Source organism: Rhodnius prolixus, unplaced genomic scaffold (genome assembly GCF_049639745.1).
Source record: "Rhodnius prolixus isolate KJV_2025 unplaced genomic scaffold, Rpr scaffold_6, whole genome shotgun sequence".
Lineage (NCBI taxonomy): Eukaryota > Metazoa > Arthropoda > Insecta > Hemiptera > Reduviidae > Rhodnius > Rhodnius prolixus.
The window spans coordinates 41,210,675-42,308,907 of NW_027411634.1; the positions used below are offsets into that span (position 1 = coordinate 41,210,675).

General features: G+C 34.3%; 36 protein-coding genes, 6 long non-coding RNA genes and 1 other non-coding gene across 125 annotated transcripts; 22 read left to right on the plus strand and 21 right to left on the minus strand.

Annotated features, from left to right (window-relative positions):
- Positions 1-1,340: 1,340 nt before the first annotated feature.
- On the minus strand, positions 1,341-10,008 carry LOC141460298 (uncharacterized). Of its 7 annotated transcripts, none has more exons than XM_074140178.1 (6): positions 9,869-10,004; positions 7,177-7,290; positions 4,946-5,080; positions 3,773-3,916; positions 2,328-2,410; positions 1,341-1,816 (listed from the first exon to the last, which is right to left on the minus strand). In XM_074140178.1, exons 2-6 carry the CDS (start codon positions 7,180-7,182, stop codon positions 1,486-1,488), a joined length of 699 nt encoding a protein of 232 aa, XP_073996279.1. In that variant the 5' UTR covers positions 7,183-7,290; positions 9,869-10,004; the 3' UTR covers positions 1,341-1,485. The 7 variants fall into 7 exon arrangements, with proteins under 7 accessions (XP_073996279.1, XP_073996280.1, XP_073996283.1 ...); XM_074140179.1 differs by lacking the exon at positions 9,869-10,004 and adding an exon at positions 8,345-8,363; XM_074140182.1 differs by lacking the exon at positions 7,177-7,290 and having other exon boundaries at positions 9,869-10,008.
- Positions 10,009-15,484: 5,476 nt separating this feature from the next.
- Ptp10D (Protein tyrosine phosphatase 10D) lies at positions 15,485-130,598 on the minus strand. 3 transcript variants are annotated; one of them, XM_074140503.1, is made up of 32 exons: positions 130,176-130,598; positions 50,551-50,797; positions 48,940-49,046; positions 48,521-48,692; positions 48,324-48,427; positions 48,139-48,241; positions 47,823-47,991; positions 47,181-47,374; positions 33,349-33,452; positions 32,988-33,156; positions 32,782-32,904; positions 32,548-32,688; positions 32,094-32,199; positions 31,842-32,011; positions 31,611-31,752; positions 31,143-31,291; positions 30,767-31,063; positions 29,461-29,558; positions 29,118-29,312; positions 27,061-27,177; positions 26,811-26,970; positions 26,617-26,723; positions 26,417-26,527; positions 26,125-26,320; positions 24,740-24,908; positions 24,262-24,514; positions 24,014-24,143; positions 23,797-23,924; positions 22,430-22,578; positions 22,061-22,299; positions 18,957-19,031; positions 15,485-17,828 (listed from the first exon to the last, which is right to left on the minus strand). In XM_074140503.1, exons 1-31 carry the CDS (start codon positions 130,242-130,244, stop codon positions 18,964-18,966), a joined length of 4,686 nt encoding a protein of 1,561 aa, XP_073996604.1. In that variant the 5' UTR covers positions 130,245-130,598; the 3' UTR covers positions 15,485-17,828; positions 18,957-18,963. The 3 variants fall into 3 exon arrangements, with proteins under 3 accessions (XP_073996604.1, XP_073996605.1, XP_073996603.1); XM_074140504.1 differs by lacking the exon at positions 18,957-19,031; XM_074140502.1 differs by having other exon boundaries at positions 48,324-48,692.
- On the minus strand, positions 108,876-109,038 carry LOC141461544 (U1 spliceosomal RNA). Its single transcript, XR_012462972.1, has one exon. It is a non-coding gene; the product is annotated as a U1 spliceosomal RNA (small nuclear RNA).
- Positions 128,920-289,326, plus strand: Mgat2 (alpha-1,6-mannosyl-glycoprotein 2-beta-N-acetylglucosaminyltransferase). Of its 10 annotated transcripts, none has more exons than XM_074140512.1 (12): positions 128,920-129,280; positions 153,678-153,719; positions 213,503-213,568; positions 268,793-268,863; positions 274,263-274,450; positions 274,541-274,741; positions 275,102-275,343; positions 275,448-275,593; positions 276,763-276,923; positions 279,782-279,892; positions 284,380-284,594; positions 285,045-289,326. In XM_074140512.1, exons 4-12 carry the CDS (start codon positions 268,836-268,838, stop codon positions 285,316-285,318), a joined length of 1,566 nt encoding a protein of 521 aa, XP_073996613.1. In that variant the 5' UTR covers positions 128,920-129,280; positions 153,678-153,719; positions 213,503-213,568; positions 268,793-268,835; the 3' UTR covers positions 285,319-289,326. The 10 variants fall into 10 exon arrangements, with proteins under 10 accessions (XP_073996613.1, XP_073996612.1, XP_073996611.1 ...); XM_074140511.1 differs by lacking the exon at positions 213,503-213,568 and adding an exon at positions 223,670-223,756; XM_074140509.1 differs by lacking the exons at positions 128,920-129,280; positions 213,503-213,568 and adding exons at positions 133,503-134,001; positions 176,225-176,339.
- A 3,098-nt stretch (positions 289,327-292,424) lies between these two features.
- Positions 292,425-358,130, plus strand: arr (low-density lipoprotein receptor-related protein 6). 3 transcript variants are annotated; one of them, XR_012462264.1, is made up of 24 exons: positions 292,425-292,718; positions 330,226-330,311; positions 330,548-330,667; positions 334,354-334,544; positions 336,172-336,349; positions 336,520-336,635; positions 338,192-338,430; positions 339,019-339,182; positions 339,562-340,125; positions 340,237-340,390; positions 343,260-343,404; positions 343,489-343,619; positions 344,127-344,280; positions 344,936-345,176; positions 345,360-345,699; positions 345,810-345,961; positions 346,314-346,621; positions 346,722-346,910; positions 347,289-347,472; positions 349,624-349,903; positions 350,809-350,967; positions 352,276-352,450; positions 352,815-356,114; positions 357,627-358,130. XR_012462264.1 is itself a non-coding variant. In XM_074140819.1 (24 exons), the coding sequence occupies exons 2-24, from the start codon at positions 292,667-292,669 to the stop codon at positions 353,182-353,184; spliced, it is 4,692 nt and encodes a 1,563-aa protein (XP_073996920.1). In that variant the 5' UTR covers positions 292,478-292,529; positions 292,608-292,666; the 3' UTR covers positions 353,185-357,545. The 3 variants fall into 3 exon arrangements, 2 of the variants coding, with proteins under 2 accessions (XP_073996922.1, XP_073996920.1); XM_074140819.1 differs by lacking the exon at positions 357,627-358,130 and having other exon boundaries at positions 292,478-292,529; positions 292,608-292,718; positions 352,815-357,545; XM_074140821.1 differs by lacking the exon at positions 352,815-356,114.
- On the minus strand, positions 321,382-331,991 carry LOC141460640 (uncharacterized). Of its 3 annotated transcripts, none has more exons than XM_074140837.1 (7): positions 331,858-331,991; positions 329,817-330,130; positions 328,347-328,558; positions 327,107-327,327; positions 326,313-326,643; positions 322,954-323,100; positions 321,382-322,371 (listed from the first exon to the last, which is right to left on the minus strand). In XM_074140837.1, exons 2-7 carry the CDS (start codon positions 330,024-330,026, stop codon positions 321,501-321,503), a joined length of 1,992 nt encoding a protein of 663 aa, XP_073996938.1. In that variant the 5' UTR covers positions 330,027-330,130; positions 331,858-331,991; the 3' UTR covers positions 321,382-321,500. The 3 variants fall into 3 exon arrangements, with proteins under 3 accessions (XP_073996938.1, XP_073996939.1, XP_073996940.1); XM_074140838.1 differs by lacking the exon at positions 331,858-331,991 and adding an exon at positions 331,629-331,851; XM_074140839.1 differs by lacking the exon at positions 322,954-323,100 and having other exon boundaries at positions 321,383-322,371.
- A 4,171-nt stretch (positions 358,131-362,301) lies between the features above and the next one.
- Positions 362,302-617,412, minus strand: jing (AE binding protein 2 jing). 4 transcript variants are annotated; one of them, XM_074140822.1, is made up of 12 exons: positions 616,641-617,412; positions 453,004-453,042; positions 386,861-387,200; positions 380,997-381,602; positions 379,586-379,765; positions 377,975-378,113; positions 377,740-377,870; positions 376,393-376,460; positions 371,615-376,142; positions 370,708-370,858; positions 365,029-365,177; positions 362,302-364,770 (listed from the first exon to the last, which is right to left on the minus strand). In XM_074140822.1, exons 1-9 carry the CDS (start codon positions 617,027-617,029, stop codon positions 375,710-375,712), a joined length of 2,325 nt encoding a protein of 774 aa, XP_073996923.1. In that variant the 5' UTR covers positions 617,030-617,412; the 3' UTR covers positions 362,302-364,770; positions 365,029-365,177; positions 370,708-370,858; positions 371,615-375,709. The 4 variants fall into 4 exon arrangements, with proteins under 4 accessions (XP_073996923.1, XP_073996924.1, XP_073996927.1 ...); XM_074140823.1 differs by lacking the exon at positions 453,004-453,042 and having other exon boundaries at positions 362,302-365,177; positions 616,641-617,411; XM_074140826.1 differs by lacking the exons at positions 453,004-453,042; positions 616,641-617,412 and adding an exon at positions 398,143-398,482 and having other exon boundaries at positions 362,302-365,177.
- Positions 397,868-468,613, plus strand: LOC141460642 (uncharacterized). The gene is made up of 4 exons (XR_012462265.1): positions 397,868-398,002; positions 466,399-466,565; positions 466,703-466,786; positions 468,306-468,613. It is a non-coding gene; the product is annotated as an uncharacterized lncRNA (long non-coding RNA).
- On the plus strand, positions 613,144-640,758 carry Med (Smad/Smad4 homolog Medea). Of its 7 annotated transcripts, XM_074140831.1 has the most exons (17): positions 616,451-616,558; positions 618,486-618,835; positions 619,516-619,718; positions 622,182-622,341; positions 622,480-622,628; positions 622,739-622,843; positions 622,938-623,112; positions 627,415-627,582; positions 629,563-629,739; positions 630,446-630,598; positions 631,065-631,324; positions 632,070-632,350; positions 633,486-633,654; positions 635,061-635,199; positions 635,318-635,451; positions 636,616-636,705; positions 636,820-640,758. In XM_074140831.1, exons 4-16 carry the CDS (start codon positions 622,284-622,286, stop codon positions 636,694-636,696), a joined length of 2,049 nt encoding a protein of 682 aa, XP_073996932.1. In that variant the 5' UTR covers positions 616,451-616,558; positions 618,486-618,835; positions 619,516-619,718; positions 622,182-622,283; the 3' UTR covers positions 636,697-636,705; positions 636,820-640,758. The 7 variants fall into 7 exon arrangements, with proteins under 7 accessions (XP_073996934.1, XP_073996932.1, XP_073996933.1 ...); XM_074140833.1 differs by lacking the exons at positions 616,451-616,558; positions 618,486-618,835 and adding an exon at positions 613,144-613,342; XM_074140832.1 differs by lacking the exon at positions 618,486-618,835 and having other exon boundaries at positions 616,460-616,558.
- Positions 626,933-650,112, minus strand: LOC141460638 (NHL repeat-containing protein 2). Of its 2 annotated transcripts, XM_074140828.1 has the most exons (12): positions 649,905-650,112; positions 649,653-649,819; positions 649,398-649,557; positions 648,503-648,795; positions 648,263-648,400; positions 647,471-647,688; positions 646,890-647,133; positions 646,321-646,506; positions 645,932-646,039; positions 643,874-644,063; positions 643,399-643,659; positions 626,933-626,948 (listed from the first exon to the last, which is right to left on the minus strand). In XM_074140828.1, exons 1-11 carry the CDS (start codon positions 650,110-650,112, stop codon positions 643,439-643,441), a joined length of 2,133 nt encoding a protein of 710 aa, XP_073996929.1. In that variant the 3' UTR covers positions 626,933-626,948; positions 643,399-643,438. The 2 variants fall into 2 exon arrangements, with proteins under 2 accessions (XP_073996929.1, XP_073996928.1); XM_074140827.1 differs by lacking the exon at positions 626,933-626,948 and having other exon boundaries at positions 641,271-643,659.
- Positions 650,113-650,162: 50 nt separating this feature from the next.
- Sou (required for meiotic nuclear division 5 protein souji) lies at positions 650,163-657,132 on the plus strand. 2 transcript variants are annotated; one of them, XM_074140841.1, is made up of 10 exons: positions 650,163-650,304; positions 650,821-651,035; positions 651,522-651,667; positions 651,766-651,903; positions 652,619-652,753; positions 653,079-653,211; positions 654,058-654,226; positions 654,631-654,733; positions 655,916-656,070; positions 656,780-657,132. In XM_074140841.1, the coding sequence occupies exons 2-10, from the start codon at positions 650,900-650,902 to the stop codon at positions 656,841-656,843; spliced, it is 1,179 nt and encodes a 392-aa protein (XP_073996942.1). In that variant the 5' UTR covers positions 650,163-650,304; positions 650,821-650,899; the 3' UTR covers positions 656,844-657,132. The 2 variants fall into 2 exon arrangements, with proteins under 2 accessions (XP_073996942.1, XP_073996943.1); XM_074140842.1 differs by lacking the exon at positions 650,163-650,304 and adding an exon at positions 650,371-650,513.
- A 13,553-nt stretch (positions 657,133-670,685) lies between these two features.
- On the minus strand, positions 670,686-687,570 carry LOC141461497 (proton channel OtopLc-like). 5 transcript variants are annotated; one of them, XM_074142665.1, is made up of 13 exons: positions 687,434-687,570; positions 685,657-685,746; positions 682,354-682,503; positions 679,367-679,580; positions 677,372-677,480; positions 677,127-677,244; positions 676,672-676,833; positions 676,412-676,587; positions 676,155-676,332; positions 675,576-675,713; positions 673,663-673,864; positions 673,080-673,329; positions 670,686-671,507 (listed from the first exon to the last, which is right to left on the minus strand). In XM_074142665.1, exons 3-13 carry the CDS (start codon positions 682,442-682,444, stop codon positions 671,190-671,192), a joined length of 1,956 nt encoding a protein of 651 aa, XP_073998766.1. In that variant the 5' UTR covers positions 682,445-682,503; positions 685,657-685,746; positions 687,434-687,570; the 3' UTR covers positions 670,686-671,189. The 5 variants fall into 5 exon arrangements, with proteins under 5 accessions (XP_073998766.1, XP_073998768.1, XP_073998767.1 ...); XM_074142667.1 differs by having other exon boundaries at positions 685,657-685,764; positions 687,434-687,538; XM_074142666.1 differs by lacking the exon at positions 687,434-687,570 and adding an exon at positions 687,010-687,347.
- Positions 687,397-697,855, plus strand: LOC141461499 (uncharacterized). Of its 3 annotated transcripts, none has more exons than XM_074142672.1 (13): positions 687,397-687,537; positions 689,715-689,840; positions 689,947-690,056; positions 690,583-690,657; positions 690,741-690,812; positions 691,273-691,356; positions 691,478-691,667; positions 692,154-692,217; positions 692,295-692,559; positions 693,797-693,953; positions 694,484-694,597; positions 695,548-695,654; positions 697,226-697,855. In XM_074142672.1, exons 1-13 carry the CDS (start codon positions 687,492-687,494, stop codon positions 697,292-697,294), a joined length of 1,479 nt encoding a protein of 492 aa, XP_073998773.1. In that variant the 5' UTR covers positions 687,397-687,491; the 3' UTR covers positions 697,295-697,855. The 3 variants fall into 3 exon arrangements, with proteins under 3 accessions (XP_073998773.1, XP_073998772.1, XP_073998774.1); XM_074142671.1 differs by lacking the exon at positions 687,397-687,537 and adding an exon at positions 688,932-689,571; XM_074142673.1 differs by lacking the exon at positions 687,397-687,537 and adding an exon at positions 688,932-689,088.
- A 2,268-nt stretch (positions 697,856-700,123) lies between these two features.
- Positions 700,124-714,348, plus strand: LOC141461502 (venom protease-like). The gene is made up of 8 exons (XM_074142677.1): positions 700,124-700,252; positions 702,246-702,447; positions 704,719-704,976; positions 708,135-708,289; positions 708,640-708,758; positions 711,367-711,632; positions 711,727-711,899; positions 712,767-714,348. The coding sequence occupies exons 2-8, from the start codon at positions 702,360-702,362 to the stop codon at positions 712,929-712,931; spliced, it is 1,224 nt and encodes a 407-aa protein (XP_073998778.1). The 5' UTR covers positions 700,124-700,252; positions 702,246-702,359; the 3' UTR covers positions 712,932-714,348.
- LOC141461504 (galactosylceramide sulfotransferase-like) lies at positions 714,164-717,939 on the plus strand. Of its 6 annotated transcripts, none has more exons than XR_012462953.1 (4): positions 714,687-714,816; positions 715,091-715,744; positions 715,872-717,328; positions 717,541-717,939. XR_012462953.1 is itself a non-coding variant. In XM_074142678.1 (2 exons), exons 1-2 carry the CDS (start codon positions 714,168-714,170, stop codon positions 716,914-716,916), a joined length of 1,176 nt encoding a protein of 391 aa, XP_073998779.1. In that variant the 5' UTR covers positions 714,164-714,167; the 3' UTR covers positions 716,917-717,329. The 6 variants fall into 6 exon arrangements, 1 of the variants encoding a protein (XP_073998779.1); XR_012462952.1 differs by having other exon boundaries at positions 715,091-715,375; XR_012462951.1 differs by lacking the exons at positions 714,687-714,816; positions 715,091-715,744 and adding an exon at positions 714,164-714,298.
- Prp3 (pre-mRNA processing factor 3) lies at positions 717,537-725,974 on the minus strand. The gene is made up of 11 exons (XM_074142670.1): positions 725,532-725,974; positions 724,770-724,957; positions 724,450-724,665; positions 723,104-723,499; positions 722,392-722,552; positions 722,202-722,290; positions 721,323-721,465; positions 721,009-721,223; positions 720,528-720,674; positions 720,332-720,422; positions 717,537-718,184 (listed from the first exon to the last, which is right to left on the minus strand). Exons 1-11 carry the CDS (start codon positions 725,668-725,670, stop codon positions 718,035-718,037), a joined length of 1,935 nt encoding a protein of 644 aa, XP_073998771.1. The 5' UTR covers positions 725,671-725,974; the 3' UTR covers positions 717,537-718,034.
- A 342-nt stretch (positions 725,975-726,316) lies between these two features.
- jef (major facilitator superfamily domain-containing protein 6 jef) lies at positions 726,317-747,188 on the plus strand. 4 transcript variants are annotated; one of them, XR_012462948.1, is made up of 12 exons: positions 726,317-726,778; positions 727,134-727,278; positions 727,373-727,588; positions 728,440-728,934; positions 729,040-729,309; positions 729,381-729,477; positions 730,344-730,505; positions 731,188-731,318; positions 731,403-731,592; positions 732,463-732,632; positions 740,930-741,009; positions 745,750-747,188. XR_012462948.1 is itself a non-coding variant. In XM_074142660.1 (12 exons), the coding sequence occupies exons 1-12, from the start codon at positions 726,393-726,395 to the stop codon at positions 745,784-745,786; spliced, it is 2,331 nt and encodes a 776-aa protein (XP_073998761.1). In that variant the 5' UTR covers positions 726,317-726,392; the 3' UTR covers positions 745,787-747,188. The 4 variants fall into 4 exon arrangements, 2 of the variants coding, with proteins under 2 accessions (XP_073998761.1, XP_073998762.1); XM_074142660.1 differs by having other exon boundaries at positions 732,463-732,584; XR_012462947.1 differs by having other exon boundaries at positions 726,318-726,778; positions 732,463-732,584; positions 740,930-742,045.
- A 1,452-nt stretch (positions 747,189-748,640) lies between these two features.
- On the minus strand, positions 748,641-772,419 carry Adar (Adenosine deaminase acting on RNA). 3 transcript variants are annotated; one of them, XR_012462949.1, is made up of 15 exons: positions 772,212-772,419; positions 771,596-771,639; positions 771,388-771,463; positions 766,001-766,158; positions 765,021-765,189; positions 764,709-764,915; positions 764,456-764,621; positions 762,655-762,917; positions 762,446-762,557; positions 761,757-761,916; positions 761,263-761,414; positions 761,030-761,172; positions 760,104-760,303; positions 756,145-757,709; positions 748,641-753,389 (listed from the first exon to the last, which is right to left on the minus strand). XR_012462949.1 is itself a non-coding variant. In XM_074142662.1 (14 exons), the coding sequence occupies exons 1-14, from the start codon at positions 772,237-772,239 to the stop codon at positions 753,279-753,281; spliced, it is 1,989 nt and encodes a 662-aa protein (XP_073998763.1). In that variant the 5' UTR covers positions 772,240-772,418; the 3' UTR covers positions 748,641-753,278. The 3 variants fall into 3 exon arrangements, 2 of the variants coding, with proteins under 2 accessions (XP_073998763.1, XP_073998764.1); XM_074142662.1 differs by lacking the exon at positions 756,145-757,709 and having other exon boundaries at positions 772,212-772,418; XM_074142663.1 differs by lacking the exons at positions 756,145-757,709; positions 771,388-771,463; positions 771,596-771,639; positions 772,212-772,419 and adding an exon at positions 767,026-767,268.
- LOC141461507 (oxaloacetate tautomerase FAHD1, mitochondrial) lies at positions 766,551-774,454 on the plus strand. Of its 4 annotated transcripts, none has more exons than XM_074142684.1 (5): positions 766,551-766,676; positions 767,895-768,005; positions 772,708-772,804; positions 772,888-773,031; positions 773,950-774,454. In XM_074142684.1, the coding sequence occupies exons 2-5, from the start codon at positions 767,968-767,970 to the stop codon at positions 774,283-774,285; spliced, it is 615 nt and encodes a 204-aa protein (XP_073998785.1). In that variant the 5' UTR covers positions 766,551-766,676; positions 767,895-767,967; the 3' UTR covers positions 774,286-774,454. The 4 variants fall into 4 exon arrangements, with proteins under 4 accessions (XP_073998785.1, XP_073998784.1, XP_073998786.1 ...); XM_074142683.1 differs by having other exon boundaries at positions 766,577-766,695; XM_074142685.1 differs by lacking the exon at positions 766,551-766,676 and having other exon boundaries at positions 767,918-768,005; positions 772,656-772,804.
- Positions 774,455-775,828: 1,374 nt separating this feature from the next.
- LOC141461500 (uncharacterized protein KIAA0930 homolog) lies at positions 775,829-787,596 on the minus strand. Of its 2 annotated transcripts, XM_074142674.1 has the most exons (11): positions 787,081-787,596; positions 786,783-786,943; positions 786,475-786,654; positions 786,284-786,385; positions 784,498-784,638; positions 784,261-784,396; positions 782,869-782,972; positions 782,600-782,759; positions 779,644-779,802; positions 777,267-777,416; positions 775,829-776,096 (listed from the first exon to the last, which is right to left on the minus strand). In XM_074142674.1, exons 1-11 carry the CDS (start codon positions 787,187-787,189, stop codon positions 776,056-776,058), a joined length of 1,443 nt encoding a protein of 480 aa, XP_073998775.1. In that variant the 5' UTR covers positions 787,190-787,596; the 3' UTR covers positions 775,829-776,055. The 2 variants fall into 2 exon arrangements, with proteins under 2 accessions (XP_073998775.1, XP_073998776.1); XM_074142675.1 differs by lacking the exon at positions 779,644-779,802.
- Positions 787,597-790,203: 2,607 nt separating this feature from the next.
- Positions 790,204-802,402, minus strand: Rcd1 (Reduction in Cnn dots 1). Of its 4 annotated transcripts, none has more exons than XM_074142658.1 (17): positions 802,280-802,402; positions 801,811-801,915; positions 801,572-801,693; positions 800,415-800,576; positions 800,024-800,285; positions 799,270-799,413; positions 798,978-799,113; positions 798,388-798,536; positions 797,960-798,108; positions 797,539-797,686; positions 797,291-797,438; positions 795,237-795,275; positions 795,065-795,141; positions 794,822-794,954; positions 793,495-793,542; positions 793,114-793,277; positions 790,204-791,499 (listed from the first exon to the last, which is right to left on the minus strand). In XM_074142658.1, the coding sequence occupies exons 2-17, from the start codon at positions 801,892-801,894 to the stop codon at positions 791,017-791,019; spliced, it is 2,448 nt and encodes an 815-aa protein (XP_073998759.1). In that variant the 5' UTR covers positions 801,895-801,915; positions 802,280-802,402; the 3' UTR covers positions 790,204-791,016. The 4 variants fall into 4 exon arrangements, with proteins under 4 accessions (XP_073998759.1, XP_073998758.1, XP_073998760.1 ...); XM_074142657.1 differs by having other exon boundaries at positions 793,114-793,208; positions 802,092-802,311; XM_074142659.1 differs by having other exon boundaries at positions 790,204-791,514; positions 802,092-802,311.
- A 94-nt stretch (positions 802,403-802,496) lies between these two features.
- amrt (TM2 domain-containing protein 2 amaretto) lies at positions 802,497-804,519 on the plus strand. Its single transcript, XM_074142686.1, has 4 exons — positions 802,497-802,739; positions 802,824-802,911; positions 802,992-803,107; positions 804,156-804,519. The coding sequence occupies exons 1-4, from the start codon at positions 802,594-802,596 to the stop codon at positions 804,367-804,369; spliced, it is 564 nt and encodes a 187-aa protein (XP_073998787.1). The 5' UTR covers positions 802,497-802,593; the 3' UTR covers positions 804,370-804,519.
- Positions 804,520-804,746: 227 nt separating this feature from the next.
- Positions 804,747-808,039, minus strand: Dhpr (dihydropteridine reductase). The gene is made up of 6 exons (XM_074142681.1): positions 807,688-808,039; positions 807,524-807,607; positions 806,926-807,031; positions 806,692-806,832; positions 806,421-806,613; positions 804,747-805,303 (listed from the first exon to the last, which is right to left on the minus strand). The coding sequence occupies exons 1-6, from the start codon at positions 807,769-807,771 to the stop codon at positions 805,204-805,206; spliced, it is 708 nt and encodes a 235-aa protein (XP_073998782.1). The 5' UTR covers positions 807,772-808,039; the 3' UTR covers positions 804,747-805,203.
- Positions 808,040-808,320: 281 nt separating this feature from the next.
- Pdcd4 (Programmed cell death 4) lies at positions 808,321-820,478 on the plus strand. The gene is made up of 9 exons (XM_074142676.1): positions 808,321-808,757; positions 811,941-812,098; positions 813,490-813,591; positions 814,519-814,636; positions 814,755-814,923; positions 816,156-816,378; positions 816,947-817,057; positions 818,767-818,906; positions 820,113-820,478. The coding sequence occupies exons 1-9, from the start codon at positions 808,499-808,501 to the stop codon at positions 820,183-820,185; spliced, it is 1,353 nt and encodes a 450-aa protein (XP_073998777.1). The 5' UTR covers positions 808,321-808,498; the 3' UTR covers positions 820,186-820,478.
- Positions 810,399-820,117, minus strand: LOC141461511 (uncharacterized). Its single transcript, XR_012462957.1, has 2 exons — positions 819,928-820,117; positions 810,399-811,413 (listed from the first exon to the last, which is right to left on the minus strand). It is a non-coding gene; the product is annotated as an uncharacterized lncRNA (long non-coding RNA).
- A 5,662-nt stretch (positions 820,479-826,140) lies between the features above and the next one.
- Scsalpha1 (Succinyl-coenzyme A synthetase alpha subunit 1) lies at positions 826,141-832,557 on the minus strand. Its single transcript, XM_074142680.1, has 7 exons — positions 832,281-832,557; positions 831,683-831,909; positions 829,607-829,828; positions 829,085-829,189; positions 828,695-828,874; positions 828,243-828,377; positions 826,141-826,966 (listed from the first exon to the last, which is right to left on the minus strand). Exons 1-7 carry the CDS (start codon positions 832,312-832,314, stop codon positions 826,889-826,891), a joined length of 981 nt encoding a protein of 326 aa, XP_073998781.1. The 5' UTR covers positions 832,315-832,557; the 3' UTR covers positions 826,141-826,888.
- Positions 832,558-832,808: 251 nt separating this feature from the next.
- Tnks (tankyrase) lies at positions 832,809-854,286 on the plus strand. 4 transcript variants are annotated; one of them, XM_074142652.1, is made up of 20 exons: positions 832,809-832,954; positions 833,029-833,320; positions 833,416-833,640; positions 833,721-833,871; positions 834,772-834,924; positions 835,653-835,906; positions 835,996-836,117; positions 836,247-836,448; positions 837,975-838,115; positions 838,203-838,329; positions 840,161-840,259; positions 841,755-841,920; positions 842,016-842,235; positions 842,319-842,551; positions 843,278-843,705; positions 843,791-843,951; positions 844,051-844,211; positions 845,189-845,372; positions 845,484-845,749; positions 846,441-848,557. In XM_074142652.1, the coding sequence occupies exons 2-20, from the start codon at positions 833,125-833,127 to the stop codon at positions 846,510-846,512; spliced, it is 3,561 nt and encodes a 1,186-aa protein (XP_073998753.1). In that variant the 5' UTR covers positions 832,809-832,954; positions 833,029-833,124; the 3' UTR covers positions 846,513-848,557. The 4 variants fall into 4 exon arrangements, 3 of the variants coding, with proteins under 3 accessions (XP_073998753.1, XP_073998754.1, XP_073998755.1); XM_074142653.1 differs by having other exon boundaries at positions 832,847-832,983; positions 833,094-833,320; XR_012462946.1 differs by adding an exon at positions 852,032-854,286 and having other exon boundaries at positions 832,902-833,320; positions 846,441-846,614.
- LOC141461509 (uncharacterized) lies at positions 845,481-850,801 on the minus strand. The gene is made up of 3 exons (XR_012462956.1): positions 850,662-850,801; positions 845,821-846,345; positions 845,481-845,733 (listed from the first exon to the last, which is right to left on the minus strand). It is a non-coding gene; the product is annotated as an uncharacterized lncRNA (long non-coding RNA).
- A 7,927-nt stretch (positions 854,287-862,213) lies between the features above and the next one.
- Positions 862,214-876,999, minus strand: LOC141461512 (WD repeat-containing protein 11-like). 3 transcript variants are annotated; one of them, XM_074142687.1, is made up of 23 exons: positions 876,861-876,999; positions 876,539-876,773; positions 876,351-876,462; positions 876,124-876,274; positions 875,505-875,675; positions 875,238-875,421; positions 874,119-874,287; positions 872,601-872,736; positions 872,359-872,487; positions 871,198-871,304; positions 870,887-871,101; positions 870,528-870,807; positions 870,332-870,401; positions 869,459-869,568; positions 869,144-869,365; positions 868,890-869,064; positions 868,634-868,774; positions 865,820-866,115; positions 865,562-865,728; positions 864,990-865,087; positions 864,738-864,907; positions 863,659-863,793; positions 862,214-862,461 (listed from the first exon to the last, which is right to left on the minus strand). In XM_074142687.1, the coding sequence occupies exons 2-23, from the start codon at positions 876,727-876,729 to the stop codon at positions 862,357-862,359; spliced, it is 3,534 nt and encodes a 1,177-aa protein (XP_073998788.1). In that variant the 5' UTR covers positions 876,730-876,773; positions 876,861-876,999; the 3' UTR covers positions 862,214-862,356. The 3 variants fall into 3 exon arrangements, with proteins under 3 accessions (XP_073998788.1, XP_073998790.1, XP_073998789.1); XM_074142688.1 differs by having other exon boundaries at positions 862,220-862,453; positions 863,661-863,793; XM_074142689.1 differs by lacking the exons at positions 876,124-876,274; positions 876,539-876,773; positions 876,861-876,999.
- A 353-nt stretch (positions 877,000-877,352) lies between these two features.
- Stt3B (catalytic subunit 3B of the oligosaccharyltransferase complex) lies at positions 877,353-883,684 on the plus strand. Its single transcript, XM_074142691.1, has 15 exons — positions 877,353-877,627; positions 877,724-877,942; positions 878,044-878,221; positions 878,296-878,361; positions 878,527-878,725; positions 879,097-879,268; positions 879,492-879,670; positions 879,751-879,953; positions 880,047-880,237; positions 880,334-880,505; positions 881,113-881,286; positions 881,558-881,671; positions 881,764-881,888; positions 881,998-882,085; positions 883,145-883,684. The coding sequence occupies exons 1-15, from the start codon at positions 877,485-877,487 to the stop codon at positions 883,217-883,219; spliced, it is 2,298 nt and encodes a 765-aa protein (XP_073998792.1). The 5' UTR covers positions 877,353-877,484; the 3' UTR covers positions 883,220-883,684.
- Positions 883,685-885,707: 2,023 nt separating this feature from the next.
- CCAP (Crustacean cardioactive peptide) lies at positions 885,708-896,813 on the minus strand. Its single transcript, XM_074142692.1, has 6 exons — positions 896,720-896,813; positions 889,208-889,299; positions 888,259-888,331; positions 886,980-887,137; positions 885,998-886,090; positions 885,708-885,913 (listed from the first exon to the last, which is right to left on the minus strand). The coding sequence occupies exons 2-5, from the start codon at positions 889,289-889,291 to the stop codon at positions 886,016-886,018; spliced, it is 390 nt and encodes a 129-aa protein (XP_073998793.1). The 5' UTR covers positions 889,292-889,299; positions 896,720-896,813; the 3' UTR covers positions 885,708-885,913; positions 885,998-886,015.
- Positions 896,814-908,109: 11,296 nt separating this feature from the next.
- Positions 908,110-911,763, plus strand: LOC141460761 (uncharacterized). Its single transcript, XR_012462346.1, has 2 exons — positions 908,110-908,263; positions 910,943-911,763. It is a non-coding gene; the product is annotated as an uncharacterized lncRNA (long non-coding RNA).
- On the minus strand, positions 908,412-936,275 carry LOC141460752 (adhesion G protein-coupled receptor A3-like). Of its 3 annotated transcripts, none has more exons than XM_074141036.1 (21): positions 936,135-936,275; positions 920,349-920,417; positions 920,181-920,252; positions 919,709-919,780; positions 919,557-919,628; positions 918,597-918,816; positions 918,280-918,470; positions 918,060-918,196; positions 917,785-917,981; positions 917,277-917,438; positions 915,958-916,110; positions 914,706-914,855; positions 914,439-914,613; positions 913,897-914,110; positions 913,622-913,810; positions 913,223-913,327; positions 912,844-913,150; positions 912,151-912,575; positions 911,206-911,467; positions 909,068-909,378; positions 908,412-908,988 (listed from the first exon to the last, which is right to left on the minus strand). In XM_074141036.1, exons 4-21 carry the CDS (start codon positions 919,738-919,740, stop codon positions 908,778-908,780), a joined length of 3,513 nt encoding a protein of 1,170 aa, XP_073997137.1. In that variant the 5' UTR covers positions 919,741-919,780; positions 920,181-920,252; positions 920,349-920,417; positions 936,135-936,275; the 3' UTR covers positions 908,412-908,777. The 3 variants fall into 3 exon arrangements, with proteins under 3 accessions (XP_073997137.1, XP_073997136.1, XP_073997138.1); XM_074141035.1 differs by lacking the exon at positions 936,135-936,275 and adding an exon at positions 920,892-921,446; XM_074141037.1 differs by lacking the exons at positions 908,412-908,988; positions 909,068-909,378; positions 936,135-936,275 and adding exons at positions 910,452-910,616; positions 920,892-921,446.
- Positions 921,517-927,906, plus strand: Cog7 (conserved oligomeric Golgi complex subunit 7). 2 transcript variants are annotated; one of them, XM_074141043.1, is made up of 15 exons: positions 921,517-921,734; positions 922,231-922,320; positions 922,394-922,474; positions 922,892-922,996; positions 923,087-923,218; positions 923,314-923,497; positions 923,596-923,789; positions 923,950-924,154; positions 924,247-924,521; positions 924,918-925,038; positions 925,126-925,293; positions 926,266-926,468; positions 926,568-926,754; positions 927,256-927,359; positions 927,605-927,906. In XM_074141043.1, exons 1-15 carry the CDS (start codon positions 921,732-921,734, stop codon positions 927,668-927,670), a joined length of 2,118 nt encoding a protein of 705 aa, XP_073997144.1. In that variant the 5' UTR covers positions 921,517-921,731; the 3' UTR covers positions 927,671-927,906. The 2 variants fall into 2 exon arrangements, with proteins under 2 accessions (XP_073997144.1, XP_073997145.1); XM_074141044.1 differs by lacking the exon at positions 921,517-921,734 and having other exon boundaries at positions 922,272-922,320; positions 922,394-922,466.
- ZnT49B (solute carrier family 30 member 9) lies at positions 928,648-944,461 on the plus strand. 10 transcript variants are annotated; one of them, XM_074141046.1, is made up of 14 exons: positions 928,648-928,956; positions 929,030-929,176; positions 929,766-930,149; positions 931,433-931,622; positions 932,446-932,528; positions 933,633-933,680; positions 934,225-934,354; positions 936,153-936,291; positions 936,973-937,128; positions 937,677-937,788; positions 937,903-938,113; positions 938,189-938,381; positions 940,375-940,488; positions 940,991-944,461. In XM_074141046.1, the coding sequence occupies exons 1-14, from the start codon at positions 928,878-928,880 to the stop codon at positions 941,033-941,035; spliced, it is 2,031 nt and encodes a 676-aa protein (XP_073997147.1). In that variant the 5' UTR covers positions 928,648-928,877; the 3' UTR covers positions 941,036-944,461. The 10 variants fall into 10 exon arrangements, with proteins under 10 accessions (XP_073997147.1, XP_073997146.1, XP_073997154.1 ...); XM_074141045.1 differs by having other exon boundaries at positions 928,652-928,956; positions 931,430-931,622; XM_074141053.1 differs by having other exon boundaries at positions 928,653-928,956; positions 929,731-930,149; positions 931,430-931,622.
- A 1,017-nt stretch (positions 944,462-945,478) lies between these two features.
- Positions 945,479-985,855, plus strand: LOC141460756 (arylsulfatase B). 2 transcript variants are annotated; one of them, XM_074141057.1, is made up of 11 exons: positions 945,479-945,893; positions 948,591-948,725; positions 950,426-950,585; positions 970,349-970,575; positions 970,681-970,933; positions 971,588-971,745; positions 972,893-973,041; positions 973,960-974,102; positions 984,358-984,500; positions 984,607-984,743; positions 985,184-985,855. In XM_074141057.1, exons 2-11 carry the CDS (start codon positions 948,612-948,614, stop codon positions 985,347-985,349), a joined length of 1,650 nt encoding a protein of 549 aa, XP_073997158.1. In that variant the 5' UTR covers positions 945,479-945,893; positions 948,591-948,611; the 3' UTR covers positions 985,350-985,855. The 2 variants fall into 2 exon arrangements, with proteins under 2 accessions (XP_073997158.1, XP_073997159.1); XM_074141058.1 differs by lacking the exon at positions 945,479-945,893 and adding an exon at positions 948,373-948,493.
- LOC141460758 (uncharacterized) lies at positions 975,466-981,949 on the minus strand. Of its 2 annotated transcripts, none has more exons than XM_074141059.1 (2): positions 980,143-981,949; positions 975,466-977,191 (listed from the first exon to the last, which is right to left on the minus strand). In XM_074141059.1, exons 1-2 carry the CDS (start codon positions 981,667-981,669, stop codon positions 977,087-977,089), a joined length of 1,632 nt encoding a protein of 543 aa, XP_073997160.1. In that variant the 5' UTR covers positions 981,670-981,949; the 3' UTR covers positions 975,466-977,086. The 2 variants fall into 2 exon arrangements, with proteins under 2 accessions (XP_073997160.1, XP_073997161.1); XM_074141060.1 differs by having other exon boundaries at positions 980,135-981,949.
- Positions 985,856-987,507: 1,652 nt separating the features above from the next.
- LOC141460753 (serine/threonine-protein phosphatase 4 regulatory subunit 3-like) lies at positions 987,508-1,017,927 on the minus strand. 5 transcript variants are annotated; one of them, XR_012462343.1, is made up of 18 exons: positions 1,017,317-1,017,925; positions 1,016,754-1,017,003; positions 1,016,619-1,016,674; positions 1,014,720-1,014,818; positions 1,012,464-1,012,607; positions 1,011,069-1,011,273; positions 1,010,882-1,010,975; positions 1,009,862-1,010,042; positions 1,009,626-1,009,775; positions 1,008,882-1,009,043; positions 1,008,284-1,008,476; positions 1,007,526-1,007,726; positions 1,007,250-1,007,419; positions 1,006,471-1,006,622; positions 1,006,161-1,006,333; positions 998,017-998,165; positions 991,772-994,320; positions 988,777-991,672 (listed from the first exon to the last, which is right to left on the minus strand). XR_012462343.1 is itself a non-coding variant. In XM_074141039.1 (18 exons), exons 3-18 carry the CDS (start codon positions 1,016,893-1,016,895, stop codon positions 994,231-994,233), a joined length of 2,361 nt encoding a protein of 786 aa, XP_073997140.1. In that variant the 5' UTR covers positions 1,016,896-1,017,003; positions 1,017,317-1,017,420; positions 1,017,497-1,017,925; the 3' UTR covers positions 988,777-994,230. The 5 variants fall into 5 exon arrangements, 4 of the variants coding, with proteins under 4 accessions (XP_073997142.1, XP_073997140.1, XP_073997141.1 ...); XM_074141039.1 differs by having other exon boundaries at positions 988,777-994,320; positions 1,017,317-1,017,420; positions 1,017,497-1,017,925; XM_074141041.1 differs by lacking the exons at positions 988,777-991,672; positions 991,772-994,320 and adding an exon at positions 987,508-987,745 and having other exon boundaries at positions 1,017,317-1,017,927.
- On the plus strand, positions 1,011,281-1,012,580 carry LOC141460760 (uncharacterized). Its single transcript, XR_012462345.1, has 2 exons — positions 1,011,281-1,012,295; positions 1,012,385-1,012,580. It is a non-coding gene; the product is annotated as an uncharacterized lncRNA (long non-coding RNA).
- On the plus strand, positions 1,015,010-1,018,478 carry LOC141460759 (uncharacterized). Its single transcript, XR_012462344.1, has 3 exons — positions 1,015,010-1,015,565; positions 1,017,106-1,017,185; positions 1,018,166-1,018,478. It is a non-coding gene; the product is annotated as an uncharacterized lncRNA (long non-coding RNA).
- A 7,593-nt stretch (positions 1,018,479-1,026,071) lies between these two features.
- On the minus strand, positions 1,026,072-1,028,426 carry LOC141460107 (uncharacterized). Of its 2 annotated transcripts, XM_074139782.1 has the most exons (4): positions 1,028,152-1,028,246; positions 1,027,911-1,028,014; positions 1,027,701-1,027,841; positions 1,026,072-1,027,039 (listed from the first exon to the last, which is right to left on the minus strand). In XM_074139782.1, the coding sequence occupies exons 3-4, from the start codon at positions 1,027,729-1,027,731 to the stop codon at positions 1,026,753-1,026,755; spliced, it is 318 nt and encodes a 105-aa protein (XP_073995883.1). In that variant the 5' UTR covers positions 1,027,732-1,027,841; positions 1,027,911-1,028,014; positions 1,028,152-1,028,246; the 3' UTR covers positions 1,026,072-1,026,752. The 2 variants fall into 2 exon arrangements, with proteins under 2 accessions (XP_073995883.1, XP_073995882.1); XM_074139781.1 differs by lacking the exons at positions 1,027,701-1,027,841; positions 1,027,911-1,028,014 and adding an exon at positions 1,028,059-1,028,109 and having other exon boundaries at positions 1,028,196-1,028,426.
- Positions 1,028,427-1,029,554: 1,128 nt separating this feature from the next.
- Positions 1,029,555-1,057,516, plus strand: LOC141460106 (uncharacterized). 4 transcript variants are annotated; one of them, XM_074139779.1, is made up of 11 exons: positions 1,029,693-1,029,814; positions 1,033,810-1,033,947; positions 1,035,436-1,035,958; positions 1,036,286-1,036,495; positions 1,037,253-1,037,434; positions 1,038,093-1,038,187; positions 1,051,750-1,051,958; positions 1,052,289-1,052,559; positions 1,054,422-1,054,539; positions 1,055,854-1,056,479; positions 1,056,971-1,057,516. In XM_074139779.1, exons 2-11 carry the CDS (start codon positions 1,033,899-1,033,901, stop codon positions 1,057,493-1,057,495), a joined length of 2,808 nt encoding a protein of 935 aa, XP_073995880.1. In that variant the 5' UTR covers positions 1,029,693-1,029,814; positions 1,033,810-1,033,898; the 3' UTR covers positions 1,057,496-1,057,516. The 4 variants fall into 4 exon arrangements, with proteins under 4 accessions (XP_073995878.1, XP_073995879.1, XP_073995880.1 ...); XM_074139780.1 differs by having other exon boundaries at positions 1,035,439-1,035,958; XM_074139777.1 differs by lacking the exon at positions 1,033,810-1,033,947 and having other exon boundaries at positions 1,029,555-1,029,814.
- An 8,251-nt stretch (positions 1,057,517-1,065,767) lies between these two features.
- On the plus strand, positions 1,065,768-1,083,906 carry LOC141460327 (alpha-tocopherol transfer protein-like). Its single transcript, XM_074140231.1, has 7 exons — positions 1,065,768-1,065,992; positions 1,075,992-1,076,130; positions 1,077,843-1,078,002; positions 1,079,401-1,079,668; positions 1,080,856-1,080,966; positions 1,081,482-1,081,584; positions 1,083,261-1,083,906. The coding sequence occupies exons 2-7, from the start codon at positions 1,075,992-1,075,994 to the stop codon at positions 1,083,410-1,083,412; spliced, it is 933 nt and encodes a 310-aa protein (XP_073996332.1). The 5' UTR covers positions 1,065,768-1,065,992; the 3' UTR covers positions 1,083,413-1,083,906.
- Positions 1,083,907-1,098,233: the final 14,327 nt, after the last annotated feature.

A 1,098,233-nucleotide genomic window follows, 5' to 3' on the forward strand; every position in this document is an offset into this window, starting at 1 on the left:
CACTGCTGAAACGCTTCAGAAACTCAATTTTGAAGTCCTGGATCATCCTCCGTATAGTCCTGAACTTGCTCCATCGGACTTCCACTTGTTTGGTCCACTCAAAGAGGCATTAAGGGGGCCGTAGATTTACCTCGGATGAAGCAGTAAAAGAAGCGGTGCATTCCTGGCTAGCAGCTCAACCAAAAACCTTCTTTTATGAAGGCTTCAGAAAGGTTGTGCAACTTGTGGACCAAGTGCATTGAAAAGCAAGGGGATTATGTTGAAAAATAATGTTTTCTATTAGTATTACAATAAAATTTATAACTACATTGGGGATAATTATTGACTTACTCTCGTATGAGGCTAACTCCTCTCCCATTCGATTTACAGCGTCGTGACCCACAAAAGCCACATCTACATAAAATTCCGAATCGAATGACACCTCATTCATGAAAATCGGTTTAAGCGTTTAGGCGCTACGCAGTTTACAAAAATCAACAAGAAGAACAAGAACATTTTCTGAAAATGCCGTTAAATTCTTTAAAGTTAAATCTATGTTGTTGCAAAAAAATTACAGTTATAAAGGAGGATTTGCCCTATATTTTAAAGAAAATTTGGGAATTTTATCTTTTATAGAAAAAGAGAAAAAAAATTGTCAAAGTTGGGTGTTTTTCAACGTTACGCTATTTTCGTGCAGTTTTTGACGATCAACCCTTATTCAACTGTCCTACCGGACAGTTTTAATATTCAGGCATTTCAGTATGCGAAGTTAAGCGAGAATCGATGTAGCTCTTTTCTTTGGAGAAAATCAATATAAGCTGTAAAATCATATCAGTAAAGTAACCCTTCTGATTGACATTGTCAATCAAACTGTGGTCAGATCAAATTGTCATGAGTACCTTATTCTGCAAGGATTCTAATTGAGGTCACCTTAGTCGAAATGCACTTTTTAAGTACATAAATGATATGGGAGCACTTAAGGCTAAAGGCAAATAGCAATACTTAATATTTCGTCTGAGAAGCTCAGAGGCCTGGTAAAATAACTTTTAGAGGAAATACTGTGTGAGTTAGCATATCTTTTAGTATGATGTGTGATTCTACAAACTGTATAATATTATAGAAATAATGAAATCTAGTTCGAAAAAGTCCCTAGTTCCTAGAATCTTTGAATCTTGAGATTCATGTCAAGATGACGTTTAGATGGGTGTTGACAGCCGATTTTCTATTTACCAGGGAAATCGCAAAAGGAGATTTTTCCTGGTTAAATACTCAGTTTCTAAAATCTTCACTGTCTCGAATTTTAGGCTCGAGAAGGCACCGTGCAGTATAGAAGCTGATTATGGTTAATAATAAAACTACAATTCATTGTAACAACGATTTACTTCTCTTAAAAACTGATTAGCATCTCCAAAAACTGAATCTATCCCAAGGTACAAAGAATTTTGTTTTAAATTAATTTATAAAGAAAAATTGAGGAATCAGAAGAGAATGGAATTGGAATTGTTCTCATGTTGATATCGGCACAGAATCACTTTTCGCCTGTGTGCTGGCTGGGTCCGGCGTACTGTTCAACGGCGCAGCAGCAACCGGCAATCCTGAACTATTCTTGTCATTGAATTGTTCCAGTTCTCGTGTAGAACTATGATGGGCCATTTTACGTCCCAAGGTTGTAGATTTGGGTCGCTCCAAGTCTGTACTTGTTCTTGGATTTCCAATGTGAAACAGTCGACCCAATGTTTTTGTCGAACGTTCTTTCAAATGGCCTTCCGCGCCAATGATAATTTCTGTGCTGTTCTTGTGCGGGAACAATGTATTCCACATTCGGCTGAACCCCGAGCTGTAAAAATACGTAAGATTTATCATCTTTAAAGAGTAGGTAAATTTAAATGTATGGTATACGAGTGGCAACACTGTTGAAGGTGTATGAGAAGGGATGACCGTTTTGGGGTCGTAAGAGAGTTGTAGGTAGTAAGTGACACTTCTTATGTTGTGTTATGTTACGAGGGTCGTTTGAAAAGTCCGTGCAAAGTCAGAGAGATAGCACCACTGGCGCGTATCGAGGTTATGTTAGGAATTCGCCCTTGACTCGCATTTCCATTGGAAACGTTTGTCTTCAAACTAGATTAAGAGAGGTGGGTTACTTTGCGCCTATGGGTGCTTTAGCATGCCATTATAGGAGATGGTGAGGTGTTGCTGAGAAGCTATGCTTACCACGTGATTAATGCAGTAAAAGTGCATAACATTGAAGGCAACAATTAGTAAGATTTACGAAAATTACCTTGGAGGATTACCTTGGAGAGACAGTCGCGAGAGTGTATCTAAGTACCCCGTAGTGTAGGAAGAATTACCTGTAACTAGTTCTAGCGTAAGCGCTACTCCTAGGCTCCTTCAATGGGTTACTGTCTCCACTGTTATCCGCGGACAGTTCATCCTGGAAACATCATTTCAGTTAATTCTTTATTCCCCCCTCTTATTGCTAAAACAAAACAAAAAAGAATGGAACTTCAAACTCCTCCAGGTTTTAAACACACGCGTTCCATTAAAATATTTGATTCATAATTTAGAACAATCTTAATTTCTCTGGGGATATTGACTCCTTTTTCCAACTGGGCGCCTCGTACCTTCCATGGTCGCATCGTAGCTAAGCGAGCTAGCCAAATGGTGACTTGCCGCAAGGGCAAAATCCACAAAGTGGAGATCTGCGGCAAGGTCTTTCTTCCCCATCAATTCCCCTTCCAAGGAAGTTAGCTTTTGGTTAGCTCTAAGACTATATTTCATTTTCTGTTCATTTCTTTTTGGTGACTGATTCATATAATTAACAAAAGGTTGAAAAAATAACTGCCAGTTTCAGTCATGATATATTTTTTTTATTATGCCGGAGCTCTTTCGACCCTAGGGACTAGGTCATCTTCAGGGCTAATTGAGCCGTTTATTTTGAAAGTCACTTTTTCAAAAAAATCGAGTTAATGGCAACACTAAATACAATTGAACGGTATATTTTCATTTTTAAAAAATTTGCAATTTGAAATATCAGTATCATGAGATAACAAATACAAGTAAATCTTCTCGAAAGTTAGCATCCATATTTTTAAAAGTGTTAAAACGCAAACTCTTAAATATCTCGACTTAAAAACAAAGTGACTTATGCCACTTTCAAAATAAACGGCTCAATTTACAATATACTGTTTTACATCATTAAAGGGTTGGTGTGACTTCTGTCTTGTCTTGCTCATGGACTGTGAGTGTGATCCAATGTGCTGTTAGCAGGGCCGGATTTTCCTTTAGGCTGACTAGGCAAAATTAAAATTACACTATTCTAAAAACAGTGAACACTAAAACACTGTTTCAGTGATGTACCACATTAGTGTTGTGTTTTACTAACATAAAAATGGGAGGTGAAAGGGCCTCATAAGTGGAATATCCTAGGGCCTCTTTTCATCTAAATCCGGCTCTGGCTGTTAGGTCGAAAGCTCGGCACAATAGAAACATATCATGACTGAAACTAGGCAGTTATTTTTATCATCCTATTTCATTTTCACTATTTTTTCAACACAATCCATAACCTGGCATTGCGCATGATCAGTAAGATGGAGGAAGGTTACAGCAATTTGGCCTTTTGAACTGCCAATTCGAATGGATACTACTATTGACATTAAAATGAATATTTAAAGATAATAATTAAAAATGGCCCCCCCCAAAAAAAAATTGTGGGACAACAAACAATGGGTCAAGCTAGCAAGCTTCACCTATTTCTGCAAACCACCCCCAAAAAAACCAATCCCGTCTTTCTTACCTGTTTATTCTTGTTTTTACGATTGGAGGCTATACCGCTCACCACTTTCCTCAAATTGCTGAACATCTTCTTCTTTTTCTTATCGCTACTGTTATCTCCTTGGTTAGACATTTTGGAATTCTCCTCTGTTTCTGGATCCGATGACTAGAAAACATAATTTATAAAGTTAGGTGAGTTGTATTTGGAGAAAATTTCTAGTGTAGTACCAGTTCCTCAGACCCGTTTTAGTAAAATTTCTGTTCGTCAAGGTTATGAAGGAAATAGCTCGTACTTCCTGCGACCTCATACTAAAAGCTACTCTGTAGTAAATTACTTTTTGACTACTGAATTCTATAAATTTTATTTTTTTATTTATTTTTTTTATTATTATTATTTGTAACTGTACAAAAATATACATTTAGCAAAAGTGCAAAAATACTAGTAACATTCGATTGTGCCACTGAGCTGGCTCAGTACCACAACCAGGATGAGAGAAACCAACCAGCGCTGGAACTCTCTAGGAACTTATTGGGGGTTTAGGAGGCAATGAGGTCACGTGGCCAACGCCGTTTTAGACGACGTGGAGGATTGTCAGGATGGGACGATGTGGATAGTGATTGAGCCAGAGGATTTGGGTGATCAGAGAGTTTGCTGTGGAAATTTAGGAATCGGGTGTGGATTAACTCATTTACGTAGGGAATATTAAGATCATGATGGAGGGTGCGGTTGGAGACATAGAATGGTGCGTTAACGATTCGGCGGAGGACTTTAGACTGGAAAGATTGGCTAGGTTGGATGTTGGATGGTTTGGCGGAGCCCCACAATTCTGCTCCATATGTCCATATTGGTCGTAATAGTGTTTTGTTAAGTGTAAGTTTGTTTTGTACGTTCATGGAGGATTTCGGTCCAAGGAGTCTCCTTAGTAGTCCGTAGCGTCTGTTCAGTTCTTGTCTTGTGTGAGGATTCCAGGTTAGACGGCTATCTAGGTAGAGCCCCAGATAACGAACCTGTGTGGAAGAATTCTATAAATTAAATTCTAAATTGTAGCACTAGTTTTAATGTATTGATTATTAAAAAAAAAACAAGCACGACGAACCTTTTACTGTTTTTAGTAAAATTATAAAATTAATAAAACTTGAATATGTGAATGTTAAGCGCGATCAGTTAATCTAAATAATTATCAAAGAAACCTACCTCTCTAGAAATAAGGTTATCCTGATTGTGCAGCTGTTTACTAGACGATGGATCTTCGTAGATAGCGCTGTCGATCTTCAGCGCTTCAACAATGTTGGACGTCAAAGCTGTTTTTATTTCGGCCATTTCGTTTTCCTTGATCGCAACAGAAAAGGGTAATAAAAATTTGAACCAATAAGCTATTCAATTTTTTTTTTTTTTTGTATTTTTAGCAAACAGAGAAAAAAGGTTATACAATCAAATGCCCTAGATTAACTAAAATGTCAAAACTATAATGCTACGATACTGGAAAAAAATAATAATTACAGGACATCATTTACATGTTAAATACTTGATCGAATAATATGTTTTGTTCGAATACTTTTTTTTGTTTGTTTTTGTTTGAATAATATGTTGGTCTAACATCGGCCACATATGTTAGCGTTTTTTTCACACTAAACATGTGATCTTGAAATGTGATTTCATTACGACTTTCAGCACTAGAAGAAGGTTTAAGTTTTAATGGAAGACACCTGAGCGTGTTCAGTGGTAGTATGTTTTGTTGCAACAGACTGTTCATTCCTGTTTAGTTTTTTTTGTCAGCTCTTTCGGATGTTAGTTGATAAAAAAAAAAAAAAATCTGAAATAATTTTGGGCAAATGTAAAAGAATAGTTACCCGGAGGTGTGGCCTAATTCGAAGTGATTCTGATTCGCTGTTACTATATAACCCGCCATATTCAAATATAAATATAAAACTATTTATTTTATATTTACATTTAAATCTGGCGGGTTATATGGTAACATGGAATCAGAATCACTTCGATTTATTTATTTAAGATTGATAATTTTATTTAAACCCCCCCTTTATGTGGGGGCTTTGCCCCCACACCCCCTGATTTATTTATTTCTTAATGGGGGCTTCGCCCCCCACCCCCCTCCTAACCTACCTAATCACCCTCAATTTTTTAATTTGAGTCACAAGATTCATTACAATAATTACAAAGAACAACACAAAAGAAACTTACCTTATTCTGTGGAATCCTTTTCCTGAGGAGAGTATACTTGGCGGACTCCCTCCAGAACATCCAAACCAACATCCATACAAAATTTTAAAACATTCATTACTCCATCCTCACTCACACTACATTCATCCTTTAATTTAAAAAAAAAACTGCAAATTTAAAACGCTCATGCTCATAAAGTTACAAAAAAAAAAAGGCACCTCAAGTCACAAACAGGGCACTCGCGGGAACTGATAATACATAAAAAAGGAAGCAGTTGCTATGCAGTAAGTGTACTGCGCATGCGCGCGAAACATAAGAGCTAAGAAATTCAAACAAATTATATACAGCACATTGGCGGGAAGTAGTTTAAAAACTCAACGGTAAGTGTGCTGTACTGCGCATGCCCTAAAAATAATCAGGCCACACCTCCGGGTAACTATTCTTTACATTAGCCTTAATTTTGTTTTGTACAATTAGTTAGAGTAAAGTAAAATAATTGCCTATTTTTTCTGGCGGGGCTTAACGTCCAACTACCAAAGTCGGAGGCGACTAGCAAACATACTTTACTATAAATTTCTCATATTAACCGTTAAATGAAATCCAAGGCCCTAAGACCGGGGAATCGAACCCAGTACCACAATACTGACTTAGCTTTGCAGGTCTCGCCTCTAACCGCTCGGCTACCGTGGCGCCTTGTACAATTAGTTAATTTGTGTTTCAATTTTTTAAAATGCCAATTTGTTTGTGATTTTATTTAGGGCGATTTTTCCCTAGTGATGGGGGGCGGGGGTGACACTATTGCGCGATTGTCACGCACACTATTGTGTAGTTCGTGAATCAGATGGATTGATTGTTTTTTATATGAACCTGTATTATGGGAGCCTTACTAATACTTGGTATAAGAATAAAAATATTAAGTTTGAAGACAAAACTTGTGATTTTATTTAGGGAAATAGGGGTACCTCAAAAACGTATTTTTGTGATTTAACTTGACTACAAATGAAATTGATCGACCACAATAGATTCCAGAGAAAGGTACCTAGAATATGGGCTAGCAAATGTCTCTCCACCATCATCCAAATCCTACAAAGATCCTAAACCTAGCCTCTTCACACTCTACACAGCCGATGAGGCAAGTGCCCCACGTTATAACAAGTCTTTTAAACTGTATAATGAGAAAATCAATCAGGTGTCTGTGGGAGATCCGAAATCAGATTACTCATGTAAGTAAAAGTAATAGAAAATACCTCCATATCTACAGCATGTCCAAGTATTTAAGCCCTATGACCACCAGCACAACGCCAATCACAGTTCGCCGAGTCATTGTTACAATAAAATGGGATTTTGTTTTATTTTGTTACCTAAAAAAAAAAACTGTGTCTTGATAACTGTCATGAATTTCTCTAAATAATTATTTCAACAGATTTAATACACATGTTTGTTAATGTTTTTCCTCCCATGTGTTTGCATAAAAATAAGTAAACCTTCTATTAAAATATTTTACCCCTCAATATAAATAAATAAAAGTAAAATAAAATAAATAGAAAATGGATTACTATCGTAATTCAAAAAAGAATCCATCCAACAAAATTCTTAATCATGAAGAAATGGACACAACTACACTCAGTATCCAAGATATGGATTTGACATTAATGGCGAATACTGAATCTAAATTGTCAATATCATTTTCTGACCAAATTTTAGATGATTCATGTTTAGAATTGCAAGATGATTTTAATACAACAAAAATGTTGTTAAGAAAACCACAAACGAAGGAAATCAATAGCATCTGTTTGGAAAATACTGAAAACGATTTCAGTACCACCGACGAAGAAGAAGAAGAAGAAAGTAATGTTACAATTTTATACAATAATTCCAACAATGAAAAATGCAATTTAAGTAAATTAAAACTAAATAATTTTAAATCAAAAGAATCTAGCCAAGATTCTAGTCATAATTATAGTGGAAATCTTGACAAAAACTCTGCATCTAATTTAGATGATTCTATAGAAGCTAATTTTGAAATAGCTACACCTCTTAATGCAGAGAAATTTGAGAATCATCAAGCCAAAATCAAGCTACAACTATTAAATTACCTCTACGACGTAAACAGTTATACACGGTTTATCCATTCTGCAACTGAATCACCATTTATCCAACAAGGTAATGTTTTTAACGAGGTAAAAACAATTTTAAATAAAAATCTCACAGAAAATGAGTTCATCAGCTCAGAAATTGATTATAATTCCTTTAGCTGCGAAGACTTTGTGAGAATCAATAAAGAACGTATGAATCTAACCTCTTATAACCACAATCTATTGAGTGAACATTACTTAGAATTTAATAAAAATGAAATTTACCTAAATGAAAAGTCTAAAGACGAAAATATAGCGATCAATAATGAAACTAACTCACGCTCAGTGGAAAAATCCAAAAATAGTACATCTTGTCCAAGTATAGAATCGTCAGATATTAAAAACAACATAAATTTCGTAACTTGTTTAAATAATTCATTTTGCAGCAATGATTCTGAATCAAACACTGATGATATTAAAACTTTATTATCAAGTTCATTGTCACCAATAACCACTAAAACTGTTTCCGCTGACAACGATTCAAAACAACTAAGAACAACTGTGCTACAATTTGAGAAAGGTTCAACTGATGGCAGTATAATTTTGCCAATAATCGATAAAGAAAACGATAAAAAGTATGATAATTGCAAATTTTCGATTTTTACAGAAAGTGAAGATAATGTGCCTATTATTAATAATTCATTAGAGGTTAACTTCAAATCTTTATTGGTAAAAAATGAAACTTTCAAAAAATATCACAGTAAAAATGATAATATAAGCAAAAATGAACACTTCTCCTTAGAATTTACTGTATTAGAAAAATTGAAGAAAATACTTGGACGGTATCGTAAGTTATTTAATAAATATAGAAAAAATCAACAATTTTCTAAATTGGAATTAGAATTGAAATCTCTTGTTGATGAACTTCAAGAAAAATTTGAAATGCAAAATTTAAATCAAGAGCAACGTTCTCTAAAAGAATCCGAAGTTGTAAATACTTTTAAAGTAGCTCGGCCGAAACTATTCAAAAGTAATGTAGATAAACTTAAAAAACAAGAAAATAATTTTAACCCTAATCAAAACTGTACGTATTCCCTAAGAAATAAACCCACAAAACTAGAAAATGTACAAAATAATTACCACAAATTATTATTAAAGCGAGAAATAATTAATGATAAAGCCAAGAAAAATAAAGAAATAACTGATTATAGTGACTTTGCTAAACTGTGGAAAAGAGAATTAAGTAACAATGTTAAAGAAAATAAAAATTCAGGAATTAAAGAATACGTCAATAAACATGTAAAGTATAAAGAAATGAAATCAGTACCTGTAAAAACAATCAAAAGAAATAAAAATGACAAAGTTTTGATTAAAAAAGAGAAACTAAATACAATTCTTGAACAAAAACCAACTATGGATATATCCATAAAATCAAATTCAACGAAGATATTCCCCTCAAGTAAGTACAAAGTAACTATGAATAGTTCTCTGACAGAAATCAAAGAAAAATCACTCTCTGAAGAGAAGAAAAATGCTAAACAAGTGACCTTTGTGGAAGAACCACAAATAGTGGAATATTTTCCAACACCCCGCCGACCTAAAACAAAATTACGTATACGTGTTGTTAAAACAAACCGTGGTGAGCATTGTTTTCGTGAGGTTCGGCTTAAAACCAATAATAGAGACTACACGAGTACAGTTTGTGACTATAAATTCTCTAATAGTGATATACTATTGTCGAGAACTTATACTTCTAGATTTCATAGAAATGATCCTAAAAAAAGATTGGGAAGGTATCAGAAATATTTACTAAAAAAGAGAAAACACGAACTCAGAGTTCTTAAAAACAGAATTATGGACTTACATCAATGATTGGCCGTTTTGAAGCTGAACAGATTCAAATATTCTCATCTTCAAGTAGACGTAAATAATTTGTGAGTTGATTATTTGAATCGAATTCTCGTAAATATCACGTTCCACCTTTGCACAACCACACACTGATTTCAATATTTTTCATTCAAATATGCCCAACTTAGAAACTTCTATTTATTGAAGTTTACAATAGAATACAAACAAATAGAAACCTTCCTAACCTTCTTCAAGGTGTTAACATCTTTAACCTTAGAATCCATAGTCTTCTAGTTCAGAGTAAAACGTATAATCAATCAACTGCTAATTCTATTATTTACAGAAACAGCGCAATCCCTTCGTATATTTTGCTCATTGAATTTAAAACAGGTAGGAGCAGCAAGTGAATTTAGACTTAGTAATAAGCAATTATTGGCTTTACACAACATTGTCAACATTAATTTGGTTAATGAAAAAGATTAATAATTTATAAAAGAACAATAATTTGAGCAAAATTATTCTGCATTCTCTTTTCAAGAACAGTTTTGGAATGATTTTAAAATCAAGAAGGCTGAAAGTATTCAACAATGAAATATTTTTGACGAAAAAATTGAAGTGATCGAAAAAATAAATTTACCTAATCTTTGTTTTTTATCTCTTTTTTAATTTCTTAAATAATAATTTCAGTTATTTCAAAAATAAATCTTTTTTTAACAGTTATGAATTTTTTTATAAATGGGATTTTTTTTTTTTTTTTTGCAAGTACTGGAATTTCTTTTGAAATGTGGTTAGGCTGTACAATAGATTAGAATTTATCCGTCGTTGTGCGCATGCTTATTACATGTCTGACTCCGGTTTCGGATACTAGAGATTTCGACTTCATTTTTGATTACGTATCGCACTAAATTTGTGAGTAATGTGATTTTCTCTTTTCTCTTTGATGAAGAATTGATATGTTTAACAATTTTCATCAGATTACTAATTAAAGAAAAGTTGATAAAAACTAGAGAAGTTGTTAGAATAACCCTTGTCATATTAAGCTTAATTTTTAAGAGTAATCATATTGTAAGGACCATATTAAATAAAGCTTTTCTTCCTTTCGGATTATCGATTGTGAATTTTCATTTAAAATATTCTCGTGTTTTAGTTTGCGAACCTATTTTCTTCCCTTCTTCCATTTGAAATTGTAAAAAAGATTTCGCTACCGTAAATTGCTAAATTTTTACTTGAATTTATACATTTTTCTAAAATTTGATTGGTTTGCTATCCTCCATTTTTCTAGTTTAATAGTGACGCAATTTTTTTGTTTTTTAGGTTTGTATTAAATTTCAATTTTTGTTATTATCTTTATTAATTAATTAATGTTAAACCACAACTTTAGATCTGCGCACGATGTAGGGTGAAGGGACCAGTAATTGACTGGGCACCAGTAATTGACATACCAGAAATAAACTGGTATTATAAGGGATATGAGCCGTTTTTAGTGGTGATTCTTTCAGTTTCGTTATTGAGAAGCCTTTGGGCAGCAGTTCCAGAAAAATATTAATTATTGGAAGGTTCCTTGGTATCAGTGGAAGGTTATTTGTGTTAAAAGTTCAAAATCAAGGAAAAAACAAGCCGTTGCTAAGGAGGATTGATAAGAAAATAATTTTTCTTTTTTCTTATTTTTCGTTTATTTGTTCATATATTCGTGAGGTTATCAATGTTCTGTTATAATTAGTATTACTTGTAGATTTCATTTATGTAGTTTTTTTTTTAATTATAAGAAGCATTGAGGATTAAAATGGGGCTGTCAATCACTGGTCCTTGAAACGGCAATTTGCCCAGTAATTGACATGTATGACTTCCTGGGAAAATGATAAGATAGGTTGGTAAATTTTATTATAATTAAAAATTCAATACATTGTAAAATAAAATCATTGATAAAAATCGGCAACATAAAATAAATAGTAAAACTTCCAACAAAATATGTTTAAATTAATGAATTAGCAAATGTACGCCTTATTTCAAGAGGACATGCAGAATGATTATTCTGTAGAGATCAACAATGGTATGAACAACAAACTGGAATAATCGTGATCGCCGAACAGCTTCTGAGGCCTACGTGACTAATAAAAACGACGCCCACTTATCGGAGTTGGAAAATCTCTCATTCTCCCTCAGTTTTGGGTCCTAGCCACATGCCAAAGAAGAAAGGGAGGAAATGGCTGAACCATAGAATTCCATCAAATAAAACGGCCAGGGGAAAAATGAAGCTCCCTCAAGAGAAGTACCAGGTGCGAAATCAAACATACGTGGAGAGTTGGTGACTTTGTGATTTTACACATTAATAACATAAAAAAGACTGTAAGATCTATTGTATTTACCAATTGACAGACATGTTGACCGAAGACAATATATAGCATCCCATAGGCTAAATAGGCTAAACTGTATTAAAAAAAAATGAAATCGGTATGAAAACCATTTTTAATTCCCAAAGTCGTGAAGGTTGGATCGCCCTGTACTACTTTATGGAGAACGTTACCAATTTAATAAAACCGTTGATGTGTGAGGTTTTCAAATGGCTTGTGATTTCAAGTGGCTAATTATCAATTACATAAGATATATTATGATGTTCATTTCCTATGTATTCCGAAAGAATATTTTGTTTTTTCATTCATTTTTTCTTTTATGGTGTGCCTATTTTAATAACACATATTTTTGTCAATTGGTTACCTAGTTATGTGAATATCAGTGGTTTATTTGTAGGTATGTGTATTTTAATACCTATCCTTTCCAAGTTAAAGAGTCAATAACAGATATATATTTTTTAATCTAGTTTTTTTTTCATTGACGTTTCATTTATTTATTACTGTTATAAGTGCGAATGCTTACAACCTGTGGCGGGGCGCGATGAACGTGCACACAATGTACATATACATGTGCCCAAGAGGTAACTCAGTAATAATAAACAATAAAATACTGAATAGATGCAGAAAGTAAGAATGAATTACATTCAGATAGTTTGGTTTCGAAGCAAATGACACTGGCAGCACAGATTGTGGAAAATATTAGCGAAGCGCTCCAAAACAAGGGAAGTGTAGGAGAAATTCGGTTTACTAGAAGGCACCAACCACTCGAACCCAAAGACGCGTAGATACGATCGGTAGCAGCGTTATAGGCGGAATGAATGAAACAAGGATGTGACCACATAGTCTAATCGGAAGTAGAGAGTTTGGTAAAGTGAGAACCAAAAAAGTTCCCAAAAAAAGGTTTAAGTAACAAAATATTTAACGGAAACTTGAAAGGATAAGAGAGCGGAGAGAAAGAGATAAAAGCGAGCCGATAGACATTGTGTGCGATCTAACAAGTAAGTTAGATAATATCTCCTTGGTACTATTGAAAGTAAGGGCTGTTATTCAAATTACCTGTCTTGGTTTGGACTTAATTAAAACTGTCCGGTAGGACAGTTGTGTAAGGGTTGATCGTCAAAAACTGCATAAAAAAGGGTATAGTTGAAAAATATTAGATTATTTAGGTTTGCCTATTTAAAAACTGATTGTAATTAATTATGAATAAGACTGATTTTTGTTATAAATCTAATTGAAAAAGTGATTTAGGTGATTTAAGTGATTTATTTAGATTTAAAAGTGATTTTGAATGCATACCTTATGTCGTTTCATGAATATATTTGTATGTCAATTACTAGTCCCACCCCATGTCAAACACTGGTTCCACCGAAAATTCGGTATGTCAATTACTGGGTCATTGACATATTTTCAAAAAAAATCATTTTTGGTTGACATAAAGATCGAATTTACTGCTTTTAAAATATTAATAAAATAAAATACATCCTACAGGAGCGGTACAATTTTACAAAATACACCTGGAGTCAAAATAACGGAAGTTATTCTATCTTAAACTCGAATTTTTTCTTAAGCAGTCAATTACTGGTCCCTTCACCCTAAATGGCTTTGCATTGTTAACCTCTATTTTACAGACGATAGTCGACCCCTGATAATCTATATATATAAAAATACATTTAAAAACTAAAATAGTACTTGCAGTGCTATCTAGCAGGAAATATGTAAACTGTTAGTTTAATGTTTTTGCTAGATCTTATGGGAATTTCAAATCATACTTCACAATTCTTATCTTGACTTTATTTTCTTGTGTTTATTATATGACAGCTGTAGCTCATCAAATACAAAATTATTTCACTCAATTGTTTGATATTAATGATTTTTTTTTTTTTTAATAGATCTTCTTGCTGGATCGGAACTTGCGAGTTTTTGGTAGATCTGTTTTCAACCAGGTTATCGACTATCAAGAACAGCATCATCGTTTGGTTGGTGCAGCCATATACTCACTTTTAGACACCGATAGGCCTACAAATTCGCTAAGAGAATTCTTTATTCCATTCTCCAGAAAGTGTTATTGCATCTTTGGGAAATCAACTATCTTCTCCATCTAAAGGAATGAGAGATATCTTCAGCTTTAATACACTGGTTCATTGTAACCAATTTTAGAGTTGTAATTGATTATTCCCACCACAAAGCCACACCATTTTGTTGTTTTAATAACACGAAAACTTCTTATCACTACTCAAGCAATTCTGTAAATGTGTGTAACAAACAGAGCATTTATAAGAAGCTGTGAAATTATTTATAATTCCAAAAATATAATTAAAAAAAAATGGAAGAAAAATACATTATATTAATAAGTTGTCATTTCTTATTTTTTTTAGAGTACAAGTAGGTGCTGCTACCTAGTGATTTTTTGGAACTACTATTTTTGTCTTAACTTATATGGAGATCCAGGTGCTGCTACCTAGTAGTAATTCTTAAAACTAATCTAGATCTTCTTCTAGCAATTTATAAACTCTTATTTTTTATCATTCGTTCAAAAAAATTGAAAATTCCCCATAATAGCCTCTCCATTTCCTCAGGGTGAGATTGATTGCTGGGAAAACATGTTGATTTTACATAACCTTTTAAATTGCTGCTTCTACATCCTTTTCATTGGCGTTGGCTGTTTAGTTACTTCAAAGAAATCATACCATAACATTTTTGTGCTTTCCAATTTAAAACACTAGTAATTATCGATGTTCGCTACGAAGGAGGTTTCATTTTTCTATTACTGTTTATTTTCTTCACCTAGACTGTACTAATAAAATACACGCTCTATTCAAAAAAAATTAAATAAATAAATAACAACCGGATTCAGTGAAACTTAAAACGGATAAGTGCGCAGATAACTCGATTAGTTTCAAAAACTACGATTTATTTCCCATTGTATTGACCTGATTAATCGATTTACATTTATTAATTTTTTTCCATGAATTTGCAAATATCGATTCTACTCCCCCTTGTTTCGTAAATTTCTGCCATAATAATGTTTATAAAATACAACAATTTTTATTAATACTTTTTATAAATATTTACACAAAAATTTTAAACAAAAAAAAATTGTTATATATCACAATGTGTTATATTTACATGAAGAAAAATTATTTTAATAGATTTTTTGTTTTAACCAATCACTTTGTTTATAAACTCTTATCACTTAAATATACATTTTATGCAATTATGTCTGCTATATATTCTCGCACGAATTTGAATGAATTGGGCGAAATTTTAGATTTATCACTTAATTTTTTTTTTTTGATACTGTTTTATTATAAAGCAGGTCTCAACACGCACACATCAGGGCGAAAATTTGTTAATCGACTTCTTTTTTGGATAAACTTTAAGTTAACTTTAAGAAAGTGAATTTAACTTAAAGCCAACTGTGTGGTGGTTACTATTTTTTTTTACTAATAAATTCTAACTTAGCATCATCACACGTTCTGCCTCTCTTAAACACTTACGGACTTACTTACGGAGAAACGAACTGCGACCCGATGTGCGTAAAAACACCAACTTATCAAACTAGAATTTTTTTTTTTTTTTTGTGCGCAATTCCTTGATATAACAGACATTAAATAATGGCACTGATGGGCCTGATTGTTCACCCCCCTCATTACAATAAGAATAAAATTCAATATATTTACAACTATTTTTATACATAAACATTAAATTGGAACAAAATTCTAGAAACTATTTACTAAATTTGATTCACTTTTATAACAATAATGAGCCTAACAGTTTAAAACAAACCTGTTTTTGAGAATAACTTTTCCCTTTTTGGTCCCTTACAAGAACAAAAAAAAAGAGTTAAATTCGGGACTGTGGTTAGTTCTACAATGTATTTACATATTTCTTTACTGGATATTTAATAAAAATAGCCTGCTCCTTAGAAAACAGAATAGAAAAAAGAGGATACACTTGGGAAAATACCTGTTTGTTCCTCTTTAATATGGATTCCAGACATAATCACTTGTTATTCTTATGGTTTATGAAGAGCCTTCAGGAGTATGAGTTGAATGAAAGTACGCCTCCAAAAACTTTGTAAGGAGAATCTATTGGATCCAGGTTATTGATTGTCCTTAAATCATTTCACGGATGTATAGGATAAAATAGTGCAGGATTACCTTTAGAGTTCATCCTTAAGTTCCGGGCTTCGACTTGACTTCGTCAATTAGTTCGTTTATGAAGAGCCTTCAGGAGTTTGATCTGAATGGAAGTAACTAATACAACTCCAAAAAAACATTGTAAGGAGAATCTATTGGATCCAGGTTATGATTGCCATTAAATCATTTCATGGTTGCATAGGATAAAATCGTGCAGGATTGCCTTTAGAGTTCATCCTTAAGTTCCTGGCTTCGACTTGACTTCGTCAATTAGTTCGCTCAGGCTAACCTAGGAGATTCCCCAGGATAAAGAGGGAGAGATGTGATTGTGTAGCGGAATTCAGGACTAAGAACATTTTGTTACTTCTATCTGCAGTACAATCTGGCAATATAACATTAGGGCAGAAATAGTGGGGGGACCACTGATTCCATGAGAGGATAAGCCTTTCTACTGGATATTTGTTACTTGATTTAAGGTGCGCCAACAACTGAGGTATTCTACGCACTGCCGGCCTCCGGACAGTGTTCTCTCATTACAGACAATACAGTCCATCCACCCGTTCAATGAGCTGTAAGAAGCTCCTAGGAAGAGTGAAGGTCCAGCAGCTGGATTCAAATTCCGGGATCTCAGCGTTGGAATCCAATACAGCTAACCACATAGCTAATCCCCTTTCCCACTGTGAATTTGTTACTGTAATTTATTTCTGTTGAAGGGGGGTATGTTCGGGTGCGACGAGATATAATTAAATCTTAATGAACAAGCAAAAGGTTTATTTCTTTTTTTCAGTATGCGGCCAAGTCTAAGAACTCGCAGAAGATGAAATGACCAAGTCTTTTAGTGGCCTACAACAAACTATATGATTCAGTGGGAAACAGAGATCACCGAATCTCATACCGAAGATATAAGAGGTGAAGAAAAACAAAATATCTAATATTTTTCATTCTAATTTTAACTGCAGTCATAAATGAAAACTCACTTAGGGGCGGGGCCTCAAGCATTTTCCAAAGTGTAACACACTTTTTCCTGTGTTTTGGAGCAGTATTGAGAGATTTCTTAAAAACATTTTGACAAAGAGATTCAAAAGAATACTAATAGAATAATTAATACTTAACATGGTACCTCTATGGTAAATTATTATTTTTTAAGTCCATGAATAATTTAAATTAAACAAAAAATGAGATAGAAAAGAAAATTAAAATAGATTTTCTACAAAATACTGTTTGGAATGGTAATAATTACAATAACAATTAATAATGCTCAAAATATAAACTAAGTGAATTGGTGTTAAAAGTAATTTAAAAATAAGAATTATTTTTTGTAACGTATTGCACATATTGGTGGCAAATTTTTTTTAAAATTCAGATCTTAAATTTGTATTATTTATTTCTAATTAAATTTTGAATTAAGAATACTAAGTGGCGCTAAGAAAGGTGTGCGGCTGAACTTGAAAACTCTACATCCCAGACTCCGCTATACCTTCGTCATCTGGAAAAATAAAAAAAAACACTCAAATTTGTGGTTTAGCTTGTGGAAACTATATGATAATAAATAAATTGAAATAAATACTGTAAATGAATAGTTATTTATTTAACAAGTGCGGAAAGTAGTACTTTTCCTCACGCGAGGAATTTGCAAGTGCAAATTGCCGAGTGTGAGGAAAATACTTTACACTCGAGTTAAATATTATATTTTTTCTGCAACCATTAGGGTTATTAACTAAAAAAAAAACTAAACAGGAATCACTAGAATCCATTTTAAATTTCTATAAGGTAACACTATAACCTTTTTAACTGTTACAATTAAAAATATCTAATTATTTATTAAAATATTATTTTTATTTCTATATTCCTTTCAATTTTTATTTTATTTTTTAATATTCGTTTTTTAATTATTTAGTTACGTTAAATAAGCTTATTAAAGTTTTACAGAAAATATTTAAAAACAAAACTTCTTATATCAAGGAAGCACAATAAAGTTTTTCCACTCACTAGTGAGGAAAGTGATACTAATGGGAATTTTTCCCCACTAGTGGGGTAATGTTGGGCATTACACAGCTGATTTTAATTGAGTAATGAAAACATTCCTACATGGTTGCAGAAAAATTAATTTATTTAGATGATAAAAGGGATGAAACTGTATTTGATTAAGTGATAGATATCGCGAGATGGCGTCAAAACAGCCAGGAGGTAAAGTAACGCAGCAGAAAATGCTGTTGTCCATTGTTGCCCGTCCCAGGAAAGATAAAAACCCTTGCAACTCCTGAGGATGCTGGATGATCGCATGTCAACTGTAAGAGAAAGTAGAGGAACATGGCAATCCAGCCTCCCCCAGAGCATGGAACCTGCATTTAGCCTCCTTAGGGCATAAGAACTCGTTAATGGGAAACCATACAAGTGGCTTAGCCGTTTCTTCATTTCTTAAAATTACCTCGCACTACAATCTATTTGTACAGTAAATTATTTTAACGTCTAAGTAAAAAAAAAAAAAAAATGTACTGAGGAGACAAAAACATTTACATTATATTTACAATAACTCTTGGAGGTTATAGTTTATAGTGCATTGGCTGTTATGCAACAAAAATGTTTCTTAGATTATGTAAACTTTCTTAATTACCCAGCAGTCACCGTTGTTTCTCAGCGATGAAGAAATCTGGAGAGCTCACTCCGCTGTCGTTGTCGTTGCTTTTACCTAAAAACCACCACCTTACATTCAATTACCACCACCAAGATTATACATAACAAGAAATACATTATATGTATAGGTATATATACAATCAAATTATATATGTCAATGAAAGTAATTGCATAAATGAAAAATTTATTTTGAATGTGATTAATTTCTTCAATATTTCTAATTGAAAAGTACGAGGTCTGTAAATTAAGTAATGAGACTGGCAACATTGCGTTTGATCTAGCAACACTGGAGGCGCTGGGCTTCCGAACATGAGAGGCGGCAGAGGTACATGCGATCCGCCTTCAGTACGACCTCAAGGTCAATCGGTCAATAAACACTTTTACCGAGAGAGGTTCTTGAAAAACTTCTGTAAAAGAGTCATTCGTGTTGAGACCAAGAACATCAAGAACAAGTGGGTGGTGTTGCATCACGATAATGCTCCCTTGTCACACAGCAATTTCAATAAACCAGAGTTTTTGGCCAGTAAAAACATTCCAGTGGCTCCTCACAGCCTCCTTATTCGCCTGACTTGGAGTCCTTGTGACTTTTTTTTCTCTTCCCGAAGTTAGAAAAATCACCTCAAGGGAACTCATTTTGGGACAGTCGAAAACATTCAACCGGCAGTAACCGAGACCAGCTGAAGGCTATTCCAGTATCAGAGTTCGAGCACTGCTATGAGGGGTGGAAGAAACGTCTCCAGCGCTGTGTGGCTTCAGAAGGAAGTTATTTTGAAGGTGACAATATAGAATTGGAATTCTTTTTGAATAAAAAAATTTAGAAAAAATCAGTTTCATAACTTAATTTACAGACCTCGTAGGTAAAGCTAAATGTCTTGTCTTACGCAAACAACTTCTTATCGTTTGAATTGGGCTCACGTTAATGCCACGTTTAAACAATAACACTAACCAGAAACAGTAAAGTCACTAGCTCAAAACGTTTTCCCAGATTGAAAGTGTGGTTAGGTTCCTGTGCTGGATAATATCGTCGATTTGACCCTTACAGGTTTTGGAATTACATTCATCGTCAGAGGTCACAAATATAAAGTTATTTATATTTAAATAAATTTATATAAATATAGCATGCAGAAAATGAACCCTTTCTGCACGTAAATTAGGGCAGTGTTTTTTATCCAATAGAAATAATGAAGGGAAAAATAAAGCAAGAACTTCCGGCTAAACCAAGAATAAGACAGCAGTTAACCTCGAAAGCGGAAGTAATGTTGGCATGCAAGACTTGCAGATCCTCGTGTTTCCGAACATGATGTATACTGAAACCAATGTCTACCGTTGTGCTGAGAACGGGACTTGCCATTCACAAGCGCCGTAAAGATCGCTGTCTGAAGTGGATGGTGTCTTGATGAGGAAATGGTGCAGCGCTGGTTTCCAAAGACTGTTTCCGCCCCTTGTTTACATGCATTGTCGATGTTCTTTCTTAACCTCTTTTTTTTTTACTGACGATGAAATTATTTTAATCCGCAATGACTGTTACTTGGTAATAAATTCAATGAAAAGAAATTCCAAAAACGTACGTTTTGGCTTCAAAAACTGACATGACTAAGAAACACTTGTAAATTAATTAATTTTGATTTTAAAAAAAGGCAGTCTTGCGAGGTTTCGAAAGAACGTGTACAATATTTATACTGTTTTGAAAAGACCTTTAGGTGAGAAGTTCAGATTGAAGACCTCTACTCCTATAAGATTGCACTAAGTTAGAAAAGCGTACAGCATGCAATTTAAATAGTATGGCCTTACTGCATCAATTTTTATTTCAAAATAAATAAACTAGGGAGCCAAAATACAAAAAGGCGCTTAAAAAAAGGTGTTTTATCATCTAAGGGGTGGGGATGATATAAAAGTGTTTCCACTTAGATTGTAAAGCAATCTGGCTTTCCCTAGAACCCTCTTAGATTTCACTGAAGAACTGGAGGTTAGTTTCAATGGCTAAGCTACAGCTCCCAAGTTACTTCCACTCCATTTCAGTTTAATATGCTTTTCCACTGCATATTTTATCTTCCCTACTAGATATACTGTATACTACGTAATGGAGGTCGTAATGTAATGATACAATGGCATGTTTGTAATTAAATTGTACATATTAACATTAGAGTTTATTTATCTCTCAAACAGTTTAATATGATATATAGCCAGGGCAAATCAGCATCTACGCTCCCTGTATAAATAGAAAGAAGAAAGAGAGGGGTTACCCAGGATCTTGGTAATCAGAATAGGGTAAATACAGCAAGGTCTGCACTGCTAGGTATTATCATTGATTTTAACCGTCGCAGCATGTATAGTAGAGTGAGTGTGTCGGATTCCCTGCACCAGACTTAGGAAACTGGTCTGATCAGTTGATCAGCTATGACTGAGATAAAATCAGGGAAAATAGGGGGCAACTTAACTTTCCATTTCCCAGGGATTGGTAAGAAGGCTACAGCTCAACCATTTTGTTGTTTGAGCTGAGCGCTTTAATGCCAGCAACAAAAAAGGATAGATACGCCCTGGACCAGGTAGAGAAACTGAACGGACACATCTTACTGGCTTGAATTTCCATCTGGAAGATGCTGGGAAATTCACCCCTAGACTCTGGCAGCCTAAACTCTTTTGCTCAAACGACTGCATAATATTAGAAAGGGGTAAATTAACAGTTTTACTCCCGTGAAGAATAGTTTCCCACAACACTGAACCTATTTTTGTCTTTAGGAAGGTTCTACATCGAGGAGCTAACAGCTGGGAATAATGAATTGGTTGTGCTAAAGCAACCTTGCATTCCGATCCCCTTTCTAGAGATCCCGCAGATAGCCAGCTTCGCCCACCACCCAAGCAGTTGGTGACAATCGAGGACTAGGTGAGCTAACTGAGAGAGGTCTAGTGTTATCCCTGTGGTTAAATTACATTTAAACACCTAACCTTCAGGATAACGATAACAGTTTTCCTTCTCGAGTAGTATTTGGAAAGTGAAAAGAACATTATTAGTGGGCGCTAATGGCCAAGGCAGTCGATGCGCCAAAAAAAAAAAAAAAAAAAAAAAAAAACAGTTTTCCTTACCTTCAAAACCTTGATTATGATGTATCTCTCTGGGAGGCGTTTGATTGTCTTCACCTTCGAGCACGGCCAACAAGCACTGATGGATGCATATGTACTGTTGTTCAGTTTGTACCATCCAAACTCTCTCCTTCCTCATGGCCCAGACTATGCCGAATATATCCACATGGTCAGTGCCATGGTTCAATGATTGTAGTATTCTGTCCAAAGCAATGAACGTGCCCGATCTACCAACTCCGGCACTGGATAAACAAAATGAGTACATCCATTAAGATAACAGTATGTTTTTTTTACAAGTATTATAATTGTTACTCCAGTGGGAAATACTTTAAAGTTAAGGATTTTTTAAGGATATGAAATAAAAAGTTTTACCTGCAATGGACCACTATTGGTCTTTGTTCAGGAGAGATCCTCTCCCTAAATGCTCGAACAAATCGAACTAAAGTTGTTGGAGGATTAGGAACTCCAAAATCTGGCCACGTTGTGAAATGGAAATGTCTTATAACCCTCTGAGTATCACCCTGTAATAAAAATGAGAATATTGTTTTAAAAAAAGAAAATTGAAGAATAAGCAGAGTAACAGACTGAGTTTAATTTGCTGAGACCACTCGCAAGACTTACCCTTACTGCTATTCTTAGAGTTCGAAATCACGAATTTTCTTAACTCCGAACATTTGAATCATATTTAGTTCTTACCACTTTATAATGATTGTACCTATCCGCTCTCTCACAGGTACCTTTAATCGAATCGGGAAAATGTGGCAGGTAAAGTTGTGGGTTTACGTGTTTGTAATCGCCATACTAAAGTTGAAAGTACAATCGTAGGACCCGTTCGCGGGTAAGTCTCAAAGTATGATAAAAAATCTTCCTTCAATTTTATTTTTATTTTATTTTATTTTTTTAAATTTATTTTGTTATTTACAATCTGTATAATACACTATACAATAAGTAAATAGGAAGATAGAAGTATAGAGGCGTGAAAGGCAGGAGGAAAGAAACTGCCCAGCGGCAGCACTTTCTACAGGATATTAATTTTAGGCCTTTAGACTGCGGGGCCACTGGCGATTCAGTCGGCGAGGAGTATTGTTAGGGATGTCAGAGGAGGCGAGAGACTGTACAAGAGGATTTGAGCAAGTGGAGAGAGTAGTATGGAATATTTGGTATTTAGTCTTAGCGAGTTGGTCTATGAAGAGAATATTGAGGTCGTTGTGAAGAGTGAGGTTAGTCGCCGTAGAAAGGAGCATCAACTTTCTGTCGGAGGAGTTTTGACTGAAATGTCTGTACAGTCCGTATGTTTGTAGGTTTGACTGAACCTCACAGCTCTAGTCCGTATGTCCACCATAGGTTTGAGAATAGTACTGTATATTAAGCGTTTGAGTTCAATGGGCAATTTGGAGCGTCGTCCAAGTAGTCTGTAAAGTAGTTTCGCACGTTTTGTCATTGCTTGTCTTTTAAGCCTAGTGTTTGGGTTCCAGGTGAGTCGTTTGTCTATGTAGAACCCAAGGTAGCTAACACCAGATCTGTATAAGGAAGAGGATTGCTGTTGAAGAGGACAGGTGGACAGGAGCCCCGCCGGAGAGTCAATTTTATTTTTAGAAATTTATAAATTCTTATTAATATCATTTATGGGGCGAGAGAGTATGATGACCCTTAATCAACCCCCACTCTCCCAGAAATAGCCGTAATAAAGTTTTCCCTGAAGTGAAAACCATTGGCTAAAATAAGATTCATAATCTTACCCTGGCCATAATGAATTCCGTGATACTCCAATCTGGATAATGGCTGTCGTTCAATATAGTAACAGAAATGTCCCCATAATAGACAGGCATTGTGTCGTACGGCCAGTAATGATCACATTTCTCTCTTCCTGAAACATAATTGGATGGAAAAAAAATGGTTTTTGAAATCTTTTTTTTTTAGGTGATGCAGAAAAGGAAACTGTTCCGAGTTGTTAACCTTTTTCTATACACCTGGTGAGCATGACTATTGCTCGAGAATTACTCTCCCAGCACATTCTCCAGAAATCATCCCTGGTCGAATGCAAAGGTCCTTGGGTCACAATAAATTCTCTAGGAGAATTCCATCCCTAAAAAGAAAAAGGTTACAATTTTAAAAATTATTCCATCAACAGCATCAAACATCAAAGTAACCTCTCCAAAACAGCTGTTACAAAATTTATTTATTTATTTTTAAACTAAACTTACAGGCACATAGTTAGCGTTTATATAATCAGAACCTTCTTCATCGTCCACGGGTTGCAGCTTGAATCGGGAATGGTCGTAAGGCAATATATTGGTAAACCTATTTTTAGGTCTATTACACGAGAGATCGGCAAAAGTGCAAGGCTGTTCACGGCCTACATGTTTTAATTCTTCAAATTCCTCTGAGAAACGAAAATCTGAATCAGCTGACATGATTCTATAATGTTCGGCAAAGTTTTCCAATCGTATTGGTCGACTGTAATTGAAACAATAGAAAAAAAAGAAAAGGAAATTATAGTTTTACATTTAATACAAAATTATAGTTTCAAATGTCAGATGTATCAACTTGTAGCAAGGGAAGAACGAAACAACAAGCGCAGTATCCACTAAATGATTACCAGATTGCAGTATCGTGAAACAAGACGCACTTTCGCAACAAGTAGATACACCTTCTAGAATTAGATTTCCTTTCAGTACTCACCTAGTTTCTATTATACTATCTGGTAGACTAAGCGTATCATTTGTTCTGTTTTCTGCAGGTTTTCTGCCAAGAATTTTGTTCCTTCGTAAAAGGAGTACCACGACCAGTAGTACTAGTATTATAGCGCTTGGGATGGTTATACCAATAATCAAAGGTGTAGTATCTTGATCTAAGCACAAAAGAAGTTACAATATTAATTTACATGGTGTGAGATGGGAACATGGTTACAGTCAAAGAGTCACGGCCCTTGAAACTAGATTGATCTCTAATGGTGGACGAAATCAAGTTCGAAACAGTCAGAAATGGGGGGGGGGGGAACTGAGGAACTATCCACATTTTCAAAACAGAGGTTGGAAGCGTCGAGATTCTTTAACTACTTCTGTAACGGCAATCTGAAACGAAACATTGCAAGATCTAAATTGACAGGGCGGATCGCTCAGGATATAAGGAGTACTTTCTAAAACCGCAACTAGATAGAGGGTACTAAAATTAGAGATGACTGGCGAAAACCATTTTCTTTGCAGGCTAAGAATCATATCTATAGGCTGAAGCGGTAGAAATATAGGAAATATGCGAGAGCAGGGAACTTTCTAGGTAGAAACTGATTCAAGATATCTACTCGAACTTAGATTCAAGAAACATGTGATGTCCCATTGCAATACCAGACAACAAGCTTTATAAGAGAACATTAATGCTAACTGACTTAAAAGACAAGCAATGACAAAACGTGCGAAACTTCTTTACAGACTACTTGGACGACGCTCCAAATTGCCCTTAGAACTCAAACGTTTAACATACAACACTATCCTCAAACCTATGGTGGACTTATGGACTAGAGCTGTGAGGTTCAGCCAAACCTACAAACATACGGACTGTACAGGACATTTCGGTCAAAACTACTGCCGACAGATAGCTGACGCCCCTTTCTACGGTGACTAACCTCACTCTTCCTCAACGACCTCAACATCCCCTTCATAGACCAACTCGCTAAGACTAAATACCACAGAAATACCACTCTACTCTCTCGACTAGCTCTAATCCTCTTGTACAGTCTCTCGCCTCCTCTGACATCCCTAATACTCCTACTCGTCGACTGAATCGCCAGTGGCCCCGCGACTTCCTTACAGTCTGAAGAACTAAACGTCATTATTCTCCTATCTCTCCTCACTCCTCCTCACAATCTCCTCTCTCCTATAGAGAGTGCTACCGTTGGGTAGTTTCTCTCCTCCTGCTCTCCTCCCGCACCAGTTCATCATACTCTTCACATTTACTTATTGTATACAGTATGCGGATTGTAAATAACAAAATAAATTTAAAAAATTAAAAAAACAAAATGCTATCTGAATCTTGTAGAGATCCCTCAAAGAGATTTTCCAAATTCTCACCTGTCTGGATGGAAAATGAATAATGAGTATCGGTGAATTTGTCCGAAGTGGTGAACGCCCTGATTTTAACTCTATAAGTGGTACCTCCTTTAAGTGGACCATTGCAATATCCAGTAAGCTTGCCTTCACAGTCTTCAGTACCAATGGTGAAGTCTTCTACTGAGCCGTTCTTAAATGGATAATATGGTTCCAGTACCTGGAAAAAAAACAAGGGATGCGAATGTAAAACGGCGTGGGAAACCAACTACTGAAATTAATGCGGTCCTTGAAAAGTTGAAAGCCCAAAGCTCACCTGATACGGTGGCCATACACTGTAAGCTTGCACATCTCTCCAACTTGGCATTTCCAGGCCGGAAGCGTTTTTAGTATCATCTTCTGCTATAATTATAGTGTAAGCAATCACCTGCACATAAAAGGGACACGAATTAGCAACAATATCCAGTCAACCTCTTGCTCCAGAATTCAGAGCAGATCATGGTCACAGATACTTACAGGGCCATTTTGATCTGAGAAATAATTTTTACGGAACCTAATTTGAATAGTAGTTGAAGTACGACAAACTTCCGTCGGTACTACTTGATCACTTGGTTTAGGTGGAGCTGTAAAGTACCAATTTAATTAATACAAAGTACAACTAAGAAGAATTAGATTTCTCAAGTCCAAAAAGAACTATGGGAAAAAGTTACCTAGTATTGGCATCTTCTGTTTCCAAATCGCTTCAGGACCATAGCCCACTCTGGTTTCCGCTTGTATGCTGAACACGTAGGTTTTTCCTGGCAATAGGTTTCGAATTGTTCCCCGGAAATCATCAGCTTTGAAGTTTTTGTTTTGTGTGTGGTAAGAAGACTTGAAAAGATAAGGAGAAAAATCGGTCAAAGGAATTTTTTATCAATTTTAGAGTAATATATTAAAACTAATGGACTTCGAGAGGTTTACCTCTAAGCCATAAGTAATAGTGAATTTAAGTATAACACCATTTTGTTCGCTGTTTGGAAGTGACCACTCAAAGGTTATCTCGCTTGGCTGTACGTCGATTGGATCAAACTTCTCAACCTGCAAAAGGAAAAGACCAAAAATCTATATTGTAAATCTCACTACACTTTGTCCTTCCGAATCTACGTTCTCTCACTCGAATCTCACCAGCATAAAACAGATTTAATTCAAACTAACTGCATGTACGAGGGTCGTTTGAAAAGTCCGTGCAAAGTCAGAGAGATAGCACTACTGGCGCGTATCGAGGTTATGTTTAGTTAGTAGCATCTCTTGGAAGAACACACACCAAGTTTCAGCCAGATCGGTCTATTTCTTTGTGTTTGGCATTCGTTTGAATCGAGGAAGTCGAGTGATTTTCAAAAAATGGACGAAAAAGAATTTCGTGTGTTGATTAAACACTACTTTATGAAAGGCAAAACGCCTCAGGAGACTAAAGAGAAGCTTGATAAACATTATGGTGACTCTGCACCTTCGATTAGAACAGTTTATAAGTGGTTTCAAAATTTTCGGAGTGGCCATATGGGCACAAGTGACGCTGAACGTTCTGGACGCCCTGTTGAGGTTACTACTCCAGAAATCATTGATAAAATCCATGATATGGTGATGGATGACAGAAGAGTGAAGGTGCGTGAGATTGCTAGAGCTGTGGGCATCTTGAATGAATGGGTACATAATATTTTGCATCAACATTTGGACATGACAAAGCTATCCGCAAGATGGGTGCCGCGATTGCTCACGCTTGACCAAAAACGAAATCGTGTGAAGTGTTGCAAGGACGGTTTGCAGCTGTTCCAGTAGAATCCGCAGGACTTTAAGCGTCGTTTCGTCACTGTGGATGAAACATGGATACATCACTACACTCCTGAGACCAAAGAACAATCTAAACAATGGGTTACCAAGGGGGAATCTGCGCGAAAAAAGGCGAAGACCGTTCCTTCGGCCGGAAAGATTATGGCGACTGTCTTTTGGGATTCTCAAGGAATAATCCTCATCGACTATCTGGAAAAGGGTAAAACTATTACAGGTGCAAATTATTCATCGTTATTGAACCGTTTGAAAACCGAGCTGCAAGAAAAACGCCCACGATTGGCCTACAAAAAAGTCGATTTCCATCACGACAACGCACCAGCTCACACCTCAGCAGTTGTGGTCGCAAAATTAATGGAAATAGGGTTCCAACTCGTTTTACATCCCCCCTATTCTCCAGACTTGGCTCCCTCGGACTACTATTTGTTCCCCAATATGAAGAAATGGCTGGCGGGAAAAAGATTTTATTCAAACGAGGAGGTGATTGCAGAAACGAATGGCTATTTTTCAGACTTGGACAAATCCTATTATTCGGAAGGGATCAACAAACTAGAGCAGCGTTGGACGAAGTGTATAAGCCTAAAAGGAGACTATGTTGAAAAATAAAAAAGGTTTACCCCAAAAAATTAAGTAGTTTTTATTTTTGCACGAACTTTTCAAACGACCCTCGTATATGTTGAATAGATTTGTATTTAGTTAATAATTTAGTTAATTTTTCTATATTGAGCCTAACTCTTGTTATGAGTTGTATTACTCGAAAACAATAAAATTTTGATTTGATTTGATTTGAGCATTTAGTGGCACTTTAAAGCGGAATTTCCTTAAAAAGAATCTCAGAAAAATGAAAAATCCATTCAGTAAAATTAGTAGTAGCAACACATAAAACCACCCTTTAGTAAAATATAAGAAGCCAGAATCAAAAACAAGGATAGCCTAACTATAACCTCCCTCCATGGAGTGTTATTAATCAAAAATTACAATTTATTGTACAAATAAATGTTGCATTTTCGGCGGAAAACTCATTAATGAAAATTAAATAGGGGCCGCGATACTTGTGTGAAAATAAGGGAAAGTATTATTCTTCATGAACCTGTAACCTGTCTTCTTAAACATTACCTGATTCGCTCGAACTCTTTGTGATAAAACCATTACACTCAACCACAACCAACACCACTCTCATACCATTAACCTACCTTTCCTGGTATGCTTTCCTGTGTGATGAAAACCGCGGAAATTGGTAAGGATTTCCTCAATATGGTTGCTTCCATTCCGGATCTGACTACCACGGTGAAAGTGTAATTTCTGTGTGGTTTTAATTCATTTATAGTTATCGTTTCTTCTTGGGTCAAATTCTGTATGAGTATTCCCTCAGTATTTAAGTATTGTACCTGGAATTAAAATGCAGAAACGTTTCTCACTAAACATTTTTTTCTCTTTTAAGAAAAATAAAACTACATAATCCAAAATTAAAAGTTATGGGCTTTTACTACGCAGCAAATAACAATATTAATTTTAAAAAAAGACACAAGTAAATACCTCAAAAGCATTATATTCTCCGGGTGGTTTATCCCAGGTAAGCGTTATCGCAGTGTCTGTTATCTGTGTAGCATTTATTTTAGTTATATGTTCTGGATCTGTAAAATGGGGCAAAAAGATAAGATTAAATTTGAGGATACACTTAAACGTTGCACAATTTGGTAAGAGTAAAAAGCTAATCTGCTTCGAGTATGTTGTCTTAAAATTCGGAGTTGTTTTGTTTGGATGCGGAGCACAAAGCGGTAGAATTTAAAAATAAGACTCAAACGACAGAATTATATTATAATTCTCATGAATAATATTATTTGGATTATTAAAAAAAAAAAGAAGCAATTAAATTGACGTTACTGGCTGCGTCTGAGGCTTTTTCAGCGCACTGATGGCCTTCGGACAGCGTTCTCTCCTTACAGTGAACTGTAAGAAATTCCTAAGAACAGAAAACTTAATGGCCAACAGCTAGATTCGAACCCAAGATCTCTGCGTGTTGCTACAGTAAGATGATTTGTAATAAAATAAAAAAATTAATAGGAGGAAATAATAACTGCCAGTTTCAGTCTTGATATATTTTTATTATGCCGGAGCTCTTTCGACCCTAGGGACTAGGTCCATCTTCAGGGCTGTGGAACATATTTTACAGTATGTTAACAATAATTATATTAAAATGAATGTGTATAAAGTAACGAGACTGTCACAAAAAAATATATAGGCAAAACACCACAGCACTTTTCCTTACATAGCACAGAAAATCATCACACTTTCAATTTCCCAAACACAAAGCTACTTAAATCAGAAACCAACACACCAAAAAGGGAAAGTGCTAGAAATGATATACACATCTAAGACAGAAAACAGTCTAAATTTCAAAACTGACACGAACAATTTAAACAACATATACGCCGCCAACTTACTACAAAATACTTGGACAATTGGCAACACTGACTTCCTCACAACCAAACACACACAGACCGATCACACTCAGTCCAATGAGCAAGACAAGACAGAAGAAGACACACCAACCCTTTAATGATTTAAAATATTACATTGTAAACTAGGTAAATAATTTTTGTAAATTTTCGTTACATTATACATATTCATTGTAATATAATTATTGTTAACACATTGTAAATATGTTCCACAGCCCTGAAGATGTGACCTAGTCCCTAGGTCGAAAGCTCGGCATGATAAAAAATAGATCACGACTGAAACTGGCAGTTATTTTTCTCATCCAACTGAAACTATGAATCAGTCACCAAAAATAATGAACAGCAAAAATAATTAAGATAAATAAAGTAAAAAAAAAACTTACATAACCTATCCTGTCGATGTAGCGGTTGACTCAGAACCCTGTCGGCCACCGTCCAAACAGTGATATTGTACAATCGGCCAGGTGTAAGATTGTTAAAGGTAACTTTAGATTCAGTTTCATTAGCACCTTTCTCTTTGATAAGTGCACCTTTACCGCTAGCATCGCCGGCACCGATCAATGAGAAACGATATCTATCGAAACGTGACGAAGCCTGCGGAGTCGGCGTATATCTTAGTGTCACCGTGTCAGTTAGGTGTGCATTGTTCACTACCAGGACTTCCGATAATATTAGTGGCACTGTTTATAAACAAAAAAACAATAAATTACAAACAATTTACAAATATTTCCTTACAAAAAAAGCAAACGAAATACTGACTGGTGCGAGCTGATAAAGTTGTGACATCACTCTGCAGTTCGTACGACACCGTGCGAATGTCAAACTGATACTTCACACCTGGCATCAGGTCTTCCACCAGAGCGCGCACAGAACCTCCTTCTGTTCCTTTGCCCGTCATATTTCTAGTCCTAAAAATAAAAAAAATCGATAGTGAATTTTGGTAAAATCGAATTTAATATCGTTTTGTTGAAATTGGAGTAGATCTCAGTAAGGCGAATGATTAATTATAGGAAATGAATGATCTTTAATATTGTGACTACTATTTCCTAAAATTTACGCCAAAAATGTATTTCCGGATAATAAATCAATTTAGAAAATGTGAGACGATCGTAATACTTCCTTTCGCTTAGAAGGATTTTGAAAAGTTAATAGTTAAACTTGGCTACTTGGGAGTTTTCAGTACAAATACTGGTTACTATGACTACACTTTACTGACAATAAGTATACCTCTGCACAATCTCTTCGCCATTCGATTCCAACGGAGACCAGTTGATTATATAGTACTCAATGCGACCTTCAGGTCTTGGAAATTCCAGGGTAACGTTGGTGGAGTCTACAAGTGGTGCTATATCGGTCACAGGATTTGGTCCTATAAAACGGGGAATCCTTTCAAATTAATCCTGCTAAAGTTTCGTTTATTTTTGTACACAAACCAGGTTTATAGAAGTGCATACTCACGAACGGTATGGTTAAGAACTAAAGGTCTGGCTGATTCCACATTAAAACTGACAGTGTTCACTTGAATGGTATATTTTTCACCTGGTGTTAGATCTACAACTTCCGCTTCGGTTACTGTTCGCTTTACCGGTGGTAGTTTGTACCATCGAGATTCCTCTTCTGTTCTGTACCTGTCAGATGTGGTAATCATACTCAGGATTAGCGATCCCTCTTTTCCAGATAAAAAGGGCAATAAAATGTTTTGATATTTACCTGATAGAAAATTCAGAATAAATACTCTCTTCGGGTTCGATCCATCGAACAACTACCGAATTACTGGTCACGTTTTCAAGAGTCAAGTTGGTCGGCGGCTTAGGATCTACAAAATCCAACAAGGGTCGCTTTTAATGTATCTAAAATTCTAATGTAAATGGCTAAATATAAACTCATCATCGCACTGAAGTATTTAAAATTATATCGATAATAAAGGTGATGATAGTCTGTCAGTAAAATTTACTTTCAATAAATTATATTAAAAATTCCTAATTTGAGTGAAATACAATTTAAATGAATACAAAAACAAACCTTCAATATGCTTGAAACAGAAATGGGAAAGTGTTAACAACAAGAATGAGTCCAAAGAACTATTTTTGGGGGGGAATTAGGGGACCACAAAACATCTCTTTCTGGATTCCCTTGAGTATGAACTCTTAGGGGGAACACTTACACACAGCTTGGAAGTAATCATGCGGTTCGCTGTACAATCCGTGGCTAATTGCGAACACTTTGATCTGGTAGCCGGCGCCTGGGTACAGGTTGGTCAACAGTAAGTGCGGCTCTGTGGTTACAGTTGTCACAGATTTAAGGCCTGAAACATTATCCAGTATTTAAGACAATCAAAATTCAAATTGATTGATTGGTTGGCTTTAATTTTAATTTCTATGGCAACATTGCCCTGTACCTGAATCATTTCTTAGATGTATCACTTCGTATTTCTCTTGTCGTGAATTAACATCCGACTTCCAAGATATGTTCAATCCATATTCAATTGGTTTCAAATCTTCTATGACTGGTGAAGAAGGCCCTTCAAAGAAATTCAACGAATAAATTAAACATAAGTAAAACAGAAATCAAGCTAATCACACTGTAATTTCCTGAACCACTCACTTGTCGCCTGATAAGCGATTTCTGCATTTGATTCCACCGAATTCGAGACAGCCTGCACGGATATAGAATAATTTCTGCCCGGAAGTAAGGATTCCAGCACGTGTTCCGTTTTATCGGTCACCATGGTGTTCGTGTCTCCGTTCAGTACTCCTACTTCTGTGTAACTGATCTGTAATGTTAATGAAAAGATTAATTTACCAAATTTCATAATTTATGAGAGCTTGACCTTGAATATTAACATTAAAGCTGAAACTTCAAGCGAATTCTAATCACAATCAGCAGAGTTTATGTTTAAACTTAAGTTAGAAATTGTTTTCTGCTCTTTAAAATAAAAAACTCAGTTTGACTGGGAGTTGATCACCTTGTACTCGTCTTGAAAGCTGGAATTGTCTGGACGCCAAGTTAGGGTCACATCGTTAGTCTTGTTGTCGATTTCTGATTTCAATTCTTTCACTGGTAAAGGTTCTGAAAAAATCAAAATATAGGTCAACGTTTTTTTAGTTTAACTACCATTTTTTGAACAATGTGAACAATTGATTTTTAAGAAAGTGGCCGAGTTCTCTGATTTAATATTTTATAATATGTATATATATGGGAACTTCTATTTGAACGAGGTCTTGAATTTTACGACTGTAGCCTGATTCCGTGGCGTTTGTTTTGCCGGACCAGAGAATTAGAAGATAGGAATTCGAAATAACAAACACTTTCGTCTTTAGCCCATTTTCGCTATAAAGCTTTTTGAAATTTGACAAACTATTCAAGCACTAAGCACGATATTGATTTCTCATTACCATATCCTAAAAATTCGAAATGTTATCCTCTAAATCAGTGGTTCTTAATCGGTGTCCAACTGTTCCGCGAAATTTCAATTTTAAATGTATTGAAATTTAGAAACTTAGGAAAGATATGAAAACAAAAAATTATTCTTTATTTTAATTTGAATTTAATTTTAAGTTCTTGCTAAATACCCAATTTCAAATGATTCAATGTTAGTGTTCCGCGAGAAAAATATATACCGTGTCTATGAAAAGGTTAAGAACCACTGATATAAAGGGTTGAAAATTTTTTGGGTCATGAAATTCTGTACAATTATGGCTGTTCTATATCTCCCACTGTGAAGCACGTATTGGTATGGAATTTCTTTCTCTTGTACACTTTGTTTTTCTCAATTATAAACTATAGTTATTTTGTGCACAGATCTAAAAAGGTAGAAGATATAAAGGGTTGAAAATTTTTTGGGTCATGAAATTCTGTACAATTATGGCTGTTCTATATCTCCCACTGTGAAGCACGTATTGGTATGGAATTTCTTTCTCTTGTACACTTTGTTTTTCTCAATTATAAACTATAGTTATTTTGTGCACAGATCTAAAAAGGTAGAAGATATAAAGAGTTGAAAATTTTTTGGGTCATGAAATTCTGTACAATTATGGCCGTTCTATATCTCCCACTGTGAAGCACGTATTGGTATGGAATTTCTTTCTCTTGTACACTTTGTTTTTCTCAATTATAAACTATAGTTATTTTGTGCACAGATCTAAAAAGGTAGAAGATATATAAGGTTGAAAATTTTTTGGGTCATGAAATTCTGTAAAATTATGGCCGTTCTATATCTCCCACTGTGAACCACGTATTGGTATGGAATTTCTTTCTCATGTACACTTTGTTTTTCTCAATTATAAACTATAGTTATTTTGTGCACAGATCTAAAAAGGTAGAAGATATATAAGGTTGAAAATTTTTTGGGTCATGAAATTCTGTACAATTATGGCCGTTCTATATCTCCCACTGTGAAGCACGTATTGGTATGGAATTTCTTTCTCATGTACACTTTGTTTTTCTCAATTATAAACTATAGTTATTTTGTGCACAGATCTAAAAAGGTAGAAGATATATAAGGTTGAAAATTTTTTGGGTCATGAAATTCTGTAAAATTATGGCCGTTCTATATCTCCCACTGTGAAGCACGTATTGGTATGGAATTTCTTTCTCTTGTACACTTTGTTTTTCTCAATTATAAACTATAGTTATTTTGTGCACAGATCTAAAAAGGTAGAAGATATATAAGGTTGAAAATTTTTTGGGTCATGAAATTCTGTAAAATTATGGCCGTTCTATATCTCCCACTGTGAAGCACGTATTGGTATGGAATTTCTTTCTCTTGTACACTTTGTTTTTCTCAATTATAAACTATAGTTATTTTGTGCACAGATCTAAAAAGGTAGAAGATATAAAGGGTTGAAAATTTTTTGGGTCATGAAATTCTGTACAATTATGGCCGTTCTATATCTCCCACTGTGAAGCACGTATTGGTATGGAATTTCTTTCTCTTGTACACTTTGTTTTTCTCAATTATAAACTATAGTTATTTTGTGCACAGATCTAAAAAGGTAGAAGATATATAAGGTTGAAAATTTTTTGGGTCATGAAATTCTGTAAAATTATGGCCGTTCTATATCTCCCACTGTGAAGCACGTATTGGTATGGAATTTCTTTCTCTTGTACACTTTGTTTTTCTCAATTATAAACTATAGTTATTTTGTGCACAGATCTAAAAAGGTAGAAGATATATAAGGTTGAAAATTTTTTGGGTCATGAAATTCTGTACAATTATGGCCGTTCTATATCTCCCACTGTGAAGCACGTATTGGTATGAAATTTCTTTCTCATGTACACTTTGTTTTTCTCAATTATAAACTATAGTTATTTTGTGCACAGATCTAAAAAGGTAGAAGATATAATAGGTTGAAAATTTTTTGGGTCATGAAATTCTGTAAAATTATGGCCGTTCTATATCTCCCACTGTGAACCACGTATTGGTATGGAATTTTGTTCTCTTGTACACTTTGTTTATCTCAATTATAAACTATAGTTATTTTGTGCACTGATCTAAAAAGGTAGAAGATATAAAGGGTTGAAAATTTTTGGGTCATGAAATTCTGTACAATTATGGCCGTTCTATATCTCCCACTATGAAGCACGTATTGGTATGGAATTTCTTTCTCTTGTACACTTTGTTTTTCTCAATTATAAACTATAGTTATTTTGTGCACAGATCTAAAAAGGTAGAAGATATAATAGGTTGAAAATTTTTTGGGTCATGAAATTCTGTAAAATTATGGCCGTTCTATATCTCCCACTGTGAACCACGTATTGGGTATGGAATTTTGTTCTCTTGTACACTTTGTTTTTCTCAATTATAAACTATAGTTATTTTGTGCACAGATCTAAAAAGGTAGAAGATATAAAGGGTTGAAAATGTTTTGTGTCATGAAATTCTGTAAAATTATGGCCGTTCTCTATCTCTCACTGTGAAGCACGTATTGGTATGGAATTTCTTTCTCTTGTACACTTTGTTTTTCTCAATTATAAACTATAGTTATTTTGTGCACAGATCTAAAAAGGTAGAAGATATAAAGGGTTGAAAATTTTTTGGGTCATGAAATTCTGTACAATTATGGCTGTTCTATATCTCCCACTGTGAAGCACGTATTGGTATGGAATTTCTTTCTCTTGTACACTTTGTTTTTCTCAATTATAAACTATAGTTATTTTGTGCACAGATCTAAAAAGGTAGAAGATATAAAGGGTTGAAAATTTTTTGGGTCATGAAATTCTGTACAATTATGGCCGTTCTATATCTCCCACTGTGAAGCACGTATTGGTATGGAATTTCTTTCTCTTGTACACTTTGTTTTTCTCAATTATAAACTATAGTTATTTTGTGCACAGATCTAAAAAGGTAGAAGATATAAAGGGTTGAAAATTTTTTGGGTCATGAAATTCTGTACAATTATGGCCGTTCTATATCTCCCACTGTGAAGCACGTATTGGTATGGAATTTCTTTCTCTTGTACACTTTGTTTTTCTCAATTATAAACTATAGTTATTTTGTGCACAGATCTAAAAAGGTAGAAGATATATAAGGTTGAAAATTTTTTGGGTCATGAAATTCTGTAAAATTATGGCCGTTCTATATCTCCCACTGTGAACCACGTATTGGTATGGAATTTTGTTCTCTTGTACACTTTGTTTTTCTCAATTATAAACTATAGTTATTTTGTGCACAGATCTAAAAAGGTAGAAGATATAAAGGGTTGAAAATTTTTTGGGTCATGAAATTCTGTACAATTATGGCCGTTCTATATCTCCCACTGTGAAGCACGTATTGGTATGGAATTTCTTTCTCTTGTACAATTTGTTTTTCTCAATTATAAACTATAGTTATTTTGTGCACTGATCTAAAAAGGTAGAAGATATAAAGGGTTGAAAATGTTTTGTGTCATGAAATTCTGTAAAATTATGGCCGTTCTATATCTCTCACTGTGAAGCACGTATTGGTATGGAATTTCTTTGTCTTGTACACTTTGTTTTTCTCAATTATAAACTATAGTTATTTTGTGCACAGATCTAAAAAGGTAGAAGATATAAAGGGTAGAAAATTTTTTGGGTCATGAAATTCTGTAAAATTATGGCCGTTCTATATCTCCCACTGTGAACCACGTATTGGTATGGAATTTTGTTCTCTTATACACTTTGTTTTTCTCAATTATAAACTATAGTTATTTTGTGCACAGATCTAAAAAGGTAGAAGATATAAAGGGTTGAAAATTTTTTGGGTCATGAAATTGTGTAAAATTATGGCCGTTCTATATCTCCCACTGTGAACCACGTATTGGTATGGAATTTTAATCTCTTGTACACTTTGTTTTTCTCAAATATAAACTATAGTTATTTTGTGCACAGATCTAAAAAGGTAGAAGATATAAAGGGTTGAAAATTTTTTGGGTCATGAAATTCTGTACAATTATGGCCGTTCTATATCTCCCACTGTGAAGCACGTATTGGTATGGAATTTTGTTCTCCTCAATTATAAACTATAGTTATTTTGTGCACAGATCTAAAAAGGTAGAAGATATAAAGGGTAGAAAATTTTTTGGGTCATGAAATTCTGTAAAATTATGGCCGTTCTATATCTCCCACTGTGAACAACGTATTCGTATGGAATTTTGTTCTCTTATACACTTTGTTTTTCTCAATTATAAACTATATTTATTTTGTGCACAGATCTAAAAAGGTAGAAGATATAAAGGGTTAAAAAATTTTTGGGTCATGAAATTCTGTACAATTATGGCCGTTCTATATCTCCCACTGTGAAGCACGTATTGGTATGGAATTTCTTTCTCTTGTACACTTTGTTTTTCTCAATTATAAACTATAGTTATTTTGTGCACAGATCTAAAAAGGTAGAAGATATAAAGGGTTGAAAATTTTTTGGGTCATGAAATTCTGTACAATTATGGCTGTTCTATATCTCCCACTGTGAAGCACGTATTGGTATGGAATTTCTTTCTCTTGTACACTTTGTTTTTCTGAATTATAAACTATAGTTATTTTGTGCACAGATCTAAAAAGGTAGAAGATATAAAGGGTTGAAAATTTTTTGGGTCATGAAATTCTGTACAATTATGGCCGTTCTATATCTCCCACTGTGAAGCACGTATTGGTATGGAATTTCTTTCTCTTGTACACTTTGTTTTTCTCAATTATAAACTATAGTTATTTTGTGCACAGATCTAAAAAGGTAGAAGATATAAAGGGTTGAAAATTTTTTGGGTCATGAAATTCTGTACAATTATGGCCGTTCTATATCTCCCACTGTGAAGCACGTATTGGTATGGAATTTCTTTCTCTTGTACACTTTGTTTTTCTCAATTATAAACTATAGTTATTTTGTGCACAGATCTAAAAAGGTAGAAGATATATAAGGTTGAAAATTTTTTGGGTCATGAAATTCTGCAAAATTATGGCCGTTCTATATCTCCCACTGTGAAGCACGTATTGGTATGGAATTTCTTTCTCTTGTACACTTTGTTTTTCTCAATTATAAACTATAGTTATTTTGTGCACAGATCTAAAAAGGTAGAAGATATAAAGGGTTAAAAAATTTTTGGGTCATGAAATTCTGTACAATTATGGCCGTTCTATATCTCCCACTGTGAAGCACGTATTGGTATGGAATTTCTTTCTCATGTACACTTTGTTTTTCTCAATTATAAACTATAGTTATTTTGTGCACAGATCTAAAAAGGTAGAAGATATAATAGGTTGAAAATTTTTTGGGTCATGAAATTCTGTAAAATTATGGCCGTTCTATATCTCCCACTGTGAACCACGTATTGGTATGGAATTTTGTTCTCTTGTACACTTTGTTTATCTCAATTATAAACTATAGTTATTTTGTGCACTGATCTAAAAAGGTAGAAGATATAAAGGGTTGAAAATTTTTTGGGTCATGAAATTCTGTAAAATTATGGCCGTTCTATATCTCCCACTGTGAACCACTGATTGGTATGGAATTTTGTTCTCTTATACACTTTGTTTTTCTCAATTATAAACTATATTTATTTTGTGCACAGATCTAAAAAGGTAGAAGATATAAAGGGTTAAAAAATTTTTGGGTCATGAAATTCTGTACAATTATGGCCGTTCTATATCTCCCACTATGAAGCACGTATTGGTATGGAATTTCTTTCTCTTGTACACTTTGTTTTTCTCAATTATAAACTATAGTTATTTTGTGCACAGATCTAAAAAGGTAGAAGATATAATAGGTTGAAAATTTTTTGGGTCATGAAATTCTGTAAAATTATGGCCGTTCTATATCTCCCACTGTGAACCACGTATTGGGTATGGAATTTTGTTCTCTTGTACACTTTGTTTTTCTCAATTATAAACTATAGTTATTTTGTGCACAGATCTAAAAAGGTAGAAGATATAAAGGGTTGAAAATGTTTTGTGTCATGAAATTCTGTAAAATTATGGCCGTTCTCTATCTCTCACTGTGAAGCACGTATTGGTATGGAATTTCTTTTTCTTGTACACTTTGTTTTTCTCAATTATAAACTATAGTTATTTTGTGCACAGATCTAAAAAGGTAGAAGATATAAAGGGTTGAAAATTTTTTGGGTCATGAAATTCTGTACAATTATGGCTGTTCTATATCTCCCACTGTGAAGCACGTATTGGTATGGAATTTCTTTCTCTTGTACACTTTGTTTTTCTCAATTATAAACTATAGTTATTTTGTGCACAGATCTAAAAAGGTAGAAGATATAAAGGGTTGAAAATTTTTTGGGTCATGAAATTCTGTACAATTATGGCCGTTCTATATCTCCCACTGTGAAGCACGTATTGGTATGGAATTTCTTTCTCTTGTACACTTTGTTTTTCTCAATTATAAACTATAGTTATTTTGTGCACAGATCTAAAAAGGTAGAAGATATAAAGGGTTGAAAATTTTTTGGGTCATGAAATTCTGTACAATTATGGCCGTTCTATATCTCCCACTGTGAAGCACGTATTGGTATGGAATTTCTTTCTCTTGTACACTTTGTTTTTCTCAATTATAAACTATAGTTATTTTGTGCACAGATCTAAAAAGGTAGAAGATATATAAGGTTGAAAATTTTTTGGGTCATGAAATTCTGTAAAATTATGGCCGTTCTATATCTCCCACTGTGAAGCACGTATTGGTATGGAATTTCTTTCTCTTGTACACTTTGTTTTTCTCAATTATAATCTATAGTTATTTTGTGCACAGATCTAAAAAGGTAGAAGATATAAAGGGTTAAAAAATTTTTGGGTCATGAAATTCTGTACAATTATGGCCGTTCTATATCTCCCACTGTGAAGCACGTATTGGTATGGAATTTCTTTCTCATGTACACTTTGTTTTTCTCAATTATAAACTATAGTTATTTTGTGCACAGATCTAAAAAGGTAGAAGATATAATAGGTTGAAAATTTTTTGGGTCATGAAATTCTGTAAAATTATGGCCGTTCTATATCTCCCACTGTGAACCACGTATTGGTATGGAATTTTGTTCTCTTGTACACTTTGTTTATCTCAATTATAAACTATAGTTATTTTGTGCACTGATCTAAAAAGGTAGAAGATATAAAGGGTTGAAAATTTTTTGGGTCATGAAATTCTGTAAAATTATGGCCGTTCTATATCTCCCACTGTGAACCACTGATTGGTATGGAATTTTGTTCTCTTATACACTTTGTTTTTCTCAATTATAAACTATATTTATTTTGTGCACAGATCTAAAAAGGTAGAAGATATAAAGGGTTAAAAAATTTTTGGGTCATGAAATTCTGTACAATTATGGCCGTTCTATATCTCCCACTATGAAGCACGTATTGGTATGGAATTTCTTTCTCTTGTACACTTTGTTTTTCTCAATTATAAACTATAGTTATTTTGTGCACAGATCTAAAAAGGTAGAAGATATAATAGGTTGAAAATTTTTTGGGTCATGAAATTCTGTAAAATTATGGCCGTTCTATATCTCCCACTGTGAACCACGTATTGGGTATGGAATTTTGTTCTCTTGTACACTTTGTTTTTCTCAATTATAAACTATAGTTATTTTGTGCACAGATCTAAAAAGGTAGAAGATATAAAGGGTTGAAAATGTTTTGTGTCATGAAATTCTGTAAAATTATGGCCGTTCTCTATCTCTCACTGTGAAGCACGTATTGGTATGGAATTTCTTTTTCTTGTACACTTTGTTTTTCTCAATTATAAACTATAGTTATTTTGTGCACAGATCTAAAAAGGTAGAAGATATAAAGGGTTGAAAATTTTTTGGGTCATGAAATTCTGTACAATTATGGCTGTTCTATATCTCCCACTGTGAAGCACGTATTGGTATGGAATTTCTTTCTCTTGTACACTTTGTTTTTCTCAATTATAAACTATAGTTATTTTGTGCACAGATCTAAAAAGGTAGAAGATATAAAGGGTTGAAAATTTTTTGGGTCATGAAATTCTGTACAATTATGGCCGTTCTATATCTCCCACTGTGAAGCACGTATTGGTATGGAATTTCTTTCTCTTGTACACTTTGTTTTTCTCAATTATAAACTATAGTTATTTTGTGCACAGATCTAAAAAGGTAGAAGATATATAAGGTTGAAAATTTTTTGGGTCATGAAATTCTGTAAAATTATGGCCGTTCTATATCTCCCACTGTGAACCACGTATTGGTATGGAATTTTGTTCTCTTGTACACTTTGTTTTTCTCAATTATAAACTATAGTTATTTTGTGCACAGATCTAAAAAGGTAGAAGATATAAAGGGTTGAAAATTTTTTGGGTCATGAAATTCTGTACAATTATGGCCGTTCTATATCTCCCACTGTGAAGCACGTATTGGTATGGAATTTCTTTCTCTTGTACAATTTGTTTTTCTCAATTATAAACTATAGTTATTTTGTGCACTGATCTAAAAAGGTAGAAGATATAAAGGGTTGAAAATGTTTTGTGTCATGAAATTCTGTAAAATTATGGCCGTTCTATATCTCCCACTGTGAAGCACGTATTGGTATGGAATTTCTTTCTCTTGTACACTTTGTTTTTCTCAATTATAAACTATAGTTATTTTGTGCACAGATCTAAAAAGGTAGAAGATATATAAGGTTGAAAATTTTTTGGGTCATGAAATTCTGTAAAATTATGGCCGTTCTATATCTCCCACTGTAAACCACGTATTGGTATGGAATTTTGTTCTCTTGTACACTTTGTTTTTCTCAATTATAAACTATAGTTATTTTGTGCACAGATCTAAAAAGGTAGAAGATATAAAGGGTTGAAAATTTTTTGGGTCATGAAATTCTGTACAATTATGGCCGTTCTATATCTCCCACTGTGAAGCACGTATTGGTATGGAATTTCTTTCTCTTGTACAATTTGTTTTTCTCAATTATAAACTATAGTTATTTTGTGCACTGATCTAAAAAGGTAGAAGATATAAAGGGTTGAAAATGTTTTGTGTCATGAAATTCTGTAAAATTATGGCCGTTCTATATCTCTCACTGTGAAGCACGTATTGGTATGGAATTTCTTTGTCTTGTACACTTTGTTTTTCTCAATTATAAACTATAGTTATTTTGTGCACAGATCTAAAAAGGTAGAAGATATAAAGGGTAGAAAATTTTTTGGGTCATGAAATTCTGTAAAATTATGGCCGTTCTATATCTCCCACTGTGAACCACGTATTGGTATGGAATTTTGTTCTCTTATACACTTTGTTTTTCTCAATTATAAACTATAGTTATTTTGTGCACAGATCTAAAAAGGTAGAAGATATAAAGGGTTGAAAATTTTTTGGGTCATGAAATTGTGTAAAATTATGGCCGTTCTATATCTCCCACTGTGAACCACGTATTGGTATGGAATTTTAATCTCTTGTACACTTTGTTTTTCTCAAATATAAACTATAGTTATTTTGTGCACAGATCTAAAAAGGTAGAAGATATAAAGGGTTGAAAATTTTTTGGGTCATGAAATTCTGTACAATTATGGCCGTTCTATATCTCCCACTGTGAAGCACGTATTGGTATAGAATTTTGTTCTCCTCAATTATAAACTATAGTTATTTTGTGCACTGATCTAAAAAGGTAGAAGATATAAAGGGTTGAAAATGTTTTGTGTCATGAAATTCTGTAAAATTATGGCCGTTCTATATCTCTCACTGTGAAGCACGTATTGGTATGGAATTTCTTTCTCTTGTACACTTTGTTTTTCTCAATTATAAACTATAGTTATTTTGTGCACAGATCTAAAAAGGTAGAAGATATAAAGGGTAGAAAATTTTTTGGGTCATGAAATTCTGTAAAATTATGGCCGTTCTATATCTCCCACTGTGAACCACGTATTCGTATGGAATTTTGTTCTCTTATACACTTTGTTTTTTTTAATTATAAACTATATTTATTTTGTGCACAGATCTAAAAAGGTAGAAGATATAAAGGGTTAAAAAATTTTTGGGTCATGAAATTCTGTACAATTATGGCCGTTCTATATCTCCCACTGTGAAGCACGTATTGGTATGGAATTTCTTTCTCTTGTACACTTTGTTTTTCTCAATTATAAACTATAGTTATTTTGTGCACAGATCTAAAAAGGTAGAAGATATAAAGGGTTGAAAATTTTTTGGGTCATGAAATTCTGTACAATTATGGCTGTTCTATATCTCCCACTGTGAAGCACGTATTGGTATGGAATTTCTTTCTCTTGTACACTTTGTTTTTCTCAATTATAAACTATAGTTATTTTGTGCACAGATCTAAAAAGGTAGAAGATATAAAGGGTTGAAAATTTTTTGGGTCATGAAATTCTGTACAATTATGGCCGTTCTATATCTCCCACTGTGAAGCACGTATTGGTATGGAATTTCTTTCTCTTGTACACTTTGTTTTTCTCAATTATAAACTATAGTTATTTTGTGCACAGATCTAAAAAGGTAGAAGATATATAAGGTTGAAAATGTTTTGTGTCATGAAATTCTGTAAAATTATGGCCGTTCTATATCTCCCACTGTGAACCACGTATTGGTATGGAATTTCTTTCTCTTGTACAATTTGTTTTTCTCAATTATAAACTATAGTTATTTTGTGCACAGATCTAAAAAGGTAGATGATATAAAAGGTTGAAAATTTTTTGGGTCATGAAATTCTGTAAAATTATGGCCGTTCTATATCTCCCACTGTGAAGCACGTATTGGTATGGAATTTCTTTCTCTTGTACACTTTGTTTTTCTCAATTATAAACTATAGTTATTTTGTGCACAGATCTAAAAAGGTAGAAGATATAAAGGGTTAAAATTTTTTGGGTCATGAAATTCTGTAAAATTATGGCCGTTCTATATCTCCCACTGTGAAGCACGTATTGGTATGGAATTTTGTTCTCTTGTACACTTTGTTTTTCTCAATTATAAACTATAGTTATTTTGTGCACAGATCTAAAAAGGTAGAAGATATAAAGGTTTGAAAATTTTTTGGGTCATGAAATTCTGTAAAATTATGGCCGTTCTATATCTCCCACTCTGAAGCACGTATTGGTATGGAATTTTGTTCTCTTGTACACTTTGTTTTTCTCAATTATAAACTATAGTTTTTTTGTGCACAGATCTAATAAGGTAGAAGATATAAAGGGTTGCAAATTTTTTGGGTCATGAAATTCTGTAAAATTATGGCCGTTCTATATCTCCCACTGTGAGCCACGTATTGGTATGGAATTTTGTTCTCTTATACACTTTGTTTTTCTCAATTATAAACTATAGTTATTTTGTGCACAGATCTAAAAAGGTAGAAGATATAAAGGGTTGCAAATTTTTTGGGTCATGAAATTCTGTAAAATTATGGCCGTTCTATATCTCGCACTGTGAAGCACGTATTGGTATGGAATTTTGTTCTCTTGTACACTTTGTTTTTCTCAATTATAAACTATAGTTATTTTGTGCACAGATCTAAAAAGGTAGAAGATATAAAGGTTTGAAAATTTTTTGGGTCATGAAATTCTGTAAAATTATGGCCGTTCTATATCTCCCACTGTGAACCACGTATTGGTATGGAATTTTGTTCTCTTATACACTTTGTTTTTCTCAATTATAAACTATAGTTATTTTGTGCACAGATCTAAAAAGGTAGAAGATATAAAGGGTTGAAAATTTTTTGGGTCATGAAATTCTGTACAATTATGGCCGTTCTATATCTCCCACTGTGAAGCACGTATTGGTATGGAATTTCTTTCTCTTGTACACTTTGTTTTTCTCAATTATAAACTATAGTTATTTTGTGCACAGATCTAAAAAGGTAGAAGATATAAAAGGTTGGAAATTTTTTGGGTCATGAAATTCTGTAAAATTATGGCCGTTCTATATCTCCCACTGTGAAGCACGTATTGGTATGGAATTTCTTTCTCTTGTACACTTTGTTTTTCTCAATTATAAACTATAGTTATTTTGTGCACAGATCTAAAAAGGTAGAAGATATAAAGGGTTGCAAATTTTTTGGGTCATGAAATTCTGTAAAATTATGGCCGTTCTATATCTCCCACTGTGAAGCACGTATTGGTATGGAATTTTGTTCTCTTGTACACTTTGTTTTTCTCAATTATAAACTATAGTTATTTTGTGCACAGATCTAAAAAGGTAGAAGATATAAAGGTTTGAAAATTTTTTGGGTCATGAAATTCTGTAAAATTATGGCCGTTCTATATCTCCCACTGTGAAGCACGTATTGGTATGGAATTTTGTTCTCTTGTACACTTTGTTTTTCTCAATTATAAACTATAGTTATTTTGTGCACAGATCTAATAAGGTAGAAGATATAAAGGGTTGAAAATTTTTTGGGTCATGAAATTCTGTAAAATTATGGCCGTTCTATATCTCCCACTGTGAGCCACGTATTGGTATGGAATTTTGTTCTCTTATACACTTTGTTTTTCTCAATTATAAACTATAGTTATTTTGTGCACAGATCTAAAAAGGTAGAAGATATAAAGGTTTGAAAATTTTTTGGGTCATGAAATTCTGTAAAATTATGGCCGTTCTATATCTCCCACTGTGAAGCACGTATTGGTATGGAATTTTGTTCTCTTGTACACTTTGTTTTTCTCAATTATAAACTATAGTTATTTTGTGCACAGATCTAAAAAGGTAGAAGATATAAAGGTTTGAAAATTTTTTGGGTCATGAAATTCTGTAAAATTATGGCCGTTCTATATCTCCCTCTGTGAAGCACGTATTGGTATGGAATTTTGTTCTCTTGTACACTTTGTTTTTCTCAATTATAAACTATAGTTATTTTGTGCACAGATCTAATAAGGTAGAAGATATAAAGGGTTGAATATTTTTTGGGTCATGAAATTCTGTAAAATTATGGCCGTTCTATATCTCCCACTGTGAGCCACGTATTGGTATGGAATTTTGTTCTCTTATACACTTTGTTTTTCTCAATTATAAACTATAGTTATTTTGTGCACAGATTTATAATTTTAGAAGATATAAAGCAGTGGTTCTTAACCGGTGTCCAAGTGTTCCGCGAAATTTCAATTTTAAATGTATTGAAATTTAGAAACTTAGGAAAGATATGAAAACAAAAAATTGTTCCTTTTTTTTTTAATTTCAATTTAATTTTAAGTTCTTGCTAAATACCGAATTTCATATTATTTAATGTTAGTGTTCCGCGAGAAAAATATGTACATATAATTGTGTTCCGCGTCTATGAAAAGGTTAAGAACCACTGCTCTACATCAATCTCGGATGTTGTCTTTAAGAAGTTCATTTTGGGTGATAAACCACAATCAGCTAATTTCCTTTAGATAAACACAATGCTTACTCAAAGTGACGTTTACTGCGGCTGGCCAGGAGGTAACCTTGCCAGACACGGTTTTCACGAGTACGTGATACGTGAGTCCTGGTTCTAGTCCATCTTTGAATGTTTGTTCGGTGGGCTCTTCACGATTTCTTAGGATTGGTGCTACTGAACCTTGACGCCGCAAGTTTATGGAAATCTGGTATTTGTCGAATTCACTGAAACAATTATTTTTTTAAATAATTAATAAAATTGATTTTTGGGAAAAAAGAAAGAAAAATTTGTAGTAAAACTCTCATGATTTGTTTGCCACTCTCTAGAGTCATGCGCAGAAGAACTGTTTACAACAGTTACAGTGTTAATTGATTTAGTTCAACACTTCGATCTCATGCTCCTGTAGCACAGCTGTAAGGGGAACTAAGAGCGTCTAGACTTGAAACTAAATGGAAAAAGTCCATCTCAAGAGAAAGAAGCTTCAACGAATCATCACGCGGTAGGAATAGTTTTATATTTAAAAGCAGTATGTCACATTATCATGGTGTCTGCCCAAATGGAAACCCTGAACTTTTCCCAGCAGATGGTGTTTTTGCAATGGCAGCCTAAGTGTGTGAATTGATTTTTTTTAAACATAACATCAAGAATGTGGTAAAATACCTAAATACTCACCTTTGCCCTTTGGGTGGATCCCAGAGTACGGTGAAACTATGCGCAGTGACGCTGGATTTATCGTATCGCAGATCCACTGGCCGTAAGGGGATGGTCCTGTATTGCGCAGTAGTTGGAGGCGAAATCTCATCCTCACTCACCGTCTGGACGGAGATGTTGTAAGCGCGTCCTGCAATTCAAATTTGGAAATTCAAAAAACATAATTTTCAATTTTCAATGTCATAAGAAGCAGAATATCTGTTTTGAACGTGGCCCAATTTTAGACTTAAATTACTTTATTGGCACTTAGATATAGAAAAAAAAAAGCAGAACTCGCCTGGAACCAGAGCTTTGAATGCGGCCTGCGCAGGTCCTGGAGGTTCGCCTTCTTTCTCCACATAGAGCATACTTTCCGCAGCATCCGGTGGCTCTATACTCACCTGGACCAAATATCACTCAATGAAATGGGCCTCAAAAGTGCGACCAAGATGATAACATAACCAGAATAACCTAAAATGATACCTTGTAATGAGTGTATATGGAAGCAGGATAAGATGGCTGCCACAGAACCAACAGTGTTGTCTCATTTCTAAACCATACGATAAACTTGCCTGGTGTATTTGGTTCTGAAAAGTGACCAAGCAAAAATGAAATAAAACATTTCCAAAAAATAAAATCAAAATTACAGACAATGTTTAGGAAGAACATCTTTGCTTTACTTGTTGTAAAATTTTTGGACGTGTAGGCGATACTCTCTTTGTTATCGTAGACGGTGAACAGTTGGATAGAATAAGTGCCTCCAGGTGTCAGATCTTTCAGAGCGTACGGACTGGCGTTCTCCAGCTGAATGGTTCTGGGAGCTTGCTGTGAAGGCTCCGCCAAACTGATTACCTGGGACAATAGGAACTATATTTTACTCTGTACATCATCAAACCTGTCCGCGACCCAAGTTTATGATAATAGTAATTATTATTTGTTTTTTAGAGATTTCCGCCCATACTAATGGAGTTGACTCACTTCATATCGTAAAAATGCTTATAAAACATTGAAATTACTACACATTATTGATAAATTAAACGTAATAAGTTACTTTACTGATAAAAAAAACTGATACTTATTATTATAACAATTAGTTTACCTTCATTTTGAAACTGGAATAGTGCCCCAGTGCTGGGGGACTGAAGTTGATCAACGCAGATCTCCCATTACGAACGGTGACTGTTAGATTGGACGGCGGGTCAGGAGCTGAAGGAGAAATTCAAGAAAAGAACAATAAGTTAAAATATGTATCATCTCCTTCATGTTTTGATCTCTAGTTCTTGGAAATTCGTCTTTTTCTTGACATTCCAAACATTTGTGCACGCACTTGTCCATTTTTAGGTTCAGATAAAATACCGAAATACGGTTTGTATAAAATGTGTGAGTCTAAGAATTTGAATTATTAAGTTAAGTTAAGTAGAATCAATGCTGTAAGCTAGCAGTAGATGTTTTGGTCTGTTTTTTCGTAACCGAGCAATATTTTCTTTTTAAAATTTTGCTTTCTTCTTTTACCCATGATTAAACAGAATTAATAATTTTTAACAGTTCGAAAACATTAGAAACATATAATTACATAAATGACACAAACTGTTTGAAAGTTATCCGTGTAGAAACTAACAGTTCGGTCAGGCTAATGGTTTAAATATAACCTAACCTTTTCTTTGTTTACAATCTTAAAATGAAAATTTTGGCGCTAGCCTCCAGGTACTCCAAATTTCTTTGCTTTTGCACACCAATAATGATACTTATATGTAAGTTTAGTTAGAAAATGTTTTCATGTACATCGATTCGAAATTCCAAGACGGCAAATTTTCCTACTAAAGCCCCATATTTTTTGCACATTAGTGAACCTAGATGTGTTAAAACTAAGTAACCTTTGCAGAAACTGTAAGTTTAATAACAAACCAAGAATACGTAGTTGGGAAGTCACATGTTGGCCCATAAAATACTTCTTTTTTGAGCGTTAACAAAAACATCTTATATAACCTTGCGCGCACTGACTACACTAGAATTCAAAAAGATTGTTCACTAGTAAGAATACGCCAAGTTGGCAGACGAGTCCAATTAACGTATATTTAACGTATTTTAACGCATATTTAAACTTCAATGCTACCAACTGTTTTGCATTTCAAAATAATTATCGTAATATATCAGAAAATTTCAACCTGTTTACAGAATTCTTTTTTTTTATTTTATTTTGGTACCACTATTATGAGCTTTGTGTTAGAAAATTATATACGCCAAAGTTGAACGTTATCCTTCGTTTTAATCATTAATGGGAATGAATTTATTGACAGAAAACTGTGTACACAAAATGCGTATTAATGCAATTCTAACGGTGAAACATCAGCTCCCATTATCTTTAATTACATAACGTTACATCAAACAAACATGAGAAGCAGGTTACTACATTATACTAATCAACGATTATGATTTCTGTTCATCATTTTTACATCGATCGGTTTGAAAATGAACAGTCATTAAACAATAACAGTTACCATTATAGAGGTGCACTTCGTGTGCATTTTTTGCAAAACAAGTTGAAAGATTTACTATTATTACGCGATATTCTGCAAATAGATCTACTTTGCCCTCACTAGAGTCAGGTGAGAACAACAAAAAAGCTGCAGGTAATTTTTATAGGATTAGTTGGCGTAGTAAACCTAACTCTTTGCCTACCCAATTAAAATAATCTGGCTATGTTACCAACCTGTAGTTATAGAGGCTGTCCAGGTTAGCCAATCCCTGAGTGTAGAGTTACTGTAGTAGAGCCAGAACTCGTACTTGGTGCCCGGCAGTCCTCTGGAGAACTGGATCACATGGCCCAGTTCCCTGGATGGAATGGTTGTATTTGGCGGAGGATGTCCATGCGGCGGACTGTAGTCCAGACGGTAGGTACTGTTGTCTTGGCTTAGATTCTCCGGTATCTGTATCACTAGTTCCGCTGTCTGGCATATCTGCAAGTGAAAACAGAGATTTCTCGGATTAGTTTTGAGGGAATCATTACGTCACAGAACCCCTACTTCAAGAAATTTACACTTTTCAGCGCAAACCCAATTAATATGAGATCATTTTCTTTCTTTTTTTTGGTTTTAATATATATTTTAAGTTGGTTATTGGTATCAAGTTTATTATTTTGACCCTGGTAGTCTGTCAGATAGGTATTTTGGAATACGCAATGTACAAAATCAAAAAAATGACCATGTTTGCGTAGTCTATGTCTACTGCGCAACATCTGCGACATTATGAAAAAAATTGTACAGCTGTTTTTCAGTAAATCCAAGGCCTACAGTTCCAGTCACTTGATATTTAGCGAACTAGCGACCGTCCGTCTGGCTAACAAAGGTTTCAAGGGTAAAATATTTAATACTCAATACTTTCTTCAAGAAGAATTCAACAAAAACAAAATGGTTTTAAAAAACTGACACAGTTTTTCGTAGCGCGATTATTTATAAATCAAAATTGAAAAAAATTTCCTTCCTGCCACTAGATAAGGGCCTGCGATCGTAAAACAACACTTCCGGTCTGCCAGTTCCATCAAATTTTGAATTTGAGTTACTCAATCAACCTTATTAATATTAAATAGCTTTTAAGAGCATACAATACACTAAAACGGCACTTTTTTAGTCAGCCCAAACTCTCGCCTAGCTTAGAAGTGCCCTTATTCGAATCTTCGATTTTTTCAAACGCTTATTGGCCAACTCTGATGATGGCACCAAAACCAAATACCACATTGTAACTACTTCGGAGTTTTCGTTTTCTTTAAATGCTGCTGAAATGAGTCTTTGCAACATCATTAGCAGCTACGTCTTAATGAATAAATACCAGAGGTCAATAAAGATGTCCTACCAAATTTCCCTGTTCTTCTTAAACCAAAACACACGATGTGACTTTACGTCACTAGATATTGACGTCATAAGTAATACGTAACTGAAAGTCGGAATTCACCTTGAGTTCAACCAAATTTCTCCGTTTTCACCTTTAAAAAAATAAAAACCTGTTCTCCTCTCAGAGGTCAGAATGAACGTTTCCATTATTTGCTAAATTACAAACTTCTGGAAATTTGGGGGGGGGGCTTTTCAACGATTCTTTTTTATTTAAAAAAAAAAATAGAATAAGAAAGCTGTATCAATTAGTAATCCAATAGATAGCGGTGAGATCGCCAGAGAATGAAATCAAGCGAGACAGAACAGTGAAAGTGGAGTTTGGTGACCCAGTCGCCTCCAGGGAGTGTCTATTTGCATGCAATATTACAAATATATCTTTAATAATATATTATGTTGCAATGATTATTGCAATTTTATTATTTCTCATATTACTGCAAAAAATCTTAGCGATTGAATCACTAATTGTTGAAAATAATATTCAACAATTACAATGCGTGTGTGATTTTTTTAACGCAGTTTCGGGTAGTGATGAACTGTTTTTTAAAGCAGTTACCGGTAGTGATGAACTGTTTTTAACGCATTTTCGGTTAGTGATGAACTGTTTTTTTTTAACGCAGTTTCGGTTAGTGATGAACTGTTTTTTTTAACGTAGTTTCGGTTAATGATGAACTGTTTTGTTAACGCATTTTCGGTTAGTGATGAACTGTTTTTTTAAACGCAGTTTCGGTTAGTGATGAACTGTTTTTTTTTAACGCAGTTTCGGTTAGTGATGAACTGTTTTTTTTAACGTAGTTTCGGTTAATGATGAACTGTTTTGTTAACGTAGTTTCGGTTAGTGATGAACTGTTTTTTTACGCAGTTTCGGTTAGTGATGAATTGTTTTGTTTAACGCAATTTCGGTTAGTGATGAACTATTTTTTTTAACGTAGTTTCGGTTAATGATGAACTGTTTTGTTAACGCATTTTCGGTTAGTGATAAACTGTTTTTTTAAACGCAGTTTCGGTTAGTAATGAACTGTTTTTTTTTAACGCAGTTTCGGTTAGTGATGAACTGTTTTTTTTAACGTAGTTTCGGTTAATGATGAACTGTTTTGTTAACGTAGTTTCGGTTAGTGATGAACTGTTTTTTTAACGCAGTTTCGGTTAGTGATGAACTGTTTTTTTTAACGTAGTTTCGGTTAATGATGAACTGTTTTGTTAACGCATTTTCGGTTAGTGATGAACTGTTTTTTTAAACGCAGTTTCGGTTAGTGATGAACTGTTTTTTTTAACGTAGTTTCGGTTAATGATGAACTGTTTTGTTAACGCATTTTCGGTTAGTGATGAACTGTTTTTTTAAACGCAGTTTCGGTTAGTGATGAACTGTTTTTTTTTTAACGCAGTTTCGGTTAGTGATGAACTGTTTTTTTTAACGTAGTTTCGGTTAATGATGAACTGTTTTGTTAACGTAGTTTCGGTTAGTGATGAACTGTTTTTTTAACGTAGTTTCGGTTAATGATGAACTGTTTTGTTAACGCATTTTCGGTTAGTGATGAACTGTTTTTTTTAACGTAGTTTCGGTTAATGATGAACTGTTTTGTTAACGTAGTTTCGGTTAGTGATGAACTGTTTTTTTAACGCAGTTTCGGTTAGTGATGAATTGTTTTGTTTAACGCAATTTCGGTTAGTGATGAACTATTTTTTTAAACGTAGTTTCGGTTAATGATGAACTGTTTTGTTAACGAATTTTTGGTTAGAGATGAACTGTTTTTTTAAACGCAGTTTCGGTTAGTGATGAACTGTTTTTTTTAACGCAGTTTCGGTTAGTGATGAACTGTTTTTTTTAACGTAGTTTCGGTTAATGATGAACTGTATTGTTAACGTAGTTTCGGTTAGTGATGAACTGTTTTTTTAACGCAGTTTCGGTTAGTGATGAACTGTTTTTTTTAACGTAGTTTCGGTTAATGATGAACTGTTTTGTTAACGCATTTTCGGTTAGTGATGAACTGTTTTTTTAAACGCAGTTTCGGTTAGTGATGAACTGTTTTTTTTAACGTAGTTTCGGTTAATGATGAACTGTTTTGTTAACGCATGTTCGGTTAGTGATGAACTGTTTTTTTTTAACGCAGTTTCGGTTAGTGATGAACTGTTTTTTTTAACGTAGTTTCGGTTAATGATGAACTGTTTTGTTAACGCATTTTCGGTTAGTGATGAACTGTTTTTTTAAACGCAGTTTCGGTTAGTGATGAACTGTTTTTTTTTAACGCAGTTTCGGTTAGTGATGAACTGTTTTTTTTAACGTAGTTTCGGTTAATGATGAACTGTTTTGTTAACGTAGTTTCGGTTAGTGATGAACTGTTTTTTTTAACGTAGTTTCGGTTAATGATGAACTGTTTTGTTAACGCATTTTCGGTTAGTGATGAACTGTTTTTTTTTAACGCAGTTTCGGTTAGTGATGAACTGTTTTTTTTAACGTAGTTTCGGTTAATGATGAACTGTTTTGTTAACGCATTTTCGGTTAGTGATGAACTGTTTTTTTAAACGCAGTTTCGGTTAGTGATGAACTGTTTTTTTTAACGTAGTTTCGGTTAATGATGAACTGTTTTGTTAACGCATTTTCGGTTAGTGATGAACTGTTTTTTTTTAACGCAGTTTCGGTTAGTGATGAACTGTTTTTTTTAACGTAGTTTCGGTTAATGATGAACTGTTTTGTTAACGCATTTTCGGTTAGTGATGAACTGTTTTTTTAAACGCAGTTTCGGTTAGTGATGAACTGTTTTTTTTTAACGCAGTTTCGGTTAGTGATGAACTGTTTTTTTTAACGTAGTTTCGGTTAATGATGAACTGTTTTGTTAACGCATTTTCGGTTAGTGATGAACTGTTTTTTTAAACGCAGTTTTGGTTAGTGATGAACTGTTTTTTTTTAACGCAGTTTCGGTTAGTGATGAACTGTTTTTTTTAACGTAGTTTCGGTTAATGATGAACTGTTTTGTTAACGTAGTTTCGGTTAGTGATGAACTGTTTTTTTAACGTAGTTTCGGTTAATGATGAACTGTTTTGTTAACGCATTTTCGGTTAGTGATGAACTGTTTTTTTTTAACGCAGTTTCGGTTAGTGATGAACTGTTTTTTTAACGTAGTTTCGGTTAATGATGAACTGTTTTGTTAACGCATTTTCGGTTAGTGATGAACTGTTTTTTTAAACGCAGTTTCGGTTAGTGATGAACTGTTTTTTTTAACGTAGTTTCGGTTAATGATGAACTGTTTTGTTAACGCATTTTCGGTTAGTGATGAACTGTTTTTTTTTTAACGCAGTTTCGGTTAGTGATGAACTGTTTTTTTTAACGTAGTTTCGGTTAATGATGAACTGTTTTGTTAACGCATTTTCGGTTAGTGATGAACTGTTTTTTTAAACGCAGTTTCGGTTAGTGATGAACTGGTTTTTTTTAACGCAGTTTCGGTTAGTGATGAACTGTTTTTTTTAACGCAGTTTCGGTTAGTGATGAACTGTTTTTTTTAACGTAGTTTCGGTTAATGATGAACTGTTTTGTTAACGCATTTTCGGTTAGTGATGAACTGTTTTTTTAAACGCAGTTTCGGTTAGTGATGAACTGTTTTTTTTTAACGCAGTTTCGGTTAGTGATGAACTGTTTTTTTTAACGTAGTTTCGGTTAATGATGAACTGTTTTGTTAACGTAGTTTCGGTTAGTGATGAACTGTTTTTTTAACGTAGTTTCGGTTAATGATGAACTGTTTTGTTAACGCATTTTCGGTTAGTGATGAACTGTTTTTTTTTAACGCAGTTTCGGTTAGTGATGAACTGTTTTTTTTAACGTAGTTTCGGTTAATGATGAACTGTTTTGTTAACGCATTTTCGGTTAGTGATGAACTGTTTTTTTAAACGCAGTTTCGGTTAGTGATGAACTGTTTTTTTTAACGTAGTTTCGGTTAGTGATGAATTGTTTTGTTTAACGCAATTTCGGTTAGTGATGAACTATTTTTTTTACTGAATAGAAAAAGTTGATCATCACTGCATCAGCACTTGGCGTAAACATTAAAATGTCGATTGCAAGTGACAAAAAACTTGATCATATCAATGTTCAAAGGGCTAAAGAATTAGGGCATCACTTAGGTAACCTGCTTCTACCACCAGTAGAAACGGGACGCTAAGTTCCTGGGACATCTGCCTATTAATAGGTCGAGCGAATAATAAATTGGCTAAAATTATTGTAATTCCAGACCCCCCCAAGTATTTTCAGAATCTGCAGCCGAATATGGTCCCTTGTGGAGAAAATAGTTCCAGTACTAATTACAGGAAGTGTGTATTGACTAATAATTACACTGACTCTGCAAAAAGTGCAGTCTTGTGATTGGATAGTTTTTTGCTCGTGTATCGAAAGAGGCCACCAATTCTAGACTCAGTGTTGGGCGTTCACTTCCTGTATCAACTTTCTATAAAATTTATTATTTCGATTAGCTAATTGTTGGTAATTGTCGATTATCTTATTCATTTATAATAAGATACCTTTTATGAATGATATAACACAAGTAGAACCTTGCGACTAGAACGTCAAATCGCTCGTATGTCTATTAAATGTGATAAAAGACAATTATGAACAATTAACTAATTGAGAACACGTACCCTATTCTCGAGTTTTTGACTTAATGGAACATTTTGACGCTACTCAAAATGCCACAAAATCTCAAAAAGAGGAAAAAAATCGATATTTAGTAATTCTCGGTACTTTCAATAGTTTTGGGATATATAAAAATGTATAACCGTGCATTAAACTGAAGTAGTATTTTTGAGTGAATAATATCCACCCCACTGCACCAAAGTCCCCTCTTAGTGGATCAATCCTAAAGTCTCAAATGTCTCAAAGTGTCAAAGAAAAGTTGTAGACTAAATTTTGAAACGACGAAAATGAAAAGACTAGCGGACTGGAGCTAATTTTTAGAAAATCTCAAAAAAGTGAAATGCCACTTCCGGTTAAGAGATTTTGAGGGAAGGTTGCACACTGTTATAAAATATTATAACCTTTTTTTTATTTACGCAAATCTCTAAAGATTTCCCCAAGAAGATTGAAACACAGGGCGAATTCAAGTTTAGTATGAGATCTAAATACAATAATATGAGGTCACAATTACCTAAAAAGTTAAATACCAATAAAATATATCGTATCATCTTCACTGTCTGCGAGAACAGGTGAAAAGTGAAAGTCAAAAACAAACTTGAATGAATGAATAAAACTAAAAAGCGTAGATCTATATTTGGTATTGTCTGGTCTGAGATAACCACAGATTAGTCTATGTGTGCATACAGGTTATGTAATAGTGTTATTGCATGCGAGGAATAAGTCGGTATTATCTCTGTGCGGGGAGGGGTGGGTGGGGTTGAATAAAATCGTTTATCATCAAACGGTCTGAAGATAAACGGAACAATATGATAACTTTCTAAAATATTCGTCTATATCATTAAAATTATCTTCTTAGAAATATGCTGATATGATCTCAATGAATTCGTATTTTGAGTTGTTTGACTTAATGGAAACTTGAAAACTTTTAAGATGGAGAAGATTCCTCCCCCACTTTTTATGCAATTTGAGGATTCTGTGGCAAATAATGATATAAGATTTCCCTATAGAGTACATTTATTTTTCAAGACGGTGCGTACTGAGAAATGAGATTTGTTTTCTACGATTGATGCAATTTATGAATTACAAATAGATGTGGCCGATGTGGTCTGCTTGATGTGGATGTACAAATCCAGATCCACACATTTGGATACGAAACATCGTAGCGGAAAACTGTAAACCATGCACCTCATTGTTGCAAATGGTTATTTTTATTAACTGTCAAGATACCGTTACGGCTAGTCGAATTCGACTCGTATCATTCTAACAATAGATGATAAACGGCACTGTACGGTTCTATTTGGCCTAGATCACCCTAACTTTCTTAAACGTTCATAAATATTGGAAGTATAACACGCTTCTGAAATCCATAATATGAACCTAGCTAACAAATATGTACTTACGGATTACAAAACTACAAATCATAATCGTACTTACCACATTTTTTATCCACTCTTTCTCAAATCCTCAAACCACATAAACTTAAACCAAAATAAAACCATAAAAAACAAATTTTTTTTATGAAAACCACAACAATGACTCTCCATAAGGCGAAACTGGAAGGTTTCAACTGGTTATACTTGTCGCTAGCACGCTCTTGAGCAGAAAGTTGAAGGTTACTGCACTATCAAACAAACAATATTTATGTTATTAAACATAACCTAAAAAGTGTACAGAAAACCAAAAACGAAACAGGGCAGACAGAACAGAGGCTATTGCAGAGTGAGACAATCAACTATACCCAATTCCAATACAATTTTTGTATCATCTTTTGCAACAAGTAGACAATCATCCCTTTGCATATTACGTAGCGTTCTTTTGTTAAAACACTAGCTGGATTCAATGGTGACACAGTGAAATGCAACGGTGATACATTACATTGTAACAAGAAGATAACTTGGCTTTGCCGTATCCTTTAATGAAAGCCAATTAAGGTTTCCGATTTTTTTTTTTGGTTACCAAAATTTTGGTAACCGAACGTCACCAAATGTGATTTTAAAAAATAAAAAAAGATTTCTGATTGGTCAGCAAGTGTAGCGTGTAAAATGAACTTGAAAGTTAAATCCTCTACACCAAACTGGTCCATCAATCTCTGATGATAGTTGAGAATCAGAATCCAGTCAAAGTTAACATGATTGCTACGTCGAAAACAACAGTAAATTTTTCTATCGCAACGGACCTAACCACATTTTTATGACTTGACCTGTACGTCGTTATAAAATTTAAATCAGATCTCACGCACATGTGACCCACGTCATATCTACTGAACAAAATCTACTTCCGTTCATGTTCTTACTAGGTACACACACTAACACACAATGGTACTTCTTTATTACTCTTCTATTAAACATATGTTCACACTAAATTAAGTAGATCCGGCTTCTATCCACAAAAAAACGTCATAAAATTAAAAACTGTCGTCACACGTCATCAATGGGATCACATCGAGTCTTCGAAACTGAGTTTATCACCGGAAATACAGGATTTTGAAGTAAATATCGTCTGCAAATAGCGGTAATAAAGAGCCTGTGAACATTCACACCAGATTCCTGTAATTTCCGGTAAAATGATCAACTCCGAAAGATAAGAAGATCACAATCTGGCATTGAGAAGAGCCAGGGCGCTGATATGCGGCTACAATTCGAACGGAAGTAAATTTAATTTAAAAAGCTATAAAAGGAAACTAAATAAATAAATATAAATACAGGAAATACAAAATTGATTTAATTAACGAACAATGTTGTTTACTCGAAGAAATATAAATAATTTATAGTAATAGGCGTAAAGATGGATAGTGGAAGTATCGCCTCTTTATGACTTGGGCAAGTTTATAGCTACTCACTTCCGGTAGACTGCGTAACTACAGAAGGCCAGTCGGACTGCAGGCAGGTGCACACTGCAATATCCTGTCTCCATGATGCGGGGGCACTCACATATTGAGCTACTCTACATTACTTTTTCTTTCTTGTTTCCAGCAGGAGGGACTATAGCGATCGAGAAGTTAATAAACCGGAAGTAGAGGTTTTGAGGTCACCACTCTTACGGGGCTTTCACTTACTGCAGTCTTCATCGACAAAAATATTGCACTATCAAACAACCTAAAACCTATTTTATGCTTTTTGACATTATCCTGCTGAAAATACATGTAGTGGACGTGAAACTATTCCCCTGAAGGCGAACTAGGCCATCCTCTTCCTCACACCTGGAGGATCTCGATCAGCAAGAATCCTCGCCTCTGCTGGAGCAGTAAACCCATCCGGACCTTCAGAGCTTTATCATCAGTATTCCCCTTCATCATAACTGATACTTGTCAAATCCTTTGACAAGTTCACTTTTAACATACATTCAGTTGAACCCAGATTTCCTTTCTTTCAACTCCCGTCTGGGATCCCATTCACTATCCCTTTCTTCCCTTCCACAACCTCCACTTCTTTTGCGAACTTGAAACACTCACCAATTTCCAAATCTGTCGCCCCCACGCCAAGCCTAGCAGGGGAAAACTCTGCTAGTCACCTTTATTCCCAACTATCCAACTACCTCATCTCATCTTCACCAAGTAATCATTCAAAATTAGCTATTTCTCTTTCATTAATACCTTCCACTAGAACCCTCAACTAAGTGTGAGTTAATACACCCTGTATGTAGATTGTATTAGAAGGGCGGTTCCACCAGAAAGGGGAAGGATCGCAGGCAATCCAAAATGTCCATTGTTCCCCGCCCACCCTTCATCTCATGAGAGATACCGGGGCTTTAGAACAACAAATACGTCTAAAAGTTGCCAGATGCCAATACAATAAACTAATAAAGTGGTAACAGGACTCAATCGCCCAGTACACTGGAATAAACCTAGAGAGTTCTGGTAAAGATTACCAGATGCTACAATCTCCGGTAGGGAGACATTTGACCTTCCGAAGACGAGGAATCCTAGTTTTAGAATAAACTGGACACACCTCTACAAAGTGCCGCACAGTTTCAATGGGCTCAAGACAGTTGGCGCAAATTGGCGAGACTGGATAAGGCCTAATAAACCCTATTAAATGATCTAGAAATTCTTCTACATACTTCAACCTCTAAAATTGTCTATCTGAGTAAAATAACCCTCTCCGTGAGTAAAATGTGAAAGTACGAAGTAAACAACAAAAAATCTTTAGAGCCCTTTTTCGAGAGGAAAATCCCTTCATTGCAGCAGCATTTCAGGTTGAAAGATTTAAGTTTAACCGGATCCAGTGGTAAGGCCCACTCCAGATACAAAAATTTTACCTTCCTGCGATTTGAGAGAAATTGTTTTTACACCCACTATTTTATAAAAATCTAAAAACCATTTTTTGAGGACTCGGAAGGCCTCAAAATACAAAAGAAGACCACAATAAGAACAAGTAAAAACTTTTATAACCTCATAAATTAATGTTTACTATTTTCTTGGCAAATGAAGATTATAAAAAACAAAAAAAATCCCCCTAAAAAATGTACAATCGATAAGCTTACAATCATATAAAGTTAGGAAAACAATTTTACATGTGCAATTTAATGACATTACATCATAGTGGGTAAAAACAAAATCATAAAAAAAATTTTTATTATGGATACTATGGAAGCACTCACTCATAAAATATTATTTTATTACAGAGACCCATTTCCTATAAAACTGGAAAAAGAGTAAATTTCCGGAGCGAACTTTTTATATAGAAAATTATAAACGATTACACAAAATAGCAATAAATACATAGAAAGTGTATTTATTTCAACAGATGAACGAATTCCAGTCAAAGATACAAGTTGTAGCCATATTAGTTACAGAAACAGTCAACAGAATGCGCCGGCGCTGCAGTTCACTGCTTTCAACAGCTGGTAGTGTTTTTGCTCTAAATCAAGGCTGTTTAGAATTATTATAATATTGTATAAACATTATTACTTTCCTTTATATAGATTCAGTGCAATGCACCTTTTCCAAAATAATTGGAATTTCCCTAATTTTCCTAGTTAATAAATTATAATTTAAATACTGGAAACAATCTATTGCAAAGTTTGATCACTTATTATACAAAATTAATAAAAACTATAAGTAAAATAATTTAACTGTGAGGCACCGCGATCCTTCAATAAATTTCATGAAAACTTTCAAAAAGCTGTATTCTTAAAAGAAAACTGCTCGAAATTATTATAAATCTGAGGTAATAAATAATTGGTATTGCGTTCAACTTTTAAAGCAAGAAAAATTTCTTAAAGCGAACACAAATTGCAAATAATTAAGAATTTACAAACAACTAGTTATTAGTGTTTCGTATGATTTTATGTGGGTACAATTCTAAACAAAATGTAAACTTACCAAGTTATATAATTGTGTGCTGTAAACAAATGTTCAACGTTTAAACTTCTGCTCATTGTAAACAATAATTAAGAATAAAATTCATTGTAATTAAATACAATTGCTGGGTAAGAAATTATTAATAATATACTATAAATTTTAATGTTCCTTTTTTCTTAAATAATTACAGTAGACTCTGAGAAATCCGGATCGGCCTAGTCCGGACTCTGGGTAGTCCGGATCGATGATCTTGAAGTTAAAAAAAATAAAGTTTCAAGAATTCAAAACTCGCTTCTTCACTTCTTCAAAAGTTGTAAATAATGTTATATAAACTACAAGTTAATGTATTTTTTCAGTTTGTAAATGTATAAAAGTATTTCATTAATTACAGTAAAGTACTAATGTACAATATAATACAGAACAGCAGCTTACTGTTAATTATTTCGGAGTGTTTATACTGTAACTTATTTCGGAAACTCACTCTTGTATGTGTTGTAATTGCACATAAACGTATTGTAATAATTGTACGCCATGAAGACGGAAATCATCAGTCATGCCGTCCGCCACAGAAGTCCGGATTTCTGAGAGTCTACAGTATTTAAATGAAAGATATGGATCTACACTTTATTTAATCGATTACTTTTTTTTTTCTAAGAAAATCGAACCCTTTCAAATCTATGAGCATTGCAAAATCTATTTTATTTCTTGTTGAGGAATGGATTCTGTATTAATCTTAATCGATCTTATCTACAAGGAGAAAATGTTTATCATTTATCTTTTTAGACAAATATCTTCCTTTATTTTACAGACTTCAAATACTATGAATTAAAAGGAGTAAAAATATAAAACTATAATTTATCACGCTTCACTTTGTCGCAATACTTATAGTCAGTAAACAGCAATAGAAACTAGTAATTCTGAAATTTAAAAAAAGAAAAAACAAATATAGACCACCAAGGATGTTCAGAGAACATTTCATTGGCAACAGGCGTGGCCTGTCTGATGTGGGTTGTGGCCTGTTTGTTGTGGGCGTGGCCAGCATGGCTTCCCATTGGCTTCACTGACCGCCTACATTCCACTTTTCAATTCTCCATTCTGATTGGCCAATTCTTTATTGGCAATTATTTCTTATTAAAATACATTTAAAAATTTTTTAAACAATTTTTTCCCCATAGGTGTTTGATGAATTTTCAGAATTTGCAATAAAAATGTATCTTGTAAAATAGACCAAAAATCGATATTTTACTTGCGTAATGCTTTCTGTTTTATATTACTAATGCAAACGGAAAAAGGAAAATTTAGGGAATATTGATTATTTCATTGAAATACTAAAAAAGTGAAACTTGGGCCTGTTGTTCACTTGTAGTTCTGCCATTGTCTGAGATTATTTGCATATGGCTGCCATTTAATTGAACAGAACTGATTGTGTAACAATCGTATGTTTTCTCTCTTACTGCGCTTCACTCTTTCTCAGCTGTTTCTCATTGTTAGGGGAAAAATCAGCTGTTAAGACTCACACGACTTTCTCTTACTGCTACTCTCAAGGTCATATCTTACAAATTTTCGTCATTGAACTAGGTGGATCATATAACATACACACAATGTGTGAGTAGCTAATTTACCCAAACTTAATTGGGGTTACGCCGCTTCACCCAGCATCAATTAGTGTTTTACTAATTTCAAAAAATTAAAGTTATTACATCTTCTAATCAATTAAAATTAATTGAAGCAAACTTTTTAAGTGAGTTAGATATTTTCTCCAATTGGGTAGGACATTTAAATTGATTACGGCCAATTAAAAAACAGAGGCAAGTCGCTTTGTAATAAATTCTAATTACCCTTACAGTTGATTTTTTAAACTCTTCAAGAAATTGGTCTTGAGGGATCCAATACAAGCTCAAAAAATCCATTATTATTGGAAGCTCATAAACAATTTTTGTGTTGCGAGTCCGATCATTTCTTTCTTCTACAAGGTGTGTGAGAAGGTAATAAACTTAAAAGTCAATTAAGGAAGTCAGCAACATCAGGTGATCAATTGTAGCCACGGTGACAATTCCAGGGTTGACAGTATTGTACATTTCCCCACGTAATTCGCACATCTTAGATCTCTAAACGGAAGGAAATAGAGAAGTTTTCCCTGGCACACAAAAATATAGAATCAATAATTCTGGATGCTCTTCACGTAGGTGCCTTCCAGGCGATCCTCTCGGCTACAAAACCATCATCAGTTTTAAAGCTGCAATAAGGATGCTACTTCGACAAAGTAGTTACCAGCACATAACCATTAACACGGAAAGCCAAACTGGGTCATGCGATTAGCTCTACTAACTGCAGAGAATAACGGCTAGAGGAGGCGGGGCCCCGAACCAAGGCTGAGCTAGGAGCGATACTTGCCAATCATAGCCTGGAGAGAAACGTACGTTCAAATACACTTTACGCACTGTTATCAGAACTACTTAAAAATCTCATGATTGTAACAGTATTTATTTATTATTATGTCATTGACTAATTTTATATAAAGATTTTTTTTTTTTAAGTCAAGTGTTTTTATAAATCAATCACTATCGCCATAATTGTGAAACAAGATACTAGTATGTAAACATGAAATTCCAAAACGAATGACATCTCATTCATGAAAATCGGTACGCGCGTTTAGGCGCTACGTTGTTTACAATCTTTACTATAAATTTCTCATATTAACGTTGAATAAAATCCAAGGCCTAGACTAGTACCGCAATACATCTTAGCTTTGCGGGTCTAGCCTATAACCGCCTAACATACTTTACTATAAATTTCTCATATTAACCATTAAATAAAATCCAAGGCCTAGACTAGTACCGCAATACATCTTAGCTTTGCGGGTCTAGCATCTAACCGCCTAACATACTTTACTATAAATTTCTCATATTAACCATTAAATAAAATCCAAGGGCTAGACTAGTACCGCAATACATCTTAGCTTCGCGGGTCTAGCCTCTAACCGCCTAACATACTTTACTATAAATTTCTCATATTAACCATTAAATAAAATCCAAGGCCTAGCCTAGTACCGCAATACATCTTAGCATTGCGGGTCTAGCCTATAACCGCCTAACATACTTTACTACAAATTTCTCATATTAAACATTAAATAAAATCCAAGGCCTAGACTAGTACCGCAATACATCTTAGCTTTGCGGGTCTAGCCTATAACCGCCCAACATACTTTACTACAAATTTCTCATATTAAACATTAAATAAAATCCAAGGCCTAGACTAGTACCGCAATACATCTTAGCTTTGAGGTATAGTCTCAACCGCTCGGCTACCGTGGCGCTTCCATGTATGTATGTCAATCTGTAACTTTCATTCCAAACAGTTCCCCTCTTAAATTCGATTAATGGCTCTTCTTAGGGGTTAGTTAGACTTTCCTAATAGTCTTACAGTCTTGCCAACTGAGTAATATTAATCATAATCCAATCGAGGAACTGGAATTACTAATTTTGAAGAAAAATCAGAGGAACCATGCCATATTACGGAATCGATTTTTATACATGTTCTCGGCAATCGATAATAATCATCAAACGTAAATCTTTTTTCACTCGAAACTTTTTTTCCCTGAATTCCCTGGATTCATTTCCTGTAAAGTGGTAAGAATTAAATATGGCACTAATGTTCGAAGTTTGAAGAATATATTTATGAGTTTCGAACTTTGAGGTTAGTGGTGAGGGAAAGTCGGGTGAGTTGTCACGCCGGATGTTTAATATAATATGTGACATTTATTTCTAAAAATAAATCGTATCCTTGGAAAGTATTCTTGACCTTTTGACCTTTACCTAAACCACTTGGGTGTAGCTAATAAAACGGCTAATGTACTTATAAATAATATATTCAGACACACACAATAGATTCAGGTCGCAGTGGTTTAATAGCACTGCTCCCGCAATTTTTTTTTTTTTTTATATATAGTTCTATGTAAACATAAAAATCAAAAAAGAAAAAAAAAAGGTTTAGATAAATCATTGAAGTTTGCCGACCTTATTTTGAAGTTCGAACACGGTGGGCACCCTGAGTTCTAGTCATTGTCGTAAACCAACAGTGACGTCACTCTTTATGGGCGGCCGGCAGTTTCCTGTCAGTTCAGTGTGTCTGTGTGCGCCAGTTTGTCCGACAAATATCCACAAAAATTTCTATTACGTATGTATTTACAAAATTGCTTTTGGAATTTTTTGAAGTTGACATCCGGTCTCAGCATGAACAGTACGAACGAAATTCTTATATAGTTTGTAACATATAATTTTATGCTAGCTCCAGGATAGCTCTTTTTCTTACAAAGTTGCCCTTCCGGTTTTCTTAAAAAAAAAATTGATATCCTGTCAATGCCTTTTTTTAAATAATATTGAAGCTAATAAAATCGTACATTATTCTGTCGTGAAACATTAGAGGAGTGCCTCTATAGTTTTACACCCCCCAGAAATGCGCAAATTTAAAAAAAGAAAGAAGAAAATTCATTTTCACGTGAAAAAGATTCAAATACAAGGCGATAATAAGCCTGTTTTTCACTGCAATACGCGTCTATTTCCGGTAAAAATGCAATTAATGTGGGGAGGGGAATTTAGATAACCCTCTAAAGTGCACTTTTAAGGCGCGTCAACATCTAAGGTTATTGCGCGCCCGGAGCTTTTTTTCAGTGCACTGCCGGTCTCCGGACAGTGTTCTCTCGTTACACAGACAACACTGTCCATCACCGGACAGTGGAGCTGCAAGAAGCTCCTAGGAAGAGAAAATCTAAGAGGCCAGCAGCTGGATTCAAACCTGGGACCTCCGCTTGGGAGCACCAGTACGCTAACCGCATAGCTAATCCCTTCCCTACCACATAATGTTTACAATTAAGAGGGAGGTTATTATTTATAGTAAGAATCGATTGTGCAGAAAAACACCTCCACCGAAAGTACCTCTTTTCTGCAATCGATAGTTCACTTTCTGGAGAACACGATTCCTAGGCTGTAAGCTTCGTTTATTACGTAATTAAAAACGTTTTTATTTTTCATTCACTTTTCTTTTCGCTGTAGAACAATTTTCCGAGCACATTTTCAATATAATGTACGGTTATAGGCTGTAAGATGTTGGTTTAAAAAATTAAATTTGACTGAAATTTTGGGGCGTTTGTAGCAAATTTGTGCGTTTAGAACCTTGAAGATAATAAATGCATTAAGACGCAGATTCAGATCAAATAAACTTTTCTAAAGTTAATTAAATTTCAAATTTAATCGATATTTATCACATCCAATCATATTGACGAATTGGTTGAACTATTCAAGAAAAGAGCGATATACAGTTTTAGAAATCAAAAAAATAAAACAAAAAATCTCAGGACGGGGGCCGTCAAGCGTGTACATTCCGCGTGACCCTAAAAATCCAACTGGTTAGTCCCGGGAGTTGCAACACTGCACGGCCTCTGTCTGTCAGTCTGTTCAAGGACATTATGCTCCTTTCTTGGTGTCACTTAACCTAAAAAAAATGCCCCTTTTTACCGCGGGAAAATGTTAAAGGTGTTCGTAAGGTCAAAAAAAAACTCTAAACTGCAACTCTAAAGTGGAATCAAATTTACATTCCCAATAATATTCATGCAGAATTTTGAGTATTATTTAAAAACATTAATTTTTTTGGGGGGTGATTTATGTCACGAAAGATTAAGAAGTAAAACGTTATTGGATATAAATTTTAAGATAAATATTGGGTTGCCAAATGATCTTTCATCAACGACCCCAAGTTAAACTGGTTAAATAAAACAAACTAGCCTTTGTAAAAACATCTGGACAACCTATCTTACTTCGGTTTGTTCAACTTGGTTTAATAAAATCATCATTATGCTATCAAAACTAGAAAATAAAGTTGAATAATAGATTTAATGTAAGTGGGATGGAAATCTTATAGAAATATTTTTAATCTCGGTGGATTTTGTACAATTTTTAAATATACAGGGGTGAACCATTAAGTAATGTCCCCATAGGCCTACTGTGTGTAGTACATCTAAAGTGGAGTTCAATGACGTATTGGCCAACTTCATATTTTCCACTGTTCTTGAGTGACGTCACTTTAAATTTTTTTTTTCTAAAATCATTACTTTTTTCCAATAAAAATGTTATTACTCAGAAAGTTTTAGTCCGAATTCTGTATTCTGATGACACGGTTAGAAAGACAGATAAATTTTCTAAAAATTGACACCATTTTGAAGCATAAGTTATTCTCCAAACAGCCTCAATCTTCCTCCGGATGCTGGAGAATAATAAAAGTAATCTAAAATTTTTGAAGAAAACTCATTAGGCCCTTACGTGATCATTATCAGACCTAGGTGCTGGCCACTTTTTAGTAAAAGTTTCCTTGTCTAATGTGGGCTTACAAACGGTATATCATTTTCCAGGATTCCTTTTATCTTCGTATGTGAAATTACGTTTGTTTTACAAGGAAACGTGTTCACGAGCACTCAAGAGTGTTAGTTATCAAGTAGTTTAATTCATTGAAAACTCTTTTAGATGGCACCAGTAGTCAATTTTAAAGTAGGCTTTCTTAAAATAAGGAAGTCAAAGGTTACAAATTGCACTTAAAAAAAAAAAAATCTGAACTCTGAAATATTTGAGAAAATGTTAGGAAATATTTTAAACAAGTGCTATTTTTATAAAGGAAAATTCATATAGTTTGTATTTACTCCAAATTACAATTTCACAGACAACTACACAGTTGAAAAAGAAAATAATTTTTTTTTTTTTGACGTACACCGCAACCTGTTCGGGTACAGGAAGAGAGAAATCAGCCAGTGCTGGACAATCTCGGGAATATTTAGTTGCTGGAAAGGTCTAGGTTAGGAGATCAAGAAGCCAACGTTGTTTTAGACGTCCTGCAGGATTATCAGGATGGGTTGATGAAGGAAGGAGAGTTTCCGAGCTGTTGAATTGGGATGGCGGGCAGGATAGGCGTCTGTGTGTGTGTGTGGAAATTGACAAAAGCGGGGGCAGGATATTTAGAGGTCTTTGGTGAAGCGTCAGGTTTGTGGGAGCATAATAGGTAGAGCGTTAACGGTGGAGGACTTTTGATTGGAAGGATTGGATGCGAGGAAGATATCCAGAGGGTTTAGTTAAGCCCCACAGCTCTGATCCGTAAGTCCAGATGGGTTAAAGATTCTACTTAACCAGGGAACTCTTTAAACTTTTTATAAAAAAAAATAAGTAAGCCACAAAAAGAGAAGAAGTACCGGAAGCATAGTCATCAAGTTTGAGGAATGACGGGCTACTTTAGGGCTTAAATCAATATTTCTATTTTCTGACTTCTTTTTGTGAATTTGCTTTTTCTAAGGAGGTTACTTTGTCCCAAAATTTAAACACGTTTGTAGGTTCATAGTTTACTGCAAACTGAGGAACAAATTAGCTTCAATCCCAAATCCGTCCATTAGGATTTACTCAGGAGTACAAGAACATAGCGGACCCCTCTACTACCTATCCATCCATCTACTAGAACAGAACGAAAAGAAATAAGGTTATAGTAAATAAGAGCAAAATAAACCTAGACCTCTTTGTGTTTAAAGAACAACAATCTACGAATTGCTGGCCAAGAAAGAAATTAGTGCAACGTCACCGTTGGCGGAGTGACGTCACTAGCAACAATTAACCTAGTTTTATGTCACTTATTCAAGAGCAAAGTGGTGTGGAGTGGGGGAAGAATGCCACTTTAAAAGTAGCTGATGTATTTTCTTTTTAAATTTACGTCACTGAACCGGATGATCAGCTGATATAAGTTTTGATTTTCAGCATCCTTCAGGCTATTCTTACAACTGAATTTCAAAAATTTACCTGTTTTACCTCTTTAATGGTCGTAATCGCCATTATCTGTGGTTCCTAAATCGCTGTGGGCTGATTGGAGATACGATAAACTGAACCTCACGTTGGGAAGCTGCACTATCAAAATATTTGGATAACAAGCAGAGAAATGGGCTAAACACCTCTTAGAGGGACCTTGGCGTCCCTGCGGGTATCCCAGCCTAACAAAATGAAACAACTAAGTTATCGTGTCCAACAGGGCGTCCCAATTGATCTAATGTACTATTAATGGTGCCAGGTGAGACTGGTGCAGCATCACAGGTGATGAAACAATACACCCTGGTTGGCTGTAAGGAGTTAGCCATCAAGTTTGGGGTTAACAACTCCCAGGAGGAGGGTAACTCACTCCTCCTGACCAATGACCATGCCTGGTTCCTCATCCAAAACCGGAAACACGATACTACGTTACCGCCTTAACGTTAGGAATGAAGCAGTTCCGGCATTACCAAAATCAGTTCTTCGTAGAACTTGAGGCGCAAATCTTGGGCTCACTACGGAATTTCCAACTTTGTACCACCTTATTTTATGCCATTTTCCAATCTCGCAAAGCACAAAATTATGTTTCCCAACTCTGAGAAAGAGATCTCTGAAAAAGTTTAATTTGCATCCATCAATTATCCATGATTTCCTACTGACCTACTCTAGCGGGGGGAGCCACAAAGTTTCTACGAGCTAGGAAGTCCTCATCGCAGGCCAAGAAATGCATCAGCTCTTGCAGATGCAGAAGCCTTTTTCATGTTTTTGTCCTCCCCACCCAGGAAAAAAGATGCTGGACAGAAGTCTGAAGTTTCCAGGCAACGAACTGTTGATATTAGGCCGACAATTGTATAGCTTTAAAACAATCAAACAGCCCGATTCCCACAGAATGTGGGGCACCCCACACCACACAACCTAAAGTATAGCGTAAATAATTTATTTTCAGATAAACAAATCAATTGTTGGCTTTTTTGGAGTACTGCTCGCTCAAGGCCCCCCTCCAAAGAATTGTTATTGTGTAGTTCTTTCAAAGTAGACACTGCTATTTCCCGTCCAAGGTTATGCCTAGATTGTTACTATCCTGTATTCTACAATGTAATCTTGGACATACTATCTGGACATATTGCAGGTAACCAATTGAAATCACTGAAATGTAGAGGAATAGAATTGACTCCATTTTGGTTACTTCTGCTCCCCCCTCTCACCAATAAGTCCATGTTTTCCACAGAACATAACTTGAACTGCTTCTTGCTACCTGCTAGGCGATCCTGTGCCTTATTTTATGTCTCGTTTTCATCCCAAAATATCAGTATGGAATTCTCCTGAACCCAAAAGAGTGTCCCCTTCATTAAGAGAATAAAAGGAGGAAAAACAGAGCGTCCCTAAATACACAAGAGCAACGTAAGAGCTGGGAAACTCGCAAGAGCTAAGATCCCTGGAGAACTGGAAAGCGCACTGCTCCCAGTGTAGAGCAGCTTCCCTACTAACCCTTCCAAATATCTGGGTACAGATACACTACCCCATCCAAGACGAAAAGCAGAAGATGCAGAGACCAGATACCACCGGAACATCTTGGAACTCCCAGATATTAGATAGCCGACATTGCTAGTCTGTCCAGAGTTAATTTTCTAGTTTATTTCTTTTTTTGGCATCTAGAATTTTTTGTTCCTTTATTTTTATTTACTTCCTTCTTTTTTTTTTAATTCCCTTGGCAAGATTCCCAAACAGGATCTGGCAACTGGCTATCCCAGTTGGGGGGATCGCTCATCTTCTAATCTACTCAAGTTATCATTGGGATAAAACTTTTTTTATGCTCTCTACACTTTAGTTCTAATTGGATCATTTTCTTAAAACTGTGAATCTTTAAATTATCTGTTTTAATAATTCTTTTTAACCCAATATACTTAAAAGGATGCATGATGGAATTAATGGTGCAGTACAAAAATATAGGGTACATGAGGCGCCACGATAGCCGAGCGGTTATAGGCTAGACCCGCAAAGCTAAGATGTATTGCGGTACTAGTCTAGGCCTTGGATTTTATTTAATGGTTACTATGAGAAATTTATAGTAAAGTATGTTAGGCGGTTATAGGCTACACCCGCAAAGCTAAGATGTATTGCGGTACTAGTCTAGAGGTCTTGGATTTTATTTAATGGTTAATATGAGAAGTTTTATAGTAAAGTATGTTTGCTAAGCGCCTCCGTCCACGACACCTAATTGGTAGTTGGACTTAAAGCCCTCCTGAGAACACAGACATTACTTTACTTACTTTGTAGAGTACATCATGAACCAGAACCTGTTTAAGAATTGCAAGAACCTTGTTTAGAATACAGAATAAAGTGTGATAGAGGGAGTAGTGGATAAGCTACTTCTTCGGCGGTCTTGGACCGCCCAAGATGGCTTTGTGGCCATTCTTATCAAACCAGAAAGAAAAAAACCCAAACTGTAATCCAGCTTTTTCTTTCCAAATCGTAAAGGGAAAAAAATTACATAGTCTTAAAACTAGAAAAAAGAAAACCCAGCGCTGAGTTATCAACAGGTAGGAAAAACTAAAGTCGATCTTCTGTTCCTACACCCAACTGCTGTCAATGACAAGCAGTTCACGACTGCTGCTCCCAAGCGGGTAAATAGTAAATCTCAGGGCCATAATGGAGAGGTTTTTTTTTTTTTTAAACATTTATTCGTTTAATTAACATGTTTAAAAAAGAATAAATACTTTCGCTACATCCTAGACGGACGAATAAAAGGTGACCTCAAAAATTAAAGGACTCGGATCTTTCTATAATAGGCAATGTATTTGGAATGGAAGCCATAATTAGAAGACAATTTGGAATTTCCTAATTATTCAAAAATTTGCATACATTATTTTAATAGGTGGAGTTAGTTTTATTTTATTGTAAATACCTTATTTATTTTAGCGATTCACTTTTCTCCTGCCAGCGAGGAAATTTCTAATTTTTCTGGGAAATCCAATCGTTCATTTGCGTGGAGAAACCGAAGAGTGTTTTCCCCTAGTGGTGATTGAAGTTACCGCTCGAACTAGGTGGGTTTACCTTGCTGTAAAGTAAAAGTAAAGTAATGCCTATTTTTTCAGCGGGGCTACCAAATTAGGTGTCGTGGACGGTATAAATCACTCATATTAACCATTAAATAAAATCCAAGGCTTAGACTAGTACCGCAATACATCTTAGCTTTGCGGGTCTCGCCTCTAACCGCTCGGCTTCCGTGGCGCCCATTACCTTGCTGCAATTACCGCAAACTTTGGTATCTTTATTCATGGTAAAATATTCTTACAGTTACCAGTTTCCATAGCAACTTCATTTAGCTCTCGATTGTGAAGTACTCTTTAGTTTTGGTAGTGGTGAAGAGCATGGCTTTGTAAGTGGGGGATTCCCAGTTCGAATCCCGCGTTTGGCTACTTTTTATTTATTAGGGAAAATCTGTTTATAGTAAAGTATGAGCTTCCGCCCTCCCCCCTTTCACGACATCTAATTGGTAGCTGGACGCTAAGCCCCGCCTGAAATAATGGGCTTACTTTAGAAAGAGAAAGTAGTGTGAGTGATCAAGTCAGGTTTTAATTAACGAGAACCATAAGAGACAACTGACTTTTAGTAAAACTGCCAAGTCTGAAGAAAGTTATTGGTAGATTTATTTTGGGTCTAGTTATTTTAATTAATTGAATAAAAATAACCGTAAACAAGAACTCCATGGAGAAAAGTGAAATCAGGACGGCGCGTAAGGTGGAAAGCAACGATCACAGGTTAGTTAAGACAAAGGCTGTAATAACCTACTTCTTGGTAGACTACAGACCGACTGACAGACCAGTACTGGGCTGGCACTAACAACACGCACTTTCCTCCAGCTGGTATTATCCTGGATGTATAATTAGCTTTAATTAGTCATAAATATTCACTTTTTTTTTCTATCTCTCTCTCTCAAAAACCGAGAGCCACGCCCACTCAGCATCTCGGCATATTATGGAGATAGTCCTGACGTCTGCCTGAGAACCAGGTAAGTCTTGTGGCGTCTTTCCCAGTGAAATCACTCCAGTTCGGCCTTGAAGAAAGTGTGATTGACAGGTTCTCGTCGACAGATGAGTACAAAATAGCATTAGGGACGGAGAAAATCTTTAAACCCATAAAAGGAAAAGTCATGTTTCTTGAAAACCCTGACTTTGGCTTTATCGCAAGAACTAGTCCGCTCGATATACCCAAGAAAAATTCCCACCCAAAAAAGTTAACAATCCAGCCAGAAAAGGGTCACTTCCGGTTGTGCAATTTCCATAAAACATGGCCTATTAGCAGCACAAATCAACTCTCCCTTACAATATGTCGGACACAAAAGCGTGCAAAAGAAAAGCCAGTGTTTAATTATAAAAATTATGGCTAAAATTTCACTTTTGATCATTTGACCGGAAGTCCAGAAGTGCCACGCAATGCCAATGCCAACAGAAAGCCATAATGCTATCATTGTAACATTGGCCATGTGTCCTATATCATTGGTAAGAAATTATTTTAGGCATTAACTGTATATTTCCGGTCAAAACCCGAAAACGGAAACCAGACACAACCGTAATGCTTCCCTTATTAGGAGGAGTAGGGGGTGAGTAAACAAGAAGAAGGAAAAAACGAAGACTCTTACGGATTTCGTAAAAAAGAAAGTATTCCAAGCATCCAATAAGATTACGTGCCACCTTCAAACTTACAATTTTATACCAATAAAAAGTGTTTTCACTTGAAATTATCTTTAATTAACGATAAAGTTTATAATTAGAAGAAAAGAAAACTTAATAGAAACATGTACAGACATGCATGGTAATTTTTGACATAATTTTTTGTAGAGGAGTGGAAGTAAAAGAACTGCGCAGGCGTAGTAGAAAGTTTCTTTTGACGAATAAGGGTTAGTACTCCAGTTAGACAAGGCAAGTTCAGATACATTGACGAGGTAGTTCACATTGATCTCATGGCGTAACGAATCAGGCTTGTTAGCATTAGACAAGAGCCCTATGTACGTAGCGGAAATATTTGTATATTTAATTCTACAAAATAAAAGAGCAGAATTTCTTTGTATTTAAAACATCCGATTCTATAAGTGAACGTATCCACCGTTACGTTCAAACTTAATAAAATTAGCTTAATTGCCATACAATCAAAGAATGTTTTGGTACTAGATAGGTGTCTTGGTCTAACTTGGGTTAGCGCCTAGCTTGCGCACCACACATGCGCACACTTGTCTTAATGGAAATAAAAAGCAGTAACAGCTGATAAGATGCACATGGCCTTCATGATCGGCATTCCAACACATTCACCGCGATACAGAAGGCATGGTCCAACAACCAACTTATTGATTTAAAATAATTACACCAAAATTTAAAAAAAAAAACGTGAACAAACTCACACGACTTTTTTAAAAATAGATTTAAATGTCCAAACCGAATTTTCTCATACAAAATTTATCCTAATACAAACTTTTCATCTACACGGAGCTTGACAGAAAATTATAGGAGACACTTTTTCTACAAAATTTATCCTAATACAAACTTTTCATCTAAACGGAGCTTGACAGAAAATTATAGGAGACACTTTTTCTACAAAATTTAACCTAATACAAACTTTTCATCTACTAGGAGCTTGACAGAAAATTATAGGAGACACTTTTTCTACAAAATTTATCCTAATACAAACTTTTCATCTACAAGGAGCTTGACAGAAAATTATAGGAGACACTTTTTCTACAAAATTTATCCTAATACAAACTTTTCATCTATAAGGAGCTTGACAGAAAATTATAGGAGACACTTTTTCTACAAAATTTATCCTAATACAAACTTTTCATCTACAAGGAGCTTGACAGAAAATTATAGGAGACACTTTTTCTACAAAACTTGGAATTTTTAGTAACACATTTAAACCCCCCCTTGATTACGTAACACAATAATAATAATTTACTAGTAGATTAGTAGCAAAAGCGATAACTACTATTAATAATAAATACACTGATATAAAATACAATTACCCGTAACATAACTGTGCCAAACGACAGGTGCAGTTCTGAAATATGTGTGGCAACCAGGTTGATAGTCGGGATGATAAGTTCGTGCCAATTTCGTTCAATGCCAAAACTATATGTAACCATTCACCACAATCCAAACTAGTGTGCTAATAGTATTAATGTGCAAATTAAATTTACATAATAGTTAATATCATTTTACGATTATATTTTATTAATTAGTATAAAATTATTTTTGAAATTTTAAAAACAGACTGGCATAGACCTGATTATTTCCTGCACAGGTGCCATTTTTTAAGTTTTATTAATTAAATTTATTAATTAATTAATAAATTAATTAAAGAGATTTTCGATACTATGGCTTTTCAAGTACACTGACTTTTCGAGTACACTGGCTTTTCGAGTACACTGGCTTTTCGAGTACTCTGACTTTTCAAATTCACTAGCTTTTCGTGTACTCTGGTTTTTTGTGTACTCTGGTTTTTCGTGTACTCTGGTTTTCAAGTACAGTGGCTTTTCAAGTACAGTGGCTTTTCAAGTACAGTGGCTTTTCAAGTTAAGTGGCTTTTCGAGTATTCTGGCTTTTCAAATTCACTGGCTTTTCGAGTACTCAGGTTTTTAAGTACACTGGCTTTTTAAGTTCAGTGGCTTTTCAAGTTCAGTGGCTTTTTAAGTTTAGTGGCTTTTCAAGTTCACTGGCTTTTCGAGTACACTGGCTTTTCAAATTCACTGGCTTTTCGAATATACTGGCTTTACTAGTACACTAGCTTTTCAAGTACAGTGGCTTTTCAAGTTCAGTGGCTTTTCGAGTATTCTGGCTTTTCGAGTACACTGGCTTTTCAAATTCACTGGCTTTTCGAATATACTGGCTTTACTAGTACACTAGCTTTTCAAGTACAGTGGCTTTTCAAGTTCAGTGGCTTTTCGAGTATTCTGGCTTTTCGAGTACACTGGCATTTCAAGTATTCTGGCTTTTCAAATTCACTGGCTTTTCGAGTACTCTGGCTTTTCAAATTCACTGGCTTTTCGAGTACACTGGCTTTTCGAGTACACTGGCTTTTCGAGTACTCTGACTTTTCAAATTCACTAGCTTTTCGTGTACTCTGGTTTTTTGTGTACTCTGGTTTTTCGTGTACTCTGGTTTTCAAGTACAGTGGCTTTTCAAGTACAGTGGCTTTTCAAGTACAGTGGCTTTTCAAGTTAAGTGGCTTTTCGAGTATTCTGGCTTTTCAAATTCACTGGCTTTTCGAGTACTCAGGTTTTTAAGTACACTGGCTTTTTAAGTTCAGTGGCTTTTCAAGTTCAGTGGCTTTTTAAGTTTAGTGGCTTTTCAAGTTCACTGGCTTTTCGAGTACACTGGCTTTTCAAATTCACTGGCTTTTCGAATATACTGGCTTTACTAGTACACTAGCTTTTCAAGTACAGTGGCTTTTCAAGTTCAGTGGCTTTTCGAGTATTCTGGCTTTTCGAGTACACTGGCTTTTCAAATTCACTGGCTTTTCGAATATACTGGCTTTACTAGTACACTAGCTTTTCAAGTACAGTGGCTTTTCAAGTTCAGTGGCTTTTCGAGTATTCTGGCTTTTCGAGTACACTGGCATTTCAAGTATTCTGGCTTTTCAAATTCACTGGCTTTTCGAGTACTCTGGCTTTTCAAATTCACTGGCTTTTCGAGTACTCTGGCTTTTCAAATTCGCTGGCTTTTCGAATACTCTAGCTTTACTAGTACACTAGCTTTTCGAGTATTCTGGCTTTACGAGTATTCTGCTGCTGTCACGAGAGACACCAAATTTTTTTAGTTTGCATTTGGACATGAAATTAGGCAATCTAATTTGCTCTGAAATTTTATGTCACCGATCAAAAATTTTTATTATTAAATACTGAAAACATAAATTCATTCCTTCTATGGAACCTCCAAGGATGTTGTTTTCACTACAAATGTTCCTAATGACTCGTCAGTAAATGCTATTTTTATGTTAAGTGTAAAAATTTTCTTAATTACATTGTTAAGTGGTTAATTTTATTTTAGATGCTCAATTGTTGTTCTATTGTTTTAACGATGTTCCATTGTTTTATGCTTCTTTTATTTTTAAAGTATAAAAGAATTTGGCCATTTTGGACCGTTTGCCTCCTGGATGTTAACTTATGTTCGTTCAGTTTTAACTCATTATTAAATTGAACAGAAAAAAACTTAACGTATCGTTGAACTTTCTAAAGCTTTCAATCGATTAAAAGAGGACAGAGAAATGAAATTCAACTGGTGGGCTGAGACTGGAATGAAGCTAATGAATAAGTCCTTGGGAATTCGAAACTAGGAAAGAGCGGAAGATAAGGTTACAGTCTTAAGAATCCTTTATTCTTCGTAGGAAGTTCTCGATGGTGCCTTAAAAAAGGAAACAGGAACCTGATGAGAAAACGCCAAATATGCAGCACCAGAAATCTTAATCCTTAGAACTGTAAAATTTCCTCGCTACCCCCCTGCGGAATAGAACCTCCAGCACAAATTTTGGAAAGCAAAATTCGAACAGAATTTAGTTGATTTAACTTGGGAGATCCATGAGAAGGAGTCTAATAAAAAAGTAAAGAGAATAAACAGAACGGCGATAATAGAGTGATCCGAATTGTCTAGCTAAACAAGGATATTTGGACGCGCAGGGAATGAAACCTTCCAGGAGAAAGAATAAACGCAACCCGGAGGATATTGACTCCATTCCAGGGACCATTTCTTCTGCCACCGGAAGTACCACTATATTACGACGAAGTACTCCCTATAATACAAGCAGCAGTATGTTCTAATTCTAACTTTATTAGGGGGTACTTAAGGGACCATAAAACAGATAAACCCCGTGAAGGCTCATTCGGAAATTGGTTATGATTGCAATACTTCCGTTTAAACCGAAGTATAAGGAAGTATTACAATTTTGCTGACTTAATCTCAAAAATTGCTTCGAAGATTTTCTTTAAATTTTGTACAAACATTAGGTTAGTATATTAGGTACCACAACAGTTTATACATCCCGGGTTCTTCTTACAGCTCACTGTCCGGTGATGTGGACAGTGTTGTCTGTAACGAGAGCGAGAGAACACTGTCCGGAGGCCGGTAGTGCACTGAACAAAGCTCCGGGCGCCAATAACCTTAGATGTTGACGCGCCTTAAATCATCAAAAAAAGAAAAAAAGTTTATACAAAATCACTTCCGGCGAGACCATAAAAACAGGAAGTCTACACTAATTGCACTAATTCCTTATAGAAGATAAATAAGGTAAATTTAATATCCCTCAAAGATCACTATAGCAATGACTACTTTCATTTTAAGAATAGCAATACGAAGATAGTATTTCGAAACTCCTTATCCAATCATAAACTCAGAAAATATCCGCAAGCAAAAAAAAAAAATTGCCCAACGAGCATGCGCGCACACACATTAACCTCAACGAATCTTTGTCTTGTCATGTTGTAAAAAATGAGAGCAGCGTATTCAAATCCATTGTCACGGCTTGAAAATCGATAGAGCAATCGAACTAGTCTCTGAATTATACGCATGTCTGTGTTTTTCTTAATCGCGTTCAGTTTGAAGGGGTTCGAAGGAGGCAATTTGATTTATTTTCTCTGACATTTATAATTTTCACTTCCTTGATAGAGGAAGTGTGACGAAACAACTCCTCCCTCGGGATTCTACAAAAAGCGATGTTCTCTAAGAGCAAGTTTCTGCCAAAGATGAAATCTTTGGCGACTATCTAGAGATAATCAGAGAAAACTCGAAGAAGCTTTCTGTACCACCCACACTTACGGTGAACTATTTTTTTTTCCCCCACTACTACTGACACATTTGATACACTTATATCTGAAGTAAACCCCAATTTTCTCTAATTCCTTCAAGGAGCGGGCCATCATAACCGGGGAACATCAACCGGCTCCCACTTTACCCCAGAACTTCATTATTGATCCAAAGCGAGTTGCTTCATCACCTGGGGATGTTCTAAGCACTAGAGGGGGAACACAGAACAGAACACCTTGCCATCAAGGAAAACAAAACTTAGATATTGCCCCAGTAGAAGGTCTACTGCCTACGGAAAGAACTACACTTAATTAACCAAAGAGGCGTTAATATTGTAATGACGTCTGCCCAGTATTGGAAACGTGAACTCCTAGCAAAGAAGACTGTCTGTCATCCCCTCCAGATTGGTTTCCCCCAGGGGAAAGGTGCATAGTTGTGTCAGCCGTCCCCCCGCCACCCAACTGGACTCAGGGAAATAAAACTTGTGGCCAGCTTTCCCCTAATTTGGCAACAAACAGGAATACGGTGTTGTTTTGTTGTCCAGTGTGGCCAACTGTAACCGATTGGTCATTTAAAACGCTAAAAACAAAGAGAGAGTGGGAGGGGGAGAGAAAGAGAGGATTTTAACAACGCCGTTTTCACCAGAAGTCTCCTCAAGAATAAATAAACGATTCAGTCGAATGTACGATTCTATTCATTTTAATAAGCCTAAAAAATTAGCTGGTCTAATGACTCTCATAATTTCCTTGGCGAGTTTGAATCTTGTTAAATAGCCGCGAGTAGATCTGTGACATTCCTGTCGCTTTAGATTAATTAAGAAGAGGGATAAAGAGGATGTTAAATTTCTTAACCGGAAGTAGCACGTCACGTTCTTTGATCAATGGATTTTTCTTTTTTCGAGTTTTCTCGCTAATAGAACAGTCGATTTCCTCTTTAACTAGATTAGTCCGCTCAGATCAATGATTTTTTTTTTTTTTAAAGGAAAATTATTACTTCATCTAACTCTATTAACAGGAAGCACTGTTTTCGTGCAGATATACGACTTTGAGTTTTTATAAGAAATATCCGATAAACTATCCTAACAACCAAACCTAACCTAACAAACCTAACCTAACCTAACCTAACCTAACCAAATCAAACCAAACCTAACCTAACCTAACTTAAGCAAACCTAACCTAACCTAACCTAACCTAACCTAACCTAACCTAACCTAACCTAACCTAACTTAACTTAACTTAACCAAACCAAACCAAACCAAACCAAACCTAATCTAACCTAACCTAACCTAACCTAACCTAACTTAACCAAACCTAACCTAATCTAACCTAACCTAACCTAACTTAACCAAACCTAAGCAAACCTAGCTATATTATTGCAGATAGTAATAGTTTGTTTTTTATTCAGAATATAATTAAAATTAGTGGCTCTTTATGTTAATTTAAATTACAGAGTTGGCCATAGTAAAGAAACCCAAAAATATGTTCATTGCGCAAATTGCTAGAAATAGAAGATATTTTTTCATTTTTGTTCGCTAAATGGACGGTCATAACTGGGAAAAAGTAGCGGCCGGAAGTGATTAATGAATTTAATTTTTAGTTTGATAGAATTTAGTTTTGTTTGTAAGCTATTTTTGTATTTAGAGATTTAAGCTTGAAGTATATATTTTTATAATACGATGCATTACAACTGAGTGGGAGTCAACTTCCGCTGGCGGGCTTCAATTCAGGAAGTAGGTGCTTCAGTTCATGATTAAATTGTGTGTTCTTGTAAATTTATTTATTTAAAAAATGAATAAATAAAGCCTATTATTATTATTGTATCAGATTTGAGGTACCCTGTGATCGAAATGGTGCTTTTTAAAAACTTGGTCTATATCCGTGATGTAAAGCCTTGTAGTGGATTACGTGCATGCAAAGGAAACACGCCCCCGCAAGGGAGCATTACACTGTAAAGAAGGCCAACAACTGTTAGACGACAGATTATTAAGTGTACACTACCCAAGCCCCCTCCAATAGAATGGTCTTGAGTCTTGAACGTGTGTAAATCTTTTTTTTTTTACTGGCTGAAGTGGTCTTCGTCTTCTTTTCTTTTTATTTAAATAGTTACCGGAGTGTGGGTAAGCCCAACGATCCGCAGAGCACGCGCGGCTTACCAAGCCAATCCGAGTGGTGTACTCTAGCTAGCGTGGGAACCAACAATATTCGCCGCCTCTGCTTTGACAAACAGTTCCTGTTCCCCACATACACACACACTGAAACGTACATAAGTGTAATAACAAACAACACTTACACAGCCAGCTCTACACTGCCACTGCCGTCTTGAGCTTTTACAAGTTGTGTTTTTTTTTTTTTTAAGCACGACAACTACCGCTCTAAAACTATTGCCTTGTATAGCAAATAGATAGTCTTGTAAATTGTTTAAGCTTACAGCACAGTCAGAGGAGGTATATTCGAGCAGGTTTTGTTATTTATTTTGTATTATCACCGGAAAATTAGTGAGTAAAAGTGATATTTACAAAACGTTTCCGGTTTGCCGGTCTGCTCAGGCGGAAATTGAAACTTAACCGGAAGTACAAATGTGAAACTTTATTTAGTTGCTAACGCCACAATAACGTTTTGGTTAAAAAAAATTCAGTAAATCCGGAAGTATCACTATTCTGAATCGATTTAAATCGATACTAGTAGTAAATCAGTGGAATCTAGAACTTCTATTTAAAAACATTTTCCCCGATTAAGGGGAGCACCCTTCTTGAGAGGAGAAGGGCTCTTGGTGCACTTCCGCTTTTGTAGGATTGAATGTATTTGGTAAAATCGAGTTAGAAGGGAATTTCTCTACCGGAAATACATGGTTACGCAACCGGAAAGTTCGACTAGGTCCATCTTCAGGGCTAATTTTGAGTCCATGAATAGGCAAGACAGAAGACACATCAACCCTCTAATGATGTGAAACAGTATATTGTAAATTAGCCCTAAAGATGACCCTAGTCCCTAGGGTCGAAAGCTCCAGCATAATAAAAATATATCATGACTGAAACTGGCAGTTATTTTTTCATCCTGTTCGTATCGTAGATTTTTGCCCCCCATTTTTTTTCTTTTTAATCCCCAGAATATAAATTAGGAATCCCCCCTCACAAAAAAAAACCGATCCAAATTCATAACCTAGTTACCCAGTCGTCTGTATTAAACATAATCTAGAGTGCATTCCATTTCTAAAAATATCAATACAAATCCCTTTACTTCATCCCTATTTTAAGATGCACTTTGCCACAAATATAAATTTTGATAATAATATCATCTCTGCTGTGAACACTAAGACGACTATCCTCCTTACTCGATAGTTCAAACTCATAATTATTCTTCAAACTCCTAAATCCTGAATTCCCTGAATTCTAACAGGAATCCACTAACCCTTTCACCGTGAAGTACCCCTCATCAAATTATTAAAAAAAAAAAAAAAAATCAAATAGTACTTCAAAAATCAATCAAATAGTACTTCAAAAATCAAATAGTACTTCAAAAATCAAATAGTACTTCAAAAATCAAATAGTACTTCAAAAATCAAATAGTACTTCAAAAATCAAATAGGTAGTACTTCAAAAATCAATCAAATAGTACTTCAAAATCAAATAGTACTTCAAAAATCAAATAGTACTTCAAAAATCAAATAGTATTTCAAAAATCAAATAGTACTTCAAAAATCAAAAAGTACTTCAAAAATCAAATAGGTAGTACTTCAAAAATCAATCAAATAGTACTTCAAAAATCAAATAGTACTTTAAAAATCAAAAAGTACTTCAAAAACCAAATAGTACTTCAAAAATCAAATAGTACTTCAAAAATCAAAAAGTACTTCAAAAATCAAATAGGTAGTACTTCAAAAATCAATCAAATAGTACTTCAAAAATCAAATAGTACTTCAAAAATCAAATAGTACTTCAAAAATCAAATAGTACTTCAAAAATCAAATAGGTAGTACTTCAAAAATCAATCAAATAGTACTTCAAAAATCAAATAGTACTTCAAAAATCAAATAGTACTTCAAAAATCAAATAGTATTTCAAAAATCAAATAGTACTTCAAAAATCAAAAAGTACTTCAAAAATCAAATAGGTAGTACTTCAAAAATCAATCAAATAGTACTTCAAAAATCAAATAGTACTTTAAAAATCAAAAAGTACTTCAAAAACCAAATAGTACTTCAAAAATCAAATAGTACTTCAAAAATCAAAAAGTACTTCAAAAATCAAATAGTTAGTACTTCAAAAATCAATCAAATAGTACTTCAAAAATCAAATAGTACTTCAAAAATCAAAAAGTACTTCAAAAACCAAATAGTACTTCAAAAATCAAATAGTACTTCAAAAATCAAAAAGTACTTCAAAAATCAAATAGGTAGTACTTCAAAAATCAATCAAATAGTACTTCAAAAATCAAATAGTACTTCAAAAATCAAAAAGTACTTCAAAAACCAAATAGTACTTCAAAAATCAAATAGTACTTCAAAAATCAAATAGTACTTCAAAAATCAAATAGTACTTCAAAAATCAAATAGTAATCATAGAATGTTACCGGAAGTATTCCTTAACTTTTTTTCTTAAATACAAATCTAGAAATTCAGTCTCACATTTGATACTTATTAATATTTTTATATAAGTGGTAAGCGAGTACAATAGGGCAGTAATGACACTTGACAATACAAAAGAGTTTCATCATTAAAAAGAACATGTGACCAAAAAATGATCAAAATCTAATCAGCTGACATCTCTTTGGAAAAATAAGAAAAACAATGGCCGTTTATAATGTTGATTGTTTGTTTAAATGAAGGTAAATTGACTATTAAAATATATATAATGACAATTGTGCCAACTTTGAAACAATAATCAGATAATTTTTTGTTTTAATAGTTGTAAGTTGGCAAGAGTGTTGTTATAAAAGATTTTAACAATGATATTTCAATAACTTATTGTTTACGTGACCTATGTATGTATATATGGTATAAGAATGTATTATACATATTATATACTAAAAATATGTTACATAAAATTAAAGAAAAATTATTGTTTAGACATGGTTACGCTGGGCCGCATTTTCCTCGTGTTATTTTTAAAAAATATTTTGTTATCCAATTTTTCCTTGTTAAAGAAGGAAACTAAAGAAAATCACCGAGTGTGGAAAACTTTCTTTTCCTGCATGTAATGGAATTCTAAATCATTTTCTTTTTTTTTTGGTCTTTAACTTAAAAGATCGCTATCACAGAAAGAGTAAACCACACCATAATGTCCACCCTTTCCAAAGATGGTACCATAAAGTAAAACTTAAAGAGTGTCCTTCCTAGATCACTCTTTGGGGGGAAATTCCAGCAAAGCAAGGGGAGGGGGGACAATTTGAAATAATAACCTCTCTAAAGCAGCGGGGAAAGATGTATCCCGCTTGATCATCATCTAGTAACAGTCCACGCTTTCTAGCAAACCTTAAGAAGAAAGGCTAACCGAAGGAGTTTGGTATAACCACTCCATGAAGCCTCCCGAGAGTGGCTATAGCCCACCTTAACGCCTCTCACCTGAACAGGTTCTCTGGCGAAGATCACGTCCCCTACCAATCTTGAAAGCCTGGCATCATCTCTAATCAGGTGTCTGGTACTGCAGAGGATTCAGTTCTGCTCAAGTTATCCCGCCGGCCAGCTATATCCTTCCGCAAGGGTCGCATAAGACTCTGAATTCAGTGGAACTAGGAGTTTGCCGGACAGATCGGTCAGTTAAATTAGACGCATTATCAAGGATCATATATAGTCCTTATGTGCACTTGATCTAGTTAAAAAGAATTTTCAGGATTGATTACTGATAGAACACTGGTTTTGTAAGGTGTTAAGTGGGGGCACAAGTCATCAGTGCCTGGTATTGTTCAGTTCAGGAATATGATGATCCACATTAGGGTTTCCAAACAGCTGCTGTTACAATCAGCTGACTTTTATGGGTTTTTTTTGAGACTGTCTTTTGATAAAGTTGTTTTCTTAGTCCATAACCTTGGTGTTGTCGTTGGTATTAAACAAAAGGTCAATTGGTTTGGGAGGAAATGCTAAGTTTCTTGCCGAAGATTTTTCTTGTTGCGAAGACATTCCAGTGTAGGTAGCTGTGCTGTTGCATGAACTCTACAAATTTTCAGCAAACCATCTATTGAAGGGGGTGTGCCCCCTCAATTATCTTACGACTGAGGTCTTATTAGGGTATAATTACGAATATCGGACGAACAGTTTTAAGTTATAATCGAGAACAGTTCTCAGAGATCTGTACATATCAAATAATCACCGTAAAGATTTTTGATTGTTTTAAAAATAGAAATAACGTTAACAAAGGTCGAATCTATTATTTAATAATTAAATCAAATTACTTGAGTGACCTCAACAAAATAAATTGTTAATGAACTCCGGTCCAAGGATCGATTCTTCATTGTTATTATTATATTCAGCATTGTTATTTCGACTTTTTTTGTCCAGTCTGTTGTCAGTAAACTTTTTTTTAATTTACAAAAATACTCGATTGTGAATCACTCACTTCCTGCAAATTCTCACAGAAAAACCAGGAATTGCACTTCATTTTATGCCCTTTACAAAATATAACCTACGAGGCAAAACTCACTCAAAATTTAAAAAAAAAAAAAAAAAATCACTATTTTAGACGCATCGGACCTTATAAACTCATACTTCCGGGGAAAAAACAATTTTTAAAATTTTCCACGATCATAAAACTTTTCTCCCAGGGTGAAAAATAGAAACCAATTCTCAGTAGAACAGTACTTCCGGTCAAGGGAGTTTCCACTTTTAACATTCAGATCCAAAAACCAAACTTCGTACTTCCGGCAGTATTTTTCATGTTGAATCCTGTACATGACCTTAATACGTCCTCTAAGCCAAGATAAGAAAAGGTAAACTAGTTGAAATGTATAAAATAACTTCAAGAACAAAAATTAATGTATTTCTATCATAGTCAAGGTCAAATAAAAAAATTCCTATAAAATTAATATTTTAATTACAGGAATAAAAATATTTACCAGCGTAATAATTCAAATTTTATTTTACTAATAATTCTCTGGGTCCTAAAAATGATTAATGGTTGATAAAGAATTTCAAGGATACTGTTTTAAATTTGGCTTATTCACTTTGTACTAGAATTTAAATTTAAATTGAATACGACTTTCACTTACTGCAACTATCAAATACAGTCACTATCGGCTTCCGGTTACAGACAACACGGGACCAATCACCGGACGGTGAGCTGTAAGAAGCTCTTAGGAAGAGAAAATATAAAATCCAGCAGCTGAAAAAAAGGTAAAACAAATACAAATACAAATAAATTCAGTTACGTTGTACTTCCGGTTTTGAAAAATACGAAAAAAACTCGGCGTTTCAGCAAGAAGTTGACCCTTTGCAGGTTCTGTCAGGAAGAGGAGGAAACGGCACTGCACGTGTTGTGTCAGTGTGAGAGGCTTGTATGGCCTTCCTTCACGGGGGAGGAAAAACCAAGGCCTGTGTAGCTTTACCCAAGAGCCGCTCTCCAGAATTAAGAGTCTTGGTTAAAAGGGCAGGTCTGGGAGGGTGAGCTTTAGAGTAAGGGGGAGCCACAATAGATCCAAAGGGGTCGCAGTGGCGTAGGCCTTGAGGCCGCTCTAGTCTAATCTATCTATCTATCCGTACGAAATATCCGTACTGATTTCGCTCCTGATGGTGCCAGAAGACTCTACGATAAGATTAATCGTAAGTAACAGTAAAGTTATTTCTTTTTTTAAAAATGGTTCCTACGGCGCGTGTTTTTGTTCCGTAGAGTTACTGTTCCAAAGCCGTATGAACTCTAACCTAGCGCAGTGTTTGCCGAAGGTCCTTTATTTGAACTATTTCCCAGGGGAAATTCGGTTAAGGACAATTTTGGGCGTGAACTTCTCTCTAAGGGTCGCTTAAATGAACTGGGCCCTTAAATAATCTTCATTGAAAATGCGAATCAGTATTGCAGGGAAAATTGGAGCCACAATAGATCCAAAGGGGTCGCAGTGGCGTAGGCCGTTGAGGCCGCCCTAGTCTAATCTAATCTAATCTAAGAAGTTGACCCCCACCCCCATTATACGATAAATAATTTTTAAAGTTGGGTGTGTTTCTTCAAAATACGCAGCAGCTTTTAACGATCAACCCTACCCGGATCAGTTTTTTTAGATAGACCACGCAGAGTCAGCACTTACTCTGAAATGGAACTTTAGAGGGTAAAATACCACCCTATTTCCCCCCCCCCCCACACCAAAAAAAACGAATAAAAGTTTAAACCGGAACTAGTGTTATAAAGAATAGAAACGTTTAAAGAAAATCGTTGAATCGATTTCTGAGAAAAAAAAAATCTGGAAAACTAAAAAAATCCTTTGAGTAAAGGTAGTATTTCCGGTTCAGGAATCCTGAGCTCTACTTCACAGTTACGAGTTTCCGGTGGGGTCTAATCTAAGGTTCTAACTTCCTGCGATCTTTATCTTAGAAGATATTTTGTTCCAATACTTAAACAATCACTGTCTCAGACGCCACCTCCAAATCGATATTTCCTGAGAAAGTTCGAAATCGAAAATTATCATAAATCGAATAAAACTTTAATCGAAATACTTATCTTTAACCTAAAAAAAAAAAAAAAAAAAAAGGTAAATATGGTAAGCTAGACAATATTCATTAAAAAGTTTGTAACAATCAATCAATAACCTGTTCAATACAATACATTTTTGTGGCTTCAAAATTTTTAAAAATCAAAACGATACGTGATGTAGCGTTTGGAACGCTAAGCGGCTCCCTGGGGAGTGGCCGTTAGTTCCGTAACGGGCTTCATCAATTTTAACTAATAATTCACACAAGGTTAACTTGGAGATCAAATCGATATGTGGTCATTAATTATTTACTTTCAATAACACCCACGCCTAGTTCTGTAGCAGCACTGTACCCACTAAGCAAATAGTTTATAACCTAACAATTACCTTCTTTCTTTCTTTTTTTATCGATTTTGTTTGTTTGAAAAGTTAATATAAACAGCTGTTTTGAAATTTTATTTAGATAATATAAATCGCTTTTGCTAAGTTTGCTCAATGCCAAGCAATGCATTCACACTCTATTTATTCGTCATTCAAACACAACCGTTGGACAGATAAACTTCCGTTAGTTCTTTTGAAGACTTACGTCTATTAATATTATTCCCGCAAAAAATTATAGCTCATATTTTGTTTGCAGTTACACGAAACATTGTAAAACTGTATTTTAACTGTTCACAAACTAGAACTAACTAGATGTCAGGCTAAAATGTCATAAAATAACTAGTAATTTCTACGTTACATTTCTGGTTTTAAATACTCATTCGACTTTTCCTTACAGTTGTAATTAGATTAATTAAAAAAAAATAACTTATGAAATCAAGAATGAAATCTTAAAAAACAGATGTTTGTTTTTTGCTTTTCTAATTTCTTGAAAAACAGCTGATAGAATTATCTAAACTTGTCTAACGAGAGGTGAGTATTAGTAGGAGACAACCTTCGAGTGCTAAAAAAACCAGTTCTACCCAGTTAAATGGCAGCCATATGCAAATAATCTCAGACAGTTGCAGATCTACAAGTGAACAACAGGCCCGAGTTTCAATTTTTTTAATTTTTCTATAAATTAAACAATAATTCCCTAAATTTTTCATTACAACAGAAAGTATTACGCAACTAAAAATCTCGATTTTCGGTCTATTTTCCAAGAAAATTTTTTTGTAATGCAAATTCTGAAAATTCATCAAATACCTATGGGGGAAAAATTGTTTAAAAAATTTTTAAATGTATTTTAATGAGAAATAATTGTCAATAAAGAATTGGCTAATCAGAATGGAGAATTGGAGGTGTGAAAGGGTAGGCGGATAGTGAAACCAATGGGAAGCCATGCTGGCCACGCCCACAACAAACAGGCCACAACCCACATCGGACAGGCCACGCCTGTTACTAATGAAATGTTTTCTGAACATCGTTGGTGGTCTATATTTGTTTTTTCTTTTTTTTTATATATAATTTCAGAATTACTAGTTTCTATTGCTGTTTACTGTCTATAACTATTGCGACAAAGTGAAGCGTGATAAATTATAGTTTTATATTTTTACTCCTTTTGAATTCACAGTATTTGAAGCCTGTAAAATAAGACTATTTACTTAAGGAAAAAAAAAAGATTAGTTTAAAGAGGATAAAATCAAATTTGTTGTTTTTGTAAAGGCTAAATTTTCTCAAGATATTGTTAATAAATCGAATGTATTGTAAATAGAACTTTAACTTTTAACTGGAATTTGGGTGATGGTCGACATCCTTCTAATGTGTTAATTCGGTGTAATTTACGGTTTTACAAAATAGACAATGCTAATAAGAATTAAAGATGTTCTAAAAGTTTGAAGCAGAAGAAAATTCTTAAGCTGGAACCATGAAAATTGCAATGAGAGAAGATCCAAGCTTGAATTTTCATCAGATTTTTTTAAAAACATTTATCTAAAATATACTTCCTGGAAGGTTACTTATGGAAAAGAGGATGTAAGGTTATAGCTTCGCTCTAAAGTGCTATTTTAAGTATTTAAGGTTTCGTAATTACATTCATCATCAGATGTTTGCTGAAATATCAAGTTTACAGCCACTTATGGATGATTATTCAACATCCTAATTTTAAGCGTTAAAATTTTGATTTAATTTTTACAATCGTAAATAGTTCTATAGAAGCACCATAATTATAGGAAGAACTATAACGAGAGTTTTTATAATCGACTATTTATACATCGATAACAAACACCTTCATTACTTGTTGTGTCGCACGCCGGCCAAGGTCTCTAACTCTATTGAACAAAACGAGGAATACATAAATAATTCATGAGGCTGTGTGGAATAAATTTACATCTCACTAGTTTCCTGTTCCCCGACGGCAGCAGAGATCACTTTTTAGCTAACGTTTATTGGTTAAAAAAAAAAAGATCGAAATTTGACTCATAGTTTTTTACCTGGAGTTACGTAGTTGACCAATAAAATGTTTCGACATAACAGTTTCGAAAAATGGGCGGAAGTTCCGTTTTAGCACGAACCATCAATGATTCTAATTCTAGTTTTTGATTTAAGGGAGATTCTTCCTCATACTTACAACCTCATCCTCAAATCCTACCTAAAAGATCGACATTTCAGAGTGAACTGTGGAGCAGCAGACTCTGATATCCGTCTAGCTCAAGCTGGTGTTCCTCAGGGCAGTGTCCTAGGTCCTATTCTTTACTCCTTATACACAGCCAAATTCCATTCTCTCCACCTTTGCTGACGATACTGCAATCTTATCTCCTCATTCCGATCCTCTTATCGCTACACGAACTCTACAAACACACATCAACCACTTACAGGACTGGCTTTTCAAACGGAGAATCAAAACCAACGATACGAAGTCAAAGTTTATAGTATTTACTCTCAGACGGAAAATCCTACCTCCTATCATCTTGAACCAAACTCCTATACCAATTGTGGACAATGTACGCTACCTTGGACTGCACCTAGACCAAAACGGTTGACATGGAATCCCCCAGGCTAGACTGGAAAATACAAGAAACTAACCAACGCTACAAAACTTCAGCGTCAGGACTACTTGACAAACGTTCGAAACTTAACCTACATAACAAAAGACTCTTACATCTACTGTTACTGCGACCTATTTGGTCATACAGCCTCGAAGTATGGGGATCGACTAAACCGTTCCAACTCACTACGCCTCCAGACATTACAGTCCAAAAATACTTCAGAAAACTTCTTGAAGCTCCGTTCTACATATGTATCTAACCTCACACTACCCATAATGACCTCAAAATCCCTTTTTCATTACAGATCTTGCTAACACTCGTTTCTTCAAATTTCACTCCCTCTACAGCAGCTCATCCTAACTCCCTCTCATAGAACACCTATCTTCCTCCACATTACCAGGTAATCCTGGTAAAGGAGATTGAAGAGAAGACGGCCTCTCGTGATCTTCTCTTATCGTGAGAGCAAAGCATGTTACTGGAGTGACACCACTGGGTGCCTTCTCCAATCATGATTTTCTTATATTTCTTTTTTCTTTTACCATATTTGCTCGTTGCAACAACCTGTTGCAGTGGTAAATTCCAATAAAAGATTAAAAAAAAAAAAATGGGGGTAGGTCCCGGAAATGTATTGTGAACTGCCAAATTAATTCACTTATTTACCATTTTAGTACCAAGTAAATACTCATACGACTCAAAGAAGATGCGCAAATTCCGGAAGGATGGCCCCCCAACTACTCTGAGCGAATAAATATTTAAAAAACAAAAAAAAAGCAACAACCAGGAAGTGGTAATCAAACAGACACGATCTCTGATCAAAGAGGCTAAGCCATCCGGTTATTGCACGAACAAACCGGAAGTTTTAAACTAGTATACATATACGTATTTTCCTGTTTATAGAAGTAGAATATACACTGTTATGCATGGAATTCCAGCGCGTTCATTTGAGCAGAAACAATAAACATGGAACTTAGATATTCAACGTTCGATATCTTTGAATCGATCGTGTTTTAATTTCAAACTATTAAAGTCAAAAAAATGCTATTTTAAGATTACTGCAGTAAATAACTTTGTGAAAACTGGGAATAACAGCAATAAATTTGTTACGTAATTAATAGTAAAAATTTAAATAAATGTTCTAGCAAATTCTTTCTTCTAACCAAATTTTATTTTTCTATTTTTATGGTTTTTCTAGACATAAAAAACTTTCTTAGCATTCCTATTGGTTAAAATTAACTAGTTTTATAATTTTTATTACATTGTTTTCATAAAGGAAATAGAATGGTTAATAAAACTGACAAATAGAAAAATAGCTTTGAAATAGTGCATCTATAAGTTTAGCTACTATACTTGCAGTTGCATAGATCGTACTTGCAGTTAGTATGATGTATATATTTTCTTTGAACATAGACTTTTTACTACCCATTCTTTTGTTTAGCTCTAAGCTCTTTATTTCAGAAACTGAAAGTCTTTCTGTTGCTTCCGCTGACACCGTAGACCAGAAGTCGCCAAAGTGGTCTATATAGACCTCCCCTGGGTTCTATTTAACAAAAGTTAAAGGGGTCAATCTGAGCCAGGGGGTCGAAGGAAAAACAATTTTCCAATATAGCGGAACCTAGTGCTGCACGAGACCGAGACGAGGCGAGACTTTATGCAGTCTCGATCTCGGTCTCGGTCTCGGTCGCTCAAGTCTCGGTCTCGGTCTCGTCGAGATATCTCGGTCTCGGTCTCGGTTTTTTGAATTTTTGTTTAAGTATTAAAAGCGGTTTGCTATTAATAATCTTTTAAAAAAATGTTATTATTTTCTAATAATTATTTTAATTTATATATTGGTAATGAAAATGTGTGTAGAAAGAAGACAACTACTTACACTTCAATGCATCATATGTTACTATTACTGTTATATATCTTTATATAATTTCAAAAAGATGTTAAAAACGCGCCAAATGAAAGACCCAAATAACATATCTGCCTCCTATAACAAGTCGATTCCGGAAATAAAAAATACACCTCCCAACAAACTTCCCGCTCCATTAGTTATGGCTGTTGGTGAAGATAAAGAATCTGATGATTCACCTTTTGACGACGACGACGACTGCATCAATATTTTTTTGCACCATTTGCTCAAAAATCAGCAAATATCACCGAAGCATGGAAGACAGAAATAATTAATTACACCAAATTAGACCAAGCACCAGTAGACGTTGACATTTTAGAATGGTGGAAAACACTTGAGAATTCCTTCAAAAATTTGTCTAGAATGGCGAAAGATGTTTTTAGTATCTGTGCAACTTCAGTGCCATCGGAAAGATTATTTTCGCAAGCTGCGTTGATAATGACCAATAGAAGATCTTCTCTAACTTCTGACTCAGTAAAAGCTCTTTTATGTATCAATGCTTGGGCAAAGAGTATCTTAAAAACGAAAATTTGTGGCAATATTTTTTAGGTGCATGGATAGTCCTTTTTTTCAAATTCACTAATTCCAAAATTCTAAAATATAATTCAAATAATATCAAAGTTCAAAGTATTAGATTATTAATAGTGAAATTTATGAAATTGAATGAATGAATGATATGAATAGTGAAATTTAGTGAATTTATGTAAAAATTATGTAATTCGAAGGGGGACGCCACGGTAGCCGAGCGGTGCGAGATCTGCGAAGCTAATGTGTATTGTGGTACTGGGTTCGATTCCCGGTCTTAGGCCTTGGATTTTATTTAATGGTTAATATGAGAAATTTACAGTAAAGTATGTTTGCTAGTCGCCTCCGTCCGGGACACCTAATTGGTAGTTGGACGTAAAGCCCCGCCTGAAAAAATAGGCGATTACTTTACTTTGCTTACTTTACTTATGTAATTCGAAGTCAAATAGATGTAGTAATATTGAACATATATAATAAAATCGTAACTTTTAATAATTAATTCAATACCCGTAATGATTATTTATTAATAAAGAACACAATTTTATAATTTTGTAGCTAAAAATTAATATTTGAAAAACCGAGACGAGACCGAGATTTCTCGACGAGATATATATCATGTCTCGATCTCGGTCTCGGTCTCGGTTGCTCAAGTCTCGTCTCGTCTACCGTGAGATTTGTCTCGTTTCTCGTGCAGCACTAGCGGAACCTTGCAAAGAAACACCCAGGCAGGCAAACCCATCTCATTAGTTAAGAAGCAATACTGTAGTTACTTTACTTATTTATAATTACTTATTATTTAATAAATATTAAGGTATTTAAATTTAAAACATTAGGATATTTTTCTGAGGAAAAAAGGTATTTAGCGTATTTTCGCACCTAGGTGTATAATACTCCTCGCCGACTGAATCGCCAGTGGCCCCGCGACTTCCTTGTAGTCTGAAGACCTAAACATCATTATTCTCCTATCTCTCCTCTCTCCTCCTCACATTCTCCTCTCTCATATAGAGAGTGCTACCGCTGGGTAGTTTCTCTCCTCCTGCACCAGTACATCACTCTCTCCCTATTTACTTATTGTGTACAGCTGTCTAACAGATTGTAAATCACAAAATAAATTTCAACATTAAGATATTTTTCATTAAACTATTGGTTACACAATGTAAAATTACTTTAACAAAATGTTTAAACGTACAAAACATAAAATAAACGTACAAACGCGGTACAAAATAGATAATTTTATTTTTAATTAACTGAAAATTACTTTCATGGGGGGGGGGGTCGATGGAGATTTCGAAAGATTATATAGGGAGGTCCATGATCACAAAAAAAGTTTGGCGACACCCGCCGTATACAAAGCGGCATGCCTTTGATGGACAGATGTTTAGCGAACTGGGAAGACAAACTAAGGCTGAGTCTAATCCAAGGGATATAGTGCGCAAGGATGAAGAAGAATGGCCTTGTCTGGTCGAGAATGAGCCTTCAAAAGGAATCAAATGCTTCCCCTCAGAAGTATAACTAAATAACGCAGGCCTTGGGAGGACTACGTCTCCACGAAATCCAGTTCAGTTCTCAAAAGATGGACAAGGATTTACCGTCTCTCAGAGAAGGCGGAGAAGTGTGTTTAAGCGCCCGAGGGATTACCCCACTTTTCCAGCACTCCTCCAGACCAGTTAACCACTGTGTCGCGGCCCTTTTGCATACTTATTTTACGCAATTTTAGAAATGCATACAATAAAAATTGTATATATCTAAACGTAGAAGACGATATGAGAGTAGCATTATCATTTATAAGACCAAATATAAACTGTAATTATCACAAAAAACATCAAGCTCAAATTTCTCATTAAAAGTATTCTAATTATTAACTTGTAATTAATCCCTTAATAGAACATATACTGCTGTTTTTGTAGTGTACATATTATTTTATTTTATATTGAAAATAAACATAAACTATTTTACACAGTGTATTATGGGATAAGTAAAATAGTTTTAATCTTATCTTATTGTTAGTATACCGCCAAATTGTGAAATTGTTAAAAAGATTGAGAATCACTGGTCTAGAGGGATTAGGGGATTGCCAGGATTAAAGGGAAGTACACCCCCCCTTTAGAGCCTCCACAGATTCCTTCATTTTTAGTGACACCTTTGGAATATCTGGAGATGTCGTTTTTCTTGTAATTCGAGATGATTTTGTTTCAGACACAGACAATTTTCTTTAAAAAAAAACACAATTTTTTTAGAAAATTCAACACAATCGCAAGACTTTTCTCATCTAAGTAGTAAGAGAAAGTACAAATTTAGACAGGAAGTCCATTCTGGGGATTTTAAAGTAAGAGGATGCCGAGAGAAATAAAAAAAAAACAACTTCCTGAAGAATTTGACTTTACTTAAGCACCACTCCAGTAAGAAGTAGAGGAAATAGCGTACAAGGTTAAATTCACCACCAACTGACAAACAAAACCCGACTAGAACCTGCCTTTCCGGTCGTGTGGTAGAGTTTGAAATGTCAACTCTTTCTTTAATTTTAGTTTTTCAATCAAATAATTTCTGTCACAGAAAAGATTTCAACACAAATTGTGCAGAAGTTAGATTTTTTTAAGAATTTAATAAAAATGATTGTGGGAATTTGTATTGTCCTTGTTCCTGATCAGTCCCTTTCTCACTCTAGTCCTGTTCTAACAGGACAGGCCTCCACAAATATAGTATTGAAGGCTATAAAAACGCACAAGATTAGCACAATTTAAGGCAATGGAAAACTGAGTAGTATTATTAAGAACTAAATACGATTCACAAAAGGTGGACAGAGTTGTTAAGAAAATGAGACAGAAGAATCAGGAGAAATGTCGTTAGAGAGAGTCGTGTGAGTCTACATTCCGGATTTTATCTGAGAAAAATCGAGAATCAAAAAGAAAACTACATGGCAACAATACAATAAAGAATCCGCGAAGGTGAACAACTTGGTACCGGAAATAAGAAAAAGAAACTAGACAGTATGTATTCAATAATTTATAGCCGTCTAGGATACGATCAGAGCCGGGAGATTCACCTGGGGGATAATGGTTACCTTGACATTTTCGGAGGAAGATGCGACTTGCAGAGGAAGGAGATGTTGGAATCTTACTTGAAACTGATTTAAGTTTTAATTTTACAGAGTGGACTTTGACGTGCTTAAATTTCGCACAAGTGGATTTCTTTTTTTTTGAATTAAAGTTTCATTTCCGGTTTACAATTTCTAGTAAATAGAACTGCTAACAATGTTTCTACGCTCTTTAAATAAAATTGTGGGTAGTAGATTTGTAAATTGTTCAGATGTGATACTTTAGAGCAGAGGTCGTCAAAGGAAAAACAATTTCGAACCCAATATAGCGGAACCTTGCAAAAGAAACACCAGGAGCACACCCATCTCATTAATTAATAAGCAATACTTTAATTACTTTACTTATTACTTAATAAATATTAAGGTATTTAAATTTCAATATTAGGATATTTTTCATAAAACTATTGGTTACACAATGTAAAATTACTTTAATAAAATGTTTAAAATAATAAAATAAACGTACAAAACACAGCCAACCTAATAGATAGTTTTATTTTAATTAACTGAAAATTATTTTTATGGGGGGTCGATGAAGATTTCGAAAAATTTTATAGGGAAGATTTCGAAAAAAAAAATTGGCGGCCCCTGCTTTAGAGTGAAGTTAAATTAGCTTACAGTGTTGCCCTGAACAGCTTCAAAATTTATCTCTCGCCGTGTCGAGGTAGGAAAAGGAATTTTCATCTTCCGCTGGTAATATTTCACTAGTTCCTGTTTAGTTAATTAAATCTAAAGACCCAGTCTAAAAAAAAAAATCACAAACAAATATATCCTGAAGGATCTACCACCATTTTTCCTTGGGAAAAATCATATTTAAACTATTTCCACGTATTACATAGTTTTCTTACTTGGTTTTTCCTCTTAAAAAAATAGAACACAATGGATACATCAGAAATGACGAGAAAATCCTTGAAGAAGAAACGTCCGTTCGAACAATTGTAAACAACCGCCGTTGCGTAACGAACGATTTCCTCCCGCGCAGGCGGCAAAGGAAGTGGAGCCGAGTAGAACTCATTTCCTTTTGGTCGCTTATTCGCTCAACTCACAGCTGTTTATTATTCATGAACTCATTTGAGCCTAAGCTTAGGCATTTTTAGTTTTATTTTAATGGTAGTGATGTAAATATATACTCGTACATATATTTCAATTTATGTAACATAAACACGCATAAGGCTCTCTCTTTCCACAATTTACGTAATTACATCGCGTAGAATCTTAGCATTTGTACCCAAAAGATCTTTAACACCAATGTAATATACCTAATACTGCAGTAAAATGAAACTTTGAAAGGAAGCAAAACGTCACAGCTCTCCCAGAATGGAATTAAAATCCATATTCCCTAAGAGGAAGTTTCATTCCAAGGTAATGAGAATAAGCGTTTTGTAGTTATTAATGTCCCAGTTCAATGGAAACCTTTGGTGACTATCGGGTAAATACACAGGAGACGTGGGAAATGAAAAGGCGGCAAAATAGTAGCACTTCCTGTCCAAATCGTGCAACAATTTTAACAATTACGAACATAAGAATAAATATCGACCGATTTTCACAGATGTCTCTAAACGTAATTACATGAATGCAAGGATGGTTAGTATAACCCTTGTCATTATATTGTTGATTTAATCCATCATGGCATAAATGTTTTTCGCATTCCGAACAAGTTTGAAATTATGCTTGAAGGCAAAATCAACGATACTTATAAGCAATGTTGGTTAGTATAACGTTTGTCATTATATTGTTGATTTAATCCATCATGGCATAAATGTTTTTCGCATTCCGAACAAGTTTGAAATTATGCTTGAAGGCAAAATCAACGATACTTATAAGCAATGTTGGATAGTATAACCCTTGTCATTATATTGTTGATTTAATCCATCATGGCATAAATGTTTTTCGCATAAACGTTCAGGTTTGGAATTATGCTTGAATGCGAAATCAACGATACATATAAGCAACGTTGGTTAGTATAACCCTTTGTCCACAATTTTATAATTAGAAAATTAAATATGTACGAGTATATCTAGATTTTATTTTCTCTTAAATAATTAAGACATTATATTCAAATTTTCCATAGGAGTTTCCACCGGGAAAACCTGCCTTGAGGTCCCCTGAGTCCAAGAAAAGGAGAATTCAGAAAATATTCTCTGTGTGAGTATATCAAAATCGATAAATCGTAGACAGCTACAAATTCACACATATCCCCCAATCGCGAGGATATCCTCCATATGCTGGGAAATCATCCGTATTGGGTTCCGAGTGGCTCCCAGCCACCAACACCTTTGGGTGTTCTCAAAAAATCGCGTTACAAAAATTCCTTATACATACATATAAAACTAACACAGAATGATGTCATCTTTTTTTAGGATATTAGGCCTATTACGTCATTAATGTTTTTTTATTAAGTTTAATAATTTATATTATGTTAATTTAATAGAATAGCTTTTTATTTATTTTACTATAAAGGTTAACTCTTAAAACTATATGAAGCAACGTATGACGCGGCTGGAGTATGACGTAACTCGGCTGGAATTGTTCAGTAGGCGTTTTAACAGTTATTGTATGGTTCTAGATTCTATGGTTACTATTTAATGACATAGATTTATATTTAAAGTGTCCAGCGGCTTGCGGATTGTAATATATGCAAATAAATAATTAGATTCAGCGAACCTACTTTAGGTAAACAATTAGGTCTTCGTTGGTCTAATCTAAGCTCACAGGCCTTGGTTTTTTTCTCCTCGAGAAGTAACATCCTTATCCAGACGTGCAGTGCCCTTTTCCTCCTCCTGGCAGAACCTACAAAGGCTATCATCCGCCAGGCCCATGTTTTCTGCAGCCTGCAGTTAGGCCCAGTTAATAAGCCTACAATTATCCTTATAGACCCATGCAGGACTTGACGGATTAATTCTGCGGTCAGACTTGGCGAATAGCCCGTGATGGAACTCCTTCGCCTGTCTCTGCTCCGTGGTGGCAAGCCACCACTCTTGAGACCTAGTCCAGCACCCATAATCCAAAGGTTAACACCCCTCTCAGCAGGTTCCGCAAACTTTCAGCAGCTTTGCTACAACATTTCCGGCTTCATCTCTTTGCCCATGTACCTCTCTCACCATGACAAGTTCACCTATGGCACAAATATGCGCTTAGGTGAAGGTCACGGAACTAGTCTAGAAGACAGTCTCTGTTAGAGGAGCTGATGTGTACCCTTCTCAGTGCCGCTGATGTGAAATACAAAAGTGAGTTACGTGAGAGGAATTCTGATCCTCTTTAGGGAGAACCAAAAAAACCAGGGCATAGTTTAGCGTAGTAATCCCTGGGCTTGCAAGACCACTCTCAAGTGAAATTATCTTACCCATTCTGTAAGAGAAAGTGAATGAACGAGACCATAATTGACGAGAGATAAAAAGATTTCAATTTATCACGCTCCATATTAGTTCTACTGCAACCGAAGACAGAAAGATTTCGAAAATAAAACAAAGCCGGTTGGCCAACACCACTCGCTGCTTTTTACCATTTTTTTAAAGCCCCCAATCTAAATTATTTTATCACTCAGAAAATGGTCACGAATTTATTCAACGGAATAAAAAAATATAAAAGAAAAAATAATAAAAGAAAGAAACACACCTAGTACAAAAAAGTAGATATTTTAGAGGTTAACTTGTCTCGGTTAGATACCTTTAGTTCCAACATCACGTAGTCAATGTTTTAGACTCGCTGTTTGCACTATATTTGATAACTGCTAAGTTTTTTCTTCACAAAAATATTTAGAAATCTTCTTTTAATACTCAAATTACAACCTTTTTATAGCATTAGTTCTCAAGATATTGAGTGTTGAAAATTTCCACATTTTAAACTACCCGAAAATTCAAACCCAAATATCTTTCTAAATATCAGATTTTCTGTTACAATGTAACTGTTGGTTTTCTTCCAAGCAATTAAGAAAATCTAAAATCCTAAATGGATTTACTGATCAAAAAAAATAAAAATATTATCACTTTGATAAGGATCGTTTATAGAAATGATGATATTAAGTTCTATATCGAAATGAAAACCAGGAAGTGTTGCCAATCGTTTCTTAGAAACATAGAAATATGTTGGCCAACTTGCCAGAAATAAATCAGAATAAATGTGTACGGAGGGGGCCACCAACCGTGTGATCTATATTTTGTGAGTAATCTTTACTTTTTTAATTATCTACTTTTCTTTAATTAAAGACAAAGAGGGGAGGGAATCGTTAAAGGAGTTTCGCAGTAAATAATCTCAAGCCATTTGGCTTTGTAATATTCTAGTCGCATTTTAAACAAAAATTTTAGTTACAGACAATAGGGTTCTTTTAATTTGGTGGCTATTTTAACAATTTATCTGTACTGTAATTTGGCTATTTTACTCAGTAGGCCCTGATATTCATCATTTATGATGATTATTTGAACACATATCGTTAGTGCGTGAATATATCAGCTTGGAATTGATGTAAAATAGGATATTAGCAAACATACGAGGTGTGTTCAAAAAGTAACGGGAATTTTCGTTTTTTGAAAAAAATATTTATTTATTCATCTACATTAATATTGTCGCCTTCAAAGTAGTCCCCTTCGCATACAATACACTTGTGCCAGCGCTTTTTCCAATCCTCGAAACACTTCTGAAACTCGATCTTTGTGATAGCTTTCAGCTCTTTCAGCGATTCGCTTTTAATGTCATCTATGCTTGTAAAACGACGGCCTTTTAATGTTCTCTTTATGTTTGGAAATAGAAAAAAGTCACATGGAGCCATGTCTGGCGAATATGGAGGCTGGGGCATCGTTAAAGTTTTGTTTTTGGCCAAAAATTCACGAACAAGCAATGAAGTGTGAGCAGGTGCATTATCGTGGTGCAAAATCCATGAATTGTTTTGCCACAAATCCGGGCGTTTTTTTCGGATTGTTTCACGCAAACGGCGTTGAACTTGTAGGTAGTACTCCTTATTGATTGTTTGACCTTGTGGCAAGAATTCATGATGCACTATGCCATTAAAATCGAAGAACACAGTGAGCATAACCTTCACATTCGACCGCACTTGTCGAGCCTTTTTCGGTCTTGGCGATCCAGAATGCCTCCACTGGGACGATTGAGCCTTAGTTTCGACATCATATCCGTAAACCCATGTTTCGTCACCTGTTATAACACGTTTCAGTAGATCCGCATCGTTGTCGACTTCATTGAGTGACTCTTGAGCAACTTCCATTCTCCGCTGTTTTTGTTCGAAATTCAACAATTTTGGAACAAATTTTGCTGCCACACGTTTCATACCCAAAACATCCGAAAAAATTTCATGGCATGAGCCAATTGATATGGCAACATCATCAGCTACTTCTCTGATTGTGATTCGGCGATCGTTCATAACCATTTCTTTCACTTTTTTCACGTTTTCATCGGTTGTTGATGTGCTTGGACGTCCAGGTCGTTCGTCATCTTCAACGTTTTCGCGGCCATCTTGGAAACGCTTATACCACTCGTAAATCCTTGTTTTACTCATAGCAGACTCACCATATGCCTTTATTAACATTTCACACACTATTTCATTTTTTACGCAAAATTTAATACAAATTCTTTGATCCATTTTTTTTAACAAACAAAAATCGCCAAGCTCGAAAAACACGTCTAACCTTAACGGCTGCCACTTAAGAAGTAAACAATGAATATTACTGAAAATTTTATCGTACTTCAGGGGCATGTGTACCAACATAATAAAAAAAAAAATTTACAATCAGACTCTCCAAACCCGCGAAATTTAAAAATTCCCGTTACTTTTTGAACACACCTCGTATGCCTTTAATGCTCAACATCAATGTTCCCACTTACAAATCGCCTACAATGCTGTCTATGCGTCACTTTATTGTACTTTTGGTGTTACGGGGGGATGGTTTCGAAAATGGTTTGTAGATCTGTAGAGAAGCTGCGATCTATTTTGAGACCAGGAGAGCATTTGGTAAACGGATAATTATCTCTCAGTCTGAGGTTTTATAAACATTCTTAGTTGGATTTTAGCTGTGCGCTTTAGGAGCTCGAGCTTTTTCAGGGATTTCCTCAGCAAAAAGGCTGCGCTAACATTAAGTGACCTCGAAATTACTGCAGGAATGTTCCTGGAGATTGGAGGAAGAATCTTCTACAGTGGTTCTTCAGGAAATGAGCTGAATTGGTTGGGCAACTTACATGACTCTCTTTCCTGTATTGGTCTCGAATCAGCTGTTAGGCTTAGCCGGGTCCAGCACCTCTTCGAGATTCTGCGTTGCCAATCCTGATTGAATCCCCCCTTTTGTCAGAATAGTACAGAATTAGTATTTAGAAGATCAACAAACGAATCTTTACTATTTCCTCTCATTGTCAAGTTAAATAACAAACCAAGGCCAAGGCCGGAAATATAGAAACCACCACAAATAATAACATCTTAGATTTTGTGGTCCGGTGCTCCCAAACCGCTCGTCCATTATCTCGGCCAAATGTGGTAAAACCAAATCTCAAACTAAACCCCGAACATCCCGAACGTCCCGAACATCCCGAACATCCTGAACGTCCCGAACATCCCGAACGTCCAGTAGAATTGTACTTCCGCTCAAGTGATGTTTTTTTTTACTTCCCTCCCTCTCTCTTTGTGATCGAGAAGACATTCTCAGCGGAAATGACCGCTTTGAGATCGAAAAAGTGGTATTTGCAACTGTCTGTCCACAATAATTAAAAAAAAATTAGAAGTTGCAGAAAGTTCCAATTTGATAATTAGCTGAAGTGTTAATGCAGGATGAACCGGAAGTAGTCCCTTTGCTGTCCCAAGTTTCCAGTTTCCAGTTTACTCAAAGGCAGTCCCTGCTGTTTCCTTTAAACGTGGTTTCCGCTAGTTGTTTATATTTGCATTTTTAACTTTCCTTTCCAACATTTTTCTAGAAAAGAAAAAAATCGAGACCACTTCCGGGAGAAAGGATAGTTAGGGTTCCCTCTAGAGTGTGTCATTTTAATATTTATTTGACTGGCTTTCCACCGGAAGTACTACTTAAGCGAATATTTGTTTTCTTTTCATTTTTTTTGAAACCATCTCGCAAACAGTTTATTTCAATTGTGTTTCAGAAAACGTGATTATATAGATACTCCTTGGTGAGGAAGTGACCCAGATTCCGTCTTAAATGAAGTGAATCAATCTTTAAATCAACCGTTCAGTGTTTGAAGAAACTTTGTGAGTAAAACTTTCGATCACTAAGACAAAGTCGTGCGAGTGGTTACCCCTAGATTGGTTTTCGGTTACTGGTAACCCCACAGCCGGATCGATTGTATCCTCAAGAATATTACAAAGTATATGAGCAATCCACGATGTTTCCAATACAGTGTGTTTTGAACTACGCCGTGTATACATTCACACTCATTCAAATCGATTTCTTTGAATAAAATAAATAAATAAATAGTTTCAAAATCGATAATTTGATCCGTTGGCAGAAAAATTAAACATGTGAAGGGAGAACAGGTTATAGATTGACTCGATTTTTTTTTTTGCGGCGATTAATTGAAGTATAATAACATATATCTAACAAATAAAAACCACCGGATGCTGTAAATGGGCTGAAATCCATTTACAGAGGAGACGTATCGCCATGTATTAAGTCACCGGTCCATAAACAGGACTAACTTATTACTGAAAACGAAAGAGAAATGTCACAAAAAAAAAAAGACAGAAAGTCAATCAGTCACCCTAATTGAGTCTGGTAATGTGGCGGAAGTGAATTTTAAGGTTTGCAGCACACATTTATTTCCCTAAAAGAGGGATGCCGGAAGTAAAAAAAAAGGCATCGGCGACCTGGTGGGAACTAGTAGTGGAAGGAACTAGATGGCTTCCTGCTGCGGGCTCTGATTTCCGGCATCGTCACCAGATGGCATTTCGGTGCACACAGAGGATCTTCATTCATTCTGATGATGACAGCATGTACAAATACTAGTACAGGTCGAACCTCTCAATAACGGACACTGGCGGGGGAAAGCAAAGTGGCTGATGTTTGGAGGTGGCCGTTAGAAGGAGGTAGGCAATTTTCATAATGAAAAAATATGGGTTTTTTTTTTCCAAACATCTATTTAAAAATTGTTTATTATTAATAGATTTAAAAACGTACATAATTGCATAATTATTGCAGCTGTATGATATGCATCAAGTTTTTCTTAATTATCCAATAAAATTTATCAAAAAACTACATATTATTGACTTAATTAATAATTTTTATAATAATCATCACATTTATCCATAACAATAACAATTTATGGTAAAATTATCATCATACTATCATCTGTTATTAGGAAAATGGAACAAATCTTTCGGCAAGTTGACGATGGCTCGATTTGGTTTTTTCTCTTCTAGAGTTAACCACTTTCGTTTTGAGAGACAAATAGGAAAATAGTTATTTATTTAACAAGTGCGGAAAGTAGAACTTTTCCTCACACGAGGCAGAGTTTGCACGCACGAGCGAGCGAAGCGAGGCGAGTTGCAAGTGCAAATTGCCGAGTGTGAGGAAAATACTTTACATTCGAGTTAAATATTATATTTTTTCTGCAACCATTAGGGTTATTAACTTAAAAAAAAAAACTAAACAGGAATCACTAGAATCCATTTTAAATTTCTATAAGGTAACACTATAACCTTTTTAACTGTTATAATTAAAAATATCTAATTATTTATTAAAATATTATTTTTATTTCTATATTCCTTTCAATTTTTATTCTATTTTTTTAATATTCGTTTTTTAATTATTTAGTTACGTTAAATAAGCTTATTAAAGTTTTACAGAAAATATTTAATAACAAAACTTCTTATATCAAGGAAGCACAATAAAGTTTTTCCACTCACCAGTGAGGAAAGTGACACTAATGGGAATTTTTCCCCACTAGTGAGGTAAAGCTGGGCATTACACAGCTGATTTTAATTGAGTATTGAGAACATTCCTACATGGTTGCAGAAAAAATAATATTCTTCGACCAAAGTAATATTGATTAAAATTATTAAAATGGTACAAGATGTATGGAGCTTATATAGGGAAACTTTAGGAAAAACCAGAAAAAAAAAAAAAAAACTTGAGAGGGGATAATTATTTTTATCACCGCGACAAACGAACTTTTATGATAATAAGGTGGTCGTTGGTGGGAGGTGAAACATTTAATCCGTTCCCCAAAAATCAATGTCCGCGGTCGCTATGTAGAGTGAGGAGTTAGACGGTGGAAGTTCTTTTATATAGAAAGTGTAGTAGTAGGGAAATCCAAAAACTGGCCCGTAAATGGAGGTGGCCGCTAGTGAGAGTGTCCCTTTATTGGGAGGCTCGACTGTAGTTAAAATGTATCCCAAAAATTTCGAGTTTGGGTAAGCGTAGAAGAAAGCTTCTAGATCGCGGTAAGTCGAGTGAGTGGTCACTACAAATTTTCTCACTCCGGACATCTTAGAAACGAGCAATACCAAACGTCTGGACGATTGCGATACCGCTCTTACGAAAATATTTTTAAGAAAAATAAAATAAATAAATTCCAGTCCAACGATATCCTAAAGGAAGTTGGAATGTTAGAGATAAACCTTGTTCCGGTCAAAGGAAATCAATCTGTTTGAATCACGATGTTAATAAAACTACCAGTGATTAGCATAGAAATGAACAACATGGGGAAAAACGAAAATACCTAGTTAATAAAGCAAAGGGTTTTTGATTAAGTTGGTCCAGTCGTAATCAATAGCTAACCAAGCAATGCAGAAATCTTTGCACACATAATTTAGAAGAAGCAGACCAAACAGAAGGAAGCCTAGTAAGTAAAAATGGCCGCAAAGTGCTTATTAGAAAAACCATATCAGCTGTTTTAATTATTCACATCAGCTTATTATGATAGATGACGTCAATCCGGTGGAGTCGCAATAACAGTGCCAACTAGATGGCCATCAAATACACAACAGCCACCTTGACACTGATGATCACAACTTCCGTTAGTCATTTGGTTAGGATTAACGGTAACAATTTTTTTGAGGGGCGAAATACGTCATTTATTCGTCATAGTTCTGGGAAAGAAATTTTTTTTTTGGAGGGAAGATTTCCTGTTTGCTTCCGTCCTTGATCATTACTTTCTCTTTGACTACCTCTGGTAACAGGAAAGGATTACGATTATAGAAATATAGGTTTCGTGATAAATTATTCAATTAAGGATTCAAAAATTGGCGAGGAATCGGTCCAAATAAGAAACAACAACTCGTCCTATTTGCCAACGTTTCGTCAAATATATTGTCTTCTTCAAGGCGTGGCTATTTGGGTTGTGGTTCGAGTTACAGAAAACACTTCTTTTTTTTTGTAACTCAACCAGCTCACATAGCCACGCCCTGAAGAAGACAATATCAAATATTTGTCGAAGAAACGTTGGCAAAAAGGACGAGTTGTTGTTTCTTATTTGGACCAATTCCTCACCAATTTTTTGAATCCTTAATTGAATAATTTACGGTCACGAATTAAGTGTCGTGGACAGGAGAGCAGCAGAAAGCTCATACATAACTATGAACAATTTGTTCTAACAATTAAAAAAATAATCATGCGCGGGATTCGAACTGGGGATCTTCTTCACACCAAGCCGTTCTCTTGACCACTAGACCAACACCTGTCTCCAAAAAATGTTCTAGAAAATGGCATATGTCGCCAGCAAAATACTTTAGACTTGGTTGTCAGTGAATTTCAACATTAATTTTATTACATTAATAATAATAAATAAAATTTTACCTGAATTACCAGAAGACAATGAATTCGACCCGTCCCCCTCAAAATACGAAGTAAATAAATTATTCACCTGAAAGAAAAGAAAATAATACAATTATTAATTGATTCAAGAAATGAATTTTAAAAAATAACGCAATTAAGAGAATAATAAAAAAAGAAATGTTGCTGCAAATAATAAAAATTTAGCAATAGTACTAAAAAAATACTTTTGAGGCAATTAAATTGTAATAAAAATTAAAAATGAAAATGAAAAATAATAGTAAAGTATTCAAAAGGCTATAATAATCCAAATAGCAAAATATCAGCTGTAAACACGCCCATTACTTCTCTTACTAAAATTTTGCAAGGCACTAACTCACAATTTTCAACTTTTACGAGAGAGAAAAAAAAAATTGTAAAATTTTGTACATTTATTTATGTTTGTAATCATTAAATAAAGTTGAAATAAAATCTCAGCAGCTGTTTCAGCGAGAAAAATCTGAAAATACGAAATTATTCGCTAAAGAGGCACTTCCGGTGTGCCAATTTCCCTTCCCCTAAATTTAGAATTGCAAAATCACATTTGATTTCTATTCAGATCTTGAAAATGGCAAACCAGTATTGGAGTAAAGCCTAATCACCCTGTCACTTCCGCCCCGAAGTGTCCTACGTGAAGTCATACTTCCGGTTGAGGTCAATTTAGGCCAAATTTTTTTTTTTTGTATGGCGTCATCTGTTGACGTATAACTGAAATATTTCTACAACTTTTTCCGTTTCTGGACAACACACATACATACTGAGGGGAGACCACAGTTGGGGTGAGAAATCACTTTTTCGTACTCAGGGGACCCTGAAAAAAACAGATACTTCTGGTGGCAATTCTAGAAAAATCAGCGCTCTTACTACAGTAAGAGAAAGAGACAAAAAAAAGTAATTACAAAATATTTGTTTTTTACAAAATATAATTCAGAGAGCCTGAATAAAGAAGCGTCTTTTTCTCTGATAAGATTACTTGCCCTAATATAACATCAACTTCCTGTCTTTATTATGCAGCAAAAGGAAATAAATCTAGTGCGCATAAATGGCATCACTTCCTGTTTGCAATTTTTTTCCCTAAAACTCTCATAATTTTCGAAACTTTGTTAAATCCACATTTAACATTGTTCGCTTCAAGTAAAATGGCCAAGTTAAAGGCTAAATCTAAATTCCTCCTTCCCCCCCTCCCATCTGAACGGGTAGGAAAGATGAGGATTCACGCCGATCTATACGTTCAGGATTCAGGATTGTCGAGTGGGTGGGATTACGGAAATTAAATACATTCAGCACAAGTTACGATTTCTGAAAATTGTAATGGGAAGTCGTGCGAGTTGTTTACACTCCTCACTAGGCAAGACAAGTATTGGCAATCATGTCCAATTTTTGTATTTCCTGTTTTTACCGGAAGTATTCCTTTAGTATTCCCTAAAAAATGGTCGAATGTAGTAATATTCAAAATTATTCAATCAAAAGTTTTACTTATTCTTCTGTTTTTTTTGGTCAACTGCGATTTCCTCGTAGTTGATATCGACCACACAGTGTTGACGAATTAATCAATAATCGATCATACATCAGACTATAACGACGTTAGCTACTGGCAAAAAATAAGTCCGCTCTAGATATAAAGAAAAAATGACTTTCCCCAATTTCATATCATTACAGACCGAATACGTACGTACATATATAGGACTTAATTTCGTTCGGATGTCTTACGAATAAACTGTTGTATCATTTCCTGCGAAGCCGAAATATGGTAACGTAAGTACTTTCAGTTAATATAAATGAGGACAGCGCGAACGCAGTCCTCACTACCAAAAATTATGCGCCCGAGATATCCACATTTGGGACATTCGCAGGAGTCAACCTTACCCTAGTGCAATGGTAAAGCCTCATCCTGGAGGAACCACCTTAATGATCATGGTAACCTCGACGCCAGGTAAGTATGCTTTGCTGTTGCCAGCGCTGAGTGTTGTAGTCCAACACTAAGTCTGCTATAACGACAATCAACACACTACCTTAAGTATTTTATAATCAATGGAGGGCAACTAGGTTTATAATCATGGATTCTTGATGAAAATCATTACTTTAGTAACAGTATAAACATGATGGTTGAGCGAAAAATGTTTATTAAAGTAAATAAATAAACTGTTTTATGTAGGCGTACTAACTTTTGCCATTGCTACTTGAGAGCGCTGCAGTCGCACCGCTATGACATGAACTTGCCTTGCTTTATATTTCCAAACATCTGCATCATCAATTTCGTCTAGAATATCTTTTATTATTAAACAATGAGTATTTAGTGCACATTGTTAGTAGTTTTACAAATTTAAAAATATTACCAGATCAATTATATGACATTCTCGTACATTAATTTTTCAAGGTTTTAACACAAACTGTAATAACACTATATAGTTGTAAAAACGTTCATTACTATGAAATATAAATTCAGAGGTAAGGGGAACCGAGCCCCTCTCTCCTACTGAAAATGTGTTATTTGTAAGAAAAAAAATTATAATTGAAAATTACAGGTGTATGGTAAGGTAATATGTATAAAGCTTAAATAAGATCGTTCTCTTACGTAATTCTCTAATTACTTCCGTAATATTTATTAATGACACGACCATAAATTATACTGAAACCAGGCCCTTCTTAAAGGGAAAGCCTTCAACCCCAATTTCCCACAAGTGCCTTCTTAATCGAATATTCCTATTGTAGAAAAACATTTCAAAGAAAAATTGATCTCAAGAACCGGACAAGAAACTAAGTGGACTAACTCTGTATATAGAGCAGCGTTTCCCAACCTGTGGTACGCGAGTTGCTGGTTGGTGGTACGCGAAAAATAAACAATAATGGCGGACATTAGAAAATAATATCATAGAAACGTTTTTTTCCCCTATAATTCATAAAAATTATTTTAATTAATAATATTATACAGTAAAGTTGTTAATATGTACAGAGTAATAAGGTTAGTCTGTCTCAAGAAATACGGAGAAAATATAATAGCACATTTAACAGGATTAAAATTGTCTTTCATGGAGTATTTTCCAAAACACTTCCTATAAAGAAAATTTAATAGAATTATCATGTGACAGAACTTAAATGATAACTATGTAAAGATCTGCTGCTTAAAGAGACTGGATTGTAATGGAGTAAGCTCTATCCAAGCAACATTAAATTTAATTGGTACTTACAGGTAGTTGGAATGCTTAAAAGAAATTAATTTAGAAGATTTTTGGGCACTTTAATAACCCTAAAGAAGAACTCTGTAAATTAATTAATAACCTTGAAGAGAAAAATATTTACGCAATTTTTAATTGTTTAAAAAAAACGTTAGGAAACGCTGCTCTAAAGAATGGCCAAAGGGAATTGGGATTATGACGTGTTTTAGGCCATTGAGTTGTATTTTAGGCGGATGTCCATTTTACTAGAGGGAATTCTTAGAATGAACCAAATGAAATTCGGAAAACCAGCCAAAGATTGAGTGAAAATTCCGAGTTTTCCGAATAAGAATTAGATGAGGTAGAAATTGATTTTTTTTTCTTTGTAACCTCATGAAACCTTCAGATTTTATTTATACGATACAGTGGGCCGTTTATCATACAGCTGCTTTCACTTCTTCATCAAAACAGGTGATCTATATAAATTAACTTGATTAACGACAGCCTCAACTCCGCCCTGGACGATTACCTCCAAAAAAAAAAATCTTTCGCTCTGAGTCTGAGCTTTGTGAAGCAAGCTTGCAGACAGTCTCGCTGGTGCCGACGGTTAGATCTGACGCCAGGGTTTTCTCGCTGGAGTGAAGAGTTTTGGGCACACTGACGCTAGTTTGGACTGACATTGGGAACCACGTTCACACAGCTTTCAACTCCCAGAGTGAAGCTTACAACTAAATTAAAACCTTTGCCGAGTTTTTTTTTTGGCGGCACTCCAAAAGCACTTGAACTGTACTCTGGAGAGAGAGGGAGTACTCCCAATTCTGTTCGCCTTCATCTAGTTTATTTCGGGTACTACAGGAAGTTGATAAAGGGAAGCAAAACCTGGTCTACACACTCGCATGACTTTTGCTTTGACCACTTCCTCGGAATCTCCGCTAATGATTAGCTTTAAACTTTATATCCGCACCCATTCTGGTTCGAACTTCCTGTTTATGCAGCTTTAAACGCTGCACTAGAAGAGGGGTACAGTTACGCTCTGCTGTAAAGCGCAGTCTCAGGAGTTGGGGAAAACAACAGCCCGCCGGAAGTGATGATTTCATTACAGTATATACAGGGTGATCCATTTAAAACGCACCATTTCGCCAATAGCCTTGGAAGTGGAAGATCCCTAGTTCGAATCCCCGTATGACTACATTTTATTGAAAAAAAAAAAGTATTATGCTGAATTAAGTATTATGAATGACTGCATCCGCAGGATTCAAACTGGGGATCTCCCACTTACAAAGCCACGCTCTTGATCACTAGACCAACACCGCTGGCAAGATATTCTTACCATAATCATAGGTCAAGAAGTCTTGCATACGGGGTACATTAACATGATTTGATGGTTGCTCTTATTTGATTCATCCTGATTCACTTACAACCATTACATTATACTGCTTTCTTTAAAATCTTCAATTATTATTATTATTGCTCTTTGCGTCACAAATAACAATTTTTGCAGTCAGAGGACCTCCCAAAACGTGTCTTTCTGGTGGAAAATAATATCGAAAACCGTTCACGAATAGATAAAATTGTAACTTTGATCTTAAATATCTCAACTAATCGTGTCAAAGTTTTGAAACTTGAATTCGCTCGAGGATGAGATTCCTTGGGTTTAGATTGACGTGAACAAGCCAGTTCGAAACAGTGCGCTCCACTGTTAGGGATAACGAAAGGAGGTCAACGACATTTTTCACAATTTTTTATGTAGTTTTTGATAATCATGGTCAAAACCAGTGGTCCTTATGAAACCCCGATCAGTTTTTTGGCCGTAACTGCCCCAAAAATGAAGATACAACATCGGGAGTGGAAAATTTGAAAACTAGACCATAAAAAACATATAGTTTACTTCGTGGGTTTTTTCGGAATTCCGCTTTCCTAAAAAGTTATTAGCAATTGGTGCTTTTTAAATGGAGCACCCTGTATATACATATAAAAGAAACCCATCTTTGAAAAACTCCAAGTTTCAAAAAATTGCAAAGAAAAGTTATGTTTTTCCACTAAACGTTTTACCTCCCATTTTTTTTTATTTCCCACCAGCTAAGAAGCTTTTTAGAAAAACTATAGAATAATTTTAAAACTTCATTATTGCAAAAAGTTGAAACAGTTTTCTTAACAACACTACGTAGAAGAGAAAAGCGCCAAGCGGAAAAGCTTCAGCCCCCTTCCTGTTCAATAAAAGCGGGGGTTTTTCCAGTATCCAGACGAGTTACCACAGAGATTGGTTCCCTAGTTTCCTTTGTATCACATCAAGGAGATTATCCTTTGTCTTTAAGTTACATCCAAGTTTTCCCTCAGTTAATACAATTTCCTGGCTTTATAAAGGGAATAAAAGCCCCATTCACTAGGGAAACAAAGTTTTCTCGATTTTCAATATACTGTGTACTTCCAGTTGTATTCTATTGTAAAAGAAAATCCCGATTTTAAAAGAGAAAAATGAAAAATATAGTTGAACACAGTTTTTCCGATCGAAAAAAACCACAAGGAAAAACTCTTCCTTTAAAACCTGACTGAATCCAGTGGTGGGAGAACAAACACACACAAAAAGGAAGTACTCCAAGAGTGCGGAAACCAGCGCACCCTCTCACTAGGCGGAGGACCGTTATGACATGCATTCAATTGACGTGGAATTGCATAACGTCTGTGGCCGCCATGCAGAATTACCTGTGGCTAATTTTCTCTGGGAAAAACCTTAACCTACCTTTTCGTTCGAGTGATCGTGTCAAAGTTTTAAAACTTGAATTCGCTCGAGGATGAGATTCCTTGGGTTTAGATTGACGTGAACAAGCCAGTTCGAAACAGTGCGCTCCATGAACATGTGAAATCTGAAAAGAGGTTTTCGAGAAACTAAAAAAAAAAAAAATGGGTGTTCCGGTTTGCAAATCTTGTCCAAAATCTTATTGGTGGGTTCTAAGGTGGAGGAGGGATTCAAAATGGATGCGAATATATCAGTTATCAAGTAATGAAACTAAAACTAATCCAGTTTTAATTTAAAACTTTTAATTAATTCCGCGGAATTTGTAAGGGGAAAAACACAGGATGCAGAGTTTAAGGATTCTCCCCTCACTAAGGAGGACTTCCTGTTCACGTTTCCGGTTGTGATCTGTTGATGCAAGAAGTTTAGTTCTAAGATCTCCCAAAGCAGCTTAAAGCCAATTTCTTTAAAAACTATACGCTCGGATAAATTATTAAACTTCTTTGTAACCATTCACTCTAAGAAGACGGACAACGTTGCCCAAATTAACAGCTCTCTGCTTCTACTGAATCCAATTACATAAAACGGAAATAGTGGCATCCTACACACGAACACATAGTTGAAGAAAATGAGTGGACCCATAATGCAGCACAATATCCAGAGAGTCTATATGAGTCGTACTCTAGGAGCGTTCGTAGCGAATGAAAGCCATTCTTGCATTACATACGAGATTCATTCACTTGAAACCTGCCTTACAGTCATTGCTAGTTTAAATTGTTTAAGAATTTTAATCGATAACTTCCTGTGGAATTCCTCGAGGTCTTCCCAAGATTATACGCCCACTTCCGGAGAAAAGTCAAATTCACGTTTGATGCGATCGCAGTTACTTCCGGCCAAGATAAAAAAAAAATAGACAAGATATTCAGAACCTGAGTAATTCCATTTAAAATATAACCCAATCAATCTAGTGCTAAATTCAATCAACTTGAAAAAGATCAAATATTAGTAAAAATACCAAAATTAAAAAAAAAACATTTAGACAAACTATAGAGTCTGTGAGGAATCCAGTCAATTTCTCGTTATCCCAACATTTATACTGATAATAACAGTTTAGCCTTCTGTGACATAATTTAACGGTTAGAAGTTACGATAAGTGGCGAAACTAAACGATTTAAACCGAAACCATAAATAAGTGAGGAAAAACAGCTGATGAAATAGAGAGGCAATTTCTTCCCGCCAGTCCAGTCCAACTAAACTGAAACCTTCCTAATAGAAGGTTGAGGTGGAGGGAATCAGTACTGTAAACGCGCCAGTCAGTAATGGTATCAATTATTCATGATGCCGACTGACAAACTAACGTATTGTGGCCATTCTATTCAAATATATGAATTGTACAGATGTAGTTAACTAAGAATTGGGAAAGCCAGTGCCAACTGAATAATAATATCTTTTCTATTTTTTTTTTTTGTTTTATGTAATACATTGAGCGTTTTAACAAAATATTCTCCAAAAATTATAAGTCCGCGATAACTCTAGGCTGAAATACGTAAACTGTAAAAGTCATTTTGATGCATCAAACCTATGAATGCTGTGAAATTATGAAAATCTCTCTTTCAAAGATACGAGATACGTATATGTAGATATACAGGGTGTTCATTTTAAGACGGCTCAAATGCATTTTATTCTTAAACGGTTGATCTGAGCGGAAAATGGTAGAGGAAAAATTTGTTGCCCGTCACCTCTAGTTTCAGAATATAGGCACCGTTGAAGGCACAGTACATGCTGCACAAGTTGAGTAAAGTGCATTATTTGATAAATTAAGGACTAAGTTTGATCCTTTACATGAAAGATATTGATCACTTAAATATGTGGCAGGAGGTTTCCAATTTTTTTGGTAATTAAACGCAACTCTCCCAAAATTACCAAATAATTATTAAACCTTCTTGTTTGTAACAGATGTAAAATTAATTTTTAGCCATTTTGGGTATGCTTGAGAACAATCTAAAGCTCTTAACATTTGATTTTTCTTAGAAAAATCACTCGGAAAACAACTTATTTCCCGATAATAAGAAAAATACTAGTTTTACTGCCTTGGCAATGTTTGCAGTAGAAAGGGGATGAAAAAATACATAAAAATGACCTATCGCGTGCTCTTCTTTCTCTTTGATAACAAGTTAAAAAATTGAAATATGATTAATAAATATCAGATTTTGAAATGGCCTAGCACCTTTAATTTTAAAGATATCGAATTGCGGTTTCCGGTTTCTTTCATAACTTTTTATACTCTTTAAAACTATGTATATGAAAATAGGGGTCATCTGCGAACCCTCACTTTTGGTCGCGCGTCAGCCGCGTATGCGGGCAGGAATCTAAAATCAAGTTACATATTCTGAAACTAGAGGTGACGGGCAACAATTTTTTCCTCTACCATTTTTTGCTCAGATCAACCGTTTAAGCATGAAATGCATTTGAGCCGTCTTTAAAATGAACACCCTGTATATTTTTTAACTAAATTCTACAAAGAAAATTTATTTCTCTCATTTACATAGAAAACATCCGTCACGGCCAACAACTACGTTAATTAAATAATTAAAAAATAAAAAATGCGTAAAAAATAGAAATTATTAATTTACTCCCACAGCCTTATAAATAATGAAAATCAGCTGATTCAGCGTCATAAAGATTAAATAAGCAAATTTAGATTAAATAACGATGTAAACAAACGAGCATCTACTTATTAGTTTTGCAATGGAAGTGAAAGAAAAACAAAGCAAAAAAATCTATAGAAAAACTGAATGCATTCAGAAAAATTTTTCCTGCTAACTGATTCACATTTTCAATGAAGAATATTTAAGGGCCCAGTTCATTTAAGCGACCCTTAGAGAGAAGTTCACGCCCAAAATTGCCCTTAACCGAATTTCCCCTCAGAAATAGTTCAAATAAAGGACCTTCGGCAAACACTGCGCTAGGTTAGAGTTCATACGGCTTTGGAACAGTAACTCTACGGAACAAAAACACGCGCCGTAGGAACCATTTTTAAGAAAAGAAATAACTTTACTGTTACTTACGATTAATCTTATCGTAGAGTCTTCTGGCACCATCAGGAGCGAAATCAGTACGGATATTTCGTACGGATAGACAGATGGATTAGACTAGAGCGGCCTCAAGGCCTACGCCACTGCGACCCCTTTGGATCTATTGGTGGCTCCCCTCACTCTAAAGCTCACCCTCCAGACCTGTCCCGTTTTGATCATACACTTAATGCTGGAGAACGACTCTTGGGTAAAGCTCCTCAGGCCTTGGTTTTCACCTCCCCGAGAAGTAACATCCTTAGCCCAGACACCTGACAGAACCTGGAAAGGCTATCATCTGCCAGGCCCATGCGATGCATGTGTTTTCTGGGGGCCTGCAGTGGCCCGGTTAATAGGCTTACAATCATCCTTATAGCCCCACGCGGGCCTTGACGGATTAATTCTACAGTCAGCCAAAGGCGAATAGCCTTTAATGAACTCCTTCGCAAGCCACCACTTCTGAGCCCTACTCTGCACCTCTAAGTTAATCGCCGCAGACTTCACACACACACACACACACTTCAAAACCCCAAAACAGGGGCTCCGGGCCAACGAAGTGTCCCGCAGAGCCTTCCTGGGGCCTATAAATCTGCCGCTTCGTTTCCCTTATGACCTGAATGCCCGCCCGGGTACCAAAACCAGAAAGATCTTATTCTGGTCACTAATTTCCTTCAGGGATTCCCAGACAGTCCCAAAATCAGCCTTGAGTTGACCTGGTAGGTACTAAGAGCTCGTAGAGCAGCCTCACTATACGAGAAAATCATGACCTTAGAATTAGTTATTCCTCGCCCGTTAATCTCAGCAGCAAAGAACCTAATTGCAGCTAGCTCAGACTGGAAAACTGTAGCTAGTTCCCATCAGGAGGCGAAATCTTGAATTCTATCTTAAAACCGAAAATCTATTATACAAAAAAACTTTTCAAACTTTAAAAAAAAATATAGAAACAGGCGAAAAAAAAAAACCAGGTCTACCGATTATTCCCCGCTATTTAGTGGGAGCAAGAACTACCCAGAGCAGCCTCTAGCAGAGAGGTTTTTACTAAAATATTTAAGGAACAGGAAAACACCTTGGGAAATCAGAGAAATCCTGGTTGGCTGGACCAATTTGCACCAATCAAGAATCCAGCCACATCGTGTCGCACACACCAGAGTAACCTAACCCACACAATGTGACGTAGTAAAGGGAAAAATTATTTATTTATTTATTTTGTAAAAATTTACGGAAAAATCTTTTTAATAAAAAACTTTTCCCAATTGAGAATCACTTGAAAGCTAAAATGAAGTTTAAACTTCTTTGAGCCACCAAACATCTATTTCCGGTCCATAGTCGTAAAATACTTCCTCTAGTTAAACCAAACAAAAGGAAATAACAATAATAAATTAAATTAAACAGGAAACTCTTTCAACCTTCACCAAATAAAAAAAAAAAAAGACCTTCAACCTCTGCTACAAACAATTACATAATTATGTTTGTAAAACTAATTACAAACTATTTCACTTATTTCGATGGTGGAATATTACGCGGAAGAAGTCTGAACTAAAAGAAACAGCAATAATACAAGTCAAATTATTGCTCATTAATAAACAAATTGTTACAACAAATAATAGAGTTGAACAAACAAATTTTTCTCACGCTGAAGTACAAACAATAAACAAAACTTTTAACTACTTCCAAAAATGGTATAAAAACATAAAAATGATGTTTTTAAAAATTTTCTAAACAATGTAAAATTAAATTACATTTCCATAAACTAACATAAATGGTTTCACGTCTTTATTTAATAAAAATAAACTAAATAAAAACAGCTGTTACACAATTCACCGTGAGAAACTACGTTTTCTTAGTTTAAAACATTCTATCACCGGATGTAAACAAAACGTCAGTTAATTTCGGCCAGTATTTACTACTAAAATAGACAAGTTTCCTAATATATCGAATTGAATATAATCGAATTTTTTTCCCCATCAAACTTAGAAATGATGTTTGGGTAAACAAATATCTTAAAATGCAGAAAGTTGAAAACTTAATACTTCGATTTAGTTCTACTAGAGCAGGGGGTCGGCAACCCGCGGCTCTTTTATCCAAATTTTGTGGCTCTTCAGCCTGTCCAAAATAAATTGTATATTTCAATTTTATTGAAACAAAATGAAAATTTCATTTATTAAAGATATTTTTTCAAAAAGAATTTTAAATGAGATTTGGTTTGAAATTGAATAGAATTATATTAAAATACGAGGGTCGTTTGAAAAGTCCGTGCAAAGTCAGAGAGATAGCACCACTGGCGCGTTTCGAGGTTATGTTTAGTTAGTAGCATCTCTTGGAAGAACACACACCAAGTTTCAGCCAGATCGGTCTATTTCTTTGTGTTTGGCATTCGTTTGAATCGAGGAAGTCGAGTGATTTTCAAAAAATGGACGAAAAAGAATTTCGTGTGTTGATTAAACACTACTTTATGAAAGGCAAAACGCCTCAGGAGACTAAATAGAAGCTTGATAAACATTATGGTGACTCTGCACCTTCGATTAGAACTGTTTATAAGTGGATTCAAATTTTTCGGAGTGGCCATATGGGCACAAGTGACGCTGAACGTTCTGGACGCCCTGTTGAGGTTACTACTCCAGAAATCATTGATAAAATCCATGATATTGTGATGGATGACAGAAGAGTGAAGGTGCGTGAGATTGCTAGTTCTGTGGGCATCTCGAATTAACGGGTACATAATATTTTGCATCAACATTTGGACCATGACAAAGCTATCCGCAAGATGGGTGCCGCGATTGCTCACGCTTGACCAAAAACGAAATCGTGTGAAGTGTTGCAAGGACGGTTTGCAGCTGTTCCAGAAGAATCCGCAGGACTTTAAGCGTCGTTTCGTCACTGTGGATGAAACATGGATACAGCACTACACTCCTGAGACCAAAGAACAATCTAAACAATGGGTTACCAAGGGGGAATCTGCGCCAAAAAAAGGCGAAGACCGTTCCTTCAGCCGGAAAGATTATGGCGACTGTCTTTTGGGATTCGCAAGGAATAATCCTCATCGACTATCTGGAAAAGGGTAAAACTATTACAGGTGCATATTATTCATCGTTATTGGACCGTTTGAAAACCGAGCTGCAAGAAAAACGCCCACAATTGGCCCACAAAAAAGTCCTTTTACATCACGACAACGCACCAGCTCACACCTCAGCAGTTGTGGTCGCAAAATTAATGGAAATAGGGTTCCAACTCGTTTCACATCCCCCCTATTCTCCAGACTTGGCTCCCTCGGACTACTATTTGTTCCCCAATATGAAGAAATGGCTGGCGGGAAAAAGATTTTATTCAAACGAGGAGGTGATTGCAGAAACGAATGGCTATTTTTCAGACTTGGACAAATCCTATTATTCGGAAGGGATCAACAAACTAGAGCAGCGTTGGACGAAGTGTATAAGCCTAAAAGGAGACTATGTTGAAAAATAAAAAAGGTTTACCCCAAAAAATTAAGTAGTTTTTATTTTTGCTCGGACTTTTCAAACGACCCTCGTACAGTACGTAATATATAAGACTGCCGCCATTTACATTCAAACACAGGTTTAGTTATTATTTATTTGTTTATTTACTTTGCAATATGTGAAAATAAATATATAAAACATTTAAATCTTATTGAATATCATAAAATAATAATTTGTGAAAATACTAATCATCTTCAGAGGTTTTTACAATATCATCCTTGCGGCTCTTGGTAAGATTTATTAAAATTATTTAAGGAGAAATGGCTCTCTACTTAAAATAGGTTGCCGACCGCTGTACTAGAGGAAAATAGAAAATCCAATCGATTGGAAAAGTCCCTCTTAGTGGTGAGAAGATCATTATTTACTTGAATTAACTTGCATGGAACATTAATGCAAAATAACGAGGAATAAGTAGGCGCTAGTGTCGACCATCACTCTGTTAATAGAAGCTCTAATACGAGCTAAAAATATCTCCAACGAGGTAAGTTATTAGGACTAGTACTTGTGACTAGTTTAATGCATTTTAAAAAGAAAAAGAAAGAAAAAATACTCATCAGGAGAAATGGTGCAAGCCGATGAGTCACCGCCGAAAGGAGCTCTCTCTTTTTAGTAAGTACCAGGAGTACATAAACATCACCGGCAAGTACCACTAAAAACCGGTTTTCAGCTGCGGCAAAACATCAACGGCAAAAAAAGAACAAAAATCACTAATTCCACTCCTCCTTCTTGTTGGTCGTGAAGAAGTCGAAACTATGGAAACCAAGATCCAGGTCAACGAACTCACAGGACCAACCGACGGCAACTTTCAACATATAAACAGCAATTAAATAAATAACTCAATCATGATCACCTTTCAGACTTAAATTCCAAAACAAGCCTCTATTTGATTATATCGTCACAAAAAAGTACCGCCTCTTTAAAAACAAAAAACAAAAAAAAAACTAAAGTAAAAAAAAAAAGTTCCGTTAGTTCATTTTTACAGGAAGTGGTGGTGAAGAAAGAAAAAGAACGAACTAACGGTCCTGAGAAGTGAGCCACTGTTGCAAATCTCACAAAAGAAGGTTATAAAATGGACAACAGGTAAAACTAACAGGTTATCCTGGCCATCAGAATTTTTCCCGCCTCTTTTTTTTTTTGTCAGTGGTGAACAATGGGTGACATGATTGCGCTGTACAGCGGGCGGGAAAAATGTTGAAGCGCGCCAATGTTTGCTGTAAACAGTAGGGAAGGTTATTGTACGATAAATAAATATTGTTCACAAAAGCGTTGCTTTGTGTACGGGGTACAATTTTCAGATCGAGTTTAATGAATGATCGATGTAGTTGTTTTCGATTAAAAAAAACTCCCCAGGTTCCATTCAAATTGCTTCTAAATGGCCACCACTACAGGAAACCCATTAGGCAGGTAAAATTCTCTGTTTAAATTCCAATCTTGAACCTAAATACCACAGGAACTAGTTAATTAAAACACAGTTGTATAAGGGTTGATCGTCCAAAACTGCACAGAAAAAGCGTAACGTTAAAAAACACCCAACTTTGACAAATTTTTTTTTCTCTTTTTCTATAAAAGATAAAATTCCCAAATTTTCTTTATAATATAGGGCAAATCCTCCTTTATAACTGTAATTTTGTCTTAATAACATAGATTAATTAGTTTTCGAGAAAAACTATGCTGAAAATGTGTAAAAACGACATTTTAAAAAATTGTTCTTGTTGTAGTTACCACCTTTTTTTGTAAACAACGTAGCGCCTAAACGCATGAACCCATTTTCATGAATGAGGTGTCATTCGAATCGTAATTTTATGTAGATGTGCCTTCTGGGGGTCTCGACGCTGTACATCGAATGGGAGAGGAGTTAGCCCCCTTTATGTAAGGCCCCCTCAAAAATTATTATTACTAATTACTCTGTAAATCTTGGCCCGATTTTGATAAAATTTGGTAGGATGACAGGGTTGGGGCTCCCTTACATAAACAATAAGGCGACGATCTGCTCTTACGCTTGTTAAGGGGAAGTATAGCAATCGTTTCAAATTATCGACACGTGAACCGATTTTCATGAATGAGGTGTCATTCGAATCGTAATTTTTTGTAGATGTGCCTTTTGGGGGTCTCAACGCTGTATATCAAATGGGAGAAAAGTTAGCCCCCTTTATGTAAAACCCCCTCCAAAATTATTATTACTAATTACTCTGTAAATCTTGGCCCGATTTTGATAAAATTTGGTAGGATGATAGAGTTAGGGCTCCCCTACGTAACATTAAAGCGACGATCTGCTCTTACACTTGTTAAGGGGAAGTATAGCAATCGTTACAAATTATCGACACGTGAACCGATTTTCATGAATGAGGTGTCATTCGATTCGTAATTTTATGTAGATGTGCTTTTTGGGGGTCTCGACGCTGTATATCGAATGGGAGAGGAGTTAGCCTCATGTATGTAAATTTATTGAATGGATTCACTTTCCCTTACAGTTGTAAGAGAAAGAATTGCGACCGGACAGATTTCCGCTTTGCAGTTTCCATTGAAAACAAAATCTGTTCGTGTGTAATCAGGCATAATTCTAAAGCGGTCTTTACTGAACGTATTTCAAAGTATTTTCAGGGATTTTTTGAATGTGGCCCCTTTATAGCTCCTTTTAGAAGGCACATTTTTTTTTTTTAAAAGGAAAATTCGACTCAGAGCACTTCCGGTCGAAGAGGGTGTCTGGCATTTCGTCTAGAGTGTGCTGCTTAAAGTTGCGGTTAAGAATTTTGATCGCTGCATGTACCATAATGGTAGTACCTAAATGAAATTTAAATTTTAGATTTTGCGAGATTTTTTCTGATTCAAGGGACCGCCCCCCCCAAAAGGGGACATCAACGAGAAAACTGAACACCGGAAGTGAGGTACGATCGCTCTACTTCCACTGCCAATAAGAGAAAGTGCGTTAGCGAAAGTGAATATGAAATTAGACAATCTGGTTTCCTTTCACTTCGCCCATTGGTTTTCCACAGTTCAGTGTCGCCACAAACTGGGCCGCGCAACCTCACACCAAAATCAATTTCATTGGCTTTCATAATTTCCTTTAATGGAAACAGCCCCACCCCCCCACCACAACGTCGTTCGCCTCCATTATTAGCGATTATTATTAAGAAAAAGTGCGTGCTATTAGGCAACACTGCTATTTCTGCAATCGAACTCTAATGCTAACACTTCCGTTCAGGTTAGACGACTTTTTTTTCCTTTTTTTTTTACAAAACAAGTTTCGATATGTCCTTTCTGCTTATTGGAGAGCGAACTGAAAGGTACTCGTAATAGAGTGCAACCTAATCCACTGTTACCTGCTTGTAACATAACCTTACTCCACAAGGATGTCTTGTTTACTTATACTTTGGAAACTGATCTGAATCCTCACATGCCTGTCTTTCGCTACAATTATATCAACATTTTCATGACGAAGTTAAGAGACAATTTTCAAGGAATTTTTCCAAAAATCTCAGGAAAGAGAGAAAAAATCAATTGAGTGATGTAATACTTCCGGCAATCTTTGGAATTTCCACCGAACTCGGAAGTAAATCAAGACATTTAACTGCCCTTTATAAAATACAGTACGTAGATCCGTACATTTTACTGAATTGGTACAGTTTTTCCTGGTGAAAGCTCAAACTTAAAAAATATAACACGATTGCAATGCCTTCTTTATCTAGCTGGAGGAAGAAAAACAAGATTTATTTATCATTAACAAGCTGCAATCCCGAGCAAGGAGTAAATTTGCTCAATGAGTAATCCATTCGAGAGAAATGGTGCAATTCCATTCTCCTGGATTCGAGATTTCTCTAGCCGAAAGTGGCCAATAAGGATGCCCAGCGATGATCTGGGAAAACCAGTTGATGATGATGATGATGAGTGTGCCCAGTTTATTTTGGAATCTTATTAAAATAAAGTGGTTCGTGTTGGTTCTCTTCAAAAATGGAATGTTCGTAAAACGTGACAGTGACACTGCAGAAGTATTGCATGATTGTCCGTGAGATTGGGTTCAATATGGCCTCGATTTGGCAAGGAATCGAATAAGATTCAAGGAGTAAGGGAGAATTCAGATTTGCGATCTCACTAACGCATTGCATTCCCGTTAGTGATACAGTATCCCGACGCTTCAATGGAAAGCTTAGCTCCCCCTATCGCCCAGAACTTACAGTGCCCTTGGGAAAATGTTTAAAACAAATGTTACAGATCCTGCCACGTACGCAATGAGCAGACCATGTTTAAATAAAATCGCTGCATCCATTTTAGAAATCTTAACAAACTTAAAAATCTATTCAAGTAAAGTTTCATTTCCGGGAGGTAGATTTTGACGTCCAAAAACCAAACATAATGTTTAAAAATTACCATGATTTCCTTTATGGAGTTATGCTGAACAAAAATATGTACAGAAATGCTCATAAGGCCGACCAGTAAAGTGATGCCTATTTTTTGAGGCTGGCTTTACATAAATTAGGTGTAGTGGACGGAGGCGACTAGCAAACATACTTTACTGTAAATTTCTCATATTAACCATTAAATAAAATCCAAGGCCTAGAGACCAGGAAACGAACCCATTAACCAACAATACATCGTAGCTTTACGGGAAAGAAGTGAGAGAATATAAATAATAATTACCTATAAACCATCGTGAAATGAATTTATAACACAAACATGTAATTGATAACAAGAAATGGAATTAATAAATTCAGAAAAATAAAAAATAAATAAAATAGTAATAATAATAAAAACAATATGGAAGAAGTTAATCCTGCATGCATAATAATGTTTAGAAGAGAAACATAAAATATGGCTACAGTCAGTTGAAGTAAACATGAGCCAAGGAACAATAAAGGAGAATAAGGTGCAGAGTAATGTTTTGACACGGAGTGTACTTCTAGATACTGGGCGAGAGAGAGAGCGAAGGATTATCTGAGAGAGAGAGAGATTGAAAGGGACCAGTGCCGACTAGATATGCACCTTTCACCTCGATCGTGTGCGATCTACCGCAACGCAACTTTTCTTCATACTGACCCACACTACCATCAGTGTAGCCTACTTTACGAGTCAAACCAAAACTATTGTATTCTCAAACAGTTGGCAACAGTGCGCGTCTGTGTTGGGAGTTTTTTTTTTTTTCAAAGAGGGGGCCGCAAAAAATTCCGCCCACATAACTGTTCTCAAATCTTATTGAACTCAATTTATACAATGCGACCATTATAACTGGAAAATCACTCGCAGCAATTTCCCTGATCTTAATTTCCCAAATATGGTGCGAAAAGATCGCTGCTAAAAACCTGGAAATTTAGACATGGGCTTTCCACCATGTCCATTACCTTCAAATTAGGAATTTTATTTACATACTTAATTCAAAAATTAATGTTACCCAGGTAATGAGGCCGCTCTTAAGGTGAGGCTTTTGAGAAAAGCCGTAACTCCTTCGCAACCTCCTTAAGAACTACGCCCCCCTCCCAAAAAAATCCTAAAAGCTGTAAAGCGATTGCGAACTGCTAACTACACACATTCATACAGACCTATTAGTAAAAACAGAGTCACTTTTACCAACTCAGAGAACCATAAAACGCACACTTCCGATGTACATTCAAATTAGAAAATCGCAATCGATTTTTTGTATCGAAAGTGGTAGTTCCGGTCATCTAATTCTCTCCAAATGTTGGGCTTTTCAAATTGAATGAATGTAACATACAACCTTGTAATATTGAGCCAGCGATTAATATAAATGGTTGGTGCTGATAATTTGAGGTTGGAACAAGATTTGCGCATCTTTCTGACTTGGAGGCTGAGAATAAGAAATCATTGCATCTCATTGGATATAAATCGTACCCTTAACTCTCAGTACAATGCAATGTACAGAACTGTTCGAGTACGCTTGGCGAGTCACAGAGTTATCTTCGTCTTCGAAAAATTAAATTCATTTGCCAAATTGCGGTTGTCTTCAGACAACTTAGGTTCTCCCATCGATGGTAGGTACTATTCGATTATGGCCAGTGATATATGCATTTCTTTGTAGCAGAGTGCCCAGAATCGTTGTACCATATATCATTTAGTTGCCCAGCTTTAAATCATTTAAAATCGATTCATTTACGCGACTATGAATGCTCCCTCTCAGCTCTTTATTAAGCGATCTTCATTGCATTCAAGAAAAATGAAAAATATTTATAATTATTTTCTACACGCGCCCAGCTCCAAGGGATCCTATAAATTAATTATAATCCCGTTTTCTGTTTTATTTGATTCGAGTTTGTCTTTAGACATAACATGAGATTTTTGGACATATCCTGGACCCCTTCTAATCATGCCTGAAGTGTTGAAATTACTTCTCTAGTTATACAAATATGTATTCAATTAATTTTTTTTTTAGAGCGCCACAGTAGCCGAGCGGTTAAGAGAAGAGACCTGTGAAGCTAATATGTATTGCGGTCCTGGGTTCGATTCCCGGTCTCTAGGCCTTGGATTTTATTTAATGGTTAATAAAAGAAATTTTACAGTAAAGTATGTTTGCTAGTCGCCTCCGTCCACTTCACCTAATTTGGTAATTGGACGTTAAGCCCCGCCTGAAAAAATAGGCGATTACTTTACTTTTACTTATTTGATTCTGTTTTATTTGAAATACATTTTTTATAAATTTATTTTCTATCTATTATCCAGAATTTTCCTTTGTTACCAACATAATGTCTTTTTGTTTGTTTATATAAATTTTATAATTATGTAATTAAAGTCTAGTATTTTGTTCTAATTCTGTAATCAAAGTTGATCTTTATTATACAATCTTATTTTGTCTTCATGCTATTATCATTTTGTATAAGATTCTGTACTGAACTAACTCTATTTGTAAAAACTAATGTTTAAACAAATAAATTATTATTATTATTATTATTATTATTATTCCCAACCCAGAACTGCTTTAAGAATTTTCTTGGGAAAATAAATGGAAACATTTTAGGCCTAAATGTGTGTATTTGAATTTTTTTTTTTGTTTTTAAATCGTAAGGAACATCCAAAAAATTTGTTTCAAGCAGAACCAACCATAAACATAAATGTAGAACATTATTTATCAACATACTACGCAATTTTAGGAATGTAATGCATTGGGGGGGAAAAATATATTAATAATTATAATTAAATAAAAAAAAACAAAAAAACAGGGTCATTAAATGACCTAGTCATCTGTTTACCTCAAAAAAAATACTTCGCACACTTGATCTGTTACATGTATACATCGCGGACGTAACACTTACAGACAAGATGGACGTACGTTACAAACAGACAATGTTCACATTCCACAGTAAAAAAAAAAAAATAAATAATCTCACAATAACAAAGCTTAATAACCTACAGTTCCAATACACATAGCAAGCACACAAAGCATGGCTTGCAAGAAAGACAATTCTTTCCCACAATTCATTGTGAAGGGGGCCACCACACCTAAAAAAATATTCATCGTTTTACTAATTAAAATGTCCCTTGAGCGGAGACAGTATTGCCCGGGAGCCTTCCTAGACATTTCTCAAGCATTTGATCGGGTATGGCATCCGGGTCTTCTGTGGAAACTTAAGGGCATCCTTCCTTCAACCTACTACCTCATCTTAAAATCATACCTTGCTGATCGATATTTCATGGTTGTAGAAGGCACTTCTTTTTCTCCTATATATCCTATTCTTGCCGGTGTCCCACAAGGGAGTATTCTCGCACCCTTCCTCTATACAATTTACACTGCTGACCTTCCACTGCATCCAAATACTGCTACCTTTACCTTCGCTGATGACACGGCCATTTTATCGTCTGACAATGATCCTGTCATGGCAACTCGCCATCTTCAATCCCATATTAATATCCTAGAACCCTGGCTATGAAAGTGGAGAATTAAGGTAAATCAACAAAAATCCAAACATATAGTCTTCACACTAAACCGGAAAACCCTTCCTTCCATATATTTCAACCATATTGCTCTTCCTACCGTTACAAAAGTACGTTACCTTGGACTTCACCTCGACAAGCGACTAACCTGGAATCCTCATACTCGACTAAAACGAACTGAGTTAAATAACAGATATAAACTATTAAAAAAATTACTAGACAAACGTTCAAAACTGACGCTACGTAACAAAAGACAGCTGTACTACACATTACTAGCCCCTATATGGACATATGGAATAGAACTGTACGGGACAGCCAAACACTCGAACCTTCATCGTATCCAATCCCTTCAATCCAAAATCCTTCGTACCCTTGTCAATGCTCCTTTCTACGTCTCTAACCATACTATCCACAATGACCTTAAAATCCCCTTCGTCTCTGTCCTCGCCAAATCCCGTTACATAAAATTCCATTCCCAACTATCCTCTCACATGAATCCTTTAGTCCAAGCCCTCTCAACCTCCACCCTCCCAACTAATCCTCCACGACGGTTGAGGCGTCGGTGGCCTCGCGACCATCTGCGAATGTAGCGTCGGCTATCTAGTGAGACAGTCGTGATTCTCCTGCTATTATGGCATATTACGACTGCTATCGCTGGATGGCCGTCGTTCATGTCAGACATGTCAATGTGTGCTTGTTGGCCTAGCCTATCAGCACACTATTATCGACCATCTGTTTTGCTTGTTGCATTTATTTCTGTGCAGTGGTAAAAATCTAAATAAAGGTTAAAAAAAAAAAAAAAAAAAAATGTAATAATAACCAAGATCTGGGCTGTATATATATTTTTTTTTTGTATGCAAAAATAATTATATAACAATATAATTACTTCTCACGAATCTAATACAACAAAGAATATTCGATCAAACTTTGGGAGATATCGACTAAAATTATACAGAAAAAACCAAGAGAACTCAAAGTAAATAAAAATTAAAATCGAATTTTTATTACAAGTGATTGACTTAATGCGTAATCGTCATTTGTCATCTATTTATTAATAGTTCGCTACCCGTCAGTTCTATTGCTGAATTAAACAGGTAACCTACAAGAAACCTCCAAGAAAGTATATAAAATATTCAATTAATGTAAATTAGTATGCTAAAAGAACCCTTAATTAGAAGAAGTATGTAAATTAAAAAAATAAGTGGGTAAAAATTTCTATAATGAAGAGGAATACGTCAGCCGGATGCTGTAGTAAGAGTGACCGGATGCTGGTGAATACGCAAGGACACGCAGTTGATGCACGCAATGCTTTTACTTTTTTACTCCAACCTAGAGAAAGCGAATCTCTCTTTCAAAAAAAAAAAAGCAAAAAAACTTTGTAACTCGCGATTACTTCAGTAAGAGAAACATTACAATTTGGTGCCATATTCTCGTAAGTTTTGCGTTTCCATGGAGACGAAAAATTGTTTTTTTTTTTTTTTTGTTTACAAATTGGTAGGTTACAGTTTGTGTGCCCAATTTGTGTCAACATAAGTGCAAAAAAATAAAAATCGGAATACCATAGACAGTACCAAATTTTATGGTGAAAGTAAAATCAGGTGATCCAGAAAATATAATAAATAATCGATCATATTCCGGGCGACTACTCAGGTGCCATATAAAAAAAATGGACTACCTCTAAACTGTGCCGCAAATTGCATGAACATTCTCAAGATTTCCCCCAAAGCAGATTTACGTAATTAGTGGGTGACTGGCTGGAAGGAAAGTAACAGAAAACTCAAGAAATGCTCTCCTGTACTGTCACACTAACTTCGAATTTCGATTAGACATTTTCCGCATAAAATATTTACGAAGGTGAGATACTTACAATATACTTAATTGGTTCTTAAGAAAAGACTGAATCATGGATCTATATGAGGTGTAGTAAATACGTGATTTAAACTCGATCGTTGGAAGCCATTTTCGGGTAATCACGCCCAACAAAGATTTAAAAAAAAAAAAAAAATCGATTACCGGAAGGCTAATTTTTTGACAAAAAGTTCCATGGTGCACTTTTATCCAAACATTACACTCGTAGAGTTCGCCAAATTTCTCTTTTTTAAGTTAAAGCTAGGCTACACACAAAATAAACAAGACAGACCAATTTTGGTTAAACCCACTTTTACTTCAAATCAAAGCAATACGAAAATTGGATTTTTTTTTTTTTTTTTTACCGATGATAACATAAAAATCGAAAACTTAAAAAGGAAGGTAAAAGAGATTTGGAATGTCTGTTTGGGCAAAATTTTTGAATTTAACACTTGTCACAAAAAAACACTCACATTTCAAATCACTGCTGCACTTTCAAAAAAATGTCGAAGAAGTTATTTTTGTTGTTATTATTATTAAAAAATTACGTAAACCCCCCCCCCCCCAAAAAGCAATGCAATAACCGATTAATTGCTTTACAATAACAAACGTACAAAACGTGAATTACATCGCCTTTCTAATAATAAATCTCTTTGAAAAAAGAATGTATCCCAAATCAGCTGTGGTCTTATCTGAGCGGCAATAACTATTATAATTTAAATCGATATCACAACATAAACAGAAAATACTATAATCTATTTAATGTTATGAATTATGAAGGCATTTTATTTAGAAAGAAAAATGATTTAAAAATAAAAAAAAGCTACCGGGAGCGATATAAACCACACAAGAATAAACAAAACATTCCACAGGTGTCAATAGTCAAAAACAGAACACTTACCTTTAACTTAGTAAGTAATATAAATCCAAATGAGATCGCAAGCCAGATGGAATTTTTTGAAATAACCATTTTGTGCAATTTTACACTGTATTTATCATGACAATTAAAAAAAAACACGTAGCATATCACTTTCAAACAAAATTTAAGTAGAAGAATTTAACATATTTTTATTTTATGAATTTTGTAAAAGATTTAAATAAAATGAACAAATCTCAATTATGCCACAAAAAAAAAACAACAAACAAATTAAAAATCACAATTACACAAATAAAATCACAAAGCTTGAAATAAAACTTAATAAAAAATAACAAAATAAAAAGCCGTAAACGTAAAGGAGAAATAAAAATGCGTGAGAAAGCCGAACGCTCGTACTGTTACACAGACTTCATGGTTGTAGACTGGCGAACAAAAGTTATATACACAAGTGTGTTGTATACGTTCCAACGATAGATCAAATCACAGACGCCTTTCTTACTTTCGATTAGTTGAAAATCGATTATAAACGAAATCTATTGTTTGGAAAAATCGATGGTTAGTGAATTATAAGTGATTACTTAATGAGCGATTATTTAAATGCTTAATAAGTTATAATAACTAAGAATCACTTCCAAAAAAAAAAAAAAAATATATTATTTTTAATTTCTAAACTTGTGGACAAAACCAGGTTAGCTAGTTATAGTAGAGTTAGAATTGAACACTAAGAGTCATCTCTTGGTCAATTATAGAACTAACAGCTTTTCTAATACAATTTCTCATCACTGGTTTATTTTAATTAATTCTTTTAACTTTCTTTTTTTGAAGACGATGCTCTTACTTCCCAAAAGTGGGCACTAGGAAATTCCTTTCCAAAGAAAAGACTCCTTTGATACAAACAAGAGAATAAATTATGTAAAATTATATTTTTAATGATACCACCACCATAGGTGGGATCTGCAATAATTTTAGTCAAAACTTTGTACTAAAAATTTACAAAAATAAATTTTGAAATACCAAATTACTTTTTCTATTATTATTTTTACTTCATAGCTAAGTGGTTAGCGTGGAGTGGATTTCCATTCGAAAATTCTAATCTGGCTGCTTACACCAAGATTTACTCTTTCTAAGAGCATCTTATAGCTTAATGTCTGGTGATAAACATTGTAAAGTAAAGTAAAAAGTAAAGTAATCGCCTATTTTTTCAGGTGGGGCTTAACGTCCAACTACCAAATTAGGTGTCGTGGACGGAGGCGACTTGCAAAACATACTTTACTGTAAATTACTCTTTTTCTGCAACCATGTAGGAATTTTCTCATTACTCAATTAAAATCAGCTGTGTAATGCCCAACTTTACCTCACTAGTGGGGAAAAGTTCCCATTAGTGTCACTTTCCTCACTAGTGAGTGAAAAAACTTTATTGTGCTTCCTTGATATAAGAAGTTTTGTTATTTAACGTAACTAAATAATTAAAAAACGAATATTAAAATTGAAAGGAATATAGAAATAAAAATAATATTTTAATAAATAATTGGATATTTTTAATTATAACAGTTAAAAAGGTTATACTGTTATCTTGTAGAAATTTAAAATGGATTCTAGTGATTCCTGTTTAGTTTTTTTTTTTTTTAAGTTAATAACCCTAATGGTTGCAGAAAAAATATAATATTTAACTCGAGTGTAAAGTATTTTCCTCACACTCGGCAATTTACACTTGCACTCGCCTTGCTTCGCTCGCTCGTGCGTGCAAACCCTGCCTCGTATGAGGAAAAGTACTACTTTCCACACTTGTTAAATGAATAACTATTATTAACCATAAAATAAAATCCAAGGCCTAAGACCGGGAATCGAATCCAGTACCACAATTGTGATAAAAATTGTATTTTGCTATTAACAAACACTTTCCGGAGACCGGTAGTGTAACTGAATGACGCTCCGGAAGTTGACGTGCCTTAAATTAAAGAAAAAAAAACAAAAATTGCTGTTTCAAATTTGCAGACTTTTCGATAGAAATATTTATTTTTGAGGCACCCTTCTTAAGAAAAAGTTTAAGTAAAAAAAAGAAGAAGTATTTACCTCCATCAAATTATGTAAATAAACTTGTGAAACATAATAATTTTTGAAATAATTACATTGATGAACAAAATTGATGAGATAAATCATATTATTTTCTCCGATTGGTGCAGAGGTTTTACTAGTAAAGAACATCTAATGAAAAAATAATTTACTTTAATTTACAATAATTGGCCAAATATAATAGGCATCGGGGGGGGGGGGAATTGTTTAGACATTAATAATTTATTGTTTTTTAATTTAAATGGTATTTCATTTATAAATAGATTAAATTTACACTGTAAGGTAAATGGTGTATTGTGAACTCGTATAGTTCCGTATTTTGTCGCTAGATAGTAGGTGGTTTCAGTTATCAAATTCTGTGCCCTCGAACATTAGGAGTTATCTACTTAAAATCAATCCAAACTACCAACTTTATTGAAGCGATATCCTTCAAAAATGGAATATTAATTGCATGCTGAATTTGTAATAGTGATAATAAAGAAGTTATTCATTAAATTTAATTGAAACTTTAAAGCTAATCCCATTTCTACTTAAGAAATGATTCAAAATAACAAAGAAAATTATTAAAGTAGTTAAAAAAAGTTGAAAATGGATTAATTAGAACGATTTTTTTCAAGTTGAATTGATGAAAAGCTTTTACTACAATGATGGCACCGATTTGAAATATCGAATTTACATTTTCTGCGGTTTTTCCCTGTTTGGTGTGCTGATCCTTACTTGTATACAAAACAGACCGATTTGTAATGACGACAGCTAATTTTTCTGGCAAGGAGGTTTAAACGTGTTTTTTGCGCGATTCGAACAATATCCCCCTCTATGCTCACCCATAGCGTACAGCAGTCTTCGAAATTAAAGAAGTTCTAGTATCCTGTCTTGAACCTATTTTAGGTTATGTTGGTTGGAGCCTGAGAAAGCCTTTAAGAACCTTCTATTTTCTCTTAATTTCGTATTAAGAACAAGTTCTTATTTGAATGATCTTTCTGCGATAATTCCGTTTTTGGGGCATTTTAATGAGTTAAAATAATGTTGAAATGTAAAAAATATAAGCCTATAACTCAAGAAATGTGTAAACAGGAAGTCGTGCGAGTGGTTGCACCAGATTTTATCATGTTGATATCGAATAAATGAATTTAATTTAAAATTAAAGATTACTTTAATATAATTGGTAGTCCGCCGGCTTTATGACGTTCGGTCACCTTCGTTAAAAGTCGGGCGCGCTCGGGCCAAAAGGGTGGTAAGGTTGCCCCAGGGTCGTTCAGTGTCGAAGTTTTGATGTGTTTGTTGTGAAGTGGTGTGTTAGTGTGTGTATGTGTGGCCGTACGTCCAGTGTCGTGCAGGAACGTACATTAGTGAGCGTGTATCAACTTGATCATCGACCGAGAGACAGACGCGGGACCCCCCCCAACTCTCCTATAACTGGAAACCCGTTTCACTACTTTATCTACACACATCTGTTGGCACTACTGGGCTCAGTTCAACACTGACTCTCGGCTGGTAGTGACCAGATTGAGCTAGTAGCTAGCTAGCCGCTATCAAGTAAACGTCGTCTATCGATTAGTAACCTCCTTTTAACTGTTATCAACAAACCAGTGAATGCCGTGAAAAAAAGAAAACTTTTTTCTTTGTTTTACCGGTTGCATTAACTTAGTTAGTTTATAAAACTTTTGCATTGTTATAAATTTACAAAAAACTAACAACATGTGATAGGCTACAGAAATAGAACCAAAACACACAAGGCATGACTTATGTCACAGTTGATAACCACATAAGTGAAAAGGTTAGTCTATATATATTTTGATTTTGTAATTCACTATTGTTTTTCTAATTGCATTTACATTTTGATTAGAAAAACAAAATAAATACTTATATTTCTAATTTTCAAAATAAGTTAGCCCAAAAAATTAGAACGCAAAATATCACAGATTATTGTTTGTTTTTAACATTTTATCTTTATACTAGACGTGACACATATTTGTAATTTGTGTGCTTTTGTTATAATACCCAGGCACGAAAGAGAATATCATGAATCATTGGTTGGAATTGATCCAAATATGGGTTTAAAAAAAAAAAAACGTAATTTATCTATTTAAGGGTTCTTTCTTGATTATATAAACGTGTAAATCTGTTTTTAGTTTATTTTCTAGTTTTGGTTTATGTTTTCTCGCATTAACTGTTTTATAAAAATTTGACAATTATGAAGTTTTTAGACCTGTTTTTCCTGATAGGAAAGGTCAGAAGAAAAATATAAGAGCGCAGCAACTGTATGTAAATAGTGTACCAAGAAAAGTACGATTATACCATATTTCTTGAAGGAGTATACAATTATAGACAATAGTAGTCTCCATATACAGGTAAAATATAAATAAAATCTATCGAGTAGTTTTCGAGATATTTGAAGTTAAAGTTTTCACTTTATAGAACAGAACCAAACTTTAACCCTAAATATCTCGTTTTCTGCTCGATAGATTTTTACTAAAATTTACACAATTATAGACAATAGTAGTCTCCATATACAGGTAAAATATAAATAAAATCTATCGAGTAGTTTTCGAGATATTTGTTGTAAAAGTTTTCACTTTATAGAACAGAAACAAACTTTAACCCTAAATATCTCGTTTTCTGCTCGATAGATTTTTACTAAAATTTACACAATTGTAGACAATAGTAGTCTCTATATACAGATAAAATATATACAAAATCTATCGAGTAGTTTTCGAGATATTTGTTGTAAAAGTTTTCACTTTATAGAACAGAAACAAACTTTAACCCTAAATATCTCGTTTTCTGCTCGATAGATTTTTACTAAAATTTACACAATTGTAGACAATAGTAGTCTCTATATACAGGTAAAATATATACAAAATCTATCGAGTAGTTTTTCTCACATTAACTAATTAAAACAATTTGTCTTTTATGAAGTTTTTAGACCTGTTTTTCCTGGGGGGAAAGGTCAGAAGAAAAATATGTGTGCGCAACTGTATGTAAATAGTGTACCATGAAAAGTACGATTATACCATCTTTCTCGTAGGAGTATATAAACCAAAATTCAAAACTCCTCTCAGTAAAGATGACTCGAAATATTTTGGCGTGCCTTTTGTATTTTTTATATGTCCAAGTAATAAATACGAGGGTGGTTTGAAAAGTTCTCGGAATGTACTAGAAAGACGTGTCTTACCTCGGTGGTACTGCTTTTATTTTTTCAACATAGTCTCCCTGTAGACTAATGCATTTGGTCCAGCGATGTTCCAATGCCTTGATCCCATCTTGAAAATGAAATTTCTCCAGGCCTGCAAAATACCTCTCCAATTCGGCTGTCAGTTCTTCCGTTGTAGGAAATCTCTGTCCACCGAGGAAAATTTTCAGCTTGGGGAAGAGATGAAAGTCTGATGGTTGTAAATCGTAAATGAAGAAAATTAGATTTTCTCTTCCTAGGAGCTTCTTACAGCTCACACTGTCGGGTGATGGACAGTGTTGTCTGTAACGAGAGAATACTGTCCGGAGGCCGAGGCAGTGCTCTGAAAAAAGCTCCGGGCGCCAATAACCTCAGCTGTTGACGCGCCTTAAATCATTAAAACAAAAAATTAAATCTTCCATGGTAAGCGATAGGGGTTTCGTCCGATTTCGTCGTCAGTGGTGTACATTGGAATGTCTGCGTTAGGCTAAATAGTGGAAAATGAATTTCCATGTATTTGATAGCTTTCTCTGCGCAATAATCATGCTTTAGGTTCTGTTTTTTATCGTATTTTCACCAAACAGTGTAAACCGTCTTTGATATCTCCCGAAGTTTCGTTCAAATTGGGTTAGTCTGGGGCTGTGAGATATTTTCTGCTTCCATCAATGAAGATACCATGAGTGGGCGGTAGCTGTGAGACAAGGTGGACCCCCTCCTGGCCTAAATCATAATTTCGAGCCCCCTCGTGTAACACTGAATTTAGTTTCATTGAATTATGCTGCTCACCCACAAACATACCGATTTCCGGACTCTAGTTCCATTCCCGGAGAAAGCTCGCAAGTTTCCTTCCTTCGCTAAGAAGGAGTAAAGCGAATGTTCTACTCAGTGCGTGGGTGTATCTACTGCAGCAGAATGTCACAACTGGATGTTATGCTGGAATCCAATATTATCAGATGGAAGATAGATTGCATCGCGATGTGCCCTGGAGTATCGCTATATTATGTGGGCGACTATCCCCTTAGCCTTTGCTAGTGTGTCCCGCTTTGTAAACAATCTGATGGCAATACTGCGACCTTGACTTTATCACTGAGCTAATGCTTTCCCTTTTAAAGTTTTATTATTTATATAAAGTGTAAAAAAATAATATATATTTATAGATATCTGGAAGGCCACGCCCACATGACTTGTTCTATCCTCAGTTTACGAAATTAAACCAAAAAATTTATTCAATTGAGCGGTACTTCCGCCCAATTGAATTTCCCAAAATTTGGGATCTTTACTTATTCATTTCCTGTTAACATTAAACTGGTAACCTAAATCTATCCCAAAATCGCCATTAAATAGCATTTTCCTTGAAAATGGTTTAAAGTAAACATTAAAGATATCTACTGTTATTAAAATAATAATAATAAATGAAAACACTGAAAAAAAAATCGATTTACTGAAGTGATTGATTGACCTGTGGCGCCCCACCGCAGAAATTTCAAAATGCCCGCGCTAGCAACAAGAAGGTTTTTATATTATAGATCAGTGATGGCGTACCTTTTGAGTTCGGTGTGTCAACATTTTGAAAAATCGAAACATAATTTTCGTGACACATCACAAAAGTAAAGACTAAAATAAATAGAAATATTTATAATTTTTTAAAAGTTAACTATTTGTTTAATGCCATTTAAAATACAAAAAAGCAAAATGATTTACATTTAGAGACTTGTTTCACATATTTCATTGAAACTTATCAAAGAAAATCATATATTATGGTAAGAATATCTTGCCAGGGAGGTGCGGGTGTTGGTCTAATGGTCAAGAGCGTGGCTTTGTAAGTGGGAGATCCCCAGTTCGAATCCCGCGTATGACTAAATTTTATTTAAAAAAGTATTATGATGTATTAAGTATTATGAATAACTGCATACGCAGGATTCGATCTGGTGATCTCTCACTTACAAAGCCACGCTCTTGATCATTAGACCAACAACCTGGCAAGATATTTTTACAGTAATCATAGGTCAAGAAGTCTTGTGTACTGGGTACATTAAAATGATGTGATGATTGCTTTTATTTGATGATAAAACAAATTTATCCTGTTTTAACATCTTCAATTATTATTATTTTTGTTCATTGCGTCACCAACAACATTTTTTGTAGTCAGAGGACCTCCCAAAACGTGTATTTCTGGTGGAAATTTAATATATTGAAAACCGTTCACGAATAGATAACATTTTAACTTTGATCTTAAATATCTCGACTAATATTAGGGATATCGAAACGGGGTCAACCTCATTTTTCACAGTTTTTTATGTACTTTTCATCATCATTGTCAAAACCAGTGGTCCTTATGAAACCCCAATCAGGTTTTTGGCCGTAACTCCGCCAAAAAAAAAGATACAGCATCGGGGGTGGAAAATTTGAAAACTAGATAAAAAAAAATAACTTATCGTGGGTTTTTTCGAAATTCCGCTTTCCTAAAAAGTTATTAGCGATTGGTGCGTTTTAAATGGATCACCCTGTGTATATTATTGAACAATTCAGAATTAATTTATTAATTATTATTAACGTAAGTAATAATATTATTATTAATAACCAACTCTGGCCGTTATGAGAGACAAATATTTGAATTATGAAATTTTTTATCTTTGAAGATGCGTGTCCACCAAAAATGAGCTCACTTGTCAGCACTGACACGCGTGTCATAGGTTCTGTTATAGATTAGATGACTTTGACTTCCAATTCTAACGTTCCCTGATTATTGTGCGAGCTCGCGCCCCCTATGTGCGATTATTATACGAGGGTCGTTTGAAAAGTCTGTGCAAAAATAAAAACTACTTAATTTTTTGGGGTAAACCTTTTTTATTTTTCAACATAGTCTCCTTTTAGGCTTATACACTTCGTCCAACGCTGCTCTAGTTTGTTGATCCCTTCCGAATAATAGGATTTGTCCAAGACTGAAAAATTGCCATTCGTTTCTGCAATCACCTCCTCGTTTGAATAAAATCTTTTTCCCGCCAGCCATTTCTTCATATTGGGGAACAAATAGTAGTCCGAGGGAGCCAAGTCTGGAGAATAGTGGGGATGTGAAACGAGTTGGAACCCTATTTCCATTAATTTTGCGACCACAACTGCTGAGGTGTGAGCTGGTGCGTTGTCGTGATGGAGAAGGACTTTTTTGTGGGCCAATCGTGGGCGTTTTTCTTGCAGCTCGGTTTTCAAACGGTCCAATAACAATGAATAATATGCACCTGTAATAGTTTTACCCTTTTCCAGATAGTCGATGAGGATTATTCCTTGCGAATCCCAAAAGACAGTCGCCATAATCTTTCCGGCCGAAGGAACGGTCTTCGCCTTTTTTGGCGCAGATTCCCCCTTGGTAACCCATTGTTTAGATTGTTCTTTGGTCTCAGGAGTGTAGTGATGTATCCATGTTTCATCCACAGTGACGAAACGACGCTTAAAGTCCTGCGAACCTTCCTTGCAACACTTCACACGATTTCGTTTTTGGTCAAGCGTGAGCAATCGCGGCACCCATCTTGCGGATAGCTTTGTCATGTCCAAATGTTGATGCAAAATATTATGTACCCGTTCATTCGAAATGCCCACAGCACTAGCAATCTCACGCACCTTCACTCTTCTGTCATCCATCACCATATCATGGATTTTATCAATGATTTCTGGAGTAGTAACCTCAACTGGGCGTCCAGAACGTTCAGCGTCACTTGTGCCCATATGGCAGCCTCCGAAAATTTTGAAACCACTTATAAACTGTTCTAATCGAAGGTGCAGAGTCACCATAATGTTTATCAAGCTTCTCTTTAGTCTCCTGAGGCGTTTTGCCTTTCATAAAGTAGTGTTTAATCAACACACGAAATTCTTTTTCGTCCATTTTTTGAAAATCACTCGACTTCCTCGATTCAAACGAATGCCAAACACAAAGAAATAGACCGATCTGGCTGAAACTTGGTGTGTGTACTTCCAAGAGATGCTACTAACTAAACATAACCTCGAAACGCGCCAGTGGTGCTATCTCTCTGACTTTGCACGGACTTTTCAAACGACCCTCGTAACTGACCATTTTTCACTGCCCATAGTTAATATTGAAATCTTATCGATTGAATGCTTAAAGCTTTTATCGATTTCAATATCATATGTGATTCAAATATGATAATATTGATTGTTATTTGTTTACATATACCTTACTCCCATAACCCATACAGACCGAATAAACTCGATTTTTACTGAAAATTACTCACGGTACAAGAATTACAACATTAATTGAATTATTTCCAGTTCAAAATGCTGTATTTCTTGTTAATTACGTAATGCTTATTAACAATGAGATATTTCTTTTTAATTAATTTTATAATTAGTTAAGAAATAAATTATTAAAACTTGATTTCCTTGTTCTCTCACGTAATTTAAGTTTTCTAGGAACAATATTTCTGTAATAAGTTATGACCTAGTCTTTTGGCGACCTAATTTTGGTTTGAATACAAGTTCTCCGTCATTGATTTGTACGTCACTATTTTAAGAACTGTCGGCATTTTCAATCGTCTTTAGTTCAACCTTATATTGTAACGCCCTACACCCTATCATACTGCAAGGTTTATCCTAAATATTTGCTAATGGCGATTGTGAAGGGTTTTGGATTATAAGTTTAGACCGAAAATGTCACCCGTTTTGTGGTTCCCCTTTGAAACGGAAATAATGATGTTCCAAAAAAAAAATTGGATCTGTGCGTTTTTTGTCAGTCAGCATAACTCAGGAAATTAGTTGCGTGAAACAACTCGTATGACTTCCTCCTTCCTCTTATCGTGATCTTACGCGATAAACTGTTTTGTGCTAATAAAATCTCTGAAACCCTAATAATTTATACAATAAAGGAGCATTAAGCGCTCAAAAAAACTTTGTTTTCCAGATTTTCAGTCCTTACGTATTGAATTTCCATCAATTTTTACCCAATTGACGAGTCTCATTATTCTTAAAAAAACCTTTAAATGGGAATTTTTCTACTATTTTTAGACCGACCTCCCTTCAAATATTACTCATTTCCTTGATCATATTAATTGGAATTCATTAAGTAAAAGCATTAATTGCAAATTTAAAGAAAATCGGTGTAGAGGAAGTGCCATTTTACCGGAAATAAAATATTACCGGAAATAAGAAAAAATCTTTGGGCTGTTCATTTCCTGTACCTGTTCTGATCTCTCTCTCTCTCTCCAAAATGAGTGAATGACTTATTAGCCTGATTACTTACAGAGAAATGCTTGTAAGAATGGCGTGTATTATTTTGAAATGATGTCATAGATAGTGCCGCAATATTATACATTGTACACAGAGCGTGCACGCGTTGTTACAATAAATTATATAGAAGGGCTTTTTATCCTTGACGTGGAAAATTCTCATTGGCTTTCCCATCGCACGATGGCTAGAATCGCATTTCTGCGTAGTATATTTCCCTTCCGGTGTCGAATATATTTTTTTTAATATAAACAATGAAGCACGTAAAAGATATTTGGTGCTCACACAAGTTTGTATCTTAATTAAAATTAAATTCATCCAAATGAATTGGGACTTAAAACTTTTGTAATTAAAGGACAGTTTGTCTTCAGTGGACCACATCCGGTGGACTGATATTCTTCCATCTCGATTGTATCATACTTATCAATTAAAACTTTCCTGTAGGATACAAGGGTTGGTCGTCAAAGAAACTGCTTGGAAAACTTATTTAACACCCAACTTCGACTATTTGTTTTTCCTCTTTTTCAATAAAAAGATAAAATTCCCAAATTTTCTTTAAAAGTATGGTAATAATATACGCGTAATAAAATGAGCAAAACGGAAGTTTCAGTATGCTCTTGTTCTTGTAAACAATTTAAAGCCGTAACGTGATAATATTAAACAGTGGTTAGAATCGATAAATGAATCAAAGTGACACTTTATTGCCTAGGCACAATCAGTTTATTGCTAGGCACAATCAGTTTGTTGCTAGGCACAATCAGTTTGTTGCTAGGCACAATTAGTTTGTTGCTAGACACAATTACTTTGTTGCTAGGCATAATCATTTGTTGCTAGGCACAATTGGTTTATTGCTAGGCACTTTCAGTTTGTTGCTAGGCACAATCAGTTTATTGCTTTGCACTATTAGTTTGTTTCTAGGCACAGTTAGTTTGTTGCTAGGCTCAATCAGTTTATTGCTAGGCACAATTAGTTTGTTGCTAGGCACAATTGGTTTATTGCTAGGCACAATCAGTTTGTTGCTAGGCACAATTAGTTTGTTGCTAGACACAATTACTTTGTTGCTAGGCATAATCATTTGTTGCTAGGCACAATTGGTTTATTGCTAGGCACTTTCAGTTTGTTGCTAGGCACAATCAGTTTATTGCTTTGCACTATTAGTTTGTTTCTAGGCACAGTTAGTTTGTTGCTAGGCTCAATCAGTTTATCGCTAGGCACAATTAGTTTGTTGCTAGGCACAATTGGTTTATTGCTAGGCACTTTCAGTTTGTTGCTAGGCACAATCAGTTTATTGCTTTGCACTATTAGTTTGTTTCTAGGCACAATTAGTTTGTTTTGCTTGGCACAATCTGCAAGAACATATTTTGTTCAAAACAAATCATTCAAACCATTTTTTTTTTTCTCTCTCTACTTTGGAAAAAAATTAAAGTTGGGCTTAACGTCCAACTACCAATTAGGTGTCGTGGACGGAGGCGACTAGCAAACATACTTTACTATAAATTTCTCATATTAACCATTAAATAGAATCCAAGGCCTAAGACCGGAGAATCGAACCCAATACCACAATGCATATTAGCTTTGCAGGTCTCGACTCGTAACCGCTCGGCTACCGTGGCGCCTTCTACTTTGGAATATTTGAGCGCATCAACTTCATAAAACTGCTACTTAAAATGTAATAAGCTTTTGAAGAAAACGAACTGCACAAGCTCTGTTTAGACTCAGACCCGCCCCATAGACAGGTAATTATTTATTTCCTGTGCAAACTCGATACCGGAAACCTGCCACGATTGCCGCACTTCCTCTTACTTCAAGTAGAAGAAAGTAAAAAAAAAAAAAAAAAAAAAAGTCCAGGTCACCGGAAATAATCATCACGCAATAATCCATACGCCAATTAAACAGTGGCCCACTTCTAGCGTGATCCGCCAATCGGCCGGCGGGTTTTTAATAAAAGCCACAGCCATTAGTTTCACGTGAATAGCTCACAATCCTGACGAATCACAAATCGATTGAAGGGTCGGTGTTTTTTTTTTATTCTTCCTTTCTAATTGGTTAATAGTTGTTGCACCATAATTTTTCTTGTGGTGCCGCCCAGTCAACCATAACAGTCATGGATGATTTCTTCCAGAAATTAAACATTTCAATCTTCTCTCGGTTGAAAAGAAAATCTTGAGTGGCATACTCGCATGACTTTTTTAAAGCCATAATTGATGTTAGAGGACTAGTTTAAGATCGCGTCAAATATTCGATTCCTAGTTTTCCTCTATGGGAGTCTCCCTTTGGAGGTTCCATAAATCCCAGAAATATTCATTTTTATTCAGATTTGTTGAAATTATCTGAAAGACACTGCTCTATTGATTTTCTTAAAACACAGCGTTTTCTTTGCGTACTGTGATCTGCAATTTTAATTCGTAATATTATTCTATGTTGTTTCTTAGAGTGGGGTTGCAACCTCACAACTAAAACGTCATTTCTAAACATTATACCAGAACTACCAACTTCTGTATTTATGAATTTGAAATGATTCAACCAGTTGGAAGTGTATCAGACCCCTGGAAGTGTGACAGCACTCTACGGCATTTACGAATTTTCTGTACTTTGCTTGTCAAATGGTTTTCTTTGAATTTGGGCTTCATGGGAACGATGACTGTCACTTCGGGTGACAAATCCCTTCTCAGAGGATATTGAAAGAACGTAAGATTAGTGCATTTAGTTTTACTTCCACGTTAAAAACGCAGATCAAGTAACCAATGATTTACGATGTTTGTAAATTAAGTAATGAGACTGATTTTTTAAAAATTTTTTTATTCAAAAAGAATTACAATTCTATATTGTCACCTTCAAAATAACTTCCTTCTGAAGCCACACAGCGCTGGAGACGTTTCTTCCACTCCTCATAGCAGTGCTCGAACTGGAATAGCCTTCAGCTGGTCAGTTACAGCCGTTTGAATGTTTTCGACTGTCCCTAAATGATTTTTTGGATTCAATTGAAAATGATCCCCATTTTCTGGAACGTGTCATTACGTGGTGACGAGTCTTGGGTGATTTGAGTACGACCCAGAAACCAAGCGCCAAAGCATGGAGTGGCACACTTCAACCTCTCCAAGGCCCGAAAAAGCAAGGATGGCGAAGTCGAAGATCAAATGCTTGCTGATTTGCTTTTTTCGATATCCTCGGAATCGTCCACTAAGAGTTTCTACCTCAAGATTCAAACGGTAAATCAACACTTTTACCGAGAGGTTCTTGAAAAACTTCAAAAAAGGCTCATTCGTGTACGAGACCAAGAACATCAAGAACAAGTGGGTGTTGCATCACGATAATGCTACTTGTCACACAGCAATTTCAATAAACCAGAGTTTTTGGCCAGTAAAAACATTCCTGTGGCTCCTCAGTCTCCCTCTCTCCTTATTCGCCTGACTTGGAGTCCTTGTGACTTTTTTCTTTTCCCGAAGTTGGAAAAATCACCTCAAGGGAACTTGCATTTTGAGCCAGTCGAAAACATTCAAACGGCTGTAACCGACCAGCTGAAGGCTATTCCAGTTCGAGCACTGCTATGAGGAGTGGAAGAAACGTCTCCAGCGCTGTGTGGCTTCAGAAGGAAGTTATTTTGAAGGTGACAATGTAGAATTGTCATTCTTTTTGAATAAATTTTTTTTAAAAAATTAGTCTCATTACTTAATTTACAGACCTCGTATTTAAACTAAATACACGTTTTTGCGTCTATCACTTGTGTTTGAATGATAAAGGCTATTTCAGTGCTAACAGACAGACGAACGGAAAGTGAGAGCGCAGCGGAAGGTAACAATCGTAAAGCACAGTTTTAAAGCGGTACTACGTGGGACGGACTACGTACATCCAATAGCAGTGCGGTCAAGTTCCGCCTTAGTGACTTTCACCTTGCCAAGGCCATCTAGATTTCGTTCTCCTTTAAGTGCATAGTCGTTCTATTGTTCATTTAATATAATGTTTTCGATTTGTTGATCTTTCTTTTAATTTCAAAATCTTTTACTGAAGAAAAAATTTGTGTGCACAACAAGTACTAAATGTAAAGACGTAAAGAAAATAGCGGGGACAAAGGTTTAAATGATGGCCACCAAATGATCGTGAGTACCGGACTATGAGATACTCGGATGTTCCTGTATGGAGGCTTAATATTTCCCCGGACAGCGGTTTCTAGGGGGCATGCCAACAAAAAAAAAACGGTATGAAGATTGGTCTTGTAGTGGCGATTAATCCACAGCTACACATCTCTTCATCTTGCTGATAAGTGGGTAAAGAGAATCACGCTTAGAAAATTTAGGGTAAAAGAAGGGAGAATCTGGTGTTTGGAAGCTGCTCCCTCTGTTCCCGGCACCTATTCAAGGCGCCATGCTACTCCTGCTGAAAGATGAATGGCCAAGGGCTTAGTGTGTCCTCAGCTTTAAAGCTCACTAGAAAGCTTTCGGTAATGTCCGGTGGTGAATGAAAACTCGCCCTATACTGCGAGTAAGTTAAGGCTTTTTAAGGAGTGATCATTCCAATCTGCCGATTCCCCATTTTTTGCATCTTCCCTAAAAAGCCTTGAGTGGTCACCAGGAGTTTGTGGCGAGGAAAGTTGTCCCCTCAGGATTAGGGAGAAAGTTCTGGCGCCAACGGGGTAGTTGTTCCTTAACTTCCTTGAACCTTAAAATGGCTTTCTACATAGCCTTGGCGATTACCGTGGTTAGAGAGTCGTATACCTTTTTTTGGAAACGTAGAGGAGAAGGACGTCAGGGGTTAATATTCTTGAGGCTCCCCTCTTTTCTCAAGGGAGCTTTGTTGATTTGGTGGAGCCGTACTTACAACAAAGGGCATTAAATATGCTATAAAATGACACCAATCCCAAGTCTGTAGCTCAATAAGGAAAGCTTCTATAGTAATTCAAAAAAACGGTGTTCCCTGTTTTTCAGCCCATTTATGGCAACTTTACAGCCCTGTAACTCATAAACCAGTTGACATATCACAGTAAAATTTCGTATTTTTCCAAGTCTATACCAATAGTACACATGTGCCAAATTTCAAGAAAATCCGAGATGGTAAGGTTCAGACTCTGTGTTGAATTGATATGGAATGACCCAACTGGAGATCGTTAGGAGAGGATTTCCGCTCTGGGCTTTCCGCTTAAATAATTAAATATTGTTAAGTATTACATATGTAACAAAAATGCCAAGTTGGCATCGGAAGTGCCATTGTACACAATACATTGAAAGTTTTTCAGAAAATGGTTTCCTTAAAGTGAACATGTATAATATGGAAGTGAACTAATTTTCAGATAAACTTCCGAGTTACAAGAAAATTTAATTACGTCATCTGTGAAAAGAGGAAGTCGTGTGAGTGTTCACATCAAATTTAAGAAGCGTTTTCATTCACAGCCCAAAATGTTAATTGGGAAGTTTTCTTCTTGTTCTTTTTGTTCCAGAGTTCTTAGTAGAAGGTTGTGTAAATATTGTCCTGAGGATCAGATTTTCACTCTAAATAAAAATGATAAATATATGGAGCTTAAAATATGTAAAAAAGTAGTGGGAGAAAAGAAAGAAGCTGCTGTATATAGCACCAAGACCATCTTGGGAAGTTGAAGTGAAGCATACTTAGCACTGGGTAAAGATGCACCACGCGATGTACGTGACAGGCTGTACAAATAAGGCACCCCTTCTGTCAAGGGCAGGTGAATGTATAGTAGTAGTAGGATATTAAGGGTAACTATAGATGTTCCCACTTTGGTACGTACTGCTTGTATAGTCTATTGAGGAGTGAGGTTATACGTGGTAGTGTGAGGTTATAACTTAGGTGCGCGCGCATTACCCAGGTTTTTTTTTTACAGTTTGGGGGGTAAACTCAGGTTACTGAGGAAGGAACACAGGCTGGATTAGAACCAAAAGGGGAAAGAGTGAAAGGCCCTAAGACGGATTTGGTGGGACTACAGGGAAGTTCTTCTGGAGGGAGCGGCAACGCAGACCCTCCAGGTAAAGAGGCAGTCGCTGGAGTCTCCCAGAAGTTGAAGGGTATTCACATTACACCTAGGAAGCCGAGTGGGGCTCAGCGGAGAAAGCTGGCTAAGCTTAAGGTCGCTGTGGCTGGGAAGGAGTGGATTCCTGGGAAAGACTGGAGGGAAAGGGGGAAGGGGCAGAAGACCTCCAGAGTGGTAAACCAGCCAGGTGGGCAAGGTATAATTCCTTCGACCTCCTCGGATGGGGCAGGCATTGGGAAGGAGGTGAGAGTCGTTAGTTCTCTCCCTCCCAAATCAAGTCAGACCCCTAAGAGGCCTAGGTCGGAGGTCAGTACTCCAAGTTCGGCGTAGGAGAAGGCGGTGGCGCAGGGTAGCAAGAGAGTGAAACTCCCAGAGGAAAGGCCTACGGGCTCCTTCAGGGACGCTCTCTGTGCTCAAAAGATGGCCATCGTTCTTGACTCCTATCCGAATGACTTTTTGTCGGAGGAGCAAGCGGATCTTCTTCAGCAGAAATTGGCGGAGGAGATCTGTAGTGAGAAATGTACTGGCAGCATCGGACCCCAGTTTCGGAGCTGCTTTCTCTCCAAAGGTGCACTCATTCTCGCTTGCGAGGGTGAGGATGCGAGACTTTGGTTAGAGAGGGTGGTTCCGGAGCTCCGGTTGGGTGAGGGAGCTAAGCTGAGGGTGGGTCCTGCCAGAGATATCGTGAGGGCGGCTAAGGTGGCTATGTGGGTACCTGGCGCTCTCAAGAATACCACTCCGTCCGTTATTTTGGACAAGCTGCTCGTTCAAAACGAGGGCTTGGATATAGCGGAATGGAGGCTCCTAAATAGGAAAATCGAGCCCAAGGGTCAAACTCTTGTGTTCGAAATATCGGAAAAGGCCCTAAGTAGGTTGAAGGGGACTAACTTCGAGGTTTTTCTAGGACTCGAAGTGGTCAGACTCAGGGTAGTTTCGAAGACTTCTACTGGTGCTGCAGCTCATGACCCCCCTGAATCGATGGAGGTTGCTTCAGGTGAACCTCCATCACAGTAGAGGGGCGTCTGCAGCTCTAGTAAAATTCATCAAGGAGAAAGATATCGCCATTGTCCTCATCCAGGAACCCTGGCTGGTACGGGGGCGAATTGCAGGACTTTGCGAAGCGAAAGGTAAGATTTATTATGACCACAACCTTGACAATCCCAGGACATGTATTTTTGTTAGGGAAAACATTACCTCTTTACTGCTAATGGAATTTTGCTTCAGAGACCAGACCGCAATAAAGGTGAAGCTACATGTGGACCTTAACAAAAACTTACAGTTTAAAATGTTAAGTATAAGGGTTGATTAAACGCCAAAAGGTACACAAATCAGCGAGTACTCAACATTTCATTAATTCTTCATTAATAGTTAAGTAATTCTACTGCATTAATTTTCATTAATAAGTTATTTTTTAGAATTTATTAGATGTCACAGACCCTTATGCTGGCCATTTTCGTCTACAAAATATATGTTCAAGTAGCACTGTAGATTGACTGTAATATCTAGTTATCTATAATAATGAAACTATTAATTACAGGTTAAAAAGAAAAAAGTTATACAAAATATAAAAAAATTATGAGGCTAAAAAATTCAAAACTTTTTTTTATAAAAAACTTACATCAATGATTTTGTTTATTTTATTTATTTATTTATTTTTATTTTTAAATAAAAATCGTCGGTTTAAGTTCATTCTTTGATTAAAGTAATTGTTATTTTATGTAGTAGTCAAACGTTTATAATAATAGGTAATAATTATCTGGCTTTATCACAAATAATATAGTTTTCTTCAATTACATTCTCCATCTAGGTGTTCTTCCCACAATGTTGTATATATGTAATATAAAGTAAATAAGATATGCATATTTTTAGGACAGCTAATTATTCCAGTATTTTACTATAAGTAAAATTAGGGGGACTAAATTAAATTACAATAGAGAAATGAATAATTATTGTTTAATAATCTACTTGTTATAACTGTGTGTTAATTGTGCTCACGAATATTTCGGTAAGACGAATTCAAGACAGTAGCCTACTCTTTGTCTTTTTCTACTTTAACATGCATGTACATATTTATGTGATTTATCATAATTATAACAAAAAAATATTATAAATGAAGTGGCCAGCATAAGGGTCTGTGACATCTAATAAATTCTAAAAAATAACTTATTAATGAAAATTAATGCAGTAGAATTACTTAACTATTAATGAAGAATTAATGAAATGTTGAGTACTCGCTGATTTGTGTACCTTTTGGCGTTTAATCAACCCTTATACTTAACATTTTAAACTGTAAGTTTTTGTTAAGGAGATTTTTGTACCTTTTGGGTAGATTTTCCTTTTTGTTTATTTTACAAAGTTACATATGTTCTTTACAGATTTTTTTAAAATTTGGAATAAACAATTCTACCATTATAATCTGATAAGGTGTTAAGTCGAAACCGTAACTACCAATGGAGAGATCTTTTTAAAGAATGATTATAGTTGCGTTCCCCCAAACCATTCTCAATAACAATTTTTTTGAAAAAGCGTTTTGAATAACATAGGAAGGTATTTGTACGTAAATAGCAAAATTAAACTGCGATTTCAGTACTTCCTTTTAAGAGGAGTAAGAAAAATAAACTACGATTGCAGTACTTCTTCCTAAAAGGCAAAGAGGCAAAGATCTTTTAATCGAACGACAATTCATTGATTTAAATCGGTTCACTCATTGATAATTTAAATGATTGCAGTACTTCCTCTTAGTAGGTGCAAGAGCATCAGCAACGTAGAGGAGCTTTAACCACTTATTCGAGCTGAATTTTATCACAATCGGACTAAGCGTTATAGAAATATTGGTAATAATAGTTTTAGAAAGGGCCTTATTTGGGTGGGGCAAACTCCCCTCCTTATGAGGCACGGCGTCGAGACTTTTAAAGTGCAAATCTGTACAAAATTTCGATTCGAATGACCCTTCATTCATGCAAATCGGTTCACGTGTCGATAATTTGCAACGATTGCTATACTTCCCTTTAACAAGTGTAAGAGCAGATCGTCGCTTTAATGTTACGTAGGGGAGCCCTAACCCTATCATCCTACCAAATTTTATCAAAATCGGGCCAAGATTTACAGAGTAATTAGTAATAATAATTTTGGAGGGGGCCTTACATAAAGGGGGCTAACTCCTCTTCCATTCAATGTACAGGATCGAGACCCCCAAAAGGCACATCTACATAAAATTTCGAATCGAATGACACCTCATTCATGAAAATCGGTTCACGCGTTTAGGCGCTACGTTGTTTACAAAAAAGGTAACAAGAAGAAGAAGAAGAAGAAGAAGAAGAAGAAGAAGAACAAGAACAAGAACAAGAACATTTTTTGAAAAAGCCGTTTTTGCTCATTTTTGGCAACTTTTTTCTCGAAACCTATAAGATCTGGGTTGTTGCAAAAAAATTACAGTCATAAAGGAGGGTTTGCCCTATATTATAAAGAAAATTTGGGAATTTTATCTTTTATAGAAAAAGAGAAAAAAATTGTCAAAGTTGGGTGTTTTTCAACGTTACGCTTTTTCGTGCAGTTTTTGATGGTCAACCCTTATACAACTGTCCTACCGGACAGTTTTAATAAGGAGGCCAGGGAGATTGTCGTGGCCTCGACTTACCTTCCATATGACTCTACAGTCCCTCCCCCATCGGAGGAGATGCAGTATCTGACCAACCGGTGTAGGGAGAGAGGACTGCAACTACTGATTGGGTGTGATGCTAATTCCCATAACGAGGTATGGGGCAGCTCAGGAACCAATCAGAGAGGTAAGTATCTTCTGGACTTCATTAGTGCGAATAATTTGCATGTTATAAATGAGGGAGAAGAACCCACCTTCCACAACTCTATTCGTAGGGAAGTGATCGACCTAACTTTGGGAACTAATTTTGTATCGACCCTTGTTAGGAACTGGCATGTGTCGGGGGTTCCCTCACTTTCGGATCACATGTACATTAGGTTCGACATTGGGTTTGACTGTAAGGAGGTGGTTACTTACAGAAACCCTAGGAGAACAGACTGGGACTCGTTTAGACGGGATCTCAGCGCAAACATTGGTACAGTCAACAATAACTTTAGGACCCGGATGGACATTGATGAAGCTGCTGAGAGACTTCAGGGCGTCATCAAGGAGGCCTACTGGGAGAATTGTGCGGAGACAGTGATGACATCTAACAGGAAAGTAGGCTGGTGGAATAACCAGCTGAAGGAGCTCCGCAGTAAAGTTAGGAAACTGTTCAATGTAGCTAAAAGAAGGGGTACATGGAAGGAGTACCGTGAGGCCCTAACTTCTTACAACATAGCCATTAGAAAGGCTAAAAGAGATGCTTGGAGGAAGCTCTGTGAAGAGGTAGAGATGACCTCGGAAGGGGCTAGGCTCCATCGCATAATATCAAAAAGTCCAGGGGGTGCCCTGGGTACCATCAGGAACGAGGAAGGGATTTTTACCAAATCGGGGAGAGACACATTGGAGGGTCTCATGAGAACTCATTTTCCCGATTCGAAGGTAATTGAGTCAGGACAGCATGGTGAGGATACTCTGGGACCCGATAGGTGTCGGGGGACCAGGGAAACCTGGGCCGTGGCTAAATACTGCATTACCTACAATAAGGTGGTCTGGGCTGTCAACTATTTTAAGCCCTATAAATCCCCGGGTCCTGATGGCATTTTCCCTGCCCTTTTGCAGCAGGGGAAAGATTTAATTACTCCTATTTTATGCAGGATAATGAGGGCATGCTTGGCACTCAACCATGTCCCTAGGGCATGGAGGCCTGTAAAAATTATCTTTATTCCAAAGCCCGGGAAGAGAACTCATACCCAGGCGAAGGAATTTAGACCAATTAGTCTAACATCGTTCATGTTGAAGGTGCTAGAAAAACTGATTGACATGTATATTAAGGAGGTGGCTTTAAAGCAACGGCCTCTGCATGCCAATCAGCATGCCTACCAAACAGGCAAATCTTGCGAGACAGCCCTCCATTGCCTGGTTAAGGAGTTGGAGGCTTCGGTATTTTGCAAGGAGACAGCTGTGGGCGTGTTTCTGGATATTGAGGGTGCCTTCAGCAACACTACCTACAGTTCAATTGCCTTGGCGATGGATAGACATGGCGTAGAGTCCACTGTTTCAAGATGGATCTGTAACATGCTATCGTCAAGGAGAATTACAGCGATCCTTTTTGGGGAATCGCTGGAGTTAACGACAGTTAGGGAGTGCCCTCAGGGAGGGGTTCTATTCCCGCTCCTTTGGTGTATGGTCGTAGATGAGTTACTTGAGGTGCTAGACCTTCGTGGGTTCTCGGTCCTTGGCTATGCAGATGATATTTCGGTAGTGGTCAGGGGTAGACATGAGATAATCGTGGATGAACTCATGCAGAAAGCTCTCAAGGTTATAGAAAATTGGTGAAGAAGGGTAGAGCTTTCAGTGAACCCTTCTAAAACTACTCTGGTTCCCTTTACAAGGAGAAGGGACAAGGAGAGCTACAAAAACCTTCGATTTTTTGGTAAAACTCTGGATGTGTCGGGTGAGGTCAAGTATTTGGGCATTGTCCTGGATACCAGACTCACTTGGAAGGCGCAGATAGAGAGAGTTACATTAAGGGCTAAACAGGCCCTTTGTGGAATAACTAGAACCTGTGGGAAGACATGGGGTCTTAGCCCAAAGATGACCCACTGGCTCTACACACGTACAGTCATACCTATCATCACCTACGGTTCAGTGGTGTGGTGGAGGAAGACTGAACAACAGACGGCAATTAAGGCTCTAGCAAGGGTGCAGAGACTGGCCTGTCTGATGATCACGGGGGCCTTTAGTAGCACCCCTACTGCGGCGCTGGAGGTACTTCTGGGGTTGGCTCCGCTTCAATATGCTATTCAGGCGGAGGCAAGGGCCAGTGCGTACAGAATGGCGAGAAATGGGCAATGGAGGCGTATAAGTTCCTGCATTGGCCATATGATTATTTCAGATAAGGTCGACCCTGGGCCGGTTATTGACATGGCAGGGGACAGTATCTGTCCTAAATACAGTTTCGAGACTCCTTTTCAGGTGTGTATTAAACCGAGGACTGAATGGAGGGTAAACTGGACGGATCAGTACCGGAAGGGAGGCATTTGGTTTACCGATGGCTCCAAGATGGACTGTGGGACTGGGTCTGGAGTGTATGGGGTTAAACCCGAGGTACTCATTGAGAGATCTCTTGGGAGATACGCCACAGTCTTCCAGGCCGAGGTTTTTGCTATTAAAATATGCGCTGAGGAAAACCTGCGGATGGAACCTAGAAATAGGGCGCCACGGTAGCCGAGCGGTTAGAGGCGAGACCTTGCGAAGCTAAATATGTATTGTAATGGGTTCGATTCCCGGTCTTAGGCCTTGGATTTTATTTAATGGTTAATAAAAGAAATTGACAGCAAAGTAAGGGAAGGGATTAGCTATGCGGTCAGCGTATTGGATTCCCACGCGGAGCTCCCGGGTACGAATCCAGCTGCTGACCCTCTTCCTAGGAGCTTCTTACAGCTCACTGTCCGGTATGGACAGTGTTGTCTGTAACGAGAGAACACTGTCCGGATGCCGGCAGTGCAATGAAAAAAGTTCCGGGCGCCAATAACCTTAGATGTTGACGCGCCTTAAATCATTAAATAAACAAAAAAAAATACAGTAAAGTATGTTTGCTAGTCGCCTCCGTCCACGACACCTAATTGGTAGTTGGACGTTAAGCCACGCCTGAAAAAATAGGCGATTACTCTACTTTTTTACTTTACTTATTAGATGTGGACCAATTTATCCTTAGTATTATTAAAACTATTAAGCAAAGGAATCCTTAACATATTTGTGTTTAATAAACCTGAAATTTTGAATGAAAAAAATCTTCAGCAGCATCCACAGATTTAAGGTATTTTTTTTGTTAACTCTGCGCTGAAGAAGTATTCTGAACATTAAAATTTTTCTATCAGTTTATCATGAACAGTTTGAATAAGCTCAACTTTAAAATACTGGCGTTACTAATAATGTATTTAATTATTTTACCATATTATTAATTTCATGTTATATTATTTTCAGTGTCGAGAAGTGTGGACAATTTTTCAAGAAAAATCAAAAAAGGTAGAGTCTCATTTAATTTCATTTATGCTAGTAAATTTTAAATTTTAAATTAACATTTAACTATTTTGTTTTAAAACAATATATTCGATAAAAATGAATGGGTGTTGTTAAGTAGTTGGTTCTCTGACTGCACTAATCGATCACAAATCATTTTGGTTTAGCTTTTGATGGAACAGCTGTTTGAACTCTCACTGCGCATGCTCTGTACAATCTCCAGTTAGAGTCAGCTGGTCCCTTTAGCCGTACTGCGCATGCTCTGTACAAACTCAATCCAGTCAGAGTCAGCTGGCCCCTTTAGCCGTTTCCTTTGATTCACTCGCTACTGTTCTTTCTATTTCGTAAAAGTGTTGCGGTTTCCCCGAGCCTTTTTTAATAGGGTAATTCTTTCTTTTTCCTTTTTCTTATAAGACTCGTAAAAAAATGATCTAAATTGTAGACGGATTACGTAAAGCTCTCTTGGTTCGTTCATTGGCTAACCGCATCTATGCAACATTTACTCCTTTTCTCTTGAGCGTATTCTTTTTTTGTATTCGTTCTCTTTTCATGTTAAATCTTTAACCTCTCCAGTGCTCATGTTTCTTCCTGCAATTTATGCTGCAGTATGCTGGCCATTTATGTTCTAATGATTCTACCCGCTGATTTGTTACTATGTTCTCCTGTCGTATCCACAAAAATTGTTTTCTTATCATAGGAAATTAACCAGGTAATTATTTTGAAGTGTTATCACTTAGTGTTAATTAAGCCAGCTAATTGGAAACAATTATCACCCCCCAAAAATAATTAGGACATATTTGTAAAAACCTCCACCACTCTAGTGCGATACCATTACACTTGGGCGTGTTGAAATTCTCCAGAAGATAATTTATGTATGACTATGCGACTCATAATGGACTCATTATTAATGTGCGGTGACGTAGTCCGGACATGTTAGAACATGCTTCTGAAATAGTGCTTCTAGATATGTATATCTCATGCTTGTACACGCAGAGAGAGACATAGATTCTACATACTGTTTATCTTGTATTTGCATTTAATTAATTAACTTCTCATGCTAATTGAAGTTAATTATTATTCTGTGTAAATTATTTATGCTACTAATGCACGTTGGTGTTCACCAGTGATTTATCATAGAGCATAATCTATGATACTTTAAATCTAAAAGAGAGGATATTCCATTCATTTTAATTGTTGATGTTAGTTCTCCACTAGCTCTTATTAATGTGCTAGTGGAGAAGCTAGTAGGAGAAGCATTGAGAAGTATTCGCTCAGAGGAGGGCCCCTCAGTAAGAATTAATGGTTTCTACAAGTTGCTTTGAGTTCAGCTCAAGAAGGTAGTCCATAACGATTCAAACTGGTAAAACAAAAAAAGTCTTTGTCACATTACATTTGAAATGGAACCTTTAGAGGTTCCTTAACAGCTTTATACCGCCAAAACTGGTCGATCGATTTTCCAGGAAAAACAGATCCAGGTGCATGTGTGTGTGTGATTTGGGGAAAGTAAATGGAAACAGTTTTCAGAAAAGCACGCCCCCCCAAAATGTAAAAATATCAATACAGTGGCACTATCGATTAGCTGATTTTGTTCAAAAACTTATTAGTAGGTTCCAGGTTCGATATATCGAATGTGAACCTATTCCAAACCAGTTCATACATGTATCACAGTATGTGTGAAATCTTTGTTTTTATTTATTTATTTTGTAATTTACAATCTGCATACACTGTATACAATAAGTAAATATGAAGAGTACGATGAACTGGTGCTGGAGGAGAGCAGGAGGAGAATGTACTACCCAGCGGTAGCACTCTCTATAGGAGAGAGGAGAATGTGAGGAGGAGAGTGTGAGGAGGAGAATACGAGGAGGAGAGAGGAGAGTAATAATTTAGGTCTTCAACCTACAAGGAAGTCGCCGCGGGGCCACTGGCGGTTCAGTCGGCAAGGAGTATTAGGGATGTCAGAAGAAGTGAGAGACAGTACAAGAGGATTTGAGCTAGTCGAGAGAGTAGTATGGAATTTTTGGTATTTAGTCTTGGCGAGTTGGTCTATGAAGGGAATGTTGAGATCGGTGTGAAGAGTGAGGTTAGTCACCGTAGAAAGGAGCGTCAGCTATCCTGTCGGAGGAGTTTTGATTGAAATGTTTTGTACAGTCTGTATGTTTGTAGGTTTGGCTGAACCCCACAGCTCTAGTCCGTTAAGTCCACCATAGGTTTGAGGATAGTGTTGTATATTAGGCGTTTGAGTTCTAAGGACAATTTGGAGCGTCCTCCAAGTAGTCCTGTAAAGCAGTTTCGTGAAAACTGAATAATATTTTTAAGGATTGTTTTGGATTTATAATTATTTGGAGTGAATGGAAATGATTCGAGTTAGTGTCTTGAGCTTTGTAGAATGAGTCTTGTTTTTCATCAAATTTTTATAAGATAACATTAATGCTTATAAAAGCCAAGTAAAAAACTTCCCTTTTGACCTAGAAGAATGCCGACCGTGCTTATTCAGTTCGTCTGCTCTCTCTTTCTACCCTTTTGGCTCGCCAACTACTCTCTTTCGAAAATAATTCTTTAAAGTTTCACTTTAAGCAAACAAGTTGGTTAGTAATAATGCCAACAAACTTGGTAAGGAATATTTTTGTATCTATTCAATAAGCTGTTACAGGAGAGGGGAGTTTTGTGAGCTTTAACCTAATCTCAGTATCGATTAAATCGTTTATAATAAGTTTTATTACTAGAAGTTTAAGCTAGATAAATTTATTTTCCAAAATAAACGCGCCAAGCTTAGCCTGATGTCTTGTTTAGTTAATGGCTTAAAGTTTTATAACCTGATCCTTTATTACGTCAACATCTGTTAGGTTATAATGTTGAGCTTTAATTTTTTCGTTAATCCTTTCTTTTTTACTTACTAAAATTAAGCTCTTGTTTTATCCTCTTGATACCTTTAATATTTTACTTTCGTTCCTGCTCAAGAAGTTTCCTTATCCTAACCAGGAGAAGTGAGCGGTTAAGAAGATTGGGGACTTAAGGAGCCATTTTAGTTGCAAGTCTAAAATGAAAATTCTATAAATTTCTGGTTGGCTAAAAGCTTGTCGAGTACCAAAACTAGATTTCAAATTGAGACTTCCTGTGACTTATCGTTTTTGGGTTATTAAAACAGTCCGGTAGGGCAGTTGTATAAGGGTTGATCGTCCAAAACTGCACGAAAATAGTGTAACGTTGAAAAACACCAAACTTTGACAATTTTTTTCTCTTTTTCTATAAAAGATAAAATTCCCAAATTTTCTTTAAAATATAGGGCAAACCCTCCTTTATGACTGCAATTTTTTTGCAACAACCCAGATCTAATAGGTTTCGAGAAAAAAGTTGCCGAAAATGAGCAAAAACGGCTTTTTCAAAAAATGTTCTTCTTTTTCTTCTTCTTCTTGTTACCTTTTTTGTAAACAACGTAGCGCCTAAACGCGCGAACCGATTTTCATGAATGAGGTATTGTTCGATTCGGAATTTTATGTAGATGTGCCTTTTGGGGGTCCTGACGCTGTACATCGAATGGGAGAGGAGTTAGCCTCCTTTATGTAAAGCCCCCTCCAAAATTATTATTACTAATTACTCTGTAAATCTTGGCCCGATTTTGATAAAATTTGGTAGGATGATAGAGTTAGGGCTCCCCTACGTAACATTAAAGCGGCGATCAGCTCTTACACTTGTTAAGGGAAAGTATAGCAATCGTTTCAAATTATCGACACGTGAACCGATTTTCATGAATGAAGTGTCATTCGAATCGAAATTTTGTACAGATTTGCACTTTAAAAGTCTCGGCACCGTGCCTCATAAGGAGGGGAGTTTGCCCCACCCAAATAAGGCCCTTTCTAAAACTATTATTACCAATATTTCTATAACGCTTTGTCCGATTTTGATAAAATTAAGCTCGAATAAGTGGTTAAAGCTCCTCTACGTTGCTGATTCTCTTGCTCCTACTAAGAGGAAGTACTGCAATCGTTTAAATTATCAATGAGTGAACCGATTTAAATCAATGAATTGTCGTTCGATTAAAAAATCTTCGCCTCTTTGCCTTTCTAGGGAGAAGTACTGCAATCCTAGTTTATTTTTCTTACTCCTCTTAAAAGGAAGTACTGAAATCGCAGTTTAATTTTGCTATTTACGTACAAATACCTTCCTATGTTATTCAAAACGCTTTCTCAAAAAAATTGTTATTGAGGATGGTTTGGGAGCCGCAGCTACAATCATTCTTTAAAAAGATCTCTCCATTGGTAGTTAACAACTTATCAGGTTATAATGATAGAATTGCTTATTCCAAATTTTAAAAAAATCTGTAAAGCAGATATGTAATTTTGTAAAATAGAAAAAAAGGAAAATCTATCCAAAAGGTACAAAAATCTCCTTAACAAAAATTTACAGTTTAAAATGTTAAGTATAAGGGTTGATTAAACCCCAAAAGGTACACAAATCAGCGAGTACCCAACATTTCATTAATACTTCATTAATATTTTAGTAATTCTACTGCATTAATTTTCATTAATAAGTTATTTTTTAGAATTTATTAGATGTCACAGACCCTTATGCTGGCCACTTCATTTATAATATTTTTTTGTTATAATTATGATAAATCACATATATGTACATGCACGTTAAAGTAGAAAAAGACAAAGTTAGAGTAGGCTACTGTCTTGAATTCGTCTTACCGAAATATTCGAGAGCACAAATAACACACAGTTAATAACAAGTAGATTATTCAACAATTATTCATTTCTCTATTGTAATTTAATTTAGTCCCCCTAATTTTACTTATAGTAAAATACTAGAATAATTAGCTGTCATAAAAATATGCATATCTTATTTACTTTATATTACATATATACAACATTGTGGGAAGAACACCTAGATGGAGAATGTAATTGAAGAAAACTATATTATTTGCGATAAAGCCAGATAATTATTACCTATTATTACAAACGTTTGACTACTACATAAAATAACAATTACTTTAATCGAAGAATGAACTTAAACAGACGATTTTTATTTAAGAAATAAAAATAAATAAATAAAATAAACAAAATCATTGATGTAAGTTGGTGTAAGCATTTTTTTAAACAAGGTTTTGAATTTTTTAGCCTCATATTTTTATTTTATTTTTTATAACGTTTTTCTTTTTAACCTGTAATTAATAGTTTGATTATTATAAATAACTAGATATTACAGTCAATCTACAGTGCTAATTGAACATATATTTTGTAGACGAAAATGGCCAGCATAAGGGTCTGTGACATCTAATAAATTCTAAAAAATAACTTATTAATGAAAATTAATGCAGTAGAATTACTTAAATATCAATGAAGTATTAATGAAATGTAGGGTACTCGCTGATTTGTGTACCTTTTGGCGTTTAATCAACCCTTATACTTAACATTTTAAACTGTAAGTTTTTGTTAAGGAGATATCTACTTGGAAGTGAGAGTTAACAAGTTTGCTTTCAGTTTTAACTTCTCTAGTTTTGATTTTTTTAAATTTATGTTACGAAATAATTATTTAACTTTAAATTATGGGCCACCCCACCGCCCATAAATCGAAACAATTGTTCAACTTGTAAATGGTTATTTCTAAAATAATTTTATTGCTCTCAATAAACCGAGAAAAAAAAAATGCAAAGTCTACTTCCTTATTAATCATTAAAGTTTTAGTTGCCCCACCCCATACTTTTTTTTTTTATTTATTTTTCTATAAAAATTTAATAAAGTGATGTTGGCAAACTTGCTCACTATAATCCTAGTTTTATTTTTATTTTAAAAGAACTTTTATAATACAGTGTTGTCTCTTTTTTTATCTGCAGAGGGAAATTTCTTTTTCCCCCTGTATACCATTGTAATCCATGGCTACACTGTAATATTGAATTTCTATTGATGTAGACAAGATTCAACAAAAGAGAATATTTTTATGTGACGTCTTTTGTTGTGTTCATTGTTATTGATAACCTTCCCCTTCTGCTTTTTTCGCTGTTATAATTAAATAAACATTTGAATTAATTCTAATAATTGCTTACAAATTTTAACTGAATTGAAATGTTGTTTGTTTCTCACTTTTTATGATATGTGTATATTATGTTTCAAATACAGGTCAAGGTGTTCTAGAAACTCCTCTTTTGGTTTATCATTTCATTGTCACCTGGTTTAAATTTTGTGTGTGTAAAACCATTTTCTATAACCTTCAGTGGATACTCTTTCTTTTTTTTTAAGTTGAAAGTGTTTATTAACGTGTTTGTAGTTATATTAATATATCTTCCTATTAAAATATTTCATTTCCTTTGACCTTGGTATGTGTTTATTTTTAAATTTTATGAAACATAATGTAATTAAATTTTTTTCCTTTAACAATGCTGTTGAAAATAGAGTATTATTAATATTTTCTGTAACTAAGACGAACAAAAATCAATAACCGAGAATAATATCAATTCATTTTAATTTATTCACAATTGGTCAGTGTCAACCAGAACGTTTTAAGAATAATGAAAACATTTCGACTGTTCTTGGACCCTGAAACTGTAATAATCTATCGACCAGGTTAGGAATCAGAAGAGCAAGAGGATTGATTGGACGTGTAACTGATGAGAACTTCAGGGCGACTGATGGTCACACAGTAGGGTTGCATCTATCTTGAGAGGCTCCCAGTTCTTCCGGTGAGAGTTTATGTCCGGTGTCCAGGCTAGCAAAGTCTGCCTTTTCTCCGACTGACTTGGAAGAACTAAGTGGTGAGGGCTTTGCCACACTTAGCTGGTGATGGACTTCTTTCAGGCATACAGATTTTGATTCGAGACTCCTTTTTTTTTTTTGCTGTATGACTCCTCCTCCAAGATTTAGATCCTTAAGAGGTATTTAGCCCAGAGTGTGCAGCTTCATTTACAGATTTACATGTGCTCGTTTCCAACAAAGTTTTTGACTTTAAAAGAGACAGTAACTAGGTCAGGTTTTTTTTTTTGTTATCTGTTCAATTAGAGGCAAAAACTTACTAGTTGCACTTCCGGCTGACCCTAAATTTGACCGAAACAAACCGGAAATGTTCTTTCTCAGGGCTTCCTCTTAGCGCAGTCCAAGTACCTACTTTTCCGGCAGTAGCCGCCTCTCCGCTACTGCTTTTCCCTACCGCTTTTCAGCATTTCCAGAGACTCTCGCATTTTGCACTACTACGATGAGTTGAAGTGGCTTTTTCCTGTCTATCGCCGCCTAGTATTTTTTGGCTTCTTTCCTTTTCCAAGTCATCCAGTCTCAAAGGCCATCCTATATTTTTCAACTCTTTAAGTTCCAAATTCTTGATCCATTCCCGTTATACCAGATCTCGCTCATCTGATCTCTATATTTCCTCACACCGTACCTCATCCTTTGACAAGTCCTTCCTAATACGTGCTACCTCTCTCTGGAACTCCTTGCTATCATCTGTCCGCCATGCTCCTACCCTATCTATCTTTAAATCCCGTCTATTCAGTTACCTCCTTTCTATTCAGCTTCCTCCAAAATTCTAATTGTTTTAATTTATTTCCCTAATTTCTGCTGTTATTTTTATTTTCACTTTTTGTAAATACTTATTTATTTATTTAGTTTCTGTTTAATCACCGGCCAAACTATTAAGACCTCTATTTGTACCTGTATTTATTCTTAGGGGACAATTGTCCCAGAATAATAAATTTCTTTTCTATTCTATTCTCCTTCAAAGTTTCAGTAAAACACACCAATTATTGCCCTAAACGAAAGTGCTGAACCAAATTAATTGGCTCAGAACTAACTAAGCGGAAGTTCACGCTGGGCCGGAAGTCAAGTGTTCTAGACAAAAAAAAATCCTGACGCCCACCCACACTTAGCGTCACAGAAAAATTAAATTAACGGTAAATTGAGGACCGGAAGAAAGATCGATCTAGTTTTTATCATCCTGGCTTGTCAATTATCAAGATGGACGACTGGGATACCTCCGCCCCCCACCGTAAATTACCGGACCAATGAGATAAGGGGGAGCCAATTTATCCTGCAGCACGCACACTGGACACTGTGGACACACACACACACACACACACACACACACTCACTGGTCTACCAGTTCCTGTTTATTCCTGCACAGTATTTACCTTTAGGAAGGTGGGGTTGTTTTGATAGGCCGAGCAACATCCAGGCCGCCTCCTGTTTTGGACTGTTCATTCACCCTCCCTTTCCAATCTATCTAGCTCCCCCTCTGTCTTCAGGCTTTAACCAACCACCTCCGTCGCTGGCAATTGGCTGTTTATTTAGTGCTAGAAGTGCCGTTGGAGGTTATCTCCACAAAACTGTTACCACATGTACATTTACACTAACAGAAAACTTAACAGGAAAATATTTATTTTGTACTTTCTTTGCTTAAGAGATGTTCTCTCCAAGTTGGCACACCTGATTGTGAACAGCTGACGTCGGACTGGGGCGCTTCACCTCTCCCATCCCCCCCGAGCGTCCTAAAATAAATTTTCCCGAAAGTAATGCTTCAAATAAAATTAACTCGTCGATCTACTAACTTCGGTTCAAGTAAACACAAAAGCCCAAAACATTTCCTGTAGAAGGGATATTTCTGGGGAAAAAAACTGAATATTAAAGTTTTGGCAACACTGCAATAATCTTCTTACTACGTCAAAACAATATTTAATCGAAATAAAAAAAGAATTTATCAAAGAAAAAAAATGCCGCTAACATATCACGCTCGGTAGTTGCACAGTGCTACCAACCGCATTGCACCATACTGGGCGCATATAGTAGTGGGTTTGAACTGGTAAAGGCTACATTACTTTGAACTTGAATAACCTTGAACCTTCTGGCTTCATTAAAAGAGCATCATTGAATGCATGCGTAGTAAGTTAATAAGCGCATAAAATGTACATAGAATGCACATGTACATGCAAACATACTTTAGTTTCGTCAGTTTCTGTAAATGTTAAGTGATGCTGATAAAGAATAAAATGGTTTGAACAATTGAAAGATCTCTTAATTCTCCAAGTTTGGAAGTGTGGCAATCGTATCCAATTATGACATCATACTGCAACGGAAACAGGACAACTTAGCCTCTGCCGGAAGTGGCCACATTATGGGCGGAATTCGCTTCAGTTTTTTCCCCAATTTTTTAAAACTTACCCGCGATTACCTGAGGGAATGACGGACTAAGAAGTTCTATGCTACGATCTAAGTGCCCCCCCCCCGTATCTGCATAGCTAACCCTAAGAAAAAACTGGACCACAAGGTTATGTTCGGGAACAATTTGGTAGAGAAGATCGAGTCACTCTATGAGCAGTGTTGCCAATCTGTCCTAACCCGGTTACATGAAAACAAAAATAAGGAGTTTGAACCGACAGCAGGGGAAGATTTGAAGTCCCTCATTTCGCGCCATGCGATTTCCTGTGTTTCTGGCGGGAAATTGAAAAATTTAGTTCAGATCTGTGCTAAATTAAAAGTTTCTTTATCATGGTACTGATGATGTGTAAATTTTCTGCAGGAGTTCGTTTAGAAAAGTTGCACTGATTTGAAATTGAAAAATCCAACTAGGCTACAGCCTACCTAAATGAAATATCCATGCTAAGCTACTGCTAATCAGAGAAAGCAATACTCAGTCCTAAATACGTGGTAATGGTTGTAGAAAGTGGCGAGTTAGACTGATGGTAATAACTGTGTCATGTTATATGTTAAGGTCGCACGTGATTAGCGGCGGTGAAATGTAAGGTGAAATCCCACCCGCTCAATCCGTCTGTCTAGAAGTAGGAAATTAGAAAAATGAAAGTATTGGTGTGTTTGTCAGTATGTAGGTCATAATTATCGATTGTCTGGTATTGCGATCGAGCTAAACTTCGAGTCTTCACCGGAAGTAACTGCTTTGAGATCCCCTGAGTCCGGAAGCGGAAATTGATAAATATCCCACAACCGGAAGTACCGTTTTAGTAAATAGAATTTTCATTATTTTGAGATCTCCTAGCAACGTATCCTACAAATTTAATTGAAACATCTTACAGTGATTGCAAAATATATTATTTTTAACAATTAGATTTGAAACATTTTCCCGGAAAATTGGTTTCGAGTTCCTCTAGGAGAGAGGGGATGAATGGATCCCCTCTTAAGTGCCATTTTTGTGTAATGTACGGCCCTATCTCTTGTGTACAGATGGGGAATGTTATATTCCTGTACAGATGGATAAGGTTATATTTCTGTACAGATGGGGAAGGTTATATTCCTGTACTGAGGGGGTAGGTTATATTCCTGTACTGATGGGGAAGGTTATATTCCTGTACAGATGGGGAAGGTTATATTCCTGTACTGATGGGGAAGGTTATATTTCTGTACAGATGGGGATGGTTATATTCCTGTACTAAGGAGGTAGGTTATATTCCTGTACTGATGGGGAAGGTTATATTCCTATACATATGGGGAAGGTTATATTCCTGTACAGATGGGGAAGGTTATATTCCTGCACTGATGGGAAGGCTATATTTTTGTACTGATGAGGAAGGTTATATTCCTTATTTAAATTCCAAGTTTAAAGGGAATTTCTTAACCGGAAGAACTCCATGGCTGAACTCCATTGTTCACTTTCTCGAACATAGTTACTTGGATTTTACGCTTACTTCGTATAAACTTACAAATTGTAAAATGAAACTGTGGAGTTAGAATCTTGTAAAAGATAAAATCCTATGAGTGTTCACACAGATTTTGTTTCTGTTTAAACAGGAACAACCTATTTAAACAAAAAAAAAAGTCCGAGTGATTGTGAAGAAGGTCTTGTAAAAAGTACCAATGAGACGCACTAATTTTAGGGCTAAGTTTGCCCTGTTCTTTGACTCTCTGTGACCTTTGACATCCTTGACTACAATTGCCTATTTTTTTGCCACACCCGACTTGATTCTCAATCAACGGAAGCATTTTTTAAATACTCAAAATACAAAAACATAAACACGGACAGGAATGTTTAACATAATAGCGTTCCGAAATTTATTAGAACGTTTTCGTAACCTTCAAAAGCTTGTTATACTTTACAAGTTATGCAAAGTACTAAACAAGGGCGCCCATATTTCTTTGGGATTCTCGTTTAGTTTATGTATATAAATATATCATAGATACAATCTGGCGGTGATGTCTAAAAGTAGCGAAACGAGACATAAAAATTGCACCATTAAATTGAAGATGAACTAGTTGAGAATGGCCAGCCAATCATAAAATTTGTTTATAAATAAATTTTAAGCCCCATTGCAAAATATTTTTTTTTGTGTTGGCGTTCTATTTTTCAGGAAATAGTTGATTCTTTAGACTGAAACTGTTTTATAATTCATTTTCTGCGCTTAGTTTTATAGTTTTTTTTTTTTTTCTAAAACATAAAAACTTTAAAGTTAATATTAGAGCTACTGAATAGTTTAATTAGTACTTAAAAGCTATTATTACTGTTGATTTCTTGTCTCCACCAATCAGAGTTACGGCATGCCATATCCTTGTACTATTATTGGCGCTTTTTAGAACTGTTGGTCTCTGTCCAGTGGTATATAGTGTCTAATTTGATCTGTTGTAAAAAAATATTTTTATCTCTGTCCGGGGCCCAGCTGTGCGATAATACCCAGCAGCTTTGTTAGCCCCCCTGGGGTTTTCTGGACATACCCAGGTAAGGTTTTTTTAGGGTTTTCCTAAAATTGTGTGATAGAATGGTACAAAAAGTTCGTCCTTCTTGACTGCGCCCTCGAACTATTAAATTAAGTTGTATTTTTGGAGGCCGTCGTTTTTGCCTAAGAATTTATCTACTTAATGCATCTTGACAGTTTAAATATTCATAAATTTTTGTGAAATCGCTAAAAATCGAGCCCATCATTACAAAAAAAAATTTAGCGTTACAAGTTCATAATTTCAGTGCTCTACTCGCTAAATTTGTAAGTTTTCCATTGTTACATTAATCATACAAACAAAAATAATGGGCTAATCTTTACAATAGCTCCCCAGAGGCGTGGCCTGTTTTTTTTAGGGTGTGGGTAGTGCAGAGCACCTACCGGGGAAAAATTGAAACTACTGCCCGCCAAGTAGTACTGTGGCGGATGGTGCGAATTTTGTAGCGGTTTTTTGTAGCGCGCATGCGCAGTACACATACTGCATAGCATGTGCTTCCTGTTCAATGTATTAATAGTTCCCGCGAGTGCTCTCTTTGTGACCGGAGGTGCGGTTTTTTTGTAACTGTATGAGTATGAGCGTTCTAAATTTGCGGTTTTTTTTTAAATTAAAGGATGGCTGTAGTGTGAGTGAGGATGGGGTAATGAATGTTGTAAAATTTTGTATGGATGTTGGTTTGATCAGTAGGAGATATGTATGTCCGAAGTGTGGATGTGAGATGAAAATGGAAAAAAAAAATAATGTGATTGATAAGTGTGTATGGAGGTGCCGAGGCGATTCGACCCCTGATCATGATGTAAGGAGAAGTGTGCGAAAGGGTTCTTGGTTTGAATGTAGCAAATTAAGTATGATTGATATATTACTGATGACGGAGTTTTTTGTGTATAAGAGGACGCAGAGTGATGTGTGCTTTGAATTGGGTTTGAGTGAACGTTGTGTGTGTGACTGGCGGAGTTTTTTCTGGAGGGAGTTCGAGAGATATATCCTCCTCAGGAAAGGGACTCCACGGACTAAGGTAAGTTTCTTTTGTGTTGTTCTGTGTAATTAGTGTAATGAATCTTGTGACAAAAATTAAAAAATTGAGGGTGATTAGGTAGGTTAGGAGGGGGTCTGGGGGCGAAGCCCCCCATTAAGAAATAAATAAAGAATTCGAAGTTATTCTGATTCGGTGCTACCATATAACCCGCTAGATTTAAGTGTGAATATAAAATAAATAAATAGTTTTATATTTATATTTGAATATGGCGGGTTCTATAGTAACAGCGAATCAGAATCACTTCGAATTAGGCCACGCCTCTGGGGAGCTATTGTAAAGATTTACCAAATAATGTAACATTATAAATTTATTAGATTGATTAAATTCAGTTATAAATTTTTTTAGTAATTAATAATTTTTTAAATGTTACAAAAAAAATTAGGGCAACACTGTTCTGTAACCTAAAAGTAACACATAAAATTAGGGCAACACTGTTCTGTAACCTAAAAGTAAACCTTCTCACATACTGTGGCCCAGTATTTTTCTAAAAACTTGCTAGAGTTAAATCAATAACATTCACATAATTGTAGTTTGGAGAAAGTTATGTCATTTAGTTTTTCGTTTATTGCATTTCTCTTTTCAAAATAAGTGAATAATGTTCGTATTCTTTTGGAAATTTCTCTTTGGATAATAACTTAAAATGAGTAAGTAAAACATTTAAGCATTTAGTGAACTTAGAGGCCTTGTCACCAAGTCAACAATATCTTTTTTGGAGATTTTTAATTGTTTTACTAAATTCATAACCAGTTTTCGTATTTTTTTGTTACGGGAAATACATGTTTTTTTTTAAGGTCGCCTAAACTCGACAAAAACAAATTTGTGTTTTACAAATTGGGGCTTTTTGTGTACTTGCGTTTTGCGATGGTTTTTTCGTGTTCAGTATAACTCAAGAACAGTAAATTGTAGCATTTTAAATTTATACATTAATCGGTACGATTTAGTAATAAATTCATCTAGATTAGAGCCGCTGAATTGGATCGGATTTTTTTTAGGTTTATTGTGATTTTTTGTAGAGTTCTATTTGCTCTCTCTGTACTATCTCCTCAACAAAAACTTACAGTTTAAAATGTTAAGTATAAGGGTTGATTAAACGCCAAAAGGTACACAAATCAGCAAGTACCCAGCTTCATTAATTCATTAATATTTACGTAATTTTACTGCATTAATATTCATTAATATTTTTTAGAATTTATTAGATGTCACAGACCCATATGCTGGCCATTTTCGTCTACAAAATATATGTTCAAGTAGCACTGTAGATTGACTGTAATATCTAATTATTTATAATAATCAAACTACTAATTACAGGTTAAAAAGAAAAACGTTATAAAAAATTAAAAATAACTGTGTGTTATTTGTGCTCACGAATATTTCGGTAAGACGAATTCAAGACATAGCCAACTCTAACTTTGTATTTTTCTACTTTAACATGCATGTACGTATATATGATTTATCATAATTATAAGAAAAAAATATTATAAATGAAGTGGCCAGCATAAGGGTCTGTGACATCTAATAAATTCTAACAAATATTATTGAATATTAATGCAGTAAAATTACGTAAATATTAATGAATTAATGAAGCTGGGTACTTGCTGATTTGTGTACCTTTTGGCGTTTAATCAACCCTTATACTTAACATTTTAAACTGTAAGTTTTTGTTAAGGAGATTTTTGTACCTTTTGGATAGATTTTCCTTTTTTGTCTATTTTGCAAAGTTACATATCTGCTTTTCAGTACTTCCTTTTAAGAGAAGTAAGAAAAATAAACTGCGATTGCAGTACTGCTAGGCGAAGAGGCAAAGATTTTTTAATCGAACGACAATTCATTGATTTAAATCGGTTCACTCATTGATAATTTAAACGACTGCAGAATTTCCTCTTAGTAGGTGCAAGAGCTTGATGGCACTTCACAGCCAAGTAGAGGAGCTTTAACCACTTCTTCTTGCTAAATTTTATCAAAATCGGACTAAGCGTTATAGAAATATTGGTAATAATAGTTTTAGAAAGGGCCTTACTTGGGTGAGGCGAACTCCCCTCCTTATGAGGCACGGTGCCGAGACTTTTAAAGTGCAAATCTGTACAAAATTTCGATTCGAATGACACTTCATTCATGACAATCGGTTCTCGTGTCGATAATTTGAAACGATTGCTATACTTTCCCTTAACAAGTGTAAGAGCTGATCGCCGCTTTAATTTTACGTAGAGGAGCCCTAACTCTATCATCCTACCAAATTTTTTCAAAATCGGGCCAAGATTTACAGAGTAATTAGTAACAATAATTTTGGAGGGGGCCTTACATAAAGGGGGCTAACTCCTCTCCTATTCGATGCACAGCGTCGAGACCCCCAAAAGGCACATCTACATAAAATTCCGAATTGAATGACACCTCATTCATGAAAATCGGTTCACGCGTTTAGGCGCTACGTTGTTTACAAAAAAGGTAACAAGAAGAAGAAGAACAAGAACATTTCTTGAAAAAGCCGTTTTTGCTCATTTTCGGCAACTTTTTTCTCGAAACCTATAAGATCTGGGTTGTTGCAAAAAAATTACAGTTATAAAGGAGGATTTGCTCTATATTTTAAAGAAAATTTGGGAATTTTATCTTTTATAGAAAAAGAGAAAAAAAATTGTCAAAGTTGGGCGTTTTTCAACGTTACAGCTTTTTCTGTGCAGCTTCTGACGATCAACCCTTATACAACTGTCCTACCGAAGAAGTATTTAAGTAGAGAAGTATTTGAATCGTGCGGAGTTTTCACGTAAGGAAATTTTCTTTTTTAAGTTCTCCTGATTCAGAAGCTCAGTATGCAGTTCAGTATTACCCAGGGTGCAGTTCAGTATTACCCAGGGTGCAGTTCAGTATTATCCAGGATGCAGTTCAGTAAAATGTTCGCACATTGTTGATTGTTTCTCACATTTTTGGAATGTGAAGAAAATTGATTTTAGAACCCTTGTGTGCACTCCAGATTTGTTTCAAAGAATCTATGTGAAGTTCAGGAACAGTTTTGTTGATTTTCCGGCCGAAAATCTCCCTCCCCCCAATCTTGCCTGAGTATTTCCTCTAATATGGACCACACTGGATGGTCGGTAGATTACTTCCTGTGTTTTATCAAAGCTTCAACAATACTGGTGACCTAATTTCTTTTGTTTGGAAATTGTCTGTGGTGGGGGGAGAGAATTAAGGGGGATCCATTTCCACCGGAAAATTGGGAAAATGTGGACAAAAGTAAATAGCAGGTTAATTAGGCCAGCTCGTAATTGCTAACCGTACTCCCGGGGGGTGGGGGGCAACTTCCGGAAGTTTTCACAGGAAGTGATTTCTACCAGTTGGAGATTTCCATCGGGTGTTGTATTGATACTTCTTGGTTCTACGTTTAGGAACTAGGCTTACTTCGTTGCTTGGCCTCACCAACGAGTGTTTCTGTCGCTCTTATCTCGATTGAAGGCTTTGGCTCGTCATCGTCTGGCTCTCATTTCACATCAATTCGAGCCATCTTAGGGGCGCCCTTATTTCTCTCACCCTGGCTAGCTGTACATCCTGGGTCCCTTATGGTAATATTCGTGTTCTGCTTCAGCCAATGGAGCCCGCAGTGCTTGGCCCAATTTCCCTCCAAAAAAGCTCCTTTCCCGCACTGAAAAATGGAGATACACAGAACATTCACCAGTTTTCCTGCGTCAAAACCCCAATTTCCCTTGTCTACGTCACAGGTCGACTAATTATCTAACTTCCTGTGATTTTCCATACACAGAGAACTTAAAACAGATATTTCCGTCCCGAAAAGCTACACGATTCTAAGACTTTCTAAAAGAAAACAAAATTAATAACAGCAATAAAAATAACTATGAATTAATTAAAAGCTATATAAATAATGAATATGTAGTAATTTATCAGATCGATTGTTGTAACTTCATGTCTGCAATCACTAAAATTCCCTTCGCTATTATAAAATTTGTCGATTTCTATCTTATACGTGAATTTCTTTTCTCGTTTTGTGCCCCATACCCCCACCAATCATGTAGCGCCACATTATCGATTCTTATTTTGTATTTATTGGTGTCATTTAAATGATAATGTTCAAGGTCGTAGTTTGTCATTCTGTACATGTAATATTTTATCTTCGTCCTTCTGCTTGCTCTATAAATAAACAATTAGCATAATAAAAATGGCTGATTATTTAAAACAATATGAAACCATATCCGGTGTACCCATCATATTTACTTTCACTTGATATCCGGTAGAGTAAAGTGTTGGGTTCCTGCTAATTTTTCCATTTTGAGCTTCTATGACGTGATTATTAAAAAGTGTTATCATTATTTAGTATGAACCAATTATGACGTCCAAAATACGTAATAAATCGCAGAGATTCAACTTGGATGTTTCGCATATGTTCCACCAGCGGAAGTTTGGATCAAAATTGGTCGACCGGAAGTTCCACTTAATTGCATCCATAATAGTCTATTTCCTGTTATGATTTTCTTTAAACTTGGTGATCTAATTGAATGAAATGTTAATTTGGTTTCCGCTCTCTCATAATACTGTCGCCTCCATCAACGTCATCTTCTTCCATTGGCGCTAAGATCCTAAAAGCATCTGGGTCTCCAGATACGTCACCGCTCATCACCCATCTCTCTCGCTCTTGTGTCGTCTCCTTTTATCCGGCCGGCTCTTTTCTCCTTTCAGTTTAAATGTTGAGTGTATTAGCTAGAGAAAACCGTGTGTCTGACTGTCCGCTTAACAATTTCCACAAATTGGTGAAAATGGTTGCGTATTTAAAAAACGGTTCTAAACTTAAGTAAGTTCATTGGAGTGGCTGGCAAAAGAAAAGCTATGTCGATTTTCCTCCGTGTGTCCAGTCCAGGCCACACTCTTCCTTTATGTACGAAGGACCTAGTAAATAGTAACAAGCTTTTTCACTAGATGTAGCTTCACATGTATTCCTCTGTGGACTGTTGCTGCAGTAAACCTTCTTGTTACCTTCTAACCATGGCTAGTTTGCAAGGGTATATATAGATATATACGCCGTTGTCGTGTGACCTCCTCCTCCTGAAAGGTTTATACAACTTTGGCGTAGATAACCGTACGGCAACCTTCCCCATGACTACGTGACATGTTTATAAAAGAGGCAGTGGCCAACTACTCTGCAGTAGCAATGGAGTCGGGCCGTTTACTGCTTCGTCGAATATATTTCTCTGTAGTCTCTTTTGGTAAAACTTTCCTTCTCCGTTTCCGCTTCCCCCTCTCACTCTCTTTGGCAGCAAATAAAATCTGAGGTGCACACTCACAGGACATTCACTTATTACTATCCTCCTTACTATATTCCGAAGTTAGGGGTGGATGGTGGTCTAGTAGTTAAGAGCGTGGCTTTGTAAGTGGGAGATCCCCAGTTCGCATCCCGAAAAAAATTGTTTTGTAGTAAAGTGCCTCCCACGATTTCCTTTAGACATCGTTTGCCTAATTCATGTTGAGCAATAGCGTATTTAAATGAGTTTTGTAGGGTTTTTTTGTTTTGTTTTAAAGGCATTTCTGTGAGGTGATTGGTTTAAGATTTCGAGACCCAGGAGGAAGTCGTGTGAGTGGTCACACCTCGCACACTTTCCGAGAAGCTCCTTTTCATCATCATCAGCCCGTGGCAAAAAAAAAAAAAAATCAAGACCCAAAAATCTGCCAGCATCTAATAAATTCTTTCCCCAAACAGGAGTAAAAGAAATGATAAAGATTGTAGGAAATAACTAAGGCTGTGACGTCATTGGTAAATCCCAATATGGGTGATTTCCTTTTACAAATGGAATAACCAATACTAAAAAACAATACTTTCACTTTGCAAACAATATGGCTGGAGCAGAAGAAGTTATGATCTGGTTACCCAATCAGGTATTAGCCCTACTGTTTAGACTATGTGTGTGGTGTATCTTGATTAGACGCTTGGACCCAGCAGCAGTGCTGCCAACCTTTCATCATTTTTGATTATACAAGAGAAAATTGTGTGTGTGCGGCGCCACTTCTTTTCCATTGTGATGCGCGCGTATGCGTACATGGACATGGGGCGTGGTGGGTATGTTGAAAGTTAGGATGTAAAGTTCAATCATTTTATTATCTTGCTGATAAAATCAAGTCCAACTTTATTGGCTCAGCTTTATCATTATATTCTGCTCTTCTGCTTCGCCCCCCGCCGCCATATTGCCAGTCGGATATTGACGTCTGAACAGCCAATGAAGTTATTTTTCATACCCCCTCCCCTTGAACACCCATTCCATTCTCAAGGTATATTCAATTTCACTCCGACAATCTAGCGGTAAATATTTGCGGATCTTACTTTCTAAGTTAAACCTTGGCTTCAACAATGGGCTCTCTCTAACATGGTGAAATATTAAATTTTTTACTATTACAATGCAAGAAAACGTCGTAAAACAGTGGCGTTAAACACTCACACATCTTAATACTATTCCCAAGATTCTATGAAATTTAATTAAAAAAAAAAAAAAAATTGGTCTAAAAATATTTATTCCAAATACAGGGTAAAACTCCATTGCATTTTAACGAAAAAATAAAAAAAATAAGACAATAATCAATCTAAGCATAATTGACCTTAAGGTCGGTCATCTTAATCGAACACAGATAAAGAGGTATTTGGCAGAATTTTTGGCGAATTCATGAAGATATTCACCGTGTTCTAAATGTGTAACACTAGCGCCCCAATTGGTGACAGCAATAAATTAAAATCCAACAAATTGTTGTGGGCTTTTAACAGATCAGTATGAGAATTTTTCTTGCCTAATATCTTCTGAATTGTGATTTGGGGGGGGGGGGTCACGTAGATTATTCTTATTCTAGTTTCAGTAGTTAGAATAGTTCAATTACCATTTATTATTATTTTTTTATTAACAGTACAACCTTTCATACTTGTATTGCCATCTTATTGCGTCAAGTATACAATGTTAGTACTTTTAAATCATAAAGTAATAATACGTACAGACAGACAGGTTGTAATTTTGAGAAGAGTGTATTAGGTTGCGCTAAACGTGTATCAAACAGGATCAAACAGGTTTCTGTAAAATGGCCGAAGAGGGGGGGCCACTCGCAGCTAGACTGGCCGACCACAACTTCAAAGTGGCCGTTGATTTCTCTCTTCAAACTGCATTAATATTTATTCACTTTTTTTTAATTTAATTGCTAATGAATTTTTAAATAGCATTTTTTTATAGTTTTCATGAATAATGTTAAAAAATTAATGAATGCAAATTAAACTGCAATGAATGAAAAATTAATAAATTAAATTTTATCAAGACTTCTTTTCACTTTTTTTTTTTTACTTTCTACTCGCAGCAGGAAGTAGAATGATGACGTCACATTTCCGAAATTAAATTTTCACCGGAAACAGCCCGTTTGAGGTCCCCTGAGTCAGGTTATACCAATGAAACCTCCTCTATAACCTGCAGCACAAAAATCCTTTAAACCTCAACACGATTTCCCTTAAAAGAAAAGCGCATAACATCTTCTAGATCTCGTAACTTTTATTTGGAACATTTTCCCGGAGGGAAATCCCTTCTTAAGGCGCGTTCTAGGGGCGTTGTGGGGGATTTTTTTTTTTACATTTATTTATTTATTTGCAACTGTACAAAGTATACATCTAGTACAAAGAAACATTTGATTTGAGCCACAGAACTAGGGCTCAGTGCCACAACCAGGATAACGGGATGAGAGAAACCAGCCAGCGCTGGAACTTTCTAGGAACTTATTTAGGGTTTAGGAAGCAATGAGGGTCAAGTGGCCAGCGCCGCGTTTTAAGAGTGACGTGGAGGATTATCAGGATCGAGACGATATGGATAGTGATTGAGCCAGAGGATTTGGGGGGTGATCACAGAGAGTTTGCTGTGGAAATTTCAGGAATCATTTACATACGGAATATTTTGATCATGATGAAGACTGGTGCGGTTGGAGACACATAGAATGGTGTGTTAACGATTCAGCGGAAGACTGCAAAGATTGGATAGGTTGGATGTTGGACGGTTTTAGCGGAGCCCCACAATTCTCTGCTCCATATGTCCCATATTGGTCGTAAATAGTGTTTTGTAAAGTGTAAATTTGTTTTGTACGTTCAACAGAGGATTTCGGTCCAAGGAGTCTCCTTAAGTAGTCCGTAACTTCTGTTCAGTTCTTGTCCTTTTAAGTCTTTTGTGACGGGTTCCAGGTTAGACGGCTGTCTAGGTAGAGCCCTAGATAAAACGAACCTGTGTGGAAGTAGGTAGGTCAGTATTGTTAATAGTTAGTGGACGGGCAGGTCTGTCTACGTAATGTGACTGTCACCTGTATACATTTGGTAGTGTTAAGTTTAATCCTCCATGTTCTGCACACCAAGCTTCTATGAGCTCAAGGTGGTGGAGGATTTAGTTTCCGTTTAAAGGATATCCTTTAGTGGTATGCTCCCTATCATATTACCGAGGAAATGTGAACTTGATGTCGTAAATTTTTTGTACTTCCTGGAGGTTTTTCTAAGCAAAAATCGATATTGGGATTTTTTTTTTTTTACACATACTATCATCATTCCTTACAGAGCCCAAAAATTTGTTTCTTGTTTCTGTACATAAACAAAAACATTGTTCTGTTTAAGGCCCAGAACCAATTTGTTGGATTTTAATTTATTGCTGTCACCAATTGGGGCGCTAGTGTTACACATTTAGAACACGGTGAATATCTTCATGAAATCGCCAAAAATTCTGCCAAATATCTCTTATCTTGTGTTTATTACCAACTACCGATTACAATACTTCTCTCTGCCAAGTGACCAGGCAGACAAAGATAGAAAATATTTTCCCGTTTCCTGATACACGTAGTTTTTAGAAGAATGAAGTGTGATTCAGAGATTCATTATCTTATCAAACACTCGGGTGGTTACGTTTATCTAACCGGAACATGACGAAACGTTGGAAGTTCACGCGGCATACATTATTACTCATTGAAACGTAAATTAGAACAAAAAAAAAGTTTATAATAGACGACATTATTCATTACTTAGTAATTATAGAGGCAGTGGGTAAAAAGAAAAGAAAAGGAACCAGTCTTGTGTATAACTGTTCACTTCCTGCTATATAACCACAACATTACCTTACCCTATATAACTTATTAACTCTGCGCGTACGCAAAGAAAAAAATTTTTTTTTTTTTTCCTCATTTTTATTTATTCGGAAATGCCATTTCAGTGAATGTAATAATTACATAATTTATGTAAGACGGTTTTCAAAAACAGATTTTATTCTTCTGTAAAGAATATAATTTTATAAATAAATTAATACAAAACATTAATAAATACAGTCATAAATAATTAAAACAATAAAATAGCTGTAAATAATAATTAAATTACTAGTTTTATTTCACCGTCGTTAAACACTATGAAAAACTGTGTAACGTAAACACTCTCAAATGACGCTAAACCTTCGTAGACTATAACCTAACATTCAGGCTGTGTGGCGTTGTCGTCGTCAGCCCCCTCTGATGGCAGTTTTACATGTATTATGTATTTATAAAGAATAAATGAGTAACCGCAGTGATCCCAAATTTGAATTCAATTGGATTACCGCAAATGCCATTTTAATGAATAGATGTTTGAAGTTTTTAGCATTTTTTTTTTTTGAAATTAGTTCCTTTAAAGAGCGACCCTGTACATACCCTGCGGCTATCCCTACTCATCCCCCAAACTGTAATCACAACCTACTCTCATGATACACAACAAACTTAAGCTTTACCAAAACACCACTTCCAGCTACACGGACTCACTTCCGGACTTTAAAAAAAAAAAATTGTGGTTTAAAGATTATAAGACTTCCTACTCTTCTCAGGATGGGATTGATTAACCTGGAACTCCAGTGCGGACTGTGAAGTCATCAAGAGGAAAAAACGTCTTTCATAACCTGTTTGACTACTTAGCACTAGTACGCCCTCTTTAACTAATTGGTAAGTTCCTTTTTCTTGTACACAGGGAGAGAGACCTTACGACTTCAGGGAAAGGTTTTGTGTAAAACATTTTTCATGTTCAGATGAGCAGAAAACGTCTATTTCCGGTGATAACTCTACGTCGAAAGGTCCAGACGTTCGCCATATTTTTCCCTTTCAAGGCAAAAGATAGTAACGTTCAAAAGGGAGTAGAGTGGAAAACACAATGGATTGCTAATGAGCTGGCAGTTTATTAAAGATGGAAATAAGTAAAAGCTAGAGACGCATTGGGGGGCAGAGAATAGGGCCCAAAATACCCGAGAGTTGCTCGTGCGATGAGTGCAAAATGAAAACTGTCAAAACAGGAGATAAACTGGCCGAGTGGGGGCGTCGCACAGGTCGACCAACTCTGCAGTGTGCCGCCTCCGCTGTGCCTCCATTAGAATCACACTATTGGTTTCTATCATGAGCTCCACAGGCCGCTAGCTGCCGTCACATTTGACAGACTTTGCTATCATTATAATGGATTGGCGGCGTCCGCCACAATGTGTGCCAACAAACAAACAATACGACGTCAATTTTAGCGTCAGAATCACACAAGCACACTACCTTGGTCCTGTACGGCGATTTGCACATTAATTCTCGTTAATAAATCCATTCACGGCACACCTGATTTTATTAGAACATTTCCAGTTCAATTTATCGCACTCTGCCAGCTATAATTTTTGAAAGCCATTATTGCTTTCAAGTGGGCCGCCACGGTAGCCGAGCGGTTAAGATACTAGACCCGCAATGCTAAGGTGTATTGTTGGTTTAGTGGTAGTGGGTTCGATTCCCGGGGTCTTAGGTCTTGGATTTTATTTAATGGTTAATATGAGAAATTTATAGTAAAGTATGTTAGGCGGTTATAGGCTAGACCCGCAAAACTAAGATGTATTGCGGTACTAGTCTAGGCCTAGGATTTTATTTAATGATTAACATGAGAAATTTATAGTAAAGTATGTTAGGCGGTTATAGGCTAGACTAGACCCGCAACGCTAAGATGTATTGCGGTACTAGTCTAGGCCTAGGATTTTATTTAATGGTTAATATGAGAAATTTATAGTAAAGTATGTTAGGCGGTTAGAGGCTCGACCCGCATAGCTAAGATGTATTGCGGTACTAGTCTAGGTCTAGGATTTTATTTAATGGTTAACATGAGAAATTTATAGTAAAGTATGTTAGGCGGTTAGAGGCTAGACCCGCTAAGCTAAGATGTATTGCGGTACTAGACTAGGCTTTGGATTTTATTTAATTGTTAATATGAGAAATTTATAGTAAAGTATGTTAGGCGGTTATAGGCTAGACTAGACCCGCAACGCTAAGATGTATTGCGGTACTAGTCTAGGCCTAGGATTTTATTTAATGGTTAATATGAGAAATTTATAGTAAAGTATGTTAGGCGGTTAGAGGCTCGACCCGCATAGCTAAGATGTATTGCGGTACTAGTCTAGGTCTAGGATTTTATTTAATGGTTAACATGAGAAATTTATAGTTAAGTATGTCAGGCGGTTATAGGCTAGACCCGCAAAGCTAAGATGTTTTGCGGTACTAGACTAGGCCTAGGATTTTATTTAATGGTTAATATGAGAAATTTATAGTAAAGTATGTTAGGGGGTTATAGGCTAGACCCGCAAAGCTAAGATGTATTGCGGTACTAGTCTAGGCCTTGGATTTTATTTAATGGTTAATATGAGAAATTTATAGTAAAGTATGTTAGGCGGTTATAGGCTAGACCCGCAAAGCTAAGATGTATTGCGGTACTAGTCTAGGCCTTGGATTTTATTTAATGGTTAATATGAGAAATTTATAGTAAAGTATTGTAAAGTTTTTCTAAAAACTTTACTTACACAACTAATGCCTGCCACTAGTTATTAAATATGTGGGTTTGATTAAATAATAAAACTCGCTAAAGTTGTAAGTAATAACCTGATTTATTAACACATTACCTTTACTCACATTAACATTTACTATCAACTAACGCTATTCATTACAGTCACCATTTACAACAGTCACAACAGTCTACTGTTACTTATTCACTACGTAACGCCACAAAACTGTTCCACGACTGACCCCTGGTCCACACTGCACCGAATTGCGCTAGACTCAACCGCACTAGCAAAGCTCTACTCACGAACTGATTACCTGCCCAACTGGCTAACACTGAAGCACTCCGTAACACTGACTCTCCAAGACTAACTCATAAACTTGACTAATAACTATCAACTCTAATAACTCCTTAAAACTTGCTTAAAAACTTGATTCAAAACTCTTCTTAAAAACTCGATTAAAAACTGACTTCTCCAGCTGTGTCGGCCTCCTTTTAACTGCGTGCCTCCCTCCAACTGGGACTGCCCTCCTCCAACTCTCTGAGCATAAGTTTCCACGCCCTCCTGACGTTCATTGGCTGGAGAAAACATACTGCCACCACCTCAGCTGTGAGCCGCCTCCTCCCATTCTCCGTCTCTCTCCAACTCCGTCTGTCTCACTCTCACCTGTCAATCACCGGCTGGGAAACACATATGCCACCACCCCAACTGAGGCCTTTCTCTTAGCTGGCTTTTACACAGAGGTGGACCGCTACGGCTAAGGTCACTAAACTTGAACAATCTGGCCCTTTCCTTTCTAGTTCAGGTAGAGACGGCCCTTTTGTCTACACTGTGGTGGCCTGTTACCGACTTTGGTCGCTTAACCCCTAGTACAATCTAGGCCTTTCTTTTCTCCTCAGGTAGTGACTGGCCCTTTTGTTTACACAGTGGTGGCCTGTTACCGACTTTGGCCGCTCAACCCCTAGAACAATCTAGGCCTTTCTTCTCGCCCAGGTCAACTTCGTTACAGTATGTTAGGCGGTTATAGGCTAGACCCGCAATGCTAAGATGTATTGCGGTACTAGACTAGGCTTTGGATTTTTATTTGATGGTTAATATGAGAAATTTATAGTAAAGTATGTTAGGCGGTTATAGACTAGACCCGCAAAGCTAAGATGTATTGTGGTACTAGACTAGGCCTTGGATTTTTATTTGATGGTTAATATGAGAAATTTATAGTAAAGTTCCGCACGACGGTTGGAAGCAATATGTCTGTGCCACTCTAAATGGAATTTCCAGAATGATTCGATTTTTAAAAGACCAAAGGAAAGTAGGATTTTCAAATGTGATGTGGCCCGCGTGAATCTTGCACTGTAACACCAATTGGCCCGTGCCTTTAAATTGAGTTTGACACCCCCCCAGATCCTAAGGATAGATAACCTAAGCTGGGGAAAAACATTTAGCACGAATCGATTAGAGACAATTTTAATATTTACAGCCACAAAAGCATCGTTAAAAGCTGAAATGCCTTTTAATTCGGCGTAATTTATAATTTAAAAAAAAAAAACGTTGGTACTCTTTTTACCAAATTGCTAATGACGTCGATTCCGCAGTGTCTTACTTCCGGTTGAGCGATATAACAATATTCAAAGTTTTGAGTTTTCTGAAACTTTTTTTTCTGGAGGGGGGAGATATCTGTCACACACACACACACATCGAGTATCTCTACTTTTATTCGAACCCAAGACCACCTGGATATATTCAAGGCGGAAACGTGCGGAAAAGATCGCTGTCACTGCTGAAGTAAAAAAAACTGAATAGTGGAGAGATTTAAATTAAAACTACTCACACTTAACATGGCCGAATAGCTCACGCAAACCCCCCTACCTTTCTTTTGCTAGAATATTAAGGGCCTTGCGGGATCAATACACTTGGCAGAACCGTGGTGTCTGGTACGAACTGGTCTGGGGCCATATTAATGCAGTATGATATACTGGAGTCGCGTTACAAGATGTCGGAGGGGGGGAAGCCTCCTCCACTCTCTCTCTCTCTCTCTTTCCTTCCGTAAACTATCGATACATGCCCTTCCGGTTGCTGCGAGCGGACGAAGTGCAAAAGATGCTGTAAGGCAAAATCTGATGAGTGATTCGATTCATTATTTTTATTTAAATAAAAAAAAACAAACTTTTCAAGAGCGAATTATAAAATCGTTGCGCAAAAAAAAAATAAAATGCATTAATACAGGAAATGGTGCAGTAAATTGACTACATCATTTCCTGTTCTAGCTTACGTAGGTGGGTGCAGAAACGTATTCAGAAGATTATGTAAACCATTCTAATATTCCCAATCGATTGTTGTTACATTCACCGCCTTAATAATGCAGGAAATCTAATTAATGCATTTTTTTTTATAATTATTTAATGCAGCAAAAAAAAGAAAAATAAATAAAGTAGATTTTATCCTGCACAGCTTGTTTTTATAGTTTCATGATCTATTTCGGATTTACATCCATCCTCAGAGGTTGATTTGTCAGTAAGCTGTGTGAAAATAATGATCGATACTCTGTACGAGGATTAGCTGGAGCTGGGTTAGCGTGTATACTGGATAACAACTCGGAGATCATGAGATCGAATCCAGCTACTAGCCCTAGGATTTTTTTTTTCTCTTTCTAGAATCTTCTTATGGTGATGATGTAAAGAGAGAACACTCGTCCGCAGGCCAGCAGTACTACTGGGAAAAGCTCCGGGTGCCAAAAACCTCAGATATTGACCGCGTCTTAAATTAAAAAAAAAAAAAAAAAAAATTAACGTGTGGCTGTGTCATGGACACGGCCGTGTGACGTACGTGAATACGTTTACGTAACGGATTATATTTTTTATCCTAAAATATTTTTATTTATGTATTTAGGATGAAACAATGTGTCTTCATAATCGACGATCGAACACAATCTACGCCTTTGCAGTCTGTTGTCGATGTATAAGCGATTTCATCATCCACTTGCATAATTTCAACCGCCCCAGCTGCAGATGTACTGACACCGTCGTTGATCCGCTCGGCCGCATTCATTCTTTTACGTTCCTAGGCACAGCTTGACTCGGTCATATGGTGTTTTATTATTATGTACCATTCAGATTGTTCTTGAGAAGCCCTTTCCAACCGTATACCGATCTCCTGTATTTGGTTTTGGCTTTTTGACGCGTATAGGGCCGACATTATATATTTTTGATAATATTTTTTTATTCTAACACCTTATTATATTCAATGTCACTATTTTACACTAATGTTTTATATGCAATCGATAGATTGTGACGACAGCTGACGATTAAAACTTAAACGAACATCGTAGCTTCTCCGAGTCAAAAGTAACTACTAATTGCAAATCTCGATATGCAGCAAAATGATCTCAAAATGGCGGCGCTTCCCCCTCCACCGCGCGCGATGCGTCACAGCCCTCGCTTATCGTAATAAATTCTTTGATCCTTTGGCTATCCAGTGGTCTAATTTAATTTTGGATGTAGACGATAGATTCGAAACTATAATGCAAAACTGTATCCCCCGATTTTGTTATCATTAGTTTTTTGGATTGCCTCCATATGATAGCAAATTTAAAGACGTAAAAAATAGTAGAAAGTCGTGTCAGTGGTTGAAAACCAAAAAAAAAAAAAAATCTGTCGATCGTCCTGCTATTTCCGGTAAAAAGTCAATTCAATCAAGTTAGCCGCAATTGTCATACTTCCTATTTAGAGGAGAGGAAATGAAAGTTAAAATGGCGTCACGTTAAGATGGTCACGGCCACCAGCACTGCAGTCCCCAAATAACTTCTTCTCTTCTTCTTCAGTTGGTCTTCCGTTTTTACGACGGCAATTTTAAAAAGACCACCCTGAGATGGTGTTTATCAAAGACAAGCGTAGGACCTGCTTGCACGGCTGGCTGGCGATACAAAACTAAGAAATAAAATCCCACGCCCTACAAAATTGTGAAAAGACAGAAAAATATTTCTAGACGAACAAAAGAGTTGTAAATTATGAAGAAACCGATGAGATGAACTGAAAGTGTGGCCAATCCAAATTGAAGAACTCGGGGACAATAATACAATAAATGAAAGTAAAGAAATGTTTTGTGCGATGATGGACAGACAAACTGGAGCACGCTCTGTAGACTGACAGTGAAAGTAGAACCGCTAGGACCAGCCGTTCCAAGTACGGCACTGACCTACTAGAGCGTGCTGACGAAGGCGCATGACTGCAGCTCTCGTTCGCCGTCTCTCTCTCTCTCTCTCTTCAAGAAGTAGAAGTCGTTTTTGTTTTATAAATCAACAGACAGCGGAATGACCCTGGATAGCTCGGGTTATCCTCTTCTGCGTGGGTCGGAAATGTGACCTCTTCATTTACTATCCGAATTCTTAGTTTCTCCTTTTAAAAAACAAGACCCCCAATACAGCAGGAGCTCGTCCTACATGAAGAAGAAGAAGATGAACACAAGTTCCATGATAGCCATACTCACCATATTTCAATATTTTACAGATTTATGAATACCTCACGATACATTCAAATGAAGTAAAGTATGTAGCAAGACACCTCTTTTATCAATGGCGCCAAGATACGATAAAATTGATCGATAATAAGAAAGAAGTCTTTTGTTTTGGACGCCATTATGAATAATACGTATAGAATATGGCGCCATTATTAGTGTTGAGACTTCAACATACAGCTGATATATTAGTTAGATAATGTAACAATGCCAGGAGGTTATGCTACCTCTCCAGCTGGTTCTCCACTCGTCATTGCTCACAATACAATAATAAAAATAAAAACTGCAATGAAAAAGAAAGAAAAATGCTCAAACTCCTTACACACCTATTCCCCTGTCTACTTTATAACAGTACTGCAACCTTCCCCCATCTTTTTTTTTTTGTACTATACAAAAACTTTGGACGCACATACAGGATACAAGACGGACAGATAGCGTAGACTAACACGTGTCATCGGTGTTGCCATGGCGATAACTCGGCAACCATTACTGTTTTATTGTTATTCAAGAACACCGTTTTGTTGTAGGTTATAAATGATTTACCTAGATGTTTGACAAGTCAGTTTCATCTTCTGTAAGTATGTCAGTCCAGTACTATATCATGTTATTTTTGCGGAGAAACTATAGTTTCCAATAATTCTGACAAAGTAAGATTAAGTTGCGAACAAAGTTCACCTCATGCTGATTTATAGTACTCACATTTTGCAAAAAATAATTATCTATTATTATTTTTTAATTCGATCGCTGCAAATAGAAATGTATAAATTGCACTCTCGGAAGTAGTAGCTACAGGAAATTATGTGACTGTTCTCCATCTGATTTTGTTTGACTCATTCGGCCTGAAAACTTCGTATTTCCGGCTTTAAGATCGATATCAATTTGAGTCGATCGCATTTACTAGTAATTGCCCATTTTTTTCAGGCGAGCTTTATGTCCAACTACCAATTAGGTGTCGCGTGGACTTCAGGTAAGATACTGGGCCTCATCTTCAGTAGATAAAGGGTTAACGAGGGAGGAAATTGTGTGTACGATATTTTGCCTCGATCTTCCCTAAGTGCTGTTTTCTTTATAGCCATTGTTTCTATTTTCATTTCATTTCAGTTGATCGTGGGCCACAAAACAATTTCCTCGGGGTGGGGCCACTAGTTTGACGCCCCCTGATCTAGATGGATTCCTTCCATGGCTGCCCCTTCCCAAAGGCGCCAAATGGGCGTACTATACGGTGATACGGTGCAGGCGACTTTGCAGGCAATCGTGTGCACAGTATCGGTTCCAGGAAGTGGGTATCCGATGTCGGTTGTTGCAGCAAACATTCCATTCTGTTTCCTTGTATCATCTCTGTGGGGATTTCAATTCCTCACTAACTCTTGCCCTACTGAATACTGAAGCTTCGGTAGGTTGTTCTTCTGGCTTCTTTCAGCTAAACGGTCCGTCATCTCTTCGCATTCAGGGAGCCCAAACCCGGATATTTCAGAAAATGAAACTGATAATCTGATAAGTCTGTCTTGATTTCGAAGCCTTCTCTAACTTACAGTAGAGTAAGTTAGAATTTCGAGAATAATTGCGCCAAAATGTCGTGTGATCATGTTTCAACAAGAAAAAAAACAAACGAGAAATTATTAAAATGTCGTAACTTGGTATTTATCCTGTGTATAAACAATGTGTTAGTGTGTTAAGTTTGTATTTGTCAACTAATAAATAATTAGATTCGTGGTAGTGTTTGGTCAGAGTCGACCGTTTTTTTGGCCAGCGACCAAAAAATTTGTAACGGTATATATAGGAGGACTTGCCTCAGTTCTGCCAACCTATGTTCGTAGATTCTTAAAAGATCATCATCCCCTCTTTTTAAACTTTCTTATTCTTGCTTTACCCCCACTCCAATCATATATATCCTTCCCATCCCCTAGCACATTCTTAATAACTTGGCATTTCGTGAAGTTTATGTGTTCTATTTAGGGGGGACGACATTCCACGATGAAGTTTCTTAATAAAGTGCATTCCATCTAGAAATACCTCCCTTCCTTCCCAGGCACTTGTTATTGCTGGCAAGAATTAGGTTGGTAGTAATGGAGAAGCTGAAAATCAGCTGAAGATAATTTTTTTTCTACTACTATTTACTGGGGAGACTGTTTAGGATGAACAGATACGTAGTTTAGCTGGAAAAGGGATTTTCTTTTTATCTGCTCGGATTCTTCTAAGGCTGCCCTGCAGTAGGTCCTGGAATTGTCCAGCAGACTGGAGGAAATAAGTTTCACCGATGTACTTCTAGTCTGGTTGCCCAGGTCATGTGGATAGTCTATAGTAGAGGTTGGCCAAACTGGCTGTTGGTCTTTGAACACATGTGTGGCTAGTTTTCACTCCAGTCCTGGTCAATCTATTGAACTAGGGGAGCAGAGTGCCAACCTTAAGGAATAAATTAGTTCTTGGTGCCAAGCTAACAGTTATCCCCAATGCTCCCCAGAGAGTGTACATCCTGTTTCAACGTGAAATAACTTGCCCAGGTTCACCAGGGAAGCCTAAGAATTAATGGAGGGACTGTTAGATTGGGAAAGCCAGTCCCCTGTTAAGGAAACACCCACTTCAAAAAAAGTAAGCTAGAAGAGCTAGCTATAGGGTACGATCTCCTTAGAAAATCTTGGTTCTTGGAGCGAAAAAACAGTACAAATAAATAAAAAGCAGGACATTTATGCTTAAAAAAGAAAGAAAAAAGGACAGCATCTTAAAAAACAGTACTGTACTGCCAAAAACAGTACTGTACTGCCAAAAACAGTACTGTACTGCCAAAAACAGTACTGTACTGCCAAAAACAGTACTGTACTGCCAAAAACAGTACTGTACTGCCAAAAACAGTACTGTACTGCCAAAAACAGTACTGTACTGCCAAAAACAGTACTGTACTGCCAAAAACAGTACTGTACTGCCAAAAACAGTACTGTACTGCCAAAAACAGTACTGTACTGCCAAAAACAGTACTGTACTGCCAAAAACAGTACTGTACTGCCAAAAACAGTACTGTACTGCCAAAAACAGTACGAATGGTCACTGTAATCAAGCTACCTCCCCCAAAGCTCCTTGAAGTTCTGTTGTATACAGCTCCACTGTAGGGAATCAGCAGAACCGATACAATCACTCTGTCCTTTCCCACATTATTTACACGTAAAGGCGGGCTGCAGGTAGTTCAGCTTCCTGTCGTATTTTTTTTTTTTTTCTAAAAAATTGACTTCCGGAAGTGCTAGCGAATATCGCTTGGATACCCACCTAAAGAGCTAGATTATTTTAAATAAATATTCATTTATTAAGTGATTATTTTTCATTGTTATTTTTGCAGGTTTGTGCAGGCAGATAACTTTCACACGTTTTTGAAATAATTTTATTGAGTTTTCTTTTGTGCTGATTTACTAAAAATCCATTTTTTTTTAGGATCTTGAATTTTTCATTTTGTTTTTCTTTAAATTATTAAAATTAATTTAGTTTTATTTTATTTTTTAACTAAATAATTTAAAGTTGTTATTTTGATGGTTTGTAATTCCCAATGTAATTTATGAGAAAAATAAATTATCATTTAAATTATCCATAGTTACTTAATAAAGTATGAAATTATGCAATAACAATAATAAATTATTTTGAAGATTTATATTACGTTTCACCATCAACTACGGTTTATGAATGATTGCAGAAAACGTTTTATTTCAATTTTATGACGGGCCCAATTTTGATTTGACTGAAGAAATTTGTTGGAATAAAACATAATAATTACTATTATAATAATCAACAATAATCAATAATAATCAATAATAAAACACCAGGCAAAGTGTGAATGGTACAAGTATACAATACAGGATGCGAAAGCTGCCCCGGCATAGCCGACGTACACCGCAACCTGTACGGACACAGGAAGAGAGAAATCAGCCAGCGCTGGACGATCTCGTGTATATTTAGTTGCTGGAAAGGTCTAGGTTAGGAGATCACGAAGCCAACGTTGTTTTAGTCGTCCTGCAGGATTATCAGGATGGGTTGATGAAGAGTTTACGAGCTGTTGGATTGGGCGGCAGGCAGAATTTTTTAGAAAAAAAAAAAAAAAATGCGACAACAAGCTGAACTATCCGCAGCCCGCCTTTATGTGTAAATAATGTGGGAAAGGACAGAGTGATTGTATCAGTTCTGCTGATTCCCTATAGGGGAGCTGTATACAACAGAACTTCAAGGAGCTTTGGGGGAGGTAGCATGATGGACTCAATAGCAGAGATACGAGTATCTTCTGATTGTCAACTGCTCGCCGTCAACTCTACGGCTTCCTGCAAGAGTCTGAATAGTTGACAGGAGTTGGTGGGGAATAGTTATACCTTAACTAGTAGCCTGGTAGGATGGATTAAGAGGAGAAGATTAAGATGGCTGGGGGCATTTAGTGAGGATCTGGAAGATTCCCAGATTTCCCAGGAAGATAATGAATGGACACCCAGGTGGTGGTGGGGGGGAGACCAGAAATAGAGGAAGACCGAGGGTTGTAGGTGGGCTGGATAATTTAGAAGATATTAGAAGTCTGAAGAGGAGGAACTGCTTTGGTCAGAGAGGGGAGTGGGGGAAGGTGTGATAGAGGAAGCCCAAGGTCATTCGAGGACCGTGGAGAGGTGAGCTTGAGTTCGCTTCTTGCAGTTCCTCATTCCCTTCAACTTCTTCTGAATAGAACTGCGAGTCCTGCTGTCCTGGGCTACTGAACTTCTGTAAATCAAATCAAGTGGTATTGGAATGCGTGTTGTTGCGAGGCTATATGTCAAAAAACTATAATTTATTCCAAATGATTTTCAGTTTGATACGCGAGCTGTGGCTAAACAGCTGATTAGACTATTTGTGATGGACACGGAAATTGAGGAATCCGTGAATGGATCGTTTCGAATGACAAAAGCGGGGGCGGATATTTAGAGGTCTTTGTGAAGCGTGAGGTTTGTGGGAGCATAATTGGGAGCATTAACGGCTGTGGACTTTTGATTGGAAGGATTGGATGCGAGGGAGATATCCAGAGGGTTTAGTTAAGCACCCACAACTCTGATTTGTAAGTCCAGATGGGTTTAAAGTAACGTCTTGTAGAGGGTTAGTTTGTTAGGTTTGCTTAGATTAGATTTAGGTCCGATAATGCGTCTTAGTTGTCCCTTACCTTTTATACAGGTAGCAAATAAAAAGGAGAAAAAAAATAAAATAATAATAATAGGGAAGGGATTAGCTATGCGGTTAGCGTATTGGATTCCCACGCGGAGGTCCCGGTTTCGAATCCAGCTGCTAACCCTTAGATTTTCTCTTCCTAGGAGCTTCTTACAGCTGACTGTCCGGTGATGGGACAGTGTTGTCTGTAATGAGAGAACACTGTCCCAGAGGGCCAGCAGTGCACTGAAGAAAGCTCCGGGCGCCAATAACCTCAGCTGTTGACGCGCCTTAAATCATTAAAAAATAATAATAAATTTAACAGTTTCAAATTTGTTCACCATTTTAAGGATTTTCGGTTCATCTTAACTCAAAAAGATAAAATTTCAGAAAGTTCAAATTGATTATGTTGGTAAGCGTGTCCGTCACCAATTGGACCTGGCAATAAGACGAAACCGGAAATGCTTCTTCATTTAATCGATTTTTTTAAATCAGTTTTTTCAGACTTGTTTGTACGATACAGTAGTCAAGGGAACCATGTTTTACTGTGACCTTTTTTTGCTTAGTACATCAAGCGCAGTTGAAACTTACTTCGGCCAACTAAAGGAAATTACTAATATAATGGACGGAAGTTTGTACATTTTGCGTAACAGATTGTTCATATTGATTATTAATCAATTTTCTTGCCAAGTTCCGTTCTCTGCTATCTGTATTTCAGCTTTTTGTTTGCTCGCCGATGACGTCACTCTTGTGCTAAATTAGGACTGTCGTCACCATTAATATTCCATGAACTATTATCTGGCCCCACCCCTCCTCAGGTTTTTGCACCCCATTCATGGTCGGCCATACTCTTCTATGCATATTCATTCATTAAGCCTCCGTCCTCCTTTCGTTCATTATCATCCTCTCGGAGCCCTTGCTCACTTTCTCTGTGGTTTCCATGGTGATCATTGTTTCGTAGATTTATTCTTAAATTTGGTTGTTTTTCTACTTAATTTTAGATCTTCACAAGTGCATCTTTAAAAACAAAGTTTAAGCGCCATGAAGTTGTAAGTACGTAAATACTGCAGTAAGAGGAAGTCATGTGAGTGTTCATTGTTTTGTAGCACGTTTTGTACATAGCATTTGTTTGTATATAGCGTGTTCTCCAGAGCGGAAGTTCAAAATTTGTCACAATCATATTTAGCGTGTACGCTTGCTGTTGATATCTGACCACTTCCTGTTTTGCGCGATTGTTTGCTTTCCCCCTTCTAGTAGTCGCATTGTTTTACTGGGACCTCCTGATTCTAAATAATACACTACCGCTACGTTGTTATTTTCAGCTGATCTACCTGCTAATTAATTTGTTTTCATCTTATTCTGTTTGTTGATATCCATGACACTTTGTTTGGAATTTCACAGATCCCATTTTCAGCAGAAAAAAAGGTACCCTAATTTAGAAATTTACGGGCAACTTTGAATTGCCATAAATTCGTTCACAAAATGCGGTCTCCAGAGTTACATCGAGCTAGCATACTCCTTGATCTTTCTGAATCTAAGAGATTTCTCTTTAATTTTTAGCGATCTTAGATCTTCACATTTCGTAACCTTCTTAGTGGGAAGATGTTTGTTTACGTTTTGTACCTGTTTGTTGTTATAAGATTAGCTGTAAAGCTAATATGTATTGTGGTAATGGGTTGGATTCCCCGGTCTTAGCCCTTGGATTTTATTTAATGGTTAATATGAGAAATTTATAGTAAAGTATGTTAGGCGGTTAGAGGCTAGACCCGCAAAGCTAAGATGTATTGCGGTACTAGTCTAGGCCTTGGTCTTTATTTAATGGTTAATATGAGAAATTTATAGTAAAGTATGTTAGGCGGTTAGAGGCTAGACCCGCAAAGCTAAGATGTATTGCGGTACTAGTCTAGCCCTTGGATTTTATTTAATGGTTAATATGAGAAATTTATAGTAAAGTATGTCAGGCGGTTATAGGCTAGACCCGCAAAGCTAAGATGTATTGCGGTACTAGTCTAGGCCTTGGACTTTATTTAATGGTGAATATGAGAAATTTATAGTAAAGTATGTTAGGCGGTTAGAGGCTAGACCCGCAAAGCTAAGATGTATTGCGGTACTAGTCTAGGCATTGGATTTTATTTAATGGTTAATATGAGAAATTTATAGTAAAGTATGTTAGGCGGTTATAGGCTAGACCCGCAAAGCTAAGATGTATTGCGGTACTAGTCTAGGCCTTGGATTTTATTTAATGGTTAATACGAGGAATTTTTAGTAAAGTATGTCAGGCGGTTATAGGCTAGACCCGCAAAGCTAAGATGTATTGCGGTACTAGTCTAGGCCTTGGACTTTATTTAATGGTTAATATGAGAAATTTATAGTAAAGTATGTTAGGCGGTTATAGGCTAGACCCGCAAAGCTAAGATGTATTGCGGTACTAGTCTAGGCTTTGGATTTTATTTAATGGTTAATACGAGGAATTTTTAGTAAAGTATGTCAGGCGGTTATAGGCTAGACCCGCAAAGCTAAGATGTATTGCGGTACTAGTCTAGGCCTTGGACTTTATTTAATGGTTAATATGAGAAATTTATAGTAAAGTATGTTAGGCGGTTAGAGGCTAGACCCGCAAAGCTAAGATGTATTGCGGTACTAGTCTAGGCCTTGGATTTTATTTAATGGTTAATATGAGAAATTTATAGTAAAGTATGTTAGGCGGTTAGAGGCCAGTCCGGCATATTATCGAAAAATCCAGAAATGATTTGTGTACGTTTTTGTCGTTTAATCAACCCTTTTACTTAACTTTTTAAAAACTGTCAATTTTATTAAAGAGATTTTTATAAAGATGGGATAAATGTTTTACTAAAATTCTCCTAGTTTATTGACAATTAATCGAAACTAGTACCACTTTACCTGGATGGTTTATTGTGATTTTGGCGGAAAAGTCATCCACGATTACCTCAAGCTTTGTTTATGGATGAAAAATGATTTTCTTTAGTAGATTTCTTTGGGAAAAAGTTTAAGGTCATCCTGAGATTTAAGTTAAATTCTGAAGTCATACATTTCTTCTTCTTCGTACTTCATGTAACTTTTCCAAAGAGCCGAAAGCTTTTCCAAATAAGCTTTCCCAAAGAAAAACTCACTTTCCAAACAGTACATAAGTGTTCAGTAAAAGATTGGATCAAGAATAGCGTGAGATTGGAAAGTCGTAAGTTGAACCTGTTATAACCTGCACGGTACTTACGTGTGAATCTAGTAGAATCCCATCAAAGTTATGCTCAATAGGTTCCCCCCCCTGCTCCATAAGGAAAATGTAATGGTCAAAAAGAAAAAAGAAGACTATAATGACCGTTGGGAAAACGGATTGAGGTGAATTGGGCGGGAGGAGGGGGGTAGCAAGAAAATTGAGAGGAATGCAAGGAACCTCTGCGCGCATCGACCGAAGAAGTTGCTTTCAAGAAGTAGTAATACAATAAAGGAGTTGAGAGCCGCAGTCAATGGCCACAGCCAGCCTCCAGTAATCTCATCTTATTATCCGGACATATAATGCAGTATAATTTATCGATTCCCCACCAGAGTGAATCGATTTGCTCATGGTATATTATCGGGAGAATATTTTTACTAAAAGCTGTAACTTATTTACTATATAAATATGCTCTTTTGGGCAAATTGATAGCCTTCATATTGAAAATAGATAATTTTAATTATACAGGAAACTGAAATCTCTTCCAAGGTATGAAAATAGCGGACTTGTTCCAATTAATCCTGCACGAGAATCGAGACCGAGACGAGATTTGAGCGACGGAGACCGAGATCGAGACATGATATATATCTCGTCGAGAAATCTCGGTCTCGTCTCGGTTTTTCAAATATTAATTTTAAGCTACAAAATTATAAAATTGTGTTCTTTATTAATAAATAATCATTACGGGTATTAGTGGGGGTCTTTTGGAAAGAAAAATGCGAGGGGTCCGGCTTATTCAGCAGTATGTAAGCTTAAGCGTAAAATTAAGCGCATTTTAAGCACGCTGAAAGCCATAAAAATCGAATCAGTGAAATGGTTCTTCCTGTGAGCATATTTCCTGCTGATATTTTTGCTACTTCCGTTTTTTTTTTTTAATTGACATCTACTTGGAGATATAAGTTTATACAACATTGCAAAAGAATAAGGACTTCGAAGAAAAGTCCATCCTTCATATTGAAAATAGATAATTTTAATTATACAGGAAACTGAAATCTCTTCCAAGGTATGAAAATAGCGGACTTGTTCCAATTAATCCTGCACGAGAATCGAGACCGAGACGAGATTTGAGCGACGGAGACCGAGATCGAGACATGATATATATCTCGTCGAGAAATCTCGGTCTCGTCTCGGTTTTTCAAATATTAATTTTAAGCTACAAAATTATAAAATTGTGTTCTTTATTAATAAATAATCATTACGGGTATTAGTGGGGGTCTTTTGGAAAGAAAAATGCGAGGGGTCCGGCTTATTCAGCAGTATGTAAGCTTAAGCGTAAAATTAAGCGCATTTTAAGCACGCTGAAAGCCATAAAAATCGAATCAGTGAAATGGTTCTTCCTGTGAGCATATTTCCTGCTGATATTTTTGCTACTTCCGTTTTTTTTTTTTTTTTTTAATTGACATCTACTTGGAGATATAAGTTTATACAACATTGCAAAAGAATAAGGACTTCGAAGAAAAGTCCATCCTTCATATTGAAAATAGATAATTTTAATTATACAGGAAACTGAAATCTCTTCCAAGGTATGAAAATAGCGGAGTTGTTCCAATTAATCCTGCACGAGAATCGAGACCGAGACGAGATTTGAGCGACGGAGACCGAGATCGAGACATGATATATATCTCGTCGAGAAATCTCGGTCTCGTCTCGGTTTTTCAAATATTAATTTTTAGCTACAAAATTATAAAATTGTGTTCTTTATTAATAAATAATCATTACGGGTATTGAATTAATTATCAAAAGATACGCTTTTATTATATATGTTCAATAATACTACATCTATTTGACCTCGAATTACATAATTTTTTATATCATTTTCACTATCATTAATCTAATACTTTGAACTTTGATATTATTTGAATTATATCTTAGAATGCGGGAAGTTAGTTTGTTTTTTTCACGAATCGACTTGTCATAGGAGGCAGATATGTTATTTGGGGTCTTTCATTTGGGGCGTTTTTAACATCTTTTTGAAATTATATAAAGATATATAACAGTATTAGTAATATATGATGCATTGGAGTGTAAGTAGTTGTCTTGTTTTATACACATTTTTTATCTTTATATCAATACCAATATATAGAAATAATTATTAGAAAATAATAACAATTTTTGAAAAGATTATTAATAGCAAACCATTTTTTTATTCATTTTGATTGGCTCAGATATTGGGTTCTTTTTTTTTCTTTTTTAATACTCAAAAAATAAAAAAAACGAGATATCTCGATGAGACCGAGACCGAGACGAGATTTGAGCAACCGAGACCGAGTCGAGACACTTGCCATGCGAGACCGAGGCGAGATTTGCATAAAGTCTCGCCTCGTCTCGGTCTCGTGAAGCACTAGCTTCCCCATTCCTTGTCTCTTTTTCTGTGTTGACTTCCTGCCTTGACTTGTGGCAGAAGGATGGGTTCTCTCTGGGGACATTAAAGGAAGAGGATATGTGGGCATCAGGGTTATCCCAAATAATCTGCTCCCCTACACTTCTTGACCCTTCCTTGCAGAGGAAATTCAGTGTATATTGAGGAGTAGAGTTGGTTGGGCGTGGTGGATCTCTGGCAGTCGGCTTCCCGTCCTTTCTGGGACTTTCTTTACGTAGGAAACTGGAATTAGAATTAGCAACCATCTAGTTTCATCTCACAGAGACTGGGATCTGGTGAAAGAGTATGAAAAGAACTGGGTGATGTGTCCTGGGGTTTAAACACAGTAAGAGTATGATGGCATTGGCTATGTAAACAAAGAGCCAAAAAGAAGACTCTTGTTCTTGGGGTAGAAATCAGATTACTCTGACTGCAGGTCTATTCACGCTAAAATGGTAGGTTCAGGAAGCATCTGTGTACAAGGTGGGGGCTTGTTAGCTAGGAACCGTTGTGTGCAGATTGTGTCAGGAAGAGGAGGGAAACGGCCTCTCACTAGCTGTATGAAACCTTTGGATCTTTGAGATCAAAGTAGATATTAGCGCAAAAAGATTTGGTAGGGAAAGTCCACAACCTCTTTAGTAGGGGAGGTTTCGTCTACTAGATCCAAAGGGGATGACACAATAAATCTATTTTGGCTGCGGTGCCGTGCTAATCCAGTTTCATTTAATGTTGGGTTAATCTTATTTAGAAACTTTTTAAATTCAAGTTCCTAACAAAGCGGAAGTCGGATTCCCTTAAAGATGGAAACCCTACTGGGGGGGGGGGGGCGACGAGACTGGCAGAGAGCTCTGGTGGCCAAGTGCAGTGTTAAGAGATTTGCTTTCTGGCTGGTCTATGCACCATATTAGCGTACGCTCAATGGCATTGTGCTGGCTGAGATGGAGCAGCTGTGCGCTGGGTAGCAGCGGCAGACTCCAAGCGCTTTGTGCTTGTGCAGCCGAGCGTGCTGTCATCCTCCTGCTACAGTTGAGCTCTTATCCATTGCTGCAGGGTGGCCTCCTTCACAATGAGACACACTTCCCCTTTATTTTAGCTTCCCCTCCAGGACTTCCACCCCCCTCCGGTCACTTATTTAGTTGGAAAATTTCCCAGCGCTAGCCACATCTCCACTGTGGGAACAAAAAAGTTGTCATGAAATTAACAACATACTAAAACTCAGCAACCTTTTGTTCAGTACTTCATATGAGTTGACGTTGTCCTGTGCGTAAGGGGCGGTTTGTTAGTATGGCACTTCCGACTTCATCTTGCATGTTCTGGCACTCTGGTAGATCCGGTCAATAAACTGCCTTGTTAGGGGGGGTCCGTTTAAAGGGGGGGGAAACCTACCAAAATAATAGTTATTTATTTAACAAGTACGGAAAGTAGAACTTTTCCTCACACGAGGCAGGGTTTGCACGCACGAGCGAGCGAAGCGAGGAAAATACTTTACACTCGAGTTAAATATTATATTTTTTCTGCAACCATTAGGGTTATTAACTAAAAAAAAAACTAAACAGGAATCACTAGAATCCATTTTAAATTTCTATAAGGTAACACTAGAATCTTTTTAACTGTTATAATTAAAAATATCTAATTATTTATTAAAATATTATTTTTATTTCTATATTCCTTTCAATTTTTATTTTATTTTTTTAATATTCGTTTTTTAATTATTTAGTTACGTTAAATAACAAAACTTCTTATATCAAGGAAGCACAATAAAGTTTTTCCACTCACTAGTGAGGAAAGTGACACTAATGGGAATTTTTCCCCACTAGTGATGTAAAGTTGGGCATTACACAGCTGATTTTAATTGAGTAATGAGAACATTCCCACATGGTTGCAGAAAAAATATAATATTTATAACGTGGTAAACAAATATCTTGTTTTAGCCATTACGTTAATGCTAGCTCGAAGATATGGAGCATTTAGAAGGCTGCCATCTAGAGGGGGGAGTCCAATATTGTAGGGCGGAAGTATATATATCTATATATCTGATTTATACCCTTCCTTGTGTGGAAGTTATATTAAATTCTTTAATATTCTACCGCCCAGCTCGCTTCCGTTTATCTTTGGAATGGAAAAACAATTTTCTTGGAAGAATTTCCCAATAAACTTTTAACCCACTACCATGTTTATCCTGCACGACAGTTTAACCTCATTAGATGTCCTCTTTGAGGGGGGTGCGTCAGGAGTTAAGGTTATGAAAGAGACCGCGTAGCTTGTCTTCAGCAGATCATCCGGGGAGAACTTTGCATTCCATTTGAGTTACTTTAAATTATTAATAAAATGAACAGAGCCGGGCCATAATATTCGTCTTGTGAATTTGGAACGTAAAATCTCTAACCACTACCTTCCTATCTTATGCTGTAAGCTTCTCGCATTACGATTGGGCGAGATTTTGCTTCACAGCATTCAAGTGCGCCACATGTTATCAAAAGCATCAGATTTAGGGCTTGCAACCCTCCATTTCCCCTCCACCCCTTAACCGTAACCAAGTTCATAACCTGCATAATTAAAACCTTCTTTTTGTTTTTCATTATCGATACCAAAGCGCCATTTGTAAGCGACACAGATGTTCATGCTACATTCCAAAAATTTATTACTAATTATCGATGGAGGGTGGCGCTATCTCACAACATTGATTTATTAACGGTAAGCCACAGCCTCCCTAATTCCGCCTCATCTAGCGGAATAGCTAAAGGCCTTTATGGTCATATGACCGCCATGTTGAATGCGAGTTATTTATGCTGATAATATTAAAACTTATCTCAGTCTAGTTTTCTCTCTCTGTCACTAGCAGACTGCGCCGCAAACTTAATTACTTTCTCTTACATTTAGTAAGAAGAAGCTTGGAGATCGTGACAAAGTTTTTGGGAATCAAATTATCCCTGAAATATCCAGAAAATGAAAAATTATTTTTTATTTTGAAAAAAGTTTACGTTAAAAGCTGGTGAATGCTCCAAATTGATGCTTTCTTTTTTTTTTTAGAAATCTTTATAGCTTCCGTTAAACCGGAAGTGTGCCTTTACTGAATCAATTTTTTTTCCTTTTCTTTAGTTTTTCGTAATTTCCTGAAAAATGGCCTGTTTGATTTTTCTTTAAACTTGGTTCATCTATTGCGCACAGGAAGTTCTATAACATTAATTTGGAGCATTATCCGGGAAAAAGTTGAGCTAAATTTACAGGAAATTAGCTCACCGTAAGTGCCATTTACTGATCAGATTTTGTAGTTTTTAATTATTACGTATTATTTTCTGCCGAAAATGGTTCCATTAAAGTGAAGATTTATAATATTGACGTCATTCACTTTTTTTTTTTAGAACGAAATTTTCTATTTTAAGAAAAAATTTTATGACGTAAATTCCGGTGAGAGAAAGTCATGAGAGTGTGCACACCCAGATTTTGTAACTAGTGAAATAATAAGGAGCTAAAGGTTTAAGGAGCTAAAGTTTTTTTTAGATTGAAAAAAAAAAAATTATTACGTGTAAAAAAATCAATTTGAGCTCCTACATTTATGTTTTGTGGGCAGCAAGTTTTTTTTCATGATGTAATACATTATTACTAGTTAGCTCTTCTTTTTTTTCAGATTCATTTTTAAGCCACATGTGTTCAGCATCCTGGGCTTTGTCAGCCTCACAGTTCTATCGGGTGGGGGGTGGGGAGTTTGTTCCGGCGACAAAAGAAGTGCCCTGGGCAGAAGTGACTTTCTATTCACATTTTTATAATTAACTTCTACAGCAATTCCCCCTCTTCTCCAATGCTTAGCAAGAGCCTTGTAGTTAGATCGCTGCGTTGCACATATGTGTACTATGTGTGCGGCTGGCCATAGCTCCTTCAATATGAGCACACTGGTGTGTTCCTGGTAGCTACGTACAAAAGAGCTCTTGCTGCTTGTAGCGATGTATTAAATAAAATAGTTACGCCGTAAGGGGGGCATTTCCAGTTCCTTTCTTGAGACTTACAGAAAGGAAATTGTAAATAAATAAATAAATAACTGTCTAAAAATACATCATACAAAAGAAGGGGGGATAGATAATTCCAGGTCACCGATGCTGCTAAAAAGAAATTTGTTCATTCAAGATTATATTCAAAAGAATAATGCACATGTGCGTATGTGTCTTGTAAATTTGTAGCAGCTTGCTGCGCTGCGATCTAGATCTTGGATTTCATCGCCCGCTTTAAATACGAAGTTTCCACGATTTATGCGATTAACATGAGATTATCGGGAGCCATTTTCGAGAAAAGCTCAAAAAAATGGCACTTCCGGTGTCGTATGATTTGTTGTAAAGCTTACTTGCGTCAAACCTACCGTAGAATCTATATCAAATTTTTACTACTTTGCAATTTGTTGTTTTTTTTTTAGTTCCGGTGCATTTATTATATTTTCAGAGTGTCACACATAGACTGACAGATAATTGGTTAAACACGAGGAAGGAATAACAACAAAGTTCAATTCCAGTTGGCTAATTACAGTAAGTGGTTGCAAGTCGCAAAATTCAAATAAGTGATGCATTTTCCAGCTTTTTATTTATTAATCCGGGAGCTTTTATTTGCGTCTTAAGAGCTTTTAGTGCCCCCCTACCTCCCCAGCAGGAAGTTTCCTGTTCAACTAAAGTTCGAACTTAGAAACACCCCGCTATCAACTTGGAAGGCAATAAACTGTTAACTTTAAAAGCGGTAATTTCCTCCCGACTGGAAACAATAGTTGGCCCGGAAGTATTGGTCTCCCCCACCCACCCTTCCTTACTTCCTTCCTACTGCCATCTCGAACTTTCTCCATATCCACGGTATCTCCCTTCTTCCTTTACTTCCAAATCTAACCTTTGGCTAAACCCAAAGTATTGGTGTCTTCGCGGTGTTCACCACCAAGAAGTAACTTTATTCCTTGTGCTCATATCATAAAATTGTACAGTAAAAAGAGTTTTTCAAGACACTAGCCTCTCCGGACACAACAAGAATTGTGATGAGATAAACTAATACGATGAACTTCCTGAATAAGGTTTTGGTCAAAATCAGTTCACAGGAAATGGTATTTTAACGACAAAATTTTATCGTGTTTTTTTTTCTTTTTATTTAAATGATTAATTCGTTGTAGAACAATTTTTGAGTACAGAGGGACTTCCGCCTAGAGCACGGGTCGGCAACCAGCGGCTCGCGAGCCGCATGCGGCTCTTTTATCCAAATTTTGTGGCTCTACAGCCTGTTCAAAATAAATTGTATATTTCAATTTTATTGAAACAAATGAAAATTTCATTTTTCTGCAACAATGTAGGAATGTTCTCATTACTCAATTAGAATCAGCTGTGTAATGCCCAGCTTTACCTCACTAGTGGGGAAAAATTCCCATTAGTGTCACTTTCCTCACTAGTGAGTGAAAAAACTTTATTATGCTTCCTTGATATAAGAAGTTTTGTTATTAAATATTTTCTGTAAAACTTTAATAAGCTTATTTAACGTAACTAAATAATTAAAATACGAATATTAAAAAATAAACTAAACATTGAAAGGAATATAGAAATAAAAATAATATTTTAATAAATAATTACGATATTTTTAATTATAACAGTTAAAAAGGTTATAGTGTTACCTTATAGAAATTTAAAATGGATTCTAGTGATTCCTGTTTAGTTTTCTTTTTTGGTTAATAATCCTAATGGTTGCAGAAAAAATATAATATTTAACTCGAGTGTAAAGTATTTTCCTCACACTCGGTAATTTGCACTTGCATTCGCCTCGCTTCGCTCGCTCGTGCGTGCAAACCCTGCCTCGCGTAAGGAAAAGTTCTACTTTCCGCACTTGTTAAATAAATAACTATTATTAAAGTAAAGATATTTTTTCAAAAAGAATTTTAAATGTGATAGGTTTGAAATTGAATAGAATTATATTAAAATAAAGTAAGTAATTATATAATACTTTCATTCAATCACAGGTTTAGTTATTATTTATTTGTTTATTTACTTTGCAATATGTGAAAATAAATATATAAAACGTTTAAATGTTATTGAATATCATAAAATAATAATTTGTGAATAGGAATGATCTACAGAGGTTTTTACACTGTCATCTTTGCGGCTCTTGGTAAGATTTATTAAAATTATTTAAGAAGAAATGGGTCTCTACTTAATATAGGTTGCCGACCCCTGGTCTAGAGTAATTCCAGGGTAATGCCAAGTCTCAAAAAAGGAGATAATATTGGCCGGAAGTAGGTAAGATTTCAAAGTTTAGAACCTTCACAAAAAGAGAAATTGTAGCTAGGCATTTTTTCTCTCGGAGCTTCAATAATTACACCAATAACAAGCGACTATATCACACTCACCGGAACACATGGCCTACTTTATCTAATGAAACTAGTATCAAGTAGGCGGTTTGTGACATTTTATTACGCTGTCATTTTCGTATTTTTTTTTTTTTTTTCTGCTTTTAATACCAACTTTAATTTTTCAAGCTTAAATAATAAAATTGCAGAAGGGTGGGGGTGAGTGGGTGGAAAAAAACATCTCTGGTGCCTTAATTTAATGTTGTGCCCAGCCTGACTTCCTCACCCATACATTTTAATCTGCCGCCAGTAGAGTTTTCCCGCTCCTGCCGCCAAGATGATAAGCCAGGCGGGAGAGTGTGTTTAATTTATGTCAGATTATCTTTTGAAATGTTTGACGTCATGCCCCTCTTTCCCAGACTTTATTGTTGGGGGTGGTGTTTTCATTTAAGTGGATTTCCATTTATTTTCCTCATGTCAGTGGAAACGAGCTAAGGCGATTTTATTTTAGATATATCATTTTTTATTTATTTTTTTTAAATTTTTCTTAAAGAAAAGAAAGAAAATTATGCAATTGTCTACAAAAAAAATTGCGTTTACAAATTGATCTATGGGTGTAGGGCGTCCAGCGTAAAACGGGGGAACTCACAGACTCGGAACTGTAAGGACAGCTGATCGATCCAATCTCCTTCACGGGATTCAAGCTCTCCAATCCAGTATCCTAAAGACTCCATTCTTTCTATAGAAATCCACACCCAGAACCAATCCATTAGTATCCAGCCTAGCCTAATCCCGGCTATACTAAATTCTGTGGCAAATTATCCCTGTCCAGTTTAATCCATGAATCCGCTACCTTCCCTCCACTTCCGTCCAACTCTCTTGGAAGATTTAGACCCAGCGATCTACTAACTGCTTGACGTCATCCTCCCTAGGATGGCTGTCATATAAGTACCGGATATTAACACTGATGGTTACGTTCACACTTCCGGTTGAAGGTTTTCCACCGACCCTTAGGAACAAGGGCAAGGGTATCAGAGCCTCCACCGAACCTTAGGAACAAGGGCAAAGGTATCAGAGCCTCCACCGAACCTTAGGGACAAGGGCAAGGGTATCAGAGCCTCCACCGAACCTTAGGAACAAGGGCAAGGGTATCAGAGCCTCCACCGAACCTTAGGAACAAGGGCAAGGGTATCAGAGCCTCCACCGACCCTTAGGAACAAGGGCAAGGGTATCAGAGCCTCCACCGAACCTTAGGAACAAGGGCAAAGGTATCAGAGCCTCCACCGAACCTTAGGAACAAGGGCAAGGGTATCAGAGCCTCCACCGAACCTTAGGAACAAGGGCAAGGGTATCAGAGCCTCCACCGACCCTTAGGAACAAGGGCAAGGGTATCAGAGCCTCCATCGAACCTTAGGAACAAGGGCAAGGGTATCAGAGCCTCCATCGAACCTTAGGAACAAGGGCAAAGGTATCAGAGCCTCCACCGAACCTTAGGGACAAGGGCAAGGGTATCAGTGCCTCCACCTAACCTTAGGAACAAGAGCAAGGGTATCAGAGCCTCCACCGAACCTTAGGAACAAGGGCAAGGGTATCAGAGCCTCCATCGAACCTTAGGAACAAGGGCAAAGGTATCAGAGCCTCCACCGAATTTCCGATGTTTTTTTAAAGTAATCCACTTTCGCATCAATGGCGCTACAGTGGATGTACATTATATTCATCAAATGATGTAAATAATTTTTTTTTTTAACTCAATTTAAATCTACCAAGAGCATCATAATTTTCCTCCATGAAGGAAAATAAAATTTATGAAAATTGACTGGTGATAATTCCTTAAATCGTGATATTTAATTGGATCTGTCAAGAACAGGTTAGCCACCGCTCAAACCACAGTTTAAACTTCCTGTCTACTGGGACGCGGGATTGGGTGGAAGTTCGTGAGTAGAGTTATATAACTAGTCATGCAGTTTAGGTAATTTAAATTTAAAGTCGTTATACTTTATGTAATTATTAATTGATCAACTATTAAAGTGACATTTCTCCATGTTCACATCACAATAAGTAAGTAAAGTACTTGCATATTTTTTCAGGCGGGCTTAACGTACAACTACCAAATTAGGTGTCGAGGACGGAGGCGTCTAGCAAACATACTTTACTATAAACTCATATTAACCATTAAATAAAATTCAAGGACTAGACCCCCGGGAATCGAACCCACTAAACCAACAATACATCTTAGCATTGCGGGTCTAGCCTCTCTAACCGCTCGGCTACCGTGGACACATCACAACAATTACTCAGGTAATATACAGAGGGCTTGCAGGGATGATTTGAGCAACTAATAGGGTTTAGTAAACCCCTTAGACTCGAGCTCATCATCGTCATACACGCACACACTCACACACATCGTACAGTTTACAGCAAGCAATAGAATTTTTAAGGATTTCAATGGATTTGTACGTATAACCACTTCCTTTAATTGAGATGTTTTGATGTTTCCAGCTCCCTCAATTCGTAACAACAATTAACTCTATTAGCAGTGTTACCAACTTAGTTCTATAAATTACAAAAGTCCCTTTTACCGTTTGCGTTGTTAATTGAAGTGGTAGTCTCTAGTAAATCAACTAAATACTACAAATTACATTAAAGAACAGTACCTCACACAAACAAGACCGAAGTAACAATAACCTAAACCCCTTAAAGCCCATTTTGTTTACAGTTTAGATTACTGGTTACCCACGTATAGACGACTGCTGGTGAGGAGGTGAGAAGGAGGGGATTTGTGGGTTTCTATGAAGTTTCTTACCCACACAGATACCCACAGATACCCTGTAGTAACATCGTACTAAACTAAATTTACCACCACACTAAACTTCGTTACTGCCCTCATCTAACCCCCTCTCCAACTCCCCGCCACAGAGTTTTGTTTTGGATAATTAAGAAAGTCTCCGCAAGCACGAGTTGGGTTCTACGAGGAGGGATGGGTTTATACAATGGGTGCCGAGTCTCTAGATTTACAATTTTGTGGGGTTTTGTTTGAGTTTAGGTTTATTACCTACAAATTCTATTTATGGTCTAAACTGAGTTATGGAACTCAGTTTAGACCATGCTGCATAATAATCCCTAATAATCCCTGATCGCCTAAAAGTGCTAACTTTTATAACTTTAATTTTGTGACATTACCTAAGTAATTCATTTTAGGGCAGACCTATAGGGATTGAGCAGAGTAAGCATAAGGGAGAGAGAGAGAGAGGGGGAGAGAGTGAGTGAGAGAGGGATTGAGAGAGAGAAGGAGTGAGTGAGAGAGAGAGAGTGAGTGATAGAGTGAGTGAGTGAGAGAGAGTGAATGAGTGAAAGAGAGAGAGAGAGTGAGAGGGAGGGAGGGAGTGAGTGAGAGAAAAAGAAGGAGAGAGTGAGTGAGAGTGTGAGAGAGAGTGAATGAGTGAGAGAGTGAGTGAGAGAGAGAGAGGGAGTGAGTGAGAGAGAGAGAGATGGATGTTCGCGCAACTATTTGGCTGTGGCGAACTGTTAGGTCCTCCTATGTCCAATCAGCGCAATCCAAGGCCAATCAGTTCTCTGACTCAGCCCAAAACCAAGGTATCATGCAACCTTTCTTTTGCAGAAGTATGGACCGTATCGGACCTTTGAAGTTCTTCTAGGCGCCCTCTCAGTGTAAGTAACCATTTCTGGATTTTTGCGAGCTTGGCTCGACCTTTGAAAACTTCCCTAGAGAATGGCAGAGATGTTACCGGGGACCTCTAACTCTCTTAATGGAAAATTTCGGGGGGGAACGTTTTTTGGGGGAAAACCAGAGAATTATTTATCCATGACTCCCCACGCCCTCGCCTTTATATCTAGAACTGCCCTGGAGAGTATGGCTCCCTTAATTCGGTGCTATCCGTGAGAAAAGCAAGGAGAGTATTAGCAGGTTGGCGTGAAAAATTATTCAAACGCCAACTTTTGGTATGATTAGAGAAAATTTGATAAAGCATTTTCCAAAAATCTCTGGAAAGAGAAAAAGATCAATTGAATATTGAGGCACTTCCGGTAGTTTTGGAATTTCCGTCGAACTCCGGACATTTAAACATCTTTTATTACATAAACCAAGAAGAGTCGTGCATTACACTGAAATAGTACTTTAGATGAAGTAATAAGCCCCTCTCCCAAAAGCCCCTTACAAACATATAGTCTCCTCAACAATAACTTACAGTTTAAAAAGTTAAGTATAACGACAATAGGAGCACAAATCAGCAAAAGGTTGAAATAAATGATTATTACAAGTAGTTATTTGTAATTAGCTGTGTGTAATTTGTGCTCAAGTATTCTTCTGTAGCAAGAAATTATGTATTTAAATAAATTTCGGTAATACTTTCGTTTGTCAAAAGTAATAGAAAGTAGAAAAAATTAAAAATACAAATCGTTTCATTACAGACTAAAGAGGGCGTGATGTGATATACATGAAAGGTAGGCGTGGTTTAGTAGGTGTGGCATACATAAAAAGTAGGCGTGGTTTACTAAACAGTTCTCGCTTCTGATTGGCACTTCAATCAACCTACTTTTCACACTTCCATTCTTCACTGTGGTTGGCCAATTCTTTATTAGTAATTATTTCTATGAAAAATTAAACTTTAATTTTTTTTACTAATTCCCCCCCCCCCTAGGTATTTGATGAAGAATCAAAATAGGCAATAAAAACTTATCTCAATAAAAACATGAAAAATAGAAGATTTTTCTGGCTTAATGTCTTGTTTTCTGTACTAATAATGTAAGGGTAAACAGAAAATTGGGAATAATGGTTATTTTCTTGGGAAGTGGGTAAAAGAAATTTGTGGGTCAAGTTTCACCTATTGTTCCTCGCCATTTTGTTTGTTTATTTTGCATAGGGCTGTTATTTATCGATTTTTAATCATTTAATGATCAATAGTTGAATATCTTCGATTACAATCAATCTAAAGTTAAATGGTGGGTGAACAAATATTTTGTCTATGAAAATTAGGGTCTGTTTTAATATAAGGAAAAAAATATATATATACCTAGTTATTAAAGAAGGATATTTTCTTTATTTTCAAGAAAATTTGGGAATTTTATCTTTAATAGAAAAAGAGAAAAAAATTGTCAAAGTTGGGTGTTTTTCAACGTTACGCTTTTATGGTACGAGTACGTAATTTTTGACGATCAACCCTAATACAACTGTGCAACGGAATAGTTTTAATACATATATAAGTGGCAGTGATAATGCACGATGGTGATTGGTGAATTCCCATTTAGGGCAACATACATCCTGTAATCCATTAGCTGAGTGGTTCTCGACAGTTTGGGCTTCAAACTGAAACTGAAACGTAAAAGACGTACACGGCGCTTTCTATTAGGAGTAAAGGACATCATCATGGCATCATCAATGACAATATTCCAATCTCCACCCCATCATCAGCTGCAAGGCTTTTCAATACCTCCCCCTTTCACATCTACATTACCAAGCTATAAGAATATGTTCGTATGTCCACTCATATTAGGACCAATGGTGACACACAGCGGCCAACTGGCCTAACTAATAGCAGTGGCGGTTAATGGTGACGTCATTTAGTACTCTGCACTCTCCTCACCAATGATTTCATGATTACGACTATATACCTACACCCTTGTTCCTATTGCAGGCTAGACTATATTTTATTCTCAGACGTCTGTGAAGCTCCCTTCCCGTAGAATCATTGTGCAAAATGGGAAATTAAACCTGTGGGATCCTAGAATGGTCCTGGGCACGAAGTAATTTAATTATTATATGTATGCGTTTAATTTAAAACAATTTCCTCTTTAATGTCTCTGTGTATGTGCAGACAAAACCTATTTAATACGTTAATCTACCTCAGTATGTCTGTTCGTTACCGTTGCCTTTTCATTATAAGTACCTATCTACAAAGGAATCCTTTGTATTCCAGACAATTTAATTCAGTACATTTATAACAATAATCTGTTGAGATACAGAACAAGTAAGGGGTTTTTACTTTCACTTCCTCTTACTAGATGAAAGGGGAAGTTATAGCGATCGTGCCAAAGAGATTAAAAAAAGGTTTTCCTTATAATTGCTCTGTTTGTGCTGTGTTAGTTATGACAGTCTGCCGGTGAATTGTGTGGTCACCATAACTAAAAAAAAAACCCGCAGGAAGTTGGTTTTATAAGTTCCACCATCAACCAGCCGGAAGTACATTAAAAAAAAATAGATTTATGCAGTTTTGACATATACTCAACTTGTGCTCAGCATGTACTGTGCCTTCAAAGGTGCCTCCTCTGGCTCGCAAGACAGGTTAGCCAGGAGGTTATCAACTGCTCTCTGCACCTTTGAAGGCACAGTACATGCTTAACAAGTTGAGTAAAGTGCATTATTTGATATATTAAGGAATAAGTTTGATCCTTTACATGAAAGATATTGATCACTTAAATATGTGGCAGGAGGTTTCCAATTTTTTTGGTAATTAAACGCAACTCTCCCAAAATTACCAAATATTATTAATCCTTCTTGTTTGTAACAGATGTAAAATTAATTTTTAGCCATGCTTGAGAACAATCTAAAGCTCTTAACATTTGATTTTTTCTCAGAAAAATCACTCGAAAAACGACTTATTTCCCTATATTAAGAAAAATACTAGCTTTACTGCCTTGGCAATATTTTTAGTAGAAAGGGGATGAAAAAAATACATAAAAGTGACCTATCGCGTGCTCTTCTTTCTCTTTGATAACAAGTTACAAAAATTGAAATATGATTAATAAATACCAGATTTTGAAATGGCCTAGCACCTTTAATTTTGAAGATATCGAATTGCGGTTTCCAGTTTCTTTCATAACTTTTTATACTCTTTTAAACGGTGTACATGAAAATGGGGGTCAACTGCAAACCCTCACTTTTGGTCGCGCGTCAGCCGCGTATGCGGGCAGGAATCTAAAATCAAGTCACATATTCTGAAACTAGAGGTGACGGGCAACAAATTTCGCCTCTACCATTTTTCTGCTCAGATCAACCGTTTAACCATGAAATGCATTTGAGCCGTCTTAAAATGAACACCCTGTATAATATATTTTTAATGTACCTCTAAAGTGAAGAGGTTTAATGTTGAATTCATTAAATTTTTAGCGCAAATTTTATGAACATTTTAATTTCGTAAACTCTTACTTACGTAAGAGAAAGCCGTAAGTGAGATAACAAAAATTTTTTTATTATTATTTTCTGTACGATCTTTACATATTATGCTCATTATTTGACTTCCGTTTATTCTTGATGGAAGTCAAAACTACGTCAAACGCTAAATCTGCAAGCCTGTAAATACGTCACTCTTCTCCCACCCAACCAGCTATCTGATGTTGGGCCACATTCACAACCTTTCCTATCAAGTATGCGGGTCGCCGAAGTTGTGGACACACCTCATTCTTTTCCAGGAATTCCTGAAGAAGATTCCGGAAGAACTTCCGGTTGGAAATCTGGTTTCAATTTCACAACTCTCATTTGTTTTCCTCCTTCTGATATTGCTGTCAGGGAGATAGCAGCCAAGGGATATTGCAACCTAAAACAAACTTCTAAAGGACAATTTATACCCCGGGTGGGTGTCTACGGAGAACGAGTGGGCGGAGGGACTGCCTCCGATCAAACTTGTTTTCTTCCATCCCCCCAGGGGCACATTATTACCAACATCTACTTTTATTTTATGTCATCTTTTCCTTAAGACATTACAGATATCTTGGAAATTCAGTGAACATAGATTATTATTGGCAAAGAAAAATTTATTATTATTATTATACTCTAATAAATTTCTGTCTTCCAGTATTATTATCAAAGTTTGAGAAAAGTTATGGATGTTTAGTGCTGTTCCTTAAGATATCATAATTCCAGCACGATAACTGGTTTGGGAACATAAATGAATACCCCATGGAGAAAAAGAGGTGGGCTTATTCAGAGATCACGGCTTATCAGCTTACATCCACCAATTTATTAGTTTAGATTCGTTTAGATTTAGCGTGGGAATCCAATACGCTAACCTTAAAGCTAATCTCTTCCCTCTATTATTTATTATTATTATTAGTCGTAAGACCGAACTTACAAAAGTGCTCAAAATTTTAATTTCCGGTAAAATTCAATTTCGTAAAGTTGATACTTCCGGCAATATTTTCTCTTAGTGGAAGTAAGGATAACAGAAAAGTGAGCAGAAAAAAGAAGTAAAGTAATGCCTAATTGTGTGCAGGATCCTTAGTATTTCCGGTTCAACAAAGCGGAAGTTTCCGTATGGGACTTAATCTCATAGAACCTTGTTACTCTAGATTGCTTTCAATTTAAAGTTTGGGTTCATATTAGCCATTCTGGGAGCTAGTTAATAAATCTGGTCACACAGTACTGCAGTACTGCAGGGGGGATATCACGTGATGAGTTTTAATAATTAGGTAAGTTGTGGCCGTGCGGGAGGGGCCGTGAAGTCTTTATCCAGAGAATATAAAGCACGAAAATGTAGAAGTAAGCCACTCAGGTTTGGGTAATTTGAGCCAACAGGGTTGGCTAGTCCAATTATATACATATATATATATATATATATATATATATATACAATATAATCACCTCTTAGCCCATGCTTAATTCATTTAACAACAACCAGTGATCAAGCTGCGGTACTCCCTGGCTTGTGGAAGCTAGAAGCATGTTTTGGCATGCTTTGGTCGATCCTGTACAATACCAAGCTGTACAAGACACGCCCAAAAACGGTTTTATTATTCATGTAACAATATCAGCGACAAAATATGCATGCACAACATGTGCATGCACACATGCATTCTTGCGGAGCTCTAACTGCCTCCAGTTAACCAATTACACGTTATGCAGTTATAAAGACAAAGCACCTTTTCCGTAGAAGGGGAAGGGGTCTTTGTCTTTCCCAAGTTGAATAATGGCGATTGTTCAACACCATTTTCCTTTTATCGCATTTTCCTCAAGCTCAAAATTACCAATTTCCCTCGTTCTTGGTAAGAGATTTCCTTATTAGACTCCACCCCCCCCCCAAGATCTAATTTTCCGAATAAAGAGAACTTTTCCTTCATTACTTTTTGCTTGAGCATTGCCTCACGTCAAGCGTTCGCTGACGAATTTCCACGGGAAATGGCAGGTCCTCAGTATAAAGACAGTCTTCACTCTTGCTGTCGGGTATCTTGGCGGGGCGTTCCAGATGGTTTGGAATGTGATGGCACCAGCAGATTCTCTGGAAGGATGGCGGGGAACGACGCTATCATTCAAGCCAGAGCTCAGGGAAAGGTACCGGAAGTTAGAAGAGGTATGTAGGGGGAATCTTCACCTATTAGGTGGCGCCCAACCGGAAACGATAGATCTAAAAAGTTCTTCCTACCCCGCCCTCAACCGCCAAAAAGAGAGGAAGTATTGCGTTTGCGCCAAATTCTTGGAGATCTCTGCAAAATCACTGAATACATTTAGAATTTCCCTTAAACGGAAGTACATATTCACTGAATGGATTTTTCTTTGGAGTTGGAAAATTTTCTTAGTTATATTAAAAATGCGCACAATTTTGACACTTTTTCTAACTAGAGAGTAAGAAAATGTGAAAACCCGGAAATGATTGAGAAAGTTACGATAAAAAATCGATTTATCGAATTACTCGATGCGCTTATAAATGTCGATCTTATTGCTAGTAGTTTATTTTATTTTCTGATAGTAATTTGATAAAAACTAAATAAATGTTGGCCATCCATAACTATTTACTACAAAATATGGCTGGCTAGCGTTTAGTGAAGAACTAACACGTCATTCACAAGGCCATCTATATTATAATATAGTGGTACCGCTTTTTTTTCTTACATCCGTTACGCAATACCATAATTTGAATATAAATTACCTTGTTAGTGCTTACGTAATTCTGTTGTTTTACTTGTTTATTTGCTTTACTATTTATCTGCTGTTCGGCTGGGTTCCATTCATGGGCCGTAAGTGGTAGTTTTGTGTGTATGAACCTCCATTCTATGACCCACACTGTGGAGGCCCTTCTTCCTGGTTCCGGTTAATCATTAAAGAGGAAACGCCATCGTCACTTCCTCAGCGAGATATCGATGTACTTCCATCTAAAATCAGTTGCAGTTTTCCGTACGTACTTAAAGCCTAGATCTTTCCTTAGCGATACACTATTTTCTAGATTTCATTTCTAGAATTATCGATGTTTTCCTTTTTGATAATGGCTGCATGTAGGTTATATATGTGCACAAGTTGTCCTGAACTATTATTACTTCAAGGTTTCAGGATAGTGTCCTGAACTTCCTGGAAGAGAAACTCAGCCAATCTTCACCCTGGTTACCTTTAAACCTGCCAGTTCCTTCATGAATTCCTTTTTCATATCCATGAAAGGCAAGTTTGTAGAATCTTCCCTGAGAAATCGCATCCTCCCCGTACATCTTCAGACTGCGTTGTTAAAGCGATTCCTCCAGGTAATTTGAACTGTGGACTGTTCAGTCTTGACACTGCGCATGACCTTTATCTCCTCCGTTAGGTTCTTTAGATCGTTCCCTCTCTTAATTAATTATCTCTAAGCATTCTTAAGCCTAGGATGGAATTGTAGGAGTCGTACGCTTCCATTAAGTTTCGAACGAACGTTATAAGCGGACTTTCCTTCACTCGAAATGTTTTTATTGCCCCGATGTACCAAGGAAGATCTGTTTAATGTTGTTACTGAAAAAAAAACGACTACTTTGAATTCAACTTGAGCTTTCAAAATAGCTCCGTCTCTGATTTGCTTAGTTCTCCTTAACTTAAAGGCGAGCTTCCCTTTTTTTTAAGTAGAGAACTTGAATTTCACAAATCTGTCCGTAGAGCACGTCGTGCAGCTGCTGGTAGCAAAACTTGGAATTATTAAAGTTCTCCGTCCCCATCCCCTTGGAGGCGGCAAACTGTTAATCTACAAAAAAAAAAAGAAAAAAAAGTTGTAAAACGCTTAACTACTTACCGAAGTAGAGAATGGTGAGCTTGTAAAACCAAGTACAGTACTTAGGGACCAACATTAAGTTACTGCAGTGTCTTCTTGACGATTTAGTTTAAATCCAGGAGTGGTCACTCACATGACTTCCTGTTTCTACTGTCGTTAACTTATATTAATTCTAACCCAACATTACAGGCGGTAGATCTCTGCAAAATCTCACTGAAACTTTATAATTGTCTTTAGAAATTCCGATTTAATTCCCCCTTAAACGGAAGTGCATATTCACCGGATGGATTTTTTAATTTTTTTTTTGTAGAAAATCGTACATTATAATGAAATGTAACGCTTCTATCTTAACCAATAAGAAGTTTACAGTTAAAGCCTAGAAGCCATTTCCGGGAAAATGGAAAAATCCATTTGAGTAAAGAGGTACTTCCGTTTTGAGGAATTTTCATTTAAACTCCATTTTCAGCAATCCCAATTAATCCCATTCCGCTCTTGAATAGTATAAAAGAGTATAAAAGGCCGTGCTTTACCGGAAAACTGGTACTTTAGATTTAGAGGGAATCTATCTGAAATCTGTTCCCGGAAGTACCGAACTTAATCGAATTTTCCGGGGGAAAAGTGTTTCAAATGAAAGTTCTAGATCTAAACTCTTTAACAAAAACTTACAGTTTAAAATGTTAAGTATAAGGGTTGATTAAACGCCAAAAGGTACACAAATCAGCAAGCACCCAACATTTCATTAATTCTTCATTAATATTTAAGTAATTTTACTGCATTAATATTCATTAATATTTTTTAGAATTTATTAGATGTCACAGACCCTTATGCTGGCCATTTTCGTCTACAAAATATTTGTTCAAGTAGCACTGTAGATTGACTGTAATATGTAGTTATTTATAATAATCAAACTATTAAATACAGGATAAAAAGAAAAACGTTATAAAAAATAAAAAAAAATTATGAGGCTAAAAAATTCAAAACTTTTTTTTATAAAAAAAAATGTAATATGTAATATAAAGTAAATAAGATATGTATATTTTTAGGACAGCTAATTATTCCAGTATTTTACTATAAGTAAAATTAGGGGGACTAAATTAAATTACAATTGAGAAATCAATAATTGTTGTTGAATAATCTACTTGTTATTAACTCTGTGTTATTTGTGCTCTCGAATATTTCGGTAAGACGAATTCAAGACAGTAGCCTACTCTAACTTTGTCTTTTTCTACTTTAACATGCATGTACATATGTGTGATTTATCATAATTATAACAAAAAAATATTATAAATGAAGTGGCCAGCATAAGGGTCTGTGACATCTAATAAATTCTAAAAAATATTAATGAATATTAATGCAGTAAAATTACTTAAATATTAATGAAGAATTAATGAAATGTTGGGTACTCGCTGATTTGTGTACCTTTTGGCGTTTAATCAACCCTTATACTTAACATTTTAAACTGTAAGTTTTTGTTAAAGAGATTTTTGTACCTTTTGGATAGATTTTCCTTTTTGTCTATTTTACAAAGTTACATATCTGCTTTACAGATTTTTTTAAATTTGGAATAAGCAATTCTATCATTATAACCTGATAAGATGGTAAGTCGGAACCGTAACTACCACTAGAGAGATCTTTTTAAAGAATGATTATCGTTAAGGTCCCCCAAACCATCCTCAGTAACAACTTTTTTTGAAAAAGCGTTTTGAATAACATAGGAAGGTACTTGTGCGTGAATAGCAAAATTAAACTGCGATTTCATTACTTCCTTTTAAGAGGAGTAAGAAAAATAAACTGCGATTGCAGAACTTCTAGGCAAAGAGGCAAAGATTTTTTAATCGAACGACAATTCATTGATTTAAATCGGTTCACTCATTGATAATTTAAACGATTGCAGTACTTCCTCTTAGTAGGTGCAAGAGCATCAGCAATGTAGAGGAGCTTTAACCACTTATTCGAGCTGAATTTTATCAAAATCGGACTAAGCGTTATAGAAATATTGGTAATAATAGTTTTAGAAAGGGCCTTATTTGGGTGGGGCAAACTCTCCTCCTTATGAGGCACAGCGTCGAGACTTTTAAAGTGCAAATCTGTACAAAATTTCGATTCGAATGACATTTCATTCATGAAAATCGGTTCACGTGTCGATAATTTGAAACGATTCCTATACTTCCCCTTAACAAGTGTAAGAGCTGATCGCCGCTTTAATGTTACGTAGGGGAGCCCTAACCCTATCATCCTACCAAATTTTATCAAAATCGGGCCAAGATTTACAGAGTAATTAGTAATAATAATTTTGGAGGGGGCCTTACATAAAGGGGGCTAACTCCTCTCCCATTCGATGTACAGGGTCGAGACCCCCAAAAGGCACATCTACATAAAATTCCGAATCGAATGACACCTCATTCATGAAAATCGGTTCGCGCGTTTAGGCTGTACGTTGTTTACAAAAAAGGTAACAAGAACAACAACAACAACAACAACAACAACAACAACAACAACAACAACAAGAACAAGAACAAGAACATTTTTTGAAAAAGCCGTTTTTGCTCATTTTCGGCAACTTTTTTCTCGAAACCTATTAGATCTGGGTTGTTGCAAAAAAATTACAGCTATAAAGGAGGATTTGCCCCATATTTTAAAGAAAATTTGGGAATTTTATCTTTAGTAGAAAAAGAGAAAAAAATTGTCAAAGTTGGGTCTTTTTCAACGTTACGCTTTTTCGTGCACTTTTTGACGATCAACCCTTATACAACTGTCCTACCGGACAGTTTTAATATACCATTGGTTCGACAAGTTTAGAGGAAATCATAGGAGTCGTTTTTTTTTTCAGATTATCTAAACGAATTACAGTACGCTGATTATCGTCAGGTCTGATCGTAGCACCGAAGTTCAAATAGTAAGTTGGAACTGTGTAAGATTTTTCATTTTTGAGTTATGCGAAACTCTACAGACAGACTGCCAGACTATTCTTTAAAAATCCACTTTTTTCCGGAAAGCGGATACTTCCAGTTTCAAAAAAAAACACCATAAAATCCAAAATCTACACCAATAAAATTCCATCTTACAAAAGGATATGACTAAGAGGAAGTAAAATAATTATCTACGCAAAAGTAATTCCGGTAGCCATCTTACCGCATACACACAACGATTTACATATCATAATCTATGTAAATGTGATGACGAAATTAATGCGGGTAATTAACAAGATTTCGTCATTATACCTGCACAGTTCGTCTGCCCATTCATTGTACGCCCATAGAACGTCATTTAGTAATAATTATTTAAAAAAAATAAAAATAAACCTGGAATTCCACACTACTCTCTCGACTAGCTCAAATCCTCTTGTACAGTCTCTCGCCTGCTCTGACATCCCTAATACCCCACGCCGACTGAATCGCCAGTGGCCCCGCGACTTCCTTACAGTCTGAAGAACTAAATCTCTCCTCTCTCCCACTCATATTCTCCTCCTCACCTTCTCCTCTCTCCTATAGAGAGTGCTACCGCTGGGTAGTCTCTCTCCTCCTGCTCACCTCCCGCAACAGTTCATCACTCTCTCCATATTTACTGATTGTATACAACTGTATGCAGATTGTAAATTACAAAATAAATTAAAAAAATAAATAAATACAAATAAAAATAGACCTGGTTTGCAAACTCTCACTACTTCCGGTTTCTCCAGTTATGACGAATGCTGAATTGTATTGGTCTAGTTTTAGTATACATAATTAAGAAATGATGGGCCAGACATACATTACTGGCAGATCAGCTGTAAAGCGATGTTTACAAATTGCAACTACTGTCCCAAAATCTGACGAAAATGATTGGGTTCTTGGTTATTCTTACAGGTGATTTAAAAAGAATAAACCCAGTAAACATTTCAAATAGGCACATCCGGTTGAGGGAATTTTTCTTAAAATTTCCCAGCAATGCTTTTCATATTGTAATCCGGTATCTGGGCCCGCCTAAAGCGGAAATAGAATGTGTGCCCACACCTCTGTTGAGATCAGCTCACGTCAGCCTTGCGTATTTCTCGCATAAATTGCTATAGGCCGGCCGGAAGTTGCAATTCAGAATGGTGCGTACAGTGAGAGAGAACTTCTCTGAGAACTTCTTATCCTGTTGGCTGTAAGCGGGAGCTGCAGGTCCCCGTACACAATCATACCCCGCGGGAGAGGAGGAATAATGTAAATGTATAATATCCATATTAGTACAAACTCCATATTTCAAGAAATTACCCAAATTGAGAACAGGGTAAAAGTCATGTGAGTGTACACGATTCCCCCCCCCAAAAAATAATCAACTTTCATTCCCAGTGAATTTAAATTTTTTTACAAATTCTTTGTGGTCCAGCCACAAAGAATTTGAATATCATTACAGACAAATATGTATAATACAATTATGAATTAATTTTTTTCATTTCCCTCTTACTCGTTGCTAAGGGGAAATATGGTGATCGTGCCCAAATTTCTTACTTCCTACTTTAACCGGAAGTGCAAAATTTATGTACCACATTTTTTTGAAAGATTTCGATAATTAAGGAAATTCGTAAGGAAAGCCCTTTTACAAGAGGAAAATGGTTGCATTTCCTGTAAAAGTATTAATATACTATTCATTGTATTTCCGCTAAATGTATTTCCACACAATCAGTGACTGAAGAAACAAAAAAACTGTGGCTGTATCATGGACACGGCCGTGAATACGCTACTGGCTCTTCAGGGAAAATATTATTAAGCAGCGGTGTTTTCCTTTTGTTAGCTTCAATGAGCGCAGAAACCATAGACGATCTCACAAATCACACTTAGTATGTCCGAATGGATTGTTGACAAACGTCGTAGTTAAACGTGAACTAGCTGCTGCCCAATGTGTTTTCTTCATAATTGACGATCGAACACAATCTATGCCCTGTACAGTCCGTTGTCGATGTAGGAGCGATTTCATCATCCTTTTTGCATAATTTCAACCGCCCCAGCTGCAGTTGTACTGGACACCGTCGTCGTTGATCCGCCAGGGCCGCATTCATTCTTTTACGTTCCTAGGCACAGCTTGACTCGGTCATATGGTGTTTTATTATTACCATTCAGATTGTTCTTGAGAAGCCCTTTCCAACCGTATACCGATCTCCTGTATTTGGTTTTGGCTTTTTGACGCGTATAGGGCCGACATTATATTATTTTTGGTTTTTTTTTTTTATTCTAACACCTTATTACTATTCACTGCCACTATTTTACACTAATGTTTTATATACAATCGATAGATTGTGACGACAGCTGACGATTAAAACTTAAACGAACATCGTAGCTCCTCCGAGTCAAAAGTTACTACTAATTGCAAATCTCGATATGCAGCAAAATGATCTCAAAATGGCAGCGCTTCCCCCTCCACCGCGCGCGATGCGTCACAGCCCTCGCTTATCGTAATGAATTCTTTCGATCCTTTAGCTGGCCAGTGGTCTAATTTAATTTTGGATGTAGAAGATAGATTTGAAACTATAACGCCAAACTGTATCCCTGTTTTTTTGGATTGCCACCATATGGTAGCAAATTTAATGACGTATTCTCGTCAAATAATAATCAACTTTCATTCCCAGTGAATTTAAATTTTTTTACAAGTTCTTTGTGGCCCACCCACAAAGAATTTGAATATCATTACAGACAAATATGTATAATACAATTATGAATTAATTTTTTTCATTTCCCTCTTACTCGTTGCTAAGGGGAAATATGGTGATCGTGCCCAAATCTCTTACTTCCTACTTTAACCGGAAGTGCAAAATTTACGTACCATTTTTTTTTTTTGTAAGATTTCGATAATTAAGGAAATTCGTAAGGAAAGCCCTTTTAGAAGAGGAAAATGATTGCATTTCCTGTAAAATATCAATACTATTCATTTCATTTCCGCTAAATGTATTTCCGCACAATCAGTGGCTGAAGAAACAAAACAAAAAAATTAGCTGATCCTAATTTCTTCAAATCAAAATCTAGTGAAATCTACAGTTAGAATCGTTTTTTTTTAGATCTCATCAGATTCTCGTGAACTTTTAGCCTGGAAAAGCCATTTTCCTTGAAGAAATAATTTCCTACTGATGATGATAACAGCCGTGGAAATTGCCTCCCTCTCCGTTCCCTCCAATTAGTATTTTCAACAAGTATTTTCACGCTTGTTTTCAATAAAAAAGAAAATTGGGTAATAAATGCCTAATAACTGTAGTCAAGTAGAAGAATATCGCCAACTATGTGATCGTTTGTTTTCCTCCATTTTTATTAAGTGTGACATCGCGTATCGATCACAACGGGAAAGCTTCCAAAATCTTGGAAATTTGATTAGAATTTTTTTTTTTATTTATTTATTTAGTAATTTACAATCTGTATAAATATATACAATAAGTAAATAGGAGGTGAATGAGATGAACTGGTGCGGGAGGAGCAGGAGGAGAGAAGCTCCTCCAGCGGTAGCACTCTCTATAGGAGAGAGGGGAATGTGAGGAGGAGAATATGAGTGGGAGAGTGTGAGGAGGAAAGAGGAGAGATAGCAGAATAATGGCGTTTAGGTGTTCAGCCTACATTGGAAGTCGCGGGGCCACTGGCGATTCAGTCGGCGAGGAGGATTGTTAGGGATGTCAAAGGAGGCAAGAGACAGTACAAGAGGATTGGAGCAAGTAGAGAGAGTAGTATGGAACTTTTGGTATTTAGTCTTGGCGAGTTGGTCTATGAAGGGATTGTTGAGGTCGTTGTAAAGAGTGAGGTTAATCACCGTAGAAAGGAGCGTCAGCTATCCTGTCGGAGGAGTTTTGATTGAAATGTTTTGTACAGTCCGTATGTTTGTAGGTTTCGCTGAACCCCACAGCTCTAGTCCGTAAGTCCACCATAGGTTTGAGAATAGTACTGTATATTAAACGTTTGAGCTCAATGGGCAATTTGGGAGCGTCGTCCAAGTAGTCTGTAAAGCAGTTTAGCACGTTTCATCATTGCTTGTCTTTTAAGTCTAGTGTGTGGGGTTCCACGTGAGTCGTTTGTTCTATGTAGAGCCCAAGGTAGCTAGCACCAGATCTGTACAAGGAAGAGGATTGCTGTGTTGAAGAGGACAGGTGGACAGCAGCCCCGCCGGAGAGTAAACGTGGCATGCTGGCATTTCTGTGGGTTCAGTTTAATCCGCCACTTCTTTGCCCAGTATTCTATTTTATGTAAGTGTGTCCTGTAACTTGTATGAAGCTGATGAAGGATGTGTACTTGAAGCTAATATGGCTGTGTCGTCTGCATTTAATAATTTAAATTTAATAAATAAATACTTAGGAGGTAGTAAAATATTAAATTATCTAAAACGGAAGTTTAGAAAACCTTATATAACCTCTCGTAAAATGAGAGTATAAGATGGTCCAATATAGGTCTAGTGAGTTAGTGAGTGTAAAGGGTGGACCTATCTTGGTTTAGTATGCTTGTGAAGCCCAAGTCTGAAAAAAAATTAATCCAAAAGTTTTGGTTGGAAATACTTGAAAAAGGTGGCCTCGCTAAAACGTGGTTTGAACCAATTAGTTGAAAAGTCTTATAGTGAGTGATTAAATCAATTTGATTATCGATTAAATTTTGAAATTTAATTCACTAATTGTCGTATGATTAAAAGTAAGACTTATTTCGCCAATTATATTCTGCTTAAAGTTATGATTTAATTGTATTTTTAACCATTACCTCTGGTTGGAACTTTGAGGAAGTCGTGTGAGTGTGTGCCCCGGAAGTTTTGAACTCTCTGACCTCCCCACCCCCACCCAAGCTCCCGGAAAAGCCATAGTTTTCCCTCTCACTCTCTCTCTCGAGAGAGTAATAAATAGTAATATTATTGGAAAAGTTAAAGCTGACGAGAGATTGCTGCTGGTAATGATGGAAGTTTCCCCCAATAAAAATGTTTCTCCTGGAGCCGACAGCGCTCTAGGCGACTCCAGGCCATAAAACTTAGTTTCCAGCAAGTTCCAGTTACTCGCTCTTTACCCACCCTTCTAAAACAATAATTTATACAAAAAACAAAAACTTAATTGTGTTATATCCCTTCTCCAGGCGCCTGTAAAGTTATCACTTCCGGGCTCTTGGTAAATCGTTGTCGATCTTCTGTCTTCAGAAGTTCGTAAAAGATCTTTCTTGTAATCGAATTCCAATCGACTAGATCTCCATGGCTCTTTTTTTTTCATTATAAGTCCAATTTTAAATTTTACGTCTTGTAAATTGTGGAATCTCAACCAACAATTAGCCTCAACAGCCATTTGTTCAATGAGGAAACACTTCTGAGTGAAACAGGAAGTTACTTGGGTATTAGTGAGTGGGGAGGGAGAGAGAGGTGACGCACACTTTGGTAGATCTGGGTGTTTTGGTTCAAATCGAATACCATACCTATTTCCGGCTCAAACAATAGATTGTACACCTATTCACCAGTTTGAAGGAGTTTGATGAAAATTATAGATTTATATTTTTAGCAAGCCTGGGGTGCATTTACATTTTTAATTCGAGTTTGCAGCGCCCCTACAGTGCGTACTGTGAGGTACTAGCGCTCCACTTCTAAGACCCTACCACCACCACTCTACGGGCCTGTGTTCTTGTCCAGACATGTCGCCCCAACTACATAACCTCTTAAATACATTCTTCAAGTCTAAATTTCAGTTTACTTCACGGTTTCAGCACTTTATTAAATATTATTTTCTAATTTCTTTACTTCCTTTCTCTTACACTACTAAGTGTTATTTGTACGGCTTGTTACCTGGATTAGATTAATAAGAATCAAATATGAGATTGGATTTCCACAATTTTGATGGAAATCGATTGACCGGAACTTTCTCTTTTCTGCGTAAAATTTGTGGGAAATTTTAAGATTTTCTTGAAATAGATTTCCTTTTAAAATTCACACATAATTCTACGACTTTTTTTTTTTTTAATCTTTCCCTCTAATTGGCCATATTTTTTGTTAGTTTCGGCCGTCTCGCTTGTGCACCGTTAAGAGGGGTTTAATGAGGTGCTAAAAACGAGCTTAAAGGAAGTACCTCTACCGGAAGTGTTCCGTTTATATCCAATTGGTTGGGAGGGTAGGATTTTAAAAAGTTCCCTGCAGTTCGTATTCAAGTAACAAGTAAATATTTTCAAGATATTAAGAAAGAAGATACGAAAAACCCGTTCTAGAGTATTTCCGCCCAGACTTGAATATTTAATCAAATTCTTCTTTTAAATTAAATGCTTAATTTAGAAGCTTTTTTTTTTTCGAATAAGAACATTCTCCGTCTGTTACTCTGTCCGAGATTAAATATCGTTGGAGCTCCTACCAGTAAATACAGGTAGCGTCGCCGCCAGGAGCTTATATTTAAAGCGATGAATGGAAGCGGCTGTAGGTGACGTAATTGGTTCCCATCAATGGGGTGGGGCGAGCTTTGAGAACTCTGTGACACTAATGAGCCCCCTCCTTCGCCCTTCTCTTTTCTTCCCTTTATCAATAAAATTAATTAATTTTCCATTCATTTTCCTTTTTTCCAATTTTCACAATCTCTAGATCGTCATTAAAAATTTCCTAACAAAAAATAAAAGAAAAGAAAAGTGAATGGAAAAAGTTCCAATCAGCTAACTACGATCAAGTATGCAGGGAAAAAATTAAAGTTTATAATTAAATAATATTTTTAGGCCGCTTTTTTCTTTTATTTCCTTTCGATCGCTGGCAACAGGAAGTCCTGTGATCGTCACGGAATTGATTTTTTTTTTAAAAAAAAGGAAACATGTTTTGTAGCTTCGCTGCAAACGAGCAGTTCCTGTAAAAAGTAAAGTAAAGTAATTGCCTAGACTAATACCGCAATACATCTTAGCATTGCGGGTCTAACCTATAACTGCCTAACATACTTTACTATAAATTTCTCATATTAAACATTAAATAAAATGCAAGGCCTAGACTAGTACCGCAATACATCTTAGCTTTGCGGGTCTAGCCTATAACTGCCTAACATACTTTACTATAAATTTCTCATATTAAACATTAAATAAAATGCAAGGCCTAGACTAGTACTGCAATACATCTTAGCTATGCGGGTCTAGCCTATAACTGCCTAACATACTTTACTATAAATTTCTCATATTAAACATTAAATAAAATGCAAGGCCTAGACTAGTACCGCAATACATCTTAGCTTTGCGGGTCTAGCCTATAACTGCCTAACATACTTTACTATAAATTTCTCATATTAAACATTAAATAAAATGCAAGGCCTAGACTAGTACCGCAATACATCTTAGCGTTGCGGGTCTAACCTATAACTGCCTAACATACTTTACTATAAATTTCTCATATTAAACATTAAATAAAATGCAAGGCCTAGACTAGTACTGCAATACATCTTAGCTATGCGGGTCTAGCCTATAACTGCCTAACATACTTTACTATAAATTTCTCATATTAAACATTAAATAAAATGCAAGGCCTAGACTAGTACCGCAATACATCTTAGCGTTGCGGGTCTAACCTATAACTGCCTAACATACTTTACTATAAATTTCTCATATTAAACATTAAATAAAATGCAAGGCCTAGACTAGTACCGCAATACATCTTAGCTTTGCGGGTCTAGCCTATAACTGCCTAACATACTTTACTATAAATTTCTCATATTAAACATTAAATAAAATGCAAGGCCTAGACTAGTACTGCAATACATCTTAGCTATGCGGGTCTAGCCTATAACTGCCTAACATACTTTACTATAAATTTCTCATATTAAACATTAAATAAAATGCAAGGCCTAGACTAGTACCGCAATACATCTTAGCATTGCGGGTCTAGCCTCTAACCGCCTAACATACTTTACTATAGATTTCTCATATTAACCATTAAATTAAATCCAAGGCCTAGACTAGTACCGCAATACATCTTAGCATTGCGGGTCTAGCCTATAACCGCCTAACATACTTTACTTTAGATTTCTCATATTAACCATTAAATAAAATCCAAGGCCTAGACTAGTACCGCAATACATCTTAGCTTTGCGGGTCTAGCCTATAACCGCCTAACATACTTTACTATAAATTTCTCATATCAACCATTAAATTAAATCCAAGGCCTAGACTAGTACCGCAATACATCTTAGCTTTGCGGGTCTAGCCACTAACTGCCTAACATACTTTACTATAAATTTCTCATATCAACCATTAAATTAAATCCAAGGCCTAGACTAGTACCGCAATACATCTTAGCATTGCGGGTCTAGCCTATAACCGCCTAACATACTTTACTATACATTCATATTAACCATTAAATAGAATACAAGACCACTAACCAACAATACATCTTAGCTTTACAGGTCTCGTCATGTAATTTTAGTTTTTGACCGGCAAACACATGTTTCAGTGTCCAGAAAAGGTGGCCTGTTTTTCTGTTAGTCAGGAAGTAGTTTTCTAGCATAACTCAAAAAATCGTTGAACGTCCAAAATTGGGATTGGAAATGCCAAATTATTGACTTTTTAATTTTTTTTACTTTTTCTACTTAAATTTAGTGCTTCTCAGTATTAAAATGATTTAAGTTTTTAACTGTTAATTATTTAATTAAGAACTTACAATTAAACTTAGGCTCTTCCGGTTGTGACGTCGTCACTCTTCCTTTCAGATTTCTTATTATGATGAACATGTATCAAAATCAAATCAATCATCTTTTTAGACAAAATTTATAAAAATGCATAATTTTTGCAGGAAGTCGTGCGAGTGGTTCAATAACACATTTTGGAAAGCACTGTTTCTGATTTTTATTTCATGGGAGGGGCCACTTTAATTTTGGATGCTGTATTTTTATTTTTTTGAAAAATGAACAATTTTTTTAAATATTTTTATGTTAAATGTTTCACTTAGCTGTAAAAATTGTGGAAATATTTATACAAGAGTGGTAGTGAGTTACGTCTTACATGTTGCTACAACACTGGGGGTGGAAATGTTTAAGAGGGAGGAAGGTTATGAGGAGGTAGCAATTGTAGGGGTGATGGAACGGATCGTCTGCTTCAAGTGGGAAAAATTCAGCGCCCCCCTAAGCGGTGGAAAATATTAGCTGCAGGTTGGCTGACAAACAGGAATGGCTCCTTTTGTTCCTCACTATTCCTTCCTCAAGCTCGCCTTCAGGTAGCGGGAGCTTGCTTCTGCAATCTTATTTACTGGGAATTTCACAATTAAAATGATATTTACTAAAACTGCCTAGAAACCTAATTTACAATCTACTACGTAGTACATTAGCGAACAAAAACAGAATTCTGTAATTCCTCAAGCCCTGTTTCAACTAAATTACATAACCTCATGTATGTACAAAGTAAGTTATCTCTCTACGTGCATACAAAACTAAGCACTTCCGGAATATAGCCTTGTAACTACGCAGCCCCACTTGTAACAAACAACAACAACAATAAAACACAGTTCCTGAAATGTTACAGAATAGTAGGCGGCAACATTCCACCTCGTGTGACTTAACAACTTTAACTTTACATGCTTAACTGCTTCATTGCTTTCAAAGCATTCAAATAAACATTATCACATTACCATGTTTTAAGTCAGTGTAATTGTACATACACATACTCGTATTCCTGAGCTTAAAAATAGCTATTTCATTTTCAATACTAAAATTTTGCCGAAAATCCATCAGAATCCATGAAACAGGGATTGGGAATAGGGGTTCAATAATATGTATGCGTATTTATAATAAAACTGCACTGTTGCCGGAAGCGTCTCATTCTCACTATCCCAGAACTTACCCATAAAAATCGGTGTATAAAGTGTAAAGCTTTCCAGAAGAGTTGATGGGATGCAGCTCCCTATTTATAGCAGGGAGAGAACTCCTAACTCCAACTAAAGTATCCCAGTGCTTCTTCCTGGACAGCAGGAGCAAGGAATACTCCGGACATTTCCATACTTTCTAGCCTTGAATCTCTTCCTCTGAAATTTTACAAAAACCAATATTATGTAGCACGAATGGTCTTTAGCATTGATTTCCCTCAAATTTTTTTTACAGACATATTGAGCTGCAGCTGAATCAATGGTTAAGATGTAGTCTTGTGAGTCACATTCCCTTTATTATTATCTCAGAGGAACCAAAAAGGTAACTTTAGAAAAAATGCACAATCTAAGTACTCTTAACATTGTCAGAATACAGAAAAAAACTTATTGCGCCTGTGTTAGTAAAACTGCCAGAATGTTGTCAACAAATATGGTGGGGTGGGGAGGAAGGAAGCTGGAGAAAGGAAAATGTGGCTGGTGTTTAAAAAGCGGTGACAGGGTTGCCAACTGTAATGGAACAAAGAAACCTACCAACCTTCTTGCTTCCTTTTATATACGGAACACCCGCAGCCTTCTAGATATCGTATAAAGCAAAAAAAAAAAAAAAAGGATTGTACTTCTCCTAACTAACACCTTGAGGGTGCCACCACTGAACACTTTGTGTATCCCTAGCTCACAGAGTGATCCTTATCTTAGGATGTGGAGACGTGCTCTCAAGTCTTTGTAACCAACGCTGTAACACCTTCAGGCTGTTTCTCTCAGTTTATATATTCATTTTGTAAATTCTCTCTTTCATCTGGGAGAAATGATTAAAAAACACCTTTTTACGTCCCCTTCCTCGCCCAAGTGAGGATTCTTTTAAAAATAAAATCTGAATTTATAGTAAAGTATGTTAGGCGGTTAGAGGCTAGACCCGCAATGCTAAGATGTATTGCGGTACTAGTCTAGGTCTTGGATTTTATTTAATGGTTAATATGAGAAATTTATAGTAAAGTATGTTAGGCGGTTAAGAGACTAGACCCGCAAAGCTAAGATGTATTGCGGTACTAGTCTAACCTCTTGGATTTTATTTAATGGTTAATATGAGAAATTTATAGTAAAGTATGTTAGGCGGTTAGAGGCTAGACCCGCAATGCTAAGATGTATTGTGGTACTAGTCTAGGCCTTGCATTTTATTTAATGGTTAATATGAGAAATTTATAGTAAAGTATGTTAGGCGGTTAAGAGACTAGACCCGCAAAGCTAAGATGTATTGCGGTACTAGTCTAACCTCTTGGATTTTATTTAATGGTTAATATGAGAAATTTATAGTAAAGTATGTTAGGCGGTTAAGAGACTAGACCCGCAAAGCTAAGATGTATTGCGGTACTAGTCTAACCTCTTGGATTTTATTTAATGGTTAATATGAGAAATTTATAGTAAAGTATGTTAGGCGGTTAAGAGACTAGACCCGCAAAGCTAAGATGTATTGCGGTACTAGTCTAACCTCTTGGATTTTATTTAATGGTTAATATGAGAAATTTATAGTAAAGTATGTTAGGCGGTTAGAGGCTAGACCCGCAATGCTAAGATGTATTGTGGTACTAGTCTAGGCCTTGCATTTTATTTAATGGTTAAAATGACGATTTTATAGTAAAGTATGTTAGGCGGTTATAGGCTAGATCCGCAAAGCTAAGATGTATTGCGGTACTAGTCTAGGCCTCGGATTTTATTTAATGGTTAATATGACGATTTTATAGTAAAGTGGCACTGTGCCGGTGTAAAGACCAGTTTATTGCAGGAAGACAGGGTTGCAATCACTGGGCCAGTTGTCTGTTAATTCTAGAAGTCCTCAGTGGTGGGGGGAGGCTATAGAAGGGAAATGCTCAGCCAGAGAGGGAGTGTACGGAAGTTAACGGAGTCGCAAGGGAAGTGAGTACACGGACTGATCATTTAGTGCACACCCACACACAGTAAGAGAAACTGGGATAATTCCATCTTATCCCCCGCCACCACCAAATTTGAGAGAAAAATAAATCTGATGTATTTACTCTCACGACTTCCTTATTATTGTAATTAAAAATTCTCTTGATTCTAATGTCGTATATTGGATAAGAATGATAATGTTGAAGGGTGTTACTGCTCTCCTAGAACCGCAATGAAATCTTTTAGTATCTTCAAGAAAGAGTTGATGTATGCTCTTAAAAAGAGTTCTGTTCAATCTTATTTACGTTATTGGCAACTACAATTGGTTTCAAAGTATTAATCTTTTGCCGATAAGCTCAGCGAATTATCAGGCAACAGCCGTCTGGTTAGGAGTTGCTGTCGATAAGATGAGATTCTGGTTTGAATCTTTAACTGGACCCTGCAGGTTTTTAGGAGAGAACTGTGGCAGACATCATGAGTCACATATTAGGTTTTATAGGATACGGGAAGTCACATCCAACCATATGAGGGATTGTCATGATTTTTGGGGATGAGATCAGATTCAGGATCTTCAGCTGGGCAACAGGACAACAGTGGAGGAACTTAGGCTATTTCCGCTTAAGGTGGTTTAAGTCTAGAATTGATGTTGCTTTATAATGCTGCAATTTTCTTCCAGCAGCTTTGGAAAGCGCAAGGCTCAAGCTTACACTCACAATAACAGGACTCGTTCCAAAGTCCCAAAACTTAAAGGGGGAATCCCTTCTAGAAAGTTCTCCCAGTAGAAGCATCCAAAAAAAAATTGAGGCCAATAAGATTGAGTGGAGATATAAAACTAAGCGTGAAGTTTTCAGTTTAGAAATTGTTGAAACTATGCGGCTCCCAATGTATGCGAGGTTCATAACTACGTATTTTGTTTTTTTGTTTTTACCCAGCATCCCCCCCACGGCGAAAAGGAATTATGGAGACATTGGTCGCCAAGAAAGCCTTGAGAAATGGCAGCCACAAAAAATTTAAAACTTTGTCATTTTTTAGTATAATATTTGAATATATACAAGTTAAAAAAAGGGCCACCACTTAACATACAGATCTCTCTACAACTGGGCTGACGTCACACTACCTCGGGAGCTTTCTCAGTTATTAGCACGCTCTTGGTTGGTTTTATATTTCTCAAACCAGTTTTCACGACACAGTTTTTCCATTACATTATTTCCCACTCACATGCGTGGAGAGTTTTTCTTCCTACTTTTCCGCTTCGAGATTTCTGTTTCATTCTACCACATCCTCATTCACACAGATCGAGAGGGAGATGGAATATAGTTAAATAAATACTGTAGAAATCTAATGAAGAGAATAATTGTTTTAGAGTTATTCAACGACGTAAATGCTTCACCTTTATTTATAATATAGAATATAAACCTGTGAAGTAGTACTTTCTATTTATTTATCTGTAAACGGAAATAGGCTCTAAGAACCCCAAATACGTTTTGGGACACGGCCGTGTGTTGTACGTGAATACGTTTACGTAACGGGTTTTTTATATAAAATATTTTTATTTATGTATTTAGGATGAAATCAAGGAAACAAATCGGACGATCGAACCCAATCTATGCCTATACAGTCCGTTGTCGATGTAGAAGCGATTTCATCATCAACATGCATAATTTCAACCGCCTGCAGCTGCAGATGTACTGGACACCGTCGTCGTTGATCCGCCAGGGCCGCATTCATTCTTTTACGTTCCTAGGCACAGCTTGACTCGGTCAAATGGTGTTTTATTATTACCATTCAGATTGTTCTTGAGAAGCCCTTTCCAACCGTATACCGATCTCCGGTATTTGATTTTGGCTTTTTGACGCGTATAGGGCCGACATTATATTATTTTTGGGTAATATTTTTTTTATTCTAACACCTTATTACTATTCACTGTCACTATTTTACACTAATGTTTTATATACAATCGATAGATTGTGACGACAGTTGACGATTAAAACTTAAACGAACATCGTTAGCTTCTCCGAGTCAAAAGTTATATACTAATTGCAAATCTCGATACGCAGCAAAATGATCTCAAAATGGCGGCGCTTCCCCCTCCACCGCGCGCGATGCGTCACAGTCCTCGCTTATCGCGTAATGAATTCTTTGATCCTTTAGCTATCCAGTGGTCTAATTTAATTTTGGATATAGACAATAGATTCGAAACTATAATGCCAAACTGTATCCCCTGATTTTGTTATCATTAGATTTTTTGCATTGCCTCCATATGATAGCAAATTTAAAGACGTATTCACGTCTAAAAGTTTATCGTTCCTTCCGGAATAAAGAAACACAGTTTTTTGATAACCAACTTACTATCAGATCTCATTTTGATACCCAACAGTAATTAAAAATGTTGAGCCGTATGCAAATTTTTTATCTTTCGTTAATACACACACACACACACACACACACACACCAGTTTTCCTTTTACTTTAACAACATTTCGACTAGTGGGTGGGGGTGAGAAAGAGAAGGGGGAGCCAAAGTGGAATTCAATTAAGGTAAGATTGAACTTTGCTAGACCCATTCAACTGGGAGCTCATTCAATTTCCAATTTCTATTTCCTCAAGTCGAATCTATCTACTACACAGTTAATATTGAGGCCGCCCTACTGAAGTTTACAAATTAGTCAATTGAGTGAGCCACACCAGTTTCAGGGTTGTGAAGGCCGCACAAGATGAGGAGTAGGAGGTTCTAATTAAATTACCACCCGGGTTAATAATGTAGCATCTAATTGGATAATAATTGTGACAACAATTGCCCTACTTCCAAATATTACAAATTAAACTTATTATTAAAATTAACTGAAACATGAATTTACCGCTGAAGAAGGTTCGATACAAGGAAGTGAAAGGTTCAATATGAATAGAATAATTGATTTAATAATGTGCCATTTCCGGAAATGGTTTTTTGGACCTAAATTTTAATGAAAATTTAATCTAGAATAGAATAGAATAAAATTTTATTTTCTTTCAGAGCTACACTCTTTACAAATGGGTCTGGTTATAATTTTTTTTTAAACAAAGCTAGGAAATAAAAGTAATTCTTGCAATAATTATAAAAGAAAATTTACATCACTGGAAAACAAAGAAAAAAAAAAAAATCTAAAAACAAAAAACAAGGAAAAAAGAAAGATAGATAAAAAATACAATAATATTATAGAAAATAGGCTAAACATAACATGACAACCTAAGATTCTCGATTTTAGTTTTTGCACTTCTTATTAAGTTTGACAGGGCAGAGTACGGAAATAACTGTATTGTTGAAGTAAGAATAATAATATAATGACAATAATAGTAGAAGCACGCATGTTATCATTAAGTTACTTATTACAATAATATTAGCTGTCGTATTTTTAAAGCTTCTAATGCAAAATAATAAATGTTATTTAGTTTTTCTTTAGAATTAATTGTTAATAAGTTGTGCAAATTTGTAATATTAGGGAAATTTTTACTAATCTACTTACATAGATATCTGTTCCTAGGGTCATTATACATAGCGCATTCTATTAAAAAATGCAATAAATTCTCGGGTTTACAAGAATTGCAAATCGGGCATATTTCCAAACTGTTTAACTTGATACATTCATTATTAAGGTAAAAAGAGGGCGAATCAAAATTAGAAAGGCGAATTTGTGAAACCAATCTACGCTTTTTAATAGAACATCTAAATTCCAAGTACTCTTCACCACCCTTTAGAGAGCTAAAATGTCTAAAGTCTTTATTATAATTTGAATGAATGGCCCTGTCGATATCAGAGGACAACAAATGGTTATAGAATCGCTCGTCAATATTGTTTATTTCAATTCTAGAAAGGCTGGAGTTTAATTCTAAAATATGTTCTGAACCAACAGGCAATAATTTGTTCTTGAATTGGGTGTACCAGTTATAATTTACATTATTATCATTGCTACTATCGACTACTTTTAAAGCATTAAATACAAGTTTTGGTAACCGCTGGTCAGTCATATTTTGTATTTTATTGTACCAAGAGACCATTCTTTTCACTACTTCAGTCTCTGGATGAGGGAGACCAGTTTCCAATCTAATGAAGTGACTGGGAGTTAGACGAGGTAGATGATAAATATTTTTAACAAAATTGTTTAGGACTTTATCAAGATCACGACTGTACATGGGAGCCCAGACTTCAGCGCAATAAAGTAGAGAACCGTTTACTATACTTTTATAGAGTCGCTCCTCTGTAGCCCATGAATCAGACTTAGACTTAATCAAAATGTTTTTAACTACAGAGGTTGCATATTTAGCTTTTTTAGTGAACATCTGACTGGCCTGCCTAAACTTTCCGGATGAGCTAAAGTGGACACCTAAATATGTGTAGGAATTTAATACCTCAATAACGTGATTATTGTAAACAAGCGGCTTAAATGTTTTCTTTCTTCCAGCTTTATGGAAGATTACAATTTTGGTTTTGTCAGTGTTGACAGTAAGTGAATTATTACTACAGTATTCATTCAAGAAATTCAGCTTTTTTTGGCATTCATGCCACGAATCAGACAGAAAAACCATATCGTCCGCATATAATAGAGTGGATAGATCATAGTTGCTGGAGATTGGAATACCAAATGAATTTTTTGATTTATAAAAATCAGCAATGTCAGAAATAAATAGATTAAACAAAAGAGGGCTAGCTGTTTCTCCTTGGAGAACACCTCTGGTAATATTAATCGGATCAGAAAGCGAATAATTATAATCTAATAACATATTAGCTTTGTCATAAATATTTTTTAATGAGATTATTATTTTTTGAGAAATTCCAAACGAGTGAAGTTTGCACCACAAGTTAGCATGGTCAATTGAATCAAATGCTTTCTGCATATCAACAAATGTGGCAAAGACATATTTATTTTTCTTAATGATATTCAAGTTTATGGCAGAGCTCAGTATGAAAATGCTATCAATTTAATGCTATGAAAATTTAATCTATCTGCCCATGAAAGGAACTCAAAATAGAAATTCTATGCATACTTCCTGTTTCGAGAAAAGTGAGGCAGAAACAAAAGAAAAAAGGAAAATAAACATTGTACTAAAAATAACTAAGCGCTTCTTTTTTTGAAGCGTCGGGAAATGGAAAAAAATACCATCATTTATCTGGCCGGATATAGGAGGAAATCTAGGGAATGTAATACTTCCGGGCGGCTAACTAAACATACCCAGATAAAGTATTTAATCCTCATTGGCGGAGAAAGATCCATTAAAGGCTCCTCCCACCCACCCACCCATCAGTAAAAATAGCCAATGAAAATCTACTGCTACTTCTTCCTCTAAAACCAATGGGGGTTTGATCACTTCCGTGGTTGGGAAATGAGTGGAAAGCTGCAGAGAGAGACAGAGGGTGAGTTAAAGCTGTAATAAAAGTCTAGAAATTATAGTGTGATTTCCAATCAGCGTACAGGGGGGTCTTATCTAAGCTTCGCGGATTTACTCCGGATGTTTAATGGTCTCATTAAACAAAGCAAAACCCCTCTTTACAAGTAAGAGAACATCCTGGAGATGTTTATAGCCTTGCTATCCCTGCTAATCTTATTTTATATCATCATTATTACTGTTTGTCCAGAACTTACAGAACAATAGGAAGTAAAATATATGTTCTGGACTCAGCTTCTTAAAAACTTTGAATGGTTACTTAAATAGAAGATAAAAGAGAAGTAATCCTTTATCTCTACAATGGTATAAAGGGAAATTGTTAGAGCTATTTTCGAGAAAATCTGGAAAAAAGTTAGAAAGAAAATCTGTGTTGTGAAGTGTTACTTCCGGTTGAGACATTTTGATCGCTAACTTCCGGCAGATCTCAAGATTAGACTTCCGGCAATTTTTAGTTCATTCAAAATGCATATTTCCGTGTGAAAATTAGGAATTACCCGGAAGAGAGTTTGCTCCACTCATCTCCCAACAATGTGACTAATTCCAGATTTAACACTATTAAGAACATTTTAGCGATAATAGATTGCCGTAAAACAACCAAGAATAATGGCAACTGATCGTAAATTTCTAATTACAATTTGTTGATGACAAACAAAAACCAGCTGTAGGTGTAAAAGCAAGTTTATTGATTCAGAGGTGGGAAGAAATGAGAAGATTTGGCGGCTGACTGCAGGGAGGCAGGCAGCCAGGCATTTGCCGCCTCCACACAATATTCCTCTAATCTGCCTCCAAACACTCATCTCGCCAAAACCCACTTTACCTTTTGTATAGTGTAATTTAATTTGATTACTTATTAAAGGGCAATGTTTAGATGACGTTCATTAATGTCTGTTTGTCTGTTTGTAGATGAATAATTAACGGCTGATTGGAGGGCCAGCCACTCTAATGCTCTATCACTTTCCACCAATCACCAATTGGTTTAAATTAATTTATAAAAGCAACTCTGGAGTGAACAATTGCACCAGAAAATTGATGATTTGTTCCAAAAAAAACAACACCAAAATGGAGATCATATTTAATTTTATTTAAAAAAAAAAGAAGTAAAGTCATTGCATATTTTTTCAGGTAGGCTTTCCGTACAACTACCAATTTGATATCGCGGACGGAGGCGACTAGCAAACATACTTTACTCATATTAAATTCCTCACATCTTAGCATTGCGGGTCTAAGGGGCCGTACTTAAATTACGTAACGAACGCAAGGGGGGAGGGGGGTAAGGCTCGATTGTTACCATTCGTTATGGTTCGGGGGAGGGGTTTTTTTAATGCTTGTACGTAATTTTTCCAATTGAATCTATAATTTTTTGGTCATTAATGGAAAAATACTAACGATATTTTTCGCGCCAAATTCTACTATAGCCAACCTTCATACTAAGTGATAATGTAATTAAATAAGTAATAAATAAAAAATATATGTTTGATTTTAATTAAATACTATGCAATGACGATATTCCATAACAAAAAATTACGTACATTTGGCTAGGGGGGGAGGGGAGGTTGACATTTTGTTACGATCTGTTACATCGGGGGGGGGGGAGGGATTAAAAAGCTCTTTAAATTGCGTTACGTAATTTAAGTACGGCCCCTAACCTATAACTGCCTAACATACTTTACTATAAATTTCTCATATTAAACATTAAATAAAATCCAAGGCCTAGACTAGTACCGCAATACATCTTAGCTTTGCGGGTTTTGTCTATAGTCGGCTAAATACTTTACTATAAATTTCTCATATTAACCATCAAATGAAATCCAAGGCCTAGACTAGTACCGCAATACATCTTAGCTTTGCGGGTCTAGCCTATAGTCGGCTAACATACTTTACCATAAATCTCTCATATTAACCATTAAATAAAATCCAAGGCCTAGACTAGTACCGCAATACATCTTAGCTTTGCGGGTCTAGCCTATAACCTCCTAACATAATTTACTATAAATTTCTCATATTGTGTGGGAATACATCACAAAGAGTGGGGAGTCCTAGAGCATCCCCACTTTACCAAAAGTGCAAAACAAAAGAGGGCCAATCTAAATATATCTACAACTCATTGTCTGTCCACTAGATGTCACCCTGAGTGCTGCAGTATGACCCGCTCATTCTTTCTAGCCCGGTTTTTATGAATGGAATGAAAATGAAAAATGGGAAATTATAAATCAAAATTAAACACCAATGAAATATCTAAAAGTTCTGCATTTGATGTAAATATGTTAGTGCGGCCATTTTTGCGTCCTCTATAACCACTCTCGCTCTGCTATATAACTACCGTAATCAAATCTAGGGTGGACCAGCTCTGCATCACAGCTGTGGTGGACATGATTGGAGGTCCGTCAAATGTACTACCACTGCCTTTTAAATGGGAATATGCAAACAGCTGTACGAGAAGATCTCAGCGCTGTCAACGTTAGTAGTAAATAACAAACAGGAAATTCAAATTGACCCAATTGGGTAGAAGTAGGAGAATAAAATCACTGATGACGTCTCAGATAAAGAACATGGTAATTGCATCTTAGGTGGTTTTACTTTGCAATTTGTTAGTTTCTCTAATTCTACGTAAAGAAAAAGTAATCATTGTGATTTTTCTGATATCCGCTAGTTTATGTATTCAACGGAAATTAGATGTTTTGATGTCGTGGGTTTTGGCCTGCATCACTGCTGAACAATCCCAGGACTTCCTCTTCTATTCTGTACTCATAAATTTTCACTTTATATGGAATTAAAAGAAGTATCCAACCGTTATCGAATTTCTGGAAACAATATTTTCTGTTAAAACCGGAAGTTACCCTCTAAATAAATAGATTGATCATTTTCTCGAAGATGGTTCATGTATTGGTATACCGCGTATTATGGCACTTCCTGGACAAGATTTCCAGGATTTTCTTAGAGAAAGAACTTTCTAACTTTTTCTCAAGAGTTTTCTCAACTTTCTGTAATACAGCTTTTAGGAAAGTTCACTGCGAGATGTTACGTTACGCTTCCCTTTAAGGTCATAGTTCAGGGTTAAGCACGATCTAAAAACTCAAATTTTCGCACTATGAACTTTTACTAAGAGAGGTCATGTGGATGTTCACCTAATTGCATTAATTTATAATCAAACTATTTAACTACTAACCAACACAAAGATTCTGTCAAAAAAATACCCATTTATTTACCTTCATTGTATTTTTGCCAGCTAATTATTGCTATTGCAATTCCGCTATCCTACTACCTTTTAACTTCATTCTAATCGCTCCCACCTTTTAACACTAGAGATTGTATAAGAAGGGCGGTTCCACCAAAAAGGGGAAGGAACGCAGGCAATCCAAAATGGTTTCCATTGTTCCCCGCCCACCACTTATTTCATGAAAGATACCGGGGCTTTAAAACAACAAATCCGGCTACTTTTTAACACTAATTACAATTTCAAAAAAATATTAACACTATTATTGAGTCAAGATAGTTTTTAGTTTATGTTCGTCATTTATAACTTTACTGTGTGCACACACAATAGTCTGAACTGGACAATCGAATATGACGCAACAGTGGAAATATTTGGAAATGTCTATTAATATTGCAACACATATAGTGTATATTGTATATATGTACATATTTATTGTAAATACATGGAGAAAAAGGGAAACACGCGTCAGTAAAGGTCACCATGATCTAAATTTATTTTCCCGACAAGAAAAAATCAATGAAGTTCGTGGAAAAACCCCAAAGAAAAAGCGTGTTTAATATTTTTCTTTCTGCCCCCTTTGACTGGGTTGGCCAGGTGAGGTACGGTAATCTTGTACAATGTGCACCCTACAGACGTCCAGTGACCGGCCTGGACAGAGTGTACTCCAGTATTCTGTTATTTTGATAGATAATATTCCAGCTGGAAAAGTTGGTGATTTGGTTTTTTTAAACCATATAAATGGTCCTTCCGCTAATTCCCCTGTTTCCTCCAAATCTGCTACAGGCCGACAGATTTACAGATCTATACGTGCGCAATGGGGTGAGCAAAGTTTCGAAAACATTCTTTGGAGATCACTTTTTGAGATCTACAAAATAAATAAATCATCAATTTTGTAGAGTGGCTTTCTCTGTGGAAAAAGTTTCGATCAATGAATTACAAACGGAAGTCTCTTGGCAGACATAGTCTTAGACTAAGTGCCTCACAACTCACTAGCCGACGGAAGTGTTGACAATAACGAGAGTACACTGCGCGCAGTACGCTAATTATCTCTGAAGTTGTCGCGCTTTAAATAATAAAATTTGGGATCAACTATCCCAAACTATCACTCACTAAAATTCCCTATTTATAGGACTTACGCACCTCAAAATGCCCCCCCCCCAATCGTAGGTTCTGTTGACGAAAATTAGAGAAAATTTTTTGAAGATATTTTCTGAGATAAAAAAAATCTCAGAAAAGTGAAAAATCCCTTGAGTGAAATTCCGATAATTTTCGATATTTTTCCACTAACTTTAAAATTGATCCAAAATATTAACGGCCCCTTCCCTCCTTTATAATATAGAACGTCATAGTTTTACTGACGTGTAAAACTAAAATTTGGTATATTTGGGTGAAAAACAGCCGCAGGAGTAACTGTAGTCGAGTGTCAATGCTGGAAAAATCAAAGCTTTGTTATTAATTAATTAGGTGGAAAATATAGTAGCAAAAAGTGGGGGAAAACAACAGTTTTCTTTCCATTACTGTGTTAATGTTTGTGAGTGAGTTTGTTTTTCTGATGTGCATTAATTTGGGGAAAAATAAACTCATTTAAGCAATTATTTCGCTTCCATTCCACCGAAGTCTACGCCATATTTAAAGTTATTAAGAGGTTGGTACAGTTCAGAAGGTTTAACGTGTTTTTTTTTTCAGCGAAGTTAAGTTTCCATCCAAGAATAATTCATTATGAAAGAGAGTAAAGAGAGGAAGAAGGAAATGGAGTGGATGCTGTAAACGAAAGTTGAACGAACATGCGAACGAAAAGAGGCGGGAAACGACTCCAGATTGTGGGGTTTTCTCCTTTTTAAGAGGAAGTGGAAGGAAGGAGTTCTGCCAAGGAAAATAGGCTAGTAAAACCGGAAACAGGAACTTAAGACTTCAAAAACTAATAAGAAGGATAGTTTTTATTATCATTAAGTTCAACCAACTTCCTGCACCCCTTCCCAAAGTTGTGAGAGTTACTCTCTTTGCTGTTGAAGAACAGTTTTATAGGGTCCTTGGAGACCGAAAGAAATCCATGGCTAAGTTTAAGATCTCCTGAGATGATCTTCATTGAAGGGCATCAAAGCCTACAATGGCACCGGATGTAGCACCGATATCCTGAGATTTAGAATTGTAGATTTATGATCCAACAATAAACTTAGCGATCTAAATTCGTCCACCGGAAGTATCACAACATTTTCCATGAGGACCAAAAAAAACAAACAATTCTAACAGCCTATCGAATGAGTGAACAATCGATAATAAGGAAACACTATACATATTACTGCTTTTTGTTGACCAAAAAAAAAAAAAATACAGGGAAAATCCGTTATTTATGAGGATAGGTTGGTAAGCCTTAAGTTGGGGATTGAGTCACGTCCACTGTGGATCGGCTCACTTATCTATAATTTCCGGTCGACTCCTCCACTCAGCCCACTTTAACAACTCAAAAATGTTTATTATTTGCAATTTATTATTTTTTTTTATTTTATCTTATTTTTAATTCTAATTACAGGTTAATAACTGAAATTACGTACAGTTATATACAGTAACCATAATTTGTATTTGTAATTTACGATCGAAATTACACAATGAAATTACATATTTTTTTTTTACATACATTATTTATTTATTTATATCAATGATTCTTAAATATTGGTGCGGGACCTTAAGAATTATATGGGTCCCTTAAGGGACTATGAACATTTTTACTTTCTAATTATACTATGTAAAAGTATGGTAATCGTATCCATTCCCGATTTTGAGTTTGCACCGAAAATATCCATTTTAAAGTCCCCCTGAAACCGGTTATATGCTAGACCCGCAAAGCTAAGATGTGTTGTGGTACTAGTCTAGGCCTTGGATTTTATTTAATGGTTAATATGAGAAAATAGTAAAGTATGTTAGGCGGTTAGAAGCTAGACCCGCAAAGCTAAGATGTATTGCGGTACTAGTCTAGGCCTTGGATTTTATTTAATGGTTAATATGAGAGATTTATAGTAAAGTATGTTAGGCGGTTATAGGCTAGACCCGCAAAGCTAAGATGTATTGCGGTACTAGTCTAGGCCTTGGATTTTATTTAATGGTTAATATAAGAAATTTATAGTAAAGTATGTTAGGCGGTTATAGGCTAGACCCGCAAAGCTAAGATGTATTGCGGTACTAGTCTAGGCCTTGGATTTTATTTAATGGTTAATATGAGAGATTTATAGTAAAGTATGTTAGGCGGTTATAGGCTAGACCCGCAAAGCTAAGATGTATTGCGGTACTAGTCTAGGCCTTGGATTTTATTTAATGGTTAATTTGAGAAATTAACAGTAAAGTATGTTTGCTAATCACCTCCGTCCACGTCACGTAATTTGGACGTAAAGCCCTCCTGAAAAAATAGACGATTACTTTACTTTACTAGTGCACCGGAAGTGATTAATGGTTCATTGTATGCAAAAAAATCGCCGAAAATTTCACAACTTTTAATCATGTGGCTCAAAGTGGTGCGACAATAGATTTTCCTCAAACCGAGTTCGGATACAGCTGCTGGAATTTGGTTTTCTTGTAGTTCACTTGGTCCAGTGGTGATGGACAGTGTTGTCTATTATGAGAGAACAATGTCTTCACATGTTGACACCTGAAGTCTTTTTTTTTGAGAACCTGCCGGTCTTTGGAGCAGAAATTAGGAAGAGATAAACTAAGTTAGACTAATCTCCTCGTATGCTGGACCCGGATATTTCTGCGAGGAAGTCTACTGTAATTACCAACGAGTTGATCCCATCAAACTTTCCTACTAAAACATTTACTAGCTTACAAAGCCTTGCTCATAACTTTAAATAATATTTAAATAGTTTAGAATTAATCTAGTCAAATAAGGAGTTATGAGATTCATGCTTTAATATTTATTGCGACCTCCTTATATCGCATCAAGTTGTTTCCATTAATATTAATGTATACACTCTGTGGTGCGATTTATACAGAAGTGCCAAACTGTATATAGCTCACTAACCTGCCGCTGTGATAACCTCTCTCATTTAAGTTGTACATCACCGACTTTTTAGATTCCTTGCTCCTGGAACTGTTCATTGGACCGTTTCCGGTGGCCATGGCCCCATATACCGCGATGGTGAAGTAAGATTTCAACGGAAATTGCCTGTCTCCAGGACGCCTTCATGTGAAAACGAATAGTAACTCTTCAGCCCAGAGAAATGTTTGTTTCAGATTCAAATATCTTCAAAACGAAAAGTCAAATTAAATATGTTCCTTAAATGCAAAATTTGTTGAATATTGGATGACAGGAAGTGTATATTTCACTTAATAAATTTGGGTAATTCTCCTCAATGGTACCTATTAGAAAGACCTATGAGTATTTGCGGCAGAACTTTCTGTAATATTATTGGGTTCAAGCCTGCGATAAGCAGGGCAGTACCATTGTCATGACAAAACATGCCAGCTGGAAGAAAGCACGTCCACATCCAACACGGAGATGCTACTTACTGCACACAAATCTTGACTATTCAATTACATCTTGCACCAGAGTAATCTCAGCCCGACCTGTTGTCACCTAAAAAACTCAGCTCATGTCGCACAAGCGCTCAACTGTTCCGTACACATAAACCTGCAGCACACTACAATTAAACTCCTCATATACACATTTGCAAATATCCCACACAAAATAGTACCTTACAAGATATTTGAAGTTCAAAACAAACCCAACTTTTAACCGTAAATATCTCGTTTTCTGCTTGATAGATTTTTACCAAATTTTATACATTTATATACTAAAGTAGTCTCAATATACACGTGAAATATAAACAAAATCTATCGACTAGTTTAAGAGATATTTGAAGTTAAAGTTTTCATTCTATAAAACGGAAGCAAACTTTAACCCTAAATATCTCGTTTTCTGCTCGATAGATTTTTACCAAATTTTATACATTTATATACTAAAGTAGTCTCAATATACACGTGAAATATAAACAAAATCTATCGACTAGTTTAAGAGATATTTGAAGTTAAAGTTTTCATTCTGTAAAACAGTAGCAAACTTTAACCCTAAATATCTCGTTTTCTGCTCGATAGATTTTTACCAAATTTTATACATTTATATACAAAAATAGTCTCAATATACACGTGAAATATAAACAAAATCTATTGACTAGTTTAAGAGATATTTGAAGTTAAAGTTTTCATTCTGTAAAACAGAAGCAAACTTTAACCGTAAATATCTCGTTTTCTGCTCGATAGATTTTTACCAAATTTTATACATTTATATGCTAATGTAGTCTCAATGTACACGTGTAATATAAACAAAATCTATCGATAAGTTTAAGAGATATTTGAAGTTAAAGTTTTCATTCTGTAAAACTAGCAAACTTTAACCCTAAATATCTCGTTTTCTGCTAGATAGATTTTTACCAAATTTTATACATTTATATACAAAAATAGTCTCAATATACACGTGAAATATAAACAAAATCTATTGACTAGTTTAAGAGATATTTGAAGTTAAAGTTTTCATTCTGTAAAACAGTAGCAAACATTAACCCTAAATATCTCGTTTTCTGCTCGATAGATTTTTACCAAATTTTATACATTTATATACAAAAATAGTCTCAATATACACGTGAAATATAAACAAAATCTATTGACTAGTTTAAGAGATATTTGAAGTTAAAGTTTTCATTCTGTAAAACAGAAGCAAACTTTAACCCTAAATATCTCGTTTTCTGCTCGATAGATTTTTACCAAATTTTATACATTTATATACAAAAATAGTCTCAATGTACACGGGTAATATAAACAAAATCTATCTACTAGTTTAAGAGATATTTGAAGTTAAAGTTTTCATTCTGTAAAACAGAAGCAAACTTTAACCCTAAATATCTCGTTTTCTGCTCGATAGATTTTTACCAAATTTTATACATTTATATACTAAAGTAGTCTCAATATACACGTGAAATATAAACAAAATCTATCGACTACTTTAAGAGATATTTACAGTTAAAGTTTTCATTCTGTAAAACAGAAGCAAACTTTAACCCTAAATATCTCGTTTTCTGCTCGATAGATTTTTACCAAATTTTATACATTTATATACTAATGTAGTCTCAATGTACACGTGTAATATAAACAAAATCTATCGACTAGTTTAAGAGATATTTGAAGTTAAAGTTTACATTCTGTAAAACAGAAGCAAACTTTAACGCTAAATATCTCGTTTTCTGATCGATAGATTTTTACCAAATTTTATACATTTATATACTAATGTAGTCTCAATGTACACGTGTAATATAAACAAAATCTATCGACTAGTTTAAGAGATATTTGAATTTAAAGTTTTCATTCTGTAAAACAGAAGCAAACTTTAACCCTAAATATCTCGTTTTCTGATCGATAGATTTTTACCAAATTTTATACATTTATATACTAATGTAGTCTCAATGTACACGTGTAATATAAACAAAATCTATCGACTAGTTTAAGAGATATTTGAAGTTAAAGTTTTCATTCTGTAAAACAGAAGCAAACTTTAACCCTAAATAACTCGTTTTCTGATCGATAGATTTTTACCAAATTTTATACATTTATATACTAAAGTAGTCTCAATATACACGTGAAATATAAACAAAATCTATCGACTAGTTTAAGAGATATTTGAAGTTAAAGTTTTCATTCTATAAAACGGAAGCAAACTTTAACCCTAAATATCTCGTTTTCTGCTCGATAGATTTTTACCAAATTTTATACATTTATATACTAAAGTAGTCTCAATATACACGTGAAATATAAACAAAATCTATCGACTAGTTTAAGAGATATTTGAAGTTAAAGTTTTCATTCTGTAAAACAGTAGCAAACTTTAACCCTAAATATCTCGTTTTCTGCTCGATAGATTTTTACCAAATTAACCAAATTTATACATTTATATACAAAAATAGTCTCAATATACACGTGAAATATAAACAAAATCTATTGACTAGTTTAAGAGATATTTGAAGTTAAAGTTTTCATTCTGTAAAACAGAAGCAAAATTTAACCGTAAATATCTCGTTTTCTGCTCGATAGATTTTTACCAAATTTTATACATTTATATACTAATGTAGTCTCAATGTACACGTGTAATATAAACAAAATCTATCGATAAGTTTAAGAGATATTTGAAGTTAAAGTTTTCATTCTGTAAAACTAGCAAACTTTAACCCTAAATATCTCGTTTTCTGCTCGATAGATTTTTACCAAATTTTATACATTTATATACAAAAATAGTCTCAATATACACGTGAAATATAAACAAAATCTATTGACTAGTTTAAGAGATATTTGAAGTTAAAGTTTTCATTCTGTAAAACAGTAGCAAACATTAACCCTAAATATCTCGTTTTCTGCTCGATAGATTTTTACCAAATTTTATACATTTATATACTAAAGTAGTCTCAATATACACGTGAAATATAAACAAAATCTATCGACTACTTTAAGAGATATTTGAAGTTAAAGTTTTCATTCTGTAAAACAGAAGCTAACTTTAACCCTAAATATCTCGTTTTCTGCTCGATAGATTTTTACCAAATTTTATACATTTATATACTAATGAAGTCTCAATGTACACGTGTAATATAAACAAAATCTATCGACTAGTTTAAGAGATATTTGAAGTTAAAGTTTACATTCTGTAAAACAGAAGCAAACTTTAACGCTAAATATCTCGTTTTCTGATCGATAGATTTTTACCAAATTTTATACATTTATATACTAATGTAGTCTCAATGTACACGTGTAATATAAACAAAATCTATCGACTAGTTTAAGAGATATTTGAAGTTAAAGTTTTCATTCTATAAAACGGAAGCAAATTTTTAACCCTAAATATCTCGTTTTCTGATCGATAGATTTTTACCAAATTTTATACATTTATATACTAATGTAGTCTCAATGTACACGTGTAATATAAACAAAATCTATCGACTAGTTTAAGAGATATTTGAAGTTAAAGTTTTCATTCTGTAAAACAGAAGCAAACTTTAACCCTAAATATCTCGTTTTCTGCTCGATGGATTTTTACCAAATTTTATACATTTATATACAAACATAGTCTCAATGTACACGTGTAATATAAACAAAATCTATCGACTAGTTTAAGAGATATTTGAAGTTAAAGTTTTCATTCTGTAAAACAGAAGCAAACTTTAACCATAAATATCTCGTTTTCTGCTCGATAGATTTTTACCAAATTTTATACATTTATATACTAATGTAGTCTCAATGTACACGTGTAATATAAACAAAATCTATCGACTAGTTTAAGAGATATTTGAAGTTAAAGTTTTCATTCTGTAAAACAGAAGCAAACTTTAACCCTAAATATCTCGTTTTCTGATCGATAGATATTTAGCAAATTTTATACATTTATATACTAATGTAGTCTCAATGTACACGTGTAATATAAACAAAATCTATTGACTAGTTTAAGAGATATTTGAAGTTAAAGTTTTCATTCTGTAAAACAGAAGCAAACTTTAACCGTAAATATCTCGTTTTCTCATCGATAGATTTTTACCAAATTTTATACATTTATATACTAATGTAGTCTCAATGTACACGTGTAATATAAACAAAATCTATCGACTAGTTTAAGAGATATTTGACGTTAAAGTTTTCATTCTGTAAAACAGAAGCAAACTTTAACCCTAAATATCTCGTTTTCTGCTCGATAGATTTTTACCAAATTTTATACATTTATATACTAATGTAGTCTCAATGTACACGTGTAATATAAACAAAATCTATCGACTAGTTTAAGAGATATTTGAAGTTAAAGTTTACATTCTGTAAAACAGAAGCAAACTTTAACCCTAAATATCTCGTTTTCTGCTCGATAGATTTTTACCAAATTTTATACATTTATATACAAACATAGTCTCAATGTACACGTGTAATATAAACAAAATCTATCGACTAGTTTAAGAGATATTTGAAGTTAAAGTTTTCATTCTGTAAAACAGAAGCAAACTTTAACCCTAAATATCTCGTTTTCTGCTCGATAGATTTTTACCAAATTTTATACATTTATATACAAAAATAGTCTCAATGTACACGTGTAATATAAACAAAATCTATCGACTAGTTTAAGAGATATTTGAAGTTAAAGTTTACATTCTGTAAAACAGAAGCAAACTTTAACCCTAAATATCTCGTTTTCTGCTTGATAGATTTTTACCAAATTTTATACATTTATATACTAAAGTAGTCTCAATATACACGTGAAATATAAACAAAATCTATCGACTAGTTTAAGAGATATTTGAAGTTAAAGTTTTCATTCTGTAAAACAGAAGCAAACTTTAACCCTAAATAACTCGTTTTCTGATCGATAGATTTTTACCAAATTTTATACATTTATATACTAAAGTAGTCTCAATATACACGTGAAATATAAACAAAATCTATCGACTAGTTTAAGAGATATTTGAAGTTAAAGTTTTCATTCTGTAAAACAGAAGCAAACTTTAACCGTAAATATCTCGTTTTCTCATCGATAGATTTTTACCAAATTTTATACATTTATATACTAATGTAGTCTCAATGTACACGTGTAATATAAACAAAATCTATCGACTAGTTTAAGAGATATTTGACGTTAAAGTTTTCATTCTGTAAAACAGAAGCAAACTTTAACCCTAAATATCTCGTTTTCTGCTCGATAGATTTTTACCAAATTTTATACATTTATATACTAATGTAGTCTCAATGTACACGTGTAATATAAACAAAATCTATCGACTAGTTTAAGAGATATTTGAAGTTAAAGTTTACATTCTGTAAAACAGAAGCAAACTTTAACCCTAAATATCTCGTTTTCTGCTCGATAGATTTTTACCAAATTTTATACATTTATATACAAACATAGTCTCAATGTACACGTGTAATATAAACAAAATCTATCGACTAGTTTAAGAGATATTTGAAGTTAAAGTTTTCATTCTGTAAAACAGAAGCAAACTTTAACCCTAAATATCTCGTTTTCTGCTCGATAGATTTTTACCAAATTTTATACATTTATATACAAAAATAGTCTCAATGTACACGTGTAATATAAACAAAATCTATCGACTAGTTTAAGAGATATTTGAAGTTAAAGTTTACATTCTGTAAAACAGAAGCAAACTTTAACCCTAAATATCTCGTTTTCTGCTTGATAGATTTTTACCAAATTTTATACATTTATATACTAAAGTAGTCTCAATATACACGTGAAATATAAACAAAATCTATCGACTAGTTTAAGAGATATTTGAAGTTAAAGTTTTCATTCTGTAAAACAGAAGCAAACTTTAACCCTAAATAACTCGTTTTCTGATCGATAGATTTTTACCAAATTTTATACATTTATATACTAAAGTAGTCTCAATATACACGTGAAATATAAACAAAATCTATCGACTAGTTTAAGAGATATTTGAAGTTAAAGTTTTCATTCTATAAAACGGAAGCAAACTTTAACCCTAAATATCTCGTTTTCTGCTCGATAGATTTTTACCAAATTTTACACATTTATATACTAAAGTAGTCTCAATATACACGTGAAATATAAACAAAATCTATCGACTAGTTTAAGAGATATTTGAAGTTAAAGTTTTCATTCTGTAAAACAGAAGCAAACTTTAACCCTAAATATCTCGTTTTCTGCTCGATAGATTTTTACCAAATTTTATACATTTATATACTAATGTAGTCTCAATGTACACGTGTAATATAAACAAAATCTATCGACTAGTTTAAGAGATATTTGAAGTTAATGTTTACATTCTGTAAAACAGAAGCAAACTTTAACCCTAAATATCTCGTTTTCTGCTCGATAGATTTTTACCAAATTTTATACATTTATATACAAAAATAGTCTCAATGTACACGTGTAATATAAACAAAATCTATCGACTAGTTTAAGAGATATTTGAAGTTAAAGTTTTCATTCTGTAAAACAGAAGCAAACTTTAACCCTAAATATCTCGTTTTCTGCTTGATAGATTTTTACCAAATTTTATACATTTATATACTAAAGTAGTCTCAATATACACGTGAAATATAAACAAATTCTATCGACTAGTTTAAGAGATATTTGAAGTTAAAGTTTTCATTCTGTAAAACAGAAGGAAACTTTAACCCTAAATAACTCGTTTTCTGATCGATAGATTTTTACCAAATTTTATACATTTATATACTAAAGTAGTCTCAATATACACGTGAAATATAAACAAAATCTATCGACTAGTTTAAGAGATATTTGAAGTTAAAGTTTTCATTCTATAAAACGGAAGCAAACTTTAACCCTAAATATCTCGTTTTCTGCTCGATAGATTTTTACCAAATTTTATACATTTATATACTAATGTAGTCTCAATGTACACGTGTAATATAAACAAAATCTATCGACTAGTTTAAGAGATATTTGAAGTTAAAGTTTACATTCTGTAAAACAGAAGCAAACTTTAACCCTAAATATCTCGTTTTCTGATCGATAGATTTTTACCAAATTTTATACATTTATATACTAATGTAGTCTCAATGTACACGTGTAATATAAACAAAATCTATCGACTAGTTTAAGAGATATTTGAAGTTAAAGTTTTCATTCTGTAAAACAGAAGCAAACTTTAACCCTAAATATCTCGTTTTCTGATCGATAGATTTGTACCAAATTTTATACATTTATATACTAATGTAGTCTCAATGTACACGTGTAATATAAACAAAATCTATCGACTAGTTTAAGAGATATTTGAAGTTAAAGTTTTCATTCTGTAAAACAGAAGCAAACTTTAACCCTAAATATCTCGTTTTCTGATCGATAGATATTTACCAAATTTTATACATTTATATACTAATGTAGTCTCAATGTACACGTGTAATATAAACAAAATCTATCGACTAGTTTAAGAGATATTTGAAGTTAAAGTTTTCATTCTGTAAAACAGAAGCAAACTTTAACCCTAAATATCTCGTTTTCTGCTCGATAGATTTTTACCAAATTTTATACATTTATATACTAATGTAGTCTCAATGTACACGTGTAATATAAACAAAATCTATCGACTAGTTTAAGAGATATTTGAAGTTAAAGTTTACATTCTGTAAAACAGAAGCAAACTTTAACCCTAAATATCTCGTTTTCTGCTCGATAGATTTTTACCAAATTTTATACATTTATATACAAAAATAGTCTCAATGTACACGTGTAATATAAACAAAATCTATCGACTAGTTTAAGAGATATTTGAAGTTAAAGTTTTCATTCTGTAAAACAGAAGCAAACTTTAACCCTAAATATCTCGTTTTCTGCTCAATAGATTTTTACCAAATTTTATACATTTATATACTAATGTAGTCTCAATGTACACGTGTAATATAAACAAAATCTATCGACTAGTTTAAGAGATATTTGAAGTTAAAGTTTACATTCTGTAAAACAGAAGCAAACTTTAACCCTAAATATCTCGTTTTCTGCTTGATAAATTTTTACCAAATTTTATACATTTATATACTAAAGTAGTCTCAATATACACGTGAAATATAAACAAAATCTATCGACTAGTTTAAGAGATATTTGAAGTTAAAGTTTTCATTCTGTGAAACAGAAACAAACTTTAACCCTAAATAAGTCGTTTTCTGATCGATAGATTTTTACCAAATTTTATACATTTATATACTAAAGTAGTCTCAATATACACGTGAAATATAAACAAAATCTATCGACTAGTTTAAGAGATATTTGAAGTTAAAGTTTTCATTCTATAAAACGGAAGCAAACTTTAACCCTAAATATCTCGTTTTCTGCTCGATAGATTTTTACCAAATTTTATACATTTATATACTAATGTAGTCTCAATGTACACGTGTAATATAAACAAAATCTATCGACTAGTTTAAGAGATATTTGAAGTTAAAGTTTACATTCTGTAAAACGGAAGAAAACTTTAACCCTAAATATCTCGTTTTCTGCTCGATAGATTTTTACCAAATTTTATACATTTATATACTAATGTAGTCTCAATGTACACGTGTAATATAAACAAAATCTATCAACTAGTTTAAGAGATATTTGAAGTTAAAGTTTTCATTCTGTAAAACAGAAGCAAACTTTAACCCTAAATATCTCGTTTTCTGATCGATAGATATTTACCAAATTTTATACATTTATATACTAATGTAGTCTCAATGTACACGTGTAATATAAACAAAATCTATCGACTAGTTTAAGAGATATTTGAAGTTAAAGTTTTCATTCTGTAAAACAGAAGCAAACTTTAACCCTAAATATCTCGTTTTTTGATCGATAGATTTTTACCAAATTTTATACATTTATATACTAATGTAATCTCAATGTACACGTGTAATATAAACAAAATGTATCGACTAGTTTAAGAGATATTTGAAGTTAAAGTTTTCATTCTGTAAAACAGAAGCAAACTTTAACCCTAAATATCTCGTTTTCTGCTCGATAGATTTTTACCAAATTTTATACATTTATATACTAATGTAGTCTCAATGTACACGTGTAATATAAACAAAATCTATCGACTAGTTTAAGAGATATTTGAAGTTAAAGTTTACATTCTGTAAAACAGAAGCAAACTTTAACCCTAAATATCTCGTTTTCTGCTCGATAGATTTTTACCAAATTTTATACATTTATATACTAAAGTAGTCTCAAGATACACGTGAAATATAAACAAAATCTATCGACTAGTTTAAGAGATATTTGAAGTTAAAGTTTTCATTCTATAAAACGGAAGCAAACTTTAACCCTAAATATCTCGTTTTCTGCTCGATAGATTTTTACCAAATTTTATACATTTATATACTAATGTAGTCTCAATGTACACGTGTAATATAAACAAAATCTATCGACTAGTTTAAGAGATATTTGAAGTTAAAGTTTACATTCTGTAAAACAGAAGCAAACTTTAACCCTAAATATCTCGTTTTCTGATCGATAGATTTTTACCAAATTTTATACATTTATATACTAATGTAGTCTCAATGTACACGTGTAATATAAACAATATCTATCGACTAGTTTAAGAGATATTTGAAGTTAAAGTTTTCATTCTGTAAAACAGAAGCAAACTTTAACCCTAAATATCTCGTTTTCTGATCGATAGATTTGTACCAAATTTTATACATTTATATACTAATGTAGTCTCAATGTACACGTGTAATATAAACAAAATCTATCGACTAGTTTAAGAGATATTTGAAGTTAAAGTTTTCATTCTGTAAAACAGAAGCAAACTTTAACCCTAAATATCTCGTTTTCTGATCGATAGATATTTACCAAATTTTATACATTTATATACTAATGTAGTCTCAATGTGCACGTGTAATATAAACAAAATCTATCGACTAGTTTAAGAGATATTTGAAGTTAAAGTTTTCATTCTGTAAAACAGAAGCAAACTTTAACCCTAAATATCTCGTTTTCTGCTCGATAGATTTTTACCAAATTTTATACATTTATATACTAATGTAGTCTCAATGTACACGTGTAATATAAACAAAATCTATCGACTAGTTTAAGAGATATTTGAAGTTAAAGTTTACATTCTGTAAAACAGAAGCAAACTTTAACCCTAAATATCTCGTTTTCTGCTTGATAAATTTTTACCAAATTTTATACATTTATATACTAAAGTAGTCTCAATATACACGTGAAATATAAACAAAATCTATCGACTAGTTTAAGAGATATTTGAAGTTAAAGTTTTCATTCTGTAAAACAGAAACAAACTTTAACCCTAAATAACTCGTTTTCTGATCGATAGATTTTTACCAAATTTTATACATTTATATACTAAAGTAGTCTCAATATACACGTGAAATATAAACAAAATCTATCGACTAGTTTAAGAGATATTTGAAGTTAAAGTTTTCATTCTATAAAACGGAAGCAAACTTTAACCCTAAATATCTCGTTTTCTGCTCGATAGATTTTTACCATATTTTATACATTTATATACTAATGTAGTCTCAATGTACACGTGTAATATAAACAAAATCTATCGACTAGTTTAAGAGATATTTGAAGTTAAAGTTTACATTCTGTAAAACGGAAGCAAACTTTAACCCTAAATATCTCGTTTTCTGCTCGATAGATTTTTACCAAATTTTATACATTTATATACTAATGTAGTCTCAATGTACACGTGTAATATAAACAAAATCTATCGACTAGTTTAAGAGATATTTGAAGTTAAAGTTTTCATTCTGTAAAACAGAAGCAAACTTTAACCCTAAATATCTCGTTTTCTGATCGATAGATATTTACCAAATTTTATACATTTATATACTAATGTAGTCTCAATGTACACGTGTAATATAAACAAAATCTATCGACTAGTTTAAGAGATATTTGAAGTTAAAGTTTTCATTCTGTAAAACAGAAGCAAACTTTAACCCTAAATATCTCGTTTTTTGATCGATAGATTTTTACCAAATTTTATACATTTATATACTAATGTAATCTCAATGTACACGTGTAATATAAACAAAATGTATCGACTAGTTTAAGAGATATTTGAAGTTAAAGTTTTCATTCTGTAAAACAGAAGCAAACTTTAACCCTAAATATCTCGTTTTCTGCTCGATAGATTTTTACCAAATTTTATACATTTATATACTAATGTAGTCTCAATGTACACGTGTAATATAAACAAAATCTATCGACTAGTTTAAGAGATATTTGAAGTTAAAGTTTACATTCTGTAAAACAGAAGCAAACTTTAACCCTAAATATCTCGTTTTCTGCTCGATAGATTTTTACCAAATTTTATACATTTATATACAAAAATAGTCTCAATGTACACGTGTAATATAAACAAAATCTATCGACTAGTTTAAGAGATATTTGAAGTTAAAGTTTTCATTCTGTAAAACAGAAGCAAACTTTAACCCTAAATATCTCGTTTTCTGCTCGATAGATTTTTACCAAATTTTATACATTTATATACTAATGTAGTCTCAATGTACACGTGTAATATAAACAAAATCTATCGTCTAGTTTAAGAGATATTTGAAGTTAAAGTTTACATTCTGTAAAACAGAAGCAAACTTTAACCCTAAATATCTCGTTTTCTGCTTGATAGATTTTTACCAAATTTTATACATTTATATACTAAAGTAGTCTCAATATACACGTGAAATATAAACAAAATCTATCGACTAGTTTAAGAGATATTTGAAGTTAAAGTTTTCATTCTGTAAAACAGAAGCAAACTTTAACCCTAAATAACTCGTTTTCTGATCGATAGATTTTTTCCAAATTTTATACATTTATATACTAAAGTAGTCTCAATATACACGTGAAATATAAACAAAATCTATCGACTAGTTTAAGAGATATTTGAAGTTAAAGTTTTCATTCTATAAAACGGAAGCAAACTTTAACCCTAAATATCTCGTTTTCTGCTCGATAGATTTTTACCAAATTTTATACATTTATATACTAATGTAGTCTCAATGTACACGTGTAATATAAACAAAATCTATCGACTAGTTTAAGAGATATTTGAAGTTAAAGTTTACATTCTGTAAAACGGAAGCAAACTTTAACCCTAAATATCTCGTTTTCTGCTCGATAGATTTTTACCAAATTTTATACATTTATATACTAATGTAGTCTCAATGTACACGTGTAATATAAACAAAATCTATCGACTAGTTTAAGAGATATTTGAAGTTAAAGTTTTCATTCTGTAAAACAGAAGCAAACTTTAACCCTAAATATCTCGTTTTCTGCTCGATAGATTTTTACCGAATTTTATACATTTATATACTAATGTAGTCTCAATGTACACGTGTAATATAAACAAAATCTATCGACTAGTTTAAGAGATATTTGAAGTTAAAGTTTACATTCTGTAAAACAGAAGCAAACTTTAACCCTAAATATCTAGTTTTCTGCTCGATAGATTTTTACCAAATTTTATACATTTATATACTAATGTAGTCTCAATGTACACGTGTAATATAAACAAAATCTATCGACTAGTTTAAGAGATATTTGAAGTTAAAGTTTACATTCTGTAAAACAGAAGCAAACTTTAACCCTAAATATCTCGTTTTCTGCTTGATAGATTTTTACCAAATTTTATACATTTATATACTAAAGTAGTCTCAATATACACGTGAAATATAAACAAAATCTATCGACTAGTTTAAGAGATATTTGAAGTTAAAGTTTTCATTCTGTAAAACAGAAGCAAACTTTAACCCTAAATAACTCGTTTTCTGATCGATAGATTTTTTCCAAATTTTATACATTTATATACTAAAGTAGTCTCAATATACACGTGAAATATAAACAAAATCTATCGACTAGTTTAAGAGATATTTGAAGTTAAAGTTTTCATTCTATAAAACGGAAGCAAACTTTAACCCTAAATATCTCGTTTTCTGCTCGATAGATTTTTACCAAATTTTATACATTTATATACTAATGTAGTCTCAATGTACACGTGTAATATAAACAAAATCTATCGACTAGTTTAAGAGATATTTGAAGTTAAAGTTTTCATTCTGTAAAACAGAAGCAAACTTTAACCCTAAATATCTCGTTTTCTGCTCGATAGATTTTTACCGAATTTTATACATTTATATACTAATGTAGTCTCAATGTACACGTGTAATATAAACAAAATCTATCGACTAGTTTAAGAGATATTTGAAGTTAAAGTTTACATTCTGTAAAACAGAAGCAAACTTTAACCCTAAATATCTAGTTTTCTGCTCGATAGATTTTTACCAAATTTTATACATTTATATACTAATGTAGTCTCAATGTACACGTGTAATATAAACAAAATCTATCGACTAGTTTAAGAGATATTTGAAGTTAAAATTTACATTCTGTAAAACAGAAGCAAACTTTAACCCTAAATATCTCGTTTTCTGCTCGATAGATTTTTACCAAATTTTATACATTTATATACTAAAGTAGTCTCAATATACACGTGAAATATAAACAAAATCTATCGACTAGTTTAAGAGATATTTGAAGTTAAAGTTTTCATTCTATAAAACGGAAGCAAACTTTAACCCTAAATATCTCGTTTTCTGCTCGATAGATTTTTACCAAATTTTATACATTTATATACTAATGTAGTCTCAATGTACACGTGTAATATAAACAAAATCTATCGACTAGTTTAAGAGATATTTGAAGTTAAAGTTTACATTCTGTAAAACGGAAGCAAACTTTAACCCTAAATATCTCGTTTTCTGCTCGATAGATTTTTACCAAATTTTATACATTTATATACTAATGTAGTCTCAATGTACACGTGTAATATAAACAAAATCTATCGACTAGTTTAAGAGATATTTGAAGTTAAAGTTTTCATTCTGTAAAACAGAAGCAAACTTTAACCCTAAATATCTCGTTTTCTGATCGATAGATATTTACCAAATTTTATACATTTATATACTAATGTAGTCTCAATGTACACGTGTAATATAAACAAAATCTATCGACTAGTTTAAGAGATATTTGAAGTTAAAGTTTTCATTCTGTAAAACAGAAGCAAACTTTAACCCTAAATATCTCGTTTTTTGATCGATAGATTTTTACCAAATTTTATACATTTATATACTAATGTAATCTCAATGTACACGTGTAATATAAACAAAATGTATCGACTAGTTTAAGAGATATTTGAAGTTAAAGTTTTCATTCTGTAAAACAGAAGCAAACTTTAACCCTAAATATCTCGTTTTCTGCTCGATAGATTTTTACCAAATTTTATACATTTATATACTAATGTAGTCTCAATGTACACGTGTAATATAAACAAAATCTATCGACTAGTTTAAGAGATATTTGAAGTTAAAGTTTACATTCTGTAAAACAGAAGCAAACTTTAACCCTAAATATCTCGTTTTCTGCTCGATAGATTTTTACCAAATTTTATACATTTATATACTAATGTAGTCTCAATGTACACGTGTAATATAAACAAAATCTATCGACTAGTTTAAGAGATATTTGAAGTTAAAGTTTACATTCTGTAAAACAGAAGCAAACTTTAACCCTAAATATCTCGTTTTCTGCTCGATAGATTTTTACCAAATTTTATACATTTATATACTAATGTAGTCTCAATGTACACGTGTAATATAAACAAAATCTATCGACTAGTTTAAGAGATATTTGAAGTTAAAGTTTACATTCTGTAAAACAGAAGCAAACTTTAACCCTAAATATCTCGTTTTCTGCTTGATAGATTTTTACCAAATTTTATACATTTATATACTAAAGTAGTCTCAATATACACGTGAAATATAAACAAAATCTATCGACTAGTTTAAGAGATATTTGAAGTTAAAGTTTTCATTCTGTAAAACAGAAGCAAACTTTAACCCTAAATATCTCGTTTTCTGCTCGATAGATTTTTACCGAATTTTATACATTTATATACTAATGTAGTCTCAATGTACACGTGTAATATAAACAAAATCTATCGACTAGTTTAAGAGATATTTGAAGTTAAAGTTTACATTCTGTAAAACAGAAGCAAACTTTAACCCTAAATATCTAGTTTTCTGCTCGATAGATTTTTACCAAATTTTATACATTTATATACTAATGTAGTCTCAATGTACACGTGTAATATAAACAAAATCTATCGACTAGTTTAAGAGATATTTGAAGTTAAAGTTTACATTCTGTAAAACAGAAGCAAACTTTAACCCTAAATATCTCGTTTTCTGCTTGATAGATTTTTACCAAATTTTATACATTTATATACTAAAGTAGTCTCAATATACACGTGAAATATAAACAAAATCTATCGACTAGTTTAAGAGATATTTGAAGTTAAAGTTTTCATTCTGTAAAACAGAAGCAAACTTTAACCCTAAATAACTCGTTTTCTGATCGATAGATTTTTTCCAAATTTTATACATTTATATACTAAAGTAGTCTCAATATACACGTGAAATATAAACAAAATCTATCGACTAGTTTAAGAGATATTTGAAGTTAAAGTTTTCATTCTATAAAACGGAAGCAAACTTTAACCCTAAATATCTCGTTTTCTGCTCGATAGATTTTTACCAAATTTTATACATTTATATACTAATGTAGTCTCAATGTACACGTGTAATATAAACAAAATCTATCGACTAGTTTAAGAGATATTTGAAGTTAAAGTTTTCATTCTGTAAAACAGAAGCAAACTTTAACCCTAAATATCTCGTTTTCTGCTCGATAGATTTTTACCGAATTTTATACATTTATATACTAATGTAGTCTCAATGTACACGTGTAATATAAACAAAATCTATCGACTAGTTTAAGAGATATTTGAAGTTAAAGTTTACATTCTGTAAAACAGAAGCAAACTTTAACCCTAAATATCTAGTTTTCTGCTCGATAGATTTTTACCAAATTTTATACATTTATATACTAATGTAGTCTCAATGTACACGTGTAATATAAACAAAATCTATCGACTAGTTTAAGAGATATTTGAAGTTAAAATTTACATTCTGTAAAACAGAAGCAAACTTTAACCCTAAATATCTCGTTTTCTGCTCGATAGATTTTTACCAAATTTTATACATTTATATACTAATGTAGTCTCAATGCACACGTGTAATATAAACAAAATCTATCGACTAGTTTAAGAGATATTTGAAGTTAAAGTTTACATTCTGTAAAACGGAAGCAAACTTTAACCCTAAATATCTCGTTTTCTGCTCGATAGATTTTTACCAAATTTTATACATTTATATACTAATGTAGTCTCAATGTACACGTGTAATATAAACAAAATCTATCGACTAGTTTAAGAGATATTTGAAGTTAAAGTTTTCATTCTGTAAAACAGAAGCAAACTTTAACCCTAAATATCTCGTTTTCTGATCGATAGATATTTACCAAATTTTATACATTTATATACTAATGTAGTCTCAATGTACACGTGTAATATAAACAAAATCTATCGACTAGTTTAAGAGATATTTGAAGTTAAAGTTTTCATTCTGTAAAACAGAAGCAAACTTTAACCCTAAATATCTCGTTTTTTGATCGATAGATTTTTACCAAATTTTATACATTTATATACTAATGTAATCTCAATGTACACGTGTAATATAAACAAAATGTATCGACTAGTTTAAGAGATATTTGAAGTTAAAGTTTTCATTCTGTAAAACAGAAGCAAACTTTAACCCTAAATATCTCGTTTTCTGCTCGATAGATTTTTACCAAATTTTATACATTTATATACTAATGTAGTCTCAATGTACACGTGTAATATAAACAAAATCTATCGACTAGTTTAAGAGATATTTGAAGTTAAAGTTTACATTCTGTAAAACAGAAGCAAACTTTAACCCTAAATATCTCGTTTTCTGCTCGATAGATTTTTACCAAATTTTATACATTTATATACTAATGTAGTCTCAATGTACACGTGTAATATAAACAAAATCTATCGACTAGTTTAAGAGATATTTGAAGTTAAAGTTTACATTCTGTAAAACAGAAGCAAACTTTAACCCTAAATATCTCGTTTTCTGCTCGATAGATTTTTACCAAATTTTATACATTTATATACTAATGTAGTCTCAATGTACACGTGTAATATAAACAAAATCTATCGACTAGTTTAAGAGATATTTGAAGTTAAAGTTTACATTCTGTAAAACAGAAGCAAACTTTAACCCTAAATATCTCGTTTTCTGCTTGATAGATTTTTACCAAATTTTATACATTTATATACTAAAGTAGTCTCAATATACACGTGAAATATAAACAAAATCTATCGACTAGTTTAAGAGATATTTGAAGTTAAAGTTTTCATTCTGTAAAACAGAAGCAAACTTTAACCCTAAATAACTCGTTTTCTGATCGATAGATTTTTTCCAAATTTTATACATTTATATACTAAAGTAGTCTCAATATACACGTGAAATATAAACAAAATCTATCGACTAGTTTAAGAGATATTTGAAGTTAAAGTTTTCATTCTATAAAACGGAAGCAAACTTTAACCCTAAATATCTCGTTTTCTGCTCGATAGATTTTTACCAAATTTTATACATTTATATACTAATGTAGTCTCAATGTACACGTGTAATATAAACAAAATCTATCGACTAGTTTAAGAGATATTTGAAGTTAAAGTTTACATTCTGTAAAACGGAAGCAAACTTTAACCCTAAATATCTCGTTTTCTGCTCGATAGATTTTTACCAAATTTTATACATTTATATACTAATGTAGTCTCAATGTACACGTGTAATATAAACAAAATCTATCGACTAGTTTAAGAGATATTTGAAGTTAAAGTTTACATTCTGTAAAACAGAAGCAAACTTTAACCCTAAATATCTCGTTTTCTGCTCGATAGATTTTTACCAAATTTTATACATTTATATACTAATGTAGTCTCAATGTACACGTGTAATATAAACAAAATCTATCGACTAGTTTAAGAGATATTTGAAGTTAAAGTTTTCATTCTGTAAAACAGAAGCAAACTTTAACCCTAAATATCTCGTTTTCTGCTCGATAGATTTTTACCGAATTTTATACATTTATATACTAATGTAGTCTCAATGTACACGTGTAATATAAACAAAATCTATCGACTAGTTTAAGAGATATTTGAAGTTAAAGTTTACATTCTGTAAAACAGAAGCAAACTTTAACCCTAAATATCTCGTTTTCTGCTCGATAGATTTTTACCAAATTTTATACATTTATATACTAATGTAGTCTCAATGTACACGTGTAATATAAACAAAATCTATCGACTAGTTTAAGAGATATTTGAAGTTAAAGTTTTCATTCTGTAAAACAGAAGCAAACTTTAACCCTAAATATCTCGTTTTTTGATCGATAGATTTTTACCAAATTTTATACATTTATATACTAATGTAATCTCAATGTACACGTGTAATATAAACAAAATGTATCGACTAGTTTAAGAGATATTTGAAGTTAAACTTTTCATTCTGTAAAACAGAAGCAAACTTTAACCCTAAATATCTCGTTTTCTGCTCGATAGATTTTTACCAAATTTTATACATTTATATACTAATGTAGTCTCAATGTACACGTGTAATATAAACAAAATCTATCGACTAGTTTAAGAGATATTTGAAGTTAAAGTTTACATTCTGTAAAACAGAAGCAAACTTTAACCCTAAATATCTCGTTTTCTGCTCGATAGATTTTTACCAAATTTTATACATTTATATACAAAAATAGTCTCAATGTACACGTGTAATATAAACAAAATCTATCGACTAGTTTAAGAGATATTTGAAGTTAAAGTTTTCATTCTGTAAAACAGAAGCAAACTTTAACCCTAAATATCTCGTTTTCTGCTCGATAGATTTTTACCGAATTTTATACATTTATATACTAATGTAGTCTCAATGTACACGTGTAATATAAACAAAATCTATCGACTAGTTTAAGAGATATTTGAAGTTAAAGTTTACATTCTGTAAAACAGAAGCAAACTTTAACCCTAAATATCTAGTTTTCTGCTCGATAGATTTTTACCAAATTTTATACATTTATATACTAATGTAGTCTCAATGTACACGTGTAATATAAACAAAATCTATCGACTAGTTTAAGAGATATTTGAAGTTAAAGTTTACATTCTGTAAAACAGAAGCAAACTTTAACCCTAAATATCTCGTTTTCTGCTTGATAGATTTTTACCAAATTTTATAAATTTATATACTAAAGTAGTCTCAATATACACGTGAAATATAAACAAAATCTATCGACTAGTTTAAGAGATATTTGAAGTTAAAGTTTTCATTCTGTAAAACAGAAGCAAACTTTAACCCTAAATAACTCGTTTTCTGATCGATAGATTTTTTCCAAATTTTATACATTTATATACTAAAGTAGTCTCAATATACACGTGAAATATAAACAAAATCTATCGACTAGTTTAAGAGATATTTGAAGTTAAAGTTTTCATTCTATAAAACGGAAGCAAACTTTAACCCTAAATATCTCGTTTTCTGCTCGATAGATTTTTACCAAATTTTATACATTTATATACTAATGTAGTCTCAATGTACACGTGTAATATAAACAAAATCTATCGACTAGTTTAAGAGATATTTGAAGTTAAAGTTTTCATTCTGTAAAACAGAAGCAAACTTTAACCCTAAATATCTCGTTTTCTGCTCGATAGATTTTTACCGAATTTTATACATTTATATACTAATGTAGTCTCAATGTACACGTGTAATATAAACAAAATCTATCGACTAGTTTAAGAGATATTTGAAGTTAAAGTTTACATTCTGTAAAACAGAAGCAAACTTTAACCCTAAATATCTAGTTTTCTGCTCGATAGATTTTTACCAAATTTTATACATTTATATACTAATGTAGTCTCAATGTACACGTGTAATATAAACAAAATCTATCGACTAGTTTAAGAGATATTTGAAGTTAAAGTTTACATTCTGTAAAACAGAAGCAAACTTTAACCCTAAATATCTCGTTTTCTGCTCGATAGATTTTTACCAAATTTTATACATTTATATACAAAAATAGTCTCAATGTACACGTGTAATATAAACAAAATCTATCGACTAGTTTAAGAGATATTTGAAGTTAAAGTTTTCATTCTGTAAAACAGAAGCAAACTTTAACCCTAAATATCTCGTTTTCTGCTCGATAGATTTTTACCGAATTTTATACATTTATATACTAATGTAGTCTCAATGTACACGTGTAATATAAACAAAATCTATCGACTAGTTTAAGAGATATTTGAAGTTAAAGTTTACATTCTGTAAAACAGAAGCAAACTTTAACCCTAAATATCTAGTTTTCTGCTCGATAGATTTTTACCAAATTTTATACATTTATATACTAATGTAGTCTCAATGTACACGTGTAATATAAACAAAATCTATCGACTAGTTTAAGAGATATTTGAAGTTAAAGTTTACATTCTGTAAAACAGAAGCAAACTTTAACCCTAAATATCTCGTTTTCTGCTTGATAGATTTTTACCAAATTTTATACATTTATATACTAAAGTAGTCTCAATATACACGTGAAATATAAACAAAATCTATCGACTAGTTTAAGAGATATTTGAAGTTAAAGTTTTCATTCTGTAAAACAGAAGCAAACTTTAACCCTAAATAACTCGTTTTCTGATCGATAGATTTTTTCCAAATTTTATACATTTATATACTAAAGTAGTCTCAATATACACGTGAAATATAAACAAAATCTATCGACTAGTTTAAGAGATATTTGAAGTTAAAGTTTTCATTCTATAAAACGGAAGCAAACTTTAACCCTAAATATCTCGTTTTCTGCTCGATAGATTTTTACCAAATTTTATACATTTATATACTAATGTAGTCTCAATGTACACGTGTAATATAAACAAAATCTATCGACTAGTTTAAGAGATATTTGAAGTTAAAGTTTTCATTCTGTAAAACAGAAGCAAACTTTAACCCTAAATATCTCGTTTTCTGCTCGATAGATTTTTACCGAATTTTATACATTTATATACTAATGTAGTCTCAATGTACACGTGTAATATAAACAAAATCTATCGACTAGTTTAAGAGATATTTGAAGTTAAAGTTTACATTCTGTAAAACAGAAGCAAACTTTAACCCTAAATATCTAGTTTTCTGCTCGATAGATTTTTACCAAATTTTATACATTTATATACTAATGTAGTCTCAATGTACACGTGTAATATAAACAAAATCTATCGACTAGTTTAAGAGATATTTGAAGTTAAAGTTTACATTCTGTAAAACAGAAGCAAACTTTAACCCTAAATATCTCGTTTTCTGCTTGATAGATTTTTACCAAATTTTATACATTTATATACTAAAGTAGTCTCAATATACACGTGAAATATAAACAAAATCTATCGACTAGTTTAAGAGATATTTGAAGTTAAAGTTTTCATTCTGTAAAACAGAAGCAAACTTTAACCCTAAATAACTCGTTTTCTGATCGATAGATTTTTTCCAAATTTTATACATTTATATACTAAAGTAGTCTCAATATACACGTGAAATATAAACAAAATCTATCGACTAGTTTAAGAGATATTTGAAGTTAAAGTTTTCATTCTATAAAACGGAAGCAAACTTTAACCCTAAATATCTCGTTTTCTGCTCGATAGATTTTTACCAAATTTTATACATTTATATACTAATGTAGTCTCAATGTACACTTGTAATATAAACAAAATCTATCGACTAGTTTAAGAGATATTTGAAGTTAAAGTTTTCATTCTGTAAAACAGAAGCAAACTTTAACCCTAAATATCTCGTTTTCTGATCGATAGATATTTACCAAATTTTATACATTTATATACTAATGTAGTCTCAATGTACACGTGTAATATAAACAAAATCTATCGACTAGTTTAAGAGATATTTGAAGTTAAAGTTTTCATTCTGTAAAACAGAAGCAAACTTTAACCCTAAATATCTCGTTTTTTGATCGATAGATTTTTACCAAATTTTATACATTTATATACTAATGTAATCTCAATGTACACGTGTAATATAAACAAAATGTATCGACTAGTTTAAGAGATATTTGAAGTTATAGTTTTCATTCTGTAAAACAGAAGCAAACTTTAACCCTAAATATCTCGTTTTCTGCTCGATAGATTTTTACCAAATTTTATACATTTATATACTAATGTAGTCTCAATGTACACGTGTAATATAAACAAAATCTATCGACTAGTTTAAGAGATATTTGAAGTTAAAGTTTACATTCTGTAAAACAGAAGCAAACTTTAACCCTAAATATCTCGTTTTCTGCTTGATAGATTTTTACCAAATTTTATACATTTATATACAAAAATAGTCTCAATGTACACGTGTAATATAAACAAAATCTATCGACTAGTTTAAGAGATATTTGAAGTTAAAGTTTTCATTCTGTAAAACAGAAGCAAACTTTAACCCTAAATATCTCGTTTTCTGCTCGATAGATTTTTACCAAATTTTATACATTTATATACTAATGTAGTCTCAATGTACACGTGTAATATAAACAAAATCTATCGACTAGTTTAAGAGATATTTGAAGTTAAAGTTTACATTCTGTAAAACAGAAGCAAACTTTAACCCTAAATATCTCGTTTTCTGCTCGATAGATTTTTACCAAATTTTATACATTTATATACTAATGTAGTCTCAATGTACACGTGTAATATAAACAAAATCTATCGACTAGTTTAAGAGATATTTGAAGTTAAAGTTTACATTCTGTAAAACAGAAGCAAACTTTAACCCTAAATATCTCGTTTTCTGCTCGATAGATTTTTACCAAATTTTATACATTTATATACTAATGTAGTCTCAATGTACACGTGTAATATAAACAAAATCTATCGACTAGTTTAAGAGATATTTGAAGTTAAAGTTTACATTCTGTAAAACAGAAGCAAACTTTAACCCTAAATATCTCGTTTTCTGCTCGATAGATTTTTACCAAATTTTATACATTTATATACAAAAGTAGTCTCAATGTACACGTGTAATATAAACAAAATCTATCGACTAGTTTAAGAGATATTTGAAGTTAAAGTTTTCATTCTGTAAAACAGAAGCAAACTTTAACCCTAAATATCTCGTTTTCTGCTCGATAGATTTTTACCAAATTTTATACATTTATATACTAATGTAGTCTCAATGTACACGTGTAATATAAACAAAATCTATCGACTAGTTTAAGAGATATTTGAAGTTAAAGTTTACATTCTGTAAAACAGAAGCAAACTTTAACCCTAAATATCTCGTTTTCTGCTCGATAGATTTTTACCAAATTTTATACATTTATATACTAATGTAGTCTCAATGTACACGTGTAATATAAACAAAATCTATCGACTAGTTTAAGAGATATTTGAAGTTAAAGTTTACATTCTGTAAAACAGAAGCAAACTTTAACCCTAAATATCTCGGTTTCTGATCGATGGATTCGATTTTTCGAAAAAACTTTTCGTGACAGTCTCAAAATTCAAAAAAAAAATATATATATTTCTTTTTATTTGCATCTGCTATCAGCCAAACTTCATCTAATTGAGTGATATGTTTCATGTTTCTTAATGGTAGGGGGTTAGTACTTTTTAGGTAAGCTTTTGAGTTTCGCGGCAAAAGCGCTTGACTTTCATGATCTCTCTTTTTACTTCATGTGAATCTACAAGTTTTTTCTTGCGAAACCTTTTTAAGGCAGCTCTAGGAGTGAGGCGAAGGATGAGCTTCCGTCTTAAGTATAGTTCACGCTTTTGTTTCCTGTCTATTTTTGCAATGAATTTTGAAGGAAGTCGTTCGGGTGGAGCTGGTTGATACTTTTTCTTAAATATTTTTGTTTTTTTTCTTTGCTTTACAGTTGGCTGAGAAAGGATTTTATTTAAGAATATTTTGATTTAGTTTTATCACCGGAAATGGTGATAACTTTATTTAGGAGCGTTCGATAGAAGTAGAAGGCAATGGATGCAAGATGGCCGGCGGTATCTTGCTGGAGATCTACATCCCCTCCCAACATGATTTATGGGGTTTCCTGGGTCGGTGGCTTTACCGAACTGAGGGAGCTCGCATCAACATCCGCTCCCTGGGGTCATATTAGTTTACCGCTGTCCGTGATAATATCTGAACTGCTTACTAATGAAGCGACGGTATCTTAGGGAAGTGATTAGTTAATCGTTGTACAGTCCAATGCTATTACAAAATAGGAGCTATAGTTAGAATGAGTACCAGGAAAATACGAATAACTTCGATAAGTACGTTTTTAAAGAGATCGTGATGATGCAGGAGCATTGTCACCTTCCGCCACCATAAGATTATTATAGAAAGCCATTGGCTAACTTAATATTTTGCGGTTACGTACGATGATGAAAAAAAAAAAAAAAAAAATATGTGACGGCGTGTCCACACAGCTTCAGGGATAGAGTGGGTATGATGTCTATAGCCGAGAGGATGGGACAGACCTTAACAAAAAGGAAGTGGCGGTTAGCGATCAGGTAGGCTTAGAGAGATTGCTGCACGTACTACTCATTTCTCAGCTGTAGTCGAGTCGATGAATTCACTGGACAACGTCGTCCATTGTTTGGGTGTATCAGGAAGCTGGTTTGTCCAGTCGATCCATTACACCATGTCCAACTGGCAGCATCATCGCGCTTCTGGTCCGGCCTGACTCTTCCTGCATTCATTCAAATTATCGGGGCTATTTTTAGTTTAAACAATGAATGGATTAATGTATTAACCTGCTTAAAAAGAAACTCTCCCCAGTGTCTCTATTAACCTGTGGCCTATTATTTCCGTTTTACTCCCCCCTACAATCCTCCTAGAGCTCGCTTAGCTCTCTTAAAGCAAGCCAAAACAGAAGTCTTCTGACCAATTTTCCAGAAATCAAAGCGATAAGAGGAAAAACTGTAGAATACCCAACCGTCTTTCTCTCAACCGTTCAAACTTCGAACATTTGCGTCATATATAATTCTTGACCAATATTATACAGTTTGTAACCATACATTATCCTGAAGTGTGTGACGTATTAGGGAGCCAACTACAACCTAGGGACTTCCCAAAGACGTACTTTTTTCAAAAAAAATGATAAAAGAAAAAAAGCTTTCATTCTATTTGTACGTAATGAATACACGAAGTTTGTATACCAAAAATTCTTGGATCAACTTTTTAAAAGAAGTAAACTATCAAGGTGTGAAGGGTCACTTCCGGTTGAGGAACTTCCTTTAAACTCGATTTTCAGCAACACATCTCTGACTCCTCTTCCGGAAAAACTATTCATCGAATTTCCTGAGGAAAATTTTTCAATTAAAACGGAAAAACGTGGTACTTCCGGTTGGTTGGTTTTGACCAAATCTTACTGTCGCGTCACTTAATGACACCTGAGGGAGAGATTATTTTTAAATTTTCATCAGTTTCCTAGATTAACATTGTCTGACTGGAGAGTATTTGGTAAAATGCCTCTTTTTCGTACTTGGTAGACAACAAAACTGAAAATCCGGAAATCTATCCAATTACCATACCTGGTCGTATATTCAGAGAAAGTAAATAAGTAAAAAATGGAGTTCTCTGTGAGCAAAATAAGTTTACCTTGTTGGTACGTTAGAAGCCTATTATGATAATGCAATAGAAAGTACTTAGGGCACACACACATCTGGTATCAGCTCCTTGTTTTCTGCAACTTTTTGGGAAAAAAAATGTTGGCAATACTGAAAGGAAGGAAATAAGCTGAGAAGGATGGAACTGTTACGTAAAGGCGGGCGGGAAAACTTGACTTTCCCGCTTATCTGTACCACCTCTATACCGCCATCTGGACTAAGGTGGATACGTGTGTCACTTTGGCGGAAACACTATAGGCTGGGTAAGTTCTGAAAGAAAATACTGTCGCGTAAAACCTAGAGACCCACCGTCACTTCCCGTTCCCGAGAACACCCCTGTCTTCAGACCCCTTTGGTTCTTCCGGCCGCCTGCCTGCACACAGAAGTTTTCCGCCTACCAGAACTATTCGCTTCTCTTTCTTCTCTATAATCTAATTTTCATATAATGTTGCTGCCGGCCCGTTTCCTTCTTCGACGACGTATATTAGATTTTCCACCTTCTTATTTTACACCTTGGCGCGACTCACTTCCAAGATATATGATATTTTCTAATGAAAATTAAGTTAAAAGTGCATTATTTTTCTATTTCTTAGGGCACACACATCTGGTATCAGCTTCTTGTTTTAGCCCTTAGAAAACAGGGTCACCTTGGAAAAACCGGAAAAACTTTTCACTTGAACAAACCAATTATTTGAAAAGATAAATATTTTGTTTTTGTGTGTTTATAAGTTTCTGAACAAACACAATTATTGTTATTGTTATTATTATTGCTATTATTATTATTATTATTTTTTTTATTTATTTTTTTTTTTTTGGCGCATCAACAGCTGAGGTCATTAGCGCCCGGAGCTTTTTTCAGTGCACTGCCGGCCTCCGGACAGTGTTCTCTCGTTACAGACAACACTGTCCATCACCGGACAGTGAGCTGTAAGAAGCACCTAGGAAGAGAAAATCTAAGGGTCAGCTGCTGGATTCGAACCCGGGACCTCCGCGTGTGAGTCCAGTATGCTAACCTCATAGCTAATCCCTTCCCTTTATTATTATTATTTTTTTTTTCGGCACATCAACATCTTGGTCATTAGCTCCTCCCTTTATTATTATTATTATTATTATTATAAACTTAAAGACTTCCCTCAAATAGGTAGGTATTCAAATTTTCAATAATTTCTTTTTTCTTATACAAACAAAAAAAAGAAGGGATATTTTGGTATCATTACAAAAATTGGTTGGTAGGCATGTAATTTGTTGAGCCCCCTTCTTAAAATATCTAGTGTGAATTCTCACTATCTCTCCACAGCTGAGCGAAGTACCAAATTCAGAATTTCCGAGAATTCTTCGTTTTTCTCTTTTTAGATGGGATACATTCATGCATACCAATGGGTAGAAATCTCTTTTTCTCACTCAGGGGACCCTAAGACGGAGAGAAAAACTAGTACGCGAAAATTTAACAAGCTTGCAATACATTCACTTCCTGTGAATACGAGAAATTAAAAATGCACGAGGAAAATATTCAATTGTAGAGGTTTCCCGTCGACGCAGGGAAGACATCCTGGTACATACATACATACACGCAAAGAACTTTATTAAATTCCCTGTTGTGCGAGTTGCTCCCTTATTCAAACACGTCCGGCTCATCTCTAGTTGGGCTCTAACTAATTCAAGAACCAGCGGGTAAACTAGAAAGGATTAATGGGGATTAAGCATTCTACCTTCTCCAGGGATTTTTGGCGGCAAAGCACACACGGAAGTGGCTGGTGCTGCGCTCTGCCGAGTCCAACTATTTTATTACAATCCTGACCTGAATATAATGGTCACTATTTCCCCACTTTTGTCACGGCCACACTGCTGCTCATTCTACCTGGAAAAGCTCTTCTGCTTTTCTTCTCCTTCCCCATTTCTAATCACGACACCAACTTTTCCACGTCTAATGACGTCGAAAGTTTTTCCTGTCATAATTGCCGTCTCTCTCCAGGCGAGCAATCAAATAAAAATAGTTTTCTCACTTCCATAGTTTTCCATCACCTTTTCCTCTCCATGTGGCTGGAGTAGGTTACAGACAGCACCAGTCACAGATCAGAAGGATCTATTTGCTCTGGAGACGACACGAATAAGGCTTGTGTCTCTGGAGCCGCGATTCATTGAAGAAGATCTATGGACCAAAAGCTACAGATATTGAAAGTTCTCTTTGTAGCTACTCCACAGGAAAAGCCTTAGTATCATTTCCTTTTTCTTACCACACAGAAGTGAGAGTACGAAAGGAAAAAAAAAAATGGAAAGCTTTAACAAACTTTTGCCCCGGAAATGGGGTATAGCTTTTGATTAGCGAACTTTATACAAATTCTGGTCCTATCAGAAGAGAAAAGTTTTCTCAAGCCTTCAAGTTGTGAGTAATAGGAAGTTTTCTTGGTGTTGAAAACTTGTTTTTCTCTTTTTTTTTTTTAGGTTTTTCATTGCCACACTTTGGAGGAAAACTAGATTTTCCAACCCATTAATATTGTATCTTCTTCAGCTTATTTTTCTTTTCTTTTCTTTTTTGACACAATCTTATCATTTCTCTACATTCTCTTACTCGTCTAGTAAATAGTAGCGTAATGTGGTTACTTTATCTGAATAGGCTGAATAGTCTGGGTGAATTTTCAATCAGACTCATCTGTATTGTGCGTCATAAAACAAAATACAAGTCATCATGATAGAACATGTTAGAACTTGTTAGAACCTGTCTCACTTTGCAGAAACTTGCTGTGAAAAAAAAAGTTTAACAGAGAAATATAAATAACTTTTTCTTTTCTTTTTTTTTTTTCAGTTTCCTGACATAAATATATGAAACAGTTTTTGAAAATGACGTGTAATTTCCCTTCAAATATCTAGAAAGAGAGAAAATACAAGTAGAACTTTTTTTTTACTAAGTTTTTTAAGTTGGAAGAGAAAGACGGTGATTCTATTAAAGTGTCCATTAAATTTTCGTTTTCAATTGAAGCTGAGATCTCTTTGTCATGCATAAATTATATAATAATTAAGTAAGAACTAATTTTCATTTTCCTTTCAAAGTGTACTAGCTAGGAAAATTAATTTGAAACCCAAGCGTAAAATATTAATAGTGATAACTCAAAGCAATCTATCTAACAATACAATATCAGAGCATTTAAACTTAATAACAGTTTTTCTGTTCAAAATGACTACTTGATTAAAGTGCATCTCATCGTTCCGACATACCAAACAGAATAAAGAACTGCGCAAACGCAGGAGGCTGCGAAAATCCTATGGTACAATTCATGTACATTCATGGTTTCTTTCATTCTAGAGTCCACAATCCAGATCCATAACCCAAAATCCGAATGTAGGTAAAAACCAAGAGCTTTTTAAAGACGCTGTTCCCTTAAGGAATTCAGGGATGTAGTTCAATAAACTTCTTTAGCTAAAGTGAAATAGGATCCATTTTGTAATTAATGGTATTAATATAAAACATAATAATTCTGTATTAATTGCTTTGTATAATTTACAATGATTTTTTTTTTTAATAAGATGCAGAATTTACGCAGATCTTAACGTTTCAATATTCCCAGTTTTGTCCCTTATAACCCTTAATGAACCTTTGCACATAACGCTTTTCCACTCTCCAGGTGAAAGACCAGATCTCACAAAAACGAATGAAAATTAAACCTTGGTTTTTACCATGTGAACATTTCTTTCGTCGTAAATGAGCTGTATAAACAACTCCCTTAAGTAAGGACCTCACACACAGCTTGTTGATAAGGTTGATATTGTAGTCAGGAAACGATAAAATTCCCATATTGATAGAAAGTATGATATAAGCGGAAGTGGTAAAATGCAATCTCCATGCAAACCCCCCTCAATACCAATATTTCTTTAAAAGATCGCCACCCCCCCGTAAATCCACTTTATAACTCAGGACGTTGTGAAGTAAAACAAATGAACCCCGAAGAATGGTGAAAGGAGGATATGACGTCATAGATTTGTATTTTAGTATTCCAGGTTATAGTCTCTTCTTCTTCCGACCAGTTATGGCGAACAGACATAATGGTAGAACGGTTGGGATTCTGTTTAGCCTAGGCTTTTCTCCCCCCTCCTTACAATTGCGAGTTATAAATTAGGTTAGCCTGAAATGTAGGAGATAAAAGATGTACAAGAAAGTATTGGCGGAAATGTAGTAGGCGGGAAGGATCTATCTTCTATATACAAAACTCGCTTCAGGGGTACTCTAGATATAAGATTTATATATTCCATAAAGGTTTTTGTGTATATGATATCAGGTATATTATGTATGTATCAGTGTATGTTTTTGGAAAACGGCCGCCTCTTTGTACTATCCAAGTACGACCCCCCGGGGTATAGAGCGGCCGCCACAGAAGATGTGCTCAGGGCGGACATGTTGCCCTAAGAGCAGATAACGAACAAACGGAAAGCGGTGCTCATACAGACTGGTACAGATCCAGTTTCCTGTTAGATGGCAGCTGTTCCGAACAGCCATCTGTATTCTGTGGCTCACGAGTAAAACCAATCTGGGTTTTGCTTGATCTACCATGATGCAGACTCTTGCAATAAATATTTAAAAAAAATAAATAAATTATTCCTCTAAAAGTAGGTAGGGGATTTTAAGATCTAAATTGATAACATGTACTTCCCTTTTTCAGGTGAGGTGCAGAACAGACTGGAGGAGATGAAGAAGACCTCAATATGGCCTCCATCACACCTACCAAACAATGTGAGTCACATTCTTGATTTAATGATTATTGTTCTTCAGTGAACACATAGAGTGTGATTAAGATCTGATTTGACGTGAAGTTGTAATATCTAGATTTGAAAAAAAGCCAGTTAACTGACCTGGGAAAAGCTAAATACCTCTTTGTGAGATCGAAACAATTATGAGGATAAACGACTTTTGTCATTTAAAAGCTCACAAAAAGGAAGTCGTCTTTGGTAGGTAGATAACTAAAATGAAGTGTAAGCCCCCATGTGGGGTTGGTCTATACTTTTGTGAATTCTAATCGTTACAGAAAATGGAACATATCAGTGATTGAACCAACAGGCTCAATTTTGGGTCCCCCCTAAACTATATTTCTGCTGAGAAACACTCGCGCCCCCCATAGCTGTTAATTAAAGTTTCTTGAAACCATTTTCAGTGCGAACAAAAAAAATCCCTAAAATAAACAAAAAAGTCAAAGTTCAGTTCAAAGTTCAAAAATTATAGTGAATTTCAAGTAATATTATACAGTTAAGGTCGCTCATTTAAATTATATGATTTTAGGTCATATACCCCTAAAGAAATTCCACGCGAAGCTTACACCACCTGGAATTTATATTTTGCTCAAGGATAAATATAACCAACAAAAAGAAAATCAAACACATGGAGTATATAATACAGAAAGTATACTTTACGAAAAACAATAATAATTTCCTTGAAATATGTGCTAAGTTAATAATATAATAATGAGAAATATTTTCAATAATAATAATATCCTATTATTTACCTGGATTTTTCTCGCACCCACAGGTTGGGAACCCCTGCTCTGGTGTTTACCTTAACCCACCTCTCCCTCAGATATGAATTAAAAAAGGATATTTCTGTGTTACAAATAACACTTCTAGACCATTACATGTGGGCAATGAACATACTTTAGTTGAATGAAAAATCGATACGGTCGATTGAAACAAAAAAAATCGATTCAGAAATTTAATCGATATATCGAATTCGTACTATCTTTCATATTCTGTTTTTTTTGTGATATGAATGAGGTTTGTTGCTAATTAAAACTGTCCGGTAGGACAGTTGTATAAGGGTTGAACGTCAAAAACTGCACGAAAATAGTGTAACGTTGAAAGAAAAACACCCAACTTTGACAATTTGTTTCTCTTTTTCTATAAAAGATAAAACTACCAAACTTGCTTTAAAATATAGGGCAAATCCTCCTTTATAACTGTAAATTTTTGCAACCACCCAGATCTCATAGATTTCGAGAAAAAAGTTGTCGAAAATGAGCAAAAAACGGCATTTTCAGAAATTGTTCTTGTTACTTTTTTTTTGTAAACAACGTAGCGCCTAAACGCGTGAACCGATTTTCATGAATGAGGTATCATTCGATTCAGAATTTTATGTAGATGTGCCTTTTGGGGGATCTCGACGCTGTATATCAAATGGGGGAGGAGTTAGCCCCACGTATATAAGGCCCCCTTCAAAATTATTATTACTAATTACTAAGAAACGGATTTTTATGTATTTAAAAATGCCAAATATTTAATTAAAATATGCATTTATTTTCGTCAATTATGTGGAAAATATGTGATTTTCTTAAAATATTTTCTGGAATATTTAAGTAAAATGGACATTTTTTTTATGAAAATGGATTTTTTTTTGGGGGGGGGGGCAAGTTATAATTATTTATACAAGAAAAGAACATTTTTACAATTATAAATAAGTTTGTGGAAAGGGATATCTGCTCTAACCAAAGCCTGACACAGATCTGTACTCAGAGTAGACTTATTTGATGATGGAGATGTAAGGAAGGCTTGATAGGACGTCCTCTCTTTCTTTCTGTTTTTATTCTCTATGTGCGATCCGGTGGCAATATGTTGGGTGACTTGGAAACGTTGAGAGCAAGAAACGCGCTTGTCACAAGCTGTGCAGTACAAAATGTCTCCATCACTTCGAAAAAGTTCTGCTGGAAACTCGCGAAGATATTTAGCAACCAGTTGTTTGTTTGAGGCCGATGTTCGTGGCATTTCACCCAAAAAAGAATACACTAAGTGACCGAACGAAATGAATTGGAAACTTCAACGAACGAGCTGAAAGAACAGACAACGTCAGAGAACTAACAAGTGCCCGTCACTGTTTAGCAGCATTCTGTGTAAATTACAATAACCATTGTACGCACTGTGATTCATCACAGCCCTGCAGTCTGTGGTTCACATTTCCTGTCAACCACCTCCCAATTATGAAAATATGCCCAAAATGAAAAATATGAAAAAATATGTACATATTTTGATTAAATATGTAGAAATATTTATTTATTTTAATCAAATATGTATAAATATGCGATAACATCCAAATATGTGGAAATATGTGAAATAAAAGTAGACTCAAACGGCTTAAAAAGTGTCAGTATGAATACTTCTAGTTGAAAAACGTCTGTAAATTGCCTAGAAATAGTTATTTATTTAACAAGTGTGGAAAGTAGTACTTTTCCTCACGCGAGGCAGGGTTTGCACGCACGAGCGAGCGAAGCGTGGCGAGTGCAAGTGCAAATTGCCGAGTGTGAGGAAAATACTTTACACTAGAGAGTTAAATATTATATTTTTTCTGCAACCATTTATTAACTAAAAAAATTAAAAATTTCATTTTTACAGTCTACAAAAAGTAATTTATTTATTATAAACATTTATTGTTATATTACAATTATTTACATTACTTACGTATTTACATTACTTATTACATTTTCTGCTGTTTCTTTTATTGATGGAGGAGTGTTTTCTAAACAGGCATCACTAGAATCCATTTTAAATTTCTATAAGGTAACACTATAACCTTTTTAACTGTTATAATTAAAAATATCTAATTATTTATTAAAGTATTATTTTTATTTCCATATTCCTTTCAATTTTTATTTTATTTTTTAATATTCGTTTTTTAATTATTTAGTTACGTTAAATAAGCTTATTAAAGTTTTACAGAAAATATTTATGTTAATAACAAAACTTCTTATATCAAGGAAGCACAATAAAGTTTTTCCACATAAAGTGAGGAAAGTGACACTAATGGGAATTTTTCCCCACTAGTGTGGGAAGTTGGGCATTACACATCTGATTTTAATTGAGTAATGAGAACTTCCCTACATGGTTGCAGAAAAAATATTTTTTAGGGGAAATTTCTGGGATTCAAATAATTTTTTTTTTACAGGACAATTTTATCTTCCATTCCTCATAGCAGTGCTCGAGAACTCCGATACTGGAATAGCCTTCAGCTGGTCTCGGTTACAGCCGTTTGAATGTTTTCCGACTGTCCCAAAATGCAAGTTCCCTTGTGGTGATTTTTTCCAACTTCGGGAAGAGAAAAAAAAAAGTGACAAGGACTCGAAGTCAGGTGAATAAGGAGGAGTGAGGAGCCACAGGAATGTTTTTACTAGCCAAAAACTCTGGTTCATTAAAATTGCTATGTGACAAGGGAGCATTATCGTGATGCAACCAACACCCACTTGTTCTTGATGTTTGGTCTCTCACGAATGACCCTTTCAAGAACCTTTCGGCAAAAGTGTTGATTGACCGTTTGACCTTGAGGTAGAGGTTTATTTTCATAGTTCTGCCAAAGTTAGCCGGTCCCGTTCTCCATCTTGGTTCAGAGATCCAAAGATTTTTGTCATCTCCAGATTCCACAAACTCCTAGACTAAGAGTCTTATAAAGTTTCCTAAAGCAGCAAGCCCCCCTTTTGAAGACTTAGTAAATGAAGGTGGGTAGGTTACGTTAGGAAGCCCGGGCATGGCGAAGTTTACAGCAGTAAAGAGAGAGGTTGCTCCAGGAGCTATCCATGCGCCTAAGCAATATTAAGGTGCTGGTGAAGTACAAGTATAACCTTTATTGGGCTGCAAGAAACTAAAAAAAAAGGAAACCAAAAGGTCGACAAAAACAACAAGAACATCTGTTATTTATTTTATCGTTTATAAAAAACATACTAGAGTATGACACAATACAATCAATGAAAAAGAAGCAATATTATATAAAGCAGTAGAGCCAAATTATAAACGTTGTCTTAAACCAAAAGTAAAACTAATAAAGATAAAGATAAAAGAAAAAGTAGCTTATGAAAGCAAAAAGTTAGAGCATTAATACAAATAAACATAACAATGAAGTTCCAGACTAAAATAACTTCAGTCTACAAAATAATAAGATAAACAAATAACAATAATAACTCCCATATCTTTTTATAAACTTATTTTTGTTGAGACTTATAACAAAAACATAAATATTATCAATTTCCTACAGTTAATAAAGAAAAGATTAGAATGTTTAATCTGAAAACCCTGGTATTTTATAACCAGCAATGTTAAAAGTCCATTTAAAACAATGTTTTAGATTGATTGAAACATAAATAGCAAATAATCTCTTCTCCAATCTTGCGTGTATCACTAAGTTAGTACAAATAAATAGTGATTCGTCTAATTTGTTTAATAATAACTAGTAATTTCATAAATAATTTTAGCATTTCTACAAAATTGTTTACTAATTAATATTTCATTGACCAATTAGTTATTTTATACTAATTTCTAATCATATTATTGTTTTTCGTACTTAAAAGGTTAACTCTACATATATTAAGCTGGACTAATACTTACTGATAACCATTAGTAATGTAATAGAGAAAAATTTATAGATTTATTACTTTTCTTAAATGGTTGAATCAAACACAAATTAAGTTCGGTTTATTCACTTAAAAATACACAAACGTTAACATAAAGTATAACCTAACATAAAGACTCTCACCACACCAAAACTATCATCCCCTCTCCAACACACCCTTGACAGTGTTGCCACGGTTATTCCAAAAAATAAAAAATTAAATTTACCTACAGTAATAAAGTATTAATACTGGCCATTCTCTCATTGGCACGATTCTAGAACATGATTTAATGTAAAAGAAAATGAAATTATGTATGCAAAATATTAGTTATAATTGAAACAAGAAATCTGAAATCATCCATAGAAATTTAGATTTTTCAATGAAATATATAAATCAAAAAAATATTTTAATCGTTCATTTCCTAATAATATAATAGAACAAATATTCTTCAAATCCAATTATAATTGAACCACTTCTCTATAAACGTTCGTGTTTCTTAAAAAAAAATTCTAAAGCTTCTGAAGTTCTTCATTTTTCATTTTCCACATTTTGTTCAGTCTCAAATTATTTTTCACCCTTGGTTTTCCGCGCTGACGACGCTGTGTGTCCCTAAATATCAGCAATTAGCTTGATAGTTGAAGTGACTTGTTAAATCGTTTTTAAAACCAATGCGAATAGATGGGTACGACTGTCGTGTAAACGAACGGAACAATCAGTATAAAAAGTAATGATAAAACTAATACAAGATTTTTTTTTTTTAATTTGTTCCCAACAGTGGTGCGTGTACGGGTAACAGTGGTTGGCCGCCGGAAGTTTCCTTGTCTAAGAACTCTACTGCTGCTGTTCACCCTGTTCTTCCTCGGTCTTCAGCTGCATGTCTCGAATCTAACTGGAGGCGGCGGTGAATCTACCAGTCCGGATCCAGCCAATGACTCGGCCATTATTCTTAGTATGGTCCCTCAAGTACGTCATCACTTCTTTATTATTATTAAGAAAAAGTCTCAAATGTCCAAAATTGTATACCTTTGTTTTTTTTTTTCTTCTTCTTAATAGGTTCTGCACAAATTCCTCACAGCTAAACCTCGTAATTCCAGCCAATTATTTAATGGAACCGCCGGCAATCAAACTGAAGCAAAGGGGCTTGGAATTGATGAGATATTACGTCACATAGAAAGATACAATCAAGCGCAGACTGTGCACAATGAAGACATCTTTGGACCAATTCAAAATGATACGATTATCATTGTAATACAGGTGAGAAGAATGTTATTCTATTAAAAAAAATAATCATAAAAAATTGTTATACCAAACGTCTAATGTTGGCAATATTGACGGTACAGGGAAGGTAATAATTTTTGCTCTAACAGATGGGATAGATAACCTTGTGTCATAACCTCTGCGTAATAACTAAATGTCGAATTGAATTAAGTGTTCTTTCACCCAATTCATTTGCTTCTTATACACTTTTTTCTTACTTTGAAAGCCTTAAAATATGTATTTTCTTAGATTTCCCAAAGTCAGAAAACTGCTAGCACAATAATAATACTGTTCAAATTATGGGGGGGGGGGAACCATTCATTCTTACAAATTTTTTTAATTTATTTTTTTTTCCAGATTCATACACGAATAGTGTACCTCCGCCATCTGATCGTGAGCTTGGCCCAAGCGAGAGACATAGAAACTACACTGTTAGTCTTCTCGCACGATGTATTCATCCCAGAGTGCAATGAATTAGTACAATCCGTAGATTTTGCTAGAACATTGCAGATTTTCTATCCATATTCCATTCAAACACATCCGAATACATTTCCGGGCCAATCGGAAAATGATTGTCCCAGAGATATTAACTATCAACAGTAAGTTAACAGTATATTTAAGTGATGCTATAGTTGTGTTTCTAGTCTCATCTTAAATGAAATAATTGCTTACGTTGATTCTCCTTATTTTTTTTTTTACCTAGAGCGCAGATATTACGCTGCGCGAACGCTGATCATCCAGATCTATATGGACACTACAGGGAAGCCAAGTTCACGCAAACGAAACATCATTGGTGGTGGAAAGCTAATCGAATATTCGACCAACTGGAGGTCACCAGGAATCATACAGGTAAGATTGGATATTAGACAACTGTAACCATTGTATTGATCATTAAATTTGACTATTTGATCATTCAAATCCAACTGAATAGTTGTAAAAAGTTCAAAGTTCAAGGGATGGTTCGTGATGGATGCTCAAAGAATCCTCAAGGCACTCCCTCCTAAAAAAATAAAAAAGCTCCAAAATCTTTGTTGGAGGCATCCCTGTTTAAGTGGGCCTTTCTACTGAGCTACCTCCGCTGAGGAATATCCTTCAAACTCTTGTTTAGTCGCGCATTTAACTCCTCCTTAAGCTACTCAAGAGGCCTTCTTTCCCGGAAGTATCCTTAATTGAAGTTTTCTGAAAAAAAAAAAAAGTTGTAAACAAAAGTACAGGTCTACGTAAGTACAATTGCTAATACAAAGTTTAAAGCTCTTTTTTTCTGCAATCATGCAGGAATGTTCTCATTACTCAATTAAAATCAGCTGTGTAATGCCCAACTTTACCTCACTAGTGGGGAAAAATTCCCAATAGTGTCACTTTCCTCACTAGTGAGTGAAAAAACTTTATTGTGCTTCCTTGATGTAAGAAGTTTTGTTATTAAATATTTTCTGTAAAACTTTAATAAGCTTATTTTTATCTAAATAATTAAAAAACGAATATTAAAAAAATAAAATTGAAAGGAATATAGAAATAAAAATAATATTTTAATAAATAATTAGATATTTTTAGTTATAACAGTTAAAAAAGGTTATAGTGTTACCTTATAGAAATTTAAAATGGATTCTAGTGATTCCTGTTTAGTTTTTTTTTTAGTTAATAACCCTAATGGTTGCAGAAAAAATATAATATTTAACTCGAGTGTAAAGTATTTTCCTCACACGAGGCAGGGTTTGCACGCACGAGCAAGCGAAGCAAGGCTCGTGCGTGCAAACCCTGCCTCGTGTGAGGAAAAATACTACTTTCCACAGTTAAATAAATAACTATTTCGTGAAAATATTAAACAGCTGATTTTTCCGTTTTTGAATAGTTTTTGAGCGTTCTTCATAGGGTTGGCCACACTGTTCCAATATTTCTCTCTCTCTCTCTCTCTCTCTCTCTCTCTCAAAGCTATTTTACAACGAAAATATTGTGTAGTTTCATTTTAAATAAAACCATATTTTCATCCAATTTGTATACATATGTTTTCCTTGCTTAAGGTTTGGTCCTGTTTCTGGAAGAAGATCATTACGTAGCCGAGGATTTCATTTATGTATTAAGACAGATGCAGGCTGCTTGCAATGTTGCATGTCCACAGTGCAATATCCTTTCACTTGGCACATATCTGAAAACTTATAATTATTATGGAGATTCAAAAAAGGTAATTATAGATGCTTGTAGTTCAATTTAATCCACGATAAATTGTAAAAAAAAAAAAAATTTCTCTATTCGTTTTATTGTAAATAGCACTTTTGGTTTTATTATTTCTTTTTAAATTTTTTAAAATTGATTTTCTATTAAAAGTGCATAATAAAAAAAAAAAAGAAGCCAAATGCACTTAACTGTTAATTTAATCTAAAAATAACACTTAGCTGCTTGTAATTTATTTTTTTTGAAAAATAATTCTTAATTTTGCTTTACTACACGAGAAAGAAAAAAGTTCAAATATTTTTTTTTAGAAGCAACACTGATCACATTGTGGAAAGTTATAGAAGCAATTAAGGAAGGTTACAATTTTTTGAGTTTGTTTACTATTAATATTTGTAATTACTGTGAGCTTTTGTACAGTGCTGTATGTCTGAGGTTTTCGTTTTAAATAACTACGTAATGTTCGAAAATTCTAAATTTAAAAACTGATAATAACTTTCAAAAAAATCTAAAAGAATTTAAATCGGATATTAAATATGGAAACTCTGATACCAAGGCAAGAAAAACTGTTCTTCACGAAAAGTAAGCTTTTTAGATTTTTGTTCCGTAAGTTTTTTTTCCCCCCGTTTAGCGTTTAACAGTTTAGTTAGAAGTCCTAAGAATTTGGTGACAAAACGTAAATCTTAAGAGAGAATCCCCTTTTATGTACAAATATTGCGGATTTTATAACCTCCTTTGATTATGGAACAATTTTTTTTTTTTTACTTTTTTATGGATTCAGTTGGTTGTGACATTACCATTACTGTGATGGTTATGGTTTTTTCGACCTTTGTTGATGGATGATTTTTGGTGAATATCGAGGTGCGGTCTTGAATAAAAACAACTTTTTTGCTTTATACCAACGTTTCGGTAATTTTTACTACCTTCTTCAAGGTATGTACTATTAAGTAGATAGATAAAGATAATTTGGAAAGATTTTATAATGTAAGTCTTATTTATTATCTTTATCTATCTATTTAATTTTATGTTGTAGAAATAATTTTTAATTATTTATTTTTTATTTTTTTGGTTTTCAGTTTATATTTATTAAAACTGTCCGGTAGGACAGTTGTATAAGGGTTGATCGTCAAAAACTGCACGAAAAAGCGTAACGTTGAAAAACACCCAACTTTGACAATTTTTTTCTCTTTTTCTATAAAAGATAAAATTCCCAAATTTTCTTTAAATTATAGGGCAAACCCACCTTTATGACTGTAATTTTTTTGCAACCACCCAGACCTAATAGATTTCGAGAAAAAAGTTGCCGAAAATGAGCAAAAACGGCATTTTCAGAAATTGTTGTTGTTCTTGTTCTTCTTGTTGTTGTTGTTACCTTTTTTGTAAACTACGTAGCGCCTAAACGCGTGAACCGATTTTCATGAATGAGGTGTCATTCGATTCGGAATGTTATGTAGATGTGCCTTTTGGGGGTCTCGACGCTGTACACCGAATGGGAGAGGTGTTAGCCCCCTTTATGTAAGGCCCCCTTCAAAATTATTATTACTAATTACTCTGTAAATCTTAGCCCGATTTTGATAAAATTTGGTAGGATGATGGGGTTAGGGCTTCCCTACGTAACATTAAAGCGACGATCTGCTCTTACACTAGTTAAGGGGAAGTATAGCAATCGTTTCAAATTATCGACAAGTGAACCGATTTTCATGAATGAAGTGTCATTCGAATCGAAATTTTGTACAGATTTGCACTTTAAAAGTCTCGACGCTATGCCTCATATGGAGGGGAGTTTGCCCCACCCAAGTAAGGCCGTTTCTAAAACTATTATTACCAATATTTCTATAACGCTTTGTCCGATTTTGATAAAATTTAGCACGAAGAAGTGATTAAAGCTACTCTATATGGCTGTGATATTAGTGTAATATTCCTTTTGTACAGACCCTGAAGAAGGTAGTAAAAATTACCGAAACGTTGGCATGGTACTTTTCCATTAGCCGGGCGCAAATGTCGCCAATTGTGAATCAAACGCGAGCCAAGTCAACGGAAAAAAGTAGAAAACGTTCAACTATAAACAAATATTAATGAATTGTAAAGAAAACAGTTTTACCCAATACTGTTTTTCGCTTGCGCCCGGCTAACGGAAAAGTACCGTTGGTATAATACAAAAAAAAGTTGTTTTTTAATGATGACCGCACCTCGCGATATTCACCAAAAATCAATTACCATTATATAAAAACCTGGATTAAATCGTATAAATAACAGAGGTTCATCCAGATATTTTTTTGCAGTTAAGTTTGGGAAAAGTAAAAAAAAAATTAAGTAATCGCCTACTTAAACCAACTTATGTCCCCTACGTGTGCGGTGTGGCCATTTTAAGGACTCCCAAGAAACCTTGCGTAGTTTGTAGAATATCATTTTTAAGGAAAATGTAAACGCTTAATACTGTGCGCTTTCTGTATAAACACCCCAGGATGTCGTGTTATTTATCTGAAAGTGGAATTATTTGAAAGTAGAGAAACAGCCGGAACCTGAAGACCTCGTCCATTGTATATAATCCAGAATATTGTAATTTTGTTTTGGCTACAGACAAGATCCAGTTATGATAGAACCCAGCCTTAACTTGATTTCCCCCAACAGATGAAGTTTATCGCGTTGCTCTTAATTAAAAAAACTAATATATATATATTTTTTTTTAAATTAATGTTTCTGTAGTTTGCAAAAGAGCTATCCACTTCTTATTTTCCCGTAACAATTTTTTAATGTTTTTTAATGCCCTGGTTGTTTTGAATTTTCTGTGCTCCCTATTTGTTTTCTGTTTGTCTCTACTTTGTTTCTTGTGTTGTGATTGTGTTGTCCCCTGGATGTTGATGGTGGTAGAAGGAAGCGTTGAAGGCATTGAAACAACATCATCAATCTTTGGCCGCTGCTGCAGTTCCCCCTTCTTGGGGATTCCATGTCCTGCCTTCTCTTTACCAGCATTATCACAAGGTATCCATAAACAAATTTGGCACGTCAAAAAAAAAAAAAAAAAATACAAAAAAAGAACCTATTATCTCCTTAATCTCAAAAAAGGAGCTCTCCTTGTTATTTCTGTTTTTGCTCTTGATGAATCTGTTTTGTAATTACTTTAGAAATGCATTTTGATACAATCTTATCTACTTTTATTTTTTTACATAAAATAATGGCGCTTTCCGTGTATGTAACATTTTTTAAATTATTCTTCGTAATTTCTTGACTATTGCATGGTAGCTTTAAAGTGCCACCTATTTATCAGTTTGCTTCTTAGAACGTTTTTGCTAATTTTTGTTTACTGCACGCAAGCTATTCTTGCATAAATTCTTGCCGTTCTATTTCAAGAGTTTTTGCAGAATAATAACAGTTTGCCGCAACAGTTTCATTTAAAAATGAACTGTTGTCTACCTAAATAACATTAAATTGCGTGATTCTAGCTTAAATTTTGTTTTCAGAGTCTTTAAATTTCAGAATGTAAAGTTCTATTAGAAGTTCCACCAGCGACATGTTCACCTGTATGAGATTTTTATAACTTGGGGTCGTCAGGCCGCCGCTACATGATTAATTGGGGCTGAATATAGGGCGAGGCTGTTCTTGATTCAAGAACTGGAAGAAACTGGTCTCACCGTTATGGCATCAAAGATGACATCAAACCTGTCGCGCTAATTTTTGCATCTCTGCTAGAAAAGTCGGTAGATTGTAATATTGTTGTCTTCAGTCGTACAGCTGGAGCATTGTGGATAGAAATCAACGTTTGGCGGATTCTCCAGCGGAATGCCAGGAGTGCTGGAAACATTTTGACCAGACATTAAACAGAGCTAAAATATTGAGTCAACGTCCAAAGAGAAGTAGTAGACCACAAGCAGCTGGATTCTCTCTCTCTCAGTGGTGGGCTGGACTTAGTTGATTCTATGTCCACTTCTAGTATTACGAATTCATGTACCGGTGGAAGACATTGCAAGAATTTAAGCATGAACCCAATAAAGTTGATTGAAAGTGGCTTGCGTATTATTTACTTGTCATTATAGTTGTCCAATCTCTAAAAAGGTTTATTCTCGTAAATCAGACCGAGCAGTACGAGCATTAATTATAATCTCCTCAAATTAGTAATTAACCAAAAGGTTTGAATCCCCCTCATCTGCTGGACCAACTGTTCTATCAATGCCTCAGCTTGCTCATTTTAAACATCCAAATTGCTGATTTTAATCCTTTTCCAGAGATTGATTCATCACACTCACAGTCATCAGCGACAGAGAAATATCTCTGAAGCTGGAGGGAAATCTGTAACTAAACAGAATAAACAGCATCCCGAAATGCTGAAAGGATATGGCATTTCGGGATAACTATGAAATGGAATCTCCTTGCTACAGCTCTAGATGTATTTTATCAGGACGAAAGCAGACAAAGTTATTCCCAGATTTAGTAAAGTAAAGTAAAAGTAATCGCCTATCTTTTCAGGCGGGGATTTACGTCCAACTCCCAAATTAGGTGTCGTGGACGGAGGCGACTAGCAAACATACTTTACTATAAATTTCTCATATCAACCATTAAATAAAATCCAAGGCTTAGACTAGTACCGCAATACATCTTAGCATTGCGGGTGTAGCCTATAACCGACTAACATACTTTACTATAAATTCCTCATATTAGCCATTAAATAAAATCCAAGGCCTAGACTAGTACCGCAATACATCTTAGCATTGCGGGTCTAGCCTATAACCGACTAACTACTTTACTATAAATTCCTCATATTAGCCATTAAATAAAATCCAAGGCCTAGACTAGTACCGCAATACATCTTAGCATTGTGGGTCTAGCCTATAACCGCCTGACATACTTTACTATAAATTTCTTATATTAACCATTAAATAAAATCCAAGGCCTAGACTAGTACCGCAATACATCTTAGCATTGCGGGTCTAGCCTATAGTCGGCTAACATACTTTACTATAAATTTCTTATATTAACCATTAAATAAAATCCAAGGGCTAGACTAGTACCGCAATACATCTTAGCATTGCGGGTCTAGCCTATAGTCGGCTAACATACTTTACTATAAATTTCTTATATTAACCATTAAATAAAATCCAAGGCCTAGACTAGTACCGCAATACATCTTAGCATTGCGGGTCTAGCCTATAGTCGGCTAACATACTTTACTATAAATTTCTTATATTAACCATTAAATAAAATCCAAGGCCTAGACTAGTACCGCAATACATCTTAGCATTGCGGGTCTAGCCTATAGTCGGCTAACATACTTTACTATAAATTTCTTATATTAACCATTAAATAAAATCCAAGGCCTAGACTAGTACCGCAATACATCTTAGCATTGTGGGTCTAGCCTATAACCGCCTGACATACTTTACTATAAATTTCTTATATTAACCATTAAATAAAATCCAAGGCCTAGACTAGTACCGCAATACATCTTAGCATTGCGGGTCTAGCCTATAGTCGGCTAACATACTTTACTATAAATTTCTTATATTAACCATTAAATAAAATCCAAGGCCTAAAGACCGGGAATCGAACCCAGTACCCCAATACGTATTAGCTTTGCTCCCTATTCCCAGATGTATTTATCTTCCTGCCCAAATCAGTAACTGTTTTTTTTTTAGGGCAGACCCTGCAGATGGTTCTGCGATATACTTATAGATCTAACTATGCATAATTTCTGGATTTAGCTAACTGACAAATAAGATTCATTTCCCATTTTTCTAACCCACAATAAATTTTAGAAGTTCTTTTGCTTAATTCTTTCAGATCATGCTTTTAAATCTTAAGAACATTTATTGTATGAAGCATGCGACTGTCCCACCTTTTATTGTTGAATCATAAATTGCATTTATTTATTTATTTGTATTGCTAGAGCCATAATGTTTGTTGTTTACATACCAAACAAAATATTAAAATTTTAATAAATTAAATTTTGCGTCTTGTATTAATTTTTGTGTATTTTGATGTTTGTGTAAATTACTTCGTTTTCAATTCATAATCCTTTATTATATTTTGTAAATAAGGGTCTATTTAATTTTTTGAAAAATTATTTGCATGCAATTGGTATTTCTTACTTAGGGGTGCGTTCCACTAAGCGCTCACAACGATCACGCTCACGACCGGGGTTTTGCCCGTTCCACTTGCTTGCCGAGTGTTACAATCGAAAACCCAAATGGAATGGACTATGGGGCGTTTTAGCCGTTCATGTAAACATTACAAATAGCGACCTCAGAAAATAAGTCAGAAGTTTGAAGAGATTGTTTTTTAATGTTAACCCCGTTTATATGCAGTTATAATAAACTATTAATTGGTAAAGTTGACTTTTATTAAAAATATATATATAATTCAATTTTTTCACTACATTTTCGTGGATTATTTATAAAATTTACTTTTAAATAAAATTAAAATGTATTTTGTGGCAACAGCAGGATATTTATCAATGCAACGTAATAATGCTTTAGAAAGTTCTTCATCTAGTTCCGATGAAGAGTGGAATGCAATTTTACAAAATCGCAATGGTGAAAAGCGAAAACATAGGCCACATATTATTAGCTATCAAAGTGTAATTGGTCGTTATTCAGTGATTTAGTATGTAAAGGGATAAGTAATTTTTCATTTTATTATATTTTTTAGACTTTCGAGAAACACATTCAATTATTTACATGAGATAATAGTTTCATTTACCTGATATAACTTTTTTCGATCGCCATCTTTTCTTTTAAAAATTTCGCCAAATTTTGTGAACGCCCACTTCGACCCAGCTCTTAAGGTGAAGCTCACGTTGTGAGCTTCGTGTGAGCGAAAATAATGACGTCATTAGTGACGTTTTCGCCACGACCACTACGACAGCGGTCGCCAAGTGGAACGGCTGAAGGTACATTTTGATCGTTGTGAGCGCTTAGTGGAACGCACCCTTAATATATATATTTGTTTTAATTAATCATCAAAACAGGTATGCTAATGGTTGATTAAAATTAGCATTAGAAGCTTTACTGTTGAAGGTAACCTTTTGGGAGTTGATCTTCTTTATGTGTGTATTTCAATTCACTAGCTGCGAACTGGATACTTTGTCAATAAGGAAGGATCTTTTTCATTATTGTGAATTTTGTAGGATTAATTATCAACTCTTGCTGTGATATTTCACAAACTAATCATTAATTTGTAATTATGTTCCACAACTTGTAACTAATTAATGAAAATTGGATCGATCTTTTTGCAATGATCCAAAATATTGAATGAACTTGTCAATATTTCTTCTTAACTCTAATTGAAAACTTGAGCTGAAGTAACAAGATCTAAAACGTGTCTGATTGGTTGTAACCTGCTCAATATCACTTAATCTTATAGATGAGATTTTTTTTTTTTTTGTCCTTAAAATACTTTTTTCCATTATTTATTTGTATCCTTTAAATCAATGCGCTTGCATAGCACTCAAGAAACCTCTTATTCTTGACTTTCAGGCTGAAGTTACACCCTGGGTGTCCAGTAAACACAACATGGGCATGGCTTTGAACCGTTCTGTTTGGTCAGAATTAAGAAGATGTGCCAAACATTTCTGTTCATACGATGATTACAATTGGGACTGGAGTCTGCAGCAAGTATCACAACAATGTTTGAAAGTGAAATTAACGGCCATGGTTATGCGAGGACCAAGAGTATTCCACATTGGCGAATGGTTTGTTGTTTGATTTTATACTTACTTACTCCATGGCTCTCTACAGCCCTTGTTGTCCTTCAACAATTCACTCCAAGCCGTTCTATCACTCGCTTTCCTTCTCCATCCTCCCGCATTTAACTTGGAGAGGTCCTCCTCCACCTTGTTCAACCATCCTTAGTCTTGGCCTCTCTCTAGGCCTTCTGCCTCCGGGATGCCCTTCATAGGCGATGCGAGGTGCTCTACCTTGGTCCATTCTGTGGAGGTGCCCCAACCAGCGTAGTCTTCCCAGCTTAATGCTCTTTACAATGTTCGCCTCCTTAAAAAGCTCCCTCAGCTCAGCATTTTTCCTACATCTATAAGTACCATGTTCGATTTTATGCTCTAGTCTTACTATAACTGTATCTGTGCAAAGGTTATTTGCAGAAATAATCATGTTCTTGTGTTTTTCATTTCCTCCGCCCCCCGTAGTGGCGTTCATCACAAGAAGGCCAACTGTGAGAGTACGGCCGTGATCAGTAAAGTGCAGAAAGTGTTGGCGATTGCCGGACGACATCTATATCCACCGCATCTAACGCTCACCTATACCACGGTCACCAAGAAAAACAAACTGAGAAAAGGAAATGGCGGATGGGGTGACATCAGGGATCATCAGCTGTGCATGAACATGACACTGCCGGTGGCCACATCGCAGAACGCCCAGCAGACGGCTTCACATCACAGTATGGCCATCACGAATAGATAACAGTCGGCCAACGGAAGGAAGTACGGTGCAGTCAGCTTCCTGTAGTTAGAGAAATCATTTTTTTGCCTTTTTTTTTTTTTTTGCAAAAAAAAAGGAAATTATAGAATCTATTCAAGGACGGTAAAGTCACTGTTCCTGAGAATTCCTGGGGAGACAGCCATGTGCCCTCAGGCTTTGTTAGCAGTTGAAGGATATGGGCTCTATACTTATCATTCATCACTCTTGTCCCTAGTTCGTACGCGGGACATTTCAAAAGAGAGAAAATAGAAAATGCCAATGTCGCACCATCCATTCATAAAAATTGTATTTATTTTTTTTCGATAGAGACGATAAATGTGTAGATGTTATCTCAAATCTGTGATTAATAACACTTTCTTCAATCTATAATAATTTATAAATATGAATTGTGCCATTTTGTATTTTTTTATAAATACAAATATTATTTTTATTTCTGAATTTTTGTATTATAATATTTTGTTTCATAGAAAATAATTTTATATTACTGTAGATGGGCCAATTTTGAGAAGTCCATGGTTTCTTTGAAATTATCAGTTAAATTTATGATGTTCAAGTGATTGTGGTAAATGGTAGTTGAAGATGTACAGGGTGGGGCAAAAGGTATGAACCGGTTTTAAAGGGATGTAAAACAAAAACAATTCAACTTACAGAAATTATGTTTATATTGTTTAATTCAGTACAGAATCTAGTTTTTTACATTAAGTTTGAAAGATGATATCACGTAGGTGGCGGCCGTCAGCCGCGATGCACTCTTGAAGGCGAATTCTGAAGTTTTCAACCGCTCTTCTGCACATTTCGATGGGTATTGCCGTAACTTCCTCTCTGATTCTGTTCTTAAGTTCTTCCTGGGTATGTGGACGATGTTTTAAAATTTTTTTTCCTTTATGTACCCCCAAAGAAAAAAAAATCACAAATGCTCAAATCTGGTGAGCGCGCAGGCCACTCCATGTCACCCCACATGGCGCTTGGGGGGAACACCTTGCCTCAATCTCGCCATTGGAATCCTAGCAGTAGCCCCGTCCTGTTGGAACCAGATTTCTCCCAGATTAGTTGCCTCACTCAATTCTTCCAGTTCAGGTTCATACCAACTCTTCCAACATTGTCACATAGCGCTCAGCGGTGATAGGACCAATAATCCCAAATTGGGATACTACCACACCATACAGTCACTTTAGGGGAGTAAAGTGGCAATACTTATCGAAATGTGCAGAAGAGCGGTTGAAAACTTCAGAATTCGCCTTCAAGAGTGCATCGTGCGGCTGACGGCCGCCACCTACGTGATATCATCTTTCAAACTTAATGTAAAAAACTAGATTCTGTACTGAATTAAACAATTTAAACATAATTTCTGTAAGTTGAATTGTTTTCGTTTTACATCCCTTCAAAAACCGGTCCATACCTTTTGCCCCACACCCTGTATATTAAGAGCGTATACCAGAGATGCAGGAATGGTCTTTGTGGTATCAAGTATTTTCTGATTAGGTTTCGTTGAGGAGTCACAGAATGGCGTACTCCATTTTCTCCAGTACAGAAAGTATAGGAAACACAGCACGCTTACTTTGTCGTTTAGCAAATGTAGCGTTTGACAGAAACGTTACAAGTGGAAAGACAAATTCTCCCCCCAACTAATGAGTAACCAGCCTCTGGAAATAGATGGAAATCCAAAAACCTCCCAAACTATTCCAGCATTGTTCTGTAAACCCAACCACATTTTCCAAAAAATAAAAAAAAACACCATGTTGTTTAGAGAGAGAGAGAGAGAGAGAGAGACATCCATTGGCACTGTTACTTCACAGTTTTAGCTCAATTTTCACGGATAACGTGATCATACTACTTAAAAATGAGTAAGGTATTATTTCCTGTTGGGAATCAATAGTCTCATCACGTTTTGTGGGTTTTTTTTTGGCCGAGCACCTAGGAATCAAAGTTGAAATCTTAAGAAATTGCGAGATTTCGTTCGTGGTGAGCGCGAGCTTTTCTTAGAAAAAAATAAATAAATTCCAGTTTTCTTATTGTGATTTTCAAATTTCAAAGAAAAAAGAAAAGTAATAAACTAAAATTGTGGGTTATTGTTACCATTTTATTTTTATTTTCAAATTCATTTAAAATTTAAGCCACCAAATATAAAACTATTTTCTGCTCATATCTTTTAGAACCCCCTCCCAAAAAAAGTTTGAGCGCTGTATTCATCAGAATACTTTCCATGCAAGGATACACATAAATTGAGACCCTAAAAAAGGGCACTTATTTAAGAATAATATTTGATAAATCTTTAAATGTGTTACTTGAAAATTTTGTGAACATGTAAATAGATGTATTTAAATTATATAAGAAATAAGCGCCAGAAATTGGAGCGTATAAATGTATTTGTGATTATTTTTTTATAATAGTAGATCTGAACGTAATAATATTTAATAATACTGTATACAAAAATATTCTAAAAGTGAAATATTTAAGTAAGCAGATGTCTAATGTAAAATAAAAATTGTAAACATTCTGTAAATACTGCTGGAGGAAGTAATCTGCCTGGAATTGCTTGTGGAGTTGGTTTTTGCTAGTCTGGAAACTAAAACTGCAATTGGATCTTAGATTTTTGTTCAATCTCAAACGAGAATTCTGCAGTTTTCAGAACCCATTTCCGATTAATCCCGGATTCCTCGAGATTCTATTATTCTTGGGTCATGACATCGGGTTTATCCCGTAACTATATATATATATATACATATATGTCATGCTAACTTCTCATACACCCCCCCCCCCCCACTGGCTGTGACAAGCCTAATTAGGGTACGTTTACAACGGAGCTGCGAGTATAGATGATAGCAGAGATGATAACTGATAGAGTAAAATATAATCGATGATTAGTGTGCACAAAGGAGCTGTGATACATGCAACATGTCGAGTAGTGAAGAAGAGTTTTTATGTTCACCAGCAACGAAATGGTATATTTAAAAAAAAAAAGATGTAGAAAATATCATGTACATACCATAAATAAAAAAACGAAGTACTTTGGGCGAATTTCACTATTTATATAAGGAACTTAGAAATTATCCGGATCGTTTTTTTGAATATGTGAGGATGGGTCCAACCACATTTGACTAAATTTTAGAAAAAATAAGGTCAAAATTAAGAAAACGTTGGAAAAATTGTCATGGAAATCCTATAACTATAGAAGAAAAACTAGTGATAACTCTGAGGTAAGGTTATATTGAGGAAAAACAAATAAATACACATAAAAATAAATGTAAGCACGATTTAAAAAACAAAATATTGTTTAAAAGTAAATAATAAAATAATAACCAAAAATAATGAGTAAAGACAGCACTAATTAATTTTTCTACCTCCATTTTGAAGCTCCGATACTGGAGTTCAGCTAGCAGAAAAATGAAAAATTCAATTCTATCATCTATGCTCGTTTATACCAGCGAGTATGAGTCACTAGTCGAAGCTTCGTTGTGCACGCTCACATAAGAATGTACTAGGTTATTCTATAAGCGCTGATGCATCACTGCTATCATCTCCGCTATCATCTATGCTCACAGCTCCGTTGTGAACGTACCCTTACGAATCCCAGCTGCTTCAGGCTTATAACATATCAATGGACTTAGTCCAAGATAAGGAGGCGGATTCTGGTTTGGATCTCCTCTCTCTCTCTCCAAAAAAGAATAGCTATTATTAAAAAAAAAGGTTTCGTCCAAGTTCTTGTTTTTAGACATAGAAACTTTTGACACATAGTCAGAAGACTCTTTGTAGTACAATGACAGTACAAAGAAGAGGAAAGAGTGTGAACCCTATCTCAGGATTGACATCTCATTAGTTAAGATATGGCAGTATCTAATTGGGGGGGGGGGAACCAAAGATATGTTGTTATTTAAAAAAAAAAAATATTTCATTGGAACACAGAAATTGGGCCTAAATCATTGCTGTTCATTATTTTTGGTGATTGAATCATAGTTTCAATAGGATGAAAAAAGTAATGCCAGTTTCAGTCATTATAAACTGTATTATGCCCTAGGGACTAGGTCATCTTCAAGGCTGTGAAACATATTGACAGTGTGTTAACAATATTCCACAGCCTTGAAGATGACCCTAGTCCCTAGGGTCGAAAGCTTGGCAAAATAAAGTTTAGCATGACTGAAACTGGCATTAATTTTTTTCAACCTACTAAATCATTAAATTTTTTCCCCTTGAAAAAATAAAGCCTTGGAAAGAATAGCCTAGGGGAAATCCTGATAGAGGATATTGTGGAAGGAATGGATGCTAGAGGACTTCCAGGAAAAGGATTTGGGTGATTAGAGAATCTAGGATTTTTTTGTGGAATTGAGGATATGTTCCATTAACTCTCCAAATTAAAAAAAGAAGAAATTCATTGTTAGTTGCGTCATTAATTAGATAAACCTTTTACTTTGTAAACCCTGCATTCATGTCATCATCAATATTATTGACGCACTCGAGAGTATTTATCAAAACTGTCGTCAATTGCAACTATTCTTCTAAACTAAAAAATTCAATATCAATATCAAAGAATATTTGGCTATATTGACTTTTTACTGTTCATCCGTAAATTCATCTTACTTCTGGATCCTTCACAGCCATCAGATCGTACGTTTTGGCCAACCTAGTCAAGCAAAGCAGAATGATTTCCACTATTCTACGCCAGACAATACCATTCGCTCTCCATAATTCCTGGTTCAATTTTCATCTTCCACAGGACATTCCAGGTTTTGTTTATTTATTTATTCATTTTTTTTTTTTTTCTAATCTCTGATTACGTTTCATGATCGAAAGAACCTTATCTTAAGAACACAAGTAATAGACGAAATTCCACCCATTAATTGTTCCATCTCTTCATCGAGTTGTTATTAACATAGAGCCTAAATTTATTATAAATTTCATTTCACAAAATATTTCTGAAATATATTTACGTATTTCTGTAAATAATAAAATTGAAAAAAAATATCAAGAATTTTATTTACGACTAAATATCTAGTCATTGTTTTTTTGGGACTTGGAGGGCAGAATCTTATGTGGAACGTTTTTAAAAATTTAAAAACGGAATTTAAAGAATAGAATTTCAGAAAAAATAAATTAAATTTTGTAAAAATATCTTAGCTATGTGATTGGCTGTGTATTATTATGATTTGTATTACAAAAAATATACAGTTATTATTTTAAAGGAATAATATCTTAATTTATAAGGCCATATTTCATCTTATAGTGACCAAAGAATAAATACATTAGTTCTATTATTTTTTTTTTCTTTTCATAAACAGGACATTTTTCTTAAGTTTAAAAAAAAATAATTACTTGTATTTCTGACCAGCAGAACATTCGTGGCGGACAGCGATCTCTAAACTAGTTGTATCACACAGTTTTTCCTTCACGATTAATGCAATCTATCTGACGATTACTTCTGTAAAAAAATGGGCCAGTAAAGTGAAATGCTAGTTGAAAGAATCGCTAACAAGCACATTTACTTTATAAATGCAACCCAATGAGGTAAGTAAAGCTGATTCATGCGATAAATATGAACAAAAATTGAGTATGAACATTCAAATAAGTTTCTCTTACTACTGTTTTCAAGGAATATAATATATTCTTGATTTTAGAGTCATATTTTAATTCTTGAACATTCTACAATTTTTAAAGCATCTCAACTAATTAAACTGCTTATTTTGGAAGCCTCTCTAAAACATCCTAAAACGAATTTTTCACTTGTAAACAAGAATTAAGTACGACCTTAAACTGTACATATATAAATATATACAGTGGTCAAAAAAAGTATTCATTCATACACTAAGTTTTCTTTCTTTATCTACTGAACTTTTGTTTTCTAGGATGACTATTTCTTCAGCACTGAAATCGAAGATAGTAACAATGAATTTAATGCTCTCGTTTTCTTTTATAAACATAAAGAATTGATTAAAAAGCAGAAAAATAAAACCCTATTGAAAATTCATGGTCTTGTTTGGAGCGAAAAATTCGAAAATTGGAAATGTTCTTCCAGAAAAGAGCTCATAACCAATTTAAAGAAATCATGGCCAGAAATCACATCTCAAGAGACACCTAAACCTGGTGGAATCTATGCCAAGGAGGAGGCTTCAGGCAATAACAAATGCAAAGGGTTGCTTACAAAATATTAGGTCTTTAGTTTTGCGTTAATTAATTATAACATTCAGACTGTGTGTAGGAATACTTATTTTGCGTACAATAAATTATTTTTCTGCTTTTTAATCAATTCTTTATGTTTATAAAAGAAAATGAGTGCATTAAATTCATTGTTACCATCTTCGATTTCAGTGCTGAAGAAATAGTCATCCGAGAAACAAAAGTTCAGTAGATAAAGTAAGAAAACTTACGTGTATGAATACTTTTTTTGACCACTGTATATTACATTAAGCCCTATAAAAATTATATTCTAAAATCTTGTATTTCTTAAAGTGCTTAATGGTCGGATTTAACAGCTATAAAGAAGAGAGGAATTGGAAACATTCAGTTTTATGTGATAATAAGTAAATGAAAACATTTTAAAATTTAAAATGCTACTGCAGTTTAGAATAATTTTTTGATGCACAACAAAGTGTTTAAGGAGCAAATCTTTAAATTGTAGCTTCTTTACTGTTTCTAGATATTAGAAGTGCTTTAAAATTAAAACTGCATAACTTATAATTTTAGAATGATGAAGTTTACAAATTTTAATGGACAATGAATCCATAACGCTGCTAAAATTAGCTTGGAATGCTCGATTAAATTTTTTGCTAAGTATTTAACAAATTAAGAATAACTCCCATATTTCTAAAACATTTAAAGTGGATAAAATTAGTGGGCACACTAATATACAATAACTTAACGTCAGTTTAATAGTCTGCCACTAGAATGTGTCAGGAGCTTTATTTACATTTTAAAGACCAGGAAAAAGGTAATAAATTCACTTAGCTAGTTTATTAAATTTGTAAAAATGGATAAATGAGAATTTATACATAAAATTATTTAAATGAATAATTGATTTTATAATTTTTATTTTTAAAAATTAAAAAAAGGAAGGTTATGGTGCTTGTAACAGTCTCTGTTCAATATGGCCGAAATGCCCTACCACCATCGGTATTTGACGGTAAGGAATTTGTGTTCAGTTTGATTTTAGTCACCGAAGTGTGTGTAACTGTTCGTTTAATAAAGTGTTCAAAAGCCTTATTTTCATACTCGTTCACACATGAACAAGATTAATGGGGTGATATGTGTACTTAATTTATATTTAAAAAGAAAGTGGACAATTCCTGGTTTATGTGACGATATTTTTAGTTATGTGGATCTATTTTAACATTAATTTAGGATGGTTGCGGCGTTACTGTTCGCCGTATGCTGTATTGTAACCTGTTGTTTTGGTAAGTTTTTTTGAAGTTATATTTTTGCTTGCTATTATTTAAAAAAAAGATTTATTTCAAAAAGGTATTAAGAGTTAATTAGAAATTAGTACTGGTTTTGTATTTACAATTTGTTTATGAAAGTTGTACAAACTGCTGCAAAACAACTCATAACTAAACATAATAGCAGATTTTTGTCCCATATTTTATTAAAATTGCCATCTAATCTTTATTTAAAACTTAAGATCTGTTGTAAATGAAAACAAAATGAGATAACCTCAAAATTTATTTCTCTCCATTGGAGTTTTCTTAATTTTCTATTTTAAATACAAAACTGTTCATTTTGTGAAATTGTACCCTAGAGACCATTTAGTAGCTACAAAAAAACTACTCAAAGCGAGCTTAAGACTAAAATCTAGATTCGAATCTAAATTTTTCTAAAAGTTTCTATAACAGACAGAACGTATCTGAAAACAGTCTTTAGAAGAAATAGCAACCCCATAGAATGTTATGGATATATATGTGGGTGTTTTCTGCTCTACGTATATCATAAAACTTAAAAAAGAAGTGAGTTCCTTTATGTAAAGTGCTTCTTACTCGCTGAGTCCATGAAAATAACCAACCTGTAAAGTGATCTGTCTGAAAAAATACAGGATCACCTTAATCCGTACCCCTATTCAGCTTTTTTTTTTAGGCTGCTGAGAAATATTGTACTAATACTTTTCAGGCCACCCAATCTTGGAAGATGGTCCTCAAATCTTAAAAATGCCCAACCCATGTGAGACCCGGATTCTTGTAGTGTGTCGTTTCCAGTATTTTGTACGATTCTAAAATCAGTGTTAACCTAATTTCCAATTGGAATATAAGCCCACCGGAATTGCAATAATGCAATTAGATTTTTTTCTGTATTTTCCAGTGTGACGTCTAAGGGAATTTCATTTAAATTGAACCTGAAAATTTTTAACTTTACAAAATTTGGTGAGTTTTCCTACTGATTTCTTGTACATCGGCAATGCTTTTGCTGTTAAAGTTTATTTGATTTCGAATTCTTATGCATCCTTAAAGATAGCTTTATAAGTTGAATAAATCTGAGGGAAGTAAAGGTCTCATTTCTTGGTCTAACTTTACATATGATATAATAAATTTTATATATATATGTATAATAAAAAGTATAATCTCTAATAGATTTTTAAAACTAACGAGGAAGCAGAATGAACCAAGCTTGGTGTGATAAAACAATTTTATCATCATGTGAACTTTTCTTTTTCCTTTGATTTTATCTCATGAATTGAGGTATCACGCGATGTTGATAACATCATTGAATGCATTCTTTGGAAATCATAATATTTCTTATCTAGACACATGGTTGATTTAGTAATTGTGCAACTCTGCGACATCTGGTTCTGGTTCTTATTTGTGATTAAGATATTTCTGGATGGGAATATATTTCTTTTCTTTTTGTCTTCAGTCTGCGGTGGTCCATCGAGGGGGCTTGATGATGTACTTGTTCACCTGCATCTGGCCTTTTCACGTACCACTTATTGCGGCTTTCTGACATGCATTGGGTGTCCAAAGACGATTTTATTTGATGATTCATTTATACAGTGATGAGAGACATAATTTTTAATAAATGAATTGCTATTTCTTAAAATATCAGCTATTGAATTATTAACTCTGGTTTTTACTGTACCAATTATTAAGTGAATTTTTTTTTTTTGTTTAAAAAAGGACTACCGCATTTCCGTTGAATTGGAAATACATTTCCGCCAGGAGATACGGGAGGGGGGAAATATCAATAATTGTCCATTTAGCATGTTAAATGTCTCTAGATTGACACTTGCCTCTTAGTCCATAACTTGGCAGATGTTTGTTGAGGAAATTTCTACCTGGCTGCCGTGCTGATGGCATCCCCCCCCTGAACACTAAAACGGTTCAACAACAACCCCAAAAAAAACACACACACGCACACAAAACAATAATTTCAATAGTACAACTGGTTGAAAAGGAGTGCTTGTCGGACTGGCCTACTGTCCCTTCAGGTACACCTGTATACCTGTGCCGGTCGCTTTCCAAACATACTTGTGCAAGTTTTTAGGTGGGCCCGTCTTCACTAGAAATGCATCTTGAAACTCGTTCAAATTTTCTTATCTAATCCACCTTATTTGCTGCCTTAGAAGAGGGTATTGCCGTTGTCAAATTTTTCACTAATAGATTTTTTTTGGAAATATCTGTTTCGAAATCTCCTAATGAGTGTGATTGCGTTTACACCCAAATTATTTCGATTACACAAAATCCCAGGAAGTAAAAACAAAGATATTTCGATCTTGATCGTAACTTAGCTATCAAAACCCCTAACTTAGAAGTATCACTTTTATTTCTTTCTCAAAAACGAATCGATTTTCTGTGGATGTACTTACTGAATCCAATGTTGGATTTGATTCCTGTTTATTTGTTCCATTTTCCCGGGATAGTCCGAATAGGGATGAGCTGGGGGGATAAGTGGATTAGGATACCCACGATTCCTCCTGAAATGCGTTTTCCCCTGAATCACGAGGTACTTATTAGTGAACCGTATCAATCTACACAGTATCATTGTGAACTGATTTTTTAAAAAAATAATATTCCGAAATGAAAAGAGAAACACTTTTGCCGGAAATGAAGAAACGAATCCCTTTTTAATCTTTTGAATGCCTAAAAAAAAAAAAAAAAAAAACCAGTCCTGCCTTTTATTTGCAATTACATTTTTCAATAGGATGAAAAAATAAACTGCCAGTTTCAGTCGTGATACATTTATTCTGCCGAGCTTGGTCCATCTTCAGGGCTGTGGAACATATTTACAGTGTGGTAGCAATAATTACATTACAATGAATATGTATAATGTAACGAAACTTACAAAATTATTTATCTAATTGACGATGTAATATTTTACATCATTAAAGGGTTGATGTATCGTCTTCTGTCTTGTCTTGTTCATGGGACTGAGTGTGATCGGTTTAATGTGTGCTTTGGTTGTGAGGAAGTCAGTGTTGCTAATAGTCAAGTATTTTGCAACAAGTTTGCGTATATGTTGTTTAAATTGTTCGTGTCTGTTTTGAAATTTGAACTGTTTTCTGTCTTTGATATGTATATCTACGAGGGTCGTTTGAAAAGTCCGTGCAAAAATAAAAACTACTTAATTTTTTGGGGTAAACCTTTTTTATTTTTCAACATAGTCTCCTTTTAGGCTTATACACTTCGTCCAACGCTGCTCTAGTTTGTTGATCCCTTCCGAATAATAGGATTTGTCCAAGTCCGAAAAATAGCCATTCGTTTCTGCAATCACCTCCTCGTTTGAATAAAATCTTTTTCCCGCCAGCCATTTCTTCATATTGGGGAACAAATTGTAGTCCGAAGGAGCCAAGTCTGGAGAATAGGGGGGGATGTGAAACGAGTTGGAACCCTATTTCCATTAATTTTGCGACCACAACTGCTGAGGTGTGAGCTGGTGCGTTGTCGTGATGGAAAAGGACTTTTTTGTGGGCCAATCGTGGGCGTTTTTCTTGCAGCTCGGTTTTCAAACGGTCCAATAACGATGAATAATATGCACCTGTAATAGTTTTACCCTTTTCCAGATAGTCGATGAGGATTATTCCTTGCGAATCCCAAAAGACAGTCGCCATAATCTTTCCGGCCGAAGGAACGGTCTTCGCCTTTTTTGGCGCAGATTCCCCCTTGGTAACCCATTGTTTAGATTGTTCTTTGGTCTCAGGAGTGTAGTGATGTATCCATGTTTCATCCACAGTGACGAAACGACGCTTAAAGTCCTGCGGATTCTTCTGGAACAGCTGCAAACCGTCCTTGCAACACTTCACACGATTTCGTTTTTGGTCAAGCGTGAGCAATCGCGGCACCCATCTTGCGGATAGCTTTGTCATGGTCCAAATGTTGATGCAAAATATTATGTACCCGTTCATTCGAGATGCCCACAGCACTAGCAATCTCACGCACCTTCACTCTTCTGTCATCCCATCACCATATCATGGATTTTATCAATGATTTCTGGAGTAGTAACCTCAACAGGGCGTCCAGACCGTTCAGCGTCACTTGTGCCCATATGGCCACTCCGAAAATTTTGAAACCACTTATAAACTGTTCTAATCGAAGGTGCAAGTCACCATAATGTTCATCAAGCTTCTCTTTAGTCTCCTGAGGCGTTTTGCCTTTCATAAAGTAGTGTTTAATCAACACACGAAATTCTTTTTCGTCCATTTTTTTGAAAATCACTCGACTTCCTCGATTCAAACGGATGCCAAACACAAAGAAATAGACCGATCTGGCTGAAACTTGGCGTGTGTTCTTCCAAGAGATGCTACTTACTAAACATAACCTCGATACGCGCCAGAGGTGCTATCTCTCTGACTTTGCACGGACTTTTCAAACGACCCTCGTATTTCTACATATTCATATTAATAGAGTTATTGTTAACAAACTGTAAATATGTTCCACAGCGCTGAAGATGACCTACCTAGTCCCTAGTCCAGAAAGCTCGGCAGAATAAAGTTTATAATGACTGAAAATGGCAATTTTTTTTTGTCATCCTATTGAAAATATGTTTCAGTCACCAAAAATAATGTACAGCAATTATATTTTTGTTTGAAGATTTGTTTTTTAAAAAATGGATACAAGATCGGGGTCTTTCTTCCCGCGATAAAGTTTCCAAATTTTCGTAACCAAGTAATTCTGGGCTAAATGTGGCCCCGTATGTGTGTAGCTGAAGAATAAAAACTCGCTAGAAGCTTAAACGAAAAGTTTTTAAGCTTGGTGAAGAATATATAATAAATATTCCTTGGAAAACAAAAAGCTATAAGTTCAGTCAAAAAGAGTTGTTTGTTGTATTTATATCGCTGTAAACATGAGATATATACACGATTCATTGCTAATGTAATAAAAAAAATTTTTAAGTATCAATTATAAATTTGTCTGTTTGTGCAAGTTAATGTATTCTATAAAGTCTAGTTTATGTCTAACTTAGCATACTACAGCGGACATATATTACGCTAATCTTGACATATTATGTCCGACCACACCCCCCATAACTAAGTGTTGACACTCAGTCGCCAGTCTGCTTTTCTAAACAAATCGTGCTTGTCAGGATTATTATTTTAATTGTTTATTCTTATTTATTATTTTCCTATTATATGCTCTTTTTTTTAATGTAATTAGTATTAAATTAAATAGAATTTAAACTAAGGATTCTTATAAACTTTTACTGCAAAGAATTCTGTTTTATATTTCAGAAAATTTATTTTCTTGAACATGAGAATTTTTACTGTAAAGGGGAGTTCAATATTATGCAATTAAAAAAAGGAGAAAGTCAAGAGTGTTTGATGGAAACGCCGACAGACAATGATTTCCAACCAAATCAAGTGAAAATAACTTGCCATAAATAGGAACTGGGACAAAAAAAGACAACTCTGAAGCGGCATGGTCTTTTGAACTTCTAATCCAGCACACAATAGACGCTGTTATTCCTTTTTTTATAAAAAAAAATAATGCCTTCAGGGATAAAGGAAGCATTCAAATAAGTACATTATATTTACAAACTACATTCCCCCACAGACTTCTGTAAATACGTGCCCCACAAGAAAACAAATTTCTTTGCTGGAAAATTCCAAAATTACGTTTGTTGATTGGTTGGTAAATCTTCCGAGATCCTTAATTCAGTTTTCTTATTAATGCTTCAAGAATTATAATGGAGCTCGGTATGGCTAAGGATGTTACTTCTCGGGGAGGAAAAACCAAGGCCTGTGAGCTTTACCCAAGTGTCGCTCTCCAGCATCCAAGAGTCTAATTAAAAAGGACAGGTCTGGAGGGCAAGCTCCTAAAGTTGGGGAGCCACAATAGATCCAGAATAGAACGCAGTGGCGTAGGCCTTAGAGGCCGCCCTAGTTTAATCTAATCTAATCTATAGAATCATAATTCCCTACAATGGATTTTCCGTGCAGCAACTCTTGTAGGTAATACTCTTTCTATTCTCAACGCCCACAAACATTTTTCTTCAAACTAAGAATCTTTATCGTCGTGTAAAAAAAAAAAAGGTTTATTCTCTTGGTCACAATGAGTGTAAGGGAGGAATCTAACAAGATCCCCTTTGGACAAATATTTCCAGCAAAACTTGTAGATTTCTTAGGTTTTTTGATTCTGCATTACATTAGAAGTATGAAAACGGAAATATAATGTTCAAAACATGTTTATTTTGGTCATTTTTACGATATCAATTTTTATTGCATTATTCGATAGTTTATCAAATACCTATGGGGGAAAAATTAGTAAAAAAAATCTATATTGTATTTTTCTTAGAAATAATTACCAAAAACGATTGGCTAATCTCATTGGCGAATGGGATGTGTGTAGTAGGCGGTCTGTAGATGATGACGTAGTGACACCATAAGCCACTCCCTCACCAATAAAAGCACAGTTATCCAGTACATAAAATGGTGCTCTTTCTCTTTCATTCAATCATCTAGATTTTACTTTCTTTTACTCCAGGAAAATATTTTGTTAACTTTTTTGATTCTGCATTACATTAGAAGTATGAAAACGGAAATATAATGTTCAAAACATGTTTATTTTGGTCATTTTTACGATATCAATTTTTATTGCATTATTCGATAGTTTATCAAATACCTATGGGGGAAAAATTAGTAAAAAAAATCTATATTGTATTTTTCTTAGAAATAATTACCAAAAACGATTGGCTAATCTCATTGGCGAATGGGATGTGTGTAGTAGGCGGTCTGTAGATGATGACGTAGTGACACCATAAGCCACTCCCTCACCAATAAAAGCACAGTTATCCAGTACATAAAATGGTGCTCTTTCTCTTTCATTCAATGATCTAGATTTTACTTTCTTTTACTCCAGGAAAATATTTTGTTAACTTTTTTGATTCTGCATTACATTAGAAGTATGAAACCGGAAATATAATGTTTAAAACATATTTATTTTGGACCTTTTTACGATATCAATTTTTATTGTAGTATTCGATAGTTTATCAAATACCTATGGGGGAAAATTTAGTAAAAAAAATCTAAATTGTATTTTTCGTAGAAATAATTACCAAAAACGATTGGCTAATCTCATTGGCGAACGGGATGTGTGTAGTAGGCGGTCTGTAGATGATGACGTAGTGACACCATAAGCCACTCCCTCACCAATAAAAGCACAGTTATCCAGTACATAAAATGGTGCTCTTTCTCTTTCATTCAATGATCTAGATTTTACTTTCTTTTACTCCAGGAAAATATTTTGTTAACTTTTTTGATTCTGCATTACATTAGAAGTATGAAAACGGAAATATAATGTTCAAAACATGTTTATTTTGGTCATTTTTAGGATATCAATTTTTATTGCATTATTCCATAGTTTATCAAATACCTATGGGGGAAAAATTAGTCAAAAAAATCTTAATAGTATTTTTCCTAGAAATAATTACCAAAAACGATTGGCTAATCCCATTGGCGAACGGGATGTGTGAAGTGGGCGGGCTGTAGCTGATGACGTAGTGACACTGTAAGCCACTCCCTCACCAAAAAAATTACAGTTATCCAGTACATAAAATGGTGCTCTTTCACTTGCATTCAATGATCTCGATTTTACCTTCTTTTACTCCAGGAAAATATTTTGTTAACTTTTTTGATTCTGCATTACATTAGAAGTATGAAACCGGAAATATAATGTTCAAAACATATTTATTTTGGACCTTTTTACGATATCAATTTTTATTGTAGTATTCGATAGTTTATCAAATACCTATGGGGAAAAATTTAGTAAAAAGAATCTAAATTGTATTTTTCGTAGAAATAATTACCAAAAACGATTGGCTAATCTCATTGGCGAATGGGATGTGTGTAGTACGCGGTCTGTAGATGATGACGTAGTGACACCAGAAGCCACTCCCTCACCAATAAAAGCACAGTTATCCAGTACATAAAATGGTGCTCTTTCACTTGCATTCAATGATCTCGATTTTACCTTCTTTTACTCCAGGAAAATATTTTGTTAACTTTTTTGATTCTGCATTACATTAGAAGTATGAAACCGGAAATATAATGTTCAAAACATATTTATTTTGGACCTTTTTACGATATCAATTTTTATTGTAGTATTCGATAGTTTATCAAATACCTATGGGGAAAAATTTAGTAAAAAGAATCTAAATTGTATTTTTCGTAGAAATAATTACCAAAAACGATTGGCTAATCTCATTGGCGAATGGGATGTGTGTAGTACGCGGTCTGTAGATGATGACGTAGTGACACCAGAAGCCACTCCCTCACCAATAAAAGCACAGTTATCCAGTACATAAAATGGTGCTCTTTCTCTTTCATTCAATGATCTAGATTTTACTTTCTTTTACTCCAGGAAAATATTTTGTTAACTTTTTTGATTCAGCATTACATTAGAAGTATGAAAACGGAAATATAATGTTCAAAACATGTTTGTTTTGGTCATTTTTAGGATATCAATTTTTATTGCATTATTCCATAGTTTATCAAATACCTATGGGGGAAAAATTAGTCAAAAAAATTTTAATAGTATTTTTCCTAGAAATAATTACCAAAAACGATTGGCTAATCCCATTGGCGAACGGGATGTGTGAAGTGGGCGGGCTGTAGCTGATGACGTAGTGACACTGTAAGCCACTCCCTCACCAAAAAAATTACAGTTATCCAGTACATAAAATGGTGCTCTTTCACTTGCATTCAATGATCTCGATTTTACCTTCTTTTACTCCAGGAAAATATTTCGTTAACTTCGTTGCTTCTGCATTACATTAGAAGTATGAAACCGGAAATACAATGTTCAAAACATGTTTATTTTGTACATTTTTAGGATATCAATTTTTATTGCATTATTCGATAGTTTATCAAATACCTATGGGGGAAAAATTAGTAAAAAAAATCTAAATAGTATTTTTCCTAGAAATAATTACCTAAAACGATTGGCTAATCTCATTGGCGAACGGGATGTGTGTAGTGGGCGGGCTGTAGTGATGACGTAGTGATACCGTAAGCCACTCCCTCACCAATAAAATTACAGTTATCCAGTACATAAAATGGTGCTCTTTCACTTGCATTCAATGATCTAGATTTTACTTTCTTTTACTTCAGGAAAATATTTCGTTAACTTTTTTGATTCCGCATTGCATTAGAAGTGTGAAAGCGGAAATATAATGTTCAAAACATGTTTATTTTGGACATTTTTAGGATATCAATTTTTATTGCATTATTCGATAGTTTATCAAATACCTATGGGGGAAAAATTAGTAAAAAAAATCTAAATAGTATTTTTCCTAGAAATAATTACCTAAAACGATTGGCTAATCTCATTGGCGAACGGAATGTGTGTAGTGGGCGGGCTGTAGTGATGACGTAGTGATACCGTAAGCCACTCCCTCACCAATAAAATTACAGTTATCCAGTACATAAAATGGTGCTCTTTCTCTTTCATTCAATGATCTAGATTTTACTTTCTTTTACTTCAGGAAAATATTTCGTTAACTTTTTTGATTCTGCATTGCATTAGAAGTGTGAAAGCGGAAATATAATGTTCAAAACATGTTTATTTTGGACATTTTTAGGATATCAATTTTTATTGCATTATTCGATAGTTTATCAAATACCTATGGGGGAAAAATTAGTAAAAAAAATCTAAATAGTATTTTTCTTAGAAATAATTACCTAAAACGATTGGCTAATCTCATTGGCGAACGGGATGTGTGTAGTGGGCGGGCTGTAGTGATGACGTAGTAATACCGTAAGCCACTCCCTCACCAATAAAATTACAGTTATCCAGTACATAAAATGGTGCTCTTTCTCTTTCATTCAATGATCTAGATTTTACTTTCTTTTACTTCAGGAAAATATTTCGTTAACTTTTTTGATTCTGCATTGCATTAGAAGTATGAAAACGGAAATATAATGTTCAAAACATGTTTATTTTGGACATTTTTAGGATATCAATTTTTATTGCATTATTCGATAGTTTATCAAATACCTATGGGGGAAAAATTAGTAAAAAAAATCTAAATTGTATTTTTCTTAGAAATAATTACCAAAAACGATTGGCTAATCTCATTGGCGAATGGGATGTGTGTAGTAGGCGGTCTGTAGATGATGACGTAGTGACACCGTAAGCCACTCCCTCACCAATAAAAGCACAGTTATCCAGTACATAAAATGGTGCTCTTTCTCTTTCATTCAATGATCTAGATTTTACTTTCTTTTACTCCAGGAAAATATTTCGTTAACTTTTTTGATTCTGCATTACATTAGAAGTATGAAAACGGAAATATAATGTTCAAAACATGTTTATTTTGGTCATTTTTAGGATATCAATTTTTATTGCCTTATTCGATAGTTTATCAAATACCTATGGGGGAAAAATTAGTAAAAAAAATCTAAATTGTATTTTTCTTAGAAATAATTACCAAAAACGATTGGCTAATCTCATTGGCGAATGGGATGTGTGTAGTAGGCGGTCTGTAGATGATGACGTAGTGACACCATAAGCCACTCCCTCACCAATAAAAGCACAGTTATCCAGTACATAAAATGGTGCTCTTTCTCTTTCATTCAATGATCTAGATTTTACTTTCTTTTACTCCAGGAAAATATTTTGTTAACTTTTTTGGTAGACCGCGTTCTGTTTGACAGAGATGATGCAACATTGTGTAATACAATTAGACCGCCTGACCGCTACGGTCGGAGATCGTTACCCGCCGGGACAAACCGCTTTCTGGGTGCCCAAGGCCTGGGCTTTACGTGACTCGCCTCTCGCGGGTACCGTGGCGCCTTCCAGTTATTATTATTTGTTAATAATATCCAGTTATGCATATTATTATTATCAAACATGTAATTGTTCTACCGTCTAGATTTAATACAGATGGTAATCCAGTACAATAAACAGCAATGGCACTTTAGTGGGTAGTCTAACCAATCCTTCGTTTCCCAGAATTGCCTTGCTAGTAAAATGTTTCAAATAAAGGATATAGATCTATGTACGTACATACGTGCATTTAACGCACTTATTTAAAGGAATTGGTAGGAGTGGCTTTTGAGAAAATTCTAAATTGTAAAAACTTTTCAGTATAGTGATACTTCCGGGGCACGGATTTTGACCGGTACTATTTTGCCTCTATTGGCAGATACCTAAAGGTAAAAAATCAAATTCATACTTACCGAGATTCCGGCGGACCACCAAATCATTAGGACTTTATTAGATTTCCACGCACATTCTGGAAGAGAATTCTACCAGAATTTATGGCAGACATATTTTTTGCTTTCAAACTTTTTTTTTTTTTTACTTAGTAGACCTCAAAATTTATTTTTACGACGACAATTTGAGGTGAAGCTGTAAAGAAGTAGGAAGTAAATAGAATTTTTGTTATATAAATAAATGTGTGCGAAAGATGAAAGAGCTGATAGCTATAAACATACAGTTCTACCGCTTCCGCCCTGATGTCGACAGACACACCACTTACACATATTACACAGGATATTATAAATAGTGCTCTTGAAGATAACCATCCGGTCTGACGGGCTCATATGTCCAATCATGTTTTATTTATATGATTTCCTTTCTCTCCTGAAATGATCGAAGAAAACTTGAAATTTCCTCAAATTTCGCGAGTTCTTGTTGGTTTTCAAGGCTTTAGCTCCCTCGATAGGGAGTATTTAATCTTAGCTCTTTGTAGTCGCTAAGTTTCTAGTACTTGGTAAATCCTGTCATACAGTTCTAGCATATGGATAGATTTTGCCAATCTATCGCACTCTCGCGGTCAGATTGGGGAATCCTTGATCCCCCAAATCATGCAGATTAATCAAGAGTTGGAAAACAGGCTATCGATACTCTTCTATGTTTAAGGTTAAGGGATGAAGGGTCAGTAACTAGCATTTCGTGTCGGCTATACTCTCAGCTAATGTATTTTGTTCATTTCAAAGGGCACCATCATCCCGCTCTTTGCCCTTCTTAGGGACAAAGGTTCCAGGCTGCTCCATTAAGTTTCCCTATTTCGCCAAGCTATCAGTCTCCTCATGACTAATCTCTTCTAATCAAACCTCCTCTCTACGATATCTGTATCACTAAGCCTGGGAATCACGAAAGTGTCACTGTCTTCAACTAACTAGACTTTACAATCCAAAGTTCTTTTGGGAACCAACAGAAGCATATATAAAAAGTTTGTAACGGTAGTCTCCCGCACTCGGGAGATTGCTAATGGTTGACATAGTAGCTGATCTGGGTATTCGAGATGGTTTCTAAAGGATGAACCAGTCACCAAAAAGAATGAACAACAATTAATTTACAAAGTTATCTCCTTCATCCTTCTGAGAAGGAGTGTTTCCTTATCAACAAGTTGAATCAGGTACAGTTTGGATTTCAGCCAGAATCTAGGCTCTATTTCGATGCAGTTGTGATACAGATTGCCCTAGTCGAGAGATTCATGCCATAAATGAAATGATGTCGCTCATTTTGTCTGCCCCACTGCTTCCAGGTAGTGTTTTATATTGTATTTCCTGTGAAACTGAACGGGCTCTTTTCCGGATAAGCCCTTCTTACCAAGAATTTGTCAAAAAAAAAATGGTTTAGACTCTTCTTAATGTGTGGTATGAGACAATTCCATCGAGGTCACCATGGCAACACAGCTTCCCCCTGTTCTCTGCTGAAATCATTAATCTTTGGAATAAGTTTCAAACCGTGGAAGTGCAATGTTAAGTCCCCTGATCAAGTGAAACCTCTTTGGCAACTTACCAAGAGTATATCAGAAAACCGGACAAACAAAATATTTTATGCAAATCACTTTGTCTAATCATGAGTCAGACGATAGTATAAAACGCTCATCACCACATTTTTCAACGTCGATCTCCATGTGCGCATGCATGGCTTATGATCACAAGCTAGTAAACAAGAAGAGAAAGGAGAATAGAGCGTCCAGGTATGTAGTGGAGAGTGGGGAAGGAAGTCTGTTGGTGTCTCTGTCTGCAGGAGATCGGACCCCGGGCAGGTAGGAGAGGTTGAAATCTTAATAATTTTGGTGCGGACTGTAGCAGCCTACGCTAACGAGAATGGTCAGAGGGTGAGCGGGCGGGCGGGCTGTTCAGGTTCCAGTCATAATTCATGGCCTGCGGAGCCTCCTTCCAGCTTCTCTTCGCCAACAAACCCATCTAACTCTCATGGTCTTTACGCTGAGCTGCAACCCATTCCAGTGGAATAATTTGGCAAGTTGTTCTTACATACTGTCTGTAGGTCTGTTCCAGCAGAAACGTTTTCACCATGTTGCGATTGTAAGGAGCGTGCGCACTATAGAGGTGGATCACTCACAACATTTCGTCTTACCGGAATTTACTTAATCAAATATTCTAATGCGGAAAATGGCTAAAAAGCAGAAAATTTATTCCACATTAAGGGGTACTTCCGCACGTCCGATTTTCTTGTCCTTGTTTACACAATTAATTTCTTCTAGGCGCCACGGTAGCCGAGCGGTTATAGGCTAGACCCGCAAAGCTAAGAAGTATTACGGTACTAGTCTAGCCCTTGGATTTTATTTAATGGTTAATATGAGAAATTTAAAGTAAAGTATGTTTGCTAGTCGCCTCCGTCAACTCAAGGTTTGCCAACTCATGGATTTCCTGTGAAATCATGGAAAATTTAGTCAAGCTTGTCTCATTTCCGGTTACTCATTAACTATGCAGAATTAACTGTGATACAATTCTCATCTATCTCCAAGGCGATTACAGGTTGTAATAGGGTAATTAGTACTACATCACTCGCTAGTACAGTACACCTAATTGGTAGTTGGACGTTAAGTCCCGTCTGAAAAAATAGGCGATTACTTTACTTTTTACAATTAATTCCTTCTATTACACACATCAGCAGGACGTTGAACCCACCTGCATCCTGGAACTGCCTAAGAAGCATTTTTCCAGCAAAAGTATTTCATATCAAAGTTATATTGGTTGAGAAAAATCCCAGAATAAGATGGAATTATCGTTGGGCTGATCTTAATCCGAAAAGATTATGAAAGGGGTCCCAATCCGTAATATCTGATTACAATTGTGTAGAGTGTCCATTATGAGTTAGCTTGCATGTCAAACACGCACAAGCACGCACAAATTTGTAGAAAAGCAACTTTTTTTTGGCTGACAGTGGTGGGGTCTCTCAAAAACAAGGACATTTCTGCTGGACTAGGACAAAATTGGTAATGAGCTCAACGTTTTCTGTTCTCTGGTGAGCAGGAAACTTGGGGACCGGTAGCGGTGTGTGTGTGTGTGAACGCTCAAAAACAGGAACAATCTCTGGAGCTCGGAGCTTCTTCTTCCCCTGGGAGCTGTCCAGTGTTCTTTACTTTTGATTTTACTAAGGAAGAAGGAAATAGTTTAGAAGAAGCTTGAGCTGTCCAGTAGCAGGTTTGCCAACTCATGGATTTCCTGTGAAATCATGGAAAATTTAGTCAAGCTCGTCTCATTTCCGGTTACTCATTAACTATGCAGAATTAACTGTGATACAATTCTCATCTATCTCCAAGGCGATTACAGGTTGTAATAGGGTAATTAGTACTACATCACTCGCTAGTACAGTACATCTAATTGACCGACTTCACCGCCCGCCGCTCTAGACCTGTACATGCATGCATGTTGTTATTAGTAATCAAGTTTACTGTACACGATTTACATAGACTCTGCACGAGGGGTGAGGGGGTGGGTGGTAATTAGGTGTTGATTAATATGCAGAGAGCAGGGCTAGAGCAGTTTGTTGGTATGACGCCTTGGCTGGCAGAACGCGCGGAGCACAAAGCCACAGAATACTTGATCACACATCATTAAAATACGCATGCGCGTTACTTCGTTGAAAGTTAAATCACTTATTAACATATTTAACAATATACTTTATATATTTTTATTATTCTAAAAAGCTTTTTAATCTTTCAACACTCGCTTGATTAAAAATTAATTTTGGTTTTATTCGGTGGCGCCAATTTTATTCGCGGGCAGACTATTAGGGCAGCTATTGCGGAAACGGAAGTCTTCAAGCACACAAACAGGTTTGTGTTCCTGTTTTGGTTTAACCTAGGATATCCGCTTTTCAATGTCGAAGTTCGTAAAAATAATCACCTGAGGTGAAATGGGAAAAGCTATTTGATGGTTGACTCCTTCCCAGAAAATTAAGGATTTTTTTTATTTTTATCCTGAGGAATGCTTAAAACTGAGAAATGATTATATTTAAGCCAGCAATCGATTGTATAGATAGAAGAACTTTGATAGATCTATTTGTAATGGATGGGCAATGTTTGGTAATTTTATTACTATCTATGGAATTTATAACAATTTTTATTGGTTTTTCCAGATTTTCCCTTTATTCTTTCCGGATATTTACCAATTAATAGTTTTACTGGAAGAATTTTACTTATTTAATTTTTTGTACAGTTGCGGAGAAGGGGCCACCTTTGAACAGAATTTACATTTTCTGTTTACAGAGTGCGCACAGAATCTGTATTTATTGAACCTATTGATTTGGTTTTCTGAAACTTTCAACTCTTCTGAACAGATCTCTATATCAATGAACACTTTACATACATATCTATATTTTTTTTTAATTTAAAAATTTTGTGTCAGATGTTAATATCTGCCCCACTGGTTGGGTCACCTTTGAACACAATATAAAATAGAAAGAAATGATATTACTTTACTCTGAATCTACCTTCTATCAGTTATTTCTCTCGACTACTACAATTACTTTCTCTTTTGAAACCACTGAAATCTAGTTCAAAGGTTCTGAGAATGACTCAGTCCGGGGATGTTGTACTCGAAGTGTGATGGGTTTAGGGAAGTTTGAACAAAATATTCGGTTTGTTGCGCTTCTTAATGTAGGTTCGGACCACTTCCCCCTTCTCTGCGATTAAACAAAGTCACAAACTTGCAGGTCGGTAGGGCGGCACATTTTAACTGGTGATGTGCCTTCTCTCCTTCCATAAAAGAAATATAATATCCAACAATTTTGGCAAGAAAATACGACTTTTACTAGTAAATACTAGGTTTAAATATACGAATTCCAAATGTTAATATGGACTAACAATACTTCACACCTTGTCCACAACAAATCTTCACAATACACTTCCAAAGATGCAACAAAAATGTTTTACTTCCAAACTTACAAAATAAAACATTCCACGATTCTGGACTTTACCAAACAATGAAAACGGAAGGGAACTCTGTCAATTATACAACAGGTCTACCACCAAAATTGTGGAGAAAATTACCAATCTTAAATGTTTTAAAAATATTTGACGAGAAATTAAAACTGTTCAAAGGTTTTAATAATAATTTGCTCCTCCAAAAGAGATAAATAAGTTAATTTAAAGTTTTCTAATAAATAAGCATTATTATTATATTATATACACGAGTATATATTTATTTATTAATTTTATTTTATACTTTTCATTAGCCTATTTATGTAAGTTCTCTTTATATTCCTGCTGGAACTTGACTCCGTGTATAAGTATATATTTACTTTAAACAGTAGTAATAATAATAATAATAATAATTGAAGAAGCTTCAAATCGTGAATTTCCGGTGTAACTCTAAATTGTAGGAAAACCCTTTTATAATAACTTCCTGTTACGAGAGAGAGAGAATAAGACGATTGCTCGTTATACTGAAAATGTGGTGTTACATTTAACTAAAATTAAAAAATGATTGAACGAGATATATAATCATTTATTTTTGTTTTTCATCGCGCGTGCAGGTGTAAAGAATTTAAAACTTGCGACATTAATAAGAAGAGTGATGTAGTTTACGTATTACACTAGAAGACGAACATACAGTATGGCGGTGGGGGGCGCCTAAGCCAGGCTAGTTCCGGTGAACCGTGAAATCTGTATTCACACTGTAAGAGGTGGGTCTGTGTGGGTTTACCTCCTTTCTTCGTCCTTCCTCCTCCTTCTACATTTTGGCTTTTTTTTTTTTTAATATTATGTGTGTAGAGAGGAATCTGTGTGTGCTCACGATGTTTATTGTTGTTACACGAAAGAAGTTAGTTAGTGGTAGTGGTGGTAGAGATTGGTGGAGTGTGCTGACCTCTTGCGGTTAGAGCGGAGATTATATGTGTACTGTTGTGAGTGTGTTAGTGAAAGAGGAATATTTCATCTCTTGTTATAAATATGGTTGCGCGGTTGAAATAGGTACTAACTATGGGAATGTATAGATGGCGCTCTCCAAGAGCGCGCTGCTGCTAGTAACTGAGAGAATCTCACTCTCTGAGAAGCAACGCTCTCTCTCTCTCTCTTCTCCTCTCATTCCATGTCAAGTCTGTCCGTCTGTATAAAACATGCGAGACTTCTTCACTAGACTGTACTATAACCCTTGTTATCCCAGGGACCTGATTATAATAATGGTTTGTCTTGTATATATTTACACACACATACAAACACACACTGGGCACTACGGTCTATCAATGTAACTTACATGTACACAGAGCTACACAGAGCTTCCTCTGCAGTGGAGGGGCGTGGGCAGGGAGACTCCTATTTCTATTCACTGCATCTTAACTAAAACTTCTACGCGATGCACTCACTACTTTTATACTGCAATCTATTCTTCGTACTAAACTCTTATAAAAGTTGACTGTCGCTTACTACTAAGTAACAGACAGTAAGTAAAGGGAATCGTTTTCGATTTTAGGGGAAATAACACCGGAAATAAACACTTTATTGAGATCTCCTGATTTCCCTTTTTTCAATTTAAAAAATGTTTGTACGTCTGTCCAACTTGAACTCAAAAAAAAACTTCGCCTAAATCTGTCGGTTTCTTTTGCAGTTCTCCCGTCTCCATGTAGAACTAGATTCACAATTTAAACCTTTTTTTTTAATTTTTTTTTTATTTACCAAGAAATTCAAGTAAGCTTTTCAAAATATTGGAAAAGAGCTAAGGGTAGGTTTCCCTTGGGAAAGTGCCATTTTTGGTGTAATGTACGATCGTAATGCTTGTGCATTGTCGTAGGGGGAGTTCCAAATGATTTTTTTTTTGTTAATCTAGTTTTAAATTAACAAAAACTTACAGTTTTAAAAGTTAAGTATAAGGGTTGATTAAACGCCAAAAGGTACACAAATCAGCAGTTCCCAACATTTCATTAATACTTCATTGATATAATTTAAGTAATTTTACTGCATTAACTTTTCCTTCACATTTTTTAGAATTTATTAGATGTCACAGACCCTTATGCTGGCCATTTTCGTCTACAAAATATTTACTCAAGTAGCACACCATTTAACTTAGATTGACTGTAATATCTATTTATCTATAATAATCAAACTATTAATCACAGGTGAAAAAGAAAACGTTATAAAAAATATAAAAAAAATAAGAGGCTAAAAAATTCATAAACTTTTTTTACATCAATGATTTTATGCATTTATTTTTATTTTTAAATAAAAATCATTGGTTTAAGTTCATTCTTCGATTAAAGTAATTGTTATTTTATGTAGTAGTCAAACGTTTATAATAATAAGTAATAAATAATCTGGCTTTATCGCAAATAATATAGTTTTCTTCAATTACATTCTCAATCTAGGTGTTCTTCCCACAATGTTATATATATGTAATATAAAATAAAGAAAATAAAGATATGCATATTTTTAGGACAGCTAATTATTCCAGTATTTTACCATAAGTAAAATTAGGGGGACTAAATTAAATTACAATTGAGAAATGAGTAAATATTGTTGAATAATCTACTTGTTATTAAATGTATGTTATTTGTGCTCACGAATATTTCGGTAAGACGAATTTAAGACTGAAATATTGTTTTGAATCCTCCGTGATTGAAATTTAAAAAGTGGCCGACTCTAACTTTGTTTTTTTCTACTTTAACATGCATGTATATGTGACTACTCAGAATAATTCATCACTCATTTTATCATAATTATAATAAAAAAATATTATGAATGAACTGGCCAGCATAAGGGTCTGTGACATCTAATAAATTCTAAAAAATGTGAAGGAAAAGTTAATGCAGTAAAATTACTTAAATTATATCAATGAAGTATTAATGAAATGTTGGGAACTGCTGATTTGTGTACCTTTTGGCGTTTAATCAACCCTTATACTTAACTTTTAAAACTGTAAGTTTTTGTTAAGGAGATTTTTGTACCTTTTGGATAGATTTTCCTTTTTGTCTATTTGCAAAGTTACGTCTGCTTTACAGATTTTTTAAAATTTGGAATAAGCTATTCTATCATTATAACCTGATAAGGTGTTAAATCGGAACCGTAACTACCACTGGAGAGATCTTTTTAAAGAATGATTATAGTTGCGGTCCCCAAACCATCCTCAATAACCATTTTTTTGAGAAAGCGTTTTGAATAAAATAGGAAGGTATTTGTACGTAAATAGCAAAATTAAACTGCGATTTCAGTACTTCCTTTTAAGAGGAGCAAGAAAAATAAACTGCGATTACAGTACTTCTCCCTAAAAGGCAAAGATTTTGAATCGAACGACAATTCATTCATAATGTAAATAGGTTCACCCATTGATAATTTTAACGATTGCAGTACTTCCTCTTAGTAGGTGTAAGAGCATGATGGCACATCACAGCCACGTAGAGGAGCTTTAATTACTGCTTCGTGCTAAATTTTATCAAAATCGGACTAAGCGTTATAGAAATATTGGTAATAATAGATTTAGAAAGGGCTTTACTTGGGTGGGGCAAACTCCCCTCCTTATAAGGCACAGCGTCGAGACTTTTAAAGTACAAATCTGTACAAAATTTCGATTCGAATGACACTTCATTCATGAAAATCGGTTCACGCCTCGATAATTTGAAATGATTGCTATACTTCCTCTTAACAAGTGTAAGAGCAGATCGTCGCTTTAATGTTAGGTAGGGGAGCCCTAACCCTATCATCCTACCAAATTTTATCAAAATCGGGCCAAGATTTACAGAGTAATTAGTAATAATAATTTTGGAGGGGGCCTTACATAAAGGGGGCTAACTCCTCTCCCATTCGATGTACAGGGCCGAGACCCCCAAAAGGCACATCTACATAAAATTCCGAATCGAATGACACCTCATTCATGAAAATCGGTTCACGCGTTTAGGCGCTACGTTGTTTACAAAAAAGGTAACAAGAACAACAACAACAACAACAACAACAACAAGAAGAAGAAGAACAAGAACATTTTTTGAAAAAGCCGTTTTTGCTCATTTTCGGCAACTTTTTTCTCGAAACCTATTAGATCTGGGTGGTTGCAAAAAAATTACAGTTATAAAGGAGGATTTGCCCTATATTATAAAGAAAATTTGGGAATTTTATCTTTTATAGAAAAATAGAAAAAAATTGTCAAAGTTGGCTGTTTTTCAACGTTACACTTTTTCGTGCAGTTTTTGATGGTCAACCCTTATACAACTGTCCTACCGGACAGTTTTAATCTAGAACTTCTAAACCGGAAGTAGATTAGATTAGATTATCGAGCCCCACGGCACTGCAGCCAAAATAGACTTATTGTGCCATCCCCTTGTGGATCTAGAAGACGAAACCTCTCCCTAACTAAAAGAGGTGGAGGACTTTCCCTACTAGCTCTTTTTAGCACTACTATCTCCTTTGGTCTCTAAGGGTACATTCACAACGGAACTATGAGTATAGATGATAGCAGAGATGATAACTGATAGAGTAAAATATAATCGCTGATTAGTGTGCACAACGGAGCCGTGATACATGCAACATGTCCGAGTAGTGAAGAAGCAACAAAATGGTATATTTTAAAGAAAAAACGCTTTAGAAAATATCATGTACATCCCATAAATAAAAAACGAAGTACTTTGGGTGAATTTCACTATTTATATAAGGAACTTAGAAATTATCCGGTTCGTTTTATTGAATATGTGAGTATGGGTCCACCCACATTCGACTATATTTTAGAAAAAATAAGGCCAAAATTAAGAAAACTTTGGAAAAATTGTCATGGAAATCCTATAACCATAGAAGAAAAACTAGTGATTACTCTTAGGTAAGTAATGGTTTTATTGAGAAAAACAAAATATTGTTTAAAAGTAAATAATAAAGTAATAACAAAAAATAATACCGGTTTTCACCAAATGTCTTGAAAAACAGAGGTGTTTTGAACAGCAGTAAAATTTGAAGCTCATTTTAAAGTCCCGATACTGGAGTTCAGCTAGCAGAAAAATGAAAAATTTAATTCTATCATCTATGCTCTTTTATAGCAGCGCGTATGAGTCACTAGTCGCAGCTTCGTTGTGCACGCTCACATTCGAATGTGTTATGTTTTTCTTTAAGCGCTGATGCATCACTCCTATCATCTCTGCTCACAGCTCCGTTGTGAACGTACCCTAAGATCCATAGCGCAATCACTCGATTGCAACGCAGTCGAACAGCCAGTGAGAGGCCGTTTTCTTTGAGGATTCCTGGAAAAGCGGGTTTATGTTGAGGGGTAAGGGAGGGGTGAAAAACAATGGGGCTGGGAAATTTATTTTAAACGATTTAAGGCGCGTCAACATCTGAGGTTATTGGCGCCCGGAGCTTTTTTTCAGTGCACTTCCGACCTCCGGAGAGTGTTCTCTCGTTCCATCACCGGATATATAGTGTTATCTATCATTTGTAATCATTAAAAAAGTGTTGTGTTGTTAGTAAGAGAACTAAACATGTGTTCCTGGCAATTCGGAGCTGTGGAAGTCTTGAGAATTGACATAAGCGGAAGCCGTACGAGTGTTTACACCGTCCCTCCCTGCTCACAAATATTTGGAGTGCTCAATAATAATAAACTCGTCCGAGAGGGAGTGAGTGAAAGCTGAAGCGGAAGAATCCGGCAGGAGTGCCAACACTAGCATTATAACTGCCATCAAACCGACATATGTACGTACAGCCAGCTAACAACCACCGTGGCAGCTAGATGGAGCGGTGTAGTGGCCAATACAAGGCGGCCCTATAATCTGCTGCTGCACAAATCGCCGTGAAATTAATTCTCTTCAACAACTTACCACCCTACCCCCTCTCCATCTCCTTGTGCGCACACTGCTCTGTCTACCTCCTCTCGTGCACCTGCCATTAACATGCAGCGCTAATTGAAACTGGTGTTATTGATGGACATCGCTCAACCAAACTAGCCAGTAGGTAATATCAGTCTTATCTAGCACATTCCATCGTGATGATGGCGAATGTTACAAGGAGGAGAAAATCATTAAACAGGAAGTCAATACATTCTTCTGATAAATATTTATTATGGACATAAAAAACTTTTGTGTAGAGATAATAGAGTGATTCAAGTTGCTGCAACTATCCATCTGCCCTTCAACCAAGATTATGCATTTTGGTTGGCGGTGCTGCAGGTTGGTGCAGGCTTAAAAGCAGGAAGCATCCTAGATCTGCTTTCTCGTGTACTTGTTTTTGCGCCTTCTTCCGGCTGAAGGCCTAGTTTTGTGGATGTATACAGCCGTACTTTGCACTGAATTGGCATGTTAGAGGGAAGCCACTTTCTAGGGGAGGAAAGCTTTGCTTTTTTCTTGCTTAGAACTTTGGTTTAAGTAGATTAGATTAGATTAGACTAGGGCGAACCTCAAGGCCTACGCCACTGCGTCCCCTTTGGATCTATTGTAGCTCCCCTCACTCTAAAGCTCCTCCTACAGACCCGTCCTTTTGTTCAGACTCTTAATGCTGGAGAGGCGACTCCTGGGTAAAGCTCCACAGGCCTTGGTTTCTCTCTGACACCAGCACGTACAGTGCCGTTTCCTTCTCCTCCTGACAGAACCTACAGAGGCTATCATCCGCCAGGGCCCATGCGATGCATGTGCTTTCTAAGCCTGCAGTGTAGACCTACAATTATCCTATAGCCCCAGGCGGGCCTAAAAAAAAAAAAAAAAAAAAAAAAAAAACAAGAAAAAAAACCTTTCTCATTTCCCGCAATTAACAGTTCCGGAAAACCGGTGAACACTCAGCATGTGCTCCTCGATACTCTTTCCTCCTACAGATCGAGTCTTGGAAAATGGAATGAGGTCACTCTCGCCAGAATCATTGATCCTGGTACATGATGGTTTTTTTTAAAAGTAGAGTGAGTGCATATTGCCGTCTTGGTACACGGAGGGGAAGAAGGCCACGCCCACCTGCCCTCTCTAGGCTTCCACTATCCACTTCCCCTGTCGCTGCCACCTGTATATAGCTGTAATCTTTATAATTATATCTAATAACTCACCAATTATCTTCTCTCTCCCGCCACCTGCATATATAATATATATATATATAAACGCTACCTAATTAACTCCGGCTTGTCTACAGCTTGTTGGTTTTCTCGTTAAGTAATATTTATATATTTTTCGATTAAAGTAAAGCCAAATTATATTCAATTTTCAAAATATTTCATTTATCGATCAATAAATCCTGCTTCCTACGATTCTGAAATTATGTATTGAAAGTTGTAAATATACGAGTGATAATTTGCAATTAATTTTTTTTTAAATCGATTTTTCGTTCAGGATTGGGAGGATTTTTTTATTAAAAGGACTTGAATGCTTGTACAGGAAGTGATAGAGAAAAGTTGTCTGTAACGAGAGTACACTATCTGGAGGCTAGCTGTGTCTTTTTTGACGTGAATACGTCTTTAAATTTGCTAACATAAGGAGGCAATCCAAAAAACCTAATGATAACAAAATCGGGGATACAGTTTGGCATTATAGTTTCGAATCTATCGTCTATATCCAGAATTTAATTTAGACCACTGGATAGCTAAAGGATCAAAGAATTCATTACGATAAGCGAGGACTGTGACGCATCGCGCGCGCGTTGGAGAGGGAAGCGCAGCCATTTTGAGATCATTTTGCTGCGTATCGAGATTTGCAATTAGTAGTAACTTTTGACTCGGAGAAGCAACAATGTTCGTTTAAGTTTTAATCGTCAGCTGTCGTCACAATCTATCGATTGTATATAAAACATTAGCGTAAAATAATGGCAGTGAATAAAATAAGGTGTTAGAATAAAACAAATATTACCCAAAAATATATAATGTCGGCCTGCTCGCGTCGAAAAACCAAAACCAAATACAGGAGATCGGTATACGGTTGGAAAGGGCTTCTCAAGAACAATCTGAATGGTAATAATAAAACACCATTTGACCGAGTCAAGCTGTGCCTAGGAACGTAAAAGAATGAATGCGGCCCTGGCGTATCAACGACGACGGTGTCAGTACATCTGCAGCTGGGGCGGTTGAAATTATGCAAGTGAATGATGAAATCGCTTCTACATCGACAATGGACTGTATAGGCATAGATTGTGTTCGAACACATTGTTTCATCCTAAATACATAAATAAAAATATTTTATATAAAAAATATAACCCGTTACGTAAACGTATTTAAGTACAATACACGGCCGTGTCCATGACACAGCCACAGTTTTTTCTCCAGCCAGGAGAACATCTTTCTCGGTTAGCCCCATGACTCAGAGAGAGAGGTACTACCTTCGCCATCCCCGTTTTGTTCAGTTATCATTTTAGAGGCAATGTCAAAGCCGTCTTGATTAACCATTAAAATAAGAAACCTCTCACATGTTTATATATATGGGTTGGTATTTTGTGTATATAAAGACGCGAGTGCGCGAAGCGGACGTACGGACGGGAATGCCGTGTGTGCGGTGGTCACGTGGTACATTCCAGGGACATGATCCTCACCTTCTTCATTCCGGAACTACTTTCTGGAATCTTAATTGGAATGTCCTCCCCACTCGGCCCCCTTTTCTCGCACATATCTCTATCGTCTCCATGTATAAATGCCATGTTTATTTACCAGGATTGCGTCTTAGTTAGCTGAGAGAATCTGCCATCAGTGTAATAAAAGCATTATGCCACCTCCATAGGTATTGCAGCGTCTTGCAAAGTTAATTACTAATAGTCTTATTTAATCCATTTCTTTCTGCACTTAGTATGGTAAGGAAATCATGTAGATCTTTTTATTATTTTTACTTCTATTCGGAAATATCCGTTTGTCTGTCTTTAGTAGTAAAAATAACCATCATCAAGACGCGGAGATCCCGGGTTCGAATCCAGGTTCTAGCCTTTAAAATTTTTTTTTTGTTTCTAACCTTTCTTTTTCCCAGAAGTAACCTTAACTGATTTTCCGTAAATCATTTTTCAAAAAACAAATTTTAGATTTAACTATGTGTTTATTATCACCATGTTAAGTGTAACTAAAAATCTAAGAACCGTTTTTAAGAGAAAACCCAAATTTTGATAAATTTTTATGTTATAATGTAGCATTTCCCAGTCAGTTTAATTCAGAAATTTGGATCTCATTTGATTCTTATTAGTACTGAGTAGATGAGGACAGGTAGCTTAGTAGATAGCGTGCTGCTTGCCGATGCAAAGGTCATGGGTTCAAATCCAGCGGCTGGCCCCATAGATTTTCTTTTCCTAGGTCGTGCTTACAGCTCCGGGTGATGGATAGAGTTGTTTGTAACGAGAGAACACTGTCCTGATGTCATTGGAAAAAGCTCTGGGCGCCAATTACCTCGCTTTTTGACGCGTCTTAAATCATAAAAAGAAAAGGTAATACCACAGAATTATTTAACATTCATGGATATCTGTCTTCTGGCGATTGAAGTTTTAATAAATCAATCAATGAGTCTTTGGCGATAGATCAATCAATAAGTAATTGGCGATAGATCAGACAATGAGTCTTTGGCGATAGATCAATCAATGAGTCTTTGGCGATAGATCAATCAATGAGTCTTTGGCGATAGATCAATCAATGAGTCTTTGGCGATAGATCAATCAACGAGTCTTTGGCGATAGATCAATCAATGAGTCTTTGGCGATAGTTCAATCAATGGATCATTGACGATATCTCCTCCACTCATGACAAGCATTTGCTAACTCGGAGAATCCAGCAAATCTGTGAGCAGGATTGAACAATCCGCCATAAAATCGAGTATCTTCCTTGGCACGAGGGTCACACTCGGAACGATTTGCTTTTTCCAAGAATGGATAGAAATTGAACTGTAACAAACTCTTCTCTGGATTTTATTTGAACGACCACATCGTAACTCTCTCAAAATAGACCCACAGCTCTTCGACGAGATTAAGCGAATAATTGTGAGTTCACTTATAAAAAAAAAAAAGATAGCGATTCGTTGAGCGCTCTTAGTTTGTCCAGCGGATGCCGTACGATAATTTCTGGAACTAATTTCCAGTCTGAGGTATTGGGAAAAAAAATTAACGGAATTATCATTACATAAGGCGGTTCCATTGATAAAAACAATGGTTTGTATCTTCTTTTGGGGATAGCAGGATAGACTTAGTGTGGCGTTGAGCTTGATTACAGGAAGAGGTCTTGCGAGTGTTTTGTACCAGGATCATCCAAACAGTTATTTAACCAGATTCGCCATAAAACACCTTTTAGGGAAAGTGTTGATGGCTGCGAGGAATAACAAGTGCGACCAGAGTGTAGGTGGTGAATTTGATTAGGAAGTCGTGAGTGGGTCGATCTGTGCGCGCGCTATGTGATTAAGGACTTAATTTATGATTTCTGTTGTAGTTTGCGTTTATAGTCGGTAGAGAGTGCGCAGCGCGGTTAGTGGTGACCGTCAAGGTAAACGACCACATATTCCAGTGTACGTAGTGCGCATGTGTGGTAGACTAGTGGTAGGCATACCCTTGGTCAGCTACTTATCTCGGCACCAGCACGTCCCGTCCTTTTTCTCAGCGTTTGGTCTTCATTCTGCAGGGCCTAATGCGATCTAGTTTCTCTCCACACTATCCCAATAACTCCCCGGACTTAGACAAGACCCCCGTTCTCCCAAAATTCCTTAGGAACCCGGTGTTCTTGATGACAAGCCCGCGTAATTTTTATCTGTCGGTTTTTACCTATCACACGCACCAAAAACTAAAAACGTTCACTCCAGCAACTTGTAAATCTGATAATTCTGTTTCCTTTCTCTCACTCTAAGAGTCGAGAGCATTGTAATCACGGTTTTTAATATTTCATCGGAAGTATCCATTTTTTCCTTGAGTAAGAAAAAGTGTTTTTTTTGTTTGTTTTTTTTTTAAAAAAAGAATCCGTGTCTGCATTATTGCAGCCATTTTAACACAAAAATGGAAATATAATCTTTCTAACAGGTTTCTACAGGAAATGCGTCAAGGGCAAATTCTATCAACTTGATGTACCGCTTTACGTTAATGAATTTTCTTTTTTTGTTTCGAATTTTCTATAAACTTTTGGTGTTAATTTCCTAAAATTGAACTATAACTTCTGTGACAGATGGGGGATTAACAATTGATCTATGACTTCTGTGACAGATGGGGGATTAATAATTGATCTATAACCCCTGTGACAGATGGGGGATTAACAATTGTTCTATAACTTCTGTGGCAGGTGGGGGATTAACAATTGATCTATAACTTCTGTGACAAATGGGGCATTAACAATTGATCTAAAACTTCTGTGATAGGTGGAGGTGTTAACGATGGGTCTATAACTTCTGTGACAGATGGGGGATTAACAATTGATCTATAACTTCTGTGACAGATGGGGGATTAACAATGGATCTATAACTTCTGTGACAGATGGGGGATTAACAATGGATCTATAACTTCTGTGACAGATGGGGGATTAACAATTGTTCTATAACTTCTGTGACAGATGGATTTGGCTTTTCTCTTTGAATCACCCAGTTTGGTCTTGAAATTGGTCCTTGAAAATTTTCTTACCAGCTTTGTGATCGTCAAAATTCTTTTTTTTTTTTTTTAAGGAAGGAGTGAAATGATTCACTGGAAGAGAAAGTTCAGAGTTCAGACGGACACACGCCTATTCTTTTTACCTCTCTCCTCGAACTAAGCTTCTTTGGATGACACTGATTCCCGGAACTGGCTTATCCTTCCGAGCAAGCGATTCTCCTTCTTCATCCGTTCCACATGACCTAACCCACCTTGTTCTTTCTTGGTAAGAGCCAACTTGTTCCTAACATAGAACCCTTTCAGTTCTATAACGCGACCTAATCCTCTACAGATCTTGTTCCTACAATTCGTGTGAACATTTTTTCGTTCCGCAGAAATAGTGTTCGCTTATCTTCCCTATGTGATCAGTTTTGTACATCAGCGGTTTTGCACGTTAGGACAGCGTTCTGTTGCAGTATTTTGAATAGCAAAATAGCATTTATTCGCCTACTCGATACTAACCTTTAATGTTCTAGCCAATTCGATGAAAGTCATCTCTAAAAATGTTTCAATCATATTTCCCTTGCTGATTGCTTCCACTTTCTTGATGCTATCTAACCGGATCTCTTGCGGTAAACTTTAAAAAACTTAAATTAACTTTTCTCACGTCAATCTTAAGTAATTCGATTTTTTTTTTTTTTTTTTTGCTGCTGCTTGCCAAAACTCCAGTAGTTTAGCTCCAGCTGAGGCATTCATCGTCTGGAAAGCGGCAAGTGCAGAGTGAGGCTATTTAAGTTCGCTTGTAACGCTATCGTTGCTCATCCAAGCGTCAAGTTTAACAAAGTTGATGATAGACGATCATCTTGCCTTAAGTTTATGGTTTTATTGGAATTCTTCAATCAGCGTTTTCCTTATCTAAAGCAATTAAATTTTTGGCAGCCCAAAACCAAACTAACCAATAAACACAAGAAACTAGTTAATATTTATATGATTAAATAACTGGTGAAATGATAATGGAGGACTAGTGCGCTTCAAACTAGATTATTTATTGTACATGTTCGAGATTAATATTGCAATAAACTGGAAACCGCAAGACTGTAGTTGTGACTAAAGGGTTTCTATTGTCTTCTACTGCGTTTCTTTTGCTTTTGTTCAGACTCAGACTCAGAATCAGAAGTTTCGCTCGTTTCTTTGCCAGTAAACTTTCTCCACCATGTGCCCATTTTTTGGCGTAAGGTTTTCTTCTGCGGTATGGACCCAGTTGTATGACGACTTAGTTGTCGACTAGCTGCCTCTTTATTTCTACTCTCCATGCGTTCTGTTTCTTGACGCAGTTGTTTTTGAGCTCGTTCATCTTGCTTTCGCATTTGTACCTGATGTCGCAGTTGGTCAACGTCAGCGCTCTCTAATTGATTGTTTTGCTGAATCGATGTTTGACGATCATCTTTGGTGACTTTTTTACCTCTCTCGTTGCGATCTGTTTCTAGATACTGTTGCTTTTGTGCTCGTTCATATGATTTTCGCATTTCTATCTGTTGGTCACTGTCACCCTCTTCTTGATTGCTGCTATCTTTTCTCCAGTCAAACCAACTCTTTCTTGCCAGCCTTTCATCTACCTTACTCGATCCTGCCGCCGTCTGGTTTAGTTCCTCATATTGTTCTGCGGTTAGCAATGAAAGTGACTGTGCATTTGACTTTCCAAATAAGTTGTCCACTTCTTTGGATCTCCGAGACTGCTTCCTTTTCCACTCTTTCTGTTCTCGCCTAATCCAATTTCTTTGGTCGGCTTGTTCCCTTTCTAAAAAGAATCTTTCATTTTCCGAAAGTTTCCCTCTGCTTGATCTCAATCCAGCCACGGGGTGCTTTTGGTAACTTATTTCCTCAACGTTCAATTGCAACAGAGCATTCTCAAACGTAGTATCCCGGAAATGGGTGCTGAAGTTGTACTTTGGCCTATCAACGGAAGCATACAGTTGGGTTGTATGATCCCTACAAGGGCAACAAAATTAATAGTAATTATTGTTTCCTTTTATTATTCAGTCAAATTTTGCTTAAACATTACCAATAAACATCTCAGCACACTCAATCCACTTCCTATTATCTCACAGATTTCAAGATTTTCTTCAAATTTGGCGTTTTTACTAAATCTTACGTCTTGTACACACCTAATTTGAGATATGAATTATTTTTGTGTTGTACTCGGTTTGAAAGAGAGCTTCAATAGAGATTTGAAGAGACGGGAGGAATATCCTGCTTCTTCCGATCTGGTTGGAGTAAGTGAGTAGTCGGGGAGGTAGATATGGGACTAAAATGGGCGCCACAATCGATATTGATCGATCTTCAGCTTCTGCTTTTGGGTCTGCTTCACCAACTGGTATTTCTCAAACACAGGAAGCCTCGAATAATGTACGTATTTTCTTTGGGGCGGAAGAGTCAAGATCCAGAAAAATCTGGATATCCTAGTAGTGGTACCTCCCAAATTTGTAAAACTAAAAAAAAAACATTTACCACCTAAAAAGCGGGAGGCGATGCACTAACACTGAGGCAAAAAGGAGGAATAAAACTACTCACACATCCTTTTTTCGATTTTGCAAAGCAACGCCGAGTAAGTGGTTCTGTTCTTCGACCATTTCCGTCCAAACTCGGCCGCACCGATTCGCTGCAACTTCCTTGGCTTCGGCAAGTGCCTCTCTTTCCGCTTGACTTTTATATAATAAACTGTGTACCAATAATGAATTTGTTTATTCAGTGAGTTGAATACAAGTGATTTAATATTAACGAACCAACTGTGCAAAAGTCGATTATCTCTAAACAATTATCAATTCATTATAATTATCGTAAATTAGTGTGAAAATTCATTTGTGGGTCTCATCCACTACCGATGGAAGAAACAATCATCGATGTCGTAAATATTGAAAAGGTAAAATAAAATCAAGCACGTTCAGAGAAGTTCTCTCTCTCAAAAAAAAGAGGAAAATTCATTCCTAGTGGTGGTACTTCCGGTAGAGAAACTTTGCCGCGTTTTCTCTCCACGTGGAACCAAATTTAAATGTCTCGAAAGGATTTCTGGGACACATAAAATACACTTCGTAAATCTTTTTGGAAGTGTACTTGTACAGTTGGTAAAACTGGAGAAGCTGGAAGAGGATTCTGTTGAACTGCAGTAAGAGAAAGTAGGGTGAGTGCTCCCCCCCCGGATCTTTCTGTTCCTCCCTCCAGATCTTTCTGTTCCTCCCTCCAGATCTCTCTGTTCCTCCCTCCAAATCTTTCTGTTCCTCCCTCCAGATCTCTCTGTCCCTCCAGATCTAACTGTCCCCCTCAAGATCTTTCTGTTCTCTCTCCAGATCTTTCTGTCCACCCTCCAAATCTTTCTGTTCCCCTCCAAATCTAACTGTCCCCTCAAGATCTTTTTGTTCCTCCCTTCAGATCTTTCTGTTCCCCCTCCAAATCTTTCTGTTCCCCTCCAGATCTAACTGTCCCCCTCAAGATCTTTCTGTTCTCCCTCCAGATCTAACTGTCCCCCTCAAGATCTTTCTGTTCTCTCTCCAGATCTTTCTGTTCCTCCCTCCAGATCTTTCTATCCACCCTCCAAATCTTTCTGTTCCCCTCCAGATCTGACTGTCCCCTTTCAGATCTTTCTGTTCCTCCCTCCAGATCTTTCTGCCCCCCCTCGCAGATTTTAAAAAGAATTTTACTTGAAATTTAAAAAAAAAATTTATTATAACATTTTCTTTTCTGACAGAGGTAATTTGCCTGCAGCCAGTTTTCTTTGACTCCAATTTACCAATTAATCTGGGCATCTTCAGAGTATTTCTTAATGCATGTTGCATTAAGCAATGGTCGCTTGACTTCATTTTCTGGTCGCCGTACAAGCTGTACATTAATGACTCCTTTGTGTTTGGTTTTATCCAAGTTTTCTTGATATAGTCAGTTTTCCTCAGGAGTTCTAGGACTTTTCTCTATATTTTGCTTTGGTTTTCAGTTGGGAGTTTTGGTCTTTTTAAATATTCATCTTATAAGATGAATATTTTTAATTCTCCATTTTTGTAATCACCGAATCTCCCTTGGTTCCCAGGCTTCCTTCTCAATCCTCTGCAGTTTCTATCACTTGTGGAGACAAACTTTTAGCGACCTCTTTCGCTTCATCCAGTGCATAGCTCTCAGCGGGTGTTAGAATTTTCAGCCTGCAACACAATTGTCGTCGTCATATGCTTGCTCTAGTTGATGCTCTAGTAGGCCTAGAATTAGTGAACATACTTCCCCCCTATCCCACCTATCCCAGAGTTCTTCCCAAGTCTCCCTGAAGACGAGAAAGTGCCAGGTGTTAACACTCACGCTACTTATATCCTACTGCAATTATTACATTCTAGAACTTCTCTTCCAAATTATTTGGAGTCTGTTCGGTTATGTACGAGGTGGTCCTCAGTCATTGTACTCCCTGGATTATAACAGGAAACCTGATTGGGATTTGCTCCACAGTTTTCCAGCATTACCTAAGAATCCTAGAACCCTCTTTCAAAAATCTATCCTTAGTTCCATGCAAGTTGGACTTCCTGTAAATACTTTCAATATATATGTATATTACAAGTCCACTTACTGGTATTGTAATAATTGCAGTAACAGAAAGCCGTTAGGAGTGCAGCACACTGCAATTATTTCTGCATCCGTATTATAATTGGAAAAATTTTGCAATCACAGGTAGAGGCTAAAAGTTGTTCTTTTTAATTTCTAGCGACAAAAAATGAAGACACAACTTCTTACTTTATCTCGTGAATGTCACCAGCACCACATAAGTCATTTTTTTATGAAGTAACTATTTCCTAGCCAAAAAGATCTCGTATTAATCCATCGGGAGGGAAACTCAACAATATCCAGAGCCTTGATGGGTCCATACAGCTGTGCCAAAGAAAAACAACAGCAATAACTGATCTGGGATAATAGTTTGGACTCCAGGCCTCAGCCACCTAAGAAATTGAGGGGTAACTCGATTGTTTGACAGTTCTTAATCTCTAAGGTTCGTTTAAAAAGAACATTGTAACGATAAGATCAGGGTGAGGAGTACAGAGATAGATTTTATTAGGAGAATACACATCTCTTGCTGGAAGGGAGCTCCTTTTCAAGAAAAATGTTTGTCGAGAGAGTTTAAAAACACTTTGTAGGACTTTTAATTGGAAATCATCAGGATGCATGAGACAAGGGAGAAAGGAGCTAAAGGCTAAAGGAGAATTTGGGTATGGTTAAGAAACAACCTTGAGTCTATAAAGTAATATTCTCTCTAGAGCATGTGATGAGATCGAGGAACGTGGCGACAAAAAAAAAAATGGAGGGAGATTGGATTGAGAAGGCGTTGGCAGAATGCGGGCAAAAGGGAGATCAAGCAAAAGCACGAGATTAGGATTATTGTGTAAAGACGGAAGGAAGCCAATGGTTTGTGGGCAACCATGAGGAGGATTACTACTAATCTTGTGCTCTAGATTGATTGATCATGTAATGGCTTCAGTTCCCCAGAATAAGGGGATGGAAATAGACTTGGAACATTTATTTCTAGGAGGGGGGGGGTCTTATGCGATAATCTACACCAGCTGGAAGATCTAGCTAATTTCATGTATTTCTACAGAGGCGATTCGGATAATGATACCGAGAAGGGGTTTAAAATACTACTTCATTAATTAAAGAAACATGGCAGATTGGCGCACATAGAAGCCCTTCCTTAAAAAGAAAAGTATGGGCACTTTTCTTATTTTATATCTTCACGAAATTGAAAATCCAAATTTTAGAGCAGATACAGAAAAATGTTTTCTAAACTAAAAATGATCACTCCATTGTGCGCATGCTTGAGCACAATGGTGGTGCCACACTATTGGATCAGTGAGAACTCTTGTTAGCATACCTAGCCAATGGAATTTTCTATAATATACTCGTATACGAACCGGAAATCCATGGCCAACCATTGTGAACTGATCAATTCTTCTATGCACCATCTTTTCAATGGAATTGGTTCCAATAAATGTTTGATAACTTTTTTACAATTTAGTGATAAAACTTGATCCATTTTTGGTGGTACTACGTAGGATTTCTTAAGTTGTTCAATTAGTAACGCTTTGGGGTTGTCCGTTTCAATGAATGGTAGACGTTTCACCAGCATTACAAATATCACCACGCCTAACGACCACATGTCTGATTTCCTTACATCGTATGGTTTCGTCTGTAGCACTTCTGGCGGGCTGTAAGATACTGAGCCACAAAATGTTGATGACATTTCTGTTTACAAAAAGGAAAAATTGTAATTATTTGGAAGAGTTCTGCCGTTAAAACAGGGGCTTTTACCTTTGCCAATAAGTCTGCCTCGAACCATTTTGCTATTACTGCTGGCTTTTTGAGGCCACGCGGATCTAAGACCTCTCTTACACAGGAAATCGCTATGAGTTCTCGGAATCTACCTCAAACGGTTTTTCCTTTATAGATTACAACTTAAAGGGAAGAAAAGTGCATTTTCGTTGACAGGAATTCCTGCTTATGCTGCTCATTTTATGATCCAAGGTGGAATTCACGTAAGTAACCAGGGAAAAGCAATGCATGTCCGAGGTAGATTGGTATTGGCAAAAGGCTGTTTGATCAAAAGCAGGATAATACCCGCGATAGAACAAACATAAGAATTGGAATTTTCGTTTCACCTCCACAATAAGAACTACTAAATACATGTGTGTGTGTGTGTGTAACTCACCTTCATTTCCAAAATATCTAGAAAATCCAAAATCACATAATTTAACATTGAAATGTTCTGTAATTAGTATGTTTTCAGTTTTGATATCTCTGTGCGCTATGTTCATAGTGTGTAAATACTCAATAGCTTTGGCCAGCTGGCTAGCCCAAAATCTGGCTCGATTTTCCGTGATCAGACCACTCGCCAGGACGTACTCCAATAGGTCACCTCGTTCAGCATATCTGTGGGTCAGCAATAATACTGCTTTGGTTGGAAACATTTCATGAGGAAGATTGATTGGTTGGTTGCTACCTATTCGGAAGTCCCATTACCGTGAGTCACGCCACGTAACACTAAAGTCAATTTAAAGCATACTAGGCAACGGCTGTTCTGGGAGATATTCTGGAGCTGTAGGGCCAGAAAGGTTATCTTAGGGTAACCATAAGCAACATGGAAGTCTATCCCAATGGTTATTCAGGTAGACACACCATACACCACTCTATCCCAGCATGGCATGCTTTATTACCATTACAGGAGAAAAAAATATTTCTTGTAGACTGTACCGAGAACATCTTTAGAAATTCGCCAGTTTTGTATCAGCCAGTCTTTTGGACTTAGTGTGCTGCGTTTTTCTAGTTGACGTGCTTAGAAATATCATCTTCCTTCAGTGCGACAAAAAAGCTCTTTAGCGTTTTTCCCTGTTTTACTTTAAAGACCCTTTCAGCTAATAATTAATTACCGGTTCCACGAAGGTTCTTCAGGTGGCCATGAATTTAAATACCACCTTCTCTTTTCTGTGGAGAAAATTTTGATCCCACAACAAAGAAGTGACCCATGTATACTCGGTAGTCTGGAAAAGCGACTACGGCTGGACTAGCTGGGTTATTAGGAAGTTGTGTGTCACATGAAGAGAGTGGTTCTGCAGCTGAAGAAACCTGTTTACCTGTTGTTGCCTAAAGAGGGATACTTCCTGGCTAAAACAGTTTAGTCAAAGATGCATGTGTGATAGTTCGGCCATCGGGAACAAGCCTCTCAATGAAGAAGTGCTGCTGAATTGTAACAAACGTTGGTACTTAGCGGCTTCATAAAAGAGGTTCTAATGTGGAAGGTTTTTGTGGATATGGAGATTTTAAAAGATGGTTTTATGAAGTAGAGTGAGCTTAATGGATCATCCAAGAACAGAGCATAGTTCTGTCACAAGAATATCAGCAGTTTGTTCACTGCCTCCTTGAATATGGAAACTGCAGTCAGTCGCGCTTACCTCATGCAGATGTAGAACTTGCTTTTCCTCTGGAACAGCAGATACAGTCTGATTATGTGCGGATGTCTAATTTTCAATATTATTGATAATTCTCTTGGTAAAAATTTGTTAATATATTCCGGGGAGGTTTTGCTGGTGTCCACGATTTTCATGGCAATCACTGGTGCTTTTGCTGGCTCCAACGATCGATCGAACTTCTTGCACAAGTACACCTGTTGGCAGAGTATATTCAGTGAAATGCTGAGGCTTGTGTGTCGGAGGGGGGGTCTGTGATGCTGTAGTTATGGATAGATTTCCAAAACTCAGATCAATCCTACTATCTGGAATTTTTTTAAAAAAAATATCATTGGGAAGTCCTTTTCCATTCTCTTACCAGACAACGAACACGTTTCTCACAACAACAGCAGATCGTCCCTATAATAGTATGCCGGCGTTTAATATGAAAGATGGGTTAAATAAGACGTGGGTTTCAGTGCTTCAAAAAGAATTACAATTCTATATTGTCTCCTTCAAAATAACTTCCTTCTGAAGCCACACAGCGCTCTGGAGACGTTTCTTCCACTCCTCATAGCAGTGTGCTCGAACTCCGATACTGGAATAGCCTTTAGCTGATCTCGGTTATAGCCGTTTGAATGTTTACGACTGTCCCAAAATGAGTTCCCTTGAGGTGATTTTTCCAACTTCGGGAAGAGAAAAAAAAGTGACAAGGACTCAAGTCAGGCGAATAAGGAGGCTGTGAGGAGCCACAGGAATGTTTTTTACTGGCCAAAAACTCTGGTTTATTGAAATTGCTGTGTGACAAAGAGCATTATCGTGATGCAACCAACACCCACTTGTTCTTGATGTTTGGTCTCTCACGAATGACCCTTTCAAGAACCTCTCGGCAAAAGTGTTTGACCTTGAGGTAGAGGTTTATTTCCATAGTTCTGCCAAAGTTAGCCGGTCCCGTTCTCCATCCTTTTTAATAATTTTAATAAACCAGAGTTTTTGGCTAGTAAAAACATTCCTGTGGCTCCTCACTCCTCCTTATTCACCTGTTTTGAGTCCTTGTCACTTTTTTTTCTCTTCCCGAAGTTGGAAAAATCACCTCAAAGGAACTTGCATTTTGGGACAGTCGAAAACATTCAAACGGCTGTAACCGAGACCAGCTGAAGGCTATTCCAGTATCGGAGTTCGAGCACTGCTATGAGGAGTGGAAGAAACGTCTCCAGCGCTGTGTGGTTTCAGAAGGAAGTTATTTTGATGGTAACAATATAGAATTGTAAAAAAAATCAGTCTCATTACAGGCCTCGTACTTACAGACCTCGTATGTAGTCCAAATGTCCCGCCCACCGTTCGGGCTTATAAACCATCCTGGTCAGCCAGTGGTTTGGGTTCCCGACATTCTTACATTTCACTCCAAAGTGACATTAAAAAGTAAGTAAGTTGGTTAGCCTTTTTGGCATATTTGATAAATCAAAAAATACTTACCTTGGAGTACGAGCCTTGACCTATGAGTTCTATAAGTTGAATGCCCTTGTTGGTGAGTAGATTGTGCTCCGATCGTGGGATGTAGATGGGCGGTCGTTTGCTGCACTTATTGGACCGATTCTTCCGGGAATACTTCGAGCTCTTGAATTGTTCATCTTCCGCAGTCTTACTGTCGCTCTCTTCTACTCTGCCACTCTTCTTGGCTGTCATCGTCTCTGAATTTTAATCCGATTTTCCCACTATTTGTTATTTTTTGCTGAAGAATTTGTGATTTTCCTTCAGAAATTTATGACAGTTCCATAATATTTCAGCCTCTGCAATTTGGATAGATGTAGAGATTAGTTTTTAGTTGAAGAAGTTTTAGGATAAAGTTCTGTCGCAGGTAATGATCTTGTTTATTTTGTTGCAGGACATCCCTTGCTGTTATTCACCACAACCAAGGATGTTAGGGTTGCCAATATCTCCAAGCCGGCTAAAGTTGGAACTATTGTTAAGGTAAGCAACAGACTTATTTTCTGTTATTATACGGCCTCTATTAGGTCGCCCGAGAGGTGGTGGTAGCACCTCTTTTCAGTTGTGTTTCAGCCAAAATAAGACCAAGAAAAAGCTGGTGCCCAATAAAGAACTTCTTTTCTTAAAAAAAATTAGAATTCACTGCCTCATTCTATATATTTCTTAACTAATATATCCATTTCCTCATAAAATCTAAACTTCCTTCTGGTTAATTGCAGGACCTAGAAGGAGCGGCCGCCATTGACTTTTACTACGAAGGAAGGCAGGTGTGCTGGACGGACTCCAGACTGGGAACTATCCAGTGTGTCTCTTACCATGGAAGTCACGTTGGACCTAAAGTAACTAACTTGATCCAGTAAACTTCGCATTCTTCAGAATTGAGTAGAAATCCTTACCTTTAGCTCAAAAAGCCAGAGAGATTCTTGAAAAACAAAAAGAAAAATTGTGGTTCCACAATTGGGCGTAAATAGCTAGCAAGGAGTTTTTTTACTAGCTCTCCTGAAGGAGCTCCTAATGAAGGTCACCTATACCCCAAACGTAACAAGGAAGAAGAAATATTCCGAACGTAACAAGTAGACCCTAACAGCTTTTTAAGAAAATCTCAAAAACAATTAAGATAAAGGGGTACTTCTGGTAATGGCTTGGAGATTTCGAACGTTAAAATCTTCGAGGTCCCATGGGAGCATTCAAACGAAATATACCTGCTATTTGTCGTTTATGCATGGGGTTATCAGAGAACTGCAGTACCTTTTTAAAGTGCTACTTAAGTACAATGTATGATTATACTAGTATAAAAGTAAAGAAAAGTAAAGTTTTTTCAGGAGGGCTTAACGTCCAACTACCAATTAGGTGTCGTGGACGGAGGCGACTAGTAAACATACTTTACTGTAAATTTCTTTTATTAACCATTAAATAAAATCCAAAGCCTAGACTCCGGGAATCGAACCCACTAAACCAACAATACATCTTAGCTTTGCGGGTCTAGTATCTTAACCTCTCGGCTACCGTGGCGCCTATATAATTATACTATGTATTGTATATAATATAAGGGAGCCTTAAAAGGATTGATGATAACACCAATCGCGGAGACACTGGAAGTGCGTATTTAGAAGGAGTTGAGCTTTTGCAATGTTCTCAATAACGGCTCCAAAAAGTTCATATTAACTTTTGGCTCGCTAGCCGACTGTCTATTATTATTGGGGTCAACTTTATTTAAAGATAAAAATCAAAATCAAAAATCTGGGAAAAAAATTATCTTAGGAAAATTCCAAGACGTCAGGAAAAACTTTAAATACTTACTAGATTTGTCTGAGGGCTACAATGTGATAGTATAACTACACAGTTAGTAACCTTAAGTGTAACTGGTCGATCGTCTAACCATGACCAATGAAAATTCAGAGCTAGTAGAAGTCAATCACTATCACTGTTATTGATGTGAGTTGTCACAGATTTGATTTATTCTAAAAGCCCTACCAGCCTACCGGATACAATATAATTTACACAAAAAAATTTAAAAAAAATGGCCTACCTTCCGTTTCAGTTATTAAATATTTCTCGAACTAATAATTTAATAATTTTGTCAAAAGCAAAAATAAAAATTATTTTTCTACATCTTAACAAAATAATATTTATTTATTCAATGGTTTCATAGCAATTGGGGAATTACATGTGTTTTTTTTTTTAAATTAGTTTGTTTGTTTTTTATTAGTAGTTGTTTGTACATTGTTATGGTTATTGCGCGGCCTACAGTAATTAGCTAAATATACTGTGGAGCGGAAGTACTATTATTATCCATCTGAGGGCAGGATATAAGCCCTCTGCAATCACCCGAAGGTCCACAGCTACTAGACTCGCAAATAAGCAGATGCTCGGGAACCTAGACTCGAGCTCCCCAAAATTCACAGCAATCCCAAACTTAATGTGACGTTGAACGGATGTATTCTTTAGTTTCTATCTTCATTAATCTGTTCCTGAATCTGATATCTGACAGCCTAGATGGGCGTCTAGCTCTAGATCAGGGGTCGCCAAACTTTTTTTGATCATAATTTTTCGAAATCTCCATCGACCCCCCCATAAAAGTAATTTTCAGTTAATTAAAAATAAAACTATCTATTAGGTTGGCTGTGTTTTGTACGTTTATTATTAAAGTAATTTTACATTGTGTAACAAATAGTTTTATGAAAAATATCTTGAATGTTGAAATTTAAATACCTTAATATTTATTAAATAATAAGTGAAGTAACTACAGTATTGCTTCTTAATTAATGAGATGGGTGTGCAATGGTATTTCTTTTGGAAAATTCCGCTATATTGGGTTCGCAATTGTCCCCCTGGCTCAGATTTCATTGTTATAAGAAACGTTTTGAGGCTCTATATTGAGCAGATTTATAGGAAATTAATGCTCTTTCGTTTGGAATAAGCAGATTTTTTGTAGGACAAAGGATAGAAAAGTTACGGCCGTTTTTATGGCGAAAAACGCGAATATCGACGGAAAAGTTAAAAATGCAAATATCTTGGACACTATTGAGAATCGGGCCAAAGTGAACAGAATATTTTTTTGTTGCCTTTGAGCTGCTGAATCACCTCCCGAAGTTTCGACCACTCCTCCGTATACACCCTGTATAGACCACTTTGGCGACCTCTGCTCTAAATTGTCTCCTTAAACTAACCTGGTTACTCCCTTCATATTAGATAAAATGTAAAAGCTCCTCCTAAACCTGGATTAGACCCAAGATAGCCTAGTACAGTGATGGCGAACCTATGACCCGCAGGTCAGACACTGACCCGCGCAAGCTTTTTCACTGACCCACAATTGCTAGGCAACTATTTGTTTGTTTACGCTGGTTGATTTAGATTTTCTAATTGTGGTGGATAATATTTATATTCTATCTGTATTTTTTTCAATCACGCATTGGACACAAAAGCAATTTAAATGCCTATCTATAACCTTTAGTTTGGATCATTACAGTTCTAAAACGCAAATGACGACAAATGCTTTTGTAATGTTTGAAATAAAGCAAAAGTATTTACAAAACATCAAATAAAATGTTTAATTTTACTCATATTTTGTTTGTTAAAAAAAATCGACAACCCAAAGCAAATAACCATATTTAGATTTTTCTTCAGATAGAACACATTTTTGTAAGGTTTTGTTCAGTTATGTTTGGAAAAAGAGACTTCCATAGCCACTTGTTTCGTCCCGCTTTACCCGTTAAGCCAACTGAATTTTAAAGATGTTTAGTTTTTTGAAAATATTCAGTTTAAAATTTTTAAACTTAAATCTTGTGCAAATGGGCATTAGTGACCTAAGAGCTAGTACTTAAAAAGAAAAATGAATAAAATTTGACCCACGTCTCAAAAAGGTTCGACATCCCTGGCCTAGGACAACACCAGGCTCCTCCTAGGAAGCTGACTCTTGGAGAAGTGAAATCCTTGAAGAGCCACCTTCAGTGGTTATACGTAAAGATGGTGAGATAGTCCAACTCGAAAAGAGTAGAGATGAAAATCCGCTGTTTCCGTAACTTTAAATTTTGAAAATATTTTTATTTACATTTATATGTAAATTATTAAAAAATATTCCACCAGTTTGGCACGGCACTCGGGGTGCCGAAGGCACTCTGTATTGGGTGTTATATTATTTGTAATTTTTTTTAAAGAAAATTTGTTAATTAAAAAAATTATGTAAAAGTGCCATCAGAGGGTGATGACAACTCTACACAACCTGAATGTTAGGTTATAGTCTGGGAAGGTTTAGCGTCCCTTTGGAGTGTTTACATTATTAAGTTCGTTAGAGTATTTTTTTAGTGTTCAGTGACGGTAACATATAAAGTAGTAATTTAATTATTCTTTACAGGTATATTGCTTTAATTATTTATGTATTATATTATATTTCTTTGTAATGTTTTTGTATTAATTTATTTATAAAATTGTATTCTTTTTCAGAATAATAAAATCTGTTTCAAATACCGTCTTATTACAAATATTTTAACGTAATTGAAAAATCATGTAATCATTTTTATTACAGAGAAACGTTGTCCCAAACGGCCTACTATTACCAGACGGTCTGGCATGCGATTGGATCACTGGGAAGCTGTACTGGACCGATGGAGAGACGAATAGAATTGAGGTAGTCGCCATGGACGGCCGGCACAGGAAGGTGCTCTTCTGGGAGGATATCGACCAACCGAGAGCTATAACTCTTGTGCCGATGGAGGGGTAAGGCTACAAAAAAAATAAACTAAACATTTATTTACTAAAATTTATTAAACTGTTGACATTTAAAACTTGTTATTTATTATTATTTTTAATTTTGTTTGTAATTTACATGAATATTAACTGCGCCTGATTTTAATTAATTGCCTTTATGGCCGTGCAGTTCTACACACCCCTTCTCTTTCTCCATTAAAAACTAATTTACTGCTCCACTTCGTTATGCATAACTACCTTATAAATATGCATTAGTTATAACTAAATAATATATGCAATATGCAAATGAACTAGAGTACATATTTGGAAAAATATTACTAGCGAGATTCAATAATTAAAGAGTTGAATTGTTTTTTTTTTCTAAGTTTAATATGAGGGTCTTGAAATGAATATCTTAAAATATCAAATATCCACTTCGAAATGATTTGGAAACTGGACAGCGTTTTCCAAATTGTGGGTTGAGAGACAATTACCAGGGACGTGCGCAGCTTGTATTATGCTTTTTTCATTTTAAGCGCAAACAAGCCACAAAATGATATTAGGCAGGGGTAGATGTCCCTCATTAGGCTATAGGGACGTTGAGAGGAATACGAGTTTTGCAATCCGCTACTCCGCTGCGCCAATGAAAAGCATTTCTGCTAGTTAAGCGCCCAGCCTAGTGTTTGATTGACCATTTCTAGTTGAATATATTGTAACGCGTAACAACTGTAGACAGATGTTCTGTGCCGTCATATCCTCCATATTGCACAACGAGCATTATAGGGAATCAACTCCTGGGGAGAAGGTGCTGAAGGAAATTCATGGCCATTGATGATCCTAAATCGTACTGGTACGTCAGTTCTAGGTAGGTTCAGTGGTAGTCGTTTTCCTATGGGTCACTAAGGGCTCCTCTTCCAAAACCCTCATATTTCTTCAAAAAAAAACCTGTTCGCTTGCTGGTGGCGATGGTAATCCTTTTTTTTTAAGCGCTGGTTGGTGAGATTAAGGTGATTCTGGCTGAGCTTGGACAGCTCATAAATTTGGCAATTCATCAGGGAATCACTGCATAGCGTACATCTTTTCACCAGGCTTAGCGCGATATCAGTTAGCTCCTTTGCAGCATCTCACTATTCTGCGATTGCCAGAAATCACAAAGCTTCCTTTGTGACCAAAATCCTATTTTTGGGGGCAGGTGTTGGTCTAGTGGTCAAGAGCGTGGCTTTGTAAGTGGGAGATCCTCAGTTCGAATCCTGCATTTGACTACTTTTTATTTGTTCAGAAAAAAAAATTGTTTATAGTAAAGTATGAGCTTCCGTCCCCTGTTCACGACATCTAATTGGTAGTTGGACGTTAAGCCCCGCCTCAAAAAATAGGCGATTACTTTACTTTATACTATTTTGTAATTTAATTTGAGTATAGTATTCATAAAATTAAACAGTTCCAAAAATGCAGAGGATAGCTACAATGTAATTCGATATACATTGGGCTTCCGCATTTGTCTTAATTAATACGAGGTAGATGTAGATGCCTCATTAGGCTATAGGGACGTTGAGAGTAATACCAAATTTTTCTTAATTGTTTAGAGGGGGGTTTCCATTTTTTTACTTTTATTAAATTAAGAGTAAAAGTAACTAATTATACATTTAATTACAAACAGATTAATGTTCTGGTCGGACTGGGGCGAGGTACCAAAAATCGAACGTGCCGGCATGAACGGAGATTCTCAGACTAGAAGAGTCATAGTGAACGATAAGATTTTCTGGCCCAATGGCTTGACTGCGGATTACAAGTTGAAAAGATTGTATTGGTCTGACGGACGGCTCAGGTTTATTGACGTAAGTATTCTAGTTCAAATTTTGTGGAAATTTAATTTTAAAATGAAGTAAATTTTCATTAAGTTTTCATTTTTTACACTTTGGCTAACTATGTGTGTGTGTGTGTGTGTGAAAATTCATTGGGACCAAGATTTGTGGTTAAAAATTAATGGTTATCTTGTGATTTCCAGGTAATGGACTATGATGGGAGAAATAGAAGGACCATTATAGCGGACAAGGATATATTCTATCCATTTTCCTTGGCTCTGTTCGATGATAAACTCTATTGGACGGATTGGGAGACTTGGTTAGTTACTATGCTTCTACAGAATTGTTTGGTGCGCTGCCTGCTCTCCTGAGAGTGTTCTCTCGTGACATACAACACTACTTACTGACAAAAAAAAAAAAGATTTTAACCAATTGCCTATGGATGATATGTTGTAATCAGCATTATTATTTTCAAAGTGGGAAATCGCGGAAGGTTTTAAATTTTAGATCTCAATTCGGTACCCGTTGGGGGGTGCGATAAAAACAAGTTTTCGAAAAGAGCGATCTGCTGCCGGAAGTGCCACACTTTACTGATTGGAGCTTTCGAATTTCATGAAGAGATTTCCTTTAAAGATTTTCCGTTTCCAATTTCATCTGCATTCAATCAAGAACTTAGAAAGTGCAAAAGAAAAAAGAAGATGTGTACATTCATTGTTGTTGCTCATCTAATACACATCACGCCGTAAGGACGCTTCAACATCTATTTGGCTCGTTACAATCTTCTACGACAGCGTTTCCCAACCTTGTGGTACGCGAAAAAAAAATCAATAATGGCGGACATAAAAAATTACAGCGTAAAAATATCTAAGAAACATTTTTTTCCCATAATTCATAAAAATTATTTTAATTAATAATATTATACAGTAAAGTTGTTAATATGTATGGTAGTAACGTTAGTCTGTCTCAAGATATACGAGAAAATATAATAGCACATTCAACAGGATTCAAAATTGTCTTTCATGCGAGTATTTTCCCCAAAAACCCGAAAACACAAATGATAATTTTGATTTCGAAACCCCCCTTCTATAAAGAAAATTTAGGAAAAGCTACATGATTATCAATAAAAGATAAAGAAAATTTAATAGAATTATCATGTGACAGAACTTAAATGATAACTATGTAAAAATCTACTGCTTAAAGAGACTGGATTGTAATGAGTAAGCTCTATCCAAGTAACATTAAATTTAATTGGTACTTACAGGTAGTTGGAATGCTTAAAAGTAAATTAATTTAGAAGATTTTTGGGCACAAATATAATAATCCTAAAGAAGAACTTTGTAAATTAATTAATAATTTTGAAGAGAAAAATATTTAGGCAATTTTTAATTGTTTAAAACAAGTTTTAAAACTAAGATCTTACACTTTACAAAGTTTTTTATAAAGTGAACATGAACTTGGAACTCCTTTGTAGCAGATACATTTGTATCTCTATACAAATAAAGATAATAATAATAGAATAACACACTCGGAATACACAAATTTGCTCGAAATACAATCATTTTTACGAAGTGGTAAAATTTAGCATGATGTACTACACCAAGTGGTACGCGAGCCGAAAAAGGTTGGAAAACGCTGTTCTACGGCAATGTTCTGTGCAAACTCCTTGGAAGAGAAGAGTATAAAGGGAGGAGCGCCGACTGAACTTAGGGGCCCATAATATCTTGACGGAGTATCTCATTTTGTACATTTTGATGCATTCCATTGTTTGCTCTGCATTCATTCTCTAGCATCCTCTCCATTTACTCTCTCATTTATTCCTACAGTTTGGTTTATAATATTGTTGATGATGTTGTTTTTTTATTTATTTTTACTCAGGTCTGTGCATAGCGTTGATCGAGACACTGGAACTAGTAAAGAACTTATTCATACCGTCGGCTCTGTACCTGTGGACATCCGTGTATGGGATCCTAGTCGACAACCGTACAATCAGTCCGGTTGCAGGCTAAATAATGGGAATTGCTCGCATCTCTGCCTACTCTCGCCGTACCCGCCTGGATATACTTGTGCTTGTCCTACGGGAATAAAACTCATTGACAATTATACGTGTAAAGATGGTGAGTTTCTGTATGAAGACAATGTTAATTTCTGAAGTCCGTGTTGGCTTCATGGTGGCCAAATATTGTGAAAAAAAAAGAAGAAAATTATTGAACACAATTGTTTTAACATTGATGATTCAATTCCGAAATATCGGAGAGAAGACGCCCTTTCTGAAATGAAAAAAATAATCTACTTAATAGCAATTCATAATTTTCTATGTAAGCTTCAGCGGATAGCTTTTTCGCCCTAGAGTTATCTTTTTAAATTATTGAAACGGTTACAGAAATATTTAACATTGCTGCCTTGAGAAACACTCAGCTGATCGCAATTGTTAAATTAATAACAATGTTTTTGTTAACATTATATCTAAATTTCGTATATAAGATAACAGTAGTTTGAACAACCTTTTTATGGGGATTCCTTTTAGATTTACGGGTTTACAAAACTAGAAAGATGAAGTTACGAAGGACAAGTTGGAGATTCAAGTTTAGAGTAAGAGAAGCTGCATAATTTCTTAATTGGTTAAAACAATTGTAAAAAATAAATATCCTTTTAGAATAAATTTTATTACTATAATAAAACATATTTATCGTTTTTTTTTACAGCTCCTGAAGAATTAATCTTGTTAGTACAGATCAATGAGATTTGCATGATCTCGCTAGATACATCTGATCATACCAGCGTTCCTCTGTATCTTCGGGGCATCAAACACGCTATTGGCATTGATTATGATCCTATTCATGGCTTTATTTATTGGTCCGACGATGAGGTAAATAGATTTCCTTTTTATTGGTTATCGTAGTTTGGTGAATATGTTAGGGAAAGGTCAATATGCCCTTCCTGAGAGGAAAGATCGTAATTGGGGTGTTCCCCAGAAACAGCTCTTCCGTTGTGCCTGCTCTGTCGTGAAGTAACCACCCATCTCTCCGCGAGTGTATTTCTCCAGAATACGCTAAATTTATCCAAGAATTTTTTTCCTCCAATCGTAGCATGCTTTCCCTGAAACATTCTACCAGTTTCAGGTCTTCTTCGTCCATATTCACTCATAGATAATCAGTTTTGTGTAGAGAATGTTAAAAACTAGTTAATTATTTCAGTAAGATAACCTTGTTGTGCGCTATTCACCAAAATATATTTATAACTTTCAGGCTCAAGTTATACGGAGAGCAAGACTGAACGGTTCAGGCCAAGAAGACGTAGTCTCTACAGAACTTCAACAGCCAGACGGTGTGGCCGTTGATTGGAGAGCACGTAACCTTTATTGGACAGATACAGGCACAGACCGTGTACAAGTTTTACGTATAAATACCACGTATACCAAAGTTTTAATTAATACAGATCTAGTCGAACCGCGTGCCATAGCCGTATCACCGGACGAAGGTTATATGTTTTGGTCGGATTGGAATGAAAAAGGTCCAAAGATTGAGCGTGCCGCTTTGGACGGTTCTGGACGTACGGTCTTAGTGGATGAACATCTAGGCTGGCCGAATGGTATCGCGTTGGATATACCTAGAAGGAAGGTGTACTGGTGTGATGCTAAAACCGATGTTATAGAAGTGATAAACTATGATGGTACCGATCGACGAGAAGTGGTCACACATAATTTACCGCATGTATTTGGACTGACTCTAAGCGGTGATTATCTCTATTGGACTGACTGGCAGAGGAGAAGTCTGGATTCTGCGCATAAGATCACCGGAAGGAATAGAAAGGTACAGTTCCAGATTTGGAATCCAAAAAAAAAAAAAAAGAATCCATTTTAACCTAATATTTTTCCCTTCGCCACTACTCTAATCATTGGTGTCGTTTTCCCAAAACCCCAGGTACTGCTAGACCATCTTGCGAACATGATGGGCTTGAAAGCTGTGGGTAAAATTCCTGAGTCGACTGTACACAACCCTTGCACTGTTGACAACGGTGGTTGTGCCCATCTGTGCCTGAATACACCAACGAAACATGTCTGTGCTTGTCAAATGGGTAAGTTAATTCAGTCAAGAAAATCATTAACTTTTTCTAATTTCTTCTCTATCTCAAAACACATCCTTCATTTTCTGTACATCTAAATTTCTATCAATTCAGTTTCAACTATAAGCATAATCACTGGAAGACTCGGGTTCGAGTCCAGCTGTCCTTAGATTTTTGTTTTTTTCCTTAAGAGGTTAGCGAACACATGTTCGATCCTACAGCAAGCATTCTTAACAGTATTGGAATGCACGTTGGTTGTCGTAAACAGAAAAACATGTGTTCTGCTAGTTACAGGCCTAGAGTTTCCAAAAGCATTCTGACCAATTCTGTCTTTTAAATATTTTTTTTAACATTGCCCAATAATTTTCTTTGAAATTATTTATTTTTTTGTTCTCTTTTTATTTATTTATGTAAGTATATTAAAGCCAGTCCTGGGCTTACGGCATCGAACTGTGGGGGTTCAACCAAACGCTCAAAACCTCCAAAGGATCTATAGGCCTTGTAGTCTAAAATTCTTCGCTCTATAGTTAGAAGCTCCTTTCTACGTCACCAATCAAACTCTGTTACACTGGTAACACTCCAATAACATTTTACTTTCTATTGGCTCTCGTCATCAGAGAGGAGATCGCGAGGCTAATGTCTTTTAAGACGTCTAGAAGTGTTCTGGAAGATAACATGTTGGTACCAGTGGATTGTGACGGAGATTGAATGTTAAGATGAAATTTTCAGTTTTTGCAACTTGTGCAACGAAAGGAATGTTTTAAGTAAGTGAGAATAGTTTGATTGGTGACGTAGAAAGGAGCGTTTACTACAGAGCGAAGAATTTTGGACTGCAAGGCCTATAGATCCTTTGGAGGTTTTGAGCGTTTGGTTAAAACACGATTTTCTGAAAATTCCATCTTAACAATCAATCCTCATCACAATCCCTCACTGGTACCAACATCTATCTTCCAGAACATTTCCAGTCAACACTCCTAGACGTCTTAAAAGACAGTGGCATCGCGATCTCCTCTCTGAAGACGAAAGCCAATAGAAAGTAAAATGTTATTAGAGTGTTACCGCTGGGTAACTTCTCTCCACTCTGATATGTTGTTTATTGTTATCATTGTTGATTATAACGCAATAAAATGCGTTGATTGTAACTAAATAAACGATAAAAAAAAAAATTAAAATTAAAGTAATTAATTTATTTTCTAAAACGATTATTTGCACTTGATCTTACTCTAATACAGCCAGAGGAAGTATTCGAAGACGCCTGATTATTCGAAGTAATACAATAATTTCAAATTTGGCAAATAAACTGCTCCACAAAAAAAGTGGCGCACTTTGAAAAAAGCGTTTATTTTTTGTTTTATCACATTTTGGGGAAAGATTATTAATTTTAATTATTTTCATAAACTGTCAGGAAACAATTAATCGAAACAAGGCCAAAAGTTTCTTGTAAATAGAGAAGCAATTCCTCGTTTAATCCCCTTCGGTCTTTTTGTGTAAACAACAACGTGAACTTTACCTCAACAGTAAATAAATTTATTGACCTCTACAGTTGCGTTTCGACTTTTTTCAAGCTGAAAGCATTGCAAACTCTCAATTACAGCAGAGCAAGTGGCCCGTATTATTGCATTAGTTGAGGATGGACGGAGTCAGCGGTACGCAGCACGAACGTTAGGGTTGCCTGAGACCACCGTCCGTAGAGCCATCCATCGTTACCGGGAGACAGGCCTCTGCACTCGCAGACAAGGTTCGGGTCGACCAAGAGCCACAGTAGCACTTGATGACCGATTTATTAGAATTCACACTCTAAGAAATCGTACATCAACTGCTTCTGAAACAGCTCAAACACTGCTTACAGTTCGTGGAGTTTCAGTCAGTGCCGAAAATGTACGAAGAAGGCTCGCTGAAATGAATTTACGCTCTAGGAAGCAAGCCACAGGACCATTGCTCACCGTAGACCATCGGAGAGCCCGTCTAGAGTTCGCTAGGGAACACCGCAACTGGTCTGAGAACGATTGGAGAAACGTTCTCTTTTCAGACGAGTCCCGTTTTGCTCTCTATGCACCTGATGGGAGGCGACGAGTTTACCGAAGGCCTGGGGAGCGCTACGCTCCGTGCAATATTTCTGGTAGACTACCATTCGGAGGTGGTTCAGTGATGGTGTGGGCTGAGATTTCTATGGGAGCTTATACTGAGCTCCACGTGTTCAACAGGGCAATCTTGAATGCAGATTTGTATGTGAGGGAAATTTTGCAGCAATATGTGATACCCTATGCACCATTTATTGGGGAAAATGCAGGATAATGCCCGACCACACACTGCCGCCTGTGTTGTTCAATATCTCCACGATACTGGCATTCGTATTCTGAGATGACCAGCACGCAGCCCGGATTTAAATCCAATTGAACATCTTTGGGATGAGCTGGTTAGGCGATTAAGATGGAGAAATAATCCTCCCAGGAGCTTAGAAGAGTTGCGAGGTGCTCTAGTGGAGATGTGGGAGGAATTAACACAAGATTTCGTGAGAACTTTAATAAGGAGTATGCCGAGGAGATTGGATGCAGTAATGCGAGCAATACACGTTACTAAAATACTTTTTTTTTCAAATTCATTTCTTGCCGAGAAGTTCTTTTTTGTTAAATTAAAGGTTTTTATTTCTTTTAGATCATTTTTTATTTTATTTTAGCCCTCCCGTAACTTTATACTACTTATATTAGCTAACTAAAATAAAATGTAGAATAAAAAAGTTACAGAGAAAAAAAAATAACGCATTTTTAAAGTGCGCCACTTTTTTTGTGGAGCAGTGTATATATAATAGTTCGTAGCTTTGTCAGTTTGATTTATTTGTAGCTTTGTTTTATATAGTAACTAAAAAGAGATGATTTTTCAGGTTATGAATTAGAAATTAATGGAAAAACCTGCGTAGTACCAAAAGCATTCTTAATTTTTGCGCGCAAAGAATCAATAGGACGTATAAGCATTGAAAATCCACACAATGATGCCATTATACCAGCTTCTGGTATCAAGGATGCAGGGTTAGTTGGAGAAAAGCAAAAATTAATCCAAAACTAGTCTTCTTTTTAAAAATAAACTTTTGGAATTTCTTTTTGTTTATTCAGAGCTCTAGATTTCGATATAAAAGATGATCGAATTTATTGGACAGATGTTAAGGCTAAAACAATTACAAGATCATATATCAACGGATCTCAAGTGGAAACTATAGTGGAATTTGGACTTGAATCTCCTGAAGGTGAGATTTTTTATCCTCAGTTTTAGCTGCACATTGCTGTGAGGGTGTAGGTCTTGGTTGCCGGGGGCACAGCATCACTTCTGGTAGTTGCAGAGGAGACCCCATAGATACTGGCTGCACTTAGGCCACATAAAAAGAGCCAATTATTATTTATTTTGATTTTCTGGAAAATGGGAATATATAATTTCTTTCAACTTTTTTCACTTATTGTACCTAAGACTGCATGGCGCTTTCCCAATGTAGTCTTGAGGATAGAAAACTAAGACGAAAACCAAAAGTACAATCTCAACTTGTTCAAAACTTTGTACTACCGCTTTTATCGTACATCTTGTACAAAGTACAAGTATTGTATAAGTTTATATTGTACAATTTGGTCTGTACAATTTAAATGTTTTTATTCCCAACATTTTGCCTCTGATTATAAGCATCAAAATTATAAGCATTGACTTAATTCCATCAAAAAAAATTTTTGACTGAATAGATATCCAAAAACTTTAATGTTTTTAGGACTAGCAGTTGATTGGGTCTGGCAGAACATCTATTGGACTGATCTTGGCACCAAGAAGATTGAAGTGTCCAGGAATGATGGTAAATACAGGAGAGCTATCATCTGGACAGGATTACAGGAGCCTAGGAGTATAGCTGTACATCCAATCAATGGGTCTGTGTTATAGATTATATCTTGTACATTGCTTATAATCTTTATTACTAATCGGTGAAGTAGTTGTAAGGCTTATTATTCGCTTAAATGCAAACTAAACTAATTGCTTGCTGTTAGTTATAAGTAAACCATTTTTTTAGCAACTAATAGTTTTTTTTTTTGTTTTTTTTTTGGCGCATCAACAGCTGAGGTCATTAGCGCCCGGAGCTTGTTCCAGTGCACTGCCGGCCTCCGGACAGTGTTCTCTCGTTACAGACAACACTGTCCATCACCGGACAGTGAGCTGTAAGAAGCTCCTAGGAAGAGAAAATCTAAGGGTCAGCTGCTGGATTCGAACCCGGGACCTCCGCGTGGGAGTCCAGTATGCTAACCTCATAGCTAATCCCTTCCCTAGCAACTAATAGTTATTAGTTTTATTATATTCAGCTGACTAATTTAGTTTCGAATCTTAGTTATAACTACTTGGTGCCATCTGCTGTGTACCTTTACAACCTATGACGCCATTAAATTATTAGAGACCCATATAAGGCGCTGCTTGCTCGGGAACAATGTTAGCTCTGCCTAGACCAGTTCCTGAAAGAGTTCTTGGAACATATCTTACTCATAACCTTCCATGAAATGTTTTAATTTTTATATTTATTTTCAATTTCTACAGTTTCATTTACTGGAGTGATTGGGGTGGATCCGGAAGTCTGCATAGAGCCAGTTTGTCTGGACGTGATCCTAGAACCATTATACCAAGGATAGGTAAAATCAATTCTTTAACCATAGATTGGCTAGAAGAGAGGATTTACTGGTGCGGCGTTGAAGGTCAGATTGAGTCGGCCAATCTAGATGGAAGTAGGAGAATTATTGTTGCAGCATCGCCTGGTCCATTTTCGCTTAGTTTGTATCAGGTAAGCTTTTCATCAGATATTTTAGCATTTCATCTGCAATTTTTTTCAAATTGGCCGTGCACCAAATTTTTGTTTAGTTTCCTTTAGTAAAACATTTGGTAGTGAAAGCTATTTGTGAATTGTTCACACCATAATATTTTGATTTACAATTAAATAGTGTTTATGAATGAATATTATTTACAGGACAAAATCTATTGGTCAGATTGGGAGACTGGCACTTTGTATGTGGCCAATAAACATTCTGGAACAAACAAGACCGCTCTACAGAAAGGTTTAGAACAGGTAACCTCAGTGGTGGTTTACTATAGTTGGGCAAGACAGAGGATATTGGACAATGCTAGAACTACTAGTAGTACAAGTGTTGGTCCGATTAGCGGAAATGGCGGAAGCGGAAGTGGAAGTAGCCGAAGAAATGGCCAATGTGGTCAGTTAGGAGATCGTGCCGGATGCAGGCATCTCTGTCTTGGTGGGCAGTGCTTGTGTCAGCCGCACTACACTCTTCGAATAGAAGGAACCTGTTCCTGTGAGTATTCGAGGATAGCGTAAAAGAACACGTAAAGAAGAATTTTTATTTAAATTTCGAATTTCTTACAAATGAATTTTTAAAAAATGTTTTTTCAATCAATTTTCCAGCTCCAAATATGTTTCTACTATTGGCCACCAAGAACTCAATCAGCAGGCTCATACCGGATGTAGACACATTACCCGATGTACCACTTCCTGTTCATGGTTTGAAAAATGTCAAATCGATTGAATATGATCCAATATATCAAGTATTATATTGGGTATGTATGTGCGTTGGTTTTCATTTTTTTTTTAAATTTTGCATCTTTTTATCTTTTACGAAATACTAGAGACTTCTTAGGACCCAATCTTTAGCCTAAGTCATAGGTCGGCAACCTATTTCAGGTAGAGAGCCATTTCTTCTTAAATAATTTTAATAAATCTTACCAAGAGCCGCAAGGATGATGGATGTAAAAAAACTCTAGTTCATTTGCATACACAAATTTTTTTTTTTTAAATTTTCAGAGAACAATGATTTTTTTAGTGCCATCCTAGGCTGACATTAATTAAGAAGTTGCACATGTTTTGTTCCCCAGTTTAAATCAGATTTTGTTTATGTTTTTTTTTTTTTAGATTGACGGACGTTCTCAGACAATAAGGAAATGGCCCATGGCACCGGCAGAAAATTCCATGTCTAGCACACAGAACAGTGGATCTACGGTGGTCGTAAGTTCCGGTGCTCCGTTCTCTTTGGCCGTGGATCCATTGTACAGGCTGGTATACTGGTCATGTCCATCCGAGGGTACCATCAATGCTACAAGAATTTATGATGATAATTCACCGCCTTTAGCTGAGAGTATTAATCAAGCACCAACGATTATTGTGTCTACCAGTCGGCATGCGGAAAAACCAAGACATGTAGCGCTTCATTCGGCCAAAGGGTACAGTTTATTCTAAAAAAATCTAAATCCAAACTGTGCATTTATTTGAATTAACCAAAAAAAAAAGTAACAAATATCTTTTATTCATTTTTCTGTCCAGACTCTTGATATGGTCAGGCGAAGGCAGAGAATGGTCAGTGTATGTAAGTAGATTAGACGGTGGTCGCAGGAGTACTCTGATCAGCGGTCAACTCCAGATTACCGCTCTCACTGTGGACGCGACAAGATCTGCTGTCTACTGGGCTACAGCCGATGGTATCCATTCGAAAGGAATAGTAAATGGTTCCAGGTAATTTAGAAATTACGTAATTAACCCTTTTGGTAGAGATGTTTCCAATTTTTTTATTCTCGAATTTCAATTTAATAATCCCTTAACGTGATCAGAGAGCAATGAAAAAAAATTATCCCTTTTTTTTTTTGTAATACTTTATGTGGTAATTACTATTATCTTTGTATTCGATGGGAATTTTTTGTAAGTCGATTTTTTTCTAATCTAATAAGGTTATAAAGCTTTTCTTTCGAGTTATTTTCATGAAAATCGATTTTAAAGGGAAGAAACTAAGATGTCTTTCGAGACGATATTGTTACCCAAATCTTGATAATGGCAGTACAGAAAAAATAAGTGTTATTTTATTATTTTTTTCATTCAACATTTTTTTACTTTCAGGAGGTTGGTTATACCATTTAATAACATGAAAGTACTCTCACTGGCAGTATTAGGTCGATTTATCTATCGATTGCATTCACAATCGATTGTTGGATACGATCTAGAGTCCGGTGATACTATGGCCGTGCATCATTCCCATCATCATCTAATGTCTTTGATTGGTGTTACCATGCCCAACAGAAAGGTTTGAATTTTTTTTAATTTATTTATTGGTTTTTTTTAAATAGTGGATAAAATTCGATTCATAATAACCTTAAATTACTTGCAACTACTTGTAAATGAATGCTTCACTTGAGTAAATATTGTTTTTAAAAATTTCTGTTGTAACAATAAATTCAAATAAACGATATAGACTGTATTACTGCAAATGTATCTTTTATTATTACGACAATTTTCACGTAATTTTCATCGATTAAGGAAGTTAATCGATTTGACAAGTGAAGAAAATGATTAATTCAAATTCAATCTTAAATTTATAATTTTATTAGGAGAAAACTTCATTATATAGATTTTTTTTATTAGCGATTTTAGGAAAAATTAGTAATAACTGTTCTGTTACAAATACTACAAGTAGGTATTATTACTTAGTTTAAATTGTTTCGTCAGCAATATAAATGATGTCTTCTTCGATAGATGTATTAAAGCTCCCGTTATGTCGATTTGTCCTTAAATTTTTATTAATTTCTTCCATCTTAATGTTATATCGGATTATTTTTTCTTGAAATTCATAAGTACTTGCTTCTGTGAAATTAGAATGCCACTGATTTAATCTCATTCTTCGTGATGGTACAGCGACAATAACCAGTATACCAGTTATTGTCTCGTATTACATCGTTGCATTAAAAAGCAAAGTATAAGGCTGGAAACATAGTGGCGCGGCGAGCAAAGCGGCGATGATAGCTGCTTCAAATCAAAGAGAGCGACGAGCAGCGAGCAAAGATTCGCATGCACATAGTGACGAGTTTAGTCGCGTTCTCCTTTTGACAAAACAACTATTTTTATATGGGAATTTTTCGTTTAAACTTTGGTATTTGCAGCAGCTTAGTAGAAGGAGCTGCAGTGTATATGACATAAATAAGTCTAGAAATGAACTTGGTGAATTTCATCACTTATAAGAACAACTTCGGGAGCATCCTGGCAAGTTTCATGCGTATTTTCGAATGTCTATATCAACATTTGATTACATACCAGCCCAGTGTAACCCCATTAATCAAAATCAAATTTTATTGTTTTTGAGTAATACAACTCATAACAAGAGTTAGGCACAATAAAGAAAAAATAACTATGTAGGTTATTAACTAAATACAAATCTGTGTAACCCTATTAATCCTAGCAGTTACTTTAAGATAAGAAAATCAAAATAAATAAAAATAAAATAGAAATATATGCAGATAAAAAGAAATTAGTCAATTAAAAAAACACAATAATTTTATTAAATCACTACATGATTTGTCGTAAATTAATGTTCATCTGAAAAACTGGAGTAGTACGGCGCTACAGAAGAAGGATTGGAGAATTCGTCCTGATCAGAAGTAGTAGGACGTGAAAATGTAATTTATTTTGCCTAGTATTTAGTTGAAAGTTAGCATTAAGGGATTGAGAACCAAATTAAATGTAGCAAAAATTACCTGAATTCTCCATTAACTACTAATTGTTAATTAATTTAAACTATTAATTATTAAAAACTATTGTAGCTTCACAAATACTATGGCCCCACAGAGGTTTCTTTAAACAAACAACCAATAATGTATCAATATCCATAACCTTTGAAAAATAACCTTTACAAATTGAGCGCGATGAGAGCGAAGAAATCAAACATGTCATAACGCTTTGCTCTACTCTCTATAGATAGCGTTGCTCTATCTTTGCTTTGCTCGCCACTATGCGCGGTCCCATATGTTTACTTGTGTTTGATTTCGCCGCTTTGCTCTTCGCTATCATCGCCGCTTTGCTCGCCGCTCCACTATGTTTCCAGCCTAAGAAGTCGTCAATAGCGTTGTATAAAGTGATTTAACTTAAATTTTTATTACAATTTACATTAGAGTATGGAGTTGTTAATCAGGGATTGGCTTCTGAAATAAATTATTCCATTATTCAATGACTAAAATGTTTTTATCATTTAGTGTAGTGGTAATACTTATTATTTGTTTTGACTATTATACAGCTAGGAGTCAATAAAGTGTTCTCGACATTAAAATTTAATAAAATTCAGAAATTGAAGTTAATTGATTTGGCAAAGTGAAGTATTCAAATAATTTAGTAGTATATTGTTTGGCAATTATTGTATAAATTGAATTCAAAATGATTCAAATAATGAAATTTCGTATGTTCTTAGAATGGAATAACCGTAGCTAGCAACACGGACACAGTGCATTGGGAATGTGCAACCGGCGAGAAGGTACCTACCCCAGTCGACTGTACAAGACACACGCCGTGTGGTGAACACCAGTTCCCTTGTGCCCACGATTCGTATGATTGTATACCGATAAAGTGGCGATGTGATTCAGTCACCGATTGTCCGGACGGAAGTGATGAATCTTCATGTCCGGTCTGTGGGAGTGGTAATCTTGGCACGCAGTCGGATAGATTTCTTTGCGGTTCTGGACAGTGTATTAGTAAGGCTTAAATTTGGTTAATCTTGCTAAATTTTTTTTTTTTTTTGCTTGATTATTGGACATTGGACCAAGAATTCGAAGTCCTTTATCGTTTGTAATCCAAAATGAAACGAATAGTTTGACCTGGTGGAAAAGACTGAACTCATTGGGGGACAATGCGGATGAAAGAGATAGGTCGCAATGGAATTTCCGGGACTCTCGTAAGAAAATCTGTCTAAAACTTTTTCAAACAAGCTTTTTGTATGACTTCCAATTTCCCGTTTGCAACCAAAATTATCTTTAGAAATCTATAGTATCAACGTTATCAACAGTGAAAAGAAGAAACAGTGCCCCATGGATGTGCAGCATCACATGGGGTGACTTCTTAACTTGGCATGAACCTAAGTCCAATGATCTTTGCTTTCAGTGCCCTTCTTGAACTTGAAGGAAATCACTGACTATTGTTATTTTTTGTTTATGACTGGTTCTGTAGTAGAGGGAATCTAAGGCAGCATGACTTCCTAACTGTCAACAAGGCTCCTTAAAAAAGTTTTTTTAACTAATGGCTGGATCAGCACTCTATATTCCTGCCTTCCTTATAGCTTAACCTAAATTAACATCACGTAATCCTTCTCTAAATCATTTTCTTCCATTCATTCTAATCGGCTATAACTTTTAAATATATTCATATTTCTTAGCTAGCTCTGCTATAGATTTAAGTACAAAGATGTTGGGTGGAGAATATTATGTCTTCGTAGCGAAAGGGTGCATCTAAAAACTTGTATAAGTCGTCAAACATTCGTTTCCTTTCTACTACATAACGTGGACATATCACTATTATATGTCCTGAAATCCTCCTCATTTAAAAAAAAGTAAAAAATCCCTGGATCCAGAATTTTTATTGCAACAATTATTTGCTTTAACAGATTCTTCACAAGTGTGCGATGGACGATCAGATTGCCTGGACACGTCCGACGAAAGAGACTGTTGTGAAGCAAATGGTGGTCATCAATGCGGACGTAACTGTGTACAAGAAGGTTCTGTCTGCAACGGTTGGTCAGACTGTGCTGACGATTCTGATGAAAGTAATTCATTTATTTTCTGTATGCTTAACTTTATTTTGTTTTAAATCTCTTCCCTTATCCCGGTAGGATTGAGTTTTATGTTCAAGAATGTGATTCTCCCTGATCGGGCTTAATACAAAGACCCCAACAATTTCTCTTCCTGAATTTGGGCACACCCACTCAAATACTTTGTTGGAAATATCTCCTCGGGCTTTAAACTTTTGTACGTTTCTGCCGCATCTGTTCAAAGAGTGCTTAGTTGAACACCTGGTCCACTTTTTACAAGTATTACTCAGTGGATTTTTTCTCCTTTTTTGAGATTTTTCGCTGAAAAATGCCTAAACTTGGTATTTATATCAAAACTTTTTATTAGAATATTTTTTCTGTGTAAATACGTTTTGGGCATTTTGAGGTTATCAAGCTTCCTACAACTCGAGGATTATAACTAAGAGGAGGTTATACCGGATTCTGTGTAAAAAAAAAAAAAAAAAACTGTGGCTGCGTCATGGGCACGGCCGTGTGACGTACGTGAATACGTTTACGTAACGGGTTATATTTTTTTATATAAAATATTTTTATTTATGTATTTAGGATGAAACAATGTGTCTTCATAATCGACGATCGAACACAATCTATGCCTATACAGTCCGTTGTCGATGTGGATTTCATCATCCACTCGCATAATTTCAACCGCCCCAGCTGCAGATCCGCTCGGCCGCATTCATTCTTTTACGTTCCCGGCACAGCTTGACTCCGGTCATATGGTGTTTTATTATTACCATTCGATTGTTCTTGAGAAGCCCTTTCCAACCGTATACGATCTCTGTATTTGGTTTTGGCTTTTCGACGCGTATAGACCGACATTATATATTTTTAAAAATATTTTTTTATTTTAACACTTTATTATATTCACTGTCACTATTTTACACTAATGTTTTATATACAATCGATAGATTGTGATGACAGCTGACGATTAAAACTTAAACGAACATCGTAGCTTCTCCGAGTCAAAAGTTATATACTAATTGCAAATCTCGATACGCAGCAAAATGATCTCAAAATGGCGGCGCTTCCCCATCCACCGCGCGCGATGCGTCACAGTCCTCGCTTATCGCGTAATGAATTCTTTGATCCTTTAGCTATCCAGTGGTCTAATTTAATTTTGGATGTAGACGAGAGATTCGAAACTATAATGCCAAACTGTATCCCCCGATTTTGTTACCATTAGGTTTTTTTGGATTGCCTCCATATGATAGCAAATTTAAAGATGTATTCACGTCAAAAAAAAAAAAAAAAACTATTAACAACTCTTTTTTCTCTCCTTTGAAGGTGTCGAAGCTTGCAAACGTAAAGAGGAACATCGTTTGCGGATAAACGGCGCCATGACAGGCGGTGTAATGGGAGGATTATCAGGTGACTCCCAAGGTCATATCATTCTGGGCACCTTAGTGCTGGCCAGCTGTTTCATCGTGGTCTGTTACTCCATCTACAGGTGTAGACACAGGTTAGTTAATTATTTCAACCTGCATTCATTTATATACTTGCAAGTATTATAAATAAATAGTTACTTTTCGCATAAGTAGATATACTCCATAAATTATTGTGAATTAACCAAAGACCCATTGTAACGTGTTTTATTAGCAGTTCTAAAGCAACTTGTGATCATCACCGCAGAAATCTTTTAGAGAAGGATGATGGTATTAATAATCTTGCGGATTTTTTTTGTTTTTTAAATCGACCCGTTTAAGGTCGAAGGAATAGTTGTTACAAATTGCACTCTTTTCGTGAAAAGTACGTGAGGTAACTTTTGCATTTATGCTGCTACATCTAACCGTAATTCAAAAACAACTTTTCTCACAAACTTACAGAAAAGTTAAGAAAGAGCGAACTACAGTGGTCGGAGTACCCTGTACAGAAGAACAGCGTACAGCTTTAGAACCACTCCGGCCGAAATATCAACCAGCACCGGTGCGCATGTCTTCAGTGTTAGGCCGAAGTAGTACAACCAGCCAGCCGTCCACGGGCTCTCTGGTCTGTTATCCGTTGAATCCTCCACCGTCGCCCGCTACCACGAACAAGGAATCATTACGTCCACCGCCGCCGACACCTTGTAGCACGGATGTCTGCCAGGAATCTGATTCCAACTATCAAGTGATGATGACATCATCTTCGCTGGATCTGGAGCCGGCACCTCCACCGCCAACTCCATCTTCTGATCATTATTTCCATTCTGATTAGTGAAAAAAAAAAAAAAAAATGGAAAAAGGTTTGTCTCAGATAAAAATCGTAACCTTCAATTTTTGTTGTGCGGTATGTTCGGATTATTGACTTAATAGAATATGTGTTTATCTATGTAAATATGGTTTTTAAATTTTGTTTAATACTCAAAATAGTTTTAAAATACTTATAAGTGCCATCTTAATTTATAATGACTTCTTATTTTAATATGAACACTGTCCTATAAAGCCGTCAACATTGTTTTTAAACATATGTTCCTATTTTTATTTAATATACTGAAACTTCGTTTAAACTTATTGTAAATAATGTAAGTTAAAAAGAAAATTGCTGGAACAAATTGTAAAAAAATATAACAATAATTTAAGACGAATCGTATTTTATCATGACAAAATCTAGCGATAGATTTTATGTTTCAAATATACTCAGCAATTAAGTTTAGGACTACATTTAAGAAAACTTGGTTTCGATGCAGTTGTTCCCTGACCACATGTTTAGATCAGTGATCTTTGGCTGAACTGAAGATTCTGACATGAAAATTTTAGCCTACGCAATCAGTACTATATTATCACGCCCTTAAAATTGTACCTACCTGTCATTTCTTTAAATTTAAGGGCACAATTTGTCCTATTTTCTCATTTTTATTTTAAAAAAAAATTCAAACTGATTCTCTCTTTGTTGATATCAAAGAAGCAGCGTTAAATCTTCTTCTTTGCTCTTTGGGTCTAGGTTACATGTACAGGATCTTGACTTCCCCCCCAAAAAAAACAAAAAATGCCAGGCAACCACTGTCTGTCTAAAGAGTTGTCTTCTTAAACTACTTACTTGTGAAACTACTTGATTCTGTTATAAATTCTTCAACTTCTTGGTTTCATCTTATGAACAAAAATGTTACCCTCCAAGATCCACTTCACTTCACTTCTGAACATGATCACGTAGTGTAAGTGAAAAAAATTTGTTCTTTTCGGTTTTTAATTGGGTTATCAAAAATAAGATAATTTTTTTTTTTTTTTTAATAGAAAAATGGCCAGACCTATTACGCCTGCCATGAAAACTTGAAATTCCAAAAAAAAATAATAACTCAATTTTCTTAGTGTGGTCAGGAATGTAGGTTCTCTTCCATTTTGAAATAACCTGCAACCAGTTAAACTTCACTTGTTATTTACTTTAAAATGTTCGTTTTCATTAAGTGTAAGTACTTAATTGAACTAAATACTAAAAGCGGGTAATTTAATGGTTTTTATTTGTATGTTATTTTATACAAATAACAGTTCTTTTTTAAAGAGAATTAATGAAACAAACAAAAAAATGCATAGTGTAAAATTTAATAGTTATTTTTTTAGTTTTGCCAAATTTATTTACATTAATAGAAACTTGTTTCTGTAAATATGTGTGTAGATAGGTATTTATCGAGTGCAATATAATAGAAATATGTAAATATTTTTTGGGAAGAATGTATATTTATGCATAAATTGTAAGTAAAAACAAAAAACTTTATTTAAGGAACTTCATACAAAACAATGTTTGTTGATAATTATTGAAATATATCAAGAATGGCATTACTCCTGGTTTCTTAGCACTGTTTTAAATGATTTTCTTTCGTCAAAAACTGAATGTCATTGCTGCAAGTACCTTTGGGACCGTGGCCCAATCGATTTTTATATTGGAACTTATTTTTTTTAATGTTTCATATTTTTATTTTTAAAATTAAAATTCTGTTTTAGCTTTTATTGATCATATTGACCATGATCTTGTATGTGGGTATTTTTAATTTTGATATCTGCCCTTGGAAAATACGCTATTCTGAACCTTGCATCCCACTGCGGAAATTGCTTTATCTGTTTGTTCATAATACTGAACGTCCTTCAGAAGTCAGAAACCATCTTAGTTGATACTTAATTTCTAAACGTGTTCCCATATTATTTGATGATAAGCAGCCATTCTGATCAAACTGAACAGATTACCTGTAATCCTGTAATGTCACACAAGTTTTCGCCCCATGCCTTATTGATGTTGGTTTAATTTGAGCACATTAAATCTGTAGCTTTTGCTGAATCCAGGCGGTAGAAATAGCACTGATTCCGGAAAGTAATATCGTTGATTTTGAGCCAATTATTAGCGTAATGGGTTTTTACATGATCTTAATGGATTGGGATTCACAGAAAACAAAATTGATAATAGTTACTACTCAATGTCCACAGAACCATTTATGGCTAATAAGCTTTTTTGACTGAATTAGTTTTTAAAAGAAGAAAGTCATATTATTTATTTATTTGACAGGAAAAGGATACCCAGACATAATTTTAATTTTTAATAAAATGCCAAAAAATGTTCCGAACAATCTTATATTTACAAAATCCCTTACTTGGAATAATTACTTAGCTTCTAAAATCTTTTCGACAATTAATCCACGAGAAACTTGCGAAAACAAGTAATGCCAAAACTTCCTATTTTGTAACTAACTCTATTAATATCTGCCTTATATTGTATAACTTTTGTAATTAATAAGATAATGTTAAAAAATTCAATTTTTATTCTCAAAAAATAAATAACGAAACTTGTGATAGCAAATCATTTATTATTTGATAATACTTTTAATTACAAAATAAAAATACTTTGTTGCTAATAATAAAAAAAAAAAAGTCGCAAACTACATTTTTCATACGGTCAAAAAAAGAATCGAAAAATAATGGTCTTCCAAACACAAACAAAAAATAACTAGAAATAAACATTAAATGACGGTTACTATGGTAACACTGGCAAACAGTGTTATATTGCAATAAATATCGTATTTTCTGTAATGATCTCATCTACTTAAAATTAAGTAAATAATCAATTAACAAGTTAGAAAAACAATTCAGTGCTAAATATTAACAAACAAAATTGTTGAAATTATACTCGTAATAATTTCATATGTTGCACAAATGGTAAAGGTTAGTTCAACTTATTTAGGTTTTTCTTTTCGCTGTTCGTGTTAAGTAAATTCAGCTCCGTTTTTCTGTGTGTATTTCTGTAGAAATAAATAAGCCTTGTAACAGGTAAATGTGAAATATAAACAAGTTAATCTTACAAGATGTCAATTGGCATGCTGAAAGTAAGTTTTTAACTTAAAAGAAGTAACTATGTACGTTTCTAGGCCTATAACATCTACTGAAGTTTGCGTATTCGCTTGACCGTAGAAAAATATTTTAAGGTTGGTTAATGAATGTAATATAGTGTATAATATTAGTTTTTTTTGTTAAAAAAGACTGAATTTTTCTGTACCACGAGGTTAAAGTGAAGATTCTTTGCAAGCTTTTGCCTTTTCTTTTTTTTTTTTATAGACGATCTATGTTAAATGCTTTAAATTTATTTTCAAATATAGATTTTGAAGCTGTTGCTTTTGTCCACCTCGAGATTACGTTCATGCGTTTTCTAGTAAGGTTTCTTTTCTGTTTTGTCTTACCCCTTTCAGTTTAATCAGTCTTTTCTCAAGACTTGCTTTATCACCTTTCATTCTTGCCATTATTGATTATATGCTCAAGTAGTTTTTATGTTCAATGCTAGCAGTACCATTTAGAGCTACAAACAATAACAATGTTAAGTAGAAATAAAAATAATCGACCATGAAGTAAAGCTTAACTTTTGGCCAAATCAACTGTAAAATCTACGCTAATCAGTTTGATTACGCTATTTCTGTTGTTTTTATGTAAGAAAAAAAAGAGGCAGATTGTCACTTTAACCCAGTAATGCTTTTTCTTTCTCATTTATTCTGTTTCTAACAATAGTAATTGTTAATTAATACTAAGAGTTATGTAAACAATTGATGGAATAGATGTTTTTGTTTGCTTTTGCCCCGCCGTTTAAGCTTCCTAAATGAACTTTAGTACCTTGCAAATGAATAATTGTAATTTCACTTTAATTAACCAAAAAAAAAATGCAAAACAAATTTAAGAACGAACCTCATGAAAAGATGATCATTAACTTGCCGTCCGAGATTAAAATGTTTTTAAAAAAAACAGTTTTTGTAGTGAACATTTTTTTTTACAATCTTTTTTTAATTATTTCTGTAGTTTACAATAAAGCAGAAATTTTGTGTTACCTATTCCTTGAAAACTAATTGATTTGTGCCTTCCTATTCTTTATATACATATATTTGAATTTATTTTTAAATCTCTATTTAAAAATAAAATTGGTGTATATATACATATATTTTACAAATTGTATAGCACTTTGTGTAAAGAAAACGAAAAAAGAACTCTATAATAAATATTTTAAGATTATTTTGTATATTTTGTTAGAACAATGAAAAAAAAGAGAATAAAGTGCCTAGAAATATGTCTTTGTAGGCTGTTTATGGAATAAATTGTCTATGGAAACTTTTACGACTGTTTTTTTTATTAAATTATTTTTTCCATTTTTTACTAATTTTCATTGCTAATTCTCTGTCTTGTTTCATTTTAAAGATTTCAGCACAATAATTGAAAAATGAATTCAGGCAAGTTTCATTTGGTGAAATGAACTCTCGCACGCCTGAACTTTAGCCTAGGAGAAATAAGAGGCTCTCCTTATAGGCTTCACACAACTTTGAGCAGAAGAACCTCTTTCAAGAGAAGAGTGAAGAAAGATGCGCCTTGGCCCCCCCCAACATCCTGGTCCATTTTTCACTGAGATGATTTTTAAGAATAAGAAATACGTCTAAGTTTATTGCTTTTTATTCATTCCTCATTGAATTTTAGGCTTTTCTTTTAAACTAGGTTTTTTGATTTATGTTTCACCTTTTGTAGGTTATGTTAGGATCCAACTTACTAAAAGAGAGGGTAGAAATCTTAAGAATATTCTTCGTAGTTTTGAGAAAAATTTAATTTAATTAATGAAACTGAAACATTCTTATATTTTTATTTCTGTAACTCACACACACATATTTTTCTTCTTTTTAAAAGGAGATTAATTACAAGTTTATTAAGTAATTTATGAGTATTGCTTAATTCACAAACAGATCAATAATATATTGTAAGAAGGGAAGGGGATTAGCAATGAGGTTAGCGTATTGGATTCCCACGCGGAGGTCCCCGGTTCGAATCCAGCTGCTGACCCCTTAGATTTTCTCTTCCTAGAAGCTTCTTACAGCTCACTGTCCGGTGATGGACAGTGTTGTCTGTAACGAGAGAACACTGTCCGGAGGCCGGCAGTGCACTGAAAAAAACTCCGGGCGCCAATAACCTTAGATGTTGACGCGCCTTAAATCATAAAAAAAGTATATTGTAAGTTGACAAACGATATCTATAGCTTGAGAAACTAACTTATTGATTCAGGCTGCCCAAGCGTCCTAATGATTAAAAAATTCATTTTAGGGAGAAGGTGAGCCTTGAAGTTGAACTGCTTAATAATTAATACAAGATCACATAGATGTGTGTATAAACAGATATAATACCATGCAATCAATCTAATGCATTGATGGATACCATTTTACTTACTTTTTTAACTCCTGCGGCTGAAGCGCCAAGATCTATCTATCTGCCTTTTATCCTGGTCTATGGACAGTTTTTTTTTTTTTTTCAAAAACCTGAAAAACGCAGTAAACCTCAGACATGGTACTTTTTTTTTTATTGTCTGTTGTGCTTCAAAAGTTTTGCGAGGAATGTTTTAAACTGGGAGAACAGACTTCAGTTTTTGAAGTGATATTGTAGACTTTCTCGACTTAGACTCCATTTTCTTGGCTTACTTTTAGATACATATAAAAATCACTTATATTTTGATGTGTGTTAATAAGAGAAATTGATTATGAAAGTACTTCCGGATTTCTTTCTCTTTCCTTCTTTTTGCAGCCCTTTTTTCTATGGCGGGAAAATATCAAGTAACCATTAAAAGAGCATATTTTTTGGATTCCACTTAATAGAATTTTCAGTTATCTCTGAAATTCTCTCGAGATGGGCTGCAGTAATTTGCACCTTAATGCTGGTAAATTCCAATCCCTTTTTATTAGAGGTAAATTTGTCCCAAAATGTTGAATGGAATTCTCACTATAAAAATGGTAACTAAACAACTGATGGTGACTTAGCCATGATGTACAAAACCAGTGACTACGAAGAGACAGAATGTTCAGTCTTCATTCTGGGGATTGAAAGGAGAAGCCACCAAGCGATTGATACTCCTTTACGTCATAAACAGTCTCCAAGACTGTACTACTATATACAGCCCCTCCTTAGTAATGCCGTCGTGGATCTTCCAATATTAAACGAAATTTTACAAGAAACTTTTGAATTAAAGAGAAAAATCGCAGGAATGTTAGTGTATTGTAAGGCAGTTTGGTTACTTGTGAAACGACAAAATTTTCTTTTTTTTTCATAAGACTTTTCCGCCCAATAATCGTCTCATTCCTCGATAAAAACTGCCTACTAACAAAATTCATTGCCCCAAGCACCGATACCATTAATTTTATGAATACCATTTTCCCATTATAGCACAGCGTCAAGTGCTAAGTACGTAAAAAGTTTGGTCGGCATCCATATTTCTTTTTTTGGCCCAATGAACGGAGAACTAGGCTAATCCAATCCAGCACAGATAAGATGAAAATGAGTCATGGACCTTGGATCTTTCTAAATTGACTTTCTTAGACAGGTAGAAAAGGGAGATATAGTTACAAGAATATTTAAATTTGTTCAAAAGATGTTTCCTAACCCTTCTAATAAAGATAAAATTACAGTGGAGTCTCTCGGTTATCCGTCACCCTCTTATCCATCTATTCCAATTAACCGTCACTGTCCTCAGTATTTAAAAAGAAATTTTTTTAATGCGGGCTCAAATTTAAGATTAGTGACGGTCACAACCCCGTTCAACGCAGAGTGTATATTTTCTTTTGAGATTTTTTCCTTTGTCTTTTAGGTACATACTCGTGTCCATCATTCGACCAGTTTGTGGGTTTTTTTTCCCCCTAAAAAAGATCAACCACAAACAAAACCGCCCACAAAACCCGATTAGATGTCGCAGACATTGTATTCATTAATTTTAATACACAATAGAATGAATTGAATAATGAAAGATAGCTGGACCTTTAAGGCTTAAGCGTATAAACGTATAAAATATGTATACCAGTTAATACAAAGTTTTATACACGTTAAACTCTAAGAATCTGGAAATTTTCCTGTTTTTTTTTCCCCATTATCCGTCTATTCGACTATCCGTCACCGTGTCCGGTCCCGGTCATGACGGATAACCGAGACTCCACTGTATTGTCCACAAGGGGGATTCGTCATTGGTTGAATAGGCTAAGGTTGTGAAATTGTAGGATTCTGGTTGACAATACGATATATCTCCACTTCGTAAATCATACGAGGTGTGTTCAAAAAGTAACGGGAATTTTTAAATTTCGCGGGTTTGGAGAGTCTGATTGTAAAATTTTTTTTTTATTATGTTGGTACACATGCCCCTGAAGTACGATAAAATTTTCAGTAATATTCATTGTTTACTTCTTAAGTGGCAGCCGTTAAGGTTAGACGTGTTTTTCGAGCTTGGCGATTTTTGTTTGTTAAAAAAAATGGATCAAAGAATTTGTATTAAATTTTGCGTAAAAAATGAAATAAAGTGTGTGAAATGTTAATAAAGGCATATGGTGAGTCTGCTATGAGTAAAACAAGGATTTACGAGTGGTATAAGCGTTTCCAAGATGGCCGCGAAAACGTTGAAGATGACGAACGACCTGGACGTCCAAGCACATCAACAACCGATGAAAACGTGAAAAAAGTGAAAGAAATGGTTATGAACGATCGCCGAATCGCAATCAGAGAAGTCGCTGATGATGTTGCCATATCAATTGGCTCATGCCATGAAATTTTTTCGGATGTTTTGGGTATGAAACGTGTGGCAGCAAAATTTGTTCCAAAATTGTTGAATTTCGAACAAAAACAGCGGAGAATGGAAGTTGCTCAAGAGTCACTCAATGAAGTCGACAACGATGCGGATCTACTGAAACGTGTTATAACAGGTGACGAAACATGGGTTTACGGATATGATGTCGAAACTAAGGCTCAATCGTCCCAGTGGAGGCATTCTGGATCGCCAAGACCGAAAAAGGCTCGACAAGTGCGGTCGAATGTGAAGGTTATGCTCACTGTGTTCTTCGATTTTAATGGCATAGTGCATCATGAATTCTTGCCACAAGGTCAAACAATCAATAAGGAGTACTACCTACAAGTTCAACGCCGTTTGCGTGAAGCAATCCGAAAAAAACGCCCGGATTTGTGGCAAAACAATTCATGGATTTTGCACCACGATAATGCACCTGCTCACACTTCATTGCTTGTTCGTGAATTTTTGGCCAAAAACAAAACTTTAACTATGCCCCAGCCTCCATATTCGCCAGACATGGCTCCATGTGACTTTTTTCTATTTCCAAACATAAAGAGAACATTAAAAGGCCGTCGTTTTACAAGCATAGATGACATTAAAAGCGAATCGCTGAAAGAGCTGAAAGCTATCACAAAGATCGAGTTTCAGAAGTGTTTCGAGGATTGGAAAAAGCGCTGGCACAAGTGTATTGTATGCGAAGGGGACTACTTTGAAGGCGACAATATTAATGTAGATGAATAAATAAATATTTTTTTCAAAAAACGAAAATTCCCGTTACTTTTTGAACACACCTCGTATGTACAGAAGTAAATATATTTTTACTGATCTACAAAAAACTTACTAATTTTTCCCAAAAATTTGTCACGATCATAGAATAAAGCAGGGTATAAAAGATCTTGCAGACATCTTGGTAATAATGGAACTAAAAAAAAAAATTAATTAATACACGATTTTTATAATTTTTTTATTATTATTATTATTATTTTAATTTTCATTATCTCCTTGCATCCTTTTTCTTGATTTTATTTTAACTTTTTATTTAATTTTAATACCTAGATTAGATCAAAAAACATTACTCAATTTCCTAAATAGAAATTAAATATAAAATAATAATTATAAAAAAAACAAATAGTTAAAAATTTAAATTAATAATCAGTCACTATACAAATTTTCTTTATTATAAGGTATTGTATTTATTTGGATAAATATCTAAGGTTGCTGTGAATATATCTGGTCTACCTCATCTTATATCAAATATATATGTACAAAATGCAAAAAAAGTATATTTGTATGTTTTTATAAATTTTTTTTTTTTTTTATTTTTTTTTATAAATCAAAATGTCGTTAAGTTATTTTATGACACAAATTGGACAAGTGATCAGAAAATATACAATATTTTATATAACGTAAATAACAGCACACATTTAAATAGTATTGATTAGAATTGTATCTTCTTTTTTTTTCAAATTTTTTATTATTTTACTTATTCTTGCACTAATTTGTGAAGGCAATCGATCGAGATTAACTACATCAATCGATAAAAAGAAAGAAAGAAAAAAAAAAAAAAATTAACTAACATTTGCATATTTTAAAAATTATAATTATTTTACATTTTATAATTTTATGTAAAATTTACAAAATTATAAAAAAAAAAAAAAAAAAAATTAATATATAAAAAGTTTTCAAAAATTTTTTCCCTCATTTTATATTTTTGATATGGTGTTTATATAATTTTTTTTTTTTTTTTATATATATAAAAAAAGAAAATGAAATTAACTAATTTCCCAAAATGAAAAACTTTCAAAAAGTGGTTTTTCTCATAAATAATTGGCTTATAGTGAATGAAATCACAAATTGCTTATTTTACTTACTTTTTATTTTTTATTTTTTGGTAAAAAATTACATTTTTTTTTTTTTTATCTTCTTTTTTGTTTTGTATATATATCAAAAATGGGACGAGGTTTATTTTAATTTTTAAAAATTTATTTTGACACAGTATTTTCTATATTTATTTTATGTTCAGAGTTTTTTTTAATGTATTTATTGTAAATATTTTGGGGGAATAATATAAATATAGTCTTTTATTTAAAAAATACCTTTCTTATTTCACAACCAAAATTAATTTTAAAATTTTATAGTTCAAGTACGACAATTTACAATGTTCATATACATATATTGGTACCAGTGATTTTAATGCTATGAAAAGAATTAATACGCACTGCTAAATTTTAAATAAACTGAATGATTAGAGATTATGGTTTGGAATTTTGAAAAAGTTTTGATTGATACTGGAGAGAAAAACTGGCTATTTTTTATGGCATAATTTTGTGTGGAAAACCATGAAAAACGGAATTTCCTCTTCCTCAAAAAGAAAACCCTTTATTAAACCTTCCAGCGGGCGCGCCCAAAATGTTACAAAAAAAACGGGCGCGCGTATCTTACACAGATAAACTTTGGTATTTTTAATGTTTTCTAACAATAGAAGAAATGAAATTAATTAAATAACACCTTTAAGGCTCAGAAAGCGACAGTACTTTTTAATTTTTTACAAGCCAATTAAGGGTAATAATTACAATCAGCATGTTCAGCCACTAGACTGTCTGAAAGCTTTCGCAGATATTTCCTCCTCGTATCTGAGATATACAATCGTCTTTTTCTGTACAATTCTTATAAACAATATTGAAAATAGTTCAATTTGATAGATATGTATAAAAGGAAAAATATAAATAATTGATAAATCTGAAAACTTACTCGATTGGTCGCGAAGTATATGTCAGGCACGGATCTAAAATTGCGCAAAGAAATGTACTATCCCCAAAACAAGATAAGATTTTTTTACTGAATGAAACTAGTCATGAGCGTGTAATTAGCATTGCTTAAAGGACACAGCATCCTCCGCCGCTCCGTCACTAAACTGCGATTATTTTACGTCTTTAGTCTGTATCTTGTGAGATACTCGGTGCCCGTTGGAAGGTTTTAAAAATGAGTGAAGGGGAAAGTTTGGCTAACCTGATTCGCTAAAACCTATCCCTGACTTGCGTTTGGGCTGTTCAGGCCCCCCCCCCTTCGAAAAGCAGATTTTTTTTTTTTAAAGTTAGGATCAAGTCTGTGTAGTCAGTCCGGCTTCCCTCGAATTTAGCCTAATAATGGGCTCTAGGTAAGCACGGATTTTGGCTCAATAACACAAAAAAAAAAAAAAAAAATCCTCTAGGCTAGGGTACGAAAGCCGGACAGCCTACAGTGAGAAATCTGCGTTAAGACAAGTGACAGACGTTGTCTGTGCCTAACTTTCAACAAAATAATTGTAATTATTATAAGTTCTAAATTAATTACAAATTAAATTTGCTAAATTTGTAAATTGTCGCACTATTTTAATAAAAAATCAAAATTACAGGAAATTAAAGAGAATATTCTTTACCAGTACACGTATTCATTCAAATTTTTTTTTTTTTTTAAGTTAATACTTAAATAGAACACAAATTAATAACTTATTAATTAAAAAATATATGAGCAATGAGAAACAAAATTATTTTTAATAAATTTCAATGTTTTTTTCTTTCCTTTTTCACATTTAATTTAATTTATTTAGAAAATGGCAGTGTATTTCTTAATAATTGTAAATTTTAAAGGAGAACAAAAGGACATTCTTCACTAATTTCTTCTTAAAAGTTAATTTAAAAAAACAATTGTAACGTCCAAAATAACGTAATTTTCTTTAAGGAGCTTCGAGGAGATTGTGGAATAATTGGTTGGTTATTTTGTCTGGTGTAAACAAATTATAATTAAAATTTAAATATAAAATCAAAAATACAAATATTTAAAAATTCAAATACAATATGTTATAAATATATATGTATAAAAACAAATTATACAATGACGCAAATAAATATAAAAGCATTTTTTTTAAATTAAATTTTACATTAAAAAAAAATTGTATTCCCCTAATAAAGACAAAAACAAAACAATATGGACAATTATTCAGTTATTTTTAAAAAAGAGATCATAGAAATAATTTTATACCTTTACAATCGATCAATCGTTTTTATCAATTATTAATCGAAGTAAACGATATTTTTAATCGATTTTTTTTTTTTTTTTAAGATGGCACAAGGAACAATGTACGGTTGTTCATTTAACTCAATTCAAATTTCTTATCAGACTTAATTTTTCTGTAAATCAACAAAAAAACAATAAAAACAACAATTTTTGTTGAATATTTTATGTCCTAACATTAGATTGTCTTTTTTTCTTTTTTTTTATTCAATTTTTGTGGTGATTTTTAATTTTATAGGTTAGGTTTAATATAAAGGTGAGAGATCAATTTTAAAATGGGCACAATTTTCTAGTTTTTTTTTTTTTCTTTTTTTATAGACTATGCTTTCCGGATATGTAGGCATTACCTGAGATCAGCGGATGAGGTATTAGGAGTAACCCACTTTAGAGGTAACCCCCCCAATACTTCACGTACAACTAAATACCTAGTATTCCCCTGGTAAGGGGGGGGAATGGTGCTGTGATTCTGTGAAAGGAAATAGAAGTTTGTCAGCAAGTAAGAAAGTGTCCAGTCGTAGAAAATAGCTCCCAAAAAGGTTGTACAAGATCCACCAAATGGGATGTTGTAAGGATGGAAAAGATGCTTCGAAAAAGTAAATATGTTAGTCCAAAATGCTGAATCAGCGCTAATTAAAAGAATTAGACCCCCCCCCCAAAAAAAAAAATTCTTGAAACATGCAAAGGTGTTGAAGGTGTCGCCCACAATGAGAAGTTGTTATTGAAGAATTATAATCATAATGTTCCTACAATAAGCCGGTGAAAGTCACTGGTACACAAGGAAAGCATCGGTTAAGTTGGCTGTACGAGATGTAGTTACAGTATCCGATCGTAATTTGATGAAGTTAGCGCCGCAAACTCACAATAGCAGAGTAAAAGAGAATGTCTGCTGCTAAAATTTTGTGCCCATGTTAAAATTTATTTTACATAAAAAAAAAATATATATATATTCTTTTTTTTTCAACATTTTAGGAGTTCGACTGCCGACATTAATCGAAATAATTGGATAAGACTTGAGGAGTTCTTAATCACAAGTTCAGGGAACTCGAACAAAACGACCTGGGCTTAAAAACTTCCCAAACTACAAGTCTTGTCCATTTATTTACCCATCAACAAATCTTTCTTTTTCTTTCCAAGTTTTACACAACAATCCTAAGGAAGGAAATATTGATTTCTTCAATAAGTAAACAAATAAAAGTCCAAATTACTTGAAAAACTGTTTCAAATTAAAAACAACCCCTACTTTTCAGTATTTTCCCATTTTTTCCTTGCTTTAAAACATGAAATATCCCTAAAAAATCATTTTTCTTTTTCTTTAATGACTTTTCCAAACTAGCCAAGGCCATACAAAAAAAAAAACAAACTACAAATCCTCCAATGTGTGTGGTGGGGGGGGGGGGTGAAGAGAAAACTAAAAATACGTTATCAGTTGGGAGTATCGTGAAAAGATACGATGATTAATGGAAGAAGCTGGTTCTAATATAACATAACTAAAAGGTTGTCAACACAATTACTGTGAAGGGGTGCCCGCCCTCTGATTCGCCATCGAACGAGCACAAACGAATCTTGTGAATTTGCCGACTGCCATTTCTCACTGCTCCAGAGTGGTAGAGAGGAAATCGAAAACCATCCGAGCCTAGTTAAAATACGCTTTGTGATGAGAATAACATTTGTCTTCGTTAAGCTTTCTTTCGACTGTTTTCAGCGCTCATTTGCTGAACGAAAAGTTTTATATCTCAGCACTCGCGTGCTTTTTTCCAAGTAGTTTTGAGCCTCAGAGTGAGCTTCCATTGCTTATCGATGTTGTCAGATCGAAATGAATGAGGTGGACTCCTGTAGAGTCACACTCTCTCTCTCTCGAGTGATCTGAAAAAAGCTACAGACTCGAAACTTATAAAGTGATATTTTGGGATTTAAAATAATTACGAGTGAATTGAAATACCCGCAGCATTTATTTCAGTCTAGTGACTGTTTAATTACGACTAAAAAGTGGTTGGCAAAGAAGCACTATTAAATTCGTTTGTAGCCCAAACTAGGCGAAGTAGAGCGCCCCAAATGTTGGGACAACGTTGTGCTAATATTATAAGAAATAATTCTGTGCTTTGGGACACAAATAATAAATAAAGTTCTGTTTTTTGTTTGTTTTAAAATTGAATATTTATGTTAAAAATAATCTAATAAAAACTCATAATGGAAGGAGAAAGCTATTTTAAACCATCCAACCAGTATCTTTCTACAATCAGCACTAATCAATAATATTTCTGTATCTTTTATATTCATATATTTATATATAGCTATACTTTATTATAAGAGAATCCTTGCCTAAATCCAGCTATTTACAGTCCGAATCCTAAATCATTTATTAAATATATTTTTTACTTTATATATTTTAATCCACAATAAAAATGCAATTTTCTTTTTCTTTTTCCTTTAATATTTACAATTTTCAAACTGATCATCGCAAAAAGTGAAAAATGGTCTTCAATGAAGCCAAAACTATACACACGTCGTACTTCTTCACAACTAGGGGTGGTATGTTTTTTCAAGTTTTTTTTAGTTATTTTTTGCCAAGAATGTTTACATTCCACTGTTTCAGGGTAAGCCCAAAACACGCGTAGGTTCATTCAAATTTAAATTTTTATTATTAAAATACAAAAAACTTACCCAAAATATACGATCCCTAGTTCTATTTATTAATAATAATAATAGATGCACTCGATAACTGTTTTAATACTTCCTTAACCTTAACTCAATATAACCTTACCATATACATACATGACATTCTTTCTTTAAATTAAAGAGGCAGTGAACTTATTTCGTCTGGTTGTTATAGAAACAAAAATAAATAAAAATGAAATATAAATATAAATAGAATTCTAAAAGAAAAGAATATGGATTATTTTAATTTCTTTTAATGCCAAAAATTATGTAAAAAAAAAATACGAATGAATTTAAAACATTTTTTTTTGCACTTAAAGGAATTAAAATTATTATTTTAATATTTATTTTATGTTAAAGCGTGAAGATCAGATCAGATCATTTAAGTTCCTTGTTTCCTACTTTTGAGCGCTTTGCGAATTCATTTTAATGTTATTCCGGGAGTCAGAAATATCTTCAGATTTCTTCTGTGTGGCGGCTTACATTTACGTCATCGAATGACTTCCCGACCGCGGCCACTTCAGAATATCCCCCCCCCCACCAAATAACAGAACAGTGTGATAATCAACATCAAAGAAGATGGGACCGAACGTTCCTAAAACTGCAATTTTGATTAAGGGTGGAGAAAAAAAAAAAACAAAAAAAAAATATGAAGTGATGCTGAGTGGTGACGCAAGTTTTATCTCGGCGTTAGCACCATGGAAATTATAATAGATCTTTCAACTTCTCAACTTCCAAACGGAAGAACATTACTATGAAGTGCCTTAGTGATGTAACAAAATAAGCGTCCTTGGATTTAGAATTCTCACAAAGGAGAGAATCCTAAGATCTAGTGGAGCAAGTCACAAGTGACTTCTAAATAGCTTTAAAAGAGTCATGTAGACTGGATCTTCACTTTCAACTTCTTTAAAAGAGGAAAAAGGTAAAAAAAAAAAAGGACGAGGATTTTGTTGGCAGAAACGGAAACTTAAAATAACAAAAATGATTACGCAGTCAGTCTTACAACAAAATTGGTTTTTCCAGTTTCTAAAAAACAATGGCCTGACCATTTTTTAAAAATGAATTAAATTTTATTAAGTTGGCACATATGGTAAAATGGGCAACAACAAGGTGCACTTTTTATTAACTTAAAATTTTAAATCTTTTACTTTAACAAAATGTAGTTCTCCATCTACACTCAACATTAAACTAGAGAATAACCCCTCCGGGGGATATACGATGTCTTGAGAGCTACCTGAAGATCTAGTGGAAGGACACCATTACAAGTGGAGATTACTAGTTGTTAGGATATTAACCAACCCATTTTCAGGATAGGATACCACTTTTCCGGGGCTATTTTCTCGAACAGAATGGAGATGGAGTACACCTGTTTTGTACTTTCGATGATATAGATGAAACGGACTTGTGAAACGGGATCAGAAAATTACGAAATATCTTGAGAATTTATCCAGTGTAACGCTGGTCTAATCATGGGGGACTACAGATTCCAAAAAAAAAGTTGAATTTTTTTGTTTTTTAATTTGTATTTTAATAGCAGATGAGATCATTTCTTTGTTTAAAAGAAAACTAATAATTAAATTAATTTCTAAATAAAGTATAATACAATTTATTTTTTGTCATCATCAACAATTAAAGACCTACAGAGTTATTGTGGTTTCTTTAGCTGGAATTATTACTCCCCAGTTGCCCGCAAATATCCTTTTTTTTTTTTTAAAGAACAAAAAAACGATCAGACTACATTAATTTAAGAAAATTATGGAAAAGAAAATTTGAAAATAACTCTATTTCAGATTCCTTTATATAAATATTAAAAATTAATTAAGAGAATATAAAAAATCCCTGGCAGTGGTATTTACAATTTTAATTTCTTTTTTTTAAATTATTATAAGTTTTTTTACAACGAAATATTGAAAAATTTAAAATAAAAATCATGTTTAATAAGAAACGTTCGTCAATAATTTAAACAAGTGAAAAACTAATATTTCCGATCTATATCACGAAATCGAAATTCTCAGCACGATTGCAAAAAAAAAAAAAAAAAAAAAAAAAATGGCTTTAAAATTACTTTAAAGATAAGTAAAAAATATTTTGACATCTATGTACAACAAATACATAAGTAAATAATTTTATTTTTTTTTTATTTTTAATTATTTTTTGTTTTACGATTATCTAATGAAAAGAAAACAAAAGAAAATTGAGAAAAAATGCACACGAAAAACAAAATAATTGTAAAGAAAGGAACTTAAATAAAGAGAGATATACTAATAACTAATCATTTTCATTTTAACTTATTATTGAAAGATATAAAGGTCATTTATTAAAAAAAAAAATTTTTTTTTTTGACTTGCCCAAACTATATCCGTTCAGTCCGCGATCTCTTAAGTAAAAAACAGGAAATATGGGGTTTAAAAAAAAAAAATATATATTTTTTCCAAACACGCGCGTGCAGCAACATTTGTTTCCGGTGCATTATGGGTATGGGGATGAAATTTAATCTAGGGTGCTTTTAAGATCAAAAATACGAGATCTGGTGATAAACTAGCCTCTAATTTCTAGCCCATTTTGCCGGCTCCCCCCCCCCTCCTTTAAAATTAAAAAAAAAATTTTTTTGTGAATTTACGATGCGTACAAGTAGGGAGGGCTACTAGCTTCTCAATTCCTCGGATGCAACCTTCAAAATTTAAGAAAAGAGCTAATGGATTTGAAACGCAATAAAAGTATGAATATTTTAAGAGATTTCGACAGCTGATTGATAAAAAAACAAAAGAAACCAAGAGATAATTGAGATCCAAGTTATTTTTTTAAAAGTTACATATAAAATTTTATTATTTTAAGCTCTCAAACGAAACCATCTCTTTATAATATGCAAAATATTAAGGGCATCATACAAGGAAAAATTTAAAGTTCTTAAACGATCAATTTAAATGAATTTATTATACTTTGCCTAGGTATGTATATTAAAACCAAAAAAGTGAAACATTAAAAAATTACCTCTTTTTTTCAAAAACGATTGAAAAATTTGATCATGGTCTTCTTAAGCAAAGTCGTACAGTTTTCTTAAGAATTGCTTTCCTTTCCAGAATCAGAACGAATCTTAGGGATACTCATGCTAAAGATGAAGGTTATCTTTGGATGGCAAACCCTTAATGAAGGTAATAAATTGTATTATCCCACACTACATATTTTAAAGGTCACTTTAATAGTAATGCACAAGTTGAAGTGTTTAAAAAGTTATTTCTTTCTGAATTCAATTTTCATTCTATATAGGTTACGGCTGCTTATATATTCATGCGAGTGCTTAATACCATTTTATAGTAATGGACTCCAGGACGCTGACTCCAGCGCACTGATATTCAGGTTTGACTACTGTCAATTTAACAAGATGCAAAAGAGGCAAAAAAGTATATTAGGATCAGAAAAAATATACGTATTTATGCACGTTACTTCTAGAGTGACCCTCTGTAAATATAAAAAGTTCCAAGAAAACTTATTTTTCTTTCGTTCTTATCTTTAAATTTTGATGAAAAAGTTTAGGGAAAACAATTTGGAAAAAAAAGAATTTTGTTAAATTTATGAAGGGAAAGCAAAATAGTGTGCTTATAAAATATCTTAGTCCTTGAAACGTTTTTAATAAACCTACTTGTACGTTACTTTTATGGAATTCCATTCTCAGCTTTCATGAAGAAAAGATAAATTAAGAAAGTAATTTTATGTCATTTATCAAGTTCATACAAGAGAAAAATGTGATCTCCAAAACCAGAAATAAAACGTAAAAGACAACATATTATTTAAGACACAAAAAAAAAGGATCTGATTATAAAAATACTGGTTTTCGAAACTGATCGGATAAGTTGAAAAAATAAGAAAAGTTTTAATGTTTAAGTTTAAAATTACTTACAGTTTAAGAAAATTCGATCCCCACACACGTAATTCAGAACACAGAACCTAACAAGCCATATCCTTGCAACAAATAATACCATATGACGAAAAAAAAGAAAAAAGTCAGATGTAACAACTACGGGGAAAAATGTTTTTTTTTTCCCCCCCCTATAATTAGGGATGTCTGGCCATATCACAAAAAATGCAATAACGGAGAGCCTTATTTACCAAAAAAAAAAAAAAAATGAAAATACAAAAATAAATAAAACCAAACAAACAAAGGAGTTGTAATAAAATTTTTGTTTTTGCATAAATAGCTTAGATTTTTAAACCCCCCCTACCCAAAAATCTTAAAAAATGTAATTATTTTTACGTTCCCCCCCGCCATATAACATTCATAATTTATCCTTCTTATAAAATACATTATATATATATATTTTTTTTTGTTTGTATATTTATAAAGAGTGATTTATATATACCTTTTTTTTTATATATTATTATTTAATTACTATTTGTATTAACTATAAGTTAAGCCCTGATTGATACATCTCTATTTTTTTGTAATATAAAACAGTTCACTTATTTAATCTGTTTTTAATTTAAAAGGAAAATTTATGTTTTTGTACTTTTCACGACGTCTAGGGTGAGTATAAAATACAAACGAAACAAATAATGAGTTTTTTTAAAAAAAATTATTACCACGAAATACTAAATATCCCAACTATTTGTAATTTAAATTTTATAACCTTAAAATTTAAATGTATAAACTCCTTTGTTTTCTATTGTTTTTATCTATTTTATTAATTTTAAGAACTTTATTAAATTATTATTATTTTTATTCCCACATGTATTTCTAGTTTATATTTTAAGTTTTAAATACATTTATTTAAGAACTTTTATTTTAAAAAACCAAAAATGCGTGATTTTGTTTTTTTTTTCTTTTTAAGAGAAATATATTTTTTAATTAGTAAGTCACCCGTAAAAGCTTTTTGTGTGTTTTTAAATCTTATTTTATTTTTGTTTAGAATTTGAATTTAAGGAGAATTTCGGTGAAATGTTACAAGTACATGTTGTCTGCCATCAGAGTCAGTGGAATTTTGGAAAACAAAAAAATGTAATAGTCTTAATTTTTTTTTTTTTTTTTTGAATCTCGCATGAAATGGTTGTCTTTTTTTTCTTTTTTTGGAGGAGTAAAATATTGATGAATACAGAACTCAGGAGATGGAAAGAACGTTTAAGGGAACAGAGGAAAAGAACGGAACGAATAAAATGAGAGGAATCGCCCATAGAATGGGAAAAACCTCGTGACCGGAAAGAACATGATCCAGAAGTGGTGAGGAAATTGCTGTTTCAAGAAAATGATGAAACAATAAAGCTCAGGTGGTTGGGGGGGGGGGCGAGGAAGTTCTTGAGGGAGAGTATTTCCTTAATAATACTTCCTGTCAGAGTATGTAAACCATTTGAATCACATCCCAAAATTTGGGATGATAATCTGAAATCTGTGACCATTAAGCAATAATAAGACGTTCTATGATTGATAATAATATCGATTTCAAAGAATTAATTAAGCTGGACTGGAAATATCATCCGTTAAGAATTGGAAGAAATGAAAAAGATACTAAAATAAGAGAGATCGACAATGTTGATAGAAAATTATCAAGAGAGATTTTTTTCCGATTCTAAGAGATTTTCCTACCTTTTCACTAATAGTAAAAGTATTATCCCCAGTTTCCCGGAACTTAAAACTCGCAGAAAATTGAAAAAAAAAACAAAGATGTTCTGGAACAAAAGACTTGTCTTTCCAAACAGGTGATATCTGTAAAGCGACAAATTCGTAAAATAAGAAATCCATCGGACGATTTACTTCCCCTTTAGTTAACAGTCAGAACATCTCATTGTTTTTTTACTTATTTCTGTGGCGACAGTTGCAGGCACCAAAAGCCGAAATGAGCATCCCTTAACTGCAACAGCTGTCGTGAGTTCGGTAAAAGAAAATTGTCCTTCACTGAAGATCCAATCACAAATGATAGGCCGTTCCAATTGTTCTCCAAAAAAAAAAAAACCAATTACTATCGAATATTGAAATGATAATGCAATACTTAACGAGAAATGGAAGACTTGCAAGTATGGTCTAAGTGAGAATGAAGTGATCTAATTGAACGGTTCCACCACTAACTAATCGAACTGCCATTAAGGAGGCATGTGCTTTCTGCAAGATGCAATTGGAAATATCACAACTTCTGAGATCGTGGACAGATAAAGGAGGCAGGGGCAACATGTTCTTACAGAGGGAAGAATTTTTTTATTAATATTATTTGATTTAGACTATTTACCTAGTTTAAAAAGGAAATTGTGAGACAGTGATAAAGATCAAAAAAGTTTAAAAAACCCCATATTTTTGACTATAATCATGTAAAATATTTCAAGATATTTCCAGCAATTTTTATTTCGACTGATGTCATAAAATACCCACGGTAAACTTACACATATCTCTTGGTGATAACTTGATTAGTTTTTTTATTATTATTTTTTTAAATAAGTACCTTAAAAACTAGTCAGTCTTCTAAAAAATGGAGCACTTTTTTTTTGTCCTTTTTATAAAATATTTTGCCACTAGTGTGTTATAATGAGTCAAAAAAATCAAATAAAAGACGCTATATAAATGCGTTATCCACGTTTTAAAATTATGACACTAATTTTTTTGTATTTAATCTTTTACGTCATGGAATTTAAACAAATTAATTTAGGGCAGTATAAAGGATTTTTTTAAAAAAAACTAAAAAAGCGTAAAGAGAAATATCGTGAAAAGCGTATTAAGCTCACGTCGTCAAAATGCCTATTCAAGATCCAAAAATCTCACTTATAACCACTAGACTAAAAGAAAAACGAAGAAAATGTCTCTAAAATATTTAAGTATACTTTGTACTGATTTTCTTTTTTTTAACCGTGTTTTTTCAATTGCTGGATATATATTTTAATGAAATACTTTTTAAAGATTTTATTTTGTTGTTGTAGTTGTTGTTTTCAAAATGTTGATGAAGAAATTTTGATGGAAAAAAACATATAAAGGTGCTCTTCCCGTTTATCTGCGTTTTTCCCTATTTCGCGGATGGATGATGGACACAGAGGGGTGTGGCCTGTGTTGTTGGCAGCAATGAAAGGAGGGAATGACCTGGATTTCGTCACAAATTAGATTTTTATAGACTGTTCCACCTAACAAAAACGGTAGAATATGTTCTCTACAAATGATGAAATGCTAAACCCAAATTACTTTTGAAGCTGGCACAGATAAGGTTGAATAGCAGCAGCAGCACTGGAAGCAATGGAATCGCTTAACTGGAGCTTAAAAGGTGAGGAGAACCCTGTCTGCGTAGAGAAACAACTGTCACGGAACAAAGTAGCGCATCCCAAAAAGAACACATTAGACGCTACGTTCACACTCTGATTTAGATCCTAACAGCTCGACGGTTGCCAACATCTTAGTCGACTTGGGCGAATGATCTACCCGTTTAATACTTCGTTTCCCCCCCCCCCCCAAAAAAACCCCACAGATAACGGGGCGAGCATCTTTACTTTAAACGAAGAAATAAAATAAAATAAAAATAAAGTAACTTGCTCAATCAAAATAATAATTTAAAATGAAAGTTACTTTTTAAATAATAAGAAGGCCTTAGGACCAGTGTGTGTTTGCATGTGCGTATTTAGCGAGTTTAATACGCTGCTGATATGGTGGGAGGTTTTACTGGTGATTGGTCCGTTAAAACGGAAGTAATTTTTTTTTAGTGTCTCGGAGAGTTTATTGGAATCAATCTTTGTTTTTTATTTTTTACACACAAACACAAAATGGTGGAAGCAAACAGCACCTCTAACCCCAGAATTGATTACTCATATTGCTTTTTTTTTACCTTTCATGTTTTTTTTCCCCCCTTTGTATTGTAAACCTGTAAACCGAAATTCCCTACTTTCCTTCTTGGCAATACCATTATCAATGGGAGCAGCGCGCAACATTCAAAAATTTTCTTATACTATTTTCTTAATAATTTTTTTTCCAAAAATTTTAAAAATACTTAATTCTTTTTTTATTTTATTTGGACGACGCATCTACTTATCTTTATCATGTAGTACGCATAGAAAGAACAGTAGTAGTAGTAGTAGATTTTGATGGCAGTGGCACGGAAGATGGCAGTGTTTGACGTGATGATGATGATGATGATGATGATGATGATGATGACGATGATGGCGATGAAAACGACGATGACAGATGATCTTCAGTTAGGGACGATGATGAAGAAGAAGAAGCTGGACTAAAGCCGTTGAAGATGCTGCTGCTGTTATTTACATAACCGTCCACCGCTGCGGCACTCCGATAGCTGCTAGTTTGCTTTCTTCTTCTCCGCCTGTCCACCGACAATTGCGGTGTTTCCGGTCGCCTAGTTTCATTCAACAGGTACTTGTACAAGGTATCCTTAGCCTGTATCGGCAAACGGCGAATTTGTACATTCTTTGTGCGGGTAACCTCGTCCACTCCGACCCATTCATCATTTATGCTACAGAATAAAAATACAAAAATTAGTTATAAAACCATTAAATATCTTTTTGCTTACATAAAATGACCAGTTCTGCCAGAATTTTGGAAAAGTATCCCAACTTAACCATAAAAATACCAAAAGTTATAGATATTAAAAAGACTAAAACAAAAAATAATATTTTAATAATAATAAAGGTTGTGAATGTCTATAAATTTTTAAAATTTTGCCTAAAAATAAAGATCGTTCTAAAAAATGAGAAAATACTTACACATTACCAGGAAACCATCGTAATAGCACTTGGGTTTCACCTTTCTCATCCGTTCTTCTCCCTAGGATCTGCAACAGAGCAACATACTCACATAATACTACGGAAGTAAGAAAAAAGAACGCCAACTACCGGAATCAGGTGCCTTAAATTTCTCATATTATCACATAAAATAAGATATCCAAGACCAAGACCGGGAATCGAACTCAGTACCAAAATACATCTCCGATTTGGGTGCTGCGCTAGAAAAACCATTCAGCGATTGTGGCGCGAATGGGAGGTTCCCGTAACATTTAATTGAATGCAGGGGTCTGAAATTGAATATATGCTGTCAGGAGAACCTACCTAATGGGAAGTTCTAAGCTCTACACACTTGAAACCAGTTTAGGGGACTTTGTAGTAGGGAGTATATGACAGATATACGAGGTCTATAAATTAAGTAATGAGACTGATTTTTTTAAAATTTTGTTATTCAAAAAGAATTACAATTCTATATTGTCACCTTCAAAATAACTTCCTTCTGAAGCCACACAGCGCTGGAGACGTTTCTTCCACTTCTCATAGCAGCGCTCGAACTCCGATACTGGAATAGCCTTCAGCTGATCCGGTTACAGCCATTTGAATGTTTTTCGACTGTCCCAAAATGAGTTCCCTTGAGGTTTGATCCCCCATTTTCTAGAACGTGTCATTACTGGTGACGAGTCTTGGGTGTTTGAGTACGACCCAGAAACAAAGCGCCAGAGCATGGAGTGTGGCACACTTCAACCTCTCCAAGGCCCAAAAAAAGCAAGGATGGCGAAGTCAATGTCCACGGAATCGTCCACAAAGAGTTTCTACCTCAAGGTCAAACGGTCAATCAACACTTTTACCGAGAGGTTCTTGAAAAACTTCAAAAAAAGGGTCATTCGTGTGAGATCAAGAACAAGTGGGTGTTGCATCACGCTAATGCTCCTTGTCGCACAGCAATTTCAATAAACGAGTTTTTGGCCACTAAAAACATACCTGTGGCTCCTCTCAGCCTCCTTATTCGCCTGACTTGAGTCCTTGTGACTTTTTTCTCTTCCCGAAGTTAGCAAAATCACCTCAAGGGAACTCATTCAAACGGCTGTAGCCGGCTATTCTAGTATCGGAGTTCGAGCACTGTTATGAGGAGTGGAAGAAACTTCTCCAGCGCTGTGTGGCTTCAGAAGGAAGTTATTTTGAAGGTGACAATATAGAATTGTAATTTATTTTTGGAATAAACAATTTTTAAAAAATCAGTCTCATTACTTAATTTACAGACCTCGTATAGAAACCCAGATATTATTTGCAAGATTTTAAATGCCAAACTTACAATCGCCAGATACATACCCGACTCTGCAGTAAAACTGAATCTCCTCCTACATTGTCAAACTGACCGTTGGTCCGCCTTTCTGTGAGTTCTATCAGTTTGTGCTGCAGTCCTTCCATTATACCAGTGTCAAAGTAGTCGTATATCCGAGCTAATTCACAAAAAAAAAAAAATGAATTAATAAGAATCAAACAAGTAGACATAAAAAGTAAATTACGACAGAGCAAGTTTTTTGTTAGAGAATTTAGTTTTTACCAGAAAAAGGTTGCCTCCTATATCTTAGTCTTTTGCCATTTCTTCGGATTAATTTATTGGCAGTTTCACAGCCTTTTTTTGAGTCTCCTTTCTGGTCCCTCTCTGAGAAATGGTTGTTGACATGCCTTTGTAGTAAAGTCTGCAAAGGAAAAGGCAAAAAACACAATTTACCACATGCTCAATATTAGAATTACAAAATATAAATTTCGATCATCTAAATAAACTAAGAAGCGCAACTTCTTCTACAGATGTGAAATCGATTAAAAAGTGAAGTCAAAGCTGGTGCTGTTGAGATCACAACCAGCTCTCTTTAAGATTCGCAAAGCCTTTTAAAAGAGGATAACGTAAGTTATCTCTTTGTTTCTTTTTGCTTTGTCTAATGCAATCCAAAAGAGAACAAAAATAAACACGTAAATTGTACTTGTTTTTGAGAGTAGGGTCTTAAGTAATAACTCGAACTCTTCAAGGATTCTAAGCATCCCTGCCTAATATTGTCATCAGTCATCTCGAACAGCACAAATGCGCTTTCATCCCTAAAATATTAACTCCTACCAAAAATAACAAAACAACTCTTAAACTAAAGGTAAAAAACAAATGATCTGATTATAGCAATGTAAAAAAAAAATTGCGAACTCCTTGTATTTTTGCTTTCATCAGAGTGGAGGAACTTAGAAAGGAAAGATGAAGTTTTGATTCCCAGATGGGAGAGCTATCGTATCTGTACTACATTCAGCACAATTGGAAGGAGTAAACGCTATCCAAAGAACCTATCTTTTCCTCAAACGGAGCAAAAAAAAAAAATGTTCTTCCCCAGCAAGGCACCAAGTCAGACTGCCTCAGAAATTAATGAACTGGCATTGGAACTTCTTGCTCACCACCTGCTAGTAAAGCCAGGATCTCGCTCCTCAGGGGCTATCCATTGTGGCGATAAGAGCAGGAACTGGACAAAGTAGCTTGTACTTGAAGAATAAAGTAAAACTGCCAAAATGGCAAAGAATTTACAATTCCATCATTAAGGGATTGGAAGTTTGATGAAACTGAATGACATGCGCTATCAGTAGATGAAAATGATGAATTTTAGATAACTGCAACCTTCACCTTGCTATACCAGCTTTTGACCATCTGATGTCACCTGGTGTTTTCTATACATAAAAACTATATTTGCATTTTTAACCCGTCAGGTATATAAAATTGCAGTGATCTCTTTGTATTAAAATCTTTAATGATGAATTATTAAAAATCAAATATGGCTCCTTAGAGTCATATTCGAGTAAAAAATCTCGAATACTGACAATCTGTGTTTTCTTAGTTTCCATTGACTTATTTCAAGCAAATATATATATATATATTTTATTGGTTCTGTTACAGATGTTGTAGTTCTGTGCGAGCGGAAGAATATGCTGATTACGTGTCGAAATAGTTACAAAAAAAAAAAAAAATCGAACATATATCTTGTAGAATCTCTGACGAAATTCTACTAGAGAAATCACAGAAAAAAAGGCAAAGATTAAATATCAATACATATATTTTACACTCTGGTGGTAATATAGACATATTTCCAAAAAAAAACATTGGAGAAGAAACGAAGAACACAGAACTTGAAACTCTTACCTGACTGGAAAACCTATGCCCACATCCGTCCACGATGCACCTGTAAGGTTTATTTCCGCCGTGTGACAATACGTGTCGCTCCAGCCATGTCCTGGAACAGCTCTTCCTTTCGTAGACTTTACAGTCTGACCATCGACAGACATAGTTCTCAGACAATGTCTGACTATTCACGTGGTTTATCTAGTTGACAGGGGAAAAAAAGGAAAATAAATAAGTAAAAATGAAGTACTTTAAGAAAAAAAAACAAAAAAACTATAAATATAAAATATTGAAGATTTTTCTTTTTCTATGATTCTAATTTTTTTGCTTTAGAAAATTCTTTAATATTGAATATTTATCCCAAGTTACAAAAATCCAAGTTCTACCCTCAGGGGCATTTTAAGAATAGTAATGGAGTAGCCTGGTTCCCTTAAGACGGGACTAAACTAAAGTAGGAGACTTTGCTGAGATCTCTGTCGTAACTATAGGAGATTAAGAGGAAATATTCTCAGAAATACCCTTTGCAGCATTGAAGAGTTGCAGTTCTTAATTGGTGAATTAATAGTGTTAGCTACAAAACTAACAAGACTTTGCGCTGAGGTAGAAAGACTAATCTAATAGATAAATGGGATAGAGTCAAAGGGGCTCTGTGTACAGTTTGGTGGTACTGTGAACCAGCTGTAGCATTCAAGAAGTAGTTTATGAGGTGCCCTGCTTAGAACAAACTTGGGATCCAAAGTCTGCACTTGAGTGCAAAGAGACTCCTGGACTGGCGACTGGGGAAATGGTGACATTGGTCCAAGTCCAGTGAGGGGGCCCCCGTTTTGCTAGAACTAGGTTCCAACATTTTGGAGAAACAACTGGAAGAAGTTACGAGAACAACCTGCAAAGCAACCCACGCCTAAGGCTTACGTCCAGTATACTTTGCCAAATATACTACATTCTAGTTTAGTTATTAAAACATATTTTAGAATCTGGGCTAAAGTGCTTACAGTATATCCAGACACTAAAATAATTTTAAAATTTTCCGACGGTTTAAGCAGTTTTATGAAGTTCAGAGATATGAATCTGATAAATATTTCATTTTGTAATTTACGATATTAAAGTTCACAAAGAAACTTTAATTTTTGCTAGTATTTTATTTTATTTATTTTTAAAAATTTATTAATAAATTTTTATGTATTCCACATGGAGTACTTTAATTAAAAAGTTCTTAAAAATAAATGTATATATGGTAACATCAGCAAGCATTGTCAACACTCCCAGCAAACACGCTGAGGAAATATTTGGAGATTCCAACACAAATAACCTAACAGCAAAAATCCAACAAAAGCTACATTAACATTTCAGCAACATTATAAGTACATTTAACTAGGAATAAAAAAAAAAAAAAAACACTTTCTTCAGATTGTTGAAAACTGTAGTTATATACCTGCAGATGTTCTAGAAGTGCTGTGGAAGTGGTGAACTTTGCCTCACAATCTGTCCACCGACAGACGACGTCCGACACATAATGTCCCCGCCAACCATTCTTCACCGGAAATCTAATCGTTCTCTCCTGTTCCTGTTGTTGCTGTTGTTGATGTTGCTGTTGCTGAAGAAGATGATGATGATGATGCTGTTGACGAAGCTGTCTATTTACATCACTATCCGTTGTCCTCGTTGTTGTACTGGTAAATAAGGAGGATACATCACTAGCTCCACTGGAACTGTTCTCTTCCGCATTGTCCGCCACTAAGGTACAGATTGGTGAGGCGGCCATGGACGGTGGACTGATACCAGTCGCATTGTCCACCATCATCGGTGTACTACGTACAGCTGCTGCAGCGGCCGCTTCTTCACTACAGGAAGTCTGCAATGCTGCCGTAATACTTCTGCTATTACTACTATTCTCATCTTCCTCGTCTTCATCAAAGTCCTCGCCGGCTCCTCCTTCTCTACCCATGACAACTCCTAATTCAGCCGCTGCTGACGCACTGGTCAGCGTTACTCCAGATTTGACACTAGCACTGAGGAACTTAGATACCGGGCTGGTTACCTGTGGGAAAAAATGAGCCAAAAAATCATATTAAAAAAAATAAACTTGGAATTTATATATTTGTATGCACATTTATCTGCTGTGAAGTTGCCACCTAAAAACGAGTAGCTAAAGGAGCAAACCTAAATTCTAAAGAAATACTTAAAATCTATAACTTAAAAATTAGTTTACATTGTAAACCAAAAAGTTACGAACAGACAGAACTACCCTTCTTTTATCTCTCGAAATACAGGAACTGGTTGTCGCCGATGCAGATATTTATAGCGGTAGCTGCCAACCTAGTTCTATCTCCAATTTCTGGGTTTCATGCTACAAATAACTATACTGATTAGAACTGGCTTTGACATCTAAGATATCCAGAGCCCACTTAGATATCGTCCTGGCAATGTAGCTTCCAAAGGGGCGAGCTCCTTCGCCTACTTATGGAGCTGGAGTTTTGTGTTTTCCGTACAATGAGACTCAAAGACATTGGAGGAGTGCAAATACCGGCAAGCTCAGAGATAGGCTAGCTGCAGCCTTTCAGATGGAGCTAGTCGCAACACTTCTTTGTGCAACCGAGACCCTAAGAATGGCAACAATAATTCTTCATCTTCACGCACATCCAGGCCACTTTATCGGTGTAGACTACTTGGAGATCCTGACAAGAATTAATAACCAAAATAAGTCTTTCTCGTGCGGGTGCTTCGGCACTTCGGTAACCCGAGCTTGCCATATAAGGCTTGCGATTTCCTGGTCTAACACGCACAAAAATTGTATGGTTCGAAGAATGAGGAAAATAATGCCGGTACATGTGGGTTCCATACTTTCAGGAGGACGATCTTAGCACAACTGGGTCAATATTGCGTGATCCCACTCGCGTCATCAATTCTAAATCCAAAGCACATGTGTCAGTCTCAGGGAAATGAAAGGATAAATCCAGACCGAAAGATGAAGTAGAAGTCGCTATATAAGAGCGAGTTCCACCGAACAAGATCTTTACCTGAAGCAACAGGGTAGTGCTGTCTCTGGCTTTTCTGAACGAAAATTTAATTTTCTAACATACTGGAACAATTTTAGATGTGTATACAACAGAAAAAAGACATGCACAATGAGACAAAGGATGTGGTTTCCGACGATCTCTTGTATCGAATGAGCTCATTGCAGAATATTATTAAACTTTTACTTATTGCTGATAATTGGCATTCTCCAATCAACATGCAGCTAACCCTGGAGTCACTATGTCCTTCTTCTTTTTAAAACTCGTCTCTAACTTACTATTTCACAAGCAGGACGAGTGAAGACATTGTGAACATGATTGGTTTGTCACAGCGCACAAACATCAAGCAACAATTTTTCTTCAAATATTATGGTCCTGGAACAGCCTAGCATTGGCTGGGATACCATCTTGGTGATCTTCATGATATCAAAAGTCTGAGACAATAAAACCATGAATGCTGTTGCTTGGATGAGCTGCCAATGACCAAGTCAACCAAAACGCCCACATTCTTTTGTTACTTGAGCAAATTCACCAAGACAGACAGACCTTCTTCATGGATGCTTGAAAGCTTGGTACTACTGGCAAGTAGAGGCTCCTACTAGGAGCGAGAGATGATGGAAGAAGTTTAGGGCGATCTGAATCAAACCAGGAAGAACGACATCTCTGCCAGATAAACTCACTTCAGCTGGCTGAAATTGCCTCCATCTCCCCCCATCTAATTTCATAACTTTGGGAACAAACCCAAGAACATTACTCCTATAGGATTCTAAGAGATTATCTCTGATTTGAACTCAACGCAAAATGGGACAATTCTTAAAACTAGAAAGTGCTACTACGTTTGTTTAGTATTTGGCTGATTCATAAAAATAAAATTTTAAACTAATGCAGAGCATTTTCGCAAACAAGAAGAATTTAGGTTAACTCCAAAAAATAATTATTAAAAGCTGGTAAATAATTTTGTTTTGTTTTAGATAAATGTACAAATTTTCCAGTTTTATAATGTAAAACAAGAAAAAGTACAGATATTGGGAAATGATAAAGCTCACGATTGTGAGAAGCGACGATGTCGTTTAAACAGGAGGCAAGAGACGATGAGAAGAATGGGTTTATCTGCAGAAGAATTTCTTGATGACGGTGGGTGTGAGACGATGTGTTGATGACAGTTGATGATTGCGCACCAATTACATTATACTTAAATAAAGTACTATAAACACAGAAGAATTTATTAATTTTTCAGCAGACACAACATATTTATAAAAAATAAATGTTTCTAAAGAGGAGAAAAATCTAAAAATTTTCATCTTAGAACACAAAATCAGTGAAATTGTTTTAGAAACTGTTTCGAACATTTTCATCAGCCTTTTTTACACGGGAAAATAAACGTACCCTTTATGGTCTCCCTCCAAAACAAAGAAACGCATCTTCCAAATAGAATTTTTCCAAAAAGCCTTTATTCTTTTTGGGGTTGGGGCAACACAAAAAGTAAAAAAGAAAAAAGAAATTTTATAATAAAAGTGAACATAAAAAAAACTAAGTTACAAAACACAAGTTTTTTCCCCAAAAAAAACACAACTTACTTAGCATGCCCAAACCAAAGTCCCAGAACATAAAACAAAATAAACTTATCTTTTAAAGAGGAGAAACTAAAGATTGTCCGGACCGCTGCTCGCCAATATTTCGATGCAACACTTACATTTTTCTGGTTATTATTTTTATTAAAAATTAATATTATTGTAACACACAGCTATTATAATACATTTTAATTTTATTTTAGAACACTAACTAAACTCATTGATTCCTTTAGATGTAGTCGAAGAACGTAACCTGGATAACTGATGGTTTATTGGATTTATTTTGTTCTTAGTTGAAGGACTTTTGAGAGGTGACATTGATATGAAAAGAGGCACCAAAAGCTTTTCGGGATGAGGTCGACAGATCCCAGGGATGGATGAAAAAATGAATCCCCATGGCCATTTCCACGCGCTATGAAATGAGGACTCAAGTGTGTAGCGGACATCAGAAATCTCATCATCTGGACCGACCGATTCACCACCAGTCCGTAGATCATCTGACGAGCTGCATGCAGCCGCAAGGAAAACACACTTCATGCAAACCACCTCTTCTTGCAGATGAAGTGAACAGAGTCCATTGAACACGGGCATTCCCTGTATCTGTAGGCTCAAACGGATTGAATTAAAAATGATTCACTTTTTTTTAATCATCAGATTTCCAAAATTATGTTCTCTTCTTTCTGATACAATCAATGAGATTTTTTGTTTTATATTCTAAATTAAGTTATATTTATAGTAGATATACTAGAATAATATTAAATTCCTGAACAAAACTAAGTGATTCATTTCACTTAGTGAGCAGCGACCGTAACTACTACTCCAAGTATCTAAATGGGTGCCAGCTTTGAGGAAGAATACTTATTTAGAAGATGTGACTTCATAAAAAAAAAAAAAAAAAAAAAAAAATGAATTTATCCAATTTTGCGACCAATATTTTCTCCTCATTAAAAGACATGTTTAAAATAAAAAATACTATAATAAAAAACATATATGGTTTGTAGAACAATCAAAGATTGTATCCAGCCTCTTTGGTCCATTGGAACTTGGACTGGCTGCAGATTTTCCTTCCATCCTCTAGAGGGCACTTCTCACAAAGTGGGTAGACTTGCACACCTTAAATACTACTTGAGTACACTAAATAAATGGAGGTGATTTCTTTTATTTGAAACCATTGTTCCAAGAAACTCTATTCATACGGCCTTCTATTCTAAGGTAGCGGTCAAGATAGGTCTACCGCTACAGTGCTGAATAATATTCATTTATTAAGATAAGGGCGAGTCTTTCTACTTTCCGCGAAACAGATCCCGCATTGAGCGTTTCCGATAGTGAGAGAATAGTTTTCCCCTTCCGGCGAATGGATCCCTCTCCAAAAAAAAAGAAGAAAAATAAGTTTTTAGTTTCCATCCATCAGATGCGCGGATAAAACCAAATTTGAGCATCAGGCCCTCTGATATTGGAGGAAAATTGCAAACCTCTAACGAGGCGGACACATTCTCAGGTATTGTCCAGGTAAATAGTTGCTCATGCAATTCCCCGGAGCACCTCCCTTTCTAACAAATTATTAATTTAAAGGAGGGTTACCTCGCTTGCCTTCTGGTAGTGGAAAGTGCAGTAACATGGTGCATTCCATGTACTAGATGGACGTGGTGCTTTAAAGGGCCAAGGGGAGGTGCGACTGAACACCTTCTTCACTACACCGGCTAAGCAAGATTGGGATTAAGTATCATTAATAAGAACTCATGGCAACAAATGGGTATAAGTTGACATGATATCAGTACGCAACAACCAAGGCCGATTCTTACTGGAGGTCACTCTTGCTCAAGTCAGGCTTTACTTACAATCCGCTCTCGTCCAAGGCAAGTTCTGAAAAGCCGAGTTTCCAATCAGACAACTTTGAACGCAGCATTTTCAAATCGCCGCGCAACTGATGCAAACAGTTCCTCAGTCGGTTTTGTTTCTCTGGATTTAACTTCAACTTATTTCTTCCTTTTTTTAATAATTACTTTTTATTCGCTCCTCGAACTAAGATTGCCTTTTCTTTCTTTCTTTTTGGAGAGGTAAGATTTAAATTTTACGATTTCCTTCTTCAGATCGACTTCAAAACTTTGAAAGAAGAAAATCTAATTGCGACACCCAAATACTGGATCAATATAGACACCATCAGCAACAGTTCTTCGGTGAAGAAGTTGAAGAACTCACTGAAAAGCAGGCTGTTGATAGGACTTGCATGCCTATCAACCGTGAACCTTGCTCTAATCTAGGATTGAACTCCCAGAACTAGTGCCCTAAACTTGAGCGCATGTTTTGAGTTTGCCACCGACTAGGAATGTGTGCCCAGATGTAGCCTCCAATGAGCTGGTTTAGGTTTAAATTTTGTAGAGCAACTAATCTAACAACGGTTAGTTGAAATATAGAACAGAGTTTCACAAAAACCGAGAACATTTCTTTGATTCCATTTGATTGCTCAATCGAAGAGCATTATTCCCTCCTTTCATGTTAATAAAGTGGTGGACAGGAGAGGTGCTCAATAAATAGAACAACTCCAGGTGGGGGACTTAAAGGTTGATTAATTGGCCAAAATGATTCCCAATTAAAAATGACAACCCTCTTTCCAATCAATCCCATTCAATTTTCAAACATGCGTATACGCCTACTTAACAAACTCATTAAAAATATAAATAACATCAAACAAAATTGAAAAATTAATTTACCCAAGGCTGTTGAACAGCGGATTCTTTGTTAAGCGACGCAACATTCGCAGCGGCCAACATGCTGCTTTTGTTGCCACCTTTCGCTCTAAAATATTCAGTTATTTTCCCCTGCTTTGGCCTCTTATTCGGTGGATCTGTCCATGGCCACTGGACAGAGTTAGTGTCGCCGACGGGCGATGGAGGCGGTGGCGGGCGTCGAACAACACTGGCCGGTGCGCCCGTCGACCGACCGACTGCTGTGGGCGGCATCTCGTCTAGACTGGTCGTGGACAAGGGCGAACACGGCTCGGTGATGTCGCTGTTACTGGATCCGCAGTCGGCACAGTGCACCGCAACACCACTGCAAAAAAACAAAAGAAGAAATGTATTAATGAGACGGTATGTTATTGAAAGTAACTTAAACGGGCAATTTCTACAAAAAAAGAAATTCGGTAATACAAATTGAACTCTGACATCTCAGCCCATCTTAATGTAAAACTGTCTTCTGAACTTTCCACACTCTCAATCTTGATGATTTTGGCTTCTACGACCTTTAAAGTTACTCTACTACCTTTGTAAGGCCATTCTCATAAGTGATTTAGAGAGTGAGTCGCAAGAGATTGCTAATGGCTTCGATGTCTACGTCAACTTATTTGAAACAATACAGCTGTGGAATATCGAAATGATTCGTGCAGTACAGTAAATGGAGATTCTCATCACATAAGATGCGCCTATTTGACCAGGAACAGGAAACGCGCAGGTTACTCCTAGCGAGGGTGGATGTCCACTGTACAATAGTACAACCACCAAAGAAGACATCTTTCATTTTGCCGCTGAATTTCCTGTTCAATGTCTTCTCTTTCTGGCTGCCTTGTAGTGCGAAAAGGATGGAACACTTTTGACTATTCCCAGTAGGTCCTGGATCATCCTAGATCTTCTTATTAACGAAGTGACAACAAACCTCCAAGCATGTAACATTTAAATTTCACCATTATCAATGATATAATTTCTACACTTATTCATATATTTGGCGCGTTTGTTCACAATAATTAATTATCTAAAAATAAAAAAACCTAACAGATACATATTTTGTGTTTCACTTAGCTTGACTATTTAGATTATTACTGAGCTTTATCTGACTTAACTCAAGCAGTGATTCATGCTTATGATTTTTTTCCTTCGTAGAAGTAAACGTGAACTGAAAAAACTTTATATAATATTACTGTAAGATGCTTTAAATATGACCTTTAGACTGGCATTTCACGCATACTTCTTAGGCCCGGTCGAACTCTACAGAAATCTTACAAATCGAAAGGAAAAAAACCGACACCCTCAGTGTTTCGGATGACTGAGAAGAATATGGCAAAACTGAGAGAGAATCTGGACTATCGCCAACTTGAGACCCGGTGCTTATCTTAGCCCTAACACAAACAACAATTCACTGGCATTCCCAACGCTCATTAAATGCTCGTAGAGTCTGCAGGATGCCAGGCTACAGAACGATGGTTAGTGAACTTAAGGAAATCAAACCACATTAGAGTAATGTCTCAAGAATTTGTTTTGTTTTTCTTTCGAAAACTAGTAGTAAAATTAATGGAAAAACAAATTGTTTCAGCAATATTTTGTAGCGAAAGAACTGACTTAACGATTTGATACGATCCATTTTAATATTTGTAGGCTACTTACTGTTTACGACTGGGATAACCACAGAGACGCTCACCTCAAGAAAGTAAACTAAAACGTTCATTACAAACCAAAGAAAAGACATCTGAGTCTAAACACATTCTTTAGGATTGCCATTTCAGGCAAAATTAACTCGATCCATTATTACAGCTAACGCTGACTGAAAGAAACATGTGTACTTATCTTTTCTTGAAACAACATTTTTCCTGGCATCCAATAAACAGCACCGGCTTCCGAATCAAACAATACAAATACACAATATAGAGAGGAAGGTTACGTTACTGCTATTTTTTATAATCTACAGACTTCGCTAGTATCGATTGAAGCAAATCTAATTTTGGTTATCACTCTTCGATAAAATTTTATTTTAGTTCTTTTTGTCCTGATTTTTAGTAGTAAATTTTAATAATTAATTCAAATTAAAAAAAAAAGAAGCTCTTTGAGTAACAAATAATTGATTACAGATTATTTAATCGATATATCTAGTTTACAGGAAAATCCTACAGATAGAGTAGCAATTAAGTTTACAATCTAGGTCTAAAATATTGAACTTCTTTAGTTAGTAATAATATTTACACTTTTTATTAACTAATAATTTTTCCTATTTCTTTATTTTTAATTCAATGAGATGCATTTTATTCGCAACAGTTGTGAAATCTTACCGATACTTTTATTCTAGTATGTAGAAATAAATGTCTTAGAGCAAATGCATAGATATTTATGTAGGAACTGCAATGAATAAACTTATGTAATAATAGAAGGTCATTTCACAACTGAACTAGTATTTTCTGATTTGAGTTTATTTCATTCAAGGTTTATTAATGGAACTATTTTAGATCATTCTTTGCTGGGTAAGCCAGTCCCTTGATGTAGTTTAGTGGGAATATATTTTAAGGTCCCTTTAGTTCGAAAAAAATCAACTGTTGAAGATTTTCATTTATACCAATTCTTACTTTTTCTATTTGACTTATTTACTATTAATACTTTAACTGAATTTTACTAATTTAAACAATGGACTTACAGTATGCTCAAAATTTACAGATCCGAAAGTAATTACGCACATCACCTTGCACACTCCGGACTACGCTAAAAGTCAAATACATAGAAATTTCTCGTAAAAACTTCAAAAATTCTGCCCGCTCGCAATACTTGAGTAAGAGATAGTAAACTTCGCGGTTAATCGTTCAAAATTTGTTGTAACTTTTGGTAACTTTGTGGAGAAAAAAGTTTAGTAAAGTAATCGCCTATTTTTTCAGGCGGGGCTTAACGTCCAACTGCCATTTACTAGGTGTCGTGGACGGAGGCGTCTAACAAACGTACTTTACTATTTCTCATAATAACCATTAAATAAAATCCAAGGTCAAGATCGGGGGAATCGAACCCAGTACCACAATGCATATTAGCTTTGCAGGACTCGCCTCTTAACCCGCTCGGCTACCGTGGCGCGCCTGAAAAAAGTTTATTGATCAGCAATCATTTTAAAATGCTTTTTCTGAGGTAGAGGTGAATTGAATGTTTCCTCCGAAGCGCCATTTGAAGTATGTTATAATACTGTTCGGGCTTCTATGAAGTTATTACTAAAATTTAAGTAAGTACACTGTAAATATTTCTTATTCAAAGATCAAAAAAGGGCCTGAAGATAAATTGGACTTCTTGTATACTTGGAACCGAGTACACTGACTACTTGAACTAAGTAATTAATTTCAAAATGTAGACAAATTATTGCCAACTTTAGTCATAATCAGTGAGAATGTTTGATCTTTTGGCTTTCGTACTTCTCTCGTAGAATATTGTTTGTAGTTTTTCATGAATTTAATCATTGTTCCAAAAGAAAAATTACTGTTTGCTGGTCTTACAGTCAGGGATCCAGAGCTCAGAAAAAGCGAGTTTTAATGGTTTCTATGTGCTTTGTAAGTTAAGCATTGATATTCATAGAAATAATAGATTAATATCTAGTAATTCTATGAATAACAAAGCAAGTAAAACCTAGTAATCTAGGGTCTCAATTTCTGCGAAGCCTGTTTTTACAACCTACCAACTCATAGATTGAAAATGGTGGGTTTAAAATTCGTGTGAATATCTTTAGCCAGAATCACCAAAAAAGAAGATCCATTTCAAGACCACCAATAGGAACCTTGGAAATAAGATTTTTGTTACAATCGCTGAACCAGTACCTCTTTAAGGGTAGATCCGACAAACATACTAATGATTATGAAAATAATTTAAAGGCTACGTAAGATTTTGATTTTAAAGAACTAAGCAGTTGTAAATATAAGGTTATTTTTCTCTCCATTAAATAAATAATGTAACAACTTCGTTCACGGAATTCAAGTACTGCCTATATATTGGAGGAAAGATTTATTGTTCAAGATGTTCTTGAAGTAAATGGAATGTGGTTCTAAAAAGCTTCCGGTGGATTTCGTGCAGGAACAGTGGATCACGGTTAGTAGAGAATATTTTCCAAGGCAATTTGTTTAACATTGGAGGAAAAATGGTCTACCAACAGTTACGCTGTACCGTTCGGAGTAAGGATGCTTAAACAAATGTGGGGGGAAAGCAAATCCAAAAAGTGGGAAAGCTTTTAAAATTATAAAACTGAAACCATAATTTTTATGGACTGCAGAAATGTACCTGACTTTAATTTTTATGGTCACATGGCCCTTTACATTGTTTAAGGTCAAAAGTAAAGGATAGAAAGAAGAATAAAAGCAATTTTTACAAATTTTAGAAAACTAGTTTTTAAGGTATTAAAAACCTGTGTATCAAGCAGGCTGTGGAAGAAATAAAAACTAAAAACAGGCCCTTATTTCCTATAGAAAATAAGCTACAATAGCAGGTATAAAACCCTAAGTACTCAGGCTTTACTCACAACAACAGCAACAACAAAATAAAAGAGGATCCCTAAAATCTAGGGACTTTTTCTTTTCTTACTTTTGTGGGGAAAAACCTTTTTCTGCTGACCAGTTTATGGTGACTGGAAGAAAACGGGATTTTTGAACTTTTACGGCTTTTCTGGCGCCGCGACATTCGCGTCCGTCTTGAGGGATTGCCGCAATTTAGGCACTGAAATTTTTTTGTTATAATCGTGCAATTTATAGGAATAAAACTGTCCTCAAAACTACAAAAAAACTATCCAGCAAGGTGATATCGGGCTAGGCCGATTTTTGTAGGAATATAATTTTACTTCAAAGGTTAATTTTTTTAGACGGGTAATATGAGGCCCTCAATGTTCACTTATACAGTGCATTTTAGGCCCTAATTCTACACCTTCGCCTTAACTGCATAATAAAGAATTTCCCTGGGTAAAAATTTTAAAAAGTGCAATGAGTAAGTCAAATTTAAAGAAAACAGATTTGAAGCATTTTTTGTTTTGTATTGTGGAAACCCTATAAAATGGAAATATCACTTCAATAAATTGAGATGGTTCGAGATCTAGCCTACCATAATCATTTTGTCAGATCTGCTAAGTACATCTAATCGAAAATCGGTCATTTTGAAGTTTCTACGGTCTTTAAACATTTAAAAAAAAACGCTCATCTTCTAAAGGGCTTGAAAACTTTTAAAAAGTAAATTTGGAAAATCGCAGTAATACCCAGTTCTGAGAGTAAGAGAAACTTAAAAAGGTGTTTACATCTGGCAGAAAATTAATTTTCGTAAACAAAAAAATATATTGATGCTCAAAAAGCGGGGTGTTCCCCCATCAAAATTTATCAGAATTTGTTTTTTTAATTAAGGGTTGGCTCTACTGTGAAGCGAACTTTACGCGATGTATATCATTAACAAATTTTGCCCCCCCCCCCTTCAAGGTCTAAGATTAAACAAAAAATTGTGTGGTTAACAAAAAAAAGAAAGAAAGAAAGAAGGAAACTCACTGCGAAGCAGAATGAAGCCAAGCGGCTTCACAGGAAGTCTGTGCAGTGAAACATGTTGAAGGCTCCAGCCGTACACATAACACGAAACAACGCCTCAGCAATGCCAACTTCGTAGCCTGTTGTTCGCTGACAACACAATCCCTGGCCGTACGACTTCTAGTCCTAGTTCTACGTTTATTATTGTTGGCCGCCACCTCAGGGTGGCCATCATCCTCCAGCCACTTACCACGCGATAACACATCCGTCATTGATTGATTAACTGGTAATTAATATGGGAAAAACTCGTAACCAACTCGTCACCGTCCGTCTAGTAACCTTATTAAAAATATTGATAAAGATAATAGCGGCACAATTTCGGTATGGTCTGACGTCATTATTTCCAGAATAAGCCTCATTGGTATAAGAGCCCCCAGAGAGCAGACACAGTTTTTTTTCTTTCTTTTTTTTTTTTAAGGAATGTGTGTTTGAAAGACACTGGACGCACTCATTGTCACTGCACGAAGCCAGAAGGCAGACTGAGCCATCGACAAATAAAAAAAATAATAATAAAAAAACACGAAGAAAATAAAGCTTGAGGGGAAGGAGCATATAGTAGTGGGGAGGAGGGGAGAACACCGCCGGCCCAGTAGTGCCATCTGCCCGACGGGAACTGCACTAAAAGGTTAGGGTTAGGCAGCCACATTTGCCCTTGGGTCGAAATGAAAACACGTGCGGCTAGTTGGCCCGTGTGCGTGTTTGGGACCTGCGTACCAGAGCACTTCCACACCCCCCCGGCCGGCCCCAGCTGAGTCTGTCCAATCACTTTCTTCTTCACGTATTCCAGCTATTACTATATTCAAAGAGAAGAGCATTTACCACCCTCCCACCACTTCTTCATCGTCATCACACCAAAAAAAAAAAAAAAATACAAAACAAAAAATGAAACCTTCCTCCACTGTTTCCGTAAATTCTAAACGAACTTGAAGACCACACAAAAAAGAACTGTGGAAAACTAGCCCACTTATTGATCCCAAAGTTGTTCTATTATTCACTAAACCATGTTTCCTTGCCCTTAATATTATATAAGTTGAGAGAACCTAAACTCAAAACGGTTGCTCAATATGCTCTATGTTTACAAATATACACACTGTCAGCGGATCAGAATGATCGATAGGCATCGATTAGGTTTCTTCGATGTAGCTGCAACATCGTAATAATCTATTAAAAATCAGTTGTTAACATTACTAAAAGATTATTTCTCAAAAATATCCTTTAAAGTTTTGGATATAATTCTTATCCTTTCAAAAAGGAATCTACCGAGAGCCCCCTCCCTCATAACAGAAATTTGCGAGAAAAAAAAAAAATCCCTGTAAAACTTTCAAGATCTAAGTATTTTTGTAAACACTGTACAAAGTTATTAATAAAAACCAATAGCGTTTTTGCGAGAAAATCATGAACAGCTGAAAAAAAAAAATCTATTCTATATGTAAAGCAGTGGTTCTTAACCTTTTCAAAGACGCGGAACACAATTATGTATATATTTTTCTCGCGGAACACTAACATTAAATAATTTGCAATTCGGTATTTAGCAAGAACTTAAAATTAATGAATAATAAAAAATCGAATATAATTTTCAAGAAAGATACATGTATTAATTAAAATTAAAAAGAAAATGAACGAATTTGCCCATCACTAATTCACTTCCACTGGAAAAATGCTGTAAAAGACTATGACTTAAAAAGGTAGGCCAGCTTTGGTAGTGGAAAATTCAAATTTTTAAAAAAAGGAACGATTTTTAGTTTTCCTATCTTTCTTAAGTTTCTAATTTTCAATACATTTAAAATTGAAATTTCGCGGAACACCGGTTAAGAACCACTGATGTAAAGTAATAGTTTTAGGTTAACCAAAACCTAATTGGGGCGGCCTCCTTTGTTGGCATATAAGCTGTGAATTTCTTACGGGAACTTTTTTGCGAAATTTCTGTTCTTGAGTTACGGTCTAAAATATAAAAAGTTTTCTCCATTCACACACAAATAAACTCAAGAGCAATTTGAGCAAAACTACTTTTTTTGGGCTCAGGGGACTTAAAAAAAAACTGATCTTACGGCGAAATCGAAAATCTCTGCACGATTACAGTACCTTTCCTCACAGGAGTAGAACAAGGGGAAGTAAAAAAAAAAGAAGGACTTCTTCAGGAACTAGAAAATACTTTGCCTAGCAAACTTGTTAGCCTTGATTCTTGCTACAAAAGACTGACCCTACGGGGAACCAAATAGATCGTCTAGGTAGCAAGTGGGTTTGACTTATGCGGTCAGTTAGAACAAATTTTGGAAAAAATAACGTTACAATCAATTCTGATGCCACATGACAGGGAAAGCCACAGCACGAATCCTTGCTTGGAAAATGTGGCAGAGAGAATGGCAGGAGACGCTTCAAAGACGCTGACATACGAAGAGAAATCAATAGAAGTGTGGAAGCCCTTCTAGGGTGTTTGTGTGGGCGGCTTTCTATCTACTGGAAGAGCAGCAACTACCCAGTGTACGGACTCTCTCCGGACCCTTTTAGAGAAAAAGGGTCGATATTTTGTTTTATTGGGTAGTAGGACATGCAGATATTGTTTTTGTTTGTGTGTACGTGCGAGGTTAGTGTGTAAGTAGGACCTTTTGTTGGCCGCAGCGATGAGTCATTAGATGAGAGACCCTTGCATGGAAGGGCAACTGTATGTTTGCTGCACGTGTGCATCCAACCCCTTGACACTTCACCCAGCCAACAACAAGAACAGGGACAGGACAAAGGGACAAGAAATTTTTAGATTCTATAAACTACGTAAACCTTTAGGTCCAGCAAAAGGGAGAATCAATAGATGACGTAATGTAGTTGTGAACTTAACCAAAAGTAGCAGCATTGAATTCTGAAGATTTGACATTTCTAGCTTTTTGCCAGGAACGTTAAACAACTCGCCGATAGTTGAAATTGGTTACTTATTTTAAGGGCCACTCTGACGTTTTGGAGGCAATCGATCAACCTTAAGTACTATTGCACTTTTAAGGCTCTATTATGAAAGGGCTGCTAGCATTCCCTTTAAAGAAGTCATTTCACTGAAATATGGGTTTAATGTTTTAAAATTAGCAATTTAAGATTCATAACCTCGTAAACTGCGGTCAAGTAAAGTCGTGCGAGTGTTCAGATTTCATTGTAATATGAAAACATGTTTTGACATGTTTTTTACGCACTCATAAAAGGGCCCATTTATTACAGTAAACCTATATTGTCTCAAACTTCAGTAATAATGCCATCTTTGACGAAAAACTTTGAAAGGGAATGGTCGTGTGAGTTTTAAAACTGGATTTATTATTTTTTTTACATAGTTTCGTTCAAAAACAGCCTTGGAAGTGAATCCAGTTCGGTTCATAGGTATCATTAAAAACAGCCTTGGAAGCGAATCCAGTTCGGTTCACAGGCATCATTAAAAACAGCCTTGAAAGCGAATCCAGTTCAGTTCATAGGTATCACTAAAAAAAGCCTTGGAAGCGTATCCAGTTCGGTTCACAGGCATCATTAAAAAAAGCCTTGGAAGCGAATCCAGTTCAGTTCATAGGTATCACTAAAAACAGCCTTGAAAGCGAATCCAGTTCAGTTCATAGGTATCATTAAAAAAAGCCTTGGAAGCGAATCCAGTTCAGTTCATAGGTATCACTAAAAACAGCCTTGAAAGCGAATCCAGTTCAGTTCATAGGTATCACTAAAAAAAGCCTTGGAAGCGAATCCAGTTCGGTTCACAGGCATCATTAAAAACAGCCTTGGAAGCGAATCCAGTTCAGTTCATAGGTATCACTAAAAAAAGCCTTGGAAGCGTATCCAGTTTAGATTATAGGTATCACTAAAAACAGCCTTGGAAGCGAATCCAGTTCAGTTCATAGGTATCACTAAAAAAAGCCTTGGAAGCGAATCCAGTTCGGTTCACAGGCATCATTAAAAACAGCCTTGGAAGCGAATCCAGTTCAGTTCATAGGTATCACTAAAAAAAGCCTTGGAAGCGTATCCAGTTCAGATTATAGGTATCACTAAAAACAGCCTTGGAAGCGAATCCAGTTCAGTTCATAGGTATCACTAAAAAAAGCCTTGGAAGCGTATCCAGTTCAGATTACAGGTATCACTAAAAACAGCCTTGGAAGCGATAGGTATCATTAAAAACAGCAAATTGAAACAAAAAACTTTGCCAAAAATCTGAAAGAAATGGCATTTTAAAGCAAGTGTTGTTTAAAATCACTACATACAAAGCTGAAGCTAAATGTGAAGGCGGCCATATTGGTTTATTGGAAGGGCTTGGTGACCCTTTCTGTGAGCCAGTGTGCGTGTGACGGACTGCAAAGGGTATGCAGCAAGGGTTTCTGCCTCCTTAGAGCTTATTTACTCCAACGCATCTTGCAACCTTAATCAACATCGGCCCTACACGCAGCTTCTGATTATTCATTGTATTTTCGAACAAAATATCCCAAAAATGAAAAAAAATCACAACAAGCTGAAATTCGGCATTTCTTGTCAACAAAACAAACGATTTACTAAGATTTCGATTTCAGCCACTAAGTGACTGCAGGAAAGCCAGCAATAAGCTAGTTTTATTGATGCTTTGGGTAACTGCAAATAATCAATTCAATCTAAAAATTGTACATCTAAACGGATACGGTAACTTCAACTGTTCGCATTTAAGGTAAGGTTGAAGAAACTGGTTAGAAAAAGTTTTGTAAAAACTGGCAAATCTTTGCAAGAAAATTGCAAGGAATTCCCGTTAAAACTTGATTACCGGAGGCGACATAAATAAAGTATCAAAACTAAACATGTGCATACACAATGCGTTCTAATGATTTTATTGATTTTCTTTCACTACTTACTTGTAATGTCTATTCACAGATTGGTCTTAAAAAGAGGTCAAAGAATTAAGAGAATCTATTTGAACTCTAATGTGCCATTTCAGTATACTGTACAGTTCTAAAACGTAAATATGTCTTACCAAAATTAGGCAGGAATCTTACACTTTTTACTTAGTAAAGGAATATGTACTCCAAGTACAGTGACAATTTATTTACATGAAGCGCTATTAGAGGAAGACATGTGAGTGTGCCCCTTTAGATTTTTGAAGATGAAAATTGGGTAAATTTTTACCCGCATCGCATGCAATAGATTCTTCTTTCTTTTAGTCCGTACAAAAAGTAATTTTAGTCAATTAAGTGAGGTGATAATCATGGTACGTAATTAGAATAATTAAAACACAATAATAAATAAAATGTCAGTCATAATTTTTAAACAGAATACTTGTAAACAGCAGCTGTAAGGGGAGATAGAAATAAAAAAAATAGTGCAGGTAACAAATGTCATGTACGATTATATCGTTTTTAAGTGATGGTACTGCTGGGTAGACTGAACTTTAAACGAATAAGGTTACATGATAGGTAGGTTAGGATCAGTGTTTTATTTATATCAATTGGTAGGGTTAGTTTTAAAATTAATTAATTGTTTTATTATTAGGCAAATCGAAAACGATTTGAAAAATAAATTATGGTATTTTTTTGAGTTTTGTTTTAAGTGAATATTAGAATGGAAAAAATTTAAGTAGATGCCATCTCTTTATGTAAGTAATAATGACTCATTTCTATGTACTACCACAGTTTAGGGCAGCTTGTGTTTCAGAGTTCTACTAGGCCTGTTTGTGTCAAATGTATGGACTGTAATTCATGATGTAATTATTTATTTAAAAATATTACTGTTTACCTAACGATCTTCTCAAGTTTTAAACCTGGCATAATCTTCGTTAACTGTGAAGATTGTGACAAAACAATATATTGTAGTTCGTTTCAAAACGAAAAATAATTTTTTTTTTTCTTATACGCACAATTATTAACTTCAAGTAGAAGTTTCAATATTTTGATAATTAAGAAACATGTGTTAATTTGCTTGGTCATATGATTGAATTTGTAAGCTTTAGGATTGTAAGGTAGTTTAGTTCGATTTTTTTTTTGTAACCTGCCCGTAAGGTTAACTATGTTCGTGCGATAGTGTCAAATTGTAGCAGACACGGGACTGTCGGACAATACCAGATAATATTGAGACCATAGGGGGTCACAGGAGCTTTCAAAATAGGATGCATTTGTTTGCCAAATCCTGATACACCAATTTCCATTCCAATCTCAATGCAACTCTTAAGCGTCCCGCTTATCCGCAATCAATCCCAAACTATATTTCCAAAAAGGCAAAACATTGATGACCTTCCTGATCGCCTGGTCACAAGATAGAAAAGGGCCATCCTACGAAGACTCGGTATCCTGTTTGCTGACCTGTTAGTGATGATGGTGATGTCTGGGGAGATTTTATCGACAGTTTCCTTTTAAACTTAGTACAGGAAATGTCTATCCATAACAAGATGGCGTGGGTAGACTTTCCTCCCTCTCAAATTCCACATCAGTAAATTCTACGACCCTGTGTCTTATTTAGGAAAGTTAAATGATGTTGAAAATCAGTGATGGGCTCGATCAGTCTCGATCTGAACTTAGTATGCTGTTGCCATCTCTGCGAGATTTCAAAACTACTAGCAGGGACAAGATCCGGAGGATTCATTGCAACTAAAATTTCTGCTGGACCAACGTATTGCCTACACTTTTCAGAGAGATCTGCCCGCATGTATTTTGGTGTCAAGGTCTGGCCAGCTATGTCCAGGTGCGTACCTGAAAGAGCTAATGTATGCACATTAATGTTACATCGGACATACACCTGTCCTAATTTGTTTGTGTCCGATATATTGCTGACTTCATTACAAAGCCAGTGCTAACTGGATCACTATGCCAATTAATTAGACGGTGTGCGAAGTGGCGACAGTACGGCCAATTTTAATTTGCACTAATATACCCATAATTGGATAGAATTCCCTTTCTTTTTTTTTTATAATATTGACGCTCCTGTAAAAATTTCAGCGGTAAATCCAGGACTAACCTTTGACCTTGATAATCCGGAAAAGACGGTAAGTAGACTGGCTAATATTATTGTTCATCAATTTGTTTTTCTGCAATGGTTACAATAATTCGGAAGAATATTCCAAAGTTAGGAATCAGGTTTACGACTGAAGGATGGGCGATCATTGGATTTAGAAGAACAGTGAATTAACTCAAGTTTAAGAAGTGCAAAAAGTATCGCTAAGGTTTTGGCGGAAAGTAGTGCAAAATTCAAAGTACTGCATGTCGATTTTAGGTGAATAATTTATTCTTCCGTGGAAGTTAACTTCCGTTTATATATTTTTAATTGCTCATACGATTTGTCCAGAGATAGGTACTCACTTTGCTTGTATATATATACTCACCAAGCAACATTACAGACTAGCAGATCTTGGAGTACAACTGTAGTAAATACGGTGGGGAATCAATAAGAATCGATTTACAAAAATAAGCCCGGTCTTCCCCAGGCTTGGCAGGAAGTGGCCAAACCACGAAACAATTAGTTAGCCCCGCCCACACGCTGTAAATATACATTTTTCATCTGCATATTGTTAGCTCATCCGGAAACGATACAGGCTAGTTACAGTTACTTAACTATATAACCTAAATAGTGGCTTCCGTTCTACACTTGTCATTTACATCAATAAAAGTGGCTTGGTTACAGGGAGCTTGTAAATTGGTTGAAATGTGATATGAGCCTCTGAACACTGGCGCACAGATCCTTTACTCCTCTGTCCATCCATTGCTCGGTTCTATTGTTCTGCAACAATTCCAGCTTCAGCTAGTTCGTTCTTTCAAACTCAGAATGTTTAATCATATTCAATTTCTACGTATAATTTCTAGTTTGAAAACTGTACATTGGCACCGACATAACCCTTCAAGGAGAAGCTTAACTTCAAAATTCAAACCTCTATATCTCTCTTCCTACTGTTCCAATATTAATGTATTCATTAGCCAATTGTAGAGAAACAGTTAGCTCTATAACTGGTATAAATCACAATGTATTAGTGATAATAGTTAGCGAGATATAGAAGGTTAAAGTTTTAAGTGTTTATATTTCGTTCAAATTTCAAACCTTTATATTTCTATTCCTATTGATCAGAATGCAATTATTTCTTTACCCAATTGTAGAGAACAGTTTACTCTATAACTGGTATAAATCACAATGTTTTAGTGATAATAGTTAGCGAGATATAGAAGGTTAAAGTTTTGAGTGTTTATATTTCGTTCAAAATTCAAACCTTTATATTTCTGTTCCTATTGATCAGAATTCAATGATTTCTTTACCCAATTGTAGAGAACAGTTTACTCTATAACTGGTATAAATCACAATGTTTTAGTGATAATAGTTAGCGAGATATAGAAGGTTAAAGTTTTGAGTGTTTATATTTCGTTCAAATTTCAAACCTCTATATCTCTCTTCCTACTGTTCCAATTTTAATGTATTCATTAGCCAATTGTAAAGAAACAGTTAGCTCTATAACTGGTATAAATCACAATGTTTTATTGATAATAGTTGGCGAGATATAGAAAATTAAAATTTTGAGTGTTTGTATTTCGTTCAAATTTCAAACCTTTATATTTCTATTCCTATTGATCAGAATTCAAAGATTTCTTTACCCAATTGTAGAGAATAGTTTCCTCTATAACTGGTATAAATCACAATGTTTTAGTGATAATAGTTAGCGAGATATAGAAGGTTAAAGTTTTGAGTGTTTGTATTTCGTTCAAATTTCAAACCTTTATATTTCTATTCCTATTGATCAGAATTCAATGATTTCTTTACCCAATTGTAGAGAACAGTTTACTCTATAACTGGTATAAACCACAATGTTTTAGTGATAATAGTTAGCGAGATATAGAAGGTTAAAGTTTTGAGTGTTTATATTTCGTTCAAATTTCAAACCTTTATATTTCTATTCCTATTGATCAGAATTCAAAGATTTCTTTACCCAATTGTAGAGAATAGTTTCCTCTATAACTGGTATAAATCACAATGTTTTATTGATAATAGTTGGCGAGATATAGAAAATTAAAATTTTGAGTGTTTGTATTTCGTTCAAATTTCAAACCTTTATATTTCTATTCCTATTGATCAGAATTCAAAGATTTCTTTACCCAATTGTAGAGAACAGTTTACTCTATAACTGGTATAAACCACAATGTTTTAGTGATAATAGTTAGCGAGATATAGAAGGTTAAAGTTTTGAGTGTTTATATTTCGTTCAAATTTCAAACCTTTATATTTCTATTCCTATTGATCAGAATTCAAAGATTTCTTTACCCAATTGTAGAGAATAGTTTCCTCTATAACTGGTATAAATCACAATGTTTTATTGATAATAGTTGGCGAGATATAGAAAATTAAAATTTTGAGTGTTTGTATTTCGTTCAAATTTCAAACCTTTATATTTCTATTCCTATTGATCAGAATTCAAAGATTTCTTTACCCAATTGTAGAGAACAGTTTACTCTATAACTGGTATAAATCACAATGTTTTATTGATAATAGTTGGCGAGATATAGAAAATTAAAATTTTGAGTGTTTGTATTTCGTTCAAATTTCAAACCTTTATATTTCTATTCCTATTGATCAGAATTCAAAGATTTCTTTACCCAATTGTAGAGAATAGTTTCCTCTATAACTGGTATAAATCACAATGTTTTAGTGATAATAGTTAGCGAGATATAGAAGGTTAAAGTTTTGAGTGTTTGTATTTCGTTCAAATTTCAAACCTTTATATTTCTATTCCTATTGATCAGAATTCAATGATTTCTTTACCCAATTGTAGAGAACAGTTTACTCTATAACTGGTATAAACCACAATGTTTTAGTGATAATAGTTAGCGAGATATAGAAGGTTAAAGTTTTGAGTGTTTATATTTCGTTCAAATTTCAAACCTCTATATCTCTCTTCCTACTGTTCCAATTTTAATGTATTCATTAGCCAATTGTAGAGAAACAGTTAGCTCTATAACTGGTATAAATCGCAATGTTTTAGTGATAATAGTTGGCGAGATATAGAAGGTTCAAGTTTTGAGTGTTTGTATTTCGTTCAAAATTCAAACCTTTATATTTCTGTTCCTATTGATCAGAATTCAATATTTCTTTACCCAATTGTAGAGAATAGTTTACTCTATAACTGGTATAAACCACAATGTTTTAGTGATAATAGTTAGCGAGATATAGAAGGTTAAAGTTTTGAGTGTTTATATTTCGTTCAAATTTCAAACCTCTATATCTCTCTTCCTACTGTTCCAATTTTAATGTATTCTTTAGCCAATTGTAGAGAAACAGTTAGCTCTATAACTGGTATAAATCGCAATGTTTTAGTGATAATAGTTGGCGAGATATAGAAGGTTAAAATTTTGAGTGTTTGTATTTCGTTCAAATTTCAAACCTTTATATTTCTATTCCTATTGATCAGAATTCAATGATTTCTTTACCCAATTGTAAAGAATAGTTTCCTCTATAACTGGTATAAATCACAATGTTTTATTGATAATAGTTGGCGAGATATAGAAGGTTAAAATTTTGAGTGTTTGTATTTCGTTCAAATTTCAAACCTTTATATTTCTATTCCTATTGATCGGAATTCAATATTTCTTTACCCAATTGTAGAGAACAGTTTACTCTATAACTGGTATAAATCACAATGTTTTAGTGATAATAGTTGGCGAGATATAGAAGGTTAAAATTTTGAGTGTTTGTATTTCGTTCAAATTTCAAACATTTATATTTCTACTCCTATTGATCAGAATTCAATGATTTCTTTACCCAATTGTAGAGAACTGTTTACTCTATAACTGGTATAAATCACAATGTTTTATTGATAATAGTTGGCGAGATATAGAAGGTTAAAATTTTGAGTGTTTGTATTTCGTTCAAAATTCAAACCTTTATATTTCTATTCCTATTGATCAGAATTTAATGATTTCTTTACCCAATTGTAGAGAATAGTTTCCTCTATAACTGGTATAAATCACAATGTTTTATTGATAATAGTTGGCGAGATATAGAAGGTTAAAATTTTGAGTGTTTGTATTTCGTTCAAAATTCAAACCTTTATATTTCTATTCCTATTGATCAGAATCCAATGATTTCTTTACCTAATTGTAGAGAATAGTTTCCTCTATAACTGGTATAAATCACAATGTTTTAGTGATAATAGTTAACGAGATATAGAAGGTTAAAATTTTGAGTGTTTGTATTTCGTTCAAATTTCAAACCTTTATATTTCTGTTCCTACTGATCAGAATTCAATATTTCTTTACCCAATAGTAGAGAACAGTTTACTCTATAACTGGTATCAATCACAATGTTTCAGTGGTAATAGTTGGCGAGATATTGAAGGTTAAAATTTTGAGTGTTTGTATTTCGTTCAAATTTCAAACCTTTATATTTCTGTTCCTATTGATCAGAATTCAATATTTCTTTATCCAATTGTAGAGAATAGTTTCCTCTAAAACTGGTATAAATCACAATGTTTTAGTGATAATAGTTGGCGAGATATAGAAGGTTAAAGTTTTGAGTGTTTGTATTTCGTACAAATTTCAAACCTTTATATTTCTATTCAGTCAGAAATTTGTTTGTTTTTTGTTCTCTTGTATTTATTTTTATTTTTTCTAAGCATTAAAAAGTCATGTGAACGGTTAAAAATTCAATACGTAAACAATCTGAACTGTCTAGGACTGGCCGGAAATCAATAATCTAACTTGAATAATTAATTCGATGGCGGTAAATGTTTGTTTACAATCGATAGCAGTGGTAAAATTAAATCGTTTTGAATAATTTAGTAAAATCTCAGTATATACAATAGAAGTAAATATTGCAAGAAACAGTTTAATCGATCTTCTGTTATCGTATCGTATTACAATGGGAATCATTGAATTTTATTGGACGACTATAGTCATCAAAATCAAAATGGAGAATGTAAGTAAGCAACAGTCTTGAATTGAAGTCAGCTGGGATCTGGTTGTGACTTTTATGGATACTATTTAGCCAGCTCGCCACTAAGCAGCAGCACGCTCAACCCAGCTGACATGTTTTGAATTTGAATTTCGTAAGTTTGGTTTGTTGGTATTATTTTTTATTATTTGGAATAAGAAATAGTTAAAATCTATGGAATTTCACCTTACTTCAGTTATATTTTCAAATTTCTTAGTTACTTCTTGTTCTAACTTCAAAGGGAGTTCTTACGTATATAAAATATTGTACGTATATAATACGAAACATAAATAAGCGTTTTGAAGTATGTGTCCTGCTATTAAAGTAACATGTTTCTAATATTAAATTTAATAAGAGATAAAAGTAATCCCAAGAAAAACCAGTCTTAGTACCTCACTTCGGCAGAGTAACCTGGCCTAAATAACCTCCTTTGTTTACACTGTAGAGAAACTGTAGTTTTTTTGTGGGTGAGAGGAGGAAGAGGAGGGAGTTGTCTATAAAAATGGCTGTTTTGCGCATTGCATATTTTGTAATATGCAGTAGGGGAATTCGGTTATGGGCACAAGTGGTAGTTCAGCATGCCTCTAATGTGCCTCTTGTGTGTAAGGTACCTGTGCAACTCAGCTGGCCGGAAGTTTTACTTTACTGAATTAACTGATGAGGTTATTTAATGACGTGTAGTGCGGACGGAAAAGAACGTGTTGTTCACAACCAAATTTGTTTCGTCTAATATGGCTGCGACTTTGTCCTCTCTCTTCGGGCAAAAAACTCCAACTTGAAAAGTACTGCACGACTACAGGGAGCCAGGAAGAAGTAGAGTAAAAACACGGAGTTGTTTCGGTGACCTACTAAAGCGAGATGAAGATGACTGATGATTTGTAGCTGCTGGTGCTAGCAAACTAAAGTCCCATGATTGGTGCGGAGTAGATGGCAATGTACTTGCAAGAATAGCACAGATGTACGAATGTAAACAAACCAGCTGAGAGTTGTGCATGGCCGGTGGATGCAGAGCCGGAGCGGGAGTTGTGTGGACCAGTGCCATTAGAATAGTCGCAAGTTAAAAGTCGTGGTGGTAGAACTGACTACTAACTATTCCAAGTGTGCGTGCTGTACGGTGGGAGGGGAGGGGGTGGAGGCCGCGGTTGGCCGCGCAGTAGGGTCTCTAGCCACCCTGGGGTCAACAAACTTCCTCCTTCTAACAACCACAGATCTTCTACTCTCACAGCTAACTTCTTCTTCGCACACCGCAAGGTCCGGAATAATTCTGCGATAGCAGGTCTTCTGGTCTTACCCTATTACTCTGGATCGGCTCAGCCAGCCAGCTAGTTAGTCGGCTGCCATTCTCGGCAGCATGTCGCTGTATAGTTCATTTCTAAATATCCATACCTTATTTATTGTCGCGGTATGCGCAGAATGCTCCATAATCGAGTAAGTCACATCTGCTATAGGCCGATCAACTTATGTCCATCGAATTCCAAGCTAAAAAAATAAATAATCTGGTGTGGAGACTCACACGACTTCCTCCCACTACTAAACTGACCCCCTTTAACTTATACCCGGTCAATGGCACTTCCGATTAGCCGATTTCCTTTAAAATGGAAATTCAACTTTTCAAAAACAATGGCAGTGTGGAAACTCCCCTTTATTTTATCAATTTTCTTCATACTCAGTTCTTTTTAGTGACATACTTCTTACTATGGGGCATTACTTCTTACTTCTTACTACAGGGCATTACGTGAAACTGCACAAAAATCGAATTTTCCTAGAGAAATGACTGAAATAAAAAGTGATAGAAGACCTGCGAAGCTAAGATGTATTGTTGGTTTAGTGAGTTCGATTCCCGGGGTCTAGGCCTTGGATTTTATTTAATGGTTAATATAATATGAGAAATTTATAGTAAAGTATGTTTGCTAGTCGCCTCCGTCCACGACACCTAATTGGTAGTTGGACGTAAAGCCCCTTCTGAAAAAATAGGCGATTACTTTAAAAAGTGATAGATCTACTAATTTTAATAACTAATATACTAATTTTAATAAACTAATAAAGTAATTTTAAAGAGCCAGGTGTGTGAAATTTAATTTGGCTTTTGCTAAATGACCAAAAAGCGAACTGCAATCTTCTATATCCTCCATTAGTGGTGCTGTAAAGAAGGAAACGCTCCGTCATTCTGGCCCTTCTCACAGACTCCTCCCGAAAAGCACTCCGCACTCTATCCGACAACACCGCAAATTGTGATTGCCACTTATTGATGACGTCCAAGGATGAGCCGAATGTCAACGAAAGTGCCAGGACATGCCAAATTAATAACGAGTAAACCTTAAAAATATGAAACCTTCCTTTTATAAAGTGCAACTTCCGGTTCGGGAACCGCCATTTTCTCTGGAAACTACTTTTCTTTTGGTCAAGTGATATTTTGGTGAAAATCTCTCGCACTAGAATAGTTGGAAAACTATTTAATGTACAACATCCGGTCAATCGAAATAGTTTTAACAATTTGGAACAGTCCGAGTAAATCGTGATATCTAGTCACTTTCAGTAATAAATCACTTTATTTACATGAAGTCAGTCGTGGGAGAGAAGTTTACACAACTGCAGGTTACAGTGGACAGGAGAAGTGTTGGGTAGAAGTGGAGATAGTAATCAACAAGGCAGTGGTGACCGGGCGACACTATAAAAATAATTTCCTCCACAAGCGAACTTAGGGTGGGGGAGGAAAAGAGTGCCGTATTCTGTGTATTGCGGTAGGTCGTGGTGTGTATACATTGCAACTCTGCGCCACAGTTTTATTTAGCAAGAATAATCTATCTTTGTGTGCGAGTGTGCAGAAATGCAGTAGGCAGGGTGGGGGCGCAGCGAGCGGTTCGCCGGCCTCCAAGGTGATGATCCGACGGAGCAGGCTGCAGCGGAGACACAACACTGGCCAAGGACACGCTCCATCTGCCGACCTCAGCATCCATAACTCACAACACGCGCACTCTACTCAGCCCAAATATTCTTTTCTTTTTTTATTGCAAGGCTAGAAGATCTACGAACATAGCTAAAGTGTTGCAGACGTTTGTTTATACGATGAGCTGTACCAAAAATCTCTAGGGTGACTGAATCGTCAACTATTTATTACTTTCTATGACTCATTCCATTAAAATTTCTCCGAGAATACTGATCGTGCACATTTTGGCATTTCTACACTAATAGATAAAAATTAATTTAAAAGCACACGTAATTGAACTGTATTGAAACTTACAATGTTTATTAATATCGACTCCAATATCGCACGTATTCACTTTAAGGGGGCCATTTTTAGAGAACAAAAATTTTTCTAAGAACTTAAAAAAAAAAAAAATCCACTGAATGTAGGCACACCACTATAGCCGAGCGGTTATGATACTAGACCCGCACAGCTAAGATGTATTGTTGGTTTAGTGGGTTCGATTCCCGGGGTCTAGGCCTTGGATTTTATTTAATGGTTAATATGGGAAATTTATAGTAAAGTATGTTAGGCGGTTATAGGCTAGACCCGCAAAGCTAAGATGTATTGCGGTACTAGTCTAGCTAGGCCTTGGGTTTTATTTAATGGTTAATATGAGAAATTTATAGTAAAGTATGTTAGGCGGTTATAGGCTAGACCCGCAAAGCTAAGATGTATTGCGCTACTAGTCTAGACCTTGGATTTTGTTTAATGGTTAATATGAGGAATTTATAGTAAAGTATGTAGTATGTTTGCTAGTCACCTCCGTCCACGACACCTAATTGATAGTTTGGACGTAAAGCCCTCCTGAAAAAATAGGCGTTACTTTACTTACTCTACTATTCAAATAAAAGTTTAATGCTAAGTAAATAAGAATTTAGAGACAATTCTAGCTACAATTGAGAAATTAAAAAAGTGAATAGTTCTTTCGGTAGAGCTGCACCAACTTACGACGGATGATAGCCGATGGAACAAATCGCGATAAGTGATCAGTCAGCAAAGAGATACTGAATTCCGGCTGTGGAATTTCCTTTAAATACGGTACTTTGGGGTTTAAAGTAACCCTTAAGCCGTAATTGCTCTTTTTCGACTTTTCGCAGGAAAAGGTTCCCAATAAAAGTAGTAGGCACTTAGATTGGTAAATGCGCTAGAAGTTTTAAAGAAAGATCCTTGAAGCCATTTTTTTTTTTTGTGAAAATTGAGCTTTACTGGAAGATTGTCCAATAGGCGCACTTCTGATTGTCTTATTAAGAACAAAACCTTCACGTCTGCTGGAGATAAATAAAACTGGCAAGGAATAGTAAGGAATGATTACGCATTTTGGGGACCCCCTAAAACCCGAGGGATAAACTGAAAAAAATCCATCCAAACTCGGGGACCCCACAGTTACTGAACCAAGGAGAGTTCGCTGTGAACGTAATGCATTATTGGATGTCGCATTTAAAGCTTCTAACTGCGGTGAAAAAGGTGCAAAGTCACAAGAAGAACGGAAGGCTTTGATGTCCTCGACAGACTGCACTCTACTAAACTGCATTCATTGCATGCTAGTTTACCTTTTTTTTTTTGCTTCTTTCTTTTCTCCTTCTGCAATTAAGTGAATGTATTAAACTGCACACACGGTGTGAACGAGGAAGAGAGAGAGAGACATTGGAAGGTGCCTACGTGAGAAAACATGCAATCCCGGAAGTGCATAAGGACAACTGGCCGTGTGAGTGCAAACACACACATAATTGCATAAAACAAAACGCTATTTACTGATTAGGTGCATCCTTGGCTGCTGCAAGGCCGAACACTCTTCTATCTCGCTCACACACACGCAGGAGAAGCCATGCTAGAGAGAGATGGACAGATCTCTGTTGCACTATTGCATAGTTCTATTAGAACTGCACAAGAGTCTTTTTTAAAGTGTTCCAAGCGTGCCATTGAATGAATATATATATATGGCTGGAGGGAAGGTGAAGTAAAAGTTATGCACTTCCAAGGATGCACGTGCTGGATAGCACTTTTTATTAACTTGCTGACGTCACCATTGTTGAACAGTTTGCTTGCCAATTCGTCATGATGGACTTTGTAGCTTGAGATATTTTACTTCGTCATTACGATCAATGTAGGCCAGCAGTGGGTCTAGTCCTTTGTCGGCGAGGATGAACACTCATCAGATAAGAAAATTGGGCTAACTAGATATTCGACTGGATTATAATCCAACTAGTATTCGATTTGGAATTTTATGTAGATGTGCCTTTTGGGGGTCTCGGCGCTGTACATCGAATAGGAGAGGAGTTAGCCCCCTTTATGTAAGGCCCCCTCCAAAATTATTATTACTAATAACTCTGTAAATCTTGGCCCGATTTTGATAGAATTTTGTAGGATGATAGAGTTCGGGCTCCCCTACGTAACAATAAAGCGACGATCTACTCTTACACTTGTTAAGGGGAAGTATAGCAATCGTTTCAAATTATCCACACGTGAACCGATTTTCATGAATGAAGTGTTATTCGAATCGAAATTTTGTACAGATTTGCACTTTAAAAGTCTCGACGCCGTGCCTCATAAGGAGGGGAGTTTGCCCCACCCAAATAAGGCCCTTTCTAAAACTATTATTACCAATATTTCTACAAAGCTTAGTCCGATTTTGATAAAATTTAGCACGAAGAAGTGATTAAAGCTCCTCTACGTGGCTGTGAGGTGCCATCATGCTCTTACACCTACTAAGAGGAAGTACTGCAATCGTTAAAATTATCAATGAGTGAACCGATTTACATCAATGAATTGTCGTTCGATTCAAAATCTTTGCCTTTTAGGGAGAAGTACTGTAATCGTAGTTTATTTTTCTTGCTCTTCTTAAAAGGAAGTACTGAAATCACAGTTTAATTTTGCTATTTACGTACAAATACCTTCCTATTTTATTCAAAACGCTTTCTCAAAAAAATTGTTATTGAGGATGGTTTGGGGACCGCAATTATAATCATTATTAAAAAGATCTCTCCAGTGGTAGTAACTCCGACTTAACACTTTTTCAGGTTATAATGATAGAATAGCTTATTCCAAATTTTAAAAAAATCTGTAAAGCAGACGTAACTTTGCAAATAGACAAAAAGGAAAATCTATCCAAAAGGTACAAAAATCTCCTTAACAAAAACTTACAGTTTTAAAAGTTAAGTATAAGGGTTGATTAAACGCCAAAAGGTACACAAATCAGCTAGTACCCAACATTTCATTAATACTTCATTGATATAATTTAAGTAATTTTACTGCATTAACTTTTCGTTCACATTTTTTAGAATTTATTAGATGTCACAGACCCTTATGCTGGCCATTTTCATCTACAAAATATTTACTCAAGTAGCACACCATTTAACTTAGATTGACTGTAATATCTATTTATCTATAATAATCAAACTATTAATCACAGGCTAAAAAGAAAACGTTATAAAAAATATAAAGATATAATATACATTTTATCATAATTGTAACAAAATAATATTATAAATGAAGTGGCCAGCATAAGGGTCTGTGACATCTAATAAAGTCTAAAAAATGTGAACGAAAAGTTAATGCAGTAAAATTACTTAAATTATATCAATGAAGTATTAATGAAATGTTGGGTACTAGCTGATTTGTGTACCTTTTGGCGTTTAATCAACCCTTATACTTAACTTTTAAAACTGTAAGTTTTTGTTAAGGAGATAATCCAACTAGTAATGGAATCGTACTGAATACTGTTGTGGCCATCACAGTTACAGTATAGATACCCTTACATCATTACAGTACTCTGTAATCGTGCAGATTTTCAGTTTATTTCAAGTTTAAAACCGGAAATATCTGCTTTGCAAGGAAAAGTGCTGTGGTGTTTTGATTTAGATCAGTAATACCGGAAGAATCCATTAACTGAGTTGTTTTTCCGGTATTTTAATATTTTTACGAAATCAGCTGCAACGATTTTAGTTAAAATATTTTTTCAGAAAAACAGCTAAATCTACAAAAATTTTATTTGTGTCACCGTTTTCCCAACATATTGAACAAAGGGTAATTCTAAGTGGTAATTACATTAATTAAAATTCCTCAACCGGAAGTGAGTACGTCTTTCAAGTAAACGGGAAGATCACTTTTTCAAAAAACTGGCTCCTTCATTTCTCTGTGAACTCCACCCATGTGACGATATACAATTACAATTAAATTGAGCTTAAATAAATTTAATAAAATACGTAGATTCACCCTCTTACTTTAACACGAACAGGAAGTTAGTTTGACCCAATCTATCGATCTATCCGGGCTAGATAGTGGGCAATAATGATTGATAAGGCAGTGGTGAACATTAATTTAAAACTAACAATATATCCGCTATGATGAAATTGGAAAAGAGTCTGTGAACTCAGAAACTTAGCCTAGACTTAATCGTACACGGCCACGGTGTGATAAAATATTATTTCTTAAATATGTTAACAATGGCAGGCAGCATCATCATTAGTGAGAGATCTAGGTGCAGCAGCACACAGCCTCCAGCTTTACTACAACCATGAACACTCAACATTCCGCCAGGATCAATACATCTGCCAGGATGTTTACACAATCTTTGATCTCCTCAACCTTTTCTAATCGATATTCTATTCTGTAATTAATTTAGCCAATACGTCAGTCTAGGAAAGGTAACAAGATATTGTCTTCAGAATAGCGTGGACGGGGGAGGGGTCTAATGTTTCGAGTAGTATGGGATTCAAAGGATCTTGGAGAGACGAGATCTGAATTCATGTTTCGAGCCCGACTCTCTCTTCCCCCCCTATCTAAACAAAAAACATGACGCCACACCTAGACCGGAACACATCTAAGTATTTAATATTTTTATTGAGAATAAATTCAAAACTGAATTCCTTAATTTTTCACCGGAAAAGCCGCACTTAAAATACGACCACACTTCCGGTGGACCGGAATCTTCTCCAATTCTCGGCCATTTTCCTTTCCGTTCTCATACTCACAACAACAAACATTATGTAGACGCCGTTAGGAAACTTATGAGAACATATTTTTTTTATTTCCTGTTCAAATTGTTCAGATCCTGATGGCCTTGGAATATACCACTGCAACGGCACTTTACGAGGGAAATCCCCCCCCCCGGAAAATTCCTGCGCGGGAATTTTCCGGGGGGGGGAATGTTCTAAATAAAATGTTTTTCTAGTTCTACACACGTGTACATTTTTAATACCACGTTTTTTTCCGAAAATGATGGCAGATCTTTGAAGAAGTATTGGGGGATGTAATGATCGATTAACTAATTGTTGTCGATTATGAAGAACATCGATTTACGCCAGGAAATGCTGTAAGAATGAGAAAAATGTTGCTAATTTTTTGGTTTAAATAAAACACGCGTTCAATCATTGATCTAAATTAGGGATGGCGAACCTTTTTGAGACGTGGGTCAAATTTTGTTCATTTTTTTTTTAGTACTAGCTCTTGGGTCACTAATGCCCATTTGTACAAGAGTTAAGTTTAAAAATTTTAAACTGAATATTTTCAAAACTAAACATCTTTAAAATTCAGTTGGCTTAACGGGGTAAAACGGGGACGAAACAAGTGCTACGGAAGTCTCTCTTTTTACAAAACATAACTGAACAAAACCTTAGAAAAGTGTGTTTTATCTGAAGAAAAATCTAAATATGGTTATTTGCTTTGGGTTGTCGATTTATTTTTAACAAACAAAATATGAGTAAAATTATACATTTTATTTGATATTTTGTAAACACTTTTGCTTTATTTCAAATACTATAAAAGCATTTGTCATCATTTGCGTTTTAGAACTGTAATGATCCAAACTAAAGGTTATAGGATAGCATTTAAATTGCTTTTGTGTCCAATGCGTGATTGAAAAAGAAATACAGATAGAATATAAATATTATCCACCACAATTAGAAAATCTAAATCAACCCGCGTAAACAAACAAATGGTTGCCTAGCAATTGTGGGTCAGTGTCTGACCCGTGGGTCATAGGTTCGCCATCACTGATCTATATGATGTTTTTGGTTTTCGATCGTTTGTTTAATTGATGATTTTTGGGAATAATTCAAGGTGTGGTCAGTAAATTCAAACACAAATTTTTGTGTTTCTTCATACCAACGTTTCGGTAAATTTATGATTACCTTCTTCAGGGTATTGTAAAATTCTGTGTTAAGCTAAACCATCATAACATTAAACGCAGGAAATCAACTGTACTGTTCAAATTCCCCAAAATTACTTAATGACAAATTTACTACTTGGGACTTTCCAGATGATAATATGGATAATATCTGTGTTGGTCAAAGGGATGGAAAACCCTTTCTAGGGTGGCGGAAGTGGAGGGTGAATGTGCATTGTGCACAGCAGACCTTCGAGAGAACAAAAACTATTTTTACCAAAAAGAAAAAAAAGGGCGATGGAAAGCCCCAAGATAACTGTAAATTGGGAGCAAGTCAATGCACCCTTTACCTTTGTGGATTAGCCCTACGTGTGTCGCTGAGGGTTCACACTTGGGTGTGCCAATGGTTAAACCACTGCCACCAATTACAATCCAACCTTTTAAAGGCTAAATTTTCTGCGAATTTCCAATTTCAGAAATACATGTTCTCTTACTGTGCACTGTATAATAACCCTAAAGAAGAACTTAAATGATAACTATGTAAAGATCTGCTGCTTAAAGAGACTGGATTGTAATGGAGTAAGCTCTATCCAAACAACATTAAATTTAATTGGTACTTACAGGTAGTTGGAATGCTTATAAGTAAATTAATTTAGCAAGATTTTGGGCACAAATATAATAACCCTAAAGAAGAACTTTGTAAATTAATTGTTGTTCATTCTTTTTGGTGACTGATTCATGAGTTTCAATAGGATGAAAAAATAACTGCCATTTCAGTCGTGATACATTTATTCTGCCGAGCTTTCGACCTAGGGACTAGAGTCATCTTCAGGGCTGTGGAACATATTTACAGATTGTTAACAATGATTCTATTAAAATGAATATGTATAATGTAACGAAATTTACAAAAATTATTTACCTAGTTTACAAAGTAATATTTTAACATTACAGGGTTGGTGTGTCTTCTGTCTTGTCTGTTCTCATGGACTGAGTGTGATCGGTCTGTGTGTGATTATGTTTGGTTGTGTGGAAGTCAGTGTTGCCAATTGTCAAGTATTTTGTAGTAAGTTTGCGTAAATGTTTAAATTGTTCGTGTCTGTTTTGAAATTTAACCTGTTTTCTGTCTTAGATATGTATATCATTTGTAGTCCCTAGGTCGAAAGCTCGGCAAAATAAATTTTACTCGACTGAAATGGCAATTATTTTTTCATCCTTTTGTAAATTAATTATTAATTTTGAAGAGAAAAATATTTAGGCAATTTTTAATTATTTAAAAAAAGTTTTAAAACTAAGATCTTACACTTTACATAGTTTATAAAATGAACATGAACTTGGAACTCCTTTGTAACAGATACATTGTATCTCTATACAAATAAAGATGATAATAATAATAGAATAACTCACTGGGAATACACAAATTTCCCGAAATACAATCATTTTTACGAAGTGGTAAAATTGAGCATGATGTACTACCAAGTGGTACGCGAGCCAAAATAAGGATAGGAAACGCTGGTCTAATGGGTCATTAATAAAAGCAATAGATCCAGTAATTATTATTTTTTTGCCAATCCATTTTTTTTTGGAGGCAGTTTTCCTTTGGGAAGGGGTGACAATTCCAGAGTGACGTCATAGCGTCTAGACTGAATTTTCTTAATGATTTATATTTTTTAAGGAAATTTATAAGTTTTGAAAAAAAATATGAAAAATTTCTCAAGAGAAAAGTCGTATATGCATCAGATTTTCTCACCAACTAAAATACATGCATCTTTAGTAAGTAACCTCTATTTTGGGGGCCAATTACAGTTTTCAACTTATAAAACTTATATAAGTGAAATTTGTTTGAAATACTAAGGTAGTATGTATCCATCAAAAAAATACCTCGTGGGAACTACAGAGTTTTGTCCCTTCAAAAGCTCTACAGTTTAGCTTTTCTGAAGGGCCAGAGCAGGTAGCTTTACTATTTTTAAAGGTTTGACGAATACAAAAGGGGGCCAGGAACAGCTGTTCGGGCTCGCCCCCAATTCCAGGTACTTAGCACATCTTGTAGGCCCTGCCTTTTTCTTTTTTACTCCAGGCTCTTAGAGCGTACGTATGTATTTGGCTCGAAAAGTCTGTAAGGTTATATTATTGCAGGTTATGTTTATGATTGATTGAAAGAGCACAGCTATGCGGACAAAACAGGAATTTCAACTTAGTCAATTCTTATTGGTTAACCAGATCAAAATTGATTGGTCCCTTCTTTTGTTTCGAATAAAAGTGAATGTTAATTAACATAAACAAATAAAGATTGTAGAACTAATTATTTAACAATAAGTGTAGCCAATCGTGGGAGCTTTTGAGCTTTTATGTTGTGCGCAAACTCCTCACCGACTGGATGACTCACTGTCAAAGACGACACACATGCTATACCAATTTGTAAAAAAAAAAATACTTTTTCGGGCTAAGCAGCGTTTGAGAATGAACATTTTTTTAAGTAAAAGTAAAGTAATTGCCTATTTTTTCAGGCTCAATTAGGTGTCGTGGACGGAGGCGACTAGCAAACATACTTTATTGTAAATTTCTCATATTAACCATTAAATAAAATCCAAGGCCTAGACTAGTACCACATTACATCTTAGCTTTGCGGGTCTAGCCTATAACTGCCTAACATACTTTACTGTAAATTTCTCATATTAACCATTAAATAAAATCCAAGGCCTAGACTAGTACCACATTACATCTTAGCTTTGCGGGTCTAGCCTATAACTGCCTAACATACTTTACTATAAATTTCTCATATTAACCATTAAATAAAATCCAAGGCCTAGACTAGTACCGCAATACATCTTGGCATTGCGGGTTTAGCCTATAACCGCCTAACATACTTTACTGTAAATTTCTCAAATTAACCGTTAAATAAAATCCAAGGCCTAGACTAGTACCGCAATACACCTTAGCTTTGCGGGTCTAGCCTATAACTGCCTAACATACTTTACTGTAAATTTCTCATATTAACCATTAAATAAAATCCAAGGCCTAGACTAGTACCACATTACATCTTAGCTTTGCGGGTCTAGCCTATAACCGCCTAACATACTTTACTATAAATTTCTCATATTAACCATTAAATAAAATCCAAGGCCTAGACTAGTACCGCAATACATCTTGGCATTGCGGGTTTAGCCTATAACTGCCTAACATACTTTACTGTAAATTTCTCATATTAACCATTAAATAAAATCCAAGGCCTAGACTAGTACCGCAATACATCTTGGCATTGCGGGTTTAGCCTATAACCGCCTAACATACTTTACTGTAAATTTCTCAAATTAACCGTTAAATAAAATCCAAGGCCTAGACTAGTACCGCAATACACCTTAGCTTTGCGGGTCTAGCCTATAACCGCCTAACATACTTTACTATAAATTTCTCCTATTAACCATTAAATAAAATCCAAGGCCTAGACTAGTACCGCAATACATCTTAGCTTTGCGGGTCTAGCCTATAACACCAAACATACTTTACTATAAATTTCTCATATCAACCATTAAATTAAATCCAAGGCCTAGATTAGTACCGCAATACATCTTAGCTGTGCGGGTCTAGCCTATAACACCAAACATACTTTACTATAAATTTCTCATATCAACCATTAAATTAAATCCAAGGCCTAGATTAGTATGCTAGATGTATTGCGGATACATCTTAGCTGTGCGGGTCTAGCCTATAACCGCTCGGCTACCGTGGCGCCTCTCTTTCTTAGATAAGAGAAACCTATAATGCACACTCACATGACTTGCTGTTACTAAAGTTCCCATCCAGCAAGAAGACAACATAATAGATTGCACTTACAGACGAAGTAAACATATCAAAGACAGCTGTGAACAAACTTCAAAAAAGACAAACAACATAATACTTTTCTCCGCGCTAAAGATAAACGTTTTTAAAAATTTTTGATGCTGTAGAAGATTGTCTGGTACAAGATGGTAAGGCGTTACTCGAACATGCTTGTAGACATGGAAGAAATGCGATTATTCAATAATAATAATAATAAATAATCGGGCAGGTGAACTATCAAAGAGGCAGCTGGTACATGGTTGCCAACGGACATGCTGGCTACATCCGGCTGGCTCTATATAATTCGTCGTCTCCACTGCCTTTTTAATATCTTCTAAATTAATAAAAAAAAAAAAAAAATTCTGTTTCTACGTTAATTAGTTGTTGCTTTTATCGGCGCTGCACTAGACAGTTGGCCAGCTTGCTTATTTTCCGCCATATTAATTAATACTTGCCAATAAAATTGGCAGGTTTTTTTTTTTTTTTTTTTGGTACTGTTACCGCATTTTATTTAGTAAATTACAGGAAATTTGAGAATTTCAATTTTAACAGGAAATTATGTACAGGGTATCCTGTTTATATATATAAAAAAAACGATCTCGAATAGTATTCTGCCGCTTCTGCTTTAGGAAATGAGTCTTTCTCTTATTGTGGAGGTTTCCACAGTAACTGAAAGATGAAAATCAGAAGAAAATTGAAACTTTAAAGTTCGCTAAGGTTACCTAAAGAAGCTTTTAGTGAAAAATCGGTAAGCCGAAAGTCCCGTTTTTTTAAAAAATAATTTTCTGGAAACCAGCTTCCATCGATTTTTCAACTTTGAACTTGGTTTTTCCATGCCTAACCTAAAGTTGCGTCTATATGTGGGTGTGCTTAATTTTTATTTCAAGATTTTTTCTAAGAAAATTTCTATTAAAAGCACTTCCGGGGAGAGAGAGGAGAGAGGGCCATTTTTTTTTTTTTTTGTATAATTGGGCTGCCACCGGAAGGATGGAAAATTTGAAAATCATCATTAACGATCTGATCCATGACAATGACGTGTGCTAAAAATGTAAAAGCACAAAAAATAATAATAATAAAAAAAAAGCAAAACAAATAACCAATAAAAGTCAATGAAGATGACAAAATAATCCTCGAGTTAGTAACGCAAAGGCGGCTAGTACATCAAACTGGGCGACAGAAGCGGCCAAAACTTGGTGAGAATACTGCTTCAGAAATGAAGGAGGCAAATTTACATATGGAAATATTCCAGAATATTCCAGTATATGGTTTTTTATAAGTTGGCACACCTGGTGGTGGCCATTTCCGCCCCAGCTACTACCCCTCTCCATACTTCTACATGTAAGTAATAAAACACACAATGTCACAGTTGGATGAGCTAATATTTTTCATTAACTATGGCCTGTTTCTTCTGCTGCAGTCTTAGAAGTCGCCGTTTTTGATCTGCACGTTCCCGACGATCTTAGTCGGCATGACAAAAAACACTCGTACCAATATTCCCAATGTATTTCTTATTTCTTCATTAGAGAGGCACTTGCAAAAACCTTAAGGTCGCCATTCTCAGTTTTTCCAAAGGCGAACAATGAAAATTCAACATTCCCCTAATTTTCTTCTTTTTTTTTTTTAGTAACGATGGAAACTTGCACACCCACTTTTGTGTGAAAATCTATTTTCCATACTAAGGGGACCTTGTACAGATATTTCCGGTGAAATATCAATATACTTCCGCTTGGCTGATTTTGAGTAGTGAGCAATGCCACGTGTCTGGAATTAACTAAATTACATACAAAAAATTTGAACAAACCGCGTGAGATTTACTCTTATATTTAATGGTAACGACCATAACCATAAAAATAACTTTTTCATCTTCACAGAATCCAAAAACATGTAAAATTTCATATTAACAAGGCCTCACTATTTGAAATATATATATCTAAATTGCGCTAATGGCTTGTTTAAAAAAAAAAAAAAAATGGCGGCTGCAAATCAGCTGTTTATATCTACTTCTAATGCCACATAGATTTTAGTTACGTAAACATGCCATTTGGCTTTAAATGGTTAGTTTGTGTATTATATTTATTTACGTCATTATTAAAGAGAACGGCAAACAGCTGATTGTAAGTAAACATCCTTTTTTTTTTTTTTTTAAGTCTATAATTATGTTGGTCAGTTGGCCAGACTGGGCAGAGAGGTAAATTTATTAATTTATTCATATTATGGAGGCCTGTGTGTAATGATTCTCTACATTCACGCAGGTCGTTGTGTCCTTTAATTAGACCGACGCGATATCCCCCCCCCCCCATTCATGCATGTGAGGGACACATTAGGGTGCAGTCTGGCTCTGGCACTGATTGAGGACTATAAATTTTTTTTTTTTTTTTTTTTTAAAAAAAAAGGGGGACTCCCGGATTAAGATCTAATGTTGATTGCACTGGTGGACTTCGCCCATCGGCCATGATTAGATGTAATTTGTACAGCCGAATAGGGTGCGATGTTTGTGGTAGGTTATTTACTGTTACAGTGATAGATAAATTTCTAATATAGAATGGAAAAGCGGGACGGGACCCAAGCCCCATGGTACCGCAGCCACAAAAAGGCTTATTGTGCCTTCCCCTTGGATCTAGTAGACGAAACCTCCCCTAACTAAAAGAGGTTGAGGACTTTCCCTACTAGTTCTTTTTTGCGCTACTATCTCCTTTGGGCTCGAAAGTTCCAAACATTTTATAGCGCAACCACAATCGAACAAGTGAAAGGTCGTTTTCCTCCTCTTCCTGACACAATCTGCCCACAACGGTTTCCCGAGCTAATAAGCCCCCCCCCCACCTTGTACACAGATGCTTTCTGAACCTACCATGCCAGCGTGAATAGACCTGCAGTCAGAGTAGAAATCTGATTTCTACCCCAAGAACAGAGTCTTCTCTTTGGCTCTTTGTTTACACAGCCAAGGTCATCATACTCTTACTAGGTTTAAACACCAGGACACATCACCCAGTTCTTTTCATACTCTCTCACCAGATCCCAGTCTCTGAGAACTCTGCACCCTTGGTGATCCCCCAGGTCATTTCCCAGGACAGGTTATTTCTGATATAAATAAGTGACAAACATAACAACGTTTTTTTATTAAGAAAAACAAGCCTAAATAGTCGCAAAGCCTAGGAGGAAGTACATTTAGAATAGAAGTACAGGAAATACTATCGGTGCTCACAGGCTGGCTATCAACTATCTGGGCACCATGCCAGGCCAGAGTGCTGATGACTGCAGCACGTTACTACAGCCTTCTACTCGCTAGCGGTGTAAGTGCTACAGGTCTACCAACCCACTCGCGCACACTATGTTTAACAAGTTCACTGCACTTCCTGTCCAGCGTGTTGGTACATCACTCAGTCTCTCTCTCTGTCTCTCTCTCTCTCTCTGTGTGTATATGTCATAGGACACCCTTCTCATATGTACACATGAAGCAAAGGTCATTTTTAAACGGGAAAAATGCCGAACCAATAAATAATTTTTTACTTTTTTAATTTTATTTGTACCCAGAACTACTCTAGTGAAAAGAGTAATTTAAAGGACCTTAATTGACTTTTTTTTTACCAATGGCAACAATAAAAAAAGAATAACCGGAAGTCCGTGCAAAGATGTCGCGTCTTTTAATAAAATCACCCCCCACCCAAAAAAAAAACAACTCTTAGGGATTTCCTCCAAACTTTGGAACTTCCTTCAAAACAGGAAAAAATTCTCATCAAAGGAAGTACAAAAACATAAATCGATTACTTTATCTGGGAATCGATTGTATACATCATTAAAATTTCTGTGTGAACACTCACAAGACTTTTTTTTTTTTTTTAAGGTTCTCTGCCATAGATTTTCTTGAAACATGGTATTTTCACTGTGGGTGTTAATCCTTGTTAAAGAGGTATGTCGGTTCCATTACCCGGAAAGTAACTCTTCAGACGGAAGCCTAACTAGCAACTTCTTTCGCCTAGAAATACGAGCTTTCAATATATTTAGGGAGCAAAAATTTTTTCAATAACAAAATTTTTCCCCGTTACAGCTCTTTCCGGAAACATCCCAAAACGGAAATGACCAAAATCTTGGAACCCCCGTTCTCAAGTTACACACTTTGCGTTTTTTTATTTTTTTTAATTACGCTGGCCATTGACTAATTTCTAACTAGAAAATAATTCTTAAGCAGAAGACCGCAATAGTGAGTATTTTCGGAAAAAATTACTGCAACAAGCGGTAAGCGGAAGTGAAGCAACTATTTTCATGTTTCAACAGAAAAATAAAATAAAATTTCAGATTTTGGGATAGACCAGGGATCGGCAAGCTATTTCAAGTAGAGAGCCATTTCTCCTTTTATAATAATTTTAATAAATCTTACCAAGAGCCGCACGGATGATAGTGTAAACAAACTGTGTAGATCATTTGTATTCGCAAATTATTGTTTTATGATATTCAATAACATTTTTCTGCATGTAGGAATGTTCTCATTACTCAATTAAAATCAGCTGTGTAATGCCCAACTTTACCTCACTAGTGGGGAAAAATTCCCATTAGTGTCACTTTCCTCACTAGTGAGTGGAAAAACTTTATTGTGCTTCCTTGATATAAGAAGTTTTGTTATTTAACGTAACTAAATAATTAAAAAACGAATATTAAAAAATAAACTAAAAATTGAAAGGAATATAGAAATAAAAATAATACTTTAATAAATAATTAGATATTTTTAATTATAACAGTTAAAAAGGTTATAGTGTTACCTTATAGAAATTTAAAATGGATTCTAGTGATTCCTGTTTAGTTTTTTTTTTAGTTAATAACCCTAATGGTTGCAGAAAAAATATAATATTTAACTCGAGTGTAAAGTATTTTCCTCACACTCGGCAATTTGCACTTGCACGAGCGAGCGAAGCGAACTCTGCCTCGCGTGAGGAAAAGTACTACTTTCCGCCCTTGTTAAATAAATAACTATTAAATGTTTTATATATTTATTTTCACATATTGCAAAGTAAATAAACAAATAAATAATAACTAAACCTGTGTTTGAATGAAAATGGCGGCAGTCTTTTATAATTACGTACTGTATTTTAATATAACTCTATTCAATTTCAAACCTATCACATTTGAAATTCTTTTTGAAAAAATATCTTTACTTTAATAAATGGAATTTTCATTTGTTTCAATAAAATTGAAATATACAATTTATTTTGGACAGGCTGAAGAGCCACAAAATTTGGATAAAAGAGCCGCATGCGGCTTCCGAGCCGCGGGTTGCCGACCCCTGGGATAGACCTAAGGATCCATGAATGCAAATAAACTCACCCACATCCGCCATGAGTGTGGATCGCTGGCCACTGTTACATTCTACTACGTAATGTCCACTACTAATGTCATGGACGCCACAAGCTCCTGAGCGCTTACCTGTCAACAAAACAGTTGAATAGATTACAATTGAATAATTACTGCGCATCTCCACCGTGTGCAGCACCAAGAACACACGATGTCTACTGCTGCTGCATGTGGTTGGTACCCATGGAAGTTTGGAGTCTTGACTTCCAAACTGAAAACCAGTTTTCTGGAATGTAAATAAGGGTGGGTAAAAGAGGGTAGTCCTCGGCCAGAACTGACCTTTACCTGGGGGGGACGTGTGGCTGAGTGCAAGGGGTAAACTAGTTATTTCTACCGGGGGGGGGGGCGGACTGCAATATTTACAAGGTTTCGAGGAGAAGGGGGGGACTTCTATTTCGGGTTCTCTTTGTTCGAAATCACCCTCTGACGTCCTGGGCTCAAATCGCCCAGCTGATTGTTCCTTGTAACCTGTACTTTTTTTCTCCCTTTGGAATAAGAAAAGAAATCCTCTAGAAGTCAATATGCGAGAGAACAACTTAGCCAACCTGGCACTTAGTTCGTGGTATTGGCGATTAGGATTTTGCCGAAGAGATGAACACTAAGTATAGGACAAGTTCAAAGAAAATCCTCCAGAAAATCCAAGCCGTTTGTCGATCACTTCCGGGGACGTAAAAACCGGATATGGAATTTGAACTCGCTACAAATCCCTTCCCTTTTTTGAAGGATGCTGACCGCGCACTTTACCGACAAACTGATAAACAGATCAATTTGTAAAACATCTCTCTCTTTTTTTTTTGGAGGAGGGAGGCCTCAAAACCGGAAATCTCCGGAGAAAAACTGGAAATAGAAAATTGGCCACGATTGCAATACTTCCTCTTCTAGTCTAGGAAGATCACACAAAAAGGAAGTAATAAAACATGGTCCAGACATTCTACAGTAATCTCTTAAAACAAGTGCAGAACATGCAGATTTACGAGTACGTATACACAGAGATGGCAATGAAATGTGGTTGGCGTAAACCCGGGCGATGTAGTAGGTTAGTCACGAACTGGTTAGGTCACATCCAAGAGATGAGAATGTTTATTCCGCTCAAAGAGGAAATATTTCTGTTATATGTGGGTTTTACTTCCGAATTTCAGTGATCAATTATTTTAATCTAAAGCACGCGTCCACATCTGAGCTTTTTTTTTTGAGGAGCACTGCCGACTTAAGGACAGTGTTCTCTCGTTACAGACAAAACTGGAGCGTAAGCTGTAAGATGGTCCTAGGAAGAGAAAAATCTAAAGGCCACAGCGGCTGGATTCGAACCCACGATCTCTGCGTTAGATTCCAGTAAGCTAACCACTTTAAGCGTTAAGGGATCTTTCTTCTATTGCTGGTTAGTCTTTACAACTAACTTTCCTTCATGAAATAGTTATTTATTTAACAAGTGTGGAAAGTAGTACTTTTCCTCATACGAGGCAGGGTTTGCACGAATCGAGGCGAGTGCAAGTGCAAATTGCCGAGTGTGAGGAAAATACTTTACACTCGAGTTAAATATTATATTTTTTCTGCAACCATTAGGGTTATTAACTAAAAAAAAAACTAAACAGGAATCACTAGAATCCATTTTAAATTTCTATAAGGTAACACTATAACCTTTTTAACTGTTATAATTAAAAATATCTAATTATTTATTAAAATATTATTTTTATTTCTATATTCCTTTCAATTTTTATTCTATTTTTTAATATTCGTTTTTTAATTATTTAGTTACGTTAAATAAGCTTATTAAAGTTTTACAGTAAATATTTAATAACAAAACTTCTTATATCAAGGAAGAACAATAAAGTTTTTTCACTCACTAGTGAGGAAAGTGACACTAATGGGAATTTTTCCCCACTAGTGAGGTAAAGTTGGGCTTTACACAGCGGATTTAAATTGAGTAATGAGAACATTCCTACATGGTTGCAGAAAAAAGAAACAATTTTCTTTAAAGTCTGAACATAGACGGTGACGTGAGAACCAGTACCCATGGCAATCACATGAATTTCCACCGGAAGTAGGGCTTTTTGATGGACTTTTCAGTAGCTATTACGCAGTATTATTAATTTGATATTCCACGGGAAGTGATAATTTTACTTCCGCAATTCCTGGGGTAGATCAAAGACGACTTCCTTACTTTCCAGTGATAACTGCACGAGTGCCGATAACCGCTGGACTGGAAAATCTTTGCAAAATCTTACGCTAGAAGAAGCGTACATATATTTATTACAAAAGTTCCAAGACGATAAAAATAGATATATTGAAAAAACCTAGAAATAGCCAAGTTTAAAAAAAAAGCAGCCAAACATGTTTAAAATATATATCGTAGTATATAATCTATTCATTATCATAAATTAATATCTAACAAGCAGTGCCGGAACAACCATCTAATATACCTGTGGCTAAGCTCATTTTGGCCATTACGCTGTGTATAGGGAACGTTTAGTTTTTCTTTTTTAACCAATAACACTTTAATAAAAACTATTATATCGTCATAAATTATTTTGTTTTTATATTCAAAACTATTATTACATAGTTAACGCATTATAATATGTATATTTTTCACTAATAATAAATTTTAAAAGGGTAAAAACTATTGCTAGACAAAGTAAGCAGTGATATTGGTTTATATGTTGGTAGCCATGAAGTAGCAAGTCAGCTGTTTTCTTTTATTGTTTTCACACCACTGCCTTCAATATCTAACAACTTTTTTTTAGGATTAGATTTTTTCAATTTTTTTTAATATAAATAAAAAATTAGTAGTTTATTCCTTGAATGAGTAAAGTTATTACATTTAATCCCAATGAGTAAAGTTATCTCATTTAATCCCAACGAGTAAAGTTATTACATTTAATCCCAATGAGTAAAGTTATTACATTTAATCCCAATGAGTAAAGTTATCTCATTTAATCCCAATGAGTAAAGTTATTACATTTAATCCCAATGAGTAAAGCTATCTCATTTAATCCCAATGAGTAAAGTTATTACATTTAATCCCAATGAGTAAAGTTATCTCATTTAATCCCAATGAGTAAAGTTATTACATTTAATCCGAATAAGTAAAGTTATTACATTTAATCCCAATGAGTACAGTTATTACATTTAATCCCAATGAGTAAAGTTATTACATTTAATCCCAAGTGAGAAAAAATTAAAAAATTTTGTTCATGATTTTCTTTTACGACAGTTCATGTAATTAAATTGCCAATGTAGAATTCGTATTAATAAAAAAAGTTAGTGAACTTTAATATTATTTGTCATATTATGACATATTTGTTTAATTTTAAAGTGACCACTACCGGAAAACGGAAATGTTATACGGTGAAATGACATTTAGAAGGAAAACGTCCAAGAAAACTCTCTCCTCCAAAGATCTGCCTTGAAATAGGTATTTCAGGGACAATTATTCCAGAAAAAGTGGTACACCTGTTTGTGTAAAAAGTTAACGAAAAAAAAGAAGAAGATAATCAGAATCACTTCCGGAAGATAAATCTCTTAAATTTAGCCATTTAGCCAATTTCAGCCATTTTGTTTGGGGGAAAAAAACGGTACCCTTAAAGTGGACCATCTAGATTATGGCAGTCCATTGATTTGTTTCAGTAAAAATGGTAAGTTTTAAGAAAATTTGATTAGATGAATAGCAGTAGGGGAGAGGGGGCACCTTTGAATAGTTTTTTAATTTCTCGTCAAATATTTTTTTAAAACATTTATGATTGGTAATTTTCTCCATATGTTGTGGTAGACCTGTTGTATAATTGACAGAGTTTCCCTTCCGTTTTCATTGTTTGGTAAAGTCCAGAATTGAGGAATGTTGTATTTTGTAAGTTTTGGAAGTAAAATTTTTGTTGCATCTTTGGGAAGTGTATTGTGAAGATTTGTAGTGGACAAGGTGTAAGTATTGTTAGTCCATATTAACATTTGGAATTCGTATTCTAAAACCTAGTATTTAGTCTATTTGCTTGCAAAAAAGTGTTGGATATTATATTTTCTTTTATGGAAGGAGAGGGGCACCACATTTCTACATCACCAGTTAAAATGTGCCGCCCTACCGACCTGCAAGTTTGTGACTTTGTTTTTGTGGTCCGGAACCTACATTAAGAAGCTCAACAAACCGAATATTTTGTTCAAACTTCCCTAAACCCATCACACTTTGGGTACAACATCCCCGGACTGTGTCATTCTCAGAACCTTTGAACTAGATTTCAGAGTGGTCTAAAAGAGAAAGTAATGTAGTAGTCGAGAGAGAAATAACTGATAGAAGGTAGATTCAGAGTAAAGTAATATCATTTCTTTCTATTTTATATTGTGTTCAAAGCTAACCCAACCAGTGGGGGCAGATATTAACATTTGTCACAAAAATTTTTAAATAAACAAAAATATAGATATGTATGTAAAGTACCAACTGTTTATTGATATAGATCTGTTCAGAAGACTTGAAAGTTGTAGAAAACAAAATAAAAAGGTTCAATAATACGATTCTGGTGCACTCTGTAACAGAAAATGTAAATTCTGTTCAAATGTGCCCCGCCCCCCTCTCTCTCCTAAGAGGAATACGTGAATACCGGATATATTGTTGTAAATACACCCAAGTGAGTAAAGTATGTTTTTTGCCACTTCACCGCCAGGTGTTAAAAAAAAAATTATTATTTCTTTTTCAGTGCCCTTCAAGTGTCCTTGAACAAGGAAATGAATTTCCACGGAAACTTATTCGGAAAAATGCAGACGATCGTAGTAAGAGATAAATTATTTCCCACCTTGTTATCATCGCATGGTATTAGTCACTATTAGGGAAACCAGTGACGGGTGTGTGTCTGTGTTAGTGCGAGCTTAGTGTAGCAGCAGGCCGTCAGTATCTCTGAGTTAGTAAGTAACGTCACATCCAGGCTACAACTCATTACTCATTAGCGTTTTTCCACGTCATCCATTCATACTTTTATTCAAAGGAAATGACGATTTAAAAGGCTCGTTTTACGCAAAACTCCTATCGGTCGTTTTTTTTTCCACCACCACCACCCCCCTCTCGCTCACAATAAATTGGAGGAAATAACGATAACTAGAAATGGTTTGACGCTTCTTTGCCATTTCCGGGGAATTTTATTAAATTTATAGAATTTTCCTTTTTCCTGGCAAAATTTACCCTATTATGTCGTCTTTTAACCTAACCAAGCAGCAAACAACACTCAACACGTGGGAGGAGAGTAGTTGACTGGTTAGATCATGGGTTCGAATCCAGCTGCTGGCCCACTAGATTTTTCTCTTCCTAGGAGCTTCTTACAGTTCAATGTCCAATGATGGGCAGTGTGGTCTGTGACGAAAGACACATGGAGGGAATTAGTTGAGTGGTTAGATCATGGGTTCGAATCCAGCTGCTGTCCCATTACATTTTCTCTTCCTAGGAGTTTCTTACAGCTCAATGTCAAGTGATGCTGTCTATAACGAAAGAACACTGTCCGGGTACTAAAAAAAAGCTCCGGGCACCAATAACCTCAGATGTTGACGCGTCTTAAAGCATAAAAATGAAGGAAATGACGTGTTCTTGGAAAAATTTAAGGAAAATCACAGTGAGTGAGAGAGAAAACCGCAAGATTATCCACATCAGGATTTCCTCCTCAATAAACACAATTTTCTTTTTTTGTAAAACTTTGGACAACCAGCTGTTACCAGTTTTTTCAGTGTGCAAAAAAAGTAAGAACACAGTGAAATTAAGCTAGAATATGAAACATAAGCATATTGGTTAAGAGGAAGTTGTGATGTAAACATAGAATAGTGACATTAAGTTACCGTGAATTGTCCGTGTGGCAGCAAACCACTTCCGTCAAACAGCCCATCTAATGGTGGTAATTGTTCGAATAGGTGGCTTTAAAAACACCAAGAACAGTTAGCCGGCCACCATTCAGGGACCTACTGTCACTCGAGCATGATGAGAAGGGTGCGGATGTTCCCAGACGCCTCCGAAATCACAAGTGAAGAACTAAGATATACATTGGAGCGCGAGGAATTCACACCATGGAATATCTAAGGGAATCCACTCTCTTGGCTGGAGAACTATTCACTGATTTAAGAGAACACACTAGAATAGTTAGTACTAACACTACACGAGGTCGACTACAACTATGGGCTGTGTTAGTGAATTAAGAGAGCTCGGACGGTGAATAGAAACGGTAGGGGAGGTAAGGCCAGCTGTAGAGTGGGGCAGTGTACCCCGCCTGGAGGGGATGGCAAGGTGTGCATTATTACAAAAGGGTGGGGGGCTGTATCTTTGAACTAAATCACCACTTACGGTAGGCAAACCTAGGGTGAACTGCAATACCTCTTTCTCCATAGTTTCGAGTCTCGGGTTCTAAATACGTACATCGAACTCTGGATTTTAAAATGTACGCCAATTCTTTGGTACCACTATCTGTAGTCTTGAATTCACCGCAATTTAAAGCCCTAAAGTTCCGTCGGAAAGGAGCTGTAAAGGAAATTAAGGGGCAGGCTTAAAAATAAAGTTTATACACCCTCACTGAGTTCCCTAGTTCGTGGTCAAGGAATAGAAATTAAGCACCCAAAAATGAAGTTCCTACTACTCCAAAATACAGGACTCCAAGAACTGGCAAAAGAGGAAGATGAGAAGAAAATTAAGTTATCTAGAAACAGGTTCAAGGGCAACTGCTGATGTGATTGTACATCTAGGAGCTCCTGCTGTATCCCCACGCTCTGATCACTTTCCACAGGACACCCAGGAATCAGGAACAGCACCTCCATTAAAGTTCCAAACTGAAGAAGACAAAGTTTCCTTTTGGGGCTCCGCTTTTAAGAAGGCATTGACCCATCCTGTTACCTTCTGAAGAGGTGATCCAATACCAAGAATGATTCTCCGAACTGTTGCGGAAGCTCGGACTTTCCTCAACATTGATTAGCCTCCGCTATTTTCTAATTTCCTGTCTGAGAACCTCAGTTTTCCACAGGAACATACTGCTTTAGTAACACTAATTAAAAAGCATCACTGATTAATATCTCACCTGTGATAATTATTTTATCAAGTATTTTTATAAACTACAAGTCGGGAAGGGATTAGCTATGCGGATAGCGTATTGGATTCCCACGCGGAGGTCCCTTAGATTTTCTCTTCCTAGGAGCTTCTTACAGCTCACTGTCCGTTTATGGACAGTGTTGTCTGTAACGAGAGAACACTGTCCGGAGGCCGGCAGTGCACTGAAAAAAAAGCTCCGGGCGCCAATAACCTTAGATGTTGAAGCGCCTTAAATCATTAAGACAAAAAAAATTACCTACTAATAACTATACCAATGGTAATTACGTAATGAAGGTCCATTAAGGGCACAAGAATTTAAGTTTAGACTTACTGCTAATGCGATATCACTCTTTAAAAAAGGGGCGGATGTTGCAGCGTTTTAGTAGCTTAAGGGAACCAAAATAGGAAAGCCTGAAAATCTTAACAGGAAATTGAGGGTCCATTTTTCGGACAAAGGAAAAATCCATTCCTGACAAACAATTTTCCACAAATTCGGACTTTATCTGCACATTAATTCCTCCTTTATAATAACATATCGTATAAAACACGAACATTAAACTGAAATGGTGCTTTATGGTTCTGATTGGCCTCGTAACCGCACAATATTGTAAAGCAGTAAGTATACACGGTTCTAGTATTGGTGAAATTACATAGAAGAAATAAACGTAAGATTTATAGGGTAATACTTTACTTTCTCAACAAAGTTATTATTAATTATTTACAAATATTTTTGTGAAAACTTATATTTACCTAATTTTTTTTAATTCTAAGAATTAGATGAATTACTAAACTAAATTTAAGACAAATCATTAGCAGCTGATGAAATTGATTCAGCTGCGCGGTAATTCCGGGAAATTCCGATTTTAACCAGCTGTTAAAAAAAACCAGCTGGCTAGTAATATCAAACTTTATTTTTCTGCGATTTTTCTCATTTACGAGGATCGTATGAAAAGTCCGTGCAAAGTCAGAGAGATAGCACCACTGGCGCGTATCGAGGTTATGTTTAGTTAGTACGAGGGTCGTTTGAAAAGTCCGAGCAAAAATAAAAACTACTTAATTTTTTGGGGTAAACCTTTTTTATTTTTCAGCATAGTCTCCTTTTAGGCTTATACACTTCGTCCAACGCTGCTCTAGTTTGTTGATCCCTTCCGAATAATAGGATTTGTCCAAGTCTGAAAAATAGTCATTCGTTTCTGCAATCACCTCCTCGTTTGAATAAAATCTTTTTCCCGCCAGCCATTTCTTCATGTTGGGGAACAAATAGTAGTCCGAGGGAGCCAAGTCTGGAGAATAGGGGGGATGTAAACGAGTTGGAACCCTATTTACATTAATTTTGCGACCACAACTGCTGAGGTGTGAGCTGGTGCGTTGTCGTGATGGAAAAGGACTTTTTTGTGGGCCAATCGTGGGCGTTTTTCTTGCAGCTCGGTTTTCAAATGGTCCAATAACGATGAATAATATGCACCTGTAATAGTTTTACCCTTTTCCAGATAGTCGATGAGGATTATTCCTTGCGAATCCCAAAAGACAGTCGCCATAATCTTTCCGGCCGAAGGAACGGTCTTCGCCTTTTTTGGCGCAGATTCCCCCTTGGTAACCCATTGTTTAGATTGTTCTTTGGTCTCAGGAGTGTAGTGATGTATCCATGTTTCATCCACAGTGACGAAACGACGCTTAAAGTCCTGCGGATTCTTCTGGAACAGCTGCAAACCGTCCTTGCAACACTTCACACGATTTCGTTTTTGGTCAAGCGTGAGCAATCGCGGCACCCATCTTGCGGATAGCTTTGTCATGTCCAAATGTTGATGCAAAATATTATGTACCCGTTCATTCGAGATGCCCACAGCACTAGAAATCTCACGCACCTTCACTCTTCTGTCATCCATCACCATATCATGGATTTTATCAATGATTTCTGGAGTAGTAACCTCAACAGGGCGTCCAGAACTTTCAGCGTCACTTGTGCCCATATGGCCACTCCGAAAATTTTGAAACCACTTATAAACTGTTCTAATCGAAGGTGCAGAGTCACCATAATGTTTATCAAGCTTCTCTTTAGTCTCCTGGGGCGTTTTGCCTTTCATAAAGTAGTGTTTAATCAACACACGAAATTCTTTTTCGTCCATTTTTTTGAAAATCACTCGACTTCCTCGATTCAAACGAATGCCAAACACAAAGAAATAGACCGATCTGGCTGAAACTTGGTGTGTGTTCTTCCAAGAGATGCTACTAACTAAACATAACCTCGATACGCGCCAGTAGTGCTATCTCTCTGACTTTGCACGGACTTTTCAAACGACCCTCGTACAGAGGGATTTCTAAACAAGGGGACAAGTAAAGCACGGCAAGCGAAGAAAAACACCCTCTTTTTATTGGATTTTCCTAAACAAAGAAAAGAATTTGCACCAATAGAAAAGGTGCCGTCTATAAATCATAGTTCTAAACTAAAAGAATGTATGGGCAGGAACTTTCTAAATAGTTCGTACCCTTTTTTTTGGCGGAGGGGGGGGGCAACAGGAAGTTATAAAAAAGAAAAATAGAAATTTAGGGGGGTGCCGGAAAACATCAATCAAAATAAAGATATATTGCCCGCCCCCTAAATGGTTTTACCGCCATAAACATTTTTATGACAACAGCTGGTTGTAATAAACGTCATAACAAACAAATTTGATCGTATTATAAGGTTCAAAGGTTTTCCGTTCAGGAATTTCTAGTCAAACACTTTGTGCGTACAATCGCGCATTGCTTCTTACTCCCAGAAAAAAGGAAGTTTCGTGATCGAGTCGAATCTCTAAAATGGCTTCTTAGTTCCGGTTGAAGGCTTTTCCTCACTTCCTGTCTTAATTCTTCAGAGTTTGGAGAAAAAGTTTACTACAGGTGTTTTTTGAGCTGATATTTTTCACCATTTTTGGGCAAAGATTATTTACATTTTATTTGTTATTGTTTTTAAAGAAAGATCTTTAAAATAAATTGTAAATTAGCAGCAATAAATTATATCGCCCTCAAGAAAAGTTTCGGGCCCCCCCTGTTTCAAAAATATACGTGGTGATTTCTAATTAATTAAAATCCGGAGAAAAGCTAAATCCAGAGCTTGAGTCAGAGGGGGGATCAGAAGTCCCCAGGGAGAGATCACAATCCAGGGAGTCAGTTCCACAAACCCTCCCTGAGAGTGTTGTCAGACCAGTGCAGCCAACATAACACTCCCTTCGATGTGAATTTCCCTCCATTGGATGATGGCACTTTAAGTTCACCAATGACCTTTCTATAATGTAAAGGGGGATATAAGTTGAAAAAACCCTCATGCTTTCAACTTAATATAAATTATTGTAAATTGTTTGCAATTAATTGTGATAACCTGGTATCAGATAAGAGTGGTTCTCTACTATAGAGCTAGCTACAAAAGGAGCATTTTATGGACCATCAAATAGCTAGATAAAGACTCATTTCTGGGTCTCAGCCGTACTACACAGAGTGACTTTCTTCGACTAAGCTTTGGAAAGTTCCTATCCTAGAAACTTCCGCCTGAAGCCCCAAAATGTTAATCGACTTCTTTTGTTGTAACGGCCGGCTTCAAGTAGAAGAATGCTGTATTTAGGGAATTGCAACTAAGATTTGACAGCATTAAAAAAATAAACTGCCAGTTTCAGTCATGATATATTCTTATTCTGCCGGAGCTTTCGACCCTAGAGACTAGGTCCATCTTCAGGGCTGTGGAACATATTTACAGTACGAGTATAATTATATTACAATGAATATGTATAATGTAACGTAATTTACAAAAATTATTTACCTAACTGACTAAGTAATATTTTACATCATTAAAGGGTTGGTGTGACTTCTCTATCTTAGTCTGCTCATGGACTGAGTGTGATCGATCTGTGTGTGATATGTGTTTGGTTGTGAGATATGTGTTGTAAGAGTCGAAAGCTCGACCCTCTTACGACACAAAACCAAAAAAAAGAACACCACAACACTTTCCTTACACAGCACAGAAAATCATCACACTTTCGATTTCCCAGACACAAAGATACTTAAATCAGAAACCAACACACAAAAAGGGAAAGTGCTAGAAGTAGATATACATATGTCTAAGACAAAAAACAGTCTAAATTTCAAAACTGAAACCAACAATTTAAACAAAATACTGGACAGTTGGCAACACTGAGACTTCCTCACAACCAAAACACACATAAAAGCCGATCACACTCAGTACCATGAGCAAGACAAGACCGAAGACACTCCAACCCTTTAATGATGTAAAATATTGCATTGTCAATTAGATAAATAATTTTGTAAATTACGTTACATTATACATATTCAGGCGCCAAGGTGGCCGAGCGGTTAGAGGCGAGACCTGCGAAGCTAAGATGTATTGCGGTACTAGTCTAGGCCTTGGATTTTATCTAATGGTTAATATGAGAAATTTACAGTAAAGTATGTTAGGCGGTTAGAGGCTAGATCCGCAAAGCTAAGATGTATTGCGGTACTAGTCTAGGCCTTGGATTTTATTTAATGGTTAATATGAGAAATTTACAGTAAAATATATAGGCTAGACCCGCAAAGCTAAGATGTATTGCGGTACTAGTCTAGGCCTTGGATTTTATCTAATGGTTAATATGAGAAATTTACAGTAAAGTATGTTAGGCGGTTAGAGGCTAGATCCGCAAAGCTAAGATGTATTGCGGTACTAGTCTAGGCCTTGGATTTTATTTAATGGTTAATATGAGAAATTTACAGTAAAATATATAGGCTAGACCCGCAATGCTAAGATGTATTGCGGTACTAGTCTAGCCCTTGGATTTTATTTAATGGTTAATATGAGAAATTTATAGTAAAGAATGTTAGGCGGTTATAGGCTAGACCCGCAATGCTAAGATGTATTGCCGTACTAGTCTAGGCCTTGCATTTTATTTAATGGTTAATATGAGAAATTTATAGTAAAGTATGTTAGGCGGTTATAGGCTAGACCGGCAAAGCTAAGATGTATTGCCGTACTAGTCTAGGCCTTGCATTTTTTTAATGGTTAATATGAGAAATTTATAGTAAAGTATGTTAGGCGGTTATAGGCTAGACCCGCAATGCTAAGATGTATTGCCGTACTAGTCTAGGCCTTGCATTTTATTTAATGGTTAATATGAGAAATTTATAGTAAAGTATGTTTGTTAGTCGCCTCAGTCCAAGACACCTAATTGGTACTAGTTGGACGTTGCAAAAGATGTAAAAGTTAATTAATTGGAACTACTTCAAGAGTTTAGCAAGTGCATTGTCGGTGCTGCAGTTTTAAAGGATCAGAATTCTTTTCTATAAAAAGATGCATTGTAAAAAGACACTGCAATTAAGTAAGGGCGGAAATTAAGCAGGATCAATACGCTGTATAAATAAAGTACCTTGATTTAGTCGTCCCTTTATTTGGACCGCCATTTTGCGCGGCCCTCCTTAGAAGACCAGATCCTACCTAGAAATGGAACATTCTCTTCAAAACTTTAGTTTCATCGAATCCACATTCAGAGTTTTACTGAATAAATTCACCGATTAGAACAATCGAAGTGACAATCTACAGAAAAGGTCAGATGAATGTACCACAGAAAATATTTTTATTTTATTTTACAACATCCATTAAAGGAGGGACAATAGAAACGCATAATAATGCAATTAAGCAATAATTGCATTATTACAATGTACTGTCAATAATAATAGTTGCCATATTGTTAAGTTGCATTGTCCATGAACTTACGGAGTTGCATAGAAGGAAGTTTTTTTTTTTTTCTTTCACTCGCCTTGTGTTGCTTGCATAATTTTTGCAAGATTGTGCATTCTATTGCAGCTAGATGACCTTGAAGGGAACAAATAGATAGCTATTTTTATTAATATCCAAGTGTTTCAACAGTAATAACTATTGGAATAGAGAAATTACCATGATCAGAGATAGGGTGGACACTCTGCGGTAAAGTTGAAAGATTGTGAAGGCGGTGGCATTTACTAACTAAGCAGCTAAGTTCTTCCACACCGTGTCTTGGTCATGTCATTTCATCACTTATGGCGTCATAACCACGTCATTGCCGGAAATAGGATGGTATTTCTCTTGATAAGTATTAATAGAACTGACCAGAGTGGGCGATCTTAAGTGCTGTTCCGGTGTGCAGTCCAACTCGGGGCATCCGATAAAGCACCGCGGTTGTTTGCGACTAGCAAACATAGTTTACGATAAAATTCTTTTATTAAAATCCAAGGGCTAGACTAGTACGGCAATACATCTTAGCTTTGCGGGTCTAGTCTATAACCGCCTAACATACTTTACTATAAATTTCTCATATTAACGTTGAATAAAATCCAAGGCCTATACTAGTACCGCAATACATCTTAGCTTTGCGGGTCTCGCCTCTAACCGCTCGGCTACCGTGACACCTTTTTCAACTTTATTAAGTAGCGTTTGTCGCAATGTAAGTAAACTTTTAACGTCATATTCGCCACTGCGACCACATAGATCTTGGTTATACCCCGCACTGGTGCAAGGCCACTCCTTCTTCAGCATCTTCTAGAACGATGAAAAACTCATAGAGAAGTTCTAGGAAGTGAAATGTTCTAATGTATGCCTCCCATATTAGGGTACCAGAATTTCCGTAGGATATTCTACATAAAAAAGGATAACCCTCCCTGTGACGTATGAATTCATATCCGCAACGTTCCACGCAGATGTACCGAAGAAGGCATCCCAGACTCAGAAGTTAGGAGGGTTCTAGCCACTGAAATCCTAAGTAATGAGCAGGGTCTGTAAGGCAATCCCAGAGATAGGAAAGCAGGAAGATTACGGGTATCCTCTCTTAGATGCCCCACACAGTTCCCTAAGGACGTGACATGTTCTTCCACTAGTTGATAACCACGCAAGCTTTCTGGGAAAGTCTAAACCCTCCAGATCCAGAAAAGGCTTCTTTTTTTTAGAACCAGAAAAAAAAATTGACGCTTAAGCGTCTTAAATGCGAAATATGGCGGCTACGATTCTCTCTAGACTTATTACACCCGCACAGCCTCAAATATGTGTGTACGTAACATTTACGCAGATCTTTGTTTAATTTGAATAATTTCTGTCAACAAAATATCTATTAGAAGGAATAGATACGTCATACAGAACGTCATCGAGAGAAAAGGAATTTCATCAATATTCCGTTAGTAGAGTGTAGTATCGCACGGTGAATCCGGAAATGGATTCTGCATGACCTTGCAAGGGGTATCTGGGACTGGACGATGACAGGCCACGCTAAACCACAACACTACCGGAAGCTAGTTTTACACAGTGGTAGTGGTGGGGGGGGGGGGGTCGAGTGCAAATTCCCGCCAAGCTGCCAAAAAAAATAAACCGCGCACTACTACAGTCTTACCACTACACAGAGAGAGAGCTCTATAGTAATACTATTTACCCAACTGAACGTACTCGCAAAAAAAAAAATTTGGTTGGCAGCAATTGGCTCCAGCCAATTGCTGGCTGGCCCCGCTAAGAAAGGCAACAAGAACTTTTTTTTTTTTCCTCGCAGTCCCATTCATGAAACTAGACAATGTACTGGTGAATGAAAGGAGTGTCAGACCGGAAGAAACAAGGCCACCAACATCGCTGATTCATTGCACCATCCAAAACTCTCGCGTCTTCCTCTTTCCTTACTTTCTTTCCCTACCACCCCCTCTTCGGTTTTCTTTTGCTATTCACTTTCCCTCACAGCGCGACCCAGCAAGAATCTCAAGAGGATCTTCTTCGCAAACATGCCCTTTGAACAGGACAAAGGAAACGAAAATTGGTGAGAGCGCTCTCTCATAGTTTACGTACATTTTTTAAAACTAGGAATTTGTACTAAGAAAAAAATAAAGAAATTCTGGAATGTTGAGAGAGTGATCATCAAAATGTATGGCACAAAGATACTTTAAATCAGAAACCAACCCAGCAAAACACCGACGATATCAAGGGTACAATTTCAAAAGCAGCACTACAAAAATGGCCAGACAGATTAACAGTAATGGTAATAAAGGGGGATTCTATAAAACTATGTGTAGATCAGTTACCTAGACAACCATGGCTTAAGGGGAACTGTCACTAATAAATGGGCATGTTACGACAATAAGCAGGTTGAGAGCGAACCACGCGGTGTGTGTGGATCGTACCTTCACAGGATCAACAAAAAGGTCTTCTCCTCCTCTTTGCGTAGACTTGGCAATGAGGAGAAGGATTTCAAACATATGTAAAAGTGCCACCAGAGGGGGCTGCCGACAACGCCACACAGCCTGAAGATTAGGTTATAGTTTAGGAAGGTTTAGCGTCATTTTAGAGTGTTTACGTTACAGTTTTTCATAGTGTTTAACGACGGTGACATATAAACTAGTAATTTAATTATTATTTACAGGTATTTTATTGTTTTAATTATTTATGTATTAATGTTTTGTATTAATTTATTTATAAAATTAAAGAATAATAAAATCTGTTTTGGAAAACCGTCTTACAAATTAAATTACTAGTTATATTTCACCGTCTATGAAAACACTATGAAAACTGTAACGTAAACACTCTAATGACGCTAAACCTTCCTAGACTATAACCTAACATTCAGGCTGTGTGGCGTTGTCGGCAGCCCCCTCTGATGGCACTTTTACACATATATTAATGATATGTCCACGTTATGTGGTAGAAAGGAAACGAATGTTTGACGACATATATACAGGTATTTAGATGCACCATTTCGCTACGAAGACAATATAGACGAGATAATATTCTCCACCAACATCTATGTGCTTAAATGTAAAGCAGAGCTAGCAAAGAAATACGGAGTGTATTTAAAAGTTATAGCCGATTAGAATGAATGGAAGAAAATGATTAGAGATGGATTACGGTGATTTTAATTTCGGTTAAGCTATAAGGATGACAGGAATATAGACTACTGATCCATCCATTAGTTGTAAGTTTGTATGTAAATAGTTTGTATATAGTAGAGGGATGAATGTGTGAAGCGAGTGTATTTATAAGTAAGAATGGAGAGTGGGTGATATTCTAGTGATAAGCACCTAGACGATGCTGGCTGTATGGCGGAAGCCAAAGCTAAAAAAAATAGGAAAGTGCTAGAAATGAGATATACATATCAAAGACAGAAAACAGTCTTAATTTCAAAACTAACACCAACAATTTACGCCAACTTACTACAAAAATACTTGACAATTGGCAACACTGAGACTTCCTCGCAACCACACACACATATAACCGATCACACTCAGTCCCATGGGCAAGACAAGACAGAAGAAGACACACCAACCCTTTAATGATGTAGTAAAATATTACATTGTAAATTAGCCCTGAAGATGTGACCTAGTCCCTAGGGTCGAAAGAGCTCCGGCATAATAAAGTTTATCATGACTGAAACTGGCAGTTCATGTTTTCATCCTATTGATAAGGATTCTGGACACAAAAATGGAATTTACCGGAAGTGTAACTGAACGGAACTGAAACTTTGTTCTGAGTCTCCATAGATGTAGGTTTTTAAAACTACTTCCCAGGTAAGAGTCCATTTTAGGGCAGATCTAGGAGGAAGCGATTTGAGCCAATCCCCACCGGAACTGCTGCCATCTTGATCACTTTAATAAGAATTGTATTTTCTAGCCGAACACACTACTTCCTTTACGTACAATTTGAAGACATTAATAATTACAAACGGAAGTACGTACACATAGGCACCATATTTACAGCGACAAAATAAGAAAAGCTAAACCAGGTTATTGCTGTTGATATAAAAAGACTAAATCTATCGTTTACATTAACCTTGGCCGTACTGTCAGGTGGCAAAGATGTATCGATTCGCATCTTACTGACACATTTATCATGACAATGGCAAACAATACATTTATCTAGACATGTCTCATTATACTTGTGACTCACACCTACCAAACATTCAAAACACTAATATATTGTTGTATATATGTAACTCTTCGGCATGGTTATATTTATTTGTCAACCAGGCACGTTTCGATGGCGACACTACAGTAAATAACATTTTGTATAACTTAGTGGGCCTTCACTAAGGGTTCACTTTAAATAGTCACAAGTAAAACAGAAAGCTGACGGCCTGTCAATAAAGATAATGTTTTATTAATTCAAATATTACGCTGTTTTAATCATACTCAAAGTGCAGCGTTTTATTTTTTGTAATTAAACGTTACATTTCCCAAAAGTGGGCAAAAACATCAAATCTGATAGCACTTCCGCCGCAGATATAGATATAAGGAACTGAAATTCCAGTTGACCATTTTCTCTCAAAATTGAACCGTATTTCCCTATACAGGGGTGAACCAGTAAGTATTATCAATAGGCCTACTGTGTGTAGTACATCTAAAGTGGAGTTTAATGGCCTATTGGCCAACTTCATATTTTCCACTGTTCTTGAGTGACGTGACTTTAATTTTTTTTTAAAAAAAATCATTACTTTTTTGCAATAAAAATGTTATTACTCAGAAAAGTTTTAGTCCGAATTCGATTCTGATGACACGGTTTAGAAGGACAGATAGATTTTCTGAAAAATTGATACCATTTCGAAGCATAAGTTATTCTCCCAAACAGCCTCAATCTTCCTCCTGGATACTGGAGCAAAATAAAAGTAATCGAAAATTTTTGAAGAAAACTCATTAGGCCCTTATGTGATCCATTATCAGACCTAGGTGCTGGCCACTTTTTAGTAAAAGTTTCCTTGTTTAATGTGGGCTTTCAAATGGTATATCATTTTCCAGGATTCCTTTTATCTTCGTATGAGAATATAGGATGAAAAAAATAATTGCCATTTCAGTCGTGATACATTTATTCTGGCCGAGCTTTCGACCCAGGGACTAGGTCCTCTTCAGGGCTGTGGGAACATATTTACAGATTGTTAACAATGATTCTATTAAAATGAATATTTATAACATAACGAAATTTACAAAAATTATTTACCTAGTTTACAAAGTAATATTTTTACCTTACAGGGTTGGTGTGTCTTCTGCCTTGTCTGTTCATGGGACTGAGTGTGATCGGTCTGTGTGTGATATGTGTTAGGTTGTGTGGAAGTCAGTGTTGCCAATTGTCAAGTATTTTGTAGTAAGTTGTTGTTTAAATTGTTCGAGTCAGTTTCTGAAATTTAGACTGTTTTCTGTCTTAGATATGTATATCTACTTCTAGCACTTTCCCCTTTTTTGGTGTGTTGGTTTCTGATTTAAGTATCTTTGTGTTTGGGAAATCGAAAGTGTGGATGATTTTCTGTGCTGTGTAAATGGCAATTATTTTTTCATCCTATTGAAACTATGAATCAGTCACCAAAAAGAATGAACAACAATTCCTATGAGAAATTTGCAAGAAAAAACATGTTCACGAGCACCCAACAAGGTGTTAGTTTATCAAGTTGTTTAATTCATTGAAAACTCTTTTAGATGGCACCAGTAGTCCAATTTTTAAAGTAGATTGTCTTCTGTGTAATAACATTTTCTATTGCAAAAAAGTAATGATTTTAGAAATTTAAAGTGACGTCACTCAAGATCAGTGGAAAATATGAAGTTGGCCAATACGTCATTGAACTCCACTTTAGATGTACCGCACACACTAGGGCCGTGGACATTACTTACTGGTTCACCCTGTATATTACCACGAAATTTTACTCCAATTATAGACTACGAGGGGGTACCCAAAAATAACCGGAATTGCGTTGCCGCGCATGGAGCTTATGTAGTACGCATTTCTGCCGCTAGACGTGTATAGCGCAATTCCTTGCCAGTTCAGTCCTGCCTGTGTTGTTCTGTTCATCTGCAGTGATTGTTTTTACCAGCGCTGTTTTGTTCTTTTTTCGTTTTTTATGATGGCAAGTTTAAGTGAACAACGTGCAGCTCTGAAATTTTGTTTTCTACTCGGCAAAAATGCTGCTGAAAGTGTTTTAATGTTGAAAACAGCTTACAAAGATGACGCTATGGGAAAAACTCAAGTATACGAGTGGTTTACTCGGTTTAAAAATGGCGACATGTCGATTGATGACAAACCTCGTTCTGGACGTCCATCAACTGCCCGAATCGACGAAAATGTTGAAAAAATTCGAGAGCTGGTGTTCACAGACCGTCGACAGACAATTGATCAACTGTCAGAGAGTAGTGGGTTATCTTGGAGCTCGGTTCAGCGAATTTTAACGGAAGATTTGGGGGATGAAAAGGGTTGCTGCCAAGTTTGTTCCTCGAGTTCTGACTGAAAATCAAAAAGAACATCGAGTTGAAACATGTCGTGCTTTGAAACAACAGCTTGAAACTGATCCAGACTTTCTGTCAAAGGTCATTACTGGTGATGAGTCATGGTGCTATGGTTATGACCCAGAAACAAAGCAACAGTCGAGCCAATGGAAGACGTCATCTTCACCCCGACCAAAAAAATGTCGTCAAGTCAAGTCAAACATCAAAACAATGCTGATTTGCTTTTTTGATGCCAAAGGCGTAGTCCATTCAGAGTTTGTCCCGCCAGGTCAGACCGTCAATCAAACCTTGTATTTGGAAGTTTTGAAAAGATTGCGCAATAGTGTTCGCCAAAAAAGACCCGATTTGTGGCAAACAGGAGACTGGTTCTTCCACCACGACAATGCACCTGCACACACAGCCATCTCTGTTACACAGTTTTTGGCTAAAAATGGCATGGTTCCGCTGCCCCACGCACCTTACTCGTCTGACCTGGCTCCGTGCGACTTTTTCTTATTTCCACGCATGAAAAAGGGCATGAAAGGTCACCGATTTGACAACATTGAAGAGGTCAAGAAAAAAACCAAGAAGGAGCTGTCAGCCATTTCTAAAGATGACTACAAAAAATGTTTCGAACAGTGGAAGCACCGGTGGGACAAATGTATTAGTTGTAATGGAGAGTATTTTGAAGGGGATAAGGTTGTTCTGTAAAAAATTTGTAAATAAATAGCTTTTAAAAAATAATTCCGGTTTTTTTTTTGGGTACCCCCTCGTATTTCTACGTACCTCTATATGAGGCACAAATATTATCGCAATAACTGCAAATACTTTACGAGATATAGAGAATTGAAATTTCTTTGCTGTTTCATTTTTCCTTCAAAATTTTTAAGTCGCAGAGTGGAAAAACCATATTTCCCACATTTGTGGTGACCTTAATTGCAATTTCTTTTGGAACTGCATATTGACTATTTTCTCTATCACTTATTGCAGTGAATGTGTAATGTTGTTGCAAAAAATACTTCATATAGTTACTACTAGAGGATCTGTTGCGCTTAGCTGCAGAATGTTGAAGAGGTTCAAGGTATTGCCACTTGGAGTTCTTACTTACAGGACACGGTAGTGGGAGAAGGTGAGGGGCTTACTTAGTGGTAATTTTCTTAGTCGAACAGTTTTTATTAACTATTAAATACTTAAATATATGTAATAAAAAAAAAAAAAACTTGTGCGTGTGTTAGTAACAAGATGTTGTGTTAGGTCAGGGTCCCCGGGGCCACTGAGAGTGAATGGCCTCTCACTTACTCACACACATACACGCAGAACACTGTATCTACAGACTAACACACTGCTACCAGCCATGCAACTGCAGTACATCAATACTAATTTCCCACTGGCACAGCGCTCTCATTGGTTGGCATAATTATTACGTTTATTTAGTGTAACCAGCTGATTAAAACAGTCTGGCCAACTTAGAAGAAGAAAAATTCTGGCATGATTTTCCCCTTAAGTGAATAATTACTTGATAAATTATCGTATATTAGAATTTATATAAAAAGAAAAGATTGTTGACATCAATATTATACAAGTTTAGGAGGCAGATTACAGTAATGGTAATAAAGGGAGATTCTATAAAACTATGTGTAGATCAGTTACCTAGGCAACCATGGTTTAAAAGGGAACTGTCACTAATAAATGGGCATGTTACGACAATAAGCAGGCTGAGAGGAGCGAACCACGTGGTGTGCGGATCGTATCTACACAGGATCAACAAGCAGGTCCTCTCTCCTCTTTGCGTAGACTTGGCAATGAGGAGGAGGATTTCAGGACAATATAATAATGGATATGTCCACGTTATGTGGTAGTTAAGGAAACGAATGTTTGACGACTTATACAGGTATTTAGATGCACCATTTCGGCTACGAAGACATAATATTCTCTACCAACATCTATGTGCTTAAATCTGTAGCAGAGCTAGGCAATGGAATATTAATGTAGTATTTAAAAGTTATAGCCGATTAGAATGAATGGAAGAAAATGATTAGAGAAGGATTACGGTGATTTTAATTTCGGTTAAGCTATAAGGATGGCAGGAATATAGAGTACTGATCCATCCATTAGTTGTAAGTTTGTATGTAAATAGTTGTATATAGTAGAGGGATGAATGTGTGAAGCGAATGCATTTATAAGTAAGAATGGAGAGTGAGTGATATTCTAGTGATAAGCATCTAGACCAGTGGTGGGCAAACTTTTTTAATGGGGGGGCCACAAAGTTTAAGAAATTCTAGAGGAGGGCCAGAATTATAGAAAAAATGCATTTTGTGTTAAAGCTTTTAATCAAAATATTATAAAAACATTACAGCATTACACACTTGTGTAACTACGCGGCTAGTTTAGCTTCACCTATAGGTTATGCATCTATTATTCTACTAAGTAGAATCTACTTTATACTTCTCGACCGTCAAAACGTAATTATAGCGGGCCATATACTATCCATGCCGGTGGACCCTCGGCGGGCCGTACTTTGCCCATCACTGGTCTAGACGATGCTAGCTGTATGGCGGAAGCCAATGCCAAAAAAAAAAAAAAATCCAAAAAGCCCAATGTTTACGATAACAAAGATTTTACTATTGAAGGAAATGACGTCACAACATCCTTAGAACCCCATTAAAGTAAATATTCAATTAGTAAAAGTTTTCTGAGTTACTAAAACTTTTATATTTCCCAATTAAATGATGTACTTTGACAACCTCGTCCAGTTGTTGACTTGCTAGACTTGTGTGGCCAAAAACTTAGTCTTGGTCAATGAAAACTCCCATTTCCCACATTTCTAGTAGGGCGGCCCAAGGCCTACGCCACTGCCGATCCCTTTGGATCTATTGTGGCTCATTTCCCACACTTGTAGAATAAATAATTATTTTTTACTCATTAATTTTGGGATAAAACACTTTCGACAATACCAGAGAACTCCACTCTCGGCGTGTACGTAGAATAATAAAAGTAATTTCACGAACTAGACGGAAGCCCAGCGAACTACTCAAACTTTAATTACGTCACACAAAATAGACGGATCCAGTGGTAGAGCAGAGTCAGTTGGTACCAGCCAGTATCGACACGATCGATATCAGGTCATAGCTAACTTCACTGACTAGATTCGTGTCTTGTCCGTATTACCTACCCTCTGACTTTTCTGTGACAGCTGTTTCTTCAGATTTGGCACTTTATTATTTTTTCTCTTGTATTGCGATAAGTTCAAAAACTTTTTGGTAGCGACTTGCCACCGGAAATTGTGGTTTTTAGAAATGGAATTCGAGGAGAGAAATAACTGCAGGACTGTGTCGGTGTGTCTCCGTGTGGGTGAACACAGACTTTCCACAATGAAATTGAAACTCTCTAAAAACAACAACAATAATTTAACAATTCTAAGGCACTTCCGCTCTACAACTGTTTTGTTCTTCTCAAACAATTGGGAATTTTTTAAACCCAACTTACACTGAAAAGTTAACTTTATTTTACCACAAAATAATTACAATTGCCATAAAAATAGCGAAGCTTTTTCGGATATTAAATAAATCGCGAAACAACGACGTAATGCATTCAAAGGCCAATACTCTATTTGCTGTATAGAATTGTGCATTATCCAATGATGCGATTACTGGCCTCAACTCTCTGCTGCGCTATGCACTTGGCTTGTTTTAAATGCGAGTTGATAATAGTCCCTTAAGACGTAAAGATAATGGCCTATCAAACGGGTTTAAAGCTTAACTCCCAAATTAGGTGTCGTGGACGGAGGCGACTAGCAAACATACTTTACTATAAATTCCTCATATTAACCATTAAATAAAATCCAAGGCCTATACTAGTACCGCAATACATCTTAGCTTTGTGGGTCTAGCCTATAACCGCCTAACATACTTTACTATAAATTTCTCATATTAACCATTAAATAAAATGCAAGGCCTAGACCCCGTGAATCGAACCCACTAAACCAACAATACATCTTAGCATTGCGGGTCTAGTCTCTTTAACCGCTCGGCTATCGTAGTGCTATATCACAGTTAAGTACTGTACTTGTCCAAAATATTCACATTGCTTTCAAGGTTTTAGGTTTAGGTTATTTCTAATACATACCTATTTCACTGTACCTGATACTTTGATCTAGATATTTTGGAGTTTGTTGTTAACGGATAGTTATAGAAATAGTTTATTAACTAGAAATAATGTATAAACTATACAAATTCTCACAATGCAGTCAAACCACAAATACCGCATGAAAGTCAGTTACGTCAGTATGGAGTTCACCTTGGGAATGGCAGATAAGTGCATAAAAATGTATTAATATCTAATAATGCAGTTTAGTTGCATTGAATAACTCATTAATATCAATAAGTTATTGCATTTTTAATTGTCTTTTTAAACTTACCAGTGTAGTTTCTGCATATTTGAAAATTTGCAGATCACATGTTTTCCTACCTGGTGAAAAGCTCACATTTCTCGAGGAACTGCTGAATCGAGTTTTCTAAAAACTTGGAATCTTCAGTAAATATTCTTTGGCGGTACTTTTTTCTGAAATTAAAGGACAATCTTGCTGCATGAATGTTTAGATCTGGAACAATCACCCAGCTTCCAGAGATTTTTCGCCATTTTGAGATTTTCTTGGATAGGGCTGCTGTATAGAATGAAATCAAAGCACAAACGTTCCTTGTTTGACGATAATGAGTGAGTTAGAACCTTGAGAAGAGCAGTAAGTGGATGTGGTGGGGAGAGAGCACCCCAGAACTATAAATAGTCCCAGTCCAAACGGCTGCAGGTCATAGGCTCATCCTCTAGCGGAGGAGAAGAAGTGCAGCCATTACTGCCACAGCGAAATGCATCCGCCTCCATGATGCAGTTCCAGCGGACTGCAGGTGAACCACCTTGGCACCTTGCTCTTCCATCTCCATTAGAAACTAATTAATTCTTTCTTCTCTTCTCCTAGCCTAGCACTCTCCATCATCTAACCTTATCTCGCCACCACCATCTCTACACACAACAATATGACTTGATTATAAATGCAAATGAAGCAAAGGACATTCACTTTGCGTACAGCTAGCGAGACAAAGCAAGTCTCTACAGCAAACAGCTGACTAATTAGATCAGCTGATATCATTCTGAAGTAATAACAGTGTAGCCAACTGATTGGTGCAATTTATTAAACGGTTGTTATTTAGGCTCACCTTTTTCTTTTTTAAGCGCCATAAACAAAACGGAAGACACACAAACTGGCTCCTATAGCGAATAGCAAACATACTTTACTGCAAATTTCTCATATTAACCAATAAATAAAATCCAAAGCCTAGACTAGTACCGCAATACATCTTAGCTTTGCGGGTCTAGTCTCTAACCGCCTAACATACTTTACTATGAATTTCTCATATTAACCATTAAATAAAATCCAAGGCCTAGACCAGTACCGCAATACACCTTAGCTTTGCGGGTCATGCCTCTAACTGCTCGGCTATTGTGCGTCTTGCAATTCAACTACTTTTAAGAATAAGTTGAAAGTACAGGTTAAATTTAATTAGGTAATCTGCATTCAAAGTCTTGTGTTCACAATTTACTTTGGAGATTATGGATTTTTGGCGGATTTTGGGGTTAGGTAAGGGATGAACAGTAAATGTTTAAACCATATTCTTTCTCGCCCCTTAAAAAAAAAGTTGAAGCTGGAACATTTGCTGGATTTTATTGTAAAAAGGAGGAATGTAAGAGGGAAATTGTAGATAATGTGGTGGGTGGTGGAGGGTGCATTGGTGCCCTATAGGGCAGGGTGCGATAGAAGGCTATTCAGTTCACTCTGCACAAGGGCGGTTCTGGCAGCACGAGGTCTACAAAGGGAAGAGCGGGTACAGGGAAAGTGCCAGCCCTAAATGCGCTCGCACGAGCACTGCACCGGAGCGCGTAGGTGGTGGGTGTGCGCGAGTTTGTGGACAATTACGAGAGAGAGGGAGATAGAGAGCGAGTCCCGGTGGTGGGGATGTGCAGTCCTGTATACATGTAGACATGAATCGTAATCTCATGCATTATGAATGGAGAGATCTGGACGTGATGGTGGGGGGTGGGAAGCTGCACAGAGCATTGTGCTGGACCATACACACACACACACACACACACACACACACACATTCACCATCAGAGTACGGCATCAGTGAAAACTTTTGTCTTGCTGTTTCCATAGAAATGGCCAAAACACAAAACCAGCAGTAAAAGTAAACCGAGAAACCGGAAATCTGGATAAAGCACCAACTGAATCAGCTGAGGAACCTTCGAACTGCAGTTGCTTTCAATACAAAGCAAAAGGTCCTTCGAACTTTGAATTCTATTGGTTGTGAATATCACATAGAAGATATGGCCCGCCCACTTTCCTGCTGTTGCTCTTAAAAATTAAAAATACAACGAATAGTAAAGTCTCTTTTTCAGTTGTACCGAAGTCTGACTTTGGAATAACCACTGATTCCGATTCAAAGACAAGTTTACGCTTTCACTTGTTTATCAGGAGCAGGAGAAATCCTCCCTTGGGTGGGGATTTGTCTCCGAACTCTCAGGGATTCTCCTGGGTTTGGGGTGCTTCCCAGGATGGGCCACTTCTTGGAACGTTCGGGACTTCACTATTCAGGGTGCATCTGTTTCTGTTTTCTGTTTTCTTTATTTGGCATTGGCTTCCGCCATACAGCCAGCATCGTCTAGGTGCTTATCACTAGAATACCACTCACTCTCCATTCTTACTTATAAATACATTCGCTTCACTCATTCATCCCTCTACTATATCCAGCTATTTACATATCCTACAACTAATGGATGGATCAGTACTCTATATTCCTGCCATCCTTATAGCTTAACCAAATTAAAATCACGTAATCCTACTCTAATCATTCCCTTTTCTCTTGCATTCATTCTATAACTTTTAAATACATTCATATTTCTTTGCTAGCTCTGCTATAGACTTAAGCACATATATGTTGGTGGAGAATATAATGTCTTCGTAGCGAAAGGGTGCATCTAAATACCTGTATATATCGTCAAACATTTGTTTCCTTTCTACCACATAACGTGGCCATATCATTATTATATGTTTGAAATCTTCCTCCTCATTGCAGTCTACGCAAAGAGGAGAGGACCTTTTGTTGATCCTGTAATGAAGTTGTTTATGCGTATTTGGCTTCATCCATTCTTAGAGGTTTTCTCCGAAATGTAGCTGAACTAGTGAGAGATCTGGGAGAATGCATATGGAACAGGACTTCAATGCAAACTGCACATTGATACAGCGTGTAAGGAGGTAGTTTAACCCGATCTTTAGATTAGATTAGATTCTAGTAGGGCGGCCCCTAAGGCCTATGCCAGCCACTGCGACCCCTTTGGATCTATTGTGGCCCCCTCACTCTAAAGCTCACCCTCCAGACCCGTCCGTTTAACCAAGACTTTTAATTCTGGAGAGCGACTCCTGGGTAAAGCTCCTCAGGGCCTTGGTTTTTCCTCTCCCCCAGAGTAGTAAAACATCCTTAGCCACACGAGCCCCTCACACTGACACAACACGTGCAGTGTAGTTGCCTCATCCTCTTCCTCCTGACAGAACCTACAAAAGGCTATCCTCTTCTGCCAGGCCCATGCGATGCCTGAGCCTGCAGTGGCCAGTTAATAGGCCTACAATTAACCCGATCATAAACAGGGCAACTTAAAGCAGGTTCCTTTCATTTCCCTCAAACCCCCTCACTTCCTCCCCCCACCATCCACAAAAACTCCCCTCTATACAATTTTCCCTGAACAAAAAAAAAAAACGTTAACCTTCTATCCAGCCAAGCAAGGAGAAACCTCTGAAGGAAGAATAGAAGGAGACCGGACCGACGAAGCGATGTTTTAAGGAGCGGAGGAGATGGGGAACAGCTCTGTCCTCTGCATGGTTGACCTTGAGGCACGCACTCTACTGGAAGGTCGATGACTTATGTAATCTCACTCAGAAATAACAACTATTGAAGACGATGTCCCACTGTCTACTGTAAACAATATTTTTGTAATTTACGTCGTTCATGTATTACCTCTGATAGGCGAATACGACTGAGCCAAAATTGAGTCTTCACTTAACGGATATCCTCTAAGTGAACGGAATATGATCAGATTTTATTACGAAAAAAAAAATTCTTCAAAAACGGAAGCACAATTTTTGGTTTAGATTCTGCGGAAATGGAAAACTACGATTTCTGGTTTTAAATCTTTCCAGCCTACTGAACATTTCTTCAGGGTAAAAGTAAATTTAAAACAGCGGAACCTCAAAGACGTGCGTGTCTTCCTGGTGGATTACCCGGAAACTCTGTATTCGGATCGTATAGATCCCTCCTGTAAATCAAGATCCTTTGAAAATTATACAGATGGCCAAAGAATTACGAAATTATAAGTCATCTTTGCCAAAAGCTATTATTTTACAGGTACATACATGTTTCGCAGCTATTATTTGTACGAACGAGCCTCGCCTAATTACTCTTCTCGTGTAGCTGGGGCTACGTGAACTGCATTGCTAAGTAGATAGCCAGTTTGCAGGCCACCTAGCACTTCCCCCACGTTTTATGGGCATATTTTGCAGAAATAGTAAATTTAAAGAAATAAACGAAACAACTTCTCTGAACAGATTGTTTTTTTTGGACAATAGGCCCAAGAATGGGTCTTTAAACTAGGAACGTATTTTCCAGAAAAAAAAAAAACCACTTGACCGGAAATGCGATCTTGAACGATTACTTTACCGGAAGTTTCGAGTTTTTCGAGAATCAATACGAGAAAAAGTAATTCTCTGTAAGAATGTTTTTCTTTCCATTAAAACTAAAAAAAACGAATACTTAGTAATGCAAGCGAACAGCTCTTTCTATAACGAGAAGTACTCGAGCAGGGCATTGACATGACGTCATATGGCTTCCTGACCTCATTGTTTCCAATTTACAACTAGTGCTAGTAATATTGGTACAGTAACACAGCTAGTACTCGGTAATAACATGAAACGACTAGTAAAGTAACGACGTCACCCAATTCACTGCCATCAATATCAAACCTACACGTAGTTTACATACCCCCACCCTTTGCGCACTGAAGTCACCCTAGCCAGGACTTTCAATTACTGAAAGCATTAAATATTGATTAAATAATACGATTCCCATAGAATTATGATCTTACAGCTGATTTACAGATTAGGATGGGCATGGCGGGCAAGATAATACGAAAAATTTAAAAAATTAAACATTCAAGAACGTTGGAATTTCTTCCACGTTGAAAGCGACTGCCTACAAGAACGTTAACGTCTCAAAGAACTTCAATTACAGCTTTAGATCGCACAGTGGATCTTTGTTTTACAGCCAACCTCTGGATAGGTCCAAGATGAATCACCACTATAAGGTACATCTATATTCCTACAGGTGGTGAAAAAAAAAAAAAAAATGGTGATGCTGTACAAAACACTGGAGCAACAGAATACTTTAATCACCATCATGAATAATGGGTATGTACTGGGTGATTATGGCGTTAGATGATACAAAGAATGGCAGATGACGAAGGAGATTCAAAACAGACGGAAAGAACGCAGGTGTTTCGATTGTAGAACACCTGGTGCTTCTCTCCCCCCTCTATTTTCACTATTTTTACACTATCCTACTATTTGTTGTACAATACTCTCGAGCACTTGGGAAACCGCATTGTGTAATCCCAATAATCAGACTGCAGTGGCTGAAGCCACTGGGTACTGTGTGGCTTCAGCCACTGCTAAGACAGGGTGATTCTGGTGAAACAATCACAATACTTCATCTTTAGGATGCGGGAGAAACTTGTCTCTTTATTTCCGTGACTGTATGATGTCATCGTGATGAAAACCTCAGCACGAACTGAGCGATTCCTCGATTTAGAGCTGGACGAAGCGGCGACTGTTCCGGGAGATATCACTGCTATCCATGACTACTCTGCTTTAGGCAAACGGCCTTCCCAGCAAGAACGTCAAACTGACGCCAAAGTGGACTCAGTAACCAGTCCAAAAAGCTTGTTTACAATGCACAATAAGTCAAAACATCTACTCCACAGTGTGGAGGCGATTGTGTTCACTAAAAGCGACTGAACAGATTGGAACAAGAGGAAGTGGAAAAAACGGACCGGAAAAACTTCCTGGGGCTTCCTGTGCTGCTGGAACTCTAACCAAACTTCCTATTTGTTTAAAAACTAAAAAAATTTAGAAATGTTAACGTTGAAAACATAATCGTTTCACAAGTGCACAAGGAAATGACGCAAAAATCGTAAGATGCAATCTAATTTCCAAAAAAATGCACTGCAAAAATGAAAAATTTTAGCCATTCTGTTTACGAACTCATACAACTTAGTGAACATTTTTAGGGGACCCAAACACAGCACTTCTTCTTATGAGCAGTAAGAGAAAGGAGAAGTTACAGCATCTGTTTCTCCAAAGATGCAAAGATTTTTAGAAAGACAACGAAATGAGCAAAATGATTCCATTCGAAAACTACGTGTGTGGAAATATAAAGAAAAACCCGGTAGGAAATAGAATAAGGAATAATCGAGGTGATTTAAAATTATAAATACATCATCGCAACAATAACAGATGTAACAATATTAACTTCCGTTGATTACGCAGTGATTCCCGGTAATTACATTACTAACAGAACTCAGTGACTCAGCACTGGGATCACCGCCGGAGTCCAAGGTGATCTCTCTGCGACAGTACTCTGGAACACAACCATACATTGACTACTTGTATACTTGGTGTAGTAGCACCTTCCAGGAGTTGGCAACACTGAGTGAATGGTCCAGACTGGAAGCTGTAAACTCTGTGCTGGACCTTGAAGTGGTGGCAACATCCTTGGAGAAGTGTAATAAAAGTTATAGCTGGAAGAAGACGCTGACTGACAGACAGACGGATGAAGTGAAAGAAATCAAAAGGAGAATTACTTTCCATTACTTCACAGGAAGTAAGACTGGTGCTGAAGATGGCCAGGGAGAAGATGCTGTGATCTTCCGTGGCAAATCACTTTACGAGTCCAGGAGGGGCCGCTTTAACGTACCTTTATCTGGGGGACCTCCTCCGGTCTCACTAAGAAGCCCTCTATCTTTACAAGGTCATCTCACTGGTAGACTTCCAACTCTTCTTCAACTCTCTCCCATACCTTAACCACCCAAAGACAAATATTCCAACAAGAATGTAGAAAATTAACTTACGTCACTGGCAGCCACAACATATTAACCGTCATCACATACCTGAAATCATAAAAGAAAAAAGGTTATTACGTTATAATAATACAATAATGACGATTATTATATTCATCTGAGGGGGTCACTAAGCCCTAGGCGCTTTTCCAAGCTCTGGGAAATCCAACAACAGCAACTCAAAGAAGACTAGAAGTGGTCCAACCAAGGTAGGCTGTCTAGTAAGATTACATTTTTTAGTGAAAAGTACAGATTACAACACTGTATGCTGTTGTTTTTTTTTCTTTTTTAATTAAGGCGCGTCAACATCTCAGGTTATTGGCGCCCGGAGCTTTTTTCAGTGCACTGTACGGCCTCCATCACCGGACAGTGAGCTGTAAGAAGCTCCTAGGAAGAGAAAGAATCTAAGGGTCAGCAGCTGGATTCGAACCCGGGACCTCCGCGTGAGACTGTATGTTGTTGTTAAGAATGAAATATGTTCCAAGTTATCAGTAATTTCTGAGTAAAAAAAACGTTGAGAAATAGCAGCGGAAGAGGAAGTTGTAGACTATTCACATCGAGATTTGTTTCTGGTATTCTGTATCCGGAGTGATGGGGTCCACAGTACTCTGTTTAAACTTTTCTTGTAAGTAAACGTTAAGTGTAATCAATTTTATGGAGACCATTTAAATAGATTATCGATTCTATGTAGGTGGGGGGGGATACACTATATAATTATATCGAACTAGTAAGAAAACAATCTATAATTACGATAATCGATTATCTTAAAATTATTTCGTCATATGCAAATTTAATAATTTATTGACGAGTAATAAAAAGTGTTAAATACTGTTACTTTTTCTAGGAATCATTTCAATAATTTAGAGCAGCTTTTCCCAACCTGTGGTACGCGAAAAATAAGCAATAATGGTGGACACAAAAAATTAAAGCATACAAACATCATAGAAACGTTTTTTTCCCCTAAAATTCATAAAAAATATTTTAATTAATAATATTATACAGTAAAGTTGTTAATATGTACAGAGTAATAAGGTTAGTCTGTCTCAAGATATACGGAGAAAATATAAATAGCACATTTATCAAGGATTAAAAATTGTCTTTCACGGAGTATTTTCCCAAAACACAAATGATAATTCGGATTCCAAACCACCTTCTATAAAGAAAATTTAGGAAAAGCTACATGATTATCAATAAAAGACGAAAGAAAATTTAATAGAATCATCATGTGACAGAACTTAAATGATAACTATGTAAAAATCTGCTGCTTAAAGAGACTGGATTGTAATGGAGTAAGCTCTATCCAAGCAACATTAAATTTAATTGGTACTTACAGGTAGTTGGAATGCTTAAAAGTAAATTAATTTAGAAGATTTGGGCGCAAATATAATAATCCTGAAGATGGACTTTGTTAATTAATTAATAATTTTGAAGAGAAAAATATGTACGAAGTTTTTAATTATTTAAAACCAGCTTTAAAACAAAGATCTTACACTTTACAAAGTTGTTTATTAAGTGAACTTGAACTCCTTTGTAGCAGATACATTTGTATCTCTATACAAATAAAGATAATAATAGTAAAATAACACACTCGGAATACACAAATTTGCACGTAATACAATCATTTTTACGAAGTGGCTTCGGGAAAATACTCCATGAAAGGCAATTTTGATCCTTGATAAATGTGCTATTATATCGTATTTTCTCCGTATATCTTGAGACAGACTGACCTTATTACTCTGTACATATTAACAACTTTACTGTATAATATTATTAATTAAAATAATTTTTATGAATTATAGAGGAAAAAACGTTTCCATGATATTTTTATGATTAAATTTTTTAATGTCCGCCATTATTGCTTATTTTTCGCGTACCACCAACCAGCAACTAAGCGTACCACACAAGTTGGGAAACGCTGCTCTAACTGTTAAATTTAAAATTAATTTATTATAATTGAATTTAACAATCAATTTGTTTTATTACATTGTTTTCTTCGTATGATTAAAGTGAACTTATACATTGAGCAATAGCAAACAAAAGCTTTTCTTAAATATGAACTTCTTTCATTGAATAAATTTTGTACAATAATGGACCACTTTTTGGCGACTGCAGAAAAAAATAATAATTGATTCTAAAAAAGTGAAAAAGAAGAGGAAATCATGTTACCGATCTGTCTTAATTTGCAGGAAGGAACACGTAAGCAATGAAAATCTGTTCCTCAATCAAAGTTAAACTTTAAAACATTACAGTTTTTTGTTTTGTTTATGACGTACTCTATACGTCATAAATATGACGATCTCAACAATTCCTTAGCAGCGGATGGAAAAAGAAAAAGAAAAACAGTGTTACCAAACTTCTCTTACAAAACATTCAGCTTTTTTGTTAAATCGTGCAGATTCGTGTGTAAAGGCCACATACCACACAAACAGGAAACCCGCTACTTTTCACAACCAGTGTTGCCAACACATTAGTGTACGCGCGATAAAATACATTAAAATTGTATGAATTGTATGGCCCCGCCAGAAGGAGAATAGAGTAATAAGTTTCTGAAACGTCATGGCATTATCTCGGCTAGATTTATTATTTACGTACTTCGGAGAGAGTTAGCAAGGGTGTCTTTTTTCTCTTTGGTAAGGAGTATGCAAAGAAGTGGGAGCATAGTGGAAGTATCATTAGTAAGGATTATGAGAGGGGAGAGAATTCAGGCGGGGGGGGGCCACCCTGGGTAGTTTGGAGTACACAGACGGAATATTAGATACCAGTGGAGCAGTCGGGTGCACGATCGACTGACGTCCAAAACAGGAAGTTGTGAAGAACATAACTCGGATCCGCTCAATACATTAGTGCTGCCTCGAATACGAGGGCTGAGTAGCAGGATCTTGGCGATAAGAGGCTGGGCCATGGCGAGAAATTAATCTGTAGTCAACTCTTTCACGACTATGCTTGTACAGAAATTTTTTTTTTTTTGATCCTTAAAAACGAAGTTCAACTTAAATAGAGGTTATGCTGCGCTACCTCACAGGAAATGAAAGGACATTCAGGGAGTCTCCTTCCTCATTGCGACCGTATCTAAAGATAAGTTTCCGGCTAAAAACGAAAAAAAAACGCGATCCCTTATCGCCCCCTTATTGGGAAAAAGCAACATCCGATAAGCGTGATGAGCACAATAGTGTGAGATAAGTCAACACATGTGCTGATAAGCTGGCGGCTTATCGCTGCTACTATTTTTTTCGGGAACTGTTGTCGCCCCCAAACTGACAAATCACTTTGCATTCCCATAATCACTGTTTTTATTTTTTTTTTTTTTTTACAGATATAGATTCGACAGGTTGTGCGAAAAATGAGATAAAAATCGAGTAAAATGTTCAAACCATTTATAACTAAAAACTTTTTACTCAAAAGGTAGGGCGCCACGGTAGCCGAGCGGTTAGAGGCTGGACCCGCAATGCTAAGATGTATTGCGGTACTAGTCTATGCCTTGGATTTTATTTCATGGTTAATAAAAGAAATTTACAGTAAAGTATGTTAGGCGGTTAGAGGCTAGACCCGCAATGCTAAGATGTATTGCGGTACTAGTCTAGGTCTTGGATTTTATTTAATGGTTAATATGAGAAATTTATAGTAAAGTATGTTAAGCGGCTATAGGCTAGACCCGCAAAGCTAAGATGTATTGCGGTACTAGTCTAGGTCTTGCATTTTATTTAATGGTTAATATGAGAAATTTATAGTAAAGTATATTAGGCGGTTATAGGCTAGAACCGCAAAGCTAAGATGTATTGCGGTACTAGTCTATGTCTGCATTTTATTTAATGGTTAATATGAGAAATTTACAGTAAAGTATGTTAGGCGGTTATAGGCTAGACCCGCAATGCTAAGACGTATTGCGGTACTAGTCTATGCCTTGGATTTTATTTAATGGTTAATAAAAGAAATTTACAGTAAAGTATGTTAGGCGGTTAGAGGCTAGACCCGCAATGCTAAGATGTATTGCGGTACTAGTCTAGGTCTTGGATTTTATTTAATGGTTAATATGAGAAATTTATAGTAAAGTATGTTAAGCGGCTATAGGCTAGACCCGCAAAGCTAAGATGTATTGCGGTACTAGTCTAGGTCTTGCATTTTATTTAATGGTTAATATGAGAAATTTATAGTAAAGTATATTAGGCGGTTATAGGCTAGAACCGCAAAGCTAAGATGTATTGCGGTACTAGTCTATGTCTGCATTTTATTTAATGGTTAATATGAGAAATTTACAGTAAAGTATGTTAGGCGGTTATAGGCTAGACCCGCAATGCTAAGACGTATTGCGGTACTAGTCTATGCCTTGGATTTTATTTAATGGTTAATAAAAGAAATTTACAGTAAAGTATGTTAGGCGGTTAGAGGCTAGACCCGCAATGCTAAGATGTATTGCGGTACTAGTCTAGGTCTTGGATTTTATTTAATGGTTAATATGAGAAATTTATAGTAAAGTATGTTAAGCGGCTATAGGCTAGACCCGCAAAGCTAAGATGTATTGCGGTACTAGTCTAGGTCTTGGATTTTATTTAATGGTTAATATGAGAAATTTATAGTAAAGTATATTAGGCGGTTATAGGCTAGACCCGCAAAGCTAAGATGTATTGCGGTACTAGTCTAGGTCTTGGATTTTATTTAATGGTTAATATGAGAAATTTATAGTAAAGTATGTTAAGCGGCTATAGGCTAGACCCGCAAAGCTAAGATGTATTGCGGTACTAGTCTAGGTCTTGGATTTTATTTAATGGTTAATATGAGAAATTTATAGTAAAGTATATTAGGTGGTTATAGGCTAGACCCGCAAAGCTAAGATGTATTGCGGTACTAGTCTAGGTCTTGGATTTTATTTAATGGTTAATATGAGAAATTTATAGTAAAGTATATTAGGCGGTTATAGGCTAGACCCGCAATGCTAAGATGTATTGCGGTACTAGTCTAGGTCTTGGATTTTATTTAATGGTTAATATGAGAAATTTATAGTAAAGTATGTTAAGCGGCTATAGGCTAGACCCGCAAAGCTAAGATGTATTGCGGTACTAGTCTAGGTCTTGGATTTTATTTAATGGTTAATATGAGAAATTTATAGTAAAGTATATTAGGTGGTTATAGGCTAGACCCGCAAAGCTAAGATGTATTGCGGTACTAGTCTATGTCTGCATTTTATTTAATGGTTAATATGAGAAATTTACAGTAAAGTATGTTTGCTAGTCGCCTCGGTCCACAACACCTAATTGGTAGTTGGACGTTAAGTCCCGCCTGAAAAAATAGGCGATTACTTTACTACTTTACTTACTTTTTTACGCAAAAGATGGTTTCAATATTAAGCATTATTAAAATTAAAAAAATCTGTTAAAAGAAGCGTGACGTCGCACAGCTTCCCAAAAATTATTAATTTAAAATCAATAGTTCCTAATAATAAGAATCCCTTGGAAGGGACTGTCTAGGGAAAAATTATAAAAAATTATTTAAAAAAAGGAATGAAAAAGCCCGACTAGACCAAAAGCAGTTCTCTTTGCCACGCTATCTTTGAGGAGCCGCTGCAGTTTCCTGGAAGAAAAAAAATTATCCTTTTTCTTTCTGCGTCATCAATGAAACTCCAAATTGGGATTCCCCTCCCTCCTTCCGGAAAAACGAATACTCAAAATTATGAAAAACCTTTTTTTCAGATATCAAATAGTTTCTCAAAAGAGGGTTGTGAGTCGGAAATTAATGAAACCAAGAAGTGGGAAGATCGTCCTGAAAGTAAGGCCACGTGTGTGTGTAAGAAGATGGAGAACGAGGAACCTCCAAACTAGCCATTACTCCTCCAGCGGGGACCGTGCATTATCTCACCCGCGACTCCATCTCGCAGTTTCTATCCCTAACCACAGTAACCTTGAGCTTCGTGGTAAAGAACTTTGACCGGAAATTCCTTTTGTAGTTTCTTTCTTCTTCTTCTTCAATAATAGATATACAGGAAGTAAAACTAGTAGCTGGGCATTCTTCATAGAACAGGTCAGTTGGCAAGATTGCTTTACATTCTTCATAGAACAGGTCAGTTGGCAAGATTGCTTTAATGAAGTTCTTGGTAGAACGGTGATTTGCAACTATCTATCAAGACTCTTTGCCCAGCTGATCCTGCTTCAGAGTCTTAGAACATCGAATTCTATCAGTTCACATTTAGAATCTATTTTTAAAAATTACTAGTTTTTTACAAAAGGAAACAGTTGCAAAATATTTATGAGCGATAAAGATCAAACCAAAGTTCCAAGTACGAATAATAATGCTCCGGAAGTGCGAAAAGTATTTTTTTTTTTCGAGTTTTCCCAGTTAAACTTGGATTAGCCCTAGCACTCTGCCCCGAAACTTATCAGGGAGTGTTATTGTAGTTAGTGGAGCTGAGGGAGAGTTGTGACGTCACAGTTTCCTTCAACAGTATCATTTTCTATTTCTAGGGTCAGTCGTGAGAGTGTTTCGCACAAGAATTTTTTAGATATGTACATATATACAAAAGTAATCGCCTACTTTTTCAGGCGGGGCCTAACGCCCAACTACCAATTAGGTGTCGTGGACAGGGGGCGGAAGCTCCTACTTTACTATAAACAATTTTTTTTTCTAACAAATAAAAAGTAGCCAAACACGGTATTCGAACTGTGCATCTCCCAACATAGAAAGCCACGCTCTTGACCACTACACCAACACCCGCCCCTCATGCTATTTTACTATAATTATATTTTCCAATAATTTCAGGTATGTTTTTCGAAAGTCCCTAACATTATTGACTGTAAGTGACGTAGTGTGTGTATTTATATCACTATGAACATTTTCAGGAATGTACGGGGGGGGATTTCTTATTTATGGCAGGGGCCATAAAGAGTGACTTTAAGGTGGAAGTTCCAAATATGTCCAATTGAATCCCGGAAAAGATTGATGAACTTCCGGTTACGTCTAACAAGAGAATGTAAACAATGGACTGCCTTCCAGTGAACGTCGATGTATCCACATTTTAGGGATATTTTGAAATCACAGACGTCGCTGTCAGAATGTCAGTTTTAGGGGCCTAGCTCTCTTTAGAGAGAAAGAGACACAGTTCTGTCAGTCCTTTTTATTTGGACATGGTTACATTCCCCCCCCTCTCCACAGAATTCCTTTCACAATCTGTCAGTGTGCTCTAATTGGATATTAGGAAGTGACGTTTCTGTATTCCGTCGATTGGTGGGTGCTCAGTGGTAGATTTTGCAGCTTGGTTAGTGAAGGATTCAATTTTTTTTTTTTTTTTTTTTTCATCGAATTACAGTATCGATTGATCGAAAAGCTAAGTAATAAAAGTTCTTCGCTAATGTGTCGTATAAATGCAAAGATTAGGGAATACAAGTTGTGTAGACATTTTCGAGAATACACAGAACTATGAAACTTCCAAGACTTAAATTACTGGCAGATGCCGGTGAAGTCATACAAACGGAAGTCACAATTTAGTCTTCTGCTTTTTTTTTTGTTTTTGTTCAAAAAAAAGATATTTCCTGTGAAAAATCGATAACTAAAGTATGACGAAAACCTAATACTTCCTGTGACGTACAGAGATGATCAACTGAGAACTCCAGTTGGGCCAGAATGCATTAGTACTTCTGTTGCTTGATCCGGGCATCTTCTCCAGTAAGTGCAGCCAGCAGCAGCAGCAGCAGCTCCATTAGAGTTGACTTTTCACCATTCCAGAGTTGCATAATGTATGAACATGTAATAATGTATTCTGTTTGTATCCTGTGGTATGTTCGGGGAAGACTCTACCAAACTTATGATAGGATTTACTGTGGATATCCCACAGAATATCTTATTTTCTTGGGAATAATTCTGTTAGAATTTCCAATAGCAATCCAAGAAGATTCCTTTACAGCATCCCCCTGCCCTAAAGTCCATCTTCTTTTTCTACCATTCTTCCAGCTGAACATCACAATTCCAATTGGATATCCACGTGACTTCATCCGTATGGCACCCCTCTATCTGTGTTCACGTTACAAAAACCCTAGATTCGTTTTCTCTCCCTCCAGACTTCCAGGGAACACCCTCCAAGAACGTCATATAGCAAGAAACCATGTTGTCACCATTCGTGATCAATCTATTGTCAAAAAGATATCATCATGTAATTCCTATTGCTATAATAAGAAAGATGGGTGTCTGTCTCTAAGAGCAAACGCCTTCCTTTTGAGGGTTAGAATGTCATCGCGAGTGATGTGTGAATCCATTTAGAAAATGTGTGCCTCGCAAGGAGTTCAGAGCGATGTACTGGTCTATTGACTGGAAATACTATCAACGATGGAAAATAGTTCAGGGACAATTCCTTACAAAAGGGGGAAACGACCAGCCACAGTCCCCTTCTAAGGGGACACAAGTATTGACGTGTTTTGTCCGCTTCATCGCCTACCCTTTATTTCGGCTGGAAGCTAATTCAATTTAAAGTCTTGATCGCCGCTGGAAGGGGCTGGGGGCTGGAACTTCTTTAGTGCAACCCTTTTTTGGTCGCACAGAGTTTTCTTTCTTCCAGGGAAAGTCAGCTTTCTTTTCCTCCCTTCCAGAGCTTTCAAGAAGAAAAGCTCCTCGACTAGCCATAAATAATTCAATAAGCCTGGGGACTTGCTGCAGCTTAAGGAATTAAGTCTACGTCTCTATCGAGATCAATTCGGCTGAGAAACTGGTGCGACCACTCATACTACTACTTCCTGCCGCAATTCTCTCAGTTTCCTTTCTCTTTCTCTTTCTATGTTCTGGGAGAGCTAAGTCCTCACGCTCTCTTATCTACTTTAATAGTTGAACTTGTACTTAATCAAGTAAAACATCTTAGTTTCAAGAAAATATTAATTACGTAATTAGCGGCCAAAGAAGGTCGTGTGAGAGGCATTACTCTAGTTTCCCTTTTTTCTGATGTTCGTAATGTTCTGCGATCTCCAAATATTTGGTGCAGAAATAAATAATTAATAAGAAGTAGATAAGCAGAACGACAGAAGGGATTATACAGGGGTGAACCAGTAAGTACTGTCCATTACGCCTGCTTTGTGTAGTACATCTAAAGTGGAGTTCAATGACGTATTGGCCAACTTCATATTTTCCACTGTTCTTGAGTGACGTCACTCTAATTTATTTTTTCTAAAATCATTACTTTTCCTGCAATAAAAATGTTATTACTCAGAAGACGATCTACTTTAAAAATTGACTATTGGTCCATCTAAAAGAGTTTTTCAATGAATTAAACAACTTGATAAACTAACACCTTGTTGGGTGCTCGTGAACACGTTTTTTCTTGTAAAAACAAACGTAATTTCTCATGCGAAGATAAAGGGAATCCTGGCAGATGATATACCATTTGAAAGCCCACATTAAACAAGGAAACTTTTACTAAAAAGTGCCAGCACTTAGGTCTGATAATGATCACATAAGGGCCTAATGAGTTTTCTTCAAAAATTTCGATTACTTTTATTTTGCACCAGTATCCAGGAGGAAGATTGAGGCTGTTTGGAGAATAACTTATGCTTCGAAATGGTGGCAATTTTTAGGAAATTTATCTGTCTTTCTAACCGTATCATCAGAATCGAATTCGGACTAAAAATGTTCTGAGTAATAACATTTTTATTGGAAAAAAAGTAATGATTTTAGAAAAAAAAATTAAAGTGACGTCACTCAAGAACAGTGGAAAATATGAAGTTGGCCAATACGTCATTGAACTCCACTTTAGATGTACTACACACAGTAGGCCTATGGACAATACTTACTTACTGGTTCACCCTGTATAATCCCTTCTGTCGTGTCTGCTTATCTACTTCTTATTCATTATTTATTTCTGCACCAAATATTTGGAGATCGCAGAACATTACGAACATCAGAAAAAAGGGAAACTAGAGTAAGACCACTCACACGGTGACCTTCTTTGGCCGCTAATTACGTAATTAATATTTTCTTGAAACTAAGATGTTTTACTTGATTAAGTACAAAGTTCAACCATTAAAGTAGATAAGAGAGCGTGAGGACTTAGCTCTCCCAGAACCTAGAAAGAGAAAGAGAAAGGAAACTGAGAGAATTGCGGCAGGAAATAGTAGTATGAGTGGTCGCACAAGTTTCTCAGCCGAATTGATCTCGATAGAGACGTAAACTTAATTCTTTAAGCTGCAGCAAGTCCCCACAGGCTTATTGAATACTGTTTCTTCCGTCTGGATTAATTGGTCCAGCAGCCTCCACTTCCTGTCTCTTGGGATCAAAAGTGTAACTTTATCCTCTACTTGTTGTGAAATTACTGGCTTTGGGGAGAGGGAATGATGGGATTCAGGGCAATGCGAAGTGGACTATGTTTTTTTGGAGGTCTATTGAGACCATTACCAAATTTTGAGCCCTTATGAAAAGGGACTTCATGGTCTTGGTAATCTTATTGGTTAAGGTCTTCTTCTTCTTTTTTCCTATCCTTTCTTGGTTCAGGTTGGAGATGCCCAAGTAACGGGATGTAGCTTGATCAGTAATGAAGGCAATTGAAGGCAACGAAGAATAAAACTCACGACGGCTTTAAAGATCACGTACGGGTCTAAAAGAGAATACAACAAGTTTACGAAAAAAAAAAAGAGAGGAATCACAGAGAAGATGAATGTGGACAAATAAGAAGTGAAGGAAAAAAAGGGAAGTCTTCTTCTAGAAGGCAGTGGTAACTTTCTCTCGTGCAACAGGAGGACTGAAGCGGAACTGAAGAAGAGTGAAGGTGTGAGAAGTGAGGAGGAAGGAGTATTATGTCCGGTGCGCACCCCCCACCACCACTGCTACCTTGACCTTAGTGTGGTCCCCAAGTTTGGGTGGCCCCCAATCATTTGGTGCCAATGAATCAACACATGTCTCGGCTCCAGTATGATCTGATACACTGTTCTTTGAGCCTTACCCTGTATCATAATATCCCGCACTTTTCAGCTGCACAGCTGCTTCATATATTAAGAGAGCACGCAGATTTCTTTGGTTTTTCCAAGATATTTCCTTCGGGGAACATTCACCATTCATCATTCACCAAAAAAAACACCTTTTCCTGACTCAGCGAACTCACAAACTGGTTATTTCCGGTGCTTCTCAATTTCCAAAAAAAAAAGTATCACCTACTTGGGATGGATTGGTTGGAACATATATTGTGTTAATATACGATACATCAAGCCATTGTTCGTGTGAAGAAGAAAGCACGACGAAGTTCAGCGTAAAAGGGCGCTCTGCCATACAATGCGGGCCTTCTGAACTCCCTCTTCTCCCAATGCTGCCAACTTAGTAAAGAATCGGTCGATAATATCGTATCTTCTATTTTCTCTCCTTCCTGCACCACGTACAAACAAGACCATCCTTGTTGTTAACTTCCTCTTTTGCTTTCCTCCGGCTTACACAGGAGATGCTCTTCTTCTTTTTCATTGTATCGCCACTTTTTTTGTGTCTTAAACTTGGCCATTGGAATTTCATTGAATCGTTGAATTTGAAATTAAACGATATTCTTCTTCTATGGTAACAGTTTACGATCTTCTTGACATGTTATCTTCGAGGTTCATTGGAAGATGAAGTGGGTTTGTCCAAACCATCTTAAGATTAAAGTTGACGCGTAATTTTCGTTAAGTTTACGAGCAAATTTTTTCCCCCAGATCTAAAATAAATCTATGCTTTCCTTGGGCTTGCAGTATTTTAGATAGAACATGCTCTTAGCCTTTTACTGCCATGTTATCGATCTTAGGAACCGCACTCCAGGACTGTCTGGGGGAGAGAGACTCCCTAGTGTCCATCAAGTTTTACCCCCTATAATGGCAACTTGCTGCAAGCAAATTCCACGTTTCCCCATCCCCCTTTTCAACACAGACAAGTCCTTCCCCTCTACCAGACAGGAAATATGGTTTTCTTGCTCCAAACACGAATTCAATTTTCACCGGAAGTGCATGCATTGTGTGTGGTCACCATTAGAAAGGAAATTGGTTTTTTCTAGAAATTGAATGAAGGCAAATTCGATTTAGTGCTACTATGAGAATCGAGAAATAAGTTTTCAAAAATGTTTTGTTCGAATAACCGAATGTGCCCACTATACTAAGTCTCGTCTCTCACATTTTTCACGATGTTCTTTTTAAAAATCGATCAAAAAGAAGAGAAAAAAAGAAGATTAATCCGAAGTTGAATATACAATAGTTTTCGTGATCGCAAATTGTTAAACTTAAATAAATAACAATATTTATTATTTATTAGTTATTTGTTATTTAGTTCATAAGTGTTATTTGGTTTCTCCTGTGTTTTGTGTTTAACGGTTTTTGTTATTTAAAGAAATTTCCCAATATTTATTGTATTTACTCTTTTGTTGTAACTAGTCTATTGTATCTGTTCAATTGTAACTACCAAAATTCCCGTTTAAGTCCCGCTATATCTGTATACAGGGTGTTCATTTTAAGGACGGCTCAAATGCATTTCATGCTTAAACGGTTGATCTGAGCAGAAAAATGGTAGAGGGAAAATTTGTTGCCCGTCACCTCTAGCTTCAGAATATGTGACTTGATTTTAGATTCCTGCCCGCATACGCGGCTGACGCGCGACCAAAAGTGAAGGTTCGCAGATGACCCCTATTTTCATATACATAGTTTTAAAGAGTATAAAAAGTTATGAAAGAAACCGGAAACCTCAATTCGATATCTTGAAAATTAAAGGTGCTAGGCCATTTCAAAATCTTCTATTTATTAGTCATATTTCAATTTTTGTAACATGTTATCAAAGAGAAAGAAGAGCACGCGATAGGTCATTTTTATGTATTTTTTCATCCCCTTTCTATTAAAAATATTGCCAAGGCAGTAAAACTAGTATTTTTCTTAATATCGGGAAATAAGTCGTTTTCCGAGTGGGTTTTCTAAGAAAAATCAAAAGTTAAGAGCTTTAGATGTTCTCAAGCATACACAAAATGGCTAAAAATTAATATTACATCTGTTACAAACAAGAAGGTTTAATAATTAAACCTTAGGGTAATTTTGGGAGAGTTGCGTTTAATTACCAAAAAAATTGGAAACCTCCTGCCACATATTTAAGTGATCAATATCTTTCATTTAAAGGATCAAACTTATTCCTTATTTTATCAAACAATGCACTTTACTCAACTTGTGAAGCATATACTGTGCCTTCAAAGGTGCCTCCTTTGGCTCGCAAGCCAGGTTAGCCAGGAGGATTATAAACTGCTCTCTGTATCTGAGGAGGCACCCTGTATATATACCTGCTTCTCCATTTCTGGTTCTTAGTTTTCCTGTAACTCAACCAACCCGCATAGCCACGTAAGTTTCAATAATTATAAAGAATAATTATAAAGACTGTTTATCTCTGTATTACTGATTTTTACTGTTTTTTCTATGTTACTGACTCTGTAAATTGTTTTGTATTTGTAATATCCAGGCCCTGAAGAGGACAATATATATTTGTCGAAACGTTGGCAAAAAAGACGAGTTGTTTTATTTGACCGATTCCTCGCAAATCTTCCATCCTAAGATTAATCCGAAGAAGAAATTTGCGGAAGAAGTTTCTGAATAGATCGCGAATTCTTCTTTTGTCTTCAGCATTACGTAATTATTCTGGTTTGTTATTTTAATATGGTTCTATTATCTATAAAAAATTCCAAAAATATATTCGACATACTTGGAAACAATTTTAGTACTATAATTAGCATTTCTTCGTACTTCTTTGTGGACTGTTATTACAGGGTGATGCTGGACATGGAGAAATGACCAATGATTATATTAGAATCTATCCACGCTGCTTCATTTCGTGTACCTGGAAACACCCGGTAAGCATTTCCAAGACCAGGCCAGCTGTCATCATCAAAAGATCTCTATCTCTTTCCATCTCCCCTCTCTCTCTCTCTCACCATTTCCGTAAATCACCGTCCATCCCCCCCAATAACTTCCTCTTCAGCTTCTTGTAGCAAACATCAGATCGGCGTCTTTAAAAATACATTATTAATATATTTTTTCATTGAAAACGGAAATGAGTGAAAAAAAAACCCTTACATTGTTAAGTAAGTACGAAGATTAAATGTTTACAAACATTCAGAGTTTGAAGAAAATTGACGTTAACGAAGTTGCGAGTTTTCGGAAGTGGTTTTTTTGGGGGGGGGGCTTAAAATTGGTTTGTGTGCGTGTCGATTAGTGGACGTGACAAAAATAGGTATTGCTCTAAGTTCGTGGAATAGTTACCGGAAGTAGACTCAGTAGAGTTACTGAGTAAAAGACTGTTTCAAATAGAAGTTCTCTAACGGTTAACGCCCATAGAAATATGGGACACATTTCTTTTGGGTGGGGTCCCTTTGGAACAAAGGGAGTGAAACGAAACAAAACCAAAAAAGAAAAAAAAATATCTAATCTAAGCAGAGAGTCCCTGGGACCAAAGGCAGATTACCAAAGGGGGCGTTTTGTGATAAAAAAAAAAAAAGCATTCATGTGCCTCGGATGCTGTCCGGGGTCCAGCCAGAGAGTTATCATCCAGGGCTGGCTACCGCCACTTCTATCTCTCTTTGGCCGATAACTTGCACTCATCATACTCTGCTCACTCCTTCCTTCGCAGACAATCTGCTTTATTTCCTCCCCCCCTGGATTCATGATGTCACTTCACTGGGAAGCAGCTGGCTGACACAATACATCTGAGCTTTGCGGGTCTAGCCTCTAACCTCCTAACATACTTTACTATAAATTTCTCATATTAACCATTAAATAAAATCCAAGGCCTAGACTAGTACCGCAATACATCTTAGCTTTGCGGGTCTAGCCTATAACCGCCTAACATACTTTACTATAAATTTCTCATATTAACCATTAAATAAAATCCAAGGCCTAGACTAGTACCGCAATACATCTTAGCTTTGCGGGTCTAGCCTATAACCGCCTAACATACTTTACTATAAATTCCCCATATTAACCATTAAATAAAATCCAAGGCCTAGACTAGTACCGCAATACATCTTAGCATTGCGGGTCTAGCCTATAACCGCCTAACATACTTTACTATAAATTCCTCATATTCACCATTAAATAAAATCCAAGGCCTAGACTAGTACCGCAACACATCTTAGCTTTGCGGGTCTAGCCTATAACCGCCTAACATACTTTACTATAAATTCCTCATATTAACCATTAAATAAAATCCAAGGCCTAGAATAGTACCGCAATACATCTTAGCTTTGCGGGTCTAGCCTATAACCGCTCGGCTACCTCACTCTATTGATAGTTATTTGTCAGCTAACCATTCTTTTTGTGTCTTTAGAGACTTAAATCTTGTCGATGGTTAATATTAGACAATTTTTTTTTAAGATAGAAAATGGGTGCTAAGAAAGCCGTCTAAGGACTACATCAATGTTATTTAGTGATGAATTCCGTCATCCAAACTTCAATTTCGTCAAGAAATGCTCATCAATACAAAGCGATAGCATCAAAGAGATGACGCGCAAACAAAATTATAAATAAAGATTAAAAAATTGCAGCTGATAATTTTTTATTTCGATATAAAATTTATACAATACAATTTAATGCCCTAAACAGCTGCTCATCGCAATTAATTTGCATACATGTATGTCTGTACGTATTAAATTTATAGCGTTCATAAAGGTAAAATAACCTCCAGCTTAATTTACATATGATTGTTACAATAAAGAAAACATAACCTAATATAATATATAAATAAAAAAGTAAGGCTGGCTGTGCCCAGATGAAATACAATATATTTGCAGAGCGAGCATTAACACAGGAAGGAGTATTAACGCCCAGTGAGTGCGAATAAATAATTTCCGTTTATACGAGGTACAGGTGGTCTCAGAGGATGAGGGCCCCCCCGCCAGGCGCCGGAGAAGCGTTTGCACTTCTTCGTTATTGGCAGTTATTTCGGCCAATAGACGCCGTTCTGCACGCTCACACGGCTCTATACGAACTATCACTGTTTACACGGCGAACATTTTGATAGATAGTTGTTACCAACTTAACAGGGAGAAATATCCCTAGCTTTTCCCTCGTCTTCATTAAAGTAAGTTTTTTTTAAAAAATCCATACGTAAATATTGGCTTACAGAAGTTTACAGAAAATTCTAGGAAATTGAGTAAAAATGTGATCAGATCATTGTGTAAAGTGGGACTTCCGGTTTAAGGAAATTCTCTTCAAAAAGACGTAATATTTACCATCAGATTCGAACTTCCTGTAATTAACAGGATTTGCAATAGTTTGGACCTGAATTACCCATTAACTATTCATGTCGTCTAGCAAGAAAGGATATCCGGCAGAGAGTTAATACGTAATAACCACTCAAAGCGGATATTTCCGCGTGTAATCTTGAAACTCTCGAAATTGTGGCCGATCTCAATAACTTCACTTATTGCAAGTAAGAGAGTAAGGTCCTAAATGAAAACTTGTAACAAGCGAAAAACTCGCATCAACCGGAAAACTCGTATTAAGCGAAAAACTCGCTTAAAACGGAAAACTTGTATCAAGCGGAAACTCGCTTGAAGCGGAAACTTGCAACAAACGAAAAACTCGCATAAAACGGAAACTCGCTTGAAGCGGAAACTTGCACTAAACGGAAAACTTGCATCAAGTGGAAAACTCGGAACAAACGGAAACTCGCTTGAAGAGGAAACTTGCAACAAACGGAACACTCGCATAAAACGGAAACTCGCTTGAAGCGGAAACTTGCAACAAACGGAAAACTCGGATCAAACGGAAACTCGCTTGAAGCGGAAACTTGCAACAAACGGAAAACTTGCATCAAGCGGAAAACTCGGATCAAACGGAAACTTGCAACAAACGGAAAACTTGCATCAAGCGGAAAACTCGAATCAAACGGAAACTCTCTTGAAGCGGAAACTTGCAACAAACGGAAACTCGCTTGAAGCGGAAACTCGCATTAAGCGAAAAACGCGCATTCCGGCCGGTTATTTCCTGTGCTCATCATACTGTTCCTGCCGAAATCCGGCAGTAAGAAGTGCCAACTCTAATCAATATAGTTTTTTAAAAAAAATTATATTCTTGTTCATTAATTAAAATTCTGTACTCTTAAATTACGAACAAAAGTAGCAAAATTAACATCACGAACAAAACCACGTGAATATTTCCAGGACATCCGTAAGATTGCTCACAATATTGAGGAGCCTGACAGTAAATCTTCACCGACCCGAGTCGGAAGAGTAGCAACGCTGTAAAATCTCCAGAGATGTACGTTGAGTAGAGTTACGTTGGCAAGAGCCGGGGGTGTCCCACAACACGCAGGAGGAGGACACCAGTAGCTGTTGCCTAATTGGCTAGCTCCAGGCTGTTTCAAGTTTAACGGAACACCAACCAGTGATGCTGTTCCACCAAAAAATACTGCTAAATCGTACAACAGCTCCTCTTCGTAGTCCATCTCGTTTCATATTCCACCCTGGGCTGTAAACTATTGTTACGTAACAGCTGGTCGAAATCTACTTGTTACTTAACAGCTGTAATTGGATTTACTACAGTGGAGTTTATTGACTCCTAGTTCTTTTCTAACTCCCCTGTATCTATGTACTTCGAAACTTTGAATTATTACTAGAATGCTTCATTCTTGAAAATATGTAAAAAGTATGAGATAAGAAATGTGGATTAACAATGATTACATTATTAGGAACTGAGGGTTTTCAAAGTCCATCTGACAAGACTTTTGGTTTCGGAACGTTTTCCGCCTCTAGCACTCTATAAGAGGAAGTGCTGCGATTGTGAAATTAAGTTCTTCGCCGGAAATATGGTGGTCCCCTCACTAAGAAGATTTTGGGCAGAAATAATTGCGAAATTCGGTCCAACTACCAGAGAACGTAACCAAACTCAGCTCTGGCATTCACTCATTCGCTCTTCTCACAGGAAGTACGACGTCAGTGCACTCGTCATTCAGTGCAGCCAATTCATTTAGAAATATTTCACCCTGGTTAGTTATTATTCTTGCGCTAGCTAGGTGAACTCTTAGTCAGTAATCCTATCTTTTATTCTATTTCAGCTCTTCAGCCTCCCTAATCAAATCCCAATATTCCGCTCGTGTCCATAAATTAATAGCTACTTAAATCACCTTTTCGTGGCTCTACTCATCGACATCATCCTCATCTACAGCTTCAAAAAAGCTTGATTACCAGAAAAGTCATGTAGTTTATTTTGGAAGGGTATTGCAGAAAACCTGGTGAATCACCAGTACCTGTTGTAGATACTGATAAAGGCTAAGAGGTTGGTGTTACGATATATTAACCATTAAATAGAATACCTAGGCCTAGACTAGTACCGCAATACATCTTAGCTTTGCGGGTCTAGCCTATAACCGCCTAACATTCTTTACTATAAATTTCTCATATTAACCATTAAATAAAATCCAAGGCCTAGACTAGTACCTCAATACATCTTAGCTTTGCGGGTCTAGCCTCTAACCGCCTAACATACTTTACTATAAATTTCTCATATTAACCATTAAATACAATCCAAGGGCTATACTAGTACCGCAATACATCTTAGCTTTGCGGGTCTAGCCTCTAACCGCCTAACATACTTTACTATAAATTTCTCATATTAACCATTAAATACAATCCAAGGGCTATACTAGTACCGCAATACATCTTAGCTTTGCGGGTCTAGCCTATAACCGCCTAACATACTTTACTATAAATTTCTCATATTAACCATTAAATAAAATCCAAGACCTAGACTAGTACCGCAATACATCTTAGCTTTGCGGGTCTAGTCTCTAACCGCCTAACATTCTTTACTATAAAGTTCTCATATTAACCATTAAATACAATCCAAGGGCTATACTAGTACCGCAATACATCTTAGCTTTGCGGGTCTAGCCTCTAACCGCCTAACATACTTTACTATAAATTTCTCATATTAACCATTAAATAAAATCCAAGACCTAGACTAGTACCGCAATACATCTTAGCTTTGCGGGTCTAGCCTCTAACCGCCTAACATACTTTACTATAAATTTCTCATATTAACCATTAAATAAAATCCAAGACCTAGACTAGTACCGCAATACATCTTAGCTTTGCGGGTCTAGTCTCTAACCGCCTAACATTCTTTACTATAAAGTTCTCATATTAACCATTAAATACAATCCAAGGGCTATACTAGTACCGCAATACATCTTAGCTTTGCGGGTCTAGCCTCTAACCGCCTAACATACTTTACTATAAATTTCTCATATTAACCATTAAATAAAATCCAAAGCCTAAGACCGGGAATCGAACCCACTAACCAACAATAAGTATTAGCTTTACAGGTCCTCGCCTCTAACCACTCGGCCAATAAAAACCAACCAAAAAAGCATTGAATGAAATCCGGAACAATTACCATCAATTTTCTCTCCCACTTTGGACACCTGTTTTTTTTATAAAGGATTGACATACCCGTGGGAGGATGAGCAAACGGAATGGAACTTGGAGCATCTTCCTGAAGTGGGGACCAGTTTGGTACTGGCGGTGGATACTTGTGAATCTGCATATTTCTCTTGATTTACTCTTTTTTTTTTGTAAATTTTATAGGATGCATCCTCTCCTTTAATGGGAACGATTGGGTAGTGTTACTGAGTAAGAAGTTCCCACAGGTTGCAACTTCAGTATGCAAGAAGACCGGTTTCATAAAAATCTTCAACTATCTTGGCGAGCCCCAGAACAAGGAAAAGAAAATTCAGAAAACTAGAGATTGCCTTCGAGCTCACAAAATCTAAAAACACATTTCCGCTAACTAGTTGTGAACTTAAGACTTGATCTTAAAACGCTCACCCCTCATAACAGAATAATAGTGGCCAGTAATTGGGATAGAGCGGGCGGATCGATAGAACTCGAGGCTTAGGGGGAGGTAGGGCCATAGGAGCAAGATTTATTGGGTGATGAAGGGGCCACTGTGTAGGGGCGAGCCCGGATGTAAAGTAATACGTCATATTTCCGGACACACAGAATGCTACGTAGCTTACTTGGTTTGTTTCGTAGTTAAAACTACTTTAGTTTACGTCATATTTACTATCTACATCAATAAAATCATCGTTCTTGTTAAACTACGTAATTATAACTTTAGGCTAACATATATTTATTTTAATCAAACCGGATGTAATAATAGTTGGCTAATTTATTCTTTATTAAAATATAATGTTTTAAATATTTTTTTAAAAAAATTCTCTTAATACTCTAAAGAAATAGGAAGTTGGAGGGTAATGACGAAATTCCGGTCCATGAACGTCCACAGGAAAAAATGTCTCCTGGTTTCCGGGGGAAAAAATGGTGTACCTACAGAAATCCTGGATTTATCGTGGGGATAGTCCTGCATAGACACTATTGTCATGGAAGTGCTTATTTAGGGCACTCCCGGCTATAAGTTTTCTAAGGCTTAATTGAGAACCCCAAACAATCCTTTCAAACAGTTACCAAAACCCAGCCTTACTTTCAAGGCTCATAATTCCTTCTTCGAAATTTCTAAACCAATACTGGAGCATAGCAATTTTTCTGAGGCCCCCTCAACTTTCAAAAAATTCAATTCATTCGGCTAAAATTCGACTTAAACACTTTTACAAACTACAAAATAATGATTCGTCAATTTATCAGTTATTCAGTTAAGCCAATTACTATAGCAACTCTTTGTTTACATCCAAGTTCTTTCAAGTTAAGTGTAAACTCATGGTCCTCTCCTCTTTGCCGTAGATTGCAATGAGGAGGAGGATTTCAAACATATAATAATGGATATGTCCACGTTATGTGGTAGTTAAGGAAACGAATGTTTGACGACTTACAAGGGTCGTTTGAAAAGTCCGTGCAAAAATAAAAACTACTTAATTTTTTGGGGTAAACCTTTTTTATTTTTCAACATAGTCTCCTTTTAGGCTTATACACTTCGTCCAACGCTGCTCTCGTTTGTTGATCCCTTCCGAATAATAGGATTTGTCCAAGTCTGAAAAATAGCCATTCGTTTCTGCAATCACCTCCTCGTTTGAATAAAATCTTTTTCTCGCCAGCCATTTCTTCATATTGGGGAACAAATAGCAGTCCGAGGGAGCCAAGTCTGGAGAATAGGGGGGATGTGAAACGAATTGGAACCCTATTTCCATTAATTTTGCGACCACAACTGCTGAGGTGTGAGCTGGTGCGTTGTCGTGATGGAAAAGGACTTTTTTGTGGGCCAATTGTGGGCGTTTTTCTTGCAGCTCGGTTTTCAAACGGTCCAATAACGATGAATAATATGCACCTGTAATAGTTTTACCCTTTTCCAGATAGTCGATGAGGATTATTCCTTGCGAATCCCAAAAGACAGTCGCCATAATCTTTCCAGCCGAAGGAACGGTCTTCGCCTTTTTTGGCCTCAGATTCCCCCTTGGTAACCCATTGTTTAGATTGTTCTTTGGTCTCAGGAGTGTAGTGATGTATCCATGTTTCATCCACAGTGACGAAACGACGCTTAAAGTCCTGCGGATTCTTCTGGAACAGCTGCAAACCGTCCTTGCAACACTTCACACGATTTCGTTTTTGGTCAAGCGTGAGCAATCGCGGCACCCATCTTGCGGATAGCTTTGTCATGTCCAAATGTTGATGCAAAATATTATGTACCCGTTCATTCGAGATGCCCACAGAACTAGCAATCTCACGCACCTTCACTCTTCTGTCATCCATCACCATATCATGGATTTTATCAATGATTTCTGGAGTAGTAACCTCAACAGGGCGTTCAGCGTCACTTGTGCCCATATGGCCACTCCGAAAATTTTGAAACCACTTATAAACTGTTCTAATCGAAGGTGCAGAGTCACCATAATGTTTATCAAGCTTCTCTTTAGTCTCCTGAGGCGTTTTGCCTTTCATAAAGTAGTGTTTAATCAACACACGAAATTCTTTTTCGTCCATTTTTTGAAAATCACTCGACTTCCTCGATTCAAACGAATGCCAAACACAAAGAAATAGACCGATCTGGCTGAAACTTGGTGTGTGTTCTTCCAAGAGATGCTACTAACTAAACATAACCTCGATACGCGCCAGTAGTGCTATCTCTCTGACTTTGCACGGACTTTTCAAACGACCCTCGTATACAGGGTATTTAGATGCACCATTTCTCTACGAAGACATAATATTCTCCACCAACATCCATGTGCTTAAGTCTGTAGCAGAGCTAGCAAAGAAATATGATTGTATTTAAAAGTTATAGAGGGAATGCAAGAAAATGATTAGAGAAGGATTACGGTGATTTTAAGCTATAAGGATGGCAGGAGCAAAGAGTACTGATCCCTCCATTAGTTGTAAGTTTGTATGTAAATAGTATGAATATAGTAGAGGGATGAATGTGTGAAGCGAATGCATTTATAAGTAAGTGAGTGAGTGATATTCTAGTGATAAGCACCTAGACGATGCTGGCTGTAGGGCGGAAGCCAATGCCACAAAAAAAAAAGGCAAAAAAAAAATTGTAAACTCGCATTGGTTATAACCCGTCATTTGGCAGCCTATTATGCCAAATATTCCTGGACGGAAGCACACTTTCTGTACCAAATTCTGCGCCCAAAAAGCAAAACGTTCATTAGGCCCCGATGTTGTTATAAGCCTGCTCCGCCGCAACATTAAGAAACTCCAGGACAAATTTCTGGAGACTCGCAACAGACTCTCTCCACGACGTACTAGTCATTGACTCACTCCACGGAGACTGCGTCCATTATCCCCCCGGTACACTCCTTTATCCCAAAATTGTCTGCTCAAACTCCTTTCCATCCTAGACTGCCATCCCAATCCACTATGCCGCGACAAACAGGACACAGAAGACTAAAACATATCCTACTCTAACTCTCTACCACTAGCTGCAGGTTTTTCCTCTCCTTTTTTCCCTGCATCCCAATCCTCCTCACCTAACTTTTCTCTTACTTCACTTTGTTAAGAAGGTTAAAATGTATAATACATTTATACTTCTGTATTTATTTTATTTATTATATATATTTATTCTTCTTCTTAAGCAAATCGTATCCGTCCAGTCGATTTGCGAAAAAACCAGATTCAAAAATACAAGGTAAAGATCGATTTATTAGGAATACGTCGTTGTAAAGTTGGTTGATAGAATTGAGGAGTTAATGCTCAAATATTTTGCTCAATCTCCCCGCCAAAACTCCCATCATTGCTCATCTCACAGTCGTAATCAAAAACTAGTCAGCCATGTTCTGAACTAGAAGGCAGCATGTTGCCCAGTCCATCTTGACAGGGCAAAAGAGTACAAAATTTATTGATAGCATCTGCAGGGAGGGGCACTGCTCCTATCTGCAGAGCGATTATAGGGAGGAGCGTGAAGGGCCCGCGCGACGAGAGAGAGACGTTCGAGGGACGGACGGACGGGGGGGGTTGTAATAACTATTTTTGATGGGAAGTAATCTACATTGGTGTGGGCGGGGCGAGAGGGGTGGATAAAGGAGGAAATTAAGTGCTCTCATCCAATCCCCCGCCGCGCTCTTTCATCAAAGATCCTTGCGAGCTGGAATGTGTGTGAGGCGAACATGGCGGGGTTAGTTAATATCACAGATGGTCATCAGAACCCGGGGATGTTGGAGCCTCTTCCCACTCCGAACATCGCATTACAGGACACTGGGTGAGAGATGAGCTCGTTCTCCATCTAGTCGAAGATCCATCCAAGTGTAACAAATGCGATAATGGAACTTCAAGTTACTTGGCCATGTGATTAATTGCTCATGGAATTGACGGTTTTTCAGCCAGCATGTTCTATTATTTTGGACACTTTAAAAATCTCAAAGAAGAAGAAGAATAAATATGTATTATAATAAATATATACAATACATAGAATAAATATAAGAAGTATAAATGTACAATACATTTCAACCTTCTTAACAAAGTGAAGTAAGAGAAAAGTTAGGTGAGGAGGATTGGAATGCAGGGAAAAAAGGAGAGGAAAAACCTGCAGTTAGTGTGGAGAGTTTGAGTAGGATATGTTTTAGTCTTCTGTGTCCTGTATGTTGTAGAAGGATCTGTAGGAGGCTATACAGGGTGAACCAGTAAGTATTATCAATAGGCCTACTGTGTGTAGTACATCTAAAGTGGAGTTCAATGACGCATTGGCCAACTTCATATTTTCCACTGTTCTTGAGTGACGTCACTTTAATTTATTTTTTCTTCAATCATTACTTTTCCTGCAATAAAAATGTTATTACTCAGAAGACAATCTACTTTAAAAATTGACTACTGGTCCATCTAAAAGAGTTTTTCAATGAATTAAACAACTTGATAAACTAACACCTTGTTGGGTGCTCGTGAACACGTTTTTTCTTGTAAAAACAAACGTAATTTCTCATACGAAGATAAAGGGAATCCTGGCACATGATATACCGTTTGAAAGCCCACATTAGACAAGGAAACTTTAACTAAAAAGTACCAGCACCAAGGTCTGATAATGATCACGTAAGGGCCTAATGAGTTTTCTTAAAGATTTCGATTACTTTTATTTTTCCAGCATTCGGAGGAAGATTGAGGCTGTTTGGAGAATAACTTATGGCTTCAAAATGGTATCAATTTTTAGAAAATTTATCTGTCTTTCTAACCGTGTCATCAGAATCGAATTCGGACTAAAACTTTCTGAGTAATAACATTTTTCTTGGAAAAAAGTAATGATTTTAGAAAAAAAATTTAAAGTGACGTCACTCAAGAACAGGGGAAAATATGAAGTTGGTCAATACGTCATTGAACTCCACTTTAGATGTACTACACTCAGTAGGCCTATTGACAATACTTACTGGTTCACCCTGTATAGTGGATTAGGATGGCAGTCTAGGATGGAAAGGAGTTTGAGCAGACGATTTTGGATATAGGAGTGTATCGGGAGATAATAGACGCAGTTTCGTGGAGTGAGTCAATTCTAGTACGTCGTGGAGAGAGTCTGTTGCGAAAAATCTCAAAACACCGGAAAATCAATTTAGTTACAATGGCACTTCCGGTTGGTCACTTAATCCCAAAAATTTGTGCGATTTTCAATTTTTGGGTGGGTTTGAAACAGGAAATCAACCCAACAAATCACTCTTTTTTCGTGTTTAGTGGTGCTTCCGGTGGAGAGTTTTAGATCGCTAATTTAGGTGCGTAAGCTTTTTTTCTTCCGCACCGACTATTGGCCACCAAGTTTGACTCTAATTAACTGGGGGTTAATCCCCATTGGGTAAAAAAAAAATGGTAAAAAGTAAAACGAAGAGAAGTTTTTGATAAAGGAAGCACTTTCCCCTCAAGCAGGAAGCTCAAGAAGCTTAAAAACCAGAAAGAGGAGAAGGCTGGTGGAGGTAGCCAGAAAAATGATTGGTAAGATGACACCACACCGGGGCGCTGGAGGGTGGGCAGCTTTCTTTTGAAAAGCCTCTCTTAAATTGGCTCCAGGCTTTCTCTTTTTTTTTGGAGGGAAGAGCTTTGAAGAAGGAGGGTACTTTCCCATTCTGGGCAATGCACCACAATCTATGCATACAAAAGTAGGCGTCTTACAATAAGGCAAAGTAGACTCCGGCTTAGTAGCCCACCAAGTCCTCCAGGGAACTGAAGCTCTTAGACACACACTCTAGTAAGGAAGTATGCGTGTCCTTTATGACTAGAAAAAGGGGATGGGGGAAGGAAACCCTTGGTACAATTCCCACAAAACCCTCAGAACAGAGGAAAGAAAGTTCACAAATGGAAAACGGCTGCACGGAGCCGGGCGGGGGGGATGATGAAACTTGCCAGTTTTTCTGGCTGGTATGGGGAGGAGAAATGATTGGGTTTGGGCGGAGTCTTGCTTAGCAAATGTACGCACTTCCTTCCTTGTCAAGGGAGTGTTTGATTGTGCGCGCATGGAGTGTGGTGTGAGTGGTTATTAGGGGGAGTGTTTAGTAACTTCAAAGGGATATCGCCTGCAGGATCGCTGCGGTACACAACTTACTTGGGGCTTCATCCCAGGTAAGTGCCGAACCCTCCCAACCTACCTGTTGTTCCCAACTCTGCTCCTCTGAGATTTCTCTTACTCTCCCTACATATGAAGGGTAGCCATGGAAACAAGGTAAATACTGCCTAACTTTACAGGCTATTCAAGAAAATTGTACCAAAAAACCTGTTGTATAATAAGTAAATAAAGCCTAAAGTTAGAGCTAACAGACTTTCTCCAAATAGGTACTTCCGAAAAAAGGAAGTTCGAGGATAGTGACGAAATTCCGGTCCATGAATTTCCACAGGAAAAGAGGTCTCCTGGTTTCCGGAAAAAAAATGGTGTTCAGAAATCCTGGACTTATCTCTGGACTTATCTTGGGGATAGTCCTTCATAGGCACCATTGGTCATGGAAGTGCTTAATGAGGAGGAGGATTTCAAACATATAATAAAGATATGTCCACGTTATGTGGTAGAAAGGAAACGAATGTTTGACGATATATACAGGTATTTAGATGCACCATTTCGCTACGAAGACATAATATTCTCCAGCAACATCTATGTGAAGTCTATAGCAAAGCTAGCAATGAAATATGAATATAAAAGTTATAGAATGAATGGAAGAAAATGATTAGAGAAGGGTTACGGTGATTTTAATTTAGGTTAAGCTATAAAGATGGCAGGAGCACAGAGTACTGATCCATCCATTAGCTGTAGTATATGTAAATAGTTGTATATATATAGTAGAGGGATAAATGTGTGTGAAGCGAATGTATTTATAAGTAAGAATGGAGAGTGAGTAATATTTTAGTGATAAGCACCTAGACGATGATGGCTGTATGGCGGAAGCCAATGCCCCCCCCAAAAAAAAATTTAGAGTGGAGTCAGACACTACAATTCCGGCTATAAGTTTTCTAGGGCTTAATTGAGAACCCCAAACAATCCCTTCAAACAGTTGGCCAAACCCGAACCTTACTTTCAAGGCTCATAATTTCTTCTTCGAAATTTCTAAACAACACTGGAACAGTGCAATTTTTTTGAGGGCCCCCACAACTTTCAAAAAATTTCTCCATTCAAAAAAATTGAGCCGTTCTAATTTCAGCATATCAAAAAATTCAATTCATTTGTATTGCGTCACAGGATGTACCAAATTGAAATGGCCACAGCAAGGACCTTCATATACACTACGGTCTCAATCTCAGCTAGTTTTACCTCCTAAGTCTGGGTTTCTAGGAGGTTAGGTTACAATTATACTCGTAAATACTCGAACAGAAGTAACACTGGATTTCCTGTAATATGATGAGGTCACTTTGTCAGTTATTTTAAGAGAAGGTATCAGTTAAGGGCTTCGAATTAAACGAAGTCATAATTTCCAAAATTGCCGCTGGTGTTCGCGTAGTGATCAAGAGCGTGGCTTTGTAAGTGTGAGATTCCCACTTCAGATCACGCGTATGACTACTTTTTATTTGTTATCAAAAATTATTTACAGTATGAGCTTCCGCCCCCCCCCCCCGTCCACCGCAACTAACCGGTAGTTGGACGTTAAGCTCCCGCCTGATTTAATTTAACTTCAATTTTTCCAAAATTGGAAATAATTGTATCTCCTACTACTTCTGCCTCTCCTTTTCAGCAATAAATAGTCAAATCTCTACTTAGAAGACGCTCTTCATATTCACTCTAAAGAATGGCTACATCAAGAGAACTTTAAAAAAAACACGACAAGGAGTAAGAGATCAGAATTAAATTAATCTCCTTTCACTTCCTATTGCTGGACTACGTAACCGGAAGTATTGGATGATGTCAAATTTTTGGTCTGTACGTGTCTACCTGTCCGCCTATTGAGTTTGTGTGTATGTTGGTGAGCGGAAACTCAATGACCCAATATACTCAATAAATATACTCAATAAACTCAATTGCAGTGATAATTGTAATGTGAACAATATAATACGCTGGACTAACAGAGAACTCGGACACGATCATAAACGAGTCATGATGTAAGATCCGGTCTGTTTGTGAAATCTAATAAACCGACCCGATAACTATTGAACGAATCATAAAACAAATTAACAGCTCAAGAGCATTAATTAACTATTCAACAAGTGGCTGCAGTGCTACTACACTCCAACCCCACCACCACCCGCATATCTAACACACACACACATACCTAGAATAAAAATGCAAGCTGCATAAAGAGAACTGAGAGGGTGGAATGCTGTTAATATCTTTCGTCTATTTAAGTGTTTGCATAAGTGAGCAAACTGCAGCTTGGTAGATCGTAAAGTTGAATATAATTGCAATAACTTAATTGCATTTCCGGCTGATTTTTGCTTTCCTCTTGCTCTTACTGTGAGAATAGTCCGCCGGAAGTGCCCGTCTTGAGGTGCCCTGAGGGCGAAAAAGTGGGTTTTAAAGATTTGTCTGTGTGTACATTTAACGGTGTATGTATCCATAGCAACCTGGAGCGGAGAAAAATACTGTAGAAAGTTTAAATCTGATATTTCGACCGGATGCCAGTAGAGGGTACCACAATGAGATTACAGCCTCATCAAACGGAAGTACCACGTTTCTACACAACGTTTCCAGTTTTGTTTTTCTCAAAAAAATGGCTTCCAATTCCAATATGGCGGACACACGTTACAGCACCACAGTTGGGTTCATTATATTTCGAAACTAAGCCGGTGAGAGGATATTAAAATCAAAAGCAATACATATGGGGGACACGCAAGAAAATGTTTGCAAAATGATCTTTTTTTGATGCTTAAAGTTGTGAATAATCAATATATTCAGGACCCAGGACTAGTAAACTGTCAACGACCCAACTTTTTGGAATCAGTGGGCTAATAAGTCCCATTTTCTTCTGAGGGGCATAATACAGTATGAGCTGGGCGCCACGGTAGCCAAGCGGTTAAGAGACTAGACCCGCAAAGCTAAGATGTATTGCGGTACTAGTCTAGGCCTTGGATTTTATTTAATAATTAATATGAGAAATTTACAGTAAAGTATGTTAGGCGGTTAAGAGACTAGAACCGCAAAGCTTAGATGTATTACGGTACTAGTCTATAGGTCTTGGATTTTATTTAATAGTTAATATGAGAAATTTACAGTAAGGTATGTTAGGCGGTTATAGGCTAGACACGCAAAGCTAAGATGTATTGCGGTAATAGTCTATAGGTCTTGGATTTTATTTAATAGTTAATATGAGAAATTTGCAGTAAAGTATGTTAGGCGGTTATAGGCTAGACACCCAAAGCTAAGATGTATTGCAGTACTAGTCTATAGGTATTGGATTTTATTTAATGGTTAATATGAGAAATTTATAGTAAAGTATGTTAGGCGGTTATAGGCTAGACCCGCAAAGCTAAGATGTATTGCGGTACTAGTCTAGGCCATGGATTTTATTTAATGGTTAATATGAGAAATTTACAGTAAAGTACGATATGTTTGCTATTCGCCTCCGTCCGCGACACCTAATTTGGTAGTTGGTCGTAAAGCCCGCCTGAAAAAATAGGCAATTACTTTACAGTAAGAGCTCATTTTGTATCTTGAGAATCATGTTTTTCTATTCAATGGATCCAACTTAACCTGGTCGATTGTACGTACACATAACCAACTGTTCTCATTTAACCTTCTTCAGATCATAATGTTGTACTGGTGGTCGCCCATTTCCGGTTGCGGTGGAAGATGATGATCCTGCCGTAAGAAAGAAAGACCTTTCTTTTATACTTCACGCAACATACAGACGGACAAAGTGAAGTGGGGATAGTTTACTTTATCTCCTAACATTACATCAACAGACTCACAGCCGCCGTCAGAGAATAGAAGGATCTTTTTATGAACTGATTAACAGACCGACCAGAAGACAGACGGTTAACTACATAAATAGCAGTGGTTAACAACAACCGGATGGCTGAATCGGTGTGTATTCTACACGGCTGTGCCGCGTGTGAACGGAAGACAAACAGTTCTCAAGATAGCCCGGCTAAACAGCAGACCGCTTGCAACATGTTGCTTGCTTTGTTGATGGACATAAAGAGTGAATTGAAATGGGCGCGTTAATTGTGTGTCATTGTGTCTGTAAAAGAATTACGTATTCATTTACTCTGTGTGTAATTGGAACTTTGCGGCAAATGTAACAGCCGGCCGGAAATCAAAATCTAGCGTAAAAAGACGCAAATGATCTTCCTTTTAGTAGCTTCTTTTTGAGATCACTTGTGTTTTGGAAAAGTGGTTCCAACTTTCCCTTACCGGCCATAAAGGAAAGCTCTTTTCACAGGAAATCCATTTTGAGACGCTCAATAGAAAATGGTTGGTCCACTGTGTGCTTATGTCTGTAAAACTCACGGAAAATAACAAAAAAATATTGAAGCCTGAATGAGAAAGTCGTAAGAGTATTTCCGCCCAGACATACAGACAAACCATGAGAAAAGAGAGCCTGTTGATACCAGCACGCAAAATGAAAGATCATTTTTTCGCATGAGACGGACCTAACGAGGGAAGCTGCACAAGATGTGGGACATCTTGCTCACAGCTGGCACAATTACCACTCGCTATTGAAAGAATAATTAATACCGGAAGGATGTACGACCCTGAAGATGGGTGCAAGAATGCAATGAGGATGTGGGTGAGAGGAACCCGCAGCATTATCCTCCTTCTTTTATTTCAGCTCTGCGCCGTTAATATTAATTACCTAAGGAGGCAGCAACAACAGCAAGAGGAATGCTCTGTGGGAATTAATTGGGCTGCTTTTGTAAAAAGTGAAATCTAAATCTTGTGTGTGAACATGCTCTCTGAGGATGCCAATCCTGGATGATGGTATTTCCCACACAAAAGTGGGGACGTCGCGTAGAGACAGTGGGAACTAGTTGCTACCTCAGTTTAGACGATATTTGGGAGGATATCTTTTTGGATGACCGCAGTTATCCCCGTTCCAAAGCAATGGTCAAATCTCCCGCTTCCTGGTCACTTCCAGACTCTATTGCCAACTCCGTCCAATGGGTCTTTAGTTTGAGAGGTAGTTTACTAAGTAGATGCCACTTATAAGGCAACTTCGATTATGCTAAGTTGACCCCAGATATCCTGAGCTAGATAATGGACCAACACCCTTAGAGCAACGGTTCCCAATCTTTTTTTCATCAGGGTACCCCTTTACCTGATTGTTTCCTTAGTGTGTACCTCTAACATATATAAAATAAATAATCGTATTCTTGATTTTACGTATTGTAACTTTAAATTAACAGCAAAACAATCTGAATATAATGTGTCTTGTAAAGAACATATACATATGATATGTTCCTATTGAAAAAAATCATTTATGAATAGGTGAACATTTCAAACCAATAACTATTGCAGGGGTCGTAAATTGAAACAGCAAAGCGTTAATAAAGGAGAAGTAAATTATATGCGGGCCATGTGTAATATTAGTCTAAACTAAAGCAATTTTTACATTTTCAAGAAATCATTTAATAATTTTTGATATATAAATATATTTACTTTTAAAAAAATACTGCAGTATCGAATGAGTACTTAATTCTTGTCAATTTATATGTTATTCAGTTTTATTATAATAATTTTGTAATTAAGTTGTAGGAATCATTTATTATATAATTTCTTTCTCATTAATAATATATCTGTATAATTTTTATATCTTCCGCCAGAATACCTTTTTTTTGCGTACCCCTAAACAATCTTTCGCGTACCCCAGGTTGGGAACCGCTGCCTTAGAGCATTACCTTAAGTGTAAGGAATATTCCTATCGCTAGAAAGGAGAGCAAGGCTTCGTAACACATCTGCAAGGAACTAAGTAGCTTGGTCCATTAGATCAGCTGAAACTCACGACTGTCCGGAGAGATTCATGGGAGACGCAGCAGCAACTTAACCAACCTTCACGATACCCCACAATATCTAAATGATCACCTACTAGCCGTAGACAGCTTTGATATCTTGAGCCCATTGTGAAACTGTGGACGGGCAGGCTTGTCCATGGGACATATTTTTCTGTCCCATCCCATGGCATTCCCATTATAATATTAAATTGAGAAAACCTAGACAGAGCCTTTAAAAAATCTAGGAAAACCTGAATTATTTTTTAGACTCGAAATCCTTCTCATAGCACCATGCAGCAATTTCAGCCTAAATTTATTTTACAATATCAAGTATCGACTAGCATGGGAAATACAAATGTGTGCTGTCCCATCCCATCCCATGGGAATAACATTCCTATGGACAACACTGTGGACGGGAACTTAATGGGACTGCAAAGCGTTCTAATCTAAACAATATCCAATCATCCTGTCTAATATCCAATCTGACCTCACAGATCTTTTCCGTTCTCTAAAGCCTGAACATTAAAGCCAATGAAATCACACCACCATATTTACCTGTGCAATAATTATTGAAATTGTAAATTTTAATTCAAAATTAAAAATAAATCATAGACACTAATTATTTGCAAATAAATGGATGGACTGTTGTTAAAATGAAGACAGCCGCGTAAAGTTTGGCAGGAGAGCGGGCTGGCCAGCTGTACGGACCAGGACTACAGCTGGTATAGGAGCTCGCAGTGAGGAAGTGTGTAGCGCGCAGTCTCACCCTAGCGGCCAACACAGCCAATGTGTGTACGTCCTTGAGAGGTCCGTTCACCTGACTGTGTCGCGGTGTGTACACACGGTGAGCGCTCTCTGCCGTCAGCGCCCAGTGTAGACAACATATATATACACACACACACACACACACACACACACACACACAACGACTACAGGGCAACGGCAGTCCGTCCAACCCAACCAACACCAGTCCCACTAGTTCAGTCGCCCTATACTCCTTAAGTGTTCGGTGCATTCTGCCGTACCGTTGTAAATTACTCTGCCAACTAACTCTCTTTAACAGAATAGTGAATACACTCCCGGGGCTGGTGGTCACAGACACCCTTCTCTTGTTTTACCCCCACCACTACTTCCAATATCTTCTTCTTTTACTAGCCAGTCCCGCTCTATTGGCTAACTGACTTGGTGGGGGGGGAGCTTCTTTAACTCAGTACATCCACTAAATGTAGCCAGTATGATACTCGAACATTGTCGGATACAGTCGATCATGGTCGAGTAGTTACGGAATTGAACGATAAAGACGAAACAATGTTTTAAAAGGGTGTTGGTCTTTGTTACAGCAAAATAGGGGAGAGGTTTGAAAGTAAAAAAATAAGTAAAGTGCAACAGAACATGAATAACGGAGTTAAACTTCTAAATATTTGAATTAATTTACTGTATTCCCCATTTATAAATTTTGGGAGAAATTGGTAAGACATATTTTTTTTTAGCAACGTGCAACCAAATGTGTAGATACTAAAAGAATAGCGCGCAAAGAGATTCTTCACTTGCGAGTGCATTCGACGGAAGAAAAGCGTTGTAACCTCACTAGTAAGGCAACACTTCCGCACTAATTTCACAAAAAAAAAATTTCAGAGAAAGAAATCACTTGTTAGGACTCCGAGAACTTCTACTTCCTGTTCCGCCTCTTTATAAATTTAACTATGTCGCAAGTCACTCCTCTTTTCTTAAGTTTAAGAAAAGTTAAGTTAAAAAGTCAACTTCTTCAAAATTTATGAATTTAGTCACCGTTTTGAACTACTTCATTTACTGTCTACTAATTGGGCAGAAACGGCCACAAAGACACGCCCACTGTGTGCGAGAAAATATGGAAATATTTTGGCCGCGTTTTCTAATAGCCGGAAGTTCTGAACTTAATATTTCTAAAAAAAAAGCGAGATATATCTATAATATTTCATTTAATCGATTAACTTGATGACAAGATTTAAGGCTGAGAAGGAAATGTAGTTAACCGCGACTAAAGCGCGGCGCTCCAATGCCGCGGACTGTATATTTAAATCCAAGGGCACAATAGATTGTTTCCTGTATGCAATCGCTGCATACAAATGCAGTATCATGCAATTATAAAAGTTCAGACTACTTGAAACATTCATTCTACTCGTACATTTGTTCTATTCCTATAACTACGTATAATCCTAGTAGATCAATTAATCATAGAACTTCCTGTCTTTCAGCGGAAATACTGTTTTATGTCGTAAAAATAATATTTAATGTCTACCTTGGCATAGATATGTCCAGTCAGTATTTTAAGGCGGACCACATCGCTCGCAGTAACTTCAAAGTTCTGCAGTTCATCGTTTTCAAAGTATGATCTCCTCTGGTCTATCATGCCTAAAGACAACATCGCCTATTTTTCTCTCTTTCTGACTCAGGAAGTCCTATCTTGCGGGAGAAATGGGTTTTATTGCAACGTCATAATTCTGGTAGGGAAAAAAAACATCGCCTTTGTACAAGACCCCCTCCCAAGAGCTTCATATCGCCCAACAGCGATTGTAACGACTGAAAAGGTGTGACAGTCGTTTCCATCGCTCCTACACTAACAAACACCACTCCTGTGGAATAATTGTGCCCTAAAAGAAAACATAATAATGCCAGTTTAAGTCAACATGGGCATTCTGAGCTTGATTTTCGGGACAAGACAGTTCCCTAAACAATAAGGAGCAGTTTAGAGAGACACAACCCTTCGTAACCAAGTTGGAGAATCCTGGGACGACCTCTACGTCGATTACATCGAACGATTGGCACAAAAGCAAGGTCAGACTAGGTCTTCTATCCAAAAATTGGCAAACAACAGAGAGAAGAGTACATCCGTTGGTTAAAGGCCTAAGTTATCTAAAGCTCGACGCTGAAAGGCATAAGAGCGAAGACAAAGAAGAAGAAATAATGCCTGATTAAGTCGACATGGGCATTCTGAGACTGATTTTTTGGGACCTTGACCAGGAGACAAAGTTACCCTAGGAACTACTGGAAGATGTGCCAGCAGGAAATGTTTGTTCTTAACGAATCTTGAGCCTTCAGTGACTTACTTTTCCAACTCAGGAGGGATGCAGGTGGAAGAATGACTGTCCCTTGGTCTCCAGGCCACCAGGTCCGTCTATGCCACCGCATCTGAGCAAGTCCAATGCCGAATAAGAGGCATTTCATGCTCATAAATATGATAAAGAATCAAGTACCATAAATTATTGACACGCACAATAAAGCAATGTACCAAAATATTGTGCTCATATGAAGTCTCCTTAAGAGAGAATTGAGTAGAAGATAAACTTATACGGAAAAAGGAAATCCAAATCAGAGATATGCGTAGAAAGAGGAAAGATTTTCTGTGGAAACCTAAAATCGAAAAATTGTTTCTTCGAAATAACTTCCCCTGGAGTGGGGCGTCTGAAATTTAAAAAAAATTGATACGAGACACAATTTCCTGCAAAGTTTGCCGAGCAAAGAAAGAAAATAAGGAAAGTAACTTTCAGTCAGAGTAATGGACTGACAGAACTTTCAGTCTCAAGCTGCTGGCTGGCTGTACGACATAGCACAGACAGACAGACAGACAGACAGACACCTTCATCTAGCTCGTGTGGGGTACGTACGCGCACGCGCGTTCGGGTGTGCGCTGCGCGTTAAGCCAGCCTACCCGCCAAAAGAGGAAATGAGTTATCGACATTTTCACCGCGTACTTGGCACAGCGCTCTCCCCTGGGCTAAGTTCCCCTTTGCTGCTTTAGCAGAGGATGGGTTCTGACATTCCGAAATGTAACCCACAGAATGGGTACACCACACTCTCTGTCTGCTAGTGTTGCGTGTGTTAGCTAGCTTTGGAGTGATTGGGTTCATAAGGGTGGGTGGATATGTGAGGTTCAATCCCCCTCCACAGTACTGCAAACTCAATCACTCCCAACCAAATATCCCCAACCCGCAGGAACCCATCACTACCTCTCTCTGGCTCCTTCATCTGTTAAATATTCCATCCAACACGCTAAACTGTGCAATCTAATTAATCACTCTCTCTACCGGAAAGGCATTCCCACACAGTTCGTACGAACACCAAAAGATTCACCTTCCTCTTGCTCAAATTGCGTAAAAAAAAAAAACCTCTTATTTAATTGCTCTAAACTCTAAAATCGTGCGATCGTGCAAATTTGCGATTTTTTTTGAACCGGAAATAAATGTTTCCAGGAAAGAATAGTTAAAAAAAAAAAAAAAAAAAACGCAACAAGTTTAAATACAATATCCGCTTTCAGTGCCAACTTGATACCCACACTTATGGACGAATTCTACCAACCGGAAGTGTCAAATTATTTAAAAAAAGTTTTTTTTCACCCAAAAAAAGGCGCCGATTTCTTTTTTTTTTTTAAATGTATTTGCGTAATAGCGTTAATTTACTTCGTAGCATGCTTGTTTGTTATATGTCTGACATGTTTCGTATTTTCATTCATCATGAGAGGCATTTTTCTATTCGCAGCTGACAATGCTTCTTAATGACACTACACTAGTCTCACAATTTCTCAGATTGGAGTAGAGAATTTGACTTTGTCGTATACCGTGTCTGATGAAGCTCCACTTCTTACAGATTCAGAGTGAAATGAAACAAATTCTGTAATAATTTAATTTAATTCCAAATACAGAATCTGTTTACAAAACTGTGAATATAAATCAAATCAGCTGTGTGTGCTAGCTAGGAAGGAAGTCGATGGAGTGGTTGGTGGTAGGGGCGGGTAGAGGAGATGCGGCTCTCGCACGATATCTATCAGCCGAACCAACAACCCGACCAGCAGCAATCTAATAAATTTTATCCTATTATTATTATTATCAGGAGTTCATATGCAAACACGTTATTAGGAGGGGAGACTATCTCAGGGGTGACGAAGTGAGGAAGGGAGGCGTGCTGCTGTTGTGCATAATAATACTGCACTCTGCAACACCCACGTGTAGCCAGCAAAGGGATAGAGGGGGGGGAGCTTCGGGTTTCCCAGATTCTACAATGAAGGGCCAAGTTCAACTAAGACCTGGGTCCTTGTTTTTCGACCATTTTTTGGGGGGGGATGATTTAGATAGAATTCGCCACCTCATACATTTAGCGCTGTTTCGAAAACAGCGTTATCGATTATTTTAGTAAGTAAGAACGATAATTGAAGAAATATTAAACTATTACTTTCATTGGAAAGTATAAAGCATTCATGTTTCTACCGGAATCTATAGCATTGATATCAAATGGTTATGTGCGTGGGCGTGCAGAACCTCAAGGCAATTATAAAAACTTTGTATCCCCTACTTCCGGCTTAAATTAGTCTAATTATTCTTATACTAGCATTTATTTATCCTAGGATATATTTAAAGTCATCCAAATCAAGGAGCAAAAAGCAAAATCCACCCAAAAGGTAGAGAAATCTTCTTAACAAAAACTAAGAGTTACAAATTTAAGTACATAAGCAGCTCTTGTTGATTAAACAACAAAAGGTACACATATCAGCTGGTACCCATCATTTCATTCATACTTCAGCACTTCTTTCATAATATCAGCTGTTTAGAAACGTACGAAAAAGCTTGTGTTTTATTCAAATTTTATTATACAATAAAAATATTGTTTAAAACATTTTACCCCCATTAAATGTTCATTATTTTTTAGAATTTATTAGATGTTACAGGCTCCTTATGCTGGCCATTTTCATCTACAAAATATTTGTTCAGCATAACAATTTGATTGAATAGCAGATATCAAATTATTTATCATTAAATCATTAAAAATCAATAAATAATAGCCCTATGCAAAATAAACATATAAAATGGCAGGGAACAACAGGTGAAACATGACCCACAATTTTCTGTTACCTATTTCCCGAGAAAATACCATTATTCCCAATTTTCTGTTTACCCTCACATTATTGGTACAGAAAACAAGACATTAAGCCAGAAAAATCTTCTATTTTTCATGTTTTTATTGAGATAAGTTTTTATTGCCTATTTTGATTCTTCATCAAATACCTACGGAGGAAAAATTAGTAAAAAAAAAATTAAAGTTTAATTTTTCATAGAAATAATTGGCTAACTAATAAAGAATTGGCCAACCACAGTGAAGAATGGAAGTGTGAAAAGTGGGTTGATTGAAGTGCCAATGATAAGCGAGAACTGTTTAGTAAACCACGCCTACCGCCCATGTATGCCACACCTACTAAACCACGCCTACCTTTCATGTATATCACATAACGCCCTCTTTAGTCTGTAATGAAACGATCTGTATTTTTAATTTTTCTACTTTCTATTACTTTTGACAAACGAAAGTATTACCGAAATTTATTTAAATACAGTATTTTTTTGCTACAGAAGAATACTTGAGCACAAATTACACACAGCTAATTACAAATAACTACTTGTAATAATCATTCATTTCATCCTTTTGCTGATTTGTGCTCCTATTGTCGTTTGATCAACCCTAATACTTAAATTTAAGTTGTTGTTAAGGAGATAGCAATTGTGTTTTGACTTGAAAATAGGGCCTAATTTACAAATTAGTACTACTCGTACTGTAGTTGGATTTTTGTCCTACAGAATTGGGTGGAAATCTTATACGACTTTAGATGATTCTAAAGTGAATTGAAGTGGAATTGGTGTGAATACAGAAGATAAATTAGTAATCCACGCCAGTAACCACTACGCTTCCAAAGAGAATAGAATGCCTTTATTGGACAAGTAACTGTTTCATGTTTTCTCATGGAATAATAGTGGAATACTGTCAGTTAGGGAAGGGTTATGGCCGGGAGTCCTGACGGAGTTAGATTCAGGTAAAGGAAAACTTAACCTTCTCATAAATATTGAACAGTTCCCGGGGGAGAAGCTCTGGATGGTAGGGGATGGGGGAAGAACAATGACGTGGCTATGTAGGAGAGCCGCAGAAGAAGTAACGTCTGCAAGAGGCTGAGGAGGAATGGCTGACACACACGACACATACGACCCCAAGCTCCAGTAGGTTGTCAGGCAGTACTCCGGATTCATGCTGCGCAGTCGAACAGCTGATTTGTGAGAGAGTCGTGATTACAAGGCTGTCCGACTCTCCCTTACCATCTACCGTGATCTGCCTGTTTAGCATCATCAGTGTACCATAACGTGATTATTTGAACAGGATAGGACTATCTCGCAGCGGCGAATCTACCAGTTTGGGTAAAACATGGCCTGCCGAACTCCCACGCATATTGGACTCACTTCATATTATTATTCAGATAATAACAAAGTGTTGAGCCACAGAAACTTATATAAAATTTGTAACTGAACAAAGAAATGTAAATGAAAATTTAAATTCAATTCCTGAAAATATTTGGTGTAGAAACTAATGTTGGGTATAAAGGTAAGCTTCGCCACGGCTTAGCGATACATCTCTAAGGAACAATTTCCTGCATTTCCTGTTTCCAAGATTAAGGTCCTTTAACATCACAGAGCTGTTAGACCGTGTGTAGAGGCAGAGATCATCTCGAAAACAAAGTAATGTAAAAGTGATAGAATTGACCATTTTTCCGAAAAACAAAATCGCTTCATTAAAGTGATTTCGGACAAGCTGTACATATTTTCCTGTAAAAAAAAAAATGGAATTCCGCCAAATTGACACGATTGCTACACTTCCTCCTAGTAACGCGTAAGAGAAATAAATAATGGTTGTCCCCCCCCCCCATGCGTTACTTCCTTTTTTAAAACTCCAGACTTCCTTCACCAGATCAATACCAATCGTCAGACACACAAACAGAAAAAGCTTAATTGATAGTAACGGTACGTCTAATCGGAAATAACGTCAGTTTTGGTGAATAGAGTACGGAGTTGTATAGTCAATACTAACGAGTAAAACAGTTTCCGGTGGTGTAAAGTTCACGCGCCTAGATGACGAGAATTGCGACACTGAATTGTCGTCTGTCCCAGGATCTCTCTTCCTCTTCAAACTGTCCTCCAAGACTGTGAAGACAATGGGTATTAATTCTCCAGAAGAACAAGAGAGAAAGAAAGAAAGAAATACGTTTATTAATGTCCTGGGACATTAGTCCCTTAAGGACAACAAAAAGTATAAACATAAATTTAATAAACTAAAATTTCTCTTCTGAGTTGCTGCCAAATTAATATTTACAATATATACAGAGTAAAACAAAAAGATAAAAAATAAAACTAAAATTCCATTTCCGTTTTAAATATATACACAAATCAATACCTAAATAAAAATGTTAACTTAAAAGAAAAGAATAGGTCTACTGCTTACAGTATAATAATTATATAATGGTAATAGTAACATTAATAACAATAATATCAATAATAATAGTAATAGTGATAGTGATAATAAGTAGAGGAAAACATGACAAAATAAAGATAATAATTAGAACAAAGAAGTAATAATAGTAATGATAATAATAACTTTAATAATAAATCACTGATTTAGATAACTTTTGATAAGATGTTCGTATAAATGAGGTTTAAACGTATTGACAGACTTTGCACGCAAACCAATCGGAAGTGAGTTCCATAACCTGCAAGCTTTTAAATAAAAAGAATTTTGATAGGTTGCAGTCCTAGGTGTGGGCGTGTACAACTTTGTATCCACTTGTCGAGTGGTCCTCAAGTGTAACTGTTCTTTGCTACTAAATAGTGAATACAGATAGTCTGGTGCTCTATTTTTGAACAGAAAATAAATAAAGGCACCTAAAAAATATTGCCTTCTGTATTCAACATTTAGCCAGTTCAGACGATGGTAATAAGGAGTAATATGTTCATCTCTCCTGACATTAAAAATGAAACGAACACCCGAGTTTAGAGCTCTTTGTATCCTTGTATTCAGTTCTGAAGTCAGGTCCAAATAAACAAGACAGCAATAATCTACATGCGGGAGGATGAGTGTTTGAACCAACTGCTTTCTTAGTGACACAGGCAAGATTTCTTTATGGTACTTCAGTTGATACAGAGCTTTGTTCATTCTATTGACAACATCACCCACATGATTATGCCAAGTTAAGGTGCTATTGAAGGTAACTCCCAAAAACTTAGCAGAATCCACATAAGGTAGATCAATGTTACCAATTTTTATCCTAGAAATATTGTTAAAATCGATGCCATTAACAAATCTAGAGCTACCAACCACCATCGCCTTCATTTTACCGGCATTAAAAGATAAATTTTTATCTTTTGCCCAATTAAAAACAGAAGCGACGTCATCATTTACACATCTAAAACAGAGAGAGAGAGAGAGATTTGATACGCATGCGCGTGTTCACGAAGTCTCGAAGAGTTAAATACTACTCTAGCGTATAATTCGGTGTACTAACACAGAGATATATAACATATATTTATATGAAGATAGATAAAGGAAGCACTGGCTGGCACTGTACTCCTCTATTTGGACGGTCATGACGTCACTTCCGATCCCCTTCCACTGCCCGTCTAGTTAATATCATGCGTATATCTAGGAGGCACCAAATATGGAGGATATTCAAGGAGAATTCAAGGAAGGCTGTCAGAATAGAGGAAGTAAGGCAGCATGTCCAGAATATAAGTTGGGAACAATGGAGTGACTTCCACTGTTCCCGAGTGCTGTTAACGAAATCGGCCACCAAAACTGCTGTCTAATGCCTGCGTGAATATATATAACGGTTCGCCTAGAACGATTTTAATTGAAAAGTTCACCAACATTAAAATTTTTTCTTTCTCCTTATTATTTGGGTCAAAACTAACCAAAATCCACGGAAAACCAAATCGGTTTACGTTGCGGATTTTTTTTTTTTAATTTTTCAGGTCAAAAAACGGCTTTTTTTGCATTGTTAAGCCTAATAAATGGAAAAACAATACAGTTTTTTTGCAAAAACCAATGCATGCATTTTGAATCTGAGGGAATTTCCGACAGATTGATGTATTTTATGTTATAAATGATTAAAATGAAATTTCAAAATTAAAAATCAATAAAAAAGCCATTTTTGAGCAAAATAAGGCAAAAACAAAGGGTTTCTCGTATTTCAAAGCTTTTTTGAAAAGTCCCATTTCCCTTCTACAAAAAACGAAAAACGATGAAAAGAAAAATTTTTCATGTTGGTGAACTTTTCAATTAAAATTGTTCTAGGCGAACCGTGATATACTATCCAACAGCTAACTTGATCGAAAATTAAATATTTTTCTCTAATTCTTTGAAGAAAATTTACAAGTTATAACCACCTCAAGAATACGAGGGTCGTTTGAAAAGTCCGTGCAAAAATAAAAACTACTTAATTTTTTGGGGTAAACCTTTTTTATTTTTCAACATAGTCTCCTTTTAGGCTTATACACTTCGTCCAACGCTGCTCTAGTTTGTTCATCCCTTCCGAATAATAGGATTTGTCCAAGTCTGAAAAATAGCCATTCGTTTCTGCAATCACCTCCTCGTTTGAATAAAATCTTTTTCCCGCCATCCATTTCTTCATATTGGGGAACAAATAGTAGTCCGAGGGAGCCAAGTCTGGAGAATAGGGGGGATGTGAAACGAGTTGGAACCCTATTTCCATTAATTTTGCGACCACAACTGCTGAGGTGTGAGCTGGTGCGTTGTCGTGATGGAAAAGGACTTTTTTGTGGGCCAATCGTGGGCGTTTTTCTTGCAGCTCGGTTTTCAAACGGTCCAAAAACGATGAATAATATGCACCTGTAATAGTTTTACCCTTTTCCAGATAGTCAATGAGGATTATTCCTTGCGAATCCCAAAAGACAGTCGCCTTAATCTTTCCGGCCGAAGGAACGGTCTTCGCCTTTTTTGGCCTCAGATTCCCCCTTGGTAACCCATTGTTTAGATTGTTCTTTGGTCTCAGGAGTGTAGTGATGTATCCATGTTTCATCCACAGTGACGAAACGACGCTTAAAGTCCTGCGGATTCTTCTGGAACAGCTGCAAACCGTCCTTGCAACACTTCACACGATTTCGTTTTTGGTCAAGCGTGAGCAATCGCGGCACCCATCTTGCGGATAGCTTTGTCATGTCCAAATGTTGATGCAAAATATTATGTACCCGTTCATTCGAGATGCCCACAGAACTAGCAATCTCACGCACCTTCACTCTTCTGTCATCCATCACCATATCATGGATTTTATCAATGATTTCTGGAGTAGTAACCTCAACAGGGCGTCCAGTACGTTCAGCGTCACTTGTGCCCATATGGCCACTCCGAAAATTTTGAAACCACTTATAAACTGTTCTAATCGAAGGTGCAGAGTCACCATAATGTTTATCAAGCTTCTCTTTAGTCTCCTGAGGCGTTTTGCCTTTCATAAAGTAGTGTTTAATCAATACACGAAATTCTTTTTCGTCCATTTTTTGAAAATCACTCGACTTCCTCGATTCAAACGAATGCCAAACACAAAGAAATAGACCGATCTGGCTGAAACTTGGTGTGTGTTCTTCCAAGAGATGCTACTAACTAGACATAACCTCGATACGCGCCAGTGGTGCTATCTCTCCGACTTTGCACGGACTTTTCAAACGACCCTCGTAGATCAGAGAAAGTGGTAAGGAGGAATCACATTAGGTTATTTTTTTCTCTCTATATTTTTTAAAAAGGAGACCACAGTTATACATATGATATATATAACAGCTGTTATATTTCCAGGGCAACAGGTGTTCTACTGTAAATTGTATGTTAAATATATACATGACGTAAACTAACCTATACATCCTTCTAATTTCTCAAAAGATTCCATTTAAGCGGTTTTTTTTTTTTTTGAATTTAGGAAGGCACTGCCACGTAGATTACGCAAAAATTTGGTATGAACACTCTCACGAGTTCCTGTTACTGCAGTTTACGTAACTAACCCTTTCTCTGGAGCTTACAATGTTTTTTTTTTTACGTGTTCATTTTCGAAATAATCACTGCAAACTTTATTCAAGTGAAATGAACTTCCGGTCATCACATTTCCAGCAAATTTCTGCCGGAAGTCATTTAACTGTAACAGCTGGAAATCCCAAATGGAAACAGGACCGGTACCTCTCTCAATAGAGGAAGTCTAACGATCGTGCGCAGATATTCCGACTAGGAATTCTTCACCGGAAGTGGACGTTTTGTGCCCCCCCCTGGAAGAGCTAGATTTTCAGTAGAATAGCCAGAGAGCTCACTAACCACCAGACTCGACGAGCGAGTGAATGCCTCCTGTTGGTCACGGTGTTGGGTAACTCAAGGTCGACACTCAACCTGTACCTGTGCCTTCTACTTTGCTATAGGGCTAAATAATTGCCTACTTTACTAAATACATTTACTATGAACCAAATTATATAGTCCATTACATCGATAACGATCGATAATGTTTATTTGTAACATCTTTTGCCACTATACTTCATTTTAGGATAGTTTTGAGGATAAACTTCCTTTTTTGGCTACAAAGATGAGTCTTCCCATATTGTTCGAAAAGAAGGAAACATTGCTTTTATTGGCTTTTACAACTATCCCATTTTACGGCATACAAATGTAGCTCGGTTATACGAGTATACGAATAACTGAAGCCGGAGCATTCAAGAATTAAAGCACAGGCTGACGCTTTTCACAGCCTCCTTTCTGTACACGCGTAGTTCTACACTTCAGGTTACTTATGATTACTTATACATGAAACTCTTGGACGATTAGTTGCAAGTTTCGTACATTACGTCAACTAACGGAAGTTTGGAAAAAAAATTAGTTAGAATAATAAGTGTTTAGTAAAGTAAGTAAAGTAATTGTCAATTTTTTCAGGCGGGCTTTACGCCCAACTACCAATTAGGTGTCGTGGACGGAGGCGACTAGCAAACATACTTTACTATAAATTTCTCATATTAACCATTAAATAAAATCCAAGGCCTAGACTAGTACCGCAATACATCTTAGCTTTGCGGGTCTAGCCTATAACCGCCTAACATACTTTACTATAAATTTCTCATATTAACCATTAAATAAAATCCAAGGCCTAGACTAGTACCGCAATACATCTTAGCTTTGCGGGTCTAGCCTATAACTGCTCGGCTATCGTGGCGCCTAATAAGGGTTTAGCAAAAGAGTGTTATTCACACTAAAAGCTAGACTTTCTGCAAAGCACATAGTGCAGGTTAGCACTCAATATTACATACTCTCGGCTGAACTTTCAGTTCAGAGGAGTCCTTGAAGTTCACTTTAATTTTTACCGAGAGCCGAGCGACTCCCGAGGGATTCCACCACCCCCTCTTTTCAACGTAAACCACAAAAAAAAAAAAAAACTTTTCCAATTCAAGTCTAAGCGGCAAGTTCTTCTGTCAATATCAGTAGGGGCATGTTGTGACAGTCCAACAGATATCTTGAACCAACAATTCCCCTTAGCCATTCCCCCGGGGAGTTTGCCACCACAACAATAATAGGCAGAATCTTCTCTCGGGAATAAGGAACACTATCTGAGGTTTCAGAGTGTTTTCTATCTACGGGGTGTGCACCACAATGCTTTCAATGTATTAATTTGATTGACATTCCACATTGTTTCCTTAAAAGAAGCAGCTAAATTGCGATCAGATAAAAGTTTCGAAACTTACGTCAACTCGCTGAAACAGGAAGTAATTTTCTTCTGGGTGGATTTCAATAGAAATAAGGCGGAAGTCCTCCAAAAAGTACAAATCAATGCATTAAGAATGAAATACAACTATTTTACAGAAAAGCACAGAATTTTAGGATAAAGCGGTAAGGTATGTAGATGTTAATGGTTTGTTCTGGAACAATCATTGCTTATGATGTAAGCTTCTCAAGTCTGACATTCAGTAACCTGAAGCTAAACAGCACTCATAACCTTCTGCACGATTAAGTTTCGGCGTTGTAACGCAGGGTTTGTTCAGTAATCAAAGAAAAACGTAGGAGGGGGTAATTCTAGGTGACGTCATAGTTCTATCAGCTGGCTTTTACTTTGAAGGGAATGGGTAACAATGAGTGGAACTATATACGAACAGACACACACACACAGGAAGTAAGTCCAATGGTTTAATGGTCATCAATAAAACCCAGCGGCGACATTGAGCTCTATGTGAGCTAGCGTAGGCTCACAGCTGTCTGTGATATAGCAGAGATGTAACACCCGTAGGAGTTACTGCGCATGTCCAGTGCATCCACATACATAGTATTAGAATTTCTAGAACGAGAGAAGGGGTGTAAAGTTTGAGGAAGTACGAGCGGCGGAAGCTGCGATGTTGCTAATCACAGCGTGGGAGGGGTCTCCCCCCGCCGGCCCCGAAGACAGAGTATGGTCTTCTAAGTTTAAATCCTAAGGAACATCTTGGGGGTCCTCTCGCTATCTTGTCGCCCGCTATTTCAGTCACTCTAGCTCTCCCCACTCTGCTGAAAGACAGAGGGGTGAAAACTGAACCCACCAACCCCACCCCTCCAAGCAAAGGGCGCTCATCCCAACTCCCAAGATGGCCGCCGCCATTCAAGGGCACCCTCTATAGTGGTTTCACGTTACTAATAAAAAGGCCCCACCCTCCACCAAATTACTACTTACAACAGACAATTGTGTTTTATTAATTAAGTAAAATTTACGTAAGCTGCGATTTGGAAACCAAATTTTAAGCCAAATTTAAGGGCACAGGAGATTTAGCCAAGTTCTCTTTACCGTGAATAATAATCCAAGAATCGTCTAAGTGTTGACTCCATCCTGGGACCGGACACTAGGCTTACCGAAAATGCCGCTTTACTGAACCAATTTTTCCGTTTTTTCTGGTTAAGCTTGGAAAACATGTAGATTATAACTTTTATCTGGAAACATTTTCACTGGTAATTCCATTATAGAGCACTTTTCCGAGCAGGATGAGAGGGCAGGCAATCCTCTAAATTTTCATTTTAGTATACGTAAATTAAGTAATGAGACTGATTTTTTTAAATTTTTCTACATTGTCACCTTCAAAATAACTTCCTTCTGAAGCCACACAGCGCTGGAGACATTTCTTCCACTTCTCATAGCAGTGCTCGAACTCCGATACTGGAATAGCCTTCAGCTGGTCGGCTACAGCCGTTTGAATGTCGACTGTCCTAAAAATGAGTTCCCTGGAGGTGATTTTTCAACTTCAGGACGTGAAAAAAAAAGTCACAAGGACTCAAGTCAGGCGAATAAGGAGGCTGAGGAGCCACAGGAATGTTTTTACTGGCCAAAAACTCGTTTATTGAAATTGCTGTGTGACAAGGAGCATTATCGTGATGCAACACCCACTTGTTCTTGATGTTCTTGGTCTCATACGAATGACCCTTTTTTGAAGTTTTTCAAGAACCTCAATCAACACTTTTACCGAGAGCCTCCTTATTCGCCTGACTTGAGAGTCCTTGTGACTTTTTTTTCTCTTCCCGAAGTTGAAAAATCACCTCAAGGGAACTCATTTTGGGACAGTCGAAAACATTCAAACGGCTGTAACCGACCACAGCTGAAGTATATTCCAGTATCGGAGTTCTCGAGCACTGCTGTGAGGAGTGGAAGAAACGTCTCCAGCGCTGTGTGGCTTCAGAAGGAAGTTATTTTGAAGGTGACAATGTAGAAAAATTTAAAAAAATCAGTCTCATTACTTAAGTTAGAGACCTCGTAAATGAAAGTCCCAACACTTGTATAATAATAATAATAATAATAATAATAATAGGGAGGTCCCGGGTTCGAATCCAGCTGCTGACCCTTAGATTTTCTCTTCCTAGGAGCTTCTTACAGCACACTGTAACGAGAGAACACTGTCCCAGAGGGGGCCAGCAGTGCACTGAAAAAAGCTCCGGGCGCCAATAACCTGGAGATGTTGACGCGCCTTAAATCATAAAAAAAAAAATAATAATAATTGTAATAATAAGAATACGAAATTGAAATGCTAAATTTAAAGTAAACCTGTTTAAGGAATGGCCACCGGAAGTTAGATCATAGTGTGGTTTTGCGGCTGTGGCACTGTGACGACACGACTCAACAGGGTAATTTTATACTGAACCTGCAATATATTGATCTTAACTATTTCTTTTCTTTTTTGGTAAGAAATAGCTAGTTATAAAAAATGTGTACTGAAAAATTGAAAATGAAATCAAAACGAGGAGGAAATCGTTTCATTGAAAATTACGTCATTTCCTTTAATCAGTGATTATTGTTAGCATTGTAACAGTGGTAGAACCTCACGATATACTAAAACACCACTCATTAAAACTGTCCGGTAGGACAGTTGTATAAGGGTTGATCGTCAAAAACTGCACGAAAAAGCGTAACGTTGAAAAACATCCAACTTTGACAATTTTTTTCTCTTTTTCTATAAAAGATAAAATTCCCAAATTTTCTTTAAAATAAAGGGCAAACCCTCCTTTATAACTGTAATTTTTTTGCAACAGCCCAGATCTAATAGGTTTCGAGAAAAAAGTTGCCGAAAATGAGCAAAAACCGCTTTTTCAAAAATTGTTGTTCTTGTTCTTCTTGTTGTTGTTGTTACCTTTTTTGTAAACAACGTAGCGCCTAAACGCGCGAACCGATTTTCATGAATGAGGTGTCATTCGTTTCGGAATTTTATGTAGATGTGCCTTTTGGGGGTCTCGACGCTGTACATCGAATGGGAGAGGAGTTAGTCCTCTTTATGTAAGGCCCCCTCCAAAATTATTATTACTAATTACTCTGTAAACTCTTTAACAAAAACTTACAGTTTAAAATGTTAAGTATAAGGGTTGATTAAACGCCAAAAGGTACACAAATCAGCAAGCACCCAAAATTTCATTAATTCTTCATTAATATTTAAGTAATTTTACTGCATTAATATTCATTAATATTTTTTAGAATTTATTAGATGTCACAGACCCTTATGCTGGCCACTTCATTTATAATATTTTTTTGTTATAATTATGATAAATCACACATATGTACATGCATGTAAAAGTAGAAAAAGACAAAGTTAGAGTAGGCTACTGTCTTGAATTCGTCTTACCGAAATATTCGAGAGCACAAATAACACACAGTTATAACAAGTAGATTATTCAACAACAATTATTGATTTCTCTATTTTAATTTAATTTTACTTATAGTAAAATACTGGAATAATTAGCTGTCCTAAAAATAACATATCTTATTTACTTTATTTTACATATTACATTTTTTTTTATAAAAAAAAGTTTTGAATTTTTTAGCCTCATAATTTTTTTTTATTTTTTATAACGTTTTCCTTTTTAACCTGTAATTAACAGTTTGATTATTATAAATAACTAGATATTACAGTCAATCTACAGTGCTACTTGAACAAATATTTTGTAGACGAAAATGGCCAGCATAAGGGTCTGTGACATCTAATAAATTCTAAAAAATATTAATGAATATTAATGCAGTAAAATTACTTAAATATTAATGAAGAATTAATGAAATTTTGGGTGCTTGCTGATTTGTGTACCTTTTGGCGTTTAATCAACCCTTATACTTAACATTTTAAACTGTAAGTTTTTGTTAAAGAGATTTTTGTACCTTTTGGATAGATTTTCCTTTTTGTCTATTTTACAAAGTTACATATCTGCTTTACAGATTTTTTTAAATTTGGAATAAGCAATTCTATCATTATAACCTGATAAGATGGTAAGTCGGAACCGTAACTACCACTAGAGAGATCTTTTTAAAGAATGATTATCGTTAAGGTCCCCCAAACCATCCTCAGTAACAACTTTTCTTGAAAAAGCGTTTTGAATAACATAGGAAGGTATTTGTGCGTGAATAGCAAAATTAAACTGCGATTTCATTACTTCCTTTTAAGAGGAGTAAGAAAAATAAACTGCGATTGCAGAACTTCTAGGCAAAGAGGCAAAGATTTTTTAATCGAACGACAATTCATTGATTTAAATCTGTTCACTCATTGATAATTTAAACGATTGCAGTACTTCCTCTTAGTAGGTGCAAGAGCATCAGCAATGTAGAGGAGCTTTAACCACTTATTCGAGCTGAATTTTATCAAAATCAAACTAAGCGTTATAGAAATATTGGTAATAATAGTTTTAGAAAGGGCCTTATTTGGGTGGGGCAAACTCCCCTCCTTATGAGGCACGGCGTCGAGACTTTTAAAGTGCAAATCTGTACAAAATTTCGATTCGAATGACATTTCATTCATGAAAATCGGTTCACGTGTCGATAATTTGAAACGATTCCTATACATCCCCTTAACAAGTGTAAGAGCTGATCGCCGCTTTAATGTTACGTAGGGGAGCCCTAACCCTATCATCCTACCAAATTTTATCAAAATCGGGCCAAGATTTACAGAGTAATTAGTAATAATAATTTTGGAGGGGGCCTTACATAAAGGGGGCTAACTCCTCTCCCATACGATGTACAGGGTCGAGACCCCCAAAAGGCACATCTACATAAAATTCCGAATCGAATGACACCTCATTCATGAAAATCGGTTCACGCGTTTAGTCGCTACGTTGTTTACAAAAAAGGTAACAACAAGAACAAGAACAAGAACAAGAACAAGAAGAAGAACAAGAACAAGAACATTTTTTGAAAAAGCGGTTTTTGCTCATTTTCGGCAACTTTTTTCTCGAAACCTATTAGATCTGGGTGGTTGCAAAAAAATTACAGTTATGAAGGAGGGTTTGGAGTAAGATTTAAAGAAAATTTGGGAATTTTATCTTTTATAGAAAAAGAGAAAAAAATTGTCAAAGTTGGGTGTTTTTCAACGTTACGCTTTTTCGTGCAGTTTTTGATGGTCAACCCTTATACAACTGTCCTACCGGACAGTTTTAATCTTGGCCCGATTTTGATAAAATTTGGTAGGATGATAGGGATAAGGCTCCCTTACTTAACAATAAAGCGGCGACCAGCTCTTACACTTGTTAAGAGGAAGTATAGCAATCGTTTCAAATTATCGAGACGTGAACCGATTTTCATGAATGAAGTGTCATTCGAATCGAAATTTTGTATAGATTTGTACTTCAAAAGTCTCGACGCCATGCCTCATAAGGAAGGGAGTTGGCCCTACCTAAATAAGGCCCTTTCTAAAACTATTATTACCAATATTTCTATAACGCTTAGTCCGATTTTGAAAAAATTTAGCACGAAGAAGTGATTAAAGCTCCTCTACGTGGCTGTGAAGTGCCATCATTCTCTTAGCCTACTAAGAGGAAGTACTGCACTCGTTAAAATTATCAATGAGTGAACCGATTTTCATCAATGAATTGTCGTTCGATTCAAAATCTTTGCCTTTTAGGGAGAAGTACTGCAATCGCAGTTTATTTTTCTTGCTCTCTTAAAAGGAAGTACTGAAATCGCAGTTTATTTTGCTATTTACGCACAAATAACTTCCTATTTTATTAAAAACGCTTTCGCAAAAAAATTGTTATTGAGGATGGGACCGCAATTATAATCATTCTTTAATAGAGAGAGCAGTGTAACCAATCACCCTTCTATTCACCAGGGCTGCCATAATATGAAATTTGTTGAGGGGGGGCGGGAAGGAAGTTTGAAAAGTACAGAAATTAATTCAGTTAATTGGTTCTTCCTTAATCTGATTACGAAGAAACAACACTTTTTTGCACGTGTTCAAACTTGGATATCCGTTGAAACTATCAATACCGACAATTTAACACGATCGCAATACATCTTCTTTCTAGGTGTGATAGATTATTATGGCAGCAAAATTAAATGATATTATGAGAAATCAAATGAAAAAACAAATAATAAAAATAAAAATTTTATAAATAAATAGACTAGAAATAAAACTAACCAACTACAAGGAGATAACACAATGGCGAGTTAATAAAGTAGATAAGAACGGCTCATATCGCAACCATGACATCACAGTTATATTTATCTATCAGGCACTGGAGTTGCTTCACTCAGCAAGGCTTCCTGCTCCAGGAATGTGACTCGGATATTTTAGCAAAATGGAGGAAATATCCACTCAGTGTGGCAAAAGCATTTCGAAATAAGAGGTGAACACCGGAATTAATAGACTTGAGCAAGGGCATTGACTGGCGGTAAGTGAAAAATTTACGAAATAAATGTCTGAAATCTGCAGTTCTTGTTCATCAATGAGAAGGCTAACTTATTTTGGGCATGTAATTTCAACAACTTCTTGGTGGAAAAAGTGAGTTATTTACGTCAAAAGTTATTACGTCAGCTTAATTCTGCACGAGAATCGGTACCAAGACAGAGACATTATATATATCTCGTCGAGAAATCTCGGTCTCGTCTCGGTTTTTCAAATATTAATTTTTATCTACAAAATTATAAAATTGTGTTCTTTATTAATAAATAATCATTACGGGTATTGAATTAATTATTAAAAGTTACGATTTTATTATATATGTTCAATATTACATCTATTTGACTTCGAATTACATAATTTTTACATAAATTCACTAAATTTCACTATTCATATCATTCATTCAATTTCATAAATTTCACTATTAATAATCTAATACTTTGAACTTTGATATTATTTGAATTATATTTTAGAATTCTATTCTACATTGCTTACATACGAGTACATTTCTGAGGTTATGATGTTAGTTTTAATTTCATCCACCAGAGCGACAACTAAGGGAGCGGGAAGTTTGTTGGGAGGTGTATTTTTTATTTCCGGAATCGACTTGTTATAGGAGGCAGATATGTTATTTGGGTCTTTCATTTGGCGCGTTTTTAACATCTTTTTGAAATTATATAAAGATATATAACAGTAATAGTAACATGTGATGCATTGAAGTGTAAGTTGTTGTCTTCTTTTACACACATTTTCATTACCAATATATAAATTAAAATAATTATTAGAAAATAATAACATTTTTTTAAAAGATTATTAATAGCAAACCATTTTTTTATTTATTCTGATTGGCTCAGATATTGGGTTCATTTTTTTTCATGTTTAATACTTAAACAAAAAGAGATCGAGACGAGACACTTGTCATACGAGACCGAGGCGAGATCTGCATAAAGTCTCGCCTTGTCTCGGTCTCGTGCAGCTACTGTGATTCAACCAAAATTGATAGACCCTAATAACCTTGGCCAGCTCAAAAATGAAACCCTTCAGAAAAACTATCCCAGAAAAATTGGAAAAGCAGGATTAAGATGGACACTTGGTCTTCCACGCTTGGGACTAGTAGATTTTAGAACCGTACAATGCGCTGAAAAGGAGCAATTTGTATACCAGAAAGTTCTTGAGCATTATGTTGTGATAATATGGAAGTTTTCCCGGTTTTTCCTTACGCTACTCACACTTACACTCCTCAGACTACTGTACAATTAATTGGTTTTCCGCAATTCGGGAAATTGGAGCCAGTATATTTCCAGTGAAAATCTGTGAGATCTTTTTTTACTAAACAGAAAGAGTAATTAAATATTTGTAAGTTAGAATTGTTGTTATGAGTGTAGTTAGTTCGAGTAAGAACTCTTGTCGTTTGTTAAAAATGGGGAGGACGGAATCCACTGACTTTGTTGACCAACTTGGAAGGGACAAACCCTGCGGCGTAGGGGGTAAGAGTCCATCAACAAAGTACACTCTGAGTGAAGTCCTTCACTTAATAAATGAAGGAGGGAGGATGTTCACGTCAAGTTAATGGGCAATAACAATGTTATTTAATAGCGGGGGTTCCTAGGGGGGGGGAAGAAGGTTATTGAGACAACAATGGTGTTACCCCACCGGTGAAGAAGATCTCTTACAGGACACACGAGGCTTGATCCAAGACTGGAAGGGTTGCAATGACTTCTTCTGTCCAACATTTGGGGCCGTCCCCAATGGAAAACTGAAGGTTTTCTTTTTTTTTTGGTTTAATTATCCCAGCTAAGGGAAAAAACAGGAAGCACAAGGAAAATCTGTTTTTAAGTAGAATTAGTGGCGCTAAAGAAAAGCCTTATTTATCTTAGTCGCGCCACACGAAGTAAGCGGACACCAATACGAGCAACGAATCTCCCAGGGAAGTGAATACTCGTATGTAGAAAGAATCTCGATTATAATTAATTTAAGAAGCTTCAATATGTGTGACGTCATTTCCGCAAAAATACTTCTTTTTTTATTGTGTCCTACAACTGTCAAGAGGCGAATTAAAACTGTTCCGGTAGGACAGTTGTATAAGGGTTGATCGCCAAAAACTGCACGGAAAAGCGTAACGTTGAAAAACACCCAACTTTGACAATTTTTTTCTCTTTTTCTATAAAAGATAAAATTCCCAAATTTTCTTTAAAATATAGGGAAAATCCTCCTTTATAACTGTAATTTTTTTTGCACCAACCCAGATCTGATAGGTTTCGAGAAAAAAGTTGCCGAAAATGAGCGAAAACGGCTTTTTCAAAAAATTTTCTTGTTCTTCTTGTTACCTTTTTTGTAAACAACGTAGCGCCTAAACGCGTGAACCGATTTTCATGAATGAGGTGTCATTCGATTCGGAATTTTATGTAGATGTGCCTTTTGGGGGTCACGACGTAATTTAAGAAGCTTTAATATGTGTGACGTCACTTCTGCAAAAATCCTTTTTACAACTGTCAAAAGGCGAATACCCCACCCACATTACAGAATGTTTTTTTTTTTAGGTTCAGGTTTTTTTAGATGATCAATTTGAGACATTTCTCCAGGACACTTTGGATCCGTACAAAGTACCATTTAATAGTAATGAGAGATCACGTTGTCTTAATGTAAAGTAGAGTTCTACGTAATGCAGAAGTTTCGAGTTTGATCAATATCCACTCAGACCATTTTGCCTCAACAGGAAGGAAGTACCTATTCACTGAATGTCGTTTTCTCTTTCTTTTCCTACACATTTTTCAAAATGCTGCCTAGAATTATCTGTGCGCATAGATCTATAATTTTACCAAAATCATTTTTCTATTTATTAATTAACTAAAAGGATTTCTCAGGCCGTTCTGTTGCACATATAGTTGACTAATAAATAAAAAGTTGATTATAAGACTCCGAGAGTGTAGCTATGTAAGTTCGTTCAGTCTCTCCCTGTGGGTGGTCGTGCAGGAGATTTGGACCGGCCGCACGCCTCTAACGTGCTTCCCTTGTAGTTCGCCCACATTTACATACTTCACTGTTTAATATTTCAAATTATTTTAGTAGATTTATACTATATTAGAGACATTACGTTGCCATGGTGACCATAAATAACAGCGTAATGCTATAATAATAGTGCCAGTGCTTACTGTATTTTCTTGTTACGTAGTTAATTAGAATACTAACTGGAGATGCTGATGTATTTTCTATTAAATTAAATTAATGCTAGAATGTTATTCCTACAGGAAATTGCTATAATCATCTTATATCATACACACAAAACCTTCGCTACGACGACGCACTAACTTGGAACATCTCCATTCTGGAGTCACGACGCACTAACTTGGAACATCTCCACTTTGGAGTCACGACGCACTAACTTGGAACATCTCCATTCTGGAGTCACGACGCACTAACTTGAACATCTCCATTCTGGAGTCACGACGCACTAACTTGGAACATCTCCATTCTGGAGTCACGACGCACTAACTTGGAACATCTCCATTTTGGAGTCACGACGCACTAACTTGGAACATCTCCATTTTGGAGTCACGACGCACTAACTTGAACATCTCCATTCTGCAGACAAAAGAATCTTTAGCAGCCATCATTGACCAAAACTCCAAATCCACGCAAAAAAAAATGACGTAACCAAAAAAAAAAGACCTCGCTCTACGAACAGATCTTAACAGGGTACAAAATCAACAGTCTAAGATCCAGTGTCGCTGGTAGATAAATCCAGTTAAGCGTGGAATTTAGTTTTTTTTAAAAAAAACTCACACAGTGTGCGGAATTAAAATCAGATAATGACGTATATACACGTCGAACGCAAGGCGAAACAACCAAAAGATTAAAACGTCATAATAGTCACTGCAAGCGACTTTTTCTGCAATTTCTAGGGCTTGAGATTACTGAGCATTTCAAAATCTTGCACCGCTAGTTCACTAGGGACGCCAAGAGGTTTCACAAGGAAGAAAAGAGCTTTGAATTCTGTGCAAAATGAAATCATGCTGGTACTGAGGTCTGAATCTCTATCTAAAAGGTAAAAACGGCATTACACAAGGGAATGAGAGCTTCTATTTGTGCGCATAATTCCCCCATCTCTAATGCTGAGACCAAACATGTACCAACCACTTATCATTTGGCTGGCTCCCACCGCAGTTCTATTGCTAAGATAAAGGAAACATCCCACCAAATAATATTCTTATTGCATTTTATTAAAATTTCGAATTTTTTGTAGTTAATGGCAATTTTATATTTTTCAAAACGAGTATACACGTCGAACACGCTTAACTGGTTAAAAGTATTATGGTTGTATAAAGTTACAGACAGGTTCTCGGCTAAGACCTAATTTTTCTCAGCATCCTGGGGTTTTTTTTCTTTCTCTTTTTAGAGACTGAAAAATAGTTTTTCCTGATTCTCAGATACGATCTTACTGATTAAAAATTTGGAATATTCGCGACACTTTCCTACGAGAGAACAAGTAAAAGATAAAAGATCACAGCCGAAGAATGACAAAACGGCTCAGCTCTTACCTAATTTCCTGTACCGCCTTAAAGGAATCGATGCAACGTGGCACATCTAAAAGGTTAAGAGGTCAGTCTAGCCAAAATGATTATATTTTTTTCTATTAAGTAATTAATGCGTGAATAGAAGTTTTTTATTAAAGTTGCATTAGATTAGCCCAGATTGCTAGGGTCAATCTAGCGCTGGTAACAAGGTCGTAGAACGTGGCCGGCCCCAGTGTTACCTCACCCTTGGAGGCCTGGCGTGTAACACTTCATAACAGCATAGCTACACTGATTTATTACACTCTAACACCCGATTTAACTATTTGAAAACCTCCAAACTTTAACCTTCAGTAACTCATTAACTATTACAACTAAAACAATGCTATTTATACCAGTTATAGAGCTAACTGTTCTCTACAATTGGGTAAAGAAAACATTGAATTCTGATCAATAGGAATAGAAATATAAAGGTTTGAATTTTGAACGAAATACAAACACTTAAAACTTTAACCTTCTATATCTCGCCAACTATTATCACTAAAACATTGTGATTTATACCAGTTATAGAGCTAACTATTCTCTACAATTGGGTAAAGAAATCATTGAATTCTGATCAATAGGAAGAGAAATATAGAGGTTTGAAATTTGAACGAAATACAAACACTCAAAACTTTGACCTTCTATATCTCGCCAACTATTATCACTAAAACATTGTGATTTATACCAGTTATAGAGCTAACTATTCTCTACAATTGGGTAAAGAAATCATTGAATTCTGATCAATAGGAAGAGAAATATAGAGGTTTGAAATTTGAACGAAATACAAACACTCAAAACTTTGACCTTCTATATCTTGCCAACTATTATCACTAAAACATTGTGATTTATACCAGTTATAGAGTAAACTGTTCTCTACAATTGGGTAAAGAAATCATTGAATTCTGATCAATAGGAAGAGAAATATAGAGGTTTGAAATTTGAACGAAATACAAACACTCAAAACTTTGACCTTCTATATCTTGCCAACTATTATCACTAAAACATTGTGATTTATACCAGTTATAGAGTAAACTGTTCTCTACAATTGGGTAAAGAAATCATTGAATTCTGATCAATAGGAATAGAAATATAAAGGTTTGAATTCTGAACGAAATACAAACTCAAAACTTTGACCTTCTATATCTCGCCAACTATTATCACTAAAACATTGTGATTTATACCAGTTATAGAGTAAACTGTTCTCTACAATTGGGTAAAGAAATCATTGAATTCTGATCAATAGGAATAGAAATATAAAGGTTTGAATTCTGAACGAAATACAAACTCAAAACTTTGACCTTCTATATCTTGCCAACTATTATCACTAAAACATTGTGATTTATACCAGTTATAGAGTAAACTGTTCTCTACAATTGGGTAAAGAAATCATTGAATTCTGATCAATAGGAAGAGAAATATAGAGGTTTGAAATTTGAACGAAATACAAACACTCAAAACTTTGACCTTCTATATCTTGCCAACTATTATCACTAAAACATTGTGATTTATACCAGTTATAGAGTAAACTGTTCTCTACAATTGGGTAAAGAAATCATTGAATTCTGATCAATAGGAAAAGAAATATAGAGGTTTGAATTTTCAACGAAATACAAACTCAAAACTTTGACCTTCTATATCTTGCCAACTATTATCACTAAAACATTGTGATTTATACTAGTTATAGAGTAAACTGTTCTCTACAATTGGGTAAAGAAATCATTGAATTCTGATCAATAGGAATAGAAATATAAAGGTTTGAATTTTGAACGAAATACAAACTCAAAACATTGACCTTCTATATCTCGCCAACTATTATCACTAAAACATTGTGATTTATCCCAGTTATAGAGTAAAATGTTCTCTACAATTGGGTAAAGAAATCATTGAATTCTGATCAATAGGAAGAGAAATATAGAGGTTTGAAATTTGAACGAAATACAAACTCAAAACTTTACCCTTCTATATTTCGCCAACTATTATCACTAAAACATTGTGATTTATCCCAGTTATAGAGTAAACTGTTCTCTACAATTTGGTGGATGATTCATTGAAATCTGATTAATACAAAAAGAGATATTAAGGTTTGAAATTTGAACGAATTTGAAAACCTCCAAACTTTAACCTTCTATATCTCTCCAAATATTATCACTAAAACATTGCGATTTATACCAGTTGTAGAGCTAACTGTTCTCTACAATTTGGTGGATGATTCATTGAAATCTGAATAATACAAAAAGAGATATTAAGGTTTGAAATTTGAAAACCTCCAAACTTTAACCTTCTATATCTTGCCAACTATTATCACCAAAACATTGCTATTTATACCAGTTGTATAGCTAACTGTTCTCTACAATTTGGTGGATGATTCATTGAATTCTGATCAATAGGAATAGAAATATAAAGGTTTTAACATTGTAGGAAATACAAACACTCAAAACTTTAACCTTCTATATCTTGCCAACTATTATCACTAAAACATTGCGATTTATACCAGTTATAGAACTAACTGTTCTCTACAATTTGGTGGATGATTCATTGAAATCTGATTAATACAAAAAGAGATATTAAGGTTTGAAATTTGAACGAATTTGAAAACCTCCAAACTTTAACCTTCTATATCTTGCCAACTATTATCACTAAAACATTGCGATTTATACCAGTTGTAGAGCTAACTGTTCTCTACAATTTGGTGGATGATTCATTGAAATCTGATTAATACAAAAAGAGATATTAAGGTTTGAAATTTGAACGAATTTGAAAACCTCCAAACTTTAACCTTCTATATCTTGCCAACTATTATCACTAAAACATTGCGATTTATACCAGTTGTAGAGCTAACTGTTCTCTACAATTTGGTGGATGATTCATTGAAATCTGATTAATACAAAAAGAGATATTAAGGTTTGAAATTTGAACGAATTTGAAAACCTCCAAACTTTAACCTTCTATATCTTGCCAACTATTATCACTAAAACATTGTGATTTATACCAGTTGTAGAGCTAACTGTTCTCTACAATTTGGTGGATGATTCATTGAAATCTGATTAATACAAAAAGAGATATTAAGGTTTGAAATTTGAACGAATTTGAAAACCTCCAAACTTTAACCTTCTATATCTTGCCAACTATTATCACTAAAACATTGCGATTTATACCAGTTGTAGAGCTAACTGTTCTCTACAATTTGGTGGATGATTCATTGAAATCTGATTAATACAAAAAGAGATATTAAGGTTTGAAATTTGAACGAATTTGAAAACCTCCAAACTTTAACCTTCTATATCTTGCCAACTATTATCACTAAAACATTGTGATTTATACCAGTTGTAGAGCTAACTGTTCTCTACAATTTGGTGGATGATTCATTGAAATCTGATTAATACAAAAAGAGATATTAAGGTTTGAAATTTGAACGAATTTGAAAACCTCCAAACTTTAACCTTCTATATCTTGCCAACTATTATCACTAAAACATTGCGATTTATACCAGTTGTAGAGCTAACTGTTCTCTACAATTTGGTGGATGATTCATTGAAATCTGATTAATACAAAAAGAGATATTAAGGTTTGAAATTTGAACGAATTTGAAAACCTCCAAACTTTAACCTTCTATATCTTGCCAACTATTATCACTAAAACATTGCGATTTATACCAGTTGTAGAGCTAACTGTTCTCTACAATTTGGTGGATGATTCATTGAAATCTGATTAATACAAAAAGAGATATTAAGGTTTGAAATTTGAACGAATTTGAAAACCTCCAAACTTTAACCTTCTATATCTTGCCAACTATTATCACTAAAACATTGCGATTTATACCAGTTGTAGAGCTAACTGTTCTCTACAATTTGGTGGATGATTCATTGAAATCTGATTAATACAAAAAGAGATATTAAGGTTTGAAATTTGAACGAATTTGAAAACCTCCAAACTTTAACCTTCTATATCTTGCCAACTATTATCACTAAAACATTGCGATTTATACCAGTTGTAGAGCTAACTGTTCTCTACAATTTGGTGTGATTCATTGAAATCTGATTAATACAAAAAGAGATATTAAGGTTTGAAATTTGAACGAATTTGAAAACCTCCAAACTTTAACCTTCTATATCTTGCCAACTATTATCACTAAAACATTGTGATTTATCCCAGTTATAGAGTGAACTGTCTTCAGAAATATAGTGTCATCGAGACAAATAACCAACTGCTAACAGCTGTTCACACTTCTCAGATTGTAAACAAATAGTTCAAACTTTTTGACGAAAAATGCATTTACAGTACACCTACCATTGTTTTACCCACGTATTAAATAAATATATAACAAAGGCCGTGTCAGATACTAACATTATAATTATATATCTAACATTATTCAATTATTATTTATGACCCGCAATAAATTATTTTTATGTAAATTGTAATTATTAGTGTTTTGGTGTTAGTTTTATTGTTTTTCCTTATTGCATTTTTACGATTTTTTACTGCGTACATCAAGACAACAATTGCACTCACTGATGCACAAACAGACCGTAACACTTCTTTTTTTTTTTAGTAATTAGAAAGTTGAACACGAAGTTTATTTATTTCAAGTTAAGTATGCAGTAAAATGTATGCTGCATTTTTACTGCATTCAGTGCAGTTAACTAACTTGTTTTTCCTTTAAACTAGGAATTTTTACACAAAATATTGAACAGAGAACTTCCGTTCTGATGAAATTGCCACTTCTGGTATCTTGCAAGATAAGCTTGCTGAATGTTTTTGACGCCAAGCATTAACGAGTTTTAGGTTAACTTGAAATTACGTGTAAATTACAAAGGGAAGTAATAAGATTGAAAGGTTACTCAGTATCCTGTTTACACGGATGAACACGAAGAAAATGACGCGTACAGCGTGAAATTCATTTAAAATAGTTATTTATTTAACAAGTGCGGAAAGTAGTACTTTTCCTCACACGAGGCAGGGTTTGCACGCCCGAGCGAGCGAAACGAGGCGAGTGCAAGTGCAAATTGCCGAGTGTGAGGAAAATACTTTACACTCGAGTTAAATATTATATTTTTTCTGCAACCATTAGGGTTATTAACTAAAAAAAAAAAAAAACTAAACAGGAATCACTAGAATCCATTTTAAATTTCTATAAGGTAACACTATAACCTTTTTAACTGTTGTAATTAAAAATATCTAATTATTTATTAAAATATTATTTTTATTTCTATATTCCCTTCAATTTTTATTTTATTTTTTAATATTCGTTTTTTAATTATTTAGATAAAATAAATTTAAATAAGCTTCTTAAAGTTTTACAGAAAATATTTAATAACAAAACTTCTTATATCAAGGAAGCACAATTAAGTTTTTTCACTCACTAGTGAGGAAAGTGACAATAATGGGAATTTTTGCCCACTAGTGAGGTAAAGTTGGGCATTACACAGCTGATTTTAATTGAGTAATGAGAACATTCCTACATGGTTGCAGAAAAAAATATTTATCAGGTTGTTTACAAAAATAATTTTGTTTTTTTTTTTTTGGCACATCAACTGCTGAGGTTATTAGCGCCCGGAGCTTTTTTCAGTGCACTGCCGGCCTCCGGACAGTGTTCTCTCGTTACAGACAACACTGTCCATCACCGGACAGTGAGCTGTAAGAAGCTCCTAGGAAGAGAAAATCTAAGGGTCAGCTGCTGGATTCGAACCCGGGACCTCCGCGTGGGAGTCCAGTATGCTAACCTCATAGCTAATCCCTTCCCTTACAAAAATAATGAAGTTATTTTTTTATTTAATAATAAAAGAACAGCAACAGTTATATTAATTTAATTCTGACTGAATTTTAACACTTTACAACTAAAGAGGAAATGATTGCATAACTGTCGTGCAAAACACATCGTACTACTCGCAACATTAGCATCATAAATAAACATTAAAAATGTGTTCTATTAAAAAATAAAAGAAAACACTGAGTTCGTCGCCATTTTTTTTTTTTTAACGTACAGAAAATCACAATCAAAATTTCGTCATCGATACAATGACCTCAAGATATGCACTCATACATCAGCATTTAACATCTTTTTAACATCACCAGCTCTCATAAAATTTGTTCGCTTATTGTGAGAATCAATTTGAACGGCCGCCGATCAGTCCTGTTCTAAAAGGTAATAATAATCACATCCGGTTCTAGAGCTCATGGTTAAAAGATGATAAGACGAATTCTCTTGAACATGAACACGAATACAGAAAATTAAAATTGCATTAGAACACTCTCCTGCCAAGTTTTTTCAACTTTATTTAAAAAATATATATATATTTTTGGATAAATTTCTTAAAGTTCACTTTATTGTTTAGATATATCGATTTTATCATATTTCTGTATTAATTAACCTTTCAAAAGCATTACACTATTATAAGACACCTGTCCACCGCCAGCAACTTGGCCAGCACTTCCATTTTGAAAACATATTTAATATTAACCGCCATATTTTAAAAACAAATTCTTAGCTTTGCGGGTCTAGCCTCTAACCGCCTAACATACTTTACTATAAATTTCTCATATTAACCATTAAATGAAATCTAAGGCCTAGACTAGTACCGCAATACATCTTAGCCTTGCGGGTCTAGTCTATAACCGCCTAACATACTTTACTATAAATTTCTCATATTAACCATTAAATAATACTTCAATGTCAGTCACTAATAAAAAATAAATAAATATTCGTCCGATCGATTTGGTAAAGCTTATTTATTATTCGATTACATTGAGATACTTTATTCACGCACAGAAAAACAGACACGACAAATCGAGAAGTAGAAAACGTCGTATTTCCTTCCTGTTGAAAATCAAAACTTGTTCTAGCTGGCCTGTAAGCAGACAGACAGACACTAAAACAGACTAAAATAACAGCGAAACAACAATAAGATTCCCCACTCACACTAACACAGTATTGAGAGAGTAGGCGGCGAAAGGAAAAAAGAGACAGATAATATCAGAATAAGAATTCTATTTAATTAACAACTAATCTATTTTTATTCAATTATAGAGCTGATATGTGAAAGGCGGCACCACAAAGTGTACCAACCGTCCAGCAATAAACAAAAACAAAAAAATGCAAAAAAAAAGGTCACGCAATCATTTTAGTATTAATGAGTCCAAGTTGGCAGCACTGTTTTCAAATACGTAGTAGCAATTGACACGTTAAAAAATTATGTTGATTTATTTAGACGAATCAATTTTAATGTAGTGTTTTAGTGATGCTATTAAATTAAACTAATAACAGGTTCGCTACAAAAAATTATTACTTCATAATGAATTCTACGCATATTAATATTAATTATATAGATAATTTTACAGCTGAACTGGATGAAATAATCTTTATAAATAAAATTAATACAATGAAGTGAGATACAGATTTTTATAGAAATTATAAAACACGTCACAGAACTGTGATAAATCAAAATGGTATGCAGACATTCTCCTGCACTTGTTACAAGAAATTTATAAGGTTCGCATTTCCGGTACACTGAAAATCGATTATATCAAACCATTATATCGAATTAGCGATATTTTCTAAACGATACACAAAATTTGAGCTTCGTGACAAGGCTGGTACTAATCAGAATGAGTTTTAAATTCATTTTATTGAGTCATTTTTACGTACTTAATTACGCATTTTTTTTTTGCCATAACCGGAAAACGGTTAGATTTGCAATGAATAAAAAGATGGTAAAGAGATTTGAATGCAAATAAACGGGGCGACAAAATACCAGTGTACCGGATACTGTCAAGGTAAGAGCCACCCATAATACTAAAAGCGGAAATAGCAATACAGTTGAGCGCATTCAGTGCAAAGATAGTTTTTGTTGTTTGAAACGTGTAGAGCGCGAAATTAGCGAAACACACACGTAGTTATTATTTAGTGTGAATGCACCTGTTCTTCTACTTGATTATAATGTACGGTTATAATGATGCACTCTCTTAGCTTTAGGCGTTTGTATAAGTGTTCCCGTGGCAGTGTCTGGAAAAATAGGGGAATAAAAAAAAAAATGCAAAGGTTTCGAAATTATAGTTAGTGAGCCAAAAGATTGGCCAAAATTAGTACACCGGATGTGACTACTATCTTACGATTCTAATAAAGAGGAGAAAACTACAATTGTGACTAATTCTCGACATTTGTGCGTTTGTACATGTAGTCAGCAAAAATTCTACTCTCAAAACGTAAAACTTTTATAAAACAAACTCTAGCCAAAACGGAAGTGCCAAAAATGTAGGTTTTTGCTACTAGAACAGGGCGGCCAACTTCTGTACATAGAGCGCATTTCCCAACCTGTAGTACGCGTAGTTGCTGGTTGGTGGTACGCGAAAAATAATCAATAATGATTATTTATAAATAATAATATCATAGAAATGTTTTTTTTGTCCCCTATAATACATAAAAATTATTTTAATTAATAATATTATACAGTAAAGTTGTTAATATAAACAAGTAATAAGGTTAGTCTGTCTCAAGATATACAGAGAAAATGTAATAGCACATTTAACGGGATTAAAATTAAAAACACAAATGATAATTGGATTTCAAAACCCCCCTTCTATAAAGAAAATTTAGGAAAAGCTACATCATTATCAATAAAAGATGAAAGAAAATTTAATAGAATTATCATGTGACAGAACTTAAATGATAACTGCATAAAAATCTGCTTAAAGAGACTGGATTGTAATGGAGCAAGCTCTATCCAAGCAACATTAAATTTAATTGGTACTTACAGGTAGTTGGAATGCTTAAAAGAAATTAATTTAGCAAGATTTGGGCTTATTAGGGGAACATTTGCACTTAACTGATTTAAATAAAGTAAATAACATTATGTTTAATATATTTTGGAATTCTCCAAGTTTATTACAAAATGTTGGTCAACAATATTTTAGATAAATTCCTTTCTTTTCAAGTTATAAGAATTCTATATCTGAAATAAGATTGGGTGGCCCCTTATGTCATTAAATTTAAAAATCAATAATGTAATTTTGTACAATCAAACCCCAAAGATCATTGTTTAATGTGTAATAAGAACGAGCCGGAAACATTAATTGTTTATCAGCTGTGCCCAGTCTACGAAAGTTTTAGAATTCCAGTCTGTATAAACAAATATAATAATCCCTAAAGAAGAACTTTGTAAATTAATTAATAATTTTGAAGAGAAAAATATGTACGAAGTTTTTAATTGTTTAAAAAAAAAGTTTTAAAACTAAGAGATCTTACACTTTACAAAGTTGTTTATAAAGTGAACATGAACTTGGTACTCCTTTGTAGCACATACATTTTGTATCTCTATACAAATAAAGATGATAATAGCAAAATAACACACTGGGAATACATAAATTTGCACGAAATACAATCATTTTTACGAAGTGGTACAATTAATTTACTGTCAAGTGGTACGCCAGCCAAAAAAGCGTTGGGAAACGCTGAACTAGAGGATCGTCTTTTTCTCTGTAAGATTTCTCGCAATCTACTAATTAAAATCTTGATATTTACTACATACAAACTTGTAATAAGGTAATAATTGGGCGGAAATGGTATTAAGTCAACGAAATATCTTAAGAAATAATTATTCATTGAGAAGTAATTACAGGAAGAGTAAAGATCTACATTTTATTTGATTGTCCTACCATTAATGAGAAAGCCTAACTAAGGAATCATAATTTGTTAGAGAACGATGTGTAGCCTTCGATAAGGGCCGCAAGTTGAGATCATCGACCTGTCGATCGCGATCGATTTGTTGGCCACCACCAGATCTACGAAGGTTGTATGTTCGGATGAATCGAGAACGCCATCAGTAAGAACCTTCCTAAAGCTTCGCGTGCCAACACAAAAAGTTTCAGAAACACCATCATCACACACACTACTCCTTCAAAATGGCTTTCATAAATAATTAATGAAAAGAAATATTTTAATTGCAAATTGAAAATTATTTTTGTAATTGAATTCCAAATTGTTCATTTGAAAAAGTTGAAGAGAATACACATAGATAGCGCAAAGGTTTGCACCTCCCACTAATGGGACGACTAATGGACAATGTGTAAAGTACAAAAAGGCAATACCAACTTAACTAGATTTAACGCCAAAATTTCCCAAATAATAAACGAATATTTATATCCATTACTCATTTAATAAACCTTATCTAAATAAAATATATTATACTATATACATATTTATAAATATAAGTATAGCTGATAATAAAGTTGCAGACATACGAACTTACAGATTGGCTAACGGGATCAGTTTTATAGCCACTCTGGCAACACTGTACGCACTCACCTGTAACAGAAATACAAAACTTAGTAAAAATTATTAGTTAAATATTTTTCCACCATTTTTATTGTGACACAAAAACAGCTGTTTGTAATGACGTTGTTTTAATTCTACATTATGCGTCATTTTTGTATTTAAACAAAATTGTATTCACAGCTGGTGTATGATTTCTCTAAAAAGAATTAGATTTTGGTCCATATAGTTAGATCACATAGTAATTTTAACTGATGGTTAGGAATGAATAATTAATGGCTTTATATTTAAATATTTTATTAATCAATTTTAGACTAAATATATGTAAGAGTATATAGAGTACTTCATTCCAACTCAGTAGAATGCATTTATAGTGGTTAATTGTAGAATATAGTTATTTATTTAACAAGTGCGGATAGTAGTTCTTTTCCTCACACGAGGCAGGGTTTGCACGCACGAGCGAGCGAAGCGAGGCGAGTGCAAGTGCAAATTGCCGAGTGTGAGGAAAATACTTTACACTCGAGTTAAATATTATATTTTTTCTGCAACCATTAGGGTTATTAACTAAAAAAAAAAAAAAAACTAAACAGGAATCACTAGAACCCATTTTAAATTTCTATAAGGTAACACTATAACCTTTTTAACTGTTATAATTAAAAATATCTAATTATTTATTAAAATATTATTTTTATTTCTATATTCCTTTCAATTTTTATTTTATTTTTTTAATATTCGTTTTTTAATTATTTAGTTACGTTAAATAAGCTTATTAAAGCTTTACAGAAAATATTTAATAACAAAACTTCTTATATCAAGGAAGCACAATAAAGTTTTTTCACTCACTAGTGAGAAAAGTGACACTAATGGGAATTTTTCCCCACTAGTGAGGTAAAGTTGGGCATTACACAGCTGATTTTAATTGAGTAATGAGAACATTCCTACATGGTTGCAGAAAAAAAAGTATTTATTAGGCTGAAAGTAATTATTGACGTGATTATAAAGCCTTTTTGACGGATAGAACGGAAGTTATGGTAAAATATGGTCAGCAATCGTGAGAGAGAGCAAAATACCAGCACAGTTCATTGCATTAAACTACCACTTCCTTTAAGAATAAGAAGGTAACAATGATCACAAGTGATAGTTTGGTAAAAAAAGGTAATTGTTATTGTTATTACAGGGAGACACTGTGGTTACGTTTGATTGGTAAATTTCCAACACTTCCGGAAGGCCAACAGTGAGAGTAAAAGTCAACAGAACAGAAAATCTGCGAACTCACACACCAGCAGCAACCAACGAAAATGGAAGTACAAATAAATAAATACGACTAACGGGCAAGGGGGATGGGGGAGGAGAGCAAGTATGGACAAGAATAAAAATGCTACAAGTAGTAGTCTGTGTGTGTGGTGTTAGTGCGCATGTACGTACGTCTTCCAAGAGGAAGGCCGCCGCTCGCTCCACGTGTTCCTGGGCCCGTCCTATGACCTAGATCCAGGACTGCCACTGACTGACACGTGCACTTCTGCAGTCCACTAATCTAGCCACGGCCTAGATGAAGAGAACCTTCCTCTTTTTTTTTTACAAACTTTGGGAATATTAAATACGATCGAGATGCGAGAGTAAGTGTTGTGAGCGTGGCTTTAGCAAGCAGACAGCGTTTCGAGCAAATTTAGTTCGTGGCTCCTAACTTATCATTACGTCAACATAATACGCCTTTCTTTGGAACTTATCTGTACAAAAACCCGGGTTTTGCATACTCTCTCAAGACTGTCCCTTCTTTGAAAGGGAATTGGTTCATACTTCCCTCAGAATAGAAGAGCTTGGTGCAAAAAGGCGTTACCTACATTTTTTTCAGAAAATGTGTTTAGTGGCGCCCCCTATTGTATGTTCAATTCTACATCTTTTGGTGCATAAACGAATCTTTACGCAGACTCGTTTATTATTACTTATTCTCTAACCTAGGTTAGATTTGGAGCAAAAATGAGTTTTCTACTGCAGATAACTTTCTTTTGCTCCAAACAGAAAAGATGACGCCATCAATCAAACAAACATATTTTTTGTTTTTATTAGATTTATTTAATGTTTATATTAGGTAGATATTATTATTTTTCTTTTTGACAGGCATAATAATATATCTAAATCGACAAGACACAAAATGCCACTTAAAAGCTCAAAAACAAGAATTCTGTTGACTAAAGTACTTAATATGTACTCAAGTTTTACTGAAAATTATGATTTTGGTGCAAAAAAGAGTTAGCTGCAAAATAACTTATGCTTATAGCAAGCTTAAAAAAATGCCCTAGAAAGTTCAAATTGAGCCCCAAATGACCCCAACACAATATATTAACTAATCCTTACAGCAGACACAACATAAGGAATACATCTTAAAGCAAATTTAGTTTTTTGTCCCTACTGAAAATTTTAAAAAACTGTAGATAACTCCTTTTTGCACCAAGCTCTTCAATAGCACTAATAGAATTATCCAAGGAAATCAATGAAAAGTCAAACTTACAAGACCTTGTGTTCGTAACCATTAATGAGAAGTTTAAAGAAAAATCCCATTTTCGTGGAAATCCTAGGAGGTGTTTCCAAGAAAGTGGAAAACCCATTCAGTAAGGTAATGACTTCCGCGAAGTTCGTAGATAATTTTGTTTAAACTCAGAATTCCAGCAGCAAGATAAATCGACAACTTTGCTCTCGGTCTTCACCCACCAATCAATTTGCACCAGTCAAATGGTTTCCACTAATCAGCTGATTGTTGGTTATAACCTTAATGAACAGTACCGTTGAATTTCATCGTCGTAGTGCGGCGTGTTTTTATATTTTAATTTCAGACCGGTTTGGGTTTTTTTCATTTAGTATCAAGGTGTGATAGAATCATAATGAAAGTCATAATGAATCATAATTCTCGGTAATAAAACTAATCTATCAATCTCTGATGATGAACGAAAATACGAAATCGATCAGAAGCAGCAACTCATCAGCTGCAATTTATAATAAATAAAAACTGAAAATGTAGTAATCACTAAAAATAATTATTTTGATGACGGTGGAGGGGGAGGGGGCAGAAATCTAAAAAATTATGACTATTTAGAAAAGTATCGATGTATCAGATTACTAATTTAACAAGCGATTTCCGCATGACAATCATATGACTGTTTATGAATTGATCTGATTCACGTAGTAATTTTGTTTTTTTTTCCTGATTATTTTGAGTAAACATTATTAAATCCTAGCCTTCTTCCTTCCTGTAGACCAAGGGGTCCCCCAAACTACCGCCCGCGGACCACCCACGCCACACTTCCAGAAGGGGCATCTTTTTCATTGGTGGTCAGTGAGAGAAGGAGCACTATATGTGGCGGTGCCGCAAAGCGCTGCGTCGCTCAAGTACAGTACTACTTCCGGTGACGCGGGACGCACGCGTCACGGCTCCGAAAAATAACAGCAGAAGTAGGAAGAAAAGAAAGGTCGTCTCCGCTGGTTAGGTCATGTAGAGAGAATGGAGGAGGAAAGACTGCCTAAAAGGCGGCTTCTCTATGGTCGACCCGGTGGAGCTCGCCGGAGAGGAAGACCTCGCTTGCGCTGCTGGCTGGACGATCTGCAGGATGACCTCACCTCAATTGGTGTTAGGCGTAGGAGAATGAAGGCCAAAGACAAGGGTGTTTGGCAGAAACTTGTGGACGAGGCCTGGGTCCTTTAGGACCGTTGTGCCATTTATAGACAGAGATAGATAGAAGTAGGAAGAAAGTCCAAAGCACTATAACTAAACCGGACATTGGACCATCTCATTAGCCAAAAGCAGGTCCATAGTTCCCACAGAAATACTGGGCAGTTTGGTGATTTAAATTTACTTGTTCTTTATTTGAAATATTCTATTTGTTCCCGTTTTGTTTTTTTTTACTTTAAAATAGTTTGTTTTATAGTCCGGCCCTCCATCCAACGGTCTGAGGGACAGTGTACTGGCCCCCCGTGTAGAAAAGTTTAGGGACCCCTGCTGTAGACCATCGGTGCTCGGACTATTATCATGGAACCAAGACAAACATTAAATATACTGAAAATAGTCCCTTAAATGCGAAAATGCCCCTTTAAAGGGCATCTCCCTTAACCAAAAGTGCCCTTAACTGAATTTTCATATTTTGTCATTTGTTTAGACAAATATAGTTGAAAGAAAAGCGCAAGTTAACTAAAAAAAGAAAATAAGATGAAAAAAGAGCCCATGAACAGACAAGACAGAAGACACACCAACCCTCTAATGATGTAAAATATTACTTTGTAAACTAGCCCTGAAGATGACCCTAGTCCCAAGGTCGAAAGCTGCGGCACAATAAATGTATCACGACTGAAAACTGGCAGTTTATTTTTTTCATCCTATTGAAATTATGAATCAGTCACCAAAAAATAATGATCAGCTAAAAAAAAAAAAAAAAGATCATTCAGTAAAAGGTTTACTTCCGGATGACGTATTTCCGGAAAGGGCCAAAGACGATCCAGAGGTTAGAGTACACCTAGAAGAAGAGGGTCTTCATTCTTGCGATAGTAATTACAGCCAGCTGTTTTAGCTAGAAGATGGTACTAGCTGTAGAGGTTGCCAAGGAAACCAGATCGTATTAGTTTTATTTGTCCACACGGTGAAACATGTTCAAACATGTTGCACAATTTTTTTTTTCTTTTTTTTTTTACATATTAGTGTGTGTATGTATGTGCAGTGACAGTGCGAGCTGTGTTCGTGGCAGATGTAAATATATTGCCTCTAGAGTAGTACGTGTGGGGCAGGCGACAATGCCCTCTGGTAGCCAACCTTGTCGTCCCCTACACTTCTCCATCACTCTATCTCTCTCTGGAAATGCACTATTCACCACCACCACCACTGCATCTGCTTTCGTCCCCCCCCCCCCCATGCAAACAAATATTGAGCAAGTCTAATTTTAATAAATTTCCTTAAGAACCAAAACATTTGAGTGACTCAGTCCCATGAACAGACAAGACAGAAGATACACCAACCCTGTAATGTAAAAATATTTGTCATTTGTATCACGACTGAAATGGCAATTATTTTTTTCATCCTATATTCTCATACGAAGATAAAAGGAATCCTGGAAAATGATATACCATTTGAAAGCCCACATTAAACAAGGAAACTTTTACTAAAAAGGTGCCAGCACCTAGGTCTGATAATGATCACATAAGGGCCTAATGAGTTTTCTTAAAAATCTGGATTACTTTTATTTTGCACCAGTATCCAGGAGGAAGATTGAGGCTGTTTGGAGAATAACTTATGCTTCGAAATGGTGTCAATTTTTAGAAAATATATCTGTCTTTCTAACCGTGTCATCAGAATCGAATTCGGACTAAAACTTCTCCGAGTAATAACATTTTATTGCAAAAAAATGTGATGTTTTTAGGAAAAAAATTTAAAGTGACGTCACTCAAGAATACCGGAAAATATGAAATTGGCCAATACGTCATTGAACTCCACTTTAGATGTACTACACACAGTAGGCCCTATGGACAATACTTACTGGTTCACCCTGTATAGTATATTCTGGTGCATCGACAGCTTGGTCATTAGCGCCAATTCTCTACATTTTTTGTATTTGTAATATCCAGGCCCTGATGAAGACAATATACTTATTTGTCGAAACGTTGGCAAAAAAGACGAGTTTTTGTTTTTATTTGGACCGATTCCTCGCCAATTTTTGAATCCTTAACTGATTAAATAGACAGGACTGGAATAGGTGCTCTAACTCCTTGGGGTAGACTCCTTGGGGACGTCTTGGTGGTGTAGGATTGGGGCTCTCCGCTGGTGCAATCATTTCCACTTTCCGACCTCCAAGGGTGTTTGCAATTGAAAGTTTTGGCTTTACGAGATTTTCCTTCTTTTTTTTCCACTCAAGGGAAACACAATATCGAACATTTTTCCCTGATCGCACGTTTTTCCTACTAGCCTGAAGTAATCTAAAAATAAAACCATTCAACAATGTTGTCCTTTCGGTAGTCGGTGCTTGCTTGATCAGAACCTTTGTTCTCGATCCACCGTGGGTCTTGCAAGGTCGTCTAGGCATGGTAAACACCTCTCTGACCGTGTCTCTCTCTTCACGAACACACTGTGACCACAAGAATCGCCAGCGAGTATTTTGTAATGATTCTTCAAATTTGGAATGTTTACTATAAACTACGTTTGATGGAAAAACCAAATATAACGTGATATCAATTTTCTCTGAGTAGACGATACAAAGAAAACGTTACAATTTACGGAACAAACAACTTTCTTTAGACTCGACATTGATAAAAAACATTTTTTTTTACACCATAGTTGGCAATGACGTAGAATTAATGACGTAAATGGTAACTTAGAGGGGAAAGCCAATACCCATCCTTACGCCCCGTGTTACCCCCTAAAAATGATGAGATAACCCTTTTAAGTTAGGAAAATCCTCTTAAAGGCATTTTGGAGGGGTTGGGGGGGGTTAGACTTCTTTCTTGAGCGCCATTTTGGGCCATTATGAACGGAAACTACTTCTTATGAAAAGAAGTAAATGCCACGTTTAAGGCTTATCTCTAAAGAGCTTGTACAAAGCCATTGTAACGGGTTTAACACAGTGATTCTCGAACCACTGCGTGCCGCAAAAGTTTTAGAAGTGCGCCGCCCAAATTTTTAGAAATGCATACAATAAAAATTATATATTATTATATGTAGAAGACGATATGAGAGTAGCATTATCATTTATACGACCAAATATAAACTGTAATTATCACAAAAATACATCAAGCTCAAATTTCTCATTAAAAGTATTCTTATTATTAAACTTGTAATTAATCCCTTAATAGAACATATACCGCTGTTTTTGTAGAACAATATTATTTTATATTATATTGAAAATAAACATAAACTATTTTACACAGTGTATTATGGGGATAAGTGAAATACTTTTAAACTTATCTTATTGTTAGTGTACCGCCGCAAAATTTTGAAATTCTTAAAAGTGTGCCGCCGCTACAAAAAAAAAAGAAAAAGATTGAGAATCATTGGATTAAAACATCGTACCCTAATAGAAAGAAAAACGCGAATCTAAATTTAAGAATAACCAATAAAAAAGTTTGTAATAAGTTGGATCTGAATCATGAGAACGATTCACGAGAGCGATTCATTTTAACTATAGTTTTTGAATCTTGAAACTACTGAACGCATGAATTCAATTTTATCCAGGACGAGATAGCAATAAATGGGAAGTCTATGATGGGGAAATGGTAACATGGGCCCTTTCTGGAACTACAGGGTGGAAATGAGGGTATATTTTCCACCCTAAAAAAGGGAAAGAACATATTTTGATAAACACTCCAAGTTCGGAATATACGAGTATGTTAACCAGAATAACGAATATCTGAAAATACATAATTTTAAAACAGCTGGTTATCATTTCCCAATCAGCTGATTGCTAAATCAAATTTTCAGCCACACCCTCGACTTAAAAAAAAAAAAAAAACTACCAGAGTATCACTGACCTTAACAACCTCTGTCTCATATCAGCGGGCGATAAGAGCGAAGTGGGTACATCACTGCCTGGATGACGTCGCTTCCGGCCAAATCTTGCCGCTGAATTGTAAATCATGTGTATCGAGCTTTTTTTTTTTTTTTGGAGTTAAATTTTGGTTTTCACAAGATACAGGGGTTAGTTTAACATGTCTAAAGATGCTGATGAACAAGTACTGAATAGTGTTCGGATGGGTGGAACAGTTAACGCGGGGATATCCTGGATTCAAGCACACACACACACACACTCCCGGGCTCAAACAATCTCCTGCAGGCTGAACTAACAAACTGACAGAAAGACAAGAAACCTAGCATCTCAGTGCGAAGGACCCACGCTGTGCTCACCAAACATGTCCGCCGGATCGCCACTAATGAACACCCTAACTAAGTCTAAGACTCTATTTATAGATTGGGTTCTTTATTCTCCTAAGTTTTAGATTTTTAATTAGATTATTCTCAAAATGTTCAAAACAAAATAAATTGAACAATTTTGGTATAAAGAGTCACACGGCGACTTCCTCTTTCTTTTTCTAATCGTCATCTTCCGGTTTATTCTAATTACCAACTAGTGCTGAACTTTACGGGGCCGTATTCAGCTACCCAGTTTCGGTGGGTTCAGCCATCAATTTAACCAGCTGATAAGCGAACTAATTGTCTAAATTCATCCTTATTCAACATCGGAAATGACGAAATTCATTCTTTGGCGTATTCCTGTTTGTTTCTGAGCGGTGAATTTCTCGCTCCAAGTTACTAACAAAAGTAGGGGTAAAACAGCTGTCCTGAGTCTAGAGTGGGAGATATGGTAGGGGTTACCATTTACCATCATCTCCTACCCTTAACCAAGTGACCTGAGATGACAACAACAGCAATACAATGAGAATCACCAATATGCATTCAATTTGCGAGTACCTATCATCACCAGCCACTGCAGCGTTTACCCAACCTGTGGTACGCGAAAAATAATCAATAATAGCGGACATAAAAAAATAATATCATAGAAACGTTGTTCCTAAAATTCATACAAATTATTTTAATTAATAACATTATACAGTAAAGTTGTTAATATGTACAGAGTAATAAGGTTAGTCTGTCTCAAGATATACGAGAAAATAGCACATTCAACAGGATTCAAAATTGTCTTTCATGCGAGTATTTTCCCCAAAAACCAGAAAACACAAATGATAATTCGGATTTCGAAACCCCCCCTTTCTACAAAAAAAAATTAGGAAAAGCTACATGATTATCAATAAAAGATAAAGAAAATTTAATAGAATTATCATGTGACAGAACTTAAATGATAACTATGTAAAGATCTGCTGCTTAAAGAGACTGGATTGTAATGAGTAAGCTCTATCCAAGCAACATTAAATTTAATTGGTACTTACAGGTAGTTGGAATGCTTAAAAGAAATTAATTTAGCAAGATTTGGGCTTATTAGGGGAACATTTGCACTTAACTGATTCAAATAAAGTAAGTAACGTTATATTTAATATATTTTGGAATTCTCCAAGTTTATTACAAAATGTTGGTCAACAATATTTTAGATAAATTCATTTCTTTTCAAGTTATAAGAATTCTATATCTGAAATAAGATTGGGTGGCCCTTATGTTATTAAATTTAAAAATCAATAATGTAATTTTGTACAATCAAACCCCAAAGATCATTGTTTAATGTGTAATCAGAATGAGTCGGAAACATTTATTGTTTATCAGCTGTGCCCAGTCTACGAAAGTTTTAGAATTCCACTCCATATATAGAAATGTAATAATCCTTAAAGAAGAACTTTGTAAATTAATTAATAATTTTGAAGAGAAAAATATGTACGCAATTTTTAATTATTTAAAAAAAGTTTTAAAACTAAGATCTTACACTTTACAAAGTTGTTTATAAAGTGAAGATGAACTTGGAACTCCTTTGTAACAGATACATTGTATCTCTATACAAATAAAGATAATAATAGTAAAATAACACACTCGGAATAACAAAATTGCACGAAATTCAATCATTTTTACGAAGTGGTAAAATTGAGCATGATGTACTACCAAGTGGTACGCGAGCCAAAAAGGTTGGGTAACGTTGAGCCACTCGATGCCACACAATCATCGTGCTGCTCAAGACTTACAAGCACACCTAATCAACGTTGAAAATACATGCGCCTACATCGAGCAAAAGGAACTGTAACGATTTTATTGCAATAAAATTGGAAGTATATGGCGATGAGAAGTGGAAACAGTAGTCAACAAACTCCAATGGAGCGTCAGGATGTTGCCTTCATCATTTGGGGGGGGGGGGGATTGCAGTAGCTGAAAGATCAGGGGTAGCGCTGTGAGGGGGAAGAGAAAGATGCTGCAATTATTATTAATTCCTTTGTCAAAATCTAATCTTGGGCGGGAGGATTATAAACTCTGGGCAAGACCAGGGTATCACCAGAGAGAATGGTTTGACAGATTCAATTAACTTAATCTGCCAAACAGCAACTTGGTAACAACTTGAAATTGCAGTTTGAAGTCTAAAAGGCTTCATCAAAGGATGGCGATTGAAAAGGAAGCAAAAATGTCAATCTCTCCTCCTCTGTGGTGGTGGGGGGGTCACTGACTCATTCCCCTCTATGATTCATTCTTCTATCAGCTTTGACATCGACCACGTCATGACCAATAGAGGGTCCAGTTTCTGGGACCATCCCCCTTTTTGTTAGGCTCTGGAGGTGGCTGATATTTCCTGCAGAAAAGTACAGAAGTTTTTTTTGAAGACCGATGATCTTTGAAGAACACAGGGCGCCACGGTAGCCGAGCGGTTATAGGCTAGTCCCGCAAAGCTAAGATGTATTGCGGTACTAGCCTAGGCCTTGGATTTTATTTAATGGTTAATATGAGGAATTTATAATAAAGTATGTTAGGAGGTTATAGGCTAGACCCGCAAAGCTAAGATTTACTGTTGGTTAGTGGGTTCGATTCCCGGTCTAGGCCTTGGATATTATTTAATGGTTAATAAAAGAAATTTACAGTAAAGTATGTTTGCTAGTCGCCTCCGTGCGCGACACCTAATTGGTAGTTGGACGTTAAGCCCCGCCTGAAAAAATAGGTGATTACTTTACTTTTTTCCTGCAGAAAAGTACAGAATTTTTTTTTGAAGACCGATGATCTTCACAGCCAAACCAAATCTGGAGTGACCAAATCACATCGACCTCCTGCTCTTCCTCTTCATTGACAAAACTTTTCTTCTAACACTAGATTTCCGTGTTTAGATCTAAATTTAGGAATAGACTCGGGTATTTCTCTTGTAGTAAGTGAAGAGCGTGTCAAGAAGAGAGAGAGACGAAGTAGACACTCTGATAGAGACCAGATGTTCGACGGGAAGGGGGACGATAGATATCTAAAGATCGCTGGAGACGACTCGCTCTGGCGGCCGAGTGAACAACACTGCACCCCAGTATCGATCTGTATCACTCTACTTCTCGACTAGCACAGTATCGATTACTATTGGCTCAATTTTTATTTTCTAATATGTTTTGGCCAACAATCGATAATGTTCCAAGATTATGGTTCAACATCGATTCAAAGGCCTGTTCCATGCGCAGGAAGTGCGAAACTTTAAGGCTAACCCACATTTCCCTTTGGTTTTATCAGTTATTCAATTGCTTTTTGAGTCAGCAATTATAGTGCTAGAAGGAAACATCTATGTTACATCTTCTACACTGATGATGGTTGTTAAGTCCGAAACCGGCCAGGGATACCCAATCAACATCAGCGCTACAGTCGGATAAAAGCAAAGATATTATCTATTACGCCGGAACTAGCCACATTTTCTGCAATTCCTTGATGATGGTGGCCCTCACAAACTTGAACTAACCATTTAAAACTAATTTTTATTCTAATGTGAACGATTTTTCTTACCGCATTTTAGTACGTAAGTTCATTTCCTTTTTACCATTTTTATCGAAAAATAGTAAACTTAAGGTTATTATCATACATGTGCACTTTAAAATTACTATTTTCGTATAAAAAAAAGATGGCCGAAAATTAATTTTAAAAAAATCGGTACAGTAAAATGCACTTCCGGCCAACCAAATTTTCTGGCTAAATATCTAATCTAGGCGATAAGAGGGAAGGGATTAGCTATGCGGTTAGCGTATTGGATTCCCACGCGGAGGTCCCGGATTCGAATCCAGCTGCTGACCCTTAGATTTTCTCTTCCTAGGGAGCTTCTTACAGCTCACTGTCCGGTGATGGACAGTGTTGTCTGTAACGAGAGAACACTGTCCGAAAACCGGCAGTGAAAAAAGCTCCGGGCGCCAATGTAATCTTAGATGCTGACGCGCCTTAAATCATTTAAAAAAAAAAAAAAAAAAAAAGGCGATAAGTTCAAACATTGTTCTTATTCCAGGAAATAAACGCAATAAAAGTATCACTAAGTTTGCGACAACAAAAATTCGTAAGAGCTATTTCCGGAAATTATCGGAAATTAGGGAAGAAAAAGAAAATCTGTTCGGTAAAGTGGCATTTCCGGCAGGCCTAAGACAGGTGGCAGTTGGACTAGATACAGTGGTACCTCGGTTCTCGACCATAATTCGTTCCGGAAGTGCGGTCGAGAATCAATTTGGTCGAGAACTGAAACAATTTATCCCATAAGAAACAATGTAAACTATGTAGTTTTATTTCGTTACTAAGCCCCAGAAATAAGCCCCGTTTTACTGGCCTAATTCTTATATTTTACGTAAAAACATGTACCTAAACAAGAAATAAGATCTAAAAGTGTAAATATAAAAACAACTCGGCTCATCTCGGTGGTGTTCCGAGTTCCAAATGTTTGTTCGGATTTCAGAACAATATTTTCTCGAATTTCTTGGTCGAATACCGATTTGTTCGAAAGTCAAGTCGTTCGAAAACCGAGGTACCACTGCATTAAATTTTTACTTTATAGCGTTTCCGGAGATAAGTAGCAAAATTAGTAACATGATTATGGTCGCAATACTTTTTTTCTCTCTCTCTCTTACAAAAGCACGATTCGAACAGACAGACCAACTTCCGGCAGCGTTAATATCGAAAACTGTTAGCAGAGATAAAGACTAGAATTAAAAATACGAAAAGAAGTATAAACAAACAGGAAAATGAAATAAACAATAAATCGAGAGGATGTAAATCGATATAGATTATAATAATCACACACTTATATTAGCGTAAATAAACATAAAGGCGAGAAAAACATTATTTAATAAAATCACTAACACCAACAGAACTCATACATACACACAGGGAGTAGAAGCGACAGAAGAATTGTGAATGTGTGAGTGTGAATGAGGGAGATAGAATTCATCTTCCAAATACTACACAACCTAAAAACATCGATGTTTGGTTTTATATAAATAACACACAACACACAGAAATACGACCGATAAACATACAAAAATTAAATGAATGAAATTTTTACAATATACTAGAGAGTTATGTGTGCGGTTTAATAATACGTAATAAACAGAAATGCCAATAGATTTGTCAGTCTGTCTGTCTGTCGTTTAGGGGGCACGACTTTCGGCAAAGTGCTCGTATGTAGGTTTGATTTCACAGCGTGTGCTCGTACGTATGGATTTTCTACTAAGCGCACCACCTATTTTTTGGCTATTATCATCCCAGCAATTAAGAATCGCTGGTGTTGCAAAATTTATGAAACAGATTTGTTTTTGTTTTTTTTTTTCAGGAAATATTTGTGGTCCTCTGAGTTCGAAACAAGTTTAGAGTCTAGAAACTATTCACGTATAAATACGCATAATCACGTATTTATTTACTACCGTTATTTTGAATACTCTTTGAAATAAACAACAAAAAAAAAACAATGACAGCAACGCCATCTCGGAGCAAGGTCGAGAACTATTCACCTTGCCCAATAATATATTTCACGAATTTAATTTATGGAAGAAGAAAAGTCATTTTATTTAAAGAAACAACCTTATTGCATGAAGTAGAAATCAGCTGATACTGGAGAAATCAGAAATTCTATTTACATGAATAGTTATGTAAATCAAACTAGGCGGTACAGTGCACATCTGTTGTCGAACGGCTGATATGAACAGATGCACGGGGAACAAGGCAGATTATGGAAGGGGAGGGCCTTAGAGATCTCCACCACCGATGCCTCCAAATAGAGTTACTACAAACAAAATATATACATGCATACATGAGGAGATTGTTTTGTTTCCCTTGCTTCCACAGAATGCTGAACAAGAAGTAGAAAAACAAAATCGAAGTTGGAAATCCAATAAGAAAGAAAAATGGTCTTTGTTTACCAAAAAAGATTTCTTCTTTACAGGTCCTGGAGGAGGGTTTGGTGAATAAAATAAGTGAAGTTGGAAGATGATGCAGAGAGAGGTTTTGGATGGGGTAACTGTGTCACTGCACTGCAGGCTCACATGTGTTCCCAAAGGACTATTGTTTAACAGGATTTCCAAAAAAAAAAAATAGCCGGATGGATTTTTAACTGAACAGGTTTTCTTGTAAGGAATCATTCCTTGAGATTCCCACTTGAGACAAGGAAAGCATCCAGGCGCCACGGTAGCCGAGCGGTTATAGGCTAGACCCGCAAAGCTAAGATGTATTGCGGCACTAGTCTAGGCCTTGGTCTTTCATTTAATGGTTAATATGAGAAATTTATATTAAAGTATGTTTGCTAGTCGCCTCCGTCCACGACATCTATAATTGGTAGTTGGACGTAAAGCCCGCCTGAAAAATAGGCAATTAGTTTACTTTACAAGGGAAGAACCCTCCTTTGCTAGGCGCTGCAGAGGTGAAGAACAAAACTAATCCTCCTGATGGCCTAATAGGTAAATCCTACCCATACTTTCCAGGTCCAGGATTTCGTGGCAATTAGCAGGATATGAGAACCGCTATCCTGGGAAAGAGTCGACACAGAGGTTTCTGGGCTGAATTTACTCCACCCAGTGAGGACGATTTCTAAAGGAAACTACGCTCCTTAGTAAGGCCCGATTAATTTTCTACAAAAAATCGGGCACATGCCTTCAACTGGTTACTGGAATTACCTTTCAGGACTTGTCCGAGCTTCCTCCAAAAGCTATAGCTTAAGAACCGGAAGGCTAAACTAAAGACCAATTCTGGGCCAATGAATGTATATGGATGCTTTGAGAAAATGAAGATCTCATCCCCATGGATGGCAATTCCCACTTCCACTTGTATTAAGACAGACGACGCTTGGAGAGTACAGAGTACGCGTAGTTTCATTACGAAGAATGGAAGGCCATAGCCATAGAAACTTGAAACTCGGATCTCGGAATATGAGAGAAGATTATAAATATGGGTGCAATCTCCGGATTATTTTTTTGGAAACTTTGGTTGCTTTCCATCAGTGCGCACTTTGGCTTACAAAGTTCAAGTTGCAAGCTCAAGCTACAGTTCTAGTTCAAACTTCCTTCCACTTTGGTAAACCCTATTGATGCTTCCCAAGGGTAAACTCCTTCTACATAACTTGGAAGGGAACATAAATACGCAAACCACATAGATGTTTAGTACTAATGACCGATGCATCTGTATTTTTATAGCACCTAGGCCAGAGACAGAAAGTGCATCTCAATTTATGGTGTGAACTCCCTGTTCCGATACTAGGGAGTGGCTGTAGCACCCAATTCCCTCGATTCCCACCAGTAAGCTGGAATTCTGCACCCAGATAATACTAAAAGAAGTGTTTTTTTTTTTTTTAGTAGTTTTTAAAGTTTCTTTTAGCTCGACTCGCTTTCAAGGACCTTTTTCCAGTTTAAGTCATAAAAGCAGCTTGAAAGAGAGCGCGAGCAGTGCTACCACAACCACAACAACAAAGTGCACGTGTTGTCTGACTGTGAGAGAAAGAGAGAGTTGTTAAAAGGCGAAGCAGAGAAATAAAGGAGGCCCTGATGAACACGCCAAGATAAAAGGGAGAAACAACGTCCTCGTAGCTACTGCTACGTAAATATACAGTCTTACCAAACTTACTCTACCATTTCCTTTATACGGCCTTCCGGAAATAAAAAAAGGTTGACTTTTTATGTTATATTTTTATTTTTTTTTTTTTACAGGCATTCAAATTTTCGAAATTCATTTTAACCGGAAATTGAATTCTCTTAGTACCGAAGAGTGTGTCTGTCTGTCATCCACCAGAACACAAAACGGAAACTCTCAGCAAGTTCAACACTGGATATTTCGCAAAGGCACCACTTTAACATATCTCTTCCCGAAAATGCTTCCTTTTAACGAAGTGCCCCAATTTTATTTTTTTTTTATTATTATTACGTAAATCTAGAACTTTCATTATAACATTGACATTGTTCGTCGAGCGGGACTGGGATTCTCCCGAAGAAGAGATATTAGAGAGAGAGAGAGAGAGGAGGTTATCCGTCTAGTATTACAGTCGACAAGGAGTTTTGCATTGTTAAAAAAAAAGCATTTAATGGTGCAACTGAATCAGAATAATTGCATTGTTAGTTAGTTCAACACTGTGAGAGATTGTTGGTAACGCTTACTTCTGCATTATTAAATAGAACCCCCCCTTCTCCCACCACCACATGCACTTCCCGAGAACTTCCTGTGTGCGCAATGATGATGGCATCTTGTTGCACTACTCATGGCATCATTCAATAATTCTTTAAATAATACCATTGTTTATTTGTTTTTTAAATGTAAAGTCTAAACATAAAGAAATGGAATCAATTTTTGGACCCTGGGGTCTAAAAACCCTAATCTCGGATTTTCGGTCACCATCAGTGGTAGATTTATAAGTAAAGTTGTAAAGTTTGACTTTCACATTTAAAAAAAAAGCTTAATCACAAAATAACTTTGCCGACTGATTGTCAGAGATAAAGTGACGGGGTGAGGCTATCCCCCATTTTTATGAAACCGGAAGTACCCAAAATCGAATTTCACGTCTTTCTTTCTTTTTTTTTTTTTTGAAAGATAACACCACATTTTATATGTTCGTAATCATTAAAATAACATCGTAGAAGCCGTTTTTTTTGGAGGGGAAAATCTAAATTCAACTAAAAAAAAGAGATCTAAGCAGCTAATAGAGCACTTCTGGTGCGCCGATTCCCCCTTACAGTTACAGCACATAGCAGGAAGTGATTGGCCATTAGTGACACTTTTTTTTTATAGAAATTTATGCAATCTTATATAAAGAACTAAAATGTTAATTTAGAAAATTAAATTTAAAGAATAACAAAATAGATATTAGATAAATAGAAAAATAGACATTGTAGCCATAGTAAATATGGAAACTAATAAAGTTATTAAATTCAGTTTGTTTAAGATTATTTAAGAATAACAAAATAGATATTAGATAAATAGAAAAATAGACATTGTAGCCATAGTAAATATGGAAACTAATAAAGTTATTAAATTCAGTTTGTTTAAGATTATTTGATAACATTATCTATTCTTTTAGTAAAATTCTCTTCTAATAGTTTATAGAGGAGTTTTATCTTCTTTATTTCTTCTTCTTTGTTCTTTGCTTTTCCTTACTTAGTTCTGTGTTTTCTTTTCGAACTGTATACAACGGAAACAAAGGGATTCTGTTTATTTAGTTAATAATTTTGCATTATCTCTTGATACGACTCTATCGACTGTCTATGAATATGGTCATTGTCTTGTTTATATTTGTAGATGAGTGAAATTTGTAATATTTAAGGTATTAATATTCAAAAAAGACTACTACTACTTCTACTACTATTAAAACTAAAACTAACTACTACTATTAAAACTACTACTAGTAACTACTACTACTAATACTTCTACTGCTATTAAAACTAAAACTAACTACTACTATTAAAACTACTACTAGTACTACTACTACTAACTAATACTTCTACTGCTACTACTACCACCACTGCTACTTCTACTACTATTACTTCTACTACTACTAATTAACTACTTCTACTACTATCAAAACTACAACTTACTACTATTAAAACTACTACTAGTACTACTACTACTAACTAATACTTCTACTGCTACTACTACCACCACTGCTACTTCTACTACTATTACTTCTACTACTACTAATTAACTACTTCTACTACTATCAAAACTACAACTAACTACTACTATTAAAACTACTACTAGTACTACTGCTACTAACTAATACTTCTACTGCTACTACCACTACTACTTCTACTACTATTACTTCTACTACTACTAATTAACTACTTCTACTACTATCAAAACTACAACTTACTACTATTAAAACTACTACTAGTACTACTACTACTAACTAATACTTCTACTGCTACTACTACCACCACTGCTACTTCTACTACTATTACTTCTACTACTACTAATTAACTACTTCTACTACTATCAAAACTACAACTAACTACTACTATTAAAACTACTACTAGTACTACTGCTACTAACTAATACTTCTACTGCTACTACCACTACTACTTCTACTACTATTACTTCTACTACTACTAATTAACTACTTCTACTACTATCAAAACTACAACTAACTACTACTATTGAAACTACTACTAGTACTACTACAACTAACTAATACTTCTACTGCTACTACCACTACTACTTCTACTACTATTACTTCTACTACTACTAATTAACTACTTCTACTACTATCAAAACTACAACTAACTACTACTATTAAAACTACTACTAGTACTACTAATACTAACTAATACTTCTACTACTACTACCACTACTACTTCTACTACTATTACTTCTACTACTACTAATTAACTACTAACTACTACTTCTACTACTACGAACTACTACTTCTACAGCTATTAAAACTACTACTAACACTACTAATACTAACTGATACTTCTTCTACTAACTACTACTATTAAAACTACTACTTCTACTACTACAAACTACTACTTCTACAGCTATTAAAACTACTACTAACACTACTAATACTAACTGATACTTCTTCTACTAACTACTACTATTAAAACTACTACTTCTACTACTACAAACTACTACTTCTACTGCTATTAAAACTACTACTAACACTACTAATACTAATACTTCTTCTACCAACTACTACTATTAAAACTACTACTTCTACTACTATTAAAACTACTACTAATACTAACACTTCTACTACTACTACTACTACTACTACTACTACTACTACTACTACTACTACTACTACTACTACTACTACTACTACTACTACTACTACTACTACTACTACTACTACTACTACTACTACTACTACTACTACTACTACTACTACTACTACTACTACTACTACTACTACTACTACTACTACTACTACTACTACTACTACTACTACTACTACTACTACTACTACTACTACTACTACTACTACTACTACTACTACTACTACTACTACTACTACTACTACTACTACTACTACTACTACTACTACTACTACTACTACTACTACTACTACTACTACTACTACTACTACTACTACTACTACTACTACTACTACTACTACTACTACTACTACTACTACTACTACTACTACTACTACTACTACTACTACTACTACTACTACTACTACTACTACTACTACTACTACTACTACTACTACTACTACTACTACTACTACTACTACTACTACTACTACTACTACTACTACTACTACTACTACTACTACTACTACTACTACTACTACTACTACTACTACTACTACTACTACTACTACTACTACTACTACTACTACTACTACTACTACTACTACTACTACTACTACTACTACTACTACTACTACTACTACTACTACTACTACTACTACTACTACTACTACTACTACTACTACTACTACTACTACTACTACTACTACTACTACTACTACTACTACTACTACTACTACTACTACTACTACTACTACTACTACTACTACTACTACTACTACTACTACTACTACTACTACTACTACTACTACTACTACTACTACTACTACTACTACTACTACTACTACTACTACTACTACTACTACTACTACTACTACTACTACTACTACTACTACTACTACTACTACTACTACTACTACTACTACTACTACTACTACTACTACTACTACTACTACTACTACTACTACTACTACTACTACTACTACTACTACTACTACTACTACTACTACTACTACTACTACTACTACTACTACTACTACTACTACTACTACTACTACTACTACTACTACTACTACTACTACTACTACTACTACTACTACTACTACTACTACTACTACTACTACTACTACTACTACTACTACTACTACTACTACTACTACTACTACTACTACTACTACTACTACTACTACTACTACTACTACTACTACTACTACTACTACTACTACTACTACTACTACTACTACTACTACTACTACTACTACTACTACTACTACTACTACTACTACTACTACTACTACTACTACTACTACTACTACTACTACTACTACTACTACTACTACTACTACTACTACTACTACTACTACTACTACTACTACTACTACTACTACTACTACTACTACTACTACTACTACTACTACTACTACTACTACTACTACTACTACTACTACTACTACTACTACTACTACTACTACTACTACTACTACTACTACTACTACTACTACTACTACTACTACTACTACTACTACTACTACTACTACTACTACTACTACTACTACTACTACTACTACTACTTTTTTTTTTTTTTTTTTTTTTTTTTTTTTTTTTTTTTTTGCGCATCAACAGCTGAGGTTATTAGCGCCCGGAGCTTTTTCCAGTGCACTGCCGGCCTCCGGACAGTGTTCTCTCGTTACAGACAACACTGTCCATCACCGGACAGTGAGCTGTAAGAAGCTCCTAGGAAGAGAAAATCTAAGGGTCAGCTGCTGGATTCGAACCCGGGACCTCCGCGTGGGAGTACTACTACTACTACTACTACTACTACTACTACTACTACTACTACTACTACTACTACTACTACTACTACTACTACTACTACTACTACTACTACTACTACTACTACTACTACTACTACTACTACTACTACTACTACTACTACTACTACTACTACTACTACTACTACTACTACTACTACTACTACTACTACTACTACTACTACTACTACTACTACTACTACTACTACTACTACTACTACTACTACTACTACTACTACTACTACTACTACTACTACTACTACTACTACTACTACTACTACTACTACTACTACTACTACTACTACTACTACTACTACTACTACTACTACTACTACTACTACTACTACTACTACTACTACTACTACTACTACTACTACTACTACTACTACTACTACTACTACTACTACTACTACTACTACTACTACTACTACTACTACTACTACTACTACTACTACTACTACTACTACTACTACTACTACTACTACTACTACTACTACTACTACTACTTTTTTTTTTTTTTTTTTTTTTTTTTTTTTTGGCGCATCGACTGCTGAGGTCATTAGCGCCCCTAATCATTTTAATCTTCTCTCATCTTTTATCCACTCGAGCTGGGTACTACTACTACTACTACTACTACTACTACTACTACTACTACTACTACTACTACTACTACTACTACTACTACTACTACTACTACTACTACTACTACTACTACTACTACTACTACTACTACTACTACTACTACTACTACTACTACTACTACTACTACTACTACTACTACTACTACTACTACTACTACTACTACTACTACTACTACTACTACTACTACTACTACTACTACTACTACTACTACTACTACTACTACTACTACTACTACTACTACTACTACTACTACTACTACTACTACTACTACTACTACTACTACTACTACTACTACTACTACTACTACTACTACTACTACTACTACTACTACTACTACTACTACTACTACTACTACTACTACTACTACTACTACTACTACTACTACTACTACTACTACTACTACTACTACTACTACTACTACTACTACTACTACTACTACTACTACTACTACTACTACTACTACTACTACTACTACTACTACTACTACTACTACTACTACTACTACTACTACTACTACTACTACTACTACTACTACTACTACTACTACTACTACTACTACTACTACTACTACTACTACTACTACTACTACTACTACTACTACTACTACTACTACTACTACTACTACTACTACTACTACTACTACTACTACTACTACTACTACTACTACTACTACTACTACTACTACTACTACTACTACTACTACTACTACTACTACTACTACTACTACTACTACTACTACTACTACTACTACTACTACTACTACTACTACTACTACTACTACTACTACTACTACTACTACTACTTCTACTAACTACTACTACTACTACTACTACTACTACTACTACTACTACTACTACTACTACTACTACTACTACTACTACTTACTATTACTACTACTACTACTACTACTGCCCAGCACATAGAAAATGTAGTTAAAAAACCAGGGAAAAAAAACACCATACAATCGCCGCCCAGAAAAACCATTTTCTGATTCAGGGGACGTTAAAATCGTAAATCCACAATGAAGAGAGTATGTGGGAGAAAGTAGTAACAATTTTATAATTCCACTTCCGGTTAAAAAGGTATTTATGCCCATAAAATTTTAGCTACAAGAGAGAGCATTGCAGCCCAAACTTTGGTGATGACGAGTTGTGGTGGAATGATTGCAAAAGAATGATTTTTTGATTTGATACAATAAATGAACGTTTTTTTTTTTAGGTGAACGAAATCTTGGACAGTTGCTAAATAAATCCAGTCTAATTTAACTGGAGATGTACGAGTAGAGAGAGGTTCGTTAGGCTGGAGTGAAGTGCGTGCATACACACGCTCCTGGACTAGGCGCGCCAGGCTAGTACGTGCGAGGGATGTGTGTAGAGCCCCCCGTACCCGCCCTGACTTGCTGAGCGGCCCCCCCTAAACCTGAGCACACCCTTCACCCCACCCCCGGCCCATCATCACTTTTCAACACATTCCGCTCAATAGAGTCCAACTTTTTTTTACCTCTCTCTCTCTCACTCTCTCTTTACATTTAAGTTGGCAACAATGCTGCTTGATAATCCCCCCCCACTGACACTTTTGTTCTTTAAGTCCGGTGTTTCCATGTTTCTGTTCAGTTCAGCAACTTACGCACAGACTATCCTCAGCAGTTTTTTTTTTTTCAGATCACCGCAGTTCAGGATTCACCATACTAAGCCCTACACTTATGGTCACCATGTTTTACTTCCTTTACAGTTTTGCGATCATGAAGGTTTTGAATTTGGCGTATTTACCGGAAGTACACGTTTAGAGAGCCCTTATTTTCCTCTCCACTAGTGATAAATTTAACTGCTAAACATGTGGAAAGGCTTCCCCAGTGATAGAACCCAAATATTAGGGAAAGGGATGCTCAAAGCGAGGCAACTATTCATTAGAGTTGTTTCCGGTTTTAGAGCACAAACTTCTAATGTTAAGAGGCAACCTTCTGGATTTGAGTCGAACTATTCTTCACCTACAATCTTTACGGCCATGTGGATATCCGTTGTCCTTTTCAGATTTTCCTCTTATTCAGCGGAACAAACAACATAATCACATTTCCGGTGGAAAAACAATCAATTAATACAATTTTACACGATCGCAGGTGTTCCACTTTTCAAAAGAAGGAAAACAGTCCTAGAGGCAACACTCCATACCCGCAACATTTAATGCATTTTAAGCCCTAGCTACAATTGGTACAATTTATCTATCAAGCAAAGTTTTGCACTTAACTGTGGCCGACAATAAAGTTTGTAGACTTACGAACTTAACAGATTAGCTAACGAGATCAGCTGCTTTCATGACCACCCTGGCAACACTGTTCCAACTCACCTGTAACAGAAAAATATATAAACAAATTATTGGGTGATGTCCACACAATTTATGTTGGTATTTCACAATTTTATTGTGACATAAAAAAAAAAGATTGTGCGTAAATAAATAGCTATTTGAGTTAAGATTGGTACCACTGCATTGCTTCCCTTTCATCGCTCATAAGAGGAAGGTCTTGCAATCTACAGAATTTTGGGATTTTTGAAGTATATTACCGGAAATAATTTTTGTTTTGTTTTAACGACTCCAGTGATCGGAAAATATTTTGGTCAAGCGGAAGTAGGGCGGAAAAACATTTATCACTTCCTTTAGTTTTCTTTTAGTTGTTCTCCAAAATAATTCCAACGATTTTCTTGCAAATTCATTACAAAGAATTTTTTTTTTTGTTTAATCTTTGATTTTAAGCGTCGTAGCCTGCGTTTATGGTGTGTCTTTGATCGGTTTCGTACTTTCATCCATAAGCAGAGGTAGGTCAATGAGTTTGGTGTTGAGATTTCGGCTTCACTTCCGTTTCTTCCCCCCCCCCACCCAGGGAAAATTAAATAAAAGAGACTTTTCCCGAGCTAGCGTTTTAAAGGGCTGTTTTAGTTGAATGCACGGATAGATAGATACACGACGTTCTATTAATTCTTGTGTTGTTCAATAGCTGAGCTATATAAGGCTATAAGGTTCGAGCCTTGAGTGCTCGAGCTCTCAGGGCTCAGCGGGTGGTTCGAGTCAGAGAGCTCGAGCTGAAGCCTCACAGAGAGCTCGGTGAGCCTCCAAGGCTCGGCTCAAAAGGCTCGAGCTTTTTTTTTGTTTTTTATATGAAGCATTTTATTTATACTAATTGACAAATTCATTTCTTAAAATAAAATCAAGTTATAGCAGCTAATGAATTTCTCAAACATATTTTTCTATAAATGAATACAATAATTTTTGAAAATGTTCGTTGTTCATTGGATTATTCGTCATTCCTTGAGAAATTAAAAAGGCTTGCACTTTGTGAGAGCCTCCAACTCCAGGTTAAGATTAAGATTCTAATAGGGCGACCTTTAAGGGCTACGCCACTGCGACCCCTTTGGATCTATTGTGGCTCCCCTTCTCTAGAGCTCACCCTCCAGACCTGACCTCTTGATCAGATTCTTAATTCTGGGATAGCGACTCTTGGGTAAAGCTCCTCAGGCCTTGGTTTTTCCTCCCCCAGTGAAGTAAAACATCCTTAGCCCAGACAAGCCCCTCACACTGAAACAACACCTGACAGAACCTGCAAAGGCTATTATCTGCCAGGCCCATGCGCGATGCATGTGTTTTCTGCAGCCTGCGGTGGCCCAGTTAAAAGGCCTACAATCATCCTTATAGCCCCACGCGGGCCTTGACGGATTAATTCTGCAGTCAGCTTCAACTCCAGGTTTGTGAGCTTCCAATTTGAGCTTCACGGCTCCAGCTTCTAGAGCTTAAGGCTAGAGCACTGAAGGCTCGATGCTCGGTTGAGCCTTCAGCTCGAACCTCAACTGAACAACATTAATTAATTCTCGTCTTGTCTGGATAAGGATGTTACTTCTTCGGGTAGGAAAAAAAAGCAAGGCCTGCGTCCTTCACCCCAAGAGTCGCTCTCCAGAATTAAGTGACCAGACCGGTTTGGAGGGTGAGCTCTAGAGAGTGGTGTGAACCACAATAGATCCAAAGTGGGTGATCCAGTGGCGTAGACCTTGAAGGCCGCCCTAGCTGAATCTAATCTAGTCTAATCTAATGCAAGCTCCACATTTTTTTAATGAATCAAAAGAAAACAAAACTAATCACCCTAATCTTATTGTGGCTGATAAAGATAACAAAGAGATTAGGATGGCAAAATGGAGGCTTGATGGAGTAAATATTTGCAGTCTAACGGAGAGAGCTGAGTAAGTAAGCAGAGATGTGCCAGGTGCCAGGTATCAATGCGTGTGTCCAAATAGTACACATCTGCCCGCAGAGTCACTCTAGAACAGTTGGTATGAACAGGTGAGATCGCATAAAAGAAGTCTACCTCACACCACCACCACCACAACAACAGCAGAGATGTTGCTGCTGTCTGTATGTACCTTTGATTACATCCACAGCCAACTAGAGTGTTTTGTAATTATTATTACTTTTTTAATTTAGATTTATGCAACATCTGCAAACCGCTTACCGCTAGCTCAAAGTAAAAGTACGTACGTACGTGCTGTGTGGATCAAAATAGCATCAATTCAAGTCACTTTAATTAATTATGAAGTTTGTTTACAGTTTATATTACAAAAAATTTAGAATTGTCAACTTTTTTTAATCTCACTTTTGTCATGAAGACGCAATAAAAACTACTGTCACAATATTTCAAATTTACCGGAAATGCATGATTTCAGTATAAATGAGATTGAAAACCTTCCGTTACACAGAACTGTTATTGACTAAATCTGAAAAAAAAAATATGTAAGGAATCTACTTTTTGTTTTTTAAATTGTACTTCCGTTTAAGGAGTATGAATCGTTCAGTTCCGGCCAGGTGCCCTGGTAGAACTTGATTTACACGTAAAGTTCCCATTTCCTGTGATTTATAGCTTTGTACAGACTGACAGACTGATTTTTTTTTTTAAACCCTTTTTCGGACTCTGAGAAGCTCAAAAAGGCACTTCCGGTGTAAACCCCGAAAAATAGAAAACTTTATTATGATCGACGTAGTAGTTTCCTCATTACCTGTTAAAAGGAGGTAAAAATGAAATTCACAGGTACAGCGTCGAAATAAACTGTCTGCAAACCATGTGTTGGATTTAGTAGGTAGGTGCACTTCCTTTACTTTACTTCCTTTACCGAATAATTCGAGTATTCAGCTGTTTTTATTACCCAATAAAAACGAAATAAATTAACACTCAGAAAAAAAATTAGGCCTAATTAAAGTGACACATTCTACCAGGTCGAACAATACGAACACCCAGGTGTTACCAACATTACAAAAATAAAAATAAAGCTCTAGTGGGAGTGGTGGAGTGGGGGGTGAGGAGAGAAGGCACGCTGGCCAATGCCTTGGTAATAAAAATTATTATAACCACATACGCTGATAATTTTATATATTTTTCCGTGGGAATGGCATAGCCGGGGACCAATGGTGACTGAATCGTCGTTATTAATGGGCTACCTGTTGGCACTAGTAATCCTTTCTTTTTTTTCCCACTTCCTCTTTCTAGGTGAATTAATGATTCCTTTATCCTGCTTCAACTTAAGAAGAAGTAGCTTCCGGTGGTGCGAAATATTTTGAATCATGTTTTTTTTTTTTTTGGAAGTTGTGTCAATTTTGCGACTACGAGGTTCGGCCTAGAAAGCCTAAACGACCTAGAGGATTGTGGCTTTAGAGTCAGCAGAGCTCCCATCCTGATGACCACAGGTGGACGCATCCTAAATTGTAGGTGGGAAAACCCCAAGTTCACAGGACACAAGTACATAAATAAATACCCAAGGCTAAGTAAGTGGAGTTCAAAGAAAACAGGATAAAGGTGCAGTGAACTCCCCCCCCCCCCGTCGAAGCTATATTTAGATGAATGCATCGCTCAGACAGGAACTATCCTAGTTACTGTCCACTAGTACACCCATTAGATGTGCAACTAGCTGACGAAGAAACTGCAGGACCACCAACCAGGCTGCTATTCCTGAGATTGGGTAAGTTTATGACCTTGAGATAGTCGTGTGAGGCGTTACACCAAGATAAAAATACAAAAAAAAAAATACAGCAGCCTGTACTCTTTTATCTGCATCCTGTTTTAACTTGACAGTTCCATATGGATACAGCCCCACTTTGGGGCCACTCTGTAAACAATAACATAATGCAATGAAGGAGATCCTCCAAGCGGCTAAACATTCTTCCCCCCAAAATACATAAACATATCCCTTAAAAAAAAAATAAAAACAAGGAACAAAAAATTATTATACATTAACATGCTCTCGTAAAATCTTTACTAACACTAACAGCAACCATCTTCTAAAAGCTGAAGGAGACAAACAAAGAAAATCTAGAGTAAAATCTAACATTTTCTTTATAAAATCAAATATTTGTGGAATGAAATCCAAAAGAAAAAAGAAAAGCGTTCAAAAGATTTTTTTTTCATTTCCGGTTGAGCAACTTCCTTCAAAATCTGAATCTGAAGCGACATTAGTATTGAATTCTAACTAAAGTCAAGTTGGGAACTGGAAATCCTTCGCGGAGAGAGCAGCAATAGAGAGAAGGATGCTGCCGGAAATGGACCACTCTCTGGACGCATCCTGCCGGGAAAAAGATGATTTTTTTCTGGAAAAAGACTGCCGGAAGTTGGCTAAAATTAAATTGAGGAGAAACCGTTAAAATTTAGAGCAACTGTTTGAGAAGATACGAAATTTAAGCCATCATCAAAGATCCAATAGATTGTTATAGCATTAGCACCAAGTGAAATGAATTCCGACGAGTCACAAACAACGGACATTTTGAAGAAAATCTGCTGTAAGAATACCTCTCGGGCTGCAACATGGAATCCAATTAAAATGACGAAAGTCTACATTGCCCACAGATTGGTAGAAGCAGTCGCAAATTAAGAACAAACTTCCTGCAATTTTTAATTACGTGCGTTGAAGTACAGACAGACAGACAGACATCCTCTCCTCTGGAGCATTACGCATGGGTTGAAAAGTAAACTTAATAGCGGAGTTCAAATGGCCGCTGCTAGGTAGCGCTAGTATCGTTATGGCTCATTTCTTTTGCAATGAAGTGTAAGCACAGTCTAGGCAACTTAACTTATAGCAATGTATCAGATTATTTCTGGTATTTAAGAAGGCTTTGTAGTCCTTAATATAACAATAGGATTCAATAAACTCAGCACGCAAGATTTGCTTTTTTTTTAAATGACAACTTCATTGGCTTTTTAAGCCGTTGATAGCCGTTGACGTTTTGATAGTTCAACAATAGGGTGTTTCAAAAAAATGATGACTTTTAAATTTTAAAGAGCGCCGGGCGGAAAATCAAAGTTCATTTAAAAACCAAAAGTTTCGTTCGAAATAGAGCAAAATCGATTAATATTATTTATTATTAATATTAATATAAATCGATTTTTCTCTATTTCGAACGAAACTTCTTGTTTTTAAATGAACGTTTAATTTTCCGCCCGGCGCTCTTTAAAATTTAAAAGTCATCATTTTTTTGAAACACCCTATTCAACAATGCTGCAAAATATTCATAATGGGGTTACGCACAAACTATGTCGGAGATCATGAAGTATAGAGCGGACAAAAACAGAAATCGTTAATCCCGAATCACTAAAGCCAAAGCCTTGTGTCCTGAAGCCAAAGAAGTGAAGAGACATTGCGGAGCTTTAATTCCGTATTTGAAATGAAGATTTAAAAAAAAAGAAAAAAGGCGTGGAGTTGGGCGAGCGAGTGAGACAGAACTAGTGCGCGGCGGGGGAAGCAAGAACGTTTCAAGGTGAAATTCCAGCGACTTAAATATCTCGCTTCCAGTCTGGAGAAGCAGCGTGTCTGGAAGTGGCTCCCACCCCCTGTTCCTGCCTACGCAGCATCTCTTTCTCTCTCTGTCTTCGACACTAACGTCTTCCCATTCTGCAGCGGCTCTCTCACTCTCCCTTCTGTGATAGAGGATGTGTTGACCACAGTGTACCTGGGATCCAGCCATCTCTTTCTCTCGATGAGATCATACGTTAATGCAAGTGCATCGGCCCTAAATTACAGTTCTTTGCATTTCCACTAGTCCATGAACGTTTGCCCAGCCAATGACCTTTTTATAGAAACACGTTTGTATTTCTTTCTTTCTCCCACTGAAACCGGAAGTAAAACTTGCTGTTGCATTTTTTTTTCCTTCTAGTTTTGCCCATATTTCGAAAACTGTACTACCAATTTCCTTTAAATTAATACAATTTGCAAATACTTCCTGCATAAGTACCAATTAATTTAGTTGAATCATTTCCCCGAAACTTTTTCAGGGTACTGTTGAGTTTCCCTCCAATCTAAGCTAACAAGTATACGAAGAGGTTAGCCGGGATCCTCATCCGGGAGGAGAGATGATTTCCTAAGAGGATTCAAGGTTGTAAGCATGGGATTTAGAGAAACCCAAGTTTCAGTCCCTAAGTAGACAGGAAATAGTTTTTCTTTTTAACCATTTCATCACTTCCTGGCGCTTGAGTGGAGGGTTCCAGGTGAGAACCTCTTATCCACACCAAGATATCTTCCCAGTTCGGTCCTAGCAAGTGGAGAGCTGTTAAGTTAAACATGTCTGTCTCCGGAGTTACTGTCAACTTTTCTTTTAACTTATGTCCAGCATCACATCCTCTAGGAAGTCTTAAGATGTTATTGGTAGGGTTTGAGAAGAAATTACAGGCTTATGAATAAGAGAAAAGGATAGCTAGGAGCTTTTAAAACAGGAACTGAGAAAATAGTATTTATGGTGGCTAAGATCAGATGAAATAGGAACTTGACACATCAGTACAGTGAGATAAGTGCTAACATTGTCGTTTCATAATCAGCTTAGAACAATGCTCGTTTCAACGTAAGCAACATAAATTTCATGACTGACAGCAGTGAATTACATTATTGTGAACAAGGATTCACAAACAGTTTGACAAGATAATTGACAGCCACATCAAATAAATTTTAAAAAAAATGGCGGATTAACATCTGAACAACAAGCATTAATTTATTTCACCTACTTATTTAATGAAAGAAAAAACCTAACTTTCCAATTTTTCCATTTTCCCTTATGTTTTTCCGTAATTTTAAGATATTTTCTTAATGCATAATCTGATAGTACACAAAATATCTACGAAAGAAAAATTAGCATAAAAAAAAATTTATGGTTTATTTTTGCCGGAAATAATTGAAAATAAATAAATGGCCAATCGCAATTAAGAATGAAAGTATGGTGAAAAAGATTACTGTAAAGAACCAATCAAAAAACTGGAGCATTTAATTTACCACGCCCACGTGAACAACACGCCCCCATTGACCACGCCCCATTGACCATGCCCTCATCCAATGAAAGTGCGTTTAGATGACCAAGTAGGTAATACTATGTATTTATTTCTACATGTTTTTTTCAAGAGATATTTTTGCTATTTTATTTTAGTAGAACCTAAAAAAGGTTTTGATTTACACGGTTTTCTGTATGGGAGGGGGAAATAACTGTTGTTTGGATCTACAGAACATTCTGAGGAACCGATATTCTCGTGTAAAATCGACGGGATAGGCGAATTACAGTTGTGTCATAAAAGGATACCATTTAAGCAACAATTCCAACTGTACCATCAAATCTATTTACAATGATCTTTTAATACGGAACTTTACTCGAATGTTAAGCCATCTATGTATGGTTTGGACCTGTTACATAAATTACTCCCACCACTCTAGAAAGTAAAGTGTTAATTGCACTACGCAGAACCAGACTGCGCTTTACCTATTGCTGACTTGATCCGTCATAGTTCGCAAGTTATTTTGTATCCCTTACAGATTTCTGTTCTTCATCCATGATCAGAGTTTAATTCATCAGTTTGATATATCTATCGCCTCTGAACACGTGAAAATAATTTGTTCCCGGAAAATTGTTTTCTTAAGCATTTCCAAGCAATTTTGAGGACATCATGTAAAACTCATGAGCTTCAAAGAAAAGAACCTGAGGATTAACCAATCACCTGATTACAAAATTCGTCAAGGTTAAACAGGTCATATCCTCTTACTACTTAATTTTCCCACCTGGAAGGTGCTATAATTTTAGTTTCCATTAATTAAGATCGACTAAACAACACTGCGTACTTTTACAGTTAATTCGATAAAAATAAAAAAAAAACTCACTACCAGCGCAATCTGTGAACATCGTATAAACTAAAAACACAACAAAAACAGTATTGCCACACCCATCATATAAAAATGAATAGAAGATAAAAAATAAAATAAAAAGAAGGCAGTGCACAACGAGCAGCTGTACATTTCTAAAAAGAATAAAAAAAAAGTAATGATTAATAATATTGCGAGATAATTGATAGATGCTGCAGCATCCCGTTACAAATAAGCACCACCAATCGTAGGCCCGCTCTACATTCTCTCTCACTAGAGGAGGTACTGACTGAGAGCGCAACGTTCTCTCGCGCCAAATAGCACCAAGACTTAGCGCCAAACACAACCTGTCTTCTACACACGGCCTCATGTATCTATTTCATTATTATCTTTTCTTCCATTTTATTGCGGCCAATCTACACTAGTATAAATTATTTTTTTGACTGTAAAAAAAAGTAAAATAAAATAAAATTGGGTCAAAAAAGATTACTTCATTAAAAAATACGAAGTTAGTTTAAACTAAAAAAAAAAAAAAAAAAACAGAATAAGTACTAGAGAAGCAATGGTAATAAAATATACGAGGTGTGTTCAAAAAGTAACGGGAATTTTTAAATTTCGCGGGTTTGGAGAGTCTGATTGTAATTTTTTTTTTTTTATTATGTTGGTACACATGCCCCTGAAGTACGATAAAATTTTCAGTAATATTCATTGTTTACTTCTTAAGTGGCAGCCGTTAAGGTTAGACGTGTTTTTCGAGCTTGGCGATTTTTGTTTGTTAAAAAAAATGAATCAAAGAATTTGTATTAAATTTTGCGTAAAAAATGAAATAAAGTGTGTGAAATGTTAATAAAGGCATATGGTGAGTCTGCTATGAGTAAAACAAGGATTTACGAGTGGTATAAGCGTTTCCAAGATGGCCGCGAAAACGTTGAAGATGACGAACGACCTGGACGTCCAAGCACATCAACAACCGATGAAAACGTGAAAAAAGTGAAAGAAATGGTTATGAACGATCGCCGAATCACAATCAGAGAAGTCGCTGATGATGTTGCCATATCAATTGGCTCATGCCATGAAATTTTTTCGGATGTTTTGGGTATGAAACGTGTGGCAGCAAAATTTGTTCCAAAATTGTTGAATTTCGAACAAAAACAGCGGAGAATGGAAGTTGCTCAAGAGTCACTCAATGAAGTCGACAACGATGCGGATCTACTGAAACGTGTTATAACAGGTGACGAAACATGGGTTTACGGATATGATGTCGAAACTAAGGCTCAATCGTCCCAGTGGAGGCATTCTGGATCGCCAAGACGTAAAAAGGCTCGACAAGTGCGGTCGAATGTGAAGGTTTTGCTCACTGTGTTCTTCGATTTTAATGGCATAGTGCATCATGCATTCTTGCCACAAGGTCAAACAATCAATAAGGAGTACTACCTACAAGTTCAACGCCGTTTGCGTGAAGCAATCCGAAAAAAACGCCCGGATTTGTGGCAAAACAATTCATGGATTTTGCACCACGATAATGCACCTGCTCACACTTCATTGCTTGGTCGTGAATTTTTGGCCAAAAACAAAACTTTAACGATGCCCCAGCCTCCATATTCGCCAGACATGGCTCCATGTGACTTTTTTCTATTTCCAAACATAAAGAGAACATTAAAAGGCCGTCGTTTTACAAGCATAGATGACATTAAAGCGAATCGCTGAAAGAGCTGAAAGCTATCACAAAGATCGAGTTTCAGAAGTGTTTCGAGGATTGGAAAAAGCGCTGGCACAAGTGTATTGTATGCGAAGGGGACTACTTTGAAGGCGACAATATTAATGTAGATGAATAAATAAATATTTTTTTCAAAAAACGAAAATTCCCGTTACTTTTTGAACACACCTCGTAAACAGCTGATAGTCTGCAAACTTGCAATGGACGTCTCCTGACGGCTCAATAGCCAACTTGATAGAACAAAATTATCGTGTTATACATTTATACGGAACATAAAAAAAAAAAAGGCGCTCTTTTATTCTTACTTATTCTTCAAACAAGAAAGTTCTCCTCTGTGTATACAATATGTTAGCCGCAAAAAGGTTCCATGCGATCCGGATTGCAGAGGTTAGACATCCTGAACAGTTACTTACTCAAACCACTGCTATAAATTATAACAAAAATTGAAACTAGCAGAAAAATGTTCCGAATTTGAATTCTTATTACAGGGTAACTAATCCGATCTTGAGGAAGCATCAAAATTGAAATTTCACCGGATATTTAAAGAAACGCCACTAATTAGTAACCCTAATAGTCGTTTTCTGCCCGATAGATATTTACCAACTTTTACACAATTATAGACAATATTAGTCTCCATAAACAGGTTAAATATAAACAAAATCTATCGAGTAGTTTTCGAGATATTTGATGTTAAAGTTTTCACTTTCTAGAACGGAAACACACTTTAACTCAAAAAATCTCGATTTCTACTCGATAGATTATTACAACATTTTACACAATTATAGAAAATACTAGTCTTCATATACAGGTAAAGTATAAACAAAATCTATCGAGTAGTTTTCGAGATATTTGATGTTAAAGTTTTCACTTTCTAGAACACAAACAAACTTTAACTCAAAAAACCTCGTATTCTGCTCGATAGATTTTTAATAAATTTTAAACAATTATAGACAATGCTATTCTTTATATACAGATAAAATATAAACAAAATCTATTGAGTAGTTTTCGAGATATTTGATGTTAAAGTTTTCACTTTCTAGAACACAAACAAACTTTAACTCAAAAAATCTCGTTTTCTTTTCGATAGAATTTTACTAAATTTTGCAAAATTATGGACAATACTAGTCTCCATTTACAGGTAAAATATAAAGAAAATCTATCGAGTAGTTTTCGAGATATTTGATGTTAAAGTTTTCACTTTCTAGAACACAAACAAACTTTAACTCAAAAAATCTCGTTTTCTGCTCGATAGATTTTTAATAAATTTTAAACAATTATAGACAATACTAGTCTTCATATATAGGTAAAATATAAACAAAATCTATCGAGTAGTTTTCGAGATATTTAACGTTTAAGTTTTCACTTTCTAGAACAGAAACAAACTTTAACTCAAAAAATCTCGTTTTCTGCTCGATTGATTTTAACTAAATTTTACACAATTATAGACAATACTAGTCTTCATATACAGGTAAAATATAAACAAAATCTATCAAGTAGTTTAAGAAATATTTGATGTTAAAGTTTTCACTTTCTAGAACGGAAAAAAATTATAACTTAAAAAATCTCGCTTTCCGCTAAAAAGATTTTTACTAAAATTTAGAAAATCTATCTAGTAGTTTTCGAGATATTTGATGTTAAAGTTTTCACTTTCTAGAACAGAAACAAATTTTAACTCAAAAAAATCTCGTTTTCTGCTCGATAGATTTTTACAAAGTTTTACACAATTATAGACAATACTAGTCTTCATATACAGGTAAAATATAATGAAAATCTATCGAGTAGTTTTCGAGATATTTGATGTTAAAAATTTTCACTTTCAAGAACAGAAACAAACTAACTCAAAAAATCTCGTTTTCTGCTCGATAGATTTTTACTAAATTTTACACAATTATAGACAATACTAGTTTTCATATACCGGTAAAATATAAACAAAATCTATCGAGTAGTTTTCGAGATATTTAACGTTTAAATTTTCACTTTCTAGAACAGAAACAAACTTTAACTCAAAAAATCTCGTTTTCTGCTCGATTGATTTTTACTAAATTTTACACAATTATAGACAATACTGCTCTTCATATACTGGTAAAATATAAAGAAAATCTATCGAGTAGTTTTCGAGATATTTGATGTTAAAGTTTTCACTTTCTAGAAAGAAAAAAAATTATAACTTAAAAAATCTCGCTTTCCGCTAAAAAGATTTTTACTAAAATTTAGAAAATCTATCTAGTAGTTTTCGAGATATTTGATGTTAAAGTTTTCACTTTCTAGAACAGAAACAAACTTCAAGTCAAAAAATCTCGTTTTCTGCTCGATAGATTTTTCCTAATTTTTGAACAATTATAGACAATACCAGTCTCCATATAAAGGTAAAATATAATGAAAATCTATCGAGTAGTTTTCGAGATATTTGATGTTAAAAATTTTCACTTTCAAGAACAGAAACAAACTAACTCAAAAAATCTCGTTTTCTGCTCGATAGATTTTTACTAAATTTTACACAATTATAGACAATACTAGTTTTCATATACCGGTAAAATATAAACAAAATCTATCGAGTAGTTTTCGAGATATTTAACGTTTAAATTTTCACTTTCTAGAACAGAAACAAACTTTAACTCAAAAAATCTCGTTTTCTGCTCGATTGATTTTTACTAAATTTTACACAATTATAGACAATACTGCTCTTCATATACTGGTAAAATAAAAAGAAAATCTATCGAGTAGTTTTCGAGATATTTGATGTTAAAGTTTTCACTTTCTAGAACGGAAAAAAATTATAACTTAAAAAATCTCGCTTTCCGCTAAAAAGATTTTTACTAAAATTTAGAAAATCTATCTAGTAGTTTTCGAGATATTTGATGTTAAAGTTTTCACTTTCTAGAACAGAAACAAACTTCAAGTCAAAAAATCTCGTTTTCTGCTCGATAGATTTTTCCTAATTTTTGAACAATTATAGACAATACTAGTCTCCATATAAAGGTAAAATATAAAGAGAATCTATCAAGTAGTTTTCAAGATATTTGATGTTAAAGTTTTCACTTTCCAGAACAGGAACAAACTTCAAGTCAAAAAATCTCGTTTTCTCCTCGATAGATTTTTACTAAATTTTACACAATTATATACAATACTGGTCTTCATAAACAGGTAAAATATAAAGAAAATCTATCGAGTAGTTTTCGAGATATTTAACGTTTAAATTTTCACTTTCTAGGACAGAAACAAACTTTAACTCAAAAAATCTCGTTTTCTGCTCGATTGATTTTTACTAAATTTTACACAATTATAGACAATACTGGTCTTCATATACTGGTAAAATATAAAGAAAATCTATCGAGTAGTTTTCGAGATATTTGATGTTAAAGTTTTCACTTTCTAGAACGGAAAAAAATTATAACTTAAAAAATCTCGCTTTCCGCTAAAAAGATTTTTACTAAAATTCAGAAAATCTAACTAGTAGTTTTCGAGATATTTGATTTTAAAGTTTTCACTTTCTAGAACAGAAACAAACTTCAAGTCAAAAAATCTCGTTTTCTGCTCGATAGATTTTTCCTAATTTTTGAACAATTATAGACAATACTAGTCTCCTTATAAAGGTAAAATATAAAGAGAATCTATGAAGTAGTTTTCGAGATATTTGATGTTAAAGTTTTCACTTTCCAGAACAAGAACAAACTTCAAGTCAAAAAATCTCGTTTTCTCCTCGATAGATTTTTACTAAATTTTGCACAATTATAGACAATACTGGTCTTCATATACAGGTAAAATATAAAGAAAATCTATCGAGTAGTTTTCGAGATATTTAACGTTTAAATTTTCACTTTCTAGAACAGAAACCAACTTTAACTCAAAAAATCTCGTTTTCTGCTCGATTGATTTTTACTAAATTTTACACAATTATAGACAATACTGGTCTTCATACACTGGTAAAATATAAAGAAAATCTATCGAGTAGTTTTCGAGATATTTGATGTTACAGTTTTCACTTTCTAGAACGGAAAAAATTATAACTTAAAAAATCTCGCTTTCCGCTAAAAAGATTTTTACTAAAATTTAGAAAATCTATCTAGTAGTTTTCGAGATATTTGATGTTAAAGTTTTCACTTTCTAGAACTGAAACAAACTTCAAGTCAAAAAATCTCGTTTTCTGCTCGATAGATTTTTCCTAATTTTTGAACAATTATAGACAATACTAGTCTCCATATAAAGGTAAAATATAAAGAGAATCTATCAAGTAGTTTTCGAGATATTTGATGTTAAAGTTTTCACTTTCCAGAACAGGAACAAACTTCAAGTCAAAAAATCTCGTTTTCTCCTCGATAGATTTTTACTAAATTTTGCACAATTATAGACAATACTGGTCTTCATATACAGGTAAAATATAAAGAAAATCTATCGAGTAGTTTTCGAGATATTTGATGTTAAACTTTTTACTTTCCAAAACAGAAACAAACTTCAACTCAAAAAATCTCGTTTTCTGCTCGATAGATTTTCACTAAATTTTGCACAATTATAGACAATACTGGTCTTTATATACAGGTAAAATATAAACAAAATCTATCGAGTAGTTTTCGAGATATTTGATGTTAAAGTTTTCACTTTCTAGAACAGAAACAAACTTTGACTCAAAAAAATCACGTTTTCTGCTCGATAGATTTTTACAAAGTTTTACACAATTATAGACAATACTAGTCTTCATATACAGGTAAAATATAATGAAAATCTATCGAGTTGTTTTCGAGATATTTGATGTTAACAATTTTCACTTTCTAGAACAGAAACAAACATTAACTCAAAAAATCTGGTTTTCTGCTCGATAGATTTTTACTAAATTTTACACAATTATAGACAATACTAGTCTTCATATACACGTAAAATATAAACAAAATCTATCAAGTAGTTTAAGAGATATTTGATGTTAAAGTTTTCACTTTCTAGAACGTAAAAAAATTATAAATTTAAAAATCTCGCTTTCCGCTTAATAGATTTTTACTAAATTTTACACAATTATAGACAATTCTAGTCTCCATATACAGGTAAAATATTATGAAAATCTATTGAGTAGTTTTCGAGATATTTGATGTTAAAAATTTTCACTTTCTAGAACAGAAACAAATTTTAACTCAAAAAAATCTCGTTTTCTGCTCGATAGATTTTTACAAAGTTTTACACAATTATAGACAATACTAGTCTTCATATACAGGTAAAATATAATGAAAATCTATCGAGTAGTTTTCGAGATATTTGATGTTAAAAATTTTCACTTTCAAGAACAGAAACAAACTAACTCAAAAAATCTCGTTTTCTGCTCGATAGATTTTTACTAAATTTTACACAATTATAGACAATACTAGTTTTCATATACCGGTAAAATATAAACAAAATCTATCGAGTAGTTTTCGAGATATTTAACGTTTAAATTTTCACTTTCTAGAACAGAAACAAACTTTAACTCAAAAAATCTCGTTTTCTGCTCGATTGATTTTTACTAAATTTTACACAATTATAGACAATACTGCTCTTCATATACTGGTAAAATATAAAGAAAATCTATCGAGTAGTTTTCGAGATATTTGATGTTAAAGTTTTCACTTTCTAGAAAGAAAAAAAATTATAACTTAAAAAATCTCGCTTTCCGCTAAAAAGATTTTTACTAAAATTTAGAAAATCTATCTAGTAGTTTTCGAGATATTTGATGTTAAAGTTTTCACTTTCTAGAACAGAAACAAATTTTAACTCAAAAAAATCTCGTTTTCTGCTCCATAGATTTTTACTAAATTTTACACAATTATAGACAATACTAGTCTTCATATACAGGTAAAATATAAACAAAATCTATCGAGTAGTTTTCGAGATATTTGATGTTAAAGTTTTCACTTTCTAGAACGGAAAAAAATTATAACTTAAAAAATCTCGCTTTCCGCTTAATAAATTTTTACTAAAATTTAGAAAATCTATCTAGTAGTTTTCGAGATATTTGATGTTAAAGTTTTCACTTTCTAGAACAGAAACAAACTTCAAGTCAAAAAATCTCGTTTTCTGCTCGATAGATTTTTACTAAATTTTGCACAATTATATACAATACTGGTCTTCATATACAGGTAAAATATAAAGAAAATCTATCGAGTAGTTTTCGAGATATTTGATGTTAAAGTTTTCACTTTCTAGAACAGAAACAAATTTTAACTCAAAAAAATCTCGTTTTCTGCTCGATAGATTTTTACAAAGTTTTACACAATTATAGACAATACTAGTCTTCATATACAGGTAAAATATAATGAAAATCTATCGAGTAGTTTTCGAGATATTTGTTGTTAAAAATTTTCACTTTCAAGAACAGAAACAAACTAACTCAAAAAATCTCGTTTCCTGCTCGATAGATTTTTACTAAATTTTACACAATTATAGACAATACTAGTTTTCATATACCGGTAAAATATTAACAAAATCTATCGAGTAGTTTTCGAGATATTTAACGTTTAAATTTTCACTTTCTAGAACAGAAACAAACTTTAACTCAAAAAATCTCGTTTTCTGCTCGATTGATTTTTACTAAATTTTACACAATTATAGACAATACTGGTCTTCATATACTGTCAAAATATAAAGAAAATCTATCGAGTAGTTTTCGAGATATTTGATGTTAAAGTTTTCACTTTCTAGAACGGAAAAAATTATAACTTAAAAAATCTCGCTTTCCGCTAAAAAGATTTTTACTAAAATTTAGAAAATCTATCTAGTAGTTTTCGAGATATTTGATGTTAAAAATTTTCACTTTCAAGAACAGAAACAAACTAACTCAAAAAATCTCGTTTCCTGCTCGATAGATTTTTACTAAATTTTACACAATTATAGACAATACTAGTTTTCATATACCGGTAAAATATAAACAAAATCTATCGAGTAGTTTTCGAGATATTTGATGTTAAAGTTTTCACTTTCTAGAACGGAAAAAAATTATAACTTAAAAAATCTCGCTTTCCGCTAAAAAGATTTTTACTAAATTTTACACAATTATAGACAATACTGGTCTTCATATACTGTCAAAATATAAAGAAAATCTATCGAGTAGTTTTTGAGATATTTGATGTTAAAGTTTTGACTTTCTAGAACGGAAAAAATTATAACTTAAAAAATCTCGCTTTCCGCTAAAAAGATTTTTACTAAAATTTAGAAAATCTATCTAGTAGTTTTCGAGATATTTGATGTTAAAGTTTTCACTTTCTAGAACAGAAACAAACTTCAAGTCAAAAAATCTCGTTTTCTGCTCGATAGATTTTTCCTAATTTTTGAACAATTATAGACAATACTAGTCTCCATATAAAGGTAAAATATAAAGAGAATCTATCAAGTAGTTTTCGAGATATTTGATGTTAAAGTTTTCACTTTCCAGAACAGGAACAAACTTCAAGTCAAAAAATCTCGTTTTCTGCTCGATAGATTTTTCCTAATTTTTGAACAATTATAGACAATACTAGTCTCCTTATAAAGGTAAAATATAAAGAGAATCTATGAAGTAGTTTTCGAGATATTTGATGTTAAAGTTTTCACTTTCCAGAACAAGAACAAACTTCAAGTCAAAAAATCTCGTTTTCTCCTCGATAGATTTTTACTAAATTTTGCACAATTATAGACAATACTGGTCTTCATATACAGGTAAAATATAAAGAAAATCTATCGAGTAGTTTTCGAGATATTTAACGTTTAAATTTTCACTTTCTAGAACAGAAACCAACTTTAACTCAAAAAATCTCGTTTTCTGCTCGATTGATTTTTACTAAATTTTACACAATTATAGACAATACTGGTCTTCATACACTGGTAAAATATAAAGAAAATCTATCGAGTAGTTTTCGAGATATTTGATGTTACAGTTTTCACTTTCTAGAACGGAAAAAATTATAACTTAAAAAATCTCGCTTTCCGCTAAAAAGATTTTTACTAAAATTTAGAAAATCTATCTAGTAGTTTTCGAGATATTTGATGTTAAAGTTTTCACTTTCTAGAACTGAAACAAACTTCAAGTCAAAAAATCTCGTTTTCTGCTCGATAGATTTTTCCTAATTTTTGAACAATTATAGACAATACTAGTCTCCATATAAAGGTAAAATATAAAGAGAATCTATCAAGTAGTTTTCGAGATATTTGATGTTAAAGTTTTCACTTTCCAGAACAGGAACAAACTTCAAGTCAAAAAATCTCGTTTTCTCCTCGATAGATTTTTACTAAATTTTGCACAATTATAGACAATACTGGTCTTCATATACAGGTAAAATATAAAGAAAATCTATCGAGTAGTTTTCGAGATATTTGATGTTAAACTTTTTACTTTCCAAAACAGAAACAAACTTCAACTCAAAAAATCTCGTTTTCTGCTCGATAGATTTTCACTAAATTTTGCACAATTATAGACAATACTGGTCTTTATATACAGGTAAAATATAAACAAAATCTATCGAGTAGTTTTCGAGATATTTGATGTTAAAGTTTTCACTTTCTAGAACAGAAACAAACTTTGACTCAAAAAAATCACGTTTTCTGCTCGATAGATTTTTACAAAGTTTTACACAATTATAGACAATACTAGTCTTCATATACAGGTAAAATATAATGAAAATCTATCGAGTTGTTTTCGAGATATTTGATGTTAACAATTTTCACTTTCTAGAACAGAAACAAACATTAACTCAAAAAATCTGGTTTTCTGCTCGATAGATTTTTACTAAATTTTACACAATTATAGACAATACTAGTCTTCATATACAGGTAAAATATAAACAAAATCTATCAAGTAGTTTAAGAGATATTTGATGTTAAAGTTTTCACTTTCTAGAACGTAAAAAAATTATAAATTTAAAAATCTCGCTTTCCGCTTAATAGATTTTTACTAAATTTTACACAATTATAGACAATTCTAGTCTCCATATACAGGTAAAATATTATGAAAATCTATTGAGTAGTTTTCGAGATATTTGATGTTAAAAATTTTCACTTTCTAGAACAGAAACAAATTTTAACTCAAAAAAATCTCGTTTTCTGCTCGATAGATTTTTACAAAGTTTTACACAATTATAGACAATACTAGTCTTCATATACAGGTAAAATATAATGAAAATCTATCGAGTAGTTTTCGAGATATTTGATGTTAAAAATTTTCACTTTCAAGAACAGAAACAAACTAACTCAAAAAATCTCGTTTTCTGCTCGATAGATTTTTACTAAATTTTACACAATTATAGACAATACTAGTTTTCATATACCGGTAAAATATAAACAAAATCTATCGAGTAGTTTTCGAGATATTTAACGTTTAAATTTTCACTTTCTAGAACAGAAACAAACTAACTCAAAAAATCTCGTTTCCTGCTCGATAGATTTTTACTAAATTTTACACAATTATAGACAATACTAGTTTTCATATACCGGTAAAATATTAACAAAATCTATCGAGTAGTTTTCGAGATATTTAACGTTTAAATTTTCACTTTCTAGAACAGAAACAAACTTTAACTCAAAAAATCTCGTTTTCTGCTCGATTGATTTTTACTAAATTTTACACAATTATAGACAATACTGGTCTTCATATACTGTCAAAATATAAAGAAAATCTATCGAGTAGTTTTCGAGATATTTGATGTTAAAGTTTTCACTTTCTAGAACGGAAAAAATTATAACTTAAAAAATCTCGCTTTCCGCTAAAAAGATTTTTACTAAAATTTAGAAAATCTATCTAGTAGTTTTCGAGATATTTGATGTTAAAAATTTTCACTTTCAAGAACAGAAACAAACTAACTCAAAAAATCTCGTTTCCTGCTCGATAGATTTTTACTAAATTTTACACAATTATAGACAATACTAGTTTTCATATACCGGTAAAATATAAACAAAATCTATCGAGTAGTTTTCGAGATATTTGATGTTAAAGTTTTCACTTTCTAGAACGGAAAAAAATTATAACTTAAAAAATCTCGCTTTCCGCTAAAAAGATTTTTACTAAATTTTACACAATTATAGACAATACTGGTCTTCATATACTGTCAAAATATAAAGAAAATCTATCGAGTAGTTTTTGAGATATTTGATGTTAAAGTTTTGACTTTCTAGAACGGAAAAAATTATAACTTAAAAAATCTCGCTTTCCGCTAAAAAGATTTTTACTAAAATTTAGAAAATCTATCTAGTAGTTTTCGAGATATTTGATGTTAAAGTTTTCACTTTCTAGAACAGAAACAAACTTCAAGTCAAAAAATCTCGTTTTCTGCTCGATAGATTTTTCCTAATTTTTGAACAATTATAGACAATACTAGTCTCCATATAAAGGTAAAATATAAAGAGAATCTATCAAGTAGTTTTCGAGATATTTGATGTTAAAGTTTTCACTTTCCAGAACAGGAACAAACTTCAAGTCAAAAAATCTCGTTTTCTGCTCGATAGATTTTTCCTAATTTTTGAACAATTATAGACAATACTAGTCTCCTTATAAAGGTAAAATATAAAGAGAATCTATGAAGTAGTTTTCGAGATATTTGATGTTAAAGTTTTCACTTTCCAGAACAAGAACAAACTTCAAGTCAAAAAATCTCGTTTTCTCCTCGATAGATTTTTACTAAATTTTGCACAATTATAGACAATACTGGTCTTCATATACAGGTAAAATATAAAGAAAATCTATCGAGTAGTTTTCGAGATATTTAACGTTTAAATTTTCACTTTCTAGAACAGAAACCAACTTTAACTCAAAAAATCTCGTTTTCTGCTCGATTGATTTTTACTAAATTTTACACAATTATAGACAATACTGGTCTTCATACACTGGTAAAATATAAAGAAAATCTATCGAGTAGTTTTCGAGATATTTGATGTTACAGTTTTCACTTTCTAGAACGGAAAAAATTATAACTTAAAAAATCTCGCTTTCCGCTAAAAAGATTTTTACTAAAATTTAGAAAATCTATCTAGTAGTTTTCGAGATATTTGATGTTAAAGTTTTCACTTTCTAGAACGGAAAAAAATTATAACTTAAAAAATCTCGCTTTCCGCTTAATAAATTTTTACTAAAATTTAGAAAATCTATCTAGTAGTTTTCGAGATATTTGATGTTAAAGTTTTCACTTTCTAGAACAGAAACAAACTTCAAGTCAAAAAATCTCGTTTTCTGCTCGATAGATTTTTACTAAATTTTGCACAATTATATACAATACTGGTCTTCATATACAGGTAAAATATAAAGAAAATCTATCGAGTAGTTTTCGAGATATTTGATGTTAAAGTTTTCACTTTCTAGAACAGAAACAAATTTTAACTCAAAAAAATCTCGTTTTCTGCTCGATAGATTTTTACAAAGTTTTACACAATTATAGACAATACTAGTCTTCATATACAGGTAAAATATAATGAAAATCTATCGAGTAGTTTTCGAGATATTTGTTGTTAAAAATTTTCACTTTCAAGAACAGAAACAAACTAACTCAAAAAATCTCGTTTCCTGCTCGATAGATTTTTACTAAATTTTACACAATTATAGACAATACTAGTTTTCATATACCGGTAAAATATTAACAAAATCTATCGAGTAGTTTTCGAGATATTTAACGTTTAAATTTTCACTTTCTAGAACAGAAACAAACTTTAACTCAAAAAATCTCGTTTTCTGCTCGATTGATTTTTACTAAATTTTACACAATTATAGACAATACTGGTCTTCATATACTGTCAAAATATAAAGAAAATCTATCGAGTAGTTTTCGAGATATTTGATGTTAAAGTTTTCACTTTCTAGAACGGAAAAAATTATAACTTAAAAAATCTCGCTTTCCGCTAAAAAGATTTTTACTAAAATTTAGAAAATCTATCTAGTAGTTTTCGAGATATTTGATGTTAAAAATTTTCACTTTCAAGAACAGAAACAAACTAACTCAAAAAATCTCGTTTCCTGCTCGATAGATTTTTACTAAATTTTACACAATTATAGACAATACTAGTTTTCATATACCGGTAAAATATAAACAAAATCTATCGAGTAGTTTTCGAGATATTTGATGTTAAAGTTTTCACTTTCTAGAACGGAAAAAAATTATAACTTAAAAAATCTCGCTTTCCGCTAAAAAGATTTTTACTAAATTTTACACAATTATAGACAATACTGGTCTTCATATACTGTCAAAATATAAACAAAATCTATCGAGTAGTTTTCGAGATATTTGATGTTAAAGTTTTCACTTTCTAGAACGGAAAAAAATTATAACTTAAAAAATCTCGCTTTCCGCTTAATAAATTTTTACTAAAATTTAGAAAATCTATCTAGTAGTTTTCGAGATATTTGATGTTAAAGTTTTCACTTTCTAGAACAGAAACAAACTTCAAGTCAAAAAATCTCGTTTTCTGCTCGATAGATTTTTACTAAATTTTGCACAATTATATACAATACTGGTCTTCATATACAGGTAAAATATAAAGAAAATCTATCGAGTAGTTTTCGAGATATTTGATGTTAAAGTTTTCACTTTCTAGAACAGAAACAAATTTTAACTCAAAAAAATCTCGTTTTCTGCTCGATAGATTTTTACAAAGTTTTACACAATTATAGACAATACTAGTCTTCATATACAGGTAAAATATAATGAAAATCTATCGAGTAGTTTTCGAGATATTTGTTGTTAAAAATTTTCACTTTCAAGAACAGAAACAAACTAACTCAAAAAATCTCGTTTCCTGCTCGATAGATTTTTACTAAATTTTACACAATTATAGACAATACTAGTTTTCATATACCGGTAAAATATTAACAAAATCTATCGAGTAGTTTTCGAGATATTTAACGTTTAAATTTTCACTTTCTAGAACAGAAACAAACTTTAACTCAAAAAATCTCGTTTTCTGCTCGATTGATTTTTACTAAATTTTACACAATTATAGACAATACTGGTCTTCATATACTGTCAAAATATAAAGAAAATCTATCGAGTAGTTTTCGAGATATTTGATGTTAAAGTTTTCACTTTCTAGAACGGAAAAAATTATAACTTAAAAAATCTCGCTTTCCGCTAAAAAGATTTTTACTAAAATTTAGAAAATCTATCTAGTAGTTTTCGAGATATTTGATGTTAAAAATTTTCACTTTCAAGAACAGAAACAAACTAACTCAAAAAATCTCGTTTCCTGCTCGATAGATTTTTACTAAATTTTACACAATTATAGACAATACTAGTTTTCATATACCGGTAAAATATAAACAAAATCTATCGAGTAGTTTTCGAGATATTTGATGTTAAAGTTTTCACTTTCTAGAACGGAAAAAAATTATAACTTAAAAAATCTCGCTTTCCGCTAAAAAGATTTTTACTAAATTTTACACAATTATAGACAATACTGGTCTTCATATACTGTCAAAATATAAAGAAAATCTATCGAGTAGTTTTTGAGATATTTGATGTTAAAGTTTTGACTTTCTAGAACGGAAAAAATTATAACTTAAAAAATCTCGCTTTCCGCTAAAAAGATTTTTACTAAAATTTAGAAAATCTATCTAGTAGTTTTCGAGATATTTGATGTTAAAGTTTTCACTTTCTAGAACAGAAACAAACTTCAAGTCAAAAAATCTCGTTTTCTGCTCGATAGATTTTTCCTAATTTTTGAACAATTATAGACAATACTAGTCTCCATATAAAGGTAAAATATAAAGAGAATCTATCAAGTAGTTTTCGAGATATTTGATGTTAAAGTTTTCACTTTCCAGAACAGGAACAAACTTCAAGTCAAAAAATCTCGTTTTCTCCTCGATAGATGTTTACTAAATTTTGCACAATTATATACAATACTGGTCTTCATATACAGGTAAAATATAAAGAAAATCTATCGAGTAGTTTTCGAGATATTTAACGTTTAAATTTTCACTTTCTAGAACAGAAACAAACTTCAAGTCAAAAAATCTCGTTTTCTGCTCGATAGATTTTTACTAAATTTTGCACAATTATAGACAATACTGGTCTTCATATACAGGTAAAATATAAAGAAAATCTATCGAGTAGTTTTCGAGATATTTGATGTTAAAGTTTTCACTTTCTAGAACAGAAACAAATTTTAACTCAAAAAAATCTCGTTTTCTGCTCGATAGATTTTTACAAAGTTTTACACAATTATAGACAATACTAGTCTTCATATACAGGTAAAATATAATGAAAATCTATCGAGTAGTTTTCGAGAAATCTGTTGTTAAAAATTTTCACTTTCAAGAACAGAAACAAACTAACTCAAAAAATCTCGTTTCCTGCTCGATAGATTTTTACTAAATTTTACACAATTATAGACAATACTAGTTTTCATATACCGGTAAAATATAAACAAAATCTATCGAGTAGTTTTCGAGATATTTAACGTTTAAATTTTCACTTTCTAGAACAGAAACAAACTAACTCAAAAAATCTCGTTTCCTGCTCGATAGATTTTTACTAAATTTTACACAATTATAGACAATACTAGTTTTAATACCGGTAAAATATAAACAAAATCTATCGAGTAGTTTTCGAGATATTTGATGTTAAAGTTTTCACTTTCTAGAACGGAAAAAAATTATAACTTAAAAAATCTCGCTTTCCGCTAAAAAGATTTTTACTAAAATTTAGAAAATCTATCTAGTAGTTTTCGAGATATTTGATGTTAAAGTTTTCACTTTCCAGAAAAGGAACAAACTTCAAGTCAAAAAATCTCGTTTTCTCCTCGATTGATTTTTACTAAATTTTGCACAATTATAGACAATACTGGTCTTCATATACAGGTAAAATATAAAGAAAATCTATAGAGTAGTTTTCGAGATATTTGATGTTAAAGTTTTCACTTTCTAGAACAGAAAAAAATTTTAACTCAAAAAAATCTCGTTTTCTGCTCGATAGATTTTTACAAAGTTTTACACAATTATAGAAAATACTAGTCTTCATATACAGGTAAAATATAAAGAAAATCTATCGAGTAGTTTTCGAGATATTTGATGTTAAAGTTTTCACTTTCTAGAACGGAAAAAAATTAAAACTTAAAAAACCTCGCTTTCCGCTAAAAAGATTTTTACTAAAATTTAGAAAATCAATCTAGTAGTTTTCGAGATATTTGATGTTAAAGTTTTCACTTTCTAGAACCGAAACAAACTTCAAGTCAAAAAATCTCTTTTTCTGCTCGATAGATTTTTACTAAATTTTGCACAATTATAGACAATACTGGTCTTCATATACAGGTAAAATATAAAGAAAATCTATCGAGTAGTTTTCGAGATATTTGATGTTAAAGTTTTCACTTTCTAGAACAGAATTAAATTTTAACTCAAAAAAATCTCGTTTTCTGCTCGATAGATTTTTACAAAGTTTTACACAATTATAGACAATACTAGTCTTCATATACAGGTAAAATATAATGAAAATCTATCGAGTAGTTTTCGAGATATTTGTTGTTAAAAATTTTCACTTTCAAGAACAGAAACAAACTAACTCAAAAAATCTCGTTTCCTGCTCGATAGATTTTTACTAAATTTTACACAATTATAGACAATACTAGTTTTCATATACCGGTAAAATATAAACAAAATCTATCGAGTAGTTTTCGAGATATTTAACGTTTAAATTTTCACTTTCTAGAACAGAAACAAACTTTAACTCAAAAAATCTCGCTTTCCGCTAAAAAGATTTTTACTAAAATTTAGAAAATCTATCTAGTAGTTTTCGAGATATTTGTTGTTAAAAATTTTCACTTTCAAGAACAGAAACAAACTAACTCAAAAAATCTCGTTTCTTGCTCGATAGATTTTTACTAAATTTTACACAATTATAGACAATACTAGTTTTCATATATCGGTAAAATATAAACAAAATCTATCGAGTAGTTTTCGAGATATTTGATGTTAAAGTTTTCACTTTCTAGAACGGAAAAAAATTATAACTTAAAAAATCTCGCTTTCCGCTAAAAAGATTTTTACTAAAATTTAGAAAATCTATCTAGTAGTTTTCGAGATATTTGATGTTAAAGTTTTCACTTTCCAGAACAGGAACAAACTTCAAGTCAAAAAATCTCGTTTTCTCCTCAATAGATTTTTACTAAATTTTGCACAATTATAGCCAATACTGGTCTTCATAAACAGGTAAAATATAAAGAAAATCTATCGAGTAGTTTTCGAGATATTTGATGTTAAAGTTTTCACTTTCTAGAACAGAAACAAATTTTAACTCAAAAAAATCTCGTTTTCTGCTCGATAGATTTTTACAAAGTTTTACACAATTATAGAAAATACTAGTCTTCATATACAGGTAAAATATAAAGAAAATCTATCGAGTAGTTTTCGAGATATTTGATGTTAAAGTTTTCACTTTCTAGAACGGAAAAAAATTATAACTTAAAAAATCTCGCTTTCCACTAAAAAGATTTTTACTAAAATTTAGAAAATCTATCTAGTAGTTTTCGAGATATTTGATGTTAAAGTTTTCACTTTCTAGAACAGAAACAAACTTCAAGTCAAAAAACCTCGTTTTCTGCTCGATAGATTTTTCCTAATTTTTGAACAATTATAGACAATACTAGTCTCCATATAAAGGTAAAATATAAAGAGAATCTATCAAGTAGTTTTCGAGATATTTGATGTTAAAGTTTTCACTTTCCAGAACAGGAACAAACTTCAAGTCAAAAATCTCGTTTTCTCCTCAATAGATTTTTACTAAATTTTGCACAATTATAGACAATACTGGTCTTCATATACAGGTAAAATATAAAGAAAATCTATCGAGTAGTTTTCGAGATATTTGATGTTAAAGTTTTCACTTTCTAGAACAGAAACAAATTTTAACTCAAAAAAATCTCGTTTTCTGCTCGATAGATTTTTACAATGTTTTACACAATTATAGACAATACTAGTCTTCATATACAGGTAAAATATAATGAAAATCTATCGAGTAGTTTTCGAGATATTTGTTAAAAATTTTCACTTTCAAGAACAGAAACAAACTAACTCAAAAAATCTCGTTTCCTGCTCGATAGATTTTTACTAAATTTTACACAATTATAGACAATACTAGTTTTCATATACCGGTAAAATATAAACAAAATCTATCGAGTAGTTTTCGAGATATTTCATGTTAAAGTTTTCACTTTCTAGAACGGAAAAAAATTATATCTTAAAAAATCTCGCTTTCCGCTAAAAAGATTTTTACTAAAATTTAGAAAATCTATCTAGTAGTTTTCGAGATATTTGATGTTAAAGTTTTCACTTTCCAGAACAGGAACAAACTTCAAGTCAAAAAATCTCGTTTTCTCCTCGATAGATTTTTACTAAATTTTGCACAATTATAGACAATACTGGTCTTCATATACAGGTAAAATATAAAGAAAATCTATCGAGTAGTTTTCGAGATATTTGATGTTAAAGTTTTCACTTTCTAGAACAGAAACAAATTTTAACTCAAAAAAATCTCGTTTTCTGCTCGATAGATTTTTACAAAGTTTTACACAATTATAGAAAATACTAGTCTTCATATACAGGTAAAATATAATGAAAATCTATCGAGTAGTTTTCGAGATATTTGATGTTAAAAATTTTCACTTTCAAGAACAGAAACAAACTAACTCAAAAAATCTCGTTTCCTGCTCGATAGATTTTTACTAAATTTTACACAATTATAGACAATACTAGTTTTCATATACCGGTAAAATATAAACAAAATCTATCGAGTAGTTTTCGAGATATTTAACGTTTAAATTTTCACTTTCTAGAACAGAAACAAACTTTAACTCAAAAAATCTCGTTTTCTGCTCGATTGATTTTTACTAAATTTTACACAATTATAGACAATACTGGTCTTCATATACTGGTAAAATATAAAGAAAATCTATCGAGTAGTTTTCGAGATATTTGATGTTAAAGTTTTCACTTTCTATAACGGAAAAAAATTATAACTTAAAAAATCTCGCTTTCCGCTAAAAAGATTTTTACTAAAATTTAGAAAATCTATCTAGTAGTTTTCGAGATATTTGATGTTAAAGTTTTCACTTTCTAGAACAGAAACAAACTTCAAGTCAAAAAATCTGGTTTTCTGCTCGAAAGATTTTTCCTAATTTTTGAACAATTATAGACAATACTAGTCTCCATATAAAGGTAAAATATAAAGAGAATCTATCAAGTAGTTTTCGAGATATTTGATGTTAAAGTTTTCACTTTCCACAACAGGAACAAACTTCAAGTCAAAAAATCTCGTTTTCTCCTCGATAGATTTTTACTAAATTTTGCACAATTATAGACAATACTGGTCTTTATATATTGGTAAAATATAAAGAAAATCTTTCGAGTAGTTTTCGAGATATTTGATGTTAAAGTTTTCACTTTCTAGAACGGAAAAAAATTATAACTTAAAAAATCTCGCTTTCCGCTAAAAAGATTTTTACTAAAATTTAGAAAATCTATCTAGTAGTTTTCGAGATATTTGATGTTAAAGTTTTCACTTTCTAGAACAGAAACAAACTTCAAGTCAAAAAATCTCGTTTTCTGCTCGATAGATTTTTCCTAATTTTTGAACAATTATAGACAACACTAGTCTCCATATAAAGGTAAAATATAAAGAGAATCTATCAAGTAGTTTTCGAGATATTTGATGTTAAAGTTTTCACTTTCCAGAACAGGAACAAACTTCAAGTCAAAAAATCTCGTTTTCTCCTCGATAGATTTTTACTAAATTTTGCACAATTATAGATAATACTGGTCTTCATATACAAGTAAAATATAAAGAAAATCTATCGAGTAGTTTTCGAGATATTTGATGTTAAACTTTTTACTTTCCAAAACAGAAACAAACTTTAACTCAAAAAATCTCGTTTTCTGCTCGATAGATTTTCACTAAATTTTGCACAATTATAGACAATACTGGTCTTTATATACTGGTAAAATATAAAGAAAATCTTTCGAGTAGTTTTCGAGATATTTGATTAATGTTTTCACTTTCTAGAACAGAAACAAACTTCAACGCAAAAAATCTCGTTTTCTGCTCCACAGATTCTTACTAAATTTTACACAATTATAGATAATACTAGTCTCCATATACAGGTAAAATATAAACAAAATCTATTGAGTAGTTTTCGAGATATTTGATGTTAAAGTTTTCACTTTCTAGAACAGAAACAAACTTTGACTCAAAAAAATCTCGTTTTCTGCTCGATAGATTTTTACAAAGTTTTACACAATTATAGACAATACTAGTCTTCATATACAGGTAAAATATAATGAAAATTTATCGAGTTGTTTTCGAGATATTTGATGTTAACAATTTTCACTTTCTAGAACAGAAACAAACATTAACTCCAAAAATCTGGTTTTCTGCTCGATAGATTTTTACTAAATTTTACACAATTATAGACAATACTAGTCTTCATATACAGGTAAAATATAAACAAAATCTATCAAGTAGTTTAAGAGATATTTGATGTTAAAGTTTTCACTTTCTAGAACGTAAAAAAATTATAAATTTAAAAATCTCGCTTTCCGCTTAATAGATTTTTACTAAATTTTACACAATTATAGACAATTCTAGTCTTCATATACAGGTAAAATATAAACAAAATCTATCTAGTAGTTTAAGAGATATTTGATGTTAAAGTTTTCACTTTCTAGAACGTAAAAAAATTATAACTTAAAAAATCTCGCTTTCCGCTTAATAGATTTTTACTAAAATTTAGAAAATCTATCTAGTAGTTTTCGAGATATTTGATGTTAAAGTTTTCACTTTCTAGAACAAAAACAATTTTTAACTCAAAATATCTCGTTTTCTGTTCGATAGATTTTTTTCTAAATTTTACACAATTATAGACAATACTAGTCTTCATTAACAGGTAAAATATAATGAAAATCTATCGAGTAGTTTTCATGATATTTGATGTTAAAGTTTTCACTTTCTAGAACAGAAACAAACTTCAAGTCAAAAAACTCGTTTTCTGCTCGATAGATTTTTACTAAATTTTGCACAATTATAGACAATACTAGTCTCCATATAAAGGTAAAATATAAAGAGAATCTATCGAGTAGTTTTCGAGATATTTGATGTTAAAGTTTTCACTTTCCAGAACAGGAACAAATTTCAACTCAAAAAATCTCGTTTTCTGCTCGATAGATTTTTACTAAATTGTGCACAATTATAGACAATACTGGTCTTTATATACAGGTAAAATATAAAGAAAATCTATCGAATAGTTTTCGAGATATTTGATGTTAAAAATTTTCATTTTCTAGAACAGAAACAAACATTAACTCAAAAAATCTCGTTTTCTGCTCGATAGATTTTTACTAAATTTTGCACAATTATAGACAATACTAGTCTTCATATACAGGTAAAATATAAACAAAATCTATCGAGTAGTTTTTGAGATATTTGATGTTAAATTTTTCACTTTCTAGAACAGAAATAAACTTCAACTCAAAAAATCTCGTTTTCTGCTCGATAGATTTTTACTACATTTTGCACAATTATAGACAATACTAGTCTTCATATACAGGTAAAATATAAAGAAAATCTATCGAGTAGTTTTCGAGATATTTGATGTTATATTTTTCACTTTCTAGAACAGAAACAAACTTTAACTCAAAAAATTTCGATTTCTGCTCGTTAGATTTTTCCAAAATTTTACACAATTATAGACAATACTAGTCTTCATTTACAGATAAAATATAAACAAAATCTATTGAGTAGTTTTCGAGATATTTGATGTTAAAGTGTTTAAATAAGTACAATTCTTTTAGTATATGGAAATATCGATCTGATACGACGATTAATCGCCGATCGCCTAATAACGTACTGGCAATTTTCTCGTAGGATGAGGAAGAAAGAATATTTACATTTTCAGTCTTTTTTATTTTTATTTTTTCCAAGCTTTCGATCTAGGTCCTTCTACCTAGGGACTAAGTTCATCTTCTGGGCTTACATGCTATTGATTTTTTTATTATTTTTTTTTTTTGTTTAATTATTTATTTAGTTACAATCAACGCATAGTGTTATAAGCAACAAGGGTAACAATAAGCAACATATCACCCATATCAGAGTGGAGAAGTTACCCAGTGGTAACACTACAATAATATTCTACATTCTACTGACCCTCTTCATCAAAGACGAGGGCACTGTTTTTTAAGACTGTCCTAGAAGTGTTGTCTGGAAATGTTCTGGAAGATAGATGTTGGTGCCAGTGATGGATTGTGATGAGATTGAATGTTGACTTGTGTGACGGAAAGAATTTGGTGACGTAGAAAGAAACTACTGATTATTAAATTATTTTTTTTACATTGTCGTACGTGAAGTTGGTAAATCTTCTGTCCTGTCTTGCTTATATACCTCTAGTTCCCGGGTCGAAAGCTTCAGGATCAGAAGAATCAACCTTCAACAACTTTACATAAATTTCCATTCATGGTAAATCACCTAAAAGCGATAAAAAACAAATACATTGATAGCAACGCCATCTCTGTGTTTGGATGAGAAATTGTCATTTTATCCTATATAAAATCCTCTACCAGATTGTATTTAGTGAGGGGGAAAAAAGTCCCTCCTCTCCGTCAGAGGGATCAATGCCCTGAAAATGAGGTTGATGTGAACAGAAGTGTGAAGCAAAGAGAAATTAGTCGCCCAGATTAATATGTCGGGGGGAGAGAGAGGACGAACTGGGTTGGTTACTATGGAAAAATTGGGCTAGGTAATGTGTCAGAGCTGTTCTGGTGAAAGCAAGCGAGCCACTTTGAAGGGCTAACTAGGTGAAGGGAAAGGAGTGTGCCTTACTAGAAGGTTCTTCAGCAAGCTTTAGCCAGATTACTTCTTCCTGACTGGGAAAACCCACATGCGAGAGAGAGATGGGTGGGTCTATCTCTGGAACAAGGAACACACCTTGTCTGTCTGTCTGTCTGTTGAAGGGCAGAACGACAGCAAAGAGAGGTGGGGAAAAAAAGAGGAGACCCTGAAGAATTAGAGGACACATGACTTCGCCTGGGTACAGTGAACCCCTGAGAGTCTCTGGACCCACATCAAAGCAGATCTCCTCTAATCGACCGCATCAATCAACCAAAATAAAACCCCTCTCTTAAGCAGTAAACCAATTGTGTTTTTTATTTCACTTTTCATCTCTCTCGTCTACTCATTATTATTATCTAGAAGGCAAGAAAGTACAGTAATGGTAGTTTAGAAAGAAGTAGAAGTCCCCCTCCACTTTACACACCAAAAGTTTGATTTGAAGCGTTTTTGCGAGAAAATTATTGGAAACCTGAAGAAACCATTCAGCAATTAAAATGTTACTTCCGGTAGACCTATTTGGACCAAAACTGGCGCGACCTCTGCTAGCATTTGAGTGAAATATATAGATTTAAGGTTTCTGCGATTCTTTAAAGGTTACGGCGGTTATTTGGACGGGCAGATGGACATACGCAATGCACAGACAGAGACAAACTTTCCCTTAGGCTGGAAACATAGTGGAGCGGCGATGGTAGCGTTGCTCTATCTTCGCTTTGCTCTCCACTATGCGCGGTCCCATATGTTAACTTCTGTTTGATTTCGCCGCTTTGCTCTTCGCTATCATCGCCGCTCCACTATGTTTCCAGCCTTACTAACACACCTAAAGAAATCAGAGCCATCTCATTTAAAAACAAATCAATATCCTACCATTAATAGAGTGAGCAATTCGGCCCACTTCCGGGCGGTAAAATTTCAATTGCTAGGTGGAGGGGAACCTATGGTTGAACCCTAAATTTGGGGCTTCCTGCTAATTTGTGAGATTTGTTTACACACACACACTCAGGTTGGCCACTTTCCTAAACTATTGTCACAATGAAAACACAATTTCAAAAAATTTATCCACGATCTCTACACTTCCCTTTTTACCTAAGCTGTGGACGAGAAATAAAAATGGATTTTGGAGGGGAGGGAATGACGTATGAATCCATGATAACCCATTTGTGACCATTGTATTAAAATACAATGTAGCTATGACGTCCCCATGTGAGATACACGTGTATAGAATTTAGAACCAGTTTTTTTTTTTTTCAGTTTTACACGTGTGTCCTTTGGCAAATCGGTGAAGTAAAACGTTAAGGGATAGCAAGGGGATAGCGCATTGTGGATGGTAGACGGGGGAACAAGCCAGATGTTCCGCACTGATAAGAGCTGCTCCAGTTCGGGGCAGAACTTCCAGGGAAGTTCCAGGATGGAGATCCACTCACGATAGACTGACTTCTAGGGCTATCATTTACTGCGAGCAATCCACGGTGATTTCATTGTACCCTACTTCCCAGATTTAGGGTATCCAGGTCCCTTAAAGGTCCATGATATTATCCTACAAATTTTCCGAAATTCTGGAATGACCCTTCAAGAGAGAAGCGTATCCATCATCCGTCCGCCCAGAACTGCCCTAGGATTATAATCCTACAAAAAGGGAACCAGGTAAAACTGCACAAATGCATTCACAAAGTTAGGGGAAAGACGAGAGTCCCACTTCTGGAAGAAAGTTTAGTGAAGTGGGTCTGGCTGAAGGATGCACTTCTAAATTGCAAAATTTAGATAAATTTTGTAAATCTTTAAACAAATAAAATGGCCAATTAAAGTAAAGTAATCGCCTATTTGTTCAGGCAGGCTTTACGTCCAACTACCCAATTAGGTGTCGTGGACGGAGGCGACTAGCAAACGTACTTTACTTTTGAATTTCTCATATTAACCATTAAATAAAATCCATGGCCTAGACCGGGAATCGAACCCAGTACCACAATACATAATAGCTTTGCAGGTCTCGCCTCTAAACACTCGGCTACCTTGGCGCCTTGCACGTCTCGCCTCTAACAAAATTGCCAATTAAAATGAAAATAAACAAAAAAATATAAATCACCAGAACTTTTGTGATTCTGTCCGTAATATGTTAAAAGACCAGTTAATGTAATAAGTGTTAATGTAATAACTAAGGATGGCAAGCCTGGTTTGTGTGTACGCGCGCGTACATGCAGTTTTTTGTTTTTAATTGACGATGACGTAGTAGGTAATGCCTGACGTAGGCTGTCAGCTGAAACAAGACACTGCTGCATTGTGGGAGAAGTGTTGCAGTGTAGCCACAACTAAACATAACGGGGAATATTCGTTGCATTAATGTACTTACTGCCTATCTATGTGTGCGAGAGAGACAGAGAGAGTATATGTGACCCATGTACATGTCGACACTGGAGCTCCATGTGAATAGATTTAACTTCTATACACTCGACTAGAAAAGGTAAACAAGCAGAAACTGGTTCCACTGATGGGTGGGTGAGGGGGGGGGGTAGGTTCAACAAAGTGCAGCATACCAAGCCGCACTGACGAGCCGGGGACCAAATGCACACCCATATATAATATATATTGCAGTGCGCCCATCTACAAATAATGTAAACGTGCAACTGACGTGTGAACATGTATTAACCTGTCTGTACAATAATGGAGTCAGTGCGTACATGCGCAAGCTTCTTATTATGTATAAAAAAAAATGCGCATGCTCTGCATTTACGTGCTTTTCTTCTTTTTCCTTCATGATTTTTTTTTTTTTTTTTTTTTTTGGTGGACCACATCCGGTAAGTTGAATCTAGAAATCTCCTGCTCTATTTTCCCCTAATAATGGAGAAAAAAGATTGTACACACTTTGGCAGTAAACATCGTGTGTTCATAATAAAGGAAGTCGCCCTAACAGGCGGCATCTTTGAAGTAAGAAGAACGATATTAAAGTACACTAATTTCTAGTACAAATAGCAAGTTTCGAGAAAATTTAATGACGTATAATCTTCGGGAAGACCAGTTTTTCTTAAATTGAGTGAGATTTCGGTTGGTCCATTACTCCTCCTCAGAGCAGATTATCGTCGGCTAATTATGGAGTTCATAGTCCAAAATGCGGCCAGCATTTTTAGTAAATCCTCTAGCAAACTGGAAATAATCGGTTGGCCCAGTTTCTGGTCTCAGGAGAGCATTCAGGATAGTTGGAGGAAGATTGGAAGAGCGATCCTATAAAAGCACTGCTTCTATCAGATTCAAACTGCTTGGTGATGAGAGTTGTCAGGAGATTTAAACGGAGAAGATCTTTTTGATTAAAAAAATAAGTCCAAATCTGGGCTACAAGAGCGCCGCTGACTAGATCTAAGACCCCACTCCTGGTCCTTAGAGCCAGGCCGCCCACTCCAGCAGGCCGGTAGCAGGTTACACCTGCTCTTATCTACCTGTAATTAAGGCTCCTACACTCCACTAGAACACTTGGTTCTACTCAATGCAGTCATTAATGAATGCACCCAGTTTTTCAACTCTTAAATCTGTGGATTAACTTCACTTTAATACAGGATACGCCAGACGAACCAATTTAAACGAAACACGTTTTCGTGTTCAAGTAGAACTGGGTTTTTTCCGGTAAAAAATCTTCAATGTTAGACTAACTTTCTTCTAGAATCTCTCTTAAACTACTTTTCCAGCAGGAACTGTGTGCAGAGATCAGAGGATGGCGTGGAAACACACTCGACTTCCTTTTTTACCCCCGAGATCCTTGGGAATTGAAGGGATAAGTTCCTTAGGGAGTCATCTTGCTCATCCTCCTTGAGCTTGTCAATGGAAACTGTTTATGGGGGTACTGATTCGGCCGAATACTCATGCCGACATAATTTGACCTTCACCTTTTTGTAGGGCTCAAAAAAATAGGTCATACTAAAAACTCTTCACGATAAATTCCGTCATAGATGTGGCTCACAGCTGACTATATGGAGACTCTATGACAGGAGGAGGAGATACCCTGGATTTCATTACACAATCGCTAGGTTTGGCTTGTTGAGACCAGAGTCGTGTCGCAAATCGACTTGTGAGAGAAACACTGCTGCATCGAGTAAAGAAGAAAGACGATATCTTTTAACCATGCGATCAAAACAACTTATCTTTCTAGGGCAGTGATTCTCAACCACTGCGTGCCGCGAAAGTTTTTGAAGCGTGCCGCCAAATTTTAGAAATGCATAGAAAATTATACATTAAACGTAGAAGACGATATGAGAGTAGCATTATCATTTATACGACCAAATATAAACTGTAATTATCAAAAAAAATATCAAGGTCAAATTTCTCATTAAAAGTATTCTTATTATTAACTCGTTATTAATCCCTTAAAAGAACAAATACTGTTGTTTTTGTTGTAGTACATAACTATTATTTTATATTGAAAATAAACATAAACTATTTTACGCAGTGTATTATGGGATAAGTAAAATATTTTCAAAACTAACCTTATTGTTAGTGTACCGCCCCAAATTTTGAAATTGTTAAAAGTGTGCCGTGGCAAAAAAAAAAAGGTTGTCCCAATAGATAATAGGTTACAGAATAGGGTAACCTAGAATTTCATATTCGAGTTAAATGATATTGCTGTCTTATAATTTTATAATTTATTTAACTTTGAATTAAAGAAACTTATTAATTAAGCTCAAATAGCAAAAACCTCTAACGGAGAACTAATAAACTAATTATTTTCTGTTGCCATGGCAACCAAACAAATAAACATATTTTTATGGAGGTTATAGGTTAGGTCAATTAGGTTCTCATAGCTGTTACGTTTGTGACTCAAAAAGTATTTTAAATTCCTTTAATAATGTTTTCGTGCAAACATTTCAAATATTTTTTGTTACAATTTATTATATTTTTGTCCATTTTAATAAGGAATTCCTGAAAAAAATAATAATTGGTAAATAAAAAAAAAAAAAATTAAAAAAATAACACGGCAGTTCGGAAATATTTAAATGTAATATGATTATTTTTACGAATAACAGGGATACTGGCGCCGTCTGATTGTGGCCGTACCTTGAACTAGCGTTTTATTTTTTATTAATTATTGTGAGTTGTTTACTTTTTAATGTAAAACGTTTATTTTATATTGCTTTATTTATTTCCTTTATAAAATTATCACCAATCACCTTCAAGGGGATTTGGTTGCAGTTACTTAACACTTGATTAAATGTTGGAAACATTGAAATGATTGTAAAAGCTCAGTTACGTGTCTTAAAATCTAAAAATGAACTCAAACAATTTTCAATCTTTGAATTTTTACTAAATATGTGATAGATCAGATTATTAATCCAGGAGTGCGCTAACCTGAGAGAAACTCGATACACAATTTGACATGACCGAAATACGTGGTACCTCTTACTAGCAGTGGCGTAACTTCCGCTTACACTCAACTGAGCCTACTCTAATTATATTACGAAAAGAGAAAAACATTGCTTTGATCATTAATTAGAAGTGAGCTAAAAAATGCAACTTTAATTAAATACATAAGTACAAAAAGCTGTACAAATAAAAGAAGCTCGAACAGTGAGAGAAGCGGAGGTAAGTTGTACATCTGGCGGCGACGTCTGCAACTAGCGTAGGACCGGTCCTAGCTTTACCGTTATTCCGCAATAGTAATATCGGAACTAGATAACCTCCAGCGGATATCACATATAGGCGGCACCCTTGCAATCGTTTGCCCCCACACCACCCCTTCCTGACAATCAAATTAAGGGTTACAGCCATTACAGTGTAAACGTGGCACTTGGACTAAAGGAAATTTAAAACTCCAAAGAGACGGGAACTAGTTTTGGACAATTTCCTGTTTATTTCTAGAGATCGTCATTAGTAATACACGAGTTAGTTTGCCAGTCTCTTACTTGGTGAGGAGGGAAAAAGAAACACAGGAAGTTGGAAGTTGATATTTTGTTGAATTTCGCGAACAGAATTCTTCAAGCGGAAATTCACCCTTGTGAATGTGATTTTTTTCACTGTTTTGAGATTTACTCAGAAGATGAATGAACATGTTATTCGAGAGGAACTAACATACACACCATAGCTACTATGTCCGCGGCAAAGGGACAACCGTGCAGTAGAAGAAGCTCAAAGAAAAGAAAGCTTTCTTGAAAGCCGCAAGAGAGCAGCATCTGTGACGCACGTGTTCTTCAGGAGAGACGTCTGTGGCCACATGTGGGCGGGCACTTTTGTTGGCTTACAACTTATTGTCGTCATAAAATTAAAAAGAAAAAACAATATTTTTATCGAAGTTCCAACAAAAAGGAAGTTACTCGAAATAGAGTTAGCGCTAAGTTGATGATAGATTACATCGTAGAATAAGTGTTAAGCCAAGTTAAACTAGAATTAAGACAACAATGGCGTACTTGACTGCACGTACATAACCTGTTCTCGGCAAACCAATAATTAAGACTGTACCTAACATAATTAGAAATTATTATTTTCTTTTTTTAAATGAAAATAGGCAAAAATTAAGATGAAAGAATCAACCCAGTTCACTTCCTGCCGTGTAGTTCAACCATGCTAGTCAGGACATATGTTCAAATATAGTATTGTATTCCTATTTCCGGTACGATTGTGGCTTTTTTCTTTTTGAAAATTAACATTTCTTTTATTTCCTTGACACATATGTCTTTTTTAAGTACCGAAGTCACCACCTCCTTCTGTACCATGAAATTTCGTCGAGAGAAATATACCGAGTAAAAACTGTAATTAACCTGGGACATACGTAGACTGGACAGACAGACACTCACCAAGACTCTTCTCGCGTCTAACTGTAGTAATTAAGTTTAATTGACAAACTTCCTTGATGCCTTGATGAAGGCCCTTCTAAAAAAAAAAGAAAAAAAAGCGAACCTGGCGATCTGGCGGAAATACTACTAATTAAATAATTGTTTTTTTTTTAGTTTTTCTCGATTCATTACACTTGTTGAAATAGTAGCATAAATGTAGGTTGGCACTATTACGAGAGAGCTCCGATTCATTACACTTGTTGAAATAGTAGCATAAATGTAGGGTTGGCACTACTGCGAGAGAGCTCCGATTCGTTACACTTGTTGAAATAGTAGCATAAATGTAGGGTTGGCACTACTGCGAGAGAGCTCCGATTCGTTACACTTGTTGAAATAGTAGCATAAATGTAGGGTTGGCACTACTGCGAGAGAGCTCCGATTCGTTACACTTGTTGAAATAGTAGCATAAATGTAGGTTGGCACTATTTCGAGAGAGCTCCGATTCATTACACTTGTTGAAATAGTAGCATAAATGTAGGGTTGGCACTACTGCGAGAGAGCTCCGATTCGTTACACTTGTTGAAATAGTAGCATAAATGTAGGTTGGCACTATTTCGAGAGAGCTCCGATTCATTACACTTGTTGAAATAGTAGCATAAATGTAGGGTTGGCACTACTGCGAGAGAGCTCCGATTCGTTACACTTGTTGAAATAGTAGCATAAATGTAGGGTTGGCACTACTGCGAGAGAGCTCCGATTCGTTACACTTGTTGAAATAGTAGCATAAATGTAGGTTGGCACTACAGCGAGAGAGCTCCGATTCATTACACTTGTTGAAATAGTAGCATAAATGTAGGGTTGGCACTACTGCGAGAGAGCTCCGATTCGTTACACTTGTTGAAATAGTAGCATAAATGTAGGGTTGGCACTACTGCGAGAGAGCTCCGATTCGTTACACTTGTTGAAATAGTAGCATAAATGTAGGGTTGGCACTACTGCGAGAGAGCTCCGATTCGTTACACTTGTTGAAATAGTAGCATAAATGTAGGGTTGGCACTACTGCGAGAGAGCTCCGATTCGTTACACTTGTTGAAATAGTAGCATAAATGTAGGTTGGCACTACTGCGAGAGAGCTCCGATTCATTACACTTGTTGAAATAGTAGCATAAATGTAGGGTTGGCACTCCTGGGAGAGAAAGAGATGATGAAGTTTTATTTTAAAGTACCATTACTGTTTGTAGTACTAATAGTACTAACCTGTGAAATATCAATAAGAATCAAACAGGAAACTAAACTTCTAATTTTTTTTGCGTACTAAAGCGGCTTACCGGAAGTGGCACAATAAATAGATATTTTTGCGTATTTTTATTTTGAGATTTCCTTACCATTTTTTTTTTTTTTTTTTGTGCACTCTTTACAAACCATAAGGGTACTTCTGGGAGAGAGGAGGTGACTAGATTATTTCTTGAGGAATGACTCGAAGCGATCGAAGAGGTTGTGTGGTGAGTGAAAATGTTTGAAATAAAAGAAGTCAGAAATCGTGACCGGGTTCACAGCTGATTTATTCCCGAATTTCTTGACGCGGTTTAAGTGACTAAGACTAGAAAAAGAATTTAGTAAACCAGAAAAGATACTGGAAGGGAGAACAGTAAATGATTTTTCTACCTGAACTGAACGAGGTAACTAAAAAAAAAAAAAAATACCTGTGTAGAGGAGAGAGAAGCACCCTGACAATGGCTGAAAGTGTGTAGGAGTTTTGTTAAGAGGGACGAGTTGTGAAGTGGGGGGAGAGACGGGCCCTTGGTCCCTAACTATAGGAGGAGACCCTTCTTGTACTGGTGGAGCTGGGGTAGGTAGATGGTCTATTATATTGTCAGTGGAGATGGTCGGCTAGAGATAGGGCACTAGGAGACTGGGGTTACCATGGCGACCAGACAGAGAGCGCTCATCAAGCACACTGCTCTTTCTAATGTGAACACACCAGCCACTACCACCAATTGGAAGGCACATAGACAGGACTGAACTACAAAAAATAATACCAGCCTTTCATGAGTGCATAGGGCTGTTCTTAGGAGCAGGCTGGTCAAGGCGCTCCAAGACTACAACTGTAACAATAAAAGAAAAAAACAAAAAAATTATCGTACGAATAGCCCCCCTCTCTTCACCACCAAAAAAATAAACAAAACCTTCCCCTAACCTGTTCAATATTTACTCTTGAGTGAGTAAACACAAACAAAAAAAAAAACGGACGTGAGATGTTCACTTATCTTCTGTTCTATACAAAAAAAAATCGATTTTGTGACACGGCCTGCTTGATCTTAAGTAAATAAAGAATATCATTTTTTTTTTTGTGAGTGTGGTTGTGATCCACACTTTTAGAGACGTAGCAATGCTCTTATATTTTTTTGAGCGCCTAAATAAAACATTTCCGATTTCACAAGTACGCAGTTCTAGGATGTGATAGATCGATAATTTAATCAATTACAAAATAAACAAATCCAACTAATGTCTTCAGTAGGGCATTTAGCGATATAAATAGATACGATAATCTTCTGTATTTAGTGCATACAATACACATTACAGGGGTTCTGTGTTACATAATCAATTAATTTAGATATTTTCAAATGATAAAATAATAATAACAATATAAATGGAAATAGTAAACATAATACTAAACTGTAGTGGCAACTTAAAAATAAAAATGAATACTAATAATACTAGAGATAAAAGAAATTAATAATTTTCATGAGAACAATTAAAAATAAAAATGAATACTAATAATACTAGAGATAAAAGAAATTAATAATTTTCATGAGAACAATTAAAAATAAAAATGAATACTAATAATACTAGAGATAAAAGAAATTAATAATTTTCATGAGAACAATTAAAAATAAAAATGAATACTAATAATACTAGAGATAAAAGAAATTAATAATTTTCATGAGAACAATTAAAAATAAAAATGAATACTAATAATACTAGAGATAAAAGAAATTAATAATTTTCATGAGAACAATTAAAAATAAAAATGAATACTAATAATACTAGAGATAAAAGAAATTAATAATTTTCATGAGAACAATTAAAAATAAAAATGAATACTAATAATACTAGAGATAAAAGAAATTAATAATTTTCATGAGAACAATTAAAAATAAAAATGAATACTAATAATACTAGAGATAAAAGAAATTAATAATTTTCATGAGAACAATTAAAAATAAAAATGAATACTAATAATACTAGAGATAAAAGAAATTAATAATTTTCATGAGAACAATTAAAAATAAAAATGAATACTAATAATACTAGAGATAAAAGAAATTAATAATTTTCATGAGAACAATTAAAAATATAATGAAATAAATTGAAAACAAACATGGCGAATAAAAATATTTTCAACACATTAATAATACTTAAACTTAAAAATAAACGACCACAGTTTTTCAATAAACTTAAAAATTTCTTTTCATATTTAATTCTGCTCCTATTATTTATGTTTTTTTTCTTCATTCAATTAAAAATAAAAATGAATACTAATAATACTAGAGATAAAAGAAATTAATAATTTTCATGAGAACAATTAAAAATATAATGAAATAAATTGAAAACAAACATGGCGAATAAAAATATTTTCAACACATTAATAATACTTAAACTTAAAAATAAACGACCACAGTTTTTCAATAAACTTAAAAATTTCTTTTCATATTTAATTCTGCTCCTATTATTTATGTTTTTTTTCTTCATTCAATTAAATAATGAAAATCGGTTCACGCGTTTAGGCGCTACGTTGTTTACAAAAAAGGTAACAAGAACAAGAAGAACAAGAACATTTTTTGAAAAAGCCGTTTTTGCTCATTTTCGGCAACTTTTTTCTCGAAACCTATTAAATCTGGGTCGTTACAAAACAAATACAGTGATAAAGGAGGGTTTGCCCTATAATTTAAAGAAAATTTGGGAATTTTATCTTTTATAGAAAAAGAGAAAAAAAATTGTCAAAGTTGGGTGTTTTTCAACGTTACGCTTTTTCGTGCAGTTTTTGACGATCAACCCTTATACAACTGTCCTACGGGACAGTTTTAATAATGACCCTAATTTTAGAGCTGTTACTACAGAAAACAATACATTTTGTCTAAATGGTTTTATTTTGAATGTTTATGGTAAACTTAGGATGGAAGATTTGCGAGGAATCGGTCAAATAAAACAACTCGTCTTTTTGCCAACGTTTCGACCAATATATATTGTCCTCTTCAGGGCCTAACAGGTCCTGACCTGTAAAAAACAGTAAAAATCAGTAATACAAAAATAAACAGTAAAATACAATAAATTCTTTATAATTATTGAAACTTACGTGGCTCTGCGAGTTGGTTGAGTTTCAGAAACTAAGAGCCAGAAATGGAGAAGCAGGTATATATACATACAGATATAGCGGGACTTACACGGGAATTTTGGTAATTACAATTGGACAGATTACTGTTCAAATGCTTCTCCATTTCTGGCTCTTAGTTTCTGTAACTCATCCAACCCGCAGAGCCACGTAAGTTTCAATAATTATAAAGAATTTATTGCATTTTACTGTTTATTTTTGTATTACTGATTTTTACTGTTTTTTCTATGTTACTGACTCTGTAAATTGTTTTTGTATTTGTAATATCCAGGCCCTGAAGAGGACAATATATTTAGTCGAAACGTTGGCAAAAAGACGCGTTGTTTTATTTGACCAAGTCCTCCAAATCTTCCATCCTAAGTTTAACAATTTGCGGTCACGAAAACTATATATTCATGTTTATGGTAAAGGAATATCGACTTTATCGGCAGTAAACTCAAGATAAATAACGCTTCCTGAATTGGCTACAATTTTAGGGCATTCTAGTAAAACATTTAGCGATTTAAAACTGCAATAGTTACTCACTCGAAGAACAGCATATTCTTGCAATTTTGTTTCTTACCTGCAACAGAAAGGAAAAAAAGAGTTAACTGAAAGTGAAAACGACTCATACGACTTCCTGTAACTCTAACATTCTAATACATGCATTTTATTTAAATTCGTTATTTATTATTTTTTTTAATCTTTTATTGAAATTTGCGACTGCAACGGTTGTTGCAACAAGCAAATGCGATGTAATATACGAGTAGTATCTTGATTGAAGATTGGAGAAGGCACCCAGTGGCGACACTCCATTAACGTGATCAGATCACTATACTATTATGAGGAAAGTGGGTCGTGGGGTCCATCTTCTCTTCAATCTCCTTGGAGGATTACCTTGGTAATGTGGAAGAAGATAGGTGTTCAGTTTAAAGGATTTGGATGAGCTGCTGTACAGGAATGAAATTTTGAAGAAACGAGTTTTAGCACGGTCTTTTAATGAAAGGGATTTTGAGATCATTATGGATAGTGGTGAAGTTAGATACATAGAACGGGAGCGTTACGAAGTTTTCATAGTATTTTTGATTGTAAAGTCTGGATGCGCAGAGAGTTGAAACGTTTAGTCGATTCCCATACTTCGATGCCGTATGACCCCAAATAGGTCGCAGTAACAGTAGATATAAAGAGTCTTTTATTATGTAGGTTAAGTTTCGAACGTTGGTCAAGTAGCCTGGCGAGAAGTTTTGTAGCTTGGGTTAGTTTCTTGTCTTTTCGAGTCTAGTCTCGGGGGATTCCATGTCAACCGTTTGCTTCTAGGTTCAGTCCAAGGTAGCATGCTTTGTCCACAGTTGTTGCAGGAGTTTGGTTCAAGATGACAGGAGGTAGGATTTTTCGTCTTAGAGTAAAAACTATATATTTTGATTTCGTAACGTTAGTTTTGATTGGGCTTAGTCTCGCCTCTAACCGCTCGGTTACCTTTGTGTACCAATAATATTTCATTGCTACACGCAAAACCAAGAACATTTCATCTTGCCGTTGTTTAACGGCGCAGTTCTGGGATGCTTCCCTGAGGACGTTCCAGGAAAAAAGAGAAGCCTCCATCAAATCCATCAATTGCCGAACTTAGCTCCAAGGGACACTCCCTGGCTGTTGGAATCCCAGTAATTAGAACCCACTATCCCCCAAGGCCTGTCAGGGACTATCGCCGCTCACTCTTTCCCTCCAGGCAGATAATGTTTCACGACCAGCACAGAAACTTAATATATCCCAATTAATTCTTTCTCTTTTGGATGCTTTTTTTTTATCATCTGCGGTTTCTCACCAAAGTCCCACCTGAAATCATTCGATACTTTTCTCTTTTCTTTTTTTTAAATCGAATATTTTGTGGCTTTTCGATTATTATATTGAGCATTCGATTTTATTGCGGAATTCTCAATGAGCGAGCGAGTGAGACAGTTATTAACAAGTTATTCCACGTTATTCAACACTTTATTCTAATTATTATGTAACAACATTCATTGGAATATTTTAACGACTTAATTTTTAAAACGTTTTGACGTAATTTAGTAGCTAAAATTTGTGTGGCTCGTTATTTAATTTATACTATTATTATTTATTTTATTTATTTATTTTATTTATTTATTTACGTAAGTATACTAATTTTAAATTTATTTTTCTTTTGCTTATTTGGAGTTTTATTCATTTGTTTTGTATTAATTCTAGTTTATATTGTTTATTTCTATCTTATTGTATTGTTTTTGTGCCTTATCGGTAATGTAACGAATCTATTTATTTAACCTATGTAATGTATATGACCGACTCCTCCGATGGTCGTTGACCAGCAGGTCGCCTTCAACGAAATAAAGAATAACACTTTTCACAATTCCTCCTGACACTGGGAGAGTGAATGAAAAGTGAAAAATCCGTGACCGGAAATATCACTCTGTAGAATGAATATTTCCGGAAAAGCTATTCAGTAGATGTGGTACAGGTGGAAAGCTTTTTTTATTTCATTAATTTGTTTAGAAAAATTGGGAGTATGATCTATAGTTTTAAAAACTCCTAGTGGACAATATTCAGTTTAGATTTCCGAGAATATCAGAACAAGAGGAAATCCTGTGGGTGTACACACCACAGGTTTTTCGGAAATGGTTCCGGCAACAATTTTTTGGGGTTTGATTTGTTTTGGATTTGAACCTATTTGGTTTAGGGCATCGAAGTATGGGGATAGACTAAACGTTTCAACTCTCTACGCAATCAGACTTTACAATCAAAAATACTACGAAAAAATAATTACCATTTCTGTCGTGATACATTTATTCTGGCCGAGCTTTCTGGACTAGGGACTAGGTCACATCTTCAGAGCTAGTTTACAAAGTAATATTTTTACATTACAGGGTTTGTGTGTCTTCTGTCTTGTCTGTTCATGGACTGAGTGTGATTGGTCTGTTATATAAAAATATTACTTTGTAAACTAGCCCTGAAGATGACCTAGTCCCTAGGTCGAAAGCTCAGGGCAGAATAAATGTATCACGACTGAAATGGTAAATTATTTTTTTTTTCATCCTATTGAAGTTATGAATCAGTCACCTAAAAGAATGAACAACAACAAAAATACTACGAAACCTACTTAACGCTCCATTCTATATTTCTAACCACATAATCCATAACGATCTCAAAATCTCTTTCATCAACGATCTTACTAAAACTCGTTTCTTAAAATTTTCATTCCCTCTACAAGCAGCTCATCCTAATCCTTTAAACTGAACACCTATCTTTTACCACATTACCAAGGAAATCCTCCAAGGAGATTGAAGAGAAGATGACCCTTCGCGATCTACTCTCATCATAAGAGCGGTTTGATACTATATTCACGTTAATGGAGTGACACACCACTGGGTGTCTTCTTCGATCCATATTCATGATATAGATTACCTTACATCGTATTTGCTTGTTGCAACTGCTGTTGTAGTTGCTAATTTCAATAAAATATTAAAAAAAAAAAAAAAAAAAGATTAATTATGTGAACTGTTTTCAAATGAAAAGAGAAGTTTTTGAATAAAAATTGAAGGTCACGGAAGGTATAGAAGCGAAGAAGCGCGGACAATGGTCCAGATATTGGATGCTGTAGAGCAGATAGTTGCTAGTTTCAAGAGAACGGCCAATACCAGCCGGGAGAAAGAGAGAGAGAGAGAGACAGAAGACTCTAAAGGCCAATCCACTGAATCAGCTGCGCGCGTATGTACGAGCGCTAGTATTTAAAGGTCCCGGGGCTTGTTCGTTAGTGCGTGGTCCATCTCCCCATATCTTCTCACTTCAACTCCAGATTTTAATATTTAAATAGACTATATGCAGGTAGTAAACTCTTTTATAAAAACTCTTTGTCCTTCCTTTTTGGGTTGAATACAACACTATAGGGCGCACCAAGGGCGTAAAAAACCTTTCTCTATTTCCTGTAAACGCCCTTTTCTACGTTTCACTTATGCTGGAGGAACAAATACAGTCGAGCCTCCCATAAAGGACAATCTCACTAGCGACCACCTCCATTAACGGACAGTTTTTGGATTTCCCCGTTTTTACCCCTATAACACTTTCTATATAAAAGAACCTCCGTCTAACGGACACTACATAGCGACCGCGGACATGGATCTTGGAGATCGGATTGTTTCACCTCCCACCAACGACCACCTTATTCTTAAAAGTTCGTTTGACGCGGTGATCAAAATAATTATCCCCTCTCAAGCTTTTTGTTTTTTTCTGGTTTTTCCTAAAGTTTTTCCCTATATAAGCTCCATACATCTTGTACCATTTTAATCATTTTTCAATATTACTTTGGACGAACAATATTATTTTTTCCGAAATATGTCTCTCAAAACGGAAGTGGTTAACTCTAGAAGAGAAAATAAAAGTGTTGGAAGATTTTGCAAAAACCAAATCGAGCCATCGTCAACTTGCCGAAAGGTTTGTTCTATTTTTTCTAATAATTGATGATAGTATGATGATAATTTTACCATAAATTGTTATTATTATGAATAAATGTGATGATTATTATAAAAATTATTAATTAAGTCAATAATATGAAGTTTTTTGATACATTTATTGGATAATTAAGAAATATTTGATGCATATCATATAGCTGCAATAATTATGCAATTATGTACGTTTTTAAATCTATTAATAATAAACAATTTTTAAATAGATGTTTATGAAACAGCGGCCACTTTGCTTTCTCCCGCCAGTGTCCGTTATTGAGAGGTTCGACTGGTCGATTTTTACAAAAGGTACTAGTTTCATATTTTGCGTCCCCCATCGTAAATATCTGTCGCCCGATTGGCTCTAAGTGCGTGTGAGTTAGTATGATCATTGAAGTGCGATGTTCAGCGTGATTCAAAAAACCGAAAGTTGAAGAAGATTGTTCAGGAAGTGAAAAACAAAAAAAATTGTAAAATTCTGAGAGAATCGGTTACTGCAAACTTCCTTTTAAAAAGTAATATTTTATTTCAGCGAACAGGTAGGCTGCAATCTTTTTTAGTAAAAATGCCATGTTTCACGAAAAAAAATATCCCCACGAGATTTTTTTTTAAATCTGAATTTCTAAAATTTAGACACGACGACAAGACGAAGAGCTAGAAAAGGTGAATTAACTGCGCCCCCTCCAAAAAATAAAAATAAAATCCATTCATAATTCAAAAACACTGTCGATGTGTGTGTGTGTGTGTGTACGTGTGTTTGTGTGACGTAATGGCGAGTAAGAGTCAGGCGAATTGAAAAAGCTAAACTCCGCTAAAACTGTACAATGTATATATAGTAGTAGTAGCGGAGAGGGGGTGGAGCGCATGCGCAGTTATCAACTTGCATTATATATCACAGGTGTGCAACTGAAATCAATAGGCCTCGGGCCTGTTTTGTCGTATTTTTTTTCTGCTTTGTTTCGGGGGTTATTCTTTTGTTCTGTTATTGTGGTAACACTGGGCGGGATAATACTCGTACTTCGATAGTAGGACAGTAATAGCAGTGTCAGGCGCGCCAACAATGGCCAGATAATTGGAGGGAAATTTTGGTTTGTTTTGTTTACCTAAAAACTTATTGCTCGATTATTGTTCCATATTTATTGATAATTAAAAAAAAAAATCTGTTATAACAAAACCCTCACGACTTCCTTTCAGTGTAATTCTCAAAATTCTCTGCAAACTACCCTAGTTCTTTAACCAGTTAAGCGAGTTCGACGTGTACATACACGTCAAACCAAATCTCTATTACGTTCGATGTGTTGTGAAAAATATATTTTTTTTTATTTTTTGGCGCATCAACAGCTGAGGTTATTAGCGCCCGGAGCTTTTTCCAGTGCACTGCCGGCCTCCGGACAGTGTTCTCTCGTTATGGACAACAATGTCCATCACCGGACAGTGAGCTGCAAGAAGCTCCTAGGAAGAAAAAAATCTAAGGGTCAGCTGCTGGATTCGAAGCCGGGACCTCCGCGTGGGAGTCCAGTATGCTAACCACATAGCTAATCCCTTCCCTAATAAGAATATTATTTGGTGAGATCGTTTCCTATATCTTACCAATTGAAGTGCGGTGGGAGCCAGCCAAATGATCAAATGGTTGGTGCATGTTTGGTCTCAGCATTAGAGATTGGAGAATTACGGACACAAATAGAAGCTCTCAATCCCTTGTGCAATGCCTTTTTTTACCTCTTAGATAGAGATTCAGACCTCAGTCTCAGAGCATGATTTCATTTTGCACAGAATTCAAAAAGCTCTTTTCTTCCTTGTAAAAAAAGCTCTTGCGCGTCCCTAGTTAACTAGGAGTAATGCATACGTGAAGCGGTGCAAGATTTTTGGAATGAGCACAGTATGCTCTGCTGTAATCTGTAAGCCCCAGAGAGAGATTGCAGAAAAAGTGCACTGCAGTGACTATATTATGACGTTGTAAACTTCCTGGTTGTTTTGCCCTCCTGCGTTCGACACGTTTATACACGTCCATTGTCTGATTTTAATTCCGCACACTGTGCGAAAAAAAAAAAACTAAATTCCACGCTTAACTGGTTAATACCGAACGCGGGAATCATTTTTTCTTAATCGAAGTTCTCCTAAAAATTCGTGGACTGTAAAAAAAAAAAAAAAAATTCATTCAGTAACGTGGTACTACCGGAAGTCCTATTTGGGCGCCAAAACCATATGTGGCGGCCTCAGTTAGCTGTTGAACGAATTATCAGGTTTCCACTTCCTGTGTTTTTGAGTTACGGCGCTTTCGTACAGACAGACCAATTTCTAAAAAAAAAACATTTTTTCCTGTTTTTGGGGGGCCTCAGGAGATCTCAAAAAAAAAGGATAACAGCGGAGGGAAGGGAAGGGATTAGCTATGTGTGGTTAGCGTACTGGACTCCCACGCGGAGGCCCCGGGTTCGAATCCAGCTGCTGACTCTTAGATTTTCTCTTCCTAGAAGCTTCTTACAGCTCACCATGTCCGGTGATGGACAGTGTTGTCTGTAACGAGAGAACACTGTCCGGAGGCCGGCAGTGCACTGGAAAAAAAAGCTCCGGGCGCCAATAATCTTAGATGTTGAAGCGCCTTAAATCATCCAAAAAAACAGCGGAGAGAAAAACACGTACATAATTTTCAACACTTCCGTTTACTTAGTACAGTAGGAGAATTAAAAAAAAAAATTATTAAATGAAAATTTGTAATAACAGTAATTTAAAATGAAACCTTCCTTTAATGAAACAAATATTCGAAAAGAAAGAGAAGGTAAAGAATGTAGGCAAAACTGCGTCATTTAAAAACGTAATAAGTCAAGGTTAAACTGGTTCGCGTCTTTTATAATATTTTTTATTTTTATGTTTTTATGATTAAATTGACGACCTTATTATTTAAAAATATCTAAACAGGGGGAAAAATTGGAACTAATACAAATACATATGATTTTTAATAAGGTCAGCTGTTTTAATTAAAATTGAATCCAATAATGTGTTAATAATTGTGCTAATTTGATTATACAAAAAAATAACTGTTTAATTTTATTATCAGATCAAGTGAGTCATTGTAACGGTAAAACTCTTCATGTGTTACGTAATAATCTTCAACTGAAATGACCCGTCTCTCTATACATTTGTTTGTACTCTAAAACTCTAAAAGTTATTTATTGCTTAATTTTCAGGCAATATTTTATTAAATTGATATACATTTATTTTTTTTAATTTAAGGAAGAGTATTAAAAGTACTAAATGGGTAATAAGTCTGGAATTTCCCAGTAGATTTACCAATTTTAATAGAATCACTTTCTCTGCCTTAAGTTCACAGCTGTCCACATGCCAAGAATTGTTTACACTTTAGAGTTACAACATTCTTTGACGCCAAGAGCCGATAGAATGCTCTGCCGTCCGGAAATAGCCGGAAGAACAAGTTCGGAAAAGTTCGGTGAAGCTTGCCCATATCCGTGCACCATAATCCGAACTAGAAGATGAAAGTTGTACCCTCTCATTAAGGGTGTATATAAATTGGCCATCGGTTCGTGTTAATACCCGCCGCTGGTATAGGTCACGTGTACAGGGGACACGTGTACACAGGCACATATGGAGGCAGGCTGCCTCCAAATAATGCAGTGTACACTTTGTACTCTGCCTCTCCTTAGATCCTGCTTTTTATTCTCTCCTGAGTCATCTCTGTGCACAAACGCCTATGGAATCGACAAAACATCCGACATTTTTTTTTAAATAGCTCTTACAGAGTGAGGGGCTCTACGCAGCGATGTTGCTTGCAACCATCTGGCGACTTAACACAACAAGCGGCCAGTATATGAACTAACAACAACAACCCTTTAGGGTGTACGTCATAGTCAAATTGTTGAGAGCTTTAAAACTTCCAAAAAGTCGATTGAGAAAAGCTACATTTTTACTTCCCTCTATAAGCTCCAAATAAAAGTGAAGCGCCTTAGAGTGAACAAGGTTTAAAGAACATCGCACGAACAGATCTGGTTGTTGTAATTCAAACAAAACTTTAGTTGTATTAACTGATTCAATCCTGGACGACCACAGCATCAAAAAGAGAATGGACATTGTAATTCTGACTTTTTAAAATATTCAGTAATAATAGAAATAACAGTAATAATAATAATAACTTTTTATGTTTAGGGAACTTAAAAACATTTATTTTAAAAAATATATATTTTTTAACAAAACTGAGTGGATTGCGATTCATTTTACTTCCGGTTTAAGACACTTAATTAGGTAGTTGGATCTCTTATCCCGCGTGAAAAAGAAAATAGACGGTGACTTTTTTTGAAGAAGTGTTGTACTCATAGTATTGGTAAAAGGAAAAGAATGCCTATTATTGTAGGCGAGCTGCCCAGTTAAACTACCAATTAGGTGTCGTGTACGGAGGCGACTAGCAAACATACTTTACTATAAATTTCTCATATTAACCATTAAATAAAATCCAAGGCCTAGACTAGTACCGCAATACATCTTAGCGTTGCGGGTCTAGCCTATAACCACCTAACATAATTTAATGTAAATTTCTCTTATTAACCATTAAATAAAATCCAAGGCCTAGACTAGTACCGGAATACATCTTAGCTTTGCGGGTCTAGCCTATAACCGCCTAACATACTTTACTATAAATTTCTCATATTAACCATTAAATAAAATCCAAGGCCTAGACCAGGGGAATCGAACCCACTAAACCAACAATACATCTTAGCGTTGCGGGTCTAGCCTATAACCACCTAACATAATTTAATGTAAATTTCTCTTATTAACCATTAAATAAAATACAAGACCTAGACTAGTACCGCAATACATCTTAGCGTTGCGGGTCTAGCGTCTAACCGCCTAACATACTTTACTATAAATTTCTCATATTAACCAATAAATAAAATCCAAGGCCTAGACTAGTACCGCAATACATCTTAGCGTTGCGGGTCTAGCGTCTAACCGCCTAACATACTTTACTATAAATTTCTCATATTAACCAATAAATAAAATCCAAGGCCTAGACTAGTACCGCAATACATCTTAGCTTTGCGGGTCTAGCCTCTAACCGCCTAACATACTTTACTATAAATTTCTCATATTAACCAATAAATAAAATCCAAGGCCTAGACTAGTACCGGAATACATCTTAGCTTTGCGGGTCTAGCCTATAACCGCCTAACATACTTTACTATAAATTTCTCATATTAACCATTAAATAAAATCCAAGGCCTAGACTAGTACCGCAATACATCTTAGCGTTGCGGGTCTAGCCTATAACCACCTAACATAATTTAATGTAAATTTCTCTTATTAACCATTAAATAAAATACAAGACCTAGACTAGTACCGCAATACATCTTAGCGTTGCGGGTCTAGCGTCTAACCGCCTAACATACTTTACTATAAATTTCTCATATTAACCAATAAATAAAATCCAAGGCCTAGACTAGTACCGCAATACATCTTAGCATTGCGGATCATGCCTATAACCGCCTAACATACTTTACTATAAATTTCTCATATTAACCAATAAATAAAATCCAAGGCCTAGACACCTGGGGAATCAAACCCACTAAACCAACAATACATTTTAGCTTTGCGGGTCTAGTCTCTTTAACCGCTCGGCTACCGTGGCGCCTTAGGGTATTAGTATTATACCTAGTAGAATTAGTTGTAAAGGAAATACTAGGTTATCAAAGCCTCGAAGAGAAACAACAATAACAGAGCAATTCTATGACTAAAATTAGGTGATAGTTCGATAAGAGGATGATCATTCAGGAGCATTCATTCGGACGTCATTGTTATTCGCAGCCATGCTTTTCCTGCCGCCTAGCGACCTGACAAACTGCATTTCCGGTCAAAAAATAAAAGTGAGCACTATTTCTCAATTAAAGTCGGCCAGCAGCTAAATGTTTCGTCATATTGACTGAAACAAGATGAAACCGACAAACCATTTAGTTGGTAGTCGGTAGATGGAGGGATGTGTGGTGATGCTGATCAGCAGATCGATGTGTACACGATCTGTACAGCCATAGAATTATAGAACTTGAAAGGAATGTGGTCACACACAGTCACACCTGAATGGGCCTCGAAGATATTATTTATACCAATCACAGGGTATAACTTATTCTATTATAACATTTAGGAAGAGTAGGCTGGATCGTGCTGATTCACGATCTATTCTCACGTGGAAATACACATATTACACGCATACACAGTACCTTGCTACAAGACCAAATGGCGTTTTTTTTTGTTTTTTTTTTCAACCACGCCACAAATAAACAATAAGAATAAAAAAATGTGTGTTCAAAATAGAAAATACTTGCAAACAATGGCGTGCCAATAACTAATACGCCATTATGGTAATCAACCTTGAATTATGTCAAAATGTCACGGAAATGTAACCACTGTTTACAAGTTACCTTCTTTTACTATGTAAGGGGGAATGTATGGCGTTCGTGTTAAATTTAAGATAATCGATTTTTTTTTGACCGGAAATGTTTTTGTTGTTTAGAAATTGTTATTGAAAACAAGTTGTAAAAGAGAAATGGCAGTTTTAGAGTTCACAATAAATTTTATTTCAGTTTTCAAACAAATCAGCTGTTATTGTTGTTATTATTATTATTATAAACAGTGCCATTTAAATCTAAGGTGATTACATAAATTTTGTATTCACGACGTGGTAACAAATAATTCAATAAATGTTTTTCTGTTACGAGCGCGTTTGTGAGTAAACGCGCTCGCGCGTTAGCATAAGAAACAATCGTTTAAAGGTCGAACGTTTTTCCACATAGCGAGTGTATTTTAATAATGTCACGTTATTTAAGAAAGGAAATGCACAAGGGCTGCCAACCACCCTTAACTTGAAAATAATATTCCCTCCTACGTATAATTTCAATAAAATCTGAAGACAAGTAAGTTACTTACGGAAGTGGGCGAGAATTGTATTTTTCCACTTCCTTTTTTCCGCATTACGTAGGAAAAAAAAAACATTATTATATAATAAATAATAATTTAAGGGACGTCTCGTTTTTTTTACAACAGTTTGGCAGTCCACCCACACAAATTTAACTTCCGGGCAAACATTTAGCCCATTGGTCCGTGTTTCTCTTGCAAACAAAATTTCTTCCAGCATCCAAAAAGTTTTCTTAATTATTTTTTAATCTCATCTTAATGATGCTATTTTTCCCGTTAAATTACTTAATTTAAACCCTAAACACTTTTTCTTTTTTTTTCGCTCTAAAGTAGAAAATAGATTAGCAAGGTTTACAGTAAGCCGAAGGGATTATCAGTTCGCCAACTTGCCGTACCAAGACGCCGCCGCGAAGGACTCAGTGCGGGGCGGGTGGGCCGAGTGTGGTTAATGCGGTAGGCGAAGCAATTTGGACCGCCATCATGGGTTCTAGGCCCTTAATCCCGTGTGAATTCCCAGTGTCTGAACTACGCAGTGTTTATTACTTTATAATTAATTTTTCCGTTCAACACTCTATCAGGATAGAGAAATTTTAGTCGGGTTCCGGGAAAACCAGTTCAGCTAATCAGTTTTCTCAACACCTTCTGATGGGGGCATCAAGAGTTTGGAAGTTTCAAGCTAATTATACTGACATTCTGCTGGAAAAGCTGCTATCCTGCTGCATCCCGGAAAACTTACGAATGTGATAGAAAATTCAAATTTTCATTACAAAATTCTGGACTTTCATATTTCCTTCACCCGTTGAAGCAGACTATAACTACTTTAGTCTACCTTAACTTAATGCCTCCAAGAAGATTCTGTTCTGCGAATAATTCCAGAACTGATTATTCGAAATCCTTTTATCCAGAGCTGTGTCAGAGTCTCTGCGAAAACTATACAGAGTCTCAGCATTGTAAAAGTAAAGTAAAGTAATCGCCTATTTTTTCAGGCTGGGCTTAATGTCCAACTACCAATTAGGTGTCGTGGACGGAGGCGTCTAGCAAACATACTTTACTATAAATTTCTATTATTAACCATTAAATAAAATCCAAGGCCTAAACACCGGGAATCGAACCCAGTGCCACAATACATATTAGCTTTGCACGTCTCGCCTCTAAACCGCTCGGCTACTGTGGCGCCCCTCAGCATAGACTTTGTACAGGTTCGGCTTGCCCAGGAGATAACGTTGAGTGCAGAGACGCGATTTCTTGAAGGTAGCTGTACTTTCGGGAGTCTTCTAATGATTTTCTTCTACTGGAAGTCCGTACTGCCGTGTGTTTCTCCTTCCCAACTCTCTAATGACTTCCGGATCTGGGTATGACTTTGTTAAATCTTCAAAAAGTAGTTATTTTATGTGACTAGCGTTACTAATTATTTGCATTCATTGCGCATGATCAGGGAATGAACGATATGTGCTGAAGACCACTGCAGCATGAATTAGGCTACTAATTTTCCCTCACGAACATTGAAGACAAGGAAGATCCCCGGAAGAAATGTGAATTTCTATATGGGGAAGTCTCTCATCCTGAGCAGCAGGTGTTTTCCGGTCTGCCCAGCGCACACCCCTTCTCACTCCCGAAGAAGCGGGCTTTTTCCCCCAATTTAATACAATAATCCACTTTTGAATACAAAACATCCACCTTATGTTGTGGTGCTTCCTCCTGGCAAGAAACTGGTCAGAGGGAAGGCGTGGTTAGGAGGCGCACAGGAAGTGCGGACTTATCCAAGCGTGGCAAATGATAGCATAAGTAATTGGGACAGAAATATCTAATATTATTGCGCCTAAATGGGCTACATTATTGTCATAAATTGTATAATTTAGTTTCAATAGAAAACAAAATTACGAATGGAACTAATGTGGTCTGTACGTCTGGAACTGAGCGAACAATCAGCTGAGATCACGAACGGGCTGATTATCATAATCAGGGTTTAATTCTGAAGCCCTCAGAACTGGATACTTCCGGTAAATAATGAAGATACCAAATCTGGCACGACAGCATTACTTCCTCGTAAAAACGAGCTGGAAGAAAGTAAAAAAGGAAGCGTTCTCAGAAAACTTGACGAGTATGGTTAGCTTCAGAACCAATGGGAACCGGTTTGATGGATTGCGCTCAGTGTCTGTTAAGCGAGTTAGGCTGACCCTTAAAGACACCAGAAGGCTCCACACATCTCCTACCCTCTTTAGACACGTTTCTGTCGCCACTATGACCTAGACATACCTGGAACGCTGGGAAGATCAAGTAATCACCTAACTGTACACTACTGCTTACTATTGTAATTAATACAGCACAACTCTAATGACAAGAGTGTCATGAATAAAATAAAACTCTTCCGCTCTGTCCGACTGACAGACAGACAGAACAGAAGAAGAGTTGTTTCCAATGGTTGGCGCCATCATTGCTTTTTCTAAATCGCCGCATGACTGCCCTAGACAGTAGCACGGCTACGCGACCTTCTAGCTGGACGTGCTTCTAGTCCTAGTGGCAAACCACAGAAGACACCTGAGGCAAAACGAGAGGAAAACTCTAGTGTGCCCACTCGCGTGACTTTTCCGGAAACTACACTTTTCTTTCAATGTCGACTTCCAATACATTGTTTTTTTACAACAATCGCATGAAATGACAAGCTCGGCAGCTTTAAGGGCAAGGCCTGCTTGAGCCCTACTAGGGAGTCTCGCCCAACCTCTCTCCACATACTTCGTACTCCACACTGACGATCTTAAGTCTTTCTTTCAGGCCTTACAAGTTTCATTATTCATTGATTTACATGCAAGTGCAATCGCTGTATTATGCAACTCTCCCAATTGGTGTAGTTTAATAAATAAATACGTAATATTAATTGAAAAATAATTTTTTATTAACATATGAAATTATTTAGTATTTTGAGGATTAAATTTAAAAAGTGTTTTGCGCGAAATGATTCCAAGCAGTTATAGAATAATTTCCTTCCTACTCTTAACAGAATTTTCCGGGGGAAAATTGTCTCAAATACGTGGCGGGGACCACTACTTTGTTGAAAGAAAAACCGGAAAATTGGAAGTGATACTTCCGGAGAACCCTAAGTTGGATTTAGAAGGCCTGATGAAGATCCAACGGAAGTGTACAGCTTCCTGTTCTCTGCGATCTATCAATTTTGGGACATTTTGTCCACTCCCACATACACTCTCATGATGGGTTTTTTTGGAAAACCACTTTTTCTGACTCGAGGAGGGGGCCTCAAAACAGAAATCTGACCATTTTCCAATGTACCAATTTATTTTTGGACTCAATGAACGTCAAATCATATACCACTCATGAAAAGTCTTTTAAAAGATCATAAAATTCTTCAGTGATTCCAAAATGAATACGAGCAATTCCCACTGGAACACGAGAAGTATATTCTAAGTGCTCAAGAGATTATTGGGGGAATAAATTAGAAGCTGTGCATGTGTGTGAGTGTATGCCACGTCATGCTCTTCCCGCCTCTTCATTAATGCTCCATCATGCAGTCCTGCTGTATGTAAGTACGTTGCACATCTGTCCTATTTTTACGCCCGACCAATGCGGACTGTATAGGGGCTCGCTCCCCCTGCAGCACACTAATTAGATCTCATTATTCCTGTACTTAATTTAAGCCATTGCTCACTGTATCATCGTCATGCATTTGCATGATGAGTAAGAATCAGCTGGTTTCATGTTTTAGTACCATCATATTAATAAATAATTTAATTACGCATAACTTAGTCTTAAGTGATGAAGAATTAGCTGATTCATATATGAACATACTTTACTATATACATTTCTCATATTAACCATTAAATAAAATCCAAAGCGTAGGCTCTGAGTATCGAACCCACTAACCAGCAATACATCTCAGCTTTGCGGGTCTAGTATCTTAATCACTCGGCTATCGTGGCGCCTCATTTCAGGTTATATTTTTTAGACTCTTTTTTTTTTTTTGCTTATTTTTGACAGTACTATTGTATGTAACTGCTGTGCCAAATTTTTTTTTGCTAAAAGTAATGGATCAACGTGAATCTAATTCTAGTCAAATCTAGTCAGCATTGCCAATTAGTTAATTTTCTTTACTTTGAAGGCAGCTGAATATTTATTATTCAGCAAGGGGGCTAAAAACGTGAGAATTGACAAAAATAGAAATTCTGTCGAAACACTGATATACTTCCTTGTGCGTTTGGATCGAATATGACCCGCCTAAATTTTTCTACTTGAGAAAAAGAGAAAGTAAAAGGAAGCGAGAAATTGGTAGACAGCGATAAAGGAGTGGACGCTCCAGCTAAAGCTGGCATTCTACTCCGAAGGGATCAGGAGTTCCAAACTATCAGGAGTAGGGGAACTATTCCTTATCTTCCCCTACCAACCATCTTCCTCAAACAGGTTTTTGTTGCTATTTAATCGATCCTCTTCTCATTTTTATTTAGGAACTGCCAAGTGCTGTACACAGTGGGATAAGCATTGACCCATGGGTATTATTAATACCGGCGGGTAATGATGGGCGTTCACCTTGTTGCCTTGATCTCTTTTTACCGTCCAAAATATTAATGGGAACAGGCCGGTAGTGGGGATAAAGCAGCTGTTCACGGTGGACAGTGTCCAGTTCGCCGCGAACAGCTGGCCGTATTAATATGCAGCGTGACCTCTGCGCCTTTTTTCCTAGCGCTCAACAATCACACCGGCTGGTTCTCACACTGCCAGCTCGATCTAGGAGGTCGTGCGTCCTACAAAAATCAGAGCTAATTCTAGCTAGTTTTACATTAACCATGTTTACCTTCTCTTACACCTCAAAGAGGAAGTAGCGCGGTCGTGTCAAGTTGTCGACTTCGAGTTTACACTAGAAATACACGCTTAAGAGTTGCCTTAACTTCGGAAAGGGACTTTACAGGAAATGCCCAACTTAAAGAAGAGTTTCAGCTTTCGTTGATTTTTATTTTTTTTTTAGATATTTTGTTTAAACAAAGGGTGCGAGAGAGAGGGGCATTCTCAAAAAACCTTCTTTGCTTTTACTAAGAAGACCCCAAAACGCTCATTTCCGGCGGAGACCGGATAAAGAAATTTTGTCACGATCTTAATACTTCTACTGACCAAACTATAAGAGAAAGCAAGCAAACTGGCTGTCAGAATTGTTTTACCAGAAGGGAGACATACTGCAGACTGTACTTGGCACCCAAAATGGGATGCCTTTGACCTTCAAGGTCCCCGGTGACCTGCTTGCACCCTTTCTTTTCATTTTCTATGGTGTATAAGTTTAGGTATACTACCAGGTGTCCAGCCAGGTGGTGGTAATGGGACAGTCTACTGGACGAAAAGGGTCTGTGGGATTCAGAGCTTGACCCTCACAGTGACCTTAGCGTGACTACCTAGTACAGGAGAGGCAAACATAGTAAGGGAACAAAAAATAGTTTGAGAAGTGTTCATCAATTAACTATGTTGCACAAAAAAAGATTAGGTCAAGTAAATTGGCTCAGATAATAGTGTTATGGAATGTTCAATGCCGGCCTTTGGACAGTGATCTCTCGTTACAGGCATCTATCTAAGGACAGGATGTTTCAGTTGGGCCATCAATACACTCTGTGCAAGGAAAAAGTTACCATCAAGCATCAGGTAAAGTCAGAAAAGGAAGGTACCCAGTCTGTTACTCGTTAAGTCATACTTTACTCGTTAAGTCATAATGTCCTCGATAAGTCATACTTTACTCGTTAAGTCATACTTTACTCGTTAAGTCATACTTTACTCGTTAAGTCATAATTTCCTCGTTAAGTCATACTTTACTCGTTAAGTCAAGCTTTACTCATTACTAAATGAATAAAAAGGCAACAGATTTCGTCCAAATTTGGCTCGCATTAATCTCCAGAGCAAAAGTCAAAATATTGAGGCACCACACACAAAAAAAAAAAACGCCCCCAAACAGCAGAGGGGATGGAAAAAAACTTAGCGAGGGAGGGATCAAATTTTTTGAGCTAAAAATGGGTCAAATGATTTTCAAGCATAACCAAAATACTATTGCCTAACCACTACACGATTCTGCTTCAAATTCTTGTCATGGCGTTGAGTACGATATCCCCCTTACACGATATTTGGCTCATCGTCAAAATTTCCAAGGTCACAGTAACATTTTTTGTATTAAAAAAAGACAACAGGCATAAAACAGTTCTATTATTATAATTGCATTGGTTTCATTATTAATGCTAATTCAATGTTTTTTTTTAAATTCATTGCCCTAAATAATAAATAATCTACCTGACGTTAGGGGGGCGTGGCTGGACGGACAGAGATGGTGATTGCATTACTACAACGCATGGTGACAAGAGAGAAAAACCAAAAATCTAGCTACAAGTCACTTAGCAACAATAACAACATCAAGTTGTCTGTACGCAAAATCAATATACCCATGACCCTGCTTAACAACCAGTTTGCTCCAGTTAATGTCAACTACGACTAACTGTCTCTTCAATTTAATTCTTATTTGGAAAACTCATTTGTTTTTTTGTTTTTTGAAAGAAAGATGGGTGGAAAATGGGGTTTCCAGGAAATATGCCAGGGAAAAAGTAATAGATCCACATGAACACAACTTTGGAACACCGAGTTTAAGAAAACGGAAGGCACTGATTTCGATACCAATCGAAAGACAATCAATAACGTGTTACTTCCCCCTAAGTAGCTCGCTTAAATGAAGTTTTCCGGTCAAATCATCCAATGAAAAGTGGCGGACCGACATTCCACAGTGTGCCATCAATATTTCAATAAATTTTCTGTACAATTTACGATCCTTCCTTCCTCTTCCGGCGCTACAGTCCTGGAAAGGACCAGGGACGCCTCAATCAAGGCTCTTCTCCACTGAGCTCAATCAAGAGCCTTCAGTCTCCACCAATTTTCCACAAATCTCCCACGACATCATCAAGCCATCTCATTCTTGGCCTACCTCTTATTCTGACGCCTCAGGGGGGCCTTCCATATAAAAGGCTTTTAGGGATTCTGTTATCCACCATCCTCTCCACCATGTCCTAACCAACTTAATCTTCCTTTTGTTTAATACATTGAACAATGTCTGCTTCTCCATAAAGAGTTTGCAGAGTTCTAAGTAGGTGCGGATTCTCCATCTTCCTCCTCTCGTTCACAGGACCATATCTATTCCTCAATACTTTCCTTTCCCCACACTCTCAAGGCTGTCTGGCTCTCTTGGGTCCTGAACCCAGCCTTCGCTTCCGCAAAACCACTACCGATCTTATCAGGGTCTTATATGCACCATTTACGATCAAATCATTATAAAAAAAAAAACTATTTCGCCAAACTCCACTTCCAGCCAACTGATGTGTACCATTGGGCGAAATACCATTTTTGAACTTCCTATGAAAGTTTTTGATTTAGAGTACGTATACAGGGTGTCCCAAGATCTGTAATATTAATGAGGAGTAAAATTTATAATTAAATAGTACTTTTCTTCTTATTCAACCAAAAAAACCGTCATAATATTATCATTTTGACATTTCTTATAAGAATCATGTTTTCATTCATAACTTCTAAAATATCGCTCACAGAAAAAAACCGTTCGAGTAAATTTTTCTTTTAAAAAAATAGAGGAATCTATTTCTGAAATAAAAACCACACCTCCCCATTTGAAAAAATGAAGTTGGTGTCTGTATCTCGCTTCTGGAAGCACCGAAAAAAATTTACAACTTAAATTTGGATTCCTGACAAAATAACTAAGGGAACACGTATTTTTTAGTTTTCTTTTCTAGCTATCTTAGTTTCCGAGGAAAAGTCGTTATCCATATAGCTTGGGACACCCTGTGTACATCATGGAATTCCGGTTGCAAATCTCGATCGCTGTTACTTCCTCTACTTTCAAAAAAAAAAAAAATTAAACCCCCAATGAAATGATAATGATCATGAACACGATATTGGACACGATGTAAACATGTACGCGCTGGGAAATTATTCAAGGAGCAAACAAATGACTGCCGTGCGGAAAAAAAGATGGACTGACGACACTTGGGGTTGTGTGGGTGGGGATTCAGAAAAAAACAACCTGTGAGGGGGGATCGGAAAATGTAATCCGAACTAATGAGAGATTTCTGTCCTTGCTGCCGAGGGGAGATTTGTTACTAAAGTCCAGGAGGGGGAGAGGCCACCGCATGCGACAAATGGGATGCAAGCCCTCACTCTCGACTCTGCTGGGAAATATGGAAATCATCGGAAAAACTTGCTTATTGTTGGTTTTTTCTCTTTTTTTTGTGACGTAAAATATTTCATAATATTTTAGCTGTCACATGGGAAGTTCTTTGTTTGTCATATTTCTTTTTGTCGGTTATCTAGTTCTGCAGGGACATTGTTGGTTTGTCAGTGGTTCCGAAGGACCACACCTTACTGGTTCAAGACCGGATATGGTAATTTTATTTCTTACAATTTTCGTATTTTTCTGTGATTTTTATTCCAATAAAATCGCCATGAAGTACAAAATTGGAACTACTGCAAAATCGATTGGAATTCAACATTAAATTCCTATCGATATATTGCACAGGTTAATGATACCAATACTATAAAGAGGGAAGCTCAACCTAGCTCTACTCCAAAATACTCTAAAAGAAGCATTAGTCCAAGGAAACTGTTTTGAATAAAACTTATACTCGACGTGTTTGCATTAAGGATGCGATATTTAAGGAAAAATAGATACTATTGTCAGGGCCGGATTTAGATGAAAAGAGGCCCTAGGCTATTCTACTTATGAGGCCCTTTCACCTCCCACTTTTTAAGTTTGTAAATTACATGAGAGATAATAAAATACATCACTAATGTGATATTATATCAATACGTAATAAGAAACGTGTTGTTTATTGGTACTGTTTTTAGAATAGTGTAATTTTAATTTTGCTAACAATTTAAACTCACTCACAAATATTGGACAAAAAAGAAAGGCCCCATTTACACAGAAAGTTTTATTAGAATCTCTACCTTTAGAGATAAGGTAGAGATTCTAATAATAAGTTAGATGTGTACAACTTAAAATACGAACATTTATTGGGCGAATTAAGTGTTAACACTTCCTTCGACTTGATAAAGGTACCGGAAAAGATGAGAACCGCGGCCTTCGAAGATTACATTTCTCCCCATTATCCGGGCTCATATCGTTTATTTACAGATGGGTCCAAAATCAATAATAAAGTCGGAAGTGCTGTGTATGATCCGGTTCGGAACTATTTTACAATAATTAAATTAGAAGATGAGGCGTCCATCTATACAGCGGAGCTAATTGCTATTTTAACGGCTTTAAAATATATTTATTCGTTGTCGGAGAAAAAATATACCATTATTAGTGAGAGCCAGAGTGCGTTGTGTAAATTATCACATATACACAACCAGTCTACAGGAATGAATCACATTATCGCAGAGATTGTAGAAACTATTGCCATTTTTAAAGAGAAGGGAGTCTGCATTAATTTTTTGTGGGTAAGGGGTCATTGTGGTATAAAAGAGAATGAAATTGTTGATACACTTGCAAAGGAAGCCACCAATAGTGGGGAAATGGCTAATTATAAATTACCACACACCGATATCAAGGGTATAATTGCAAAAGCAGCACTACAAAAATGGCAGACAGATTACAATAATGGTGATAAAGGTAGATTCTATAAAACTATGGCAGATCAGTTACCTAGACAACCATGGTTTAAGGGAACTGTCACTAATAAATGGGTTGTTACGACAATAAGCAGGCTGAGAGCGAACCACGCGGTGTGCGGATCGTATCTACACAGGATCAACAAAAGGTCCTCTCCTCTTTGCGTAGATTGCAATGAGGAGGAGGATTTCAAACATGTAATAATGATATGTCCACGTTATGTGGTAGAAAGGAAACGCATGTTTGACGATATATACAGGTATTTAGATGCACCATTTCGCTACGAAGACATTATATTCTCCACCAACATTTATGTGCTTAAGTCGATAGCAGAGCTAGCAATGAAATATGAATGTATTTAAAAGCTATAGCCGAATTAGAATGAATGGAAGAAAATGCTTAGAGAAGGATTACGTGATTTTAATTTTGGTTAAGCTCGTAGAAGGATGGCAGGAGCACAGAGTGCTGCTCCATCCATGATGTGCTGCTCCATCCATTAGCAGTAGTTTATGTAAATAGCGGTATATAGTAGAATGATGAATGTGTGAAGCGAATGTATTTGTAGGTAAGAATGGAGAGTGAGTGATATTCTAGTGATAAGCACCTAGACGATGCTGGCTGTATGGCGGAAGCCAATGCCAAAAAATGTAACAAAAAAAAAAAAAAAATTTAAATGTAGGCCCCTCTTGATCTTGAGGCCCTAGGCTGAAGCCTAGTTAGCCTATAGCCAAATCCGACCCTGACTATTGTTTTCAAGGACTTTTATTACTTTATATCGACTAAAAAATTCGATTCAGTTGAATGTATCGATTGTATGCTTATATCGAATGACTTTCTGCCTTTTTCCGTTTGATAACATTACACACTCGCGCGTTAGACTTGTAAAAACGTCATACCCACCGATTTGTAAACAGCACTTTTATTCGGACGCAGATGTACCTCAAAACAACGAGGAATCGAAAATCAACACGATCCCAATGTCCTCTATCGACAAGCAGCAACAGAAGAAAGTGTAAATATGTAAAAGATGTAAACAACAACCTAATTAAGGAGGCTATAAAATGAGGAAGTAAAAAGGTTGAATGCAAAGGAGTTTAAGGAATTGAATGAGGTGTCACCCTACACAGCAGTGCCGGAAATTAGCTTTTACTTGTTAATAGCGTTTTAAAACGCACTTCCGGTCAAGTTAAATATGGTTCGATTCTTATCAGCATAGTCCTTATTACACTTCATGGTTTTGTAAACTAGATTTTTTTACTTAGGTCATTCTTTAAAATACAAAACATTAGGGTTGTTGCATTGTTATCTTGACCAGCGTAAAACCTGAAACCTAGAACCTAGGTTAGGTTATCGATATTCTCTGGATTCTATTTAAACTGTTTTAATCAATTTAATTAATTACGCAAAAAGAAAATATCAAGATCTTGAAAAGTTTCCCGCTTGAATGGAAAATTCTAGTTAGATAAACAAGGAACTTCCGCAAAACTAAACTTTCCATAAAAAGAAAATGGTTCACTCGCAATATCAAGTAGGAAATAGTTTGGAACAATCAGGTGAGACAACTTTCTTGGCTAATTTTCTTGGAACTTAAGACTTTAAACGCAAAAAAAATGTATTCAGCGAAGTGGAAGACTTCCGGCCTTCTGGATACAGGCAATAAGGCCGCGATCATGGTTTTAGTAACCTCCCCTCTAGAACGGTCTTGTGGAAAGATTTCCCAGGAAAATCATGTGACCTTGAAGTTGTAGATCTGTGGTTGCATCAGCAGACAAAGCTGAAGAAAATTGTAGAAGTCAATTTTGAGAAAAACTATTTAGAAAAGCTGAAAAATCGTATGGGTAAAATGTGTGATTTTGGTTGGCTGATTTTCTTCACTATTGGTGTGAAATATACTAGATACTGCTTCCTTCACTTCATCGCCTTTGTGATGTCTTTGTTCACACCACATAGTCGCAAATCATAACACGTAAGTAGTAAAGTAAAGTAATTGGCTATTTTTTCAGGCAGGCTTTACGTTTAACTACCAATTACGTGTCGTGGACGGAGGCGACTAGCAAGCATACTTTACTATAAATTTCTCATATTAACCATTAAATAAAATCCAAGGCCTAGACTAGTACCGCAATACATCTTAGCTTTGCGGGTCTAGCCTATAACCGCCTAACATACTTCACTGTAAATTTCTTTTATTAACCATTAAATAAAATCCATGGGCTAGACTAGTATCGCAATACATCTTAGCTTTGCGGGACTAGCCTATAACCGCCTAACATACTTTACTATAAATTTCTCATATTAACCATTAGATAAAATCCAAGGCCTAGACTAGTACCGCAATACATCTTAGCTTTGCGGGACTAGCCTATAACCGCCTAACATAATTTACTGTAAATTTCTTTTATTAACCATTAAATAAAATCCAAGGGCTAGACTAGTATCGCAATACATCTTAGCTTTGCGGGTCTAGCCTATATCCGCCTAACATACTTTACTGTAAATTTCACATATTAATCATTAAATAAAATGCAAGGCCTAGACTAGTATCGCAATACATCTTAGCTTTGCGGGACTAGCCTATAACCGCCTAACATACTTTACTGTAAATTTCTTTTATTAACCATTAAATAAAATCCAAGACCTAGACTAGTACCGCAATACATCTTAGCTTTGCGGGTCTAGCCTATAACAGCCTAACAATTTACTATAAATTTCACATATTAACCATTAAATAAAATCCAAGGACTAGACTAGTACCGCAATACATTTTAGCTTTGCGGGTCTAGCCTATAACAGCCTAACAATTTACTATAAATTTCTCATATTAACCATTAAATAAAATCCAAGACCTAGACACCGGGAATCGAACCCACTAAACCAACAATAATCTAAGCATTGCAGGTCTAGCCTCTTTAACCGCTCGGCTACCGTGGCGCCTCAAATCATAATAATAAAAGATCAAACGATCTAACTTGGACTACAATCAATAAATAAGACCACCTTTGGAGACCACACCACGGCCAAAATACACAATAGTATTTTTTATCAAATAATTTCTCATCTTTTAAAATAAACATTTATCTACTGAAAGAATTTATCGATGAGTAAATAAATAACCAATGCATTATAATTTCAAAATTAATTACTTTAATTATATAGATAGCAATGGAAGCCGGCGATGAATCGCCCGATTTAATGGAGATGCAGTTTGTAGTGTACACTAAATAAACAAGTAGTGAATAGACAGGTTACAAAGGGGGCAGGTGACCGACTAACAGCCCTTACCTAGCTGACTGGCCGACAGAGTGCGCCCTACCGTAAGTTCCACACATTAAACTAATAACACAAAGGAAATATATTAAATAAAAAAAAAAGAAATAACAAAAAAATAATAATAACAGAAGAAAGAAAATATACTAAACACGCAACACGCCACTGCCACCATAATACAATAAAACAAACCCATTCCGGCAGCTGTTTTACTGCTACTATAACCACACAATAACCTTTTTAACTTTCTGTCTGCCAGTGAAGTTTCGTTTTTTTTTTTTCTTTTTTTATACTTTAATAGTGACAATAATTACAGCCGTGCGAAGAGGGGCCCCCCGAGCGCCAAATTTTAGAGGGTGCCAAAATCACTTTAAAAAAAATTTTCTTTTTAAAAAAAATATTTATTAAAATTAAGAAAACAGAATTAATTTAAAATTTATTTTAAGAGTGGGGGGAAAAAATACTGTTGCGGAAACCACACGATTTTTCTCATACTGTCGTCATTACTTACTGAAATTTCGTAAGAAAAAAGTGGCTCGCTAAGAACTTGAAAAATTAATTTATTAAAATAGCTCTATGGAACGACTGAATTTCTTAATATTCTGGTACTTTTACTCAGATAATGATTCTAATCATGAGGATGTTCACTTAAATGGCAGTTTAACGGAAGATGCATCTCGTACAGCATCTATACTCCCAACTCCCTCTATCGCCACCACACGGTGGCTCCTGTTAAGAGCTAAACAATCCTGACTAAGCTTGTGGGCAAACAATCCCTTCGGAGGTCCTGGATCAGGCAAACAGCAAAAACGAGAGACTGAGGTCCCTGAGGTCAGTTTCGGCCCAGGAAGGTGTAAACCTGGCTGGTACACACATGAACCAGGTAAGGTTCGTTCTCGGGTTCCTCAAAAGTCCTCTGAGTTTGACCCCAAAAAAAATTCTTTAAGCGAAAGAAACACTTTATTAAAAAAAAACAACCCTTTATACAATTATTCTCTCAAATAACTCCAATGATCTTATCTTAAGTTCATTTTTAAAATTAATAAAAAGCAGATCTCCTATTTTCCGGAAATACTTCCGCTTGCAAGGAGTAACAAAAAGGTAGAACAGAAAAACAATGATAGATTCAGTCTTGAAGGCACCACACATGCGCTCCAAGCGACCAATAAACTAAACTTAGCCCATTAACTCGCAGGTTACAATTTCAATAATTTCTATTGAAAAAAGGTTATTGTGTGGTTATAGTAGCAGTAAAACAGCTGATAATTTAATGGTAAATCAATCAATAGAAAGAATAGATTCAAGAAGATAAAAAAAGGGCTCAATCAATCAGAATATTTCAGTAGTTCGATTTAAAAAATCTTACGAATAATTACTGAATTGAACCATGCAACATTATTATCTCTCTTTCAACAAATTAGGACGCCATTAAACCACTGGCTCATTACTAAATTGGATAAGTTAGTTAAATAAAATCTAAATAATTATTATATACAATTAATCATTTATCATACATTACAATCTATTATAATTAAAAATTCATGTTTAATGAAAGCTTGTTGGGTTCCAATTAGCAGAACATTTAGCTGCAGGGCAGTAAAAGTTCTTTTTTTCAACATTAATTTAATTATTTAATCACAAACATTACATAGTTCTTATTTAATTGCTATTCATTAAGAATAACTTTTAATTAATTAATTTAAAAGAAATTACACTTTAAAAATTCAAAAATCAAAAAACTTAAAGTACAATATTATTAGGTAAAGAAAGATGGATGCCTCTAAACCAGTTATAGGTTAGATCGTCTGGTGTACGATCTGATGGTTTTAGGCGTTTCCTAACCTTATTTTGGCTCGCATACCACTTGGTATTATATCATGCTAAATTCTACCACTTTGTAAAATACCGAATGTGTTATTTTATTATTATTATCTTTATTTTTATAGAGATACAAAATGTATGTGTTACAAAGGAGTTCCAAGTTCATGTTCTCTTTATAAACAACTTTGTAAAGTGTAAGATCTTAGTTTTAAAACTTTTTTAAAAAAATAATTATTAATTAATTTCAAAATTATTAATTAATTTACAAAGTTCTTCCTTTAAGGATTATTATATTTGATTATATGGAATAGGATTCTAAAACTTTCATAGACTGGGCACAGCTGATAAACAATTAATGTTTCCGGCTCGTTCTTATTACACATTAAACAATGATCTTTGGGGTTTGATTGTACAAAATTACATTATTGATTTTTTAAATTTAATGACATATTGGGCCACCCAATCTTATTTCAGATATAGAATTCTTATAACTTGAAAAGAAATGAATTTATCTAAAATATTGTTGACCAACATTTTGTAATAAACTTTTGAGAATCCCTAAATATATTAAATATAATGTTACTTACTTTATTTAAATCAGTTAAGTGCTAATATTCCCTGTAACTGACTAAATGTTATAGAGATATTAGGTTTGTGATTTAAGCATTCTTCTAAATTAATTTTTTTTAAGCATTCCAACTACCTGTAAGTACCAATTAAATTCTATGGCTTGTGCAAGAAGTGCCAATGTCAAAAAAAGGATTACGAGTGTACGTCCTCTTTGGTTTACCTGGAGAGGGTAAATATTGATGCTAAATTTTGACAATGGCACTAGTAAGTTTTAGTAACTCAGTTACTACTTTGAAATTGACTTCGGCACTCCTTGCAAGAAAAATTCTGATGGTTAATATATCAAAACAGATTTTTTACTCATTTTTACCAAAATCTAACATTAGCACTTCTTGCAATAAGTCACAGAATTTAATGTTGCTTGGATAGAGCTTACTCATTACAATCAGCCTCTTTAAGCAGATCTTTACATAGTTATCATTTAAGTTCTGTCACGTGATAATTCTATTAAATTTTCTTGTATCTTTTATCGATAATGATGTGGCTTTTCCTAAATTTTCTTTATAGAAGGGGTTTTGGAAAATACACAACGAAAAACAATTTGAATCCTGTTAAATGTGCTATTATATTTTCTCTGTATATCTTGAGACAGACTAACCTTGTTAACTGTACATATTAACAACATTACTGTATAATATTATTAATTAAAATAATTTTTATTAATTATGGGAAAAAACGTTTACCTATATATTTTTATTATTTAATTTTTATTTATTATCATTATTATTTATGTCCGCCATTATTGTCTATTTTTCGTGTACCACCAACCAGCAATTACGCGTACCACACAAGTTGGGAAACGATGGTTTAAAAAAAAATAGCAGTGCGACCAACCTAACAAAAATAATATAAATTATTTATTGTCTATTTTTCGTGTACCACACAAGTTGGGAAACGCTGGTTTAAAAAAAAAAAAATAGCAGTGCGACCAACCTAACTAAAATAATAAAAATTATACAGTAGGCCGTTAATATTAATGTAGCAGTGGTGACAGCCGTACAACTAGACACACACAGACGCTTATACTTCGAATTACCAAGAACCGACTTATACAGGCTATGTTTACTTTTTCAGTCTTCTTACTGTTCAAGTTCATAAATAAGAAATTAACTGCTTACAAAATTAACAAATATTATTTCTATGGATTCTTTTTAATAATAATGTGATATTATATAGTTACTGTGTAGTGTAATGTTGTAATTGTGCAGTTCTAAAGTTTCACTGTTATACGAAATTCACCAAAATGTACCTGACCTAACAGTACTTCTAAAAGTAAGTACATAACTCAATTTAATGCATGTTTTTGGTCACCAAAGGATATAAAAACCCTTTTACGTACACATAACCTCTTTCGACAGACGGAATATTTCCATTAATAATATTAATAATGTAGTTTGTTTTCTTTGTGTATCACTGTGTTTCTGTAAATAAAGTAATATAATTAAACAGTTGACTACTTGTGTAGCAATCATTTTGATTGAAACTTGATTTAAAAGGGTTTCTTTAGTATGATTGAAGCTGAGTTCTTCTTCAAAATGCGGTTTCAAATTATTGCTCCGTTCCTGTTGAAATCCTTCGTCCTATTTAAGAATATCAAAATGTCTACCAAAAAATTCCTCGAGCTAGGAGAATCTATTTTCTAGGAGGTCTACTTTCAATGTACTTTTATACACAACAACTTTTTCAAGTTGCCTAGTTTAAAATAAATATTAACATTAAATTATACAAACATACTGTAAAGAAACTAAAAATAGTTTTCTAGCACATTTATTATAGTTCTAAAAAGATAAAGTTTGCCTGTGACTGAAATTATACTCCGGGACGTTATCTTATCGCCGCCGCTGTAACATAGTTGTTGTGTCGGGGGAAACAGACAAAACTAATCTATTAAGGAGGCAAATTCTCCAAACACAGGATTCTCCTTAACTAACAACAGAAACCAAATTTCTGGCAGCAAGAATTTCTTAAAGAGTCCTTAAATTATATAATTTCTACAAATTCATTCCTAAAAAAAAATTAATAAATTTTAGCTGGCAACACTGTTCAATAATAAAGAACTGTTCTTGAAAACCTGTAATGGCACAATGGTAGCTAGTTTAAAATATAGCGTCCCCCCCGCGGAAGCTTCTAAAAACTGTAGCGTTTTTCTTAATTAAAACACCGAATTTCAGAGGGAAGCCTTACCCTTGTAGCATTTTAGTTACTTTGAGCAAATCTAAGAAAAGTGAAAGGTCCTTTCTGTAAAGGTACTACTTCAAATGAAAACCCGTAAATTACGAGGTCTGTAAATTAAGTAATGAGACTGATTTTTTAAAAAAAATTGATTAAAAAAGAATTACAATTCTATATTGTCACCTTCAAAATAACTTCCTTCAGAAGCCACACAGCGCTGGAGACGTTTCTTCCACTCCTCATAGCAGTGCTCGAACTCCGATACTGGAATAGCTTTCAGCTGGTCGTCGGTTTCAGCCGTTTGAATGTTTTCCGACTGTCCCAAAATGCAAGTTCCCTTGAGGTGATTTTTACAACTTCGGGAAGAGAAAAAAAAGTGACAAGGACTCAAGTCAGGCGAATAAGGAGGCTGTGAGGAGCCACAGGAATGTTTTTACAGGGCCAAAAACTCTGGTTTATTGAAATTGCTGTATGACAAGGAGCATTATCGTGATGCAACCAACACCCACTTGTTCTTGATGTTTGTTGGTCTCACACGAATGACCATTTTTTAGAAGTTTTTCAAGAACTTCAATCAAAACTTTTACCGACAGCCTCCTTATTCGCCTGACTTGAGTCCTGGTGACTTTTTTTTCTCTTCCCGAAGTTGGAAAAATCACCTCAAGGGAACTTGCATTTTGGGACAGCCCCAAAAACATTCAAACGACTGTAACCGACCAGCTGAAAACTATTCCAGTATCGGAGTTCGAGCACCGCTATGAGGAGTGGAAGAAACGCCTCCAGCGCAGTGTGGCTTCAGAAGGAAGTTATTTTGAAGGTGACAATATAGAATTGTAATTCTTTTTGAATAAAAAAAAAAATTAAAAAAATCAGTCTCATTACTTAATTTACAGACCTCGTATACTCGTTAACATTATTTTGTTTCTAACACTATTTTGATAAGAGGAAGTATGACGATTGTTACAATTATAATTGGAAGTGCCGCTTCACTAAATTCTTTAAACTTTGTATTTCACTGAGCGTTCAAGTACCTTTTAAAACATTTTTTGGAGGAAGCTATTCCATTTTTCTTCCTGTAATGTACGAATCTTGTCTTTTGTATATTGTTAAGATGGGTTTGTTAGGCTAGAAATTCCGGAAGGATTCCTCACTTTGTGGTAACCAATAAATTTATGATTCTCAGAATAACTCCAACAATTGTCTTATGACTCAGTAAATTATTCATAACTAGACTGGTTACTCATATAAAAAACATTTTTCTAGAATAAATACGTGATTCTAAAGAGGGGATTCAATTTTTTTTGGAAAATATGTCACGATCACCGAATTTCCTCTTATGTCAAGTAAGAGAAAACCTAAGAAAGTACAAAAAGTTTTAAAACTTATTAGAACAGCAAATGAAAAAATAAATAAATAAATAAGAAAAAAGTAAATAACCAATTCTAAGGGCAATGGCAGCCATGATAGAAGCTAAAACTTTTTTCGTAGAAATCAAAGCCAACTTGAGTTTATCTCGTTTTATTTATTTGGAATCTAACCTTAACCTCCAGTTCCACCTGCCCGAGTGTTTACGTTCTGTGTGCAAACAGCGTTGTAGATTTAAGTAAAGAATTATTCATTTTAAACTTGATTTAGAATTATTAATAAAGATTAAAAGGATGTTAAAGTGAATCTTAAAATACAGTAATAATACGAATGTTGAAATAAATTGTTCTTTTATAATAAAAATGTTACTAACATAATTAAAACAAAATCAAAAAACAGGGTTTACTTTTTTACATTTAGGAAAATTATCTGCTAGAAATGAGAATAAATAAATAAAACAAAACCATTCCTAAAAAAAATTAAATTGGAATATTTTCATTTTTAGGTTAATTTCATAATTTAATCCGAAGAATTGAATTAACGCGGTTTTTGAAATTTTAAAAAACTGTTCAGTTAGAATAATTATTTACTTTCAAGTTTTTTGTGTGGGGGCTCGGGGTATTTTTTTAAAATTAATTAGAATATACATCAGAGAAATAAAGATGTGCAACTGCACTTACTGTAACTCTAATGATGCTATTTCAAAACATCTTCTTTATCTTTTCATTCTCAGAAATGTAAACATGATTCTTAATAAAATTTAAAGCAAAACTGAAACAACACTGAGGGAAGAATTCCCTTTAAAATTGTCGTATTATAAAACACGAAAAAATATTAGGAATCAGGTGACTTAAAACATAATGCAGAAAATGTTATCACACAATGTGCTAATTTCCTCAAACAAAAATAGCACCAAAATTATTAGTAAAAATAAACGTAAGAGAATTGAAAGTAAGTAATTTTTTGTTAGGTTAGCTTTAAAACTACTACGTTAACCAAAATACTTAATAAATTATGAAAATTAAATTCTTACCTGTCTGAACTTTCTGAAGAATCATATCTATCTGTACAGCGTCTCTTTTTACGACAATTATCCTCCTCGGAACAGACGGATTCTTGATCCTCCGTGGCGATAACACCGGTTTGTTGTACGCTTGTAGTTTTATCACCAACTACAACAACATCTGACACTATTTTTTCTTTAAATAGAAAGAAATTATTTAAATTACTCTTATCATTAACTACTTTACTAGCATCACTAAGCACATTAACACTGAGTAGTACAAGCTGATTGTTAGCATCACTAGTTTGTGCTTCGTCTTCGCACAGTGTTATACAATTATTATTTTTGTTATTATTATTATTAGTATTGTTATTACTACAATTAGAATTGTGTACGTCCACTACAATACACTCCGCCATGTTGCCGTTGCTTTTAACTTGCTTCAAAAAAAAAAAAAAAAAATACGTCCTTCCGTTTCGATCAAGAGATACAACCGATATCCTGTCTCACACTTGTTCAACGCTCGTATCTCAATGTTCTCCTAGCAAGCCCTCGGGTTCTTCTGATCGCATTACACACAATAAGAAAGAAATCTATACACGATAACCACCACATTCACAAAAACTTAACCAAAAACTAATTCTTAAAAAAAAAAAAAAGCAGAAATTATAAAAACAAAAAAAAACCTGAAATAAAACTTAAGTAAACGAGAAGAAACCCGAAGGAGCGGAAAGTGGACACGGTCCCGGAACACGCTGACACCACCACACACCAGCACAGACTCAAGCGGCTCGCCGAGCACACACAACATCCAGCCGGTGTGTGAGTCGGTGGCGTGACGTCACCGGCCACTGCCCTCTAGATATCCCCACCACTTCGGGCTGGGTAGGAAACCTTCCCGTAAACATTGTGTACAGCGCTATCTTCTTCCTTCTACAGCAAAATAGATATAAACAAATACTAGTCGAATACAACCGAATGATCACGAAATTTAATTTCTTTTTCTCAAAAGTTACAATTCTAGGTAATAAGAAATTCTATCATGTATAAGGTAGGAGATTTTGGAATTCTATTATTTTATTCTTTTAGAAAATACATTTAATTCACTTATCATTCAGGGTATACGTCACTCATTTGTTCTTACTTCTAGAAGTAAACTTTTCATTTTGTCAGAATAATGCCTACTTTAATGGCGTAATGTCTAATACATCAATTTTTTAAAAAAAATCTAAAGATCAGAAAAAACAAATTAATGAACTTAAAGGCCAACCCCTTTTAGAATTTGCATTTTACACTACTTTTGCAGGTCATAATATTCTTACTGAGATTTTCAAATACTATTTTGATTGCAATTCCTGAAAATGTACAAATACCAAGTAGTTTCTAAAGTGTTGTTTCAAGTTATTGTGTTCTATTCTGCCATAAGAATATTAGTTCTAACATAAATATCATTTGATAGGAAATAATAAAATGTATCAAGGCCTAAAAACGCGAAATTTTCCGAAAAAACTTACAAAAATGAACTAAAGAATGCGCTATATAAAGGGTGGTCTCATTCTAAAGTTTAAAAATCTCTTTTAAAATAAGTTAACCTTTCAACAATATTATTAATTAGTCTAAGTTGGTAACCATTTAATGAATCAAAAATGCATCCTTCAAAGAATTTTACATTAATTGTGTATCAGCTGTTATGAAAAATTATTCCTACCGTGTGGCGGGCACAATTTTATGTACATAATTATAACAAAACTACTTTCTTGTTTCTGGTTCATTTAATGTTTTTAAACAAATTTAATGTCCTTTTTTTTGACATGTAGCTCAGGTAACATTCAATTCACACACCAAAATTCAATTCAATTTTTTTTTTTTTTTTAGATGCGGGTTCAAAGAAACCGTAAAAGGCAACCCTGTATAACATGCAGGAATATATGAGAAGGTTATCTTATTTCCGTGTCACCAGCCATTCGCTCAAGTTATAATGATATTCATTGCATTGTTTCTAAAGAACTGTTTCAAGTGTTTATTTTTGAACCAGATTATCGGAGATTTAGATATTTTATTACCTATTTTTCATATAAGCGTACCTGAATCTGCCTGTTGTGCATTGCTACATTGAAAACAGGACAGATATTTTTTTTAGAATGTGGTTCTTCCAGCTGACGGATTTGAACCCTTATTCCAGCGCCATTTTTGAGGCAACTAAGCTAAAATACAATATTAAAGTGGTAAAGTTTTTTGAGTTACCGTGTCCATAAAGATTAATTGATAAATAACCGTTTTTTTTTCGTACCTCTTGTCTTGTGTAATTTTTAGCGCTAGCTAGGAATTCATTCATTCGAATAAAATCAACTCATTTAAAATGATCAATTATTGTGAATCTGTAGAACTGATCTTGAATAACTCGATTACCGGTAAATGATAACTTCATCCATAGTAGATCCTTTTGATCGTCCAGTTTGCTAAAGGGGGCTTTGTTAGCTCTTTCTGCAAGCACCTCACCCTCGTACTAACCAATAGGGGCCGAAAGAGATCGCTGACTCAGACCAGCTGTAACTAAACGTCCACTCCACTCCACTCAACCAACGTCTAGTACTCACCCATCTATTGGATTTCTTTTGAAGATAATTGCACTTCCTGTGTTAGGGTAGTTCGCTGCGTGCAAAAGTGTTTGCAGTTTACTACATGTTCATTCCCTTAGAAATATTTAATAACACGCTTAAAGGAATATACTAGACCCTTTTCTTTAGTCCCTTAGTGGCGAACCGTTTTATGAATGGTTTTCTACTTTGTCTTTCATTTGTGCATATTTTCGATTTTCAGTTTTTACCAGAAATATTCATTCTAAGGCCCCCTCCCGAATTCGAAAAAAATGGCTATTTTTAATTATTCTGTATGCATATTTCAGTATGAATTATGTGTTTGAAACAACACAAAATCAAAAAGGGAAATATCACAAAAAGTTTGATGTACGATTTGAAACCTCAAAGAAGCTTTTAGATAGAACCATCCAATCGAAACGAGTTGCTTCACTGAATCGATTTTACATGATTTGAGAATTTTCTCATAGATCGATAGAGATCTACAATGTATTTAAATGGCACTTTAGAGGTAAGTTTAATTTCTCTCCACTTTCTTCAACCAATTCTAAAAAGGTGGATGAAAGTGGTCAATTCTGGATAACAGGATTCTAAAAATATAATAAATTAAACTGCTTATACTTATTGTTTACTAATTTAACGAATATTGTTGGCGATTAATAGATTATTCTTATCCAATAATTTATGTAAATTAAAACTCAAAAACTAAGGCAGATTTTCTGCTAAAAATAAAGTGAAAATTTATTTGGTTGTATAATAATAATTTACCCCCCAACTGGTGAATAATTCATTTACAAAGCCAACAGCTGAGTTGGTAGAAAAGGACATCGAGTGCGCTCTAGTGAGTAGTAAACAAAGCTCATCTAAATCAAGAAATTCAATTCCTTTTAGTTGTAAATAAATATCTCTTAATCCCATTGGAATTTAAAATCAACTAAATTAGAGTTTGCTGAATTGGGGGTAAAAAAGGTAGTGAAGATTTTACAGAAAAATGTTTGCCTTTCATAGAATTTAAAATTAAATTAAAATAGATTTCATTGCTGACCAATCATTAAATTCGATTTATTAATGAACAACGTGGACAACTAATAATGAAATGCAGTGTAAATTTTACCCTTTAAGGTTAAGTACTTTAACTAGAGCCTAATAAATACATAAATGAATTTAATAAATTTTTGTGCCCACTTAGATCAGCCAAGTTTTAATAATATAGAACTTTTCGATCAGTTTTAAATTAATAATAATAGAGATTTGTCAATTTTATTTAAATATGTTAGCGTTTAATTATATTTTTGGATAATGCATTGTACCCTAAATCAGAAATTGCTGTTCTGTTTTTAGTACAGCCTCCTTTTCTCATAAAAATTTGAAGAGCCCCCCTAAATAATAATATTATTTTACATTAAGAGATTTTTTGAAAAATTGATTTAGGGTAGAATTTTGTTTATAAGTGTCGAAGTAACGAAGGTTCATGATATTTTATTTTATAATAATAATATAAAAAAAATAGGGAATTAAAAGACGAATAGTAAATCAAGAGAGAGACACAGCTTGGTATTCAAGTTTTACTTCATCAATTTCCGTATTTCCGTTCTTAAAAAAAAATAAAACGGATCTCTATGACTACGACTCATTCATCCAGATTCATGAGCAAACGCCGGGTATCCTATAAAATCCTGTAATACATAATTCCCCCTTTTCAAGGGTTTTCAAGTACAGTGGGAGTCTCGGTTATCCGTCACCCTTTTATCCGTCAATTCCAATTAACCGTCACTGTCCTCAGTATTTAAAAATTAAAAAAAAAATTTGTATTCATTAATTTTAATACACAATAGAATGAATTGAATAATGAAAGATACCTGACCTTTAAGGCTTAAGTGTATAAACGTATAAAATATGTATACCAGTTAATACAAAGTTTTATACACGTTAAACAAAAGAATCTGGAAATTTTCCTGTTTTTTGTCCATTATCCGTCTATTCGACTATCCGTCACGTGTCCGGTCCCGGTCATGACGGATAACCGAGACTCCACTGTAAATGATATTGAGATAGTTCTGGTGCAACTATTTGAATTTAGCTTATCCCCAGGCAAGCTGTAGTTCTAATGTACACTTCGCAAATCATTTCACTGTATTACAAATGTTAAACATGAGAGATTGTTAAAGTCATTTGAATGGATGAAAATATTTAAATAATTGTTTTTTAGAAGTTAGATTCCCTCCTCACACGACAATTGACTATCTAAAGACTATCTTGGGAACAAAATTCTGGGCAATCTGCGATTTGTGGCAATGTTTTCTTGCCTTTTTTGTAAATAGTAACGCAAAATCCTCGTGAATTTCAAGACTCAACTCTGTCTTTTTTTTTTTCAAATTTGTTTAAAAAAATTTCATGAGTTGAAAAGGTTATAAATTAGAATTTTTGGTGAACAGTTTCGATAAGGATTGTGACACGTACAATGATTTTAAGTTAATATATTATTAACATTTTTTGGTTTTTTTTTGACATTTTATTTTATCAATTGTATTAACAAAAAAAAAAATTGTATAAAAAATTAATGTGATGTCTCACATAGTTTAAGAGACGTACAATTTTACTTTTAATTAAAATACAGTTTTAAATTTTTAAAGTCAAGTTTCCCTTTTAGGAACTTTTCTAATCTTGAAATTATGCACAGTTTTTATTTATTTAGAAAAAAAGTGTTTCAAATAATGTTTTATGAATAATCATTTTGAAGAATGTAGTAGGTATATTTTAGAATTTGGTTTTAAAATCCGCGCTTTGAGCCATCAGCGCTGCTATGGAAGCCGCGGCACCCAGGTGAACTGAAACCGTCTAGGCTTTGAATAAGTCAACAATAGTTGGGGGTATTGTGGTAGTGATATTTTAAAAAGGCAACGCTAACTTTTTTTTCACTTTTATTTTTTTGTTTTTGTATTGTGTTTGTTTTTTCTTTTAATGTACTGGTTAGAACTTATCAACATTGTATACAAGGAAAGACATGCACGTACAAGAAAGTTATTCCCAACTGAGGGATATAAGGAGGTAATCCATCCTACGGTATTACCTTAACATGATGGTCGGTCTATCTGGTGCTGGGCACCAAATCAACAATAATTTTCAAACAGAAGGTAATTCTTGAAGTATGTATTTGAATTAATAAATGAGTATATTTAGTAATTGTTTGGTAGATATTTTTAATCGTTGATCATAAACAAACTTATTTTTTTTTTTTACACTTTTTTTTTTCTTTTGTGTGTAAATTAAAGTACGTGAAATGACTACTATGAACACAAGCACTCCTACTTCGGCGGATGCATGTTTAAGTATTGTGCACAGTTTGATGTGCCATCGACAAGGTGGTGAATCGGAAAGTTTTGCAAAACGTGCCATTGAGAGTTTAGTAAAAAAACTTAAGGTAAACAAAAACGAAAGACTTTGCAAAAAGTTTTATCATTAGTTTGTAAATGTTTTGCTAGTAAAATGACGTCAAGAAACTTTTTTTTTTCTTTGTTTTTCATTTTAAAGGAAAAACGTGATGAATTAGATAGTTTGATAACTGCAATAACTACAAATGGTTCACATCATAGTAAATGTGTAACTATACAAAGGACATTAGATGGACGTCTTCAGGTAAGAACTTCAATCCTAAAACAACATTACAGCTTGTAAAATTAACATTTTTATTTAATTTTTTATTTTTTTACAATTAAACACACAATTATAGGTGGCTGGTAGAAAAGGATTTCCACATGTAATTTATGCAAGAATTTGGAGATGGCCAGATCTTCACAAAAATGAATTGAAACATGTTAAATACTGTCAGTTTGCTTTTGATTTAAAATGCGATTCAGTTTGCGTCAATCCTTATCACTATGAACGAGTAGTTTCTCCAGGTATAGGTTAGTGTAGATCTTTATTTTTATTTACAGTATTTATTTTTAATTTCAGATTTATTTATTAAGATTTGAAGTTTTAAAAGTTTTAAATTTACCATTTTTTTTTTTTTTAAAAAACCCAAATTAGGTTTTCACCTCAATGCAAATGTCTTTAATGCAGTAGTGTAAACATTTTTTGCCTCCTAGAGAGGTAAGAAAGTTAGCTAAAAATCATCCCTTTGGTGCCAGTGTGAGTTTCTGGAATTTCCTGTCTTGGTTAGGGGCCAATTAAATGTTTTTTCCCCCCTTTCATTACAATTAAAATTGTTACTATTTTTGTTTTTGGTGTGTATTGGTTATTTTTTTAGATTATACATTGCAAAGCTGAATTTTATATATTGTATCTCCTTAACAAAAACTTACAGTTTAAAATGTTAAGTATAAGGGTTGATTAAACGCCAAAAGGTACACAAATCAGCGAGTACCCAACATTTCAATAATACTTCATTAATAGTTAAGTAATTCTACTGCATTAATTTTCATTAATAAGTTATTTTTTAGAATTTATTAGATATCACAGACCCTTATGCTGGCCATTTTCGTCTACAAAATATATGTTCAAGTAGCACTGTAGATTGACTGTAATATCTAGTTATTTATAATAATCAAACTATTAATTACAGGTTAAAAAGAAAAACGTTATAAAAAATAAAATAAAAATATGAGGCTAAAAAATTCAAAACCTTGTTTAAAAAAATGCTTACACCAACTTACATCAATGATTTTGTTTATTTTATTTATTTATTTTTATTTCTTAAATAAAAATCGTCGGTTTAAGTTCATTCTTCGATTAAAGTAATTGTTATTGTATGAAGTAGTCAAACGTTTATTACAATAGGTAATAATTATCTGGCTTTATCGCAAATAATATAGTTTTCTTCAATTACATTCTCCATCTAGGTGTTCTTCCCACAATGTTGTATATATGTAATATAAAGTAAATAAGATATGCATATATTTAGGACAGCTAATTATTCCAGTATTTTACTATAAGTAAAATTAGGGGGACTAAATTAAATTACAATAGAGAAATGAATAATTATTGTTTAATAATCTACTTGTTATTAACTGTGTGTTATTTGTGCTCACGAATATTTCGGTAAGACGAATTCAAGACAGTAGCCTACTCTAACTTTATCTTTACTTTAACATGCATGTACGTATATGTGATTTATCATAATTATAACAAAAAAATAATATAAATGAAGTGGCCAGCATAAGGGTCTGTGATATCTAATAAATTCTAAAAAATAACTTATTAATGAAAATTAATGCAGTAGAATTACTTAACTATTAATGAAGTATTATTGAAATGTTGGGTACTCGCTGATTTGTGTACCTTTTGGCGTTTAATCAACCCTTATACTTAACATTTTAAACTGTAAGTTTTTGTTAAGGAGATTTTTGTACCTTTTGGATAGATTTTCCTTTTTGCCTATTTTACAAAGTTACATATCTGCTTTACAGATTTTTTTAAAATTTGGAATATGCTATTCTATCATTATAACCTGATAAGGTGTTAACTACCACTGGAGAGATCTTTTTAAAAAATGATTGTAGTTGCGGCTCCCAAACCATCCTCAATAACAATTTTTTTGAGAAAGCGTTTTGAATAACATAGGAAGGTATTTGTACGTAAATAGCAAAATTAAACTGCGATTTAAGTACTTCCTTTTAAGAGGAGTAAGAAAAATAAACTAGGATTGCAGTACTTCTCCCTAAAAGGCAAAGAGGCAAAGATTTTTTAATCGAACAATTCATTGATTTAAATCGGTTCACTCATTGATAATTTAAACGATTGCAGTACTTCCTCTTAGTAGGAGCAAGAGAATCAGCAACGTAGAGGAGCTTTAACCACTTATTCGAGCTGAATTTTATCAAAATCGGACTAAGCGTTATAGAAATATTGGTAATAATAGTTTTAGAAAGGGCCTTATTTGGGTGGGGCAAACTCCCCTCCTTATGAGGCACGGTGCCGAGACTTTTAAAGTGCAAATCTGTATAAAATTTCGATTCGAATGACACTTCATTCATAAAAATCGGTTCACGTGTCGATAATTTGAAACGATTGCTATACTTCCCCTTAACAAGTGTAAGAGCTGATCGCCGCTTTAATGTTACGTAGGGGAGCCCTAACCCTATCATCCTACCAAATTTTATCAAAATCGGGCCAAGATTTACAGAGTAATTAGTAATAATAATTTTGGAGGGGGCCTTACATAAAGGGGGCTAACTCCTCTCCCATTCGATGTACAGCGTCGGGACCCACAAAAGGCACATCTACATAAAATTCCGAATCGAATGACACCTCATTCATGAAAATCGGTTCGCGCGTTTAGGCGCTACGTTGTTTACAAAAAAGGTAACAACAACAACAAGAAGAAGAACAAGAACAAGAACAATTTTTGAAAATGCCGTTTTTGCTCATTTTCAGCATCTTTTTTCTCAAAATCTATCAAATCTAGGTTGTTGCAAAAAAATTACATCTATAAAGGAGGATTTGCCCTTTATTTTAAAGAAAATTTGGGAATTTTATCTTTTATAGAAAAAGAGAAAAAAATTGTCAAAGTTGGGTGTTTTTCAACGTTACGCTTTTTCGTGCAGTTTTTGATGATCAACCCTTATACAACTGTCCTACCGGACAGTTTTAATTACAAAGCATTTAAAGGTTTTCTATTTTTTTTTTTTTTTTAGTAAACAATAGAAGAAAGTGATCATAGTAAATGTTTAATCAAAATATAATACTATTTGGTTCTTCTCTTTTTAAATTTAACTTATTAAACTGATTTTTACAGCTTTTTATTATTATTTTTTCTTTCTGTCCGGTTTCATCTTCAGAGATTGGAACCAAAATAGAGAATTTGAATTCCAGTTATTACAATTGGGCTTTATAAGAGATTTAGATCCTTCACATGCCTTCAAGGGCTGAAGGTCTTGAATCTCAGTCTAGCAAGGATTCATTCTCCTCTCGTCATATCTACTACGCATTGGTATGAAGTAGGAAAAAAGGATTAAGCTTTGTGGAAAACCCATCGAAAAACGTTTTCAAGATCATCTTGTCCTGCAAAAAAAAAAAGCCTTAAACAAAATTAAATCGGCATGAGAGGTGTGCCAGTTATTCGCAGGATTTTGAAGAGATTTATTGCGAGCATCACCAAATTCACGGATATGGACTTCAACATCCTTATAAAGTTCTGAGATCCGGGAATTGGATAATCCCTTAGATAAGGCAACGAATCACTGAATTATTTAGGGGTTGCCCAACTATTTTCAGAAGATTCCCTCATTGTCCCAAATTTTGAAAGAAAAGTTTTATGGTCGCTGCAGTACCACAGCTTTCTTATTCTATTACTACTTTAATTGCGGTAATGGTGTTTACAATCTTTTCATAAATAAAAGTCAAAACTTCCGAATTTCTGGACTCAACTTCAGTTATTTTTAATAGATCTTTTCATGTGCTGATTGTAAAAAAAAAAGACGCTAATAAAAATCTATTGGTCAAAAGTTTGGAGAAGAATTGTGACGCAGACTTTCTCATTTCTGAATTTTAAAAAATTCACTTTACACTAGTTTAAAGTACATATTTATTTGCGCGTCAACGTCTTGAGTTATTGGCGCCCGGAGCTTTTTTCAGTGCACTGCCGGCCTCCAGATCAGTGTTCTTTCGTTGTAGACGTTCCCTGTCCAGTGAGCTGTGAAAAGCCCTTTGGAAGAGAAAATCGTAAGGGCCAGCAGCTGATTCGATCCCTTGAACTCCGGTTGGGATAGAATTCGCTCACCACTCAGCTAATCCCTTCCCTCTGGGCTTTATCCTGAATAACAAAATAAAGAATCCTATTATGTTTAGTGTATGTGAGTAAATACTGAATACAGTGGCTTAAAATGGGTTCAAGTGTTGCCAATGGCACGCCATATTTCTGCATTGGCATGAGTTTTAAGACCTTCCAAATGAAGGATTGGTTGTTCCACATTTTCCTAACCGTGAACTTTTAGGTAGCAAGCATGCCAAAGTAAAGATCAATACTGCAAAGATTCTTAAAAAGTAATCTCTAAGTGACACCATTTCTGTCAGATCTGAAGGGTATACTTGGCATGTAAGTAGGTACTCGTCACTGTTGCACTTCTTACACTTTTAAGATAAGCCATATAGAATTAAACTTCTAATTAATTCAAGGTATTAAGAAAACCAATAAACATAAGACTGACTCACAAATGATATTGATTGGATTCGTTCTGTTTGTTTTTTTAATCTTTGTCCGGACAAAGATCTATCAGGATTGACACTTCAAAGTGGTCCCAGTCGGACGGTGAAAGATGAGTACAGTGTCGTTTCTGGAGGTACTAGCAGTGCCATAGAAGTGGAAGATCAAGCTACAGTTCAGCATCATGGACCACCGCCTCCTCAACTTCAGTACCATCCACATCAGATGCAAGGTACTGTTTTTTGGTCCAGTTATTCACAGTTATTTATCACTGCTTTTTTTTTGTCTTGCAAAATGTCGTTGGCTTTGAATGTAAATTTATTTCTAGTAAAGTAAAATAATATCTGCTTCCGCATAAGTTACCTTTTAATGTTTTGGTATATGTGTTTGTAGTGATACTTCAAAGGAATTAGGGAACATAGTTCTTCTCATGAAGAACAAATAAATCATGTTCTTAAATTAAACCTTATTGCTTTCGACGGTTGAAGACCTTTCCCCTTCTTCTAATAGTTATTTTGTGCACTGTTTGGGTTTCCGTTCAAATTAACTTATGCATTTGGCTTCTTTTACTTTCTCCTACACCATAGCGATTGTTTCATATTTTCATATTGAATTTTCACCTTAAACACCTGTTTTGTGGTCGCCTGGATTTTAAAAAGTGATTTTGCCAAGTATCAGTTTTATTAATCGATTTTTTAAAAAAATTCCAACAGCAAGGTTGACTTCCGTTGGAACAAAGTGTATGATAACCTTAAGATGAATGAATAGTAATTTCTATTCAAGCCAAGGATACTGCACCTAATCTTCTCCCATCCTTATCTTGAGATAAATTGATATTACCTGCTCTACTCACAATCCCGTCTGGGAATAAGACGCATTAGTGCGACGATGTTTCCTTTAACTACAACTCCTAATAAGGGATCCAACCCATTTTGGAGATGATTTTTTCAGCGCATACGTATGGATGCTGAAACGATTTCCATTTCTGGATGATAAATACACGATCTATTCGGAGAAAAGCCTACAGCAGGGTTGAGGAAGACAGGCGCCTTATTTAGCCGACCTAATCAAAGAAGCTGTCCTCTTCACCTGAAATACCCCATATCTAGTCCTGGTACTCAGAGTAGAATTACTTCTTTGATGAAGAAACTTCTTCTAATTTCCAGCAAAATTCCCACTTCTTCCAGTATAAGCTATTCCCTTTTCATTTCCAGATGTCTGCATTCGCTCTTTCCACAGATAGACTGTGTATAGATTTTTCCTTGTCCCTGCATTGCTACTGTAACGCTCTAATTCCCTAATTTTAATTTCCCAATCACAAAATAGCTTTGTGACGCAGCCGTTGACTCTGGAACACACTATAGTCTGTGCTAAGGTTTCCATTTAGTGTCTATTTAGCATCCAGAAATGGAAATCATTTCAGCATTCTTATGTACGCGCTGGAAAATCTCCACAATGGGTTGGATCCCTGATTAGGAGTTGTCGTTAAAGGAAACATCGTCACTCCAATGCGTCTTAATCCCAGACGGGTTTGTGAGATCCGCTCTTTTGCTACCCTATATCATTTCGTCGTCATGGCAGATAGAAGGCATTCGCTTCACTCTTCTGTTAAAGGAAATTGAGTATTCGCCGTTTTTTTTGTTCACTAATCTGGGAGCTCTTCAAAGCTTGCAGTAGAAGACTTGAGCACTTCCAGCCTGTCCAAGACACTTTTCTATTCCCTGTTACTGCTCCAACAAAGAAGTAGCAGTGAGTGGGTTTCAATTATCTCAGCATGAAAAACATGGCCATAACTCCTAGAATTCAATCCCCTTTTCCAGGAAAAAGCTTCCAGCTCCAATCAGTTGCTGGAAAATGTTTTCCCCCCGAAAAGACAAAATAAGCTGTTATGCGCCCCCCACAAAACTCCGATAGTAGGTTAAATTGCAATGTAATTTGGCTAAGATTGATGAAAGAAACTTCTTGATGTTAACTTCAAAAAAATGATCATTCAAACTTGCAGAAATCTCTTATTTTTAAGTAAGTATCTCAAATCTACGTCCCTTAGAGGATCCTACTATTATACAGGGAAATGCTTTAGATTTTATCAGTTTTATTTTATATTTAGTTTTTTTATTTTTAGTTTAGTTAGTTTGTTAGAAACAAAAACAAAACAATAAATGCACTTAGTTTTTGTGATAGTTATTGCTTTTGTGCACACACGACGAGACAGGTCTGGTAAATGTGGTGGGTGGAAACGATGGAGGTTACAGTGGAGCTGGAAGTTCTGCAGGTAAGATGGACAGCACGGCTCCAGGACCTCCGATGGGCCGAGGAAGGCCACCCTTAGACGTCAGACCATCTTGGCCGCCTCCTCCTCCTCCGCAATCCCAGCACCATCAGATGCACAGTGAGTTTTGGAAATAATTTTCTTTATTTAGAAAATAGCGTGGTAGATAGTGCATTTTTGTTTTTTTCAAGCTGTTCATTTTGTAGTCTGTAAAAAGAAATGCTTATTTACTTTTTTGGATAATTTTGGGTTTTTTTGAGCATTCATTGCCAAGTAACTTCCCTAGAATTGATGCAATTTCGAAATGGAAAGGATTTATTATCTCAACTATTAATATCTTATCAAATTTGCCGAAATTAAGTTTTGAGAATACTGAGTTAAAAAAAAATAGTCACTGGAAAATGTTATAAGGGTTTTCGTCTTCATACGTATGGAAAAACCGAACGGAAGTGCGGCTTTGAATGGATTTCCTCATTTTTATTTCTCTTAGAAAGAAAAGTATTGCGATTATGTCGAATGGCTGTACTTAACACTTTTTTCTATCTACTTAATCCGGATTAAACAATTAAAAAGACGCTACAAGCGAGATTCGATCTGTGAATTTTCCACACACAAATCTTTCTCATTGCTGGAACACCGACACCCCTCTGCTAGCTCAATACAGAATAATCAAATGAGTGATGGAAATGCAGAGTTTTACCATTTATCTGAGAAAATAAATTGTAATTATACCTCCTCAGCTCTTAAAATACCTGTATGTTTACCAATTCAATTATCTACTTTAATTCCTGGATAAAGAATTGATTAACTTGCATTGGGAATTTAGGGACAAGCGGTACTACTGGCAGCCCAGTTGGACAAACATGTCTTGTATCTCCAGCGGACGGTGGTCTGGCAGCAACGCAACAACCACAGCCATTCTACACTACACTCTGTCAACCGCCACCTGTCGTAGGACCCAGAGATCCTTCTTCAATTGGTTTGTTCTTAATATAATTGAATATCTTCAATATTTTCTAAAAGATTTTTTTTTATTAAACCATAAGCTTGCAGAACTTTAATTCCAGATTAGTTAGGATAGGTTACAAATTTCATTCGAAATTATTCGTGGTTAATATAAATATTGGAGTTGATAAAATAAATTTACAAAAATTAAGAAGTTCAATCAAACCATAATATCTCTTTTTGTATTAATCAGATTTCAATAAATCTTCCACCAAATTGTAGAGAAAAGTTAGCTCTATAACTGATATCAATTGCAATGCTCTTGTAAGAATAGTAATTGAGTGATAGAAGGTTGTTTGTAGTTTTCAAATTTCAAATCTTAATATCTCTTTTTCGTTACGTAGGGCAATTATTACGATTATATTTGTGTCTTATATATAGAGATAAAAATAGTCCATAGTGGAACAAATGTAAGTAAGTAATATCGTATGTCACAACAGGTGTGACAGTTGACAGTCAACAACCTACTAGTCCCGCTCAAACATCTGGCTTGACATCACCTTCTCCGCAAACACCATCAGGAGTTGTGCCAACTGGGCAATCCGCACAACCGGGAACTCCGGTTCAAGCTACAGCCAGTGCCGGCAATGGGGCGACCAGCGTGGACGGTGGATATGGTGGAGCCGGTACAGGTGCTGCCCAAGCTACCTGGTCTGGATATACTCTTACCTACACGCAAAGTATGCAACCTCCCGCACAGGTAATTAGCTATATTTCGCTGGTTAATTTGGTGAAGCGAAAATGATTGGCATCTACTTTCTAACTGAAGAAGTATCATAAACTTGGAAACCTTACTTACCCATTTGGTATTTATGAATAAGGAATTATCTTTATACTTTGTATTGTTTTCCATCCTTCAAATGGTTTATTTGTGAGCTTTGTTAGAAATCATTTGATCTGTTTTTTTACATTAGTTCATGGTTTTCCAAGTGGGGGTGTTTCCCCTAGCGGATCGTGAGATGATAACAGCATGGGCCAGAACTGCTTGTATCACAAATATTCAATGGGTGTCGCTTTTTTGGGTCAAAGACACTCTCCTAGTTATTGGCAATGGCAATTCTTTTTGTGTTGGTTAGTGATATTGGCAATTCGGTCTGAGATTAGACAGCTCTGCCCAAAGCGAGGTGCTTGTTCGTTATTATGTGTCCTACCTCAAGAGAGAACCCATTGCAAAACCATTTCTTTACCAGCCTTAGCGATATCACCTAAGCTCCTGGCAGCATCTGGAAACCATGGAGTTCTCTCTAGGCTACTGCCAGTAATTTCATTTAATGCTACTTTTGAGTCGTATGCTATCGCTATTTCGTTTGTGTAATGTAAGAATAATATTTATAACATTATATTGTTTAAAAAATGCAGGGGGCGATGCGTAAAGTAAGAAATTGTATTGTACTATTGATAATTAGCAATTATTTTTAATTTCTAATGATACCGTCCACTTCTAGGTACATCCTGGCAGCGCCGCAGCATATTGGCCAAGTTCTGGCGGAACGCCCGGCAGTGTTGACGTTGGCACCACTGGTTTGCTCTCTAATCAACCAGCACCTGAATATTGGTGTTCTATAGCTTATTTTGAGTTGGATACCCAAGTTGGTGAAACTTTTAAAGTGTCATCAAGTTGCCCCAATGTGACTGTAGATGGATATGTGGATCCATCTGGGGCGAATAGATTCTGTTTAGGAGCACTCTCCAATGTTCATCGTACAGAACAAAGTGATAGGGCTAGGTAAGTCGAAAATTTTATTTTTTATCGATTATTTCTTGCTTTTAAAGTTTTGTTGCTCGCGATGCAACATAATCACTTGAAACATTCATCATTCAAACATTTGTCGTAGGAAGGTTTGTGTGGTGTTAAATTTAAATAATACTGCGCTCATTCTTGGGATAGATTTGTAGCTAACTTTAGTACCTAAAACCTTTTTTTTATTCGTTTTTCTCCGGAAAAAAAGAAAAAGAAAACAGGAGAAAAAATTTAAAAATATAAAATGGATAATTTAAAAATATAAAATGGATAATTTAAAAATATAAAATGGATAATTTAAAAATATAAAATGGATAATTTAAAAATATAAAATGGATAATTTAAAAATATAAAATGGATAATTTAAAAATATAAAATGGATAATTTAAAAATATAAAATGGATAATTTAAAAATATAAAATGGATAATTTAAAAATATAAAATGGATAATTTAAAAATATAAAATGGATAATTTAAAAATATAAAATGGATAATTTAAAAATATAAAATGGATAATTTAAAAATATAAAATGGATAATTTAAAAATATAAAATGGATAATTTAAAAATATAAAATGGATAATTTAAAAATATAAAATGGATAATTTAAAAATATAAAATGGATAATTTAAAAATATAAAATGGATAATTTAAAAATATAAAATGGATAATTTAAAAATATAAAATGGATAATTTAAAAATATAAAATGGATAATTTAAAAATATAAAATGGATAATTTAAAAATATAAAATGGATAATTTAAAAATATAAAATGGATAATTTAAAAATATAAAATGGATAATTTAAAAATATAAAATGGATAATTTAAAAATATAAAATGGATAATTTAAAAATATAAAAATCTTAAACGACTAAGCTTGGTAGCACTTAATTAGCAAGTGTTATAAACAGTGTAAGGTTTTGTTATGGGTAAGGTTACTTAGGTAGCGTAGGTTATTTTGCTAGGAGTAGCTTGTAGTTTATTCTCATATTTTTTACAGCTGTTTGTGCCATCCGCACATGAACTAAACGCCAATCAGCGACTTTATAAAGTACCAGTAAGCCACATAATCGTCATTGATTAGTGAATCACATACTCAATCGGTTCCCCCCTTTACAGACTACACATAGGCAAAGGTGTACAGCTGGATGTCAGAGGAGAGGGTGATGTTTGGTTGAGGTGCCTAAGCGATCATTCTGTGTTCGTGCAGTCTTACTATTTGGACAGAGAAGCTGGCAGATCACCCGGTGATGCTGTGCACAAAATATATCCTTCTGCATATATTAAGGTAATTTTACTGATGGTTTTAGCTAAGGGGTTATTGATTAATCAAATCAGGGTTTTAATTCAGGTTCGAGCTCGCAGAAAGAGTGCTGGCCGATTTCTATCTCCCACGATGTAATTTCATTAAAAAAACAACCCATTTTATTTTTCACCATTTATAAAAATCTTCGTATTTCATTGCAACACAAAATCTTTCATACTTTAGATGACCTAATGTTATTATTTGAACTGTCTACTGTAGCGTTTCCCAACTTTTTTTTTTGGCTCGCGTAACCACTAGGTAATACATCATGCTAAATTTTATCACTTCGAAAAAATTGACTGTATTTCGTGAAATTTGTTATTTTACTGTTACTATCTTTATTTGTACAGAGATACAAATGTATCTGTTACAAAGGAGTTCCAAGTTCATGTTCACTTTGTAAAGTGTAAGATCTTAGTTTTAAAACTTTTTTTAAAAAATAATTAAAAATTGCGTACATATTTTTCTCTTCAAAATTATTAATTAATTTACAAAGTTCTTCTTATAAAGATTATTATATTTGTTTATATGGAGTGGGGATTCTAAAACTTTCATAGACTGGGCACAGCTGATAAACAATTAATGTTTCCGGCCCGTTCTTATTACACATTAAACAATGATCTTTGGGGTTTGATTGTACAAAATTATATTACTGATTTTTAAATTTAATAACATAAGGGGCCACCCCAATCTTATTTCAGAAAGAATTCTTATAACTTGAAAAAGAAATGAATTTATCTAAATATTGTTGAATAATTTTGAGAATTCCAAAATATATTAAACATAATGTTGTTTACTTAAGTTAAGTGAAATTGTACCTGTCTAAAATTATAGAAATATTAGGTTTCTGATATAAGCATTCTAAAGAGCCCAAATCTTCTAATTTCTTTTAAGCATTCCAACTACCTGTAAGTACCAATTAAATTTAATGTTGCTTGAACAGGAGCTTACTCATTACAATCCAGTCTCTTTAAGCAGCAGATCTTTACATAGTTATCATTTAAGTTCTGTCACATGATAATTCTATTAAATTTTATTGATCTTTTATTGATAATGATGTAGTTTTTCCTAAATTTTCTTAATAGAAGGGGTTTTGGGAAATCATGAAAGACAATATTACAGACTAACCTTATTACTCTGTACATATTAACAACTTTACTGTATAATATTATTAATTAAAGTAATTTGTATGTATTGCAGGAAAAAAGGTTTCTATGATATTTTTATGATTTGTTTTCAAATTTTTTATGTCTGCCATTATTGATTATTTTTCATGTACCACCAACCAGCAACTCGCTTACCACAGGTTGAGAAGCGCTGGTCTATCTACTGTACAAATACATATTATTTACACCATTAAATTGTGTTGTTAATTTCTTCCTTTCAAGGTGTTCGACTTACGGCAGTGTCATGGTCAGATGCAGCAACAAGCAGCCACGGCGCAAGCAGCTGCAGCCGCTCAGGCAGCTGCAGTAGCCGGACACATTCCTGGGCCACATAGTGTTGGAGGAATTGCACCAGCTATTAGTAAATATATAAAATATATTATCTCATTTTGAAAATCTCAGCTCTCTCTGTGTTTTATGTTTTGGATACTTTGATTTTTTGTTTAAATTAATTTAATCTCCTCCCACCCCACCTGCTGAAGGTCTTAGTGCGGCTGCATGTATTGGAGTTGATGACTTGAGAAGACTGTGCATACTTCGGCTTAGTTTTGTCAAAGGCTGGGGTCCAGACTACCCCAGGCAGTCAATTAAAGAGACGCCATGCTGGATCGAGGTATGACTATTTATTTCACTTCTCTCTTTAATTAATCTAGTCAACAATTCTGGGTTGTTTATTTTAGATCATGGGTCCAAAAAAAAGTCACTTAACACTACAGTAAGTCCGAACTTAAATTTCATTTGTGAAATGGGTGATCCAAGTCCTTCAAGCGTAGTGCCACTTACCTTATATTATATATATTAGGTGTGGCTATTAAACAACGAGACTATTGCTGTAAAACATTTTATTTTAAATTTATACATATTTAGTTATTATAACCTTCAGTATACAAATATTAAGGAGATCTTGATCCCTATCCCTACAACGCTCCATGCGAATTTACCATTGTTCGAAACCATTGCTAGAAGTCTTTTTCTGTCAGCTCCTGCATGACGCGTGCCGCTTTTTCTTTCACAACTTCACAGCGGACTGAAATCGTGTTCCTTTTAAAGCAGATTTGACTTTGGAGAACAGATAGAAGTCACATGGGGCGGCCAGGTCAGGCGAATAAGGCGGATGGCCTAAAACTGGGATGTTTTTACTTGGTTAGAAACGTCATCTTGACAGACACAATGCAGTGTGAGCCAGCGCCGGTTGTCTTGATGGAGAACCCCGTGACTTGTTCTTCTACAAATCGGGTCGTTTTTTTTTCCTTACTCTTTCACGGAGTTGAGCAAGCCACCTCACGGTAGTAATGTTAATTAATCGGATATTTTCAACCGTTTTGGACGTGGAAGGACCGACCCGGGCGGTCATCATCTCCGACGTCTTCTCGGCCATCTTGGAAACGCTTGAACCACTCAAAAACTTGCGCACGTGATAAACATTCATCGCCATAAACTTCTTTTAATGAAAGATAAGTTTCAGTAGCGGTTTCACCAAGTTTCATGTGAAATTTCACGACAATTCGTTGCTCTACTACATGTGTAGTATCATGTTTTCGGCAAAACGAAACTAACACCAACTTACTCAAACGACGGTTCCGGTCAGACAGATTTCTCTACAAACATGCGTGAGACGCCGGCAATCGAAAGCGAAGGCTTTACGCTGCACAGCTGACGAAATAGTTGAATGGATTAATTTTTAATTATCCTTAAAAATAAGAGAAATCTAGAACTTTATAGAAGGATTTTAGAAATTTTGTCTATTTAAAATCGTACTAGAATGGTATTATTTCAGGTGCACCTCCATCGAGCTCTTCAGTTACTGGATGAAGTATTACACACAATGCCAATAGATGGTCCCAGAGGTATTGAATAAATTACACAGGCAAGTATTTAAAATTTCCCGAAAAACAGATTTTTTTCTTTTTTAAGGTAAATTCCAAAATAATATAACATTACTCTCACTGATTACTTCAACTAGTTTTACTTCTTGTTACAGATTTCCTAAAATGCATAAGTGAAGCTTAGATTTTTAAAAATAGAAAGCAAGAACCAAATTTTGTTTGAAAATTAAGTACTGACTTATTTTCATTTTTCCTACTTGAGTGAAATTGATTTTCTTTTCTTTTTTTTTTGTAAATTTTATTTTAATGATTTGTTTCCTATGAAAGTATATTTTTCTTATTAATTTAAGTACAGTCGATCCTAAAACAAAAGTTGAGTTTACTCGGCTGACATTGAAGAGTAAATAAAATATGGCGGTTTAATGAACCCATGGGTTATAAAACCACTCCCTATGATTTCAATTTTTAATATCTTGAACATCTTTTGTTTTGTTTTTACAATTTTTTTTTTTTTTGTAAGTTGAAATTTATTTCTAGTCTTGATTTAATTTAAGTTGTTTTTAAATTATAACAGCTGTTCAGCCAATAACCTTGAAGTAAACTTCCGTTTGATTGTTTGTTTGGAAAGGAGTCGTCATTGTGCGACATCAATGCTGATGGTTAAAGTTGTATCCCTACAGGTTGAGCTTTGATCCTACAAAACTTAAAACACACTATTTTCGCCAACCAGTGTTACTTACCAGATTCTTAAACCGTGTTCAGTGCCTCTTCAATCTTAAAAACTCTTCCTGGATTTCTTGAACATCCCCTATACACAAGTCTTTCATAATTAAATTAGAAATCGCAACTTTTTTTTTTTTTTTTCTAAAGACTCAAAAATCCAGGAAAACTCACGGATAGTTCTGTAAAGAGACTGGCCAAATACCTGGGAAAGTCCTCTGGAATATTCTGTATTTGGGACAGCTTGTTTTATTTACAGCGAATGGAATAGGGGCGAATTGCTGTACAACAATTCCTAAACTCCTCGACTACAATTAATTAGACTCAATACAATTTGCATGGCTATTCCCAAAATTACAGAATAGGTTGCAGTTGACCGCTTAGCTGTCTTATGCGCCATCGAAAACAAGTTAACTGCCAATTCCGAGCTCTTATTCTGTTCGCACAGTATCTGACAGCACTTTATCCATCGAGTTATGTTCGCAGTTCTCAGACTTATTATCTGCAATGTAGTGTCGCACGTGACCACACTCCTTGTCAATCCATTGTTTATAAAGAACCCTTAAATCCCTATACGTTTTTGCTTTCATGCAGAATATAATGCTGAACTTACCCTTATTTCTGCGTAGGGTTTCAGATGCACTTTTTCCATTTTGGATGTATAGGAATGCCCTCTAAAGGTATCTGCTTGCACAACATTTGACAGCACAATATCCATCGAGTTATGTTCGCAGTTATCAGACTTATTATCTGCAATGTAGAGTCGAACGTGACCACACACTCCTTGTCAATCCATTGTTAATAAAGAACCCTTAAATCCCGTCACGTTTTGCTTTCATGCTTGAAAGATTGATTGATTCTGAACTTACCCTTACTTTTTTTCCATTTTGGAAGTATAGGAATATCCTCTAAAGGTAACATAATGCTTAATTTTTTTCTTGTTCGAACTTAGAATCGTGTCCCCCACACAAAAAAAAACCTTCTCCAAAAGGATCCCAATTTTGAAAACCATTTTTAACCAAAAATTACAAGCATAACTATTGAGAAGTGCAAATTCTATTCGTTTCGTTACAGGTTACTTATCGGCTGTACTATTATCGTTAAAAAAAAAATCTAGTACAGAGTATTAGAATTTTTTTTCTATTTGTGTTTATTATATACTTATACATATATTTTTTTTATTATTTAAATTTTTGTTGTTTGTAAAAGAAAATATTTTGACGATTATTAATTACTATTGTAATTGTAAGAAATTGAAAACTTGAAAAAAAAAATTAATCACACCGTGGATTTAAACAAATTTTTAAAAAAATATTTAACTGCATCTGTTACCTTCTGTATGGTTATGTTTGTTGAATTATTTTTTTTTTAATTATTTTTTGAAACGTTTTAGCGTGTGCGTGTATATGTGAAAGATTGTGTACTCATTATTATTTGGATTATTAGTGTTAGTATTATTATTGTTATACATATTATTATTATTATTTTTGAGAGATAACGTTGAAAGATGAATATAAAAGTTGTTTATTACTTTAAACCATGCCATTTTCTTGTAAATATTATATATAATAAATGTTATATAAATATAATTGCAAAAGTAAACAATTTTGTTTTCTGAAGATGTTGATAAAAATTCGGCTACATTCTTATTCTTTTATAAAGTTACAATTCTCATGTATTTCGCTTAGGCCTAGAATAAAACCTAAAAAAAAAGAAGTGAAATTATTTAAAAAAAATTGTGAAAGATTTTTTTTGTAAAACCAAGGGTGTCAACTTCTTGTATCATTATTTTTTGAATGTAAAAATATTGTTTTGGCTAATGCGGTTTGATAGAATGAAAAATGTTGAAACAAAATAGTTTGTAGAGAAATTAAATTATCAGGTAATAAATATTTTCATTAAGTTACTTCTAATACTGTTATTTTAAGAGATTCTTAAAGTTTTGGGGATGAATAAAATGAAGGTTGAGCAGAACTGGAAAGATTATAAGTGCGATTCGGATTACGGTATGTAAACTCCATTCTTTTTCACAAATCCACGTCTCTTTATTTAAAAAGCAGAAAATATCACATATTTGTTTAATAGGTTAAATAGAATGCTTTGATGAAGGCTAAGTGATCCATTAATAATAAGCAGTGGGACACTTGCAGGCATATAATAAGTTTAAGCGCCATAAATTTTACCTTAGTGCTGGCGATTCAACGTCCATGTTAAGCAATCTCTAACGTTACTAAGTCAATCTTCCCCTACGATATATTTAAAATTGATGGCCTTGATTGAGGTTTTGCAAGTACTACTCCCCTTGTGAACTCTACCCTTAGTTTTTGTCGATTTGATGAACCATCGATTTAAGGTCTGGGAAGGAACAACGAAGAGGGAGCAGGTTTTTCATAAATGGAACCTTATTTGGATTCTGTAGTTTCGAAGGATGAAGTTTAAAATTAAGGGGATGGTATTTCTAAGTGTCGTTATTGAAAGTATCTCCCACTTTTACCAGGGCCGACTCACGACGAAAATGGTAGCACTGGAGTAGTGGTCACAATGGATACTCGGCGGATGAAGTTTATAATGCTGGACTCCTTGCGATCTTTTGGAGTTGTCTTTTTACTCGCAAGATGTCATGTGATTGTTTCAAATCATGTTCTGACTTCCCACTGTTACGAGTATATTGAAATTGGCCGCCCAAGTTGACATTCTTGTTTCAAAAAGTCTTTCACTGTTTAAAATGATATAATTTTTTTTCTCAAGCTGCCATAAAATTAATTTTTTTTGGTTCAGGAAATAAAAAAATCTTACCTTTTCAAAAATAAAGAATGAATAAAAGTAAAATCAATATTTTCTATAAATAATATATTTACAAACAGAGATTTAAATTTCTGGCTTATAATTGTTATATATAAAATATTTGGGCATAAACTAATATGTATATTTTTTCAAAAAGAATACAAAGAAAAAAATTGAATATTACCTGTTTTACTATAAAAATTAAATATATATATATTATAAAATATATTATAAAAACAATATATTTCTCTTAAATAAATAAATAAAAAAAAGAAGTGAATTATTTTATAAAAGAGTGCAATATTGTAATGCAAAAAAAAAGAAAAAATAATAATAACAAATTTATATATTAAAAAGCAAATGGATGAATATTTTGTATGATAGTAAATGTGCGAGGAAATAACTTGATATTAACGGAAAAGTATTAAAGTGAGCTTTTTGTAACAGTTTATATTAAAAGTAAGGCTGCAGATTGCTGTGCGTTATATTGTAGGTATTGTTTAATAAGACAAGTCTCTATATTTATTTGAAAAGAATGAAAAATGATTTAGAAAAGCAGATTAACCTAATGGAGGGGTGCAGAAAGACAACTTTGATTTAGTTGGGGGTTCTAATAGATGTACAGGCAGATATTTCTCTTAAGATAAAGGAAAGACTTATACCCTGTTATTATTTACTGAGTAGAAACTTTCAGGAATGCCGCTTTCTGGACTTGAGTTCTATCGTAAATCGTAAGTAGTTGCACTCTCTGACCACCGTAACAGACTCACATGTCCAATGTGTGAGTGTTCATAGTGTATGGGCTAGGGTTACTTCTTGGAAATCCATACGAGAAAGCCAGATTCCTGTAGAACTGACTCAATAGGTGGGGTGGCCATAGTTTAGGCCTTGCTATACGTTCTGTTCCTTCAGGCACTACTTTAGGCCTAATGGGCTTATAGTGATGATGCACTACATCAAGTAGCTCCGCTTTTTGGAAGTACAGCTTTCTCACTTTTTGCGTTAGATCCTTTTTGGTCTCTTAAGTATATCCTCATATCCTCGCAAGTGATTTCTTGTTCTACTGCCATAGTCTGCAGACTGAGTAAAAAACCACTAACTACTTCTGCTATTATTAAGTCCTTTCCCTTATCAGTCTTCACTTTTTTTTTTATCAGGCTCAACTTCAGGTTATCCGACAGATTGTGGAGTATCACTAACAGTATGCTTAACAATTTAGAATACGCATTATCATAATGATGTCCTGGAAATAGCCACAATGCTCCCTCGCCCTAAAAACTAATCAGAGATATCAACAAGCTACGTTAGTGGATAAAGGTAACCCATTATTTTTGGTACAAGGATTCTTGATAATTCCTTCTAATTTTCTAAAACTAATTGATTTGGACATCATTGTTCTGGAGATTTAAACTGTTTTCACCAACGCTTCTCTATAAACTTCCATTGCGTGCGCCCCCTCCCAATAAAACATTCATTATTTCTCGAAAATGTTTTATGAAATGGAATTAAAAAAATAAATTTTCTTTGTAATTTAAAGGAACAAATTAAAGTACAACTCAATTAAAAATAAAATGTTAGTACATGGAGGTATGCCTTTAAATAATTGGAATGAAAATAACTTTAAAAAAATAAACAATATTTTTTGAATAAAAATATGTCATATTTTGAAAATAAAATTATATACAAGTTGTAAACATAAAATTGGAGAAAGAAGCTTGTTTTTTTAATTAATTTATTTTTATTAAGAAAACAAAATAAAAAAAACTTAAAAAACTATAATGATCAGCCATATTGTGTAATTATTAAAAAAACAGAAAAATTGTAATGTCAGCTTTTATGTAAAATAAAATTTAAAAAATAAAAACAAAAATTGGTGATTTATTTTGTTCATAATATATAGCTTTTTTAGATTTCAGTAAGAATCATGTAACTGCATGAATGAGAACTGTTTGAAACAGTAGTGATCTTATTCTTGTGAGAGGTGCTTCTTAAGGAATTAAACTAATATGTCGTTTACAGAGCGAAATATCGGGGGTGTAATTTCAGATCGAGTTATGACTCAAAAAAAGTTTCAACATTCAATATCTTCACAACTTATGGATTAGAACACATGAAACCGTAACCTACGTATAACTGAGTAAAGTATAGGTTATAAGAGAAGTATAAGTATAATTTTTATTTGTTCTCAGGGTATTACCCAATACAAATGGTGTATTGGTAGAAAAGTTTAAGTAATTACATATCATAAAATAACTGCAAACTAAAAATGGTTATAAGAGAACCAAATTTCCTATTATGTTCTTAACGAAGTTGAGATATAAGCGGGCGCAATTTTAGAGCTAGTTATGGTCCAAAAAAAATTCAACTCTCAATATCTTCTTAATTTATAGATCTCTACATAAAAACTTTAGCTTATAATGAAGTATAGTCAATCTCATCTACATTTAGTGCCAAAGTTAAAATAAACATAAAGACTAGCCCTCTTTGGGAAAATGTAAGGTAAAATTCAACAGAAAAATACCAAACTGGGTTCCAGTTCGTCTAGATTTATTTTGCCTCTTTTATCTAGTTTTAAGAGCATTTTTTCTTGCTTAAAATCTGGTTTTCTTTACTAATAATGTAAGAGTAAACAGAAAATTGGGAATGGGTATTTTCTTTTACTTGGGATGTAGGTAAAAAAAAGATTTGGGTTGTTAATGATTAACAGTTTGATACCATTTATTGCAGCCAATGAATGTTAAAATAGTGTGCTACTCTATTCTAAACGAATATTTTCAGAACGGCCTGCATAAGGGTCTGTGACCTCTTAATAGATTCTAAACAATATTAATGAAAATTTAGTGTAGTAAAATTAATGATTTAAAAATTGAATATAAATAATTAGCTTATTTAAAGGTAAATGGGTGAAATTAAAAATGCTTTGTAGTTTCAATTTAAATACTATAAATTGTCAAAGTTGGGTGTTTTTCAACGTTACGCTTTTTCGTGCAGTTTTTGACCATCAACCCTTATACAACTGTCCTACCGGACAGTTTTAATTAAGAAAAATGGAAGACATAAGCTAAATTAAAAATAAAACAAAAACATTAACAAAAAAATATATTAATATTTCATTGAATCGATTTTTAAAAATAATGTAGACACAAAATAAAGCAACGCTACATTTATAAATTAAGTGCATCTGATATAAGAAATTTAATGTTATTAATAGCCGCTAACAGATCTTATGCTATTATTTTTAAAAATTACTAAATAGAATAAAACATTCTTTCAGAGCGAAGCCTGTAATTTACACTGAACACTGGACGGCCCGTTGTCCGTATATTCTAATTTGACGAGCATATCCACTTCGCGTACTGTACAAACGTCTTGCACACACAGAAACATTCTACCGTTGATGTGTAAAGATTCACACAGTTCTTTCTTCACTGGTATCTTCCATTTTGGTGTCATTGTGAATTCACTTGCATTGTTTAACAATCGTTGGTCACCTGAAGAAGAAGAAGAAAAAAAAAGAGGATTGAAACGTTTTTATTATTTTTAAAATGCAGTTCAGAAAGACGTACTAGGATTCAGGCCGCTCTATCATAGGCCTAATAAAGCCCTTGGTTGTGTGGGTGTAGAAATATAGTGAGGTTTACATCTTATAAGCAAGCTTGAGGGCGTTTAGTTACGCTTCATATCTACTAAACTTCACTTACTCACCATTCATCATGATCGTCCATTTGGAAGGCGCGTCTGGAGTTAACTTCATTTCTGCTGGTAGTTCTAAATTTACAAAGACATGAAGATCACCTCCTTTGCTGTTTACCTTGGCTACTGTTTCATTTGAAATTGTTTTCTTAACGCTGCTGCTGCGTGAGTCCACATTGCCTTCTTTTGCTTTGAGTTCAAACTGAAAGTTTAAAATGAAAATTATATTATTTAATTAATTTTTACAAATATGTAGCTTTGCTATTTAGAGAATGTTAGAAAAGAGGTTCAATTTTAATAGCATCAATTCTGATACAAAAGATTCCACTTTATTAATTTAATTTTCTTAAATTTTACAAAGCATACTATACAGGGTGAACCAGTAAGTATTGTCCATAGGCCTACTGTGTAGTACATATAAAGTGGAGGTCAATGACGTATTGGCCAACTTCATATTTTCCTCTGTTCTGGAGTGACGTCACTTTAAAGTTTTTTTCTAAAATCATTACTTTTTTCCAATAAAAATGTTATTACTCAGAAAGTTATAGTCCGAATTCGATTCTGATGACACGATTAGAAAGACAGATAAATTTTCTAAAAATTGATACCATTTCGAAGCATAAGTTATTCTCCAAACAGCCTCAATCTTCCTCCGGATGCTGGAAAAATAAAAGTAATCGAAATTTTTGAAGAAAACTCATTAGGCCCTTATGTGATCATTATCCAACCTAGGTGCTGGCACTTTTTATACAAGTTTCCTGGCCTAATGGGCTTTCTAACTGTATATCACTTTCCAGGATTACTTTTATCTTCGTATGAGAAATTACGTTTGTTTTACAAGAAAACGTGTTCACGAGAACTCAACAGTGTTAGTTTATCAAGTTGTTTAAGTCAATGAAAACTCTTTTAAATGGACCAGTAGTCAATTTTAATGTAGGCTGCCTTTAAATAAGGAAGTCGAAGGTTACAAATTTCACTTAAAAAAAAAAAAAAAAAAAAAAAATCTAAATTCTGAAATATTTGAGAAAATGTTAGGAAATAAGTTGAAAAAGTACTATTTTTATATAAAAAAAAAAAAAAATAACATTTTGAGTTCTAAATAACTAACACTGTTGAGTTCTCGTGAACACGTTTTCTTGTAAAACAAACGTAATTTCTCATACGAAGATAAAAGTAATCCTGGAAAGTGATATACAGATAGAAAGCCCATTAGGCCAGGAAACTTGTATAAAAAGTGCCAGCACCTAGGTTGGATAATGATCACATAAGGGCCTAATGAGTTTTCTTCAAAAATTTCGATTACTTTTATTTTTCCAGCATCCGGAGGAAGATTGAGGCTGTTTGGAGAATAACTTATGCTTCGAAATGGTATCAATTTTTAGAAAATTTATCTGTCTTTCTAATCGTGTCATCAGAATCGAATTCGGACTAAAACTTTCTGAGTAATAACATTTTTATTGGAAAAATGTAATGCTTTTAGAAAAAAAATTAAAAGTGACGTCACTCAAGAACAGTGGAAAATATGAAGTTGGCCAATACGTCATTGACCTCCACTTTATATGTACTACACTACACAGTAGGCCTATGGACAATACTTACTGGTTCACCCTGTATACATATAGTACGATACATCCATCAATACATTGTGCTTTGAACCATCCAAGAAGTAGAAGGAGAGAAAAAGAAAAGACGAAATTACAAAAACAAAGTAGGCAAGCTAAAAAACAAAAAATAGGGATTTGATTAGAAATATATACCAGATGCAATTCTGTTAAATAATAAAAATATTGTTTGGTATTAAGCGATCACAGATGCCAATTGAATTAAATCTAGTTAAGATATATTTTTTAAAAAAAACCTGTAGAAGAGTTATAACTTCGTTAGCAAATAGTTTTTAAAGAATTTATAGCACCTCTTGGGCAAAATTCAACATAAACAGCTGGTATCGAGGTCCTATACCTATTGTATTTGAATTTCTGATTTTAATTGGGCGCAGATACGATCGTTAAGAATCGATATTCTTATAAATGAACAATTCAATCTCATATTTCATAATTATTTATTACTTACGATAGTTTGACTGTTGTCAGAAACATTAAGTACTCTGATGCAATGGTTATTTGTGTCAGCAATGTAAATCTTATCTCTGTGAGCGTACAATCCTCCAGGTTCATTTAACTGAGACAGTTGCAAAAAAATTAATAAATATCGTATCGCATAGAAATTAATTTTTTCTTAATATTTTTCAACTATACAAATCATTTTTACAATATATTTAATTCCTTTAATATAATATTTTTGTTAGATCTAACGCTAAAAGTTAGTCAATTAAAATCTAAATTGAGATTTACTTGTAATAGAGTATTTTTTTAAAGGGGATCCTAAACGTTTGTATCTCTCTTTCTAATGAAATGAAAAAAAAAGTAAAAAAAATGAATCCTTCATTAAGAATTACTAACCTTTATTTCAAGGTTGATCTTGAAAGTTTTGCATGTTTTTTTCAATGGATCAACAACTTTAATTTTATGATTATACGTATCAGCAACAAATATTTTCTCATTTTGACTGCAGTATGCGACGCCGAGTGGGTGCTGCAATTTCACATCTAGCCCACAGCCATCAGTATCTCCGTATGCAAATAAATTCTAAAATGAATTAATATTAAATAATGTTTTATAATTTGAAATAGTTTTAATAATAAGAATAAACAATGAACAGATTATTTGTAAAGCAGATATTTGTTAAGTAGAGCTTGAAAAGTTAAGAAAAATATTGAATAAAAATTGTTTTTTTCACATCTTTTAGTAAGTTTTTTTTCTAAAGACGTTTCCTGGATAAAATAATGTGCGAAAAGCAAAATGGATTTTCCAAATAATTAAGAAATACACAGAACAACACACTTAACCTTTCTAATAGCAGTGGTGTGAAGGTTACAATGTTCTGTACATTACACTTCATTTATTTATTTTTGTATATATTTTTATTGAAATAAAGATTTATTCTATTCTGATAAGAACAACATAATTACCCTAATATCTACAGCACCACCCAACAATCCAATGACACGCCCGGATTCTAGATCAATCTGCCTGATGGTAGAGCTTTCACTGTCGGCCACATATAAAAATCCAGCTTGTAAGTTGTCGTCACTTGCAGGCTGATATGCTAAACCAGACGGTTGGGCAAGACCAGCTGACATCGGATAGTGGTTGTTGCGATTCTCCTCGCGGCCACTTCCCACTATAGCGGCACAGCTGCCCTTCTTATGTGTCCTACAAACATTATGATGTGATGAATATTAAATTAAGAATAACAGATGTAAATTGTAATATTATAAATTCAAAAATTATTAATTAGAACTCTATAAACTGACTCCTGGTGAATCTTCGCAAGTAATATTACTTCTCGCTCCTTAGAAGTTACACTTCTGTGCCAAGAACACTTACATCTAACTTTACACCAAGGTAGAAGACCCAAAACAAAACATGTACTAGTTTCAAAGTTTGGAAGTTTTCTACTACCTCAAACATCCTTAACCGCAATAGAGAATCTTAAGGATTTTCAGAAAGTTTTTCATTCCAAATCCACACACACGAACACTGAATGCACCTTTTCCATAGAAGTGTGTCCTCCAAGAAATATGCCCATATTTGATGTGTGCCAGCCATTGCTATGAAGCATAGCTTTCCTTTCAGACTTCCTTCAGGAATGCACAGATCCCAAGGAGAGCTAATCTGCTGTTGGACGCCAGATTTTCCACCTTGATAATCCCTTCCTTGGCGACCATCTCCGACTATGGTTTTCACTTCTTTCACACCAAGATCAATCTAATTTGTGATCAAAGGAATAAATTATTTAAAAAACATTTAATAGAACAATTGTTGGTGGAGACGTTTGAAACATGGATTTAATTAATGATATCAAGTGAGTAGATAAAATCCTGAAATGACAAGACTGAATGATCTAATTTCCCGAAGACATCTAAAGTTTTCCGCGATTTTCTGGAAGCCACTCGGTTAATTTCTTTGAAAATTGTTATAATGGTTACACAACCAAATTATATAATTAATAATATTAACCAGTATGAAACTTGTTTTTTCAGGAAAATTAGTTTAAAGGCATTTTACAGTTAGACAATTTTCAAAGGTTTCCTTTTCTTTTCTTTTTTTTTTAAATTGAATTAACTCTCTTTTGTAAAGCCTTTTTTATTTTTTTTATTTAAAAAAGGGATAGTAAAAAAATCTTGTCAAATGTTGAATATTTGATCAGTTTTCCAAGCGCTACATAGTCTTGGCGTAGATTTGACTTTATATCTCTTAAGAGTAAATGCTCTTATTCCATGCTTAAGAATAATTTTGTTTTTTTTCTTAAATAAGACAATAATAGAAGAAAATGCCTTACCTCTCTGATGCAATGATTTTCTGTATCGGCTATGAATAGAATGTTACTATCAAGAAATGCTAATCCCTGGGGCGAAAAAAATTTAGCTTTGGTGAAATTTCCATCCGCCAACCCTGGCGTAGGACCGCCTATCTCATGCTAAGAACAAAAGATTTTATCTTTTATTAATTCTTTTTTTTAAATTAATGTTTATAAAAATGAGATACTTTTTTTTTTTGAATAAACACAATCTACACTAACTAAAATCTCTCCTGTCTTCAAATCTGCTACAATAATCCTATGGTTGGCAGAATCAGCTACAGCCATTAAATTACCGCAACCAGAGATAACCACCTTGCCAGGATAATTAAGAATACGGTTCCGGACATCCGACTTCACTACAGTGCCATCATTCTCTGTGCTTATTATGTCAAGTTTACTCCGTGACAACTGTCTACTGTCGCTGTAATGTGCTACTGCTATTGAAATGAACAAACGTAAAGTATCATAATGTCCTTCTCCTTGTAAAAATAACAGAGGTTCCCCAGATGGGCCTGAAAAGATAAAACTTAAGTATGATATGTTGAATTGTAAAGATGTCAAAATTAAGTAATAAGTAAAGTAAATTGTAGACTTGTGAAACAGGAGAAAAGCAAGTAGAGCTATTAAATCATCTAGTTCAGTTTTTATTTCTTCTTTTTTCAACCCATTACATTATTGCCTCAGACTTATAAATTAATTGTAATCTATCACCAAGTAGTCTCACAAACAAGTGTTCCAAGAGGAAGGCTCTTAGATCTTCAGGTCTTGCTCTTCAGCCACGATTGAAGCAACACCTAATCTTACACCTCTGCTCCAAATGGAATAATTAAAGGGAGCCATCCGTGGAACATTGAAAGAGCAATAGAGGGAATTGTGTGTTGACACTAGGTACGGCTATTCTGAACTGCCGAATCCTACCATTGTCTACAACTTAGTATAAAGTACGGAATCACTATCTAGTTGTTAACTTGCCCCATTTGTCTGTAGTGAGAAACGGACAGACAAATCGTAAGTCAAAGAGTGGGTTAACAGACTCGACTACTTGACTGAAAAAGCCAGATGGAAATTTCAGTGACATGCAGCATTAAAAATTAAAAATAAACAATTTTCTAACCAATAACATAAAGCGTTGGCCAACAATGTACTGAAAGTGCTCGCCAAATAGCTTCTTTAGTATCATTCACAACAGCATGTTTAATTTCATATCTCTTTACAGCTGACAGTATGTTCTGAGTTATCCGTTCATTAGTAAATTTAGCACTATGTACACCTATCTGTGAAAAATTAAGAACAAGAAAATGATTTATCCAAAAAATTAGCTTAAATTCACTTAACGACTTAAGACTATCTTATCGATAAGCTCACTTACTACTACAAGACCATCTTCCACAGGAAATTGTTGCTCTAATTTCTTAAGATCCGGCAAAATATGCATGCAATTGATACAGCAATATGTAAAAAAATCTAAAATTATAATTTTCCCCTGAAGATGTTTATAAATAGATAGTGGTTCTTTTACATTAATCCACTCTAAACCTGTAAAAGATACTCAAATTTTGTAGAAATCAAAATTATAGTATAACTTTTTTATGAAAAGAACATTTCTCTTAATGGATCTTACCTGGTAAAAAGTCAGGAATTTTGCATTTATCGTTTTTGTTCATAGTTGTCACTTTTTCCAAATGTTTGGCCAAAAGTTTTTTCTTTTTATCTTCATCTTTTTCACGCCGGAGATTATCACCCAGATCAAAGCATAATTCTGATAGTTCTTCGATAACGTCATCCATTCTTTTGCCCGTGAGTCGACGAAAAATATTTAAAGAAAACATAAGAAATAGGGAGGAGTTCTTTGCTTTCCACTTGAATCCATACCTCACTCCAAATGTCCTATTTCTCTATTAGCTAACTTTCCCACTTTCACCAACAGCCATGGCCGTAACCTTTTAGATAATGTATAACCTTACTCTCTAAAGCTACTTTAAATCAAAATTTTGCCTGTAGAGTGGTTTATTTGTGTTTTGGTAAGTTGAATGCTATTAATTTAATAACAAAATACTAATTTTCTTTTCTTGTTTAATTTTCTTAACGTTATTCAACTTATTATACGTTCAACTTTTGTTGGTCTAAAATTCTATCCTAACTGTTTCATTTGAAAAGTAGATTCTTCTAATAATTGTGCCAGCTAACTACGTATTTTTACTAGGCAAATAACTTACTCTGTCAAACATTGGTGCGTATAATTAAATAAAGAAAACAACAAAAAAAATCAATTCAGATTAATAATTTAATTAAAGTTGCAAGTTATTTTGAGAATTTCGCCTTGTAGTTCCTAATCTTAACATAAATAATAGCTCTTTCTATATGCACTTAAGTAATATATTTTTTCATCACTTTCTTCTATACGTAAATAGTTATTGATAATAAACTATTTTTAAAAGGAATTCTTGTTTGTGTAGGTTAGTAGAAAATGGAATAACTGAGGCAATATTTCTCTGTTAATATTGCTCAATCTGTTAATTTTCTTATTTATGTTTAAGCGTTCATCAAAGGAAGATTTTGAATCTGAGGCCACTCTTTTACTTTTTTTGTGTTATTTATTTCAAAAAAAAGAAAATAATGGAAGCTTGCGGAGCTGTTGAAAGAGAAGTGGACAAAGTGTTAACAAAATTTGGCAGCATAAATGAACATGCTGGAAGAACACTAAGTGATATAATTGGTCATATAGAAGCTTTGAGAAAAGAGTTAAGCGAATGTAAGTTTTATTGCTACTTCAAAAAAAAATGCATGTAGTATAGTACTCTGTAAAAAAGTAAAAAAGACGGGCTCCGTTTTGAAAAGTTATTTCATATTTGTTCAGTAACCTTTTTTTTGTCTTAATTTTTTTTTTTATCATTTTACCATCATCGACCATTTTGTGGCAAAAAAAAAAAAAAACAGGACTATCAACCCGAAGGTGATGTATTCCTACTGGTTCACTAATGTCTTTAGTGGCTGTTCGCGAAAGACATCCTTTGTCTTGAGTAGTTTATCCAATTCAATCGGCTGGACGATTAAACTTTTTCAGGCTCACGGGTTTTATTTATTTATCATCTTCTTAATTTGCAAAAGTGAAAATCGTACCAAAAATATGTGTTAAAAATTAACAAATGCAGTGGCAAAAAGATAAAAAACAAAATAGAAAATAAACGCATTTTTTTAAATAACAATTTTTTTATCGTCTTTTTATGTTCATTACCAGGTCCACCAGAACATGAGCTAACTCCTCAACAGATATCTATTGTAAAACAGGCCATGAGCAAGGCTAGAGAGACTGTCCAAAGACTTGCTACAGATCATAGAGATTTACATAGCACCGTTTCTAAAGTCGGAAAAGCCATTGATAGGGTATGATTACAACCATTTTTTTTTTTTTTTTTTTTTAACTTCGTTGTAATATCTTCTCACAAGGTTGTTTCATTATGTTGTAATTCTTTATTTTGTAGAATTTTGTGTCAGATTTTGCATCAACAAGTAGAGAGGATGTATTTAGTGGGCCGGAAAAAACTGCACTATTAAATAAAGTTATATGCCAGCACTTCTATCGCCAAGGGATGTTAGATATAGCTGATGAACTTACTGCCGTGAGTAAAATGAATAAAAAGAGCTATTTATAAGTTGCTGTAGGAAGAAAACGAAATGTGTGCTTCTACTCCTGGGCATTCATATTTTCGGAATGTACAAAAAATCTTATAAATAGTGCTAAAATATTTATCAATTAATGCTCTCCAAATTTATATGCTTCACAAGATCCATGAACTTCTGTTACACAGAAAACTAAGAATATAAATTAAAATAATATAAAACAAAATAGAATGTATAATAATCATTCTTAACTTTTAACTTAATTGCACAATTTTGACTTTTATGTAATAAAATTGTATATACATATAAATGGTGCAGCCATCCATACTGAAACATATAGATTTGGAGAATATAAATTGAAGCATATCTCATTACATTTGACAGCATTTTTCAAAAAAAACAAAACAAAAACAGAGAAAGTTGAGATGAAGTTATTTCAAATTGTGAACATTTGTTTCATTTTTAAGCTCTTAAATGATGACCACACTTAATGTAATTGGTAAATGGCACGAGAGACATCTTCATTGTATTCTTTCAACTGGCCTAATTAAATTTGCCACTCTTACCAACGTTTCTGGATTAAAGTCGCGAAGCGTTAAAAAAAACAATCAGCTTTCTCTAAAGTAGTTGAGAATCGGATCGTGCTTGCGTTCTGGAAGTAGTGGCACACATCCTGTATAATTACCCAGTAATATATCTTAAGTAATGTTTCAGGAAGCCGGAATAGATAATGAGAATGGTAAAGAACCGTTCACTGAATTGAATTATATACTAGATCGTTTAAAACATAAGGATCTTGACCCAGCTTTAGAATGGGCTGAAAAGCATAGAGCTACATTGGAAAAACAGGTACACAGATATCTTTTTTTAATTTCCTTTAGTGTCATTAAGAGAAATTTTTCAAAATTGTGTTTTTCACCGAAAGTACAAGTTTTAAAAATGTTATCAACCAGCCACAATCAGTAATTTGATCTTAATTAAACAGCTGATCCGCATAATTTCTCTAGTAAAGTAAAACTAAACATTCATGAACGATCAATCTTAAAAGGAAAGTTGATTATAATTTCAATAAAATGAAGTTGTGATTTTTCCTAACATATTTATAGTGAAGAAATTAATTTATTATGTAAGGAATGAATAATGTTTTAAGTCTTTTCAATAAAAATTGTTGCAGAATTCCTCGTTGGAATTCAAATTACATCAATTAAGATTTATTGGACTGATTGAGAAAGGTGCAGTCTGCCAGAATGAAGCCATTTATTACGCTAGAGCCAATCTTAGTCAATTTGTTCATTCACATGAGAAAGGTAAATAAATGCAAATGCTATAAACCAATGTTGATTTTCACATTCGTTGTTATTTATTTGTCTTACTGTACTATAAGTTAAAGGGAATATTGTAATGGTGGAGATTTCGCAGGATATATTCGTTTTTGAGGTCCCCTTAAATCGAAAAAGTGTTTTTGCAAATTGATCTATATGTCGCATACATCTTGACGAACAAACAAAGAACACACCTCAATTATAAGAACACAACAGAGGATAAGTTTTTGGTCAAAATTAAAGTGTTTTGATTGTTCATAAAGAAGTTTTAATTTATTTTTAACATTATTATTTAAAGGTAAAATTAATTTTAAGTAGAATAGATCTAGCCCTAGCAGTGGCTATATCCAACAAAAGCTGGAAAACCCTGTGAACATTTAAGTCCAAGATGTGTCGTCACATTCTAGAAACCAAGATGGGTAAGATTTTCAAAGCATCAATCAATCGTTGGAATGTCAGTGATTTGGTCAGCTGATGACTCTGAGCGATCGACTACGGGCTGCCCTTTATCCACTGATAAGCTCTGAGAGAAGAATGCTTCTAGAATTGACCAATATTTAGGGAACTGTACTGAACTTTGCACTAGATCTCGAGACACTTTTCACGTGAATTTTCTTTAAAACCATTTAATTTAATTAATTTTCCTAAAAAATTCACGGCTTTCCCTATTGGGGGGGGGTAATTTTTTTAAGAAACGATATCATAAGTATAAAGTTGGAAATGTAATGAAAACTTTGTTTGTCCAAATTTAATACACTAGACATATTTGTGCTTCAATTTAAGTCTCATCATCCATTTGATTAAGCTGTGTCTTATGCGTCACTTTTTCAGAAATCCAAAAACTTATGGGAATGCTTCTATATTTGAGTAATGGCGGTATTGCTAAATCACCATATGCACATCTTCTACAACCCAGCTTATGGGCCGACATATACGATACTTTTACGAAAGATGCTTGCACACTATTGGGTTTAAGTGTTGAGAGTCCACTATCTGTATGGTAAGTTCATGTAATTAATATTACTCTTCAAAAAAGAAATATATTAATAATTGTGTATTTTAGTTTGTATGTTTGTTGTTTTAAAGATGTGTGTGTGTGTGTGTGTGTGTCCTATCAGTGTGTTAGCGAAAAAATATCGATATCTCACAATCGGAAGTTAGTGGTTTTTTTTCCGAAAACCACTTCTTAAGTAGCTTATAATTAATTAAGAAATTTCTGTAATTCTTTATTTTGAAATATTTACATTACATAATATTAAAAAAAAAAAAATTATAACTATAATATTAAAAAAATGTAATCAAAATAAGGATTACGCAGAATAAATTGAATAATCTTTAACTAATCGATTAGTTTGAATTATATCTTTTAATTTAATCGATTGTTTGTTCTTTGCCTGTAAACAGTGTTAGCGCAGGATGCATTGCCTTACCAGCTTTGTTAAACATCAAACAAGTAATGCAACAACGACAAGTCAGTGGTATATGGAATGGAAAAGATGAACTGCCGGTAAATGTTAACACTCTCTATTCGACTATAAATATTATTTTTCTAATAAATTGTACTGTCAACTTTTCTTGTCTATTGTAGTAAACTATTTACGACTTAAGATTATCTTCATGAAATGGCATCAATAAAATATTTATAGTTATCTTTTTATTTTAAATAAGTGATAGTGTAAATCGGAAGTTTTTATTCGCCTTACATTCAAAAAATATTTTAGCCTTCATTGGTATTAAGAATCTTGCAGTAATATCGTATCCCCGGACAAGTCGAGAACACCGTGGGTACTAGGGCAGAAGAGCTAGACGGGATCTACGCGTATCATCAAGATAGATAATTATCCTCTCCTACAGAAGACTGCCATCTGAAGCACTCTAAACTTCTTTATTGCCGGCTCAAAGTTGTTATGGTAATGCCCTCAGCAAACTCAATGGGCCGAGGTAAGGCGACACAAAACCCATTTATGGAGAGAACAAAAGGGTTCAGTTTTATGGGGTTGGCGATGGGTTCTTCTTTTTCCTGTGGGGAGTTGTTAGGGGGGAAAAGAAATCTGCTGAGATACGTTCTGGACCAGCATTCCTCCCTGGTCTGAGACAGGCGAAGATCTGCTTAGGGAAATTATAACTTGTAACAGATTTGAGGTGTGCGAAGAGCGAAGATAAATTCTATAAACCGACAGATTACCTCCTGAGACATTGTCAACTCAAAGGGTACTAGAAGAATTGGACGGAGAGATTGTAGGAAACTCCAATACACCACTTAACTGACTGTGGTGACGCCATTATTCAAGGAAAATTCAAGCACATGGGATACGACCACTTCCTGGAGTAGGTGGAACTCCCTCAGGTCCTTGAATTTCTCGTGAGTTCTGAGACTGGAGAGGATTTCTAGAAATTCTCCTGGCACCAGTAAGGGGGAACACATTAGATCTTAAAGATCATTCTGGACAGGGTCAAATTTCTTCCATTATATACTTTAAAAATATTTTTACTTTATTAACTCCTGGAATTATTCTGCTGTAAATGTAAAGAAATCCTTTAGAGAAGTTTGTTCTGATAGATTTGAATATTGGCCACGTATTGAACGTAACAACTTTTGAGGAAGAGAAAAAAAATAAATGAAGAAATTAAAATAAGATTGGTACTTTGGCTGAATCATTCTTTAATTAAGATTTCATTTTTTTAACAGATTGAAATAGATTTAGGACCAGATAAAAGATTTCATTCAGTATTCGCCTGCCCGATCTTGAAACAACAGAGCACGGAAAGTAATCCTCCAATGAAATTAGTCTGCGGCCATGTCATCTCCAGAGATGCATTAAACAAACTTGCAGCTGCAAATAAGTAAGTCATTTGATTGTATTTTCAGTTAATATTCTTGTTAATTATGTAACAATATTGTTGTAGGAATGTTGTATGAGTTAAAACAAACAAATATTCCCATGAGGTGATTTAGAAGCTCTCTAAGGTCAAAAGGTCATCCGTTGAACCTCACTAAAAATTTCACGTTTAAAAGTTTCAAACCTAAATTGTAATAGGCCTAAATGTACCTTTAAGTTCAAATGAAAGTGCGGAAAATTAAAAAATAAAGTATTCATACTTTTCCAACTTAAAATAATATTTTGTATTGTATAGTATAACATGCAGATTTTAGAACCTGCATAATGTACTGAAACTTGACTTTAAAGTAAGCCTTAACTTCACTCTTAACACAGAACTCCGCATAAATGCAATTAGGAAAAAAATGTTGTATTTCAAATAAAAGATTTACACGTACTATTGCCAGGTTTTAAGAAAAACTTTAAAGCTGTTTTTGAGAAAAATTGATACCATCGCATACACCCTCCACACATACGAATAAAATTTCGAAAACCACTTTTCCACCCTTAGGAAAAACATGTTTTTCTTCATGTAAGGACTCAAAATAGACAAGTTTGATACCTATAAACTTACTATTTGGTTACTATAAATTTTCCTTCTACTTCTTCAATACTTCTAAGATTTACAATAAAAAGAGCCTAAACTAAATAGATATTTGAATTTTCCTTTGCAGATTGAAGTGCCCATACTGTCCAGTCGAACAGAATCCTGCCGAAGCAACGATTATCTATTTTTAACCCAAATATTTTGATTTCTTGAATAAGATAATATTCTATTAAGGAATTCTTTGTTGGTTTGTTTGTATTTTTTAATCGATTTTCTTGTATAATTCTTGAGACAAAAATAAGGGGTTTGGGCAAATCGATAGACATAATGTATTATGATTAATTTTGCTGTAACAGTAATTGCAATATTGTAAATATATAAATTTGTATAAATTGAATAGAAGATGAAAAATAAATAAATAAAAAAGTGAAAAATTTATATTAGATTGTTTAAAAATATAATTAAAAATTCTAAACAGTAGTTATCTATTTATTATTGTATTTTTTTTTATTTTATTTTTTTTAAATTTTAATGTTTCACAGAGCTTTGAAAGAACCATCTTTCAGAGTATAGCACAATTAATAGTTGATGGGGTTCGGACCAAAGGGACCAAAACTAAGTGTGCCCTTGGCAACTACGTTGATCGTTGCGACCTTAACGAAAAAGCTTCTTCTAAAGGTTTGCCTAGTTTTAGAAGTATGAAACCGGAAATATAATGTTCAAAACATGTTTATTTTGGTCATTTTTAGGATATCAATTTTTATTGCATTATTCGATAGTTTATCAAATACCTATGGGGGAAAAATTAGTAAAAAAAATCTAAATAGTAATTTTCCTAGAAATAATTACCAAAAACGATTTGCTAATCTCATTGGCGAACGGGATGTGTGTAGTGGGCGGTCTGTAGCTGATGACGTAGTGACACCGTAAGCCACTCCCTCACCAATAAAAGCACAGTTATTCAGTACACAAAATGGTGCTCCTTCACTTTCCCTCAATCATCTAGATTTTACTTTCTTTCACTTCAGGAAAATATTTCGTTAATTTTTTTGATTCTGCATTACATTAGAAGTATGAAATCGGAAATATAATGTTCAAAACATGTTTATTTTGGTCATTTTTAGGATATCAATTTTTATTGTAGTATTCAATAATTTATCAAATACCTATGGGGGAAAAATTAGTAAAAAAAATCTAAATAGTAATTTTCTTAGAAATAATTACCAAAAACGATTTGCTAATCTCATTGGCGAACGGGATGTGTGTAGTGGGCGGTCTGTAGCTGATAACATAGTGACACCGTAAGCCACTCCCTCACCAATAAAAGCACAGTTATTCAGTACACAAAATGGTGCTCCTTCACTTTCCCTCAATCATCTAGATTTTACTTTCTTTCACTTCAGGAAAATATTTCGTTAATTTTTTTGATTCTGCATTACATTAGAAGTATGAAACCGGAAATATAATGTTCAAAACATGTTTATTTTGGTCATTTTTAGGATATCAATTTTTATTGTAGTATTCAATAATTTATCAAATACCTATGGGGGAAAAATTAGTAAAAAAAATCTAAATAGTAATTTTCTTAGAAATAATTACCAAAAACGATTTGCTAATCTCATTGGCGAACGGGATGTGTGTAGTGGGCGGTCTGTAGCTGATGACGTAGTGACACCGTAAGCCACTCCCTCACCAATAAAAGCACAGTTATTCAGTACACAAAATGGTGCTCCTTCACTTTCCCTCAATCATCTAGATTTTACTTTCTTTCACTTCAGGAAAATATTTCGTTAATTTTTTTGATTCTGCATTACATTAGAAGTATGAAACCGGAAATATAATGTTCAAAACATGTTTATTTTGGTCATTTTTAGGATAACAAATTTTATTGCATTATTCGATAGTTTATCAAATACCTATGGGGGAAAAATTAGTAAAAAAAATCTAAATAGTAATTTTCTTAGAAATAATTACCCAAAACGATTTGCTAATCTCATTGGCGAACGGGATGTGTGTAGTGGGCGGTCTGAAGCTGATGACGTAGTGACACCGTAAGCCACTCCCTCACCAATAAAAGCACAGTTATTCAGTACACAAAATGGTGCTCCTTCACTTTCCCTCAATCATCTAGATTTTACTTTCTTTCACTTCAGGAAAATATTTCGTTAATTTTTTTGATTCTGCATTACATTAGAAGTATGAAACCGGAAATATAATGTTCAAAACATGTTTATTTTGGTCATTTTTAGGATATCAATTTTTATTGCATTATTCGATAGTTTATCAAATACCTATGGGGGAAAAATTAGTAAAAAAAATCTAAATAGTAATTTTCTTAGAAATAATTACCAAAAACGATTTGCTAATCTCATTGGCGAACGGGATGTGTGTAGTGGGCGGTCTGTAGCTGATGACGTAGTGACACCGTAAGCCACTCCCTCACCAATAAAAGCACAGTTATTCAGTACACAAAATGGTGCTCCTTCACTTTCCCTCAATCATCTAGATTTTACTTTCTTTCACTTCAGGAAAATATTTCGTTAATTTTTTTGATTCTGCATTACATTAGAAGTATGAAACCGGAAATATAATGTTCAAAACATGTTTATTTTGGTCATTTTTAGGATATCAATTTTTATTGCATTATTCGATAGTTTATCAAATACCTATGGGGGAAAAATTAGTAAAAAAAATCTAAATAGTAATTTTCTTAGAAATAATTACCAAAAACGATTTGCTAATCTCATTGGCGAACGGGATGTGTGTAGTGGACGGTCTGTAGCTGATGACATAGTGACACCGTAAGCCACTCCCTCACCAATAAAAGCAGTTATTCAGTACACAAAATGGTGCTCCTTCACTTTCCCTCAATCATCTAGATTTTACTTTCTTTCACTTCAGGAAAATATTTCGTTAATTTTTTTGATTCTGCATTACATTAGAAGTATGAAACCGGAAATATAATGTTCAAAACATGTTTATTTTGGTCATTTTTAGGATATCAATTTTTATTGCATTATTCGATAGTTTATTAAATACCTATGGGGGAAAAATTAGTAAAAAAAATCTAAATAGTAATTTTCTTAGAAATAATTACCAAAAACGATTTGCTAATCTCATTGGCGTACGGGATGTGTGTAGTGGGCGGTCTGTAGCTGATGACGTAGTGACACCGTAAGCAACTCTCTCACCAATAAAAGCACAGTTATTCAGTACACAAAATGGTGCTCATTCACTTTCCCTCAATCATCTAGATTTTACTTTCTTTCACTTCAGGAAAATATTTCGTTAATTTTTTTGATTCTGCATTACATTAGAAGTATGAAACCGGAAATATAATGTTCAAAACATGTTTATTTTGGTCATTTTTAGGATATCAATTTTTATTCCATTATTCGATAGTTTATCAAATACCTATGGGGGAAAATTAGTAAAAAAAATCTAAATAGTAATTTTCTTAGAAATAATTACCAAAAACAATTTGCTAATCTCATTGGCGAACGGGATGTGTGTAGTGGGCGGTCTGTAGCTGATGACGTAGTGACACCGTAAGCCACTCCCTCACCAATAAAAGCACAGTTATTCAGTACACAAAATGGTGCTCCTTCACTTTCCCTCAATCATCTAGATTTTACTTTCTTTCACTTCAGGAAAATATTTCGTTAATTTTTTTGATTCTGCATTACATTAGAAGTATGAAACCGGAAATATAATGTTCAAAACATGTTTATTTTGGTCATTTTTAGGATATCAATTTTTATTGCATTATTCGATAGTTTATCAAATACCTATGGGGGAAAAATTAGAAAAAAAATCTAAATAGTAATTTTCTTAGAAATAATTACCAAAAACGATTTGCTAATCTCATAGGCGAACGGGATGTGTGTAGTGGACGGTCTGTAGCTGATGACATAGTGACACCGTAAGCCACTCCCTCACCAATAAAAGCAGTTATTCAGTACACAAAATGGTGATCCTTCACTTTCCCTCAATCATCTAGATTTTACTTTCTTTCACTTCAGGAAAATATTTCGTTAATTTTTTTGATTCTGCATTACATTAGAAGTATGAAACCGGAAATATAATGTTCAAAACATGTTTATTTTGGTCATTTTTAGGATATCAATTTTTATTGCATTATTCGATAGTTTATTAAATACCTATGGGGGAAAAATTAGTAAAAAAAATCTAAATAGTAATTTTCTTAGAAATAATTACCAAAAACGATTTGCTAATCTCATTGGCGAACGGGATGTGTGTAGTGGGCGGTCTGTAGCTGATGACGTAGTGACACCGTAAGCCACTCCCTCACCAATAAAAGCACAGTTATTCAGTACACAAAATGGTGCTCCTTCACTTTCCCTCAATCATCTAGATTTTACTTTCTTTCACTTCAGGAAAATATTTCGTTAATTTTTTTGATTCTGCATTACATTAGAAGTATGAAACCGGAAATATAATGTTCAAAACATGTTTATTTTGGTCATTTTTAGGATATCAATTTTTATTGCATTATTCGATAGTTTATCAAATACCTATGGGGGAAAAATTAGTAAAAAAAATTTAAATAGTAATTTTCTTAGAAATAATTACCAAAAACAATTTGCTAATCTCATTGGCGAACGGGATGTGTGTAGTGGGCGGTCTGTAGCTGATGACGTAGTGACACCGTAAGCCACTCCCTCACCAATAAAAGCACAGTTATTCAGTACACAAAATGGTGCTCCTTCACTTTCCCTCAATCATCTAGATTTTACTTTCTTTCACTTCAGGAAAATATTTCGTTAATTTTTTTGATTCTGCATTACATTAGAAGTATGAAACCGGAAATATAATGTTCAAAACATGTTTATTTTGGTCATTTTTAGGATATCAATTTTTATTCCATTATTCGATAGTTTATCAAATACCTATGGGGGAAAAATTAGTAAAAAAAATCTAAATAGTAATTTTCTTAGAAATAATTACCAAAAACGATTTGCTAATCTCATTGGCGAACGGGATGTGTGTAGTGGGCGGTCTGTAGCTGATGACGTAGTGACACCGTAAGCCACTCCCTCACCAATAAAAGCACAGTTATTCAGTACACAAAATGGTGATCCTTCACTTTCCCTCAATCATCTAAATTTTACTTTCTTTCACTTCAGGAAAATATTTCGTTAATTTTTTTGATTCTGCATTACATTAGAAGTATGAAACCGGAAATATAATGTTCAAAACATGTTTATTTTGGTCATTTTTAGGATATCAATTTTTATTGTAGTATTCAATAATTTATCAAATACCTATGGGGGAAAAATTAGTAAAAAAAATCTAAATAGTAATTTTCTTAGAAATAATTACCAAAAACGATTTGCTAATCTCATTGGCGAACGGGATGTGTGTAGTGGGCGGTCTGTAGCTGATGACGTAGTGACACCGTAAGCCACTCCCTCACCAATAAAAGCACAGTTATTCAGTACACAAAATGGTGCTCCTTCACTTTCCCTCAATCATCTAGATTTTACTTTCTTTCACTTCAGGAATATATTTCGTTAATTTTTTTGATTCTGCATTACATTAGAAGTATGAAACCGGAAATATAATGTTCAAAACATGTTTATTTTGGTCATTTTTAGGATAACAAATTTTATTGCATTATTCGATAGTTTATCAAATACCTATGGGGGAAAAATTAGTAAAAAAAATCTAAATAGTAATTTTCTTAGAAATAATTACCCAAAACGATTTGCTAATCTCATTGGCGAACGGGATGTGTGTAGTGGGCGGTCTGAAGCTGATGACGTAGTGACACCGTAAGCCACTCCCTCACCAATAAAAGCACAGTTATTCAGTACACAAAATGGTGCTCCTTCACTTTCCCTCAATCATCTAGATTTTACTTTCTTTCACTTCAGGAAAATATTTCGTTAATTTTTTTGATTCTGCATTACTTTAGAAGTATGAAACCGGAAATATAATGTTCAAAACATGTTTATTTTGGTCATTTTTAGGATATCAATTTTTATTGCATTATTCGATAGTTTATCAAATACCTATGGGGGAAAAATTAGTAAAAAAAATCTAAATAGTAATTTTCTTAGAAATAATTACCAAAAACGATTTGCTAATCTCATTGGCGAACGGGATGTGTGTAGTGGGCGGTCTGTAGCTGATGACGTAGTGACACCGTAAGCCACTCCCTCACCAATAAAAGCACAGTTATTCAGTACACAAAATGGTGCTCCTTCACTTTCCCTCAATCATCTAGATTTTACTTTCTTTCACTTCAGGAAAATATTTCGTTAATTTTTTTGATTCTGCATTACATTAGAAGTATGAAACCGGAAATATAATGTTCAAAACATGTTTATTTTGGTCATTTTTAGGATATCAATTTTTATTGCATTATTCGATAGTTTATCAAATACCTATGGGGGAAAAATTAGTAAAAAAAATCTAAATAGTAATTTTCTTAGAAATAATTACCAAAAACGATTTGCTAATCTCATTGGCGAACGGGATGTGTGTAGTGGACGGTCTGTAGCTGATGACATAGTGACACCGTAAGCCACTCCCTCACCAATAAAAGCAGTTATTCAGTACACAAAATGGTGCTCCTTCACTTTCCCTCAATCATCTAGATTTTACTTTCTTTCACTTCAGGAAAATATTTCGTTAATTTTTTTGATTCTGCATTACATTAGAAGTATGAAACCGGAAATATAATGTTCAAAACATGTTTATTTTGGTCATTTTTAGGATATCAATTTTTATTGCATTATTCGATAGTTTATTAAATACCTATGGGGGAAAAATTAGTAAAAAAAATCTAAATAGTAATTTTCTTAGAAATAATTACCAAAAACGATTTGCTAATCTCATTGGCGTACGGGATGTGTGTAGTGGGCGGTCTGTAGCTGATGACGTAGTGACACCGTAAGCAACTCTCTCACCAATAAAAGCACAGTTATTCAGTACACAAAATGGTGCTCCTTCACTTTCCCTCAATCATCTAGATTTTACTTTCTTTCACTTCAGGAAAATATTTCGTTAATTTTTTTGATTCTGCATTACATTAGAAGTATGAAACCGGAAATATAATGTTCAAAACATGTTTATTTTGGTCATTTTTAGGATATCAATTTTTATTCCATTATTCGATAGTTTATCAAATACCTATGGGGGAAAATTAGTAAAAAAAATCTAAATAGTAATTTTCTTAGAAATAATTACCAAAAACAATTTGCTAATCTCATTGGCGAACGGGATGTGTGTAGTGGGCGGTCTGTAGCTGATGACGTAGTGACACCGTAAGCCACTCCCTCACCAATAAAAGCACAGTTATTCAGTACACAAAATGGTGCTCCTTCACTTTCCCTCAATCATCTAGATTTTACTTTCTTTCACTTCAGGAAAATATTTCGTTAATTTTTTTGATTCTGCATTACATTAGAAGTATGAAACCGGAAATATAATGTTCAAAACATGTTTATTTTGGTCATTTTTAGGATATCAATTTTTATTCCATTATTCGATAGTTTATCAAATACCTATGGGGGAAAAATGAGAAAAAAAATCTAAATAGTAATTTTCTTAGAAATAATTACCAAAAACGATTTGCTAATCTCATAGGCGAACGGGATGTGTGTAGTGGACGGTCTGTAGCTGATGACATAGTGACACCGTAAGCCACTCCCTCACCAATAAAAGCAGTTATTCAGTACACAAAATGGTGATCCTTCACTTTCCCTCAATCATCTAGATTTTACTTTCTTTCACTTCAGGAAAATATTTCGTTAATTTTTTTGATTCTGCATTACATTAGAAGTATGAAACCGGAAATATAATGTTCAAAACATGTTTATTTTGGTCATTTTTAGGATATCAATTTTTATTGCATTATTCGATAGTTTATTAAATACCTATGGGGGAAAAATTAGTAAAAAAAATCTAAATAGTAATTTTCTTAGAAATAATTACCAAAAACGATTTGCTAATCTCATTGGCGAACGGGATGTGTGTAGTGGGCGGTCTGTAGCTGATGACGTAGTGACACCGTAAGCCACTCCCTCACCAATAAAAGCACAGTTATTCAGTACACAAAATGGTGCTCCTTCACTTTCCCTCAATCATCTAGATTTTACTTTCTTTCACTTCAGGAAAATATTTCGTTAATTTTTTTGATTCTGCATTACATTAGAAGTATGAAACCGGAAATATAATGTTCAAAACATGTTTATTTTGGTCATTTTTAGGATATCAATTTTTATTGCATTATTCGATAGTTTATCAAATACCTATGGGGGAAAAATTAGTAAAAAAAATTTAAATAGTAATTTTCTTAGAAATAATTACCAAAAACAATTTGCTAATCTCATTGGCGAACGGGATGTGTGTAGTGGGCGGTCTGTAGCTGATGACGTAGTGACACCGTAAGCCACTCCGTCACCAATAAAAGCACAGTTATTCAGTACACAAAATGGTGCTCCTTCACTTTCCCTCAATCATCTAGATTTTACTTTCTTTCACTTCAGGAAAATATTTCGTTAATTTTTTTGATTCTGCATTACATTAGAAGTATGAAACCGGAAATTTAATGTTCAAAACATTTTTATTTTGGTCATTTTTAGGATATCAATTTTTATTCCATTATTCGATAGTTTATCAAATACCTATGGGGGAAAAATTAGTAAAAAAAATCTAAATAGTAATTTTCTTAGAAATAATTACCAAAAACGATTTGCTAATCTCATTGGCGAACGGGATGTGTGTAGTGGGCGGTCTGTAGCTGATGACGTAATGACACCGTAAGCCACTCCCTCACCAATAAAAGCACAGTTATTCAGTACACAAAATGGTGATCCTTCACTTTCCCTCAATCATCTAAATTTTACTTTCTTTCACTTCAGGAAAATATTTCGTTAATTTTTTTGATTCTGCATTACATTAGAAGTATGAAACCGGAAATATAATGTTCAAAACATGTTTATTTTGGTCATTTTTAGGATATCAATTTTTATTGCATTATTCGATAGTTTATCAAATACCTATGGGGGAAAAATTAGTAAAAAAAATCTAAATAGTAATTTTCTTAGAAATAATTACCAAAAACAATTTGCTAATCTCATTGGCGAACGGGATGTGTGTAGTGGGCGGTCTGTAGCTGATGACGTAGTGACACCGTAAGCCACTCCCTCACCAATAAAAGCACAGTTATTCAGTACACAAAATGGTGCTCCTTCACTTTCCCTCAATCATCTAGATTTTACTTTCTTTCACTTCAGGAAAATATTTCGTTAATTTTTTTGATTCTGCATTACATTAGAAGTATGAAACCGGAAATATAATGTTCAAAACATGTTTATTTTGGTCATTTTTAGGATATCAATTTTTATTGCATTATTCGATAGTTTATCAAATACCTATGGGGGAAAAATTAGTAAAAAAAATCTAAATAGTAATTTTCTTAGAAATAATTACCAAAAACGATTTGCTAATCTCATTGGCGAACGGGATGTGTGTAGTAGACGGTCTGTAGCTGATGACATAGTGACACCGTAAGCCACTCCCTCACCAATAAAAGCAGTTATTCAGTACACAAAATGGTGATCCTTCACTTTCCCTCAATCATCTAGATTTTACTTTCTTTCACTTCAGGAAAATATTTCGTTAATTTTTTTGATTCTGCATTACATTAGAAGTATGAAACCGGAAATATAATGTTCAAAACATGTTTATTTTGGTCATTTTTAGGATATCAATTTTTATTGCATTATTCGATAGTTTATTAAATACCTATGGGGGAAAAATTAGTAAAAAAAATCTAAATAGTAATTTTCTTAGAAATAATTACCAAAAACGATTTGCTAATCTCATTGGCGAACGGGATGTGTGTAGTGGGCGGTCTGTAGCTGATGACGTAGTGACACCGTAAGCCACTCCCTCACCAATAAAAGCACAGTTATTCAGTACACAAAATGGTGCTCCTTCACTTTCCCTCAATCATCTAGATTTTACTTTCTTTCACTTCAGGAAAATATTTCGTTAATTTTTTTGATTCTGCAATACATTAGAAGTATGAAACCGGAAATATAATGTTCAAAACATGTTTATTTTTGTCATTTTTAGGATATCAATTTTTATTGCATTATTCGATAGTTTATCAAATACCTATGGGGGAAAAATTAGTAAAAAAAATCTAAATAGTAATTTTCTTAGAAATAATTACCATAAACGATTTGCTAATCTCATTGGCGAACGGGATGTGTGTAGTGGGCGGTCTGTAGCTGATGACGTAGTGACACCGTAAGCCACTCCCTCACCAATAAAAGCACAGTTATTCCGTACACAAAATGGTGCTCCTTCACTTTCCCTCAATCATCTAGATTTTACTTTCTTTCACTTCAGGAAAATATTTCGTTAATTTTTTTGATTCTGCATTACATTAGAAGTATGAAACCGGAAATATAATGTTCAAAACATTTTTATTTTGGACATTTTTAGGGTATCAATTTTTATTGCATTATTCGATAGTTTATCAAATACCTATGGGGGAAAAATTAGTAAAAAAAATTTAAATGGTATTTTTCCTAGAAATAATTACCAAAAACGATTGGCTATTCTCATTGGCGAACGGGATGTGTGAAGTAGGCCGACTGTAGCTGATGACGTAGTGACACCGTAAGCCACTCCCTCACCAATAAAAGCACAGTTATTCAGTACACAAAATGGTGCTCCTTCACTTTCCCTCAATCATCTAGATTTTACTTTCTTTCACTTCAGGAAAATATTTCGTTAATTTTTTTGATTCTGCATTACATTAGAAGTATGAAACCGGAAATATAATGTTCAAAACATGTTTATTTTGGTCATTTTTAGGATATCAATTTTTATTGCATTATTTGATAGTTTATCAAATACCTATGGGGGAAAAATAAGTAAAAAAAAATCTAAATAGTAATTTTCTTAGAAATAATTACCAAAAACGATTTGCTAATCTCATTGGCGAACGGGATGTGTGTAGTGGACGGTCTGTAGCTGATGACATAGTGACACCGTAAGCCACTCCCTCACCAATAAAAGCACAGTTATTCAGTACACAAAATGGTGCTCCTTCACTTTCCCTCAATCATCTAGATTTTACTTTCTTTCACTTCAGGAAAATATTTCGTTAATTTTTTTGATTCTGCATTACATTAGAAGTATGAAACCGGAAATATAATGTTCAAAACATGTTTATTTTGGTCATTTTTAGGATATCAATTTTTATTGCATTATTCGATAGTTTATCAAATACCTATGGGGGAAAAATTAGTAAAAAAAATCTAAATAGTAATTTTCTTAGAAATAATTACCAAAAACAATTTGCTAATCTCATTGGCGAACGGGATGTGTGTAGTGGGCGGTCTGTAGCTGATGACGTAGTGACACCGTAAGCCACTCCCTCACCAATAAAAGCACAGTTATTCAGTACACAAAATGGTGCTCCTTCACTTTCCCTCAATCATCTAGATTTTACTTTCTTTCACTTCAGGAAAATATTTCGTTAATTTTTTTGATTCTGCATTACATTAGAAGTATGAAACCGGAAATATAATGTTCAAAACATGTTTATTTTGGTCATTTTTAGGATATCAATTTTTATTGCATTATTCGATAGTTTATCAAATACCTATGGGGGAAAAATTAGTAAAAAAAATCTAAATAGTAATTTTCTTAGAAATAATTACCAAAAACGATTTGCTAATCTCATTGGCGAACGGGATGTGTGTAGTAGACGGTCTGTAGCTGATGACATAGTGACACCGTAAGCCACTCCCTCACCAATAAAAGCAGTTATTCAGTACACAAAATGGTGCTCCTTCACTTTCCCTCAATCATCTAGATTTTACTTTCTTTCACTTCGGGAAAATATTTCGTTAATTTTTTTGATTCTGCATTACATTAGAAGTATGAAACCGGAAATATAATGTTCAAAACATGTTTATTTTGGTCATTTTTAGGATATCAATTTTTATTGCATTATTCGATAGTTTATCAAATACCTATGGGGGAAAAATTAGTAAAAAAAATCTAAATAGTAATTTTCTTAGAAATAATTACCAAAAACGATTTGCTAATCTCATTGGCGAACGGGATGTGTGTAGTGGACGGTCTGTAGCTGATGACATAGTGACACCGTAAGCCACTCCCTCACCAATAAAAGCAGTTATTCAGTACACAAAATGGTGATCCTTCACTTTCCCTCAATCATCTAGATTTTACTTTCTTTCACTTCAGGAAAATATTTCGTTAATTTTTTTGATTCTGCATTACATTAGAAGTATGAAACCGGAAATATAATGTTCAAAACATGTTTATTTTGGTCATTTTTAGGATATCAATTTTTATTGCATTATTCGATAGTTTATTAAATACCTATGGGGGAAAAATTAGTAAAAAATATCTAAATAGTAATTTTCTTAGAAATAATTACCAAAAACGATTTGCTAATCTCATTGGCGTACGGGATGTGTGTAGTGGGCGGTCTGTAGCTGATGACGTAGTGACACCGTAAGCCACTCCCTCACCAATAAAAGCACAGTTATTCAGTACACAAAATGGTGCTCCTTCACTTTCCCTCAATCATCTAGATTTTACTTTCTTTCACTTCAGGAAAATATTTCGTTAATTTTTTTGATTCTGCATTACATTAAAAGTATGAAACCGGAAATATAATGTTCAAAACATGTTTATTTTGGTCATTTTTAGGATATCAATTTTTATTGCATTATTCGATAGTTTATTAAATACCTATGGGGGAAAAATTAGTAAAAAAAATCTAAATAGTAATTTTCTTAGAAATAATTACCAAAAACGATTTGCTAATCTCATTGGCGAACGGGATGTGTGTAGTGGGCGGTCTGTAGCTGATGACGTAGTGACACCGTAAGTCACTCCCTCACCAATATAAGCACAGTTATCCAGGACATAAAATGGTGCTCCTTCTCTTTCATTCAATCATCTAGATTTTACTTTCTTTCACTTCAGGAAAATATTTCGTTAATTTTTTTGATTCTGCATTACATTAGAAGTATGAAACCGGAAATATAATGTTCAAAACATGTTTATTTTGGTCATTTTTACGATATCAATTTTAATTGCATTATTTGATAAATTATCGAGAAAAATTAGTCAAAAAAATCTAAATAGTATTTTTCCTAGAAATAATTACCAAAAACGATTGGCTATTCTCATTGGCGAACGGAATGTGTGAAGTAGGCCGACTGTAGCTGAATTGAGATTTTATTTTTATTAGATTTTCGCATTGCTCCATCTTTAGTGTTTCTAAAGGATAATACGGTTTTCTGACCTCTAAAAACATTTGCCAATTCATTTACAGTTATACAGCATCAATAAGTAACATCAGTAATTTTAATAGATGAAAGATGAATGCAAGATTGGATGATATGAAGATATGTATATATTTTTTCAAGATACTATGTATAGTGTTTGATTTTTTGTGTGGTACACTAAAACTGACAAAATTTAAATTTAAGGTTTATGTTGAAGGGAGTCCATAAAAAAACAAATAGTGTTTTTCTTTGCATTAAAAGAAGCTTTGATATCGTCCATCTTGAAGAAATCTCAATTTACTTCAGCCTTCAAGACATAAGTAAATAAATACTATCATTTCTAATCAAAAAACAAAATGATGATATGTTTAAAAGATCGAATTGGAAAGATATTATTATTAATGTTTACATCTATCACCTTATAAATGTGAAAAATGCTTTTTTTGATTTTGACTAGTAAATCGATTGCATTGCACCCTCCATAGCCAACTAGATAATCGATAGGCCCTGAATATCTTCTAATGAATATTTTCTTCACATAAATCGATCTTTTTCCATTCAATTATTTTTTTATTTATTTTTTTTTTAGCTCAGCGCGTTTAAAAAAATATATTTTCAATTGAATGTATATATTTGAAATTAACTATTTACATAACATGCTACTGATTCAACTAATTAATAAAAAATATTAGGAAAATAAGAGTCGTAAAAATTAAATAAAAAAAATAAACAGCTATGTATTTTATTATTATACAATCTATAAATTATTAAATAAAAAAAAAAATCGATTTTTACAAAACTCTCTGAACACGTGATTAAAGGCAACGAATAAACAATGAACAACCCTTTTTACTTTCCCTTTTCATTTTTAATAGTGAAATATTGCAATCGTGTAGAATTACGATAATCGATTTATAGCGAACATACAAGTTTTGATGTCCCCTGTGATTATCTAACTATAATTTGTAAGTTTTTAAACTTAAATGTTATCTTCGGTATTCCAAATTTCTAAATACATTTAATTTTAATAACATAACACAATTTAAAAATAAATAAATAAAAAACTCCTTACTTAAAACTGAAATGTCACTTCAGACTGGTGATTTGAAAAACTCACTTTTTCTGACTCAAATCTCAAAACTTTAAACTCAAAATAGAAAAACTAAACGATTAGAAGTTTTCATCTCTTAAGGGAGAAGAGAAAGTAAAAAGGGCTCTTTATTATCCTCTTACGTAAGCAGATTTCCAAATATCTACCATACAAACGGAAGAATGAAATCTATAAAACATGGTCAACGGAAATGTAAGATGTGTGACGACTGCCCATAGAAACTGCCCATAGTATCTGGAACTAGGATCACCATCCATGGCAGTGTGTGACTTAATTTCAAAGGTTTCAGTAATCCACATGGTTACGTTCAGTACGATTAGAAATGTCAGCAGTTCTCTGCCCGGCTTTTGAACTCGCAAAGATTTGGTGTTGGAACAACGCCGTAGGCCGTCACTGATGAATGGTGTTTGTATCAGAACTTGTACCGTCTGCAATTTGACATAAATGCAATTAGTAAATTATATTGACAAAGATGGTCAATTTAAAATCTATTTCATTCACTTAGAGCTCCAATTCATTTTCGAATGGTGAATTCCCTCAATCCTAGAAGCATTTCCAGTCCGGAAATAAAACTGAGATAGCAAGTTTAGAGCTTACGGATTACTTCCTCCACTAATAGGTATGTGACTCGCTTCAAACTTCTGAAAGATGTAGTAAATTCTACTGTTCTTAGTTCCAGTAGCTTATTTAGGATAGCTCTACAGAATATGTAAACATTAAAGATGCAAATTAATATGAGTTATAACTAAAGATTAGGTGGGTGAAAATCCGATCTCTAGCCCAAGTGGTACCCTCCCGTCTACTGCTTCCAGGACGAACAATCACGGTAAGCAACGATTCAGGTAAAGCCAATTTCTCAGACTTCTTCACCTTGAGTGATTAAAAGATGGATAAAAGAAGCCATATTATAAACTAACTCCAGGATACGAGCACTCATATTTTGTATGTCTGACATGCTATCTGGATTTAATGTTGTAAAATCCAGTTGAGTATCATTAGGAAGGGAAGGGATTAGCTATGTGGTTAGCGTACTGGACTCCCACGCGGAGGTCCCGGGTTCGAATCCAGCTGCTGACCCTAAGATTTTCTCTACCTAGGAGCTTATTACAGCTAATTGCCCGGTGATGTAACAGTGTTGTCTGTAACGAGAGAACACTGTCCAGAGGGCCGGCAGTGCACTAAAAACAGCTCCGGGCGCCAATAACCTTAGATGTTGACGCGCCTTAAATCATTTTAAAAAAAAGTATCATTAGGTTGAGCAGCTTAAAGAAAAATAATAACGCGAAAAAATATTGATCCAATAGCCAATTAAGCTTGTTTGACGTGTATACACGTCAAACCAAATCTCTGTTACGGTGCGTTTGACGAGTATACTCGTTGGGAAAAATATAAAATTGCCATTAACTACAAAAAACTCGATATTTTAATAAAATATAATAAGAATATTATTTGATGGGGATGTTTACTTTATCTTACCAATAGAACGGCGGTGGGAGCCAGACAAATGATAAGTGGTTGGTACATATTTGGTCTCCGCAATAGAGATTGGGAATTACGCACACAAATAGAAGCTCTCAACCCCTTGTGCAATGCCCGTTTTTACCTCTTAGATAGAGGTTCAGACCTCAGTAGGAGCATGATTTCATTTTGCACAGAATTCAAAGCTCTTTTTTGCCTTTGTAAAAGCTTTTGCGTCTCTAGTTAACTAGAGCAATGCATACATGAAACTGTGCAAGATTTTGGAATGAGCACAGAATACTCTGTAATCTCAAACCCTAGAGAGATTGCAGAAAAATTCGCTTGTAGTGCCCATTACGACGTTGTAAACTTTTGGTTGTTTTGCCCTGCGTTCGACGTGTGTACACGTCATTGTCTGTGATTTTAATTCCGCACACTGTGCGGTTTTTATTTTAAAACTAAATTCCACGCTTAACTGGTTAAAATTAACAATTACAGAATGAACCTTGTATAACTTAACTTAAAAGTCAGCTTAAACTAACCTGCAATACCGTTGTCACCAGTCCGACATAATTCTCAGCATACCAGGCGGGTGTAATGATGAGGATTGTCTGTACGAAAAACGCTGGGATACAGATGAACAACAGTAGATCGTCCAGCAGAGAGACTGCCTTTCTGTTTACGTCCAGTTTGGTGATCTGCGAGTAGAGTGGCACCACAGTCAGACTCATCAGTACGATCAAAGTTAGCTCTGTACAGGAATTCACTGATAGTCCTACATCTAAATATTTACTGAAAGCAAAAAATTAAAAGTTACAGATTAACATGAATATAATTTTAATATAATTAATTACAAGGCAAATTTAAAGCTCTTTTGGGCCAATTTATTCATAAAGTATGGGTGTCTTAAAGGGTATTTGCACTCACTTATGTGAGTGATGTGTACGAGGGTATGAGTGAGAGGGTATGAGGAGGAGAGAGAGAGAGCGAGAAAGAAAGAGAGAGAAAAACTTGTTTAGTTGAAGTTTAGTCTACACGTTATTGATAGATTACAATTACCTACTTCTGAATTCTGTTTATTGATACGAAAATAAAAATACCAACTACAAATATAATTACACAAACCTATCCGCCATGGCCACGAAGAATAGAATGATACTGAGGAAAGAACCAGCCAGCACAATCAATCCGGCGAATAGTCCTTTGTTAGAGGAATGGCAGTCAGCGTACAGAACTACATTCGACATGAGATCTCCACTATTCCAATCATCATTTCTGCAATGTTTATGCGTGCCAATGTTCTGCCACATGATGAACAGCACACCAACTAGTTTGTTGAATTAAGAGGAAATCAGTTGACAATAATAATAATAATAGTAAAATAAAAGGGAAGGGATTAGCTATGAGGTTAGCATACTGGACTCCCACGCGGAGGTCCCGGGTTCGAATCCAGCAGCTGACCCTTAGATTTTCTCTTCCTAGGAGCTTCTTACAGCTCACTGTCCGGTGATGGACAGTGTTGTCTGTAACGAGAGAACACTGTCCGGAGGCCGGCAGTGCACTGGAAAAAGCTCCGGGCGCTAATGACCTCAGCTGTTGATGCGCAAAAAAAAAATAGTAAAATAAATTTTCCTGGTGTGTAACCAAAGTCAGCGTTTGTTTGGATATTTTATTTTAATGAATTATTAAACCAAAATTGCATTTAATAGAATTTGAAAGCAAAAAATGTTGTAATAAAACGAGGTGTGGCTATTAAATAACGAGACTGATGCTGTAAAACATTTCTTTTTAAATTTATACATATTTAGTTATTATCACCTTCAATATACACCCCTCCACTATCCCTACAACGCTCCATGCGAATTTACCATTGTTCGAAACAGTGCTGGAAGTCTTTTTCTGTCTGAGCTCCTGCATGACGAGTGCCGCTTTTTCTTTCACAGCTTCACAGCGGACTGAAATCGTGTTCCTTTTAAAGCAGATTTGACTTTGGAGAACAGATAAAAGTCACATGGGGCGGCCAGGTCAGGCGAATAAGGCGGATGGCCTAAAACTGGGATGTTGTACTTGGCTAGAAACGTCGTCTTGACAGGCAATGCAGTGTGAGCTGGCGCCAGTTGTCTTGATGGAGAACCCCGTGACTGGTTCTTCCACAAATCGGGTCGTTTTTTCCCTTACTCTTTCACGGAGTTGAGCAAGCACCTCACGCGGTAGTAATGTTGATTTAATTATAATCGGATATTTTCATCCGTTTTGGACGTGGAAGGGCCGAGCCGGGCGGTAATCATCTCCGACGTTTTCTCGGCCATCTTTAGAAACGCTTGAACCACTCTAAAACTTGCGCACGTCATAAACATTCATCGCCATAAACTTCTTTTAATAAAAGATCAAGTTTCAGTAGCGGTTTTATCCAGTTTTGTTGTGAAATTTCACGACAATTCGTTGCTCTACTATATGTGTAGTATCATGTTTTCGGCAAAACGAAACTATACCAACTTACACAAACGACGGTTCCGGTCAGACAGATTTCTCTACAAACACGTGAGACGCCGGCAATCGAAAGAGAAGGCTTTACGTTGCACAGCTGTCGGTCGTTAAGATTTGGCGAATCCATAGTTTTTCTGTAGCAGCATCAGTCTCGTTGTTTAATAGCCACACCTCGTAGATGTGGAACTACTCATGCGCAGTGTACCAAGTTAAAGGAATATTATAGGATTCGTTTTTGAGAAATTGAATCCAGTAAAGAGGAAATTCCGGTTGGTTTCAAGACTGAGACACATTCATACAGATCAATTTGTAAAAAGAATAATTTTTTTTTTATTGAGGGGGCTTCAAAAGAGATATTTCCGATGAAAATTTAAATCGTAAATTTGATTCGACCGCAATATCCCCTCCCTAGTTACCTAGTATACCACAGACCACCCCTTTAATGCGTCTTTGCTATCCAATTCATCTCCGGTAATACGGAGGCTCTTTTGGGGCAACACAATTGAATCCAATTATATATTATACATTAGATATAAGAAAAAAAAGCTTACCAACAAGGATGCTGTACTCTATGGTGAACGGATACAAATATGGTGAGAAAGTTTCGAATACAATTTTGAATTGCATTGGCCCGTGGCATTTCTTTAAAATTAGAGCACTCGATGTATATTCAGTTGAATTTTCAAGTCCTGCAACACGAAATAATGGTTAGCTACCCCTGGGCCTGTGACTCATAATCATTACACTCAAGACGCTTCTCTATGTGCGCAATAATTACTAAGTAGTTTAAATAAAAATCTACAAAAACCCTTTCTGTAAAGAATACTTCAGCTTGACCTGTGTGGGGTGTCATCTAAAAGAGATCAGTGTGTTACCAACCTCTTTTTCTCACTTAGAAGCCCTTAAATGAATACTTCCGGTGTAAACACATAATGGAAAGGGTTTTTTATTTTTCCAACGTGTACCTCGATACTTTTTGTTCATAATGATGACAACTTGATTAATATTAACGAAATAAAGGTGAAACCAAAATATCTGAAGCGACGTTTGGCGTACAGAATTCCGTGGAATCTCACGATTTTTAAATATATTTTGATCATACACCGAATTAAATACTGCGAGAAACATACCAGTCATATACATTGCTTTATGACTGTTGAGGTGATGTAATGATACTGGAGCATCTTCTCCATGGTACAATGAATCTACGGTCTCCCTCAGGATCGTCCATATCCAGAAGCAAAGATTTGATCCAATACAGTGCATCAAAGCAAATCTGCCGGCAACCTTGAAACGATTTATGATTACCTGTACAAAATATTGAATTACTATTTATTTTAAAACAAGTAAGTTTGTTTGAATATTTAATGTAAGTTTTTTTTTTTACGTTGGAATACTTGAAAATGAAGAACAGTTGTAGAAAAGAGTATGTTGGATAAAGGAGATCTAGGACCAGCGTGGCTATGCTGGCACAGCGCAAGAAGTTAGCAGAATCTGTCATGAGGAAGGCCAATTGATAGGAGATCAACAGCCCGCTGTGAATAAGGTGTCCCAAACAGAAGCCTGAAAAATTTAAAAAAAACAACCATAAAGACCCATGCTGGCTTCATCCCAAAGAGTTTAATCGCTTGAATTGTACACACAAACCTGCGGCTCCAACTTTCATATAGAAACTGCCAGAATGTCTGCCTCTGGTGAAACAGTAATAATGTGGTAGTACTAGATCCGGTTCTGGAAGAGAACTCCATTCTACGTTCGAGATCTGCTCTCTGGCTTCAGTGTCATTCTCTGCTGTATTCTCTGGTAGATCTGCAGTTTTTAAATAACTATTTTAATTAGATTTAAGGATTATTTGTCTCAGGTTGAAAGGCATTGCTCTGTCCGGGCCACCGTTAGGTATACGGGCCCACAGCAGGCGTGGAGTAACCATTAAGCAAAATTAAATTCAAAAACAAATATACATCAAAGCAGTGCGGCGGTGACCTTAGAAAACAGATTAATTTCATGCCAATAAAAGAAAAAAATACAAGGGAAAAATAAGAGGGAAAGAATACTAAAATGAGAACTCGATCTTTGTCCAAAATTCTTACAGCTTCACTCACCATATCTCCTGAGTGCCATTTCTTCGCTGATCTTTAAAATTCGCAAATATTTCCTCAAATCTAAGTAAAGAAATGAAAAATAGGTCAATCCAACTAACACCAGATATATGCTGAAACACTATGAAAACAAAATGCACAATTTTAGTTCATAATTATTTATCTGACTTAAATAAGATAAGCTTATTCAAATAGTTTAGATAGTTAGCTTCAAATATTTAGTAAATGTAACCATTATAATTAGTCACCTCGGCCACTGGAGTCTTCCCAGACATGAGTTCTCCTATGTACACAATTACACCTAACGTTACAATAAATACTCCATAAATACAGCTTGATATAGTGGTTAAAGATTGTCTGAAATCAGAAGAAATAGTTATTTATTTAAGAAGTGTGGAAAGTAGTACTTTTCCTCACGCGAGGCAGGGTTTGCACGCACGAGCGAGCGAAGCGAGGCGAGTGCAAGTGCAAATTGCCGAGTGTGAGGAAAATACTTTACACTAGAGTTAAATATTATATTTTTTCTGCAACCATTAAATTTATTAACTAAAAAAATTAAAAATTTCATTTTTACAGTCTACAAAAGGTAATTTATTTATTATAAACATTTATTGTTATATTACAATCATTTACATTATTTACGTATTTACATTACTTATTACATTTTCTGCTGTTTCTTTTATTGATGGAGGAGTGTTTTCTAAACAGGAATCACAAGAATCCATTTTAAATTTCTATAAGGTAACACTATAACCTTTTTAACTGTTATAAGTAAAAATATCTAATTATTTATTAAAGTATTATTTTTATTTCTATATTCCTTTCAATTTTTATTCTATTTTTTAATATTCGTTTTTTAATTATTTAGTTACGTTAAATAAGCTTATTAAAGTTTTACAGAAAATATTTATGTTAATAACAAAACTTCTTATATCAAGGAAGCACAAGTTTTTCCACTCACTAGTGAGGAAAGTTACACTAATGGGAATTTTTCCCCACTAGTGTGGGAAGTTGGGCATTACACAACTGATTTTAATTGAGTAATGAGAACTTCCCTACATGGTTGCAGAAAAAATAAGTTTTTTCAATTAAATGCAAGATAATTCTATTAAGAAGAATAATCCGTTTTAGAGTTTTTCCTATTTTAACAATTAAACCTGAAAATAAAGAATTATTCTTCTATATAAAGTATTTGATATTATAATTTGAAATAAAACATACAAGGCGTTGGTACAAAATTTAATATAAATCTATATAAAATTCTGAATCGAATGACACCTCATTCATGAAAATCGGTTCTCGCGTTTAGGCGCTACGTTGTTTACAAAAAAGGTAACAACAACAAGAAGTAGAAGAACAACAACAATTTCTGAAAATGCCGTTGCTGCTCATTTTCGGCAACTTTTTTCTGGAAATCTATTAGGGTTAAAAATTTACAGTTATAAAGGAGGATTTGCCCTACATTTTAAAGAAAATTTGAGAATTTTATCTTTTATAGAAAAAGAGAAAAAAAATTATCAAAGTTGGGTGTTTTTCAACGTTACACTATTTTCGTGCCAGTTTTTGACGATCAACCCTTTATACAACTGTCCTACCGGATAGTTTTAATACCGCAAGTTAACTTCCGAGATTATTAGACAAAAATATCCGTAAGAACGAAATTTCTGAGACTTAAAGACTGAATAAAAAAAAATAAAATAAAGTAAATTAAATAATTTATTTGTCTGGTAGGTATAGTAATTAGGTTTCCGAATCCTTAATCCTTAATCTCGAGTGGTTCAATCATCAACATCGTGGTTTTGCCAAGCGGTGTGTAAAATGGGACACGATGTAGTTAAGTAATCGATAGACTGGAGAACATAGTAAATAAAATGTTTGTTCAAAAACTTTAGACTGGAATTATCATTACAGAACTTTGTAGGTTCATCTTGTGGAGAAGAAAATTCAAAAGCTTATACTAATTGAATATCCATCAGCCCTTATCGTTCTAGCCATATTTCCATAATCTGCTAACAATTATTTCCGAAATCCAATTGTTGCCCTAGATATTCCTCTCTACACTCTGCTTTTAGAGTTTAAGAAATTTTTTTGGGGGCCATTTAACTTGCCTCCTGAGTGGGATAAACCCTGAAATATTTTCATATCAAAGTTTTGATGGACACTTTATTCTCCTGCTTCTTTACACACTCTTGGAAGTCGGGAGAGCCCCTAAAAAAACTAACTTCTGATGGAGATTCTCATACCTGAACATGTGTTCTTTTTCCGTGGACGATGTGGGCGCAACGCAGGTGGCTGCATGTCCGGCCAGTGAACCAGGCCAGCTACTACCGGCAACTCCTCTGAGCAGCGCGCTACCACCATACTGGCTGGCCGAGGGAAGTCCTGGTACTTGATCAACTAGCTGGTCGTTTAGCAGGCAAATCTTCCTGGCCGGGAAACTGGACACTTGTAGCGGACCTGTCATAGCATGTATGAAATGGTTTTTTTATTGTTTATTGATGAAATGAAGAATATTAATGGTGGCGCATTCCATTATAGATAGAAAACAATTAGAAAGTTTCAATAATTAATTATTGTTTTGCAATATGATTTCAACTTTAATAAACTTTAACCAACTTTAATTACTCCTCAGCTGGGAAGATCTTAGTATACAAATATAATTTACTCGTTTTTACTTTCACTTAATGTATTTGTAATAGAAGTACAACGATCTTATTTTTTCTAAGTAGAAGTTTAACTGGAACTGTATAATGTAAAGAAGGAAACAGTTAATTCTATTTTAGTAAATTGTAAGGTCAAAGAAAAAAATTAAAGGTCAGCTTCTTTAGGTTTTGAGGAAATCAAAGAAAACTTAAGAAAGAATCAGGCAATTCACACTTCCGCCAATTCGCTCCGCTTTATAAATTTCACTAAAATGCCTCTTTAGAAGTAATCCTAACCACCTGTTATTTTTGTGAAGTGGCCTTAATCGAACTGACCTGGAACAATGTTTCGATTATAACTTGTAGTCTAACAAGTGTGTAATATCTTTGGAGTCATTTTTCAAAAAAAGTGATATAGGGAGTGTTCATCGCTAGGTTTGCCTAGTTCCTGGAAGGAAAGCAAAAGAAGTTGGAGCTTCCTGCAAAATTTCAGGGATTGAACTGGACTGGTTTCGCTCACAATGTTGTAAAAGCTTTTTTTTTTTCCTTTGGACTCAAGGAATCACAATCCTTGCAGAACAAAACATCGAAAATTTTGATGCGATTGCATCCTACTTTGAAGTAAGGGGAAATTAAAAAGGAAAAAAATAAAACGTTGTACACCACCTGAAATGGATTTTTTTCCAGCCCAACTCTTGGTATATAACCAAGTCCTCCCATAAAATAACTTTATTATAATGTAATTGTAGTTATATGGTGTGGTGATTTTATTAGGAAATCTTTTTTTTTTAATAACCGCTGAAGAACCCCAATAGAAGCGCTAAATTATTGGTTTGCCCTGGGCACCAATTCTATTTCTCACGATCCTTGAACCAGTAACTTATATGTACATTATATTGGGGGGGACCGCCAAGATTCCTGAAGAAATAGCTGGCTGTAGTTCCCACTTTTTTAAGGAGCATAAACACCAAAAATAAATGACCATCATTTAAGTAAAAGAAAGTCTGCACAGGTACAAATTAGTTTCACATCTAATTGTTTGTATGCCGAAGTCGCACAATATAAATTCTCAACCAACAGCTGAAATAGTCTGGGCATAAGTATTTTTTTGTATTGTGATAATACGATAACTGTGAGAAATGTTTTATTACCTAATCGCTGCCAAATACTCCATTAGGAGGAATAATTAGAGTTAGTAATTGAAACAAACGTTCTGTTTCTATTTTTTAATCTCTTTGGCCGGAAAAATACGATTAATCTAAGGTAAAGCATTAATAATTTATAAAGTAGGCTATGAAAAAGAGAAGGAAAACTAAACGCATGTTAGTCTTGAATTACTTTCATTTTTTTTACTGCCCAGCTATTCATTATGTTCACACTATAGTGAACAGATAGCTGATCTTAGCCATTTGCTCACTGAATTAAGTAAGTTGGTAGGCTTGTTTACTTTCCCTTACACAGCCAACAGGAAGTTAAATTTTTTTAAATTGAGTTTTGTACGTATGTACACACGTCTTTTCTGAGCACGAATGTGGTCTAAGAATACAGTTATTAATCGCTGAAAGCTCAATTTTGTTCTTCCATCCTTGATATTATTGTGGTTTTTAGTAACTTTAAGATTTGAGCCACAATACGTCATTCTGAAAAGCATCTTTATTGAAATTAAAGCAATGAGTATAAAAATAAGTTCATACAATTTTTTTTTTTTTAATGATTTAAGGCGCATCAACATCTAAGGTTATTGGCGCCCGTAGCTTTTCCCAGTGCACTGCCGGCCTCCGGACAGTGTTCTCTCGTTACAGACAACACTGTCCATCACCGGACAGTGAGCTGTAAGAAGCTCTTAGGAAGAGAAAATCTAAAGATCAGCAGGTGGATTCGAACCCCAGGCCTCCGCGTAGGAATCCAATACGCTAACCGCATAGCTAATCCCTTCCCTTGTAATTATTATTTGAATTATGAAAAAAATGATAGTATTTAGTAAAAAATTTTAGCAATAAATCAGTACTACAGTTAGTTTCATTAAACTTCACGACGAGTACAAAATAAATTGAAGTTCACTGGCTAAGTATGAGAGATGATGTGTAGTTGTTTATGATTGGTAATTTTATATCAATGGTGCAGGTATCACCACAATAAAAAATTAGAGCCAAAAAATAGGTATTGTTCAACACGAAATTTTAATAAATTTTAGCTTTAATGCAAACTATAGAGTTATGAACTGTATATCCAACATTTTAAACTCGTTCAAGAATTTATCCAGGGCAAGTTTACAGCGAACAACTAAGGCTGCTGCGAGTGGGGTTACTTGCTCTCAATCTTAGAATTTTGCTGGAGAATATTTGAAAGGGTTAACTGGAGTATGCTTTAAAATGTCTTATTAGGAATTAAGAAATTATCGTTTAGAGTATTGAAATAGACGTAACTGCCTTTTTATCAAAATGTTATATCGTAAACACTGAGTTAAATATTGTAAACGATGGAACACAAAAAAAAAAACAATCTTCAAACCATCATCTCATTAAACTATAATTAACTAATATTTAAATTCATACAAAAACTGTAAATAATTTTTTTTAATAACTTACTAAATTTATTAAAATCAGGTGGTCCTAAATAGAAATTGTCAACCTGGATGACTTCTTCTCCTTCTTTCTGGGGTTTCAAGTGTAAAACCATTCTCCATTTTCTTTATTAAGAAGGAACTGTCCTTTAGGCTGTGTTTCTTCAACAGCAAACTATAACAGGAAACTAAACTGTAAGAACACTTACGAGCATAGTTGAGCAATTTTGGGAAGAACTTGCATGCAAATAAAGGTACGAAATAATCGACGCCGGCGCTTGGTATTCTGTTGTAAGTTAGGAATCAGCAAGTGTATGTAAAGAAACATAGTGGATATCTAGACCTAACTGATGATTTAATAGAAATCCCAAATCTTTGTTCAGAAACAGGACAAAATTGCATGCTACAACGTGGATAAAATCAATTACATTGTCCAACCAAACCATATTTCGAACTAGAAACTAGATTTTCAAAAAGTAGACGATTTTCGAATTTTCCCGTTTTCCTACATTGAGGCGAATTTCTCGAAGCTTTTGGATGGAGGCCATCTAAAAAAAAAAAGAGTTCCAGAAAGGCCAACCTAAACAACCAGCTACCCCAGGGGGTCGGCAACCAACGACTCGCGAGCCGCATGCGGCTCTTTTATCCAAATCTTGTGACTCTTCAGCCTGTCCAAAATAAATTGTATATTTCAATTTTATTGAAACAAATGAAAATTTCATTTATTAAAGTAAAGATATTATTTCATAATACAGTACGTAATATTAGGACTGCCGCAAGGGAAGGGATTAGCTATGAGGTTAGCATACTGGACTCCCACGCGGAGGTCCCGGGTTCGAATCCAGCAGCTGGCCCTTAGATTTTCTCTTCCTAGGAGCTTCTTACAGCTCACTGTCCGGTGATGGACAGTGTTGTCTGTAACGAGAGAACACTGTCCGGAGGCCGGCAGTGCACTGGAAAAAGCTCCGGGCGCTAATGACCTCAGCTGTTGATGCGCCAAAAAAAAAAAAAAAAAAAAAAAAAAAAAAAAAAAAAAAAAAAAATTAGGACTGCCGCCATTTTCATTCAAATACAGGTTTAGTTATTATTTATTTGTCTATTTACTTCGCAATATGTGAAAATAAATATATAAAACATTTAAATGTTATTGAATATCATAAAATAATAATTTATAAATACAAATGAACTTCAGAGTTCTTGACAATATCATCCTTGCGGCTCTTGGTAAGATTTATTAAGATTATTTAAGAAGAAATGGCTCGCGACTTAAAATTGGTTGCCGACCCCTGAGCTACCCGACCGCAAATAAATACATAATAGATGGTAAACTACTTTAAAATCTGAAGAAAGTAAAAATAATGTAACGCCTTCTGGGAAGAGGCGGTCTTAACGTACAGCTGCCGAACAAGTCTCGTGGACGGAGGCGGATAGCAATCATATTTTACTATAATTTTCTCATATTAACTATTACAATAATTAAAATCTAAGACCTGGGCCGTGAATCGAACTCAGTACATACCACAAAACGTCGTAGCTGTACGGGTGGCTGTACCATGGCGCCAAAATAGTCAGATGGTTTAGCCGTCAGTGAAACCAAGAATGTCTTAAGACAAAAGGAGTACCCTGCACAAACTCTGAACATTTCATAATTGGTATTTATTCATAAACTAATTCGTATAAAATGTAATTTATATACATTATAATATTATATTTATTTCTCTGAGTTAAAAGTAACAATACGCTTTCTGGCTAACTGGGACATTTAAAAAAAACACAAGCAGATATGTGATGTAGATATAATTTCCGGTATTATGGTATCTTACAGAGATGATGGTGTAATACACAATCTCGACTGAACGTGAATTCTATCAAGGGGAAATAGTTTTCCGAGATATTTATCATTTAATTACTAGGTATCTAATTTCAATTTTCACGGTTATGAAGGCTAATCGTGTAAGAGTTGTTTTCTTAAGAAAATAGAAACTTGAAAGAAGTTATTGTCCATGGATTCGGTCCGAAAACTTATCAGACGCGTCAGTGCTACTCAAACAGAATATGTGCTAGAAATTATTGCTTATCTATTTCGCCTTCACAACTTATAACCTCAAATAAATAAATATTTATAATGCAGCACTTTTTTTTTCTTCTTATTGTTAAGTGTTTTTGGGAAAACACACAGCTTATCGTTTCCAAGGCGCTAACCCTAAGAAAAATTCAACAAAAATCTGACCACCAACCGATACAAAGAAGGGCATTCACCTTAAAATGAAACAATCTGAACTCTCATTCTTTTTCCGGTCCCACAGACTCTACAAAATGAATCTGTCGTTAGAACCAATAACATAATGATATATCCATTGTCCAAACTCTAAGGAAGTATAAGAGAGGCCACTGGAAATCCCCGCAGATTATTTATTTCTACCTGGAGCCCTAATTAGCGCAATATTTCTCCTAAGGGGAGCAGAAAATTATGAAAATAATATTGTAAAAGTGTTACAAAACAATCTTGCTGGCAAACATGTAATTGGTTGCCAGTAACCTATTCTTGTAATAATCCTGAAATTAATTTCTGAAATGCAAGTAAATTGAGGAATCAGTTGACAGCTCTTACTAGGAGCCTCCACAGCTGTACCAGTAACTGCCTGGAGAACACTCCGGAGGCTGGGAGGGCAATGAGTAATCTCTGGGCGCTAATTAACCTTAGATTCATTCGCGCCTTGGGTGAAAATAAATAAATAATTAAATGTAAAAAAGAGTTTAAATTATCTTGTTCTTATACCGTTCAGATGTTGAAATAGTTTTCTTTTTGAGCAATACCTCTTTAAGAAAGGACGATTGGGGAAAAAAATTAACTAACAAATGGAAAACATAAATATGACTGCAACATGCCATGTTACAGGAAGGTTACATGCGTACAACGTTGCGCCTCTACTTGGTTTAATGTTGACACGATCAAGTATTGTTCTCACCTACTGATAGACATCGTAATCTATTGTTTCTACATTTTTCTTTCTTACATTAATTAATGGTGGTAATAAATTAAATTCTTTTCCCACAGCTTCTATACATTTCCAAACAAATATATTGTACGCCCAATCTTTTTAGCAGAAATTGTGATAAAATCATAATAAAGAATTTATTAACAATGATCTCGGACCACTAAGTTTAAGAGTTTGATTTTTTCGATTGAAAGATGTTAATTTTTTTTTGTTTTAATACAACAAAAGCCAATCAGAGCGATCCACTGGTCCGGGAAACGATTCTAAAGAATGTACTATTTCTATTCCAACATAATGACAAAATAAGTGAGGTAACGATCAAATCTTACTTCAATTAGTGGACAAGGTTGTCGTCCAACTTTGGCACTGGAGATCTGGCAGGAATTAGGCAACGCTCAGGTGGCAGCTTTTTAAGTAACCTGGAACAAAATCAAGTACTGTGAAAATTTTTCAAGCCGCCATCCAAAAAAGTCCATGGAAAGTTATACGGTTCTGTCAAGGACAGAATAGGTACTTGTCGGCAAAATGGTTTCCAAGATATTTCAAATTCCCAGTACAATTTCAGGCAATAAGTTGACCGAAAAGCTGGCTAAAGATAATACTAAAAAAAATGTAGCATCTTACAAGCGCAGATTTCTTTCTATATCGCAAAACGTATAGCCAGTGATGTTTCCAAGAAAACAAATGAAGAACACCAGCAGGGTATTTCCGGTACGGCTATCTCGTTGAGTGTATTGCCAGCGCCAGTCTTAAGCAGTGGAATGTAGCATATTTCAGATTAGCAATTAGATTTGACCGGTTCAACAAACATCTGTACAAAACTTAATTTCGTAATTTGGCACTATTAACCAATGATTTCCTCTCACAACAAATCTTTAGAAAAACAAACAAACAAGTCAACTGCTAGTTAACATCAAAGTTCAAGTGAATACGGAAAACAAAAAAACTGATTCCAATGGTAAACAATGAAATGTTTAAACAAACAATTGAGTGAAAGTGAACCATACAATTTTACACAAAATTTCTCGTGCGGACAATTACTAATTAATGAGACAAACGTATCTTTAGCCGATTATAATACAATACCCACAAAATAAAAACCATCTTGACTATTTTACAGGAAACAGCGCTTTCCTGGTTAATAGTTTTTTTTCCTTGTTGAGAGGACAGCATTTATGGCGTGAACAGCGAAGAAGGCGCACAAAGGCACAAAATTTAAATAAATGGTTTAAGCTAAGAGCATTGAAGTAAATAAAATTTAATTTGTTAAGTTTTTTCTTTTTCTGATTGTTTATAGACTTCATCTGTTCCCGGACGCCTTCAGTTTTAGTTTCTGAAGAACGTGGAGAATTCGAAAACCATTTACATTGTCCAGCTATTGCTAGATAGAAATTCTTTTAATTAGTACTCGTAAAGTTAACAGAGTTTAAGAAGGCTGTTAATTCAGCCAACTGGAAACCTATACTATTAAAAAAACATTCATCTTTATCAGTACTTTCTTCTCTGTGTTTACTTTTTCTTTCAAAACATCTGTACCGGAACTAAATTCACATTATAGCATTACAATGACCTTGTTGTTTCGCTACGATGTTCGGTTCTCACAGTGGACAATTCGCTGAACCCGCTCGGAGTTCGGTTTAAAAAAAAAAAAATACTAATATTAAGAAATTAATTGTACTTACAAAATTCGGAAGGTGAAAAAAATGTTAACAATTGTATTAATAGAAAATAGCAGCAGTGTTTACACAGGATTTTTTTTCTTTACTGAAAACATAAAATTTGGGAAGGTACTTGAATAATTTTGTGGTTGCATAGAGCGGCAAATTGGGAAGTGAGGTTTCCTTTTAAAACTAATATGAATAAACTATCAACATAAATAATATGAAATCCAGTGAAATTAGATAAACTTCTGATAAAAAAAAAATTCTATTCATACAGTTTTTTTAGCAAGAATCAGTTGAGATTTTTTTTTGGCTCTTACACACACAAAAGACCTGCAAAGTTCACAACTCGATTGTTTTACCATCGATAGAATTTACAGTGATGATAATTATTGATAAAAACTGTAGTTTAAAAAAAATTGCAATAGAAAACAGAGAAACTTACTTCTTGTATTTGTATAATTGTGTAGAACGGGGGTCAGAAGTCCGAATTCTTGAATTCCATGGCTGTAGTGGTTTGTGAAGAGGAAACAATGTCCACAGTTACGAGTAAGTACAAGTAGATCTATACAACACTATCTCTACAGTTAAAAAAGTTCTGCTGGGGTTTACAAGTTTCTTAGACAGAAGTACTTTCTTTCTTTTCGCGATATCCCACTCCTAGTAACTTGCCTTCATTAATTCATAATCCCTCCTTCTGTTGTGATATCATTTTCTACAAAACAGAACATAGTAAATTGTAAAAACGGAATAAATATTAACTGCATTAGAAAAGAGCTTGCGATGGATTTCTTTTGTGTTATATTTTTTCTTTTTTCAGTTGTTAAATAAAATTTTATTTGCTAGTTTATTTGAACAAATTTTTTTAGAATTGAGAAATGAAAGTACAAACTTGCTCTTTGGCATTCGTTAAACAAAACTGTCTCTAGAATAAACAAAAAATAACTAATGTTGCGGTAACTTCCCTATATTTTCCATTTTCATATTTTTCTATTTTATTGTTATTAATTTAGTTTTTTTTTCTTCTCTCATTTTCCGAGCTCAATGTATCTTTATATTCTCTTACTCCTAGTAAAATAAGTATTGCGATCATTTATTTTTTCTTTTAAAGGAAACGTTTTGTGTGCTTACCTTATCTACGGTGAAGAGTATCTGAACAGAACATCTGTTTTTTGGGGGGAAAAGGAGGACGAAACTGTTACGATAGCGTCTGGTCAGAGGATAGTAAAATAAAAACTATTAATTTTCGCCTGGGGCCACTTTTTCTGGCCTGCCAACCATACATTCCCAGCCAGTTATTGTGAACAGTCATTATCTTTGAAGTGTAATCACGCAATTTTATGAATATTATGAATCCAATCACTTCTTCAAGAATTGTGGAGTACATATCTCTAGAAAGGCTAACCGTTTTTTTTTTTTTTAAATAAACCATTTGTTAACCCTGGACAATATACTTCTCCACTTTTTTCCCTTACTAACTTTTTCAGTTTTATGAAATAAACGCCGAAATTTTGCAGATCGAAAGTTGTACATTGCACGAACTCTGTAAGGTGTGAAAATAGTAAAAATCAAGAAAAAAGAAAGAAAAATAAAAAATAACTCACCTTTTCTTTGCTGGAATTTAGTAAATATTATTTTAGATTAGTAATCGTTCTTTTTAATTAAAATATAGCAATAAAGAATTAAAATATAGTGAATGTGTTCTAAAAATACATGTTATTTTTTTTGTAAATTCAGAATTAAAATCTTGGCGAGTGAAATTGTTTTTGACTGACTTTTATCGTAATTTTTGCCAGTAAATGAATGATAGAGATGAACTTCATTAGTACGAAGATACAACCTTTAGCTTTGTTTGTTTTGCATTTTTTTTTTAAAGGCACATACCCCCACTTCTAAGGTCTTCTTTGCAGATTTGAGTATATTTACCTGAACAATTGTTACAGTGATAAAGTAGACTTCAGTAAAGAGTAAAGTCAAAGTGCTAAGCGTGCTCACCAGATTAGAATAGTTTTATGTTCAATTACATATATAAGGCGACGAGTGTATAAAATATTGTTATTGGATAACTTTGAAGTTAAGAAGAATCGATTTTAAACACAGGTAAAGAAAAAAATGCAAGTAAATGATTTTTTGTTTGAAGCGCAATATGTTTGAAACTGATACAAGTTTTAAAATGGTAATTTCATGAGAAATAAGAGATAAAGCTCAGTAAAGTGAGAAATAAGGTGGGAGATAAAATTTGAAAAAAAAATACGTTAAAAACCGTTAAGAAATTCAAGAGGGAGTACAAGTACAAAGGTTATGGTACTGTAGCAGTAATTTGTTTAGCGGGAAAGTGTGAGGTTACAATTTGTTGTTCCAACTATATTCACGAGTGATGCATCTATTTAAAAAACAATTCTCTTAATAATATAATAGAAATTTGTAAATTCTGTAAGTTTTGTTGAGTTGAAATGGGCGCACCAGAAAGGCTGATTAAAAAGATAGAAAAAGCTAGGAAAGAACGACGACAATCACGTAAAGAAAGTCGCGCTACACTAGTAAACTCTAAAAGAAATTTAATACTTGAAGAAACAAAGAAGGGTGTGTAAGTTTGGAATATTTTTTTTTAAAAAAAAGGCTTTGACTTACATAGTTGTTGCTTGATGTTTCGTTTTTTTTTAATAACGTAAAGTTTAAAAGTAAAATATTTTTGGTTGAACACTTAATTTAAAAATTTTGTACAGTTCAACCAGAACTAAGTGAAGCTGAAAAATTAAAACTTTGGCGTATTGAAAAGAAAAGAAAGATGGATGAGGAAAAACTGAGAAGACGTCCACCTTTCATAACTTTTGTTAATGTTAAACACACAGGTAAACATTTATTTGTTCTTGCTCTCATATTTCAAATACCTGCTTCCAGATTTAAAGTCTTCTTTTTGTGCTAAAACATTTTTTTAAATTTAATGTACAATTTTAGGATTGACACCTTATAAGCAAACTCCCGCCCTGATTACAAACAAAAATAAGACAAATAAGTTTGCTTTCCTGCCAGCACTTAAAAAAACAGAAACTACTCAAATAAATAAGGTGATTTTTTTTTAAAAAAATTATTATGTCTCATCTCTCTTTTTTAAATAAAACTTTGAATATACCAAAAAGCGTTAACGATTTATAAAGGATCTTACCGTAATAGAAATCTACATTAGTCGTACGTAACGTAACTTAAACAAATTTAAGTTTATGTAAACGTACTTATTTTCTTATGTGGGTTAAATGCGTATAATTTTTTTTTTCTTTTATGAGTTGATCCCAGTCTTGTTGGGCACAGTTTCTTATATTTTAAATTTGCGGCTAATTTTTTACTTATTTGTTGTAATGAACAAAAATCTTCTTTGTGCTTGTGCTAATCAATTCCTAACATCCTTGATTTTTAAAGCTTGATAGGTTTTTTTTTTTTTACTAGAGAACCACTATTATTATTGGCTAAATAATCTTTATTTCCCAAACTTATAGAATTTAGATACATTTTTCAAGTATTATATCAAGCAAATCATCCCACAAAAATAAAATTTGTTTTGCTTCTTAATTTAAAATTGTTTTTGTTAAAATTCAGCAAATTGAAAATGTAAAGCAGCCAGTACCTGCTAGAACTATCGCCAAACAGACAAAAACTGTACCAATAAAACCAGTGAGTAACGTTAATACTTCTATGAAATTAAATTTCATATAATATCACAAACTTTAAGAAATAATATTTTTATAAATTTATAGGAAACTACCTTGAAGAAATTGGAAAATATGAGAATAACTAGACAGAATGCTAATAAAGTTCTACCAGCATCAGTAAGTTCTTGGATGTTAAATTTTGCTGCCATATTGATTGAAATAATGAACAAACCCTTTTTTTTCTTAAGTTGATTTTCATGTTAGAATATTTTTGCTTGGGTTATGGTATTGATCAATATGTGTTATTTAGAGATATCAGTACAGCTTCTTTAGATTTGCTGGACAATTCATTCAATTCTCTACCCTAGATAAAAATGTTCAGTATAGATTTTAAGGGGTGTCTATCCCCTTAGATGTTCAAGAGGAGCAACATTTACATTAAACATATTTATAGTTGTTATTTAAACATATTTCAATTTAAATGGAAAGCGAGTTAATAACAAGCCGTTCTCATCGTTCGGAAAAACTTTCATTCATTCGTAATCTTGGTGAAAATCAAACCTAAATTTCTTTAGATTAACTAAATCTGTACATTTTGTATCTCTTTGTCATTTCTAAACAAATTTCATTCTTGAAGAAGGTTCCGGAAGTGGAAAGGAAAGCGTTTCGTATAGTACAACCGAGCAGTAAACCTACAAGAATTACTCGATCTACAAAAAAGGTAATGTTTACTTTTGGTGGAAAAAAGAAGAAGATATGATTCAGATATATTTTCAAAATACTGACTATTTTAATATAATAGCAAATCTAAAATTTTATATTAATTTTTGTTTTTAACCTAGACTGAAATTGAACCCAAACCCGTGATCAAAGCGGCTGTAAATAAAAAAGACATCAAAGAAACAAAGATAAAAGCTGCACAATTGAAAGAGGATAAAGAAAATGTTCCTACTGGTAAAGCTAACAAATTAGTTGCTACGAACTGTAAAGGATGCGGTAAAGAAAAGCAACGAGTTACTAGGGCTAGAAAAGGTAGGTTTTTTTTAATATTTAGGCTATATTTTTTACTAAAATATGGAAAAGTGCTACAAAAATGTGTGTGAGAATATAAAAAAATAAAAAATAAATACATCAACCAGTTTATTGATCAAAGTATAATATATTGTTGCTATAAGTTCAATCCATATTTTGCCACCAGCTCTTTGGTTGGTATCTTGATTATTTGGTGGCAAAGATTTCATTACGATTTGCTTTGTCATTCTTTTCTTTAGTAAAACGGTTTTCTCCTCAGCAAAAAATAAAAATTGTATCAAATGGAAGGAACAATGTCTGGGTAATGAACAGCGTGAGAAAGAAGTTCATACTCTTGCTTATTAGTTTCTTGAAGCAGTATGATGGGTTTGGTGGTGATCTTGCCATGTGCAATACAAGTTGTACAATAATTAAGATAATTATATAAGTAAAACTTTAGGTTTCTGTGAACGTGATTAATGTAAAGTGTTAATTTGCATTGTCTAGAGAGCAAACCTGAGACTAGCCCAAAGCCCAAAGTTGAACCTCCAAACGGACCTACTTTTCAAAGGTAAATGGTTTAAAAATGGCTAAAATTATTAGAAAAAAAATAATTGACATAAAATTAACCTTTCTTTATCCCTACAGTGCACGATTAGAAGAAGAAACAAAGAAACTACAAGAACTGAAAACTATTTGGTTAGCTAATAATAAGGAGAATGTTCCAAAAGATATCCAAGATGAAATACTGACTGTAACTGGACAAACCACTTTGTTAATTTCATCAAAATTTGAACAGTTTCGTTCATTAATTAATGAATGCTCCAACCAGTTGATGGCTAACAGTCCCAGTAATCAGAAAAAGATTACATCAGATGATCTTGATGGTTTTTGGGAAATGATGTTTTTGCAGGTAAGAGATATTCTCTCTGCCTCTTTTGGGCTGCATTTAATTGGGAAACCAACCAAATTGGTCGAACTATAGTAAAAGTAAAGAAATCGCCTATTTTTTTAGGCGGGGCTTAACGTCCAACTACCAAATTAGGTGTCGTGGACGGAGGCGACTAGCAAACATACTTTACTGTAAATTTCTTTTATGAACCATTAAATAAAATCCAAGGCCTCTAGACCGGGAATTGAACCCAGTACCACAATACATATTAGCTTTACAACTATAGTAACCATTGATAATTATATTGTAGTGTAGTACCTCTAAAAAAAGCATTTTATAACGGGGTTCTCAAACATAGATAATGTTAAGAAGGAATAATTATGGAAATGAGTTGCTAGAAATTCCATGTTTTAAGAAAACGCAAAAGAAACATTTATTCTTAGTAACCTGATGATTACTTCAATCTAGGCTTATACCAACATTCAGAAAACCGTAACTTTTAATTGAATATTTTTCCTGTAAATTTTTGAAAAAACGCCTCCTACGAGTTCCCTGTAACCTTGCCTTACTGTCCATAAGTAGTTCTAACAATTTTAATTGGAAAAGTCCAGGGGAAATCTAAGCAGAGGCACTTCAAGGATTTGCTGGATGGGTTGGCTTTATTCTAAAGTCCGTTTTACTTTGGCTTCTTACGTCATACCAAAGTTCCAAATTTTTTGGAATTGAAAACAAACCAATAAAAAATGGTTTGCCAGAAGATTCACTTTACTAAACCAGTTTTTGAAGTTTTTAGCGCTTTTTTCCAAAATTGTTTCCTTTAGAGAATATGTATAATATTGAAGTCCAACTATTTTTAGTATTAATCATATGTTTCGAGTAAATTAAATTACGTAAACTGAGGTAAGAGCAAATGGTGAAGAGTGTTCATTCCAAATTCTTTTATAGAAGTAAGCTTGATAAAAAAATTAAAGACTTACAAATAACCATTGCAAATAACATCCGTAAGTAAACATTTAATTTCCACGGTAGCCGAGGGGTTAGAGGCGAGACCTGTAAAGCTAATATTTATTGTGGTACTGGGTTCGATTCCCCAGTCTTAGGCCTTGGATTTTAATTAATGGTTAATATAAGAAATTTACAGTAAAGTATGTTTGATAGTCGCCTCCGTCCACCCAATTTGGTAATTTTAGACGTAAAGCCCCGCCTGAAAAAATTGGCAATTACTAAACATTTAATTTTCATATTATCTTATTTTCAGGTAGTACAGTTACACAATAAATATATGAAATTAGAGAAATTGATGTTAAACAATTGGGAAGAGCCGAATCAGAGGAGAAAGAGCAAGGCCAAGAAACCAATCGTCAAAACACCAATTCCAAGGAAAAGAGTGGAGTCTCGTTTTAAACAGTTTCTTGGTAAAGAAGTTATCCATTTTGTAATTATTTTCTCTTCAGAAAAGAAGAAATCATGATATTAATTCCAAATCTCTCAACCATATTTCTGTGGCAAAATTTATTCTCTGATTTAGGATCATAAAACGATGTGAAAATCCTAAGTTATTGCAACTCTTACGTTGTTTCATATTCTTCTTCAATGTAAAAAACATCTTTTTCTCTCACTAATTTATAGCCCCAGTAATGTTTAATGTAAATGTTATAAACACCAAAAACATTCTTAACTCTTTTATCATCACTATAATTTTACCTAAGTAAAGTAAGTGGTTTAATTAAATTGGAAGTTTTATCAATCTGTGTTTATGTTTAAATCCATCACTTATATAACAAGGTGGATTAAACGTTTCGTTAAAGTTTTAGTAAAGGCAACAGGAAATACTATGAGATAAGAAACGATCAGATGTTGGAGGATTCTGATGCGTATAGTTTACTAACAGATGAAAGTATTTTTTAATACAAATATCATTAACTGAACTTGTTTTTTTTTACAGCCAAACAGAAGTCACATGAGAACACTTTGGCTGGCAGTTCAGATGGTATAGCCAGTAACCAGTTCGATGAAGATGGTGAAGATGAAGTTGTCAATTTGGATTCATTAAAACATTGTAAGTAAAAAAAGGTGGTTGATATTTAATTTTCATCAATCAGAAAAACAAACCAGTGAAAGTCTAAAAATTCATGTTAAAGCGGCGGCTCCGGATTTGATTTCTTAGGCACGCTGAATGGGACGGATATATTTATCAAGGAGTGCATTGTGTTTAAAAGCACCGCATCCAAAACATCCTTACTGGCCTGACTGTTCTTTCCACTTAGCGTCTACTCTTGATGTCAAGGTGGACACAAGTTTTTTTTTATGAAGAAAACAGTTGTAACGATGAAGTCAGACGGGCCGTTCGCCCCTTCTCCCTCGTATCAGTGAGCACATGGTAGTGGAACGGAATGAAGGACCAAGTGAGGAGGGGATATCACTTATATTTCCTACCCTCTGATCTAGGATTTCCATGTTCTGAAATAGTGTTAGATAAAAATGGACCTGAAGATCCATTTTATATGGTGACTCCGGTGGCGGAGTAAGATCGAGGAGCCCAGCGGAGGAGGTTTGAAGGGTGAGAGATTCCTTGTTAAACCCTCTTCTTGGTTTAAAGTCTACATAGGAGTTAGTAATGAAATGTATAGGCATATAATTCACATTTGTAGGCATAGGCAGATATTCTCGAGTTTCCCTCCAACCAGCGGTTGTGATATCCCAAAATGGAAGCTCCATGAAAGGAGATTAAACATTCAGGCAGCAATCAATGTCTACCAAGTCAGTTCCTAAGGTGGCAGAACTTAGGCAAACAGCTTCCAAAAATCGTAACTTTTAGCCAAGAAGTCTATGGAGTCGTAATCAAACAAACCTGTTTATGCGTATGAAATAATTTTATCATTGCCAGAAGCTGAGGAAAATCCTCGCAAAAAAAAAACCCTATGTTCAAAGTCAGATTACCAGAGAAATCGCGGAGAAGAAAAAAAAAAAATTGCTTACTATTTAAATGATTCTTTCACAATTTTGCAGGTAGAGTTACGCCAAAAGCTGTGAAAAATTTGATAACTGCTAGAAAATCTAGACGTTCCTCAATGAAATTGATTATGTCGATGTCAGGAGTGGGAAAATTCGATATAGTAAGTTTAGTTGTTTCATTTTTCTTTAGAATATACCAAGGGTATAGACCTGCAAAGCTAATATGCATTGTGGTACTGGGTTCGATTCCCGGTCTTGGCCTTGGATTTTATTTAATGGTTAAATGAGAAATAGTAAAGTACGTTTGCTATTCGCCTCCGTCCTAGTAAATGGTAGTTGGACGTTAAGCCCCGCCTAAAAAAAATAGGATTACTTTACTAAGGCTATAAAGGCTTTTAGCGGGCATCTATTTGGTTAAATAGTATTAAGCAGGATCTATTTTTATTCTACATTCACTAATTAAAATTTTACTAATGCTTAATAGTGGAAGTACAGTGGTACCCCGGTTTTCGAACGACTTGACTTTCGAACAAATCGGTATTCGACCAAGAAATTCGAGAAAATATTGACCTGAAATCCGAACAAACATTTGGAACTTGAACACCCGAGATGAGCCGAGTTGTTTTTATATTTACACTTTTAGATCTTATTTCTTGTTTAGATACAAATTTTTTACATAAAATATAAAAATTAGGCCAGTAAAACGGCATATTTCTGTGGCTTAGAAACGAAATAAACTGACATAGTTTAAATTATTTCTTATGGGATAAATTGTTTCGGTTCTCGACCACACTTCCGGAACGAATTGTGGTCGAGAACCGAAGTACCACTGTAGTTGGTTAGTATTTGATCAGTGTTGGGCACAATTTATTTCAAATAAAGTGGTTTTAAAATATAATTGATAATTCATTTTGGTTATTTTAAGTAAAATATTTAGAAAATAATTACTGAGAAATAAATGCTTCCATTTCATTAACTTTAACCCACTCGTACATAACTTTTTCTTCCTTCATATCCCTTCTGCATACATGGTTATCTAGGTGAGCATTGCTTGACTGTACTTGTAGTATCTAGATTCAGTTTGAGAAATTAGTGAAGTTGAGTTAGACCAATGCCTTAATTATTCTATAAAAGTTCAACCAATGAATGGTTTTCCTAATAAATGATGCTCAAAAACAAAAACAAAATTATGTTTACCTTGAATAAATTATTTCCTAGAAGCCATCAAGATCATATACTATAAATTTTATCATTTTTAGTAATTACTTCCTCTTCAGAAAAAAAATAATATACCTTGGATATCCTTTAATTCCAAATCTCTCAGGTACAATATATTTCTGTGGCAAAATTCACGTAGAAATGCAAAGGAATGGTAAAAAAAAAGTTTGCGGGAGGGGGCGACGTATCAATTTTATGGGTTAAAGTTACGAGAATTTTAGGAAATGTTAAAGTAGAAAGCGTTTACTTCCAAAAATATTTATTATTTTAAATTACAAAATAGAAAATTATTGTTTGTTATTTCACTAATTTATATGTAATAAAGCTCTTATTTTTGTACTGATGAAGCACTAAGCTCGTGTAAACTAGGCTTGAAATTAAAACAAAAATGTAGCGCTTAAATACAAGGATAAGTGTTCAAAAAAAAAAAATGGTTTACCTATAATTTCGAAAATATCAAAAACCAATTCATTGTTTCATTTTAATTATTTACTTAATTTGTTTTATTTTACAGTCTGGCACAGCGTTGTGCGCAAGCCCGAAACCAGAGAAGACGGTCACTTTTTTAGACATGACTGACTAAATCTTAGAACAATCAAAATAATGCTTTTCTTTGTTTTGTTTTCGTTTTTTCTCTCATCTAAATATGTTTTCTATTAGAATTGTTGAAAAAGTTGAAATTTAATTGGTTAAATTTAAAATGAAGTTAAAAGAAATGTTTAAAAAAAAAAAAAGTAAAAATACAAAATAATTTTTAATATTTTAAATTAACGGATTTTATTTTCTTGATTTGTTTTTAGATATTTTTTTATTATTATTATTATATGTGGTATATTTAAATATTAATCTGTTTTTCTTTTCCCTGTGACTGTAATAAATAAAATGAATATATTGTATATGTATACATACAACAGAAATCTGATGTGAAAAATTCTCGCACGACTATCTTGAAACCATAATTCTAGATTTTCCTCTAACTTAGAATTCTACTTAAATTACCTCTAAGGGAAAGGAAATATCTCTTCTTCATTCATGGTTTGCCTAGGTGAGTATCTCCAGAGTAGTATCCTAGATTCAATTTGAGAAATTAGTGAAGTTGAGTTAGACTAATGCTTTAATTATCAATAAAAGTTCTACCAATGAATGTTTTTCTTTTCCTATTAAATGATGCCCAAAAATAAAGAAATTCTCTTTAACTGGAATAAATTATTTACTAGAAGCCATCAAGAGCATCTACTGTAATCGTTTTCTGATCATTTGATTGCTTAGATTAGCGTTTACCCAACCTGTGGTACGCGTAGTTGTTGGTTGGTGGTAGGTGGTACGCGAGAAATAATCAATGGTGGACATTAAAAAATAATGTAGAAACGTTCTTTTCCTATAATTCATAAACATTATTTTAATTAATAATATTATACAGTAATTGTTAATATGTGCAGAGTAATAAAGTAAGTCTGTCTCAAGATATACGAGAAAATATAATTGCACATTCAACAGGATTCAAAATTGTCTTTCATGGAGTATTTTCCCCAAAAACCAGAAAACACAAATGATAATTGGATTTCAAACCCCTTTTCTATAAAGAAAATTTAGGAAAAGCTACATCAATAAAAGATCTAGAAAATTTAATAGAATTATCATGTGACACAACTTAAATGATTACTATGAGACTGATTGTAATGAGTAAGCTCTATTCAAGCAACATTACATTTAATTGGTACTTACAGGAAGTTGAAATGCTTAAAAGAAATTACATAATTTAGAAGATTTGGGCACAAATATAGTAATCCTAAAGAAGAACTTTGTAAAATAAATAATAATTTTGAAGAGAAAAATATGTACGCATTTAAAAAAAGTTTTGAAACTAAAATCTTACAGTATATAAAGTGAACATGAACTTGGAACTCCTTTGTAGCAGATACATTTGTATCTCTATACAAATAAAGATAATAATAATAAAATGACACACTCGGAATACACAAATTTGCTCGAAATACAATCATTTTTACGAAGTGGTAGAATTTAGCATGATGTACTACACCAAGTGGTTACGCGAGCCGAAAATAAGGTTAGGAAACGCTGACTTTGACAATATGCAAATGATTCACTGATCCATTCTGGTATGACTCTGTATTATAGTAGTTAGGGTATATAGTTAATTACTTTATGCGATAAATATTTCTAAATTTAAATAATAATGTAATTGCATATAAATATTAAATTAATTCAGAAACTTCCACAATAGCTTTTACGTAAGAATATTATTAATCCAGTTTTACTTTATTACAAATTCTTTCCTTCCTTTTGTTCTTTTCATTGAGGAAAATCTATGGTGTTAATTAAAAAGAAAATGAATCACGCCAAAAAAAACCTTGCAACGGAGCGGAAGTGGGTATACATGTAATTTGGGTGAGAAACCTAACAATAGAATACCATCAGTACAGATTAGTAGCGTTGGTGGGGCCACCAAAGAGATATTAGTGTAATAAAAGTTGATCTTATGAAAAAAAAAAAAAACATTTCTGTTTTTGAAATCACTTGCATCTTTCTTGTCGCACATTACGTAATAGAAACTCTATGAAACTTCAAAGTCAGCTGGCAGTTTTATACATCTTCACTGTATTCGAGATTCAGTTGAAATACAGCCACAGAACCCTTATCACATCAATATTCCATAAGATAAAGTTAAGAACCAAAAAAATGAAACCTTTTGGCAAAATATTACAAGAAAACTTGTAAACTGCCTTTCTGAACATCACCAACTCCTTGGCTTTATTTTGGGAGAGTTGCGTTTAATTACCAAAAAAAATTGGAAAAATTTCAAAATTGTTTTTATAAATACACGTACTTTGCTAGTAGCGATCACCGCTCCGTCGAAGGAGCATAGAAAATTTCCGCTCCATAAGATGGCGTCCGCTGCCACAACATGTGAGAGCGATGCTAAAAGTGCGCCATTCAGCGGATAGTTCCGTAGCGCTCTTGTTAGCTGAATGCGCCCAATGTCCGAAGCGCTGGGTAGATCGACAGCTGAGAAATTAATGATCCCATTAAAGAAAGAAAAAAAAAAATTTGAAAGATGAGCAAACGGAAAATGTCCCAGACAACCCTCATTTCTGACCGGATTATCCCCGGTGAGAGCACTTCGACTCCTTGACTGATTATAAGATAGATTTGCTGGGCATAATCTTTGCAAGCTAGAACAATATTTAACCACATCTTCCCTTTACATGAAAATATTTGCCATTTCATGCCATGCAACAGTAAATCTAATTTTAATGATTTAGCAGAAGGATTATATAATGCAATTTCCTGGTAACAATTTAAATTTGAATTAAATGATGCATAAAGTACACATACGCGCACAAGTTGTTAGAAAAATCATATTTAAACTACATCTTTGGAAATTCAAGGAAATAGAAGTTATGAAGGGGAACAGGTTCTGCAATATATCGGCGGGCTAGTTGACCTCGTAAGTTGCAAGAGTCAGGTTGTGGAGCGCTGTAAGCATATTACACAGTCTCCGCGACATTCAAGTCTGGACGTATTCAGTAGTGATGGGCAGAACGAGTCCGCGTTTGGAGTCGTTGGATTTGAATCAGTTCCAGGGTTGGAATCGATTCCAACAACTCGTTCACTGATTCCAGTCTGTACTTACCCTATGCATTTGTACAAATGTCACGCATTGTAATTAAATAAATAATTAAAAGTTAGCTTTTCCAGTTAATAACAAAACTATATTTCTTTAACACACATTAAGTAGTTCCCTAATTCCCAATTGATCTGATAAATATAAAATTAACAACGTAACCAAATATTAACAAAAATAGGCTAGTCAAATATAAAAATTAAAGCAACTGCAGTTTTGTCGTTATCTAGCTTGACCACCGGAGTTAACTTGATTCAAGAAGAAAAACGCAAATGGGTAGGAAATTATTCCCATAAAAAAAAATTATAACCCTTCAAACAAAATGATAATTACTCATAAAGAAAGAAATATTTATTTACTATGAATTAATATCAAGCTTTTAAAATATCTTATTATTTTACAAAAAGAAAAAGCTGTGTGCCAAATCTTTAACTTAGCGGCTGGACGCTCTTTCTCTTATCTTCATTGGCGAAAGTTAAATCGTGTACATGTCATGACGACGATCAAAGTAATACTGAGCTAAAAAATAGTATTACCTAACTGCTTTACTTACTGCTGTATCCCTCCCACTCTATCACCTATTTCACAAACATTCGTCGATTGGAAGTAGGTTTTAGTTAAATATTTGTTTCATTTGAAAACAAAAAACATTATAACGCTTTCTCAAGATGTTTTTAAGTTTTAAAAATTTGTTTTTGTCCATTACTCTTGTAAAATACGAAGAATTTTAAATAAAATATAATATACAAACACAAATGATCTAGAATGCAGGTGGAGTCAGTCGGCGTTGTCATGGTGATGGAACCGTTTAACGACTCCGGTTCCAGCTCCAGCATTTTCTATTGGCTAGATTCAGTGAACGAAAAAATGGAACGAGTCCGGTTTCAAAAGGATTTAAATCACTCCGGATTTGACTCCACCAATTCCAGTGGATTTAACCAATGAAATTGCTGGTGTTGGGCCGGAGTCGTTAAACGGTTCCATCACCATGACAACGCCGACTGACTCCACCTGCACTCTAGATCATTCTGTGTTTGTATATTATATTTTATTCGAAATTCTTCGTATATTATAAGAGTAATGGACAAAAACAAATTTTTAAAAATTAAAAACATCTTGAGAAAGCGTTATAATGTTTTTTGTTTTCAAATGAAACGAATATTAAACTACAACCCATTTCCAATCGACGAATGTTTGTGAAGTAGGTGATAGAGTGGGAGGGATACAGCAGTAAGTAAACCAGTTAGGTAATACTATTTTTTAGCTCAGTATTACTTTGATCGTCGTAATAACATGTACACGATTTAACTTTCGCCAATGAAGATAAGAGAAAGAGCGTCCAGCCGCTAAGTTAAAGATTAAGCACACAGCATTTTCTATATGTAAAATAAAATATTAAATAATAAGTAAAGTAACTACAGCATTGCTTTTTAATTAACGAGATGGGTGTGCCTGGTGTTTCTTTGCAAGGTTCGCTATATTGGGTACGAAATTATTTTTCCTTCGACTCCCTGTCTTAGATCGACCCCTACTTTTGTTTAGAAATTAACAAAATAATAAAATGAATATTATTTTAGAATCGATATTCTAAAAAAACCTTGGAACTTATTTTATTCTTCAAGCATCAGTATTTAAGCTCGCCAGATTTTGTATTTTGGTGTGGATTCCTCTTACAAGTTGGAATGTGTCAGTGAACTTCTACATAGTAGCCTTAAGTGAGTTTTATTTTAGTGTAAACGACTACAGTATTAATTATTTTCATTTTAATTTGCCTCAATTTTTTGGGGCGGGGCGGAATCACTTTTTTTTAAAATAGGGATTTGAATCAACTCGTTCCACCATCGGACTCGTTCCAGTGGAACGAGTCCGCTCTAATAGCCCATCACTAGTATTCAGTCAGAAGACCAGGGCCAGTATCATTAAGAATGATGGCTGCTTAACTTCGTAATTCTGAGAGATTCGCTTTTTGTTATTAATTTTTCGATTTAATATCGGTTAAAATATGAATTCAAAAGTACATCAACTGTGTATTGTACTGCTTGTACTGTCCTATAAATTTACTTCAGCTTCGTTTTTGCAGTATGAAGAAGGTAATTGTAAATTGTACTAATAGATAATTATATATTTCTAATTCTTTTACATTTTAATATTAATTTCTCTTGTTGTTCTTAAGTAAGGGGTCGTCAAAGTTTCGTTATTGAGTTATCATTGGAAATTCATATCGCCCCCTCCCAAAATGTATAAATCGCAGATTACTCTGTTAAATAACTAATAAATCTCCTTCTAAAAAGTAAAACCCTGATTAAATCTAATAATCAGTACTGCTTACAGACTTTATAGATTTTTTGAGTATATAACTTCTAGAAACTTATCCCGACGATTTTCCGTATGTGTATAACTGGGAGATTACGCAGGGAAATGAAACTATAAGTATTCCTCTTAGTAATAAGATAAAGAAAGCACGGATCTAACACTTGTGTAATAATAAGACGCAATCAAAGCATGGACTTTATATATTGAAAAACATTCGGCTAACCAACCAAAAATGATAACTTACGTGTTGAAGTATAACAGACAACAATGTCCACCACCGAAGAAGCTGCCTAACCTACTGTTGCTAAAACCTACGGTGAGTCTTCGATTCGTCAATGAGCTGTTACTATTGCGCTCTATTCTTTTCAGCTGTTTTCCATTTCCTAACTCGTAGCGGACATCGTTTTAGCTACAACAACTAGTGCCCACCTGAACGTTTGACCAGCGGCTCTTCAGTTTCCATGGAGAACCATTTCCAATACCTCTATTGAGTTCTATTTCTACTCGTACTTGACCAAGTGGTCTGCCCAGCTCACGTCAATCTAACCTGGTGATTGACATCTATTGCGGCTCCCTGTTCTTTTACATTACAAACATTACTTCTCTTTTACTTGAATGAATTCACTGTCACAAAAATCTGAAACAACAGATCTTTTTCATCTTTTTATTTTGATATTGCCCAGTCTTCCGGCAAAAATAAGGATTGGGCAGAGCAGTGTTTGCAGAGAGATAGACAGGGTCTTTTAGATTCTTAAAAAAAAAAATCATAATAAATCTACTAATAGCTCATATTTTGTGCAGTATCTCAGCAGAAATGTTATTGATAAAGTCGTACGAGTTCGGTAAGAAAACTCCGTAACCTTTTCAAATTCATTAGCACGGATAGGTCACACCTTCTTCAATAATCAAGTTATTAGTAGTTTGTTCGTGTATGCCGCAGCAGTTAAGATCTACAAAGACCTTGTCGAGTGCTGCAAAGGACCGCGCAATAACCTCCAGTTTGTCAGCTACCTGAACCAACCTGGAAAATACACTGTCCGCAGTATCAATGCAAAAACGTCTCTTTTTCTTTTTTTAAGAAAAGAAGCTGCTTGCAAAGAGAAAATCTAAGGGTAAAATCCGACTAGATTTGAACACTTAAGAGATCGTGTAGATCTTCTGTTTTCAGTTATCGGAATTATAAGTTTTAAGTCTCCTAAATTGTGATTCCTCTCTCTGTATCCTTAACTTGCTTACTCATTCTCAAATCTACTATTAGTAAACTACTGCCTTGATTAACCTCGTTATACCCCCAATACGCATCACTGATTATCAAAGGTTCTTTACTTTAACTGGCAGTATATTTTGGAATTCCCGACCATCACCGTCAAATTAGGAAATCTCTACATTGTACATTCCATAATTGATTATTGTATTGCCTACAAAGTTTATTTTATTGTTTTAAATTAGTTTTGTATTTTTAATTTGTTCATTTCTAGGTCCTTTTAATTGTTAAACTTTATTTTCTATTTTTGCTAATTTATTTTTAATTACCTATTCTATTTTGTAATATTCAGAATAGCACAATTAGTGTTCTTAAATGTTTAAGTATTCTAATTTGTTCAGATGAGAATCAATTCTGAGGATATTAAATAAATATTCTATTATTTTCTGTGTCTCACCCCTTCTCACAAGCTTGCTGACATTGATTATAAGAATAAAGTTCTCTATTCGATATATTCTCCATGGCATTTAGTGAAAATGCTTGTGATTATTTAATTGGAAGTTAAAACAAAAATTAATTAGTTAAAATCTTGAGATTATGGGTAAGAAAACGTTATGTGAGTTTTCACACTGATTTTTTTTGTTTTTACGTTGAGTGTTCATGCTTATTATCGAATCAAATATCGAACGATATCTTTTTGCGATTTTATTTGCTTCAGTTTTCTGATCACACTCGATATGTGTGTATATAAACAAACATACAGACAACTTACATAAACATACTTAAATCCTCTTTTCACAAGAAGAAAAAAAACTTTTTTATAATTTGATTTTATGTTAATTAGGTGACGAATGCGACATTAAGAGAACTCATCGGACATGTCAGAATGTAAAGAAATGTCCTATAGTAGCGGAAGCAGTTAAAAAAGGCATAGAACCAGATATTTGCGGTCTGCGTCAATCGCAGCTGGTGTGTTGCAGTAAAGCACAGAGAAAACCGACCAACAGCAAGAAGCCTCTACTGATGAAGGATGAGGCTACTAGCTCTAAGAAGAAGCATGTGATCAAAAAGAGAGCCGCCCCGGGCGAGAAAAGTAGACAAAGTAAGTTTTCAGTTTTTACTTCAGGTAATATTTTTTCAGCTGATAACAAAAATTAAGTTGCGGAATCACTTGCACGTATATTAGGTTAAATTCTTTTTTCTTTCCTGTGACCTTCGAACATGGAGATCGAGTGAACTCGGCAGCTATCGTGAACTATCGAGCATAATTTCATCTATTTCCTATCCACGAAGAGCTGTCGTAATAGTTCTTTCTACTTGTGGAAGGGAGAAGAATAAGGAAAAAATGAATTTTACTGCGATGTTTTATAGGCGTTCTTAATTACCTAGATTTTTTTTTGACATTGCCTTTCACCATAGTGCCAATAAATTACCTGGTTACCTCGTCGTATAACCTAAATTGACCGGGAATTTGCAGCACGCAACACCTCTGTTAATATGAAGAATATATATTATAAATACTCACCAGACTTTCCTTTACCACTATTTACGTAATTTAATTTTTGTGAACTTGTTTTTTTTTACTAAAACAGTAGTTAACTTTAGCATTATAAATGTCCACTTGCTTCACTGTTGTATATCGTACTTTTGAAAAAAAGCTGGTCGTCACTGCCTTCATTTTCCTGCAAAATGTTTAAAATTAAGTGGTAGAACTACATATTTATAGTGGTAAACAGAGTTTACAGAAAATAAATGCAAAAAGAAGCGATAAAAACTGGAGAAATCTATTCATTAAAGCGAAACTTTTGGTCGCCTGATTTTCTTCAAATTGGGAATTTACTTACATTTTAGTTGGTAACACTGAACATACACTGGAATCGCACGCCTCTCTTTCCAAAATTGATTTCAAAGCAGTGTTCTGTTTTTAATTTGTTCGTCCGAAATTTGTTCTTGTTAAAAGGAAACCATTTAACTAAAAGCATTAACATCTGTCAGAGAAGATCCAATCCCGCTCTTTTAGAGTTTCGCCTAGTTTTTTCTGAAGATGAAATAAATTTTACCTTCTTGAAAAGGTGAAGATTGATGCCTGATTTTTAATTTTGTAAACAAAAGTCAGTATTACCTGTTCGTAGCTACTTAGTGCTGTTTTTATTCTTGGCCCGCTCGCACATTGCGAGCACCAGGGTCATTCGCCGTCTCGTTCGATCGTAAATGTATCGTTTGAAGAGCGTTTTATCTCAAGAAAATGTGTTGAATGAAACAATCACATAATTACCAATACATCTTACATTCCTAGCGATCTGGATTTCCGTTTCATAAAGATATTTGTAACCATCAGTTTTTTTATCATTTATTCTACTTTTATTTTATTATTATTATTGATTTCTTGTTACTCAAGACTTCAATCGTATTGTAAATGTAATTAAATGTAAATGCAATTTAAATTAATAGAGTTGCGCAAAAAAAATTAATGCAAAAATATAATACAAGATTTGAATCTCCTATCTGTTTGACCTAATTAGAAGTGGAAAGAATGTACAACATCTTGACTACTAACCTCGTTTATCATGAGAGATCATTATAAAACTAACAGAAAGCGAACGATTATGATGATTATTTCATTTTGTTTGGGTTATTTATCTTTAAAAAAAATTAAAGGCATCATCTAGTGATGAAAGAGTTCAAAGTTTTTTCATGACCTTGCATAATCAATTTAAAAGATCAGCACAATTACAATACAACCACTAAAAGTGCACCTCTGGAAGTAATCATAAATTTATTCGAATTGTTTCCTGTCAATTCTTGTACAATATTAATTCTTAATATTATTCTGAACTTATTGGCAAATCTCCTAGACGCTATAACAATACAGCCTGGTTTTGTCTAATTATAAAGCAATCTTATTTGAAGTGTTTTGATATAGGGGCCACTGGAAATAGTTGATCGTAAGATATTGCGCGTAAAATTTGAGAATATATATAAAAAAAGAAAACACACAAAAAATTGCGATCGATAGAAGAATTAAAAATACTGTATCTCCACTTCTAGGTAACAACGTTTAATTTTTTTATCTCGATCATAAAATGAGATATATCTTTATTTAAACCCATTTTCGATCAAAATCTGAATGGAACAAAGAAACTAAGGATTCAAGATTGGCGAGGAATCGGTCAAATAGAAACAACTCATCAGTTTCTGTAACTCAACCAACCCGCATAGCCAGGCCCTGAAGAGGACAATATATTTGTCGAAACGTTGGCAAGAAGACGAGTTTGTTTTTTATTTGACCGATTCCTCGCCAATCTTGAATCCTTAGTTTAATAATTTACGGTCACGAAACCTGTATTATATTCAAATTTAGAACAAAGAAAGATATTAATTCGCTAAACTCTTGAATTTTGGATTAGAGACAAATTTCTGTTTAATAAATCTGAACTTAAAGAAGGATAATCCTGAGCAGCAATTTGAGCATTTTAATGGAGAATGTTTTTTTTTTCCGAGTTAATTGTTGTAACCTTTGGGACAATAACCTTCTTTAATTATGGCGAAGAAGTCCCAAAGGAGCATTTATTTGTCAGAATCTCGTATTAATCTCAAATAATGTATCATTACTTCAGGAGATAAGGGATTCCAACTGGGTAAATATGATCACTCTCTCAAACTTATTATTATTTTTTTTTTAATGATTTAAGGCGCGTCAACATCTAAGGTTATTGGCGCCCGGAGCTTTTTTCAGTGCACTGCCGGCCTCCAGACAGTGTTCTCTTGTTACAGACAACACTGTCCATCACGGGACAGTGAGCTGTAAGAAGCTCCTAGGAAGAGAAAATCTAAGGGTCAGCAGCTGGATTCGAACCCGGGACCTCCGCGTGGGAGTCCAGTACGCTGACCGCAATATTATTATTATTATCCCACCGTCACTTTTTGATACTTCAGCTAGGCTTCCAGCTTGAATACATTTTGTTTCCCTTTCATTGACCACAAGCTCCATACTTTAGCAGCTCTATCCAATCTTACGAAACCTTTCATATCGTTTAGTAATCTACGTTTTACCCTTGAAGAATAACAAATTTCCGTACCTGAAAAAGCAAAAAAACAACATCGAAAGTCACAGAACTTAATTAGATCTAGTTAGACAATATTTATTGATACCAACTAAATGAAAAAAAGAATCCTAAAATAAAACTGCATGAATTTATGCTTAAAAACCAATCATTCTATTAGGTTTTTAAAAATAACAAAAAATACATTATTTTCCAGTGTGTGCAAAATATTCTGAATCTGTGTACAGCTATGAAGAGCCACAAATTTTACTACCCGGTGCGACCAAAGTGAAGCGAGACAACTGTGGTATACGAGAGACACCACTTATTGTTGGTGGTGAAGTCGCCCGCCCCAAAGAATTTCCACATATGGTTGGTTTCTCTGTTTCACCCTGCATGTTTCCATTATATGAGATTTCTTTTAGCCATTAATTTTTCTACTTCTTAGAAATTCATTAAAGTTAACCTTGGAGAGAAAAGTTAAACTTCTTTTTTTAAAAAAAAGGAATGAAAACAAATTATTTCTGAGAGTTGGAAGGTAAGGTTTCAATAAGTCAGGTTATCTTATACTATACTTTTTGGCGGACACTTTGAAAAGTAGAAGTTATTAAGAGATCCAAACAGCAAATGTGAAGAAGTTGGTAGTTGTATTACGTACATATGCATGTATAAATAATGCCTTGTAACTTGCAACAATATTCTAAATAGTTATTTATTTATAGGCTTTAATTGGACATAGTGAAAAGGACGATGAGAATGCGTTAATACATTGGCAGTGTGGAGGCAGTTTGATCAGCGAGAGATGGATCGTTAGTGCAGCACATTGTACGGCGACAAGGAGGTAACTAAGAAGTATTGGCGTAGTTTACAAATATAAAATTGAAGATTTATAATTCATTATTCAATGCATGTCTTTTCACTTATATATTGTTGACGAGGGTAAAATTATTCGCTGAAATTCCAAACTTGGAAGAAAATTGCGGAAACGGAAAGACGTTCACTTACATCACCCTCTTTGCTTATTCCATTTTTTCCCGTTCACATGAGCTGTAATAGTTATTTATTTAACAAGTGTGGAAAGTAGTACTTTTCCTCACTCCGAGGCAGGGTTTGCACGCACGAGCGAGCGAAGCGAGGCGAGTGCTAGTGCAAATTGCCGAGTGTGAGGAAAATACTTTACACTCGAGTTAAATATTATATTTTTTCTGCAACCATTAGGGTTATTAACTAAAAAAAAAAAACTAAACAGGAATCACTAGAATCCATTTTAAATTTCTATAAGGTAACACTATAACCTTTTTAACTGTTATAATTAAAAATATCTAATTATTTATTAAAGTATTATTTTTATTTCTATATTCCTTTCAATTTTTATTTTATTTTTTAATATTCGTTTTTTAATTATTTAGTTACGTTAAATAAGCTTATTAAAGTTTTACAGAAAATATTTAATAACAAAACTTCTTATATCTTATACCTTTACCATATTTATAATTTCTCCCTTCAGAATTCTATTTTCCCATCCTGCTGGAAAACAGCCCTAGTCCGTCCTCTAAATAAAATCTCAAATCCCACCTCTCCTATTGATTTTCGTCCCATCTCTATTTTATCAAATTTCTCCAAACCCTTTGAACGTTTAGTGCAATCCCAGCTTTCTAATTACCTCGAACAAAACAATCTCCTTAATCCACTCCAATCTGGCTTTCGTCCTTCTTATTCCACTCATTCTGCACTCTTGAAAATTACCCATGACTTGCAGACGGCTATTGACGACCAAAAACTTACCATCCTTATACTCCTAGACTTCTCCAAAGCCTTTGATACCGTTGACCATCATATCCTGCTATCTAAACTACAATCCCTCTCTTTTTCCAATAGCACCCTCCGTTGGTTCCAATCCTTCCTGTCTAATCGTTCCCAATTCGTTGTCACTCCCGATAGTAATCCTTCTTCACTTCTTCCTTTGTCACGCGGTGTACCTCAAGGTTCTTCCCTATCTCCCACCCTCTTCTCAATTTACATCAATGACCTTCCTCTTTCCATCTCTCATTCCCAGTATCACCTCTATGCTGATGATTTTCAGATTTACATATCCTTTTCCCCGTCGGATTTGTTTGAAGCTGTATTTAAACTTCAAGAAGACCTCAATAACATCTCAGCATGGGCCACGAACAATAAGCTTACCCTGAATGTAGAAAAGACCAAAGCTATAGTTATTGGCTCCAACCCACTCCTTAAATCATTGGCTCCTCTTCCTAATCTTTTCCTTTACAATACACCAATAAAATATTGTTCCTCTGTGAAAAACCTTGGTATCACTTTCGATCAAAACCTATCCTGGAAAAACCATGTTTCCCAAATCTCTCGTCATTCCATCCATATCCTTAAGCAGTTTAATAGTTCCCGTCACCTTTTTCCAATTAAGACCCGGCAACTCCTAGTTTCCTCTCTTATATTCCCCCATTTCGACTATGGTTGTTTAGTGTATGGCGGTCTATCTGGTGATATTGAAGCTAAGCTTAAGCGCCTCATGAACTGCTTCATAAGATTTATTTTCAGCATTTCCAGAGACTCTCGCATTTCGCACTGCTACGATGAGTTGAAGTGGCTTTTTCCTGTCTATCGCCGCCAATATTTTTTGGCTTCTTTCCTTTATCAAGTCATCCAGTCTCAAAGGCCTTCCTATATTTTTCAACTCCTTAAGTTTAAATCCTCCATCCATTCCCGTAACACTAGATCTCGCTCATCTGATCTCTATATTCCCTCTCACCGTACCTCATCCTTTGACAAGTCCTTCCTCATACGTGCTACCTCTCTCTGGAACTCCTTGCCTTCATCTGTCCGCCATGCTCCTACCCTATCCATCTTTAAATCCCGTCTATTCAGTTATCTCCTTTCTATTCAGCTTCCTCCGAAATTCTAATTGTTTTAATTTATTTCCTTAATTTCTGCTGTTTTATTATTTTATTTTTACTTTCATTTTCACTTATTATATTTTCACTTTTGTAAACACTAATTTATTTATTTAATTTCTGTATAATCACAGGCCAAACTGTTAAGGCCTCTATTTGTTCCTGTATTTATTCTTAGGGGACAATTGTCCCAGAATAATAAATTTCTTTTCTATTTCTATTTCTATTTCTATTTCTATATCAAGGAAGCACAATAATGTTTTTCCAGTCACTAGTAAGGAAAGTGACACTAATGGGAATTTTTTCCCACTAGTGTGGGAAGTTGGGCATTACGCAGCTGATTTTAATTGAGTAATGAGAACATTCCTACATTGTTGCAGAAAAAAGTATATTTCCTGATGTGATTTATTAGAAGGAAGAGGTTATTTTCTTCTACGAAGAACATACGCCGTGACCTAAATATATTTTGAGAGGAACACGTTGCATTATGTATGCCAAGGATGAAATAGTTTATTAGAAGTGATTTGTATTCCACAGTGGATTAGCTAAATGGGCAACATTAGGCGATCTGAAAGTCTTGTCCGACGAAGATGAAGAGTTTACCGATCCTGTGACTGTGCGCATCGTGAAGAGAATTAACCATCCAGATTATCAGCCAGGTCGTGGATACAATGATATTTCTCTTTACAAACTGGAGCGTGATATCCAGTTCAATGCTTTCATCCGGCCAATCTGTCTGAACACTGAGACTAACCAGTACGATGGCAAAGCTATAGCGTCCGGTTGGGGACATACAAAATGGAGTATGAAGAATATTTAGATATTCCTTTCATTTTATGTTTCTTTAAATAATTATAATTTAAAATGTGTTTTTTTTAAACATTGATATTATTCCAGGAGGAACTTCTTCCCAAGATCTACTTAGAGTTGTACTAAATTTGTACGATTCCCGAGAATGTGATAACCTCTTCAAGAAGGCACAGAAACCGGGATTACTAGCCAAAACTCCGCAGGGTATTTCTATGCAAAGCATGGTCTGTGCTTGGGAGAGAGGAAAAGATACCTGTCAAGTGAGTCTTATTTTGTATTTGCAGTGTGATGAGTAAAACTAATCTATGCCAATCCTTATTCTATGCACTAATCTATGCACATCGTGATCTAACTTCTTAACCCAGTCATTTCTATACTTTTTAGGTGCACGGCCCCTTTTTCGCATTATATTTTGATGTGTCGCCGTTAGTTAATATAAAATCTAATTTTATAAACACTTTTCTTTTTTTTTTTGTAAATATCTAATATTTAAAGATATAAAGCATACTTTACTATAAATTCCTTTTATGAACATTTTATTAAAGAAAATCCAAGTCATAGACCGGCAATAAAACCCTGTACCGCAATACATCTTAGCTTTTCGGGCCCCTAACCGCTCGGCTACCTTGGTGCCTTTATCTCCTGTGTAGAGAGCATGTTTTAGTTAGTAATCACTCATTTTATTTATGCAACCTATCGTTTGAGGAAATAGTGCCATAACCTAAAATAATCTAAAAAATAGGTAGCATTTAGAAACTATAAATTTGTCTCTTCCAAATTAATTTAAAAATGTTCTATACAATTTTAAAATAAACACTTTTAATCATGTTATACAAGAATGGACTAAATTTAAATTATTTGAATGTTAATTCTGCAGGAATGAAATTTTAATATAAAATAATTGAATTTACAATTAAAAATATTGTAAACTGCAACGACTTCAAGCTAACCCGAGTAAAATATTGTATTTATTTAAAAAAAGTTACCCATGATCTCAATGTGCAGTTAGTCTAAATGCTGTTTGAGTTGTCTTCCCTTCTTACTGAGATTCTCGCCTAACTTCCGGACCCTGCTAATGACTTCCTGGACCTTCTCTAACTTGATCTTCTTTTTCTTTTTTCTTCCAGGGTGATTCTGGTGGCCCGCTGCAAAAAAGACTAGAAGAACCTTATTGTATGTATTCTATACTCGGTATAACATCGTTTGGAGAGGAATGCGCTAAAGATTTGCCCGGTGTTTACACAAGAATATCGCACTTCGTTCCGTGGATAGAGTCCATAGTTTGGCCATAAATGAAGCACAAGGAAGTCCAAGGAATGGTCAGATATATGGACACTGTTGGACAAGTTCCTATAAGTACATACTCTGCAGATTGTATTCTTTCTGCGCCATACATTATTGTTAACCTTCATTTATTGTACAACATAATTAATGCACGCCATCATAGTTTCTAATCACACTTCCACTTGTAATTTAACTTTATCCTTATTTTTATACTATATTGTGTACTATTTATCGAAATAAGAAAAAAATATTTAGAATAAAACAGTATACTGATGGTTAGAATTAGAAAAAAAAACAATTTTTCCTCCTGTTTTGGAAGTATTTTCCGGAAAATGATTTCCTTGTCCCTCGGAAGATGAAAAATAAACAAAATCTGGTGTCAGTGCTCCCCTTAATTAAGAAGATATTGACTTCAAATATTATACATCTTCACAACAAGAAAATGTTACCCTAGAAGGAAGAATGTCGTCATGGCTCCCCAATAAGGCCCTTAAAATCTTTTTAAGGAAACGTTTGAAATCAAAGACGTAATCTACGTTTTACCAAGTTCAAAAAATAAAATAAATAATGGGACATTACGAAGAAAATTAGGAAACTCGATAAAAAAAATACGTTTTGTTCAGGCATACGTCCAATGGACTGATAATCTTCATACTCAAATCACTGCATAATATACTTAAACGACCACTTATTCCTCTTTGTGAACCCCACTTAAATAAATAATCGATTTTCTAGAAAATGAATGCTAAGATTTACTTAAAACTTAGAATACTTATTGCCTGTAAGTACATAGTTCTACAATCTTCATTAAAAAAAAAAAAAAAAATCGCGTAAAAATAAATATGTAAAAAAAATTACTAATTTAAAGAAAAATTTTCTGACCGGAAGTGACATTTCACTAAGTTTTTTTTTTATGACTTTTTTTCCGGAAATAGAATCTTTAAAGTGACTACGTACTCTCAAATCGTTAGTTTCAAGAAAATATGAGTAATAAAATGAGGTAAGTGCGCGCGTTTAAACGAATTTAGTTTGTAAATGGTGCAATTAAATGTAAAAATTATTATTTTGAAGACCATGTGTTTGTTATCCAAGGCGAAAATGATGTACTTTTATTCTTGATTTACATATCTCAATGATCTTATCTTTATGTCAGGTAAGGTGTATTAACATCATCATAGCTACGTGACAACCCGTGAATTATTTTCTGAGTGATGACAGAGTGAGGTGTTACACTGGATGTAAATATGTTTTTATGTAAAAGATATTTTAAAACTAAAGCTAATCAAAAAATGTTAAATAGCAGGATAATTAAATGGCTGGTATTTTTTAGTGTAGTTCTATTCTGTGTTTCATTATTGCACCATTACAAGATGAGGTAGGATTATTGTAATAATTATTAGGTAATTAATATAGCTGTCTATTAACCATGATTGTAACCTCTCTTCCAAAAAATTTTAAAAAAGTGAGAAATTCATCTGTTTACCCTTGAATGTTCTTCTTTATTCTGTAAATCTCGTCCTCAATACTTTTAAAAGCACAAGACTCAGGGCAGTTGACCATGCCTTTTTTTTTTATAGCTTACTTCGTTCATCAGATTTTGTGATACTAGATTGATGGCATCTACTTTATGAAAAAAAAAAAGACGTTTTGAGATATCAATACTTTCAATGGTGTATCAATAAAATTCCATAAAGCTCAAAATTTTCTTTTCTTTTACTGTTACCAGTAAGAAGTACAGTGATCGTGTCAATTTTGCGTGTGTGTGTTTTTCTATACCGGAAACATCCGCTTTGTGACCTCTGTGAGACAGGAAATAGTTTTGTGGGTTTGAACAATACCAACGTGTTTAAATTAGATGAAAAAATAAATAAATATACATAGCAGAATCATTCAGTAAGTAACTTAGCGATAGAAATTTCTCAACCAATAACATGGCAGTAGTTCAGTAGTACCAATTCACATTTTGAGATTTTTTTCTCAAAAACAGCTCTACAAAATTTCTTTTAACTATGTTTACTCATTGTATTCATGTTGGTATACATTTATTTAAAACATTTTAACTGGAAAATATTTCTACCAATACAAGTATTAATTTTTTTTTTTTCACGATTCGATAAGTTTTTTCGAAATTGCCTACAACGAATTTTTCGTATTTACTATTTTACAGACATGGAATTACTACATTTGATTGCCAAATTCTCGTTAGGGCAGAATGGGATGGAAAAGCTTCCTTGTACAGTGACAGCTCAATGCAAAAACGGTTCCACAAAGTGAATCATATTAAATTAAAAATAAATAAATAAATAAAATGATTTAATATTCCGAGTTCGAAGAAAATATAAAAATTAACCTCGAAAAAATCGACGTGTTTATTGATACCAGATTTTCAATATTAGTTTTGGTATCACAATAGAATCCGTTTAATGAAACATACGATGTTTTAGAGGCTTCAGTAAGTATACATGTACCTTTTTTAATAATATAAACTGTTCAGAGCTCACTTTGAATAACAACTTAGCTATGCACTGACAAAACAAACACTTAAAACAAAGTAATTAAATCACTGTGACGGCTTCTTGGACTTGTTTGAAAACACAAAGAAGTTCCCATTCATGCCTAACCTAACAAACGTCTTCTACACACAGTACCATTCACAGCATAGGTATACTGCAACAAGATCGGCGTGCATACAACTTTCAGAATTACAACCAACTTTCAGAATCTATAAAAACATAATAATTTACACTTAACTTGATTTTTATTGGTCACTATCACTAGAAGTAAAGCTCTAAGCGAGCTTGAGTATAAAATATCTTCAATTGTATGTATAAAAAAAGTGCATTTATTATTATCTATACTTATTGCTGTGTTCCTTTCAATTTCAAAAAAATACTCTGTAAGAACGTATAATCTTTTTCAATTTGATCAGTTTCCAATCTCTTTTCCAGATCCTTTCCGGAGTTTGGTCATCAACTACAGACAATAGTTTATATGAATACTAAAAATGAAAGAGACAGTATATTGTTTCTAAAAGCTCATAAATGTGCCAGCACAACTGTACAGAACATATTAATGCGATTTGGTTACTCAAAAGGATTAGATTTTGTCCTTCCTTCAAGTGGTAATTACATCGGAAATCCTACACCATTTGCAGCATCCTTAATACCAACAGAACTCACATCGCCAAGCAGAAAATATCACATATTTACCCATCATACGCGATACAATTATTCTGCCATGAGATCTGTAATGAAACCTGATTGTAAATTTGTAACAATATTAAGAGATCCAGCTACACTTTATGAATCATTATTTAATTTTTATCATTTAGAACGCATAACTAGAGTTTCTTTCCATGAATTGTTGACATCTAAAACAAAATGGCCCCTCCTAAAACATAGATATTTAAAGAGATTGGGATTAAATCAAATGGCCTGGGATTTAGGCTATGCGCCAGAAATAAGCATAGAGAATTTCATTGCTAATCTAGATAAAGAATTTGACTTGGTAATGATTTCTGAATTTATGGAAGCATCTTTGGTGCTATTAGCAAGATTAATGAATTGGCCACTATCCAATGTGATCACTTTAAAACTGAATGCCCGGCCAGAAAATAGAAGATCTTTGACTGAAGATGAACGTAGTAAATTAATGGAATTAAATTCAATAGATACTATATTATATGATTATTTTGCCAAAAAATTTCATAAAACCATACTTAATTATGGTAAAGAAAAACTTAAGCATGATGTTATGGAATTGTTGAAGCTTAACTCAGATTTACGTAGAAATTGTGTGGATAAAATGAATAATAGAGGTTATGCTGGAACAACGAATTATGATTTAAGAAACAATCTGAACTGGACATGCGTTTATTCAGCTAAAATGGAACTGGCTTTCACCGATGAAATCAGAAACGATCAAAAAGAACGTTTTAAAACTATAAAAAAGTTAGACGCACTGTTGGAAGTTGTAGACAAAGATTCTGATTAGATATTATTCTCTAAATTGATGTTGAATCTAAGGAGTTTTAATCTCGTAATGAGTTTCCAATCCTAAAATTTATTCTTCAAATAGATTTAATTAACTTCTCCAAATTGTAAAAATCATATTGCTTTCAAGATTAAAACCTTCCTAAGCTAACAGAATCGTAATTGTTGATACCAAGACAACCTTGAAAGAATGCTGATTCAAACAACACTTTCTGTTACTAATTGGTAAGAAAAGTTTCGATTGTCACAATTTCCAAAATTGAGTTCCACCTACCGAAATTATCTAAAGACATTTTTAATTTTTCTTTACATTTAGATCTGTTAAGATCTGTACTCTAGATCTGCAAGTCTATCATTTCCTAGGAAAATTCGAACTAAGGGCACTTTTGGAAGCGAATAGATCTTTCTTTTAGGCTGGAAACATAGTGGAGCGGCGAGCAAAGCGGCGATGATAGCGAAGAGCAAAGCGGCGAAATCAAACACAAGTTAACATATGGGACCGCGCATAGTGGCGAGCAAAGCGAAGATAGAGCAACTCTATCTATTTCTAGTTTTTGTTTTTGCCGCTGTGCTCTTCGCTATCATCGCCGCTTTGCCCGCCGCTCCACTATGTTTCCAGCCTTAGGAAGAAAGTGGAAGTTTACCTCACAGGTGTTATTTCTATGTATTGTACAGTTTTACCAACTGAATAATGTTAATAAATTACGAAAATTCATAATTTTAAAGATTATACCTCGAGAATTGCAGTGAAAGAGCTTGTGTAAGTGATCATACCCAAATATACATATGATTTCTCTAACAAAAAAATGCATCTCGTAAATCAAAAAAATTCAACATTTACTAAAGATCAAATTATAGTATTTTATTCCAAATTTAGGTATTAAATTTTAAAATTTGTTTTATGTACAAAAAAATAATTTAAACTTTTCTTTGTATTGTGTTGTTTTAATTGTTATACAATAAGTTTGTTAATTTAGCACGATATTATTTGTACATTTTTCATAAAAATAAAATGAACATTTAACTGTAAAAGTGAGAAGAACTAATTGTTTTAAAAAATAATAAAGTTACTAAATTCCAGTTTTGTTATTTTTGTATTCTGTATTTTTATTGACGTGTTTATTTTTCCTCATTTTCTAAAACAGTACCACTGTACGCTAGATCCCAATAATGTTCGACGCCATGTTTTCTTAACTGTTCACGTGCTAGTTTTTCAGTTGCACAGATTTTAAATTTCATTTCACCAAAGTTTCTCTGCTGTTTCATACCCTAGAAATTAAAAAAAAAAATTAAATTTATAATACAGATAACATTTCTCTTTCACTAAATAAAATTAAAATATACATTAAAGATGGTGCACAATAACGGAACCTTGAATAGAGACCAATGTTTCCAGAATAATGGAAAGTTGTAGTTTAAAAAAATAAAATTTAAAGAAAAAACTTCAAGCAGAATGCAGCACAGTTTTATCAAAGAGATTAAACGTTGAAAGTGTATTCACTTCTTCTATGACACATACGGGGGATGGATAAGTATTTGAAACTTCCCCCATGGTTATAGCTGTAAACCCACAAACTATAGACAGATGCTGCCGTCTGTTTGAATTAAGGTTATGAATATTTTATATTTTACAATTGTTTAAAATTTACACCGAATTAATTATTATTTCGCATACTAATGAATAAATCAATTGAAATAAACATTATTTTTAATCTGCTGGTCAAGATAGGCTGGAAACATAGTGGAGCGGCGAGCAAAGCGGCGATGATAGCGAAGAGCAAAGCGTCGAAATCAAACACAAGTAAACAAACGGGACCGCGCATAGTGGCGAGCAAAGCGAAGATAGAGCATCGCTATCTCTAGAGAGTAGAGCAAAGCGTTATGACATGTTTGATTTCTTCGCTCTCATCGCGCTCAATTTGTAAAGGTTATTTTTCAAAGGTTATGGATATTGATACATTTATTGGTTTAGTTTGTGTAAAGAAACCTCTGTGGGACCGTAATATTTGCGAAGCTACAATAGTTTTTAACAATTAATAATTAATCGTTAAAATTAATTAACAATTAGTAGTTAATGGAGAATTCAGGTAATTTTTGCTACATTTAATTTGGTTCTCAATCCCTTAATGCTAACTTTCATCTAAATACTAGGCAAAATTAAATTAAATTTTCACGTCCTACTACTTCTGATCAGAACGATTTCTCCAATCCTTCTTCTGTAGCGTCGTACTACTCCAGTTTTTCAGATGAACAACATTAATTTACGACTGATTTAATAATTATTAGTAATAATAAAGTGATTTAATAAAATTATTGTTTTTTTTTATTGATTAATTTCTTTTTATCTGCATATATTTCTATTTTGTTTTTATTTATTCTTTTCTAACCTTAAAGTAACTGCTAGGATTAATGGGGTTACACAGATTTGTATTTAGTTAATTTTTCTATATTGTGCCTAACTTTTGTTGTGAGTTGTATTATTCAAAAACAATAAAATTTGATTTTGATTAATGGGGTTACACTGGGCTAGTATATAATCAAATGTTGATAAGACATTCGAAAATACGCATGAAACTTGCCAGGATGCTCCCGAAGTTGATGGTACAAGTGATGAAATTCACCAAGTTCATTTCTAGACTTATTTATGTCATGTACACTGCAGTCCTACTACTAAGCTGCTGCAAATACCAAAGTTTCAACGAAGAATTTTCATATAAAAATAGTTCCTCCATCTTGTTTTGTCAAAAGGAGAACGCGACTAAACTCGTCACTATGTGCATGCGACTCTTTGCTCGCTGCTCGTCGCTCTCTTTGATTTGAAGCAGCTATCATCGCCGCCTTGCTCGCCGCTCCACTATGTTTCCAGCCATAGGCAGGTCGGTAAGTATTTACTGTTTACTCAGAACACGCGTACATTATGCAAATGATCGAATAATAAAGAAACTTATCCAAGGTCATAGAAAAAAAATAGCAGAAATGCTAAGTGAAAATGAAAATTGATCGTACTCAGCTGGATCTAAAACTTTTATTTGAAAAATGTTTCCGGTTAAATTCGATTAAGAACACTTCCGGGAAAGACAGCTGGATAAGCTTGCAATTTCCTAAAAATCTTACGAAAATGGCTCAAATTTTTTGCTATCTAAACTATTTGATAAACATTATTATACACTTAGATTTATAACTTAATTTTTTTGAAATTTTTAATGAGTAAATTATTTTTAGTGTAGATCTAAGGGAGAATAGAGAAATTCTTCTCTGTAATGTATCATTTCGGTTAATTGTTTTTAATTGTAACGCTTTAAAATTCACAATTTTAAGAAAATTTATGTTAAAAATGAAAAAAAGTCGTAAATTTTCACATCAGTTTTTTGTTTATACACTTCAGTAATAAATAAAAAAATATCGTTTAGTCTAACCTGCCAGACTAGAACACAATTGTTAGGTGACTCTTTACCATCTGCATCCTTCACCATATCTTCTTCCCACTTAATTCTGTGCAACATTAATCTAGAAACGGTAACAATAACATCGATGTTAAGAATGAATGATTACATTTTGTCGGGTTGAAGAGAAATAAAATGTAAAAGAAAAGAATTTATAAAAAAAAAATACCTTTGATAGGTGCTAGTCTGTTTTGGTCCGCCCTCAACAATGACAACATTACAATCTTTATACATGATGACTGCACCAGTCATGAATAGTTGTTTACAATTCACTTCCACCTTAAACTTCTTCGTCATATTACTCAGATCCTTTACTCTGAAGACAGAAAAGAAGATAAATGTGAAAAAATCTGGGTTCATTCATTCGCACGAAATCATTTATTTTACAATTTTTTTTTATACTAATCCAATGTACATTATTTCATCTCATTTTTCCACTTTTTGTTTTATGGAATTAATCGAGTTGTGCAGTGGATGGCTCATATATAACCAAAAAAAAAAGCGAGCTTGGTAGATATTATTATTATTATTTAATATCAACGATATTGAAACATACACAGTTTCAAAGGCCAAATATTCAATTAATTCATCAGTCCTTCAAAGCCATATTTTCAGCAAACAGTTTTCTTAAATATTACAAAAATCCTTACCTATATAAAGACACAGTCACTCCAAAAGTAGTATCCTCCATTAAACGTCTCTTCCTTTTTTCAGATCGTTGACTGGCCGTCAGTTTTCTAGCCGCGTTGGCATCCTCATGAGCTTTCAAACGTTTAGCCATTTGTGCTTTCACATGTGCTTCCATTTTTGTAGGATCTTGGACGGCTTCAGTGCCAAGGGCTCGCATCAAATTTGATATACGCAACTGTTGTAAACATAATTTTATTTTTAAACAGAATGAAATATTTCGCACAACTTTATTTAAAGGATTTATTTATATGACTTTAAAAATAGGATTACAAACCTTAGGTTCTGGTGGCGGTTCCAGACCAAGCCTTATTTTTTCCTGTTCTTCCTTCCAAGCTTCTCTTCTATTTTGTCTTCGTAATTTCTTCCGTTCTTTAACTGTCAAGAAGACCGGCATGTATACTGGTTTGGTAGGCATAGCTGAAACAAATTGTTTTATTGATATTTACATATAAAATCAAAACCTTTAAACATAACCTACCAGAGTTGCAATGGCAATATGGCAAACATTGTAACAATAAAAATCGATATTTTCAAACTGAAAAATCTTTTTTACTTAAAATAAGAAAACAAAACATAATACATTTACTCAGGCTGAAATTTTGCAATTAGTAATAAATATTAAAACGCAAAATTGCTCAAATTGTAATAGTTATATTAATTTACTAAACAGTAAAGGTTAGATTACCCTAAGTTTCTTTGCTGTTTTTTGTTAAAATAAAATAAAAGCCTGTTTTTTTGAGTGCATTTCTTTAAATATAAATATATTTTATATTTAAATAAATTTTTTTTAAATATTGAATTGTGTTAAGTGGATGAAATGTAAAATATAACTTAATCTAATTGTAAACACGGTACCAGGGGATTTTCGTATTTTTTTAGGTTTAGGATGATAGATACATAGATACATTTTTTGAAGTTGCTGGAGTTAGAACAGAAATGAATAATAGACGTTTGGTGTTGTTTGGGTATGTAAGACTGAAGGATTGTTAAGATTGGAGGAACGACTCTTCATTCAGTCAAAATTCGCCCAAATTTATCACCAATATCCGTGGTACGCCAAACATCAAGTATTCTAACTCGATGATACCAACATATCTAACAGTTATCTCTAATACAGAACGTGATTTAATATTTGACTATTCATAATACTCACTTGGAGCCTTCATTTGTATAGGATGTTCAATAAGATGAGTTATAGAATCTTCTTTAATGGCCGGAGGTTCATCATCATCTTCGCCATAACTAGATAAAAATTAAATCATTTTTTACACAAACAGGAAAACAGGAATCGATCAATAGAGAAGTATTCATTCGATTGCTAAAGTTTTGTTAACAATACTTACTTATTATTCATCAGTATTACTGAATCCCACCATTCTATTTTTGGTATTTCCGAAGCGCCAGGTTCAACTTTTGGTGCTATTTGGGCAAGTTTTGTCGCAGAGGTTATACCAGTTCGCTTTGCTATTTGTGAAATTTCGCCCTGCAGTTTTTGTAATTGTGCCTGTAAAAAAAAATATATATATATATATATATATACTTCTAGAGAGGGGAATTTATTTAGGAACTTTTTATATCTAATATATTAACAATTTCTGCTCAAACTAGAAGTGCCACAACCTCTCTCAACCAAAAGTGCCTTGAATCGATTTTTCCACGTAAAATGTCTCAAATTAAAGTTGTCAAAATACTTACAATAAGTTTTTTAAGTTTGTTGTAGTACCAACTGTTTACGACAAAATATCAGAAACCTGAAAAATCGATTCAGCTTATTGCAAGTACTTTTATTGGAGCCTAAACCAGACATCAAATTTGAATTTGCTGCACTTTTTTTTTTAATTTTAAATGGTGGTGCCTGTACTTCAAGAAATCATCATTGACATTCATTTTTACGACTCTCTCACAGTTCATCAACAATTGGAATCAAGTTAAGTGTAGTTTACACTTGTATGAGAATTTTACAATCAGAAATCAAAGAATCGATGCGAGGAAAGGTAATCGATTTGTGCCTAAATTAAGTCTACATTATAAATAAATAATAAATAAATGCATTACCTTCATTCTCATTCTATCGGCCATTTGCTGAAATTTACCAGGCTCATGGAATTTCAAAGATTTCTTATTCCTTACATTAGGTTTAAGAGAAATACGTGGATCGAAAAATGTGGCTTCACTAGATTCATCGGCCGGCTTTTCTTGCAATTGTGCTTTAAATTCTTCCCGTTTCTTCGCACGGATATTCGCTTTTAATGTTGGCACCACATGAGTCAGCTGAACCTCTCGTCCAGTACTGTCCACTGTTCGTCCTTCGCTGTCCAATATCAGTGGCGTAGGTTTGTCCACATTACCGCTCATAGCACCTAGTCCTGCAGGTACACCGTCTACACCCAACAAAGCATTTCCACCTCCTCCACCAAGAACACCGCTACTCAATTTGTTTTTTATTTGGGCCTAAGGAAAACAAAATATTAATAATTATAATTAATATAAAGTTTAAAGCAACAGTTTATTAATTAAAGTAAGTAGGTTTTAAATTTTTGAAATTTGATATAAATTTGTGAATTAGATCCTAGAAAATAGCAGTAAGAGAAAGACTTCGTCAGTGATCATATCTCTTATTTTTTATGGGAGAGAATAGATAAAAAAAAAATTCGAAAATGTGTGACGTTTTTGTTTATAGAAAGGTGAGTTATAAAATAAAAAAATACTTTATTTTGAGGGCAAAAAACCTCGTTAGTAATAACGTTAAAAAAAATAAGGAACCATACTGGCAGTCGAAGAACTCACAAAATAGTGATACATTGGACAGCGGGAGGTACGAGATTGGTGGACATTAGAAATTCGCATTAAATGCATAGATTGGCAGCTTGCGCCAACGCTTAAGGTGAATAGGGAAGTTACTATTGCAACCAGCAATGAATGACGCGCCGTTTTAAAACTTTCTCAATTTGCAGGAACGATATCCTTGAGGACATGAGACCTGGATAGTGCAATACAGGATCAGCGAATCGAAAGACATAAAAAAACATCACTTCGATCAGGTTGTGACGCGTATTTGGAACCAGAAAAAGTTTGAACTCTTTCATGCAGCAAATGAGCATCACTTAGATTGTTCCGCAAACAACTCTTTCATGCAGCAAATGAGCATCACTTAGATTGTTCCGCAAACACACTTAAGTGTTTTAAAAAAAAATATTTGCCATTATGAAGAAATCTGACTTCATTAATATCAGAAACAGTCGGGAAATTTTTAAATTCTTGAGAAGGAGAAATTTGATGCGAGTATTTGGATTCACCCTCCAACTACGTCGTTTCATTAACCAGCGTTAGAATGTTGGGAAAGAATCAGAACCAAAACAATAAAACAAGGGGACAATTTCATATATAGTTCTGATAATAACCTGGAGCATTGCAATCTTTCTCGATTTATCATCAGAAGCCTGTCTTAAATTTGACACAGTCTGCGATAAAATCGGTGGCAGAGTTTTGGAAGTAGATTTTAAAGACTGTGTACTGGGAGTGTGAGTTGTCGTTGCAGGAACGCTACCTTTTATAGCGTTTAATGACCTCTTTCTTTCTTCTATCATCTTCTGGGCGTTAGCCATCATGTCTTTAATCTAAAAAAGAAGATGAAGTAAATTATTATACAAATAAATAGGCGGTAAATCATTCCTAAACATAGAATATTAACATTAATTTAACCAAATTATGCCAAACATACCTCACTGGCAGATAGTACGTCTGACTTTCCATCTTTCTCCGACTTAAACTTTTTATGATTCTGTTCATCAGGAATATCAGTACTGTGTCGTTTCTTGGCTGGTTTTTCTGGTTCATCACCGCCGAGTGTTAGCACCCGTTCCGCTAGCCTTTCAGCTTTTGCCTGATCCAGCAGTGAACCCAGTTTCTCTGTTGAAATAATAAAGCTACCTCAACAATATTACTTGTATAATCATAGGTACATAGATTTTTTTTAATTAAATTAAAAAAAAAATACGTTATATTTTAAAAGTGTGTTCAGGGAATCTTAAACGCCGAGAACTTGTACAACGTGTCTTTATTTATTTCGACTACGTGAGGCACTGTGTCAAAAAAACCAGCGGTGTAACACCCCTTCTCTTATTCTGAGGAAGGGATTAATACAGATCTTCAGGGAGAAGAGTCTTTCAAAAGCCCCGCTGGAAATATCTAACTAACCCAAAGAAAAATAATAAGCCTGATCCTAAATAAAGATCTGAACCCGAACCTCAACCACCTAGGATGCAAAGCAAACGAAACAAACCGCAAAAGAACTGAAAGAAAAAAAAATACTTTTAATACGTGGAGTCAACTTTAACATTTGGAAGAACTTCACACAGAAAAAAAGTGAAACCGTTCAAGAAATTTATAAGTTTTGTGCATTAATGTTTGTTTTCATCAATTACACGACGTGAACACACCTTCTTTGCAACTGTAACGAAAACTTTTTCAAATAAATGCTTACCTGCAGTTTTTTTCTTGTCATAACCATTGGATATACAATTCAACGCTGTTGCAGCTAAAACAGGCTCACTAAAGCCTAGAAATTTTTCAATTAAATCATCTACTTTCCATCTAAGATCCATTCCATCCTTTTTCGACATGTTTTTTGTTTCCCCACTTATTTAATGAAAAGCTTCGTAAAACGTTGATTCCAAACTTCACAAACCTAACATAACCTTACTTCTATAAAATTTCTAAATGATTCGAGGTAATTTACTAGAAGAAAAGAAGTTTACTATATCCTGTCCAAAAACTAAATTTTTTCCAGTTAATTTAAACATACACACAAAAAACTAACTGCACTCTCTTAATAATTTGCTACGATTGTACGCTATCTGAACATCGGTCTTCTCAAGGGCTCGTAATATTTTATTTACTCCGCAGCCATTCGTTCATTTCACAATTAATAAATTACAGTTTGCCGTCTCGCGAACTATACTTTAAAAAATATACTAGCATTTTTTACAAAAGTGTCTATTATAATAATTATTTTTTAATTAATATTAATATTTTTCTATTCAAAACATATTCTCCAACAGAAATATATTTTTTAGATGTATTTCAAAAATGTAATGCCAAAGAATAGATTACATAAATTTTACTTTTATAAAGCAACAAAAATCAATATAAATAAAAATCAGAATTGAAAAGGGAAAAAACAATTTGGAAGAAAATTGAATTCATTCATTCCTAGAGTATTGATTGGAGGGAATGGAGAAATATCACGCAACTCGTAGTCAAATCCTGAACAGTTGAGAGGGGGCGTTATTGATTTTACAACTTTATCTTAGTGGAAGACGCGAATCACCAGGGGAAGGTCAGGATGGATAGGATGTCGGACGGCTTTGGCCGTCAAGAAAGCATCCCCATGTCTGAACAGAAGGTCATCCCAGGGATAAGACCAAAAGTAGATCCTGAGGCCGCCGGCGAGGTTGATCCAACACTATATCCCCAACCAAAGGAGGCCACTAACAAGATTAGAGGGAAATCGGACATCATTGAATTATTATGCGGCACCGTAGATCAAGAACTATTAACTGTCAAAACTTTTTATTTTTTCTTTTATTCAGCTTTTGGTTCGTTGTTTCCGTTAATGGGTATCTATTTCAAACAAATGGGTATGAATCCTGGCCAGTGTGGTTTTCTAATTGGCTCTCGTCCGTTCATCGAATTTCTATCAGCACCATTCTGGGGAAGCATAGCAGACAGGTGTGTGGAAAAAAATGAAAAGTGGACTTAAATATATTCAAATCATGATTTATTGAATTTATAGAATCATTATTACAAAATATTAAATTAATTTTGTATATTTAATTACTAAGACTCTCCTACATTGTAAAATTCATAATTTAGCGATCTTTTTTAGTAATCCATAAAAAGAATTTAAGATAATACCCTAAACTTGCATTAAGTTATTGCTTTTATGTCGTCAATAAGCCTTCGATGAAATGATTCTTATAATTTTATCAAAAACTGTTTTTCAAGATGATCAACAGATTTAAGTAATTAAATATTATTCATTTTAAGAGCTTTTCTTTTAAGCGATTGTACATTTCTTGAACAGGTATCAACAGGGAAAGAAATTGTTACTGCTTTCGTTACTATGCTGGATTTTGTTCACATTACCTTTGGGTTTCATACAGCCTCCAGCTAAATCGTGCGTCAAGTACAACAGCACCCACTACTATTACTACTTCGACACGCCACAGGTAAACGGTATTTCAATTAAAACAATAACAATTTATGGCAGTTCAATAGCTCCCTTAAATTATATTATTGATATCCATGTATCTTGTTGCGTAGGTTCATGATGTGATGAAAAGAGAAGCACCACGTTATACTACGGCAGAAGTAGATGAAGAATTAGTAATTAGAAGAGTGCGCAGAACTCTTCGGATACATTCTGAGCCTGGTATTTCTCCACTTAATATTAAAGATATGAGAATCCTGAACTATGATGATTCCAAGCAAAGCAGCTGGGTGAAACCAATATACAGTTCGATTGTCTATCGAACTCAGGTGACTACCTTATAAGTTCATAGATTTGCAACAACTAATTGTAGATTTAATCGAATACACTCGATATTTTAATGGCACATTTTTTGATAGAATTAAACTATAGCATGACAATCAACCCTTAAACAACTGCCCTAGCCAACAGTTTTAAAGCTTCACATTTTCAAAAAGTTATCATAATCTTGGTCTCCAATTGTTCCCATCATTTTTCCGCCCTTCTTTGATAGAAAATCCAGATTAGTTTTTAACATTAGTACACAATTCTTAACCGCATGTAAAAGAAAAGCAAAGTAACGCCCATTTTTTTCAGGCTCCAACTACTACATTCGGTGTAGTGGGCGGAGACGACTAGCAGGCATACTTTACTATTAAATCATCATATTTATCATTAAATAAAATCCAAGGCGTAGACCGGGAATCGAACCCACTAACCTCAAAACATCTTATCTTTGCGGGCCTCGCCTCTAACCGCTCGGCTACCGTGGCGCCTCACTACTACATGAATTGTAATTTGTAATCCATTACTTGTAGTATTTATGGATTACTTTCATAAAGGAAAAAAATTCTCTGAAGTGCCGCTTCAGGATATAGTTCGATTCTAAATCCCTGCACACTATATTCAGATATGAAATGTATAACATTTCGCATTGGAAGAATATCACTGCAACGAAAGTGCTTAAGGTCATGTTTCATTCAATATTAGTATTTTTTTTGTGTAATAAAGTGTGTAAAGTGAAGTAAATTATATTTTTAGTAAAAATGTCGAGTTTCAAGAAAAAATAGTTATATTAATGGCGGTAATAGAAAGTCGTGTTCACGCCAGATTTTCCTAAAGTCTTTTTTTTTACTTGTAGGACATACAGAAAGCATTCTTTCTACTTCTGCTGTTGGTCATCATTGGTGAATTCTTCAGCGCTCCAGCAATAACACTTGCCGACTCTGCGGTAATCACACTACTCGGAGAAGATGCCGATCGTTATGGTCATCAAAGGATGTTCGGCTCGTTGGGCTGGGGATTAGCCATGTTTTTCGTCGGTATAGCGCTTGATCATTCTACAGCATTTCCAGAACATCCATGTATACCGGATGTAAAAGAGAAAAACTATACGATATGTTTTGCAACGTTCAGCGTATTGATGGGCGCGGCATTGATCACGGCTACTCAGATTACTTTTAAATATGATCCACAACCAGATCCATCCGAATTGGCAGAGAAAGTGCCACCGCAACCGGTTGAACCGACAAGAGAGGATTTCCTGCAGCAACAGTTGGCACAACAACTGAACCTACCAGCATTAACTGACACATCTTCTGGACTTCCACCACAGCCGCCACCAAATGTTGGAAAGGTAACTTATACTCCACAAACTATTATAGTTTTATCTAAAAAAAAAAAAAAAAACAAAGCTAAGTACAACTAATTTTCATTTTTTTATCTTCTTATCCCAAAACAGACCCAAATGTTTGCCCAAACTATGCGAGAAATTCCTGAATGGGTGACAGTGCTCAAACATTTCGCTAATCTTAAATGTGGATCATTTCTGTTCGTCGCATGGTTCATGGGCTTTGGCATTGGCCTTATATTCACTTTTCTCTTTTGGCATTTACAAGATTTTGGCGGTACACCAACATTATTCGGCGTGGCCTCAGTTATAAATCATATTTCTGAAATATTTGCGTATTTCTTCAGCTTCAAACTTATCTCACAAATGGGACATGTCAAGGTATATATTATTTTGCACAGTATCTTTGTATTTCAAAATGGAAATTCAAGTAATTTTTTTCTGATTTACAGGTGCTATGTCTAGGGTTAGTAGGTAACATCCTGAGATTTCTTTACATTTCCTATTTGAGAAATCCTTGGTGGGTACTTCCGTTCGAGTTTATGCAGGGTAAGAACACTTTTTGTATTTAGTAATTTTCCGATTTGTTTTCCCGATTAGAGCGCTGTAGTCTCTCGTGGAAACCCCGGGTTTCAGTCCAGATTTCTGCCCTTTGTTTTTTTCTACCTAGGAACCTCTTGTTTGGAGCTAAACAGGATTGTATGCCTCCTGCGGCCAATGAAGTCACATGTTGACGTACCTTAATTGAAAGAAAAATAAATTGTTATTGAAAACTCACACGATTTGCGATTTTAACACGATTTGCCGTTATTAAAACCATAAATTACTTCCAAACTAGACTTTGGTTAGGGTATTCTTTCGTATTAGCTTCTAGAATGTGATTTCATTGCAGACCATTGACAATGTTACCACCCTAAAATTAAAATTACATTCAAGAACGTAGAGTCGCCAGAATCCATTCCTAGAATAATCTTAGACGTCAATGCGCTAAAGAAAGATCTGTTTGAATACTCTAGAACTACTTTCTCTAGAACTGGAATTTTCAAGGTTCTAATTTATATTTCTTCATCAAATAAAACTTCGAGACATGTTTAATTTTTACTAATCGTACGTTAAACCTAAAAAGAAGCTGTTTTTAAGAAAAGCTCAGAAAAATTAAAAATCTATTCATTAGAGTAGTACTTTCAATTCAAGCAAATTGTTTAAATCTTATCTTTCTCAATTTAGTCTAAAAGCACAACTGTTCGGAAAATTTAGTACAATGTTAGGAGTAACATTAAACAAATATAAAAATTCGCAAGGGGTGGAGCGGCCAAATTATTTCAGTTTGTAGGCGACCATTTTTATAGTATCGACCCTGCCGAAGTTTTCTATGCTGTTTTGAACAGATGTTAAAAGGTCTGTGTAACTTACAGGGATCACTCACGCCGCTGTCTGGGCCGCATGTTGTTCGTACATAGCCCACAACACTCCGCAACATCTGCGCAGTTCTGCACAAGGAGTTTTACAAGGGTTACATCACGGTTTGGGCAGAGGATGTGGAGCTGTTTTTGGTGGAATATTTGTAACTTACTTTGGTAAAATATATATTAATTTAATTTTAATAGTTTAGAAAAGAAATTGAAAATAGTTTTGGTTATATATTAAGTTACAGGTAATTCCTGTGTTGGACTACCTTTACGCTTTTCAAGTTTTTATTTCCCTGTCACATAACTTTTTCAATCAAATACGTTACCTTCAAAAACTACCTTAAGTAGATTCGACTTAAATTATCGATAAATCGAGTTGCAGTAAATATATTGCTTTTTTTCTACTCTGCTGCTCTGATTTTCTTCTCTGTAATAATTTGTTAAAAAACAAAAAAATATATGGTTATATAAAAAACTGTTTAATTAAAAACCGGTAAATTCATATTTTTATAAAATAAACTTAGTACTTGTAATAAATGTGCAAGTGGTCAACACAATTAAGATATTACTTGAATACTTTAAAAGTTTAGTCACTAGAATTTTTCCTACTAAGATTATCACGTCAAATTCTAAAATAAAATATAGCAATTGTTTTTAAATAATAACACAAATTTTAAATAATTCAAATTTTTTGAATAGGATATTAACCTAACCTAACTGAAAACAAAAACATATACTGGGGAGGTAGGTTTCAACTGGGTCGTGTAACATATATTTGTTTATATGTTATACATAAGGTTTTTGCTTCTAAATTTGTTTTGATAAAATGTTTCATTCAAATGGCCAACAGGTTCTACGGCCACCTTCCGAGGTTACGGTCTTTTCTGTATCCTTGTACTGGCAGCATTTATATTCATTAATTTCTATAGAAAAGATGAAGGCTTTGTTTCCGACATACCAGTCACGGAAGATCCGCATCAGGTATATCAAATAAATTGGTAATTCTTTTTTATTATTATTTTCGTTTGTGGGGGGTAACTAATTCAAAATTATATTTTACTTTAGGTGGCTGAAGAGACTGCACATCTAGCACCGCATGGTGTACCAAGTAATCCAATACCTCGAGCACTCTCGAGTACCAGGTTACATGAACTAGCCGGCTCGGACAATCAAGGATATGGTGCTACAACTTATAATACGACTGGTGGTAATTTAGACATTCCTGGCGCTTATGCTCCACAACCGGCTGCTCCAGGTATGTTGGAAAACTCAGTTAGCAAACAGTGATTAGATGTATTTACTCTTGGCCGACGATGATCAAAAGTCGGCAGTACACTGGAAAAAAACTCCAGGCGCCAATGACCGCAGATGTGACCAAAAAATAAAAATTTAAAAAAGACTTCTGGTTAGAGGTGCTTTTCTATAGTCCTTCATGGGACATTTAGTTGTAAGAAGTTTCTTCTAAGAAGTGTTAGTCTAAGGGTCGGCAATGGATTTGAATCCGAGATCTTCGCATAATCCAGGCCTCATTCTTTTTTTTTGTTTTCAAAGGAAATCTATTGTTTTTTTCGTACTCTTCTGGATACTTTATTGTCATTTATTGATCCATTCACTGGCGTCAATTAAGATCATCTCAACCTAGGTTAAGCAAGACATGTCACCCAGGTTCTCTAGGAAGCGGATAGCTAATACCCTTCTAGATATTCCGAAGAAAACTCAAATTAAAAAGGATTTTTGGTATAATAAACATCACTGTTGCGTACCTTTGTTGAGAAACTGCCGATAGAGCAGGGATACAGCAACTTAACACTTAAATTGAGCAATACGATTCAGCCTCGACAATCCCCAAGGCTTATGAAGAAGGTGTATCAGTTTAATTTGAAACTTCTCCACACCAAAATTGATTTATTACATTTTACTTTGATTCTAATACCTTAGAAGAAATAAACTATTTCCGGCAAACACACAAATCCCGAAAATTTCACAATATTTCCTTTTCCTAGGGATTACTATAAAGAATTATTTTATTGTTGTCTAATTGGGGACTTTTAAGAATGCTGCTTTACTTTCTACAACTTGTTACTCTCAGCGATAACTATTTTTTGCTTATTTCATTCTAATACAGCTGTCGGAGGAGGTGTTACGAATCCATTTTTGGCGGACAACTCTACCGGTGGAGGTGGCTACAATTATCAGAATCATTACGCAGCTCAAGACACTTCGGTCATGCAACAGTCTCAATATCAGGTACACAAATAGATTAAGCACCAGCATTAAATCCAGAAAACAATAATCGTAAGTTAACATTTATTTTTTACGTCATACTGAAGTTGTGTTTGAACTTAAACATTGAGTTGCACAAAACTTCTGCAAAAATTATCACACGAACATTATTATGAATAAAGTTATGAACAACGTTTATTCTAAAACTGTTACACAACTGTTTTATTAAGTGAGAATTACAAACACGAAATTAGAAACATAAGATGAATTATTTAAATTTCATTCTAATTATTACCTCATTTTCTACTGTAATATCCTAAATCTCTGTCTATTTACAACCAAAATTTTAACATTTTTATAGGATTAGTTTTCGAGATATTCAGTGTTGAAAATGTCGACATTTCAAACTACCAGAAAATTCAAACCTAAATATCTCGCTTCCTAAACATCAGATTTTAATGAAATTTTAATCAAATATGCACACTAACATTGTCTATCCAGAACCAAGATTTCAACCTTTTTATAGCATTAGTTTTCGAGATATTGAGTGTTGAAAATTTCCACATTTGAAATTACACGAAAATTTAAACCTAAATATCTCGCTTTCTAATCATCAGATTTTAATGAAATTTTAATCAAATATGCACACTAACATTGTCTATCCAGAACCAAAATTTCAACCTTTTTATAGCATTAGTTTTCGAGATATTGAGTGTTGAAAATTTCCACATTTGAAATTACACGAAAATTTAAACCTAAATATCTCGCTTTCTAATCATCAGATTTTGATGAAATTTTAATCAAATATGCACACTAACATTGTCTATCCAGAACCAAAATTTCAACCTTTTTATAGCATTAGTTTTCGAGATATTGAGTGTTGAAAATTTCCACATTTGAAATTACACGAAAATTTAAACCTAAATATCTCGCTTTCTAATCATCAGATTTTGATGAAATTTTAATCAAATATGCACACTAACATTGTCTATCCAGAACCAAAATTTCAACCTTTTTATAGCATTAGTTTTCGAGATATTGAGTGTTGAAAATTTCCACATTTTAAACTACCCGAAAATTCAAACCTAAATATCTCGCTTTCTAATCATCAGATTTTAATGAAGTTTTAATCAAATATGCACACTAACATTGTCTATCCAGAACCAAAATTTCAACCTTTTTATAGCATTAGTTTTCGAGATATTGAGTGTTGAAAATTTCCACATTTTAAACTACCCGAAAATTCAAACCTAAATATCTCGCTTTCTAATCATCAGATTTTAATGAAGTTTTAATCAAATATGCACACTAACATTGTCTATCTGGAACCAAAATTTCAACCTTTTTATAGCATTAGTTTTCGAGATATTGAGTGTTGAAAATTTCCACATTTGAAATTACACGAAAATTTAAACCTAAATATCTCGCTTTCTAATCATCAGATTTTAATGAAATTTTAATCAAATATGCACACTAACATTGTCTATCCAGAACCAAAATTTCAACCTTTTTATAGCATTAGTTTTCGAGATATTGAGTGTTGAAAATTTCCACATTTTAAACTACCCGAAAATTCAAACCTAAATATCTCGCTTTCTAATCATCAGATTTTAATGAAGTTTTAATCAAATATGCACACTAACATTGTCTATCCAGAACCAGAATTTCAACCTTTTTATAGCATTAGTTTTCGAGATATTGAGTGTTGAAAATTTCCACATTTTAAACTACCCGAAAATTCAAACCTAAATATCTCGCTTTCTAATCATCAGATTTTAATGAAATTTTAATCAAATATGCACACTAACATTGTCTATCCTGAACCAGAATTTCAACCTTTTTATAGCATTAGTTTTCGAGATATTGAGTGTTGAAAATTTCCACATTTTAAACTACCCGAAAATTCAAACCTAAATATCTCGCTTTCTAATCATCCGATTTTAATGAAGTTTTAATCAAATATGCACACTAACATTGTCTATCCAGAACCAAAATTTCAACCTTTTTATAGCATTAGTTTTCGAGATATTGAGTGTTGAAAATTTCCACATTTTAAACTACCCGAAAATTTAAACCTAAATATCTCGCTTTCTAATCATCAGATTTTAATGAAGTTTTAATCAAATATGCACACTAACATTGTCTATCCAGAACAAAATTTCAACTTTTTTATAGCATTAGTTTTCGAGATATTGAGTGTTGAAAATTTCCACATTTTAAACTACCCGAAAATTCAAACCTAAATATCTCGCTTTCTAATCATCAGATTTTAATGAAATTTTAATCAAATATGCACACTAACACTGTCTATCCTGAACCAGAATTTCAACCTTTTTATAGCATTAGTTTTCGAGATATTAAGTGTTGAAAATTTCCACATTTTAAACTACCCGAAAATTCAAACCTAAATATCTCGCTTTCTAATCATCAGATTTTAATGAAGTTTTAATCAAATATGCACACTAACATTGTCTATCCAGAACCAAGATTTCAACCTTTTTATAGCATTAGTTTTCGAGATATTGAGTGTTGAAAATTTCCACATTTTAAACTACCCGAAAATTCAAACCTAAATATCTCGCTTTCTAATCATCAGATTTTAATGAAATTTTAATCAAATATGCACACTAACATTGTCTATCTGGAACCAAAATTTCAACCTTTTTATAGCATTAGTTTTCGAGATATTGAGTGTTGAAAATTTCCACATTTTAAACTACCCGAAAATTCAAACCTAAATATCTCGCTTTCTAATCATCAGATTTTAATGAAGTTTTAATTAAATATGCACACTTACATTGTCTATCCAAAACCAGAATTTCAACCTTTTTATAGCATTAGTTTTCGAGATATTGAGTGTTGAAAATTTCCACATTTTAAACTACCCGAAAATTCAAACCTAAATATCTCGCTTTCTAATCATCAGATTTTAATGAAGTTTTAATCAAATATGCACACTAACATTGTCTATCCTGAACCAAGATTTCAACCTTTTTATAGCATTAGTTTTCGAGATATTGAGTGTTGAAAATTTCCATATTTTAAACTACCCGAAAATTCAAACCTAAATATCTCGCTTTCTAATCATCAGATTTTAATGGAGTTTGAATCAAATATGCACACTAACATTGTCTATCCAGAACCAAAATTTCAACCTTTTTATAGCATTAGTTTTCGAGATATTGAGTGTTGAAAATTTCCACATTTTAAACTACCCGAAAATTCAAACCTAAATATCTCGCTTTCTAATCATCAGATTTTAATGAAGTTTTAATCAAATATGCACACTAACATTGTCTATCCAGAACCAGAATTTCAACCATTTTATAGCATTAGTTTTCGTGATATTGAGTGTTGAAAATTTCCATATTTTAAACTACCCGAAAGTTCAAACCTAAATATCTCGCTTTCTAATCATCAGATTTTAATGAAGTTTTAATCAAATATGCACACTAACATTGTCTATCCAGAACCAAGATTTCAACCTTTTTATAGCATTAGTTTTCGAGATATTGAGTGTTGAAAATTTCCACATTTTAAACTACCCGAAAATTCAAACCTAAATATCTCGCTTTCTAATCATCAGATTTTAATGAAATTTTAATCAAATATGCACACTAACATTGTCTATCTGGAACCAAAATTTCAACCTTTTTATAGCATTAGTTTTCGAGATATTGAGTGTTGAAAATTTCCACATTTTAAACTACCCGAAAATTCAAACCTAAATATCTCGCTTTCTAATCATCAGATTTTAATGAAGTTTTAATCAAATATGCAGACTTACATTGTCTATCCAAAACCAGAATTTCAACCTTTTTATAGCATTAGTTTTCGAGATATTGAGTGTTGAAAATTTCCACATTTTAAACTACCCGAAAATTCAAACCTAAATATCTCGCTTTCTAATCATCAGATTTTAATGAAATTTTAATCAAATATGCACACTAACACTGTCTATCCTAAACCAGAATTTCAACCTTTTTATAGCATTAGTTTTCGAGATATTAAGTGTTGAAAATTTCCACATTTTAAACTACCCGAAAATTCAAACCTAAATATCTCGCTTTCTAATCATCAGATTTTAATGAAGTTTTAATCAAATATGCACACTAACATTGTCGATCCAGAACCAAAATTTCAACCTTTTTATAGCATTAGTTTTCGAGATATTGAGTGTTGAAAATTTCCACATTTTAAACTACCCGAAAATTCAAACCTAAATATCTCGCTTTCTAATCATCAGATTTTAATGAAATTTTAATCAAATATGCACACTAACATTGTCTATCTGGAACCAAAATTTCAACCTTTTTATAGCATTAGTTTTCGTGATATTGAGTGTTGAAAATTTCCACATTTTAAACTACCCGAAAATTCAAACCTAAATATCTCGCTTTCTAATCATCAGATTTTAATGAAGTTTTAATCAAATATGCACACTTACATTGTCTATCCAAAACCAGAATTTCAACCTTTTTATAGCATTAGTTTTCGAGATATTGAGTGTTGAAAATTTCCACATTTTAAACTACCCGAAAATTCAAACCTAAATATCTCGCTTTCTAATCATCAGATTTTAATGAAATTTTAATCAAATATGCACACTAACACTGTCTATCCTGAACCAGAATTTCAACCTTTTTATAGCATTAGTTTTCGAGATATTAAGTGTTGAAGATTTCCACATTTTAAACTACCCGAAAATTCAAACCTAAATATCTCGCTTTCTAATCATCAGATTTTAATGAAATTTTAATCAAATATACACACTAACATTGTCTATCCAGAACCAAAATTTCAACCTTTTTTAGCATTAGTTTTCGAGATATTGAGTGTTGAAAATTTCTACATTTTAAACTACCCGAAAATTCAAACCTAAATATCTCGCTTTCTAATCATCAGATTTTAATGAAGTTTTAATCAAATATGCACACTTACATTGTCTATCCAAAACCAGAATTTCAACCTTTTTATAGCATTAGTTTTCGAGATATTGAGTGTTGAAAATTTCCACATTTTAAACTACCCGAAAATTCAAACCTAAATATCTCGCTTTCTAATCATCAGATTTTAATGAAGTTTTAATCAAATATGCACACTAACATTGTCTATCCTGAACCAGAATTTCAACCTTTTTATAGCATTAGTTTTCGAGATATTGAGTGTTGAAAATTTCCACATTTTAAACTACCCGAAAATTCAAAGCTAAATATCTCTCTTTCTAATCATCAGATTTTAATGAAGTTTTAATCAAATATGCACACTAACATTGTCTATCCAGAACTAAAATTTCAACCTTTTTATAGGATTAGTTTTCGAGATATTGAGTGTTGAAAATTTCCACATTTTAAACTACCCGAAAATTCAAACCTAAATATCTCGCTTTCTAATCATCAGATTTTAATGAAGTTTTAATCAAATATGCACACTAACATTGTCTATCCAGAACCAGAATTTCAACCTTTTTATAGCATTAGTTTTCGAGATATTGAGTGTTGAAAATTTCCACATTTTAAACTACCCGAAAATTCAAACCTAAATATCTCGCTTTCTAATTATCAGATTTTAATGAAGTTTTAATCAAATATGCACACTAACTTTATCTATCCAGAACCAAAATTTCAACCTTTTTATAGCATTAGTTTTCGAGATATTGAGTGTTGAAAATTTCCACATTTTAAACTACCCGAAAATTCAAACCTAAATATCTCGCTTTCTAATCATCAGATTTTAATGAAATTTTAATCAAATATGCACACTAACATTGTCTATCCAGAACCAAAATTTCAACTTTTTTTTAGCATTAGTTTTCGAGATATTGAGTGTTGAAAATTTCCACATTTTAAACTACCCGAAAATTTAAACCTAAATATCTCGCTTTCTAATCATCAGATTTTAATGAAATTTTAATCAAATATGCACACAAACATTTTCTATCCAGAACCAAAATTTCAACCTTTTTATAGCATTAGTTTTCGAGATATTGAGTGTTGAAAATTTCCACATTTTAAACTACCCGAAAATTTAAACCTAAATATCTCGCTTTCTAATCATCAGATTTTAATGAAATTTTAATCAAATATGCACACTAACATTGTCTATCTGGAACCAAAATTTCAACCTTTTTATAGCATTAGTTTTCGAGATATTGAGTGTTGAAAATTTCCACATTTGAAATTACACGAAAATTTAAACCTAAATATCTCGCTTTCTAATCATCAGATTTTAATGAAATTTTAATCAAATATGCACACTAACATTGTCTATCCAGAACCAAAATTTCAACCTTTTTATAGCATTAGTTTTCGAGATATTGAGTGTTGAAAATTTCCACATTTTAAACTACCCGAAAATTCCAACCTAAATATCTCGCTTTCTAATCATCAGATTTTAATGAAGTTTTAATCAAATATGCACACTAACATTGTCTATCCATAACCAGAATTTCAACCTTTTTATAGCATTAGTTTTCGAGATATTGAGTGTTGAAAATTTCCACATTTTAAACTACCCGAAAATTCAAACCTAAATATCTCGCTTTCTAATCATCAGATGTTAATGAAGTTTTAATCAAATATGCACACTAACATTGTCTATCCAGAACCAGAATTTCAACCTTTTTATAGCATTAGTTTTCGAGATATTGAGTGTTGAAAATTTCCACATTTTAAACTACCCGAAAATTTAAACCTAAATATCTCGCTTTCTAATCATCAGATTTTAATGAAATTTTAATCAAATATGCACACTAACATTTTCTATCCAGAACCAAAATTTCAATCTTTTTATAGCATTAGTTTTCGAGATATTGAGTGTTGAAAATTTCCACATTTTAAACTACCCGAAAATTTAAACCTAAATATCTCGCTTTCTAATCATCAGATTTTAATGAAATTTTAATCAAATATGCACACTAACATTGTCTATCTGGAACCAAAATTTCAACCTTTTTATAGCATTAGTTTTCGAGATATTGAGTGTTGAAAATTTCCACATTTGAAATTACACGAAAATTTAAACCTAAATATCTCGCTTTCTAATCATCAGATTTTAATGAAATTTTAATCAAATATGCACACTAACATTGTCTATCCAGAACCAAAATTTCAACCTTTTTATAGCATTAGTTTTCGAGATATTGAGTGTTGAAAATTTCCACATTTTAAACTACCCGAAAATTCCAACCTAAATATCTCGCTTTCTAATCATCAGATTTTAATGAAGTTTTAATCAAATATGCACACTAACATTGTCTATCCATAACCAGAATTTCAACCTTTTTATAGCATTAGTTTTCGAGATATTGAGTGTTGAAAATTTCCACATTTTAAACTACCCGAAAATTCAAACCTAAATATCTCGCTTTCTAATCATCAGATGTTAATGAAGTTTTAATCAAATATGCACACTAACATTGTCTATCCAGAACCAGAATTTCAACCTTTTTATAGCATTAGTTTTCGAGATATTGAGTGTTGAAAATTTCCACATTTTAAACTACCCGAAAATTCAAACCTAAATATCTCGCTTTCTAATCATCAGATTTTAATGAAGTTTTAATCAAACATGCACACTAACATTGTCTATCCAGAACCAGAATTTCAACCTTTTTATAGCATTAGTTTTCGAGATATTGAGTGTTGAAAATTTCCACATTTTAAACTACCCGAAAATTCAAACCTAAATATCTCGCTTTCTAATCATCAGATTTTAATGAAGTTTTAATCAAATATGCACACTAACATTGTCTATCCAGAACCAGAATTTCAACCTTTTTATAGCATTAGTTTTCGAGATATTGAGTGTTGAAAATTTCCACATTTTAAACTACCCGAAAATTCAAACCTAAATATCTCGCTTTCTAATCATCAGATTTTAATGAAGTTTTGATCAAATATGCACACTAACATTGTCTATCCAGAACCAGAATTTCAACCTTTTTATAGCATTAGTTTTCGAGATATTGAGTGTTGAAAATTTCCACATTTTAAACTACCCGAAAATTCAAAGCTAATTATCTCGCTTTCTAATCATCAGATTTTAATGAAATTTTAATCAAATATGCACACTAACATTGTCTATCCAGAACCAAAATTTCAACCTTTTTATAGCATTAGTTTTCGAGATATTGAGTGTTGAAAATTTCCACATTTGAAACTTCACGATAATTCAAACCTAATTATCACGCTTTATAATCTTCAGATTTTAACCAAATATGCACGTTTTTGGGTTTTTGAAATTTGCAATACATTTTTACAAAATTGCAACATCATGCACATATTAAATAAATTTTTTTTTGCAATGCTGTTACTTCTACTCTAGATTACTCCTGCAAAGCAACATATTTTTTTTTTTTGTTCTGACAGGGCTACACTGGCAGTGCTGGGGGCAATATTACTTCTCTGCATAATCAACAACCGCAAACCGAGCAACGTAATTATAACTGGTAAATATAACTTATTTGTTTCTTCTTTCTCTGTCCGTACAAAAAGAGGGAGGTTATTTTTTTGTTTACGAATTATAAGAGATAAGCAAAATAAACCTGTTATTTAAATTTTAAACAAATTCATTGGTTAATCCATTTTTGAAAGAATTAAAGCAAATTCACTTTTTAACAATTAAAAAAAAATCCATATTTGGTTCAATCGTATCTAATTCTCATTTGTTGGGGGAGTAGAATAAGTGAATTAAAAGTATTCATTTTGTTTATAAAAAAAAGAGAAAAGTTTAATCCATTTTACTATTTAGTTAGAGAAAAATTAATTCATTATTTGTTAAACGAAAAGGTTATTTTATCCATTCTAATTCTCAAGGAACTTATAATCGTAAGGTCAATAAATTGTAATCACAAGTTTGTAAATAAGGAAAAAATTATAATAACATCAAAAATAAAGATGAAATCCATTTATGCATTCTTAATGCACCCGCACAATATAAAATTTTTTAAATTATATTTCACAATTTAATTGTATTTTTGAGAGTTAGGTTATTTTTTTTTCCATTAAAAGTTAAACTGCAACAAAGTATTTATATGTACTTAAATAGAAATTTTTGAAGGTGTTATTGTTTTAAAAGCGGGAGCTTTCAATAAATTTATTTTTTCCTAAAAGTATAAATAAAGAACTAATTGTTATTATGGCTGTAAAAAATAAATCAGCTTTATAATAATTCAAAAGTATGGGTTTTCTGTTCAATTGTGAATCGATATATGTATCGAATTATGTTTAATCAATTCAGGATTCGCTCTGTGCCAAGTTCGATCGCTTTGTTTGTTTTGGTTGTTTTAAAAATGGTGTTTTTTTTTTGTGATTATATGTTTTACATATCTTTTACCAACTAATACTTAAATTGTTGAATGAAGAGCCAAAAATAGAAAGACATTAAATTTGAAAAGTTTAGTTCGAATTTCTTTAAAAATTGCTCATACTATTTTGAGTTGGACTAAACTGTTTGAAAAAGGCGAAAAACGTTCCTGAAAGAAGGTATGTGATCTTGAAAGTACTTTTTTCGATGCATGACTCTTAAAAATTAATTATTCTGGTAACTTGTACATTAATGACGATGTAAGTATTGCTGAACATTTGTAGTAGAGACCTTTCGTGGCTTACGAAGGTTGGTATTGTGAATATTGTATTCTATCTGCGTGCGCGGAAAAATATAAAAAGCACAGATAAATTAGAAGTCGAAGTCGAAGACAATTTTTGTTTATGAATTTAATTCCATTTAGTTCGAAAACAAACTAGCAAGAGTAATGTTCAACAATAAAAACAAAGTCACTTCCAATTTTTTTGTTTTTGACTATCAAAATACAGTCGAACCTCGCTTAACGAGCATAATTCGTTCCAGAACCTTACTCGTTAAGCGAAACAATTTTTTTCATTTAAATTAAAATAAAAGGGGATAATTGGTTCCATGCAAACAAAATTTTGATAAAATTTTTTTTTATAACATTTATTTCGAAAAAATTATGTACATATGATGTAATATAATATAAATTACATATATTAATTGAGATAAATATGTACATTCATAATTAATCCTTTTTAATTATAAATTTGTCCAATGTTCCTTGTTTCTGCCGTCGCTTCAAAATGTGACACAGCATTATCATTAAATAAATTTATAGATCGCATAGCCACAGCCTTATTCGGGTGATAGTTTTCTACGTGTGTTGCAACAGTTTCCCATGCTTTCAACATTTCTCTTATTGCGCTGGAAGATTGTTGTTCCTCTGATATTTTCTCCTCTTTGTCTAATAAATTCTCTTCCACCAATTCTTGTTGTGAAATGTGTTGCAACTCAACAAGTTCCTCTGTGGATAGCTCTTGACTATGATCGTTCAACCCCTAGAACAATCTAAGCCTTTCTTCTCTGCCCAGGTCAACTTCGTTACAATATTTAAACACAAATGTCACTATATGGACTTTCCCTATACACCACTCATTCGGTGAAGTTCGGTTTCGACTGTATCAGTGCATTAGATACGTGGAGAATATGAAACGCATATGCGTAAACAGGAATGACTAATCGAAGAATGCGCAGTTTTCGATGAGTCAGCGAAAACTGCGCAGTCAGCGAAATGTCATTAGAAAACTATCGTTATGCGAAACATCGCTCGCTATAAGAATCAATTTGTTTTACTCGTTATGCGAATTACTCGTTAAGCGAGGTGCTCGTTATGCGAGGTTCCACTGTACACGTCGATTTCATTGAAAGTTAACTTTTAATAGTATTTTCAAGCATTTTTTAAAAATTGAAAAAAAGGCACCTAAAAATCGTGATTTGAATTTAGCATAAAATGGCAGGAAAGAAATAATTCAAAGCATAAAAATTGAACGGAAAATCCATTATAATTTTTGGTTTCCTTTGAAGAGTGATTAAATTATTATTGTAAATATTTCTAAAAAAAAAAAGAAAAGCTCTTCCTACATTTTTCTTTGTAATTAATTATTATAGTGATAATTTTTTTTTGGTTTTCGCAACTTCAGGGAGAGTTAAACTTTATTTTGTTATTATTTAATTAAAAGTATTTAGTGAAGTTTTAGAAATTAAGTATTTAATTTTTCTTGATCCCTAAAGTTTTGAAAAAGGCAATAATATATGGGGGTATGTATTTTCTGTCTGAAGATTTCAAAAAAAAGAAAATAAAATTACAAACATTGTGAGTTGATATTAATTTACAATTTAGTTCAGGTGTTTTGCAACCGGATGTTCAGTTCTGTTCGAAAGCTTTTGGGAAGTTAAGTGAAGAGCAAGTAAAGAAAAGATGAAATTATTGAATTCTAAAGATGTACATAACCTAAAAAAAAAAAAATTAATTTTTAATATTCTATCAAATGTTTACCAAGATCTTTATTCTAAGTATTGTACAATTATGAATCTGTATCAATTTGTTTGGCTAGCAAAACTGATCTCTTGGTGATTTGATGTACGCATCACTTTTTTTCCATTAGGATTTGCTGTTATTGATGCCTTCAAAGTTATATATATTTTTTTTAATCCTACGCCTTCACGGTCAATGGCTACTTCGGCCATGCGACTTCTGACAGCCCAATATAAAATATTATTTATTTTGTGTGCGTCCATGGGCATATTGTCCCGGACATCCTGCAGTTGAGAGCAAGCTAGCAGGTGGGGACCGTTCATAACATCTCCTCCACAAAGCACACAGATACTACTGCCCTTAATGCCAATTTGGTGGAGATGCTTTTGAAGGTAATCATGCCCCGTCACTAATCTAAAGTATGCCACAGCTGTTGATCTAGGCAGATCGGTGGGGGGGAGTCTTGCTTTGTTATTTCCAAGCACCTTCTACTGCTTCCCTTGTGCTTTTCCCCCTTTGTTCTTCGGCCATCTTCGATCAAAATCGGAGCCGGATCTCTCTCTTAGCAGGCGGGGGGGTCTTGAACTGAACTTGATTTGCCCCCACTTTTGCCAATCTGTCAGCTTTTTCGTTGCCCTGGAGTCCAACATGACTCGGGATCCACTGCAGTACAACTTGCTTCCCTTGCGAAAGTAACCTATCTATGAGAGCCCTGCATTTCTTTATAATGATGACAGTCTTTATCATCATAGCCGGTTACTGCTGAAATAACTGCTTGGGAATCCACAAGTAAAGCTAATTTACCCAAAGTTAATTTACCCTCCTTTGAAGTCCGCAAGTAAAAAAAAAGCCTGTATCTCTTTCCCGGGGCTAGAGTTGATTTTGTGTTGGCACGATAGGCCTTTGAAAGAATCTTCACTGGAATGGTCCATTTCTGTGCAGTTAGATCCCTGGTGATGATGGAAACCACCTCTTAAATTCTGGCTGATTATAATGCCTCTGTAATTTAGTAACTAATACGCAAAGACTGGTGGAATTTTGCTGTTTTCTTTTTTGCCAAAGACTTTAGTGAATTCACTCAACTGCAACTCATTTAATTCACAGTAACAATGTAAAGATGATGATAAAAGGGTATCCATATTGAAATGGCACTTTATTTACAAAAAAGGGAAGGCCCAATATTTCTCAAAATAAATTTGTTTCAAGTCCTTGCCTGAATTGCATTTTATTAAAAGAGTTCAGCTCAATTGATTTTCGCAAAAACTGAATAAGAAAAACCAGTAAATTGTCCTTCTGGTAAATGGCTTATCTCAATCTCAGAAGTTTAACTGACCACTCAATTCTCCTATAAGCGATGAGATATTCTTCATTGCGCTGAAATAACACTCTAAATAAGAAAGACTACAGCGCTTTCTCTCAGAGAAGTGTCCTAAAAAAGCAAAAACAAATGTCTACTCGATAGAAGTTGCATATTGTATAGACGGAGGCAACGCCAATGAACGGTGACTGTGATGCCTTCATTCATAAGAAGATTAAAGATGATCTGGGCCCTCCGTCTCCCAGTACTGGGACACGATATATTCATGCTGGACAAAATACACTTCACCCTCGCTATTCACATTGCTAAAAAAAAAAAAAAAATCAGAGAATAATAAATATATAGACACCCGATTTTTAATCAAAGAAACAATCAATTATCGCAAAAAATATTTGCATCTAGCCCAGAAAACAGGACAAAAAGTCAAATAACGGAAACTAATAAAATAATAGAATTTCTATTTTAGGTCGCGTAAATTTGTTTAACTCGCCTATAATCTTTCTTAGTAATTTGTTGTATTTAATTGTGCCTTTTATTTGAATTAGGAGGAAGAAAAATGGAAGAAATAAAATTGACTATTAAAAGAAACAAACAAATTTACTAGATTTTTCGAAAATATATTCTAAAAAATAAAAATAAAATGAAAAAAATATATATAGTTAAAATAAAAAGTGAACTAAAAAAAAAAATGTAAACACTGTTTATTAGTACATATAAAAAAATGTGATTGTCTTACATATCAGTATTAAAGCTGTTTTATATTTGTTTCAAATCAGAAATTTTGTAAACATTTTTGTTTATGAAGGGAAAAATAATTAACTGTGTACATATATTTCTTCTTTTTTTTTTGTTATTAAATGTTAAGTTATTAAATGTTGAAATGTGTTTGGGTGTCTCATTGTAATTGTTGAAGATTATAATCGAGACTTGATGTTCGATTAAATCGATTTAATTCTTCTCTAAAATGGCTATCGATCGTTTAAGGGTAAAAAAATATAATAATATTAACGTAATTTTTATTTTTCTTAACGTTTCGACAGACTTTGTTTGTCTTGGTATTTATAGATTGATTGATGACGTAAGGAACTACTACTATAAGTTATAGAAAGAAAAAAAAAAAACTTAAAATTTATATAGTTTTACAGTGTCTGTATGTGTAAATTATATGTACCTACCTGAAACAGTTCGCCAAAACGTACTGGTGGCAGCCATTAGGTTGATCATATGCCTTTGTTGACTGAATAAATACATGCATCGTATATATCTGGTAAAGGGCAGTCGGTTCAGTTTCTATCTAAAAGAAGATAGAACAACCTCTATCCTAGAAATTCTAATTCAAATCTCCTATTTTCTTCAAGATAATAAAACGTAAACATGTAAGTCAAAAGAATTTTTTTTTTTTCAACACATGTAAGAACAAACAAACTTATAAAAGCTGATGTGTAATTCAAAATTCTTCTTTACTTTGAGGCACCCCTCTGCTAAAGAAAAGCAAATTTTATTAGCTTGTTTCTCACTTTATTTATTTTTTTTATTAATCTTTAGTAAATCCTTCGTTAACTAAATGAGAGAAAAAATAGGAAAACCTGTTTAAACATAGAAATTTAACAAAAAAAAAATAATAGTCAAAAAATATAGAACAGACCAAATTATAACCTAAATTATATTTTTGAATTTATCACACTACAATAGAAATAAAGATTTCTTTTACCTGTTTAGAGTGCGAAATTTAATTTTCATCATAGCTTTAAGAAAATCCATTTAAAAAGAAAAGTATTCAATGAAATTAATATAATTTTTAAAATTAAACGAAATTTATGGTGTAAACATTGTACGTGTGATCTTAGAAAGAGGTGAATTGCTCTTACATCTTCTCAGTTTGATTTCAACTATATATCAGAATTATCTTAAAAATTATGTTGAACTCCCCCTGAAAAATTAAATAACAAAAAAAATTAAAGAAACTATGGCCTAAAAAAAAAAAGTTTAAAAATGTAAAACTAATTATATAGAAAAAAATGAATAGTGAAAAAAGCAAATCTATTCAAATGAGTAAATTCCGTGTTTAATAATTATGATAATAAAGTATAATTATAATGCTTTCTGCTACAAAAATAAATAAAAAAAAAAACTGCCATATTTTTTAGAAAGAACGGCGTTGTAGAGATCATTGTTGTAAAAAATTGTATCATGTACGGGAGATAACTTTTTTGTTTTTAATCTAAATAATTTATCGGAATTTTTTCATTGCATCAAATTATTAGAAAATAATGAATTTACGACTGTCAACTGAAGTGTTGCATAAATAAAAACAAAAAGTTGCAACTGTTATATAAATAATTACACGCAATCTTGTTTTTAATATAAAAAATAAAAAAAAAAATTAAATGTATTACGAAAAAAAAACAAAACAAAAATTACAGCAGACCAGTGAAATTAAATACATATGGTATGTATTCTTTAGAATTCTTTGTTTGGTTCTATTTGTTGAAACTTTTCGATTTAAATTACCTAATCGATTAATGTTATTTTAATTTTCTAAAATCTAATGTTATTATGTAGGCAGTGTATTTCTGAAAAATAAAAGAGAAGAAACTGAAGAGCAAATACTTCCATGTAAATTATTTTTAAATTGAATTATAAACTGTGGTTATTTTGAAGGTAAACAAAACTCACAGAAAATGAAAGTAAATGTAAATAAATTATTTAAAAAAAAAAAAACATCGTTATAATCTCTAGTGCTGAATAAATGTTAATTATTAATTTTGCATTTTTATTTTTTTTAAATTCTAAATGTGTAAAAGTGAATCCCACAAATGTTTTGCTACTTTTTTTGAGGTATGTCTGAGGTTAAAACATGTTTCAAGTTTAAGAATTTTTTGTACGTTTAACCAGCGGGCCATTCGTAAGTTGTTCAAAAAAATATTCGGTTGCAATTATAAAAATTTGAACCTTAAATTCAAACAGCTGTTTTGAAATCTTTTGAAAACTTCTCAATAATGATTATTTTGGCAGAGAGTGGGTTGGTGGATCGATTGTGCGAGTTAAAGGTAATGAAATGTCAGACAAGATATTGAAGGTAAATAATTTTCTATTTTATATTATGTACAAGTATTTCTTTAACTTACTCTGCCAGGCTTAATACAGTATTTAGTTTTCCAATTTTAAATGTTTGATATTCCTGAGTAAGATAATTTGTACAAAATGGTAAAATGACAAGCAAAACTTTTAAAAGTCGTCCGCTGGACAGTCAAGAGGAAGTGAATCATTTTTCCCACCTCTCAATGCACAAAAATCTGTCCGTTTCAAAAATGGTGGCAAGAGGGGGGAAAAAAATGGTATCCTAGAATGAATTCGAAAATCAACAACTCACCTTTGTCAATGTTACAAAAACTTCAACTTTAAAACAGCTGGGTTGAGAAAAAAAAAGAAAAAATTAAAACAAATGAACTTTTAATCGATATTTTTTCTTTAAAAAAAAAAAAGAAAAGAAAAATTATTACAATTTTTAAAAAATACAATATAATCAGTCGCCAAAATTTATGAATATAGACCACATAATTTACATTCAAACATACACACACTCAATTTAAAGAAACACATATTTTCTCAATGTGCTCTTCAGTAGAACTGAAAATAGGGGTAAAGGGAAAAAAGTACATAATTTTAATTTCTTTTCGTTTAATAGTTTGTTTTTAAAGATTAGCTTCTTCTCTGTTTACTTCTTTTAAAAATATAATCGATAAAAAAAAAATTGTGCACATCATATGTATCGATAGAAGACAACTGATTTTCTTTCTAAAATGCAATATTCTTAACAACACTAGACTTACTTCATAAAATTAGAGGAAAAAAAAAAATAATAAATTTGCTTTTCTTAATACTGAATCGTTCTTATAACAATAAAAATTCTGTTTGATCAAAACTTCAAATTAAACCAGCCTTTTATTCCCCTATTAATACAAAAACAAATTTCACCTAAAGTTGATAAATTTTTGTTTTAAATTAAGAAAGGTCTAAATGTTTATGAATGAATAATAATAAACTGTGTCGATTAAGAGAAATAACTGTACTCGTATTTAGGTTGGGAAAAGTGTATATTTATTTTCGAAACTAACAAAAATTTTTTTAAAATAATGATTGCTATGTAAATGAATTAGTGAATCAAAGATTTTGTTCTAGTTTTTATATTTTCCTAATTTTCTACAGATACGCTGTTTTTTCTTTTTTTCTTTTTTCCTAACCTAACCTAAAAAATATATTTGTTTTTGTTTACAATCGTACTGAAATAAGTAGATTGCAATTCAATGGCAGTCTTAAATTCTTTTTCTTTTATTTAAGATTTATAAAGCATAATAAGTTAAACAAATAGTTCATATTATTTTATAATTGCGAGGTTTCTAATACAGTATACGCCATTTTTCAAACTAAAATAAATACTACTTACATCAATCGATGTATGATGCCGAAAATAAACAAAGATTTTTTTTTTTTAGATTAGGCAAGAATTTTTGCCTGCTTATACGTCTAAAAATGTCTCTCGAATTTCGAGAAACTTGAGAATGGCTGTAGACCAAGAGCAATCACACATGATATATTTGTGATTGGTTCGCCAATACGTATATAGATCCCAGACGAAAATTTATTGCATTGGAAGACGTGTCTGGACATGAACTTTTGGTATGAGGACTCTTTATAGGATCTTAATATAGGAAGAAAATGCTGATGAAGTTTTAAAGGAACCATTGCGACCAACCGGCCAGTTCTATGCTATAATTATGAGGATCGCTATTATAAAAGGACAAAAATTGGAAAGATGCGGCATAACTACAGTAAAGGTAAGTCTGGGCACGACTTCTAGACCTGAAAACAGATCTGGCACACCAGATGCTTTGGTTACAGCTTCCCACATCCGGATTACTGAAACTTCCAAAATTCCCCCGATTTACCACAAATTTTAAGTAGTTTGAACAACAAACCATCTAACTAGCAAAATACAATATAGATTAGTTAAGTAGAAAAAAAGTTGACTAGAAATTAAAAAGATAAAAATTACGATCCACTTCAAAAGAAAAGCTGAAAAAAGATATTTTATCCTCTAGTCTGAAAACTCCTATGTCTTACTAATACTGAAAATATTTGATTCTAACAATAATTTTACCTTATTTCATTTATGCACGTCTTTACATATTCCTTTACAATACCATGAGAATAGCTATGAATAAAAGTATTTGATAAGGAAAAGACGAAATAATTTCTGAAAAACGGACTAAACAATTTTTTCCCTCTAAACTGTAAATTTTCCTTCTTTGAAACTTTTAAAAGAAAGCAAGTTAGATAAATAAATCTCTTTTCAAAAAATAAAGAAATAATAAAAATAACTTTACCGTAACTATTACAGTTATTTGAAAATAAAATCACAGCTCTGATTGTTAGAAATGTAAACAAAAACAAATTCATAAGATTGTGATTCTTGATTTTATAAAACATAATTCCAACCCCTTTCGAGTTATTAAACCAATTGAAATGACGTTTTTTAAATGTTTTTTTAATAAAGAGAATTTTCAGATTTCCTTTACCTATTTCCTTATATAACATTATTGACTTAAAAAAAAGTGTAAATCAAATTCTTAACACAAATCTGTTGAACAATCCTCTTTAAATAAAAAAAAAAGCACAGCCTTGTTTGGGTAGGTGCATTTGCAGTTCTTAGAAGAAATCTGAAAACTTTACCAAGAAGTTGTCTCATATTTCTAGAGTCAACAGCTTCAGTATGTCCTAGTAAACAGACTATAATCACGCTTCAAACATAACGTACTATCACAAAAAGATTGAAGTATCACCATAATCTATCCAAGATAGCCAGAAATGCGTATAACGTCGAAGCGAAGTATCCTAAGATCTCGAGATAAACGAGATAATGATTTGGTACTTCAGAGCCTAGTAAACTGATTTTTCATCTAATCAGTACCAAAAAAAAAAACCAAGCCGTGCCCTAGGACATGCGCATAGATTACCTGTCAAGGAAGATTGCCACACTTTTTTTAAGCAGGATTAAATCACATCCGCTGAACATCAGCATTCTCTGAAACGATCATTCATTTTTTTTTTTTTTTAGAATTGATTAAAAACTCTTCTAATATTGACATTTCAAAAATTCAAGCAACCGAAAAAGTATTCACAACCTCAAAACAATGAAAAAAAACCAGTGAAATATAGAAAATTAGGAATATATCTATCAGCTGTTAACATAAATATGTTTAAAGATTCGTTCATTAAAGGATTCGATTGATTTCTTACGAACATTTACTACATTAATTTAAATCTTTTTGTTAACGATAGGTTATTATTTCTATACATAAAATAACCATGGTAATTATAGATTCTAAAGAAAACGATTAAGTAAATTTAGATTCATAATTTATTTCATTTTCACTAGTATTGCTATAGTAAAGTTACTTTTACTCTAATAATGATGTGTCTAGAAAACCACAGACTCTCTATTGGAATGAATATATATTGTTTAATTGTATTTTAAAAACTATTTTGTGTATTTATTTTCATTTTGTGTAAGTTTTTTAACCAATTTTATTTTAAATTTACTAGTACCCTATTGGTCTACTTTTTTTCCAGTTTAAAAAAAACATCAATTCCGTTTGAAATCAAATTTTCTAATTACGATATTACTTTTCTCTTTCCTTTTAAAATGATATTTGTAAACAAGTTTTTTATTTTATTTTTCTTTGCAATATTTCAAAACTCAATTAAAAATGTACGAAAAGGAAAGAATACCACAAAAACGGTATAAAAATTTGAAATAAAACTTAACCAACCATCCATATTTTCAACTTAATATAAGGATGAGCTTTTTAATTCAAATTAAAAATTCATATTATAGTATAACCTGATTTCCACCTATTCTCCGTTATTTTTAATTTTATTATTTACAAAATTCGTTGAAGTATTCCCGTAAATCCTTAACGGTTGGTGCTAAGTGTAAAGTTAATAATTTTGATTGGAGCATACACTGGAATCGATATTTTAATGCTAATATTGAAAAATTTAACTAATTGTAAGGTTATGTTTTGATGATTACAAAAAACATAACTTCGAAATAATTTCTGACTTTTTTAATTTTAATTTTTAAGGCAACAACGTCTCTATCTAAATTTCACATAATTCTTTTAATTCTCAATAATGGAAGAATCGTATGTTTTTCTATTGCTAAAAGAGTTTTCTATCGTTTCGTTATTGTTTGATCAAAATCTTGAAACTTTCGTAAACACTGCTAACTGTATTGAAATCTGCGATGGAGATGATGATGATGATGATTAAGATTTTACGTAGTATGGTTAAAGGACCTGTTTTAGGTCCACACTTTCAACGATCGTCACAACCAGGATCCGATAACCTAAATCGATAGCGAGTGAATTGAAGAAAAAACGAATCATCTAAAACCGTAACTCAATTTCGATATTTAATTTTTTTTCTTTTTGCATAACCAAACATGTGTTTGCGTCACAGCATTTTTGGTTATGGAGACGTACGAATTATATTTGGAAGCACTGTTTATTTCAACGGAACGTGCACATGTGAAAACTATCCTTCATAGCTGTAAGTGCTTCTAATTAATTTGTCTTGATTTTACACGATATATTTTTAAAATTTTATGTATTAACATTTTTAAATAATTAGGGAATTAAAGACCAATATCTAAGCTATGATAATGTTCTTGTGGAAAATTGTGATGTATATATTTATAATTAGCAATAACTCGAATTTAGTTGGAAATCCAGATCATACATTATATTATGAACTTTTCTTGCAGAAAAAATAGAAATCACTTCCTAAGATTTGCACATTATATCGGCAAACGGTGTAAATTTTTTTTACCATTTATCTATTATACGCTAAACGTGTAAGTTTTGTAAAAATGTGCTTTACTGGTTTTTTTTTTTGTAGATTTTTATATTAGTTTTATTATTTTTTTTAAAGTCTACTTTACTATATAATATAATGCTTTAGTAGGTGATATTATTTATGATTTGTAAGTCTGTCGGTTTATTTTTTATTTTTAACAGGCTACTGCTGCACTATAGATGAATTGATCTTGTTCTACAGGTTTCTTCATCCATACACCAAGTCCAGCTTTTTTGAACGCAGCGATCATATATGTCTTTGCATCCTGTTTGCAAAACAAATAAAGTAAAATAAATAAAGGAATTATTTCATTATTCTCAAAAAATAAAATTAAAGAATGTTCACATACTGTTTAAAAAAAAAAAAAATTTCAATTTTAGTAGGGGAGTGCTAATGAAATCGATTTATTTTAGACAAAAGTTGGTATTATAAGTAACCCGAAAAACTCCTACGTACATTCTGTAGTTACCGTTTTAGCAACTTTTAGAATTTGGTGTAACTTTCACAAAATACATCTCACTAAAGTATGCAAGTTGATGAGGTGCACCAGAATGTGGGCTCCCGCTAAGCGAAGACCGTTCGCTTCCTAGGATTAGGGGGCAGTTTCCCAGGTTTTGGGGGTGGTATAGACGCAGTTAACCGGACTACAATCCTTTGTTTCCTTAATAAGTCTCAAGAAATGCCTAGAAAGGGCACAGGAGAGGTGGGATGTTTGCATCGGTATCCCTAATTTTCCTTTTAGAATTAGGGATCCTCTTACACGCAATACAAACACCGAAATTCCTTTAAAAAATCATCCAGAAAACGTGCATTTCAGGTGAAAAAATCCCAAATCTGAACAACTTCTTACTGTTACAAAGGAGACCAATCGTGCATGAACAAGAAAATAGATAATGGCAGCAAATGAAAATACCGTACCCTACATACAATAAGAACGGCTTTTGTATTTCAGAATATTATAAAAGTTTGTTGAAGTCATTGCTACGTAAAAAGTCATTTTGTAGTGAAATTTTCACATCACAAAAGCTCTTTTCATGAAGCGACAGTAAACAGAAAAATATAATACAAAAAAATAACTGAAATCCAAAAAAAAGAAAACACTTGAAAAAAAAATGGGTATTTCATTTTTAGTTGTTGTTAAGCATTTATCCTCTTAATAAATAAAAAATATTATTGCCCCAAAATAATAAAAATACACTCTCAAAATAAAAAAAAAAATTTATAGGCAAAATAAACATGAATAAATAAATGAAATAAATATACAGCATTTTATGTCCTTTATGTGGACTGAAAGCAATTAATGTTACTATATAATGAATAAGCACAATGTTGCCTAAACAAATATGGTTGAAGCATTTTAAATATGTGTTGTCTCACCTTGAATCAAATTTTGTAAAAAATTTGGAATTGTAAAAAAAAATGCTTTAAATTCATATTATAAATATTTAAGCAGGAATTTTAATTTTATAATTAATATGTGTAGAGTTCATAAATTTACTTCTTTTTGCAGAACTTTGTCTCTCGGAAGTATTTGCAAATTCAAGTTTTTTAATATTTAGTTATATATATATAAGAATAAATTCAGGACAGGTGGATAAAAGTTCGCCCGTTTGTATATTCTAAAGCCAACAAACCACTTTCTATCTGAAGTGCAATTTATGCAATTAATCGTAGACACTAGGTCTAGTCTCACCAGTCCTCCTCTTCAACCTGATACTGGAATCAGCTATAAGAAACATAGAGGTGAATGCTGGGGGGAAACATCTACAACAGGATCATCCCAATATCTGGCATATGCTGATGAAGTAGCAATAATCGCAAGATCAGCTGCGCAATTGAAAAAGGCCTACACTGAGCTGGAATATGGGGCTGCTACATATGGGGCTTAAGGTGAACGAGGGTAAGACAAAATATATGGTGACAACTAGGAGAGCAAGAAGATTTGGCAGCCTACAAGTTGCTCAGCACGTTTTTAATGGCGTAAGTAACTTTGAAGTATTTGGGTGCCACCGTTTACTACAAAAAAACGAGGTAAAGGAGGATATAACCAGTCGGATTGCAGCTGCAAATAGGTGCCTATGGGACATTAAGCCCGATCCTCCGAAAAAGGGACATCTCGAGAAATGCCAAACTCACCATTTTTACAAGACCCAGTTCTATTATATGGCTCAGAAACATGGACGCTAACCTCAGTGGATGAAAGTACGCTGAACTGCTGGGAGAGAAAGGTATTGAAAAGGATTTATGGCCCGGTGGTGGAGAATGGTACTTATAGATGTAGGAAAAATGCTGAGCTGAGGGAGCTTTCTAAGGAGGCGAACATTGTAAAGAGCATTAAGCTGGGAAGACTACGCTGGTTGGGGCACCTCCACAGAATGGACCAAGGTAGAGCAACTCGCATCGCCTATGAAGGGCATCCCGGAGGTAGAAGGCCTAGAGGGAGGCCAAGACTAAGGATGGTTGAACAAGGTGGAGGAGAACCTCTCCAAGTTAAATGCGGGAGGATGGAGAAGGAAAGCGAGTGATAGAACGGCTTGGAGTGAATTGTTGGAGGACAACAATCCCCTACAAGGGCTGTAGAGCCATGGAGTAAGTAAATCGTAGACACTAAATCCACAAATTCATTGAAAGTTGGTAAAGTGGCAAAATTTAGCAATATTTTGAATTCTTTTGCTAATTAAATTTTAATTTAAATGATATTGAAACAGAATTCAATACAAAATTACTACATTTACCAATACTACTGAAATTACAATTTAATATTGATCAATTACGATAAAACTAACCACACATTTAAAATTTCGATTCCATCAAAATTCCTGCTCAATGTGCAACACAACAATGAAAAAACAAAGTAACATCTCTTTTTTTTATAACAATAATAAATTTTGTGCGGCAAAATTACATCAAAACCTTGAATAAAAAAAAAAATGACTTATTTATATTTAAAAATAATAATAATAGTAATAATAATAATAAGTTATTAATTACTTACTGCATTTATGAATAATCTCACCTACCTCGAATGCTAAGTTGCAAAACGAAGTAATGTACCCTGCTTTTTAAGAATTAGTTATAGTAAACGAACTTAACTGAGAAACTGTATTCAAAACTATACTTTAAATTTTCGATCTAGCTAATATTTTTGGGCTCAGAATCAGAGAAATTGTTAATAATTTCCACCCAGGAATCTCACGTGGTTACTTAAAGAAAACCTTCCTAAATTAATGCTCTTTTTTCACGATAGAGTAGAAATTAATTTGGAAATCTTTAAAAAATTTGTGGTCATTAAATTGCACAGAGATAAGAAGACATTTATAGTAGCCGCAGATAGATGGTAATTTATTATGAATTCATAATGAATTTCAATGAACTATGTATTGCTTTAAGGCATCAGGGAATGAAAAGTCCCTGAAGTGGATTTGCCGCCTTCAAGATCCTCCTTAAAGGGCGGCAAGGTAATGTTGACATCAGAGAACTAATGAAGGTGTGGCTTGCTTATCAGCTGGTGAGAAATGGATCTGCACTCTCTCCATTCATTTATCAAAGACGTATTACCAAAAGCTCTGTAAGTACGGTACGGCTCTTACATTGTAACTTTGGAGAAAGCATGGTAAATCCTCTCCGAAAACGTGTCCAGGAATCAAACAAGGAAAGAAAAGAACTGTCCAATTCGTGGCAAGCAGGCTTCCTTACTGGAGCTTGGTAGAGTCAGGAAATTTACCTCACAGAATGGGATTGTTATTTAATCGTAAAAACTCGTGAGAAGAATCTGGCCTGGAGTTGGGAGGATAGGGCTTCTCGTATCTTCCTGTTGGATATGAGGCAGACAGAGTTCATAACGCAACAATGACTTTTGGGAAAAAATCCTGAACCTTGTAAGGATGTTAAGATTTACTTAATAGACTATCTAGACTCGAGGATGGTACAATTAAGCCGATTGCAGCAAAATTACGATTATTACCTTTAAAATAATCATTTCAAACTTGAATCTAAAATTTCTCTGTTATTTCAGCATTAATTTTGATTCACTCCTTACATATCTTCATAGATATCCATGAAAAAAAAAACAAAATGCTGGTTGATTGCCTTAAAAGCAGAAGGATAAACAGTTTTATATGGAAAACGAATGAGTTTTGGACTCACATCCCTAATTATGTAGCTATCCTGGTAATACGAGAGGCTAGACTCCAAGCTTAAGCTTAAAGTAATCAAGATTCTGTTAATCAGGCACCAAAAATCACTAATCGAAAGTTGTATGTATCATCAATTTATCAGTAACATCCGTTTACTAAAAAAATTCCTCTTAAAAAAAAACACTTGATCAGCTGACCGCCACAAAAAAAAAATGGAAGTAAACTCATACAACCGCACACAATTTTTTTTTTAATTGATGGGGTGAGTTCTTCCGGCCAATATTATTTTTGCGGCGTCTCCGTAGAGAGAGAGAGACAGAGAGAGTGACGAGACAGATGGATGTTGGGCCTTCGTACTCAGATGATGTTCCCTCTATTATCAAGCCTATGCCATACTCAAAATCCCACATTTGAGTACATCACACGCTTCACAATTGAAAGAATATCATCTAAGGAAGAAGGAAAAAAAACAAAACAAAAAAATTAACGTAAGAAAGAAAGAAAAAAAAAATAATTCTCCGTTAAAATTAAAATAAGGTTAACAAAAATTTAAGTGTAACAGCTTACATAACCTACAGATGTGTTAGATATAATTGTGGTTGTTTCAAGACTTTAAAAGTCAGGATTAAAATTAAAAGTACAAAAAAAAAAAACCGACAAAGTCGTCGATTTTATCCAGCTTTAGATTATTACTCAATCAATAGGCTAACACGAACAGTGAAGGGAACTACGTATTTCTATATATTTAAAGGTTAGGGAAATTTGTAACAAAAAAAAAATCGATATGGCATATTCGATATTCTTTTCAATACATCAATAAATTCAAACAATTTGGGGGTTGGGGTTGGTTAATCATCTGTCCCAATAAAAAATCTCCATCTAGCGTTTTGACCCATCTAGCCAATTTTCAATAAAACGTAACAATATTCGAAGTTGAAAAAAAAAAAATTCAAGAAATCCCAAGTATATTATAAGAAAAGAAAAAAGAAAGCTGGATAAAATCGACACATCGTTATTATTAGGTTTGGTAGAAATATTATTTATTCAAATTAGATCGAATTAGACGTAGTTTTTTTTTTTTTTCTATTGCATTTAATAAATACTATAGTTTTTGGATTCGATTTATCTTAAAATATCATCTATCCTGAAAATAAAGTCAAAAAAGATTTTTGGATGTTAAAGTGAAATTATTAAAAATAATTATCTAAGTAATTCAGATAATTTAACTTTTAAATCATCGTGCCAGCCTTGAATGTTCTGTAACAAGTTTAAATTCACTACCGTAAATATAATTAATTCCATGGCCTTAATGGCTTAATTTTTAAGATTTAACTGAACTATACAATTAAAAGTGATTATAAAGGCTGAGCCCCCATATTTCCTGCCGCCCCAATGGCACCAAAGAAAAGAGTTAAAGATAAAAAGATTTTTATTGTTAGTAAAGAATGTACTTCTGGTCTGGATGTCCAGGTCTTTGGGTATTACAAGAAATGAGAAAGGAATATGGTTAGCCTAAACGCCTCTCTTTCTCCTTTATTGGTCCAACAACCTATACTTGACACCCTTTGTTGGTCCAACATCCTATACTTGGCACCCTTTATTGGTCCAACAACCTATACTTGGCACCGTTTACTGGTCCAACAACCTATACTTGGCACCCTTCATTGGTCTAACAACCTGTACTTGACAGGTTTTCTGGCAAACTGACAGTAAACAGCCAAAAATGGACTTCTTTTCTTAACATCCATCATATGTGTGGGGCTCGGAGAACTGTCTGTCAGTAGTCTATAAAATTGGTGATTGGTGTACCAGACAGAGCAAAATAGTGAGTTGATTCTTGTGTCATTCATGGACAATTTTTAGATCCATTACTGCGCATTGAGATTTGGGGATGACATTTTTTAGTTAACAGCAGTTTGTGGGATACCTATCTCCTGTGGTTAAAGAGAAAATACCAACTTTTCTCATGATGGATTTTTTTTTTTAATACATATATAATTGAGGGGAAAGTAGGTTCAGAATATTTATTCCGCATTAACTGAAGAAGGAGAGCTTTAGGGTAGTTCTTTCTCCATAATGTCACAAGACAACGGTCAGCGATAACCTTAGATGGCTCTAATCCAGATCTGCATTTTTTTTTTTAATCCGAAACAGGCTCAGATTGATGGTACGTTTCTTCAGTACCTATAATAACCTGAAGGGATTTGGTTGGCGTAAGGTTAACCTAAAAGCAGATAATAGCGTGATCACTTCATTCATCTTTTGAACTCGCTCAATAGCGAAGTAATATCGCGATAGAAATCTTCAATTTTAACATCCGTTCATTGGCAATTCACAGGAAGTTTTTGAGGCTCATCAGGAGCTTTTGAGGAATCAGGCCATTTCCAAATGCCCTCATTAATTTGTTTTTGTAAGATTCCTTAAAGTATTGTTTTTTGTTTTTTTTTTAATGAGTTGGAGACGATTATTGCATTAAAAGAAAAAGTCTGACGACACAAAATTTATGCTTTGAGGATATTTTGTAAAGATGACTAGAGTGTTAGCTGAGCACTAGATTTATAGTTTGAACTGAGTACAACTCACTTCTATCACATCTGGATATTTAGCTTTAAGAATATTGCAAAAAATTATCAAATTTTCATTAAGAACACAAATTGATTGATTTTCTTCTATGTTAAAATGTGTTTTAACCATTAGTTTAGTAGACAAAAAATAAGATAAATATAATGAAACAAAAAAATAATTTTGATTGCCTTCTAAATTACAAACAAAAAAATTGAAGAAATATATTATATATATATACACATAAAAATTGAAACACAAAATATTTACTTTAAAATTACCTTATAATTTTCAACTAGTTCTTTGGCATCTGAATATACCTCAGGAGCAGTTTCCAACGTTATCCCAGTTTTTGTAGGAATTTTCTTTCTTAATAGTTCATGAAATTTTATAAAAAACATTTGCTTCGATAGACGAGAAACATTACCAGTATTACATTTTCCGGTAACAGCATTTATAACTTCCACAATGGTGCCATCATCTATAAAAAATAAAGAAAAAAGGAAGTATTGAACGATTAATATCTTGAAAACCCTTAGAATCTCATTAAAATTATTTTTACTATTAAAAATGTTTCAAATGAAAATGATCGATTTGCCCATCATACTTAATGAATATGAATAGTTTTAAAAATCATTGGAGCGAATACCGAAATAAATCAATATTCATACTTCTCATCGATAGTTAACCTTATCAACAAATATGATTGTAATTAAAAGATGCTATATGTTTAATTTAAGTATGAGTCTTTTTTTTTAAAAAAAGTACAATCTTTTGTATTTACTGAGGTCTACAACTGTTAACTATTTAAGAAATTTATTAAGCTTTTTTTTTTAAAGAACCCTTTCGGCACTACGGCCTTTATAATATAAAAAAATAATAAAATTATCGATGTAATGAAAATTCCAAAATCAGTTCTACTTGAACGGATCTTTCTACTTTAATGAACGGATCTTTCAGTTTTTGACTGCCATTTTGGAAATGCAACCTAGATTTTTCTCGTAACTTCGTGTGTAGGATCTAAGTTTTTATTGGCATAATTCTAGAAAATTTCGTTCTTGCCTTTTTGAGCTGTAAGTTAAAAACTTTTACTCTTTTTTTTAAGTTAGCAATGCAAAAAACTGTAAGAGAAAACGTGTTCACAAATAATTTGTTTCTTTTTAATTACATCTTCACTCTCCATGAAGCAAAATGTTAGATGCTTTACCTTTTATCCAATTAATACTATGATTTGGTGCTTTTCCAGTCTGTCTAGCTTCTGGAGAACTAGTGGTGTTCATTAATATCTTATTCAACCTAAAAGGAGGTGGTAAACCAATTAGAGTGTTCTCTATTCGTCCATATAATGCTCTGAAAATATAAATGTGATCAGAATAAATAAATATTTATAGATATGTAGTTACATTTCAGTTTTCTAAATTGAAATAGTTATAACAAAACCTCCTGAGATGTGTCTGATGGAAGAGCGAGCCAACCACGATGCTATGCAAGTAGATAGGCTCAATGAAATGAGACAAGAGTGAACCTTGTAGACCCACAACGTTCCACTTGGCCACCTTGTCACTACATGACATTGTCAGCAACCTTTCTCCCTAAAGAAACAAACAGCAGTAAGTAAACCACACAACTAACTTAGAATTATTGGTAATTTTAAATTCAATCTATAAAATCGATGCAGAAGGAAGTATAGAACGAAAGACAAGCTTGGGCAGACCTAGTTAAACACAAGGAAATGACCAAAGATTGATGAAAGGAACGAGATTTTCCGAAATTTAGAAATTCAGCATTTTGAGGAAAATTATTTTTAATATTTAGGTATTTTTATTTTCTTAAAAAGAAAGTGTAGAAAATTTCGTTTCCGAAAAAAATATATCGATTACAATTAGTGTACCTAAATGCAGTAATAGAAAAATTTATAAAAGTGAATAATTTACCTGCATGACCCCATCCCAAGTCTGTATGGAATCAGCTGATTTAACTGGTATAGTACCCTCACCGGACTCAATTTTAGTCCTTAGCTGGCCCCTGGACTGTCTATTCGGATGACGATCTACATCTTCACATGTGTTCTCAGCATCATGTGGCGAGAATATTCTATACAAGTAAATCTCATTAAAAATATTATAATAATGCTATTCATTTTAGAGAAAACCATGAAATCAAGATATTAGATATAGATATAATATTGGGGACTGGCTGTGCCCTTAAAAATGGAATTATTACTTCTAACGATTCCCTGGCCAATGAGGGAAATTAGTTTCAGTCTGACATTAAGATCGACACGATAATAAAAATTCATCGATGTATGCATTAATTTGTATATTTTATCCAGAAATGGACAAAATCCACTATAAATTTCCTGTATTGCTTAAAAAAAAAAAAGGACAAACGTTATCTTAAAAATATTTTTAACCACTAAACTGTTGCTTCTTAGTAGCAAGTCAATTTAGAAAATTAAATAAGACGCACGAGATAGATATAAAAATATTGTAGTAAGTCTAGAATCTAGACTCTAGATGAACATTAATTTTCATGGGATTGGGGATAAAAAAAATCTTTATGGTGGGCAACAGGTTTATATTAATCACAGATGAACCTAATTATGACTGATACAAATAATAACCTCGCATCCCCACACGGTGAAGTGCTAATATAAAGATGAAATCTTATCTCCGGTTTTAAACAGAAACCTTGGCCGTCTTCATTTCGTATAAATATAGAATCATTAGCAGTAGCTGTAACAAATTAAACAAAACTTACGTATTTTTACAAAAACTGGATCAAACTATAAAAAAAAAAATATTTAAAAACATTTAAAAGAAAAAAGCTCACCAGGATTAGCATGTAAAAGCAGTTGACTATAAAAATATCTGACAAGACCTCTTCTAGAGATAATCTCTGCATGTGAATCATTTAGTACTGCACCTTTTACAGAAATATGTTCACCACCAACACATTTCGTACCAGTACCCACGGACACTACTACAGCGTCTGTACAATCTGGATTGGTTGTCATGACAATGCCGGCCAAAACTTTACGCCGAGCAAAATCAGGCAAAGGTTGCATTATATTTCTATAGTGTTCCAAAACTAATCTGTAAATTTTTTGTTTAAAAAACAAACAAAATTAATAGTTTATTTATGATTTGCTTATAATTAATTTATCTTTCTTTCTGTTTTGCATTCATATTCATGCGTGCCTAGTTTTGCTCTGTGTTTTTTTACATCGTCCTACTTTTTGTAAGAAATTATTGTAATTGTGTGCGAATATCCATCTGATTCTGAATGTTCACAAGTTAAGTTTCCTGCAAATTAGTGTTTAAAAATTCCTGTGATTATGGTATCCCACCGTTACTCAAATACAAAACCAAAAAAAGCAGTCGCAGAAAATTGATATTTCGCTTAGATGTCACTAGAGGACACAAAAATCGTTCAATTAGAAATATCGCTTTATTGCAAAGATTTCTCACTTATTTCGAGACAATCTCGAAACGGCTTTTACGTTTTCTTTAAACTTTCGATATTGTTTACAAATAGTTCATTAAAACTTTTACTTTAAACATTCAAACAGGAAAATACAATGAAGGGGACTAACTTTTGCAGATGAAAATTTGGAAACATTAGTACTACTTGTACGAAATTAAATAATTTCGCGGATATTACCTTGAACTTGAGAGATACTAGTATTTTATGTGTTCTTGCCATTCGAGAAGGGGATTGAAGAAATAGTTCTACTTTTCCCCATTTACCATGTGTTCAACAATTTTTAATATTATGTTTAGTGAAAGTACTTTCGATTTTATTGATTCGATATGAATTTTTTTTTTTTTTTTTTTTTATGATTTAAGGCGCTTCAACATCTATGGTTATTGGCGCCCGGAACTTTTTCCAGTGCACTGCCGGCCTCCGGACAGTGTACTCTAGTTACAACACTGTCCATCACCGGACAGTGAGCAATATGAAATTTGTTACATAGCAAAGAATTTAATGTAACAAGCAGGAGAGTAAGAAGTGGAGCCAATGTCTGTTGGGCAATTGGATGTCTATTTACATGTAAGAGTACTGATTAAAAAGTAAAGTAAAGTAATCGCCTATTTTTTTTCAGGCGGGCTTTACGTCCATCTACCAAATTAGGTATCTTGGACGGAGGCGACTAGCAAAGATACTTTACTGTAAATTTCTCATATTAACTATTAAATAAAACCCAAGGCCTAAGAACGGGAATCGAACCCAGTACCATAATACATATTAGCTTTACAGATCTCGCCTCGGCTACCGCTCGGTTACCGTGGCGCCTAAGAGTACTGATTATGGTGGCAGTGAACGGAGTCGTAGAGGAGTGTAACAGAAAAAATAATAAGTTGTTCAATCAGGCCAATCGTTTGGGATTATTTAATGCACATACTAATCTCAATCGATTACAAAACAGAGTGATGTTGGTTTTTGTTTTGTAGGAAATGCCGCCTCTCATTGCGAAAGCTCCGTACACAAAAACAAATTGGTCAAGAAAATTCGATATTCGATCGTACAAACCTAAATTGTTCTTGTAGTTAAGCACATGTTATTTATTCAATTCGATAGGTCGATAGGACACATATATCGATCAATACTAAATGAAATAAATAAAACATACTCAGAGATTTTATTTGCAGCTATTGGTTGTAAGGTGAGAGAGCCAGTTGATGGAAATGTTTGACAATATGGCGGCGGAGTTAACATGACGTTATTGCACAGATTAGCAAATTTCTGCAATAACACGGCTCTGGCGGCTGCCGCTTTAGCGTTTTTCTTGCTACTTCCTGTTTTAAAATAAGATTTTTGTTTTTTCGTTTCATATTAAAAAAATATATCGAAAAAAGTAAGTATACAAATTTTTAACAACATACCTGATCCCTGATAAAGTTTATTATCGACACGAACTCCGAAAACAAAAGGATTCACGGATTTTTGTGAATTCTCATGAAGACATTCAAATTTTAGACCAGGTATAATTTCATTTAATGCCATCACTGGATTAACTTGGCCATTCATTACTTTCGATACTAACATTTCAGTTTTTGCCTTTTTAGGTGATGGGGTCACATTGTTTAAAGCTGAAATATACATTTACATATATATACTTTATACATTCATATACAATAACAAAAAATATAAAATAAACCATAACATTATTATTTTTAAACTATCAACCAACTCACCATGGGACATTTCAACATTTGTATTGGAATCCTTAGTGAAATCTATGTCCACACCAGCGGTTGGAGGCGCCAGAATTGAAGGACACAGGGTGAGAAGAGCAGCTTCGGCAGCCCGTTGTTTGGCCTGCTTTTTAGCATTAGCACTCCCATTAAATATAGTTCCATCCACCTAGAACAGATAGAAAAGAGAATTTATAAGAAGACGGACTATGAAGTATTGTGCTTTCCCAGTTCGAATGAAAATAAGGCTTCCCCTCACTCATAAGCAGCACACAATATAAAGGCAAGGAGGTGCACTAGACTGGCTTCTATTTAATTTTATATCTTGAGAAAAAGGTCATTCAAGACTAAATTACAACTGTTCTGAATCGGTCAAATAGCCAACGCCAATGCGATCTAAGAAGTGGCGCCCACAAATCCTCTCTGAAGAGAGAGAGGAGTTCCTACGCAAACCTCTCAGGTGTGAGTTCTTTTTACACAGCAAGCACTCAGCTATTTTAACTCTTAAACACTAACACTATGTGTGCAGTACCGTTTTCTGTTCTTTCTAAACAAACAAGCATAGCTATCTCTCGTCAGGCCGGGTTGAATTAGCAGCATTTTTAGCCTACATCACCCTATTCCTGCTTCATGCTGTGCATTATATCTTATGGTAGCACTTGTTACACATTTTAAAGGTCCCAAGACAGCTCCATACGAACCCCTTCAGGATTGCGAAGGCTGAAAGAATGCTCGGGACAAGTTAGACCTTGTTCGCGACCAGTTATGATTTGTCTGTAAGACTAATGTAAGTTACAGCTTACCAAGACTTACTGAGTTATCCAACCTTGGATTAGCCCAGTATCCCCAGCTTCCACACCTCCTTCTGGAAGCCAATCCCATCCGAAACTAATTTAAACTCCTCCATTTCATATGTTAATCTTGATAATTTAAAAAATATAAACACACACATGAATAATCTAATATGGAATAATACTTGCCTCAACAGATGCTAAAAAGTTTGGTGAATGTGGTGGACCATCCGAAGACACAATTTTATATACAAGACCAGATCTAAGTTCATTTAGGATGGCCAAGGGAGTTTGTGATGACTGGATAGCTCCATTTTTTCGTCGTTTTTTCGCTTTCGGTTCTTTATCTGTAACAATCCCAAATTGTTGTTCTTTAATAAAAAAATACTAATAAAAATCTTACGACAATTGTTTTGCTCTGAAAAGAATTAAATCTTGATACAAAGAAGCTCAAAATTTTCATGCAAACCAATCAAATCGAACATCACTCACTAATAGACACCAACTATTAAAGGATCTGAGATAGCTGATGTATACAACTAGTTCTGCTATAGCGAACCACTTGATAAACTATTCCCTAATAGGATTTTAAGTTTACTCGGTTTCTTTTAATTCTCTGTTTTAGATGTAGGGCGGCTAACCAATGCAAAAAATTTTGTGTGAAATAAAAATAAGTCATGTGTTTATACTGTATTATGTTTTCATGTTTTAGTAGGTTATTTATAACTTCTTTTTTTTTTTTTTAACTCTTTTGATGAACCTCTATTGAATGTAAGGGGTTAATAAAAATATGGTTATATCAGTAATGTGCGTTACAGATGACAAGGACATAGTATCATGTGCGAGTGTTGCGGTTTTGGTTAAGGTAATAGTCGAATTTTGTGGTACGTTATCGTGATTTAATTTGTTGACTTCTTTTATTTAGAATATTTTGTAAGTTCTTGGACGATATCCTGAAATGGGTTTAGCATTTCAAAGTTGATGTTTTGGGAAATCATACTATGTGAAGAAAATTACTCCGAATATATGTATGATTTGGTAGTACACTGAAGTCACTATCAGTACGTTGGCTAAGTAAAAAAAGAATACTAAGTGGAAAATAATCATTCTAAAATAATACTTTCTTATTGAGCCGGATGAAAAGATTAATGAAACGACAAACTTTATTTTTTTCTCCCTAAAAAAAACTTACTTTAAAAAAATGTTCTACTTACAGAGATCTTCAGGAATGAAAGCGAAGTCACAATTAGCACACATGTTAAATATAAATGTATGCACAATAAAAAAAACCTGTTAAGAATAGAGATAAAAATATATCTTTTCTCTAAATTGTACAATAGCTTCTTTAAAATCACACCTTCCATGTGCTTCATTAAAGAAGCACACTCGTAGTGATAGATGAACAGTTAAAATGGCGGGCACTATGAAAGGTGTTTACACTGTTTCTTTTTCTACTACCTACTCCAGTGAGTTTATCACGTAAAATAATGACCAGTTATGATGTAAAACATAACAGTAATGAAAGCAGTGAAAAATCGAAAATCTGCTGAAGTGTGGATACAATAATTCATATTAATTCTTAATTATTAAAGATCATTAATTTTGCTAAATACAGTTCAAGTTCCAATTATTTATTGAAAATAATTAATGGTTTAAAGTTTGTAAAAAAACAATGTTTTACAGTTAGTTTTTTTGGTCTTTAAAGAAGATTTAATCCATAGTGGTTTTAAGTACAGAATTTATACATAATTATAGACTTCTAATGTAATTTTAATTTCTTTCAATACCGTGTATGTACCTAAATGTTGATCAATTCTACTGAGGCAATTCCATTCCGAAGTGCTTGCAGAAGTAAATTGGTGTTAAAACATTTTGGCGTTCCACGGCGCTCCGCCCAGGTTTCATAGACTTTATTTTTAATGAAGTACCATTTTTTCTACTCTATTTCATTAACTTACATTTCATTTACTGTCAGTTTAATTTTATGATCTTAAATTTTTATTCACTTTAAATGCCTCTATGATAAAGGGCAATAAAGTACAAAACAGTTCAAATCAAAGAAAATTAAATTTTCTGATTTTAGATTCAAGAGATTTTCTGTATCTCTCCATGTTAATATGTGTACTCTAAATCAAAGAATAGTGCTGTGTTTTTAGATGATGTACAGAAAATTTTTGCGAAGGCGAGAAAAAAGGTAAATCTTAAAAAAATCTCCTCGTTTAGAGCTCAGTTAAAGCACCTTACCATCTACACCAAAAATTCTGGCAAACAAAATTAAGAATGATTTTTCTTGGGGTAGAGAGAATAATTCTTAATCAAAGATTTTTTTCTTTTCTTTTCGGAAAAAGAAGCCTCAAACATTAGAACTCCGTTAGTGAATTTCTAAGTGGATCTTCGAAGTGCAAAGAAAGCGATGATGGTATCAAAGAAATTTTGTTTTAAGCCCCCACCGGAAGATCCTGAAATTCACAAGCTGGGTTTACTTTTCTCTGAAGTTCAATTAAACCGGCTCTTTGTAAATAAATCATCACAGAATCTCTATCTGGGAAGCTGTTCAATGGATCAGCATAAATATGATTTTGAGTCAACAGATTTAATCAATTTTTGTGGAAATCTTAAAATTTCCTTCAGCTATGTATATTTACGGCCAAAATGAAAATATTAGAGGGAAGAATGACCCCTACAACTAAAGCTGAATAACAGGAAATGATGAATAGGAATTTTAGACAAAAGAAACTTTCTCTTTTAAAGAATTATTGAACAGTTGCAGCTAGAAGTTCTTTCTTTAGGGCACATGTAAGAATCCAGGTATAGAAAACTCCATTATAAGCGCTATTGGATATAACAGGGTTTGGTAACTAAAACGGAAAAGAAACTAGAGATATGCCAATAACAGTCCAGAGGACTGACGATGAATTCGAAACCTGCTTCTATGGTATAGCCAGCTGTGAGGAAGTCGTAAAAGTTTCCTTCGAAAGTCTAAAACTGTAAAACTACACTGAATACTTCAATACTGAATTGCAGTACTGAATTTAATTTTTAAATACATTTCAGGCACTTTCATTAAATACATTCAGATAATTATGACATATTTTTTCACTTCTCTTCAGCTCAAAAAGAAGAATTATTTGACAGTATAAAATTTTACAAATTGAGTTTTTCTGGAAATATACGTTTAGTGGTCCTACTTAAATGAGAAAAACATAGCCTGTATATTCATCCGGATCTAGTCGGTATCGGTTAAACCTTCAAAGTTTTGAACGTGTTTTTATTCTGTTATTTAGATTTATTTTTTTATTTTTCTTTTACAAATACTGTTTATAAATTTTCTAATATTAAACTCAACACTTATCTAAACTAATATTTGTAAAAATAATCATAGCTTCCTTTTCCTTTTTTGTGAGATAAGCTGAATTCGAACCATTTCTACATTGCACTCTTATCTTAGCTTAGTTACTAGTAAACTTAAAAATGTATTTCATGGAATACTCTCTCACATTCTTATGCCACTCCTTAAATCGCATGAGAAATTGAAAGATGGGACAACACAAGTGAAAAGATTGAATGTCATTAAACGTCTGCTAAAACAATTACTTTCAATTTCTAAAACAGATGAAATTTTGCTGAAAATGAAAAGTATTGTAATGTTTCAAGCCTCCTCGATTTTAAGGGGTTTCAATTAGAAAAAGAAAACTGGTTGACACTTGAACACTTTACTTGAACTAAATGCACAATGGTACAGTACAATTATGACTACTACTCTTAAGAATCATATACACCCTTCCTCAAGTATACATAAATCCTTAACTTACTAATAAGGGAATTTACTACTTCTACAGATAGAAATCCTTAACTTACTAATAAGGAAATTAACTACTTCTACAGATATAAACCCTGCCTACCGGGACCCGAGAGTGGTAACCCCAAAGACCACAGATTAATTTAGCTCGCCTGCCGCCAACACCGGCAGCTCAATCATCCTCCGCCAAAAAAAATCTGGTAGTTCCCGTCCTCGTTCTTCGCTATCCGCACCAGCCACACTTCTCGGTTACACCCTGTCTAGCGTTCTCCTCTCATACAGCCCCAGTCACTCCTTGTTACACCACTCACCAGGGTTCTTTCTCCTTTTCTTTCATGCCACACCTCACACAGTCACACATCGACATACACCTACACACATACACCACTCTCCAGGCCCCCACCATTCTGCCAGCAGCGCGAACAACGCTCCCAGCAATTTCCTGACGCGGCATTCTTACGTCTACGTATTACATTCTCATTTCCCCTAAGAATTTAATTTACACAATTAGAAATAAATTTACATAATTTAAATAATTAAAAAACACATAATTCCGTCCCTTACAGTATCATTTGTGAAAACCGGTAAGATGATGAAAGCTGATGAATTTTTCAACGATTAGCTTAAATTATTGTATTTTGGGGGAAACGTATAAAAAACATCAAATAAATCCTACGAGCCAACCCTTAAGTTTAAAATTACTCTTGAACAAAGTTTTCGGTTAAATTACAAGATACGGCTGCGATCTAGGAGCCCAGAGAATCGCTGATTTTATCAGTACGCAAGTTTTTTTTGTTTCTCTGACCGGTTGCGGACTTACATTGCATCATCAGAGGTGAATTAATCAATTACCCATGGTAATGAAATGAAAATCTGAAACCGGTCAGGGATACAATCGATCTTATGACGGATATTACCCAGCGCTGTGGATCTAACCTGAGGAATTTCGAGATATGAAGATGGTTTCTCCCTGACAACTCCAGTGTAAAAGCGTAGTTCAATGATGTATTTGTGCAATTTAGGAGGATTTAGAGCACGAACAGCATAATTGTTCTCAACCTTGAGTTTAAGAACGTAAGATCGAGAATAAATTACACAACATTCTCTAACTCCAATTCATATTCTCAACCGACAACTTCTCTATCATGATATTAAAATACTGTTAGCTGAAACATCTGTTGGACTGGGAATAGTTCTATCCTCAGCCTAGAACTTAATCCATTCCAGCTTGATGAATCTTAATGTTCATTCAACAGTCCAATCTAGTGATATGTTCCTCATCGCAAAGGCACCTTTGAGGAGGCATCTTTAAGCTCTCCTCCTAACCTAAAAGCACCACTACGTCCAATGTAAACTGATACGCAATTTTTCAATTATTTCTCCTTTAATTATAATATTATCTTCATTTTGGAAGCGAAGCTTTGAAACGTTTTTTAAACAAGTTTGGGCTTTCTTCGACTTTTTCGCTTCTGAAAAATTCTATTCAAACACAAAAACTCTGAGAGTTTTTGTCACAATCGGTGGATCTCTAAAACTAGGGGTGGAAAGTAATTAATCTAGAACCCATTCACAACACAAATGCTTTTAAGATTTCATTATATTATGAGATATAAAAAATAAGAAATTCAAAGCTTATTTTATGGAAATAAAAAAATAAATAAAAGGAGTTCCAGCAATCGATAAAAATACTACTAGAATTGATCGTGATACATTTAAAATCTAAAATGGCTTTCCAGTTAGATTACTGTAAATAATAAAAATGACATTCAAACAATACCTGGTGAAAGACTTCTTTTCATCGGCGACTTTCTTAAAGGAATTGAATTCGTAATGGAAGCGGCATGGTTAGAACTCTGCAATATAAGAAAACATTAATTGCTGTAGAGATATCATGAAATTTGGTTTTATATCCAAAAATTCTAAAAATAGGAATATGGTTTTGTAACTCAGATAGGTAATCCTGCAGAGAAAAGCAATGTACTTACTTGTGGAGGTATGTTCTCTTCCATTAAATCCATATTATTGATTCCTAAAAAAAAAAAATATATATATATATACATTTATTATTTACTCAGAATACAATGTTAACAATCTCTTAACACATGTCGTTTATTTCTGGATACATTACACATCTCTTTTTGGTATTTATTATATGTACTGTTAACATTACTTAACCTTTCTTTTTTGGTGGTTTTTAAAATGTTACTTTTCTTTCAATTCTTACTTCTTTTACAAGATTAATTTATTCAATTTTTGACATTAGGTATTGATTTGTCAACTCCTGGTAATGTAGTATTACTCTTAATCACAGCAAATAAATTCTAAATGAATGTTTTATTAATTAACACTTATAAATATGTTCATTCAAAATTTTAGAATGCAATAAAATTACAGGAATCTATTGTTAATGTGTACTTTACTTTTTACGAACTTCTAAGTTTAAAACTTCTAATTTATATTAATTTAAAATATCTATGTTGAAACCCTTGATTCATTCAAAAGCCTACTTTGACTAAATTAGGATGAAATGCAGGAGATCTGCTTTAAATATTCCTATATTTAAATGTATCTACAACCCCAATCAATTCATGCTATACAAACCATTAGCTTGAGCCATCACAGAGCACATATAAAACCGCTTTTTTGCAATTTGTTTTAAAAATAAATATTAACAAGGATAACGGTTACCATACAAAGCACCAATTATTATGTTTGTTAAGAAAACATTACGCGAAAAAGAAGGATAGTGTGCGAAAAAACATTAGGCAAAACCTTAAACGAATATGTATACTGCAACTGTTTTCAACATCTTCCTGTAGAGTGCAATGAAGTCGAGAATAATGCTGTGGAAGAAGTAAAATTTGCTTAGAGGGGGGTAGATTATCAGCATCTTGGCCAATTTATTCTTCTAATATCTAGGACTAAGCTTAAATATAAAATGTAAATCTTGCCATCATGTCATTTGATGTCAACAAGTTTCTCCAACTGAGTAAGAAAATTGCAGGTGCAGGATTAAATTACAAGTAAATATTTACTTTATTTCAGATTTGTCTGTTAAATAAAAAAAATGTATATACATGGAAAATTTTATTTTAAGGAGCGTAGTTGCTGAAAGGGGAGTTAAAACACCAACTGAACCGATTGTATTTCTAAAACCCAGCACGTCCTATATTACACAAGGGCAAGAAATAAAGGTTACAATTAAAAAGCTGCTTCTTAAAAAAGTTTTATACAGAACTCTTTTTTCCGTGCAAATAAAACAACTCTAAATTTATAGATTCCTCAGGGATTTGAAGTGCATCATGAAATTGAACTTGGAGCAGTAATTGGAAAAGTCTGCAAAAACGTTGAACCAAACAAAGTAAAAGAATATATTGGAGGTTATTGCTTAGCTCTCGACCTTACTGCTGTTAATGTTTTGGTAAAAAGAAATTTCCGTTGCTACTTTATAATTGAATGATTGTTTTTCTAATTATTAACAACAAATACTTCAAGAATTAGCTGAAATTTTGGGCTTTAAGTATTGTGACTATTAATTTAGAAACATCGGTCGCAACAATTTTTGAAGTCCACCGAACCATTTCTACTTTCTTATTAATGTAACAGCTAGTTCAGTTCTTCCCCTACAGAAATAACGCATCCTTAAAATGAATAAATTCAATTATGAACGTCTTGTGCGACAACCTACTTCTTTGAACTGCCTTAAAATTAAATTTTCAATTTCCGAATAATGATAGAGCTAACTGCCATAAGGATAAACATTAACCACTTTTATTTTCTCTTTGAAGTGATACGATATTTTTTTTCAGTGAACACGCGATGAATATACATATGCATTCTGGTTGTCTCTATAAAGAATTTCAGCTCTTTTTCGAGCTTCGTTGAAATTGATTCTATTAACTGAGTTAATCTGAGATATCCGTTTTATGATTGTAAAAACCAAGAAATGTAATTTACTAAGAAGGGTACTTTAGAAAACAGCCTACCTGCCCCTATCCCCTCTATTAGAAGCTTACCAGAAATATGTTTCACAACGTGAGCACAATGTTCAAATTTAAAGAAAAAGTTTGGGGCTATTACGAGAAATAATACTTTTTCGCTGTGATCTTAAAAACTCGTATTTCTAACGGGAACTCAATACAGAATTTATAACGTGATAATCAGTAATGCCGCATTATAAGATAAAGATAAGGTAATCAAAAGGTCTGGACCTCTTTTAGTTCAAAAGTTTTTAATTTTTAATATAGTTTGAATTCAGCTAGCTTTAGTTAATTATGTTACTAATTTATATGTCGCTATTTGGTGTTTCGTAACTAACAACTGCTTGTATTATCTGTAGAAGGAAGCCAGAGAGTCTGGTCATCCATGGACATTAGGCAAAAGTTTCGATACTGCGTGTCCAGTTAGCCGTATACTAACGGCTGATCAGCTGCTTCAACCACACGACATAAGACTATGGTGCGCTGTTAATGGTATCGTCAAACAGGATAGTTCCACTTCTGGAATGATATTCCCTACGGATGCATTGATCTCCTATATATCTAAATACATGACATTGGAACCATATGATCTTATACTCACCGGCTCACCATCCGGTACTGGTGTTATCAAATCGGGTGATATTCTTACTGCCGGTCTGGGAAATGCTTTAAATATTGAATTTAAAGTAGCATAATAATAATAATAGAATAGGTTTGTCAGTTACGGAAGTAAAATTAGAAAAAAGTAATATGTTTGATATGTAGTAGGTTGGAATAGAAATTAGTGTATTGTATTTTTATATTTTGTGATGTACTAAACATACAATTTTTAAAAGAGACATTAAATATACTAAATTATAGAAACTTTTGCAGTTCATTTTTCACTATTAAGAAATAATAGTGTTTATTTTACTTTTTTGGCCACATTATCAGTAACATCTATTTCTGGTTTGAATACCCGCACGACTTTTCTTACCGCAGTAATTCTGCTTCACTGAAACTTTCTGTAAAGAAATACCTTGGGCACTACAGACTACGAAGGTTCTGGGCCGCCTCCAGAACCTGTATTCTTTTTTTTCTGTTCGCATTCTCCATCCTCGTGACTCTCGAACACCCATAAATCCTTCTCCTCTTCACCTGCCAAACAATAGCTAGACAGGAAACAGCTTTCTTACGAAGATACCAAGCCCTAGTCAAACGTAGTCATTTTTTCTCTTGCATTGCTGCTAAATCATCATTTTATTGAGACTGTCATAAAGTTAACTTACAGAGAAACTAAAAAAATTGAATTTTTTTTACAGTTCTGTATTGCAAAGAAAATTAAATTAAATTAGTTTTATAGAAGGCAACACACACAAAAAAAAAGAGATAAAAATTAAATTAACGAAAAAGAATTAGGTCTAAATAGTTTTATTTTTTGCCCAGATAAAACAAAGTAAAAATATTATTCGTAAAAAAAAATATTTATAGTGACGATCAATTTATAAATTAGATAAGCGAAGGCTTGGTTTCTATATCTCGATGTTTTTTGTAACAATCTTTGATAGCAGCTTGTCTTTTATTTTTTTTAATTCGATTTTATTTATTTTAAGTAATGAGGTCATTTCCTACATATATTCCAAAAATACTAATTTTTACCAGTAACAAGCGCGTTCAGTGATGTAATCGTGTTATATATAAAGGCCTTTCCTTTAACGCATTTAACAAAGTTAAAAGATATTCAAGTACAATAATTTTTTAAATCATGTAATTGAAAACGTGAAGTATTCACAGCCATCTTTCTATTTCATCTGGTTTTGGAACCAGTGTAAATCTACATATTTCTATCTAGAAAATCCCAATGACATCTCAAAATGATAGTAAATTATTTTGCCTGTAAAAAAACATGAACGCAAAGTTTAACGAGAGTATATTTGGAAGAACCACCTATTTGATCAGAAATTTAAAATGGGTGAGGATGATTATCATCAGATAAAAGATGAGTAACCTTTCAGGTGGAGGTTACACTATTTAACCAACCAATTAGCTTTTAAAATAAGGTAAGCTCTTCATCCTCTTCGATGAAATCAAGGTGAAGATTAATTCATCTCGAAAACTGCTGTTTTTAAAGGCCAGAATTCTTGTAAATTATGTTTTTACTTGCTTTTCTTTAGTTCCTTTCTACCCTTGTTTACAATGAGATATAATTCTTTATGCAAATAAAGTGAAAATTATGTCTATTTAAAAAATATATAGATATTCCATAAGAGAATTTTATTAATAACAATATTTCTATTTACAGAATATACATACATATTTATGTATTGAAATAAATAAATATATGTATAATTATTTTTTTTAATATAAAAACAGTTTTAAATTATAAAATTGACAGACACTTTTTTCAGTACAATATACAGGTACAAACATTCAAAATGAGTAATTACTATTAAAATGAACGAGAATTCGATGGAAAAGAACTGGGGTCAAAAAGTGAGAATTGGTTCTATTCGTGTGTCTAGAATATCTGTAAAGCAAAGAAATAAAGTTGAATTAGATTTTTTATTATAAATTATCATTGATTATACGATTTACATTAAATAAATAAATAAATAAAAACCTTTGGCTGCGTCATGGACACGGCCGTGTGTTGTACGTGAATACGTTTACGTAACAGGTTATATTTTTTATATCAAATATTTTTATTTATGTATTTAGGATGAAATCAAGGAAACAAATAATTACTGTGTTACAATATAACTTTATTAATTATAGGCCTGTGATACGAAAAACCATAGACGATCACACACATCACACTTATGTCCAAATGGATTGTTGACAAATGTCGTAGTGAAATGTGCACTAGCTGCTGCCCAATCTGTCTTCTTCATAATCGACGATCGAACACAATCTATGCCTGTACAGTCCGTTGTCGATGTAGAAGCGATTTCATCATCCACTTGCATAATTTTAACCGCCTGTAGCTGCAGATGTACTGGACACCGTCGTCGTTGATCCGCTCGGCCGCATTCATTCTTTTACGTTTCTCGGCCATATGGTGTTTTATTAATAACCATTCGATTGTTCTTGAGAAGCCCTTTCCAACCGTATACGATCTCCTGTATTTGTTTTTGGCTTTTCGACGCGTATAGGCTGACATTATATATTTTTGATATTTTTTTATTCTAACATCTTATTATATTCACTGTCACTATTTTACGCTAACGTTTTATATACAATCGATAGATTGTGACGGCAGCTAACGATTAAAACTTAAACGAACATCGTAGCTTCTCCGAGTCAAAAGTTATAAAAAGTTGCAAATCTCGATACGCAGCAAAATTATCTCAAAATGGCGGCGCTTCTCCCTCCACCGCGCGCGATGCGTCACAGTCCTCGTAATGAATTCATTGATCCTTTAGCTATCCAGTGGTCTAATTTAATTTTGGATGTAGACGATAAATTCGAAACTATAATGCCAAACTGTATCCCCCGATTTTGTTATCATTAGGTTTTTTGGATTGCCTCCATATGATAGACGTATTCATGTCAAAAAATCATTAAACTGAAATTCCTGGCAAAGGTTGCCTAGAACCAAGATTTGAGATGTTATTAAGAAGGTTTTGTGAGCCTTATTTTAGGGGAAAAGCCGTTCCTGAAAGAAAATTCTGAAAAAGATGGAACTTAAAATACCCACCTTTGGTGATACTCCACCAGGGCAGTGTGATGTAAGTTAAGAATGAATTTAATGGGACACTTTGAGCTCTTCTACTTTCTTTCCACATATGGAAAGTCTGTGTGAATCCTCTCATAGTCCACAAAGGATTTATAGCACCATCATCTAGTTCTAAAACACAAAAGAAATTTACGATAATGAAATGAAATAGTTGGAATACAACAAAATTTCTTTCAGGTACTACTTTAGCCTTTTATTTCCGGAAAGTCAGATACACATCACCAACCTATACTTCTTCCTGCACCTGACTCAAAGCTTAGATCAAATCAATGAATTTGTGCGCAACTAGGAGACGGCTGCGGTTTTCGTCTCTCTTTTACAGCATAAAGTTTATCTAGTCTAGACCAATGAAGGTTAAGTTTTTTCTACTTATAGACTTAACCAAAAATTGGTAATCAAAACAAGTAACAGATATCGACTAGCCGCAAGGCACTGATGGAGCAATTGTAACTGATTTTTTTGTAAAGATATTAGTGATGTGCAGCTGGATGCTTTCCATTAAAAATAAAAATTTTAATTCCTACAGCAAAGAATTTCTAAAAAAAGAAACAAAAAGAAAATTTTAGGAAAAACATAATTGAAAAAAAGAAGAAACAAATGTACAACAGTGATTCACATGCAGTTGAACAAAGCTACAGAAAATCAATGTGTAATGATTATGCAGAAATGAAGAAGGCAGTTATTATTTTATTTGAATTAAAAATCATAGAGAAGGCTTTAATAATGCAGGTTAGTGTATAGAAAAGGACTATTTATCATGCAACTAATTTTTTTTTTACTTGTGTAACGTTTTGCGTTTAAAACCTCATTGAAATATGAAAATGTTTAAGTGTTCCTAAATGCTTTTAAACTGCATGAAAAACAAAAAAATGAAATTCTCCACTCAAAAGAAGTAAATTTTCTCTGTATTGAAACTTTCTTAGTTTACTTATATTAAAACAAAGTTGTAAAATATTCCATTGATTAACAGTTAAAGAAGTTTAATACTGCGTTGTCTTTTAACAATGGACGCACTCGGGAATGCTTTGAATGAGCTGACCATCCCAGGCTTGTGACGGTACAGCTCCTCCATGATTTAGAAATAAGAACTAGCTGTCCCAAGGTAAATATGGAGCCATTACTACCTTAAGACTTGAGACAGGTGACGAATGGGAGTGAAAAAGCCAATGACGCTACGTAACGTTAAAATATTCGCAAGGGTACTTTGTCTTGGAATTGTTTGTCTATCCACCGCCATAGGTAGAAATCTTCCCCTTGAATTTTTCTCCATTCTTGAAGCAGAATAGTTTCGGTTCAAACGATGCGCGATTTCTGGAAGGCATAGCCACGGCAATTTCCCCGTTCAAAGAAGGTTATAACAGTGTTTTCTGGCTTAGCTTAGGTATTAAAAGCACAAATTTCTTACGAAATTCTAGACTAAGACTCGATTTATTTTACTGAATAAAATCATTAAAAATTGGCCTTTGTTCTTATAAATCGTTTATTGTTTCACTTTCACTCCCAAATGAAATTGCTACTTTAGGTTAATGTTCACTGGTCCGGAACCAGTCCTGGGGATCACTAGGGGTGCAGTTCGTGAAGCTCTCAGAGACTGGATCTGGAGAGAACATGAAAAGAACTGGGTGATACTTCCTGGGGTCAAACACAGCAAGAGGGTTATGCCCTTGTTGTGCAAACAAAGAACCAAAGTGACTCTAGGTTTGGGCAGGAATCAGATCACTCTGATTACTGGCCTATTCACGGGGCACGGTAGGTTCAGGAAGCATCTGCACAAGTTAGGGTTTATTAGCTTGGAACCATTGTGCAGATTGTGTCAGGAGGAGGAGGAGGAAACGGCCTCTCACCTGTTGTTCGATTGCGTTGCAATTGAGAGACTGCGCTTCGACATCTTTGGAACCTTGAGGCCAAAGGAGATAATAGCGCAGAAGGAACTAGTAGGGAAAGCTCTCGACCTTTTTAGAAGGGGAGGTTTCATCTATTAGACTTAAGGGGAAGGCACAATAAGCCTCTTGCGGCTGCGGTGCCGTGGGGATATAGGCCCCGCCCCGTCATTTTAAATCTAAATCTAATCTAATCTTAGGTTAATGTAAATGAACTATGAACTTTACACGTCAAAATTTACTTCGTTTTGCGTCGAGAACTTTTTTTTATGAGTTCATAATTATTGTTTTTGTTTTATTTATTTTTTAAGTACCATTTAAATTGCAGCTTGTCCCATTCTTAGTTTGTAAGTTAGCACTTATTGTTTGTCAAGTGTGGATTTTATATTTGATTAAACCTTGTATGTATCTAAATGTAAGTTTTTGTTTTGTTTTTTTCTTTGATTTTGATTACATACCACCGGCCATAGCTTTTTTGCCCAATTCACGTAATTCACACCAGTACGTAATGACTGTACCATCAGCACCAATTTTCGATCTAGGTCGCAACGCTTGTATTTCATTTCTCCAGTACTTTTTCAGTGATTCCAATCTGTCTTTGGGGGGCATGCAAGAGTCTACAAAAACAAAAGCGAAATACAAACATAAATTCCAAAGACGTTCAAACTATTGTATTCCAAAACACGCTAATGTCTTTGCTTTTCTTTGTTCATACAACAAAAAAAAATAAAACTCAAAATAGCAGAGAAAGAGTATAAATATTGACAAGCTAATTGATGAAATTGTTTTAAAAAAAAATATTGCTTACTAGAGTGCAAAATATTTTATTATTCAGAATGTTCAACTATAATATTGTAAGAATAGTAAACAACTAAAGAATAGTAAACAAAAATAATTGTTGAGGGTATTTTCCTCATAAAGTAAACAAGATAATGTTATGATAATCGTACGAAAGGGATGGTGAAAATCAATGAAAAGCCTGCTTTTACTAGAGATTACCCACCCCCCGAAGTTTTCAGTTTATTTTCTCCCAATAACAATACATGTTACAGGCATAGTGGTTCGTTCAATGTAGGCATGAAACACGAAAAATACTTGAATTTTGTATATTTTTATTTCTTCATTAGCAAGACGGCTTCAGATTTCTATAACAAATTACCACCACCACAGGCAAAGTCTATTTTGAGGTTATCTAAAACCGAAAAATGATTTCTGAACATCTAAGTCTAGTTTCTTGAAACTCAGATCATTTGAGTTATTTCTTACCAAACAGTTTGTAATTTTAAATCACAATTCTTTTATTATTATTTCTCACTGTATAGTAAGTTATCAGTAAGTTAAACCGAAATTTTAATCTTACAGGGATGCCAACCCATTCCAAAATAAACCTACAACTTTTTTTTTTTTAAGAAAAATTATTTAAAAAAACTTTACTTGGAACTTTTTCCACTAAAAGACCACTCGAATATAATCTCTGTTTTGGGCTTTTTTTGAGATGTAAACTAAAATGTTCCACCAACAAGTAAACAAGTACATAATTATAAACAGAAATAGTCGTGAGCAGTGATCATACCAGATATAGTTTTGTTTGATTTCTACACCAGTTCAATACAAACTTAATAGAAAACAAAATTCACTTATTTAATATTAATATATTAATTATAAAAACATAAAGATAATGCTCATGCAAATGGTTGCCGTCTTTAGAGGTAGGTAATACAAAAAAAAAAACAACAAATATAGAATAAAAATTGAGATACAGCATTTAAATATTAAAGTATTTTGTATATTAGGAGAAACACATATTTCTGGTCTTAATGCAAACAAAACGTTAATTTTGAACAAATTGATTTACGAACATTTCATAAAAAAACTATGCTAGGCTTATTAGGCAAAACAAAACTCCACAAAATACGTAGATTACAAAAAAAGAAAGGAAATGTGTATAATTTTAATAATATTTTTGTTTAACAGCAGTCAGTTTTTGTCAATTCTTATTCCAAAATATAGGAACATGACAATCGATTAACATTTACAGATTAAAAAGAGTAAAAATAATAATTTGCCTTCTTTATAACCATCAAAAAAACCTACCTTTTTAAGGGAAAACAATTGAAAAGATAAACAAGAATTATGAATTGTAAACGGCTTATTTGTACAGAGATTTGCATCTACAAACTGTAGATAATTTCTCTGTCGTACAAATTATGAACTGGAGAATCTGTATAATAACAATCATTGAAATAAATTTTCAATTTGATAAGAAATAATTCATTAAATAATTAAAAGAGTTGCAAAACAATTATTCCAGTGTAGATTTACAATTATCAGAAGAGGGTTAAACAGAAAAAAAATTAAGTTAGGAATAGAAATAATGGCCAAGAAATTCACTTGTTTGAAAGTTTAACTATGGTTATTAGAAAGTACCCAACTTTGGGACAAAATGCAAGTATGAAATCCTAATAAAATTAAAAGAAATACGATCTGATGTAAACATTCCATTACCTTACACGCTTTATAGAATAATACTTCATTTCAATTTGGGATCAAAATATTATTTGAGTCAACAAGTGTAGTGTGAGACGAAAACAAAAGTTGAAGTCGAATTCTTAACACCAAACTGATTAATTAACCTCTGATGAGATGAAAGTTTGAAACCTACCAGGGTTACACTGAACGTATGGCACACTACGAAGGGTAAAATCAAATAATGTCCCTGATAGTAAGTAATTCAAACAATATTCTTAATGCAGCTCCTATTCAGTCGAATCGTTGAGCACATTTTTTTTTTCTGTATTGTTTGCCCAAGGTAAAAAAGGAAACCAAAGTAATGCTTCCGCAAGCGGAATGAATGGATCTAGTTTAAACAGTAAATCACTCTAATTCCAACAGATGTGATACAGTAATCTGCTCTTTTTCTGATGACTGCATTTTTGCTTTTTTGCTTTTTCTTTATCCTTTATCAATACGAAATTAAAAATAAGTGAAACTACGGAGTAGTAGTTTTGAATAGGACGAGATTTAACAATAATTTAAACTACTTCTTGTTCGATAATTCGGAAATGCACCCTTTGGGGACATGTTAAAATAGAAATATTCATACATTTTTTTCTTTATCAGGGTGAAACATACAGACATTACGAAACGCTAAGCAAAATATGGAAATGCAGATCTACTAATTTCACTAAAGTGAATGTTTAATTTGCATACTTCTACAAGGATGCTGACAACCAGATTTCATGTAAGGAAGTTCTGAAATAAAAGGCTGTACGGTTTAAGCTGGTGAAGTCTACGATTCATTCGTTATTTAAGGAAGAATCACGATTTGAATATTAATTATACGATGTACAGGAATAAATTGAAACAATTTAAGACAAACAAAACATAGAATATAGAAAAATGTATAAAGCTTACCATCCCTGAGATCTCCAGCTTGTATGTGAGTAGTGTAATTCGCCATTGTGTCTAGTCCTTCATTTTCACTGCGAGCACGGGCACTCTCTGAATTTGGTTTTCTTTGCCAACCGCCACGTACGAAAACACTCAGATTTGCGCTTGGATCACTCAGGCGTCTCTAGATTTTTTAAAAAAAGGAAATTAAGTTGAAAAAAAATACTTCTTAAACTCTCATACCCAAAAGCTGAACATTAGAAATCAATTATAGCAAGAAAAAAAAAGCCTACCTGATGCCTGTATAGGAACATATCCTCAGGATCTTCCCAATCTTCATCCCAGAGATCTATAGCACAGTAGCCAGGCTCAGATGTTGGCGTTTCTGCACCACAACCTAAAACAAGAAAGTAGCAATTCATACAGAATGTCTTCCGGAAATGTAAACCCTTAAAAGTGGTAAACATTACAAATATTTTTGCGTAGGGTGCGAATCTGGACGATAAGCTGTACAATATATACATATAAAAAAAAAAAAACCTGCAATTACTTAGCAAAAAGAAGTGAAAAGTTGATTTTTGTTTTGATGGCCAGCTGTTAGCAACAGCGATCCAGTTCCTTGCAGTGCACTAAAGTAATATAAAGAAATAGGTTGAACTTCTTTTACTACTTTCTCGAGGTTCTGTCTCGATAATTTGCAACAAACTCTGAACATGAGAGTCATATTTACTTCTTACCAAAGTTATACAATCTGCACCAATAAATGTACTGCATAAATAATGCTGAAAAAATAACCTTACAGAAGTGCCAACCCATCTGCCATAAAACGGAATTTTTCTGAAAAATCCTAAAAAAAAAAAAAAAACCCTTATAAATCTATGTGTACTCGCATATATAATTTATACAATTAAGTGACTTTCTATATATCCAATCATTCTATCTATATACAGAAACATAACAAAAACGCCCACTTACAACTACTAGGAGGGAGCTCGGAACTGTTTACAGCTTTTAAAATATTATTTTTATACAATTAAGTTCATAAAGAATACAGATCAGATATGAGGAATAATGAAATAATTGTACGTGTTCTTTTATGTTAGGTAACCGTTTATGCTGAGGATAAAGGCTTTCAACTTTTGACATTTGTCAGTCCAAGTGCTGACATTTCGTTGACAATGGAACTTAGTGGATAGGATAAAAATGAACTATGGTAACCTTCAACAAGCTAAACCTTTTTAATGTGTAATAAACTCGCCCAACCGGAATTAATTTTACAAAAAAAAAACTTAAAAATAAACGTTCAGTTTGTGTTTAGTATTACGATTTAAAAATAGAAAATTTCATATTTTCTTAATAAGCAGCCAACAGAACCTGCATTAAAAAAATCGATTTGAAGTTTCACCTTATTGATTCGATTTTTTTTATATTTCATACACTCAGAAAATGTGTAGGCAGAATTATGTATGAAATCAAATCCTTCACACCAATGGAAAAAGATACGAACTACGGAAGAAACTCTGGATAATATTGCTAATAAAATCTGGAGGCTGTATTTACATATGTGTTTTCAAGTTAGCTTTTGTATTTTCTAAAACTTTTTTTTTACAGAGCCCATGTTACGGCGAGTATACAAGCGTAGATTTCCATAAAATATTTTAATTTAATAAACACTTGAACTTTACCTTTAGGTTTGGTCACCGCCATTTCTGCATGCCCTTTCCCTTGTGGTCCTTTCATGGTGACGAATTCAACTCTTTGAGTTGCATTTGACAACAATCCAAATGACATTCTCTGTGCCATTTTACTGCTCAAACTTGCCTGTTAGTAATAAATATTTTAAACAAATATATTTAAAATTTTAACTTCATTACATTGTAACTTTTAATTATTTATTTATTTTTCTTTGTTAGCTTACCCACCCTTGCATCATAGACATGTTTAAGTGCATCGTAGCGTATTGATCCAGAGAAAAGAACACCCTGCAGTTTTCCTTCTCGGTCAGAGGCCATTAACTCCACACAGACAAGTTCACCGTCGCGAACAAGCATCTCCGACATCACCTACAATCCTTTAATCAATTAGAAAATTTATATTCACTGAACCTACACATAATTAATGAACTTTTTTTTTAAAAAAAAACTAAACTTAATTAAATAAAATACTTCTTAGGACTTCATAATTTATAAATTTCATTTCACTTTGACAATTTTAAACATTTGACAATGGTTCTATAATAAAATTACTAAACAAGCTGACGTTGCTTCCACCATAATTGGAAAATTTCCAGTGTGAGACTAGTTTGCAACTACCTTTGTATTAGTCAGAAAACTATCAAAAGTAAAGTATTACTTTGTCTACGAAATTAATTTGGTAGTTGGACGTTAAAAAGTCTGAATTAGCGATTAATTTACTTTTATGTTTTACTTTCAAAACATTTACTTAACAAGACTCCTGTCTGGAAGACTGAGGCAATTTAAAGGATTGGGTCAACATATAGAAAGGCTTATTCAATTCATTGCGGCAGACCAAATTGTGGTCTATGAGGAGAAATTGAAAGATTAATATGTAACCTACATATTTCTGGCTCGATTTAGCAAATGTAGGAGTTTGCCTTTCTTTAATAAATCTCCCCATGTCTACCGCCTTACTCCTCTATTCTCGCGCTCCAATTCGCCCTAAATTTCCTACCACATCATCCAGCCATCTAAGGCGCGATCTACCCCAGTCCGTTTCCCAAGATATATTTTACTATGGGATTTGAGGGTACACAGCGGACAGTATGGTATTCCATTTGAAAGAACTGGTGATGACGGAACATCTCACTCTACAGACTTGACCTTGCACTGAAACGCCGAGGAGTGTCTCAGTGTCTACTTAACCAATATAATTAGTACTGATAGTACCTTGAGTTCCATAAAGTGTGATCCTAAACAATTATAAAATCAATGTGTAACTAAAAGGGAAGGGATTAGCTATGAGGTTAGCATACTGGACTCCCACGCGGAGGTCCCGGGTTCGAATCCAGCAGCTGACCCTTAGATTTTCTCTTCCTAGGAGCTTCTTACAGCTCACTGTCCGGTGATGGACAGTGTTGTCTGTAACGAGAGAACACTGTCCGGAGGCCGGCAGTGCACTGGAAAAAGCTCCGGGCGCTAATGACCTCAGCTGTTGATGCGAAAAAAAAAAAATGTGTAACTAAAACGCATCATTAATTAATTTTCATAATTTGTCTCAAGATTGAACAAATTTATTTCTAATAGGGCCAAATCCACATTATTAGTCTTCGAACAACCAATTGGCTCACTTTAATGCTCTTGGCTCCGACAGGACTTGATAACATGCAACATTAAAGATGCTAATCTCACCAAATTATTACAATTCCAAAATTTAACTGAACATTGAATTGGTCATTTACCTTGCAAAACTCTTCGCGTTTTTGCTTTCAAACAACAGAAGAGAAGACTCATTTATAAAAAATGAACGCACAATAAATACGTATACTTTTACGTAAGACTAAAATTAAAACAATAATTAAAAACGATGCAAAACCGGGTGAAACAAATATAAACGTCAGATTCTGTATTGAGAGTTGTTATAATAATAATGAAATTTGCTATATCACTTTTAATTGTTTTGTTTGCAATAACAACAAAATAAACACTGGACGCCAGATCATTATAAATCTAAGCATAATGAGCATATTACCTCGTTAAAATTATCAACCATAAAACATATGTATGGATAAGTAATCTCTTCTACTTCTCCTTTGGTATCCATTCTTCTTCGAGAAGGTGAGGCATATACTTTCTAAATATTTAAAACAAATCAAAAATGTGTAAACCAAATTGAAATGGACAAATAAAAAGAAAAGGAAAATATTTCTGAAAATAACAAACCTGGGATATCCTACGGAGTATTTGCAACTGTTTAGGCGATGTCCGTGTACAGATGGCTAAAGTTAAAATATATTCAAATTGATGAATTATTAAATTTAAATAAACAGTTTCTTCCCAATCTAATTCTGGATCGCCTATTGGCAATTTTTTACTATCTTTACGGTAGACGGCCACTTCCGTCTAGAATAAAAGAAAAGATTGTTGTAATAAACAATTAGTAAAAAATAATACCCCCGCTCCCAACAAAATAAATATTCTATTAAATTATGAATTCAATTTTTATAAAAAGCAAATACATGTTGCCTTACTTCAAATTTAGGAAGATATTTTGGAGTTCCTTTAATATGTTTCTTTCGCACAAAGAAGAGCATATCATCACCATCGATACAATGATCAGCTTGGAATAGAAAATGACGAACAAAGAGATCAGTCCAATAAGAAGATCCTTGAAGCATCACAAAACCGGAATCTATTTATAAATAAATATATGTGAATTCATTTTTTTTAAAAAATCCATCGAATTTTGTTTACTTTTCAACTATGAAATTTTAAATTCATAGTTGTATCATTTTTCCATTAATTCAAAATTACTAACAAATAACATACCATCTTTCATCAGTTGCCGCATTTCTTTTGTTCTTTGAAAATTAATTTCTTCTAAAAGCTGTTCCAAAAGTGTGGGAGGATTCCACATGGCAAGATTTAAAGAAGACATAGCTAGCAGCTAAGTGCTAGTTTAACATGAGTCATACGATCTACAGGAGGTCAGGCCTATTGATTAACTATGATAACTGGGAAGGTGCACAACAACAAAACATACCGTAAGAAGTGAGCGGTTAAGTGGAAATATGAAGAAATATAAGGGTATATAAAGGTTTTACACGGCATTTTTGCCTTGAATGGTTAGAAATTAAACCTTTAATAAAAATATGTATATATAAATAAACATAAATCGTAAGGTTACATTTTTGTTTATATGTATGGGAATCACACAAAGTAAAACTGAACCGAACGATTACACAACTCCTGAGCGCCGCCTCACCACGACTTGTCACACAGCTGGAGTGGGATTAGTTTAAGAGGTACTTTTACTGTTGTGTACTGGTGCTGGATTAGGGTAAGAGAACAAACAATAAATATTGGGTGGGGGATCGTAATTAGGTGCAAGACTTGCGCAATGACTTTTAATAATGATTCACTTGCCCCTCCTAAGAAATTACCTGTCAATTTAACTTATTTTAGGAAAATCGTTCTTTATTAAATGTAAACAATACAGTAACTTTTTATTTTATAAATCAAGCGATAGAATGTCCAGTTTCACTTGCTTTGGGCGAACGAGAAGGAAGTGTTGCAAATGTGTCATAAGTTTCGTTACGAAATTATTTCATTGGAAATAATGTGTCGGGTCCCCAATTATTAAACAAAATAATAATTAAAAAAACTGGTAAAAACGCCTTGCATTAATTTCTACTAGATTTCCCTATTAAATTTGCTTGAGTCAAATATAGAGTTGATTTCTGTAGTACACACGTTTACTATTTACTACATATGTATATGTGTACTTAACAATATTTTTTTGACGCGTCAAATCCAAATGCATAATAAGACCCACTCAAGTCCTTAAAGAAAATGACAGAAAAGTTGATCACTATTCTCTCGCATTCGGTGAAATAACATTTGTCCAACTCAGAATGTTGTCGTATTTGGGTACACTTAAATATCAAGGAGTAAGATCCGTAGAACATTTTGAATCGTACTTCAGGGAAGAACTTTGTATCATCCTTTCCAAAGAACCTTACTTAAATTAAGTTGCTTGATTTTTTTTCTTTAAAAGTTATGTCACGGCAAAATATTCGAACTGTTTTCTTAAAATTGCGAAGAATAAATATCTGTTCCAGTAAAGTGACGAACTTAAGAAATTTGGGATTCAACTTATGTTCTTTATTCTAAATAATATTAAATAAGGTAAACGTTTGTGTTTATCCTAAATTTTCACTTCAGGCAGGGAACTAGCTACTTCCCTGATCGAATTCTCTTGGAGAAATGTTGCATATAAAATATAAGGTACATAAGTGCCAATAGTATACCACAAATGATTTCAACAACCGTCTGAGTACAATTACATCTTTAAAATGCAAAAATCACAGCTGTAAACTTCGGAGAATTACCTAGGCTTCTTTTTAAATCACTTTCTTAATATATCTTGCAGGGGATTTCTTGTGAATGTTGCTGTTAAGTGCATTTGCTGGAGAATCTTGATGAAATAGGGAGTGTCTGAGGAATTTCAACTTTAGAGGGAAATCTTCTGGAAACTGCTAAGGCAGACTGACCTCCCTTCCATTGATTTAGAAGAACGTGCGATCCACTTTGACGATATTGGCATAAATAATAGTAATTATGGAAATACCCTTCAAAAGGAACTTTTGCTAAATGTAAAATCTGTTATGAAAAACTTACATTAGGAGAATAGTTTCAACTATGGCAAATAAAAAAAGTATGAGCTTACTCTGCCTCTAAATTCCTTTTACAAATTTGTGAAATCCCTAATCAAGTATGTAAATTTGCACATATGAAATTTGCTTGTTCCTTAGATAATACTCTAGACGATGAATTTTTGTACTGATGATAAACCATTTCTTCCTTTTACTTCCAATAAGAAGGTCGAAGGAGAATAATTTCACAAAAATCATCCTTGTACAATAAAGAATATTAGTTCGATGAATGTTAGGCTTGCTTCTAATAAATCATTTGGAAATTCTTCACGAGATAGCACAAAAATTATGCATTTTGTGCTCGTGCATTTCTATTTCTATGTAAAACAGCTCACTGCTGATAATAATTCAGATAAAACCAAGAATTGATAAGAATTTTCTTATCAATAGTAGAATATCTCAGCTATTATTTGCGGTTTTCTTCAATAAATAAAATGGTGGTTATTTTTAAATCATAACTCTGTTATAAATGGCTATGCTGACCTTCCGAAAGATGTTTTTTTTTTTTTTTAGTTGTGAAATAATTTTTGATATTCGAATTCGAGAGTTCCTTGGAAGGAAAGCACTTTTAAGAAAACATCTCACTAGATGCAATTTCTGCGTGAATTTTTTTTCCAGGGCAAGAATTTCAAGAGATTTAAAGTTATTTCTTTGTACCATGAGGCCTGCCGACACCAATTCTTCTTCTGTCAGTTCACTCCGTATAAAGATATCTTCTGGGAGCTCTTGTCATCAATGTTCAAATTTCTCAAAAAAAAAAAGTATAGAAAAAGATAGGTTAAACTTAATATGTTTCTTTACCATTATGTCATTTGGTCTATAAACTACTTTCTTTGATTGTTTTAATTAAATATGTACAGTAATTAAAATCAAATAGGTTAACTGCAAAAGTTTCAAATCTTATAGCTTTACCTACATCTGAATAGAATTTACCCATTTTATTTTTTACACGCAAGTTACATTACAACCTCGGTGCCACGGTAGCCGAGCGGTTAGAGGTGAGACCTGCAAAGCTAAAAATTTATTGTTGGTTAGAAGGTTCGATTCCCTTGAGTCTAGGCCTTGGATTTTATTTAATATGATGGTTAATATGAGAATTTTTCTATAGTAAAAAGTATGTTTACTAGTCGCCTCCGTCCACGACACCTAATTTGATAGTTGGACGTAAAGCCCTCCTGAAAAAGAAGGCAATTACTTTGCTATACTCTTAGCATAATATAGGTATCGAAAAAGGGAGTTTTACATTAGCAAAATAAATATTTGCTTTTTATTTTATACAAAAATTTATTATATACACATATTTGGTAACTCAAAATTATTCGATATACATTTTTTTTCCAACTAGAAATCAGTGTATACATTGAAGAAAAAAATTAATGCACAAAGAAACTACAAACAAACGTTACAAAATAAAAAGATAATTTCTTTCTTCTGGATTCATATCGCTATGTATTACCTAATAACGATTTTATCTGCCACAACAATAAAAACACTAAATCTGACATAGTACATGCAGCTGTTTTATTATGAAAATAAAATAAAATAAATTAATATTATATTACGTATTTCGTGCCTTTTGGTGACAATTTTCTTAAACATTCAGAAATGGAGTATAAATATAATCTTGTTTAAATATATTATTTTATTCAAATTACTAAGTGATCTTAGCATGCATGTAATAAACAACAAGTACTACTTTTCTTTTATGTATTATCACAATTCTCTTTCTTAAAAATTACTCATAATTTGAACATATCATTTGATAATTTGTTAACAATTTATGTTAGTATATTATAATTATTTTTAAACATGGAGTAGAATTAAAAGATAAATCTAAAAACATTATTGAAAAAAAAAGGAAAAAGATTTGTAAACAAAAAATTAATCTTAAGAAATTTTTCTATTCTTGGTAAAAATTGTTAAAATGATCCAAGAATCCAAATAGTTTCTTTGAAGTCTTAAAAATTATTTACCATAAATATGTGCAAATTAACCTATACTTCCAGGATTATATGCAAGAAAAAAAACAAAACAAAAAAATATGCAATAATTATTCAGGCACAGGGGAAGTAAGATCATTTCTACAATGTTTTACAGCTGGAAAATTCCTAATCCTAGGCGGACGTGGGCGTGAAATCAATTGTGTAGAAAAATTCCTTCTCCTTATGGTGGTTTGTGTGGCTGTTTGGCCATTATTACTACCGCGAGATATGAAATCCACTTTGTGCAATTTTGCTTGACTAGAAATACCCGAAGAAGTATTCGCTTGTTGATCTCTAAAATAAATTGTAGCACATTTTGTCAACGTATTTCTAATACTATCTTCTGATTTAGTTGAACTGGTTATACTTGGTTGTAGTGATTTATTGGCAACAGCAGCATGATGACTACGGCCAATATGTATTGTAGAAGTTCTTGAAGTAGAAGTAGAAGAAGTTGAAACACATCTTATACCAGCCGTTTGTCGCAGCACTTCATTCGTATCCTGATTGGAATCTTCGCGCATTATACCAGACCCGCTAGTCACCATCACCTAGTAGTAAACACCCTAGCATATAACACTAAACAATGTGAGTAAACACTAATCTTATCATATGTTTGGGAAAGCAAAAAATGGGGCAAAAGAAGAAACAAAAAATAAATAAGAAGCACAAGAAGAAATAAGCAAACATATTTCTTATCTTACCATTTTTACTTTCTAGGTTAGAAAAGTATTTCGATCAAGCAGTAATTTTGAAATTTTCATTGGAAATTAAAAAAAAAAAAAAAAAAAAAAAAAAAATAGCCTACGTGTGAAAAAATGATCTCAAAAATGAATAATCGCAACACGTTGAAACTTTATATTATAGGTAGGATCTTTCCCTCAGGAAACCTGACTTTAACCTATCGATCAAAATCTTCGATAACAATTGTAGTAGTATCGATTTTTCTCGATTTTTGAAATTTTCTCCAAAAAGAAAAAAAAACGGTTCCAACGATTTGAAACTTAGTAGACGTTAAATTTGGTACATAAATTGTTCTGATTCATGATAGCCTACAACATTAAATTTTAAATGTTTTCTAAGTAAAAATGTGATTAAGGGCACCTCTGAGAAGAAGAAGGCGTAGGTGGAATGATACTTTAAAATACCATTCCAGGATAATGAATGGTCCAAAGCCTTAAGAGTTATAAGGAGAGAGAGAGATTGTAATTGAGACACTTACAAGGATACCAAATTTTATACAATAAATTTTCCGACTTTATTGATTTCTCAAACTTGGTCCCTATGAATTCTTTTAAACTTTGAATATACATTATTTGAAACATATTTACGGAAAAATTTGATTTAAATGATTTCTAGAAGAAAGGAGGAGTTGATAGGATTCTCTCTTTTAATTTAAGTCTTATTTCAGTATAAAATACCACCCTCGGACTTGGTAAATTCTAAAAGAGGATTAAATGTCTCGATTAAATTCCGAATTTGGAGAAAGTTCAAAGTTGCTAATTTATTGATTAGATATTTCACTGATTACTTTTTCAAAAAACGGCTCCTACGGGACTTTCCCTAGACTTCGTTTTTGGGCAGTTTAGAGAAGGAAAGTAGTCGCGATTTGCTTTAAAATTTGGAAATTGTAAAAAAATTTATCAGTTAAAATTTGCGAGAAGGTTGTAAAAGATAATCAAGTGCCTGTTCAGACCAGGTTTTTTTACCCCTCAAGAAAACTACAAAAAATATCCAGCGAAAAAAACCTATTAAATAAAATAGGTATTACATTGGTGTGGTTAAGTTCTAACTATATGAAAATGAAAGAAAATTGACGCAGCCATTATCAACGAAAAGGAAAACTTATCAACGGAAAATAGCATTCCAAAAAATAGCACTATGTTGTTCAGATTTCGGATGAAACAAACTTATTATCGGAAAGCGTAAAAAAGACAAAATGAATAACACCAATATTGAAAGTTGTCACGAGTTGGTTTCAGATTTATGGGTTCACCGATTCTCTTTTTTTTCTTTTTTTTTAATTACCTTCCAGTAAAACAGCTTTTTAAGGTGAAAACAAAAAATCAAAAATTTAAAAAATACCTAATCTTGCAAAATTTTGACTAAAATATTGAAACAAATTAATGCACTAAACAAAACAAATAATACTAATTACGACTAACCTTCATTGGTTGCATATGTTGATGCGATGGTGTTCCGGTAATAGTACTTCCTCCAGTACCAGTACCATCTTCCTGAGCGATAATTACTGGCATTTCTAACAATCGGTCAGCAGTTAATTGACCAACAAAATTGCTCTCACTACTGCAATCATCGCTATTTATTACTGTTTTTTTTTTTTTTTTTGTTAAGCCCCAAAAACAAAAAAGTATTTTTAAAATATATATACTGCGAGAATGAGAGTGAAAAATAGTCAGTATGGGGACTTATAATTCACGCGAAATATTCGTGAAATTAACTAGAGTTCAAATTGAGAATTCACTGTTTACTGGATAAGTATAATAACCTTAAGATGTTTATGAAATGAATGAACTTATACATACCTTTAATTTCTGAAAGAATACTGTAAGTTTCGCCGTCATCACCTTCCCCTAAAGACACGCAAGTCCAGCTCAATATTTTTAGGTTCAAGATTTTTTTTAAATCATAAATAAAGGTTATAAATACTTCCAATTAAAAAAATAAAAAAATAAAAAATAAAATTAAAAATAAAGAACTCCAAGAGTTTGATTATCGAGGAATCGGAAGATTTTTGATTTGAGCCGCTAACTATTCTTATTCTTAAGATAATACCTTACTACACTATCAAGCTGTTTAAAGAAAAATGGCAGGAACGTAATTTGTTTGATTTTTTTTAAAGAGAGAACTCTAAATTTTGTCTGGATGGATATTTCCAAAGGGATCCATCAATGAATAGAAAACACTAGGATATCCTGAAGGGCATTTCAAAGCTAGAATAGATTCATTTTATTCACCAATTAGAAAGCACTTTACATCCATCACGATAAAAGTGGAAGTCTCTTTGAAAAACTGTGGAATGGTTATACCAGATTGTTGGAACCCCTTTAATTTCCATGGAAAACCTGGTACTCTGTGAAAACGCCGACCACAGAACCAGGGCAGAGTCGCAGAAATTAGGCGGCTCTATGCTTAATAAAACATTCCATCTCTTTGCTTTTGCCTCTAAGAAAGGTTTCTATTAATGTGATCATCTTTGGCGGATGAATTACTCCGTCAGTTGATTACGGTTGATGAATAGTTGAAAGAGTTTCACACCGGTGGGATTTCAGGAATGACATCTACTCCCTCCAATACCCAGTGTAGTCAATCCCAAGTTTCCAATTTTTTTTATTTATTCTTGTTAAAGATAGCATCACAAATGGTGTAGGCCATCTGAATGGAATTGGTTCTCTGTTCAGCCAGCATCACTATTTAGGCGACATACAAAATGCCACCTGAATAATCTAAACTGCTACAGTTAAAATTTAACGGAACATTTCCTTACAACATTTTCAAACTGTTAACCCCCAAAGCACGGTGGTTTAATGACAAATTTTAGAGGCCGCAAGGTTAATCTTTGCTTCTAAGATTTTGTAAATTCATTATATTGATTTATTTTATACATTTACTAATATTAAGTCAAATAAGGCCCATGGATCCCCCCAAAAAAACTGCACAAAATCAGAATGGATTATTCTTGAAATAACATTTTCCCCAATTGGATACTTTATAATTATTGTGAGCATTCAAAATTGGAAACCAAAGACAAAGCTTTTCATTTGATTTCAACCTATTTTTTTTCTTTTAACCCGAAAATGGCATAATTACCTCAGATAACGTTAGAGAAATGGAATAAATTTGTATTATTACCAGTAAGAGTGGTTGGTTTAAAAGAAGAAACGTTCTTGTTTATAATCCTGATACTATCTATGGTTGATCTTGAAATGAGGGCCTTATCATCCAGTTGGTGTCTTCGCTGAATTGTTTGTATTCTTCCATCAGTCTTTTTCAAGAAATAAAATAGTTTAGGAAAAAATTAATAATAATTTGATTTAAATATTTCAAAAAAAAAAAAAATACAAGAAAAATGTATAGTTCACTTTGAAAAATTACCTCATTGGTCCATTTTATATTTCGCGCCCCACTCCTAGGTGTAGCAGCCTTTTTTGTGCGACCTAACGGATTCATATCTTGAAACATAAGAAAAAGGGATTTTTATTTTTAAAATGTTCAACATTACTTTAAAAAAGTGAACAGATCATTGTAAATTTAGTAAATAACTTACTTAATGTAATGCCACTTTGAGCGCTAGACAAAGAAATCCCTGAAAAAAAGAACAATTTAAGAGATAGTGATAAATAAAATGGTAATGACACTTTATAAAGAGGATTTTTTTTCGTTTTTTTTTAAAAAAATAAAAATAGGCCGACAATTTTCTCAAAGAAAATGCATCACACACACACACGTCGGCCAATAACTTTTTTATAGACAATTTTTTTCCGGAAAATTAGTTTTCAGAGCAATTCTGAGGAAGCTTCACTTTGACGTGTAATGTACTTTATTTCAAATAATATAATGTTGGTAAGAATTACATATGTTTAGAAAGCCCGAGCGAGAAGGAAATCGACGTATGGAGCCTTGAAAATGTTGAAATGAAAATCGTATTAGGTAATATAACGCCAGATTTCTTTCTCTGACAAAACAATTTTTTTTTTTTTTTTTGGAGAAATCCCCTGAGTTCTGAAAAACTCCGAATGTGTGTAACTTGAGCGTGTGTGTGAAAAACTAAAAAATAACAAGAAACTGAAACTTTAGATTGGGCCCCACCTGGGAAGCCTGACTGCACCTTAGCATCAAACCTTTAGGTAGACGTAAGCACTACTTTATAATTTTATAATTTTTCATTTTTCTAAGATTTCTCCTTCGCAAAAAATGCCTCCAGCGAATTTTTCTCTAAACTTAAGTTTCAGATACAAACTTTTTATTTGAATAATTTGTGTGGAAAAAACTTTCTTTGGAATATTTCGAAATGTACGAGTTAAAATAATCCTACAATAGGATGAAAAAATTAATGCCAGTGTCAGTCATGATAAACTTTATTGACCTAGGGCAGGGGTCGGCAACCCGTGGCTCGCGAGCCGCATGCGGCTCTTTTATCCCAATTGTGTGGCTCTTCAGCCTGCCCAAAATATAATGTATATTTTAATTTTATTGAAACGAATGAAAACTCCATTTATTAAAGGTATTTTTAAAAAAATAAGATCAAAACTGGTAGAAGTACTGAGCAAGAACAAAGGGTGGGAGACCATCTGCCAGATTTCTGATATTATCAGTGGAACAGAAGTCACCTCAGAACATCGTGTACCCTTTACAACCAACGAGATAACTTCTTTCAGCAAGGCACCTATAACATCTGTAGATGTTGAACGATCTTTTAGTCGTTACAAGTCCATATTACGCCCAGATCGTCGTCACTTTACGTTCCAACATTTGAAATTTCATGTGGTTGCAAACAATTTCGAAGAGTGAAGTTTTCAAAATTGAAAATTTAACACATCTTTTTATAAATAGTAAAAATGTTCTTTGTTGTATAAATCATTATAACTTGTAAAAACAAATTATTTTGTTCCTAATAAATTATTATAAATTGTAAAAATGTTCTTTTCTTGTATAAATAATTATAACTTGTCCCCCCCCCAAAAAAAATTCCATTTTCATAAAAAAAATGTCCATTTTACTTAAATATTTTAAGAAAATCACAGATTTTCCACATAATTGACGAAAATAAATGCATATTTTAATTAAATATTTGGCATTTTTAAATACATAAAAATCCGTTCCTTAGTGATTACAAATGATCTTCAGAGTTGTTTACACTCTATCACCCTTGCGGCTCTTGGTAAGAATTATTAAAATTATTTAAGGAGAAATGGCTCTCTACTTAAAATAGGTTGCCGACCCCTGACCTAGGGACTAGGGTCATCTTCAGGGCTAATTTACAATGTAATATTCTACAATAGAGGGCTGGTGTGTCGTCTGTCTGTCAAAAGACACACCAACCCCTCTAATGATGTAAAACAGTATATTGTAAATTAGCCTTGAAGATGACCCTAGTCCCTAGGGTTGATAGCTCGTCATAATGGAGTTTATAATGACTGAAACTGGCATTACTTTTTTCATCCTATTGAAACTATGATTCAATCACCAAAAATAATGAACAGTAATAATCCTACAAGTGAGCACCTCTACAATTTTAAGAGAAATTTAGTGTTAGTCTTGATTTATTACCGAACTCCCCCCCCCCTACTTATAATAAATTTTAAAAACTCTTTTGCTTACGGTGTTTCTTTGGTAATACGTCATCATTGATTGAAATTTTCCTTTTCTTTTCAACTAATTTCATCCTTGGTTTCGAGTTAGTACTTCTATTGTCCTGTTTATTATTTGGTGTTAACAGCACTGTGCCTACAAAGTCAGCCACTTCATCCTAAAAAGAAAAAATTAGGAAAAACAAAATTAATTTAAAAAATTTACTTATTTTTCGTAAAAAAAAATAAACAACTATTAATAGTAAAAAAACTACATACAACAATACATCTATCCACCATATTCTGCGTCATGCCGTCAGCGCTTCGTTTACTATGCGTTATCCGTAGACAGTCATCAGCACCTCCGACTACGACCAATGAAGTCTGCACTCTCAATCTTTCTCTTAGATCTTCTAAATCGTTTACGCTAAACAAAGAAAAGTGGCAATGGAATTGTGTTTTTTTTTTAAACTTTATTCTGCGATCAATGATGGCAAATGAAAATAATCTATTCTATTCTAGTTATTTGTGAGATTCTTTGTGATTTGAAAGTAATTCTTTTCTTGCGAGTACTGTAACATTACGTGTAGCAAAGCAGATCACCTATAAATTGGTGATTTGACCAGCTGACCGCTCTGTAGAAAAAGAGAAGCTCCGAATAAATTATACTAGTTATTTGATTTAAAAAAAAAATACTTACTGTACTGTAGCGGCATGTTTCCCAATAACAAATAAAGTAGGAACATTCAGATTAAGTATACTATCGTCAGGTTGACCTCTTTTCTCTTCAACTGTGTTCATTGGAAATCCAAGACAGATCACAGCAGAAACGGGCTCCACAAGTGATACCTAAAAGGTAACAAAAGGTAAACATTCATAAAAGGTTCACCCCTAATTTGTAGTTGGACGATAAGCCCTGTCTGAAAAAAATAGGCGATCACTTTGCCTTTTTTTCTTCATAAAAGGTCATTATTAATATTAATAAAATTCTTAATATTAGGTTTAATTTTAACTAATATAAAACTTGGTTAAACTGAGGTTTTCACCTTGGTTTTATACCATACAGTGTTTGAAAACGATTACATCATAAAAAAAGGGGAAAAAATGGAAGAGCTAGGAATTAAATACCTGGCATGCTAGAGCCGCTCCAGAGTTCAGACCAATTAGAATTATATTGCGTCCAATATAGTCAGACTTTAATTCAGCAACCTTTGCCCTTGTGGAAGCCATTAAGTGTTCCAAACTGTTAGTCACAGTAACCTTACTTGTATTCAACTCTAAATAGACAAACAAAATTAGGCCATTGTTACCAAGTGCTCATAGTCCTCATTCTACAAGGTGGAATTCAAGATTCCAAAACCTTATTAAATTATTATTTGTAGATTACTGTACGTAAATTTGTTTTTAAATAAAAATTGTATCAGAAAGTCCCTTCCAAAGGAATTCTGTGGCTGCTATTTCAATAGAAGACAGCTCCGTTTTGATAGAAGGTGTAATATTATCAAGATCTTAGCTGGCACAATCCCATCTGAGCCCCGGAATTTACAACTTTCTCATACAATGGTAACAGTATGAAAATGTGTTTTCACTAACAATGGCCACATAATGTACTCTTTTTATGTTCATAAACGAACATCTTAGTCGGTTTTAACAGGGTTCCACTTTATAACAACTTTTAAGAAAGAATTGTTTACATACAATAATATTACATTACTTACTGTTTGTATTGACAAGCATCACAGTTCCGATGGCAGATAAATGTGAGTGCCATCTGTGGGTTCTCGTGTTAGGTGAATTAGTATTGTCACTTCCGCTAGGCACAATCAATAACAAAGGATTGCCTGGTAACCTCCTCTAGAATCATCGGAAAGTTTGCACACTTGAAGACAATAAAAATTATTTGTTTTTTGTTTCTTTTAAAAAAGAAAATTTTCTTCAAATAATGGATATAAATTTAATTTTTAAATATTTTTGTTTTTTAACTAATTTTTAACCATAGAAATTACTAACAGGTTGATGGCAAGGAAGTGCTATGCTGGAAGGATCCCAATGCGATTGTAACATCATGTACAATACATCAGCGTTAGCTTTGGTTGTCTGAGGTACTCCCATAGTTAGCCTCTCAATCAGCGAAGGAACTTTCCTTTTCAAAGTCTGGAACAACAATTTAGATAACAGAATGTTGTGGGTGGAAGAAAAAAACGCTTATTATATGAATATAACAAAAAGATCAATGCAGCAGAAATATTCAATGCAACACCACTGGTAAAACTTATTTTCAAAACATCACCATCCATTTGCTTTACATTTATCACATAATTTTATCAGAAACTAATCGATTTCGAGAAAAATATTTCCTCCTATTTATAAATGAATTTTAATTCAAGTGTAATTTAATGTCATAGTAAAACTATTATTTCTAATAATTAGTGGTCATTTTTTTAAAGTAACTCTATTTATAAATGAGGCTTCATTAGCTTGGCATAATAAACACATGTACTTCGAATAGTATTATGAATGAATGTGCTTAAGTAACTCCAATTGAAAAATACCGGAGTGGCAAGAAATCCTGTCTGTACTAAACGTCCGATTATATTTTTTAAAAATCTTGTTGTCTCGATAGAGAGAAATGTGTATATATGTCGCTAGTTTAAGATTTTGGTTCAAGTGTAATTAGATGTGCCCTCAAAGCAGACCGTGTTATGTTGCAACATTCTGTTGCATGTATAAAACTTGCCTTTCTCATTAATAACTAAAATTTTACCTGCAACATTTCCACATAGGCTACGAGATACTCATGATGTAATAGATCCAACCAGAGATAATGTAACCATCTCACTAACTGATATTGCCAACCGAATGTAGAAAATAGTGTTCTCAATCTTCTAGCAGATCTATCAACTGAAACCTTCCTCAATAGTGGTTCATTCCAATGTCCTTGATAGCTTAATCGTGCTAAATGATCATTATGTAGAATTCTACAACCTCTGTCGAAAATTCTATTTTGTTGTAATGTCCAATCATTTCTATGGAGAGAAATTTCATAATTAAACAAACGGAATAAAGCTGGAAATATACTAATGACAGTTTGCATAATATATTTCAAAATATTGTCTCATTGATTTTCTTTAGCCTAGTTTCAATGATACGCTCACCTTTTTACTGAAAGTTCCCAATTCAAATCACCAACATCAGATCTGAGAAGATGTATTTGCCTAGAGGATTCGTCCATTAATTTTCTAGCTTTTTCCTCTTCATAAGCGGGCTTAGGTTTAGCATGATCGTACACCGGATCCAAAATTTCTTCATTCGATATACTAAAATAGAAAATTTATTTCTTTAAAGAACGGCAATTCTAAATTTATAACTACATCTATCGTTAATTACAATTTAAAAGTAGGGAAGGGATTAGCTATGAGGTTAGCATACTGGACTCCCACGCGGAGGTCCCGGGTTCGAATCCAGCAGCTGACCCTTAGATTTTCTCTTCCTAGGAGCTTCTTACAGCTCACTGTCCGGTGATGGACAGTGTTGTCTGTAACGAGAGAACACTGTCCGGAGGCCGGCAGTGCACTGGAAAAAGCTCCGGGCGCTAATGACCTCAGCTGTTGATGCGCCAAAAAAAAAAAAAAAAAAAATTTAAAAGTGAGTTTAATACAAAAATCTGTGTAAACACACACAAACACAACTTCCTTTTACTGTAATTAATATAATGACATTTTTTCTTGAAACTCACAAATTTGTATCACAACTGAATTTTCTGCAATACTATCAAATACCAATAACAAAAGGATATTGATAATAGAAGCATGTCCTCCCAGACCCATAACATGTACTCATAACAACGACACAAAATGTGTACAACAATGAGTTAAGACTTCAGAGGAGAGAAACGTCTTACGGTTTTTGAGTTGAAAAGACACCCAAAAAAAATCGTTAAAACGACTTATTCAGGTTCTGAAAAGTTCAATACGAGTATTTCGGGCGTAAACTCAAAAGAAAATCTCTGCATGATTGCCCACGATTGCACGAAAGTAACTCACGTAAATACTTGCAAGCTCAAAGATCGCATGTTATTTCCTTCCGATGTACTCCGAGTGGTACATTATCAATAATGTACAAATAGGCAATGCCAAAGGATTCGGTGAACCTCAAAAAGAGATTTTCGATTGTGTATTACACAAAGTTGAGAAATCTTGCGTGACTTCTCCAATTCTCACGGTACTACTTTTAGATTTTCTTCGAACACCCACTTTTCCACCCATGATTAATTTTCACTAATCTAAGAGAAAGGAAAAAATAAAAACAATACCTGTGACAAGGGGTCTTCATTACAAACAATGATTTCATTGGTTTTGCGTAAGTATTGTCTGGCCTCCAATTCCATGGCTTAGAATAATTATGATCTAATTCCACTGAATTGATGAATTCGATCTAAAAATAAATAAACCCTTAACACAAAAGTTACAAGACAAAATTGCTTATTATAATACTATACTTTAGAGCAATATAATAACATGGGAACAAAATTTCCTTTTTGAAAATTCTTACTTGGCCACACAATTGTTCCAAATAACTGCTCAATTTAGAACCTGATCCATCATCCTCATCTTTAAAGTTCCTCATGGAATCCATTTTTAAAGTGGCACCAGTCTTCTGTATTAGAAAAATAAGCAAGCTAATTTCACACACGTACTTAAAATTTACTTAATCATGATGAATCTGGAGCATGTACGCTAAATATTAAATTAAAATTATAAACAAAATAAAACTTGATTTTTTAAAATAAAATTAATGAAAATGTTTAACTAAAAACAAAAAAACAAACAAACATTTTGTGGGGGCGACGAAAGAAGTTTTTTCATAATAGTGTTCCTACTCTCTCCAAAAATATTCATCATTAATGTTATACAAAAAAATGAAAAGAAAAAGGGATAACTTAAAATAATAAAAGAAAAAATAATGAAGCACTATTCTTATAAATTATAGAAAAGTAACAATTAGGTACACGATAACTAACCACAAAACGCTGTTACTTCTAGCTGTAGCTAGACTAAATAGAGCCATCAAGATTAGGAAATACAATCTGAAGAATGAAAGCTAGTAAAGTAAATGAAGCTTTAGTAAAAATAATGTTTATATGGTATAATTTATTAATTTTTTTCATAGTATATTTTACAAATATACATTAAATGTAAATTAATAAAATAAATCTAGAATTCTTCTGTTGAATCAGCCGTTATTTTGGCTATAAGGCTGTGCCTTATGGTTACTTGTAAATTTCGAGGTTACATTATCTTCTTAACTAATGTTTTCGTCTGTTAAAATTTGTCTATGTTTACCAAAAATTTTTGCCTGATATTCTTATTTCTAGTCTCTTTTGAGTTTGGATGTATAAGTACAGATGGAAATAAGACGGTTCCTCTTCGTGAGGAATCTCAATATTTACCTTATGGACCGTTAGTAAAATGTTCATTTTTGTAAGTTAATTTTTATTATTTTTGCTTTGCTTATTAGAAAACGTAATTGGATATTGTTGTGAAAACCTAATATCATTTTCTTAGACCATTTGATTTCATCGATTGTGAGGAGCCTGTAGACCACAAAGGAAATAAAACTGCGAGGGATGAACAAGGACATGGATGTTTAAAGGTTGAAAATAACAAAACTGGCTTTGTTTGTCTTATTAATTTTTGTAAAATTTTGTAAAAACACACTTGTGTTCTTTGTAGTTTGGTAACTATCGTTATGAAGATGTTGAACGTGCTAAAGTCCAGTGTGTTGTACTTCCTAATATTGAATGTTATGGGCCTAGAACTTTTTACAAAGATGGATTTCCTTGTATTAAGTAAGTTATTTTGTTTATTTAGTATTTTTAATTTTTTAAAACAGTTTTTCAAAACTTTTTCGATTAGTTTCAACTCACTGGGATCATTTTGGGAGTTTCATAACTATTCCACAACTTTTCTTATGCTTGGTAGAACAAAGTTCTTCTAAAACAAAGCGTGAAAAACGCGATTTGTTTAATTAATTGCAATGTAGCAATTAAAAACAAATCATCTTCAATGTCGGAGTTGGAACAAAGTGACATTTTAGAGCTTTTATTGAATATGAATACACTTATTGTATAATTCGTAGAACAATTAAAGTGGCGTTATAAGAATATTTAATAATATTATTTACTTTATTGGCACTATTACTACTACTGTTGTAATTTATTTATTATACCTACGGATCACAAACCGGCGCGGGTTATTTCTGAATTGTATTAGACTTCGTATTGTATTGGTGTGTTGCAAAACACTGTTTTAGAATATATCTAAAACAAAGATTTACTGAAAAGATTGCTTACTTGGCTGTAGTACATAATATTCGTGAACGATAATAGTAATCGTGAATCATTATCTTTATAAATGTGTCGGGTAGTAAGTTTGTAATTCCGGATTGCTTTATTTTTATTTATTGGGACGGCATTTCATTTAGATTATTATCGTTAATTTATAAAATGTTTTTACTTATTAAGGTTCCGGCTTGCGTCACAAGTTTTTTTGATAAGGAAACAGCAACGGTATAGGCTGCAAAGTAGTGCTGAAAACTTACGATACTTCACACGATTAAGTCACTATAAGTTTGAAGGTTTTTATATTGTCAAAGAGTAGTAAAGATTTTTTTTTTTGTTTTTTTCGAGACATCAGGTTTTTGAAAGAAGGTGATTAATGGGATACAACCCACGAAACAAGCACCCTTATTTAGGTACTAGTTGTGGAGGCTGCACTATGCTGGCTGTCCAACGACTTTCCACATCTAGCCCTGCTACCTCCTTTAAAAAAACCATTTGTAGAGTACCCATTTCTGGCCCAGCTAAATTTTTCTTTTAAATTTTTGTTTCCTTTTAGATACGGAGGCCACTATTTTGTTACAACGTTGATGTACAGCATCCTGCTGGGATTTCTTGGAATGGATCGATTCTGTTTGGGTCAAACAGGGACAGCGGTTGGCAAGTTGTTAACATTAGGTGGAGTTGGTATCTGGTGGGTTGTTGATATTGTACTTTTAGTAACTAATGGTTTATTACCTGAAGATGGAAGCAATTGGAATGCATATGCTTGAGCAAAAACAAAAAATCAGTGGCTAAAAGTATGTATAATGAATACAGCGAATAGAGATTTCTTTCATATTCACATAAGTTGTATTTAGTAAGTTAGGTAATCTCAATGAAGTTCAAAGGATTAATTTTTTCCTTAAAAAAAAATTTAAAAATCTGAAAAAAAGAGACAAAAACAGAAAAATTGAACCAAAACTAGCAAGAACATTCTCGCAGTACGTATTTTGAAATGTTTCTCTTAATTCTTCTTGAGCAAAATTATCCCTGGTGTTTGTATATATTTATTAGTTATCACATCTAATTATTTGCTGATTTTGTTTAATGGATACTTAGCTTCTTCATGGGGTTACCATAATATTGAAGAGTACAGTCCATTCTTACGAAATTATAGCGGAAAATGATAGAATGGAAAGTATAAAGTTGGAATATTTCAGTGAATTGACTAGGGTTTTCCTTTTTCTTTTTTTTTGTAAGTTATAAATAACCTTGGGTCAAAGGTTTTGAGTTATATACATAGAATAGGTAGATAGATAGATAGAAATTACAACTTCTTTTTTGTTATGCTTTACAACATTTATTGTCAAACAAATTATTGTCAAAACTTGTTTTGCTTTACATAAACAAAATACATTTTCTTTCAGAAAATACTTTAAAAAAATATGAACTTAAAAAAGAAAGAGATATGTTTATTATTATTTTTTAATTAAAAATATATCACAAATAAATCAAATTCTTCATATTTTATAATTAAACGATTACAGTTTTTAAAAAAATTATATAAGATTCTTGGTCTCAAATGGTACATGACTGTCAAAATCTATGATGGAATGATTCCATATCTAATCCATAACTAAAGAAGTGGTATTGTCCTTAGTAATTAGAGACACCAAGCTACCATTCTTTGGACGGTCTTCATTTTTAGACCAACGGTAAAACAGACTGAAAAAAAAAAAAATTAAGATCAAACTATAGAAATTGTAATTATTTTCATGACATCAAAGAAGCATGTTGAAAATATTAGTTAACATCACTATTCGTATCAGTACTAAATATTCAAATCTGATGGCAATCCGTGAGACTCTAACCCTTGATTTCCCGCGTTAGAATCCTAGTACCCTAACCACCGATCTAATCCCTTCCCAAAGATATTATTACTTTTTTTTAAACTAAAAAACGAAACAAGAACTTCTCTTGTAAGTGATAACAACACTAGAAACCTTAGTTGTATTGGACTGTAAGAGGAACATAGGACTGATTCCCCAACTAACAAATTAAACGTTGATGTTGGATCCATAATCTCAAATACAACTAATTCCTTCCTTATGGGCGCTAATTTGCCGAAAAGTAATTATTTTTAACAGAAAAACGAACCTGGAAACACGTAAGTGAAAATTTAAGTTGCAGTTGAATCAGTTATCTCAAAAAAATCTACCCTAAGAGATTTACTATTTTAGAAAACGTATTAATATTAATTTAAAAACGAAGCAGGATGCCTCGTATCTGTGACGTATGTAAAGCCAACCTTGAAATTGGAACAATAAAATGGTATAACCAGGATTCAAGTATTGAGCATGCCATATGCATCGGCAGATTGTTTCAAGCCTTCCATTTGGTTCGAATTGAATATAAGGGCACCGCCTCCTTTGTCTACGAACAAAGCATTTTTTTCCTTGTGAGAATGTAAGGCAATATGGAAAAAAATAGTTACCCGATTTTGAGAATAAAATTGTGTATTTAATACTGTATCCTCTTAAAGAACATATACTATTTTGAACGCTTTAATGTTCATAATCATATGAATTTTGTCCTTTACTTTATCTTAAATCAATAGTAAATGACAACGGGATTTCAGGAAAACGATATTCAGCTTTAGCAACCCTTGATGAACCTGACCATCAATTTATCATTAATTAATTTACCAATAATTTCTATAATTTTCAAACTTGAAAATAAATTATATAATATAAAACATAAGTGAGGGAGGTGGAATAATAAAATCCACTCTACAAAACCAGTTTTATAAAACTAGTTATAAACAAAGAAACTCGTAACTTACTCAGCAATAAATTCCAATGGAGTCCAAGTTGATGTATCCGCTTTTGGCATCCATTTTCTATTCATAGGCGTATCTAATGTTACCGGCAAAATGGCAAAAGCGTTACAACCATTTGGTAGTCCACTTTTCTCTACAGCCAAAGATTTGGTCAACTGATGAACGGCTGCTTTAGCCATGCCATAACCAATCATTCCTGGAAATTTAAAAAAAAAAAATAAAAGTAAGTAGCTGCAGCACATCTAGTTATGTAATTAATGCAAAATTAACATACCAGGAGTGCCTTGCAATGCTGGATTAGCGCCAGGTAATGTTATCAGTCCACCTTCTTTCAAATATTTTGCACCCACTGAAGCAGCAATAGTTGAACTCCAAACGCTTTGTTTCCACATCATGTCGGCATTTTTTAGAAAGTCTGATTAAACAATTTTATAAAAGACATTAAATAGAAATCAATGTTCTATTATTATACAAAATTTACTATTAACAAGCAACGTAGATCATTTACCTGCTGAAGCTGCATTTCCTCCAGCCCAACCTCCTGCTACACAAATAACAGCATCCACTTTCTTTTCATTCAACGATTCACCAATACCTTTCAACACAACCTTCTCCTAAAATAGACACACGTGGTATGTTGAAAGAAAAATTGAACTCTAATCATGAGGGACTAATAATTTCAACAATAATCCATGAATAGGGATAAAATAAAAAGAGTGTAAATCTCAAATCAAGCGAAAAAAATAGAACGATTTCCATTTTAATTTTTTTTTTTAATATGCACTAATCATCAGTTACAAATATATCCCGACAAACTGATCTTACTAGATCAGTTACTGATCTATGACTTGTATGCCATCCTTTCTACTAGATTTCAATTTTTAAATTTGTAGACAAATTTAATCATCACCTTTTGTTAAAAGCAATAAACATTCCCTTTGGATCATAGTTTTCTAAGAATTCTGTAGTCAAAAGAATTACATTGGATTCATTACTTGTTCGAACTGGTGTTTACCCAATTTTTAAAACAACTATAGCGCAACATTTTTTTTTTTAGCAATATTTTGATTCTGATCTTATTTTTGATTTAAAATTGTACAACATACCTGTTCTAGCCAGTCCAAATCAGGTTTTACAATAACGTTTAAATCAGCTTGTTCATTCTCTTTCAGATCAATTGAACCAACCCACTAAAAATTGGAAAAAAAGTATAACTTTAACGTTTTTTTAAAAATTTAATTGCAATACCTAAATTTTGTTTACCACTAACCCACTGCTTATTCTTGAAATATGATACGCAAGTCGCACCTAAAGCTCCTCGGCCACCATAAATTAGTACTCTACCTTCGCTCATTTTGCTTAATAAAAAATAAAATTAGATGTTATCCTCCAAAGGATTAATTACAGACTGAATATAACCTTTGCTCAAAATCTTTTATCTCTTCGTTATGGTCTCTTATTAGCCTTGAAGAGTGAAAGTAAAAAAAAAATATATTCATACAACAGGTTACATAATTTATTCAATAAAAAAAAAGAAGAAATATACACTACTGAGGTCAACCAAGAACCAGACTCAAACCGGGTCACGCGTTGTACTCACACATACAACTACATCGCATACAGGGCCCCTCCCTTAATCCAAGTGTTTGCTAAAGCTTCTAGTTTGATATCGATAATTTGAATGTTTCCTATTATTTTTTAATATTCTTTCTTTAATGTAATAATAATATTTTTATGTGTGTATACTTAATAGAGAGAAATTAATTTCAGATTATTTTCAAATGAATTTAGTTATATTTGTTTTAAAAGTGTGGGCTACTATCTTTATTTAGCCTTCTAAAAGGGATATTTTTTAATTGAGAGGATATAACATCACTGCATCCTGTGTGCACGTATCCAAACCGACTAGTCTTGACTTGTTTATATTTTTGTTATTGCGCATCTGATTGCTGAGGGTCTCGTGTAGTGTGACTGTAGTATTGAGGTTAAACTTTACTTCTTTTTTAATAAAGATAAAAAAAAGCGGTTGAACTAATTCATTGTTTAGACTTTTTTTTGTTGTTAATAACTATTATTAAATAATGGATGATGAAATTATGGATAACGCAGATATTGTTGAATCCGAAGTGGTAATGGGGCAGGGTTCTAAATCCGAGTTGTCTAAAAGTGCCGAAAATTTGTCAGTAGAGCAACGTATTAAAAGAAAAGCTAAAAGAATTGTAAGACATCTATCTAAAGATGGTATAGTTCCGAATGGGTCTCATATAGTACAGACGTCCAGAAGTTGGAAAAATACAAGAAGACCAAGAAATGGATATGGAAGAGGTCTCCCAAAAAAAGGTCATTAATCATTTGAAAGCAAATTTTAATATATCTTGATTTTATTTATTTATTTTCAGTTAATTTTATTCGCTTAAAGAGTTATTTAAGTTTTTCATTGTTGTAATAAATTTTTATTATTTTTGTTTTAACGAAGGCTGAAATCATTTATGAATAGCAGATTATAACTTAAGTTAAATTGAGTTATTTTCATGGATAGAACTAATCTATTTTTAAATTGCTTTGAATTTTGACCGGCCTGATTAAAACATATTTGGTGGGAAATCAATAGTACGAACCAATGTTTATAAAAATATATATCTACATTATTGGAGCAGTTAAATAATAATATAACGAAGTTTTATTGTTAATAATCGTTTTCTGTGCCATTATTATTGATGTACTAAACTAATTTATTTTCACTACAAACGGTTAGTACTAAATTAAATCTTATCAACTTTTTAGTTGATAAATTATTCCTCTCTCTTTTCACTCGTATAGCATGTTTTTTGTATTGAATAAGGTGGGGCCCACTTGTTTATAAATAGAGACACATATTTTTAAATATGGTGGTTTAAATGTTTTATATTTTTATAGTAAAATTGGATACGCTCATCTCATTATATTAAGATTGACTTTAATTTCTCGCTCTCTGTAGATTACATTTTCTTTTATTTATTTTTATTTTTTAATTTCAATTTATATTTTGACATTTAAAATACTAATTAATAGTAGACTATTGCAACAGAGACAATATTTAATATTTTCCTACGATGGCACATTATCAAAACAATTGATCAATCTCTTTCAAATGATTTATGAGCTGTCTCAATTTAAAATTGGCTAAATTTTATAGAAAGAATAGTCAGTTACTCTTTAAATTTTTAAATTGCAATAAAAGATTTTTGGATTATCTAAAATAAAAAAAAATTATGAAATTTTTCAGTCCGTAGTATGGCAAATATATGGAAATATAAAAATAGGGCAATGTCCAATCTTGCAATAAATTCCAGTATTTGGTTTTTTATTTTTACTGACGGTTTTCTATGTTTAATTCCTTTGCTTTCGAGTCACTTTTTATTTTTAAAAAAAATGTTAAATTGCAAAAATTATTAATTTTCTTTCAGGGCTCTTTGTGAACTCTTTTCATTTATGAAATCTTATTTTCTTTCATTTTAATGCACCGTTGTATTCATTTAAAATTATTGTATCTCTAGTTTTGTAATTTGTTTTTTATCATCTAATTTCAAATGTGAATGCTTTATTTACCAATAAAATGTAAGAATTGTTCTTGTAACTAAAACTCTGCTTGTCCAGGCAGAAATTTTTCTACCGATAATGTTATGCGATTAAATTTTATGTATTTCGAGATTTTCTTTTTTTTTAATGGCTAAAGTTTTCTTTGAATTTCATTCTTCCATCTAAAAGTCGTATCACTTGTATTTAAAGTTTTCTTTTTACAGAGAAATTTATTTTTTGGGGGGGGTTTCAGCTCAGTAAACTGCTGTTTTGATCACCCCCTCAAATGTGCCTCTTCATTATAATATATGTTTATGTTTTGAAAATAATAATAATAACGGATGTTCAAAAGTATTGTTAGAATTCCAGATTTATAGAGAATCGGTTAATGGTTGTGCGGTTAAGATCTTTTAAAGTTCCCCCTTTAGAGTGTTATTGTCTTGTATGGTGCCTATCATTTATAGGAAAAATTGTGGATGCTTAAATCTGTGACTTGGTGCAAGAAGTGCCAATGTCAGATTTTGGTAAAAGTGGGTAAAAAAATCTGTTGTTTTGATATATTAAGCATCAGAATTTTTCTAGCAAGGAGTGCCGAAGTCAATTTCAAAGTAGTAACTGAGTTATACTAAAAATTACTAGTGCCAATGTCAAAATTTGGCATCAATATTTCGCTCCCTCCAGGTAAACTAAAGAGGACGTACACTGGTAATCCTTTTTTTGACATTGGCACTTCTTGGTACCAAGCCACAGATATATTTGCTGCTTTTTTTCGAGTTTGAAAAAAAAAAATAGACACCACTTTTAAGCGCAGTTTTTCTGATATTTATTTTTCCCCTTAACTTCAAACTTGAACACATAATACACTTGTTTGAAGATATCAGTATTACTTTAAAAACATTATTAATAAAAACTTAATTTATGGAGGGTAGTCCTGGAGAGGTGATCATGGATTTCATTCTACGAAAGATTGGAAAATTTTTATCCTCATAATGTTGTGAATTAAATATGTTGTTACAATTATCAAGATTTTTGAAACTCGCGCAATGTTGTTGCTTACGTCAATGAGATTTTGAGTAAAAGGAAGTCATGTGAGTGGTACTGGCAATTTCAATTATTCATTTATGTAAATGAAGCGACTGTGGTGCTGTATTAATGTGGGTTACAATATTATTTTTTATTACTGTTCCTTTGCTAAATAAATATTTCCTTTTTGGTCAAATTTTTTTTAAGTAAAGGATTCTTTTATAAAGTTTTTTTAAAAATGTTTTATTTGTTTGCATTTAAATAAATATTTATCTTTTTTTCATTGATTAAAAAAAAAATTGGTCACAATCCAAAAGCTTGATACCTTGAAGGCATACTAATGAATGAGTAATGGCTCGCCTCTTTGTTTACAGTTGACTCTTGTATAGGGGAAAAAACGTGCTCTGAGTTGTTGCTGTAAACATGATATATTATTCACGAGGGTGTTTATCGATGGAATCCTAAAAACATCGATTAAGAAAATTCATTGATGTGTTCTCTTTTTTTTTTGTATTTAATTTAATTGCACCAATACTTCTTTTTTTTTGTAGGCTGTAAAAATCACAAATTGACGCGGTACTGTACAGTTTTCATAATTCAACTTAGTCTAATGGACGAAATGTGGTCTTATCTTGGTTCTTCTTTCCCTGTATACTGTTTTCCTTTTGCATTCATGTACGTGAATGTTTCTTTCCATAAAATGGCTAAAGTAACTTGTAAAGTTAAAGAGGGGAGGGAGGGGGAGAGAGAAAGAAATAGGAGGTGGGAGAGAGAGAGTGTGAGAGGGAGTGAGAGAGAAAGAGAGGGAGTGAGTGGAGAGAAAGAGAGAGGGTGAGGGGTTGAGAAAAAAAGAGTGGAAAGGGAGAGAAACTTGGTCTTAGAAAAGATAATAAATATATTTTATAAAGTTAAAGCGTTTTTTTTTTAAATTTTTCCAACCAGGAGGTGCCGGTGGAAAAGGAGTATGGGGTAAACTTGGATCCGAACTTGAAGAAGAAGATATTGACAGAAATGATCCAAATTATGACAGTGATTCGTTGGATAATGGTGATATAGAGTTAACGCCAATCATACCAGAAGCTACTGATGAAGAACTTAGGGTAATTTATTTTTTGTTTGTTCCTTAAACAGCTTTTTGTCCATAGAAACTTAAAGATTAAGTAACAGAGGATGGCTTTCATCTTAAGCCAGTTGTCTGTGAATGCTTAATTTAAACCGGGTTATGGATTTTCATTAATTTTCTTAGATTGAGAATAATCAGTTTTGTGTAGAGGCCTCCCATATAAGACCCTACCGTCTTTTGTCATCACATTATCTGACTGGCTAAGACAAAACCAATGAATAAAAACATATGTATTTGTATTCAAAATTCGACTTTAGAGTATGTTGCTGTCATATTGACAATGCTCGGCATAGCGGAAGTTCAATACGATTTTTTTGAATGAAATCTTTAAAAAAACAACCTAATTTGTTCAGTTAATATATTAGAGCATTATGATCTAAAAGTTAAAGAAAATAGTAATAATAAATTAGAAATAAATATTCAAAAAAAAAGGGTATTATCAATGATTGATAGCCCGGGACATCTTCAAAGAAATAAAAAGTAAGTTTGAAGAGTTGTACGCTCGCCCTGTTATCATAATTTTCTATTTTTAGCGTGAGGATGCTGATAATAATTAAATATATATTTAAATTTTTATTTTTCAATTATATATTTGAATTACTCACAATTTGCAGGAGCTATCAGTATATTTATCAGGGGGTACTTATGTACGTACGTTCCTTTACTTTTTCTAACAAAACAAAACAAACAATTGAATGAATTGTAAGAACGTCAAAAGACTTTTTTTTCCTTATCGCAGTTTAAGGAAACACTGATACGATGAGTTGCACCAGTGATGAGCTGTGTGTATCCATTATCTAGATCCTACTCTCCGGAAAGCCTAGATTGTTTACCAGGTTGGGGAATATACCTAAGATTCCCTTCTTTTTTTTTTTTTTTTGGAGGAGTTTCTCCTAGAAAGAGCTTTTTGGTGTTTTGGCTCTTGAGCGTGATTCTCTTTAACTGGCGGCGCCAATACAGCTGCTTTTATCGGAACTTCCAAAAAGATCCTGGGTGAATTTTCCCATCACCGGGGGAGTGCTATATTCGATTCCTTCATACTAGTGAGTGCAAAATACACAATGCAGAATTTTGCAACACTGTCCATCACCGGACAGAGAGCTGTAAGAATCTCCTAGGAAGAGAAAATCCAAGGGTCAGCAGCTGGATTCGAACCCGGAACCTCCGCGTGGAAGTCCAGTACTTTTATTTATTTATTTATTTATTTGCAGCATTTGATTTACTTTGTAATAAAGTCAGTTGATCAGTTTTTGTTACAAAATTTGTTTAAAAAATTGACGGGGTAGAACTTCGAGCTTTAAAGAAAATTGTGTGATTTTTTCACAATGGATTTTTTTAAAAATTGCTTTATTGAAATTTTTATTACAGAAGAGCGGTGAAATTATAATTCTTGAGTATTATGAACATGGAGATTCATCAGAGGCAGCGATTGCATTTGAAGAGCTTAATTGGAATCATAACCGGCACATGGTAAGTATTTGATTAACATACGATTCAAGTTTTTAATTGATTAGGACGTGTTAATTTATTAATTCAAGAGTAAATTAATTTGTCGTTAGCTTTGCATACAACTTATTATTGTTTTATATGCTCAATTTTAGTTGTTTTTACTTTTATTTTTAGTTGTTAATCCAAATAGATTTAGTAATGTAAAGAGGCATTCCGCTCTGTGGCCAATAATACCTATTCCCTTCCACTGGTGACAGGCAAAATCACTCCCTTAGATGGTGAAAACCACTGATCCCGGTTTTCCTGGAGAGAAATGAAAGCCGCCAGCTAGGATAACCACTTCCTGTGCTGGCATTTACTCCTAAATCACTATAACCACCCAGGAAAAGCTATTTTCTTCTTAGGCTGGAAACATAATGGAGCGGCGATGATAGCGAAGAGCAAAGCGGCGAAAACAAACACTCTCTATAGATAGCGAAGCTCTAATCTTTGCTTTGCTCTCCACTATGCGCAGTCCCATACGGTTAACTTGTGTTTGTTTTCGCCTCTCTTTACTCTTCGCTATCATCGCCGCTCCACTATGTTTCCAGCCTTAGGCAGCTGGACCAGGCTATTCTCTTCTCGACATACTCAGCTCTATACCATCTTTAATCCTTGTGCACGGATCGGGTCGCATGATATCTTGGATTTGACTGAGCAAGAGTAAATCTGGGGGGGTGCGCAGGAAACTGCGTATCTCAGCAGAAACTCGTATGTGTGAGAGTTAAAGAGTATGGTAGTTGTTAGAATTTTTTAGCGTTCTTAGCCTGGAATCCCGAAGAAGCACCAGATCCATGTAGAAGTAGCTAACCCACTTCTTCCCGTGGGATTTAATTTTTCTTAAAATAATCTCGTCCATAAATAAAAGGGACTCAAATCCAGGTAAATAGACTTCGTTTTCAATTTCAGATAGCCCAGCTGGCTATTGAAATAGCATTGGATCACAAGCCTTCACATCGAGAAATGACCTCTGTACTGATCTCAGATTTCTATGGGCAAGTGCTTAAACAAAGAGATATTGCTTCAGGTTAGATTTAATTATAATCTTATAAAAAATAAACAAATTAATCTAAAACTAAATCTTGTAATAAAAACAAATATTTTTTGTTCATTTTTAAATTTTCTTCTGTTTTTTTTTTTTCCAGCATTTGACAGCTTAATATTTAATTTACCAGACCTCATACTGGACACACCGGAAGCACCAGCAATATTGGGCAACTTTTTGGCTCGTGCCATTGCTGATGATTGCATACCTCCAAAATTGATTCAGGTTTTGAGAGAAAAGGCTGAGGAAAAAGGGAGCGATCTAGCTAAGTATGTAAAAATTTTTAGGAAAATTAGTATAATCTAAAAAGATCAGCTGATGTGTTAGTGCCATCAACATGCGTCCTTTTTCTTACTATAATTTTCGAAAGGTATCTCGTAAACTTCAACGATTATGTCATTGAAATAGAACTTCGGCTTTAGTAAAAAACAACTTATCCCTAGAATTCTTCCCAAAATGGATTTACATTAAAAGAAAACTTAATGATGTTTTAGCTAAAAAGACGGTGTACGTCTCAGAGTTCCAATTTCCGGCCAATCCGGATTTGATTGAGACTTCAAACAGTTTAAGCAACATAATAAATTCTAACTATTATTAAACCCAGTGGTGATACATGACAATGCGATGACAAGAAACTTCTCTGGTCTTTAATTTTTCTCTTTTAAAAAATACCTTAGTCTAGAAAATACGAGAAATTTAAGAATATCCTTTGTAAGTTCGCACGTATGGATCTCGCACTTAATTTTTACTAAGTCGAAATATCAACATCCAAACGATCCTCAATAATAATGTATTAATGAGCGATCTGTACCTTCAACCCTTAACTTTTTGAAACTTAAAATTAGTACTGAAAATGTAATGGACTTTCAATATCATGTTCACTAAATTGGAATGACCTCGTTGAAGAAAGCAATATATCTTCGCTGCGCACCCAATTATAAGAAATCTATATTCTGTAAAATAGTTTAGTACTATTCCATTATATAATTAAATAAATTTTTAAAACCTAACATAAAGGAAATTAAAGTGAAACCAGGAGATAAAAACTAACTACTGATTTGGCCTAGCAGATGATAGCCTTTGTAGGTTCTGTCAGGAGGTGGAGGAGGGGGAAACGGGCACTGCACTTGTTGTGTCCAGTGTGAAGGGGGCTTGTCTGGGCTAAGGATGTTTTACTTCTTTGGGGAGGAAAAACCAAGGCCTGGAGCAGCTTTACCCAGGAGTCACTCTCCAGAATTAAGAGTCTGATTAAACGGACAGTTCTGGAGTGTGAGCTTTAGAGTAGCTCTAGAGCCACAATAGATCCAAAGGAATCTTAACTACTGCATTACCACCACAGATAAAATCCTAACCACTCTCTTTTCTCCCATGTTATTGGTGTATTGTAGAGTGGTGCATATCTTTTATGACTATGTAACACACTTCATGTTTTTTTTTTTTTTAAATTTTATTTTATTATAATTTGTTTTTTAATGGTCTCCTTATTATATTTTGTGAACAGACAAGCTTTGAGTCGTGCGGACACTTTACTATCCATGAAGCACGGCTTGGTAAGACTGGATAACGTCTGGGGAGTTGGCGGCGGCCTAAGACCGGTGAAATATTTGATTAGACAGATGAACTTGTTGCTGCAAGAGTATGTCAGCTCTGGTGATCTGAAAGAGGCAACTAGATGTCTTAACGATCTTGAAGTACCACATTTTCACCATGAATTAGTCTATGAGGTATTGTTTTATCTTGAAACCAATAAGTTTTCATTGTTTGTTTTTAATACTTTTTAGTTAAAAAAAAAACAAACAAATATTTGGAGTAGTTCAGTTAAGTATACAATTTTCACAACTTTCTTGTTAGAGAGAATGAATTGAAAGGCAGGAGGGAGAGAGAGAGAGAGTGAGTGAGTGAGTGAGTGTTAAGCGGAAGTACCTGAGTTTGGCTGATAAAGAGGCTGTGGATTTAAAAGAAAATTGAGTAGAAATGTATTAATATAAATGATTGGCAACTGTGTAGCCTGGATCATGGTTGGAGTATATTGCATAGAAGTTAATGGAAATTAAAATATACAACTTCGGACAATAGACGAGACATATTAAGGAGGAAATCTGTTGTGTATATATACGGTACCGTACGTCCCATAGAAATATGCTTTACATAAAAATGTTTTGAACACCAGCTAAATTGTAATTAAATGTGCAAAAAAAAAAAAATAACAGTGAACAAAATTATTGTTTTATTGAACTTGTTGCAACCATCGTGTCGTTAAAAAAAAAAATCTCATAATTTCTTTGATTTTAGGCCATTGTGATGGTATTGGAAGCGATTAGCGCTCATGTTGAAGAAGCTATGTGCAAACTTCTCAAATCTTTATCAGCTGCCATAATCATTACGCCGGACATGATGAAAAGGGTGAGTAGATTTCAGGATTTCTTTTTTATAAATTATTTAGCAATATGTAAGGTTATAAATACAAAACATAATTCCATGTTCATTAGAAATGATTTTCTTCACGCAGTTTATTTAATTATATTTTAGTCAAGGTTTTAGCTTTTTTTTCTTGAAAGTATAGTTGAATTATAATTATTCGATTAAACATTTTAAAACTCAGAAATCGATTTTGGGAACTTTCGGGAATCGATTTTTTTGTACTTTGGTTATATTGTGTGAAATAACTATCTTAAATTTTGAGTTAAAGGAATACAAATCAGCTGGGATGTGGACTTATTTTTTTCTGTTGATATTCTGGGTTGTTACAAAAGGGATACAATTTGAAGTTACCGGCTTCAAATCGTTTCTTCAAAACTTTTTCAGAGAGCAATGAGAATTAATGAGAAAAGCTGTTATGTTATCCATCTTTCAACAATTATTTTGTTTTCTTTTTGTTTTATTGCTCATTACAATTGTAAATTTTTAACATTAAAGTTCAAATTTTTATGAGTATATCATGCGAGATTTAGTTTTTTGTTTTATTTATTTATATCAGTTATTATTTTGTCAGTAGTTAATAACAGTACTTTCTCCCTGGCTTGATAGGTATTATTGGTTTTATACGTAATACGAAATGTGGCCCTGAGCTGGATTGCTGGGGCCAATAACCTTCCCTTCCTTGGCATTGTTTTTAAATCAAGATAATATTTTTAAATACTGGAGTGAATTTTTCTATCTTTTTTTTTTCAATTTACGTAAATTAATTAACTTTAAATTTACAATTATTTTATCTGGCAGCTACTTAAATAGTGAAATAGAGTAGGAAAATAAAAAAAACTGAATATTTAAAAAAAAATGATGCAAATAATGTAATCTAAGAAGGGCGTACGTAAATAGAGCCAAGAGAATATAAAATGGAATAAGTCTTTTTTATCACATTTTAAACAAAATATACAGTTCTCTGATGGATTTGATAAGAACAAATATTTTTCTCTATTGATATGTTAATCTTGGTAGCCAACAAAAATTTATACATTTATGAGGAATTAAAACTATCCTGTAGGACAGTTGTATAAGAGTTGATCGTCAAAAACTGCACGAAAATAGTGAAACGCTGAAAAACACCCAACTTTGACCATTTTTTTTTTCTCTTTTTCTATATAAAAGATAGAATTCCCAAATTTTCTTTAAAATATAGTGTAAATCCCTCCTTTATGACTGTAATTTTATTGCAACAACATAGATTAAATAAGATTTTTGAGAAATACGTTGCTGAAAATGGGCAAAAACAGCATTTTCAAAAAATGTTCTTGTTCTTGTTGTTACCTGTTTTGTATTCAACGTAGCGCCTAAACGTGGGAACCAATTTTCATGAATGAGGTGCCATTCGATTCGGAATTCTATGTAGATGTATCTTTTGGGGGTCACGGCGCTGTACATCGAGTTAGCCCCATATATGTGAGGCCCCCTCCAAATATACTTGAAGTAATATTGAAGCTTATTGTTTTTAAATAATAAATAACAGAGTAAATTAAAGTAAAAATTTAAGAATTCAAATTATCGTAATCTTTTGCCTCTATATACTCCTCATACACAGCAGATAGCTGTGTTTTATCTTTTTTTTCTTTGCAAACAACTAAATCTTGGAATATGTAAATGATGCCCATGATTTTTTTTTTTGCAATTTCTAGGGCTTTACAAGAGTTTTTGACGATATGCCCGACATTATATTGGACGTGCCATTAGCTGCCAACGTTTTGGAAAGATTTGTTGGCCAGTGTCATAGAGCTGGATTTATATCTGATGAACTGGTGAAGAAGATGCCTGGAAGGTAATTTCTAGATTTATTTCTTTCAAGTTTACAATTTGTGTTCATGAAAGCGGTGGGGGGGGGGCGGAAAGCTTCCGGAACTGCAAAAGGTATTTAGTGTGTGGGGATAGTGGGCAAATTCTGAATTTTAATCTACAGTTAGTTCGATTTTACAATCGATATCTTTAAACAAAAAAAAAGTTTGCCCTATTATTTATTTCAACAGTTTTTTTGATTTTTGATCCAAAAAAAAAAAAAATAATTGTATTTATGGGATGAAATCAGCCGCCAAATAAGTAAAAGAGAAACAAGAAACCGAGAACAATCAGTAAACGCTATTTTAGAAGAATGGGATAAAATTCCAACATTGACGACCACAAAATTAGTAGGATCGATGAAAGCTCGCTTGTTGGAGGTGATTAGGAACAAAGGTGGTCCTACAAGTTTTTAAAATTTATAATACACGTACAATGTGTAAGAATTATTTATTATCTGCAAAGTGTTCACAGACTTTTTTTGCATTCGTTTGTGGTGTTGTTTTGTTAAACATTTAATTGTGATATTCCTGTTGAACAAAAATAAAAGATTGAATATAAAATGAAAAACTCTGGTTTCCCTCTAACGAATAGTATATTTCATTTGGAAATAAAAGAAGTTTCTACTAAGATAATAATAAAAGTAATAAAATTTAGGCTAGTGTTCAGACTTTTTTTGCCCAGTGTAAATCAACCCGCGTAAACAAACAAATAGTTGCCTAGCAATTGTGAGTCAGTGAAAAAGCTTACGAGGGTCATAGGTTCCCCATCACTGGTTTAGGCTAATGACGTATTAAATATTACGACAAAGTATGTAACTGAAATTCTGAATTTGAGGAAAATTTTTCTGGCCGAAAGTAACCATATCAATGAATATATGTATATATTTTTTTTAAATGATTCTGGCAAAAAAAAAAAAAAAAAATGGTACCTCAAAAGTGACCATATAAAATATTGCAGTCAACTACCTTATAGTACTAAACGGAAGTATAAGAAAGTGTAATTACGTAAGCCGTGGTAAGGAGGAAGTTGTACGAGTGATTAGATTTCATTCTGTTTATGCACATAAATCTTCATTGCAGCTCTTCTACGTCTACACAGGAGCGTCTTTTATTCATGCTGATGAAAGCGAGAGACAGAGAAAGAGTTGTATAAATAACTTATCTAAAATGCCCGTTTTTGATTTTTCCAGGGGACGTAAACGTTTCGTGTCAGAAGGCGATGGCGGACGGGTCAAAGAACTAACAGCACTTGCAGCCCAATAAGATATAACTGAAAAAAAAAAAACAAAGAAAAATCCACAAACCATTTAAATCATAATAATAATTATATTAACAAAGCAAAACAAAAATAGCACATAATGCAATGAATTACACAAATTTTTCAACAAATGCAGAAAAATTAAAAGGAACTAAATAAAACACACTCCCCCCTCCCAATAAATACAGGAAGTATATAGATAGAAAAATAATAAACTTTATCCTAACCTTCCATTACGAAATGTAATCGCATTATTTGAAAACTATTTAACAAAATAAAATAACCTAAAAAAAAAAAACAGTACAAAACAAAAAACAAAAACTAATAAAATTTAAAAAAAAAAATTCTAATACGATAATTTGAGCAAAAAAAAAATTGTAGTTTTTGTTTTTTGTTTTTAGATATTAATATTGTGTAAATAGAAAAGATCGTGTATTCACAACAACTTTTGTGTTCCTTTTGACTTTTTAATTTTGAAAAAAAAAGAAATATTTATATTTGCATCAGTTTTATTTCTAAAATATAGAAAAAATTTTAAGTAGCAGAGCAGGAAAAAAAATGGCGATAAATTTTGGCTTTTGAGAGGAAATTTAAAGAATAAAAACAAACAAATCTTAATATATGTATATTAGTAGTAAAGGCCTATTACTAACATAAACGTTTTTGTAAAAAAAGATCCGTATTGTCAAAAAAATAAGTCAAAATTTTAAGAAAAAGTGCTTTTTGTAGGACTATATTTAAAAAAAAACATTTAAGGCAGCAATACTTAGGAGCTGGTGGTGACAATTGATTATTTACTTAGCCTTTAGAGCTTTATATTTAAAGTAGAGCTGGATTTTTTTTTGGGCAAACGAGATCAGACAAGTAAGTAATGAGACTGGTTTAAAAAAAAAAAAAAGATATTTTGACCAAAGCACACCCAAACTCATGAAGTTTTAACTACTTAGTTATACGAGACCAAAAAATAAATAATATAGAAAAAAAGGGGTTAAGTTCCAAAAATTATTTAAAAAAATATATATATTATTTTAGAAGTACTCATATCCTGAGTTTGGCTTCAGAAATCAAGCACTTGATCAAGCTTTTTCTTAACCTTCGTGTTTTTCATTCACTTATTAAAGATCTTCATTTTTGGAAAATGTAACTATAATTATCAGCTGTGTTCGCCTTCCTTATAGCTTTTAAGAATATATTGTTTATAACTTCATCATTACCATTTGATTTATCCCAAAGCCAATCTGACGAAAAAAGTGGTTTCCCATATGTTTACGTGTTCACAGCCATAGAGTTCTTAATACTGTATTTGTCGGTTAACTATGTAATTTTTTTTTTTAACCAGTCTTATTACTTTTAGACCTTTGTAAGTATTGCTTTTCAATTGTAAAAATAAAAGCCAAACAAAATGAAAATTTTTAATTATTATTATTTTTTTTGTTCACGTGTTAGCCTATCATATGCCTCTGTTCGATCATCGATCGATTTTTTTTTTTCGGAGGGAAGTCATCTCTCAATTCCAGAATGATAAATATGGCAGGTTGGTAAACTAGTGAAAAATCATTTGATGTCTTCATAAACTTGAACTTATTAATTTGTAAATGAAAGATTTTGTTTCATTTATATGTACGTAAACATTGTTCTTTTAATTACTAATTAAGCTGAGAGAATCTTAATAATTAGATAAGGCTTATATAACATTGTACATATAAATTACCTTTGAATACATTTTTTTTTTCTTATTTTAAAAAGTAAGTGGATTATGTGTTGTATGAAATTGCATTAATTTGGAGTTAAACGAGTTTATAGGTATTTTTATTTTTTTTGGAATTGGGCAGTTTTTTTTTTATAATTATACCAGAATTCTTTTTTATTTTTCCTTAATTAAAGTGTACAGAATTGTGAGATAATGTGTTACTTCGCCATAAAGTACTTTATTTGTTTCTCTATCAATAATTTTTGTTGATGCTCCAAAACTAAATTATTTTCAAATCCTAAAACTTTGTTTACATTTGTCACTTTCTCCTACCTCTTGTCTCAGGTAGGTCTGGGTACTTCCATTTCTTCTCTTATCATAGAGCTGTATTCGCTTGATTCTTCTATTCTTACTATTCTATCGGCGTCAAAGATGAACTGTAGCAATTAGATTTTTTAAACCACCTTCCAGAACTGGACTTTTGGATTACGTTTAAACCCATCCTATTCCTGTTCTTACCCTCAACTTCCCCTTTCCAAAGCTTTGAGTTAGGGATTTTCGCATAGGGTGTCAGAAATATAGATTTATGGACCATTATCTTACAGTTATGAATTTATTCTCGTCGATTGGAGCCACTCCTTATTTCAGAAAGTTTATCAACTAGATTTACCTTTTATTTTGTTATACTAAATTGTAAGTCCTCCAATCCTCAGTTCATTTAGTTGCGTCCCTAGGACATCTCTTACAAATATTTTGTTAGGGGATATTACATTGGACCTAAGCGTCATCTTAAGTCATGTTGACGCGCCTTTATAAATTTTTAAAAAAGTAGGCCACAATTTTTAATTTACAGTCATCCCTAATTATTAATTATTTCTTTTTGGTTGGAGGTAATTACTTTTCACTAAGTAAGTGAGACAAATCTAGTTCGATGGAGACGATTCGAAACTTATCAGGTAGATTTAGTTGGTTATGAAAATCATAATACACTGTTGATTTTTATTTATGGTTTGATCTTCGCTGACCTTATTCTGAAGCATAAACATTGTTTGAATATCACGCTGATAAAAGAAAGCTTCTGGGCAAAGTATGAAGAAATGATTTTTACTGTCCGCAGCCGAATTCTGATCCATATAAGCCTGTTCGACTGTCTGGTTGAATATGTTTGCACAGTTTTTAGAGGCCCTCAAAGACAGCTTTCAACAAATGACCTTTTTTTTTTTTTGAAAATATCAAATCAAGCTAATAGCTAATAATGATTTTTTAGCCTGCGTCTAATAATATTTTATTATCCACCCATCACTTATGAAACATTCTCTGATGATTGGCATTGAGTGGCATTTTTCAATGCCACAAAAAATGTTCCCCGCTAAAAACTCGAAAAGAACCCCAACCGGGCCAAGCGACCCAACCTTCACATAGCTCTTACATCCCGAATGTTTTTAGACACCCAGATTTGAGCGGATGTCATTGGATTTTTTATAGCCTGGTTATTCCAGAAGATGATAGATAACTAGAGACCAGAGATAGAGAAAAGTGACCTTTCTTGTTATAAACTTTCGGTTTATTTAAAGGCATTTTCGTTTTGTTACACTAAAATTTAATAAGGAAAAATAAAAAAAGAACTTAAGGAAAGCAATTTTGATGAAATATGAGAGAAGAGGAGTCTGGAATAAATAAGTTGGAATTGTTTGGCTGAGATAAGAATTTACTAGCCCTTGATAATTCTGTAATAAAAATTAAATACAGATAAGGAATGCTTTTTTACCACTATTTTTTAGGTATTTAATTAATAATTCTTATAATGATTTATCTAAACAATATATTCTTCATTTTGTACATTGGAATAAAGTGTAGATTCAAAAAAATATTGATCATTTTTAAATGATAATTAATTTTTTTGGTTTTTTATTATTCAAATTATATTGCTTGCTATCATTTTTTTTGGGTATTTTTTCATTTGTGAATTGTTTTCGTTTTCCCATTATTTTAAAAACAAAAAATACAAATGCGTTTATCAGTTTTTATTTTTCAACCTTATTTCTTCTTTTTCTGGTAGAATGTTCCAAACTTTTCCTTTTTTAGTTTAATAGTTCGGGATCTAATGAAATATGAAGAAGTACTGTAAAGTGAAATTTAAGATGGATAGTCGAGTTGTAACTGTAATCCCTTGACTTAAATCATATTTTATTTTTTTTTTTTGCGTTCATGTGCATTTCATATTTTCTTTAAATTTGATATATTTCAATTGTTATAAAATATACAAAATTCGACAAAAAAGGCTTAATTCTTATACTTTTCTGCCTTTATTTTTGCTTCATAGACTGCTATTAAAGAGGAGCGTGTAATCGCATTTCCTCTTCTACAACCAAGGAGACGAAGACCATAGACTCGGACGTCTATATTCAAGAAGTATACTCATTGCGTAGCACACAAGGCTATTTGAGGAGCTGAAAACAGGACCCCTATTCTTATAAAGTAGATCCTAAGAACAACTTTGGTAAGTCTTGCAAATTCTGAACGGGGAAGAATTCTTATTTTGACTGGATGTGATTCTGAGAGGCTTTCACCCCCATTCTTATAAAGTAGATCCTAAGAACAACTTTGGTAAGTCTTGCAAGTTCTCAACGGGGAAGTATTCTTATTTTGACTGGGGTGATTCTGAGAGGCTTTCACCCCCATTCTTATACGAGGGTCGTTTGAAAAGTCCGTGCAAAAATAAAAACTACTTAATTTTTTGGGGTAAACCTTTTTTATTTTTCAACAGTCTCCTTTTAGGCTTATACACTTCGTCCAACGCTGCTCTAGTTTGTTGATCCCTTCCGAATAATAGGATTTGTCCAAGTCTGAAAAATAGCCATTCGTTTCTGCTATCACCTCCTCGTTTGAATAAAATCTTTTTCCCGTCAGCCATTTCTTCATATTGGGGAACAAATAGAAGTCCGAGGGAGCCAAGTCTGGAGAATAGGGGGGATGTGAAACGAGTTGGAACCCTATTTCCATTAATTTTGCGACCACAACTGCTGAGGTGTGAGCTGGTGCGTTGTCGTGATGGAAAAGGACTTTTTTGTGGGCCAGTCGTGGGCGTTTTTCTTGCAGCTCGGATTTCAAACGGTCCAATAACGATGAATAATATGCACCTGTAATAGTTTTATCCTTTTCCAGATAGTCGATGAGGATTATTCCTTGCGAATCCCAAAAGACAGTCGCCATAATCTTTCCGGCCGAAGGAACGGTCTTCGCCTTTTTTGGCGCAGATTCCCCCTTGGTTGTTTAGATTGTTCTTTGGTCTCAGGAGTGTAGTGATGTATCCATGTTTCATCCACAGTGACGAAACGACGCTTAAAGTCCTGCGGATTCTTCTGGAACAGCTGCAAACCGTCCTTGCAACACTTCACACGATTTCGTTTTTGGTCAAGCGTGAGCAATCGCGGCACCCATCTTGCGGATAGCTTTGTCATGTCCCAAATGTTGATGGAAAATATTATGTAGCCGTTCATTCGAGATGCCCACAGCACTAGCAATCTCACGCATCTTCACTCTTCTGTCATCCATCACCATATCATGGATTTTATCAATGATTTCTGGAGTAGTAACCTCAACAGGGCGTCCAGAACGTTCAGCGTCACTTTTTGCCCATATGGCCACTCCGAAAATTTTGAAACCACTTATAAACTGTTCTAATCGAAGGTGCAGAGTCCCCCATAATGTTTATCAAGCTTCTCTTTAGTCTCCTGAGGCGTTTTGCCTTTCATAAAGTAGTGTTTAATCAACACACGAAATTCTTTTTCGTCCATTTTTTGAAAATCACTCGACTTCCTCGATTCAAACGAATGTCAAACACAAAGAAATAGACCGATCTGGCTGAAACTTGGTGTGTGTTCTTCCAAGAGATGCTACTAACTAAACATAACCTCGATACGCGCCAGTAGTGCTATCTCTCTGACTTTGCACGGACTTTTCAAACGACCCTCGTAAAGTAGATCCTAAGAACAACTTTGGTAAGTCTTGCAAGTTCTGAACGGGGGAGAATTCTTATCTTGACTGAGTGTGATTCTGGCAGGCTTTCACACAGGACATGAGCACTCTTTTTGTGGCTTTGGAAAGTTCCAAGTTAATGCTGGCATCAAAGAATGGATGGCCAGTTAGTCGCAAGAATGGTTAGTGAAGACCCAAGACCGAAGATAGGCGAACAGTTAACGAGCAACTAACCTAATTCTACTGCGGTATTACTCCAAAGGAAATTGCGGATAAAAAAAAAAAATATATCTACAAATTAAGCAATAAATTATTTAATTGTATTTTTACAATAAAAAACCACTTCTGTTTTTTTGTTTTCCAATACTTATTTTTCTTAATTACAAAAACTTTTGTAATAATTTGATATTACAAATACGGCAGTTTTTTCAAATATGCTAAACTTTCAAAGAACTTTTTAGAGATGTCTTGTCGTTCACATTTTGATAATAAAAAATAAAATAATTTTAAAAGTAAGAGGATTAAAAATATATATATAAATATTCAAAAAAATTTTTTAACACAAACTTTTATAATTTAATTTACAATTAATCAATCGTGCTCGATTTTTCAAATATTAACAAATCACTTACTTTTTTTTTACACGATTATTATTGTTAAAATTTTAATTACTTGCCAATTCAATTTGCTAACTTTAGTACAAAGAGCAAAATTGAAAAAAATAAATAAAATAAAACTATAATTGTACCGTATGGCCAAAATTGAAATGCATATGTGACTTAAAAGCCTTTGACGTAGTGCGCGTATTTATTAATAAATTTTAAATTTAATAAATATAAAATTGTCGCCTCCCCCCAACACACAAAAACAAAAAAACAAAAAAGAAACGATATTCCGATAAAATTTTCCATATATTATATTTTTTAGTTTTTTTTTTTTAATTTATTTTAAATTATCTATTTTTTTTACTAATATCTTGTTCGGTTTTTCTTTCCCCTTACAATTTGCTTGTCTCCTTTGAAACATTTCTTTAATAATGTTTACAAATTCCTTCTTCTCATTTCTTTAACTAATTCTACACCCATTTGTGCTGGACTTTTAGTTACTACAACGCCTGCCTGGAAAAAATAAAATAAAATAATATAAATTTTAAGTAAGCAAGATTTACTGGGCGTATGTAAGCTACAGAAATCAGAAATTTCTGATTATCAACAACTGGATCTTTACTCCTTCGTCACATTGAAATGGTTAAGAATATAGGTTTGCAGGTTTTCGATAAGAAAACTAAGAACAATGCTCTAAGCACAGGGGTCACTAGTTCACATCGTACAAAAAAATTCTATAGAACGGCTCTACTTAACCGCCTGAACTTGGAGGGAGAAGCCTTGTTCTCATGAAAAAAGATTGTATGATAGGGCAAGAGTGTTACGAAACTTTCATAATCACTGGCCGAGAAGTGTAAGCCAACAGACCAGATACGCTTATTTGAAAGATTTGGCGCAAAGAAGCTACTGTTTTGAATCAAATAAAGAGGCATCCTCCCCCCCCCCATTTTAGGCCTGAAATAGGAATTAATGGTGAAAACGAGAGCTCTTATTTTGTGCGCAATGGAAAAAGAATGGTACCTAGTTTTTCAATGGATTCACAATCTCCTAATATGATTGGTAATGAGAGGGCGGATCGTTTAGCTGAAGAGTATTAAGAACTAAACCGCAACCAGCTGAACCTACATTATATTATTATTATTTGTTTTATTGCTTATAAGAAATGATAAATTTCTATAGCAAGAGTTTGGCCTCTGCTAGTAATAACAATTATGAAAAGAAATAGCCACTACCCATTACTTCCACTTGTGACAGATAAATACAAAATAAGATAAAAGTATGATATACAAAATCAAAATCACCCCTCGTACAATTATTTCTTAAAAACAAAGAAAAATAATGAAAACTGATATATTTACAAAAAATAACTTAAATTTGATATTGATAGAGCTTTATTTATTATTAGGCGGCGGAATTTCTTTATAGCTGCTAAATATAATTCTTACATATCTGTACCTCGACCTACGTTATATAACAGCACCAAAAAAAGAGGAAATGAAATGTTGAAAATGCGAGGAAATAGGAAAGTAAAAAGTAATGAGAGCTAACTAGAGTCTGGAAAGGGCAACTAAGCAGTTACCTCCGCGGAATAGTACATTGCCCTTTTGCTCTTTGCTCTCTTTTGCCCTTTGTCAAGGGAGTGTCATCAAGGGAAACAATCTCATAATTGGGTTTAGCCTGGATGAAATCTGACAGATTAGGGACAATTTTTAGTCAGCTATCGATGTATTGGACTGCAAAAAAAAAAGAAAAAAGAAAAGCACCAAAGTTGTTCTGATTAACTATTTACCTTTTGCAAAGCATCAATCTTATCTTGTGCCCCACCTTTACCACCAGATATGATAGCACCAGCATGTCCCATCCTTCGACCAGGTGGAGCTGTTAGGCCAGCAATGAATGAAACTACTGGCTTAGCCTTTGGGCCCTGTAACATGTGAAATTTTTCATTCATTAAAAACTTGCATTATGTATCTCAAAGTTATTTACTTATTAATTAAGAAAAAAATTGAAGGAATTTGTTTTAAGATATTTAGACATAAACATAACCTTATTACTTTCCTTCAATATCTTATTTTGAGCATGATAACCGCTAGGAGGAAGGTTATAAGTAACCTAGTTCATTAGGAAGTTAAAAGAATTAGCATGATGATGACGTTTACATCCGAAAAACCACTTTACATTACAGCGCATGAGAATTAAATAAACAAAAAAAAAGAAAAAAGAGATATTGAAAATACTGACACTATTATGTTTCAGTAGATATTCAGCCGCTTGTTCCTCGGCCACACCGCCAATTTCACCAATGAGAATTATGGCTTTAGTCTCAGGATCATGTAAAAACACTTCCAAACAATCTATAAAATCTGTACCATTAAATGGGTCACCACCGATTCCCACACAAAGCGTCTGACCAAGTCCAACCTGTTCCAACAGTTAACATTATGGGTTAGGTCTGATGTATAAATAAGAAAACTGAAATGTATGCAAATAATGGTAATAATAGAGATCAGTTCCGATTAGCTTCTTCTTTTTCAAATTACCAAGATGTCTGTCTATTCCTCCTTACAAATACAGATATCTCCTTTTGTAAATGATTTTCCGAAAATAGTGATTAAATTCATCTCTACTAACCTCTGTAGTTTGATGTACTGCTTCATACGTTAGAGTACCAGATCTTGAGACAATACCGACGACGCCTCTTTTATGAACATGTCCAGGCATAATGCCTATTTTACACTGGAAGCATCAAAAACCATCTTTTATTTAATAGAACAGTTATTTTAACAAAAATATGCGCCTTTCAAGAATTTCGTAAAAAAAAGTAAGGATTACTTCATTTCTTTATCAGTAGTTTTAACTTCCATGTTAAAAATGTCTGGTCTGAATTATTGAATTTTGATCAAATATTTACCTAATTATCATCGAGAATCATTTATAAAATAAATTTATGGTGGAACAACAATATCAAGAACTTTATTTTAAAAAAATAAATAAATAAAAGGAGCACATTAAAACAAAGAGAATAACCAATTTTAGAATAACGCAAAAAAGTCCCAGAGAACAGCGTTTCTAAATATCCAAACAGTACCGTCTGAAAAAAGGAAACGCTTCCTGTGACGCCAGCAAGAGATTTAAAAAAAAGGCAATAATTACCAACTCTGGAGCAATAATACCCGGACAATTGGGTCCGACCAATCTGGTTTTATTCTGCCTCACTAATTTGTGCTTCACTCTCACCATGTCTTGCTGTGGTATACCCTCTGTAATGCAGACTATCAACGGCATTTCAGCTTCAATAGCTTCAAGAATAGCCTTGGCTGCACCTGGAGGTGGGACATAGATCACTGTGGCTGTTGCACCGGTAGCGTCTTTAGCCTGTTAAAGGGAAATGCTTAAGTCATTTCCAAGGAAAGGAAAAAAGAAAGAAACATATACATTACCAGCTTGATCTCCGAACGAAAGCATAGCTAATATTGTGTTACAACTAAGTCTTTGAATTTGTTTAACTTTTAAAATCAACGATCAATCTTATTTCCAGGTAGATTAGCTTATAATCAGACACTTCTTCAGAGTACACAAACAATCCGAAAGTATTAAGACTTCCATCACTAGACAGACATTCTTTTAATGTTTCCAGCATTGCTCCAACTTCACAAGAAGAAGCTCTATTTTGCTTTCATGATTTCGAACAATAAAGTGCAACCACAGAATATTATTAGATTTTGATCCGTCAGTCTAATTACTTATTTTGTGTGAAATTTTCCATATCAGGGTAACTTAATGTTCGGTAAATGTTTTGAAATGCCGAGTTTATAGAAAACATAAAATTGATGACGTCGAGTTTAACAGTAAGAATAATAGACTCTCTTGTGACTGTACGCACTGTTTTTTTTTTTTTATATACTTTCTGGGTTAGAAAGCTTAATTTCCCTTTCACTAAAAAAATCTCAAATAAAGTTTCATGGACCAAAACGTTTTAAATAAAAGTTTGGGAATTGAAATTAAAAAAAAAAAATAGCTTTAGTGTTTACAAGAAAATCTTTAAAAAAATACGGGGTCTTCTGGCAACATTTAAACTGAGACCAACTTGTGATATTTTTCTTTTTCAAGGGACTTTAAACTTGGCAAGTTCTGTGAAAAACTCTAGTATAAAATACTTCCTTAAACAAGAAGAAATAACATTATGCTCTTAGCATAATTAACAAGCCCCTATTCATTAGGTTATCTGATTTATTAATAACTTTTGTTTTTTGTTAAAGATAAAACTGTTTACGAGTAAATCCTTCATTGTTAATCAGCTACAAATGTCACTAATTAATGGAAAACTTAAATCATCTTATCTTTCAGGAACGTAAACAAATGTAAGCTTCAACTAGACAACGGATAATATTTATATATATGTATTTATAAGGAATATAGTAACTCCCACTTATAGATATTATATCGACGGTTTTAGTAGTTTAATATATATAGCTGCATGATCAATCTTGTCGCCAACTCCAGCAGAAAATTTGAAAGTAATTTGAAAAAGTAAATTACTTGCTATCATTAACAATTAAATGCTTCTACTCGTATTAAGATTAAAAAAAAACAAGTTCCTTGATACAATTAATCATAACCTATAATACTTGGAACCTGGTCACCAGCAATATAGTTCTATGCTCAGTAGTACCCACAGTCTGAAAAAGTGGTTACCTGTAATTTAGGATTAATTCCAATTTTCCAGGATTGCATGAGTACCAACAAGCGTTATAAAATCTGGATTAAGAAGAATTTGTACCCATGATAAAAAACACACTTTAGTACCTACATTGTCATAAACAAAGAGATCACGAACTTTCCACTCTAGAATCCAAAAAACCCAAGTTTTGAAGTAACAAATAAACCTTTACAAAATGTATTTAAGATAAGATAAGATCGCCAAAGTATGTTTAATGGACTTCCTAAGTAATTGACATCCTGTAGTCTTGTTAAGTTTTGTAAAATAATGTCAATTTTTGTAATCTAATGTTTTGAAAAATTAATATTTAAAATTAAAGTTTAAAACTTTGTTTTTTGATAGCGCTTAATTGGCTATTTTATCGTGAATGTCATCTTCTTTTTCTGTGTTTATTTAAACTTATGCTTTTTAAACACTTGACCTTGCATGTAATTTGGCGTCTACTTACAATTGTAGCTTATCCTTATTTTTGTATAACTTTAGTTCACATCTTATCTTTTTACACTTACCTCTTTAACAGAATTAAATACTGGAAGATCAAGATGTTTTCTGCCACCTTTGCCTGGCGATACTCCGCCAACAACTTTCGTTCCATATTCAATAGCTTGTTTACTATGGAAAGTGCCCTGTTTCCCAGTAAAACCTTGACATATAACTTTGGTATTGGCATCAAGTTTCAGGTTGGGTCTAGTTGCATTATAAGTCGTATTACATCTGACTCCAGTGAGTGTAGTCACTGTAATGAAAATTTTGTAAATTATACTTCTAATATCTTTTTATAAAAAGTTAATAAAACGAAAAGAAATAGCAATTGACGCTCAAGATTTTATCAAAAGTATCATCTGCGTGTGATTCGTGAATAAAAAAAAAATGTATGTTTAATTAGCGCCAAATACAAAAAGTTTATTTTTCAATTTAACCAATTTGGCTCTTCCTCAATTTATATTTAATTAATCACTTATCAATCTAATTGAAATGTCGCACTTAAAAGTTTAGTTATAATACAAAATGAATTAGTTTTCTCAAATTAATCTTTAAAAATGCTACTTAAAACTTTTTTAATTAAATGATTTTTTCTAGAAAACTAAAAAAGAAAAAAATCCTTACCAGGAAATTTAGTGAAGATCCTCCTTGCAGCCATTGTTCTCCTGTTTTACGGCTAAATTATCACTTAATACTTATAAGCGCCCTCCAAATCTAAAAATAGTGTAAAAATAGGAGAACCCTTCTAGCAAATTTTGACGTACAGCACTACTAGGCACCTTGGAACAAAATACTATAGCACTGAGAGGGTGTACTTTAACCTCTTTATCTTTACTAAAGAATGTCATAAATGAAAGGCAACTACATATAACAGTCAAAGATTAGGCCTTCGAAGTCGAAATACGCCTTTTAACAATAACGAACATGTGATTCAAAATAATTTGTTATGGTTCTTGTTTTAGCTTTCTAACTAAATTTTAATTTTAAGATTTAAGGAGGTAACTATGAATAAGTTACAATAATCAAATTTTCTTAAAACGATTAAAATCAATCAATCCTAACAGTTTTAACAATTTTATTTTTGATTTGTTGACAATAGAATATTTATTTTATTCTTTAAAAGTCTTTACTTTTGTATGCCTAATTAGTTTTGGAATTAATCCAACAACTGTAGATTATTAAATTCTTTATAAAGTAGATTTACGTAATCAAAGTGCTATAGTCACCGCCTGCAAGATAATGTTTTTTTCTTGTTAACCATAAGTTCATCATTAGTACACAGGTGTCTGCGTGTTTAGGTTTGTTTTGACTCTTAATGAAGCTAGAGGTGAAGTTCTCATATTTTTTACTAAAATGAATTTACTCTTTATAGAAACGTTTTAACAGTAAATGTGTACGACAAAGTTAAATAGTAAGAAAATTCGTATGCTCTCTTAGTAATGCAAAATATGAGGCAGTATGTACGAAGATGGCGAATCGAAGACCTACCTATTCTGTTTCAACAGAAACACTCGCTTCCAGTTTAGTGGCAGATCCTTTGAGAGAATTATTTGAAGCTTGTAAAGTAGGAGACAGCAGTAAAGTTAAAAAATTAATTAATCCACAAACGGTAAACGCTAGGGACACCGCTGGAAGAAAATCAACACCTTTACATTTTGCTGCTGGTACATTCCCAATTCTTAGTCAATTTTATTAATATCAATCTTAATTTTATTTTTCATATTCATATCTTTCATATTTTCCCCCAAAAAAATTTCAGGGTACGGAAGAAAAGACATAGTTGAATTCTTATTAGATGCTGGAGCTTCGATTCAAGCTAGAGATGATGGAGGTTTACATCCTCTGCACAACGCGTGTTCCTTTGGCCATGCAGATGTTGTCAGATTACTTCTGGAAGCAGGTGCTAATCCAAATACCAGAGATAATTGGAACTATACTCCATTGCATGAAGCTGCTATCAAAGGCAAAGTCGATGTTTGTATTGGTCAGTTATTCTTTCTACATCTAATCGTTTCGCCGTAAATTATTTGGCCTATTGAATTTACTCTTTTTATTATGTTCTAGCATTATTACAACATGGTGCAGACGTTACGGTAAGAAACACGGAGGGCAAAACAGCAGTTGAAGTGGCTGACTCGGCCACAAGGGCTGTTCTAACTGGAGAGTATAGAAAGGAAGAAGTGTTAGAAGCTGCCAGGACCGGAAATGAGGAAAGGTTGGTAAAGTTTGTAAGAATTCTTGCTAATCAAATATTCGTCACTGATTCAACAATTACGAACTTCCTTAAACGCGGTTTTTCATATTACTCAAACAAAAGTAACATTTATTAGCTTAAAAAGTTCTTTAAACTTCGGAGATAAGTTTTAATCATTATAGTTGATTTGTCAAGTTTTATAAAAAAAAAACGAAAAGTTCTTGTTGCTTAATATCAATTTTGGCTAAAGAGGTTAATACTTATTCGAATTTAAAGGGGGAATTAGTTTTTATTCGAAATACTTTTAATTTTCATTACTTTTAATGCGACTCCACATTTCATTATTTCTATTGTGAGTTCTGAATGACTTTTGCATCTAGCGTTTCATTATCATTTAAAAACTAACGCAACAATGGCACCAGTTAACGTGTGCGGAAAATTCAAATCCGATTGCGTATTTCATGTTCCTCTGTGTATGCTTAATGTACCTTGGGTCTGTTGTAGATTGAAACCAAATGACTCTCTAATACGAGAGTAGTTTAGATTTTCTTTGACTGGTACTCTCACAAATTTCTTTATTTTGACTATATCCTAATTAACAAAAATCTTCTTTGCTTTTTTGTGCAATCTGCTTAATATTTAGGAGATTTTTCAAAATAATTTAATCAGCTATCAATATATCAGTTTTATTCTTAATTCTAATTGTAATTTACACACTCCAAGGTAGCATGGGCATTTGGGATGTAAGATATTTTTTAATAATGTGCTATAAAGAAAATTATGAGGTTGGTTTTGGGTAGTAAATTTGAGTGAGACTAGTAAGTGGAAAAACTCTAGTTTGTATTCCGCGAGTTGTTAATAATGTTAATAGTGAGCTATGGAAATAATTTACCCAGTAGGATAATTTTATGTTTCTCACAGATTACTTAGCTTGTTGACTCCATTGAACGTTAACTGTCATGCTAGTGATGGACGTAGATCAACCCCGCTTCATTTAGCAGCTGGATACAATAGGAATAGAGTAGTACAACTGTTACTTCAGCATGGAGCCGATGTTCATGCCAAGGATAAAGGGTAAGGAGAAAATTGTATTATATAATAATTAATTGTGGGACTATCGCAGTCTTTTCTCTTCTTTTTTTTACGAATATTAAAAGATAAGAAAAACTTCTGCACATGTTGATATTTTTTCTTACGTTCAAAAAAAAAACATACAATTATTTAAAGTAGAAACATTGCCTAGAATTAACAATGTTGCCGTGGTAACAACACTCGCAAACGATTTCAATAAAAAGAGATTCTTTCTATTATTAACCTTCTTGAAACAAAAAAAAAACATTACAATCAGACATAGTAAGTCAGGGAACGAGTCAGAATCAAATATTTACTTAAAAATTAGTCAAATGGTAATGATATTTACTTACACAAGCAGTAAAGGTTAGGTCAACTGAAGTTTTGTTTGCTTTTTTTTCTTTTAATAAATTTTATTCAAAACTTGTGCATTTCTGTCGAAGTAAACTAGCTGAATTATCTTAAATAGATTTGCGTAAATTATAAATTGGTAATCTAATTGTAAAGACAATAGCATTATCGTGCGATAAGTGACCAATTTCCGTACGCTTATTTCTAACATTCCGGAAATTGAGTTCATGGCACAATGAAAAATTTTCTATTTGGTAAAACCTGATTTTCAGCTTGACTATAGGTAAAGTCAATTTTTGACTAAGGGGGGGGTTTAAACAATGTGTAAGAAAATTTACATTACTGTTTATTAACTATTCTTTTTTTTTTTTTTAACACAGAGGTTTAGTACCATTGCACAACGCTTGTTCATATGGACACTTTGAGGTAACGGAAATGTTAATTAAAGCCGGAGCAAATGTTAACGCCATGGATTTGTGGCAGTTTACACCGTTGCATGAAGCAGCCTCTAAATCCAGATTAGAAGTATGTTCATTGTTATTAAGTCATGGAGCGGATCCAACTTTATTGAATTGTCATTCCAAGTCAGCGATTGATGCGGCTGGAACACGGGAACTTAGGGATAGATTGGCTTGTAAGTACTTCATCTTTTTTATTTTTATCTTTTGCTTTTTTTTTTTTTTTTGTTGCGAAGAGGAGATTTTATTTAAATATAATTTATAGATGAGTACAAAGGACATTATGTGTTGGACTCGTGTAGACAAGCAGATGCTTCTCGACTGAAAAAGTTCCTATCTTCAGAGATTGTTAATTTTAAACATCCATATACGGGCGATACACCTTTGGTAAGAGGAAAATCTATGAAATTAGGAATCGATTCTATAACCTCATTGTAGTCAGCTGCTTTATTTATTTTTAAAGATAAATTTGGATTATTGTGAGAAACTAAATTATTATATCTTTACTTTTTTTAGCATTACGCAGCCAGTTCACCATATCCTAAACGAAAAGCCGTAGTAGAATCAATGATACGTAAAGGTGCACATCTTAATGAGAAAAATAAAGAATTTCTTACACCTCTACATGTGGCAACAGATCTTGGACACGATGATGTAATGGATGCGCTTTTAAGAGCTGGTGCCAACGTGAATGCTTTAGATCATCTTGGACAGACAGGTAACAGCCTAATTTTTACTTAATCTTAGAAATGGAAAACCATTTCAAGTCTTGCTACTTGGTCAATAAAAAAGTAACAAAAGAAAGTAAAGAAGACATTCTTTAAAAAAATAAAAAGCCTAATACTATTTAAAATAATAAATTAGTACGATGAAACACTTCATTGCATAGCATATAATTTCTCTCTTAATTATTATTTATTAGAGTAGTTTAATTTTATTATTACATATTTGCATTTAACCATTAAAATTTAAAGCCTGTTTGGATTGTCACAGTTCGTTAGAAAAGTCATCAGAGTGAAGTAAGCATGACAACATTGATTTTTGTTAATGATAATTGCATTGCCTTGTACTTTTTTATTTCACAACCTTGTCGCTATTAAATAACTCTGGAAGGAATTAAAAGTGTATTAAACCGTCACAGTCACTGGCAATATTGGCCGTAGACGTCTAGGCGCCCCACTATGTATATTTTATAGTTGTAAAAGATAATAGACTTCTCTTATGGATTGGAGAAATTTTTAATTTCTTTTGCTGAATGGCTACACTGCGCGTTTTAGCTTATATGTCCCCCCCCCCTGGAGGTATTTTCCTTGTCATCCCTCCCTTGCGATGTCTTTGGCAACTAGTATATCGCAGGAGATTGAGAAAATTTGAACGAATTGGGGTAGCGAAGCTTCTAGTTTATTTTAAGTTAGAAACGGAACTTGCTGATATGTTCGGGAAAATTGAAGGGAGCTTCTAAGAACAAGAAGAGTGAGCAAATTATTAGAAAATTCCTTCGAAGTAGCAATCCTTAAATGAAAATTGAATTTAGTCATTAAATTACAAGGTCATCCTTTCTTGGCTATTTCACAAGGAGCGTAGTTCCTACTTCGCGATCAAAAATAAAAAATTAATAAAAGGTTATAATTTAGCATTCATTTAGAATGTCTTTAATCTTAAGATAACATCTACCAAATTAAGATCTCAGCTTAACTCTTTGTAGACAAATAAGACCACCCATTGTTTTTGACTTTTTTTAAAACTTCAATAGTTAGAAAAACACAACTGCCATATGCCAATACTAAAAACTGAAATCACTTTAGTGAGTCTCGTAAGCTAATTTAATTTCACTGATTAAACCTTTTTGAAACTGAATTCTTAATCTAGCAATCTAGATTGAGAAAATGGTTCTCCTGAGTATTTTAGGTAAAGCTACAATATATACGAGTATTCTAAATACTAAGATTTTCACTGTAAAGTGCGTGTGAGTTTTTAAAGAAAGAACCTAAATGATTTGTTGATTACTCCAAAGAATCTAAGTGATTTTTTTGATTACTTCAAAGAATCTGATTTTTTTGATTACTTCAAAGAATCTAAGTGATTTTTTTGATTACTTCAAACATTAGATGACACCAAACCTGATTGGCGTGCATAGATGCAACAAACTACATGTTGAATATGTCATATTACTTTGATTTATTTACAGAAAAAGTTACTTGTTTTGATTTCAAAGAAAATAATCTTTATGTATATATTCTACAGCCCTGCACAGATGTGCACGAGAGGACAACGTACAAGCTTGCAGAATTTTACTTTCCTATTCTGTCGATACAACGGTAGTTTCTTTACAAGGTTATACAGCCTTGCAGGTTGCCGGTGAAAATGTGCACAAAATTTTACAAGGTATTCATTAATTTTTTTTAAAAAAAAGCTAGTTAAATTTTTTTAAATAATATTTGTGATAAGGAGGGTGTTCGTTTTTGTTTGTAGAACCGCCAGCCATTCTTGATCTGGAGAATAAATTGCTTGAAGCTTCCAAATCTGGTGATTTAGATCAAGTGCAAAGATTGTTAACATCTTATCCGCATATTGTAAATTGCAGAGATCTTGATGGAAGGTGAGAAAAAATAATAATAATAATAAAAATAAAATAATCACTAAGAATCTACACTTCGGTAGATCTGATGAGGGCCTTTACCAAACTTACCAGGTTTTCAATTTCTGGAAGCTGCGAAGGAAATTTAGTCAATTATAGTTGAAAGTTGAAAGCTACTGAATACAGTTCTGCTTCTGCTAACCACCAATCCCGAATCAGAATACGATTCAATCAGCTTTCTAATGTTCCTATTCATATGAGGGGCAAAATATCTTAATTACAGTTTTACAATAACTTAATTAAAAGAAAGTTTTGATTCTAAAAACCTCGAAATACATATTTTCATTTGAAAACTCCCGGAAATCAGATGCGCTCCACTACTTCCCACTAATAGAGAAAGTAATTAAGGAATGACACTTTTTTTGTTTACAAAACTTTGTTTATTGCAATAAATGCAAAAGATAAATAAAAGTTAATGGTGGTTGAGTTTATAATAATCTCTTAATATTATTCGTTTTTTTTGCAACATGTGCATCCTATTAGAAAGTTATATAATTTAAAGATGTTTAGATAAATGCTTCACAAGAGTTTATAAATAATTCTCTGTATACATACAAAAATCATTCACTTGGTTGATCATACGTCCTGTGTTACAATGTCCGGTTACGCACTGATAACGTCTCTACAGGGACTATCGCTATCACGGATGGAGAGTGTCTTGTCTTTTTTTTTATATAATTACGCCATTAATTATAGAGTGATTTATCATTGGGTTTCTCTTTTCTGATCATTGGATTTCTTTATTAATATGTTTTGTTTACAATTTGAAATATAAAAAAAAGGTTGCAAAATTAATTAACCATGTGGTATTTTATTGTATTTCGTGTAATTCAAGTCCTTTATATTTGAGCAAATTGTCTCTTAACACATTCTATCTAACACCAAATAAAAGCATAGATCAACGTACTATTTACTTTCTGATGTACCATCCATGATATTAAAGCAAACATCTTGTCCTATTTTCGAAACTGAATTTCCAATCGGGAATAGAACCAATTGTGTTCCACATCAGTAATCTCACGAAAATTGATTTAGGGGCGTGTTTATCAAAGTACTGTAATCTTAAGCGTTCATTTAAATTACAACTTCCATCTAGAGAGCCTGGGTAGTTGTACAAAAGTTTGTGGAGTTTCTTTTTTTTATCCTTTTTAAGAACCTCCAAGATACTTTAATTATCTTTAGAGCTATCCTCCCAATATCTTGCGGGCGAAAGATTGCACATTAGCACCCCGTTTTTCCTACATAAAACTTACCCAGAGTTTGTGAGTCAATTGACTCGGCTTCATTCATGTTTATTCATTCATTATTCCAGTTAATCAGTTAATGAATTGAAGAAGTGAGATTTGTGAATGGTGAGGTCAAAGGTATACTGTGGCTCAGAGTGTGAATGAATTGTACTACAAGTTATTACTTAGATTTATTCAATGAAATTAACTTTAAGGGTGTGAATATTCGCACTACTTTCTCTCAAGGATCTAAATAAGTTTCTCTAAACTTAGTTTATTTGAGTCATATTTATTTCTCAACCATATTATACAGATTTTACAACTTATTAGATAATGTGCGTAAATGATAGGGTGTAAAGGGGACGTATGTGGTGTGTTAAGCTTGGATACCCCAAGTATGTCGAACTCTAACCAGGAACCCCCGTTCTCTGGTTCACTTATTCAGCTATATTTGGAGTAATTTAATTATCTTCTTTTTGTTTTGTTATTTCTGTAGCATTTGTGTATTGTCAAGCATTACTATTGCCATTTTCTTTTTTAAAAATTAATTTGTCTCTTTGTAACAGACATTCCACACCACTTCATTTTGCGGCAGGCTACAATAGGATTGCAGTTGTGGAGTATCTTCTTTCTCATGGAGCTGATGTACATTCCAAAGATAAAGGGTAATTCTAAAAATTTGTTGCTCTTGTTTTTTTTTGGCTAATCCTGAATATTTCAGTACCACCTCTCCAATTATTTGTAGAAGATTAAGGTCTATTAGTGTATTTGCCTCATTTAATAGAATACTCGTAATGGAACCGTAAGTAAATTCTATGAGACCTTTGTGTATGGTCTTTAAGGTGAAGCAAGGCGCTATTCGGATCGTTGAGGATGAAATAACTATACTGGGTCACCTTTTATTGTTAGCGAAGCTGACAGAGAAGTGAAGCTAAGAATCATTTTGGAGAAGGGGATTACTCCTAAGAATTTTACTTGGCTCAACACGGTCCTTTGCAGTTGCAATGCAATGTAATTAAAAGCACACAAACAAAGCACTTTATTCTGCCAAACCGGTTGTCATACTATGGGCATAATGCTACTGCGAAGACACGATCGTTAAGTAAAGATCTAATGAAAAGAGAAAAGAGATTTAACCAGTTTAGCGCGTTTGACGTGTATTCACGTCAAACCAAATCTCTATTACAGTGCGTTCGGCGTCTATTTACTCGTTGTGAAAAATATAAAATTGCCATTAACTTATAAAAACTCGAAATTTTAATAAAATACAATAAGAATATTATTTGGTGGAATGTTTCCTTTATCTTACCAATAGAACTGCCAAGTATTTTATACGGAGATGGGTGTGGTGGGAGCCAGCCAAATGATAAGTGGTTGGTACATGTTTGGTCTCCGCATTAGAGATTGGAGAATTACGCACACAAATAGAAGCTCTCAACCCTTGTGCAATGCCGTATTTTTACCTTAGATAGAGGTTCAGACCTCAGTAAGAACATGATTTCATTTTGCACAGAATTCAAAGCTCTTGCGTCCCTAGTGAACTAGAGCAATGCATAAGTGAGGCAGTGCAAGATTTTGATTGAGCACAGAATGCTCTTTAATCTGTAAGCTCCAGAGATTGCAGAAAAAGTCGCTTACAGTGACTATTATGACGTTGTAAACTTTTTGGTTGTTTTGCCTTGCGTTCGACGTTATACACGTCATTGTCTGATTTTTATTCCGCAAACTGTGGGAGGTTTTTTAAAACTAAATTCCACGCTTAACTGGTTAAGGTCCAGGATCAATGGAAAAAAAAAATTACCTGGTAGTTGAGAAAGGAATTCACGCGAAGGCTACAAAAATATTGAAAAGAATAGGCTGGAATGTTCTGGCCATCTAGGAAGATTGCCTGGCGAAATCAGTTAACTGGGAAGTGCAAGACTAAATATGGATATCCGGTGTCATGAAGAGTCGGAAATGTATTGCGAGTTGTATTGAAAGTTGCCTCTGTTCTCGACAGGGACACTTTAAAAAGGACAAATCAATTTGTGGCTGTGGAATTTCTCCGAAAGTCGAGGAAAACTTTAAAATGATATAAAACTTCCCTCAATTTGTAATGAATTATTTCACATTTTTCCTTATTTTTATTTTTTCACTCATTTTATTTATTTTTGTTTACAGAGGTTTAGTACCTTTGCACAATGCATGTTCCTATGGACATTACGAAGTAACGGAAATGTTAGTGAAACATGGCGCCAATGTGAATGTAGCCGATCTATGGAAATTTACTCCTTTGCACGAAGCCGCTGCCAAAGGAAAATATGATATTGTTAGGCTTTTATTACAAGTAAACCAAATTTAATTTTATTTAAATTTATATGATATTTACTAAGATGTTTCTTTTATTAATAAAGTTGATCATCCTACGTTTCATTTTTGCAGCATGGTGCTGATCCTACTAAGAAAAATCGTGATGGTGCAATGGCTGTGGAATTGGTCAAAGAAGGAGACCAAGAAGTAGCTGATCTGTTGCGTGGTAATTCTGCACTGTTAGACGCAGCTAAACGAGGTAATCTGGCTAGAGTACAACGATTAGTCACCCAGGATAATATTAACTGTAGAGATACTCAAGGCCGTAATTCCACACCTTTACATTTGGCAGGTAAATCTAGGATGTAGAGCTGACAAATTCAATTTAAGGTTCCTTCGCTATTTGACTTCGTTTCACATTAACTTGATTCACAGCGGGCTACAACAACGTTGAAGTAGCTGAATTCCTGTTAGAGAACGGTGCCGACGTGAATGCCCAGGATAAAGGTGGATTGATACCCTTGCACAATGCTTCCTCTTATGGTCATCTGGATATCGCGGCATTACTGATCAAATACAATACTGTGGTGAACGCTACTGATAAATGGGGTTTCACGCCGCTTCATGAAGCCGCACAAAAAGGAAGAACTCAACTTTCAGCCCTGTTGGTTGGTAATTTTTTTTTTGCCTGTTTTACTAGTGTGGGTTTTTGTAAGAATATTGGAATCTACGGGAAAATGGCTCTCTAGCTATTTTTACAATAGTTTCAACTTTAGTGTGTAAAGTAAAGGTTTTACTATGATATTATTGGGAAAGTCTGTTATCTTTCATTGTTTGTACGTTTATCTTCAAATACTTCGTACTGCTACATGAGATAAGAGACCAATAGACTTCATTTAAATTACCGAGTATTTCATAGCATGATGTTCTACATCCATCGTTACTGGACAAATGCATACAAAAGATTTGTTACAATTAGGTAAAAATGAATTGCAGTAATATTTCTATAATTGGTTTGTTACTTTAATAAATGCCGTTAAACCTTTTGTAGGGCAGTTTTATTAGGGTTGATCGTAAAAATCTACAAAAAAGTAATGTTAAACGCCCAACTTTATCAATATTTTCCTCTTTTCTTCTAATACAAGCGCTATGGATGTGTGGGAGGCACGTTTAAATAAACAGTTTCCAAAAATAAGTTACGTAATCTCAAAGGAAAACTAAAAAACATCATGTGTTATCTTAATAATTTGCAGGAAATTACATTTTAGATATAACTCACATTATAAATATTTTACGAAAAATCCGAGTAAACTGGAAGTCAAGGATGGAAACTGTAGAGGAAGTTTCTTTTCTCTTCGAAAGATTTCAAATGAGCATTTTTCGCTTTGTAACAGTTAGCCCATGGTGCGGATCCAATGCTAAAAAACCAAGAAGGGCAATGTCCATTAGAAGTGGCCACCGGTGAAGACGTGCGATGTTTGCTGCAAGACGCAATGGCGGCCGTACCGACCAGTACCACGGCAACAAGTGTCGCTGTCACTGCACAGATCAATGGTGCTACCAGTATTCCGGCCACAGCTACAGCCGACTCGGCTGGAACTAATGCCACAACAGCACCTCCTACATCGCCAGCACCACCTGCTTCGCCAATACAGTCTGCGCCTACTGTACACACAGACACCGTTGTACTACCATCGGGTGCATGTCTTTCACTTCCGTCTCCTACGTACTATCATAAAGGAGATGGTGCCACGTCACCGCATCTTTCGTCCGAAGCTCGTCGTGATGTAGCCGCTACCACATTAGCTTCTTTCCTCCAATCGTAAATGTCATATTTTATTAATTTCTATTCTACAAATAAATCATTGTAGTTAACAAAAATCGATTAACCAGATTCATCTTTCTAGCCTTGGACTGGAACACCTAATAGAAACACTGGAAAGAGAACAGATAACGCTAGATATTTTGGCTGAAATGGGGCACGATGATTTAAAACAAGTTGGCATAACTGCTTACGGGTTCAGGCATAAAATTATTAAAGGGATGGATAAATTACAACTTAATTCAGGTATAATCTAGAAGTCTTATCGTAAATGTTTTGCAATGGACTTGGAAGTGTCGATTATTTTAATTTATTGTGTTATTATTTTAATTGCGATTGTTTTAGATTTATCTGGTCCCAGTTGGCAACAAGGCACACTTTTAGTTGATCTCCTGAGGGAGGATAAGGAGTTCATCGCAGTTGAAGATGAAATGCAGAACACTATTAGAGAACATAAGGATAATGGACATTCCGGCGGTGTATTTTCAAGATACACCGTTATCAGGGTATTTCAAATATTAATATTTATTTGAATAATGTAACAGCCATTTTTTTTTAAAAAAAAAGTCAGAATATTTACTTAAAGTTATTTCCATTCCACTAGAAGATGGTTTCAGGTTTTATACAATTCGCTTTTCATAAGGCTCGTCAGATTTATCTTCTCCAAAAAGGAATAGATCAGTCATCGTTACGCAATATTTTTCTATGCGTAACATATAACGAGTCAGTTTTTAACCAGTCGGCGTGGGAGATGACATTACAAATAGATAAAATGTTTAAATTCTATGATGTAAATTTATACAAATTATTTAGATCTCTTCATAAAACTATAGACTAATACTTGAAATTTTATTGGTGCATTTCACCAATAAAGACCTGTAAGTGGCCCTTGCCGGAAGAATCAACATCTTTGCAGAACGTGTTTTTTTTATTTTTGGTATTCACATTTCTGAGATTTTCTCGGTGATGGCTTCAGCGATTTAATCTTGGCACAGCCATTGTTTGATTCATTTTTCAAAGAAATTTTATTTAGGGTATATTAGGAGTGGCTGGTTGGTTACCTGGCTAACCCTCCTAAGTGTCCATTGGTTTCTCACAACTTTTGTACAGTTACCGTAAATTAAAGTGTTGTTGGAATTCCGAATATTCAATAAATTCAAAGAAACTTTGACATTTACAAAAAAACTAAGAGAATTAGTATTAATTAGAAAAAAAAAAAGTTATATTTTTGTTATATTTATTATCTCCTTCAGATGGCATGTTTTTCTAAAGTAATAATACAAAATGTTTGGATAAAAAGCAATCAGTGATTACTATTTAAATCAAGAAAATACCAAGTACAAGATTTTTAATTTGAACAAGAATTTTAATAAAAATATACAGTAACCTTTTCTTAGTAATTTGCTCCATAGTATTTTATCTCCTTCAGGGAGATTCACGCCTTGAAGCCTTAGCATAATAATTTTTTGTTTTGTACTTAAAGGTGCAAAAGGTACAAAATCGTCGACTATGGGAACGTTATAGTCACAGAAGAAACGAAGTTTCCGAAGAGAATGGCAATTCATCCAATGAAAGAATGCTATTCCATGGATCGCCATTTATTAATGCAATCGTACAAAAAGGATTTGATGAAAGACATGCTTATATTGGTGGTATGTTTGGTGCAGGTTAGTGGTGGAAAATTTTATTCAATTAAATCAGCTTGCTATTGTTTTGAAAATTATTTGTATTTGAAAGAAAAACAAAAAAAGGTTATATATTTTTTTAATGTTTACCAGGTATATATTTCGCTGAACATTCATCCAAAAGTAATCAGTACGTTTATGGAATTGGAGGTGGTACTGGATGTACATCTCACAAAGATAGATCATGCTATGTTTGCCATAGACATTTACTGTTGTGTCGCGTAACGTTGGGTAAATCATTTCTACAGTTCAACGCAATGAAAATGGCTCATGCACCGCCTGGCCATCATTCAGTAGTCGGTCGTCCTTCGTCAGGTGGACTTAATTTTCCAGAATATGTTGTCTATAGAGGAGAACAGGTAAAATATCACATTTTGTTATGTCTTACACTATTATAACTTAAAATTTTTTCTTTTTTGAAAAATTTTACCAGGAAGAGGAAGTTTTGCGATCATGTTGAGTTTTCATCTAAACGGGGAGGAGGAGGATTTACTCTCTTCGGCATCAGAAAGTGGTTATCCTAAATTCATTGGCTCCCCTCTTTTCTTGGAGCTTTTCTAGGACATAAGCGAATGGTTATCACAATCTGACAGCTCAGTTACCTGGGTTTTCCTAGAGAGTCCTGTGTGGTTAGGAGTGTTTAGAATTCTCCTGACTTTATCACAATCTACCAGCTCAGTTACCTGGGTTTTCCTAGAGAGTCCAGTGTGGTTAGGAGTGTTTAGAATTCTCCTGACTTTATCACAATCTACCAGCTCCGTTGCCTGGGTTTTCCTAGAGATTCCTGAGTGCGGTTAGTAGTGTACAGAATCCTACTGCCTCCAGGATGGGTGTTGCTGTGAAGAAGGTTTAAGACCACCAGGGAATGTACGCTTCCCAACGTCTACATCAAAGAAGTTCCTAGACCAGCTTTATACTACCCTCCTACAGACGTTACTTACTGGGCACTTGGGTCCTAGAAAAAGACATCCACGGTTTAGAAAAAGAGATTTTAGGTTTTTCTACTTCTCTTTTCAGCTTAATTTTATTTCTTTTCCTTCTTTTTTCCAGGCCTACCCAGAATATTTAATCACCTATCAAATAATGAAACCAGAAGATAATCCTTCAGATGGAGTTAGATAAAGGAAAAAAAAAAATGGAAGTTATATAGTATCTTAAAAACCTGAGACAAGAGTCACACTGAAAAATGTGATGCTGAGTTTAAGATGAAGATGGTTTTAAGAGGTATTTAATGGGAGTCTGGTTTAAAAAAAAACAAAACTTGTAACTCAATTAAGGCCTACCCCCTTAACCTTAAAACACAAACAAAGAAAAGTATGAAAAAATAAAATTAGATTATTTTCCGGCGCAGAATCTGGATCATATTTGTGCATTAAGCAGAAATATTATTTTATTTAAGTTCGCGTTTTTTTTTTTAAATTTTTATTTTTTAAATCTGGTATAATGAGCGTGGGGAAGCGTTGTAAATTTAGGCAACTTTGCATAGGCTTTTGAAATTGTATTATTATAATTATTATAATTTTTTTTGTAATTAAATTTCGCTCGAAGCTATAGCAAGATCGGATCAATATTATAATACTTTGTTTTATTCTTCGTCTATCAAATTCCCTTTTAATACGAGACCTAACAGAGATGCCGTTTTAGTCAACATTGACATTAAACAGCTGGTAACAGGGGATTTAATCTCGTATAATAGTTTTTTTTTTTTTTTTTTTTTTTTTTAAAAAAAAGGCTGGCTTTTTTTCTCTCGTAGGATTGGTGCATATTGTGATAAATGGTTGTGAAAAAACAAAAACAAAAAATTTATAATTTTTTCCTTATTTATTATTACTTTTTTTTGGAAACTATCCATTAGGAAATTTTAATTAATCTCTTATTGAATCGAAATATACTTTTAATGTCAATTTTCGATGATAGTTAATTATTGTAAACAAAAAAAGAAGCTATATCTGTGACATTTAAACAAAAACAAAAAAAAGTTGTTTTTCTCTAATCGTAAATAGACGTAAACATTGTTTAGTTAGTTAACTTACAAAGTAATTATATTTAGGAGTTAAGGTATTTAATCGATAAAAGTTTTCCACCCTTAATTTTAAATCTGATAAAAGTAATCCTGTGAAATAGTTGAATTTTTTTTGGCGTCTATAATCGAATCTTTTATATTCAATTATATCTGCAATCGATTCAAATTTGGTTAGTAATTTGTATGTATACAAAAAAATTTATGAAAAGGTGCATAAGTTCTGTTGTGTGTACATTCCTCTTTCTGTACTATTTTTTTTTTTAAACATGAAGGAATGTTTTCGGAATGATCCGCAATATCTCATTAAAAACAGTTCAGCCTCATTTACATGTTGCCTTATTTTTCTTAGCTGAATCAAGAAATGCGTTGCATCTAAGCTCCTTTATATCTTTTTAACGCACGTTTCCTTGCAATTTGTCTTTGGTTAGAATCCTTCAAAGATTTTAAAAAGAAATGCAATATTAGGGTTCAGATGTTGGAATTTCCCATTTTGTGAACGTACATAACATTCTTCATGAAATTAATGTAAACAATCGTATGTTCAGTTTTCAGTAATAATAATCGACATCAGTTTTTTTTTTTAGTTTGGATTCGTTTAAGTGTAAATTTGAAATATTCATTTTATCGATCGATTTCAATTGATTGTTCCAGAAAAGTGCAGAACAATCGATAGGTTTTCAGATTTTTTTTTTTTTTTTATTAAACAATGGTTTAGAATCGATTCTAATTTCTTTTTTCTTTTTAAACTTGCATTATCATTCGAGTCTCGCTACGGCTATAAGTTGTTGTAATTCGGGCGGAGACCACTCCACAGAACTTGGTGCTCCCAATATTCTTTCATGAATATAGTTGTTTTTTGTTGTCCATCAATCTGTTAAGGACGGCTGCAGGCGCCAGTGTATTAGATGTACTTAATTTAAGTCACATTTAAGGCACTCAGTGGTCACAGCACACTGAATTTCTTCGCAGAGGTACCCTTATATTTTCTCTTCCTAGAAGTGGACTTACTGTCCAGAGTGATGGAAGAGGTTGATTGTAGCGAGAGAACAATCTTTTATTTGTAAAATGGTGAGTTATCTCGAGATTGATAAAAAATAGGACTAAATCTCAAAATTAAAGATTAATCCCCCCCCCCCCAAAAAAAGATGACAATTGTCTCATCACTGAAAGTCACGTTGGTATAACTGGTGCTAGAGTCGCTTTTATTCGCATTTCCTAGCTCAAGCAGCTCTTTACTTCTGGGACATATGACGCTTATGCAGAAAAGGAAGCGTGAAAAATGAGGCTCGCTGGAATTTGTATCGATTTTAATTAAAATAAATTCTACGTTCATTAGATCAGTACTTGTTTACAATTTTAAAAAAGCACCTACCTTCCTCCAGTCAAATGAATAACTATTATTTAACATTTTCAAATAGTATAATTTGAATTTAGTGAGAAATAAAAAAAATCCATATATACAATCTTATTCGGACGAGGATCGATCGTCTCATTAAAGAAAAACAATTTTATTAATTATTAGATCTTAATTTTTAAGATTTTCTCTCTTGTTTAATAGTTTCCAATATTCTTAAATGTAAATAATGTGTAAAATATTTCTTAAGAGAAAATTGAAAAGAAAAAATCTAAATCAATGATTTGATTAGGTGAGAGACTGCGATTATTACATTTATCGATTTATATTATATATCATTCCAAGTTCAATTTTCTCATTTTATTTACGCTCTATATTTAACAAAACGGTTAATATAGTTGTTTATATAAAAGTCATTGTCTAATGTGGTGTTATTTTTTATTAGATTGTGAATAAAATATAACTGTATAATAAAAAAAACTTTTTGGGAAGAACGGTATTTTTAGTCTATCGTTTTAAAAAAAATGTCGCTCTTTAGCAGATGAATATAATTTTCTTTGTTGTAAGATATTTATTCTTGGTGAAATGTGTTAAAAACAAACTAGAAAGTCAAGTGATAATTTGGACGAGGTTTCTTTTATTAAAAACTACATAATTTTTATTCTTATTTTTTAATACCACAACGAACTTTTCCATACAGGTGCCATAAGTAATTTAAATAACTAAGAAATAAACTAAGTAAAAGTAAACTTTTATCTTGCATTTATATTAACACAAAATTTATTTATAATTTTGTGCATACGAGTGGATCATCTATAAGTAAACAGGTTTTATTTCAATTGTAACTCATAACTGCGAGTAGTATTTGTTAAGAAATGTCCCACGAAAGAAGACGCAAAGTCAATTTGTGTAGAAGTTAAAAGATAATTACGAATATTTTAAATAATTTTGATTTAAATATGATTTAATTGTTCCCAACGCATTCACGTCGTAACGAACTTAATAGCGGGCCGCTAGATCTGCACTGCCGATCTAAAATTTTGAAAAATAATAAATTTGTTTTCAACTTGTGAGTAAAAAATTACGTTCTACGCGTTAGAATTTACCTAACAAATTTGTATTCTTCGTTTTCATGAAAATCATCATATTCTTTTCCCTCTGAGCCTACTTCTCCCTATTTTTTATTTCAACTTATCGTTGACTTGTGCTTAGTTTACATCGTAGTGAATTATAACTCTGTGTTACAGTCTTGGCTTGAAAAAAGTCAGTTTAACTTCAAATACATCTAAGTTGTAATAAAGATGGTTCCCACATTTAATTCTGGACAAACAATCAAATTTGGTGATAATATGGAAAACCTAATGGAAAAGTTAGTTTCTGTAAGTTTTTTGTTTTTCTTTTCTATTCGTTAATGAAAATATAAAAAGAAAACTTAATTATTCTACTTTATATAAATGATTAAGATCGTTATTTATTAATTTTATTAGATAAAATAAAAGGTTCTGATTTTTTGCCACGCTTATTTCTTAAAAATTCTTATATTTAATTTTAGAATAACATTTGTCTGGTTTAATGTTTTAACGAATTTTATTTCAAAAGTTTTTTTTTGTACATTTTAGAAAGTAATTTTTGTAATTTAGGTGGTAGTATAAAAAAAGCGAAATTAAGGTTAAATTTGGTGATTTTTTTTTTAAAAAAAAATGTATTTACTTCATTGAAATGTATATGGGGTGACTTTCAAATAAAACTATGAACTTTTTAAATGAGTTGTAAAGCCGTGTACGGTTGCTAAACACGGATCATGTCGGTACAAAAGCTCATTTTCTACTTATTGGAATGGGTAACATCGTACTTTCGCCATAAAAAAAAAAAAAACAAATAGGAAACTCATTACCTGAAAATGTCGAGAGTAAAATTTCTTCACGTTTTGAAAGGAATCACAAAATCTTGCAGGGGTTCCTTCCAGAGAGTGCTTGTCCTCCAGCAATTACTTTGATAAATACTTCGGGCTTCAATATCTTACTTTGAACGTCGACGTAATTTCTGCAGATTCTATCACTTGGTCCCTCTTATGAGGAGAGGACAATCCTCGGCTTGTCAGGGTACTTCTTGATCGCCTTTCCTCATTTACTACTACATTATGCCATTCCACGTAAAATGATTTTCTAGTTTTGTCCTGGCTTTCAAATTTTTGACCCAATTCTCCTCATTCGTATATTCCTGTCGTGATCACATGGTTTTTCTACTTGTGTGAGTCTGTCCTTTATTCCAAACTTCGAGGAATTTCCTCTAATTCTCTCTTAATGATATAAAGGGCAGTTTCACTGCTTTACTCCATCTTGGCACTCAACTCTGGAATTAGACGTTTTGTTTTGGAACACATAAATTTATATTCACAAAAAACAGGAAAAACTTAAATTATTTTTGAAAACATTTTTTGGCGTAAACACAATGTTCCTCATTCTAAATCGTGATTCAAATGATAGGTTATCTAATATTCAGTGTTGTACCATTGCATTTCAATAATTCCCTTTTTATTTTCCCCACATTATTTTTCATTATTTAGAAGCTAATTTTTTTAAAAAAAAAATTAACTAAAAATAGGAAAAAAAAGTCACCAATAAATATTTCGTATGTAATTATTATTGCGCATATTCTGAAGGATTGTAGTTACTTTTATTTCTACCTCCTAAAAATAATTGTGATTAAAAAATTTTTTCGTTTAATTATTTTTTGTCTCCTTTTATTATTAACTAATTTAATTTAGTGATTATAGCAAGGAATCCAATGTTGTTATAATTTATAAATGTGAATCTGTTGCACTATAGAAATTTTAAAAATTTGTTAAATTTAAATTAAAACAAAAATAAATTATGAAAATACAGAAAATTGACATATTTTGGCACCTTTTAACTTGTCTTTTTTTAAAAATATTACCATATATTAAAGGGAAAAAAAGTAATAATAAATTTCTGCTCTATTAAAATGTAAAGCGTATTTCGAAATTTTTATACATAGTAAGAAGGTAATTCTGTTGAAATTTAAATTAATAATATATAAAATGTGAATTAATGTTGGTTGGTAAAACTGATTTTTTAAAAGTTTATTATTGCAGTCAAGAATTTTATTAATTTAAAGATTCAATGTGTGGCCTATTATTTTGTTTTAATTATAAGAAAAACCAAGGCCTTTTATTATCACAAGGCCTAATTTACTTTTCTTTTTTTTCTTTACGAATTGTTTACATAATTTATTAATTTTTAGATGTCAAAACAGAATCACTTCACTTCATTTTTCTGTGAGATTTGTATTTTGAAAATTTATTGCCCGAATAAATTGTTTCTCAAGAAAATTTATAATTTGCTTTATTAGTTTTGATTAACAATCAAGACTAGTATGCATTGAGATTTATTGTTGAGGTTATTGGTCGCAGAGCGAGTCGGGGTGTTCATACACTAAATATCGTATCCTCATATTCTGAAATTCCTACTGAATACCGGCTTTATTCCATCTATTTTTAATTTTCTCTTACTAGGTAAGAAATTTATTGCGATCTTGTTAAATTTTGGAAATTTATTTTTCATCTAAAACGGAAATATCTTTTTTTGATTACGAAAGTGTTTTTGTGTGAGAAGTATTTATGAAGCTGTTTTTAAGAAGCTGAAACTTTAGCATTAGATTGATTCCCAACTGGAAACCTGACTATAAACTTAAATTAAAAGTCGTTTACCTGTACTACTACTTAAAAGAAGAATCTTTCTTTTTTTTAGTTTATCAAAAATGGCTCACTATTGACTTCTAACTTATTAGTGCTACAAATACCTGTCTATAACTTTAATTTGAATATTTTTCATACATTGAAAGAATTAAGTATGTCACATTTCTTAGTTTCGGACTTAATACAAAAATAAAAACAATACAGCTCACTGTCCGGTGATGGACAGTGTTATCTGTAACAAGAGAACACTGTCCGGAGGCCGGCAGTGCACTGGAAAAAGCTCCGGGCGCTAATGACTTCAGCTGTTGATGCGCCAAAAAAAAAAAAAAAAAAAAAAATACTAATATCATTAAAACACTTCTTCTTTTTTTCAATGTCTCACTCATGTCTCACAAATAGCCTCTTAAACTGAACCATTACCAGGGCTGTTAGAATCAAAACTCAATATCAGTGGCAGTGGCGAATGAGGAAAAAGTGTATTAAAAAAAAAAAAAATGAAGATATAATAATTATACTGGAAGTTATTGTAAGTAATTAGAAAAATTTCAAGTATAGTGATGATAATATTCATTCCGCATCAAAAATGTTGAGCGATATTGTCCTTTCAGTGAATCCTATTTCAGAAATGGATAAAAATATTTTGAAATAATAACCCTCTCTGCTCCAGATTCAATGATTCAACTTTGCGTGGCGATGCGTCAATGAATCTCTCTTGAGTACTAGCTGTGCAATAAGATTGCCATATTCTTTTTATATGTACTTAGGCATGACTAAATTACAATTCAAGAAATAATTTTACAATTATTTTGTCATGCATGGCAGATATCACGTAAAGAATGTTTCGGTAGCAGTGGTAATTAAGTTTGTAAAACATCTGTTTCAAAATAATGCAATAGGATTTCAAAGTACTTCCTGTTTGTTGCTTATTATGTGCTAGCAGTGATGAAAGAACAATTTTTATTTTTGTAATAAAAATTTGATGTCAATTTCAATTGTGATGCATGCATTTTTTTTTTATATATAAAACTTTGTTAAAGATAAACAAACTAATAAAAATTACTGGAAATCATATCATCTTAGGTTTGCTATATTAGAATAATAGCCTCTGACTCTAGTTTGATTGGGCGACCTTACGTAATTTAAAAATTTTCTATTGCGCATCCTCTGTACAAATGCTAACCATACAGGAGGTATTATTGTGTAAAATCTTAGTTTTTCAAATGTACTGACGAGTTATACGTTATCAATGAATTATCATATTCAGCTCTAGATTTCTTGAATACTAGTCGGTTTCAGATTCTCAATAACAATTTAATGATTTTTTCCAGCTTGTGTGAAAGAAACTTTAAGGTATTCTTTTCTTCATTTGAATCAAGAAATACGAATCTCTTTAAATAGACGAAGATTATTTGATTAATACAAGTAAAAATAAACAATTACTTCTTTTTTCTGTTGGTTCATATGATAGGCTTGTTTTAACTCCTTTTTTTTTTTTTATAGTTTAATCAAATTTTATTAGGATAATTAAATTCAATTCAAATTAAACACAGGCACACCAAAAAATAAAAGTATCAAAGTTCTTCCTAATTTTATAATGGATTACGTAAAATAATTGAAAATTGGATTGAAAAGTTCTAATAAAATATTTTGTAACACCTGTGTAAAATAATAAAAATAATTTTAAATTGTTTATACAAAATGACAATTTTAATTATTTCCTTATTTCTGTGTAAAAATTGTTATCCCCTTTAATAAAAACAATAACAAAGTGAATAAAGGAATTACAAGTAATTTACGTCGATACTTTGTGTTGACTTTATTACCTTTTGTTCTTCTACTATATTCTCCTACTATTCAGATTTGGGCGAAAAATTACTTACTTTGAAGTACTACGACATTGACTTTTCCATGTGTTGAAGATTTTCATTAAATGGCTCCTCCAAACTTCATCAAATAACACACACCTTAATTCCTTAACAAAAACTTACAGTTTAAAAAATTAAGTATAAGGGATGATTGAACGCAACGATTGCCATACTTCCCCTTAATAGGGATAAGAGCAAAACGTCGCATTAATGTTACCTAACCCTTCCATCCTACCAAATTTTATCCAAATCGAACAGATTTACAAAGTTATTAGTAATTTATATTTTTGGAGGGGGCCTAACTTACCTGCGGCTAACTCCTATCCCATTCGATGTAAAGCGTCCGAATCAAATGACACATCATTCATGAAAACAGGATCCCGCGTTCAGGGGCTACGTTGTTTACAAAAAACGTAACAAAAAGAAGGCAACAACAGATTTCACTGTTTTTAAACGAAACAAAATTTAACCCTAAATAACACGTTTCCTACTCGACAGATTTTTACGAAAATTTACACAATTAAAGACAATAGTAGTCTCCACATACAGATAAAATAAAAACTAAATCTATCGAGTAGTTTTTGAGATATTTAAAGTTGAAGTTTTCACTTTATAGAAAAGAAACAAATTTTAACCCTAAATATCTCATTTTCTGCTCGATAGATTTTTACCAAAATTTACACAATTAGAAAGAATAGTAGTCTCCAGAAACAGGTAAAATATAATCAAAATCTATCGAGTAGTTTTCGAGGTATTTGAAGTTAAAGTTCTCACTTTATAGAAAAGAAGCAGACTTTAACCCTAAATATCTCGTTTTCTGCTCGATAGATTTTTACCAAAATTTACACAATTAGAAAGAATAGTAGTCTCCAGAAACAGGTAAAATATAATCAAAATCCATCAAGTAGTTTTCGAGGTATTTGAAGTTAAAGATTTCACTGTTTCAAACGAAACCAAAATTCCTTCGTAAAACAGAAACAAATTTTAACCCTAAATATCTTGTTTTCTGCTCGATAGATTTTTACCAAAATTTACACAATCAGAAAGAATAGTAGTCTCCAGAAACAGGTAAAATATAATCAAAATCCATCAAGTAGTTTTCGAGGTATTTGAAGTTAAAGATTTCACTGTTTCAAACGAAACCAAAATTCCTTCGTAAAACAGAAACAAATTTTAACCCTAAATATCTCGTTTTCTGCTCGATAGATTTTTACCAAAATTTACACAATTAGAATTAATAGTAGTCTCCAGAAACAGGTAAAATATAATCAAAATCTATCAAGTAGTTTTCGAGGTATTTGAAGTTAAAAATTTCACTGTTTCAAACGAAACCAAAATTCCTTCGTAAAACAGAAACAAATTTTAACCCTAAATATCTCGTTTTCTGCTCGATAGATTTTTAGTGAAATTCACACAATTGGAGAGAATAGTAGTCCCCATATACAGGTAAAATATAAACAAAATCTATCGAGTAGTTTTTGAGATATTCCAAATTAAAAATTTTCACTTTATAGAACAGAAACAAATTTTATCCCTAAATATCTCGTTTTCTGCTCGATAAAATTTTACCTAAATTTACACAATTAGAGACAATAGTAGTCTCCAGAAACAGGTAAAATATAATCAAAATCCATCAAGTAGTTTTTAAATATTTAAAGTTATAGATTTCACTGTTTCAAACGAAACCAAAATTCCTTCGTAAAACAGAAACAAATTTAATCCCTAAATATCTCGTTTTCTGCTCGATAAATTTTTACCTAAATTTACAAAATTAGAGAGAATAGTAGTCTCCATATACAGGTAAAATATAAACCAAATCTATCGAGTAGTTTTTGAAATATTTAAAGTTAAAGTTTTCACTTTATAGAAAAGAAACAGACTTTAACCCTAAATATCTCGTTTTCTGCTCGATAGATTTTTAGTGAAATTTACACAATTAGAGACAATAGTAGTCTCCATATACTGGTAAAATATAAACAAAATCTATCGAGTAGTTTTTGAGATATTCCAAATTAAAAATTTTCACTTTATAGAACAGAAACAAATTTTATCCCTAAATATCTCGTTTTCTGCTCGATAAATTTTTACCTAAATTTACACAATTAGAGACAATAGTAGTCTCCAGAAACAGGTAAAATATAATCAAAATCCATCAAGTAGTTTTCGAGGTATTTGAAGTTAAAGATTTCACTGTTTCAAACGAAACCAAAATTCCTTCGTAAAACAGAAACAAATTTTAACCCTAAATATCTCGTTTTCTGCTCGATAGATTTTTACCAAAATTTACACAATTAGAAAGAATAGTAGTCTCCAGAAACAGGTAAAATATAATCAAAATCTATCAAGTAGTTTTCGAGGTATTTGAAGTTAAAGATTTCACTGTTTCAAACGAAACCAAAATTCCTTCGTAAAACAGAAACAAATTTTAACCCTAAATATCTCGTTTTCTGCTCGATAGATTTTTACCAAAATTTACACAATTAGAGACAATAGTAGTCTCCATATACTGGTAAAATATAAACAAAATCTATCGGGTAGTTTTTGAGATATTCCAAATTAAACATTTTCACTTTATAGAACAGAAACAAATTTTATCCCTAAATATCTCGTTTTCTGCTCGATAAATTTTTTCCTAAATTTACACAATTAGAGACAATAGTAGTCTCCAGAAACAGGTAAAATATAATCAAAATCCATCAAGTAGTTTTCGAGGTATTTGAAGTTAAAGATTTCACTGTTTCAAACGAAACCAAAATTCCTTCATAAAACAGAAACAAATTTTAACCCTAAATATCTCGTTTTCTGCTCGATAGATTTTTACCAAAATTTACACAATTAGAGACAATAGTAGTCCCCATATACAGGTAAAATATAAACAAAATCTATCGAGTAGTTTTTGAGATATTCCAAATTAAAAATTTTCACTTTATAGAACAGAAACAAATTTTAACCCTAAATATCTCGTTTTCTGCTCGATAGATTTTTACCAAAATTTACACAATTAGAAAGAATAGTAGTCTCTAGAAACAGGTAAAATATAATCAAAATCCATCAAGTAGTTTTCGAGGTATTTGAAGTTAATGATTTCACTGTTTCAAACGAAACCAAAAGTCCTTCATAAAACAGAAACAAATTTTAACCTAAATATCTCGTTTTCTGCTCGTTAGATTTTTACCAAAATTTACACAATTAGAGACAATAGTAGTCTCCAGAAACAGGTAAAATATAATCAAAATCTATCAAGTAGTTTTCGAGGTATTTGAAGTTAAAGATTTCACTGTTTCAAACGAAACCAAAATTCCTTCGTAAAACAGAAACAAATTTTAACCCTAAATATCTCGTTTTCTGCTCGATAGATTTTTACCAAAATTTACACAATTAGAAAGAATAGTAGTCTCCAGAAACAGGTAAAATATAATCAAAATCTATCAAGTAGTTTTCGAGGTATTTGAAGTTAAAGATTTCACTGTTTCAAACGAAACCAAAATTCCTTCGTAAAACAGAAACAAATTTTAACCCTAAACATCTCGTTTTCTGCTCGATAGATTTTTACCAAAATTTACACAATTAGAAAGAATAGTAATCTCCAGAAACAGGTAAAATATAATCAAAATCTATCAAGTAGTTTTCGAGGTATTTGAAGTTAAAGATTTCACTGTTTCAAACGAAACCAAAATTCCTTCGTAAAACAGAAACAAATTTTAACCCTAAATATCTCGTTTTCTGCTCGATAGATTTTTACCAAAATTTACACAATTAGAAAGAATAGTAGTCTCCAGAAACTGGTAAAATATAATCAAAATCTATCAAGTAGTTTTCGAGGTATTTGAAGTTAAAGATTTCACTGTTTCAAACGAAACCAAAATTCCTTCGTAAAACAGAAACAAATTTTAACCCTAAATATCTCGTTTTCTGCTCGATAGATTTTTACCAAAATTTACACAATTAGAAAGAATAGTAGTCTCCAGAAACAGGTAAAATATAATCAAAATCCATCAAGTAGTTTTCGAGGTATTTGAAGTTAAAGATTTCACTGTTTCAAACGAAACCAAAATTCCTTCGTAAAACAGAAACAAATTTTAACCTTAAATATCTCGTTTTCTGCTCGATAGATTTTTACCAAAATTTACACAATTAGAGATAATAGTGGTCTCCATATACTGGTAAAATATAAACAAAATTTATCGAGTAGTTTTCCAGATATTTGAAGTTAAAGATTTCACTTTATAGAACAGAAGCAAACTTTATCCCTAAATATCTCGTTTTCTGCTCTATAGATTTTTAGTAAAATTCACACAATTACAGACAATAGTAGTCTCTATATACAGGTAAAATATAAACAAAATCTATCGAGTAGTATTTGAGATATTCCAATTTAAAAAGTTTCACTTTATAGAACAGAAACAAATTTTATCCCTAAATATCTCGTTTTCTGCTCGATAAATTTTTACCTAAATTTACACAATTAAAGAGAATAGTAGCCTCCATATACAGGTAAAATATAAACAAAATCTATCGAGTAGTTTTCCAGATATTTGAAGTTAAAGATTTCACTGTTTCAAACAAAACCTAAATTTCTTTATAAAACACATACAAATATTAACCCTAAATATCTCGGTTTTTGCTCGATAGATTTTGACCAAACTTTACACAATTAGAGAGAATATTAGTCCCCATATACAGGTAAAATATGAACAAAATCTATCGAGTACTTTTTGAGATATTTGCAGTTAAAAAGTTTCACTTTATAGAATAGAAACAAACTTTAACCCTAATTATCTCGTTTTCTACTCGATAGATGTTTACTAAAATTTACCCAATTATAGACAATAGTTGTCTCCATTAACAGGTATAATATAAAAAAGTTTATGGAGTAGTTTACCAGATAATTGAAATTAAAGATTTCACAGTTTCCTACGAAACCGAATTTAACTCTAAATATCTAGTTTCCTATTCGACAGATTTTTACGAAATTTGTAGGTAAATAGCAAAATTAAATTGCGATATCAGTACTTTCTTTTAAGAAGAGTAAGAAAAATAAACCGCGAATACAGTACTTCTCCCTAAAGGGCAAAGAGGCAAAGATTTTGAATCGAACGACAATTCATTGATGTAAATCGGTTCACTTATTGATAATTTTAACGATTGCAGTACTTCCTCTTAGTAGGAGTAAGAGCATGATGGCACGTAGAGGAGCTTTAACCGTTTCTTCGTGCTAAATTTTATCAAAATCGGACTTAGGGTTATAGAAATTTTGGTAATAATAGTTTTAGAAAGAGCCTTAATTGGGTGAGGCGAACTTCCTTCCTTATGAGGCATAGCGTCGAGACTTTTAAAGTGTAAATTTGTACAAAATTTCGATTTGAATGACACTTCATTCATGAAAATCGGTTCACATGTTGATAATTTGAAACGATTGCTATACTTCTCCTTAACAAGTGTAAGAGCTGATCATTGCTTCAATGTTATGTAGGGAAGCCCTAACCCTATCAACCTACCAAAGGTTATCAAAATCGTGCCAAGATTTACAGAGTAATTAGTTATAATACTTTTGGTGGGGGCCTCACATACATGGGGCTAACTCCTCTCCTAATCGATTTACAGCGCCGTGACCCCCAAAAAGCACACCTACATAAAATTACGAATCGAATGACACCTCATTCATGAATATCGGTTCGCACGTTTAGGCGTTCGCACGTTGTTTACAAAAAAGGTAGCAAGAAGAAGAAAAACAACAAGAAGAACAATAACATTTTTTGAAAATGCCGTTTTTGCTCATTTTCGGCAACTTTTTTCTCGAAACCTATTAGTTCTGGGTGGTTGCAAAAAAAATGACAATTATAAAGGAGGGTTTGTCCTATATTTTACAGAAAATTTGGGAATTTTAGCTTTTATAGAAAAAGAGAAAAAAATTGTCCAAGTTGGGTGTTTTTCAACGTTACGCTTTTTCGTGCACTTTTTGATGATCAACCCTTATACAACTGTCCTACCGGACATCTTCATATATAATTGAAACATATGTATATAAATCGGTAGCAGAAAAATATTCAAACAAAATATTACGTATGATCCTAAAATGCGGATTTCATTCACGTAAACACATTAAGTCCATTGGTAAGGCATATTTCTTGTGAAAATACACAAAATTTGTTATTTCCTGCTACGTATATGAGGAAGAATAAATACAAAAATTTTAATTCTGTGACCCACTTGTCACAATAAAAAAGAAGATTATGAATGTGAAAACAGAAAAAACATTACTTCATTTAAATAATAAACATTTCTTTGTTTATTTACATTAATTAATCGCTCATAAACAACTATATCTCTGTTTAAATTAACATAAAAATATTCATAGGATTTTTTTGTTCTCAAATTGCAAATTATTTACAAATCAAAGTATGTACAAACGTAATATAGCAAATAAAAATAATTAGACTAATTTATTATAATATATCACAAATAACCTCTACATTATATTCAGTTTTATATTGAAACTACATACATATGTAAGTGTTAGTTAACTTTAGTATTACGCAAAATACAGATCAAATACATTTGTAAATAATTCTCTAATCTATTCTTTTGATTTTTATGAAAATGAAAAATTATATAATCCATTAAAGGTTAATAAAAAGTGCGAGTTAAAAATAAGGTTAAGTTTAGTTTAGTCGGCCCCTTTCTTTTTGCGTAGATTCCAGCAGCAAACTATTGTTGCACCATTAAAACAACCTTTCAAAGCTCTCTGTTGACAACCTTTATACAACGAAATTACCTGTTTCTCTCGTAGGAAAAGTAAATCTATCAGCAGGCAGGACCTGACTCGGGGAACTCCGCTTAGGAGTACACAGCACTAACTTCCATCTTTCTAATCTTTTCCATCTGAGTAAGTTTCTTCTGTTCATTGCACACTACCTACACAAAGAAGATCGAACGAACATTTTGTTACATTTTTGTAACAAAATTAATTATCTTTAACTCCTTTATATTCTTCTTCTTCTTAAGCAAGAAATCTTGTTATTTCTTGCAACATACTACTTTTTTTTTTGTTAACCAAGCTTTTGTTTCCTTTAATAAATAAATTAAGAGTATTTATATAAATACAAAAAAAGGTTAAGCCTCGTTTACACTTTTTGCAATTTATGTCATGCGTTTAGAGGCAAGGAGATGCGTGCGTCTGATGAATCGCAAGTGTGAGGTAAAAAGATAGACATCATATGATTCTCTAGAGTCGATTGAGGTTCCCTTAAGTAAATATAAAGGGCATATGACAAAGATATGTCCACTTACCCTTTAGACTACATATCTTGTAAACAAGACTTTAGGGCGGTCTAAACCATAACACTAAAACATAACCTTTAATACTGATTTTTAATTACTTATTAATAGATACATACATACATATATTGATAATATAATATTTTTGTTTATCTACATTAAATGTTAAAAAAATAAAAATCTACATTTTGTAAAAATAAAATAATTTACAATAATAAATATTATGCTTTTTAGGCACTTTACGTGTGCATTTTTTTTTTTTTTTGGAATGATGTTATTGGATAATTGGGTCACAAAATGGAAATATCAGAGACAGCCTTTGATTTGCTTCAACGATCGTTCATCTTCGGAATGATTTTGACCGACGAATCGCCAAATCACAGGCAATTAAAGGATTACAAATTTTCCCTTAAATAATGCCTTCATTTTTTTTTAAATGCAAGTAAAACAATGTACTTCTTTTTTTTTCTTTTTTTTTTAAAAATACTTTAAATACCTAAACCAAGATGATTAACTTCATTAACTTTTAACATTGCTAACTAACCATTAAATTGATACATTTCTTTGTCTGCGGAGCCTTAATCAAAAATATTTATACGGAAACTAATTTCATTAGCGATAATATTGGAGAAATCCTTATAAATTCCTGGTTAAAAAGAAACACATCCAACGCATACCTAATTTTTCAGCTGCAAAAAAAAACAAGAAAAAAAAACATTATAACGTTCTCATTGGTTCAACTTCAATTGATCGGCCAATCCTCTTGCAGCTTCATGATTACCCATAGATAGTAAGTAGTCCAACAGTGATGTGTAAATAGCATTCGTAAGTTGATGTACATTAATGGCGGTTAAGGCGAAAAAAAATTGATATTTAAAAGAAAAAAAAAATGAATCAAACTTAAATAAAAATTAGATTAGAGTAGGTACAAGATTACTTCTATAATCTAGCTAAAAAAATTTGATTGCTGTGATTTTTCTCTTAGATAGATGATAAGTACTTCGATCGTGTCAAATCATATAACGAAACCTCATTCATGTAAAATCAGTTCAAGCGTTTAGGCGCTGCTACGTTGTTTACAAAAAAAAAGGTAACAATAACAACAAGAACATTTTCAGAAAATGCAGTTTTTTTTCCAATTTCCGTCAACAATTTTCTCGAAATCTATTAAATCTGGGTTGTAGCAGAAAATAATAGTAATAAAGTAGGATTTGCCCGATATTATAAAGAACATTAGGGAATCTTATCTTTTATAGAAAAAGATAAAAACAAAAATGGTCAAAGTTGGGTTTTTGAACGTTACGCTTTTTCGTGAATTTTTTGACGATCAAACCTTATACAACTGTCCTACCAGACAGTTTTAATTTTCGCCAGTAAGAAAGATTAATTTGTTAAATATAAGTAAATCCTTGCCTTTAGTTTACACATTTTCTTTTATTTTCCCAAAAGTTCATTTTCCAAAGTGCCAATTCTTTGCATTATACGACACTGCCAGATAAGTGATAGAGACGTTACCCAATGGACCTCAGGATCGTTATAACTATCTCAAAGAAAAACCACACAAACATTAGCCACGTTTTGGGCGAAATCCAGTTCAAGATTGACAAAAAGCTGTTACATTGCTATCCTGAGATCCTCTCGACACCCCAAAAACAATCCGTCATGAGTTCCTCCCCTCTACTACAAAAATTAAAAACGGGTCTGTTATGAATCCCATTATATATGTAGCAATACATTTAACCTTTGTAACCTCTGAAATAGTATATTTACTTGATTTGTTTCTTTTTCTTTAACTCTTGTGCAGTATTTTAGAGCTAGAACGTACATGATACTAAAAATAGGATTTTCATGAAATGTCTAACCACTTTTCAGAAGATGGACAATCTTTCCTGTAACGTTAGACCACCAAAATTGCACTTCGGCGCTAATAAACTTAAATTATACAAGGGACCACAAAATATGATAGCAATGGTTATTTCTACACAAAATAATAATAATAATAATCAAGATTTACTCGCAAAATAAAGGATATGACTTATGTTGACCTCATAATGTTGACAAGACATCAATAACAATGAAGCAATCAAAACCTGATGCTGATTGTGTAACATTTCTAAAGCTTTCTCAAACTGAGATTGAGATATCAAAATTAATATGGCTGCAAACTGAAAAGAGAAAAAAAAAATCATAGTTCAAAAAGCATAGTTCCGATTTTACCAAATTCTTTACCAAATTGTAGAGAAAACTTAGCTCAATTACTGATATAAATAGCAATGTTTTAGTGAAAATAGTTATTGAGATATCGAAGGTTAATGTTTGTAGGTTTTCAAAATGGTTCAAACTTCAAACCTCTATATCTCTCTTTGTATCCTTCCGATTTTAATGAATTCTTTAACAAATTGTAGAAAAAAGTTAGCTCTACAACTGATATAAATTTCATTGTTTTAGTTATAATAGTTAATGAGATATAGTAGGTTAAAGTTTGGGGGTTTTCAAATCCTTTCAAATTTCAATCGTTTATATCTCTTTTCGTGTTTATCAGATTTCAATGAATTCTTTACCAAATTGTAAAGAACAGTTAGCTCTGTAACTGACCTAAATAGCAATGTTTTAGTGATAATATTTATTGAGATATAGTAGGTTAAAGTATGTAGGTTTTCAAAATGGTTAAAACTTCAAACCTCTATATCTCTCTTTGAATTCTTCCGATTTTAATTAATTCTTTACCAAATTTGAAAATGGTTCAAATTTCAAACCTCTATATCTCTCTTTGTATTGTTCGGATTTTAATGAATTCTTCACCGAAATGTAGAGGAAAGGTTTCTTTATAACTGGTATAAATAGCAATGTTTTAGTGATAACAGTTTTTGAGATATACGAGGTAGTAGGTTATATTTTGGATGTTTTGAAACAAGTCGAAATTTCAAATCTCTCTTCTTATTGTTCCGATTTTAATGAATTCTTTGCCAAATTCTGCTGAACCTTTTAGCGTTTAATCAACTTTTATAGTTAACCTTTTTAAACTGTAAGTTTTCGTCAAAGTAATTATTATTAGGTATTGAAAAAAAAAAAAAATACCAAAGTGATATTACAAAAAATGTGGACCTACACGATCCCCTTTTGCTACCAGCTGATCCGCATATTTAATCATAACTTCCAATGTTTCGGCCGGAGCAAGAACAGACTTAGCAAGCCAAACGGCGGATTCCCACATTCCATAGGATACTAAATATCGACAACCATCCAATCCTTTTCCAATTAAACATAGCAGTTGAACACCTGAAAAAATTTAAGAATCGAAACAGTGATTTTGTTAAAAAGGGCAAATCTTCCAAATTAAAATAATTTATTTTTTTGTTACCTTCCCAAATTTTTCCATTAGCTATAAGATTAGTTGCTACTAGCTTTATGGTACTCTGAGCAGCTCCTGTTTTCTGTATGGTTGCAACCAAGCAAGCTCTAAAATATTACATAACTAAATAAACAAATGCCAGTTAAATGATACAATATAAAAATCATATTTCCATTATTAATTTTTGAGGTTTTTCTACTAAATCTATCTTGGAAAAACTGACATATTTTCTTGTTTTCTCTAAATAATTATTTTTTTATTTATTCTTTTTAAAATTTTATATTTCGATGTGCATCGATAATTTTTAAACTCTGAAGACAACTATTTGCAGCTGAACCCATATTTCCAACAATTTTTGAAGCAACATATGTACTTCGAATAAACATTTATTAGAATATCGTACAGTATACAGAAAATGGAATAACCTTCCTTACCTGAAATAACTAATAACCGTAAGAGAGGTTATTCGTTTTTAAACAAGAATTATCAAACAGAACGTACTTCTAGTTGAACTTCAATTCGAAAATTTAAACTTGAAATTCTACGAACAAGTGAGAGTAAAAAAAAAAATGTGTCTTTACTTGATTGCATCACTGTAGTAATTCGGATTATCGATATCAGTTTCAAGCAATAATTGCACAGCTCGATCCATTTCTCCAAGTAAAACTAATTTTTCCACAACGTTTTGCGTATGTTTGTAATCGCCACGTTTCCATTCATGAACGCTTACTCTTTCAAGTTGAAGTTTCTATAAACGATAAAAAAGCATATCTATGGTTAAGGCTAAATTTTAGTTATCACTCTACCAATTTCTTCATATTAAAAACAAGAATTCTTACCTGATAAGAGAAGGGATCAGCAAGATAATCATAACAAGTATCTAAAGGCTCAATGTGCGGATATTTATTAGTTCTTTTTAAATCCATAGAAACCGTTTCACTTTTCATGGACACCGCCTGTTCCTTACTCGAATTTTTTTCCGCAACCGCTACTTCTAAATAATAAATGGCAACTGTCCACAAGTCCACACCATACCAATCGCCCAAAGCACGGCTTACACGTAGACATTTCTCAGCTATATTTAAGCCAGCAAATCCAGAGCCAAGGTTGAGTAGCTTAAGTTGTGCATTTACATCTAAACATGAAAAAAATCTGTTGAGTGAACACACTCGGCTTCCACTCACTTTAAACACCTAAAATGAAAACACTTACAAAAATTTTTCTTTATCTAAGCGCGAACAATGGTAAAGAGTGGGGTTATTGTGGTTCAGAATATTTTAAAGGTGGTCAGAGACAATTCTGGCTCTTAAATGAATAGGCTGCTAGATCGCTCTGCACTAGATCAATTTTTTTCTAGAAAAAATGTTTATAATCCAAGATCTTCTCTTATAACCGCACTGATAAAAAGTTTAAGAAAATCGTTTGAACCATAATCGAAAAGGTCGCGGGAAAATGAAGAAAATTAATACTTTAAAATCACACTTCCGACAAAGATGAATATAACATAACTACAGAGGGGAGGGATTAGCTATGTGGTTAGCGTACTCGATTCCCACGCGGAGGTCCCGGGTTCGAATCCAGCTGCTGACCCTTAGATTTTCTCTTCCTAGGAGCTTCTTACAGCTCACTGTCCGGTGATGGACAGTGTTGTCTGTAACGAGAGAACACTGTCCGGAGGCCGGCAGTGTACTGAAAAAAGATCCGAGCGCTAATAACCTCAGCTGTTGATGCGGTTAAAAAAAAAAAAAAAAAAACTAACTACAGTTTTGAAACGTCTATAACTACTAAAACGAAATAACAAACTTAAGCTTACAGCAACTTTTCGAAAATTAAAATTTAAAATATTGACAAGATTGCATGACTTTTTTTCTAATAGAGTTTTACTGTTCCAGAAAATCGTTATTAACGTAAACACATGTTTGAAAGCACTCTACGTTAGAGGAAAACTAAATATTGCAGTTCCTACAGAGATTTTCAAAACTATTTTCCTAGGAAAATGTTCAAAAAAACAAAAAATCAAGAGTAATGAATAAAAAAATACAGTTATTGAAGAAAATCGTAGAAGTTTAGATGGATTGAACTAAATATTGATAATATATTTTGCAGCGCGTCCAGCGGCTAGCATGTTTATTGATTACCGGAGCATTGCAGAGTACTCCTACTGCCGCTTTGGAATTTATGTTACGGCTTCCTCCCTTGGATATTTTTCTTAGAGGGGAGGCTTTGATGGCCGCTCGTAGACTTGAGAGTGTCGGCACGTGGGCATCTATGAACCTTCTCGGTCGGAAAGGCAGGCTTATTAGTCATGCTGATCTGGTTCGAGAGGATAAAAAGCATATTGCAGTGCTCTCCATGCCGGGGGACTTCATCCCTGCGACTCTGGACTTCAGTAGGAATTATGGGGTTCAGATACTTGCGAGGGAGGAGGCTTGTGCTTCGGCTGTCGAGTTATCAACAAACGCCATTTCTGTTTTTACGGATGGTTCATTGATGGATAGGGCAGGTGCTGGTCTCTGCATCTGGGGACCCCAGTTTGGGTTCCTATGGGAACGCACCTGCCTTGATCTTGGTAATTATGCATCTGTTTTTCAGGCGGAGTTGGCTGCCATTGAGATGGCGGCTACTTTACTCCGCTGGAAGGGATTTGCCGACACTGATGTTAGGTTCTTCACGGATAGCCAGGCTGCAATTAAAGCTCTGGCCTCTCCTAGTAGGAACCAAATTTCGGTCAATTCTTGTCATGCTGCTCTCAATTTGTTAGGAGCATTGAATACTGTTTCGGTTGCTTGGTCTCCTGGTCATTCTGGGATTCCGGGTAACGAACTTGCTGATGAAACAGCAAAGGAAGGAGCTGCGTTGATAACAATGACTCCTCAGCCCATTATCCCTGTATCCTATCGACGTTGTAGAACAGAGGTGGAACAGTGGATTTTGAAAGAACATCGGAAACGGTGGAGATCCCGAACTGACTGCCGCCAGGCTAAGGAAATCCTTGGCCTGTCAAGAACGGATATGGTTGGTTTTAGCAGGTCCCGGATCCGCCAGTTGGTTCAGGTGTTGAGTGGACATGCGAATTTAGCATATCATCTTTTTAAATGTGGCCTAATCCAGTCGCCAAATTGTGCTGGCTGTGGTGAGTCCGATGAAACTGTGAGGCACTTTGTTGAGGTGTGCCCAGTTTATTCTAAAACTAGATTCCTCGTCTTCGGAAGGTCAAATGTCTCCCTACCGGAGATTGTAGCATCTGGTAATCTTAATGAACTTTCTAGGTTTATTCAGTGCACTGGGCGATTGAGTCGTCAAGCTCCCTAGTGTCCTGTTGCTACTTTGTTAGGTTATTATATTAGCATCTGGTAATTTTTAGCCGGATTTGTTTTTAAACCCCGGTATCTCCCATGAGATGAGGGGTGGGCGGGGAATAATGGGCATCAGGATTGCCTGCGTTCCTTCCCCTTTTTTTGGTGGAACCGCCCGTCTTGTACAATCTACAAATATTGATAATATAATCGATAATGATATAATCGATTGTACTAAATTTAATATCTCTTCGACTATAAAACCTTTCCTAAGGAAAACAGTTTTAACAGTAACTTCTCTATTCCGGTCGGTTCGTCGGAATTCTAACACAAATTCAGCACAAATTTATTACTTACTTGGTAGATCCTGCTCTGAAATGCCATCTTTTACGGTGAATACCTCATAGCTGGGTACTAACTTCCAATATTGAGTACACAACAGAAAATGTATTTTAGAAAGAAGTTTAGGTGGCAACAGTGACGGGCAACGAATGACATCTGTTAAAGGAAAACAAAAACCCAAAATTTTGAAAATGAACACGGCAATCGGAGAAATTATTGTAATTTTAATTATTGAAATTATATTTTTAATTATAATAAAGAAATTGGAAACCTTTAAACTGATACTGCTGTATAGTTGACGATGATTTTGTTAAGGAAATATCCAATACTCTTATCCAACCATCTTCTGTGGCTATTACTGGATAATTAGCGTTCGCCCAATCTACATCCACAATTCGACCATTTTCTCGACCCCATTTCAAATGAGAAATTTTCTCGTAAGTGTTCTACGTACGAGAGAGAAAATAAAATTATACTTTTAAGAAAATAATATTTAGATATAGGTGGTGGAAAAAAATCACTTACCTGTTTTAAATTGGCAATGTCTAAGCCGTCAGCGTAGAGTATTATCAGTTTTAGGTTAGTTTTTCCAGGTGCAAATCTTAAATAACGAATTGCACCACGATTAGTGTTAACTTGCTTTGAAGATCTAGCTTTTAAGTCCCACATACTTAACGAACCATCTGAATCGCCTTGTACTATTTGGTTTGCTTTAAATGCTATAGATGTGACCATACCTACACCGGACTATTATTTAAACATAAAATCAGAGTATTTTCTGTAAAAAACAAAAAAAATTAAATTATATGATGTGTGAAGTGAATGCTGGAGATAACTTACCTCTGGAGGTATTTTGATTCCATCTTTAATCCCATCTTCCTCAACATTAAAGTGGTAGAGTTTACTCTCTGTATCGGAGAACACAAGATGCTCTCTAACAAAGGGGCGCCCTAAAAGTAAGCATGATTTTTTAATCATGATTACATGATTAAGAATATTATTACAGGAATTAACGCTCGAAAGGAGTTTTACTAAAGAAAACTATATCAACTTAAGAAAGCCTTCTTTTAGTGATAGGTGGAAAAGATTATTTGTTACTCGCATAAATTTTCAGAAGTCTGACTGGCAAAGCCAAGCGATCATTTGGATGATGGAGGCCAATGCGCAATGGTCTTGAAAGCGTAAAGCTAGTGAAGGTTATGTCAGGTAGTAGCGGAAACAGCATTTTGTTGAGATACCTTTACTTCCGTCTAAAATTCCAAGTTTGAAGAAGAATGCTCGATAGCAAATATTAATATCTTCAAATTTCTTTAGGCATTTGCCTTATGTTATTAAGATACTGATCCATCGCTACTTTTATAAAATGAAATTCTTTTTACAAAAAAAATTGACGGTAAAAAAGGTTCTTGCGATGTCATGCTACTTTTAAAAGTCAATTTATTTAGTAAACCTATTTTAAAGCAGAAAGTTAGTTCGAATTTAAGAAATAAAAGGAGAAGCAAAAATTCGTGTTTTCACAACAATTTTTTGCTTTGGTTTGGAGTATTTCGTTCCCCATAACTTTCTATAAGCCACGTGGGTAACTAAATTAATATAAAGTTAGTGTTTTTCTATTTTTTGTAAACAGTAATAGTGCTCTACATCCATAAAAACTGATTTTCCAAACTAAGAACTTCAAAACTAGTTCGGATTAAAGACAAAAAATGAACATACCATCTCGACCTAATTCGGTATCCTTCTTTTTTGATTGTATAGATTTAACACTATGGATTGGCGACCATTCCTGAAATAAATTTGAAAACTTAAAAGTAGTGGTAATATGTTGATGTAATTAGCTTAATTTAATAGATTTCTGGATATTCATTTTTCATAATAACAAATAGTATACACTTGGAAACTGGATACATACCAATGCCACCACAAAAGGAAATTTTTTGCTCATTGTACGAAGCAAAGTTAAAGTATGCAAATCCCACATCTCAAACGGTCCTTCTTTAATTACAATAACAAAGAATTTCCTAAGAGGCGAAACTTTCAATATGGAAATAGGATTTTCCAGAGTTTTCTCTGAACGAATTGGTATAGAATGTCCAGTCCATATGTCTGTCATATATACTTCATTTTTAACTTTAGCACCATCTCCATACGCGAATGTGATGACACTTTTCAAACCTGTCCATTCTAATCCTCTAGAAACATTAAAGAACTGGAATTTATAACTAAATTATTATTAAGTATAACATATAGGCAAAAATTTTGAATATGAACCTGATTGGAAACGAATGGATAGCTAACTCTTTATATACAGTTCCATCTGAAAGATTATAAATGTACAAAAATCCTGTGCTGGTACCAACGCCAAGAATTGGCAGGAAATGCTGTACATTTTTTACTGTTACTGGCGGACACATTTTCACAATCGTTATCTGGCCATTTACATTGCTCAATACAGATGTTGGCAACAGCCTAAAATTACTTTTGGCCTAAACAGCAAAAACAAGAACATAAAAAAAATACTAACTTTCAACTAATTATTGGAAAAAAACAAAAATCTTTAAAAAACAGTACCAATCTCTTACCGGCATAAACGGTGTAACAATTTCTGATAAAGACATCCGAGGGGTATCTTCATTTCCAGTTAGTTCCAATTCAAGAAAAACCACTTTACCAGAACTTAAAAACAGACCTAAAAATTCATTTAAGTAGCAATAATGAAAGCTGTAGTCTTTCCAAAAATAAATAAATAAATATAATTCTAATCAGGGAAAGAAAGAAATTACTTAAGAAAGTAATAATTTATGTAAAGCAAGAAAACTTTTTACTACTTCTTGGTGGAGGTGAAGATGTGGAGGAAGAGGAAATAAATCTGAGTCCAAAAGATTGATGTTACCTCCATAGTTCAGAACCGTATAGAGGTTGTAAAATGTGCACTTTGGGTTTCAATATGCTTCTGAAGATGTACTTAATAACATTAGTTAAGTCTGCAGCCCCGTAAGTAGTTTGTTTGGGATTTCTAGGCAAGTTATTCAAGATGTTCTTAGTAACGCCAATATTTTTAAAGAAATTCATTTTAGGCTGAAATGTTTTTACACAACATTTTAGCTTTTAGAGGCTCTTAATCCCATCTACTGCTTAAGCCTTTTGTGGCATCACCTTCAGAAACTATCTGCTAAATTAAGGCGATTAAAATCCATAACTTATGGATCCAAAACCCTCAACTAAAAATATTTCCACTTACTTTAAGAAGTTTTGAAAAAAAAAACTGCCTATTTTCGCGATCTTTGAACGTACACAACTTGAGGAGGAAAAAAGGTTTTATAATAATAATTGTGAAAAATTATTTGTTACATAACACAGTGTATTATAATTTTTATTTCTTTGTACACTCATATAGAAGTAAAAAATTTTTATTTCAAACGTTTTTCCAGCACAATAGACTGAGGGGAGTAAAAGGATGAGCATAGGTGCCGTATCGGTGTGAACCCATATTCCTTTCTCCTTTGGCTGGAATTCCGGGTTTAATGAAAGTTCCACAGCTGGCAGTATTATCATTAGGTGGACTTTCACATTTATGAGATTCTCTCCGAACTTCTGTAAGGATTGAAGCTCTAGTCAACAAGCTCCAGACGATCAGAAGCATTGGTTATCTGCCACCATTCTGATTTGCATTTCCTCCCCCCCCCCCTATACTTCACGTTCACCAGTGATGATGGCACTTGAGATAAATTTGATAAACTTACCCACATGTTTCTCCGTGATCGGGTCTACTGATAATCCCAAAACTTTGGAGCCTTTCATCTGTCGTATCATTTCACTCTGACATTTATGATCATAACATACAAACATATCTGAAGAATAGGAACCAAAATCTAAGAAGTAAAAAAAAACAAAAAAACAAAAGGGATGTATTAAAAACAAATGTAAAAATGTTTTAACTGTTTAATCCATATTATCTAATCTAATACTAAAAATTTACTTTTACCTATATTAGGAGAATCAGCGACTGAATCAATGGGTGAAGGTGTGATATTATTGTTATTTCTTCTTCTGATCTTTACGCTGATACTGCCAGACTCATGAAGACAGTAGAGAACGTCTCTTTGTCTGGTTGTACAGACCTTAAAGCAGAATCAAAGAAAAGTAAACAGAAAGAAGGTAAGTTTAGAAATAAATCTCTGTAGCACTTCCGCGAATTTCTTTTAGATCAGAAATCATTATCTCAATCTATTTATCTTATGGTACCTAGTTTCATTTTTTTAATTTCATTTTGAAGGAATTATTGCAATCGTTTAAATTTTCAGTTTAAGTTTCCAATACTCGTTTCTTCAAATTTCATTCCTCTACAGCAGCTCATCCTAACCCTCTCATAGAACACCTATCTTCCTCCACATTACCAGGTAATCCTCTAAGGAGATTGAAGAGAAGATGGCCTCGTGATCTTCTCTCATCATGAGAGCAGTGTAGCTGAGCACGTTACTGGAGTGACACCACTGGGTGCCTTCTCCAATCATGATTTCCCGTTATTTCTTTTCTCTTTCACCATATTTGCTTGTTGCAGCAGTGGTAAGTTACAATAAAAGATTAAAAAAAAAAAAAGTTTCCCATAGAAATTAACATTATTAAGAATGTTAGAGTAAGAAAAGGGATTTCTGCAAAATAGACTGAAGTTTGTATGTGTGGTAAGATAACCCAAAAGTGAGAGAGGGCAAAATCTAATTTCTATTTCCTAAAGGCGCTTCCTGGACAACTGTTTCTAAAACAAACTAACAGAGAGAGACCCTGTTGTTGAGAGGTGGTAGATAGATTAAACTAGGGCGGCCTCAAGGCCTACGCCACTGTGACCCCTTTGGATCTATTGTGGCTCCCCTCACTCTAAAGCTCACCACCCTCCAGACCTGTCATTTTAATCAGACTCTCTTGATGCTGGAGAGCGGCTCTTGGGTAAAGCTCTTCAGGCCTTGGTTTTTCCTCCCTGGAGAAGTAACATCCTTAGCCATACGAGCCCCTCGCACTGACACAACACGTGCAATGCCGTTTCCTCCGCTTCCTGACAGAACCTGCAAAAGCTGGTTCATCTGCCAGGCCCATGCGATGCATGTGTTTCCTGAGCCTGCAGTGGCCAGTTAATAGGCCTACAATCATCCTTATAGCCCCACGGCCTTGACGGATTAATTCTGCAGTCAGCTGAGAGGTGATAATGAGAGAACTATCCCTACCAGCAAGAAGGAATAGATTAACACATAAGTATAATTATCCTTTACCAATCAATGGCTCCACTACAATTCCTAGAACTTCCCAGAATGGTCACAGAGAATGACGAAAAGCTTTTTGCCAAAATCATCAACCGGTAATACTATTTTATTGAACATAAATTTGTCTCAAATAATCATCAATCAGGAGACGAAAAGATGGTAACAAAATAATAAGTTCCAAGGAACGCTTCTCAATACCAAATATTAACAAAATTTGTAGCGAAAAAAATATTATTTTGAAGGTTTACCTGTATGAGTGGTGACATTGTTCTCTCTATAGGTATGATACCAATTGTCTGATTGATGTGCAGATCGATCAAGATTACATCTCGCGGATATAACAACAAGAGGTGATGTCGCAACGATTTGTGATAGGTAAGTTGTAAGCATTCAGTTATGGTCATCGCCTCATCTGGTCTGTAAAATTGGAATTTAATGCAGTTTAATACTAATAGTTCCAAGTTGTCAAATTTACAATTTTAATGAATTTATTGCGGTGAGATTCGCCGCAAAAACTTTTCAATTAGCGACATCATTGGCTCTAGTTCTAATCATTGAACAACAAAAAAAGAGGAAAAAAGACTTACTTCTTTAAATTATTATTCACATTACAGACATATCACTTTTATGTGAATTATTTTCTCACTAAAATTGATTTTTGGATGGGTATCCAGGAAAGAGAGAACTCCTTAAAATGGAAGGCCCTCACTGTGATTTATTTCTAAAATTCTCAGAAAATATTTATGTTTGTATAATAAAGAAAAAAATTTATTTGGAATTTATTTTTGCAGAATGGTTCAAAATATTCTGGGAGGGGGCCTAGATTACTCTAAAATTAAACAATAATTCTTGTGCTTGCTGATGGTAGCGAGTAGTGACAGTACGATAAACCTCGTTTCTCCAGTACGATAAACTCTCGTATAAACCAGAAACTGATTCCTACAATTGAACGTAATTGGTGTCAAGGCTTATTATAAGAAGAATTTAACTACATAGATTTTAATAACAAATATGAGTCAATAACGAAGAAAAAGCCGTGTCCGAAAGTGTCCGTGTGTTATGTTTTAGTGAATAGTCACCTAAACATTCTGAATACCAAAAAAAAAATTGTCAATGAGATTTTTTAAAAAAAACCTGTGATTTTGTTACCTTTTTAAATTAAGCTAACCGCTAATCATATGACCCTCACAAAGACCAGTTAAAACACTTTTTTTTACTTAATGGTTCTTAAAATATAAATTTCTGTAGAAAACTAAAATTTTGATCATTTCAGAGATGATCAACATTTACTCTTTCAGCAGTAACGACCAAAAAAAAAAAAAAATACAAATACACTCTCAGTTTAGATTTTATATAAATAAACCAACTTTGGCCTTGTTTCTCCGACCACCAATCCCTTCATCAGTCTCTTTAGTCGATCTCTGCCTTTCAAACTATCTTCAGAAGTGCTATCAAGACGAGGACTAGAAATATAAAATTTCCGCCCATTAGTTGATGGAATCTTCCCTATTTGAAAATCATCAACAAAAAGTATACAATCTGGGCACAGAACTGGAAGAAAATAAAAAAAATATATTCTCTTTAAAAAAAATAATAAAATAATTAACTACTTAACTTTATTATCATTAACTTACAGGCAATTCTGGATCCATTGAATGGATCAAAGTTAAAGCTCAAGAGTGTATCGGTAAAACTTTTTTTCCAAAGTTTTGTTTGTTTTCTGATATCCCAGATGACAAGAAAATATGGTGAGTGAAGCGCAGCCAACATCAGTTCGTTTTCCAAACCAGGAACCCATTCCATTCCTGTACATTTTTTCAACAAATATTTGGTTAGCAGCAATTTCTATGGATGGGTTATTTTAAAATTAAAATCAAGAATAGTAAATCGTCAGACCTTAAATTATAATGAGTTTTTTTTTATTTTAGTAATGAAAAAAGTTCAGCTTATTGTTTTCTGCAACCTTAACTAACTGACCTACATTGTCTGCGTTGTTTTAAAGGATATTTATTTATCAACCACAGAAAGCAATTAAAACCAATATAAGTACGTTCGACGTGGACATTACCAAGCTCTGTACAAATGAGTCAGACTAGTACGCGACGAACACTTTGATTTCTTTCGAATATTTTTAACTTCTTGTTGCAATTTATGGAATTAAGTGAAGGAAGAGATATCTTCGTTTTAACAAATTTTGGCCACGATATGAATTCTTGACTGAGTACCCTTTCGATGACGAGTCATCAAACTTACCCAATATAGGTTTGTTACTATCCTGCAAAACAGATAATGCCGTAGCCGTGGTAATATCCCAATGCACAATATGGCCTGAAGCATCTCCAGAAATTAACTGGATACTGGGATTGCCATCACTTTTAGTTTCCACACAAGAAACCCAGAGAATCTAAAAAAAGATTTTTCCAAAACTAACTATAGCACGCGATTAGATAATGATAAAATTAAATTTAAATTGCACTAACCTTTTTAACAATAGACTTATGCAAGTCTAATGACTGCACGATTTGTACATTACGCGTATCAATCACAAAAATGGTAGAATTTGAACCATAAGCCATTAAACCATGATATCCCCTATAAAATTTTGCCTTTAATAGGACGAGTCACGAGAAAATGCTAATAAAAATAAAATGGTAATTAGTATACGTACCAATCTATTGCACCCTTATTGAGTACGTTAGCTGATCCTGTTATCGTTCTTGGAGAGACCAGCTGGGATGCAAATGGTAACTTACAATCACTTTCATCAACAATGTTAGCAGTTTCTTCGTTAATTTTATTGGGATTTAGTACATTATCACTACTGTCACTACTCTCCATTTCAACAGGTACTTGCTCCATTGTATAAGTTGTCAATTCTTCAGTTTGTATTCTACGTTCTAAAACTAAACATTGCAATTTGTCTAGAAAAAAATAAGCTGCACAAATACTCAGTAATGAACTCTTGAATGAACTAAATATAATTATCATACCATTCTACAGGAATGATGTTGAACATTTTATCACATTGGAACCAACTAAAAAAGACATGGAATCCTTAAAGAATATTAAACTCCGTTGGAATGTCAAAGCAAACCCATATCCTGTAATACAGGTTATTTAAGGTTATAGGTGATAAGAGTTTGATAATGTAGTATATTTGATAATAATGTTCTATTTTTGGAAGAAAAAACATGTTTTTCATGTAAACTCTTGTATTAATAAGTTAGTACCACCATTGCTAAATATATTAAATTATTGTAATTCCGAGTTTTTTATATTGGTATAAAAGCAAGCAGGTAAGAATATCTCTCAATATTTCTATTATTTCTTATCCTTGGCGAATGTTAATTTTTTTAAAAATATAATTACTTTTTTAAAGTATCAAACACAAAGTACGGAAGCCGTAATATTAAAAAAATAGAAAAATAATTTGTTTCTCATATGTAAGTATCAATCATACACCTTAGTATTGCAAAGGCACCTGTAGTTTGTGAAACTTGTCATCGGTTACCGGTGCTACGTCGATGTTTCAGTAAATGTTTATTCTTAAATGAACCTCTTCGTTTATGTGTATTAATTAAGAAATCTTATCATTATTTTTATATTTAAGTGAAATGAAGAAAAATTCATCTTCATTCTCAGGATGGAAAAGTTTAATAGTTTTTACAGTCTTATTATTAGCATGGGTTTGTGGATTTGCTTCACGTTTATTTGCGGTCATTAGATTTGAAAGTATTATCCATGAATTCGATCCATGGTGAGTTTGCGCGATGGTCATTATTTAAAAGTTTTAACATACTCAGTTTTTTTTTTTAATCAAATAAACTATTCATTGATTTGAAATATATTGCAGGTTTAACTATAGAGCCACAGCTTATATGGTTGAACATGGTTTCTATAATTTTCTCAATTGGTTTGACGAAAGAGCTTGGTATCCTTTGGGTAGAATAGTTGGAGGCACAGTATATCCGGGGCTTATGATTACCTCCGGCAGTATTCATTATATATTGCATTTACTTAATATTCCGGTTCATATTAGAGATATATGTGTTTTCCTAGCACCAATATTCAGGTAAACAATATATTTTGCAAACGACCACTTAGTTGTTTTTTTTAGTTGAAACCAATTCTAAACATATATTTTTTTTTTTAATTAACGCTTTAAATTCTTAGTGGGCTTACTGCCATAGCAACTTACTTATTAACCAAAGAGCTATGGAGTGTAGGAGCAGGTCTTTTTGCCGCTTGTTTCATAGCAATAGTACCCGGCTATATTAGTAGATCTGTAGCTGGCAGTTATGATAATGAAGGAATTGCTATATTTGCTTTACAAATCACATATTATCTTTGGGTAAGTATGAAATAAAGCAAGTTTTAGATTATGTTTTTTTAAAATAAGTTTATTCAATTTTATAAATATTTCAGGTGAAGTCAGTAAAAACAGGATCAGTTTTCTGGGCTGCCCTAACAGCTTTATCCTACTTTTATATGGTAAGTTAATTCCTTGATCAACAATATATTTGTTTTTTATTACCGTTAGTAAACAAGTGTGAAGGCTTAAGTTTGAAAATTTCACTTTCAGGGACTGTTTTCAGCTTTTTGTCTTGCTAAACTCAACAATTCATTGATTATAAGAAAATGGTTGTTTTATTTTAGGTCTCAGCGTGGGGAGGATATGTATTTATTATAAACTTAATCCCATTACACGTATTCATTCTGTTGTTGATGGGACGATATTCTAGTCGATTGTTTACAAGTTACACCACATTCTGTATAATGGGATTGCTTTTCAGCATGCAGATACCATTCGTAGGATTCCAGCCTATTCGCACGAGTGAGCACATGGCTGCTTTAGGTTTGTAACTTTGTAATTATGTTAAACTAAATATTTTTACAGATTGTGACAGGTTAGTCGGTTGGGTAGGTATATTTTATACAGGCACGTTCTCGTGCATCAGACGAAGCAAACTTGACCAATCGGCGGTCCGACGAACCAACTTTTTCAGCCATAAAAGAATTCTTCGGTGGTATCCCTTGATGAGTTGTAAAAAGGGAGAAAATAAATTGGAAGCAAGGGCAAACTAAACTTTTTTTAAAAAAGGGCCAAAAGTGGACAAGATCAACGATCCCAACCACATTTTCAACTTATTAGACTGTTTAAAAATGATATAATTTATGTAAAATAACAAATAGTGATAAAATTTTAATTTACCTCTTCTTTTATAGGTGTTTTTGCCCTGATTATTGCCATTGGCGCTTTAAAACACATACAAAGTGTCCTGTCCAAGGCAGAATTTAAATATTTCTTCGTTGTGGCCAGTTTGATAGCTGCGGGATTAGTATTTCTGAGTGTGGTAATATTGACGTATGCAGGCATCATCGCACCATGGAGTGGAAGGTAAGATATCGGTAGCTGAAGTTTATTAATAACTTATTTTCTTAAAGTTGTCCATTTTGATAGACATTACTTTTAAGGCCAACAGATCTTGTTTAACTCCCTTAGAGCATTATATTCTTTACAATGAAATTATATATTGTAACTGCTTTGTTCATTTTAATTTATTGATACTATAATTATACTATATTATAAGTAACATATAACAATTGTATACATATTTCAGGTTTTATTCACTGTGGGACACAGGATATGCCAAAATTCATATTCCAATCATTGCCTCAGTATCCGAACACCAACCTACCACATGGTTCTCTTTTTTCTTTGATTTACACATTCTTGTGACTACATTCCCAGTTGGATTATGGTACTGCATACAGAATGTGAACGATGAACGTGTTTTTGGTAAGTAAAGCTTATGAATTTTTTTTTTTATTTTGAAGTATTTTGGACAATTAATAATCAATATAATTATTTGATTGCAGCTGTTTTGTATGCGTTAAGCGCTGTCTATTTTGCTGGTGTTATGGTACGTTTAATGTTAACTCTAACTCCGATAGTCTGTATACTGAGCGGTATAGCGTTCTCCAAGTTATTGGAGATTTTCCTTAAAGATGAAGATAATCCTTCGGCTGCTGTGACTGATAGTGAAGAACAAGATGTTTCACCCTCTAGGCTCTATGACAAGGTTAAAACCCAAATAATTATTAATTTTAATGTCACAAACAGAAACGCTGCTAGTCTGCTGACTTTTTGAATTTATTATATGTTTATATTACAGAGTGGCAAATTGCGCAAAATCAAACACGAACAACAGATACGTGAATCTGAAGGACTTGGTTCAAATATTAGAAGTTTTGTCATTGTTGGAACACTGGCCATGCTGTTAATGTTCGCCGTACATTGTACATGGGTGACCAGTAATGCTTATTCTAGTCCAAGTATTGTGCTTTCTTCATATTCACAAGATGGGTAAGATAGGGTAGTAGTTCTAGTAATTATTTTCTAGAGAGAATATATTTTGTATGTTTGTGAATAAAAAATATGTATTTTTGTTTCTTTGCTCAGTTCCCGTCAGATTCTGGATGACTTTAGAGAGGCATACTATTGGCTTTCACAGAACACCGACAGTGATGCCCGAGTGATGAGCTGGTGGGACTATGGATATCAGATTGCTGGCATGGCCAACAGAACTACGCTGGTTGACAACAATACTTGGAATAATTCTCATATTGCTCTAGTAAGGATCAGTTTTTTTATGATTTTTAACATCCACCTTTCAGTATAGTCTTCAGTAGGTGAGCATTTACTGATTTTCTAGAAAGTTCTTAATGTAAGGTTGTTCGTATAAAGGCTCTTTCTTTAATAATAATAGGACTTAATAATTTTTTCTTAATAGAATAGAAATTAGCTTGCTTCGAAGTGTTAGTTCGGTGTATTGTACAGCCCTATAATACAAATGTATGCTGTTAGAACTAAATACGTTTTAAAATTTAGAATTTGAGGAAAGGTAACAGTAAGTTAAGTGATCGCCTGTTTTTCTAGCCGGGGTTTCTTCTTACCAAACTAGGTGTCGCGGAGTGGGACGGAAGCACAAACTTTACTATTACCATGTCACCAGTGAATTAAACAGTAGCTGCTACACGCTACTGTATACGGGATTCCTATTTACTAGTCTGAACTTAAAGCCGCTACTCCAAACTTACCCTTTTAAAGAAGATACATTGAGTTATGAATATACATAATATAAGGTTATACATGACCTTGAATACTGAGAGATAAGAGAGAGTGCTCAAACCAGGTATATTTAATAAAAATAAGTTCAATGGTTTTTTAATTTCTTACAGGTTGGAAAAGCGATGTCTTCAACAGAACCTGAAGCGTATAAAATTATGAAATCACTGGATGTTGACTATGTGTTGGTAATTTTTGGCGGAGTTATTGGTTATTCTGGTGATGATATTAATAAATTTCTGTGGATGGTCAGAATTGCCGAAGGTGAACATCCTAAAGATATTAGGGTAAGTTCCTTCAGAATAAAGTTGCAATAGACTAATGCTTATCTCCCGAATTAGGGAACAACGTTCAAGTTACATATCAGTATTTTATATTTATCGAGATTAGCTCCGGTTTTGCGTGTTACCTGGCAATAGACGTCACAAAGCCAGAATTCTCGCTGGGTAACATTTGGGTGTTTAAATTTATCATTAATGTTGAATTAAATTGTGAATTAGATTTTTCAATAAAGCCTTGTGAAATATTCACATCAGATTCTTTTCTTTTCCTCCTTAGGAAGGTGATTATTTCACGGATAGAGGAGAATTCCGTGTTGATGCTGAAGGCTCGCCAACGCTACTGAATTGCCTTATGTACAAACTAAGTTATTACAGATTTGGTGAACTACAGGTGAATACTAATTTTAGAGTATAAAAAGTCCCTTTTGAAGAATTATTTGCAAATTAGAATAATATAGTTAATAATCCGTTAAATTTCTACAGTTGGACTTCAGAGGTCCACCTGGATTTGACAGAACCAGAAATGTTGTCATAGGTAATAAAAATTTTGAACTTAAGTACCTAGAAGAAGCATATACTACAGAACATTGGCTAGTACGAATATATCGGTATGTATAATACAATGCTGCCATTATTATTATTTATTTTTCTGTTTTGTTATAATTATTCTCCTCCACATAATAATTTTACCTAATTCCTGTGATTTTTTTTTTGTAGAGTTAAAAAAGAAAGTGAATTCAATCGTCCAAGAATACCATTGAATGGTCGGAAGATCAAGAGAACTGATATGTTTATTTCAAAAAAGGTAAATTTAGTTAATTTTTTTTTATTTTATGAAGTTGGTAGTTCTATGCTTCATTTAAGGAGATTTTGATCTCAATTGGCCAAATTCACTTTTCCATCAGTTTGTATTATTATTCATGTCAGTGTTTATATTTATTTTTACGAAAACGTCAATATTAGCATTATTGTATTGACATGAATTCAGAGTTGAATTAATCGGATTGGAGCTTTAGTCTTCAATTTTTTTAACAATGAAGCCATTATCATCCCAAATTAATATTTTGCCCAGTGATTCATAACACTACTAGCTATTCATGAAATTAATTTTAAAATATGTACTTTTTAAAAATTTTTAAATTTAAATTTAACAAACTTTATTTATCCTAACCCATATGGTGTCGCATAACACAGGAAAGGGCATGAAATATGCTATAAAATGTCACAAATCCCAAGTCTGTAGCTCAATAAGGAAAGCTTCTACAGTAATCCAAACAAACGGTGTTCCCAGTTTTTCAGCCCATTTATGGCAACTTTACAGCCCCTGTAACTCATAAACTAGTTGACATATATCACAGTAAAATTTCATATTTCTCCAAGTCTATACCAATAGTATACATACATTTGCCAAATTTCAAGAAAATCCGAGAGATGGTGAGGTTAAAAATGGTCTTTTTTTTGTGTTGATTTAACATGGAATGACCCTTATATCTTTTACTGACGGAGACATATTCTTTAGGGTTTGAGCTCAAAGTGACTTAGGATAGCCTAAGGTTTACCTCCCCACTGTCGAATATTAATAGTAATCTTGTGATCTAAAACTGTTTTTATTTTATTTGTACATCTGAAGTCATTCTATAAAAATTATATTAACCAAAATAGGATAATTTTAAGAATAGATTCTGGAATAAAATGATCAATTGAAGTTGATTTGAAATCATTCAGAGGAAATTTGTTATAACTGTTTCTTTGCTTAATTTGGTTTTGCTAATCAATAATCAGTACGCGTTTTCAGCTCTCAATTTTCCTTTAATATCTTTTTTTATTTTATATTCTTTCTTTAAATGTGTATTCTCATTTTCAGACTGCTCGAAGAAAGAAAGGCTATATCAAAAATAGGCCAACAGTTGTTAAAGGAAAGAAACCAATTAGAACTTAATAAATTAAAAAATAGGAATTGGAATTTATAAATTGAAGAAAAAATAATTAATTGTGCCTCAAAACAATAAAACAAAAAGAGAGAGAGGGAGTAAGGGAGAGAGAGAACAGCATGAATCGCTGTTTATTAACTTCTTATTTACAAATTTTTATTTCTTATGGGAAGAAAAAGTCCAAGGAAGTACAGGTCGAAAATTGAACTAATTTTCAGCTATATTCTGATTTTCAGTGATTATTTTAGTTTTTTCCTTTTAAAGACATTTATAAAGAGGCTCCACTCTCAATTATTGTTTTTTTTTTGTTTTTTTTTGTAATTACCATGATGTTTGTGATGTAGGTAACGGTTTAATTTATTTTGATTTTTTTTCTGATTTTTCTGAATTTTTAAAAAAAATAAACTAATACTAAAGACAACAGGGCAATTACATGTATTTTTTTTTTAATAATAATTATCATTATAGTTCAATTACTTTTAATTATTACTCCATTGATGAAAGTGAAACTAATATACTACATAAATACGTCCGTGTTTTATTTTGCAGTATAAAAAAAATATGAAATCTACGAGTTACTCGATCTTATGTTGTGCAATCAGGTTATAAACAGCAGGAAGGTTCAACATAACCAAAACAAAACAAAAAAATCTACTCGCGGTAATATTTTCACTTTAAGATGTATGTGCTTGTGCGTCTAGTTTAATTTAAAGTACTCGTGATTTCCAAGTTAGACGTAGAAATTAGTTTGTGGAACTTTGTAAGTGAAGAAAAAAAAAGAAGCTTTTGGAAAAAAAAAAACTTGAATTTCTGTTTCCGAGATACTCGAAAATATTAATTTCAATTTTGTAAAAAAAAAAAGGATAGTAAATGTTCAAACTTTAGCAGAGGGCCTAATCGAATTTATTTGGTAAAACCTATCCCATTATTAGGGAGCTTAAGACATTACTTTCTGCTTTTTAGGGCCAACCCCCCAGTTTTCAGGCAAGTGGGGTTATCACCCCAATGTGTGTTTGTGTAGATAATTTAATTTGGGAAAATATTATTTATTTAAAAAACCTTTTTCCATTGTGCCAGTTTTAGAATTAAAGAAAGACGATGAACTTAAAAAATGGTGAGTTAATTCGGTCTTCACTCGGCAAAAGTAGATTTAAAACAAACTAATAAAATTGTTGCTTATAAAATATTGAAAATATTTTGTACTGTATGTTTCTAGAACATACCTATCTAGCTTTACTCCATTAGGATCATTCGTGTTCTTGCTGTAGCCTGTCTCAATACAGGGATTTTGAGATAATTCTACTGCAAACGTGTGTGGACATCCCAATACATAATATTTAGAACATTTAGTAAAGTTTTCCTTAGTATACTTGAAGACTAGATCATTCTTTTGATAGTCTTTAGTCTTAGCATAAGAATTTTATTATAATCCCAGCTTCTACGATGTCGGCAAAAAGCTTTTCTATGTCCAAATTACAATAAAAGGTGTCTACTCTGCATCGATGTCTCAAGAAAGAACTGTTTGTTAGATATTATTATTAATAGATCAGGAATTGAAGGGGAATAGAAAAAATAGTTCAAAAGCGAGTACAAAATTTGGGATTACTTTGTGACCTCTCCAATTTAATCCTAGGCCTTCCTTAAGAAGGAAACTCGAAAAAAAGTTAGCCTTAGTGGATCCATTGTGCTCTTCCACCAAGGAAACAGCTGATATCATTTAAACAACAACGAATTGGAACTTCGAATCGTTTGCGATCATAATGCGCACAATTCCCCAAGGAGGTGAAATGGAAGTTCCACCCTTTCCCCTATGAACGGTTTTTGCAGTTAAATCCAACTTTAGAAGATGTTCACCCAAGAACTGATGCTTTGTGACCAGGACAGTTAGTTCTTCTTAGCTCTGCTTTCGATTATCAAGGAGATATAGTTGAGAGTGGTCTTCGCTAGCCATTTCCAGAGAGGGAAAGATGGAGGAACTTCGCCGCCCTCCGTCAGTACATGAAATTAGGAATGAATACATAGTAAAATGAGCGTCATGAAAATCAAAGGCTCTTTAATTTAATTTCTGCTCTGAAACTAACTTTTTGTTTCTTATTTACTTCCCTTTTCGAACATTGCCATCTGAATCTAGGGCAACCTTTCTTATCTTCCTTAACTTTCCAGTTGCCGTCCTGCAGACCTCTTCCGGCCATTTCTATTTCGATACCATCCTTCCTCGGGGTTCGATGTCTACCCATTTCCTCGGTACCCATGTATATATATATAACTTATTTTTTAAGTTTCTAAAGTTGTACTTGGCGTTAGGACTCTCTGCTAAAGTTTTACTAAGTAAATCTCTTCCGATACCGTAGTTTTTTTTTTTAGATCTCAAAAAGTTTTTCGAAATTTAATTTAAAAAAATATTTACTATGAATTTATTAATAATAAATTGCTTAATTAAAATATAAAATCATTAGACTCAGTTTATTTTTTGGTTTTTTGAATAAAAGTAGAATGTGTAAATTAAGTTTCATTTTTTATTGTAATCTCTTATTTGTATATTTTGTGCAATATTTCACTTTTTAAGTTACAACGGAATCGTATTCTTTTCTCCTCTTTTTAAACTTCGCACATTTTTTAGATTTTGTATAATTCTTTTCTTAGCAAATTTTTTTGATTAGCATGAAGTCTGGCGGAAAACCATCTTAGGATTTCAGGTATGTCTAAAGGAAAAGGGATTTGTATGATTGTGTACATTTCAAAATAAACTATTAAAATAATATGTTTACTATGTAAATAATAATTACAATTCTTTTAATATTTTTTCATGTGTATAAATAATGACTCCTTTTCCTGATGGTCGTCAGCGGTAATGGTTGAAGGGGAATTCGGTCTGACTGCTGAAAAATGAAAAGATTACCGTAGTAAAACTTTGCATTTGATATGGAATGGATAATGTCTTGATATTTTTAATGGGCAAATAACTTATTTTTGTGAGCCCACCCACATTTACTATTACCACAATTTAAATGATTAAATTTTCTTGGAACTTTAAGTTGACGTCATATATTACGACATATTTACCTATAAAAGTACTAAATTGGTTGGAGCCATTAAAGAGAACAGCAAAAAACTGGAAAATATGTCCAGTGGCATTTTCTGGTAATTCGATTTGCTTCAATTTTGAAACATATTATCAATAATATCAAGGTAAAAAGACTATACAACTCTAACGTTATAATTAGGTCTTAAATAAGCAACATCTTACGTACTAATTAGATAGTAAAAATAAATAAATATTAAGTGATGCACATCGTCCCGGTTCAAAATTCAAGGTTACCGACAAATTTCTTTGATCTTCAATTGATAGTATTTCAACCTGAGTGACGCTACTAGCGATTGTCTATGAGGTGCAATGACTTTAAGTTGCGAAATGCGAGATCAAAGCGCAGCCTTGTCAACGGACTCTAGGTCTGCAGACATAACACTATATTGATTGTGGTTTTAGAAGTATATTTAGGGAGTATTTCTCGTGAATGGAGTGGATGTTTAGTAATTTTTACTGAAATCTTTGTATTCTCGTAGCAAAAAAAGTTTGAGCAACAAGTTATTTCATAATTACATTGGGCAACGCCTAGAACTTTACACATTATCGTGGTGATATCAAAATCGGGGAAGCGCACACAAATATCAATGGTGTATTTCCTGTAAAAAGTCATCAGAAAACTTCCGTATTTTCGTAAAACTTTAATCCGTATTAAAGAGATAGTAAAATAAATAAATAATTACCTGCTGTTTCCTGTTTAAAAGTTCCATTCTAGCCTCTTGAATTGCTTCCCATAACTTCGCTTCAGACAATATTTGTCTACTTAATTCTTCAACAGCTGGTTCAGAATTCAAATCAACTAATGTGGCCATAGATTCATCCGATCTTTTTTTGCCGCATCCTTGAAAAAAAAAAAAAAATTGCCAAAACATGTAAAATTTTGTCAACATAATTGCTTAATGTAGAATGGCATGACGATATATCAGTCAGTCAAGTCATGTCAATCAAGTACTTTATCACCTAAGTGATGTGTTCACTTGAAACGTAAACATGAGTCCAATGAGTTTCAATTTCCGTATCAATGAGTGACAAGTAAACATTACTTTTGCTGTGCTATGTACCTATCAAATACCTATGTAAAGTTAACCTTTTAAAAGGTGGATTTTAAACGATTCATTTAATTCTACCTTTCCGCCTTTAAATACACATCTTGTAATAGATCTATTAAATTAAATTTAACGTAATCTGTTATAGATTGGTTTCCACTAAACCATCTAACTAGTTTAAAAACTTCGATATATGCATTGGAAGTAAAATTAAATTAGGAAAGCAAACCTGTAACACACTTAAAATTAAGAGCAGATTTCATTCCATTAAGTAAGTAAATTAAATATATATGAAAGTTATTTCATATCAACTGTTCTAATTAAAGAATCTATGACCTATGGTCTGTTGTACATACTACAAATTTGGTCATTAGTTTGTTTTTGTAACCGTGGTTAATTACGCCTCCCAGATTTAACCGTTTTTAATGTGAAAACGAACCTAAACTATGGCAAATTAATAATGAAATGGTTTAATTCTTATTATATAAATAACCTTTTTTCTTTAAAAGCTCAAGTTCGCAACTATTGTGTCAAAGTTTTTTTTAAATTAAATTTACAAATGGGCCACCAAAAATCAGAGTTTGAATAAAATGGCATTTCTGTAAGGGCAAATTTCTAGTTTCCTTTTTCGCCACTTTCTAGTTAAATCAATAGAATTGCCTTCTTTAGACTAATCTAAAAATTTTGATTGATTGACTATTTTCGTGAAGCTGAATATGAAGCAGGGATATTTAACATTTTTAAGAAAAAATTAGTAGGAATGGTTGATTATTATTATTTTTTTTTTTGTTTACATCGCAAAGTTTATCAAAACTAAATTCTTCAACACCTATTTGTTACTTTATAATAATAATGCAAAATATAAAATACCAACAATAACAATTAATTTCAAATATTTCTACTTTTGATTACAAACCTGTAAAAGCATTACAAAAGGGTTTCTTCATTTTAGGATCTATCGGCTCGGCGATTTCTCCAGGAAAATAAAGCTAAACAAAATATAATAAACAATATATTTTTTACATTCAAATAAAAATATGGTGATGCAACTTGCTTGCTACTAAGTTATACTTAAATTAATTTTATTAATAATTCTCATTATTTTATCATGAATTTGCGTAGAATTTCCTTTAACTGAAAAATGAAAAATTGATTGCGAAAATTTACGCTTCTGACAACCAATTTTAGAAGAATGAAGAAATAGCTCTTCTTACAAAATTTTTATTCGTTGTCGGCTTAAAAGAAATTTCTTATTATGGAGAATTCAGAAATATAATGAGCAGACTAAGGTTTGAGCATGACTTTGCTGTGTTGGTAAATATTTACCAGATATATAAGTCACGCACAGAAGTGCAATTGCTTGAAAGGTATGTTCAGATAATTTGCTTCATTTTATAATACTTACGTTTTTATCAGTTTCGTTCAACCTATATTAATGATATAAGTTTATTCAACCTTCATATTAATTATCAAAACTTTTACTTTCTATTGATGTTATAAGAAAAACAATGTATTCACGTAAGATTTGCGAATTTTTTGTGGTGAATAGATATTTGTAATACCCAGAGTCAGAAAAAGTGATTTTTAGATTTTGACTTCTTTGGATGTATTTTTCAGGGGCTTGTGTTTCTTTTTTAAGCTTAATGTTCATATTTCAGTGTTTTTCTGGGTATTGCTTCTGGTAATTCTTATATTACCATGCGCGAACAATATCTAAACACTGGCAAAAACCATGCATCATTCCGTTCTGCACTTCCGCCGGACAAAGAGACGAAATGAAAAATGATGTCGACTACAACGTAGTAAATTGCTTAAAATTACAAAAAAGAATATTCTTAAGAATCTTATCCAGTATACTTCCTTACCCTTTTTTGCAGGAATACATCGTCGGTTAGAACAGCAGAGACCAATGCAGTGAACAGCAGAAAACATGGCACTAGTAACTGCATATTTACAACTAAAAAAATAAATAATAATAATAAGTGAACATGTAAAATGTACACATTCTTTGAGTATATGCGGCGGAAATAGTCAATGGATTTCATCTGGGCTATTTGGAAAATAAAAAAGTTCTTGCATTTCTGGTCAGTGAAACATTGTCAAATTTTCGTAATGAAGTTCGAGTACAATTGCAAGTTCGAAATATAGAATACTTCTGAGAAATTTAAAGAATAAAAAGGCTCCAACGTCCAACTTTCTACCCCTGCCTTACAGCTATATTTCATTATACAGAACAGTTACTTGCCTGATCGTAAGTAAGGGGATCCCCTCGAATGTATAAACTACAAAGGAATATCCTTACTCTATTCATTTATAACATTTTTTTTCATTAGATTGCTTCCATCGCAAAGAGAGGAATGACTGATTATCAGAATGTCTTTCTAAAAGAAAATTCTACTATAGACCAAATAATCGTACGTACGCTATGTTTTATTTTATGAAAACCATTTTTGCTTATATTTTCCTTTCAGCCTATTGACCCAGGACCTAGATTATATCTAGGATTGTATGGCGTTTTGCGGCCCAATATCACTTATCTAGACCCAATTCGTCTATATATTTCAGAATATCGGCGAGACAGTTTTACTAGTTGGGTTAATTTTTCTTTTTTAGGTAATAGCGTTCAGAGTTGGCTAGAACTAACATTTAGTAAAAGTTACAAATTTGAAAAAAAATAAATAGAATTTGAATAACAGACTGAGGAGATACCCTATAAGTAGGGTTGCCAACTCTATAAAGTTCCATAAAAGGACACCCTAAAATAATTAGGTACATTCAGAGCCGTCAACAGGATTTTGGGGCCCGGGAATATGTATCATTCGTATTCCTTTTTTTTTTTTTAGGTGTACATGCAGAGACTCCGGCTCCGGGCCTGGGGAAAAAGTTCCCTCTTCCCCGTCTATAATATGGCCTGGGTACATTTACATCTTACATGTTTATTCATGAAAGTTCATCGTTACATCAATAACCTGCTGACCTATGACAGTTAGAACAGAAAAACAACACGCCAAATGAAGAAGTCTCAGAAGTCAGAACTTAAATCAAAAATACAATAAAATACATTAGATTAGTGTGAACAATATCTGAAAAAAGGTAAAAAAGGCGTCCTGTCCTAATTTAAGAAAGGACAAGGACAACCAGGTGTTAAAAATGGACTGTCCTTTCCAAAAAAAGGCAGTTGGCAACCCTACCTATAATAAGTTGAATTTTTCCAATTTTTCATTTTCATTAAATTTTCATTTTCATTACATTGCTAACCATTAATGAATGATAAATGTCATCAGAAATTATAAGTACATGAAGCAAATCGAGAATAGTTCTGGGCAGTACGTAAACAGTTTCAAATGTTAAAAACAAAAGATATCATTTATTAAAACTGTCCGGTAGGACAGTTGTATAAGGGTTGACCATCAAAAACTGCACGAAAAAGCGTAACGTTGAAAAACACCCAACTTTGACAATTTTTTTCTCTTTTTCTATAAAAGATAAAATTCCCAAATTTTCTTTAAATCTTACTCCAAACCCTCCTTCATAACTGTAATTTTTTTGCAACCACCCAGATCTAATAGGTTTCGAGAAAAAAGTTGCCGAAAATGAGCAAAAACCGCTTTTTCAAAAAATGTTCTTGTTCTTGTTCTTCTTCTTCTTGTTGTTCTTGTTGTTCTTGTTGTTACCTTTTTTGTAAACAACGTAGCGCCTAAACGCGTGAACCGATTTTCATGAATGAGGTGTCATTCGATTGGGAATTTTATGTAGATGTGCCTTTTGGGGGTCTCGGCCCTGTGCATCGAATGGGAGAGGAGTTAGCCCCCTTTATGTAAGGCCCCCTCCAAAATTATTATTACTAATTACTCTGTAAATCGTGGCCCGATTTTGATAAAATTTGGTAGGATGATAGGGTTAGGGCTCCCCTACCTAACAATAAAGCGACGATCTGCTCTTACACTTGTTAAGGGGAAGTATAGCAATCGTTTCAAATTATCGACACGTGAACCGATTTTCATGAATGAAGTGTCATTCGAATCGAAATTTTGTACAGATTTGTACTTTAAAAGTCTCGACGCTATGCCTCATAAGGAGGGGAGTTCGCCCCACCCAAATAAGTCCCTTTCTAAAACTATTATTACCAATATTTCTACAAAGCTTAGTCCGATTTTGATAAAATTTAGCACGAAGAAGTGATTAAAGCTCCTCTACGTGGCTGTGAAGTGCCATCATGCTCTTACACCTACTAAGAGGAAGTACTGCAATCGTTAAAATTATCAATGAGTGAACCGATTTACATCAATGAATTGTCGTTCGATTCAAAATCTTTGCCTTTTAGGGAGAAGTACTGTAATCGCAGTTTATTTTTCTTGCTCCTCTTAAAAGGAAGTACTGAAATCGCAGTTTAATTTTGCTATTTACGTACAAATACCTTCCTATTTTATTCAAAACGCTTTCTCCAAAAAATGGTTATTGAGGATGGTTTGGGGACCGCAACTATAACCATTCTTTAAAAAGATCTCTCTAGTGGTAATTACGGTTCCGATTTAACACCTTATCAGGTTATAATGATAGAATAGCTTATTCCAAATTTTAAAAAAATCTGTAAAGCAGGCGTAACTTTGCTAATAGACAAAAAGGAAAATCTATCCAAAAGGTACAAAAATCTCCTTAACAAAAACTTACAGTTTAAAAAGTTAAGTATAAGGGTTGATTAAACGCCAAAAGGTACACAAATCAGCAAGTACCCAACATTTCATTAATACTTCATTGATATTATTTAAGTAATTTTACCGCATTAATTTTCATTAATATTTTTTAAGAATTTATTAGATGTCACATACCCTTATGCTGGCCAGTTCATTCATAATAGTTATAATTGTGATAAAATGTATATTATATCTTCGTATAAATAGGTACTTTATTTTAACTCTATTCCAAATTATTCTTCTGATTTCTCTTTAATGTGCCCTTTATTCTGAAGTTGTCACATATACATGCATGTTAAATTAGAAAAAGACAAATTTAGAGTCGGCTACTGTTTAAATTTGAATCACGGAGGATTTAAAACAATATTTCAGTCTTGAATTCGTCTTACCGAAATATTCGTGAGCACAATGACACACAGTTAATAACAAGTAGATTATTCAAAATTATATATTCATTTCTCAATTGTAATTTAATTTAGTTCCCCTAATTTTACTTATAGTAAAATACTGGAATAATTAGCTGTCCTAAAAATATGCATATCTTATTTACTTTATATTACATATACACAACATTGTGGGAAGAACACCTAGATGGAGAATGTAATTGAAGACAACTATATTATTTACGATAAAGCCAGATTGACTACTACATAAAATAACAATTACTTTAATCGAAGAATGAACTTAAACCGACGATTTTTATTTAAAAATAAAAATAAATAAACAAAATCACTGATGTATGTTGGTGTAAGCATTTTTTAAAATTTTTTTTGAATTTTTAAGCCTCATATTTTTTTATTTTTATAACGTTTTCTTTTTCACCTGTAATTAATAGTTTGATTATTATAGATAAATAGATATTACAGTCAATCTAAGTTAAATGGTGTGCTACTTGAACAAATATTTTGTAGATGAAAATGGCCAGCATAAGGGTATGTGACATCTAATAAATTCTTAAAAAATATTAATGAAAATTAATGCGGTAAAATTACTTAAATAATATCAATGAAGTATTAATGAAATGTTGGGTACTTGCTGATTTGTGTACCTTTTGGCGTTTAATCAACCCTTATACTTAACTTTTTAAACTGTAAGTTTTTGTTAAGGATTGTTTTAAGAATAAATGCTTGAGGTTTTAAGACTAATGGTTGATTACTTAAAGGAATAGTGTAAAGAGAGCGCAATTCACTAGCCGGATAATGGATTACTGTCTTAATCTCCACTTCCTCCACTTATTATCAAGAGCACTCTAATCTTTGGTAAATATTGAAGGTTATAATATAAACTGGAGGTTATTTAAGAACGAATCTATTTTACTTGTATACGCTAGTTTTAATCTGTTCACTGTTATTTTAGTGTTCTGTCTGATGAGGTTTTAGGTCTTAATTGGCTGTATGGATGGTAAATCTTATTCAACATTCATGAATCTCTAGTGGAATAGGATAATGCCTGTTTTTGTTTATTTTACAGAAAATAGATGTAAAAACTGAATTGCTCAAGAACGAATAACGTATGTTTTGTTTTTTAAATAGTGATCTAAATTAGCATGTGATCAGGTTTATGACAATAACGAATAATTGCAAAAAAATTCTAATTTGATATTTCGTTTAATGGAATATCAGAGGATACCACAAAATCGTAGTAGTACTGTCGTACCAAGGTCAATATCGGAAATATCACTTTACTGAAGCGTTTTTTAAGTTTTGAAGATCATAATTTTTTGTATTATGTTGCCACCTGTGTAAAAATGGAACATAATTTCCAAATATAAAGAAAAACCGCTGACCGAAGTGGCATTCAAGGAATAGATCCTTACTTTGACATTTTCTCGAAAATGACTCCTACAACGGTCTATACGGTTTCGGAGAAGGATTATTTGTTAAAATTTCCGATCTGTGGTCCTTTGTTTTACTTAATAAATTGTTCACTTCCTCCAAAATGGCTTATATGAATTTTTGTAAACTTCGTATATTTAATATACACACACATAGATTTATAACATCTTTGTTTGTTTTTTTTTTAAATCATTTTTCTAGGACAATTAGGTTTAGGGGCAGGTTCCTGGATTTTTTGGGTTTGGTTGGCATCTATGTTAGGAGTAAAGAATTGTTATTACCAATTTTTCGATAGTATCGATAGGAATTACCTAAATGAATACTTTTATAAAACAATGTACTTTTGCTGAGTATTGTTACTTAAAAATTGTCACTAATTTACGGTTTAAAACTATGGAATGTAAGAATTACGTGTGAAGCAAATGTTCGGATTTTGAAGTAAATCTATGAGACAGAACCTTGAGAATCGTAAAAAAAAAAGGTGCAATTTGTTTATTCCAGATTGTTATTAATTTTCCAGCTGTAGAGAATTTGTTCATACGCCATTTTTATTTTATAATATTAATAACCAACCCTTTAATATCAATTTACCTCGGTCGGATGATCAGAAATATTGTTTTGTTTAAAAAATCCATTAACAAATTGAGGCAACAGAGTGTATTGCTGTTAATAGTTTGAGACAATCAAGTCTGCAGCGTGTTTTAATTGCAACGCCTAACCTAAAAATAGCATAATAGTTATTAATACGCATTTTTCGATCATGATCATATCGATAGGAATTACCGTCCGCTTATTGAATACTTTTATAGAACAATGCACGTTTGCTGTTAGTATTGTTTACTTAAAAAATTGTCAGACGATTTTCTCTTTATAATTTTTAAGGTTTAAAATTATTCATTTTCTTCTTTCAAATCGAATTTCAGAAAAATATTAATTCTCATTAACACGATACAATTTGTAAAAGAGACATTTCACGGAAATCACGTTTTAAAAAGCGGAGCCTTCCTAGATAATTTAAATAGAAATTATAAATCAACGAGTACATAATCCAGTTCTTTCCGAACTCTAAGCAGTGTCGCCGCTATATTCTTGTTCATAATAAATTGTCGTACCCCAGCTGCATTTCTTCAACAGTTTTAATTTTATAACTACTTTTCTTATATTACAATTAATTTAATAAATTACATTCTACATTTTGTAAAATTACAGAAAAATGTGGCCCATTTATAAGGGTAAAATAATTCCTTTCTGAGAATGTACCTATTATTCCCTTTTTATCTCTCAACATCCCTAGATTATTTGCGATTTTACAGAATATGTTTTGCTCATTTTTTTTTGATCAGTCGAGTTTCTTTTTCATTTGACTTAAAATGATGATTGCGCGCACAGTAAATACTTGTATATTTAAAGCGTTACTTATGAAGTAGTTTTTAATTTAAAATTTACGGGAAAGACCCATTATAAAGTTAATTTGAACACTTATAATATATAAAGTAATAATGCATAATAATAATTATTGTTAATCATACAGTTTATAATTTGTGAGATAGATATAAACGTAAAATAAGTTGCTACTGTGCAGTCTAAAAGAATGTGAATAACAATGTACGAGATTTTGAAATAACTTGCGAAATGTTTGCATTCCATTCTTGGAAGAGGGATGCTGTATAGCAAGGAAGTTCGCTAAACTCATCATTCTAGATTGGCCAGAGTATATATGGTGATCAGTCTGATTAAAAGGGCAGGTCTAGAGGGTGAGCTTTAGAGTGAGGGGAGCCACAATAGATCCAAAGGGTTCGCAGTGGCCGTAGGCCTTGAGGCCGCCCTAGTCTAATCGAATCTAATCTAATATATCGTGATTGTGTCATCTGAGTTTAAGAAATTTAAGGAGAAATGAGAAAATCGGGACAGTTAGCCTTGTTTTGAATTAATTAGGAAAGGAAATCCACATCAGCTTTTTAACTTCGAGAACTCAATAAGGAATGTCAGACGGAAGTTCTTCATAGTTGAGATCCACTCTAAGAAGATGGTCCTACTTTATATCAAAGTGCTTCGGGAGCTTATTTAGAATTAGATCTAGAGGCTAACAGTCCTTATAACATAAGCGACCCTTTGACGGAGCCTTACTTATAAATAGGTATAAGCTGACTTATCACAAGGATAAAATACAAAATTAGAAGACACTTGATATTGAAGTAAGCTCCAGTCTTTCAAAGAATAAAGTCCAGTTAAAACGACTTCTTACTGATTTACTCAGTGGGTCCATTTATCTCGAGAGCCGAGAGCCAAAAGAAAAATTACACATAAACCTTCGCAAAGTGGATATTTGCTGCTTAGATGCGAGTAGAGGATGCTTCAGTGTTAGGTTCAGTCTAGCCAACGCAGTGTTGCCGTAAACTTCATTTTCATTCTCAAATTTACTTCCTGTTTGAATCGTCATAGTTGTGTGGAGAAAGGATTAATCAAGACATTGGTTCTTTTCTTTAAAACAGCTGACTCTAAATAGATCTGTACAATCGTAAGTCTGACTCTAAATCATATGGAACACACTCCCAAATCCTCTCATATATTTATATAAATTCTATAGTAAACTACAGTATACACAGACGAAGAGTGGAAATTACAGTTTTACTTAATGTAACGGAAATGTTTCAAAATAGAAACTACGGTTTTTGTTTTGCGAAAAATTGTAAACATTCTAAAAAATAATTGCAGTCGGACATAATATTGTAAGATCGGTAGAGGAGAGAACTCGTTGTAGTAATAAATTTTAATAATAATAATCGTAATAATAAAACAATTATTATTTCTTTTTAAAATGACTTAAAAAAAAAAAAATTGTACTTACAATGATCGTACAAAGTCGTCAAACGGGACCGTCTTTAGAGGACCACTTGTCTTATATATGAGCGACCGAGGGGTGCTTGTAGGGCGCAGGCTCCCGCCCTTCGGCACCTACCAACAATCGGCGGGAGTTCCTAGTATTAGAGGGAAACTCTCTCTCTCTCTCTCTCAATCCGCCCTTCTCTTTCAGTCGCACTACCATCCCTCCTCTACTGGTTACACCAAAAAATTCTTCTTATCGCTAAATGCTTGCGAATAAGAAAAGACTAATTTTACGCCAATTTAAATACTCGAAGGAAACTAATAATCTGAAGTAAATTCACCAATTATAAATGCATAGTTTATTATGAAAATAGATAGAAGTAATAATTTTTTTAAAAACCTCTTTGTAATTGCAAATGCAGGTATGCAACACTCCGAATGTTAATACACGGCCAAGAGTGGTTTGACAAAAAAGGTGTTATTTGTTTCGAAAAGTCTTTAGTCAAAGGCTAAGTACATTTTCATTCTAAACCTTCTCCAATACTTGGCACATTTATTTGAGATATGTTCATCTAAAATGCTAAATTTCCATTAAGAATATAGGAAGAATAGCTGCCAGTTTCAGTCATGATATTATATTTATTATGCCGAGCTTTCGACCCAGGGTCTAGGTCATCTTCAGGGCTGTTGAACATATTTACCGATCACACTCAGTCCCATGAACAGACAAGACAGAAGACACACCAACCCTGTAATGTGAAAATATTACTTTGTAAACTAGGTAAATAATTTTTGTAAATTTTGTTACATTATACATATTCATTTTAATAGAATTAAATATGTTCCACTGCCCTGAAGATGACCTAGTCCCTAGGTCGAAAGCTCGGCGTAATAAATGTATCAAGACTGAAACTGGCAGTTATTATTTTTACATCCTATTGAAACCATTAATCAGTCACCAAAAATAATGAACAGTAATTAAGAATATATTTGATTTATGGCGTTTCTGAGGGTAGGTTTTGATTCACTGAACCTTATAGGTTATGTTTCCCTCTTTAACGTGTCATTTTAGTCAAATGAATGATCCTGTACTTTCTTTTTCTTGATTTAAAGCGCACTATCTCGGGGATTTTGTGCCTAGAACCTATTTGTGTTTTCAGCTGATCTCCCCAGTCAGTGGTTCTTCGTAAATCGGCGGACTGTGCGGCGCTAAATAGGCCCCTGGGATGCAGGAGGAAATTTAAGGAAAATGAACTGGTCACACTATAAGTAGATTTTTGTGAGTTGCAATCCAGTACAGGTAACCTCTGAGATAAACCCTTTTTCTACTTAGATAGTAACGAAATCTTTGTTTTCTTTTATGTGCATTTTTTATTGAGATATTCTTTCACTGTTTTCAATAAGAACAATTGGGAACACTGACCAGTTATACCCAGGCAATGAATCTTTCTCACCCTGGCACTCAGGTAGTGAAGTCTGCTTTTTGGGGAAAACCACCAAGAGGATGGCTTCCTCAAATTAAGAGAATCAGGGATACCATGAAATTTCTACAACATGTGGGGGCCGGTAGTCTGGGATACAAAACTCCCTGATGTTGAATGAACTTCCTCTGCAGCACCCCTCTGCACATATTCCAAATTTAACAAATATTAAGTGTCCCAAAGAGTCACTCCATCCCTGGTAGGTAACTAACCAGGCTGAAAAGCTTTCCACTGGAGTAGAAGCCGAAGATTAGGGATACCACTCTATTGGTGAAAATAATTAAATATTCTTCAAAAATTCGGAGTTCAAACTTGAGAACTAAAGTCAAGTGAGTTGACACCAGAGTGTTTCTCAGTTGTCCGATTACCAAGATCTTAAGGCAGACTATGAGAATTGTAGTGTAAAAGGTCTGTTGTAAACACAGTGTTATGTGTTAAAACTTTTCAAACTCAGGGGACTTCAAACCGAATTGCCAGTAAAACTTAAAATGGAAACTCTACATGTTTGCAGTAACTTCTTAGAAGAAAAATAACGGATTGTCCTAGGAAGATTAGCAGAGATGCAGAACATGTATTTCTAGTGCCGTAATAATTCGAGTAGTGTGCAACACTGGGTAAAGATGCACATTTGTCATCACTTGTGTTTACTTTAATTTGTCTTGGGATGCGCACCAACTAAATGGCTTTCCACTTAATCCTGTATACGTCATTGTGCTTACAATAGATTTAAGAAAACAATCAAACAGCACTCGTAAATTTAATCAGCTTAAAATATGTAAATCTCGATTGTCGACTAAAACTGTCGTCTTCATCTGTTAGCAGAATAAGTAACGATAACAATAATAATTACGCCATAGTTTATATTGTTTTAGGGAGGGGAACTCACGTCTAAGTCTGTTGGTGAGAAAACATTACATCCTGTTTATCTTACTGCTAGATACAATTTTTGTTTCCTCTGCTTAGTTTCTTTCTATTATTGTAGATGGTGTCCAGGGTTGCTGATATGGGGAAGTTCCGTCTGGATTGGAATTATATCTTGCAGTCGGTCATCTACAATCTCCATGTCTGGACTGTAGTATATTGTCCAGAAGTAGAAAAATTTCCCAACTTTTCTGGAAAAAGTTTTTTTTTTTAGAAAAAAAAATCTGTTATGGACAACTCACATGACTTCCTCTTATTAAGATTCTCGAGATGCTGAACTACACATTATGACTCATACATCAGAGTGACGTAAAACCCAATATTACCCTTACAAATCATCCTTGAGGTGGTTTTGACTTTGTGAGCAAGAATGGCGGAGAGCACGTTGTCTGAAAAGAACTTGAGACTAGACCTACCAGTAAAATAGAGAAAGAATGACATTGTAGGAGGATATCATGACGCAAATTGAAGATCAGTAGTGGAACTCTTCGGCAAGATGAAGTGAATTGCAAGTTCTCAAGAAAGTATTTCTTATCTGGTTGTAATCGTCGATGGCATCTTTTAATTAATCACTAACAATGAAAAAAACAAAATCTTATTTTATCTTCCTATGACAGGGTTTATTGTTTTTATCCCACTATTGTTAATTCGTTCTACAAAAATAACGTTTTACGAAGAGTAACGTTATATTACCGGAACCAGGGGACCACGAAGCGGACTCTTCCGCAAAAAACTAGAAATAGAAATACCTTACCTAGTAGAAAAAATAATATTTGTAAAGTATATATGATGTGTTGTTCCTCAATTAAACTTATATAAGATAATTATATAACAACTGCAATAAGTGAAAGATGGATTTAGGGTTTCTTACGTTAGATCTTTATTTCTATTATTGTGTTCTACATGATTTTATTACCTCCTTACCTCATTTACTACCTTATTTATTACCTTATTTTATTGAAAGTTTAATTACTAAAGCTGGCGTTATTAAACTGCCCTACATACCTGCCCTACTGAACAATAAATGCATAACACAAAAGAAAACTATACAGGTGTGGCAGATGCATTTTTAAAATATATATATGCATCCAAGATCACAATAAAAAGAGAAAACAAATAGCAAGATGCAGTCGACTGAAATAAAGCTGAGGGTTAATAATTTTTTTTTTTTTTAAATAAAATAAAACTTTAAACTAGGTGCCGCCTATGTGTAAACAAACATATATGTTATGAACTAAAAGAGGACATTTAAAAGCATTTAAAACAAACAGCACTTTTTTTTTTTTAAGTACGAGTATGTAGTTCCATTTAAATTTGTGCTTATTGCCCGAATGCTTTATTTAAATCGAAGTTATTTTTTTATTTTGATGCGTGTATGAGCACTCTTCCTAGAAGGGTGTGAACACTATCTCAAAAACCATTACTAAATGTGGTGCCCCTCCTGAAACTTGAAGAAAATATTTACGATGTTTCAACAAGAGGATGTCTATTACTTAATAGCAATCTGTAATTCTGTCAGCTGGATCCAGTGCCTCTACACTCTCAATAAGAGATGCTATCTCTTGGCCTTGGTAATAGGAAATTTGGCAACTGAACTGACCTCTGATTTTATATACGAGGAAATACTACATATATGTATATTAGGGGTATTGAGAATTTTAATTTTTTTTTAGTATATTTCGAAAAAATTAATAATGTAAGTTGCTCATATGATACTTTTTTAATAATATTCATAATTTTAATACTCGTAAACATCTAGAGTCACAATAAATTCGATTGTTTATTATCAATTCAATTCGATTAATCACTTGATCTGTATTATAAATGATCTCAGCAGTTGTTCAAGCGATAAAAAATTTATAGGAGCCCTTCGTAGAAAATAATAAGTGAAAAAACATGTTGATTAAAGTTTTCTTGCATTAGGAAACTTTAATGCTGTGATTTATGTATTTATAAGAACAAAACTCTAAAGATTTATTTTTATGATATAATAAAAAATATTACATGCTAGCACAGTTTATATATATATAATATTTAAGTATAAAATACACTGGTCTGGACTAAAACCAATTGTGTTTGCAACCTCCCCCATGGTTTCGCCTGTCGCTTGGGAAATAGCTGTATGGCGCGAGCCTCTAATATTTAGCGACGTGATTTGTTTCTTATTGTGTTTACGTAACCTGCTCACTCTGTGTAAACCTCCTACTCGTTCCTCAAATGAAAGTATAACAATAAATATTGAAAAAAAGAATTGTGTTAATATTTTTTTTTTCTCAGTTTATAAGAATTTCTGAGAGTGACGTGTTTTTTTTAGTTTCAACACTGAACTTTATCGTCTAAAAAAAGTTTATAATTTGTTAGTAATGCTTGAAAGAAGTTTTATACAGTTTAGTGGCAAATCATATCAGAATGTAACCTTATGAATGTAATTAAAGATTATTATTTACTTTTACTCATTATCCTACCAAAAAGTGAATGTCAAGTAATCTGTTACAAGTGAAAGAAGAACAATATCTAGGCTTAAGACAAATACTTCATCCAAATCTGTGGCTTCCCTTATACTATCCGAAATATTGCTTTATTAGATTTATAAAATGTTTTATTGCTTTATTATAACTACTAAGCAATAATAACTTTCAATTCGTGTTTCCATGAGTAAGTAAAGCGTCTAAGAATTATATCAAAGAATAAAGTTTTTCGTAGCCTCTTTCATTTACGAACTTGAGCATTCCTGTTTGTTTTTACTGTTTGATATTGTTGAGAGCCGAAGATTAGCAACCCTCCTCCGTGAGTTGTAAAAATGAGGTATTATTTATTTTTTTCAACTTGTGTAGTTCATGCCTTGTGCTACAGGAGGTAAATGAATTTTTTTTTTAAATTATAGTATGAATGTTAAACGGAGAATATGACCTTAATCGAAAACGGAAGTTAAGCAGACATTTTTCCTCTTAAAAAAGACAAATCCCTCGTTTCTTTATTCACTTAAATTTTGAGGAAATTTTTTTATGTTGACTGATTTTCAGAGTGATTTTTAAATGACTCATTGAAGAGTCTTAATTTGTCCATCTTTATTGAATCGTATTACTGTATTGTACCCTTTGAATTTTATATCACGTCTAAGCAGATTGCGTTTACCTGAACATAAAGGCCATTGTTCATTTTTTAGAGTATCCATTTCTGATTTGTTACCTATTTTGATTTAAGTTAAATTACTATAGTTGAAATTTCACATAACCTTTAAATTTCCATAATTCATTTTTTATTATTTTACCGATTGCAAATTTCTGTAATTTTTCAACGATACTTCTGATCGATTAATTTTAACCTCTAACTTGCTAACAAAACTCAGCGTGGTGGTAACACTTAATTTACAATACTATTTTTCTTAGGTTTCTCATTTTAAACTACACTGTTTATATACATACATACTTATATCATATGCAAAAAAGAAATTACTTTTTCTGCCTCAGAGGACTTGGAACACTAATATTTTCTGTGGAAAACTCGAAGCAGAATGCGAACTTGATAAAAAAAAGAACAAAAGAAAGAGATCATCTTTAGGTTTGAGGAGATGAACTCAAACACTAACTCTCTTGTCATCTAAATTAAAAATCCAAGTCGGCTGGAAAAGTTATTATTTTTCCTTTCACTCTGTTGGAGAATTAGAAAATTAAAAAAAAAAACTCCTATAAGAAAGTATTTTCTTGAGATGGAAGTAGTAGCTGATATCGCTGTACCTGTAATTTTTCTTTACAAAAAAAATTAAAATTAATGGAATTTAAATAACCTGAAGTGAGGTGAGTTAATGATTTATAACAGTAATAACTTTATAATTTTCTTCTATTTCAAAGTTTATATTTTTTAAAAAACCTATTTTTATTGAGAATCAGCTGACCGTAGATTCTATTTCCCTTGATAGATATTTTTATTTTCTATCCGTTTTTTGGGAAACCTTATCATTAATGTGAAAATGTATAGAATGTGCTGCCCAACTAAAAACCCCTCTTGGTCCTTATAGGTACAAAAACAGTACCAAAAAAAGTAGGGAAGTCCGGGACAAAAAATCTAGATCGAACATCGATCACCTAACTCCAGTTCGGGGAGCTTAAAATCTGTGTGCCGCTTGTCATAAATTAGGAATAACTGGATATGCCTGGCGATGTACAATGGCCAAGCATCTTGACTGATGGGTCAGGAGATTCTACGTGTTTTCAGCTGTGGAAACATGTTTATAGTGTACGTATGTTTGTATATAGTTGCATATTCATGTGTATATGTCAAATAGAGAAGTACTAACATTTACATTCACTATATTCCCTATCAAGATAATTACAATTGAATATTGAATTGTTAGGTATAATTTGTTGTAAATTTGTGTTAATATAATTTGTTAATTTTAATTATACTGATTCCAACCATAAAATTTATTACAGTATAACCTAATTCAGCCATATCACACTGCTCGTGATGTATTTACCTGGTATCACTTTTTGGACTTTGACTCGTCTTCATATTGCTAATATCGTACCAAGCCTTAAAGATTTACGACAGAAAATGTTCTGCACAGATATACTACTACTACATTGCTACACCTTCTCAAGAGGCTTGCCACAATAGTCAACAAGCTAAACAGGAATGTTTTAATTGGAATATTAAAATAAATCCAACTACAATTGAGATTGTTCTGTTTCACCAAGCTCAGGCCGCGTTGTGTCGGACAAATAGGTTGAAATACCTTGGAGTGAAATATCTTGACCACTTGGGCAAGGCGACCATGTTGACATAGGCCTAAACTTGGTACGAGCAGTATTTCAAAATCTGTATTTTCCAATTTTGAACTGAGTGTAGACTCATCAGCAGTAATCGTCCCTAAGTTTAATTGTTTAATTAGAAGAAAGTTATAGTTGACCCTAAGGGTACGCAATTTTCTTTTTACAATATCTTTGTATAAACAAATATAATTGCATTTCTTCAAGGCCATGTTCATGAGATAATGAATTATTTGAACTTCATTCGGTTCATCGTCAACTATGGTCAATAGGGTGATCCATTCTCTGTTCATCACGTAAACAGGTTAACTAACGAAAATTCAGAATAATGTGATCTTTTAAAAACAACCATCACCCAAATATCTCTCGAAAGTTTATAGGAATTCAGCATCCAGGAAGTCATTAAAATGATTAAATGGCCTTAATTAAAAAAGGGGTTCATTTTAATCACATGGTTTTTACTTTTCTGCTAACATTTTAGTAGTTCTTTCAAGTTATAAATAAGGATTTGTTGATAATAAACTTGTAATTATCTATCTAAAGTATATTGGATTATCCTAAGTGCATGATTTTCTTATTTTCTGTTCTCTGAGATAATATATTAACTAAAATAGAAATGATGTGACCCACTTGTAAGAGACCAGTTTCCAACTATAAGGTTAAATAGTTGAGTACATGAAATATGTTTATTTTACGCATAACCTCCAATTTCTTAGGATGCTTAAAAAAAAACTAACACCAGAGCTCACTTCTAAGGTCACTGAATTGGTAATGCAAAACAAAGTTGTCGAAGTAAATATTGTGAATAGGATGGGTGTTCAAAACAGCTGAGGTGTGAGTCGATGACAATATCTAATTAAAATATCACTCCTTTCAAACACTAAACCTTCAAAAACAGCTGGTGATTGCCAATTAAACTTACTGGTGACATGAACAATAACAATTAACATAAACAGCCAGTAACCTCTTCCCAAGCAATAATGTTGATACTTTACTTTCTTAATAGAAACTTGGCTCGAAGAGTTTCTCATTAAACTTTCTAATTGTTTTCTATTATAGAATTTCATTTAAATTTGCAACAAAAATTACGATACAAATAACTGTCGTTATAATTATTTGATTTTGTGACAGTTTTTAGATTGACATGTAACTTTATCGAGTCCTTGTTATTATTAAAAGTAATGCACAGCAAACAATGTCACATTGTAGCCTTAAAGTATTTTAGTTTATTGTTAAGACTTCCAAATTATTTTGTGACTGTTCTCTAAGGGCTTTGCTCACGTTTAGCATCTTAATAATTGTTTCTATTACAGAATTTCATGTAAATTCTCTTAAAAAAAAGTATGAAGCTGATTTATTTAAGTTTCTTCAGTTAAAACAAATTAGATTTAAGAAAATATTCTTGATATGTACGAACGTTATATACCATTTAAGTACTGTCATGGGAACTTACAGGAAGTGAGTGAAGAAAATAGCGTAAGAGAAGATAAAAATAAAAATCCATCCTAAGAAGGATACAATCAAGGTTATATTTTTGTATTTAAACAAAAAGCAAAAAATTTGCATATTTAGGTAAAAAAAATATTCATAAGTATTTAATTTGACTCTTGTAAGATTATTAAAACGAGGGTATAGTTGGTGGAAAGAGTTGTTAAAACAAGTTGATATGAACTATGCCGAAGGACCTGCTGGGTGACTTACCAGAGTTTTCCATTAGGGCTGGCTGTGTCCTGTCCCAGATAAAGGTAGTGCACGTTTAAATCCACTCATTTTTTTTTAATGAGATGAAACTATTTTTCAGTCAGTTTTTTTAAAATAATATTAATACTTTCTGTGTTGAAATTTAACATTTTATTTTTTTCTTAAACGTTTTCTTTTACGGAAAAAGTTTCAATTTAATTCCGGTGACATGAACAATAATAATTAATATAAACATCCAGTAACCTTCCCACATGCGATAATGTTATACTTTATTTACTTTCTTAGAACTAGTGATATTTGAAGAATTTAAAAATTAACCTAACCTAGTGAAAAAAAAATAGTTCAACAGTAAAATACTACGTCTTACAATAGTGTGAATTAAATTCAAATTACCTGTTGAGGATTAAATGTAGTATTTTTTATTTTTATCCAATCCTTTGGCTTTTTTTCGACCTTTTATCAACTTGCATCCCTGTTAAGCTCAGCTTTCACCGGAAATGATTATTTTTTATTGGCCCCACAGTACTTTTGCACAATCGTGCGTTCAACTAAACGAATGAATCTACTCGTACACGCCATCTTGTGGAACTATTTTTCAGGTAGTCTTATCAATTATTTTAATACGTTCAAAGTAATACATCATAAACAAAAACTTTTTTTTACAAATAAGTCGTTTATCTTTCGCTTTGTATCTGCAAAAGAAAAGTTGAATATTTTTGGTTGAAGGACGATTTTAAGTAGAATTGAATATTAAATATTACCTACATGTTATTTCTGTAGCATTTTCGAACTATTTTTAGCCGAGGTAATAATTTTTTAATTGATTTTTGTAATTTTTTTTTTTTACATTTTTTGTCACTAGCAGTTGATTGTTTATCAGTGTTAAATCCTGTTTAACTATTCTCATTTATTTTACTTCTTGAACTTCTATTGTTTATTTAAAATATTTCTGTGAACTTTTTAGGCACGTAAATAAAAGGATACTATTTTTAAATGCATAGGTTTTTATTTACTCTTATAACATTTGAACATTTATATATTTTTACATAAAAAATATAACATTTTAGGCAACATTTTCACAAACAATTAAAATGCATGACTAATTATTAACTTCATAATACATTATTTAGCCTTTAGCGGTTAAGACTATTACATGATAGCATAGTTCTAGTAGGTAGATTGATTTCTTATTTGTTTATTGGCGGAACGAAGAAATAGGCGCAAATCACGTCAAGTTTGATTATGTCGCTCAATCAATTTATCGCAATTATTAACTTCCAAATGACAAATTTTGTATATTTTTGTCGAGTAAAACTCTGAAATTGTAGAAATACTTTATGTTGAACACTTTCAAAGATAATTCTAATAAGAATTATTAGATTGTATTTTTCAATCAAATTTATCTTATTTGATGAAATTTGTTTTTCATTTAAAAATTATTTAAATTTATTATTTGTTTTAATTATTGCAGATACATATATTATTTTTTTTTATTAATTATACTTTTATCAATTGTAATAGTTCTTTTTCTTTAACTTCTTATTTGAAGTTTACTAGACTATTAATTTTAATTTGCTCGAATAATGTTGATTTTCAGACTAAATCTCGTCGATGCTGAAGTACAGGTAGCAAAACTGTTTATCGCCATCATGGTTATTCGTGATTGAAGTTTGCCCCTACTCTGTTTATAATCTATAATGCAAGAATTTTAACTTTGCAAAATAGTATTATTAAATGAGTTTCATTTATTCACAAAATAATGTGTTGAACAATTTTGTAAAGATTTTTTATAAATTTATTACAAAAAAGTGTATTAATAATTAAAAAAAAAAATTTATTAAATTGTATTTATTTTTCCTTCTAAAACCTTTAACCAATATGAAAAAATTGGTTATAAAACAAATATAATTGATAATATAGTATTAATCTGTAAAAATACTGAAGAAAATACGAAGATAGATGTCATTCTAGACAAGATGTATTTGCAGTGATGAGCGACAGCGCATTGTCATTGCCCATATGATCTCTTAAGTCGTAGACTAAATAGAATTCGTTTAACGTACATTATATTTAAAGGTCTAGCAGTGCTACCTGGTGGCAAATATTTAAACTACTTTTTATCTGTTAGGTGGCGCTCTTTGACGGATTTTGTTGCAACTAACCTTTTTTACGTTTTCCATTTAAATACTCTTTTTTTTAAGCACTTTCTTTCGCATTTTTATTAATTTAGGTATACATTTTTTTTTCCAATAATATATAAAAATTGAGTCAATGTAAAAAGTAGGTATCTAGATTTTTTTAAATCAAAAGTTTCTTTTTATTCTGCTACTAAATATTACATTTTTTTTTCAAATATGTAAGAGTAAAAAAAAAATTAATGTAAAATGATTGTCGAAAAAGAATAAATGTTGTCCGTTTAAAATGAATAAATAAATAAATTTGGCATGTTTGTTCTTTAATTCATTTTTATCGAAATGCCATCATAAATAATAATAAAACGAGATAATTGGCCAGATTTTGTAAACAATTTGTGAGAAACCTCAAGCAAATGTTACACACTTAGGTTATTATTTCGTTTATTTTATAGGTTTGTCTAAATTTATTTATAATTCTTGAATATAATAACAGGAATTCTAATAGAAACTTGAAATTTGCTTTATTATTTTTTTCTGAACTGCTCATCAATACTCGTAGGTATTTATATTACTTTACTATTTTATACATTTTTATGATCCATAATAAAAATTTCATGTGAAAATGTGTTCCGCAATTCCAAAACAAATGAGTCCCTCTGGATTAGTTGAATGCTAAATGGAATGGGTTTTAATAGTAAAACATAATCTACAACAAATTTGTAATAATGTATAAAAAAAACCTGATTGGCAGTATACAAAATTTTCAATAATAAATAATAGTTAAAATAAAATAAAAAACATTTAATATTACAATTCATTAAGTATTTTACAATTTAATGAGATCTTTACAACCATATGCATTGTTCTTTTTGTAACTTTGAAATCATTTTGTAATTCAACAAAAATAAAACTTGCTAAATCAGAAACAAACAATGGTTTAAATAAATACAAACTATACAAGTTCCCAGCAGTTAACTTTGGGTAAGAAGATTTAGGAAGCACTTTAAATATGGCGAAATAGATTTATATTGTACATAAATATTTTTAATGAAATATATATAAAAAAAAAAAATTTAAACACTAGTCTCTCTTTTATCTTCGTCGGGCAACTGCAATGGTATCTTAAGACGACCTGGCGGTGGTGACATGTCAGGCGCGACAACTGCGTACAGATGGGAACTGCGACTAGACTGATCTGAAGTTAGATCTCTCAGGGTGCAATCAGTAGCCGAATGCGCTTCTGAAACTATACAGCTACAACAGTCTGATGCCACTGATGCGTATCTGTGAAGGTTTAGGAATTAATTGTTTAGATATTATCATTTATAGAAGGATGACAAGAAGTTGTGTGTTATCCTTTTACCTGACACTGCCATCATTATTTAGTATGGGTTGTGTAACGGCTTCACTGTCGGCGTTACTTTCAGCACCGATCACCAATCTTTCATTTAATGAAGGTCCCCAACGATTTCTTTGCTGTTGATTGATCTCGTCCACACCCAGAATGTTCCTATCGTCAGAACTGATCGTATGTAAAGGTGTTTCCACATGGATGTTAGTGTTGTTCACTTTAGAACCCAAATGGAACAATTCTGAAGTGTCCGGCGAGAGTGCCGAAGCGCTTCCATCGCCTGCAGCTCTTCGATTGCTGCCCAAGTTGTTCCTTTTTCTTCTCTGGTTTTTCAACAATCGCTAATCAGTTACTTTGGGGGCGGGGGGGTATTGATTGTATTAAATTTTGTAATAAGAACTTAAAGATATGTTGGGCGTAGTTTCTGAAAACTATAATTTTCCTTTTGTGAAATTAGCTCTCATTATGTGGCTAAGATATGAAACTATGATCATAATGGGTGCGTTCCATTAAGCGCTCACAACGATCAAAATGTACCTTCAGACGTTCCACTAATGAACGACCGCGGTCGTAGTGGTCGTGGCGAAACCGTCACTAATGACGTCATTATTTTCGCTCACGCGAAGCTCACAACGCCCCCCACCTTAAAGAGCTGGGTCGAAGTGGGCGTTCAGAAATTTGGCGCAATTTTTTAAAAGAAAAGATGGCGACCGAAAAAATTATATCAGGTAAATGAAAGTATTATCTCATTTAAATAATTGAATGCGTTTCTCGAAAGTCTACAAAAAAATAATAAAATGAAAAATTACTTATCCCTTTATGTAACTTTGTAACTTTAGTATGTACTAAATCACTGAATAACGACCAATTACACTTTGATAGTTAATAATAAGTGGCTTAAGTTTTCGCTTTTCACCATTGCGATTTTGTAAAATTACATTCCACTCTTCATCGGAACTAGATGAAGAACTTTCTAAAGCATTATTACGTTGCATTAATAAATATCCAACCGTTGCCACAAAAGACATTTTAATTTTATAAATACTCCACTAAAATGTAATATAAAAAATTGAATTAAAATATAAGTCAACTTTACCATTAATTAATAAAGTTTATTACAACTGCTTATAAATGGGGTTAAAATTAAAAAAACAACCTCTTCAAGCTTCTGACTTAGTTTCGAGGTGGCCATTTGTAATGTTTACATGAACGGTTAAAACGCCCCATAGTCCATTCCAATAGGGTTTTCGATTGTAACGTTCGCAAGTGCAAGTGGAACGCACCCAATGTCGAAGAACCAAAGACCTACACCCAACAAAGCTAAGAAAAAAAAAAGGGCAAGAATCCACAAAATATTTATAAATAAAGCAGAAGATAAGATAAAACAATCATATACATAATTCATTTTTGGAGTGGTGCAATGCACCAACGTTTCACCCTAGTGGCAGAAGAGGCCTTTCTCAGCCATCAGAATTTCTTCTTAGTCAAATTTTATTCATTACCTTAAGAATAAGAAAGCCATACTTGCCGATGATGTGGCCACATTTTTTTTTACATTCTCCTGAAAAAGGATACAATGCAAACCAGCTAATTTCCTCGTTCAGAAAAATAATACTTTAAACTGGGCTACTTAAAGCGTTACTTTGGTCCGTGATTTTTATATTGCACCCAAAATACAAGTACGTTCAAAATTATGGTTTAATTTTAAGAAGAACTGTAAACAGAATTTGAGTTTACCTAAAATTGAACTTTTCTATCCACAAAACTAGATTTTTGGCTGAAATTTGATGTAGACAGTCAGCTGGACATACTTTCAAGGCACTCAATTTATTTTAGATTAATATTTGCTGATTGGGTAATAAATACGATAATATTTTTTTATTTCAGCTGTAAGACTGATAATTCGTTGAGAATTACACACGTAAGTAGTTTAATCAGCTCTCTTTAAACTTACAAATAGACCGCATAGATAAATTAAATGGATGTTTTTATAAAACAACTTGTACTCAAAAACTTTTGATAATAACTAATAGTTTCAAAAGTAAAGTCATAACTATGTAGATATCTTCCAGTAGTCATAATAGACGAAGTTAGATCAAAATAATAACAGTGAAAAACTAATTTAATAATAACAAAATAACTATAGTAACCTGCTTTTTGAAGAACTTTCTCGCCACAATACTTTGATGTGGATTGTAAAAGGAGTTTGGTTCATTGACCACATTATTATGATATTGTCTTCGGTGTAAATCTACAAAATTTGTCTTATTCAACATGATCTCCTGTGCAGTATGCAACGGTTGAGTGACGACAGCTGGCCGAGGACTTATTGATTTTCTATCACTGTTAATAGTTCTTGTCTCATTGGAATTTATTATCGGTGGAATACTAACATCTGTAACATTTCTGCATCTGTAAATCAATAAGGATTTTGTCAAATATAATAAAAAAAATTTGTATGCAATAACCTATTTAGATAATACTTGATTGATTTCTAAAACAAATGAATATTGATTTAAGAAATACATATTTTCAGTGGTTACAGTAGAAATAGAATTGTCGTGAATAAGCTAAGTTCAATATTAAATATACACAAAGAAAAAGTTAAAGTGATAACAGTCTTGGAAGGTTACATAGTGTAACCAAAAAGTGAAAACTATGTAAATCAATAATAATTTATCAAATAATACAATGACTTGTTTAGATAATATTGATTGATTTCTAAAAGAAATGAATATTGATTTAAGAAATTCTTATTTTTGTAGTTTACAGTGGAAATTGGGGTCAGAATTCTCGTGAGTAAGCTAGTGATAGCAGTCTTGGAAGGTTACATAGTGTAACAAAAAAAAGTGAAAACTATTATTATAAGATTCTGGCTCAGATAATCGAGTCACATCTGTCGGAAAAATGTTTTATAGAGCATTAAATTAAACAAGAATGTACTCTAGAACATCTCACTTTCTGTAATATGATTTTCAATTAGTGCCATTGCACAATATAGTACACTAAAAACAAGTATATTTTTTGTAGTGACACTTTACAGGAAGAAGAATATTCATCATCCGCTATACTCGCCTGATTTTTTTTTTACGTACCTTTTAATATTTTTAATGGTGAACCATACTGCCCTGACATCACTTCTAGAGAAACAATAGAAGAATACAGTGAACGCGCCCAGAGCAATGGCGAACACCGCGTACAATGAACCAAAGGCTGTCTCTTCATGTGCAAAACCAAACGGTTTAACTACAGACAGTGCAGCCATTGTCCAAGCACAGATGAACAAACAGAAAATTATAAGAAACGCCTTCAGTTGAAGTTGTATAGAGTGTTCCGTGTCTTCAATTCTAGAGCTTGGCGTGACCACACTATGAATGCTAGTCCTGTCGGTGATGGCCTGATTATTTGGCCCGTTAGCACCACCTCCGCCGGCAGCCGATTCTAACAGCTCCAGATCGGTAGCCTGGGTTCCTTCGGACAGTTGGGCATTGGAATCTTTTTTAACAGCTGCTGTACGTACCTGTCAACATTATAATTAACTTTATTGGTAATATTGTTGGGTACTTTATATATTTGCGTTTTCTTTCATCTTCACTATCACGAACTTGCTTTTACTAGGGAGACCTTTTGAACTTCTTCGAAATATTATATGTTTTGAATATTTAGTTTGCGTAGTTATGGTTATTTCGTTTACTTGAAACGACTGAGGAAGACTAAGTAAAAAGTTTGTTTTTGCTTTTATTGTGTCAACCAACCCTTACGATAATTTATATCTACAATCTACTTACAACTAGTAAAGCAGTGGTGAGTATGAACAGTTGTATAGTTGTGGCAGGTAGAAGTACTGGAGTGAAGGCCGGTCTGGGAGCAATTGAACAGTAAGTGGGCGTGACATATCCTGGAGGATTCACAGCACCGGACAGACCTACCAACAGTACTGAAACTCCCCATCCTACCAGATAAAGTCCGGTCAACGGTTGTGAGGATACGCCAACTGCTCCGGTACCGCTTTGACTGCAGTCGCTGGAAATAGAAGTCGTGGGAGCTACTACTCCACCGTCTTCAGCCTTACTGTTGGCACATCTCCTCATCACGCTGTCAATAAAAAGAGTTGTAAATATAGCAATTAATAAATATCAAAGCAAAAAATAATTTCAATCGACTTACTTGATAGTGATGGCCATCCAGAACAGAGAGGTCAGGGTGAGATAATGTAACAGCAATCCCACACACTGACAAATTCTTACATCTTCCGTCTGATAAATTCCGATACTGAAACAAAACAATGTAGATTACAAAAATCTGATGTAAACAACTCTTTCTCTAACTGAAATTCTAAAAAAAAAAAAAGCTTATTTCATTTTTACCAATATTACATATACTGTTTGTAACCAAAATATAACCTTTCACCCCGATAACTACCATAAAACCCAAGGTTTGAATACAGAAATCCATTTTCTTATTCACAAAACTACCCCAATTCATTTATCTGTGTAATTTAGGAATTCAATAATATTCCATGAGTGAATGATTTTTTTTTTTTTAAATATGAGAGTACATTTTTACCTGAACACAATAGATAGCATTGAAAATGACACCCAGCTATTCGCTAGAGCATGTTTCATTTTGTCCGCCATGTTTATAGCCTTCCGACATATAGCATACGTGAAAGCAGATACCAACAGACATGTACTGCTTATGAAGGTTCCAACATATAAGACTGGAGAAGAGAGCCTAGATTTCGCTTGTTCTACACTGCAATTCATAAAATAGAAATTTTAATCATTTAAAAAATGGAAACTAGTTAATTATTAATGATGAAAAATAACGAAAAAACTCACATTATTCTATGACGTCTCATAAGCGGAGCTAGCGTGAAATATCCAAGATTTGTACATTCCGTGATCAGCAGATCGGTGACCAAATGTGATGGTTTGCACGGCTTGGAGTCCCATTGGGAAGCTGATTGGTCCCACCAGGCGGGTGAAGCACCATCGCCTACACCACCCAACGTGACGTAAGCTGGTCCTGATAGATCGCGTACTTCCATACCAACTAGACAATAAACTTTATTTTGTAAAATTCTTGTGCTCAGAGTATTATATTTGTAAATACTTACAAAGAAATAACAATATTAATATAATAATATATAATTAGCTAATGCTTGTAACGAAAATCTCGCTGCCGCGTATTATTTTTTTTGTATTTAGGAAATTTAATTCAACTGTTCAGAAATAATACGACTATGATTTGGTCATATTTCTTTATTATGTTCTGCCGGTCAATATTTAGCTGTGAAAAGCCTGAGAACTTTTCAATTTGCTCCTTTAGGGAAACAGAATCTGGTTTTAGAAATAATTACAACTTTTTAAAAGTACTTTACCTATTTTTGCTCCCACAATTGGTGTAGTAGATGAGGAAATACTTTCATTAATAGGTGGGAAAAGTTTGCCATTATCATAAACAGCAAAAAATATCTGCAAAGTAGCTGATGAACGACCTCTGTGCTCTAATTGACGAAACAATGATTCAGGAATCTGGATGGACGCTTCAACCAGCTGTAAAGTAAAAACAACATAAGTGAGCTCTATAAATAAGATCAACTGAATTAATATTATTTAATTTTTTTTACTTAATAAAAGCCTTTTACCTTTTCATGAGTTAATAGAACTGTACTTTTATTGTTAGAGCACTGGAATAATTTATCACGTTTTCGATCCTTGCCACTCCACCAGGTACATGTTAGACCTAAGAAATTTTCACGGGCAACTCTGAACGTTTCAACAGCAAGATTCCATCCCTGTTAAAAGAAATCCATATTAAATATGTCTACAAACATAATTCAAAATAAACCTATTTACAAAAAAAAAACCTGCAAAAAACCTATATAATCGATTAAGTCAAGTAGCATTTTCGAATGAACGATTCAGTTAGGTGTCGTCGCACCTAAAACAAATATCAATTAGGAAATATATAGGGGGCGATATCCAATTTTCTATATCGAATTTTAACAGGAAATTCACGTAGTTCAATAAAAAAAAAAGAAACTAAAAAATGCAGGAAGCAAAACTTTATATTCCGATTGGATCGCGATTCAGATATATCGATCAAACCCCCCTTAATCGAAATTATTTTACATCGATAATAACGAAAATGGCATCGATTTTCTTCAAATTATTTTAGCCGTACTACTCATGTAGAACATTTTTCAAGGAAAATACAATAAAGGCTTTACTCTGGCTGAATATTAAATAATGCTTTATATATAATTTTAACCAAATAATGGTCGTCGTTGCTAACATTCTAGGCAATCCATTTAATTTGATAAAGGAATTAAGCTTTAGATATAATTGCAAGATTTTATTCTCAGCCTGAAATAAACACACATTATATAAATGTTGATCGATATGTTTAATATAAATAATATTTCTAGAGAAATTCGTTTTAGGGCAATTCTGCGGGCGAAATAAAGGTTTAGCCTACTAAACGGTCTTACAAAAGTGTTTAATATTACTAAAAAATGAATATATTTCGAAATTATGAGTTTAAAGAATATATAAAAGTACAAGAAAACGAAATAAGCTTAATAGAAAAAAAATAGTGAAAACGTTTAACATGAATAATATAGGTTTCGTGACAAATTATTAACTTAAGGATTCAAAATTGGCGAGGAATCGGTTAAATAAAAACAACAACTCGTCTTTTTGTTTTAATTTTTTGTATTTTTAATATCCAGGCCCTGAAGAAGACTATATATTTGTCGAAACGTTGGCAAAAAGACGAGTTGAACGTTTTTATTTGACCGATTCCTCGTCAATTTTTAATCCTTAAGAAAACGTTTAATATGTATTTTTTCTTTTAGTTTGAAAATTAACAAACAGAACAAATTTTGTTGGACTTACGCGATATGGATGTGACATATGACTGTATTCAGCAATAGCTTCCACTGCCTGTATCAGTTTACTGCAGGATTTATCTTGATACTGGGCCGTCGATAATAAATTTTCTTCTAAATCCATTAAATGGCTAACTAAATCCAATAAAATTGTTCCTATCTAGAAAAGAAATAAAAGTAAAAGTGAACTGCTACGTCAGTTTTTGATTAATGGAGGGAATAAAGTTTTTCGGCATTGACCAGCCCTTCAAACGGAAGGAAGATCCTTTTGAAGAGCATCATTGCTGTCCTAAAATTTCAGCAATAATTAATTTTTTTTAGGTCGTAGCCTGAAAGACAGTCTCTTTTTAATAGTTGGTTTACTTCGTAAATTTACGCAATGATTAAGGTGAAAAATCAATCCATCTCATCAAACTTCCTCAGAAAACTGCCTTCCGATCTGCTTTCAACAGGAATGGCCAAAGTTTGGCTGGAGAAAGCTCAATATCTTTGGGTTTTGATTTATTCCAGCACTGCGGGCCTAACTACATGTTTTAACCCCTCAATACCCTTAGTATGGCTAGATTGAAAACAATAAATTTGTACACGTATTTTTTACGAAAAATCTGCTATCATTAATGATAGGTTTAATGCTTCATTTCGAAAAAGATGACGTAATCCTCGAAGTAGACAATAAGGGTTACGGTTTAGACACGAAGAAATTAAATTCTATCACTTTCGCCCCAATAAAAATACTTTTATTCTTCTATTTTTGTAGTATATGTCATTTTGGGCATGAGAAATCTGTTTAAAGGCTAGATTCTACATATTCCCGTCTAAAATTATAATCTATTCTCTCTAAGTGAGGAAAACGGCAATACAAAAGGGTTAAAAAGGATTTAGAGTACTGCACGTGTTATGTCAGTGTGAGGGGCTTGTCCTGGCTAAGGATGTTACTTCTCGGGGAGGAAAAACCAAAGCCTGTGAGCTTTACCCAAGAACCGCTCTCCAGCATCAAGAGTCTGATTAAAAGGACAGGTTTGGAGGGTGAGCTTTAGATTGAGGGGAGCCACAATAGATGCAAAGGGGTCGCAGTGGCGTAAGCCTTGAGGCCGCCCTAGTTTTATCTAATCTAACAGGAGAACTAGGGAATGGCGAAGCTTAAAAAAAATAGCATATTGAGCGCTCATCTGAGAATGAATTGATCTTCAGCTTTATCTTGCAAGACTGCTGTAAGGAAATGCTTAAATGATAAAAATATATTTTAAAGCTTAAGTAGAAAGTATTTTTTCTCATTTGAAAAGTAAATTAAAGATAAAAAGGACAAAAATATCTAAATATAATTACTTCTTTCTCTGATGAAACAAATTCCAAATAGTTGATGATAGTTTGAGTGATGAACACAATGTCCATGTGATCTTTAAATGATAACTTATTGCCTAATGTGTAATTGTGTAATCGTTTTACACTTTCCAATATGGAACTTTTACTTGATTCACTCAGATTCATCTAAAAATAAATAAATAATAAAATGTTCAATTGTCTGTAAGTTCTATTGTCATTCAAAGGCTTGTTCAAGACCTGTTCAAAAATATTTTTGTAATAACAAAGAAGTAACTGTACAACAAGAACGAAATATAAATTGCTAAAACCCAGTTTTTAAATAGTCTTGTTTTTACCACCATTGACTGTTAGTGAAGAATTGATGGTCCAGTAATCCTAATAGTACTCTACGTGCTACAATTAAAAAGTAACAAATCTTAAGCGTAAAATCGCCCCAAAAATGCCTCCATTCTAGTGTTAATTCTCTCGTAAAGCTAGAAATTTCCATATAAATATTGTCCTCAATACCAACTTTAGCATATTGTTGTAATATTCTTGTAGTTTCTGATACATAAGGACACGCAACAGTGTCTAGTTCAGTCCAAGTTGCATTCAGTGTGCAGTTGTATCTAGCTGCACCCAGAGCAACTTCCGCAGCACATGGTAAATCTACTACATGACCGGCTACGGTTTTTGGCCAATTATATAGTCCTTTATTACTTTTTGTCACTAAAAAATCAAATTAATTGAATTATTTAAAGGTAGTAATAATTTATTTAAATGATTAAGATTTGCCAGCCGTAATACCTGTGGGCGGGCAATAACTGGTACGTCCAGAAATCACAATAACAGACAAGGTGTTCGTATGGTTCAACTCGCTGGATACTAGTTCACAATTCCATTCCCCAGTATGGTTAGAATGAAGTTGGTCAATAACTAAGGTGCTAGAAAATATTACTTTTTATTACAATTTTCAGATACTCATTTTTTAATATTCAATTTCTAGCTAAACAATTAGCAAATTTACCTTTGCAACATGCCCGAATCAGTAGGTGTTTTATTATCAATTTTCACAGAATTTGGAAACACATTCGACGGAGCCAAGCCTGCCCAATACCAGGTAAGTGATACTTCTGGTGGTGAGACGGCGGCTGCCAATGCTCTCAAAGCGCCCACTGCTCTACACTCTAATTTCAGGGAGTCTCCTTCAAAAACCACCTGAGTGAGAGAAAAACAAAAAATCTGTTTTAAAGTACATAGTTAAAGTTAGATATTAATTTCGTTTAAACTTATCAATCAGATAAAAAAAACACTCCCAGAAAAGAAAATATTTTTTGAACTTACCTGATCATTATCTGGTGTAAGTTGTAGTGGTGATATCTGTGAATACTCCGCCCAAGAACAATGTTGCCCTAATGTCTTCAACTTTCTAATCGATTGATCTCTCAATGCTATTGGTTCATAACATTTTGCCGATGGTGATAATTTAACTGACATATTAGCAGACCAAATGCCTATCCACCAAAATTCGCAATCACATAACAATGGATTGCTCGATATATCTCTGAAAGGAAACAGATGGGATTGGATTGTTTATAATCATTGGCGGAGATTAGATTATATAGGGCCATAAGGAAAGAATATATGAAGAACTTCAGAAGAATCAAGAGGCCACAATAAAATTAAACTGCAGATTAAACCCTTCACTCTCCAATCAAGACTTATTGGACTTAGTCTTAAAAGAAGTGTACACGCATTTAATGGCAAGAAATGTGGAGATTGTATGAAGGCTACTGGATACTAGCGTTAGTAATTTAATTTCTAACAACATTTAAGGGCGATGGGCTTTATCTGGCCTTTTTTTTAATCCCGTGTGTGGTCTCGAATTTCTTAAAAACCCTGAGCTACATTTCTTTCCTATTATTATTACCCTAAATGTCCATAATTAATATAAAACCTTGAGAATAAGTAGTCATTATTTGCCACTTTTTTTTTTTTTTAATGATTTAAGGCGCGTCAACATCTAAGGTTATTGGCGCCCGGAGCTTTTTTCAGTGCACTGCCGGCCTCCGGACAGTGTTCTCTCGTTACAGACAACACTGTCCATCACCGGACAGTGAGCTGTAAGAAGCTCCTAGGAAGAGAAAATCTAAGGGTCAGCAGCCGGATTCGAACTCGGGACCTCCGCGTGGGAGTCCAGTATGCTAACCTCATAGCTAATCCCTTCCCTGCCACTTTTTAAAAATAACGATAAAAGAAAAAAAAAATCGATTATATAAAACTACCAATCGAAATAATTCTTACAATTGTTTCAGGGAAAGAAGCCCATCAAAAGTTCCTTCCTTAATTTGTCGAATCAAATTCTGACTAATTTTCCTTTAAAAAAAAAGTAAAGATTAATTTATGTTTTTAACAATTACATATATATTAAACATAAATAAAAAAGAGAGTATTACAATTTTTCCAAGTAATGTAGGCCTTCCAGCATGCCTGCCGAAATAAATTTAATTCGATTATTGGATAAATCCCTGAAAAGATTGAAAAAAAAAAAATTACTCCTGGTATATTTTCCAATAACTCAAAGGGAAGAAAGATTATTGCCACTTCCTTTGCCACGAATTTGACCTAGGGATTAGGTCATCTTCAGGGCTATGGAACATACCTATTCCTTAAAGAAAAAGATTAGAAACGTTTTGATGCAAAAATAGTTTACAAAAATTATTTACCTTATACTTATTATAATAAACAATTAGTCGAAAGTTTGACAAACTAATAAATAAAAAAAAATTATGACTGATATTGGCAAAATCTTTCTTCCTTTGGGATTAATGAATCAGTCACAAAAAAAAAAGCAATAATTTACAATATTATTTTAATTAATGCAAATTTGAGGTATATTAAATAAGAAAAACTACTGAAATCACTTACAATCGTTTGAGTGCACCCAAATTACCAAAGGCTCCATCATCAATCCATTCAATACTGTTTGTACTTAAGTCGCTAAATAAATAAGACCAGGTACAAAAAATTAGTAATTATAATACTAACAAAGAAAATTTACTAACTGATGTAAGAAAATTCAAAAAAGGAACCCACAGTTTTTGTAACTCCTGTAGTGGAATGGATTTTCTTCTCAGGATTGTGATATTGTTAGTGGATAGATCTCTGCAAAATACAAATTTAGCTGAGTACAAATATTATTTCTTAATCAATACAGTTACAATTAGTGAAACTGACAATGAGAGATCAAAAGTTTGTGAAATGAACATAAATAGTTAATGCAATTATCGAAAAATTAAATGATTGCGGTAGCAGATTTTGCATTGACAATGAGTTCATATTGTGACAGATCACAGAGTAAATGTAAGCATAGGTCCAAGAAAACTGTGAGACATCCTAGAGAAGAAATGTTATCCAACGTAATCAAATAGGGAGATATGTAAGACTGCAGTTTACATTTGAGCCATGCATTGTTACAGAGATGGGGTGCCCTAATGCTGTGGTGGCAGGCGGACAAGTTCTGATAATACTAGTAAATAGTCCTTAATAGTCTCAAGAAAAGTCTCCCATTAAAATGAGTACCAAAAAGTTCGAGTTAAAAAATTTATTATACACTCTTATAATCTCAAAAATACTTACAAATTAATAATATCCTTAAGGTTTTTGAAAACATTAAACTGTATGTCACTAATATTTATAACACTGAAATTGCCACCACATTTTACTTTTAATTTATTTGGAAACGGTGTTCCTTTATATAAAGGCGAACAAAGGCAATCTGCGGGGCAAATAATATTTTCACCGGTAATATAAACAAACGCACAGGAGACAATCACGTATACATTCAGAAAAATGACTAGATAACACTTGGCCATTGCTTTTTATTGGAAGAGCATAAAAGCATCGTTTTATTTATAAGGATAATATATATGTAAAATAATAAAAAATAATCATTTAATTTATCTTTCAAATAGGTAAAAAACTAGCACTCCTCAATGTAAACAACTCGGGAGATGTAATTTTGATTTCACTCGAGCAACACATTTCTACAGCAAGTAGAAAATTAGTTTAAAAATGAAGTAAATTAAATTAGAACAACATTCAATTTTATGGCAAGCTAAAAAATGTATTAAAAAAATGATCCACAGTCACTCTCAAATCTTGCGTTAACTGATCAACACATACACTCGCACAACACTGAAGAGCAACACAACACAAATACCCGAATAGAAACATTTTTTTTCCACTCAGTCAGTGTTGAGGGCAACATTAAACAAAATATCCCTTTTTTTCTTGAAGGGATAGTCAATGAACTTCAATTTTATCCCTGACAATAAACTTGGCAGCAATGATCACGTTTGTTTGTTTTTAAACCGTTAACCACAGTGCCGAAAATTCGGTATGTGGGTTAAGTGTTGATAAGCATGTTATTTGTCAATTAAGGAAAACTCACACTACTTCTGAAGATATTATTTCAAAATGGTAAGCACAATTTAACCAACTTATTAATTCTTACTTTGTTGCAACTCAAGGATTATATATAGAAGTTGTAGAGCAATTTCATTATAGAATGTAATAACTAAAATTAAATGTACCAGACATCTCTTTGCTCAATTGCTTTATTGAATTTAGGCCTTTAAAAACTAAGTAGGTGAAGATACTTCCAAATTTTATGACATTTTGTTTACATTAAAACTCTAAAATCTTATTAAGATTCCTTTCTTATGAGAAAGCACAAATACGTTTGTTTTTTCGATTTACCTGAAAGCGAACATGATTGCTGTATAGCTCTAGTATATTTTTCTCGACTTTACATGTCTAACCACATAAGAAAGAAGTAAAAGAATTTAACATTACTTTTATACAAGTAAAAGAGTATGTGTGTTGAACTTTTTAAATGAGTTTACCGTATTATTTGTTTTTAAGTGCCTTTTCCTATCAGATTTTATAGTCTTTCCTAAGTGTACTTTTATCATAGGACATATCTGCCTTTTCGGAAGAATCTTTTGATGCTAAAGACTGGATTAATAAAACTTTTCAAACAGCGCAAGCAGTGGAGAACAAAGATGTAAATATTTTTCGCATAAGTATTACATTTTGTTTTTTTAACAGGTTTTTGAAGCATATTTTTTTCTTTTTAGGCGTTCCTATCCTCATTAGTTGCAAAATTACAACTTTATGTGCAACAAGTAAATGGTGCTATAGAGGAAACAAGTGAGCATGTTAGTGTATTGTATATGTATATTAAAAACACAAAAGCAATAATTTAATAATGAAAAAATCATTAGGGTGGGACAGTATAGTGTTCGTACACATTTTTAGAAGTTCACTTCTTAAGGTCAAATTATTGTGTTGTTAATTAAGTGATAAAAGTACTTGATAGTCAAAACATTTAAGTTCAGTTCTTCTACATTTCTTTCCCTATTGCTTATGCTTCATATTATTATTTTCTCATTGTTACTCTCCTTTTGTTACTATTTAAAGATTAAGAAGGTATATGATGCAGCCTCTGCATTTGAAGATATGGAAAGTTTTTTTTGTAATTCTTGATTTACATATATCAAAATTGTTTGGTATTAACTCCAGTCGTTAAAATCTAACGTAATAATCTATTTTGGCTATTTGCTACATCTTTCTAGGTTTTAAAACATCTACCCAGAGTGATGCACGATGCTGATATGATACAAAGGGAGGCATTGATGCTGAAAGAGAAGATGCAATTGGTTAAAGAGGAAATAACTCATGTAAGTGCGATGTAACATTTATTTATTAAATAATTTAGATTTGTGAACAGTTTTTTTTTTCATAGTACCACAAATATTTATTTGATACAGATCCAGAAAGGCACTGCTGATTCCATGGCTATACTAGAAAAATTAGACAAAATGAAGATGGAATTGCATACTGCCAAACAGGCTTTACATGAAGCAGATAACTGGACATTACTCGCCAATGATATGGAAGACGTTCGTTACTTATTTTTTTTTTTTTGTAGTAATCTCATCTCTTAATATTGAAATGAAAAGAACGAAATTGTTTCTACAAAAAAATATATTTTCAGGTTTTTGAAACGCACAATGCAGATGCTATTGCTAGCAAAATTATGAGCATGCAACAGTCTCTAGTTGTATTAGCTAACAGTGTTGATTTTGAGGAACGTAAATTACAATTGGAAAGTTTCAAAAATAGATTAGAAGCTATTACCAGTCCAGCTCTAGTAACTGCTTTTACTAACAAAAATATAGGTAATTTCCTTCGTTTATTTTACTCATGGTCATTATTTGCATCAATGCTATTAATTTGGTGATAATAAGTAAAAAATTGCCTATTTTCTGTTCCACAGATGAATCCAAAAAGTATGTGAATATGTTTTCTGGTATGGAAAGGCTTCCTCAATTAGTTAAGTACTATTCACGATGCGAGAAAGGCTCCATGTGCCGTGAATGGACTAATCTCGTAGAACTAGACCAAGATCATGGGGTAATTGAATGGTTGCAAGCGTTTTACCACTCTTTACTAACCAACTGGCAATCTCAGGTGACTTTACTATTTTAGCTAATTCCAAGATATGGAAACGAACATTACAAAAAAATTTCACTTAAGAGGAAATCTACTTAATTGCCCAGAAATCCTCTTAATCGAATTTTCCTGGGAAAATGCGAGTCATTATTCTAAAAATACCTTAACCATGACACAGGTAAAATGGTGTGGTCAGGTGTTTGGCACAATAGAAATGTTACCGTCCATATATGTAGATGTTCTGGTCACCCTGCAGAAGGATATAACGTCCAGTATAGATGTTGCATTGAAGCAACAGCCTCAGCCTATCTCATTTCTTATACAGCTGAAGGAAGTCACTGACAGATTTGCGCACAATATGCGGAGTCAACTGGAAATACTTGGTCAGTATCTCCAGTTAGCTGTATTTCCATTTTATATGTTGATTATTTCAAGTTAGTTGCATTCATTGTTTTTCTTTTTTTTTTATCCCCAGGCAACCATGAGAAAGATCGTTGGCCTGAATTAGAACGAACTATATATTCAATCTACATTGATTATGTGAAAGATTATAGAACACTAGAGGAAAGGCAGATAAGTCGAGAGTTGTGGGATGATGTGGACGCGTCAACTAATCAATCACTTGGAGAGTCTGTAGAACAGTTGGCTAAATCAACTGGTCGACTGGTGGCTGCCAGTGAAGCGGCAGTAGCACGATGTATGTCCTTTACAAGAGGCGCATCTCTTGGACAGTTAGCTTCTGCTTTGGAGGTTATATCTTTATGAAAATTTTTCAAACAATATTATCTTGTTCTCTCTCGTATTAAGAGGAGCTATTGTAATCGATAAATGTTATCAAAATTGAGTTTTTTTTTTACCGGAAATACATGTAAAAGGACCCCCTGAGCAGAAAAAAAGTTTGTAGTGCATGAGTCTGTGTGTGTGAGTATATTAATAGAATATCTCAAGCCCAATAATTTGGAAAAGCCTCAAGCATGGAATGCGTTTCGGTGCTTTTGTCGCTCGTACGTCATTTATAACTATTTTAAGAGAAATCCGGGTATTAACACTTGATTTTTCCCAATGAAACTTAATTTTGAAAACTTTTCGCGATTACAATATTTCCTGGAAATTAAGAAAAGTAACAATAACATTTCTACATTCCAGTTCTTTTTCTTGAAACATTTGGATCAATTCAGAACCTTCATTCGACAGATAGAAGTGGAAAGATTGAACAAAGAAGATTGGAATATATTCCACATTTGCCTTACATTATTACAAAATATAGGTATGTTTTTTATTTGGCCACTCAATATGGTTAAAAAGATTCCCCTTTTTTTAAAAAAGTAAAACTTTAATTGCATATAGTTTCCAGGAGATCTCCAAAGTTCTGTGGAAGGTTTAAACCGTGATCTCATCCAGAGGTTATTAGCTACAGACAAAGGTGATAAACATAAATCAAATGAAACAGATTTTAAAGCTATTCTGTTGACACCAGCAGGTCTTAAAGAACATCAGGCGTTGATTGCCAGTTTAAAACAAGGTACATATTTAAAATTAAATATAAAATTCAACTTTCGAGTGAGAAAGATTGAATTATTTTTTTAAAAAGACTCTCCTAAAAAGTAGGGGTGTCTTATTTTGTAGACTTGCAGGCCTTAAAACTTTAATATTAAGGTTTCGACGTAAATGAGTACGCCATTTTGTGCGGCTTGAGAAATTGTTGAGGCAGGAAATCCAGCCATCAAGATCGTTGAACTGATTAAAAAGTTCAAATTCTGGAATTTCAACTTCACATTTACATAATACTTAAAATGCAAAGCTTCAGCTTTAATGAATTTCGCCAAAATGGCGATAAGCTAACTAGAAAAAAAAAAAACCTTTCATAAAATCGCTCTTATGTTCTAATAATTAAGTTTATTATTACGTTCTTACGATTTGTTCTAATGTTCTTAAAAATCGATGGTTGCAAAACTTCTCTAATACTATAAAAGTGATAAATCGATAATTGCACTATCCATAAATACAACTATTCTTTCCCGCCAGAAATTCTCTTATCGATTGTCATGAAAAAATGTTTCAAACAAGTGCAATATGTTTACTAAGTTTAAAGATAAATTTTTGGAGCCATTTTGGTGAAAATCTAAAAAAAAAAATAAGTAGTATATTTGTATAATAAATATTCTATTAAATTTTTTTATGAAATTAAAGTTAAATTAAAAACCAAAAGTTAGAACAATAATTATTAAACAGTTTGGAGAAAACAGTTAGGGTAAGTCGATCAGTGATTTTCGTTTTAGATTTTAGAATAAATTTCGAAACTTCTGGTACTTTCATAACCCTGCCCTCGAAATTGTATTAACTGGGAATCTTAAGAAGTTTCTGTTAATAATTCGATTACGATGTTTTTCTTCCGTTTAATCGTCTAGAAAAAAGAAGGTTTTTATGAGGTTAGAATTTTATAGTAAAAAGAAAAAGTACGTTGTCTTTATTGTTACGATTTTTTTTTTCCTAGATGGTAGTGATCAGTGTATGTTAGGCGAAGTAATGAAGAAGTTAACTAAATTGTCCAGTCGTGCCAATCAGTGTACGTTGGACGTGATGATGGCACCAGTATTGATGCAGTTACAGTCAGCCCAATCAGCTTGGAATGCATCTTCTAATTTTACCCAACAGTTACCCGATTATAGCTATGCTCCATTGGAGTATATTACCCAGGTTAGTCTTAAGTAAAATTAAGAATTAAAAAAAAAACTCAATATAATTTTCTCTTGAACAAAATCAATGATAATTGTTATAAATCTTATATTGTTACAGATAGGCGAGTATTTAATGACCGTTCCACAACATCTGGAGCCATTTTTGGGTCGGGAATCTGATCAAACAAATGTGGACGTACTATTGGGTAAAGCTGCCCGACAGACATGTAATACATACGCCGATCTGCTTCTGTCAGTTACTGATGTATCTCCTAATCAAGCAAAACAGATATCCACAGATATTGGTAAGTATTATTATTAACAACTCTTATACAACTCTCCTGCTGGACAGTTTTAATGGAAATTTTTCTGATTTTCGATTTTTTTTTGTTTTTAATTAAATCTCTGGAGCAAGAAATATAATATGAATATTTTAATATATGTAAATACTGTGCTAAAGGCAATAGTACTTTTTTACCTCGACTATTTACTGAGAACATGAAAAGAGATGCTCGACTATGTCACCATAACTAAGGTTAAATTGAGCTGAGTTCTGAATACGTTGCTCATTATTATCCAAGTGCAGGAAGCTGGTGAAATGAATTACAAACGCTCATTAAAATAGAAAGTTAAGAGTTGGTTTGTTACTGTCGTAATTTAAATCATGGATATCTGACGTTTAACTTATTGTACTGCGAAGTTAAAGGAAAGATTCTCTTCTACCCATATCGCTTCAATCAGTTAACTGATTTTCATTGCTGAATATTTTAATTGTACTTGCTTCATTAAACCTTTCATTATTTCAGGCTATTTAGGCAATGTACTGGAAGATCTTGGATTTGGTTTAACTGACACCCTATCACAAATAGCCTTCTTGCTGAAACTCCCAGCAGAATCTTATCAGACTCAGGTTATATACATTTTTTGTTTCTAATTCCGTTTTTGCAGCTTCATTTTATTTACTTGACCTATATAGAAATACATATTTCGGCTAATACATAAAAGATCTGACATTTCTTCTGATGAAGAGATGTTTGTAACGTAATCAACTTGAGTTCTTTTATTTTAATGGTTTCATTCAAATTAATGTTGCTAGAGTACTAAATATCGTCACAATATCCATGCTTAGTAAATATAATTTTTATTTTGTTATAGAGTTCGGGACGATCTGCAAAGCTCGTCTCCTTAGTAAGGCAGATGAGAAATATTACATCTACCTGAATCTATTTCACACAAACTTGTCCGAGTTTCCATTTAAACTAAAGAAAACGTTTTATTGTTATTATTTTTTTAATTAATTGTATGTATACATTTATATAAAAATTATTTTTACATGAAATTTATTGTTTCTGTCATTTTAAGAAATTTTTATTTCATTCAAATTAGATTTGAAGCTATTGATTTTGGGGGGAATTAGTTAACTGTGTATATATTTAATATATGTATATGATAAAGTTCTAAGTAGTTTTATTTTAACATTAAAGTGTGACCTCACAGTTTTTGTAACCAATCCCCATATGATTGTAAATAATGAAGGCTGAAATTTTAGAGCGTGGAATCTGTTGTCATTTATAACAGAATAGTTTAATTCTTATCACTTCTTTGAATGTACATTTTTCTAAAGCCTACGGTTATAACAAGAATCGAATAATTCAGTTCATGGAATGAACAGTTTTCATAAAACAAAAAACTGCTTCTAATCAATTCAAAATTAAATAGATTTCTCTTTTACCAATGCTTCAAGAATTGAAGACTGTCATATTACAGACAAATTGAGTTAAAAGTGACTTAACATACTCTCTAGTGATGAACAATGTTGTCTGTTTCGAGGAAATACTGACCCAAAGTACGCTAAAAAAGGTTCCAGTTTCAAGTGACCTCAGGTGTTAACGCCCCTTAAATTCAGACAACTGAACTTTTATTCTATCCCTTAATTTATTCATGGGAATGTATTAAGAATGTTTTGAAAGGTTAAGGGTGAGGGTAAAAAATGGTAAAGATTTGATAAAATGAATGAAAATTATAAATGAAGCAACTAGGCCAGAATTATGAAACAAAACTGCATAATAAGCATGGCTTAGTTGTTAAAATAAGAACAATAAATAAATAGATAAGGAACAGCAGAGAATCATTACTACAATTATTAACAGCATCTATTAAAACATAAGTGTTGTAATTGAGATAAATTTCATAATTGGAATTTGGCGCTGCAAAATGCCAACTAATCCTCCCTTCCTATCCCTTCTGATTACGTATTTATAACCTATATACGGTTATCTTTGGAAGTTAGTGTTGAGGTTGATGTTGGTTCCGATTTAAGTGTTAAGAGCGTAGTATCGAGATTTTCTAGTCAGTATATCGCAGAAAAAGGGTTTTAAAGTTCAAAGAAAGGAATAATTGGTAGTTTACATTATAACAGAAATCAACAATGTTACCTCGGTCGAATTCTTTTGCGAAATTTCTCTATTATAAGATGACAGTAAAAGTTGATCTTTGCATCAATAAAGGTGTGTAGTTGAGTGTTTCTTATGGTCTTGTTTTTGTGGCGTGAGAGTTGAGATTTTTTTTTTTTTTTTATAGGCTCATCAAGATACTTTAGAAATTCAAGATCATTTTGTCAGAGTATGGGGCGAACATCATCTTCCACACAAAGCCAAGATTCGAAAACAGCGCAAAAATCTGTTGAATCCAAAGCAGTTGAGATAATAAAAGAAGCTGTTTCAAAAGGTAAGGCACCTTTGTTCCTGGCTGTAAGAATACTTGCAATATAAATGCAATGTACTTTTAATTTTTTTTTTTTTTCTGTAATTTGCAACGCTTTAATGCTTATTTAGTATTTCTATAATTAATGGGCAGAATGAACAGATTGGAAAGTTACTGTTGGAATTCGAAGCAGAACGAAGTTGATTCTTTGATCCGTGTCGATTCTTTAATTAATTTCTGCTTCTTATGAGTTCCAAAACTTAATTATTTTCTCGATTTTGTGAACAAAAAGTGATATCAGATTTTTAAAAAAAAAAAATCTTAGACTTGGTTTAGTTTCGAATAGCTGATTTCTTTTATTTCAGAGGGTTGTATGGCGTACAAATCACTAAAATTTGATTCAGACTCGGAATTCGTAACTTAGCAAACTAAATTGGGGAAAATAATTGAGTTAATCTTATTAATTGATTAGAATTATCCACTGTCATAGTTTTATAAAGTTTCCATGTTCTCTGTATTTATGAAACAAATTCCTTACCACCACTTCCTTACTAAATACTTTTCCTTTTCCGCCTTAGTCCCTAATTCCCTTCTAAACTGTTCCTTTTTGCAGGTGATTCTAAGATGAATACATTTCAAACCATTAACCAAATTATAGCCAGTAATAATAATAATCCTTTAGATGAACCGATAGAAAAAGTTAGTAGTAAAGGTGTAGATGAGAGTATAAGAAGTAAATTAGAAAAATTAGTAACTAATGCGCCCACGAGTGTATCTCAAGAGAAAGCTGACGAGGATAAAAAAGAAAATATAGAGGAAAGTTTGATTAACAAACTTGAAAAGTTGGCAGCTGTTAATACGCAGAGTCTGTCGAATTTAAAAGAAACCAAGCCTGAGAGGAGAGAACAGCACAGAAAGTCAAAACTGAGTAAAGCTGAACAAATTGGCCAAGGCAAGACAGACAAAGATAAGGAATTCAAAGAAAAAACCAAAAAAGGTGATTTTTTAATTTCTTTTAAATTTTAACGTACAGCATGGTGTGGTGTCTTTGTTTGATTCCAAATAAGAAACTTTTATCTTAAAGAAGAATTCCTCTCTAAAGCAAAAATAAAGAAGACCAAAATTTTGGTTAATAATCGTAAGCTTTTATGATCATATGATTACAGTAAGAAGAAATCGTGTAAGTACCAGCCAAATTTTATGATTAAATGCCGTAGGTGTGGGGATTAGCAATTAGAAACTTTAAAAATTCAACTATACCGGAAAAGATAGTATTTGTAATTGGATGTGTATTACTTTTAACATTTCCTTCTTCAAGTTAATGACTGCTAGTGGGACAAACACGATTGGTTTGATAATTTCTATAGTCCTGAGCTGCCTTCATTCATCATTGGTTGATAATGTATTGATCTGATAACTGTTAATGGTGTAATACCTTATAATTACTTTAGGTGTTTATTGGATGATTCCAAAATACGAGATGGAAAGTCGTGAGCATGTTGATATTTTGACAGATGTCTTCCTGGCTATGTTTTATGCTACTTGTTTTTTTTTATGCTTATGAAATTCAGATTCAAACAGGGTTTATGTAAAAGAGATGCCTTCAATGCTACGTCAATGCTAGCATGTTGTAGCTATAAATATCTACTGTGAAGTATTTAATTCTAGAAATTTGGGTGTTTCAGGAAATGAAGTAGATAGGTTATCCAAATTAGGTGACTTTCTTCTTTCTGTTGGTTTCGCATCTGTTTTCGGTATTTCTTCTGTACACGATTGAGTTCAGCTTCTGAAATGGATGTTTTCACTTTGCATTCATCCTTATATGGATGAGCTCGGTAAGTTTTCGACTATGTGGTTAGGAGTCCTGACAGGTGTGATAAACGATGATTTTTGTGCCTTTCACTTATATCTGTCACTCCGTTAGTTGTATCCTTTATCGGGCTTTAAGGAGATATCTCGGTAGAATGGAGCTCATACCACAACTCTCCTTTTATAGAATTTGTGACTAGGGTCCAGAATCTTTGGTCGTTATAATGGTCGGTGGAAGACCTCTCGACTTATTTGGAGAGCTATGTACTGTGTTGGTGTTGTTTTTTATTTGGGCCCTAATGACTTTGGTTAACTTAGAATTTCGCTTTCTAGAGCTGAATAATAGAATAAAAATTGACTGACTGATCCTCTGTTTCTGAATCAGAATTTGATTCTGTTTTTAAGCTACATAGAATTTGTTAAACTAAATGAAAACACTTCGTTATGATTATTTATTTATTTTTGCAGCAGTTAAAAAACGTATTCGCGTTGATCTGAGCGCTACCTCAATGGAGAGAAACTTTATTACTCCTGCCAGAGCGATGACAGACTTCCTCTTGAAACCTGACGACTTAAAGTCTTTGAAAGCGACAAAACGAAGGTCTCCTTATGAAAATGAACCACCTATAACCGTATACTGGCGAAAAGATGTAGAAGCTAAGTAAGTATGAGACTAAAGTATGAGCTGAGTTTAGTGATGTACTCGTAAGTTCCATTTTTTTATAAAATTGAAGAAACAAGTTTTTACATATAATTTTAGTGTTAACATTTTTACGTGGTGTTCTCGGATATGTTCAATCATCACCCACTTGCTTTGAATAAATGAAACATTTTTTGTTTATGACATTTTCCAGAATTTGGAATTTCTTCTTAGGACTGTCCTTAGAGTGCCCTTAGAATAGATTCTACGAATTTTTATTACGGTGGAGCAAAATTACTTTCAGATCATTGCGACGACGAAAACAAAATGGATAGATGAACTGTTTGGAATAGAATTTAATCTATTTTGAGACGGAAGTATCTCTTGGTGAATGGACCACAGACTTCCAGTTTGGAATCGATGCTACTATTTTGTTTGTATTTGGAATAGGTATTCAGCTAAAAAAAAAAAAGAGTATCTGTTTACATAGCCAGACTGTGCTAAAAGCATTATTTCTCGAGTCTTCACCAATGGATCTGGGCCATTCTTCATCATTCTTGAAGAAGTTATTTCCAGGCTATTCTTTCTTGATGGGGAGGATAACTTTGCCAAATTAAACGTTTCGTTTTCCCACTGTTAGGCACCTGCTTTTCTTTCTTTTGTTTTCTCTCCAGAGAATTTGGATTCAGTGTTGGCTGAAACAGCTACTAAAGCCCTTCTAACATAGTAACATAACTGTATTATTGTAGTAGCCATTTAAGACACAAATTGCTTAGTTATTGGCAACAGAGAGAGTAGTGACCGTGTAACTAATTGAGATTCAAGGTGCATTATTCGGTTGCAGAGCTATAGATGTCTGGGGCTCTAAGGAGAATCTGTTGAAGGAGCTACTTAAAAAGGAATTGGAAAGAAAATTCTATCAACAGAGTGAGTGAAATAAATATTAGATATGATTTAAATAAATATGATATTATAACTTTTTCAGTACTCCTGGATGTTTTTATATTTATATAAAGAACAGTTACTGTGTGTAATTTCTGATTGGATTTTCTGTTGTGATTGAAGAATAACAGTGCAGCGAGCAAGCTTTTTTTTTTTTTGAGGTCGTTCAGCTAAGCGCAAGAAAAACAGTAACAACTATATTAAAAAAAAACTGGTCCAAGGGTTCGAGACTTAAATCACTTAAGATTCGACACTTTCCGATTAAATCAAGCTTAAAGGACTACAGCCCCAAACATTTCATCATGAGATTAATGAGAGGGTAGTTTCACTATACGTCACAAATTATATTTAAAAAAAAGTAGCCTGGAGCGCCTAAGAAGGGAACCAACTAGAAGTCTGTGAGGTGTCCGTGAAAGACTAATAAGATCATACTGACTGATAACTCCAAAATCATCACCGAAGACTGCCGATAAAACCCGCCGAACTCATCAGTAAGAATGGATACTGTAAAACAGTCTATTCCTGGAAGCTAGACACATAGTCTCACCAAGATACTTCCTCCAAGTCTTCTGGAGCAGGATTATCCAGCTTTTAAATTTAATATTTAATTGCCATTTGTATCCTGGAGCATGGTCGAGATGCTACGTTTAAGAATGGACATTTAATTGCAAAATGAGTGAATACGCAAAAGAAGGAAAAAAACACATTCAGACAGTAAAATTAGTCATTTTTTGAGCAATATTCTCTTTTTGCTACAATTTTTAATGTGTTTCTTTTTTTCACATCTTTTAGTATTTGTCGTTGCAGAAAATATACTGAGTAACGTCATTAATTTTATACATTTATGGAACCAAATTACTATACGCAGTTTGATTTTTTTTTCATCACAATAATTGTAAAGATGACTTTTATACAGGGACAATTTCTAATGGCAAGTAAATAAATTGATTGATTTCAAAATGATTTTCGTAGGCTTAAATCATCATTGTTTTTTCAACTCTCCGATTGTTAGTTTGTAGTAGATTCTGTTTTTTTTCTAAAAATAACAAACATTTTAATGGTTTATTTCTTATATTTGTGTTTTAATAGCCGACCTTGTAGATTTTACTACACGGCACAGATTACATTTACATAAAGGTAAATTTACAATTTTAAGCATTTTTGAGAAATTTATTTTTATTTTTTCTTTATAAATAAAGGTAGTAGTAGAGGAAAATTCGCGATTTTGTCAAATTATCTTTGTATATGGAGAACTGCCAGTCCAAACGATAAGTACCAAGAAGCTGAATTTTTTTTAAATGTAATTTAAACGTCTTTCGATCGTAACTTAGTTGTCGAAATTATACAAAAACCTGAATTAGCAATTAAATGAAAGGTTTTTAATTTTATTTTTTTTTTTTTGGAGCATTTCTCGAAACCGGTCGCAATGATTTGGTGTAAACATGATTCTCCATTGAAGAAAAAGATCAAAAATTTTTAAAAAAATAATGTTAAAAATTGTTCAGGTAAGAGATGCACTACAAGCGAACTAGTTGCAACTACTGCATTTAAGTGGATAATTATTGTGAATTGAAGCCGTAATATTTAATGTACTCTCTTAAAAGATTAATTTTTCTTTATTAATTTACGTTTTCTAAAAAAAAAATATTTTTTTTTTTATCGACCGTTGTTTTTATTACAGATATTTTTACTAACAAAAGAAGACTTCGAGACTATAGAAGAGAAAGAAATACACAAAATGAGATTTGTTTAAGCCGGGAGGCGGGTTTGTTTGGTTCATCTGGAAAGGTGGTACTGACAGCCGTCGCTATGTAAGTACTTTATTGGTTTTATAATAACCAAACAAGTTAATCTAAGAGCCCCCACCCCACCCCACCCGCCGAATAATATTCAATAGGTTTTAGAGAACTTGCGATGTCAAAACTTCAAATTTAATCCGCGTTTTAATGCTGACATAGTATCTAGAATTTCATTTTTTTTGACCGGACGCACATGAAGATCCATGTTTATGAATTTCTTATTGGGTATAGTTTGGTAACCTTAAAGTTTGTAACCTGTAAACTTCTTTGTTTGTTTATCTCATTAATCTGAAGATAGCTGGATATAATTTCGTAATAAAATATTCATTTCAGTTTTATAATCTTAAACACTCTGAACAATACTTGGGGTTTCTAAATCCCAATAACTCCAAAATTATGTTATAAACCCAACACAAAAATTTTAAATGAGGCTAATATTGTACATAAATCTATGGCTTCGTGCAAGAAGTGCCTATGTCAGATTTTTGGTAAAAATGAGTAAAAAATCTGTTTTGATATATTAAACATCAGAATTTTTCTTGCAAGAAGTGCCGAAGTCAATTTCAAAGTAGTAACTGAGTTACTAAAACTTATTAGTGCCAATGTCAAAATTTAGCATCAATATTCCCCCCCCCCCCCCCAGGTAAACCAAAGAGGACGTACAGTGCCTAACAAAAGTCTAAATACACCACAATATTTCGGGAATTTTCAAAATAAAGAATTATTAGAGTAAAAAATCTGATTTAAACATTTGTAACTATTGTTACTAAAAATATATATGAGAGATGAAAAGACCTCTGCCATCTCCCATTGCATGAAAAATAAAAAGATCGGAGTTCATGCCTGAACAAAAGTCCACATACAGAATAGATAAATTTAATATTATAATAATATTTACTAGTTAGGGTAAATCTTAATATTTACAAATTTATTAATTATAGTTGATACGTGAATATAGGCGGATCTGAGTTAGTTAAGAATTTATTATTATTTAAAATAGTTCACCAAAGAAAGGAAATTCCTGTGTCAGAACGCAGATTAATAGTTAAATTAAATAATCAAGGATTTTCATATCGTAACATTGCAAACATTATTCAATGAAGCCACGCGAGTGTCCACAGACTGTAATAAGATATAAAAACCAAAAAAAAATTTTGAAAGTAAGCCGAGAAGTGGGCATCCGCCTAACCTTTCCGACCGAGATAAAAGACAAATTTTCAGAGTGTATGCAGACTTTTGTTCGGCACTGTACACTCGTAATCCTTTTTTTTAAATTGGCACTTCTTGCACCAAGCCACAGATATACAATTGTTTATCGATTAATATGTGTTATACAAATATATAATTGAATAATATACTATTGAGTATATAATTGAAAATGTGGTTATAGAATATTATTATTGTTATCATTATTATTATTTTTATAAAATTATTATTATATCTTCTTCTTATTATTATTATTTAGGTGTGAGACCTAAATAATAACCTGTGACATGTTTATCCCTTCATTCCCGCCAAAAAACTTTAATACTTCCCCCAGAAATTAACCTTCCGATCATAATTACGTATTCATAAACTCCAATATCCCAAGTATTCTCTAGAAGTATGCCTCTCCTGAGTACACTTAACCTAGTATTGACCTCGAAGTAGTGGTGTACCGTCACAATTTTTGCACTTAGGACTAACCCACTTGCCTATCTAGTTGTGTAGATGACTGGTCATCCAAGTTGCGCGACTAGTCTTGCTCATGAACCAATACTTGCAAAAAAAAAAAAAAAAAAAAATATCTTACGTTTTACTTTCTTTCCAGAAATGGAAGTAATTTTCTTTTCAAATTATTTGCTTGGTTATACACTGGGTCTCACAGTATGTTCTCTGAATCTATTCACTCCCTGGCCGATACCATCAATCAGTTAATATTAGCATTTGGCATCCACAAATCTGTACAAGTAAGTAGCAGTTAATTATATTAAATCCATGACTTATTATTCGTCTTATATTATTCTTCTAATCTAAATGTATCTAAAAAGTAAAACGAAGTAATTTTTCTTAGAATTTTTTTTCCAAAATTCAGTTTTTTAGAACATTTTTTAAATACTCACAAAAAAACGTTTAAGTACATAGTTAAAACAAGAACTGTGTATCTGACCTAAGTTTTGAAACTTAGTTTATTGAATTTTGAAATACTTAATATCACCTTTATCATCTAGTGACAACTATAATAAACCAAAATGGTTGTAAAAATAAAATAAGCATATAAAGAAACGTTGAAAGTGTTGCTAAAGTAATCCAAAATTTGGTGAATGTCGGGCGTGACCATACTGGATAAATTCCTGAAATTTATTTTAAATTTGGCGTACTAATTTGACTAGTTCTATAAACAATCTTTTTTTTTTTTGTTTCTTCTAGAAACAATGATTTTATTTTAGGGTTTTGGGTGGGAAGATTGTTTAACATACTTCCGAATTTGAAGTGCCACTTCAATTCATTGACAGTACAAACCTCCTATTTATGTAGCTAAGGATAACTTCAATACTTTCACTAAAATTAAATATATTTAGAAAAATTTTAAATTAGTGTTTCAAGGATGCTGTAAGAAGAAGATGCACGGCAGATTTTATTTTTTCCAGAGAGCTGACTCCGACCATCCTTATGGTTATTCAAACATGAAATATGTCGCTTCTCTCATTTCCGGTGTGGGCATATTCTGCGTGGGAGCCGGCTTATCTGTTTATCACGGTATTACCGGCCTTATTCATCCTGCGTCTTCTGAACCCTTTTTCTGGGTAAGCTTGCTTTGTGTAATCTGTGGATTTATTATTTCTAAAGAGCAGAATTATTGGATCATTTCTGTATAATATTATGAGTTTGTCTCGTTATTATGTTTTTAAGTTACTACAAGGTCATAGAAAGAGTATTTAATCTCAAATCTTTCTGAAAAACTACAAATATTTCTGTTGCAAGTTTGTTAAATTGCTGAAACAAATAGATTTCAGTCTATCAATCCAAATCTGCTAAAGTTTGTAATAATCGATCAATGCTTTCTTTGATTTTGATTGAGCTCAAAAGGTTGGTAACTAATCAAATCATAATAATTAATTATTGGGTTTCCTTCAGCAACATTTATTGGGTGGACTGCAGCGTGTGCCACAGAATCCTGCTTTTCGTTTGAGATAACAGTTCGCGAACCGAACCACAACCCTTAAAAGATTTTTTTTTTTATCATAGACAATCGATTCTTAATATAGTATGTTCTTTCAACTTTTTTTGCAAGCCAATCCTCGAACATAAATATTATGAATAACTGCATCATAAATGGATGCTTGTTTTTCAGGCATTCTGCATACTTGGCGGCTCTCTGGTATCTGAAGGAGCTACCCTTTTGGTTGCCATTAACTCGATCAGGAAAGGAGCTCGAATAAAGGGAATGTCCTTTAGAGAATATGGTGATTATGTTGTATTAAATTATTCGCCCTTCTTCTGCCCTTTTTCTCCTTCTAATCACCGCGATTCAATGTATATGTTGATTTTCTGAAATAATCTTTCTTTTTTTTGGTTAGTCTTTCGTGGACAAGACCCTTCAGTAAACGTAGTTCTACTTGAAGACATGGCTGCCGTCCTGGGCGTAGTGGTAGCAGCCAGCTGTATGGCTCTGACGGCGGCTTACGACTCTCACGTTCCTGACGCAGTCGGTTCTATCATCATCGGAGGCCTATTAGGTGTTGTAGCTTCCTTTATCATTTACACGAATGTAGCCGCTTTGGTTGGCAGGTAAACTGATGATAATAATAATTTCTCTTTTATTAAATAACTTCAAAATTATAACAATAAAAAAACTTTTCACAGATCCATACCACAGGAACTACTTGAAAGAATAAACGCAGAACTAGAATCAGACGTCATGATACGTGCAATACACGATGTAAAGGGTATTGATATGGGAAACTGTTTGGTTAGGTATAAAGCTGAATTGGATTTTGATGGCAGAGAATTGGCAAGATCATATCTTGATCACCAAGATCTCAATAGTTTACTACAGGTAAGTTTTAAAATTCTAGGCAGGTGAATTTTGTAAACAGTTTAAAATTGCATATGGTCTCAGTTTATGTGTTTTTATATTTTAAAAAAAACGGCTACGCTTTTGAATCGACGTTTTTCGCAGATCGTGCCAAATTTTCTGTATTTAGTTATCACCGAAAATATATACATATTTTACTCTTGTCACCACCGTTTGGTTCAGTGAATTATCCTCGATATTTGTATGACTATAAATTTATTTCTTAAATTAACTTTGATGTACTTAATTGTAATAAAGAAGGCTATCATTTTGCTTGTAACTTTTTACCGGCAAAATTTATTATGGGTAGGTTCTGTTGGATTAGGTTATTTAGAAAATCCCTCTTAAGTGTATTGTCTTTTTTTCTTAAATTTTAATTTTAATTTTTTTAACATGTACAGTTTTAGTAAAAATTAAAGTATTCTTCAGTCGTTGAGAATCTCTTTTAATAGGAGCTTAAGGCTTGAAACATAGTGGCGCGGCGGGCAAAGCGGCGATGATAGCTGCTTCAGATCAAAGAGAGCGACGAGCAGCGAGCAAAGAGTCGCATGCACATAGTGACGAGTTTAGTCGCGTTCTCCTTTTGACAAAACAAGATGGAGGAACTATTTTTATATGAAAATTCTTCGTTGAAACTTTGGTATTTGCAGCAGCTTAGTAGTAGGAGCTGCAGTGTACATGACATAAATAAGTCTAGAAATGAACTTGGTGAATTTCATCACTTGTACCATCAACTTCGGGAGCATCCTGGCAAGTTTCATGCGTATTTTCGAATGTCTTATCAACATTTGATTATATACTAGCCCAGTGTAACCCCATTAATCAAAATCAAATTTTATTGTTTTTGAATAATACAACTCACAACAAAAGTTAGGCACAATATAGAAAAATTAACTAAATACAAATCTGTGTAACCCCATTAATCCTAGCAGTTACTTTAAGGTTAGAAAAGAATAAATAAAAACAAAATAGAAATATATGCAGATAAAAAGAAATTAGTCAATTAAAAAAAACAATAATTTTATTAAATCACTTTATTATTACTAATAATTATTAAATCAGTCGTAAATTAATGTTGTTCATCTGAAAAACTGGAGTAGTACGACGCTACAGAAGAAGGATTGGAGAACTCGTTCTGATCAGAAGTAGTAGGACGTGAAAATTTAATTTAATTTTGCCTAGTATTTAGATGAAAGTTAGCATTAAGGGATTGAGAACCAAATTAAATGTAGCAAAAATTACCTGAATTCTCCATTAACTACTAATTGTTAATTAATTTTAACGATTAATTATTAATTGTTAAAAACTGTTGTAGCCTCGCAAATATTACGGTCCCACAGAGGTTTCTTTAAACAAACTAAACCAATAAATGTATCAATATCCATAACCTTTGAAAAATAACCTTTACAAATTGAGCGCGATGAGAGCGAAGAAATCAAACATGTCATAACGCTTTGCTCCACTCTTTATAGATAGCGTTGCTCTATCTTCGCTTTGCTCGCCACTATGCGCGGTCCCATTTGTTTACTTGTGTTTGATTTCGCCGCTTTGCTCTTCGCTATCATCCCCGCTTTGCCCGCCGCTCCACTTAATTTTGCCTAAGGCTGGAAACATAGTGGAGCGGCGAGCAAAGCGGCGCTGATAGCGAAGAGCGAAGCGGCGAAATCAAACACAAGTTAACATATGGGACCGCGCATAGTGGCGAGCAAAGCGAAGATAGAGCAACTCTATCTATTTCTAGTTTTTGTTTTTGCCGCTTTGCTCTTCGCTATCATCGCCGCTTTGCTCGCCGCTCCACTATGTTTCCAGCCTAAGAGAAACTAAGAAACACGCTTCTCTTAAATCGTCTTATTATTGAGAATCCACCATGAAGTTATGCAATATTTTTAAAGTATTCGAAGTTTTAAAGAACATTGATTGCATGAACTTCAAACTAAGAGTAGTTTGAGATTTTCACGAGATTTTATTTTCACAGGAAGTTCAACAGTTTAAAAGTATAGATGAATTAGAACCATTTATCTTGAAACACAGTGAAAATATTGTAGATATGATGGGCGGAGAGATCGATAGAATTGAGATGAAGTTAAGGGTGAGTTTAAATTGAATACTCTGTTATCGATTTATTGAATGTGATCAAGCTTTATTTTGTTCGCGTATTTTTTTGACCCAATTTACCTTGATTGTTTACTTAATACATTTTTTAAAAAGGCTTTTGTTGATAAATAATAAGTACCAAAAAAACACGAATAATCATATTTATTATAAAAAAAATTTTTGTTTGCTATTAGTGCAAAGTTTACAAGACCCAGGACAAAACTAAAATACGGGGCCCCACATTTTTTTTTTTTTCATTTTGCACTTTTTTTTATTTTGGTTTGGTAAATGATGCTTAACTTCATACAAAACTTTTGTCCTGTTGTCTAACATTCAAATTTTTAAAAATTAATCGATTTTATGAGTACGATATTTTGGTTCTAAGTATTTCTAAGGCCACATAACATTGCATTAAAAAAAACTAACAAATCTTTTTTTAAAAAACTATTAATTGATGTAAATAATCAGTGTTTTTTTAATTTTTTTTTTTTTTGCAGTCGAAATTTCCCGAAATAAGGCATTGTGACTTGGAAATCTTGTAATACAACTAGTATTTGAATGTGACCTTTGTATTTTGATTCTGTGATAGATTATTTGGTTATAAATGAACAATAATAATAATAATGTTGATAATAACAATATGTAATGTACATTATAATATTTTGCGTAAAAAAAAAGGAACAAATTTAAACTATTTTTAATTTTATTTTTGGTAATCATAAAAACTATTATGTAAATTATTAGTACATATTTATATACATTTATATTTTTAATTTATTGTAAATAGCAATTTCGTGTATCTTTACAGCTCTTTCTGTAAATAACATTTAACGTAAATAGTATTATTTTTTGATTATTAATTCGATGTAATATATTATGTCATTTTAAACTTCAATGCTAATTTCATTTTCACTTATTTCTGTTTATTTATTGATGTAATGTTTGTTAAGTATTTAGGCACAAAAGAGTAAGTTCAGCTATAAATTATTTATGTTTTATTTTGGGTAGATTTTGAAATATTAATTGTTTAATTTCAGCTTTTATTATCATTAAAATTAGTACAATAAAATGAACTTTCCATACCAATATTTCGTGAAATACAATTCAGCGCCAAGAAATAATTTAGATGATCCGTCTGCAGTAGTAACTTTTAAGCTAAAAGTAAGATAAAAAAAAGAAATCTTCTGAAAACGTGTAGCAAAAATGTAATAATTATTCAGTATTAAGAAAGAGACTAGATTTGATCTTTACATATCTTGAGTAAAAAATGAAAACAGTTGTTCTTAAATTGAAACTATTCAGTTCCAACTGCTTTCTTATTCACGAAATCTAGTCTGAACATCTTTCTACCTGGGTTTTTAGAAATAATTAAGGTGCTTCAGAAACAACTGGGCTACAGTATATCTCAATTTTGTAAAATCTCAGTAAAAATTAGAAGGTGCTATGAATGGTGCATGAAAAAAAAAAAAAAAAACGCATATTTAGGCCTTCCATTTAGCGTCCCTAGGTTTTCCATAGGTAAAACCGGTGTCCAACTTTAAAAAGTCGAAACAGCTGTAAATGTAAAAAAAAAAAAGGTAGCACGTTTTTTTATTTTTCGGGTGGTTACAAAAATTTCTGGTCGAATTCCAATTCACAATAAAGTCTGCGTGTATTGTAAATTATATATGGGAATATAATGGCCTGAAATTTCCCAACTTTTGTCTTCTAAAGTTTTACCAACTTCTGTCATCTTTAACAAAATCATAGTATCTATTTTTAGAAAAAACTTGGTTCTTATACTTCTTGGAAAACTTTTTCCCAAGAAGTTGAAAAGTAAGGAAATTCTGTTAGATTCTGGGTTGTCACGTATCCGTCCTTAGAACCAAGTTTTGTTAGTGTAGGCAATTTTTTTTATAAATAAAAGGCTGCTGATTATTTATTTTATCTTGGAAATTCAAGTAAAAAATTGTAATGGTCGTATTTCACTCTAGAATTTTATTTCATTTTTTTAAAAAATGTTGAATTTCTTCAAAAATATCTCTTAAAATGCAAAATATCAAAAAAATTTATTTCCTGATATTATTCCGAACATATAAAAACTGTCCAGTAGGACAATTGTGTAAGGGTTGAACGTCAAAAAAGTATAAGACAAGAAATTGCTATTTTTTTGTAGATTTTTTTTTTTTTAAGATACAAATAGTTTATGAATAACACATTTAAATGTATTTTATTAAAAATATTTATTAAATGGATGAAGTAACAGTGATATGAGAAAAAAATAAAGGACATTTCTGTATGGATAAGTAGAGGTTATAGGTTAGCAAAGATGGCTTAAACATAACCTCTTCTAATTGGAAGCCCAAACAAGTTGTAAAAATATAATAAACTATGGCCAACACCATTGAACTCATTTTATGTAAACTTTTAGTGATTCGTTGTAAAAAAAAATTTGTTCTTTTACAAACACTATCAAATGGGATTCATTTTGTTTCGTTTTTCAAGATAATAACTAATAATGAGCCTAAACTAACCAATAAAATGTGTAACGCTCTCCAGATCTTGCGAGTCCAACTGTCTTCACCTCCTAGGAGCCTGTTACAGCTAAATGTCTGGTGATAGTGACATTGTTTTGCATGAAACGAATGAAAAATGTCATCATTACCAGATAGTAAGGTATAAGATGCTCCAAGGAATAGAAAAATCTGAACTCCAGGCAGCTGGATTCGAAGCTGAGATCTTCGCTAGGAATCCTGTGCACCAACACTTAGTTACGTAGAGATTAGACATAGTCTTTATATTTACATTATATTTGAAGACTGATTTCAATTGGTAATCAGTATGTAGTATTAAAAAAAATTTACATATTTGAGTATATGTATTTTTTTTCCTTTAAAAAGACTTTTCAGATCACCTTGAGCTTATCTCCAGTATATGTTGGTATTAATTGTTGTTGTTAAATAAAAAGTCTTTCAATTATTTTAGTCCAAAATATTTGTTGATAAAACTACTTACATTGAATATTTTTTTAAATTCTTGCTTTTTAAGTGTTAAAGAAAGGATTTGGTCCCCGTTTGGCTTTAGGGTCTCTTAATTTTTTTATTTATTGAGAAAAGGACTTTAAATTGGAACCCAATGAGGTTATAACGATCTTTTTATAGAGAAAATAAAAAGGATGTAGATTAAGTTATTGGTCTGATTCTTATCAAAGAGTATTATTTTTAATATAGGAAAAACGAAACAGAAACAATGCCATTATTTATGTATTACTGTATGTAACAAACCTTTAAGTTGGACCACCCAAAATAGTTCCTTAGCATGTCGTATTTTTTTTTTTAACGCAATGGGGTTTTAAGGGGTTCTAAAAGGAAGTAGTTTCATGGTGAGTTCCTCTTAGCATGCGATCAATAATCATCTCCTGTGAGAGTAGCTGTGCTACGAAAAGATGTAATAACATCAATGTTGTGGTTAAAAAAAAAAATCGAAATGGAGCGAAAAAGGTTATAGTACAGTGCCCTAATGTGTGAAGGTTATAAATACGAGTTACTCGTATTAACCCCAATACCGATCCCTGGTAGGTTTTGAATCTAATTTGTAGAAATTGTTTATGCATTCCTCAATAAATTGCATTTCCCCCCCACTTTCAATGATATTTACATCTAAGAAATATAAATGATTACATATCTAAATGGCCAGTAGGTATTGTATCGATATAGTTCGTTGCTCATTGTCGTGACTGCGTGAGTGCAATATCGAATGCTTTTAAGCGAATCACTAAATTATTAAAATTTCTATAATCGTGTCTTTTTATTTTTAGCCTACTTTAAACCAGTTGGAATGATTAATATGTAAATTTGCTGCTGTAATAAAGTTTCTCATTAATTGTGATTATTGTGGTAGATATGAAATTTAATTCTATCGTCTTTGATGGTCTACTTATTTATGTATATGTCTATGAAATATCTTATTATTAAATGCCTAAAAAGTCATTTTTATGTAAGAACATTATTTCTTATAAAATCATATACCCTGTAGTTATGTCCCAAAGTCCTTGTTCAATTTAGTTTTTTTCAAATAGAAATAGAAAAAAAAAGAGTCATGTTTCATTTGAGATCAATTTTAGAACTGACATTGAAATCATTAAACTATAAATCTCTAAATTATTACAATGTGAAAATTTAAAAATATAGACTTGTGCATTGTAAAATTCGCTTTTTCTGCGTAGATTAACATGATCCCGTCAGTTTTTCTATAGGTAGAACATTCCCAAACTGGATGTAATAGATTTTTTTAAATGTTTCACAAGTGGAAGTATTGTCATGTTTGCGTTTTCATTCGAAATTCCGTCATAAGGTTCTTGGAATACGAAAAAATAGTTTGTACGGATTACTTCTTTAGTTGGTAAGCCTGCCTGCCTATGAACTTAGTGGTAAGTACAACTAAAAAAACTAAAAATCTTATGAAATTCAATTTTTTTTTTTTATCTGGATAAGGTGCCATAATCAGAAATCAGTCAACCTAAAATACCCCTTAGAAGAATGCATTTTTTTTTGTCGTGAATAGCCGAAATTTACGATCTTTTCCAAATAATAATAATAAACTTTGTGCAAGTGATGGGAAAAACAAATTCTTGTTAGAACACTCTCACGACTTCCTCTTCTATTCTCAAAATTCAAACTCCCTTAATTTCTTCAAACTTCTAACGTTTGTGCAACATTTAATTCTAATTTCTTTAAAAAAAAAAAATGTCCTCTTTCTCAGTAGTACACAAAAGCTAATTTTAGGAAAAATGTTTCAAACTTTTAGATCTAAAGTTATAATAAGTTATGACATGTGAAATCTTAAAATTTGAAAATCACAAGTTAGAATACGTCTTCCTACTTAATAGAGCTAGAGAAAGTAAATGACATTAACAGCTGATAGAATTGATTAAAATCTTCGTATCAGATCATCTGATTGACGTTTGAGGGGTTATAAATCTCGAATCTATTTTTAGTGCGTTTATTTGGTGAAACGCTTCTGCTGCTTAGTGGTCCATTATCGTTAAAAAGAAATCTTGAGAGATAAGTTTTTAATTACAATTTTTTTGTAAATTTACTTTACTCAACAAATAGAACAAGTATTATTTATAGCTCTACAGATACAAACATAGCCCTCACATAGTTTTGGCAACTATAACATGATAAGAATTTAAACGTGCGACTAGACCAGCTGAAGCCACGGCGCTACGAAACTGACTCGAGAGTGGGGATGAACAAGACTGGACCGAGAGTACTGCAGTCGGCAGTTATGATCCAGCTATCAGTTCATTGTCAAGCTAAATTGTATTAATAGTGGCATTTAATTCAACGCCGCAAGGTTTAAGTTCCTTAAAAACTTTCCCCTATTTTCTCTTCGAAATTGTAAAATGAATACTTAAAGGTGAGTTTCGAATTATATTTTAGATTAAATTAATTCTTAAAGTTTCACTGATCGAATATTTGAAAAGGTACGAACCTTCCTACCTTATCTTTTATAAAAATTATAATAAAATGAATAGTATTTCTTGAAATATATGAACTACCGATTAGGTATCGAGCACGGAGGCGGATAGCGAACATATACTGTAAATTTCTTGTGTCAACCATTAAATCAAATGCAAGACCTAGAGACCGGGAATCGAACCCACTAAACCAAACAATACATCTTAGCTTAGCAGGCCACAACTTAAACATACATTTAGGTAGTAATAAGTCTTATAATTTAAACTCACACCTATTTCCACTGCAATTTATTATTATTATTATTATTATTTGAAGCTTAGAATTTGTACGAAAAATGTAGATGACGATGATATTAGTTATTTTCTATAACTTAATAAGTAAGAGAAGGGGAATATCGATCATGTCAAACTTCCGATTACAAGTTCTGCCTAAATAATATTCGTTTTGAAGTTCCTAGAGTCAAAAACTGGTTTTAAAATTTGGAGCGCGCCTGTGTGCCTGGGAAGTGATTAGCATAACTCAAAAAAAAGAAGAAAAAAAGTCACAGGAAGTTAAAATTTGATTTCTAGTTTAAGTGTGGCCATCGACCCCAAATAAACATTTGGACAAAGCACGCAAACAGGAAGTATCACTTTACTGGACCGTTTTTCTCGTGATTTTCTCGAAAAGGCCTGAGATTTTCTTCAAACTTGCTGCACACACACACACACACACACACACACACACAGCGCATCAAACGTTTTCCAGGAAATCTTCCATCAAGGGCACTTCCAAGTGAGAGGATAGTTGGGCTTTTCCCTGAAGTCCTTTTTCAATATGTTGTTTGGTCTCTTATTACGTACATTAATTAGGATTAAATGTGAATTTAAGATTCCAAATTTGATGTAAAATAGCAAAACCGAAAATAGATTTGATTTTTTCACTGAATAGATTTGTGCAGTTTTTATCGACTTTTTTTTTTAAATTGGTACCTAAATGTCCGCACTTTTGAACACAACTTCTTATTTATTTATAAATTTTAAATTTCAAGAAAATTTACTTACCAAATTTTGGACAAAGAAAGCCCTGAGAGCGTTTCTAACCAGATCTTTTTTATTTAAGGTGAGGCGTGATCTTGTTCACGCACTATCGGCTTTCGAACATTGCTTACTGTCACGAATCAGTCCATCAATGGGCCAAAAATGCCCCTGTAGGTGATAAAATGATACTATTTAAGGAAAATGATTTTTGGTTTCAATATTTTGCAGATTTTTAACCATAAATAGAACGATATTAGGAGGAAGCGTTGATTTCAGTTTCCTAGTAAAAAAGTAATCCAAAATGTCATGTCCATCTAAAAATAAAACTAAATCTAAAATCGTCGTTTGCTTAGAAAATTGAAAATTACAAAAAAAAAACTTTAAAAAACTTTCTCGAATGTGTTCAACAAAATTGTGACCAATTAAAGATTTACTCGTGCAATTAGTGCCAACTGAATAATACTGATATCACAAACATCACAAAAAAAATTGAATGACTAAATTCTAAATTGAAGCACATCTTCCATCACTGAATTTTGGCACCGAATTTGATAATCATAAATATTATGCAGTTGTTTATTAAGCGTACAAATAGCCAGGACTTGACAGAGAAAAGTCTAACTTCACCCCCTACCCAAAAAGAAAATACGCTGTAATGGCGTTTTCCAGGAAAATGAAAGTTCTAGTCCTGCGTGAGTGTCATGTTTGCTAGTGTTTAAAGAAAAAATCATAGATCTATTATTTTAAAAACAACTTGAAAATACATTTCGGGCAACAATTTTTTGTCAAAAACTTTCGATTTAGGTACCATGGTATAACCTACACCAAATATATAATTTTAACCTTCTATAATTTTTAAATTTTTGAAGGTTAGCCATTCACCTCTTTCCATAGAACTGTCCTTAAATGTATTTTCCTGGAAAAAGTGTTTCAAATAAATCCTATTGGAGAACTAGAATCGCTAACTTATGATCGATTATCCATGTTTGCCTCATTGCTTCTTTCGATAGTCATCAAAGTGTGGTGTGAGATGTAAACTTAGTTGAAAAAAAAATTCTCTACACTAAACTAATTAATCAAACTCTGTTGATGGATGAAGGTCCGAAACCAGTCAGAGATACGATAATCACTTTGCAAGTTACGGAGTAGTTTTTAATTTGAACTCTCTGAGATGTTCAATTACTTCGATGTTTTTTACAGATCGATAGGTTCTCTCTAAAACCACTCTTTGGGTTCAAATGACCTATTTCCGGTAAAAACTGAATGTATAAAAAAATACGTAGAGATCGTTATACCACCTCTTATCAAGTAATGTACAAAATTTACAAACAATATGTTTTTGTTGTATGTCTGTGTTATCTAATTACGATAATTGATTAATTAGTAATCGAAATTCAACTTTAATTGATTCTAATCACTAATTGAGCTATATCAGTTTAAAAAAATGAATTGCTTTCACACAATACGCATTTTTATTATCTCTTCCTAGTTTAAATTGTAAATAGAAAAAAAGTTGAAGGCAGGCAAATAATTTTCTGAAGTTTGAAAAATATTTTATCTTATTGAATTGCGTATTTTCAGGATCATTATTATTTTTTCTTTTTTCTTCAAAATAGGTTCAAGAAGAACGCTACATTATGTACACTAACCATTTGGTTAAGGCTGTGCTAACTCAGTTGTTATTTATTTACATTGCAGTAGAATGCGTATCAGATCGACCTAATATTGTTTTCATTGTTGCAGATGACTTGGTAAGTTGGATTAATTTTGTATAAAATATAATTTACTTTCTATTTAACTTTTTTACTTTCTCCAAGTCCCATGTAAATGATAGTATTACATCATGTACGTTTACAAATAATTTTGAGTTTACCCGAGAAAAATCTAGATTCAATTGAGATTTTGAGATTTGAGATTCAATTGAGTACGTAAAATAAGTTTTCATTTTCTTTACAAACCACTGGTGAGAGTAGATTTGTGAACATAACCTCAAAACAAACTTTGTATTTCATCTACGCACTTTTCTAGAGGACCGGATAGTTCGCGATGAGGCTCTCAAATGGTAAAGTGTCTCTTCACGGATTTTCTTCCTCTTCCTTGAAATTTTCTGGAAAACAATACCAACGATTTTCTATAATTTTATGTACTCTCATTGGACAATCTTTGATTGAACGTTTTCTTTAAAAAAATAAATAAATAATCGATAAAGTACTTTTCGTAGAGATGTTGGTAGACTTCCTTATAAAACGCCATTTTCTTATTTTCTTCATCACCAAGTTTGTTTAGGTACCTGGGGACGTGTGACGTCAAGATTTTTAACAGAATCAGCTAACCGGAAGTGCCAGTTTACTGCCATATCGATCTTTCAGTTCTTTGGGTTTTTCTCGAACATGACACGAACTATTTATTTTAAACTTGGTATACAAATGGCTTAAATGTAGCTCTGTATATTATATAAAACATTTTGGCAGCAAAATTCTTCATATATCGATATATCGAAAACCGTTGAAAGCTACGGTTTTAAATTTGAATTTGTAAACAAAGTAGGTTCTAGACAAAATTGGTGAACTTGAAATACCATTTTATTAAGTGACAATCAACTTATGTTGCCCGATAAATATGTACGTACATCCTGCATGATGTCCCGATTCCCCCTGTTGGACAAGAAAGTTCGTCAGAGCCTTCCCTTTATAGATGAACCATCAAATATGAGAGCTAGAGGTTACGTCATTTCTACGGCGACAGCTGTTAATTCAATTTTGTGCAAGTGCTTTTTAATTAGGTTATGGTTAACCATAAGTCGCATTATCATGGAATACAACTACCTTTTTTTTACCCACTTCCCTTTAAGTGCCGATCATGCCATCGTTCCAAATGTTTCCTCTGAGCATAAAAAACCTAATCTACCGCCAAGCAATCAATTCTGCCGACCCAGAATCCTCTTTAATCTTACTGTGTGCTTTTTGCGACAGAAGATGCTTCTTATCTTTAGCTCAACCTACTTTTAACAAATCTTTTAGCCAGAAAAGCATTCTTATATTTCTAATGTTAATGTCTTTGTCATAAAATCGCTTAGTCACGGCAATGAACACTAATTAAGGAATTTAATTGGAAGATTTTCAGTTCGTTCTGAACACAGCGATACGAATGTGAAGCCAGATCAAGCCAACAAGCAATGTATTAATTTCACTTGCTTCAGCTGATTTAACATTTAGTCACAGTGTAGCCAACTGTAACAATTAGGCAGAAAATTGCCCGCTTTCCTCTAATCGTTAAAGTGACATTAAACTTTGGCATTTCACATTAGGTAGATTTTTTTTAATTAATTGACTTGAAAGCTTTGATTTACGACAAACTGAACAAAATATCAGACTTACTTCACAGGAGTTGTAGCTTATTTTAACAATTCAATTAGAAGCTAATTCATGGCGTATTATTCTTTGTTTTTCAGGGTTGGAATGATGTTGGTTTCCATGGCTCTTCACAGATCGCAACCCCTAATATCGATGCTCTAGCCTATTCCGGCATCATTTTGAACAATTACTACGTATCCCCGTTGTGTACACCTTCCAGAAGTGCCATCATGACTGGAAAACATCCTATCCATACAGGTATATAAAGAGAGGAAAGACTTTTTAAGTAGAAATAAAGCAGGCTTTTGGATTTTTCATCGTTTAAACTTGAAGCTTAAGAGTTTAGAGCTACTCCGGTAAATAGATTTTATCACTTTGTGCTATGAAAGATTTGTAAATGCCTCAGAATTTCAAGAGGTCACCTTGATTTATCTCTAAAGCATAACATTTTATCACACTACAATTTTGTATAACCTTCATTTTTGCTCACAAAGTCGTTCACTGCACAAATCGATTAAGTCCTTTTTTTAAAAAATATCTTAAATTTAAGCATCAAAGCATTTGGTTCAGTCGTATCTTTTTATATTTATAATGATTTTTCCAAATAATAAAGATTAACACCATTAAACGACACAATTTTTTTTAACCATTGAATAATAAATAATTTATTTCAGAAGCTATTTTGATTAACTCCGTACTCTTATATAAACCGTTGCAATAATTCAACTTAATAATTCGAGTAGCAGGCACTGAATGATTACGGCAACTTTATTTGAATTTATATTATAAACGGAATTATAAAAAACGATGTACTTTTTTTCTTCGCATTTCTTCAGTTTGTTTAGTTTCGTTCTCCTCGGAACTCGGCACATTATAAAGTAAGAGTTCTAAATTACACGGTTCTATAGACAATGTTTAATGTTTAATTTCCATATGAACATTAATATGATTGCAATTACTTGCCTTTCGCATTTTTATTACACATTTTTTTTTACAGAATAGAATAGAATAAATCTTTATTACACTAAATATGCATAACAAAAAAAAAAAAATCGAAGTAACAATGTTCAAAACATTATAACCTTCATAACAAGTGAGGATAACAAGAAAGCTTAAATGTAGGATAAGAATGCAGGAAAATAAGGAAGGAAAAAGGGTCCATTAACCTGGCGGCACTTTGGTTGAATTTTGAGACAAAACTTTTGCACCGAGCTCGAAACACATTGCACTCTTATGCACCACCAAAAAAAAATCTAAATTCGCCAAGGAAAAGCCACAATAAGCAATTAAAGTTTTTTTCCCGCCAAAAAAAATTTGGCCGGATTTGATTGAAACTTACTTCATTATGTTAAGTACACTTTGCACTCCATTGCACCACTTAAAAAAATTCATTAACTTTAATAATTACGGAGATATGGCCATTCAAAAGATCAAAGGAATTTGCCGCAAACACTGAATTTCGAACCGCGACTTAGTATACAGGTAGAGGAGAGCTAGCACCAGCTAGAACCACAAAAAAAATCTAATAAAATATGCACACATTCAGAAATATAAGGAATTAAAGTGCTAAAAAAAGCATTAACTTGGCGGCACTTTGGTGGAATTTTGGGTAAAAAATTATTGCACCCTGCTCAGAACACTTTGCACTCCTATGCACCACCAATAAAAAAGCTAGCACCACCAAGGAAAAGCCTCAATTTTCCATTTAAAGTTCCGCGCGAAATTTAAATTCAAAAAAAATGAGTCTTATTTGCGGGAAAATTGGAGCGCTTTTTTCCAAAATAGCAAGTACTAGTATTAGAACAACTAGCCCCACACAGGAAATGCCAAAAATTAGCATATTTTCAAAGTAATTTACAAATTATTCGACCGATTTTCCCGCCAACTTACCTTTAACCGGAAGTGCTCTAAATTGAATTGAAACTCATCCTATTTTGTTCATGGTAGCTAGCACCAATATGCACCACAAAAAGAAATTTTGAATTTACACTAAAAGCTGATATATTGATAATAAAAGATGCACTGACAGACGTGACCATTAACTTTGCGGCACTTTGGTGGAATTTTGAGAAAAAAATTATTGCACCCAGCTCGAAACACTTTGCAATGCCAATAATAAGCCAGCAACACAACGGAAACTGTAAAAATTCACCAATTGTACGCCAAATATAACTTTAACCGGAAGTGCCCTAAATTGAATTGAAACTCATTCCATTTTGTTCGTGATAGCTAGCACCAATGTGCACCACAAAAAGAAATTTTGAATTTACACTAAAAGCTGAGATATTGATAATAAAAGATGCACTGACAGACGTGACCATTAACTTGGCGGCACTTTGGAGGAATTTTGGGTAAAAAATTATTGCACCCTGCTCAGAACACTTTGCACTCCTATGCACCACCAATAAAAAAGCTAGCACCACCAAGGAAAAGCCTCAATTTTCCATTTAAAGTTACGCGCGAAATTTAAATACAAAAAAAAATGAGTTTAATTTGTGGGAAAATTGGAGCGCTTTTTTCCAAAATAGCAAGTACTAGTATTAGAACAACTAGCCCCACACAGGAAATGCCAAAAATTAGCATATTTTCAAAGTAATTTACAAATTATTCAACCGATTTTCCCGCCAACTTACCTTTAACCGGAAGTGCCCTAAATTGAATTGAAACTCATCCTATTTTGTTCACGGTAGCTAGCACCAATATGCACCACAAAAAGAAATTTTGAATTTACACTAAAAGCTGATATATTGATAATAAAAGATGCACTGACAGACGTGACCATTAACTTTGCGGCACTTTGGTGGAATTTTGAGAAAAAAATTATTGCACCCAGCTCGGAACACTTTGCAATGCCAATAATAAGCCAGCAACACAACGGAAACTGTAAAAATTCACCAATTGTACGCCAAATATAACTTTAACCGGAAGTGCCCTAAATTGAATTGAAACTCATTCCATTTTGTTCGTGATAGCTAGCACCAATGTGCACCACAAAAAGAAATTTTGAATTTACACTAAAAGCTGAGATATTGATAATAAAAGATGCACTGACAGACGTGACCATTAACTTGGCGGCACTTTGGAGGAATTTTGGGTAAAAAATTATTGCACCCTGCTCAGAACACTTTGCACTCCTATGCACCACCAATAAAAAAGCTAGCACCACCAAGGAAAAGCCTCAATTTTCCATTTAAAGTTCCGCGCGAAATTTAAATTCAAAAAAAATGAGTCTTATTTGCGGGAAAATTGGAGCGCTTTTTTCCAAAATAGCAAGTACTAGTATTAGAACAACTAGCCCCACACAGGAAATGCCAAAAATTAGCATATTTTCAAAGTAATTTACAAATTATTCGACCGATTTTCCCGCCAACTTACCCTTAACCGGAAGTGCTCTAAATTGAATTGAAACTCATCCTATTTTGTTCATGGTAGCTAGCACCAATATGCACCACAAAAAGAAATTTTGAATTTACACTAAAAGCTGATATATTGATAATAAAAGATGCACTGACAGACGTGACCATTAACTTTGCGGCACTTTGGTGGAATTTTGAGAAAAAAATTATTGCACCCAGCTCGGAACACTTTGCAATGCCAATAATAAGCCAGCAACACAACGGAAACTGTAAAAATTCACCAATTGTACGCCAAATATAACTTTAACCGGAAGTGCCCTAAATTGAATTGAAACTCATTCCATTTTGTTCGTGATAGGTAGCACCAATGTGCACCACAAAAAGAAATTTTGAATTTACACTAAAAGCTGAGATATTGATAATAAAAGATGCACTGACAGACGTGACCATTAACTTGGCGGCACTTTGGTGGAATTTTGGGTAAAAAATTATTGTACCCTGCTCAGAACACTTTGCACTCCTATGCACCACCAATAAAAAAGCTAGCACCACCAAGGAAAAGCCTCAATTTTCCATTTAAATTTACGCGCGAAATTTAAATTAAAAAAAAAATGAGTTTAATTTGTGGGAAAATTGGAGCGCTTTTTTCCAAAATAGCAAGTACTAGTATTAGAACAACTAGCCCCACACAGGAAATGCCAAAAATTAGCATATTTTCAAAGTAATTTACAAATTATTCAACCGATTTTCCCGCCAACTTACCTTTAACCGGAAGTGCTCTAAATTGAATTGAAACTCATCCTATTTTGTTCATGGTAGCTAGCACCAATATGCACCACAAAAAGAAATTTTGAATTTACACTAAAAGCTGATATATTGATAATAAAAGATGCACTGACAGACGTGACCATTAACTTTGCGGCACTTTGGTGGAATTTTGAGAAAAAAATTATTGCACCCAGCTCGGAACACTTTGCAATGCCAATAATAAGCCAGCAACACAACGGAAACTGTAAAAATTCACCAATTGTACGCCAAATATAACTTTAACCGGAAGTGCCCTAAATTGAATTGAAACTCATTCCATTTTGTTCGTGATAGCTAGCACCAATGTGCACCACAAAAAGAAATTTTGAATTTACACTAAAAGCTGAGATATTGATAATAAAAGATGCACGGACAGACGTGACCATTAACTTTGCGGCACTTTGGTGGAATTTTGAGAAAAAAATTATTGCACCCAGCTCGGAACACTTTGCAATGCCAATAATAAGCCAGCAACACAACGGAAACTGTAAAAATTCACCAATTGTACGCCAAATATAACTTTAACCGGAAGTGCCCTAAATTGAATTGAAACTCATTCCATTTTGTTCGTGATAGCTAGCACCAATGTGCACCACAAAAAGAAATTTTGAATTTACACTAAAAGCTGAGATATTGATAATAAAAGATGCACTGACAGACGTGACCATTAACTTGGCGGCACTTTGGAGGAATTTTGGGTAAAAAATTATTGCACCCTGCTCAGAACACTTTGCACTCCTATGCACCACCAATAAAAAAGCTAGCACCACCAAGGAAAAGCCTCAATTTTCCATTTAAAGTTCCGCGCGAAATTTAAATTCAAAAAAAATGAGTCTTATTTGCGGGAAAATTGGAGCGCTTTTTTCCAAAATAGCAAGTACTAGTATTAAAACAACTAGCCCCACACAGGAAATGCCAAAAATTAGCATATTTTCAAAGTAATTTACAAATTATTCGACCGATTTTCCCGCCAACTTACCCTTAACCGGAAGTGCTCTAAATTGAATTGAAACTCATCCTATTTTGTTCATGGTAGCTAGCACCAATATGCACCACAAAAAGAAATTTTGAATTTACACTAAAAGCTGATATATTGATAATAAAAGATGCACTGACAGACGTGACCATTAACTTTGCGGCACTTTGGTGGAATTTTGAGAAAAAAATTATTGCACCCAGCTCGGAACACTTTGCAATGCCAATAATAAGCCAGCAACACAACGGAAACTGTAAAAATTCACCAATTGTACGCCAAATATAACTTTAACCGGAAGTGCCCTAAATTGAATTGAAACTCATTCCATTTTGTTCGTGATAGCTAGCACCAATGTGCACCACAAAAAGAAATTTTGAATTTACACTAAAAGCTGAGATATTGATAATAAAAGATGCACTGACAGACGTGACCATTAACTTGGCGGCACTTTGGAGGAATTTTGGGTAAAAAATTATTGTACCCTGCTCAGAACACTTTGCACTCCTATGCACCACCAATAAAAAAGCTAGCACCACCAAGGAAAAGCCTCAATTTTCCATTTAAATTTACGCGCGAAATTTAAATTAAAAAAAAAATGAGTTTAATTTGTGGGAAAATTGGAGCGCTTTTTTCCAAAATAGCAAGTACTAGTATTAGAACAACTAGCCCCACACAGGAAATGCCAAAAATTAGCATATTTTCAAAGTAATTTACAAATTATTCAACCAATTTTCCCGCCAACTTACCTTTAACCGGAAGTGCTCTAAATTGAATTGAAACTCATCCTATTTTGTTCATGGTAGCTAGCACCAATATGCACCACAAAAAGAAATTTTGAATTTACACTAAAAGCTGATATATTGATAATAAAAGATGCACTGACAGACGTGACCATTAACTTTGCGGCACTTTGGTGGAATTTTGAGAAAAAAATTATTGCACCCAGCTCGGAACACTTTGCAATGCCAATAATAAGCCAGCAACACAACGGAAACTGTAAAAATTCACCAATTGTACGCCAAATATAACTTTAACCGGAAGTGCCCTAAATTGAATTGAAACTCATTCCATTTTGTTCGTGATAGCTAGCACCAATGTGCACCACAAAAAGAAATTTTGAATTTACACTAAAAGCTGAGATATTGATAATAAAAGATGCACTGACAGACGTGACCATTAACTTGGCGGCACTTTGGAGGAATTTTGGGTAAAAAATTATTGCACCCTGCTCAGAACACTTTGCACTCCTATGCACCACCAATAAAAAAGCTAGCACCACCAAGGAAAAGCCTCAATTTTCCATTTAAAGTTACGCGCGAAATTTAAATTTAAAAAAAAATGAGTTTAATTTGTGGGAAAATTGGAGCGCTTTTTTCCAAAATAGCAAGTACTAGTATTAGAACCACTAGCCCCACACAGGAAATACCAAAAATTAGCATATTTTCAAAGTAATTTACAAATTACACAACCGATTTTCCCGCCAACTTACCATTAACTTGGCGGCACTTTGGTGGAATTTTGAGAAAAAAATTATTGCACCCAGCTCGGAACACTTTGCACTCCTATGCACCACCAATAAAAAAGCTAGCACCACCAAGGAAAAGCCTCAATTTTCCATTTAAAGTTACGCGCGAAATTTAAATTTAAAAAAAAATGAGTTTAATTTGTGGGAAAATTGGAGCGCTTTTTTCCAAAATAGCAAGTACTAGTATTAGAACCACTAGCCCCACACAGGAAATGCCAAAAATTAGCATATTTTCAAAGTAATTTACAAATTATTCAACTGATTTTCCCGCCAACTTACCTTTAACCGGAAGTGCCCTAAATTGAATTGAAACTCATCCTATTTTGTTCACGGTAGCTAGCACCAATATGCACCACAAAAAGAAATTTTGAATTTACACTAAAAGCTGATATATTGATAATAAAAGATCCACTGACAGACGTGACCATTAACTTTGCGGCACTTTGGTGGAATTTTGAGAAAAAAATTATTGCACCCAGCTCGGAACACTTTGCAATGCCAATAATAAGCCAGCAACGCAACGGAAATGGTAAAAATTCACCAATTGTACGCCAAATATAACTTTAACCGGAAGTGCCCTAAATTGAATTGAAACTCATTCCATTTTGTTCGTGATAGCTAGCACCAATGTGCACCACAAAAAGAAATTTTGAATTTACACTAAAAGCTGAGATATTGATAATAAAAGATGCACTGACAGACGTGACCATTAACTTGGCGGCACTTTGGAGGAATTTTGGGTAAAAAATTATTGCACCCTGCTCAGAACACTTTGCACTCCTATGCACCACCAATAAAAAAGCTAGCACCACCAAGGAAAAGCCTCAATTTTCCATTTAAATTTACGCGCGAAATTTAAATTAAAAAAAAAATGAGTTTAATTTGTGGGAAAATTGGAGCGCTTTTTTCCAAAATAGCAAGTACTAGTATTAGAACAACTAGCCCCACACAGGAAATGCCAAAAATTAGCATATTTTCAAAGTAATTTACAAATTATTCAACCGATTTTCCCGCCAACTTACCTTTAACCGGAAGTGCTCTAAATTGAATTGAAACTCATCCTATTTTGTTCATGGTAGCTAGCACCAATATGCACCACAAAAAGAAATTTTGAATTTACACTAAAAGCTGATATATTGATAATAAAAGATGCACTGACAGACGTGACCATTAACTTTGCGGCACTTTGGTGGAATTTTGAGAAAAAAATTATTGCACCCAGCTCGGAACACTTTGCAATGCCAATAATAAGCCAGCAACACAACGGAAACTGTAAAAATTCACCAATTGTACGCCAAATATAACTTTAACCGGAAGTGCCCTAAATTGAATTGAAACTCATTCCATTTTGTTCGTGATAGCTAGCACCAATGTGCACCACAAAAAGAAATTTTGAATTTACACTAAAAGCTGAGATATTGATAATAAAAGATGCACTGACAGACGTGACCATTAACTTGGCGGCACTTTGGAGGAATTTTGGGTAAAAAATTATTGCACCCTGCTCAGAACACTTTGCACTCCTATGCACCACCAATAAAAAAGCTAGCACCACCAAGGAAAAGCCTCAATTTTCCATTTAAAGTTACGCGCGAAATTTAAATTTAAAAAAAAATGAGTTTAATTTGTGGGAAAATTGGAGCGCTTTTTTCCAAAATAGCAAGTACTAGTATTAGAACCACTAGCCCCACACAGGAAATGCCAAAAATTAGCATATTTTCAAAGTAATTTACAAATTATTCAACTGATTTTCCCGCCAACTTACCTTTAACCGGAAGTGCCCTAAATTGAATTGAAACTCATCCTATTTTGTTCACGGTAGCTAGCACCAATATGCACCACAAAAAGAAATTTTGAATTTACACTAAAAGCTGATATATTGATAATAAAAGATCCACTGACAGACGTGACCATTAACTTTGCGGCACTTTGGTGGAATTTTGAGAAAAAAATTATTGCACCCAGCTCGGAACACTTTGCAATGCCAATAATAAGCCAGCAACGCAACGGAAATGGTAAAAATTCACCAATTGTACGCCAAATATAACTTTAACCGGAAGTGCCCTAAATTGAATTGAAACTCATTCCATTTTGTTCGTGATAGCTAGCACCAATGTGCACCACAAAAAGAAATTTTGAATTTACACTAAAAGCTGAGATATTGATAATAAAAGATGCACTGACAGACGTGACCATTAACTTGGCGGCACTTTGGAGGAATTTTGGGTAAAAAATTATTGCACCCTGCTCAGAACACTTTGCACTCCTATGCACCACCAATAAAAAAGCTAGCACCACCAAGGAAAAGCCTCAATTTTCCATTTAAATTTACGCGCGAAATTTAAATTAAAAAAAAAATGAGTTTAATTTGTGGGAAAATTGGAGCGCTTTTTTCCAAAATAGCAAGTACTAGTATTAGAACAACTAGCCCCACACAGGAAATGCCAAAAATTAGCATATTTTCAAAGTAATTTACAAATTATTCAACCGATTTTCCCGCCAACTTACCTTTAACCGGAAGTGCTCTAAATTGAATTGAAACTCATCCTATTTTGTTCATGGTAGCTAGCACCAATATGCACCACAAAAAGAAATTTTGAATTTACACTAAAAGCTGATATATTGATAATAAAAGATGCACTGACAGACGTGACCATTAACTTTGCGGCACTTTGGTGGAATTTTGAGAAAAAAATTATTGCACCCAGCTCGGAACACTTTGCAATGCCAATAATAAGCCAGCAACACAACGGAAACTGTAAAAATTCACCAATTGTACGCCAAATATAACTTTAACCGGAAGTGCCCTAAATTGAATTGAAACTCATTCCATTTTGTTCGTGATAGCTAGCACCAATGTGCACCACAAAAAGAAATTTTGAATTTACACTAAAAGCTGAGATATTGATAATAAAAGATGCACTGACAGACGTGACCATTAACTTGGCGGCACTTTGGAGGAATTTTGGGTAAAAAATTATTGCACCCTGCTCAGAACACTTTGCACTCCTATGCACCACCAATAAAAAAGCTAGCACCACCAAGGAAAAGCCTCAATTTTCCATTTAAAGTTACGCGCGAAATTTAAATTTAAAAAAAAATGAGTTTAATTTGTGGGAAAATTGGAGCGCTTTTTTCCAAAATAGCAAGTACTAGTATTAGAACCACTAGCCCCACACAGGAAATGCCAAAAATTAGCATATTTTCAAAGTAATTTACAAATTATTCAACTGATTTTCCCGCCAACTTACCTTTAACCGGAAGTGCCCTAAATTGAATTGAAACTCATCCTATTTTGTTCACGGTAGCTAGCACCAATATGCACCACAAAAAGAAATTTTGAATTTACACTAAAAGCTGATATATTGATAATAAAAGATCCACTGACAGACGTGACCATTAACTTTGCGGCACTTTGGTGGAATTTTGAGAAAAAAATTATTGCACCCAGCTCGGAACACTTTGCAATGCCAATAATAAGCCAGCAACGCAACGGAAATGGTAAAAATTCACCAATTGTACGCCAAATATAACTTTAACCGGAAGTGCCCTAAATTGAATTGAAACTCATTCCATTTTGTTCGTGATAGCTAGCACCAATGTGCACCACAAAAAGAAATTTTGAATTTACACTAAAAGCTGAGATATTGATAATAAAAGATGCACTGACAGACGTGACCATTAACTTTGCGGCACTTTGGTGGAATTTTGAGAAAAAAATTATTGCACCCAGCTCGGAACACTTTGCAATGCCAATAATAAGCCAGCAACACAACGGAAATGGTAAAAATTCACCAATTGTACGCCAAATATAACTTTAACCGGAAGTGCCCTAAATTGAATTGAAACTCATTCCATTTTGTTCGTGGTAGCTAGCACCAATGTGCACCACAAAAAGAAATTTTGAATTTACACTAAAAGCTGAGATATTGATAATAAAAGATGCACTGACAGACGTGACCATTAACTTTGCGGCACTTTGGTGGAATTTTGAGAAAAAAATTATTGCACCCAGCTCGGAACACTTTGCAATGCCAATAATAAGCCAGCAACACAACGGAAACTGTAAAAATTCACCAATTGTACGCCAAATATAACTTTAACCGGATGTGCCCTAAATTGAATTGAAACTCATTCCATTTTGTTCGTGATAGCTAGCACCAATGTGCACCACAAAAAGAAATTTTGAATTTACACTAAAAGCTGAGATATTTATAATAAAAGATGCACTGACAGACGTGACCATTAACTTGGCGGCACTTTGGAGGAATTTTGGGTAAAAAATTATTGCACCCTGCTCAGAACACTTTGCACTCCTATGCACCACCAATAAAAAAGCTAGCACCACCAAGGAAAAGCCTCAATTTTCCATTTAAAGTTACGCGCGAAATTTAAATTTAAAAAAAAATGAGTTTAATTTGTGGGAAAATTGGAGTGCTTTTTTCCAAAATAGCAAGTACTAGTATTAGAACCACTAGCCCCACACAGGAAATGCCAAAAATTAGCATATTTTCAAAGTAATTTACAAATTATTCAACCGATTTTCCCGCCAACTTATCATTAACTTGGCGGCACTTTGGTGGAATTTTGAGAAAAAAAATTATTGCACCCAGCTCGGAACACTTTGCACTCCTATGCACCACCAATAAAAAAGCTAGCACCACCAAGGAAAAGCCTCAATTTTCCATTTAAAGTTACGCGCGAAATTTAAATTTAAAAAAAAATGAGTTTAATTTGTGGGAAAATTGGAGCGCTTTTTTCCAAAATAGCAAGTACTATTATTAGAACCACTAGCCCCACACAGGAAATGCCAAAAATTAGCATATTTTCAAAGTAATTTACAAATTATTCAACCGATTTTCCCGCCAACTTACCATTAACTTGGCGACACTTTGGTGGAATTTTGAGAAAAAAAATTATTGCACCCAGCTCGGAACACTTTGCACTCCTATGCACCACCAATAAAAAAGCTAGCACCACCAAGGAAAAGCCCCAATTTTCCATTTAAAGTTACGCGCGAAATTTAAATTTAAAAAAAAATGAGTTTTATTTGTGGGAAAATTGGAGCGCTTTTTTCCAAAATAGCAAGTACTAGTATTAGAACAACTAGCCCCACACAGGAAATGCCAAAAATTAGCATATTTTCAAAGTAATTTACAAATTATTCAACCGATTTTCCCGCCAACTTACCATTAACTTGGCGACACTTTGGTGGAATTTTGAGAAAAAAAATTATTGCACCCAGCTCGGAACACTTTGCACTCCTATGCACCACCAATAAAAAAGCTAGCACCACCAAGGAAAAGCCTCAATTTTCCATTTAAAGTTACGCGCGAAATTTAAATTTAAAAAAAAATGAGTTTTATTTGTGGGAAAATTGGAGCGCTTTTTTCCAAAATAGCAAGTACTAGTATTAGAACCACTAGCCCCACACAGGAAATGCCAAAAATTAGCATATTTTCAAAGTAATTTACAAATTATTCAACCGATTTTCCCGCCAACTTACCATTAACTTGGCGGCACTTTGGTGGAATTTTGAGAAAAAAAATTATTGCACCCAGCTCGGAACACTTTGCACTCCTATGCACCTCCAATAAAAAAGCTAGCACCACCAAGGAAAAGCCCTAATTTTCCATTTAAAGTTACGCGCGAAATTTATATTTAAAAAAAAATGAGTTTTATTTGTGGGAAAATTGGAGCGCTTTTTTCCAAAATAGCAAGTACTAGTATTAGAACCACTAGCCCGACACAGGAAATGCCAAAAATTAGCATATTTTCAAAGTAATTTACAAATTATTCAACCGATTTTCCCGCCAACTTACCATTAACTTGGCGACACTTTGGTGGAATTTTGAGAAAAAAAATTATTGCACCCAGCTCGGAACACTTTGCACTCCTATGCACCACCAATAAAAAAGCTAGCACCACCAAGGAAAAGCCCCAATTTTCCATTTAAAGTTACGCGCGAAATTTAAATTTAAAAAAAAATGAGTTTTATTTGTGGGAAAATTGGAGCGCTTTTTTCCAAAATAGCAAGTACTAGTATTAGAACCACTAGCCCCACACAGGAAATGCCAAAAATTAGCATATTTTCAAAGTAATTTACAAATTATTCAACCGATTTTCCCGCCAACTTACCATTAACTTGGCGACACTTTGGTGGAATTTTGAGAAAAAAAATTATTGCACCCAGCTCGGAACACTTTGCACTCCTATGCACCACCAATAAAAAAGCTAGCACCACCAAGGAAAAGCCTCAATTTTCCATTTAAAGTTACGCGCGAAATTTAAATTTAAAGAAAAATGAGTTTTATTTGTGGGAAAATTGGAGCGCTTTTTTCCAAAATAGCAAGTACTAGTATTAGAACCTCTAGCCCCACACAGGAAATGCCAAAAATTAGCATATTTTCAAAGTAATTTATAAATTATTCAACCGATTTTCCCGCCAACTTACCATTAACTTGGCGACACTTTGGTGGAATTTTGAGAAAAAAAATTATTGCACCCAGCTCGGAACACTTTGCACTCCTATGCACCACCAATAAAAAAGCTAGCACCACCAAGGAAAAGCCTCAATTTTCCATTTAAAGTTACGCGCGAAATTCCACCAAAGTGCCGCCAAGTTAATGGTAAGTTGGCGGGAAAATCGGTTGAATAATTTGTAAATTACTTTGAAAATATGCTAATTTTTGGCATTTCCTGTGTGGGGCTAGTGGTTCTAATACTAGTACTTGCTAATTTGGAAAAAAGCGCTCCAATTTTCCCACAAATAAAACTCATTTTTTTTTTAATTTAAATTTCGCGCGTAACTTTAAATGGAAAATTGAGGCTTTTCCTTGGTGGTGCTAGCTTTTTTATTGGTGGTGCATAGGAGTGCAAAGTGTTCCGAGCTGGGTGCAATAATTTTTTTTCTCAAAATTCCACCAAAGTGTCGCCAAGTTAATCGTAAGTTGGCGGGAAAATCGGTTGAATAATTTGTAAATTACTTTGAAAATATGCTAATTTTTGGCATTTCCTGTGTGGGGCTAGTGGTTCTAATACTAGTACTTGCTATTTTGGAAAAAAGCGCTCCAATTTTCCCACAAATAAAACTCATTTTTTTTTAAATTTAAATTTCGCGCGTAACTTTAAATGGAAAATTGAGGCTTTTCCTTGGTGGTGCTAGCTTTTTTATTGGTGGTGCATAGGAGTGCAAAGTGTTCCGAGCTGGGTGCAATAATTTTTTTTCTCAAAATTCCACCAAAGTGTCGCCAAGTTAATCGTAAGTTGGCGGTAAAATCGGTTGAATAATATGTAAATTACTTTGAAAATATGCTAATTTTTGGCATTTCCTGTGTGGGGCTAGTGGTTCTAATACTAGTACTTGCTATTTTGGAAAAAAGCGCTCCAATTTTCCCACAAATAAAACTCATTTTTTTTTAAATTTAAATTTCGCGCGTAACTTTAAATGGAAAATTGAGGCTTTTCCTTGGTGGTGCTAGCTTTTTTATTGGTGGTGCATAGGAGTGCAAAGTGTTCCGAGCTGGGTGCAATAATTTTTTACCCAAAATTCCACCAAAGTGCCGCCAAGTTAATGGTCACTTCTGTCAGTGCATCTTTTATTATAAATATCTCAGCTTTTAGTGTAAATTCAAAATTTCTTTTTGTGGTGCACATTGGTGCTAGCTATCACGAACAAAATGGAATGAGTTTCAATTCAATTTAGGGCACTTCCGGTTAAAGTTATATTTGGCGTACAATTGGTGAATTTTTACAGTTTCCGTTGTGTTGCTGGCTTATTATTGGCATTGCAAAGTGTTCCGAGCTGGGTGCAATAATTTTTTTCTCAAAATTCCACCAAAGTGCCGCAAAGTTAATGGTCACGTCTGTCAGTGCATCTTTTATTATCAATATATCAGCTTTTAGTGTAAATTCAAAATTTCTTTTTTTGGTGCATATTGGTGCTAGCTACCATGAACAAAATAGGATGAGTTTCAATTCAATTTAGAGCACTTCCGGTTAAAGGTAAGTTGGCGGGAAAATCGGTTGAATAATTTGTAAATTACTTTGAAAATATGCTAATTTTTGGCATTTCCTGTGTGGGGCTAGTTGTTCTAATACTAGTACTTGCTATTTTGGAAAAAAGCACTCCAATTTTCCCACAAATTAAACTCATTTTTTTTTAAATTTAAATTTCGCGCGTAACTTTAAATGGAAAATTGAGGCTTTTCCTTGGTGGTGCTAGCTTTTTTATTGGTGGTGCATAGGAGTGCAAAGTGTTCTGAGCAGGGTGCAATAATTTTTTACCCAAAATTCCTCCAAAGTGCCGCAAAGTTAATGGTCACGTCTGTCAGTGCATCTTTTATTATCAATATCTCAGCTTTTAGTGTAAATTCAAAATTTCTTTTTGTGGTGCATATTGGTGCTAGCTATCACGAACAAAATAGGATGAGTTTCAATTCAATTTAGGGCACATCCGGTTAAAGTTATATTTGGCGTACAATTGGTGAATTTTTACAGTTTCCGTTGTGTTGCTGGCTTATTATTGGCATTGCAAAGTGTTCCGAGCCGGGTGCAATAATTTTTTTCTCAAAATTCCACCAAAGTGCCGCAAAGTTAATGGTCACGTCTGTCAGTGCATCTTTTATTATCAATATCTCAGCTTTTAGTGTAAATTCAAAATTTCTTTTTGTGGTGCACATTGGTGCTAGCTACCACAAACAAAATGGAATGAGTTTCAATTCAATTTAGGGCACTTCCGGTTAAAGTTATATTTGGCGTAGAATTGGTGAATTTTTACCATTTCCGTTGCGTTGCTGGCTTATTATTGGCATTGCAAAGTGTTCCGAGCTGGGTGCAATAATTTTTTTCTCAAAATTCCACCAAAGTGCCGCAAAGTTAATGGTCACGTCTGTCAGTGCATCTTTTATTATCAATATATCAGCTTTTAGTGTAAATTCAAAATTTCTTTTTGTGGTGCATATTGGTGCTAGCTACCGTGAACAAAATAGGATGAGTTTCAATTCAATTTAGGGCACCTCCGGTTAAAGGTAAGTTGGCGGGAAAATCAGTTGAATAATTTGTAAATTACTTTGAAAATATGCTAATTTTTGGCATTTCCTGTGTGGGGCTAGTGGTTCTAATACTAGTACTTGCTATTTTGGAAAAAAGCGCTCCAATTTTCCCACAAATTAAACTCATTTTTTTTTAAATTTAAATTTCGCGCGTAACTTTAAATGGAAAATTGAGGCTTTTCCTTGGTGGTGCTAGCTTTTTTATTGGTGGTGCATAGGAGTGCAAAGTGTTCCGAGCTGGGTGCAATAATTTTTTTCTCAAAATTCCACCAAAGTGCCGCCAAGTTAATGGTAAGTTGGCGGGAAAATCGGTTGAGTAATTTGTAAATTACTTTGAAAATATGCTAATTTTTGGTATTTCCTGTGTGGGGCTAGTGGTTCTAATACTAGTACTTGCTATTTTGGAAAAAGGCGCTCCAATTTTTCCGCAAATAAAACTCCATTTTTTTTGAATTTAAATTTCGCGCGTAACTTTAAATGGAAAATTGAGGCTTTTCCTTGGTGGTGCTAGCTTTTTTATTGATGGTGCATAGGAGTGCAAAGTGTTCTGAGCAGGGTGCAATAATTTTTTACCCAAAATTCCACCAAAGTGCCGCCAAGTTAATGGTCACGTCTGTCAGTGCATCTTTTATTATCAATATCTCAGCTTTTAGTGTAAATTCAAAATTTCTTTTTGTGGTGCACATTGGTGCTAGCTACCACGAACAAAATGGAATGAGTTTCAATTCAATTTAGGGCACTTCCGGTTAAAGTTATATTTGGCGTACAATTGGTGAATTTTTACAGTTTCCGTTGTGTTGCTGGCTTATTATTGGCATTGCAAAGTGTTCCGAGCTGGGTGCAATAATTTTTTTCTCAAAATTCCACCAAAGTGCCGCAAAGTTAATGGTCACGTCTGTCAGTGCATCTTTTATTATCAATATATCAGCTTTTAGTGTAAATTCAAAATTTCTTTTTGTGGTGCATATTGGTGCTAGCTACCATGAACAAAATAGGATGAGTTTCAATTCAATTTAGGGCACTTCCGGTTAAAGTTATATTTGGCGTACAATTGGTGAATTTTTACCATTTCCGTTGTGTTGCTGGCTTATTATTGGCATTGCAAAGTGTTCCGAGCTGGGTGCAATAATTTTTTTCTCAAAATTCCACCAAAGTGCCGCAAAGTTAATGGTCACGTCTGTCAGTGCATCTTTTATTATCAATATATCAGCTTTTAGTGTAAATTCAAAATTTCTTTTTGTGGTGCATATTGGTGCTAGCTACCATGAACAAAATAGGATGAGTTTCAATTCAATTTAGAGCACTTCCGGTTAAAGGTAAGTTGGCGGGAAAATCGGTTGAATAATTTGTAAATTACTTTGAAAATATGCTAATTTTTGGCATTTCCTGTGTGGGGCTAGTGGTTCTAATACTAGTACTTGCTATTTTGGAAAAAAGCGCTCCAATTTTCCCACAAATTAAACTCATTTTTTTTTAAATTTAAATTTCGCGCGTAACTTTAAATGGAAAATTGAGGCTTTTCCTTGGTGGTGCTAGCTTTTTTATTGGTGGTGCATAGGAGTGCAAAGTGTTCCGAGCTGGGTGCAATAATTTTTTTCTCAAAATTCCACCAAAGTGCCGCCAAGTTAATGGTAAGTTGGCGGGAAAATCGGTTGAGTAATTTGTAAATTACTTTGAAAATATGCTAATTTTTGGTATTTCCTGTGTGGGGCTAGTGGTTCTAATACTAGTACTTGCTATTTTGGAAAAAGGCGCTCCAATTTTCCCGCAAATAAAACTCCATTTTTTTTGAATTTAAATTTCGCGCGTAACTTTAAATGGAAAATTGAGGCTTTTCCTTGGTGGTGCTAGCTTTTTTATTGATGGTGCATAGGAGTGCAAAGTGTTCTGAGCAGGGTGCAATAATTTTTTACCCAAAATTCCACCAAAGTGCCGCCAAGTTAATGGTCACGTCTGTCAGTGCATCTTTTATTATCAATATCTCAGCTTTTAGTGTAAATTCAAAATTTCTTTTTGTGGTGCACATTGGTGCTAGCTACCACGAACAAAATGGAATGAGTTTCAATTCAATTTAGGGCACTTCCGGTTAAAGTTATATTTGGCGTACAATTGGTGAATTTTTACAGTTTCCGTTGTGTTGCTGGCTTATTATTGGCATTGCAAAGTGTTCCGAGCTGGGTGCAATAATTTTTTTCTCAAAATTCCACCAAAGTGCCGCAAAGTTAATGGTCACGTCTGTCAGTGCATCTTTTATTATCAATATATCAGCTTTTAGTGTAAATTCAAAATTTCTTTTTGTGGTGCATATTGGTGCTAGCTACCATGAACAAAATAGGATGAGTTTCAATTCAATTTAGAGCACTTCCGGTTAAGGGTAAGTTGGCGGGAAAATCGGTCGAATAATTTGTAAATTACTTTGAAAATATGCTAATTTTTGGCATTTCCTGTGTGGGGCTAGTGGTTCTAATACTAGTACTTGCTATTTTGGAAAAAAGCGCTCCAATTTTCCCACAAATTAAACTCATTTTTTTTTAAATTTAAATTTCGCGCGTAACTTTAAATGGAAAATTGAGGCTTTTCCTTGGTGGTGCTAGCTTTTTTATTGGTGGTGCATAGGAGTGCAAAGTGTTCCGAGCTGGGTGCAATAATTTTTTACCCAAAATTCCTCCAAAGTGCCGCCAAGTTAATGGTCACGTCTGTCAGTGCATCTTTTATTATCAATATCTCAGCTTTTAGTGTAAATTCAAAATTTCTTTTTGTGGTGCACATTGGTGCTAGCTATCACGAACAAAATGGAATGAGTTTCAATTCAATTTAGGGCACTTCCGGTTAAAGTTATATTTGGCGTACAATTGGTGAATTTTTACAGTTTCCGTTGTGTTGCTGGCTTATTATTGGCATTGCAAAGTGTTCCGAGCTGGGTGCAATAATTGTTTTCTCAAAATTCCACCAAAGTGCCGCAAAGTTAATGGTCACGTCTGTCAGTGCATCTTTTATTATCAATATCTCAGCTTTTAGTGTAAATTCAAAATTTCTTTTTGTGGTGCATATTGGTGCTAGCTACCATGAACAAAATAGGATGAGTTTCAATTCAATTTAGAGCACTTCCGGTTAAAGGTAAGTTGGCGGGAAAATCGGTCGAATAATTTGTAAATTACTTTGAAAATATGCTAATTTTTGGCATTTCCTGTGTGGGGCTAGTTGTTCTAATACTAGTACTTGCTATTTTGGAAAAAAGCGCTCCAATTTTCCCGCAAATAAGACTCATTTTTTTTGAATTTAAATTTCGCGCGGAACTTTAAATGGAAAATTGAGGCTTTTCCTTGGTGGTGCTAGCTTTTTTATTGGTGGTGCATAGGAGTGCAAAGTGTTCTGAGCAGGGTGCAATAATTTTTTACCCAAAATTCCACCAAAGTGCCGCCAAGTTAATGCTTTTTTTAGCACTTTAATTCCTTATATTTCTGAATGTGTGCATATTTTATTAGATTTTTTTTGTGGTTCTAGCTGGTGCTAGCTCTCCTCTACCTGTATACTAAGTCGCGGTTCGAAATTCAGTGTTTGCGGCAAATTCCTTTGATCTTTTGAATGGCCATATCTCCGTAATTATTAAAGTTAATGAATTTTTTTAAGTGGTGCAATGGAGTGCAAAGTGTACTTAACATAATGAAGTAAGTTTCAATCAAATCCGGCCAAATTTTTTTTGGCGGGAAAAAAACTTTAATTGCTTATTGTGGCTTTTCCTTGGCGAATTTAGATTTTTTTTTGGTGGTGCATAAGAGTGCAATGTGTTTCGAGCTCGGTGCAAAAGTTTTGTCTCAAAATTCAACCAAAGTGCCGCCAGGTTAATGGACCCAAGGAAAAACCTGCAGCTAGCATATTTTTTTTTTTTTTTTATAAAAAAGTAAAGAAAATTGGTAAAAGAGAAGCTTTCAAATGATCACTTCAGATGTTGACACGCCTAAAATTTTAATAATAATATAATTATAGACAAGAAAATATCATCATCTATCGATAATTTAAGCTTCTATCGATTGGTGTATTTAAATTAGCTGAGTGTTAATTCGCCAGGAGTTAAGATTTCAATTTTCGTGGAAACTGTCTCGAAGTATAAAAAAAATGATGAAATGTCTTGATACAATGTTTTCTCGAAAATCGTTGGTAATCGGTTCTAGGTTAGTATGAATATTTTTTTAGCACAGATGAGGTTTTCGACTTCTTCTCCATACTTGGTCATCCAACTGATGCACTTTGTATATAAAGAAAATAGAATAAAACAAATAATACGTAATTTACCTCATTTCCAGGAATGCAGCATTCAATACTGTACGGCGCTGAACCTCGTGGGCTACCATTGTCTGAGAAATTACTGCCCGAATATCTAAGAGAATTAGGATACAAAACCCATGCGGTGGGCAAATGGCATCTGGGATCATACAAGAAGGAGTTTACACCAACCTTCAGAGGATTTGACAGTCATTTCGGGTTTTGGACAGGTCATCAGGATTATAATGATCATACGGCTATGGAAACTGTGAGTATTAAAATAGTCTGGCTTTTCCTGCTTACTGAACAGATTTTCTCAGATTTATTTAATTTATTTTTTTTCTGCCATTTCTCTGGGCAAAAAAAAAATCAGGGTATGTGGGGCCTAGATCTACGCAGGAATATGACAGCTGCCACAGAAGAACATGGCCGTTACTCCACGGACATTTTCACAGACGAAGCTGTACGGATTATTGAAGAGCATCCTGTAATTAACCAACCGCTATTCCTGTACATGGCGCACGCAGCCGTTCATTCTGGTAATCCGTACAATCCGCTGCCAGTGCCAGATACTGTGGTCGTATCTATTACCAACATTACTGACTACTACAGGAGAAGATTTGCTGGTACGTGTTTCCTAATTAGTTCGTGAAAGGAAATGTTGCGATTGGGTCTAATGTCCAAATCGAGTTTCTACAGGATTCACAGGTTTCAAGGACTCCTGAGCCCAAAATAGGGTTTTTTTTTAAACACTGGTGCCTAAAACGAAAAGTCGTCCCCCATAGGACTGCCACTTTCTTAGTGACGACAATGTCCCATTATCGTTTTTCCCTACTTTACCCTGTCACGTTTATCACAAATATTTTCCAAGGTGAATTCGTTTAAGGGCAGTTCAGATGTAGATGAGCATTCCCTGAAGGGAAGAGGAAGAGTGTGGGTAAGCATCCCTTCTGATTCTTTATGTCCTTCGTGTCCATCCTCTATGTCCTTCATGTCCATCCTTTATGTCCTTCATGTCCATCCTTTATGTCCTTCATGTCCATCCTCTATGTCCTTCATGTCCATCGTGTTCTTGATTCATTTCAAAATATTGAGTTTGGGTCACATAGAAACATAACTTAGATTTATTTAAGAGAACTAAAAAGTCTAAAGCCTGTAACTTTCCTCTTGGGTGGTGCAATTATTATTAGCAAGTAGTTTATAGTTTAGCGTCCATGATGCAAGTCACAGATTCCTGATTTTTTTTTGTTTCACTGAACTGTAGAGATAATTATGCGCAGGAATGTTGGTAAAACTGGACCAATCAGTCGGGAAGATCGTGGACGCTCTCTACCGTCGAGATCTGCTGCACAACACCGTCATCGTGTTCACAACGGATAATGGCGGCCCAGCAGCTGGATTCAATTTGAACGCAGCCTCTAATTGGCCACTTCGAGGAGTTAGTTTCTCTTAATTATGTTTCTTTCTAAATATATACTCGTAATCAGCAAAGTTTCAAGGACGCCTAACGTGCTAATATTTACATAGTTGTTGAACTACAATTTGTTGCCGCTTTTAGGATATGTTAATGCTAATTAACGTAAAACTGCTTCTTGCTCTTGGAATATGTAATTTTAACTGAGGGACAAAACGCGTATTATGCAGTGTGATTCATATGTCTTTTATCTTTTGATCTAATGAGATATCTTCGAGGGACAAATTTTAGCTTCAATTTTAATTTTATTTTGAGCATTTTTGAAGTGCTAAATGAAGTTGAGGAAAGCTCCTGCACTTTACTACAACTTAAAAATTTCAAATTAAATTCTTATATAGAATTTTATATTTTTACAAAGGAGATAAAATTAAGGCCATCTGCGGCCTTATTAATTGAAAAAGACAGTGAAATGAAAATTATTGAAGATATTGAGATGGAATTTTTCTGCCATTTTTCATTCAGGTGAATTGTGAGGAAAAAAATATGAAAATTCAACTAAAATTCAATTCTTAATATTTTTTTTAAAGGTATGATGGGAAATTTTACAAGTCATTTTCAAATATTTCTGTTTGAAAAAAGTAACTTTGATTTTACCCTTACTTAGATATGTCTTAGAATTTTAATGATAAATTAAAAGATGTGAAGTAGACGTTCACTGTAGTTATTTGACTGACGTAATTTAGTGGATATTACGTAAGACCAAAGTGAGACTCTGGGCTTGGGCAGAAATCAGATTACCCTGGTTACACAGGCCTTGGGTTCACAGGGCATGGTAGGTTCAGGAAGCACCTGCACATGGTAGGGGCTTATCAGTTCGGAACCGTTGTGCAGATTGTGCCATGAAGAGAAGGAAACGGCCTCTCACCTGTTGTTTGATTGCGTTGCAATCGAGCGGCTGCGCTACGATATCTTTGGTACTTTGAGACCAAAGGAGATTATAGCCCAGTAGGAACTGGTAGGGAAAGCCCTCAACCTTCTTAGAAGGGGAGGTTTCACCTACTAGACTCAAGAGAAGGTACAATAAGCCTCTTGTGGCTGCGGTGCCGTGGGGTGTAGGTCCCGTCCCGCCCGTTAAAATCTAAATCTAATCTAGTGGATATTTATTTTCTAGGTGAAGAATACTTTATGGGAAGGAGGTGTGCGAGGTGCAGCGCTTGTTTGGAGTCCTCTGCTAAAGAATTCCTCAAGAGTGTCCAACCAGATGATCCACATCAGTGACTGGCTGCCTACTCTGCTGTCCGCAGCCAAAGCAAAGCACAGGTAACGAGCAGTACTATAAAGATTTAATAGAAAATAGCCTGGGATATCAGGGCCTGAGGGCATTAGCGGTAGCGAGGCCCAGGAAAAGAGTGGGAGGCCATTCTAGTTAACAATGAAAACAAAAAACACTGTAATTTGATAAGAGATAAAACTGTCATCTATGTAATCGTTATTTCTTACTCCTTGAAAAGAATTTACTGAAATCATGTAAATTTTCGTACTTTATTAGAGCTACAAAACAAGAAGAGAGATCTAGGGGTTTGCAGTGTAATCACAAGAACTTGGTACATTAAAAGTAATTAAAAAGGCACCACGATAGCCGAGCGGTTAAGACGCTAGACCCGCAATGCTAATATGTATTGTTGGATAGTGGGTTCGATTCCCGGAGTCTAGGCCTTGGTTTTTATTTAATGGTTAATATAAGAAATTTACAGTAAAGTATGTTTGCTAGTCGACTCCGTCCACGACACCTAATTGGTACTTTAATTTACTTTTAAAAGTAATTATGATGAAAACTGTGTTTACTAAACGAAGTGTTCAGTTTGACCTTCCGAAAGTCAGTGTTCAGTTCTCCTGTTCTCGTTCAAGGATTGACATGAAATTTATCATAAAATAATTTTTATAGTTAAACTCAATTTGTCAAGGAGAACAATAACATAAGCTCTTGCTAAACTGTCTTTTTCAAACAAATATCTGACCTACTCGCTAAAAATATAAATTAGACGTTTAACCTAAATTTGTGCTGAAGTAGTTTCACCTTGTCCTCTGATCATTTAAATATAAATGACCAGGAATTCGCACTGGAATTTGAAGGTGTTTTATTTAATCACTTGTCAAGAGAACTTAGTCTACTTTTTAGTTTTTTCTTTTAAGTTGTTCTTTGATTTCTAGACTAATAAAAAATATCTTCGATTTCAGGATACCAGAAGGTCTGGATGGACTTGACTTATGGAACAGCCTAAGCCATGGAACTCTCTCACATCGATCTTTTATTCTGCATAATATTGATGATATCGATAATAATTCTGCACTAACTATTGGCCATTGGAAAATTGTCAGAGGTAAGTCCCAATTTTTATTGTTCGTCTCATTTGAGGCAAAAAAATAATCTGGAATGGATCTACTTCTATTCATGTTCTAACTTACACATGTTTCAAATTCCGTATTTGAGGGCACATTAATAATAAGTTATTCCTTCAAAAATGAAACAAAAACATTAAGAGAAAAACATTATCTAAGTGTGCCGTACATTATTTGGAATCATTTATGCCATCATTCAATTTATTCATTGCTAACATTTAGGATTATAAAATTAAATGAAATATGTATGATCTATCCCGTTACGAAGCCCTTAAGTGTAGGGCATTTTTAACTCCTGGTAAAATTTGTTTACCTCTACGTATAAGCACCATAGTCAGGGCCGGATTCTCCTTTAGGCAAACTAGGCTTCAGCCTAGGACATCAAGATCAAGAGCGGGCCTACATTCAAATTGTTAGCAAAATTAAAATTACACTATTCTAAAAACAGTACCAATAAACAACACGTTTCATTTAACATATTGATATACAATCACAGTAGTGGTGTATTTTATTATCTCTCATGGAATTTACAAACTTAAAAATGGGAGGTGAAAGGGCCTCATAAGTGGAATAGCCTAGGGCGCTTCTTTTCATCTAAATCCGGCCCTGACCACGGTGCTACCTGAAGCGGACCGTAGTGACTAGTTTTCAAATCTTTTAACTGGCTAATTTTGGTCATATTTTAGCCCCCCTATCCATAAAGGTCAGAACATAAGTCAGTCAGTAATGTGTAAATGTGTGAAGGACTAGATAGTCTGTTGTCAAAGTTGTAAATCAAGATGGTTTTTTTAGTGTTTCGTCTGACATTTCCCCCATTATAAGTCACATTTTTCCCTAGCTTTTGAATATTTGTATGTACGAGTATATTTCTGTACCTCGGAGGGAAAAGGCACCATGTCCATTTTTTTCGATTTTCAGATTTTGGCATCATTTTACAAATTTTTTGTTGCTCTTTCTACAGGTGTAAAGCACTATGACCTATGTTTACTATTAAGCGATTTATGTATTTTTAAAAAGCGCTATGATACTTCATTGCTTAAGAGTAAAAGGCACTACATGGGCATAAATTTTTTCACAATGGAGATGAAAGTAAAATATTTTAAAATATGGGAGTTAAAGTGGCCATACCAACTGTAATAATTACGGTGAGAAGTACAGGAAAGAGTATAACCGGAAAAGTGGAACAAAAAATGAATTTGGAAAAATATCTTTATTTGGCTCCCCTGTAAAATTTACTTTTTGTGACATGGTGCCTTTTCCCTCCGAGGTGCAGATTTATTGGCCCAAGTAGATAAATATAAATGTCCAGTAAGTATTTGTAGGGTAAATAAATTAAACAAGTGATAAAATCTTTCACAAAATTGCAGTCTTTATTTATTGCAAATACTTTATTTTTTTTCTGCATATAACATTGCATGATACTTCTTATTACAAATAGCTTCTTAAAAGAAACAAACAAAATACTTCAGTCAAAAAACATCAAATATCTAATACTTAAAAATAGTTTTTTTTTTTTCTTATTTCATTTTTAATTAAACTATAGAATTAAATTCCAAATTCAGTCTTTTTAGTAAAAGGGTCATTTAGTTATCATATTTTGAATTTTAATTCATATAAATCTTAATTATTTTTTAGAATAATCAATTCATATAAACATATAAAAAATATTCGTTATACAAACATATTTTTTTTAAAAATTTATTTTTCTTAAAACTTATTTGAGTAAACATATGGAAATTAACTAAATTTTTATTAATTATTTACTTTTTTCATATAATTTTAATTATTCTATCTCAAACTAAATTAATTTACTTTTATTGAAGTTTCAATAAGTCCTTCTTAAGTAATATATATATTTAAAATATACTTATAAATTTGTTTTTCTTTTGAACAAGTACAAATAAAATTAACAGTCTTACAATTCTTAGGTTTGTTTTTTCTTTAGAAAAATTAAAAATAAAGACGATCCTCTTGCAGAGATCCATCATACAGGAACATAAATCGTGATGTAAAAATCAATTTAAAAAGGAAAAGAAAAAGAAATTATCGTCTTAAAAACAAATAATTTCAGAAAAATAAACAAAACTTTGACACATGGATCTTTTCCTCTGAAGGAGCATTTCTTGATTAGTTGAAGATTTAGCTCTGAAATGGTAGTTTTGAAACAATGAAGAGGCGGGGGGGCTTCTATACACCATGTAGCAAAACAAATGATTGGATCCGCAAATGCTAGAAAAACATGATCTGATATGGAGGCAATTATTTGACAGAAACTTTGTTTTTTGGTAAGTAGAAGTAAATGGGCTCCTCTCATCAATGTTAAGAGAAAAAAACCAATCTGAAGATCTATCCCTCAGAAATCTTGCTAGGGTTAATGGCAAAAGAGAATCTTTATTTGCACCATCAAACTGAATTCAATGGAAGAAAAAGATAACTTTTTTGGCTACTTTTTCTGGATTACATCGTCATTGTGATTGAGAAAGGACCAAGGCCATCTAGGACAACATTGCTGTCTTATTTCCAATCTTGCGAGTCCAATCATTTAATTCAACTACTTAGATCTTGTTCTTCTTATTCCCCCCCCCCCGGCTTTTTAGCCCAATCACATCCACACTCTCCACCTTTCTTAGCAAATCAGAGCTACTCCTTTGCTTTTTTTTTACTAACAATTCTTGCACTTTTACGAATGGATATGACTATCCATCTATCCCTTTACTGACCAGCATTCTCTAAATACAAAAATCGCAAACCTTCCCCGTTTTAAAACGGGACAAACAACCCATAGACTAGACCATTCCATTTCACCCAAACAATTAACAAAAAACAATCTTCAACTTATAGTCACTAATAAACAAAAAAAAAATATATATTATAGGCAGTTTCACAATTTTAGGGGATTCAATATTTTTGTTCTTGTTTACAAATTGAAGACGTCAATCTGTAATTTCTACCCTTCATTTTTGGTTCAGTTTCTTGGCCGGTGGTACGTCACAAATGATGGTATTGACCATTCTGTTCTGCAGCCACATCTCCTTTTAAACTTCGTTTTCTCTGAGATTTTTTTGTTTTTCTGTTAATGACATAAAAAATGCTGAGATTTCTCTTTAAGATAGATTCAAATTGATTTATTGTCGTAAAAAAGTCATAACGGATATTAGCAGCCCTGATTTACAAATCACAGTATAAGTGGCGAAAGAATGTAAAAAAAATCTTAACCCAAAAATCTCACGATATTCTACGGTATGATTCAAAATATGTATTAAGATAAGAGATGCCATACGTCGCAATTTATTGGAATGTAGCAACCTTTTATTTCATTTATAACCTTGGTCTAAATGAAGCCCATTATTGTCCAGGTTTCAAATTAAAGATGTATTTTGTACTGGCTTAAAGAGTATTAAATTCCAAAGCAGGATGCTGAAACTATTTAAAAATGAAAAGCGTTCAGGAGTAATTAATCGATTAATCGCGTATTAATCGAATGGTAACGTATACAATCTATTGTGAGGTTGCAAAATTTCCGAAAGGTTACATTTCTTAGGTTGCCAATTAAATGAGACGTCCATGGCAGTTTAAGGAGACGGCAAGCTGTGAGCTTAGTACTTAATTACTTACCAACACTTCTTACAGATTTCCAAGTATCTTGTTCCATCTTTGTTGCTAGTGAAAAATCGTGGTTCGTAAACATTATCGAAAATCTAACGCACTTTCATCAATTATTACATCACAAATTGAATTAAAATAATTTTTTTATTAAAAATATTTAAAAAAAAAGTATTTTAATTTTTTAACTAATAAAAACTTTGAAAGTATAAATACTTCTAGTCCCCTGCTAAAAGTGTGTTATTACTGTATCGATTCGTGTTTAGAGTAACCTAACCTGGAGGTTATTACTTCCTATTCAATGTAAACACGCACGTGAAACTGCCTTAAAAATATTATTATTATTTTTTTTTTAAATACATGTGTCATTAAACCGACGTTTCTTAAAAAATAAAAATTAAAAAAAAATAATTACGTAATACTTGACAAATTGGAAACATCATCCTAATGATTTTAAAATATCGGATACAAAATAGTATATTTGATACACAAGTCATGTATGTATTTTTTGTCCACACTTGACATAACTTACCAACTATATTTTTTTTATATTTTGGAAATAAGTTTTATTTTTTATTTTTTTATGATATAAGTGATAAAATAATTTTTTAATAAAAATAAGTAAAAAAAAAACAGAAAAAATACATTCACAAAATAGGAACATAGTCACACAAATCTGATATTAAAAAAAAAAACGTCATAAACGCCTTAGCATCTTATGCCTTCTAAATCAAACTTTTATTAAAAAAAACAAGATCAAAAAAGATGTTTGTAGAAAAAAATTCTACAAACAGTCCGTTGTTTGTGAGGAACCTTTTTATATTTTTTTGCTTTTCTATCTTTGAAAAGTCCCTTTTTTTAAAAAAATGGAAAAAAAAGTATTGGATTATTTGCCAACTTTTGAATTCTTTTTAAAGATTATATATATATATTTTTATTCGAACTATTTTAGCTCGAAGTTGTTAAATTGTTCTCAGTCTAACGAGGAAAATAATGATTATTTACTTGGCACATATCTTCGATATATTTTTTTTAAAAAAGATGTATATAAAATAAGCACTCAAAAAAGAAAAACTAAAAATTTACAAAATTTACCCTTGGGATAGGAAATATTTTAATTTTTTTGTTTGTTTTTAAGTATACTCAAGAAAAAAATAATAATTTTTAAATGCTAATAAGCCTTAAATTTAGAATTCTGAGCTTCTTTAAAGAATTCAAGATAAAATATCACGAAAAGAGCATTTTTTTTAAAAAACATTATTGTAATTGTCAAATTTTATTTCCCAATTTTCAAAATATAAAATAAAACAATGGTATCATTTGCATAATAAGGACCCGATGGAAAAATTAAATTTTAGTTGAAAAATAAAATTCAAATGTATGAATTTAGTTGAGGATTTGGGGATACTGGAGAATATCTTGTTAGAAAGAAAAGATAAGATTAGCTGAAATCACCAGGGGATGAATGTGGTTACGGAAATTGAGTTCTAACCTTTAATGAGAATGTTTGAGCGCAGAAAACAGTTTAAAAAAGGATTTTAAATGACTTCTCAATAAAATAAAAAAATTAGTAAAATCAGATAATATTTACTCTCGAGATCCGATTTGCTTAACAATTACGTACATAATTACGGGATCGTTTCATAAGGTCATAGAAGGATTTCTTTCTGGTAGAAGAGGGAAATCTTTCTCCTTTATCAGTCTTTTAATGGGTTTACGCGATGAGAGGCTGAGGTGCTCTAAGCACTTTCCGGCGGAAGTAATCTGTTTGCCCTTGAAACGTCACTTAAAAAAACAAAAAAAAAAAAAAGATCTAATGATCAAGAGGTTTTCATTGCCATCAATCGTCAGCTGAATAAATCCTCCAATATCACTTCTCAAAATTAAAACCCATCTACAATCAAGTTAACCATTTATATTATTACTTGAAAAAACTATTGGGAAAGAGGTTTTCTAATTTTCCGCACCCCCATCACTTTTAAAATGTAGAAACTTCATACCAAAATTAAAATCTTAAAAAACATCTTAAGTAAAATATTAAACTAAAACAATATTTTGGAATATAAAATGTGGCCCAGACATAAATTTCAAATTTGGCACACTTAATTAGAAATAATGTTTACATCTAACAAGTCAAATTAATGCAATTGATTCTTTATTTTCAAATATGTGTTAAGAATTTCGAAACAGAATCATAAAATTAAGCATTAATTAATGAGCATTAGATTATCAATTTTCTTTTCTTAAAAGAAATCATTTTTCTTAAAATGTTTGATATGATAAACTTGCATAGCAATGATTGGTAAAAGATATAAAATTGATTATTAAAGAAAGAAAAAAAAACCAAATAAATAAAAACTATTAATTGTTAATACTTTTAAAACTACGAGTTTCGTATTGATTTAAATACCTGAGCACCTTAAAGGGGTCATCAGTAAAAACTGAAGAAGAAGAAGAAGAAGTGGACGAGGAAGCTGCGTGGACCTGATGATCACTAGTCGAGGCAAAATTACCCCTGGTTATATTCTGCACAGCCTGTAGTTCCTCTTTGATACAAGTTTGCATAGTTTGGAAATTTGATTCAGGACTTGTTTGGAAACCTGCGGATATGAAATGATATTTGTGCAAACACTGTAAAAGTAGGGTCAATTGACGACTGTCTTTCGTGTAGAATTCCACTATACATCCGTAATGGTTGGTTTCCACGCCGACCAAAACACCAGTGAAGACACTGTTCTCCATTATGTTGACTGTATAACGATTTGTCACTGGCATGAAACCATAATTATCTTTTAGATTGTTCAAGAATAGTTGTTTATTATCTGCATCTTTCAAGTATAACTGTATTCTGTTTGAAACACTCATATAGGTTAATATATCTCTAAATGATTTACTGGCATGGAATGGTACAAGTTTATTACTTTTAATATCATCAATATCTACTGAGATCTCTCCTAAATATATCTGATGCAACTGAACATCACAGCCGATGCTAAAGGAAGCGCTACAAGTAAAATTAACCACATTCTCTGTGATTACCGGCTCTTTGATTACCGCAGCCAAAACACCAATCTTATGTCCTTCCAACGACTGGGCCGTCTTAAATTCTGATCCTTCTAATGTTTTCACTCTAGGCACAAAAATGATTGTCTTCTCTACGCATATGGTTTCACCACAGATAAAAACATGCATTCTAGCTATAGGTTTCTCTTGTAGATTTGTAACTGGAAATCCAATTATCCACTTGCCAAGATAAGCACGCACCCAAGGTACACCGACTGACATCGGTTCGCATCTTGTACGATTTAGTGGTTGTAAACATTGTTGGGCATTAGAAGGCATATAGATACTGGTTTTTCTACTATTTACAAGGTCACTTGTTAAACTGGACACTAAACAATCTTTTTCTTGCAATTGATTTTCTTTATTCTTTACGGCAACATTTAATGATTGCAACTGTGATACAATAGTTAAATTCAAACCATACAAAACTCTATTTTCAGTCTCTAAAGTTACTTTGTGTTCATTATTTTCATATGCAAAATCTGTGACTAACGGCTGCTCTTTGCCAATTAAACAAATTACCACTTGAGGCCTGCCAGTATCATAATAATCTGATATATAAAAATGACTCACCTCATTTATTCTTTCCACAAAATTGAGTTCGTTAGTTTTCTTCAAAACAACAATGAATTTGCCAAATAATATTAAATAATACTTGAATTTCGGCTGGTAACTGTAAAATACGTTGATTCTTTCAACTTTAGATATTGGGAAAGTAAAATTATAAGTTGAAACTATTTTTTCAGAATCAATTTCTAAGAAATTTTTTTTATTATCCACAATAATATGTTTTACACCATCTTCGTCAACATCATGTGGTGGTAAATTATATTGAAATAATATTGATTTTTCATTAATATTCAATTTATCCAATAAATCCATCTGGGATAATCTTTTTCTACTTTAGCGTCCCTCTTTTCAAGAGGCTTAACTTTTCATTAAATCAGATTCTGTCCATAATAAAAGAAAAAACCTTAAAAGATTTTTTAATTAACACTTAACATTATTAAAATTATGTGCAAAAACATTGTATATAATCAAAAACTTGTTATAAACATACAACTTCAACACAGATATTAAACTTTACACTCAACTCATGTACAGTTACAAGAGTTCTTAAACACAAACAATGGCACCTCCATTTTATTTGGTGGATCCAAACAGGAACTACCAATATCAGCTGAACTTTAGTTTTTACTTACTTATTTCACTGATTTCAGAAAATTATAAATTATTTATTTATTACCCAAAATCAAAATTATAATTTTATTTGTATTAATATTTTATTTTAAATTAATGATTATCTTAATCGATACTATTCTATAGAGAGAGGTTAATACGGCGCAAGTCCCTGACGCTAACTTACAATTATTTTTGTTTAAACATTATTAACTATCACTATGTTATGATTCTAATAAATTGTAGTTGTACTTTTATTTTAGTTTACTATAGTAAGTTTCATTTTTTTACATTACAGGCAGAACTACTTGTAAACTTTATTTACCTACATATCGATTGAGTTCAAAACATATCAAACATTCGTGAGATTCAGTCACTATACGAGGTCTGGCTATTAAATAACGAGACTGCGCGTGCAGAAGGCGTCCTTGAGGGGTAGGGTGGGAAACGAATGCAGCGTTGGATAGCTGGAAGTGTTTACTATTCTAGTATGAAAATAAGTTTCTGTTGTTGTAGTACTATTTATTCTGTAGAGGTTAATACGAACGTGTTTATTTCTCGTGCTTATAACTATGTGTGACGAAAAACATGAACAACGGATCAATGTGAAATTTCTCGTTAAATTAAAAAAAACTCCGACTGAGTGCTATAAGTTGTTAAAAGAGGCCTATGGTGAGAATTCTCTATCTCGTGCGCGTGTTTTCGAATGGAGTAAACGGTTTTCTGAAGGCCGAGAGAGCACCGAAGATGACCAACGTCCAGGTCGACCTGTCTCTGTTTCAACTCCGCTAACAGTGACCAAAATCAATGAAATTGTGCGCGGAGATCGTAGTATGAGCATTCGGATGATTGCCGAGACTGTAAACGCCGATAAAGAAACTGTCAGAACAATTTTAAATGACGAATTGAACATGAAAAAAGTCTGTGCGAAGTTCGTTCCAAAAAATTTGACCCCTGACCAAAAGCTCGCCCGTCAACAGATCTGTTCAGATTTTCTTGAGAGGTTAGATGAAGAGCCTGAATTGATGGAAAACATCATCACTTGCGATGAAACCTGGTTATTCCAATACGATGTTGAAACTAAGCGGCAATCTATGCACTGGAAAACGCCAGCATCGCCAATTATGAAAAAAGCAAGGATGTCGAAATTAAAATTGAAAGCCATGCTAATTGTTTTTTTCGATATCAACGGCATCGTGATGACTGAATGGGTTCCAGAGGGTCAAACTGTAAACCAAACTTACTATTTGAAAGTTTTGGCAACGCTGCAAGAGCAAGTTTGTGAGAAACGGCCGCAGTTGTGGAAAAAGAAGTCGTGGATCTTACACCAGGACAACACACCTTCCCATAACGCGCTGTCTGTGAAGCGTTATTTAGCCGCTAGAGGCACTCCAGTGCTGGAACAAGCGCCGTACTCGCCTGATTTAGCACCATGTGACTTTTTCCTGTTTCCGAAGATCAAGTCGGCGTTAAAAGGAACCCGGTACGAGTCGATGGAAGAGATGAAGCGAAAATCGGCGGAGCTCCTAAATGCACTCAAAAAAGAAGACTTCCATCGTTGCTTTGACCAATGGAAAAACCGAATGGAACGGTGTGTGGCGATGGGAGGGGAGTACATTGAAGGGGAGCATTCGATTGAGAATCATTTTTAAAATAAACCTCTTTTTTTCATAAGCAGTTTCGTAATTTAATAGCCAGATTTCGTATGAACAGTATACTTAATGATCTAAAGATACAATACAATAATTTAGGAACAAAAAAATGTTTAATATAAATTATATTAAAATATTAAAAAATTTTAAAGTGGCATCAACAATGACATTTCTTATATCTGTTTCTAGCAAAGTCAAAAGGATGTGTGTTAGTGATATCTTTTTTGCCGCAAAAGTCAAGCACTTGGCTAAGAAATAGTTACACTACCTTGTAGGAGGTTTAAGGATTCTGGATTGTAAGAAGTACCACCCTTGACAGTCTCTCAACTTGAAGATCGCTGCCATGCATATTCTATTGACGAAAAAAAAATCAAGATCTTAGAGAGAGCTGCACTCAGAAACTCCTCTCCTCTGAATTCAATTGCTTACCTAGGGTTTGTTAGGGTTTTAAGCAAAACATATTTCGCCCTTCAATCGATGCCATTCAGTCTTCTTTTACGCTACACTATCTTAAGAAAAACAATATTTTGTTGACAGTATCAGATTTTTGTTTCTCTTTCTTATATAACGAGATATATTTAACATTTATATGTGAGCAAGCTATTCTGTCCGCTATTTTTGCAGTAATGACGCAATTATCTCAACTCTACCCAGGATGGTAATTTTTTAAACATTGTGAGTTTATAAATTGTATCTTTAACTATAAAGTGGGCTTATGAGATTAACACATTGTCTGCAGGCACAACTTATCAAGGTTCATGGGACGGCTGGTACGGTCCTTCAGGAAGGAGTGACGGCCGAGTGTACGATGTAGATGGAGTCATTAAAAGTACTGCTGGGCAAGCTATAGTTCCGTTCACCAAAGCACTCATACCAGAGACGGTAAGCAGTTATTTGTTCTTAAAACTATTCCAATTTTTGTTTTGCCCTTTCAGGCGGCGATAAGTTTTTTTTAAATGAACGGTAATATTTTCGTGTTTTTTAATAGATTTTAAATCTAAGAGATGAAGCCGAGATTAAGTGCAACTTCAGCAAACAGCCCCAGAGAGCGTGTCTACCTTTGAAGATGCCCTGTCTATTCAATATCAAAGAGGATCCTTGTGAATTAAATAATGTGGCACCCATGTAAGTATTATGTCTTTTGCCGAATTCTTGCTCCAAATCTCTTCATATTATTTTAATTCTAGTTTCCACTATTAGGTTTTCACTTTAAGGCTGTACCCAGTATTGTGATTGTGCTCTTGTTTACAAAATTAAGTTTAAACTTCAGTAGCTCAAGTTTGCATTTTGTTTAAATTGGTGCCGTAAGTGCTAGAAACTAAAAGAGATATCAATTTATTCTTGTCAGGATAGTGAACTAGAAATCTCTTATATCAAATATGTAGATTAATCTAACCTCTAATGAAGAAGTCTAAAACTGTTCAGAGATGCAATAAATATGCGAGCTTTTACGGGTAAAATAGTAACTAGATATTCTATTTTTTAAATGTTGGTTCTGCAAATTTTATTTGCCATAAAAAACTACTGTGTCACTGATTTTTTTAAATTTATTTATCATTTTCTAGATATCCAGATTTAACTAAACGCCTTTTAGAGGAATTAAGCAAATTGAATGAAACTGCCTTACCTGCCGGCAACTTACCCATTGATCAACGTGGAAATCCCAAGTTTTGGAACAATATTTGGACCAATTTTGGTGACTACCCGGTTACATCTAATGATGTTATGTGATATTAATTTTATTTTTTGGGTTTAATAATTGTGATATTGATAAAATTCCTTTTGATAGTCAAACAACTATTTACTTTTAAATGCAGTTTACTTTAAAAGCATCATGCAGCAATCCCTTCTCAGTCCATCGCGGAGTGTCAGACGGATTTCCAAACTTGTAAATTTGTTTGCTCTTTATTTTTAACCTCTAGAATTATATTATTATTATTAAATTATTATTTTTAATCCAAGGAAAAGAAAGGTAAGTAATGCTATCGTGTCACATCTTTTTTTATTTAGTTGGATGATTTGTTATGATTCGATTATTTTCAATACTTATTAATAGCTAAATGTAATATTTATAGCTTATATTATTTACGTTGTACTTTTTCTGTTAAGAAATAAGTGTTAATAGATATTTTTTGTGCACAAAACTTCTGTAATATAAGTTGAATCTGTATTATAAAATTGGATGTTTCATAAAAAAAAATGTAAGAAAATACAGTATATATTCTGTATAAACCATTTTTTGTTTTAATTATTAATTTAACATTATATTCTTGAAAAATCTTCAGACATGCAAAAAGGTTTTGACAACTTAAAAATAAAAACAGCATTGAAACTGATAATAACATCAGGAACGAGTTTAAAAATGCACTTATTTTACATGTACTGTCATTCCATGTTATTGCTTAAACATTCTTCTTTTGAAATCATATTCTTTATACTACATAAATTTAGGCATTTAGGAAAAAAGCAGGAATGGGCATCATCTTTCGTATAAAATTGCTGGTCAGCTGTTTGTATGAGACAGAGCAAATGTTCTTTCTTCTTAAACTTCCCACATTCTTAAGAAAATAACCATTATTCTTTTTATCAGCTTCAATAGAATAACTTCCTATTTCATTTAGATCATCGAATCATACTTGAATCTAATTTGATCAGTCGAACTAAATCTCTCGTCGAGCAGATTATTACCTTTTTTTTTTACAATAAATATAACTTAGGATGGAAGATTTGCGTTACAGAAACTGTAACTCAACCAACCCGCATAGCCACGCCCTGAAGAGGACAATATACGTATGTCGAAACGTTGGATTTGACCGATTCCTCGCAAATCTTCCATCCTAAGTTTAACAATTTGCGGCCACGAAAACTATACATATATTCATATAATAAATATAACCTTCCTTGGTTCAATTCAACCGAAGGTTATATGTATGTTTGTTTAATAACTGCTGCTAATTTCTTCTATATATTATTTCTGGTTCCAATAAATGCAATATTTTTATGGAGCTCATTTCAGTAAAATGCAGTGTCTAATGTATTTTAAATAAAACTTAAATGAGAGGATTTCTGTTCGATTAGAATGTACTGCTGGCTACAATTTATTCTTTTCTGTAGTTTTATTTACAATATTGATGTTCATCCAAGATGAACCTTCATTTTCTTTCTTCCATCTTTTTTAAATGAATGAACATATGTTAGAGAATAATCTTATGTTAAGAAAACAAAACAAAAAATTCCAATTTGGAATATGACATATCGATTTTACAAATAATATTCCTTTAAAAAAATAATAAATAATCCCTATTTTTAGAATGGGTATGAATGTATTTTCGAATACTTTCTTGTGCTTATAATTTTCAATTTTTTGCTTTGACTTTCCGTGCATCTTAATGAAAAATAATTAACGACGAAAGACCAGTTTGTTGGATTGTTTACCTAAATAAATATTTATTTAAATAAAAGTTCTTATACGTACATAATACTTCTCTAAATGGATAAGTCCTAAGATGTAATTAGATGAATATGGATAAGTATTTCTTAGAACAGAAATAAGGTGTACTTTGTCCTGTATAAACTGTCGTAGCGTAATTTCGTTTAGCTAAGTTTAGATTTTACGCCTTAGGCTGGAAACATAGTGGAGCGGCGGGCAAAGCGGCGATGATAGCGAAGAGCACAGCGGCAAAAACAAAAACTAGAAATAGATAGAGTTGCTCTATCTTCGCTTTGCTCGCCACTATGCGCGGTCCCATATGTTAACTTGTGTTTGATTTCGCCGCTTCGCTCTTCGCTATCATCGCCGCTTTGCTCGCCGCTCCACTATGTTTCCAGCCTTAGAAGATAAAGTAGATCGTTTACATTGCATATTTTTTTATTTTTTTAAACTTTTAAATCATTAAAAAAAAAAAAACAACTGGAGGATTTAAAAAAAAACAAAAAAAAACGACAGAGTTGATGAGATATTTTTATACGGTGCCACGAATCCATGTGGAAATTACAATCAAAATATTTTGTGGATTTAATGCCAACAGTTGTGTGTGGGGGGTTAGCCAGTTCTTCAAAAAGATCTTCCATCTTCAATTCAAGGTGTCCAGATCTAGGCGATTAGTGCACAACAATGATGTTCTTTCCTGTAAAGTACAATTTCACTGCAAATGTATAGTCCCTTACCTTTTCGTAAATAATGTTATTGAGAAGGTTATAAATGTTGCTAAAAAGCCGCAATTAAAAGAAAATTCTTTAATCGGAACTACCACATTACTCAAAATACCATCTGTAAAAATATAATTTTGGTATAGTTTTGGGGGATAGATGAATGCAGTATTCTCTCTAAATGGGATGGGTTGTTTTAAAAACTGTATAATGTTAATAAGAATACAGAAATAAGGAGTTTGAAGCAAGTAAAAACTTAGAAGGCACTGATATTCTTTCATTTCATAATTTTTGAATTAACACTAATAATATAAATCATAAAGATTGTATTGGTGTAAAAAAACTGAACATTAAAACCTCACTTTGGGAGCGTAATAGCTTCTTCTTCTTTTCCTAAGAAACCACGCTCAAAAACTCTTTCCGGGAAGTCGTTAAAAATATAAGTGATGGAACTGCAATGTATATAGAATAGACAATTTTCAAAAATTCTGGTGAAATAACAAAACAAAATTAGTAGGCCGATTTTCTTCAAAACTGTTACTTTGTTGACATATTTAATTTCAATGAATAATAAACCGAACTTTTCACCTTAGAGGAATACCAGCCTCCTTATATTTCCTAGTGAAATGGACTTTTCTGGTCGCGTAATGTTGCGACCGATCATAAAGCTAAGATTAAATTTCAACACTATAATTGACTCAAAAATTTTTTTTTTCAAGTTATGCTGAACGATACAACACTCAAACAAACACAGAACACATTTTCTTGCACGATGAAAACTCAAAAATTGGAAAAAAAATCTCTTCTTGTAGCAGTCATCCCTAAGATGGTTCCTCAGATTGGTTTAATTAAAAAATATTTCGACTGGAATTTCACAAATGGTGGCTACACATGTGTCCACATTCTCAAAATCCCCATTCAGATTTTCAGCTGATAACAAACCAAAAATAAAAACGAATGAGTGTGGGGCTGATCTTCCATAAAGCACATAATATAACCTTTTCTGCAATTTTGTTTCCATTAGTTTTATTTTTTAAAATTGTTCTTCATTACAAACTCCACCAAGTAGGTATGTTTCATTTTTCAATTATATAGTCATAATGTTACAAATTACAATTATTTTTTTTTCATTTTTTTTTTTTTTTAAACTATTTACACAATTTTTTTTATACGAAAAAATAAAATAAAAAAAAGTTCCTTCATTAGTTAATTAAATTAATTTAAATAGAACTATACTTTTTTTTTTTTAATGAAATTGTATTTCTTATTTTTTCTTGAGTATTTTATGGTAAAAAATACTTTTCTTAATTCCTTTTAGATAATTATTATTTAAATATATAATTACAGATAAATACTCTTCTTTTTTTTATCTTTATTTATAGTAAATATAAGTCCAGCTGTTGGTTTTTTGTTTTATATATATGGCAGTTGTAACAACCAAAATAAAAAGCACAAAATAATTATCGTGCGATACAACATAAAACAAAAAAAAAATTCAAAAATAAAAGTTTTCCCACATCTTATTTTTTTTTTTTTTTGTTGGTTGGTTTAAAATTTGAGCTTTTTGAGCTTATGCGCTCAATTTTACTTAAAAATTGGTAGGATTTTCTCAATGCAATTAGGACGGCCCAATTTTTTTTATATTTCTGGCCGTCCTATTTGACATCACTTCAAACGTTTACTTTTCCCGATTGAAACACTGCGGTACCATTGAATAAACAACAATCGAAAAATGTAAACATTTATAGTGGGGAAATTAAAAACAGATTGGAATGCCCGCTACTATGGAGGGTCAATTAAATCATTCACTAATTTCACCAATAACTTTTCCCCGGATAAAAAGCAGAACAAACTTCTTTCTTTTTTTTTTTTTACTTACGTCACGCAACACACTTGTGACTTTTACCATTTACAATTTAAAAATATAGTACATATTAACTATATAATAATAAAAGGGCAGGAAAAACAACACAACTTTCTTTGTATACAATATGTATAATATTTGTATTCCACACAGTATTCTTTTTCTTAGACGGAAAATTCATACTCAATCCTAATCGATTTTTTGTTTGTTTTCGATAATCGCTTCAAATACAGTTATTTACCATTATTCTTATCTATTACAAAACAGATTTACATATTGACAATTTGTGTATTGTGTGTGTTGATTGTGTGTCACCTCTAAATATTTTTTTTTTTTTTTTTTTTTTTTTTTTTTAAATATAAATAAGAGTTACCTAGATAGTTACCACATATATTTAATAAATTATAAAAAAGTGGAAATAAAAATATAGATGGGTTAACTAATTGGAGGGAACTGGCACAAATATATTATTTATCCAATAATACAGATTAAAAAAAAATATTTAGCACCAAACCTTTTTTTAAAAAAAAGAAAAAAAAAAAAATTAAAAAATGTAGAAAAGTCAAGAAAAGAAACAGAACCAGAAATGGAAAACCCAAAATAATCGTATTTTTATACATATATATTTTCTTTTCTAAAATAAAAAAAACTGCTATACACGATATAACAAGAATATGAAGAATCAAAAAAATTGTTTTGTACACAATGTTCATTTTCGTTCCACATTAACTGAGAGGGGGCGATCCGGAAAAGTCAATTTGCTATTGTTTCTCCTAATGTAGCACTATGGAAAAACTATTTATTTTCACCATTTTTAGATTGTAAAATAACAATAACCATAAAAATGCAAAGAAAAAAAATGGAAAAAATTAACCGCAATTCTGTCTTAAAAAAAAAACAAAAAACAAATGGATGTATAAACCTAGTGTTAAGTTTATGCTGTTTAAATCGCTATGGAGAATAGATAATCCTAGGCCGATTTGTTAGGAAAAAGGAAGAATCAGCACTGCAAGTATTGAGGTCAGCCATACCATAACGTATCTGGTGAGGTGCAGGAGGCTGCAGTTTACTCTTTGAGCGTCTCTCAGATTCCAAAATTACTAGAATGTACACAATAGGGCTATTTGGGGTAACAGTTTGTGAAGGATCTCGCCCTTCAAATCTAAATTGGATGTTGAGGAGAAGTCAGAGAGATATAAAACCGACCGTAAATGGGGATGATTTCCTTTTCTCCCAATTTATTTTTAACAAATAACTTATTCAAGTGGGAATGAAGAATAACGTGTAAATGGTATAAAACTGGTATAATTTTGTCAAATAATTAAAGATGGGTTCACAAAATAGTAAATTATTATTACGTCATCCAAATAGGATCACTTAGATATTAAAGTTTTACGAGTGTTTTTATCACAAAAGAAATCTCCTTGGGCGTATCTGATAACAGTCAGAGAACATCTGCAAGCACCACATAGCCATGCCAGATAATGGAATTCTTCCCATTGACTTCCTCTAAAGCTAGACTGTTGCACTATCAGGACTATGTGACAGAAGAAATGAGATTGTAGAACCTTTTTAATAGCTTGTTGAATCCTTGGCAAACTCAGTGATCGGGTTGGAAAAACTAAAATAATTGCAGTTGTGTGTTAAAAGTTGGTGGCCATTATAGCCCTTGAAAAAGCAAAGCTTTGCATCTACATTCCACAAGAGGCCCGAATCTTGGCGGTGGAATAAGCGGTCCGATAAGAGTTCCAATGAAAAAAAAAAAAAGAAAGTGTATTTTGAAGTGAGCCATCATTAAACTAGAAAACGAAAGTGATCTGAAGTTTGGCATCGGGTAAAGTGAAAATAAAGTGTATTTGCTGGTCTTAAAAAGCATTGTCGTCCAGGTGGACACTTGAAAAACAAAACAAAACTGGGCCTGACACAAGATAACCACCACGTACTAAGAGAAGTTCAATAAAGGCCTCTAAAATGCGTGGGCAGTTACTAGGGTTTTTTTTAAAGACGTGTATATAACCATCCTATAACCTCCTAAGAACCTCTCTCCAAAAACTGCCATGCCAACGTTCAATAAAGGCCTGAAATGCGTGGGCAGTTACCAGGGGTTTTTTTAAAGACGTGTATATAACCATGCTATAACCTCTCCAAAAACTGCAATGCCAACGTTCAATAAAGGCCTCTAAAATGCGTGGGCAGTTATCAGGATGTTTTAAGATGTGTATTTAACCATGCTATAACCTCCTAAGAACCTCTCTCCAAAAACTGCAATGCCAACGTTCAATAAAGGCCTCTAAAATGCGTGGACAGTTATCAGGATGTTTTAAGATGTGTATTTAACCATCCTATAACCTCCTAAGAACCTCTCTCCAAAAACTGCAATGCCAACGTTCAATAAAGGCCTCTAAAATGCATGGGCAGTTACCAGGGTTTTTTTTTAAAAGACGTGTATATAACCATCCTATAACCTCCTAAGAACCTCTCTCCAAAAACTGCAATGCCAACGTTCAATAAAGGCCTAAAATGCGTGGGCAGTTACCAGGGTTTTTTTTTAAAAGACGTGTATATAACCATCCTATAACCTCCTAAGAACCTCTCTCCAAAAACTGCAATGCCAACGTTCAATAAAGGCCTCTAAAATGCATGGGCAGTTACCAGGGTTTTTTTTTAAAAGACGTGTATATAACCATCCTATAACCTCCTAAGAACCTCTCTCCAAAAACTGCAATGCCAACGTTCAATAAAGGCCTAAAATGCGTGGGCAGTTACCAGGGTTTTTTTTTAAAAGACGTGTATATAACCATCCTATAACCTCCTAAGAACCTCTCTCCAAAAACTGCAATGCCAACATTCAATAAAGGCCTCTAAAATGCATGGGCAGTTACCAGGGTTTTTTTTAAAAGACGTGTATATAACCATCCTATAACCTCCTAAGAACCTCTCTCCAAAAACTGCAATGCCAACGTTCAATAAAGGCCTCTAAAATGCGTGGGCAGTTACCAGGGGTTTTTTTTTAAAGACGTGTATATAACCATGCTATAACCTCCTAAGAACCTCTCAATTTAGATGGGATGTAATACAGGTAGCAGTGTAAACACACACAAAAAAAGACTGTCTAAAAATTAAAAGAGATATCATTCAGCATCCATTTTTACAGAACTGATTTAAGAAAACAATTTCTTTTTTTTTTTTTTACATTGACTTTACACGGAATTGACGCCTGTTACAAGATCTAAAATTCTGGCAACTTAGTGGATGTGAGACATTATGTAAACATAGTTTTCCTTTCGATTGGACAATTTGTTTTATATCGATAATTCAATCGTAAAATATACATTGCCATCTAAATTGTTTTATATTCATTTTTTTTTCTTAATAAAGTATGGGTTTTGCTTACTCCAAAAACTTATACCTCGCTTTGCTTTTTGTTTTTAATTAAAAACAATTACGCCATTTTCTTTTGTTTTGATAAATTACTTTTAAATAATTTAATTCAAATTTTAAGGAGAAGTAAACAACAAAATAAGAAAGTAAAGATGAAGAAATGTACTGAATCTTGCCATATATATGTATAACTGACACACAATTGGTTTTTTACTCACAAAACCTTTGCTTTTTAAAAGACCCTAATATATATACTTTTTTTTTTACGTCTATACATACAAAATAAAATACAAAAGGTATGCAATTTTTGTTTTGTTTTGTTTCTTTTTATTTTTGAGTGCAACTCTAGATGTTCTTTTTTCTTAATTGTTAATAATGCACAAAATGCAAATTATCAATGAATTTTTTTTTTTTTTTTTATAATCATCTATATAGGAATTGTGCCGAGGAAGGATACTTTGAATTTAAAATTGGGCTGAAAAGTAAAACTTTTTTTGTACTCTCGTTTTGTAATAATTTATAAATAGAATTATTGCAATTCTCAGCTTAAAAACCAAAACGCATTCCTAGGAACTTGAGTTAATACTTTTATCATCTCAAAATAGGGTCTTTTATTATCTTCACTTTTCCCAGAAGCAGTTACTGGTATCTTTTTATTTTGCTTTTTTGCAAAAAAGCAAAATGAGATTAGTTAAAGCTAGAATATGCTGTGGTGGATTTAGAAAATACCCAACTTGTTGTTATTGTTCTTGTTTTTCCCCTTAGTTTAAATTTAAAATCGGCCTCCCACCAAAAAAAAAATAAAAAATAAAAAATAAAAATAATAATAATTGGGTGATGGTTGACTGAAAATAAAATGAAAAAAAAAAAACAACTGACTTTATCGAAGTCAAAACTTGGCGTGATTTTCCCCAAAAATGGTGCAACAGTTACGGGGCCGTGTACAGTACAACTCACAAGACCTCCCTCCTCGATTGGTTTGCATTAATTTGTTTTGCACTTCCATTACATTTTATTTAACAATTTTTTGTAATTTGTATTTTTTTTTTTTTTTTTTTTTTTGTAATAACCCTATACAACGTTAACCACAAAATTTTTATATGTATTTTTTTGTTTTGTAAATGTTTCCTCTTTTTTTTTTTTTATCTCTTTCTCTCTCTTTTTTATATTTATATATATGTGTGTTCGTGGTTTATATATTTTGTGTGAAGGACAGAATTATGTAAACCTCTGTCGTTTAGCTGGTGACAGTATATCACTTGAATCCTCCTCTTCTTCATCGGAATCACCTTCGTAGTCTACCAGTCCCTATGGATAGATCAAGAAATAGTTATTTTGTTGTTACGAGAAGCGAGAGGAAGTTTGTTTGTGTTTGCCACACTTGAATCCACGTGTTTACTACGTGTGACTGACTGACTGAGCATGGAGGAACATCTGGAGAAGGAGGGTCTCCAAATGTGCTCGCTCTACACTGGATGGCCACGCCCCTTCCCCCACCAATTTTACCAATAGATTTTTCTAATAATCAAATCAAAAGAGAGGAACCAGCTTACTGATGAGTTCGTTGATTGCCGTTTGTACGCTTAAGGTGAATGAGATACACTTTTTAGTTACTTGAATCGATCCTAATTTTGGTGTTTGTGGAACACAAAGCTAAATCGTATTTAGTTCCCAGCACATTGTTTATTACTTAGTACCAAGACAGCTGCCAAGCTTGATCTTCTCCAGAAATAGAACTTTGTTGAACATTTCTAAGGCATGCTAGTGAATAGACCGCGATCAATCTTAGGGGTCACAATAAACAAAAATCCAATCAGTCAGAGCTAGATCACGGGCATTAAAAGCTTTGGCGTTCGCAGACTATGCCAAAGATAGCCAACACTCAACCACATTCAGTTTACGGGCTAATTAAATCTATACAAAACAAATCTATTGTTCATTATTTTTGGTGACTGAATCATAGTTTCCATATAGGATGAAAGAATTATTGCCAGTTTCAGTCATGATAAACTTCAGGACTAGGTCCATCTTCAGGGCTGTGGAACATATTTACACTGTGTTAACAATTATATGACCAATTAATTATATTACAATGGATATGTACAGTGCCGAACAAAAGTACTACATACACCACAATATTTCGGGAATTTTCAAAATAAAGAATTATTAGAGTAAAAAATGTGATTTAATCATTTGTAACTATTGTTACTAAATATATATATGAGAGATGAAAAGAGCTCTGCCATCTCCCATTGCATATAAATAAAAAGATCGGAGTTCATGCCTGAACAAAAGTCCACATACAGAATTGATAAATTCAATATTATAATAATACTTAATAGTTAGGGTAAATCTTAATATTTACAAATTTATTAGTTTTAGTTGAAACGTGAATATAGGCGGATCTGAGGTAGTTAAGAATTTATAATTATTTAAAATAGTTCACCAAAGAAAGGAAATTCCTGTGCCAGAACGCAGATTAATAGTTAAATTAAATAATCAAGGATTTTCATATCATAATATAGCAAACATTATTCAATGAAGCCACGCGAATGTCCACAGACTGTGATAAGAAATTATAAAAACCAAAAAAATTTTGAAAGTAAGCCGAGAAGTGGACATCCGCCTAACCTTTCCGACCGAGATAAAAGACAAATTTTCAGAGTGTATGCAGACTTTTGTTCGGCACTGTACACTCGTAATCCTTTTTTTAAAATTGGCACTTCTTGCACCAAGCCACAGATATACGAGGGTCGTTTGAAAAGTCCGTGCAAAGTCAGAGAGATAGCACCACTGGCGCGTATCGAGGTTATGTTTAGTTAGTAGCATCTCTTGGAAGAACACACACCAAGTTTCAGCCAGATCGGTCTATTTCTTTGTGTTTGGCATTCGTTTGAATCGAGCAAGTCGAGTGATTTTCAAAAAATGGACGAAAAAGAATTTCGTGTGTTGATTAAACACTACTTTATGAAAGGCAAAACGCCTCAGGAGACTAAAGAGAAGCTTGATAAACATTATGGTGACTCTGCACCTTCGATTAGAACAGTTTATAAGTGGTTTCAAAATTTTCGGAGTGGCCATATGGGCACAAGTGACGCTGAACGTTCTGGACGCCCTGTTGAGGTTACTACTGCAGAAATCATTGATACAATCCATGATATGGTGATGGATGACATAAGAGTGAAGGTGCGTGAGATTGTTAGTGCTGTGGGCATCTCGAATGAACGGGTACATAATATTTTGCATCAACATTTGGACATGACAAAGCTATCCGCAAGATGGGTGCCACGATTGCTCACGCTTGACCAAAAACGAAATCGTGCGAAGTGTTGCAAGGACGGTTTGCAGCTGTTCCAGAAGAATCCGCAGGACTTTAAGCGTCGTTTCGTCACTGTGGATGAAACATGGATACATCACTACACTCCTGAGACCAAAGAACAATCTAAACAATGGGTTACCAAGGGGGAACCTGCGCCAAAAAAGGCGAAGACCGTTCCTTCGGCCGGAAAGATTATGGCGACTGTCTTTTGGGATTCGCAAGGAATAATCCTCATCGACTATCTGGAAAAGGGTAAAACTATTACAGGTGCATATTATTCATCGTTATTGGACCGTTTGAAAACCGAGCTGCAAGAAAAACGCCCACGATTGGCCCACAAAAAAGTCCTTTTCCATCACGACAACGCACCAGCTCACACCTCAGCAGTTGTGGTCGCAAAATTAATGGAGATAGGGTCCCAACTCGTTTCACATCCCCCCTATTCTCCAGACTTGGCTCCCTCGGACTGCTATTTGTTCCCCAATATGAAGAAATGGCTGGCGGGAAAAAGATTTTATTCAAACGAGGAGGTGATTGCAGAAACGAATGGGTATTTTTCAGACTTGGACAAATCCTATTATTCGGAAGGGATCAACAAACTAGAGCAGCGTTGGACGAAGTGTATAAGCCTAAAAGGAGACTATGTTGAAAAATAAAAAAGGTTTACCCCAAAAAATTAAGTAGTTTTTATTTTTGCACGGACTTTTCAAACGACCCTCGAACAATAGTTTATCAATATGTATACAAATAATTATATAATTGAATAATATACTATTGAGTATATTATTGAAAATGTGGTTATAGAATATTATTATTATTGTTATTATTATAAAATTATTATTATATCTTCTTATTACTATTATTATTATTATTATTTTTTTTTTTTTTTAGCGCATCAACAGCTGAGGTTATTAGCGCTTGGAGCTTTTTCTAGTGCACTGCCGGCCTCCGGACAGTGTTCTCTCGTTACAGACAACATTGTCCATCACCGGACAGTGAGCTGTAAGAAGCTCCTAGGAAGAGAAAATCTAAGGTTTAGCAGCTGGATTCGAACCCGGGACCTCCGTGTGGGAATCGAGTACGCTAACCACATAGCTAATCCCTCCCCTATATTATTATTATTATTATTATGTGATCGGTCTGTGTGTGTGAGATTGTGTTTGGTTGAACACTGACTTCCTCACAACCTAACACATATCACACACAGACCGATCACATTCAGTCCATGAACAGAGACAAGACAGAAGACACACAACCCTCTAATGATGTAAAACAGTATATTGTAAATTAGGTAAATATTTTTGTAAATTTTTCATTACATTATACATATTCATTGTAATATAATTATTGTTAACACACTTTAAATATGTTCCACAGCCCTGAAGATGACCTAGTCACCCTAGGTCGAAAGCTTGGCAGAATAAAGTTTATAATGATTGAAACTGGCATTAAACTATTGAAAACAAATCTTTTTTTATCAACCTTATTAAGAAATATTAATCTGGTGAAATAGATTTAAGCATATTATTAAAAGTGACACCTAATATTTAACATCAGTGGCAAAAAACAAGCACAATTTTTTTAACAGCTAATCAAGTAACCTTGCTCTCGAAAAAACTCGAATTACATGATTTACTTGGTAATGTAAATAATAAGCTCCAAATAGTAGAAAAAAGCTCACTCACCTTTTTGAAAAGTGCTGTACCTTTGGTTTCAGCTTGTACTGGAATGAGCGGTGCTGTTGACATACTTAGATTATTGTTAATAAGTGATTTGCCGCTATTTTGAAATACTTTCCCACTGCTTCCTTCCGTTTTCTTGTCCAATGTTTTACCTTGAAAGAGAGAATGTGCACAATAAATTATTAAAAAGTACTATAAAAAGGCCGGCGATACTTTAATCGGATTTCTTTTCTTTTTCAATTAGAAATTAAACCAGAAGCGTTTTAATCACTCACTTGGAACCCTACCGTATCCCATTTGAGACCAATCAAACTGGAAAAAAGGAAGGTTGTACGTTTTCCGTGTTTGCTTGAAGTGACGATTAGATCAAAAAAAAAAAAAAAAAAAAAAAGAGGGAATGCAAGTAAGAAAAGTGATTTCATTAGTCGCTCGATTTTTCTAATAACCATTTTGTTTTCTTAACTCAGGGACTTAAAAAGGCAAAACTAATACCCGTTGCAATCTCAATTTCAATCTGTAATACTCCTCGCAAAATATTGAGAAAAACCCCTGGAGGAAATTTGCATTTCTGGTTACCTTATTTCCCTCAAACTCAGAATTATAGCACCGCTAAGGTTAAGGTTCTCGTTAAGGTTAGATTACAGAAAGAACCAAACACTAAAATTGCTCATAGAAAGCGTGCTGTTACATTTCAAGATTATGCAGCTTACCGTGTACATTCTTTAAACCACTTTAAATTAATGTAGAGAGCAGTGATTAGAAAAAAAAAAGAAATTTATTTTATTTATTATACTAAGTAGAATACAGCGATTATTAAGAAAGAAGTTCAGAGTATTTGTTTATAGGTATTGTATTAGGTGTAGTAGGAAAGAAAGAGGTGGGGGTCTCGGCGTAGACGGCTGAGAGTGGGAGAGAGAGCGCGAGACAGAAGGGCGGAAGCGGCCTGAGGTGTAAGAGCGCGTAGCTGTGTAACTGTGTGGAGACTGGCACTAGAGGAACGGAGTCTTACTGCAACGGTGAGTTCTGTGTTTGGTGACAGAACTAATAATCTCGCTCTCTCTCGCACTCTCTCTCTCTCTCTGCCTTTTAAATTCTATGGACATTTAAGAAAAAACTATTCTGGATTCTGTTGTCGAACTTAAGAGGAGTGAATTAATTTTTGTTTGTAACTAATAGTCTGTAAGTTTAGTTATAGTCTGTATGTATGAGCGTGTGTATGGTAGTGTGTCTGTTAGTTGTAGGTTGAAGTACTTAGTTAATATAGTAAGGTATCTATTATGTGAAGATTTTCTTTTGGTTTACTTTTACAAAATTTACAAATAAATGTATAAGTTTACTCTGGTGGATTCCCATTGAAATCCCGCTTCTCTTCCCTATTCCCGTTTCATTACACTGGTGACAGGTATAAGGGGTTAATAAAAAAAAAGAAATTGTGAAATTTAAATTTGTTCAAATTAACACTGATTATTTTAAGTGGTAAAATTGTATAGAGATATGTAAGTACCCTGAGGAAAAAAAAATTCAACATAGTATTTCGAGTAGTAGAGATTTATTAGAACACGGCTAGAGGTAGGAATTCACAGTACCGTGTGGCCCTAGTTAAATGACCTTGAATTGGCGCTCGGCCGATAACTCGACAACGAAGGCTCTTTTGCGGATTTTATCAATTTTTTTTGGCATCAGAGGGCTTAAGTAAATATTATTTACAAATTCAGTAATTAAAATAATAATAATCATAAAGATAATAATAATAATAACTTTAAACGCTGATATCGCAGAGTCTAGAAAAGGTAAGTACGTCGTGTTTGGGCTTATTTTAAACAGATTTCCAAGCTCTTGCACTTACATTTAAAATAATTATTCTACAGACTAAATTTAATTTTAATAAACATGGCTTCCGAAGACGTGGATAAGCTTAAGAGGGCGGTGGAGAGTCTAAGAAAGGAGATGATGTCATTAACCCAAACTTCTATGAATCAAAGTAGTTCGACGGTAGAATCGACTGGTAAGAAGGAATTCGGGTTGCAAACTCTTGTCCAACCTTGGGGTGGAGGAGGAGATGAAGAGGATGTGGAAACATTCCTTCAATATTTTGAGAATGTGGCCATAACGGGGGGATGGTCTGACAAAGAAAAATTATTAATCTGTCGTTCCAAGCTAGTTGGGGCTGCGAGAGTCTGTATCGGGGCACATCCTGAACTACTTCTGCCAACGGCAACATTTGAAGAGTTTCGGAATATCTTGCGGGCACGTTTTCGAGATTTGATTACTCCAGAACAGTATTTATTTCAATTAAATGCTGTGGAACAACGTCCAGGTGAAGAGGTGCTTGCGTTTGCGGATCGGTGTCGTAGACTAGGAGAAAAAGCGTGTCCTAAAACTACCTCCGAGCAAGAATCTCAGTGGGCAAAGGGGCATTTTGACAGGGTCATTATGTCGGCTTTTGTTCGAGGTCTGCACACTGAAATTAGGCGGCCATTAAAATTTGATCCTCCCCAAACCTTTCAGGAAGCGATAAGGAAGGCTTCAAACATTGGCCAGGCTTGGGCTGACGATCCAATCGTTCAAGAAGTGTGTGCAGTTAACCAAGCAAAAGGGGCTCCAATAATCCACCGACCAGCACAACCGAGGGGAGTGTGCTACCGTTGTCAAAAGAGTGGACATTTTATACGAGAGTGCCCGCAACCTCGGAACTCCCAAAGGCGTGAAGAGGGCGGAATTAGGAGGCCGTCCAATAAAGGGTATTGTTTCGTCTGCGGTTCACCGGAACATTTTGCTCGAATGTGTCCCAAACGGGCAACTAGAGCGGTGAATGAATGCCATCAGGACCAGATCGCAGACCCAAAAGGGAAGGCCTCGGCGGGGGCCCCACCGTCGTAGGCTCGAAAACAGGGGCTTCGGTTTGCATTCCCTGTGTAGCAACGAAGAATATCCACGGTCTGCTACAAGCAGTGGAAATTGAGGGAACCAGGCTAGACTTGTTGATTGACAGTGGTTCCGAAATTTCCATTCTGAAGAAACCAATTCCAGGATTTCCTTTACAACAACCTCGGGTTCTTGCATCTGGAGTTACGGGGACGGCGCTTCGGATACTAGGGGAACAGGATCTTCAGGGTCGAATCCAATCCAGACCTTTCCGCCATCGTTTTATTGTTACCAAGGTATCCTCTCGCGCGGATGGGATCATGGGCTGGGATCTCATGCGCAAACTGGGATTGGTCATCGATGCGGCAAAGGGACAAGCCGAAATAAAAACTGAGAAGATAAGGGTAAGTACCCAAGTTGCCCCGGGTTCGAGCGGCGTCCAACCTACAGTACGGGTGCAATCAGTAACCAAATTGAGGATCCCTCCATATTGCGAATTTATGGTTCGTGGAAAAATTAAAGAGCACTGGGTCGGGGATGTGCTGGTGGAGCCGGTAGAGCAAATTCAACAGGGACTGAGAGTAGCGCGGAGCACTAATCGATTGGAGGGACGCCAACTGTGGATTAAGGTTGCTAATTTGACGGGGAAAGAGGTGTCCGTAGCCAAAGGACAATGCCTCGCATTAGCGGAACCAATCGTACCTTCCGAGATATGCGGCCATATAGATCCTCAAAGAGAAACCACCTGCCAAGTACGATCCATAAACGCAAGCAAAGTAACTAAAAGTGGGATCGTAAAAGAATTCCGGGATAAGTTAACCCACCTATCGATTTCGGACAGGGACAAAATTTTGAAAGTACTGGAACAGTATTATGGAGTTTTTGAACCACCAGCAAAGGAGGGTTGCCGCCTACAAGTGTTTCACCGAATCCGAACCACGGAGGACGGTCCTATTACGAAGCGGCCGTATCGTGTCCCTTATCACCAACGACCAGTCGTCGCAGAACATATTAAAGATATGCTGGAAAAGGATATTATTAGTAAATCAAACAGTCCCTGGTCCGCTCCCATAGTGCTTGTGCGAAAGAAGAATGAGGATGAGTCTACCCCCCCCAAATTCAGATTTTGCACAGACTTCAGAGGGTTAAATCAGATTACGAAAACAGACGCATATCCTCTTCCACTAATAGTCGAAACGTTAGAAAGGCTCGGACGAAGCCAATATTTCTCCACTTTAGATCTGGCCAGTGGGTATCATCAAATACCCATTTGGCCAGAAGATAGGGAAAAAACTGCCTTCACGACCGACGGAGGACATTTTGAATATAAAAAGATGCCGTTCGGCCTAGTAAACGCCCCGGCAACGTTTCAACGGGTAATGGATGAATTACTAGCAGAAATAAAAGGGGATGAGTGTTTAGTATATCTTGACGACATTGTAGTTTTCAGTCCCACGGTGGAAGAACATTGCACTCGATTAGAGCGAGTTCTACGCCGATTAGCAGATGCAAATCTCCGGATCAACATAGAAAAGTGCGCGTTTGCGCAGCCCGAAGTGAAATATCTGGGGCACATAATATCCTCTGTTGGAGTAAAGCCGGACCCGAAGAAGATAGAGGCCCTGGAGAAGTTCGGGGCTCCCAAAAATGCACGTGAAATTAAAACTTTTTTGGGAATGGCCGGGTATTATAGACGGTTTGTAAAGAACTTTTCCGAATTAAGCCAGCCATTAACCAGGTTGTTGCGTAAAAATGAAGAATTCTGCTGGGGAAAGGCCCAAAAAGAATCCTTCGAAGCTCTTAAGAAAACCTTGTGTTCGGATTCGGTGCTAACCTATCCAGATTTCAGGGACCCTTTCATTGTAGCCACCGATGCCTCGGGCATTGCTCTGGGAGCAGTACTGTCCCAGATTAGAGAAGGTCATGAACGACCCATAGCCTATGCCAGTCGGCAGCTTAATGCAGCTGAACAGAACTACTCGGCAACAGAAAGAGAGCTATTGGCGGTCGTATGGGCCACTGCGCAATTCCGTTGCTACTTGCTGGGGAGGCACTTTACACTAGTTACTGACCACGCCGCTTTAAAGTGGATGATGCGTCTAAAAGAACCATCTGCCCGAATAGCACGATGGACAGTTCGCCTGATGGAATTTCAATACGATGTAGTACACAGGCCTGGGGTGAAGCATCAAAATGCGGATGCTCTTAGTAGAGGAGTAGCGAGAATTGAATTAGCAGAAGTGGACGAAGAAAACTTTAAAAGGGAACAAGCTAGGGATTCTTGGTGCGAAGAAAGTAGCACTAAGTCGCCAGAGAAACTGTACAAAACGCTGGAAGGGTTATATTATTGGACTGGAGGAAATTCTGACCAAAGTTGTTGGAGGATTATGGTTCCATCCGCATTACGCGGGTGGGTGCTGAAAAAACACCATGATTCCTCTTGGGCAGGACACCCTGGGAGAGCAAGAACCGCGGCTCGAATCAAAGAAGGGTTTTATTGGCCAAATATTAATCGAGATGTAAGGAGATATGTGCAGAACTGTTGTTCTTGTCAGAGTCGGAAAACCCCGGCGGGGCTAACAGTTCCCGTGGGGCCTCCTGTACAAGCAAATTACCCTCTTGAACAGGTTTCGTTGGATATAGCTGGGCCGTTCGGCCCGAGTAAAACGGGGAATCAATATTTGTTGACTTTTATTGACAGCTTCACTAGATACGCGGAGGCAATTCCTTTGCAACAGCAAACCGCTAAAGACGTGGCAGAGGCATTTGTCAAAAATATTATCTTAAGAGATGGTGCTCCTAAAAGGCTTTTAACAGATCAAGGGCGGAATTTCACTTCGGAAATTTTTAAGGAAACATGTCGGTTGTTGGGGATCGAAAAGATCCAAACGACCGCGTATCATCCGGAGGGAAATGGGCTAGTAGAGCGATTTCATCGTACCCTATGGGATTCACTGTCTCAATTAGTAAAGTACGATGCAGCGGATTGGGACGTTTGGGTCCCCTATGCCCTTTCTGCATATCAATCCACTCCTCATGGGTCTACGGGTTACTCACCGTTCCAGCTCATGTATGGTAGAAAGTTTATCATACCTTTCCCATTTAACTTCACGCCTAACAACCTACCAACAACAATTAAAGAGTATGTGACCAAATTGCAGAGTTCATTAAAAGAGATGCATTTGAAAGCGAGCATACAAGGAACTAAGGCTCGAGAGAAAAGAAATCAAGTGCGGGATAAAGGAAGAGAAATGCGAAGTTTTAAAGAGGGGGATTTAATATACTTATTTGAACCCGCTACCCCACAAGGTCATGCCAAAAAGTTTAGACATCCGTGGTCGGGGCCTCATCGGATAGAAACTAAAATATCTCCGTGGACATATGCTATACGATTGTCGAGGGGTGGAAAATATATAGTGCATGTGAATCGCTTAAAACCAGCAGTGGAAAAGCCGGGTCCCAGTAACGGTCCCCACAGAGATTCTCCGCCGCTCTTACAGACAAGGGGTCTAGGTGAATCTACCCAGCCAGAAGCTAACGCATCAGTTTGCAATGACACTGGACAACTACCAGCAATGACTTTAGATAGCTATGCGACGGAGACAAACATAAGGAGAGATGACTTGCGACAGACAAGTGACGACCAAGTTGACAGCCGCACCCTAATTGACGATCCAACATGGGTCCCAGACTCAGACAACGAAGAAGAAACAGTGGATCGATCAGATTATTTGCTAAGGGGACAAGCTTCGAACGGAGACGACACAAAATTGACTGTGAGAATTACAGGGGCACAACCGGGAGTTAACACTAGGCAGCGATACAGGACCCAACCCCACAATGATCCAAGAGGAAGTCCTGAGCAAGACCCATCCTAATCCTATACCACTCTTAATAAATCCGTCCCTTGCTAAAGTTTTATTAATAAGAAATTAAGTTACATAGGAAAATTTATGTCAAGTGGGAGGAAGTGAATTCAGGACAATAAAATAGTGGCTGGAGAGAATCTTGGTAGGAGAGAGGAGAGAAAGGAGAAGGACTGAATGGAAGAAATTTGGAAGCGAACGACAAGAAAGAACGGAAAAGTGCTAGTGAATCTCAAACATGCAGCTACGGAAGATGCGAGAAGCACAGGCCTAAGTAGCAATTAACGCCCAATTTAGAACGTAATATATGAGTGGGAAACATAAATAAAGGCTATACGAGGTAATCAGCTAGATAAGACCACAAGGGGTCCGAAACGTCCACGCACACTTGTCACTATGGTGATGTCCACAAGGACCTCGAGTGAGGAGGTTGCACGCTGGGTTGATTGGTGCAGTCCTGGTTACTGTTATGTGGGAGCACGGTTTATATAGAGACGAGTATGTCTCTATATAGTATATTGACTATATGCTTCCGGAGGGAAGGGAGAAGAAGAGAAGAAAATGATAGAATGGGCCAACAAGAAGACCACAAGCAGCGAAGGAAAGTCTAGGAGTAAAACACATGAGGGAACCAACCAAGGACGAAGAAAGAAGAAGGAGGAAGGAGACCTCGGATAGTAAGGAAAAGTGAAGTTTAGGGGTAACTGCACTTTTTTTAAGGGGGGAATATTGTAGAGAGCAGTGATTAGAAAAAAAAAAGAAATTTATTTTATTTATTATACTAAGTAGAATACAGCGATTATTAAGAAAGAAGTTCAGAGTATTTGTTTATAGGTATTGTATTAGGTGTAGTAGGAAAGAAAGAGGTGGGGGTCTCGGCGTAGACGGCTGAGAGTGGGAGAGAGAGCGCGAGACAGAAGGGCGGAAGCGGCCTGAGGTGTAAGAGCGCGTAGCTGTGTAACTGTGTGGAGACTGGCACTAGAGGAACGGAGTCTTACTGCAACGGTGAGTTCTGTGTTTGGTGACAGAACTAATAATCTCGCTCTCTCTCGCACTCTCTCTCTCTCTCTGCCTTTTAAATTCTATGGACATTTAAGAAAAAACTATTCTGGATTCTGTTGTCGAACTTAAGAGGAGTGAATTAATTTTTGTTTGTAACTAATAGTCTGTAAGTTTAGTTATAGTCTGTATGTATGAGCGTGTGTATGGTAGTGTGTCTGTTAGTTGTAGGTTGAAGTACTTAGTTAATATAGTAAGGTATCTATTATGTGAAGATTTTCTTTTGGTTTACTTTTACAAAATTTACAAATAAATGTATAAGTTTACTCTGGTGGATTCCCATTGAAATCCCGCTTCTCTTCCCTATTCCCGTTTCATTACATTAATAATGTAAATAACAGTAATCTTGCAACTTACCGATAGAATCTAACTCTTGTGTAATCTTTTTGTTAATAATGTTGCTGGCAGCAGCCGGTACTACAGCTTCCCCTTCGTCGAAATCATCATCCTCATTGAACCACATCTCCTCCTCTTCGTCAATCTGGCGAGGTTCTCGACGAAACCTATTTGTACGCAAGATCGATGGCACACTATAAAAAGTACAGCAAGAAAAGAAGAAAAAAAAAATGTGTAGAGAAAAAAGATCAATATAAAACATTTGATCAATCTCCAGTAAAGTGTATTTAAAAAAAAAAAAAAAAAATCTCGAACATGACTTTCAACTAACCTGTCCAAAGTGGCTTTGTCTCTATCCTTGAGCTTATCTTGATGTTGGTTATATCTTATTCGTAGTCCTTTAAACGTTTGCACATAATCTACTTCGTCTAAAACTTTCCCATAATTTTCAACTACATGTGACATTAATGTTTTGATATCCTCCTAAAAATGTTTTGATTCAATAAAATTTCGAGAAATGATCGATTCATAAAAGTAAATCTGTACATATAATTTATGTGAAAATCGATAAGTTTCTCGTAATTACGATACTTGAATGCTGACTTTATGAGAGCACATTTTAACAATTTTCATTGAATTTCAAAATTTCCCAAAATTAATTTGCCCCCAAAAAATTATCCAGGTAAAAAAATTTTTGAAAATCAAGGAAGAATATTTTAAAAAAATCTCTGAAAGGTGAAAAAATACCTGAGTAAATGGTAAGTAAAACTATTTTATCTTAGAATTTTCCTTTCTAGGAATATAACGTAAGATCCAAATTTAGGAAGGAATAGTATCCATCCTCCTTTTTCCAGAGCTCCATTAATGGAACTGTCTCAAACAAATTTCTCAAATAAAGGTTTTAGACAAACCCTAGCACATCGATGACACAAAGTTAGCACCAATCATGAGCACTTAATTCCGCCCCCTCCAATGACAAGTCAGCCATTGGCGTCCTAGCTGTTTTGACGGCGGACAACCATCATTACAATCGAAAAGCAATTTAAGTATTAGCTTGCCCAATGGGCAATATATGTATACAAGTATAATATAAGTAAACTAACAACTTACCAACTTAATAAATTCAAACATTTCTAAGATGGCCGAATCCAGCAGATTATATCTACCATTATTTCTAATAAAAGCATCTATTACCGGAGCAAACAGGTTACCTTTTATTATATACCGATTGTAGAAATCATCCTTTAAGGCAATTATCTTTCTCATAAATCTCAACGCACCTGCAGCAAGTTCAAAAAAGGTAAAAAAATGATTGATAAGATTAAGAATAAGAAACGAGAAATTGTGAGAAAGAGTAAAACTTAAAAAAAAAAAAAAAATACTAACACAGCACCAAGAATGTATGGGACGATTTCATTAACACAAGTATACACCTAAGGAGGTCTTTGTTGATGATGCAGGTTCTAATATGGAAGGTATGGTGTTCCACGCAGAAGGACAACAACTCCAATATCAGTCCTAACAGTTGGACGGTTCTATAATCATCCTTGGCGAGCGTACCGTCGGCCGTGTTCTGCAGTAATGGTTCTGTGAACAAGTTTATATTTTATATGGTTACTTAATTTCATATGAACTGAAATAACAATTCGAGGTACATCTTTCATTGCGTATTTTTTGCCTGTCGTGGAGAGTAACCCACGGCCAGCCTGTAAGCTTATTGTACCAACACCTGGATATCTGCCCTTCTTACAAGGTTCAGGGTTTTGCCTACCAGATCTCATCTGGCCACAAAGTACACCAAATCTCACAACCTTTACACCCTTAATTGAATTTCTGGGTGATCTGTAAGGTTTAGCGTGGTTCAGTCAATCATGTCGAGATCAAGCCCCGAATCTTTGTTGAAACAAGATTTTACTGTGGCTGTTTTCCTTTGAAATAATGTTCCGTCTAGTGTTACATTAGCTTTACACCTTAGGTTTTAACTTTTGACCTAGACTAAGCTTGAGTGGCAATTGCTCTTTGTTTTTTAGTCTGTTTTAACCGATGAATAATTGAATTCAAAGTAGTATTAGTAGAGAACAACTTTGGAGAAATTTATATTTTGTGTAAATAAATTTTACATAATTCCATAAATTGATTCCTACCTATTAGTATATGTATACTGTGTTTGTAAAAGTAGTTGAGGAACTCCGTTTTTTCCGCTTTATTAATGGCCGCCATCATATTTTCCGGGTCTATCAAAATCCGCAGTATACCCATCAGCTGGACAGCTCTTCCTAACTCTGGATCCGTGTCACACATCATCTGCTCCATGATTACGTTTAACAGTACCAGTTCCTGTGGGGGTTAAAAAATATATTAATATGCAGCGGAAAATTTAAAATATGCAATTTTTACGAAAAAAAACCCTCAAAATTCTAAGAAAATACATTCAGAAAAGTGGCTCTCCATTTTTCAATATGTAAGTATTCCAAATTTATAGAAATTTGGTCGGCCAGACGGACAACTATAATATCAATAATATATTTGTTACGTGCATACCATACTACTTGCAGCCAAAGTACAACACAAACAGTGCATGTATTTTTCATACACTAAGTATTTATTGTTTCAGGCCAAAAGTAAAGCTTATTTTAACTTATTGGGTAATGTAAATTATTAGATCTCAAATATTTCTTAATTTTAATACATATTCAGTCGTGTACGTCAATTAAATCTAAAGAAATATTAAAACCGCCTTACATCATCTGAATTTTGGGTTTGTTGTAATGTATGCTCTCTAACTACAGATGGTGAAAATTCCACAAAATATGTAAGAATGTCTATGGACGCCGTCTTCGTCTGTGGATCGTCGCAAGACAAGGTTATCTCTAGTGCAGGCAGTATACCAAGTGATGACAATGTCTAAATAGAAAAACATAGATTAAATAATGGTGTTAGAATTTAGATAAACAAATATTGATTAATTAATTTTTCTTTTACTAAGTAAACTATGCTACAGATTTTTCCGAGAGCTAAGATCAGTGAGGGTGACAACTCTGCTTCACAGATCCAAATGTTACATTATTTCTAGATTTAGATCATCTCTCTCTCTCTAAGAGATAAGAGAGAGAGCTTATTATTTTGCACTCGAAACAGCCTCTACTTTTCTGTTTCATTTCACAAATATATTCAACTTTTACAAATATTTAGTACATCTAATTTTCCCTATTCGTTTTATTAATTCTTAAGACGACGCTCTACGATCTTAAATATAAACAAACGTTTTGATTTCTTATTTCTATGCCTAGCTTTATTTTATAAGTACAAATTAAAACAAAAAATTAATACTAAAAATAATTACTGCAGTCAATTTTCATAAAAATCCTCAGACTTCTGATTATAAATTAATACACCCAAAGTAGGTTAAAGGCTCAGCCAAACTAGTTTCACAGGATTCAAAGAAAAGTTTAAAAATAAAATTATCACGACAAGACTAAGACCAACCTTATAAAAAGTTTCCTTGCCCTGTGGTTGAAGATTTTGTGAAAAATTACAATACTCTTTCAGAAATAATACTAGATCACGTCTCTTCAACGGCGGCGTACTCTCATCGGTGATAAGACTCAGGATGTCGCTCAATAACTTGTCATCCTCCTAGAAAGGTAAAAAAAAAAAATAATCTGTGTCAACAGGCATATGATAGAAATATCCTAGATGATCGGATACCAAAGATAACCAACCTGTATTAGAGTAACGATTTCCACTTTGTTGAAGAATATAAAGCTGGAAAGTGTAGACAGCATATTATCTTCAAATACGGACGGTGTGGGCAGGACCACATCTTGGATATATTGTACCCTATAGGTTTGGTGAATTTTGGACAGTAGTTCGGGATTCGATATTGGTATCACCTCTTTAAATCTGGTTCAATAGAAAAAGTACATGTCAATTTCCTAATGCTAGAAAATAAATTTGATGGTGTTAATCCGCCTCCATTTATTTTAAAACTACTTTTAGACAAAATTATAATTATGATGTGGAAATTTACAATTTTTAGAAGAGTAATGGGAGAAACTGGAACCATTATTTCTCCCTTGTCCTACATCAAAAAATGTAAGAAGACATTTGACTTTTAGTAAAAATTCAAAGTAAGAACTTAGAAAATTATGCTCAATACATTTTCCAATTATTTTCGAACTTATCGCCTTACTTGAAGATTCTTTTTTTTTGGTTTTCACTTAAAAAATGGATGAGAGTTAATCTATGCTACCATTAGGTATGAATCACAAGCATTAGCTTTATCGGTCGAATGGGGATATTGATTGGGAGTAATCAATAAGTTTTTGTAGAGCTTTGCAAGTACAAGTGTTTTTTTTATTTTAATACAGCAGAAAGGGGCTTTAATCCCCCAGAATGGCCCCACAAAGAGCTGGTGATTCTTCATCTCTCCTTTGAATAGTTTACCTAATTGCCACTAAGTACAGTTGTTAGAGAAAAAGTAATCTGAACTTTTCTGAAAGACAAAAGTGCATGAAGTCGACTTCACTTGATTGTCGACAAAACACTTGATTGTGTTTTATTTTACAAAACTAGCCGCATTAGATGTTCTGTGAACGAACAACACAAAATATACTGAACTTATTCTACGTCTAAATACATTTATTGAATGAATAGAAAAAAAAAGGGTGGAAAATACCCTTTCTAAATAATGGTTAAATTTAGCATCGAAATATCTAAAATGAAATGGTAAGCTAGTATACCTTGACATTGTCCTTAAATAATGTCGATGTCTTTTGGGCGTTGGCGATGATGGATCATATTCTAAACATCCAACTACGTCGAATATCATCTCATCTGAAAATGATAAAAAGAAGAAAATAAAATAGATCAATTTTACAGAAAAAAAAAACATCCAAAAAATAAATTTTAACGAAAAATAATATTTACCAGAAAACATAACCTCAAATAGGGCATTTTTATTCAATAGAAATATATTTTTGAATATATCATATAGGAAATGTAAGCCTTCCATATTTTCCAGATCTTCGCACATATGGAACAGATTGAGCAGTTTACGAATATATCCTTCGGTCTCTATGGCAGTGGCTAGTTTCTCTTTACGCATCGGAGAAGTTAAACAACTACCTATCAGCTAAAAATCAGAAAAATTAGAATAAGTGGATAAGTTTTGTTATAAAACAAAGTGTTAAATTTTTTTTTTAACTTTCTCGGACTGTTCACAAGAGAAAGTACTGTTAAAAGTGCAAATTTTTGCTAGAAATATCCGTTTTGAGTACGAAAAACTGATTTTTACGAATTAATTTATGTAAAAGTATTAATCAACCACAACTCAAAAACGCAGTGTTTCGATATTTGGTAGAGATGCCAACGTGGGACCCGGACAGTCAGCTTTTCACAAAGTCCAGGCAACAAATAGCGCCTCTTTACTGAATAATAATATTATAGTCTATCTAATACCTTTCGGCAAAGGTATTCCAACAAAGTTACTTTCAGCTGAGTTCTCAGCCAGGACTGAAGTTAGGTTAACCTCTAAAATACCTTTTCCTTTATTATGCGATAAGAGTACGAAATGTCTAACCCACACCAATCCAGAAAGTCTGTTCCGAACAGTTTTTTTAGATACTGCCTAACTTTGTAGCCAATCGTCAAAGTGTTTTCTTGAACTTGAACATAACGTATATTAGGCCAATCACTTAGAATTAAAAAGTTAAGGAAATATTGTTTAGTGGTGTTTATAGAAGGAAACAACATTCTTAATAACACAGTGACATTTTGTTAATGAAAATTTGATTATATTGAAACTATATTTCCAAGAAGGTTTAATTATATTGAAGTACGACAATAGAAGAAAGTCAGGATTTAAAGTATGCCTGAAAAAAATAGGCATCTTTAATTTATTTCAAGACAAGACGCGAAGTTTAAAGCTTTGCACTATTTGAGGCAACAGTGGAATCAGATGGTATTTTGTGATTCTGGACAGGCTATACATGTCTTTAGTGAATGAGCACACGAAGTTGTGTTTAGCTTCCATTCTGGCGAATGTTAACGATTCAGATAGTGGTCTAATATCAGCCCTTGTTAGCTGCCGTCTCCAAAAATGTATTCACAATCCGAGTTTGATAGCGCCTAAAACAATTCTAGTTCAGAATACTGGTGAGCTTTTAAGAATATGTTTAGAAGTAGAGAGGGGGGCTTAATAGCTTAAAGCTGATTTAAACCAATCTTTTTGTAACTTCTTCCAGATTACCTTAAGGTGGTTCAAAGTTTTCCTTCATCAACATCTTTAACCAGAAACCTATAAGCTTGAAAATGGCTCTTTACCTCATTGATTTCTTCAAGCCGACTGAGCTCACAGGGTGGCAGCTCGATAGGAGGCGCTGTATCTGACATATCATCGAATCGTTCATCTTCCGATTCTTCTACTATGTCTTGGGTTATCTCAACGGATGGATCTTTCCCTTGCACCTAAAAAAAATATATATATATTATTTCATTTAATGATTTTGAATTAAAAAATTAAGCTTTTTTTTTTCTTTCTTCGCAGAAGCGAAATAAGTGAAATAATTTATAAATTGTGGTTGATAAGTAAACCTTCTACAGAAATAATACATACTATCGATCACGAATGCCAATGTTCACTTAACAGATCGACTTCTCCATTACCTTAACATCAGGACTTCAAAAATTGAATCTTGGTAAAGAACGGCATCAATACTGATATAATAATTACTAATTGATTCATTAGATTCATTTTACTTTACTTATATTTCTGTTGTAAAAAGATTTTCAAAAATTCATTTGCTACATTATGGGGTACATCGAAGGTTTTTAGTTATAAACTGTTTTTGTTTATAATGAATTTTTGTTTTCCAAAATTACGCGAAATTCAATATTGTTATTGAATAAGATATAGTTTTAGTAAAAATAAAAAATAAATAAATAAAAAAAATTAACCTTCAAGTTAAATGACATCACCTAAAATGTCCGATAGTACTTAGCGTCACGGAGCAGCGTAGACTAATAGTATTTTTTTTTTCCCTCTCTCAAATGAAAAAGAATATATTTAGCAAGAAAATTTTAAAATATTGCCCGTACTATTTAATCATAATTGATTTTTTTACTTGTTTTTGTCAAATTTGTCTAAAGGGGCCTTCACGAGGTCAGAAATGTGGAAGTGTAGCCTTCAAACCGGTGATAGAACTTTGGCTGTTAATTGTGGCTTAATTTCGCCACAACATACAAGTCATTTGTCACTGAAATGGCTTACTTCAGACAAAACTGCACCCGGCGACTAGGAGCTTCGTACTGATCATGCAGGTGTTGTCAACAAAATTCCAAACACAGTTCATCCCAGATAGGAAGATTTAAAGGAAAAGTAAATTAAAGTATTGCCCAATTTTTCAGGCCGCCTTTACGTCCATCTGTCAAATTAGGAAATAAGAGTGTCTGCAAGAATTTGCTGGCTGTGTAATGGTACAGTGGAAAAGGTCTAGAATATCCCTTTAGGTTGCAATCCATGCGAATAGTTAACACAATAGTGTGGTGGAAATGATCAAACACAGGTGTGTTGTCTAAGAAAAAGTATTCTCTTTATTACAAAAGTGCATGCCCTAGAAGTTCTTCCAGCAGGACCAAAAAAATGTATTGGTTTGACGGGTGAGTAGCTCACAACCAGCCAGGAACATTGATTTTGAGGGAGGGGTATCCATTTAACAGATGGGAGTAAAAAAAAGAGTAAAGTAATGCCAATTTTTTCAGGCAGACTTTACGTCCAACTAGAAAATTAGGAGTCCATGGACGGAGGCAGATAGCAAACTTTCTTTGATTAACCATTACATAAAATCCAAAGCCTACACCGGAAGTCGAACCAAGCAACTAAATACATTTTAGCATTGCAGCCGCGCTTCTAACTGTTCGGCTACCGTGGCCTCCAATAGAGACGCTGTATCACGCTGGACCAAAATTTGTTAAGCACAAGAGAAGACTGTATAAAGAAGTGCATTAGCTCTCTTTTGAAATTCCCCATGAATAAAATATAAAAAGACTCAACTGGATCAAATTCGACTTAAGTTTATAAAACAATCCCCACTCACCTTGTTCATTTCTCTCGTTTGGAAAAAATGATTTTACTGTAAGCAAACACTCAAGCAACATTTTGAAAATGATATATTTTCATTTTATCATCAATATTAGTTTTATTTAATAATGGCCAAAGTAGGATATTGTAATAAAAAAAAAAAAAAATTCAATAAAACAGATGACTGTGTAAAGTATCTTTGTCAATTTAGGACTATACGGTGAAAATGTGCTTTGTAACACAGAAATTCTGCAAAGAAATGATGACCTGAGAGAATGTGAAGGGTGATTTCATTTCTAAAGTAGGGAGAAATATTAATTCTTAGGTGATTCGATTCTTTAAAAATTCCCCTATTAAATTGGCTTATTGGTAGTTAATAATTTTATTTTTTTTGATACCTCCATGGCATGCCAATAATAAATGCCAATTTAAGATGAAACCAATTTTCTAGAGAAGAATTAAGTATCAAAAATGAGGAAAGAAAAACAAAAAAAAATCACCTGGCAAATTTTCTCCCAAATTTCATCGCAGCCAGCTTTTTCTTGAAAACTTAACGCTAAATCAAAATTGTCACCTTCCGACCAAACTATTAACGTATCCTGTACAAAAAGAAAGTTTTGTTACAACTTTTAAAAGTACTGTTAAAATATTAAATGAGGCCAAAAATACCCGATGAGGAAAACAAATCAAATAAAGATAAATTCAATTATTAAAAAAAAAAACAAAGTAAAATGAACAAGTGGTGTAAGAAAATAAGATAAAATTAATTATAAACCTTTGATAAATTAAAACTATTCAAGCAAGTAATACAGCTGATTTCTTCAAGGAACATGTGAATCAAATTTTCTTTTTTCTATTCATAGTTAAAAAATTAATGAAGAAAATACTTTTTAGCAAATTTCTCACAAAAACTTTTCTTTTTTTTTTTGAGAAAATAGATGAAATCTTTGCGACAAACAAGGCTTTTCTTTCACAACATCTACAAAGCTGCACAAAACAATGCCAAAACAAAAACAAATTCACTGTGATTTCCAACGACAGTCCAGTACTGAAAAGGAAGTAGAAGAATGTGATTCATCTTCTACGAATGAATTGTTCCAAAAGATGAAAAAAAAACTCTTTTCTGAATAAGTGGTACCAAAAACTGGAAACAAAAACTGTGATCTTTGAGCAGCTACACATGGCCTTAAACCGAAGATTGATGTGGTGGAGCCTTTAAACGAGACTACTTCTAGCGAGCACAAGTCCAAAACGAGTGAGATTATGGTGGTAGTACATGTAGGATGGTCTTTCGAAACAGGATGAGTAGGTTTACGCCCAACTGATTTAAATACCGAAAGCAGCGGGTAAGTTAGCAGATTTTGACACAGTTTATAAGACTGATCCATCAATAAATGTTCTAAGCATCGGTTTAAAGTTCTTTTATTAGAGGTAAAAATTGCCCGTCTATAATCACCTGAGCGACCAGACTCGTATTTTGTATATTTTTTACTAAGTACCTGACATTCCTAGATAGAAGCTCCACTAGGTTTTCCGTTAATCATTTAACCTTATAGAAAGCCAGTAAGTTAATGGACCAATAGTTTTGATCAAAACAAAATCCTCGAACTGGTTAATTGTATTGCAAATTTGAAAAGATTACACAGTATGACTAGGTTTAAACTATAACGGTAAATTATGTTCTCAGCGATTATTCCAAAGTAAATAGAGAAATAGGTAATTGTGTATTTAAAAAAAAAAAGTGTTTCAAAAAACTATAACACTAGGTGGCAATTTTTGACACAACAATAAAAGGCTTTTAAAACGATTTCTAGCATATTTGATGCACGCCCAGTCTTTCTAAACAATCACTTTATCCGATTTATAGACATTGTTAATCAGCGAATACCTTTATGAACAGTACAGAAAGTGAATTCAGAAACTGACAAGGAAGTGGTCCAGTCTCACTGGCACAACATCGGATCTGACCAACACCAAGCTATAACACTGCCTAACGCAATGAATAAAAGAATGCTATTAAGAAAGGTTTCTTTAAGGACACGAGAAGGCTGTGTTGGGCTTTTTGATTATAACGAATCTGTCTTAAGAACCACTGCAATTACCTGCTTCCAGTTCTATAACAACCAAGTCTTTCTCCAACTCCCAAAGTTTGAGAGCAATAATAAAAGATATAGGGTAAAACATTTTTTAGAAGTTCCTGACAACAGCCATTTAGATGCAAGTGTTATTAGGATGCGCGCTACCAAACAACAGATATCCTCAATAGCACAGGGAAAATGTATTTGCTATAGTTTAGTCCAAGCTCTCAAACTAAGGGTGTGAGTACAAAATGTTGGTTAAATTTGCACAACGAAGTATAAAACAATAAATAAATAAAAAATAAACATCAAATCGCTTACCTGCTGCTTTTGGTAAGCTGTATCCGGTTGTATTTTCGATTCTAAAAGTAATGACCCTAAACAAAAATTTGTAATATTTACAATTTAAAAATACAAACAAAATAATTGGAAAATTTTAATAAGATAAACACTTACCGTCCAATTCAGCTCTTACAAGCAGCGATATCCCCTTAAGTCTATCCACATAACTTGAAGATACATGTCCCGTACCTCTATCATCCCACTGCCGATCCGCGTTCAATGCATATAGTTTCACTCGCCTTCTAGTATCTGCCATTCTAAGTCTTCTTGTTTCTTATTTAATTACCTTTTTTTTAACTACTTAATTACTAAATCCTATTTACTAGGCAACCTCTTCCCACATTTGTAACGCTACTATGATCAACTAAAAAAATTAGAAGTAAGAACAGAGTGAATTTTTTTTTTACAATTATTAGGCTTCCATATTTTTTGCTTTTAATTAAAATATTTAGTATTTAATTTGCAGAAGACAAAAATATTTTTATAAAATGCAATTGTGTCGAAACAATCGAAATGCAAAGTTAAATTATCAGTGTATAAATAAAGGTAAATATAGTGAATTTTAAATTTATCACTCTATATCTATATGATTGCCTTTGTCAGTGCAAATAATTACAGTAAACATTCTAAAAAAAAAGTTTCTAAAAGCAGTAATACATCAATAATAAGAGTGGTACCTGCTTATTGAGGTTAACATCATTTCCAAGTTAAAACAAAGAATCCTTTTTGATTTTTATTTGTTAGTGACCAAGAATGAGTTCTAATAAATAATTGCACAAAACTGTTCAATAAAAAAGGAGAAAACTTCTATATTTACTTTTTTTTTTAAGTACGTCGATTTACAAAACAATACATACCATCAAATAATTAGATAATTGAAAAAAAAAATTGTCTCTACTTTGTTTAATATTAATTGTGAACTTTTAGAATAAAACATTTACTAAATGCTTAAAATCACTGAAAAAAAAAAATCACATGGAAGTTAACACTACAAAATCTTTACTTTTGTATAAAGTCAGCATCGTATGCAGAAATGAATATTGTATGTTTTTGACTGAAAAGTGAAATCAGGAAACATTGTTACCGTTTGTTACGATTCATTCAAAACTAAAATATAAATTCACTTTAAAAAAAAAAATCACGATTTCTAGTTTTCACAAAACTCTATTGTTGCAATTATCATTACTCGTTAACTTATGATAAACAAATCACCACCGTAGTAAGAGCCAAATCAGTAAACGAACTACCATTTTGGATTGCGAACGCCATTGCCTAAGTGAGGGTTTACGGGTTACTTCAACAATATCGAATGAATTGGACTTTCAATATTATTTACATTTTCATTTTTTTCTTCCTTTTTCATTTCCTTAAGCTATTATAATTACAATTTAAAAATTACAATATTTTAATCAGATTATTAAATTTTAGAAAGCTTGCTTTGTTTTGAATAAGCACTTCACAAGTTTATTAAATTATTTCTGTAATAAATTGTTTTTAAAAAAAACCTAATAGTATTGATATTTTAGGATATTCTTCCTACGATTTTTTGTTCATAACTACACACAAAAGTTGGGTAAATAAAAGAATTATGCTAAAGCAGAAATATATAAAATGTTAACAGCGACCCATGCGGATTCTTAATGAAACGTCTTCTTAAACCTTGTTTGATTATGAGGATAAGAGGTTATAACCTTAAAAAAAAATTGAGAAAAAGTCGTAATTTGTGAGGGATAATTGGAAAACTTCTTTAAACCACTACTCATCCCATTTTTTATGAATTAAGGAGCTAATATAATACAAAAAATGTATTATTGAAAATAAATAGGTTATTCAATTGTATACTAGTTTTGATTTACATGTATATGTTTGTTATTAAACCGAAAGGAAATAATTATCAGTTTTTTCAACAATACCCTAAAGTTTTCTATTTCTTTTAATGTCACAATAACCTAATATGTGTAAACACTTTCAGAAGCGCCTAAAAGGATAAGGCAACTATATTGCCCCAAAACAGAGAAACAATAAAGATGTTCGTCTTAAAAAAAAAATTTTTTTGTGACCATTTCCTATAAAACCAAATGCTAACACCAATAAAATTAAATTAATTAAACTGCGCGAGAATAATAAGAGCAATAATGAAAAGCAAGGCGCTCTTAATAAAGGAATGATTGCTTTTTAATAAAATGTCCAAAAATTATTCCTACACCAACTCAAGTCACCACATTTGAATACGATTATGTAAATACATTTGGTAATTTTAAAAGTTCAAACGGGGGGGGGGGGATAGTAAATTAAAAACAAAGTAAATTTTAAAAATAATGTTAAGCCTGACAATGAAAAGAAGTAATTTAAATGAACTTCTGGCAAGAGATTAATTAGGTCTTTAAATTTATAGGATTTACAAATTTGAATTTTATTTTATATTCTTACAAAATAGAAAAAATTAGCACACAAAAAATGTTAAACTATTTCTTTTAAACTACAAGAACACAATGTTGCATTTAGCGTCGCTCTTTAACTTACATATAACATAATAATCGCACTCTTGATCACATCCTTCAACTAAAGTAATATCGTTTTGTTCAAGGTAAACCACTAAAAAATACAGTTCATCGCTGAGAGGTTGCAGCACCTGGAAACTTTCCTTTTATTTTTCTAAAAATTCTTATTCTTATTTTACCGTTTGTAACAAGGTTCGTGTCTAATTCATTTACCTCCATTAACTTACATAAAAAGAAAAGAAAGGAATCTATTTTGTCGGTCTGTACACATTCCAGAAGTTAATTGCCTTATTAACTTTTAATTCTGGTTTCTACTTCGCCATAACCTTATTAAATAATTACATATATTTGTTGTTTTCTTTCACTAAAAGTCAGAGAATGTATTGCGATCACGTTAAATTTTCGATATTATGTTTTCACCAGAATTATATTATTGTCACTCTGAGTGGATGTGAAAAGTAGAAACAACTAGCTCAAAAACGAAAATGTGTTGCTAGATTCTGAATTTGAAGACAATTTCATAAATGAAAATACAACTTGAATGAATGGATTTTTGTCTCAGATTATCACCGAAAAGAATCCACAAATTTTCATCAAAATTAGTAAAATACAGAATAAGTAAGCCCAATTTCACTCATGTTGATCTACAAAATTTATTTGAAACGTTTTTCGCGAAAAATTCCATTAAGAATACTTTTGGGAAATATATATTGAAACTTGATTAGCAATGATACATTATGCAACATGTAGAAATTAAAAAAAGCGTTTTGAAACCTCTTCTTAAAGAAAACCTAAAACAAAAAGAATGAATGTGGCTGCTTATTATTTCAGCTACCACACGTATTATTTAATGATTTTAGCTTTATGCTAGCAAATACCCACAATTGCAGTATACTTAGACAATTATTTATATCTAAATGTTTAGACAATAAAGTATACAGGTATTTTTAATCATTGTAACAATTCAATTGCAACTAATAATTTAATAGTTGTGAAAAATAATGGCAGTAACTAATCTAGTAAGTATTGTCGCCTGCTGGTAAGAAAATGACTAATAGTTCGCTCAATTTCGATAAACTATATCGAAATTATTATTATCGATATCGTAGCTACTATGACCACAACTTATATACAAATCTGAAAGAAAGGATCGTTCGGGACAGTTTGTAATGATAACGGTCTCAATTACTGAGTGTAAAGGATACGATTAACAAACTTAGTACCGCCATGAACTTCCAAAGACCAAGTTTTAATAACATAAACTCAAGATGATTTACTATGGTAATTCTAAAAAAAAAAAAAGCTTCAGAAGTCTTACAGTTGTAAGGAGAATAAATACATGAACTGTATTTTTAATGACTTCTTACCAGGGTACAAGTTTCCAGAGAGTAAGACTTAAGTTTTTCTAAGTAAAAGAAAACATGACTTTAATTAAGTATTTTTACTTATAAAGCTAGAACAATACATTGCAAACTCATTCTATATTTTCACTTAGAATCTAAAATTTCTTTCTGTCCTTGGAAATGGAGCAGCCCGCGCTTCCTAGCGTCAACTTTACTAACTAATACAACCTAATGTTAGGTTACTTTATTTTATTAAAACTGAACGTTAAGGCATTTGTACAAGTCTAAATTTGCACACACACACAAAAAAAATTAGCGTTAAATAACACCATACTTTAACGTTTTCCCATTTTTCTACATTAATAAGTTTTCTAAAAAAACGATGCCAAAAAATGAGCAAAAACGGCATTTTCAAAAATTGTTCTTATTCTTGTTGTTTACTTCCTTGTAAACAACGTAGCTCGTAAATCTGTGAATAGATTTTAATGAATAAGAGGTTATTTGATTCGGAATTACAAGAAGTGCCTTTTAGTAGCCTCGATACTGTTCATTACATGGAAGAAATCCCATTTATGTAAGGCCCATTTTTAAACCATTATTTACTAGTAACATGGCAAATCTTTGCTCGATTTTGACAAAATTTAGCACGAAAAACAAAAGAAAAGCTAACATACGTAACATTTAACTGCGATCTTAATCCTAAACTTATTAACGATCCAGTTAAAACAGTTATTGATATATAAAGAGTTAAATTTTGGAGGTGGTCAAAATACGTTCAAATCACAAGCCATTAAGTCTCGTTTTCCATAGTTTTAAATACAATGAATTCTATAAATAGTATAAATTGCAATGTTCTAGTTGTAATATTTATTGTTATATAGAATGTTAAATTTTGACCGTTTACAAATGCATAAAAATTAAAACGTCTTTATTTCTTTGAAAATCTATCAAATTTTAATGAATTCTTTAAAAAATTACCGAGGAAACCCAAATTGCAATATTCTAGTTAATTAATGCAATATAGAAGGTTAAATTTTACCTGTTTTCAAATACGTTCAAATTTCAAACGTTTATAGCTCTTCTCCTGATAATCAGATTTTAATGAATTCTGCACTAAAGTGTAGAAAAACATAACTCTATAAGTGATATAAATTGCTATGTTCTACTTATAATAGTTGACGAGATAAAGAAGGTTTAATTTTAGAGGATTTCAAATAAGATCAAATTTCAAACGATTATATTTCTTCAACTGATTACATAACCTAACCTAACCTACACTTAGCTAACCTAACCAAACCTAAACTACCCTAACCTAATCAAACCCAACCTAACCTACACATAGCTAACCTAACCAAACCTAACCTAGTTTTCGAGATATTTGACTTTAAAGTTTTCACTTAATAAAACAGCAACAAAGTTTAACACTAAATATCTCGATTTCTGCTCGATAGATTATTACTAAAATTTACACAATTATAGACAAAAGTAGTCTCCATATACAGGTAAAATATAAACAAAATCTATCAAGCAGTTTTCGAGATATTTGAAGTTAAAATTTTCACTTTATAGAACAGAAACAAATTTTACTCCAAAATATCTAGTTTTCTTCTTCATAGATTTTTCCTAAAATTTACACAATTATAGGCAATAGTAGTCTCCATATACAGGTAAAATATATACAAAATCTATCGAGTAGTTTTCGAGATATTTGAAGTTAAAATTTTCACTTTATAGAACAGAAACAAACTTTAACCCAAAATATCTCGTTTTCTGCTCAATAGATGTTTACTAAAATTTACACAATTATAGACAATAGTAGTCTCCATATACAGGTAAAATATACACAAAATCTATCGAGTAGTTTTCGAGATATTTGAAGTTAAAGTTTTCACTTTATAGAACAGAAACAAACATTAACCCTAAATATCTCGTTTTCTGCTCGATAGATGTTTACTAAAATTTACACAATTATAGACAATAGTAGTCTCCATTCACAGGTAAAATATAAACAAAATCTATCAAGTAGTTTTCGAGATATTTGAAGTTAAAGTTTTCACTTTATAGAACAGAAACAAACTTTAACCCTAAATATCTCGTTTTCTGCTCAATAGATTTTTTCTAAAATTTACACAATAATAGGCAATAGTAGTCTCCATATACAGGTAAAATATAAACAATATCTATCGAGTAGTTTTCGAGATATTTGAAGTTAAAGTTTTCACTTTATAGAACAGAAAGAAATTTTAACCCTAAATATCTCGTTTTCTACTCGATAGATTTTTACTATAATTTACACAATTATAGACAACAGTAGTCTGCATATACAAGTAAAATATAAACAAAATCTATGGAGTAGTTTTCGAGATATTTGAGGTTAAAGTTTTCACTTTATAGAAAAGAAGCAGACTTTAACCCTAAATATCTCGTTTTCTGCACGATAGATTTTCACTAAAATTTACACAATTATAGACAATAGTAGTCTCCATATACAGGTAAAATATAAACAAAATCTATCGAGTAGTTTTCGAGATATTTGAAGTTAAAGTTTTCACTTTATAGAACAGAAACAAACATTAACCCTAAATATCTCGTTTTCTGCTCAATAGATTTTTTCTAAAATTTACACAATAATAGGCAATAGTAGTCTCCATATACAGGTAAAATATAAACAAAATCTATCGAGTAGTTTTCGAGATGTTTGAAGTTAAAATTTTCACTTTATAGAACAGAAACAATTTTTAACCCAAAATATCTCGTTTTTTACTCGATAGATTTTTGCTATAATTTACACAATTATAGACAACAGTAGTCTGCATATACAAGTAAAATATAAACAAAATCTATGGAGTAGTTTTCGAGATATTTGAAGTTAAAGTTTCACTTTATAGAACAGAAACAAACTTTAACCCTAAATATCTCGTTTTCTGCTCAATAGATGTTTACTAAAATTTACACAATTATAGACAATTGTAGTCTCCATACACAGGTAAAATATAATCAAAATCTATCAAGTAGTTTTCGAGATATTTGAAGTTAAAGTTTTCACTTTATAGAACAGAAACAAACTTTAACCCTAAATATCTCGTTTTCTGCTCAATAGATTTTTTCTAAAATTTACACAATAATAGGCAATAGTAGTCTCCATATACAGTTAAAATATAAACAAAATGTAGTTTTCACTTTATAGAACAGAAAGAAATTTTAACCCTAAATATCTCGTTTTCTACTCGATAGATTTTTACTATAATTTACACAATTATAGACAACAGTAGTCTGCATATACAAGTAAAATATAAACAAAATCTATGGAGTAGTTTTCGAGATATTTGAAGTTAAAGTTTTCACTTTATAGAAAAGAAGCAGACTTTAACCCTAAATATCTCGTTTTCTGCACGATAGATTTTCACTAAAATTTACACACTTATAGACAATAGTAGTCTCCATATACAGGTAAAATATAAACAAAATCTATGGAGTAGTTTTCGAGATATTTGAAGTTAAAATTTTCACTTTATAGAACAGAAACAAATTTTAACCCTAAATATCTCGTTTTCTACTCGATAGATTTTTACTATAATTTACACAATTATAGACTGCATATTAAAACTGTCCGGTAGGACAGTTGTATAAGGGTTGATCGTCAAAAACTGCACGAAATAGCGTAACGTTAAAAAACACCCAACTTTGACAATTTTTTTCTCTTTTTCTATAAAAGATAAAATTCCCAAATTTTCTTTAAAATGTAGGGCAAACCCTCCTTTATGACTGTAATTTTTTGCAACAACCCAGATTTAGTAGATTTTGAGAAAAATGTTGCCGAAAATGAGCAAAAACAGCTTTTTCAGAAAATGTTCTTGTTCTTGTTCTTCTTGTTCTTCTTCTTGTTGTTGTTACCTTTTTTGTAAACAACGTAGCGCTTAAACGCGCCGACCGATTTTTGAGAATGAGGAGTCATACGATTCGGAATTTTATGTAGATGTGCCTTTTGGGGGTCTCGACGCTATAGATTTTTCCTAAAATTTACACAATTATAGGCAATAGTAGTCTCCATATACGTGTAAAATATAAACAAAAATCTATCGCGCAGTTTTCGAGATATTTGAAGTTAAAGTTTTCACTTTATAGAAAAGAAGCAGACTTTAACCCTAAATATCTCGTTTTCTGCACGATAGATTTTCACTAAAATTTACACAATTATAGACAATAGTAGTCTCCATATACAGGTAAAATATAAACAAAATCTATGGAGTAGTTTTCGAGATATTTGAAGTTAAAATTTTCACTTTATAGAACAGAAACAAATTTTAACCCTAAATATCTCGTTTTCTACTCGATAGATTTTTACTATAATTTACACAATTATAGACTGCATATTAAAACTGTCCGGTAGGACAGTTGTATAAGGGTTGATCGTCAAAAACTGCACGAAATAGCGTAACGTTAAAAAACACCCAACTTTGACAATTTTTTTCTCTTTTTCTATAAAAGATAAAATTCCCAAATTTTCTTTAAAATGTAGGGCAAACCCTCCTTTATGACTGTAATTTTTTGCAACAACCCAGATTTAGTAGATTTTGAGAAAAATGTTGCCGAAAATGAGCAAAAACAGCTTTTTCAGAAAATGTTCTTGTTCTTGTTCTTCTTGTTCTTCTTCTTGTTGTTGTTACCTTTTTTGTAAACAACGTAGCGCTTAAACGCGCCGACCGATTTTTGAGAATGTGGAGTCATACGATTCGGAATTTTATGTAGATGTGCCTTTTGGGGGTCTCGACGCTATAGATTTTTCCTAAAATTTACACAATTATAGGCAATAGTAGTCTCCATATACGAGTAAAATATAAACAAAAATCTATCGCGCAGTTTTCGAGATATTTGAAGTTAAAGTTTTCAGTTTATAGTACAGAAACAAAACTCTATCCATAAATATCTCGTTTTCTGCTCAATAGATTTTTACTAAAATTTACATAATTATAGACAATAGTAGTCTCCATATACAGTTAAAATATAAACAAAATCTATCGAGTAGTTTTCGAGATGTTTGAAGTTAAAATTTTCACTTTATAGAACAGAAACAAAATTTAACCCAAAATATCTCGTTTTCTGCTCAATAGATTTTTACTAAAATTTACACAATTATAGACAATAGTAGTCTCCATATACAAGTAAAATATAAACAAAATCTATCAAGCAGTTTTCGAAAAATTTGAAGTTAAAATTTTCTCTTTATAGAACAGAATCAAACTTTAACTCTAAATATCTCGTTTTCTGCTCGATAGATTTTTACTAAAATTTACACAATTATGGACAATAGTAGTCCATAAGGGAAGGGATTAGCTATGAGGTTAGCATACTGGACTCCCACGCGGAGGTCCCGGGTTCGAATCCAGCAGCTGACCTTTAGATTTTCTCTTCCTAGGAGCTTCTTACAGCTCACTGTCCGGTGATGGACAGTGTTGTCTGTAACGAGAGAACACTGTCCGGAGGCCGGCAGTGCACTGGAAAAAGCTTCGGGCGCTAATGACCTCAGCTGTTGATGCGTCAAAAAAAAAAAAAAAAAAAAAAAAAAAAAAAAAAAAAAAAAAAATAGTAGTCCATAGATATAATCAGGTAAGATATAAACATAATCTGTTGTGTAGGAAACGAGGTATTTAGAGTTACATTTTCGTTTTGTTTGAAACAGTGAAATCTTTTATTTCAAATATCTCGTAAAGTACTGAACAGATTTCGTTTGTATTTTACCTGTATGTGGAGACTACTTTTGTCTATCATTGTTTCTATCTTTTCTCCTGATTATCAGATTGTAATGAATTTCGTACTAAATTATAGAGTAACTCGATAACTGATATAAGTTGCTGTGTTCTAGTTGATGAGGTATTGATAGTTTAAATTTAGAGATTTTCAAATACGTTCCAATTGGAAGCGTTTATATCACTTCTCCTGATTATCGAATATTAATGAATTCTGTAGTAAATTGTAGAGAAAACCTAACTTTATAGCTGATATAAATTGCTATTTTCTACTTATTGTCAACTTCTATAGTTGACGGGTTATAGGGGGGTCAATTTTGCATTGCTTTTCCTCACCAGGGTACTTCCGTTTAGGGCTGACTGTATCTGCCATTTGCTCTCTAGTGAGGTAGTGGTTACAAGAACTACAGCTGATATTGATAATTACAAAAATATTTATAACAAAATAATAATTCTTAAAAGTAATTACAAAGTCAGACCTAGATATCTTGTACTAAGAGGAAATTATGTTTCATTTAGCTTCTAAGATCCTCCAGCGCCAGGCAAGGAAGGAATGGACGGAAGTCCGCCTAGGGTAGGCAGACCTTGTAGTTGTTCCATGTCCGGTGCTGGCACAATGACGAAGGAAAATCCACCCATTACCATTTTACCATCTTTCATTGTGTTCATTAACGTTGAGAATCCCTGTTGTAGTTGACCGAAATTTTGCAGCTGGCTGGGAATTTGCGTCAAAGCGGAAGCTGGACCTCCACCATCTAATTGACGTTTCTGTATCGGTTTATTCGTCAAAAATGATGTCGTTGGGAAATCTGAAATCAATAAATGGGTTAAAAGGTGAACATCAGTCTTATTTAATTCCAATGTACATTCTTTTATTTCGTCATTCCGGTTTGACGCATTAAGCACAAGTTTGAACATTTTATGAGGTGGTAGTAGAAAGTTTTCACACAGTTGCGCATGATCAGAAGCTTGAGGGCCACCCCGAAGCTTGGCTTTAGGATTTTTTCGTGTTCCTCTACTCTCGAAGTTCTTTCCATAAACATTCATGTCACTGCGAGTTCCGTTGAAAGTAATTTCATAATATTTTAAACTGTTAGTTTGTCTAGCCAGAAGAACATTCTTGGAGCCGCTACCGAAAAATTGTAAAACAAAGTGAGGGACCTGAGGTATAAAGTAGAATGTCCGGTGTAAGATTCTCTTCGCATTTAAAATTCTAATGCTTTAAAATCCCCCTAAATGATCACCCTAAGTGGCACTTTAAACGAATGCTTTTAAAGTTTTAAATCTAGGTATTAAAAGCGACCTATAGGACTATAGTGAATGGCTGTATTTAAATATTGGGTTAAACCACGAATGCAAACCACACTCTTAAACCATTTTTTTTATTTGACCAAAACGTTTATTCCCGGTAAAAACCCTATTCCGAGAATTCGACACAATCACTTTACGTAAAAGAAACTGAACTCTTACCAGTGGACGACAACAATAACGATACGACCATCTGTATACATACAGCTGCCAGGTGTCCCCGGGATTTCAGGTTAAAAAATCTGGTAACCTTAATTTAATTGCCTCAAAAAGTTTGCCTCAGGCAAGCCCCCCAGCTACCTGCTACATAAAATTAGTTAATATAAAAACGATAACATTTACATATGTACAGAAAAATAAATGATGCCGTACTTTTTCGTAGCAGTTTATTTCTGAAACAAGGATGGAGGCCCGATTACAATAATCTCACGGTGGGTCCTTAAAAATGTACGTAGTTTCTCTACTGCTCGTTTCAGCTATACAAAAAAATAAATAATAAAAAATAATAAAGTAAAAGTACCTACGGCTCTTCGCGGATTTGTGATTGGTTTTGTAAACACATTGACACAAACTAGAACAGAATAACATAGAAAAGTGTTATTACAATTATTACCATCAAGTTAAAAATAAATTTCGTTAGTTTTAAAGTTAACCTACAACTTGACATAGACAGGATAACCATGAGGTAGAATTTGGTATAAAGGTCCATTATTGTGTAGTTCGAAGAAAAATAGGCGGCCCCCTCAAAAAATGCTTCCATATTTATATCTACCAGTCCAGGCGATACTGTAATCACACACATTGTGTTCTGTGATTATTCTTACTTCACTTTCTTCTTACAATTATTCGTGACCTAGTTGATATCGCGCGATTAAATAACACGTTAAAGTTGTTTGACATCTTTGTCTAAAAAAACTAAAAAACCCCGTTTAGCTGGTATACAATTTTCATATCTTTTCTTTGTCTCTCTGTAGTATGAAGAAAGTTAATTGTTTTTGTTAAATTGAAAAAATAATTCGTCAACTTTGGCTGTACATTTGTATTTTAGTTTGGTCCGACCTGTTGGTTACTTAGAGAGCGAAATCCTTTTTATAAAAGTTTGCTGAAAGGATTTTTTACTTTATCTTGGACTCTGAGTAAGATGTTTAGAAAATATTGTTACATTTGCAAAACGTTGCAATGTTTCTGCATTCATTTTATTTGTCAACAACTTTATTTGAAAGATTTGTCTAGGAACATTTGATTAATAATTCCTTGGGGAGGAGCTTTTCTCTAAAACAACATTACAGTACAGAGTGTCGTTGGTAGTACTTAATTTATATGTTGCAGAGGAAAATGCATTTTTTTGTTATAATTCCGAATTTGATGAAAATTCCACTTCAATTTTCCGAAGTGGTTTAGAGATTTTTTCGGAAATGGCTTCTTCGATCTGCTATAAATTCAATATTCATTATGCACTCATAGAAGTAGTGTAAGCTAGAACCTTGAGATAATAGGGCGGGAAAGCTGTTGAGTGTTCTCCTCTGATTCTTTATTTATATGATAAAAATAAATATTTTTTAAAACATAATTGGAATCTATAACTAATTAATTCATAACTTCGTTAAGGGGCCTTATTTTAGGAACTGCGTGGTACCAACGTACGCTAACGGCAACCCTGCTGAGAATCTCTGACGAATTAAGTTTCTTAGGTAAACATTAGGCTGGGTTAGTAGCAGAAGAAATTTCAAGATTATCTAATAAACTCATCAGCAGAATCATAATTCTGATTGACAGATTTCAGACAGCGGCAATAATGCCAAATACAGGTTAGTTAGAATTATCTACAACTTTTCACTTTTAGGATAACTTTTCAACACTTTAATACCGAAATATCGGTATAACCCTATATTTCTCTGGCTCTTGCGGCACATTGTTTTAAAAACATGTTGCTTAACCGCTAACGTAATGTACGAACTGTTTCGGGATATTAAGTGGAAGGTATAACCTGCTGGTATGTTGGTAAACTTCAATATAACCCATATGATTCAAGACTGTTCACATAAAAAATAATACTCTTTTTTTCAGAATTTATTAACCAAATAAAATTGTTGAACAAGTGAAATATTCCAGGATGCATAGGAATATCGGAGAGATACCAGATGAGTCTACCCCGGTTTTGTCAAAATCCTATTACTATGATTCGTCTATTTATGAAGATAAGGAAAGAGAAGATTTCATGGATGGTATTCTGGAACTATTGTCTGCTGAATGTAAAAGACCGTCTAGGATTCGAGGTTAGTCATGTACAGTGTGGATTTTTTCTGAAAACTAATAGCATTGAGATTCTTGTAAGTTTTTCGTAAAAATTAATTATAAAAGCATTTCTAAGGAAAAGATTCCCTATAAATAGAATTTTTTGAAATTTAATGATTTTACTTCTATTTTATGAAAATTAATGTATGGGGAAATATTTCGAGATTGTAAAAATCCGTAAATTGTTATCGAACTATGAGAATTATAGTAGAAGAAAATGGTTTGACGGAATGAGAATGTGCAAGAAGGGGTTTTTAGAAATACAGTGTGTGGTAACTGAAAAAGCTGGCGTCAAAATAAAAACAAATCTCAGAAAGCTTAGTTTACATTTGGTTACCACCGTGGTAGCCTACTGCAACGTAAGAATCAAAAGCTCTCACCGGAAGTGCTATGATTTTTTAAATATTTTTGGTATTTTCTTGAAAATGGATTCAGGAATTTCTTTCAATATAAGTACAGTCGCACTTAAGTGGATTCACATCATTAGTTTGAAAGATTAATTTCCGGAAACATTGTTCTCTCTAAATCTGTCATTTTAGTAACATGTAAGGTTCATAAAATCTCCCAATGTTACAATTACGTTCTGAAATTGCCGTATTTTAAGGCAATGACAGAATCTTGGGAACCGTAATAGTAGTGTTTTCTACCATATTTTCATCAGTAAGAAGAACTATGCACAGAAAAGTGTTTGCAGGTTGGTTTACTTAGTTTTTTTTATTCACTGAGGGGTTAGAGTGATAGGTTATACTCTGCAGTGAAGAGAGCGCTAACTTCCTTAACAGAGCATTCTGTCGGCCGAGTGCCCTTACAAAGCAAATCCCCGTTGTACCAAGCATTCACCTACTGTTGTGTAATCAGTGTTAGAATAGTTCTCCTTAGGATGTATTGTAAATAATTTTGTTTACAGTCTTATTAGCTACTGCGAAGTAAACTTAACGCCGCTGTTATCATAATATCAAAATTACATTTCCAAAAAATAGACCAAATTAGAAGATTCAATCAAATTGATTTGCCAGTACTTGTTAGATCATGTACACAGAACAATTCGCCCGTACACTAAACGAACTAGAACAGTGCATTGATAGAAATAAACAAAAACTCGAAAATCAATTGAAACTATTTCAACCAGTTCGTTGGAATAATCAACCCAAACCCAGGATAAGAATGAGTTCTGGTAGGTATTAAGAGTAGCAATATAATGTAGTCAAATAGATTTAGAGTTTTCAAATCGCAGTTTTCGCTGGGAAATGCATGTCTATGTCTGGGGTAGCTGGAAAATGTGAACACTCTCATGACTGTCTCTTATATTCTCAGTGTAGTATTTTTTTTTTTTTTTTTTTACTAAATTTTGATTAAACATGAATACATATAGTTAAGGAGAAGTCAGTTAATAGGAAACAGCATTTTAGAACACACTGGCTCCCTTAATCCCACTGTCCAGGATTCTGCAGTTGCTTTATTAACCAAATCTGACAGCGTTTATGACAAGTTATTTCTACGGTTGATGTTAGCTGCAAGCCAAACGCTCGTATGTATCTACCTGATAATCTAAAAACCAATTGGCTTGTCTATTCCAGTTATTTGCTTCATTTGTCACCAACTCCACAGCAGTTATTTTCAAAACCCTCCACCTAGATCTGGAATAGCTTGCATTTTGCACAATGGAAGTTGCGGAAATGTTTGCATAAATGTGGGGGGAATCAGTTTTCCGGGAGACTTTGCCTTTTGCTTGCTCGCTGCTCAGGATTAGGAACACATTGTAGGTCCTTAGCTTGTCCCTGGATTACGTGAAGCTGAACATATCCAACAAATATTTAAGGTCAAATAAATAGAAGATTGGACATAACATACAAATCGCAAGCGTAATGTAAGCGATTTGTTCAGTTCTTTTTTTTTTACTTTCACTTCTCTGCAGACTAAAAAAAGAGGTTACGTAATCGGGCAGTGTTCGATTTGGGAATTTCACAGCAAACATCTGATTTGAAGTCTCCTAAATATGGAAAAGTGGTTTTTTATAATTAGCTGTGTGGGTTTTCCAAAGAACCAAATTGTTCCGGCCAATAATTACCAAATGGAAAAAAAACCACTTTCCACTGTATTGTTGTTTAAAGATTTTACACGAAAACAGCATCTCAGAAATTTTCTTGTAAGTTTGTTGTAACAGTTCTGTGTACCTAGATTTATAAGATCGATTGTAAGATTTTACGAGGAACGTTCGACTTACGGCAATTCTAAGATAGTGGGATGTTAGGCTTTGATGTAAAGTGCCATTTTTAGATATTGTACTATCTTACCATCTATTTTATTAAATAATAAGAATCAAATTTGGATCTAAATTTTGAGAAACTCGAATGTTAAAAAAAAAAAAATCGAATGAATCGATTTTTCAGTATTACGAGATTTTATCGAAAGCGCTTTCTACGATTTATTTAAAACTCGCTAGTTGTAAATAATGTTACTCTTCATTTTTTCTGTTACGCTTGGTCTTGTTATTGTTTATAAAATGAGAGTTTACCGAGAAATCCTCGACAAAATTATCTTTATTCTTAATTGATTGTTCACTTCAGGATTTCGGCAAACTTCATTTATACTTAATCATTCTTCTTGACAAATTTATTTTAGGATAATTTTCTGTGTGGAGTTGGGGATTTATGGTTCCATATTTCAGTGTAAAGTGCGATGTTTGCAAACTGCATAATGTTGGTAAGAATTATTAAGTATTACGCTAACGTTTTGAGTTTGAAGAATATAAATATGTTTCGAACTTGGAGAATAGCTGAAAGAAAAAGTCATGCGAGTGTTCAAAGCAAAGGATTATTTGTATGGTAAGAACGTGCGTGTAAAAAAATATGAGATTTGTTTATTCACCTATTTAATATCAACCCCAGATGGGTTTGTGGGTTACAAGGCTGGGCAGGGGTAACCAGCCGCAAGTCTGTAACATTGACAAGCCAATATAACCGTCGCGAGTAAGAAATTATTTCCAGAGGGAAACCAGTAATTGGGTCTCGTCATAGAGCACGCTATCCTCTGATGGTCTATGATACATCCACCACAGCCAACATGATTGCAATACCAAATATACAATGTAACAACAACGGTAACCTTCTTTTTGCATTAAACTGAAGTACCTTGCAAAGTCCCACGGCTGCAAAAAAGATGTATAGATTCGTAATACTTCCTCTTCCTGCAAATTACAACTTAAATAATTGTTATAGCCTAATTTATTACTGTTTTATGCCAGGCCAACTCTTTAATCGCACTTTTTGCAGGGTACTCAATGTGATCTTACATTAAGAAAAGAGTCACATCTCTTCGAGGCAAGTTGTACGAAATTCTGTTTTTTTTTTTTTTCGCTCCAGAAGTAGGAACTCCGATTTGCTTTCATCTTTATTCCAACAATAACTTATACCAATTGTGAAGGTATTATCTATAACTTTTATCTTGAAAACATTTTCTGTGAATAATTCATTCAAGCGACCTTAGGAAGAAGTGAAGTTGGGCTCTTCAGTAATGTGTGGGCATAGGATCTCGTAGGATCAAATATAAATTCAATGTTTATGAATAGCAAATGGGTAGAAAGAAGTCCATGTTGGAGGAGTATCGGTGACAGGAAATAGATACGACCGGAAGGTGTTCGGTAATCATCTAGAAGAGGGTTGCTTTGAATTTGACTCTCTTTTTGTCAGAACACAGTGATTCTGGGGAAACTATGATGTTACACTTCATTCAATAGAATCATTTCTACAATAGTGAGGCGGTCTGATTAGTACACATTCCCAAGTTTGAGGTAAGGGAAAGTCATTTGAGTCCTATGTCCAACCTCCGGAACATAAGTTTGGTCCAATCTCCGGTTAGGACCAAAATCAAATGAAACCCTTCTTGAACCATTCTAAAGAACACTCTGAAAAAACCTGCTATTGCTACACTCGGACTTATTCAGATTCTGATAATTTTGACTGAAAATTTTTTCTAGGATTATTGCTTTAAAGAAATTGAAAGAAACCTGTGTTCGGCCAATAGAATGCAAGAACTACATATTGTTCAAGAGAACAATTTTTTAAAATGATCAAGTATCAAGAAAATGTGAAACTCTCCGATGAATTGCAGCGAGGTAAACCCATCAGTGCGGCTAGATTATCGCGATCTACCTTAGAACAAAGACCCTTGGAATGCTAAGATTGATTAGATTGAAGCAATAAAATTATTTCAGGTCAATAAGGCGTATTACATTCCGTCTTTAACCGCTGTGACAATCCAGATGGTTGCTAGGTTAATACTATCAGACATGCAAACCTAGGGGAAACCTTTCTGCCCATTGTGCCCTCTTACTAGAAATATTACTTATAATAATAGATCGACATTTGGGTCGTCTTCAACTCACCCCTAACTAGTCAAACTGTTCTGATCGATAATACAACAGTGAAATTCTCTAATCGTCCTCCATATTCTTCGTTTTCTTGAACACCAATCAAATTACAAACAAACTCCAAAATCCAAAAATATGTTTAAACTCAAATTAGTAGAAACTCAAATTAGGGTAGTCCCAGCGTAGATGGATAGCTCGTACGAGCTGATGAAGAATTTCGTCATTAGCACCTGGTCGTACATAGGATTGTAACTTCTGGTGATCGGTTCTTTGGTGGGAGATAAAAGTATTATTTAGAGGATTTACGTCCAAAATACGTGCATGTCCGACCCGAGCCGAGCCTTGGCCTCCGTCAAGGACTTCCTCCAGCCTTCCCTGGTCCTGCGCCCTCCTTCTCCAGCCAGATGTTCCAGCTTTTCCGCGGATCACGATCTACCTGGTCTATCCATCTTGCTTCTCGGCCTTCCTTTACGACGGATTCCAACTGCATGACCTTCTTAGCGATAGCAATGTTCTGTATTCTAGTTAAACGATCAGCCCATCTTAATCTATTTATTTTGATTTACTCTTCCACCGGCACTTCTTTAAATAACACGAGTTATGTCGAATTTTCCAATTGCCTTCTTCATTGATTGGCCTAAAAATCCTTCTTAATACTTTCCTTTCAAATATACTTAATTTCTTTTCATCTTTAGGAATATCCAAAATGGTTTTCAAAATTGACGTAATACAAATAGTTAATGGGACTATTTACCTTAAAGAAAAACATTTTGCAATCCCCAAATCTTCTCCTTTTTATTTCAGCTGCTTATAGCGTTTTGATCATATGTCGATCATTATCAAATTACAAATGCTTACAATTATTAAGCTCACTCAAACAATTTTCATTTTTGTAATGGAATGGAAGTTTTCATTGTTAAGACTACACAGAAACATCTACCATTCTTAGACCAACTGATTGATGCCCTGCCAGTTGCTTGCTGGTTTTATGGGTGAAGGTGAATCCAAAATCGACCTTAGTGCCCACTTTTTCGATTTTCGTGGACTTCAAAACATATGTTTCAAATAACATTTCAATTTCGTCAATTTGACAACTAAAGCAATTGTTTTCTTATTGCATAAATTGTTAATGCTTATTGGTACTTTAAAAGAGTGTAATTCTTAGAGTTGAAAGATTAATTCTGAATACATAGAATACATTCATAGAGATTTCTGACGTGGTTCTCTTTTCAGAAGTGCCTGAAATGGAGGAGGTTGAAAAGAAGAAGAAAAGGAAACTGAGCTGCGGCCAATCCGCTGCAAGATTGAAGCCATTAGTGCCAGCACCGGTGGAACCATCTGCTGACTACAGCGCATTCATGGAAGCTTTTCTTAGATTTGCGGAAGAGGATGTTAACGCCAAATTAGAAGTACTTTTAAAAGATCATGAAGAGAACATTTTACTGAAGAAAAAGTCCAAACTAGATGATTGTGAACCGGAAAAGTTAAAAGAGATAATCAATTTATGTAAATCAGGAAAAGGTTTTTTGAACCAAATGGATTTGTTGGACAAGGAAGGAAAGCCAGACTGGACGGAATTCTTGGACAAGCCATTTACATGTGGTAAACAAGGTCCTCTTACAGGGATCCTAGCATCTCCACAACCCAGTACTGACGAAAAGTTAATACTTCAAAATTTTATGAAAAAACATTGTGAACTGTATAAGAAGTCCTTGGGAAACAGAACTGGATTTCCAGATCTTAAGGAAGAAGTGGGGTAACCAACTGTTTTCAGTACAATTAAATTTGGGAAATAATATAACTTCTATGGAAGTCCATGTTTTAGGTATCCAGACTTGGAAAAGTGGCCCCCAACGATTCCATGGAACTCCTAACAATTTGCTAAAATGCTAGTCAAGTAAGAAAAACAAAGTATACAGAAAATTGTTGGAGCCATTTTAAGGGAAATCGGATAAAAATGGAAAAAAAAAATTAAAAATAAAACCTCTGGCTTAAAAGGGTATCTAAGAAAAAGGCCGATGTAGTCCAACATTCTATCTCACCATTCTATGCGCATTGAACTCTAATTTCAATTAAATTGCAGACGAGAAGAGGACATGGAAGAAGAAGAGGATCTAGAGGATGTTAAACTTGGACGGGAGGATGCTTTGTCCAGTACGAGTTCCACCTCTCAGCCAGCGACGCCCAACTTTGGAGATAAACTTCAAAAGCATCTGTGGCCAGAAAAGTTCGAACAAGAGCCTAAGATCTACTCGCACCAATGTTATCCACTTACCAAGGAAGATAGTTTTATGTAAGTAGGTTAAACACTTATTATAATGGTTTTATTTTTAGCCCGTAATTGTCATAATATCAAGAGACTTTTTAATCAACAGTTTTTTTCTTTACTTTGCGCAGCCAAACAAAAACCGCTGAACCGAGTAAAGTTCATCATGGTAATCAATTGCGTAATGGGAATCACCTGTATCCTACTTTCAGTTCCGCTGTGTCTCTAAGAATGTCATGATACTTTGCACATGAGCGTGATATGGGACCCTTAAGAAACAAAATTCTAGAAAATAGCAAATACTGAATTTATACTACTACAGTAAATGCAATAAAGCAATTGTAACCTGCCTAGGAGAGGCGGGAACAATTCAACTTCCCTCAGGAATAAAGAAACATTGTCGCGCCAGAAAGGTTGCCTAAACTTCAGAGCCTAGGCAAGTTTAAAAGTGGAATACCTGGAGCGGGTATTCACTCGAGATTCTCCAGGTTCTAATCCAGACATTTTTTTCACTCTTGGAATTTTTGAAAGTTGTTTACTTTTCTTGCTGACATTGAACCACTTTGATCCTCAGAGTACTGACTTGGTAGTTAGTTTCGAGTCTGAAATGGTCCCCAAGCCTTTTCCCCAAGAATTTTAGAATAGTTGAGTGCTGCATAAAGAAAGTGGTGTGGAATGCTCCAGGGATCGCTCCTCTCAAGAAGGGATCCTGGAACTTGTGAACTGGGTAGGATACCTTTGTTAATTGGGAAACTAAAGCTGCCTTCTGTATTTACTCTTTCAGGCCAGACTCGTTATTACAACTACGCGGTGAAGAACAGTTTAGACGCGAGTGGAACAGCGCTCCTCTGGACACTTTGCAAAGAATCAAAGAGGACGTGTCCAAGGGAAAATTCCAATCTGAAGCAGTTGTGGCCGAAACAAAAAATGGAGCCCAGAAGCTGAAGAAGAAGGTGGCCCTAAAAGGTAAGCAAGCGCCAAAGGGTCAAGAGCGCTGGTTAAGAGCACATTCAGTTCGTTCAATGTGCCAATAGAGATTCTCACAGTGTGTGCATAATAAGTGGAGTTTCCAAGTCTAAACACTCCATTGGCTATGGCGAAACGAACCAAGGGGCTTCCATGCCGTCAGGTTTTGACGAAAACTTTTGACAAAAAATCTTTTTTAACAAATAACTTACGAGTTTAAAAAAGTTTAGTATAAGAGTTGATTAAGTACCCAACATTTCATTCATATTTCAGCTCGTAATTTCAGGCATTCGAAAAAGCTTATGTGTTTTATTCAAATCATTTTAAGTAATTTTACTGCATTAAATTTTCATCATTATTTTTAAGAATTTATTAGATGTCGCAGACCCTTTTGCTGGCCATTTTCATGCATAAAATATTTGTTCAGTAATGAGTAGCATAACATTGAACTTAACATTGTCTGCAGTCTGCAGGCCCACGGCCAGATTATTGTCAGAGACGGCTAGAAGGTTAGAAGGAAGGATGCACCAATGTATGCCGTATGTTGATACTAAATAACTTACCTCCCATAAGCAACAACGGCCTGGGAACAGTTGTCGGCCATGAGGCTTAATTTGGCTGATCTGACAAATGTTTAATTGAGAAAAATCTCTTACAGATACAAAAAAAGAAGATAAAAAACTTAAATTAGATCAAAGTCATCTGAATCAGGAATCCCTGAAGGGCAAGCAGTCTGCTGGTTCAGTTCCATCGGTAAGTTCGCAAGTATTTAAGTATTACTGGCTAAATGTGTGAACAAGTCACTTTTGGAAAACAAGTTTACCTCCGGGAATACATTGGATGTGGTTTCCCGCAAGGGAAGAATGGTTCCAATTCTTAAACTTAATCAAGGATTTTTTTTTTTGTCTACTTACTGCTTGGAAGTTGCGTTTTCCTAAGCTGGGGCTTTGATTTTCATCCTTAAAAGTTTATGTTGCTGCCCATCTTTGGGATTCACCAGTGCGGCTTTATAAAGCCTAGCAGTGCCTCGTCTTTTCCCACTGTCTATATGCAATAAGGTCTTGTTTGGGCGCAAGGTCCACGGCTATTTTCTCCCACTTTAGCATGGTCCAGAATAAGTTGTATTTGTCTCCTCTGACTAGGTCATTGTGTTCGCCGAGGCACCATTTTAGAGCTTTAATGGCGATTTGGTAGTCAGATAGGTGTACAGTCTTCTGTTTCAAATTTTTCTGTCAAGGTTAAACTGGATCATGTTTCCGCCGAGTGCCTGGAAGTTGCTGGTCACTTTCATTGCCTTACATTAGGGGAAAGATGATGAACCTGACTAAACCAATCCTTAATCTTGGCCAGTCATTTGTTATTAGTGCTGTAAAGGTGTGGCACCTTGTAAATTTTACACCTTTCAGACCAATTGTCGGCTCTTTAAACATTAGAAGTGTTCTGATTGCAGTAGGAGGAAATGGTGTTAGTGTCAACCAGAGTTGGGCAAAAATTTAATCAATTAAAAAACAATTGAATTAAACCGAAATTTAATTTTAATCATGATTAAAATTAAAAAATTTAATCGGCCAAAATTAGTTGATTAAAATTAAATTCACTTTTAATTTAATCGGAATTTAATCAATTAAAAAACAATTGAATTAAACCGAAATTTAATTTTAATCATGATTAAAATTAAAAAATTTAATCGGCCAAAATTAGTTGATTAAAATTAAATTCACTTTTAATTTAATCGGAATTTAATCAATTAAAATTTTTAATCATAACTAAAAATTAAGATTAAAATTAAAATTAAATAATCAGAATTTTAATTGATTGAATTAAATTCCAGATTTAGTTTTAATCACTTTGGACGATTAAATTTTTTAATTTAATCAAAATTTGAGAGATTAAATTTTTAAAACCAAACATTGCCAATGGTTAACCCTTTCCGGTCCGAATTATTATACAGAGAGAGAGAGAAAAAACTTTTTTTACTGCAATAAATAATGCTTAAAATGAACAAATCAAATATTTTTTTCCATTTTGAATGTTTTGAACATTTTTTGGAAAATGATTCCATATGGCATCATTGGGCACCAGTTAGCAAGAATGAAAATAATTAAAACTTTATTTATTCCATCTAGGAATGGTTGAATTTTGTACAATTTATTGTAATTAGGGTGATTTGGATCAGAGATAAAGTTTGTATTGTCATTCACATGGAAAAATGTGCGAAGTTTGTCAAAACGATTTCTGCTCATTGCATCCGCAATTAGAGGATACCTGGTATCTCTGGCCCAATACATTCTATAGCTTGGCATTTTTGCAATTCCGCTCATGATGTTTATACCCAAAAAATTTTTTATTTCATTAATTGTGGTGCCAATAGATTGGGCAGTCTTTTGAGCAGAATATAAATTAGATTGCTCCACAAATTTTTTTAAAATTTCATTCGAACAAAAGAGTTGAAAATAATTTATGGGCTTGTCACATCCATAAGTGATATTGTGTTTTTTATTGAAAGAAAAATTAGTACAATTCAAGTGAAAATCATCCCTAACTGGTACCCAACTAATATTGTTCCCGCGTAATAATTTTGGAGGTTTCCTTTTTGCTTCAGGGGTTGGTAAAACAGGATCCTGCAAATTATTGGAAGGGTTTCCTGAAATATTTTCCGAACTAGCTGATCTTTCATCCTCAGTAAAAAACTCATCTTCATTTGGTAAAGTGGTATAATTAGAGTCTGTTTTTGGGGGTAAATTCGCGTTGGCATCAACTTCCCCAATTTGTTCATCTTCAGAATCTGAAGATTCTAAGTCAACATCTGACCAATTACCGTCTAATATAATCTTTATAGCTTCTTCGGGTGTATACATGCGCTCCATGTTAAAAAAAACAGGTCAGAATATACCCTATGTAATAAAAAAAATAGAATGGTTAATAGTCAAGTTTTGCTCAAAGAGTCCATATGGACTCATTTTTAAAATTTCGATTATACAAATAATATAAGTTAAATAAATTGAAACATACCTAATTCAAGATAAATAACACTTAGTTTCTACAAAAACAAATAATTAAGAAACAAAAAAGCTTTAAAAAATGCAAAAAAAAATTCACAAATACAACTGTAATGAAGACGATTTTCTGGTGGTTGACAACAATGAAATAAAAACATATTATATTTTCGCGGGCAAGAATTATGTAAAAATTACGACTTGTGCTGCCCCAACAGGCATGAAAGAAAACTAAAATGATGCCAATTGTATTATTTGGTCAAAATTAAGCAAGAAATAATACATTTTAAACTAGTGATGCCATATGGCATCATCGAGCTGGAAAGGGTTAAACCAGAATCGGACCAATGCATCTTTATTCCGCCTAGCTGGTGCCTCTTCTCTATCAATATTATCACCTTTTCCAAACTTGGCACCTTCATTCTACCAGTCTGGTGTCTCATCTATACCATGTTAGTGACTCTCAAGACTTATATAGGACCACCTTACACTCACATTTAACCATGTTTACCACTCACTAGACTTAGATAGGATCACCTTACACTCACATTTCACCATGTTTACCACTCACTAGACTTAGATAGGACCACCTTACACTCACATTTCACCATGTTTACCACTCACTAGACTTAGATAGGACCACCTTACACTCACATTTAACTATCTTTACCACTCACTAGACTTAGATAGGACCACCTTACACTCACATTTTACCATGTTTACCACTCACTAGAATTTATATCTTCTACATTTATAGATCTATGCACAAAATAACTATAGTTTATAATTGAGAAAAACAAAGTGTATAAGAGAACAAAATTCCATAACAATACGTGGTTCTCAGTGGGAGATATAGAACGGCCATAATTTTACAGAATTTCATGATCCAAAAAATTTTCAACCCTTTATATCTTCTAGATTTATAGATCTGTGCACAAAATAACTATAGTTTATAATTGAGAAAAACAAAGTGTACAAGAGAACAAAATTTCATACCAATACGTGGTTCACAGTGGGAGATATAGAACGGCCATAATTTTACAGAATTTCATGACCCAAAAAATTTTCAACCCTTTATATCTTCTACATTTATAGATCTGTGCACAAAATAACTATAGTTTTTAATTGAGAAAAACAAAGTGTATAAGAGAACAATATTCCATAACAATACGTGGTTCACAGTGGAAGATATAGAACGGCCATAATTTTACAGAATTTCATGACCCAAAAAATTTTCAACCCTTTATATCTTCTACATTTATAGATCTGTGCACAAAATAACTATAGTTTATAATTGAGAAAAACAAAGTGTATAAGAGAACAATATTCCATAACAAAACGTGGTTCACAGTGGGAGATATAGAACGGCCATAATTTTACAGAATTTCATGACCCAAAAATTTTTTAACCCTTTATATCTTCTACATTTATAGATCTGTGCACAAAATAACTATAGTTTATAATTGAGAAAAACAAAGTGTATAAGAGAACAAAATTCCATAACAATACGTGGTTCACAGTGGGAGTTATAGAAGGGCCATAATTTTACAGAATTTCATGACCCAAAAAGTTTTCAACCCTTTATATCTTCTACATTTATAGATCTGTGCACAAAATAACTATAGTTTATAATTGAGAAAAACAAAGTGTATAAGAGAACAAAATTCCATACCAATACGTGGTTCACAGTGGGAGATATAGAACGGCCATAATTTTACAGAATTTCATGACCCAAAATTTTTTTAACCCTTTATATCTTCTACATTTATAGATCTGTGCACAAAATAACTATAGTTTATAATTGAGAAAAACAAAGTGCATAAGAGAACAATATTCCATAACAATGCGTGCTTCACAGTGGGAGATATAGAACGGCCATAATTTTACAGAATTTCATGACCCAAAAATTTTTCAACCCTTTGTATCTTCTACATTTATAGATCTGTGCACAAAATAACTATAGTTTTTAATTGAGAAAAACAAAGTGTATAAGAGAACAAAATTCCATACCAATACGTGGTTCACAGTGGGAGATATAGAACGGCCATAATTTTACAGAATTTCATGACCCAAAAAATTTTCATCCCTTTATATCTTCTACATTTATAGATCTGTGCACAAAATAACTATAGTTTATAATTGAGAAAAACAAAGTGTATAAGAGAACAAAATTCCATACCAATACGTGGTTCACAGTGGGAGATATAGAACGGCCATAATTTTACAGAATTTCATGACCCAAAAAATTTTCAACCCATTATATCTTCTGCATTTATAGATCTGTGCACAAAATAACTACAGTTTTTAATTGAGAAAAACAAAGTGTACAAGAGAACAAAATTCCATACCAATACGTGGTTCACGGTGGGAGATATAGAACGGCCACAATTTTACAGAATTTCATGACCCAAAAAATTTTCAACCCTTTATATCTTCTACATTTATAGATCTGTGCACAAAATAACTATAGTTTATAATTGAGAAAAACAAAGTGTATAAGAGAACAAAATTCCATACCAATACGTGGTTCACAGTGGGAGATATAGAACGGCCATAATTTTACAGAATTTCATGACCCAAAATTTTTTTAACCCTTTATATCGTCTACATTTATAGATCTGTGCACAAAATAACTATAGTTTATAATTGAGAAAAACAAAGTGTATAAGAGAACAAAATTCCATACTAATACGTGGTTCACAGTGGGAGATATAGAACGGCCATAATTTTACAGAATTTCATGACCCAAAAATTTTTCAACCCTTTGTATCTTCTACGTTTATAGATCTGTGCACAAAATAACTATAGTTTTTAATTGAGAAAAACAAAGTTTATAAGAGAACAAAATTCCATACCAATACGTGGTTCACAGTGGGAGATATAGAACGGCCATAATTTTACAGAATTTCATGACCCAAAAAATTTTCATCCCTTTATATCTTCTACATTTATAGATCTGTGCACAAAATAACTATAGTTTTTAATTGAGAAAAACAAAGTGTACAAGAGAAGAAAATTCCATACCAATACGTGGTTTACGGTGGGAGATATAGAACGGCAATAATTTTACAGAATTTCATGACCCAAAAATTTTTCAACCCTTAATATCTTCTACATTTATAGATCTGTGCACAAAATAACTATAGTTTATAATTGAGAAAAACAAAGCGTATAAGAAAAATTCCATGCCAATACGTGGTTCACAGTGGGAGATATAGAACGGCCATAATTTTACAGAATTTCATGACCCAAAAAATTTTCATCCCTTTATATCTTCTACATTTATAGATCTGTGCACAAAATAACTATAGTTTTTAATTGAGAAAAACAAAGTGTACAAGAGAACAAAATTCCATACCAATACGTGGTTTACGGTGGGAGATATAGAACGGCCATAATTTTACAGAATTTCATGACCCAAAAAATTTTCAACCCTTTATATCTTCTACCTTATTAGATCTGTGCACAAAATAACTATAGTTTATAATTGAGAAAAACAAAGTGTATAAGAGAACAAAATTCCATACCAATACGTGGTTTACGGTGGGAGATATAGAACGGCCATAATTTTACAGAATTTCATGACCCAAAAAATTTTCAACCCTTTATATCTTCTACCTTATTAGATCTGTGCACAAAATAACTATAGTTTTTAATTGAGAAAAACAAAGTGTATAAGAGAACAAAATTCCATACCAATACGTGGTTCACAGTGGGAGATATAGAACGGCCATAATTTTACAGAATTTCATGACCCAAAAAATTTTCAACCCTTTATATCTTCTACATTTATAGATCTGTACACAAAATAACTATAGTTTTTAATTGAGAAAAACAAAGTGTATAAGAGAACAAAATTCCATACCAATACGTGGTTTACGGTGGGAGATATAGAACGGCCATAATTTTACAGAATTTCATGACCCAAAAAATTTTCATCCCTTTATATCTTCTACATTTATAGATCTGTGCACAAAATAACTATAGTTTTTAATTGAGAAAAACAAAGTGTACAAGAGAACAAAATTCCATACCAATACGTGGTTTACGGTGGGAGATATAGAACGGCCATAATTTTACAGAATTTCATGACCCAAAAAATTTTCAACCCTTTATATCTTCTACCTTATTAGATCTGTGCACAAAATAACTATAGTTTATAATTGAGAAAAACAAAGTGTATAAGAGAACAAAATTCCATACCAATACGTGGTTCACAGTGGGAGATATAGAACGGCCATAATTTTACAGAATTTCATGACCCAAAAAATTTTCAACCCTTTATATCTTCTACCTTATTAGATCTGTGCACAAAATAACTATAGTTTTCAATTGAGAAAAACAAAGTGTATAAGAGAACAAAATTCCATACCAATACGTGGTTTACGGTGGGAGATATAGAACGGCCATAATTTTACAGAATTTCATGACCCAAAAAATTTTCATCCCTTTATATCTTCTACATTTATAGATCTGTGCACAAAATAACTATAGTTTTTAATTGAGAAAAACAAAGTGTACAAGAGAACAAAATTCCATACCAATACGTGGTTTACGGTGGGAGATATAGAACGGCCATAATTTTACAGAATTTCATGACCCAAAAAATTTTCAACCCTTTATATCTTCTACCTTATTAGATCTGTGCACAAAATAACTATAGTTTATAATTGAGAAAAACAAAGTGTATAAGAGAACAAAATTCCATACCAATACGTGGTTTACGGTGGGAGATATAGAACGGCCATAATTTTACAGAATTTCATGACCCAAAAAATTTTCAACCCTTTATATCTTCTACCTTATTAGATCTGTGCACAAAATAACTATAGTTTTTAATTGAGAAAAACAAAGTGTATAAGAGAACAAAATTCCATACCAATACGTGGTTCACAGTGGGAGATATAGAACGGCCATAATTTTACAGAATTTCATGACCCAAAAAATTTTCAACCCTTTATATCTTCTACCTTATTAGATCTGTGCACAAAATAACTATAGTTTTTAATTGAGAAAAACAAAGTGTATAAGAGAACAAAAATCCACACCAATACGTGGTTTACGGTGGGAGATATAGAACGGCCATAATTTTACAGAATTTCATGACCCAAAAAATTTTCAACCCTTTATATCTTCTACCTTATTAGATCTGTGCACAAAATAACTATAGTTTATAATTGAGAAAAACAAAGTGTACAAGAGAACAAAATTCCATACCAATACGTGGTTTACGGTGGGAGATATAGAACGGCCATAATTTTACAGAATTTCATGACCCAAAAAATTTTCAATCCTTTATATCTTCTACCTTATTAGATCTGTGCACAAAATAACTATAGTTTATAATTGAGAAAAACAAAGTGTACAAGAGAACAAAATTCCATACCAATACGTGGTTTACGGTGGGAGATATAGAGCGGCCATAATTTTACAGAATTTCATGACCCAAAAAATTTTCAACCCTTTATATCTTCTACATTTATAGATCTGTGCACAAAATAACTATAGTTTTTAATTGAGAAAAACAAAGTGTATAAGAGAACAAAATTCCATACCAATACGTGGTTTACGGTGGGAGATATAGAACGGCCATAATTTTACAGAATTTCATGACCCAAAAAATTTTCAACCCTTTATATCTTCTACCTTATTAGATCTGTGCACAAAATAACTATAGTTTATAATTGAGAAAAACAAAGTGTATAAGAGAACAAAATTCCATACCAATACGTGGTTTACGGTGGGAGATATAGAACGGCCATAATTTTACAGAATTTCATGACCCAAAAAATTTTCAACCCTTTATATCTTCTACCTTATTAGATCTGTGCACAAAATAACTATAGTTTATAATTGAGAAAAACAAAGTGTATAAGGGAACAAAATTCCATACCAATACGTGGTTCACGGTGGGAGATATAGAACGGCCACAATTTTACAGAATTTCATGACCCAAAAAATTTTCAACCCTTTATATTTTCTACATTTATAGATCTGTGCACAAAATAACTATAGTTTATAATTGAGAAAAACAAAGTGTATAAGAGAACAAAATTCCATACCAATACGTGGTTCACAGTGGGAGATATAGAACGGCCATAATTTTACAGAATTTCATGACCCAAAATTTTTTTAACCCTTTATATCTTCTACATTTATAGATCTGTGCACAAAATAACTATAGTTTATAATTGAGAAAAACAAAGTGTATAAGAGAACAAAATTCCATACTAATACGTGGTTCACAGTGGGAGATATAGAACGGCCATAATTTTACAGAATTTCATGACCCAAAAATTTTTCAATCCTTTGTATCTTCTACGTTTATAGATCTGTGCACAAAATAACTATAGTTTTTAATTGAGAAAAACAAAGTTTATAAGAGAACAAAATTCCATACCAATACGTGGTTCACAGTGGGAGATATAGAACGGCCATAATTTTACAGAATTTCATGACCCAAAAAATTTTCATCCCTTTATATCTTCTACATTTATAGATCTGTGCACAAAATAACTATAGTTTTTAATTGAGAAAAACAAAGTGTACAAGAGAAGAAAATTCCATACCAATACGTGGTTTACGGTGGGAGATATAGAACGGCAATAATTTTACAGAATTTCATGACCCAAAAATTTTTCAACCCTTAATATCTTCTACATTTATAGATCTGTGCACAAAATAACTATAGTTTATAATTGAGAAAAACAAAGCGTATAAGAAAAATTCCATGCCAATACGTGGTTCACAGTGGGAGATATAGAACGGCCATAATTTTACAGAATTTCATGACCCAAAAAATTTTCATCCCTTTATATCTTCTACATTTATAGATCTGTGCACAAAATAACTATAGTTTTTAATTGAGAAAAACAAAGTGTACAAGAGAACAAAATTCCATACCAATACGTGGTTTACGGTGGGAGATATAGAACGGCCATAATTTTACAGAATTTCATGACCCAAAAAATTTTCAACCCTTTATATCTTCTACCTTATTAGATCTGTGCACAAAATAACTATAGTTTATAATTGAGAAAAACAAAGTGTATAAGAGAACAAAATTCCATACCAATACGTGGTTTACGGTGGGAGATATAGAACGGCCATAATTTTACAGAATTTCATGACCCAAAAAATTTTCAACCCTTTATATCTTCTACCTTATTAGATCTGTGCACAAAATAACTATAGTTTTTAATTGAGAAAAACAAAGTGTATAAGAGAACAAAATTCCATACCAATACGTGGTTCACAGTGGGAGATATAGAACGGCCATAATTTTACAGAATTTCATGACCCAAAAAATTTTCAACCCTTTATATCTTCTACATTTATAGATCTGTACACAAAATAACTATAGTTTTTAATTGAGAAAAACAAAGTGTATAAGAGAACAAAATTCCATACCAATACGTGGTTTACGGTGGGAGATATAGAACGGCCATAATTTTACAGAATTTCATGACCCAAAAAATTTTCATCCCTTTATATCTTCTACATTTATAGATCTGTGCACAAAATAACTATAGTTTTTAATTGAGAAAAACAAAGTGTACAAGAGAACAAAATTCCATACCAATACGTGGTTTACGGTGGGAGATATAGAACGGCCATAATTTTACAGAATTTCATGACCCAAAAAATTTTCAACCCTTTATATCTTCTACCTTATTAGATCTGTGCACAAAATAACTATAGTTTATAATTGAGAAAAACAAAGTGTATAAGAGAACAAAATTCCATACCAATACGTGGTTTACGGTGGGAGATATAGAACGGCCATAATTTTACAGAATTTCATGACCCAAAAAATTTTCAACCCTTTATATCTTCTACCTTATTAGATCTGTGCACAAAATAACTATAGTTTTTAATTGAGAAAAACAAAGTGTATAAGAGAACAAAATTCCATACCAATACGTGGTTCACAGTGGGAGATATAGAACGGCCATAATTTTACAGAATTTCATGACCCAAAAAATTTTCAACCCTTTATATCTTCTACCTTATTAGATCTGTGCACAAAATAACTATAGTTTTTAATTGAGAAAAACAAAGTGTATAAGAGAACAAAATTCCATACCAATACGTGGTTTACGGTGGGAGATATAGAACGGCCATAATTTTACAGAATTTCATGACCCAAAAAATTTTCATCCCTTTATATCTTCTACATTTATAGATCTGTGCACAAAATAACTAAAGTTTTTAATTGAGAAAAACAAAGTGTACAAGAGAACAAAATTCCATACCAATACGTGGTTTACGGTGGGAGATATAGAACGGCCATAATTTTACAGAATTTCATGACCCAAAAAATTTTCAACCCTTTATATCTTCTACCTTATTAGATCTGTGCACAAAATAACTATAGTTTATAATTGAGAAAAACAAAGTGTATAAGAGAACAAAATTCCATACCAATACGTGGTTTACGGTGGGAGATATAGAACGGCCATAATTTTACAGAATTTCATGACCCAAAAAATTTTCAACCCTTTATATCTTCTACCTTATTAGATCTGTGCACAAAATAACTATAGTTTTTAATTGAGAAAAACAAAGTGTATAAGAGAACAAAATTCCATACCAATACGTGGTTCACAGTGGGAGATATAGAACGGCCATAATTTTACAGAATTTCATGACCCAAAAAATTTTCAACCCTTTATATCTTCTACCTTATTAGATCTGTGCACAAAATAACTATAGTTTTTAATTGAGAAAAACAAAGTGTATAAGAGAACAAAATTCCATACCAATACGTGGTTTACGGTGGGAGATATAGAACGGCCATAATTTTACAGAATTTCATGACCCAAAAAATTTTCAACCCTTTATATCTTCTACCTTATTAGATCTGTGCACAAAATAATTATAGTTTATAATTGAGAAAAACAAAGTGTACAAGAGAACAAAATTCCATACCAATACGTGGTTTACGGTGGGAGATATAGAACGGCCATAATTTTACAGAATTTCATGACCCAAAAAATTTTCAACCCTTTATATCTTCTACCTTATTAGATCTGTGCACAAAATAACTATAGTTTATAATTGAGAAAAACAAAGTGTATAAGAGAACAAAATTCCATACCAATACGTGGTTCACAGTGGGAGATATAGAACGGCCATAATTTTACAGAATTTCATGACCCAAAAAATTTTCAACCCTTTATATCTTCTACCTTATTAGATCGGTGCACAAAATAACTATAGTTTTTAATTGAGAAAAACAAAGTGTATAAGAGAACAAAATTCCATACCAATACGTGGTTTACGGTGGGAGATATAGAACGGCCATAATTTTACAGAATTTCATGACCCAAAAAATTTTCAACCCTTTATATCTTCTACCTTATTAGATCTGTGCACAAAATAACTATAGTTTATAATTGAGAAAAACAAAGTGTACAAGAGAACAAAATTCCATACCAATACGTGGTTTACGGTGGGAGATATAGAGCGGCCATAATTTTACAGAATTTCATGACCCAAAAAATTTTCAACCCTTTATATCTTCTACATTTATAGATCTGTGCACAAAATAACTATAGTTTTTAATTGAGAAAAACAAAGTGTATAAGAGAACAAAATTCCATACCAATACGTGGTTTACGGTGGGAGATATAGAACGGCCATAATTTTACAGAATTTCATGACCCAAAAAATTTTCATCCCTTTATATCTTCTACATTTATAGATCTGTGCACAAAATAACTATAGTTTTTAATTGAGAAAAACAAAGTGTACAAGAGAACAAAATTCCATACCAATACGTGGTTTACGGTGGGAGATATAGAACGGCCATAATTTTACAGAATTTCATGACCCAAAAAATTTTCAACCCTTTATATCTTCTACCTTATTAGATCTGTGCACAAAATAACTATAGTTTATAATTGAGAAAAACAAAGTGTATAAGAGAACAAAATTCCATACCAATACGTGGTTCACAGTGGGAGATATAGAACGGCCATAATTTTACAGAATTTCATGACCCAAAAAATTTTCAACCCTTTATATCTTCTACATTTATAGATCTGTACACAAAATAACTATAGTTTTTAATTGAGAAAAACAAAGTGTATAAGAGAACAAAATTCCATACCAATACGTGGTTCACAGTGGGAGATATAGAACGGCCATAATTTTACAGAATTTCATGACCCAAAAAATTTTCAACCCTTTATATCTTCTACCTTATTAGATCTGTGCACAAAATAACTATAGTTTTTAATTGAGAAAAACAAAGTGTATAAGAGAACAAAATTCCATACCAATACGTGGTTTACGGTGGGAGATATAGAACGGCCATAATTTTACAGAATTTCATGACCCAAAAAATTTTCAACCCTTTATATCTTCTACCTTATTAGATCTGTGCACAAAATAACTATAGTTTATAATTGAGAAAAACAAAGTGTATAAGAGAACAAAATTCCATACCAATACGTGGTTTACGGTGGGAGATATAGAACGGCCATAATTTTACAGAATTTCATGACCCAAAAAATGTTCAACCCTTTATATCTTCTACCTTATTAGATTTGTGCACAAAATAACTATAGTTTATAATTGAGAAAAACAAAGTGTATAAGGGAACAAAAATCCATACCAATACGTGGTTCACAGTGGGAGATATAGAACGGCCATAATTTTACAGAATTTCATGACCCAAAAAATTTTCAACCTTTTATATCAGTGGTTCTTAACCTTTTCATAGACGCGGAACACAATTATATGTATATATTTTTCTCGCGGAACACTAACATTAAATAATTGGAAATTCGGTATTTAGCAAGAACTTAAAATTCAATTCAAATTAAAAAAAAGGAACAGTTTTTTGTTATCGTATCTTTCCTAAGTTTCTAAATTTTAATACATTTAAAATTGAAATTTCGCGGAACACTTGGACCATATTCGCGGAACACTGGTGTTCCGCGGAACACCGGTTAAGAACCTCTGGTCTAGAGACTCGTGAAGAAGTCCAAGTCTACAAAAATTAACCGAAAAGTATTTATTGAAGACGCTTAGAAAAAGGGCCTCGCCAAAACGTGGTTCGAACCATTGGTTGAAAAGCCATAAAAGTGGATGATTAAATTAGTTTGATTAACGATTAAATCTGAAATTTAATTGATTAAATAATTGTCATATGATTAAAATTACGATTAAATTCGCCGATTAAATTCTGATTAAAATTAAAAATAAATTTAATCAATTAAAAAATTTAATCAATTAAATTTAGAATTTAATTTTTTTTTTAATCAGTGCCCAACTCTGGTGTCAACTTTAGATTCTATTGTTTTTTTACAGAAGGGGTCTCTAAAAGAAGCAAGAATAGATGCTAGCGACTTAGCAGCGTATCGAGCCATAGAGCGTCAGGCCTCAGCCCTTCCTGGACCCGGGAAGTACGATGTACCCAGGTGGCCCTTCCAGCAGAACTTGGTCCAAAATGTAGTTCCATTCAATTCAAAGACTAAAAGAGTAATGACAGTGGGCCCTGGCTCTAAGGACGTTCCTGGGTAAGGAATTTTTATGAAGGGTACCAGAGTTATAGTTCGTATAACTGTTAAGAAGTGCAGAAGTCTCGAGTTCTTGACTGTTTTACTCTCTTCTCTCTTTCTTTGTATCTCTCGCTTTCTCTCTTTTAACTCAAATGAAAGAGAGCAATTCTTTCGCCTGATAAGGGAAGATAAAAATGTATTTGCCATAATTGCTTTGTAGTGAAAGTATTTCTCTTTCATACAATATTATTTTTTAATTTTCTTATTCTTTTTATAGTTGTAAAATTTTCAATAAATAACAAAATTTATCAGAAAAAATATTAATTATTCAATAATTGCACTTGCTAGCTGTGGCTCATACAACGTTCGCCACCAGTGGAACCTACGATTTGGTCCGATGCCAGTTCAGAGCAGTTTCGGCGGTGTTCAAACAATTACACCAGCGTTTCATTTGCGCTGCGGAGACAAACTGACGGAGAAATGTGTCGGGTGCGGCAATGTGCCCAAAACCGCTGAATATTGGTACTCTTTTGCATTTGGCGTAATGTGCAATGAATGCTACAAGAAAGAAGAATTGAAACATAACATGTACAACACAATCGAACTGAAAACATTTATGGTAGGTTTGTCTCAATTTTTCTAACTCTTTTTTTCTCTCTGTACATGAATACTAATTTATTTATTTATTTATTTACAATACGGGCAATAACCCAGTTATAAAGAAATATAATTTAAGTAACATTTAATAATACATAACATATAATAATTTAAAGAATATACAGATATTATACACACAGTAAATTCCATTACGTCATCGTATGGTACTTCCGTCATGGCTTTTGTCTCTCGATACCAGAGCAATCTTAGGAATTTTCTTTGAAGTGATTCAAGCTTGTTGACGCAAGTATTCTGATAAGGAGACCATAAAGCAGAGCAGTACTCAAGAATAGGTCGCACCATTACTTTGTAAAGGACAATTATGGTTCTGACATCTTTAAAGTTTCGAGTAGATCTAGATATAAAGCCAAGCATTTTATTTGCCTTTGTGACCATAGAGTTCATGTGGAGATTGAAAGAAGAAAGGTTTTAGCACTGAACGTAACACCAAGGTCCTTCACTACATTAGATCTAGTTAGTGTTGTAGCATGAATAATCGAAGCTGGTAAACGTCCGACTACGATGATTAATGTGCTTCTATACGAGTACGTCTTCTAAAATAGACGATAGTTATGAAAAAATAAGTGTTCAAATGACTAATAATGGAAAAGATCATTCAATGATTACGAAGGTTTCCATTGTTTTGTGGGCATCTATTTGTCATTTGGCTGGGGATCCAGCAGCACAATACGTTTTTCATATGTCCGTGTGATGACATCACAAGGGCGCGCAAAAACAGACTGAAATTAACTCACCAAAAATTAAGACAAAAATTAAATTCCATTGTGAAAACACAACTTTGCTCTAATACAGTCTTAAAAATTCTAACTGGACACATTAAAATCACAAATAAACTTTAATTTTCTACAAAAATCTGGATTTCGGAACTTATCTAATTATAACTAACATCTCCAGTTAGTAGATATAACCAAACACTTTGAAAGGATATCTTTTATCAACTCTTAGAGTTGACCTTAAAATGAATTCACCCAGAAAAGTGGTCCAAATAGAAGTTACAGATTTTTATGTATGTGTAACGTAAATACGGAGTTTTGGGAAAACAGTAGAGAGCTATTTCCGGGAAAATCTGAAATAAATGGAAAACGCTTTCAGTATTTCCCGATTTGAAAGTAGCACTACTTGACACCAATATAGTCCATTTAAAAACAAAATACGCTAAAAACTTGAAATGTATTCAATTAACTGGCACTTCCGGCAACATCAGTCGATTTTCTTCATTCTCCGGAATTTTGGTTGCAAATAGAATCCTGGATAATACCAGATGGTCTCTTAAATTAAACTAAATGTTCATTAGAGGGATTTCAATTCACTCTCTTCTCGCAATCCCACTAGCGACTTCCTCTGGAAGTTGAAGTAACATTTGCGCGTAATAAGCTGAACAAGTTAAAAAGAAAATAGCTGGAAACCTTTTTTTCAAGAATTTCTAAAAACAGTAAACAATCTTCTGAATAGGGAACAAAATGCTTACTGTGGGATCCCTTTGGAAACCTACATCAAATATACAATCTTCAACCTTTCTTTTTGGAATTATGCTGAACACACGCACACTAACACACATTTTCACTGACTATTTTGTAAATACCACTTCTTGTTACTCAGATGATCATAAAACTTGGTAAAACTCATAACCGACAACGTGTGCACGATTAGAATTCTTCCTCTTAAGAGTAATTGATGTCACCATCAAGAATTTAGTTTCAGTTCAAGGCCGGCGAGTTTATCTTACAATGCTGGTGACTCTATGTCCAGATAGTTTCTGAATTCATCATTGAACAGTTCTTTTAATATTTTTTTTACTTTCAGCCATCAAGACATTGCAGTGCCGTGCATGAACATTGTGGCAAGAATACGCACTTACTGAGACCGAAGAAAGAGCTGCAGACATTGTTCCGGAAAGAAGCTTACTTCGCTCAGTTTGTTGGTAAGTAAAACTTTCTTTGTGTTCTTTCCATTATGATTTTGCTGGTGTGTGTGTGTGGATGCAGGCAGGCGATAATTCCGCCCAAATTTTGGGGCATACTGAGTGTAGTTTGGTAAACTGCACTGCATTGCAACCTTTGACCTCAAGAGCAAGAGCCATTTCGGTCAACTGAATGTCGTTTTGGGATTGTGCTCAGGAAAGAGGTGGTGTTTGTCTGCTTGTAAGGTTACATTTAGGTGAAATGTACAAACAGTGTAAAAGGAAAAGCCGGGTGAATATTTACACTTGGAGTTTTTACAAGAAGTGATCCTAATGGACTGGTTAGAAGGACTGGGTTATGTCATAAGATGCCTTTCATATAGAGCGTTATCTACTCTCTTGCTTCTCTCGTCACCCGGCTCAAACTACTTCCTCTTGAAAGTTTGTATTCCTTCGTCATATCCTGTAATGTACCTACTCCTCTACTAAAAACTTTGTTGAAACACCTGCCTTTATGGTGGACTGGATCCTGGACCCAACACTCCGCTCTTCATGTACAACCAGTATAAATCTAAAGCGTTCTACAAAGAAACATATACATATGTTTTTTGTTTATGTAATTGTGCAGCGGATGACAAGTCAGCGATGACGCAGCCGCTACCAGCACCGGAACAGGAAGATATGTCCGATTTTGTGGATATTATTGGTTAATCTTTTCATTTTCTAGTAGTAAGTAGTGCGCATGTGCATGTTGCCTCATAGTGTTTGTTTTTCGCAGCCAGTTCAGTTTAGAAGTTTGATGAGAAATTAGTTTTTCCCTGACACTATAACGTTTGTTACATCACGAATGTTGTATATCTTCGAACTCTCAACTTCCAAGAGAATCAAGTTTTAACATGTACAACCTTCTTCATCAATGGCTGCGTTAAAAGTCAAAAATTTCGATCTAGATGTTTCCTTTGACACGGGCCCTTAAAGTTACGTACATGAGAAGCAACCAGTAAGGCACAACAACAAGCGGTAATGCCCTCAGGGCATTTACATACAAAAAAACCTATAGGTAAGCTAAGTTCGGATCTAGCTGCCTGCAACAGATACTCTCTTTTCAAGAGCCTCTTACAGACTACAGATCGGTGAAGGTCTGTGTAGTCTGTAACGAGGGAATACCGTCCGGAGGTCGGATAGCACTGAACAGGGATATTGGCCGCCTTAATTTAAGTAATCTTTACCGAGCCCAACCTGTGGAGTCTTTTATTCTTCAGGCTGGATCCCTTCACCCTCTGGAAGTAAGTATAATTCAACCTCTATTCAATTCTTTTTCTGATTTTCTTGCAGATGATAATAAAAAGAAACTAAAAAGACCCACGGCAAAAGATATTACTAACTGGCATCGAAGAAAGCGTTGCCTCATAGATAGTCTCAGAACAGGCAATGAAGAAATCACGTACACGTCTAAGAAGGTGAAAAGAATACCAAGAACCGCATCAAGTTCAGACCAGAAGATTCCAGAATTCAGTTATATTAAAGTACCACCAAATGTCTTAAAGTTACGAACACCACCTTGGCCAGATGTACTAAAAGGAATACGAGCTTTGGAAGAGGATATACCCGGCCGTAAGACACCGCCAGAATGGGAGGAAAGAGAGTCTGTCGATTTGGAAGGATCTAAAGAGAAGGTCGAGGAGCAAGGAGAGGAGGAGGAAGATGCCCTGGAGAAGGACGAAGATGTCGAAGACGCTATTCAAGAAGAAGTCAAAGAAGAAAAAGTAGTAGAAGAAGAAGAAGAAGAGTTACAAGAAGTTGGAGACGAGGATGAGGAGATGACCGTTTATAACAGTGCTACCGAGATCCAACGAGTTGTCCAGATGATGGGCGGCGTTCCACCAATTCCGGAAGCTCGGCCGAAAATCGATTTAGCAAAAACTCTACCTCCTCTTTTACGTAGAGAACTTCCAGTTCAGGTACACCTGAATTACTATAATGTTACCATGAAGCATATCATTAATATTATTAACATTACAGGAATTTGTCTAAGGGCTAAGCGACATTTTAGGAAAACGGTAGCCGACCGGTTAGAGACGAGATTTGCAAACCTAATATATGTATTGTGGAACTTCGATGCCCCAACTAGGCCTTTAATTGTGACTGTAACTTTGTAGTAAAGTATGTTTCCTATCCGTTTCTATCCACGACATCTAATTCTTAGTTGGGTGTAAAGCTCGCCTGAAAAAATAGGTGTTACTTTATTTTTTACCAAGTTAAAATTTGCTTCAACCCTTGGCTTTTGAAAGTGAGGGCCGTCAAAACGATTTCCGCCGAATATTCGATTTCTAAAATTAACCTCTCACAATACTTAGTCAAAGAGAAACATAAATTAAATGAAATTATTTTTATTACTTAAATATACTTGGTTTGCATGTACATATGTTTAATTATATTTTATTTGTTAAAGGTAATTAAACTGAACAAGAAATACATACCATGGTTCTTGCGCAGACAAATGGAAGGTAGAGACGCCTCAATCGTGGAAAAAGACGATGAAAAAAGGGAAACAGACCCTGGAATGCTAAAACTGGACGAAGAAGAAGTGTACAAGAAGCCAGAGTCGAGAACTATCAAGGATACCATGTCGTTTGGTGCTCACTGGTTTCATCATAGTCAGCAGGCGTTCATAAGTAAGGCGCTCGGCGAAATCTTAAAAGAGGAAGCGGCGAACGTTAAATCTCCAAAGGAAATAATTGAGGAATGTCTGGCGGAGCCCATTGAGCACAAATATGTCAGTTTTAAAGTGGTACAGTTGAACGATGCAAAGAGGTTATTGGAGCAAAAGAAAAAGGAAAAACAGAACAGATATTGGGATGAACTTTATGAAAAGACTGTCTCCAAAGCTAGAGCTGTTCCAACACTGGACACTCCAAGTGAACAGAAGAGCAAAATCGCGCCAAGAAAGCTGCACTTCTACGCTTATGACCAATAAACCTAATTGCTACACTGAAAACCTTCTAGTTATTTGATGTTAATTTAAAATTGGCGGCAGAGAAACCGTCATCAGTGAATCAAAACGTCCATCTTTCGGCACCTTTAGTTTGTGTTAAATGGAGATTTTGCCACTTGGAGTCGAGATAAGCCGATACGATATGGCGTTGATGAGGAACACCTTGAGGTTTCCTCTACTATAGGAGGCTTATTGAGACGATTTTGCGTCAGTGTCTGGGAAAGTCTCACTCCTTCATATGTTATAATCTAGAGTAGCGAATTCACCCTAACACTGTCTTAGCTTTGCATTACTTTAATACTAATGAGCTAGCAAACATTTAGTAGCTGAAGGTCTAAATAATATCTAAAAAAAAAAAAAAAAATACTTGCATGTTTGCACTTTAGCAGCATTGGGTTCTCTCATATCAAAGTAACTCTTTTAATATCTTCACTTGTTACAGTCCATTTTCGTCGTCTCACCGTGAAGAAAGATGACCAAGAACTGACCATAGCAACATCACAAGAGAAAGCGGAATTGGATAAAAAGAAATCCAGGGAGAGATTACTGCAGATGGTACCGTTTGTGATGAGTATCGCACAGATGAAGCATCCTTCTTACTTGAACTTCTAAATTCTGTACTGGAACAGCACAGAAGCGAGACGATTTATGAATTAGTTAGTCTCTGTGTTATCAGTTGACGTCGCCGTGTCTCTAGTAATATCCATATCTCTCTTAGTAATGCAATCGGCGAAAGGCAAGAATTTTTTTAGGCTTTCTTACGCCTTACCGATCAGAAGATTGCGATCGTACCATCATTGTGGTCCCTTGAGTAAGAGAAAAAGGTTTTTAGCAAAATGATCGGCCTATTTGTGAATATTTCGATTAGGTCTGCCCAGGGGACTGTAACTTAGACTCCAAACCCCTGAACCGGAAGTACCACGTCATTGAATAGGTTCTGTTCCTTAATGAGATCTTCTTTGTACGCACAGTAATACTTTTGTTGGATTTGGAACATTAGCTAACGTGCTATTTCATTGTTTTGTACAGCCCTACCACCTACGCAGCGTCAGGGAAAAATTCCCAAGTTTAAAGAAAATTCCCCAACCGGAAGTACAAGTTTACCGAATTTTTCCACTTTTTTTGGGTGGGGGGCCCCTTCCAAAATAGCCCTACGATTTCCTCTAAACTTCGAATTGACTAAGTACTTGCGGCTCTATAACTTTTATCCTGATAATGTTTCTAATGCTGCTTGTTTTTATGCCTTTCTGATAAGTTAGGAGCTCCAGCATTGATGAATAGGAAGGTCCTGGTGAGAGCATCCATTTTGTTTCAAGTGAAATGAAACAGAAATTTGATTTCGTGATAATAGTTTATGTAGACTAGATTAATCCTTTCTGATAATACTTTATCTCTAAAATAAATTATTAACATTTACTAAAATGCAAACAAAGATATCAACTGCGGAAAGTCACGCGCTGTGCTGCTCTAATTGGCCGGCGTGCTTATTAATACTGGAAACCATGTTGGTACTATAACCACATCCTCCACCCAGTGGCCGGGCTACCAAATAGCTATCTAGTCTCTTGGAATTGTTCATCCTCTGGTAAACTTATTTTACAACTTTGGATGTTGAACGCGAAAGTTGGAGGGAGTCTTTTTTTAGTGAATGTGGACTTTTGGCAATGCTGTGTTCCACAAGAAAGCTGCTTCAAGGATCAATCCAAAACTTCCACCACGAAATCATGGATGAAGAGAAGGAATGATCGGTGAATACGAGCGTGAATATGATGAGAGTTAATTTTAATTTTTGGCAAAATATGAACTGCCAGGGAAAAAGCAATTTGTGTTTGAATTGGCACGATCACAACACTTTCCTCTTATAAGGAGTTCCAAGCGTACGATTAGTTAACTAGGATGTCATATCTAGGTGGCACTGTGATTTCTCTGCAATACATCAGCTGATAATGTATCACTGTTTACAGTGTGTAATTGGCTGAATGAATCCCTTGTCTGGCAACTGTTTATTTTTTCTACCGATGTAACAATGTTCTTTATGATTTTTATGGTCTACAAATCGCAGGTAAATAATTCATGACTGAGGAGCTGCCAGTTTGCTGTCGCCATCTGCAGATACGTTTCAGTTACGTGTCTATATTGCGCACACATAACATTATTTGCCATGCTAGCCAATTACACAACATCACTTCATTATTATTATTATTACTAATTACAATCACGCACCTTTATTATCACACTGTTGCCAACTTTCTTTCTAAATCCTAGATAAACAAGTGTGAGTAGTGTAAGGTTAGGTTTCAAAGTAATATTGCATAAAACTTTGCTGCAATATCCTTGCAGCTGAGTGTGATGCATTGCATGCCGTGGGGGAAATTCGATAAGACAGATTGTGAAAATAAAGTTTTTAAAACGAAGCTGATCAAATGATAAAATTTGTCGCCTTTATAGTGACTAACAGCTTCTACCTTCCCAAGCTAATCTTCCACTACGTTTGAAGAGTCGGCATATGTAGCGTCGTGAACCTCCTGCCATCGCTGGATGGCCTTCCTTCACGCCAGTCATGCACGTGAGGGCTTGCTGGCCTTTAGCGTTAACTGCATACTCATTTATCATCTGTTTTACTTGTTGCGGTTATTTCTAGCGGTTGTAAAGTCCTTAATAAAAGTTACTTAAAAAAAAAATTAGTAATTGAAGAATACACAGGAAGAAAGGGTTAAGTCTATTTTATAGATTTTTCAGGAGAGCAACTTTGAAGTTTGAAACGTCACAGTTTCAGTGTTTATTGAAATATGCTTTCGTAATACAATACAGTGCATTGAATGGACTATTCTTTAGTATTCCTTAAAAGTAGTACTATTCTCAAACCTATGTGGACCTACGGACTAGAGCTGTGGGGTTCAGCCAAACCAACGAACATACGGACAGTACAGACATTTCAGTCAAAACTCCTCCGACAGGATAGCTGACGCTCCTTTCTACGGTGACTAACCTCACCCTTCACACCGACCTCAACATTCCCTTCATAGACCAACTCGCCAAGACTAAATACCAAAAGTTCCATACTGCTCTCTCTACTTGCTCCAATCCTCTTGTACAGTCTCTCGCTTCCTCTGACATCCCTAATACTCCTCGCCGACTGAATCGCCAGTGGGCCCGCGACTTCCTTACAGGCTGAAGAACGAAATCTCTCCTCTCTCCCACTCATATTCTCCTCCTCACATCATCCTTCTCCTACAGAGAGTGCTACCACTGGGTAGCTTCTCTCCTCCTGCTCTTCCCGCACCAGTTCATCTCATTCACCTCCTATTTACTTGTATATATTTATACAGATTGTAAATTACAAAATAAATAAAAAAAAAGTATCAAACAAATATTTTTAAAAATTGGGGGGGCCTCTGTGTCTATTTGTCTGTGCGTCCATTTTCCAGTTCCTTAGTATAACCCTCGAATCAGATTGTGAAAATAAGAATATAATGTAATTTAGTGATCATATTTGACTATATAAACTCCAAGCAACTCCCCACGACAAAATTCTATTCATCTGTAACAGGGTGTTCATGACTGATTTGAGTTTCAGAAAATAATAATATTGTTTACAAATTTTCTGCTTTTATTTTGAATGAACTTAATGTAAATTATAATATATACCTTTCATAAATCACTTTCATAAAACCAGACAAAAAAATTAATACAACTTAGAAATCCACACCTGCAGGACTTCACTCTTTCTGTCCGTGTTTTGGATGGGACTTCACCCGTTTTTCTCAGTGAATACCATATACAATCATCTGGCTATAACTCTGAGACTAAAATCATTACATTCAACTAACTTAACCTATCTGAAAGTTTGTGTGATGAACTACATAATGATGCCAAAAAAACTCATTTTCGTAAAAACCCCCTTTTTTCCGTTTTTAGTCTTCACTTACAATTAGAATCAAGGCAGCTGTGGCAGGAAGTGCTGTGTTTCACCGGAAAGTTGAATTTTCACTTTCTCTTATGGCGGTTAAATAGAAAGTATTTTAATTTAAATTGCAATTCATTTAGTTTAACCCTGAGAATTAGAATATTTCGAAAGCAATAAAATCTATCTATAAATAATTAATTATAAATTTTAATAATTATTGTGTCATTAACGATTAATGTAAATAAATAAGAGATTGTGTAATTACTTCCGGTGTGTCATGACAATAGATCACGCGGTAACCACTGACTTGTGGGGACCTTCCGGTAAGGATTTGCCATCCTTATGTCATGACCCCGAACTTTGCCGATGAAGTTTGAAGTAAATGTGTGTATAATTAGAAGTTTGAGAGTATAGAAAAGTGGACAGAGAGGATTTTTGGTGCTGTCGGCCGACAACTGGCCGCTGTCGATGGGGTCTCCTTGAGAAGTGGGTGCAACCTGCGCCAGTCTGACCTTGACACTAGCGGCCATTTAGCCCATCTAATGGTGGTGTCCAGCGCTGCCTACCGTGAAGTGCAGCCGGCCAGTGGTGAATTAGACAAGGTCGACACGAAGTATTTTTGACCCTCTGATTTGATTACTACAACATGGCTTTCTCTACAAAAATTCTTTCCAATTTTAAATGACAAATTTAAATTCAAATTTTCTACTAATACATAATTTAAATAAAGTGTTTAAATATTTAAGTAACTGGTTGGTCCTGCCAAAAATTACTCTAGCTGGTAAGTCAATGAACTGGCCACCGTCAACACGAATGATTAACAGAAAAGCCTCCTTGAGCTACGCTCACTTCTGACGCAGTAAGGGCTTGACCGGAAGTGCGAGTTATACGAAGGGGTTTTCCCCCTTTATTTTCAGATTTCCTGAAGTTTAGTAAAAAACAATTTAGGAAACCTGGATAAAGTTGGTATGCCTGCAGTTATAATTGATGTAAGCAACCATTTGATTTAGCTAACCCACTGGCAAATTCGAGCTCATCACTGCCCACACAAACACACTGTACCATGAACATCAGTGAGGCAGATAAGGCCTATAACTACCTTAATGATGACGTTTTTTGTTTTTGAAAAAAATAAGACGTCTCACCAAATTAGAGGTAATAAAAAAAAGAAACACTATTACAAAAAAATGAAGCAATTTGTCGGCCAAGAAGGGGGATAGCAGCAGGGTCGCCATGACTGTAAATAGTAATGATAATTAAATTTGCCGTATAATTGGAAATCATAAACAATTTGAAACCATAGATTACCTTCCGCCATATAATCTATAGGTATGACGTAAATGCAAGTTGGGAGTCGAAGGTAGCGTTTAGGTTAGCTGGGGATTTACGGTGAAGTTCAAATTTAAGGTTTTTCTTAAATAAAATAGTTATTTACTTGAAGAAATATCAGCGCCTCTACAAAATCAACGCTTCAACTTTAGTGAAGCGATTTCTTAAGAGGTTTTCGTGCGAATTCTCTCCAATGATGCACTTTTGTCTTGATTCTTGTGGCGAATCTGTTAGCTCTATAAATTTTATCTGAAATATTTTCCCAAAAACAAACTTACGAGCATACTTTTAGCTGGAGTTGTCGTAGCAGGCTTTCCTTTTTAAGTGCCATTTTCAACCTCTGTACAATTGAAACTGTTTCTGCAGGAGTTCCAAATTCTTGAATCCAGGTAAGATAACGAGTAAACTTGGACAAGAGGAGGTGAGGGGGTTTCACAAGAGATTTCTTTCTGAAGACAATACTTCCTCTTGTTTGACAGAGTTGTTTTGTTTAGAACGTAATTAAGTCAGCAGTGGTGGAAAATAATAGTGATTACAGAATCATATGGTATGAATAATTCATAAAAATTTCTCTAAAATAATGAATAAAAAATTTATTCAAAATAATTAACGGACAAAAATCTAGTAGAGTGATGATTGGCTAACGCTATTCATGTTCAGCTGTAACATTTTTACACAAACTTTATGTACATTTGTAATTACTATTCCAATTTAACGGTTTTAATCATCAACTAATTAGACATAAAGTGAAGAACTTACGTACCTCTATCCTGATACGTCTGGCGAGAACTCAAAATCAAACCAACTGCTTGATTGCAATGCTTTCCTACGAAGAGGGTTAAGAGAATAAAAAAAAGTTGTGTTACTGACCACAGCAATGGCGGAGCACATGTTCTTACAGGTCTCACTTTATATGTAATTTATGTACATCTATTGCCTCGTAACTCATGTGTAAGTTCTATTGGATGCAACTAGACGACAACTTTTAGGGTTCAAGGCAATTTTATAAATAAAAATTTCTACCCAAGGTAAATGTTACAAGTCCTCCATCGAGTTACGCTCAACTGAAGATTACTTCTAACACTACGGAAGTAGTAATAATAAAGTAGACACAATCTCGCATTACTCTTAACTTTATAATGTCCAATACCTTGCCTTGTTTGTTACCTTCAGATTTTTTTAAAATATTTTGCTCAACTAAAGAATACTTCTGATTCTACAATTTAGAAAAGTAACAACATTGGAGATAGAATAATATGGAAGACACATTATTGTCGTTATTACATTTACACGATATAGGATACAGGTTACATAATACTTCAAGTTGGAGATTTTGCAAGGACCGCCTTACAAACTTGAAAAGGAACTTCTAACCTTGTACCACTTTGTGACATTTTGAATGTATTGTTAGTCTTCGACAATTTTAATTAACTCAAATCATTTTCTCTCTCTTTCTGAGAAGGAAGGGAGATTGCGCAGACTTTCGAGTTGCTATTGAGTACGCTGCATTCAAACCCAGGCTCTTGCTAGAGGATCCAGGACTTTGAGTAGGTATCTCAGAGCAATAATAAGCTTCATACTATTGCCGTTAATGGAAGTCTTGAGAAATACAGCGCAGATTCAGTTCCAGTAAGAGTTCTATGGAAGATATATCTTCTCCTTCAGAGATCAGCTGTAGTAATTTGCCTACATTTGGCCCGAATTCACACGGGAACATTTTCAATAGTTAACGTAATGTAATTACAGCCAACATGTGAACAAGCGCTTCCTGTATTAAACAGTAAAAATTAAACGGTTCCTAATTTATTAATATCATCATCTGATTTCTCGCGCAAGTTCGCTAAGCGGAAAACTAGACATGAAATTGCAAAGCAGCGATCAGTTCGAGTTCTGTCAAACTTCTTACTTTGTTTCTTTTGGTGACATTTTGAATGCATTGTTAGTCTTCAACAGTTTTAATTAATCCAAACTATTTTCTTCCTCTTTATAAGGAGGAAGATAGCGTAGATTTTCTATTTAGAGTTGCTACTGGTACGCTCCTTGGGGTACAGTGCCCTAACCGCTAAGCAATTCCTTCCCTAAATGATGTAGGTGAAGTAATCGCCAATTTTTTCAGGCGGAGCTCAACTGCTAACCACCAATTAGGTGTTGCGGATGGAGACGGAAGCACATACTGTAATAATAGCTTTTTTATAACAAAAACAAAAAGCAGTTACACGTGGGATTCTAGCTGGAGATGGTATTTATAGTTCTTTTTCTCAGCGAACTGTTGGAGAAAAGGATGTTGAGGTCGTTATAAAGAATAAAGTTCTTAAGAAGAACAAACTCAGACTGGAATGAATTTAAGGATTCATTTGTCGTTTATCTGTTTTGCTAAGACGCACAGCTGTAGTCTGTCGGTTTGATTATTGTACTGCGTCTTAGTCTCGTAGTCTACTATTAGTGAAAGATATAGCTTATTACACCAAAACCGAAACAAAAAGAATGCCATTTTGAGCTGTAAGTAATGCAAAGAAACAAACTTTCAAAGTGGTTTAAATAGGTTCAAGTATTAACCGCAGCAATTCATGTTATGTTTTAAAAGGTTTGGTAGCCCCATCTTTGCTAAAGAGCAGTTACTTTTTTATTTTTTGGGGGTGCTAAATTGAAGAAATTGGATGATCTTCTTATCAGAAATACCATTTATTTTACTTTCACTTAAAAAGAGCGGAAGACTTTAATGTATCCCATGACGCCACGGGCCAAAATTCAGGAAAACCTCCTACTTTATAAGTCCTAGAGATACAGTAAGATTTGTGAATGGAAAGTGGATAAAGGTCAATGACGACGAAGTAACCAAAAAATCTTAGTCGAAGGAAGTGGGTGAGAGAGAGACAGAGAGCAAGTAAGGAAGCGAGCACCTGCTAAGACGAGGATTGTAGCTTTAACGGAAGAATTCAAGAAGAAAAGAGAAAGTCAGTGTACGAGGAGCGACAGCAGAGCGGTCTAGCAGTACAACTGGCAACTAGCTCGATGGAGTTGTGACCTAAGTCTAGTGGAAGCCCTGAGCCGTGACAGTAACCTTATATATATAAGACCGTTGTGGTGTCCCTACCTAGATCCAGTATTCTATTCGGCCGTTCGGTACAGCTACTGCACTGTTCGCTTGGTTCATATTCCCGTCGGGTATTCACAAACCGCAGATTCCATCTGTTTGTCTCTTGACCTGCCTGCCTACACAGTAGACATCACAATCAGACCACGGTAAGTAATGGCATTTTCAGTACATATAGGTAACTTAGGACAAGCTTTTACAGTCTTAATAGAAAGCCATCACAGATCCTAACAAAAAATTTGGTCAATAATCGATCAACCGGTCGATTAACTAATTCGATTATCTTTCAATTTTTTTTACTATTTCTTAAAACTAGTGTGAAAATTTATCGCGATAGTGCCAAATTTTCGTAATTTCAAATTCATATTTTGAACTTCCAGGAAGTCTGATAAATGTGTTGTTCAACGTTTTGGAATGATGAATATTATTTTTAAAATTTCGGAGTTTGTAATGATTGATACTTTAGAACCTCGAGAATAGAGTATTCACATCAGATTTGTATCTATCTAGAGGTTTCCGCTATTGTGTAACTTCCGAACAATCATTTCCAACAAAAGATTTTGGCGGACAGAAGCTGCTTACCGGAAATAAGATAGATTTTTGAGATATTTTTCAAAAAACGGCTCAAATGATCTTCTTTAAACTTCGATATACTCATTGTGTGTTATGAGTCAGTTGCATTCGGTCCATTTAAAGTGCATTTAAGTTAAATATGCACAAAACCCCTGTTTTTTCTATAAAAAAAAACAATTAAATAAGTAAATATAATTCCTGATTTGAGGAATATCGATAGAGCGAAGTTACCACTGAATCAATTTTACGGTTGCTAACCTCCAATTCATTTCGCTTATGCTTGTTTTACGAGTCGTTCAGAAGGCTGTGAATCTCAGATCCGGATCTGAATGTTAAGTTTCAGGTTTGTGTATTTCGACTTGGTTGTATTTGTGTTGTATTTGTATTTGTGAAGTTGTTGCTCTTCTACAGAAGTCTATAATACGTCTAGATCTTAATTGGAGATACTGTATCGCGTTCAAGTCTTCTCATGTTTGAAAGGTGTACCAACTCACCCGTCTCTTACAATATTTCCCAAAATTTTGATTCATACATCTATGCAATAAACTATGAATTTTTGGACCAAATAACTTATTATATTAACGTTTTAAAATTTGTGAAGCTGTACATACATCATCTGAAATGAATTATCTGTTTTGTGTGGTTTTTCTACGACTTCCTTCAGCTGCGTCAATTACGCATAAAATATTTTCCTAGAAAAATTTGGATTAAGGCCATTTCTGGGCTTAGGTTTGGATAGATTTTCCTCATAAGTGCTATTTCAGTGTTATGTACGGACTTACTACTTTAAAATTATTAAATTTCGGATTAGAAGGGAAGTAGCAGACGAAAGTGCAGTTCACTTAATAGATTTTATTAGTTCGAAACTATATTTTTTTTTTTTCCAAAAATGGTACTTATACTGTAAACATGTATAATACTGAAGCCAACTATCTGACTAGTGTTGATAGTAAGTTTCAAGAAACTTTAATGACGCAAACTACGGTAAGAGACAATCGAGTGAGGCGTCAGTCTATGTTTCTTTTTCTGAACTAGGCACTATGGTGTCTTACATTTTGGCTTGGGTCTTCTCAGGAAGTAAAGCTGTCCTGAGAAGGGAAGCAAGCAGTAGTGAGACATGGATTTATTTAACGAACGAAAGTAGGAGTTGTGAGAGCTGCGGAGTTCGTTCCTCCCCCGGACATCCGTGACGTCTCCTCCTCATTAAATAGTTCATCGCAGTTGTGGATGATTATCGCAAAATAAAATTGTAACAGCACAATAAATTATTTCCAATCACTGGCTTTTGAATTAATTTTTTTTTCTTTTTCACTTCTGTGGACATTTTATTGCATTTTATAAATATAGAACAGGAAGTTAAGAAAGTGAACTGAGGCGGATCACCAGCGGACGCACGTTGTGCGTAGTGAGTTGGTGTTGCGTAAATGGATCGCGTGAGCTGGTACTTTGCTGGTGATGCTGTTCCAGTGAGAAGATCCGCAGTATCTTAATCTTCTACTCGGACGAGTCTATGGACTTGCAGCTTCCCCGAGTTTTATACCTTCTCTTACTCTTTACAATAGGAAGATATTGTAATCGTGCTGAATTTCGAGTTTGTTTTCACTCTAGAACCCGTTTTAAGGTCCCTTGATCACGAAAAATAGGTTTTTATTGATTGGTCCAAATGTGTTACACCATATCTCAAAAACAGGAACTTGAAATTTGATACTTGGCTGAGGTGCCAAAAGAGGAAAATTTGTAAAAAAAAATTTGCAACCATTTTGAAATTGACGATTTGTAGAAAAATTATTTAGATTAATTTGCTTTGAATAAAAAAAAAAAAATTTAGTTAGGTATTGTGCGGCAGCATGTTGTTGATGCGTGACCGGAAATGGACCAATCAACAGATGAGTGGACGGTATCCGGTGATAATGGCCGTTTTGAATTGAACTAGAATCACAGGTGCATTTGTAGTGTGGGATAATTACTGAGAGTTGTGCACCATTGTGTGACATGAATGGAACTCGACTGACACAATCAATGGATCAGATGTTTGACTGACTAGGACGGGAGTTTGTAAAGGTAAACTCCTGCTGTGTGGCTGTTGTGCTCTAGTAGGTGTCGTCTCTCTGAGTCACGGTGTGGTCTAGACCTTATCTTCTGCCTCTGATTGGGTTGACCCTAATCAAAGGCTCCTCTTCCTTAAGGCCACTGAGAGCAGGTGCGCATGCATCCCATCAAAGTTCTATTTCGTCATTATTTCCGGTTCCTTATTCTATTAGGAGGCGTTAACTGTGGCTGCTAAGAGGTAATGTCTACAGATTTTCTTGACAACCGCTCCAACTTTGTGTGTGCGTAGATCTGTGTCTTATTTGAAACGTTTTTTCAGGAAAATCCAGGATTGAGGGCCTTTCTGGGAGCAAAATGTGGTTAAGGTCCCCTCTGTGACGTAACGGCCCTATGTTAATAGATTAAAGACAAGTTCAGTAAACATTCGTTAATCGGCATTACTTCTTCAACCAATAGATTGCTCATTTCCTCGAGTAAGGCTCCGGATCTTTTGCAGTCTATACACACACATATATATTCATGACGTTTTCTTTTATCATTTATCTAGAAAATTCCTTTTAGGGCAGTCCTCGAAGAAGGGAAAGGCTTTCCTGTTTGGTTCTTTAAGGCAGGAACTTGAGATTAGCAGTAAAGGAAGACGTGTGAGACAATTGTTTTTTTAGATTCTTTCGAAAATGGTTTCTTTAAACATCCTGTTTAGCTTGCATACACATAGATCTATAAAACGTTCATTTGAATATTAAAAAAAAAAAAAAAAAATTAAGGGTACTTCTGGAAAAGGTAGATACTTAAGATGATCTTAAATGTAGTTGTTGGTACGGCTTACTGAGAGCGTCACGGTATCAAGGTAGAGAAATGAGGAAAGCGCAGTAAGATGCAGCAAACCTGCAGGAGGTCAGCTGGTGCAATTAGAGCGGCAAGATTGTCCTACATGTCTTTCCGATTGTGAAGATGTTCGAAGGTACATGTGGCGCTCCTATCTGCAGCGGAGATCTTATTTTCAGCTTGTTCAGCAAATGGAGTGGCTATCAGAAACAATATTAGCAGTAGCGTAGTTTTTTCATCTGGGTAGGCTGTACCCGTGGTAAATCTTTAGTTCAACACTTATCCTGCCTAACTCTTCCATAGTTTGGGCTGACAAGGCTGTGATTTCTATATTGACCACGTCCTTACATGAAACCATGCCCCATCTATTGAAAGATGATTTTATATATATATATTTAATCGCTTAACTTGGTTTATTTTGCAAAAAGAAATATATGAAATTGCTTACAATTTTGGCCTTTGTTTAAGGAAACTCTAAGCCTCAAATTTATTTTTATCGATTGCATTTTCCATGATTTTCTTTCAACATTGGTCAACTTCCGGCCTTTCATCCATCCAAAGAGTTGAATCAACAGGTTTGTGCAGAGAAGTTGGACTTCGACGTGTCAAAGTTCTGTGCGTATTCACCGCAACAGGTTAATGGACTTTTCATTAAATCTGGAATAGTATTCCCCACGCTATCGATAAAATAAGCCATCATCGGCTTGCGTATAAAATCTCGATCAGAGCATCCTCGATAACACAACATACCAAAGCTTTGATACATAAAATGAAATGGAATTAGAGCTATTTACGCGAGAACCTCGAAAAAAGTGAAAAAATACTTCTATAAAGTTGCCTTTTCGGTTAATGTCCCAAAACTTTTTATTATCGGAAGTTGTAATAGTATGAAAACGTAATAACACCAACAGTATTCTGCGACCTTTAGTGTTTGTCGTGAGCGTCACACTCACCACGGACAGACATTCGACCAAAAACATCCGGTCGAACTTCCACTTAATAATACTAAGTGAAAGGAATCAGTCTAAAAACCCAGTCTAGGCCTCATTAATAAAGAAAGCCTGATTAATGTTGTTTAAAAATAAGCAAAATAAACTTCCTGGTAACTTCATGGTAATTCTAGCTGGTCTACACGAACATTTACCGAGAGAGTTACTCAATATCAGCGCTAGGCAATCTCCACCAACGTAGTGAATTGTGTAATGCAGACTTACATACATTATCTCGTGTAATGTGTAATACAACACTACAGTGTACATGGCCAAATGAGATTTCCTTGTTCTCTGTGAAGGTTACACTCAGTAAACACTTGCCTGTATAACCTGCTCTGTACTGTTGTAATATGTTACCATGGAAACCGTAGATACTTGCAAACTTACGGTATTGTTTACGATTACAAGTGATATTCTAAAAACAGAAAGGAAGTCCTACTTTTTCTCGTGATGATTCGTTTCCAAATTAAGAAGTGAAGTTTTCCATCGAAAATACATTTGTAGGTATACCGAATGTAGAGAAAATCGCAGCGGCCATGGGAGAAAAGAATGGTAACGAATTAATGAAACAAGTGAACAAGATGAATTCACCTAATCATATTCTGGGACTAAAGTAGGAAAGCCGGAACTTTAATATTTACACTGAGTGTGGTCACGGAATTACTCATAAAGTATATAACACTTATATAACCTTCCAAGATACAAGAAACAAACTCGCGCTCCTTAAATATTGTGACGTAAGCCGCATTGTTAGTTTCTGCTTGTTTCTCTTTTTATTTATTGACTGTAAACAACGATATTGTTTGTTTAAAGAGCCTGGTGTGGAGTTCTACTTAGTTGTACAGCCAGACTTATTGGGAGCCCAGCTGGTAAGTTAATGGGTTTGTGTAGGCTGGAGTTACCACGCTATAGGCAGAGTTTCCAAAAATCCAACTTAACTTACCACGAGAAATATAGTGGCTGAGAGATTTGGAAACCCCCAGGAGTGATGCGGGCTGCTTGGAGTTTAGGTTAAGGTGAAAGCTTGGCTCTTTTTTAGGTTAAGGGCCATTTTATGCTTTAGTTCTGTACATATTTTAATAATATCTGTTTTTCATTTCTCAAGTACACAGCCTTCGGTAAAATGTCTTTGAAATAAATATGTTGTTCGACCTACAAGGAGAAGTATCCTCAGCGTGAGAGAGAGCTGCAAATTGAGGAATTATAGTGATTGCGACAAATTTCCGATGTCGAGCTTCCACCGTTCTGAGATCCTCTGAGAACATGGCAGTGGCTTTTACAAATTGGTCCTTTTTTTTTGTCTATTTGTGTGTGATACGTCACCACTATAACTTTGACAATGAGCTTCGAACCTACTTAATTTCTGCACGTAATGTTCCTTTGACGGACGTGATTTAAATGTACAATTCAGTTCCTCATGCTAATGAAATCAGCTGTTTTGGTCTGTTGACATTCACAAACGAAGGTTATGGAGAAGGTTGCATTCTCTTACGATTGTTTCGTTATTCCTAACTTTTTACTTTTTCATACTCAAATACGAGAAAATTCTGCACTTTTAAGAGTTTTTTTCATTTTGGGATTTAGCTAATATTGAGTTCCTAATGACCATTCTTTTTTCAAAAAATAGAAAATTTATATCGCAAAAATATAAAGTCAGATATGTTCAAATCAGATGTTTTATGTAGTTCCTAACACACACTAGAGGAAATTAGGTTCGGTCAAAGTCTATTACTACTAGTACCACGGTAATGGACGATGTTTTCGTTTGTTGAGGTTTTCTAAAAAATGACATTTCTTTGAAATAACATTCTCTTTACAAGGCTGTGATTTCAGCCTTGAACGTTGATCCCCAATTCCTTTTCAAGAAGTTTAAAAAGTACAAAAAATGTCGTAAAGGAAGTTTAATTTAAACCAAAAGATTGACATCTGATGTTTCCTTCAGGAAGCTTGGAGGTTAATCATTTCCACAAAAAGATCCCATGTAATTCTGCTAGAAAATGTAGCTTAGATGTCCGTTTGGAGTTTTTATTGCAAAGTACAATTGGAAGAAATACGCACGCAGTTTAGCCAGGTAAAATAACAACACCTCGCTAGAGTACGTAAGCAGCATGCGTGTATGAGGTACAATGATTTGATCTGCCCAATTATTATTACGCTAAAGGAAAATTTGGAAAAAAAAAACAACAGAAATCCCAAACGCAGTCCAAGGTGGGCAAGATAGGCACTGGAAACTCCAGAGGGGCTGTAAGAGCCATGTAGTTGAGGTTAGGTAGTACACGATTACTCAGCCGCAATCAAAAATAGAATCTCCTTGAGTACACCTGATCGCCTGTTATATAACCTGGGCCACTAATTTACTTCTTTGCGCAATTCTCTTCATGTATAATACTATTTTGGGCAAAAGTGTGTAAGTGGAAGAAGATGTTGGCTGGAGTCAAGACATTGTTTTACGCAACCACTTAATGTTGGCTCTGGAGATTTCACCTTCATTAGTGACGAGCTGCGATTAGTGTGGAAATTACGTAGTTGTATTTTCCTGCAACCGCACAATAATGTGGACAATCGTTCAACCAAAATATCTGCTCGTCTTCGCAGTAAAACACTCGGTTTTTATTTTTTCTTACTCGGTAAGTATTGTGATCTGGTCGAATTTCAGATTTCGACTTTCGTGTTTAGGTCCATATTTGACGAGTCTATGCGAGTAAGTTCGTTACTTAATTACGAAAAGTCGCAGATTTTAAATTTGATATGTTGCTTAGATACCACGAGGTTGTCAAAATAAGATTTTGCACCAAAATTCTTCAGCCGCAAGTATCTCTTTACTCAATGGCCTTTCTCTATACTTAGAAGAAAGTATTCTCTAATTTGAAGAAAATTCGTGAGTTTGAAACTTAAGAATGGCGGAAGTAAAAATCGAGTGAGTGAACACTTTTTTTTAAAAAAAAGTTTTGAACTCTGTGGCCACACACTGGCACCTCAGTTAATTTTGAAACTTTTTTTTAATGAAAAATTAATTTTTTGAACGTTCCTTTCGAAACCCAGTAGAGCCCCAGCTCTCTATCGTGCCACCACACAGATCAATGTACGACACCACTGCCGTGGTATATGACATCCGTTTACGTCATCACGTGCAGAGATCGTGGTCAACAGCTGAAAATTCCCCGGATGTCAACTAATAGATGATCCACTCATGTACAAAATGATAATTGTATGTAAATTACTTGGCGTTGGGCTAACCAGTAATTTACGGAAAATTAATTACAGATCTGTAGGGTAATTTACCTTGACAAGAACTTCATTATCTATTAGTCGAACTGACAGTTAACTGCGTATATTTTAGAGGTGAAGGCAAGTGGACAAGGGCATCGCCAAAAGATTCCCATTGGCTGAGGTATCCAGACATTGCTTTCCCTCACCCTTTATCGCAGGAAGTAATGTAGTATGGCAGATTTTCAATTTATATCGTTATTTCCAAAAATTCACATTTTAAGGTGCAAAGAGTAGAAATTAAACCAAACGAAAGTTTTTTTAATTTTTTACGAATTAGTCCTTAGATGAGGGGGGGTTAATTTTGGGCTTGCAGTTTGTGTAAATTGGACAAATTAATCAATAAGAAGGGATATTACAGAAAGAATCTGCTTTAACACCTACCATTTACCAGAGCACGCCCAAGTTTCTGCAACTTAATGCACGGCTGGATGAATAGTGCCTCAGCACAACTAACCTTCAGTTGGCCAACCTGTCTTTAGTAACAACGCCGTCAACATTGCACGTTGAAAATCTTTTTACCCACTTAGCCTTCTCGATAATTAGAGCGTGAAAATATAAATTATTTCTTATAACATTACTGTTATCACATGTTCCTGTTATTACTGGAACATCTTTGATTTAATTATAATGTTTATAGTTAATTACTTTCTTAAAGATTTAGGAATTAGTGAGTCATAAAACAGAAGCTTATTATTCCACCTGAAGATTATTGTAGAATGCGTCCCTTCTTATAAGGTCCAGAGCCTAACCTAAATCGGTTTAAGCCATAATCCTCTTGTTCCATTAAAGAGAACAGATCAAAGAGTTGACCCCATATAGTTCTGCCAAGAAAAACCATTGGCTTTTCTAACTACGGCCTGAAAATACCAGACGCTTTAAACGATTGCAATTCAAAAGCTTAAAAGCTAAAGCGGCGAAGTAATATCCGGTTACAGCGAGTTTTGATTAGCCGAATATATTTATTTTGTGATAAAAAAATGCGGAATCGATAATTGGAGGTACTAATTACCGAGCAAATATTGAGAAATTGCAGTTATTTACTCAATAGATAAGCGATCGATAAAGGCCAGTTAGACTATCCTTAATACTATAATTAACAGATGTCGGCGATGTTAATAGTTAACAGTAAATTTAAATTAAGAGTCAATTACCTTTCTTTTTAAAAAATTTACCATTTACTGTACCGCTGATAAAAAATATGAAGTGTGGCATTGTCAGTAACTATGTTAATAAAAACACGATTGAACAATCGCATGGCATTTATAGTTCTAATCTGCAAATTTTCTTTTAATTCCTAGATTCATATTTAATCCTTAGCTAAATAATCGATATTACTTTGCATTGTAACCTTAGTGGGAAGGCTAAACAAAACCTTCCCATTTTCGCTTTTGGGTTACAGTAGTGAAATATTACGATGAACATGATTCCAGAATTGGTGTTATTGAGAAGGCAATGAACAGAGAAGCTAGAACTGACAGTATTGTTACTTCGAGGATAGAGATGTTGGAGAAGGAGTCTGGGCTAGAAAGTGGCCAGTGGTCAGCAAGGAAGTAGGTCACTTTCTCATCTACGTCATCTTTCACTCGCACACTCATTCACCTATATTACTCTCACAGATCATCTATTTCGGCTATATTACTCTAGTTACGTAATTCTAATGACGTGCCATACTTCTGTCAGTGACATGACGTATTTTGTAACCTTTCTAGGAACTGATGCATTACTAGGAGAAGCACAAATTATCGTATAAGGCTTTCCTCTGAGCACCTCAAAACAAGTATTTGCCATCGAAGCTCCAAAACTCTATAAAGCGATCGATTTTAGGACGTAAAAATCAATTGATTTTTTTTTGAAAATTGAAAAACTGTTAAATGTGTTAAGTCTGCAGTGCAGGATACTGTCGCTGATTTCATTCGTTGAAGATCGCTTGTTTTAGTGATTTATTTCTGACCGGTTTCGATATTCATTCATTATCAGAGGTTGATCAATTAGTTTTGTTTGGAGAATTTGACTTCAATCAAGTTTCTTACTTCAGAGACTGTTAATGAAATTATATTATTGACAAGTATTTACAACTGTTATGTTTATTTACAAAAACAAAAGAGTTTTGTACATCCTGAGCAAAATTGGTCAGAAATGTAAGCGTGATAGACGGAATAAATCATCGAAATAGAACTTAGGATTCTACATCCCATTGGTTACTTGTTCAATCTTACTACACCTAGTCTGGCAATAAAAACAGATCGCCACGATGTCTTTTAAATAGTCTAACGCATTTCAAATTGCTATTACGAAAGGCAACTTTTTCTTTGAGTACTGGTCTGGACAGTCACTTCCTAGCCACTTCTAAATATCTTTTAATATTTTGCTAAAAATATATTCCTGTATTTTTAACCTTTATTTTTACTGAGTTATTATTATTTTTTTCTTTTTGTACAGATGACGCTAGTGCAGCCAAATTTGGATATGCAAGCGATGATTCGCACTGAACTGAACGAGGATGTCTCCACAAGAGAGAAAGATCTGGAACACATCAAGGAATGGCTAAAACGACAACCACATCTACCACCCTTTGAAGGTACACATGTAAAAAGAACTAACTGTTTACTCTAGATGCTATAAACTGAGGAGCATTTGTCTCGCTGTCCTTCAACACAGAGAATCGTGTCGCAACTAGTTTCGATTCATTCTTAATTATTGTATTTTTGTTCGATCTCTCTCTGCCACGAGTACGGCTGTTGCCATGCATCTTAATACTTATGAAAATACTGGTTTATTATTTATAGCGACCTACCTGCTATCCTTCAGATGGGGTTTCCCTAACTTGACCAACACAGCAGAGCACTTGTTATTATTGCGTAAAGAGAGAGAGATCAAGTGAACTTGACTAGTCAATGTCAGCCTGCAGGTTAGCGACTCGCTGATTGCTGACAGATCAGAGGCTGCACCAGTTTATACTGGTACCTCGGAATTCTTCTAGTACAAGACTCCTAGTACTTCTCTCCTTTGCTTCTGTGTCCAGTGATCTTATCTTCAAGGAATGTCTAAAACCACATCTACGTCACTGGTTTCTCAAATGCGTGTTGGGTTATTCCAATAAATGCTATATTTAATTCGAAATTATATAATATTTCCAAAAATAATAACTACAGATTAGATAAACAGCAAAATGGTAATTTCGTCTTCGATTCGTGACGCAATATTCTGCACTAAACCATCTCCCTTCGATACAGAATTAAAAGAAATAAAAAATGTAATTATTGGAAATAGAATATAATCTTAACCTCAAATCTAGAGAGTAACTGTCACAGTGTTAACCAAGAATAATAACAGAGCAATACATTCAAATTTGAGTAACTCTTGTATTTAAAATGATGCAATAATAATAAGTAGTAATAAAATAAAAATCTTAAATTAGACTTGATAAGTTAGGAAACAATGTATGACTAAATATTAAATATGGAGTTGCTCAAATTGTTGCTCGTAATATTACGATATTCGCTCGCTTAAAGGAGGTTATATTTAGTTATGTTCTTTGCTGTTATTTTTATCCAATTTTACACATGTCAATTAAAGTACGGAAATTCACTGCGGAAATGATTGAGAGTCCTTTTTTGTAAAAACCATGACGTGAAAAACAAAAATCTTGGCTGGGCACCCGCATGACTTTCACTTACTCATTTCAAGGTTTTGACTTTTACAGTTTTTTTTTTTCAAATTCAGAATTTCAAAATATAATTAATTGTTACCAGCATTACATAATATGTACGAACTGTTTCTTACAATAATAAGACTCTTTTGAGTGAAGCAACTCGATCTATATACCAACTCGATTTATACCAACTCGATCTATACCAAATCGATCTATACCAAATCGATCTATCATAAAAGAGCGCTAAAACGAATTTTCCTAGAAAGTAAGTTTATCGAAATAAAGGTTATAGAGATACTTGTGCACAAAAAGTGCCTCCAAGTTACAGAAAAACGTTTAGGAGTCATTTTCATATCAGAAAGAATTTTAACTTTTCGAAATTAGATTTTTGATTTATGGTGACCATAAACATTCAGACAGAATAGAACGCACCCAATCTGTTCATAGAACCCACTGTTTTCGGGGGTCACAATTCCTCAAAGCGGGTATTTCCGGTGAAAACTTAAAGACCTGCCTTATCTCAATACTTCCTGTTAAGAAGCACAAGAGAAACTGAGCTTTGAGAAGCAGCTCGTTGTTCCACATCATCCACACAAACCTGTGACATTAACGATCCAATAACTTTGCCCTTTTGACAGATGACGGCCGAATTATGACATTTCTACGAGGATGTAAGTTCTCATTGGAGAAAACCAAGAGAAAACTGGACATGTATTTTACGATGAGAGCTGCAGTTCCGGAGTTCTTCAGCAATCGAGATCCAACCAGGAAGGAGTTCAAGGAAGTTATGGATATTTTGTGAGTTCACCTCTTTTAACCAGTTTTGGAATTTTCATTATAAAAGATATTGCCTTGATATTTTAGATGTTTTTTCTCTCTCTCTCTTTCTGATGAATGTAATTATTGAATTGCAATACTTAATATCATTGGCTGTGCCGTCATCTAACATGATAACTACTAGTCAGTGAAATGATGTTGCAATTCGTGAGCAACAAATTGAAATAAATCAATGAGTAGACAGAATATTCCAACTTAATTAGTACTACGTCAAGGATATGCCCCAAGAAACAGTCAGCTATCTCTAGATGATTACGGTTGGAGGTTACTTCGACATTTGGATGTCAAATTAGTTTTGTTTTTTTGTCAGCCTAGAAACTGCTCCTTTAAATTTTGTCAAGGAAGCGGAAGACCTACATTTTAGTAGGACTTAACTTGAATGAGCATAAAGTTTTGTTTTTGCAATTTAATTAACAAAGTAGTGATTAATAAAAAACCAAAAACAAATTTCCAATGCACATGACACTACAAGAAAAAGTAGTGGGTGAGAAAGATGAACTTAGTGCAGTCTATCAATTTCCTGTGGCACTTTTAGAGATTTTCCTAATTGTTTAAAGCCAAAAATAAATTCATGAATGTAACTAGGGATGAAACTGTGCGGTAGGACAGTTGTATAAGGGTTGATCGACAAAAAGTGCACGAAAATAGTGTAACGTTGAAAAACACCCAACTTTGACAATTTTTTTTCTCTTTTTCTATAAAAGATAAAATTCCCAAAGTTTCTTTAAATTATAGGGCAAACCCTCCTTTATAACAGTAATTTTTTTTGCAACAACCCAGATCTAATAGATTTCGAGAAAAAGTTGCCGAAAATGAGCTAAAACGGCGTTTTCAAAAAATCTTCTTCTTCTTCTTCTTGTTACCTTTTTTTTGTAAACAACTAAACGCGCAAATGATTTTTTTTTAAATATATCTTATCTTTAATTGGAGCCTAATGGAGAGGAGCCAATTGCTGGTATACGTTTCAGCGTTCAGCAGCTGGCTGCAGGTGCTTCATAAATTTTGTTTTTACTAATACAAAATTTTGGCAAAAGCAGAAATAAACTTTGTTTTAATAAAATTCATTTCTTCAACTCGAAGCTGAATTCAAATTCATTAAATTGGTTAAATATGTTTGCCAAATAAGATATGAGTTGATCAAATTAAGTTCTGTAACTGTAACCTTTGTTTTCTAGAAAAACTGTAGCCTCCGAATTGTTTCGATTTTTAAAATTTTGTATTCTTTCACCGCCTCTTTGTTTTAATGAGAGTCCCCAGATTGTAGCCAGATGATGTAGAGTATGCCGCTCCACACTCCTGATTTAGTACCTTCCGTTCCCCAAAAATTCAAATAATTGATTTAGTTCTGTTTGAGTATAGCCACTTCCCACCATTGCCTGGCCTGCCAGCGAACGGCCGCCGAGTGATTGTGATGCGCACTCTGGATCCGAAGGGTGAACTACCCAGCGTTACGGAAGCAATGAAGGCGGTGCTGATGATCGGCGACATCCGACTGAAAGAGGAGCTGACGGGCGTGGCCGGTGATGTCTACATCTTCGACGCGTCCATCGCAACGCCCTCCCATTTCGCCACCCACTTCTCCAAGTTCACGCCTGCGCTCATCAAGAAGTTTTTAATCTGTGTTCAGGTTAGCATGCTTTTAAGTAGTGATTTTCTTTTATAATTGTTCAAATAAGCTAGTTAGCTGTAAAGGGCGATATCGCCATTCTCTTCATTAACCAGAATCCTGCCTTACTTTTGGAGCCTTTTAGCCCAGCTCATTGCCACTGTACCAATAGAGTCTGTACATCCGTTTATATGAATCATACTCCATTACCATTTGTGATCACAGTAAAATGCCTTGGAATGCACAGTGACAAGCAACTTCAGTGGAACGTACACAGTAAGATCAGGAAATGAATAGACAGCTGAACAGATTTCTGGAAAGCCTAAACAAGAGGCAACAAAGTAATAATTTACAACACTCAGACTGTCTGGGTCCACAGACTTGAACTGTGGGATCCAGCAGACATTGCAATTCCTGTCGTTTAAATCCCTCCAATCTAAAATCATTCTCGATGCTCCTCCAAACTGACCATTCATTAGATCTAATGAAACCCAATTATAAAAAACATTCCACCCTTCCTTATCTCAGCATCCCATTCCCTAGGCAATCCCAATCTGAAACACCGTTTGGTGACTTCCACGGAATTGTCGAGAAAGTGAATCATCTGTCAAGTAAAGAGGAACTTCCGCTTAAGCCATTTTCTTCAGCTATGACGTAATCATATCTGTGACAGAGGCGCCACGCTAGCCGAGCGGTTAGAGGCGAGTCCTGCGAAGCTAATATGTATTGTGGTACTGGGTTCGATTCCCGGTCTTAGGCCTTGGATTTTATTTATTGTTGAATGAGAAATAGTAAAGTACGTTTGCTAGTCGCCTCCGTCCAAGACACCTAGTAAATGGTAGTTGGATGTTAAGCCCCGCCTGAAAAAATAGGCGATTACTTTACTTTACATATCTGTGACTGTCCTAACCGGAAAAGCAAGAAACCGGATTTCTATTGTTAGCGATTTTTCATCAAGAGCACGCTTAGCGCATAAAGACGCAATTTCTACGTAATAAAAACTCCTTTAGAACTGCTGCTGTTCATACAAGTTTTCTTCATTCTCGACGTTCACTATCATCCAAAGAAATTTTATATTTATACATTTTTTGTTTGTTTTAATCTTAAAAACTTTTGGTAAACTTTCAACTGATTTCTTATATCACATTTGCATGAGCTTTTAGGAGATTTGAAACCATAATTAAAACCTACTTTAATACTTCTGGCAGGAAGGTTATCCAGTGAAGCTGAAGGAAGTACACGTGATCAACACCACACCCATGGTGGACACTATCATCAACTTTGTGAAACCATTTCTCAAGGAGAAGATCAAAAACAGGGTAAGCATTGCTCTACTTCTCTCAGGACTCTCTGGAGTGCGCAGGTGTAGGTATGTGACAGACAGAAGCATTAATTACATCAAACTGATGTAACCATCTCTGATGAAGAATGAAATCCTGTTTCTATGGAAACAAAAACAACACCAAATTTCTGGCAACCTTCCGAATATTTTATGTCCATCTCATCAAGTAGATTAAATATTGGTACAAACAGTTAACAAAAATCCAAAATGTTCAAAGTCACCAACTATTCGAAGTGATACCATTTTATAAACCATTTCTTGGGCCTTGTACACCATTTCTTACGCAACATTCCTAGCTAATACCGAGAGTTTAATTGAATGTGGCTAAAATGATAAGTTGGAAGGAAATCAGAAGCGGAAATCTCCTGTTGAGGATTTTTTCATTATCTTTCAAGAAAAACCTACCCAGATCGGTTTTCTATTATATTAATAGAGGAAGTGCTCTAAGAAAGAGAGTGAAGTGAGTAATGATAAGTTTGGTTCTGTGTTTAGATCCACGTGCATCCAGATCTTGAATCCCTGCACAAGCAGATACCCAAGGAGATACTGCCCACGGAATATGGCGGCGATGCAGGACCAATCGCCGCTATCAATGGTAAATTGAAGTATAAGTTAATGCATTATTTGATATAAATAAATGTAAATTATATATCTATTGTTTCATAAGAATATTAAGATTTCTCTGAATGGATGCTCAGGCTTGACATCGTGATATCCTCCCTCACGGCCAGAATATACGAAATACAAGTAATTGATTGATAATATAAATAGTAGCACACCAAGTGCTAAAAACATTTTTTCAATGGAAAAAAACTACTGAATGGAAATTAACCATTTATTTGTTCATGAATTATTGCATAAAATCATCAATCAAATCGTCATTTAAAATATTGATTTTGCCCAAAACGATGTAGGACTGACTCATTGTCAGTTTAAATAATATGTCTTAAATTGATATGAGACAAAAAATAATTGCTGCCTGTTTTCTCTTACATGACATCAACATTTTTGATGTAATAATGTAATTTTTTTGGTGGTATAGTTTGTATGCTTGATACGTTACTATAGCGACTAAGCTCGAAGTAGTTTTTTAACAATCGAGCGGAGAATTATCAGTAAATAGACTAAGAGCAAGTAGAAATAACTCTAGATTCAATAGGTTAATGATTTGTATTAATATTAGCTTATAAATGGTGTCTGGCCAGATTATCCTCGTACTAGGGCCGATTAACCCTTTCACTTTAATACATTCAGCCCTTTCTCTATCTTCCAATTTGTAAATCTTTTTTCTGTACGAGGTGTGGCTATTAAATGACTAGACTATTGCTCTAAAACAATTTATTTTTAAATTTATACATATTTAGTTATTATCACCTTCAATATACACCCTTCTCCTATCCTTACAACGCTCCATGCGAATTTACCATTGTTCGAAACAGTGCTGGAAGTCTTTCTCTGTGAGCTCCTGCCGCTTTTTCTTTCACACAGCTTCAACGGACTGAAATCGTGTTCTCCTTTTAATGCAGATTTGACTTTGAGGAACAGATCTAAAGTCACATTGGGGGCAGGTCAGGCGAATAAGGCGGTTGTGAGCGTTGTCTTGAGAAACCCGTGACTTGTTCTTCCACAAATCGGGTCGTTTTTTTTCCTTACTCTTTCACGGAGTTGAGCAAGCACCTCACCGGTAGTAATGTTGATTAATTATAATCGGATATTTTCAACCGTTTTTAGACGTGGAAGGGCCGACCCGGACGGTCATCATCTCCGACGTCTTCTCGGCCATCTTGGAAACGCTTGAACCACTCAAAAACTAGCGCACGTGCATTAAACATAAACCATAAACTTCTTTTAATAAAAGATATGTTTCAGTAACGGTTTTATCCAGTATCATGTGAAATTTCACGACAATTCGTTGCTCTACAACATGTGTAGTATCATGTTTTCGGCAAAACGAAACTAACACTTTTTACACAAAAGACGGTTCCGGCCAGACAGATTTCTGTGCAAAAACACGTGAGACGCTGCAATCGAAAGAGAAGGCTTTACGGTGCACAGCTATCGGTCGTTAGGATTTGGCGCTTGCATAGTTCTTCTGTAGCAGCATCAGTCTCATTATTTGATAGCCACACCTCGTATTTTTTCTTCTTGCATGACCCTAAATTGGTCTTTTAATTTCTTCTTTTGATTGTATTAGTTATCCAATTATCACACTATCGATGAGTTAGAGAGAACCAAAATTTTTTATTACAGCACCTAAAATTATTTTTCCAGCAAAATGGTTGGAGAAGATGATCTCTTACAAGGACTGGTTCCTAGAGCAGGAGAAGTTGAAGGCAGACGAAAGTAAACGTCCCGGTAAACCAAAGACCTACGGCGACCTGTTCGGCATGGAAGGCTCTTTCAAGCAATTGACCATCGACTAGGCAAGCAAACAGCTGTTTGCGTCTTGAAATTGTTTGTTGAAACAAAGCGAAAGAAACAAACAACTAACAACAAACAAAGAAAAATCAAATTAGTTACTTCGTGTATTCACACAAACAAATACACTACTACATTTAATACTTCACTCACAGAATGCACTCTCACTTCAAATCATTCAAGAAAATCTCAGTCCTTACCCTTTAAAGTACATTCGAAATACGTTTGGAATATTTCAGATTTTTGGTGTTATTATAATGAAGTTCTGTTTCCATGACAACGCTACAAGGCAGTTTCATTACATCAGCATGAAAACATCCAAATCCTTACAGTCACATATGGTTCCTAGATATTAATATAATGACTAATGTACTATATATAAATATTAATATTAAGGAAGATAATATATAAATCAAAATTAAAGTACTATAAAGTAATATATATTTTGTTAATAAATAGTGTATATAATATTTTAAATAAAAGAGTTTTTACCATGTTAGGACATTTATCTTATTCACAATCATACCAGATTACTTCTATTCATTTTTAGAGTAGTCTGACACGGTGCTAGATCGGGCACCTAAGCCTTCTTAGGGTAGATTCTCCCTTGGGATGCTGAATTTCGGATTGAAATCCTTATTTTACTTCTACTAATTAAATTTGTTCAAGCACCTTAGCTGTATCAAAAATGTCTGCTTTTATTAAATTAAACATATTAAACGACAAAACCGTATCTAATTATAATGTAATCGCATAAATTCATGCTAGAATCTTGTTTGCAGAACAGTATTAAGATGTAAGTCGTATATGTGAACACGCGGCTTGCCTATCTTAAACCATATTAGTCTGTGCGACTTAAAAGTTTTGTCTTCGTAAGAACACTGGAGGCTTTGCGGAGATTACCAATTATTTTGTATGTTCAAGTAGCTTGATATCCTTCGACCAGTTCCTGATCATTTACTTCCACACAAGTTACTCTCTAAAGCAACCATGAAACCTTGGAAGTAATTGAATTTAAATAAATTTCAAGATCTCTTGCATTGTTAAGTTGGGAATGAAATATATCGATCAACCCCCTTTGAAAAAAAAATTGTTGGATACGCTTTTGTAGTGTGTAACAAAGCTTGAGGTTCAGTTTTCAATTATAGCCCAGTTAGTTCATAGAAATACCGCTAGGTTGCAGGAGAACTATTTCTTTGGGTGCGTTCCACTTGGCGACCACAACGACCAAAACATACTTTCAGGCGTTCCACTTGGCGACCGCGGTCGTTGTGGTCGTGGCGAAAACGTCACTAATGACGTCATTATTTTCGCCCACACAACGACCACAACGCCCCATCTATAGAGCTGGGTCGAAGTGGGCGTTCAGAGTTGGCGCAATTTTTAAAACAAAATATGGCGACCGAAAAAATTATCTCATGTAAATGAAAGTATTATTTCATGTAAATAATAGAATGTGTTTCTCGAAAGTCTACAAAAAATAAATAAATAAATATTTACTTATCCCTTTACACACTAAATCACTGAATAACACAAAATCATTTACCTGAAATAACTTTTAAATTCTTCATTTGAATAAAGATCAATTACTCTGATAGCTAATAATACGTGGCCTAAGTTTTCGCTTTTTATCATTGCAATTTTGTAAAATTACATTCGACTCTAATCGGAACTAGATAAAGAACTTTCTAAAGCATTATTAATAAATATCCAACTGTTGCCACAAAAGACATTTTAATTTTATTTAAATGTAAATTTTATAAATACTCCAAAATGTAATATAAAAAATTGAATTATATATATTCTTTTAATATAAGTCAACTTTACCAATAATTAATAAAGTTTATTATAACTGCTTATAAATGGGGTTTAAATTAAAAAATAACCTCTTCAAGCTTCTAACTTATTTTCGAGGCCGCCATATGCAATGTTTACATGAACGGTTAAAACGCCCACAGTCCGTTCCACTTGGGTTTTCGATCGCAACGCTCACAAGCAAGTGGAACGGCCAAAATCGCGGTCGTGGTCGTGGTCGTTGTGGTCGCCAAGTGGAACGCACCCTTTATAGTTCGTCTTAACCAAATTAAATCTACTACAGGTCACTTGGTCGCACTAGGTAAACAACACACCAATCGTGAATACTGGTTTAAAAAAATCAAGAGCACGCTAACTACCTGAGAAAAGTTTCTAATTAAAGAGTTCGCATAATTCTACGTCGTCCATTAATGAAGGCTGGCCGTGCCTTGCGGAAAACTCGAAGAAGCTTCAATACACTCACATTTCTGGTTTATTATTATTATTCCATCTCTGTATGATGCCATCACATTTGGTAGAAATTGGTTATCTGACAATTTGGTTAGGTCCGCATTGCTGGATAAAATTGACACGCTTAAATAAGGAGCTTAGGTTAGAGGCGAGACAGGGTTGCCAACTGCCCTTTTTTAACACCTGGTTGTACTTGTCCTTTCTTAAATTAGGAGGCCTACAAAGGTGAGATTTACCAATCAAGGTATTGGATTTTATTTTAATAAAATAAATTATTAGCGAAGTACATTTGCTAGTCGCTTCCGTCTACGACATTGTGATCGGTAATTCGATAATTTACAGAGAGCTAATTGAACCCTAATTATATGGAGTTTGAGGAAAGAAGTGACGAAGCTCTTATCCTAACGGGATAGGATAAAATATTTTAAAAAGCTGGAACTAAAGGACGGAGACTGAACAAGTCGCCAATGTTAGTTATGCATAGTAGGAGATAATTAAGAGAAGATACGAGCAAGGTCAGTGCTCTGCAGCACAATGGAAGCTGCCGCAGCTACTGGCGACAAGTTTGTAGCACGCTATTGTTAGTTAGTAACTAATTAACAAGTTCTGCTATCATGATCAAACTCAGACACTGGCACCCCTAGTGAACAGGGCAATAGTTACTGCAGTGCGCAGTCGCAGTTCAAATTTTTGAAACTTAGAATTTGTTTTTTAGAAAGATAGTTTTCAATATTTAACCTCTTCATTTTAACAAAATGAAATTAGACTTCTGTAGTAAAGTATTTTTTATAATAAGATCTTCATACTGAAAACTCTCATTTTCTTTAAATTTGGAAAATTGTTCATATTTAATTCTTATTATCATTACACAAGGATCGAACGTTTTTGAGAAATGGCGTCTTATAGAATATTTGGTTACGCTCTTAAATGAACATGCACCGAGATATTCTGCATTTAACGTAAGGTAACATTGATTGCGTTATTCTAATTTTATGTACAAAATATTTCTCCGCCTAGGTCACACCTAATGTTACTTTTTATTATAAGTAAAGTAATCGCCTATTTTTCAGGCGGCGCTTAACGTCCAAACTAGCAATTTAGATCGTCGAAGACGGTACCATATTAAAAGTAGCTGGAAAGAATAATTCCTTTCTCATGGATTCCTTGATTATGGTCGACATGACTTGTCCAGCACAAATAGAAAATTATGACATGTAATACGACATGTAATACTCGTAACTAGGTAGTAACTACTTTCAACCACAGTTTACTAGAATTTTTATAATGAAAATTCTTGCGTTATTAGTGTATGGCTTTTTTTTTCTTTTTTTTTAAAAAAAAACATTTATTACTTGCAATAAATAACTTTTTATGACATCATAAAACTGTAAATGATGAACGGTAAATCTCACACTCTAAATATTTACATACGATATTTCTTCGAAAATTTATTACTTTCGCTCACTATGTACCCTGCAGGAAGTATTGTATACCTCCATGGTTCTGTTTTTTTTCTCTTCATTTCCGTGACTTTGGCGATACCACGAACTGATTCTAGTATTTAGAAAGAGAAAGGGTTCTAATCTGGGTTGCCTGGTTCCAAAGATCAGCGTCGAGAAAACTTGACGGCTGAAACTAAGTGAAAATCGATAGAGGGTTCATTTATCAATCTAATAATTACCGAACGGAGCAAACCGTGGAACTCGACGAGTGAAGAGTCTGTAAGTCTGTACACTCTTTAATTAGACCTGTCTGGGCTGTATTCTGTATCAGATTAGCGAAACACCGCAGGTAGTAACTGTATGACATCAGTTGATGCATGTAAATTGAGCAGTGAGCAATTCTCAGTAATTCTAGTTCGCAATATAAAAAATCTTTTGTGTTTTATCTATTTGTTTTATTGTTGGCTAGGTTATCTATTTGATTGTAAGTTAGCTGAGTGATTTGTTGCCAAGTTTAAGGTCACTCTTGTGTCAAACAGTTTGTCAAATAAAAAATATATTGTTCTTTCTCCTTAAATTTGCCACTTCCTTTTTTAACTTATCCTAATTAAGGAACATCCCACGTCCTATTTATTTACTGCCTGGAGACTCCTTGCCTTAGTAGTGGTTCAATTGAGTCGTTCCTGGGAATTCAGAACTACCCTAGATTACTGTCTTGTGTTTGTTTACCCACACAAACTAACTACTTTCTCTTGGGACTGCAATTACCTTTGATTCTAATTCACATTTCTCTTAAAAGTATAGAGCGAAATAAATTCAGGCGGTGTGGGGATTATAGAGGCAAACATCTGGCTAAGATTTATGACTGGCTCGTCATGTTGGGAAAAGGGTACGCTCTATCAATGCCCAAATTTCTACCAATGCTTTCATGATTTTAGCGATGTCACAAAAAAGGTAGTTGTTCTAAGACTTAGGTTTCTAGTGTGGGATATCTGCTTCCTAAGTTTAGACCAACGAGGGAAGTGGGCTTTTGATCAGATTGGGGAAGGTAGTTTGGCATCCAGTATTGGGTGATCCATGGGAGACACGACGAACTGTTCCTTGGGATTCTTATGTCACCTAGGCCTTTTGGATATTTTGAATTTAAGATATTAGAACTAGCTTGCGACACACTTGTCCATTCTACTGCTCGAAGAGATTCCATGAGTTGCTGCCGATAAACATCTGTGGAGCTCCACCACACAACTGAAACATGTTGTGGACACAAGCTTTATAGTGGGCATCATCTCAGTGAAGTGAACACTGACCTCCCTTTTTCGCTTGATAGCTGTATGAGACCTTACATATAACAAGTGAAGACTACAGGAACGAAAACTGAAAAGATTGCCTCATCTTCAGATTATCTTTAAAACCCCCTCCAACAAATTTTGTTTTTTAAACTTGTAAACTGTTGCCAGAAAATACATTTTAATTAAATTAAATTAAAAAACAACCTCTTCAAGCTTCTGACTTATTTTCGAGGTCGCCATTTGTACTGTTTACATGAACGGTTAAAACGCCCCATAGTCCATTCCACTTCGAGTTTTCGATTGTAACGTTCGCAGTGCAAGTGGAACGGGCAAAACCGCGGTCGTGAGCGTGATCGTTGCGAGCGCTTAGTGGAACGCACCCTTATACGAGGTGTGTTCAAAAAGTAACGGGAATTTTCGTTTTTTGAAAAAAATATTTATTTATTCATCTACATTAATATTGTCGCCTTCAAAGTAGTCCCCTTCGCATACAATACACTTGTGCCAGCGCTTTTTCCAATCCTCGAAACACTTCTGAAACTCGATCTTTGTGATAGCTTTCAGCTCTTTCAGCGATTCGCTTTTAATGTCATCTATGCTTGTAAAACGACGGCCTTTTAATGTTCTCTTTATGTTTGGAAATAGAAAAAAGTCACATGGAGCCATGTCTGGCGAATATGGAGGCTGGGGCATCGTTAAAGTTTTGTTTTTGGCCAAAAATTCACGAACAAGCAATGAAGTGTGAGCAGGTGCATTATCGTGGTGCAAAATCCATGAATTGTTTTGCCACAAATCCGGGCGTTTTTTTCGGATTGCTTCACGCAAACGGCGTTGAACTTGTAGGTAGTACTCCTTATTGATTGTTTGACCTTGTGGCAAGAATTCATGATGCACTATGCCATTAAAATCGAAGAACACAGTGAGCATAACCTTCACATTCGACCGCACTTGTCGAGCCTTTTTCGGTCTTGGCGATCCAGAATGCCTCCACTGGGACGATTGAGCCTTAGTTTCGACATCATATCCGTAAACCCATGTTTCGTCACCTGTTATAACACGTTTCAGTAGATCCGCATCGTTGTCGACTTCATTGAGTGACTCTTGAGCAACTTCCATTCTCCGCTGTTTTTGTTCGAAATTCAACAATTTTGGAACAAATTTTGCTGCCACACGTTTCATACCCAAAACATCCGAAAAAATTTCATGGCATGAGCCAATTGATATGGCAACATCATCAGCGACTTCTCTGATTGTGATTCGGCGATCGTTCATAACCATTTCTTTCACTTTTTTCACGTTTTCATCGGTTGTTGATGTGCTTGGACGTCCAGGTCGTTCGTCATCTTCAACGTTTTCGCGGCCATCTTGGAAACGCTTATACCACTCGTAAATCCTTGTTTTACTCATAGCAGACTCACCATATGCCTTTATTAACATTTCACACACTTTATTTCATTTTTTACGCAAAATTTAATACAAATTCTTTGATCCATTTTTTTTAACAAACAAAAATCGCCAAGCTCGAAAAACACGTCTAACCTTAACGGCTGCCACTTAAGAAGTAAACAATGAATATTACTGAAAATTTTATCGTACTTCAGGGGCATGTGTACCAACATAATAAAAAAAAAAATTCAATCAGACTCTCCAAACCCGCGAAATTTAAAAATTCCCGTTACTTTTTGAACACACCTCGTATGTTATTGTTCTGAACAGTAGTAAGTGAGATATTAAGATTTAAAATTTCAGAACTATTGTAAAAAGATAGAAATTCAACATGTTATATCCTATTAGCCATTTTATCTACACTGTTAAAATTTCTCTGTACAGCTGGTACGGAATTAGTCTTTAAATGAGGAAAATTGTCGCAGAGCTCTGAACAGTGATGTGATAACTAGAGAAAATAGTTCACTGTACTGCTCTACAGAAGCCTAGCCTTGCTTCTGAACTCCGAATACTCTATTTGCGGATAATTATGGATTTTCAGCAATACGTTACAATTTTCTTGATTCATGTAAACTATTTGCTCCAAATATAGTTTTGAGGAATTATAAACTCTTTTAGAGAAGTATTTAGGTGTAGCTTTCCAAGAAAACAGGGGAAAAAAAGTGAAAACTTGGATGTGAAACTTATGAATTGTGTGAGTGGCGTCCACATGTTCAGAGGTACATCCACTGAAGTAGGCAAGTGATGTACTGCAAGGTCTACTTGGTATGTTATCAGCTGTAATCACATGATACGGTGACTCACAGCACCTCCTCAGAGTTACGTAATGCCTGTTTCAAAGCCTGTGAAAGAAAAGGAACATATTCGCCATTACAGTCTTTCTAAGAATACATGAATAAATATTTTATATTTCAAGGGAATATTTCTTTCCACTGTAAAGAGGAAAGACTAGGGTGAAATACGAATCCAACGACCTTGACATACACTAACACATCTGTGGGGCGCTCCTCTAGTCACTCTTTACTCTTCCTCTGTGTGAGTGAGTCTGTTTGTTTGTCAGTCTGATTAGTCTGTTTTGGGCGAAACGAAAGAGCGAAGAATTCTCTAAATTGGTGCTGCTTTGTTTTAAATTCTACTGCCGTTTCCTTCGACCAGAAGTATGACTTTACAGAAACGATTTTTCAGTTTCTGTCTACGTTTTTTTGAAAAGCTCCAACGATTTGCTTTAAATTTGGCCGAAATAAAGCTCCAATGATGTTGCACGCAATCGTTAGCAATCTTGCTAAACCGGCCCAACTTTAGCCAAACATTAACATCGATGTTTTAAGTAAGTGCAAAATTGCAGAACTAAATCTAACACCTACCCTATTCAAGGGTGCATACCAGGGATTGCAACTCCATATGAAGAAAAAGAAAAAAAAGAAGGAAATATTTGAAATGACAGATTTTGGGGAGAGAAGCCAAACATTCAGAAATGTAAGAGTCAACGTCGTGCGACTGTTAACGCCCTATTTTTCTCCTGTAAATCACACAAAGATTAAATAATCAAAATTGATTGTACTTCCCTTTAAGACCTTAGATATTACTAAATTTGCAGATAACCTGTCACATTAACCTGATGATAACCTCTCCCTTAAAATATACTTATGTATGCAATCAACTCTAAACTATTTTAAATGTAACATGTTAATTATTATTTTTTTAAAAAAAATCTATCAACAAATGATTGTTTCAAAGATAGGCAACAAGTTTTTTGTGGATTGATCGTTAGTTTTGTTGATTTTTGTCATCACTTCGTGCAGATGATGATTTTATTTACCCGGAGAGGTCTCCATGAAGAGCTGCCGATTTTCATGAATAAGGTGTCATTCGTTTCGGAATTTTATGTAGATGTGCCTTTTGGGGGTCTCGACGCTGTACATCAAATGGGGGAGGAGTTAGCCCCATATATGTGAGGCCCCTTCTCAAAATTATTATTACTAATAACTCTGAAAATGTTAACCCGATTTTAATAAAATTTGGCAGGATGAAAGGTTTAGGGCACTCCTACGTAACATTTAAACGACGTTCTGCTCTTACCCTTATTAGGGGGAAGTATGGTAATCGTTTCAAATTATCGAAACGTGAACCGATTTTCATGAATAAAGTGTCATTCGAATCGAAATTTTGTACAGATTTGCACTTTAAAAGTCTCGTCGCTATGACTCATAAGGAGGGGAGTTTGCCCCACCCAAGTAAGGCCTTTTCTAATACTATTATTACCAATATTTCTATTACGCTTAGTTCGATTTGGATAAAATTTACCACGAAGAAGTGGTTAAAGCTCCTCTACGTGGCTGTGAAGTGCCACCATGCTCTTACACCTACTAAGAGGAAGTACTGCAATCGTTAAAATTATCAATGAGTGAACCTATTTACATCAATGAATTCGATTCAAAATATTTGCCTTTTAGGGAGAAGTACTGTAATCGCAGTTTATTTTTCTTACTCCTCTAAAAAGGAAGTACTGAAATCGCTTTTTAATTTTGCTATTTACGTACAAATATCTTCCTATTTTATTCAAAACGCTTTCTCTAAAAAATTGTTATTGAGGATGGTTTGGGGGACCGCAACTATAATCATTCTTTAAATCGCTCCAGTGGTAGTTACGGTTCGGACTTAACACCTTTTTAGGTTATAATGGTAGAATTTATTATTCCAAATTTTAATAAAATCTGTAAAGCAGATATGTAACTTTGCAAAACAGACAAAAAGGAAAATCTATCCAAAAAGTCCAAAAATCTCCTTAACAAAAACTTACAGTTTAAAATGTTAAGTATAAGGGTTGATTAAACGCCAAAAGGTACACAAATCAGCAAGTACCCAACATTTCATTAATACTTCATTAATATTTAAGTAATTTTACTGCATTAAATTTCATTTATTTTTTTGAATTTATTAGAGGTCACAGACCCTTATGCTGGCCAGTTCATTCATAATTTTTTTTTTTATTGATTTAAATCGCGTCAACATCTGAGGTTATTGGCGCCCGGAGTTTTTTTCAGTGCACTGCCGGCCTCCAGACAGTGTTCTCTCGTTACAGACAACACTGTCCATCACCGGCCAGTGAGCTGTAAGAAGCTCTTAGGAAGAGAAAATCTAAGGGTCAGCAGCTGGATTCGAACCCGGAACCTCCACGCGGGAATCCAATTCGCTAACCGCATAGCTAATCCCTTCCCTTAGTTCATTCATAATATTTTATTTTTTGTTATAATTATGATAAAATGTATATTATGTCTTCGTAATTAAATAGGTACTTTATTATAGCTTTATTCCAAATTATTCTTCTGATTTATTTTTATTAGGCCCTTTATTCTGAGTAGTCACATATACATGCATGTTAAAATAGAAAAAGACAAAGTTAGAGTCGGCTACTGTTTAAATTTGAATCACGGATTTAAAACAATATTTCAGTCTAGAATTCTTCTTACCGAAGTATTTGTGAGTACAAATAACGCATAGGTAATATCCAGTAAATTATTCAACAATAATTATTCATTTCTCAATTGTAATTTAATGTAGTCCCTCTAATTTTACTTATAGTAGGTAAAATACTGGTATAATTAGCTGTCATAAAAATATGCATATCTTATATTCCAAATATATAACACTGCGGTAAGAATACCTAGATTGAGAATTGAAGAAAACTATATTATTTGCGATAAAGCCAGATTAATTATTACCTATTATTAAAAACGCTTGACTACTAAATAAAGTAACAATTGCTTTAATCGAATTACGAACTTAAACCGAAGATTTTTATTTAAAAATAAAAATAAATAAATAAAATAAACAAAATCATTGATGAATGTTGGTGCAAGCATTTTTGAAAAAAGTTTTTGAATTTTTTAACCTCATATTTTTTTTTATAAAGTTTTTTTTTTTAACCTGTGATTAATAGTTTGTTGATTAGATATTACAGTCAATCTAAGAAATAGTGTTCTATTTGAACAAATATTTTGTAGACGAAAATGGCCAGCATAAGGGTCTGTGACCTCTAATAAATTCAAAAAAATAAATGAAATTTAATGCAGTAAAATTACTTAAATATTAATGAAGTATTAATGAAATGTTGGGTACTTGCTGATTTGTGTACCTTTTGGCGTTTAATCAACCCTTATACTTAACATTTTAAACTGTAAGTTTTTGTTAAGGAGATTCTTTACTTTAACATGCATGTACGTATATATGATTTATCACAATTATAACAAAAAAATAATATAAATGAAGTGGCCAGCATAAGGGTCTGTGATATCTAATAAATTCTAAAAAATAACTTATTAATGAAAATTAATGCAGTAGAATTACTTAAATATTAATGAAATGTTGGGTACTCGCTGATTTGTGTACCTTTTGGCGTTTAATCAACCCTTATACTTAACATTTTAAACTGTAAGTTTTTGTTAAGGAGATTTTTGTACCTTTTGGATAGATTTTCCTTTTTGTCTATTTTACAAAGTTACATATCTGCTTTACAGATTTTTTTAAAATTTGTAATAAGCAATTCTATCATTATAACCTGATAAGGTGTTAACTACCACTGGAGAGATCTTTTTAAAAAATGATTGTATCGTAGTTGCGGCTCCCAAACCATCCTCAATAACAATTTTTTTGAGAAAGCGTTTTGAATAACATAGGAAGGTATTTGTACGTAAATAGCAAAATTAAACTGCGATTTCAGTACTTCCTTTTAAGAGGAGTAAGAAAAATAAACTAGGATTGCAGTACTTCTCCCTAAAAGGCAAAGAGGCAAAGATTTTTTAATCGAACAATTCATTGATTTAAATCGGTTCACTCATTGATAATTTAAACGATTGCAGTACTTCCTCTTAGTAGGAGCAAGAGAATCAGCAACGTAGAGGAGCTTCAACCACTTATTCGAGCTGAATTTTATCAAAATCGGACTAAGCGTTATAGAAATATTGGTAATAATAGTTTTAGATAGGCCATAATTTGGGTGGGGCAAACTCCTCTCCTTATGAGGCACGGTGCCGAGACTTTTAAAGTGCAAATCTGTATAAAATTTCGATTCGAATGACACTTCATTCATAAAAATCGGTTCACGTGTCGATAATTTGAAACGATTGCTATACTTCCCCTTAACAAGTGTAAGAGCTGATCGCCGCTTTAATGTTACGTAGGGGAGCCCTAACCCTATCATCCTACCAAATTTTATCAAAATCGGGCCAAGATTTACAGAGTAATTAGTAATAATAATTTTGGAGGGGGCCTTACATAAAGGGGGCTAACTCCTCTCCCATTCGATGTACAGCGTCGGGACCCCCAAAAGGCACATCTACATAAAATATTGAATCGAATGACATCTCATTCATGAAAATCGGTTCACGCGTTTAGGCGCTACGTTGTTTACAAAAAAGGTAACAACAAGAACAACAACAACAAGAAGAACAAGAACAAGAACATTTTTTGAAAAAGCCGTTTTTGCTCATTTTCGGCAACTTTTTTCTCGAAACCTATTAGATCTGGGTGGTTGCAAAAAAATTACAGTTATAAAGGAGGGTTTGGAGTAAGATTTAAAGAAAATTTGGGAATTTTATCTTTTATAGAAAAAGAGAAAAAAATTGTCAAAGTTGGGTGTTTTTCAACATTACGCTTTTTCGTGCAGTTTTTGATGGTCAACCCTTATACAACTGTCCTACCGGACAGTTTTAATAACCACATGTGTAAAAGACACAAACTATTTCCTAATTAATTTACAAATAGTGTTTACAAATATTTTGGTGATAAGCATATTATTAGACTGGATGATTGGCTAGCGAGCATTGTCAGTCTGATGTAAATTTAGCTTCAAGGTTATATCTTTAGTGGTCCAAGCAACACAAATAGGTTATGTTCATTGTTTATCTACCAATTAGGTTTTGTAAATATTTTTTTGGTTAGTCATTGTACCTAGTGCAATTATTGGAAAAAGATGCTGGACATTTTTACTTTTCCTCATTGACAGTAAAGACTTTTGCAATGCTGGTTTTGACTTATGTCAAGCATTCGGCCATTCACATACCCGCAGGTTTGGGTCGAGTAAAGGATCTACTGGGATTTCGCCGGGAAGTCTTAGGGTCTACTAGGTTTGGAAGAGTCATACTCTCTTCGTAGAACGTCCAACTTCCTAATTTAAAGTATGACCTTTGGAACGGCTGAAGAAGGCGTTTAAGTGAGGAAAGTGACCATATCTTACTACTGACTTCCCTCTCTTTCTAGAACTTCCCGAGTGAGTACATCTGAGGAGTGAAGGCGCCACGATAGCCGAGCGGTTAGAGGCGAGACCTGCAAAGCTAATATGTATTGTGGTACTGGGTTCGATTCCCGGTCTTTAGGCCTTGGATTTTATTTAATGGGTTAATAAAAGAAATTTATAGTAAAGTATGTTTGCTAGTCGCCTCTGTCCACGACACCTAATTGGTAGTTGAACGTTAAGCCCGCCTGAAAAAATAGGCATTACTTTACTTTTTTCTTTACTTTACATCTGAGGAGTGCTAGAGATGTGGCGTCGTGAGAGGTGCAAAGTGTATGGATATATTTTACTTCCGATTCCTGTTACAATCTCTAGCTAAGCTTTCCAGAAGATCTAGATTTCTTCCAGATGTTAAAGGAGGATGTATGCTTAGCGTCTTATGGTATGAGCAATTTCTTCAGAATATTTAAGGGAGAACAATAGAGAGCGGTTATCCAAAATTGCCGATTCCCCATTTCTTCCACAGCTTCCAAGAGAGTACCAGAGAAGAATTGTTTCATCACCTAAGGTTCTGTAGCGAGAGTAGTTGCACCAGTTTAGGGCACAATAGCAGATTCTATTTTTTCAGCAATGATAAGTTTGCTGACGGAGAATCAGCGATAACAAAAATATTCGTAGGTTATCTAGTTAATCACAGCAGGTTTATAGTTAGTAGAACGATAAAATTTATCAACTATTTGGCCAAAGATTGGTTCCTTACGGTAATTCCCAGTCAAGAACATTACCCAAACCAGGAAAATGAATTTAATACATTTTTATGTAGTTTTTTACATGAAAAGTCTGGACTCCACAACTGACCTCTTGATAAGGAATAATTAGTGATCATAAGAAGTAGTAATTAATGTTGGGTTGTTTTAAGATTGAGAAGAGGTCGAATCTTATTTCTCCCTCTTACAGCATTAAGAGAATCTGGAGTTAATCCTCGCTAGACTTTCTCTTACTATTATTCTTACGTTCTAACACACTAGTTTCTCTTCAAACATCGAATATTTGAAACATATTTAGTTCTTACTAACTTTTACAGTTTTTAAAACCGTACATAGCACTGCAATGGTACTTCAGAGGGATCCTCCCTTTATCTCTTTCCCAGAAGTACTCTGAAACTAATTTTATTAGAAAAATCTTTTCTTTTTTTTTATAAAAGTTACAGATCCATGTGTTTGTAAAGTAAGTTTAACTGAAGAGAAAATTGTAGAAGAACCTGTAACAACAATTGTTACAAATACAAATAGCAGCTCTACAAGGTGCTGTTAGTGTAGTGTAACAGCTGGAGCCATAAAATTCCTGAAAATAATAAAACAAAAGTGGAAAATCCCCTTAGTAAAGTAATACTTTCATTTGTGAGAGATTTAGATGGAAGAATTTTCTTTAAACCATGTCAGCCATTCTTCTTCATCTTTTTACGAGAAATATTTTATTCATTAAAATAAAATTAGAAAACAAAATAAGTGTGTTTTTCTTTGCATGATTAATTATCCTGCAGATTATCAGAGGACGTTGGCAGCGGAGATCTTGTTTAAAATAATATACAGGTTTGACGGGTGGGCTCATTATCTTTGCAGCTAATAATTAAAGTCCCAGCTCCTGCGAAGCAGTGGCTGACTTAACAAGAACAACTTTGTGACAGGCTAAGTCCTCCCTTGGAATGTTACTTTCAAAGGACGTCACTCAGGATGCGAAATAAAATTAAAAAAAAATTACCTATTTTTCAGAAACCAAACAAAAAATATTATTCATTCCTAGTAAAAATTATCAAGTAAAAGTTCTAGATCTTAGATTAGAGTGAAGTCTAAAATTTGAGAAAACTTCTACCATTCGATTTAGTAAAATAGTACTATCGATTGACAGTTTATATTCAAAATGAAATTGCCAGAAACAATGGTTAAGCTAAAACCTAATTTCAAAATCTGCAAAGAGGCAGTTAAAATCACAATTGGGCTTGACAAGATGGAATACTATTTTTATGGAATATTATTACTCTAAATTGCTCAAATTTTGTCAAATTTATTTATTTTAAAAAACAATAAAGGCGGGGGCAATTTTTTGTTGTAATTTTCGCTGCTAATAACATCCTTGTTAAAAACCTAGAGGA

Bases quoted from the DNA above. Each gene is read 5' to 3' on its own strand.
- LOC141460298 (XM_074140176.1), bottom strand. From the start codon at position 6,022: ATGTTGGTTTGGATGTTCTGGAGGGAGTCCGCCAAGTATACTCTCCTC. The intron at 5,081-5,950 runs GTAAGTTTCTTT...GTTGCGATCAAG, and splicing joins AAAGGATTCCACAGAATAAG to GAAAACGAAATGGCCGAAAT. The intron at 2,411-3,772 runs GTAAGAAAGACG...TGATGTTTCCAG, and splicing joins GTAAAAACAAGAATAAACAG to GATGAACTGTCCGCGGATAA.
- Ptp10D (XM_074140502.1), bottom strand. From the start codon at position 130,244: ATGGTTATTTCAAAAAATTCCATCTGGCTTGCGATCTCATTTGGATTT. The intron at 32,905-32,987 runs GTGAGTGGTTCA...ATTTCTTTGAAG, and splicing joins AATCGCTTATCAGGCGACAA to GGCCTTCTTCACCAGTCATA. The intron at 29,313-29,460 runs GTATTTACTTGT...TTTTAATTCCAG, and splicing joins GAGAATATAATGCTTTTGAG to GTACAATACTTAAATACTGA.
- Mgat2 (XM_074140512.1), top strand. From the start codon at position 268,836: ATGGCCTCCATCACACCTACCAAACAAT. The intron at 274,742-275,101 runs GTGAGAAGAATG...TTTTTTTTCCAG, and splicing joins CGATTATCATTGTAATACAG to ATTCATACACGAATAGTGTA. The intron at 276,924-279,781 runs GTAATTATAGAT...TGATGGTGGTAG, and splicing joins ATTATGGAGATTCAAAAAAG to AAGGAAGCGTTGAAGGCATT.
- arr (XM_074140819.1), top strand. From the start codon at position 292,667: ATGGTTGCGGCGTTACTGTTCGCCGTATGCTGTATTGTAACCTGTTGT. The intron at 340,391-343,259 runs GTAAGTTAATTC...ATGATTTTTCAG, and splicing joins TGTCTGTGCTTGTCAAATGG to GTTATGAATTAGAAATTAAT. The intron at 349,904-350,808 runs GTAAGGCTTAAA...TTGCTTTAACAG, and splicing joins CGGTTCTGGACAGTGTATTA to ATTCTTCACAAGTGTGCGAT.
- LOC141460640 (XM_074140837.1), bottom strand. From the start codon at position 330,026: ATGACAGCCAAGAAGAGTGGCAGAGTAGAAGAGAGCGACAGTAAGACT. The intron at 328,559-329,816 runs GTAAGTATTTTT...CTCTGCCAACAG, and splicing joins GTCAAGGCTCGTACTCCAAG to GTGTACTTGTGCAAGAAGTT. The intron at 323,101-326,312 runs GTTCGTATACGA...ATTGGTACACAG, and splicing joins TGGTTGGCCATGGATTTCCG to TTTATTATATAAAAGTCAAG.
- jing (XM_074140822.1), bottom strand. From the start codon at position 617,029: ATGGCGGAGTGTATTGTAGTGGACGTACACAATTCTAATTGTAGTAAT. The intron at 453,043-616,640 runs GTAAGAATTTAA...TTATGATTTCAG, and splicing joins TCTTCAGAAAGTTCAGACAG to GTATGTGATGACGGTTAATA. The intron at 376,143-376,392 runs GTAAGTATTTTC...TTTATTCTGTAG, and splicing joins CGATGGTTTCCTGGTAATGT to CATAAATGATGAATGGGTCG.
- Med (XM_074140833.1), top strand. From the start codon at position 622,284: ATGATGGTCGGTCTATCTGGTGCTGGGCACCAAATCAACAATAATTTT. The intron at 627,583-629,562 runs GTACTGTTTTTT...ACGACGAGACAG, and splicing joins CCATCCACATCAGATGCAAG to GTCTGGTAAATGTGGTGGGT. The intron at 635,200-635,317 runs GTAAATATATAA...CCCCACCTGCTG, and splicing joins AGGAATTGCACCAGCTATTA to AAGGTCTTAGTGCGGCTGCA.
- LOC141460638 (XM_074140828.1), bottom strand. From the start codon at position 650,112: ATGTTTTCTTTAAATATTTTTCGTCGACTCACGGGCAAAAGAATGGAT. The intron at 647,134-647,470 runs GTGCATTCAGTG...TAATGTTTGTAG, and splicing joins GACACACTTCTATGGAAAAG to GACACATAAGAAGGGCAGCT. The intron at 643,660-643,873 runs GTGAGTAAGTGA...CTTCTTCTTCAG, and splicing joins ATGGACGATCATGATGAATG to GTGACCAACGATTGTTAAAC.
- Sou (XM_074140841.1), top strand. From the start codon at position 650,900: ATGGAAGCTTGCGGAGCTGTTGAAAGAGAAGTGGACAAAGTGTTAACA. The intron at 654,227-654,630 runs GTAAGTTCATGT...GCCTGTAAACAG, and splicing joins GAGAGTCCACTATCTGTATG to TGTTAGCGCAGGATGCATTG. The intron at 656,071-656,779 runs GTAAGTCATTTG...TTTCCTTTGCAG, and splicing joins AAACTTGCAGCTGCAAATAA to ATTGAAGTGCCCATACTGTC.
- LOC141461497 (XM_074142665.1), bottom strand. From the start codon at position 682,444: ATGGTTTTACACTTGAAACCCCAGAAAGAAGGAGAAGAAGTCATCCAG. The intron at 676,588-676,671 runs GTTTGTGTGTAC...TAAATTTTTCAG, and splicing joins TATGAAAGTTGGAGCCGCAG to GCTTCTGTTTGGGACACCTT. The intron at 673,865-675,575 runs GTAAGCTTTTTT...TCAACAAACTAG, and splicing joins AGAGTACAGCATCCTTGTTG to TTGGTGTGCTGTTCATCATG.
- LOC141461499 (XM_074142671.1), top strand. From the start codon at position 689,442: ATGGGCGCACCAGAAAGGCTGATTAAAAAGATAGAAAAAGCTAGGAAA. The intron at 689,572-689,714 runs GTGTGTAAGTTT...AATTTTGTACAG, and splicing joins ACTTGAAGAAACAAAGAAGG to TTCAACCAGAACTAAGTGAA. The intron at 690,658-690,740 runs GTGAGTAACGTT...ATAAATTTATAG, and splicing joins AAACTGTACCAATAAAACCA to GAAACTACCTTGAAGAAATT.
- LOC141461502 (XM_074142677.1), top strand. From the start codon at position 702,360: ATGAATTCAAAAGTACATCAACTGTGTATTGTACTGCTTGTACTGTCC. The intron at 704,977-708,134 runs GTAAGTTTTCAG...ATTATTTTCCAG, and splicing joins GGGCGAGAAAAGTAGACAAA to TGTGTGCAAAATATTCTGAA. The intron at 711,900-712,766 runs GTGAGTCTTATT...TTTTTCTTCCAG, and splicing joins GAGGAAAAGATACCTGTCAA to GGTGATTCTGGTGGCCCGCT.
- LOC141461504 (XM_074142678.1), top strand. From the start codon at position 714,168: ATGTTTTTATGTAAAAGATATTTTAAAACTAAAGCTAATCAAAAAATG. The intron at 714,299-715,871 runs GTAGGATTATTG...TCTCTTTTCCAG, and splicing joins TTGCACCATTACAAGATGAG to ATCCTTTCCGGAGTTTGGTC.
- Prp3 (XM_074142670.1), bottom strand. From the start codon at position 725,670: ATGTCGAAAAAGGATGGAATGGATCTTAGATGGAAAGTAGATGATTTA. The intron at 723,500-724,449 runs GTTATTATCAGA...TGTTTTCCTTAG, and splicing joins GAAAGATTGCAATGCTCCAG to GCCCAAATAAAAAACAAATT. The intron at 718,185-720,331 runs GTTAGACTAAAC...TTTAATTTCTAG, and splicing joins ATTGTGTTCTAGTCTGGCAG to GGTATGAAACAGCAGAGAAA.
- jef (XM_074142660.1), top strand. From the start codon at position 726,393: ATGGATAGGATGTCGGACGGCTTTGGCCGTCAAGAAAGCATCCCCATG. The intron at 727,279-727,372 runs GTAAACGGTATT...CTTGTTGCGTAG, and splicing joins ACTACTTCGACACGCCACAG to GTTCATGATGTGATGAAAAG. The intron at 730,506-731,187 runs GTAAAATATATA...AATGGCCAACAG, and splicing joins AATATTTGTAACTTACTTTG to GTTCTACGGCCACCTTCCGA.
- Adar (XM_074142662.1), bottom strand. From the start codon at position 772,239: ATGTGCTCTGTGATGGCTCAAGCTAATG. The intron at 771,464-771,595 runs GTAAGTACATTG...CTTATATTGCAG, and splicing joins AAGAGAACATACCTCCACAA to AGTTCTAACCATGCCGCTTC. The intron at 764,622-764,708 runs GTATGTTGTTAA...ATTTTAAAACAG, and splicing joins TAAACTTTATCAGGGATCAG to GAAGTAGCAAGAAAAACGCT.
- LOC141461507 (XM_074142682.1), top strand. From the start codon at position 772,566: ATGTCATTTGATGTCAACAAGTTTCTCCAACTGAGTAAGAAAATTGCA. The intron at 772,634-772,707 runs GTAAATATTTAC...TTTTATTTTAAG, and splicing joins GGTGCAGGATTAAATTACAA to GAGCGTAGTTGCTGAAAGGG. The intron at 773,032-773,949 runs GTAAAAAGAAAT...TATTATCTGTAG, and splicing joins TTACTGCTGTTAATGTTTTG to AAGGAAGCCAGAGAGTCTGG.
- LOC141461500 (XM_074142674.1), bottom strand. From the start codon at position 787,189: ATGTCTTCTTTAAATCTTGCCATGTGGAATCCTCCCACACTTTTGGAA. The intron at 786,944-787,080 runs GTATGTTATTTG...ATTTATAAATAG, and splicing joins GCGGCAACTGATGAAAGATG to ATTCCGGTTTTGTGATGCTT. The intron at 782,973-784,260 runs GTAAAGTTCAAG...TTCTTGTTTTAG, and splicing joins GGCGGTGACCAAACCTAAAG to GTTGTGGTGCAGAAACGCCA.
- Rcd1 (XM_074142655.1), bottom strand. From the start codon at position 802,160: ATGATGAATATTTTTGGAGAGAGTAGGAACACTATTATGAAAAAACTT. The intron at 801,694-801,810 runs GTAAGAATTTTC...ATTTATTTTTAG, and splicing joins TGGAACAATTGTGTGGCCAA to ATCGAATTCATCAATTCAGT. The intron at 798,109-798,387 runs GTATTTAATTCC...GTTACCTTTTAG, and splicing joins GAGCGGCTCTAGCATGCCAG to GTATCACTTGTGGAGCCCGT.
- amrt (XM_074142686.1), top strand. From the start codon at position 802,594: ATGTTTACCAAAAATTTTTGCCTGATATTCTTATTTCTAGTCTCTTTT. The intron at 802,912-802,991 runs GTTGAAAATAAC...TGTTCTTTGTAG, and splicing joins AAGGACATGGATGTTTAAAG to TTTGGTAACTATCGTTATGA. The intron at 803,108-804,155 runs GTAAGTTATTTT...GTTTCCTTTTAG, and splicing joins GATGGATTTCCTTGTATTAA to ATACGGAGGCCACTATTTTG.
- Dhpr (XM_074142681.1), bottom strand. From the start codon at position 807,771: ATGAGCGAAGGTAGAGTACTAATTTATGGTGGCCGAGGAGCTTTAGGT. The intron at 807,608-807,687 runs GTTAGTGGTAAA...TCCAATTTTTAG, and splicing joins ATTTCAAGAATAAGCAGTGG to TGGGTTGGTTCAATTGATCT. The intron at 806,833-806,925 runs GTAAATGATCTA...TTGTTTAATCAG, and splicing joins AGGAAATGCAGCTTCAGCAG to ACTTTCTAAAAAATGCCGAC.
- Pdcd4 (XM_074142676.1), top strand. From the start codon at position 808,499: ATGGATGATGAAATTATGGATAACGCAGATATTGTTGAATCCGAAGTG. The intron at 817,058-818,766 runs GTGAGTAGATTT...TGCAATTTCTAG, and splicing joins CGCCGGACATGATGAAAAGG to GGCTTTACAAGAGTTTTTGA. The intron at 818,907-820,112 runs GTAATTTCTAGA...TGATTTTTCCAG, and splicing joins GTGAAGAAGATGCCTGGAAG to GGGACGTAAACGTTTCGTGT.
- Scsalpha1 (XM_074142680.1), bottom strand. From the start codon at position 832,314: ATGGCTGCAAGGAGGATCTTCACTAAATTTCCTG. The intron at 828,875-829,084 runs GTTAGTAGAGAT...CTGTTGGAACAG, and splicing joins CAGTACATCAAACTACAGAG to GTTGGACTTGGTCAGACGCT. The intron at 826,967-828,242 runs GTAAATAGTTAA...TATTTTTTCCAG, and splicing joins AGATTGATGCTTTGCAAAAG to GCAGGCGTTGTAGTAACTAA.
- Tnks (XM_074142652.1), top strand. From the start codon at position 833,125: ATGGCGAATCGAAGACCTACCTATTCTGTTTCAACAGAAACACTCGCT. The intron at 833,872-834,771 runs GTTGGTAAAGTT...TGTTTCTCACAG, and splicing joins AGGACCGGAAATGAGGAAAG to ATTACTTAGCTTGTTGACTC. The intron at 836,118-836,246 runs GTAAGAGGAAAA...TACTTTTTTTAG, and splicing joins ATACGGGCGATACACCTTTG to CATTACGCAGCCAGTTCACC.
- LOC141461512 (XM_074142687.1), bottom strand. From the start codon at position 876,729: ATGGAGCAAGTACCTGTTGAAATGGAGAGTAGTGACAGTAGTGATAAT. The intron at 876,463-876,538 runs GTACGTATACTA...AAAATTTTATAG, and splicing joins AATAAGGGTGCAATAGATTG to GGGATATCATGGTTTAATGG. The intron at 869,366-869,458 runs GTAAGTTATCTC...TTTAAATAATAG, and splicing joins GAATCAAAATACCTCCAGAG to TCCGGTGTAGGTATGGTCAC.
- Stt3B (XM_074142691.1), top strand. From the start codon at position 877,485: ATGAAGAAAAATTCATCTTCATTCTCAGGATGGAAAAGTTTAATAGTT. The intron at 880,506-881,112 runs GTAAGGATCAGT...AATTTCTTACAG, and splicing joins ATAATTCTCATATTGCTCTA to GTTGGAAAAGCGATGTCTTC. The intron at 881,287-881,557 runs GTAAGTTCCTTC...TTTCCTCCTTAG, and splicing joins AACATCCTAAAGATATTAGG to GAAGGTGATTATTTCACGGA.
- CCAP (XM_074142692.1), bottom strand. From the start codon at position 889,291: ATGCAGTTACTAGTGCCATGTTTTCTGCTGTTCACTGCATTGGTCTCT. The intron at 887,138-888,258 runs GTTTGTAATCAA...TTTTTTTTCAAG, and splicing joins CTTTTGTAATGCTTTTACAG to GATGCGGCAAAAAAAGATCG. The intron at 886,091-886,979 runs GTAATTATTTAT...TTCATTTTTCAG, and splicing joins TTTTAAACAGGAAACAGCAG to CAGTCAGACCGAATTCCCCT.
- LOC141460752 (XM_074141035.1), bottom strand. From the start codon at position 921,127: ATGGCCAAGTGTTATCTAGTCATTTTTCTGAATGTATACGTGATTGTC. The intron at 920,253-920,348 runs GTGGGTTCCTTT...TTATTTATTTAG, and splicing joins CTACAGGAGTTACAAAAACT to CGACTTAAGTACAAACAGTA. The intron at 914,856-915,957 runs GTAAGTCCAACA...TTCTTTTAACAG, and splicing joins ATATGTCACATCCATATCGC to GGATGGAATCTTGCTGTTGA.
- Cog7 (XM_074141043.1), top strand. The intron at 922,321-922,393 runs GTAAATATTTTT...TTTTCTTTTTAG, and splicing joins AAGCAGTGGAGAACAAAGAT to GCGTTCCTATCCTCATTAGT. The intron at 925,294-926,265 runs GTACATATTTAA...TTTTTTTCCTAG, and splicing joins GATTGCCAGTTTAAAACAAG to ATGGTAGTGATCAGTGTATG.
- ZnT49B (XM_074141045.1), top strand. From the start codon at position 928,878: ATGTTACCTCGGTCGAATTCTTTTGCGAAATTTCTCTATTATAAGATG. The intron at 928,957-929,029 runs GTGTGTAGTTGA...TTTTTTTTATAG, and splicing joins TGATCTTTGCATCAATAAAG to GCTCATCAAGATACTTTAGA. The intron at 938,382-940,374 runs GTAAGTTTTAAA...TTATTTTCACAG, and splicing joins ATCTCAATAGTTTACTACAG to GAAGTTCAACAGTTTAAAAG.
- LOC141460756 (XM_074141057.1), top strand. From the start codon at position 948,612: ATGTACACTAACCATTTGGTTAAGGCTGTGCTAACTCAGTTGTTATTT. The intron at 970,576-970,680 runs GTGAGTATTAAA...AAAAAAAATCAG, and splicing joins ATCATACGGCTATGGAAACT to GGTATGTGGGGCCTAGATCT. The intron at 984,501-984,606 runs GTAAGCAGTTAT...GTTTTTTAATAG, and splicing joins AAGCACTCATACCAGAGACG to ATTTTAAATCTAAGAGATGA.
- LOC141460758 (XM_074141059.1), bottom strand. From the start codon at position 981,669: ATGGATTTATTGGATAAATTGAATATTAATGAAAAATCAATATTATTT. The intron at 977,192-980,142 runs GTGCTCAGGTAT...TGTCATTAACAG, and splicing joins TTACTGATGACCCCTTTAAG to AAAAACAAAAAAATCTCAGA.
- LOC141460753 (XM_074141039.1), bottom strand. From the start codon at position 1,016,895: ATGGCAGATACTAGAAGGCGAGTGAAACTATATGCATTGAACGCGGAT. The intron at 1,006,334-1,006,470 runs GTTAGTTGAAAG...TACTTTTTATAG, and splicing joins GACAAAGCCACTTTGGACAG to TGTGCCATCGATCTTGCGTA. The intron at 994,321-998,016 runs GTGAGTGAGCTT...ATCTATCCATAG, and splicing joins GTACAGCACTTTTCAAAAAG to GGACTGGTAGACTACGAAGG.
- LOC141460107 (XM_074139781.1), bottom strand. From the start codon at position 1,028,340: ATGTGTGTGATTACAGTATCGCCTGGACTGGTAGATATAAATATGGAA. The intron at 1,028,110-1,028,195 runs GTAGGTTAACTT...ATTCTGTTCTAG, and splicing joins TATCCTGTCTATGTCAAGTT to TTTGTGTCAATGTGTTTACA. The intron at 1,027,040-1,028,058 runs GTACTTTTACTT...TATTGATTTCAG, and splicing joins AAATCCGCGAAGAGCCGTAG to ATTTCCCAACGACATCATTT.
- LOC141460106 (XM_074139777.1), top strand. From the start codon at position 1,029,652: ATGCATAGGAATATCGGAGAGATACCAGATGAGTCTACCCCGGTTTTG. The intron at 1,051,959-1,052,288 runs GTAAGGAATTTT...TGCACTTGCTAG, and splicing joins GGCTCTAAGGACGTTCCTGG to CTGTGGCTCATACAACGTTC. The intron at 1,056,480-1,056,970 runs GTACACCTGAAT...TATTTGTTAAAG, and splicing joins GTAGAGAACTTCCAGTTCAG to GTAATTAAACTGAACAAGAA.
- LOC141460327 (XM_074140231.1), top strand. From the start codon at position 1,075,992: ATGACGCTAGTGCAGCCAAATTTGGATATGCAAGCGATGATTCGCACT. The intron at 1,078,003-1,079,400 runs GTGAGTTCACCT...GTTTGAGTATAG, and splicing joins AAGGAAGTTATGGATATTTT to CCACTTCCCACCATTGCCTG. The intron at 1,080,967-1,081,481 runs GTAAGCATTGCT...TTCTGTGTTTAG, and splicing joins AGGAGAAGATCAAAAACAGG to ATCCACGTGCATCCAGATCT.